General features: G+C 41.8%; 4 protein-coding genes and 1 long non-coding RNA gene across 33 annotated transcripts; 1 reads left to right on the plus strand and 4 right to left on the minus strand.

Annotated features, from left to right (window-relative positions):
- The first annotated feature begins 224734 nt into the window (after positions 1-224734).
- SULF1 (sulfatase 1) lies at positions 224735-512510 on the plus strand. Of its 4 annotated transcripts, XM_039522855.1 has the most exons (24): positions 224735-225212; positions 225638-225804; positions 327156-327268; positions 364985-365043; positions 367110-367206; positions 411183-411242; positions 411572-411806; positions 419671-419910; positions 432554-432705; positions 434663-434832; positions 455417-455567; positions 457503-457678; positions 458368-458496; positions 458766-458822; positions 459906-460035; positions 482155-482371; positions 488567-488822; positions 490932-491028; positions 491118-491212; positions 491710-491775; positions 492308-492480; positions 495033-495175; positions 495269-495392; positions 510090-512510. In XM_039522855.1, exons 7-24 carry the CDS (start codon positions 411635-411637, stop codon positions 510917-510919), a joined length of 3378 nt encoding a protein of 1125 aa, XP_039378789.1. In that variant the 5' UTR covers positions 224735-225212; positions 225638-225804; positions 327156-327268; positions 364985-365043; positions 367110-367206; positions 411183-411242; positions 411572-411634; the 3' UTR covers positions 510920-512510. The 4 variants fall into 4 exon arrangements, with proteins under 4 accessions (XP_039378789.1, XP_039378790.1, XP_039378787.1 ...); XM_039522856.1 differs by lacking the exons at positions 224735-225212; positions 225638-225804; positions 327156-327268; positions 364985-365043; positions 367110-367206 and adding exons at positions 371133-371239; positions 496261-496294 and having other exon boundaries at positions 510090-510261; XM_039522853.1 differs by lacking the exons at positions 224735-225212; positions 225638-225804; positions 327156-327268; positions 364985-365043; positions 367110-367206 and adding an exon at positions 410476-410708.
- On the minus strand, positions 342634-346564 carry LOC120397200. Its single transcript, XR_005593715.1, has 4 exons — positions 346457-346564; positions 344967-345097; positions 343659-343696; positions 342634-342763 (listed from the first exon to the last, which is right to left on the minus strand). It is a non-coding gene; the product is annotated as an uncharacterized LOC120397200 (long non-coding RNA).
- On the minus strand, positions 508655-697817 carry SLCO5A1 (solute carrier organic anion transporter family member 5A1). Of its 15 annotated transcripts, XM_039522861.1 has the most exons (16): positions 683916-684004; positions 683108-683158; positions 674787-675066; positions 665265-665387; positions 662977-663065; positions 661911-661989; positions 640980-641305; positions 639867-640836; positions 579374-579506; positions 572373-572596; positions 558875-559039; positions 552076-552274; positions 539347-539506; positions 534784-535025; positions 523945-524009; positions 519099-520148 (listed from the first exon to the last, which is right to left on the minus strand). In XM_039522861.1, the coding sequence occupies exons 7-16, from the start codon at positions 641034-641036 to the stop codon at positions 519691-519693; spliced, it is 2673 nt and encodes an 890-aa protein (XP_039378795.1). In that variant the 5' UTR covers positions 641037-641305; positions 661911-661989; positions 662977-663065; positions 665265-665387; positions 674787-675066; positions 683108-683158; positions 683916-684004; the 3' UTR covers positions 519099-519690. The 15 variants fall into 15 exon arrangements, with proteins under 15 accessions (XP_039378804.1, XP_039378803.1, XP_039378791.1 ...); XM_039522860.1 differs by lacking the exons at positions 683108-683158; positions 683916-684004 and adding an exon at positions 697756-697817; XM_039522870.1 differs by lacking the exons at positions 519099-520148; positions 674787-675066; positions 683108-683158; positions 683916-684004 and adding exons at positions 508655-508765; positions 697756-697802.
- Positions 697818-762035: 64218 nt separating this feature from the next.
- On the minus strand, positions 762036-788114 carry PRDM14 (PR/SET domain 14). The gene is made up of 7 exons (XM_039523020.1): positions 787230-788114; positions 776405-776495; positions 772955-773112; positions 772346-772616; positions 770160-770362; positions 767225-767326; positions 762036-763181 (listed from the first exon to the last, which is right to left on the minus strand). Exons 1-7 carry the CDS (start codon positions 788112-788114, stop codon positions 762954-762956), a joined length of 1938 nt encoding a protein of 645 aa, XP_039378954.1. The 3' UTR covers positions 762036-762953.
- A 4418-nt stretch (positions 788115-792532) lies between these two features.
- Positions 792533-1043330, minus strand: NCOA2 (nuclear receptor coactivator 2). Of its 12 annotated transcripts, XM_039523668.1 has the most exons (26): positions 1041349-1041516; positions 1025771-1025854; positions 1021360-1021496; positions 1013667-1013870; positions 904777-904881; positions 895301-895473; positions 860223-860312; positions 856161-856264; positions 851880-852057; positions 850105-850290; positions 849006-849107; positions 848778-848918; positions 845051-845198; positions 841526-842795; positions 830356-830566; positions 826514-826720; positions 823661-823876; positions 822779-822908; positions 815782-815947; positions 813333-813611; positions 810831-810908; positions 810004-810238; positions 806795-806972; positions 805565-805763; positions 801356-801445; positions 792533-796277 (listed from the first exon to the last, which is right to left on the minus strand). In XM_039523668.1, the coding sequence occupies exons 5-26, from the start codon at positions 904860-904862 to the stop codon at positions 796266-796268; spliced, it is 4479 nt and encodes a 1492-aa protein (XP_039379602.1). In that variant the 5' UTR covers positions 904863-904881; positions 1013667-1013870; positions 1021360-1021496; positions 1025771-1025854; positions 1041349-1041516; the 3' UTR covers positions 792533-796265. The 12 variants fall into 12 exon arrangements, with proteins under 12 accessions (XP_039379602.1, XP_039379603.1, XP_039379598.1 ...); XM_039523669.1 differs by lacking the exons at positions 1013667-1013870; positions 1021360-1021496; positions 1041349-1041516 and adding exons at positions 987929-988022; positions 1043230-1043330; XM_039523664.1 differs by lacking the exons at positions 1013667-1013870; positions 1021360-1021496; positions 1041349-1041516 and adding exons at positions 987929-988022; positions 1042821-1042946.
- Positions 1043331-1096043: the final 52713 nt, after the last annotated feature.

Raw genomic sequence — 1096043 nt, forward strand, 5'->3', positions numbered from 1 at the left:
CACCTTAAACTCCACCAAAAAACCCACAGGAAGCCAGTGCAAATTGCAGAGCACAGGTGTGATAGGCTGAAGGTGAGAGACCTTGCTTAGCTCCTGAAGAAAGGGCTGACTGAAGACAGGAGCTTCCCAGATGCCATGCCTGAAGACCCCTCCTTGAGGGAAGGGAGGTCCAGATTCTGATGCACCCTGAGCAGGAATTATTCCCCTCTATTTCTTATTAATTCTGTTTATTTGTGTTAATTCCCCTTACTTTTTACTCATGGATTACCCCGGAAGGGAAGGGACTTTAAAGTGACCTGGCTGGAGAACCAAGTCACCAGACTAGGCCAGTCACCATAGAGCAGGGGTTCTCAAAATTCATTGCACCCCGACCCCCTTCTGACAATAAAAATTACTACACAATCCTAGGAGTGGGGACCGAAGCCTGAGCCAGCTGGAGCCCCGCTGCCCTGGGTGGTGGGGCCAATGTGAAAGCCTGAGCTCACCCCCCCCCCCCAGGCAGGGAGGCCCAAGCCCCAAAGGCTTCAGCCCCAGGCAGAGGGCTTGTAACCTGAGCCCCGCTGCCCAGGGCTGAAGCCCTCAGGCTCCAGCTTTGGCCCTGGGCAGGGGGGCTCAGGCTTCAGGGTTTTGGCTTTGACCCCAGGCCCCAACAAGTCTAAGCCAGCACAACCCACTTTGGAGTCCTGACCCGCAGTTTGAGAACCGCTGGTGTTGAAGCAGAGTAGCCATTGGCGGGAGATACCCAGTTGGGAAAGAACTACTATGCCATGCCTGGCCATAAGGAGGTGCCAGCAGCAACTCAACTCTCCACACAATGCAGGTCCCCATCTTTCCATGAAGGCAATTTCAGGATCAGGACTTTATTTTGCTGTCAAAGTTAATTTCTGCTGGGGATGATCGGAAGAAATAAAAATGTGGCCTTTGAATTTTGCTTTGTGCATGAAAATGGAGCATTTAATACTGCGGTGAATAAGGATACACATCTTTAAATAGCCAGACCGCTTGTATTGGAATAGTTCAGTTATTGCTTTAGTAATTGGCAAAATTTCCCTCTTAAGCTGTGTTTTAAATCCTATGCAAGAATCCATGTGCTACAGAGAAGGAGAAATTACATGGGAATATATTCATTTATTTCAAGGACAATGCTTTCACAACCAAGAAAAGTCAACACCACTGAGCAAACAAACTTGTGGTAAGTACATTTGCTGGAAATATTTATACTTTGATCCTAGAAAGTATAGTGAGATTAGTGTTGGTACAGTGATTGTTCAACCTGTGTGGTTTGGAGGAGAATGGGGCTATGCCATTTCCCCTGCTATGTAGTGCACTCTGGTCAGTTCCAAATGCAAAAATATTTTCTCATCAGAATAATTTTTATGATTCCTAGGGATAAAAGTAATCTCTCTCATGGATGATGATTTGCTATGATAGATAGGGAAATTAACCAAGCCAACTTTTCAGTCTGGTAGTGTGATGTTAACAAAGGTCTCCACCCTGTACATCAATGGAGCAACAACTAAAGTGGTTTATTATAAATTACTTTTTATATTTACCCCTTTTTTTGACCCAAGCAGAGACAAAGTTTGGGGCCCTGTAGGTTGTTTCCATTGGGAGGAGGAATTGATAATGAAGTCAGGTATGTTCTATGAAATCCTGCTTATTTACAAAGTATGTACAAAGTCTTGTTTCCTTGAACACAAATAACTGGAGACAGTTTCTTTGCTCATAACTCCAAACCTCTTGCATCGAGCACTCAGTCCCAAACCTTTCTCTGGCTTTTCACAGGTCTATGTTCGCAGTGCTTGTTCTGTCTGTTCCTACTACTTCTTGCTGCCTTCCCTCTGAGTCTCTGGTCTTTTATTTTGTTTCTCTCATGGACACACAAAACAATAGCTAGCAAAACCCCTTCACCCACATGTGTCTTATATGTACCCAGGGGCGGCTCTAGCCATTTTGCCACCCCAAGCATGGCAGCACACCGCGGGGGGCGCTCTGCTGGTCGCTGGTCCCGCGGCTCCGGTGGACCTCCCGCAGGCATGCCTGCGGATGCTCCACCGAACCCGAGGGACCAGCAGACCCTCCGCAGGCACGCCTGTGGGAGGTCCACCGGAGCCACCTGCTGTCCGCCTGGCGACCGACAGAGCGCCCCCCGCGGCATGCCGCCCCAAGCACGCGCTTGGCGTGCTGGGGCCTGGAGCCGCCCCTGTATGTACCGGTGTTTGGAGTGAAGATTACATAAAAGAACATAATGGCTTCTTACAACTATATTAAATGAAGTGAGGCAGTAACATCCCCCCCCCGTTTCAAAGAGGTTTTACCCAATCAATAACAATATGTATATATGCAGAAACCTTCACAAAACACATCATTCAGACAGGAAGATTAATGGAGCTAATTCCTGTCATGCAGCTGTATGACAGTATTGCACTCTACAAAGGTATAGCTTCTCTATAAAAAATACCTCTATATAATGATTAGATTGCACAAATCTCATTGGATACTTCCTTACAGCAGATGTCCTTAGATTTAGAAATTGGTTGGAAAGAACTGTAATCGCAAAATCACTACTTACAGCTGGTAATAAGAGTAAAAATGTCTTATTGCGTGTCACTTTAATTTGTATTGAAATCAATTGCTTTTTGAAGCAGTTTTGTTAAAAATCTGAACCAGTATACATAGTTTAGTGAGTCCTCCATGAATTCAGGGAGACTAACCAAGGATGTAAGCATTTGGAGAATCTGAGCCTTAATCTGATTGGATTATGTATGTTGTACAATCTCTGCATGTAGGTCTGATCCAGCAAAGCACCTCCTGCTAAATGTAGAGCATCCGTCATTAGGATTGCCACCTGTCCAGGTTTTCCCAGCGCTGTCCCTTTTTTGAGAAAGCTCTCCTGGGAAATCTGTAAGGCTGCTCAGTACACTCTGCCAGCTGTCCAGTTTTATGGGCTCAGGATCATCCTGGATGTACCATTTTTTTTCATACCTCCAGGGTGGCAACCCTATCCATCACTCCCACTAAAATCAGCGAGTCATGAAGACACTCTTCTACCTTACCTTTACTTATCTTTGCCAAGAATGGGTCACTGGCAGGGGACAGCTGCCAGTGAAGGAACATTGCTATGTGCTGTAGACTCCCAGCGATTGCTCTAGCATTTGGGTTTTTTTGGAATGTGGATTTAGTTAATTAAAAAATTAATTTGAATTAAACTGATGCTTCCTTCACCCTTTCTTTCATGTGTGTATTTTGATTTTATATTGCTGAACTAGTGGTTTCATTTTCACCAGTCAGGACTGCAATAAGCTCATCTTGTCAGTTTCAAAGTGGCAGTTGACAGACTGAATTTATATTTTTAAAACCACAGCTGTTAGAATAGCCTTATGCTGTACAGCACATGAAAGACTTTAAAAGGCTGATCTCATCATCTTCAGTTCAGTCTATTTTTTATAAAATTTTATTTATATATTTTCTACTACTTGTAATGATGGATTGAAACCAGGCTGTCTGGCTGCAACCTTCTGAGATCTGAGTTTGGTCAGTGATAGAGTATTGGAATGTCTGATTTGAGGGACAGAAGATTTATGGCACTCACTGTTAGTGCGTGAAAATCAAACGCCGTCCTGTCTTGGGAGCTAACTGGTGCTTTTTTCTTCTTCTTTGTCTTACTTTAGAAAAATCCACTTGCAGTCTCTTTTCTAAAGAGTTTTCATTATAATTTATTCAGAGATGTAACAATTATGATCAAAGCATATTTTACAAATTGGAATTAATTACATTTTTAGTGCTGGCCTGTGAACAATAAACAACTTCTTGTTGGGAGCCATATTAAATATTAGTGAAAGTTCAGAAGTTAATTTCTTTCCAGTACATATTTGGGGGGTAATAAATGATTTCATACAGACTTTCTGGCTCTGAGATTTTCTTTTGGCACAAGTTTACTTAAAAATAAAAATGTAGAACAGACAGTAGCTGCATTTCATAAACCGTTTTATTATTTCGATGTGATCTTTATTACTGTGTCTAAGCTGACACAGGGAAAAAAAACTTGGCCAGCTCATTAGATAATTAAACTGTGATGCCCTTAATTTATAAGAAAGATAGTAATTCATTTGTAAGCAGGTAATCTTGGTGGCAGTTGGTATCTTAAATACAAAATTTTATTCCTGTTAGTTTCCCTATAGATTTCCCTGGAGCAAGCAATTTCTGCAATTCCAGAAGTCTATTATAGAGTTTATTGTTCTGGTTTTGTAATTTGTAACATTTATGCACGTGCATATAGATCTTAATGGAGCTGCAATGGTAGCACTTTGCTTATGACAGAAATCCATTTGAAAAGTCCTTTTATACAAAAAGGAAATGTTAGATACAGTATGTGCCTCTCTCGTGTCATAATGAATCTGATGAACTGCTCGGGTTCAGAGTGTGAAAATGAAGTGGAGCTTGTGCCCTGGATATATGTGAAGAATTCTACAAAATGCCTGTTACTCAAAATCAATGATGGAAGAAAATCAATGCACTCAGCAGTAGATCACTCCAAGAGGTGTCAAAACCCTGTGAGTTATTTAAGGGATAAGACCCAACATAAATAGCCTTTCACTATCTAGTAAGTAGAAATAGTGATAGCTAATTACCAAGGCATACTTCCAGCATATTTATCATCATCATCTTAACAGTGTCCAGGGGGCCTTACTGTACAACATATGGTCCAGGCCCTGAAGACCCCACAGACTAATTCTACATTAGACACAATGAAAGTGAAACAAAACATTCACAAGTAGCATGAGGAAATGCACTGATTACAGCAGTAATATTATATGATTATTCAGCAAAGATAAGTCCACATGATGGAGCAAAATGTAGGGAGTGTTAATGTGTAAATAAGGATAGATAGTTTCTTCTAGCTATCTCTTCGGAAATGGGTCTTTAGTGGGGATTTCAGTGAGGAGAGGTTGTTGGTTGGAGGAGAGGGCAATTGGGGCTCAACACAGCTCTGGCGGTTGGTTAGTAGTGTCCACAAGCATAGTTAAGTTGCTGGTATGGTGAAGTAGAAGACTATAGGTAGTTTTAGAGGAGCCACCGCTGGGAGATAGGGACATACCACCAGGGGGAGGCTGGCCGCACCTCATTGTCAATCTCTGAGGGTGGCCACGCCTCTTCGCTATACTGCATTTTAATCCTAGCTCTGTTAACTCCTGCGGTGACCCTGGGTAGGTCACTAATATCTCTGCTTTAGATTCCCCATTTGTATAATGGGTTAAATACTTGCCTGTCTCACAAGGCATAGTAAGGGTTAATTTGCTGATGTTTGTATAGAGATTTGCAGACAAAAACTGCTATGTAAATGTTTGTTTTTTAAAAGGCTACCAAACTGAAGTTGGGCAACATGGGTGCAAACTATCTGATTCCAACTCTGTCCTTAACAGAGCCCACAGACCCTGTGTTTGTATCCAAAATCACCATCTTCACTGGGATTGGCTTGATTGGAAACTCAAATACAAAGGCATGAAATAGGACTCCACATAAGCATCTCTGAATTTGGCTGTCTCTGGGGGTCTTCCCCCAGGATCTAATTTCTCCTAGCTCCCTAAAGAGCAGTATCACCTGTTTTATATCCTGATGACTACAAAGAGCAAGCAGAAGTACCACAGCTTTCTGCTCTAATATTTCCTAACAATCTGGGCCAATGGATGAGACCTCCCTTCCAGTAGCAGTGAGTCTTTGTAATAGGGTTTGCTCTCCACATCAGCTCTGATATGGTTAATGAGCGGTTACTTGGTGTCACCTGTGAGAGGGATGGCTGGGATTAATTCAGAGTGAAGCTCAGCAAGGGAAGGGCAGGGACAGTACTATAAAGCCAAGAAGCTGAAAGGGGGCTGTAGGAGAAGGTGGCTCTTGTTATTCCTTGGGATGAGGGTGGATAGTAGCAACAAGGAGGAAGCCTGGGGGAGAGTAAGGAGTCTGGTAAGAGGCTAGGAGGATTGAAGGAGCCATGGAGAGTAGAGTAAGCTCTAGTGGTAAACCCAGAAACAGGCAAGAAGATGGAGAGATTGAGTAGGAAAGAGCCAGGGAAACAGTAACTTGGACTGACCTGGATTGCTGGCTGTAGGATCCCTGGGCTGAAAACTGGTGTGATGGTGGTTCTGCGTTACCCTGCCAGCTGCAGTATAATAGCATAGCGCCCCAAGCTGGGGCCAAACAGTATCTGGAGATGGTTTTTGTGCAGTTGTCCTATGTGACTTCTAACCCTGGCACGGGTAGACTAAATGGTGACCTGGCCAGAGATCAAGTTGCCAGAAGAAAGACTATTGCAAAGTAAAAAGCGCATTGTGCGGGGGCTACCCAGTGAAGTGGACAATGTTCCCAGGCCTAGATGCAAGGAGGCATGTGACCGGTGAGTGGGAACCCCATCATGCTCCTGCTTTTCTCTCTCCTCTGATAGAGGACTATAGAACTGCCACCATTCCCAGTGCTCCTGAATTTTTACACTTGTAGTCCTAACCTATGAACTAATGACTCCTAATCTAAATATCAATGATAACAATAACACTTCTAAATCCTAATTAGATCTGGGTGCATCATTTGCAATAGATAACTATTCAACAGATTTTGCCTCATGTTCCACAAGCAGCTTGGAAGTTTCTCAGAACCTTATCTATACTTACCAGCTTTGCTAGTATAGCTATACCATCAAAACCTTCCTAGTTATAGCAGCCAAAAATGTGTTTTGCTGGTATAGTTTATCCTGGTTCGGCATGTGAAATAAGCTATAATGGCAATTACAGTTGAGGGGCTTTTTTTTTTTTGCCAATATAATTGTCTATGCTAGTGCTTTTGTCAGCATACCTAGTTATAGAAATAAAATTACACCCCTTAGTGACATAGTAATGCTGCAAAACTTTTAAGAGTAAACCTGGCCACAATATACTTGCTATTTAAACTTAAAAATTTTTTTAGGTAAAATGGTGCTGAATTATCCTTGCTCTGTAGATTGTGCCTATGCAGCCTGACACAGGTGTTCGGAATCTGAGCTGTTGATTAGATTTGTCTGGCTGTAAGCTGTCTGGTAAGTGGCTGTTCCCTGACTGGATAAGTATGATTTTGCATATTCTAATCCAAGTAACTATATTGACCGTTTGCCTTCTACAAATATTCACTTTAAATTGTCTGTTTTCATGAATATTCCATTTGCTAGAGAATTGGCAGAATGGGAGCACAAAAAGGACTGCATTCAATGCTAATTGGCTAAAAATAGTAATGAATGTTCACTAATATTTTTATGATGTATTTGCTCAAGTCTGTGACATATTTTAGAACATGTAGTTATATATAAAATATCTAGTTCATACCTGTCTGCAGGCTGTGGTGTATTTAGTTATGGCTTTTTTCTGTGCATTGCACATTTTTAAATGAAGGAAAAAAATCTCCCTCCCCTATTGCAGGGACAGTTGCTGTTTTTGTGTTTAGATGCATCTTGTGACCGAGCATAATTTGTGTCTCCTCTCTTTCATAGAAGTCTTAATTTTGGTGTGTCCTCACTATAAATTGTGCTGTCAAGCAATATAGTTACTGTTTGTGTGAGACGGCACAAGACAAATCAAAGATCTTTTCTATCTGAATTCTGGCATTATTAAGCAATCTCCCCCTCATTAGAGGTGATTGATACTTTTTGCTAGATTTCTAATTTCTCTTTTGAAGTTACCTTTTAAAAAAAAAACCCAGCAGATTTCCAGGTATTTCTTCTGAAATTCTCATGGGAATAGTAACACATGTTTCAATGAAAACACCAAGAATTATTGTGCCTAGGAGGAGGTAGTCCACCACTGAGAGAAGCTGCACATATTGGTCAGCCCATCCTGCCAGCGGGCTTGGCCCTTTTAAAAGTACAAAAGGGTCCAATAGATCCATATAGGGACCTAAGTGTCCTGGGAGTTAACAGTAACTGGAGAAGGAATCTGAAGACTGTAGCGTTTGTGTGGTTTTTTTTTAAGGGCCTGGAATCTTGCAGAGAAGGCAGGACAAGGTTCCCCTCTCACCCAACCAATTGGGAAAGTGTTGGGAGCAGGATAAAGGCTGCCTCCTCCCTCACAACAGACAGACACTGATAGGAGAAGCCTTGCCTGCTGAACCCCGCAGACAGGAAGACTGTTCAGCTGATGGGAAGGTAGCAAAAGCTTTGCAACTGACTCAGCTGTGTCCTGGGATACAACCCCCAGTCCCAGAGAGGGCTGAGACAAACTATCTTAAGGCCAGGGGCAGAGAGCTGCTAGCAGTAGAATCCAGTTGCCATAGGAAGAGCTGAGACAGGTTTTTAAGAACTGTTTCTGTAGCAGGTCCCAGGAGATGCTGTGAGGAGTTTCAAAGTCAGGGCGGGAAGAGCAGAGTCTGCAGATCTTGTGAAAATGTTGGTGAGTGGGGCATAAGTAGGAGCAGCCCAGGGAAAATGGGGGATTGAAGGAATGGTCCTTAGCTGCCTAAACAGGGTCTCTGAGCTGGAACCCAAAGGAGAGAATGGGCTTGGATTCCCCCATCTCTCCCCCAGACCAAGAGGAGAATCACAGGTATCAAGAATAAAAAAGTCAAGAACAGCAAGTGCCACACAGAGGCTGGGAGATGGGCTTGAAAGACATTCTATTTTGAGTTTCCTGTTCTGGGGGTTAACAGAAGAGTCCAGAAAATAGAAAAGCACTGAGCAGTGACCTGACTGGAAGGCTAGGCCATGTACATCAACAGACTGTCACTAAAATAACTGAAGGGGGTGCTAGGCTGAGAAAATCCCTGTAACACTGCATCTGGATGCTAGGAGGCTCTTTGGAGATAAAAGGCATGATGACAGTGCCTCTCACTAATTATTGACTGAGGTGAAGCTTCTGTTGATATTTATCTCTTGGGTCCATAGATTGTACTGGTCATCTCAGAGGAAGTAAGTCTGGTTAATGGACATGGTTTACTTTTAGTCTGTACAAAACATGAGCTATGCACTCTGTCAATTTCTACAGAGCATGTAGAAAGAAGACACCTTTAAATAATGACTAATTATAAACTCTGTTAGTGGAGCTGTGTGAAAGTTTCCAGCCCTGCCAGCCATTCTGTTGACTGTATGTTGCATTCTGATGTGGATGGTTTTTCAGAAGAAGGTAACCTAGTTTCAGTTCACTGCCCTGCCACAGACTTCCACTTAGGGTGAGATTTATGAAGGCCTGTTTAGAAAAATCACACAAGCAACAAAAATGAAATCAGGGGGCGGGGGGGGAAGGCATTGCATTATACATCAAGAACACACTGGTGGTGCACCCCATAAGGCTTTATGGAAACATGCTAATGAATATATATGACATAACTGGAATGTTTTATGCTACATATGCCATGTAACATGTCTCTGTAAAGGTTATGATCTACTGAATCTATTCATCCTATTTGTATGCATGTATCATTTTTATATTTGAAGTTATGAATACTGGCTGTGTACTTAATTTTTTTTTTAAAGTAGCATTTGTAAAGCATTTGGTCAGCTTCTTGAGAAACGAATGTGCAAGTTAAGTGCCCAGTCAAGAAGCACTTAGCGGACAATGGCTCTTGGAAGGCTCCAGTCCACATGAGGATGTTTAAGGTCACATGTGAACCATGGCTGCTATCTGTAAGCTCTGACTCATGCATGGACATGTGACTCTACATGGGGAGGGAGGGGGAGTCTAGACAAGACAATCTATTTAACCCCCTGGGAGCCCCCTCCATTTTGTTTATGGCTGGCTCGAGAGAGCCCCTCCACCCTCAAGGATACCTGGGGGGGGGGGACTAGGACAAAGGACAGTAACTATGGGGATGGGGTGAGTGATTGCTATCCCCAGACTAGAAGGGGACTAGTCTTTAAAAGGAAGCTTACTGGAACTCCTCTGAGGGTGAGGTTTTTATCTGTATTTAGTTTTCTTACTGTATTAGGCATAGACTTGGGGGGGTTTATTTTATTTTACTTGGTAATTCACTGTTACTACTTGAAACCACTTAAATCCTACTTTCTGTATTTAATAAAATCACTTTTTACTTAATATATACACTCTGGGTTAATTAATAATACCGGGGGGGTGGGGTTGCAAACAGCTGTGCATACGTCTGTGTCATAGAGGGCGAACAATTTGAGTTTACCCTATATAAGCTTTATACAAGTTTAAATGGATTTATTTGGGGTTTGGACCACATCAGGAGTTGGGCATCTGAATGTTAGACAGGAACACTTCTTAAGCTGCTTTTAGTTTAAGCCTACAGCTGTTAGGGGATGTGGTTCAGACCTGGGTCTAGCTTTGCAGCAGGCTAGTGAGTCTGGTTCAAACCAGGCAGGGCACTGAAGTCCCAAGCTACCAGGGCAAGAGAGCAGGTGCAGAAGTAGTCTTAGCACATCAGTTGGCAGCCCCAAGGGGGTTTCTGTGATCCAACCTGTCTCTCTCTCTCAATTATTCTGAGGTTAAAAAATAAAGTGTGTGTGTAAATAGAGCTCCTACTGTGGGCCACCAAATCAGGAAGAGGAGAGGGATGAGGCATTTCTAGACCTACCCAGACATCTTTTGGAAAAGTAATGAAAATGCACAAAAAGTCCAGGAAGTTCTTGGAATGCATTGCAGACCACTTTTTTTTATTTCAGAAAGTGGAGGAAATTATCCAACTGCCATTTTAGACTTGATCCTGACCAACCAGGAGGAATTGGTTGTGGGTGTGAAGGCAGAAGGCAATTTCATGAAAGTGATCATGAAATCATCATTTCATGATTCTAGGGGAAGGCAGGACAATGGGCTTCCAAAAACTTCAGAAGTGGTAATAAGGTCCTATAGGAAGAAAATTGATGGGATAAAGGAGTTCAGGAGAGAGTACAATTTCTCACTGAGACAATATTACATGCATAACTACCAACTGTTCTGATGCAAAGAACAGATAGGAATAATAGAGGCTGATATGACCTGAAAATCAAAAAGGAATCCTGCAAAATGTGGACACATGGATGAATTGCTAAGGAAGAATAAAAAAATAACATGAGCATGTAGAGACAAATATCAGGCATGAAATGATACACCTAGCAAGGGGCATAAAGGACAATAAGACATTCTTTACATACATGAGGAGCAAGAGAAAGACAAAGGAAATTATTGGTTCTCTAATGAGTGGGGGAAGGATAACTGATGACAGCAAAAGGGCTGAGGTGTTTAATGCTTATTTGCTTCAGTATTCACTAAAGGTTAATGCTGACCAGATACTCAACAAAATTAATATGAACAAGAAGCAGGGAAGAACAGAAGCCAAAATAGAAAAAGAATAGATGGATGAATGTTTAGATAAGTTAGATGTATTCAAATCAGTAGGGCCTGATGAAATTCATCCTAGGGTACTTCAGGAACCAGCTGAAGAAATTTTGGAACCACTAGAGTAACAGGGTGGCTTGGTCCCTGGGTTGAAGAGCATGGGGTTGTGCCAACCCTGATTACAGGATGAGCCCTACCTCAATGGGATCAGGAAATACCTTCTAAAGGGCAGCAGGTGGCTGCTCAGGAAAGAAGCTGGCAGAGCTGTAGCTGGCTGGAAGCAGAAGCAGCTGCAGAGACTGAGATTAGCTTTTGCAGAGACTTGGAATTGTCTCCAGCTCTGGGAAAGGTCTGAGAACCCCCAACTATAGGGAAAGATCGTGAACGAGGGTTGCAGCCAGGAGGGCCAGTGTATGCTTTAAGAGTGAATAAATTGTACCCAGGTGGTGAATGTGTAACTTCTTTTTGAGCTGTCCTGAGTGTTGGTTAAGGCTTGGGGGTGGTGGGGAGCAGTAGATGTGATGCATCTGATTTTTTTTTTAGTAGGATTTTTCTTTTACATTGTCATAATCAAACTAAGGAAATGAGGTCTAGATGGAATTACCATAAGGCAGGTGCACAACTGGTGGAAAGTACTACCTTTTGAGTATAGTATCAATGGTTCACTGTCAAACTGGGAGGATGTATTCTAGCGGAGGTCCCATTAGAGGTATGTTATGGGTTCACTTCATTACCCTTCTCTGGTGCCTTTTTAAAAAAAAACTCCCATAAAGTAGCTGGAGACCCAGTCTCTAAGGATTTTCAGTAAGGATTGCACAGGATCAACCTCCCCACATTCAAATCCCAAAAAACGAAATAAATGAATTTAACTAAATAACTTCATAAAATCTTATGATGAAACAAATCTAACTTTTACAGCATGACATGGCTATTTTATAACCCAGACATATTTTTAGTTATACATAAAACAAATTAAAATCTGGACAGTTTATTCCCCACAAAAATACAGTGAGAAGAAACTGAAAGTTCCCAAAAGCTTAGGTTTTGTTCACCTAAGTTTGTTAGTCTTTGATCACCACATCTATACAGTTTGCTGAGTCTAAAACATCTTCCCTCCACTTGCTTGTAGGAATCTTCAGTTGGAATCCATGCAGACTCTTCCTCTGCTGATATCACTGCTAGCCAGTCAGCTAGCTGATTAATCAACCACTCAGTTAAGTGGCCTTCTGCAAAGCAGCTACCCTGACTGCTTGCCCTCATGGAGTCCAGCAACAGGGAACCTATTGGAGCATACCCGAAACTACTACACTCAATCCAGAAGCTTCTGGATGTGGAGTGCTTAAACTGCCTAGCAACAATGACCCATACACAACTCACTCCTACCTCCACCCCCATGGTTTCTTACAGAGAGATCTCCCTATTAGGCACATGGGTTACACAAGCACTTTGGAGGACAGGATTAAAATTCAAAAGGACCTGGATAAATTGATCTGAAATCAACAAGGTGAAATTCAATAAAGAAGTGCAAAGTACTTCACTTAGGAAGGAAAGGTCAAATGGACAACTACACCATGGGGAATATGTAGTTAAATGGTAGTACTGGTGAAAAGGATCTGGAGGCTATAGTGGATCACAAATTGAAGATGTCACAATATTATGCAGTTGCAAGAAAGGCTAATATAATTCCTGGATTTAATAATAGGAATGACATATATAGGACATGGGTGGTAACTGTTCAGCTGTACTTAGCACTGGTGAGGCCTCAGATGGAGTCCTGTGTCCCGTTCTGGATGCTGCACTTGAGGAAAGATGTGGATAAAATGGAGAGAGTCTAGAAAAGAGCAACAAATGTGCTAAGTTTATAAGGCATCTGAGGAAAGGTTGTTAAAAATGGTTAAGCTTTTTCTTGAGAAACGAAGTCTGAGGAGGGACCTGATAAGTCTTCAAATACGTTAGCTGCAGAAGGCAAAGATTAACTGTTCTTCATATCCACTGAAGGTAGGATAAGAAGTAAGGGGCTTAATCTGCAGCAGGGGAGAACGAGGTTAGATGTTCAGAAAATTTCCAATTATAAAGGTAGTTTAAGCTCAAATAGGCTTCTGAGGGAGGCTGTGGAATCCTCATCATTATAGATTTTTAATAACTGGTTGGACAAACACCTGTCAGGGAGGTTTAAGTATATTTGGTCCTGCCTCACTGCAGGAAGCTGAACTTGATGACCTCTACGGGTCCCTTCAGCTCTACGTTTCTATGTTCCTATAATAAGATGCCATATAAATGCCTAAATAGATACATGTGGTGGTGTGGCAGCAGCAGGAAATACTGCATTTCTTTTAGTTCCACTGTTGCTGAATGTGGAGAAGGCAGGTCTTATCCCCTCTCCAGGGGGGGAAAATCCACCTGAATTAGAAGGGGTAGTGAATTCACTTGCAGTCCTCCACATCATAGAATCTCAGGGTTGGAAGGGACCTCAGGAGGTCATCTAGTCCAACCCCCTGCTCAAAGCAGGACCAAACCCAACTAAATCATCCCAGCCAGGGCTTTGTCAAGCCTGACCTTAAAAACCTCTAAGGAAGGAGATTCCACCACCTCCCAAGGTAACCCATTCCAGTTCTTCACCACCCTACTAGTGAAAAAGTTTTTCCTAATATCCAACCTAAACCTCTGCAACTTGAGACCATTACTCCTTGTTCTGTCATCTTCTACCACTGAGAACAGCCTAGATCCATCCTCTTTGGAACCCCCTTTCAGGTAGTTGAAAGCAGCTATCAAATCCCCCCTCATTCTTCTCTTCTGCAGGCTAAACAATCCCAGTTCCCTCAGCCTCTCCTCATAAGTCATATGCTCCAGCCCCCTAATCATTTTTGTTGCCCTCCGCTGGACTCTCTCCAATTTATCCACATCCTTCTTGTAGTGTGGGGCCCAAAACTGGACACAGTACTCCAAATGAGGCCTCACCAGTGCTGAATAGAGGGGAATGATCACATCCCTCGATCGGCTGGAAATGCCCCTACTTATACAACCCAAAATGCCATTAGCCTTCTTGGCAACAAGGGCACACTGTTGACTCATATTCAGCTTTTCGTCCATAACCCCTGGGTCCTTTTCTGCAGAACTGCCGCCCAGCCATTCGGTCCCTAGTCTGTAGCAGTGCATGGGATTCTTCCGTCCTAAGTGCAGGACTCTGCACTTGTCCTTGTTGAACCTCATCATATTTCTTTTGGCCCAATCCTCTAATTTGTCTAGGTCCCTCTGTATCCTATCCCTACCCTCCAGCATATCAACCACTCCTCCCAGTTTAGTGTCATCTACAAACTTGCTAAGGGTGCAGTCCACACCATCCTCCAGATCGTTAATGAAGATATTAAATAAAACCGGCCCCAGCACCGACCCTTGGGGCACTCCACTTGATACCGGCTGCCAACTAGACATGGAACCATTGATCACTACCCATTGAGCCCGACCATCTAGCCAGTTTTCTATCCACCTTACTGTCCATTCATCCAGCCCATACTTCTTTAACTTGCTGGCAAGAATACTGTGGGAGACTGTATCAAAAGCTTTGCTAAAGTCCAGAAATAGCACATCCACTGCTTTCCCCTCATCCACAGAGCCGGTTTTCTCATCATAGAAGGCAATTAGGTTAGTCAGGCATGATTTGCCCTTGGTGAATCCATGCTGACTGTTCCTGATCGCTTTCCCCTTCTTTAAGTGGTTCAGAATTGGAAGGCAGGATGTAGGAGGCAGGAGGGAGCCAGCTGGTTGTTCTGGAAGACATTGGAACCAAGAGAAGTTATAGACTACCCTTGCGCTCCAGCACAAAGGATATGGGAAAAGGGGAGGGGGAGTTCTATAGTGAGACAGTAATTGGCAAAACTTTATGGTTTACTCTCCAGACTCATTAGCATTTTCAGGTTCATGCAAAGCTAAAACTTCAAGCAAACTTGGAGAGCTATGACACTAATCTGCTTTCTTCAGGTTCACAAAAAACTATGTTAAATTTAAATTAAACACAGATTTCCCCATTATTGGCACTAACGAAAGTTTGTATATATTTAAAATGTCAGGTCCATGGAATTGCATTTGGTTCTAGGATTTATGAATGAATTTCATCCTCCTGTTCCTAAGCACTTGAGAATTCATGTCTGTGTTGAGGACAGAGGTACACAATGGCATCCCTATAACATGAAAAAAGACTAGCCTTTTGCTGAATTCAGAGGCTAATTTGGTGTAAATAAAAGTGGCGATATTCTTTGGACCAATATTATATTTGGACCCTTTTCATAAAGATGTTACTGGAACCGTTCTGCTGATTTGGACTAAGTGGCTGAATTAAAATACTTAGAGGTATAGTTACGTTGGTTACTGAACTTTAAAAGTAATCTTTCACATTTAACTGTAAATTAAACACAAGCCGGGGAACTATGGAAATATGAGCCATGTCTCTCCCACTTCATAAAATGGTATAAATTCTGTTTTTTCTGGTGATTTATTACAGTGATGTCATCTATGCTGTTGCCTCTCAGTCTGTGCTTACTAAACTTGATGTAATTGATCATTCTTTCTGTTGCTTTAAATCATCATGACTTCAGGAAACATACTTAAAGATAATGTATAACAGTATCTTGGCTTTCTTACCTGTTGTAGGTACAAGTTATTTCCTCTTCTGGCACAGATGAAAGTATGTTGGCCAAGACAGATTGCAGTCATTTTAATGGTAAGGAAAATCATACCTCAGCTATTGTAATCTCATTTTCTCTGGCCTTGTCACTAGCCACATTGCCTGCCTCAAATAGATTTAAAACACTACTGTTAAGATTATCCTCCTATCTTGTGTCTCTGACCATTTCATCCCTGCACCCTCAGTATGTGTTTTTCCCTCTGCTGACTGCCTCTCCTCCACTGCATCATACACAATCTCCTTGCTTTTGTTTTAAAGGCCCTTGGTCACTTTGCCCCTACTGATCAGATTTACTAATTTACCAAGTGGTTGACCTATGTCCGCCTCGATAGCCAACTTTTCAGCTTCTTTTTCAAGCTTCTTTTTCAAGCATCTTTGGGCATTCTCCCATGCTAACCCCAACACATGGGGAAAGACTTCCCATAATACTTCAGAAAACCCACATCTTACTCCTTAAAACCTACCTCTCTGCCTTAATGCCTACAAATCACCACAGTCTGCCGTTGGCTAGGCAAACAGAAAGCTAAAACTCCACTGGGACAGATCCTCAGCTGTTAATTGTCCTAGCTCCACTGTCACAGCTTTCAATGGAGCTATTTGCACCAGCTGAGGATCCGCCCCATGCCTTTTCATGAAGTCACCATCCCAGCCCCTACCCAAATCTGATTTGCCTTTTATCCTGTCTGACTCCTAAATTGTAAGTTCTCTGTCTGTTACTTGGCATACCACAATAGAGGCCTCCTCCTTGTCCAAAGTTCACAAATGCTACTGTAATAGAAATGATATAAGATCTGCATGGTTCAGAATCTTATGTTTGTAATAGACTATCTACCATAGCTCTTGACAACCACTTTTGTTCTAAGCTTTTGCACTGTACAGTTCTTAGATGTGCTCAATAATGGATGATCTTATCCTGAAGTTGAATAAAATAACATCATCCAAATTATGATAAATCATTTATACAGTGCCTAACTGGTAATGTGCTCACATGTTTGCTTGAGGAAGTTCCACATGGACAAATGTGTATGCAGATAAGCTCATCTAAATGTGAAAATTTATCCCAGATGGATTTAGTCTTAGTGATGCATGATACTAACCATGAGTGACATCTAAAAATAATCCCCCAAATGTTAAGATGCTCCTGCAAACTTTATGTAAATCTAGTTAAGGTTTATTGAAGTTGCACATGTGGATTTGGGCTTGGTTCTTTTGAGGATGAAAAGCCAGTGTTATCCAGGGCGTGATACTTTGTCCATATTTTGTGTGTGTGTGTGATGAGATAAAAGCAGTGCCTCATGCACACAAACCTCAGGGTTCGTAACAAAAATATCACCACAAACCAGCCATTTAAAAACAGAAGCAATAATAGCATAATTTAGTAAGGCCAGAGCTGGTGTAGAGCTGAATACAAAATTTCTTCATTTGTTCCATTCTCTTCACTAGAGCTGGCCTACAAACCTATATAGACAAACTCCTCAAGTTAACATCATGTACACGTGCCATAAATCTGAAAGGTAAACCAAAAAATGCTGAGTGTCACCTCTTGAAAGAATTTAGCAGTTGTGTCAATCATACGTTGATAATAGCAGGGCTTTAGTATGGGAAATCCTGACTCATATCTTCTCAAGACTGTCATGGATTGGTTAGCTCTTCCAACACTGCCTCTGAACTGCCATGATAACTCACAGAGCAGATTTCTTTGTTGCACTTGGAGGTCTCTTATTTATTTTTCTGGATAATAGGCAACCAATGCAGTGCAGTTCCAATTGGATTGTGGCTGAAGGCCCTCAAGAGGTCATGAGGCATTCAATAGATACAAACTTCATTTGTTTGCCTAGAGTAGCCTCTAGGCTACTGAAAGAGCTTTTCAGTAATACAGCTTGCTAGTCATGAAAGCAAGGCAACATCTGGGTGGAAATATTGGAAATCCTGACTAGTTTGGAGGTGAGAAGTCACAGTTCATGACTGCTTAAACACTGACTTTTAACTTAAAACTTAGACAAGTCATACTGGAGTTACAAATCTCAGGGCTAATTCTCTTCTTTATCTTGATTTTACACTAGTGTAATTCCATTAACTTCAATGGTAATAGTGAATAGCCCCATCTATAGTCACCTTTGTCCATCTACATGCAATTGAGTGGGCAGTGGCCTGGCTCTGCTCATCAGCTCTGTTAGCTTCCTCTTCTACTTACAGGCAAGTCTCAAATCCCTATGGCTTTGGAATTTGTGGTCCTGTCAATCAGGAACTTGGGTATGCCTACACAGCAAAAATCTCCCTGTGGCAGCAAGTCTGGGAATCCAGATCAGTTCAGAGACCCTTCTCACTTGCTGGTTTTCAGACCTTGGGCACTAGTCCAGGCTCAAACATCTACATTGGTATTTTTAGCCCTGTGAGCTCAAGTCAGTTGACTGGGCTCTGAGACTTGCTGCTGAGAGACTTTCTTTGCTGTGTAGACATACCCATACTGATCCTACGAAGAGCAGAACAAACCAAGGACATCTACACACACACCCTGCCAACCAAACCTAGGGCAGAGCTCACATGGAGCCTATGATTCTCCCTCCAGGTTTTGCTTCCTTGCATGACTTTGGGGCTCATAATGTCACACAAACATTGTCCCACTCAGTATCTTCCAAATGTAGCAGAACTCTATTTTAGGCAAGCTAATTAATGATTATTTCCATCTATTAAATCAGAATGTAGAAACAAAATAAATATATGGAGAACTTTGTAAAAAATGTGAAAATATTTTCACTCATCACCTGGATTTCTCATGGAGAAGGAGGGAAGAAGCAGCCTTGCATTTCTGTATATATGTTTTTGTTGTTCTTGGCCTTACTTTGTTTTAATACCAGATGTTATGAGACACAAAGGTGAGTTATTAAAAAGCTACTTATCTTGTTAAAGTGAACTACCTTTGCTGCTGGGCCAGGTTTTACAGAAGCAAAATACTGAAGCACCTCACAGCTGTATTTGTGTCCCATGCTTTTTTTTTTAAGATGACATCAGTGGAAATACTCCTTTTTTTTTTAAGAATATATTTGTATAACAAGTGCACGTTCTCAGACATATTTTCCTTTTACTTAAATAATGCTGGATTCTTTGCTTTTATTACATATATCTACAAGGGTCTCAACACATTTTAAAAACTATGAGCTAAATCCCAAAGTCCTTCCTGTTTAAGTCAATAGGCGTTTTGTATGAGTAAAAATGGTCAGCAATTGACCCTATATATAAGGTCACTTAATTCACGATATTGCGGATCCCACAATATTAGGCTTCCACTGTAATTTTGACAGTGGGAGCCCCTGATATTCGCCCCATGCAGCTGACAGTGGAAAAGTAGTAATGGATCTTATTACTGCAAATAATAAAGGCCATTATTACTTTTCTGCAATTTTCCATGGCTTGTCAGCAACTCAGCTGCAATTTTTGGACAATCATCCTGGGATAGCAGTAGGGCCTTACCTATATATAATATTCTCTCAAACACACACACACACACACACACACACACACACGTAATTAAGGTTATTTAATTAGAATACCCACCCACACAAACACCTAAAAGTAAGTGAATGTTCAGTTAAGGTATCCTTCTTTAACATACCTGAATGTGATTGGGGGACAGGTTGGGAGCTAATTATTTTCAATGATGGAGTCTCCCACCCCGAAATAGGCCCCATATATCTCCAATACACTATACGCAGTGTTCCTTGTGATCCCAATTTAATGCAAAACCATAACTGATACCTCAGCAGTTAACCCACATGTCTGTTAGACATCTGTGCACTGGTGAACTCTGTGATATGTTTTTCCATTGAAAAGAACATGAGGTTGGAGTTAAGATTGTGTTTATACATATAGCAAATCTTCACAACTGAGCTATGCCTAGCTATCCTGGTCAGTCAGTATGCCAAGCTATTATCTATTTTAGGATTTCATACACCCATCCTCATAATATTTAAGCAGGTATCAGCTGGCTTGATGCTGACCAGCCTCACCTGGCATGGGAAAGACAGGTGTATTAGATCAACTGGTATAAATCAGGGAAAATCCACTAATGTACATGGAATTATGCCAGTCTTCACCTGCTGAAAATGTGGCCAAGAAAATGTAAGTAAAAGCATCCCTTGCCAAAATGTGTCATTACCCAGGTATAAAATGGCTTACTATATATTCAAAATGCAAACCTTGGTAGAATTGGAGTTGAAAAAATAAGTTGAGTTGCTTGTGAAATAACTAGTGAACAATCCTAACAATTATAGGGGAACATTCTCAGACTTTCCTGGAGAGGCTCAGGGGCTTTAATTCCCTCCGGACAGCTGCAAGTGGGTTGGGTGAGATGAGAAGAGGCCCATTGTCAAATTGAATGTATTGAGGATTCTCCAGAAAAATAGAAAGGATGAGGACTGAAGGTTCCCTTTGCCCAAGATGGCTTTTGGATAGTATATGCTCTGAGATGCAATCTGAGCATCTTTTTTGCATCTATAATGTTTGCAGTATATTAACTATACTAGTACTCTGGGAGCTATGAGACATAACAGCCAAATCGTTTTGTAGTGATAATTTACTGAAACCGTCCTTTCACTATGAATTGATTTTAGTACTAATGAAATAGTGCTTATCTTAATGAGTTAATTTGATGTTCATGTGGATGTCATATACACATCCAGTGGGCTTCAAATAGACTCTAAAATACACTTAACTGATATTTAAAGTAGATTGAAACATTAGGTTTTGGATTTAAAAATCTGCAAATTTTTAATAGATGCAGTGGACTCCAGTCCATGTTTAACTTACTTGGACTTTCCAATATAGGGTCACGCTGCATAATTAAATTCTGAGACTTGTATTGGCTTTAGATTTATTGGCTATAAAACTGGAAGCTCCCGGAAAAAAATCTCCCGCATTACTTATGATTATTTGCTGTCTCGGACACTTTTTATTGCTGGTTTTTATAGTCTGTAACTTTAAACCATCTAGCATGTGAAACACTGAAGACAATTGTTTCAGATTCTCCAGTTGCTATTAAGTCCCATAAAGTAATTACTATAAAACAGTATATCCTGCATATTAATTTAAGAGAAGGTAGTTGTGGATAGACTTTCTGTGATAGAAGTGCATTTTTTCCCCCTTTGCTTAACTTTTTTTTTTTAAACACTATTTCCATTAGCTATATGTAAGGTACAACTTTTGTACCTTACTCCCCCTTTTTTTTTTGTAGCTAAAATTCTTCTTCTTTATAGTCCACAGCCATAATACTACTTGCTGTAATTGTTTAAGGTTTTAAATGTTACACTGAGTAATTCATGTTCTGTATTTTACTGGGTGGCCTTCTAGGAAAACCTGGGTGATGGTGTTTCAGTGGGTGGTAGACCCCACATCAATCAGTACTGAAGCAATGTCTCGGTAAGGTGTTGGGGAAGGAAGGGGTCAAAATATTAGAAGTGTGATCTTTTAAGTGAATTGTAAATTGTCATCTCTAACTAGTTCTGGTTTAAAAACAAAATACAAACTCATGCATTTTTTTTGCAATAATACTATCCCTGTTTTCCTAGCCAAATGCTGCTTGTACATCATATTTAGTTCTTAAGGTGCTTCCCACCTCAGTTCTCTGTGTTTAAATGACATGATCCTCACCACTTTCTGTCCTAATCTGTTGTATTTAAACCAGCTCCACATTCTGTCCCAGAGACTGATGCACTTCATCTGGTGAAGTGATTCCTTATATACTGTAACATATGCTTCTTTATGAAGCACTTTTGCGTTTTTTAGGATAAAAGGTACCAAATGTTTTATTAATTATATGTATTTGTGACATTACTCAGGGTATACTCTGGACTGAGGGATAGCTGTGTCCTCCTAATTCTCCAACCTGGGGTGACTGCTTCACACAGCTTCACTGTGAGAGTAACAACTCCTGGTCTGCCCACACACAGCCTCCAGCGTGCAAATCACTATATTGTGTGATAGCCAGCCAGCCACCCATAAATTACACTGCATGACAACAACAGCAAACTCCTAATCCCAGACTTCCCCAGAAATGTGCATTTTGTAGTGCCCAGCTCTCTACTTCTGGACAGTACAAGCTCATAGAAAGTTCATAATTTCATTAATAGAAAATGATATGCACAAATCCTGTTATCTGAAATGGAGTTCCCCAAACACTTCAATCCAAACACATTGGGTTAGATAAAATAAAACAAGTTTAACTACATAAAGAGAGATTGTAAGTGCTTACAAGTAATGAGGCATAAAATTGGTTTCAAGAAAATAAAATGTAAAAGGCAATTAATATCTAACATAACCAGTGCTTAATTTGTAATGAAAGAGGTGCTAAAGCCCAAGCAATTAGGTGCTGGGGCTCTTACTTTGGTAACTGACACACGAAGCCCAGAGGTGCCAGGGCTATGCAGCCCTGGCAAGCCCTGGCACAAATTAAGCACTAAACATAGCAAGCTAAATGACTTCAAAGCGAAGGTTTCTTTCACCACATTCTTTAGTCTTGCTGGCTGGATGCCTGTCAGCCAGGACCCTGCCCCCAGTTCAGTCTTAATTTCCTTGTGGTGATGCCCTGGGCTTAGAGAAAGTGAGAACTATTTTAGGGTATCTGTTCCCTTTTCTTACAGTTATTTCTTCAGCTGAGGTTCAGGACATTGAAGGTCTGTGAGGATGGGAACCTCTGTCTGTTTCTTTGCCAAAATGTAGGTTTCTTGCTCGCTTTTTGTTTTTTTCCTGCCAAAGAATGGCCAGTTAACCAGGTGGATAGTCCATTTGATTTGGTTGACACCTGGTGGAGGCCTCAGTTTGCAGTAGCGGCAGTTTGCGGTAGCGGCAGCTGGGAGCCCTGGGCCCTTTAAATCACTGCTGGAGCCCCATGGTAGCGGTAGCTGCGGTGGCGGCTGGGAGCCCCTGGGCTCAGGTGGTGATTTAAAGGGACCGGGGCGTTGGATGCTGCTGGGAGCCCCAGGCCCTTTAAATCATGGGCCTGGGGAAGCTGCCCCCTTGCTGGTACGATCAGCCGTGTATTGGCTCTTGCTGGTATGCTGTACCGAACTGGACTAGTTTACTTTCACCTCTGGACATGTATCACCAATGTCACACAGTAGAATCTGATAATTTTTCCTCTGGTGTTGCCACATATTTTTACCAGGACAATAATCAGCAAATAATATTTTTTCAAATACCCCACAAGGCATATTTTGTACAACATTTACCATAGTCTTATAAAAAGGGAGAACATAAAGGTATAGACTGATACAATTTAAATAATACTGTGACAATCTGAAGTTTAGTTCTTTCTCACAACACTACAACCTCTGGATGGCATATCTGATTACAGTAAAATCATTAGACTTCATAACATTATTATCTATCGTAGACAAATGTTTTATTAGGCTAAATGCCAAGTCATTTAAAATCATATTTTCCAAGCCTGTAGGGGTATCCAAATGACCTTATAGGCTTTTGCCTTCTATTTTTTCTTTAGTGTTGTATATCTTGAACACAAAGCTGTAAAGTCAATCAAACAAATCCTTGCTTGAAACTTAAGGGGACCAAACCCAAAGTAATATATGAATTGAAACAAAAAATGAAGTAGAAAACTCAAGTCCTCCATACATAGTGTGTTAACTAAACATTTCTCTTCCTTTTTTTACATGCATTTGAATCCTTAAAACTAGAGCTGTCAATCACAGTTAACTCACGTGATTAACTCAAAAAAATTAATCACAATTAATCCCACTGTTAAGCAATAGAATGCCTATTGAAATGTATTAAATGTTTTGGATGGTTTTTCTACATTTTCAAATATATAGATTTCAATTACAACAGACTACAAACTGTACAGTGCTCACTTTATATTTTTGATTACAAATATTTGCACTGTAGAAATGATAAACAAAAGAAAGTGTTTTCAATTCACTTCTGTCAAGGCTGATTTCCCCCCTCTGGCACTTTGAATGCAGAAGATGGGGGCCCGCAAGGATTCTAAAAATTAATACTGGCAACTCCAGGCTGCTATTAAACTCCCAAGGTCACAGCTTCTCTCTGACCTTGGATGAGTAGATGCTGCCACTACCCAAGTGCAAAACCCGTTTGGACCCAGAAGGTGCACTTGGGAATTCCTCCCTGTGGGGTACCCTGAATGCCTTTCACTCACTCCCCTCTGGGGAAGAGCTGAGAAAGAAAAACAAAGGAAATTGGCTGTTGCCACCAGCTAATTAAACAACCTCTGCATGCCTCTTAGGACACACAAATTCAATCCTGTTCTTAAAAAAGGTAAATTTTATTAAAAACAAAAAATACATTTGGAACCTGGGCTTTTTGCTAGATTTAAAAAGAGCCACTTATAATGATTAAGCATCAAAATAACTTAATAGCACAGAGGAGTCCACAAGCCAATAAGAAATAACCCTAATCACGTCTTCCTAGACATTCCCTGATTTACTTGCATATCTGGGGTTTCAGATAAATAGCTCTAGGTATGATCTGATGATTTTCCATACCTGGCTTAAAGCTTCTTATAGCATTGCTTCTGTGTGTCTCCTCTCTCCGGAGAACAACAGATAAAAGGGAAGTTTTTTTTCCTAATTTTAAGAAGTTCTAGCCCTCCCATTGGCTCTTTCGGTCAGGTGCCCACTCCCTTCCTTTTCCTGTGGACTTGTTAACCCTTTACAGGTAAAGCAAGTAGAGAAAAGCTACTAACAGGGATTTTTGTAGTTAGCTGGCTGGCTGGGTGTCCATAAAAGGGAGCTAACCCCTTCCCCCCCCACCTTCATTTTTCACAACCTGATACAAGTACTGGAGTGCAATCTCTTTATCATGAACATTGTACATAATTCTACATTTGTAAGTTCAAAAAATCTGCATTCAAAACCAAACCAATGTAAAACTTTAGAGCCTACAAGTCCACTCAGTACTACTACTTGTTCAGCCAATTGCTAGGACTGAGTGGACTTGTAGGCTCTAAAGTTTTACATTGGTTTGGTTTTGAATGCAGATTTTCTGAACTTACAAATGTAGAATTATGTACAATGTTCATGATAAGAGATTGCACTACAGTGCTTGCATTAGGTGAATTGAGAAATACTATTTTGTTTTTTACAGTGCAAATATTTATAAAAAATTGAGCACTGTACACTGCGTATTCCGTGTTGTAACTGAAATCAATATATTTGAAAATGTAGAAAACAAAAATATTTACATAAATGGTGTTCTGTTGTTTAATAGCATGATTAATCATGTTTAATTTTTTTTAATTGCTTGCCAGCCCTACTTAAAACCTTGTCACTTTAGGGAGTATACTTCAAGTATGAGTTAGACTTCTTTTAATATAATTTTAGGAAATCATTTTGGAAATGACAGTTTAGCCAGTGACAGGCAAGTAAAATTAAAACTGGGTCTTTTGCCATGAAAAATATAAGCATACTTCTGAAGTGTTGACCCAAAGCTCATAACATTTCTGGCAAATGAAGCATGAAACATGCTGTCAAAATATATAGAGAATTCCATCCAAAAATAATGTTAAAGTTGCAAATCAAACTGTCAAAAGTTAAGAAATGCCCAAATTAAGGTTGTCTTTGTGACCTCAGTTCACCTTGCTTGCGTATGCATGCTGATATGTCCTTTAACTACACGATCATATACATATTCTTCCACAGGATCCTTGCCTGATTCAGTGCACAGGATGGACTGTGCTCAGGGAATGAATCAGGATTATGTAATGCATGGGGCAGTTGTCACTTGTTGCAGAAGTTGGAAGGTCTGTAGTGAACGAGGGAGCAGACTGTAAGAAGAGAAAGGTGGTTCTCATGGATAAGAATTTTGCATGACATGCTAGAGAACTGAATTCTATCCCTGCCACCAAGTTCTTATATGGTGCTAAGCAAGTCATTTAAACCAAACTTTTTTACACGTAGCCACTACTTATGGCCATTGTTTTCTGGGCAAACAACTTTAGACCCTGCATCTGATTTGCATAAATGCTGAGTGTTCACGACACCCAATCAAAGTTGATGAGAACTGTGCTTTCAACATCTAAAGTTTGATATAATGCTAAGTACTCAGAAAAATCAGGCTCTAGATGTTGGGATTCCCGCTGAGACATTTTCCATGCAGCTTATCCAGAACACCTTGCCCAATTCTTGGAGAACACTTCAACCAGTTATCTGGGATCCAAAAAACTCAGTTCAACTCCAGATTTCATCACTCAAGTTCCTTTATTTGGCATACAGCCACACTACACTGAGTTGATCAGACTCAAACGCTGGGGATGCAGGATATTTCACAGCTCAAAAGTTACACAGAAACCCTCTTCATTTACATATCTTTATACATTACATCACATTTTTGATTGGCTTGGTTACTTTTCAGGAACTAGTGCAGCATGCTCTGTCTGTGCATTATCCATGCTCAACCTATTCCTTACCTCATATCTACATTCCAAGCAAATGGTTCCCTGGCAGTTCTCCCTCTTATCATAGCTGGCTCAGACATTCTATCTTTTTCAACCTAATCCATTTACCTCCCTAATTCTATCTTCCAAGAAATGAGGCTTCAATTTGGGTATTAATTACTTGCCAGGCCAGGCCTCAGCTACATTCCCCTGCTTCTCCATTTTATAGTTGCATTCATTTAATCTGCATCATACTCCTGTCTTTCTGTATTCTTAAGTGTGTTACCCAGCAACACATTCCTGAGATCACAGTAACTATAATTATTTGAACCACCATCAATATTAGGCTTAAAGTATGAACCAGCGGGTGCAAGCTTGCTTCCTTTAGTACAGCCACCAGGGTATCTCCACTGCCTGTACAGAACTGTCCCCACCTTCCTGAGCTATTAGTTGGGCAGTGGGCACCAGTTGCCCTATTTTCCTTTGTATCAAATCCATCATATTAATGCACAAGAGAGGTTGGTTGCCAGTGATTCCTGTTTGGCGTTGTCTGTCAAAGTCTGTCACATTCTCCTTCATCTGCATAATAGGCCCAGTCTGAGTCAGACAAGAAGTTCAGACAAAATCTATCCAGGCTACCCTGGCATAGTGTTGTCCCCACTGAAACGTTGTGGTATCCCAGAGCACAAACTGTGTCCCTGAGCCATATCAACTCCTTCACTCTCTTTAATGACTAGTCAGGCCCAGCCTCCCTCACTTGTGGTCAGGTTCATTTGGGCGGAGAGCTCAGAGACCCATCTGTGCTTGATTTGTTTATAGCAGTCTGTTTATTTCATTTCCTTCTGTTATAGACCACTAGAGATGGCAACATTTGCCCTTTTTATCTATTGACACCAAGAAGGTCCCCACTCTCTTGCCCAACTGCACTCTACCACTATTCACTTTTTCATCCTGCACACTGCAAAACCTCAAAAAAAGTCTTCAATATGTTCCCTTTCTGTAGGGGATTGTATCAATATGTCATCAATGTAATGGGTTAAATCTGTCCTGCTGAGGAAAGTCCCAGAGACACGGCTTCATGTTGGCATGTCAGATAGCAGGGGAATCGTTGTACCCTTGGGGCAGGGCAATCCATGCATACTGTACATGTACTGGATACTGCCTCTGGGGTGGTGGGTCCTCTCCCTCAAGTAAAATCTGGGGGTCTCACTGACCATATTCCAGTTTGGACTTGGCTCATACTTCTGAAAAGGTCTCCACTAGTTGGGGTGCCCATGCAGGTGCGTTATGTTCATATCATATGGCAACTTATGCATTTTTAATTGATCCCATTGGTGCAGTTATGGGCATGATGCTTCCTTTCTCATTTTCCCCAACACATCCTATTAGGCAAATCCACCACTAAGTTCATTTCCTCTAACAAACCAATCCTCAGAACTACTTCTTGTAAGTTTACTGCCAGGTCACACTCTCCTTTCCATGGTCCTATTGCAACTGGCTCCCCTTCCCTAATCTGGCCCAGGCGAGTTACTCCCTGAATCCTCCCTGCCTCTGTTCTTTTTCACAAGTGCCATGTCATAGTTATTGATGCCTAGTTTAGTAACATGTCCTTTTCCACCCCCGCAATAGTGTTTTTACCATTGGACATCCCCAGCCATTCTGTGAAAGGGGCACTGTAAAAGACAGTTCTGGAGGAGGAGTCTGGCAGCCCTATTGGGAGTTCACCAGGTGAGTCTTCTCTCCAGGCTGCCCTCCCTGCAGAGCTTTCAATCTTTTGAATTCTTCCTCCAGGTCCTCTTTCTCTCTGAAGCTGCCAAAACAACACCCGTGGTCTTCCTGATCTCTGTCCCTTCCCCTGGAATATCTTGCCCTTCAGGCTGGATTCCACTCAGAAAACCTTGGCTTCTGCCACAGACACAGGATTTGTATAGCCTCCCTCCTTGCTCGGTTCTGGCTAACACAACTTTTCAAGTCATAAGGACCAGGGTCAAACTGCAGCAGGCAATCCTTGCATTCTGGGGGCAATACAAATAACACTTTTTTCCCTCTACTTTGTTTGTCAAGCATATTCCATGCCTGCATATTCCACCACCGAAGGCAGTGATCTGCTAGTTTACTCAGACCCTGTTCTGGGACGAGCTTCATCTTAAACAACTCTGCTTGAGCTGATCTTATATCAAACAGCACCTGTGCCAATTGTGCCCCTATAGCCTGCATCCTCCAGCATGTGCCCTGTGATCCATGACCACAAACTTCCCAAAGATCTCTGCAATACCATATCCCAATCCTGCATAAAGTGGTGCATCGCTTTCAATTCTATTCCCTTCAAAAAACAGAGTGAACCATTACCAGTCATCCTGGGGTGGGGGGGTGGGGGGGTAGAGTAACCAGACAGCAAGTGTGAAAAATCGGGGTGGGGGGTAATAGGAGCCTATATAAGAAAAAGACCCCAAAATCAGGACATCTGGTCACCCTATGGGGAGGTAGTGTCATGTAGGGGGAGGGCATAGGAACCCTCGTGGGCCCCACTGCACAAGCCCATCCCATAGCTATGCTGCACACTGGGGAAACCTTCCTGGATCCTGTCTTCTATCATACTGGCACCACCTTAATTGGTCCTGTAAGTTTGCTACTTGTTCGAGGAGTTAGTCTCATTACTCCTTTATCTCCTCACAGCCCGTATTCTTCTCCAAAAATACCTCATTGGATTGTATCTTATATATGTCCTTCTGCTCTTCTAGCATATTCTTTTGCTATTCTAACTTGTGGACCTGGATCTTAAGTCCTTAACTTGATGATCGAAGGCTCCAATGCCAGTAATAAACTTTGTAAGAACATAGTCTTTTGCTTGTTCTTTTTACATATCTTAACCAGCACTTAATGTTGGGTTCCTTTTCCACCTGGCCCTAGTCTCTTCCTGACACATCTCTGGGGAGTCCATAGGCACCTGCTTTGGATTCAACCTACTCCTCTAGTGCCCTGGAAACCTCCTTAAATTTAAACCCTTCCAATGCCATTGCTAAACTGCTGGGTTGCAATCCTTGATAGTAAAGCCATGTGTATAAAAAAAAGTATCTGCTCCAGATGAATGGATCTGGGCCGAGTCATGGCGCAACTAATCTTGGGATTCCCTCTGAGCTCTCCAGGGCTGCCCAGGGGAGGAGGGGGCAAGTGGGGCAATTTGCCCCGGGTCTCACAGGGGCCCTGCGAGCCGCTCCGGGTTTTCAGCGGCACTTCGGCGGTAGGGCCCTTCACTCGCTCTAGGTCTTCAGGGGCGAGTCCTTCAGCGCAGCCGAAGACTCGGAGTGAGTGAAGGACCCGCCCCTGAAGTGCTGCCGAAGCCTTGGAGCACTGCCCTTTGAGTGCAAGCGGTGGGGGGGGAACCCCCCCCCCCCGTAATCGGTGGCACTTAGGCTGCTCTACCACCGCTGCTTCATTCTTCAGCGGCAATTTGGTGGCAGGTCCTTCTCTCCGAGAGGGACCTGCCACTGAATTGCCACCAAAGACCCAGCCCTGCCCCAGGCCCCCTGAATCCTCTGGGCAGCCCTGGAGCCCTCTTCCCCTCAGCTTATCCAGAAAACTTTGCTCAGCTCTGAGAATGCTAGGCATCTCAAATCACATACCACAGCTTAATAGACAATTGATCAACTTGGCTTTAAGCTCTCTGCACCTCAGTTCTGCATCTGTAAAAGGGGGAGGGATGTAGTACAGAAAATTCATTAATGTTTGTGAGCACTCTGATATGGTGATGAGTCATACAAAATGAAAAAATAATTCTGTATTAATACATATTTTAAGGAGAAAAAAGCAAGGGGCCACACATTGAGTGATGAGAAATATTAAATAGTTGCCCATTTGGTAAGCACTGAATTGGACTCAGGTGCTGTGGGAAAATAGTTTTTAATTTCATGATCACATACTATCACAATGCATATATGCCAGGATGGGAGTAAATTAACTTTGCACAAGGCAGCTTAAATTCTACCACTTTCTATATTTTGAGTGCTTGACTTTGCAACCCTAATGATGACCTTCTAATGCAAGTTTTTTTTATTTTTAAATCCCCTATATTTTTAAACAAGCAAATGAGGGGTGGGTGGGAGATAAACTATCCTATGGAACCATATTGGCCCTTACAGGGATCATCAGCAGGGCTGGAACCGTTAGACCCACAGCACAGACATCTGTCCCTTGACCTAACAGAGTAACTAGTAGCTCTGATAAGTTCTCCTCTATGTGGACCAGTCACTAGAGGGGGAAGAAATGCACATTTTGCTAGTGGGTGTCACAGCTGTTTGCTAGATAATGGAGGACTGTTGAGAATCGAACTCCTGCGTTCATTTCCTGTTTTGAAGGGGAGTTTATTCTTCTTGGTTATAGACTCCTTCTGCTCCTGTCATAACAACCTGTCCCCACTCCTCTCTACTCCAGTCCATTCACCTGGCTGCTGTTTTTGTCTCCCTTCAGCTCCCATCCACCACACCCTTTCTGCTCCTCATTCAGCTGAATTTGAGTCCGGTGACTCCTTCCTGCCCTGCCATGCTGTCTTGGGGGGTGCCAGGAGCGTAAGAGAGAGAGTCTCCCTGCTCTCCATTCTGGTGCAGTTGCAGGAAATGTCCTGTTCAGGGTCTGCTGCCCTGGTATGGAAAATGCTTATTTACTCTGTGGCAGTGGCGTGTGTACAGTTCCAGCATTGCCAGCTATGAACTCTCAAAAATCATGAGTCAGGCTCCGACAAATCATGATATTAGTTCAAAATCAGCAGACTTCTAAAAATGTTTTGGATTCTCCTTATTGAATTTCAGGGTTTTGATATTTTAGGGTGGACTCAAGTCACATTTTCAAACTTTTCTCTGCAAGCCTGAGGGCTGGAATCTCCCTCTTTATCCCCCTTTAACTGACAGCTGAGATTCTCACATCATCAGTTGACTTCAGGAGCTGAGGCTTTAAGAAAAACATCAAATATTGCAAGACCTGTGATATCATGAAAGCTGGCAACACTGCAGTTTGGTTGGTACATAGGAACTGAGTGCAGATGGAGCATGCTTGATGCACGTGGAGAACTTCACTGCCAGCCTCTAACAAACTTCTCCTGAGCATGTATATTCTGTAATTTTCAGAGGATTAACACTTGGTCAAATTTGGGTGAATTTTTCAAGGGGAAAGCAAAAGGTCCATACTTTAGAATAGGGTGACAGTCTTGCTTGGTAATTTCAAGTCTCTACTCCAAAGGAGTAGCTTCTCAGTGGAATGGTTGTAAGAAATTTCGAACATGGGCAAAGCAACATATTTTCCCTAATATTCTTGTGAAAGGCTGAACCATTTTAGCTAAAACTGTCTCAAGCTGAATGTTTTTGGATAATAAGAATGGAATATTTCAGCCAAAACAGTTTGTTTGGCAAAGTAATAATTAATTGAAAAATAGGGTCTCATTGTGGAAAGCGTTGGGCAAAATGTTACCAGCCAGGCCTATAATATTTCAAACAACATGCAGTGACTTTGGCTATGTTAGTCCAATATTCCACATTTTATTTATTCATTTTAGAAAACCAGAAGTGTGTAATTTAAAATTAAAATATTTTTTATGTTTAAAAAATCTCACACTTAAATCTCACACTTTTGTAGAATAGAATATCATATTCTAAACTTCTGTGGGTTTTTTTTAAGAATATGGTTCTGAAGCCATAAACTATTTAAAATGTTAGATGTAGTTATTTTAAAAACAAGTTATTTTAGCATACAGGAACCATACATTTTGTGTTTTCCTTTGCAGGAGAGAGTTTGAGTTAAATTCTGCATTCTCTCACACTAGTGGAAATGCAGAATAATTCTAGTCAGCAAGAATTAACAGTTCCTGTAGGAGGGTGAAACAGACACAATAAATTTGATGCAATTAAAATATACCAATCTCTGGGTATCTTATACCCGTTTGTTCATAAACTTGAACTCCCCAGGTAGATAGTTTGCTCTGAAGACTGTGTATCTACCAGGGCCGGCTCCAGACCCCAACGCGCCAAGCGTGCGCTTGGGGCGGCATTTTGCCGGGAGGGCGGCAGGCGGCTCCGGCGGACCTCCCGCAGGCATGACTGCGGAGGGTCCGCTGGTCCCACAGCTCCGGTGGACCTCCCGCAGAAATGCCTGAGGAGGGTCCGCTGGTCCCGCGGCTCTGGTGGAGCATCCGCAGGCATGCCTGCGGGAGGTCCACCAGAGCCGCGGGACCAGCGACCGCCAGAGTGCGCCCCGCGGTGCGCCGCCCTGTTTGGGGCGGCGGAATTCCTAGAGCTGCCCCTGGTATCTACCTCTCTCTCTGGTTTGTGGACAAACCAATATCTGAAAGTACTGTAACCTTTGTAAGGTTGAATATGATGGGCCAGATCCTGTGGTGTAACTTCAAAGTAAATCCAAAGGAACAGTATTGAAGGAAATTGGTATTTGACATGGAACTCCATGTTTATCCTAATTTAGATGGAGTAATATAGTTACTCTAGAATCACATTAATGTGGGACAGACCGCTCCAGCCAGTATCTACCAGTGAGTCTGTTACAGGCATGAGAACAGAGTGGTGTTTACATCACATCTGTATTGTACTTGGACATTTGCAACCCCTCTTCAAAAATAAATGAATCGGTCTCTCTTTTCCACCCCCTCCCATCCTATAAACCTAGAGTTAGAATTCTCATAAACTGCTGAAAAATTACATCAGTTTTCTAGGCACAATAGTGTAGCTAAGAGGCACATACAAATGCTAAAATTGTATGTGTGACATTATGTCTGGTTGGTAGTGGAAAAGGAGAGATGTGTAGAGGAGCTGAAACACCCAATTCTACCATTAAATAATGACTTGCTTATGAGACTCACTGACCTATTAAATACAAACATCTGGTTTAGGTGTTCAGTATCCAAATGAATTACCCACCAAAGACCAACAACGCACATAAAGCCCCAGCCCACTCGCCACAACCAAAAGCACCCAATATTTCATTTATGGAAAAATGTAATGTTTTGTTAACGGTGGGGTCAGGCACATAGAAGCGGATTTTTTTCCCCCAGTGCTGACAAAAAGGCTCTGACTTCTACAATCATGTTCTTCAGCTGTGATTAATAGCCATCATGCTAAACCCACTAAACACCTTAAGTTAAGACTTGTTGTCACTGACTACACCCCATGCCACCTCAGCTTGGTCCAGGATCCCAGGCCATCTAATAATTTATTATCAGGCCTGGTCAGAACCTGGAATCCTCTCAGGAAACCCAGGTGTTGGTGCTTTAGTAAGTGGAATACTTTTTCTCTGAGCTTATACTGAGAAAATGCTTCAATATGATGTTATGATGCATTTGTATTGCAAGCAGTACCTTTTTGAATAAGCCAGGAAATCTAGGGGCCAGATTATTTGTCAGTTCTGGTTCTTACTACTTCATCTCACAAACTCAGTACCAGGCCATGAGTTCCATTTGGACAGCATACTTCCTCTGGTCCTCCGTGGCTATAGTCTGTCTCTATACTCAGGTGTCTCACGTTGTGCTGTTCTGGTCATACTGTGCGTAATTGTGAACTGATGTAATAGGAACTTGTGTAAACATCAAACTAGATAAGAGGTCAGATGACTGAAGAGGTATTAGCTGTGTTCCTCAATCTTGCCTTGTCTGGTGCATGATCTTGCCCCATTGTGTTGGTGTTTGGGGGCATTGAGAAAGTAAGCCTGGCCACATTGTTCTTTGGAAAGGCAGAAATCAGATATTTTGGTTCATGATAAGTAGAATGATGAAGTAACTGTCTCACTGCTGGGTGTTTGGGGTGGGTGAAATGCCGTTTTTCTCTATTGTGTGCGTTGAGCATGTGCCTCCCCTTAGTGAGAGGAGACACTGTTGGTGGCTAGAAGAAGAGTGGCTGAGCCTATAGAAGATGGAAATTCCCTTGCACTCCTCATCCCCATAATCCCTACATTGTTATGACCCTGGGAACAGCCCTTTTGCACTGTTTATAGGAATACCCACCTAGGGGGAAGGAAGAGAAAACACACACCGCACGATTGTACTGTAGCCAATTTAATCATAAGAACAGCCCTGTTTAGCATGGTAGCTCTCATTTTAAGGTTGTGAGGTTTTTTTGTTTATTGTTAATGACAGTATTTCTCATTCATTCTTCTGATCCTTCTTTTGCATCTTCATGGCTTCTTCTCACTTTTCAGTAACTGGCAATACTTTGTAACAGTTATCTGTGGATTTGTTTCACAACTCAACAGCCCAGATATTGCGCCATTAGGTAGGTGGCAAATTTGGATTACTGTAGATGACTGTCTCAGAATCATACAAACCCATGGTCTGTGCTAAAACATTCTGTTGTTTGTTACCCTGACCCATCTCTTGCTTGTGTCTCATCTGCTATCATCATGATGTCTTAATTCCTGTCCCAAGAGCTTACAATCTATCACTTGCCATGGCCTTTTACAACCACAGCAGAGAACTTAGTTAATGCTGATTGAGTCACAATTAAAAACAAATCCATGGTGATGAGTTTACAACTATTGTAATTGAGCATCAGTGGCAATTCATAAAGGTTTATGGAGAATATTTTAAATAAATGAGTTAACTTTCACATTTCTAGCTGTTGATGGCTCCGTTTATTTAGTATTTTTCAAACAAGGTAATTTTAAAAACTAAGTGGTTTAGTGCAGTGCCATTATTAAACATAAGTTAATGCCACATAAGGTTCCTTGCATCTAGATTTATGAAGCTAAGCTAGCTATTGCATGCTAATGTAATACTTTTAATGCAAAACATATTTACTGAAGCTTAAGAACAATGCAATACACAAATAATTCACATACTGTAGCTGTTGATCCTTAATAAATGTGTTTTCAATAGCTGACTCTTTTCACCAACAAACCAATTTCTTATTAAATCTGAACTAAGGGCATAATTTTGGCACCACAGTTTAAACCATTCCCACTATATTGTGTGCAGATGGTTTAAATTGTAAAAATGTGTAGTGTACCATGTTTAAAGTTTGGTATTTAAGATTCTGAGCAGGATGGATACCCAGAACATTATACACTGTGGGCTAACCTGTAACTTCAGTCTGCCCTGGACAAAGGGCAGTGTGTAGCTGCACCACGCTAGGAGTGGACCAGAGAGCTAATTGCAGGGGTGAAAGTAACTTAAAGGATTTACCAGTACTCCAGAGTCCTGAGCAGGGTGTGTGGCCTTAACCGGGAGAGGTGGGGCCTTTAAATTCACCAGGCCCTTTATGAAGATGGTGAAGAGCAATACTTAGTGTGGCAATTTGCCGGCACTATTATGATGGGTCTCACGCTTTCTCTTCTTTGGGGGCACCATTTCTTGCCCCTGAATTAGAATATTAATTGCCCCACTAGTGTCCTAGAGGAGGGGAGTGGAGAGGGAGGAACCTGGGCCCACCCTCTACTCCAGGTCCCAGCCCAGGGGCCCTGAGGATAGTGGTAAACCACTTGAACTGACGGTTCCTTCCCCTGGGCTACTTCCCTCTCCTGCCCCTCAGCTTGTGGGGGGGGTCCTGCCCTCCCTCTGCACAAGCCAGGTGCCCCTTTACCTAGGGTCTTGGACTTAGCCCACTGCAGCACTTCTCCAAACTTTCCTCTGCTTCCCTTCAAACTGTTCTCTGCTCCAACACCAATCCACTCTGCTCCAACTCCTCCCCTGTCTGATTGAAGCAGGGGCTTTTATCAGGTGACTGACTTCAGGTGCTCTAATTGGCTTCAGGTGCTCTAATTAATCTATAGCAAACTTTCTTCCCTCTACAAGGAATAAGGCTCCCTTCTAACCCTTTCCTGCTGCCCTCTGGCCAGGCTGTATCACATTAGATAAAGGCAAGCTGGCAGAAGCTTAGTTTGGACATAAGGGAGGCACTAAGGCCTGGTCTACACTAGTGGGGGGGTCGAACTAAGGTACGCAACTTCAGCTATGCAAATAGCGTAGCTGAAGTTGAACTACCTTAGTTTGAGTTACTTACCCGTCCTCACGGCGCGGAATCGAAGTCCGCGGCTCCCCCGTCGACTCCGCCACCGCCGTTCGCGGTGGTGGAGTTCCGGAGTCGACGGGAGCACGTTCGGAGTTCGATATATCGCGTCTAGATGAGACGCGATATATCGAACTCCGAGAATTCGATTGCTACCCGCCGATCCGGCGGGTAGTGAAGACGTACCCTAATAGTGTGTTACAGGAAAGTGGGGTGATTGTCCTTCCTGTCCTTCTTTCATTTAAGAAGTTTTCAATTTGAGGTGCTGCTGGATCCTCATTGACACCAGGAAGTACAGGGGGCCCAAAGCATCAGATGCACTTGTAAAATTTTAGACAGGTAAGTGGGGGATGGGGAGAGTGTGGGGGACCCAGGCTGGAGGCGGGGAGAAGTCACAGAGAGGGTCATGTGGGGAGGTCACGTGCCGTTCCTTGTGTCCCTCCCATGAGTGCAGTACTGGCAAAAAAATTATTTCTACTTGAATCACTGGCTATGGAGTTCACCCATGCCAGAGAGTTTATAATCTAGAATATATCATTTAAAAAACATTTCTACCATTCATGGTGGTTAAGATAGACTTGAAAATGTGAGCCAAGACTAAACAATGTAATATTGTCTTCCTGAGCAGCAGGCATTTTTAACCACTAGCTCTCAATGTCATGTCAGTTTTGATGCCTAGTGTTGACCATTTAAATGTAAATATTTATTTGGGTACTGAAATATTGCAGAAAAAAAATATTTCTCTGTGGTGTGTCATGGGAGTCTTAGTAGGAGTGCATCCCAGAATGAGAAGATACTTTTTTTGCAACTGCAACACATTGTTGACTTGTATTCAATTTATGATCCACTATAACCCCCCAGATCCTCTTCAGCAGTTAGCTAATTATTCCCCATTTTGTATTTTTGGATTTGATTTTTCCTTCCTCATAGAATCATAGAATCATAGAATTCAAGATCAGAAGGGACCATTATGATAATCTAGTCTGACCTCCTGCAAGATGCAGGCCACATAAGCCGATCCACCCACTCCTTAGCAAGCGACCCCTGCCCCATGCTTCGGAGGAAGGCGAAAAACCTCCAGGGCCATTGCCAATCTTCCCTGGAGGAAAATTCCTTCCCGACCCCAAATATGGCGGTCAGCTGAACCCCGAGCATGCGGGCAAGACTCTCCAGCCAAACCCTCTGGAAAAGGTTATATCATACCATTCACCCATTGTACTATTTACTAGTGTGGCACTTAATTGACCTATTGACTAAGCCCGTTATCCTATCATACCATCCCCTCCATAAACTTATCTAGCTTAATCTTAAAGTCATGGAGGTCCTTCGCCCCCACTGTTTCCCTCGGTAGGCTGTTCCAGTATTGCACTCCCCTGATGGTTAGAAACCTTCGTCTAATTTCAAGCCTGAATTTCCTGACTGACAGTTTATATCCGTTTGTCCTCGTGTCCACATTAGCACTGAGCTGAAATAATTCTTCTCCTTCCCTGGTATTTATCCCTCTGATATATTTAAAGAGTGTAATCATATCTCCTCTTATCCTTCTTTTGGTTAAGGAAAACAAACCGAGCTCCTCAAGTCTCCTTTCATACGAAAGGCCTTCCATTCCTCGGATCATTCTAGTGGCCCTTCTTTGTACCCGTTCTAGTTTGAATTCATCCTTCTTAAACATGGGAGACCAAAACTGCACACAATACTCCAAATGAGGTCTCACCAACGCCTTATATAACGGGACTAGCACCTCCTTATCCCTACTAGAAATACCTCGCCTAATGCAACCCAAGATCGCATTAGCTTTTTTAGCGGCCACATCACATTGCCTACTCATAGTCATCCTACGATCAACCATGACTCATAGGTCCTTCTCCTCCTCCGTTACTTCCAACTGGTGCGTCCCCAGCTTATAACTAAAGTTCTTGTTAGACATCCCTAAATGCATAACCTTACACTTCTCACTATTGAATTTCATCCTGTTACTAATACTCCAGTTTACAAGGTCATCTAAATCACCCTGGAGAATATCCCGATCCTCTTCCGAATTGACAATACCCCCCAACTTGGTGTCATCCGCAAACTTTATCAGCCCACTCCTACTCTTGGTTCCCAGGTCAGCAATAAATAGATTGAATAAAATCGGACCCAAAACCGAGCCTTGAGGAACTCCACTGGTAACCCCCCTCCAACCGGACAGTGCCCCCTTCAATACTACCCTCTGCAGTCTCCCCTTTAACCAGCTCCTTATCCACCTCTGGATTTTCATTTCGATCCCCATCTTTTCCAATTTAACCAGTAATTCTTCATGCGGTACCGTATCAAACGCCTTACTGAAATCCAGATATATGAGATCCACCGCATTTCCCTTGTCTAAAAAATCTGTTACTCTCTCAAAGAAGGAGATCAAGTTGGTTTGGCACGATCTACCTTTCGTAAATCCATGCTGTAATCTATCCCAGTTGCCATCGGCCTCATGCTCCGGAACCACTCTCTCTTTTAAGATTTTTTCCATGACTTTGCATACTACAGATGTTAGACTAACAGGCCTATAATTTCCCGGGTCACTTTTTTCCCCTTCTTGAATATAGGAACTACATTAGCTAATCTCCAGTCAGTCGGTACAATCCCCGAATTTAGGGATTTATTAAAGATTATCGCTAACGGGCTAGCAATATCCTCGCCAATTCCCTTAATATTCTAGGATGAAGATTATCCGGGCCCCCCGATTTACTTCCGTTAAGCTGTTCAAGTTTGGCTTCTACCTCAGATACCGTAATGTCTACCCCCATATCTTCATTCCCATCGGTCCCTCTACCACTATTCCTTAGCCCTTCATTAGCCTCATTAAAGACCGAGGCAAAGTATTCGTTCAGATATTGTGCCATTCCAAGATTATCCCTAATCTCCACTCCGTTTAAAGTTTTAAGCGGTCCCACTTCTTCTTTCTTGGTTTTCTTCCTATTTATATGGCTAAAAAACCGTTTGCTATTGGTTTTAATCCCCTTTGCTAGGTCCATCTCCACTCATCGCTTTGCCTTTCTCACAGCTTCCCTGCACCCTCTGACCTCAATAAGGTAGGTTTCCTTGCTGATCCCTCCCAATTTCCACTCCTGGTATGCTTTCTGTTTTTTCTTAATGACCCCTCTAAGACGCTTGCTCATCCAGTTCGGTCTAAAACTGCTACCTACGAGCCGTTTCCCCCTTCTCGGGATACATGCCTCTGACAACTCCTGCAACTTCAACCTGAAGTAACCCCAGGCGTCATCTGCCCTTAGATCCCTAAATAAGTTAGCCCAGTCCACTTCCCTAACTAGTCGCCTTAATTTAGTAAAATTAGCCCTTTTGAAATCATACACCCTAGTCTCAGATGCACTATTGATTATCCTCCCATTTATTTGGAAACGAATTAGCTCATGATCACTCGAGCCAAGGTTGTCCCCTACAACAATGTCCTCAACAAGGTCCTCGTTACTCACCAAAATCAAATCTAAAATGGCATCCCCCCTCGTCGGTTCAGCAACCACTTGATGAAGGAATTCATTAGCTATCACGTCTAAGAAAAGCTGAGCCCTATTATTATTACTAACATTTGTTTCCCAATCTATATCCGGGAAGTTAAAGTCCCCCATGATCAAGCAGTTCCTATTAGTGTTTACCTCCTTAAAAACATTGAAGAGCTCTCTATCCATCTCTAAGCTAGATCCCGGCGGTCTATAGCACACCCCAATCACTATCCCGGGTGAGGCTCTGGTATTTTTCTTCCCCAATGTTACCATTGCCCAAACAGACTCTGTATTGTCCATTGCAGTGCTAATTATCTCATTACCTTTTACCTCATTATTGATATACAGTGCTACTCCCCCACCTTTACCTTTGCATCGGTCTTTCCTAAACAGCACATACCCTTCCATACCTGTACTCCAGTCATGGCTACCTACGTGTAGTACTTTGAATTTGTATTTATTTAATTTCATTTTGTTGATTTCAGACCATTTCTCCAATTTGTCAACATTGCTTTGAATTCTAATCCAGTTTTTCAAAATGCTTGCAACGCCCCCCCCCCCACCATCTTGGTGTCATCTGGGAATTTGATAATCATAATCTCCACTCCATTATCCAAGTCATTAATGAAAATATTGAATGGTATTGGACCCAGAATGAACCTCTGCTGGCCTGGACCCCACTATATATGACAACAAACCATTGATAACTACCCTTTGTGTACAGGCTTTCAACCAGTTATGCACCCACCTTACAGTAATTTCATCTAGACTGCATTTTCCTAGTTTGCTTATAACAATGTCATGTGGGACTGTGACATAAGCTTTACTAAAATCAAAATATATCCTGTCTACAGCTTCCTCTCTATTCACTAGGTCAGTAACCCTGACAATGAATGATATTAGGTTGCTTTGGAATGATTTTCTCTTGACAAATCCATGTTGGCTCTTCTCTATTACCCTATTATCCTCGAGGTCGGGGTTCCCAAACATTTTTCCCTGAGGCCTCCCTATGCAGCTGTAATAGGAACTGCGGCCGACTATTAATACTTCTGGAGGAAAATTATTAAATTTAATTATTAAATTGTAAATAAGCAATGTACATGTTTCCTTTTCATTTTAATGTAAACAACTGTAATGATAGAAATCCCTAGCAATATGCACTCAAATGCATCAAGATCTTTGAAACCAGTTTGTGTAAAACTACACTTTTAAAAAAATGTTAAGACCAAAATGTGGTATTCAAATAGGGAAAACACATTTTTGTATAAAACTGAACAATAAGTAACACACAATATTAATGAAATTGTTAAACACAATTGATTTTTAAAACAAAATAGTTGTCCAACTTTGAACACTATATTGTGTGAGACATTTTTTAGTGTAAAAAACTGAATTTTTGTGCTGTGTAAGTAAAGTCCCAAACCTACTCTCTACTAATTAGAAAATAATCAAATATTTTAAATAGAAATATTAAAATAATGTACAGACCAGGAGTCGTCTTAATGGGATGGATGTGTCTGCTTCCCCTTGCTCTCTGGGGACATATGTTAGTGAGACTCAACCTGATCTCATCTTCAATTTTCAGCCTTTCAGCCAGCTCAGAGTGCAGGCATGGAGTAGCTAGGGGCTGCGTGCTGTGCTGGGTTTAGCTCAGGGTGCCAGTAGAGGAGTAGGTAGGGGCAAGCCTGCTGGGTGGGGATGGGGACAAAGGGAGCAACTGCCCAGGGGCTCAGCGATTTAAAAGGGCCCGAGTGGATGGGATAGGTCATTTTTATTTGAAAAAAAGTAAGATAAAAGATAAAGTTAACTAGATCAAGCAATGTCACAACTTGCGCATAATGGGTTCTAATGTGTTATTAATAGGATAAAACATAGTGTCATAAGCCTCAGCCATCCCTTTCTAAGAGGGACACTGATTGTTTTGCCCTGAGGCCTAGAACTGCTGTTGGTGGGCCTGGCTAGGGGCTGGGTGCAGGCAGGAGGGTAGCTCAGGGTGCAGGGAGGGGGGCTAGCTAGGGGCTGTGTGAAGTGGGGGGCAGCTCAGGGTGCAGGCAGGGAAGTAGCTAGGGGCTGTGTGCAGCATTGACGCTGACTCCATGGGTGCTCCAGGGCTAGAGCACCCATGGAAGAAAATTAGCAGGTGCTTAGCACCAACTGGCAGCCAGGCTCCCCCTCTCCCTCCCAGTGCCTCCCGCCCGCCGGCAGCCCTGCTAATGGATTTCTCCCCCTCCCTCCCCTGGTGCCTCCTGCACACCGCTGAACAGCTGTTCAGCGGTGTGCAGGAGGTGCTGGGAGGGAAGGGGAGGAGCAGGGAGGGGGTGTTCTTGGGGGAGGGGGTGGAGCAGGGGCAGGAAGAGGCAGGGCAGGGATGGGCCTTAGAGGAAGAAGTGGAGAGGGGGCAGGCAGAGGTTTGGTGGAAGGGGTGGAGTGGGAGCAGGCCTGGGGTGGGAGGGTTGAGCACCCCCCAGTAGAGAAGAAGTCAGCGCCAAGGTGTGCAGGGGGGTAGCTAGGGGCTGTGTGCAGGCAGGGCGGTAGCTCAGGGTGCAGGCAGGAAGAAGCTCGGAGCTGCGTGCCAGGAGGAGTGTAATTCGGGGTGCAGGGAGGTGCTGTGTCTGAGGGAGTCCTGCTGCTGCAGGGCCCAGTTGGGCACTCAATCCCTCGTTGGTACAGTGGGGGCAGCTCCGCTCCTTGTAGCTCTGTGTGTGCCGGGCTGGGTCATGCCGTTCTACATGGCCACTGGCACCCAGTGGTTCGTGCACACCAAGAACTACACCTAACTGAGCCTGGATGGCATGGCAGCCATTACCCAACCCATGTTGGGAAACTGACCCGCATGCACAGAGTGCCTGGTGTCACCATTCCCCCCACCCCCGAACATTCCTTTGTGTCCTACTAAGAGGCTTGGGATGTTGGGGTTCTGGGGGGATGAGCAGCAACATCAGGAGCTCTGTGCATCCAAGTCAGTTTCCACATGTGGGCCATGCTGTGAGGTGTCAGGAGATGCTCCTGCCTTCTCCCCCCCTTCTCCTGAAGCTGCTCTTCTGCCTTCCCGTTACCTAGCCCATGTAGGGAAACTGACCTGGATGCACAGAGCGCTTGGTGTCATCACTTATCCCCCTAAAACTCCACCCATGATGGTGGACCACCTGGGACTGTGTTGTGGCCCACCCTTTAGACTGCGGCCCACAGTTCGGGGACCCCGCTCTAGGTGCTTACAAATTAATTCTTTTATTTCAGTATGTTTCCAGGTGTTGAAGTTGGCTGACTGGTCTAAAATTCCCTAGGTCCTCTTCATTCCCCTTTTTGAAGATAGATAGGTAGTATGTTTACTCTTCTCCAGCCTTCTGGGATCTCACCGGTCCTCTGAGTTCTTGAAGATAATTGCTAATAATTCTATAATTTGCTTCAGCTAGGTCCCTAGAAACCTTAGGATTAGTTTCATCAGGTCCTGCCAACCTTAATGTACCTAATTTATCTAAATATTTTAACCTATTGTTCTTCTATTCTGACTTTTGTTTCTTCCCTCTTGTTGTTAATATTAATTGTATTAAGTATTTGATCCCAATTAATTTTTTCAATGGATACTGAAGCAAAATAGGCATTAAACACCTCAGTCTTCTTGGTATTGTCTGTTGTTTCTTCTTCTCTGCTAAGTAGTGCATCTATGCTTTCCTTCCTAGGCATACGAGTCCAGAGATTTTTAACTGTGTGGGCAATTTAGTCTATTATTTCATTACCAAAATCATTCAGGACAAAAAATAAGGCTGACAATGGTTGCTAAACTTCTTAAAGGACTCATTTTTAAATTAATTTAATTTGCCAAGTAATTTAATGGATTTACTTGTAAATTCTCAGGAAATTCACCCTATATTCAGAGTAATTGCTGCAGTTTTGGGGGGATATGCTGTATTTTTCATAAATAATAATAGAGAATCAGTCTCTGTTTTAACTGCAAATTCAAATCAACTTGGACTAAGGAGCTGCAATTGGAGCTGCCATGATATAGCAAAACTGAGCTTCCACTTAGTTCAAACATCATATACCAAAGGTAAACCAAAGTTTTATCCCATTTTTCCTGGATGAACCTTAAAATTGTAACCTTGAAATCTTAATCTTGAGAAGAGTTAGCAGGAATTGGAACACTGGACCACCAGTTTTGTATTACAGTGATGATAATTTTATGTATGGTGTGTGTGTGTATGTGTGTGTGTGTATGTGTGTATATATATATATATATATATAGATATATATATATATATATATAGATATATAGATATATAGATATATAGATATATATAGATATATAGATATATATATATATATATATAGATATTAGTTCAGCAGACAATGCTGCAAAGACTTATGATTATTTATGAGCATATGCACCTGTTTATAATTCCTTTTAATGAGACTACTCATAAGTATTGCTAATCAGGTCCTTAATTTAGCCCCTTGCTTATGGGCTCGATCCTGCATCATGGAAGTTAATGGGAATCGTATTGAGTTTAATCACATCAAATTTGGGCATGGTATGTGATGTATCCAATAATTTGATGGCACTCAGAACTTTGCAGGAGGTGCTGATAATTGAAAAATGTTGACCAATTGTATTCTAAACTTTTTTTATGAAAAATGCCCCCCCTTTTTTAGCAAACCTTTTTGTGGAATATTTTAATTTTTGTCATTTACCAATTTTTCAACCAAAGAAACAAAAACCTGAAAATGTTTGTTTTCAAAATGAAAAACTGATTTTATTTTTCTCAGCCTTTGGGCTTTGATTCGCTTCCCCCTTTTATTCTTTTCCCATTTTACCACTGGAAAAGGATGGGAAGGAGGGAGAGGTGGGAGAAAGTAAAAACCTTCAGTATTTTTGTTCTTTAGTTTTCTGATATCTTGTTGGAAAATCAAAACATTTTCAGAAGTTTTTTTGTTAATTTTTGTTGCAAAACGTACTTCTCATTTTTTGACCAACTCTTCTGAGGGTCTTGCGGGGTCAGAACCTAAGTGAAAGTGGAGGATAAATATATGAGCTTAGCTGTACTGTCAGTGTTTCCTCTAAGGGTATGTACCATAGAGCTTCTAAACCTCAAATCATTTTTTATTCCTGTGGAGCACATCTGATTCCTTTTGGGGGTGGGAAACCACTTCATCCCAAACCACTGAAAGACAATGAATAAATTGACACTTGAAAAGAGATTCAGTAAAATTACATACGTTCTCCTAAAGGCATCTATGGCTTTATCCTTTAAGTTGCCATGTCACAACTTGAAAGAATGAATCAAAGAATAAAAATTAGAAATGTTATTTGTGCTTTCCTTTCATGGTGGAAATGACACTTTATTTATAGCCCTGCTGCTAGAACCTAATGTTCCATATACAAATTAATACCTATAAATAACTGACAGTGGAGAGAATAAAATCCAGACACTGTCTATTGTACAGCTCTAGTATGTGTACATAGACTCATAGATTTTAAGGCCAGAAGGGACCATCATGATCATCTAATCTGACCTCTGGCACATTGCAGGCCACAGAACATCACCCACCCACTCCTGTAATAGACCCATAACAGCTGGCTAAGTTATTGAAGTCCTCAAATCTTGATTTAAAGACTCCACGTTACAGAGAATCCACCATTTACTCTAGTTCAAACCAGCAATTGACCTGTGCCCCTCACTGTAAAGGAAGGCAAAAAATCCCAGGGTCTCTGCCAATATGACCTTGGGGGAAATTCCTTCCTGACCCCAAATATGGTGATCAGTTAGACTCTGAGCATGTGGGTAAGACCCACCAGCCAGACACTTGAGAGAGAATTCGCTCTAGTAAGGCAGAGCCCTCCCCATTCCTAATGTCCCATCTCTAACCATTGGAGATATTTGCTAATAGCAATCGTGGGTAGGCCATATGCCACTATAGGCAACCTCATCATAACATCTCCTCTGTAAAAGTATCAAGCTTAGTCTTGAAACCAGTTAGGTTTTCTGTCCACACTATTCCCCTTGGAAGGCTATTCCAGAACTTTACTCCTCTGATGATTAGACATCTTCATCCAATTTCAAGCTTAAACATGTCAATGGCCAGTTTATATTCATTTGTTCTTGTGCCAACATTCAGAGGGGTAGCCGTGTTAGTCTGGTTCTGTAGAAGCAGCAAAGAATCCTGTGGCACCTTATAGACTAACAGACGTTTTGCAGCATGAGCTTTCGTGGGTGAATACCCACTTCTTCGGATGCAAGTAGTGGAAATTTCCAGGGGCAGGTATATATAAGCAAGCAAGAAGCAAGCTAGAGATAATGAGGTTAGATCAATCAGGGAGGATGAGGCCCTGTTTTAGCAGTTGAGGTGTGAAAACCAAGGGAGGAGAAACTGGTTCTGTAATTGGCAAGCCATTCACAGTCTTTGTTTAATCCTGAACTGATGGTGTCAAATTTGCAGATGAACTGGAGCTCAGCAGTTTCTCTTTGAAGTCTGGTCCTAAAGTTTTTTTGCTGCAGGATGGCCACCTTAAGATCTGCTATTGTGTGGCCAGGGAGGTTGAAGTGTTCTCCTACAGGCTTTTGTATATTGCCATTCCTAATGTCTGATTTGTGTCCATTTATCCTTTTCCTTAGAGACTGTCCAGTTTGGCCGATGTACATAGCAGAGGGGCATTGCTGGCATATGATGGCATATATTACATTGGTGGACGTGCAGGTGAATGAACCGGTGATGGTGTGGCTGATCTGGTTAGGTCCTGTGATGGTGTTGCTGGTGTAGATATGTGGGCAGAGTTGGCATCGAGGTTTGTTGCATGGATTGGTTCCTGAGCTAGAGTTACTATGGTGCGGTGTGCAGTTGCTGGTAAGAATATGGTTCAGGTTGGCAGGTTGTCTGTGGGCGAGGACTGGCCTGCCACCCAAGAACAAATCAACATACCCTTAGAGCCCCGACCAGGGTTATTCTATCTACTACCCAAGATCCACAAACCCGGAAATCCTGGATGCCCCATCATCTCGGGCACTGGAACTCTCACTGAAGGACTGTCTGGATATGTAGACTCTCTACTCAGACCCTATGTTACCAGCACTCCCAGCTATCTCCGTGACACCACAGATTTCCTGAGGAAACTACAATGCATTGGTGACCTTCCAGAAAACACCATCCTAGCCACTATGGATGTAGAGGCTCTCTACACAAACATCCCACACACTGATGGAATACAAGCTGTCAGGAACAGTATCCCTGATGATGCCACAGCACAACTGGTTGCTGAGCTCTGTGCCTTTATCCTCACACACAACTATTTCAAATTTAATGACAATATGTATCTCCAGATCAGTGGCACCGCTATGGGCACCCGCATGGCCCCACAATATGCCAATATTTGTATGGCCGACCTGGAACAACACTTCCTCAGCTCCCGTCCACTCACGCCCCTTCTCTACCTACGCTACATTGATGACATCTTCATCATCTGGACCCATGGGAAGGAGACTCTGGAAAAATTCCACCACGATTTCAACAGCTTCCACCCCTCCATCAACCTCAGCCTGGACCAATCTACACGGGAGGTCCGCTTCCTAGACACCACGGTGCAAATAAGTGATGGTCACATTAACACCACCCTATACCGAAAACCTACCAACCGCTATGCCTACCTTCATGCCTCCAGCTTCCATCCCGGACACACCACAAGATCCATTGTCTACAGCCAAGCACTGAGGTACAACCGTATCTGCTCTAACCCCGCAGACAGAGACCAACACCTAGAAAATCTCCACCAAGCATTCTCAAGACTACAGTACCCACACGAGGAAATAAGGAAACAGATCAGCAGAGCCAGACGTGTACCCAGAAGCCTCCTACTGCAAGACAAACCCAAGAAAGAAACCAACAGGACTCCACTGGCCATCACATACAGTCCCCAGCTAAAACCCCTCCAACGCATCATCAGGGATCTACAACCCATCCTGGACAATGATCCCACACTTTCACAGGCCTTGGGTGGCAGGCCAGTCCTCGCCCACAGACAACCTGCCAACCTGAACCATATTCTTACCAGCAACTGCACACCGCACCATAGTAACTCTAGCTCAGGAACCAATCCATGCAACAAACCTCGATGCCAACTCTGCCCACATATCTACACCAGCAACACCATCACAGGACCTAACCAGATCAGCCACACCATCACCGGTTCATTCACCTGCACGTCCACCAATGTAATATATGCCATCATATGCCAGCAATGCCCCTCTGCTATGTACATCGGCCAAACTGGACAGTCTCTAAGGGCTAGTCTACACTTACGAGCCGGGTCGACGCGGTGAGTTCGACTTCTCGGAGTTCAAACTATCGCGTCTAATCTGGACGCGATAGTTCGAACTCCGGAAGCGCCGCAGTCGACTCCGGTACTCCACCACTGCAAAAGGCGGTGGCGGAGTCGACCTTGGAGCCACGGACTTCGATTCCGCGGCATCTGGACGGGTGAGTAGTTCGAACTAGGGTACTTCGAATTCAGCTACGCTATTCACGTAGCTGAATTTGCGTACCCTAGTTCGACCCCGCTTCTTAGTGTGGACCAGCCCTAAGGAAAAGGATAAATGGACACAAATCAGACATTAGGAATGGCAATATACAAAAGCCTGTAGGAGAACACTTCAACCTCCCTGGCCACACAATAGCAGATCTTAAGGTGGCCATCCTGCAGCAAAAAAACTTTAGGACCAGACTTCAAAGAGAAACTGCTGAGCTCCAGTTCATCTGCAAATTTGACACCATCAGTTCAGGATTAAACAAAGACTGTGAATGGCTTGCCAATTACAGAACCAGTTTCTCCTCCCTTGGTTTTCACACCTCAACTGCTAGAACAGGGCCTCCTCCTCCCTGATTGATCTAACCTCATTATCTCTAGCTTGCTTCTTGCTTGCATATATATATACCTGCCCCTGGAAATTTCCACTACTTGCATCCGAAGAAGTGGGTATTCACCCACGAAAGCTCATGCTGCAAAACGTCTGTTAGTCTATAAGGTGCCACAGGATTCTTTGCTGCTTGTGCCAACATTGGCCCTTAAATAACTCCTCTCTGTCCCTGGTGTTCATCCCTCTGAGGTATTTATAGAGAGTAATTGTATAGCCCCTCAGCCTTTGGTTAGTATAAGTCTTCTCTTGCAAGGTAGGTTCTCCATTCCTCTGACCATCCTAGCAGCCCTTCTCTGCACCTGTTGTAATTTGAATTCATCTTTCTTAAATATGGGAGACCACAACTGCACACAGTATTCCAGATGAGGTCTCACCAATGCCTTGTGTAATGATAACAACACTTCCCTATCTGTACTGGAAATACCTCACCTGATGCATCCTAGGACTGCATTAGCCTTTTTCATAGTCGCATTACGTTGGTGGCTCATAGTCATCCTGTGATCAACCAATACATGCAGGTCTTTTGCTTTCTCTATCACTTCCAACTGATATATCCTCATCTTATAGCAAAAAATATTGTTGTTAATCCCTAAGTGGAACCTTGCACTTTGCACTATTAAATTTCAATCAATTTCTACTACTCCAGTTTTCAAGGTCATCCTTGTATGATATTCTGATCCTCCTCCGTATTGGCAATACCTCCACAAATTTTATTATCACACTTCTGCTTTTTGTGATCACTAATGAAAATGTTAATTACGACTATCCCAAGACGGATCCCTGAGGAACTCCACTAATAACCTCCCTCCAGCCTTGAATTCCCCTCACAGCATAACCTGTTCTAGTCTCCTCTTTCACTAATTCCTTACTGGCCTTTTGAGTCTTGTATTAATCTCCATCTTCTCCAATTTAACTAATAATTTTCCATGTGGAACTGTATCAGATGCTTTACTTAAATCCAGGTATATGAGAAAATAGCTGATTTCCTAGACAAAGGAAATTCAGAAGATCTAAAAGAGATCAGGTTGGTGTGGCATGATCTACCTCTGTAAAACCATGTTTGGGGGGAGGGATAGATCAGTGGTTTGAGCATTGGCCTGCTAAACCCAGGGTTGTGAGTTCAATCCTTGAGGGGGCCACTTAGGGATCTGGGGCAAAAATTGGTCCTGCTAGTGAAGGCAGGGGGCTGGACTAGATGACCTTTCAAGGTCCCTTCCAGTTCTAGGAGATTGGTGTATCTCCAATTATAAAAAAAAATAAATTAAAAATGTTGTATTTTAATCCCAATTACCGTTTACCTCCATGTCCTTAACTACTCTCTCAAAATTTGTTCTAAGACCTTGCATACAAATGCAGTCAAATGAATGGGTCTGCAGTTTTTTTTGAGCTTTTTTCCCCTTTCTTAAATATAGATACTATTGTGATGTTGCAGTCTATATAATTTTATAAAAATATGCTAATGAGTGAATATAATGTAACTGGAATATGCTTCATGCAAAAGGTCTCTTGTAAGATATCATTACAAAGCTTATAATCTACTGAGTGTGATCATCCTATTTGTATAAATGTACCACTCTTGTATCTGAAACTAGAAATATGAAATATAACTCTGAGGGCCTAGTGTAATTATGCAAAGTGTGGGCCATTAATGGTGGTTTGGAATCGTGATGACTCCCATTAACCAGGACAATTGTCTGCAGATCAGTGTGTTTTACCTGTAAGTCTTCCTGTATATGTGTGTGCTGGCAAGTGGGTAATGAAGTCTTGCAGTGACATGTGATCATGTCACCTGAACTGGAATCCTTCCTTAACCTGGTGTCTTTCCATTGAGAAGGAGGGGGTGGGAACCCAGAGAGGGACAAAGGATTCCCGCCTTATGCAAAAGATATATAAAGGTGTGGAACAGAACAAAGGGGAGGAGGAGCCATCATGAAGAATCCCCTAGCTATCACCTGAGCTGGAACAAGAGCTGTGCCCAGGAAAGAATTGTGCCCAAGCCTGGAAGGTGTCCAGTCTGAGGAAAAAACTTACTGAAGCATCTCTGAGGGTGAGATTATCTGTATTCAGTTTGATTAGACATAGATTTGCGCATTTTATTTTATTTTGCTTGGTGACTTACTTTGTTCTGTCTGTTACTACTTGGAACCACTTAAATCCTACTTTCTGTATTTAATAAAATCACTTTTTACTTATTAATTAACTCAGAGTATGTATTAATACCTGGGGGAGCAAACAACTGTGCATATTTCTCTATCAGTGTTATAGAGGGCGAACAATTTGAGTTTACCCTGCATAAGCTTTATACAGGGTAAAACAGATTTATTTGGGTTTAGATCCCATTGGGAGTTGGGCATCTGAGTGTTAAAGACAAGCACACTTCTGTTAGCTGCTTTCAGGTAAACCTGCAGCTTTGGGGCAAGTAATTCAGACCTTGGGTCTGTGTTGGAGTAGACAGGAGTATCTGGCTCAGCAAGACAGGGTGCTGGAGACCTGAGCTGGCAGGGAAGGCAGAGATAGAAGTAGTCTTGGCACATTGGGTGGCAGCTCCCAAGGGGGTTTCTGGGATCCAACCCGTCAGAACTTTTATTTGCAATTCTCCAGTTAAAGGGTATGACCTCTGAGTGTACAGATTAATTAAAAATCCTTGCTATTGGGTTTGCAGTTTCCTGTGACACTTCCTACAATATTCTTGGATGGAGCTTATCTCCTGATTTGGTCCCATTAAGCTGTCTGAGTTTGGCTTCCACCTTGGATGTGGTAATTTCTACTTTCACATCCTCGTTCCCATTAGCCACCCTGCCACTGTCCCCAAGCTCCTCATTACTCTTATTATAAACTGAGGCTAAGTATTCATTTAGCTGGTGGGCCATACCCAGACATCTTCTCTATTTATTTATTTTGGGTTCTGACCTATGTAATTTTTTCTCTAGGTGTCTAGACAAATTTAACTTTAGCAAATTAAAATGTGAGATGACATTTATTTCTGTTAAACAAACATGTAGCTTTGTGACCTAAACCAAATACATCGAGTTATAACGTCAGTGCACGAAGTCACATATTTGCTTGACAGAAATCAATGTTGGCTCATGTTTTAATTTTGCTAAAATTATATTATATAACTCAAATTATACTGCACTAAAAAACAAAGAAAGAAAGAAGACTATTTCTGTCCCATGGATTTAATATGAATAGTGGGCCACATTCACTCTGGGTGTAAACTCCTCTGCCGTTAAAGTACTGAATCATATTGTTTAGACAGTGAGGAAGAAACCAAGCATTTCATTATAAACTAACTCACTCACTCACTCACTCATGCCCGTCACCCCAGTCGGGGTATGGGCCGCCAACTACAGATCTCCAGAGTCCTCTATCCTGGGCCATTTGCTCTAACTGGTTCCAGGTATAGCCCATTTTTGTGCAATCATCCTGAAGGTCGCGTCGCCAGGTGTTTCTTGGACGGCCTCTTTTCCGCTTGCCTTGGGGGTTCCACCACAATGCCTGTCTGGTGATGTTGGTTGGCTGCTTGCGTAGTGTGTGTCCTATCCAGCCCCACCTTCTTCTTCTAATTTCTTCCTCTGCTGTAGGTTGACGAGTCCTCTCCAAGAGGTGGATGTTACTGATGATGTCTGGCCAGCGGATCTGAAGAATCCTTCTAAGGCAGCTATTAATGAAGGTCTGGATCTTCCTAGTGGTTGTTTTAGTTGTCCTCCAGGTTTCAGCTCCATACAGTAGGACTGGTTTCACGTTGGAATTGAACAGTCGAATCTTTATTGCCAAAGATAGCTCTCTGGAGCTCCAGATGTTCTTGAGCTGTAGGAAGGCTGCTCTTGCCTTACCAATCCTTGCTTTGATGTCTGCATCTGTGCCACCCTGCTGGTCGATGATGCTGCCTAGGTAGGTGAAGGACTGCACTTCTTCCAGGGGGGTTCCATTCAGTGTGACTGGGTCATTGCTGATGGAATTAATCTTGAGGATCTTGGACTTGTCCTTGTGGATGTTGAGGCCAACCTGTGATGATGTGGCTGCCACTACGTTGATCTTCTCTTGAATCTGCTGTTTGCTGTGTGAAAGGAGTGCAAGGTCATCGGCAAAGTCCAGGTCATCAAGCTGGGTCCACAACGTCCACTGAATTCTGTTCCTACGCTCGTAAGTGGATGTCTTCATAATCCAATCAATGATGAGGAGAAAGAGAAATGGTGACAACAAGCATCCTTGTCTGACTCCGGTTCGCACCTGGAAGCTGTTTGTGAGCTGCCCTCCATGGATCACTCTACAGTGTATGCCGTCGTATGAGTTCTTAATCAAGTTGACCACCTTTGCTGGGATGCCATAGTGCTGAAGGAGCTTCCAGAGGGTCTCTCGATCCACGCTATCAAACGCTTTCTCATAGTCAACAAAGTTGATATACAACGAGGAGTTCCACTCCATAGACTGCTCGACTATGATGCGGAGTGTTGCTATCTGGTCCGTGCATGATCTATTCTGCCGGAAGCCTGCCTGCTCATCTAGTAGCTGTGGATCGACTACATCCTTCATTCTCTCTAAGAGGACTCGATTGAAGACCTTCCCAGGCACCGACAGAAGTGTGATTACTCTGTAGTTGGCACAGTTGCTAAGGTCTCCTTTCTTAGGGATTTTGATGAGGTATCCCTCTTTCCAGTCTGCCGGAATCGCTGCTTCTTCCCATATCTTCTCAAAAAGGGGGTACAGCATTTCCACTGAAGCATCCAGGTCTACTTTCAGGGCCTCTGCTGGAATATCATCAGGTCCAACCTCCTTCCTGTTCTTCATCATGGTGATGGCTTTTCTGATCTCGTCTCTGGTTGGTTTGTCGCAATTGATTGGAAGGTCCTCGTTGGCTGGGTCAATGTCTGGTGGATTTGGTGGTGCTGGTCTATTCAGGAGTTCCTCACATTATAAACTAAAAACTCCCTTAAACAGTATCTGTTGTACAGATGTTTGTGCAAGGTTTTGTATCAGTACTGTATACAGTATATAGCTTGAAAAGAAGTTTTTTGATACATTCAGTGTTAATCCAGGTAATCCTAGTTATCCTTCCTTGTCTTGAGTGTTTATTTCTAGTTACCGTTCTGCTCTTTTTCCTGTAGCTCACTTGCTGAGGGAACATTCGTTTCCTTTTATTTGAATTATAAGATCTATTCCAAAAGATGTTCAGGCTTTTTTGGGACCTTCAGAAAAAATCAGTGATATTTTTTTTTAAGTCTTCATAATTTTCCTGCCTCAAATGTCATTTCCTGTGATATGGATTAAAAATCAGTGTTCCTGGGGCATAGTCAACGAAATCATGCTTACTTTAGGGTTCAACATTCAAGTCAACTGGAATTTTTCTATTTCCTTTGGTGGAACTGGATTCGGACCTTGTTAAAATAGAAGTTTGTACTGAAAGGTTTAACATTTTCATACGGAAATTTCTTAGGACAAGAAATCAATTTGCTATTTATTTCAAAAGTTTTCTATATTATGGCAGTAGTTAAAACAATGCATTATTTATTTTTTTAAACTATTTAATTCTTTTGCTTCTGTTAAGGAACTTAGGCACTGATCCTGCAAATTATTCATGTGCTTAACCTTCAGCATCTGAGTGATCCCATTACCTTAGTAGGATTACTAACCTGTTGAAAATTAAGCATCTGTACAAATGGATTGGGATTTTTAAATGCATGTCTATTTTTTGACAATCTTGTAACAAAGATATGGAATGGTGGCTCAACTTTGTTTAAAAAGTGTAGTCTGTGGAATCTAAAAAGTTTTAACTACCATTAATATTTCTCCTCAATAAAGATATCATTTTAAAATGTGCAGTATTACACATGGAAGCAGTGGTGTGGTTTTTGTTTGTAATGCCCAAACTTTTATTTGAAATTTTGCCCTGCACAGTAGCATGCACCTTACATTTCAAATTTAGGGTCACAGGCATTCTATCAAAGTAGCTCATTGAAACTGATTTTCTTTGATTACAAACTCACTGGTATGTTTCAGCAATTGGCTAATAGAAACCTCCACTGTGTCCATTGCTTCCCCCCCACCCCCAATGTTATCCTCTTTTAAAAATGCACCCTGTAGGTGTTCATGTTAGCTGGTATTTCCTTTCAGTGTCTCCAGTAAGTTATCCTTTCTCTGTGTGTAAGTAAGAGTTTGCAAAAATTTGCATCCTCATTCTTAAATTAAATACTGACAAGGAATGGAAGTGTAAAGCATGCTAATAAGCAAGACCTCCCTGTGGGAACCTGTGATAGAAGACTGTTTCACATTGAGAGGCAGACAGTGCTGTTGACACTGGCTGTCAAAAAGGCTTCATGTCTTTGAAAGAAAATCTTAATCTTCTTTATTCATGTGTGAACAGGTCCAGGCCTTCATCCTGCAGCTCATACACATTGACTGTTTAAACTGTGGGTTGCTAGGCTTTGGGTAGGGTTTGTTTGCCTGTGTCTACATTGTACGAATGGATGAGGACTGAAAATTAAAATCTGTCTGACACAGAGCACTGCTTTTCTGTCTCTGTTTGAAGAGACATGGCAACCCAGGGTGAAATGAAAAAGAATTTTATTGAGCGCAAAACCGCTCAGTGTTTAAATGTTGGACACAGGAACTGAATGGTCAATTTGGGAGGCTATTAGGTTGTTTATAGACATTGGGGTGGCTGTCAATCATGGAACAATAGTGAAATTTGTGTCAGGAAAAAAAATGCTTTTTGGTGGCTGAACTCTTGTTTCCTGTTAAAATGCTCACATCAACAAACAAAAAGAGGTTTTGTCTGAAGTTTACAAGCAAGGAAATTTCAGAATAGCAGAGATGCTGCTACTGTTATGGTATCTCTTGATCCTTGCGACACTCACTAGTTAATATTTAAAACCAAATTTGACAGAAAAGAAACCTATTGTGCCAGGAACCTGATTTTGCTCTCCTGATCCTGCCTACAAACCAGGAATAACTCCATTAAGTGAATGGAATTACACTGCTGAAAAACTGGGGTGAAAATACAGAATGAGATTTCATATCTCTTGTTTTTCATGTAAATCTGACATACTAAACATTCTACTTTCTATAGTGTTTATATTTCTTCACTGGTAAGGAGAAGCAGTACAGAAATGTTACTTATAAAAAAAAATCCCAATCTCCTTCAGCAATTGTTATTAATAACTGGGGCCAATGGGCTCTTATTTCAGAAGCAATATTCTTCCTACCTGTTATTGCTAAGGTTAAAGGCCAGCATGTTGCTACCTCAGTTTACAGAAGGTTATATTCTGACAGCCATAAAACTTCACTCTGCTGAAATTTGGCAAGTAACAAATTTGCCACTATAATCTTTGGAGTAAAAGGATGTGAAAATGTTAAGTCTGGTGGCTTCCAAAGCTGTTCATATTTTTGTAACTCAAAAAACTATTTTGTTTTTGTTCCATGCTGGCGGAGAACTCTCCACAACTTGTGAAGTGTCTTAATCACGTGGCTTCTAGGACTCTGGAGGATCCAGTGAAGGGAAGGAAAAGAGCAACTCATTTCCTACTGTTGCTTCTGCTTTAGCTCACCCCCTAAAGCCACTTAGGCCTGGTCTACACTGGTGGGGGGGTTCGATCTAAGGTACGCAACTTCAGCTACGCGAATAGCGTAGCTGAATTCGAAGTACCTTAGTTCGAATTACTTACCCGTCCTCACGGCGTGGGATCGACATCTGCGGCTCCCCCGTTGACTCTGCCACTGCCGTTCGCGGTGGTGGAGTTCCGGAGTCGACGGGAGCGCGTTCGGAGTTCGATATATCGCGTCTAGATGAGACACGATATATTGATCTCCGAGAAATCGATTGCTACCCGCCAATATGGTGGGTAGTGAAGACGTACCCTCAGAGTCCGCCTATTCAGACCCTTCCACGCTTCCTTTCAGCTCTTGGAAGAGAGAAGCGAGGTAGTTCAAAGGGATCAGAAAGTGGTTTGTGCAAGTGTAACACACACACCTTCTGGGTGTGGTGTTCTGTCCCATCTAGTTGCACCAAGACCACTTAGAGAGAGAGAGAGATAAAATGAGTCTGCGCTACAGACAGTTGGCTTTTAACTCATGCGATAGAGGCTCATGTACTATACTCCAGAGGCTCCAGGTTTGATCCTGCCTGCTGATGACTGGGGTCTGTCAGAGTTACAGAAGGTCTGTAGAGAAGGGAAAAAACATCTAGTGCCTATTACCACTGTATCTGGCCTCCACCCTATGTCACAAGTCATAGCACCCCCAAGCTAGCCATTTTTTCCTGCAAAGGAGTATGGCAAGAGACTACCGGTGGTTTTCAGGTCTGGTGTAAAAGGACCATTGCTTCACATTCTCCTTGACATGTTCCCTGTCTTCCTCAAAATCTTTCTACCCTGTTCTTTTCTAACTTATCTGATCAGTTTCTTGCACCAGCAATCCACCAGTCAGTGTATATTCTCCTGCCATGCCTATTCCATAGGAGATATCAATCTGTTATAGCCCTAGTTATAGAGCATGGCTTTTTAGCTGAAGCTGTAAAGACTCATGCTTTTAGCTTGGGAAGTTATTGGTTCAATTCCTGGTACCAACCCCAATGCTGGCTCTCACTCCAACCTTCTCCCGCATCCTCCCCTTCATACATAAGGCTTGAGAAATTGACCAGACACACAATGCCAAAAGAACTAAACTGAGATGAAAGACTCCACTGTCTGAGTACACAGCCTGAAAGCATGTCCTCTCCATAGTGTGGGACAAGTGCTGTGGTTCCTTTCACCATGCTGACTTCTGAAACTTGCTTAGGGCTATATCTTTTGTGGCCTCCGGCTAGTGGATGTCTGATAGATATGAAGCCTTCCCCCACTCCTCTGAGTGTTTGGGATATAGAGCTGGTATGATGCATACAGAAACAGCATTTTCATTGCTTTCCTTTGTAACTGCCTGATTCCTACTAACTCAGAGCAGGGTGGCCCCTTTCCCCTCGCATGCTTTTCTGGGGCCAACCTGCTGCAGCCCTACATAGCCATTTCATAACTGGTTGTTGCATCTCCCTCTCTTCCAGTTGGTAAGTGTTGCCTTCTCTTATCTTTACAGCTAGCTTTTTACTGAGCAAATAGTGTAGTCTCCTGCTGCTGAAAGGAAGAGGGTGCATTCTCTCTCTCCTCCTAGGCTCACTCCAGTGTCTCATGTTTAGTATCTGTAAGTGTCTTGGTTCTTGGCTTGGATAACTTTGGTTACTTTTCTTTTCACTTTTGGTGACTTAAGCAACGTATCTCCAGAGAAATAATCCTGGGTATGGTTTCATATCCTTTTTTGGATCACGTGTAGTAGAAGGACAGGTCCATAAGCCAGACAGCCTTGGGGAGGAAGGTAGTTTAAGAAAATCTTAATTTGAATTTGGAGAGAAGCCTGTTCTTCTGCTTTTGCTGGTTGTGATACTGCGGGTAGAGGAGAGATTCCACTGCCCCTCCCCCAGTTGTGGTGCTCCCTCTGTACATTGCTAATTTTGAGGGGAATCCAATTTAGAGGCACCCTCCCCTTCCTCCCAAATTACTCTTTGTGGGAGACTTTTCATCTAGTGTTCCCTTTCACCACTTCAACTCAGCCAAGGAAAAGGTGCATGGTCTCTGTAAGATTCTCTTTCACTGTCTAATAAAGAAGAATCCATTACCCTCCAAGATGAAGTGGGAAGCACTAAGTATGTTCAATTGCACCCCCTTACCTTTTCACTGGGTCAAACTGATGCACCGTAGTCACATCAGAAGGGCCATACTCTAACCCTAGAAGGCAGTGATGGCTACACAAAGCTGCTTTCAAGCGGTTGCTCTCCACTAGAATAGGGAGTCACCTTTGTGTCTACAAAGCCTTTCAGAGCAGTAGCTGTGAGTTGAAGTAGTATTGAGCTATTTAGAGCTAGAACAGTAATAATGTCGTATTTGTTTGTGGTAATGCCTGTAGTATGCTAGGTGCTGTATGAACACAAAGAACACTATAGGCAAAACAAATGGATAGAGGGGAAGGGAAGGGAAAAGGGGAACAGTAAAGTAACAAGGCCAAGTGGTGAATGGACATGGACAGAGCTTTAAAGACACAAGGATGTGGGGTTTTAGTTTTTCTTTTCATATATATTGAGAGACCATCTAAAATAGCCCTGCAGCTTTGTCATCAGCTAGGTACTTATCTGTAGACAACATAGTCACGGTGGATCTTGAGAAATCATTTGCATGAGGATTTAGTTCTTGGTTCCTTGCTCTTCTGCGTCTACATCTTTATCCCTGGCATCGATACTTACTTTCAGGATTTCAGAGATCATCTCTGTGCTGATGACTCACAAATTTGACTCTCCACACTCATCCCCACCCATGCAGTCCTGCATGGCTACCGGACTCAGGGACATTTTGTACTAGATGGCATTCTGCCAGCTGTAGAGTAAAATATGCACAACACTGAGCTACTTGTCTTTCCCCCTGAAAATTGTCCTCTTCCCTGCTGTTAACACCACCGTGCCCCCAGTCTGTGTTGTCTCTGACTCTTCTGGACACATATCCAGGCTGCCAACAATTTATAACGCTGCTTTCTCCACAATGTTTTAAAAAAAAAATCCATCTTTTCCTTTTCTTCCTGACAGTTCAAACATTTATACATGCCCTCAGCATCATCCGCTGTAACGTCCTTCTCTCTGATATCATTATAGTTCCCCTCCAATCTATTTTAAAATGGCAAAATCATTCTTATCTGATCAAAACCATTATTATTGTTAATTATCATGTCACTTTCCTCTCTGAATTGCTCAACTGGCATTCCCATTCCCTGTGGACCAGTGGTTTTCAGCCTATGGTCTGCGGACCCTGGGGGTCTGCACACTGTTTAAGATTTCAAAAGGGGCCCAAATCTCCATCTGTAATTTTTTAGGAATCTGCAAATGAAAAAAGGTTGAAAACCACTGTTCTGGACCATGCTTTTCTTCAAAGTGTCCTGCACAACTTTGCGGTCTATATTTCAGTTCCCTCCTCTTATTATCTCCTCTTCCTGACGGTCACGGATCATGGCTCCTCTCCTGCCCTCTCCCTGCAGAAACTGCACAAACTCCCATGGTTGTGCCTTCACTGCAGGGCCGGCTCCAGACCCCAGTGCGCCAAGCGCGCGCTTGGGGCGGCGTCCCGCGGGAGGGCAGCAGGCGGCTCCGGTGGACCTCCCGCAGACGTGCCTGCGGAGGGTCCGTTGGTCCCGTGGCTCCGGTGGAGCATCCGTAGGCATGCCTGCGGGAGGTCCACCCGAGCCGCGGGACCGTTGACCACCAGAGCGCCCCCCCGCGGCGTGCCGCCCTGCTTGGGGCAGCGGAAATCCTAGAGCCGCCCCTGTTTCACTGTGTTCTGTATTTTAAGTTCCCTCTACCCTTTTTCACAACAATCCCTGTACAATAGTCTATTTACAATGTTAACCTAGCTTTTGGCCCTCTCACCAGGGCCTGAGGTGAACAGAGGTTTCCCTACTCCGAGCTTCTGTGTGGCTACGTTCAACTAGCCCTCTTCCTCCTGTCTCTCTTCTTCTCAGCCCTGGGCTGCTGTGGTAACAGGCTTAGCCGGCCAGGCTGATTTGACTAATTACCCCATCAGCTTTCTCCATCACCTGTTTGCACCCTGCTCTCTGTCACGTCAACCCGCACCTCACCTTACCTCCTTTGCCCTACCAGGGACTGCAACGTCAATGCACCTTTCATTTGCTTCTCCCTCTTCCATCCTTACTCCTTCTATGTGGACTGTGTCCTTTAGGATGCTCTCACAATCCTGATGTGCCAGATTCCTCCCTTCTCATTCAAATCCCTGCTAAAGACCAAATTATTCCATTAGAGCTGTAAACAGAAACAATTACAAACAATTAATTGTCCTAGCTCTTTCCTCATAGCATATCTTGTATTATTGTCTGTGTTTTGCAATGTAAAGTCCTGGGGCAAGGACAGTATTGAAAATTGTCTTGTACAATGACGGGCACAAATAATTAACAATGCTCACTGGTATAAGGGAAATGGTATGTTATATGAGGTGGTCCAGCAGCAAACTACATTTCAGGCAGCAAGTATTTTTTTCCTCCCCCAAGCTTTATTCTGGAGACCTAAGTCTATAACAAAAGAAACAAAGAGGTTTTTAAATAAATGGAAAAGCAAACAGAGCATAGCTCAAGTTACAATCTGGCTTTCTGACAGCCAGGAGGGCAGCTCTGCCTACTCTGAGACCTCCCATTCCTCAGAACTACAAGGGAGCTCTGCCTTGTCTCTGAATGCCTGCATTGGCCTTCAGCCCCCAGCCCTATATTAGTCCAAACTGTACATTTGTGGAGGGTCTCAGCTAGCGTCTTGTTTGCACAGTGCCTAGCAAAATTGGGCCCTGGTCCATGACTGAGGCCCTTAAGTGCTACTGCAACACAAATACTAATCAACAGCAGGGCATAAACTTGGTAGACTACTGCTAAGAAAGAAATGCCCTGTTGCAGGGACCGTTACAAAACAGTATCTCAAGAAACTGAGTATTTTGGACTTCCAGTTAGACTTAAAGACCATCATTTTTAACTTGGGTAATTAAATGTGGGCAACTAAATAGTCTGGTTTTGTTTTTGTTTTTGAAAGAGGTCAATGGAAGCTAACAGTGCACAATATCTCTGAAGGGTCCCCACTTTGTAAGGTGCTTAACTACTTGCTTAACTTTAAGAATGGGCTTAAAGATAGGCATATACTTAAGTGGTACATTTGCTGGATAAGGGTTAAAATCGGGCCTCTTTGTTGCTTAATTTTAGACAGATTGAAAATTATGATCAAAATGTCCATTTTATGGGGAAGTTCTGTACTGGAAAAAAAAGTCATAATACATAGTTTATTGCTCAAAGAGTAAACTTTCTGTGACCCATTTGACACAGGTGAAAGATAACTTTTAAAAGGCAAATGGGTGGAGTATCTGCAGAATGTATGTTAAACCTTAATGAAAACCACAAAATGCTGCCAGGCTTTGGGGTTGATTGATTGTAGTTTCATATTAAGCTGATTTGTAGTTGACAAACTGTTCTCCTTTTCTGTCTTCCTGTAAATGAGAAAATCAGAGAGTTTATGGTCTGTAAAATCACCATAATTTCTGGGGGAAAAAATACAATAGGAAATCTTCTGTGCTCCAAAACAAAATGGAAACTGTGGTCTCTGGCAGGAACAATTTGAACCAGATAGTGATTTATTCCATAAAATGTATCTGGCTTCTTGTAGGATTACATCAGAATAGAAAAATGACTAAAGAAAATGAGATGCGTGGGCTGAACTCTCCAAAGCAATGCAAACATGACATACAGAACATCCCACAACTCTTTGCCATACAAGCCTCATATAATGTCATCATATCCCTTCCAAACTTTCTTTTCCCTTTGTTGTTATTTCTGTCTTTGTATGAGAAGGAGGCCCGAACCAATTTCAGGGATATTATTTGTTGTAGTTCAGTTAGCAAAACGGAACCCGGGTGACCTTTGAGCCATGAGCGATCCTGTTTGATGAACTGTAGAGATTTATATTGTAATGTGCTGTCCTTTTCACTTTCACGTCACAATATAAAAAATATCAAAATGCATAGCATTGCATACAATCCACACTGGCATTAAAAACACATGTACAATGAGGAAATAGATCAATTCATTGGCTCCAAATCTCAATCTATTTCATGGTGCCAACCTTTAAGTGTTGGACAAATGGCTAATTGCTCCTCTTTCCTAATTAGTTTCTGCCTTTCACCAGATGATGTGGCCCTTGGTGTTCACAGCTCTTTGTTTGAAGTTATCCCATTATTTTTTTCAGAGTTGTAGACTCTATTCCTGTTTCTGTTCTCAGGTCATTAAACAGTGAATTATCTGTTCACTTCAGAGACATCCCTCCCAATAACAGGAATGAATGCAAATTGGCGGTTGGATAAATACTTTGTTGTCTTTGGTAATTTAAAATCTACAAAAAAAGAATGTCTGGCACTGGGGGAGAATCCTTCAGATTGTATTAGTAGTAGAAAGATCTATGGATGGAAACAGCTCTTCTGATGAGTCTCAGTGTCACATAAGAAATACTGTATGCAGATTCACAGATCTACCTCATTTTTATGCCTGTGCACTCTTTCTTAAAAAGATGCTAATGCTGTCCAGCAGTGGGGTTCTGATACAACTATATAATTGGCTTTTCTTTTCCCATGAAAGAATATATTGCCTCCAATTTGCTTGTCCTTTGTCAGTCTAGCATTAGGATTCTGAATCCAATCTTTAAATCTACCCTGCAAATGGCAGGTTAGTAAGTGGCTGTTCTTTGCGTTAGCAATGTATTGCTTTTATCAAACAGAGAAGACTTCATTCTATACAGTAACAGCTCTGGCAAAAGGAAGCCAAGAGCCTCACAGGGGGCCAGCAGGTTTTTGGTTTACAGCTTGAATTTGTTTCTGAGCTTTTTCTTAGTATCACAATGGGCTCTTGCTGTGTACTTCTAATACCTCTGCAATGAAGTCAGGGTATATTATGCCATCTGTCCAGGAGTCAACATTGCAGGTCAAGCTAATTTAAACTGTCACTTTTCATCTCACTGTGCCTGTGTGCATTACATTTAATAGTTTGAGTGAGTGATTGTATCTGTTGACCTCTGTAACAAAGGACAAAGCTCATGTTTATATTTTCTTCATTATCTTGAATTGTCAAGGCTATGGATATTTGATCCTTCCATGCAAAATACAGTTAAACCAGTGACTGATATTTAACCTTCATGTTATGAAAACCATACAGTTCTACTTTTTTTCCATTTTTATAGAAAGATAAGTAAGAAGGGAATAAAACATGTGGTGACTTTCAGTGATTTTGATCTCAGACTGGGAAAGTTTAAATTCGAAAGTCAAGGCTTTTCTTTCTTTTGCAAACTGAAAATTAAGGGTTTATGGAGTCTGTTCACCTACTGATACGCAGAGGTTCTGTGTGATGAACCTTGAGGAAAATTATACTCATAAATCTTCTGGACACCAATGGAAGAACAATCCCAAATGATTTTTTTTAAGGTCAGAAATGAACTGACAAGCCTTATAGCACTTCAGTCAGGTATAAATTAAGTGTTCAGAATGGGGGCAGTGGGGAAATAATGAAAAATGTGTGTAATGGTGCAGTATAGATTTTTTTTTAATAGAGGAGCAGCTTTGGACAGTGGTAACTCTAGCTTTGTCCCTTCAATTCATTTTCCTGCTGCTTCCTCACACTACCAGATTTCCACCACGTTTTTCTCTTCCCCCAGTGCAAAAGTAGTTAGAGGCATTGGTGAGGAGAAAAAAGTGACCCTCCCACAATCATGTTACTTTTAGGGTGTCTGTAGTTTTTTTGTTTTTATTCTACAATACTGTGCAAATTCTAAGCTTTTAAATAAGCTCTCGTTATCCATTACAAGGATGCCAGGCAGCCATCACAAGATAAAGCTGCTGCTCTTTCACCCTAGGCCTGATCTACAGACACACATTGCACTTGCTTAACGAAAACTGGTATAAGAATTGATTTACCTAAACTAGTGCAAATGGCCATGTAGCATAAATATTGGTTAAACTAGTGCAGCATCTCTTTAGATAAGGCCCTCTAGTCCTGTAGAAATTTGCATGCAGCCAAGCAGCAGCAACAGTCTGATCATCTGCCACATCCACTCAGGCACAAACTCTTTGGAGCATAAATGTGAGCATTAATTAACACAAGAAATGTTTATTTTCAAAATACTAAAATAAGATTAATGGCCAAAAATCCATGGGCCCAGCTGTACGCTAATCATTTATACATAGAAGAGACATGGTGCACACAGATTCTCTTCCCTCCCCCGCCAATCCAGCTGTGCAAAAAGGAGTGTTTGGTGTCCCTGCTACAGAGCTCCTCTTACTCCCCTTAGCTCACAAAGCAGGAGCTCTCCACAGCTCAAATAATCCATACGTGTGGATGAGTTGGGCAAAGGGCGGATCAGGCAATGCCAGGGGAACATGCATTATCCACTGAGGCACCTAGCAAAACAGAGGTTGTGTCAATTTCCCAAAGGATCCTTACCCATTCTAGGGGGCCCTTTTAAAAAGGACTTTGGGACAGGTGCTGGTTATAAAGCCCCTGATAACACCGCTGAGAGTGGAAGCAATATTGCGAGGGAGGAGGGGAGAATTGGTACAGGGCACAGGACCTTCATGCATGTGCCCCTGGTAGAACCTTGAGATCCAGTAGGTTTGTGGACAAGAGCCACTGCTTTCTTCTGGGGGGGAAGAATCTCACCCTTCACAGGAAGAGCTCTGTATTGCCACGTAAAACTATGATGTGTCCTACTGTGAAGGTTGCAGAGTTGAAAGAATGTTGAATTGCCAGAATTGATTAATATTTTTACAAAAACTTGGCCATTGTGCATTTATGTTATATATTTGTGACAATCTAGTTAACAACATAAACACAAACATTGAATTGCTCACAAACAAAAACAGAATTGAAAACACTCTATGCAATATGTAGCTTTTTGCATCTAATTTCTTTGTTCTATTACAGACATTATTCGACAATACTTGAAATGATTAAATGTATTAACATAGAAATGCAATTAAGCAGAGCAAGTAAGGGGACAGAGCTAGACCATGGATATATAGACAATAGAGTTAGGGCTGGTGTCAGAGTTATATTATTACAGAAATTTAGCAAACCCTTCAGTTTTCCCCCTCTTATTGAAATGCTATTTCTTATCTGAGTTGCTTCTGAACAATATTACAATTCAGTATATCTTGGCTGTGCTTTATTAATCAATATGGCACTATAAAGCCTCCCTTGTGGTTACTGAGAGTTAAATATTACATTCTAAGTAAAGGTTACCTGCCCAGAAACTAGATTCATAATTGGAAAGCCGAACTAATGGGATATTAGACCATTGTGAAGGAGAAAATTACGAGAAGCTATAATGATGACTTCATTGGCTATTATAAATCTGGCACAGTTATGATGTAACACAGTGCCATTGCCATAGACTTAAAATGCCATTAAATAATTCTAGTAATCCAAAGGCATGGACAAAAGAGATTTAAAATGACAAATGAATTGATACTGGTCCAGACTACCCTGAAATAGGGACTGAATATAAATTAAATTGTTAGAGTGTAATAGTGACAAATACAGTTGTTAAGTACAGAGATTTCCATTAACAGTATTTAAGAGATGCTCTAATGGGTTGAATGGGTTTGTTTAACCATACTGTACATTGAATCACTTAGATAGCATGATTTAACCAAACAGGCATCTGCTCATTCCTGTTGAAAGTGCAAAAATGTCCACATCTCAAAAAACACCATCACCAAAGCATGATAATTTGGCATCCTTGTTGTTACACTCAGGAGACTGAAGTTACACTCTTGCCCTTACATATAATCCCTCTAAATCAGGGGTGGGCAAACTTTTGGGCCCAAGTGCCACATCTGGGTATGGAAATTGTATGACGGGCCATGAATGCTCACAAAATAAGGGACTGGGGTGCGGGAGGGGGCGCGGACTTTGGCTGGAGGCGCGGGTTCTGGGATGGGGTTGGGGGTGCAGGAGGCTGCTCCGAGCTGGGACCGAGGGGTTCAGAGGGTGGGTGGGGGATCAGGGCTGAGGCAGGGGGTTGGGGCACAGGAGGAAGTCAGGGGTGCAGGCTCCGGGTGGCGCTTACCTCAAGCAGCTCCCAGAAGCAGCAGCGTGTCCTTCCTCGGGCTCCTATGCAGAGGCGCGGCTCTGCAGGCTGCCCAGTCCGCAGGCACTACCCCTGCAACTCCCATTGGCCGCAGTTGCTGGCCAGTGGGAGCTGCGGGGGCAATGTGCAGAACCCCCTGGCTGCCCGTATACATAGGAGGCTGAGGGGGGACATGTCGGTGCTTCCAGGAGCTGCACAGAGCCCCAGCATTTGCAGAGCACGGCAAGCCCCCGGCAATCCCTAGATCCTGCTCCCCAGCTGGAGTTCAAGAGCCAGATTAAAATATCTGAAGGGCCTGATGCAGCCCCTGGGCTGTAGTTTACCCACCCCTGCTCTAGATAGGTTTGATGTACATTAAAGCGTCAGTTCAGGATAGTTTTCTTAACTCTACTGTCTGTATTTATTCTATCGATTTGACTTCAGTCTCTCAGGCTGTCAATCCAACACCTTCCATGTCTTTGGTCCCCACTTCCCTTCCTGTTTTAATCTTTTGTAGTCCCAAAGCAGACTACAAAAATCCCAGGAATCAAGTAGGCCAGCACTTTCTGTGAGCACTAAATTCACTTCAAAACTTGTTTTGAAAAGGTATGTGTGGGGGAATTATTTATGATTTTGCTCTTAGTGAATATGTTCAAGAGCCATATCTTTGAACATTTTAGCTGCACAAAGATATTTCTGCCCTCCAAATGAGACTTAGTGAATTTGGATGTCCACTGGACTACTCCTAGGTGCTCCTGAATGAGAGTCACAAACTGACTAAGAGTAGAAAGTTTTAGGGCATGTCTACACATACAGCACTTCAGCGGTGCAGCTGGTGAAGATGCTCTGTGCCAACGGGAGAGAGTTTTCCCATCTGCACAATAAAACCACCTCTGAGCGGCAGTAGCTATGTTGGTGAGAGAAGCTATTCTACTGATATACACTGTCCATACTGGCGTTTATGTTGATGTAACTTATGTCACTTGGAGGAGTGGTTTATTTGCACTTCTGAGCAACGTAAGTAAGGCTGACATAAGCTGTTGTGTAGACATAGCCTTAGTCTGACATATGATTTATTTTCATATTTCTACCTAAAACTGGTGGATCCGGGTGACTTTTTGGGAAGGCAGGATTGGTCCTTATAGTACATTGTTAACATGTTAGCCAGTCAAATTTAAATGTGGGAAATGTTTGGGCTTCCTCTGCTTTCAGTGGAAGATTACTCCACATCATAACAAACTACAGTCAGGAAGTTTTCCCTTACATTCAGCCCAAATCTTCCCATTGTGATTTTCCACTATTACTGTCATGGTAGCTTATCCCCATGCATAAAGAGCTATAAGAAGATGGCATATACAATGGCTGCCCAGGCTGTCTTCTTGACTACTTGTCCCACGCTAGAGAGGCACACTCTGGTTTCTATGTATCATTATCAATCCCTTCCTATAACTTCCTACTCAAGTATTGAAGGGAAAGCAGTCCTAAGCTGGGGGGAACCCAGTTGCATGGACAACTTCCTGTTCCTTTATTTTGGGTTAAATAGAAACTGGGAACCAATTAGGACCCCCAGTGTTCTCTCAAGCAGATGCCAGGATTAGATTCCTCTCTGAGTTCAGCTTCTATTCTGACAATTGTTAGCATGTCACTCGATGGTAGTTTGGAACTCACTAGCTCCCAAGAGCCCTGTGGACCAGGTGTGAAGACCTGGGACACATGAGGAGGAAGAGGACACTCAAGATCCAAGAAGGTGGGAATCCAAATCACCGAGCACCTTCCTCTAACTCTTTAAGAGGGTAGAAGAGTTTCATTAGCTGCCAATCATCTAATGATCCCTCCCCTCTTTCTTCTGCTGTGTGTGTGCCATCTAGTGGACATCTTGAATCTTTGTAGTGTTCACTGTATGGCTGTGTTGACTGTTTGGGTTTTTAAGCAAGTGTCAGTAAACCCTGTTGTATGATAACCAAACGACTTTATTCCCAACCAAAGGCATATTAGGAAGGAAACCTCACCTAGAACACTACAGAATTAAGAGTGAATAGCACTTGGAGAAAAACAACTCTACTAAACATCTGAGCCCACTGCCCTTTCTTCATTCTCTGCTGGATGAATAGATAATAGCAAAACAGCTGTTGAGGTGATAACTAACTGCAACAGACATTGTGTGTGTAGGCATTAATAAATGGATGTTTTGATGGTACTTGTGCACATCTAATTTCAAGGAAAGCAATTACTACCTCAGTTGTGAAGAAGAGACAATCTGATAGTGGTTCAGAGTATGGAGGCGGCTGAAAGTGGACTTTTCTCCTTTTTACCCTTAAAAACAGGTCTTTGGCTTGACTGGGAAACACATCTGAACATCAGTTTTACTCTATAATGTATGTGTGTCTGCTGATCCATCTGTAGAACAGGCGACAAGCCAGTGGCTTGGGAGAGGAGATCTATTTATGAATGACAGTACAAAGGGTCCACAGTAAATTAAACTAACATAATTCTTCCTACTGCTCTCCTTTTATGTTTCTTTCTTCTCATAGAATCCCTGTAGGGTTTTTCTCCTTCATACCAGGCAGCTACTGAATATCTCAGAAAATTTGCTATACTCATTTGTAGGTAATTAGTTTGGTTGCCAAACTCCTGACCTATTTTTTTAACACTTTATTTCTCAGGTTTACTTCTTAAAATCTGAATATTTTAGGATAAATTTCCAGCAAAGAGTAGAATCTGTGCATATTTTGATACTTGGCTATCTATAAGTAGAAATAGTCTGATGGATATTTATGCCTCTGAAAGGGAGAAGTGCAGTACTACCTGGCTAGCTAAATATTTATAAACATACAATCTGTATGTGATTATTAAAATTACTTTTCAAAGCAGTAGTTAGAAATGTCATTGTGATATTTTCATCATAAGAATGTCTGCTATATGTTCATATTGCAATGAATGGTGTGAACAGTTTGTCAGTGGTAACTGCCATTTCACTACTGCCTCTGAGAAGCTCTTTCTCTAATGCTGCAGGAACTTGGGAAATGCAATTGCCATATTAACGGATGGTGATCAAGATTATTATCCAAAAAAAGCCCCCAAAACTTTTTTTATATAATAAATATTCTGAATAGGAATTTTGAAAATATGCCAATTATAATTTAGTTGCATTCACACTGGGTTTGCATCTTCAGCACCATTAGACTGGCATAAAAGCAGCTTCCAAGCTGAATGTTAATGATTTAGTTTATTTTAGCTAAGACATCGACTTTTTTTAGTGATTCACACTTAGTAATTAGCTTTTGTGGTGTGCATATCTTTATATTACATTGTAATTTTCTTTTAGCTACTTAAACCGAGTCAAAAGATTAAGGCCAGATAGTTCCCTCCACTTCAGAGAATGCAGGGCACTCCAGTCAAACAGACGGTAAGGAGAGGAGTACTTCATTGTCCCTCTGTAGGTAACCTGAGGATGTGGCTGTGGGGAGAAGAGGAGGAGCCACTGTATGAAGCATTCTCCCCATCTGCAGGCATCTTCCCACTTTAATGCTGAAGCTCTAATACTTGCTTCACCCTTGTAGCTCCCTCCAGGAAGAAGAGAGGGTTGTGCTGGAGCAGCATGCCTGGACAATGTCAAGGTGAATCCTGAAGGAGCCATACCATGCTACCGGAGACTCAAGGAGCAACCTAGAGAGGGCAACTTGTTTCAGAGGTTGACCTTGCAAATGTAATGCCCCCTCTCCACCCAGTTACCTTCTTTAATGCCAATCTGCTTACAGGTTTTGATGGACAGGTCTGGGTTCTTCTGGATCCTGCCACCCACTCAGCAGGTGTACCTTCTTTATTTTTTTCTATGAATTTATTTGGTGGTGCCTCCACCTTCCTCACTTCTTCCTGGCAGGGTCACCAGGGCAGCCTGGGAGGAAAATTCTACCCACAGGGTAACCACCACTTACTTGCCAGATAGTTGGAGACTTCCAAGAAATAACACAAACACCTACAATATATTCAACACAATAATTATATTAAACAGGAGACAAATATAACATAACAGGGTAAAACACTATTGTTAGGTTCAACGGTGCCCACGCTGCTAATACCTATGACTTTCCCCTGTCACGTGACTTGATGTAGCAAATGCAAGATTAGTGTCCTGTTGGGACGCGTACTTTGTTGGGGCCCTTGATGACCTATGACCAAGATGTCTTCTCTGCAGTGGTTTAGCGGTGTGGCTGACTGGGTTCACTACAGCCCAAAGGACTCACAAGTGGGGGGAGGTGGGAAGTCCCTCCACAGGTTTAATACACAGCAGGTTATAAAATCCCCAGACCCTTACTCCCTGCTTGAGGACACAGGGAGTTGAGAGTCCCCAAAACAATTTCCCTGACTAACTAAAAGATGGTGCACTCTCAAACTCCATGAATGATCCTCAGGTTCAGAGATGACTCTGGACTCCTCGGTCACTGCAGAGGGGCTGATCTCTGCTGGCAGAGATCCTCTTCAGGCAGAAATCAGGCTGCTTCGGTCCCAGGATTTTCCCTCACCACAAATGGGTGCAGATTACACAACTGTACTAAAATCCAAACTGTAGTCTCCTAGCCCAGCATCCAGACACACACACACAGCAGGCGGCAGCCCTGGACTAGCAGACAGAGCAGAGCTGACCATGTGGTGACTGGTCTCACCTAGGGAGCTGGAGGGCTAACTCAGCCTGGCTGGGGAAGTTTCCCAGCAAAACTCTACAAATTGGGAATCATCACTGGAGAGGGAAAAACCCTGCTGAAGGATCTTGCTTTCAGGTCCCTAGAGGCCAATTCTCAGGGGGAACCCTGCATGCAGGCCTGGGACTTACAGCTGTTTCCCTCACTGGCTCAGACTGACTCAAAAATGGCTTCTCCCCTTTCCTGAGCTACCTGGGAAGGGCATCTCACTCCCTATTGGTTGCCGGGCAGACTCTGAGTTTGCCTTGGCTCCCCCTCCCTACCAGGGGCAGTGTGCCTCATCCCTGAGTTGCCAGCAGAAAGAGCCCCAGGAATCTAGGTAATCTCCTTGGGGGTTGTCATAGGTTTATTCCCCACTTTGAACTTTAGCATTCACAAGATGGGGACCTACATGGACTCCTCTAAACTAAATCCTAGTTTAGATCTGGTAAAAGCTGCCACCAACTAGAAATTCCAGTGTCTAGTACACTTCCTGTTCCCCCAAACTTTCCCTGGGGAACACAGATCCCAACTTCCTTGGATCTTAACACAAAGGGAAATAATCCATTCCCCCCCTCCTTCTTCCTCCGCCCCTTGTCCTTGGGAGAGATACCTTGATTCAAACTCCTTGAATCAAACAAAGAGGGATTCACTTTCCCCCCTCCCCTTCCCCTGAAAAGCCAAACAAGGGAAGAAATCACTCAGGTTCTAAAAGAAAAGATTTTATTAAAAGAAAGAAAAAAGTACACTATCTCTGTATTACCAGGATGAAAAATACAGGGTCTAACTTAGAAGCCTGGAGAGGCTCTCCCCCCCCCCTCAGAATAATCAAAGTAACAGCAAACAGAAATAAAGATATTTCTTCAGCAAACACACAATTGCAAATGTAGAAATCAATTATAAGACTAAACCGCCTTCTAATACTCACTATACTGAATAGAAGAAAATACTTCAGGAAACTTTGGAGAACTTGAAGAATATGTCTGGCCTCTCTTAAATCCAAAGAGAGAACGGCAATCCAAACAAAGGACACAGACAAAGCCTTCCGTCCACAGCGATTTGAAATTATCTTGTCCCTTGATTGGTCCCCTGGTCAGGTGTTCCTCAGGTTACTGAGCTTGTTAACCCTTTACAGGTAAAAGAGACCTTAACCCTTACTATCTGTTTATGACACGCCCCCCAAATCGCAGACAGTGGGGGAACCACACTGGCGGTGATTTCTTCCTAGAACTTTAAAAATAAACAGATTAATAAAACACATGCACCGTTACATATACTACTAAGTATGTAAACAACAAGATATTTGACATTCAAGAACACTTTTTAACCATTTGACCGGACATACTTGGCAACGTCCTTGCCCATCCCCTCCCAGTGGAAGGACTTCCCCAACCTGTCTTTGGTTTTGTTCACCCCAGAATGACCACTGGGATGATCATGGGCCAAGCTTAAGAGCTTTTCCCGGTACTTAGTTGGAACTACCAACTGTTTTTGAGGATGCCAGCCTTCCTGGTGTCCACCAGAAAGAATCTCCTTATATAAAAGTCCTTGTTCTACAACGAACCGGGATCGGTTAGAAGAGCTGAGAGGCGGTGGGTTGCTCCGTGCCGCCACCCAAGCTTTTTTAAGGCGGTCATCGGCTTCCTGCTCAGTCTGGAACTGTTCCCTTGAGGCTGGAGATACCAGTTCCTCCGTAGACTGTGGACTTGGACTTGGTCCCTCTGGAAGCGATGTAGGTGATGAGGTTGTTTCCGTTGACTGTGAACCGCTCTCCGCTGGTGCACTAGGTGATATTTCAGGCTCTGGCTGAGCCTCTTGGGTAGGGTTGTCTGCTGCTTCTGCCAGTTCACGCCCGCTGGCACCCTCTGGCGATGAGGCTGGAGACGGGTTTGCAAGCACTGGCATCAGTGCTGGCAATAGTTCTGCTGCTGATTGCTCTTCCAGTTCTGGTTCTGGGACTGGATGTACTATGGCTGTTGTAGTTGTTGGCATGGGATCCAGTTCCACCCCCTCTGTCTGGGTCTCTGGTAACACAGACGGGGCCCTGGTGGACGGCTCAGGAACAGGGATGGGAGTGGAAGCTTGTTTGGCCTGGCTGCGGGTGACCACTCCCCCACTCTTGGCCAGTTCCACATGGTTGGCCAAGTCTTCCCCTAGTAGCATGGGGATGGAAGAATTGTCATAGACAGCAAAAGTCCACTTTCCTGACCAGCCCTTGTACTGGACAGGCAATTCAGCTGTCACTTCTGCTAAGGGTCCACTGAGCCGTGGCCTCAGCTCTATCATGTACTGGTCTTCAGCGATGCTGTACCCATGGCAGGTTCTTTCAAAATTTTTCAAGAAGGCCTCAGTGTCATCACCTGCCCTGTAGGTGGGAAATGTCTTGGGGTGGGGAACAGTGCCTGGAGAAGGATTGTTAGGGTTGGCTGGAACATTTGGGTTAGCCCTTGCTAATTCCAGGGCCTGCTGGTGGGCCTCCCTCTGGAGCTCCAATGCCCTTCTGTGGTCAGCCTCTTGCTTCTCCATCTCTCTTTTGTGGTCAGCCTCTTGCTTCTCCACTTCTCTTTTGTGGTCAGCCTCTTTGGCTTTTTCTTTTATTTCCATCTCCTGGAGTTTTAATTGCAATTCCTTTTCTTTTAATTGCAGTTCTCTTTGTCTTGTTTCCAGTTTAGATGCTTCCTTGGCACTCATTTTTTCTGCTTTCTGGTGCTGGCCACACCCCTCTGCAGTCAAGGAATTACCTGTGTTGCTTGGTTCAGTTGCTTGGATTACAAATTCCTACCCCTTTCTACTCCCGATTGAATAAAAAGAAAACAAAACTTTTCATTTGCAAATGGTGTTAGCTGTTGTTGCTGTCTCACAAGAAACCAGAAAAACTGGTTTTGTAACTTGTTTCTGGCAAACTGCTAATGATCTCTCAGTAGGGGTCCTTTCTAACAAGCCTTGTTAGAAAAACCTATTACCTCCAACTTAGCCCAGCTGGAAAAACCTCCTTCTAACAATACCTTGTTAGAAACTGAATACCTCTACCTCCCGCTCCTTTCTCAGGCTGCTTCCCTGCTCTAGAGGGAGAGAATAGCTCTCAATGGCTCCTGGTTCTTAAAACATCCCAGCCGCTGCCTACCATGTCATAGGTTTATTCCCCACTTTGAACTTTAGCGTTCACAAGATGGGGACCTGCATGGACTCCTCTAAACTAAATCCTAGTTTAGATCTGGTAAAAGCTGCCACCAGCTAGAAATTCCAGTGTCTAGTACACTCCCTGTTCCCCCAAACTTTCCCTGGGGAACACAGATCCCAACTTCCTTGGATCTTAACACAAAGGGAAATAATCCATCCCCCCACCTTCTTCCCCCGCCCCTTGTCCTTGGGAGAGATACCTTGATTCAAACTCCTTGAATCAAACAAAGAGGGATTCACTTTTCCCCCTCCCCTTCCCCTGAAAAGCCAAACAAGGGAAGAAATCACTCAGGTTCTAAAAGAAAAGATTTTATTAAAAGAAAGAAAAAAGTACACTATCTCTGTATTACCAGGATGAAAAATACAGGGTCTAACATAGAAGCCTGGAGAGGCTTTCCCCCAACCCCCCTTCCTCAGAATAATCAAAGTAACAGCAAACAGAAATAAAGATATTTCTTCAGCAAACACACAATTGCAAATGTAGAAATCAATTATAAGACTAAACCGCCTTCTAATACTCACTATACTGAATAGAAGAAAATACTTCAGGAAACCTTGGAGAACTTGAAGAATATGTCTGGCCTCTCTTAAATCCAAAGAGAGAACGGCAATCCAAACAAAGGACACAGACAAAGCCTTCCCTCCACAGAGATTTGAAATTATCTTGTCCCTTGATTGGTCCTCTGGTCAGGTGTTCCTCAGGTTACTGAGCTTGTTAACCCTTTACAGGTAAAAGAGACCTTAACCCTTACTATCTTTTTATGACAGGGGTTACACAAAGTTTCCAGCTAGTCATCAGGCTGAGACATTTTTCTGCAAAGGGTGCATGGTCTGCTAAACCCACAGATTCCTTTCTCAGGAATCTAGGGATTTAAAAGGTCCCCCTCCAAAATGTCATAGCCTGATGAACTAGTTGAAAACTTTGTAAGGACAACCTCTCGAATATCCCTCCCACAGGGATTTCCTTAGAAAGGTACAATTTGACAATACAGTTTCACCAGCAACAGAAAAACCTAAGTATGTCACTTTGGGTGTATAATCTAGCTTTCTTTTGTTTTCATCATAAAAGTTTTGAACCCATGCCATCTTGAAATTAGGGCTTAGTCACTTTATATAAATATGAATATTAAACACTTTATGCTGTTAGGATATTAAAATATATTAGCTGTTCATTAATAGAAAGGCTGGACTTTATTATAGAAGAAGAATATTTCTATTATAACAGAAAATGCTATTTGATCTTAGGCTGTGAAATAGGGTATTCTAACCTATGAGTTTTATCATAGCTTTTTTGTTCCATTCTTGTTAGTGTTATGAAAGTCTTGAATACTTGAATAAGACTGAGCCGTCTTTTAATTCTTAAACTGGCCTCTATAAAAGGGCTAGACTGTCTTTGATCTATGTAAAAGAGAGGATCCTTAAAGGGAAGCCTCCACTTTTGTTTGTCCAAATGTTGCAAGGGGAGTCTCTAGGATGTAGTCAACAATTCAAATTATATTTGTGTTTGTATCTTAGATTAACTTGATTTGCATTTAAAAGGGGTTCCAATGGAAATATCAACTATTTGATGGATTTCTAACAAGACACAAAGGCTAGTTAATATTTGATCTAATAGGTAGGTCCACAATGATGTAATTTAATTAGTAACCAATGGTTTGGATACTGACTGGCTGTCATGTTTTCAGACTGCGTAGAGCAGTGGTTTTCAAGCTTATTTGATCACGCCTCCCCCCTTGTGTCTGTAGTAGTTTATGATGCCCCTCCCCATGCCACAAAAGAACATATACCAGTAAAATAATGAACATCAACTCTCACTAAATATTAAAAACAGTAAGGCATTGATTCAAACAGAGGCAATGGTCCATTGTAATAAGAGCGAAAGCAAAACTGTGATTGTGATTGATGCTTACAATTAACTGTGCACACCGCATCCTAGCAAATGGATTAACAACAGATGGCAACGATTCTCTATAATGCTATACAAGCTTGATAGAAATCCGTCAAAGTGCACAGCGCCATCTGAGGACCCAATATGTCTGGAGGAATCAACTTTAGTAATTATTCATTGCTGTGGGTAAAATATGAGCAGTAATTTTTTTCCTAAAGCTTCTCATGCTCCCCAGAATACATTCTGAGTCCCCCTCCTTCCTCCCCCGCCCCACCCCCAGAGGGCCCAACCCCCAGTCTGAGAACCTCTGGTATAGAGGATGTGCCTACTGGAGATGGGGGAAAAAAATACAGACTGCTGAACTGAGTTGGGGCGAGAGAGCGTTTCATAAAAGAATATTATCTTATAAGTCAGTTGAAAATAATTTGTTTACTGTAAAGTTTGTGAATAAATCTTTCAGCAGATTCCAAGTCTTGATCGGGGCCTGACATAAAACGAAGTATGAAGTACTTGCCATTTCCCCCATAAAGTAAACTATAAGGCCAATAAAGAAAAAGATGAATAATAAAACATAGAATTAGAAGTAGAGTAGGTAAACTGGTAAACAATAGGCCATTCAAAATTTATAAAGAGATCCAAACATGTATACTGAGACTTAAAATATAGTCCACTGTAATTATGGAATGTATAATGTGGTACCAAGGTTTTTTTCCTATGACTTTGGGATGGCTGCACTATTTGTAAGTGGTGAACATGCAACTAATGAACATGCAACTCTCACTAAATCCCACTAGTGAACCCCCATGGCTTTCTCAACTCCTGTAGCCCAAACTGCTGCTTCAGACTCCCTTTGCCTCAAGACTATTCTGATGCCTCTAACTGCCACCCCTCCCCCCTATCCTGTGCTCACCACAACCACTCCTAGCTTCCATTTGGCACACCATTAACTCCTCTCTTTTCCCCTGGCCTCCCTCTTATATTATGATGGTGACCTGAACTGTGATTTTTTTTTCCCCGGGCAATCTTGACTCTCCCCCATAGTGCTATCAGCCTTCCATCCTGCAGGCAATGTGAAATGTGGAGAAGATAATGTACTTGAATAGTTTTAAGTGGAGTATTGAAACTGTTAACCAAAGAGAGCATTGGCTTTATAACTGGCTTCATACCTATGTTTCTGATACTAAGTGTGATGCTTCATCAGCACACTGACTCTTGTAAGTCACCATGTTACCATGTAAGTTTCATAATATCATGACCTCAGCCTAGGAGACTTGTATGAGATAGTCTTGCTCTTTGTTTAATTGGTCTTATACAACTGACAGAATGTGGGATCCTTGTGAACAGCAGGAAATGTCTGCCTCTCTCAGTATGCTTGCTCTATTGAGATGCCCTCTTATTTGTCTAGTAAGAGATCATGACAGTATGGAATATGGATGACCATAACGAAAGCTGCACAATTAAAAGAAGTCTTTAAGATGACATAAACCTATTTGATGGAGAAAGATTCTTTGATTCTTCTCAGAGAGGAGCTATGGGGGCAGAGTCAATGTTGCTTAGGTGACACTCTGATTTTTTTGTAATATCCATCCGGGGGGAGGGGGTGGTGTTTTTCAAAGTAGACCCTTAATTTTGAATTTGCATGCACTTACAAGTTTTTTTTTCTAAGATGTTCTTTTAAAACTTATTCAAGAAAGTGTGCAACCTTAACTTTTGCTTAACAACTCTTTGGGGTGTGTGGAACACAACTGATGTATCTGCCATGTCTCGGTTTCTCCTTCTTTGTGCCTCTGGAATTTTCATGTTCCACACAACAGGTATTTCAGTTAAAGTCTCTCCTGCAGAAGCTTGATTTATTGGTTTTATTAAACAAAAAAACATGCAATCCTTCGCCTTGTATCCAGGCTTCCCAAGTCCTTTCTGGCCCCTTTTTGCCTGGGCTTCACAACATTTCAATACTGAGGCATCCTGGTAATCTGGTTCCTGGACTCCTGTCCCAGCTCTCTCTGAGCAGGGCACTCCACCCGTTCTCAATCCAGAGCCCTGGCCACAGTCCTACCCCAGGCTGGTGACATCCTCCTGTTAGTCTCTGTGAAGAGCATCTCCAAGGTTTTTCCCAGTCTTCAGTCTCTGCCAACTGAGCCAAGACTTTGACTAATATCTGCAACAATAATCATGTGTTCCTCAGTATCATGACATGTTCTGTCTGGAAGCTATACTCCTGAGCCCAGACCTTAAAAGCGCTACAACCCTGAAACTTAGAGTACATGTCCTGTGGTAATCTAATCCTTAGACAAAGATGGTAAACTCTGCAACTGAAAATGGAGGTGATAGGGCCTCAAAGAAGGGTGGCAAAACTTTTCAAACTTAGATGCCTAAACTTATGCTCTTGAATCTATGTTTAGGCACCTAAATTAGAGACCTGGTATTTTTAGCTTTGCTGAGCACTTGTATCTCTCTGTGAGGGACAGAGAAAATGGTTTCCTTTAAAAATGATGTAGTGGACTGTGGGTAAGTGGGAGTTGTCTATAATATTTTTGTGAATCCTTTGCATGCCTCAGTTTCCCTTTGTACTTTGCATTGCTATTCAGTGGGTGAAAAAAAGTTAAAGCAAGTCTTGGAGGAGAGCAAGAGACATGAGGTTTCTGTGTGGCATGGCTGTTTGGGGTGGAGTGAATAGGTTATTAAAGGACGGTCTGAAACCAACCCCATATCAATGGAGAATCCAAAAAGACAATAGGAACCCTGCTAGCCAGGGCATTCATACCTAGCAACCAGCAGCCAAGAGGAAAGCAAGGAAGCAGAGTGCAGGCCCCAGTTTGAGAACAAAGGGGAAAGGTATCAGGTAGCTGGAATAAAGGCTGCCCTTTGGAGAAAGACAGAGATCTTACCTTGAACTGAACCAAAGCCAGAATAGACCAGAAAGGGATTCCATAGCATCTTGGCTCGGTGGAATGCTGGCTTGGCCAGAATGGACTATGTCTTAACCTTTTTTCTCTACGCTAACCTAAGTACTTTCCAGTGCTATAGTCCAGCTGACTAATAAACTCTACTCTGTTTTGAAAAGGCTGCCTGGTGTAACTACAAGTACTTACTGAGGTGCACTGGACCCTGAAGAGTGTAAAAGTCTCTGAACAGGAGTCTATCTCAGTATGACTCATTGGGAAGAGTTCACTTTGTGAAGCAGGATTGCTGGAGCCCAGAGGCGTAGTGTTGATGCCATATGGCCTACCCCTAAGGCAGAATGGGACCTCTTGGGAGACTGCCACACAGAAGAGTTTAAAAGCTGGGATGTAGCAGAGATTCTGTGAATCTGTGACATGACCACACTTATTTTGTACAGCGCTGACTGAAAAGCTTAGTAGCAGTAGAATTTGTGACAGATTCATAAGTGGCCTGACACTCTTCTTGTCATGCTGAAATCTTGTGGACTAAATCCTGTGAAATCCATTATTTTGTATATATAATGGTAGTTCGTGGCTGTCCTTTTCTACCCTTACTAGTTACGAAAAATTCTGCTGGAGCCTTTCTTTACACTGCTCTAAATAGCTTGGTGTTTGGTACTACTTAGAATGGATGATATTGCAAGAGGCACATTTAATATCATTGTGTTTCTGTCCATGTCTGTGTGTGCGCACACACAATCCAGTATCATAATAAATACAATTAAATAGACTTAAATCTCAGATTATTAATATTTTATGCAAGTGAAATTGCTACCACTGTCAACTTCCTTTCTCAGGCCAATTCATTAATTATTGTATGTAGCTGTCTAATTTAGGCCTTATTCCTGCAGTGACATTGAAAGCAAACCTTTGCAGAGTGCTCCCCTAAAGCCAATGGGGCTCTGCACAGGAGGATCCACACTGAAGTTAATAGAGTTTCAGGGTTTGTGTGTGTGTGTGTGTGTGTGTTAAAGAATCCAACTATATGTGATTGACATCTCAGGATTGGGGTCCTAGGCTGTAAGCTTATTAGGGCAGAGGTTTCTACTTATTATGTGTCAGTAAAGCCCTATGTGCACATCACTCTATAGATAATAAAAATAATGAATTTCAATCCTTTCTAAGGCTAAGTGAAAAGAGGATTATATTCAGGCTTCCAAGCTTGAATTTGGTGAGATGTGATGCTAAGATGACAGGGAGTCCAACTGTTTTTTCACCTTAGCAACTGCTGTCCTAAATTGTATTGTAGTGTGTGATGTTAAACAGCTGCCTCATTTTACCCTAAAGGTAAGAGTAGTGGATTTCATATCACTTAAAATTGGTAAGGCATTTTCAGATGTTTTGAGAAGAAAGGTATGTAAGCTGTAAAGTAGTAGCTCTGAAAAACCTCATGGTAGTTCGGTTTGATATGCAATAATTTGCTAATGCAATAAAAAGTTGCTGACATCATATAATGCTTGTTCTTGGCACTTATATATCACATTATCCAACCACTATTTCCTATTATTTAAATACCAAATCGGTTAAGTCAGTAATTTGAGTCTATCCCTAGCATGTATTGGTGAAATATTATGTGAATAGCTGCCATGATTAATATTTACAACCAGTACTTTTCCAGGAGAAAAAAAAATACTATATAGATATAGTTGTATACATGTATACAAATAAAGGTATCCTGCCAACACATTAACCTCCAATGCATACCAAATCATCTGGTGGCTTTGGAAGCTGGATGTGCTAGTAGTATTTCTTGCTCATTTACTTCGCCACTGTGAGGGAAGAAATAAAAGTTATTTAGGGTCACTGAAAGAATTCTTTGAGAGTTGTTCATCATTGTTAAAATTATACTCAGGAAGTGTAGGATGGATGAAAAAGGGAAATTTTTATAAACTATGCAGGCATTCTTCCTGTAGGGATTATACACAGGATACTGGGATGTAGCACATTAGGGATTGTGGTTTTTGTCTTCATTTTTGTGTCTTAAATGTGATGAATCATACCATTATAAATGAAAGGCACCTGCACCCAACAGGACACTCTCATCCACATTTAATTGAACCATTCATTGCTCCATATAAACATGTTCACAATGAACCAAGGAATACAGTTAGTAGTGGGTGTAAACTTTTTTGCTGATACAGACTAACACGGCTACCACTGAAACCTGTTTTAGTGCAAAGGGTATCCTCATCGTGTATGCAGTATAGTTGTAGCTATGGATATTAGAGAGACAAGGTGTGGGTTTTAATATCCTCTTTTATAGAACCAACCTGTGTTAGTCAGAGACGAGCACTGGATGAGGTACACCACATCTTGTGATAAGCAAGTGTAAGATCCATGGATCTTGAAAGGTGTGTTGTGGGGGGTGTTTTTCAGGTTTTACATCTGTTCTGGAAAGGTCTGGTGCTGCTTTGAGTTGGTATGTCCTGGTCTGTGGAGAGCTTCTGATGATCAGCTTGGAGAGGCTGGGGTTTGTTTAAAGGCCAGAAGTGGGGGTTCTGGAAAGATGTCTTTCAGGATGGGGTACCCGTCGAGTATGCGTTGTAGTTGTTTGTTGATACCCTGTATGGTCTCCAGTGTGGGGTGGTAGGTGACAACTAAGGGTGTGGAGTCGGTGGTGGTGGGGGGGTCATTTCTGTATACAATCTGTAACCCACTAATCCCCTCTCTTTGTCCTATGACTGCAGAGGTGATAACAGGCTACTTTGCCTTGAATGGTCCCTTACAATATGTGCTAACTACTTATATTAAATAATCTGTTCCACCTTCCATTTTTCTGTGATGCTGGAAGTACCTTTCCCAGACCCGAAGAAGAGCTCTGTGTGGCTCGAAAGCTGCTCTAATAAAGGATATTACTTCACCCACCTTGTGTCTCTGTCATCATTCTGGTGCTTCACAGCACCCTTCAAGGCATGTAAGTATTGCTGTAGCCATTTAACAGATGGCTAAATTGAATTTCTGAGACATTGAGTTGTGACAGTGTAATTTCCTATGACCGTCTTGGAAATCCGTATATTGAATGCAAATTTTATGTAGTATTGTGGGACTGGATGTAACTTCTCTGGAGGGACACATGGCCAATATAACACTTTCCAAGGTTTACAAGTTTCAAAGGACTATTTTAAACAATGTGCCAAATAAGAAGGAACTTTTGGGACAAACAAAATTTAGTGTGTATTCTAGGAAATACCCAAATGCAAATTCCCACTTCTTGACCCAGCCTTTTGAAGCTATGCCCTGAGAAGAGAACCATTGTCTCCTGATTACCTGTTCCCAGAATCTGAAGGTCAAAGGTTGAAACTATATAAAGCAGAGACTTATTTATGGGTGTGTTTTGTTCTGAACTGAAGCAGTTGTGAACATATAACCACAAAAAAACTCCTTTATGGGGCTTGAAGGACTGATCACCTACCAAAGCCTTTATTGGAGTTGGGGATTGATCTCTGGTAAGCTTATTGATATGTGTGTAGGTTCTTTTATTGTTTTCATATGTTTTCTCTGTAATGCTTTCACCTTAAGAATAAATGTACTTGCTTAGAAAGAGCAGTGGGAAAAGTGATTAATGATGGACTTCCTTGCTGCTTAATTTAACCAGTAATCTACTGTACATAGAACTTAAAGAAATGTATATTAATTTAGTCATTTTTGTTGATGTCCTCAGACAATAGGACCAGTATGATGTGTACAGGGTAAGGTTACTATGGAAAAACTGAGACACAGGCAGGTTATATATCTTACCTGGGCTGGGGCACTGTAAAGTGAGGGCTTGGAGGGACTGGGGAGGGATAGCTCAGTGGTTTGAGCATGGGCCTACTAAAACCAGCATTGTGAGTTCAATCCTTGAGGGGCCATTTAGGGATCTGGGGCAAAAATCAGTACTTGGTCCTGCTACTGAAGGCAGGGGGCTGGACTTGATGACCTTTCAGGGTCCCTTCCAGCTCTATGAGATAGGTATATCTCCATATTTATAATGCAGATCCTTAAGAAGGGTCCTTCCAAGACACCATTGAGGCATGTTTATGAGGATGGTTTAAAGAAGTTTATGCTGTCTGATGTACTTAAGTTTAGTGGCTAACAAGAGGATGTTAGCCTCTAGGGCTGATCATGGGGACCCATTGGACTTGCATGTGGAGTGGGAGTGTCTGCAGGTATTTTGTGAGTTCCAGTTTAGACATCCAGAACTGAAAATGTGGCCCTTTAAATTCAGGCTTTTTGTACCAAAGCTAATGCATAAGCCTCTGGGCAGAACAGAGGGTAGGGGGAAAAGATTAGAATGAAAGTTCTGACATAGTCTAAATGGTATGTGTATTAGAGAGTGCTGTTCTTCAGCCATTCTTTTTCAGCTTTTATAAATGAGTATTTCCTGTCTTTTTATTCCTTATGCAGTAAAAAGTATCCATAGTCATACTATTAGAGTGAAGAGAGAGCTCTGAAAAGCATTCTGGTTCCTTAAGAAATATTCTTCTATATTCACCTCACAACATGTTCTCATTAGATATTACAAATGTTGTTCAAGTCAACCCAGTCTGGTAGTGAGTCTCCTCTAAATAAACTTTCTTTTAGACCTTTGGTCTTAAAGTCTGTTCACTGTCTCTCTATTTTCTTTCCTCTTTTGTGTACAACTAAGATTTATGAAGGGCTGCTGTTCCAGTGCTGTGTGTCTTCTTACGTCAGTGTTTTTATACTCAAGTCCTTGGAACACAGAATTTAGAGTGGCCATAAAATACCTTTCAAATGTTCTGAATCTGATACAGAAAACCAACAGAATAAATGGGTAGTTCCATTAACCTCCACATGAAACTACAGCTCCTGACTAATTGAAATTAGAGAGGGGGGTAAACCAACTCCCTCTAATCCAAAATCTCAGAACTTGGAGGAAATTCTTGACATAATGTCTTGGTCCCTGTCTGTTCTGGGCCAAGCCAATTCTGGATTTGAGCAACACTGATCTCCAAGGATGTTCAAATATGGCTCCAAAATTTGTGGCTCATGCCATTCTCTAATTAAAATATGAAAACACCTTGGAAATCTAAGTAGGTATTTTCCTCTGTATGAATTAGTAGTCTGACATTTTTTAGTCAGCAGCCTTGTCATAACAGGGTTTCTCTAGTCCTTCCAATTAAAATGCTTGATTTTTTTTTTCTTTCCACCTTGGCTCCCTGTTTTGGCATGAGATTTATTTCGGCATTTGATAGGGAAAGCTCCCATATGCGGCTCTCCTATTCAATCTGCTATGGGTCTTGTATGGAAAGGACAGCATATAAAGAAGGAACAGGACCTTTCTTAGATGGCATTCCTTGCGAAGTGAACAGCCTTGTCACCCAGAATAACTTGAGTTTAGTCGATGAACCCACAACCACCCAAAAAGCAACTTTTAGGGGACCAAACTGGAAGAATGTGAACAATTGGAACCAATACACAAAAATGCAGCAAGTTTCTACAAAATGTGAAAAAGTGAAATTCAGACTCTGGACTTCTTCAGCTGTAATCTAAGAGTGTATCTCCCATGGGAGCCACATTTCCCATTGTTATAGCACATTGGATGAGATCTTAATTGATCTCTTGTTCTTTCTTCCCTGGGCAGAATGAACGCTTTGAAGATGAATACTTGCTCATAAACTAAATGGTTTCAGCTGTTGCCACTGCTCATAATTTCTAAGAAGATTTTCTGTTCCAGCTGCTTTTCACCTATGAGAGCAAAAAGCCAGTAGAAAACTGTATTAAGCAGCCATGTGAGGATTCCTCTTGCCTAGGGGAATACTCAGGAGGTGCAAAAATGGCTCTTACACTACCACCCCCTATGCCCCGATAAGAAGGGCATGATCCCTGGTTGCTGGAACAGTCTTTTGGCGTCTTGGGCAGTGGGGCATATATTAGAGCAGCCTTCAGGTTTCTCTAATTTATACTGGAGTTAAGGTGGGCCCCTTGTCAGCCCCAGGATCAGGGGAATGTAAAAGCGACTTAGTCATCTTTGCTCTTTGCAGTCCCGTAGGATGTAAAGCTCAATTGGATCAGAGAATGTCCTCAGTTTCTAATAAGATGACACAAGAGAAGACTGAAGGGGGATGAAATTTAATCTGATTTAAAAGATCCTTTAATACTACATATAATAGATTTAACTATTGTTTAAAAAAATGTCATTCATTATAGACAGTGCTAGGAGCACTGCCTATAGGCAGGATTGCCCAGCACTTCCAATTATAAAACCTTTTTTTCAGTTGGTTGTAATTTTACTACATCTTAACGATTTGGGCTAAAAGCATTTCCATGCTGGGTGTCTGCCACAGGCTGAATTTTCTGGAAAAGTTCCAGCTAAATAGGTACGTCTGTTTCTGAGAACAGGATTATGGAAAATGTGGTGTTTTGCTCATGTTAACTTTCTGACAACCATTTTTTTGATAAGCTCTAGTATCTCCAAGCTTTGAAGAAAAGGTTTGAAATTTGGAGGGGTTGGCCTTTGTGTGCTGTTCCTCTGAAAAACCACCCAAAACCATAGGCACTCCATCAGGGTACCTTTACCTTGTGTCTTTATTATTTCTTGCCTTGTGCTCCATGTACAAGACAGGGTAGCAGCAGATAAAAGGGGCCTCTCTTCTGCTCCCTGTCTCAGTCTTTTATATTACTTACTTTCTTCTCTGAGCTATCCAGCTGGTGAGCTAATTACCTTATTACAGGTGCAAGTGATCCCCACTACTTTCCAAACCAATCAAACTACCTAACTCCCTCCAACTACTGCTACCCAGTGTGCTGTATGTTCTAAGTGATCAGGATGCTGGCTCCCAAAAGAGGCTCTCTTTTTAGCTGCCAACAGCACCCTCTCACAGACACAGAAATATTAAAGTCAAGTGTCCACTAATTTGGGGTGCCCAATTTGAGATGCCAGAGCTGAACACCCAGAAAATGAAGAACACACAATTAGTGCCCACCTGTGAAAAGTTTGGTTTAAGTAACTTGCCCAGCATTACACTGGAACTCTGTAGCCAAGGTAGACACTAGTTCTTCAGTGCAACATTAAACTGCCTTAACTATGAGACCCTCCCTTCTGTTCCTGCAGTCACTCACCTCATTCACTATACACCTTATTTGCAGCTTCTGCAACAAATGACACAGGGCCCTACAGACAACAGTTTCCATTACTACACAGCCTTGATTTCATCCCCAGAGCTTAGTCTATCCTGTACACTGAATGAGGCACTGATCACATGGAAATAATAGGATGTGATCATGAAATTTAAAGATTATCACAATGCATATGGACAAGGGGGCTGAATTAAGGTAGGTTTGTGTGTGTGTACACACACACACTTACTTTCCTTATATATAAGCAAAACTTTCAAGAGGTTTGATAGATTAAGCTGGTATGCCAATTTATATTTGTAAACAAAATTGTCTTAAGTATTTGCAAATATATCCCTGTGTAACACCATGTAACAGAACTACTTTACAGCTAGGAGAGATTGGAGCTGTTATCTCTATTCACTCCTTCGAACCTCCCAGTTATAGTTCTTCATGGGAATTAAAGCAGAAGTTGGAATGGAATGCTGGTCTGAAATGATAGATGGAACAAAATAGAATCCTGAAGTGCCGCACTGTTTTTCCTACTGAATGGTTCAACTTAATATGTTATGATCCACAAAATTTGTGTGACTCCACCCAACATGAGCAGCTAACATATCACAGAATATGTTGAAGATGCAAGACAGGAGATGCACACTATTTGCTATTGTGTTTATTTGCAAAATTTCTAGCTGTTCATAACAAAATGTTTTATCTTAGATGTCACAAAATCAAATCCCTTTTTTATATTCCATGAGTTCCATATTAGGCTGGAATTCCAAAGGAAATTAATAAGGGCCTTTGTGTCTGAGGAGTTTTGTAATGCGGCTATGATTACCACTAAGAATGTTTTTCTTAAAAGCTGGATGTCCCACACATGCCCTATCGGTAAACCACTAGGCTGCTGAATTAAGATTTTATTTACCACTGGAAATAAACAAACTACCTAGTGTGCACATACTTAGGAACCACATGTGGGAACCGTTCGTGGACTATATCAATGTCAGTTAAGTTGTTTGATATTTGAAAGATGTATGACAAATGTGGGAAATGTATCTGTACAATCTATAATTTTGCCTTTCCAATGTGTTCCTTTGTATGTCTTCGTCCCAGTGAGACTGGACTTATTTTATTGCCCTATCCATCATGTTTTGAAGCTGCTATTAGGGAAATTTCTATTCTTTTGCTCAGTTGTTGCTAGGGAAATTTTTCTTCCACTTAGTTATAGTACTGATTGCTTTGATCCTAGTACTGTAAAAATATTTGAAAGAGCTTGAGATATTCATAGGGAAAAAACATACATGGCAGATATACACTTCCTTTTATGAACCCTTTTTCATTTGTATATGATTTAATTATATTTCTCTTAAAATAAGCCAATTTTTAAAAGGATCTATGATTATATATTACATAGAAGTTTGGAAACAGTTATACATCTAAATCTCCCTGATTCGATGCTTTATTTCTGAATAGCTACTTGATGACATAGGTAATGAATGAAATGTTGATGAAAGTATTTTTACAGAATATTTTAATAACTGATAATTTTTCCATCAGTTACTTGTGGTCATAAAAGTTTGATACTATATTTTAAAAAATACTTTATTGTTGGCTTGCACTGGCTGAGACACCTGTCATAATATCTGTTTACAATACATACATTTTTTCTGCCAAGTTAGCTCATAGTTTACAATGTGGTTAATACTGAATTTGCAGCATGGCATGATTTTATACAACAATCTGCACTGTATGAAACCAACTAAATTGTTAACTGTATTGAGAATTTTATTAAGTTGCAGCTATGCATAGGGATATTGGACATACATTCTGAAGTGTAACTAAAAATAAAATTTATACAATTAATCATTTTGAAGTGAATTTTACTTGTGTGTATTTTTGTTCAAGGTAATTAGCTAACCACAGTTTGTTTATGTACGGTGTGTGTAATCTGTTTATAGAACATGGCAGCTGACATAATGTAGTTCTTGGCAAGTTGTCACATTCCCTTCCCTCAAGCAACAGTTGAAATGATAAAATAACATTTAGATGAATAACTCCCCAACAGGTAAAAATCATTACACCCCACGTTCTCCAATAGTATTTTCGATCCACCTTGTTAAAGCATTTCATGGAAATAGGCTTAGGTACAGTTTGATTTGCTTCAACAGAAGAACAATGCTTCAGTCAGTCTGGGATACCCAGAAATGCAGTTGAAGTAAGTTTACTGCTGTTGAAAAGTGTATTTGTTGTAGACCAAAGTGATTCATGCTGACAGTAAACTAAGTCATAATTGTATTGAGGGAGATTTTATATATATATGAATATCATTTAATTAACACTGATTTATAAATGGAATGTGATTCATTATGTATTGGGGGGGTCTTGAATCAAAGTAGCTACCAGTTAGCAACGTCCAGACAATTACTCCCACATCCCTTCAAGAGGGCCCTCTGTACATGGATCTCCTCTGTCCTACGGAGGAAAGGGGTTTTAGCCACCTCCCAAGAAGTATCTCCCTTCTCTTCTAAACCCTGTGAATAATGCTTTAGGAATCAGGGATCCATGCTGAGGGGAGGGGAGGGGATGGAGAGTGTTTGTGCCTGGAGCAGGAGTGAGGAGGGAGGCAGGGAGAGTGGAGTACATGCATCTTCCCTCTGAATCTGCAGAAGTTTCCTAGAGAACAATAAATCAGTTTCTGTATTATCATTTCTGTGCAGTCTACCTCATCCTGGAGGGTCCCATAGGCTGTTATGACCAAGGGGTGTTCCTTGGTAGCATGGTGGTTGGCTCCTGTGATGCATGGAAAGAAAGGGTTAAAGATAATGCAAGATAGATGACCCAAACTTAACCCTTGGAGACATTTTGGTAGATAATGTTTGTTTTTGTGTGTTTACATATATATTGTTAGAGGTTAACAGTGTAATCAAGCAGTCCCTGTCTATGCTGTATTCTGTTAGTTCAGAGATCAAAAGGAAATTTTAGCATTTAAATAAACTGTAAACATAGGATATCTCTGTATTCATCTCTTTGAAATGTATAGCAAATCACCTGTGATTGGTGGAAAACAAGCAATTGCCTTATGTTAATCCATGTAGCTAATTACCAGTGATGCTTCAAAGTCTCAATAATTACTTATTGTTCGCCTAAGGACTCTGAGCTGTCAAAGATGGCTGGAACTGTATAAAGATGTCTTGCATCCTGATCCTTTTTTCTCAGATCTGCTTGATGCTTCATGCAGGGAAGCTTAGATCTTAAGACTGAGATCTCCAGAGTCCCATCTGGCTCACTCTGAATATGGGCATTGTGTAGCACAGCGCAGACTCACCCCCGCGGCATCTCCTGCTGGTCGTCCTCAGGAATTAGCTCTTTTACCCAGGAGCACCCTCTGCAGGCTGGTGATCCGCTTGCCATTGGTGTCCCCCCCCAATGTCCCTCTCAGGACCCCGGTGCCCTTCTCTCAGAGTTCTGCCTCCTGCAGTACTTCACCCTCTTACTGGGTTTCCCCACCCCAGGGAAACCCCCAGCCCCTATCCCCACATAACCTCAATCATGGCTACTGCCAGTCACTGTCTAGCCCCATGCCCTGGGGCGGACTGCAGTCTATCAGCCAACAGGCAACAAGGGGTTTTCACTGGCCTCCTTTACCCACCCTCAGGCTGCCCCTCTGCAACCCCAATACCTATGTGGGCCTATGACCAGGCTCTGCAGCCTGAGGAGTTGCTGGCCTGGGGCTTCCCAGCCCCCAAGGCCTTTCCCCAGTCCTGCCTCACTCTAGATCCCCAGGTAAGTTTCCCCAGCAGCCAGGTCCTTCTCTCTCCAGAGAGAGTGAGACTGCTTAGCTTCTGGCTGCCCTGGCCTTCTTATAAGGCCTAGTTGCTCTGTTTGGGGCACTTCTGCCAATCAGCCAGGGTTTTGCTCCCTTCCGTAGCCCCAGCCCTCTGCAGGGCTTTTCCAACCCCTTCAGGGCTGGAGCGGGTGTTCACCCCGCTACACATTGGATTATAATCTATGGACTAATTCTAAAAGAATTCTGCAACCACAGAGCTCACTATCTGTACTATGAATCTGATCCCAGAACTGCACTCATGTCTGTATGTATACTGATATTTTAACCAATACACTCTTTTCTTTTTAAATAAATTTTAGTTTAGTTGATAAGGATTGGCTGTAAATGTGTATTTAGGTAAGATCTGAAATATTCACTAACCTGGGAGGTATTGTGTCTGATCCTTTGGGACTGGTAGAACTTTATTATATGATGAATAAGATTTTTCAGTAATCCTCATCATATTTGATTTGGGTGTCTGGGTGGAGGCCTGAGGCTGGGTTTCTATAAAGGAACTGTGCTGGCTATTGGTTACCCAGAAGCCAACAAAGGTATTATAGAAGTTCTTTTGTGCTGATTTGGTAAATCTAAGTATTGGGATAGCCACCAGCTTTGGGGAGTGTCTGCCCCATTCTTTGCAGTTCACCTTAATTGAGTAACTTCAGCATGGCTCCCTGGGACCCTGGTCACAGCTCCACTGCCTAGGAGCTTGGGTGGTAGAGGGGTAGTGCCACCAGGAGCTAGAGCTGATACAAAGACACAGATTCTTTGTTGATGTCCTATAATTTCTCGGTTCTATAAGGGAGAAATTCTGGCTCCATTAAAACCAATGGCAAAACGCTAATTGACTTCAACAGAGTCAGTAATTCAGCCCAAGAATCCATGTAGATCCACCAGGTTACATGGGGCAAGAACCCCCAGTGGAATGATGTTCAGGTACAAACAGTTACTGGTGAGCAGAAAGTTGGCTGACCCCCAAAATAGCTCAAATAAATGCAAATAGTATCTTCAGCCCAAGCATTACTTACCCAATAATAACTTCCTGGCATAGGGCCAAGAACTGTCATTAACATTCAGCATCATCGAGTGAAGGAGGGAAAAATAAACACGAGGAAGAAAGTAAAGTAAAATAAGCAGTGGTATTGACAGAGCAGTGTGGAGAAACTAGCCCTGTCTCTGTCTATGCTGTGTCTGTCTCTTTGGATAAAGAGAGGCTTTCAGTTCCTAGTGCTTGCAGTCTGGCACCTTTCATGGCTGCCACAACAACAACAAAAAAGCAGCGAGACAAAGACATTTTGCTTACTCATGCAGCAACTTTCTCTCTAATAGATCTTCCTCCTCCCCATCCCAAAATGAAGCCCCTGGCAGGTGCCATGTCTCACAAACGAAATAACAATAGTATATATTGCAGATCAGACAAGCAGATGTTTGATTTTGTGTTTGCATGCTACCCAATTAGTGGGGCCCTCTCACAGTCATTGCCATTGTACTCTCTGTAGGCACCTTATCATATGCCTTAAATAAAAAAGCAATTTAATTTAGAAAGTCCACTCATTGTCCCCATTACCTGTTGGTGGACTCTTTTATGGGCTAGCCTGATCTTGAAATAGTTACTCACAAGAGTAACGTCCTTTTAAATTTGCTCATCTAGCACTGTTCCCCTCTGAGCTGAATATAAAACACCCATTTTCCCACTTGACTATGCTGAGTAGTAAACTCCCTGGCAAATTGGGGAGATCTAGGCCATCAGTTTCTGCAGAACTTAACCCTTAGTTAAATATCCAAAATAGGTTTCTGGCCATTATGCTTGTGAAGATCACTCATTTTCAGAAGGTGAACTTGGTGCTGTATTCTGGTGTCTATAGAAAAATCATTTTTGTGCCACAGCTACTCCTTTTCCGAAGACTGCACTGTCTTATCACTACTATTTAGAACACTCTGGGCCCAGTGAATTGGAATAACAAAATTTTTTGTTGATGCTGCTGTGGAAGAAGGCTGAGCAGCAGCAGCAGACAAACCTGGGGCAGGTCCTCAACTAGTGTACATTGGCATAACTCCACTGAAGGCAATATACAATTTATATACGCTGAGGATCTACCCCAGGGAGTGAAATCCTGGTTCCATTGAAGTTCCTGGGTGTTTTGCTACTGAACTCAGTGAGGCAGAATTTCACCCATGAGCTATAGTTATCCATGGGATGTGAGAGGACTCAAACTTAAATTGGAGAAGGGTGATATAGTGGAGAACCTCCTTGTGGTAGATTGTAGGCTGGGGTAGACGGGGTGCTGGAACAATTTTTATAATGGGGGTGCTGAGAGCCATTGAACCAAACTGTAAACCCTGTGTATAAAGGAAACCACTTAAGACAAGGGGTGCAGCAGTGCCCCTAGTTCTAGCACCTATGGGGGTAGATGTAGTGAAGCCATTGCCACGATAAGTAACTCAGAGGCTGGGGTGGCAGTGCTCCTTCTCGTTGCAGTGGTGAGGAAAGGACATCAAATTCACTAGCCACCTTCTACCTGGAAGATGATACAAAAGCTGGGTCCAAGGCCAGTACCCTGGTGGAAATTACAGCTCCACTTCCAGCATCCTGGAGATAGGTAGGCTATCCTAGTCTTCCCACCAGTGTGATGCACCTGGTCCTTGATGGTGCCTCCGTCACACCCTATACTGCTGTCCAGTATGTTTAGTCCTCTGGCTAGTAAGTATCTGGTAAAAGCTTTTCCAAGTTATATTCACATATGTTCCATTCAACAACTACAGGCAATTTTTTTGGCTAGTACTTCTGTTTGTATATATAACTGTACTTTATCATTGTTTTAGCACTCTGAAATGTTTTCTAAGTTTATGCACTTTCTCTTCCATGAGATGTATGATATTTCCCCAGATGCTGGGATGGGGGAAAAAGGGTGCAAGCATATTCTCAAGCCTGCTTTCAAAAAGTGGATCAAACTACATTGCCAACACCAATATTTCTCCAGATCTGAAACTGCAATCATAGTTGTTCTTCCAAAGTTATTGTAGCTGTATCTGGCTTGCATTTAAGTGCAATTCATTTTGTTGTGGGAGAAAGATGACTGGGATTATCAATGACTGTCTTAAATGTGCAGCAGTGCTATTGGTTGCACAAATGGCCAGTTCAAATGGGTAAGATAGAAACTAAAATGGCAGTAACCTTCCATTGGTGACGGTGATAACACCAATGTTATCCCACCGTTTCCAACCTGTTCAGGTTCCAGAAGCTGGTCTTGTATTGAAAAAGGTAGAGATGTTTTAACTTTGTGTTTTGAGCTATTGTTTGAGTAAGTTGTTTCTCTGTTGCAGCTGTTTGGAGATGTATTTAGCATTAAGTGAATGACTGACTCCAATTTATATATAATTGCTTAAACTAGTTCATTAATTTATATGCATAGCCACGTGCCATCTGTAGCTACACATACTGTGTGCCAGACGTGTTCATGTGGGCAATGGAGAAGTTCAGTTTGTACCCACCAATGCTCACAGGGTAAGCTTGGTAAAAGGGAAGAAATCCCCTTCCTCACCCCAGTTGAGGGCAGATGGAATCCTACCTGAAATGCCCTCTGTGGATGGCTCCTTTTAAATTATGGCCTGTGTTTTTAGGAGCCCTGCTGGTGAAAGCTTTGCACTCAAGTAGGATGCTCTAAAATACTGTAACGTATTTCCCAAACAGCCTGGTGACAGTCTGTCCCTATCTGCTCCTATCCACTTTATGAACTGCAGTGGTTCGCTCTCAGCCTCCTGGAGGAGTGGGGTTTGTGGCTGTTTCTGATGGACTTTTTAACCACTGGGGTTCTGTGGCCTGATTTGTCCCAGCTCAAACTAAAATGTGTGTATTACGGTATTTTGTTTTCAAATCGTATCATGCACAGGATTGTGTTGTTGATGCTAATGGTCATGACGTGGTTGCATATATGGACATTTTAGACTTGAATCTCTCCTAGTGCTTTGAGGTGGACATATAATAGATCACATATGGATGGTGTGAGTCTGAGGCCTTGCTTGTAACCAGCGGAACACTAGTGTTCAAAACATAAATTTGTGAACTAGCCTTTTCGAAGTAGAACATTCAGTGAGGATCACAGCAACATGGGCCATTTCAAACCATGGATTTGATTAAAAGTTTGATTAAAAACATCAGAAAATGGTAACACACTTCTGCAGATAAGCTCTGCAATGTTTGTATTCCAGCTCAGTGTAGTTAGTTGATTCAGAGTGTATTTATTTTTCCTGGTCACAGTTTAAGTACTTGGTAAAGTTAGGTTCTATTATTAAGTGCTGACTCTTTTAGCCTAGATTAATGGGTTTTGGTCATTCAAGACTTCATTTCCTTAGAAGAGAATGAAATATACTGAAGTGTGAGCAACACCATAAAATTGGGCTTTTGTCCTATTATGGTATAAAGAATACAAAGAGAGTTTTCTAGGCTGGGGACTTATGGTTATTTCATACTCTCAACTGTGCAATTTCCTATGAGACCTCAGAACAGATTGTGGTATTGAAAGCCATTTCCCTAATGAATTAATGTCTTGCATTAATAGCTATGGTTAGATACTCCCTTTTATAAATGTTGATAATAAGACTGGAGAAATACCATCCTGGGCTGAAGAAACCTTCCTGATGAGAGAATCAGCATTTTCAAAAAAAAAAAAAAAGTACTGACCAGCTCTATTTAGAATTCCTTAGGATCCACTGACTAGAATTGGTCAAATACAATTTGTTGACTACATCTGGCAAATTTTGCCATTTTAAATGATTTGATTAATAATATGTGTGGCTCTTTTAAATGGTCAAATGCTAGTAGCTGAATAATTTATATGTATTTTCCATTATCCACATGACTCTAGCACTAAACTTTCCATTCTGGTAGCCTGTGAGTTAAAACATTTGTTTAGGTTATACACACTGGTCTCAGCTTACTTTCTAATGGGCATTCCTCTATCTCACACAACTTCCATATAATTTGGCACAAATTCCAATGGCTAATATACCTCTACCCCGATAGGACACAAAAAATCTCACTGCATTATAGGTGAAACCACGTTATTATCAAACTTGCTTTGCTCCCCACCCCCGTTCCTTGTTCCCTGACTGCCCCCTCCAGAGTTCACCTGTCCCCTGACTGCTCCGAACCCTATCCGCCCTCCCACCCCCTGACAGGCACTCACCGGCAGCGGCGGGAAGCAAAGCAGCCCGGCCCCAGTCCGCTCCACTCCGCCAGCTCCCAGCCACGGCGCTCCACTTCCCACTGTCGGTGAGTGCGGGGAGGTTGGGGAAAGGACACCCTCCGCACTCACCAGCGGCGGGAAGCAGAGCGAGGTGGCCCCAACCCACGGCGCTCTGCTTCCTGCCGCCGGTGAGGGTGGGGAGGTTGGGGAAAGGACGCCCCCCATACTCATCTGCAGCGGGAAGCGGAGTGCTGCAGCTGGGAGCTGATGGAGTGGAGTGGGCTGGGGCCAGGCTGCTCAGCTTCCGCCACCGCTGGTGAGAGTGGGGGGGATCTCTTCCCCCAAGCCCCCTCCCCCGAGCGACACGGCTGGGGCTGGGGTGAGGAAAGCTGAGCGGGCTGCTCCCGGCCCCCCGCTAATGCCCCGGGCTACTCTGGGACTGCGGGGTCCTCAAAAGAGCCCTCCCACAGCTCCTGCCCCCCAGGCCCTGGGGGGGGAAGCCCCTGATTGCCAACGAGACCCTCTGCCCCTTATCAAACCCCTCGGCCCCAGCCTGGTCTGGCACCCTTAACATGCTGCTCAGAACAGCTTGTCAGAGCTTTACTGTGTTATATGCAAACCCGCGTTATATCGGGTCGCGTTATATCAGGGTAGAGGTGTATTTGATCTAGAGACCATTCTGCACTAGTATAGCATATGTGGTGCAGATAATGATACAGGTACATTGGTAGAGTTGTGTGGGGACTTCTTAGGTGTTCCAGCTTGTACTATGTTTTGCTCTGTCGCTTGCTTGTGTAACAGCTGCCAAACACATTTTTACTTTTGCTGTGCTAGCAGTATCTCACTTTCTTGGGCAATTAATTCCATGTTCATTTTATGTAGGAGTAAGCTAACTGTGACGTTGCACTCCATATGTTTTATGGAAATATGCTTATGAGTGTGAATATGATGTAACTGGAATATGCTTTACACAAAAGGTCTCTTGTGTCATAACAAAGGTTATAACCAACTGAATATATTCCTCCTATTTGAATGCATGTATCATTCTTGTATCTGAAGCTAGAAATATGAAGTATAACTCTGGGTCCTATTGTAACTATGCAAAGTGTGGGCCATTAATGGTGATTTAGAATCTTGATTGCTCCCCTTGAGTAGGACAATTGGTTATAAATGGTCTATTTACCTGCAAACCTTCCTGTGTACATTTGGGCCAACCCAGAAAGAATGGAGACTAGGGGGGTCTTACAGTGACATGTGACCATGTCACATGATACTGGAATCCATCTTAATCCTTGTACTTTTCCATTGATGAGGCTGGGGTGGGACAAGCACAGACAAAAGATTCCCACCTTGTGCCAAAGCTATAAAAGAGGGTGGAGCAAGACAAAGAGGGCTGCCTGTCATGAGAGAACCCCTGCTTACCACCTGAGATGTCTGCTGGATCTAACAAAGACTATACCAGGGGAAAGGATTGGGGCCAGACTAGGAAGGAGTCTAGTCTGTGAAAGACGCTTATTGGAACATCTTTGAGGGTGAGAGATTACCTGTAATCAGTTTCTTACTATATTATGCTTAGACTTGTGTGTTTTTGCTTTATTTTGCAAAAACTTTGTTCTGTCTGTTATTACTTGAAACCACTTAAATCCTACTTTTTATACTTAATAAAATCACTTTTGTTTATTAATAAACCTAGAGTAAGTGATTGATACTTGGGGGAGCAAACAGCTGTGCATATCTCTCTATCAGTGTTATAGAGGGCGGACAATTTATTAACTTACCTTGCATAAGCTTTATACAGAGTAAAATGGATTTATTTGGGGTTTGGATCCCATTGGGAACTGGGTGTCTGGGTGCTGGAGACAGGTAACCTGCTGCACTGTTTTCAGTTAAGTCTGCAGCTTTGGGGGCTTGGACCAGACCCTGGGTCTGTGTTGCAGCAGGCTAGTGTGTGTGGCTCAACAAGACAGGGTTCTGGAAGTCCCAAGCTGGCAGGGAAAATGGGCTCATGAGGTAAATTCAGCACAGACAGTCCCAAGGGGGTCTCTGTGACCAAACCCATCACACTAACAATTAGCTGTACCCAACTGTAAAGGACCAAAACGGTGATACTTCCTGTTCTTATGTCAGCAATACTTGGCTGTTCTGTAGGAACACTGCCCACTGGCCCTCTCTTCACTCACTGTAAAAGTTACAGGAACTCATCAGTGAGGAGCTAAAGAGGAAGAATTCTGGTTGCCCTGAGGTCTTTCATAGGATGTGACTCTTTATGGGGAGAGAGTAGAGCATAAAAAATCAATTTGAAATGAATAGCACTACCTAACTGTCAACTAACTTTTATACTCTGTTCAAGTTGAGGAAGGATATTAAGACAATATTCAACATTAAAATAGTTGTGGCAGCTGGGGATGCCTTCTGTTCTCAGTGTCACATCCTGCTACTGTTCTTCCCCAGTTTTCTTCTTAAAACTTCGGTCAACTGGTTATTAGTTGTTGCTACCTCTCCTAAGGCGTGATATTAATACAAATAGGTATGTAGGTAATTACTAATTTTCTTCCCCAAAAGTAGTCAGTCATACTCTTGCCAATTAGATTCAGCTTGTTAAAAGCCTGTTAGCATTCAGATTGTGCAGCGTTTTTCATAAACTGCATTACTGTAGGACTGTACTTCAAATCAGGCAATTTAGAATTTCCTTGTTTCACATTAGAATTTTATCACTTTAATATACTGGTGCAATTAACCCCTGATTCATCAAACCATCCTTGTCCAGCAAATGACCAAGCTTGTGCTTACATCGTTTCACATCAGTGTACTTAAATGTTGTACCTAATTACAATGAACGTAAGCATGTGGTTAAGTGATCTGTTCAAATTGGAGCCTACGAGAAGGAACCTCAAATGATATATGTTACTCTTCTTTTTTAGTCTTAACTCTGGAAGATGATTAGATATTATGATCATAGATGTGGTGGTAGAAGCTAAACAGAATAGAATATTAGTGATTCTAACTCTGTCACATAATTCACCATGATGCCTATACAGTGCCTTCATCTTCAACATAGAAAATCTAAAATAAATCTAATAAACATTTAGTGTCTGTCACAGTTAACATTTGAACTAGGTTCTAAGGTAGGCCTTCAAGGGGAGGAGCAATCTGGCCCCAATTCAGCAAAGCACTGACGCCCATGCTTAACTTTACTGTTGAGAGTAGTAGAAATCAGTGAGTAGTACTGATTTCAGTGGGACTTACTTTGTTCTACTTGCACTTGCTTTCCTGGATTGCAGCTAGAGTGCTCAACATCTTCCAATAAACTATTGTGCCAACCTTTTCTGTAAGCAATAGGGAATTTTTGGCTCATTTTTCTACCTACTCAAGCATTCATTTATTTAGATTTCTATAGACATTGAAAGGGCATCTGTCCAATACCCCAGCAGTCCTAGCCTTATATTAAAATAGTGAGATAAATACTGCAACCTAATCCAAAGAGACAGGTTTTTCCACTGTAATGATTGGTTAATTTTGCACAGAAGAGGCTTGAGTTGGTCAGAAACTATACATTAATATTTAAGAATAAAGGAAACAGGCATTTTAGTAATTGTATCTTCAGTACTGATAAATCTGTAATATATGTAATTTGTTTACAGAATGTTTATGGAAAATTTGGTCAGAGCATAAGCAAGATGTTGCTTGCTACTTTAAAGATTAATATTTCCTCTAAGAACAGGAGTGTGGTTTATTAAATTTAAACTAGTACTCCACACCCAAATTTCAAATAAATTCTATCTAGTTTTATAGTATTGACCCAGTCCTGAAGGTAGGGAAGGAATTCAAACATACAAGATTCTTTGCAACTTTGAACAAACCATGTTCATGGCTTTCTGAAGCAGGGATCTAGTCAACATATAGAGTCCACACTTGTTTTATTTTACATAGCCAAGACCCCAAACTATCTTGGAAAAAAAATGCTTGGCTGAATTTTTGATGATTGGCCAGAGGCAGAAAGCCATGATTTTCTTCGTTTTCCATGTAAGGAAATCTCAATGTGAAAAGGATTATTCAAATATTTAGTTAAGTGATTTGTTTTTTCTATTTCTAAAATAAATTGCCTTGACACATTTTGGACCAAATTTTTTTATTTCTAATCAATGACAAATTATGAACAAATTCTTGGACACTATATACCAGAGCCTTTCTACCAGAAAGCCTGGAGACCTTCTCTTCACTTTCTATCAGTCTAAGATACTTATATGGCACACACCCACATCACCACAGTATCTGAGCACCTCACAATCTTTATCCCTTTGAGGAAAAGGAACACTGTTAACCCCATATTTCTCATGTTCTCTTAAACTCTCATTGTGGAATACATGGAGGGGAAAAAAATACTGAAGGAGCCCAACCTCACACATAACAAGAACATTGAGTATTAAAAGTAATTACATATTCAAACATAGCTTTGAGAAGTGCTTTTGTTTACAAATAACACAAATTTGGGGAGGCTATAAATCATTTAGATAACCAAGACAATCAGGTTTCTTCCAGCTTGAGCTACATATCCAAGCCTCAGCTGTTAGTAATAAACTCAGATTTAAATTGATTGAATAATTATTTTATTCAGTCTAGTTTTCTTTTGAAAATAGTTACATCAAATAGTTTGAAAACTGTTCCAGATGTAGCTGTTCTTTCACATTGGGAATGCATGAGCAAATGGAAGATGGATCATTTGATCGATTAAAAATAACAAAGCATGACCCAGTCTTCTATCTTAACATATCTGACAAGCAATTTCACTGTTAATGAAACTAAATCAGAAAAGCCCTTTTCTAACAAAGACAAAGGTTCAGTTATAATTGTGTACATAGTCAAAGAATTTCTAGAAACCTATACCCATGCCAGGAAGCTAACAGAGAGCCTACCTCTCCTCTGCTGTTACAGGCTTTACTTGAAGAATACCATAAGACTCAGTCCTTTCCCACATTATTTTATATTAAGGCTTGTTAACATTTTTCGATGTAAACTGTTCTTTGGTAGAATATTGGGGTTTTGAGTGAATGAGTGAGGAAAATTTTGACTTTTTGTTGAAAAAAACAAACATTTTCAATTTGGAACAGCCACCTCTGTGCTTTGTACCACTTCAGCTTGTGCTTCTTCATGGTCGTCAGGAGGTCTTCATATGACCCAGCGCATTGGGTGATGATGTTGCAGACCTCCTTCAAAGTAGGAGATGCCCAGGATTTTACAGAAGCATTTCATCTCTACTACCTGTATTTTCCATTCAAGTTTGCAGTAAGGGTCCATGTCTCGCATGCATACAATAAAATGGAGATAACCAAAGCATGCAGCAATTTCAGTTTGGATTCCAGGGAAATGTTCTTATTCCTCCAAATTGGCTTTAGCTTTGCCACTGCTGCTATTGTTTGCACAGTTCTTGCCCCAATTTCTGTCTTGGATCCTTCATCTGTGATTGCCCCCAAATACTTGAACTGTTTCACTATCTCCAACTCTTGTCCACTGACAGTGATAAGTGTGCTAATCACATCATGTTTGTTTGTCATCAGCTTGGTTTCCTCTGCACTGATTTCTATGCCATATTTTGTGGAGGTTTCATCCAATCGTTTCACAAGGTTGGCAAGTTCATCTTCGCTGCCTGCCAGGCCATCAATATATTCAGCAATCCGAAGATTTGAGATTGTTCACCCTCCCCCCAATGCTGACTGTGCAGATGTGATCTTCTAGGGCATCAGTCATTATGAGCTCCAAGTAGATGTTGAACAGTGTGAGCGAAAGAAGGCAGCCTTGCCGGACTCCAACAGTGGTACGAAACCACTCTCCTATTGTGCCATTGATGAGAACTGCACTGCTGGCTTTGGCATGCAGTTGTTTAATGGTAAGAATAAGCTTACAATCAACATTGTACTACTTCATGGTTGCCCAGAGAGCTTCATGCCATACTCTGTCAAATGCCTTCTTGAAGTCAACAAAGACATGGTAGATGTCCTGCTGGTGTTGTAAGTACTTCTCACATAGAACATGAAGATTGAAATTCTGTTCTGTGGTACTTCTTCCAGTACGAAAGACAGCCTGTTCTTCAGTGATGATATTCTCTGCTTGTGGCTTCAATCTGTTCAATATGACTTTCAACATCACCTTGCTAGGATGGCTAATTAAGCTTATGGTCCGGTAACTTTAACACAATTGCAAGTTGCCTTTCTTTGGCAGAGGGATGATTAGTGACTGTGTCCACGTGGAGGGCCTCTCCCTGGTCTGACCAATCTTGTTGCAGATCTTGGTGAGTACATCTATTACTATTTCTCCTCTGAATTTCATTAATTTGGCTGGGATGTTGTCAATACCTATAGCCTTTCTGTTCTTGAGTGATTTCACAGCTGTGTCCACTTCTTCATGCACTATTGGAAAGTCATCCTCCTCTGTTGAACATGGGCTGTCTAAGACACTAGGATCTCCATTTGTCTGGTGGTTGTACAGATCAGAGCAGTAGTTTGTCCACCTATTGATGATGTCTCTTTCTTCTGTAAGATTGTTCCCTTCTTTGTCTTGAATTGCATTAGCTTTGGTCCATCTTTCCTTCGTCAGATCTTTTACAACCTGGAAGGCTCATTTGCAATTTTTATTATTGATACACTCTTCAATTTTAGAGCATTGTTTTTCAATCCATATCTCCTTGGCCACCTTCATTACTTTCTTGATCTTTCTGCCAATCACTCTGTATTTATCAGCTCCCTCATTATTGTTCTTGTCTCTCTTAAGATCTAATGTCACACATTTGTAGTATTTCATTTGTGACCCATGGTTTTGTCGTCTTATGATGTTTCCCAAGGATGTCCATTGCTGCCTCATTCATTAGTGTTGAAATTGTTGGTCATTGTTTCTACGTCTTCCTGCAGAACAAGCAGGGGGGGCAAATTTTCTGCCGATCATTGCTTGGAATCAATCTGCAATGTTTCAGTCTTTGAGTCTTTCTAAGTCAAACTTGGTTCTGGTGAACTTTGGCCTGATGATTTTCCTTAGCCACAATAAAAAAATTAGCATCACAAGGTTGTGATCACTTCCATTATCAGCACCGGGGAAGCTCCTTGTTTTAGCTCTGTTAATCCCAGAATGAAATCGGTTTTGCACCATGATGTAGTCAATCTGGCTGTGATGTAGACCATTAGGTGCTTGCCATGTTGATTGTCTGGATGCTTTATGTGCTCCTAATGTGTTTTCAAGAACCAGATTGTTATAGCTGGCAAACTCCAAAATTCTCAATCCTCTCTCATTGGTTACCGCATTACAGAAAGGGCCACAATAATCTCGCCAATCTGCCTGTGAGATAGTACCCACTTTAGCATTCCAATCTCCTTTTACAATCAGGATATCTTTCTTGTGTACCTTATCGATGATGTCTTGGAGCTGATTGTAAAAATCTTCAATTTGCTCATCGTCATAGTCTTTTGTAGGGGTGTAGACTTGTACCACTGTGATATTAAATGGTACCACCTTTAGATGGATGGAAATAAGCCTGCTGGACATTGGGCAGCATCCTAATACTGAATTGTTGATATCTTTAAGCACAAGAAATCCTATGCCATTGACATGTTTGTCCTCTCCACCGTAATAGAGTACATGGCCTTTTTCCGTTAGTATCTGACCAACGTTCTTCCATCTGACCTCAGAGATTCCTAGGAGGTGCCATGTGTATTGTTCCATTTTGTACATGAGTTCTTTCAACCTCCCTATTTGTCTCAATGTCCTTACATTCCATGTTGCTATGGTGATGTTATCTCTTCCATGGATCCTCTTTGTTGGGGTTACACCAGTAGTATACTTGTCGTGTCTGCCCTGGTGGGAGATAAGAACATAAGAACATAAGAACATAAGAAAGGCCGTACCGGGTCAGACCAAAGGTCCATCTAGCCCAGTATCTGTCTACCGACAGTGGCCAATGCCAGGTGCCCCTGAGGGAGTGAACCTAACAGGCAATGATCAAATGATCTCTCTCCTGCCATCCATCTCCATCCTCTGACGAACAGAGGCTAGGGACACCATTCTTACCCATCCTGGCTAATAGCCATTTATGGACTTAGCCACCATGAATTTATCCAGTCCCCTTTTAAACATTGTTATAGTCCTAGCCTTCACAACCTCCTCAGGTAAGGAGTTCCACAAGTTGACTGTGCGCTGCGTGAAGAAGAACTTCCTTTTATTTGTTTTAAACCTGCTGCCTATTAATTTCATTTGGTGACCCCTAGTTCTTATATTATGTGAATAAGTAAATAACTTTTCCTTATCCACTTTCTCAACATCACTCATGATTTTATATACCTCTATCATGTCCCCCCTTAGTCTTCTCTTTTCCAAACTGAAGAGTCCTAGCCTCTTTAATCTTTCCTCATATGGGACCTTCTCTAAACCCCTAATCATTTTAGTTGCTCTTTTCTGAACCTTTTCTAGTGCTAGAATATCTTTTTTGAGGTGAGGAGACCACATCTGTACACAGTATTCGAGATGTGGGCGTACCATGGATTTATATAAGGGCAATAATATATTCTCAGTCTTATTCTCTATCCCCTTTTTAATGATTCCTAACATCCTGTTTGCTTTTTTGACCGCCTCTGCACACTGCGTGGACATCTTCAGAGAACTATCCACGATAACTCCAAGATCTTTTTCCTGACTCGTTGTAGCTAAATTAGCCCCCATCATGTTGTATGTATAGTTGGGGTTATTTTTTCCAATGTGCATTACTTTACATTTATCCACATTAAATTTCATGAATGATGAATGGTGCCATCATTATTAATCCGGGCTGCGATCAATCCACTATGAATATTGTTGACTTGTTCATCATATGGTGTATCTTTGGGCAAATTTCTGACCTGGCAGAGCCCATCACTCTCCAGGCAGCCCCCTTTTAGTAAAAATACCCAGGACTAAATTGTAGCCTTAATTATAAATAAGAATATTATTAACCAATAACTATTTAATGCTATCTTAATTAGGTTCTGGTAGCATTAGGGAGCAGAAGCATCATCTTATGACTTGGGGAGCCAATGATACATACACAAAAAATGAATATGCAACATAAAGAGTTCGCCAAAAAAATAAACCAACAGACAAACCACACAATACCAGTCTGAGAACTATTCATTCAAACTATTTTAAGAACACTGACTGACATTCGTTGAATGTCTTCATTATTTCTATCAGCCCACAGTCAGTTTGGGTAACCAAGGGGGTTAAATACTCAATATGTACTACGATTGGCACTTCATGTGAGGGGCCCAGAGGTGGCAGCATGGAAAAGTCTGAGGCCATGAACTAAGAAGTGCCTGAACAGGAAAGACCCTAAAGGTGAGGAGAATTATTATTATTTAAATACAAAAGAGAATTGAGAGTTGTTGGATATTTTTCAGGGTACAGATGATGTACACACAAACATGACTATATGTGATAAGGCACACTGCAGCAATCTGAACAAACACAAATTTGGATATCAATTATGGGAGAAAAACAAAGAAGGAAATTGCAGCAATAGCTAAATCATAAAGTGGCAAATTCATGAATGAGACACTGTAGATTTGAGATAAATTGAGTTGGATTACAAACTCCTGAATCCTATATTCAATTTTTGTCACCATGTGGCTTAATTTCTGTGTCTTACTTTAACCATCTCTAAAATGGGCATAATACCTACCGCTGCCTTTCCACAGGTATTGATACTGCCTGTATGCAATATTGTAACTTAAATATAATGGTTGATTTATACTGTATTTGCATATACACCTCTACCCCGATATAATGTGGTCCTCGGGAGCCAAAAATCCCTACCGTGTTATAGGTGAAACCCCATTATATAGGGGTAGCGGTGGCAGGGCTCCAGGGGTGATTTAAAGAGCTCTGGGCTCCGGCTGCTGTGGGAAGCCCGGGCCCTTTAAATCGCCGGCCGAGCCCCGCTGCCCAAGCCCTGTGGGTAGTTGCGGCAGGGCTCCAGCGGTGATTTAAAGGGCCCAGGGCTCCCCGCTGCAGCTGGAGCCCCGGGCCCTTTAAATCGCCGCCCAAGCCCCGCTGCCAGAGCCCCGGGGTTACTGTGCTATATGTGAACCCTTGTTATATCGGGTCGCGTTATATTGGGGTAGAGGTGTATAAACTATGGTAATTTGTAAAATGTTATACGTTGTAGGAGCAAAGCTTTGAGAAAATACATTTTTGTGTATTACATATTCCTTCTACAACAAATTATTTTTTATTCACTGAAAGATATGTTATTAATTTTCTTGAAGAACAAACAAATCACATCAGTGTGCATTTTAAACTGTTTCTATTAACCTCTGTTACTTAATTTCCTTAACTTTTCATTTAAACTTTTTCTTTTTCTTTAAGGTCCAGATCCTACAAACACATTCTTAACATTCACTGGGAGTATCCCCATTGATGCTAAAATACGGGATGTGGACCTGAGGTTGAAAAGGATCCTAAGAGGAGCGGGTAAGAACCCTTTGATCATCCTTCATGTAGGAACGAATGACACGGCTAGATTCTCGCTAGAGAGGATCAAGGGAGACTATGCCAGGTTGGGTAAGACGCTTAAGGAAATTGAGGCTCAGGTGATCTTCAGTGGGATTCTACCTGTCCCTAGGGAAGGGCGCCAAAGGGGTGAGAGGATCGCGACGATTAATAGTTGGCTGAGGGAGTGGTGTTACAAGGAGGGCTTTGGGATGTATGGGCACTGGGAGGCTTTTGGGGACAGACAACTGTTCTCAAGGGATGGGCTCCACCTAAGTAGGGAAGGAAGTAGACTTCTAGGAGGGAGGCTGGCTCATCTGATTAAAAGAGCTTTAAACTAGACACTGGGGGGAGACGGTCGGGAGAGGTCCTGGTGCTCTCCACGCCAAATGTATACATTGGGAGGGAGGACAACAAGATAACAGATATAGCCAGAGGGGGGCAATTACGTGTAAGGAAGAGGGGGAGGACGGATATTAGATCTATAAGTCATACTGGAAGTACTGTGTCCCTACCGAGTTGGGTGAAAAGAGTGAGAGGAGCCCAACAGGAAAAATTAGGATGTTTGTTCACCAATGCGAGAAGCTTAGGTAACAAAATGGAGGAACTGGAGCTCCTGGTCCGGGAATTGAAACCGGATATCGTAGGAATTACCGAAACATGGTGGAACGGTAGCCATGACTGGAGTACAGGTAAGGAAGGGTATGTGCTGTTTAGGAAAGACCGATGCAAAGGTAAAGGTGGGGGAGTAGCACTGTATATCAATAATGAGGTGAAATGTAATGAGATAACTAGCAATGCAATGGATAATACGGAGTCTGTTTGGGCAATGGTCACATTGGGGAAGAAAACTACCAGAGCCTCACCCGGGATAGTGATTGGGGTGTGCTATAGACCGGGATGTAGCTTGGAGACGGATAGAGAGCTCTTTAATGTTTTTAAGGAGGTAAACACTAATAGGAACTGCTTGATCATGGGGGACTTTAACTTCCCGGATATAGATTGGGAAACAAATGCTAGTAATAATAATAGGGCTCAGCTTTTCCTAGACGTGATAGCTAATGAATTCCTTCATCAAGTGGTTGCTGAACCGACGAGGGGGGATGCCATTTTAGATTTGATTTTGGTGAGTAACGAGGACCTTGTTGAGGAAATTGTTGTAGGGGACAACCTTGGCTCGAGTGATCATGAGCTAATTCGTTTCCAAATAAATGGGAGGATAATCAATAGTGCATCTGAGACTAGGGTGTATGATTTCAAAAGGGCTAACTTTACTAAATTAAGGCGACTAGTTAGGGAAGTGGACTGGGCTAACATATTTAGGGATCTAAGGGCAGATGACGCCTGGGGTTACTTCAGGTTGAAGTTGCAGGAGTTGTCAGAGGCATGTATCCCGAGAAGGGGGAAATGGCTCGTAGGTAGCAGTTTTAGACCGAGCTGGATGAGCAAGCGTCTTAGAGGGGTCATTAAGAAAAAACAGAAAGCGTACCAGGATTGGAAAATGGGAGGGATCAGCAAGGAAACCTACCTTATTGAGGTCAGAGGGTGCAGGGAAGCTGTGAGAAAGGCAAAGCGACGAGTGGAGATGGACCTAGCGAAGGGGATTAAAACCAATAGCAAACGGTTTTTTAGCCATATAAATAGGAAGAAAACCAAGAAAGAAGAAGTGGGACCGCTTAAAACTATAAACGGAGTGGAGATTAGGGATAATCTTGGAATGGCACAATATCTGAACGAATACTTTGCCTCGGTCTTTAATGAGGCTAATGAAGGGCTAAGGAATAGTGATAGAGGGACCGATGGGAATGAAGATATGGGGGTAGACATTACGGTATCTGAGGTAGAAGCCAAACTTGAACAGCTTAACGGAAGTAAATCGGGGGGCCCGGATAATCTTCATCCTAGAATATTAAGGGAATTGGCGAGGGATATTGCTAGCCCGTTAGCAATAATCTTTAATAAATCCCTAAATTCAGGGATTGTACCGACTGACTGGAGATTAGCTAATGTAGTTCCTATATTCAAGAAGGGGAAAAAAAGTAACCCGGGGAACTATAGGCCTGTTAGTCTAACATCTGTAGTATGCCAAGTCATGGAAAAAATCTTAAAAGATAGAGTGGTTCCGGAGCATGAGGCCGATGGCAACTGGGACAGATTACAGCATGGATTTACGAAAGGTAGATCGTGCCAAACCAACCTGATCTCCTTCTTTGAGAAGGTAACAGATTTTTTTAGACAAGGGAAATGCGGTGGATCTAATATATCTGGATTTCAGTAAGGCGTTTGATACGGTACCGCATGAAGAATTACTGGTTAAATTGGAAAAGATGGGGATCGAAATGAAAATCCAGAGGTGGATAAGGAGCTGGTTAAAGGGGAGACTGCAGAGGGTAGTATTGAAGGGGGAACTGTCCGGTTGGAGGGGGGTTACCAGTGGAGTTCCTCAAGGCTCGGTTTTGGGTCCGATTTTATTCAACCTATTTATTGCTGACCTGGGAACCAAGAGTAGGAGTGGGCTGATAAAGTTTGCGGATGACACCAAGTTGGGGGGTATTGCCAATTCGGAAGAGGATCGGGATATTCTCCAGGGAGATTTAGATGACCTTGTAAACTGGAGTATTAGTAACAGGATGAAATTCAATAGTGAGAAGTGTAAGGTTATGCATTTAGGGATGACTAACAAGAACTTTAGTTATAAGCTGGGGACGCACCAGTTGGAAGTAACGGAGGAGGAGAAGGACCTAGGAGTCCTGGTTGATCGTAGGATGACTATGAGTAGGCAATGTGATGTGGCCATTAAAAAAGCTAATGCGGTCTTGGGTTGCATTAGGCGAGGTATTTCTAGTAGGGATAAGGAGGTGCTAGTCCCGTTATATAAGGCGTTGGTGAGACCTCATTTGGAGTATTGTGTGCAGTTTTGGTCTCCCATGTTTAAAAAGGATGAATTCAAACTAGAACAGGTACAAAGAAGGGCCACTAGAATGATCCGTGGAATGGAAGGACTTTCGTATGAAAGAAGACTTGAGGAGCTCGGTTTAACCAAAAGAAGGATAAGAGGAGATATGATTACACTCTTTAAATATATCAGAGGGATAAATACCAGGGAAGGAGAGGAATTATTTCAGCTCAGTGCTAATGTGGACACGAGGACAAACGGATATAAATTGTCAGTCAGGAAATTCAGGCTTGAAATTAGACGAAGGTTTCTAACCATCAGGGGAGTGCAATACTGGAACAGCCTACCGAGGGAAACAGTGGGGGCGAAGGACCTCCATGACTTTAAGATTAAGCTAGATAAGTTTATGGAGGAGATGGTATGATAGGATAACGGGCTTAGTCAATAGGTCAATTAAGTGCCACACTGGTAAATAGTACAATGGGTCAATGGTATGATATAACCTTTTCCAGAGGGTTTGGCTGGAGAGTCTTGCCCGCATGCTCGGGGTTCAGCTGACCGCCATATTTGGGGTCGGGAAGGAATTTTCCTCCAGGGAAGATTGGCAATGGCCCTGGAGGTTTTTTGCCTTCCTCTGAAGCATGGGGCAGGGGTCGCTTGCTAAGGAGTGGGTGGATCGGCTTATGTGGCCTGCATCTTGCAGGAGGTCAGACTAGATGATCATAATGGTCCCTTCTGATCTTGAATTCTATGATTCTATGATTCTATGATCTCAATGGGATTACTAAATTTTTTGCAGGAATAGGGCCTAAATTTACAATTAATTCTCACCTTGTAGGGTATTTTGTGACAGTGCCAATTAATGTATGTCTGAATGAGGAAAACTTTAACTGAAAAACTTCACCATCAAAACTGGACTTTCAATAACGATGATATTTTTATGGAAAACAATAGTTTTTTATGATTTTTTTATTTAAATGTTGCCATTTAAAAATGTTCTTTTTGAAATTGTTAAAAAAATTCCACTTTCTTTTGTTTATTATTATTATTATTATTATTTTATTTTACTTTTCCTCCCTCACTTTTTCCTAAATTTTTCCAGTGAGGAAAAAATTTACTCCTGATCTTTTAGCAGTAGAAAAGGAATTTTTTTTTAAAGTGAGATTTTTTTTTCCCACCAAAACAAAATGAAAGGTGTCTAAACCAAATATTTCTAAAATAAATTTTTAATTTAAAAAATTTTTCATGGAAAAATTGCAAAGGAAGTGGAAAAAACATTTTTTTGAAATGTTAACAAAATAGATTTACTTTTTTTTTTCATGAGCTCTGTTAAAGACAATTTATAACACAAAATGAATTGCATTAAGGATGTGGTGCCTGAACACAGTTCTGTAGCCACCCACTGAGGGATGCTGAGGAGGAGTTGATGGTCATAGTCGGTTTTCTAGTGAAGAAGTCAATGCTCAATCGCAAAGATTTTCAAATGACTTGGGATTTTAGAAGCTTCCATTCTTAAGTGTCCAACTTTAGATACTTTCAAGGGGACTGATTTTTCAGAGGGAATGCACAGTATTTTCTGAAAATCAGGCCCCTGATCAAGTTAGCTTCCTAAAAAATGATGCACCCAAAAATCACTAGCCAGTTTTGAAAACCTTGGCTATTGTTAGAACTTCATCTAGAAGTTTAAACATAAAGGGCTTGTTTTGAAGCTTATTTATACCATTTTCACGTTGACTTCACTGGAGATACATTTGATTTACACTGGTGTAAGTTAGAGCAGAATCAAAACCCAAATGTCTGTTAAAAATTTTACAAGCAATTTAATTTATTTCCCTAACTCACATGTCTGAGATCTTTAGTACTGATTTATTGCAAGATCATGTTACTCTTTTAGGTTAACAAGTTTATCCAGTAAAGTATTATTCATAAAGTTGACATTTTAATAAGACTTAATAGAATGTTTTTAAAAGCTGAAAAAGACTTCAAAATATGATTCCTGACATGTAATTTAAAAAAAAAGATTACTCCAAAGTACAGTATATTTAAAAACACTACTAAAGCCTTGTATAGGTTAAAAACTAGCTTTTTGCAGGGTGTAGGAGCAGTTCTGTGACGGCAAACAAGGGTACTGGTTGTAATGGCTCACTGTGTTGTGATAACCTGTCCATCAGAGCTAGACTGAGACCACCAACCAGGTGTCAGGTTGTAATGATGCTGGGATCTATCAAACCAAGTTGGCCCTTAGACCCAGCACCCAAGGCTGTGTGTGAAATCCTAGCTCCATTGACATCAGTGCCATTGACTTCGCTGGGGCCAGGAATTCACCCTGTACTTGCAGTTTCCTTTAGTATCAGTATAAAATGTAAGTATACAGTTTCCCCCATAATTTCAATAGCTAACAGAATAGTTCAGAAAACAGAAGTTATTTGTTTTTTCTTCTGATGCATTTTGAAGTGAATGAGTCTGTATGTACTTTCTATTAAAATAGTTAATTAAATGAAAGCTTGGATTTGGCTGAATACCCTTTTTCCCCACCCCACAATAAATTCATTCGAATAGTAAATGTTAAGCAAGTATTTTATTTAGTTGTATACTATATTCCACATTTGGCATGGATAAAAATCTATAGTATTTCATAGATTTTTCTTACGCTCATTAACTCGTATTTGGAGAAATATTTAATCTAGTTCTAAAGCTTCTTAAACACATAAGTAACCTTAGTTTCTGCCATTCTGGTCTCATGTGAGGAAAGAATACCTGCAAAATCTGTAGCTCTGTAAAGTTTTATACAGTGAATTACTTCACCTTCCTACTGGATCCCTGAAGCTTAGCTCATGTACTATGTCTAATATCATTGCATAATTCTCTTAAACTTAATTCTTTTGCAGTGCAAATGTAATATTTTTAATACATAGTCACACACCCCCACGCTAATATACAGGGGTGTGTCTGTTAAATGATACTGTGTGTGTGTGTGTGTGTGTGTGTGTGTGTGTGTGTGTGTGGTTTTCATATATGGGTGCCCACAGTTACGTTCCTAAATCCATATTTAAGCACCTAAATAAAGGTACATTTACACTTGGAGCTGGGGACGTGAGGAGACAGATTTGTGCTAGCTCTCATCGAGCTAGCATACGCAATGCAGAATGTAGCCACGGGAGCCATAAGAACATAAGAAAGGCCGTACCGGGTCAGACCAAAGGTCCATCCAGCCCAGTATCTGTCTACCGACAGTGGCCAATGCCAGGTGCCCCTGAGGGAGTGAACCTAACAGGCAATGATCAAGTGATCTCTCTCCTGCCATCCATCTCCATCCTCTGACGAACAGAGGCTAGGGACACCATTCTTACCCATCCTGGCTAATAGCCATTTATGGACTTAGCCACCATGAATTTATCCAGTCCCCTTTTAAACATTGTTATAGTCCTAGCCTTCACAACCTCCTCAGGTAAGGAGTTCCACAAGTTGACTGTGCGCTGCGTGAAGAAGAACTTCCTTTTATTTGTTTTAAACCTGCTGCCTATTAATTTCATTTGGAGACCCCTAGTTCTTGTATTATGGGAATAAGTAAATAACTTTTCCTTATCCACTTTCTCAACATCACTCATGATTTTATATACCTCTATCATGTCCCCTTAGTCTCCTCTTTTCCAAACTGAAGAGTCCTAGCCTCTTTAATCTTTCCTCATATGGGACCCTCTCTAAACCCCTAATCATTTTAGTTGCTCTTTTCTGAACCTTTTCTAGTGCTAGAATATCTTTTTGAGGTGAGGAGACCACATCTGTACACAGTATTCAAGATGTGGGCGTACCATGGATTTATATAAGGGCAATAATATATTCTCAGTCTTATTCTCTATCCCCTTTTTAATGATTCCTAACATCCTGTTTGCTTTTTTGACCGCCTCTGCACACTGCGTGGACATCTTCAGAGAACTATCCACGATAACTCCAAGATCTTTTTCCTGACTCGTTGTAGCTAAATTAGCCCCCATCATGTTGTATGTATAGTTGGGGTTATTTTTTCCAATGTGCATTACTTTACATTTATCCACATTAAATTTCATTTGCCATTTTGTTGCCCAATCACTTAGTTTTGTGAGATCTTTTTGAAGTTCTTCACAATCTGCTTTGGTCTTAACTATCTTGAGTAGTTTAGTGTCATCTGCAAACTTTGCAACCTCACTGTTTACCCCTTTCTCCAGATCATTTATGAATAAATTGAATAGGATTGGTCCTAGGACTGACCCTGGGGGAACACCACTAGTTACCCCTCTCCATTCTGAGAATTTACCATTAATTCCTACCCTTTGTTCCCTGAGCCAAGCAATATGACAGGCTAGCCGCCTGAGTATGTACCTAGGGTCTCTTACAGGCACTTTTCAGGGAAGTGAACGTGTCCTGCTGCTCATGTTGTCCAGGTGTGGTGCCAGCCTCTTCCTGGTGTGAGGACTTAGGTGGGCTAGGCAATGTTGAGGGGGGGCTATGCCCTCCTTGCCATGAGGTCCCGCCCCCTACTACTTCTCAGGTAAGTGCCGGCCCCACCACCTCCTCCTCCTTTCTTCCCCCGCCCTTCCCCTGAATATGGGCAGCGTGGGGCAGTGGCTGTGCTCGCTGGCTGGCATGGTGCAGATAGCCATGGCGCCCCCCCATTTCAACCTATGGGTGTCCAGGGCCCCAGGGCTGCGGCTTCTTCTCAGCTCCTTGCCGTCCTTTGACTGCTCACAGCCTGTAAGAGCCACCCAGGAGGCAGGACCTGGCTCCAGGGCCAGCAGACCCCCTGGTGAGCAGTGACTGCAGGGGGTGGGGCCCAGGAACCCTGACCAGACAGGGTCAGTCTGGGGCACTGTGGGAAGCCCCAGACCCTCCACCTACCCAGGGAGACGGGACGGGGGCTGCTCTTGGGCACCCCGGTACCCCGCCTGGGCTTACTCCTGCACTGCTGCTGGCGGCAGCACTGCCACCTTCAGAATTGGGGTGCTTGGCCAGCAGCTGCCGCTTTCTGAGGCCTGCCTTCAGAGCTGAGTCGCCAGAGAGTGGCAGCTGCTACTGAGAGGCTATGGGGGTGGGGAGGGGAAGAGCGCTAAGGCAAATTTTGGGGTGGCTATAGCCCTCACAGCCCCCTCCTAGTGCCACCACTGATGTTGCCACAGCTACATTATATTTTTAGCATGCTAGCATGAGTATGTCTCCTCAAGCTAAGAATCACACCCCCAGCTCCAAGTGCAGACATACCCAAAGTGGCCTGATTCTGAAAAGTGCTGAGCGATTGACCTATGCTGTGAAAATATTTTCCTTTCTTGAACATTACTCCAAGAAGTTAAAAGGCTTCTTTGTCACCCATTTTAGGGACCTCTGAGCCGGGCTGATCAGCAGGAACCTCAGAACAGGCAACTATGTGAGTTTCTGAGGCGGAAAGGGCTAAGTACACATTTGTCTATCTTAAAAGTTGGAACTGTGCCTTTTTCCCCCCCCCAAAATGACAATGTCTAAGGACCAACATTCTCAACCATATAAAAGAAAAAAAATTGGCTTCTAGCTCCCTTTGCTAGAAGTCAATGACATTAATAGAGCTGGGGCAGGGGGAGATTACTATTTGCAAAACAAGTGAAAAATCATGTTTCCACTAGCTTTGTCCAGATCTAAAAACTTGATGCATCCTCCACCACTTTGAGTTTTCAGTGATGGTGTAAGGAGATCTTCACAGGCAAGACTTACAATATAATTTTCAGTTAACAAATACTTCACATCAGTTCTGTCAGAACAAAATGCTCTTTTCTTACAAAAGTGACTCCAGTGAAAATCGAAAAATATATTGCCAGGGTAAATTAATGTTCAATTTTAATTGAAAAATTAACAGTTCACAAACCAAATATTGGTATTTGTGCTGCTTTGGGCACAGCTTGCCAAGGTGCTATTAAAAAAGCCACGTGTCTCTTGCAATCTTTTTCTTTAAACTGTGTTGAAGTTACAAAGCTTTTATTTGTTAATAAAAATCCCAAATAAAGTCTCTCACCTCTGACCACATATGGGGTGCTTTAACTTTTAGTCTCTCTGATCACCTAAAACATTGAATCAGACCATGGCCTAGAGTCATCAAAGGGATAATACACCGTGAAAAGACAAATTTATTCAATTTCAGTGACTTTATGGCATTTCATGGTGTACAGGTACCACTAAAGTTAATCAAGACAATGTACATCCTCCATCTGTGTGTTGGAACAATTTCACAGTGGTAATAACGTTCATGGATTTTACACAAAAGGGCCAAAAAGGAATGGAACAGTTTTCTGTTTTCTAACTCTCAATATGTAAAATCAGCATCTTTGGTGGAAGCAGGATGTTTAATGGAATCTCCTTACATCAGACATTAAAACCAACATTATTGGAGGCGGGAACTACATTCTGTCAGTGTTTCACTCTCTTCTGTGCTTCTCTGTTGGTACCTTTCAAAGTAGTGCCAGATATGTCAGAGCTGATTGAAACCTTTGCAAATTGCAACAAATAATGTATTCAATTACTTTAATCTTTTTCTGCTTGCAAATTGACCTTGAACAGATAGGAATGTTTGTGAATTTATTTGTAGTTCAGAATTATGAGCAAAGTAATTTCTGAAAATAATTATTGGCCTACTCTTTCGCTTGGTTAGGAGAAATTCATAAACACCGATTTAAAATGTGAGCTATTGGGATTGGGCATATAGGGTACATAGTATGTTTTTGTTCCCTGATTGAATGTGTGATGTAAACTAAACATGCTTCCAGTGAGAATATTCACATTTACAAATTTAAAATTCACTCTGTCAATTTTAAAACTTTTCTTAACATTTGTGTTTCTTCAGAGCGTTCCTGCCCACAAACTCATGCACTAGAATATTTGTGCAAAGCAAAAACTAGAAGAGGTTCAGACACAGTTCACGTGGAAGTTGAAAGTTTGTGCGCCTGTGCAAAAAAACATTTTTTGGCAGTTATCCTCCCTTCTCTATTCATGATTTTCCACTTCAGTGATGCATCTCCACCATCACAAGTGTTGGAACGGAAGATAGCAAGGAATTTAAAATGATTAATCTTAAGCAATACATTTTATTAGAGTTAATAACTGAGACAACTTTCATTGTTTCCATTGTTTAAAAATTGATCATGGGCAATAATTAATAGACTAATGTGTAAACACAGAGTGCAAGAGCTGATTTAGTTGGCATCATACAGTACAATATACATTGGAATTTTAATATACTAGGTCAAGTGATTATTGAAAAGTAAAGTAAGCAATGGAAGGTCGATGTTAAAGGATTCTATAGATGTTCCGAAAATTCCACAAAAAAGCTTTCTGAAAGTCTGCACCCAGAGTAATGAATCCTTTCTCTTTAAGAGTGGTAACACACTGAACCACTGCAGCATTCCCATATTGCAGCATCCCTGAAATGGTGCTGTTTACTTCCCACAGTTCTGCTACTCCTAGTCATCTTCTTAATCATTTGCTCACAGAGATGGGCATCTGCAATGCAGCTCCTACACTCGGCATAGGACTTATACGCAAGAGCCACATAGCCTAACACAGCTGCATGAAGGGCGGGGAGTAGGATTGGTGGCAGAATCTTTCCTTTTCTTATCCCCTTGTGAGGCTGTGTTAAGGCTACAGACAATCTAGCTCAGAGTTAGTAACTTCTGAGTACTAAGGCTTTCAGGAAAGCTTGAGGAATATGTGTAATGGGGGTATATGTAAGTACACAATAGATAGATTATTCTTTTTTTTGTACATGTGGCAAAAAGCAACAGCATCAGCTTCTCTGTGCCATCATACCATTTCCAGGATTTTAAACAATACTTTGAATTCTTATTCTTAATTTCCTAATAATGCAAATTGAAACATTCATTATAATGTTGTCACTAACACCAAATGTAAGGTCGAAGTGTTACTTCTCTCTTAGAGAGGAAGTCAAAGTTGGACAAAGCCTCAAGGGGAATCTTTGTGGAAAGAGAGAGGGGTTGTTCTTTGAAGGGTTACCATATACATCAAATTAACCTGGCAGCCATTTTTATTCTGGAAGTTCAGATCCACCAGTCCTATTTCATAAGAGTCAGTCTCTTCCTCTGTTTATATTTGAATAATGTCAAAACTATATGTAGCATGAAATACAATGGATTTGGCATAGAGATAAATTGCTAATTTACTGCCCCTGAAGCACTACACTTTTTTTAACAAAGCAAAATTAATGAATATCCTTTGTGAAGAAAATATTTTGCTTGGCTCAAAAGTTAAAGATTTGGGGTTTGACCTGGGACCTGAGAAAGGAACTCAGACTTTTAATCCCTCATGCCAGGTTCTTCCAGACAATTTCTGGAAGCCTTTTCTGTAACCAGGAGTGATAGTCAACAGAGGTTTGGTTGTTGTTTTTTTTAAGCAGACCTTATGAACCATGCTTTCACTGAAAAAGATTCCAGACCCATTCTCCTTGCAACAAGTAAACTAGATGGCACAAGAGACACCTTGATAAATTCATGAACGTGTGCAACTTTCATTCTGTCTGTCATAGGCAGAATAGAACTTTAATCATGGACAATAAATAATTACAAAACTGAATCTTTCCATGTAAGAAACTGAAAGATCAAGGTAACAGAGACTATCCTAAAGGTATATGCTAGAACAAAATCACTCCTACAGCACAGTGAAACAGAGCTTTTCAGTGGGATGGAGATCTCTGATCCATTTTAAAAGCAAGGAGACTCCAACAACAAAGCAGTTTTAATTGCAATACAATACAATGCAATATACAGCAATATAATCAGGATCAGCTGAAAGCACTTAACAGTGAAGCAAATGACACTATGTGATCTTGTCCATACATAAAAGTGGTCTCAGATGCTCACCAGTAAGGAATTTACTTAAATAATGGATGAGTCTTCAGTTACTATGGAAGGAAAAGTGTGTGAGTCTTTCCTGGTGCTATTGAAAGTAAAAGTTGAAAGATAAAGTAACTATTCCCAAGGCTTTCCATGTCAGACTTGCTTTCTATATTAATCATCTCTATCACAAACAGTTCTTTGGCTGTACTCCATGAAGACAAGAAAATGCCTTCACAAAGCCCATGGAGACATTTTTCATTCACTTGTGGATGTCTTCAAACTGAGAGGTGATCTGTCAACAACAGAGAAATCTAACCTGACAGTAAAGCTCTTGACAAGCAATGTTAAACAGACTGAGGGCATGTCAAGTTCCAGCCCAGAGTCCAAAACAAAAACCAACCAAAGGGAAAAAAAAAAAAACTTGTGTTTGAGCCCAATAAAGTCTGCAACCATGGGCCCTGTAAATGTTAGGGCTAATCTTAGCTTCCTTTCTTTGTGTTTCAAGTGAAAATCTAGTCCCTTCCCTTTCCCTGAAAATGTCATACAGTGTAAATGGATCACTGATTTTTTCCCCTAAAAATCAGGGGAAGATCTTCATAGTCACAAAGGGGAGTTAGGCACCCAACTCTGTGTCCTTCACAGCTCCTTCACCCTACTCCCTTCAGCTACCCCGGATTAGGGTAACCAGATAGCAAATGTCAAAAATTGGGACAGGGTGAGGGGTAATAGGAGCCTATATAAGAAAAAAGACCCGAAAATACGGACTGTCCCTATAAAATCAGGACATCTGGTTGGCTATTGAGATGGATAAAAAACATGGCCACAGGTGCCTGGGGAAAACCCTAGATCAGTTTTCAGCTGTGGGAACAGTGATCTCCAAACTGCTGCCAATGGCACTGAGGCTGCTGCAAATTTCCTCCTAGCAAGCTGCAAGCCGCTGAGCTAGCTCACATGTTTAGCTGGCACTGTGACCTCTGGGCAGTTCAACAGCACATTCTAATCCCAGTCCCAGCACTGATTCCCCCGATGGCCTTAGATACGTCACTTAATCTCTGTGGTTTTAATTTCTCCTCTGGAATCCTGGGGACTGTGTTCACCCCACCCAAATCCTGAAGGGGTAAATTAGGCCAGTCAACCTATAAGCTGCACCTGGAAAAAAGCCAGGCAGTGCTAAGACCTAATTGGCTGATGAAGTCCAGCTGGGGGAAGGAGCTGGGTGAGATTTATAAAGCCAGGAAGCGGGTAACAGAAAGGGGGTTGCAGGGAAGTAGTCTGTAGTTATTCCCTAGGAGAGAAGGCTGGCTGGATACAGGGGTCAATAGTCTGTAGTTAATCCCTGGGAGGAGGGAGTTTGAGCTAGTATACCCAGGGAACTAGAAGCCTGGGGAAGGAGTTGCCAGGTATAGGGTCCCTGGACTGGAACCCAGAGTAATAAGTACTGTCCACTAGGGAAGTGGCACTGTCAGGGCAGTGCTGAAGATGACTGCCTGAAACCATTCATGTGGAAGGACTTTGGGACTCCCAGAACAGGAAACCACATAGTGACCCAGCTGGAGGACCGAGCCACAAAATTCCTGGAATGAGAGAGGGGGCCCACAGAGAGAGGGGGAGAGAGAGAGAGAGAGATGGAGTGCAACTGCCAGAAGGAGTATCAGCCTGGCAGAGCTAATCTCCAGAACTGCCAGGAGGCCGTGCTGTCCAGGGGTGCGTAGAGCTCCTCTGTTACAGGGATAATAATGGATACATATCTCACAGGGATGCTGTGACAATTACCTAATGTCTTTTAGGTCACAGGCACCGACTTCTGCTGGCGCCGGTGGGTGTTCGACCCCCCCCCATGTCCTCAGCCCTGTCCCGACTCTGCCCTACCCTGCCCCCCTTCCCCAAATTCCCACCCTGGCCCAACCTCTTCCCTGCCTCCTCCCCTGAGTGCACCACGTTCCTGCTCCTCCCCCCTCCCTTCCAGAGCTTGTTACGCTACAGAATAGCTGTTTTGCAGCCGCAAATGCTGGGATGAGAAGCAGGGATGTGGTGCGCTCAGAGGAGGAGGCAGAGGTGAGGTAAGGTGAGCTGGGGTGGGGCGTGGAGCTTGGCTGCTGGTGGGTGCAGAGCACCCACCAATTTTTCCCTGTGGGTGCTCCAGCCCCAGAGTACCCATGGAGTCGGCTCCTATGTTTCAGGTACTAAAATTCACTAGACTGCACCATAATCTAGAGCTCCCCAAACCTCTCCTTTATTTGGGCTATTATACATTGTAACTTTCTAAAATGTTGGCAACTGTACAAGGGCTTTGAGTTGAAATGGCTAGAATTTTTAGCACCAACATGAAGGACTATTGCTCTGCACCATATGAGTTCGTTTGCTTCCATATAGAGTCCATGTCAAATGCTAGAGAGTCAGAATTTTAATGTTTTATACCCACTCTAAATTCTTTGCATGGGTGCAAATGCCACACAAGAGGCACAGGGCAAGAGAAACAGGACCTAAAATTGCATTTATTCTGATTCCTTGTGACATGTGAATTTGAGCAGCTGAAGATATTAAGGGTAAGTGGTTTTTTGTTTGGAGTTGGCAAGTTTTGATGGTATTTCACAATAGCAAAAGGGAACTGCCTAGTGTAGTGCCTGAGATGAAATCAGTTCTATAAAATCTCTGCTCTTCAGCCATATTTACACTTACTGGGGATTGACACTGCTGCAATCGATGCAGTGGAGGTCAATTTAGCAGGTCTAGTAAAGACCCGCTAGATCAACAGCAGAGCACTCTCTGGTCAACTCCAGTACTCCACTTCCCCAAGAAGAGTAAGGTAAGTCGACGGGAGAGTGTCTCCTGTCGACAAAGCGCAGTGTAGACATTGCAGTAAGTTGACCTAAGCTATGTCGACTCCAGCTACATGAATAACGTAGCTGGAGTAGTGTAACTTAGGTTGACTTGCCCCGATAGTGTAGGCAAGGCCTCAGCTAAGTGAGTGTGACTTCAATAAGGCCCCAATTGTATATAAGAAACCTCAAGCAAAAGTAATAATACAAAAGAGTTGAGTTTTTCCTGGTTTTGCCATGAGAGTAGGTGAAACCTGATTGTTCAACTGAGTGTTAGGACTTGTCTACACAGTGTGGTAATGCGCTCTATGATGGTGTGATTTCTAAATTCATGAATGTGTTGCACATTAATTGGTCCATGTAGTCCTGGCTGGTGCACACTAAAGGTTCCCTAGCAAACTTTAACATAGGGCAGTAAAGCATTAAAGAGGATTAGGGAACCTTTAGTGCACACCAGCAAGGACTGCATGAACCAAACAATGTGCAATACATTCATGTGGTTTAGAAATCATACAGTCACAGAGCACATTACCCCACTGTGTAGAAAAGCCCATAGGACTTCTTCATGGCACTGACTGTTAGGGCACTGGGAACCCTGTTAGGCTGCTTAACGTTTTAGACAGTATTTGAAGAGTTAAATTGGCTTAAAGCTGTGTCATTTTAATGCTTCAGCAAATTTTATAGACATAAAACCTTAAGTTCACTTTGAGATTTTGTTGATTTGAACCCCAAACTCATGGGAAATTGGGGGTGTAAAACCACTGGAAATCAAAACTGGAAAAATATTTGCATGATTCCCCACTGAGACACAACTCTACAGTGTCTATCTTTGCTTTCTTAGCAGTCAGCTGGCATGTCACTGTTCAAGCAGTGGTACATCATATACAATATCACTCAATAGAGGGATATCAATGTGAAGTGACTACCTGATTAAATGCTGGCCCTGTGCCGAATGTATACCCCGGGTGTGTGCACCAATTCAGGGAGCAAGGTTTCCAAATGAAATGAAGTGGTGAAGCGGCACATTGTGGACAGGATAAGTGTCCTCATTACTCACACTCTGGATAGGATAAGTGCCTTCATTATTCACTTGAGTCCATTGTATTCAGAGGAAAATATGTATCTTTTTTGTTGACAGTCACAATACAGCACTTTATCAAGTTATGTCACTGAGTCCATGACCTATTGAACTTCTTTTAATGTTGCTCCTATCACACTGAACACATTAGCTTTGGGATCACAGTCACTAGAGATGGAGACCCCTATTAGATCATTGTGGCCTTCCTTCTGCAAGGGAAGGGTTTAGGCTCCTGATGGTGGGTGTATCAAACATTAAACTGAAATTAAACTTGATCAGAAGTAAATGTCTAATGCAACTAACACTTCATACATATGCTTTTTTCAAACCATGTTATCAACCTGAAGGCCAAAATGAGAATAATGTTAACATGTAAATGAAACTAATATCATTTGGATTTAAGATACTGCACAAAAATGGATTAATGAACATCTTTTTGTATTAAAATATTAAATAAAAAAGTGATAGGAAGTTTATTTTTTAAAGCATATTGTCACTGGTATGATACAGCCATCAATTTCACTATTATACAGTATGATTTAGTTTTTTGTAACAGCTACAAAATACAGTTTTGCTTTGATAGCTATAAAATGTGAAGACTCTTCAGACTATGAAATAAATCACTGGGACTGTTGAATCATTTGTCATATTTAATATAATGTTGAAGACGTGTTGGGAAAATACATGAGTAAATGAAATGTCCCATTGCAGCTGTTCACATCATGCTTTGTGCCAGCAGGAGGGCAGAGGACTGAATGGCTGTGCCAAGCACCATTTGCTGATAAATGGCCTCCAAAGTTAACGTTCACCAGACCAGAAAGAGCCTTAAACTCAGCCTTAGCTATCTGATAGCAAAGCAGCACAGGAAATGGATTCATCCTCTGTAAAAGGTACACTGAATTTTCTGTACAACAGCCATTGGTAATTGATTTATTGTGCACAATAAACTGATGCCAAATATTAACCAATAATTCAGCAGCAATTTATACAGTGGGCAATTTGGTGTTTATGAAACACTTAAAACCTTTCAGAATACTCATATACAATTTTTAAAGTGGGTAATTATGAGACCAGTTTACCTTTTTAAATCAACTTAAACTAGAAATTCTCAAAGGTTTTGCCTTCACTTGAAAAAGACCTTGAAGACATGTTAATTAACACAATGTTATCCACAGCTTTGAAGTCAGTGTAGACCGGGATGACTATCATGGCAGCTGGTCATGGGTAAAACCTACAGAAGTAACTCATTGTCTCACAATCTAATCAAGGGACATTTGTGCAGGCACTCTAGTCACTGTCATTCCAGGCATACTTTATATACGTCTGGTTTCAAAGTAAAATTAGAAAATATACACTTTTCTCCTCATTAGAGGGCTTGGAACCATTGGCAATTCACCCTAGCACAAGGGCTGCACAACACTTTGGCACTTGTGTGGAACTTAAGTTGTACAGAGGCCTAACGTTTCTGACATATCTGCACAGATGACCCTTGCTTTAGAGTGCATACAGCGAGTTACTTCTCACCTGCTTTGAACCACTTCATTGGTGCTGATGATATGCAGCAGATATATATAATTTTAATTCCAGCTTCGGTCAGTGGAGAGGCTCTCACCTGGAAAAAGCTGTGAAAAAGCTCAGGATGTTAATTTAGGACAGTGATTTTCAACTAGGGGTATGTGTACCTGCAGAAAAGGACCTAGGGGTTACAGTGGACGAAGCTGCATATGAATCAACAGTGTGCCCTTGTTGCCAAGAAGGCTAACGTCATTTAGAGCTGTATAAGTAGGGGCATTGCCAGCAGATCAAGGGATGTGATCATTCCCCTCTATTTGACTTTGGTGAGGCCTCATCTGGAGTACTGTGTCCAGTTTTGGGCCCCACACTACAAGAAGGATGTGGAAAAATTGGAAAGAGTCCAGCGGAGGGTAAAAAAAAATGATTAGGGGGGGCTGGAGCACATGACTTATGAGGAGAGGCTGAGGGAACTGGGATTGTTTAGTCTGCAGAAGAGAAGAATGAGGGGGGATTTGATAGCTGCTTTCAACTACCTGAAAGGGGATTCCAAAGAGGATGGATCTAAACTGTTCTCAGAGGTAGCAGATGACAGAACAAGGAGTAATGGTCTCAAGTTGCAGTGGGGGAGGTTTAGATTGGCTATTAGGAAAAACTTTTTCACTAGGAGGGGGGTGAAGCACTGGAATGGGTTACCTAGGGAGGTGGTGGAATCTCCTTCCTTAGAGATTTTAAGGTCAGGCTTGACAAAGCCCTGACTGGGATGATTTAGTTGGGAATTGGTCCTGCTTGGAGCAGGGGGTTGGACTAGATGACCTCCTAAGGTCCTTTCCAACCCTGATATTCTATAATTATATGAAACCTCTGGGGGTATGCAGAGGTCTTCCAGGGGGTCATCAGCTCATCTAGATATTTGTCTAGTTTTACAACAGACTATGTAAAAAGCACTAGCAAGTCAGTATAAACTAAAATTTCATACAGACAACAACTTGTTTATACTGCTCTATAAACTATATACTGAAATGTAAGTGCAATATTTATATTCCAATTTATTTTATAATTATATGGTAAAAACGAGAAAATAAGTAATTTTTCAGTAATGTGACAATTTTGTATTTTTATCTGATTTTGTATGCAAGTAGTTTTTACGTGAGGTGAAACTTAGGGGTATACAAGACAAATCAGACTCCTGAAAAGGGTACAGGAGTCTGGAAAAAGTTGAGAGCCACTGATTTAGGAGATTAGCATCACCAAAATATACCAACTATTTCTGGGGAAATGAGGACAATGAAACTTAAGAATTCATCTGGTGGTTAGAACAGGGAAACTGAGATCCAAAGCTTCCTACATTCTACTCTGGCTCTGCCTTGGACTTGCTATGTGGCCTTGCTCAAGTTATTTAACCTTTGCCTGGGCGAGCTTTCTGCCAGATGGATATAATACCTCCTCATGGTGATGCTTTGTAGACTTGTGATGTGTTTGGGGCAGGGTAGACTGCCCCCATGCTAAACAGTAAGCAGAGACAGAATGTTGACTTGGGGGAGCAAAGAGAAATAGTTTGGCTAGAAAATATGAACATAGAGCTGTGTGTAGCTTTGCTGTTGCTTGTGTATTGATGTGAATGGCACAAGCCTACCTTTAGGGTTAGGAAGACACTTTTCCTAGAGGCAACTGAAGCTCAGTTAAATACATTGATGACATCCTATGAAAGGCACTCAGTAGAAATTGTTCATTTTGATCATGAGGATGGAGATTTCTTGTAAACTAATATTGCCTTCATTGCCACCTGATTTTTAAAACTACTGACAAATATAGTCCTCCAGCCCATTTTCATTGTGGCTAATTTTTCCATGGGCACTGTTGCTTCCTGACATTGGTTATTCCTCTCGTGAATATGAGCAAAAGTCCACATTTCCCTATACACCTCACAAAGCCCATATGTTAAGCATATAAACATGTTCCATTATCCCTGTATGTTAGTCATAATAAACATTCAAAGAATAAAATGGAGGTATTTGATTCCCGGAGGTATTTGAGTCCCAAAGGTATGGCTTACAGAGCTACTTCCACCCATTTAAAGGGCTAGCCAGATAAGTGCTCAGAACACACTTACAGAGGTGTTCAAAATGGTGAACATATGAGAGTTACTATCTGCAGGATGCAGACTTCCTCAGGCAGCTTTTACACTCCTCTGGAGAGCTGCCAGACTTCTGCTTTGGAATATAGAGCCAAAAATATCATTGAGGAGTAGTTAATTGTAAAATGGTGGTTCAATAATTAAGTTAAGGTCCAAGACACTAATCCCACAATTGGGTCTGTGTATGTGCACCACTGCACCCCCATTTACTATCGTGTGTTCTGCATATGCTCATTGTTGGATGGAAGGACTAAATTAACAACTTGATTTTAGGTGTTAGTCTTTCTGTCTTAACTTAGAGAGAAGGCTATCCTGTGTTGGAAGGAAAAGCACCTGCTCTGTCTTGAAAACAGACAAACAAATTACTGCTCAGTAGGGTTTTCTGGTATGTTGGGTGAGGGAGCAGATTGGGATGGCTGTTCAGAATAGCCCATACTGTGTTTTAATGTTTTGTTGTGGAAAATCCAAATTGAAGTCAGTTTTGCATTTAAAAATAGGTGATTCAGATGGCGGCAAACCACTCAACTCTAACATCCCTATCCAAACTCTAAACCTAAAGTAAAAACTGATATCTAAGGGCCAGTTATGAATTAATTCCCAAAAGCAAGTACCTTCAGAATTAAGCTCATCACCATTCCCTTTGCTCAGTCTGTTATTTCTATTGAAGCAAGCTCTTGTCCTCTGTAAGTTGAAGAATCATTTGTGCCTTTTACTGTCCTCGTCCCCCACCCCCGCATGCAGTTGCAAGACAAGACTGCAGACAGTTTCACAGAGAGTTGATTAATGCCCACTCCATGCACCTTTGCCCCAAGGCAGCCTCATTTATCAGCTAGTGGGCCTGAAGCCTGATCAAATATTCAAAATATATGCTGTGGTCATCTTTTGCAAGAATAGTAAGGTGCACGCCCTGAGCCTTCCTCCCTATTCATCCTAAGCTATGTCCTGTATAGAGAATGAACAATCGTACCCTACACAAAGTGTCAAGAATACTACACATCCTCTAGACTTTGTTACATGGGAGGAAAAGAGTCAGAATTAAGTGATGAAAGCATTGTGCCTAATTAAAATGCACATTCAGTTTCAACAATAAAACAATATATACATGTTGTATCATTCAAATGCTGTAAAATTAAAATATTGGATTCTCTTCCGTTTGAGGCTAACATCTCTCCTAATAGAGCAATTATAAGAGCACTGCAAAGAGTAATGCTGAGAATAAGGGTTAAATGGGGAAGAGGGGGAAGTGCAGATGCAGCTTGTCAGCTGCATCAAGTCACTTATTGCTTCTGTATTTTTCTGAAAGCCCATGTCTTTCCTAGCAATCTCATCTGAAAGCCACATATCAAATCCTTTACAATATTTGAACAAATCCAGACTTTGGGATTGCTTGGATCTTGCTTAGCATCCTAACAGCATGGGCCTGTCTCTGGTAGTCATGTCCGAGTCTAGGAAGAGTGACAATTCCACCATCCTCCCTGTGAGGCCAGTAACTTGGGGTTTTTTCTTTTCAATAACTTACAAAATCTGACCTTTTCTTTGCATCCACACTGCTAAATAATTCAGGTCCTCATCTGCTTCCTTAATTACTGTAAACTTTTTTATCAAAACATTTCATTCAAACCAAAATGATGATTTTTATTTTTCAATTCATCAAAATTTTTGATTTATCTTTGGGTTTTTTTTGTTCAACCCAAAATATGTGGTGCTGATTTGGGGGGAGGGCTAGGAGAGGGAATTGCCAGGAACCTAAAAAATCTGTTTGCACAGGTCTAGCTTAGACACATTATGATAGTGCATATAGTTTTCAGGTAGATGGAGAGGGGAAGAAAATTACACAGTGAACAGTATGCTTTGCATCTTGAGAGCCCAGCTGAATAGGGCCCTCAAATTTACTTGAACAAATGTGATCTCTCTGAAGAGCTAAACCAATATAATGATACAGACATTCTTAAACTTATTTCACTCATAACTGCTCTGTAGCCTGGCTCTTTCATATTGATTTTCAAAATAGCACAAAGACTTAACCCAAGCCAATACTTACCACTTGATTCTGATATCTGATCATTGCAGCAAGCATAGCAACCAAAATTCAAACAGCTTCTGAATTCAGATCATTTACACTGGGATACTGCTGTACTCTAAATGGCATGTCAGGGTAGACTTGTGTGTAGTACATCTGCGCTCAAAGGTCATGTGACTCAGTCAGAGTTCTTGGTCTATGCAGCCGCTGTAGATATGGGTGAAACTGACTACATTTGCCAGATGCCTGGATATGAAAACCTCACTCTCAGCTGACTCCATACATCTGCTGAAACAAACAGACCAGTATATGTCCTTATTTCACACACAGAAACAGCTCTTTTTCCAGTAATCTACTTTTCTTCTAACAAAAATCAGAATAGAGCCTATTGAATACCTCCTTGTAAAATTTCATTTTATCACCAAGATAATGTAATCTGATATAAATCATTAAATATTTGTGCATACACATGTAAGCCTGTTTTAGGGTAGGTCCATACTTACCGCGCGGGTCGACGCGGTGAGTTCGACTTCTCGGAGTTCGAACTATCTCGTCTAATCAAGACGCAATAGTTCAAACTCCCCACACGCTCCGGTCGACTCCGGAACTCCACCACCGTGAATGGCGGTGGCGGAATCGACCTTGGAGCCGCGGAGTTTGACCCCGCCGCGTCTGGACGGGTAAGTCAGTCGAACTAAGGTAGTTCGACTTCAGCTACGCTATTCGCGTAGCTGAAGTCGCGTACCTTAGTTTGACCCCCCCCACACCCCCCGTAGTGTAGACCAGGCCTTAGTCTGCAGCGCCTTTATAAACCTAATTAGTGGTGGAATATTTTCTTTTGGTGAAAAATGGTGGAAAGTGCAAAACGATTTAAATTCAAGAATTTCATTTTATCCAATAACAATTGATGCATGACTGAGGGCTTGTCTACACTACTGGCCAGATCAACGGGCAGCGATTGATCCAGCGAGGGTCAATTTATCATGTCTAGTATAGAAGTGATAAATCGACCGCTGATCACTCTAGCATCTACTCCAGTACTCCACCTCAATGAGAAGCGCAAGAAGAACATCTCCCATCGACACACCGCAGTGAAGACACCACCGTAAGTCGATCTAAGTACTTCAACTTTAGTTATGTTATTCACGTAGCTGAAGTCGCGTAACTTAATCAACATTCTCCCTCCCCTCCACACCCCCCATAGTGTAGACCAGCCCTGACTCTCGCCTGCTGGTGCAAATATAAAGTTGGCTTCTCTTGCAGCAAATGATGAGCAGTAAGTCACAGTCAGGCATGCATGCAAGGAAAAAAGATTTGGGAAGAATTTATTTATTCTGTGTGAACAGAGATTTGCTGCAGTGGAGGAAAAGAAAAGCGCAGATGAGTGACTAATGTGCTTGTGGGTTCCCATAGTTGAAGAAAGGCCTCAAGGGATTTATTTTTGTTTGCTGCTGCAATGGAGGCATACAGCAGTCAGCAGCAGCAGCCTGTCAGTAGGGGTGGCTGCAGCAGGACAAAGGAGTAGATGCTCATATTGGGGTCTATAGAGAATTTACCTATCCCAAAAAATGAATGATGCAGACTCAGGGTGGAATGGACAGTCCATTATGAGGAACCTCCAGTGTCGGGGATCCTAGGAAGCCTTGGTGACTAAATAAACCCTGTAACCCTTACTCTTTGAGTGGAAAATCCTGAGGGAAGGCAGCAACAGCATCATAGGCTGGCGTTGTATTAATTTAGATGGAATATATGGGCTAAAGGTGTTAAAATCACTCACTTACTGTCCAACATTAAACAATGGTTTGGTATACATTCACCTCAGCCTAGTTAGTACCATGGCACAAACACCACTAAAAATCCTTTTAACCTTTTTTATTAAAGAAAACAAGGAAAAACAGCTAAAGCATTTGAAATGTAAAATATTAAATAAGGCTTTCATTTTAACGTCCCATGTTCCCTTTAGCTGGAAAGAGGTTTTTAAGAAGGAAGAGCCACTTGTTTGACAATCTGCGATGGTAGAGGAGGACTCTCCTTTTTGGAGAAAAGAGGAAAAAGTTAAATGAGATGGGTTGGGGTGGTTGTTAAAATCTGATCTCATTTCATCTCAGGTAGTGGTTGGGATTCAGCTGGCACCAGTAGAGGTAGAGATGTCATCTGGCTCCCTCTCTCTGATCTGGTCAGGACATCTCTCAGGATCAGGACAATGAAGCCCAGGGGTTGCAGGAGACCATGGGGTGTCAGCCATGATGGTGAAACGTTCTCTAGTATCCAAGTTTTCTCCCGAAGCCTTTCTTTAAGGACTTCAAAAGGGAGTGATGGGTGGAATAGCCCATCCCCTCACGATCATGTCCACCAATTAGGCCTATTTTCCAACACACCAATTTTGGATTTTGGTTCCACACTTTTCTTGTTTACTAAGAATGATCTTAATACAGTCCTGGAGTTATATCAGTTGACCTTTTTGTTTGGACTAATTTAGTTTGTCTCCCTTTCATACCTTTTCCCATCAACATTTGCTATAGGTTACTGTGACACTTTATGAACTTGCACTCACTTTCACAGTTGAGTTCATGATTAGGGTAACTTTGTAGGCCCAATTTCACAACATGCCTCTTCAGGGTACTAAAAGTTTAGTATGTGGTTTGATTGTGTGTGTTTGTTTTCTGCTGCCCTTTGTCCAGTTCAGTGACTAGGAGTGTCTGACCAGAAGTTGGTTATATAGGCCAAAATTTTCAAAAGGGACTATTGCTTTGGGATGCCTCAATGTTGGGGATGCTCCACTTGAGACAACTTAAAGACATTTGATTTTTCAAGAAGTGCTGAGCAGTCACCCTCTGAAGTTAAGGTCTCAAATTGGGCCCTGAAAAATTGAGGCATTCAATTAGCAGTCACACCCCTGAGTGATGTAAGTTACATTGACTTAAGTGATAGTGTAGACAAGCCCTCAGAGACAGACATATTAGGACCCCAGACAAGTGTTAAAGGGCCATTGCCCACTTAGTGACCATCCTCCAGCAATGGGGGGAGGTATAAACAAGAAATGTACATTTAATCACAGGAACGATTCAAACCTCATGTCCGCAATGGACTATGTGTCGCCATGACTCAGCAAGGATGTTTCTGAGGTCTTGTCTATACTACACAGCTTTCAGCGACAAGGCTGTGTTTGGATTAAAGTATGTGGGGAAACTCCATTTGGGAGAACAAGGCTGGTTCCGATATCATTTTCCTTTAATGAAACGATAGACTTTTTATGAGCTTGACTTGTTCAATAGTGTGCTGGACAGTATAAGACACACATTTCTGGGGCAACAAGGCTGGGACTAAGAATTTGCAGGCATTGCCCTGTATGTAATTCATGAGTAACTGATCAGAGTGCTCATGTCTTTAGCTGAGAGTGAATGTGCATGCTGAAGGCTGAGAGAGCCACCAGGAGTGGAAGTTCTGACCATCAAAGCTGTGTAAAAGCACCCCCCGCTAGAGAATTAACAGGCGCAACTGTTCAACAGTCCAGTTTATACACTGGGGAATGTCATAGGTGGATTTAAAGATGAGATGCAAATAAAGAAATCAAACTTTCACGTTCTTCTGCAATAACCTAGCATGTAAGGCTTTAGAAAAATACTGAACAAAGGCACATCCCCCCCACAGTGTTTTAGACACAGTTAGAGCTGGTCAGGGATTTTCTGTCAGAATGACTTTCTGGTGGGAAAATTATTTGCAGTGAAATTTCAATTTTGCCAAAGTTCTTGCCTTTCTATCAGGAAAATGGAAGCAAAATATTTGTTTGGGATCATTTGGCCTTTAGCAGAATGTTTCATTTTGTTGAACTGACCCAAAACATTTTAGTTTCAAATCAGTTCAACATTCAACTCAATTTCCCTATCATGGCGCATTGTGTCATGGGAGCTGTAGTTTGGGCCCCCATTTTTCTCTCTCAACGGGGCTCTCTGGAGTACTTCATCTCCCATAATGCAATGCCAACTCTGAGGACTACAACTGCCCTATTGCAATGCAGACTCTTTTCTGACCAAGCTATGTGGAGCATCATGAGAATTATGTGACTCGGGGCTTTATGGGTAATGTCCAGCCAGAGAGCCTGATCCATTGGGAGAATAGGGGCATCAGGCTTCCAAACTACTACTTTCATGAGGCAATGTGCTGCATGGTGAAATACATGGTGTTTTGGGTCAGTTCAACAAACTGAAACAAAACATTCTGATTTGGGAATATCTAAATGTTTTGTTTTAATCAAATGTCAAAATAAAATAATTTTGAAAAATTGTATTCAGAATATTTCATTGTGGAAAAATTCCATTTTTCAGACCGATTTGGTGGGCAAACAACTGTGGAAATATTGGACTGTCCCAGAGGATTAAAATTTTGAGTTTCACTCAGCTTTACTAATATAAAATTATACTTATCCACTTAGCACTTATGACTTTTTCCATGATTATTGCCTGGAAACATACATAATTTATTTGATTTAATTCTTCATATTGTTTTACTATGTACAAATCACTGAACCCTGGGCATTAAAAACTGTTTCTTTAAAATATAGAACAGTGGTCATCTTAATACACTGATATCAAGATGTTTCTGGAATATAGAGGCAACTGGTGGGTGTGGAATAGGGTGACCAGATGTCCAGATTTTATAGGGACAGTCCTCCTAATTGGGGCTTTGTCTAATATAGGCACCTATTACCCCCACCCCCTGTCCCAATTTTTCATGCTTGCTCTCTGGTCACCTTAGTGAGAAAGAGGATCATTGACATCAAAAGTCAATATTTGTCAGTAGTTGCTCCACAGCATAGTTGTTTCCTGTTCTAAGTCTAACAAAGAATTGTGGTATCTCTCATATTCTGCCACATAGTCTTCATTTGGTAGATGTTAACTTTCAATGAACAGAACTGCAAATCCTTTTAATTTTTTTTAAAAGGATATTGTATGGTTGCAAGTTTCTCTTTAATCTATAATAATTTTAAAAGCCACTTTGAGAAAGTTGTACTAAATTAAAAAAGGTATAAGGGACTTTCAAATGATTCCCTATAGTACCCCCAGCCAACAGGTCATCACCATGGTGCATCCATTGTGGAGTTGGAGCTACAGTGACCCGGGCAAATGTGAAAAGGGGTGTTTCTTGTTTATGTGCTGAAAGACTCTCCCAGCTTTGTGAGTCTCCCACACACTGCTGAAGTATATGTAATCTTGAATAGTTTGTTTTATTTATAGCTTACCATTTAGATGGCACCTATATCTCTAATTTCAATCACAGTTTGTCCAGTTTGCACCTCTTAGATAAGAAAATTAAAATATAAGTTTCTAGTGGCAGATACTGCAAGACAGGATTTCCCTGGGATTAACTCCAAGGTGTCATGTAATCCAGCACCTCCTCTGTTCAATAGCATCACACTATTTTTAGTCCAAATTTAATAAAAACATGTGAAAATGATGGATTTTGTTGCTCTTTAGATCAAAAAATAATCAAGCAGAAATCCAGTTTGATGACATTTTAGTCCAGCGCAATGTGACATCCTACATATTAAATCCTGAAAACCAGTGTTTATACAAGAACCATGAAAATACCTTTATTTATGAGATTTTGCTCATAATTGGTCAAACTGCTATAAAAATGTTCAAAATGTGAAGCATTAATGTTGTTTTAGCTATCATGCGATATCCCCATTCTGAAGTGACACAGCTCTGAATGACAAAATAGCCAAGACAGAGGACTTCATATTTTACTGTCAAATAGTGTGAATTTAGTTTTATATCCGTTTAATAAAAAATGCAAAAAGTATATGTGGTGTTTAGATGTTGCTTGTGATGATTAGAACTGGGAGCACTGGCTGTTGGGAGTCTGAAAGGACAGAAAATAGGAAGGAGCGGGGAGGAGTTGAGGAGGCAGAGTGAGAGTTACAGAGGGTGCAGCAGCAGCTTGGTGAAGAGGTTTCCACTTGAAAAAATAAAGTCCTGTTGAGGTTTGTTCGTACCTTGCCTGGTTGATACAACAGTATAGAAATTAAATATTTTCTATTTTCTGTGTCTTCCAAAGAAGATTTAAGTTATTTCCTTTCTCATTTTACCTGGCAGTATTCTGTGTTTATTCATTTTTATTCATTGTACCAATTGTCCATCAGCAGTTTTTTCCACTGTTTTACAAAATATGAATGTCAATATACAGTGTTGTGCTGCTATAAATTGAAGCAATGTGTCAATGAAAAAATGACACGTACTAAAATACTTTGGCTTCATGTCAAGTCATGTCATGTAAGCATTTCAAAGACATAGTCCATTTTTCTTGATTACTTGTTGTATTGGCCCCTGGAGGTGTAGTAACCAGATGTTAGTAGCACTAGGTATCTAAAGTGTTCAAACACTAACAAATAGTACTAAAAATGTCCAATGTTTCTGCCTTCAACTTGTAATTGTTCTTATTCCATATTCACTGCTGCTTTTTAAAGTGTATTTATCTTTACCAGCTTTTATGGTGACTGCTATTGACATAAAACAAACACAATAAATAGCTGGAGATTCACCATGTGATCCAAATTCCAACATCAAAAGAAATAAATGTAAAGTAATCACCACAAAAAGAAATTGACATTTTCCAAGAGATACCACAAGTTTACCACAGTTTTTATATTTTAGCCATAGGAGGAAAGTGATTTTGACTAGCTATATCACCCTGTAGTAGCCTTTGGCAAATGCTAGCTTTTAGATGATAACCACTATATATAGAGATATATTTTTTTAACTTATACTCATAGCACATGGCTTGTGAATATCCTTTGTGGAATCATTCAAGTTGGATACACAACTTTCAACAGTTTCCATATCCCATTTCTAAAAAAAATCCTACCCCAGAATCTAACTTCTACAAAAGTATAAAAAAAAATTGTTCTGCGTCTACCTACTTCTAGTTACATTTCCTGGCAAAAAGCCCCAGCTGTAACACTGCCCACTTGAATCCTGCTGTTAGCTCTGAATGAACAACAGGACACAAGCCCAAAAACTAATTCAACAATGCAATGACTATTTTGGGAAGTCTATGCTGTTACAAATCTGCTGATCTGCAGAAGATTTTTTCAGAGCTGGGTTTTTTTCCTTTTGTTCTGTGGACTGGCAGCTTTGGATTCAGATAGTCAGAGATGGCATGGTATTAAATTAATTTGCAATAGTTTGTGCCAACAAGAGCCAACATTCAGACAATGAGCTATTTGTGGAGTGAAAACCTGTGGCAGAAGTGCCAAGTTTACAATGGCATCAGTGGCGCCATGGAGCTGGGCCCATGCTCAGAAGGGGTCTCGGCCTGCTCTGCTTTGCACTGTGCCACGAGACCCCACCAGCCCAAAGGCTCTCCCCCCACCCGCTCACCACTTGCTCCTCTCAGCCGGCCGAGGGCTCCTTTCCACCCCCTGGCCCCACCCGCCGGCTTCTCTCTGTCCCCTGGCTGGACCCCAGTGTGTTATGGCTCCAGGCAGTCTCTGCTTCCCACCACCTGCGTGGCCCCGCCTGTCTCTCCGGAGCTGAGCCACCTGGGACTGGTGCAGAAGCCTGGCCAGTTTCGGCCAGTTGAGGTGAGGCTGTGGGAAGGGGGGCGCTGGGCAGGGGTGGTGTTGTGCAGGGTGCTGTGCATTTGTGGCAGGGTCTGGGGGGGGCACTGGGCATAGCAGGTTCAGGGGGGAGGCTCTGGCCATAGGGAATTGGGGGGTGTTCTGGTGTTGGGCGGGGAGAATGTGTGGTGCAGCATGGCAACTGCTTGTTTGTAAAAAGTGCCCTCACACTGGGCTGGGCGGACCATGTTATGCCCCTGGCCGGCCTCTCGCCCCAGGGACTGACCACCCCCTGCCACACCATGCTCCATTGCCCACAAATATGTGTGGTGCCAGGCCCATGAAAGGTTAATCCGGCCCTGTGTGGCAGACACAGGATGCAGCAGTTCAGCAAGGAAAGCAGAGTTTAGCTGAGTGATGTGCTCAATTTATGCATCTACCTCTAACACCTTCACTCCACAAACAACTCCTTTCCCCGTTTCTTTCGCTTCTCTTACAACCGTCTTTGTGCCCTTTTCTACACCACCTCTTATATAGGACATCTGACAAATCTAAGGCTACGTCTACACTTAACACCACTGGCAGCAGCATATAGTATATGGATAGCTGCACACCACAGTGAAAAGCAGGTGGCATCCACACTATGTAGCTGCAGGTGTCAATGAAAGGCTCTGCAGGGGGAGGCAGTGGTGAAAGACTTCAGGAACTCCCTGCTGACGGAACCTTTCACTGCAGTGAGGATGTCACTTGGCTTACTTTACAATGTCTGTAACGTGCCATGTGCCTGTGATATAAATAATCCTAGTAATAGCTTATTGGAAATAACTAAACTATGAAATATTAGTTGCTATTAAATGTATGCTGAGCTGCCCTCAGCCTCTGAGGCCCTTATCCAACCCAAGTTATTTATGAGCCATTCTTCCTGTCTTTTACCCAAGTAACTGCTATACTATAAATACTCAAATTCTAAAAGAGAGCAGCCAGTTTTTTAATGATAGATATGTGCAGCAAGATACTGCATAATGGGATGCATGGGGGAAATAAGTGCACATAAACTTACTTGAAACCATAGGCAGAAGGACAATGGCCTTTGCCTCCTGTTAAATGGAGGCATTGGAAGATTGGAGGCCTTTGGTGTTGTGCCTTTGAAGTTTTGCACCTCCAAATAGTACCAACTAATAAGATTTGCTGGTGTTGTCAGCGGTCTATCTCCCACTGCCATTATGATATGATTGGGCTGGATTTTAAGATGTCAGATGATCATGAAGAATGTGAGTAGCTGGGGAAAACTGAAGGGAAAAAAAACCTGAAGAAGTTGATCTCTTGATACTACATTGACAATGTTGGAAAATAGCTGTTCTCAAGGGTATTCTCTCCAGGTAAACTTGCCACTACATGAAACAGAGTCAAAATATTTTCATTTTAAAATGTAGATCAGTCAAGAAGACCAGATCCAAAACAACAAACAAAAGTGGTTGCAGTCTCTTTGTAACAATTGTTGTGGCATCTAAGGGCTTGTCTTCACTACTGGGGAGATCAATGCTGCTGCAATCAATGCAGTGGGTGTCAATTTAGTGGGTCTAATGAAGACCCACTTAATTGACAGCAGAGCGCTCTCTGGTCAACTCGGTACTCCAGCTCCCCAAGAAGAGTAAAGGAAGTCAACCGGAGAGAGTCTCCCATCGATGCAGCACAGTGAAGACGCCTGGGTAAGTCAACCTAAGCTACGTCGACTCCAGCTACATTATTCACGTAACTGGAGTCGTGTAACTTAGGTCGACTTACCCTGGTGGTGAAGACAAGCCCTGAGAATGGGGTGCAGTCCCTTTCCAACACTGTGCAGTTCTCTTCCCTTACGGCTTCTTCTTTTTCCATATTTTCTGTGATATGAAACCAGGCTTATCTGTGTGTATGTGTATATCATTTGATAAGTCTAGGAAAAATGTATGGGAAAGGTATTTTTTCATATGGTTATAAACAGGCAAAGATTGAGTGTGATGTTTTGGCTTTGAGGCCTCGTTTAAGGGTGTGGAAAGAAAATGCAGCAAGGTTAATTCTAGGTTAAGCTATGTTGTACTGATGTAATAATGTTGTCTTTAGAACAAATTAGCTCTTGGGGACTCAGCGACACAGTGGAGTACTAAACCTCTTTTTAAATATATGTGCAGGTTGTTTCTTGTTTGAAAAATACCAGAGAGAAATTACACAATGATCAAACCTGGAAAATGTTTACTTTTGTAGAAAATTTAAAAATAGAATCTCAATTCTGTTGGCAGTTCACTTTTTAAAATGGACTATTTGTTCTAGGCTCCTGCAGCATATGGCTTATTGCAGTTTATATGGCTATATTGAAACCACATGAACTGAGGCACCTAAGGGAATGTTGTTTAAAAAAAAAAAAAGTTGCGTTGGACTGAAATTCAGTATGAATCATATTAGAAGTTTAGAAACACACAAAGATAAATGTGCCCCATGTGACTCAAAGAAGCACATCTGGTAGGTGATCCTGTATAAATAAATACCTGAAAGGACTATGGTTTAACAGCTATCAATAAAAAATGAAATCATACTCTAAAAATTTTGAGGAAAAAGTATATTTTATTCATTTAATCAGACTATAATGTGTATTTGTCTGAACATGGGGGGAGGGAATAGTGGGTACTCTTGTAAATGTGGTCTAAACAATCAATGGCATAACTCATATGAGTAAATTTACTCAAGTGCATAAGTATTTGAAAGATCAGATATTTTGACTTTAAAAGCCAAATAATGGTTTGTTCTGTACTAAGACCCTGATTCAGCAAAACACTTAAACACATGCTGGAATCCCATGCAAGAGTGAGGCTCAGCTCATGCGGGTCTCATTGTAGGACTGAGGCCTAATGAGAAAGTGGTGTACATTTTGCAGAGTGGTTTTGTATGAAGTCTGGTGACCATAATACGGCACTGTATTCTCATTTTTAACAACTTTAAAAGGTTTACTTATTCTAACACCTGACATTTTAAACAAAAATATTCCACCTCTCTTCAAACTGTTCCCCCACTTTTTATTGGCATATGTTGTATGTTAGTTGAGAGAGAGTGAAACTACACTGTATACTTTCCTTTATGTGTTGTACTTCCAATATAGGGAAACTGGACAGTATGTTTTGTGATGGGGTCAAACAGGCAACCTACGAAGTTTAAAGTCTCGATCCTGCACAAACTTCCACGTTGTACTTTGATTTTTTTCAATGTGAGAAGTGCCAAAAATCAACAGGTAACGCAAATAAAAATAAGCACACAATTGTTTGCAGGCTCAGGGCCTAAAAGTTTGGGTTTCTTAGGTATAGAGTTCAACTAGCGTATCATTTGAATAACAAGGTTAGAGCTGATATCTGAAGAAATATAATAAATATTGGAACTAGCTGGAAAATTTAGAAAAAATTGATTTTTTTTTAAAAAGTCAACTCTCCTTTTCCCCACTCTTTTTTGACTAGCTCTACAACTCGTCCAAATTTTTAGCCACCACCCATCCCCACCCCCAAAAAAGGGGGGGGGAATAGTTTCCCATTTTTCAACCAATTCTAATAAATATGAATATCCCCAGCTAGTAGAAACTCTCCTTTACATGAATCCAAAAGAATATACTATAATATTAGGCACATGTTATCAAAATTTTTCCATGAGTAATTGGTTTTTTAAAAGTATTCCTTTTGGCTGTATTTAGGACCATACCATATTTGCTTTGTCAGAAGATTCAAACAAATGCCCCTATTGTCAGGAATGTTGATGGAAACGGTGAATATTGAAGAAAAATACTATGTGACCTATAGTTGAAATCAAAATGAGTCAGTACCACTCATATAGATCTGTTCCAAAGCCTACTGAAGTCAATGGGAGATTTTCTATTTACTTCAATGGTCTTTGAAGGTGGTCCACACTGAATGCTGGCCATGAACAGCTCATGTACAAGCTACAGGCCATTAATTGTTTGCTGAAGTTTTGGTGTCAATCATTTTGAATATGAACAAATCTCCAAAGTTGTAAGTGGCTAGCAGAGAATTTATACAGAAAAAGAGGGAGGAATTCACTGAAAGAAAATAATCACTGTGAATTAATCACTCAGCTCTTTAACAAAAGAGCAGCAGTGAGTGTTTGACAACTGAACTCTAAACTCTACAAGCCTCTGCTAGCTCACATGGACAATTTGGATTTAGCTATTGGATCACTTATTAGGATCAAATTCAATGTTATCTTAGATATTTTAAAGCTGTATTCAAAATACAAGCCTGCAAGGCAGTTGGTAGCTCTTGTAATTGGCAACTATTTCACTCTTGCCTCTTCTACCAGCAACAGCTAGAGAAAGTCTATAGCAATCTGTCACTCTCTAGAGCTCTTCTCTTCTGAAGGTTTCATCTCCAGACTTCACTCCATTCCTTTTCAGTTCATCAGAAATAATAAACAAGTAAAACAAGTCTTGAAATGTGACTGTCAAACTATTAAGTATTTCCGCCATGCCTTGTTGGAACACCAAAGACACTTGATGAAATGGTAATGAGTCCAGTATAAAAGACAGTGTTAGGCAAACAGCAATGTGCCAATACAGTGGACCTGGAAAAGTGAACACTAATTATAAACAAAAGTTTTACTGACTAGGCTAGTGGTGCCCAGGTTGAGTGAAATGACAAAAGTAAGCAAACATCATAACAGATTAACATAAATTTAGATTAAAAAAAATTCTGGGCCAGATCCTCAGCTGGTATAAATCAGCTATGCTCCTTTACCTTTTGTGCAGTGGTTTTGATTTATGTGAGCTGAGGATCTGGAGTAGTTTTTGTTTTAGTAATCTAAGGTGTTGCTAGTATTGCAGCTAAGAATATTTTTTTCATTTCTCAGAAACATGTTGACTCTTCATTTAAACACTGATAGTATTTTTCTCATGTTTCTATTTTAAGTTAGTTACAGAACTGGATTTGTTGGAGCAGGAAAAATCATGAAAACATCTTGTGTATTTTTTCCTTTTTCTAACTTAAATCTGGGACTTAAGCTACCTCAGCTTCCCTGGAGTCCCTTCTTTCATGACAGATTGTCTCTCTTCTGTCAGATCAGATCATCCCTCTAGTTTTTGATGGTAGAAAAAAATATAAGGAAAGGTTGAAATCCTAAGGGGCACAGAAGCCATTTACTGCCACGTTGGGCAGTTCAACTCAAGCCTAACTGAGCCCCAAGACTGTCAGGTAAGCTCAACAGAGGCTGAGGAGCAGCTGCTCAGCCACTTTGGTTGGGTCTTGTGGAGGTCTCAAGGGATCCTGTTGACTCAGTCCCCCTTGCACTAGCACCATGGAATTACTGTAGCTTTAGCCTCTTTTTGGGGTAACCTGTCAGATAGTTGGGACCAAGAAGAATTGTGGTGCATTAGGCATGCTGTAATTAGATTTGCCAAAAATACAAGTAGCAAAACTATAGTGACATACAAGGAACCACACTCACCTGTTTGTTATGGGCCTGTCTACGCTAGATTTGAAGTCCTGTTAATTGAACTGAAGCAATAGCACTGTTGTAAGTACCAAGCGTTCACACTTGACATGCTAGTTCAGTTTCAGGTCTATTGCATTTTTCCTCGTGTCTGCTGCCCTGTGGGTATCTATCCTGCAGTTCATGTCACAACTTCCTGAAGCAGTGGTATCTGGGACATTTTTTCTTCTGCAGTACTTTATAGAGCTAGGGGGAATCTTGGGAGAAGTAGTCTAGCTCCCATAATTTCCTGGGAAAGTACCAGAATTTGCTCATGAATTCCTAGAAATCTTTCTTTCTGGTGGCACCATTTCCTAATCCTTTTCTCAAAATGGAGGAGAGTTTGAACCCTCAACTCTTGCTTCTTTCTCAGCTAGAAGGGTTCCTGCTGGAGCTGCTTCCAAGAGACAGACTGAGGTGAGCAGCTAACAGAATTCATCATGCAGTAGCCAATTTAACTTAACAATTTAAGTGGAGTGGAAAAACTAGACCTGACAGGACCTAAGCAGTCACCAGTGCAGTGTGTAGTGGTAGCAGAAAGAGTATACATGCTGTTGGGATTAATAATACCAGCCATCTCCATCCATGTTTGTGCTACAGCAGTAGAGACTGGCTTGGAGAACAACACAGTGGTTAGATTTGAAGCAAATCTATTCCAAATGGCAATTTTTATGCTTGTGTGCTGTTCGGACATAAGGTGAGCTAGTGGGACAACATAGTGGTCCACATTTTTAGAGTATAATAGTGAACCTGGCTATTCTCCCAACCCCATTACTGTCCCCACTACTATGCCTGTCAGATTGTGTTATCTTTAAGCAACAGGATTGCATGTCTCAGAACAGCTATGAGAATTCTAATTCTGAGTAAATGACAATATATTTCATAAGTAAGATCTGTCCATGGTCCTCATTGTTTGTCACTCTTAGACTCCTTTTCAAGGATGCTTAAGCTTGTAAAAATATCCATTGTATTCATCCATATGAAATTACTGACCCTAGCCATGATATCAAATGATTTCTATGCAAATATTACAGATACCGCACCAAATAAATGTCAGTTGGATATACAAACTTAATTCCAGACATCCTCAAGAGTGTGGGGAAAGGCACGAGTATAATCATATGAAACTTTAGTAAAATAGTAATTCAAGCTATTACTGGGCAGTGAAATAAAACTACAATACAATCTATTGCAAAATAATGCAGACTGATATCAAATGGTTGTGCTAGACGACCTCCTCCTTATGGTCTGGTCTGCCTTGCAGTTTTTGAGACCCCGTGCTGGGCGAAAGTTGTGTTACATATGTTACATAAGCTTTGATGGACCCAGTCCCTTTTTTGAGAGGTTCACTTTTTTTTCCCCTCTCCTTTTCTGTCCCAGGGACAGTTCTTTGTGCTAGGCTGTTTGTTTTTGCTTTCTTAATTATTGACTCTCGTGTATTGGCTTCAAGTTTTGAGTCAGTTCAGTTATTCTTGATTCCATCCTATTGGTTCCCCAATTTATATTCTCTAATGGTTACATTGATCCTGACTCTGCTCTCGCTTCTGATTTGCGCTTGTGTGAGTAACTTGAGTGGAATCAACAGAATCACATGTAAAATCAGTATGAGTGAACATAAAAATAGCCATACTGGGTCAGGCCAATGGTCCATCTAGCCCACTGTCCTGTTTTCCGACAATGGCCAGTGCCAGGCACTTCAGAGGGAGTAAACAGAACAGGGCAATTGAGTGATCCATCCCCAGTCATCCTGTCCCAAATTCTAGTAGTCAAAGGTTTAGAGACACCCATTGCATGGGGTTGCCTCCCTGACCATCTTGGTTAGTGGCCATTGATGGACCTATCCTCCATGAACTTAGCTAATTCTTTTTTTGAACCCAATTATACTTTTGGCCTTCACAACATTCCCCTGGCAATGAATTCCACAGGTTGACTGTTTGTTGTGCAAAGTACTTCCTTTTGATTGTTTTTAAGCCTGCTGCCTATTAATCTAATTGAGAGACCCCTGGTTCTTGTGTTATGTGAAGGAGTACATTGTTTTTTTCTCCACGTCATTCAGGATTTAATAGATCTCGATCATATCTCCGCTGTCATCTCTTTTCTAAGCTGAACAGTCCCAGTCTTTTAAATCTCTCCTCATATGGAAGTCATTTCATACCCCTAATTATACTTTTTCCAATTCTAATGTATCTTTTTTGAGATGGGGTGACCAGATATTTAAGGTGCTGGCATACTCTGAATTTATATAGTGGCGTTATATTTTCTGTCTTATTATTTATGCATTTCTTAATGGTTCCTAACACCCTGTTAGCTGTTTTGACTGCCACTGCACATTGAGTGGATGTTTTCAGAGAATTATGCACAAAGACTCCAAGATCTTTCTTTAGTGGTAACAGCTAATTTAGACCCCATCATTTTGTATGTGTAGTTGGGATTGTTTTCCAGTGTTCATTATTTTGCATTTATCAATATTGAATTTCATCTGCCATTTTGTTTCCCAGTGTTCCAGTTTTGTGAGATCCCTTTGTAACTTTTCACATTCTGCTTTGGACCTAACTATTTTGAGTAATCTGAAAACTTTGCCACCTCACTGTTTACCTCTTTTTCCAGATCATTTATGAATATGTTGAACCACACTGGTCCCAGTACAGATTCTTGGGGGAACCCCATTATTTACCCCTCTTTCTCTCCACTGTGAAACCTGACTATTTATACCTACCCTTTGTTTTCTATCTTTTAACCTGCTACTGATTCATGAGAGGTACTTCCCTCTTATCCCATAACTACTTCCTTTGCTTAAGACCTTTGGTGAAGGACTTTGTCAAAGGCTTTCTGAAAGTTCAAGTACATTATATCCATTTGTCCATATGCTTGTTGACCCCCTCAAATAATTCTAATAGATTAGTGAGGCATGATTTTCCTCTACAAAAACCATTTTGACTCTTCCCCAACATATTGTATTTATCTGTGTCTTATAAATCTGTTCTTTAATGTAGCTTCAACCAATTTGCCTGGTATTGAAGTTATGCTTACAGGCCTGTAATTGTCAGGATCGCCTCACAAGCCTTTTTTCAAAAAAACGGGCATTACATTAGCTACCCTCCAGTCATCTGGTGCAGAGGCTGATTTAAGTGATAGGGTACATATCACAGTGGGTAATTTTGCAGTTTCATATTTGAGTTCCTGCAGAACTCTTGGGTGGTCCTGGTGTCTTACTGTTTAACCTTTCAGTTTGTTCCAAAACCTCTTTACTGGCACCTCAATCAGGGATAGTTCCTCAGATTTATCACCTAAAAAGAATGGTTCAGGTGTGGAAATCTCCACATACTCTGCAGTGAAGACCATGCAAAGAATTCATATAGTTTCTCCACAATAGCTTTGTCTTCCCTGAGTGCTCCTTTAGCACCTTGATGGGCCAGTGCCCCCACTGATTTGTTTGGCAGACCTCTGATGCACTTAAAAACAATTTTGCTGTTTGTTTTTGGGTCTTTTGCTAGTTGCTCTTCAAATTCTTGTTTGGCCTGCCTAATTATACACTTGACTTGCCAGAGTTTAAGCTTCTTTCTATTTTCCTCAGTAGGATTTGATTTCCAGTTTTTAAAGGATGTCTTTTTGTTTCTAATCTGTCTCTTTTACTCTGTTTAGCCATGGTGGCACTTTTTTTATCCTATTACTGTTTTTCCTTATATTTTTTATGGGATATTACACATAGTTTGGGCCTCTATTATGGTGGTTTTTAAACACTTCCCATGCAGCTTGCAAGTATTTTACTCTTGTGAGTGTTCCTTTTAATTTCTGATTAACTAGCCACCTCATTTTTGTGTAGTTCCTCTTTTTGAGGATAAATGCTACTGTGTTGGGTTTCTTTGATATTATCCCTCCTACAAGGAAGTTAAATTCAATTATATTATTGTCACTATTACCAAGCAGTTCAGCTGTGTTCACCTCTTGGACCAGATCCTGTATGCCATTTAGGATTAAATCAAGAATTGCCTCTCCCCTTGTGAGTTCCAGGTCTAGCTGCTATAAGAAGCTGTCATTTATGGTGTCTAGAAATTGTATCGCTGCATCCTGTCCTCAGGTGACACATACCCAGTCAATATAGGGATAAGTAAAATCGCCCATTATTATCAGGTTTTCTGATTTTGTAGCCTCTCTAATCTGCCTGAGCATTTCACAGTCATCTTTGCCATGTTGGTCAGTAGTTGGTAGTATATTCCTACTGCTATACTCTTATGATTCAAGCATGGAATTTCTACCCATAGAGATTCTATGGTACACTTTGATTCATTTAAGATTTTTACTTTGACTCTGTGCTTTCTTTCAGATATTGTGCCATTCCCCCACCAACCTACTCTGTCATTCCTATATATTTTACATACATGTCCTATTGATTATCATTGATCCACCAAGTTTTTGTGATATCTATTATATTAGTATCCTCATTTAATACCAGGCACTCAAGTTCACCCAAGTTTGACTCACTCAAGTGAGAACAGAATCAGCCATTTTATACTTCCCAGCAACACTGCTGGTGATTCCACAGTTATAAGAGGGCTAATTTGATTGGTAAATACCTTACTTTAAATAAGGCAACTAAAATATTTCATTTGTTGCTGCTTCTTCACCCCTTTTATAAGGATCCTTGGACTAGAACCAGGTCTGTGGAGCTTGGGATAGCTGATGGTCCCACATCACCACTAGGAGGCCATGCAGAGCCACATCCAAGGAGCACTGTGGAGTTTAGGCACCCTAAAGCCCTCTGATTGGCCCATGCTCACTATTTAAGCGTGCCCCAGAAAGTTTTGTGGGGGTAATCACACAGACTTCTGGCCTGCTGCAACCCAGACCTCACCTTGCTTTCTGACCTCTGACCCAACCTGACTCTGACCATGATTCTTGCTTATTGATCCTGGCGCTGGTGACTACTCCAATCCTTGCTCACTGACTACTGGTCGTGGGCTTTCCATGATCTATGGACATCAGCCCATCCATGACTGATAACCCAGATTGCCTACACCCTGGTCCCTTGCATACTGGAAGCAGTAGGGTATACATTTCAAATTTAGTTGCTGATCCTTTAGTTTAAAATGATATTGCAAAGGCTGAATTCTGCTCTCAGTAACTGCAGTGCAGTCACACTGACTTGGTCTTTAAAATGCCTTTCCAGTATGCAGATCCCATGAGAGCTCAAGAATAGCAGATGCCATGGCTGCTCTCAAGTCCCTTCTTGCATGCACTGGCTACTTTCTCATGTTTCTGTTCTTTTATCAGGACACTATAGTAAATAGTGAATGAACAGTGGTTATAAAATATAAGTACAGACTGTTATTGACACTTCAATGAAACAAACCCACTTTACAGTGTTATTTATTTGATTGTAATATATTTGCATTAATATATTTGCTATAAATTATGCCTATATGCCTGTGGTGGGGTTAGTACCTCATCAGCCCCTTAAGCCAAGGGGGCGGGAGGTAACACCGCCTCTCTACGCCCAAGTCCGTGTTCTAAAACCCTCTGTAATTAGCACAGTGTGACCCAATGGTCAGAATCCATCTACTTCTACTTCCCTAGTGGGGTAATGCAGCCTACCAGCCGGGGTTCAAACAATGCGCCATTAGGGCAGTACGGCCCAATGGCCAGAGTCTACCTAATTCCCCTCCCCTAAAGGGTGTAATGCGGCCTAGCAGCCAGAGTCTAACCAACTCACCCTCTCAAAGGTGAGTGGCTGAGGTAGGGGTCCCGGGCCCGCCCCCTCCACCGGGTCCCAACCCAGGGCCCTGATGGTGACAAGGTCTCACTAGTGGTCCGGCAGGGATCCTCCTGAAACACGCCGGCCTGAACATTCTCAGCACCGTTCCTCTTTAAGGCCTTCCTGGATCACTTCCTACCCATTCCTCAGATTCAGCCAAATCCATGGCGTCCTCTGCCTCTCCTCTGCAGTGCATCTGGGCGTGTCTCGCTTCTGCATCCTGGGGTGCGGGCCTCTCTTCTGCTGGCGAGAGTGACGAGCCTCCTTCCCCTTCGGCAGTTCCCCCTGACTGAGCAGCTCTGCAGGCTTATATACCTGACTTCCAGGTGGTGCGGGGCTTCCTCTGCTAGAAGCGAAGGATTAACCCCTGCCGTACCAGTGCAGGGCCAATCCGCCCCGTCACAATGCCCACTTTTCTTTTTCTGATCTAAAGAGTGGTAACTGGAGCTTGTCAGAGACATTTCAATGGAATCATAGTCCATCAGAAAATGTGATTCCGTTGAAATTTAAATACTTCTCAGAACTGGATCACTTCACCAGAATTTCATTTTTGGGGAAAAGATGATGCAATTTTTTCTGAAATGTCAAAACTTCCCTTTTTGACATTTTTGGAACAAAACATTTTAATTTTGTTTTGAAATTACTTTAATTTTTACATTTTTGCTTTTGTATTATATAAATGGTCTAGGTATACTTAATCCTGCTTCAGCACGGGGCGGGGGGGGGGCAGGGGTGGACTATAGATGACCTCCTGAGATCCTTTTCAGCCCTACATTCCTATGATTCCATGATTATACAAAATAAAATAAAAACTTGAAACTGAAACAAAACATTTAGATTTTGTTGAAACAAAAAGTTTTGAATGACCTGAGATAAAAATGAAAAGTAAAACAAAAATATTAGAATTTTCCTTTGGGGAATTTCAAATTTGGGGATTTTGCTCAGATTTGGAATGAAGCCTAAATCTGAAATCTCAAACTCGGTTATGAAACAGAACTTCTGTCCTCCACACAGCTGTACTGATGACAGCTAAGCCCTGTTTGTTCAGAAGAGAGAAAAAAATGCTTGCTTTGGGGATGGATGCTGGAAGCTTAAAGATACCACTGCATGAAACACAACTACCATGTGTTTTACTTGAATAGGAAACCTGAGTCTGGAAGGTTTGGGAGCCAGTGGAAGTAAATGAATTGGATGGTGCTTACCATTAATACTGTCATGAGAAAATTGTTTTAAAGTTATTTGCACCATTCATTTTGATTGTGTACATGGTGTGGGAAGGGTGTTATTAGTGGATGACAGAATCTTCTATAGATGTGACAGCTTTCATTGATGGGAAAGTTAGTTGAGAGAGAAGAGATTAATGAAAATCTAAACAGAAAAAAGATGATACATTACAAAATCAAGGAGGAAATTGAATGTGTGCTAGAAGCACGGACTAGGGAATCAGAATCAGTTGGAGGACAGGATGTGTTTGATATACTGTACATTCATAAGGCAGCCTACACAGATATGAAAAATAGCTCATTTTGATAGCCAGCAAGTTTAACTGTTTCATAAGATGAGAAAGCAATTATTCTTTCTTTATGGTGATTTCTAGGGAAACTAACTATTACTGGTACATTAATATAAGGCTATCAGTGACGGATTTTCCTTGAAATAATTTTTCTTGATGCATCAGCAAACAATATTTCATTGTTATCATGCCTGTGACAGAAAGGTAAGGAAATAGAGCTTAATGTGAATGAATTAATTCATAAAAATATTGCAAAGAGCATACTGTTGCAGACAGTTTATTTGATTGTAGAGACTTGGAGAATCAGATGTTATATACAGTAGGTCCATTCTATATTTTCAGTTTCCTTACTTGAGTTGTGCAGGGGAGAATATAACTGTTTGTTTTCCCATGGTGACTTGCTCTTGGGATACCAGTTGCTAGAGTCAGGTGTAGCACACACACCTTCCACACACAAACACTTGTCAAGGGGTTAAAAAACTCCTTTGGTCATAATCAGACACAACACGCCACATATGTAGGGCTTGTCAGGCTTGGAGGCCGGCCCTTAAAAGGTGAAGCTCTGGGGGGTGGAACTGGCACACAGGGAGCAAGAACCTTGGGTTGCTCACTGAGGAATGACTTCACCATCCACCCCATTCCACTGAGAGAGAAGATGGGCTGGTTGTCCTTTGTTGGAACTCCCAGGACTAAATCTTGACTTCAGCTATGCAAGAGTGTAGGAGCTGAGCTAAGTCTTCATTTGGTGGTCTGAAAACCTTCCTTGCATGCGCCTGTGGGGAACATTGACTCCCACAGGCCATAGGAGAGTTTTGCTTTTTTATTTGGACTTTTGTACTCCTGGAAGGGACTGGACTTTCTGAGGCATAGCCAGAAGACCATACCTCATACCCTTGAACAGGTCAACAGGATGACTGTCCCCCCAGGGAATGGCATATGAGGTAAGAGAGAGACCCATCCTCATTCCAACGGGGTGCTCCATAGTACATAAAGCTATGTGTATATGTCCATTTATCATGCACAGAATGATTAAACTTGTGTTTTTTCCCCCATCTCATATGAAAGAGGTAATGAAAAAATTCAGTGAATGTAATTACTTTCCTTTAGGGTGGGGTGGTGATATCCTACCATTGGCTGAAAAAAGAGATTGACAGTACCCTTGGATTCACAGTCAAGTCGGAGATAAAAGCTAATTCAAAAGAGAGAGGCCCTATTATGGGAAATAAAATATTTAAGTTATATTTTCCAAAGATTGTTCATAAAACAAAAATATTTGTTTTTTGGCGGTGGTGTTTTTTTATATGAGGAATAAATCACTCATCTGCTGACCCAAAAACCAAGTTGTAGTTTCATTTTTCATTTTCCAAAAGCAAAGAGTTTGCATTAGTTTAGTATGGAGATTGGGAAATCAGTTTAGATCCTGGATAAAGGTTTCTGATAAAATTATGGTTCAGGTTCTAGATTGCTTAACAACATTAAGATTACTACCATAATATTGAATGAAAGATACTTGTGGGTGGGACTGGAGGATGTCACACATACTTTTGGCTTGTTGGGGCTGAACAGAGTTTAGGCACTGTATCTCTGGTTCTGGGTCTGTAGGCACTCACTCCAGGAGTAGACCACAGTCTGGCACCCTCTTGGCATTGGAGACCCCATGGTCTTCTTCCTTGAAACTAGTGCCAGCTCTCCTAATCCTTCCCAGGAGCTGTTGCATGCTCTGAGTACCACCAAAGCTGTGGACCCTCTGGTTTACAATTTCCCCCTTCTGACATTACAATACAGTAAAAGCAAGTCACACAAATATTTTACAAAGGAATTTATAAACACACACATTTTACTCTTAGACAGCCCAAAGGGTATAAATATTGTGGGTGAATAACTTGAGTGCCTGGTATTAAATGGAAAAATAACAAAACCAGCACACAAATCCCTGCCTCCGTTTTCTCACTATGTAAAGGACCCTTTGGGATTTGCTCAGTGTCTTTTCAGGGGTTCAGGATTCCTCCTCTCATGTTGCTCAGCCTTGTCTGCTTCCCTCTTTAAAATGGCCAGGGAGTCATCTGACTTCAAGTCTGTTGTCAGGTGATCCATTGCTTGGTTAGAAACTCAGCCAGTTTAACTGGTTTGTCAGCAGCAGCTAGCTCATTGTATTAGGGTGCTCTTGAGTGCTCTGCATTGTTAGCCTTCTGCTAAGTGTAAGAATTTCTCCTGATACCTTCCTGGCAATTTCTGCATAAGATGAAGGATAAAAGGCCACAGTCCAGTCTTACAATCAAAATGGAATTCACAAAACAAAACTGAGTTTGTAGTTTGACATAGATTCAGACAGACATTAATCCACCACAGTCCCAATCCTGCAATCCAACCCTCCACAATACTGAGATCTCCTACTAGTTTGATAATATTCACCTTAATTTGGCTCTGAAGTTTTTCCATGTTGATACTGAATATTTTAAATTTCTTCACATTAGTTGGAAGAGCATTTAATATATGTTTTATTTTTTTCCCTCTTATGGCTGGAAATGCCTCTCCCTCCATGCACTTAATGTTTCAAACCCAGCAAAAAGGTCTTCCATGCTAGCAACTTGTGATATTAAAAGAATCCATTTACCTGCTGCTTGCTCAAAAAAATCTCAAATTTCAATAATTAAACTCATCTATGATGTGTCAAGGTGGTTTGTTAATGTCTCTACAGGAACTTGGCTTATTAAAAACATCATGTTCAGCTGCCTTGTCTTTGATTTTAGGCATTTTCTTTTGATGAACAGCTTGGCCAAATATAAATGAACATTAAGTTAATATTCTTTCAATTAGGAAGAACACTGATGAAGCAAGTAGATATGAAGAATACAAGTGGCTAGCTCTTCCAAAGGACATTTATGTAGGTGATTCAGCAGTCTAGCACCACTCCACTACAGTTACCATTTCTACTGCTGCTGATCCATTACTCTTCATGAATGTTTATGTTCTTCTGAAGGATATATGAGAAAATGATCCTGGGGTCTGTCATTTACTAACTATACTCATTTGCCTTTTATAGTCTTGCTGCATGCTATAATTCAACTGGCCCAAGAAATAAGAACAATGCATGAAAATAATTCACTGTGTGTGTAAAAAGGAAGAATTTATAGTGAGAATCTGCTACATTGAATTTGAACAAAAACCCATTTGTTGACATTCCTAAGTGATCTGAAGGATTAATTCGTGAGAAAATGGCACATGGAAATTATGAATAGGAGCAAGTCCTACACTTCAGATTATAGTCTATAATACTCTTATTTTCAGTTTTAAAAGAAGCTTTCTTTAAGGCATTAGCTTTTGAATTGACATTTGGCAGTCCACAATTAGGTTTTAGGTTACATTTAAACTCTGCTTTCATTGCTGACTTCAGAAGTTAACTATTGAACGAGTTATTCAGCTCAGGTCTGTAAAGAAGAATGCTATAAATTCTAGATATTATGTTCTTGTTAGTAAAACCTCAGTACTTACAATTTCCCTGCAACATTTTTTTCAGTAATTAACCTTTAAATTCGTGACAGGGAAACAAAACAAGTTTTGGCTGACATTTACAGTAACATAGGACTTCCTCCTCACTACTCTGTATATTTTTTCATTGCAGACTTTGGGAGGAGTTCTCTGTGCCTGTTTCTCATTAGAAAACATTGGCAGGTAATGTATCAGGGTTGTCACCTTTTTGTTTGACGTATAAAGTGTGCATGTCCTTTTGAGAAAACATCATTGTCTATTCTACTGAAAGAGACCCTCAGAGAATTATTCCATGGCAAAGATCTGCCCTCTTCTATGCTCCATTGATTGCTCCATCACTCTGGGTGGGTGGTGGGTGTGCCTTTGTTTGTGTTTGAGGGCAGGCAGGGAAGGAATTCATGGTTCTGTTCTCTGAGCCGAAAGCTGGGGGTTGTTCAGGAGCATGATGTACTTTCTCCTTCTGTTTGGAATTAGAGGTCTGCTCAGGCCTAATCTTAAAGCCCAATTTGGACCCAAACCTGAGCCAACCTGGACCAGACCCAAAAGTGTTGAGTCATTTTCAGAACCAACCCAACCTGAAGTTGATCCTTCCCCCTGAACCTGTGTCAACGCTGTTACTGCCACCTAATCCTGGGGCTCAGCTTCAGGGCTTCCTACTCCCCACATTCTGGGCCTGTGGTCTGTCTCTATCCTTGTCCTGCTCATGGGGTGAACGTGGTGGTGGCTGCTGCATACCCGGTCCTGCTGGCTACCATCTTGCTGCACTGTGTGGCTGCAGACTGAGAGGCACTGCAACTGCTTGGCATACACTCCACAGTACAGTGAAGTGACAGCAGCAGGCAGGAGCCATTGCCACCAGGGTTAGGATAAGCAGCCACCCGACCTGACCCCGGGAGGGTCAGGTTGTTTTCAGACCAGACCCAACCTGCCCTGAAACCAGCACCTATAGTCGTGTTGCAAAGCTGTATTTGGGATGGCACATGGTCATTTTAAGCCATTTAAGGATGCCCAAGTACGGTACTATGATGAAGAGAACCTTATAAATACATCTAATAAAAGGCTAAAGTACACCACTAAAACTGGTTCCCAGATCCAAACCAGTGTTAGTGGTGAATCATATAGCAATGCTATCTAGACAATTATGCAGGGCTGATGATATTTATCCAAGATCTTTTTAAAGGAAATATGGTAAGGATTCTCAGAACAGACCACTTCACTTCCATTGACATGTAGAAAGCAACTGCTGTTCCTCTTTTGCACTAGCTATGCTAATTTGTACATTGAATGTGAAATTTGTACCTCCAGGTTAGTGAGGCGGTTTTGAAATTTTAGTGCTGGGTCGCAAAGCATAGTTAAAACTGTCTTTCTTTGATTAAGAGCATGAATTCCAAGTATTATCCAAATCACCTTCATTGGATTCTCAAATCAACAGGGTCCCAAGGTGAGCTAGTCAGTTGAGTCACGAGCCATCCTCCAGCATATTGACTATTAATTAACACAGGCATGAAACAAATCCAGCTAAATAATCAATACACTATGAGTTGAAGAATAAAAGCACGTATAAATCAAATTGGCAGTCCAAAGATCTCAGCTAAATAAAAAAGTTTTAGTAAAATCAACTGTTTTTTTCAGGTACAAAGCAGTAAATTAGAGATGATAAATATCAAAAGGGTTACTGGAATGATGCAGTAACAGAAATTTTGTGGCAGTATTTTTCTGTTATCACTCTTAAAACTGAAGCTCAAATATTATGGTGATAGGAAACATGTATGTATACAGACAGAAAAGCAAACAATTATTTTTATCACATTATAATATATATGTGATAAAAAAATTGTATATATATAATCCAAAACAAGATGGTTGTGTAACCCACACACCTCCTGGGTGTGGTGTTCTGTCCCATCTAGTGGCACTGAGACCACATAGAGAGAAATAAAATGAGTCTCCTCTACAGCCTTAGCTACCAGGTGTTTGGCTTTTAGCTCATGCTATAGAGGCTCATGCACTAAGCTCCAGAAGTCCCAGGTTCAATCCTGCCCACCAACAAGCGGGGTCTGTTGGTGTTACAGTTTCAACAAAGAATATAGAGAGTTAATTTACAGGACCCATGAACTAGAATTTTTAACCCGGATCTAAAGTCTTACGTTGTGGCACAGAGTTTGTTTCAGCATCCAGGAGTAAATTATTCTCTTATAGAAATCTGCCTCTCTCTCTGGATCTGTGGTAGGGAAAAGAGTAGCCCTCCACCTTCACCTCTCCCATTCAATGGTTTATCTCCTGATCACCTGAGGAGAAAGTGCAGTCAGAACAGAACTGGGTTAATGGGTCGCTATCTTGACACATTCTCATTAAGGTTGATAGCTGTGATGCACTGAAAGGGCATAATGAGGGAGCTGGAGTAGAAGGAAAGCCATATTAGCATATAAGGAGTGGTGCTGATATGACTAATCATTGCCTTCTGATGTATTCAGAGGCAAATGAAAGATAGAAAAAGGGGGAAGAAGAAAGACGATTGAGAGGACTCAGTACAATGACAGACAAAGGGAGAACGGGGAAAAAGGTCTCAAAAAGAAAAGCTATGAGAGTAATACCTGGTTTTCTTATAAAAACAAAAATCCAGGATAAACTTGGTATTATAGTTACATGCATGATTTTGTTTGCTCTAAAGCCTTGCAGGGGTGGCAGTGCACTTTAACGTCATAAGTGGTGACCAGATGCTGTTTCCAGTAATGATTTTCAGGGCAGTGCTTCTCTGTTTGTTTATATATTTTATTCAGTATTTTGAAAGATGGTTACTGCCCCTATGTTGCAGTCACTTGAGATGTCAGCCTGGCTGTACTGTTGTATCCCCTCTGAGAGAAGCAGGATGAGATCACTCATTGACAACAGCTAATAGAGAAGCAGCAAGGGCACCTCTAGGTTGCAGTTCCTTTCAATTAAACTGAAATATTAGAACAATATCAGATTACATAAAACATGCATTTGTCCTATTCCTCTTCTTTTTGAGGCACTGCTTAAGGAGATGCATTAAGTACAGATAATGCAGTGATTTTGAATTTGCTCAGCTTTACACTGTGCTTAGCTGAGACACACTGTACAACAGGACACCTGGGTTATCCCTTGCTCTTTTTGCTAGCTACCATGGGATCTTTTACCTGGACAACTGTCAGAGATGCTCCTGTCAAAGGATGTTTCTTCTCTCAACACTCTGGGCACATGGAAATATGGCATGAGACAATGGTTCAGACTCCTCAGTTTGTATAACACAGCCAGTGACAGCATAACATCTGAGTTGTTTCCCATAAGAAACATGAAGCTCTGTTCCAAGAAACTAGATTGTGTCATAAAATACCAGGGAAAGTCAAAATAGATGCATGAAAATTACAAACTAAGCTAAATTCTAACTGCATTTGTCAAGTGAGACTAGGCAGCGACTAGGCAGAGATTTGCCATGATTGGCATAAGCACCAACACTTACGCCTATCACTGATTCATTCTATTGTGTAAGAATCATTTTTTCCCCACTGACTAACAGTGTAGGGAGAATGAAAGCCAGCTGTTAGCATTTTACTTTAGCCAAAAGAAGACTTCCCAAAACTAACTATTTAAAATGTTTTATTATATGCAAGGAAATTGTCTTCTGAGAAATAAATATCAACATTAATCACTTTTTAAAAATCTGTCTGATTTCCAAGAAGCTATGGTAATGCTTTGGGCTAATGTAGAAGTTGAAGCACTAATGATCCCTTTTCATTTTTAACTTAATTTTAAATGTACGTCAGTGCACACAGCCTATACAAAAATGATGCTGCAGAGTGAAGCTAGATATGGGAGAGTTAGTTAAACTTCTTTAATGATTTCAATTAGAGACACTAAAATCTCCAATGGTCCATCTAACCCAGTATCCTGTCTTCTGACAGTGGCCAGTGCCAGCTGCTTCAGAGGGAGTGAACAGAACAGGGCACTTTATGGAGTGATCCATCTTCTGTTGTCCAGTCCATGCTTCTAGCAGTCAGAGGTTTAGTGACACCCAGAGTATGGGGTTGCGTTCCTGACCATCTTTGCTAATAGCCATTTATGGACCTATCCTCCATGAACTTATCTAATTTGTTTTTTTAACCCAGTTATAGTTATGGCCTTCACAACATCTCCTGGCAACAAGTTCCACAGGTTGACGCTGTGTTGTGTGAAGAAGTACTTCCATATGTTTGTTTTAAACCTGTTGCCTATTAATGTTCTTGGGTGAGCCCTGATTCTTGTGTTATATGAAGGGGTAAATAACACTTCCGTATTCCCTTTCCAGTCATGATTTTATTGATAATAGTGGATTCTATTTGCCTGGAGAAATGAGGAGCGACCATAAAACTTGACAGACTGAGAGATCCTTCCTGTGTTCCCTTTTCCTCCTATAAGGGGCAGGGCAAGACAACTATTTTTGTAGCCCTTATCTAGGGTTGCGAGGTGTCCTGGGGACCTGGCAGTGTCCAGTCAGATGTACTGACTGGATGCCAAAAGTCCAGTTACTGCGGACATGGGGAGAATGAGAGGAGACACGCTGGGTCATCCACTTGCATCAGCCCCTGCTCAGCCAGAGCCGCCTACTATCTGCCTCTCATGGGCGGGTAGGCAGGCAGCAGTCTCCATGTCAGGCTGCATCTCCTGTTCCAGCCCCAGAGCAGAGTGAGCCCAGCTGGGGGTGGGGACAGAGGTGGAAAGGATTGAGCAAAGAGGAAGGGGGAGTAAGAAGCAGGGGGCAAGGCCTCAGGGGAAGAGGCATGGCCAGTTTTCAAAAATTAAAACGTCGGGAACCCTGCCCTCTATCCCTCTTCCCCAATTAAAGCTGTTAGTAAAGCTGTACCTTTCCACCTTTGAATTCATTGCTGCATCTTTGCTTCATTTTCCAGCACACCCTGATCAGTGCTTAAATAGGGAATCACTCCTCACTCCATGACAATGTGTGCCTGGATGTGTCATAATCCTGTCATGCACTTGAGCCCCCAGACTTCAAAAAGGCATGGAAATTACTTTACCTGAATGGGAAGTAGCCTGCCTAATTGCCACTAGAAGATGCCACCTACGTAGACTGGAAGGAAAAGGCCAGACATACTGTTGTATTTACTTATAAGGGGAAGTAATAGTCCAAAATAAAATAGTTTAGCATATTACAAAGGTGGAATTTGTCCCCCTTAGTACAGAATACTGTACTGTTATTTAAAATGTTTTAATAAGACCCCTCAGTAGATGCTAGAGAAGAAAACAACGGGAGGAGCAAGCTGTTTAGTTGTCCTTTGGCGGTGACAATTTGGGATGGAAAGTCTTAGTCTCAAAAGACAATACATGAGGCCTGAAGAGTCTTGACAACTGCTGGAGCGTGGTATGGGGAGAAAAGTTTGGGTGTGCTGGGTGGGGGAGGGGTGTGTGTTTGTCTGATCGCAACAAGTTGATGAAATTGAGTGCAACTCCATTTCTGTTACAGCTGCGTGTCAAATGTACTGTATAATGGTAACAAAGACTGCAGAGATATCTAGTTATCTAGATATTTGAGTTTTCTGACTCGGGGCAGGAGAAAATTGTCCATCTGTGCCAACAGGGATATTTCTGTGCTTGATATTTCCTTCTCTGTAACTTGATTGTGAGGATCCAGGCTATTGACATATGACCTGTGCTCTCTAGCGCCACTCTCTTGATGGCCAAGAAAAGGGAGGCTGGAAAGATCATGGTAGTTGGTGAGGTTGCTGGAGCTTAGTGTAGGATTCTTCAGAACAGCTGCTTTCTTTAGGGTGGCTGGAAGCACTGATTTCAGTTATTATAGAGTCACGTGTTCTTTACTTGACTCTGCCGGACATGAGGAGAAGAGGCTGATTTCAAAGATCATGGGCCAGATATTCTTTAGAGCTTTGAGGGATTGTGTTTGAGTAATGAATCCAAATTCCATTAATACAGATGCCATTCCTGCTTCTCTGGTGGTTACTGTCTCGGTGCTACCACTTTGATTTTGTCTGCAACGTAGGATGAGAGCTGTTTGTAGTGGGTGGGGTTTGTGTGAGAAGCTATTCCAGTTAATTAGCTGGCTAACTGTATAGAAAAAATCTGTAGTACATAATTTGCCTGATGCAATTATGTCCCAGAGGAAGGCTCACTTTCAATAGTGTAAATCTGTAGCTGGACCTTGAACTGTCCAAGCAGTGTGGCTGGGCAGATTTGATACCATAAGCACTGTTCCGCCTCATTGTTTCATTTTGCATAGATCTTTGTTTGTCTTAATAACCAAAGATCCTGCTCACAAAACCTCAAAATGAAGCCTAAAATATTCCCAAGCACAATTCTCCACTCCCTCTTGTTTTGTCACCCCACACATCCTTTTCTAATGTTGGTGTTGATTTACTAGATTGTAAGCTTCTTCAAGCAGAGACCTTGGGTTTATTTTTTAGCTATTCCTTGGAAGCCCCTACAGTATAGCACTATATGAGTAAGAATAATATGTCACTGATACTCACTATTCAGTTTTATAATAGGAATTCAGTCTCATCACACTTTAATTTCTCTGAATTTCCAAGCAACCACATCAGATACTAAGTTTCGGCTTTTCTGTTCTACACTGAGGCGTATGTCTGCAGCTGAACTAAGGTCTCGGGAGTCATTTTAACATGCACCCAGGAGATTCAAATCCACTCTAAAAACAAAGTCAAACTGGAGTACTATGATACATCATCAAAATGGGGGGAGGCGGGAGGAGTTCTCATGGAAATGTTGAAATAATCCAAACCCCTTCTGAGTATTCCTCATAGGCCTGGAGCAGTGTGACATTAACCAGGTAGACTTAATGCAAGATCACAGTAGACAACCTAAGGGTACAGAATTCCAAACCAATGGAATAGTGTCAAATTATAGCCAGAGATTTCTTAAATGGTTGTTTATGTTGCAGCATAACAGCGAATTATTATACATGCAGAATAACTGCCAAACATTGTCAGTTCCTGTGTTGGAATTTAGAGAAAATGCTGAACAATTGTTTGCATCTGCTTAATATTTTCTCCATTAATACAGCATTTGTCTTTTAGATAGATTGTAGCAACTTCTCAGTTAAAAGCAGACTTAATTATGTGCTTCTCTACCATTTTTCTACTTTTCTTGGTGATATCTGTACAGACAGAAATATTAAAAAATAAGTCTTTCAGACAACTTCTTAGCTAGTAAAGTAATGCAGAGGCGAGGCAAGAGACTGGCTTTTTTCCTACACTAATTACATCACATATCCTCTATATTTCAATACATAGGTTTGGTTCTGTCCTTGTTGGAGCAGAGGAATAATATAAAAAAAATTAAATCCATTCACTTTGGCTATCTTATTTTGTTTGCTTTGCATGAACAGCTGACTTGTACTGCCAGAAATGTATGTAGAAACTGAATTTTTAATTTGTGTGGACAAATATTTGTCCCTGAAGTGCTTGTTCACACATGTGATCAGGGAGGAGAAACAATACCATGTGACTTTTCTGACCAGTTACAATCAAGCAGCACATCTCAGATTGCAGATATTTGTGATGAATTCATAGGATCAAATATTCTAAGAGAATAAGAAAAATAAATGTATAAATGTAGTAGTTGGAAGCACATGAAGTTGCAACGAGAGAGAGAGAGAGTGTTCAGTGGGAGAAGAAGAAGGGAACTGGACATGTAACCATGAAGGCTCTCAACAGACGAGGATGAAGCCACTGTAGTAGATGCTGAAAGAGAATTAGCCAAAGTAGGAGCGGAACCAAGCAGAAACAGCTCTGGAAACCAAGAGAAGAAAAAAAGTGAATGATTGATGACTAGTTATCACATTTTCTTTGTGTACAAAGTGACTGTCATTTCTGTGTGATGTACAGCACTAAAGACATTGTGTACAATAAACAAATGGTACATAATAACTTCGATGGGAAGTCTCTTAGGCTCTTTTGAAAACTCAAGCCCTAATGATATTTTAACAAAATATTACAATCTGCTTTAACATTACTTTAAATGGTGATATATCCTGAGCTTTAACTCCAAGTTAAGTGGTGTGGTTTTGTTTGTTTGTTTTTGTTTTTTGAAAGGCTGGGATTAGTATGGTGGTCAGTTTCACAGCTCTTACCTAGCTCTTGTGTAAGATCCTTTTTTGATTTGACTCCATGCTTCATTAATCTCCATTAAAACAGTCTCTTAATATTTCAAACTCTTCGCTCTGAAAGATAATGGTTAATGTACTCCAAATTACACTTGTTTATCTTCTTCGTCACTGCAGTTAATGTTTGTACAGCACTTTGAAAATGTAAATGTTATTGCTGGTTGTTATTACTAATATTATTTTCATTTTAAAATAAATACCCTAATCAAAATTCAGTCTTGGTGCAAATAGATGCAATTTCATTAATGTGGTTATGCCCATTTATTCCAGTGCTGAGTTTGGCTCACAAACCTAAATGTTGTGGTGACAGCTGAAAACTTGAGGTAAGGGCAGGAGAAAATGCAAACAAGGAGGCCCTAAGTAAGGGTTATTAGTTCTGCTCAACTGCACTGAAGAGTCCTATGATCCAATACCATAGCAACAAGTGTGTATAAATGTCCAATGAGTTGGTCTGCATCTGTTAATGATGGATGAAGCCACCATATTATGTATGTCATAAGATCAATGGCCCAATAAGAATGATCGAAGAAAGAATCCAGTTTAGATACAAATGTTGACTTTATCATTGAAATATATGCAGTATTGCCAACCCCAAATATTCAAAACTCATTACACAACCCCCACCACTCCCAAAAAAGCATGCGATTGGCTTAAAATCATGAGTATTTTTAAAATACATTTTGGATTATTTTTCTTTACTTTTTGCTTTTTCAGAATTAAGGGTACACTAAGTACATGTTTTCAAACTTATCTGTGCAACTGAGAGCTACAAATATACTTAAAAAGAAAAAGAGATGCTCCCATAACCACAGAACCCCTGGAGTTGGGACACTAAGTCAAATATCCAATATCTGAGACTCATGATAAAATATTGAAAGTTGACAACCTTATATAATGTGTAAGAGAAATACATGTTGATGTGTACATGACGTATACTAAAAGTAGAATAATATATCATTTCCTTATCCGATATTATAAACACTCCAGGCTTAACAAATTTGGCAGAAAAGTAGAAGTATGTTGTACCTAGAAATCAGGTTACCGCTAAATACACTTGATCTGTGGGTACAACTGGTCTGGGTAATAGAATTCAGTGGAACCTTGCTGATGTTTGTTGACTTGATTGGGTGGCTAAGGCTGTGTGTAATGTGATACATTTTTGTGTCTGGGATTTGCTATGTTTTCTTTTTATTTGACTGTTCAAATTAGACCTCTCCAATCTTGCCCTTTTTTATGTCAGTTGCACTTGTTCAAGCCCAAAACTTAATCTAATCAAACAGGAGACCCAAAATAAACACTGAAGAAAAAGCAAGCAACCAGTATTAATGTGATTGAATTCTGTAGGCCCTTACATTGTAGCCAATACTAGTTCCCCTGGAGAACTCGGTAAAGGATTCTGGGTATAAATGAGTGTGTGCGTGTTAGTGTACCACATTACTGAAAGTGCCAAAAAGTCATGATGCATCAAATAGTTGCTTGATAATTTCTGCAAATTTCCATTTTATCACAATCTGCTCTATCAGTTGCACCCATTGGTGTCTCTGAGTATACCATAACCACTAGGAAATCCATAATGGAATGCAATGGTTTTTATGTTTTTGGTTTTTTTCACATTAATGTATAAAAGACATGTTGAGTCAATTATGTACTTTGCTAAATTAGTTTCAGTAGAAGAAGGAAAGATAGAAAATACCTGGCTATTTTATTGTTAAACATGCTTTTATGGGGAGAAGAGCATCTAGAAAAAGGAAAACAACAACACACAAGAAGTTTCACAATGGCCACCAACATATGGCATCAGGAAGCATAGAACAGGATTATCTGCAACAAATTCCTACACCTCTACCACTTCTGCTAAAGGAGTAATTACGTTAGTTGCTGGTAGTCACAAGCTCCTATGCTAGAGGTAAATATGATCATACACCTAGTCAGAGTTTTATGCACTTCCTCTGTTGGGGAAAGCTCATCCCAAGTAACTGAGGACCATAGAATTCAAATCACCACTAAGCCACAATTTATAATGATCCCCCACCGCCAGCAGATATGGTTGGGTATAGACTAGAGACTGTCAACATCAAAAGCAGACATTTCTTCTACTTGAACGAAGAGAGTCATTGAATTGGTGCTACTGCAATAGTATAAGCTTGTTACAGTTGCACGGCAAATACATTGTAAAATATGAAAAAAAAAAGGACCATGGGAAAACCAGAATTCTTTCAAATGTGCTCTTTACTATTCATTCACATTACCTTAAACTCCAAAGTGACCAGTTATTCAGTGCCTTCCCTTCTAGAAAACAACTGGCGTGAAGGAAGGAGCAGTTAAGAACAAAGGAGAAAACGCTACACTAGAGCTGAATCTTATCCTAAAAGAGGGGAGGAAGGACACCAGACACTGAAATCAGAATTAAAAACAAGGGCCACGGTATTTGTGATACTTAGCTGGCAATCATTTAATACTTCAGTGTCACTGACATTTCCTAAAGGACCCTGCTTTCGCACAGACAGTTCAGTCCAACTCAAACATATTGGATAGGTGTCCACCTCAGGAAAACTACCATCACAGTTGGCATTCTCAGCAGAGAGGTGAAGGACTGACTGAAAAATGTGATATCTTCTCTTCATTCTACATGGCTTTTCCAGTGAGGGTTGAAGCACAGAAATAAGGCTCGGAAGAGGAAGTTTGCACTGCTGTACCTGTTTTTGTCAATAAACAGAGGACTTTAGTTTCCAGCACTGTCAGTCCAGCACTGAACAGTAAATTTACTTTTCAAAAACCCTACTATTTAGAGAATGTAACACAAGATGGAAACAGTCACAGTGGCTAGAGAAAAAAATTGAACTGAGGTTAGACTTTTCATTCCCACTCCCGCCCAAAAAAGTAGACATTTTCCATTATTCCTTCACCTGCATAGTCAAAGTCTGGGCTATATCAAAATGTATTAAATATGAAGTGGATTGTTTTACTCAGCAGTGTTCCCCCACAGTTTCCATTATCCTTCACTATAACAAGCATTCTGAGGGTGTCTGACAACTGAATGATGCAAACTGTAATTTGCTATTTCTGTTATGATGTAAGGGGGTGGATATTTACTGAAGGTTTAAAAAAAACCCTAACAGAGTACACCTTAATACTGTATGTATAGATCTATATAAAGCAGAACTAGTGTAAATTAACCCGAACAAACATCCTCTTGGCGCTTTTATTTATTATAAAATTATGTGTTTCAAGAACTCCAGCCAGAAGGTCGAGTTTTGGACCAGCACTTGCAGGAATATTTTTTTTCGGATCAGTTGCAAACTTGCATGCTGAGACATTTTTATAAGCTATCAAATGCCTTCAGCCAGCATTTGCTTGGCTGGTTCTCAAGGAGGATCAAGAAAGGAAATGGAGAACCCCAGTGGTGAACTATTCCCCGGAACATTATGAACTGGCAATCTCTCAAAATTGTATTTTACTGAGATTCAAATGGACTGCATGTTATGAACAGTCTTCTGAAAACAAGGTTCATGCATTCTATGCTGAGTCCACCATATTTAAGATAAAGATGGCATGCTGGGGTTTTTTTTGTTTTGTTTACAGGTAAGCAGTCAACTTTGTAAAATGGCTCCAAAGCAGTTCAAGAAAAATTAAAATATATATAGTTTGGTGGTGTGGAGAGTGCACTAAGTCAGTCAGTTTTATATTAACCATGCAAGTGCTAATTTCCTTACATTTTTATGATTGACGTAAGTGTATATTTCCATTCCTAGAATTTCTTTATTAATCTTGTTATAGTTAACCCGTTCTAGGTATTCCAAAATACCACCCTTCTACACATGTCCAACATGTAGTCCCCTATTTCAAGCAAAGGGCTCAATTACTTTGTGTATCAGAAAATGTTCATACAGTACATTTGATTTATCTTTTGTAACCAGATGCCATGTCAGTGAGTGGAAATGTGATGTAAGTGGTGACATTTCCTATTGCACTTGTTATGTGGCAGATGAAAATTCAGTCTTTAAGCTGTTCTGCAGATTACTAATATAGATCTATGCCCATAGCAATAGGTTAGGAAGAGTTATAAAACATATATAACATTTACATAACACCAAAACTTTTAGTCACACTATTATCTCTCGCTAACATTCATTGTAAATACAGATGAGCAAAATGAATTGACTAAAATAAGAAACAACTAATGCTGTGTGAATTAGTTACAATGAAATGCAACATCAAGCAATGGCCAAAATTTGCTTCCGTTCTAACATTGTTGAAATCCTGGGTAAAAGTATGATCAAGTCAGAGCAAGGTAAAATACTGTCACCAGAGTTTTATGCACCATTAATAACGTATAGCTCTATTTAAAGGATAAAGTACCTAGAAATATATATAATGTATATTCAGATAGGAGCATGCCTTGTGTATAAATGAGCTCATAAATTGCCAAGGCAAGTCTCAGTGCCCCACCTAAAATTCTGAGGTGGAATAGCTCAGTAGTTTGTATGAACACCAGTCAGGGAAGGTTTCAGCATTGAGACCCCACAGAAAGGTAGCTTTGGGCAAAAAGTTTCAAATGAAAGGGGCAAATTTAATTTCTTGGGTTTCACTCTGAGAATCTTTACATTTACTGGGTTAATAAAATGTCCTGATTTTTTTTTTTTACCCTCAAGTTACATCTTGGATGTTGGGGTTTGCCTAGAAGTTGATGTCCTAGCATTCCAAAGAAAGGCTATTACTGTAGCTTCAGATAAGCTTCTTGTAACTGGCCTGAGATGACAGGTGTAGCATAAATGAGGGTCTGGAAAGGGAGCCACAGAGAGAAGGGGTGAGTGTGGGATGGGCAGAGAAATAGGGACAAGGGGAGAGGAATGAATAAGAAATCCAGTGAATGGCCCAAATAAAGTGGGTATAGGAGTTCAAGGAAAGAGAAGAATAAAGGAGAATGAAAATAAATATTAGGGAGAGGTTTAGAAAGCAGGGAGGGGGGAAGTTATTTAGTGGGGAAGTAAACTGAAAAAAAGACAGAAAAAGGAGGTGAAGAGAAAAGAAACAAGTGGAGTGATGACAGCAAAAATGAGTAAATAAAGGGAGTTAGTAAATTACTGTGATATTTTATTCTGTAGAAAGTGTGCAAAGTCATTAAATTCTATGTGTGTGTGTGTGTGTGCATGCACACACACCCAGTACAATAGAGAGAGCGCATATACATACATTTTCATTATAGGTTATCTACGATGGATAATGTCAACAGACAAATTCGTTTGGTATGTTGTTGTATATTCTTACATTTTAAACCTATCTGAAATGAGGACGTAAATAACTTTCTCAATTTGAAACCTGCAAAAGGGTTTTTGGCATGTTATCCACGTAAATGGAGTGCATAGAGAGTTGTAAAATTTCCTCTTGGTTTCATTGTTGATGTTTGTGTGAATAAAAAGCTGTTTGTAGTATCTGATTAGTGGGGAAATCTTGTGATATTTTGCAGTGGATTACAATAATTTATAAAGCATGAGATGTACCTACTTTTAGTGCAAAAAGACAGATTTTTTTATCAAGAATCAGAGTTTTTGCTTATCTGCTTTCAAATTTTGGCAACATCCACTGTTTTCCTGAATCCCCCTTAAGCCTATCAGGGGTTAGAATCCATATCTTGTCCTGAACCCTGTTAATTCAAACTGTGGCTCTGTTTTCAGCTGGGTTTTAACCAGGACTTACTGGAAATATCATGCGAGAGACTGATACTGTGAGATTTCCAGACCTAAGAAGTTCAGATAAGCTCATATAAGCTTTGAACCTACAAACCTTTTGAAGTTTGTCTATCAGTAAATGTAACCTCGCTGCTGTCTGCCGATAACATTGGAAACTGAATGGAAACAGACCTAGATTGTGAAAGGATGTTTGTGGGTGGATGAAGCTATATATGGAAAGGGGATGTTCTTCACAGAAACATTCTCATGTTCCGTCTCCTCTTTGACATTGCCCTGTATACATGACTATAAAACAGCAGCTCATAAACTGAGCTTATTTCCTGCCCGCCCACTTCGTTTTCAGCTGCTGACATTGGGATGATAGTGATGTTCTTCTTTAAATATTTGTAACATCGTCTTTTATTTCTATACAGAAATCACACCTGTTTTTTTTCCCACCAGACTATTCAGAGGTGTATGTTTTTGGGGAAATCAAATGGTACCTAGGAATTGCTCTAATGGCAGGATGGTTAAGGTGTTGACGGCAGATGGTGGGGGTTGGATGTGGACCATGCCCAGCTGGTTACAATTAACAGATGCCCCTATACCAACTAGCCTAAAATAGGAGTGGCAGCTATATGCAGTGAACACAGAGGCAGGAACTGCATGATGCTTGACTAGAGTATGGAAGGGAGAGTGAAGAGATTCTGAAGGAGAAAGCTGGCTTTCTTTAAAGGAAGGGTTATGGTCAGGTGGAAGTCATGCACTTTGATCTCTCAGCTATTCCCAATTCCCTACTAATATGGCATTTTGGAATTAAAGGCTTTCATTTAAGAAGAATATTGATACACAGCAAACAATCTGTAAACATTTAACTTTTGTATTAGTGTTGCTTTTATTGACTAAATTAGCATATGTTTGACATTTGGTTTCTTCTGACTGAAATACTGAAAGACTTTCATTCCTCTTCAAAGCCCACAATGTTGAAATCAGCAATAGATATGTAAGGCCCAGAGCTAGAAGGCTTAGAGGGAAAAGCAGCAATCTGCTCACCCAACAGGTAAAAGGGGAGACTTGGGTCTTAGGTTTCCTTTACATAAGTTATAATTTCACCATAGTGCAGTTCTATAAAGGGTTTTAGGTTTCATTGTTTGGAATTTGTTTGTATTCTCTGTGTGGAAATGATGTCAAATGGTATTAGTGTTTTTATGAAAGGGGAAGAAATTGTGAAAGGTACAACCTCAGGAAAGTGGATCACCGTAAGATGACAGGTAGTGGACTCAGATTGCCTAGTGAATCCAAATTAAACAAATGGAGCACTGCAGACACTTTATCAGAGTAGAGTCTGTCAGAAAGAGCAGGGACACTGTTCAAGGATATTGCTTTGGTCTGTGTTTCCTGCTCAGAAATTTCAGACCCTGTTTTGGGAAGCACTTAAAGGAGGATATTTGTAGTTCAGTTCTTAGGAAATGGTATTCTACTTGAGTTTTGAGCACAGGCATGTCTGGCACACACAAATGTGTAAGAATGACTTGGGAAACCTGGGCCCAACTATACCTGTGTTGGATTAATTCCAATGTTTGTATGCTAGTGTCATGCCGTCTAGAGTGGCTCACGACTGAGTGCCTACCTCAGGGCAGAGTGTCAAAAACAGGGCAGACACCCCAAACTAGTGGTATATTCTATAATTAGATTTCACCAAGCCAGTAACAAATGTGAACTCCTGGCTCTCTGTAACAGTCTTACCATGGAGTTGCAGACAGTCTCCTTAAACTCTCCAGTCTATCTTGCTACACAGACAAACTGTACTTAGTGATAAATAGTCACTTACACCAAAAATCACACCACCTTCAGGTAGCCTCCAGTCCCAAGAGACCAATCACTTACCCCAGATCAACTGGTACTTTAGATTCTACACCAAAGACAACGCCTGTAGCCAGGCCTGTAATAAATTATCTAAAGGCTTATTAACTAGGAAAAAGGAATATGAGAGTTATTTACAGGTTAAAGCAAGGAAACATAGCACAGGTCTACATTACAAATTTACATTGGCACAGCTGCAGCTGCCCTGCTGTAGCATGTCCAGTGAAAATGCTATAAGCCAACAGCTTAATATTTCCACTTCTGTGAGAGGCGGTAGCAATGTCGCCAGGAGAAGCTCTCCCATTGACAAAGTGCTGTCTACCCAGTGGTTAGGTTGATATAACTGCATCTCTCAGGGATATTTTTCACACCCCTGAGCAATGTAGCGGCTTGCCTGCGGGAGGTCCCTGGTCCCGCGGATTCGGCGGCACGCCTGTGGGATGCATCATTCTTACACATTTGTGTGTGCCAGACATGCCTGTGCTCAAAACTCAAGTAGAATACCATTTCCTAAGAACTGAACTACAAATATCCTCCTTTAAGTGCTTACCAAAGTAAGTATGTAGTATAGGCCAAGTCATATACACACCAATGAGTTACATCTAAATCCTAAGAGTGACAGAGTTGTAGTGATCTGTCAATTCAAAGTGTCTTTCAGGGCAGACCCCAGAGGCAATCCCTGGGGATCTATGGCTTCAGTTTAGAGCCTATGACCTTTCTGAGTTCAAACAACCAAAAAGATGCAGTTTCTTCTTCTCAGGGATTTTTGTTCCTTCCCCTAGAGTTCAAGATGATGGGACAAGTTCATGTGAATGTCTCCTCTTCATGGGTGGTGGTGGGGGCAACGGGGGCGGCTCCAGGCACCAGCATGCCAAGCGCGTGCCTGGGATGGCAAGCCACAGGGGGCGCTCTGCCGGTTGCCGCGAGGGCGGCAGGCAGGTTGCCTTCGGCAGCATGCCTGCGGAGGGTCCACTGGTCCCATGGCTTCGGCGGGCCTCCCACAGGCGTGCCGCCGAATCCGCGGGACCAGGGACCTCCCGCAGGCAAGCCGCTGAAGGCAGCCTGCCTGCCGTGCTTGGGGCAGCAAAATACCTAGAGCGGCCCCTGGGGGGCAATCAACAGTATTTTGTCCTCTGCTGTTTCTCAAGGGTTTGTCTGGTGTCTATGGGCCTTCTTTTGTTGGGCAGGAGATAACACCTCCTGTGGCAAACTAGTATTTCACACTTGGTATTGTTTCTCTCCTGACTGTGGGGAGTTACAGTTACTGAGCAAACACTTAAATATTACTTTATAACATGAGATATTACAAGTGAGATTAATACATGCAGCAACGTCCAAGTTTTTCATGGAGTCTAAACATTTTCTTAGCTATGAGTTTGTCAGTTCTTAGCTAATGCCTGTAGCCTGGGTAAGAGCTGGCATCTGGCTTACCAGCATCACAGCTAGGGTACAATTTAAAACACTTAGGCTAGGATTTTCAAAGAAGTGTAAGGGAGAAATTCAATGGCAGTTAGAATCCTAGTTCCTACCTCCATCCCAAAGAGAAAATGCCACCTACAGAGGAAACCTTCAGGCAGAACATACAGGTCTTGCAACATGATGTGAATTTACATAGAACTTTTCAGGTTTTGTCACATCATTAAGGGAAGCACATTCAAAAACCAGGCACTACCCCTGCTCCCTGTACAGGGTAGAGAAAGTAGGCTACTTTATTATGTTTCTGGATGGCCTTTAAGGATACTTCTATGTAGGGCACATTGTAGTAGTCCAATAAGGAGGTAACAAAGGAGGAAGAAAAGGCTTCCTAGCTACTTTTGCTACCTAAAGTCACTAGGTGCTCCTTGTTACTGCTCTTATTGAAGTCTATATGAGTTTATCCAAGTAAAAACTGAATAAAAACTTCAGGATTTGGCGTGCTTTTTTAAAGGTTGTGCTAGGAAGTCAATGGGACCTACACAGATGCTTAAAGTTAAATAGTTTGTTTGAATTGGGACCTAAGACATTACCTTCTTGGACATTTTAACACTTCTCAAAGAGAGAGACTTAGTTGGTTTGGTTGTGCTTGTTCCAAAAGGGACTTTGTTTAGGAGTTATTTTTATTTCATTATTTGGACTAGGAATGAAGTGGAGATGGTTAAGATGGAAGTGGGTATTGGCTGGAAGCACCATACAAGGAGGGTAACCACTGCAGAAGGTGGTAGAGGAAAAATAACAGGAAATTGAGAAATAATAGAAAAAAAAGAAAATAAATTTGTGTTTAAAAACTAAAAAAAACCACAAAACAAATTATTCATGTGCTGGGAATGAATAAGAATTATTTGTTGTAAGAGGTAGACAGTGATGTTTGGCAAAGCCACCTCCGTGGTTAGCTCTTCCTGAAAGAAAAAATCAGCCTTGGTTTCTTGTACCATCAGCTCTTCAAAATAAACTTCCCTTTTTTTATTAATAACAGTTTGTAAAGGCAGAGGTTCTAGTTAATCCTCAGGCAACTATCACAGATCTAGCAATCATAGGTTTTTACAGAGCACCAGTCACCACAGTATGTTGGTACTGATGCTGTAAGACATTAGTATTCTTACTCTGAGGAATCTCTTCCCGCTCCCCTTACGTCTTTCCACTGAGACATCCTGTTTACAGTTAGTGTTGCGTAAGGACAATGTGTGCGTCCGCAATCTAAAACAGGCTTAGCATTTGTTTTACGTACTATAAACCTCTCTTGAAGCTTGCTGTTGATATATTTTTATTTTATTTGGCAATTGTCTGTAACTGAATTGCCAGTATATTATTTTTAGTTCATCTAAAAAGATTAAAACAATGAGCCAAATTTGGTATTTACGTTTGCATCTGTGCTACCTCTTTGATTTTAGTGGAATTGCCCAGGTGTAACTTTGGGTCTGTTAGTTTAAACCTTTTGATTAAGACTTGTCTCTTTTAGTTAAGTAAGCCAGTCACGTACGCCTGTCTTCTGTGGTTTCTGGGAAGTCAAGTGCTATATTCAGTTCCCACACTAACCATTTGAGCCCAAATCTGTTCCCTTTGAAGTCGATGGGCTGATTCCCATTACGTTTAGTGGGAATGGAATCGAGAGGTTTTTATATTTATGCTTCTTCAATGGCAGCAAGCTTGGTTACTAACAATCTTGGTTTCCTCTTGCCATATGATGTTCCAATTATAGAAAAAATGAACAAAATTCTAGTGAATTTCAGGAATGTTGGGGTATGGAGGACAGTGATTAGATAGCTAACTTATTACCTGTATTGTAGACAGCAGTTCATTATAGGACTACTTAGTGGAGACGTGGACTTAGGCAGACACTAGGCACCAAGTGTTAGCATCTGGGAGGAGGGATCAGGGCACTTACTAAAGGGTGTATCTGAGCAGTTGGAAAGTTAGGTTGGTGCTAAGTAGAGCTGGGCCCAGAACTATGCATGGAATTTGACATGAATTCACAAAACAGCTGGAGAATGAGGAGGTGGGGGTGTTGTTACCACCCGACACCGTCCTTATTATCTTTACCCCAGTAGTTAGGGCACTCACGTGGGACATAGGAGACCTAGCTTCAGTTCCTTGCTGTGGAACAGATTTGAAATGGACTTCTTCAATTCACTGAAAATTTAAAAAATGTCATAATAGACTCAACCCAAACCAGGTTGGTTTTTTTTTTAAATGTTTGGAACTGTCAAAAAAACAAAAAATCACTGATTTGCCTAACTCTAGTGCCAGGGCTTGTGACTTGTTACCAGGGCAGTGGGAAGGAAGTTGAGTGGGTTTGCTTCTGGGGGAACTAGAACAAGTGAATTTTGAATAAGGGTGATCACTAGAGGGTGGTCACAAAAGACAGGCAGGCAGCTGCTGAAAAAGGGGGTCATTCAGTGCTCTTGATGGGCACCTGGCACATGGGAGTGTCTTGGGCAGCTGCTTCCTTGGGTCTCTCTTTCAGCTTCTGCTCTAGAGTTTGTGTTTTAACAGCAGGAAGATTGTTTATCTTCTGGCTTGAATAAATCAAAACCAGAACTTCATGCACCCACCCTATAGGCCTTACCTCACCACCTTACCTTACCTTTCTGTTACATGCCTAGTGGGCTAGTGGAGACAAATATAGTTCTGACATCTGTGGCTAAATAAAAAGTCCCATAGACACCTGCAGCTATGGGACTGCTCCAGCCTGAATGAACTTTATTTTTTTTGCAGGGTGTGTGGGGGGGTTACTATTTAATTTAAAAAAATGTGGCAGGGGAAAATCCCCCTGTCCTATTCTTCTTTTCATATGTTCCTTTGGTTCTGGAAATGGAAGACACCTCTATTCTATTATGACTTTTGATTTAATTTGTTTCATGAAAAAAATGCAAACAGTAGGTCATTGGGTGCACTATGATTAGGCTGTCATTATCAATTCTACCTTCCTTAAGCAGCTCAAATAGGCAGAACATGTTAACTAAACTGGGAATGGGTGGATCTGGTAAGAACAATATCTGCCTGTCTTATGTTATGATTGCCTAAAGAGTCATGAATGTCTTTTTATTGTTCCAGAAAACCTTTCAAGCATACAGAAAGTGGAATTCCACCAAGTTCCTCCTACTTGGACTGATGTTTCAGCATGTTGTTTTTATCTGTAGCTGGATTAGTGATTTTCTTACCTTAACAGAGTTCACAAAGTGTCCTTAGTTATCAGGTGCGGAAGGACAAAAACCCAGATGCAAAAAGGAATAGCCAAAATAAAAAAGGGAAAATATTGCATATCTGTAAGAGGAAGAAGATTGAGACTTTAAGATGCAGAAGAGGTTTAGCAACAATTGAGTCAGAGTTGGCTTATGTGGAAATGGTAGGAGAAACTGAACAGAAATAGAATCTTTGATATCAGCAGAACCTCTTTAAACTCAGACACAAATCATCCCCTATGTGGCAAGGCCACCACCAATGCTGTAGATGGATTTGAATTCTAATACCATCACAATGTAGCTCCTGTTCCTGAGGTTCTTGTAGATCAGGCCCTAGTGGTGGTGCTGCTGCTAAGCAAAATACACAAATGTATTGCCAAATACAATTTTGGAGCAAACTGAGAATTCCCCTAAGGGCAATGAGCATTTATAGGTTAATGTACAGCTCAGTTAATTTTTTTCTTAAGTAAATTACATTTTTGAGTAATTTAATTTTAATTGGTATAAAATATTTTGAGTAGTACAAGGTTGTAGCTCTCATGTTCTAGAAATAAAATGACAGCTGCCGATTTGCTCAGTCTGTTATTTTGTGGACAGATATGTCTGATCAAATTGGAACGCTGCAACTTTGTAAGTCATGTTTCTTCATTCAGTGTTGTGAATATAATGGAGACCAAACCCCGCTACCATATTCCTCATGGCATCAGTGTGGGGAGCTGCATGGGCCATGAAGGAGAAATGGCTCCTACTCAGAAGCATTGAATGTTGTTGAGGATTTGGAATTCTGTTAAAAATCAGGTTTAACCCTAACAAAGACATTTAGATTCAGGGGCTGAAATAATTCTGTGTATTGGGTTTAACCCCTCCGTAATAGTGTCCCAAAATACAATGCATCCAGTCTGGACTCACATTTCTCCTTCTTCCCATTCAAAATAACACCTGAATTTAAAAAAAATCACTTTATAGAAACTAATTTTACTTGTAAGCTGGACTCAATGGAAGTAGTTTTTTATATCTTGCTAGAGAAGATCCCCCCCAGGCTTTCACCAGAAGATTGAATGTGACATGTTAATGTTATTGCTTATAACAAATATCCCAGCACTGAAGGTGTATTATTTATACTTCTGCACAGATAGCTATCTGTGCAGTGCACAAGGGTTTTTTTCTGATTCATCTTCAATGTAATGGTAAAGATATTTGTCATTGACCAAATATATTTATATGGTTAATAGTATTAGAGTGCACAATGGGATGCCAACTCCAGCTGCTATTGCTCATCTTCACAAATTGTATATTTCAGTGTCCACTAAAAATAAATTGGGGGAAAATGAGGGTGGACTGTTCTGAGCAGCTGAACCCAAACTAACTAATATAGCCACTGTCTGCAAACCAGACTCAAAAATCATCTTGCCGCATATAATGACTGCTCCATCCATTCATTTTATGAAAGGTTTCCTAGAGACCACATGAAACTACAACATTAGTCCATTAGTCCATGTGTTATCTCTGTAATGTTCTTGTTCAAATACCACGGTCTTTTCCAGCAGTGGTGTATAGCCAGAGCACTGGGATATTTCAGTCATGCCCTACAAAGGGGGAATTTCCAAGTAGTTAGTTAAGCTGGATCTGACCCATAGCTTCTGTTATAACAGAACCAAGTCTTCACAAACCCAAGACAGCAAAGATCAGTTTTCGAAAAGCAGGTAGTATTTCTCTTCTTTCTGTGTTGAGAGAAGCCTTGTGTCACCCCTTTGATACCATTTAATTCCCTTCTTAGCATTACCAGCTCCAGGCCCTTAAAAGGAATATAATCTTCAATTCTTCATTGATATGGTCCATCCTAACAAGAGAATGGCTATCATGCTTTACAATTTCTGTCTGCTTCACTAGATTTACCTTTGTGGAACAATTCAGTGGGAGAAAAAGCTGTGGAAATTACCTCAAGGGAGTAATTTATTAGAAAGAAGTTGGATCGGGGGAAGATGGAATCATTTTTATCCTTTTCCTCACTCTGACAGCAGACAAAGTTTACAGTAACAAGATTATATTTGTGGTATGTGCACATCATGATGATTCCCTGGACATTTTTGTTTGAGTATATGGTGATAAGAAGTTTGGCATATGAATGGACTGCCTATAAGCAATGTGGATGAAATTCCATCCTGTGAGAATTCTAAAATATTCGGTAAGGTGAATCCACAGATAAACATATTCCAATGAAGACAAAGCCATATGTCTTAGGGTACGTCCATACTACCCGCCCGGATCGGCGGGTAGCAATCGACTTCTCAGAGTTCGATATATCCCGTCTCATCTAGACGCGATATATCGAACTCCGAACGCGCTCCCATCGACTCCGGAACTCCACCACCGCGAACGGCGGTGGCGGAGTCGACGGGGGAGCCACGGACGTCGATCCCGCGCCATGAGGACGGGTAAGTAGTTCGAACTAAGGTAGTTCGACTTCAGCTACGCTATTTGCGTAGCTGAAGTTGCGTACCTTAGTTCGACCCCGCCCCCTAGTGTAGACCAGGCCTTAGACATACACACAAAGAGAAATTTTACTATTCAAATTTTTATTTTTAAATTTCACCCCCACCCCCACACACATACACAAACACACATACTCCTGCGCACATGCACATGCATGTGCACACTTTATCTTCCTTAGGCATCTGCCTGGCATCTTTGTGGTGGATGATGCCCTGTGCAAGAATGCAAAGGTCACTGAATTGGTTTAGTCCTTTTCCAGTTGTTGTTGCTCATATTAAATGCATCCTTCTTCAAGAGCATCTCATGTAGCACTGTAAATGTTCCATTGCAATTTGACTTAGCTAAGCTTAATATAATGCACACTCACAAATCATGAAGGCACAACTTGAATCTTTTCATATTTCTCATCAGACTAATGCTACTTGATGGTGGTTGAATTAAATATAATATCTATGTCTCTTGGTGGATTTAACATCAAAATGTGTAAAGTAGATTGAAAGTCTGATTAACATATGGAAAGATTTTAAAATAAAACTCTTTTCAAGTGCTGAAAGTCTGACAGTCTTTCATGCGGTGTTATGAAGCTGCGGTAGCAATTCCATAGTTATGGTTATATCTAGCTTTCCATTATAAACTTGTAATTTTTTTTAAACAAAAAACTGTCCTTTGATTTTGGAAAAATAAAAATATTATGCATGAAATTTCTCATGGATGGCTCCCAGAAAGAGGAGAAATTTGGCAATGGAAAAATAATGATCGAGTGAGCTTTTAAAAAGATGAGAGGGTTAGCATAAGCAAACTATTTTATTTTTGAAAAAGTTTCCAAATTCTGTGTATGTAAAATATTTGGTCAAATCTAATAATGAGCATAATGTGGTTCATGTATTAGTACAGAATACTGGATGGTACAGCGGGGGTATTGAGCAATGTAAAAAAAGAAATGCTGGAAGAGTATCATAGGGATCTAGTGTAGAATGGTTAATGATACTGGGAAGATCAATGTTGATGTTGTATTGAGAGTTTAACTCGGAATGTCCAGTCATTCAAATGTTGGTTTTCAAAACTTTCACCTTAAGGTAGTGTCTTTGCAGTCAAATATTTTTACATATCCAAAAACATTCCAACAAGATTTGTTCTTACTCTGTAGTAGCTGAATTCTTAACTCTGTCATAACAAAATGTTAGGTCTGGTAATTAACTGCATTATAGTAGAGTCTAAGAAAGGAATTTAATAAGATAGAACTTTATTTGATCACATTAATACTTGATATTGTTGGGCAGCAAGATTTTCTGCAGAATAGATTCTTCCAGAAGGATGGCGCTTCTATTTGGATATGGGCAAAATCATATCTTCGTGTCTGAACAGAACTAAATTTTGCCAACCTCATTCTGATAATAGGATTTGGACTCCAAGGTCACTTAATCAGTTTTGGCCCTTTTATGGACCAAAAGTACTGGGACAAAATCAATTGTGGTGACCCTGAAACTCCCTTTTAGAAGAAGAATAAGGTGGTGGCATTAAAGATTTTAACTGGGTGTTTTCCCATTTATGAGGGGCAGCATGGGTGAAGGCACAAATGTGCTTGTGAGAGAAATGAGCATGCAGACGACTGAGGCTGGTATCACTGGTGAAGCGGAAGTGACAGATGGCCCTGTGAAAGAATAGGTGGGATAGGTAGGGTGGGCCTAAATAGTGGAGGACTTTGAAAGTTAAAACAAGAAGTTTATGTTTGATATATTGGAAGATGGGGAGTCAATGGAAGGACTTAAACAAGAAAATGATGTAGTCAGAGCAATAAGCCAGGAAGATCTCCTTTGCAGCAGCATGTTGAATGGCGCTTTGGGAGCAAGGCGGCAGGTGTAAAGGCCAGAGAGGAGGAGGAGGTTGCCGTACTTAAGACACAAAATAATCAGAGCTTGGACCAAAAGTTTTTGACAGTGTGGGCCAAGGAAAGGTCAGACTTTGGAGATGATGTGCAGCAGAGTGTGAATAAATAGATATGGCCAGGATGAGTAGATCAAAAAATAGGGCCAACTCAAAGATGAAGCTCTCATAGGGCATGCCACAAGAGGGCATGCTGGAGAGACCTGTTGTGGCCCTCCTGAGGGCATTCTGCACCAAAAAAATTGAAATTCTGTGCACAGCATTTTAAAATTCTGCACATTTTATTTGTCAAATAAATGTGGAGGCTCCAGCATGGCATTGGGGAGCACAGGCCACTGGCTGCACAGAGGTGGGAGATCACTGTGAAGCCCCCCTCTCCCCCCAGGACATGGACTCAGTGATGAGGGTCCACCCAACCCTGACACAGTGCATGGACTGCGCTTTCCCCAGAAACACCACAGAGCCATGTACCCTCCATGCCAGGTGCACCAGGTATGGGCAGGCAGGATCCAAGTGTGGAGGGACTTCATGTGGGGGGATCCCAGGTGTGGGTTGAGAGGGTTCTGTGTGGGGCAGATCCGAGTGCAGGTGGCTGAGTGGGGGATCTGGGTGTGGAAGGGATATGGATTGACAGGAGCTTGTTGAGGGGGTGTTGGGTGCAATGGTAATGGGACTCTGCGCGGGGGTCCAGGTGAAGGTGGTTGGGGCTCAGTAGGGAGGGGGAGTCTGGGTGTGAGGAGGATAGGGCTTGATAGGAGCCACCATCCAAGTCTTCCCAAGTCCCGCCTCCCACCGCACAGTGATTTACCTCTCTTCTGGATGTCCTGAGTACCTGAAACATACTGCTGGGGGGAGTTGCATGACTGCTCTTGTGGCTTCCCTTTGCTTCCCCATCAGAAAGTCATTTTCTGTGGGGAAGCAAAGAAATCTGCAGGGGACATAAATTCTGCACATGCGCAGTGGTGCAGAATTCCCTCAGGAGTATGCTTTGCACTCAGTGCCCTTTGGGTCTTCTCAAACTGTTACCCAGATCAGGTCAGTTCAACCCCTCTCTGCAGGGTCTGGTTTATTCACACTTCCAACATAAGTCTGACCCTGTAAAGAGATATAGTCACTCATTCTACAGAGGTATCTCACTTGTTTAGTCTCTCTGATTCATGCCTTTTCTGGGTCCATGTAAAAGTTCTGGTCAGTTTCTTCTACTGTTCAGGTGGCCCCAGCCCTCCTCCTGGAGCTGGGCTGTACTTCAATCACCTCTTAGCTCTCCTCTTTGGAGCAGGAGTTAGACTTTAGACCAGCTGTAGAGCTTCAGGCATCCTTGAGAATTCCTTAGCTTCCTTTAGTTGCTGCAGTAAGACCTATTAAGTGCTATATGTCTCTACCTCAGTCCAGCCAATGGCTGCACTGATAGAGTGTTTCCTTCATCATCTGCCTTATTGGTGGGGAGTAGAGAGGCAGACAATTTCCTGCTAACCAAAAGACCTTTGCAGGGCTGCCAAGTGTCATACATCTCAAGTGACATGCATTTGGCAGCCTTGTCATGAATCTCATTCATCTGGCTGAATCGTGAGCAGGAGCTGTGGATTTTCCAGGGATTGCCAGTTACCACTATGGAGCCTAGTTGCAATCAGTCTGACTCTCTCTCCTCTGGTTGTTTCCCCTGCTAGATCTGAGCAGGGAAGGAGCAACCTGCAGCAGTAGTGAGAGGTAGGGACAGCACAGGGGAGGGCTCAACACTAGCCTGAGGCTCCTCTAACCAGCCCCTCAGGCCCCTGCTCCCACCTCCCAGCCAAGTCCAGCAAAATCCTTGGGCTCAGCCTCCCAGAGAGACACTTAATTTTCACAACCAACCCCCTGCTCCCCTGAGTACCCAGTCTTCAGAGACACCCTCTCCTGCCTAGCCAGAACCTAGTGAACTCCCAGCTCCTCAGAAACCCTTTCTCTCCTGCAGTCCCAGACCCCTGGCCCACACAGAACCCCCAACTAGACACCAGATTCCCAACCCTCCAGACATTTCTTGTCCTCAGAGCTATGAGGCCCTTAGACGGACCCCAGGTCCCCTCACTCACCTATGCCACAAATCCCAGATATCTTAGCACCCAACCCCAATAATACCCAGCATCCCCACCCTTCACAGCTCTCACCTAAATATACTAGCTGTCAACCAGCAATCCCTAGACTGCATCCAGATTCCCCAGTTCCCTTCAGCTACCACTCATCCACCCCCATGCACGCCCCGGCTACACAACTGCCAAGTCTCACCCCCATCGCTGCTTGGGACAGAATTTATAGGCTTAAGTTTATGCTTTTATGCAAATTTTTTATAAATAAGTAAATCAGAACATTAAATATTTTGCATATAGTTTCACACATGTCCTTGAGCATAACGCAGCAGCCATGCCTTTGGGACTGTGGGAAGCAGTGGCCTTAGCTGGCAAGCTCCTCTCTACTTCCTACACTTCTTCCCTGTTCTTTAGATGTGGTGGGGACAGGTAGCCCTGGAGACCTCAGACGATAGAATCTGACCATCTGCTATCCCAGAAAACCACGGTGTCAGACTATATATCTGTGGATACTGTTTTGTTTTTACATGGATCGGTTTTAATTATAACAATTGAACATGTTCTCCCTTGTGTACATTTCAAAGCTCTCCCTTTCTCCAGCAAATACATGAACTTTTAAACCTCCCAACAGCTTTTACACTGTATTTGAGAGAGAAGACAAGTCCGTGATTAAAAAAAAAATACTAATGACCACACTCTTATTTTTATGTTGGACCTTTAAATGGCCTTTGTACTAATTTATGAAGTTGCATGGCTCCTGTAGTTTAATTAGTGACTGATAAATGCAAAGTAATGCATATTGGAAAGCATAATCCCAACTATACATACAAAAATGATGGGGTATAAATTAGCTGTTACCACTCAAGAAAGATTTTGGAGTCATTGTGGATAGTTCTCTGAAAACATCCACTCAATGTGCAGTGACAGTCAAAACAGCTAACAGAATATTAGGAACCATTAGGAAAGGAATAGATAATAAGACAGTAAATATCAGTAAATATATAAATATATGGTACACCCACACCTTGATCACTCCATCTCAGATAAGTTATATTAGAAATGGAAAAAGTATAGAGAAGAACAACAAATATGATTAGGAGTATGGACCAGATTCCATATGAGGAGAGATTTAAAAACGGGGACTGTTCAGCTTGGAAAAGAGATGATGGGGAGTTGGGGGGAGTATTGAGAGATCTATAAAATCATTAATGGTGTGGAGAAAGTGACAGAGGAGATGTTATTTACCTCTTCACAAGAACCAGGGGTCACCCAGTGAAATTAATAGGCAACATGTTTAAAACAAATGGAAGTACTTCCTCTCAGAATGCACAGTCTACCTGTGAAACTCATTGCCCGGGAATGTTGTGAAGGCCAAAACTATAACTGGGTTCTAAAAACAAATGGAGAATAGGTTCATCGATGGCTATCAGCAAAGAGGGGCAGGAACACAACTCCATGCTCTGGGTGTCTCTAAACCTCTGACTGCTAGAAGCAGGGACTGGACAACAGAGGATGGATCACTCCATAAAGTTCTGTTCATTCCCTCTGAAGTATCTGGCACTGGCCACTGTTCAGAAGACAGGATGCTGGGATAGATGGGACCATTGGTCTGAGCCAGTATGGCCATTCTTATATCTGTTGCATGCCCTGAGAGCTTCAAACAGAGAAAGTTGAAGCTCATGAGAGACAATCAATTCTCCAGTCACCCACCCATCCTCCCACACCTTAGCCAATGGCAGCAGGGAGGAGCAGAGAAATCTTTCCTCCCCCTGCCTCTCCTTCCAAGCATAATCTCCACATGCGGTTTGGATAGGGAGAGGAGGGAAGGCCGCAGAACAGCCAAGACTGCTCCTTCCTTTCCCCCTCCTCTTAGGACCCCAGGGTCCTAAGTATAACTTGGTTAAAAAAATAGATAAGTTCATGGAGGATAAGTCCATCAATGGCTATTAGTCAAGATGGTTAGGGACGCAACCCCATGTTCATGGGTCTCCCTGAGTCTCTGGCTGCAAGATGGTGGGACTGGATGACAGGGGATGGATCCCTTGAAAATTGCCCTCTTCTGTTTGTTCCCTTTGAAGCATCTGACCTTGGCCACTGTCCGAAGACAAGATACTATGCTAGACGGACCATTGGTCTGAACTAGTATGGCCATTCTTATGTTCTTATACTCCCTCCTTCTGCATTTAACACTTGGGATCAAAAGTAAATATTTGTGTACCCTATCAGAGGTTGGTATACTTTCTGTAAATGGCACATGCTATGAGAATGTAAAGAAAAGTCCTTTTGGAAGTCTTGTGAAATCATATTTTGACATAGTAATAATAATTTTCCCTATTGTTAAGGGGAAAAAAACTTGGACCCAATCCAATAATGCCTCCACATGTGGAATCCCCATGACTTCAGTTAGAGTACCCCATGCAGATAGCTTGTAGGACTAGATTCCAAGTGTAAAAAGCTAACACTAAGTATCTCCAATAAGCTGAAGCTTATGTGGGGCCCTGATATTCCAAAGGAAACGTCATGAAATATACTAAGCATGATGGTGTTCACGGAATGTTTGCTTCACATGCAGCTGCTGGTTCCACAAACATTAATAGAAATTCAAATTTAAAAAAAAATCATGGAAAATGGTAATTATGTATCTCTTGCACTTGAAAAAAATGCTACCAGCTTTAATACTATTACCAGTTTTTTTTTAATTGTTGTGTAATCCAACGCCTTTCTGGATGGCAGAATGATATAGACATAAGGCACAGTGAGACCTCCATATGGTTATTTGCTGTCTAAAAAGAACATAAGAGAAAGTGGATGCCTCAGACATGAAAGTCGTTTTGCTACTTTACTATGGATTTATCAATGGGCTTTTCATGTTTGCTTTTAAAAATCATTTTCTTATAAAGACTGAGGGCCAAACCTTGGGCTTAAATCACCAAGGATCTCTGCAAGGACCAGAAGGAAGGGCTTCTCCCACCGGGTGTCCTCTTTTTGCTGTTTCAGCCTCAGGGTTGCAATAGTCCCCACTGCTCCTGCAGAGAGAGTGTGTAAAATAGCAGATGGCTCTGCATTTGTTGGATCCATTGTCCCCACCTACCCCAACCCTCTAGGTACTTGAATGGTTTAAATCCCCACTGAGCTTTGTGCAGGAGGTGTTGGCCTCCTTTTCAGAGGTTGTTCATCCTCATGACCTCCATCACCTTTATCCTTGGTGAGATGAAGCAGCTCTGATTCTACTGCATTGAAGGACTTGCTGGGGGCAAAAAAACCAAACGCTCCCCCCCCCCCAGAGATTTAAATGTGTAAGTGTTGTGCAAAATACTCATGACTCTCTAACCACATGAAACTCTCCTAAGAGGCAAGTTGGTGCAACTTGAAACTCTCACCACCACTATCAAAATGTTCACTAATTTTTCAAATGAACCTAAGCCCTGGTTTTGAATGAACATGGGGTACATTGTTGCATAGAATTTGCCATTTCTGGTGTCTTCCGTACAAAACCAAGTGAAAATAAGTAGTTTTGTTTCTTTCATGTTGAGATTTTGACTTTGAATCCCAAACTCAGTAGCTGTGAGCACATGGCCTCCAGGACTGAAAGGGGGAGGGGGGAGGAGTTTGTGAATTACAGTATTTCACACCATTCTAGTTACACTTCTAAAATAAAATGACTTTTGATGAGCCACTAAGGCCTGGTCTACACCAGGACTTTAATTCGAATTTAGCAGCATTAATTCGAATTAACCGCGCACCCGTCCACACCAGGAAGCCATTTAATTCGACATAGAGGGCTCTTTAGTTCGAATTCTGTACTCCTCCCCGACAAGGGGAGTAGCGCTAAATTCGACATGGCTATGTCGAATTAGGCTAGGTGTGGATGCAAATCGAACTTAGTAGCTCCGGGAGCTATCCCACACTGCACCACTCTGTTGACGCTCAGGACAGCAGTCCAAGCTTGGATGCTCTGACCAGCCACACAGGAAACGACCCGGGAAAATTTGAATTCCTTTTCCTGTCTGGGCACTTTGAATCTCATGTCCTGGTTGGACATCGGGGCGAGCTCAGCAGCACCGGCAACGATGCAGAGCTCTCCAGCAGAGGAGTCCAGGCAATCCCAGAATAGAAAGAGGTCCCCAGCATGGACTGACCGGGAAGTCTTGGATCTGATCAGTGTGTGGGGCGATGAGTCTGTGCTTTCGGAGCTGCGCTCCAACAAATGGAATGCGAAGACCTACGAGCAGGTCTCCAACGCCATGACAGACAGAGGATACAGCCGGGATGCAATGCAGTGCCGCGTGAAAGTCAAGGAGCTGAGACAAGGCTACCATAAAATCAAAGCGGCAAACAGACACTCCGGAGCCCAGCCCCAGACATGCCGGTTCTACGAGGCACTGCATGCCATTCTCGGTGGGTCTGCCACCACTGCCCCACCAGTGTGCATGAACTCTGACGAAGGGATAGTGTCGACGGCCAGTTCCTCGTCGACGTTCGCAGATGGGGAAGATGAGGAAGGAGATGAGGAGGGGGAGGCAGTCGACAGCGCTTACAACGCTGATTTCCCCGACAGCCAGGATCTCTTCATCACCCTTACTGAGATCCCCTACCAACCCTCCGCAGCCGTTACCACGGACCCTGAATCAGGAGAAGGATCAGTCGGTAAGTGCTTTAAACATGTTAACATTTATTTCTTAAAAGAACAGGAAAATAGACTAGGCGAACAGAAGGTCTATATGCAGGGGAATGGAACAGGAATCTTCCGCGGAGATGTCCACGAAGCTCTCCTGGAGGTAGTCGAAAAGCCTATGGAGGAGGTTCCTGGGGAGAGCTGGCTTATTGGGTGCTCCGAGGTAGCACACTTTTCCGCGCCACGCTCTCAGCTAGTACTCCGGGACCAGTGCCTTGACGAGCATCGCAGCATAGGGCCCTGGCTTGTGCTGGCTTTCATTCAGCATGCGCTCTCTCTCTCTCTCCGTGACACCCTCCTCAGGGTGATCTCGCGCGCAGACTCCTGCATGTAAGTAGAGTGATTTGTGTACTATTACTATTGGTAGTGCTTCACTGTTCCTTAGAACAACAAGAAGTGTCACTTTAGAGCCACGTGCTGGAGGCTACAGAGTGGCAGCATACAGGGATCTTTTCCAAGGGAAAACCGCGAGGGGGTGGAACAGGGGCAGAGTTTATGCTTTCAGGATTGCCTGCAGCAAGAGGACAGAGCTGGACATGACTTTTAAGCAGCCAAAAGCCTTTGGCTTACCATGCCTGGCTGCTCCACGGATTCAGCTTTCCTGCCCCACTTGTCTGGTCTGCAGTGCAATACCCCAGGCATTGATAGCGAATGCAGAGAAATCGAACTTTCCCTGAGTGAGTGCACATGAGATAGGTGCCGTCCATGGTCTGGTTCACAGGCAATGAGTAGACTATGTTTCATTTTTAAGAAAATGCATCTTTGTAAGCAATTCACTCCCTTTTCCCCCTCACACAGCTGCAACAGTATCCCGACCTGCTCCACCATGCCCCTCACAGAGGCTGGCGCAGATTAGGCGTCGTAAGAAAAGGACACGGGACTAGATGTTTGCTGAACTTATGGGCTGCTCCAGAGCAGAAGCGGACCAGCAGAGCCAGTGGAGGGAGAACCTCACACAGCAGCAGCGCTCACACAGCGAACGGGAGGACAGATGGCATCAGGAGGACCAGCAGGCAACTCAAACGCTGCTTGGACTACTGACGGAGCAAACGGACACGCTCAGGCTCCTTGTCGATGTTCTGCAGGACCGCAGGCAGGAGGACAGAGCCCCCCTGCACTGTGTCTGCAACCGCCCTCCCCCGCCACACACTCCAATACCCAACTCACCCAGAATAACTAGAAGGAGGGGTACCAAGGGCCGTGAAAACTGTCACTGCACCACAGCGGACTGCTAAATTACCCAAAAGTTCTCAGTCCCTAGATTTTGAAAAGTTCTCACCTTTACTGTGTTGTCGAGTATTAAAAGTAGTTTGCTGTTAATTTCTGTTTCTGTCATGTTTGTTTGCTGAAGACTTTCTGTGAAGGGGGGAGAGGGGTTTGGTAATTGCATAGGACAGTCACCATGAACAGGGTACAGACATGGGGGCAGGATCAACAGCAGGTTACTCACTGAGTGCAGTCACTAGGCACCCTGGTCAGTCTGTGAGGTGTTTTTAATGTTCTGTTCATAGGCGGCAGGTGCCCTGCTCCAGGTATACTTGGAGGTGGGTCTCTCCCCCGGCCCAGCCTGGATCGGGCCCTGGCCCACGCGGGTCTCCAACCACCCCGTCAATTCCCTGCCTGTAGCAGGTCCCAGCGCCCACCTGCCACCCCTCCCCCGGCGTGTCGTCTCCCCCCGCCCCCCGTGCTGCGTCCCTACCTGACAGTAGAGCGGCTACCGGCACAAATGCTGTCTGCTGCCCCAGGGTACTAGCACCTGCCATCCACAAATGGCAAGGCAGGTTGCCCTCACCCTACCCTTCTACCGTAGCCCTGAGCCTCTACAATGCCCCAAACCCTCAGCCCCAGCCACAGCCCGCAACCCCCTACGCCTCCTCCCCCTTCCCACACACCCCTCACCCCTTCCTACGTCCCAAACTCCAGCCCAAAGCCTACACCCGTCACCTCTTCCTGCACACCCACCTGTAACCGTCCTCCCCCCAGAGACCACTGTAGGAGCAGTACCCTATCATTCCTAGAGTCTAGAAGCGGTCTCTACATCACTGCACACCCTACCCACCACAGTCCGCGTCCCTGTTTCAACCCTTTGACGCGAAATCATTATTAAAGAAAAGGTTTTTAAATAACAATGCTCCATTACCTTTATTTTTACACGTGTGTTGGAAGGGGGCAAACGGGGTGAATGGGGTATGAGACTGAAGAGGAGAGTCAACAGTAAATGGGTAAAGAAACATGGCCAGGTTCAGCTTCTCTGTAAAGCAACTGGACAGTCATAGGTTACCCTGCTCTCTGAGGAACCTAGCTTTCAAAGCCTCCCGGATGCACAGCGCTTCCCGCTGGGATCTTCTAATGGCACGGGTGTCTGGCTGAGCGTAATCTGCAGCCAGGCGATTTGCCTCAACCTCCCATCCCGCCATAAAGGTCTCCCCCTTGCTCTCACAGAGATTGTGGAGCACACAGCAAGCTGCAATAACAATGGGGATATTGTTTTCGCTGAGATCCGAGCGAGTCAGTAAGCTCCGCCATCTCCCCTTGAGACGTCCGAAAGCACACTCCACCACCATTCTGCACTTGCTCAGCCGGTAGTTGAAGAGTTCCTTCTCACTGTCCAAGGCGCCTGTATAGGGCTTCATGAGCCAGGGCATTAGCGGGTAGGCTGGGTCCCCGAGGATCACTGTAGGCATCTGCACATCCCCAACAGTTATTTTGTGGTCCGGGAAGAAACTACCTGCCTGGAGGCGTTTAAACAGACCTGAGTTCCTGAACACATGCGCGTCATGAACCTTGCCCAACGTTGATGTTGGTAAAACGTCCCCTGTGGTCCACCAGTGCCTGCAGCACCATTGAAAAGTAGCCCTTTCGGTTAATGTACTGGCTGGCCTGGTGGTCCGGTCCCAGGATAGGGATGTGAGTCCCATCTATAGCCCCACCGCAGTTTGGGAATCCCATTGCGGCGAAGCCAGCTATGACGACCTGGACGTTTCCCAGGGTCACTACCTTCGAGAGCAGGAGTTCAATGACTGCGTTGGCTACTTGCATCACAGCAACGCCCACGGTAGATTTGCCCATGCCAAAGTGGTTCACTACTGACCGGTAGCTGTCTGGCGTGGCAAGTTTCCAGAGGGCTATGGCCACTCGCTTCTGCACTGTCAGGGCTGCTCGCACCCTGGTATCCTTGCGCTTCAGGGCAGGGGACAGCAAGTCACACAGTTCAAGGAAACTGCCCTTACGCATCCTGAAGTTTCGCAGCCACTGTGATTCATCCCAGACCTGCAGCACTATGCGGTCCCACCAGTCTGTGCTTGTTTCCCGGGCCCAGAATCACCATCCCATAGCATGAACATGACCCAGTGCCACCAGGATCTCCACGGCGTGGCGTCCCGTGCTTTCTGACAGGTCTGTGCCAGTCTGAGACTTCATGTCCTCACCACGCTGCCGTTGCCTCCTCGCCCGATTTCTCAGCATCTGACTGTTGAAGAGGTGTACGATAAGGTGCGAGGAGTTGACAACGGCCATAAGTGCAGCGATGATTGCAGCGGGCTCCATGATCGCAGTGGAGTGCTGTGGCATCCGAGCTGTCACTTATAACAGGAAAAGTGCGCGAACTGATTTCCCACCGGCGGGAGAGACTGTTGAATTCTGACAGTTACCCAAGACCACCCTCGACACAGTTTCCCCCCCACAGCATGCATTGGGGGGAAATCCCAGAATTCCAATGGGCAGCGGGGAGTGCGGGAACTGTGGGATAGCTTCCCACAGTGCACCGCTTCCAAAGTCGACGCTTGCCCCGTTAGTGTGGACTCACACAGTCGAATTAGTGTATTTAGTGTGGATACACAAATTCGACTTCATAAGGTCGATTCCACAAATTCGACTTAAGTTGATTCGAAATAGTCTTGTAGTGTAGACATACCCTAATACTGTGCACACCTTTTGTTTGAGACAATATGAAAACCAGAAGCAAAAACAACAGAAGAGCCTGTTGTGGAGGATGTAGCCTGAGAAAAATGTTTTCCTTACTAAAAGACTGAAGGTGGAATTGGATAGTAGCTTCCCATCTGGCAGTCTCTGCATTCTGCAAGGTATCTGGATTTTAAAATAGAATAAATCAGTAGGCATCCTGTAGTTGTTTCATTCCAAAATAACAAGGACGATGTGGTCAAGTTGTTAATTAAAATGGAACATAACTAGCCAAGGTTAAAAACATGGAAAAAGTAGATAATACTCTAGATGAAAACATGTTCTATGCTTTATTTTGAATTTACTGTAGGTTAACTGAGACAGGAATTTACGGAACAGAGCATTACTGTGTTGTTGTTTATAGTTACTATAGTACCAAAGCTTCATAAAGGTTTCTCAGTATAGGTCTTGTAAATGTTGTCTCTTGGGTTAAAGTGGTTGTTTTTTTCATAATGAATTAACTTTTAAAAATCAGCTTGTGCTACATGATTTATTTTAAAATAATATTTTAAACGTAATTTGATATATTTAAGGCAATGCATTGTCGGGTCATATTATTCTTGCATTTCTATTCCATGCCAGGTATGCAAATCACTATATTACCATTATGAGCTTTCGTGGGTGAATACCCACTTCTTCGGATGCAAGGTATCTGGATTCTTGCATCCGAAGAAGTGGGTATTCACCCACGAAAGCTCATGCTACAAAACGTCTGTTAGTCTATAAGGTGCCACAGGATTCTTTGCTGCTTTTACAGAACCAGACTAACACGGCTACCCCTCTGATATATTACCATTATGTTCCAAGAAAAAAGCATATGGGATGGAGGGGATGGAGCTCATTGCAAGATTAGGATCCTAGTCAGGGTATAAGGACACCACTCAACTAACTATGGTGCAGTATCTGAGTCTTATCAGAAGGTTATAGATATAGGTAGGGTATTCCAATCAGTGTGTTTTCTGAAGAGTGATTGAAGTGGACTGTCCAATGCATAGTACAATGTGGCCATGTATCAGTCTTTCTGAACTGTATATGGAGGGATAAAAGATGAGGAGAGGATGGTTCTCACTGTCAGGAAGTAGTTGAGATAGTGGAAGATCTGGGGTCAAATTGGTGGTTGTAGAAATGTATTCACAGCATGAACAGGATCCATATAACTCCAGTAGTGAAGTAATCCCTAGAACTCCAGTTTTTAATATCTTTGCCATATTGGTAGTATGATAGATGAGGGTGGTTGTGTGCACGCAGAAACCAATGGCAGGCCCAAATTCTACCTCAGAAATAAAGTATGCAAGTAAAACTTTGTGGTATGTCATTGCTCTTAGAAAGAACAGTGGACTGTATACTGTGTATTGGGCTGGTTTTGGTTATCTGCTTTAGAACGTGGATCAACCTAACGAGCACCAACTGGCCTAAAATGGAGTATGACCTTCTTCCATGATTTTAACCATACTGCAACCCTTTTTTTCCTACAGAGATTACTCTCTGCAGCTCCTCCCCTGTAAGCTTGCCTCTTCTTTACCAGGCAGCACCCTACTACTCTCACAGGTACTGCTGGTAAGCAAATGTCTGTGCCCCTGAACTGACTGATGCTGCAGCTGAGAAGCGTATTTTGATTGGCCAGACAGCTGCTCCCAATATGGCCAACTCCTCTTACTGCTATTGCTCCTTCCCATTTCCACATGCTTACTGCCTCTTAAAAGGTTTACCCCAAAATCATTGTTCTTGAAGATGGACTTTGTGGGCCTGTTGATTTTAATACAGGCCTGGGTGAGAAAGCTGTGTGCCTACATACTGTTGTGCTAAATTGTGCTAATCCAGGCCTAATATGATTGCTTCCCACTTTTGCCCTTATAAATCGTCCTAGCCCATATCTATTTTCTATGCCCTGTTCTTCCTTCATATCAGTCCAGATTAGCTGCCATCTGGCCCTGCCGCCACTTTCCTTCTATCTCAAAAAATTAGAATAGCTTTGTCTGAAGTACAGCTGCATGTCTGCAGTATCCCAGACACGGTGTAACAAAAATACTACAAAAGTTACCAAAAAAAAAAGCCACAAAATTTCTGTGTGTACCCTCTCTCAAATTGCTTACTGTCACCAAGACCTAAAGAAGGCAGGTAGCATTGTAGCAGTGTGTTGCCATACCCCCTGCATGTTAGTGGTTCAAAAGGCATGCCAGGATGATAAAGGAATGCTCAGAAGTGTGGTCCAAAATGTTGAAAATCCCTCTGATTTTACAAGAGCAATTTCCGTTCAGTTGTATTCACATACCAGGTGTTCAGAAACAGCTAAAACGAGGAAAACTTTAAACTTAGGTTTTAACTTCTTTTGATTATTCTTGAATTCACAAATGAAAAGTATTGTTCATATTTTCATTGTCACATTTTAAAAAAATCTACATATATCAATGAGCGTAATCCATTCATTGATTTATGGACAAAAATTTCTCCAGGGAGGGTCCCAAATCCACACCAAGACCATGTACTTTTATTTGCATCTAGGTGTCCTGAGTCAGTTATGAAAGATGTGTAAAATCACACATAGCCAGACAATTTTCTGTTACTTAATAGAGGGCCTTAATTTTTTATCCACTGTCTTCACAGAATAACATACCCTCATTTGAGATGGTATGATAAGAATAACGGGGGCCTAGCGCTAAAAGGCTTACTTTTGGTCAAACCACTCAACAGAGGACAGCTAAACAAAAGTTAATCTTAGGGGGAAAAAGTAGGGGTGCCTTTCCAGTGCCAAGAAGACTAAGGGGAGTTAAATTAGCTCCTTGGCTCTCATTTTTGATAGATGGCAGTATGTAATAGAACAAATAATAATAATTACCAAGAAAAGTTATCTGAATAGGGTTTCATAATGATTGCTTCTATAGTCCTCTTTTAATTACATTTATTGCCTGAATGCTGTTAGATTGGGACAGTCTTTCAGGTTAATGACAAACTGCACCCTCTCATTTCTGGACTAGATAGATTTTGAAGAGCTTCTTAAAGTAGTCCAGCTGCAATGAACATATGCCTTGTCCACCCTCCCCCCATATTTGCCAATGTAGCCGGAGCACAGGTAGCCAGGCTGTGGCAGGGAGGTGTGTGTGGTGGGAGGGAGTACAGGGCTCTAGCCAGTGAAACTTTGTGCCTTATGGGGGAGAAGAGGTCATAAGGAACATCCCACCATTACCTCTGAAACATACAAAAAGCATCTTATCACAACTATCAGTGTCATTGCAAATAGGGCAAGTACAGCCAGTAAACAGAAATCTTGGAAATCGCATATACAGATGTATATGTTCCTACAACCAATATGTCTGCTGATATAGAAGACAGCCATGTGTATGCTATGGATTAATGGACACAGACTGCCTGTGGACTAGACTATCTCATACAGACTTGGATTCCTGGAATAGATAGCTGAGTTTCTCAGACTAAACTCAGAGTGAATTAATTAATATATGTGAAGAGCTCAGATAAAAAAGTATTGGGGCCACAGAAATACCTAGACGGATAAAGAAAAGATGTAGATAAGGGCATCTTGCATCATATCATTGTATGTTTTTAATGTATTTTGCTATTTCACTTGGTTTAATATAATGGATGCTAATTAAGAGAAAAAACAAAACTACATTTTTCTATAAGAACAAAGATCAAGAACAAAATTTTAGATTTCTAATATTCTTACCTCTTGAAACTTTCAAAACTATGGAAACCAAATTAAATCGGTAATCCTCTAAACTAAGAATCTAATCAAATTCACGATTTCTATTTTAGCATAGAATTATTCCACAGAAACGTTAATTTAACAATACATCAGAGGTATTGTCCTTTCAAATATATACAGTGAGACGGCAACATTGTTTGATTAATTTAATAAACATAGGTATGTTATCTGAACAGGAGCAAAGCTCCTTAGGCCCTATGATATACAAAAAGTATACCTGAAAGTGGGTATAAAACTAGATATGTTTTTAGTGAAAACAATAAAAAATGAATAATGTGGGTAGTATTGCATATCATAGATTACATATGTATTTGCCATCAATCATAATTAGAATCTCAGAATGTCCAAAGCAAGATGTCTGAATTACAAAAAAAGTTGTGATGCAACAAGAATGGGCAGTAAACTACTGTGCAATATCTTCAAAGTCAATTAGGACTAACCATTCTTTTTTAAATGAAAAGGATAGTTTCTAATATATTTAATATACTACAGCAGCCTGCAACAATGAATAGGGAAGATATTGAACCCATCATTCAGAATAGAAGCTAATTTCTCCCATTGTAACCAAAAGAGGCAGGCCTTCAGCACTAGCATTCTTTTCTCCAGGCTAGGACCCCATAGTAAATTCAAACTCCAGCAGCTGTACAATTAGTTTATGATTGGTCTAATTCAACATGGTGTTACTGGTTATGTAGTAAAGAGAAGACTGTGATTCTGAATGCTGGGTGCAATGGTTCCTTCATTCAAATACAGAGGGAAGGCGAAGTGGCTAAAGAAACTGTATTGGAGAGAGATGAATCAATGGAAAGATGACAGGCAGAGCTACCCCTGAATGTGCCTAAAGGGGTTTTGAAGTGATACAGCACAAAGATTCAGCATTCACCCAATTAAGGCCCTTCAGTGCCTAAGCACCAGATTATCAATGCCAGGGAAAGGCAGGAGGAATATCCAGTGAAAATGGTTGTAAAAGGTAGACAGTATCCTACACAGTAATCCTAGGATAGGAGCAGATCCAGCAGGTAATGCTAAAAGAGACCATTTCCAGAGAGGTATTCAAATCTCTGCAGATGAATATGGGACATGTATCAGTTAGCCAATGCATTGCACAAACATGATCTATAATAATATATAGTGACAGGGTCAGGCCAGATGGCTACAAGACAGTGGTCGAAGGTAGATACATTAGCTCCAGGTTAAGCAGGTCCCTTTTCCCTGGGTAAGATAACAGGGTCTATTCCAGAACACTCAGGAACTTTCTAGAACAAATTAAGGCAGGCTAATTAGGACACCTGTAGCCAATTGGGAAGTTACTAGAATTAATTAAGGCTAATCAGGACACCTGGTATAAAAAGGCTCTCACTCCAGTTAGTGAGGTGTACGTAAGGAGCTGGGGGTGAGAGGACGTGCTGCTGGAGGACTGAGGAGTACAAGTGTTAACAGGCATCAGGAGGAAGGTCCTGTGGTGAGGACAAAGAAGGTGCTGGGAGGAAGCCCTGGGGAAGTAGCCCAGGGAATTGTAGCTGTCGTGTAGCTGTTTCAGAAGGCACTCTAGAGAGCTGCAGTCCACAGGGCCCTGGGCTGGAACCCGGCGTAGAGGGCGGGCCCGGGTTCCCCCCAAAATCTCCCAACTCCTGATCCAACACAGGAAGATCTCTGAGGCTAACAAAATCCGCCAATAAGCGCAGGACCCACCAAGGTAGAGGAGGAACTTTATCACTATATATATAACTAATAGAGATATAAACTTTTGAAAGAATGATCAAGGAACAAGATTTGATCTTCCAATCAAAGAATATTATTTTTCACTGTGCCATTCATATACTGTGTTTTCTCAGTAGTGAAGCCATGATGTTGAGCACACATTGGCAGCCACAGAACCCAAATGCCAATCGGACGCTTTTGCTCCGCACCATTATTGATAGCTAGTTATTTTGGCAGCTGTGCACAGACTAAAGGTCATTTAAATGCCTTACATTTGATCCATAAGTGTGAGGGTATAACTTCCTGCTTGAGAAAATCATGTATTTTCTGGGAATGTGTAATTTTTTGTCTTAATGAATCAGTAGTATATCAGACATTCACATAGCCACATAGAACATTTTCAAGTTAAGTAACAACATGCATTTACATTTCTCAAAATTAGAATAATGGGTTTGATTTAGAATCAAACTCTACAGGCCAGATTCAGTACGAAAACTAACCATGGTTGCCAAATGTTACCTCCCACTCTGCTTAATATCCTGGACCCTAATGCTTTAGACTAAGGCCTGGTCCACACTGGGGTGAGGGGGAATCGATATGTTATGCAACTTCAGCTATGTGAAAATGTAGCTGAAGTCGACATACTTAGATCTACTTACCACAGTGTCTTCACTGCGGTAAGTCGACTGCTGATGCTTCCCTGTTGACTCCGCCTGCGCCTCTCACGCCGATGGAGTACCGGAGTTGATGGGAGAGCACTCAGCGGTCGATTTATTGTGTCTTCACTAGATGCAATAAATTGACCCCTGCTGGATTGATCACTCCGGAGGTAAGTATAGACATGCCCTCAGACGGGAGCAGATGTAACACTGGTGACAGTCATAGATGATCATCTTATGATAAATTGGTATATGCCTGTATCAAATTGTGGCCATCCCTTGATATTGTAATGACCATTTTGAAGACTGAGTTGCATTTTGAATGTGTAGCTGTGACTGCCTAGAGATGTCAAGGTCAGGCTACCGCATCTTATTGTTGCCTCTGATACCTCTCTGAAGTGACTAACATAGTCACCAATGGTACTTGTCAGAACAATGGATTTCCTAAAGAGAGGGGCCAGGCTAAGGAAACAGGTTCTCCCAGTTTGTGTCCAAGGGGCTTGGACTTTAACCACCTGACTGAGGCTCTGAAACTGGTTATGGGTCACATGACAGAGGGAGTGAAACCTTATTTAGGATCATGATCTGCTCTCTCACCAGCCGAACACCGCCAGACACTACCGAAGGGCTGCTGGGGGCCGAGCGCCAGAGGGACCTATCCAGCTGAACAGACTGGGCCTAAACACTCACAAGAAAAGGTGAACATAGACTCAGGGGAAAGAGCATACAGGATTTTGTTCTTTTCCTAAAGATCTGTACTTCTTGTATGCTCGGCAAGTAAAAGTTACTGTGGCTTTAGAGACTTCTGTGCCAAGCCTGTGTCCCTTACTTCACCTGCCACACATCCTTGAAGAGTTAAACTATAATCCAAACCATGCAAGGAGGTGAACTCTGGGCAGGAGTGAAAGTAACTTAAAGGACTTACCGGTACGCTGGAGTCCTGAGCGGGGGTGTGGCCTCAATCAGAAGAGGCGGGGTGTGGCCTTCCAAGATTTAAAGACCCTGGGGCTCTCGCTGGGAGCCCCAGGGCCTTTAAATCACCCCGGAGCTACCAGCTGCAGAGGCGGCTGGGAACCCTGGGGCTCAGGGGTGAATTAAAGGGCCTGGGGCTCCAGCCGCTGCGGAGCTCCAGGCCTTTTAAATCCCCACTCGAGCCTGGCTGCCGGCGCTTCAGCGGGGATTTAAAGGGCCATGGGCTCCCCGCAGTGGCCGGAGCACCGGGCCCTTTAAATCCCCGCCCAAGCCTGGCTGCCAGAGTTCCAGCGGCGCTTTAAAGGGTCCAGGGCTCTCCGCAGTGGCTGGAGCCCTGGGCCCTTTAAATCACCGCTGTGGAAGCTGGTCCAGTCCGGCATGGTGTACTGGCTCTTGCCGGTACGCCGTACCAGACCATACTGGCTTACTTTCACCTCTGACTCTGGGGAGCATGCATAAACTACTGAGGAGGATTGAGAGATCAGAACACTGGTTTCAGGGCCTAGGGCTTTTGACTGTGCAGTCCCATATCCTAAGGAAGGGGCCAGATAGGAGGTCTGTACTCAGGAGTGTGCCTTAGAGGCCCAGAGTTAGAAACAACGATTGGATGCTGCCCAGACATATAATAACCAGTGCCAGTATAACCATAATTTTCAAACCATGGTTGAACAGCTCTCTTCTCACAGTCTGGATTAAGTAAACCTATCTATTCTTATTGTAGTGACCACTCTCTGGGTTAAACGCTTTCTTCATTTACACCCCAGCAGGCCCCTTGACACTGCTTGGTAATTGGTTGTAGAATCTGCCTTCTGTTCCTAACTATGTTTTCTCTTGACATTGATTAAGAATTTATAACATTGACTTAAGAAAACTTTCAATTCAGTAGTACTAAAATAATCACAATAATGATTTTGTTTGTATTGTTCTTGCATGTATTCTGAAATCCCTAAATATGGGGAAGGGGGATAAAAAAATGACAACTCTCATTTGTTCATTGAAAATGAATGAGCAACATATTAAAATAATTGGAAAGAACTCCATAAGGGTCACATATGGGTATTTACATCAAAAGGCATAATATGGTATTCATAACAGCATATAAAGAATACATATATTAGATCAAATGGATTCCTTTTCTATGAAGTTCTTACACTGCCACCTACAATGAATAGATAATATTGAAATGCTCATTAAATATTTTATCTTTAAGCATTAGAAAAAAGATTCCCATTAATAGATCAAGGGTTTACACATTCCCACAACACAGGAGCAAGAACTTTAAAAGCTTAATGGTAACCCAAGCTTGGAATATAATATAATGAGTGTCTATTATTTTATTTATGTTGTATAATCATTTTTATTTATAATGACTTCTGTGTGAATTTTAATTGAATACAGACATTCTTCCTGATTGTCTGTTCTTTGCACTGTGATGTTATCTTGTTGCATCCATTTCAATAGTTGGTGAAGTACAAGGACCTGATTCTCCTCTCACTGCCATTGGTCTTAAACCAGTGAAAATCTGTTGGTTTCTGTGGTTACACTTGATTTGCACGAGTATACATGAAAGGGATGTGTATATGTATAGTTCAAAAAGTGTGTGTGGGGGGGTTGTATCCTTTTGGATTAAAGTTGTTTTATGAATGTGAAATATTATAAGAATTTCTTTAATTCCCACCAGCCTCCCAGTAATATGCTGGTGGGGACTGGTGGTATCTGTTGGGGTCTCATGTTGAAATGTTTTCACCAGTCTGATAGGAAAGTGGATCACAAATGTGGATCTGAGAAGTGAATTATAGTGCTCTTGAAATGAACTGGCTTGCACCAAATGACACATTTTTTCAAAAAATTCCCTCAGGGCAGATAGATACTCCTTAGGTTGCCCTGCAAGAACCTCACTTCCACTCTTAATTACACAAAATGAACACAGTGATATATAGTCAATATAATCAGGCTAGTTTCCAGGAGCAAACATATCCAGCATCTGCATCCTAACATCACAGACGTGATAGACACCTAATAAATACTTAAGGTAAGGAAGGCTGGTTCAGTGCTTAGAATGCTAGCCTGGGAATTGAGAGACCTGAGTTCAATTTCTTGTTATGCCACAAGCATCATGTGTGATGTTGGTCAAGTCACTTAGTCTTGCTGTGCCTTAGAGGTTGTGAAGATAAAGCCATTAAAGTCTGTGAAGTGCTCTGATACCACAGTGTTGAAAGCCATATAGGTACCTAAAATAGTTTAACATGGAATGTAAATTTGTTTGCCAAGCTGTGTTGTCTCCCTGAGTGGAGGTGCCCACAAGGGGCCCAGGAAAGGGTCACAGGTTCAGTTACCTTGGAACTGTGATAGAACAGAATGGAGTGGAGGGGAGGGGAGACAGATCTGACAGGGAGCTGGGATGCAAGGGAGAACTGGGACTGGCTGTGCAAAAAGACCAAAACAAGAAGTCAGGGATGGGATGGAGTGAAGAGGTAGAGGTTGGATGAGGAGCCCAGGGAGGGAGACAAGGAGAGGAGAAACAGGATGATGAGCCAGAAGCGGGAACATGGGATTGACTGGGTAAGGAGACTGGGGACACAAAGTTGGGATGGGAAGAGGGGAAATGGTCCTGGGATTGAGTGTGAAGGTGGGAAGAGACTGGGAATTGGAGGGAAATTGGGAGTCAGGCAGAGCCCACAAGGGAGACTAGGACCGGAACTGGATGAGGGGTGTTATGAAGATAAATGTACTTTGTGAAGCACTCAGATACTATAGCAATGAGTGTTATAGAAAGGCTCATATGGTAATTAATAATTCTGTCTTCAGCAAAGGGTTTGAATAGTGTGTAGTTAATAAGTCCTGGGGCAACACACTGAAGAATCGGGAAAATGCAAAAGATTGAATTGATTCGGTGAGTGCCATCCATCCTGTGCACTGAATGAGTCAGCAGTCCCATGGAAAAATAGTATGCGATTACATAAACAAAGATTGTATCCTAATACATATGCACAAGGGAGCTGAATTGAGTCTGGATAGGCAACTTGAATATTGGCATTTCCTAACTTTTGAGTGCTTGACTTTGCAACCTTAATAATGTACTTTTAACATCGATTTTTCTTTATAATTATGTCTACTATGGTAGTATCTAGAGGCCTCAATCAGGGATCATAGCACCATTGTGCTCTGACTTGCACAGACACTTGCATAACTAAATGTCAACCACTGCCCCAAAGAGCAAGGATGGATGGAAATAGGGCACTGCCTGTGATGAGCCAGGAGAATGTTCTTTATAGCAGCATTTTAAATAGATATAAAGGGAGACAAGTCTTTGTAGTTTGTTTTTCTTGTTCTCTACCCAGTGCCGCCTCTTCCATAAAAAGCAATTCTTCCAGTGCTTCCTACCCTTCCTCTCATTATCAACAGCCCTCCCTTAAAATGTTGGCCATTGTTTTGCTTTGTATGCATTTGCCTTGTCTAGTTTAGATTGCGGGCAGTAAATGTGTATTTATCTGTCAGTAAAGCACTGTGTAAACTTGCACATATTTGTGAAGTGATGACTATAGCAATTTGTTAAACATCTAACCTTATGAAAACCATTTAATTCTGAATAACAGTAGGAGAGAAAAGGGTTTCCATCCTGGTTATCCAGTCACTTTTGCCTTCATTATTATGCAACCGTTTCAATTAGGTATGCTAATAGAAATGTTAGCTTGAATCATTATTTTTTATGTGGTTGCTATTTTAGGGGTATCTATGGTTCACTCCACTTGACGAATATCAAGTGACTTTTTATAGCATTCATCAGTTCCAGTCTGAAAACACATTATCTCAGATGGTGAAAGCCAGAAACATTATTACAGAGAAGCAGAGATCATCGTTCTCCTGACTGTAAATATTTATGAAGTTATTTTAAATATCGTAAAGCATTTACCAGCATTATATTACTATGCTATTTTGTTATATGTAGGATACTATTTGGGAATCACACTTTGACATAATGCCACATGTAACTGAATTCATTATTATATTAAGTTCATTATTCTATTAAGAATAAGGAACCAGTAGCACTGTTCTACATAAGAATGGCTCTCTCAACTTTTTAAAATTCCTCGTTTCTACAAGTGGCACAGAGACACGTTGGCAAAGGGTCTTCTGTTCTTTGTAAACAACTTTTACCTCAGACCTGACAAACTCATTACACAAGACTCATGTCTTGCAGGATATTTAGCCATAAAGAGTAACATGTAAGGTATCTACAGAAAGCTCGTAACTTGTCACGATTCATAATCATTGTGAAAAGTATGTATGGATAATATTTAAGGAATAATATATTTATATTGAAAGTATGCTTTATGGACTTGAAGTAAAAAGTCAAGATTAGTCACCAGGATGTCTCAGTAATGGCTCTTTTGGGCAAGAGGGAGTTGTCGCTCCACCCTGTCTGCCCCATGACGCTATGAAAGGCTCAATTGTTTAGCCTTGAGCAATATTAGAACTTTGAATGGGAAACCATCAGAGACAACAACAAATAGTCTAAACCACTTCAAGGTAAAAAAAGAAAATTTACAACAAGACAGGGGCTCACCCTGTGAGTGGAAACAAAAGGCTGTTTTCAGCATAACAGAGTGTGGAGGAGGATGCTTTGGATCCATTCACTGAGGAAATCCCTTGAGGAGTGTGGGGACGAGGGTATTTGTTAATATTTGGATCCTGGTTTGTCCGAAACCAGCCAGTTCTGCAAAAGACTGAACTTTCTGTGGAAATGTACTTCATTGTATAGGAATGGTAAATATTAATAAAGTGTAGAACCAGGTTCATGTTTTATCTTTTGATTTGTATTGTAACCACTCATTTCCATCACTCTCTAGTTAAATCTTTATTCTTTTTAAAGAAACCTACTTTTGTTTTATCCCAAGTGCTCACAAGTTCTGTGTGGTTTATGGGAGCAGAGGATTAAGGTAAAACTGGTCAGTTGGGGTACACTGCACCTTTGGGTACAGAGGATCTGGAAATTCTGTGAGTAACCAGTGTCAGGGGTAGGATATCACAGGGGAACTATTCAAAAGGAACTCAGGGATTAAGGTGCACCTATTGTTATCTTGGAAGGTGAAGTTAGGACTAATATAGCCCCAGAGGAGAGGACTTGACTGGCTGACAGGATGGTGGTGCCTGGAAGCTGACATCCTGTTGCCACAAGTAAGATTCCCTCTTGCTAGAGACAGGGGTAAGAGGGTGTCTCTCAGGGCTTGGCTACACTTGAAAGTTGCAGCGCTGGGAGTTACAGCGCTGGTCATGCAGCTGTGTAGGGACAGTGCTGGTGTGTGGCCACAGTGACAGCTACCAGCGCTGCAGTGTGGCCACATTTGCAGCGCTGTTGGGAGCAGTGCATTATGGGCAGCTATCCCAGCGTTCAAGTGGCAGCAACGTGCTTTTCAAAAGAGGGGGGTGGGGTGGTGTGTAGTGTGACAGGGAGCGGGGGAGAGAGAGAGAGTGGATTTTTGGAGCCAACACTGTGTGTTAGCTTCCTGACTTGCAAAATCAGAAAATGTTCCTGACCCCTTAATCTTAACTCTTAACTGCAAACAGCCTGCATCCAACGGACTCCCGTTCTCCCCTCTGCCCCCTCTGTTCCTCGTCAAGCAAACACTCAACCCCTGTGAATGAGACAGGCAGGGGGTTTTCTCATTTGATTGTTCACAGTCAGGTACAAATTGATCACAGCAAACAGGAGCTGTGTTTGTTTTTTAGATAAGCAGCTCCCTGTGCTCCGGAGCGCGGAGCTCCAAGTTCACAACAAAACAAAGAGAGGCTGCATAACAAAACAAAGAGAGTAATTTAGTTAAAAGCATTCTGGGATATCTCCTAATACCCTGGAGGCCAATAACAGCGCTGGTGTGTGGCCACACTTGACGAGCAGCGCTGAATCACCAGCGCTGCACTCGTTATACCCCAAGCAGACCAGGTGTACAGCCAGCGCTGCAGCCAGGGAGTTGCAGCGCTGGATGTGCCTTGCAGGTGTGGACAGTTACTAATTGCAGCGCTGGAAAGCCTCCACCAGCGCTGCAACTCTCGAGTGTAGCCAAGCCCTCAGTCCTAGATACCCTGAGAACTGTCACAGTCACTCGAAGATTAAATTTGGCATATCAGTTCTCAGTGTGGGAAAAGTTTTTTGTATAAACTTCCAATTAATTTTATTTTGATATTTTATAAGTTATTCAGTCTGAATTAATAAGTGTTCTATTTTCATAAATTTTTTATCTTACCACACAAATAATTGCTCTTTTAAAAAAAAAACAGATTCTATTATACTTACTCCTGTCAAGTAGTACTTTAGGCTGAATAGATCCACTGACATCAGTAGGACAAATTGTGGACTATTCAACATGGGTGAAATCCCTGTCTCCACTAAAGTCAATGGCAAAACTTCCATTGGCTCAAACCCTTATTGTTCATTTATACAGTACACATTTGAGGCCAGATTCTAATACCTCTACTCATGGGGTAAAATACTGGCCTCACTGAAGTCAAAGCCTATTGAAGTAATAGGGAGTCTTTCCACTGAATACACTGGGATTTGGGGTAGGCCATAAAAGCTTCAGTAACTCCTTCTCAGAGACACAGGATAGCTTAATACAGAATTCTACTGTACATTCACCATGTATGTATTGCACAGTATATTATAAATAATACAGCTATGGAACAAAGAAGGAGTCATTTACATCTTTGCCTTCCCAGATCCTCTTAGTAGGGAAACCATCAGTAGTGTAACCAGCATTCTGTTCCATGATTCCCTAATCTGAGTCAGGATGACACAATGCCAAAATACAGTGTGTCTTTGAGAGACTTTAGCTTTCTGATTTATAATGCATGTTTTCAAACTGCTTTAAAAAGGTACTTTTACATCATAGGTAGGGCCCTACCAAATTAACAGCCATTAGAAAGACTTCACGGACTGTGAAATCCGAGTGCCCCGGTGAAAACTAGCTATTGGAGGGAAGTGAGGGGGGAGCATTGGGAGCTCCCCAGCCAGGAGCTCCTACCATTCACTGGGCTCCAGCTGCTAGTACGTTGGACTGGGGAGGGACGGGAGTTCCTCTTGCCCTGCACAGTTGCTCTCGGGGGGGTAGATCAGACCCACCTCCAGGTACCTCCTCTGTCTGCAGGAAACTCCATGGCTGCAGTGCCTTCAGAGGGCTCTGAAGGCAGCACAGAGGTGAGGATGGCAATTCTGCGACTTCCTGCCCCCCCACCCAGCAGTTTTGCAAACACCCCCCTCCCCCCCCAAAAAATACTTGGATTGCAACACCCTGAAATTTCAGATGTAAACATCTGGAAATGTGAAATGGACCAATTTTAAAACCCTCTGGCCATGAAATTTCTCTAAATGGACCATGAATTTGGTAGGGCTCTAATTATAGACTATAAAAAGCTACCAAGGATAAAAGAGTCAGTCTTCAAGTTGCAAAAAAAGCTAACTTCATTCTGGGATGTACTAACAATGTTATAAACATGACATGAGAAGTAATTCTTCCACTCTACACTGATAAGGCCTTAACTGGAGTACTGTGTCAGTTCTGGGCATCACACTTTGGGGGAAAATATGGTCTAACTGGAGAAAGTCTCGAGGAGAGCAACAAAAAGACAATGACTAAAGGTCTAGCAAACATGACCTACTGGGAAAGATTAAAAAAATGTGTTTGTTCAGTCTGGAGAAGAGAAGACTGAGGGGGGACATAACAGTCTTCAAGGACGTAAAATGTTGTTATAAAGGGAAAGGTGATGAATTGTTCTCCTTAACCACAGCGAACAGGACAGGAAGTAATGGCTTACATTGTAGCAAGGGAGATTTAGGTTAGACTTTTGGAAAAACGTCTTAAATGGAATGGTAGTTAAGCACTGGAATAAATGACAGAGAGGCTAAGGAATCTCTGACGTTGGAGGTTTTTAAGTGCAGGTTACACAAATGCCTGTCAGGGATGGTCTAGATAATACTTAGTCCTGCCTCGGTTCAGGGACTGGACTAGATGACCTATTGAGGCCCCTTCCAGTAGAGCTGGGGCTAGACCATTTGGGGGCCCTAAACAGGCATATTCCCCTCCCCCACCAATACTAAAACAGGCAAGTTCTTATCATAAAAAGCAAATAGTGGGACCCCCTCAGGCTGCTTGAGGACCTAAGCAATTGTATAGTCTGCATATGTCTAGTGCCTGCTCTGCCTCTCAGTTCTACATTTCTATGGTTCTGTGATTGCTTTTTGAAGTATAAGGGTATGTCTACACTATGAAATTAGGTCGAATTTATAGAAGTCCATTTTTTAGGAGGCAATTTTAGAGTCAATTGTGTGTATAAGCGCATTAAGTCAGCGGAGTGTGTCCACTGTACCGAGGCTAGCATCGACTTTCAGAGCATTGCACTGTGCGTAGCTATCCCACAGTTCCTGCAGTCTCCGCCACCCATTGGAATTCTGTGTTGAGCTCCCAATGCCTGATGGGGCAAAAACATTGTCGCAGGTGGTTTTGGATACATGTCATCAGTCGCCCCTCCCTCCATGAAAGCAATGGCAGACAATCGTTTCGCACCTTTTTTCCGTGCGGGCGCCATTCTGCTTTCAGCAGACGGTGCAGTAGGACTGCTAACTGTCATCACTGAACGACCACTTCCGTGGCCACTCTACTCTCCTGCTCTGGCCGCAGACAGTGCAATAGGTTGGAAAAACTGGTCTTCCAACCACTGCTTCCCCTGCCACTCTGCTCTCCTGGTGGTCTCGTAGGTCCTCTATATGACCGTTGTCATCTGCCGCTTCTGCTGCAACTCTGTTCTACTGCTCTTGTCTCGCCATACCATGGCAAGCGTGCAGCCCACTCAGCTCAGCTAACGGACACCGCCGCTGTTGTGTCCTGGCAGCAGACGGTGCAGTAGGTCTGTAAAACTGGTCTTCCAACCACCGTTTCTGCTGCCACTCTGCTCTCCTGCAGACGCCATACCACGGTAAGCTTGGAGCCCACTCAGATCACGGTGGCAGTTATGAGCATTGTAAACATCTCGTGCAGTATCCTGCAGTATGTGCAGAACCAGAACCTGCAAAAGCAGGCGAGGAGGCGACGGCAGCACGGTGACTAGAGTGATGAGGACATGGACACAGATTTCTGTCAAAGTATGGGTCCAGGCAATTTGGACATCCTGTGGCAATAGGGCAGGCTCATGCTGTGGAATGCCGATTCCCCACAGACTGGTGGGACCACATATTGTTGCCGGTCTGGGATGATTCCCAGCAGCTGCGAAACTTTTGCATGCGTAAGGGCACTTTCAGGGAACTTTGTGACTTGCTTTCCCCTGCCCCAAAGCACAAGAATACCAAGATGAGAGCAGCCCTCACAGTTCACAAGCGAGTGGCAATAGCCATCTGGAAGCTTTCAACGCCAGACAGCTACCAGTCAATCGGGAATCAATTTGTATTGGGCAAATCTACGGTTGGGGCTGCTGTGATCCACGTAAACAACGCAATCACTGAGTTGCTGCTGTCAAGGGTAGTGACTCTGGGAAATGTGCAGGTCATAGTGGATGGCTTTGCTGCAATGGGATTCCCTAACTGTGGTGGGACGATAGACGGAACGCATATCCCTATCTTGGGACCAGACCACCTTGGCAGCCAGTACATAAACCAAAAGGGGTACTTTTCAATGGTGCTGCAAGCACTCGTGAATCACAAGGGACATTTCACCAACATCAACATGGAATAGCCGGGAAAGGTACATGATGCTTGCATCTTCAGGAACTCTGGTCTGTCTGAACAGCTGCAGCAAGGGACTTACTTTCCAGACCAGAAAATAACCGTTGAGGATGTTGAAATGCCTATAGTTATCCTTGGGGACCCAGCCTACCCCTTAATGCCATGGCTCATGAAGCCATACACAGGCAGCCCGGACAGTAGTCAGGAGCTATTCAACTATAGGCTGAGCAAGTGCAGAATGGTGGTAGAATGTGCATTTGGATGTTTAAAAGTGCGCTGGTGCAGTTTACTAACTCACTTAGACCTCAGCGAAACCAATATTCCTATTGTTATTACCGCTTGCTGTGTGCTCCACAATATCTGTGAGAGTAAGGGGGAGACATTTATGGCGGGGTGGGAGGTTGATGCAAATCTCCTGGCCGCTGATTACGCGCAGCCAGACACCGGGGTGGTTAGAAGAGCACAGCAGGTCACGCTGCACATTAGAGAAGCTTTGAAAACCAGTTTTATGACTGGCCAGGCTATGGTGTGAAAGTTCTGTTTGTTTCTCCTTGATGAAAATCCGCCCCCTTAGTTCACTCTACTTCTCTGTAAGCCAACTGAGACCTCCCCCCTTTGATCACCACTTGCAGAGGCAATAAAGTCATTGTTGTTTCAAATTCATGCATTCTGTATTCATTCATCACACAAATAGAGGAATAACTGCCAAGGTAGCCCGGGAGGGCTGTGGGAGGAGGGAAGCACTGGGTGGGTGGGGAAGGACGGGAGGAGGGAAGGACAAGGCCACACTGCACTTCAAAACTTATTGAATGCCAGCCTTCTGTTGCTTGGGCAGTCCTCTGGGGTGGAGTGGTTGGGTACCCGGAGGGCACTCCTCCCACCCCCATGTTCTTGGGTGTCTGGGTGAGGAGGCTATGGAACTTGGGGAGGAGGGCAGTTGGTTACACAGGGGCTGCAGCAGTGGTCTGTGCTTCTGCTGCCTTTCCTGCAGCTCCACCAGACGCTGGAGCATATCATTTTTATCCTCCAGTAGCCTCAGCATTGCATCCTGCCTCCTCTCATCACGCTGCCACCACCTCTCCTCTTGCTTCCGCCACCTCTCCCCTTGCTCCCGCCACCTGTCCTCTCGTGCATCCCTCCTGTCCTTGCATTCATTTTGTGCTTTCCTGGACTCTGACATTGTCTGCCTCCACACATTTTGCTGAGCTCTTTCAGTGCTGGAGGACTGCATGAGCTCAGAGAACATTTCATTGCGAGTGCATTTTTTTCACCTTCTTATCTGTGCTAGCCTCTGGGATGGAGATGATAGGGGGAGCGTTGAAACATTTGCAGCTGCGGGAGGAAAAAAAAGAGAGAGTAGTATATTTAAAAAGACAAATTCTTTAGAGAACAATGGGTAGACTCTTTCACGGTGAACCAAGCTGTTAACATTACATAGCACATACGCTTTCATTACAAGGTCGCATTTTGCCTCTTATTTTGAGGGCCTGCCAGTTTGGTGTGAGAGATTACACACACAGGACCGGACAACAGGATTCGGCTTGCAGGCAATCGTGGTAAGCCACAATCTTTTGGCTTCTTTAACTTTCATAACATGTGAGAATGGTTTCAAACAGCAGCTCTCTCATTTCCCATACCAAGCACCCATTGGGTTGGCCATTTAAAATGGGTTGGCCATTTAAAAGAAGGGGCTGCGGTTTTCGGGTTAACATGCAGCACTAACCCCTCCCACACACCCCAATTCTCTGGGATGATCGCTTCACCCCTCCCCCCACCGCATGGCTAACAGTGGGGATGATTTCTTTTCAGCCACAGGCACACAGGAACAGCCACCTCTGAATGTCCCCTTAATAAAATTCCCCTATTTCAACCAGGCAACAATGAATGATATCACCCTTCTGAGGATAACCCAGAGAGATAAAGAACGGATGTTGCTTGACTGCATTCCAGTAGCTGTACTGGCTTCGAATGCATCCCAAGTCTTCAGGGCAAATTAATCATTAAACACACTTGCTTTTAAACCATGTATTATATTTACAAAGGTACACTCACCAGAGGTGCCTTCTCTGCCTTCAAGGTCTGGGAGCCCGCCTTGCAAGGGTTGGGAGGGTATTGTCTCCAGGGTGATAAACAGTTCCTGGCTGTCGGGGAGAACGGTTTCTCCACTTGCCTGCTGCATGCTACCCTCCTCCTCATCATCATCATCTTCCTCATCCCCAAAATCCTCATCCCTGTTGCGTGAGACTCCCCCCTTGTAGGAGTCCATGAACAGGGGTGCGGTAGGGGTGGGGACACCCCCTAGAATTGCATGCAGCTCATCATAGAAGCGGCATGTCTGGGGGTCTGACATGAAGCAGCCGTTTGCCTCTTTGGTTTTTTTGGTAGGCTTGTCTGAGCTCCTTAAGTTTCATGCAGCACTACTGCGGGTCCCTGTTATAGCCTCTGTCCTTCATGCCTGTAATGGTGCGGGACTCATCCCTGAAGTGCCTCCTGTTGGTCTTTCAGGGAATTAGCTTCCAGCCTCCGGAGCACCCTCTGTTGGCCAGTGTCTCGCTACCACTGGGCCCCCGTGTCCCTCCCGGACCCTGGTGCCCCTTTCCCCTGGGGTGCTGCCCCCTGGCAGTAACCCCACAGTCTCTGGGTCTCTCCCTTCCAGGGGAACCTCCACCGCCTAACCCCACCTCGCTTCAGTATATGGCTACTGCCCAGTCCCCATCTAGCCCCCGTTTACTGGGGCAGACTGCAGTGTATAAGCCACTCATCACAGGCAAGGGGGGTTGAGACCTGCTGCCTCTGCCTACCCTTGGGCTGCCCCCTGCAACACCAGTATCTATTCAGCCATATCCTAGGCCTGAGAGGGAGGGGCCTGGCAGCTGGGGTGGAGCAGGGCTGGGGAAGGCCATAGGAGCTGGGGGGTTTCCAGGCCAGAGCTCCCCAGCTCCTGTGGCCTTCCCCAGCCCTGCTCCACCCCAGCAGCCAGGCCCCTCCCTCTCAAAGGCTAGAGAGAGAGTGTCTTTCTGCTCCTATCCCACTGCCCTCTTATAAGGGCCAGCTGGGCCCTGATTGGGGCATGGCCACAGCTGAGGCAGCTTCCCCCATGCAGCCTGGGCTGCTTGCCTCCAGCCACAGCCCTCTCCTGGGCTGTTTTAAGCCCCTTAAGGCCGGAGTGGGTCACCACACTGCTACAATGCCCTTGGAGATTTTTTCAAATATTTTGGCATTTCATCTTTTGGAACGGAGTTCTGATAGCACGGATTTGTCTCCCCATACAGTGATCAGATCCAGTACCTCCTATTCGGTCCATGCTGGAGCTCTTTTGCAATTCTGGGACTCCATGGTCACCTCTGCTGATGAGCTCTGCACAGTCATCTGTGCTGATCAGCTTGCCACGCTGGCCAAACAAGAAATGAAATTCAAACGTTCACAGGGCTTTTCCTGTCTACCTGGCCAGTGCATCTGAGCTGAGAGTGCTGTCCAGAGTGGTCACAGTGGAGCACTCTGGGATAGCTTCTGGAGGCCAATACCGTCGAATTGCGTCCACACTACCCCAAATTCAACCTGGCGGTGTCGATTTCTGCACTAATCCCCTTATCGGGGAGGAGTACAGAAATCGATTTTAAGAACCCTTTAAGCAGACAAAAATGGCTTTGTTGTGTGGACAGGTGCCGGGTTAAATCGATCTAATGCTGCTAAATTCAACCTAATGTCATAGTGTAGACCAGGGCTAAGAATCTTTTCCCCCCTGGCTACCTCTACACTTAAAACACTGCAGCAGCGTGGAGAGGTCCATCATCCATCTCCCCAAGAGGCAGTAGCTATGTTTACAGAATTCTTCCATCGACCTAGCAATATCTACACCTGAGGGTTGGATCAGCTTAACTATGTCTCTCAGCTGTGGATTTTTCACATCCCTGAGAGATGTAACTATGCCAATGTTAACTTTTCAGTGTAAACCAGCCCTTATTTTCTTTTGTCTTTTTGTAACTCCACTGTGTAAAAAATAAAGTTAACAGTAAGGCTTAAATGGACAAAGTCCAGGAAATTTAATATTAATAAGACTGAAATTCCTTAAGCAGTTTTGTAGTACCAAGGTCTTGTAACATACGTAGTTGATCAATCTCTCTAGTTTGGGATCCTTGCAATATCTAGAACAAGAGTGTGGATTAAGGACAGAGTTTCCAACTTAAATCTGAATTTCCTGACTTTTGTCTGTTGAAGCTGAAGCAATGCTTATTCATATATAAAATGTAATTATGTGATTTTTTTTTTGCTAGTTACTAAAAGAAAAGAAAATCTACAAGATAGTATCATTATATAGTAATAGTCTCCGGAAAAAATTCTAGTGCATTTCTGGTTTCTGTCCTTTTCTCTCGTGGATAAGTACAGGATAAGGAGAATAAAAATAAAATAGAATGAACCTTTCCTTCGGGAGGGAAAGCTACTGTACATGTAAGGAAATTAATTTGTCTGTAACCAGACCTGGCTAAATAAAGTTAGTGTGTGGGCAACCATTCTTTTAAAAGAATGGATTTATCCTCTCCCTGGTAGCAAATTTTTGTTACATACTAATACTTGCTCTTACTCTTGCACTTTATATCTTGCAAAGCTCTTTACAGAAATTAACTATGAATTCACAAAACACTCCTCTGCCGTAAGTGGGCTGTAAAACATCTGTAAACCCTGGCTGGTAGGTGTGATGTCTTTGTAACTTTCTGCTAGTATTTGCATTGTAATTTTGGTTGCCAGGTAATGTCTTTGTTTGTATACTCTTTTGCAGCAGACAAAATATGTAGGCTAAGGGGGAGTGCTAACCTTTCACGAGGGTGGGACTGTGAGAATGAGCTTTTATTGCTGTTATCCTTTCCTTGTTGTCTTACAGACTGGTCTCAAATATTACTTCCGTCTTCAATTCCTTATCTGTGGGCAAAATAAGCCTCTAGAAAAATGAAGGATTGCTTGACCCCTCATTTATCTGTATTCACAGCCCACTGTCACCGGATTGTTGAAAAGCCCCAAAAGGAATCAGTCAGCAGGGCCTGTTAATTTTAAGCTAGCTGTCTGACTAGTTTTGTTTTGGGAGTATAGACTTTCTTTCTGTTAAGTGAACAAATTATTTTCTTTTTGTCCAGTCTCTGCTCTGGAATGATGGGGGGCCCCAGAAGGGTAAATTAGATTTTGAAAGCTGTGGTAACAGAGAAGTTGAAAAGTCAATGGGTTTGTTTGAAATAAGACTTTCTTCCCAAACACTGCAACACATGCCAGCACCAAGTGTTCCTGACAGGAGTGAGAAAATAAGTGAGGCAAAAATAAGATTCCAATTAGGCCAACTTAAGGATGAAGCTGCTGCTGTAGACACCTAGAAAACAGGGTGAACATGTACACCAAAGCTGCTGTGAAGTGAACGTGGAAGTGCAGTGGGTTGATGATGGGATAAAACAGGTTCCACTTCTATCTTTTTCTCCACGTACACAGCTGTCATATTGTGCACAATATTCCTTCTTTTCCCATCCTTTAGACTTTAAACATATATACAGTTGCATACCAAGGGGAAAGGGATGGTGGGCAGGGGAGTGTAAATTACAGGAATTTCAGACGTGTCCGTAGGGATTCCCAGTCTAAACCATGTACACTGATTCAGGTTTACACCCCATTCAACCCACTGATTTTTAAGCGAGGACAGAATTTGTCATTCTGTCAAAATGTGTTCTGCCATATACAATCAAACATTACCAAGGCACCAGTGAAATGCTGTCAAGATATGTAAAGAGAAAGGTAAAAATATATAGTAACACAACAAAAAAAGGAGCACCTTGAAAAATGTGGCATCTAATCCAAGCATTTCAAATGCTAGTATGCAAACTCTATTGCATTTTTTGATTAAAATTGGCTTAAGTTATCCAACACTTTGAGTGGCATTTAAACATAAACAATAAAAGGTTAAAGAAACACTTACCAGTGTGTTGGCCCATACTGGGCTTTCCTGAGCATTAGTGGACTAAACTGATTCTCTTTTAATTATATCTAAATGTCAGATGCCTTCTCCAGCTCCATCCCCTTTGTATTATTCTAGCAGTGTAAAAAAGGTATAGAAAGCTGCCTTAACAGGGCAACCAGGGATTTCCATGCTATAGTATGAATCCCCAGGTTACATAAAGCCTCTGTAGCCAATTCTAACACCCCCAATTCCTCGCAGATGTAGGGAGTGGTGCTGGATAAGAGAGGGTAGTGCCCGAATGCAGTGTTCTCAGTGAGTCACCAGCTGGTGGGTTGGTTCCTATGGGGTGTAATTTAGAACAATCCCTTAGGCTGCTTAGAAAGATGCCAGCAGTTTGCCTGATGATCAAAAGAGTGGAAGGTGACTTAAAGTCCTGTGCAGGCTGCAGGTTAATCAGGCCTAGATATCTGGACCAAGTTTTACGTTGTCAGGATTTCAGTGTTTTGTCAGAAAATGTAAACTTTCACCAATGAGCAACTGCCATGAATTGTATGGATTAATGAGGAACTGCCTTAAAACTGTCTATCTGTGCTGATACTTCTGAAACTGACTACTCTTTGCCTGGAAAACTGCTCCTTTGACTCTCTCTTGCTGATGCTATCAAACATTGGGATTAGGCAAACCACTTAGATAAACCAGATGGGATGAGCTTTGGATCTCAACATGCCTATATCTGGATTATCAGTTTCAATGCTTCCCTCCGTCATTTAAAAACAGACCTTTTGTTGTTGGGAAGCAATAAACAATGACTACACGTTTTTGATGCTGTTGTGCTGAAGTCTTGAAGAAGTTGCCTCCAAAAGTAAATTAATGTTGGTCTCTAATCTTGCTCCCATTGAAATGAATGGCAAAATTCCCATTCACTATATAATAAGAGCAGAGGCAGGCCTTTCATTTGCAGTGACAGAGTAAGATTGCACCGTCTATGCATGATGATCCACGTCACACCACTTCAGTAGCCTTCTGCTCTGCTATTTACTAGCCATCATTAATCCAGCTGGTTGGGCCAGAAAACTGCCTTAAAAGAAAGACTGCTCTGAATGTTTTCTGGGAGAGGAAAGGAGAAGAAAGCCATCCTGCAGGAAGGTCTACATCTGGCTCTTCAAATTTACAAGTTTAAACCCTGCAATTCCCTTTCTCCACCATTTTAGTGCTACTTATTTCTAATACTGATTATCTGAATGGTAATAGACAGGAAGTCAGAGAGAGAGAGAGAGAGAGAGAAATCAATGTGCAGGGGACAGGAGGGAAAAGAAAGAGGCACTAGAAGGGATTATTCCATAAAATTGAACAGCTGGGAATGGACTGCCCCTTGGGGGACACTGAGGAGAAAGGGAAAGGAGTAAGGCATTGGGAAAATTTGGAAGGGGGGAGATCATAAATGGGAACTAGGGTAGGAGGCTGTACTGAGAGGGAGACTTCATCTTAGTGTTTGGGAAGGAAACAGGGGTGACTGGAAGGAAGACACCGCAGTGCCGCCAACCCCAAACATTCCAAAATTATGAGATTGGCTTAAAAGCATATGATTGTATAAAATAATTATTTTTTTTATTCTTTGGGTACCTTCTGGTTTCTGAGCCCTTAGGGTACACTTGGTTTATGTTTTGAGTCTTTTCTCTCATACCCTGAGGGTTAGAAACTTACTTTGTCTTCACATGAAAGCTGAGATTCTCACGGTCACAGGACTTCAGGAGCTGGGGCTTTAAGAACAACAAATATGGCAAGACTCATAATAAAATCACAAGAGTTGCCAATTCTGTCAGTAGGGGGTTCCAACATGTTAGGGGCCTGAACCCCAATGCCATTATATGTATCCAGTGTGTTTCCAGAAGCCCAAACAAACTGTTGTGTGACTGTTAAAAGTGCCATGCCTCCTTTCCAATCAACCTGCCTCCCGAATGCCTAATTAGACATTACAAACTCTGAGACAGGTGAAGATTTAAAGTTCAGTTCTACTCTGAAAAGGGATTATGTAAAAATAGCAACTTTTGTTCCACAGATCTTCTCAGTCAGATCTGATTCCTTCAGTGACAACAAATAATTCATGGATTTCCCCCCCCCTTTTTTAATCTCCTGCTATTCCTTCTGAGCCAAGGCAGAGAGGAGAGAATGAGTTGGATTCTATCCCTCCTGCATCATCACCAACAGACTTGTTCCTATTGTGTTCAGTGATCACTCTGTGCTTGAGGTGCTTGGAAGAGCTCTGCTTTATTCTGGGTCTGGGTCCAACTAGCTGTGCATAACAAGAAGAGCTTCACAGAGGCTTGCCCAGGCTCTGTGTCAGGGAAGCTCAGCCCTGAGAGGCACAGGCTCCAGTACCGCACCAATCAACTACAGCTGTGCAAACACGTTATTGAGAAAAAGTGGTTTTGCACAAGTGGAAAAGTGGGATGAGCCTTTCACTTATGATTGTGCGCGGGAAAGAAAGAGTGTAGCTTTAGTCTCAGAGAACAGCCTGTATTTACATAAGAAAAAAATTCAATTTTACTTGTAAATGGCACATATTTTGTATGGAAATCATTGAGAGACAATCAGTGTGGAACCTCATGGTGCCATTTTTACAGAATTGCTTTTCCAGAATAGAAACACATTTTAATGAGATTGGGATAAGACCCATTATTTCTCTGCTTTATCTTTCCTAATGGTAACATTTTCACTGTTTTCCGCTATAACATATCCTAAAATTATAAGCTGTATAATGCATTCAAAGGGATTTTTTTTCACATTACTTAGCTGAGAATAGTTTTGATCTTCTGTTTCTTCTTATTCTTTTTATCTTTTCTGTATATCAAGCCATAGAAAATACTGATTTGACTGGGAAGAAGTTTCTGCATGATATAACTTCCTGGAGCTCTAATAAATGTAGTGACAATTACAGTTGACATTTCTGACATTGAAAATAGCCATTATCTGCCAGAAGCATGAAGCTATGGCATTCACTTTGTAAGTACATTTTAGAAACTTCAGAAGTAGATGCAAAGTTTGCATCCTTATTTAAATGCTAACTGTAGAATCATCAAATACAGACTGAGCGCCACTTCTTTAGATACACAGAAGGCAATTTGTAAGGTAAGATTTTCCTTTTTTGGCAGATCAATTGCAGTTGCCAAAATGAACATCTGTTAGTTTGGATTGATCATTAGTGTGTTACAGAGGTTGATTTCCCACACATGTTTAAATAATTAGCAGCTTCAAAACCAAAACTAATCAGGCAACTCTTTTGGTTCCAGTCTACCATGCCTTCATGGCTATCTAGTCTACCACTGTCTTCAATCGAGATATTTATCCAGCATAGTAATTGGGGGCTGCTGTAAAGCTCTTCTATCAATAGCAAGGTTTGAAATATGTGCCTTGCCCTCCTGCTGTTCAAGCATTGCAAATTGGCAAATTATATGTGACAGACTGATTATGATTTGTCCTTTTCATGACGGGAACATGTTTTTCCTCACCATGGGAAAACAGCATTTGAGTTCATCAAGAGATCATTCTAAGCCTGTTTAGCTGTTATCTTGGAAAATGTTAGTCTGTTTTAACATGTGGCTATAAATGTCTTACATTATATTATTCTGTAATTGATATAACCATCTCCATGTATTAATACATTGTTATATAAACGTTATAAAAAACCTGTAATTGTATATTAGGCATGACGGCTGTATTAATGACTGGTATGTCTCCTAGACTAGAGGAAAATTAAAAATATGTGGAGTTGCATTACTGCTTCCTCCCCCCACCCTCCTATCCCCAGGCTGGTGAGTTACAAAAGGGAGACGTTTCAGGGAGCAGTACCCCACCCACCCACTATGGCTTGAAGGGGAAGTGGCTAGCTTGCTGTCAGTAACTGTGATTGCAGCCCCAGTGGGAATGCTTTGGATGCTAGGAGGGCAGTGCTGGGGGAATGCTGGCTACACTTGTTCAACATTTGCAGCAAAGGGCACCCCTTCCCAGGCACTCCCCAGGCCTGTTTCTGAACTATGCCTCTTGGAAAGCACACTGGCTCTTCCCCCTCCTCAGTGGGGTTCAGGATCATGAAACCATAATTGAGCTCCTAAAATATAGCTGTTGTCGGCCATTGACAAAATATCCCATTTTGTCACATTGCTGGCTGAATGCAATGATATAGCGTATGCCTCTGAAAAAGAAAGAAAGAAACTCTATTAGCCATCTCTCTCTTTCACAAATACTGCAGTTCTGTAAATCACTTGGCTAACCTGGATCCTAGTGAGCTAATACAATGAATAGCATACTCAAAACCTCATTACTCACCATCACTTGCACGTAATACAGCAATATTAGATATTTTAGGATACTATTAAAAATACGCATTTCAATATTTTTAAAAGAACCTATTTAGGACTACATGTATGAATAACTCATTGAATTAACTAAGCATATTTTGCGGCCATGATAATTAGTTAATTATCACATAATTAATCATTGTCCATAACACACAGTTGTCTGCAGACTAAGCCTCAGCAATTGCAGCTTAATCACATATTCCATGCTGAATCCTGAGTGTCAGTCAAAAGCACTCCATTGTAAGTTTGCCTTGCAGCAGTTATTTGCTGTATACCTGGCTTTACGTGATGCTAACACCTGAGCAAGACATAGTCATATTTGAGTCTGTTTAGGTGGGCCTCTTAGGGCATGTCCACACAGCAATTTAACCACCTGTGGCTAGCCCGGGTCAGCTGACTCAGACTTGTAGGGTTCAGGCTGCAGGGCTGTAGAACTGCTGGGTGGACGTTTGGGTTCAGGCTGGAGCCCAGGCTCTGGGAGCCCAGGCTCTGGGCTCCTAGAGCCCAGTCTGCAGCCCAAGTCCGAATGCCTACACTGTAGTTTTACAGCCCCTCAGCCCAAGCCCTGTGAGCCCACGTCAGCTGATTCAGGCCAGCCACAGGTTTTTAATGGCTAAGGCTAAGATTTTGTCATGCATATATTTAGTGAAAGTTACTGACAGGTCACAGGCATTAAAGGAAAATTCACAGAAGCCTGAAACCTATCCATGACTTTTATTAAAAATATGCATGACAAAATGGGGAGCTGTGGGGTCCCCCCACCACTCCAGGGGGCCACGGCTTGGAACTGCGGGATTCCCCCCACCCATGGCTCTGAGCTCAGGGCACCTTCCCTGCAGCGGTCAGGAGCTCCCAGGGGCCCTGCCACCCACCACGGCCAGGAGCTCTGGGGCACCCCTGCCCCCCACAGCTCCCAGCCACCATAGGCAGTGAGGGGGACTGTGCACCTCCCAGGTACCACGGGCTCAAATCATGGAGGACTCTGGAAGTATGCTTTTAATTTAGCTTTTAATTTTATTTTTATATGTATAAAAATGTATGTATGAATATATATTAAATAATATCAAGTATCAGGGGGTAGCTGTGTTAGGGCGCTGGTGGAGGCTTTCCAGCGCGCACTTACAAGTTTTCCAGCGGCTGCAATTAACACCAGCGCACACTAACACCACGCTGCTCCAGCGCTGCAAACGCTGGCTCCGCTGGTCCTGGGGCTGGCAGTGCAGGGGCAGCCATCACAGAGCACAGCTGAGGGTGAAGTGCTGACTGGTTCAGCCGCTCCAGGAGGGTGTCCACTCTGCAGAGCTCCTGTGCAATTCCTCCTCAGCTCTGCTGCACATCAGCTCTGCCTGTTCAGTCACTCTGCCCTAAACTGCACCCAAATGCCCCAGAACCTTAAAAGTTTGAATCAGCCAGGTGTAAACAGGTTGCAGTTTGCACCATGCAATCACAGTGCAGGTAAATCTCCCTCCACAGGTTACAGAGCACCAAGCCAGAGCATGCAGCAGCAACAGGTCACATGCCACCCAGCAAGTGTGCAGGAAGTGCAGGCAGCTGCGGGCGCGCCAGCTGGCGTCTGCACGGCGCAGAGTGCAGCAGAAGGGCAGATGAACATGGGGAGCAGACCTATAGGGACATAGTGGATACCGCAGAAGCACGGGGAGCATACAAGGCAGGGTGAGGGGAAAAGAACGAGAGGGTGCCCCACGAGGCATCCGCCGAGTTTGGGGAGACCAAGGCTTTTACTGGGGGTGACTGAGTGGGACAGGGAGATTGGGGGTGACCCCGGGGAAATCAGGCTGGGGAAGGGGGAGGATGGAGGCTGGGGGGGGGGGGGAGAGGAGGAGGAGGAGGCTGGGGGGAGAGAGGGAGGTGAAGGGGAGTCCTGGGGTGGGGAAGGCAGCAGAGGAGCAGCAGGCAGCAAGCAGGCAGGAGCCAGCCAAGAGGGCAGGGGGCAGAAGCAGCAAGCCAGCCAGCAGAGGCAGGGCAGAGAAGCAGCGGCATGTTTCTGGGAGCTGGGTTTTTTTCTGTGGAATGTGGATGGAGAGGAAGATGGCATATATATGCATGGCAGTCATGCAGTGGTGGAATATGTTCCGTTGAATCTCTATCACGCGTCTCGCGTATCTCGCTTCAGCAGAGCTTCTCCTCAGCTTCATCCAGGCGTGACTGTGTCCGCAGCGCCGGTGGCGGAGCCACTGTGTCCCTGCCCAGGGCGGGCGCCGCGCGTCGCGGCGTCGCGCCGGCGGGAGGCCGGGTGACCAGGCACGCCGCGCAGTGAGTTGCGGGCGGAACATACATTTGCAGTGAGCCCCCGCTGTTCATGTTGGGCATCTGTAGGGAAAAAGTCTCCCAGGATAAGAAAGCCCTGCATCTGCATCTTCACTCTTGGAGTGAGACCTACCCCCCTGCATCTCACCCCATCCCTCTCCACTCACTCCTCCCTCCCCCCCCTCCTCAGCTCACCCTCACCTCCTCTCCTCTCCTCTCTGCTCCTCTTCTCCCATTTTCCGTAACACTTTCACTTTTGAACTTGTTTTCTTTGTGTTTCCTTTGTTAGAAAGAAAAAAAGAAGATAGTGGAGAATGTACTGCCCTCAGCAACAGTTCTTCATGTGTGGAGTCATACAATACAATGCTGCTGACTGTGACATGTTGACATTTGTCTACAGTGTGACTGGACTGACCAGATGTTCACTCAAAAGATCTGAAAAAACAAAAAAAGAGAAAAAAAAGAAAAGAGAAGAGACTGAAAGAAAAGAAAGAAAAGAAAACCAGAGAAGGAGAGAAAGAAGAGAGAAGAGAGGAAAGAGAGAGAGTGAAAGAAAGGAAAAGCAAGTAGAGAGGAAGAGTGGAAAAGGCTGCTATGCCCTGCTGAGTGCCCACTACAGTGAGCACAGTCAGCTACCTCCCCCCCTGCTGACCATGCCCCGTGCCTCCCCCCACCCTCCTCCACCTTTGGCTCTTCCCCCACCATCCCAGCTCACCACACCCCACCCACCTCCAGCCCCTCCAACCACCACCAGCCCACCCCAACCCCACCCCCCCCCCACCCCCACCCTCCACACCACCACACCATGCCCACCACCATGCTGCACTGCCACCCAAACCCATCAACAAACAATGCACCCTGCAGTGCATAAAAACACTATGCAAACCCAACTTGTCCACACCAAGTTCTTGTTGTGTGCATGTTCTGTGTGTGTGCTGTGTCTGTCTGTGTGTTGTCTTCTGTCTGTCTGTTTCAATTTTTTTTTTTTTCTTTTACAAATAAAATTATAGCAGATAAAACAGATCTAGAATTAAGAAAGAGCAAAAAGATTATAGTATTATTATTAAAGAGGATATGCAAAATCATATTATTATTATTAATAAAATAGCAGCCCAGCAGCAAATTGCAATTTTGTCTCAAGGCAGCAAACATTTCCTCACCCTTTTCCCCTCTCCCCTTGGGCCCTCAAGGCATCCCTGCCTCCTTGAAGCCCCCTCTCTGGGCCCTCATATTCAGCCTCCTGACTTGAACCCTCACCTCCCCCTTTCACACACCCTTTTCACCCCTCCTATTAAGATATTATGGATGCTATACCTCGCGATATGCTCGGATGCAAACTAGCTTCCCATAGCTTAACATCTTTAAACTCTTCTAGCCTCCCAAGCACCTTTACATTCAAGCCGCCAACTCTCAGCTCTTGCTCCTGTCCGGCTTCCTGCACCGGCGCTCCCTGTGTCCTTGCTCCTCCCTGCAAGGCAGTAAAGGGGTAGGCGGTTCTCCAAGGATCAGCAGCGGGTCCATCATCATGGGCATGTGATCTTCTCTGATGGGCTCCCGTCATCCCTCTTCCTTCCTCCTCCCTGCTGCATCTCCTGACTGGCCACATTCCCCTGTTTCAGATCATCATGTGCATCACAATCATCCAGCCGCCGTGGTGAAAATCAACCAATGAAACGCCTAGAGAGCGCCTGGAACAGAAGATACTCTGATGACAGTGGTGGGGCAGAATCCAATGATGCCAGGGTGGGGCCAGGATCGTCCCATGAGTCCCATTCCCACTATCCATGCAAACCCATCCCATTGTGCTCCATCCAGTCCGTCTTTCTTAGCAGGATGCGTCACTCTCTCTGCAAGCTTGCATCAAAAATTGCAAACTTGCCAACAACGATTCCTTCACCCCCACCAAACTCGTTCAACACAAACTGGGACCGGACCGACGATTCCAGATTTTCCACAGCCCATCGCCCAGCGCTTTCCGCTTTCCACCTTCAGGGCGGCTGGCAGTCTTGCGCCTGCGCGAGCAGAGTCGCAAGAGCTCCCATTCCCACAGTTCTTCAGCAGAAAGTTCTGCAGCCAAGTTCTGCAGCCACTGCATATCCCAGACCTCCCATCCCGATGTCCACACCACTGTGTGCTTGTTTGCGTGCCCAGCGGCGGAGCCAACGTGAATGCCGCAGGTGCTCGCACGCGCGCAGCACACGCAGACAAACACACAAAATCATCATCGCCCACCTCACTGCCTCACCTGAGAGCTGAAGGAATAGCTCGACGAGCAAACGGTTGTGCTGTGTGCTGGTGACACTCATCAGCTCAGCACTCAGCAGCCACAGGCTCCCGATTGCCACAGAAATCCCAGAGAGAGAAAGAAAGACATCACAATGGCGCCACAAACGGAATGGAAATGAATGAATGCTGATGAATGATGCTGGATGCACCGAAAGCGGAAGGCGAATGCGGAATGGCTTCTTCTTCCCCTTCCTTTCTTCCCAAGCCAGCGCAGCGCCAAAAAAAGCGGAGGTGTTGTGTTTTGTGGGATAGCTGCCCACCCACCTCTCAATACAGCAAGTGCTGTGTGTGCAGTGGCACACTGCAGTAGCTGTAGCTGTCAGTGTGGCCACACTCCAGCGCTGGCCCTTACACAGCTGCATGAGCAGCGCTGTAACTCCCAGCGCTGCAACTTGTAAGTGTAGCCAAGCCCTTAGTCTGTATCCACAAAAACAACAAGGAGTCTGATGGAATCTTAAAGACTAACAGATTTATTTGGGCATAAGCTTTTGTGAGTAAAAAACCCACTTCAGGTGCATGGAGTGAAAATTACAGATGTAGGCATTATTATACTGACAAATGAAGAGAAGGGCGTTACCTCACAAGTGGAGAACCGGTGTTGGGAGGGCCAATTCAATCAGGGTGGATGTAGTCCACTCCCAATAATTGATGAGGAGGTGTCAATTCCGGGAGAGGCAAAGTTGCTTTTGTAGTGAGCCAGCAGCTCCCAGTCCCTATTCAAGCCAAAATTAATGGTGTTAAATTTGCAAATGAATTTTAGTTCTGAAGTTTCTCTTTGAAGTCTGTTTCTGAAGTATTTTTGTTCAAGTATGGCTACTTTTAAATCTTATAGATGTTATAGAATGTCCAGGAAGATTGAAGTGTTCTCCTACTGGCTTTTGTATGTTACCATTCCTGATGTCCGATTTGTGTCCATTTATTCTTTCATGTAGAGACTGTCTGGTTTGGCCAATGTACATGGCAGAGGGGCATTGCTGACACATGATGGAATATATAACATTAGTATATGTGCAGGTGAATGAGTCCCTGATGGTGTGGCTGATGTGGTTGGGTCCTCTGATGGTGTCACTAGAATAGATATGGGGACAGAGTAGGCAACAAGGTTTGTTACAGGGATTAGTTCCTGGGTTAGTATTTCTGTGGTGTGAAGTAGTTGCTGATTAGTAATTGCTTCAGGTTGGTGGGCTGTCTGTAAGCGAGGACTGGCCTGTCTCCCAAGGTCTGTGAGAGTGAGGAATCGTTTTCCAGGATAGGTTGTAGATCGTTGATGATGTGCTGGAGAGGTTTTAGCTGGGGGCTGTATGTGATGGCCAGTGGTGTTTTGTAATTTTCCTTGCTGGGCTGTCCTATAGTAGGTGACTTCTGAGTACCCGTCTCGCTCTGTCAATCTGTTTCCTCACTTCCCCAGGTGGGTATTGTAGTTATAAGAATGCCTGATAAAGATCTTGTAGGTGTTTGTCTCTGCCTGAGGGATTGGAACAAATTCTGTTGTATCTTAAGGCTTGGCTGTAGACAGTGGATCATGTGGTGTGTCCTGGATGGAAGCTGGAGGCATGTAGGTAAGTATAGGGGTCAATAGGTTTCTGGTATACGGTGGCGTTTATGTGACCATCACTTATTTGCACTGTAGCGTCCAGGAAGTAGAGCTCTTGTGTGTACTGATCCAGGCTGAGGTTGATGGTCGGGTGGAAATTGTTGAAATCCAGGTGGAATTCTTCAAGGGTCTCCTTCCTGTGAGTCCATATGATGAAGATGTCATTAATGTAGTGCAAGTAGAGGAGGGGCACCACGGGACAAGAGCTGAGTAAGCATTGTTCTAAGTCAGCCATAAAAATGTTGGCATACTGTGGGGCCATGCAGGTACCCATAGAAATGCCACTGCCTTGAAGGTATAATTTGTCCCCAAATCTGAAATGGTTGTGGGTGAGGACAAAGTCACAAAGCTACGTAAAAGAATAAATGGACAGAAATCGGACATCAGGAATGGTAACATACAAAAGCCAGTAGGAGAACACTTCAATCTTCCTGGACATTCTATAACAGATTTAAAAGTAGCCATCCTGAACAAAAAAACTTCAGAAACAGACTTCTAAGAGAAACTGTAGAACTAAAATTCATTTGTGAATGTAACACCATTAATTTGGGCATGAATAAGGACTGGGAGCAGCTGGCTCACTACAAAAGCAACTTTGCCTCTCCCGGAATTGACACCTCCTCATTAATTATTGGGAGTGGACTACATCCACCCTGATCAAATTGGCCCTGCCAACACTGATTCTCCACTTGTGAGGTAACTCCCTTCTCTTCATGTGTCAATATAATAATGACTGCATTGTAATTTTTACTCCATTTATCTGAAGAAGTGGATTTTTACCCACGAAAGCTTATGCCCAAATAAATCTGTTAGTCTTTAAGGTGCCACCAAACTCCTTGTTGTTTTTATTCAATAATATGTATATTAAAAGAATGAAAATGTCTTAATAATGGTGTATTCATATAGGAATGTTATAATTATAGTACAAATAGTAATGATCATGAAGGTTTAACATTCTTGTTTAGTATGATGTTGCTATTATTTAGAACTATCAATAATAGTACTTTTTAGTCTTCTAAGTAATATATTTATTTGAGTGATACTAATTCAGATTTCAAGCACTGCCTCTACTTCAAAGCCCCTGACCACAAACCATAGATGTTCTCCACCTTGTCATTTTAGATCCACTCTGGTATATTTTCTCTTTCTACCATACTCATGGTGCCTTTATTATGATACCATACTTCCCTTGACATTTTATGGATATGGGATATAGAGACATATGACGTTTGAGCATCACCCCCATGTTGTCATCCATGACACACCAGAAGCTGAAAGACTTTGATGCAGCTAGTCCTTTTCCTCAGAGCCAAGCCAAGTATGTCATCTTGCTGAACATCCAGGCTTGAGTGACTGAAGGAAGAAGAGCCCTGAGAGTTGTGCTCAAACTAGTGCATGACATTGCTACCAATATAATGTAATGACATATGTAAACCCCACTGTCATTTTCTGGTTTTGCTTCTTGGTCTAACATTGCAGAGGAGATTTGAGAAGACAACACTGAGACATTTGTAGGAAAGCCAGATAGGTCACTGGGGAAGTACTCTTCTGTCTGGTATATTTCCAATGCTCACTTCCACTACAGTTGTCATTTCAACTGTAGAATTTTTCAGTTGACTAAATTAAGCCTGACCATATGTAACTAAATGTAATTGGGGAGTTCTCTGCTGTCATTTTGAAAACTACATGTTGAAAAATAGTAGCATAGTAAATGGAAATAGATCATGTTTTCCTGGGAATATTCTGTTGATTCAGTGAAAATTAATGTATCTTTACAATACACAGCAACATCAAATGGCTTTTAACAGCTTCTGATGTTTAGTATTTGTGTAGAAAAATCTTCTTAGGGCCAACTCCTTTTTTATATATAGTTTACAGTTTCTCTCTTGGGACTGTCTAGCCATTTAACTCCTACCAATGTAGATCTTTCATAGTCAAGAGTGCCAATAGAATGCTAAGCAGATACTTAGTACTCCTATCCATTTTCAACAGCACACCAGTTCATCCCCTTCCCCAGCCCTCTGCTGAGTGGAGAAGGAGGTCTTTACATTATCCAAGTTGTTCCCTGTGCTGGGGAATCTCAAGCTGCCCATCCGAGGCAGTGGTACTGGAGTGGCACAAAGAGCCAATAATCTGACCTGTAGTTCACTGTGTTTATTTGAAGGGGGAAACTATAATGAGGGTCTACTAGCATTCACAAATTAATTAAGATATAATGCATAAAAGTGAAATATCCATTGCAAAAACTTTTCAGGTAACAAGAAAAAAGTCTTCCCTTAAAGCAAAACTTTTATTGTTGTTCTTTTTCAACGGAAGTGATAGAGGATGCTCTCAAGGAGATAAAAATATTTTTTTCTCTTTTCTATGCAACAGATCAAAAGAAAATTGAGCCAATGTCAGATTTAATGAGCCATGTTGATGGGATGCATCCTGACAGAATTAATGCATCATTTATAAAATACTTCATAGGAAAATATCATGGATCACATATTACTTTGATGTCTTGCAGCACTCCAGTTTATTAATATTTATGCAATGAGTGCAACAGTTACAAATGATAATCCCATACAGGCTGATGGCTGAAAGAATACAGTTTAGGATCATCATCAATGCTATGGTTACAATAAAAGCTGCAAGACTGGGATTGGAGTTCAAGCCCTGGACGTGGACCCAGATTCTGTAAGCTTAGAGTGCTATAGGGACAATGCACTCAGTCCCCAGAATCCTGTCTTGCTTTGCCCAGCCCAAGTGGTTTCGTAAGACTCTGGATGGAGACACATCCAGCATTCAGAAGGACAGGTCAGTCCAATGCAGGTTCTCTGTAGAAGGAAATAACTAGATTGTGTCCTCATCGTACACAGCCGCATGGGGAAATAATTTCTCCACAAACCCTCTCTTCAGCTGTGTAAGCCCTATTTGGATCCTGGCTCTAGATGCTGTGCATTTAACATTACACTTTCCCTGCCTTCTGCCATGCCCCAAAGATAAGTGAGTAAAGAGGGGGCAAGGAGCAGGCAGAGCCATGCTGCATCAGTCCTCTGCAAGTCCCCAGTAAAAAAGGGAAGTGTTAAAACTGAACTCTTTTGTTCAGATACCAGTTTGCTGTAAATGCACCTAAATGCTGATTCACATGTGCTTCTAGTCACTGTTTCTAGCTCTGGGTCTACAGGGCACACTCACAGGCTCAGAGCTCTTGTCTTAGCCCTTCCTTAGGATGATTTAGTTGGGGATTGATCCTGCTTTGAGCAGGAGGTTGGACCTAGATGACATCCTGAGCATGGGCGGTGAGTTATATACCCATGTGGTGCCCGGGCACCACCAATATTCAGAGCCCAGGGGCCCAGCTCCACCAATGTTTGGGGCCAGGTCTCCCTCCCCAGCCCCACCTGCTTCCCCCCCCCCTGCACCTCCCCCGAGTGTCCCCTGGCCCCGTGAACGTCCCCGGGGCCTGGAGGGAGCAGAGTGTCCCTGCCTCTTCCATGCAGCTCCATGCTGCCTCCCTGTAGCAACTGCTGCCGCTAGGTCCTAGTGCCCCCATATTAACCGCCAGGGAAGACTGACTCTGAGCCTGCCCTTCAACCTCAGACCCTTCCCTTTTCCAGCGGGACCCTCCATCAGCACAGCCTCCACCCCGACCCCCTCACCTGCAGTCACTGCTCCTGCCCCATGCTGGGCAAGGAGGCAGCCCCATCCCCCATACCCAGTGAGGCTACAGTCAGGGGCAACAGCAGGGGAGGCGGTGCACACAGCACCCCACTGCACCCACCACGTGGGAGGTGAGGGAGATTCCTGGACCTCAGAAGGGCCCTAGGAGCACATGCAGTGACAGTGGTGGGGGTGAGTGTGCTGCTGGGGGGCTTCTCCCCCAGAGCTTGCTGTTGCTGGCAGAGAAAGGGCTGGGGGAAGTCCTGCCCTCTGGCCCCTGTCCCGGAGCAGCCTGCCTGCACCCCAAACTCATCCCTAGCCCTGCCCCATCCCAGAGCCCATACCCCCAGCCAGAGCTTTCACCCCCCACCACACCCTCTACCCTAGCCCTGAGCCCCTCCCACACCCCACACACCTTATCCCCATCACAGACAGAGCCGTCATTCCGCTGCACCCTAACCCTCTGCCCCAGCCCTGAGCCTCTCCAACCCCCCCAGCCCCAGACAGAGCCCTCACCCCCCCACACCCCTACCCTCTGCTCTAGCCCTGAGCCCCTCCCACACCCCAAACCTCTCATTCCCAGCCCCAGAGCCCTCACCCCCTACACCCCTACCCTCACCCCAGAGCCCTCACCCCCTACACCCCTACCCTCGCCCTGAGCCCTTCCCACACCCCAAACTCCTCAACCCCAGTCCCAGCCAGAGCCTTCATCCCTCACGCCCTAAACATCTGCCCCAACCCTAAGTCCCCTCCTGCATCATGAACCCCTCATCTCCAGCCCCACCCCAAACCCAGCCCCCCCCCGCATCCTTTCCCTCCCACAAACTCCCTCCCAGCCCCTGCACCCCAGACCTCCTCCCCCACCCAAACTCCCTCCCAGAGCCTTGGGCAGGTGTGGGGGTGGCATTTTGTGGGGGGACAGAGTTTGGGCAGGGGCAGGTTCTGGGCACCACCAAAATTTCTACAAACCTGTCACCCATGATCCTGAGGTCCCTTCCAACCCTGATATTCTATAATTTTATGATTCTATGTGGGACTCCACAGTCCAGCCACCCTATACCTTGAAAGCAATGCTTCGGATGACCTTCCGAGCTGCCCAGTTGCTTAAACATGCTCTCTATGTTCAGCCTAGCTGTAAGCACTCAGACTTCTAGTTCAATGCCTTTGGGACAACATGATAAGAAAGCAAGGAACACCGGCTTAGCCAAGGAATTCCTTAACCACAGGCACTTTACTCTTTAAAAAGCAGTGAAGAGTTACAAGTCTTTGCAAAATAACAAAAGTCATGAGCTGCACCCTCTGCCAGTATGATCTCTGCCTTCTATGCATCTGGGGTCTTCTCTGTGTTTCAGGCTAGGCAGAGTCCCTCCTGCCTCTTTCTATCCAGCCTGGTCTTCTTGCATGTGGTGACAGACAGTCCCTGTATGCACAGCAAAGCCTCTCTCTTAAATACAGTCTCTCTCTCTGTAACAGGGTGCTGGCTTAAGAGGCACTGAACCAGCCCCTGTTAATTAGCTCAGAGTAGCTCCCATCAAGGGGAACGGGCTGGAGCTGGCAGGGTGTGGCTCATTAAAGGAGCCTGAAAGCAATCACCTGTGAACCTGCTGAGAGGAAGGCCTATAAAGCTAGCAGGAAGAACGTAGGAGTGGAGGAACAGGAAAGTGAGGGCCTGTTGCTTCCAGCTGCTGTAAGAGTAAGCTGGTCCCTAAGGGGCTACCTGACTGGTATTGAATTGTATATAGCTGTATATATGTGGTGGTGGGAAAATACTGGGAAATAAAAGGGCACTAGTGATGTGTGAAAGAGTGGTCTCCAGCAAACTTGTACCATGAGCAACAAAGTGCTCGTCTACACTCTCCCTTTATCCATGTGTTCAGGCTGAGAACCTGCAGATCCATCAGCCACACTGGTGTCCCAGTGTAAAAAAAATCTATTGTTTCATAGGGTTGGGCCAGCAGCTGAAAGACAATCCTAGTGTATGGCTCCAGGTTGCTCTTTGATGGTAGGATGGGGTATGTACCCCACACACACAATGTATTACAGTTTGTGGTTGCAACTCAGAAAATGTTGCACAAAACCCCCAGAAGACTATGTCCATGATAATCAGGATTTCATTGGGGACAGCAGCAAAGGAAAGAAGGTACTAGTGTGCAAGTGCTGTAGAGTTATGTTGTTACCCCCAGGGGAGTAAGGCAATGCTTCAGAGAGAAAATACTCTAGAAATGGTAGGGGGAAAGATAGAAAAGGAAAGCCCCTTTTCTCAGAAGAGCAGACTCTGCTCCCTTCTGTGTCTGCCACCGGTGGATTTAGCCTACAATAGCGGTGTCCCTCCCTCCCTGTGTGATGTAATAAAAATGAAGACAAGACAAGGTAATATGGTGCAAACAAAGGTAAGTGTATTAAGGGTAAAGGTACAGAAAAATGGGGGGAAGAAACACAAACTTAACCATACAGTGATTCAGTGACTGGCTTTAGGAGCTTGAAGCTCAGCCCCACAAAATTTCCCTTGGCATTCAGAAAAACAATAAATGAAACCCCAATACAGAAACCTTTCCTATGATTTAGGCGCAGTGGACACAGCGTACAGGTGCAAAGCCCAGGACCTTCTACTTTCTGGCTGAGTTAGAGCCTTCGAGGAGGACGACTGGGGAGTCCCAATGACTGTTGGATTTCGCCGCAGGCGTGGAGACCCTCTGGGATGATGGACACCAGGAAAGCAGGACCCTCCACAGGTAAAATGGATTCAGTTCACTGTGGCAGGGATAGTGATGACAGGCTTCTCCTTTCTCAACCTCACTGTAGGATAGATGGTACTCTTCTCTCTAGCTCTGGAGCGTTAGGAAGACCTGACCGTGCACACGCTGCTGCTGGAATGGACAGCCCTGTGCAGGCTCTGAACAAGACCTTATATAATCTCTAAGGCAGGAAAAGCTAGTTCAGTCCGGTTCGAGCCAGAGAACTCCAGTGTCTAAGTTGCAAAGAGTCCTGTGGCACAGGACTCTTTGCTGCTTTTACAGATCCAGACTAACACGGCTACTCCTCTGATACTTGAGTGTCTAAGTTGTAAATAAGTTTGCTTACAAAGATGGAGTACAAGAGTTATAGTTCATATACTCCATACTAAATTCTATTGAAGCCAGTGATTAACATTACTTCAAAATACATTATTAAAATACCTAATTGAACATATTAAACAACGCTAACATTTTTTTATACCTAACAAAGTATTACCTTATTTTTATGGTAAATATGTGTTTGGGGCGGGGGGGAAATGTAGGCCTTGTGCCAGGGAGAGGTACATGAAATGCACTGACCTCTAAACCAGGGGTTCAATAACAAGGATACAAAGCTTAAACTAAGATATGTCATTTTTATAGATATAATAAATATTGAAGTAGATCCCACATTCTTCTCTAAATAGGAAGTATCAGAAAAAAAATCTTCTAACTACAGTGTATATATAAAGCAAAAACCCTGATTTTTGGACATCTGCATAGAACTCAAAAATTGCTTAAAAAATAACCCCTGAAAAATGAAAATAACCTGTGAAAAACAGAGGCCCTAATTATACTTTTAGTTTTGGGATTTATCGGTGGATTCCAGCAAAGAGTCCCACAAGTCCTGTTCCTGAAAGAAGCATAAATTTAGGAAGGCTATGGGAGGTGCCTTCTGACACAGGCTATAGTAGAAAGAAGTCCAGAGAAGTAACAGCGAAGGGTCTGAAGCAAAAGACCTTAGCTACTGGTTAAAGGATCCCTGGACTGGAACCCAGTGTAATGGGAGGGATTGGGTTCCTACCAGCCACTGGGATGTCCATACCACATGACCCTCAGAAAGAGGTAAGGACAACTGAGAGCTCTGAGAGGAGAGTGTGAGACCATGTGGCCCAGAACTGAGGCTAAACACCTTCGTAAGGACATAAGACTGTTGTTTGTTGGACTTTCTCTGAACCTGGAAGAGGTGGGGCTAAAATGTGACCTGGCCAGAGGGCTGAGTCATAAGAAGTGGCAGACCACTGCAAGGCCAGGGGATGCTAGAGAGGAGAGAGCTGCTATGCCTCACCTAGACACAAGGGGATGAGACAGCGGTGAGTCCACCCTTCTACAGATGGCTTCTCTGTGATAGTCTTTCAGGAAGCATGCTTGACATCTAGCTGGCAGAGTAATCTCTGGAATACACTGTAATAACCTTGCCTTGTTTGTTGGCAAGGTTAGACATGTGTTTAGCACATAATATAAAATGGAGGTCCTAATACAAAATGGAGTTCAAAAATTTAATACAGCCATATCTTACTCTGTCACAGAGAGCTCCAAAGGAATTGTGTTTCTGAGGCACAATGCCTTCCTGGAGTTCCCCCAGGGCACTGTAGCTACATGCTGCTTCATACTCAGAGGTTTACCTAAAGGTAAAATCTAGCCCAAAATAAAAATTCTAGGAGACCTCCCAGAAAATAAATACCAATATTGATGTTCACCATGACAATAAATTCCCTAACAGTAGTAATGGCTAGATCATATTATGTTCAGTTGTTCACTTCAGAGCACATACAAAAGTACAAATGCTTTCTGAAACTTATCTACAACTTTCATTAGGCAATCTCCCAAATTCAGTTTTTCATGGTGCAGCATTGTTTTTGCTGCATCAGGAAATAGTGCAAGAATGGCCTTTCGCACATTGTTTAGTTACTTTGCCTGGCCTTAGCAATGCATTACCCTTCCATTCCTCCCACAATAAGTACCTTCCTCTGAAGCATCTAACTGCTGTTTGGAGACAGAATACTGAGATAGATGGATCATCCAGTATTTCATTTAGTCTTGTCTATACCATGTGCTCTGGGAAAAGTGGGGAGGGGATCTCATACTAAAACTGTCTAATTATTCAATATTATACAAGAGGGACAGGAATTTACCCTGATCTCAGCTGGCAATCCCCTCTTTACAGGTTTTCTCATTCTTATAGCTCTGGGGAAAAAAACTTGCTCCTTTGAACAAGTTAAAAAACAAAGTAAAGTAAATATGGCTTCTCTCTTTCCACAATATACATCATGAAAATAGATGCAATCTTTGGGATTTATGTAGACAAATTTGGCAGCTTGTTAATATTTTCTTGGACTGTGAAATGTAATTTGAATTTAGGACTCACTAAGAACAATGTCTTTTTTTTTAATGTTATTTTAGAAAGTCAGACATTTTAAAAGTTTTTACTGGACAGTTTCTTGTACGTGGTTTCTTACTTACAATGACTGCCATTTAAAAGGAAAATTGTGCAGAGATAAATTTCTCACTATGAAATTACATTGTAGGAAGATAAAAATATTGAGACCTACAAAGTCAATAATTTGGTAAGATAAACATTTTCTTTAAAACCTTGTTGTAGAGCCTAAGGGCTACCTCCAGCAAATTAATCTGCATGGAGCTTTATGAATTGGGCTATCCTTCAGAGTGTGTGTGTGTGTGTGTGTGTGTGTTTGCCCATTCCTGCCAAATTGGAAATGAATGATAACCAGAATGTCTAATGATTACTGAGGTGTGAAGAGTTTTTACTGAACGTGTTAAACAATCAGTGTTTGAAACTAGGGTCTCAAAATCCCTCTCCACTTTGTCATAGCATGGCATATTAAACTTTGTTAGACATACGTTCACTCTTTTACAGATCCCTCTGGGAAATATTACTGCATAATACATATTTTGTAATATATTACAAAACATACATTATTGTAGCATACAAAGAGCTACTAGCTAAGAAAATAAGATGCCTAAAATTCTGTTAACAAGTACAACATATGCCTCTGAATTCATTCAGAGATACAGTACATACAACTGACAGCTGCTTAAAATTCAGAGAGAGGTTCTAAAAACAAAACAAAACATAGGCACAGTCATTTGGTTATTACCTTCACATTTTTTTTCCTCTGAAATATATAACATATTTCTGTGAATCGAAAAATAATCATCAAATGGCATTTCCCAGAATCATTTGGTCTTTTGCTGTGTTGGCTAAGAAACAGAGCTCTGTTGAAAAACTATTTGAATGGTACAGTACATAAGTTCTCATCGGAGAAAGGGGAGTAGGGAATGAGTAAAAACTGCATAGCTGAGAAATCCATAATGTCTGCATTGTGAGGAGCAAAGTCCTGTTTTTCCTTTCACCAAAAAAAAAAAAAAAAAAATTAGAACTGAACCTCTTGATTTTGGGCATTTTTTGAATCCACCTTATTGATGAATAGCAGCAATTAAAACTGATTACTAGACAGGGTATATGACTAAACATTAAATGGCAGCATGTAATTTTAGAGGAGCCCATGAAGATAAAGTATTTTTTTTTAAACCTCTGGATGGGAAATCCAATTACCTTTTCTTCAGTTAGTGGAGGATGGACCAAATTCATTCTTAGTTAAGGCAACGGAGTTACACTGAGTTGTGCTAGGGAGGAATTTGGCCCAAAATAATTATACACCTCTACCTCGATATAACACTGTCCTCGGGAGCCAAAAAATCTTACCGCATTATAGGTGTAACCGCGTTATATTGAACTTGCTTTGATCCACCAGCCTGCACAGCCCCGTCCCCCCCGGAGCACTGCTTTATCGCGTTATATCCAAATTTGTGTTATATCGGGTGGCGTTATATCGAGGTAGTGGTGTATATAGTCATTTACTGTAAATGGGAAGTTTGGGAAGGAGACATAATGGTTACCAAGAAAGAATGCAATGATTTTTTTGTTTCTGGTCATTTTTGGAAGATGTATACATCTTTATTGAAAAACAAATTAAAATGTTGATATTCCTACAGTAGATTTTGCTTGGTTAAAAGAAATCTATTTATAAAGTGAAGTTGCATGTGTGAGTAAAGGTTTTAGACAAAATTTTGTTCAGAGGGGCTTTGCATATCCTATTAATAGCAAACAGGGTATATAGGGCAATCCTATGGGGTTATGATAGAGACCCACCCTTCCACTTATCTCCGGTAAGTGACATTGATAGGAAAATGATCACAAACGTTAATTTGTGTATATTTCCTGAGTAGTGCTCAAAGTTTTCCTCCAATTCTTGCGTCTCACAGTATCGGGTCATTTTATATACCCTCTTGTACTGATCAAAAGCAATCAGAAGTTGTTGTTTTCACAGAAAGTCAGTGGAGATCACACAAAATGAGAGCGTAGAAAATTAATGACATTCATAAGTTTTTATTTTGGATTTTAACCATATTTTTGTTGAGTGCAAATTGGATCTTGTCCAATATTTTAGGTTACTTGATTTCACTAACCAAGCATGTGCTTGGGAAGGAATTTTCCTCCAGGGCAGACTGGCAGAGACCCTGGAGGTTTTTCGCCTTCCTCTGCAGTGTGGGGCACGGGTCACTTGCTGGAAGATTCTCTGCATCTTGAAGTCTTTAAACTATGATTTGAGGACTTCAATGGCTCAGACACAGGTTTGTTACAGGAGTGGGTGGGTGAGATTCTGTGGCCTGCGTTGTGCAGGAGGTCAGATTAGATTATCATTATGGTTCCTTCTGACCTTAAAGTCTAAGATTCTATGCCAAGAAACTTAATTCTTCCTGTGGCCAGTTGCCCCATGGAGCTGGAACACATGATGAGAGGATTAAGTGTAAAAGAGGTGTCAGGTTTATGATGGTGGAGGCTAAGGAATAGTGAAGCCTTGCTTTGCCACACCACTTCCCTCCCCTATTCTCGCCTGCCATGTCCAATCCCTGCCCAAGTATCCTTCCTCCCTTTGCCTTTGCCAGGTAGAGGTGGTTCCAACACAGGCGCAATGAAAGCCGCCTCCAGATTTACACTGACAGATTCCCCCTACACAGGGAAAATTCTCCAGTTCAAATCTCCAGCTGCTCTAAATCCAGGTGAAACAAAGTGAACTCGGCAAACCAGAGAATCCAGCTACTAGTCTCTATTTTCTGTTAAATATATCATAGTTTGGGCTGTAATGCAGATTAGAGCTTTCCAGTATGCTTGGAAGAGTAGGATGTCTTTTTCTTCACCACTGCTCACTCACAAAATCGCAGAAACAAAAGATGTAAAGACCTGTTAGTCATCTAGTGTATGCTCTCGCTAATACAAGTTTGTATGCCAATGAAGTGTCTACATTGTCCAGTCCATATTTGACTGCATTAGACACAATCATCTGTCTCTACACATCCTCTGATCTATTTGAGCTAAATTTTAGCACAGGAACATCTTACTGAAGTTCATTCATTAGACCTTGAACTCTAAACTCTTTTTGTGTTAACTAGGTGTTACTCTGAGCCTTATAACCATAGAGGAACTCTACTATATAGAGTCATAGAATCTCAGGGTTGGAAGGGACCTCAGGAGGTCATCTAGTCCAACCCACTGCTCAAAGCAGGACCAAACCCAACTAAATCATCCCAGCCAGGGCTTTGTCAAGCCTGACCTTAAAAACCTCTAAGAAAGGAGATTCCACTACCTCCGTAGGTAACCCATTCCAGTTCTTCACCACCCTACTAGTGAAAAAGTTTTTCCTAATATCCAACCTAAACCTCCCCCTCTGCAACTTGAGACCATTACTCCTTGTTCTGTCATCTTCTACCACTGAGAACAGTCTAGATCCATCCTCTTTGGAACCCCCTTTCAGGTAGTTGAAAGCAGCTATCAAATCCCCCCTCATTCTTCTCTTCTGCAGACTAAACAATCCCAGTTCCCTCAGCCTCTCCTCATAAGTCATGTGCTCCAGCCCCCTAATCATTTTTGTTGCCCTCCGCTGGACTCTCTCCAATTTATCCACATCCTTCTTGTAGTGTGGGGCCCAAAACTGGACACAGTACTCCAAATGAGGCCTCACCAGTGCTGAGTAGAGGGGAATGATCACATCCCGCGATCTGCTGGAAATGCCCCTACTTATACAACCCAAAATGCCATTAGCCTTCTTGGCAACAAGGGCACACTGTTGACTCATATTCAGCTTTTCGTCCACCGTAACCCCTAGGTCCTTTTCTGCAGAACTGCTGCCCAGCCATTCGGTCCCTAGTCTGTAACAGTGCATGGGATTCTTCCGTCCTAAGTGCAGGACTCTGCACTTGTCCTTGTTGAACCTCATCATATTTCTTTTGGCCCAATCCTCTAATTTGTCTAGGTCCCTGTGTATCCTATCCCTACCCTCCAGCGTATCAACCACTCCTCCCAGTTTAGTGTCATCTGCAAACTTGCTAAGGGTGCAGTCCACACCATCCTCCAGATCATTAATGAAGATATTGAATAAAACTGGCCCCAGCACCGACCCTTGGGGCACTCCACTTGATACCGGCTGCCAACTAGACATGGAACCATTGATCACTACCCGTTGAGCCCGACCATCTAGCCAGTTTTCTATCCACCTTACTGTCCATTCATCCAGCCCATACTTCTTTAACTTGCTGGCAAGAATACTGTGGGAGACTGTATCAAAAGCTTTGCTAAAGTCCAGAAATAGCACATCCACTGCTTTCCCCTCATCCACAGAGCTGGTTATCTCATCATAGAAGGCAATTAGGTTAGTCAGGCATGACTTGCCCTTGGTGAATCCATGCTGACTGTTCCTGATCACTTTCCCCTCCTTTAAGTGGTTCAGGAGTGAATCCTTGAGGACCTGTTCCATGATTTTTCCAGGGACTGAGGTGAGACTGACTGGCCTGTAGTTCCCTGGATCTTCCTTCTTCCCTTTTTTAAAGATGGGCACTACATTAACTTTTTTTCAGTCATCCGGGACCTCCCCCGATCGCCATGATTTTTCAAAGATAATGGCCAATGGCTCTGCAATCTCATCGGCCAACTCCTTTAGCACCCTCGGATGCAGCGCATCCGGCCCCATGGACTTGTGCTCGTCCAGCTTTCCTAAATAGTCCCAAACTACTACTTTCTCCACAGAGAGCTGGTCACCTCCCCATATCGTGCTGCAGAGTGCAGCTGTCTGGGATCTGACCTTGTCTGTGAAGACAGAGGCAAAAAAAGCATTGAGTACACTAGCTTTCTCCACATCCTCCATCACTAGGTTCCCTCCCTCATTCAGCAAGGGGCCCACACTTTCCTTGACTTTCTTCCTGTTGCTAACATACCTAAAGAAACCCTTCTTGTTACTCCTAACATCTCCGGCTAGCTGCAACTCCAAGTGTGATTTGGCCTTCCTAATTTCACACCTGCATGCCTGAGCAATACTTTTATACTCCTCCCTGGTTATTTGTCCAATCTTCCACTTCTTGTAAGCTGTTTTTTTGTGTTTACAGATGACATATAAGATGACAATACTTTTAATGGACTAAAAAGACCAGTTGAAGATGCCATTAATAAGTTATAAAGCAAGGATCCTAATTTTTTTTCTTTTCAAGAGCTTCCCACCCAAAGATTATATTGTTGTCAATGATAGAGCAGAAAGCTGTATGGTAGGCTTCTTCCTTTTATCTGCCTGCTTGCCTGCCTATCTCTCTATTTTCTAGACTGAATTTTCCTCAGAATAGGTTTCCCAGTTCAGGAACTAGCCCAGGCTAACCAGAACTTCTAAACACTCTATAAATGTATGGGTTTATACTGTCCTATGCCATTCTATATCTTACACTAATTATAATTAGAGTGAGGCATAAATGGACAAAACTGGAAAATGTAAATGATTAGTCTTAGAAAACAGCAAACTTCAAAGGTTAATGAAAATATCATACTGTGCTTGTTATATATATTTAGTACTGTAAATGGTTACGATTATAAATTTATGAAAAATAAAAATACATTAACCAGCATTCATGAACTATATGTAGTTGTTTGTTTTAAATAAGTGCTCATTTTATACTGAATATTAGGAATATTACTAATTCTGAGGTCTAGTAACCTCTGTAAACATCTCCTAAGAGGAGCTATGGAAGCCATGGTTCCTGAGTTTCTTAAACCAAGACTGAACGAAGCCCTCAAGAAAAAAAAAACTGCAGTGAATATTCTCCATTGGCAAAAGGATGGATAAGATAAAGGTCTATTCCATCATAGAATCATTAGGGTTGGAAGGGACCTCAAGAGATCATCTAGTCCAACCCCCTGCTCAAAGCAGGACCAATCCCCAAATGGCCCTCTCAAGGATTGAACTCACAACTCTGGGTTTAGCAGGCCAATGCTCAAACCACTGAGCTACCCCTCCCAAACTTTAACTACTATGATTCTACTATTCTGTATAATATCCAAGTGAGTTATATATGTCATGATATATGTCACTGAAGGACATTCTATAGGAAAGGTAGCTCTCAGCAGGAAAGTGAATGCAGTTCCCCTCCTGACATAGGGTTCTCTGAAAGTCAGCTGTTAGATCCTAGGATGGCTGACAACCTCCTTTCTGCATAGGCAGAAGCAGGTATTGATCTGGGGAGCATCATCTTGGCCACTCTAAGGTAAATCCCATTGGACAAAGGATAGGGCTCTGAAGGAAAAGTTTGTTTCTTGTTTTTCTTAGTTAGCTCATCCACTCTCAAATTTGTATAGAAGATATTTCAATCCACACAATCTGGTGGGCAGAATTCATGAATTCAGGTAAATACTTGCGCAGACAGCAATACTAACAGAGCATGGGAATTTGTTTTGAGGTTCAGTAGCTCAGTAGTTTCTCTGGAGCTCTGTACTGGCAGAAAAGGAAGATGCTAACTACTCTAGCAACTTGCGCTGTAATCTTTAGACTGATGAATGCTGTGAGTGTGTATAGTAATCAAAATGCATGAAAGATGATAGAATATTTTCCCAAATATGCTGAAGGATGTAGAAATAGAAAACATTTATCTCCAAGTTGTATGCATCCCAGTTTATGGAGCCCTTCATCCTGCCAGCCTTTGACTGCCTTCCAATAAAATCAATGAGAAAATTAAGTCTACACATTCAACTATCAGCTATTTTCTAAGAAATTAACTTCAATGCTTAGATTTGCTTCTAATAGCCCACAAAGAGTAGGTGTAAAGAGAATTATTGGGGTAAAGAATGCTGTAACTCAAACTTCATCCTAAATATTATTGATATGCTACATTCTACAAAACATTCATGGCCACTGTGGGGGAAAAATAAGGGGCATCTCGTTGAAATACGATTTACTGGAAAATAAAATTTTGATTTAAAAAAAAACCCTTCCAGAGTCTGTAGGGGTTGTTCTGTTTTCCCCAATTTATAACTAGACAGTGCTTCATAACAGCTTTGTCTGGTATTTTGCTCTTTCATTGTCATTTAATGCCCTATGGAGCCTTGAGTGGTGCATCAGGGTGAAACAGCCAGCTTAAGAACTGCCTGCCTGTCATGTGATTCAGCAGTGGTTTAAAAGAAGGGGTATGCTCTTTTTCCAGCGTGGAGACTCAAGGAGATAACTTTCAGGCAAGGGCCTGAAAAAGGCATAGGTATGGCCCTATTCTTTCCTGGGTAGGTGAGGGAATCCATCAGCTTACAAGTAGCTATGACTTCACTTCTAGCTTTTAACTTCTCCAGACCATTAATAGATCTGAAAGGGAACTGAACTGATGACCAAATAGAGTAGCTCCAAGGTTATGTCACATGCTGCTAGGAAATTCATCTTGTACAGCAAGTCTGACTTCCTTCAGAAAAATATTCTAACTGCGTACTATATAGAGATTGCATGCTATTGGACTTGCACATTATGCCTTAGGGACTTCAACAGGTTACATCACTTTTTAACCAAAATGTATTTACTCTTTTCCACATTTGTACTTTGTACTTCAAAGACAGCTTTGCCCTGCTGAGGTGATTCTATCCACTTTCCTTTCTGGCTTGGCTTGTGCAAATTCATCAGTCCTTAAGAAGGATGTGAAACACAGAACACAGATTTATGCTCCTTTTTCTTTAAGAAAATAACTTTCTAGATAGAAATTCTGCTCGCAGCACATTTCATTCAAATATCCAAACATAGAGATAATGGCTGGTACTGTACATCATGCATTTTGTTCACTTTACTTGCATCTAAACCAGTGCTGACATTGTGGATGTCATAATTCATGCAAGTAACTTCTCAAGGGAATATACATTGTACAGGCAATGCTGATGCCATTACATCTTTCTCAGAACAGTTTATTTCCTAATGATGTGAAAAATATGCTCTCTGCTCAGTTAAGAACATGCCCCAGTTAGTAATTTAGACTGAAGTGAAGAACAGGATGGAGCTCCTAGAGGATAATTAATAGACGTCCCAGTTACTATCTCTCCTAGGTTCACCTAAGGCTGGTCAAAACATTTTGTAGAAACTTTCTTTTTGAGGGAAATTGGGTTTTCCACTAGGCAAAAATATTCATGGAAAGTGTTTAATATCCTTGAAAATATTCAGTCTTTCATCAGAAAACCAAAAACACCAGGCCAAAAAATTTTCAGTTCTCAGTTTGCCAAAAACTGAGAAATTTTTGTTTTTTTCCAATGAAAAGTTGAAATTTTCATGGGGGCGGGGGGGAATTCCAGTCAGTTCTAGGCTCACCCACCCTCTCGTCTTCCTTTCTGATTAGTGATCTCTTCAGTGTGAATGATGTAGTTACCTAGAACTCTTGTGAGACAACAGCAATCCTATAAAGTCTGAGTTCCATGAACCTTAACAAATTCCTTCAGTCTAACAAACTTTGAAATAAAAAATATGACTGAAACTTCAGTAAATGATCTCATACAGTTCCATATGTTTTCTCTAATTTGGTGATTATCAGGATATTTGAGTTATTTATAAATAATAATTTACTCAATTTAAAATCATTTTGTTCCTTTAACTGATTCATTCACAATCTAGTTTTTACAGTGGCAACTCACTGTAGTGACAGTTCTGGTATAACAAAATTAGGTTATGGCACAATGATCAGATAAAGCAGGAGGAAAGATGGGTGAATTTATAAGAAAAGAGTTTCAGTGTGCACACAGATCCCTTGGTAATCAGCAGTAATGGGAAAGAAAATCCAGAATGTAAACAAACATACACTACAAACAGATTCAGATAAAATATATTTTATATTGTAAAGTTTGCAATGAAGTGTCTGTGGTCTTTTAAAGGCAAGAAGAATAACTGTTGCCAAACCTTAATTTAAGTTGGTTTAAGTGCTTTTGACTTATTTCTAAAATTATTTTTCAAAACAGATTTTGCATATTGTATGTTCAACAGATTTATCCCAATATTTTTACAAATACAGTGGTCACTGTTAATGTCAACATCTTTCTGGGATGCCTTAATTTTCCATCCATATGTAAAATAAAAAGTAGATTTCCATTTATTTTACATATTAATAGGCCTGGCTTGAAAACAGTAGTTCCATTTTGGGAACATTTTTGAGGTTTTGAAATTTTGTTTTGTACTAATGCCGAACAAAAACTAGAGCTTTAGATTTTTTTTATTTTATTGTTTTTTTTGTTTTGTTGTTTGTGAAACAAAGACCCAACAGAGAGCAGTTCAGAGCAAAGACTTGATTCTGGGTATCTCACATCCCAGATGAATTCCCTAAACCCCTCCCTCTCTCTCTCTCCCCCTCCCATCCTCCCTTGTTTTGGTGGTTTTGGTTCTGTCAAATTGACATATTTTGATAAACATTTTGTCAAAAAAAATTCCTGACCAGCTTTATCTATTTACAGTGATCACAGAGTCTGTGCATATCTTCCAAATGATGTATAATCATTGGTCCTTTTAGGGGCATAGATAAGTAAGGAGTGGTGTGAAACTTAAGCCTGGTCTACACTAGAAAAGTAGGTTGGTTAACTCTGATGATCAGAGGTGTGAAAAATCCACATCCTTGAGCAGTGTAGTTAAGTTGACCAAAGTCCATGTGTAGACAGTCCTAGATTGACAGCAGTCTATCGACCTGTCTACCGCCCCTCGTGAAGGAATACTTATGCCATCTGGAAAATCCCTCCAGTTGGCATAGGTAGTCTCTATTCTGAAGCACTAGAGCTGTAGTGTTTTAAATGTAGACAAGCCCTAACCCATTAAGGACATAAGATCTGAAAGTTGCACACATTGCAATGGGATCATGCCTTTCATCTATTTAAACACAGTATTTAAACCTTCCTTTCCTTTTTTACCTAAAACCCCTAAATACTTTGGAATATCTGATATGTTATCTGTGAAACATGATGATTTCAGGTAAGCTTTAGGAAGGTCAATCAGTACAGTACGTTTCTGGCCATGAGAGCTTGTAGTCTGCTTGTAGCTGGGGGAATCACTTTGCAGCTGTAGAATGGGCATTTCATTGCACAGCTTCTCTAGACTTGCTGGGGTTTGTTTACTTTAGATATGTGTATTATAAAAGCTATACACACCCTTTTTCCCCGTAAAACTTCCCCAGACTACCAAATGGCTACAATTATATTAAATCAAGCTGTCTTCAACATAAACAAGTACCAACAGAGGGAGATGAGCTATGGTATGTAAAGGAAAGATGGAGATTGAAAAGTCATTAACATTACTTGCTGCCATGTTGCTGGGTGTCGAAGAGCATTAGCAAATGGAGTTTATTTTCAGTGTTTAAACATTTTATTGTTCAGAAGAGAGCCAGAAAATATTTCCCTAAAGATGTCAAGGGATAGCAGGATGGTCATTAATACCAGTGCTCAAAGCAGGAAGAAAAGTCAAAGTCAGGAATCCTTGTAATGTTGGAGTGCAAACATGATCTGAAGAGCAAAGCATTCTTCTGGAAATGCAGAAGGGAGTACTTTAGAAAAATCCCAGACAGGCTCTCAAGTTAACTCTTTTCTTCCTACCTTCACTGCCAAATTGCAGCTCTTTTTTACATCTTCTGAATGAGTTTGCATAATGAAAGATTACAGGAGCAACACTGGACAAAAATTTTCAAATATTGGTGTCTAAAGTTAGGCGCTAAACTGCATAATTAGGCACCTATGTGAATGACCTGATTTTCAGAGAGTCTGTGCACCTGCAGCTCTCAAATGTTTCATCGATCTCTTCTGAACAGTAAAGCATTAAAAAATATGGAGATTTAATTTTACATACTACTATGTTTGGGCATCTATGAACATCAGCCGCTGGAGTTTATTGTCAGTTTTTAAACATTGGGAAGAGTTTGTACATGCCACAAAGAGTTTTAAGTTTTTGTTGTGTCCCCCCAACAAAGCTACAAAGTATCCTCAGGGTCATTCAGACTGGCACAGTGCTCCCCTGTGTGGAATAAGGGCTGGTCCTTTGAGTATGCATTAATAGTTACTTCTTAGTGACAGAATCCCATGCACACTATGTTTGATACGTAAACCACAGTATGAAAGTTTTGAGGCATCATTAGTTCAAGACTGTCAATCTGATAATCCCAAAAATGTGTTTTCACCATAACTTGTCGCTTTGTCCTTTCTGGCAAACCCTGCAGTTCTGCAGGGGCCTGAAACTGATACAGTTCAGTCCCTTCTAAGGTCATAACAAAGCGTGGTGATTGGGTAGTCAGAGGAAGTTATTCAGGTTAATTTGCCTAGCTGAAGATCTTGGGTTTTAAGATTATAGCATCTGCTGCTTTGGAGTACTGACTGCTTTTATTATCATGGAGGTACTTCTGTTCTATACAGGTTCTTTTACTGCCCTCATTACCATAGTGTCTGAATGTCCTCCAGTTAAGTGATATGACTAAGATCTGTTACATGTGGCATATTCTTTCTCTCATCATATCCCCAGAGGGGGAATTGTGTGTGCAGTAAAATGGTTGGTTTACAATATGTACATGCTGCTATGTGTTAATATTAGAGAAGGCAGGTCGAAGAAGTGCACCTTACCTGTGGAGAGGAAGGTGGTGAGATTTGTGATGGGTCTTAGTTACTTTTTGAGTTCAATCCACCATGTGGGACCAGGCCCCCGCAAAAGTTCTGTCTCCTGCACAGATAAGCTTTACGGTTGTGGTAGAAATATGATTGAGATTGTGGATCTGCCATCCTTGACAATGTCTCATTAAAACAGTAACAATATACTGGATGTAAAGTGTACAGACATTATAACCAGTATTTAGTACACTGATCTAAACTGTTCTCTTATTCAGTCAAAAAGCTTTTCAGTCATTTTTAAAAAATGTTAGGGTCTGAAAGGACTACCACATTAACTAGCGGCTAAGTTTTATATCTAGTGAAGGTCCTGCAGAAGCCATTGGTTTACTAGATGCAATAGTCAACACCAAATGGCAGGATAAAATCATCAACGTAAAGGTTCTTCAAAGGGCAAATTTACCATGTGTGACAGCCCTGCTCAAGCAAAGATGACTGCTCTGGCTGGGCTATCTGAGTAGGTTGGAATTATGGATGCATACCCAAGCATATGCTATACGGGGAGCTATCAGAGGGAACAAGAACAGGACATCCCAGCTTCGCTATAAAGACACATGCAAGCAAGATATAAAGGAATTTGGAATTGATCCAGATCAATGGGAAATCTTGGCAAATGATCATAACAAGCGGCACCATCATCTCCATCAAGGTATCAAAGTCCATGACAGAAGCTGGCTCTTACAGTGTGAAGAGAAAAGAGCCCGTAGGAAGCAAGCAGCTCCCAACCAAGATACAAACATTTGCAATAATTGCCAAATATCATGCAAATCTCGGATTAGACTAGTCCGACACATGAGACATTGCAAATCATCTACATCATGGGCTGCAATTCCTACTGTCTATCGCAGACTAAAAGATGCCAACAATGTTGTTTAAACCACTTTATTTCATCTCCATTCAAAGTATAGGAAAAATCTGTGTGTGCCAAACTGAAAGGATTAAAAGTAGTAGAGAAGAAAAGAATTTCAAGCTGGGAGGGGATGCAAGTGGTTTGAAGGAGAGAGTTTTGAATTTTAATCATCTGGACAAACTGGAGAAATGCTATGAAGAAAATAAGATGAAAGGCAATAAGGACAAATGCAAAGTACTCCATTTAGGAAGGAACAATCAGTTGCACACCTACAAAACAGGAAATGAGTGCCTAGGAAGGAATACTGTGGAAAAGGATCTGGGGGTCATAGTGGATCACAAGCTAAATATGAGTCAACAGCGTAACTCTGTTGCAAAAAAAGCAAACATCAGTCTGGGTATTGTAAGCAAGACACAAGAAGTCATTCTTCTGCTCTACTCTGCGCTGACTAGGCCTCAGCTGGAGTATTGTTTCCAGTTCTGAGTGCCACATTTCAGGAAAGATGTGGACAAATTGGGGAAAGTCCAGAGAACAACAATAAAAATGATTAAAGGTCTAGAAAACATGGCCTATGAGGGAAGATTTGGAAAAAAAATAGGTTTGTTTAATCTGGAGAAAAGAAGACTGAGAGGGGACATAAGGTTTCAAGTACATAAAAGATTGTTACAAGAAGGAGGGGGGAAAAAACATTCTCCTTAACTTCTGAGGATGGGACAACAAGCAATGGGCTTAAATTGCAGCAAGGGTGGTTTAGTTTGGACATTAGGAAAAACTTCCGAACTGTCAGGGTGGTAAAGCACTGGAATAAATTGCCCAGGGAGGTTGTGGAATCTCCATCGCTGGAGATTTTTAAGAGCAGGTTAGACACATGTCAGGGATGTTCTAAATAATACTTAGTCCTGCCATGAGTGCAGGGGACTGGACTAGAACACCTCTCGAGGTCCCTTCCAGTCCTATGATTCTATGACTCTGTCCTAGCAAAGCATGACAAACAATGGGGAGAAAAATAAAATTGACAGTGCTAAGCAATTATTTTTATTTCATCACAATGAGCCTGCTTCTTCCACCCTTATGTTGAGTAGTACCTTACTCTGCAAATCACCCTGTTGATTTCAGTAGGGCTGAAGCACTACAGTGTGTGATTAAGAGTAGCAAAATCAGGCTCAATATAAGCATTCTTATGGAAATTAATAAATGCCTTAGGCTATTAAATCTGTTGTACAATTAAGTTGAAAAAGAATTAAATGGATACAACATTCATAGTAAAACAAGAAGAGTTGGCATCACTATTGCACACAAGGGATTATAAATGTGAGGGGAGGTAATGATGGTAAGAATGGAGGGATGGCACAATATTTTAGCCAGAAAGAACTGGGTAGGTTCCTAAATATGAGAAAAGAGAGGGATTTACAAGAACATATAAATAAATCTAAATTAAAATAAGATGTTTGCACTTCAGAGTGGAGCAAGGTAGACAGAGCAGAGCATCCACACGTTATTGTTCCCTCACTGCTCCATTTAGCTTTTCAGTTTTCAATGAATATTCCAACCTTTCCCCAGCTTCTCACCCCAGACCACCCTTTTTAAATTGGCAGCAGTGAGAAGTTAAGGGTGTGGTACAATTACTTATACCAACTCCCCACTGTAAGCATTGGCAGCTACACTAGGGAACCAAGTTTTGCCTTTCCTATGTTGGTGTCTCTGGAGGCATCCTTTAGGGGAATTTACACTGAGAGAAATCTGTCACAACTACAAGCCCGGGGGAAATGTTTAGGAAAGTCCTCTATTCTTCTTAGTATTCCAGTGTGATTATTAGGTTTGTGGCATTAACACCCAACACACATCTTCGGGGATATGTAAATTTGATAAATACAAATAACTTCAGTACAGTATGAAAATAACATACCATCACTGTATGGGACCAGTTTTGACAAGGGTCATTTCAATGAAAGATTTTAGGAAAATGGAACATGGAAGATATTTTTGTGCCTTATTTGCTAGGACATTGGGGCATTAGTAAATTAGTATGTTATGGTAACTCGTGTGTGTGTGTGTCACATACACACACACACACAACTGTATTTTGTAATATTTTTTTCTTCCTCCCTCTGATCCCATAAAAGTGAAAAATATTGACCTATAATTTAAAAAGTAAAAATAGATGGACAAAATAAATTCTAAAATAAAACTGGATACATTTTCATAAGAGATTAACAAGGCAGCCTGAGTCTAGAAAGGAAAAGAGGGAGTACTTGGTGGTGTGAATATATATTGTTAAAAAATTATATATAGAGATGGAAATAGCACTCTTTTTGCACTGAACCTTGCTAGTGTGTTTCTTTAAGGATCTTCCAGAAACACATGCAGTAATAATAATGATACATGCAAGTGATACATGACTCATATATAGCCTGTATACTGTGCAAAAAGCCTACTATTGTGTAGGCTACAGGGGCTAGATCCTTAGCTTGTGTAAATCAGTGTAGCTCCACTCAGGGAGCTGATTACACTAACTGAGGATCAGGTTTTCTAGACAAATATTGCCAGTTTGCGTTGCTCTTCATATTTGGGGGGTCACAGAGGACAATGCGATAGCATTTTACATCTTCAGATTTCAAAGCAAGAACTTAACATGCATCTATTTACTGGATACACAAACACTTCATGACTACTGAGAGGTCTGTGAAATAACTACTCCTCTGAGGAGTGTTAGAAACAAACAAAATGGAATGGTTGTTTAGTCAAGTAATTACTTACACCGACTGCCCCCTCCCAGGCACAAACATTGGTGATTCCAAGAGAGCACAATTTTACTGACCATCAAGTCATCAAATCCCAATCTATTTATTCAGATTTCTGCTGAGTTGGGAGATTCTTTCTTCTTGGTTGGGTAGGAGAGTTCCTGACATTTTTGCCAGTTTGGTTATATTTTGTATATATTTTACAATCTGAGTGTCTCTGTTAAAAAAAAAAATTAATGTATAACCCAAGCCCTCACAAGGGCTAATGTATAACCCAAGCCCTCACCCAGAAATGTTCTGCAAATTAGCAGTGGTTTTACAGTGTTAGATCTCAGTCAATTTAACAAATAAAAAGTAAGCAGTGGTGAAGTGAGTTGTCATCTTTCTAAACCAATATGGGATATTGAAGGCTGAGGGTCTGGTTGTAGTGAATGGGCTGTGCCAACATAGAAATGTGATTGACTGCTTTAGCTTGTACAATATTTGCAACAGGTAGTGGAACAGCTGGGGACGGGGGGTATATGTTTATTTTTTCAAATTTATGTTACATTAAACAAAAGAGCCTCCTTTCCAAACTCTGGGCTAACGTTTAACAATACTATTCATAAAATAAACACTCTGTAAATTAACCACAGATAACAGTACCTCAGCTGCAACATAAATACCTTGCTAAATTGGGCTATAAGTAACAATTGGATCACCATCCAGAAGAATGTTTAATCTACTGGCTTCTTGTTACATTTATTTGATTTCCTTATTAAGGGCTTGATTCTGTAAAACATACTACTAAGCAGAGTGCTTCCTACTGTGAGTAGTCCCACTGCTTTAGTACTGGGCCCAAATTGGCTTTTGGCTGATATTTCTCTCTGTTGGCTAGCTGACTCTCTTCTTATCCAGTGGATTAGTCTCCATCTGATTTAACAGATTGGTTTCTGGATGATGAATCTGTCTTCCTCACAGACCAATTAGCTATTGGTTCATCTGACTAGCTGAATTCTGCCTAGTCATGCTTTTGGTAGTGGAGAACCAGGAGAATATTGCATTTGTTCATTTAATTAAATGTTTCCTCCAAATTTGTTTTGTTTTTGTAAAGCATGGGTAGTTTATTGATATTCTGTTCACATTCTCAACATATATAACTCATGCCATGAACTCTTGACGTATTATTCATATATGCTTACAAATGGGGACAGACATATTGTTTTATAGTACAACACTGAGATTAATTTGTAATAGAGTTCCGTCACTTGATCTTGTCAGACTATTTTGCCAGATAATGTAAGTAATGCAGTTTGAAACCAGTTGGTTGTTGTTTTTTGAAGGCAGTTAAAAAATACGTACGGTTAAATTGGGTGTAAAATTGGTTTCAATTTCACCAGTGGAGATCATCCCAGCCTTTACTTAAAGAAATGAGTCTGTGCTCTGGATAGAGAATATCTCTTGCATTAGATGTGTTGTCTTATGCATAAAAAGTTTAATCAAGGTCCCTTCTGCCTACCCCGTTGGCTCTCCAGCTGGTAACTGAAGATCACATTGCACTTTTTCAGAAAGATTATGGAATAAATCCAGTGGCTTGGCCAACATTCCCTCTCTTACGAAAGCAAGTTATAATATCCAGGGTTATGCACAAGCTGTTAATGAGGTCATACAATAGAGTTTCTGTTTGCCTTCAACCTTTGCAGTAACCACAGTTAATTCAGTAGTTTTTATAAAGCACTTGGTGATAACTTGACTATGAATGGCACTGTGTAAAATCAAACTTTATTCAGACGAGAGAGATCCATGAGTTGCTATAAACATACATATATAATATGGAAAGCAAACTTCTTTTATATATAGTATCTGTTGCTTCTTTTATGGAGACCACCATGCTGAGTGATATGTATTCCATACATCCTATTAGCTTAGATTTGTATCCCAGTAGTTTCTGAATGTTCTATCCCAGCCAGCCACTGTTAACTAAGGACTTTGACTCTAGGTGAGAAATCATGAGAGACCGCCTGTGAGATGGCACCAGTGTTTGTGTTGCCAGGAAGAGTGCTAAAATAAGTGAGCTGATTATTGCTTATGGTATCATGGGCTACAGGCCAGTGGATCAAAAGAGGTAATATTTATTTCAGTTTCCAGAGCGGAGGTTGCCAACCATTTCAGCAATGTTCATTAAATACTATTTGGCAATAACTTCAAGGGGCAATTCCAGATGCCCTTCCTGATCGACCCTTCCTGTAAAGAATGGGGAGATGAAGTAGTCTTTCTGGGATTGTGAGTATTTTAGCTGTGTTTCATTCCTACCGGGCTAAACTAAGTGTGCCACAGGCAGGCTAATTGACAAGTATGGCAGTCATTGGATAGAGAAGGTGTGCATAAATCTAAGGATGGCAAATGCAATATAAGAGCTAAATATTACTGTGTAAGTAAAGGGGGGAACTGGACAGGGAAATAAGCAAACTCTGCATTTTATGTATTTATTTATTATTAGTTACTAAAGTGTATTTTGACATGAGAACTTAGTGTATCCAAGAAAGCTTTTGGCTACTTACTTTATTAAAAGAACACTTTTGTATTGGCACCTTTACATTAACTTCTGCTTCAACAGAGGTTGGTTTAATTGTGCTGACAGTATGTTTATGGTACCCTGTCAAAATGTACCTGATTTGGCACCATTTAACTCATTGACGGTTTTGTTATTGACTTCAATTGGAGCCACAGGCATGCACAAGAATTTAAATTTGGAGGAGCTCTGTGACCCTGCCACAGCCCCAGGTCCGGAGAAGCTCTATGACCCTGCTGATTATTGTGGGGGGCAGGGGGGGGCACACCCTTGTGCACGCCCTTGTTTGCAGCAGACTCACTTCTTAAATTAACAAAAGCAGGTCTGGGAGCACTTTTGAATGTAACTAGAGTTGGTTGGAAAACTTACTTTTAAATCATGCTTTGATGAAAAATAGAATGTTTCTCCCCTCCCTCCCTCTTCTCCCCCCCCCCCCCCCGCCCCCATTTTCCAAGCAGCTCTAGTTCTAATTGGTTTAAAAGGTAGCCGCAAAGAGCAGGTTGATTTAAGTTGCAGTTTAGAGGCCTTGGAAGTTTTTTTTTGTTTTTTTTTCCTAACTGAGAAATTAGGGCATAGGAGGCTAGTGTTATATAAGGGCTAGGTAGTAAGATCTACAGGCCTAAGTCAAACCTCACTGAAGTCAAAGTTAGTCTTTTCATGGACTGCAATGGGCTTTGAATCGGTCCCTAACTAATTTTTTTTTCCCCCTCCAAGCTACTGTCATTTTAGTAGGAAGCCACAAAAAACAGTGAGCTCAGTCAGGTGATATTGGTTTGGCTACACATGAACCTAAAATTCCAAGTGAATCTGAAGGAATGGAGCACATGTGAACAAAAAAAAAAGTAAGTTTAGGAAAATGCCAATTTTCATGCAGCCCTAAAATTAACTCCAATTTTAGCATTCTAGCCGAAGTACAATGTAGGTAAGAGGGGATAACACTAATAACATTTCAGGTGGCCTAGTTATTGGAAAAAGCCCTAACAAGTTCTCTCTAGTAGCCTATTACCAACTGTACTTATAACAGGCTGCTTATCTCATGACCTCATCATAAGCAACTCACAGTGCCAGGCTTCTGCAATAGAGAGAGAGAATTACTGTACAATTAAGTTGTCATACTCCAAGAGTGCTTCATGATGGCACAATCCTAATATTAAACATGTTGGCAAAATATTACTTTTTTTTTTTTTCTAATAGGGTTAGAGATTATATTCTTCTTAGTTTCAAACAAATATGATTTATCAATAAATACACTTCACTTCAATTACATTTATTTTGTTCATGTATGTTTTTTAAAAAGCAGAGTCAAGGGTTAACCAACCAGGGGACCGGTTGCCAAAGGGAGTCCAATAACCTTAAAGAAGTCAGTCTGAACAAAGATGTCTTGTATCATGCCCTAAAAGTAGCATAGTCTGATGATAGAATCCTCCTCCTCTCCTGCACATACACTGAACCTCCCTGACAGAACTTCCTCCACAGACCCCCAAATTCTTTCTTTCCCAAAATGCTTCTTTCTTAAATCCAAAAAAATGGGAAGATCTCCATCTGGAAGTCTTTCCAGTCCCCCAACCCAAGTGTAAAGTGTCCAGTCCCCTCTATCCCATTAAGACTCTTGTTTTCTAAACCATTCTTAAACTCTCTGCTCTTCTTCACAACCTCCTCTATCTTCTTGATAGCTGAGTCCTTGACTCCTCAATCCTTAAGGACTTTTAACTAAACTACTAAAACTAATTAAAAAAAAAATAAAAAATAAAAAAATGAATTGAGCAAAAATGCAATTTTATTTTTTTTTTTGCAATTTTATGATGTTTTTTTTTTTCACCTGAAGAATCTTGATAGACCTAAATCCCTCCTCTGACAGTCCTCAGTAGTGTCCTATAGTAGTATATTGTAGAGAGATCATAGATCAGATCAGTAGATCAAAAGAGATCATCTACTCACCAAAATCATCCAAGCAATCATCACATCAGGCCTTAAATCCTGCCAAGGCTAGGATTTGTCTCCCTTAAAACCCTACCACCCACCCCACCCCCCCCCCCCACCCTCCCCCCCCTCCAGTTTCCTAGTGAATAGTGTTCCCCTCCCTCCAACTCCCCCACTGAAACTCTTGTTCTGTCATTTTTGTTCTGTCATTTGCCATCAGCACCATCCCCTAGCTCCATCCTCTTTCATCATCCTCTCTGAATCCTCCTTCTCCCTCCTCCTTCATTCTTCTTCTCTTTCTCTTTCTGCAGACTTCTCACAGCTCTTCCTCTCCTCTCTCCTCTCCTCCTCCCCCTAATAATTTTTAAGGCCCTCCACTTTTTGTCCTCTCTGTCCACTTTGTCTGTAGTGTCTGTGTAGTGGGGACCAAAACTGCATGCTACTATACAGTGTACTACAGACCAGACCAGAACCAGGAAAAATCAATCCTTCGATCTGCTGGCCATGCTCTACTAATACAGCCCAATATGCCATTGACCTTCTTTGACCTTGGGGCACACAACTGACTGATCCTGCTGACTTCTTTCCCTCTGTCCAATTTCAACCCCTTCTATTTAAATCTAAAAAAAAGAAAAAAAAAAAAAAAAAAAAAAAAAGCTGCTGCTAAAAAAAAGTGTGTGTGTTGTGTGCTTTGAAGAGTAACAGTAAGTATTATATGTATGTACTTTTTACAGTTATGCTAGTTTTCTTTTTTTTCTTTTTTCTAATAGAACTATTTCTCATGGCACTGCTTCATATACTCAATTGAAGATTTGGTTACTATGAATATACTATAAGTATATTCCCAAGTCATTCTGGAGCAGTAGATATTTATGGGTTCTTCATAAGCTTAAAGGACAGGTATGTGAAAGAAGAGGCAGAAAGGAAGTAGCAGGAAATATGAATAGGGTCATGATCCCAATTGAGGCCTCTACTTACTACTGGAGTACAAATAACAATAGTTTGGGGAAAACCCTAATAAAATAATCTCTTCTTTGTTGACATACACCTATCTTTCTTCTTCCTCATTTTTATAGTGTCATTGATTGTTGTTCTCTAATCTAGATTCCTTGAGAACTGATACTTACTATGACACTACAGAGAAGATGTTAAAATGTTATGATCAGAGTCCTCCTGTATTACTCGCACAATACGAAATAAGCCTGTCTCATTATATACAAGAAGGTTGTGGTCAGCTAGTTATTTCTAAGATCTTGAAGTTACCTAATTAGATGAGTTTAGAAACCAATAAAATTCATTGACTGATTTGTACATATACATTCCTGTAATATTCAGTCACAGTCCACTTGCACCTGCCGATGGAAGGTACACTCTATATCAAATTTGACCCTCCTCTGCACTCTGTGGCAGAGACAACTGTCCTTCCCAAGTTCTTTTTCAGTTTCTTTAACTAGTTAATCCCAGCTGGTTCCTCTTTCTCTTGCAAAGACAGAGTGTCTTTCATTCCCGGAGACTGGCTGTATCTCGTAAATGAATAAATAAATCCCAATTTTCTCTATATTGTTATCCACATGACACTTGTTTCTCATGTAATTGTCATAATAACTAGTGGCTCTCTATATATGAAAACTGCTGACGGAGGGGGTGGGAGTGGAGCAATAATGAATGGATTTGTGCATGGCCGAACAAAATTATAATGGAGTTAATACACCAAGACATGTACATAGGACTGAAACTGGGGAAAGGATAAAGTGCTGACCTTCAATATACAAGAGAGATCCCTCACCTACTTTTAGAAAAGGAGGTACACAGGCTTTTAGGTGAAAAATAAGCTGACTGCTCTGTGGAACTATCACCTGAGACACCGTCATGAACATGGTTCTTGAACTTGGCAACATGTTTTCCAAAATCACAGCAGGGTACCTCCCCTAGCTAGAGTCTTCATGACAACCCGAGTGAATACTTTTCACTAGTTTACCCTCTCTGATAAGTTGTTTAAATACAACTATGATAACTTTTTGTCCATCCATAACTGTCAGTTCCATTTGTTATTGATATTAGTAATGATCTGCCATATCGCCTTTACTATCATAGCTGTTAGCCTGAAAAAGCAGGGGTCTTAGTCTAATCTCACAACAGTGTAGAGTTACTCTTTGGTATAGCTGAAATCAGAGAATCACACTCCTAATCTAATTCTGTTTTTATCTTCCTTTCTTTTATATGCGCCTCTGACTACATCTTTTTCCTCCAGAACTGTTGTATGCTTGATCTGTGGTCCTTTTATTTCTTAAGTTTTCCTTATTTACATAATTTGCTTTGTGCCAGACTCTTGGCCGTTCTTAGGTTTTTCCATATATACAGACAGACTTTTCAGAGTACTGGCTTGCAAGCTCCATAACGGAGAGTCTCTTTTATTAGCAGAATTACAGCATTGGTGAGACCAGGTGCCTTTCCTAGCTAACTTATTTGTGGTGGGATTTACAAGTGGATTCAGTTTCTGCCTTGGAGTGGGGAGGATGGGTTATAACTGTGTGAATAACTCCTTTTTAAGAACATTCTCTTTGGAATATTTAATATCCCTTTTTGCTTTCTGTAGTCTCTTAGCTTTATATTTTCAAGTGGCACTTGATGTCGTCTTTGTCTGCAGGATCATAACTAATAGCTGGTGCCTGTGAAAAGAGTAATTCAGTTCTGCTGCATAAATAGTGAAGTTTTTAATTAAAATTTGCCCTTTTAGGAGTGAGTGTTTTCACAATCATGCAACCACAATAGTATGGTCCCGTTCACTTTTTCTTTCCATAAGAATCCCTCGTTGAAGTTGATATGACTCATAAAGGGTGGCACAGAAGGTGCTTGAGTAAGGCTGAAATTATCCTTTTATTCCTAGCTAATTATTACATCCTAATTATATACATTTAGTGCTACACAGCAGGAAGAGAAAAAGAAGAAAACTGCTTAAATCATTTACCTTCTTTGAGGAGTGAACTGTTGTCAATGTTTCCCCCCTTCTCTGGGCCAACCTCAAAAAAGAGTACCTTGAAAAGGTTGTTACTATTCTTTGGGATTCAACTGCTGTCAGAGGAGCAGAAAAGGATCTCTTAAGTTATGCAAAGGGATAGTACAATATGAAATGCAAGGATTTATTTTGCTACTGCATTCTAAACTGAAACAGCATAACTTTGTAAATCTCTGAGATCAAATCGGATAGCTGGACTGTTTTCTGAATTCAGCTTCTCTAATCCCACTGTATCTTGCAATCAGCTAACTAAACTTAGTTGAATGGTGACCTCAGAAAACAAAACAAAAAATCATGACTATTTCCACTTATGTTTTAAAGTTTTTTTTCTTTTACCTACAAAAAATTTACTGTGCAATCATGTTCATGAATAATTTCCAGACAAAATAATGAGAACTTTTCCTGATTATAAAAAGTTAGTGAATCAAGGAAACAGAAACATTATCATGTGATCAACCAGTGCAAATAAATAGTGTTTACAAGCTACCAACTTGAAAACAAACCAGTCACTGAGGTGTGTGTACACCATCTATTCACTGAACAAGTGTGATTAATGAACTAACTCATTTATAACCATGCCTCATTTGTGGATAATTCATTAACAAGGAAAAAAGGTGAAATGTGCCAAGTGATTTATTAGCATAAAATAATTTGCTCAGCTCAAACTAATGTGTCACTGGTGTGCATCTTCCATCTATACAGTCACGAAAGATAACGGCAGGTAAATTAGGGATCTCCAACATTTAGAAACATCCATGTTTCTTTTCCTGCAGTCTCTCCCATCTCTACCCCTCACTTCACCTGAAAAAGAGAAAGTATAGGATCTGAAAGCATGGGAAGGTCACTCTTTCCTTTGATCCTGGTGGTTCTGGGAAATCCCAAACTAAAGATATAGTTTTAATGTCTTCTCCTTTTGGAATTTAGACAAAACTAATCCGTAAGAGAGACATTTAGTTTGCTTAGTCTGGCTCAGAGTCGCAGTCTGAGCTTGCACAGGAAGTCCGTTGCTGCCGCTAAGTGAGCAGGAAACTTAGTTTTAAAAATATTGGATGAAATACTGGTCAAACAATGTTTTGTAGAATGTTAATCATTTAAAATGAAGCCTGCCAAAAAAGTGGACCTTATAACCTGTGGTTAGAAAGGTGGAGGACCCCAGCACTAAAGTACATTAAATCACTTAAGAGCAAAGAAATGACCTGTGGGCAACTGAATGGATGAAAATGGAGGAGCTGTGTGCATTAGGATGGGCAAACTGGTTTGGATAAAATAAGAACTGGCCTGAACCTCCTCAGATAAGAATGGATCTAAATCACCATCCAAAATTTAAACTAAGCCTTTTGCAGAAAATATAAATAATAAAATAAATATAAAAATATAAATATTTTATATATTTATATAAATATAAAAAAATAAAAATAAATAAATATAAATAAATGAATGAAGCAACACTGAAGAAAATGGAGTTATGCCAGCAGAGAATTTGGGCCAATATTTTTCAGTTTCACATACCAAAGCACCTTGTGGTCCTGATTGAGACCAGACTCAGAATCATTGAAATGCCACACAAAAAAGAAGCTGTTCTCAAAATATTTCCAGCCTGGCCAGAGAGAGAGAGAAATGCAAATTGCCTTACAGGAGCAAAGCAAAACCCTTGATCCAAATGCTTCTGAATTCAGGAAGAAGTGCCATGCCAGACCGTACTAATGCTTCATCTAGTCTACTGTCCTATCTCTGGCAGTGGCCAATATCTGATGCTTTAGAGGAAGCTACCAGAACCTTGCAATATGCAGATGTGGAATACCTTTCTGTGGAAGTTTCTTCGTAACCCTGATAAGATAAAAGCTGCTTTATGTCCTGAATTGTGAGGGTTAGTTTTTTTGTTTTTTTTTCGTTTGGTTGGTGTTTTGTTTTTTAATCCTTACTAGCAAAACTCTGGGTATTCTTGTTATCCATTTAAATTATTCACTACTTTTTTAAATCTTGCTACGCTCCTGGCCTCAATGATATCTTGTGGCAATTAATTCCACAGGCTAGTAGTGTTTTCTGTGGGAAAGTATTTCTTGTTGGTTTTAAATTTGCTGTCTTCTACTTGCATTGAATGTCCTCTAGTTCTTGTATAATGAGAGAGGATGAATAGAAGTTCCTACAACACCATTGTGTATGTGTATGTGTATATATGTATATAGTGATACAGCCTGGCCAGAGGGCAGCAGGAGAGGATTAGAAGGGAGCCTTATTCCCTGTAGAGGGAATAAAGTTTGCTATAGATTAATTAGAGCACCTGAAGTCAGTCACCTGATATAAATCCCCTGCTTCAATCAGACAGGGGAAGGTGTTGGAGAAGAGAGGATTGGTGTTGGAGCAGAGAACAGTCTGAAGGAGTAGAAACAGAGTGGATTGGAGTTGGAGCAGAGAGCAGTTTGGAGGGAAGCAGAGGAAATTTTGGAGAAGTGCTGCGGTGGGCTAAGAAGACCAAGACCCTAGGTAAAGGGACACCAGGCTTGTACAGAAGGAGGGCAGGAAGCCCCCACAAGCTGAAGGGCAGGAGAGGGAAGTAGCACAGGGGAAGGAACCGCTAATTCAAGTGATTTACCGCTATTCCTAGGGCCACTGGGATGGGACCCAGAGTAGAGGGCGGGTCCGGGTCCCTCCCTCTCCACTCCCCTTCTCTAGGACACTAGTGGGGCAGTTAATATCCCAGTTCAGGGACAAGAAACAATACCCTGAACCTGCCCCAAGAAGAGAGAGCGCGAGACCCATCATAGTAGTGCCGGCAATTTGCCACAATATCCTCTTATTCATCTCTTCTCTAAAGTAAATAGCCCCCATCTTTTCAATCTCTCTCCATTAGAAAGTTTTTCCATGCCTCTAGTCACTCTCATCATGCCTCTCTGAACCTCTTTTGTTTCTGAGATAGGGTGACCAGAACTGAACACTAAATCTGAGGTGAGGGAGCTACCGCTGATTTACATAATGGCAATATAATATTATTGGTATTACTTTAGGGAGGCTGGCATTAGGGTCCAGACCTGAACTTCATAGTTAAGACCATGTTTCTATAAGGAGGCAAAACAAAACAGCACCTGAACATCCAAAAACTCTGGGAACATGTACATGCAACTCTTGATCCAAACTTAACTGTTCATACCTAATTCTACATATTCATTTATCTCCCTTTTTATGGACCAAGTTCTCATTCCTGTGCACAGCCCAAATAACCCACCTGGGCAAGGCACAGAAGATATCAATATAGGTCCAATATGGGGGAAAAGAACCTGCTCTTTCCTAGGCTGACTCCCCTGCCATTTCTTAGTTACCATAGTAGGTTCAGTGCTACATAGCTGATGCACGTATTTTGTTGTTTCCTTCCACAAATGCTATGAGAACCCTGGCCAAAGGCTGTCTGCCTTCCCTGCCCTCACAAACCTTATGCACAGTGAGCACAGCCCTGTGGAGCCGAGTCCTGCAGAGTGCAAGTGGTGTGGACCCCAATAGAGGGTCCCAACATCCTCTCTCCACCTCTCACCCCTTTTTCCATGCACTGGAATAATAGCAGTTCATGAGGAAGTGGTGGTAGGGTCTGGACCAATGTAATATACACTACTTATTTTTAATATTATACAGATGAGAAGTCCATGAGATTAGCAACATTAATTTCCTCTTTTATTCTGTTATCTCTGCGGCCATTGGTCCACGTTTTATTGTCTCTTAACAGATTAAGTTAACACTTCCCTCCTTGACCATTTAATTTTTTTGCTATTCATTTGCTGAAAAAAGTCACAACTTTCATTCTATAATGCCTCTTGTTCTGTTAGAGGCTATGTTTTTCTGCATCACCCTTGTTCTGCTGTTGAACGCTTATCTTAAGGGCTTTATATGACCCTGATACATTTATCAGTAATTGAGATGGCATTCAGAACCATATTCTTCATTCAAGTCCATACCTCATATTCTTACATTTTATAGGAAATTAGAACCAGAGGTGCCCATGGGAATTTCCTTACTCATCAATCATCCTTCCAGAAGCAACTATACTCAGATCTATATTTGCCTTGTTTTTGAATAACTGTTTTCTGAAAAAGAATAATCAGTTTTATTAAAACTCTAGGTTCCTAACAGCTAATCCTAAATTTTACAGAATAATCTATTTTATATGTCATATCCATTATATGGAGGATATTCATAACCTTCAGATAAACTGGATGAGCCTACCCAGCAAGCTTTGAATTATGCAATCTGGGGCTGAGGTACTAGCAAAATGATGAAAATTGACTGCTGGCAGAGTACAACCGTCAGTGATGTATCTGATCTTCAACTGACTGGGAGTCTGTTCATCAGTTTACATAATCACAATTATATTGGACAAGTTGGAATAGCCTAGAGAGACTACATTATTTTCCTTGTTAGCAAAAGCTGGCATTTCTACTAAATATTGTCCAGACTTCTCCATCCACACCATTGGTTCAGTATTAGCTGTTAGGACAGTAAGAGGCAATCCAATACTTCTGAATGGATGTCCAGAGTCAGAAGTCCCTTTAATCTCTTAGGCTTTGTTTCTGCTAGCTGATGAGCACTACAGTCCCAATCCAGCAAAGCTGGTGATCTAAAATGCGAGGTGATTTTTTTTTCTTTGGCCTACTGCATTATGGAAGCAGCCAGCAATGCCGACTGAATATCACCCAGGAAATCCCAGTGCGGTAAGCAAGCCAGTACAGTCGTCGAATTTTCTTTAATATGAGTATTAGGGGCAGTGCTATAGCAGCAGAGGAGGAGGAGGAGGATATATTCCAGAAGGGAGCCTACAATTTGTTTTTTTCCTGATGTCTGCCAAACCATTCAAAACAAAAGGAGGGAGTTGGCAAGGCTAAAAAAGGAGTTTTGTGGATGAAGTAACTGAAGTTGTACTTCTTCACCTGGCTAAGCTCTCTGACTCACAAAGTCAAAATATATCGCTTTTGAGAACTTTGGGTCAACTTCCTTGCAAACCTCAGATCCTCAAATGAAAAATTTTCCTGCTCATAAAGGAACATAAAGATGCAAAAACAATTTACACGTAACCTTAATTTTGGATGCACATTCCTTTAAAAAAAAATTAAGTGTGGTATGGAGGGGAGTTAGGTGGGAGGGGTGTTTATTTTGTTTTTACTTTTTTAGCAAAAATATAAAAATACACACTGTACATGGATTTTCATTGTATAAAGTTCAGTTACCAGTCACCTAAAAATTGTCATTGCATTCAACTAACTATCATAAAGAATTGAAGGCTCTTAGCCAAAATTTTCAAAAGTGTCCTAGTGACATAGAAGCCAAAGTCCCTTTTTTTCTAAATTGGCTGCAGCACTAAGTTAGGAACCCACATTTCATAGAAAGTCACGGCTCAAAATAGGACTTGGGCTCCCAACTTACTTAAGTCCTTTTGAAAAATTTAGGCATAGTCTTTTCCATTAGAGCTGAGTGAATTATTTTGGCAAATGATACATTTTTGAGGGATACCAAAACTATTTGTGAATTTGGGTCAAATTTGACAAACTGAAAAATCAATTATTTGCTCATCTCTATCACATCTTTTTACAAATATACCTATTCTTCCATTACTGGACTGTTTGTTTTAAGTCTGGCATCAGGTTCATTAATACTATACCACAGTGGTCTCCAAACTTTTTTGATCGCACACCCCATCAGTAAAAAAATTTTGAGCACGCAACCCCTGCCACGCTGCAGGGCCGGCTCTACCATTTTTGCTGCCCCAAGCGCAAAAAAAAAAAAAGCGCTCAGACTCCCACCCAAACTGCCGAAACTCCCCCCCCCCCAAAAAAAGCCACCTGAACTGCCGAAGTGGTGGTGCTCCGGCAACGCTCCTCCTGCCATGCACCCCAAAGGATCCTTTTGCGCACCCCACTTTGGAGACCACCGCTATATCAGATTCTGAATGCCTTCTCTTTGTTCCTTCTAACTCCCCTTACAGCGGCTCACTTTCCTTGTTACGTTTCCTCTTTCCCCTCCCTTTGTTAGTATCTTCCTTCTTTTTCCCTGAACACAGTGGACCAAATTCATCCCTGACTCCATTGAAGTCAGAGATCTGTTTGAATATGTTCGTTCCATAACCTATGTAGGTTTATATTAGTGCTTCTCAAAGTCGGGCCACCGCTTATTCAGGGAAAGCCCCTGGTGGTCCGGGCTGGTTTGTTTACCTGCCGAGTCCGCAGGTTCGGCCGATCACGGCTCCCACTGGCTGTGGTTTGCAGCTGCAGGCCAATGGGGGCTGCGGGAAGCAGCGCAGGCCAAGGGATGTGCTGGCCACCCTTTCTGCAGCCCCCATTGGCCTGGAGCAGCAAACCACGGCCAGAGTGAGCCGCGATCGGCCGAATCTGCAGATGCGGCAGGTAAACAAACCGGCCCAGACCGCCAGGGGCTTTCCCTGAACAAACGGCAGACCGGCTTTGAGAAGCACTGGTTTATATAGATTAAAGCCACACTCTGCACTGTATGAGAGAGAGAAAAATGGGTACTGTAAGTTTGTTATCTAAGCCAGGTAGTACAAGACTGTGGCTTTCTGAAATACTGATTGTCGCATAATGCCTTGATTTCAATAGCAGTGTATTAGAGTTACATTTGGGTCTGTATGTTTGTTTTGGAGATATGGGTTTTGTTCCTAAAGACTTTGTTTTACATTAAATCTGTAGTCTGGCCATGTAAAAGACTGTTTCATTATTTAGGTTGGTTTTACAATCTACTTTATACCTGCAAATTGCTATGTACTATCTGAGAGTGCAAATACCAATACAAAGAACATGAATTATTCCTCAGACAATGGTACGCACAGTAAGATGGTCAGTGCTATTGCACAGGAAGAAATGACTAGGACAAACACACTTTCATTTATAAGCCAGAATGTGGTTCCACAGCACATACACAAGTGATATTTTTTTTTAAGGATACTCAACATTGTCCTAACCCTGCTCCCGCTGAAGCGATGGTAAAACTCGCATTGGCATCAATGGGATTCCCATAGTTTATAAGGATGAAAAGGGGAAAGTAATGGTTAAAGACTAGGAATGGATGGACTTGTTAATAAAAATAAAAATGGGGGTGTTGATGCCATAGTATTTGTGAGAAGCTTACAGGCACAGTTAGGTAGGGAAGTTTATTCCAAGTGTAGGAGTAGCATTGGAGAGGGCATAGAAATAGGCAAGACTGGTATTATTCAGAGAAAAAAATGGCATTCACGTGACGAGAGAAGAGCATGCATGTACCATTGACAGTGCAGCATAGTGCAGATCCTTGAAATCTAGGAGGACACACTGAAGTTTGGTTTGATAGGAAATTGGAAAAGAGTGGAGGAATTCAATGAGGTATATGATGATGGTCATGCAAAGAAGTAGACTTTAGCTGCTACATTCTCGATATCCTCCATGGGACCTTGGAAGGAGGTGGGAAGGCCAGAGAGCAGGAGGTTACAATAACCAAGACATACTGTTAATACTGGTATCTATGTTCATTTTAATAACAATACTGTAGAGCAAATAATGGAAAACCTCAATCCTAGTGTACAAAGTCTGCAAAGTAGGCATCTGTTTTTACTAGAAGAAATTTTTCTGTGGAGGAATGTGGAGGAGAAGCTATAAAACCAGTTAATCTTATTTGGAAATTCTGCTGTGTCATGTTTGTAATCTGCAAAATTGGCTGAGAAGAGTATTGGGGTGAAGCAGCAGGTCCTATTCCCATCTTAAAGTAACTTTAACTCACCCAGCAAACATTTTTCAACCCTTATTTTATTCTTAGGAGTTTAGACTTTCATTATTTAATACCCCACATATCCCAAGTACTCTTGGAAAAACTAGGTTCAATAATTCCACTGGCCTTTTTCCCAGTCCACTACTCTTTAATTATAGTTAACAAGTTTGAAATTACTAAAACTCTTTTTTATCCCCGTCCCTCCCCCACCAATCTTATAGCAGGGAGAGAGGGAAGCAGGCTGAATGCCTGTCTCCTGATCAACAAGCTGTGGGTGTCTCTTCATAAATTGCCTAAGTCTTTTAAAAAATGAACGAATTAACCAAGGATCATAAACCCTGTCTCTAACTTGTGTCTAACTATGTGCTCTGTCATATCCAGCAGGTTGCCCCGGTAAATATGTAAATTCTTTAGATTTAGTAATAAACTGTTACCATGTTGATGATTTCCTCTGAAAAACTGCAAGCTGAAAAATAACTGAGCTGCTCTTTTTCTTTGATAGCCTTGCCTATAGGCTGTTTTAGCACCCCATAAATCCTATAATTGTATAGGATTATTTGGCAGCATGTGGTGGTTTCTGCTAAATCACAGTGAGAAGATGATCAGGCTGGTACTGAAAAATAAAGTATTAAGAGCGGCTTTATAAGATTTATGGAAGGAAAGATTACCACTGGCAGAAACCCAGTCTTTCCCCTAATGACTAGTAAGGAAAAGACTTGCTGTGTTAAGACAGCATCTGTCTCATTAGCCTGAGTATAGGATTTAAGGATCTGTTTCATTCACTTATTCCCCAGCTCTTTCTTGTGCCCATCACTGGGATCTGCGATGATACGACTGAAATCCAAGTGGGCTCAACTGTCAGGATATTGACTTAGAACTATTTTATTTGCCTTTCAATCATGGTTGAATAAATAGACTTATAGCACATTGGTTGAAATGAAAATGGAAATATGTCAGACTCTTAACATTTTTTCCAGCACATTTTTCTAGGGATGGCTTCTCTGAGCTGGGTGAAGAAAGGGTTTTAAAATCTATGTGGCATTCTGCCAATTCCACATATGTTTCAGAGTCGCATGAAAGAGCTGGTACAAGATCAGGAAGAGTAACATAGCTGCACTACAGCAGGTGCTGTTGTTGGGGAAGAGCGGGTGACTGACTGAAGGCTGCTGTCATCAGATCCGAATCAAAATCATATACTTAAAATAAATAAAAAATAATATAGATGGAAGCATTTGCCACTGTTATCCATCAGTGGTCTGTCAACATTAAGGCAGAGAGAGAAAAATAAGCCATATGAGCCATTTCCCCCAACAGTGTCAGATGAACTATTTGATTGTTTTAAACCAAGTCAAAACTAGTATAAAACTGAAGTAATTATCAGATTCAGATCTAGCCCCAGATTTCCATATCAGAAATTAAAGAGAAGATTGTAGCTATCTTCAGAAGGGAAGTACTTCACAAGTGACCGCAGGGAGCTACTTTGCAAAAACTAATAGATTTATTTTGGCAAAATAAGAAGCATTAAAGAATATGGTATGTAAAGTTCTTTTGAACTCAGACAGGGAATCATAAAATATAAGTTGGAAAGCTTTCTAAAGGAGATTGCTGACACTAAAAAGGAAAGAATCGACAATTTAGGTGCTTAGAAATACCATTGGGCATGAAGGATAGATTAGAAAGCCCAGCTATGATTTAGATTTTTAAAAATATTTTATTATTCATTACTTATTCTAAAGTTTTCTCAGTAGCAAGAGGAGGTATAATTATTAATGAAGGAAAATTAAGACTCACAGAAGATAGAAGTTGTGCTAGCATATAGCACATGGGCTCACAGTGATTACAAAATCTACTGGCAAGGTACTCAAAGGTTTATACATTTCTACCATAACTTAGGGCTTTAAAATACTCGAAGTGTCTCAAGTGGTTTCAATTATTTGACTATTTGCATTCTCCAATAGATCAGGTCATACTTTGAAAATGGGTGAGCATTCCTGACACCCTCTACCCCAATGAAACTTGGGGAATATGCTGCCCTGAAATTTTGCAATGGGCTATGTGGTTCATTTTAACCATTTATAAATCTAAAATGTCTCTTGACTCCATTTCATGTATACATTTATACAAAGTAATGTCCCAAAAAGATCCACTATTATTATTGTTTTATTTTATTATTTTATTCAAATGGTCTCCACTAGAAACTCTAAAAACAATGTCCTTAAGTTTCAGTTTTGCTGGCGTCACCTCACTACCATAAACAGTGGAACAAAAAGAAGGCACTTTTATAAGTCTACATAGAGCAGGATATTAATTGCATATGATGAATTGAAAATGCTTGCAGTGCAGCTAATGTCTGTAGTTCCTTTCATGAATATTTTCTTCCCAGTGGCTGAAATAAAATATCAAGAGTGGTATGGGATTTACAGTCAGAATAGCAATCTAAGCTATTTGTAAAAACATGTTTTCTAAACATTTATGGCTTTTATGGTTTAATTGTAATACTGAATAGCCTAGAGAAGCATTCATTCTGTCACTAGTGTAGCATTTCAGTAGTAACTGACTTTAACTATCTGAAAATTTAACTTCTCTCATGTAAGATGAAGAATCTCATTGTATTTTTAAAAAAAAACCCTCAAACCAACAATCTCAGAGTCCCGTGTGTGTGTGTTTTGTTTAAGGAACACCATAAAGGGTGATAGGCCTTAAACTTCAGGAGACCCGACAGTTTTGTCATCCTGAAGGATTCCTTTGAGATTACAGATATTATGGAGATCTAAGAGTGCAGCAGCTTCTAACAGAAAACAATTTTGATCCCCAACAATTTCACCTAAATGAAAAAAATTATCTGAAATTTTACAGACAGGGTAGGATTTTTTTTTTCTGGAAAACTTGAGGTACATCAGAAAAGGTGTTCTAAAAGTATATGGGCCCTATTGAGTTTATAAACTGTGTGGCTGTCAGTGGGAGCTTTTAAACGCAATATTATCCATACACTGTAGTCATAATGGGGGGGAGGGGTGACAGGCAGGAAACCATAGGGGGACGCAAACAGGCTTGTGAAAATTAGTAGGGAAGTGTGGTGGTATATAACACACGGAAGCAATACCCTTATTTAGAATTGCCAGGTCCATATGCGTCTGGTCTATAATAGAAAATTTAATTTACTCAGCTTCCTCCACACCCCTGACCAACATAGTGAAGCTGACCTAAGTCACCAAGTAGACTAGAGGTGGGCAAACTACGGCCCCGGGCCGCATGTGGCCTGTGGGATCGTCCTGCGCGGCCCCCTAGCTCCTGGCCCCGGAGGCTACCCCTAGCCCGTCCCCTGCTATCCCCCGTCCCCTGCAGACTCAGATCGCTCGCTCCTCTGCCGGTGCAATGCTCTGGGCTGTGGGGCTGTGAGCTCCTGGGGCCTGACCCGGTCTCTGTGCTGTGTGGTCAGGGGGCAGGGGTGTGGATAGGGGTCGGGAGGGAACAGGGGGTTGAATGGGGGCAGGGGTCCCGGAGGGGGCAGTCAGGAAGGAAGGGGGGTTAGATGGGGTGGCAGGGGGCAGAGGTTCTGGAGGCAGTCGGGGGACAGGAAGAAGGGGTGGTTGGATGGGGTAGGGATCCTGGGGAGGCAGTCAAGAATAAGAGGAGGGGTTGGATGGGGTGGCGGGGGTCCGGGAGGGGTCAGGGGACAGGGAATGGGGGGGTGGATGGGGCAGGAGTCCTGGGTGGGGGGCAGATAGTAGGTGGGGGCTGGGCCACAACCCCCTCCCCTAACCAGCTCTCCGTACAATTTACAAGACCCAATGCGACCCTCAGGCCAAAAAGTTTGCCCGCTCCTGAAGTAGACAGTACTAGGTTGAAGGATAAATTCTTCTATCGACCTGGCTACCACCTCTTGGGTAGGTGGATTAACTTCAGCGATGAGAGAACCCCTCCTGTTGGCATAGGTAGTATCTACAATGAGGTGCTATAGTGGTGCGATCTGTCTTCGCAGGATGAGGTTGCCCCTTTAAAGGAACCCCTATAAAGGAACCCCTTTGCTAGCACGCTTTTCTGGGCTGGCCCTTTAAATGTGTCAGAGACAAGCTGGAACTCAGAAGTGGCCATTCTGTAAGTGCCTTCCGCATGTCCTTCTCTTCCAGGTGGGAAGGTTTTCTTACCTCCTGATATGCTTTCCCCTTCTTATTCCTGAGGAGATGACACATTCTCACAGGGAGCCTGTGTTCTTGAGAAAGGGGCTTCATCTTGTGTCATAGAAACTGTTGCCACCAAATTTCCATTTTGCATTCCCTCCTGTCTAGACAGCTTTCTTCCCATGCTAGGAGAGAATTAGAAGCATGGAATCAGAAGAGGGAGCCAAGAGTCTGGAATGAGAACGAGGAGATACGTAGTCCCTTGGGGGAGGGGAGGGGATGGGATGCTCTGAGGAAGAGTGAGATCTATCACTGTGCTGCTTGCAATTTCTGCTGGAGACAGCACAATTTGTCAGCTTCACCAAACCTGTGTCACTGAGCAATTTTTAAGCTTTTAAATTATTCTTAAGGAAATTCCCGTGCAAGAACTATGCCATAATTGAGTTACTGTAAGCTTTTACCTATCTATCAGTTACCTAAGTGAAAACATAATTTAAAACAGGGGAATTTTTATTCATTTTTTTTAAGAGAGAGAACTTTGTTTTCATAGCTGAGACTGCAGCACTGTTTGGGTTTTTTTCAATTAAGTAACCAGTAGATATTTACACTTTAACTTCAGCTGATCAGTGTTTGAGATATAATTTTGTTTGCAAGTGATCCCATGGCCGAACAAAAAACTAAAACTGCTATAAAGATTTGAAACTTAAAAAAAAAAAAAAAAAAAAGTCTTCAAGTGAAACAAATTACTTGCATGTTCGGAGAGAATGCACTCCATAGCTGCAGTCCCAACAGCAGATTATTCAGCACAGAGCAATTCTAAAGTCAATTTTCAGCGTTTGCCAGACTTTCCTTTGTTCCTTTAAATCTTCATTGCACTCCTTTCTTTGCATTTCCTCTGGCATCTGGGTTACAGGACTAGCTGGTGGTGACTGAATGCCCTTACTATCTAATGTCTATTGGGTCTATGTCAGTGGTTCCCAAGCCCTGGGCTGTAGATTGCAGGGCACTAGTAATTAGCAGAGTTGGTTAGTCACATGATTCTGGCTTGTCTGGAATCCAGCTGGTAAACTGAATTAAAAGAAGCTTTTAACTACCTTAAATACTTTGCTAATATGACTTTTCCATGAACTCAATGGCTGTAGCTGTTACAAAGATATTATTCAGTCATCAGTGGCAGGGGAAGTGGGCCAACAATCATGAATGGGAGGGATGTGGTCGCTCTCAAGATATGGCTCACACTATGGAAAAAGCTTGTGTAAAATGAGTAAGTCTCAGTTCTGGTCCTTGTGAACAGGTGTCCACATTACCACCACAACTGGCAGCATCAGCAGAAGGGCTAATGACTGAGGTGACTTGGATTCTGAGCTACCCTTAAATGTGACTCTACTGGTCAACAAAGTGAAAGTTTAGTGGAGCAATGTGAGAGCCTACTGCTACTGCCTCTTCTATAAACTGTTTTGTGGATGAACTAAAGGCTGCGCTTTTTACTCCTGTCAAAGTGATAGTTGTCATGAATTCTAGTATTCACTTTAAGAAAAAATCCTCTTCTGTCTATTGTAATATTATGTATACAAAAAAAATCTCAAAAAAGAATCTCTCTTCCTGAATTTTGGCTCACAATTAGCAAGTCACGTATATACACCAGGCACCTCATTATGAAATCTTACATAGTCGTTCCAAGTCTGACCATAATCTAATTCTAACACTATATCAAGCGGAGTTTGTTTTTTGTCAAAGCCACCTTACACAGCCCTTATCTTAGCAAAGCAGAGCTTGGTGGAACTAAGTTAATTCTATCTTATTCTAGTAAATGATTAGAAAAAAAGTCTTACCGAAACAGTTGAACTCTGGCAGTAGACTTTTCATAAAGTAAGAATCTAGAGAGTAATTTTAATAATCTCTGATTTTTCTGGTTTGCCTCCTTTCTCTGATGCATGTAAACTAATTATTTCAACATACACCACCCCATTATAGTTTCAGGTTGATCTCCATGTTAATTCTACCCTAACCACGTTTTCTACAATGATTCTAGCATAAAATTCATTTAAATAGTACAACTGTAAACATACCAGTTTAAGAATGTTATTAAATAGATTTCTTCTTTATTGATTATTTTGCTATGGTATTGATTATTTTGCGAAATGAGGTGTGTGGTTGACTGGTCAATTCGTAACTCTGGTGTTCATAACTCTTAGGTTCTACTGTATTCCTTCCTAAGTAGTCATTTCCCATTTTGTATTTGTGCAACTGATTGTTCCTTCCTAAGTGGAGTACTTTGCATTTGTCCTTATTGAATTTCATCTGATTTACTTCAGACCATTTCTCCAGTTTATGCAGATCATTTTGAATTTTAATCCTATCCTCCAGATCACTTGCAACCCCTTCCAGCTTGATATCATCTGTAAACTTTGTAAGTGTACTTTCTATGACATTATCTAAATCATTGATGAAGCTATTTAATAGAACCAGCCCTATTTTAAAAAAAAAAGGGAATATCATTTTGGGATGCATTAGCAGGAGTGTTGTAAGCAAGACATGAGAAGTAATTCTTCCACTTTACTCAGCACTGATTAGGCCTCAACTGGAGAATTGTGTCCAGTTTTGGGCACCACAGTTCAGGAAAGATGTGAACAAATTGGAGAAAGTCCAGAGGAGAGCAACAAAAATGATTAAAGGTCTAGAAAACATGACCTATGAGGAAAAAGTTGGGTTTGTTTAGTCTGGAGAAGAGAAGACAGAAGGAATGATGGGAGTCTTAAAGTACATAAAAGATTGTTATGACGAGGAGGGTGATAAATTGTTCTCCCTAGCCACTGAGGACAGGACAAGTAGTAACGGGCTTAAACTGCAGCAAGGGAGGTTTCGGTTGGATATTAGGAAAAAATTCCTAACTGTCAGGGTGGTTAAGCACTGGAACAAATTACCTAGGGAGGTTGTGGAAAATCCATCATTGGAGATTTTTAAGAACAGGTTAGACAAACACCTGTCAGGAATGGACTATATAACACTTGGTACTCCTCAGTGCAGGGGAGTGGACTAGATGACCTATTCAGGTCCCTTCCAGTCCTATATTTCTTTGATTTTTCTTCTATAGTACAGCAATCTTCATTCTACAAGTATTACAGTGGTTGCATGACATCATCCACATATATCACAGTTATAGGTAGAATGTTAGAGATCAATACAGAAATCATGCATCATCTGAAGGAATTGCTTGCAGCAGCACCAACTAACAGAACAGGCTAGCTGATACTAGCAACACATGCTGTCCCTAGTGTCACTAGATCATTCAGGTTGGATTGGAATTCACAATCATAGGGAGGCAAATGATGGTGATATGATTCTGAAAAGGAAAGTACATGAGGCCAAATTAAAGATATTTTAGAAGGAATACCGAAACCAGCTACAATTTTTAATATCAAAGATCTGGTGTTTAATTCTTAGATCACAAATAGCCAACCAAAAAATATCTTCTTGAGAGAATCAGAAAACTCCGGATGAGCCAGGCCCCCAAAATCTAGGTTTGGAGGTTACTAAAAGACTGATAATTCCAAGGGCAGACAAAGAGAAAATTAAATATCTAACAAAGGTACCAACACACATAGGGAGATCATAATTTAGCTGTCCAGTTTCCAACAATACTTAATTAATAGCACATGGTGGTTTTTTACAGGACAGGCATCAGCATAGCAACCTTGAAACCTTGTCAGTTACACAGGATTGCAATTCAAGTAGATAAAGCAGCAGTCTTTCAGAAGTATTTTAGGATATTTGTGATGATGCAGACTATATTAGTTCAGTATGAATATAGGAAGCATAAGTGATTTTTAAAATGATGACCAAGTAAATCTCCACATCCCCATACATTTGTAAAACATGTATCCCCCCGCACCCATATACCCTAGTTAACCCATTCTTATAACTATTATCCATTGCAGATTCCTTCAAACTGACAGCAAACTGAATAGTAAACTGTTTATGTGCTTCAGTTTAAAAATATATTAAGCACTAGTCCCTGCTGAACCTACATCACTAATCTAGTATTGTTGTATCTATGCTAATCTTAGTACCCAAGCATCTACAAATATATAAAAGGTGTATATTCCCAGTGTCATGGTTCAGAGCTATCTGCACCTTTGACCATACTCTAGTTTCTCCAAGTGCACCTCCCTCAGGTGATACACGCTGTGCCTTCACCTCTCTCAAGGTAGAATCCCACAGTTCTCCCATTCTCAGGCTGGGTCCAAAGATATAGAACCATGTGTACCCATCTGTGATTCTTCAGCAGGCCTGACTGGGTTTGAGACCTACAAGTCTGACCTTTGGAGATGTTACCAGTGCCTGAATTATTGTTTAATCTCAAAGCATAACAGACAAAGGGTTTTTAACACAACAGTTTGCATTCATATGTCTTGCCTAAAGATTAGTTAAACCTCACTTATCCAGACACCCCACATTTCTGGGACAGGGTTCAGTCTCCTTTTCCACAATCCCTATGTCTCTGCTCCACTGTGCTTCAGGGGAAGACATTTGATCAGTCCCATAGTTCTTTGCCTGTATATCCTGAATCTGGTCCAACCCGTTTATGCAGTCCATCAGGAGGTAGGGATAGAACATCACAGTTAATAGTCCTGGGTGCATATTAAGAATCTCTTATCTGGGCTATTGTCCATCTCACTGGGTAGCTTCCTATGTGGCCATTGAATTAATCCCTGGAAATATTATAATAAACACAATTACAATCCAATAGACAGATGGAACATAGAAAAATAAAATATTGGAGACATCTCCTACATCCTTCACACCAAGGGAGAGAGACATTAGCTATCAGAATTAAAAGGAATTAAGGGGAAATGTAGGCAGAATATCAAGAAAATGTCACTATCAGTGACATCCATGAGTCTTTAATCTCCCAAGGCAAACTGGTGACATCCCCAATTGCTTGGGATATTTAAAGCTGGACTAGACAAAAAGCTAGTAAGTGTGCGATGGAGGCCAATCCAGTATCAGCAGAGATGCATTAAATACATCTTTAACATTCATTCTATGCTTGTCTGATGCCAAGAACACTTGCAGCCTGATGCTTTCTCAACTCCCTGCGACTGCCATAATGGGTGATTAAGTCATTGTAAATATGGGCAATTAACACTTCTAATTTGATAGTGTAATGATGATACATTATTTTTGCTTTTATTCGTGGGGCAGAGGTACATTATTCCTCTATGGTAGGTTTAGCTTTATGTAAGAAAAGTTTATTTTTGGGCTAGAGAGATGGTTAGGAAGATTGGTTTTTAGCAAATAGTGTTTGGTTTGATGATGATACTGCATTTTTCTTCTTAGGATGACTTTTTTCTGCCATACATTAAGATGTTCAGAAACCTGGTTCAATGAATGTCTGCTCTGAAAATCAAATATGTATTTTATCCCTTCTTCCTCTAAGTTGGGGAAAAGTCACCAGTAGCTTGCCTACAAAGAAATAGACAAAAGTTAAGAAATTTAGTCTTTGTAACTTTTTTCTGTGCACATTTAATTGAATAATTCAGCAGTAATTTATCAGTTTAATAGATTGCAAGTATTCGCTGATGATGATTTAATTCTTGCATAAATATTTCTGCTGGCTTTCTCTGATAACTTTCTCTTTTTGCTGGGGAATTGAATGGATGCGCTGTGGCCTTAGGGCTAGATAGCTAGGTAAATCAAGATCAGATTTGAACACTGGGAACCTGATTCACTTTTAGTGTGGAAAAGGTCAGAGCACTGTGATCTGAAAAAGTTCTACCAAAGGATATTGCTTGATGAAACCATGCCTCACTGTCCAGAAATTATTTGTGATTAGACCCACCTATTTGAAGCCCCCTCAGCTGTTGTTCTGTGGACGGACATACAAATAATTGCCTTCTATAGGACACCTGCAAGTGGTCACATCCACTCAGCAAAAGAACAAATGTTTTAAAATATGTTCTACACTGTGGTTTCTCAGCATAATTTCGCATGATAAATATTGTGCCTGCAGATCTGCTGTGAGTCAGCTCTGGACTTTGAATGCTAACAAAATCTAAGAAACACAAGACACTTACTTGGATGTAGAACCACTTTCAGAAAACTGGAAATTCACAGCTATAAGAGAGAACCTCATATTATAAAATAAGGTTGAGGTCAGAAAAATGACTTTTTAAAAATGGCAGCTTTTTAAGCGATGGGTTTCCTGCATGTATACAGACAGTTTTATGTGCTAGTTTGAGTGACTAAAAAAAGCACCAAAAAATCAACATGGCATTGAGACAATGAGTTGAATTCTATTCTAGCTTGCATACTAACAAAGAAAAGGTTAAATTCTAACTGTAGTGACAAATTCTGTCCTCTGTTATCTTCAATTGAACATTTAGAACTGAGGATGGATTGTAGCCTGCAAAATCTTTTACTAGTAATGACATACAAGACAGAAAAATCAAAGTTTTAAAATTTCATTCCAGGTTTGCAATACATTAGATCAAGGGTCTGCAACCTTTCAGAAGTGGTGTGCCGAGTCTTCATTTATTCACTCTAATTTAAGGTTTCACGTGCCAGTTATACATTTTAATGTTTTTAGAAGGTCTTTCTAGAAGTCTATAATATATAACTAAACTATTGTTGTATGTAAAGTAAATAAGGTTTTTAAAATGTTCAAGAAGCTTCATTTAAAATTAAATTAAAATGCAGAGCCCCCCGGACCGGTGGCCAGGATCCGGGCAGTGTGAGTGCCACTGAAAATCAGCTCGCATGCCGCCTTTGGCACACGTGCCATAGGCTCCCTACCCCTGCATTAGATGCTTAGATAAGAAATCTTTATACTTGATAGATAAAATTTCTTCTGGAGGTCATTGACAGACAATATTTTAATTAGGGAACCCCATAATAACATTATTACCAGAGTAATGATAAAAAGTAAACTCCCCTGTAAAAGGCCAGATTCTGACACCCCTGTTTACTTCAAGTGGTACCTTATTCTTCAAAGCAACCCCTTTGATTTCAACATGATTGTCTGCAGAGCAAAATACTAGTCAAAGTAAATAAGGCTATTGTGATAAAAGAAGGGGGGAGCTCCTTTTTATGGTCACTCGGAGCCAGGCTAAACAGGCTTCCACACCTAACGCCATTCCTGAGTCTCCTACAGGAACCCAGCCAGAGGTGGTGAAAGAGACTCCAGACCAGAGTCTATGGCAGCAGGTGTAAATCCAGTTCCTGGAACCCAGCCAGAACCAGCCCGAGGATCGGAACTAGTGGAGCAGTCAGCACCAGAGCCTGTGCTTGCAACCCCACCAGAGTCAGGGGAGCCAGCACCAAAGGATGCCACAGAGCCTGCAGCAGCAGCTAAACCGGCGCAAGAGGCTCAACCGGAACATTAAATACCACCTAGTGCACCAGCAGAGAGCGATTCACAGTAAACGGAAATAACCCCATCACCTGCATCACTTCCAGTGGGACCGAGCCCAAGTCCACAACCGAGTAAGGAACTAATGTCTCTAGCATCAAGGGAGCAGTTTCAGGCAGAGCAGGAAGTGAATGAGAAACTCAAAGGAGCTTGGACGGCAGCCCAGAGCAACCTACCACCTCTCAGCTCTTCTAATAGGTCCAGGTTTGTTATAGAAGGAGGACTCTTATAGAAGGAAACCCTTTCTGGTGGGCACAAGGAGAACTGGCATCCTCAGAAACAGTTGGCATTTCCAACTAAGTATAGGGAAAAGCTCTTGAGCTTAGCCCACGATCACCCTAGTGGCCATGCTGGGGTGAACAGGACCAAAAACCATTTGGGGAAGTCATTCCACTGGGAGGGAATGGGCAAGGACGTTTCTACCTATGTCCGGTCTTGTGAGGTGTGCCAGAGGGTGGGAAAGCCTCAAGACCAGGTCAAGGCCTCTCTCCAGTCACTCCCATCACTGAGGTTCCATTTCAGCATGTAGATGTGGATATTCTGGGTCCTTTCCCTAAGAAGACATGCAGAGGAAAGCTATACATACTGATCTTCATGATTTTGGCACCCGATGGCCGAAAGCAGTAGCTCTAAGCAACACCAGGGCTAAAAGCGTGAGCCAGGCATTAACAGATATTTTTGTCAGGGTAGGTTAGCCCTCTGACATCCTTAGGCATTCGGGACTAACTTCCTGGCAGGGACCATGAAACTTCTTTGGGAAGCTCATGGGGTGAACCACTTCGTTGCTGCCCCTTACCACCATCAAACAAATGGTCTAGTGGAGAAGTTTAATGGGACTTTGGGGGCCATGATACGTAAATTCATGAATGAACACTCCAATGATTGGGGCCTAGTGTTGCAGCAGTTGCTCTTTGCCTACAGGGCTGTACCCCATCCCAGTTGGGGATTTTCATCCTTGGAACTCGTTTATGGCCACGAAGTTAAGGGACCATTACAGTTGGCGAAGCAGCAATGGGAGGAGGTTACATCTTCTCCAGGAACTAACATTTTGGACTTTGTAACCAACCTACAAAACCCCCTCAAGAACTCTCTGGCCTTGCTTGAGAAAACCCACAGGATGCTCAATAAGAGCAAAAGGCCTGGTATGATAAACATGCCAGAGAGCTTTCCTTCAGAGTAGGTGACCAAGTCATGGTCCTGAAAGCGCTCCAGACCAATAAGATGGAAGCATCGTGGGAGGGGCCATTTATGGTCCAAGAGTGCCTGGGAGCTGTTAATTACCTCATAGTATTCCCAGACCCTACCCTAAAACCAAAAATATACCATGTTAATTCTCTAAAGCCCTTTTATTCCTGAGAAATCAAGGTTCTCCAGTTTACAGCCCAGGAGAGAGATGACACTGAGTGGCCTGAAGTCTACTATGAAGGAAAAAGCAACGGTGGCGTAGAAGAGGTGAGCCTTTCCATGACCCTTGGGCATAAGCAGTGACAGCAAATCCAGGAGCTGTGCACCAGCTTCGCATCAACGTTTTCAGCCACCCCAGGACGGACAGAACAGACATACCACTCCATTGACACAGGTGATGCTCGCCCAATTACAGCCCAACCCTACCGGATGGCTCCTCAAGCCAAAACCGTAGTAGAAAGGGAAATCAAGGACATGTTACAGATGGGTGTAATCCGCCCCTCTGAGAGTTCATGGGCCTCTCCAGTAGATCTGGTTCCCAAACCAGATGGGGAAATCCACTTTTGTGAGGACTACCATAAGCTAAATGCTGTAACTCATTCAGAAAACTATCCAATGCCATGCACAGATGAGCTATTGGAGAAACTGGGATGTGCCCAGTTCATCTCCACCTTAGACTTAACTAAGAGGTACTGGCAAGTGCTGCTAGATGACTCAGCCAAGGAAAGGTCAGCCTTCATCCCATGTAGGGTTGTATGAATTTAATGTGCTCCCTTTCGGACTGCGAAATGTACCCGCACCTTCCAGAGACTGGTAGATAACCTTCTGGCTGGATTTGGGAAATTTGCAGTTGCCTACCTTGATGATATGGTTATATTCTCAGATTCATAGGCAGAACACGGAGCACCTCCAAGCTGTCTTCCAGCGCGTAAGGGAGGCAGGATTAACCGTTAAAGTCAAAAAGTGTCAAATAGGCCTAAACAGGGTAATGTACCTTGGACACCAGGTAGGTCAAGGTACTAGCAACTCCCTACAGGCTCCCTTACAGAATAAATGCTATCAAAAATTGGCCTGTCCCTAAGTCAAAGAAGCAGGTCCAATCGTTCTTGGGCTTGGCCAGGTATTACCAATGATTTGTACCACACTACAGCCAAATTGCCACCCCACTGATAGACCTGATCAGGGAAGAACAGCTAAATGCCATTCAATGGACTGAAAAATGTCAGACAGCCTTTAACCAGCTTAAGGAGGCCCTTACATCTGACCCTGTACTGAGGGCCCCGGACTTGGACCAACCATTCGTTGTAACCACAGATGCATCCAAGTGTGGTGTAGGAGCAATTTTAATGAAGGAAGGACCAGATCAACAATTCCATCCTGCCGTGTTTCTCAGCAAAAAACTTTCTGAGAGGGAAAGCCACTGGTCAGTCTCAGAAAAACAATGTTACGCCATTATGTATGCTCTACGCCCATACATTTGGGGACAGCGGTTCCATCTGCAGACTGACCATGCTGCACTGAAGTGGCTTCACATAGTCAAAGAGACTAACCAAAACCTTCTTCGGTGGAGTTTCTCTTCAAGACTTTGATTTTAAGATGCAACACATTTCAGGAGCCTCTAACAAAGTGTCTGATGCACTCTCCTGGGAAAGTTTCCCAGAATCATCTGGGTAAAAATGTCCCTGCATTCTATGTCATTGTAGTTCTTAAAATGTAAAAAGTACTGTTTAGTTCTTCATGTAAACATTAGTAAAATTAGAGATGCACGTATCCTATCAACTCTTGTTTCCTAAACCTCCAGGAAAAAAATCCCAGCCGGTGTGGACCCAACCTGAACCAGGCTGGCCAGCACTGTCTATGATTTGGGGGGTATGTGATAAATGAAGGTGGGGGTAGCTCCCTTTTATGGACACCCAGCCAGCCACTTAGCTGTAAAATCCTTCTTGGTAGCTGTTCTCTGCTTGCTTTACCTGTAAAGGGTTAAAAAAGTCCCCTAGGTAAACAAAAGGGGCACCTGACCAAAAGAGCCAATGGGAAGGCTAGAACTTTTTTAAATTGGGAAGGAAGCTTTGTGGTTGTTCTCTGGAGAGTAGGGGAACACAGCAAAGTCAGGACTATGACTACGCAATAAGCAGCTTTAAGCCAGGCCTGAGAAATCATCAGATTGTACCTAGAATTACTGATTTGAAACCCCTCAAATATGTAAGTAAATTAGGAATGTTTAAATACATGTGATCAGGTTTATTTCTTTATTTAGGCTTGTGGATCTCCTCTGTGCTAACCCCAGATGCTTTTGTTTGCTCATAACTTTTAACCTGGACCCCAAGAAAGCTATTCTTAGTACTTGATTTTTTGGAATTGCTCTTTTAAAATCTAGCAAAAGCCTAAGTTCCAGATGTATTTTCTTCCTTTTTGTTTCTAATAAAATGTACCTTTTTTAAGAACAGGATTGGATTTTTGGTGTCCTCCGAGGTTTGTGAATGTTGTTTGATTAGCAGGTAGCCACAGCTAATTCCTTTTGTTTTCTTTCTCAGCTCTTCCCCGGAGGGGGATGAAGGGCTTGAGGGTACCTGCCTAGGTTCAAAGGGGTTTTTTGTTTTGATTTCTTGGTTTGTTTGTTTTTTGCATTTGAGGGGTAGCAGCATTTACCAAGCCAGGGTCAGAAAAAAGCTTTAACCTTGGGAGTGTAATACAAGCCTGGAGTGGCCAGTATTAATTTTGAAAATCCTTGCGGGCCCCCTCCTTCTGCACTTGAATTGCCAGAGTGGGGATTCAGCCTTGACAGGTATCAATCTGACTCTACATCTTTTGGGCAGACACACTTGCCAATGTGGTTTATAATTTATGTTCTAACCAGATCTGTGACTAAAGGTCAATGGAGTTACACCAAGGATGAAGTTAGCCTTTGGTCTTTTGTACGGTATTAGTAATCACTCCTGTGTAATGAGAACTAGACTCTCATGTGATTATTGGCCTTTTTAATGTTCAGGGTAAATTTCTATATTAACATGTGTATCAACTGTTTCTTTGTATTGCCGTTCCCTTTATGAGGAGAGCAGAAAACATTGTGCACCAGTTTTTGCTGATACCATGTTTCTCCTCTGAAGCCCAGTCCTGAGCTTGCCCCATTTTCATTTTACAGTATCTGTTCTGTCAGTCTAGGAAAAGCTTTTTAGTTAAATGCAAAAAATGGTGTAAATGCAACACGGGCATGGCTAAAATACTGTTTTTCAAAAGTTACTACACAGAGGCATACAATTATGGCCCCATTCCTCATTCTATGTAAAGTACAGTTTTTATTTTAAAGGACTCTCTAAGTGGCATCATGGATATGTCCCTGAATTATTTCCATACCACAAGTAATTTACAAGCAAGGAGTGTTCCATCATCCCTGCATATGCTCTGCCTGGGATCTGAGAGTCAAGTGATCATATTTCACACTCTTATCAATAATAAAAATTTTGCAGGCCAAATTATGACCTTGTGTATATTCATAAAGCGAAACGGTCTTCAGATGAAGTCCTCAGTTACACTTGCACAATTGTCTTCAGTGGGGTTTCCATAGATTCACAGAGGCAAGATTTTGGCTAGTATTTGAAGTTTAATTATTAATATTGAGGCTGTGTTTCTTTTTCAGCTGTACTGGTTCTGAAACACTTTTGGAAAAGTATTTAAAACTTATTTTTTGTCCCTCAAATAAGCAGATATAGTTCTGAATACTATCAGGGAGCAGGACAGTTGAGTAAAAAGTTGCCATTTTTATAAAAAAATATTTTCAGAGTGAAATCTCATTCCCAGCAAAGTGATTGTAAGTTCTTTAGGTTGATAGCAATTATTTTAACAGTTGGTAAAGTAATATGCATACCTTTTGTGCTGTACAATTAGTAAAACAAAAGAATGAGATTTGATAACCTTGATAGTGGCAAAGTTCTTTAAAATAACAGAAGAAAAAAGATTCTGAATATTAAATCTAAATTGAACACATTAATTAAGAACAATTATGGGCAAAGACACCAAAAATCTCTAAAATCAATTGAACTGAATAGGAATCTTTCCATTTACTTCAGTGGTCTTTGAATTAGGATCTTACTCTTCTTTGTAAATATATTTAATAGTAATAGATTTTATATTGCACTTCTGATTTTTTTAATTAAATAGAACTGCTACCATGTTTAAGCATGTGCATGAGTCCGTGCAGGGGCAGGGTCTAAAATGATAATTTCAACTTTGTTGGTCCAATAAAAGACATGACTTCACCCATCTTGTCTCGCTAAGATCCTGGGACCAACATGGCTACAACAATACTGCAAATCTCAACTGTAAGTTAGCTATCTGTCCCTACAGAGGTTGCCATTAAAGTGTCTGTTTTACAGCATATACCACATACTTACCACAGTTATGTCTGATTGCAGTTACTAGGGACAACAGTGGTATTTAAGATAGCACGATGTGAGTACATAAATGCTGGCTTAATGTTGTCTCATTTGTGTCCGGTTTAGATATCTTGCTCAATTAGGAGGTTATCTATGTAAATCTTTTTCTATGTCATTTGGAAAGACTATAAGGCACTAGAGGTGGGACTTTTGAAAGCTCACTTAGTATTGGTCTAACTCTACTCTCATGGAAGTCAATAGAGTTTGACAAGTGACTTCAGAAGGAGCAGAGTTAGGCCAATGCTGAGTGCTTTTGAAAGTCCTACCCTAGACATTTTCCATGTGTTTTATATTCATAAGTGTGTTTCCTTTGAGTTTTCCTCTTTTAATGATCTTCACATTTTCACCTATGCATAATCAATTTCCTTGTACTTAAATTCATTGAATTTGCCAGAAAGAGTATGAAACAAACATTTAATTCAGACATTATAAATCACACTACCTCTTTAACCATGGAATATTTAACATTTTCATGTCTAAACAGTCACTGAATTTAGCTCTATAACAGCAGTGACCAGCTGTCTAATTCCTTAAGTATTAAATATTGCCAACTAATACCCTTGTATGGTCACATTGGATGCAGATTAGTGAAAATCATAATCCTATTTAATTTAACACAGTCCCAGGGATTTTCTTCTCTAAAGGACTTAGTCACATGCATACTACATAATATTTTGCATAGTTCTTAAATATATAGCCTCTGTCTAGGAACAGGTCTGTGTGCCAGTTTTGATAGCCTTTATTAAATCCTGTTGCACTCTGGGCCAGAGTCCAGATCAGGGCTGCCCAGAGGATTCAGGGGGCCTGGGGCAAAGCGGGGTAGCTGTGGTGCTTGTACTCACCCGGCGGCGGTCCGGGTCTTCGGCGGCATTTCGGCGGGGGGGGCCCTTCGGTCACTCCACCTCTTTGGCAGCACTGAAGGGCCCCCACTGCCGAAGACCCGGACCGCCACCGGGCCAGGGCTCACGGGGCCCCTGCGGGGCCCAGGGCCTGGGGCAAATTGCCTAACTTGTCCCTCCCCTCTGGGCAGCCCTGGTCCAGATGCAGGTATCGTCTGGAAATATTTCCATGGTGAAGAGGAATTTTTTGTGGCTGTCAGTTATGCCACAATTCTTTGAAGTTTGTTACTGCTGCATCCTCCGAGGTCATTTTCATTGAAGCCGAGATCACTGGGGACTACTATTAGTTTCACTCTGAATATAGTCTATTCAGAGATTCCATTGCTTTAGAACTTTCTGTGGATGCATAGGGCCTGACTGTACTCACTATCAATTTTAGATTTGGAGATGAGCTAATGATTTCTGAGAATAACAGTAAGGGCCTATGTGGTGCTGAGCATCCTCAAATCCCATTTCCTTCAATGGATGTTGAAATCTTTTGACACACCACAGAATCAGATCCCTAATGTAAGTTGATCCAGCCCCAATTTCATCTTTCATGTCTCTGAATCCAAGGGTATGCTTATTAATTCAGGACTGAAGTATTTTATATTCCTTCAGATGTTTACTGTCAATAAGTTACTAGAGGAAGGTGAGGTATTTGTAAGAAAGTCTTTTTGTTAAAAATTGCCTGGCCAAATCAAAGCAATTTTACTACATACTTCATATTTTCCTGACAATTTTTTGCTATTAGTATATTGACAGAAGTGTTGTGACAAATGTTGGTGTGGGACATTTTTTGTCAATTTATGAGTTGGTTGTGTGTGTTTGTAAGTCACGGAGTATTACTTCTGGTTCTTTGATTGGCCAAGCCTTTCCCAAGTGATCTGAAGGATTGCCACCAGCCATTTTGACTAATTTTCTCTGTTATCTTTTTGTGCATGTCATTAAGACAAACAAACAAATTAACTTCTCCAGGGCAGCAGTAGGGAGTGGCTTTTTGCTGATTCCTAATGTTGTGTGTGTGAGGGAAGAAGACAAACAGGATTTTATGCGATAGCTGCCATGCCTGGTGTCTTCCTGAGGAATACTAGAGGAAGGCAGTCCATCCACCAGAATTCCAGTGGGGGTTAGAAGTCTTCCCTGGGATACCCCATAGTGAAGGAAGAAGCCTTGCTCTCTAGAAAGTGGGGAGAGCAGCTGGAGTTGCCAGCACAGATTTCCATTTGATGTGTTCAGTGTCTAGTAACCCAGACACCACCTGAATACTTGGTATGTGTGTGTGTTCATTGTTGGCTTAACAGACTCTGTAAATATGGACCTGAATCTGTTTTCTGTAGGTTGTACCATTGGGCACCTGGGCAATGGAGGTGCAAGTTGTCCAGGGCTCCTGCTCAGCAGGAAAGGAAGGATGGGTTGATTGGACTTTTAAAAATTACATCTGAAAAGACATGTATAACTTGGTCTTTAGCTTTTACTATCTTTTCAATTGTTGGTTTAATCTATTTGAATTGTAAATTCTTTAGGAAAGGGACAGCATCTCAAGTTGATACAGCACCTAGAACTAGAAACATTATCCTTAGTAGGGCTATTAGGTGATGTTGCAATGTTAATAATAGACACATTGGCGGGCTAAGAGGACAATACTTAATGATAATACCACTTGTGATGTGCTGTTCAGGACACCCAAGACTGTGCGCCACTGTGTTACCCCTCTGCTTCAGCAAGAGTGAGCGTTGCTGGCCATTAGACTATATGTCAGCTCCCTGCCTCACAAGTCTGTCTTCCTCACCAGCAAATTCCTCAAAACTCTGCCAGTCTTAACCTTGCCCTGTAGGTAACCTACAGTGCACTGCTGATCCCAAGTTCTCCAGAGACATCTCTCTACAGTGTCAGCCCTCTCCTGGAACATTCACAGAAGTTAAGTTCATTGCTTCTTTAAAGAGTCAACACGTGCAGCTCATTACTTCAACTGGAATTTGATAAACACTCTTATTTTAATCACAGCACTGAATTGATTTATAGTAAAAGTAAAACAAGTTCATTAAACTAAAAGTCATGGGCTTAAGTGATACCAAGTGCCAAGAAGAGAGGATAAAAATGGTTACCAACAACCACAAGTGAAAATATGATTCTAAGACTAAAAACTTAACTTTAACAAGTTACAATCTTTGCCTCAGCAGTCTTCTCCCCTATATTCAGTTCCCAGAGACTTCTTGGTTGAAGGATCCACTTTTCTCAGATGTACAATAGCTCTGGTCTATTATATCTGCCCAGTAATGGATAACTATGGAGTTTTCTCCCCTTTCTTTTTAGAGTCCAGTAAACCTTTGAAATATAGTATTTGATAAGTAAGCCCAAACAAAGCTGCTTTTCCCTGCTGGGTATGACACCATGCTGTCTGGTGTAGACTCCATGCTGTCTTCTGCCCCACTGGTGATTTTTACAATGTGAATGATCTCTTCCTGCAACTTTCAATACAAATGAATTTGGCTACACCTGGTTTGAGGTGTTGACCTCTTTTCTTTGAGTGGAGAACACCTGTTTATCAACTCCCCCTAATATGCTTGGTTTAAATACATTTTAGTCACATATTATCAGCATAAATCTATAGAAAAGTCCTTTGTGCACACCCCACAAATACACCACACCATGATCTTAGGGAATAGTGTGTTACCAGTTTGTAGGTGATACTTTACATAACACCTTTTTAGACACAGATTATGGCAACAGTGTGTTTAGGTGTAGTGAGTATGGACAAGAGATGGTGACAAAGTGGTAAAACTCCATTGTGCATGTGTGTCACAGGAACCAGTAATCACAATAGTACATCATCAGAATCGTACACACCAGCCTTCTCTTATTATGTGAAGATTCATCATTGCAATCAAATAATATGAATTTCTCCATATCACAAAATAATATCAACTTAATTGAAAATAACAAGTGTTAATTCCAGTTGGTTTAAATTGACTTCTCCACAATTTATAATGTTTTTCTATCAAACTGAGTTAAAGAAATTAAATCAGGAAAATGTATTTTTAAAAAATCTAGTTATTTTGAACTTTCTTGACACTATTTCCACAACTCCACTCCTGCTCTGTCAGAAATGAGAAAACAGTTAAAACGTGACCTAAAGACAGATTACAAATTATGCTGGTAAAGATAATGCTAAAAGGTGTCGCAATTCTCAAGGTTATCAGCATTTATAATTTTGTTGCTATAATCTTAGAGGTTTTTAAGAGTCACATAATTTCACTTCTTCCAGATTTCCAAGTAACCCCTGAAGTTCTTATATTACATGATTTGGGGGGGGGTTGGTTTTGTTTTCATTTCAGTAACTCTGCCTTATGATGGCCAGTTCTTACTATTCATTGAACTCCAGTGAGAGTTTCAGCGCTTTAGGTTAGTATTTGCAATGATGTGGCCCCCCCTACCCCCTGTGCACCCAAAAAAATCAAACTTTCACATTTTCTTCTATAGAACCTTTCTTCGTATTAAACAAATCAAAAATAGATTCAAATGTATCAAAACGTGCTTGCAAATCTGCCCAAGGTAATAAAACCAGACTGTGTGGATTGCCTGGACAATGATGGCGTTCATGAGGAGAGGACAGATAACTTGTCAGCCTCACATACAATCACGTACAGTATTATGTGCTCTCCTGTTGTTGAGGGAGAATACAGTGGGGATGGAAGGACAAGAGAATTTCTCCTTGTCCTTTAGATGTTGCCACAGAATCTGTAAAAACATATTGTCTAGTTCCCTAGTACTTTTTTAAACAAAAAATGAACAAAAAGCCCTTCACAAAATACTATAAATTGGTAACTATAGTTCCATACAAAAGTCCCCTTAGATTGTTAGTAAATAAGAGTTGCCCAGCAAAATTATTACAAAAGTAGATGTCAAAATGGGTCCTGCTATGACATAAAATAAAGGCAGATAATTCTTAAAAAAAAACTTTCACAAAAAGAGATGTTTTAAGTCCTCCCTCCCTTCCCCCCTGAAATGATACCTTATACGGGTGAAGGAGCATCTCCAGACCAACACAAAGTGACAGCAACCACACCAGAGGGATTTTTTTATTTTGTTTTTTTTTAAATCCAGTCTTAGAGCTGTCCCTTCTCTGCCCCCATCTCACTTCCTAGTGATACATTTCTCCTCCAAGAGAAATATAGAGGGGCCAAGCATATGAGTGCCCCCATTGTCAGTAGCTGCTGTCAGGAGCCAAACAGGCTTGTGTGGAATTTCACTAAAATTTTCCCAGAGTTGACAAATGATCATTTGGGTAATATCTGTATTGTGTGCTCTTATGTCCAATTTATTAAGACAGGCTCATATCCGATACTTCTTTCTGAATGTCTGCTGTAAACTGCCTGGATTTACTGAAAAACACACGGTAATATATCACTGTGCCTTTAAGAAATGTTGTTACTGTATATAAGCTATTAATGAATTTTATAGCTTCCTATTAGTAGAAAGCAGTTTATATCAAGTCAGTGACCAGGGCAGATGCATGCTTTTATATATTATATACTGGACGTATAGTATAAGAACAAAACATTGTATGAATTTTCCTTTGCAATATTAGGTTTGGTGAAGCTGTATCAAACATCCCAACTCAGGACTAAGCATAACCCCGCCAAGCATTACTCTGCCTTGTGACTGCTCCCAGGGATGTCATCTTTTCTGCAGAGGGAGAGATAAATGATTATAATGACCCCTTATAAGATCAGGAAGACTGGATGAATCAAGAGAAAATGCACTTCCTCCCCAATTCCTATCTCCATAGAAACTCCTCGACTCTCCTCTGTCTGCTGTCTATACAGATTAGGCAACAGAGTTTTCTGATAATAGAGAGTGAAGTCTGAAGCCTGCATTGTCTAATAGAAGGATATCTTGAAGAGCAGAATTGAAGTATAAAAAAGAGAACTTTGCCAAGTTTTTAGCATTGCCTCCCCATCACTTTCAAATGCTTCCTATGGCTTTTCAGGTTTCTCAGAAAAATTCTCATGAGAAGCATGCAGTGTTTGCTGCCAGGCTACCCACAACCATGATGATGCCTTTGTCTACTGGCTTAGCTTCAAAGGATGCAGTGTCATTCAAGGACTAATACATACTGCTAGTGTTGCAATTAACGTCACTGTATAGGAAGATGAGGAATGATCAAGGATAGGCTCAGAAATGCTCATTGAAACATAAAACTTTATTTTCAAATGCATTTAACAGTTTATGCTGGGAGCAAGACACTACTTTTTGATAGTTCTGCTGTGCAGACAAATACACAAAGAACTTTGATTAAGTGATATGTCTAATAAAACTATTTCTCTAGATTCTGTGGTTAATATAAATGGAAAAAAATAAGGGGATATGAGCATGAGGTAGTTTAACAGTTTCGCATAAGGACCTTTAATAATAATTGAAGTAGTAATAGTATTAATAATTCATAGAGTTAAGGCCAGAAGAGACCATTAAATGATCTAATCTGGCCGCCTGTGTATCACAAGCCCGTAAATTTCACACTGTTACCCTGTACTGAGCCCAACAACTGGTGTTTAACTAAAGTGTAACTTGTGTTTGGCTAAAGTATATCTTCCAGAAAGGCATCCAATCTTTAGTTGAAGACATCAAGAGATGAAGAATCCACCGTGTCCCTTGGTAGTTTGTTCCAATGGTTAAATACCCTCACTATTAAAATTTTGTGCCTAATTTCAATTTGAATTTGTCCGGCTTTAGCTTTTAGCCATGGGTTTTCGTTACGCCTTTCTCTGCTGGACTATTCAAGTCACTACTCAATCTAATTTTAGATAAACTAAAGTGATTGAATTCTTTAACTCCCTCATTGTAAGGCATTTCTCCATCCCTGGATCCATTTTTATGGCTCTTTTCTACACTCTCTCCAATTTTGCAATATCCTTTTAAAAATGTGGACACCAGAACTGTACACAATATCCTGGTATCAGTCTCACCAATGCCGTATACAAGGTAAAATCACCTCCCTACTCCTACTCACTACTCTCCTGTTTATACATCCAAGGATTGCCTTAGCTCCTTTTCCCCACATCACTCGTGTTCAGTTGCTTGTCCATTATGACCCCTAGATCTTTTTCAGAGTTACTCCTTTCCAGGATACAGTCTTCCATTTCGCAGGTAAGGCCTGCGTTCTTTGTTCCTAGATGTATAATGTTGCATTTGGCTGTATTAAAATACATTGTGGTTGAATGGGCCCAGCTTACCAAATGATCCAGATCACTCTCTCTGACTGCCGTGGTCCTTTACAACTCTGCCAATCTGTGTGTCATCTGCTAATTTTATCAGCAGTGATTTTATACTTACTTCTAAATCTTACATGAAAATGCTGAGTAGCACCAAAGCTAGTAACAATTCCTGTGGAACTCCATTAGAAACACCCTCATTTGATGATTTCCCATTGACAGCTACTTTTGAGATCTGTCAAATAAAAATAAAAACTTAGCCATATACAATGTCTTTCGTCCCAAAACCTCTGCCCCAACTCCAGCACTTGCTTTTTCTCCCGATCCCTCACCACCCAATGTGTGAGTGTACTATTCCCCATCTTCTCCTCCCCTGCTGTTCCTATCCTCAGACTTTCTTCCCAAACATGCACAGACTGCTCCTGTCTGCATGATTGTTCAAGTAAATCCTCCTACCTTTTTCTCATCTGCCACCTGACTGGTATTTTCAGATACCTTCCCTGTCCCAGAGTTCCACAACAAAGAGTAATGGGATTAAAGACCAAAAGTTGTCTGGGTACTGGTTTTACACTTCATCTGAAAGGCAGTTTTCCAAAAGGCCAATGCTCCAGTACAGGAGCATTATTAACTCAAAGGGAAAAGGGCTACTGGCTGAATACCAGCACCACTTCCTCTACTACGTACACACAGTAGGTGTTCCTTGGAGGTCTTTCATTCAAACATTGACTGAGCCAAACCATGCTTGGCTTGAGAAACTGATAGAAATAAGGATGTGATCCTAACATTCGTCTGTTACACTGAAGGCTAAATTTGCAAATGAAGTCCATGAACTTTTTAGTGAACCTCTTTCTGGTGCCAAGGAGGGATTTATTGTTTTGTGTGGAAACAATATGAAACCTACTAGTTTTGCATGTCTTCAGCTTGAAACTAGGCAAAAAGTCCTCGCAATTGTGGAAAATTGAAATTTTGGAGATAGCTGTTGTGCAAACTGTTGTGAATAGAAGTGATGAGAAAGTAGGCCAAATCACCCTGGAATGCAAGTGCTGAATTTGAGACAGCTTTACTTTTAAATATACAAATAAACATATTTTCATCAGAACATTTAACTGTCAGATATTGAAGATTTTGTTTATCCAGATGAGCATCTTGCTTAGCACTCAATACTCTACCAAGAGTGAAGCAGAGAATGCAGATCTCCCAGAAAAATTTAGAGATTTTACTTATTATTTGGTATCTAAATGCTATGAATATTGACACACTGCAAATCCAGATGTAAAAATACAGAAGCAGCATTACCAAAAGTAAACTCTTGATTTTAAAAATAGAACCAGGCAAGTTTTTTATTCCTTCCGTAGAGGCATGTCCATTCCTATTAATGCCCTTGTTTGCACTGTGAGACCAATGTTAATTTGTCATAACTTAAACACCTGAAATACATGTTCCTCTAACAGATTCTTTGAGAATCTGTCCCTTTGCCTGGATACCATGTTAGCAGAGTTAAAATGCTTTCTTTGTCTCCCCTCTCATTTATTTCAGGGTAAATAATGAAAAAATCGAGAGTACTGAAATTTGTACAGTGTAAACCAGATCTAGCAGCCTTTTCATATTTGTTTTGAGGCACAATTTGAGTTTAGGATTCTTTTTCTAATCTTTGTTATATTAGAACAAATTGTTATCTAGTTGTATCATACGTGGATAAGAAGTGTTTATGCAAATGCATTTATTAGGGACAAGAAAATGAACTCTTGAGCCTAGGTTGAAGGATTAAATGCACAAAAGCCAAGAGGCTTAGACAGTTTCCAAGGGCAACCTTAATGTTGCCTCTGTGTGTATACATTATTACAGGGTCTGTCTTTGGGTGATCATGTAACCCTGGGCTATGTGATATGCTTCTCTTCTGTGTTATTTTATGTACAGTACATGGTGGTAAATATTATGAGTTCAGTACTGATTCTTGTGGTGTTCTACATAGTTACCTTTCTCCTCTTGACCACATAACCTTTAACACTACAAATGCCTCTGAGGCAAGCACTTAGAACACAATGCGCTAATGTCAGTATTGCATATGAGCCTATCTACACGTATTAATAAGGCATTCACCATTACTGCTATAACTCCCTTTCTCTAATTCTCATTGCTGCTTCTCATGAACCCAGTGTTGACTAAATATTACCTTTAAACCCCCATGTTCTCTCTCTCCCTTCGGTGTATGTAATACAGCAAAGTAGGAATATCAGCTTTGTTATCTCTCTCCTTGGTCTTGCACAGACCCATTTCAGACGCAGTTTGAGCAGCACCCATGTCTGTGACAAAAATAGGACTCATCACTTCTATGTTAAAAATAATTAGCTGGCTAGAAATAATATTCTATTCTACCAGAATGTCATAGTCTTCTTAGTGTATGGTCAAAGTGCCTCAGGTGGCACGTGACCAGGATTCATCACCGAATTTGATCCACTGGTTGGATCATTAGCTTCCCTGGCCCTTGCTGGGTACTGACAGGGAGCATGACATGAATGCTGATCTATGCCCCCCAGTGTCATAATAAAAGAGTTTTATATTTAATATTATATATCACGTTCTTTTTTGTACTTAGTGCTATTATGTGTATTTATTGTTAAAAAGTGGTAATAGAAATATTAACCTGATCCTGCCATGCCTCCACATGGATAACTTATCACATTATCCCCTAAATACTCTATTCCTAGATTATGTAGGGAAGTCTAGGATTGTGGAAAGGTCCTTGAGAGATGCACAGTTGGGTATATAAAGTAGAGCTGATAAAGTCATAGCTGCCAGGCTTTCCAGGTGTCACTTTTGCAGATAAAGTAAATGGCCTTTTCTGATCCAGCCTGTGGCCTCTTATCTAATAATAAAGAAATGCTAAAATGTCCATCTCAGGATCCTGAGGTAATATCACTTATCTGGGATGTAGGCCAATAATATTATTCCATTTTACAGACATGTAACTGAGGTGTAGATGGGACACAGTTTTCTCAAGGTCATATAGTGACAGAGCTGGGAATGAAACCCAGGAGTCCTGACTGTCAGCCCTGTGCATTGGCCACAGGACCATCCTGTCCCCAATTTTCTCTGCCGTGTTTTCTTTCTTTCCTGTTCCCTGCCTATCCCACTCGGCCTCCTATTGCGTGTTTCCTTCATCATTATCCCTTTGCCTGCCACCTGGTCCTTCCTCCCTCCACCTTTCCCATGGAGTCTCCTGCTGCAATGGTGTGGTCTCTCCCTCATCACTTCTCTCATTCAGTCCCTTCTCTTTCTAAGTGTCTTAAGTCTCCTCTATTCCTGTCTCCCTCACACCATGACCATTTCTGGGAATATCCTGTTCTCCGGGCTTGGAAAGAGCAGTGTTCGCCACCTAACATTCCCCACTTCTTGCCCTACTGAGCTACACTGAGAAACACAATGAGGGAAGCAGAGCTGGTAGAAGAAGCAGTAAGAAGTTGGGAGGAGATAGAAGTCTTGGGCCCATAGTAGCTGGAAAGAGGAGCTGAAAGGGAAAATTATGGCAGTGACCAAACTCAGCTAGTGAGTGACATTTTAGCTATCAGAAGTGAGAGTGACAGCTGGGGCATATATGGGATTATCACTCCAGTTGAGTGAGTGGTATGCAAATGAGGCATCTTAAAGTTCACCTTTACATTCTCCTGATTCTGTAGATGCTCTGTGCTGACTGGTTCTACTGCAATGGACTAGAGCAACGTGAGGGCTGCTCTAATTTAAGCCAGTTGGCTGCATTTTTGTCCCTCTGTGGACACTGCAAAGTATCACTGGCCAAGCAAGGTCTTCCCCCAAAATTATCCCCACTGGATTATTGGAGCTTGTTGGCAGGAGCTGCCTGTGGGGAGCTTCTGTTGGAGACAAGAGTTCATGAATTTCAGGAGGGGAGTCACTTCCATGCCTTGTCACCTAGATTGCAGGGTTCAATTCATGAAAGGGAGCACAACACAAATTGAATTCTATCGAATTTGCACATTTATACCCTTTTTCTCCGTATCTAGCAACATATATTTTAATTTTCTCAGCTTTACCAGTGATAAATTGAAAACCATTTGGAATTAACACATCTTCAATTATTTTTAATTTCTAGTAGCAAGCTAATCAGCAACCAGCTGTTGGTCTTTCTTTAACTGGAACTGATCACTGCTGTTTCATCATGTGAGTACTCTTGCGCTTTCCAGGCCAATCTTTTAATTTGCACATAGTGCAGTCAGTTATTCAAAGGCAATTATCCTATAGTGTCTGCTGTTCATGCAGGAGTTAACCCCTGACGGCAAGATGGGATTTTCTTTTACATAGGTTTTCTTAAAAGGTTTAGACAGAAGCAGGTGTGTGTGGTTTGTTTTTTTTTTTTTAAAGGTGTGTGTTCTACAATTTTGTCAATTTTTGTAAATTGCTATTGCCATGGATCACTCCAGTGAAAATAGTGGTTCAAAGCTCAGTTAAATACCCGTGATTATTTTTTCAAGTAATTATTTAGCTCTGAGTCAGTTATTTCTTTTAAAATATTTATGTTGAAAATTGCAGCAGTGTCCAATCAAGGCCTATTTTCAGTACATTACAAACACGCTTACTGTTTCACTAATGGGATCGAGCAAATCCTTTTATTAATTTGTCAGATATATTTATAGAATTTGTTAATGATTTTCTTAAGGGAAAGACTGGTATAATTGATTTACAGTTCATTACTCTATTTAAACACCCGTAGCAAAACAATGATTCTTAAAGGTACAATAGGTTGGCAACGTGGACCTTCTTCCTGGCAGGATTTCTTGTATGTTACCTCTCTAAATGCCAAACTAAATGCTATATGGCCAATTTTCCCTGTGTGTTCTTTCACCATGACAACTAGGTAAATATGTCCCTCACTTGTAAAACTGTGTATTGACCTATGCAGTAAAAGAGACTTCAAAAAGATGAAAAGCTCCTTAATCCTTTTTCTCCTAAGGGAAAGTTAGGAGTATTAAGTTATTTCCTCTAATTTTGGACAATCTGGTAGGAAAACTCTACTGAATTAAAATAAAACAGAAAGAAAAGAGCTACTTTTTATGTTGAAAGCATGGAAAGTCTCAGCAAATTCAATGTGTGATGTAAAGCATACTTTTCCAAGGGTTGGCTGAAAAATTTCCATCAACACTGGGTTTTGATAGAGAACTGTTTTTTTTCCAACCACCTTTTGTGAAAAGCATCTGCTTTCCATGGAAAATGTTGCCTTTTCATTGAAAAACTGAACAGGTGAAAAAGTTTGATTTGGAAATGCTATCATGGTGCCACATGTGGGTTGCAGTTTGGGTGCCTTGTGACCCCATTCCCCTATATTGGCTGGGAGTCCCAGCTAGACAGCATCTCCCATGATGCATCACAATCAGGAACTCCCATGAAGCACCAGTAACTCAGCAAGAGGGGAGACTGTGGTGTATGGGAGGGGAGACCATGGGGATCCTGGCCTGAAGAGGAGAAAGGGGCATGAGTAAGGCTGCGAGTTTGTCAGAGGTAACGGAAGTCATGCATTCCATGACTTTCCATGACCTCCGTGACTTCTGCAGCGGCCGGTGTGCCTGGCTCAGGGGCAGCTCAGGCAGCCCCTGTGCCAGTCGCCCTGGCCACTGCTGGGGCAGTCTTGGGCCACCACATGCCCCGTCCCCAGCAGCGGCAGAGTTTAGGTGTGGGAGTGGGAGGGGATTGGGGCATGGGACACAGTGAGGTGGGCCAATGGGAGTTGTGGGGGCGGTGCCTGCAGGCAGAGGCAGTGTGCCCTGCAGAGCTTCCTGGCCATGCCTCTGCCTAGCAGCTGAGTGAGGGAGATGTCGCCTCTTCTGGGAAGCCCCCTAAGTAAGTTTTGCCCGTGCCTCTGCCCCATCCCACACCCAAACTCTGCTGCTGCTGCTGGGGGGGAGGCATGGAGTCAGGTAGGGAGCCTGCCAGCCCTGCCAACCCCCCTCCTCCCAGCACCAGTAGGGGTCCCAGGCCACCTGCCACTGCCCACCCCCCAGACTCCTCCCCCCACCCCCCAAGTTTTAGTCAGGGGTATATAGTAAAAGTCATGGACAGGTCATGGGCTATGGATATTTTTTTAATTTTATTTTTTTTAACTGCCCATGTCCTGTCCATGACTTTTACTAAAAATACCCATGACTGAAACATAGCTTTAGGCATGAGTCACCTGAATTACAACTCCATCCGGCACCACGGCAGCATTTCCAAATCAAAAACTGGGGGTGGGGGAGGTTGGCTGAAAACTTCTGGTTTTCTACTTTTCCATCAAAAGTCAATGTTTTTCGCAGGAAAAAATACCCATTTTCTGACCAGCTCTAACTATAAAAAAAAATTAAAACTTTTAGTGAATGAGTTGTATTTGCAACATTCTAGAATATGTCCAGAAAATAATAGTGCTGGTGTAAAATAGCTTGGAAGAGCTACCAAACATAGAACTGATTTTCATTCTTTTTTAATGTTTCATTTCTACATTCTTGCATCTCCTGTAAGCTATATAGATGCACATTTTCCCTTCTATACACAGCTATGATGTGGCTTTATTGTCCCCATCCCGTATTTTGATAGATGACTGCCTGCTGATAACTACTGCAATAAATGAGGTATTTACTACCGCATAATTTTCCTTGGCACACAGAGTGCGTATCTGCCATCTTTTTGAAATTAGCACAGAAAGCAAGGAAATAGAGGGGGAGGGGAAATAGAGTTCTTGCAGAGGAGTTTGGTAAATATGATTAAATAAGTTCCCTCCCCCCAATCACGAGAATGGCTAGAGTGTGGTCTGAGAGGTTACACCCATGGATAGGAAAGAACCACACAGAGGTTCTATAATGCAGCCTATAACTGTCCACATCCTTAATATTTAGCTGTGACATTATGAGTAAATTTCCCACACCTGAAGCAGAGCTCTGTGTAAGCTTGAAAGCTTTTCTCTCTCATCAACAGAAATTGGTCCAATACAACAGTGGTTCTCAAACTGTGGGTCAGGACCCCAAAGTGGGTCATGACCCCATTTTAATGGGGTCGCCAAGTCTGGCTTAGACTTGCTGGGGTCCGGGGCCAAAGCCCAAGGGCTTCAGCCCTGGGTGGCAGGGCTCAGGTTACAGGCCCCCTGCCTGGGGCTGAAACCCTTGGGTTTCGGCTTTGGTCCTCTGACCTGGGAAGGTGGGGCTTTGGCTTCTCCCTGCCCCCCCAGGGTGGCGGGGCTTGGGCAGGCTCAGGCTTCAGTCCCCCATCCTGGGGTCCTGTAGTAATTTTTGTTGTCAGAAGAGGGTTGCGGTGCAATGAAGTTTGAGAACCCCTGAAATACAAGATACACCTCTACCTCGATATAACGCTGTCCTCGGGAGCCAAAAAATCTTACCATGTTATAGGTGAAACCGCGTTATATTGAACTTACTTTGATCCACCAGAGTGCACAGCCTCCCTCCCCCCCCCGAGCGCTGCTTTACCACAGTATATCCAAAGTCGTGTTATATCGAGTCACGTTATATCGATGTAGAGGTGTATTACCTCACGCACCTTCTCTCTCTAATATCCTGGGACCGACACAGCTACAACAACTCATCCTTAATAATGAGTTGAGAAACTACCCCCCAGCATGAAATGCTGTGTCTTAATTTGTGCATTCCAATAAGGAGGAGCACTGCATGCTAGAATCTATAGTGTCCACAGCTATCACTGTACACTTCCCCTGAACATGTATACTGAAGATCTTAAACAGATGGGATACTCATATACTTACGTACACAAAATCCCAAGTACAGGGTCTGCACTCAGGCTGATCTACTCCCACCAAAGCAAAAGAATAAATCATCATTCATCCTGAAATGCTTTCTTATTTTTAACCAATTCAGGAGTTTTCACAAATAATTATCTGTGGTGGAGACACTACAGGTTAAAGTTGATGTGTAGACTTAACACTGGATTTCACTCGTATGCCTAGACTTATATGTCTGGTCTCAGCCTCTAGTGAATTTTTGTGATTCTGTTTTCCCTTTAAAAAATTTAAAAGGGAAATGCTGACCGACCCTTAACTGTAGCACTGTGAATGAGCCACTATAATTAATGCCCTAATCTAGTCCTTCCTATTTTTCAGTGTACAAGCCCTGTGGAGTTTGCAGATTGATTCAATTGCAAAGTTAGATTCCTGCTGTGATCTTCTTTTTCAAATCATAGGGCCTTTCTGCCTGGACTGCCAGACAAGGAACAATGGGTGCTAATTAAGACCCTTCTTGAAAGACTACTGTTTACTTCAGCTTTTGAGGCTTTTAGGGGGAATACAGGGAAAGGATGCCTTGTTCTGTTTATGCATATGCAAGCATTTAGTGAGCAAGGCGGCCAACTGTGGGTCGGGAGAACATTACAAAAGCTCAGTGCTTGTAGGAAAGGACTGGATTTCAACCCAGTGAGGATAGCTAACAGACTAGACTGAAGGGGGCCCAGCTGTGTTTTCTGCCAAGATTTGACATATATTTCACAACAGTGCCTGCTCTTTATCTTTTGCCTGTACTTAAGAGATTCAGCTCTTCTGTCTCCTCCTATTAAAGTGAGCAGTTCTCAAAGTGCAAAAGTAGGGAGGAAAAAAAAGTAAAATTTCCTTTACTACTTACACATGGAGGATAAAATATTTCTAATAATTGTTGATCAGCTGGGCTATTTGACAATAGGATGCGTGTTTGGTTTAAAGCTGCTTATACCTTGTAAAGTTTTATTATTGCTTATGCTACACATAACATACACTTGCAACATCTGTACTATATTTGTAAATAATTTATTAATTGTAATTGTTCAGTTCCATGCTCCATATGCAATAAGGAATCTGTTTCAGTATTTAACCCTTGCTGAGAGCCAAAGCATGTTACAGATTAGATTTGGTTACAGAATGGAAAAACTGAGCCACAAATACATTTGTCGATAAACTACATGAGTTCTATTTGCTGCTATTCATCGTGAGATAATTCTACCACTCTTACCTTGAGTAGTACCTCACTATGGAAGTAGTCCCATAGCATTAAACTGGATGACTCGGAGACTAATTTATAACTCAGTATGACTAAGGATGGCAGAGTCTGGCCCAATATTTGTTCTTGTTGAATATTTCAAATGTTCAAAGTGTTTGAGTCTTGAAAGCTCCTCACATTTATACCAGAAATGTAGTATTCACAGTTATTTGTACTCAGTTTTTCATGGTGAAGAGCGTGTCATCCAAGTGTGGGAGCAGAAAATAAATCATATGACTAATCCTGTACCAATGGTGGTGAATAGTCAAGTGAACAGTTTGCATGCTACCCCACAGTTTGACAAATAACCTGTTTGGCAAATACTGAATGCATTCACAGAAATCAGGAATGGCTGGTGAACAATTCAGAAACCAAAATAAAATGCCTATAAGCCTATATTGTTTCCACAAAATAATATAGCTGGCTCAATAGTATTTAACTAAAGCACCAATAAGTAATTGGGAAAACCATTTCTCATCACCTTCATCTTTAGAGACCTGTCCTGCAAACCCCTTGTCTAATGGAACAACTTCTATGGTAATGATTACCCACATGAGCAAAGGTTTGCAGGATCAGGCCCCATTCACCAAAGGTCAGGTTGTCCCTAGCCCTTATCTGGCCACACAGGGCATAAAGGAAAGTAAGCCACACCCTTAATCTCTCTCGTTTAATCGTGCAATGGCTGCTCAGATAGTGGTTCCTGCTGTGCGAAGGAGAAAGGAGCAGGAACTACTTTCTTGTTGCTTCCCCATGCAAGCCAAGATGCAGCAAGAGGAGGATGGAAAGGTGTGGGGCATGGCTTTGCCCCCTCACTTACACCTTCCACTCACCAGCCAGGATAGGTGCCAAGCACACAGGGAGGAATAAGCTGCACCCAGCACAAGGGGATTGTTCCTGAGGTAATATAGCCTTCACACTGCCCTTACTATAGGCAGAGTCTAATGGCTCATTCTAACCCTTCTGGCAAGGTGATTCTGACAGAAAAAAAATAGCTCTATCCAGTATGATAACGTCTAATCACAGATTTACTCCATAGGCATAGTTTGACGTTTATATTTGGAGAGGGGGCAGCTCCAGTCAGGCCAATGGGGCTGCCTGGGGGAGGGCAACACCTTCCCTGCCCCCCCCAAACTTCACTCATCAGAACATAAGAACGGCCATACTTAGTCAGGCCAAAGATCCATCTAGCCCACTATCCTGTCTTCTGACAGTGGCCAGTGCCAGGTGCCCTAGAGGGAATGAACAGAACGGGTAATCATCAAGTGATCCATGCCCTGTCACTGATTCCCAGCTTCTGACAAACAGAGGCTAGGGACACCATCCCTGCCCATCCTGGCTAATAGCCATTGATGGACCTATCCTCCAGGAATTTATCTAGTTCTTTTTTGAACCCTGTTATAGTCTTGGCCTTCACAACATCCTCTGGCAAAGAGTTCCACAGGTTGACTATGCGTTCTATGAAAAAATACTTCTTTTTGTTTGTTTAAAACCTGCCTTTTAATTTCACTTGGTGACCCGTATTTCTTGTGTTATGAGAAGGAGTAAATAACACTTCCTTATTTACTTTCTCCATACCAATCATAATTTTATAGACCTCTATCATATCCCCCCCTTAGTCATCTCTTTTCCAAGCTGAAAAGACAGTCTTATTAATCTCTCCTCATACAGAAGCTGTTCCATACCCCTAATCATTTTTGTTGCCCTTTTCTGAACCTTTTCCAATTCCAATATGTCTTTTTTGAGATGGGGTGACCACATCTGCACACACTAGTCAAGATGTGGGCGTGCCATGGATTTATATAGAGGCAATATGATATTTTCTTATTATCTGTTCCTTTCTTAATGATTCCCAACATTCTGGTCATGTTTTTGACTGCCACTTCACATTGAATGGATGTTTTCAGAGAACTATCCACAATGATTCCAAGATTTCGTTCTTGAGTAGTAACAGCTAATTTAGACCCCATCATTTTATATGTATAGTTGGGATTATGTTTTCCAATGTGCAGTATTTTGCATTTATCAACATTGAATGTCATCTGCCATTTTGTTGCCCAGCCATCCAGTTTTGTGAGATCCTTTTGTAGCTCTTCACAGTCTGCCTGGGACTTAGTTTTGTGTCATCTGCAGATTTTGCCACCTCACTGTTTACCCTTTTCCCAGATCATTTATGAATATGTTGAATAGTATTGGTCCCAGGACAGACCCCTGGGGGACACCACTATTCACCTCTCTATTCTGAAAACTAACCATTTATTCCTACCTTTTGTTTCCTATCTTTTAACCAGTTACCAATCCATGAGAGGACCTTCCCTCTTACTCCATAACAGCTTACTTTGCTTAGAGCCTTTGGTGAGGGACTTTGTCAAAGGCTTTCTGAAAATTTAAATACGCTATATCCACTGGATCCTCCTTGTCCACATGCTTGTTGACCCCCCTCAAAGAATTCTAGTAGAATGGTGAGGCATGATTTCCCTTTACAAAACCCATGTTGACTCTTCCCTAACAAATTATGTTCATCTATATGTTTGACAAGTCTGTTCTTTACTATATTTTCAACCAATTTGCCTGATACTGAAGTCAGGCTTACTGGCTTGTAATTGCCAGGATCACCTCTAGAGCCCTTTTTAAAAATTGGCATCACATTAGCTATCCTCCAGTCATTTGGTACAGAAGCAGATTTAAATGCTGGGTTACAAACCACGGTTAATAGTTCTGCAATTTCACATTTGAGTTCCTTCAGAACTCTTGGGTGAATACCATCTGGTCGTGGTGACTTATTACTGTTTAATTTATCAATTTGTTCCAAAACCTCCTCTAATGACACCTCAATCTTGGACAATTCTTCAGATGTGTCACCTAAAAAGAATGGCTCAGATTTGGGAATCTCCCTCACATCCTCAGCCATGAAGATGGATGCAAAGAATTCATTTAGTTTCTCCTCCCCACAGTGGAGGGAAAAAAAAATCAAGCCTTTGTCCCTCCAGTTCATCTCACTTTTGTATCCCTTCCCTACATCCTCCCTTTTTCCAGTAAAGGAAAAAGTAAGAAAGCATGAGATTCATTTCTCAAAATTCAAAATGAACATCTTATTTAGAATGTTCTTCAGTTTAAAGAAATCCCAAATTTGTCCAAAATGTAATAAAAATATACTAAAAATTTAATTTAAACTTTCCACACAAAAAAGAAACCAGTTTCAACCACTTCTAATTCTGCTTTCTGTACATGCAAGCCTTCCCACATTGGTTGACAATCCAGCTGTTCCAGTGGAACCTAGCTATTGAGGGAGGTAATTTCTCATGCTGTAATGAGCAATGCTATGGAGGGATTTGAATATCAGGACAGAGACCTTCAAGTGGAATCTGCATTCTATGTTAAACCAATTTAGAGACAGAGCACTGAGTTGATGTGTTCACCGTATCTGTTGCTGAACAGATAGGCTGCTGTATTTTCTTACCCTGAAAAACCTCCAATGAGTATGTGGCTTTGTTCAAAGACAAAAGGAGTTGCAATCACAAATGCCATTGCCAGGTCTGTTTTGATAGGATAGCAGCCATCCCCTTAAAAGAGGGCTTATTTTTATGTTTTTATTTTTTGCTCCCTTGGGCTATTTGGGCATTCACAAGCAAGGAGTTGTCCAAAAGGACTCCCAGCACTGCAGACTGACCTAACTATTGATGGTTAGGAACATTGTAAAGGAAGCAAGTTCTGCAAAGCACTTCCCTTTTGTACCTAAGTCTTTTCTAGGTGCTGTTTTATTTTACACCTTAATTCTGGAGAATGTTGCTGTTTAAATTTGCTGTAAAGGATGCCATGTGCATATTACTAGTACTTCAGTCCATGTTGTCTCACCTGCTCATCTTTTCATGGCACATCTTGGCACTTCATGTCAACGTAAGTGCTTGGAAACTTGATCATATGCTGAGGTGTTCTGAATGATCCAGTTCACCTAGGCCTGGATTTCTTCAGCTCCCTAGATTGTTCACATTGGCTTCAGGCTAGTTGACTGCAGGCTCATAGGAAAACCTCTGAAAAAATACAATGAAGTAGATTGCTTTGAAATTGATTGCTGGGGCAATCAGGCACAAATGTATTATTTGTACAGCTTGCAAAAAACTGGACTCGTGTAGTAAAAACATAGAAGTTGACCAGACATACCATCTCGACTAAGCAGTGAACTGCACCATGATGCAGCACAATATAGTAATAAGACTATTTGTACTGTTGGGGTTATTCCATCCACAATTCCTGTCCTATTATAAGTTAGAGACAGTCCAATTTTACAGCATATCCAGGTCTAGATCCTGTAACTTTATTCCTATTTTCCAGTAGTCAGTTTTACTGCGGTGTTTGGAGGTCAGCATGGTGGAGGATGTCGTCTCAGTGATTAGCCTTACTCAAAGCAAGTCTGATCCAAGTGGTAGTGTGACCCCTGTGCACAGTTGGCACTGTTTTTGTGTGTAATGGGTGTGCCGCATAGACCGCACAAAGCTTAATATGCTCAGTTTCTCTGGTGTAGATAAGTCCCCCTCCAAAAAAATTAAATAAGCCTATCAAAGAAATACTGGTTTATATTACCTGTGCTTGTTTGAGGAACAGGAATCCCAGAGTTGGTCTTCAAAATGTGTCCTTGCACTGCATCCAGCATAGTTGGGCTCCAGTCCAGATTGAGGCCTGTTGGTGTACTGTAAAACAAATTCTTTATTGCTACCACATCATGAGTTGGCTGTCAATGCTGTCTATTTATGGCTAGCTCTTCATAGTGCCTCCAAGCCTGGCACAATGGAAAGTATGTGTTCGTTGAATATAATAACCTACTCCCCACCAAAACACATGGATGGGCTGTTTATGGGCACTAAGCAGTGTTTTTCTCATTATGATTATCATTGGTGGTGTGAATCTGTGCAGATGCTTAGATTATTCTATGGCACAGAGGTGAAGAATGTGTGGAGCTTCCAGAGAATCAGGGCTACAGTGCAAAAGCTCTCAGCCAAGTACTGACAATGGAAATGCTTTATTTGAATATGCTTGTAAAACAAGGCTTATGCACAAGACTCTAATGAGCTAAAGCTCATGATTTGTACAGTGCATGTTTTATCTTGGTCTGTCTGAATCAAGAAGGTTATCTGACAGTCACAACCCAGTGCTTCCCCTCCAACCCCTTCTAGGCAGGAACAACAAAATGTCATGTAGTGTTTATAGATGGTTTTGAAATGTCCTGACTTTATTTGAATGTAACCTTTTTAACCTTATTTTGGTGAATATGCTCTAAAGTAGATGCAAGTTTTTCCATTAAAGTTTATACCCCTACTTCTGCTCCTCTGTTCCCAGAAAAATGACATGACCATGGCAGGGGTGGGGGAAGCTAAGAGGAGTGTGTATGCCAAATGGGAAAATATTTATCCTCATTTCATTCTCTGATTAATCTGCAGCAGTTGCCAAAAGACACATTCATAACACATGGCAACCAATATTTCAATTAGAGATAGTGATGCGTTATAATGTGTTTGTTTACATTTATGGTGGTCTTTGGAAACCTATATATGCCCTACTCTAATAACCCAAGGGAGGTATAGATTTTAAACTGTTTGTTCTATAATTTGCCACAGTGGTGCAGAAGACAGTATTTTGCAATGATGACAAATTGACAGTGCCTTCTGGTTTTTCAGTCCACTTCTCAAAGTGTGCATGAATGAAACATCCAGGTGGTGATGCTGCCCACTTTATAACTTTTAGCCCACTCATTAGAGCACCTGCGTGGGATGTGGAAGAGCCAGATTCAATTCCCCTTCTCCACAGGAGAGGAAGAAAGGATTTGAAAGTGACTATTTAAGTATTTAACCAAAGTGGAACATTCATTGGGCAGAGAGAAAACAAGAGTGAGTTAGTCTGTAGTTCAGTGCTTAGGGCAACCACCTAGGAGATGGGAGACTCTGGGTCCAGTCCTCTTGTTCCAATCACTGTTTCTTTATTTATCCACAGTAGAACAGCTTCACCAGGAGAGACTGTTTACCAGCTCCTCAATTTTTGCATCATCTGCAAACTTTCAGTTATTATTTTGCTTTCCTCCTGGTCAGTAATAAATATGTTAAATCGCATAGAGCAGTGATACTCAGCCTGAGGCTCACAAGCGGCTATTAAATGTGTCTCCTGCAGCTCATTGCACCACAATATTAAAAACACTGGTTAATAATTAAATCATACAATCAAGATGTTTTTACTATGTTATTACCCAATTAAGTTATCAACTTGCACTAAGTTACTAACTTATTTGATGTGAGAATATATATATTAAAAAACTAAATATTTTCCCAGTCATACTGTTTAAATATGAGTATATAGTACTATAGTAAATGAAACAATGAATTCACACAACTGTGGCTCTTTTGGGTAATGTTGATTGCCAATTTGACTCCTGAACTGAGGTCTGAGTACCAATGGCATAGAGCCAAGAACTGATCCCTGTGTGACAGCACTAGAAACACATGCATTCGATTATGATTATGATTCCCTATTGTGAGGTTCTACAGGGATGGGCCTGGAACTCATGTCTGCAAGATGACTGACACTTCTACACCATTACCCAGCAGCCATGGTAGAGCTGCATGCATTACCACATAGACCCTGTGGTAATACCACCACTGGTAGTACTGCCTTGGTAGGCCAGACTGACAGCTTTCCTCAGGGCCCCTGATTGGTCCAGGCATCCTATTTACCCCAGGAGGAATTCCAGGAAGTTTCCATGCAGCAAGATGACCTTGTAAACTGGAGTATTAGTAACAGGATGAAATTCAATAGTGAAAAGTGTAAGGTTATGCATTTAGGGATGACTAACATGAATTTTAGTTATAAGCTGGGGACGCACCAGTTGGAAGTAACGGAGGAGGAGAAGGACCTAGGAGTCCTGGTTGATCGTAGGATGACTATGAGTAGGCAATGTGATGTGGCCGTTAAAAAAGCTAATGCGGTCTTGGGATGCATTAGGCGAGGTATTTCTAGTAGGGATAAGGAGGTGCTAGTCCCGTTATATAAGGCGTTGGTGAGACCTCATTTGGAGTATTGTGTGCAGTTTTGGTCTCCCATGTTTAAGAAGGATGAATTCAAACTGGAACAGGTACAAAGAAGGGCCACTAGAATGATCCGAGGAATGGAAGGCCTGTCGTATGAAAGGAGACTTGAGGAGCTCGGTTTGTTTTCCTTAACCAAAAGAAGGATAAGAGGAGATATGATTGCACTCTTTAAATATATCAGAGGGATAAATACCAGGGAAGGAGAGGAATTATTTCAGCTCAGTGCTAATGTGGACACGAGGACAAACGGATATAAATTGTCAGTCAGGAAATTCAGGCTTGAAATTAGACGAAGGTTTCTAACCTTCAGGGGAGTGCAATACTGGAACAGCCTACCGAGGGAAACAGTGGGGGCGAAGGACCTCCATGACTTTAAGATTAAGCTAGATAAGTTTATGGAGGAGATGGTATGATAGGATAACAGGCTTAGTCAACAGGTCAATTAAGGGCCACACTGAAGTAAATAGTACAATGGGTCAATGATATGATATAACATTTTTCAAGAGGGTATAGCTGGAGAGTCTTGCCCGCATGCTCGGGGTTCAGCTGACCGCCATATTTGGGGTCGGGAAGGAATTTTCCTCCAGGGAAGATTGGCAGTGGCCCTGGAGGTTTTTCGCCTTCCTCCGAAGCATGGGGCAGGGTCGCTTGCTAAAGGAGTGGGTGGAGCGGCTTATGTGGCCTGCATCTTGCAGGAGGTCAGACTAGATGATCATAATGGTCCCTTCTGATCTTGAATTCTATGATTCTATGATTCTATAAGATGGACTCTTTTACCAGCTGGGGTAGCAATGGCGCTACCTTTCTGCTTGCTATTAGACTCCTGACCCCAGCTCTGACACTTGGTTATGATCACCATTTCCTGAATCTTGATCTGATCTTTAGTGCTTTGACTGGCACTGCTCTGATCACTAAGCCTGACTGCCTACACCTGCGGTCGGCAACCTTTTAGAAGCGGTGTGCCGAGTCTTCATTTATTCACTTTAATTTAAGGTTCCGCATGCCGGTAATACATTTTAACGTTTTTAGAAGGTCTCTCTCTACAAGTCTATATATTATATAACTAAACTACTGTTGTATGTAAAGTAAACAAGGTTTTCAAAATGTTTAAGAAGCTTCATTTAAAATTAAATTAAAATGCTGATCTTACGCCACCGGCCTGCTCAGCCCACTGCCTGCCTGGGGGTTCCGTTCACCTAGGCCAGCAGTGGGCTGAGCAGGGCCTGTGGCCAGGACCCCGGCTGGCAAGGGGTGGGAGTCAGAACCCCAGACCGGTGGCAGGCTGAGTGGGGCCGGCAGTCGGGACCCCAGACCAGCAGCGGGCTGAGGTTCCATCCGCTGGCTCCTGCCAGCCAGGGTATCAGCTGCCAGCCCCACTCAGCCCACTGACAGTCTGGGGTCCCGGCCCGGCCCACATATAGTGGATACCTACCTTCTCCCTGGTTCTGGCCCATTCTCTTCCTCTCTCTCTCCGCACTGAGCTGAGGGTGGGGGTGCACTGAGCACAGGGCTGGGGGTGAAGGAGCAGGGCTGGGGGTTGGGGTGCAGGGTCTGGCCAGGAGCTAGAATGAGGGAGGGGGCTCAGGGTTGGGGCAGGAGGTTTGGGTGTGGAGCGCTTACCTGGGCAGCTCCCATTTGGTGCGAGGGGTGCACGTGGGAATGTTGAGGTATGTGCAGGAGCGCCCGTTTGGTGCTCAGGGGTGGGGATGTGGGTGATACAAGAGTCAGGGCATGTGGGGGGGGGGGGGCTGGGTATTCGTGGGAAGTTCAGGAGTCAGGGCAAGGTGTGTGCGAGGAGGGTGCAGGAGTCAGGGCAGAGGGCTGGGGGCATGTGAGGTGGGTGCAGGAGTCAGGGCTGGAGTCATGGGAGAGAGTGCAGGGGGCTGGTGTGTGAGGGGGGTGCAGGGGTCAGGGCAGAGGGCGGGGATCGGGGGGTGCTCCCAGACCCCTGCCCTGAGTGGCTCACGGCAGGGGGCTGGAGGGATATGCCCTGATTCCACCCCCCTTCCCCAAGGCCACGCTCCTTCCTCTTCTCCGCCTCCTTCCCAGTCTGAGCAGCAAGGGCGCTGGGGCTCCTCTTAGCCCTTGCAAGGGAGGGGAGATCGGTGGCAGGGAGGGAGAGGAGGCGGGGCTCGATGCAGCACGCTGGAATGGGAATGGGAAGCTTGGCTGCCGGCGGAGCCTGCCCCACAGCAGCAGCCAGCAGGACCAAGCTTGCGTCTGCCCCTGCCAGAGAGAGCAGTAGGCCGGGGGGCGGAGAAGAACGGTCTAGGCCGGGCAGGATTTTAATGGCACGCTGCTGCCTGCCAGGGTCCTGGCCATCAGCCCTGCTCAGCCCGCTGCCGGGGTTCAGCAGCGGGCTGAGCGGGACCAGCAGTGGCCGCAGCGTGCCATTAAAAATCAGTTCACGGGCCGTCTTTGACATGCATTCCATAGGTTGCCAACTCCTGGCCTACACCCTGGTAATACACCCATTTACAATTACGTTTGGAAATTTATCAGTTAGTAAGCTTTTAATCCATTTAGTATGTCCCATGTTAATTTAAAATTTTGATTTAAAAAAAATCTAGAAAGATGTCATGTGGTACCAAATCAAATACTTTACAGAAAATTAAGTATATTACTTAACACTATTATATTTATCAACCAAACTTGTAATCCCATAAAAAAGATACCAAGTTAGTCTGACAGGATCTATTTTCCTTAAACCCATGTTGATTGGCATCAGATTACATTACCCTCCTTTAATATTAAGAGTCCTGTATCAACCGCTCCATTATCTAGCCTGCAATTGACATGAGACTGACAGGCCTATAATTACCTAAATCATCCTTTTTAAATATTGTCACAATGTTAGTTTTCTTCCAGTCTTCTGGAACTTCCCTGGTATTCCAAAACTTATTGAGTAAAAATTAATCACCCAGCAAGCTTCTCAGCCAGCTCTTTTAAAACTCTTAGATGCAAGTTAGCTGGAACTGCTGATTTTAAAATATCTAATTTTAGTAGCTGCCGTTTAACATCCTTCTGAGATATTAGCAGAATATAAAGAGTGTATAATATAACTACACCATCTCTTTTCCCCAAATACAGAACAGAAAGATTTATTGAATATTTGTGCCTTTTCTGCATTATTTTTTCTTATCACTTCCTTCTGCATTATTATTTATCTTATCATTTCCATCTACTAAGGTACCAATACACTTAGGATTCTTTTTGTTCTTAATAACCTAAGAAGGAAGTTTTAAAGTGTATGTCTACATTGCAATTAGACACCTGCAGCTGGCCCGTGACAGCTGATTTGAGTTCACGGGGCAGTGTAGACATTTGGGTTTGAGCTTGCACCTGGGCTGTAGGATACTATGAGGGGGAAAGGTCCTAGAGCTCAGGCTGCAGCCCAAGCCCTAATGCCTACACCAAAATTAAACAGATCTTTAATCTGAGCCCCACGAGCCCAAGTCAGCTCCTCCACATATAAAATATCCATTTCCTGGACCTCTTAAAGGCTGTCATTTTATAAGGCACCATCGTTTTCCCATAAGCCCAGCTAAATCAGGAAAGAATTCACAAACCCTCACCTCACTAAGTTCTGCCCCATTCCAGTTCAAAACAGTTTGCTGATAGTTACTTACATGTAAATTCCACTGACACTGTGGCCTCTAGAGATTTAGAAATTTCTTACCTGATAATTCTCTGTTAGCAGTTTCTCTCCAAATTCATTATTCCTAAGCTAATGCCTACCAGCTGCGGAATTCAGAGGCAGTCCAGTGTTGCTGCTGGACCCTTCAGCTCAAGCCACCAGAAGAGCTCGTCCACAGCTGTAGAAACATGCCAGCAAGCATTTGTTAGCATTAAGACAACTTGATATAATGTATTAATCATAAGACAACAGATGTCTAAGTATCCCTTTAGAGAAACAAATAATTTATATTGTGGACATTTACCAGGCTACCAGAGTGGGTTGAATTTGGAAAGAAGCCGCTAACAGAAAGAAAATGTATGGTCATGGGAACTAATTCCAAAACCTGCCTTTCAGAGATAATGGCAACTGGAAAGGTCAGCCATAGGCTTGTCTAATTTATCATTGTGCTTAAACTTGGCACCTGATAGTCAAAAGAAGGATCCTATGTGTCTGTCTACAAAATGCTCTTAGGGCTGGTACCCACATTTCTAAAGCGCTTGGTTGTATTACTCCAACCAGATCTCCTGGAGAATCTATGGTGTAGCAAGATCACTCGAGCTTTGGGATTATTATAATATTTGTAGCAGAATAGCATCTAGAAGTTAAGGTCCCATTGTGCTGGGAACTGCACAACCGAAGAGACAGTTCCTGCCACAAAACAGTTTCTGTTTCCCCTCTCACCAGAAATGTAAATTTGACCAGACCAATGAAAGAAATATCCTGGTTAAGTTCTGGATACCAAGCTGCATCAGAGGTTAATGGAAAAATCATGCTGAATTACATTTTCTTCTGATGCCCAGACTGTTAATTTCAGGTGTTCCTTGTCTGAATGAAGGAGTTCCTGTAAAAAAAATTTAACAGTGAGGGTAATTAACCATTGGAACAATTTATCAAGGATCATGGTGGATTCTCCATCACCGGCAGTGTTTAAAGTGAGATTGGATGTTTTTCTAAAAGATCTCCTCTAGAAATTATTTTAAGGAAGTTCTATGGCCTGTGTTGTACAGGAGGCTAGACTAGGTAATCACAATGGTCCCTTCTAGCCTTGGAATCTATGAGTCTCTAGGCAGTAAACTATTCATCCCGGCCTGTGGACCATGCAATGGAGGAGGGGGTTTGGTACACATACCTCAATTGTGAAACTAGCATGCTAGATGTCCCTGAAAGTCTGCCTGCCTGCTCCTTCAGACTGGCTAGCACTTAAGTACTGTAGGAGTAACCTAGTACCACTTGGGGTTGCCAGGTACCTGGTTTTCAACCAGAAAGTCCCGTTGAAAAAGGGTCCTGGAAGTGTCCACTCAGATGTACAGAATGGACACAAAGTCCAGTTACTGTGGGTTGTGGGGGAGGTGCCAGGTCATCAATCCACGCCAGCTCCTGCTCAGCTCAGGCCACCTCCCACTTGCATTTCATGGGCATGCAGGCTCTGTGTCAGGCTGAGCTCTGGAGCGAAGGAAGCCCAGCACGGGAGAGGGGGGCAGGTAGGTGGAGAGGATCCAGCTATGAGGAAGGGGGAGAAGGGAAAGCAGCAAGGGGCTTTTCTGTGTTGGAGTTGTGGCTCTTTGCTGAATTGGACCCAACATGCTGGTCTATCTCTGTACCACATACCCAGCTTTGCAAGGGTCAGCTGGCTGGGAACAGAGAGGACATCATTCACCTTTTGTAGAGCCTGTAAGAGCTGCCTCATATGGGGAGCACCACATAGATTTAAGCCAGGTGGCTGCAGGACAGCTCTGCCATGCCTGAGTAGGGGCAGAGGAGTCTGAGAGGGAGGTGCTGCAGAGGCAGATCCAGGTGGTTGAAGCCAGCAGGCTGCTATTTACCCATTCTGGAGGAAAGAGGAAGAAGAAGATTGTAAGTTGCAATTGCACAAAAATGAATAAAAATATTTTAAACTGAAATGGTCAGGAGAAACTGAACTGCCAACTTATTCCACCACCTGAGGCAGAAAATCTCATGGTCTGAGCTGAAAGGGGAAGCTCAGGCCACTGGAGCTACAGCAAAAACATTGACAGCTTCCAAATTCCATGGGTGGGGGGGGGGGGGGTATAACCCAAGAGTAATGAATAAGGAGCTTCCCCCACCCAAGCTCTCCCTCTAGATCCATAAAACACACCACAGTGGGTGGACCACACATTAATCTAACAGAGGACTTACTTACTAATTACATATCCAAAGTGGTACTGGAACCCAGCCCTCCCAGCAGGCAAAATTCTAAGTATGGGATTGATCAGTCACAGAGTCCACAGGGTTGATTTTAAACTCCTTTATAGCCCCACCCTCCAACCTTTTTGCTCTAATTGGCTCAGCTCTTAGAATGGGATGTGACGTGTTAGGGGGAGTGCCTACAAAGAAAACTTCCTGTACAGCCTCAGAACAGCTACTGAGGATATTTGGTAACTACCACCAAGTTTCTGGATCTTTCTAACTGAATTTCTCTGCCTTGCTTTCTGAGGCACATGTGCAGAGACACATGATCCATGTCTCTTTCCCACTGCTTTTCTTTTCTACCCTTCCCCTGGAGAAACAAAGTCAGATGCTGCAGTATTAGGCATATGGGTTATAGATGCATAAAGGCATTAAATTTACACTTACAAATATCCATTTAACTTTCTGAGATGCAACACCATTTTTAGAAATTCTGTTATTTGATTTAAATGTAATACTAAATACAATTTGGTATCCACTGATTGTAAAAGGGTAAACCAAGGGTGTAAAATATGCAGTAAAAGATTTATACAATGCATACTGAATGGTATTTTCCTGTAATTGGAAATAAAAACTTGATCTTGAATTCAGTCACTTGCTGCTCTGGCTCATCAAATAAAATCTAGTCAGAGAAAATTCTGATTAATATGTGGATCCAATATACTAATGTATCACAACTAGATGAAAGTCTCACATTTCAGCTTTTGGTAGCAGTATCAGTGGTTCATTGTGGAGAAGCAACACATTTATGTTAACTGTAATATGTAGAAGCCTTTTCTAAAATTGGCAGCAAGCATCCCATCTGAAAGAACCCAGAGCAAAAATAACAATAAACCCCACAGTTCTAATTTTGCTCTGAGGGCCTCAGTAGTGCACATACAGGACATAAATAAACCACTGTGGTCAACACCTAACGAATTATAACTGTTTAAAATGTTTGGTGACAATTTGAGGAACTTTTGCGTTGCTCCCTTTTGCCTCTTAGAACTACTTAGATAATCTGGAGCACGTTGTGTAATACCACACCCCATTGTTTGCTGGTCTAATGCAGTCTAACACAGTGTAATGATAAATATTGCAAGGGCCATACTTTTCAGCTGAATCATATTTATCAGCCTTTTGTCTTAACTGTCTATTACTTGACTCAAATTTACTGTGCAGATCATAGAACCTCTATTTCATGTGGCCTGGGAGTTCTGGGTTACCACAGTTTTATCACTTTGAATCAATAGACTGCTGCAGGCAACTGGTCATAGAACACTGAGTACATTTGGCTCACTTCATCCTGGGTGTTACTCCATGCGTTTCAAATGGAGATAGGCAGCCAAATTCACTCAAAGCAGCTTGGAATAAGCAGGTGGATCTCTCATAGAAATTTCTGGGCTAGATTCAGAATTGCTGTAAATAGTAGTTTAAGTTACACATCAGGTGTAAAATGGTCAAGAAATGGCCTTGTGTCTCAAAGTTATGTAATTTTCACCAATGTATGATCCAGTAGAGGTGAAAAAAATGTAATTTGCATTCTGAAGAAATGGAATGGTATAACAGAAAAAGAACTATAAGGAATGGTTTGTTTTATATGCTCTTTTCTTCTCTACCTCCCCTCACATACTGCTTAAGCCTGCACCATCTCTAACACTTCTGAGCCCTAATTCAGTTTGGTATTCATCAGAAGTGACTTTCATTGATTTATGCCAGGACTAAATTTTTTCCCCACAGAATACCCAATTGCTTTTGCGCACACACAAAATGGCAAATCAGTGTAAGTCACACAACTTTGTAATCCGTTTTAATATTCATTTACACTGGACATGTATTTTATGTCATTGCTGAATTTGGATTATTATACAAATTAAATCCATGCAAGACTGGATGGTTTAGAGGACTGGTAATGGATTTAGTACCTGTCACCTATGAAATACTGGTACAATTCTAATCAGACCAACAGTTATCACCATATGATCTGTTATAAAATTAATTTAGTCACCTTTTGGTTCCCAGTGCATGGATATCAACATCACAGTTGACTCTAATTAGTGTCCTCGTTGGCTATCCCAGATGAGAGGTCAAGGATTTAAACAGAAAGGGATATTGAACTACCTGGTTTTCTTACCTTCAGATCAGGAATGAGGCACATTGGCAGGGTAATCTAAGGAAACAGGAATGCTGTCTGTGTTATAGCTATTCTTCATCCTCTGGAGCTGCTAATCACGCATGTCTCACAAGCTTTAAATTAATACTAAAAATTGTTAATCCTACTTCCTTTCCAGCTGTGCATTTTACTATTTCTTTGTCTCTAATTTTGGGGCAAATCTGACAGTTCATGGTCGTTCTCCTGTGTAAGGCAAGGATTTTGACCCTCCTCTGGATCTTTGTCCCAGATTTCATCCTTGGCAGGTGGAGACCTAGGGAACAAGTTGACATTTTAGAGGCTAGTTTGTGAATCAAATATTTTGTTTGTATGTTTTCCTTTGGGTTTGGATGGGTTTTTTAGGTTTTATGAAGCTTTCCAAAATACTTCAGGAGTTGAGAGTGCTACCACACCCCTCCTGAGCCAAACAAGTTGCTTTCCTCATTGAGAAAGCTCACTTCAAAAGAAAATTACAGCTTCAGCTGGCTTTTATTTCCAAATGCTTGCATTACTCAGAAAATCTGAGTTCATCCTGTTTTGTGGGATTTCTGATTTATTTTCACAGTCAAGTTTGCTGTGTTTACTGTATGTGTGTCCACTTTCCTCACAAAAAAATCTGCAGTGACCTCCGGTCTGACTTCAGTTTGAAGAAAAAAAATAGTAATGTAAAAAGATACTGCTTCTCTGCCATTACAATGAAAAACATCTGCTGAGGCATTTACGGGCATACATCTCTCTTATTATGGACATGACTATTAATTAAAATATCAGAGTCTTTTCCAAATAAGGAACTTAATTGTAAAGCTCTATTTGAATGGCATAATTTTAGTAATGAAAGGAAGAATTCTGTTTCTGTTTTTCCTTGGTATTGCTGTAAAGTGGAGATTGCCAGATTGTGTTTCATGGTGATCTTGGTGGTGGTCCAGAGAGCTGGTTGGTCACAGGATGCTGGCTCCTTTTTGTTTCCTGCTGCTAAATTGCATTAAAAGATGCCTACATTAAATACTTTCCTAATATTGCTCTTCGACAAAAGGAAGTGCAGAAGCTGCCAAAGGATCACAAATGGGAGGAGAAGTGGCTTGCATGATCACGAATGTGAGCACAAGTGGTTTGAAATTAATCTCTTTTAGAACACCGTTCATATATCAACAAATCAGTAATATCCAAGAATATAAAAATGTCTTCAGAGTTGGAAGGATACCAAATGTGTATGGCCTGGGCCTGCTTGGTAGTTTGGGAGCAGTGTATGTCACACTGTCGTGCTGCAGTAGGGATTTGTTTGGGGATCTTTGTTTGTTTGCCTATGTCAGGGTTGGATCTGCCTTATTTCAATCTTGCATGATTCACATTGGTCAGTTGAAGAGGCTGCACTGGCTAGGTCTGGTCAGAGTGACAGTCTTTTCTCCCCTGTTAGAGGGCAGGTTCTCATGGCACAAAACTTCTAAGGAGATAAGTCTTTCCATGGAAGTGTCCTATCTGTCTTTCCCCAAAAGGATTTTCCATTCACAACCTGTAAAATGTTTCCTTCCTATTGAAGTCCAGTCTGAACATGAGACATGTTTTTTTAGATGCGGACTCTGTCATGTAAAAACACTTTCCTAATGATTTATTTAAAAGGATCCTCCCTGTTTTAATAAGTAGGGCTGGCTGTGGTGAATAATCAGTGTACTGCTGCGTTTTGGTTAAAAATGAAAATGTCTCCTCTACAGAAAACCCCTTTCTAGACTTCTTTTTTCTTTCTCCAAACCCATATCTAATCGAGAAGCAGAAATAACTTTCCAAAATACAGTAAATGTAGTAGGTGTGTCAAACATTTAGCTAATGGATCTGGCCATGGATTTACTGTAACAGCGTTTGTTAAAAATTGTGAATGATGCCTATTTTTATTGGAGTGAAGTAACATTTAACCAGAGGTAATATATATGATAAACTTGCAACACTAGCTAACTGAAAAACACATGGGAACAGCATGTGTGCCAAGTCAAATAGAGTTTTATTAAATGCACCTGATTTTAAGCTACCTTTTAGTATCCCATTTAATAGCTTAATGAGAACCAGTTATAACACACATTTTTGTGTGTGTTATAGAATTCAGCAAGCTACAGATCTGACATGCATATCAATTTATACAGAGAGCATCAGAAATGAATAATGAGGGCCTGTACTGTAAATAAATATAGGAATTCTACGTGGCCTTCTATATCTACACAGTATTTTCACAATCTGCTGAAAACATCTGAAGCAGAACCTATCAAGCTTTCCTGAGACCTTTTAACATAAAGACTGTGTCATGAATTAAAGAGCTCAAGCTGTTGACTACAAATGAGGACTCTAGAATTACCAATGAAGAATAGTACCTATGAGTGACCATTCTTACATTAACATCTGCAGCCATTGAAATGACCACTTGCTCCTTGAAGGCAGGGGAGCAACCTATTATGGACATGTCCTAGTATCCGCTTTCAGCTGCCATTTCACTAAAGTGCCAGGTGCAAAAGATGTACTTTAAAGGAGACTATAGAAGAGAGTAATGGTCACAGTGATTACAAACTGATAATTGCTTACTCAGTATTTCCTCATTTCAGCCAACTGGCTGCTTCAGTAATTATTTTCCTGTTCTTTCTTGCTGTAAATGATGTGCCTGAAGTTGGGGACTGCAGCTATTCTTTATTACTTTAAGCCTGTATTGAAATCCTGGAAATGTGCTCTATGAAAATCCTCTGTGAGCGAAGAGGTGAAAACATTATCTCAAAGTTGTAGCTGATTATGCAGTTGCAATCTTAATCCTGGAAACAGCTACACTTTGTAGTGTATAGTAACTTTTAGGTGACATAAAATTCTTCCCCCTCTCATATCCATGTACTTAAAAACCCAATAGATTTCTTGCTGAGTCTGGTGTGAGAAAAGATTTGACTTCAGACCATTAGCCACATTCTTAGTAACCTTATAGTTCTTAGTTCTGTTTGCAGATACGTAGGGATGATGGGGGTCACATAGCACCATACATATTGTAAAGTCAGCTACTGTGTCTGTAGCTATTGATGTATGTAGGATACAATAGAAAAGCATATAATATTCACAAAAGTGTCAGGGTGTTTTACATATAAACAAATAATTGGGGGGCGGTGCTGAAATATGGGGATTGGCACCTACAACTATGAAATCATTGAATGCTCTTAAAACAACGAAAAAGAAAATAAAGTGATTGTCAGGCCTCTTTATGCAATCTTTATTCCCTCAATTGGTTTAGTTGATTGTTATGATACTACTCATGTGAGTAAAGACTATCTGATTGAATAGAGTTTGCAAGATCACACTCAAATTAACTGTATATCTATTTTATGTGGCCTCCAAAACTGTAGATTCAACCTTTTGGATTTTGCATGAAAGCAAAATTCCATGGCATGGATTACTAAGAGTTTTCCTGTAGTTTCAAATTTATATTGAGGGTATACAAGTTAATGAAAGGGGCTAAAGGAAACAAAACCTACAATTCCCTTTTCTTGGAGCAGAGGAAAGTGAATTGTTTGAAGAGGCCAATTATGGCAGCTGAGATCAATATAGCATTAAAAATCAGAGAAAAAGGGCAAAATGGCAGATGATGACAGATTATCATATGAATTACATCTTTGCTTGAAGGAACAATTATCACAGCACCTGTTAAAAGCTTTCTTTAACTACTTCAGTACAGAAAACCTTCTACCAATGAACAAAAACCTCAATAATATTGATTTAAAAAACAGAGAAAATGCCTGTTGTGGTTAGAAATTGCAGACCAGTGTAACAGATAAACTACTCACTAAAATCTGGCAGATTGCAGGTATGGTGTCTATAAAATGAAACTGATCAAATTGTTTTTCAAAGATTGCGTCCTAGCAAATAATGCTATGAAATTCGTCAATGTTAGCCACAAAGCCAGTGATTTGTGTGAACCTATAGAGTAGGTTTTGATTGGAACTACTTACTTGTTACTGTAGAATAATTTGTAATAAGTATTACTTTCAGCAAATGAATTAAAATACTATACAAATCCCCCACAGCATCTGTAATCACAGATAACTCCCTTTCATAGAGATTCAGTCTAGGCACAAGCTAAAGACAGGGTTCTCTGCTGTTTGTGTTTGTGCTAGCCATTGAAACTTCGGATTGCCAGATTAATGAATACCTCCCCAGACAGAGGGAGGTATTCATAAATACCTTCTCTTCTCCACCCATCCCCCTGCTGTTCGACATCCTTAATAATCTTTTGCTCTGTACCTTTTCCATTTCTAATGTGTCTTTTTTGAGATGGAGCAATCAGAACTACACGCAGTATTCAAGGTACGGGAGTACCATGGATTTATATAGTGGCATTATAATATTTTCTGTCTTATTATCTATCTCTTACCTAATGGTTCCTAAAATTCTGTTAGCTTTTTTTGACTGACACTGACACTTAAATATTGAGTGGATGTTTTCAGAGAACACGACTCCAAAATCTTTCTTGAATGGTAACAGCTAGTTTAGACTCCATCATTTTGTGTATATAGTTGGAATTATTTTTTCCAATGTGCATTACTTTGAATTTATTAACGTTGAATTTCATCTGCCATTTTGATGCCCAGTTACCCAGTTTTGTTAGATCCCTTTGTAACTCTTCGCTGTCTGCTTTGCAGGGCCGCCCAGAGGATTCCGGAGGCCCGGGGTCTTCGGCGGCGGGGGGCCCTTCCGTTCCGGGACCCGTCGCCGAAGTGCCCCGAAGACCCGCGGCGGGGCCCCCCCCCCGCCGCCGAATTACCGCGGCGGACCCGCGCGAAGTGCAGCCCGGTCTTCAGCGGTAATACCGCCGCGGGTCTTTGGGGCACTTCGGCGGCGGGTCCCGGAAGGGAACGGCCCCCCGCCGCCGAATTACCGCCGAAGACCGGGCTGCACTTCGGCAGCGGGTCCCACTCCGTCTTCGGCGGTAATTCGCCAGTGGGGGGTCGTTCCGCCCCGGAGCGGAAGGACCCCCCGCCGGCGAAGACCGGGAGCGAAGAAGCTCCTGCGCCCGGCCCCGCAAGAGCTGAAGGACCCCGCTCCAGGGGCCCCGAAAAACTCTGGTGGGGGCCCCTGTGGGGCTCGGGGCCTGGGGCAAATTGCCCCTCTTGCCCCCCCCTCTGGGCGGCCCTGCTGCTTTGGACTTAATTACCTTCAGTAAATTTGTATCATCTGCAAACTTTTGCCACCTGTTTTTCCAGATCATTTATGAATATGTTGAAAAGCGCTGGTCCCAGTTCAGATCCCTTTTGTTTTCTTCTTGTAACCAGTTACTGATCTCTCTTATCCCATGACTGCTTTCTTTGCATAAGAGCCTTTGGTGAGGGACCTTGTCAAAGGCTTTATAAAAATCCAAGTACACTATATCTTTAAAAAAGGGAAGAAGGAGGATCCGGGGAACTACAGGCCAGTCAGCCTTACCTCAGTCCCTGGAAAAATCATGGAGCAGGTCCTCAAGGAATCAATTTTGAAGCACTTAGAGGAGAGGAAAGTGATATGGAACAGTCAGCATGGATTCACCAGTCAGCGATGCCTGACCTACCTACCTTATCTGAATGATGATAAATATGATTGTGGGATGAGGGAAGCAGTGATATTATATTCCTGACTTTAAAGCTTTTTTTATATATGTCTACAGTATTCTTGACAGCAAAGTAAAAAAGTAGTGGCTGATGATGAATGGATGAAAGTGGATAAGAAAGCTGGCTAGATAGATCATGGCTCACGGTAATGATCAATGGCTCCATGTCTAGTTGGCAGACGGTATCAAGCGGAATGCCCCAAGGGTCGGCCCTGGAGCCGGTTTTGTTCAATATTTTCATTAATGATTTGGAGGATGGCGTGGACTGCACCCTCAGCAAGTTTGCAGATGACACTAAACTGGGAGGAGTGGTAGATATGCTGGAAAGTAGGGATAGGATACAGTGGGACCTAGACAAATTAGAGGATTTGGCCAAAAGAAATCTGATGAGGTTCAACAAGGACAAGGGCAGAGTCCTGTACTTAGGATGGAAGAATCCCATGCACTGCTACAGAATAGGGACTGAGTGGCTAGGCAGCAGTTCTGCAGAAAAGGACTGAGGGGTTACAGTGGACGAGAAGCTGGATATGAGTCAACAGTGTGCCCTTGTTGCCAAGAAGGCTAACGGCATTTTGGGCTGTATAAGTAGGAGCATTGCCAGCAGATCAAGGGACGTGATCACTCCCCTCTATTCGGCATTGGTGAGGCCTCATCTGGAGTACTGTGTCCAGTTTTGGGCCCCACACTACAAGAAGGATGTGGAAAAATTGGAAAGAGTCCAGCGGAGGGCAACAAAAATGATTGGGGGCTGGAGCACATGATGTATGAGGAGAGGCTGAGGGAACTGGGATTATTTAGTCTGCAGAAGAGAAGAATGAGGTGGGATTTGATAGCTGCTTTCAACTACCTGACAGGGGGTTCCAAAGAGGATGGATCTAGACTGTTCTCAGTGGTAGCAGATGACAGAACAAGGAATAATGGTCTCAAGTTGCAGTGGAGGAGGTTTAGGTTGGATATTAGGAAAAACTTTTTCACTAGGAGCGGGGTGAAGCACTGGAATGGGTTACCTAGGGAGGTGGTGGAATCTCCTTCCTTAGAGGTTTTTAAGGTCAGGCTTGACAAAGCCCTGGCTGGGATGATTTAGTTGGGAATTGGTCCTGCTTTGAGCAGGGGGTTGGACTAGATGACCTCCTGAGGTCCCTTCCAACCCTGATATTCTGTGATTCTATGATGTCCATTGGATCACCCTTGTCTGCATGTTAGTTTGATCATCTCAAATAATTCTAACAACTTGGTGAGGCATGATTTCCCTTTACAAAAACCATGTTGACTCCACCAACGAATCACGTTCATCTATGTGTCTGATCAAAATTCTGTTCTTTACTATAGGTTCAACCAATATGCCTGGTACTGAAGTTGGGCAATTTAACTTCTCCACAATAGCCTTGTCTTCTTTGAGTCCTCCTTTAGCACCTCGATCATCCACTGATTGTTTGGCTTCCTGCTTCTGATGTACTTAAGGGGGAAGGGATAGCTCAGTGGTTTGAGCATTGGTTTGCTAAACCCAGGGTTGTGAGTTCAATCCTTGAGGAGGCCACTTAGGGATCTGGGGCAAAAATTGGTCCTGCTAGTGAAGGCAGGGGGCTGGACTCAATGACCTTTCAAGGTCCCTTCCAGTTCTAGGAGATTGGTATATCTCCAATTATTACCTAAAAAAATTGCTGTTAGTTTTTGAGTCTTTTGCTAGTTGCTCTTCAAATTCTTTTTTGGCCTGCCTAATTATACTGTTACACTTGATTTGCCAGAATATATGCTCCTTTCTATTTTCTTCAGTAGGATTTGACTTCTAATTTTTAAAGGGTGCCTTTTTGCCTCTAACTACCTCTTTTACTTTGTTGTTTAGCCATGGTGGCAGGGTTTTGGTCCTCTTACTAGTCTTTTTAATTTGGGGTATATATTTAATTTGAGCCTCTATTATAATGTTCTTAAAAAGTTTCCATGCAGCTTGCAGGCATTTCACTCTTGTAACTATTCCTTTTAATTACCATTTAACTAGCTTCCTCATTTTTGTATAGTTCCCCTCTCTGAAGTTAAATTCTGCTGTGGTGGGCTTCTTTGGTATTTCCCCACACCCAAGGGTATTAAATTTTTATATTATAATCACTATTATCAAGCTTCTGTCTGCCACACACTGTACCTTCCTTCTACCTGGCAACTGCTTTTAGTTTCTGTCCTGTTTTCCCTGCCCTATTATTCTTGAGGAGATGGCACATACTCAAAGATTGCTTGCTTGGGAATTTGAAAACTTTTCTGTGTAACGCTACTCTGTCGAAAATGTATTTTCTAGAAAAGCAACTGGATTATTTTTGTCTCCACTAGACATGAACATATTTCAAGATCTTTCTTAGTTTTCCCGAATTTCTGGTTTTCTTTCCACAAGTTAGGCACTTTTTATTTAGGATTTTTGACTTTTAGAGTTTGCAAAGGCTTAGCTTTCTTCTGTATGCATCTTCTAGGGTGTATAACACCTGGTTTCTAGCATGTGCATCTGACTCTAGTTGCCCAGCTTAAATCATTTGAACAGATATCCAATTTTTAAAAAAATCATAAGTAACTTGGGTGGGCTTTGAAGGACAATGGACTTAGGCTCCTAAGTGATTTAGGCACTTCTACAAATTTTACCCACCATCTTTAATTTTTTCTTTACTGGGGATTGCTAAATTGCAGTCCATTGGTAAACACCTAACAAAAGGTTTCTAAATTATCTCTGCCTCCTGAAAATATGTACTGGAACATGAGAGTCCTGTGTACTGCGGCCAGTGTAACCGAGCCTTTAGTGTGGACTTAGAAATGTGCATTTGGCATGGCATCTTACTAGTACCCAGTACTCCCATTATAAAAGCCAATGAGTCCTATCCCTGGTCTGGAATGTGTGATACTTGAGTTCTCTGTTCATCATGTTCATCAGGTAAACTAACAGAGGAAGGAAAACCATCTCTTTCCAAATGTCTGATTTATTTTATTGTGACATAGGACATGAACACTCCTTATGTGGGTTTTAAATTAGCAGGAACATCCAACCGCTTTCTTTTACAATAAAATGTTTTGTGACCACAGCCATGTTTCCCACCCTCATGCAAGCCCATACTGCTACCGAGTTTGGCTATGTAATATTATGATGTAAAGAATAATGCTGCTGTGTGCAGTGGTCTTTTCAATAGGCAGTCAAAGCCTGGGAAGACTAAAATAATTCCCAATAACTAGGCCCTGTAGGTTGATTTTGAAATTAAATCAGAAATTCCCTACTGAATTTACTGGCTAATCTTTATGAACCATCTGCAAGATACAACTTACCCTTTGGTCTAAGCACAGTGCATTTTTAACAAAAACTACTAGGGTTGGCCTAAATTTTAAAAGGTCCAATATTTCATAGATGTTTCATTTTTTTTCTAAGCATGGGGCCTATAGTAATTATGACAATCCAGGGTTACAGATGGATACCAAAAATTACCAATACAATTTTTTAAAACTCTCAAATTTTTAAAAATGTCTTATATTTTGTATTTACCATGGTGTGCAATGTATACAATTTTTGTTAGCACTCCTTTGAGATGATGTAAAACTCAATCATTGCTTTACTACTCATAGGTCTTTTAATGTCTTATATGGCGTCCATCACCATAGCATCTGAATAATGTAGTCATCCCAAACGTATGTCAATAAGACCCTTATGCCATAGCCCTCCATTGTATGGGTGTGTATGTAATACTTACCTACAAAACTAATACGAGGAATCAACTATCAATTATAAGATACAATATAACGATACTTCAGTTGCTCAAACAATCTACACACTGAAAAGCTTCTAGTACTTGAATTTTTTTAATGTACTTTTCAAAAAATCAGAAAATATTAGTTGCACAATTTGAGGAAAGGAGGCAAAATGTTTCTTTTTATAAATTATTTTTCTTTCCTTCTCACACATACACAAATAAATAAATTGGGGATGAGAGGAGGTTTTCTTCAAGTAAGGGTGATGATAACTTTTCCCTTTGCAGATTTCACTCTCTTCAAACCCAAATGCTTGGCAACCGCCAGCACACAAGAGGTACTGAGCACTCAGTCTGTCCCCACCAAACTGGACATTAATCATGCCATGAATAGTAAAGTAGATTCTGAGGTGATCATTGTTCTCTGTTTCCCACCTGCACTGGAAAGGGCATTAAATGTTACATAATGCCTGTTTCCTAGAAAGCAATGGTGTGATTGAAAATTGGGCCACTCATTTTTTATATGTGCCTCCAAAAGAGTTTTGGGGCTGCTGATCTTATATTATTTTGTGGCCTCAGCAGGATCCTGGAAAGATTAAAATTTGTTTAATCTAAGAATTTCTTCTGTATTTTAAACATCTTTTTAAAAAAAAAAAAAACAATCCCACTTCTCTACATAGCCATTGATTATGTATGACAATAGAATTTATTCTCTACTAATGCAGAGTAAGCAGCCAGCCATCAGAAGGACCTTGAATTGACTAGCATGCTCGGTATTCCAGTGCTACACTGACATCCTTGATGAATTTATTGTTGATATCAATAGGTCACAAAATGAGGTGACCAAGCCAAAAAGGTAGGAGCGTGTGGGTGTGTTTAATTTAGGTCCCTGGAATTAAAACCACAGGAAATAATTCAGTGTTTGTCAAATGGGGAAAGAATTTTCTGCTTTGCTTACAAGTTCTTAAGATGCACAGTAAACAATTGTCTTTCAAGTCAATCTGTAAAGAATTAGTTCAGAGAGCCCATATCTGTCTTCATCAGTACTCATTTTTATAGAAGGCATGGTTTTTCAAGAGAGGTGAAAACCCGCAGCTCCAGTTGAAGTCAATGAGAGCTGCTGGTTGTCAACACCATAGAAAAGCACTTTAGACAAATTCAGATAATGTCTCTGCCTTAAAAGAATTTGACAGTCTAGCCGACAACAAGGTACAACACACTGTTGTGCCGTCCCTTGAGCAATCCCAAAGGGAGGTTTTGGGTTTTTTTTTACTCAGCGAATCTGTACCCAGTTGCTCTGGGGAGGGAATCTGTACTTGTCACCATGTATGCTCCACAGTGTGTCAGTGGAACTCCACCACCTGGTGAGTTGAGAGGGGATGGAGTGAAGTCTAACCTGTGGACCATCCTTCCTCCCTTGTGTGACTAAGGGATGTAGCTGCTCTGTGCTTCCCACCACATGTAGGGAGCAGTGATATGGCACAAGGGAGTTAGAGGGTGCCTCATACACCCTCTACTTCCTTCCACTGGCACACAGGATGGGCCGTGATCTGGCCCAAAATAGCTTGGGATTAGGACGGTGGGATACAAGAACAGGTAACTAACAGTTCAGTTACCATGCATCTTGTTGATTCTAGGTGCAGCAAGTTGAATGGAAGAAGCTCCTGTCCCTTCTTTCCGAGTAGCTATGAATTGACACCAATTAATCTGTTATGCATAGATGAATCATTTCTTTCTTCCTTTGTAATAAACAGGATATATTACACAGGACTTTTATTTACAGCACATAGACAACTTGGGGGCAAGAGGGAGGGAGTTTAGTAAAATATTTGGACATTCTGACAAACAGTTTCTCCATCAAATTGTAAAGGTGCCAATTCCCTTATATAGGTGATACTAGTAGCAATGCCTATCATGAAAGTTGCCTTACACTTTGTATTATAAGACCCTGCTTTCAGTGGCATTTAACTTTGCCAATTTTTAATCATTGAGGCTGAAAATTTCCATTTTGAGGGTCCATCTCAGGCTGAAATCTTTAGGAGGAAGCTTCAGCTAAAATAGATCAGCCATTTCTCTGGTAAGGGAAAAACATATTTTGCTCATGTTAAAAAAAAATTCTTATAATTGTTTCACTGAGAAGCTTTGGATCAGGGACTTGAAATTTAGCAAAGATTTGCCTTGGGGTCAATGGCATGCTTTTTGCCATCCCTGAGATATCCCAAATTTGGCCAAATTATAAGCTTCTGAAGGCTTCAGTTGGCTCATGCTCAATAGAAGTTTGATAGAGGCCCTGGCAGGATTATTGTTTGTTTGAAGATTTCATCTGCAATGAGAGCATGCTGCATCTCCATACTCTTCCTCCATGCACACTGGGCTGAGCATACACCATCCCAGGGCTTCGGGGGCTGAGCAGGACTTTCCATGCAATTGCCCTACCTGGCAGCTATACATTTTTGTGGCCTCAGATGGCAGATTTGAAAACAGGGATGCCTGTCCTGCAGGCATGCCATCTGTGAGAAAGAGGCAGATGCAGCCTGACTGAAATTCAGAGAGTTGAGGAGCAGTAGGGTACAGTAGGAGGTAGGAGGGATACAGGACAGGAACAGAGGGGGATCAGATGAGGTATCTGTGGGGATAATATATGGAGACTCAAAACAGACTGGAACTGAAAAAGGAGATCTTTTATTCCAGTACGGGTTTTCATAGAAAACTAATTAACCTCCATCTTTGGAAAAACTTACACACACACACCTGCCCCCTGGAGCATACTCAGTACATACAGACTTGGAACTTCTAAGGCTGTGTCTATACAGCAATTAAACACCTGCTGCTGACTCAAGTCAGCTGACTTGGTCTGTAAAAATGTTGTGCAGATGTTTGGGCCCATGCTGGAGTCTGAGCTCTGGGGCCCTGCAAAGGGGGAGGTCCCAGAGCCCAGTCGCCAACCCAAGCCCAAACATTTACACAGCAATTTTTAGCCCCACAAGCCCAAGTTAGCTGACCCGGGCCATCTATGGCCATGTCATGCATTTTTTATTCTACTGTAGACATATCCTAACAGTAAATAGCTTTCCTCACATTGGCCGCCAGATGTCAATAAGCATAACAAAAATACCTACAACATTACAGCTGGAGGGAAGGGTAACAGGAGCTGGGCGGGGAAGGCAGACTAGAGTTGTGTAGGGAGGGGGTTGATGGAAGCAAAGGAAGCCTGGGGGATGGGGGCAGAAGGGTTTATAACCACTAGAGTACTCGAGGGCTTGAAACAGAACCCAAGATTCCTGAATCTCAACTTTCCTGTGCTGTCTAAAAAATATCCGTGAACTCCTCTGGAAAATGTGTCCCATCTCCCTTTACTGGCTAGGGCACAGAGAGCATAATAGCCTAGTACTGCTGCTGTTACTCTTAGTTCAAATGGTAGAGATTTGTGCTGTGGATTCAAATGTCCCTAACCTGCTGATGATAACCCATGTGTGACGTCAATATGATTTTACAGAATGGAATTTGCTTGTTCCCTTTGCTTGTTAAAAAATCTTAAGAAATTATGTACAAAAATATTAAAAGACATTAAATTGCAAGATCAGTTACTCAAAAGCTAGAAATGTCACAGTGAAAGTTGCCCATTTAATCTCATTTGGGCCCACTTTTTTTTTCTATTTTTATCAACAGGAACTCTATATCATTAAGTGCACATGATTAATGGCAACCTTAATTCTGACGTTTCCTGACATGATTTTTTTTAGTGCTTGACTTTGCAACGTAATGTTCTTTTAATGTAGCTTTTTCGTATGTAATCCTAGGATAGAATATATTGCAAATTGCCTGTTTCTTTATCAAAAGTAGTAGCCCAGCCCAGCCCAAATGTCCTTACTCAAGCAAATATGCCACTGAAGTCACTTGCTTGAGGAAGGGATGCATGAATAGGCCCTCTTTTATTTATTTACCATTAATCAGTTTTGGAATAATCTGTGGGTCAAATTCAACCCCCACACAGTGGTAAGACTTAGGTTCCATGAGCAGTAGCCAGTGGAATCCCTAGCAGGATGGTTAGGGAAGGCCAGGGTAGGCTTCGGAGGGATGGGGCCACTGGTGGCAATGCAAACGCATGGATGCACAGATGTCCCTGGAATAAGGCAGAAATCTTCATGTTTAAGGGGCCAACCCCCCCTGCCTCTGCCACTACAGAGGATGTGAGGGAGATTCCCACACCTGAGCCATTCTTTTTAGGTGACAAATCTGATGAACTGTCCCAGATTGAGATGTCAATAGAGGTGGTTTGGGAACAAATCAATAAATTAAAGAGTAACAAGTTACCAGGACAATACATGATTCACGCAAGAGTTCTGAAGGAACACAAATATGAAATTGCAGAACAATTAACTGTACTATGTAACCCATCACTTTAATCAGCTTCTGTACAGGATGACTGGAGGATAGCTAATGTGACACCATTTTTAAAAAAATGTTCCCGAGGTGATCCTGGCAATTACAGGCTCATAAACCTAACTTCAGTACCAGGCAAATTGCTGGAAACCATAGTAAAGAACAGAATTCTCAGATACATAAATGAATAGGATTTGTTGGTGGAGTCAGCATGGCTTTTGTAAAGGGAAATCATGCCTCAACAATCTATTAGAATTCTTTGAAGAGGTCAAACAAACATGTGGACAAGGGTGATCCAGTGAATATAATGTACTTGAACTTTCAGAAAGCCTTTGACAAGGTCCACAAAAACAACACGGAGTCTGGTGGCACCTTAAAGACTAACTGATTTACTTGGTCATAAGCTTTTGTGGGTAAAAACCCACTTCTTCAGATGCATGGAGTGAAAATTACAGATGCAGTCATAAATATAGGTCAGGCTTGACGAAGCACTGGCTGGGATGATTTAGTTGGGGATTGGTCCTGCTTTGAGCAGGGGGTTGGACTAGATGACCTCCTGAGGTCCCTTCCAACCCTGGTGTTCTATGATTCTATAATATACTGACACATGAAGTCAATCTGTTTCCTCACTTCCCCAGGTAGGTATTGTAGTTTTAAGAATGCTTGATAAAGATCTTGTAGGTGTTTGTCTCTGTCTGAGTGAGTGGAACAAATTCTGTTGTATCTTAGGGCTTGGCTGTAGATAATGGATCGTGTGATGTGTCCTGGATGGAAGCTGGAGGCATGTAGGTAAGTATAGCGGTCAGTAGGTTTCTGGTATAGGGTGGTGTTTATGGGATCATCACTTATTTGCACTGTAGTGTCCAGGAAGTGGATCTCTTGTGTGGCAATATATTTATGCCTGCATCTGTAATTTTCACTCCATGCATCTGAAGGAGTTGGTTTTTTACTCATGAAAGCTTAAGCCCAAATAAATCTGTTAGTCTTTAAGGTGCCACCGGACTCGTCGTTGTTTTTGTGGATACAGACTAACACAGCTACCCCTCTGATATTTGACAAGGTCCCTCACCAAAGGTTCTTAAACAAACTAAGCACTCATGTGATAAGAGGGAAGGTCCTCCCACGGATCAGTAACTTGTTAAAAGACAGGAAACAAAGGGTAGGAATAGTCAGTTTTCAGAATGGAGAGAGGTGAATAGTGGTGTCCCCCAGGAATGTGTACCAGGGCCAGTGCTGTACAACACAAAACCCCACATGACCAGGGAAATGCTGTGATGGAGACAGTTTCCTGTCACCTACATAGAAATAACTCATGCAGGAGATTATTCAGCTTTACTCAATACTCCTTGCTTAAACCACATACTTATTCTCTCAATAAGGAGTGCTGTAGGAGATTCATTTTAAGATACTGAACCAGATCCTTAGCTGCTGTAAATTGGCATAGTGCTACTGAAATCAATGGAACTATGCCAATTTATATCAGTTAAGGATGTGGGCCATTATGTTTACAAACACTTCTTGCATTAGACTGTATGTAAAGTTGGATTATCAAGTGAAAGTACTGTAAAATAGCTTGCCTGTGTCATTAAACATAGACGGAAACTTTTACCATCTAATTTAATTTTATGTAGTGCAATTAATGAAGAGAATCGGTTTACTTAATAGATACATAAAATCAGTGATACATAATCATTGAAATAATGCTATGGTCTTTGATAAAGCTTTCATACTTGTATCAAAAACCATATGATTTTGTGATCACTCCTGTTTACTAGAAAAACTGAAGAGACTGAGAGGTTTAAAATACAAAGTTTTTTGTTTAATTTTTATAATTATGTGGAAATGGCTGTATTTGGAAATTTAGATTGAAGTGTAATATTAGAAACAGTAACAAAGAAATGGCTCACACTTTAGATACAGCTTGCAATCTGATCCTTAAAATAGTCTCTCATTGTAAGATTAATGTATAGCAAATATTTGTTGTCAGATGGGACTATTTCAAGTAAATGGTCTTGTCTGCATTAGCAAACTTCAGAGCCATAAATCACCACTGGTAGTAGCAATGGTGGAAGCTGTACTATGATACTCAGGGAGTTGTACCACCCTTGGTGGAGCTGCACTGGTGATGAAGTGCTGATAAGAACTTTGTTCATGTAGTTGCAGTCATGAGGGTGAAGACACTCATTAAAATAATCTTACAGATTATCATCTTGGGTTTTTCTCTTCAGCTGGAAGTGGTAATAATACATTTGTGTCCACCCTGCAATCTAACTTTGGAGCAAGATGTGAGCCACACACTATGCACCTACTCTGTCCTTTTCTTCTGCAAAAGACGTAGCTGCTATTTCTGCTTCATGGGCAACTTCCTTATTTTGGGCACATGTGTTTTCTGGTATGTAAATTGTTTTCCTTCCCTTATTAAGATATTGACATGAATGTTGCTGGAGGATTGAAGAAAGGCTTAAATATTGAAATGAACCAGCCACCCTTGGGACTTAATGTTCTTATCTTAATTTTGTTTTGTTAGTGAAGACTACAAGCAGCAGGGGATATGTTGTCCTGGAAATTACTATCAAATGAAATGTTTCCACAGCATTGAGATGTATTTAGTGCTAAGGAAGGGTTTAGGACTCATTTATTGTTTGTTGGTGGTGAAAGATACCTTTTTTGCCCCCTTACACCAAAAAAATGGCTTTTGGATACTTGCACATGGCTATTCTCAGGGAAATTCTTTGCTGTGTTCTCACTTCAAATGCCTAATGACAAAAGGAAGGGGGATTATAAATATTCCCATCCTCTAGCATTATGTTCACTAAGGGATTGAAGTGGATAAACTGATCACTTCCATGTTCCTTATTGTCACAGGCATGTTCTATGCAAGAGAAAAGGGAAGGGTTGTGGGTCTGAAGTTGAGCTGCCTGGCTCCAAAGAAGCTACTGCAGTCTGTATATTGGATGAGGGAAGAGAGAACCAGGGATCAATTTGGGATTCTGTGAAGACTAGAAGCCTGTTGGAGAGTGGGGAGATCTTCAAATATCCATGTTTTTATATTAGATTTTCTAATTGAATTCATATGAAGAAAATGGCTCTGAAATTGCTTTTTCGACCAGCTATGGTGTTTTCAATGTGCAATTCACAGCTTTGTAAAGCAGCAGGAAAAACGTTGGGATGCCTAGAGCCTCAAAAGTTCTATGGTATATTCAGGGGCAGCTCTAGGATTTGCACCGCCCCAAGCAGGGCGGCATGCCGCGGGGGGCGCTCTGGCGGTCGCCGGTCCCGCGGCTCCGATGGACCTTCCGCAGACGTGCCTGCGGAGGGTCCGCTGGTCCCGCGGCTCCGGTGGACCTCCCGCAGGCACACCTGCGGATGCTCCACCGGAGCCGCGGGACCAGCGGACCCTCCACAGGCATGTCTGCAGGAGGTCCACCGGAGCCGCGGGACCAGTGGACCCTCTGCAGGCGTGCCTGCAGGAGGTCCACCGGAGCCGCCTGCCGCCCTCCCACGGGACGCCGCCCCAAGCGCGCTCTTGGTGTGCTGGGGTCTGGAGCTGGCCCTGGGTATATTCAAACCAATTTCTCGTCTATTTTATTTTAGGCTTATTGTTTTCTCTCTCTCTCCTTTGCCCCTTCATGCTTCTAGAGCAGGGGTGGCCAACCTGAGCCTGCGAAGGAGCCAGAATTTACCAATGTACATTGCCAAAGAGCCACAGTAATACGTCAGCAGCCCTCCTCCCAAAAGCTCCCCACCCTGCCCCACTCCCAGCACATCCCACCCACTGGCAGCCCTGCCAATCAGCGCCTCCCTCTCCTTCCCTGCACATCCTGATCAGCTGTTTCATGGTGTGCAAGAGGCTTGGGGGGGGAGGAGCGAGGGCATAGCAGGCTCAGGGGAGGGGGGCGGGAAGGGGTGGAGTGGGGGCAGGGCCTGTGGCAGAGCCAGGGGTTGAGCAGTGAGCACCCCTGGGCACACTGGAAAGTTGGCGCCTGTAGCTCCAGTCCCGGAGTCGGTGCCTATACAAGGAGCCGCACATTAACTTCTGAAGAGCCACATGTGGCTCCAGAGCCACAGGTTGGCCACCCCTGTTCTAGAGCCATGTTTCTCGCCCAACTCCAGCAGAATATCATTCCCTCCTCCTCCCTCCCCCCCCCATGCTGTTCTTTCTGCTGTACTTCTGGTGGCAGGCACATTTCTCTTCTGCAGACCTCATGACTTCAGGCTCTCCTCCCTGTCTTCAGGGTTCTAGACCCAGTCCTGTAGAGGGCTGGAGTGAGGTGGGGGTTATTCAGCAAAGTGGGCAGCTACTCAGTACCCTATGAGATTGGAGATCAAGCTGTACAGAGGTCACCCCTCCCCCCAAAGAAAAGAAGAGCTGGTGCCCTCTTCATTTCCAGGTCACGGCTGGGAGGAGGGAGAGAGGTTTTGACACCAGACTTTAACCTCCAACACATGCCTCCAGAAATGGCCAGCTCACCATGCTGAGCACAGTGCCTATGTAGGCCCTAATCCAGCAGTCCATCCCTGTTCCCTATTCAGCAAAACAGATGTTTAATGTTAAGCAAGCTTTACTGAAAAGAGATGGGTTTAAGTATGTGCTTAAATGCTTTTCTGTAGGAGGGCCATAGTGTGGTTGTGGGCCATGTCCCTGCTGAGTGTATACACATTTCCCCTACACATCTATCTCCATGCCACGTAAGGACCGGAAGGATTGAGCTCCCTCTGTACTAAGCCATTTTTGCTCTTACTGCAGCTAGTCAGCATACTGTCTCTAGATGGCTTCTCATCACTAACAATTACCATTTCTTGCCTCACTACCCTCCTCTTCTTTCATTGCCATTGCGTTCTATACTAACAAGTTACAGGGTCACTTCTCCTCTTTTTGCTTCAGCTACCTATCGAGAGCTATAGCACCTAGAAACAAAACTTTCAAAGAACTATTGCTGCTTGTCATAGATACATAGAGTTTAAGGCCAGAAGGACTCATTAGATCATCTAGTCTGACCTGTATAACACAGACCATTATACTTCACTGAATTGCCCTGTATTGAGCCCAGTAACTCGTCTGACTAAAGCATATCTTCCAGGCAGGCATCTGGTCTTGATCTGAAGACTCCAAGAGATGGAGAAGCCATCATTCCCATTGGTACTTTGTTCCAGTGGTTAATGACCGTCACTGTGAAAAATGTGTGCCTTATTTCTGATTTAAATTTGTCTGGGTTCATCTTCCTGCCATTGGTTCATGTTGAGACTTTCTTTGATAATTAAAAGAGCTCCTTAGTACCTGATGTGTTCTGGCCATGAAAGTACCTATATACTGTTACCAAATCACTTCTCAATCGGGTTGATAAACTAATCAGATTGAGCTCTTTAAGGGTACGTCTACCCTGCAAAAAAAAGACCCTTGGCAGTGAGTCTCAGAGCCCGGGTCAACTGATTCAGGCTAACGGGGGCAAAAATAGCAGTGTAGACATTTGGGTTTGGGCTGGACCTCGTCTTTAACACCTGTCCCACTCACTAGGTTTCAGCATCCAGACTCCAGCCAAGCCTGAATGTCTACACTGCTTTCTTTTTTTTTGGTTCTGTAGTGTGAGCCTGAGTTAGCCGATCTGGCTCTGAGGGTATTTCTATACAAGGATTAAAAACCTGTAGCAGGCCCAGGTCAGCCTGTTTGGGCTGACTTGGGCTCGTGGGGCTGAATAATTGCTGTATAGACATCCGGGCTCTGGCTGGAGCCTAGGAGTGTGGGGGTCTGGGAGTGTGGAGGGTACCAGAGCTCAGGCTCCACGCCCACTCCCTTGGTCTTTTATGCCTGTGTAGATGTACCCTGAGGCTTCCTGATGCTTGTCTTTTTTTTTTCTTTCTTTTTTTCTTTTTTTTTTCCCCCTGTGTAGACATACGTACCCTAAGTCTCTCACTCAAGGTATTTTCTCTAGCCCTCCAATCATTTTTTGTGTTTCTTTTCTGCATCCTCTCCAACTTCTCCATATTTTTTTAAATGATCATCCTCAAAGCATTTTACAAATATATACTATAGTTATGAATAACCTGGGCCAAGATTTTCAGAAGTGACCAGTGATTTGGGCTTCAAATTTTTTGGGTGCCCAACCTGAGACACTTTAAGGGTACCTGATCTCCAGGTGCTGCATGTACATATATACATGCTTTTCCTTCTAAAAGACAGCAGTCACCTATGGTACAGAGAATAGTAACCAAAAAGTGCTTAGCACAAAAGTAAAGCCAGAGAAGGAGGAGAATGTTTGGCTTAAGACACCAGGACAAACAGCTGTTCTTATTAAAGAACACATGGTGCTCTTCAGGTTTTCATAGCCGGGACGTCTTTTTTTTAAGCTTGCATATGAAAGACTCAAACACAGCAATCATGGATGTATGTAATTCTGCCCCGCCCCGGCTTGATCCTGAATTTAAATCATAATGCTGAATTTGTGACGTCACTCTCAATCATTTCCACATGGCTTCTTTTGTAGGATCAAAAAGAAGGTGAAGTTCTCTTGTGTCAGGCGAAAAGCTGCTTTTTTGGACAGAAAGATCATTCTGAGTAATTCATAATAATAGCAGGGAGACTACAAAGCAAATACAGGTAAATTTATTTTTTCTTTAAATATTTACTTTCCTTGAGTTCCCACAATAGGAGAAGGGTTCAGTTTTAAAGGCATTGTACTGTTGAGTAGAACCCAGACCTTCAAAAGCTGTGGTTGCTTTAGAAAAATGTTAAACCCATAATATTTTGAATGGATTACAAATTCTCAAAACAAGCTTCTAATAAATAAACCTCAGTCACAAACAGGGCACGATAATAGCACATTTGGTTACACAGCCTCATACTTCCATTTTCTCTGGTATGCTAGCTTTCTAAAGGTAGCGTTTTGGCTCTGATTGAATGAAAGGGCAAAGGTTACAGAATGTGAGGCTTTGGTAGCTAGAAGAGAGAACAGCTATTACAATGGTGGGGAAATGCAAGCCACTAGCTCTGAACCTACAGAGTGGTGTGTGAAATTGACAAGTAGGAAGAGGATGTCATTTTATGAGTGGCAAGGAAATGAACTATGTGTCCAAGTATTTCTATTTACTCTATAATCGTTGCAAATATTGTAGAGATATTTAATACTAAGAAATTCTTAATATAATTCTTTTGTTCAATATGGCAACAATGGGAAAGGGGGCATTTGGGAGCTGGGCGTTGTGTGTAAATGCTTCTATTGGATTTCCTAACGCAGCTTCTGGCAACTTATGTTAAAAATATTGTAACCAAAAGGCAATGTTCCCTGGAGATTGTGACTCAAATCCTGCTCTGTGACCCTGGCATAAATGCAAAATAACTTTTATTGGCTGTATGCTGAGAGCAGAATTTTCCCCTCTAACACTGAGTACTGCTACAATGAATGTAGTTATTGCAAAAGTGCTAACTTCTTTTAAGTGCAGTCTCCTCCTATCCATCTTCCTGCCCTGTTCTGGCACTGAAGCTAGTCTCACTGTTCTGTTGGCCTATTACTCTCCCAAGAGTCTGTATGCCTTTTTCTATGCTGTGCCTGCACATAGAATACCCTCCCTGCTCTGTTGTACAAAGCTAATGCCCTGTCTTCATTCAGCTACCTCCCCTTAAGACTCACTATTTCCATGATGCTTTAAAGAAACAGGTCAATTACTGGAAAAAAGTCATCGTCCTTTTTAATGAAATTCACATGCATAAACCAAGTAACCATGTTATTGCCACCCTTCCATACTCCATCCCTTCTCTGACTATTTTTCGTATCACATCCAGAATTAGACTTTAAGCTCATCAGGGCCAGGACCTTGCTTTGCTGTGCAGCTGCAACTCCCACTAAAGTAATCAATGGATATATTGAAATCAATAGCAATTGCAGTGCTCAGCACTCTTGAAAATCAGGCCACTTATTTATCTGTCCAAATATAGATCTATGTACTTTAGGCATTTGAGATTTATGGCCCTAGGGTTTGAAAATAGTCAAAATAGATTAACTTTTAAATTCTGCTCTTTAATTGGTGTGTGAGCACATCTGATTTGTTTTAAGTCCCACACTTCTCAGTTCTACAGGTGCTTAAGTTACTCCAAATTCTCTACTTTAGAGTAGACAGATGTGTCCCCCTCATCTCCCTGATGAAGTGTATTCAGCATTTTAGGACTAAGTCAGGGTGCATTTAAGAAGAAAACAGAAATATACTTTGGGGAAAATATCTTTACTTTCTTCTTTATGGTTAAAAGGAGAAAAGCAACACACAGGGGAGGGAGCTGTTGCTGGAAGCAGGGGAGAATGGTATGGAAAAAGCTGCTCCCCAGCTTTGCCCCACCCAAAAGCTGCAGGGTCCCTACCACACAGAGTGGCATTTGCTGTGTGTGAGGGCCAGCTGTGTTTCATGTAACCATTCTCTTCCCCTCACCTCTGCTGCAGTTCTGTTCCCTAGCTACCATGTTTTGGTGCTCTCCACATGGGATAGTAGAAACTGCTGATTGTCTCAGGGCTGGCCAGGGAGAAAAACTATGAGTATTTTCCTCAGGCCAGCACTAATACAGAACATGAAGTGAAACTCTTGTGGCATCTAGAGCAGTTTCAAAGCAGCTAGATAAAGAGAGAAGCCTGATAAAATGACCACTTTTTCCTGGGAAAAGCATCTAGTTTTTAATTCTGTTTTAAAACCATAGAGAATGTTTCATTTTTACCAGGGTTTTATAATGACCTTGAATTTGCCCCTTGGCTACCTTTATCTCTAATTTCTAATCCCTTAATGCCCTTAACTGAATCCTTGGTGCTTTAAATTGGCTAACATTTTTGGAGGATTTAAATTTTTATCACTGATTATACAACGAATACATAGCCTCAAATATTCATCATATAAGCATGATTAAAAAGCATAATCCCCTTAAAGATGTTCACAGCCGTTTAAACTACCCCTCAGATTCAATTATAGGAGTTAGGGGATTGAAAGGCAGAGACAACAGTGACAAGTGCATTGAAACACTGAAAAATAAAACCAGGAGGTGACAAGGATTCCAGGGGAGTATTTTACTCTTTAAACACATTGGGTCAGATTCTCTCCCCATGGCAGAGTTCTACTCAGGGCACAAATCATGTTGTGGTTGGTGGTGATGAGGAATAAGGCTTCTTGATTTTGAGGGCTTGTCAGCCTTATGGTGTATCAGAGCTGCTGAGGGGCTGCTCTAACTTGTGCAACTGACAAAGAAGATTTAATAGACCTTGTGCCACTGGAAGATAGGCAAGGCCTTCCTGGCCCTGAAACACCCCCTATGCTGGAGGGAGAGCTGGTGCAGAAGCCACCTCTGCCAACTGTATGGATTCAGGCAGTTCTCTTGGGCCTGTGGAATTCCCTGCTGGTCTTTGAGGCTAGAATCTGGCCCCTTTGTATCACCTGAGCAGTGTAAATGTCCTGAACATGAATTGAGAATCTGCCCCTTTAACTCTTTTGAATGTAAGGCCAGAAGGAAGAAAGCAGTAGTGGACATGAGAAAATATTACAGCTGATGCGGTTTGTAACTTACGATTACCTTTCGGGGGTCTCAGCTCTTAAAAAGTGTATTTAGTCCCTGAGTGAGTTATCCTCAAGTATGTGTTACATATCACTCTCTGTCTAATCCCCACTACCAATTGGTGGGGATAGAGTTTGAGATGAATGTCCTCATCCTTCCCCACTTTTATTATTCCATTTTAAACATGGCTGAAAGAATCTCACATTGTTGTTCTTGGTATCCTCGTACCATTTTTTAAAATATACTAACATCTCTGGACCCAATTTTCTCTCTCTCTCACACACACACATTGGGAATTTAGGGGCATTCAGCACCTCTTAAATCCAGGTTTTGGTGGGAATAATAGAGCAAATATCTCCTTTCCCACACTTTCCATCTCTGTCCATCTCCTTCTTCCCCAAGTCTCCATCTGTCAGACATTAGGAGCTTCTATACACCAATGTAAACCTGAGAACGGGACTGGACAGAAATGAGATTTAAGTAAAACAGCCAGTTTAAACATATCTGAAGCTGAAATTCCCTGTAACTCCTCAGAAGTGCAGCAACACAAGTCATGTATCTGGGTGCAAAAGTTGGCCACTTTATTAGAGATTGTGGCTGAAATGTACATACTGTGCTGATTTGAGATCTGTGTGCGCTCTATTTCTTCACCTTGAGCCGCTCTTTACTCCATGAGTAGTCCTGTTGATTTCAGTGGAACTACTCAGCATGAGTAAGGGAGACATAATTGGGTCTTTGATAAGGAAGGGCGGGGAAAACAAGGAGTTAAATCAACACAAGTTATAGAAAGATCAGTAGTCCTATAAACTAAGTATATGACTGAGAGTTCTCCTGACCCTCCCACTAGCTTGCTGTGGGAACTTGTCAGGTTGCTTAGCTTAACTATTTTCCCTATCTGTAAAATGAGAACAATACTCACCTTTGTAAGAGCTTTCAGATCCTTGGATGAAGGAGATAACGCCCTAATCCTGTAAAGAGAACTGCATGAGTGAACCCTTGTGCCTGTGCTGAGCCCCATTGAGGTCACTGAGGCTCCAAGCAGGCAGCATGATCCACTTGCCTGGTTCTTTTTGTGGAAATGGGGCCTGAATGTACAATATTTATTATTATTACGTAACGTTTTCAAAGCTCCTTGAAATTGTAAAGCACGACAATAGAACCTCACTCATCTACTTTTGGAACAAAAAAAGTGTTATGTTCTTCCCCGCTTCTCATCAAAGGTTGAGACATCATTTATGTATACAATAAACATACTTATCTCAGGAAATTATAAAATATGAATACAACATAATTACAATTGTTAAAATAAATGATGAAAATACATATTGTGGTGTAGAATCTTTGTTTTAATTACTTTAGTTCACTTAAGGGCAGATTTTTCAAGGGCACAAAGGGCTCTCATTGATAATCAGTGAGAGATAGCACGTAATTCCCTTCCATGCCTTTGAAGATTTCCTCTTATTCATTAATTTGCAAACCTTGGTGATCTGTGATGGGTTTCTTGGTCATCAGTGTGAATTAGTGTGGTCCTGAACTGTGGAAGTACTAAATGCTGTTGTTCCATCAAAATGTATGTTAATGTGATGGGTATCATCTCACAGAAACCACATCTTATGAGCACTAAAACATTTGGAACTAGGTATTAAAATTGTATTTATAACATTATTTAAATTCTGTAACTAGGTATTAAAATTGTATTTATAACATTATTTAAATTCTGCCCTTAATTAAATACATGTACTTTCCATTGTGTTGTGAATGTTAACAAGAGCAAAATTTGGATGCTAGGATAGAGTGATTTTATGTTGCGTTTTGAGTTAAAAACCACAGACCGTTCTGTTACTGATCATCTTTGAAGTGCTTTAAAGAAATGATCGTTATAGCTAAGTTTAGTTTGTTTTCAAAACAGACAGTGAAATAACCATTGTGCATGAACCTTCTGTTTTTATAACTTCTGTGCTTTGATATTGTAATCGGTGCAAGTGGATGCAATTAAAATCTTTATTTGGAAACCTGCATCGATCCAAGTCATTAAAAAAAAAAGCCACCAAGTACTTTGACTCTAGATTCTCACACATATTTACATTTACAATCAAAGCTTTTGTTCAGTTAAACTAACAAGGTCTGTTTAGCATAAGAAAGAGTTCACGCAAGCTGCTTTAGGTTGTGCTAATTTCAAGAAAGGCAGTGGCATAGGGGGAAAATCTACACCAAACAGTCTTAACTCCTTCAAAATCAACAAAATTGTATTTTAACAGGCTACTTCTCTTTATTTCAAAGGAAATGTACTTGATTTCCAATGGAAAAACATGTTGTTAAAATGACTGACTAAAGGAAAAGTTAATGACAACTCTCATTCAATGGGCAAATGTCTTGCCACTGGTTTCCTTAAGCCGGTGAAAGAGACAGATCAGATCCTCAGTCTAAGCCACTTCCAAAATAGCCAATAAACTCCATTACTTTTGTTTGGTTTGTTACTTTTGTAAAGAGGGGGAAAACGGGATTTTCAGGGCTGTCTATGTAACATGATCGGTAACACTAACATTTTGTTTAGTAGCAGTAGCATATCGTTGTTATTGCTTGTGTGATATGGCTTTTGAAAAAGTATCTTCTTACTATGTCCTGGGTGCTGCTGATGCATCAACAGCTACATGCACACGTGGGTCCTCCAGGTTCTGCAGCTAGAGTCAGGCGAGTGGATGTTTGTGTCTATGGGGAACCTAATTGACTTCAGTAAGGTTCTGTCTGTTTGGTGTGACTGTGGGATTAGGGCCATAATAGCATGATGCTAGGTCAATAACTTGGAATTATTTTAAGTGTTTCTGTCAGTGTCATCCATGTTTTTCTTCATTGAAACTTCATCTGCTGTTACAAAAAAGGAGGGTCTCTGTAAGAAACGACAAGCTGGGTATATTTAAAATAGAATTCCTATGTGGATTTTATTCAGAAGGTAAAGTAGAAATTTTAATATCTGCAAGAACTGGTTTCTTAGCAAGGCCATGATCTCAGTGGATGTCTGCCTGCAGCTGCTTCCCATCTGCTTCTCAGAGAACCTTTGCATGCATTTATCAGGCAAGAATGCTACTGTGAAGTAGTGGCACCATGTTACCTTTCTTAATGCCGCAAAGAGAGGAAATTTCAGAGCCCTCCCTAGCACAATATATTCCTGTCTTTTTGAGCAGCACAAGCATTGGGAGCCCATTCATGCTGTTTCTGTATCTTATTTAAGGGAAAGGTCACTCTGCTTGAAGCTCTCTAGAAACAAATATGAACTGCTCTCCAGAGACACTAATTCTGATTCTTGGTCTATCTGCTTCTGTCAGCACCAAAAACTCTACCCCAAGTGGGAGTTACAGAAGTGTTCATAGGCGGGGTTGACCTTAAGTAACCACAAAGCAAATGCCCACTAAAGGTGCCTATATTTTGGTGATCCTTTGTCCATGGAAAGCCTGCATCTCACAAGCACATCCTATCTCCAACTCCAGGAAAAGGACAATAACTCCTTACTTCCTTATTTCCATTTTGTAGTGGGACCAGGGGAGCATCTCATGGTCTGAATTGCCTTAAGTGTGTGTGAGCGAGAACTTGGATCCCCATTAATCACAAAGCTGGTCTAGGCTGGAGTAAACTGTGCAGTGTGCACAGCTATAGCTGGTTGGAACACTTCCAGTGACATTTCATTTAATTGAAATAGCTGTTCCATTGAAACAGGATTGGGGGGAGGGAGAAAGAAACAGTTTCATTCTGTGGCCTAGTGACTGGGGAACTGGCCAGGGACCTAGGTTCAAGCCTCCTGTGGTCAGCTCTACACTTGAGTAGGAGTAAGCAGGGATAGAAGGACGCTGCTTTGAATCAAGCAGAGCAGGGACTTGAACCTGGATCTCCCGCATTCCAGGCCAGTGCCCTAACTGGCAGGATTCATTCATTGACATTTCCACACTTCTTCCTGAATCGAAAGCCTGAGGCTCTCCATTCAAAAACAGACCCTTGGACACAATTCCATTGCTGTGAAAATGTTCAAAAGTTTTGGTTTTGTTACAATGTGGAACCAAAAGACATTTTAAAACCTTGAAAGTTGCTGCAAAACCGAATTGTTATCCCCTGGTCAGCTCTGTGAGCAGCCCTGGAACCAGGACAAACCAGCCATGCAAAAATCAGGAGTGGGGGTAGGAAATCATGCTTTTTGCACTATCTCCAAAACACCAGACTGTTGTCTGGCTTCATCCTCCCTTCAATTGCAGGTATAATGGAGGGAGGGAGGAAAAGGAAGAGTGATCTGCAAACCACATGGACTATCCCTTGCTCCCTCTGACCTATTCCCAAAATGGAACTATAAACCAAGTAGTACAACTTCTCACCGCAGTCCTTTTAAAATTCTCTCCCAGGTGTGAAACACTTGCGGGCACACTCTGTCATTAGGTTGGTGTTAATAGTAAATAATAGTTGCATAGACCTGCGTGAGTGATAAAAGGAGGGTCTGGATTAGGCTAGACACAAGAAGAGCCAGGAAATAGACTACCACGGCCCAGTTACAGCCACTATAATGGATTTTGCTTTCACAGAACAGGAAGAGTTGAAGGGGAGAGGAGAAGGAAGGTTTCCCTGGGTGGTCTCCAGAAAGGCCTCTGGACATCGACAACTAGCTGGTCAGAGCAGGATGATATTTGTTGCAAAAGTTACTTCCAGGCAGTGGCTGGGGCTTTCCACTCATACCTTGGGACTGTCCCAACATGCAGTGTAATCATGGCGCCTTCCAGCAGGTATCCAGTGAATACCCCAAGTTTACATTTCCCATTTGGGTTAATAGGAAAACCCCAGAGTCTGTTGGACTCAGTGCAAAGTGACTTAATGCTGCTCAGCAAGAAGATACCCAGGATAAGGATATCAGTTCAACTTTGTATACAATATACGATATTTACTGGAAAGAGGCGGCAAATAAATGAGGACATGATAAAAATACACAGAATACTGAATGGTATAGCGAAAGTAGACCGGGCACTTCTCTTCACCCTTTCTCATAAGACAAGGAAAAGAGGACATTCAATTAAAGTGACTGGCAGAAAATTTGAAACTAATAAAAAAAAATATTTTTCCATACAGTGTACAATTAATTCATGGAACTCACTGATACAATATCAAAGCTAAAAGTTTAATGGGATTCAAAACTGGATTGAACAGTTAGATGGGTGACAAGCATAGCTAGAGTTACAAAAATAAGGATTTTTTAAACAAGATCAGAAAACATGCTTCAGGGCCTAAACCAACCTATGACTGAGGGAGGTTAGGAAGAAATATTCTCTATGGGCAGATTATTACACAACTGCCTAGTGCAGGGTTTTGTCCACCTTCTTCTGAAGCACGTGGTACTGGCCATTGTTGGAGGAAGGATACTGGGCTGCATGGACAGCTGATCTTATCCAGCCTGGCAATTACTGTGTTTCTGAGTTACTCTAGTTCAGCAGTCCAGAAGTTCTACGGGAGCTTAATTTCAATTTTAAAATGGAGGCTTTATTGACTAATTATCAAATAATCCAATCAACTCTGGAGTCCCTGCCTTATTTATGCTGATATTATTTTTACACTCTCCCTACATTTTCATTTTTTTCTGTTTTTTCAGATTTTTGTAGTGACAACACAAAAGTGAGTTGTGGGCATTTGCAGGAAGTAAACTGGAGGTTTTGGCAATGGAGTCAAGAGCTATAGATGGTTAAGAAAGCATAGTAAATATTTTGGGTTTATGGGAGAAGTGTATTATCTCTTTTTACCAAAAAGCTAATTGGATACATTTCAATTGTCATCTTTAGGTCTCAGAGTATGATTGGCCAGAAAACAAAAGTTCTATTTTGAATAATATTTTGAGGTTTCAACATTTGGTTTTATTCTCTATAAGAAACAAAAACAGACCTTTCAAAAATTTTCATGAGGGAGAGAGAGAGACTGACTGACTGACTAAGTACAACAACCCACCCACCCCAGAGTGCTTCTAAATCAGGCAGAGGAGGTACTTAGGTCTCCCACATCCCAGGGGAGTGGCCTAACTAGTAGTCAATAATTAGTGTGAGTGCTTCTCTCTCAATCACTCCTGTTGGAGCTGTTTGCTTTTGTGTAAATAAGTATATTGTGAGCAAGAGAGATTCACTGTATACCCTGGTGGTTAGGGTAGGCAGCTAGGTCATAGCAAAACTGGATTCAAGTCTCTGATCTGAAACAGGCAGAGCAGGCTGTTTTGGAGAGGTGGGTTTTTCCTCACTTGCTGACCAGAAATTCCATCCTGGGCCTGAGAAACCTTCCAATAGAAGCTGATGTGTTTCTGCAAAGCATTTCAGTTTTGATGAATCAGCATTTTTCAACTAAAAATGTTTCTTCAAAAAATGCCTGACCATCTCCATTTCAGTTGGCCATTTAAGGTAATTTGGACGGTTCACATTTCCGTGCTGTTACTGTTTGCTTCCTGAATTTGCCATGTGACTTGGTTCCTATTTGTATGGCACAAAGGGCCTTTAGCCTCAGAATTGCAAGTACAGAGGGCCCTGTCTATACTTGCACATTTGGGGATGGATCTTGGCATTTATGTCATCTCCCTGTACAGGAGGTGGTTCCCATTGCCCCAGAGAGAGCACCAGGGAAATTTTGGCTCCAGTAGGCACTTTGTCTCCTGGTCCTGCTCCTTCCACATTGGAGGAGTGCAGATAATACTCCCTATGATACATGTGCCCCCTTTTCAGGTAGTTCATGGGTAGAGCTGGGAGCAGGAGTAGCAATGTGCTGTCCCTGTGCTTCCCCAAAAGCGTAAGAAAAGAGGCTTGTGCAGTTGTGGAGGGTGAAGTCTTTCTGTGCTGCCTCCGCTCCCATACACCCTTGCAAGGGCCTCTCACAATCTGGCTCTAGAATGATGAGATTGCAAAGGGGTTAACTAATACTTTCTTGAAGTGTTATGGGATGTTGGTGATCAATTGTCACTGTAAAAATAAAAGGACAACTGTTACTTCCTTGAACTTCTAGGGAAAAAATAAATCTGTATGTGAAACTGTGTGTATTCCCACGCTCTGTCCAGAGCAACATTGGTGATCTTATTGTTTTCTTAGGCAAGTAGTACCTTGATTATATGTAATATTAGAGGCAGTCTCATGGGGAAATGGCCAGACTGAACCTTCATAATGAAAGTTTTTACAGAGTCTGGTGAGTTTAACTTATCAATCATTCTTGCCCTTCACTTTTGAGTGTGTGTGTGTGTGCGCCACATTACAAGGTTTGGACCTGAGAGGAAGAGTGGTGAGAACTATGTAAGATGGAGAGACTTAAAGATGATTATTTGTCCCCAGTTTGCTAATATTTAACACTAAAAGCCAACCCAGACATTTTGTCTTCTAACTAAGTTGCTGGCATATTTTCAATTTTGCTATAAGTTTTGGATGGTTTACCTCAAAATTTTGCTGTAATGAAATTGAGCAGGGTCCAAAAACGTGAAGTCAGTACAAATTATGAGAGCCCGTAGTTCACTGAGTTCTCACAGTTTAAAGCATTGTAGGACTCACATATCCTCTCCCCTAAGCACTTTCTGTACTGGTGACCATGGAATCACTTATCTAGTGCTGACTGCTTTAAGACTGTTGATTTTCCTTCCTTCATTTGCTTCTGCCCTTTTAAGTGTCTGGCGGAGTGAGCTCTCATCAGACTCTCACTGATCACTTGTTTACTGGGCTGGGGTTGGGATTCTTGGCCAACTGACAGCAGTGGGGAAAAGAACCACAGTTTCTCAAGTACATTAAATCTTCATGTTAGTCCCTAGTCTGGAAAAACGTCTTGCTAGCTTTTTCTGTTTCTTAAAGATGACATGAAAAATAAGCGATTTTTGGTTGGTTGTTTGGTGGGTTTTCTTTAGTGGATGTCTTAGTCAAAGTGAACAGCTTTATGTGAGAGGCACTCTTGTTTAATTCGTTTTTTGTATAGTATTGGCTTATTTTAAAATAAATTACTAAGCAATCAGTTGCTAGAGGGAAAAGCAATAACTAAGAAAAAATGTGCAGATGATGCAAGTGAAGCAACACAAATTTGGGATTGACAACCACTGCAATTCTCCTTTGACCTTCTTCTGTGTGGGGGTAGTAGTGGTGGCAATCTTTTGATAAATTGCAGAGCCCTGTGATAAATTGACCTTATTATGAACTTTTGACCACCTCACCTGCACTCTGCCCCCTTTTCCATCTACCCAAGATCTATTTCTAACATTCCAACCCTGAAGACCAGTTATAGTTGCACTTAATATAACTAGTCATTTTTTATTATTTTCCTTTCTTTTTCTATTTTTGAAGAACACAGAACAAAACATAAATCCTAGGAAACTACATTTAAAAAAAAACTGTTAGTACCAGCCATCCTTTGTACTGAGAAGTAATTTTAATTCTGGCAGTTCCTAAACTGAATCCTTGATTATTTAACCTTAATAGCATTCTTTTAACTTATTTATTTTTTATGGGGGGGGGTGCACACACACATACACACCCCTCGTAAAAAGTGTGTGTGTGTACCAGAATTTTCAAAACTGGTTTCTAAATATGGATTAAAATAAAAGTGGCCTGATTATTCAAAGGTACTGAGCACCCGCAGTTCCTGCTGACGTCAGTAGGAGCTATTGTGTGGTGCATGGTTTTGAAATAATCAAAATATGGAGCCCAACTTTAGGTACCTAATCTTTTAAAATCTTGGCTGAAGTTTTTAGGAACTTTAACTCTCCCATAGTACACATGGAGACCAAGACTTACCGAATTGGCACACTCTAATCTTGCATACATGCAATGCATCTCTCATTGATTTCAACGGGAGTGTGTGTGTGTGTGTGTGTGTGTGTGTGTATACATGTCTGAAGCCAGAATTTGATCCAGGTAATACCTGGATTATCTATCCATGGTGTTTTAGCTGTAATTTAATAAAAAGGGGAACCAGTTCTGTCCTCATATATGCATGTAGAAGTCTAATTGACTCCCAACAGGAGTTATAGGGATACAGTGAAGGCAAGAGTGGGTCTCGTGCATGTTAGTATGGATGAATTGAAGTCTCTGTAAGAACCGTGAAGGTTGCATTCTGTTACTTTTGAGAGTTTAAACTGTAAGCTTACCATAAATTACATTTAACTTGTGTGTGTGTACATGCATATACAAAACTGAACTGCCAATGCCATCTGTGGAGGGGACGAGTCTAGACAAAGATGAGTGAAGCTCATTGCACTGACGTACAAGAGCTGGTTGGTTACCATGGAAACTATTTGGAGCTAATAAGTGAAGAGACATGTTAACTGTGGGAATAAAACAGGAGTGACTATTTTTCAATATCACAGTTACCTACAATTAATCTTGCATATTAGGACTGTCTTGAGTTACTTACAACAGTGCATTATTCACTTTGTTACAAGTCTTATCTGAGTGGGGTCAGTCTGACCCTGCAAGGAGTTCACTGTTTTGAGAGTCAACCAGAGAATGTGTTTTCTGATGCATTATTTTAACAATATTTCAGGTACAGTTCTTTCAGTGCAGCTTTAATTTCACTTTTAAAACCTAAATTCTTTGCAGATGGTAGTTGGGGTACAGGGGAAATAATGGAAAAGTCTAGTTGATATAAACAGTCACTTCTACTGCAAACTAAATCTAGCTTCAGTCACAGGAGAAGCAGTTACGTTATCCTACAAAATCAGCAGCAGTTTTTTATTTGAAAACATGATCATGCATAATGCTTAAAGGTTGTAACTAACTTTGTTTTTGGAGGTGAAAGTTTGTAATTCAAGTTTTGTTAGAGAAAAAGCTCTTTGAAGACTGTTGTGTGTTTGTGTGTGTAAAATACACAATTGTGAGTCCTCTTTATGATCTCACCAATTTTACACTGTTGTAACATCATTGACATCAGTGGAGGTACAACCGATTTAGACTGATATAAAGAAATGAAAACAGAATTATTTCCAAGTATGTGTGTAAGATACCTACCATATGTATATGTACACACACACATAATGGGTGTGTTCATGTGGGTACATAAGCATTATATCAAAATGCTTGTATTGTACATAATTGCCTTTCATATTGCTAGAACGAAATATAACAATTTTAACTAAAGCTAGCTTAAAATATTAACATTTAGTTGCTTCTCATATGGTAGACATAGAATAGAGCGAGTCCTCAGATGATCAATGATTTATGCAAAGATTCAGAATCTAAGATGATATATAATAAATTATTTTTGTGTCTTTGATGTTCCACATCTGACTGTTCTGCATTTTTAATACATTCTGCATTACTAATACAATACTGGTAAAATTATTATTCAACACTTTTGCAGTTTCTTAGGTTCTTTCTTTTGTACTTGAAATATAGTTAAAGAGAACACAAACTAGTTTAATAATGCCTCCTGGGTTTTCTGAATCTACAAAGTTATCCAGAGTCTTTCCAGACCTCAGTCTGGTAGGATAAAAAAAACCCAAAAACCTGCCTTGAAGCAGTAATTGTCACTGTTTAAAATCTTATGATACCCAAGGGGACAGTAGTTTCATCCCTGCCTTGCAATTTAGCATTGTTGAAAATATTGTTCTGTTGCTTGTTTTTCTGGATTTAGCAGATTAAGGAGTAGTGTTTTAGTGAATACCCAACATCTGTGAAGGCAGTTTCAATTTAATAGGCTGAAACAGACACCATATAATCACTTCTGGGAAGAACTTGAACAAATTCAATCAGGACTCTCTAGTGCTTCTTTTCTTTTCCTTGTTTCTACAGGTCAGCTATGGCAACTACTTAACTGAGCACAAATTATAACTCGCTAACCTCATGTTTTATAAAATGTTTCATTTTTTTCCCCACTACTGATTCTAAAATAGCCTCCAACAACATGCCCAAGGTATTAAAGAACAAGCAAACCAAATCAACCTTTCCGGGCTTTAAGATATTCTCCTTTAGATGGCAGTGCCGAGTGTATTAAAACTGTTTACAGTTGCAAACCTTTCTACACATTGGATTTTAGCACTTTTTGGAATAACCTTTAATGCCAGAACAACACTTATTCTTTTAGCTTTTCCTTTCCCATTTCAAAGAAATGCAACATCTGTCATAATGTGAAATGTAGATTTAATGCAAACGGCAAGTCAGGCACTTGGTAACAAAGTAAAAAATCCTTGGGTGGTTTTTTGTTTTGTTTCTCTCTCTCTCCCACACCATCCTATTTCAGTGAACAAGGGAGGAAGCATCTATTTGTTGTTTAGGCTTTTCTGGGTCACTTATCAGTAGTATCTGAGTTTCTCACATAAATTAATGAATTTATCCTTAAGGCATCCCGGTGAAGTAGAGAAGTATCACTATCCCCATTTTATAGATAGAAAACTGAGGCACAGAAATTGGCACAAGGTCACAGCCAGGAACAGAACCCAGATATCCCAAATCCCGATGCCTGAGAACTGGCATGTACTGGGTATAGAATGCTTATATGTAAGGGAAATTATTTCTAAAGTATTGAAATTTCTGAGGACATCTCCATTTAAAAGAGTGAGTTTGAGAGAGGGGTGGGAGAGTCAGCCAGAATGGAGGGTGGGGGGAACGACACTGTCCTGGTTTGGTCAGAATCTGGAAAATAAAACTTTAAAGGAAAGTAGTCCATGAGTTACTTGGAATGTGCTTTTAATCACAGAATGAAGAGACATTGCTGTTAGTTTTAATCCTTACAAAAACCTGCATGTTCAAGAAGACAATTTTGAAAATAGGAGTAACCAACTTTTAGCCCTTGAAAATGTGCTGTTTAAGATGAATAGAAATCCACATATTGACATTTAATATTGAGAAGTATAGATTTGTGGTAAACAGTGCAGACCTCTATGCTGTATAAAAACTTTGTGCTTTTTAGCTGCCTCTCCCTTCTTTTCCCTTGGAATGCTGGAGGCAGCCACAGAGTAATCATGGGAAGGTGGGAGTTTGGATTTCAAGATGCAAATGTCACATTTCCGTGCAAACGACTCCCACATTAACACTTTATCAAGATCTCAAGCTGCATCTTTTCTCTCTTTTTAGGAAAGTGTCTCTCAGAGGAGATTGCCCTCAATAGACCTGCAATAAAAAGATTTTACTGTCGCTGTTGTGCTTCTGTGCATCCTACTGTGAGGGTCCCAATGGTCCCTTGGGAATACAAGGAGTTGTGAGAAATAACACAACTGGCCACCAGAACAATCCACTCCCTCTACCTTCCCACCAGCACCTCCCACTTCTACTTTATAGCCGCCCTTTTCTCTCCCAAAATCTCAGGTTACTTTGCTAAGAGTTCTCAGAGCTACAGTTTCTGTCCTTGTCTCTGCCTCCAGCTCCTTAAGAGACACCCAGCCCCAGCGATTGGATTGGGCAGCCCGTCTTGACACACCACTGTGCTGAGTGCTTGAGGACGTGTTTCAACAGATGGTTGGGGTTAGTGTGTGTCATCACATTCGAGTGGGGATTAGGGAACGGAGGCTGCCTTGCTGGAGCTGTGTGGTCTTCTGCAAGTGTGAGTTGCAAGCAAAAGAAGAGCTACTTAGCTTTTGGGAGAAGGAGGAGGATTCATTTTCAGCAGCTAAAAGAAAAGCAGTTTGTTCAGGTAAAGTAAAAGACATTTAATGCCTCCCCCCACCCCTTCATGGTTTTGAAAGGAATGCTAGCACAGCACACTTGTCAAAGCCAGTTGCTGCTGCCTTATCAATGCAGCTATTGTATGGCTGACAGATAACTGCGAACATAGCTTGATGCTTGGCTGTCTTCATAGAACTAACACTCTTAATGCAGTTAAGGTCACGCTTTTGAAGGTGTAGATTAGAAAATCTCTTTTGGAACAGTGTATCTCCTACTTAATGTCTCCCTCTCGCTCTCACACATGTGCTTAAAACCTTCAGTAAATGAGAGATCGCCAGTGCTATAAGAGTAGTTTCATTTCTGTGTTTACATTAATGAATTAATGAAAACTATTGGGAGAAAAAAATCCTAGCATGGTTTTTCTGAGATTCTGACAAGATGCTTAACTGCTTTTAGGCAGCGTAGACTGTCTCTGCCTCATTGTGAAACGAACCAAAATGTTTTGAAAGTACATTTGATATGTCTGTAAAGTTTGAAGACTCCTTTATAGAGACCTGGCTGGGCTCCTGATGATTGGGGTATAGTTAGCTTGGCTTACACATGGATTTAAAGTTAGGAACGAAGCAGAAAAAGGAGGAAGTGAGAGAATACAATGTAATACAGCGCTTGCAGCTGCAGCAGAGCAGATGGATGTAATTCATTTGCAGATCTGTTTGTGAAAGTTTTACAAGTCACTGAAAACTAAGTAGCATCACTATAACGGATCATTAAAGGCCGGCTATATTTATAGATTCTAAACAGGCTAGCTGAAGTGTTAATTAAATGTAAAGGGATTTTTTACCGTTAGGCATGAAGAGAGGCAGAAATTGAATTAGAAATTAGTCACTGTAAGTACTTACTGTCACTTTCATTTAATGACTATTAATTTCACTGGCATCTGGGAAGAAAAAAGCCACCAAATTAAATAAAAAGCCTAAAAAGTGATTACGAATTAGATTCTGGATATTTTAGAATTAATCTTCCCAGTTTATTCCTCTAGTCTCTCTATTTTGACAGGTACTGAAGGTTGAAGTGGCTTATTTTAAAATAAATCCTTAAAAAAGGCTTCCCTTAAAGAGTAACTAAATTATATGTTTCCTTTTGCCACTATAACAGATCTTCCATACAGTAACTCTCTCACACCTGTGGTGCTCATGAATGATTGGTTTCTCCCATTTGTGAAAGAAATCTAACACTGTCCTCATCATATACAGGTGAGATATTCTGTGTGTAATCTGTTCTGAAATAAGATCCGTTTAGTAGGCTGAGCAAGGGGATTTAAGGCTGGTGCTTTGTGATTTTGGCACTCAACTGTGTAACGATGCCCATAAAACCATGTTTCAAGTTGCACATATCGTTTTGCCTCAAACCAACTTTTTTTTTAAAAAAAAAAACAGGCTGTTTGGCTGCTTTACAGATTGTTCTCAGCTTGTATTTTCAAACACATTCTTTAATAAGACTGTATCCTCATAAATGACCCACAGCAATTTTAAAGAGAGTATTAGCTAAATCCTAATAAGACGGCATAACCTGACTGGGATTGGGTGAAGAAATTGGAGCATATTGATTTTTCACTCAGCCCAGTTTTTCTTTCTAATGAGCAGTGGAAACTTTTGCAGGGTTGGTTTTTTTTTAAAAAACAAAATACCAAACTAGGCTCGTGTTAAAACCTCCTATACAAGGAATAAACTACTTTTAACTTTACATTTGATTTCTTCACTTTATTCTACCCATTTTTGGTTGATGTGAAGTCCCTTAAGACAGCTTCTGTCCATGAAGATATGGCTTAGCCTGCTAACAAAGACAAGGTGCAGCAGTTTCAGGAATGTGAATTGCACTGCACATTCTGCTGTCAGTGTTTAATTATAAGGCTGCCTTCTCCATGGATTTCTGTCAGATGGGTCATCAGATGTAATCTTTTAAGAAAATGTTTGGATAAATATACGTCCATCTTTTAATCATTTTACTATGGAAAAATAGTTTGCCCAATATCGTCAGAAAAGCTTATGAAGAAAGTGGGGACATTAAATCATGTTTTCCCTTCCCTTGTAATGATGGGGCTGTTTAAAAGACAATGCTCGTAGGGTAGTCCAGCTTCTTGTCAAAATGTAATCTACTGTTCCAGATGGTAAACATTCAAAGACATATTTATGGCGACTTCCACATACCTCAGTTTGACATTTGTTTTCTTCTTGAGAGCACTTGTGCTGGGTACACATGAAGTTCCCATTAGCATCCCAACAGCTGTAAAAGTGTTCAGAGCTCACAAAGATGTCCCTCATAGTGAGGTAAAAATAATCTGAAAAAAGAACAGGACCAATATAACTGCTGTGCCCCCCAACAGATCTACCGATAGACACAAAGGGTCAGAAATTCCAGAGGCACAAAAAAGATCTAAAAATTGCTGCATGAAACTGCATTTTTGTTGCGCTAATTTGCTTGGTAGAATGTTGAACATACCAGGCACGTCTGTATTACCAATTGTTCTTGTGATTTGGGAGATTTACCCTAAATGAAATTGGATTTTTTTTCCATGTTCCTCCTCAGTGAAGACTGGGTCAGATACAGACTGACTTTGTAGTTGTTTTCCCTGTATCTTTTTTTTTTTTTTACCTAGTGCTGCAAGCAAAAGTCAGAGCCCAAGAACTTTGCTTTCCAGCCAGAATGTGTTTTGCTGTGGGTTGTCTTAATTATGTCATCTTGTTAGTTGTCAGAGGTTTCCTCTTTTTAGCGCTTTATAATTGAAGTGGGGGAGCTTGTTCAAGTCATAAGCAGCAGAAGTTGAAGTTTCATACTGGCATGCCTTCTTTGAGCTTTCACTGGCGTGACTCAGTTTCAGAGAGAGAAGCTTAAATATGCTTGGTGTAAATTCACATTTTTTAAAAAAGTTTGGTATTTTTCCAAGTAGTGTGTAAATACTTTTAAGGAATCCGGACAGCATTAGTAGGAAAGGGATATATATGGCAAGTACTGGTGTGAGAGTTATAATCACAGTTCTCACTCCAGGCAGGGTCCGATAAAAGCAAACTGTTTAAAATGTTGTGATGCTGGGACATTATTTCCAAATGTGGAAGACATTATAAACCCACATTCATAGGAAGTTAGGCAGCTATGGAAAGAATGACTTTTGAATGATTTGCAAATTCTATTCTGACTAGATCATTTTATTGCAGAGAATTCTGAATGATTATTATCTATTATTCTGTACATTACAGAGTGCATTCAATTTTATAGTACTATCCAGGGAGTATGACGAGTTTTAAATGTTATGTAATGTCAGGGTTTATTTTTATCCATACAAGGTTTCACCCTTGTCATAGATGTCATGGGAGTCATGGATTTTGTGATTTTCATGGCTTTTTAAAAATATATAAAACCATGGCATTTAGGGATTTATTTGAGAGGGGAGGTAAATTGATGTGGTAACAGTTGAAGACTTCACTCTGACTGCCCTGAGAGCTGCAAAATTAAACAGGGAATCGGAATTCAGTGACAAGTCTATGGTGAAGCAAAAAGAACTAAATTAGTGGACTTTTCTGCTAAGGTGTTTGCCTCAATATCTCGTGGAAGTGTATTCATGTTCAAAAACTCCTCATTAGTTTTCTTTTTATTTTGAGTCTCCCCCGGTTCTTGTATTATGAGAAAGTTCCCAACTTACCATCTGTTATCCTTGAAGATGCATAACACTATGAATAGCTATCTTCACCACTTGTCTAGGCCTTTTAGTTATCCTATTTGTACAAAGGCTGAAATTACTCTCAATATCTGTAGTTCCCCAAAATCAGGGTGGTCATTCAAGCTCTCTGCCTGCCTTGGCTCCGTGCGGCTTCCGGAAGCAGCGTCATGTCCCCTCTCCGGCTCCTACGTGCGTTGCCCCCGCCCCAAGCACCGGCTCCACAGCTCCCACTGGCTGGGAACCACAGCCAATGGGAGCTGTGGGGATGATGCCAGCAGGTAGGGCAGCTCGTAGAGCCACCTGGCTGCACCTCCCCATAGAAGCCAGAAGGGGGGACATGCCGCTGCTTCTGGGTACCGCCTGAGAGAAGCGTGCCTGAAGCCTGCACCCCTCACCCCCTTCCATGCCCCATCCTCCTTCCACCCTCTGAACCCCTTGGCCCCAGATCAGAGCCTTCTCCTGCATGCCAAATCACTCACCCCCAGCTCCACCCCAGAGCCCTCACGCCTCCTGCACCCCAACCCCCTGTCCAAGCCCAGAGTCCCTACCCACACTCCGAACCCCTTGGCTCCACTCCCCCAGCCTGGAGCTCCCCCTGCACCTCAAATCCCTCATCCCCGACCCCACTTCAGAGCCCGCACCCCCAGCCAGAGCCCTCACCTCCTCCCACACCCTGCCCCAGCCCAGTGAAAATGAGTAAGAGAGAGCGGGTGGGGGAGAACAAGTGACTGAGGAAGTGAGGATGGAGTACGCGGGATGCGGGGCCTTGGAGAAAAGGCGGGGCAGGGGTGAGCCTAGGGGCAATGTCGGGGACAGACAAGGGTGTTTGGTTTTCTGCAGTCAGAAAATTGGTAACTCTAACAGCTCTATGCAGTTGCAGCGGCTTTAATGCATGCAGCCATTGCCACCTGCTCGTTTAAAGAACAACTTCACCTTCAAAATGGCGCTTGGCTCACTCCCTTCTGGGAGTTGTTGTTTACCTCCTCCCTTTGAGCAAGCTGGGGACTACAACTCCCAGAATGCCCAGCATGCTGCTGCGGGATTCAGAGAGCTGAGCTGGAGCCTGCAAGCTGGATGACAGCCACTTTGTTTGGGTGAGTGTGTCGCAGAGCCGAGTGTCGATACAAAATTTGTATCCTCATCCGTGCTGCAATCCACAAAAATGGTCTGCGAATATCCACAGGTACAAAACACTATACCTGTAACCCCCTGGGTGTCTTATAGCTGTGCAGCTTTGGTCCAGAACTCCAATCCCAACAGCCTGCCAGCAGCCCACAAGCCTCACCCTGGCTTTTGCACAACCTAGTTATTCTTGCAGGCTGAACTTAGTAACCTGCCAGTCCCAAATTCACCCCCAAATCATGCTGCTGCAGGGACCAGGCCCTCTCACTGGACCCTCATAAAGAAAGTGTTAGCTTTGCTGCCTTTGCAGAGATAATGAAACATTCCAGCCTGTCAGCTTTCCAGACGTATACACGTCACTGAAATTACATGGTACTGATGATTTATAAGAAATCAAAATAAGTTTATTAGCAAAAGAGCATGGTATGAGGGATAAAAAGTAAGAGATAAAGGTAGAGATGGCTATGAGAAAACAACATCATGTTGTGACTCTAAAAATTTGAGACACAGTAATTTTCCTGCAAACTAGGTTTACATGCTCTGAGGTAGAGCTGTGTCAGAGAGAATCAGGGCTGTACTGTGGATTTGGTTGACTAGTTGCTTTTTGGACCCAAATATCAGAGGAATTATTAGAAATATCCAGTTTTCCATGGAAATTTAATTTTTTTAAATTGAAAAGCTGAACACCTGAAAACTGAAAAACTTCAATTCTCGTGATTTGTGGGAGTTGTCATTCTGGTGCCTCACACTCCAGTTCTCTATAAGAAGGACTCCGTGGTAGGACTACACTTCCCATGATGCACCACAGTGAAACATGGCACTTGTGTGGCTGCAGTGCATCATGGGGAGATGAAGTGCAGCTGGGGTACCTTGCCCATGGAGAAGAATGGGAGCACTTTGGTACATGAATGGTGAGTACTTGGTTCTGGAGAATGGGCATGTGGGGAATTAGGAAGGTTGCTTTCCTCAAGAACCTCCACAAAAAATGGGCCAATGGTATGTTCCAATATTATAATTTCACTGTTTGAAGCTGATCATTATTACAGTACATGCACTGCTTTCAGCTATTTTCATTGAAAAAGAGAAAAAAGTGTTAGTGAGCCTATGCATGTAAATGTTTGTAGTATTACCAATTACAGTACTTGCAATTTTAGTACAAGTTTCCAGATATTTAGTGTTGTTCTTTAAGCCCCAACTATCGGGATCAAGAGGTTACATGAGAATCTGAGCTCATTTTTTAAAAATCTAGCTCTTGTGGTTGCAGAGAAAAACTTGAAAAAATGAAGTTACTTCAACCTAAAGTTTCAGAAAGCGCAAGGCAAGTAAATAGAACCCAAAATATATTTTAAAAACAAAAAAAGGCTTATCACTTTTAAGCCAATCTCACCATTTGTGAATGCTTGGGATTAGCAATACTGTATCTGCAATTTGCAAATATCAAACCCTCTGGCATTTCTGAAAAATTTCCTAATAAAACTATAGGCTTTTTAATGTTTTATTGCAATAGACAGCCACCACACTGTAGAGCTGTGTGTAACAACAGAGCCTTGTAATGAGGATGGAGTCTCAAGCATGGACAAACATGATGAGTAAGGGGATAAATGTGTATAGTTTCATAGAAAAAATATCTAGTTTCATGGAAAGAATTGCTCCATTGTGACTCAGAATATTGAAGTGTCTGTATACCGCTCCTATCCCTTTAAATGAACTCTGAAGAGAAACTATTAAAAAGAAGAAAAAGTGAAGCAGAACTGTACATTGAATTGCTGTTTTGCAAAAGCACCTTTAATTATTAGAATATAATATCTTTCAGCTGAGCATAAGGTTGAGTGTAACAGGAAGATGAATGGGGCCTTTGGGTTTTAAAGTTAACCTGCAAGCAAAGGATGATGAGTAAATGGGGGTGAGCATTAACTTGCTCTAAATGCCTTTGAAATAGTGCTTGCCGGTTGCTTGAATCTGTCATCTTCACCTTCCACAGGATAAGCGTTCAACTTTTTATAGCATTTACTGAGACTCTATTGCATTTAAAAGATTAGGAGAAGATCTGGTTAAACCATTTTAGAGAATAATTGGAGATGAATTCAGTCACTTTTCCTACTTTCAAATTATCAATGAAAAGACTTAGTTGTTTACAAAATTAAGGCCCTGAGCCTGCAACTGAATCTACTAGTTCAGACTAGTGCACCTGTTAAGAGCTTCATCCAAGTCAAAGGGACTCTGCAGGGGTTTGTGATGGCGGATATAATTGCAGTATCTAGGGCCTACTTCATTTATTCTAAATTATTTGACTGTATTACAGCAAAGTATGTCTGTAACACCCATTGCTGCCACCTGATAGAGTATCCCCAAAGATACAGTGCTTACCTGTGCTTAATTTGTGTGCCAGGGCTTAACTAGGCTGAGCCCTGGCACCTCAAAGCTTGGCAGTTCATTGCCCCGGCACCTCTCAGCTTGCTGCATCAGTTATGAATGTAAAAAAAATTGCTTGAGCCCCAGCCCCTCTTTCATTACAAATTAAGCACTGGTACTTACTGGGTTGGGGGCGGGGAAGTGGAGGATGAGGAGAAATATAAGGAGATCAAAGGTCTTGCAGGTCACATATAGGGAGTTGCTGGAGTTAAGAGAAGGAAGAAATCTTGGGGGGAGGGGAATATCTGACTTGAGGGAAGAAAAGGGAGAATGGAAGATGGAGAAAAAAGATGCTGAAAGATTCAGTATCATATGTTTCATGATTTAGCTGTTCCACACCTTTTGAGGATTGCCTCCCACTAATTTGGCTGCGTGGGAGGCATGCCAGTCCAAAATTAGAGAACAGAAGTCCATAATAAACTGAACAGACAATAAATAATAAGTACAGAATGCCTCTTCACTTTGTTTTTCCAAGGACTTCATAAAACAAAAATGTTAGATTCCAAAGTATTCCTAGAGTATTGGTTTTTTTAAAATTAAATATTAAATCAATCATTGTAGTCCATTTTATCAGAGACTTTCCTTAATTGTTGTCATTCTTCATTATTTCTATTAAAGAGAATAGATTACCTCTAATATATGAATTCTAATCTATATCTAACATAATGGATAAGAAAATATACCCTGGATTCTTATGATCTTGTTTACATTTGGAGTCAATGTATTAACTGAGATTGTATCAATATCTGCTTGGCCACCAGAATGAGGGATTAGAGGGTGTGGATTACCATGTTTAGAGCAATAAAAATGGTCAGAAGAAAACTCAAATTCTGTTTATCTGCCAGGCATTATGCTAGTTCCTTTTATCTTAGTATCAGTAGAAAGAAAACATTCTTATCTCACTGTAAATTTGAGCCTATAGCTGGCATGCAGACTCATAGGCTAAGGCTTCCTCTTCTCTGTTGCTGTGTGAATTCAGATTCCAGTTCATAGTGATACTGAAGACTCTTGAGCCCTGTCTCACTGGTACAGAGAGGCTCCTTTGGAGTGTGCCTGCCGAGGGGGAGGGGAAAGTAGCGGGAAGTGGAGGAGAGAAAAGTCCGAATATGTATTCTGTGGACATGTACGGGAGACAAAAAAAAAAAAAAGCCCCCCAAAAGCCACAAAAACAAGTAAGCGTGTCTTTTAAGTTTTCCTCCAGTTTACCATCTTCCATTTCCATTGTGTCCTTCAATTCCTTTTCTTCAAGTAAACAAACATCTACCTGCATTTTGAATGTAGAGCTTGTCTGCACCACAGCAACACATCAGGGCACCCTACTTATAATTCGTCTGTCCTTCAATACATTTTAGAGAGTTCTATCTTGCAGTGTAAACAGAATCTAGTGGAGCAGATTGTGATTTTGTGCTAGATTTATTAGCTGCCAGGGAACATTGTGAGGTTCCTTTTTGGAGATCTCTTGCATTCTTTCATTTGGTGCGCCAGGGATTGCCTCCATCTGCCTCAGGAGAGAAAAAGAGGTTGTGGCCTTCAAACCCTCTGAATCCCCAGGAATCTTTGGGGGCACAGGACCATCCATATGGAAGTGCTGAGTCCCCTGTGGCTCTGTTCTCTGACAGTGTCTCTCTCCCCCACACTTAAGCATGGAGGATTAATTGTTTGCCCTGATTGCCACAGGGCATGGGGTGGAGAGAACTATGTGCATTCTTCCTACCTCTGCCACATCACTCCCTGTGCATGCATCAATGGATTCATGGAGTTGATTGTAGGGATAGGGGGAATGCTGTTGTGGAGGCACTTAACTCCTCCCCCCACTTTCTGCATGGGGAGAGTGAGATCTGCAATGATACTCTTAAATGAAACTAGCACACTTTTGATTTTTCACCTGTTCTGTTTGAGAGTAGACTCAATAAACATAGTTTAAACAAAACTGTTAACTAAATACTTAGTGCAGATTGCACACAGCTGTTGAGGCTGCTGCAGTAGATACTGGAAACTTTAGTACATTACAGCACACAATTCTGAACCAAACCCCTGACAGCTGGAATGTTGCTACTGCCAAGGGTGAGCCAATCCCCATGATGGTGGAAAGAAGAAAGTGTTTATATACAACAGTATAACATCACCCTACATTGAGGGCACCTGCCCAGAGTTTGTCAACATTCAACAGCCTTAGTGTTGGTGTGGACTTCTCTTTACTTCTAGGTACCCAACTAGCCACACCTGCCAAAAATGTCATTTTTCCTTCTATAGCTGTCAATAAGATTTTGTGCTGTCCTTTTGGATCTTGAATTAGTTGTGATGATCCATTTGTATTTGTGACCTGAGCTTGTTTATAGAGATTCCTTAATCTCTAGATGGGAAACCATCCTCCATTGAAAAGTTGCAGTTGATCCAGAGTACAGTAGCTTGTCTACTGGGCAACACGGGGGAACACATCACTCCCGTGTTCCACCCACATTATTGACTTGAACATGGTATTAAATATTAGCTTCCAATTTCAATCATCATCTTCAAAGCCCTCTATGCAGCTGGTCTTAGTTGCAAGAGGGACAGTTTCACCTTGCATTATCATGATCTCCCTTAACTCCACTGAAATAATGGAACTGTAAACTTGAAAAGCAAAACTCATATGCAGGAGACAGCTTTCTGTGCAGCTTGTGTTCTGACACAATGGTGCTGGGCACCATAAACAAATCTGGATGGATACATAAGGAACTGCTAGAACTGGCAAAATAGGAATATGAATTGTAGCTGGCAGAACAACCTAAGAAACACAAGACTCTTCCAGGAAGATTTTTTTTAAATACAAACTGGGCTTTGCCCTAGTATTGATGGTTATTTGGATGGAATGCAGCATATTGGTTACATACTTAGCTTGTCGATTCTGCTGTTTAGATGATATTTGGATATCTCCTGCTGTATGCCGTATGTGAACTGTCCTTTAAGATTTTTACCCTGTGGCTCTCCTAATCTAGTACTTTGTCACTGTTTTGTGGTGTTGGAAAGAAGCTTCAAATGAAAGCACAAAATGCTAGAAAAGATTTCTAATGAAAGCAAGCAGTAATGTGTATTTAGCTGGTTTCAGGGGTGTTCTGTACAGTTCTATTCTCTGCTTAACCACTTTGGCCTCTGTTGTCCTTTTTTCTTGATTGAGGTTAAGCGGGAAATATTGCAACTTCAGCTTCCCTAGTTTAACATAGAATATTTTCCATCATCTGTGTTCATTTTTCCAGATATGGCAGTCATCTTTCCTTAAATCAAAATAGTTACATTGGCTCTCTCTAGGGGACAGAATGGCTTGTGGGATTGGTAATGGGATACAGAGCCTTTCTCCTCAAGGCCATTTCATCCTACTGTAGATCCGTAGTATTGATGAGTAAATCTCAGAAACAAAAGGTAATGTGTTTACCTGAACTGTTAACTGCCTCCTTCCCAGCCTCTACTTTCCTCTGCTCCTTTGTTGTGGATATTAAGAGCTGATGTGAAGAGCTGCACATTGGCAGTGAACAACAACTAATTGTACTGATCCTACAAAACCCAGGAACTATGCTACATATTCTTGAGCACCATCTACTGGCGCAGTATCTACTAATTGTTTATATAGTCTGGTATTGTAAGAGTGCATGTTTCCACCTTTTCTTGGCTGCAGCAGCTGTCTTCAAGGGGCACCTGGAAGAGCTCCACATTGGAGAAATCTGTAGAGAGAAATATTTGCACCCCTAAATACAACACTCTTTGAGGGGAAGACTCCTTGCTCTGTCCTCAACTGCAACCCTCTTCAGGGAAACAGGCCCACATATGACCCTCCCTCTGCCATTAGGGTAGTATACCCTTAATTTTGCATTCTGAGGCACCTTCATTTGCAATGCCACAGACAACTGTATGCTTTGGAATGTCACTATGAGATAAGCCCAGAAGCAATGGGAAGAGGTGAGGGAAATAACCAACCACTTCTTAACCCCACATTTCGTTTTGGGTTAGTTCTTATTTTTATTAAGCCATCTCCTCTTTCTCCCATCACAAACCACAGTAACACAATTAACACTAACTGGCACCCTTTGTTAAAAATATCATTAGAGAGGCTGAGCTTAGCCTTTTACCCCAGTGGATGAAGACTGAGAGCAGGGCCGGCTCCAGACCCCAGCGCGCCAAACGCGCGCTTGGGGCGGCATTTTTCCGGCAGGGCGGCAGGCGGCTCCGGCGGACCTTCCGCAGTCATGCCTGCGGATGCTCCACCGGAGCCGCGGGACCAGCACACCCACTGCAGTCATGCCTGCGGGAGGTCCACTGGAGCCGCGGGACCAGCGGACCCTCCGCAGTCATGCCTGCGGGAGGCCCGCTGGTCCCGCGGCTCCGGTGGACCTCCCGCAGGCATGACTGCTTGGGGCGGCCAAATTCCTAGAGCCGCCCCTGATTGAGAGACACTTGTAAGATAGTGGGGAGAAGTTTGGGGAGAAGCACTCTGCTGCTGTCTATGCTGTCCACGTTCTGTAAGAGAAGACTTCAGTTTCCTGGCCTGTCAATCAGGCTCTTTGTAGAAACATTACATTAGATTTTTTTTAAGAAGAAAGTTGCTTCCTCTGTTATAAAGATGGTAGCACTGGATACTCCCAATCTTCAGTTAGTTACTGTGCTTCAAATAAACTTATGCTTGACATCCTTCTTAGATGTATGCTGGATACTTATAAAACAATATATGAAAACAACTCTGCTGTATATCTAGACATTTGTCACTTTCTTTCCAATCTTGTGTAATCTTTCCTAATCTACCACTAAATAGTTAATTCTCCTAAATGTGATGCTCCAGGCCATGTATTTCTGTAAAATTAGTTCATGTGTCATGACTGACTTCCTCTAACTGCCTTGTCGGTCTCTAGCAGCATTCACCTGCTAGCAATCACCTTTTTCAAACTGCTTCATTGCTTTCAGCCTGAATATAGAACTATGCAAAATGTTTGTAACCATGGAAGCCAAAGCCAAGTGAGATTTATTTGGGTTTGGGGTTTTGTTACAAACCTAAAAATTGAGTCAAGTCCACCAAAAGTGTTTGAGACTCCTTTAGCTGAGTTTTGTGACCCTTGAATTACCTGGTGTAAGTTTCAAATGAATTTCAACCATGGTTAGGCATTTTCAGCATCATTTAGAACTGAAATTCAAAGTGAACCTCTGGTGCTATACATTATCACAGAGCTTCACACAGCTCTTCATGTTATAACATTTGTTTCTGCACATTTATCATCACCCATTATTAGCTTTGGCAGTGTTTCCCTTTCCCCCTATTGCATGGTGCCTGTTCCTTCAGCAAATTCTGTGTCGTGGTATTTTAATCCTCAGAAAAGTTGGTTCTTCTATGCCTTTATTGTTCCAATATCCTTAATTTAAAATAATGTAATGAATGTATATATGAACATATGTTACTAGCATTTATATAGGAGGTTATTTTTAGCTGCCTTTTAATTACCTTCCCTCTACCTCTGACTAAAGGGTTAACCAGTATAGCTTGGATTTATTAATTTGGTACATGGCTCCTTTTAAGAATTTTCTACCCACTAATTTAACAATTAGTCTAGGTAATTTGATTTTTCCAGTGAGTCAGTTTGCTGATTTTCACCTGGTTGAGTCAGCTCATATCTATTCTGCTTTTCCCCCCAAAAGCGCCTTGTTGGCTGAAATTAAAAACTTTATGAACGGCATCAACTGTCTGTCAATTTATTCTCTGCCAAGCTTTACTTAGGAACATACCAATTCTACCAGCAGCTGGTGTTGTCTTAGAAAACATAGTTTTTAAGTTCTCCTTTCTCTTTATTTCAAGGCAAATATGGGAATCACTGTGCTCGGGAGAATGATTGTTTGAGACCCAAGAGGTTAAACAGAATGAGAGCCAGGAGCATCCTGGGTTTTAATCTGAGATAAACTGCTGATTTCTCTGTGTGACCCTGTGCAATTGATTTGACCTCCTTGTGCATTTTTCACCCCATTTAGAATATTGGGTAAAAAACAGTCTTCACTGAAAACCACATTCCACATCTGAGCTTCATTTCCCTGAGTAATAAAAAGTGACGGGTTGGGGAGAGAAGGAGAATTGCACAAATATTTAAGGATTGGTTTGTTTGTGATATTTATTTCAAAATTACAAACACTCATACTAACTGCACGATACAAACTTTATCTCTGGGAAAAAGCAATCACTCTCACGTTGTTTTTGACCTTTTCACTGAATTGACTGGCCAGGAAGTATGTCCTTATTCAGTGGTTCCCGACACAGTATTTATCTGGTCTTAATTTATTGCATAGCTTATTTTTCACTTATTTCCCATCTTTTCATATCTTCTCAGTGGCATCTAATACATGAATAATAGTGGCCAACACAGTTTACTTAGGTGCTTAGGTTCGCTTTTACTGTAACTATAGCTGCTGTATCCTTTTTCTTCAGTTGTCACTATTTCTGAGGCTGACCTTATGTATGCTGAAAAGACTTAAAATCACTGTAAACCAATGCAACTCCCCTAAATCACTTACACTGGCTTAACACTTACTTAAATAGGTTTAGCTAAATTCAGTAACTTACTGAGGCAAGCTAGAACTGATTTTAAGTGAGGGTTAAGCCAGTATAAGTGCATCTACACTAGGGATTTGCACTGCTTTAACTAGATCAAGTTTTAAACTAAGTTGCATCAGTTTAGCTCAGTGGTCCCCAACGTGGTGCCTAATGCTCCCGCGGCCTGGCCCCCGGGAGAGCACCCGCTGAAATGCCACCAAATTTCAGCGGCATTTTGGCAGGGACGCCTCTCGATGACGACGCATGTCGCTGACAAGTGATGTCATTGAGAGGCGTCGCCCCCGAATTTCGGTGGAGACACCTCTCGATGATGCCGCTTGTCGACGGCAAGCAGCGTCATCGAGAGGCGTCGCCGCCAAAATGCTGCCGAAATTCGGCGACATTTCGACGGGTGCTCCACCGCTGCAGTGGTCCTTTGGCTGGCACCCGCCAGCCAAAAAGTTTGGGGACCACTGGTTTAGCTAAATTCCTCCATCTTCTGGCCTAGCGATTAGGTACTAGCAGTGAGGGACCAAGTGCTAATTCCCTGCTGTGCCATAGACTCACTCTGTGACCACGGGCAAGTCACTTAGTCTCTCTGTTCCTCAGTCCCATACTTCACAGGGGTATTGAGTGTAATTACATGTAAGACTGTGAGGGGCTCGGATATTAGGGTGATGGGGGTCATAGAAGTACCTTTGAGAGAGAGGCTGATCTATCTCAGTATGTCAGGTTTTTTGTGACTTACTCCATTTTATTCGTTTCTAGAAATCATTGCCAGTTGGGAGGCAGGGGTCTCAAGACATCCTGAAAGGGCTGGGATAAAATGAGGAACAAAGTAGAATAGGCTTATTTTCAAACAACTTACATTAAGTGTTGGATACCGAGCTCTAGAATTTTGACAATGGTAGTTTAGATACAATGTGAAATTATATGACGAGTATACATGTTCCACCAACTCATATATCATGTGCCAGAAGAACAAGATTTTAGCCAGAGACATTGTGTGTGTGTTTTCTGGCATCTTGGTGGGGCTAACAATCACCAACAAAATTTCAAGGCAAGGGAGCTGTTAACAGTGTTACAGCCTGCAGACCAGAGGAAGACTTTGCAGTGCATCAACTAAAGGTTAGACAAAAGAAAGCAGAAGAGCATGGATAGTAAAAAAGAAAGAATCCTGAAATATTAAGGAACTTCTTGTCGGTGGGCTAATATAACTCTTGCTTTCAACTCCGCAGGGTAGTCCAGACTTTGCTGCCTGTAAATGGGCAGGATGTGGAAAAGTTGAATGTTAGTGTATGAAGTCATTTTACCATTATGTTGTAAAAAGTGAAGTGCACATTCACTACCAGAACAACAACAATGATCCTTAAATATTTATATGCCCAGAGTTGGGAAAATTTGTACTAGTTTTAGCTTTTGGGAATTATTTTAGCTTGGGATTTCTTCTCTTCTGATTATAAGCCAAACCTTCATTGGATCCCCACTATGTACTTTGTACATAGTAATGAGAGAGGCTGATGAAATGTGGCAGTGTTGGGACAAATTATGGAACATAGCTAATCCAGATTTATAAACATTGGTAAGTTTTTAGTAAAGCTAGAGGAAAATCAGTTTTTTACTGGGGAACATCATAATGCTCCTAAATATGTATCTCATTAGACTGATTAACCACTTATTGTATGTTAAAAACAAAATTTCAGTTGATTATTAAAACAGATTTGCTTAAGGTTAACAATGTAATAGATACAAAGCCATTACATAACTGTTTAAACCTCAGTAAATATGTTACAAATGTTAACTATTTTTGTGCTAACATAGATCAGAAGTCTTAATTAATCTAAAAAAAACCAAATGCATAGGAAAATCAGTTTAAAGTATGTTTTCAATTTCAGAAATAACTCCTTGTGGATTTTCCTTTATTTTTTCACATCTAAAGTCTGAAACCACCCAATAAGATTTTCCAAAGCACTGAGAAGAATGTCATGGGAGAAGTATCTTTTCCATTCACATTCATGCTGCCATTTGGTCACATTTCAACCCATGGAAAATAACTATTGTAAATATAATTAAACTCCTTCTAGCAGTTCTGACTTAATGGTACTGTAAACTCTTAATAGAAGGCAGAGCTCTCTGATGTGTCTATGGGATATTTAAGAGGGTGAGGTAATATCTTTTATTGGACCAACTTCAGCTGGTGAGAGAGAGACGCTTTTGAGCTTTCACAGAGCTGTTCTTCAGGTTGAAAGCTTGTCTCTCTCACCAACAGAAGTTGGTCCAATAAAAGGTATTACCTCACCCACCTTGTGTCGCTAATATCCTGGGATTAACATAACTACAACAACATTGCATATGGGATATTTACCCATTTCCATTAATTAGCATTAAAAGATAGTGACATTCTAATAATATAGTGAAATAGCCTTCTCGTTATTTATAATTAACCTTTTTAGTTCACGCACAAAATGTGCTTACTTTTAAATCAGTCAGTAGTTTTCTTTGCCTCTCAAATGTTTTAAATTGCTGCTAGACTGTCTTTCTGTTTCTAATGCTTTTTGATGCACTGATTTTTATGCTATTGTGAATGAAATCTTTGTTGCAAGGGAAAGTGCGGAAATCAGAACAGGCAGGTTGCAAACCACTATGGCTTTCTTGTTTTAAGTATATGCTGAAACTTAGGAAACCCTGCATTATTAAACCTCTGTTTTTTTTCCTTTCTAAAGTATCATTTCCTCTAGTTAGTGTCTTTCACTAAACAACAAACTTTACTTGGCTGTTGAAAAAACAGATCTGCCAGACAGCGAGGCAGATAGAGATACTGATATTTTATCAACTGAGAAAGCACACACATACTTAGGGGCTTATTAACCTCCATCAAGTCACATCTAAAGAATTTCCTGTTCTCCCCTCTCCCCTTGTTTACCTTGAGTTTACTTCAAAACTATTTTCTTTTCCATATTTTTTAGTCGGGACCCAACCTTTCCCACCCCAAACTGAGATATAAATATCTTTTTAAATTCAAATTGTTTGTCTCCTTCCCCATATTTGCATAAAAGAAATGCATTTATGAATGCTTTATAGATTGAGTAGCCACACTGGTATAAATGGGCATGAATCAGAAAATAAATGTCTGTCAGACTCTGCCGCCCATATGATCACCGAGTAGTCCCTTACACTGTGATTAATTCCACTGGAATGATGATGGGGGACTTACTCAGATTCAGTAGAACTTTGCTTTATAAGGTTTCAGAATCTGGCCCTTAGTAAAGGTGTAGTTTGGTAAAAATGGAAGTTGAATAATAAAGGGGCTGGCTGATCACATGAACTGAGTTGGCTTTTGAGGGTGTGTCCTATTCCTCTTGCCTACGACTTAAATTCTGCTCTCACTTATACCAGAGCAAATCTGGACTAACTTTTTTTTACGTTACTCCAGATTTACACGGTTGTAACAGTAGAATTTGGGCTTTGCGAGCAGGACAGCAGTTTCTGGTTTTGTCAGTAGCTGGCAAAGCAGTTGGAAGCAAACTTGAAGCCTTGTGCCAATGCATTCGTACAATGCAAAGCTCCCAGTAGAGTTAATGGGCACTTTGCCTGAAGTTGATGAGTTTTATCTAAGTAAGGAATGCAGGATTTTGTTTGTTGTTGCTAACACTAAACAGCTTCTCATCCTTCCTAAGGACAGAGGTGAAAGTAAGCCAGTCTGGTATGCTGTGCTGGACTGGACCGGCTTCCCGGGCGGTGATTTAAAGGGTCCAGGGCTCTAGCTGCTGCGGGGAGCCCCGGGCCCTTTAAATCATCACTTGAGCTGTGGCAGCCGGGCTCGGGTGGAGATTTAAAGGGCCCAGTGCTCCTGCCGCTGTGGGGAACCCCAGGCACTTTAAATCACTGCCGGAGCTCCAGCAGCGGGGCTTGGGTGGCGCTTTAAAGGGCCCGGAGCTCCGCTGCGGCCAGAGCCCCGGGCCCTTTATTTTGCCCCTGAGCCCCGGGGCTCCCAGCCGCCTCTGCAGCTGGTAGCTCTGGGGTGATTTAAAGGCCCTGGGGCTCCCAGCCACAGCCGGAGCCCCAGGGCCTTTAAATGCCTCTTCTGGTTGAGGTCACGCTGGCACTCAGGACTCCGGCATACTGGTAAGTCCTTTCAGTTACTTTCACCCCTGCCTAAGGATGACACTTAACAACAGTTTTTAACATGCATTTCTTTCCCAATGAATAAAAATGAGCTGACACTTTATTAGATTGGTGCTGTATTTCTATTCCCACTGCTGAACATGCCGTTGAAAGAGCTGACTTAATTTTTACAGTTTTCCTAATGAGGAAAAGCAAGCATGACAAGCTAGATAATATTCTACTGAGCCTTTTCCCCTGAGTTATGAGAGTTCTGGAAAGGCCATGAAGCATAACACGTCAATTTTAATCACAGTCACTCTTTATTATTTAGAAATAGAAATAAAGCTCTGATTGATTTGTAGGTCTGATCTATTGGCCTTGCCTGCACTAGTCTTTTCTGCTTAAATTTTCCACTGTTTTTTACACCAGTGCTGCTCCATAAGCGGTAGCAATGGCGAGAGCACTAATATCCATAAAATGTTGGCAAAAACCACTGGAGTTGGACTCGCCTCTCCCATTGCTTGTATTTGCAAAGTTTAATGTTTCCAGATAAATGATCGTGCTGTATTTGCAATAAGAAGTTATATTTATAGAATCTTTAAACCCCCTCCCCCCAAAAAAGTATCCAAGCACTTTACACAACTGTATACACAAAAACTGTTTCACTCCAATGAAACATCTCTGGGGTGGAATATGAAGCTGTTGTGCACCACCACTCTCCATACAGAACTGTTTGTAGGAAGTAATGAGGAATAACTTCCAGTTAAATCTGTAAGGAAAACATAGGTCTTCTTTGTCATCCCATATGAAAGACTTCACATCCGGGACCACACTGAGTAGATAAATTCAGCACTGATTGAGAGATGAAACAACTGCCCCGCTAATGAATCACCAACAATATCTCCCGCAGCTCCTTGGGTTTTTCTTGGAGGTATCTCAACTATAGTTCTCATGGGAGATCAGATAAGATCATTACAACCCCTTATAGATCATGCTAGGATATTGCCGCCACTTGAATAATTAAGAGGATTCAGCATCATAGTCTGTCCCAGGTGTGGTGATATCCTTGCACATAACATACCATCCCGTGTCTTATTGTTTGTTTATATGGTACAGCAAGAACTATACGCTAAAGCAGCAATAGAGGAGCCAGCAGCTGCTGAAGACCTCCTCATCCCAGACCGAATATGTGACAGCTGCTTAAGGCCCAGCTATCCTACAAATACTCTTTAGGCCCTGCATTCCCATATGTTGTGTGCAACACTTTTTAAATTCCTGTCTGCGCTACAAACTGGATCATTGTTTGTACCGGATTCCCTGTATTGTATACAGGAACTAAAGAGTGAAGCAGGGAACAGAAACTGAAGAAGCAAAGTGAAGTCCAGCAGCAATAGCAGCCCCTAAAGGAAATCAGAGAACAAATTTCACACAATACCTTCAGTGTGGAATCACTAGCTCTGCTAATGTTATATCTTGATCAACCCTTTGTTCTTCCGTTGGCAGTTACTGTACTATAATGAACATGTGGAGGTAGAAAACAGATTTATGGAAACTCTCTAAGAGCTCAGTCTAATGCCCACTGAAGTCAATGGAAAGATTCTAATTGACTTCAATGGGCATTAGATGAGGCCCTAAATTCTCATGTGTATATAGTGTCTAATAACTTCTTTTACTGTCTCTTTTCAGCACTAGCTCACTGTTTTTATTTTTTGTTTGCAGTCAAAAATGTCTGTAACATCAATGTTTCACTACTCTCGTGTTGCCGTTGCTGCTTTTTGGATTTGTCTTTTTTTATTCATCTGTGTAGCATTAGTCAGCATATGGGATACAGTGGTAATCAGGACAGAAGATAAGAAATAATTAATCCCTCTCCAGGAAAAACATGGGAAACCTAAGTAGGGAAGGAAATGTGCCTGCTGCCATATGTGTACAGTCAACTTTTTTTAATGTGAACATGGAAGATGTGTGAGGGCTGCTTTTTTAGCTATCCTCCCTCTGCATTATCCACTTTTCTAACTGCTCTTTTTTCATTACCAATTTTTCATTATTTTCTCTGCTTTTACATTCCTGGCCTTTGTAAAGCAATTTCCTTCCCAAAGTACTTCATTCAATTTGTTTCCCATAACAACAACAACAATAATAGAAAAAAATACTCCTTTAATAGCAAGTTTGAGGCCAAAATCAATTTTCTGATACCTGTGCAACTCCTCTTGATTTCAAGGGGATTTGCACTTATGTTGCTGCGGGAAAAATCTGGCCCTTAAGATGGCCATCCACCTAGAAGTGTAACTACAACAAGCAACTCTCTCAAAATATAGGTAGCCCTTATTTTTCAAAATTGGGGGAATAACACTTGCACAACCTTCCCAGTTCTCTCATGTGACTTTCTGTCTCTTTGCATATACTGGCTGATCCTTTGCATGTACTTCAGATTGTGACTAAGTAACACACTCAGCAGAATGGCACCAGCCTTGACCTGTTTCATTCTGACCTTTAGCTATACCACAGTTTTTGTTGAGGAAAAATTGCTCGTAATGCTACGTAAAATGTCATAAATCAAGCTATGTGGGAAAGAGAATGTTCCACTGACCAGGGATTAGAGACCAACAATTAAGTTCTCTTCAGAGCTCTGTCTTTAATATTGGGTGACCATGTGCAAATCATTCAACCTATCTATGCCTCTGTTTCTCCGTCTATTAAATGGGAATTGTGGCCTGTCTCCTCAGCTGTGATGGAGCAGAGCTTGGTGCAACTCCGGTCAGGTAGCTGAAAGACACCTTTCTCCCTCCCCTGATTCTCTTTTTGGGTAGGCACTGAACCAGCTGTGGGTGGATGTTAGATCAGCCTAAGGACTGCTTTATAGTGTGATGCCTCCCAAGGGGACCATTGTACTGATCAGGGTCAACAGAGCACATAGTGTGCCCTGGTCCCAACCCATACATCCCTCCACTTGGTTTAGGACATGAGGACCTAGAGTCGAGGTGGCTAAATTGGCTTTATGTCCCTTGAGGATTTCTCCTCAGCTAGAAATTAGAGATGAAAATTACCCAGCACATTGGCTGGTCAGTTCTCCTGTCAGTGCAGGATTGCTCCTTTCAGTGTATTTATTGTTGCTTTGTCCCATCTAGTTTAAACGTCCCTTTTGCATTCTAATGATACAGAATGAAAACTAGACAGTTTGGCTGTCTTTCTTCAAATGAGTTGGTAATAAAGGGTCTACAAAAATATCAAAGCAAGGTACTATCATTGTAAACTAATTTGTCAACTGAACACGCAGAAGCAATGAGGAACAAGTGGTTAGGCAATGTAACCACACTTTTATGTTTACGTTTTGGACAGGGGTTTGAGTGAGTCCTTATTTTAGCCAACCAGTTCACCTATGCCTGGATATAATGTGGCATTTTGTGCACCATAAATGATGAGCGCTGTGATTGACTTTCGGAAGAAGTACTGGATTTCCTGGAATCTTGGCCCAGCATCATGGATCAAGAGAGCACAGTATTAAGGGTATTCACAGGGAAAAGCAGACAGAAAATCTTCAATGGCTGCCTATACCAATATATAACCTTAATGGGGAACAAAATGCTTGAATGTGCTTAATGAGTAGAAATTTCAAATCTACCCTGTTGCTCTGATTATCTTAAATATCACATTAGCATTTTCTAACTTAAATTAGAAGGTTATAGGCAGAAAATACAAAAATATTAGAAACCTGAGAAAAATTATGCAGAAATAAATCTGGACATTTTAAAATCTTTCCCTCTGATTACTTTATAACTGTATACTTTTTGTCATATATATCTCTTACCCTTTCAAGACTCTGGACTTTAGTCTTTTAAGATGGAGTCTTTGCAGATTTTCACAGCCTACTTGAAAATTTAACAGCATATGCAATTTATTTTTTCTTTACTGGGAAAAGGGCTTAGCCCCAAACTTTATGGTTAGAATCTAAAGAAATGCTGTTGTGTTTCTGTTTTGCACCTGTACTAACAGATTTAGGAAGCCACTTCCACCAACAGACACGGAGTACTATCAACATATCCCTCCCAAGAAAGGAATTGGGGTGTAAAACAGAGACCTGCTGGTAAATTAAGCAAACTATGTTGGCAATACATTTGCACTTAAGACTGAAACCTTTTCTCGTTGAAATTAATAGCAAAACTCCCATTGATTTCTATAGTACAGGGTTAAATCCTTCACTGAGCACAATATTCTTACTGTGTTGGAATACATTCTGAATAATAATAATACAGAGATTTTTTCCTTGTAAGACTTTTAACTTATTGCTCAGAATATTTTAATATTTTTGTGTTTTCAAATATTTATTACAGTAAGAAAAGACTGAGCTGTGGAAGAGTGAAAAAATGACACTATTTCTTTCTTTCATAAGGTAAGATTTCAAAAATGCAGTTTTCCAAGTGCTTATTTTTAGCATAACAACCATAAAGTAATTTAAGTTCCCAAATATTGGCAACTTCTCATTCAAATTTATCCCGACCTTCACAATCTTGGCTACATAAAAGCCAGCACTTCAAAATTCATGATCCTTTTTGATTAGCTGACATGATGAGTCATCAGCCAAGCTCTGTATGTGCCACTGTGCTGACCTGTTCTGCATTAGAGAAGCTCAGACTGCATTTCATTTCGTGGCAATATATTACAGCTGTACGTGCTTCAGGACACCTGATTTCAAATTATCTCAGATTTTTTCCCCTCCTTTTATCGAAAATTGGAAACTCCCCAATTTCCATTGGGAGTTTGGCTTCTTGTTCCTAGGTTTTCTGGTCTCATGTAACTAACTGCACATGAAGTAATGTTCCCACATGGATGTATTATTCACAGTGCTATGATCTATGCAGTTAACCACAGCTTTCCTAATGAGGATCTTTTGGACCTTTCAGTAGTCCACAAAGGGAAAATAGATATGTATTGATTGTTGCTTACCACAGGAAGAAGACAGATGATGAATTTAGCTCTGGTGTAAAGGATCAGTCCAGCTTCACATAGCACTCAGTTAAAGAAAAACTGCAATTGGTTGCTGTATCGGAGATGTCTAAAAACAATATGGATTAGTTAGCACTAATGAGAGGTAGACGCATTGCAAATTATTAAATTTTATCAAGTAAATGAACTGACAACTGTTAAAAACAAACAAACAAAAATACCAAAGATTAACCTGTAGAAAGATCCTAGAGATTCAAAAAGAATTTAAGTTGGTATCGAAATTTAAGAGGATTCCATAGATACACATTCTGTAGGCTATTAGAGTCATAGATATTTGTGTATAGTTATTTGGAACCATTCTTTAGAATTATACAACAAGGATATAACTTTATAGTTTAATAGAAAGGATGGTCCAAAAAACCTAAAATAGTAGGGATATAATTCTGTTATTTCTGTGGGACTTTTCCATGTGATTTTTCCATAGGACTTTTATTTTCACAACTAAAGATTATATAATTATTTATAATTTATCATATACTAATGCACATTGTAGTAGAGTTAGTAAAAATAATTGTCTTAGTAATACTGCCTGAGACCTCACAACAGCTCATTGCTATTATAGTAAATTTTATCTGAGAACTAGATAGAGAATACTATCACTGTATGAATCCTAAAGTATGTACTTTAGCAAAATTCTACTGTCTGTTGAAAACTGAATTATCAAAATAATATGTACAAAGAAGTGCCACAGAGTTAATATCTACTGATGAATGGCTCTCGTGATTCTCAATGAGATCTGCCTTAATGACTTTTCTTAACTGGAAGTCCAATCTGATGATGTGGCTCAAGGCAAAGGAAATGTAGCTATGCATTGATATGTACTTTAGAAATGAAGATATCAGCATCAGGAAGTCAGGAAACATTCGACATTATTGTAAATTCTGTCACTTTGATTATTTTAACAATGGCAACTTATTAATTTAGGCTCTGGTACATCAGGATAATTGAGCATGACTGGTTCTGCAAAAGATAGTTTAAGTTCAGTATGAATGGGGCCTGTGAGATAATTAAAATGTATAAGCAGCAAAGAGTCCTGTGGCACCTTATAGACTAACAGATGTTTTGGAGCATGAGCTTTCGTGGGTGAATACCCATATATACCTATAAATAAGTATGTAGTTCCAACTACAAAACCAGTTTCTCCTCCCTTGGTTTTCACACCTCAGCTGCTAGAAGAGGGCCTCATCCTCCCTGATTGAGCTAACCTCGTTATCTCTAGCCTGCTTCTTGCTTGCATATATATACCTGCCCCTGGAAATTTCCACTACATGCATCCGACGAAGTGGGTATTCACCCACGAAAGCTCATGTTCCAAAACGTCTGTTAGTCTATAAGGTGCCACAGGACTCTTTGCTGCTTTTACAGAGCCAGACTAACATGGCTACCCCTCTGATACTAAAATGTATAATACACAGCAGCTTGCAATATTAACTAATTTTTCCCTCTTTTCAGGTCTTGAATGTAATAAACGCACTGGACAAGGCATAAAGACTTCTATTAATGCTATGAAAATTAACTAAGTCACATTAGCAGCAGAAAATCTTCAAAGGTACAGAAATTAAACACTTAACCAGTAATTAATTAAACCATCCATGCCACAAGCATTTGCAGCACAGCCTAGGTATTCAGTTAGGTCAATAATTAAACTGTAGTAAATCATCTGTAGGTTCCATCCTGTCAAACTTTAAAGGTTTAAAGATTAATTCTCAAGGACCCTTAATGCTATAGTGAATCTGTAAATGATTACACAAGATAGCTGAGCAATCCATATTTTGCTACTATTAACATTATTTTCAAGACATCACAAAATTATTTCTTTTGTTCAAAAATAACATGTGACCAAAATGTATGCCTCTCTAGTCCTTATGAAAAAGACATATTTCATTTTTTGAAGGCCAAGGATAGTCATGGCAAGATAAAAGGGATTTTTTTCTGAAAGAAAAGATGTATACCAAACAAAAGTAATGGTTTGTTTTTTCTAGTTTCTGTGAAGTCAGTAATCATGAAAGCAAGAAACTAATATCACTGCATTCAGCTGGCCATAGTGCAGGCAAGTGCTATGTGAGCTGTCTCATATAGCTCTGCCAATGCAACTCAGACAAGATTTGCAATATTGTCTATTTCAAGTCCTGGATAACTGGGAGGCAGATTTTGCCTAGTACAGCAAATTGCCTGGTGGTTTTGTGATGTGGGAAAATGTGCTTTAAGGAACTAGGGAGAGACAATCAAATCTTACTTCTCAACCTCCCAAAGTCAAAATGCAGAACACATTTTGAGACTGTGTCATACAATGGAAATCACAAGATATAATGCAACAAGCTTAACATGGTCTGAGATTCATTTCTTCAGCATCAATAACATTTCCTGTCACCTTATATACATGCAGATTATTTCACCAGAAATAATAATTCAAATATATGTGAGATAATAGCAAGTTTATGAGGGTTAGAAATAAATGTATGTCTAAAATTGAGACATCGCTAGTAATGAAAGGCAGTTAGGAGGAATCAAATGTACTTTATGTGAGACCTCAGTTATATTTAAGTCCAATATTTGCAGAGGGATAAAGCTAGTGAGTGCGTTTATTCACTAACCCTATCTTTAGTTTTTCTGTCTCACCACTGTTTATTACAGCAATAGGCTCAAGCTCAACTTTCAGATCTGTTTCTTGAACCTCCCAAAGTTCAGGGGGTTTTGAATGGAGATCTGGTTTGGAGCCCATTTATATTTTAAACGTTAAATAACCACGTTTTTTTTTCCCCAGTAAATTTGATTGCTGGTTCCTTAGACAGCATTTCATGATAATTATAAAGAACATAAGACTATTCAGCCAATCAGATCATGCACTTGGTTGATTCCCTGCCACCCTCACAATAGTGATGTCTTGCATAATGGAATTACTTGTTGGCTGGTCCATTAAAATTGATGGGACAGATTTTATGGGTTTTTTTCTTTAATTTTTCTTTTTCAGTAGCAGTGCTTAAAATATATATCTATAGATTCATATATAATGAGGCCAAAAGGGACTTCACTGATAATCTAGTCTGTCCCTGAATTAATTCCTGTTTGAACTAGAACATATCTCTTAGAAAAACAGTCTTGACTTTAAAATTTCCAGTGATGGAGAGCCCACCAAAACCTTTGGTAAATTATTCCAATGGCTAACTACCCTCACAGTTAAAATGTTGCACCTTATTTCTAGTCCAACCTTGCCTAGCTTCACCTTCCAGCCATTGGATCGTGTTATACAATTGTCTTCTAAACTGAAGACCCATCTATTATCAAAGTTCTTTTCCACATGTAGGGACTTAAAGACTCTGATCAAGTCACCCTTAATCTTTTCTTTGTTAAATTCAACAGATTGAGCTGGGAGGCTTGCTGCCGCAGGCTGTGTAGATATACCCCTTGTGTCTATCCCTATAAGGCAAGTTTCCCAATCCTTTAATCACTCTTGTGGCTGTTCTCTTAACCTTCTCCAATTTATCAATATCCTTCTGGAATTTTGGACACAGTATTCTAGTATGGGTCACACCAGTGATAAATAGAGGAAATATAACTCCTACTCAAGGTTCCTTTGTTTCTGCATCCAAGGATCAAAATAGCCCTTTTGGGCACAGCATCACACTGGGAGCTCAAGTTCAGCTGATTACCCACTATGATCTACTAGTCCTTTTCAGAGTCTCTGCTCCTTAGGATAGAGTCCCCCATCCCATAAGTGTGGCCAACATTCTTTATTCCTAGATGTATGACTTTACAGTTGGCCCCATTGAAACACATTGTTTGCTTGCACCCAACGTATCAAATGATCCAGATTGACTTGTATCAGTGACCTGTCCTCTTCATTATTTACTACTCCCCTAATCTTTCTGTCATCTACAAACTTTATCAGTAATGATTTTTGTTTTCACTCAGGTTACTGATAAAAATGGTAAATAGCATAGGGCCAAGAAACTAGTCCCTGTGGAACCCCACTAAAAAGACACCCATTCAATGCTTCCTTGTTTACTGTTATGTTTTGAGACCTATCAGTTTGCCAGTTTTTAATTAATTTAATGTGTGACATGTTGATTTTGTATCATTCTGGTTTCTTAATCAAAATGTCATGTGTCACTATGTCAAATGCCTTACAGAAATTATTACATCAACACTATTGCCTTAACAACAAAATCTGTAATCTCAGAAAAACAAAAATCATGTTAGTATGACAAGATCTGTCTTCCATGCTGAATGGCATTAATTTCATTACCCTCCTTTAATTCTTTATTTAACCAAGTCCGGTATCAGCCATTCCATTATTTTCATAGGGTCTATAATTACCTCAGTTTGCCCGCTTTAAATATAAGCACAACATTAGCTTTCTTCCAGTCCTCTGAAACTTCCCTAGTGTTCCAAGACTTACTGAAAATCAACATTAGTAGTTCAGAGAGCTCCTTGATCAGTTCTTTTAAAACTCTTGGATGCAAGTTATTCAGCCCTGCTGATAAAATATCTAGCTTTAGTAGCTGCTGTTTGACATTGTCCTTAGTTACCATTAGAGTGAAAAGTATTTCATCATCATCTTGCTATGAATACATCATTATTTTTAAATAGAGACATGGCTTCCATAATAGAATATCATAAGGGCTGCTCCACAACAACTGGAGAGGCTTTAGTTTTTGACTTTCTGTGTGTGTGTGTGTGTGTGTGTGTGTGTGTGTGTGTGTGTGTTATTTAAATGGTCTCTCCCATATACTACATCTCCTGCTCCTCTCCCTCCCTTCCCCATCACCTGGGGTTGGGTCATCATGCAAGCATCTGCCATCTTCACCTGTCCAAAGTAGCACAAAGGTTGACCTGCTTGCCATTTTCTTTGATGCAATCCATCACTTCCTCAGATTTCCTCAGTTTCGGTTTCCAACCATCCTTTTCTGTCATGCTACTTCCCCTAGGTCCTCTTCCTTCATCCTCTGTGTCCAAACCAGCAAAATTGTACTTCCTGCATTTTGTCAGCCCCATTGCTAATTTTGACTTCTGTCATAATGCTCTCATTTCACAATCTCTCCCTTTGCATGACTCTCTTTATTGCGCTAAGACATCTCACTTTAAACACCTGCAGGCATTGAACTTGCTGTCTCTTTGCCCTGGCCTTTCAGTCTCAGTGGGATATGCTTGTCATACACAGCTCTTGAGATGTTATTCCACACTCTTCTAACACTCCCCAGTTTGGGCTGTATCTCTCTTTCAAGTTCGCCATCTCTCATAACCCAGCCACCAAGGCATTTGAACTGGCCAGTCTGGTTTAGTCATACTCCGTTAATCTCTGTATGTAGTTTCCCTGTCACACCTCTACTGACCCACATGACCTCAATATTAGTCATGTTCATTTTCATCCCATGCCTGCTTAGTTGACCACACTACTGGTTTACTATTTCCTCCAGGTCTTCTTTTGGGGACGCTCTGGCAGCTGCATATAACAGCTTCTCACCTTTTCTCATTGGGTAGTTCCTGCTGACGTAGTCCATCAATATGATAAACAGCAATGGACTGAGGGCTGACTCTGGATGCAGTCCGACTTCCAATTCAGAGGGCCTTGTCACTGCAAAGTATGTTCAGATCACTATTTTAGATCTACGGTAGTTCATTCACCATAGTTATTAAACCCTCTCCATATTTTCTCAGCACTGGTATGAGCTATCCTTTTTGTACTCTAACCACTTCTCTGTCACCTTGCCAAATAACAAACACAGCATCTTGTCCTTTCTTAAAGCAGAACTGTTATTCAAGAAGGGGTTTGAGGATTCTCGTCCGTATAGATTTACCTAAATTGCTTTTACTCATTATTTGGGCAATAACAAAAACTACTCATTGTTGATCACAGTGATGAAAGCAGGGGCGGCTCCAGGCCCCAGCATGCCAAGCGCATGCTTGGGGCGGCAAGCCGCAGGGGGTGCTCTGCTGGCGCCACGAGGGTGGCAGGCAGGCTGCCTCCGCGGTTTGCCTGCGGAGGGTCCGCTGGTCTTGCGGCTTCGGCGGACCTCCTGCAGGCATGCCTGCAGAGGGTCCGCTGCTCCCGAGGCTTCAGAGGACCTCCCGCAGGCACGCCTGCAGGCGGTCTGCCGAAGCCGCGGGACCAGCGGACCGTCCGCAGGCAAGCCGCGGAAGGCAGCCTGCCTGCCGTGCTTGGGGCGCCAAAATTCCTAGAGCCGCCCCTTTATAATACCCGAAAGACAAAGGCAGGTGAAACCTTATCGATCAATAATTAGTAGAGATAGACCTGAGATTTAAAGAATGTAAAGATATGAATCCAAAATTTCAGGTTCTGCTTTTTGCATCAATGTGTAATAAGAGGTGGATGACCAGTTTGGATCAAAGAACAAGCTGTCTCAAATCTTCTCAAAACTTGAGACAAACTTAAACCAAGTTCTTTTCGAAATCTGAAAACTCTTAACTTTTTTTTTGTGAACTTCTATACTTCTTAGTTCTGCCCAGAAGCAGAAGTTACAAAATAACATGAATGATAGTTTTCATGTTTCCAACCTGACCAGAAGCAAAAAATACCATAAAATATCTTGAAAGTGTCTTATTGGATGGCTTCTAGTCCATTTCTGCAGATCCAAAAAGTTTACATTTTTAGAGCATTTTTGGATAAACATCTGAAGTTTACCGTGCTTATCTGACCTGAATCTTTTAAGATTCACCCATCATTAACTATAATTTATTAGTGGTGAGAAACATTTCAAGAAAGTGCTTGTTTTCCCACAGATTTAAGGTCATGGTAACTCATAAAGAAACTATCTCATATGCTCAGTATGAGGTAAGCACAAATGTAATCCATGCAGGACATCAGGAATGTCCTCAGAAAGTTTATTATGAAATGAAGAGTTATCATTTAAGCTACAGTTGAAACAAGTGGAGTGTGTCAACAAAGGGGAAGAGACAGTTTTTTACCTGAGTCTTAAATATTATGTCTCTAATATATAATTTATTAATACTTTCGTCTCCAAGTTAGATTTTCTGATACATTAACCACTGATGTTCCAACAACCAGTATCAATTAACTACTATAAGCAGAATTTAACACTTGAAACCATATTTTTCAGAAATATGTTTGCATTAGTGCACAGAAATTGTGTACGTAATAATAATTGCTCCTAGTTAGATGTGCATGTAAACTCACTGTAATTGTGCATGTAATTTATGCATCCAAATATGCACATTTTTGCATGTTATGTTATACTCGGACTTTTTTGAAAATCTGGTGCTTGACATTTAGCTCTAATGATAGTTACGTCATGATTTCAAGATGAAGGATTCTAAATGTGAGTCTCCTGGAACTATTTATGAATCTTTTCCTGTATTTATGTTGTAGCTATCATATTAGCTAAGTCACTCCCTGCTCAGCCAGTGTCAGCTGCATTATTGTGCCTTGGTAGGGAATTGCTGCTATGAAGTGGCATCAGAATTAAAAATAGATGTGGTCAGATATAAACACTTTTAAAATAGGTTTTAGAGAATGCTTGAAGAAATGGATTTTGCAAGAGGATTGCCTGTGTCCATTTTCCCTGAAGCCTCTTCCATATTATCATTTAAATCAGTGTGCAAGAAGAATGCAGTTTTTTGTTTTTGTTTGTTTTTTCCAGCCACGTTTCTACCAGCAGAAACTTGATCCAAAGGTGTCCTTTTGAATTTTTGCCCCCCCCCCCCAAAAAGTCTTATAAGGAAGAAACCCTATAACATCATTAGGATTAGAACAATACATTCAGGGCATAGGGAAAAAAATCCTGAAAATGAAATACCTTTCCCAGTTTCTGTATTAAAACCAGAATGAAAAAACAGTCAAGCCCAAAACAAAAACCGCAGCCTACACACACAATTGTTCAGATACAGTAACGTTCAAAATGTGTCAGAGGGTTGCTGGTTCCCTAAGGAAAATGGGCTGCCATTCACCTCTGACAAGTTTAACTCACCTCCCCAGGTGGGGGAAATAAATGTCATGTAATGGAGAACAGGTGAGCCCTATAAGAACAGCAGGAAACTTTAGGAGAGAAAGGGGAAGGGGAAGGTGTGGGTGTGGGTGTGGTGAAGTCTATAGAGACCAGGGGAGTTGCCCCAGGTAGGAGGACTGGGAGTAGCCTGATAGGATCTTCCTCATGCCTTAACACCAGGAGAGTTTGGAACTCAGAGTCAGAAGAGTGAGCTCCAGCCAGGTAGAGCCTTGGAGTGGTAACTGAATTGGGACCCAGCTCTGGGAAGGAGGGCTGGGAGCTCTCTAAGGGAGCGAGAGAAACTGAACTGAGGTTGGGGTGTGGAGGGCCAGTGTGTACTGAATAAATTGTACCCTAGAAGGGGAGTGTTTAAATTACCTTTGGACTGAGGGTGTGCAGTTCTCAAGGGGCCTAAAGAGAGGGGAAACAGAAGCAGGGTGTTTTCATTATAAAGGTTAGCTCAACCAGTACTAACACGTCTACTTGGGGGATGTTGTTAGGTGGTTGGGGAAAGTGGTGTATGGTCCTGGTTCAGTAAATCACTTAAATCCATTTGCATTTGGGAAAGCCCTTAAAGACACGCCCTACTTTAAGTATGTGTTTGTGTCATATTGACGTCAATAATTAAATGTTTTACCGAATTGGGGCTGAAAAGAGTGAATAAAGAAATGTTGTCATATATGTATCTCCCTTAGAATTCAGCATCTGGAACAACATTGCTCTGCTCCTTGTCACACCAGGTTGGCAGTCTTTTGTTCCCTAAGAGGGAAATGGACTGTTTTCTGCATCGAGATGAGATATTAGACAGTTTGGGAGGTCTGAGTTTTGGATGTCAGATATACAGTCCCTTTGTATTCAGTTTAAAGTACATTCCTCACCTGAAAAAATGTTGGAAGTGAGGAAAACATTCCTTCTGGTGAAAAATTAACCACATTATGCTCTTACTTTTTCATTTGACGGTTAAGAGGATAGGAGTTACAGCTAGATTTGCAGGTCTATCCATTGTTGAAATCTGTGTATTAAGAGAAGCAAAGAGTCCCGTGGTACCTTATAGACTAACAGACGTATTGGAGCATGAGCTTTCGTGGGTGAATGCCCACTTCGTCGGATGCACCCATGAAAGCTCATGCTCCAATACGTCTGTTAGTCTGTATGGTGCCACAGGACTCTTTGCTGCTTTTACAAATCCAGACTAACACGGGTACCCCTCTGATACTTGTATTAAGAGAGATGATCTGTAATACCAAGTTAGTGACACACTCACCCCATGTGCCCCTTAGTTTGTACTCTGTGGTATACTACTGAGAGGAAGGATGGTCCAGTGGTTAGGGCACAAGCATATGACTTGAGAGAGCAGGGTTCAATTCCTTTCACCACAGGCTTCCTGTGTCATCTTGGGCACTTAGGCTCTCTGTGCCTAGAGGTAATAGTATTCTGCTACCTCACAAGGGTATTGTGTGGATGACTATACTAACAATTAGGAAGCACCTCAGACCCTATGATAATGGGGGTTATATAAAAACCTTGGATAGATAACAGACTGCCTCCATCAACCCTTGGGATGACTGGGGTACTGTTTATATATAAGGCCTGGTCTTTCAAGCTACAGAGCACCCATAACTCCCAGAAAAGGCATGCTTAGCACCTCATATCACCAGGCCTGTAGCTTGCATAGTACTCTTTGGAATGAAAGAGGTTGTACAATTGTAAAGTAAGATTATTACAGCAATAAAATGTAACTGTTGATTAACAAAGCAAGACTTGATAACTATTAGCTCTATATTTATAAACAGCCAGAACCATGAGTAAGTTCAACCGTGCAGCTAATTGAAAGCAAATAAAGATGTGATGACACTTCAGTTGTTACTGGAATGAAAGCATCCTTCACAGGCTTCTTTAGATTCTTTCACAAACATTTTGTTAATATTAACAGTACCTAGGGTTGCCAAGTTTCTAATTGCAGAAAGCCGAACCTCAAGGCCTCTGCTCTGTCCCTTTGCCGAGGCCCCACAGCCCACTCATTCCATCCCCCCTCCCTCTGTTGCTCGTTCTCCCCCACCCTCATTCACTCGCTCATTTTCACCTGGCTGGGGCCGGGGGGTACGGGAAGGGCTGAGGGCTTTAGCTGGGGGTGCAGGCTCTGGGGTGAGGCTGGGGTCAAGGGGTTTGGAGTGCAGGAGGAGGCTCAGGGCTAGGACAGGGAGTTGGGCTGCATAAGGGGTTTGAGGTGAGAGCTCCCAGAGGTTCTGACCTCAGGCAGCTCCCAGGAAACAGCGATATGTCCCTCTGGCTCGTAGGCAGAGGGGCAGCTGGGGGGACTCGGTGCACTGTTCCTGCCCATAGGCACCGCCCCCACAGCTCCTATTGGCCGTGGTTCCCGGCCAATGGGAGCTGCGGAGCTGGCACTTGGGGTGGTGCCTGTGGGTGGGGACAGCGTGCCAAGCGCCCCTGGCTGCCCCTCTACCTAGGAGCCAGCGGGTCATGCTGGTCCCTACCCGGGAGCCGGTAGGGAGCCTGCCAGCCTCGCTGCATCACCAACTGAACTTTTAATGGCCTGATCGGCGGTGCTGACAAGAGCTGCCCAGGTCCCTTTTTGTTCTGTGTTCCGGTTGAAAACCAGACACCTGGCAACCCTAACAGTACCTTCTATTTAAATAGACCCTCCCCATAATGTGTTTCCTGAACTAAACAGAAACATAGGAAGAAACTGTGAGCACCACCTGTTAGTGAAAATACAGAACTACAAATAACTATTGCTAATGTGCCTAGAACCAAAAAAAGGCATGATTGGGGGAAACTATTAGAAAGCAGATATTGTATTTGGGCCACATTTTGGATTGACTTATTAACATTTCAATTAGTGACCACAAACCATATCAAAGCAAGGAAGGTGGGTGTTTGTAGAACCTTATGTTGAGACTGTACCTGATATTCTTGAGGGGTTATGTTTTTCTGACCTGCACTGAATTGATGTTGGCAGAAGGCCCTCATACTCAGTGTACTTGGCTTGATCATTTGCACGAATTTTTAATCTGTAGGAAACAAGATAAGTGTTTGACGCTTTAGGAACTGGCAAGTATTCAGGCTTTCCATGGCTGCTAGGGGGTGGTGTGGGAGGGAGAAAGAGAGATGGGCTAGCTCTTGGGATGAAAAAGTCCAGAAATGACCTGCTTAACACCTGGAGGGAAACCTCTTTCCCAGTATACAGGCTGTATCTCAACCCATTCAGGTCAGACAGCATCAAGGGGAGGTGGTGCAGAGCTAAAGACTTGGCAGACTGTTATAATGGGAGAGCAGCAGAGAGCTAGCTGTTGGCTTGAGGAGGGGTGCAGGGAATATGTCTCAGAATGGGAAGAAGTGAATTCCCAGTGGGAGAGGGAAGGGATAAAGAGGTGGCTTTGTTTAGGTGTATCAGACTGGAACGTCAAACAGTTTAGTTGATACACAAGATGGACTAAAATCCAGCTTGTTGTCTTCTAGCTGCAGCGGCGGCTCCAGGCACCAGGGCTCCAAGCGTGTGCCTGGGACGGCAAGCCACGGGGGGGGGCGCCCTGCCAGTCCCCGGGAGGGCGGCAGTCAGGCAGCCTTCGGAGGCTTGCCTGTGGGAGGTCCATCGGTCCCACGGATTCGGTGGCAATTCGGCGGCAGGTACACCGAAGGCAGGGTATCGGTGGACCTGCCGCAGGCAAGCCGCTGAAGGCAGCCTGACTGCTGTGCTTGGGGCAGCAAAAAAGCTAGAGCCACCCCTGTCTAGCTGTATTAGCATTACAGGACTAATAAGAGGAAAAAATATTAAAAACTTACTCATTATTTAAATAGCAAAAATATTTCCTTTAGATGTATGAACTTGAAGTTGCTTCTGTAAAATGGGGTGTTTGACCTGCTCTGAGCTACCAAAAAAAATCACGATTCTACCAAATCCGCAAGACCTGAATTAATGTTGGTGTCAGACTAGCTCTGCGTTAAACTCATTTAACGTACCTTTGGGCTATCAGATGCCATTCACTTGTGGCAAAGGTTGCATGTTTTCAGACACTGACAGTGCAAGTCATGACAAGTTGTTTCTCTGTTTAAGAGTAGATCAGGATGTTTTTAGCACTCATTCAATGAAGCTAGCAAACGGCCGCATCTGCCTGAGAGGCTCTATGCCTTTGAACATGCAGTAGGGGGAATTATTAACACCTAGTCTCAAATCTATAACTTCATTGAACTCAGACCCCTCAAAGGACTTTTTATGCCTGTAGCTAAATAGCAAGCAATTTTGATGCTGACGTTACCTAACCAGTAGACTTCTTATTGATCATAAAATGAATTGGAAAGCGCGTGCGCGCTCTCTCACGCTCTCTCTCTAAAAATACCTCCAGTTTTTCTTTTAATTCATTTCTTGCTTGAAAGTGTTTGGGAATGGCAAGCTGTAAGAGTTCACTTACAACTCCATTTAGAACAAAATGACAGCAGAACTGTCCTAATCTTACATCTGAAATCTTCTCTTGTATTCCTGTCCTAAGAAAGGAGGACTGGTCAAATGGCTAAAGTTCATGATTGGAGTTCAGCATAACTGCACAATAATGTATTGTTTTCCTAGATATGTCAGGCTTGTTGTGTGACCTTCCACAAGTCACTTAATGGCACTAAGGTTTAGTATCCATATTATGCTGTTGTGGGGCATAATCATTAATGTTTGTAAAATGTGTTCAGATCCTCAGATGGAGGCTCTACAGCCTTCTATAAAGGGTGGATGTCAATCATTAATGAGCAGAATTTGGTTCTCCCTGCATGTCCTAGCAATGATGTGTATTCAGAAGGAAGGCTGTGTTCTCATCAAAGTCTCTGGGAGCACAATAGTTTACATTTTAGCAACTGGCATGTTATTAGAGCAGCAGTTTTTTATCTGCCTGTCACAATGCCCAATGGGCTTTTGAGCCCTGATGTCATGAGCTAGCTCACATTTCCTGTCCTTTCATGAACCAGATTTGCTCATCCACACTGACTGGATGCCAGACTCCCTATATGTGGATGTGTCATGCTCCTTAGTGCTTGTGTAACAGGGTGTTCCAGCCTCTGGGTGTGGTGTCAGTCCTTCCTGGGCTGGGGACACACACCAGCAGCCTCCTATGAAGATTCCATGGAAGCTAGCAGAGGACTAGAAACTAGCATAGATTTATTTATTTATTTTTTAGAGTCTCATACACGCACATGCCATAGTAACTGAAACATGGGATCACAGTGGAAAAAGTGGGGAGGATTTCCCAAACACAGTGCTGGAAACCTTTATAGCTTTCAAAATCAGGATGAACCAAACAATATGAAAAGTTTAGGAGAGAGCAGTTACTGCGTTGGCAACCAGATAAAACAGGATGGTCTAGTAGATCTTTTCTATAACATCTATGATTCTGTGAATCTCTAGAAAGGAATGGGAAAACATATGCTGGCTTCTGTGCCAGTGAGAGAGATGTGAGTACTCGAAGGCAGAATAATACAAAACATCAAAAGTTTTTTAAATGTTGCAAAATATAGCTGTTGCCTAAGGTATAAAACTCCAGCAATGTGGCCAAGGCTCAAACCTTAGCACACAAGTCAGACAACAGAAAGTCCAGTTTGCTGGGGCTACTTTGTAGATGCACTTCCCCATGCTAAAATAGACCCAAATTTTGGGATGAGTTAAGGGAGTAGAAGAGAGGACAGTTAATGCACTTTGGTAAGTTGAGAGAAATTTGCTGGCTAACAAAAGGAGGTGAGAATGGAGCAAAATCTCACGCTCACTCACACAGTTTATGCATAAATGAGGTAGAATTAGTAGTCACTCTAAGTTTTTTAATCCTTATTGCACTAGGGAAAATACAACACCAATACTTTAGGAGAACCCAGAAACTCTTCTCCCACATCTGTTTCATCGGACTGTATATGCATACATACATGTGGCTTGCCCAGTCACTGTTTTATAGAAGTTTGTGTCTGCACATGTTAAGCCAGCTCAGCTTCACTGGAGTATAGGGGAGTTTCAGTGAATAGGGTTGCTAACCCTCCAGGATTCTCCTGGAGTCTCCAGGAATTAAAGATTAAGCTTTAATCAGAGATAATGTCATGTGAGGGAACCTCCAGGAATTCATCCAACCAAAGTTGGCAACTGTACACCTGAGCTGCTGCCAAAATTATTCACCACAGGAGAAAATTCAAGACCAGGGCTCCAGTAAGCATAAATTGCCTGCATAGACTCGCAACTTTTCCTTTTTCTTCCTTTTCCCACTCAAAATTAAATCAGTGAAAGGCTCTGTCTACACACAAACTTGCTCTTTTTTCCACTTGTCTTAGGGTAGGTCCATACTTACCCGCCGGGTCGACGCGGAGAGTTCGACTTCTCGGAGTTCGAACTATTGCGTCTAATCAAGACGCGATAGTTCGAACTCCCCACGCGCTCCGGTCGACTCTGGAACTCCACCACCGCGAACGGCGGTGGCGGAGTCGACGGGGGAGCCGCGGAGTTCAATCCCACGGCATCTGGACAGGTAGGAAATTCGAACTAAGGTAGTTCGACTTCAGCTACGCTATTCGCGTAGCTGAAGTCGCGTACCTTAGTTTGACCCCCCTCTCCCCCGCGTAGTGTAGACCAGGCCTTATTGGCCTCTTTCTCTCCAACTCTGTCTTCACTCCTTGTCAAATTCTCCCAGAGTTTTATTTTTCCTTTTCCCTTCCCTTCTCTCCCAGTCTGCACTCTTACTGCCTTATTGTCTTCATACACAGGCTGTGAAAGGCGGAAGATTGGAACTCCCTCTGATTTCCCCTCTTGCATGGCAGCTATAAAGGGAGAGTACCTGTGAACTGCGGGTCCCAGATGAGCTTCCCCCTCTAGCTCTTCACCAACAGCTCTTTGTAGAACAGCTGACTGGGGAGAGGAAGGAGAAGAAAGTGAGATTGGAGTAGAAATTTGGTCCTAGAGGGAAGGAAACCAGAAGGCTCAGAACAATTTGTGGCTGTCCTCTCCTTGCAGTGGCACAGGGGAACCTGTCACTGCTTGTAATGGCACAGGGGAAAAGGTTTAATAAGATAATATTTTCACAGAGTAGTAGTTACATTTTGCCTGGATGCCATTCTTTATAAGGTATTACGCATCCCCCATCTGCATAAATAATTACATTTCTGATTTATGGTAGTGTTCTTGAACATCAACATAACCATCCCCCTCCCACTGCAAAATGCATTAGAGAGTCATAATAGCTTGTTTTTTCTTGCTTAACTAGGAAATAAATATAAAAGGCTTGGCAGAACTGATATATAATTGTATTGAGGAAAGAAAATATTGTATAAATATACAGGCCAGGCTCACTTTATTGCAATAATGAATCAAGTATTTTGTGTATTGAAAAAGGAAATATAATCACTGACAAATCTTAAGAGATTCTTTTCTGTGTATGACACAGCTTGTTTTAGTACATCATATATTTCTTCTTGTGCCTTTTTGATATATTCTTGAGGATGGGATGAGATGGGGAATAGCTCAGAAATTATGCCAATCCACCCATCTCTAAAATAAAACTGTGTAAGAAATGATGCAGGTGCATGCATATGTGTGAAATGAACACTAATTGCATCAAAACTTTTATGAATGGCACATTATATGTATAAGGGCTAATCTTGGCTCCTATTTTGCTAGGTGGCCTCAAATGTAACTGAATCTTTGTGTATGGCTACATTTGCCTACCTTACTTACATATACCGATCTCTGTGCTACGGTTCTTATTAAGTATCCTTGCCATTCAGGTACTAAGGCTTCTGCAAAAAGGTTTAAAACCTAGTAAGAGGCAACTTCAACTAAGCACCACACAGCTCTCTGTCCCTCCATCCCAAATGACAATATTAAAAACAAAAGTTAGAGGCCTAGCCCTGTGTGGTGCTGAGCACCTCGTAAGGTTGTTTGAAGCCTTTACTCTGTAAATTTGAGAGCACTCAGATTGACAGATATGGCCATTTCCTGCAATATCCTTGAAAAAAGCATACTGAATTAAGTAAGTATCTTTTGAGTCCATCGTATTAAATGTGAAGGTTATGTATTACTGTGGGCCTGATTGATCTAAGGACCATATTGAACAGTGTCAGACAAGAATGACTTTTGGGACAAACAGGATCAAATGGTTTGCCTGGGGAAACTCTAGGAGGATGTGAATGCAAATTCTTCACACCCAGTTATGCAATAACCCAGGCTTCTAAGCTATGCCCTGAGGAGGCTACCTCTGTCGTCTGACCACGTGATACATCAGGCCAAGATCAAAGGCCAAAACTGTATAAAGTAAAAATTGAACTACTCATGGTTCTGTTGGTTGTGACCTAAGGCTGTTGTGAACTTCTAATCACAAAACCCATGGGGGGTTTGAAGGACTGACACCAACCAGAGCCCTTGTTGGGTGGGGGGAAGGGTGATCTTTGGTAAGCTTATCAGTATGTGTGTATGTTCTTTTATTATTTTTGTTTTCTCTGTAATGCTTTCACCTTAAAAATAAAAATGCTTGCTTATAAAGGGCTGTATAATATCATAACTGTTGGCAGTTACAGCTGTTCATAGCTTTTGGAGAGAATGAAAGGCAGATGCTGACCTATTTAGGGCGTGTTCGGATTATCACAGTGTAGGCAGAGAACTGTGCAGCCTGGAAAAACCCTGGGGAGGAAGGGAAGAGGTGTGGGTCTCTGCCCACGAGAGGTGATGGCTCTCTAGGGCTGGGAGCCTAGAGTGGGTACCCTTGAGGGTCCATGGAAGTGGAATATAGGAGAGTAGCCCTGCATTGACATATATGTTGACAACCTGTGTGGGACCCATGACAGTGTGAATTGCCATAAGTGCCAACAGCAGTGAAAGGGGACAGCACAAAGAAAATCTCAGTCTTTTGGGGAATAGCAAAAAGAGAGGCTGGAAATCTTGGAGCGAACTCTCTGGAGGGAGGCTAGGGAGAAGCTGACAGAGGCAACCACCATTGGGATCAGTGGCACCACTGCAACAAGAATTGGGCAGATTGAAAGAGCTGGAGAAACTGCAGATGGAGAAGGATAAAATACACTTGGAAACTCAGCTGCCTCTAGACCAGGAGCAAGAGAGTGGACTGTGAGAGGCAGCATCAGTACTAGAGACAATGGAGGAGAATCAGTGCCAGCATGTGGGGGAGAGATGCAGGTTTCTATCCAAGAGAGATGATGGCTGAGGAGCTGGAAGCTTGGAGTGGATGCCCTTGGTGGACTATGGAGGCCCCCCAGGCATACATGTGCAATTGCCTTGAACTGTGGCACTCTGCGCCTTCAGAAGTTGTCAAAAATTCATCCTTGTATATAAGGCTAGCTCAAGACTTATGCACCACTTTAGGACTTGTGCTTGGCTCTCTGTACAGGAGTGAATTTCATCCCCAAGTGAGAAAGTTCTTGCCTTTCATAATGGGGTTCTAGTCTTGTTTTTGTGCAAAACTAATTGACAGTTAAAAATAGAGGGGCTTGATTTTTGTTTTTTCGGTTTTAGAGCTCTTCAAATAGATTCTGTCTCACCACTTAATTAGTAGATCATTTGTGTCTGAATAGAGGTACAGTCAATGTAACTGATTCTACAATAACTGCTCCTGCATGTCTAAGATTAGATTTGAGATTCCACATATTGATTCAGCATTCATCTCTAGTGGAATGGTCTTGTGAGCCTGATGCAAGTGAGTATTTGCACTGACATCCGCCATAACTGTTGGAGTGTTCTGAAAAGCCCAAACCACTCTTGATAGGTTCATTAGGGGAGAGGCTTTAAGTTGTCATTAAGAGATTTATTATAAGGATATGTAATATTGCTTCTAAACAATACTTTACATCATGATGACTATTTGAATACTCATCCTGGACTGATGCTCAGCTATTGGAAACTACATTGTGAAAGGTTCATGTAGATGCTGTTTTATATATTATTAGCCTGTAAAACTTTGCATTAGACATTTTCTTCCTAGAACGCTATTGAAAACCTAGTCTCCATTTTTTAAAAAATATTTTAGTGTTTTATTAATGTGTAAAGGCTGGTAAAGCAGCTATAGTTGCAGTGTATAAAGTTTCCATATGTGAAAGATGAATTTTGGACTAGACTATTGTTTGCTGAAGTTTAGTTGGGATGAATGATTGCCTTTGATACTTTAAAGTAAAAGAAAATGGGAGGGAGGAGAATTCTAGACAATAATATATTGGGATGTTTCCTCACTTTTCTACAATTGTACATGCATTTCTGTATTTTATTTTGAACAACCTTGCTTCAAAGAGTTCAAGATCAGGCTCTAAATAATCATGTTGGCTTACAAATAAATGAATTTCATGTGTCCCTACCATCATGGACATTTCCTGGAAAACTAGGGTTCTTGGGCAGATTGAAACCTAAGAAAATCAGAGGGCAGAAAACTACTAAATTGTACTGGGGAAAGATATCGATAGATTAGGAATACTTTCTATGGCAGCTCTTCTCTAACTATCTCAATGCTATGCAAATATTAACCTATTAAGCCTCAATCTCTAAGGTAGATAAGAGCTATTTGAGGATTATTTCATTCAGCACTGAAATTAAGTCTTCTCTAGGGGATGGAATGCAGTGGGTTTATTGACACACGTGGTCCCACAATACATAATTCAGTTTAGAGCAAAAAGTGAAGATTATTATGTCCAGTGGAAGGTGCTAAAGGTATTTATTTTTTATTCATCTTTTGCCCATACTAAAGTGTAAGCATATTACATCACTTAAAATATAAGCACCTACAAAAAAATTTAGAATTCCAGATATCCAATTCTTTAGCTCCATTTACTCCCCCATAAAAAAAAATGAATTCATTCTTCCAAGAGGGTAAGACTCCACTTCTGCCATTCTGCAGCCTCCAACCCCATCCTTCAGAATCCTGCATCATTCACAAAAGCTTGCAAAACAACATGTGTTCAGCAGGTTAACAAATCTGAGCTCTGGCAGACCAATGGGTGAAGTAAATTCCAGAATCAAGACCCTCCCTCATGGAAAAATTTCTTGCTTTTAATCCTCTCACGTTTTAATTGATGAGACTCAAATCAAGCACTCTATTAGCTCAGGGAGAGAGGTTGTCTCTTAGCTTACCAGGACCCAAGCCACTGGTTTATAGAACACCAATGCTTCATTTTTGGGTACAGCACTATCAGCCAGCCAGTCCAGTGCTCACTTAGGTATCACTTTCTATGCTTCCTTCATGATGTAATGCTCATGTAACCCAGCATTCTGCAGAAGCTTCAGCTCTTCATGTGTTCCTAACACAGTCCCATACATCTCATTACAGTCGTCTTAGACAAACGCATGGATGTTGGCAGTGAGGTTTACATCCAAAAGTCTTGCTCTCCTAGCAAAATACTGCTGAACAATTTTTGTGGTCTCAACTGCTACTTCAGCTTCTAAGAACTGTCCAGAATCTAACCAGACTCCAAGACAGTATTACACTGCTCTTTCATGTTGCACTCACCATCTTTGCCGCTAAATTAGGTCGAATGCAATTACCTGAATTGTAGTTTGACTAGGACACCCGTGTTGACAACTCCATACCTTTGATGAGGGCTGTAAGATCTTTAGGGGACAGCTACACTGCAACTAAAAAATCTGATGCTGAGTTTCAAAGCCCATGTCAGCTGACATACAGGCGCAGGCTGTGCAGCTATAAAATTTCAGTGTAGACATTCAGGCTCGAGCTAGAGCCAGGCTGTGAGACCCACACCACTCACGGGGTCTCAGAGCCCAGGTTCCAGCCCGAGCCTGAATGTCTACACTGAAATTTTATAGCCGCACAGCCGGTGCCTTGTGAGCCCCAGTCAGCTGACCCAGGCCTGCTGCAACTGTGTTATGAGTCTTTTATCACAGCATAGACACACCTTGGATGACCGCATGTGGTGGGAACCTCTGTTTTCTCTTGGATATATGATAGCAACTTCAGCAACATACACTCTTATGCTATTGTGTGCAGCACCAGTGCCTCTTCTTGTTGTACCTGTCTGGATTTTAGTGGTCTCCCTTCCAGGTCCTGACTGCTTAAGCAGTCAGAGTCCCAAGCTCACATCAGCAAGTGGTAGGGTTCCAAAAAGATGTATAATAATGAAATAGGGAGCTAAGTTGTGGTAATGTGATGCCCATAGTCAAATGTATTTGTCATAACACAAGAGAATAGAATGTCTCTATTCTCATTACATCTCATTTGCTATCAGCTAACTGCAACAATGTGCTCGTTTCTGTGCTATGTAAGATCAATTTAAAATTACTGAAAAGTCTGTTTCCCAGAGGATATGATGCATTCACGCCAAAACTTCAAGATAAAATACTTTACTATGTTCTATTCAGTGTAATGAGGATAATCCTGTTCTGAACCCAAACAGGACTTTCAGTCACTAACTAACTGAACAAATCAATATTTTGCATTTCAAGCTACTTGTATTTGTACACTTTTTTTTTTAAACAAACGTATTTCTAGTGAACATAGTGGCTGTGGAAGGTTCTAATCTGGCAATCCTGCAGAGTCTGAACCCTTCTGCTTATCTACAGAGCAGGAAAAGCACCAGTGTGATAGTGAAAGCTACCCCTAGCAATTATACGAATTTGTGCCTCCAAATCTGGAATCCCTAGCACACTGCATTCTTGGGCATTGTTAGCCCTCTAGTAATGCAATGGCCGGTTAAATGGTAGCAGCAGGAGCAGGGTTTCCAGTCATGCTGCTGCTGAATGAGGGAACTGACTTAGAAAATGCTGTCAGATGGGCGTAGGGGAAGGAACAAGTCTACCCAGTCTTCCTCTACCCTCCCGCAGCAGGAACCCAGCTGAGCTGCCACTGAAGATGTTTGGAGTGAAGGGAAGTGGGCATTCCCACTCAGAACCTGGCCTAAGATAAGGGAAGAGCCTGGGCCATATGAGTTAAGCGAGGGAGCCAAGGAGGCGGGATGAAACTCTGCCTTGGTCATGTTTACACAAACCTTGAGTTCCCTCATCCTGGCATATATCAAATTAGGGATAGAGAGGGAAAGAGGGGAAAAGCAAGGAATTTATAATTCCACTCAGAATGTAGACCCTGAGTCAGCAGGATGTACCTGGCTTAATTCAGTGCAGAGAGTACATATGAGTATTCCACAGTCCTACTGTGTATCTTTAATGAAGACATTAGGGAGCATACTGAACACAATTAAATATCAATAAGCTGCATGAAGCTTTTGGGCATTGCCTAATGGCAGTGTGCAGGCAAACTCCCAGTTCTGTCAGATTCAAATGTGAGGGAAGAAGGGATTTTTTAGCCAGTGGGAATTGACTGCATGCATTGACTATATGATCATAGCCAGAAATAGCAATAGACAAGAAATGACACAGCAGAGAAACTGCAGTTGAACCCTCTGATAATTTAATTATTTTCATGACTGGACACCACCATGTTGCCTAGTAAAGTTCACCTACCCTAACTCAGCAACGTATAGGACACAGAAAAGGTCACATTTTGATTTGCAGTGGGTTTCCTGGATATCCAAAAAAATTTGTTGTGTAAAGTATGAGTTGAAAAAGTCAGAATTAATGATGGTTTGGTCTCTTAGGACTGATCTACACTACAAAGCTAGGTTGATGTAAGTCACCTTGCATTGACCTGTTTATGCATGTGTCTACACTCAAATTTGTCTGACTGACATCATCTGCCTGCTGCAGAGACGCAATTATGCCACCTCACTGAACAGCATGGAGCCGTGGTCTACCTGCCAAGGGTGATGCAGTGAATGTAGACACTGTATGGCCTATGTTGACCTTAACAATCCTCCAGCTGGTATCCCACAATGCTTCATTCTTTGCAACAGTGACCACTTTAGTCACAATTGTAAAAACCACTGCCCAGGGTCAGAAGCTTTAAAACATCCAGCATATTTTTGAAATGCCTCTTTCAAATTTCCCACCTTGGCAAGCGCACCTAGCATCTCTCCCTTGTGTGCACCTGACCAGGCCAACTGCATACCTAGATGCACTCCTGTCAGGAGTAAACAGGAGGCATTAAGTCTCTTGGGCCTGTGGGGAAGAGAGGTTGGGCAGGCACAGCAGTGGACCAGTCATAGAAATGCAGACATCTATTAAAGGATTGCATGGAGTATGCAGGTAAAGGGGTACAACAGGGATCAGAAGCAAAGGAAATGTGGCAGGCATCCCACAGGGCCAGAGAGGCCAACAATTGATCTGGCGCTGAGCCACCGACCTGCCTCTTTTACAATGAGCTGCCTGTCATACTTGATGGAGACCCCACCAGACCCCATGGATACCTTGGAAGAGCCCGAAACAGAGACCTCTACTGTGATCAGTGAGGAGGAGAGGGGAGACACTGGGGGGGTCAGCCATGCCACATGCCAGGACCTGTTTGAGACTCCACCGTGGTCTTGCCAGTCCCACCAGCCGAGCATGTACAAGCCTCAAGAGACCTCAGGTGCATGTGTTTTTTCCCTTATAGTGCTTAAATTTAAAGATGGCGTGTGGCCCATCCCCAAGGTCTTTTCATTGTTTTACATGCACTACTACCTCTTCTCATACGGCAAACTGAGGCAGAGTTCATATCTGCTTTTCATTTCCCTGTGGTGTTGGGCAGGGGCGGCCAGGCGAAGCACTCTGTCTGTGTACAGAGGCATGTCCTTTGCATCCTTCTGAGAGATCTTGATGAAACTTCCATGAAGATACTCTGCCGTCTTCTCCCAAAGGTTTCTAGGGAGGGCTGCCTTACTTCTTCCTCTGTGGTGGACACTTTCCAATACCAGTCTGCGACAAGTTCGACTGGTACCATTGCAGTAAACAGCCTAGTGGCATACAGCCCTAGGTAGCAGCTGAGATCTCTGTGCCTTTGTTACCTCAAGAGTGAGATATCTGGTAAAAACTCCACTGCCTGTGGAAAATATTATTGGTTCATGCAACCGAAATTCCTTTTTCCTTCCTCTTTGCCCCGGGTAGGCCATCCATACTCACCATGGCTGGGGCAGAGATGCTCTAAAGCTGAAATGTCAAACATGTTTTATTGAAGGGTTTTATAGGAATGAGGGAAGGGAGTTTTGAAACTCATCTTTCCCTTTCTGGTGTGACTGTAGATCCAATGATACATTTGTTTATCAGCAACTGCTTCCATTGTGGCCTTGAGGCCCCCGCCCCCCCCCTGAGGAGGAGGAGACAGAAGAGGATTAGGGAGGACAGGACATGTTCAGCAAAATCCTGCAAACCAGTGCTGCATCGGATCATGGACAAAAGGCCTGGAAGGGCCAACATAGTAGACAGTGTGGAGAAGGAGAGAGTGGACAGGAGAGGAGCCCAGAAAAAGAAGAGGGAGATGCATCCAGCTGTAATGGGTCTTAGGCAGAAAGCACAAAAATCAATGACTACCCACCCTTTGCAGAATCCTTAGAGAACTCCACGCTAGCAGCTCCTTACCTCCCACCCCCAGCATTCCACCTGGCATCGCTGGCCACATCTGTATCCCTACCACTCCACACGGAGGCAGCAAGTAAAACCATAGCATCTAACACACGACCCATGGTTCTCACAGGTCAGTTTATGTGTAGCCACAGCAGAGTGTTTGTGGACTGAAATGGATAGAAATGTTTGCTGCCTCAACAATTTCAAAGTTCCATTCTGTTAATTTTAGGGTGACCAGATGTCCCGATTTTATAGGGATAGTCCCAATATTCGGGGCTTTGTCTTATATAGGTGACTATTACTCCCCACCCCCTCCTGATTTTTCATACTTACTATCTGATCACCCTAGTTAATGTATATTTAAATTTTGCATTTTGTTGCCTGTTTGGTGGATTTTTTTTTTACCGTGTTTTTCTGCACTGTTTTTGTCACTCAATAAATATCTATCTTCTGGAAATAAAATGATCTTTATTAATTCATAATGTATTGCAGGATGCATAGCAGTACTCAAAGCATCCAGTAGTTGTAAATGTAACATATCACAGAACTACTAGGTTCAAGAAAATGAATCAATCATATTTATAAATGCACAGCAAGCACCCCATGTTTCATAGCTTCAGTAACACACAGCCCCAGTTATAAATGCAAACTCTCCCCAATTCTTAGTAGCACCCAAAGCTTCAGGCCCAGAGAACAATCCAGCCCAGAACACTACTGGAGCTGTCTAGCAAAGTGCACATTCAAACCTTCCCTTAACTGCTTAGCAACATGTTGAGCTCTTGTGATGGCCCTTGTGGCTGGCTGTTCAAACTCAGCAGACAGCCACTCCCCCTCTGCCTTACAGATATTATGCAGAACACAATAGACAGTTGTAATTATTGGGATATTTTTCTCCCTGAGATCCAACCTAGAGTAAACACCCCCAGTGTCCCTCCCTTCAGTCGACCAAAAGCACATTCAACAGTCATTCTGCACCTGCTGAACTGCTAGCTGAATCTTTTGGTGCTGCTGTTGAGGTGTACAGCTTTGAGCAAGAGGTTGGCTACACCTCAAAGACTCAGTATTGACATTCCATTATCACCAACGGTTAGGAAAGAAAGTCCTTGCTTTCAGCTTTCTGAATACTCTTCTGCTCTTAAAGATGTGAGGGTCATGCACCTTCCTTGACCAGCCCCCATTGATACTGGTGAAGTGTCCCCAGTGATCCACCGACGTTTCCATAACCATAGAAAAGTAGCTTTTTCTGTTGATGTACTTTGTGGCAAGGTGGGCTGGTGCCAAAAAAGGGACGTGTGTGCTATTGCCATGTTCCAGTTCAGGAATCCCATTGCTGCAAATCTATCCATGGGTCATGCACGTTGCTTAGAGTCTCAAACTCTGCATAGCAGGAAATGATTAATGGCACTACTCAGTTGCATGACAGTGGCTCCCACTATGGATTTTCATAATCTAAAATGATTTCCCACTGACTGATAGTAGTCCAGCATTGCAAGCTTCCACAGTGCTATTGCCACTTGCTTTTCAACTGTCGGTGCAGCTCTCATTTTGGTGTCCCTGTGCTGTAGGGTTGGGACGAACTCGACACACAAATCCAGGAATATGGCCTTTCACACCCAAAAGTTCTGAAGTCATTGCTCATTGTCCCAGACCTGCATTACGATGCAATACCACCAGTCACTGCTTGTTTTTCAGGCCCAGAAAAAACACTCCACCATCTGCAACTGCTCTGTGAATGCCACCAACAACTTTAAATTGTTTTTCACTATGTCCCTTAGCAATTCGTCATTGAAGAAATCATCATGTCCCTGGTTGTTGCAGTTCTTCCTGCAGATCTGTAAATACAGGAGGATCATGGGTCCTAAGTTTTCAGTGCTTATGAAAATAGTACTCTGTAGGCTTCCTGCTTCTGTCAGAGATGGCAGACACCAAAAAGTGCTGCACGGGTTTGTAAGACATTTTAAAAAGGTGTGAAAATTATGGGAGATGGATGGCATCATGGGATGGAGAAAGTTGCATGCTGGGAACTTGACCACTAGCACCCAGAAATCCTTAGGAACCAGGGCCACCCAGAGGAGTCAGGGAGCCTGGGGCAAAGTGGGGGAGCTGCTGCGCTTGTACTCACCCGGTGGCGGTCCGGGTCTTCTTCGGCATTTCGGCAGCAGGGGGCCCTTCAGTCGCTCCGTGTCTTCGGCAGCACTGATGGGCCCCCCGCTGCTGAAATGCCGCCAACCACCCGGACCGCCGCCCGGCCAGGGCTCGCGGGGCCCCTGCAGGGCCCAGGGCCTGGGGCAAATTGCCCCACTTGCCCCCTTCCCCTCCCCCCCCGCCCCCCCGGGGCGGCCCTGTTAGGAACATCATTTCTATCCTAAAATACATTGAAAAAAAAATCCCCAAAATTATAGAGTCTGACGGCAGTATGTGGCACATGGGGATACCTACCCCTTGTTCACTAGCCTTTGTATTGACATACTTGCTCCTATGCACAGCTGATGGAAGCAGCCAAGCACCCGCATGCATGAGCGGCCTGCTAACTTTGGTGATTAGGCTGATGCAACTTGCGTCAACCAAACTTTGTAGAGTAGATATGGCCTTATTCTGTAGCATTGTCCTGTCTGGAAACATCGTGCTCCTCTCATGTTGCGTCATCAGAAATCTGTCTGCTTCAGATCTAAAGAATTTAGACCGGGGTAGGCAACCTATGGCACGTGTGCAGCACACGAGCTGATTTTCAGTGGCACACTGCCTGGGTCCTGGCCACCGGTCCGGGGGGCTCTGCATTTTAATTTAATTTTAAATTAAGCTTCTTAAACATTTTAAAAACCTAATTTACTTAACATACAACAATAATTTAGTTGTATATTGTAGACTTATAGAAAGAGACCTTCTAAAACATTAATATGTATTACTGGCATGCGAAACCTTAAATCAGAATGAATAAATGAAGACTCGGCACACCACTTCTGAAAGGTTGCCGACCCCTGGTCTAGACTTTCAGTGTTGTCAATGCTCTCAATTTGATGAGGAGTATCATCATATTTGGTGTTTTTCTTAGACCCTAATTTCCTGGCATCATGCAAGTGTGAGAATCTTACTTTTCTACCTTTGTGGATGCTGAAAAGCTTGAAACTATGTAAAGGTTCCAAAACCTAAAGACAAATAAAAATAAGCCTGCATTTAATATTTTTAATCCAATTTCCTGATTATTTGGGGGGCTTCATTCATGATTTTGGATGCCTGGAACTGGCAATAGTGAAAGTCTTTCTTCATTCCAGTCATCAGTCCCCTTGCCAGTTTCTGCTAATATAGTAACAGGAACACTCATAAATGAACATTTCTGTTATGATTTCCTTCATTTTTAAGTGTTACTGCTGCTGTCGAACTTGATGAGAGTCTTGCCACTGACTTCACTGGGAGTAGGATGAAGTTTAGAATTTAACAAAACTCACTTTTGGGAGGCCAGAGCAGAAAATAATTATGGTCCTTAATACTATTTCAGACTGGACCTAACGTGCAGAATGATTAAACAGTCACTCTCTTATTCCCCAGGTATAAACAAAACAATGCTATAAAAATCTTTTTGATGTCTAGTATAGTGTCTATCATCACAGGAAAACTAAGGGAGGTCTCCTAAGCTGATTAAATAAAACCAACAAGAGTCACAGGAGGGGGAATAAAAAAAGATTGCTGGTGTGATTTGAAGAGTTCTCAGCAGCAGCTCTTCAGCTGAGAATTGAAGTTTCAGTAGCCGACTGCTGACCTTTGATGTGATAATTGCTGGATTTCCTGAGACTCCAAAAGGGAGCATGCATATTAGGGGGTAGGAGAAAAGGATAAATATTAATGATGCTTCTGCTTTTTCTATTCAAGTGCTCTGTGAGCCAAGCAGTTAAATGCAAATTTTCATTATATGAGGCAGGAGAGACAAATCAGATCCCTATAATCACAAAATAACCTTCCAACGAACTCTCTGTGTCGTTTCATAAAGAATGCTGCTTATTTTTGAGGGGAGAGAGCCTATTTCACTGTTGAGCAGAATGATTTTGTTTTTTAATCCAGGTTGTCAAGTAAAGCTTCAAGTAAAAAAGTTACTTTAAAACGCTCTCAATATTTATCACTGCTTTAATGCTTGTATTAACATTTTTACATATCTATTGACTTGAATTTATATTCTTTATATGTTATGAATGTATATTCTTCACTAAGGGTTCGATTCCTGCAGGCCCTTACAAAAGCAGGCACTGTAGGGAGGAGGAAGCAGGAAGCCTCACCCGTTTTACATACTTCCCAACATTTCTGGTGGCTGGAGTGAGGCTCAGAGCCACTCAGGTTTGGCCTGTCTGCCCCTCTAGAGATTGAGGGGTAGACAGGCCAAATTTTGATTGAGTGGTGTTGCAATTTAGCACTGGAGTGGCAATGCCACTCAGATTTGGCCTTCCGAAGATGATGGGGCAACCAGGCTAAACCTGAGTGGTGCTGCAAACCCGTGCAAAGCCACCCAGTTTGGGAGCGCTCTCAAAATGGAGGCCCTGAGGCAAACTTCTCCTTTTGGACCCTTGGGAGGCTGTGAATGCAGGAAATGTTCTGCCTCAAGTGGGACAGTGGGGATTGGGGAGGTCAAAGCAGGACAGTCCTGCAAAACCTGGGATTGTTGAGAGGTCTGCTTCTTGCATGGCCCATGTAAAGGCTTTTTATACTCTTCTGGGGAATGCCAGGCTGCTCCCAAGTTGCTACCTATGGGGGAGCACAGCTCCATTATTCACCACTCACCATATATGTGCTGCAGGGAATACGCTACACTGTTTAAATACATGTAGCAGATTGCATCCCCCTCAGTGCCCTGGGAAGTGCTCTGGTTCCCTAAGGCAGAAGAGTCACAGAAGATGCTCTGTAACTGCATTTCACAATCTAGCCCCGATTTACCAGTGATACCCATTGAGTTAACTCTAGCTTTCATTGCTGTGTGAAAAGATGCATTACAGTTGTGAAAGGATTTGCCATCTACAGTAAGACATTATGAATTTGTAGATGTGCCTGGGCATCTAAAAGATTTAAGTGTTGTCCTCCTTTTAAAGAAACTGCTTTGTTATGTTTGCTTTCATATTGGGGACGATTCTGAAGTCAATAAGAGTTGAAGGCACTTGGCACCTTGCAGAAGTAGCTCAGTGTGTCACAGGATTGGGCCCAGTTCCTGATGTAAGCAGTCTACTGCATAACCAGCAAAATGCTTGCTTTATTATAGCTATGTAGGATTTGTGAAATAATTGATATAGTATGATATAAAATACAGGTTTCAGAGTAGCAGCCGTGTTAGTCTGTAGCCGCAAAAAGAACAGGAGCAAAATACAGGCTCTCTTAAAAGCAACATTTTACAGCAGACTATAATATGAGATTAAAAATCAAAGGATTTACACCAAGAATGAAAATGGACAGCTAGAGACTTCTGTCCTGACTTAAATGGTGGTGGGCTTTTATTGGTGTTGCTTTTTTTTGTCCTTTGCTGCCAACACAATAATGAACCTGCAAAAATGGGAAGGAAGCAATCACACATTTAGGAAGCTGTCCCGTTTATTGCCTTGGTGGTAGCGATCATAATCTGAAAGAACACTCTTTGAAGAATCACTTGCTGATGTACATTGCTTATTGCTGAAGGCTTTGGTTTGCTTGCATGATTCAATTTTGTTGGAGGAAGGAAGTAGGTACCGCTAAATGTATAATCACTCCCCATCAGAGAAAAACTGCTGAATTCTGGAAGCACTTGTGAAAGAATAAACCCAAACATTTAATAATGTAAGTGTCAAATCATCTAGTATCAAATTATTTTTTAAAAGACTGGTTAATAAAGAGCTGTGAAAGCTGTAATTACTAATATTGTATGATGCTATGTAATTATGATTAGTCATTGCAAAATACATCAATGTCAGTGCAGCTGTTTTGATACCCTAATAAACATTACCGAACTCTGATAGCTAGATGGTAAAAGTCTCCATCAGTTGTGGTTTTCATCCACTATGGGTACAGAACAGATAGAAGTAAAAGGTATTTTGTAAACCTTTTTCTCATCATGAGACTGGTTCCTGAATCCCACAAAATATACTGGGCCTGATCCTCATTTCCACTAAGGCTCCTTTCTACTGCTATGGCAAGCACTTTATGCTGCTAGAGCAATGGAACAGAGACTTGGTGGAAATGAGGATCAGGCCCCAGTATATTTTGTGGGATTCAGGAATTATTCTTGTGATGAGAGAGGATTATTAAATGCCTTTTACCGGTATCTGTTCTATAACAATTCTATAATTGAATGAAACTCCAACAGATGGGAGCTGCTGCTAAATCTTCACATGCCAGCAAGTGCATTTTTTTGGAGCACATACAAGTTGTGAGGGTTTTTTTTCCATGAGAACTTGGAGTCTAGGAACCTATGAACAAAGAGCTAGGATAATTGCTGAAACAATATTTGCTATCTGATATACTAGCGTAATTGTGCTAATTTTACAGTTTTTAAGATAAATATGTTGTACTTGTTACAAGTGATGTCATGCATAATTAACTATAGCCAACATTGCTACAGCAGTCATTCATATTAAATACCCCATAGATGATGAATACCCTGTATCTTCACAGGAGTAAAATGCTCAGATAATCTTACGGGATATTTTAATCGAAAGTGTGTGATCACTGCACGTTGAATTTGCTAAAGAACTGTAACATGAATGTTGCAACATCACCCAGAATTTTTTGCATTACTGAGTTAGTAGCATGAGTAAGAGGTGAGGAAATGTGATGTGTGCAAAAATCAAACATGAGAAAATGCTCTCTTGTTATTTATGTGTATGTATGACATAGGCATGCATGTTGCTCAAATAAACCTTCAGTCTTGCTGTAGCCATTATTCTTATTGCACAGATGTATCTCACACAATATAAACAGTCCTAACATAAGATGCTAATGGACAATATAGTGTGATTTGCCCCTAGTGCCAGTGTAATGGTATAGATGCTGCATCATAGTTGCTTTTATTTTGGCTGGTATAATTCTCTCCACTGTATTGGCAGTTTCTTTATACAGCCTCTAAATTGCCATAAATATTGCCAGAAATAATGTAGGTCATAGATTCCTGCAATATGTAAGGGCAGAATATTAAACCACAGTTTTACTTTGCAAAGTCCCTTAATATGGCATTATAGAGTTCCATGTTTATTATTGTTAATTATTTATTAGTTAAATATGCTCCGATAACAAATACAATGAAAAATTTACATCCAGGACATGCAAGGGGAGATGTTAGACATGCTGAGATGTAAGGGTGGATGGATGAAAAGGAGATAGAAATATATCTTTGAGGAGGCTTACTTTGGTGACCATTAACAGGGCCGCCACATTTCCACATTGGAATGAAAACAAAACCTTTTGAATGTTTTCATGACACAATTTAATAATAAAATTAATAATTGGAGACATACCAATCTCCTAGAACTGGAAGGGACCTTGAAAGGTCATCTAGTCCAGCCCCCTGCCTTCACTAGCAGGACCAATTTTTGCTCCAGATCCCTAAGTGGCCCCCTCAAGGATTGAACTCACAACCCTGGGTTTAACAGGCCAATGCTCAAACCACTGAGCTATCCTTCCCCCCCAACATCAATATGTATTGCAACATCAATTTTCAGATCAAGAAGGTTGGGTTTTCTGTTCGCATCTCTCAGGAAATGGCAGGATTTCTGGACCTCAGAAACTTTCCAGTCTAAAACTTTGTCAGAATTAATACATATCCATAAAATGTTTGAGCTTCAACGAAACAGCATATGTCAACAAAAAAGCATTTTGTTGAAGGTGCTCTGTCCAGCTGGTGTTAAGATACAATCTGTAGCTTCTCTTCTTGGCTCTGTTCTAGATTTTCTGTGTGTCTTTAGGCAAGTCACTTAACTTTCTGTGTCTCAGTTTCCCTATTGTAAAATGGGGATGATAGTATTTACTTCACAGGGATGAGATTAAATCACTTAATATTTTATGTATGTTGAGGCCCTTGGATAGAAGATGCTATATAAGAGCTTGTAGTACTATTATTAGCCATCATAGACCTTCCAGAGGAAGAAACAAATATAGGCCCAAAAGTCCTTTACCACTGGTTATTCCCCTAACATATGGCATAAGGATTGTCTTTTAAGCAATAAACCTTAGGCATGTAGTAGATGCTAACTTGTGGCATTTTTCATACCTTCTAGGAGATGCATATGTTCTGTGCTGGTTAATCAGTTGCCTTTGTCTTAAATAATTTCACACTAAAGAAAAACTAATTAGAAACTGCTCTTTGGTATCCTCGCCTGTAAACTAAAACCCGTATCATTTGATTATTACAATTGGAGATATATTATGGGATATTGGGGTAATGGGCAGAATATTAAAATAAGACCCACAGGCCTAATTTGACAAATCATATCATTTGTTTTAAGTCTTTGAATTTGTAAACCGTAGAAGCTAGGAAACAATATTTGCAATAAGTAGACATACATATCCTTAAACATTAGGGTAATTAGAATGACTGGGAAATATGGATTACCAATTAGGGTGATAATTTGTGACTTGCTCTATTCTGTATTATCTAGGTTTTTTTATTCATACCTTCATTCATAGAATGCCCAGAACTGTTGGTTTATCAAGTACAATTTCCTGGCAGAACCTACTTTCCCATTAGAGAGAGAGAGAGAGAGAGTGTGTTGAGCAAATTTATGCATTTATAGTTTGGGAATTTTTGTTCTTATTCAAGTATAAACTACAGTAGTTTCCTTTGGTGAGCAGTGAGTATCTCATTACAACTATACTGCTATAACCCAGGTGGTTATGAGTGTTGTTTAACACACTGGAGTGTTTCATTTGCAGATTCATAAACATTACATTGAGAACATAGAAAGCACTGCTATTGCTCAGGGGCTTTAATAAACCTGTTTTCCAAGTCTGTTCCATAGAAAATCACATGTGTATCTCAATATTATATGAAAACCTGAAGGGAGAAAACAATACATTGTCGGTGAAAACATGAAGGATTTTTACAAACAGTTGGCAATGTTGATACAACAGTTTGGCAATAAAGGTAAATGATGTATGTAGTATCGGAGATTATGGAAAAATAAGCTGGTATCATGTGACAAGTAAACATAATGCGTGTTTGATTTCAAGTCCATTCTTACTGTTTGCTGAAGTGTTTGGGTGTTTTAATTATAATATTTATATAAGCCCAAAAGTCTGGTAGATAGTTACCAATTGAGAAGAAGATGAGGTTGCTGCCCCTAGGAGCTTGCAGTCTAAACAGAAAATAAGATGGGGAAGAGGATGGAACAAAAGCTGGTGTCTGACTGCCTAATTAAAGTGCATGTCTTGTTGCTTGCATGATCTTTGTCTTGTGCTTCTGGGTGGTGCGGGATTAGGATATGTAGGTCTCCTAGAAGAATTGTGCTTTTGAAGAGAGTATTAAGTTTGGAGTATTTAGTTAATGTAGTTAACATTTCATTTCTGCATGCGCTCTTTGACACATTTGGACTATTGCTTGGGCTTTTGCTGTGTAGTAAATTGTTCTCATTTCCTACACACTGCAGCATGGTACTGCACAAGAATACAGGACCCTTTCAGTACAGAGATTTTGGGTACTAATATTCAGTGTTGGCTACCTCCTCACATAGCAAAACCCATGGGAGGGCAATAAAGAGGAGAACAATTTTGTCAAGATCCCCTTGCAGAGTTTCTCCCTGATTGTTCTTGTCAGGGGGATAATGTTTCCATCCCACTAAATGAGCCCTAAAACTTCATGATCCCTGGGGATTTACGGATTGCTGGGGCATACTTCATGGTGGTACCACAGCTCTGTCCTCCTGTCAGCTTGGTCTTAATGGAGATGTGCTACCAGAATTTACCCTTGGGCATGGCTACCTTCAAGAGTGATTCCTCAAGAGTGGAGAAGATTCTGCAGGAACACATTAAGCTAACACCTTTCAAATCCTGCTCTAGACAGGGCCTGAGAAGTCCATTAGCTATCATGGAAACAGTGTCTTCTGGTATGGTCTGATCACAATGACATCTTCAAGTACAATTAGCTTATAGCCTGGCTTTGGAAATAATAGAAATTTATGTAATAGTCATGATGACATTGTGGTGTAAATAAGGTAACTAGGCCTGGTTATGATTTTCCCTTTGCCTCCAGGAGACTCCTGCCTGTGTGAGTACAGTGCTTAGTGCAAAAGGGCCCTGGTCCATGACTATGGTTCCTAGGCACTGCATTCTTACAAACAAGTCCCTTTATTATGGTTAGAAAATTGTGTTAAAATTCACCAACTGAGATTTAGAAATACAAACGTTTGGGCAAATGAGTTGAACATGTAGGTGCAGATAACATCTGGCTCCTACGTCGCCCTCTTCAGCTGTAAATATCACAGCGCTTTACAGAAGAGGCAACTCCCATTATCCCCCTTCAGCTAGTGCGGAAGCTGAATCCCAGTGGTGAAGTGACTTGCTTGAGGCCATTCAGCAGGCCAATGGAGGGGGCAGAAAAAGAATCCAGTTTTCCTGGGTCCCAGTTCAGTGCTTAATGGCCTACTGCCAGGACACTAACTCCTCATGTATGGATTTAAAGGGTAACAAAGTAAACAAAAACAAAAGTTTTCATTAGAACATTAAACACTGAACTTCTGATTTTTCTCATTCAGTGAGAGATCCTGGGCAAATACTTATTGTCTCCAGAATTAACCCTGGAAGGCTGCAATCTGCTAGCAAACCAATAAAGCAGTTTGAGTGATATTTCCAAAGGCAACTGAAACTTTTCAATAGTGCTACTAAATATGAAATTCCATATTTGAAAGAAATAACAGTTTCACTGAGTGAAATAGAACTCATGGAACGTTGCATTTAGGTTGGCTACAAGGAAACTTCGCTTTAAAATTAACCACCTGAGGGTGGAGGGTCCCATTAGAAAAACAGTCATTTCAATCCTGATAAATTAGTCATATTTGCTTGTTTATTTTAAAGAGCACCATACACAGAAACGTATTCATTGCAAATGAATTAGCTCCTATATTATGAGCATTCAGTGTGGTAAATGTGAAGCATTTATACCCATGTTACTCATCAACAACCAGTCAGATCATCTGTTACATTCCAGCTGTGCTCTGTACATTTACATGTTAGTCAGGGAGAGGAAGATTTCAAATACTCCTCTTTTTCTCTATTCACAGTTAATTTTCTTTTTCAAATCCTGAGTACTTTAACTCCTCCAGGTTTATTAATAGCAAAGGCAAAGATGGTTTGAACTGAATTCAACTCTCAATTGCATTAAGGGCCTGATCCAACAACCACTGAAGTCAATGGGATGCCTTCCATCAATTTCAATAGTCTAAGTCCAGAGTCATTCCAGCACAACAAGACAGTAGAATATGACCTTTTGCATTTAACCATTTTTTATTTTGGGAAATAACCTTGTCTTTTTGCACAACTATAAGCAGTGACAAGGGAGGGGAGTGGGAATTCCATAGTCAAAGGCAGAGGATCCCAAGTCTGGAGGTAATGAACGAGGCATTGCACTCAAATGTTGTTTGATGATCCAAGTCTAATCTGAGCATTAGGACTCACCATAACGTAAATGTCAGAACTACAAACATTAGCCTATTTGTCTATCACTAAATTCTTGCTTCTAGCAAGGCTGCAAGCATGGCAAAAATAGCATTTCTAATGTAATTTCATATTTCTGAACCTGGGGGGAACCAAGGTGGAAAAATTGTGATGGGGAAGAGTTAACCAAATTCTTTTGAAATGCATTATTCATTCTTTTATTATAATAATAATTAATAAACCATTATGTATTATCATACTGCTTAGGCACCCCAGTTATAGACCAAGACCCCCATTGTGCTAGGTTCTGTACAAACACAGAACAAAAGACAGTCCCTGCCCTAAAGAGCTTACTCTCAAAACAACGGGTGGATACAGACAGACTGACAGGGGAGTACAAGGACACAGAGGCAATATTGATCAGCAATATTGCTGTCAAGTTAAATTCAGGTATGGTTTGAGTTTGGGACAAAAGTTCAGCAAGTTCTTATTTTACTCACTTCCAGCTCACTCATCCCTAAGGGTAAGGGCCCTTTAAATGAACACCAGAGTAAATAGGACTAAAATAGCAAGCCTTGTAATGCTATTTGATTAACCGAGAGTACAGGGACCTCGGGGCAAATTGTCCATCCAGACAAGGGGGTTGTGGCAGTGTAAGACGTGATATTTTTAATGACAGTTCAGTTAGCTTCACATTTCTTTACATAGTAGAACCATACATTAAGGTGTCCTGACACTGAGCGTCATAAATGGGGAGACAGCTCAAAGGGGAGGCCACATCTCTTGAAGATCTAGCTGGGTTAAGTCAAAAGCAGCATGAATATAAAATTTTCCCCCTTGTCTCTTAGACTCCAATTAGCTGGGAGTATTTTTTGATTAATTTGGCCCTGCCCATCTCTGGCCTGTACTGTATCATTTAAAAGGCTGCACCTAGTGGTTAACAGTTTCCATTCTTGGCACTGGTCTCCAAGTTCCCTTCATAATGCATAATCAGGTTCTTGAGCATAAAATTGCTTTCCTATTCCATAGTTGCTAACAAAATAAATTCAGCCTGATGCTCTATCAGGCATCTTAGTAGAACGTTGGCTCACCCAGAGGCCTACAATTAACTATCTTTAAAGATGTCATAAAATCAAATCTCTTTTTTGTTGTATTGGAGCTTCTCCTAATAAGCAAGAGCATTGGAAATAAACATATGCACGTATGAACTTATTGAGCCAAATGTCCTGTGTGCTGCTTCAGCACGTACGTTTGTACATTTCAAAGTGCGGGGGGGCATATATGTGTACTAGTCTGTTGTGAGGGTCTCAAATTCATTTGTGATTCAAAATCATTAATGGAATGATTTCAGTAAATCAGTCTCAGTCTCTTAGACCTCAGTGTGTAGATTGCATGCAAGCAGTTCTTTGAGTATTTGATATTCAGAATTCACATTGTGCTGATTAGTTTTGTTTTGACAGGTAAGCCGAACAAGGTATTTCTGTTCCCTGACGGGATGAGCCCAACTTTTTAGAATCTGGTTTATGGAAAAAATTACATCTGTGAAATTCACAATCCCAATATTTACATATAATTTGCTTTTGCTGCAAATAATACTGATGGTAACTCATTCTACAATATTCATAGAGGTCCTGATTCAAGAAAGTATCCCCCTTTGTGAGAGTTCCAATTCAGTTCCAATTTAAGAAAAAATCCTACTCTCCCTCCTACTCCTCCCCCAAATTCAAGTCCTGTTGACTTGGGGACTGTTCACTTGCATAGTTAAGCATGAGCATAAATGTTTGTAGGATCAGGTCCTACATAGGATTTAAGTGTCCAACTTTAGACACCAAGTCTGAAAACATGATCTAAAAGCAGCTGAGCATTCCTTTAAATATTAATACAGGAGTGATGTATACTATTTTTTCACCTGCTGTGATGTGGCATGCAGTTTTGGAATGTCATTCCTTCTGGCATTGGACTATGGGCACAGTGGAGATGATATTGTAAGTTTCCTAGTGGTGGGTCAGTTACAGGTCACTCTTAAGAATCCCCTCCAAGCATTTGCAGGTGTGTGCTGTGAGCATGGCTTTAATGTTGGGAATGGGGATTGTAGGATAATAGCATCTCTGGGGGGTTGGAAGAATTACTGTTAAGTGGATAAAAGTCCTTTGCTTTCTGGGATGCTGATTTACCTTTGAACCCCTATTGGTGATGTAGCTGAGGAGGCTGAGAGAATGCCTGGGGCCTCCATCTTATAAAAAGGGCAATTAAAAATGACATTGATACACCTGGTGATATGATCAGCCATCCTTTGAGTCAGTGCACCTTCCTCATTGACTGGGCTTTATCAAAAAGGATATGAAGCATCTGTTTTCTGTAACAGATTGTTTTGTTTGCTTTGACTGTCTGTTTACTATTATTAGGATGCTGATTTCTCTATATTGCAGGACTTATCAGATAGGAACTTCATGCACCTCTTGTTCTTTTCATAATGTTCTTATGTACGTTGAGGTGTGCATGTTAGAATTGGAAGGCTACTTGATAAGGAAGATCCTGCTTAAAAGAAAATTCTTTAAGAGCCTGATTCTGCACTCTCTTATTCAGACTAATAGTCCCATTAAATTCAGTTTGAATTGATTGGGATTACCGATTAATCTGAATTTTAATGGAACTACTCGCATGACCACAGGTTTTCAGGATTGGGCCTTATAAATTAGAAGCCACAAAGAAAGTCAGAGAATGCCCTAGATCAGGGGTTCCCAAACTTGGTTCACGGTTTGTTCAGGGTAAGCCTCTGGCAGGCCGCAAGTGGTGGCCCAGCCTGCGCCACTTTCTGCAGCTCTCATTGGCCACTGGGAGCTGCGAGCAGCCTTACCTGCGGACGCTCAGGTAAACAAAGTGTCTTGCGGCCTGCCAGGGGCTTACCCTGAACAAGCTGCGAACCAAGTTTGGGAACCCCTGCCCTAGATACTCTATAATATATCAAATGTGTGTATATTCATAGTTATAGATATGCACAAATGCTATGTCTATATGTATATTAAAAAATAATGTGATGCATTAATTCTAACGTATAAGGGTAGGATTTTCAAAAGCAGCTAATGGAGTTAGATGCCCAGGTCCTACTGAAGTCCCTTCTGAAAATCCCATCCTTATACATTACATCTAGGTGTACATATGAGGTGCTTTTTCAAAAGTACAAGAAGTGCTACTATATGTTTAAATAAATAAAATACAGTCTCTTATAGGCATGTTGTGTGTCTAAACATACATTACAATTAAGATGTCAGCATATTCTGTCTAGTGTGTATATAATACCATAAATATATGTGTGCATTTTGTACTAAACAAGATGTTTTGTGTATATTCAAATTAAGCTACTAGTAAATAACCATGTCCATTTGTATACAAAAAGCAAAGTGTTTGGCAGTTATTATTTTTTTAAAAGTCCTCAGATCAGAGATGCAGTTCTTTGAAGGAATATATTGAGACCAATCTAAATATCAAGCCTTGTGAATTTAAGGTGTCCTTTATTTTATTTTCTAAGGGAAAGAACATATTTAAAATATATTTCTGCACATTTTCCAAGTTATGCAGGTTATACTTAAATGTACCCCAATTCTCCTTAAAATATAAAAACTGTGTCCCTGTTGTTCAATGCTGTGATATGATCTAACTCAAGACAACTTACTGGATCACTGAATCCTCAGTATGTTATTGTACAGTATGTTTTAATAATGTCCCACTCTGTTGAACAGAGCAGGGTTACAGAAAAGATATGTGGTTTTTAAAAAGGAATTTTAAAATTACCTAAATTCCTTCATACACAAAGATCACTGTTTATAGTTGAAAAATATTTGGAGTGTTTTGCCAGTTACGCTAGCTTGTAGCTGGAAAGTCAAGATATAATTAACTTTTTTAAAAAGAACAAAATCCGATATTAGAAGTCTGTTTAAAACCTAGTACATAGCTAATTACTTTTCTTTGTCTTAATGATTTAGCAAATGCTAATAAACTACATATATCATGGCGCTCATAAATTCAATAAGCATATAAATTTAACTATTTTTTTTTCCTCTTTGAAGGCTCACAGGGAATTCAATCATAAGCCTATTGCATTATAACTTCCAATATAACATCAGGTTTTAATAAGCCTCCTGTTTTCTGCACACATGTGCTTAAGACTGCCTGGAAACCAAATCAGTAGAGAGAAGGGATTACTTTAGATTACTTTGAAATATGCATTGTTTGAAATGGCCTCTGGTGACCAGCTTTCATGAATGGCTGATTTTTCTTGTGGGGCACGTCATCTGCTTAATTATATCAGCCTCTTTTGTATGACAAATGCACCTCTTGTTTGTGTTGAAATATGAAGTTTAAAAATAAAGTAAATTAGATGGTGAGAAAATAAATATAGGAAATTGAGTTAATAGAAGTTTGTAACTTAACAAAAAGGCACTTTGCTTGTGATAGATATGCTAGAACTTTCCCTTAAACTATTGTTTCATGTAGTGTATAATTAATATAAAATATAAAACTTGATTTATTTTGAATTTTTTAAGGATTGATTCAACTTCAGTTCTATGGCATTGAAGTAAAAATTGTTTTTATTTGTTTTTGGTTTTTTTTGCCAAGCAAATTGATTTCTCATACAACTATGCATTTTAAGAATTTTTATTGAAATTTGGCAAGCCCCATGATTAGTATGGTAGAGCTCCTGGAAATTTTCTCCTAATAAAGATACTTTTTATCTTGTACACAATTATAGAAGTGGATTACAAAACGTGTGTGCTTTCAAATGAGTCGAGGCTTTTCCTTTTTCAAATCGGTTTGTGGCAATCTCCTATCTGTAGTTGTTTGTGAAATTACTATGTTAAAATGTAGATTATGAATCTCTGAGCCTGCAATTACTTTAAATTATAATTAGCAAATCTATTAACCTAGCCTGATAAAACATCATAATAATGGATAGATTGTATTTTGAAGGTGAGCAGATAACTTTGATTGACTGACAAAATATATCATATATCAAATAGATAGAGGCTAGACCTAGATAGCAACTACATACTTTGTGTTTGCTATAAATCCTGTGCTTTACAAGTGAGATTAGTGGATTAACCTTTAAGAGAAGGCAGTGGATCCTGCTGTTTCCTGATTTTGTTGTACTGTAAAAGTATTTTCCATGGCTTCAGGCTTGATATCCCACAGGAAATTGAAATGCTGCTTTACTCTGTTATGCCTGATAGCCTCTAAGGGATTGCTGTGTTTTTTTGTTTGTTTGTTTTGTTTTAAGGAGCAGATTTAAGTGTAGGTATTAACATTACTTAACTCATAATAGTAATCTCTGTCAGCATTTTTTAACTGAAGTACTTGAATATAACACTGGAATGCAGACTTCTTATTTTTATTACTGCTGTACAATCTTACAGCCCATCAATGCAACATGTTTTGAAAAGAGTAGTGTCTTCTAAACTACCATGTTGGTTTGATGCAAATTTAACAAATAGCCTCACATGACCTTTTGTTATATAATTGTATACTTGTATGATTAACAATTTCATGATCCAGGCAAAGTCCTTAACAATGTACCTGTTATAAATCAAATTGTGTTAAATGCTAAGACTAAGGAGTCTCATCTCACGTTGATGTTCATGTTAAAGATTAATAGAAGCTGTGCGTATGCGTTGAGGGATGAATTAGACCTCTTCTACCCCATGCTGGAGCTTCTTTGCATTGACTTAAATTAGTACTGTGCATAATTAAGTATTACAGAATTAGTCAGTACAGATATTTCACTGTTGGGTTTTTCCATTGTCTTTAAAGCAAATGACAGAAAGTGATAGGTGGGAAGCATGGAGTCTGGCCTCCACTGGGAGACTGGTTGGCCAAGCCACACAAGTTGGTGCTAGTGGGGATGTTCTCTTTTCCATCCATCCAGGTCTGTCAGATTTTGGTGTGAGACTTGTCATTCAGGGCCTGGAAGATTGAAAGGCCCACCAGCCAATTTGAGTTGCCCCTACAGGCAGTTATAAAATACTGTTAGCATCCCCATACCTGTTTCCTCATAAACAGCCAGATTTCTCTTCTTGCCGTCTTTCTTCTTCTTTTCTGTCAGGAAGGCTCTGGTATTATTGAAACTGGGAAAGCTGGGGTTTTGAGGTCAAATTCCTTTCAAGGTTGTTAAATTTAGCTACTGTTGAGTTAGCTGATCCTCACTAACATCCAGAGAGTTATACTAATCACCATACTTGTGGTCAAGTAGGACTGTTTTCTCATGGTGAGTGGTGTTGGTTTGTTTTCATCTGGAGCATCCTATGAGGCTAATTCTTCTGGGATTGTGTTTTGGTTTTCTCCTTCTCCCCATTCATTAAGGGTGGCCTATCTTGTAGTGGAGATAAAGCAGCCTGTAATATAGGCTATGGTGAGGCCATCACGGTTATGCCATGGGTGGTTATTAAATTTTCTTTAAGATTGGAATCCTTAGTACCCTTACTACTACTAATAAAAAATACTTTGCTTTTTCATAGTACCATCCATCATGGGGTATCAAAACACCTTAGAAATGTAAATTAAGGTTATCAACATGCATTTATGGTACCAATATTTAATTAGCCCACTTTTGCAGACAGGGAAGTTAAAATATAGAGAGACTGATTTGTCCACTGGGATTTTGTGGCAAAGATAGGAATAGAACTCTTAATCACAAAACCATCCAGTACATAAGGAGGGCGGAAGCCTCTTGCATTAGGATGCCTATTGTAACTAATTTACACGCTGCAGCCAACAGACAGTTATTAGAAAGAGCACATGTACCTGGAGAGCCAGGACTTCAATCCTTGTTCTAATGCTCCAAAACCACAAGATACGGGAGATTCCCCCCCTTAGTTGGTAGAAGTAGCTCTGTTATCATGTCTGTGGAAAAGCCACTTTAGGGTGACATGATCATACACACCGGCACTCACACAGCTTCTTAGCTCACTATCTCCAAACCTGACTTTAGATTTAGGGACATATGAGTGATCCATACAAGTAAGCCAGGTTCCCTCTGCTGGAAAAAGGCAGGTTGGGGACTCAAGATGTTTGGAGGTCTCGTCTCCAGGACTCTGGTTGTGGAGTTGCCATTAGGCCTCTAAAGTATACAATGAAGAAAGAAACTTAGGAATATTTCGTGGGTAATTAATATTATACAAAGTGTATGAAAAGTGGCATTTAAACCTAGAGAATTCTAGCAAGAGTTTTATTCATACTGTTCACAAGGGGAGTACTATAAAGAAATATGTTAGAAATCAAAAAGCCAAAACATTTCCAGATAGTACTGGTATTGATAAAGGCCAAGACTTTTGAAACTGACTAGTGATATATGGTTCCTCAGTTTTGGGTGCCCAATTTGAGACATTGTAAAGGAGTCCAATTTTCAGAGGGAAAGTGCTCAGCTCTTTCTGAAAATCAGCCCTTCTCTATGGTATATTGAGTCAGGCACTAAAAAGTGGGGACACCAAAATCACTAGTCACTCCTGACAATTTTGGCTGAAATGTGAGAATTACATGTAAAGTCATTATCCTTTCCTCTCTTCATCCCTTCCAGTGAAATTGTCCTACTGACAGCCCTGGAGAGGGAAGCCTTCTTTACCCATAGCACAAACCGCGGCAATGCAAGTCTCCTCCCGCTGCTACACTGATGTAGTTTAAGCCTCCCCTGGAGGAATTATCTCAAGGATTGCATGAGGAGCAGTTCATTCTCTCAGTCGCAGCCTGTCTTCTGAGAATACCAATATGGATGCCAGCAGAAGTGCTAAGTTTTCATTTTTGTCGCACCAGTGTTAGAAGGGTGAACTCAAGCTAAGAGCTAATGTTCAAATGAAAAAAAAAATAGTGTGACTGTGAACTAAAAATTACATCCAAATGAGGAAAGATGGTCAGTTGTCATTATATATGTTCTGCTGATAAAAATATTTAAACTTTCCATATAGCATGTATCTAAGTTACAATCAATGTTCTCATTTACCTGTCTGGAGAAAGGAAACTTGTAGTCGGGTTTTGACTTTTGGATATTACACAATGCTTTAAGTTTACTTGCCATGTGTAAAGAAAAAAGGTCTCTCTTAAAAATTTCTCCTATTTTTGACTTTTTCAAGACAAACTTCTATGTCTCTAAGGACACTTGTAGGCTCTGAAAGAGTATCCAACACAAACATTGCTTCCTTGTCTCCTCTATCAAGCTCTGCATTTTGTCTGTTTTCTTCTGTACTTCATTGCCTTCTGGAGCTGGAAACCAGCCTGTGAGAGGATGGAAGGTTTTAAAAGGTCACTTTTGAATAAAGAATTGTCTGTGCAAAAAAAAAAAAGGGGGGGGGGGAATACCTGTTATTCAGAGCTCTGAGTGATCAATGATTGCATTTCTGTGCTTTTGCACAAGAGTCACTTCAATAAAATTAAGCTAATTTTTTTTTAAATTTTAGATCAATTCAATCATTTGTCCTCCCTTATCAAGAGAAAAAGAAATTAAATAGTTGGAAAGTAACTTCATACTTTTATTTCCAGAAAAGAATTGTCTAACAAGGATGTTTGGTTAATAAAATATAAAATTAAGGCTAAAGGATGTTTTTTTACCACACTGACTGACTAGTGGAGCCCAAACAAGCTGAAGAATAGCTGGTAATGATGGTTTGGACTGTTCTAAATTTTATTAGCACTGAGGTGTAATTGTTAGGAACTCTCAGTTCATACTGCGGGGGATTATTCAAACATGTTGGTGCCAATGTTTGCTCAGTGCAGTCAGGATGACTGCACTTTCTGGGTCAACATTGTCTGAAAAAGTTTGCTGTACAGTACAACTGATATAAGAAACTAAACATTGACTCTCACTTAACACATCTTTTCGGGCTTTGTGAGGTGAGTCAAAGTTTTACTTAAAGATCAGACAATTAGGGAAACTATATTTTTGCTTTTGCATCAAAAGCCTGTGGTGTCTGTCAGAAAAATGCTTATTTCTCCAGTGATCCTGTTCTTTGTCAGCTTTTCTGTGAGCTGGAACAAATATGTGGAAACTGAAGTATTTTTAAAAGTCACTCCAGCCTAATTACAGACTTTCAGTCTACTTATCTGAGTGTCGTGTAATCACTGAAATGGTATTTAACAATAAATTCCGATCCCTGCGTTTTGGGTTTGCATTGCCCTAACGTCAATCATAGACCAGAATGTTTGTTGGTGAACAGACAATGGAAGACAGGATTACTCTGCAACAAACACTTGGATTTTTGTTAGAAAGACATTCACACTCCTCTGGTGTCATTACAGCCTGCAGAGTGAGCAGTATGAAACTGTTTATAGGGTATCTTGTGAAGTTTAAAATAATAGGTGTGTGTGAAAACAAGCACAGTATCCTTTTTCTAGCAGTCTGTGTCAAGTTCTCCCTCACAAGATGTATATCACCTTTTTTTGTATTTTTACATGAGTGATGAGCCCCTTTTTCTCTTGTTATGGATTGCTCCCGTTAAATTAGGTGTTTGTCTGCTTCTAGCTAATGCTTCATGTTTAAATATGAAGTCTCAGGTGTGAGAGTGCTGACCTTCTGAGGAATAGTGCTCCATTCTAATTAAAGCTGGTGCAGGCCAATTCCCATGCAGACTTTCCCATATGACTTGTTTTAAAAAAAAAATTATGAGGCTTCTGCAGTTTATCTGTAGTCCCAAAATAAAAATTTAAAAGAAAATGCTTTCAACAAGTTAATGCCCTAAAGTGAGATGGCATTACTCCAACCTTTTTTCCCATATTGTGTAATGTGATGTTTTCACAGGGCTTCAGTCAGTCATGCAAAAAATGTTGAAGTGTAAGTGGCTAACCTTTAGTCCCAAGACCAATCAATCATTTTCAATTGCAGGTTTAGATCTGCTGCAGCAAAGAAAAACTTCTGTGCTTGCATCAAGTCTTACAATAGCAAGGCTGTTTGACTGACAAGCACCGAGAGGGGGGTTCTGAGAGGCATACTGAGCTGAAGGGGAGTATTGAGGAGAAGGGTTTGTAGGAGGTACTGTGTATTATAGATGATGCACTCAGTTCCATCGTTGATTGATGAGAGACAGTTATGTGCTTTCACAATGCTGGGTAAGACTGTCCGGACGTCACTTAATATGAGATCTCTGTCAGTAGAAAGATGACTTTCAGTGTAGTGATACAATGCAGATTACAAATGACAGCCATGCTGTTCTGTCTGCTTCTGAGTGTTTAATAGCTCATGCAGGTGAGTTAACCTAAAATAATTCTATTGTTTTCCAGGTGCCATCGAGATGAAATTAACCCTTCTTATTCTGAGAGTGTCACAGGGTGATTATAAATGTTGTTCTAAGACATATGGCAATGACAAGATTATATATTTCACTTGCCTCTAAACACAAAGGTGCAGTCTCACCAACAAGGAAGATATGCTATTATGTAAACAATGGTGAATGTAGATTTCTTCTATTTTTCTTGTTTAGTGGACAAAAGAAAAGCTTATGTGCCATTCCAGAGAGTTAGTTCAGAGCACAATAAGTTGTGAGGTCTTTGACTAACATGTCTTCTGCTTTTACCTTCTTTTAGGGCTCCTCCTACAGATGTTCTGAACAGCTGTGCATCATAGCAATTCTTTACTATACCCAGGTACTGCATTTAAGGAACACTGTGCTGTTTAAAAAAAAAAAAAGGTGGGGGGTGAAGTGTGAGGTGTACATTGGAAGTTGTATGAATACAAAATGCAGTCCATAGACTAACTTGGAGCAAAAGTAAAATGAAAAGTGAAGTTGCAAAATGTCCAAGTGTATTCTCAGAAGATGACTTAGTATAAAGCTACCATTAATCTACGTGAGTTGCTGTCACAGTACTCTGTATTTGCTAGTTTTGACTTCTGAATATCGCCTTTCTCCAAACATTTTTGCAAGTTTATTCACTGTTTCAGCAGCATTTTAGTTTTAATCTTTTTCTCTCCACAGATCTTGAAAACTAAGGAACAGACACTTTGGGGAAATTATTTTGCTTGTGATATTGAAACTACAATGAAGTATTATTGCTTTGCACTCCTTCTGACTGCGCTCAGTACTGACTTGCTAAGAAGTCTCTGTACTACTGTCAAATCCCCAAGGTTCAGAGGACGTGTGCAGCAGGAGCGAAAAAATATCAGACCCAACATTATTCTCGTACTAACAGATGACCAAGATGTGGAGCTTGGTGAGACATAATTATGTTATTTGCTACTCAGTTTCCTTTACACATGTATATAGCAGAAGTTACTGAAATACACGATAATTGATATTCAAAAATGTGCCTGTTCTGCAGTGTTGTCAGACATGGTTCACAGATTTGGAAATTATATTGTTAAAAATTGTATTATACATTTTATTGCTCACCTGATTTAACTCACCTAATTCCAGTTTAGAGGATAAGTACCTTACAATCAACCATGTTAACCTAGGAGGTTGCGAGGAATACAGTATGTAAAAACATATAGGGCCAAAAACAGTTTAAAAAAATAAGAAATTCAATTCATAATATTTAAGTTAGTTCTGGCAATCTGCTTTTATATAACTCTTTAAAAAGTTGAAGCTATTGTTACCTATTGCATGGTACCAGATGGATAAAAAGCTATATTTTATTTTTTGTCATATATAGTATATGATCTGATATATTACACACACATGCAAACTTGACCTAATTTCAGATCACAAGCTTATATTATTTATATGTAATTTTTAAATATGTTTAAAGTCAAGCTATTTTCATACCATGTGAAGTATAGGAAAGGAGGCCAGTTTATTTGTCCTGTGTATATGCAGTATTTGATCACAACTTGGACAACATGTAGGAAATGATTTTTTCATAAATTTCTGAGGGGGAAAAATGTTTAAAATATTTATATGGACTTCTTGAAGATCATCTCCTTGGCATATTTTCCCTTAAATACTCTAGAAAGATATTAACCATTAAACGTATCTAATTAAGGGCATTTTTGTATTTGTTATGATTTGATAATGACTGTACAACTTTTTGGGCTGTTAGTCCACAAATAATAAATTCGTATTTCTTATTTTAGGGCTAATCCTGTCATTGGACATAGTGAGTTTTCCTACTGAGCCTTTAGAGCTGTCTGTCTAATCTATTTTATTTGTGTCTTCTCTAATCACTGGTTTATTTAACTATGCAGCGTAATAAATGGCCATCCAGTGGTTATAAACAATCCTATATTATTAGTCTAAGAGATTCTAGGGCTATTATGTAGAGCTGTTATGTAGATTTGTTTCTTTTAGTTACAGACATTTTGGAAATTTCTGTACAAGGGTCAAGCCTTGGCCTCCCTTCTATGGCTAATCAGCGGCCCATTTCCACCGGGCACTGGGCCAGGCTGTAGAGGCCATGTAGAAAAGAAAGTGCACACAGAACAGTGCATCCTGGCAGCTGTCTTCACAAGAGCATGGAGAGGGGATTGTAGGTATGCTGGGAGAGTAGCAAGGATGTAGTAAATCTCTCTGTTCACATACTGGAACTGCTGACTCAGAAGCTTGCTTAGGGGTTCACAGAGAGCTGTGGCTGCTATTGCAGGCCCATAATGAAACCACCGCAACCTGCTTGTACATATGCCTTACCGCTGGATTGAAGGAATGTTCTGTTCTCCACAATCCCTGCATAGTTTTCCCTTACACAGGAAATTTCACAAGGATTTGGCCTCAAGACACATCATATTTTTTTGCAGTTTCAACAATAGATCATTCTGCTTATTTGAAAGGTTTAAAGATACATTATTTTCTACATATGAGTCATCATTTTTCTGTTTATGGCCCCACGTGGGCAAAGCTGAGTTTCACACCCTTTAAAATATTTAGAGTGGTTTATGCCATGGCATCAGGAGGTCTAAGACTTATGGAATGAAACAAACTCTTTTAGTATTCTAACACAAATGATTCTCTGCAAATCACATACTTTGTAATAGAAGATGTTTGCCTTCTGAATGTAGAATCATTGAAGCAAAATATGTAAAATTCACTTCCCCTCTGTCCTAGAGTTATGCAAAACAGTGAAGTAAAATCCAGAACATAATTTGCAGAAAGCTGGGAAATACCACAGAGTGCATGATAGTGTATAATAATGTTACCCCTTGTGACCCATGCAGCTAGCCAATATTCAAGGCCTTGTGAATTGCTTATTTCAATTAGGAGAAATTGATGGAGTAAGCTGTTTCTTTGATGCAACTCTGTGTATTTTACAAGGAATGTACATAAAGTCCTGTTACCCGGAACACAATAGGAGTCAAACACCAGGAGACAGTTTATTTGCTCACAATTCCAATCCTCTTTCCAGCCAGCACTCTACCCCAAGTCTCTCACTGTTTTTTTTTCTTTTCAGAGTCAGGCTAACCGAGTGCTTCTCTGGCTATCTCTGGGACTTCTTCTTTGCTGCCTTCTCTGTCTGTCTCCATGGTGTTTCTGCCAATTCAATCTCACAGTTTCCCTCAAGCAGTCCCCGCCATTTGCATTCAGCTTGCAATCAAACCCCTCCACCCAGATAGCTCAGTTTCCTGTGCAGCATTGCAGACTGTGATCTTCCCTTACATGTCCCCTTGCCACAGCGTGGGGTTATGTATTTTCCTTTAACCTTCCCCATTTTTTCCTTTTTTTTTTAATTGGTTGCTGTTTAATAAATTGTATTTGCTTTGAACTGGATGTAATCATCAGTGGGATCCTATCCACAGGGTCTGCTCTGTGGCACGGGGACATCACAACCAGCGTCTCTGGAATGTAAGGGAAGATCACAGTCTGTTCCTCACAAGTCCCAGGCCTCCTTCTCAAGCCCTAGCTGTGCTGCAGGGATGCTGCAGGTCGGACACTTGCTCTGGTGGTGGCCAAATGCCCTCAGGCTCTAGGTGGCAGGACACTTCTTCCCAGTGTCATCCCTGCCTCATAGGGGTTACGATCCCCCTCCAAGTCTGGCCTGCAAAGCCTCTTGGCTGGGGGCATCTCCCTGCGCTGGGCCCTCTGCCCAGGGTCCCCGTCACTCTTCCCAGCTGCTCACTGCACCCAGCTCCAGACTGCTCCAGCTCCACTCTGCCCCAGCACTGCTGCTACTCCTCTGCCTCTAGCTCCCTGGGCTGCTTCTCTGGCCCCTCTGGCTCTGGTTACTACAGTTTTCCTCTCAGCGCAGGTCTGCTCTCCGGGCTGCTTCTGTGACTCTGCTCCCAGCACTGACCTGCTTCCTGGGCTGCTTTTCTGGCCCCTCTGGCTCTGGTTGCTACAGCCCTTCTCCTGGCACAGGTCTGCTCTCCGGGCTGCTTCTATGACTCTGGTCCCAGCACAGCTTGGGCCCCTGCTCTCTCCTTAGCTCGGCCCCACTCTGTCTGACCCAGCAATTCCAGTCCACACAGAGGATGGGACCCCCCAGCCTCCTGACTCCCTCATTAGCCTGCTCGCCCTGTCAATCAGGCTGACCTGGAACCTTGGCCTCTCCCCATTGTTCCTGGGGACTGTGAGTGTCAGGGTCCTGATTTCCCATTGACACTGTCCCTTACTTTTGGTACTGGGAGCTAGCCCAAAAAAAAACAAACAACCCACACTGAGTTTTAGTAAGGGGTTAACAGTCCCCTTCCATGTGAAAAGGAGGCAGCCTAACCTGCCTTTGAAGTGTTGATTTCCAGTGCGGTAAATATATTAGCATCAGTTTCGTAAAGTGCATACCTGGTGGAATAAATAAAATAACTAAGAGCCAGATCCAACTCTCACTCAAGTGAAAGAGAGCCTTTCAATTGACAGTAATGTATTGTGGCAGCAGTAGTAGCAGCAGCAGAACTGAGCAGTTACTTTCAAAAAATTCTGTATCTTTAAATCCCTGCTATTTATCTATATTTAGTTGAATATTTTCCTATGCACATTTCTATACAAGTTTGCAGGGTGAAAAGAGCATCTGTGAAAGGGTAATGAACGCTACTCACCATGGGCCCAATCCTGCAAAGTGTGCATCTTCAAAGGTCTCATATACAAGTATTGTGGCAGACCAGACTACCCAAAGGAGAGCTGTAACGGCTCCCACATAGGGTTGCCAACTGTCTAATCGCACAAACCCAAACACTCTTGCCTCACCTCCTGCCCTGCCCCTTCCCCAAGGCCATGCCCCAGCCCTGCCCCATCACTCCATCCCCCTCCCTCCGTCGCTCGCTCTCCTCCACCCTCATTCACTTTCTGGGGCAGAGGGTTGTGGTGTGGGAAGGGGTGCAGACTCTGGGCTGGAGGGTGGGCCCGAGGGGTTCGAAGGGCAGGGAAGGAGAGGGGGCTCCGGGCTGAGCCTGGGGCAGGAGGTTCAGGTTTCAGGAGGGGGTATAGGGTGTGGATTCTGGGAGGGAGTTTAGGTGGGGGGGCTCAGGGCAGGGGGATGGGGTACAGGAAGGGATGCGGCTCCAGCTGGGCAGCACTTACCTCGGGCGGCTCCTGGAAAGTGACCGGCTCCTAGGCTCAGGGCGGCCTGGCCAGGCGGCTCTGCGTGCTGCGTCTGCCTGCAGGCACCACCCCTCCAGCTCCCATGGCCATGGTTCCTGCGCCTTTTGAGCCAAACAAAGGGGAGCTGTGTGGGGCCAGGGTAGGTAGGGAGCCTGCCTTAGCCCCGCTGCACGGGCCACTGGACTTTTAGGGGCTTAAATCTCCTGGATTGGTTTCAGTAGCCGGGAGATTAAGTCCCATTCTGGGAGACTCCTGGCCAGTCTGGAAGGGTTGTCAACCCTACTCCCACAGAGTCAAAAACACCAATACCTCATTTTCCGTCTCCCACTTGAACAAAACAAAAAAAAAAATTGATGCAAAAGACTAAGTCAAATTTCAGTTGCTAAAACTAATACGTCAGCCCCACAAAAACCAACAAATCAGTGTTTGGGATAACTAGTTAACCTGAAATCTACTAAATTGTTTAAAAAGAATTAGGGCTGTCAAGGAATTAAAAAAATTAATCATGATTAATTGCGCGATTAAAAGGATTAATTGCGCTGTTAATAATAGAATATCATTATTTAAATGTGTTAGATGTTTTCTACATTTTCAAATATATTGATTTCAATTACAACACAGAACACAGTGTACAGTGCTCACTTTTTATTTATTTTTATTACAGATATTTGCACTGTAAAAAACAAAAGAAATTGTATTTTTCAATTCACCTATTACAAGTACTGTAGTGCAATCTCTTTATCATTAAAGTTGAACTTACAAATGTAGAATTATGTACAAAAAAATAACTGCATCCAAAAATAAAACAATGTAAAACTTGAGAGCCTACAAGTCCACTCAGTCCTACTTCAGTAATCGCTCAGACAAACAAGTTTGGTTACAATTTGCAGGAGATAATGCTGCCCACTTCTTGTTTAAAATGTCACCTGAAAGTGAGAACAGGCATTCATATGACACTGTTGTAGCCAGTCTCACAAGATATTTACGTGCCTGATGTGCTAAAGATACGTATGTCCCTTAATGCTTCAACCACCATTGCAGAGCACATGCGTCCATGCTGATGATGGATTCTGCGTGATAATGATCCAAAGCAGAGTGTACCGATTAATGTTCATTTTCATCATCTGAGTCAGATGCCATCAGCAGAAGGTTGATTTTTTTTTTGATGCTTCACGTTCTGTAGTTTCCGCATTTGAGTGTTGCTCTTTTAAGACTTCTGAAGATTTTGGACAGCACCTCAGATTCTTAAACCTTGGGTTGAGTGCTGTAGCTATCTTTAGAAATTTCACAGTGGTATCTTCTTTGCGTTTTGTCAAATCTGCTGTGAAAGTGTTCTTAAAACGAACATGTGCTGGGTCATCATCCGAGAGTGCTATAATATGAAATATATGGCAGAATGTGGGTAAAACAGAACAGGAGATGTACAGTTATCCCCCAAGGAGTTCAGTCACAAATGTAATCAACACATTATTTAGTGAGCATTATCAGCATGGAAGCATGTCCTCTGGAATTGTGGCCAATGCATGAAGAGGCATCTGAATGTTTAGCATATCTGGCATGTAAATACATTGCAACACCGGCTACATAAGTGCCATGCGAACGCCTGTTCTCACTTTCAGGTGACATTGTAAATAAGAAGCAGGCAACAGTATCTCCTGTAAATGTAAACAAACTTGTTTGTCTTAGCAATTGGCTGAACAAGAAATAGGACTGATTGGCCTTGTAGGTTCTAAAGTTTTACATTGTTTTGTTTTTGTGTAGTTATGTAACAAAAAAAATCTACATTTGTAAATTACATTTTCACGATAAAGAGATTGCACTACAGTACATGAGGTGAATTGAAACATACTATTTTTTATCATTTTTACAGTGCAAATATTTGTAATAAAAATAATATAAAGTGAGCACTGTACACTTTGTATTCTGTGTTGTAATAGAAATCAATATATTTGAAAATGTAGAAAAACATCCAAAAATATTTAATAAATTTCAATTGGTATTCTATTGTTTAACACAGTGTGATTAATCTCGATTAGTTTTTTTAATTGTGATTACTTTTTTTAGTTATTCATGTGAATTAACTGCGATTAATCAACAACCCTAAAAATAATTAAAGATAATTTCACATACTACACCTGGCCCTGAGCCTTCCTGGCAATTTTGTGACTTTACAATCCCATTTTTCATGGTTTTAAAATATTTTTCTTCCTCCTGTTGCTCAGTGATAGACCCATACAGCAGAACAGGGGAACAGTAAAACTGACTGTAAGCAAAGTGCAGTCAGCTATGCAAAGTAAACTAAAATATAACAGGAGACGCTAAAATCCACTTCTCAAAATCCCCAAAGCTGTAAAAGTACAAAACCCCTCAGTGACTGTTGCCTATTGCCACCCCTGCTCCCCTCTTCCCCCCCAAGTTCCTGGCTTGTTGGACAACTGACCATTGCAAAACTTTGGTAGTTATCAGCAAGTACTCACAGACCCTAGCACAAGCGACCAGGCTCACCATTTCACAGCAAGAGGCTGCTGCACACCTGAAGATCCTACCTACCGCCCACATCTTTTTCTGTAACATGAGTTTGTTGAGCTTCAAAGGGTTAACATTTTTTTTTAAGATAACCATCTCCAAGTCCTTAGGCTAGATCCATGCATTATGATGTGATCATAATGAACAGGAGTTTGGTTGGGACTGCTATCAAAAATTATTTTGCTGATTCAACCACAAATGCTAAGCTGACTCAGAACACAGGACTGAGGTATTGCAGAGGCCTGTGTGCTGCTCCTCTGCACAGGGACAGATTTCACCCAGTGAGGTTAATGTCAATGCATGTGGTCTCTTTTTAGTGTGATTTTTAAAAAATAACTCTGTGCTTTGCCTGCTACTTGATAAATGTATAATTAAATCACTGTTGGCTGGGTGACTGCAAAAGCTATTGAAGCCTAATGCTCCACTAATTATTGTAAGGGTTTATTTGTTTTGCATGTATTGCAATAAAACAATATTTTTTTAATCCTTTTGCGAAGTCAAATAGCCATTTATAAATAGTGCATGTCTGAGAAGTCCCAGGCTTCAGTGGGAATCAACTTGCAAGATGTTAGGAATATTCACATGAGTAAAGGGCTGCTGGATCAAGTTCTAAATCAAATTAAAAATTAGTTAGAAGTGGGGCAAATATTAAAATTTCTTATCCCTTAAAGGAGAGAATTTCATTGAGTCTTCAATGTCAAATAGAGCTTATTAATTCTTAGAATGGTACCTATTTTACTTATCTTTTGTTGATGTGTTCTATGGCAGCATCTAGCTTTGCACAATAATGTTCAACCGGCTGCTGGCTTGTGAATCTGCCTATCAGATTAGTCTACCCTTGTATTTTGTGACCGAGCAAGAAAAGAGCTCAAACTTCCTAGAATTTTGCAAAGTATTTTCAATGACATGATGTAAAATGTTTACTTTTCCTTTAAAATTAGAGCTAGCCAATGAAATGTTCCAAGCCAACAACAGAAGGCAAATGTAATTGTACATTTATATACTTATAAATCAGGTGACATGACATAAATGTATTTTTAGATTTTTCTTAGCAATGGTATAGTAAAATCAGTTATTCTTTATTTCAGGGTCCTTGCAGGTGATGAATAAGACTAGAAGGATTATGGAGAATGGAGGTGCTACCTTTATCAATGCCTTCGTAACCACCCCAATGTGCTGCCCATCTCGGTCCTCCATGCTGACAGGGAAATACGTTCACAATCACAACATATACACCAACAACGAAAACTGCTCTTCTCCTTCCTGGCAGGCAACACATGAACCACGTACCTTTGCAGTGTATCTCAACAACACTGGCTATCGGACAGGTAAGAGACAATTCCAGCTCTTTGCTAAAGAAAAAGATGGTGGACATTACGGGGCGTATACAGTAACTGGCTTTAAATCTCTACTTAAAATGAGGCAAATGTGGTCTCAAACTAGGTTTAAGGAGCAAAGCAGTGGCTCAGTGTTGGAGCAGGGAAAAGGTGTGTGTCATGAGTGAGGGTGGCACTGCCTATTTGTAATGGCTTAGCCAGATTTGCCGCCTAAGACTGAATAAGGAATCCCACTTGTACTGGGGAGCATATTTTCATATCTGGATGTCTCAGGTGAGGACTAGGCTGTTGAGCAGTTACACCTAGGTGAGAGATGTGCAACGTCATGGCACTGTGATGCTGAGCCAGCAGCCCTTGCCATGATTATGGTCAGTATTAAGGCCCAGTTGTGGAGAAGCAGTTATGAGAGAAGATATTTGGGCCACTGTGGAAACTGGTACCAAAGACCTCCCAGGAGTGAAGATGCGTATAGTGGGAGTGAAACAAGATGGAGATGAGTATTTAAACTTTAGTATGGGGTAATCTTCACTTTCATTTTCTGAAACTGAACAGAAACATGTATTTAAGGCAGTGGTTCTCAAACTTTTGTACTGGTGACCCCTTTCACATAGCAAGCATCTGAGTGTGACCCCCCTTCTAAATTAAAAACACTTTTTTATATATTTAACGCCATTATAAATTCTGGAGGCAAAGCGGGTTTTAGGGTGGAGGCTGACAGCTCGCGACACCCTGTATAATAACCTCATGACCCTCTGAGGGGTCCCGATCCCCCAGTTTGAGAACCCCTAATTTAAGGATTGTTCTAGTGAGCGGCAATAAGATTTGATAGTTTTCTTGTAAATTCTTGGTAGTTTTCCATAGTCAAGCGCTCCCTTTTCTATCGGCAAAGAACGCTTCTTATCTCTCTCATCTATGCTTCAACTTGATGTAAAAGCTCCAGTTCATATATGCATCATCAATCTTTAAGAATAAGTCTGTAAATACTTTAGGCTCCGTCCTGACTCTTTTATAAAGAAACAAGAGCTGTACATGGTATCAGGGTGTAGTTTGTCCAGTCGTATTGTTTGACCATAAAGACTTTCCTTTTTAGGACCAAAGAAGCACATATCTTTACAATGTATTTGGCAGCAAAGAAGTCTGTCTCCACTAACAGGTTAGGCACAGGAATTGATTACTTTTAAAGCATACAGTGAGAGAATGAATGTCTCTTTATACCAATTCTCCTAGCACTGTTGGATTTAACATCCTAAAATCTATTTGCTTCCACTTCATCTCCCCTGCAATACAACTCTCTCTGGCAAAGCTGGCAGTCCTGTAGAGCTCTTTGATCCTGTTTAAAATACAAAACTGAACAAGCATTTTTATCCTCCTTTGGCCTATTACTTTACTCTGAGAGTTCAGTTGATTTCAGTGAGATTACTAGAGAAGTAAAGTACTGCTCAACATGAGTAAGGGTGGCAGGATTAGGCCCTTTGTTTTTCTGCTGTATATGGGTTTTAGGCCTGGTCTATGCTGGGGGGAAGGGGGAGGGTATCGATCTAAGTTATGCAACTTCAGCTACGTGAATAACGTAGCTGAAGTTGACGTACTTATATCGATTTACCGTGGTGTCTTCACTACGGTGAGTCGACTGCTGCCACTCCCCCGTCGACTCTGCCTGCGCCTCTCGCTGAGCTGGAGCACAGGAGTCGATGGGAGAGCGCTCGGGGATCGATCGCTGCCCACCGATCTGGACGGTAGTGAAGACATACCCTTAGATGCTAAAGTCTGCTCTGTGGCACTGCTTTCAGATTCTGGATTAAGCACTAGAAACATTTCCTGATTTATGGATTAGTAATTCACCTTCTTGCAATATCAAATATCACATCTGACCTGTTTCACATGCCTTTACCACATCCACCTGAAAAGCTGCTCAGTGTTTTTAAAGTGTTTGCTATCTATCTAGCTAATTTAGGGTTCTGTACTGTCACTCATCACTAAAAGTACCTGGATGCCTTCCATGTAAAATTGATAGCAATAGCAGACTCCCTTGTGCGGTAAAAGCTCAGGTTCCCTGGGCAACCTTAATTTGCCTCCCTTGTATGTATGCATTGTGATACAGTCTTTGATTACATGATCACATGCTATTTGTGTGTGTAATTTCCTAACTTTAAAAAAAAATAAGGAAAAAAACAGAAAATCCATCACTTGGCATCATATTGCCACCCAAATGGTTCATCAGCAGGGTTGGAACATTTAGCTCTATCACGGACCCCTACTACTTAAGATAAAGGAATATTGGATAGCAGTAGCAGGTTGTCAGGCTCTGTGCTGACCAGTACTAGAGGAGGCTTCATGGATATTTGCTGCCAGCAGAGAAATGGTGAGATTCAGCAATCTTGGGTTCTATTCATTACTCATTTTTGTGCCTCAGTTTCCCCATATGCATAAGTGGAATACTGCTTATAATATTCCTCAGCGGTGTTGTGAACCTTAATTGTTGTTTGTGATTTGATAGAGGTACTATAATGTTGTAAAGTAGTGTTGTAACCAGGAAAAAAACCTCTGGGGAGAAAAAAAACCAAATTTTTTTTTCAGTTTTGAAATTGTTGTTAGGTTAATGGGAAGAAAGTGAGGAGGAGTTGACTGGAATAGTACTGGCCTTTCAGTTGTGTTGGGCTCTGTCCCCAAAGGCATTGAATCATTCTGCGTCAGTACTGAAATCTCATATAAACAGTTCTTTGCTACTCCAGTAAATGGTTTCCTCATAGCTCGTTTTGTTAAAGGAAGTGGGCTGTCTACCTAAAACAGTTGTCTGGGTCATGGTGACTAAACCTTACTGTACCATGTCTTTTTAGAGGTGTGGTGGTTTTTTATTGGTTGTTTGGGTTTTGTTTGTTTTGTTAAAATCAGAAATGTCCCTGCAAACATCAATGGGTAACTGCAGCCTGTATGCAATAGATGTCCTTTGGTCTATGGAAAGACTAGGGATGTCTCTGCAGTGCATTTACACTGTCTAGCTATATGACACCCACCAGCACAGATGGTAGTGACATAACTAATTCTGTGGTACAGTGTCTTCAGAATAGCCTGATAGTAAAAAAGAGGTGGGGAAAAGATCTTATATAAAATATATTTGATATTGCAAGAAGGTGAATCTTATTGAATTATGAAAATCTTGCCCTCAGAATCCACAAAATTCCTGGGTCAAATTCTCCCAAGGCTTGCACCTGGGCAATCCCTTAGATACCATTATTTTGAACTGGCCCCAATTCAGTTCAAGACCTTTAGTTAATTGTTAGGGAGAAAAGTAAAAATCAATTACAAGTAGGGTGACCAGACAGCAAATATGAAAAATCAGTAATAGGTAATATAAGAATAAGACCCAAAAATCGAGACTGTCCCTATAAAATTGGGACATCTGGTCACCCTAATTACAAGCTTTAAGGAGTGCATTTATACTAGATGCTTGCACATCGCCAAATGTTTATCTTTTGCAGTGACAAAAACATTCCAAAGTCATAAGGATAGCCAGATAACTGCTCACCTTGCCATGTCATTATTTGCATAAACTTAATTGAACATTGTCACACAGACTGCAGTTATTCCAATGTAGCAAACTATTATACGTCATTAAAAATAACACGGTGTCCTGGGAACAGTTAGCAAAACTGCCAAAATGCAGATAAAACCTGTCTTGTTAAAATGCAAAAATCTGCATTTATCTTTGCTGTTGTCCCCATGAGGGCCATTACATATAATAGTGTAAAGATGTCCCCTGAAAATTGCATTGCTTTTTAATGAGACTCTTTACCCATTGAGCCATAATCTGTTTTATTCATTACAAATAGAAATGGCTTCCTAAGCCCCAGAGCTTTGCTGAGCTGCTTCTAAATATGTGCCTTGCCTGAGGCTATCGTCTAGTCAGTACTCATACCTGGGCAAGTCAGAAACGTTAAAGCTATAGCCAAGTCAAGGATGTGGGTTGATTGTATGAGCTAAGTATGCAAAGAGCAGGGAGAATATTTGGGCAGTACAGTGCCAGCTGCCAGAGAGGCTTTTGGCATACACCATTTCATTTTATGATACTTTGATTTTGAAACTGCACTCAGAACACCCATAGTGTATACTCTTGCCACTGTACGGTCGGTGTGTTCTGTTCGGCGTGGCATGTGTCTTCATTTAGGCGCAGAGAACCAGGCACTGTTCTTCGATTGGCTTGCACTCATCTGTCCTCAGCAGTGCTAAGGAAATCCAGTTGAGAAATGGTTGAATTAAAAGACTGGCTTTTTCCTCAATATATTTACTTATTCTTATCCTTCTCAGCTTTTGACCAATAAACGGACCTCGGATGATGTAAATTGACAAACTCAATCTATTACCAAGGCTGCTGCTGTTCCCAGATCACTAGTATTCAGCTTTTCACCATACCTAGGACATTCAAGTACCGGTAGTAGTTGTGTTACTTCCTTTGACAAGATTGTGTTAGTTTTTTTTGGTAATTACTATTTACTGTTTTATCACTGAAATAACATCATAGCTGTCAAGTCCAAAAATAGCTCCAAGTGACATTTTTGCAAATGTGAATGAGTGGGGTAATCAAGCCCTTGAGTCTGCCTGTCACTCCCCATTTCTAATTACATAGCCAAAAAAAAATCAGTTTAAGAGCACTATTAATCTTGCAAACTCCTGCACTCAAAAGTTAGGAAATGCAGAATTTTGGGTGCCCAATTTGAAATACCTAGGACCTGATTTTTCAGAGAATTTATCATTATGTAGCCCCTCAAAGCACAGCTCCCATTGACTTCATGTGCAGCTGTGAGTGCTCAGCACTTCTGCAAAGCAGACCCCAGGGTCTCAAGTAGCCCAGGGAAGCCAGCCGGAACAGGGAATTTGGGCAGGGAAGTTACTGGAGGTCAGGGTGGGGGAGAGACAGGTTGGATCAGGAGGTGGGTGGGTAAGGGCCTGGGAATGGCTGGGTAAAGAGGTTTGGACAAGCAGGGTTCCTCAAGAAGGGAACCCAGAAAAAGAGGCACCCACAATTAATGACCTGCGAAAAATTCAGTTTGTGATTTGCCTAGTATCACATAGGCAGAGATAGGATCTAGTTGTCCAGGGCAGCATTCAATTGCCTTAACCATGAGATTCTCCCTTCTCTTCCTGCAATCCTCTGCCTCATTCCTACACATCTGTGGCTCTATGGGCTGGGCTTGTCATTGCTGTTGTCACTGCTGCTGGAGGAGGAGGCTGCTGCTGCAGAGGTTGGGGAGCAGCATAGACACACACACTGCTGCGCCTGCTGATGACCATCTGCTGGCAAGCTTGGATGCCTGCCTCCACCCATCCTGGGACTGTTACTGTAGACTCACTTTCACAAGCACATGTGGGTCCATGTCCCCCTTGGGTTCCCCCGTCACCCCCCACACACACACACACTTCTCCTTAGTTTTGCACTGGGCTGGTGGGCCTCCTCCTCCTCCCCTTGCCTGCCCATGGTTTTCCACCCTCACCCAAGTCTCAGGTGGTCCCCCTCTCCTTTTCAGTTTGCTGCCCTCCTGTTTTGGGTTGTCCCCTCCCCCAACTCCCTGCCCCGCATTTCCCTGGCTATTTGCTACCTACCTCCAGTGCCCCCACTGGAAAACACCCAACTATTTTAGCTGAAACTAAAAATAAACAAAAAGCCACCCCACCCCCCCAAAAACAAACAAATAAAAAAACCCACAGTCTGAAGCAGACAGAATGGAAAATTTCAGCCCTTATGGTTAAAGTTTGGCAAAATTGTAAGCAACTGAAACGGAGCCTTATAATGGAAAGTGTCAGCCAGCCTTAATTATAGGTAATGGTACCAGCCCCACATGTCATAACAGTTTAATGACAATACTTTGATCCCAGGATCTGAAGGTTCTCTGATCTATATGGGAAGCAGGTTAGTATTATGCTCCTTTTACAGATGGGAAACTGAGATATGGGAAGTGTCATAACTTTCCCAAGGTCACTCAGTGAAATCAGCGGCAGAGCTGGGAATGGAAACCAGTACTCCTGACTACAGTCCTGTGCTTTAGCTACAAGATTGCCATTTATTTTACCTGTCTCCGTAGTGTTTTAATAATAATTGGAGATTGGTATATCTCCTAGAACTGGAAGGGACCTCAAAAGGTCATCGAGTCCAGCCCCCTGCCTTCACTAGCAGGACCAAGTACTGATTTTTGCCCCAGATCCCTAAGTGGCCCCCTCAAGGATTGAACTCACAACCCTGGGTTTAGCAGGCCAATGCTCAAACCACTGAGCTATTCCTCCCTCTTTTTATTCCACTCTCTCTCCTATCTCTTTTTTTTTTTTTACTGTTGTCTCTCTGCGCACTATTTGGCCCTTCCCTGTGGCTTCTCTTCCAACAGTGTTTCTGCCTCCTCTCCATATTTCTCCCCATCAGTCCTTTCTCTCCCTAAGTTTCTTTGTAACCCCTGTGGTCCTGTGAGAGAGTCACATCTTAGCTGACTCCTGGGGGTGAAATATGCAGATTCTCAGCACGACCACAGTGGTTTTTAAGAGGTTTTTAAGGCCTGGCTTGACGAAGCCCTGGCTGGGATGATTTAGCTGGGGTTGGTCCTGCTTTGAGCAGGGGGTTGGACTAGATGACCTCCTGAGGTTCCTTCCAACACTGATATTCTATGATTCTATTCCACCCCACTTCCTGCCTCACAGAACTGCCCTAAGAGTCACAGGGGGAGCAGTGAGAAGGGAAGAGGAGGGAGATGCGGCTACCTACTAAGTAGTCCCAGGATAGCCTTCAGTAGCTGGGAGGAGGAGGAGTTGACAGAAAATCTTGCTCGACTGTCTACTTATTTATGAGTAAGGCTACATTTTAGTCATGGGTATATTTAGTAAAAGTCACGGACAGGTCATGGGCAATAAACAAAAAGTCATGGCCCGTGACCTGTCAATGACTTTTACTAAAAATAGCTGAGACTAAATCTTACCTGCTGGGAGTGGGGTGCTCTTGAAGACTGCTGCTGGGGGGGGGCGGGGGCCTGGGGCCCTGCTGCAGCTGGGGGGGGAGCCAGGGGCAACCTGCCGCTGAAGGGGGGAGTGCCTGGGTCCCCCTGCCACTGGAGGGGGGCGGCTTGGGGCCCCCTGCCGCTGGTGTGGGGAGCAGCCCGTGGTCTCACCACCACTGCCGTTCCGGCCAGGGGAAACCCAGGCGCCCGCCGCCACCACTGGTCTGGGTGGGGGGCAACCCCGGGCCCCACCACTGCTGGTCCGGGCCCGGGGCACCGCCGCCACCACCTCTAGTCCCAGACCGCTGCTCTAGGACAGCACAGGGGACAAGCTGCCTGGAGCTGCCAGAGCAGCATCCGGTGCAGCTGGCCCCTGGGCTTCCCCAGCTGCTGGGGTGGTCCTGAGATCAGCTGTACCAGCGCTGCAAAATTCATGGAGGTCATGGACACCATGACTTCTGTAACCTCCAGGAATGATTTGCAGCCTTACTTATGAGTGAAACTCCAGCTGGCATGATAGTGGCATCAAGGCAAATGTGTGACTGTCACTCCAGATGAATGACACTTGGCAGGCATGTAAACTGGATGGATCATATTAATCAAAAAGTGTTGCATCCAATATGATGGAATTCTGTATTAAATCTCATCAAAGATAAAGAGGAACTGATTACAGAACTAGCAATTAATGGTAACTTAGGTACAAGTGATCATGACTTGATCACATTGTAATGTGCAAACAGAATAAAATCCAGACCAGTGATATATATATATTGGTGCTTTAAAAAAGCCAATTTCACAAAGCTGAAAACAACTATGAGCCAAATCACTTGGGAGGAAGAATTTCATCAGACAAATGTGAATGATATATGACACTTTACTAAATGGCCAAGATATGATGACCAGACAGCAAGTGTGAAAAATCAGGATGGGGGTGGGGGGTAATAGGAGCCTATATAGGAAAAAGACCCCAAAATCAGGACTGTCCCTATAAAATCGGGACATCTGGTCACCCTAGACCAAGAAGCCACAATTGAGGAAGAAGGCCATATTGATTAAAAATCTGGCCTGGTTCAGAGAGGAAGTGAAGGCAGCTATGAGAAAGAAAGAAAGAAAAATACATTACATTTTTTTATATATATATAACAAATTGAAGAAAGGGGAATTAGATAGTAATGGATTTAAATTAGAAGCTGGAAATATAAAAAATTGACAAGGGAAGCAAAGGGATAGAAGGAGAAATCTATGACCTGTAAAGTGTAAGGACAATAAGGAGACATTGTTAAAGTATATTGGGAATAAAAAGTATTCTAGCAATTGCATTGGTCCATTACCAGTTGTAAATGATAGAATTATCAATAATAATGAAGTAAAGGCAGAACTGTTCCATAAATATTTCTATACTGGGGGAAAACCGATGATGTAGTCATATCAAATGATAACATTCTTTCTTTTCCACTCTTATCTCAGGAAGGTGTTAAACAGCAGCTACTAAAGTTAGACATATTTAAATCAGCAGATAGGGATAACTTGCATCCAAGAGTTTTAAAAGAGCAGGCTGAGGAGCTCGCTGGAACATTAATGTTGATTTTGTAATAAGTCTTGGAACACCAGGGAAGTTCCAGAAGATTGAAAGAAAGCGAACGTTGTGCCAATATTTAAAAAGGGTAAACAGGCTCACCTGGGTAATTATAGACCAGTCAATTAATAAAGAATTAAAGGAGGGTAATAAAATTAATGCCAATCAGAATGAGATTTATGGAAAATAGATCCAGTCAAACTAACTTGATGTCTTTTTTGATGAGATTACAAGTTTGGCTGATGAAGGTAATAGTGTTGATGTAATATACTTCTGTAAGGCATTTGAATTTATAATCACATTTTGATTAAAAAACTAGGAAGATATAAAATGAACATAGCACACATTAAATGGATTAAAAGGTGGATAACTGATAGGTGTCAATGTAATTGTAAACAAGGAATAATATCAAATAAGTGTGTTTCTAGTGGGGTCCTGCAGGGATCAGTTCTTGGCCGTATTCAATTTCACGTAATTATTAATGAGCTGGAAGAAAACATAAAATCATCACTGAAAAAGTTTGCAAATGACACAAAAATTGGGGAAGTGGTAAATAATTTAAGAGGATATGTCACTGATACAGAGCAATCTGGGTTGCTTGGTAAACTGATTGCAAAAAGCAATATGTGTTTTAATATGTAAACATCTGTATGTGTACATCCAGGAACAAAGAATGTAGGCCATACCTACATGATGGGGGAATCTATCCTGTGAAGCTGCAGCTCTGAAAAAAGATTTGGGGGTTCAGGTGGATAATCAGTTGATCATGATGTGGCTGTGGCCAAGAGGGCTTCAGGAAGGCTAATGCAATCCTCGGATGCATAAACAGGGGAATTTCAAGTAGGAGTAGTGAGTTATTTTACCTCTATGTTTAGTACTAGTGTGACTGCTGTTGGAATGCTGTGTCCATTTCCGGTGCTCAGAATTCAGGAAGGATGTTGATAAATTGGAGAGGTTTTAGACAAGAGCCACATGAATGATTAAAGGATTAGGAAAGATGTCTTAAAGAGTATGTCTACACAGCAAATTAAGCCTGAGCTAGAGCCCCTAGCCCCCTTGTTTCCACACACCAATTGTGTTAACCTAGGACTTGAACCGAGGGCCGCAGGACCCTGCAGGGCCCAAACATGTGTTAAGCCCTGTTGCTTTCTTGTGTGCATATGGCCCCATCTTGACTTGGGTCCTGGACAGGGCCAGCTCTACTGTTTTCGCCGCCCCAAGCAGTGCACCAAATTGCCGCCGCGGACGGCGGGGGCAGTCGGTGTGCCATTAGGGCTGCATGCACGCGACTCTACTTTCCTCTCAGCCCCGACCTGCTCCTGCCACTCGCGCTCTCCCCGGCTGGCCGGGGCGCTTACGGGGCGACGCGCAGATCCCAGCGCACACCACTGACCTGCTCGGTGCCATTGCAACTCATCCGACTGGCGCGCCCGGCTGCGGGAAGAATGTTCCGGCTTCAGGAAGAGCCGGCTTGGGATGGGGCAGAGAGTAGTACCCGACCCCCGCGGGGAGCTACACGGGAGTAACACATGTCCCCTGCCCCTCCCCCCCATCAGGCCCAGGCCGCCCAAGGGGATGCCTCTTCCTCCAGCCGTGCCCGGGCCGGGCTGACCCGTTACTCTGCGAGGCTGCCAAGGGTCGGCCCCAGCCGGCCTCCCACAGGCGCTGCCTGAGTTACACGGGACCCCGGCACTCTCCCGACTGAGCTGCGGCCCAGCACTGGTGCATGTGGACTGTCCGCAGTCCTATCTCCAGGCGCCCTGCTCGGCCCACTGGGGACAGCTCGGGAGGAGCCGGCTCTGAACCTGGCCCCAGACCCCACTGAGCTGGACGCTTGCAACTGGCTATGGCAGGTGTATTGTGCTAGGCTCTGCAGCCTCCACTGCTGGCCGCCAGGGCCGGCTCTACTGTTTTTGCCCCCAAGCAGCGCGCCGAATTGCCGCCGCGGATGGCGGGGGCAGTCCATGTGCCGTTTGGGCGGCATGCACGTTTCTGCGGCGGCGGCAATTTGGCGGCAGCTTCTGTCTTCAGCCGGAAGACAGAAGCTGCGCTGCCGCGGACAGCTAAACATAGAAGCTGCTGCTGAATTGCCGCCGCTGCGGAAACGCACATGCTGCCCTAACGGCACGTGGACTGCCCCGCCATTCGGCGGCAATTCAGCGCACTGCTTGGGGGCAAAAACACAGGGACTTCCGCCCCTTGTAGATTGCCACCCCAAGCACCTGCTTGGGATGCTGGTGCCTGGAGCCGGCCCTGGTCCCGGAAGTCTTCTGGATGTATCCCAGAGTTCCTCGGGGCAACTTCCTTAGTCCTGTCTACACTGACAACCTGTGATGCAGTCTATTGCACTCTGTTGCAAATGGAAGTCACACCTCCATTTGCATAGTTCAGCAGCTCAGATCAACATTAACCCATTCTCCTGAAGATAATTAGGACATGAGTCTCCAGGGCTATCAAACTATTAAAATGAAACCTTGCTATTCTTAATTTTTAAAATGGGATGTTCAACGAAGGTGTTTTTGTTCTGTTGTTTTTATTTATTTTTGATTGTTTTGAAGTTTGACATAAAATGAAGGCGTCAGAGGAAAAACACACACCACTGGTTACGAGCAGTGAAGTGCGTTGCCAGGGTGCCCCCTCTGCACCCTGGAAGGCAGGGATAAGGGATCCCTGGGAGGCTGTGGGGAAACTTTGAGTTTGGCTCCCACTTGCCACTCTGACAGTGCACCCAGCCCAGGCACCCCTGCACACACCAAGTGAGATCAGACTGAACATTCTGATATTTTCCCCTTTTTCCGGCACTTTCAAATTCAAATGATGAAGCTGACATGGTAACCTCCCCCACCCTCCACTGGGAATTGTTTTGTAAACCTTGTAAACCTTCCCGCTTTTTGTTCAGATTGAATTTGGTGTTTCCCTAGCTGCTTCAATTTCCTGGTTAAAAACAGGATTTGTCGTATATGAGGTACAATTCAGAACACCAGGGAACTATAGGCAATTTACCAGCATGGGGACTCTGCCTGTGGGAAGGGAAACATCCTCTTGGTCACTCACCCTCAAAGGAGTCTAGCTTCGTGCGCCCAGGAAAGCCTCTCATTTCTGCCTGTTGATGAGGTAGACTACGGAAAGTGCATCTACTGAAGGATTCCCCCATCCTTCATTCTCCTCTGGGAACAGGTGTGAGGACCTGCAGTCACTTGGGGTAGGGGAGTAAAGGAAGAAATAGCAAATGAATGGGCCTGACTTCATCCAGAGCTGGTAACTCTCAGAAGGAGCTGGCTTCTGGCAATAGATCAGGAGCAACTCTCAGGTAAAGAACTGTCCATGTTATTGCATGTTGCTCTTAGTAGCAGCAGACCTAGAGCCTGCTTCCTTGGTCCTCTCATCTCTTTCACTTCTGCCTCTCAGAACCTGTAGTAGCAGACTGGCCTTCTCAAACTAGACTCATCTAAGAAGGAGCATTTTCTTTCCCAAAGGCAGTGTCTTGTGGTTTTGCCCATCAGTTCCAAGGGATTGCTATGAGTCCTGCCATAGACCAATGTCCCCAACTCCTGTATCTAGCCAGGAAGTGTAGCAGTGTGGCCAATTACAAACATTCAAAAATCATGAGCCAACTCCTAAACAATGTGAAATTTGGCTTACTCATGAGATTCTAAAAAATGTTGGGGTTTTTAATTTACCTTCTGGGTTTTGAGCATATAGTACATTTTCCAACTTTTCTCTACAACCATGATGGCTAGAAACTTTTATTCATTTTAAATGAAAAGTGAGAGTCTCATATGATCACATGACTCCAGGAACTGGGGCTTAAGAAAAACATCTAAAATCAGGAGAGTTGGCAACAGGGTCTAGGCAATACCTAATTTTAATTAAAAAAAATATGAAACTATTAATATTGGTAGTTGTTTTATCTGAATTTCAGACGTGCAACATCTTGACTCATACTAACACATTTTTATGTTGATATGGTCCACAGTAAAATAGGACCGTTCATTCACATATTTATGCTTTTGGGTTGAACTAGAAAATTCAGAGTGAAACACCAAAATTTCCCTGACATATGTGCCTTTTTTCTCCTTCACAGCTTTTTTTGGGAAATACCTCAATGAATACAATGGCAGCTACATCCCTCCTGGGTGGAGAGAGTGGGTTGGATTAATCAAGAACTCTCGCTTCTATAATTACACTGTTTGTCACAATGGCCACAAAGAGAAACATGGATTTGATTATGCAAAGGTAATGTCCAGACACATTTACACTGCATCAGATGGCTTCACCTTTGATTGATTACACCCAAGGAGTACATATGTCATTTTCTCACAGTCATAGAATCAGATAATTTGAGATCAGTTTCTCAAATTTAAAGGCGCCATTGTAGGATGGATAAAAAGCTACAAAGGGTCTTTAATCTGGTCTCTCTCTCTCTCTCAGAAATGGGTGGCTTCATGTAAGAAAAAAGAATAAAGGCCTTTCTTGAAGAAAATATTGTGTCTTGTGTTGCTGATCTCTTATGTTAAGATGATGACATAGCAAAGCTTATCTGGTGCTGTTTTCTGTTATACTGGGGTGGGGGGGTAGGGAATAGTGTGTCTGTGTTGTCAGGTTCTGGATATAAGAATGAGAATAGATAAGTGCAAAAAACAAGGGTTAGAAAACTTCAGACTTTGTTTGCACTCCTGACAACATTTGGCCAAGGTGACCTGCCCACTGCAGTAAGATTTCTCAGAAGCGTGTAGCACTGGAAATTCTGTAGTTTCTAAATCACTTTATGCAAGCTGGAATTTCCTCAGAATGGAGCTCGTGGAGGATGATACAGATGTTGCAGCTGTAGTTTCTGACCCATGTAATGAGATTTCATTGGAAGCTCACAAGAGCTGCTTCTGATTTCCACACCCGTAGAAATTACATGACACTGATACAAAGTGTAAAATAGAAAATAAAGAATACTGGCTAGTTATCAATTCCTTCCACATCCTGTGTAGAGCAAGAATGTATAATGTTTAGGAAAACAGGAAGAAAAGTAAGAGAGCAATAACCCATTCAGTGACCTCCTCTGAGGGTATTTCATTTTACCAAACTGAGATATCAAAAATTGCCAAAACACTGGTGCCCTGGTAGGTGACCAGATCATCATAGTTCCTATAAATAAGAAGTCAGTCTCCTCCACATCATTACAGGAGCATTAACATCTCTAGACTGCTTTAGCTGCTGTGTGTGAGAGAGAGAGGGAAGAGAGAGAGAGAGAGATTACAGCTGGTTAGCTTGTCCTAACACTGACATGCGAGCGACACAGATCCAGTCCCTCAGGCACTGCTTTTGCAGCTGTTTAGGGTCTTGTATCCACAACATGTGATTAGTCATGCCTGAAAGTGCTTGAAATTGCAAACATCATCTCGGAACTTTCTCAATGAAACTCACACTAGACCTTCAGGCCAACAAAGAATGCTTAGAGGTGGCAGGTGGTTTAATTTAAGTTTTCATCTTTTTTTCTTCTTTCCATTTCCTCCCTTTCCCTTGTAGACTTCCATTTGCCACCTTGGCTGCGGGTTAAACCAGTTTATTAGCAAGTAACAACCTTAACCTCAGCAGCTGCAATTCTTTATGTTGTACAATTAAAAGAACAGACTCTGCAGGAATACAAGTGCTCTCTATATTTATATGTTTGAATTCAATTTCTTTGATAAAGACATTCCTAGGCAACCATATTTTTTTAATATATTCAGTGTTGTAGATTTCTCCCAGGTTGCACAGAGGCAAATCTATATTTTGAAGAAAGCACGTGATAAGGACTTAGATGTAAATATGAAATGATATTAGGTATGGGTGGTTTCTTGTACTTTGGTATCATTATGTTTTGTCAAAGAGCTTTATCAACAAAATTTTAGTAGTATATGTCGGCTCTATTTTATGTGCTGGAAAACACTGTGTTGCCAAGTCTGGTAATCATATTCAGTTAATACAACCTGTTTTATGGGTAAGAGAGTTTTGCAAAATACACTCCCATCTAATATGCCTTCCTAAGAAAGTAATTAATGCCTGGTGTGTCCAGTGTTCTTTATGATTATGTGCCTCTTTGAAGGTACGTTTTTACTTCCTGATCTAAGCGCTAATGATTACTTGGTATAACATAATACTGTGATCTGATTAATGATGCACTTTGTAATTTTTATTTTGTGTTAAATGTATGTTACAGGACTACTTCACAGACTTAATCACTAATGAGAGCATTAATTACTTCAAAATGTCTAAGAGAATGTATCCCCATAGGCCCATAATGATGGTTATCAGCCATGCAGCCCCTCATGGCCCTGAGGATTCTGCACCACAATTTTCAGAGCTCTATCCAAATGCTTCGCAGCACATGTAAGTAAAATTTGGATTCTGCCAACTCTGGGTATTTGTATTGCTGCTTATTGTTTTTCATGGAGACACTGCAGGAACATACATTGAGGGATCTTTAGTGAGTAGCAAATATAATTCCTTTTTAGTCCAACTGTATGTTGTACTGTACTTGTTCCTTTAGGGAGGGACAGTGCCAACTTTTACAATAGTGAGGGACTCTTTTCTCTGGGGAAGTGGAGTAAGACTAAGAGCTCTTTATTAGAGAAGTCAAGGCTCTTTGCCATTTTGTGAAGGCAGCTTCTTACAATATGTTGAAACAAGTAGACACTGTGAGAACCTGCTGCAAAGATATTACTTCCTTCATGTTCCTCTAGATGACATAGTTTTCCTGAGAGCTGGTTATCTGAAAATGTTAGTTGTGGCAGCGTCCTTCAGCAGCTTTTGTGCAGATGTTCACACCAGGCTTGCTTGCAGAACAGCAACAGCCTGGTTCCCAAGCAGCCTGTCGGTCTGTGTTTTTAAATAACATGCCGCTTATTATTTTTGTAAGGTGGTTGTATGTCTGTCCCTACTGGCTTTGGGTCCAATAAATTATTGATTAAAAGGTTTTGCATCTGTCTGAAAAAATGAGGGCACAGGTACAATGTCCCTTTTTTGTGGTGTTCTACAGGTATATTTTCAAATGTGTGCAAGTAGGTGATAGGCAGCAGCAAATCCAAATAAATTTATTTTTGTTTTAGAGTATAACCTAGGAGGAGTTCTGACTGGAATTCTCCTGTTCTAACCCCCTAGATATGGATTATGCAGATTCCTTGCTGAGGCCCCCCGTCAACATGCTATAAAAATGCCAGGGCCCAGCAGGGACAGGGAACTTGGGGCTCCGGGCCGGGCTGAGATCCTTGGGCATAGGCATACTTTTACTTCTATTTGGGGGGGGGGGGGCGCAAGAGCTGGCAGGGCTTGAGCCGGCTTCACACAGCGGGGTCCAGGGAGAGAGCAAGCGTCACCTCCACATCCTGGCTCACTCAGGAGGTCACCCAGCCTATCTGGGCTATGGGGGGATTCAACCAAAAAAGAGGAGATTTAGTTCAAAAAGTTTGAAAATTGTTCAGGGTGCAGGGAGGGGGTAGCTGGGGCTGTGTGTGGGCAGGGGAGTAGTTCAGGGTGCAAGCAGGGGGGTAGCTCAGGGGGTGGCTAGGGGCTTTATACAGTCAGGGGTGTAGCTCAGGGTGCAGGGAGGGAGCAGCAGGGGGCTGTGTACAGGCAGGGGTGTAGCTCAGAGTGCAGGCAGGAGGTAGCTAGTGGCTGTGTACAGGCAGGAGGATAGCTCAGGGTGCATGGAGATGGCAGGCAGGAGGTAGTTAGGGGGAGGGAGGCAGCAGGGGGTGCGCAGAGGAGGTAGTTAGGGGCTGTGTACAGGCAGGGGATAGCTCAGGGTGCAGCTGTGTACAGGCAGGAGGATAGCTCAGGGTGCAGGCAGGAGGTAGCTAGGGGCTGTGTACAGGCAGGAGGATAGCTCAGGGTGCAGGGAGCAGGTAGCAGGGGGCTGTGTACAGGAAAGGGAATAGCTCAGGGTGCAGGCAGGGGGTAGCTAGGGACTATGCTCAGGCAAGAGGGGGCTCCCAGTGTGGCTCCCAGCTTCATGGGGGAGGGGGGGACTGCACTGGGGCTCCCAGCTCCTGGCTTGGGGTGTGGGGAGGTTTGCCGGCTTCAGCCCCGCACTTCTCCCGGCTTTGGGGGCTTAAGAGGGTGCTGGTATCAGCCCTGCACCACTCCTGGCTTTCTGGGGGGTGGGGCACACCGGCTTTAGCCTATGTCTAGCAACTGTGGTCTGCTTTCTCCCAGACCCTGTGATCTTTCCCTGCATTCTTTCCTGCATGTTCTTGTTCCCCTGTCTCTGGGTTTCCAGCCCAAACTCCCTCCTCCCAGGAAGTCACTGCAGGCTATTTCCCCTGCAGCTCCTATCTGCTGCCAACTTCCTAGCTTTATACCAGCCCCTCCTGTTCCTCTTCAGCTGGGGCCCATCTTCAGTCAGCCTTTCAATCTCTGGCTCTTCTCTAACTGCAGCCGATCAGGTTAATTATCCTTATTTAACCTGCTCTGCATTGTGTGAACATCCCATCACACACATTCTCACATTTGTCAGTAGTGCAAACCAAACACAAATGTTCATGGCTATATTAGGCAATGAGGTAATGCCTGCTTGCTTTCACAAGTACCAGTATTGTAAGTTCAGTTGTTAAGTACGCACTTTAACGGGAAACCAGTTCTTGAGAAGAGTTCTAGATACTGGGTTTGGAATTGGTGCTGTCCTTCTGTGTTCTGAAGATACAATAAGAAATTGTTCACAAGTTAATGGGGCAGATTCTCTCTACCATTTGGCAAAGAGGAGTACAATTTTCACTCTTGGCTATAGCTGGGATTCATCTTAGAGGACGTTAGGAGGTGAGACTGTTAGTTTTCCCCTAGGGATTCTGTTCAGAAGAGAGGTACATCATCAGCACATGTCTCTGTTGGCCTTGTCCTTCCTGTCCCTGGACATTTTAGGATCTGTCCTGGCAGGTAGAGCTGCTTTATCCTGTTTCTGAAGACTTTATGACAGCTTGTGTTTGGAGTCTGGGTTCCTCTGGCTTGCATTGATAGAACCAATGAAGTAAATAAGTCCCCACGGGTTTAACAGTAGAGGAACATAAAAAACCCTATTTTGTTTTGCAACTCCATTAGAAATATTACATGAGCTATCTGAATAGGTGAAGCTGTGGATCGTGGTTGTCCATTTGAAAATTTGATTTGCTGTGAGTATTTGTGCCACCTTCTCTTCCTATTATCTGTACAGACTAGAAAACTATGAAATGAAAATAGCTTTAATCTGCTAAAATGCTTGTTTTGGAAGCCAGAAAGCATGAATCAGGTGTGTCTCTTCCTGTCTACCTTGGTGGCCTGGATTTCCTGGCATCTTTGTTGTAAAGTGTTCCTTCTCTAGCTGCCACGAGAGAGAGACTTGGGTGGATTGTTTTGTATTTCTTGTGAATGACCAGGCAGGTTAAGAGTTCAGTCACCAGACAAAGAAGTGAGACAAATTGAAAACAAACTGCCAATTTGGGTGCATGAAGCTACTAAATAGCTGGTTTCTATAGCAAAAGCATTAGCAACATGTTCTGACTAAAAGAAAGAAGTTAAGTGTCTCACACAAATATGTGGCTGTCCCTGTGAAAACAGTGCAAGAGCAATAAAATCCCTCCTGCCTGGGTTAGTGTAACTTGAACGTTTAACCCTTGGGTTTTCTTCCTCGGTGGTCAAGCATCATTTGGATCGCTTTTGTCTGACCTTGGGTTACAGCCATCTGACCTTCAATTTTGTTTTTAAAATGTAGTTGTGAGATCGTGTTACTGTAACGCTTATCTCCAGAAAAGAAGGGAAACCAGGTCAAAAGCTGCTTGCTGGCTTTGCAAACTGAGCTGGAAGGTTATTCCTAGAGACCAAGAATTAAGTCTGTCAGCCACATGCAAGAGGAGATTCTGTTTAATAAGACAGTAGCTTAAACATGCCCTTAAATTATGTATCAGTTCATTGCTGGTGGAGAGTCTGTATTGTTTGTTGTTTAAAATATTAGCTGTTTAAAAAAATAGAGGTATGTTTGATTGGGAATGAGCTATGGGGTCACATGTATGAGCTGCAACATAGCTGCCTTAGCAATATTTCCATTCCTCTTTGATTTCATATTTGTTTTTTGATTTTGTGTCCGCACCTACTTGATTGAAAGAAGAAGGTCAAATGCACACAGGCAGAAATTCCCATATTGTTTTTTAATCCGTTCTTGTCAAAAATATATATGGTGGTAATGCCAAACAGAAAAAATGGACTTGCACACAGCTGTCATTTCACAGCCTCATCCTTCCACTGCCACCATACAAATGAATGCTCACACATTGAATGAAAACACTTAAAAAGTCAAGCAAGACTGTGAAATATTTGCTGTGAATCCTTACTGCAAATGTTCACCTGTTAACTCCATCATCTTCAATTTAAAGTGAAAATCAAACTCTCTCATATTAGATTCAGTAAAGGATGAAATCTTTTTATAAGTATGAAGAACACCATCTCTGGGCTCTTGGGATTTTTCCTGACCCATACAGTGTTTGCAGAGCTAAAAGAATTCCTGGAGTATTGGCTGTTGTGTGTTCTCTATCACCATGTTGGGCTGGTGGTCTTTTCTGAAAATATATCATACTGCCACATCCATCCAGCTCTGCTCAAAACATTGTTTCCAGGGAATAAATCAGTATTGGAAAAGATGAAATACACTAATGTGGGAATATGCGATTCTGCTGGCACAATGGATGTCAACTGTTGGGAAGCTGGATGGTTAGTCTTTAGGAAATATTGTATTTAAATAAGAAATTTACAAATACAAGAGATGGCTCTATCTAGGTGTCTCTGTCAGCTAAAGTGGAATCCTATTCCATGGCACAACCTAGCATTAAGGCTCTGACTTAGAGAATACTCCCATGAAAGTCTAAATTCTTAGTTAAAGTAAGGCCACCGTACACTTCTCTGGTACTTTAAGTCCCTTTTACCCTGCTGCATAGAGTAGTCTTAGAGCAACTGTGAATTAGGCCTGAGATGTTTGTAGCACTTCTGAAAGAAAATTAAATTATATGATGTAAACAAACTTTAGAAGTAAAAATTCACATTACCGAAGAATGTCAGAAATGGAAATCCAGAATATTTCATGCTATGCTGAATAAAAAATCTCCAGCCTGACAGGAGGACCACTGCCAGACTCTATGGTTGTCTGTAACCATAAGAAATCAATTAGTACCCCAAGAATGGCATTAATGGTTTCAGAAAAGCAAAGTGGTATCCAAACACGTTTTTAGGATTTTCAAACTTTATTTTTTAAAAGTGTAAAGATCTGAAGTTTATCACAATATGAGTGCAGCATGAAAAGAAGCAATAAAAGCTTCCCCACAACATGCCTCAGATGTTGACCTTCAGGTGTGATCTAGGTCTAGATGTGAGACAATTCTCCTTGCCCATTCAGTCATTGATATGTCTGCTCAGACTGTCTACAACCTGCCAATTATGGTGGTCTTTTTTGTAATGTGGGCTTTTATCCACTAGAAGCTAGAATGGGATCACAAAATTACTTCATATGAGGACAAATGAGTCTCACAAAACTGGGTCAGTGGGCAACAAAATGGCAGATGAAATTCAGTGTTGATAAATGAAAAGTAGTGCACATTGGAAAACATAATCCCAACTATACATATAAAATGATGGGGTCTAAATTAGCTGTTACCACGCAAGAACGAAATCTTGGAATCATTGTGGATCATTCTCTGAAAACATCCACTCAATGTGCAGTGGCAGTCAAAAAAGCTAACAAAGTGTTGGGAATCATTAGGAAAAAGAGAGAATATAAGACAGAAAATATCATATTGCCTCTATATAAAATCATGGTGTGCCCACATCTTGAATACTGCGTGCAGATGTGGTCACCCCATCTCAAAAAAGATCTATTGGAATTGGAAAAGGTTCAGAAAAGGGCAACAATAATGATTAGGGGTATGGAACAGCTTCCATATGAGGAGAGATTAATAAGACTGGGTCTTTTCAGCTTGAAAAAGAGACAACTAATGGGGGATATGGTAGAAGTCTATAAAATCATGACTGGGTTGGAGAAAGTAAATAAGGAAATGTTGTTTACTACTTCTCATACCACAAGAACTAGGGGGTCACCAAATGAAATTAATAGGCAGCGGGTTTAAAACAAACAAGAGGAAGTATTTCTTCACACAATGCAGAGTCAACCTGTGGAACTCTTTGCCAGAGGATGTTCCGAAGGCCAAGACTATAACAGGATTAAAAAAAGAACTAGATAAATTCCTGGAGGATAGATCCATCAGTGGCGATTAGCCAGGATACGCAGGGATAGTGTCCCTAGCCTCTGGTTTGCCAGAAACTGGTAATGGTGGACAGAGGATGGATCACTTGATGGTTACCCTGTTCAGTTCATTCCCTCTGGGGCACCTGGCATTGGCCACTGTCAGAAGACAGGATACTGAGCTAGATGGACCTTTGCTCTGACCCAGTATGGCTGTTCTTATGTTCAGATTTCAATGGCTTTTGTCACGACTGCTCTGAGGCCTATTTGAACTTAAGACCTAGACATGAATAACGTGATCATCCAGTTCACTAGAAACATCATTTAAAAAATAGGAGTGGAAGTAAGAATATTGACATAAATTTAATGATTGGGGTTTATTAATCTCCATAACTCTCTAGCCCTCTTGCAGCAGAAACAAGACTTTCTAAAGTAAAAAGGCAATTATGTTCAATGGGTATAAACTTCTCTATGCTGTATGCTAAGGAACTCAGTGTGATGGGTACCCCCCACCTTCCAGGGTGCCACCTGATGTACTGGGGTGCCACTGGGGCTGCCTGTTCCACCAGCCTGGGCTCCCTCACCCTGTCCTGCTAAGCCAGGCCCTCGAGCCTCCTCTAGCGCACACACAGGTAGGGACCCACCCAGCTGCAGAAAGACACAGACACTGACATCAGCTCTGCGTGGGAGGACTGAGCTCGGGAATTACCCAGCACAAAAGTGCACACCCCCTCTGGGGTGTAAACCCAAAATTGTCTTGTCTTGCACTGCACAGAGATCTATACAGGGTAAGCTCATGAAAATCTCCCTCTCCCTCAGTGTGGAAGACGGTATGCACAGCTTTTTGCCTCTCAGTTATGAATTGCACAAACTGGTTTATAGAAAACAAAAACAAGTTTATTAACTACAAAGGATAGATTTTAGATGATTATAAAGGATAGCAAACAGATCAAAGCAGATTACTGCAAACTAAACTTAATACACTAAAGAGACTGGCTACAAGTAATAATTTCTCACCCTAAATGTTGTTTTAAGCAGGTTGCAGAGTTTCTTGTAGACAAAATGCTCTTGCTTGAGGCTTAAAACTTCAGATATTCCTTTCACAGACCAGACACCTAGCCTGGATCCAGTCCTTTCTTCCCCAGATCAGTCTTAAATGTTTTCAGCAGTCATCTTGGGCGGGGATTCAGTGAAGAACCAATGACTTAGATTAACTCACTTCCCTGCCTTAAATAGGATTTACGTATGGCGGGAATCCTTTGTTTTCCAGTTTGGTCCCTACTCGCTATTTGTGAAAAATACTAGTAGGCCCAGATGGGGTTCAGTACCAGGTGGCATGATCACATGACTCTGCAGTGTCAAAGCAGTATCCCAGGAAGCTTCTCAGGAAGGTGGGAGATTAACATCTTCAGAGTCCTATTGCTCTCCTTAATGGCCCATCCAAACTGATTGCATTCATCTGGTGGGTGTTCCCCAGATGGAAACACAGTTGTAATTGTTACATATTCCTAACTTCAGATACAGACATGATACATGCATACAAATAGGATAATCATAGTTAGTACATCATAACCTTTCCAATGATACCTCACATGATCCATCTTGCATAAAACATATCTTAGTTATGCCATATTCATATTATAACAATATCTCTATGAAGAATATGGGGCATAGTGTCACACTCAGGTTATGTTAAGCTTTGGCAATCAAACTTTCAGACTTCATACCCCCAGCTAAGTAAATTTTCTCATTTTTAAAAGAGGAAGCGGGAGGGGACAAATGAAACTGGAGATGGACTAAGGAAATACAAATTCAGATGAATGCCAGCTCTGGAGTCAAGAGTGTGTTTCAGACTTTTAATTTACCCAAACCTTGGCCTCCAGTTCACTAAAGGCAGTGTCTATATGGCAACTGTACATGGAATTCTAGCGCTTTTCTCAGTACAAGGACCCTGATTTTGGGTGAGGCCTCTAGGCACTACCATAATAAAAATAAATAATGAATTATGAGGCATACATTTTAGTTGTAGCTGTATTGACCCATGTCACTAGCTGACCAAATATAGAAGAGTGCTGTCTGTTGCCAACCATAGCTCCATATTGGCAATGTCAAGAAAGTTGAGACTAGTTTGCTGGCATCGTTTTGCTATTGAGAAGGCTAGTATTCACTCCAGCTCTGTTTTAGGGGAGGTTTTCAAGGTTGGTCATGCTGCTTATGTGCTTGTAAATCTGTTGTTTGTTGTTCATCATTGTCAAGTAACTTGTTAATGTAATAAAAGTGCATAACAGAAATTATACACTAGCTCTTATCCTCTTATCCCTCCATTGAGGGGAGATAGCTTTTTCCCCCGTTGTAGTTCGAAAGAATGCTAGCAATGCTAAATGTCCAACTTCCTTCCTGCCCTTGAAATATCTGTGTGTATTAAAGATTCTCTCATGTCCTTCATATGTTGTTCCTGCTGTATATCCTGTGAAAGGAGGTTCAATCACTGATAGAAGCTGAAACTTAATGTACTTGATGTCTGATGCATCTTGGCAATTTGAGAGGGTGTTTTTCTATTTCCAGAAGTGTCTGTAACTTTTATAATTATTTATTGAGCAATCAAAACTTTGTTAGGCACTAGGGTTGCCAACGTTCTAATTTCTGAAATTGGACACTACAGCAGGAGCCCCGGAACCTCCTCCTGCTCTGCCTCTTCCCCCAAAACCCTGCTCCCTCCTCACCAACCCTCCCCTGTCACTCACCACTCTCCCCTCTCCTCCTTCCTCATCGCTCCATCCTCTCCACCTCCCTCCCGTCGCCAGGTGGCCTCACTCTGCTGTGGGGCTGAGATGAGAACTGCAGCCCCTGACGTGGAGCCTGCCTGTCCATGAGATGCAGGTAGGAGGCAGTCCTGGCTGAGCCAGGGCTGCTGCAGGTTTATGACCCGTCCCCTCCCCACCCTCCCACACCCTGCAGTAACCAGACTTTTGGTGTCTGGTCAGTACATCGGACTGTACAGGTTCCCTTTTGATTAGACTTTCTGGTCGAAAACTGGACACCTGGCAACTAGGGTAAAGTGATTTTAAAAAATTAATTACCATTAATTGGGTGATTTAAAAAATTAATCTTGATTAATCACACTGTTAAACAATAATAGAATATCATTTATTTAAATATTTTGGGAGTTTTCTACATGTTCAAATATATTGATTTCAATTACAACGCAGAATACAAAGTGTACAGTGCTCACTTTATATTATTATTTTTTATTACAAATGTTTGCACTGTAAAAAAACAAAAGAAATAGTATTTTTCAAAAGCAGCAAAGAGTCTTGTGGCACCTTATAGACTAACAGACGTTTTGGAGCATGAGCTTTCATGGGTGAATACAATTCACCTAATACAATTACTGTAGTGCAGTCTCTTTATCATGAAAGTTGAACTTACAAATGTAGAATTATGTACAAAAAAAACCTGCATTCAAAAATAAAACAACATAAAACTTTAGAGCCTGCAAGTCCACTCAGTCCTACTTCTTGTTCAGGCAATCGCTCAGACAAACAAGTTTGTTTACATTTGCAGGAGGTAATGTTGCCTGCTTCTTGTTTACAATGTCACTTGAAAGTGAGAACAGATGTTCCCATAACATGTTGTAGCCGTCGCAAGATATTTATGGGTCAGATGCGCTAAAAATTCATATGTCCCTTCATGCTTCAACCACCATTCCAGAGGACATGCATCCATGCCGATGACAGGTTCTGCTTGATAACGATCCAAAGCAGTGCAGACCAACCACATTCATTTTCATCATCTGAATCAGATGCCACCAGCAGAAGGCTGATTTTATTTTTGGTGGTTCACGTTCTGTAGTTTCCGAATCAGAGTGTTTCTCCTTTAAGATTTTTGAAAGCATCCCTCTCAGATTTTGGATGGCACTTCAGATTCTTAAACTTTGGGTCGAGTGCTGTAGGTATCTTTAGAAATCTCACATTGGTACCTTCTTTGCATTTTGTCAAATCTCCAGTGAAAGTGAACTGAAAGTGAAATGAACAACATGTGCTGGGTCATCATCCAAGACTACTATAACATGAAATATATGACAGAATGCACATAAAACAGAGCAGGAGTTCAGTCACAAATTTAATTGACACATTTTTTTTTTAACAAGCGTCATCAGCATGGAAGCATTTTCAGGTGATATTGTAAATAAGAAGTGGGCAGCATTATCTTCTGTAAATATAAACAAACTTGTTACTCTTAACGATTGGCTGAACAAGAAGTAGGACTGAGTGGAATTGTAGGCTCTGAAGTTTTACATTGTTTTGTTTTTGAATGAAGTTATGTAACCAAAAAAATCTACATTTGTAAATTGCACTTTCACAATAAAGAGATTGCACTACAGTGCTTGTATGAGTGAAAAACACTATTTTTTTTTTGTTTATCATTTTTACGGTGCAAATATTTGTAATCTAAAATAATATACAGTGAGCAATGTACGTTGTATTCGGTGTTGTAATACAAATCAATATATTTGAAAATGTAAAAAAAAAAAATATTTAATACATTTCAACTGGTATTTTATTGTTCCTATGGCACCTCAGAAACTGAATAAAACACATTCCCTGCCTGAAAGAACTTAAAATCTAAATATACAAGAAGATACAATAAATGAGAGCAACCAAAAATGGGTAATAGGAAAAGAGGGAAGGCTGCACAAACTTCAGAAATATAAGGTTATATAGTTACTTAGGTATCTCATAAAGCTTGTCTAGATGGAGAGTTACTGTTCGGCAAGCCTGAATGTAAATCTACAGCTCACCAGCTTGCTGTGTAGTAACTCATCATGTAGCAAAGATGGTGCTAGCCCTTGGGAGGTTTTAAGCAGGAATATTTTTGCCTCCCCCTTGCCACTTATCCATCCCCTAAAAAATACTAATTGCATTATTTCCACAAACCAGAAAATATACCAACATATAACACATGCTAATTCTTTTGTTAAAAAGTCCACATTCAATAAGGGGTATTGGGGTTACACTAAATCGGGGCCCCGTGAGCTGTTTGGGGCCCTAAGAAGTTGCTCAGTCTGCTTATGGCTAGTGCTACCAGTGCCAGGTGGACATTGCTGAAGTGCAATGAAAGTACCAAAGTGCAGCTGGTGCACTGCGGATTCATACTTGGCCCTGTTGCGCAGTAAATCACTTTGTAGATAAGCCCATATTCATGTCATAGGTTAAAATATGTATTTCCTTTCCCTTCAGTCTATTTTTAAGTTACTTTTTTTATTTGTATTGATGGTTAGAAATCAAATTATAGATTTAAAAATAAAACCTTGACAGGACTAAATCAGGAGTAAGAGAAAAATGTATCAATGCTGTAAATAGACTGTTTTATTAACTCATATAACTCTCTTTCCCCCTCCTACCCCAAACTGCAGCCAAATGGATGTTTAACCTATAACTCACAGTATGTATACTATATGTGCAGTTTCCATCTTGATTGCAGCTACTGTAAAGCTATATATATTTATACCTTTCATGAGGAGATTGCAATCTAAATAGGCTATGCAGGTGGAGGCCCAGATGATGATGGTGCTAATTTAAGGACTTTGGAAATGTGCACATTCAACAGCACTACTCATGTATACTTACTGATGTGGTTAAACATTTGTAAGATCAGGGCCTTAAATAGTGAGTTCTTGTCTTTATGATGGGCTTACCGTTTTTCCTGACGTGAGGCAACATTTTTTGTTTAAAAATAGATGTCTGCTTTTCCTCGTTGTTTTTCCATTGGTTAATCTTAAGTAAAGTAATGTGAAGGTTTGTTAATCCATGCCCTCAGAGAATTTTGCTCAGCGATACATTTTAAGGCACTGTGTATTAAACTGGCCTACAATATTGCAAGCACAATTTTGCTTCCAAAATTAAATGTAGGCCCAAACTTTTGGGAGCAATTGTCCCTTATATGTTACCCTTCGGACCTCCAGCTATGTGATTTGAGGGTCAAATCAAACAGTTGAGCTTTTAAATGGCTGTAATAATGGACTAATATAATAAACTACTTGCACCCACATTTTAATTGGAGGCCATTTATAACAATTCAGGTATGTTTACAGAATGTCCATTGCCTCTTCAGTCCACGTGAGCAGTACTCCTAACCCAGTTACATATATGTATGAAGTAGAGAGTAAATAGCAGTTCTTCTTCGAGTGATTGCTCATGTGTATTTCACAGTAGGGTGTGCATGCTCGCCACATGCACCGGTGCCGGAAGCGTTTTCCCTTAGCAGTACCCGTAGAGGGGGAGCACCTCTGCGACCCCTAGGGTGGCGCCTCTACATCACGGTATAAGGGGAGCTGCACGCTCCCCCCAACCTCAGTTCCTTCTTGCCACCTGTGAAGGTAGTTGGAATTTTGTGCTCCAGCCTTGCTGCGGCTTCTCTAGTTAGCCTTAGTAGTACAGTTCTTCAAGAGTTAAATAGTTTCTCCAGTTAGTCGTCTGGGCTCCGGGTATGCCCCGTGCCCCAGGCTTCAAGTTGTGTGACTCCTGTCGCAGTTCTATGCCAAGAAGTGATCTGCACACAGTGTCTCCACTGCTTGGGCGAGACCCACGTAAGTGAGCGCTGTAGGAGCTGTAGACCTTTCAAACCGCAGACTAAGAGGGAGAGGGACATTAGACTTCGTGCTCTCCTAATGGAATCAGCACTGACCCCAGCACCAGCACAACGCATGGACTCAGTGCCCGGCACCGCGTCTTCAGTACAGAGCGAAGTCCCCTCCACTAGCCGACACCTCTCCCCTTCAAAGAAGCAATGGAAGACTCAGCAGCGCTGAGAGAAAGATAGGGGTGAGGCCAGACCTGAGCTGGGCAGCCCGCGATCCTCTGTGGGACCCAGGCCTCCGACTCACGTTGAGCGGAGCAGCTCAGTCCCATCCGTGCGTGCCTCCCCTGTGGAGAGGATGCCATCAATGCCGGAGGCAGCACAGGCTGCACGTGGCATTTTGACCCTCCCGGTATTCGGGGTGCCCCTGAGACGGGCCCCCGGTTTCGAGGGAAGCTGCCACTGGGAGCACAACAACCCTCCCCGACGCAGCACAGTCCCTGTTCCGAGGACCGCTCGCTGCCTCACTCAACGCAGTCTTCCTACAGCTTGCACCAGCCCTCTACCCCGCTTAGGCTGACTGGCTCGCCGCTCCCGAGGGAGCCTCGGGGCTCCTCTGTGTCCTGCGACTGGGGACACAGGCACCAGGATAAGCGGTGCCGATGTTCCTCCTCGTGAAGCTACCGAAGCCGGTCACGTTACCACCAACATAGACGCTCCGACTCGAGCTCCTGCTCTACCAGACATCATGCACGGGACTCATCTCGCAATTCACCGGCACCAAAGCGTCATAGCTCCGGCCGCCGGGGTGAGTACAGGAACAGCACCTCGGATGGGTACCGATCTTCGTCCTCGAGGTCCCGGTCACGTGGACAGCACCGTGCCAGGCACCGTCGCTCACGTCGCTTCTATGGTACCGTGCGGTCATCGGCAACCTCCGCATTGGCACTCAGCCACCCGTCTCCAAGTTGTGAGGCTTTATGAGAGCAAACTGGCACCCAAGTGGGTCAGTGGCATGGAACACCGTGGCAAGGGCAGTGGTGTCAATGGGCACCATGGCCGCAGATCCCTGCCCAGGCGAGACCCCTCTCAGTGGCGGGAGTGTCTCAGGCTCCTTCAGCCTCCCCTCCATGACAGAGGGAGAAATCAACAGGTCCCTAGCTGGCAACACCATGCCCGAACTCTGACCTGGAGATCGACCCACTGGTACCGTCCGACGCCTTAAGCTCTGTGCCAGTCCCCTCACTGGCGCCGGAGGATACCATAGTGGCACTGCCGCCTGTCCCACAAGAGGACTTCAGGGCTCACCAAGAGCTCCTCAAGCAGGTGGCATCCAATCTCCAGCTCCAGGCTGAGGAGATGGAGGAGCCGTCTGACTCTCTCTTTAATGTACTGTCATCCTCGGCACTGGGCCGTGTGGCCCTGCCTCTCCACCAGGGGGTAGCCAATATCTCGACTACCCTGTGGCAAACCCCAGCTTCCTTGGCCCCCATCTCCAAGAAAGCAGAGAGGAAATACTTTGTGCCGGCTAAGGGCCACGAATATCTGTACTCCCACCTGGCATCTAACTCCCTGGTGGTAGAGTCAGTTAACCACCGGGAACGTCACGGTCAGCCTGCACCTACCCCTAAGGACAAAGATGCCAGGAGACTGGACATGTTTGGCAGGAAGGTTTATTCCTCAGTGAGTTTCCAGCAAAGGGTGGCTAATCACCAAGCCCTTCTATGTCAATATGACTTCAATTTATGGGGGTCCCCACCAAAGTTCGAACGTCTTCTCCTGGAGCGGGACAAAAAGAAGTTCAGGGCTCTGGTAGAGGAAGGAGCATCAGCGGTGAAAGCAGCCCTCCAGGTGGCATCAGATGCAGCAGACACAGCAGCCCATTCGATGGCCTTCGCCATGTGCAGGAAGTCGTGGCTTCTCCTGTCCGGACTGTCTGCAGAGTCCCAGTGCTTGATGCAGGACCTTCCCTTCAACAGGAAAGAGTTGTTTGTGGACCAAACTGACGTCCGCCTGCCTGGGATGAAAGACTCCCGTACAATCCTGCAAACCTTGGGCCTGTATGTCCCTCCGGCGAAGGACAAACCTAGGCTGCAAACTTCGGCTCCTCCTGCTAGGGGCAGATACGAGCCCCCACCTAAGAGACCGAGGGAACAGAGGCACAGGTCCCAGTGTCAGTCCCGCTCAGCCCCAAAAGGCAGGGAAAGAGGCAGTTTTGACTCTTTGCAGGGGGCCACCGGGCTTGTTGCCAGGGAGACCCCCCAGTTAATAAAGTTTGTGTTCTGTAACCGTTTATTTGCCTTCTGAGTGGAGTGGTCCCAGATAACATCGGACCAGTGGGTCCTCAACACTATTTCCAAAGGCTACACATTGCAGTTCTCTTCACACCCACCCACCACCCCCCGCACTAGGCGAGCCTTCGGTCTCATCTGTCATGGAAGGTAGCATTCCTAGAGCAAGAGGTGGCGCCCCTCCTCCACCTGGGGGCGGTGGAAAGGGTACTGGTAGAATTTCAGAACAAGGGCTGTTCTGATCCCGAAGGCAAAAGGGTGGCTCAGGCCCCGGGCCCCCTTTCAGACCGCTGGGCCCCAGTAATTTGTACCGGCTTCCCCCCCTCCCCCCAGTCGGCCCTGGGTAGTGGGGGGACCATTACCAGTTCACGATCCTCTCGTTTGGCCTTTCCACGGCCCCCAGAGTTTTCACCAAATGCATGGTGGTGGTAGGAGCCTATCTCTGAAGGAAAGGGGTACAAATTTTCCCTTACCTGGACGATTGGCTTCTCAAGGGTAATTCTCAGTCCCAGGTACACCCCAACCTGGCTGTGCTTCACTTGACAGCGTGGTTGCTCCGTGGTTAGATGAGGAGGAAAGGAGGTATTTGGAGAACATGAAACGATTTCTGTTGGAAAGCAGAAAACCGTCCACATGACAGATGTACCTGGCCAAATGATCTAGGTTCTGTAGGTGGGTGGGGGAGCGGGAAACTTCCCCATTGTCCGCAACACTCCAACTCATTCTCGATTATCTCCTGTCCCTTAGGATCCAAGGGCTAGCTCTCGCCTCTGTCAGGGTGCATTTGGTGGCCATATCAGCCTTTCACCCGCCGGTACAGGGCCACTCGGTCTTTTCCCACAGTATGACCTCCCGCTTTCTAAAAGGCCTGGATCATTCATTCCCGTATGCTAGGCCCCCCGTGCCGCAATGGGATCTAAACCTAGTGTTATCCTGCCTCACGGGCCCTCCCTTTGAACCCTTGGCTACGTGTTCCTGGTCTCATCTGTCATGGAAGGTAGCATTCCTTGTGGCTATTACGTTAGCCCGACATGTCTCGGAGCTTAGGGCCTTGACCTCGGAATCCCCATATACGGTCTTCCACAAGGTTACGGTCCATTTTCGCCCACACCCCGCTTTTCTCCCAAAGGTGGTCTCCGCCTTCCATATGGATCAGGACATTTTCCTACCGGTACTCTGTCCTAAGCCCCATTCCTCCAACGAGGAGCACCGCCTACACATGCTAGATGTGCATAGGGCGTTGGTTTTTTAACTAGACTGAACCAGGCCGTTCCGGAAATCCTCCCAGCTGTTCATTGCGTCGGCTGAACGGATGAGGGGACAGCCGATTTCCACCCAGTGCCTTTCGCACTGGATCACCTTGTGCATACAGGGGTTCCCCCGCCTCCTATCGTTAAGGCTCATTCTACAAGAGCTCATGTCCTGATCCAGGACATATGTAGCGCTGCCACGAGATCTTCTGTCCACACCTTTTCTTCGCATTATGCGATCGTCTCCCAAGCACTCCTACTCACCTCCATCAGACATAGCTTGGAGTCACCTACTGTGGGATACACATGAGCAATTTCTCGAAGAAGGAAGGACAGTTACCTGTTCCGTAACTGGAGTTCTTCGAGATGTGTTGCTCAGGTGTATTCCACATCCCACCCTCCTTCCCCTCTGTCAGAGTTGTCTGGCAAGAAGGAACCGAGGGTCGGGGGAGTGCGCAGCTCCCCTTATAGCGCGATATAGAGGCGCCACTCCAGGAGTTGCAACAGTGCTCCCCCCCATGGGTACTGCTAAGGGAAAAACTTCCAGCACTGGTGCACGTGGCCAGCACGCACACCTACTGTGGAATACACCTGAGCAACACATCTCAAAGAACACCAGTTATGGAACAGATAACTGTCCTTTTTTGATCGCTGTCTCTCTAATAGGGTTTATTAAATAGTAGAGATATTAAGTCTGCAATGCTGTACTAGTATTTGCAGTATTTGTGAATTTTTCCATTGTAATACATAATTACATGAAGAATATGTTTGCTCATTGCTGAGTGTTAAGATGACTCCAAGCTACAGTTAAGTCAGCAGTAGAATGACAGCCTGTTGTGTGGCCAAGAAGGCAAGCCAGCTGCTGAGGTCGGTTTTAAGTCTCCGGTTCCCAGATCCACTGTCAGAAGCATCCTGATTATAATGGATACTCTTTAACAGCAGCGCTCCAGGGATTAGTGGTACAGTTAAAACCTTTCATAAACACTTCCAAAATGTATTTTTAATCTCTGGGTGAAACAGGAGGTGGTTACAAAATGGGGTGAATTCGTCTTCTAGACAATTTGTGGGATAGCACGAGAATTGGCATTCTGTGAAATATGCAATATTGGTGGCTGATGGAGAAACACTAAACAAGGATTTTAAAAGGAGATAAAACGTATATAATTAAGAGACAAGAAAAACTTAGAATTCCCACCATCTACAAAAGCTTCATGTTCAAAGTGAAATAGGCTATAACTACATTACCTGCTGTGCAAGAGTACTCATATGTAGCCCTAGGTTCCCACTCAGGGCACTCCACCATTTTACATTGACCCACAATGGGTGGAAGATTTGTGAGCCCTTACTAAAATTAACCAATTAAAGACAGTTTATTATCCCCTTCATTTTGTTGGCCATCGTTGATTACAGCCCTCAGTGTTGAACTGAGATCTAATAATTCAAAACTTCTTGAATGTCATTGTCTTGACATAAGTTGCCATGTTTCTAATCTTCCCTTTTTGGGGAAGGTTATTGAGAGTATTATTGTGAAGCAATTCAGGTGTCTAAAATCCACTGATTTCTTTGATTCGTTTGAGTCTTGCATTTGACCTGTTTATGGCATGGAGACTGAGCTGGATTTGTTGGTTGGTGATCAATGGGCAATAGTCAGGCATCTTAATTGTTTTAGATTTGTCACAATCTTTGACACCACTGAAGGAGGTTTTGCTTGCTTGCCTGTTGTCCTTGGCGAGGCTATGCTTGAGTGGCTCTGTGTTTTCCTTTTGGTACTGTCCCAGAGTGGGACATCGGGCAGTTGCTCATCTCAAGATCACTCTTGTCTGGACTCATACATAGCTGATCAACAAACAATAAATCATTTTAACTTCTATATGTGTCCAGGGACAGGGTGATGGGTGTATTTGACATGTTTAAAAAAAGATAATAGAGACCATGAGAAAACACCTTCTTCTTTTGGATAGCTCCCAAATTACATAGAATCACAGGACTGGAAGGGACCTCAAGAAGTCATCTAGTCCAGTACCCTGCACTCATGGCAGGACTAAATATTATGTAGACCATGCAGTGTTTCAGATTGGTATCCATTCCATAGAGAAACTAAGAAACAAGTCATGGAGACTAAACTATCTTCTGACCACTCCAGATCAAAATTGCTCTGGAACACTGGTTGGGCAGTGTGGGAAATTGCCCAGGGCTTTCATTCTAGTGTGATTTTTAATGTATATGTATATAATTTATTATACTTTACATGAACAGACACTAACATCATGCTTTATTTAATATGTGAAAAATGCCTGCTAATGAATGTATCTCTCTCTACAGTATATATTTCTGCAGTACAAAGAGAGTTATTTGTATTTCTCTCTCTTTAAAGAACTTAGTTGCAGTGTCATTTCTCCCTAAAACTGTCAGAATTGATGGAAGGGAGTGTGGTTCGTTTATCTGAATCTCTAGCTAAAGAGTTGGTGTGATGCCAAAAATAGTTGTTCTCTACAGATTGGTAGAGATATGGAAGGAGAGGGAGGAAAAATCTACACATGCAATCTTTTTTCTGATGTTTTACATATGTGCTGTATGGGTAATGTATGGTTTAAAAAAAACTGCCAACTTAAGTATATTAAACATATAATAGTTATTTTCCTCATATATTTAAACTAGTAAAAATATGCCCATATGTATTCAGTATGTGTAACTGAAATAAAATTTATTTGGTTTCACATCACATGCATTTTTTCAATTTAATGATGGATTGATTCAAGATTACATAATGAAATATGTAACGTAATAAAATGTAATAATAAGAAATAAGGAAAAGTGAAAGGAAAAGAAAAACAAAGAGTAAATATTTAAAAATATAAATTAAGGCCCCAGTCTTGCAAATGACTGCACCAGCATAGGGAAAGGGGAACTGAACTCATCAGGAGCAGTGATTAACATGTTGGTAGAATTACTTGTACATGGATTTTGTTTTGTTTCTGTTTTTAGTTTTTAGGAAGCATATGAGTTTGTTGTATATAAAATAGGGCTGATGGGACTAATGACACTGCTCTGACACACTGGATATTGCATGGCTAATTTTTTCCATACATTCCTTAACAGTGATTTATTTCAGATGGAATATTTGTGTTCCTGTGATTTCTCTCTTACACTTTTAAATTTTACATGCCATCACCCACCAAACAGTTTCTGTCTGTTTCTTGACATTTGTAGGAACTTTGAGAAGTCATGCTTTGATTCTGTAGTGTGGGATTTGACCAAGATAATTATTTAGATTCTGTGCTAGGATCTTCTTATGATTGTATTGATGCTACAGCTCACCTATATATTGCTATAGGCATGTATGATACTTTAGAGACAAACACAAAGATTATATCCCTGCAGAATTTAGCCCATACATAAATACATATATTTTTTTCATTATAGGTAATAATTGCAAATGAATCTACCATACTGGTTAGGATAGAAGTCAAAGCATGTGCGCTTGTGCTGAACATGCCTTTATTTGACAGTGGTGGTGAGGTGGTGAGATGATGAAACAAATCAGCACTCCAGTTCTTTGGGGGACATCAAAAACTAAACGCTGATGACACCTTTGCTGCTATTCTAATGAAGCAAGAAAAGTTAATGTGTCCCTGTCCCAGTGGGAAAATGTCTTTGTTGTGAGCTTAATTGTAAGTTGATTAATTTAGGGATAAATTCTTCCTGTGAGGCACACTTGCAACCTCCCTTAATAATACAATACTGGAAGAATAATCCTCTTTGACCTCTGAATTTCATCCTTTAGTTTGCTGACTTTACCTTTTGGCCTGTGCAGTGTGAAGGTGCCTGATTACATGGGTTTTTTTTTGGTCATTGTGATATGAACCTTTTTAAAGGTGTTAGACTTTTAGAGGTCATGAAAGTAAGAGACAACTCCAGGTTCATGTTGGAATTTGGCTTTGTGCAAGCTACCTCGCACAGCTGTGCTAATCCTCCTCTTTGACCTACAAATATGGCTAAACTAGTTCTGGCCCACTGCAGAACAGAACTTGTGACCCTGCTCAATTAAACCCAGCTCTGAGTGTGTACTATAAACAAATGACTCATAAGTAAAATGAGATCAAATTAGAGAAATGGGATAACATTTTCAAATGTAACTCATTTTCAAAAGTGACTTAGGAGCCTACTTTTCATTGAAAGTCAGTGGGATTTAGGTTCCTAACCCACTTTTGGAAATATGATTAAGCTCCTAAATTACTTAAGGGATTTTACCTATGGTTGTTATAAATGAGAACGCACAGACACACATACACACCTGTGTGTGTATGTATGTATATATTTATATAGATATAGATTTAAAGGGATAGTAAACGCTTATGCTCCGGGGCATAAAACAAACACTAACTGGTGGGTATTAGGAAGAAATGTCTCTCTAAAGACAGGTCATTTTATAACTGTCCACAACAGCCTTCCTTCCTTCCACCATGCTCTAAAGGATTGTTACTTACTTACTATATCAGAAACAGGGTACGGATTAGATGGATCACTGATTAATTCCTTTTTTTCCGGTAATTTCTGTGATATTGTGTGAAATTCTGCAAATTCCCTCCTTTTTGCAGAACTCCAAGCTATAACTACGCACCAAACATGGATAAACACTGGATCATGCAGTACACTGGGCCTATGTTGCCTATCCACATGGAATTTACAAATGTCTTACAGCGCAAAAGGCTTCAGACATTGATGTCAGTTGATGACTCCATGGAAAGGGTGAGCAGCTGAAAATGTCAAGGATAAATTGTTTTATTATGCAGTTTTGTAACTTGTATACCAAGTCCAATTCTTCTCACATTTCTACTCACCTTATGCTGGTGAATTCTATTGACTTCAGTGGACTCATTTGTGATTTACCCCATGTAAGTGAGAAGAAAATCATGTTTATATTCCTAAAGTGATATGTAGGGTTGCCAACTTTCTAAGCACACAAAACCGAATACCTCTGCCCCACCCAACCTCTGGGGTGGGGGTGCAGGCTCTAGGCTGGGGATGAGGGGTAAGGGGTGCAGGAGGGGGCTCTGGGCTGGGGATGAGGGGGTTGGAGTGTGGGAGGGGTATGGGCTCTGGGGTGGGGCCGGGGATGAGGGGTTTGGGGTGCAGGAGGAGGCTCTGGGCTTGTCCAGGGTGTTGGGGTGCCGGGGGGGGTGAGGAGTGTGAGCTCTGGGGTGGGGCCACGGATGAGGAGTTTGGGGTATGGGAGAGGGCTCTGGCCTGGGACAGGAGGTTGGGGTGCGGAGTCCCATCAGTGCTTACCACAGCTCCAAGGAAGTAGCTTCCAGGTCCCTGCGGCCTCTATGTTCACGGGCAGCCAAGTGACTCTGCGTGATACACGCTGCCTTCATGCCCTCAGGTGCCGCCCCCCGCAGTTCCCATTGGTCATGGTTCCCAGCCAGTGGAAGCTGCAGAGCCGGCGCTGAGGGTGGGGCAGCACACAGAGCCACCTAGTCCCCTGGTTGCCCCAGTGCTTAGGGGCCACAGGGACCTGGCAGCTGCTTTCGGAGGCAGTGCAGCTCCAGGTCAGGTGGGGAGCCTGCCTTAGCCCTGGGCCCCTGCTGTGCCGCAGACCGGACTTTTAATGGCCCAGTCGGCAGTGCCGACCGGAGCCACCAGGGTCCCTTTTTGACTGGGCATTCCAGTCAAAACCGGATGCCTGGCAACCCCAGTGATAGGGAACCCAAATCTACCTGTGAAAATACAAGTTACTACAAATTCTCTGACTGGTAATGCTACACAGCTGTTTTGTTGTCCACTTTTTTAACTGGCAGTAGAATAAGTTGCTTTTTAAAGGGGAAAAGTTAACATGTGTCCAGTAAGCTAAAGGATCAGTTTCTCACTGTCAGCCAATAGAGCAAATATATAAAGAAATATTCAAGTTCCTCATCTGTAGAGGTCTATGGCACCTATGTACATACACTCTGACATTACCTCTGCTCCACCTTATTCCCTTCACAGTTCATCCTTCAACTAAGTTCTGGGCATCTGGGTTCACTGAAGTACAGACCAAAAATCGGATGTTAAACTGTTAGTGTTTGTGAGCATATAGATAATACAGGGAACAGCTAACTACATATAATATGGCACATGAGGTGTTAGGAATACAACTGTTGACCTTTTGTTCCAAAACCCCTCTCCATGACCAAAGGCCTTTCCACTGGTGCTAAAGGAGGGACTCCCTTAACATTTAGTAGCAATAAAATGTACAGCCCTCTTTCTAAGCCCCTAACTGAAGGGGAGGAGACGCTTACAAACTAACAACACATTCGAGCAAGTCCGAGAATGCATCCGTTGTAGAGCTAGTAACTCACCAAGCAGTGTATTACAATGATTATATAGAGATTTGTGGGTAGTGGTGACACAAGTCAAATAGCACCATAAATTGCCAAAGTAAACTTTCTGAAATCCCCCCGAAACAAACTCTCATATGTCAAGATGTAGACCTAGTGGGTGAGTAGCAAAACAACATTTTGTTCAGTTTTCTACAGCATGCTAAGGGCATGATGTGCCAAATTCATCCTTGGCATAACTGTTAGTTTCAATAGTTTCCCCAATGTTAAAGTTGGCCCGACAGGTTTAAATGAGAAAAACTATGATTATGTAAAAAATGTTTTGCAATATTTGATTTTGAGTTTTTCCTATGCTAAATTTCAGTTATACCATATGCTTCTGGAGATGGGAGAACTGGAGAATACCTACATCATTTACACTGCTGACCATGGTTACCATATTGGGCAGTTTGGACTGGTCAAGGGAAAGTCAATGCCATATGACTTTGATATTCGAGTTCCTTTCTTTATTCGTGGGCCAAGTGTAGAGCCGGGATCAGTGTACGTTCTCCTATGTCTGCAGCACAGCTGCTGTACCTCATTTGAAATGTTTGTAAGCACATCTGATGGTCACTCTAAGTGTCCAGTTTCCTTTCATAAAGAATACTCTGTTAATGCAGGACACTGCCTTAGAAGAACAAAAGCATGTCTGTCTTTCTGTATGTTTTAAATTAGTTAAAATGTGTAATAGAAAATTGTATTATTTATAGCCCTGGATAGTTAGATTTTGTCTTTTATTTTTAAAAAGCAGTTAGGTTAAAATGAGGACATCTGTTGTTCCTCTTCTGTCTTAGCAGAATAGATTTATTATGAGTGAGATGGGAGGAATAACATGCCTGTTTCAATTCCTTATTTAACCATACCTTGCTCAGATACCCTTTATGACAGTATCCAATGATACTGGTCTGTCATTCTCAAAGTCACAGCCCTCTAGGGGGAACTTCTGCACTTAGCACTTATATAGAGCTTTTCTTCTTCAAAGAACTCATACACATTTATTATTATTCTAATTCTGAAAGAATGTGAAGGGTTACATATCTTACACAAGATTAGGGTAACCAGATAGCAACTGTGAAAAAACGGGATACGGGGTGGGGGGTAATAGGTACCTATATAAAAAAAAGTCCCCCAAAACAGGACATCTAGTCACCCTACAATGATACAATTCTGACCTTTCTATTAATTTGCAGAGTGCCTCAGATAGTGCTGAATATTGACCTTGCTCCAACGGTTCTGGATATTGCAGGACTTGACGCGCCTCCAGATATGGATGGCAAGTCTGTCCTAAAACTTCTGGACCTCGAAAAGCCAGGAAACAGGTGGGTCACTGCCATTTCTCAAAGCCAATTCAGCAGCAAACACCTGAGTAAATCAACAGCTGAATGGAAAAGAATTTGTGGCAAAATAAGCTGTGTCAAACCCAATGACCACAGCTTTCACATTTCAAAACTGTTTTAAATAGCACATTTATAAAATTGCACGTATACATGAGCCAAGAGGTCATTTAAAAACAAATAAATTGTTAACACTAACGCTACTGTTCAAAAACAGTCACAGATGCCAGCAGTAAATATTATTTTGCTTTCAGGTTTCGAACAAACAAGAAGACCAAAATTTGGCGTGATACATTTCTGGTGGAAAGAGGGTAATTATTAAAGCTGAGAACGTTTTGGGAAACTTGCCTGGTGGCAAGCTTGCTTGTGCTTGCTCTCTTCTCTTTTTAGTGGTCAGCTAGGCTGTAAAGTCTGCAAGTACACTGACAGGGTTTCTTTGTCCCCCAGTGCAAGCTGTGCAACCAGTGGCTCTTCTTCTTAGGCGGTTTCATAAGAGATTTGAGTGGGTGCTTTCCACAGCAACTTTACTGGCCCATCCCTTCCACTTGCCTAGATTTGTCCTTTAACCTCAGACCCATGGCCGTTCACTTGGTCACCTGGCTGATTTTTTCCTCCCCATTCCATCACTCTTCTCCAAGTTCTGCTGTTGATGTGATGGTGCAACATTCTTCTATCAGATAATTTTATAGTTTTCACCTCAGTTAGGAATCCTTCTCCTTTTGATTTAAGTAAAGGACAGGTCCATATGTAAATGAGATTCATAAATATAGCTATTCAACATTTTCTCACACAATTTATCATTTACATTGCCTTGCCCTTTATTACTGTGAAAATTCTCTGAGTAAAAGTATTACAATAATTCCTTTTATGGCACTTATGACATGACAGTCTGTGAACATAAACTTGTGGGTATGACTACACTAATAATTCCTAAAGAGAAGCAATGACTGCTGGTGTAGGTTTCCAGTATGTCAGTTGGACCATTCATTTACTGCAAAAGCTCCTGTTGCTATATCTCACAAGCACATGAATGTTTTTAATTTAGAACAGGGGTTCTCAAACTTCATTGCACCGCGTCGCCCTTCTGACAATAAAAATTACCACATGACCCCAGGAGGGGGGACCGAAGCCTGAGCCTGCCCAAGGCCTTCCACCCTGGACAGGGGGACCAAAGCTCCTGTAAACTGAACCCCACCACCCAGGGCTGAAGTCTAACACCAGTCCTGGCAACCCCATTAAAACAGGGCCACGACCCACAGTTTGAGAACCACTGTCATAGAAGATGGCCACCAGATGCTAAATCTTGAATATCATTGCTTTTTAAATGAAATGTACCCCTTCAATGTTGAGTGCATTGCCTGCAAAAATGTTTACTCTTTTTTCCCTTTTGAAAGCAAATTTCTGCGCAAGAAGGAGGAGCCCAACAAAAATGCTCAACAGTCTAACCATTTACCAAAATATGAGAGAGTAAAAGAATTATGCCAGCAAGCGAGATACCAGACAGCTTGTGAGCAACCAGGACAGGTGAGTAACAAATGATTCCAGAACTGTATACACCCTAATGGAATGTATTTCTGGGAATGATGTGGTGACATATTGCATGAGGTTTATCAGAAATAGGTTAAAGAGACTACATTTGCCTAATGTCTCTATAAGTAAGAAAATATAAAAATGTCTTGGTGCATTACATTAAATATGGGGTGACTATATTTCCCAAATATTTCCCAGGCCCATGTCAGTGGCCATCCTGAACACCGGGGGTATCCTTCCACTCAACCCTCTTGTTCACTATCTTTGAGAGCAGTCTGGTGGCATTGGCACGGAGGGTATCATTCGCTGGTTCCCAGTAGTGCGGTCAGTACTAACCAGCCAGAAGTCACTCAGCAAGACATAGATCAGCTACCACCTCGAAAGCCTGTGGTGTCCTCTCCCTCTTCTCCAGATGAAGCTATTGAGCCACCAAGTGATTCTCCACTGTCAGAGGATCACTGAGCTCATCAGGATCTTTTGAGAAGGGTGGCCTCTGTGCTTGACATTCAGGCTGAGGAAATGCATGAAAGCTCTCACAAGTTGGTGAGAAAATGCCATCAGATCTGTTCTTGGGGAGGTCTCAGCCCAGGCTCGCTGATTAATGCTTTTTTCCTATCCTGGAAGAATTCCCTCCTGTACACCTTCCCTCCAGTTTCTTTGCAACCCAAGTTCTTATTCAAAGTCAAAGAAGATCATGTTTGCCTCATCCTTATAGCACCAGCATGGCCTTATCAGCACTGGTACTCAACCCTACAAGCCTCCACTGTCTCTTCTGTTGGATCCAGACATCATTTCCCAGGACCACAGTTGCCTGCTCCATCCCAACCTCAGAGCCCTCCATCTGACAGCAGGGCTGCTTTGTGGTTAACACCATTTGACAGATCCTGTTTAAAGGTCATTCAGAAAGTGCTTATGACTAGCAGAAAACCCTCCAGTAGGAGCACTTACCTAGCTAAGTGGAAGTGCTTCAACATTGGGTCCCATCAGAAAGATGTATCTCCAAAGTGGGCCTGGATCTTGTACTGGATTATCTTCTATATCTAAAACAGAGTTTGGCTATTAACTCTATAAGAGTGCCTTTGGCAGCTATTTCAGCCTTCTACATCTCAGTAGGTAGTAGGTCCCTTTTCTCCAACTCCCATTTCGTCAGCATTGTATGCACATGTGCAAGATCCTATCCCTCCTTGGGGTCTGATCTTGGTCCTAGCAAGATTGATGGGACCACCCTTTGAACTCCTTGCAACTTGCTCTCTGCCACACTTCTTTATTAAAGTAGCAATTCTAGTGGTCACTACCTTGCCAGAAGGATGGGAGAGTTAAAAGCCCTAGTATCAAACCCTCCCTGTACAGTTTTCCATAGGCATAAGGTTCATCTTAAGGTTTCATGTTAGCCAGGCAATCTACATACCAATTTCCTTTCTGAAACTTCAGGCTCATAGAGATGAGGAGAGACTACATTTGGTGAAGTGAAAAGGGCTCTAGCTTTCTATCTGGAGCATACTAAGTCTTTTAGGTCTTCTTCTCAGTTGTTTATTGCAATTTTGGACAGACCTAAGGGCAGATCAGTGTCTACTCAAAGGATTTTATCCTTTGTGCATTCATTTATACTACCAGTTGGCTAATATAACCCCACCAGCTAAGGTATTGACACATTCTAGTAGAGTGAAGGCAACATCAGCAGCTGGCGCAAGTACCTACCATAAACATTTGTAAAGCAGAAACTTTTGCTAGATGGAGCAGGTAGCTAGGTATCAAATAGTACACTTGCACCAGCAGCTGTTCACTAGTGTTTAAAAAAATGGGAGCTGGGTTAAGGAATTAAAAAAAATTAAGCCCAAAATATTTATTTGATTATGAATTAGTGCAATATATTTAGTGATGATATGGAGGAGGGGTGTCTCTTGTGATGTGTAGAATTCTGAATGTATTGAATGGAGTTTTACAAGAATATTCCCTATTAATAATAAACATTGAAAATACATTTGTATGTTTCCCTCACAAGCTCAGTTTTAGCATTCTAGCTAATTATAATCATTGCTTTTAAAAGCAATATTAGCAAATTGTTTTGAATGAGAATACAAAGTGCTGCTGTGCTTAATTTCCAGTTTCAGTCTGTAGCCACCTGTGGTGCTTTATCCAAAGCAGGTGGAGTTCTGTAAAACAAACAGGATGGCACACACCATAGTTCATACACTGACAAATAATCCACTCATGTCTTTATTCTTGTCATTCACTGAAACACACTGTTACAGTACATCTCAGTTAATCCCAGATTGGTCTGGAATATGTTTTGACTGGCAAACCATCAAGAGAGTCCTTTGCCACAGTTTTCATCTCACCCATGCTTATAAAATACAGCCACTTTTGAAAGGATATACATAATATATCAGTCTCATTGAAGGGCAAGGTTTTCAAGCGTCCAACTATTGCCATTGCAAACAGCGATTAAAACAGGTGGGGGCAAACTGAATATTTCTACAAAAACGGAGAGATCAACGGTCTCATTTAGACCTTTGGGCACTAAAGTGTTGAGTTTTAAAATACCAAACTATTTTCCTTGCAATTATTTCATGTGCTTGTTACATCTTATGCCAAACTATGATTTTGTCATAACTTTTGTAATACACATGTGGAAAAGGTAAGACTGAGTTGCAACATTATCCCTTGCTCTCAGTCCTATCCCTAATCCACTGGCGTAAGCCATCTAGCTGCCCTTCTTTTGATCTGATATCTCATTGGTTGCAGGCACTAGGCTCGAAGAGAGCTTGCAGTAGCAATGGCATGTAATGCTGCCTCCCACAGCTGTGATTGGTTTGGGCTCCTTTGAATAAGCAAGGACTCGTTAGCCATGGGTTCATGGAGCCCAAAAGCCAGCCTGGAGCTGCTATATGGGAGTCTGTTTGTAACCAAAGATCTTTAGGAAAAAATCAGTGACAAACTTTCAGTCCTAATGATTGGTTTACATTTTTAAGGATATCAGCACAAATAAATCAGATAGAAAAATAATAGGCTAACATTAGCCGTGACATTTCTACAGCCTTCAGGAACCCACGGCCTAAGCTAAAGTTAATGAGCCAAATCATTCCTGTGGTAACTCAGTTGACATCTGTATAGTAATACCAGGGACAAATTTGGTCCCAGGTCTCCACAGCAGAATTAACTTGTCCATATTGCATATATAGAACAAGAAGAACCAGGTTGAAATACTAAATGCATCTCTTAATAGTAATTCTGCTTACAGCAAAAAGTGGCTGGTTTTCAAAGTTAGGTACATGTAATTGAAAGCATATTCTAACACGTATCCAAATGGTAAGTACACACAAATTGGATGTGGTCACTTACACACAGCCAGTTACATGCATGACTGACCACAAGGGTGCATAATTTCCAAATTTTGCACATATTTACTATATCTGTCTAGTTGGATTTCAAACCCTTTCTCCTCTCCTTCACAGTTTGGGATGTTCAGATGCTGGTTTTTCTTTGACTTATAAGTGAGCTAGAGGCCTGCTGTGAAATTCAGAGACTGATTAAAGTTCAGACTCCAACCTTTGCCACACTCTCCCCACCTAACTTATTTGGTTGGTCAGATCCAGAGTTTTTGGTCCAGATCCAGGCCAATATATCAATACCATGGGCCAAGTTCTCTGGCCGCAATGCTCCCTTTGCACAGCTTGAACTGTGGAAACTGCCCATATTCCCTCTGCCAGTGTGAGAGAGAATCCAATAATTACGGAGCTGGGGTAGCAGGCTCCTTACCTGCCCTTTCCCCACAAACCAAACATAGGGGGCAGAAAGGTGGCATGAGAAGAATGTGCTGTGCTCCTGTTGTACCCAGCTGGTGGATGGTTCTTTGAGGTATTGCCATGATAGAAACAGCCAGAGAATCAGGGTGCATTACCTCGCTCCCTGAAAGCCCCCATATCTGCTGTACCAACCAGAAGCTAGACACCACAGAGAATCTGAGCCTGTATATTTCCTCTTTATATAGTTTATGAGCTAAATTTGTCTCTGGCTTACTTGGATGTAACCCAATGACTATAGTGGAGTTGAACCCAGTTAAATGAGCATCAATTATAACTATGGGGGTTTTTTTCGTTGTAGTGGCTTGAAGTTTTCTTTCCATCAGTGGTGAATATTTCCTATGACTATTTTACTACAGTAATTGCATAAGAACACAAGAATGGCCATACTGAGTCAGACCAATGCTCTGTCTAGCCTAATATCCTGTCGTCCATCAGGAGCCAGTGCCAGATGCTTCGGATGGAATAAACAGAACAGGGGAATTTATCAAATAATCCATCTCCTATCATCCAGTCACAGCTTCTGGCAGCCAGAAGTTTAGAGACACCTCAAGCATGGGGTTGCGTCCCTAAACGTCTGGGCTAATAGCCATTGAGGGACCTATCCCTCATGAATGTACTAATACTTTTGTGAATACAGTTATACTTTTGGCCTTCAGAATGTTCCCTGGCAACTAGTTGACTGTGCGTTGTGTAAAGAAGTATTTTATGTTCCTTAGGTTTGTTTTAAAGCTGCTGCCTATTAATTTCACTTAGAAACCCCTGGGAAGGGGTAAATAACAATTCCCTAGTCATTTTCTCCACACCATTCATATTACAGAACTCTGTCATATCCCATCGTTTTGTATGTATAATTGGGATTATTTTTCCAGTGTGCATTTATTTACATTTATGAACATTGAATTTTATCTGCCATTTTGCAGACAAGTCACCCAGTTTTGTGAGATTCCTTCGTAACTCTTCACAGTCTGCTTTGTACTTAACTATTTTTGGTAATATAGTATTGTCTTCAAACTTTGCCACCTCACTGTTTACACACTTTTCCAGATAATTTAGGAATATGTTGAACAGCACAGGTTCCAGCCCAGAGCCTTGGGGAGCCCTGCTATTTACTTCTCTCCATTCTGAAAACTAACCATTTATGCCTACTCTTTGTTTCCTGTTTTTTAACGGGTTATTGATCCATGAAAGGATGTTCCCTCTTATGCCATGACTGCTTACTTTGCTTAAGAGCCTTTGGTGAGGGACCTTGTCAAAGGCTTTCTCAAAGTCCAAGTACACTATATCAACTGTATGACCCCTGTCCTCATGCTTTTTGATACTCTCAAAGAATTCTAGTAGATTGATGAGGTATGATTTCCCTTTACAAAAAACATGTTGACTCTTCCCTAACATATCATGTTCATGTATGTCTCAGATAATTCTGCTCCATACTGTTTTCCTGCTACTGAAGTTACGCTTATCGCCTGTAATTGCCAACATTGCCTCTGGAACCTTTCTTTGAAAAATTGGCATTTCATTAGCTGTCATCTGGTACAGAGGCTGATTTAACCAATAGGTCACATACCACAGTTAGTAGTTCTGCAATTTCATATTTGAATTTCTGCAGAACTCTTGGGTGAATATCTGGTTTTGGCGACATTATTATTATTAATCAATTTATTCCAAAACCTCATCTACTGACACCTCTATTTGGGATGGTTTCTCAGATTTGTCACCTAAAAAGAATGACTCAGATATGGGAACCTCCATCACATCCTCTCCAGTGAAGACCAGTGCAAAGAATTCACTTAGCTTCATTGCAACAGCCTTGTCTTCTCTGAGTGCTCCTTTAGCACCTTGATCATCCAGTGGCACCACTGACTGTTGGTAGGCTTCCTGCTTCTGACATAATTAAAAAAAAATTGCCGTTGGTTTTTGTGTCTTTTGCTACGTGCTTGTCAAATTCATTTTTGGCCTGCCTAATTATACTTTTGCACTTTACTTGCCAGAGTTTATGCTCCTTTCTATTTTCCTCAGTAGGATTTGACTTCCAATTTTTAAAGGATGCCTTTTTGCCTCTAACAGCCTCTTTTACGCTGCTCTTTAGCCACATTGGCATTTTTTGGTCCTTTTACAGTTTTTTTTTTATTTGGGGTATACATTTAGTTTGAGCCTCTATTATCGTGTTTTTAAATAGTTTCCATGAAGCTTTCAGGCATTTCACTTTTGTGACTGTTCCTTTTAATTTCTATATAACTACATATGTGCCGGAACTAGGGGTTCTGTGCTGCCCACTGCCTGGCTTGAAGTGGTTTCCATTATATACTGGGTTTACAGTTTGGTTCAATGGCTCTCAGCATCCCCACTATACATATTGTTCTGGCCCCCCATATAACTAGCTTCCTCATTTTTGTGTAGTTCCCCTTTTTGAAGTTAAATCCCACTGTGGTAGGTTTCTTTGGTATTTCCCACACACATACACACACTCTCACAAGGATGTTAAATTTAATATTACAGTTGCTATTACTGAGCAGTTCATCTATATTCACCTCTTTCATCAGACCCTGTGCTCCATTTAGGATTAAATAAAAATCACATCTCCCCTTGTGGGTTCCAGGACTAGCTGCTCCAAGAAGCAGTCCCTTATGGTGTCTAGATGTTATACCTGCATCCTGTCCTGAGGTGACACATACCCAGTCAGTATGGGGATAGTTGAAATCCCCCATTATTATTGGATTTTCTGTTTTTGTAGCCTCTCTAATCTCCCTGAGCATTTCACAGTCACCATCACCATCTTGATGAGTGTTGATAATATATTCCTACTGCTGTCCTCTTATTGTTCAAGCACAGAATTTCTATCCATAGAGATTCTACAGTCAGTTTCATTCATTTAAGATTTTTACTTTTTTGATACTATGCTTTCTTTCATATATAGTGCCATTCCTCCCAGTGCCCTATTCTGTCATTCCTGTATATTTTTGTACCCTGGTATCACTGTGTCCATTAATTATCATCAAGTTTCTGTGAAGCCTATTATATCAATATCCTCATTTAATACGAGGCACTCAAGTTCACCCATCTTAGCATTTAGATTTCTAGCATTTGTATACAAGCGCTTATAAAATGTTTCAATATTGATAGTCTGCCTTCATGTGATGTAATTGAATGGGATTCGTTTTTGTTTGAGAGTTTCTCTTCCGTTTTTACCTGTAGTTTATCAAGTTCTAGCCTCTCCTCTTTATTAGGATATAGAGTATCCCATCTAATAAATGCTCCCCTAAAGGATGTGTCTGAACTGTGTGCTCCTCCATACCTGTTGTCTTTCTCTCAGCCCTTAGTTTAAAAACTCCTCTGTGAACTTTTTAATTTTATATACCAGCAATCTGGTTCCATTTTAGTTTACGTGAAGTCCATCCTTCCTATATAGGTTCCCCAGTTCCTAATAAACCTAAATCCCTCCTCCCAACACCATTGTCTCATCAGTGTGTTGAGACTCTGCAATTCTGTCTGTCTAACTGGCTCTATGCGTGGAACTGGAAACATTTTAAAGAATGCGACCATGGAGGTTCTGAATTTTAATCTCTTATATAGGAACCTACATTTGGCCTCCAGGACCTGTCTTCTACCTTTCCTATATCATTGGTACCTACATATACCACAACCACCAGCTCCTTCCCAGAATTGCACATACGTCTATCTAGATGTCTTGAGAGGTCCACAACTTTTGCACCCGGTAGGCAATTCATCATGCAGTTCTCCTGGTCATCACAAATCTATCTATATTTCTAATAATCAAATCTCACATTACTATTACCTCTCTCTTCCTAATAACTGCGGTCCCCTCTCCCAGAGAGGTATCATCAGTGTGAGAGTACTATGACATCATCTGGAAGGAGGGTCTCAACTATGAGATCTTTTCCCTCTGCTCCAGCTTGATGTTCTCCTTCCCTGAGACTTTCATCCTCCTCAACAACACAAAGGCTATTAGACTGGGGATGGCACCGCCTTCCTGTGTCCCTGACAGTGTCCTCTGTGTACCTCTCTGTCTCCCTTAGCTAATCCAGTTCAGCAGCTCTGGTTTTAAGAGCCCATACTCAATCTCTGAGGGCCATATATGCACATATCTGCTACCTGCCCTCAAGGCAGTATATGTTGCATTGATTGCAATAAATGAGGAGGGATAGCTCAGTGGTTTGAGCATTGGCCTACTAAACCCAGGGTTGTGAGTTCAATCCTTGAGGGGGCCGCTTAAGAATCTGGGGCAAAAATCAGTACTTGGTCCTGCTAGTGCAGGTAGGGGGCTGGACTCAATGACCTTTCAAGGTCCCTTCCAGTTCTAGGAGATAGGTATATCTCCAATTATATATATTTTAAACTGATAACCCCCACTCTGCTGCTGGACCTCTGCCTGTATTATTTTTGCTTTGCAGGGTGATTGGAGGGTTTTGGCCTAAGATTAGAGTATATTTCCTAGATGTATCTGCCTCTCACACTCAGTCTCTAAACTCCATCACAATACTCCCCCTTTGGGTAGCTTAGGAGCTGGCTCTTTAAACCCCTGTTCTCCGTGAGTTATCCCTGCCCCCTTATTGAGGGATCCTGAACGGCTCAGGGCTCAGTGGAGAGCAGGCTATAGCCTCATTAGTAAGCTCTCTGCCTCGTCTACCAGGCTGCTTGGTTATCACACAGACCACAAAACAGACCACACTATAAACTTTAATCAGGCAAGCGTACACTAAACAAGCCAACAGACTTCAAACTCACCCTAAGAGTCATGTAGTCTCTCTTTCTTTACCTGTACATCTCCCTTTCAGAACTCCCCTGTTCGCTGCTTCTGTATGCTAGCTCCAGTAATTAAGAAGAGAGTATTTATATATAAAACACCATCCACTAGTGTTTGTGTTTTAAAATTGGAAATACCTGACACACACATTTGTGCATTAAAAAAATTACTTTCAGTCATAGGTAAGTAATTTGTAATTTGTAACAGTACAAATGTATGACAGAATATTAAAATATTACAACTGTATATTTTAAAAAAAAAACCTTACATCATCAGCATGAAATTGAAAGTTAACTGTTGCCTGAACAAACCTCTTCCTAGGTTAACTTTATTTTAACCCCACAGCATCTATTCTGCCCTCAGATCCACCTATGTAATTTCAACTGAAATCAATTAATAGGGTTTTCCTTTAGACACCTACCAAATATCAAATGAGTACAAGTTTAAATACTGCATCATTTACACGTCATTCTGTCTCTCTTGTAACTTATGGCACTTCACCAACAAATTTTACCTCCAAGCTAATTTGACCAATGGGATTTAAATTGTCCATCAGGATACCATTATCTGATGTCACACCTATCTCCATTGCACTATCAAGTCCACTGTTAAATTCAGTATCCGATCCACTATTAAACATGCACCTTCCAAGTCTAAAATTTCACAGAGATACAATGTTATATTTAAATCTCCTCCTGACAGACACAAAATTCAGCCTCCTCAAAGTGAGGATTTTGATAAATTTAAGTTCCAACTCCTGAGTTGGATGACCCAACAACACCAAACCCGGCACTGGGCTTGTTTATTTTATGGGCCTACATCTTCTACCATCTGCAACACGCTACCTTCCAGCTCTGGTCTTGTGGACAGCAGAGGATTGAAACTTGCAAGAATCCTGCACTTGTAAAGTGTTAATCTGCTGCCAGTTAAAATGAACTGAGCCAGCTGCCAGAATGGAGAAGATGGTGCAGCTGCAAACATGTGTTTGCATCACATGTATGTTCAAGCCAGTAGGTATAATGCCATAACTAAGGCTAAGATTTTGTCACGCATATTTTTAGTAAAAGTCACGGACAGGTCACAGGAAATAAAGAAAAATTCATGGAAGCCTGTGACCCGTCTGTGACTTTTACTAAAAATATGCGTGACAAAATGGAGAGCTGCGGGGTCCTCACACCACCCAGGGAGGCTTGGCTCGAAGCTGTAGGGTCTCCCCGCCGTGCACGGTGGCTTGGAGCTGTGGGGCACCCCAGTGGCCCATGGTGGCTGGGAGCTGTGGAGCACCCCCACCACCCGCGGCGGCTGGGAACTCACAGGGCTGCACCGCCTGCGGTGCTGGGAGCTTGGGGTCTCCTCATCACCCACTGTGGTTCCATGCTCTGGGGCTCCCGCCACAGTCAGGCGCTGTGGAGCACCCCTGTTGCCCATTGCAGCCGAGAACTCACAGGCCGCCCGCTGCCTGGGCGCTCCAGGGCACCCCTGCCCCCCCGCTGCCTGCGAGCTCCAGAGCACCCCTGCCCCCAGCAGCTCTTTGCCACCAGGAGCTGGGGGCTCAAGTCATGGAGGTCTCTGGAAGTCACAGTGACCTCCATGACAAAATCATAGCCCTAGCCATAACTCAGCAGCCTTGACTGTGTTCCTTTATAACACATTGGGAGATGCAAAAGGTTATGTTTTCTCTTGAGTATTTATAGGTTGGAACTGCCCTAAAGTAATATTGCAGGTTTGGTTCTGGTTTGCAAAGTGGGCTTAAGGCCTGTATAATGAAATTAAGTTAGGGTAAGCTAGAACATTTTTATAGTCATACAAGTCTTCACTGATGGTCACTAGAGAGATGCCGCTGAATCCAGACATGAGTTTTGTAGTAAGTTTCTAAGACTCTTGTGGCCTTAAACCAAAAAGCATTTTGTGTTGTCTATACATGCATTTTATGTATACCTCATGTATACTTTTACATTAGGCTTTCAAATGACAGAATTTCATTTTATTTTGCTTCATGTTATCATATCAATATCAAATCAAAGGCTTGTCAGTCTGTAATGCTAAAAGGACTGCTGCCATCAATCAACCTACAGATAATATTGTAGAGGAAATTAGAATGTAGCTTGTTAGGTGTAGTCTGGTTTGGCTCAAGTATCTATGTTCTCATAAAATAAATATTCCTCAGACCATACATTTGTAAAGGTCAACTTTATGGCCAGCTGCAGAGTATGAAGAAAAACACATAAGCTGGTAAGAGCTCAATAGAAGTGTCAGATGGCTAGCCAGAAATGACAGCTAGATCCCAGGCACCCACTAAAACTCAGCTAAAATTATAATACAGCATAATAACATCACTCACGAACCCTATTGATTTCAATGCAACTTCCCAACAATTCCAGCAATAATAAGGCATTGATGATGAATAGTGCCTGCTGTCTTGGCTTAGAACATAAGAACATAAGAAAGGCCGTACCGGGTCAGACCAAAGGTCCATCTAGCCCAGTATCTGTCTACCGACAGTGGCCAATGCCAGGTGCCCCTGAGGGAATGAACCTAACAGGCAATGATCAAGTGATCTCTCTCCTGCCATCCATCTCCATCCTCTGACGAACAGAGGCTAGGGACACCATTCTTACCCAACCTGGCTAATAGCCATTTATGGACTTAGCCACCATGAATTTATCCAGTCCCCTTTTAAACATTGTTATAGTCCTAGCCTTCACAACCTCCTCAGGTAAGGAGTTCCACAAGTTGACTGTGCACTGCGTGAAGAAGAACTTCCTTTTATTTGTTTTAAACCTGCTGCCTATTAATTTCATTTGGTGACCCCTAGTTCTTGTATTATGGGAATAAGTAAATAACTTTTCCTTATCCACTTTCTCAACACCACTCATGATTTTATATACCTCTATCATGTCCCCCCTTAGTCTTCTCTTTTCCAAACTGAAGAGTCCTAGCCTCTTTAATCTTTCCTCATATGGGACCCTCTCTAAACCCCTAATCATTTTAGTTGCTCTTTTCTGAACCTTTTCTAGTGCTAGAATATCTTTTTTGAGGTGAGGAGACCACATCTGTACACAGTATTCGAGATGTGGGCGTACCATGGATTTATATAAGGGCAATAATATATTCTCAGTCTTATTCTCTATCCCCTTTTTAATGATTCCTAACATCCTGTTTGCTTTTTTGACTGCCTCTGCACACTGCGTGGACATCTTTAGAGAACTATCCACGATAACGCCAAGATCTTTTTCCTGACTCGTTGTAGTTAAATTAGCCCCCATCATGTTGTATGTATAGTTGGGGTTATTTTTTCCAATGTGCATTACTTTACATTTATCCACATTAAATTTCATTTGCCATTTTGTTGCCCAATCACTTAGTTTTGTGAGATCTTTTTGAAGTTCTTCACAATCTGCTTTGGTCTTAACTATCTTGAGTAGTTTAGTATCATCTGCAAACTTTGCCACCTCACTGTTTACCCCTTTCTCCAGATCATTTATGAATAAATTGAATAGGATTGGTCCCAGGACTGACCCCTGGGGAACATCACTAGTTACCCCTCTCCATTCTGAGAATTTACCATTAATTCCTACCCTTTGTTCCCTGTCCTTTAACCAGTTCTCAATCCATGAAAGGACCTTTCCTTTTATCCCATGACAGCTTAATTTACGTAGAGCCTTTGGTGAGGACCTTGTCAAAGGCTTTCTGGAAATCTAAGTACACTATGTCCACGGATCCCCTTGTCCACATGTTTGTTGACCCCTTCAAAGAACTCTAATAGATTAGTAAGACACGATTTCCCTTTACAGAAACCATGTTGACTATTGCTCAAGAGTTTATGTTTTTCTATGTGTCTGACAATTTTATTCTTTACTATTGTTTCAATTAATTTGCCCGGTACCGACGTTAGACTTACCGGTCTGTAATTGCCGGGATCACCCCTAGAGCCCTTTTTAAATATTGGCGTTACATTAGCTAACTTCCAGTCATTGGGTACGAAGCGATTTAACGGACAGGTTACAAACCTTAGTTAATAGTTCATAACTTCACATTTGAGTTCTTTCAGAACTCTTGGGTGAATGCCATCTGGTCAGTGACTTGTTAATGTTGAGTTTATCAATTAATTCCAAAACCTCCTCTAGTGATACTTCAATCTGTGACAGTTCCTCAGATTTGTCACCTACAAAAGCCAGCTCAGGTTTGGGAATCTCCCTAACATCCTCAGCCGTGAAGACTGAAGCAAAGAATCCATTTAGTTTCTCCGCAATGACTTTATCATCTTTAAGCGCTCCTTTTGTATTTTCATCGTCAAGGGGCCCCACTGGTTGTTTAGCAGGCTTCCTGCTTCTGATGTACTTAAAAAACATTTTGTTATTACCTTTGGAGTTTTTGGCTAGCCGTTCTTCAAACTCCTCTTTGGCTTTTCTTATTACACTCTTGCACTTAAGTTGGCAGTGTTTGTGCTCCTTTCTATTTTCCTCTTTACTAGGATTTGACTTCCACTTTTTAAAGGAAGTCTTTTTATCTCTCACTGCTTCTTTTACATGGTTGTTAAGCCACGGTGGCTCTTTTTTAGTTCTTTTACTGTTTTTCTTAATTTGGGGTATACATTGAAGTTGGGCCTCTATTATGGTGTCTTTAAAAAGGGCCCACACAACTTGCAGGGATTTCACTTTAGTCACTGTACCTTGTAACTTTTGTCTAACTAACCCCCTCATTTTTGTATAGTTCCCCCTTTTGAAATTAAAGGCCACAGTGTTGGGCAGTTGAGATGTTCTTCCCACCACAGGGATGTTGAATGCTATTGTATTATGGTCACTATTTCCAAGCGGTCCTGCTATAGTTACCTCTTGGACCAGCTCCTGCGCTCCACTCAGGATTAAATCTAGAGTCGCCTCTCCCCTTGTGGGTTCCCGTACCAGCTGCTCCATGAAGCAGTCATTTAAAGTATTGAGAAATTTTATCTCTGCATTTCGTCCTGAAGTGAAATGTTCCCAGTCAATATGGGGATAATTGAAATCCCCCACTATTATTGGGTTCTTAATTTTGATAGCCTCTCTAATTTCCCTTAGCATTTCATCATCACTATTACTGTCCTGGTCAGGTGGTCGATAATAGATCCCTACTGTTATATTTTTACTAGAGCATGAAATTTCTATCCATAGAGACTCTATGGAACCTGTGGATTCGCTTAAGATTTTTACTTCATTTGAATCTACACTTTCTTTAACATATAGTGCCACTCCTCCCCCTGCACGGCCTGTCCTGTCCTTCCGATATATTTTGTACCCTTGTCATTCTCCAAATAAATGATCCATGTTCTGTCTGCTCTAAAAAAAGAATTTTTGAAAGAAGTTGCTAAAAATAGATACCAGTAACTTTTGCCAGTTTGGTTTACTGCGTAATCATCTTATTTTGTCAACATTGCTTTAATTTATTTTTGCTCAAAAGAGGGATACAGATACAAATCTGTTAGTGGCAATTACAGGGTTAAAATTAGGAATATGATGAATACACAGTCTGGCTCTGATTTGTGCACAAATCCAGGCATATTTCCCTGATTCATCCTTACACAAGTCAGGTTTCACATTAGTGGCTATCTAAAATGGTAACCACTGGTCTTGGTATGTGGTGGCTTCCTCCTGCCACTACAACCATATCAGTCCAGCTTCTCCACCTGCTCCCCATTTTGGGGATCCCAATTCACCATGCACTTAAGCACATGCTTTAAGCATCTGAGCAATCTTGTTGCCTTCAGTGGGGCTACAAATAAACCTAAAGTTAAGCACATGCAGAAGTGCTTTGCTGAACTGGACCTTGTGGGTGCTCTTTCATCTGTTCCTTACTCCAGCCTGTCCCTGCTCCTTCACCCAACTGTCTTGGTACCAGAATCCCACCTAGCTTACAAAAACAGAGGTGCAGATGCGTCACCCAATGATTCCTAAGAATCATCAGAAATTGTCCCTCCCTTTTTGAAACACCATCCTGTATATAACATGGCAACCAAAAGTGATAAGGAAAACTTTATCATTAGAGAGAATCCTTCAAATCATTATAAAATAGCATATTTTAACAATAGATACGTAGCTTTTCATTTAAACAGAATGCAGTTTTTCCGCATTTGACAATTCCTTCTAATTCAGTGCACACATTTATTTTTGTCCATGTCAGGGAATACTTTCATTTCAGTAATATCACCTTTCTCGTCTTCGATGTTGCCCTTCAAAGAAACTGTATCTCTGGTTTATTTATGCTATGCAATTTATCAGCAACCCCTAATACCACGATATCAGAATGAACGTCACCGTTCTGAATCATATTTATTCTATTTACCACATCAGTTCAGGATTTATATATTCTAGGGCAAAAAAACATCATTATGCATGAATTTAGCTTTGCACATTTTCCATAGTTCTAGCAGTTGTGGTCCTCCTTCTTTCCAAGGACTCTTGCATGTCCAATACACTGTGGACTAAATTCAGCCTTCTGTTGGATGTGTTTGACTAGCATGGCTTTAAGTCTTTGGAATCCTTTGACCCATTAGGAATATAATTATTATTGGTATTGCTATTATAACTTAATGGGCAAATTCTGTCTCAGCATGTCAGTGGGTGCTATTTAGGTGCATCTGTGGGCAGATTTGGCATTAGGCCTGAACTTGAAGCATTTCTTTTAGGTTAATCAGCACACATTTGATAGAAGATCAGAGAAGAGTCTCTCTCTGCTGATGATGTTGAGTCTTAAGTGCTGGCAGGAATATGTAGAAGATCCAGTAGAGATGGTTACTTAGGTGACGTATGTTTGATGTCCATTTACAGTCTCAACATGCGACCTAAGTGCATATGCTTCCACTATTGACTTTCTTCCAAATTAAAGTAATCTTTAAACTGTCAGAGGGAAAGTAAATATCCTTAATGGAAAAACTGGCAAATAAATGTGATTTCCTCATCTACCCAGCCTGACCGTAGAATATCTATTCTTTAACTCTATATTTTGGAAGCTGAGTTTTCTCAAATAGTTACCTTTTTTTGATGTTAAAAAATGGATTGAAGTTCAACTTTTTGAACAATACCATCCATGCATTTCTTGCATACTTTGAAGTGATAAATAGGGGATCATTTTTATTGTTCAATTTTAAATGTCCCTAAGTCTTCTGTGAATCATATTTTAAAGTGTCTTAAATACAAAGTTGCATGTAAGTCTATCCAGTAAATATTCTTTGTGTGTATTTTAACAGTTTCCTGAAAACTTCCAGGGCTTTTTTCCTCTTCTTTCCATTTTCTAACTGGCACTGTCAAGGTTTGCGAGCCTAAAATTTACCCTCCTTTTCATCACGTAACTGTTTGCAAATTTCAGGTCATGTTATTTCTGTAGGGTTTATTTTTTCCCCTGTGAATTCACTGCTTAAATACTTCTGCCCCCTATCAAAGTAAATAAAAATATCAGAGCTGGTAGCCTATCACTTGTGAGCAACCCTACAATAATAAATCAGGGCGCACATGTATGATGGAGGGAAAATAAAAGAACAGATTGACACTCATTTTTTAGAGATTATTTGTAAATGTAAGATTAAAAAAACAAGTTTAAAATTATTGAAAATCTGTTGATTTCTTTTTAGGCTACAATAAATAATATTTAAGAAATACAAAATAAGTGAATTTCCACACCATTATGAACACTCAAGGTGTGATACAGATCAACAGAAGAAATTTGCAATGTTAGTATTATAGATTACTGTATTTCAGTGTTCCTCAGTCAGTGGGCTTCAGAATTGTGAGTGATCTGATCTATAATAGGCAACCAGGTGAATTTTAACTTTATAAGTTAGTGTCTAACAGTGATACCATTCTAACTAGGAATGTAGGAAACTGGGAAGGTTTGTCCATAAGATTTGGCAATCCCAAATTAGTCTTCCCTGTGCTCTATTGACACAGGACGTCTTGGGGACAGCTGCACCCACTTTCTCCTTGTGTGCAATATTTGTATAGTGGCAAAACATCACAATGCAAATGAATATTTGTATACCAGTCGTGCCCAGACCACCTCAGTGAAGATCAGAGTCCTTGTTTCCATTATGGAAATTCATAGGAAGAGGTGGGTCCTACCCCTAAGAATTTGCAATATTTGCTGAACCTGATTTTTCAGTGTTCTAGTTCAGTTCAGCAGACTAAAACGCGGCTGGTTTGTACTATATATTATTGCCAGCTAAGTACAGTACAGTTGGCAGTACTCTGCACACCATGACCACTTGGAACTTCATGGTGAAAGCTGACATGGAGCTCAGATCTTCTTACTCCAGTAGCACAATCTGTCGCCACTTGAGCTAAAATAAAAACTCCCTTAGCTATTAGTACTATAGCACCTGTGAGATAAAACCACTTCTGATTCTGTCCAGCAGAGAAAAGGGATACACAGCTGCAGTTCACTACAATATTTCTACCCATATCATTTTATATTAATTATCATCGTTACTAAATCATCCATGTATAAGAGGAAGATGAAGGGAGTGTGATCTTAAAGTTGCTTTCAAATGCACTCCCCCCCACCCCCTTACTTGAATACCTCCAGCCTGAAAAGCGATATTCAAAGATGCTTATTAAAGGGAACATTACAGAAATTGGACAGCACCTGTAAAAGCATTGTAGCTGTGTTATAGTTCCGGTTGCCTGTTTTTCAAGGGTTTATAGCTTGGTTATAAAACTTGACTATATATTTAACATTAAAGTGTCTAGTGCAAATGCGCAGTAATTGCCTTTCATAAAACTCTGAGCATGCCTACTGCTAAGACACCTTTCACAAATTGTCTAATTTCCTCCCTATGTAATAGGCTGCAGCAACTCCCTCAGAGCTGTCACAGTCTATTAGATAAACAATGTTCATTTTAAATACTTCTTAAGTGGGGTATTTATTGTGCAGTAAACCACAGTGACTCAGCCTGAGCGTCTATATATATTTTGTGCCTGAATTATATTGAATAAAGACATATAACTTAATGTTGAGGTTGTGGTACAAACCAATAAGAATTTGGAAAGTCGAGGAACAAACACTGTTGTTAATTCATTCACAGTTGTCTGTCTTGTTAACAGAGGGTGTAAGTTAAGATTGGAACTAGGCCAGCACTAATATAAAGTTAAAGGATCATGTACTTACAGCCGCTTTTTAGTTAGTGCATCTGGTCCCCTTTGCCTTTCAATTTACCCAATCAGGGACAAATTTTGCCCTCAAATGCAAATTCGTAACTGCTAGTGAAGTCATCTGAGGACAAGATTTAATGCTCAGCTTTCTATTGCTCTTTAACTGTAACACCAGCACCAGCATTCCCATTGAGGCATGTGCATCTGTTGTCATGCAGCTGAATTTCAGCTCCTGAGCAGAACCAAGTGACTGCTGCTTATTAGCAAAATTCAGCACTAAGTTGCCACTGCATCTTCTAGCCATGTGGAGGAGATAGCTCTGCAGAGGCACCAGCAACACACGATTGTAAACCAAGGCATCTCCGCTCCAGGTAGAGAGTATGGGTCAGTTTCCCAGCTTATGTAAATGGGCATTGCTCTCTTGAAATTGATGTATCTGAAGATGTGTCCTGTGTTTAAAGATTCCATAAAGTCTCAGGACCCCATCCATAGTGGGATGGTGTTGAATATCACTTTCTCCTCTGCATTCACTTCAGTAGTTAAGTTGAAGGGCAGAGGGAAAACTAGAAAGAGGGGAAAATATGAAAGGAGTAAAGATGGGTGAAAGTAGGAAAGAGATCAGAAAAGGTAAGTAAGATGAGGAATAAATGAAGCAAGACACAGGCAGGGAGAAGAGAATGAAAAAAGTAGAGAACTGTAGTGGAGGAAGAGAAAAGAAAGCTGTAAGGGGGAATAGAAAAGTATTAAATTAAAAGAATGAGAAAGAGAGAAGGAAATAAACATGGAAAAATAAGAAAACATGTACAACTTTAAGGTTATCAAACAAATGTTTCATTTGTGTATGTGCCATTATTTTGTCTTTGATGTAACCTTGATGGAGAGATTGGAGTTCCAGAGACCTCCTTTGAGGTTGTGAAGCCAGGGTAACAGACATCTTGCTGTTCAGTTGGGGAAAGGTAGAGGACTGAGGGCAAAACCTTGATCATAGCTTTCTTTTTCTGCTCATTCATGAATTGTATAGATCTTAAGACCAGAAGAGACCATCATAATATTCTAGACTTTAACATATGGTCAGTTCATAACTATTCTGTCATGGATTTGGAATCACTGATAGTAAGAAAATTCCATTGTAGAATTCTAAACTATTTCACACTTAGGTGCCCTTTTTATGAACAAAACCATTCAAGGGAAGCTATGAAATACATTTCATACATATTTCATATTTCAATTACATATCGATTAAATCCATGCATAGGCAGTTTAAAAAAAATTAGTTCCTATTAAGTGGTGGAAAAGACTTGCTAGAACATTGAATCAACCTCCAATGGAGGAAGTAAGAATTACAGCTGCTGCTATATTTGATCTTAGGGGAAAAAAGTAATTACTCCGAATTTTTAAAGAGTACTACATTTTTAAATAGTATTAAAAATAGAGCTGTGTTTTTTAATGTGTGTTTATATCTAATAGATACAAAAACTCCTCTGGTGCAATCCTGTAAATATCTATAATGATGGCCACACTCTTCTACTCTCATAGGAACCATTTTGAAGTTAACCTTGAGATGTAAATGCAAATGATTATGGCTCTTGTAAACCCCTCTCAGTAGGGATTTATATGAAAGTGTCCACACAATTCTAATGTTTTAGAAGACAAGGAAATATGTACAGGCTTTTTCTCTTTCAGATATAAATTACTGTAACTGGATCGGTCAAAGTAAGGTAAATATATAGAAGAGATGATTTTCTTATTGGACGTAGGCTCTTTAGTTCATCTCATGACACACAAAGCTGGAGTGAGCTGTCACAGTGCTGTGATTCATAATCAGTATTTGAAAACATAAGTGAATAAAGATGTGCTGCTGTTATTAAACTAAGCTGCAGGCAACTTCAGGCATTGAGCTTTTATTAGCAAAGTTGGCTATGGTTATATATAGCGTATTAAAGAATATTTGACTTCACTTCTTTTTTACATTGCTGTACACTGTATGGCTATTGTTTTCCTGAGGCATATATGATGTTCATTTCAGGAGTTGTTTTAGTTGTGTCCTGACCACAGCAGTGGCACAATATGATACTAGTCAGGTGTTTAAGTTTCACTTTCAAGCTATTTCCTTCACCCTTTTACCACAATGAGAACACCTCAGAAACAGAGCAGAGCAGCCATTATTTGATGGAAGGAAGAAATTTGTGCAGCTCTGCAGTGGGAGTGGGGCTGAAGGATTCCAGGAGGAACTGCACCCAGCTCTCATTTTGCCAGAAGGATAGTTCCCAGTAAGAATGCATCATTCTGAGGGAATCCTCAGGACTCTTAGAAACACATGGAGGACCACTGTTGGCGGAGAAGTTCAGGCATTACAAAACAAGCAGAAAATAGCTTTAATGTCAATGCAGTGTATTTAGTATCAGAGGGGTAGCTGTGTTAGTCTGGATCTGTAAAAGCAGCAAAGAATCCTATGGCACCTTATAGATTAACAGATGTATTGGAGCATGAGCTTTTGTGGGTGAATACCCACTTTGTCGGATGCAACAAAATGTTGGATGCATCCGACAAAATGGGTATTCACCCACGAAAGCTCATGCTCCAATACGTCTGTTAGTCTGTAAGGTGCAACAGGACTCTTTGCTGCTTTAGCAGTGTATTTAGTATGCAAGGATTCAAGAGTGTGTATTAGTGGTAATCATAACATTGAAAGCTCTGTATAAAATTCTGCTAATCAATCCTCACAGTATTGTCCCCATCTTTCTGATAGAGATGTATTAAGGCCACAATTTTCAAACACTGAATTAAACACTCAGATGCCTATCAAAGAACCTAACTGAAGTGGTCTGTTTCATTTTGTTGTTTTTAAGATGCTGAAGATGTTTTGAAAATCAGGCCGATTTTATTTAGGTACCTAACTATGCATTTAGGTATTTAACGTTAGGTACTAAAGCTTGTGAACATTTTGACTGAAGGGCCTGCCTACACACAGTTTGTACTGATTAAACTCTGTCCGTTTAGAAATAGATATTGTTAAATCAGTGCAAGACCCTCGTGTAGCTTCAGTTATATTGACATAAAGGGGATTATATTGAGATAGATTGTTTCCATAAATTCACTTGGCCATTGTCTGTGTCCAGAGCATTGCCAGTCCATAGCAGGGCAGCTCTCAGTCCCTTGGCCACAGTTTTAAGCAAATTGTACATGATAAAAATTTACCATGGTAAGATGATTAAAATAAGGCAACCTGTGTCAGTGTAGTTGTGTGTCTCCTAAAAGAAGTGGGCTAAGAGTTTTAAATATCTTTCTTGTTTATGGCATTTTAAGACTGATACAGTGTGTAAAGGAAGTAAAAGCCCAACTGTTTTCTAATATCCAAATGAGAAAACAGTGGAACCCTGTGCAAAAATCCAGGTGGAATCTTCCACTTGGATTCGGGGCTGTTGGCAGTAGAACCAGACAGACATTGTGCAGACCAGTTGGAAGGAATTCTGCTTTCTCTCATTCCTTCTTCTTCACTATGATACTCACAACATGTGCAAAGCTGGTCTCAGCAATTCCCTTCCAGACCAAACTGCTTTCCCCTCAAGGCTGGTATAAACAGCAAGGCAGAGGCATCCAGATGAGAATGTCCATGCTCACACTCTGTCTACCCCAAGGATCTTCCCCTCCCTTCTCCAACAGGCTGTATATGACCTATTCTGCACGTTTGGCATACTGGCTGCACCTATGGTGCGGTCTGTTAGAGCATGACTAGGGGTGTAATACACTTGCTTTTTCCTCTGTCTTTGCACATAAAACATATGGAGAGAGCAATGTTTGTGTCCTGTGACTGCAGGATTTTGAGTGGACACACTAAAGGAAGCAGGTCATGACACTGGCCTCTGTTAAGGGAGTGAGTTAATAGTTTCATGCATTGACATAAATCAAATCAGAATTTGTCCCTTTTTCACGGAATCCTCTAATTGACCTGATTTCAGTCTTTCTCCTTCATCTACATTTTTTCCTGATTCATGTTAGAAACTCCAAGTCACAGAACAAAGAAACAAAGTTTGTATTCCCAAAGAAAAAAGGGGGATGGAGGGTTGGTGAAAACAATCCTGGCAGCTGTACTCTGTGGCTCAGTAAATTAGGGCTTTTTACTTGCTCTTTTCAAGGATGTGTTTAGTCTAGATTCCCTTTATTTATATATCTTTTTTGGCTAGGTTGTATTTTTTTATGCAGATTTCCAATGATTTTCATTCAAGTTCATGTTTTCCTAGGACAAGAGACTGGTTTGAGGTGAATGTGAGTGAACTTAATCCTTACAATGTTTTCCTCCTCAAATCTTCATTTATAGAATTGTTTAGCCTTCAAAGGCTTTGCCCGTTATGTGCTACAAAAAGAATCCAAAATAGACAGAGCTTGGAATTACATTGGGAAATCATCTTTATTTTTCCTCTCACAGAAATGGCAGTGCATTGAGGATTCTTCTGGCAAGCTTCGAATTCACAAGTGTAAGGGATCCAGCGACATGTTCACCATCAGAAAGAGAACACGAAGCATACACTCCCATGGATACAGCAATAAAGACAAAGAATGCATCTGTGCAGATGCTGATTACCGAACCAGCAGGACCCAGAGAAAAAATCAAAGACAGTTCATGAGAAACCCCGGTGCCCAAAGTAGGTGATCTCAGAGCTCTTAGATACTCAGGAAAGGGGGCATTGGGTTAATTGAGCGGTGTTTTACCAGCAAGGAATTGTTTTCACCTGGATATATGATGAATGCACATGTAGTTCGCAGTCGGTACTTGAGTAATTACTGCTTTAAAAACAAATCAAAAGCTACCAGAAGCTGTTATCACAATAATCAATGTTATTTAGGCCAGTTAGTAGCAATGATGATGTTTTGGTGCCACCTATTGTATGGGTTGGAGATAAAACCTGCAGAGTAAATTACAGAATCTAGGTAATTATTACAGTAGCCTAAGCAAGCATTTTCTTTCATTACTAATATTCAGTTAACATGTTCGGATATTTGCAGTAGACTTTTTTTGTTTTGTATTTTATTTTTTTTTGCATCTCAAACATTAAAGCATCCTTATTGCTGTCAAAGTGAAAGCCTACTCAGCTGAAGTTTTCAAGTGCTAATAAAACAGCCTGTTTGTAACTTCATGAGTTATAATCTAGTGCTCTCTAGTGGAGTGTGATGTAAAGGGAAACTGCCATCAAGTTTTAAAATACCAGTGCTTAATTTTCTGTGTTAACAACTGAGAAAACATACCTACTTCAAAAATAATGTAAGATGTAAAATAATATAAGAGTGACAATACTGGATCAGATCAATTGTCTGTCTAGCCCCGAATCCTGTCTTCCAACAATGGCAAATGCCAGATGCTTCAAAGGACATGAACAGAACATGGTAATTACTAAGTGGTCCCTGTCGTCCAGTCCCATCTGTCAGTCAGAGGCTTAGGAACATCCGGAGCATGGAGTTGCATCTCTGACCATCTTGGGTAATAGCCATTGATGAACCTATCCTCCATGGACTTACCTAATTCTTTTTTGAATTTCGTTATAGTTTTGGCCTTCACAACATCCCCGGCAACAAGCTCCACAGGGCGACTGTGTGTTGTGTGAAGAAATACTTGCTTTTGTTTGTTTGGAACCTTCTGTCTATTAGTTTTATTGGGAGACCACTGGTTCTTGTGTTATGTGAAGGGATAAATAACACTTTCTCCACACCATTCATGATTTTATAGACCTCTATCCCCCCTTAGTCATCTCTTGTCTAAGCTGAATCATACCCGTCTTTTTAATCTCTCCTCATATGGAAGCTGTTCCATACCCTTAATCATGTTTTGTTGCCCTTCTCTGTACCTTTTCAAATTCTAATGTATCCTTTTTAAGATGGAGTGACCAGAACTGCTTTCAGTATTCCAGGTGTGGCTGTACCATGAATTGATACAGTGGCATTATCATATTTACATATTTATTTATCCCTTTCCTAATGGTTCCTAAAATTCAAAAGCTTTTTGGACTGCTACTGCACATTGAGTGGGTGTTTTCAGAGAACTATCCACACTGACTCCAAGATCTCTTTCTTGAGCGGTAACAGTTAATTTAGAACCCATCATTTTGTGTGTATAGTTGGGATTATATTTTCCAATGTGCAGTATTTTACATTCATCAACACTGAATTTCATCGGTCATTTTGTTGCCCTGTCACCCAGTTTTGTGAGATCCCTTTGTAATTCTTATCAATCAGCTTTGGATTTAACTATTTTGTGTCATTTTGTATCATCTGCAAACTTTGCCACCTCACTATTCACCCTTTTTTCCAGATCATTTATGAAAATGTTTAATGCTGTTCCCAGTGCAGATCCCCAGGGGACACCGCTATTTCCTCTCTCCATTCTGAAAACTGACCATTTGTTCCTACCCTTTGTTTCCTGTCTTTTAACAAGTTACTGATCCTTGGGAGGACCTTCCTTCTTATCCGATGAGTGCTTAGTTTGCTCAAGAGCCTTTGGTGAGGAACCTTGTCAAAAACTTTCTGAAAGTCCAAGTACACTATCTCCACTGGATCACCCTTGTCTCCATGTTTGTTGACCTCCTCATAGAGTTCTAATAAATTGATGAGATATTATTTCCCTTTACAAAAGCCATGTAAAGGGCTTAACAAAAATATATATTCTGTTTCTTCACTGAGATTGGCACTTTCCATCAAATGCTTAAACTTCTCATGTTTGGTGTGTTTTCTGTTCTAACACTCTTGCCAAGAGCAGCTGGGTTAAGGTAGCCTGAGTCAAGTACAGACTGTATTCCACTGGGTCTAGACAGCATTGTGGGTTATGAATTTGCATGAAATTTCGTGTAAGCATACAAAAATTTTACAAACATTACAGGAGGCTGCACTTATATATGATGTTACAGAACAATTATGATACTATATTGTATTATTTCAGGATAGCCTGTGATGATATAATTAAAGCCTGTAACATTCTTCAGAGGACAGAAGTTACGGTTGCGCATTCAGCCATAACTTGGGCATTTCCTGACTTTGGGGTCTCTTAATCGTTCAACCTAAGTGTTGCATTAACATAGTTTCTTGTGTTTAATAATGTTGTACTCTAATGAACTCCATTAGAATTGACTCTTGCTGGCTAGAATCAGAATCGTCTGTATGTCAGAAGCAATCAGCTACTGGAGCGTCTCCTGGAAAGCTCTGTTTTTGGAGCAGCAAGATCCAAGTTCCGTCCCCACTATCAAAGTAAAGTTACAACTGGCCATAGTGACAGTTGTGAAGCCCTAGAAGGCCATGGATTTGTTACAATACAAATCCTTGGCTTTCCAGGCTATCTCTATAGCAATAGTTGTTGCAGTTCTTTTCTGTGGCTTACGGGTTGTCTTCCTATGCATGAAAATTATTTTGCCTCATTTTTCACTTTATCCCCTCTTTTTTCACTAATAAACAAAGCTGGCAAGAGTCTGGAAATGTGATTATTTTCAATTCAGACCTGAGGCTACCTCACATCTTTGCACAGAAAAACACCTGGAGGGGCCAGCTCAGGGCAAAATCTCTCTGAGATCCAATTTGTGAAGTTTCCTTCAACCATCCTCTGTTGGGAGAACTTGGGATTTAGGGAGTCAGAACAGCACAGGTTTTGAAGTCAGTGCCATTTCCGATTTCTGAGAACCAGGAGCCTTTCTATAGAGACAGCCAAGCTAGGAGTTGTACTGCAATCTACGGATCGTCCGCCTAGAGTCACACAATTGAACAACAATAAAACAACAACACATACCCACCACCTAACACCTACCAAAACCTGCCTACCCTACCCACCTTCCCTTCCATCCGGGCACACCACACCACAAGATCCACCACCCCCAGCCAGGTACAACAGCACGCATCTGCTCTAACCCCCCAGAGAACCAACACCAACACTAACAAATCTCCACCAAGCATTCTCAAAACTACACATACGAGGAAGGAAATAGACAACAGATCAGCAGAGCCAGGAGCCCCAGTGCACCCCTACTGCAAGACCAACCCAAAAAGAAAAACCAACAGGACTCCACCCCATCCATCACATACCCCCAGCTAAAACCTCCACCCTCATCATCAGGATCTACATATCTACCATCCCAGATCATCCCACACTTTCACAGGGCTGTGTGGGTGGCCAGCCCAGTCACCACCACACACAACTGCAACCCTGAGGCTATTCTCACCAGTAACTGCACACCACCACCTAGTAACTCTCAGCAACCAACACAACCAACAAACAAAACCAACTCAACTGCTCTGCCCACTACACCACCAACACCACCACACACCCAACCCACCAGATCAGCCACACCATCACCGGTTCATTCACCCTGCCGTCCACCAATGTAATATATGCCATCATATGCCAGCAATGCCCTCTGCTATATACATCGCCAAACTGGACAGTCTCTAAGGAAAAGGATAAATGGACACAAATGGCAACAAAAAAAAACCTGAGAACAAACACAACCTCCCCTGGCCACACAATACAGATAAGGTGGCCATCCTCTGCAAAAAAAAACTCAGGACCAGAGACAAAGAGAAACTGCTGAGCAGCAGTTCATTCAAAAAATTTGACACCATCAGCAGGATTAAAACAAAAACTGTGAAATGCTTGCCAATTACAGAACCAGTTTCTCCTCCCTTGGTTTTCACACCTCAACTGCTAGAACAGGCCTCCTCATCCTCCTGATTGAACTACGTTATCTCTACTCTTTTTTTTGCTTGCATATATAATATATACCCCCCCTTTCCACCACCACTTGCATCTGAAGAAGTGGGTATTCACCCATGAAAGCTCATGCTGCAGAACGTCTGTTAGTCTATAAGGTGCCACAGGATTCTTTGTTGCTTTTACTGCAGAGATTGCTTCTATTCTGCTGGTGCCTCTTCCATCAGGAGGTGTGCTGCCATTGGCTGCTCAGTAACAGCCATGAAGTGGACTCAGTGGAAACATTGAGCTGTGAGCTTTATTGCCTCCCTGTATCTGTGTGGAAATCTGTGAGCAGAGCAAGCTCTGGCACTACAGAAAGGGGCATTTCTTCATCCCCTGTCCCAACCTAACCTCTTTCTTCAAATCCCCTCTGGGTTCCATCCAAGCAACATACAATTTGAAGGGCCTGGTGGGGCACAGTGTAAGGACAGCTCAGGCCTCAGTTTTTCAGACTACTTAGTAATAAGATTGGAATATTTTCCAAACTTTCCATATCAATCATTTGATTAATAAAGAGCATGGGAGGAGTTTATAGCTTTGCAAGGGTCTATTTCAGTTCACCCTGCAAATCTTTGCCTATTCCTTCACTATAGACAATAGGTTTTTACATGATAGAGACTTTGTTACTGGTTTTCTCTTCTGAAAGGTGTACATCTTCACTGACTGAGTAGGACACTTTTTTAGAGCTGACAGCAGGTATCCACTGAAACAGTTTAGGAGAATTATGTCATTTGAAAAAAATGTGAAATGAGGCTCACTATCAATGCTTCCAGAAGATTCATGCAGAGAGCTTCTGTGTAGTTGTCTCAGAGAAACTAACAGAAAGCTTGTGATATGATCTGCAGTATCTGTCACTCCATACCTTTTCAGAACTCTCCAGGAATCATTTCATCCTCTGTTATACTACAAATTAACTGAGAACTTTTAATAACAACAGTCATTTTACGTAGAGTGTTGCATATCACACATAGATTTTGAGTGTTGAAATATTTTACCTATTCCATCTTATCCCACAACACACTAGGACTGGACTTTTAACATACCATGTATACTCGTTCATTAGCCCCTTTCGTTTATAAGCCAACCCCCCAAGATGGATAGGTAAAAATAGCAAAAACTGTTTGACCCTTTCATAAGCCAACCCTATATTTCAAGGGTTTGAAAACTTTGGCTCCTGGCCCATCAGGGTAAGCCGCTGGCAGGTTGGGACATTTTGTTTACCTGGAGCATTCACAGGCATGGAGCCCCTCAGCTCCATGTGGCCATAGTTCACCATTCCCAGCCAATGGGAACTGCGGGAAATGGCACCACTTCCCGCAGCTTCCATTGGCTGGGAACGGCAAACTGCGGCCAAAGGGAGTAAAAAACTAACCAAACAAAAACACCTTAACAATGTTTTAGAAGGTATTTAACATGTTATTTGGATTTTTTTTTTAATATCTCTATCTTTAAAGCCAGGTGTCTTAGTTACCATGAGTCCACCTGTACAGGACTTGCAGCAGCTCATACAAACTTCTGTATTTCTATACATTTCTATAGTTAAAGTTGTGACATTTCTAAGTCCGGAGTCTCAGGCCCTTACAGGGATAGAAATGAGTGCTGGATCCCCATGAGAGTGGGAAAATCTTGTCATTTCTAGCTCTGCAATGCAGCAAAATATCAGAGAGCCATGATATGCTTATACCTTGAAAAGCCATCTCGGCTACGTAACTGAATCTTGTCCTTTTAATATCTAACTTTGAAAGGAAAAAGTGCCACCATCTCTTAAACAAGTGATTTTGGACCCCTACACCCTGATTCTCAGAGGTACTGAGCTCCCACAGTTCCCATTGATTTCAGTTGCAGATTTGGTTGCTCAACATGTCTGAAAATCAGGCCCTGGATGTATAAAGTTGAGTACATAAAAATTACAGCACCCAAAATAAGAGGCCACTTCTTCAAATTTGGACCTTAATTTGCCAAAAATCATCAAGGAAGTCTTTGCAAAGCCAGAAATAGGTCTGCGATCTCTAAGTTTGTGCCTTGTTACAAGTACATCCTTCTTGCCCTTTGAAATTTGTTCCCTGTTTTTGTATATGTATAAGCATGAATATGTTTTCCTCTTCTGATGCAGAATACAAACCCCGATTTGTTCATACTCGCCAAACTCGGTCCTTGTCTGTGGAATTTGAAGGTGAAATATTTGACATAAATCTGGAGGAGGAGGAACTACAAGTGTCGCAGTCCAAAAGTATTAATAAGCGTCATGACACTGAAAATGAGGAGGATTCAGAAGACAGTGATGATGGTGGTGAAGGTGAAGAAGAAGAAATGATAGCTGATGGCACCAATGCTGTTGGCCAACCTGATTCCGTCAGAGTGACACACAAGTATGAATGCTTTATATCATTTTTCTTAAAGTAAATTTTCTCCCACATTTTGCATTTTCTTCTTTATCCCTATCTTTTTGCTTTTCAGTATTTTACAGTTTATATAACACAACACAATAATATAATAAAAGAATGATTTTATAATTTTGCCCTCTCTTACACAGGTCAAGCCAATGGGATAAGTTGTATCTCTGTAAGTGAGGGCAGAATTGGGCCTAGTGATTCCAACTTTCCTGGCTGTTTGTATTAATGTACAGACTTGGCACCAGAGACTCAAATTAAACCTATGTACAATTGAGTAGGGATGGACAGCAAATAGTTTTCACATCCTGCAAGAGTTTTTGAAATTTAAAAAAAATTTCCCATCTCAAATCAGAACAAAAAGTGAAAATCTCAAAAAAATTTGCAAACCAATAATCCAAAAGAAAGGACCAGGTCAATCAAAACATTTCATTTAGATAATTTCATAATGGTTCATTTCAATTTTGACAATCTATATTTTTTAACCTTTTTAATATAAATTAACTAATATTTCCAAACCAGAAAACAAAACATTTTTTCAAAAGTTTTTCAAATCTGGAGATTCATCAGAACTGACTCTTTTCCACAAACAGATTTGGGTTAAACCAATCGACACTTTCCAATGAAAGAATGTTTTATCAGAAAATTTCCAACCAGCTCTATAATTGACAACTCAATTGCAATGAAGGGGTTGGAATAGGAGACTCTGTACACCTTTTCCATCTCTAACTCCTATGGGTCCATGACTTTCCATTTTCTTCTGGAGCAGAGGCATAAGGGAGTCAAATTGAAGCAGGGCAGGTGAAGAGTGTGTCCATAGAATCTCAGAAATGCACAGTTATGGAAGTTGTGTGAGAACGTCAGTAAGGGAAACTTTGGGAAAACAGTATGCAGATGTTTCTCTCTGTCTATTTTCAGTTAAAGAGACAAGGTGGGGGAGGGGAAATCTTTTATTGGACCAACTTTTGTTGAACACCTGAAGAAGTCTCTGTGTAGCTCGAGAGCTAGTCTCAGTCACCAACAGAAGTTGGTCCAATAAAAGATATTACCTCAGTCACCTTGTCTCTCTCTAACATCCTGGGACCAACACAGTTACAGCAACACTGGATATTCTCAGCTAAGTCAGTCTTGGCCTTCTCACTGTTGTTTTCTCTTGCTAGAACCGTCATCCTGAATAGCTGTCTTTACTCCATATATTTTGTTCATAGTTACAGATACTTTAGCACGCAACTGTTCACATTATTTACCACTTGAACTTTCTTCTGTCACACAGCAAATTGATGAGTCATTAACTCATTGCTTTGGACAATCAAGTCCCATTCTTACCAATTGTGTAGTATGCCAAGATCATGAGGAAAAAACCTACCTGTCTGCAGCTGATGGCTCTACAAGCAATGGCAATTCTTGTTAAATTTGATGGAGTTTTATACTTTGGTTTTGTTTCTGATTGGACTGAGAATCCCCAACATGTTAATGTTATTGCATCTTAACATAGCAAGCACAGAGCCCATGCCAAGGAGGAGTTTTCTCCACGTTGGAGAGAAAACAGATGGAGGCAATTATCTGGGACTACTAAACCAACACACATCCCTGGCTGCTATTGTTGAGTCTAAATCAGGGGCAGCCATATCCCAGCACCTGAGCCACATGTGGCTCTTTTACAGTTAAAGTCCACTCACGGCCCACCCCCCCCCAAGAACCCCTCCCATTCCTCACCTACCAGACTGGGGGGAGAGGGAGCTCAGGGTTTCTGCCCATCAGGGAGGGGGGGGTCTAGAGACTTCAGCCCCATGGGAGGCGCCTGCCAGGGCTCGGGGCTTTCACCCCTAGCCCCACTACCCCGCCACCAGGGAGAAGCTCTTAAACTTCCAAAGACTGTAGTCTGCTGCTCAGAAGGTCAGTAAGTTTGGCCACTCCTGGTATATTTTATTACTTACCAGAGGGCGGACTACAACTGGAAAACTTTATGGGGAGGAGAGGACAGGAAGAGACGTTGGAAGAAGGGAAAGAGGTGGATGGGCACAAGGAAAGTTATTGATCTCTCTCCACTGTTCTGCTAAATGGTTCCCAATATATTTGCATCTATAGGTGTTTTATTCTTCCAAATGACACCATTCACTGTGAGAGGGAACTATACCAATCATCCAGAGCCTGGAAGGACCACAAGGCCTACATTGATAAGGAGGTTAGAGGGATTTCAAAATCTATTCTTAATAAAGATTCTAAACTCTGATGTCATCACAGTGTAACTCTGCATATAAATGTGCTTTGCAGATTGAAGCTCTCCAAGATAAAATTAAGAACTTAAGGGAAGTGAGAGGACACCTAAAAAGAAGAAAACCTGATGACTGTGATTGTAGCAAACAGAAGTAAGAAAAATGTACCTGCAGCACTGTTTTTCTCACTGATTTACTTTATGAACTCATGAGCTTTTATACAGTGGGAAAGATTTAACATTGGCTACTGTAAGCTTAATATCCAGATATGGATTCAAGCTGCAGAGTTTGGATCCAGAGACTGAATTCCTCAAAATTTGAATCCAAGATTTTGCTTTAACTCATTCTACAGGTAGGAGCCAGCATGAATGAATGAAGATCCAGATCTGTATTTTAGCATTAGGTGTGTTTGGATTCTGGTTATATATTTCGACCCACCTCTATTAATCATTTTGATATCGTATGTGCTCATACAAGTCATTCCTGCTAGTGAAATAAAACAGACTGTACGTTCAACTAAAACAATAATAGTATCTATTTTAAGTGCAGAACATAAAACAGATGGTGTACTCCGATTTTGCTTTGACTGCAGAAAATGAATTAAGTTTTATCCAGTCATGAAAAGCTGACGTTTTTAATATTATCTGTAGCTATTACAACAAAGAGAAAGGGGTGAAGACCCGAGAGAAACTGAAGAGCCACCTTCATCCATTCAAGTAAGTGTTGTTTTTTCCCTTTGCTATCAGCTGGGCACTTGCTTTATTTTGCTTTTTAGTAACTGTGAAATATCAGTGATGAGCCACAGTCCAAAATGGCTGTTGTCTGGTGGGTACCAGAAGGTGGCAACTTTTGACTAGCTGCCCAATTTGAACCTTCAGAAGCTCAGGACGAGCACTGGGAAATTAAAAACAATGGCACAAATCCCATTGAAATGGTTGAAATGAATCATTCTGGGACTGACTGACCTGATGACCTTTAGTTGGGTCCTGTTAACCTTTACTTCCTGTACTTGATACAACATCTATCTGATTTACTTGTGATGAGTGCATCTTCTCACAATGATAAGAGATGGGTTGGGGAGAGAGAGAGAGAGAGAGAGAAAGACCACCCTTAATTAGGCTCCCTCTCTGGTACATAGTTTCGAGCATTCAGCCTTTTAAAAACTTAAATAAACATTACTGTTAAAGCCCTTATCAAACAAATAGAAATTAGTCTATGTGAACTACTAATTGCTTCCCCTCTGAACAGAGAAGCAGCACAGGAAGTGGACAGCAAACTTCAGCTATTCAAAGAGAACCGCAGGAGAAAGAAGGAGAGAAAGGGAAAGAGGCGCCAGAAGAAAGGAGATGAATGCAGCCTTCCTGGACTTACATGTTTTACCCATGATAATAACCACTGGCAAACAGCACCATTCTGGAACTGTGAGTATTCCTTATCTCCACATGCAGACTTTAATGAGGTTCATCCTCCTGTCTCATGTGATAATTTCCAGATAGGACAGTCAACGAGGGCATTATTTTGGAAAGCAGGCACTTACGTTCCTGACACAAAATGCACACAAAGTAGTAATTGCCGTGTAAAGAAATTAATGAAGAGCTGCACTTGTAGTTATTATTTATTTATACAGCAATATAAATACCTAGAGGCCTCAATTAAGATAGTAGAAACACAAAAAAGACATGTTCCTGTGCTTATTTATTACCATCTATTTGGTTTTGTTCCTCATCTTGTAGATCAAGATGTCTAAATATTTCAGAGGACTTCTAATTATGCTGTTCTGTGATCCTGAAAAGAAAAAAAAAGTTCCATTATTTCCTGTGTATATGCACATTTATTTTCCCACCTACCCATATAATACTGCTTGTTAAATCCTGGTAAATGACTTCTCACTTTGTTAAAGTGAAGTAGAGTGAGGATGAATACAGTGGCTCCCATTTTGCTGTCATTTACACCCATGCAACCCTCTTGATTTGAATAGGAGTTACATAGGGAGTCAATCAGGACAGAATTTAATCAGCTGAATTTAGTGTTAAGTTTATTGAGAACATAATAATTATCAGACTCAATGAGACAAAACCATAAAATCTGGTATCATGTCTCTGTGAATAAGGGGAGACCCAAAAACTATCATAATCTTCACATTAGTTTAATATTATGCCAAAATTTAGCAGGAAGAAGGAGGATTTTTCCCCCAGCCCTTAGGGATCATCTCCTGACTTGAAGCAAAAGAATTTATTGATATCCATGTAATTTTTATCTGGGCTAGTACTATAGCAAACATTACATTTAAGGTATCTACAGGACTTCCATTATAAACCCTTGTTTTTCAGTTGTGAGTAACTGATAAACTCTGCTTTGAGGCTGAAAGTTTCAAGGTTTGATCACAGAACAAAGGGGATTGTTTGTTTGTTCATTCTTTTCCACAATTTTTAGGTGTTTTTGCACATATATAACTTAGGAATAGCTGTTCTATAGAAGCTGAACATTGTCAGGTGGCTAGATCTCACTGAGAACTCGGAACAGATACATATCGGGTAGAAATTGTCATAGTTCCATTAACAGCTGAATTTCTGCCCTTAGTCTTCAGACCAGTTTGTTAAAGACAAATATTGCAAACTGTGGAAATATGAAGATTGGGTTTTACATTTGTAGTGATATTTTGCACATTTGTAATACAAAACTGCACTGAGAGTTTTGATGGGGTAAGAATTTAGCATAAATTCAGTAAGGACTTCTGGTTTTAACCCAAAGTAATTGATTGATGTTTTTCTTCTCTTTTCCTCAGAGACAAAAACAAACTAACAAAAAAAGCAGGGAAACTGAATACAAAAGTTAGTTAATGCTGATTTTAAGGTTTTGATTTTAAATGCTCTGAAATCAGGAAAAGATAAACATTAAGAGTATCATTGTAACCTTAAATCAGACATTTCACATATATAATATTTTAGGTTAGTAAATATAATATGATTTAACCCTCTCATTCTGGTAAACCATCATATTTGTGTGCTGGTTCCACTCACCTCAGAGGGCTGTGTGTCAGTGATGCTGAAAACCTTTTGATGGCGCGTACCAGCGTCCTCCTGGGGGTTTCCACGATGGTGCGCATCACCTCCATTACTGCTCCTCCAGGGCTTCATTCTTCCTACTAGTGCCACTTCACTCCTGCTTGCCAGCCCTGCCTCTTTCCTTTCTGCCTCCAGCTCTGTTACTCTGCTCCTCTTGCCTTCATAGTGGCCCCCAGCAACTCTTCCAAATCCCTTCCTCCAGTGCCACACTGCAACATCCCCTACAATCCCCTGCAACATTCTACCTACAATCCAAACCCATCTTCACATTTCCTTTTCCTCCCCTCTCTTCGCTCTCCATAATGTACCTCCTTCTCTCCTGCCTGCCACATTACCTCTCCCTCTCATCATATATACTCCCTAACAAATGGAGCTCAAGCCACAGCACTGACAACATACAGACAGCTCTCACTAGCTTCTAGAGGAGTGCAGAATAGCACCATGTGGGTGGAATTGTCTGTGAATCCTATATGTTCAGTGAGGTTAAGGTTACTTTTAGAACATCGGTGAAAATTTTACCCTGACTTGTATACTAAGCAACTCTATTGAATTTCATTCTGCATGAGCAACTGAGGACAAGAACTTTTTTTTTTTAAGGCTTACATCCTGTTCATCCCAGAGAAGTCAGATTTACATCATGTGTCAGTCGGGGCAGAATTTTGCCTGTTATCCACAGGATTTCATGTCTCCTGTTATTTAAAACGCATAAGAGTTTTCATATATGTTTTTGTATTTCAATAACTTAGGAAATATTTGTGTTTCTGAATAGAATTTAATGGTTTATTTTTAAAACTAAAGAACTTTTCAGAAAAATAAAGTAAAACGATTAAAATCATAAAAGTTTTACAAGCAGAAAAGCAATGTTTATTATTTTATATCTAAAGCTAATCATTTTCTCCCAATTACAGTGGGGTCTTTCTGTGCTTGCACAAGTTCAAACAACAACACCTACTGGTGTTTGCGAACAATTAATGAGACACACAATTTTCTCTTCTGTGAATTTGCAACCGGATTCTTGGAATATTTTGATATGAACACTGATCCCTATCAGGTAAACCAATTTCTATGTTACAAACTCTTCAGCACTAATATTCTGTATGTTTGCACTCTTGTTAACAAATATTTCTTTTTTTCTGATGCCCAGCTGACAAATACAGTACACACAGTGGAAAGAGGCATTTTGAATCAATTACATATACAGCTAATGGAATTGAGAAGTTGTCAAGGTTACAAGCAGTGCAATCCACGACCTAAGGGACTTGAAACAGGTAAAAAAGAAAAAATCTGAAAGAAGGCACTATTCATGTATGTTTTTATTAGGGTGTCTTTTGTTTTCTTCATTACTAAGTGGATCAATTACCTCTCTCTTTCTCTCTCTCTCTCGCTCTGAAAACCTTGCGGTTAATTGTGCATACAGCATTATTAGTCCATTGCAGATATGTTTCACTGCAGCTATGTAGGGTTACTGTACATGGACATTACAAAGTATTGGGCAGGAAGGTGACCAAGCCATTACACTAAAAAATAATAGAAGAACATGCTAATGCTGCTTAATTACACTCTAGATAGCTTTGCAGGACTTTGTTTCCATTCTCTCCTACAGGATTAATTTTGTTAGTCTTTGCTTTCGAATAGCACCCCACCAAGGAGTGATTAACTGCAAACTCTACATTGCAACTGAGAATGTATGTTGCAGACTTTTAATGAACAGATATCTCCTCTGTTTTTAAGGAGAGCAAGATATGAGCAGTCCTTTACAAATATTACTGAATTTAAAAAAAAAAGTGATATTTATACTTCACTTATCTGGAATTTGTTGCACTTCATTTTAGGTGACCTTAAACTGTGCTTTGACAGGAATATTCTCTTCATATTTTATGCCATTGCTTCTTTATTCTTCTCTCCTTTTTCCATGAAAATTATTTTAATTTATAATTTCGAATCTGATTTTTGTGGGATTTTTTCAATTCTTTGAACACATCTTTCCGGAAACTTTTGTTGGACTGCAGCTCTGTCTAGATTTAACACAATACATTTCTTTTTAGGATTAGATGCTGTGCATGGAAACTACATTGTGAATGGTTTTTACAAGTTCTAAACACTAACAAAAGTTACTCTTGTATTTTCCTATATCAGGAAATAAAGATGGAGGAAGCTATGATCCACACAGGTATCCACACTTTTTTATTCTCCTCAGCAGCTTCTTTCCAAATAATTGCATGATCCAGTCCATTTCAACTAATGTCTGTATCCTGCCATGTTGCAAACAACATAGCTTTTGGTGCATGCATTTTCTAACAATATTCTCCACTGAACTTGGCCATTGGTTATTAGATCTGCCATTCTGCATTTAACTTAGCTCATTGTCACGGCAAGACTTCATGCAGCTCATTTTAATTAGTCCATGCCTGTATTTTTTATATGCTTATATTGGGAATCTATGCAAAAAGAACAAACTGTTTGGGGTTTTTTTTTAAATGTAAGAAGACTATACAGCTGCTTTGTAAATGTAAAAGAAATGTGTTTAAATATAACCTCTGATTTATATATACTCCAAGGGCCTGAGTAAGCCCTCATTGAAGTCAATAGCTATATTCCCACTAACTTCAATGGGCATTGGATGAGGCCCCTACTGGTTGAAATAGGGATGAGCTTGGTGTAGGTAAGCATACTGTATGCACACCACTCACTGCTGCGAGTGAGGAAAACAGATCTGGGGAGAGAGTAGAAAAAGGGACAGAGACATTGAGAAAGCTGAAGTCATAACATCACTGTATTGGTATCTGCAGCACTGTCCACTCTTCAGGTTAAGTGTAGAATTAATGGTAGAAAATGATCCAGGATATTTGGGCTTGGTTCTGTTCTCATTTTCCATCAATTTTACACCTTTGCAGCTTCATTCACTTTGTTGGAATTACATGAAATTTACACCAGTGTATGTGAAGGCATAACTGGGCCTCAGGAGACTACAGTTGTATAAATGGTCCATTTTCTGGGGAGAGCAAAGAGTGTGTGATTGTTAGCTCTGTGTAGCAAACACAGCAGTCAGGAAACAATTAAAATAATCACATCTTGATGTTTTATAAATCTCTAATTTAAGCAGCTGTTTCCCTGGAGAGCCAAGTTTGTATTTTTCCCAATTGTGTAGTTTCATGACTGAGGATCTGATGAGCTGTTCTGGGAAATCTCATGTTCTTTCACAGGTTTGCGCATCTTCTGCTAAAGCCTGATGGGAAACAGTTATTTACTACAAAGGGAGAATGAGATTCTTGGATTCTGTTGGTTTTATTTTTTTAATCTCTCCTATGAAGACTTTCTTGCAAGCATTTCTTTTGCTACCTTTGACTTTACATCTACCAGAGATGGCATTTTTATGTTGTAGGGCTGCATGAAATAATATGGCACCATATATCATTAGATTACATCTTGACATAAAGTCTAGTAGTGAAATCATTCTAACCACTGACTCACCAAGTCATTTAAAATTATTCTGTTGGGAAGAGTAATAGGTGTAGCACAATTAAAATAATACTGACCTGTAAAGCGCAAGTCCAGCCAGAGTTTCCCAAAGGTCAAAGGTATTTGTGTCCAAAGTTTTGATTCAGACCCTTCAGACCCTGTGAATATGTGACATTTATAAAAGAAACCTTAACCATTTCTTTGTAATCTTGGAAAGGAATCTCCGAGAGGAATCTGTTCTTCATGTACCAAAACTGTGCAGAATTAAAAAGGATGTAGCTTTGTGCTGTTGTGAGTCTCTTAAAATATTGCTTGGGTATTATGTAGGCTTAGTAGCTCAGCTTAGATGTATTGATATTTTAAATACTTGAGTTCAGAATTTAATACACAACTAAATGTGGTGATTTATGGCCAGTACCACCCTATTAGCTGTGTTGTGGCTGCAGGCATATATGTCCGCACCGTTTGTTTAATGCCTATGTAGAGACGGAATGAACACTGCATGCCCATTTCTACCTTTGGATGCATTCAGGAAGCACCTATTATGGGACCTCTGTGCCAGGGGCAGCTCTAGGATTTCCGCTGCCCCAAGCATGGCGGCACGCCGCAGGGGGCACTCTGGCGGTCGCCGGTCCCGCGGCTGCGGTGGACCTCCCGCAGACGTGCCTGCGGAGGGTCCGCTGGTCCCGTGGCTCCGGTGGACCTCCCGCAGGCATGCCTGCGGATGTTCCACCGGAGCTGCGGGACCAGCAGACCCTCCGCAGGCACGTCTGCGGGAGGTCCACCGCAGCCACGGGACCAGCGGACCGTCCGCAGGCATGCCTGCGGGAGGTGCACCGGAGCCGCCTGCCGCCCTCCCACCGGATGCCGCCCCAAGTGCGCGCTTGGCGCACTGGGGTCTGGAGCCGGCCCTGCTCTGTGCCACACATGTGCATTGAAGGGCAGATCTTGACTCTACATAAACAGCTGCCCAGAGTAGCCATGAACTATACACACAGGCTGAGACTTTCCAAGCTGCTTCGGGATTTTGATGCCCATTTGCCATTATTCTTAATAGGATGTGAGTATCCAAATTCCTTAGGAGGCTTCAAGGAATCTTAGCCATGAATAACAGCTTGAGTAATGTTTGAGAAGAGAATCCCAAGATGTGTGCTTATGTATGTAGCCTTAGCAGCATTTTTCTACATTGGGTCTTAGCCTGTTTATCTGATAAAATGCAAAATACTTTAAAAACAAAAGTACTTCATATTAATCAGATACAATTTTTCCCTATTTTCCTTCTCTGTGTTTATTTTTAACAAGATTTGATTTATTGCAGGGGAAACATTTTTCTGTTTTCCTTTATACTTTTATCTTAATATATGAAACCTCTCACTTACCCAATCAGCATGCAGTCAATTCTAGGAAATGAGAATATTGTGTTCCCTGTTGGTTAAACTGCAGTATAAGTTATTCTGTTTTTCTAATATCTTTAAAAAAAAGTTGCACATCCTGGCTGCTGTTAAAGCCATTAAACAGCTTCTGCTGCCATCATGGCCCTGAAATGAGACTTGTTTGGCTAGTTGGCAATTGGATTTTCATTATATCAATTTGTTTCTCTATATGTCACTCAGAATAATATGTCATTTGGCAGTTAGCTCCCTGATGAAATGACAATTGTCCTACTATAACAGCATAGTAAAATTGTAATTATTGTGGTGTCTGTACTTAAGTTGATGCATTGGAGAGTTTTAAGGGTAACTTTCATTAATGATGCCTCCCTCTTATTACCTCATCTAGTCGCTTTTCCCCACAAGAAAGTCACCAGAATGTTGATGGGAAAATAGATCTCTGTGTCTACAGTGTTGCAATTTTGTAGGCCTATAAGTTCTCAGTGAGTTTTTTATTGTTGGGTTTTGTTTCTTATCCTTTTTCAGAAATCCCCAAAAGGGGCACATTTAACCAGCAGGCTCATGTTCTCATAATCATATCTGTTAATACACTAACAAACCAAGAGAGACTTTGCTGACCCAGTTTCAGTAGCCGGTGAAGTGGGGTATAATGTGGGATATGAAGTAAACTGATACACTGTATGGAGTGAGCTGGCAGAGTGAGGTACAGATTTGCCGCCAATGGATGTTTTTTGCCTTGAGCTACTCTAGGGATGAAATTCATGCCCCAAGCACAAAGTCCAGTTTCTAGGGTTTTGTCGGGAGGATTCTGAAGGAAATAGGAGGATGCATTTCCACTTACAGGTGGGAAGTATGGCTATTGCCACGCTGCACTGTCCAAGTGGGGCATGCCACTTAGCAGTGAACCAGAACATTAGATATAAGGTTCCCTGACTTGGCCTATCTTTTATCTACAACTCCAGATTACATTTGCTTACAGGAAACAAACAGTGAATTGAATTAAAATAGAAAAACCACCACCACCCCCAACACCTGCATTTACTCCTGGAATTAAAATATGTCAAAACTTGCCTAAAAGCATTCACAGTTGAGTGGTTTTCCTATTGAAAACATGTCTTCCTTACAGTTCATTGGTTCACAACGAAGATGGCAACTTCTGTGAAGTATGGTCACAGCCATTCACTGACACAGACCTTTGTGGGGGGATTAATATAACACTTTATCCATCTACACAAAGATTTGATAGAAGAATACTGGCATTTCCAAAATACTTCCTTAAATAGTTTGATGGCAGTTATGCCTATAAGATAAGGGACCAGATTCATGCCCCACTCAATTCTCTTTGTACCAATCAGGCAGTGCAAAGAGAGCAGAAACCTTCTTCAAGTCTCTTGCTGAGGATGTCTGTCTTCCATCTCTCCATCCCCTCAATGCCTAGTGCAGGAGGTGTGTCAGGTGTGTGGCCAGAATACAATGTGCTCCAACAATCCCCAGCTGGCGTATGATCCCTAGGGGACCATAGCCATCAGGCATATTTTAAAGCAGCCCTCTGGATGCATTAATCTGTACTCAGGGTCAGGAAAGGAAATAGGGAGCTCTGACAGGCTCCCTTAAGCCTCTTTGCTGCTATGCCCAGTATAAGGCGGATATAACAGAGAATCCAACGTATAATTTTTGGGCACATTTTTCTTCCATGCCTCACCAATGGAGAATGACAGAGTTAAAATTTAACACTTGATTAATACTGTCAATAAATGTAAATCTCCAGGGCACTCAGAGAGAGAGTTTGAACATCTTGGGCAAATCCTGCCTCTAGCACACAATCTGAATAACCAAGCTATGTGCCGCAGAAGGGGTTCTGTGATGGCCCTGGTTAAAAATATCCACATACTCTTGCCTGGGCTGTATGGTTACTACTTCAGCCCTGAGGATGATACAGTCCTTGCAGTTCCTATGGCTGGTGGATCCAGGTATATGAGCATTTACTCTCCTGTCTCTAGCTTACTAGATCTAATGCAAGGAGCTCCGTGGAGTTAGCCTCCACACCATCCATGGGTGTGGGTCATCAGGCATCCTGCTCCTGTCTGTGCAGCAGAATGCAGTTCCCTCTATGGATGGAAGGAGGGAGGCAGAATTTGTCCCTTATAATAATATTAACCAATGAGTATGATCTGTAACATCAAAAACACTGGTACATTTTGCATTTGGAAAAGTTGCTATATAATGCATTTGCTTTGTGCAGGGTTTTCCCATAGAATTTGACCAAAGCCCCTCAGTAACCCCCCAGCATGTGTCTTTGAGCTTCTTCCAACCACCAAATGACAGTTTTTACTGAAATTGTTTTGAATATTTTATGTTATAAACAAATGTTTATGTCAGACTCAGCCAAGGCTGGCTATCACAATGTTTCTCAAGCAGGGCAGCGTAGCTAGATATTAATCCTTCCTCCGAATGTTGGCACTTTAGGTTGAAGCTGAAATGTAAAACTTATGTTTATGGGTAGATTCAGGTCAATCATTTTAGGATGGGGAAGTGTTACAAGAGTTGCTAATTTACACAGAGTTACCTTGTTGTGATCTTTAGAATATTTGATGTGTTTCTTTATGAAATTCAGGTTCTCGCCAGCCCATTGTCTACACCTTGGCTTTGGCCATTGTCACATTGCAGGAAAATGTGTTGAGTATCAGAACCTAGTTCCTGCATTCTGAAAAAAAAGTTGCTCTTGGAACTTTATTATAACTGCTCAGTTCCGTTTATTCACCTGATCATTTTAATAGATGCTTTTAGCACATCAGTGATGCTTGATAAGTAAAATGTTAAGCTGTGCCACATGCCTTTTTTTCTTTAAGAAAGAAATTAGCTTTCTTCTTTGAATCCTTTATAATGTACTTTTTTACAGGCAGAAAATCATTGTCACTTTATTTTGCTTTATAAGGATGGCTCTCACATGACCATTCAATGTTTCTTGCATTGTGGTTGATTTCCTTGCATCTCTTTCAGAAAGAGGAATAACACAACTTTACTCTTCCCCTGCTCAGTCACCAGAATCAGTAAACACAGCCAGTCCAGAGAGAGAGGATTTTCTGTTGTAAGGAATTTGCCAGTTGGTGTTAGGGCTACTAAATTGAAACATAGGACCATGGAGACAAATGAGCACTGGGAGTGGGAGTGTTAAAATAGGAGCTGGCACATCAATTTGTAAGGAAAGGATATATTTTTAGAAGATACTATTAGAAAAGTTAAAATATTTCCATTTGTATGTAGTTATGTTAAGTGAGGGAAGGCCAATTTATGTGTAAGATTCAAGCACTTCCCATTGCAGGAATCAATGCCCAAACTCTCCTTGACTCCAATGGAGTAGGCTCAAGTCCCAAATTAGCAAACAAAGAACCTCACAAGTGTTTTTCCAAGCCAGATTTTCATCTCTTGGCACTGCCACAGTGTGGTGGACTATGTATCTTCTCACAAACTCTCAAAGCCAGCGGTAAAGCAAAGAGTAAAAGCTATGAAGGAATAGGTAGCTACGTCCAGTCTCCTCTGGGCTATGTGAAACATGAGAATTTGAGATGAGGCTGAAACTGGTTATGTTTTCACAGTTTTTTTATTCAAAAACCAAAGTTATTGAAAAATACATCCATGTAAGATGAAATGTTTAGAAATGTCATCAAATGAATGTGATTGAATGTGATAAAAATGTAAATGTCTAATTTGTTAATTTATTTATTAATTGAATAATCAAATAAGAAAGCTGGGTTTTGATCGGCTGTCTGTGACAAAACATGTCCTCAGGTTACCCCAAATTACAAGGCCTTGTGATGACTACACTGTTCTGAAGGAGCAGGGACTCGCCACTCACTGATCTGAAACTTCATTCTTGTGTGATATGCTATAAGTTGTGACATCCTGGCCAGACTTCCATTTTGTATATGGAGTTTGAATAAACAGCTGGGTTTTGACTGCCTGTATATGACATGATGTGCCTCGTGTCACCCCAAGTGACACATCGCTGTGACTGTTGTACTCTTCTGAAGAAGCTGGGACATTGCACTCTCTGACCCGAAGCTTCATTGTTGTGCAATATGCTGTGAAGTGCGACCCCACTTCTATATTGTGGATGGCATTCTAATAAGGAGCTGGATTTTGAGTGGCTGAATATGACAAATATGTCTCAAGTCCCCCCAAGTAACAAGTCTCTGTGAACATTATACTCTTCTGAAGTAGTCAGAATATGCCACCTGAGGCTTTGTTCCTGCGAAATACATTGCCATGCATCTGCCCCCACTTTAGTATTTCATGGCAGGGTTTGAATAAGGAGCTGGGTTTTGACTCGCTGTATGTGACAAAATATGTTTTGGGTCCCTCCAGATGACTTGACTTGTCCCCATGACCGTTAGACTGTTCTGAAGGAGCAGTCACCAGTCTGAAGCTTTGTTCTTGAGCAATATGCTGTCACATGTCATGTCCCTGGCACATGTCTACTTCCATATTGTATGTAGGGCTTGAATAAGGAGCTGGATATTTATTGGCTCTATGTGGCAAATATTACCTAATCTATTGATTTTGTATTAATTTATATTGACTACTTAAGAATTCCCATTAACACACTGAGGTTTCATAGGTTCTTGTCCCAAGATCAGGCCCAGGGATATTAAAATTAAAATTTAGTTGGGAACCCCAACATGCACAGTTGCAACACTCACAATTAGGAAAAATCTTCTGTTTTCAGTTAGCAAGTTACAAATACTCTAACACAGCAAGGCAGATAGAGATAATACAGAATATGCATCTGAACATCCATATGCTCTCACCATCCCTTGCAAAAGGACCTGAAGTGCTAATTACCCTCATCATCATCCTCACTGTCAGCAGTGCTTGTCATCCTGGCATCTCCCAAGAGTTACATCTCCCAAGGCACACAGGCTGGGATACGACTTTTATAATGTGTTACGCTGACACCACTATACCTAATGCATATGCCACAGGGGTTTCAGCCCCTTTTCCTTATTTGTAGTTTCTCATGCTACTAATGTTGGGTTGCCCTTCTCCCATAGATTATTAGGGCTTTTACCTCAAACTTATTAACATATATGTCAATTAGTTACCATGGCACTCTTGTGGTCAGACATCTGCTGATGTTCCTAACTTAAAATATCCCAAACTGGTATAAACCAGTATCTTGTGGTTACCCGTCGGCAGTTTAGTCAGTACAGCATTATATCTTGTGATATCTTATGATCTAGGGTTACTTCTTGTTAGCTGCTTATGCTAAGGCCGTTGGGCCTTATGCCTTGTTTAGCTAAGCTATTGTCTTACAGGCCTCAGACCTGTAGGCTTATTGCTTTACTGCCTTAACTTATGCCTATACCTTACCTAACAAATATCTATTCCTATAAGCTACACAAATGTGTCTCAGGTCAACCTGTTAAACTGTTCTGATGTAGCTGGCACATGGAACTCCTCGACTTTAAACTTTTTCTTTGGAAATAATTATGGTCCCCTTCCCCCATGAATACTTACACACCCTTTAGCAAGGTAACAGAAGCAGCAAATGGGACTTTTGGAGGATGTAGCAGCAATGGATCCTATGCTTGCAGTTAGAGGGACTAGGTGAGTGTTGTGTTCATTCCGTCTGTTGTTTGTTTATTCTCTTTGACGGTTGTATGGCTGGGCTGTGGCTCTCTGAACTGCCCAAGTGAAACAGCTCTGTTTGTGTCTCTGAGAGGGCCTTGTTACTGGGACCCTTGGGACTTTGAATGGAACCAGTGTTTGAAGTGTCTGAATGGTTATTCCATTCCAATTTGCAGGGGAGAGAGCTGAGCATTAAGCTTAGAATATAAGTCAGTTGTCAGGTGAACAGGAATGGCAAACTGGATAAGATCAGTGGGAGCTTAGAGAGAGAGTATGATTCCTATTTTACGTATGGCTCCACACCAGGTATAAGATATGGGTGATGAAGGAACAACTGCTGCAACCTGCGTTGAGTGTGCTATGTTGCCCTTTCTGTCATGAGGCTGATGAACTATTTTCTAGCATGTCAGCAGGCCCTAATAACTTGAACTCAAGAGTCCAAAAAGAATTGGCTATAGAGATCTTTGGACAACCCATGTTATTTTTTAATAATTTTTTAAATACAAGGGACATTCCACAAGACGGGAAGAGTGGTAATGTTGTGCCAATGTTCAAAAAGTGCAAGTGGTGTGATTTAGGTAACTGTAGGCCAGTTAGCCTGACCGCAATCCCAGTCAAATAATGGAAAAGCTGATATTGGATTCAATTGCTAAAGAATAGGAATATAATTAATTCCAGTCAACATGGTTTTATGAAAAGTAGGTTTTGTCAAACAAACCCCATTTCATTCTTTGATGACACTGGCAGTTTGGTTGATAAAGAATTTAGGCATAAATTGGAACAAACTGCCAATGGAAATGGTGGATTCTCCGTCTCTGTATGTCTTCAAATCACGAGGGGATGCCATTCTAGAAGATATATTTTAGTCAAGCACATATGGTTATTGGGCTTAATACAGGGTAACTGGATGAAATTCTGTGTGATATGCTGGAGGTAAGACTGGTTGATCTGATGGTCCTTTCTGGCCTGAAAAATCTCTGAATCTCATTTTCCTCTCTACGTGGATGTTTGGTGCAGTAGCTGGTTGTATCAGGATAACAGACCATAAAAACCTTCTTGTGGAGAGGCACACAGCACCAAATTTTGCAGCAATTATGTGCAGCATTTTGTGAGGAAACTTCCCTTCTGTGCAAAATAAGGTCCTATCACACAAATCCATAGGAATGCTTAAATATAGGTGTCACCAGCACTAACAGCAACAATTGCTCAATTCATTGAAATATTTGTATTATCATAAACAGCAACTTCTTTTCTTGTTTTACAATTGCAGAGTCAAAGTGAAATAGATTATCAAGTGAGTACATGTCATTTCATAAATGGTGACTCTTACTCATTACACTCGCAGTTAAGTCTGATCACAGAAAGATTCAAAATTTTATTCTCAACTATTTCTATTAGAGATTTCTGTAATGATAGCGAATTACTTGAAAGAAAACAAGATGCAGTTTAGAGGATGTGGCTTAAAGAGTTACCTGCGTCTTTTCAAATATCATTCAATGACTGTTCAGATAAAAATGAAATGCCCCTGCCCCAGAAAAATCCTTCATGGTCCCTTGCTGTAGCTCTTTTCCAAGTAAATTGAATATAGCATTACTATTTAAAATAACATTTCAACTATGGATTAATTCTATAGAAGTCATCAAAATTAGTTGCATAAACAGTAGAGTTTATTAAAGCAAAAGTGTTGGGTTAATATACAACACTGGCAACCATTTTGTATGTTTCCACACACTTGGTCAAACTTGGGGCTCACATTACTACAGTATGAGAGAATTTTGGAATTAAAAAAGAAAGGAGATGGAGATATTTTAACCACAGACAGAATTCTCCAACTTCCATTTAAGTGTACCATGCCACATTTATGCTGTATGAATCTCACGCCAACACTAAAAGCACTAGTTGGTTCAATACAGAAATAAGATAGTATCCTGTAAGCATTCTATTAGTGTTTACGATTTGCTGTGTTTCAGAAATCACTCAGAGCAGCAGAATGCACTAAGCTAAGCCTTGTATGTTTGCATATAGTTAATAAACATGATTATTGGGGAGCCAACTGTGCCCACGCAGTGTCTTCATATTTTTGTTGTGTAATGAGCAAAAGACACCATACTACTCATAACAAATGTTTTATATCAGTAACAAATTTCAATACATTTACTCATTTTCCCTTTTCTTAATTCATCCAACAACAAACCAAAGTTCCTAAAGGCTTCTTAATTTGAGACTGTTGTATGATCTGTTAAAACATTGCAGCTGGATTTGCAACAAGTTGGCTGAATATTGACTTTGATAATTTTTACATGCATGATTGCATGTTTACTAACAAAGAACACACAAAAAGTTGGGGTAATGTATTTGTCAGACTAGAACTAAATGAAATAGCAGTCAAAGGGACATGTCACATGACATACAAAATAATATGTATTTTGTCACATACCCAGTCAAAACCCAGCTTGTTATTCAAGGCCTATGTTCAATGTGGCAGTTGGGGGTGGGGGATGTTGTGAAGAGTCATACTGGGTAAGAACCAAAGATTTGGTCCAGGGAGTTGGCATGTCCAGCTCCCTCAGAAAAATCTGATGGTCACAGAGCCATGCCACTTGTAGTGATCTGAAACTACTTTTGTCATATCCAACAAGTCAAAACCCAGCTCCTTATTCAAGACCTATGTACGACATGGAAATGCAGTGAGGGCATGACATGATGCAGCATGTTGCGCAGGAACAGAAGTTGGGTCAGCTAGTGGCAATGTCCCAACTACTTCAAAAGAGTACAACAGTAATGGGGACCTGTCCCTTGGGGTGAGCTGAGATTTATTTTGTCATGTACAGCCACTCAAAAATCACTTACTTATCAAAGCATCATCCACAATATGGAAGTGGGTCTGGGGATATGACATTCCACAGCAAATTGCACAAGCATAAAGCTTTGTGTTAGAGTAGCATGTCCCAACTCCTTCAGAACAATTTGGTCACAAGGGTATCTCACTTGGGGTGACCTGAGACTTATTTTGTCATGTATAGCCAGTCAAAATCCAATTTCTTTCTTATTTAATTAATTAATAAATAATTAAGCGCTTAGTCATTTAAATTTTATCACATTCAATACATTAATTTGATGGAATTTCTAAAAATTGAATCTTATATTGATGTATTTTTAAAGAATTTTGGTCTTTGAATAAGGAACGGGGAACCATCCATCAGGAGCTGGCACCACAAATAACATACCAACTTTAGCCTTGTGAATAACAGAGAGGGCAAGTTAAAGTAGAAGAAATACATTGACTAAGGATCATTAGCAGCATGGAGGAGCCAATGTGGATTAAAACTATTAAATAAAACTACTGGATTATATATGATGCTGTAATCAACTTCTAAAATGTTATCTAGTCCATCCTACCCCGTTTGGTAGGAGCAGAGTGTCTGTAAACCATCTTCAGTCATTCATTATTAAATAGTGTTTAGAACTTGCCAGTGGAGGCATTTCCATTGCTTTCCTTGGAAGAATTTTCCGTTGTCTGTTTTACCTTTTTTCTATATTCTTTCTTCTGGGCTAAACCGCTGAGTTGAACAGAGCATTTGTAGCAAATATAATGAGTTAGAGGTTCCCATCAATAAGGGATGTTACATGTTATAAAACAAATTTCCTGCTCCTTTACACTCACTTTGGGTAATACATTTTACAGCATACAAATGTTTTGGGAACTTGGTTCATGTCAAATACTTTCAGAGAGAGGTTTCCTTAATGTTTTGTCTTTTTTTTTCCTTGGATGAGCTAACATAAAATCCAGCTGACTTGCTGTTTATGGGCTTGTGACGACACTCCTTGCCCAGGCAAGGTTCTGTGGATGTTCATTGTTTTCTGTCTAAGGAGTGCAGCATCAGACCTGTATTACTGGCCAAAGCATACTCTTAGATCAGGTCTACACCATAAATTTACATCAGTATAACTACATTGCTCAGGGATGTGAAAAATCCACACCACTGAGCGAGACAGTAATACCAACCTAACCCCTGGCGTAGGCAGGGCTATATCAACAGGAGGGCTTCTCCCATCAACATAGCTACCACTGCTCGCAGAGGCGGATTAACTGTGCCACCAGGAGAAGCTCTCACATCCGCGTAGTAGTGTCTTCGCTGCAGCATTTTCAGTTTAGACTTGCCCTTTGATTTAAAAAAAAAAAAAAAAGGAGACATTGCAATATAGATTTTAAATAAAAACAACTTTACACTGCGGCCCCACTAAAGTTATATGCTGAATACTTTTTCACAAAATGAATTACTTTTTTAAAATTGAATTTTTAAAATTTTTAATAACTGAATTTGCCTGAGGAGTTTTTACAAAGCCTTTTCATCTGTGCGGCCTTTGTCAACTGAGATTCATGCTTACAAAATAAAATTTAAAAAAAAAATCCCTTAACTTGCCTTGGCAGAATTCTATTTTTTAATAATATGGATGAATAGTATTGATGTTTATGGGGTTTTTTCAATTTTTATTGATTTTAAATGTTCACAGTTGAGGGAAATTACGAGGGGAGGGGGTACAACCCAATAATTATTTAAAGATTATTTAAATAATTTAAAGTCTCTGAGAGTCAAAAAGTTAAAGCTTTATAACACTTAAAGCACAAACTATCAACATCACATGTCAAAATATACAAAGTAAATATCCTTGAATCAATCTCTAATAAGGTCTCAAGCAGTATTTTCGTTACATTGCCTCTCTGTGAATTTTGATTAGTATTTTTTTCGTGGGTGGGTGGTGAAATGGACATTTACAGTTTTTTTTAAAAATCACATCTTTCCAAGCGTATCTATAATTGCTGTTTATTAAAGAGCATTTCCTCTTGTTTAGCTGAAGGAAGAATTCAGACAATCAGTGTGAAGCGGTAGCTCTTACAAGATGCACCAAATACCCATGCATCAAATTCCCATTCGTTTCATGGAAGATCTGCTCACTGAAGGCTTGCAGGAGTGAATTACCATTTATATTTTATTGTTGCTTTGTTTATTCCCCATTCCAGTGTGGGTAATTTTTTTAAAGGGACTTGTGACAGTTGTGAAAGACCAATGGATTGCTTGTCTATTGGATCAATTTCTCTGTCTCTATCTGTTGTATCTGGGCGGGGTGGGGAAGGGTGCAGATTTGGCCTTGGCTATATGCACAAAGTTCCCTCTGGGCCAGAGTCTGTTCGTAGTTACACCCATGCTCTCCTATTGACTTCACTGTGGTTACATGGGAGTAGCTGAAGAATGTGTATCTTTCTGCTCAGCAGGAGTCATGTGTGCACACATGAGATCAGAATTTAGCCTTTAGGGCCGAGTTACTGATACGGTGGAAAATGTGGAGTGCAATACTCATTAACAAAGTATGTTAGGAATGGTTACTGCTTTTAAATACTTTGAAAAGCAAAGAAATGTATGTGGAAGCTTTACATGCTTTTCTAAGGTGGTGGTCCCCATCAGACCTTTTTCTTTCTTTTAACAGGGGACAATTATGGGACGGATGGGAAGGCTAAACTGCCAAATTTCACTGAGGACATTGACTGGCAAGGACTGGAAGATTTATACAGTGTGAATGAAAGTTTGTACGAATACAGATACAACTATAGACTTAGTCTGGATGACTGGGCTAATTACTTGAAGGATCTAGATAGAATGTTTGCACTGCTGAACAGTTACTATGAGCAAAATAAAACAGACAAAACTAAAACTGCTCAAAACAATGGGTACGTGGATGAATCATCTATACCATTTACCTTGGGGGGACTGACCTCTGCTGAGTCAGACGAAGACTCAAGTGGTCTGATTGCAGACGAGCTGCAGCCTATCGTGCCAACTGACTTGGCAGCCCTAGCTTTGAGCACTGTAATTTTAAATCAAGTGAGAAAACTTGAATTAAATAATGATATTCCTGAGAAAAGTAGTTTGAATTCTGCACACTGGAGAAATCAACAAGCTGAAAAGTGGTTGGAGGATAAAGAGTTAGACAGTTTTGAAATGGATTTAAGTGGAAACGGTTTGACGGAGCTGGAGTCCAGGCATAGCTTCATTCTACAGACAGTTAGCATTCTTCAGAAAGACTCTCACCAGGACAGTGACCCAGTGGAGGATATTTTTGAAGATCAGATATACCTTCCTGTATATTCTGATGAACCCACTGTTCATCAAGCTGTAAATGTCTCCATCAGGGATCCATCTATTAGGGCTCAGAAAATGGAGACTATGTTGGAAAAGATGGAACATAACTTTGAAGGAGAGACGTCACAAATCCTAAATGTAGAAGGCAGTGCCTCATCTCCACTCTCCTTGGATTAGATCAAATTGTAAACCATATATGGGTCTCTTTATTTTTGATCAGTAAACTAGTAATGGTAACCACGACAACTGACGTTCCATGTTTATTGCAGATACATTTTGCAGCTGAAATGAGCCCAACACTCTGTGTGTGTGTGTGTGTGTGTGTGTGTGTGTGTTTCATATATACACATACACATACTTGCACACTAATTTTCCATAATTGAGAAACTAGGTTCCCACAGTATTAAAAAAGAAACAGTGTTAACTTTATAGTGCAGTGATGCACACATTTCCTAGACTAGAAATGATTTCCTTAAAGTTTCCTTTGAGTTACTTTTTCTGTTGCCGAAAGGTCCCACATAAATGAATGTCTCAATCCACCCATGCTATCTGCATAATGTATTTTTGATAAATTATTTTTAACCACTGGAATTTCTTGTCACACTTTTGAGTAAAATGATATTGCACTTTTGTAATCTGTCTCCCAGACCATTTATTAATCTGATCCTTTACATGTTCTTAGTTTGCTCATTGTTTCACGTAATTGTGAAATAATAAAATGGGTTGACAGGAAAGAGATATTCAGCATGGATTGTGAAAACAGATTGGTCGAATATTATTTTAGCAGAAAATATTGCATGTTTTGTTGCCTTGACTTCCAGAAATTTATTTTCAGAAAGGTATAGCTAATGAAAGCTCACTGTATGAGGATTTTAAAAAATTGGCTTGTTTCCCTACATATTGCTACCATCAGTATTAAAAATCCATGAATTTTTCTGGATTTTTTGCTGATATCCTTACAGAGGTGTATATGAGTAGAATATGCTTTGTCGCCATTTTTTATTTTATTAGTCTGGACAATATCTTGATATTTTCAGAAAGTATTGTCATCAATTAGGGACTTTAAAATGTTTTTTTTAAAGGCATTAAAGGGAATGGTAAAATCATATGAGAGTTACATATTTTAGATACAAAAGGCACGTGGTCAGAATAGTAAGCCAGACCTATTTTGTTGTTGTAATGTGTTCTAAAGGGTTGTTTTTTTTTTCCTGGATTTTACCAAACATTTAATTTTTTTAAAGAATACTACAAAATTGACTTTGAAAATTTGTATTGTTGGTAACTTAATATCTATCTTAGTTGTTTTTTTAACATAGGTAGAAAATAAAATAAAAAGAATCACCTCATAGATGTATTTCCACCATGTCCAATTCACACTAAATGTTATATGTTATTTAGCTTAGTGGGTTGTTTAGTCTATTGCAAGCACTGCAGGTTAAAATTATGTTCTTTTGCTTTAAGTGTTTAAGTTGAACTATTTTAAAAGCAGATTCTTTTAGTAGGATTTTAATAATTTTAAGAAGCAGTCTTTATGATGGACTCTGTGACTATGTTAAAATTAACTCGCTACGTATCTGATGTATGTGCCATGGGCTGAATGACAGAACAAACGTATTTATGGTCATGAATGATGCTATCTGTAAATAGATTTCTAGTTATTAGGATAAAAACTGTGGTTTTTTTTTTTTAAATCTTGTACAATATTTCTGTGATACTTTTATAGAACAATTCTGGCTTCAGGGAAGTCTAGAAGCAATATTTCTTGAAATAAAAGGTGTTTTACTCTACCTGCTTCAGAGACGTCCACATCATCACATTTTCATAGTAAAATTGCTTTTTAAAAATCATTCTAATTTAATTACATGTATTGTCTTAAAAATCCAGCCACAAATGGAGAAAAAACTTAGAAAACGTAGTTACAAATTATTCATGGTGATTGTGGCTCTAGCTTCCCTACAGGAGATGCTGCAAAGTAGCTAGTGCCCAAAGCAGTAAACCCTTACTCCCATTGAGGTAAAGGAGACAAATGGCATGATTAATGGCTGCCTACTCATGTAAAGGTTTGCAGAATCAAGCCCCTTTGTGTCCCCTCTTTTTCTGCACCCATTCCAGTGATGTCTTCCTATAATTTACATTTGTCTCTACCCCACGTAGAGTAACCTTCATTTCAGACTGCATCTTGGTCAAGGCTGGGAATGGGTCGTTTAAGCAGCATGGAGCACATCATGCCACCGTGAAGGAGTTTTGCTGGTAGCCTCACCTTTCCTTTGTGCTATCCTTGCACAATGATGTTTCTTTGGTGATGAGGGTGGACCTATCTTTTATAGGAGCTTAGTTAAGCTACTCTTGATCAACCAGTAGATGTCACTCTAGAGCAGCACACGCTCACTCCTGCCAGAGAGTGGCTGCTCAGCATACCATGCTGGAGTCCTCTCACCCTTTGCCAAGATCAGCCCACCTTACTGATTTTTAAAGTAGCAACCATGCCCTTGATAGTGTAAGACAGTGAAAATCTATTGAAGATAACTTGATCCAGGACACTTTTAGTAACATGCAAGGGATCCATGTGGATTTTTTTTCTTGCTATTCTTTATATTTATTTAAAAAGTGAAACTGAAGGACTCTTACTTTGCAACTGAAATGGAAAGTGACCACTGAATATTGATTCATCATTTTCTGCTGCCTCTGTGCAATTAAAATGATTCATTTTTTTATTGAATTTGCTTCCACCGGGTGCATGTGAGGCTGAATCTACTTACTACACCTTGCTGGCTGGAAGCATGATTCTGCTCCCCTTGCTCACTTTCAGTAGCACCTGACTTTGTGAGTTCTCACTGAAATCTGGGGAAATAAGATACTTCTCAAGGGCGACAGAATCAAGCCCTGAATCAACAAGAATTCATGGAAATGTTTTGGCCATTTAGCAAACACCGAACAAAGGGGGAGTGTCATACAAAGGAGCCAAGTTCCATCAGCATTTGAAGAATTTTTACCCCTTTTGTGGAAGTTCCTCCCGTGTGAGGGCTCAGTTCCGAAGCTGGTGAGGGGAAACACAGTTTGCCCGGCATAAAGCTCTTTTTCTGAGCTGGACGTTCTGTGTGGGTCAGTCTGGCTCTGAACAGGATTTCCATACATGTATTGCCAACTAATGACAATGGTCACTTATATCTGTGCTTATATGTAGGCCTATATTGGTGGGGTTTCATCTTTATTTTTTAATTTGGGCTCTAATATCCCTTAAAGCTTGTGTTCAGGAATAGTCAACCGTTTCCCCCTTAAAACAGCTAAGTAGTCCAAAGTTTCACAGTTTAGTGGGCATTAACCTCATAACCAGACAGAGGCTGTATGTAGAGCTGGCTGATCATAACGTCCTTATAAATGTATTGGATTGGTCACAAAATGGTGTTTTTTTTAAAAATATAAACATGCCGATCAATAGCTAGATGTATGTTATGGTATGTTTCAAAAAAGCTTTTTTTTCTCCGTTCCCCCTCCCACACACCCCAAGCAAAATGTTGCACTGTAATAATCGTCTTCACTGTTTGTGACAATTCCTTTGGGCCCAGTCTATTGAAGGCAATGGATATTTTGTCACTGATTTCCGTGTGATCGGGATTTGGCCCAAAGAGGCTGATCCCAGTGCCCACTGAAATCAATGGAAGGATCTGCATTGACTGCAATATGCATACAAGTGGGCCTTAATTGAATCCAGAGCTTCCATAATCGACTGATGTGCACAGGCCTGCACACCAACTTACACACACACACACAAAAGATTTTTTGTCATAAAGAAAACACACTTGATATGCTATTTTTATTTTCAAATATCAAGTATTCAAGGGTTTGCTTGTAAACACATGTTTACAATAGATGTTGACAATAAATGTCATTAACCACAGTATGTTATAGACCATGAATATTATTCTAAGTTCTGCTGAGAAATATCAATAAAAGGACCTTTAGGTATGCAAAAACAAATGCACCTAACAATTAGTCCCTCTCTTTTACCACAAGCACACTACCCACACACTCACAAACCCACCCACACACATGCACACACACTACAAATGACCTAACACCAGTTTATTCAATATAACACTTTGTTAAACTAAACAATTACAGGCCAGTGCGCCCATTCCATGCTCCTAAACCACTACCTAGATTGGGGCGGGGAAGGGGCAGAGGGGAGAGGTATGCATTTTGGGTCAGCTCCTATTGAAGTCAATGGCAAAACTCCCATTTACTCCAGTGGAGAGAGGAGCAGACCTTGATGAGGAATGCCCACTATAACAGTGATTTCAACTTGCATTTCTGCACGAAAACTGAGTTGCTAAGTTTCTCTACAACTTTTTGGTTTAATACAGCCCTGCGATAGTTTTTGTTTTTAAAAATGTTTTCTTCTAGGAGGTAACATTTCTGTCGCCTTGCTCTCAGGCGCACATCTTGATACATCAGCTCAATGATCCCCTTTGATCTCCTAGCCCAGTTAAGTCCATATACAGTAAGACAGAAAAGGTATTACCTTTCACAGTTCAAAACCAATGGGCCAAATTCGGTCTCCACAGAAACAAATGACAAAACACCTGGAGTGAATTTCAACTGGCTGAATTGGGCCCTTGACTTTGGCTCTTCATTTTGGTATTTTATAGAGGAACAGTATTAATGGGACAAATTCAGGTACCTTAACTTTAGTTTAAATTCTCCTTGACTGCAGTAGGAATTTTGCCGAGTTAGGGATCCCCAGAATTTGGCCCAATCTTTTAGTTCACAGAAACCTTACTTTGAACAGCTGTTTAGCAGTGTTCCATAAAGGTATATTAAAACAAGTAATGTTCTACTGGAAATTAGTCATGATATGCTACATTTCTACAAGTTATATAGTTTTACATTAGTACTTTCACTATTAATGCTAGACCAAATCCTATAGTGCAAGCAATATTCTCACTGAAAGACTAAGTAAGGCCTGTAGGATCTGGCCCACTGGTAATTATGATCTTTGCAGGAACATTTCCAGATTTTCAAAACGAAAGCACACGCCGTTACATAAATGAAATGTTTTGAATGCCAGTTAAGTCATGGTGAACATGCATCATAAAATACATCAATGACAACTAGCACCATGGCATGCTTTAGCTATTCATCCAGAGCAGATCAAGGATGTTAGACAGCAGGGTCGTCTTCTTCCTAGAACAGAAAAACATTTTGGACACTTCTTTTTTCAGGCATACTCGAACACAGAGGCTTTTTACCCATCTCATCACATGAACAGTAGCTTGTGGGAGCTTGTGACAAGTTGTTTGAAGTGTGGGAAAAATAATAATACAATATAAACAACGGATTATACAATGATCTTAAAGGTAGAGATAAGCCTGAACTAAAGAGCCTAAATTCAATAACCCCCACATTTTGGGACGGTTTGGACTGAGGTCTGAACTTTGAGGGTCAGACCCATCTTCATTTATAAGGTGACCTGTAAATTAACAGAAAACAGCTTATCTGTATAATGAGAGGCTTGTAGCTGTTTGCAATATGATGATTCATCTTACTAACTACAGTTAGTCACAGTACATATTTACAGAAATGTTGGCTGTCTACCTGTATGTGTACAATCTAATCTATGGAAATGTTTATATTTAACCATTACAAATTGCTATATGGCATAAAAACACTAATTCCCTATTGAAGAATGAAGCTTATGAAGTGGACTGTCCAATTCTGAACATTTTAAAGGGACGATGTTAAGCAGTTCAAGCCCAACAGGTAAAGTATGATAAGTGTTGTAACCCGGTAGGTTAAATCAGACACACTTCTTGAACATGGAAACCAATCCTGCATTCCTCTCAGGCAAATCTCCCACAGTGGGAGTTCTGCCTACCTGATGTGAATAGGCTTGAATTTCTTATTTGCAATGCTGGTGCACAAAGTAGCAGATCAGAGTTAAAATGACTCCCTCTAACTCCATTAGAAATAAATAAACTCTTGGAAATGGACAAGGGTAAACTTAGGAGGAAAATATTCTGTGTCATATTATAAAGACACTATTACAAACTGGAGACGAAATAGCATACACACTCTAAGTAAGAACCCAATAATGTTACTTTGACTCCCACTTATTCAGCTGGTTTTTAAACACTTTAGTTTTCTTACAACAGCTGAGGGTCTGACCTCCAAAACTCTACAATAGGAGACCTTGAGCCTGGTTCACCATTGCCTCACCGCAGTTTTATCCTGGCAAGGAGCCCAGTACCACTTGCAAGGTGCTGCCCAGCCTCTGTGCTCACTGATGTCAGTGGGAGAAGAGAGGACGCCGCACCATGCTCCAACAGCATATTGAAGATTTGTAATTTTGAATACTGAAGAACACGTTCTTGGTCGGATCTGACCCTATGCTATTAAATCAATCAAGACGCATAGATTCTAAGGCCAGAAGACACCGTTTTCATCATCTAGTCTGACCTCTTGTATAACACAGGCCAGAGAATTTCACCAAGTGGCTCCTGCATCAAGCCCATAACTTTTGGCTGAGCTAGAGCATATCTTGATGTAAAGACTTCTAGTGACAGCAAATCCACCACATCCCTAGCTAAGTTGTTAAGTACCCTCACTGTTAAAAACGTACACCCTATTTGTAGTCTGAACTGGACTATTCTAAAAATTAAATTAGGCTCAAAATAAATATTAATATCCAAAGACTAACAAGAGGTGAAATTAAAGGGAGAAGAGCTATCTGAGCTAAAGGGCAAGACCAAATGGGTATAAACTGGCCATGAATCCATTTATGCTGGAAAGCACAAGGTTTCTAACCACCAGAGTAGTGAGGTTTGAAACAGCCACTCGATAACAGTAGTGGGGTAAGGATCCTAACTAGGTTTAAAGATGGAGTTTGATAAATTTATGAATGGGATTATATTATGGTGATGCCTGCAATAGCAGGAGACTGGACTTGATGACCCAGGAGGTCTCTTCCAGTCCTATATCCTATGTTCCTAAAGTACTGCACTGCTAATTAGTCACTGATACTTACATAATGAGTGAAGTAACAGTTTTCTGTACATTTTCTGCCACAGACATGGTCATAAGAGGCTCAAGAGTCATATAAACTAATCAAGACATTCTGGAATAAATGGAGCCAACATTTCAACCAGGATCTGAAGCCAGCATGGAGAGTAACTTCAGAAGCCAGTCAGAGAAGGAGGAAGCTGGCAAGAGAGGAAAATCTATACAGACCAAATCCTGAGACTACTGAAGCCCATGGAAATTCTGCCATTAACGTTAATTGAAACAGGATTTGGCCCTATCTGACTTACAGTCAATTTGTTCTAGTTGTAACTTTTAAAAAAATTCCTCTGGAATTCCTGAACCCTCATCAAAATTGTTTAGATCGATTGAGAAATAATTATTTCTACGGTATGTGTCATGGCTTCTACCCACATGCTTCTCACCAACCAAATTTCACAAAAGACACGATCCCCTCCTCTATTCCCAAAGGCTCTGAGACATGCACCTGCAAGTAGAATACAACACTGGCTTCTTGTCATAACCTTCCACCTGACAGATCACTAAATGTCAGCAACAGCCAGTTGTAATGCTCCCAGTTTAAGACTGTGGATGAGGAATTAGCACAGGATGCAGATTAAAAATCAAACAGTCTCCTGAAGACTCAATCAAGTGGGAAAACTCACTAAAATATTTTTAATTATCAAATGCCAGAACATGCCATGTGGGTCCTTGAATGGAGGTGCCTTCTGTGCCTAGATATCCTGCTGGAAGGGGTCAGCTGACTCTTCCATTTCCGCCACACCTCACAGAGAGCTTTAAATGAAGATGGGGGGGGCCAAACTCCCCTTTGCGTTCAGTTTGAGGTCTGTGTGGAATGGTAGCAGTGCAGTCCCAAAATGCAGCTATCCAAACTCTCTGGGTATTTTCACTTAGTGGAAAACCAGAACAATTTGTTTAAAAAGATCTGCATGCATTTGCAGAGGATAGCTAAGCATTTTGTAAGGACAGCCAAGCAGTTCTTGGCAAACTAAACCTGGATACTGTGTTTACTGAGAAAAGTATGGATTTGAAGTTAGTAGTAGCCACCTATAGCAGATAACTGCATAGGTAGTTACAGAAATATGCATCTACTTGTTATAGTCTCTATGGGGTTGATTATCATGTCTTAATGTTACTACAAATTAATACTGTAGTTTTTCACACTGAGTTATACTTTCATACCCTGTGTACTACACTGAATAATACTACATCCTATCAAATTAAAATAAATGTACATTTTAATAGGATAAGGATACGATGTCTTAGAATTTGAAAACTTTACCGTCTATATAACTTTTTTATGGCTTAATATGTTATCAACAGTACTTTAAACAGTTGTGTCCATTTTTAAATCTTATATCTGTCTTAAAATAGCCCCATTCAAGTTCAGTTGGATTAAAGACTTTGAAAGCAAAATTAACATGCTGCATCAACAATTATCCAGATAAGTTGCATAGTTTAGACACGCTCAGTTGTGCTTTGTAGCAGAACTCACAGTAATTACTCATCTCTATGAAACATGATTCGTGGATGCAAAGTTGATGATCCCTTTAAACATTTTCTTAAAGTCTTGGCATCAATGAGATGCATTTCTGTCACCCTTCCATTGATTACCGCCATTTAGAATACCTCACCCTAATTTTGACACTAGATCAGAGCATGGACATTTAGTGGACACACCTGAAGTAATTACAAACACATATTTTTAAAACTCCATTATCTGGAGGGGAGAAATAAGAACTTGGGTCATTTTGAGGTATCCAGCCCTCAAGTATGCTATTGATGTTTGCTTTAAGTTTTGTTGGTTTATCATGTGACATGTAGATTAAAAAAGAAGGCACGGGTGTTTCACAAGGCGCCATATTTAAATCAACCAACAAAACTGAATTTTACATTTTCAAGCCTGGGGTTTATATTTCAGCAGTGACTTCCTCCAATGCATTTTCAGTTGAGGAATTTATTGCTTCTGAAAAGGGGCCAGGATATGTCTGTGCTATGTAATTCATTCCTCGTGCCAGACAGACGTCTTCAGTGTGCTCCCCTCGAGCACTGAAAGTAGGGCAGGATCTAGTCCGGGCATAGTTTTGTTGCGGTCCTGCACTGCCAACCATCTCACTCACTGTGTTTACAGGTGAGGCCCTCCATCTCTGCCTCTGCAGCTGATCTTCTTTATATTTAATGGAATACCAGGCCAGAAAAATAAAAAAGAATCCCACAAATTTGAGACCAGCTGCCAATCCAAAGTAAACGAAGCGAAATGAAGTTACATCGTATTCCCAACAAGATCCTTGCACACCACAATCCTGTTGCCAAAGCATGCACGTGGTGTCAATAACAGCCCCAAAATAAATTGGAGTAGGAATGTAAGCTGTAATAATAGTAACAAAACATAATCATTAGTGGTGAATGCTTAGAAAACTTTAAGACACTAGGTACGATGCAATAGCCCAGTTTTAGGTTGTTTTAATTATTATTTTAATACCATCCAAAAGTATGGTAGGCACCTCCAAATGCAATGAAACTCTCACTGCACCCAAGGAACTTACACACTAAGGCCCTGATTCAGGAAAGCATCCCTATTAAGCATGTGTGAAAGTGCTATCTGCAAGACCCACTGATGGCAATGGGACCTGAGCACATGCTTAGGGGCTGTCCAGAATCAGCGCCTGAGGCCTGACTGATCTTCCCCTGTGTGAGTAGTTCTACTAAGTTCAACAAGACTACTCACACATGTAAAGCTAAACGTGCCCTATTCATCTGTAGGATCAGGAAGTATTTTTAGACATGGCAAAGGGGTGGCAAGGGGACAGTAAGGAAGGACACTGGCCAATACCAGTAAAGGTGCATCTACACTGCAAAAAAAAAAAGTGTGGAAGTGAACCTTGGAGCTTGGGTCAACTAGCTTGGGCTCGTGAGGTTCATACTATAGGGCTAAAAATAGCAGTGTAGACATCCCTGCTCAGGCTTGGAAACCTGGTGATGGGGATTGTACCTCAGAGCCCAGACTCCAGTCTGACTGGGAATGTCTACACTGCTATTTTAACCCTGTTGCATGAGCCCCATGACCCTGGGTTAGTTGACCTAGGCTTTGAGACTTGCTGCCACTGGGGGTGGGGGATGTTGCAGTGCAGCCATACCCTACGTTTACATGGCTCTTCAGTCATGGCCACTGTGTATCATGATGGAATAATTTTTTTTCCCCACAAGACCCATTAGTTAGCCTCCATGTCCCACTTCTAGTGACACAATATGGAGCCCAATCTTTTAAAAAATATATTTTCACTATGCAGATGTTACCATCTTCACCACGGCATCTCCATCATATGGTTAGCCAGTGCTCCTGCACTTAATGGTTGTCTACCATAGATTTCTTTTGTTAGACAGTGACACCTCAATCCCATTCCTATCGAAGTCAATGGCGCCACTGACTTTGATGGATACTGGATCAGGCCCTTGACCCTTTGAGAGAGGGAACATGTTTCATTTTGTTCAGCTAAAACACAATTGCACTCACCCAATAAAAAATAATAATTGTATTAGTCTGAATACTTCCCTGCAAGCAATTTCTTCACAAATGTATGAGGCTCTTTGCCTCCTAAGGGACGAAACTATTTATGACCTTCTATTCTGCTTGGGCTCCTAAATGTTTTTATTTGAGAACTTGACATGTAACATTCACATCAATAGTGTGGCATGATGTCTTATAGAAGCTTTTTGGTTCCTGCATGCACACAAGGGTATGCCATGCCACAGCCTAGCAGAGGCATGGCCAGGAAATGTTGGTATGATTTCTGCCCCTCCGTGTTCTCTAAATGGTCACAACTGGAAGACTGGCCCATTGATCTTCCCAAAATTACATTTGTACCCCTAAAACCATGCAAATAGCATTTTTTAGGCAACATGCGAACAATGTGAAAGCAGTAAGGCCTTAATACCATAAGATTCCTTACAGGAATTACCCAGTAGAACTGAGCAAAATATTAAAGCATGAAACACAAGTAGCTGCCCTTATGAAAAATGACATAGAACAGAATTATTATTTTCAAATTGTCCCGTGGAGGAGAGATTCTCTTCCATGGAAATGGGCTTCAATTTCACCAGGCTGCTACCAGTGCAGTAAGCCCAGTTTAAGTGTTCATTCTTTGTCCTAGAAACGTGATTCACATTTTATAACAGGTCGTAACAATCCTCTTCAAACAAAATTGCCCTGTTAGTGATTAGATGGAATGAACCGGCCTTCTCCTCTCATTCTTCATTATAAATAACCATTACTGGCACTATTCACATTTTTGCAGTATCTGTACACCTAAAGTGCTTTGGATAGGCAAGCTCTGACTACTTCAGAAGCTTGATAGGAATATCTTTGTGTAAATAATAACCTAACAAGCTTTCTTTCTGCTTTGAAGAAGACTAATTAAGAATTAGTCATTAAAATACAAACATGTCTTGTCTTAGAAAGCGGAGAACTGGTTTCTGGCAGGGTAATCTAGCATCTGAAGAAAAAAATCTCATGACAAATTCCATTTAGGAAAAATATTAAAATCTGGACTGGGTCCATAGGGTGAGCTGCGTTGTTTGATATTCATAGACAGCCGTTTGGTGTGGAGGAGCACATGAAATCAGAGGCTTGCACTGCTGGGGTGGCCAATTAGGGTTGCCAGTCCTCCAGGAATTGCAAGTATGTCATGTGATAAAAATCTCCAGGCATACATCCAACCAAAATTGGCAACCCTATGGCCAATGCAGAAAATGGGGTTCTGGTTATGTAGTAAATAGAGGTGTCCAGGAATGCTTTTGACATGTTTTTTCACTGGGAAATGCTGATTCATCAAAACTAAAACATCTTGTGTTAAAGGTCTCACTTTCAACAAATTTCCCATTTCACAAACAAATGTTTTGAAATTGTCACATCGCGGCTTGATATTTTTAAAACAAAAAGTTTCATTTTTCAGTTTGAAATGACTTTTTGTTTGAAATGTAAATTAATCTACAGAAATAAAATATGAATAAAAGTCAAAATCTACACACAACATTTTCATTCACCTGATCCAAATTTTGGGAGAGATTTTTGGTTTGTGAAAATGTACAAGATTTTAACAGTTTGACCTGATTCAGGATGGTAAAGCTTTCAAAACCTCTAAAAGTCTTGTGGGATGGGAAAACTATTTTCTACTCAGCTCTAGGGGTACAACGGAGCCTTCATGTGTAAAGAGTGCAACAGACAAATAAGGAATATGGAACTGGTGCAGCAGTAACCAATTTTAATGCCTCTTTTGCCTGAAAAGTTTTGAATAATGTACTTCAAAGAAGCAGCAGCACAGGGAGCAGAAAATGAAGCCATTCCCCCTGGGTCCCAGTAAGAATTCTCCAAGAGCTGATACTGGAAATTATTCGGTAGAACAGTCCAGAAAATGGTATTTTCTTTGGTAGGGGAAGAGGAGGGATTCAAAATAAACAAAAAGCTTTGCACTCCCTCCCTCCACCACCACCCCATTTGTCATATATGTACTTTTCCCAGTTTTTCAATGAAAAATAATTTTTAAAAAAATGTTTACCATTCAAAAATTAACTGACTTTTCTGTGAACATTTTTGCATAGAAAAAAGGCTACTTTTCACATTAAAAAAGGTTTTGGTGGAAAAGTTTCAACCAGCTGCACTATTTAGCTAATAAAATTAACTAGGAAAGGCTAGTAACAAAGTAACACAAAGAAAAGGCTGCTGAACAAAGGGCGCTGTTGAAATTCCCACAGAAATTCCCAATTAAAAATATAATCTGTTGCAGACTAAAACTGCTACTTTAGGGAAGTGTTGAAGGGATGGGAGCTTAAAATTGCTGGCAGAAAACTACTACTAAAGAATGCTGCAAAATCCAGGTGCTTATTTTCTGTCAATGTAGGTGTCTTTCTCTCCATGGTTCTGGTTGGCCACTACCGGACAATGTGGTTTGTATAAACTAATGTGGTGTAAAAAAAAGAGTAACAAAACATGAACATCAAATAACCCCTCAGTTGCTAGGTTCAATGGTGATTTTAGGCTCATGCTGCTATTCACTGGTGGAATTTCACTTCTTTATAGAATATTTATTTATGGAGAATTTTGTGAGGATTTTGCAAATGGTGTTGTTCAGGGAGCTGTTAGTGCTTACATTTGCTATAGGACTTACCAAGAGTTCGTAATAAAACAAATTGCATTCCTAGTGCAAAAGGCCGCTCGCCATCTTCCACAGACCTAGCAGGGAAAGAGAATATCTTCTGATGACACAATCTCAACAAATAATCAGCTGTAATAAACATCAACTAAAATTTCTTCAGTTTATTTGGTAATGATTATGCTGTCCTTAGCCAGGAAAAAAAAAATCTCATAAACTTCAACGGGAGTCTTGAGTAAGGATAGAATAAGGACTGCGGAATTTAGCCCATAACTGTTAGGAAGGTCCTCAGCACAATTATACAGTAGCTCATGGTTACTGGTGATACTTCCCAGACAATCTAATCAATGGAACTTTTCTCAGTGAGTGCATATATAAAATAGGTCAGGAACTATACCAGTAGAAGCATACAAAAGATTGACCAAGGCCCTAATCCAACACCACTGAAGTCAATGGGAGCTTTTCCATTGGCTTCAGTGGGAACAGGATCAGATCTTTAAAATATCAGAATACAAAGCAGCAATGTATCTGTGGCACCGCTTATACATAATTACAGTAAACCACAGAATTTCCCTCTAGACTGTTTGTCCTAACTTATACTATTTCGAAATATTTAAATAGCCAAGTCTTCACATAGTCTGACAGGTTAAACAACAGCCCAGTGTAGCCACATGTTTACTATATATTTTGCATGCGTGCATGCGCACGCACACACACACACACGCTCTCTCTCTCTCTCTCTCTCTCAAAAGATCACTAAGTTTGTAAAGACAAGCTCCAAATATGTACGAAATGCCAGAATTAAGGTACCCTGTGTAATCTTAATTGGGCTCTCTTGTGCATTTGCATTATAACACAGGCTTTAATTACATAACTCTTTTACCGTTCCATACCAGGGACAGTTTTAAAACTGGAGTTTTGTTAACCTTAGTATCTAAAAATGAACATGCACAACTAACATGAGTCCCACCGCCACTGAGTCCTTTCAGCACACACTAAACTCAGCTGCTGCCGCCAGAACTGTCCCCTTTGACTGCCTGAGCAGCCCGTAATCCTCAGATGGACAAAGCGCAGGGAAATCTAACCCTGACATTCTCTTGTGAGTGCTACAGTCACATACTCTTTTTATTCCACAGGACCCCAGCATCCTTCATTGCACAGGATCTGTCATGCTCACTTCATGAGAGCTGTGCAATGTTCTCTTTTCTCCTTGTTAGTCAGTATATGCCCCCCCGCCCCAACCACTGCCTTATTTACTGCACGCTATTCAAACCCTGCTCTGAAAACTGGTGTGTTCATTTCCTCATGGCCTTTTCTATGGTGTTCAATGCAATGAGATGAGCTGCTATTAACTCCATTTTACAAATGGGGAGCCAAGCCATCGCTATATAAAGGTGAAAAGTAGCCACTCTTTTTGAGGCCAAGACTCCTAGGGCCTGATTTCTCAGAATACTTATAACGTCGTATGTACAAAGCAGAGCTCCCACTGATTTCAGCTGCAGATCTGAGTGCTCAGCATTTCTGCAGATCAGACCCCAGAGTCTCAAATCAGGGCTCAAAAAAAATGCAGAACACACAATTAGGCCTTGAGTAACTAATGGCACTGAGGTGTTGTACTGCAGTGCATTGTAACACCTAACGCTTAGGCAGCTGACCACTCAGTGCACTTCATAACCCTGAGTTTGGCACTCAAGCTACCTATACAATCCACAGGGAGCCAGTGAGAGAGCCCAAGAATGGGATTCACAAAAGCCACTCCATCAAGTGGGGAGCTGGCTAAGCTAGCCAACAAGCGCTATCAAGCAAATGGGTCCTGAGCCCTGCCCCTCAAAGGGATTTAAGTGCCTAACTCCAGGCTGGAAGGAGGCACCTATGCAGGGACAGCAGAGCCTTCCCAAAAGTGGTGGGGCAAGGGCTCCCTCTGTGGCCATCCCCAGCCCTGCCTCTTCCTCCCCAGGCCCTGCCTCCGGCCAAGCTGGATGAGGAGCGGGGGGGGCAGGGGGAGGGGCGGGGGGTGTGTGAACGTGCACGTGCAGGCCCCAACCCATAACCCCACCGCCCCCAGGGCAGGTGGAGGAGCCTCCCCTCCCCACAGCTGCTCATGCAGCTCTTACCCCTGACCCAGCTCTGGCCAGCTGGCGGGGCTTTGGCGCTACAGCCTGGCCATGGTAAGAGCCACTGGGGGAAATGTGGACCCTCCATCTGCCCTGGGCCAGGGCCCTGGGGGGCGGGGCAGGGACATAGCAGCCTGGGCTACCCATCGCTTTCAGCCTGGCATGGGGAGGTGGGACCTTGGGGGAAGGGTGGGGGCGGGGCAGCAGGCAGGGGCCCTGGCAAAAAGTGGAGGGGCCAGGCCTCAAATATGGGAGGGCTATGGTCCCCTGCCCTGTTCCAGTGCCCCTGCACCTAGCTCTCCTTGAGATTCACAGCCATGAAGCTGCTCCTGGAGTTAGGCACCTAAGCACCATTTCTTGTAAGAAAGGCAGCAGCGCACACCTAACGCCATACAAAGGCAGGGGTGGGGGGGGAGGAGGAGGCATCCTCTGTAATAAGTTTTATCCCAGTGGTTAAGGCACTTCCTGGAGTGTGGACGCCCCAGGTGCGAGTCCTCGTTCAACTTGATGAGGTGAAAAGCTTTGAACAGCCATCTCCCACCTCTCTCGTGTGTGCCTGCGCCAGGGGACTACAGAGTCAGTCTCTCTTTAATTATGCACCTCAGAACAGTTTCAAAAGGAGACACTAAGAGAGCACCCCATCAGAATATCCCACAGCCCATGAGTGAAGGCACATACGTGAGGTGGGAGACCCCCTGTTCAAAGCCCTTTGTGTAATCAGGCACAAAGGAGCACTGAAGAGGAGCGCACTAGCAATTCGCGAACTATTTTAAGGGAGGCCACTGCCCCCTCCAACGCATTGCATGGAGTTAGCTGTGCTCAGAGCAAACCTACTCGATTTGATCCTGCAGGCAAGATAGTGTGGGGGGGGGAGGGAGACATGCCTAGTTTGAGAGGCCTGTTGGGTCTTAGGCATGGGACTCGCCTCCTGGGGCCTGCCTGAGGGAGCCCTACACATGCCCAGTGGCAGAAACTTAGGTCCTAGAGAAAATTTAAACACTTAAGGAATTTTGTCGCCTCCAGAGTTGGGCAGCAGCTGAGCAGGGATTTTGTGACTGTCAGTTGTGCCTAAATCCAACAGTGGGAGAACAAATGGATATAAACTGGACTCTCGGAAGGTTAGACTTGAAATTAGACAAAGGTTTCTAACCATCAGAGGAGTGAAGTTCCGGAACAGCCTTCCAAGGGGAGTAGTGGGAGGGGCAAAAGACATGTCTGGCTTTAAGACTAAGCTTGATAAATTTATGGAGGGGATGGTATGATGGAATAGCCTAATTTTGGCAATTGATCTTTGATTATCAGCAGGTAAGTATGCCCAGTTGTCTGTGATGGGATGTTAGATGAGGTGGGATCTGAGTTACTCCAGAGAATTCTTTCCTGGGTGCTGGCTGGTGAGTCTTGCCCACATGCTCAGGGTTTAGCTGATCGCCATATTTGGGGGGGTCACAAAGGAATTTTCCTCCAGGGCAGATTGGTGGGTTTTCGCCTTCCTCTGGAGCATGGGGCATGGGTCACTTGCTGGAGGATTCTCTGCAGCTTGAGTTCTTCACAATTTGTGCAGGAGGACAGACTAGATGATCATAATGGTCCCTTCTGACCTTAAAGTCTATGAGGTGCCTAAGTTCCTTTGTGAATCTGTCCTTTGGTGGCCACTTCTGAAAACTTTGGCACATGTGACTTCAGTGTTGCCAATTATTGTTCAGTGTCAAGTTTTTGGCTGGAGCCAGTCTAGTGATGACAGAAGCTGCTCCAGCCCTTTAGTGACTTTGAGTCTTCTGCTTGGCTGCCCACCCCACTTAGTCACTTCCTAGGACAGAACAGGAGTGCTCACTCTCCAATGCCCCCACAGCCACCTCTTCTCACAGGAGCAGCGTGGTGCATTAAAGAGCCCAGCAGCTCTGGGCAGCTTCACACCTATGAGCAACAGGGACAGGATGACGCATCTTTGCCTCCCTGCAACACCCAGCCTGGAAAGGGGCAAAAGGGGATGACGAGCCCCTGCAACTGCCTCCCAGCATGGATGGAGGTGAGGGAACCCCACTGCAGCTCACCACCACTCCCAGCCCTGGGAGAGGAGGGTGAAGGACCCCAGGAGAAGCAGACAGGAGGGAGGACAGAGGCTGGGGGCTATGGGCATGAACTCATGGGTTGTGGGTGGCTTGATGGGAGCAGAACACATTACTGGGCAGATGTGCATGGTGCTAGCTCCTGCAGCAGGAGCCAAAAATCACCTTACCCAATAAACTCAGGAGAATGGGCAACGTTAATTGTCATACATACACTGGTGCTGGGCAGGTGAGGGCAAAAATCATATGAAAGATAAAAAACAGGATAATCGTTCTTTTAAAAAAACTCTGAGGGGATCCAACACATCAGTTTTGATCTGTTGGGGGCCAGGGTTCTGACTTTGATCCCTTGAGCTTGGCAATACTAGCATCACCTAGGAATACTGTGGCAGGGAGACACTCCCATTTCCAAGTACACATTCAATTGCCTTAACCATCCTTTCTCTTCCTGTGATCTCCTGGCTCATTCACTTCCCTATGCGCCAGCCCAGCCCCTCTTCCAGCTCTCCCAGAACCTTTTAGTGACGTTTGGCTGCATCTCCGTAAACCTCCTGATCACTCAAGAAGGAAGAAGCTGGACTGGGTGGGGGGCAGAGGACGCTCTGCAACAGTGGAGCCCAGTTCCAGTCCATGTACACTCACACCTCCAGGCAGAGTGTACTCAAGCCTGTGGCAGAAGTAGTATGTGATCATGTAATTAAAGTCTGTGTTGCAGCATACATGCCAGGGTGCTGAATTAAGCTTATACAGACAACTTTAATTCTGTCATTTCCTAATTTTTAAGTGCTTAGCTTTGCAACTGAATAATGTTCTTTAACATGCTGTGTGTATGTGTGAGAAAGAGAAAGAGAGACAGAGGGCATATGCCATCCTAGGTTTTTAAAAAGCAAGCTGAAAATACAGAAATTCCATCACATGGCACCATACTGCTGACCATATGTCTCATCAGGAGGATTGCAACTGCTAAATCCACCGCATAGACTCTGCCACTTGAGTTGTCTTCCCATGTGGCCCAGCACAAGAGGGGGCTAGGATACGTTGCCGGTGCGTTTCACAGCTATTTGCTGATAGCAGAGGAATGATGCGACTCAAGAGTCCTGGGTTCCATTCCTGGCGCTGGAGGGAAATGGTATTTAGTGGGCACAGACTCTTCTGCCCAATCCCCCAAGCTTGACCTTTACTCCTGTCCCAATCCTGTCTCTGCCCCACCCCAGTTCCCTATCCTAGATCCATTCTTCTCGCCTAGCCCCTCCCAGTCTCCACCTCCTGCTTCTCATCCAAGTCCCAGTCTCCTTGCCCAGCAAGTCATAGCCTCACCCTTCTAAACAAACAGTCCCAGTCTTTCCCCATGTCCTGCTCCCATGCTCCTTTCCCAGCCATTCCCTGTCCCAAAACCACTCCCCCAGCTGCTTGGCCCCAGTGTCCTTACCCAGCCATCCCCCATTCACCCTCAGCATGCTTGCCCAGCTATTCCCAGTCCCCACCACACCCCCAGCTCCTTATTCTTAGTTTCCTTGCCCAATCAGCCCCCATTTCCCTCATCTCTCAATCTGTGTATCTCCCCCAGCCTCCAGTCACTGCCCCCCCACACACATCTATGTTCCCCAATTGGCTCAGAATTCCAGACTCTTTGCCCATCCAGTCGCAATTCTTCCCTCAGCCCTGGCTCCTCATCAGGTCTCCCTTCCCCTCCCCCCATCTTTCCCATGCATTCCCAGTCCCTGTCTACTTACCCAGCCAGTTGCAGTCGCTTCTCCAACTCCTACTTCAATCTCAGTTTCTACTTCTACCCAGTGATTGCCAGTCTCCCCTCAATTCCCGCCCCAGCTCCCAATCCTAGTCTCCTTACCCAGACAGCCCACCTTTCTCCTCTACCCTCTACCAGTCCAAGTCTCAGCCTCCTCACAACTCCCAGTCTCAGTTTCCCTCTCTGCCCCGTCCCCATCAGCATCTAGTCTCAGTCTCCCCTCCCAAGCCTCCTTGTCTCAGTCTACTCTCCCTATCCAACCCTCCTGTTCCAACTCTTGTTCCCTCTGCATTTGAGTCAAACAGCTTCTTTCTCCGTGCTGTACGAGTACAACGGAGTGGGGGGGATTGTCACTGAGAGCATAGCAGAGACAGGATCCCTTCTCTCAGTTCCAATGACCAGCCCACCCTGGCCCAGAGGAACCATGAGCAGTCTTGATATGGAAAGTGTGGCTTTGCCTCATAGGCCTGGGCTGAGGGAGCACTTTCAGTCAGTCTGTGGGGATGGTATACTAAGAAGTCCAGTCACATATAACTGTAAGGGGATGGAGCCTGGTCAGTGAGGACAGAGTAATGGTAACAGTGGAGTAATCTTAATGATGGGTAATGCTACCAGACCTCCTTATACTGACTCAATAGGGTAATAGATCAGGGGTTCTCAAGTTACTGAGTAGTCTTGCCAGCATGGTGGTAAGATGTGCCTCTATTTAAGTCCATGTAGAAGAGCTATAGTCACAAAAGGGGTGGGGAAAAGTGGTTTGAGTGAAATAAAAAAGCTCCAAACTTCATCTTGGTTCTCTGACACTATAGTAACGTTCTGATGTCTGAAAAAGATGCTTTAACTTTTTTAATTGATTTCATGTCTGCACATCTAAGTTCCTGTGAGAACCACAAGAAAATAATGCAAGTGAGTCCATTCTACCATTAGTTCTGGTCTAACTAGACATCTGACAAGATAGTTTTTTCTGCCAAGCTTCTAAAATCTGAAGACCCAAAAAGCTTGTACAGTTAAGAAAGTAAACTTTTGGGTGCTTAACAGAGGGCTTTATCAATGAGAAGCCTGAGATTAAACTGTAAATATGAGAGGCTTAATTTAGGCGTTGGTTTCTAATATTTCATGTTTGGGATGAGAGAAGAAGAGGAATATGGTCATAGGGAAGCTTCCTTCTATTTTCCCACATTCTTCATTCTGTTGACGATGTCTCAGGGAAGCCGACATGTACGTGTGTGAATGTAGCTGGACTGTAACTTTGAACAGTTTGTAAATACTTACTAGAATAATTTTAATGTCAGTCAGTAGGAGAAACACATACTGATAATATAGCACCATACCTGACACCGCATTAACCCTCACTGTGTTTAACACTAATTCTTTCTGTCCCTAGTATCTGTTGAAAGTAGGCATGTGCTTTGCAAAACATGCTAAAAAAATTTGTGTTCCTTCAACTTCTCCCTCTTCCCTGTTTCGAAAACTGAAATATTGGTCTACCAACTCTCTGTCTGCTCAATTGTGTTAATATAAGACCACATCATAGAAGACCACATTCCTGCGCCAGACCTGAAAAATCTAACCACTTTGGGTTTTTTACATTTTTCTCTTTGAGCGGTGTCTGCTGGACATTTCTTGTCTCACAAGGTATATACATAATCATTTTATGGGTAGTGCCCTATCAAATTCATGGCCATGAAAAATGCACCACGGATGATAACATTTGATCACTCCCCCGCCCATGTCATGATATCTAGCTACTGTAGGGCAGCTTCATGAGTGGCGCATGAACCCTCCCTTTTGGGGAGACTAGCCCCCTCAGCCCCGTCCCTTCTGCCTGAGGCCCTGCCCCTCCCCACCGCTTCCACCCCCCCTCACCTGCCGGAGCCCTGAGGCCTCCCTACCCACCCAGTGCAGCCGGAGGAGCCCTGGCCCTGAGCTCAGGGTTGCCAGAAGGCCTGCCCCAGCCACGCTGGGTGTTCCGAGTCCTGTGCCAGAACCCCAGGCCACTGGCCGGCCCGAGTACTGGCCTGACCTGCCCCAGGCTGCCGGCCAGCCCGAGCCACCGGCTGGCCAAGCCCCGAGTTCCAGGCCACTGGGCTGAGGTCAGCACCTGCTGGCTTCAGGGGAAAGGAGGAGCGAGGGTGGGGCCAGAGGCTGGGTTAGGGGAGGCTTAACCTCCCATGGCCTATTATACTCACCTCCTGTGGGGAAGGGCAGAGATGGAGGTGCCCTAGCCAGGGGCTACAACCATGTGCCAGGCTCCAGTTGCTAGTTTCGGCCAGGCTGGGAAGGAACAGGACTTTCTCTTCTGCTGCACAGGCTGCTCCTGGGCTGGGTCAGACCCACCTCTGGGAACATCCCCAGGGTGAAGTAAGCTCCTTGGCTGCTGGCTGGGGGCCCAGGTCTGAAGGCAGTGAAGCCATGGAGCTTCCTGCAGCTGGGGGACCAACCCCTAGAGCAGCCCATACCGGGGAAGAGGACGTCCCATCCCTCCCCAGCCCGGTCGGGACTATCAGCTAGCCCCTGGTGCACGGTAGGAATTCCTGGTTGGGGCGCCTCAGCCCTGCCCCTCCCCAGCTCGGGAATTAAAGAGACTTTGGGCTGGCTGGCAGGGGGAACGGACCACGGCACACCCTGACCATGGGGCCCTTGGCGGTTGCCACCCGTACGACCGGCTCTGCCCCCGCCCCCATACCCAGAGACCTCACCTCTGCGCTGCTGCTAGCAGCAGCACTGGCTTTAGAGCTGGGACTCGGCCAGCAGCAGCACAGAAGTAAGGGTGGCAATCCCACATCCTCCCTACAATAGCTTTCCAACCTCCCACCACCCCATATTGCGTCAGGACCCTCACAGTTACAACACATAAAATTTCAGATGTAAACCTCTGAAACCATGACACTGAATATTTTTAAAATCCTATGACCGTGAAATTGTCCAACATGGATCGTGAATTTGGTAGGGCGCTAGTTATGGGTATAAATACAGTAACTCCTCACTTAAAGTCATCCTAGTTAACGTTGTTTCATTGCTGATCAATTAGAGAAGATGCTTGTTTAAAGTTGCTCAATGGTCCCTAATGATGTTATTTGGCAGCCACCTGCTTTGTCCACTGCTTGCAGGAAGAGCAGCCCGTTGGAGTTAGCTGGTGGGGGCTTGGAACCAGGGTGGACCGGCAGCCCCCCTATCAGCTCCTCGCTCCCCTAAGTTCCCTGTGCAGCAGCTACCCAGCACGCTATCGATTGCCAGCAGTTGAGCTGTCCCTCCCCCCACTGCCATGTGCGGCTCCTGCCCTCTGCCTTGGCACTGCTCCCGGGAGCTTCCTGCTTGATGTACAGGGGTGGGAAGAAGGGGGCTAATGTCAAGGTGTCCCCCTCCCCCATCCTACCCCATCTCCATAGAGGGGGGTGGGGGGAGGGAGCTTGCTGGCAGCAGCTGCTGTCTCAGCTTGCTGATCTACTTAAAAAGGCAATGTACTTAGAGTGAGGTCAGTGTAATTAAAGGGGCAATGTGCATCTCTCTCTCACACACACAGCGTGTCTCTGTCTGCCATGCTGTCTCCCCTCCCTTCATTTGTGCTGCCTTGTAGAGTGTGAGGCTACATTAACAAGAATGTGTTAACCCTTGAGGGCTCAGCCAAATGCTAGTTCATCATTTAGCAGCAAGGCATTCCTGGGAAATATCCCACTCTCTCTCCCACCCTCTGACTTCACCACCTCAACCACGCTTCACAATCATCATTGCTGTGTACAGTATTAAATTGTTTGTTTAAAACTTATACTCTGTGTGTTAGGGTGACCAGATCACCCAGGTCAAATATCGGGACATTGGGGAAGGGGGGGGGAACAGGGACAGAGGGGAAAAAAATGGCGGCAGAGAAAAAAAAAATCCCCCTCCCCCGATTCCTCCTCCCTCCGCAAGCGCTGGAGGGAGGCCCGGGAGACGCAGGGGAGTGCGGGGCCGGGGTGAATGTGAGTCTGGCCTGGCCCCGAGCAGGCAGGACTCGGTACCTGAAGGGAGAGTAGGGGGTGGCCTGCAGGGCCAGGCGGCGGTTGTTCTCCCCACCTGGGCAGCAGGACTCGGGAGCAGCCGCTGCTGCAGCTCCCACTGCCGCGGGGGGAGGAAGCGGCCAAGCACGTGGCGCTCAGCGGCTGCGGCTTTGGCGCCCAGGCCAGAACCCCCCGAGCCCGGGCCTGCTGCAGGGACCCAGCAGTGCGCACGCTGCGCCCAGCCCCTGGCCAGTCGTGTCTGGGCTGGCTGCCCGGCTGGTGCAATCCCGCAGCGGAGGCATCGGCAGCCCAGCCCCATTCGTTCTCCTGCGGGACCCAAGCAGGATGGGGGGACTGGGGCCTGCTGCCCCCACTCCGGGGCCGCCCGCTTGGCAAGAGGCGGGGATTTGGGGAGGGAGCCAATGGGGGAAAGAGGGGGCAGAGTCAGGGCGGGGGAGGGCGCGAGCCCTTCTGGTCTCCGGAGCCTTTGCTTGTTTGTCCAGTGTCCCGACCTAACATTGGTTGGGACACGGGACAAGCAAGCAAATATCGGGACAGTCCCGATAAAATCGGGACGTCTGGTCACCCTACTGTGTGTGTGTGTGTGTATATATATATATAATATAGTCTTTTGTCTGGTGAAAAAAATTTCTCTGGAACCTAACCCCCCCATATTTACATTCATTCTTATGGGGAAATTGGATTCGCTAACATCGTTTCACTTAAAGTCGCATTTTTCAGGAACATAACTACAACGTTAAGCGAGGAGTTACTGTATAAGGGATCAAATCCTTAACAAGTGTAAATGGGCATAATTCTGTTGACTTTAATAGCGATTCACTGCTTTACGCCTGCGGTGGGTCTGGCTAACAGACTCTCTTATGCGATACAAACACTGTAATGATAGGTATAATATATGTATCTAGATAGGTATATAGCTAGATTCTTACCTGAGTGTCACTATGATTGCCGATGGCTGGGCACATGCTGTTATAAGGGTAACTATGAACAGAAATATTAGGAATGGGATAAGTGTACTGCAGGTCCGATCACACTTCCCGGAAACAGCATAGCCATTCTCATTCAGGTATGTTTTGACAATAACCACCCTGAGCTGACCGCGCTGTCCCACAGTTGGTGGAGTGATAACTTGGCGGCTTTGGACACAGGCACATTCAGTATAATTTCTTACCTGAGAAAAGCAAAGAGGAGAAACAAAATATTGCAATTAAGATTTTTGCCCCTTCAACCAAGACAATGTGCAATATTTACCACATAGATGTTTTACCTTCCCTAGTGAAAAACTACCACTTAAAAAGGAGTTCCGTGCTTACGAGATTATCCTAATTTTAGGCAGGGCTGGGAATAATGCTCCTATTATTAAGTTTGCTTGACACTTCCCATCAGTGACTCATAACATTGCCAAACTTTAACCCTTTGTACTGAAACTTTCCATGCTGTCTGCTTCAGGCTGGATTTTTGGGCAACTCTCAGCCAAAATGGTTTAGCCGTTTCTGAGAACGGGGCTATGGAAAAATGTGTGTTGCCTACATTAAACATTCCTGTGATCTTTTCTCTGAACAGTTCTAGTGCCCCCAGGTGGTTGAAGACAGGATTTGAAATTTGGCAGGGATGTGGCCTTTGTGTGAGGGGTGTGTCTTCTGGCCACCCTGTCAAAATCTGCCCTCATCTCACCAAGTGATAAGACTTTGAAAAATTGCAGTTTGCAGTTCAAAATCACAGCTGAAAAATCTCCAAAGAGTACATCTTCATTGAGCATGTGCCATCCTTTCACAGCTTCCTTGACCAGATTACACATGTGCCTTCCCCATAGAGTGACTGAGCAGTCTCCAGCCGAGGACTACAGGGGTAACACTGGGCTTTCCCTGTCATGGCTGCTCTGGATACTTCGGGCTGGGGGTAGACACTGGAAATGAAAGCAGGGACTGGGAGCTGGTCAGGGAAATGAAAAAGGATACTGAAAGTGAATGCTGAGCTGGAGGAGGTTGGAGACTGGGATTAGGAACCAGCGGGGGGTGGGAGGGTGGAAACAAATCTGAGGAGCTGAGGAGTACGGGGAGTGTCTGGGAAAAGAGACTTGGACAAGGAGCCAGGGAGGGGAAGATGCAAAGAGACGGGAGGAGGAAGACTGAAGAGGGAGATTAGGACTGGGAGTGAGTACAGGGTGAAGCACAGTGGGGGAGAGGGGAAATAAAACTGTCAAGAACAGGATGAGATGAAAAGGATACTATGTGGCAAGGAGAATGGGCCTTGGACAAGGAGTCAGCATCAGGAAAGTGACAGGTCAGGGACAGATTGGAGGAGATGAAGTAGAAGAGGTCAAGTTTGTGGGGGAATGCGCAGAAGTCTGCCCACTGGAACACATTCCCCTCCAGAGCCTGGATTGTGCAGAGGATGGGGACGCTCCGGCTTGCTTGGCCTTTGTTCCTGGTAGCCAGGCCTGGGCGGGGAGCTGAGGGGCAGGGGCGGCTCTAGGCACCAGCAAAACAAGCTGGTGCCTAGGGCGGCCAAATGTAGGGGGCATCCCCTGCCACCGAGGGGGGGCAGCAGGCTGGGCCGGCGGACCTGCCGCAGTTATGCCTGCGGGAGGTCCACCGGAGCCCCGGGATGACCGGACCTGCCGCAGGCATGACTGCGGAGGGGGCGCTCGTCCCGCGGCTCGGCTGGACCTCCCGCAGGCATGACTGCGGCAGCTCAAGCGGAGCTGCCGGACCCGCGAACCGTCTGCAGCCGCGGGAGGTCCAGCCGAGCCACGCGGGACCAGCGGTCCCTCTGCAGTCATGCCCGCGGGAGGTCCGCTGCTCCCGCGGCTCCGGGGCGCCTCCCGCGCATGACTGCTTGGGGCGGCCAAAACGCTAGAGCCGCCCCTGCTGAGGGGGCAGGCTGTTGCCACCCCCAGCCAGGCTCTCCATGCTGCACAGTGGCCACTATCAGCTGGCATGCGAAGCGACTCCATACCACCCCCTCTGCTCCCCACCCAGGCTGAGCAAACCGAAAATGTACCGGGGGGAGGCACAACAGGAGGAGGAAAGAGTGCCCCCAGCAGGCAAGAATTCTGTCAAGAAGAGTGTGGCAGCCCCAGGCCAGATGTGGGGGAGGGAGGACTGGCCCAGAGTCACATGTGTCCACTCCTATGGCCCCAGCCCTCCAGGAGCTGGCGAGATTGGCTGCTCTGACTCAGGAGGTGGGGCTGGGAGGTTCCTCCCAGAGCCGCTATGTGGGGCAGTCACATGCCCCCCCCCTTACATTGTGCCCTCCTAGTATCAGCAGATACAAGTTGTCTCTGAGTGGCAGAGGTCTTTTTGATGGATCTAAAGTTTTCAGCTCTGCTGATGATCCATGTGGGTGTCACTATGGAAGGATGGAATAACTTTTTTCAAAAACAGAGGGAATTTTACACACACACACACACACACAAAATGTTAAAAGAATATTGTTAAGGTTGCAAAATAAAGTAATCAAAAGTTAGGAAATGCCAGAATTAAGGATGACTGTACCACCTTAATTTGGCCCCCTTGTGTGTATGCATTATGATACAGTCTCTAATTACATGATCGTATACTACTTTTTCCACATAAACTTGATGTCATAATGGACATTTTCTTATTTATTGCAGTTAATAGCTTGTTTAACCCACTTGAAATTCATGGTGAGAGGTAAGCATTCTCAAAGTTCCTCATAATTAAGTGACTTAACAGGTCTATTTTAATAGTATGTGAAAAGCAGAAAAGGTCAGAACTATGAACTGTATTCAGCAAAGCACATAACCATATACTTAAGTCCCACTGAAACCAATGTGACTTAAGAATGTGCCTAAAGTTAACTACACATCTAGTGGCTATTGTGAATCGTGCCTATAGCAGTTGGTTACCAAAAAGTTGTTTCCTCCCTACCTCGCAATATCTTGTAAAAGGAAGCTTTCAATTTTATCTGTACTGGATGCAATGATTATATGGACCTTCAACTTTAGAACTGTTCTGTCAAAACAAAATATCAAATTATCGTCCTGAGACTGACAGTTCTCATGTTTCACTGACTGGGCACAAATGTGTAAGGCAAGAGTGTGACGTGTAATGAATGTGGTTTCCAGATGCTAAAAGCAAGGCAACATTGTTTCATACTATCTCCTATCTTTTGTCTTTATTCCGCTTTAACAGACAATACTTTAATGAAATGTTTGGTCTTACATTCTCTTGTGTGTGTAATACCGAATGAATTCCAAAGCCTTGGTTTTTTGGCAGCCCAAAGCATTCTGTTGACAACAGGGACAGATGCTACTCCTCACCAGTTTTCCTGTGCACTGGCCCAGAAACTAAGTTTCCAGTCACCAAGTTTCCTTTGTATTTTTCAATCTGTGACCAGGCAACCCTCAAAGAAGCATTCAGCTTCTACAACCCAGTGAATGTAGGACATGAGCAGAGGCCCAGGCCAGCTATGCAGACACTCTGTGCTTGTGCTGCAAACCCAGACTCCCTGCTATCCTGCCACAGTGGAGTACAATTCCTACAAGTGCCATGGTCCCATGGTCATTTCCAAATCATCCCTTTGGTTGGAGGTAGTTCACTCGGTGTAAGTTAAGTTGATATAGTTAGTGTTAACTTATGCTCAAAATTGCTGAAGGCTGGGATGATACCATGGACAGCTGCAAAAAGAACAGGAGTACTTGTGGCACCTTAGAGACTAACAAATTTATTTGAGCATAAGCTTTCGTAGGCTACAGCCCACTTCATCGGATGCCTGCAGTGGAAAATACAGTAGGAAGATATATATATACACAGAGAACATGAAACAATGGGTGTTACCATACACACTATAAGGAGAGTGATCCGTTAAGGTGAGCTATTATCAGCAGGAGAGAAAAAGAACTGTTTGTAAGTGGTAATGAAAATGGCCCATTTCCAGCAATTGACAAGAAGATGTGAGGAAGTGTGGGGGGGGGTGCGGGGAATAAGCATGAGGAAATAGTTTTACTTTGTGTAATGGCCCATCCACTCCCAGTCTTTATTCAAGCCTAATTTAATGGTGTCCAATTTGCAAATTAATTCCAATTCAGCAGTCTCTCATTGGAGTCTGTTTTTGAAGTTTTTTTGTTGTAATATTGAGACTTTTAGGTCTGCAATCGAGTGGCCTGGGAGATTGAAGTGTTCTCCAACTGGTTTTTGAATGTTCTAATTCTTGACGTCTGATTTGTGTCCATTATTCTTTTACATAGAGACAGTCCAGTCTGGCCAATGTACAGAGGGGCATTGCTGGCACATGATGGCATATATCACATTGGTATTGGACAGCTGGTGTTCCTACCATCTTGAAACATGGAGAAATTCATGCACGCGGGGCACTTGTGGATAAGATTCTCTGAAGCTAGGAAGAAATGTGCCTTGGAGCTAGTACACTCCCCCTTTCTGTACCTATCCACTTCAGCCCAGATCTGCTGATCTTTAGCCCCACAGTATACTTTTACATCATTTTGGATGGGTTTGTTATACACTCACCCCTGTGCTATGATTTCCACCATTGATGCAGCCGGCCAGACACGGATTGAAGTATGTTATTCCATCTGATCCACAGACAGGCTCGTACTCATGAATTTTGCATCCACAGTTGACATTACAGCTACCTGTCAGATTTCTGTGTGCCATAGTGAGTGTAGGACTGAGGAGAGGAAAAATAGGTTACATTAGAACAGCATGTTAAACAAGTATGTGCAGAGAAACAAACCCTTTAGACTCTCCTGTAGTTGTTTAGTGATTTTTAGTATTAGAAAGGTTGCATGGACACTAGTTATTTATTTGGACGTGAGTAACATAAAAGCATGCTAATCCTGGTTTCTAGGCATCAGTGACTTTAATTGAAAACTGCAATGAAAAAAATCATTACAAAACTGAAAGATCACATCTCCTTCCACTCACCAGTCAGAAACCATCATGATTATTTATATTTTGTACTGCAGTATGCCATAGAATCATAGAACTGGAAGGGACCTCGAGAGGTCATCTAATCCAGTCCCCTGCACTTAAGGTAGGACTAAGTATTATCTAGACCATCCCTGACAGGTGTTTGTCCAACCTGCTCTTAAAAATCCACAATAATGGAGATTCCACAACCTCCCTAGGCAATTTATTCCACTGCTTAACCACTCTGACAATTAGGAAGCTTTTTCCTAATGTCCAACCTAAACCACCCTTGCTGCAATTTAAGCTTTTAAGCTTCTTGTCCTATCCTCAGAGGTTAAGAACAACAATTTTTCTCCCTCCTCCTTGTAACAACCTTTTATGTACTTGAAAACGGTTATGTCCTCTCTCAGTCTTCTCTTCTCCAGACTAAACAAGCTCAATTTTTTCAGTCTTTCCTCATAGATCATGTTTTCTAGACCTTTAATCAATTGTGTTGCTCTTTGGACTTTCTCCAATTTGTCCACATCTTTTCTGAAATGTGCACCCAGAACTGGACACAATACTCCATAGACATTTTAATCTCCCAACCCAGCACATTCCCAAAAAAGCCTCAACTGCCTTAGCTTCCCTAAAAACCTCTCTTAAACAAAGGATTTTGCTGTGTGCCTCGAAAGTCAACAGATTGTTTTGGGGTGAGTGGGAGGGGAGTGGATGCCAGAACTGAGGAACACACAGAGAGAGCATTGGCCTGCTAAACCCAGGGTTGTGAGTTCAATCCTTGAGGGGGCCATTTAGGGATCTGGGGCAAAAATTTGTCTGAGGATTGGCCCTGCTTTGAGTAGGGGGTTGGACTAGATGACCTCCTGAGGTCCCTTCCATCCCTGATAGTCTATTCTATGATTAAGCATTGTGCCAGCAGCAACATCTCTTATCTGCCACAGAAGCCCCAGCCAATCTCGGCTGCAGCAGAATGGCACAGAGAGAGAGAGACAATCTCTGCTAGGCAGGTCCTAGGCCATTTAGATCTTTAAATGTCAGAACCAAAACCTTAAATTTCACCCTGAAGCCAACAGGCAGCCAGCAGATCCCAGAGCACTGGCATCACATGCTCTTGGCAGGAGACTACACTGAACAAGCAAGCTATCCCGCTGTACATCCGTTTCAGTGTCCCACTAGAGTCCATTGTTGCAGCCCATTCTAGAGGTGATCGAGGAGCAGACGGCAATAGCACAGCCCACATCCAAAAGGAAAGGTCACAGCCTCTCAGCCAGATGGAGACAGAAAAAGCAGTCCAAGTCAATGCTGCTGTTGGATTATTTAAATGTAGACCCCACCAAAATGTCAACTGTGGTTACAATTGATGGCCAAATACCTTCAATCAGAGTGGGGGCTGATATAGCCTCCTTCAACTCATCCAGTTGCTCCCCCAACCACCATAATCACCTCAGCCTTATCCAGACTGAGTCTAAGTCATCCATGTCTCATTCTTACCCAGACACTGGGAAAGACACTTGGCCACATTTTGTGTTGGGCAAGATATAGCTATAAAGCTGGGTGTCACCAGCATATTGAAAAAAACTTCAACCCACATCTAGTTATTAATTGTCTTAGGAAGGAAAACCAGAGTAGATCATTGCGGTAGCCTACTAGAACTCTCCAGGTAGAAGTGCAAGGGCCCAACACTATCCTCTGGGAGCTGTCACTGACAAAGGCACAAAGCCACTGAAGAGTGGCCCTGTCCACTCCCAGCACAGACTGCAGTCATGTCAACACTTCATCACTGACTGGAATGAAAGCAGTTGGGAGAGCTAATAATATCAACATGAACACCTGGTCTTCATCAATGCTAAGAGAAGGTCATCAGTCAATGCAACAATGTTATTTTGCATTATGAGGTGCAGCAATTGTGTCAACAACAATTGTGTGTAATGTAAGATGAGGGCATGGTGTGTGATATGAAGAAATTACAAAATGGGACTAGCTTTCAGAGATGAGTACCAGAAATCACTGAATGAAAGGAAAGGTGGAAATAGGGATTATAAACAGTGAGTATAGAGCAGGGGTAGGCAACCTATGGCACGCATGTGAGCTGATTTTCAGTGGCACTCACACTGTCCAGGTCCTGGCCACCAGTCCGGGGGGCTCTGCATTTTAATTTAATTTTAAATGAAACTTCTTAAACATTTTAAAAACCTTACTTACTTTACATACAACAGTAGTTTAGTTATATATTATAGACTTATAGAAAGAGACCTTCTAAAAACGTTAAAATATATTACTGGCACACGGAACTTTAAATTAAAGTGAATAAATGAAGGCTCGGCACACCACTTCTGAAAGGTTGCCGACCCCTGGTATAGAGAAACAAAGTTTTTTAAAAAAGAGTCTTTATCATAAAAAGCCTTTTTCATATCAGTTTAAATTAGACACTTCTTGGAAGAGCTAAGAGGATACAAGGAACAGAAGCTTACCCCGCTCTTCCTTATTAATTAGTACGTATAAGATATAATGATTTAATTTTTTTTCTAGACAGATTTATTTGAAAAGGCTAGGTGGATGGGGGAGCAGCTCCCTGTACAGTGACCCCTCCTTCTCCCCCACCCCGGCAGCTGAGGAGCAATGGGGGCAGGAAGCAGGGGGGAGCAGTCAATGGACAGGGAACTGCTCCCCATCCACCCAGCCCACATGTATCTGGACCTCCCTCATACTCAGACCCCCCAAGCTCAGTAGTTGCCCTGACCTATGACAACATTACAGTGTTTTACCTCTGGGTTACTGCCTGTAACTTTAAAATGATGATGTGAGAGGAGGAACTGCCATGAAGATACAAAAGTCTGAATCTCCCCCATTTATATTAATTGACCTACCTCAACAAATTACAGTGGGTTTTTTCGACTTGATCCCTCAACGTCTGGCTGCATAAAGAAGTTCTCACTTCTCCATTCCCTCACAGACTCACCCTCTATCGCACAGCACCAAGTCACTCTATCTGCTTGACAGGCTTGCTAAGGGAGATGCATAAGGTGCTCATGTCTATACCTTTTTCACCTTCAACCCTCGCTCAGTGTTAACTTGTCTTTCCAATAATGAAACACCAAGGGAGCATCTCAGGGCTGCACTGGAGGCAGAGATCTCTTTGGTGCTGATGCATCTGTGCGCACCCTATCTCCATCTCACATGCTGCCTCCAAATATTGTAGAGTATCAGGAGACGACGTATTTCTGCAGGTCTCCTCAACCATCCCTCCCTTACTGGGGTTTATTTTGTTTTCTTGAAGCTGAGCTACGTTTCCAGGAAGCTGTTGGATGAAAATACTCAACTCATTCCAACTGTTTTTGGACACTATGTCTGAGGAGTGGTCAACTCTACTGGTTCAGGCTGTCATGGCTGTGCATCAGTCCAATAACCTAAACTCTTCTCAGTATCCCACCCACAACTAGAGGCCTTAAGCTGCCAACAAAGTCTGGCACATGCACATTTTAAAATCTGGTAAAAAATGACAGCATTTCCTGAATTCATCTTTCAGTTACAAATTACTCCTCTGCTCCTTTCATTAATATGATTAGCTGCAAGTTTGAGACATGTACACACCAGAGATAAATCCCAGAATTCCATTTGATAAATTGCATTGGTTAACCTCTCAAAGGACTGTTCTATATCTCATTTCCACTTATATAATACTGGCAGAACTAATTAGAGGAAGAGCTTTAGACAGACTAATGATAAAGGGGAATCTACTTTCTAACAAGGATTTTAGTTTTGATTTTTCTTTCTCTCCAACTATTAGTCTATGGGAGAGAGAAGTAAGAGGGGAGAAGGAAGTTGTAGAGTCTAGAGTTTTAAGAGTTGTGGGGCCTTTTATTATTTATTCATACTGAGGGATACACAATCAGGGACTGGAACTCCTTTGTGTTAGGCAATACACACACACCACCACCACCACCCCCCACAAGATGGCCCACAGAGCTTACAATTGAAGTAATCCACAGATAAATCCAAAATATAGGAAAGCATTAAGGTTATCTCCTAAACAGCAAATGGATTTGTATGTGGTTTCATTTTTATTTACTTAGATTGTAGTAGAACATATAATGTACTAAGGCGGTTCCAAACACAAAGAAAACATAGTTCCTGCCATGATGAGCTTACAGCCTAAAAGGTCTTCATTCTAAAAACCGGGATAAAAAGTGAAAAGGAGAAGCCTTGGCTACCTAGCAAAGACATTTCTGTCATGATTAAACTAACCATCATCCCAAAATAATGAATAAATTGGATCCACTGTTTAAAAGGCTGCCAAGATCATGCTTGGAAAATTGTGGTTTTGAGAAGTGTTTGAGTAAACCATTTGCACAGAAGGATGTTACATGACTGGCTTCTTCAATGCTTCTTCCTTGTACATCGTGATTCTCTCATAGCCAAACTACCAAGCGTTCTTTTGAAATGGCAAAGATCAAGGAGAAAAGTGGGGGAAAGGCTGGGTTTAGTTACTGAACCTTTAAGGTGTAGAACAGTGGTTCTAAACCAAGGGTATGTGTATTTCTGGGGGTTCACAGAGGTCTTCCATGGGGTACATCAAGTCATCTAGATATTTGCCTAGTTTTACAACAGGCTACATAAAAAGCACTAGCTAAGTCAGTACAAACTAAAATTTCATACAGACAATGATACGTTTATACTGCTCTATAGACTATACTATATACTATACACTGAAATGTAAGTACAACATTTATATTCCAATCAATTTGTTTTATAATTATATGGTCAAAATGAGAAAATAAGCAATTTTGCAATAACAGTGTGCTGTGACACTTTTGTATTTTTATGTCTCATTTTGTAAGCAAGTAGTTTTTAAGTGAGGTGAAACTGGGGGTACACAAGACAAATCGACTCCTGAAAGGGGTACAGTAGTCTGGCAAGGTTGAGAACCACTGGTGTAGAAGCCTTGTCATGTGGCAGTCGGTTGCAGCTAGAGTTGGAGACTGAAGCTAGGAATTATGTGGTTTTTATCTAGGTTCATTTTTTGTTGTTCTGCTCCACTTAGTTCTGATTGTCTGACTGGACTGAGAGAGACAACAGCAGCAAACCTTGATGCTTGGGATAGGAAGTTGAGATTTTTTTGTGTATTTTTTGTCCCAAAAATCCAACAAACCAATTATATCTTTCAATTTATCTACAATAACTTTAACTGCTCCAGGACAATAGAAGAGTATAACCAAAACCAGCCAGTTTTGTATCATTTTACATATCATAAAAAGAGGGGATGGAATTAAACTAATACAGGGACTTTGGTTGCAGATAAGCACCCTGGGAACCTACCCTGGCCTTAGGCCGATTCCCCGGAATCGGGCCCTGCGCCTGTACACTGAACGGACAAGAAAAGGCATCCGCCTTTTCTCTCATTTCCACAAATAAAAGAAGAGTCTCTTTGCAGCTATTTTGATTATTTTCAGGTAAGACAGTTTAATGTTCATGAAATACAAAAACAGCTTTCTGTAGAGCAGGCTGGAAGAGGCCTGTGCTCAGCCTGGATGAGATCACAAGGAAATAATTTTGGTAGTCTCCACCACCACTGGCCAACACAGACCTGCCCAGTGCTCGCCCTCTTCCTGTCTGCCACAATTCCTGACCCCACAGCAGACTCCCTGTGAGGTTCCACATAGGGGTGGGATTGCGCTATGGGGCACCTCCCCTTTCTGAGTGGGAGGGTGAGGCCTATGTGCAGTAGGGCCCCTTCATGCATGGATTTGAGGAGTATAATCTGCTCTTCGCTCATTTTTTCTCTTTATTATACTACATCTTTAAATATTCCAGATATCTAAGGACAGAGACTACTGCAGTTCATATGCTCTTACTTCTGCCTTCCTCACAGGGGTGTGGCAAAGTTTAACTCATAAATATTTGTAAAGGGTTTTGAGATCTTCCTATGGAGTGAATTATTGGTTTGATTCTGTGAGGTGCTGTGCACATCTGCAAGGGGCTGAGCTCCTTTCGCCCCCACTGCAGTCAGTTGGAGCTGAGGGTGCTCAGCACCTCATAGGACTACTCAGAACCTTGCAAGTTTCAGCCCTAAAATGCTAAGCACTATCATTGTTGTCAGGGCTGGCTCCAGGCACCAGACCAGCAAGCAGCTGCTTGGGGCGGCCAACTGTGAGGGGCGGCAAGTCTGGGACTTTGGCAGCAATTCGGCGGCGGGTCCCTCGCTCCCTCTCGGAGCGAAGGATCCGCCGCCGAATTGCCGCCGAAGACTGAAGCAGCGGCGGTAGAGCTGCAGATCGTGATCACAGCTTTTTTTTTTTTTCTTTTCGCTAATTGGGGCGGCAAAAACCCTGGAGCCAGCCCTGATTGTTGTTATGGTTTGCAATGGCAAAAGATTTCACAAGTGTGCATTGTGATCAACAAGCAGATCTGTTCATTTCATCCACATGTCTTCCCTTTGTCTCCAGGTTCCATTTATTTGGTTTGGCTTATATGACCAAATTAATTATCGTTCTCAGCAATTAATTCTTAAACTGTTCCAGTGGGTCAAGAAGTATATTGTAGCCACTGTGGCTCAGGCTGAAATTGATTAGTGACCTCATGACATCTTTTGCATCTTTCTCAATTTCAAATTGTTGTTTATCTGGCTTCCATCCAAAAAAAATCTCAGGGTGCATGTATCAGATACATGGTTGAGCTTTTTGTTTCAAGTATTTCATGCTCCTCATAGTCAATTTTTCTGGTAGGCAGAATTTTACTCTCCTTTATGACACATTGACAGGGCCACCCGGGGAGGGGTGCGGGGGGGCAAGTGGGGCAATTTGCCCCAGGTCCCAGGCCCCACAGGGGCCCCGTGAGCTGCTCCGGGTTTTTGGCGGCACTTCAGCAGCGGGCACTGCCCAGTGAGCACAAGCGCCGCAAGCGGCGGAAAAAAAAAAAGCCGCAATCAGCGGCACTTAGGCTGCTCTACTGCCGCCACTTCATTCTTCGGCGGCAATTCAGCGGTGGGTCCTTCCCTCCGAGAGGGACCTGCCACCGAAGACCCGGCCCTGCCCCAGGCCCCCTGAATCCTCTGGGCGACCCTGCACATTGATCCTGATTCTCCTCTACATCTGAATGGGATCTGCTGGGAGCCAGCTCCCTAATTCAGAACTGCCCAGCCTGGTGCAAATCAGGGCTGCATAAGAGCATGCCTAATTTACACTGCTGGTGGAAGGGCCCTCATGTTGCATTTAAATGTTACATATGTCAGGTTGTCCTTAGAGGCAAGGCTAGAGTCATTCAGCTGCATCGTTTAAGATGCTGAAATGTGAAATACAGAATTGCCCTGAACCTGGTAACCCAAGTAAGCAATGACAAATTAGCAAACGCAAAACTACCTGTGTCCAATGTAAAATCGCAGAAAATCTTTGCAAACATATTTAATCTACCTGAGCTTCCCGGTCCATTTACTGTCCCCAATTTAGAACATGCCTGGTTTAGGCAGACTACATTTACATTATGAAATACCTGCTTTCCTGAATTTTGAGAGCTGTGTTTGGTTTTTTATGCTAACTAGACACAGCTATTCACTCTCCTTTCTACTGGATGGGTGGACTATGCCCAAGCAAAAAAAAAAAGGGAATTACTTTGATGTGACTTTTGACCACAAAAAGAAATAGTTATAAACAGATCCTGCATTTGCTTACAAAAACGAGACACAGAGTTAGTAACTGGGATCTATTACAAGCTTAACTTTGGAGAAGGCTGTATCTATTTTTGGTATCCTCAAAATGAAAAATTTCCTTTAGAAAATGTGTATGTTTTTTTTAAGTGCTGGCATTCTTTGATATCTGAGTAAAAGTGTCTTATTAATGAAATGGTTTAAAGCTAGATCAAATGGTAACAATTGAACAAATCTAGGAGAAGTTTATCACACCGATGACCAGGTTTGTAAAGATGAATGTGGGAGTCAGCACTGCTTGTTTTATTAATCTGTATATCAACTCACTTACTATGTAGGTTTAAGTAATTCACACAAGGCCCACTCCTGCAATTTGCTGAGCACCTTCCACTTCTATTGCCATTGATGAAGTCCCAGTGACTTCATTTTGATTTCAATGGGAGTTGACAGCAATCAATACTTTGAAGGATTCAGCTTTTAATATGCCAACCACCCTGTCTAAATGAGAAAGTTGTGTGGGTTTAACTAAAGGTGTTACTTTAAACCTCTTTAGTTAAAGCCAGCGGAAAAGGCTTATTTCCATTTAATTAAAGTCAATTAGGAATCAGTTTAGGCTAAACTGCTACAAGCTATTCTTAAAACTGCAATAAGAGTGTCCACACAGGGGGGTGCACTGGTTTAACTACATCAATTAAAAAAACAATTTAAGTTATACACCAGAGCAACTTACTCATGTGGACAAGCCCTCAGTTCTCTTGTTTGTGACAGCAGGGCCATAATACTTACTTCACAAAACTGAAGAAGGAGCAGGTTAGTTACATTTCATCTGAAAGATTTAGAACAAATCATATTAAAGGCAGTTTTTTATTCACTTGTATTTCTTCAAGTTACTGCCAGCAGGTGTCACAGCATTTCAGCTGAAGACAGGTAACCTATGCAACCCCGTCCTTGCTAACTAATGTACCTGTGGTTTGTGTCCCCACTTCCTGCTTCTTCAGCCAGGCAGCGTGACACGATCATGGGTGCCGACTTATATGGGCTCCTGGGGCTTTAGCCCCAGGAATATTTACAGTCAGGGGCTCTGCTTCACCAATAGTTGGAGCTAGGTTTCGCCCCTTTTAAATTCCAGCCGCGGCCGGGAGTCAGAGGGCTCTGGGCTGCCTGCGAGCGCGGGGAGCCGAGAGCCCTTTAAATCCCAGCCGCCGCCGGGAATCAGAGGGCTCTGCGCTGCCCGCTGCGGTGGGGAGCCCAGAGCCCTTTAAATCCCAGTCGCGGCTGGGAATCAGAGGGCTCTGCGCTGCCCGCTGCGGCGGGGAGCCCAGAGCCCTTTAAATCCCAGCCGCGGCCGGGAGTGAGAGGGCTCTGCGCTGCCTGCAAGAGCGGGGAGCCCAGAGCCTTTTAAATTCCAGCCGCCGCCGGGAGTCAGAGGGCTCTGGGCTGCCTGCAAGAGCGGGGAGCCCAGAGCCTTTTAAATCCCAGCCGCCGCTGGGAATCAGAGGGCTCTGCGCTGCCTGCAAGAGCGGGGAGCCGAGAGCCCTTTAAATCCCAGCCGTGGCCGGGAATCAGAGGGCTCTGGGCTGCCTGCAAGAGCGGGGAGCCCAGAGCCTTTTAAATCCCAGCCGCGGCCGGGAATCAGAGGGCTCTGCGCTGCCCGCTGCGGCGGGGATCCCAGAGCCCTTTAAATCCCAGCCGCAGCCGGGAGACAGAGGGCTCTGGGATGCCTGCAAGAGCGGGGAGCCCAGAGCCTTTTAAATCCCAGCCGCCGCCGGGAATCAGAGGGCTCTGGGCTGCCTGCAAGCGCGGGGAGCCCAGAGCCTTTTAAATCCCAGCCGCGGCCGGGAGTCAGAGGGCTCTGGGCTGCCTGCAAGCGCGGGGAGCCCAGAGCCTTTTAAATCCCAGCCGCGGCCGGGAGTCAGAGGGCTCTGGGCTGCCTGCAAGCGCGGGGAGCCCAGAGCCTTTTAAATCCCAGCCGCGGCCGGGAGTCAGAGGGCTCTGCACTGCCCCAGGGGCAGGGAGCCCAGAGCCCTTTGAATCCCAGCGGGGGAGGCGGCTGGGATTTAAAGGGCTCAGGGCTCCCCGCAGCTGCCAGCAGCCCAGAGCCCTTTGAATCCCAGCCCCTGGCCGCTGATTGCCCCCTCCCCAGACCCTTGCCCCAACTGCCCCCCAGGACCCCCACCCCCTATCTAAGCACCACTGGTCCTTATCCCCCGATTACCCCCTCCCGAGACCCCTGCCCCTAACTGCCCCTTGGGACCCCAGCCCCGATTTAAGCCTCCCATCTCCTTGTCCTGAACTGGCCCCGCCTGAGACCCCACCCAACTTCCCCCCAGAACCCCTCTACCTGTCCCCTGATAAACCTTCTGGACTCCCATGCCTATCCAATTGCTGCCTGTCCCCTGACTGCCCCTCCAAACCTCTGCCCCATCCAACCCCTCCTGCTCCTTTTCCCTTGACTGCCCCCCGGAACTCCCTACCCCTTCTCCAACCCCCAAACCGCTTACTGTGCCACTCAGACCAGCGTATCTGGCTCCGTGAAGCTCCAGACAGTTGCTGCCATGCTCCCCCATGGAGCCCACAGCCCTCTCCCACCCCCAGCACCTGCCTTCCAGATTTGAACACCTCAAAATTCAGGTGTGCTCAAGCTCAGTTTGGGCAGCTTTTACTTCATTTCTCCCAAATCAGTTTCCCCTGCAAGGTGCCAACTGAAGGTGTTGGAGAACAGAGAGATCGGGTGGCCTCCTAATGCCTGGAAAAGAGACAAAGGCCGGAGGAGGGAGTGTCAGTGCCTGTGCAGACTTCTGGGAAGTGCACGGTGTGGAAGGGGATGCTGTGATGCTTTGGAACAACTCCATACAAAGCCAGTCAGGACTCTGGGGGAGCCTCCCCTCTCGGAGCAGACTGTCTCCAGGGCAAGAAGCTTACACCTTCCTGGGTCTGACCTCGGAGCATTCAGCATGCCCTTCCACACCATGCACTTTCCAAAGTGAGTCTGCCCAGGCTGGTCCTGGGGCAACCAGAGGTCCCTGCACCCCAACTCCGCAGTCAGATGTGACTCTCAGCCAGACAGTAAAACAGAAGATTTATTAGATGACGGGAACACAGTTTAAACAGAGCTCGTAGGTACAGAAAACAGAACCCCTCTGTCAGGTCCATCTTGGGGGGTGGGGAGCCCAGAACCAAATTCTGGGTCTCTCCCCATTTCCCCAGCCAGCTCCAAACTGACACTCCTCCTCTGGCCTCTGTGTCTCTTCTGGACAAGGAGGCCACCTGATCTTTGTCCCCAACACCTTCAGTTGGCATCTTGCAGGGGAAACTGAGGCACCCATACAGTATTCAGAGAAAATATTAAGGACATTCCCACTTCATCACAACAGGTGCAACAAAATATAATACTGTATATTGAAGTAGGCAAGTGCTGCTTCTGACTTTCCACTTTTAATTGACCTTTGTAATCTTGTGGCACTGATGCATTGTAGCTTCATTTTATATCGGCTTACAGGGCGGGAGCCAGGGCCGGCTCCAGACCCCAACGCGCCAAGCAGGCGAGTGGGGCGGCACTGTCCTGGCAGGGCGGCATTTGGCTCCGGCGGACCTTCCGCAGTCATGCCTGTGGGAGGTCCACAGGAGCCCCGGGAGGAGCGGACCTGCCGCAGGCATGACTGCAGCGGGTGCGCTGGTCCCGTGGCTCGGACGGAGCTCCTGCAGGCATGCCTGCGGATGCTCCACCGGAGCCGCGGGACCACAGGACCGTCCGCAGGCACTTCTGCCCTGGCCGCGGGACCAGGGAAGGGCGGCGCAAGCGGCGCGGCGCGCTGCCCTGCTTGGGGCGGTGGAATTTCTAGAGCCGCCCCTGGCGGAAGCGGGGGGGCACCACCATTTTGGGCCCCACCAAAAATTATACAAACCTGCCGCCTATGGACACGATGGCACCTCCCCAAGATCATTTCACTCTACAGCCTGACCCTCAGCACTGGCCCCTACCTATCTGCGTCAGAATCAAGGAGGGCTGTGGCATAGGAGACACCAGGCCAGCTTTACAACAATGGAGGATCCCCCTGCATTTGGCTGCTTCTTCAGGGGCTGGTTTCCCCAGCTCTATGGCTAGATTCTGCTGGCAGTGAGGTACAAAGCAGACACATAACAGCACAAGAAGACAGGACCCAGTATTTATTTTCTTATTTGATTTTTTTTCTATTTTGTTCTTTCTTCCTTTTATCACCTTCTGCCTTTCTGTTTTTCATGTGGTCAATTCTCTGTCCCCTCTTTTACCCCATTTTTTATTGGATAGTTTTCTCTCCTCCTACTCTGCTTTCTTCATGGTGTCTCCGAGTGGAACACAAACCCACTAGTGTTGGAGTTCAAAACTGAACTTCCAAACCCAAGATACTTGAATGGGTTTGATATCAGGCAAAATAAGTTCAACCATCTAGCCCCTTCAGGCTCAGGCAGGACCAAGAATACGTAGGCCACTCAAATGAGTGTTTGATAGACTTTCATTGTCAATCAGCTATAAAATAAACAAATTTTGACCAGACAGTTAAACCATGTATTTATCTGACTGTGTTCACCGAGTTCTTGTTTGATGAATGGACTTCAAAAATAGCTAATTTTTAAATAAAATAAAATAGCTAGATTTCTAGCAGGCTTTTGCAAATAGCTGGCACTGCAATAATTGCAAAAACACTTACCCTGTTGTGTATGGGATATTTATGCCCCCTAGATTAATGCTGTCACATCCAACAATGAAAAGCGTTGAAAAGCACAGCAAAGACACACCACTGCAAATCATAGCCAGCTTCGCAGACTCTCTTGCACCAAGTTTGAGCTTTTTAATAATGTAGCCACCTAGCACAATGCCAACACCAGCACTTGGGACAATAATCACACCTGTTTGGAGGAAAGTGAAATGTAAGGTTAAAATAGGAACTGTGGAGAGAGAATAAAAAATAAACATTGGTTTCACCCCCTAATTAGATTATGACAAATTCCACAATATGGCCCTCATTGACTAATTCACTACCAGCAAACTGAGTCAGAATTTTTAGCGCTCTGGTCTGATGTCAAAGGATTAATAAAAGCTTCTTTATGATTTTCCCAGCAGCAGAAAAAGAAAAATTGCATATACAAGCAGAAATATTGATTTGTATTTATTTCAGAGTGGGCTGGCTACTGGTGGTGGGGAATTGAAACATAGCTGCACAGCACAAAGACCTCAAAGGTTACAGGGCAGGCGATGACAGGACTCCTTACCGCTCTGGGCTGTCCCCAAAACATCACAAGGAATGCAGATTGATCCAGTTTAAATTAGTGAAATTCTGAAGAATTAGTTCAAATGTTGGGGTAAATCCTGCTTTTCTTACTCCTATGATGAGCCCCAGTGAAGTATATGTACTAATCCAAACCTTCAGGGCCGGACCAAACTTCATAAGCCTACCTTGTTCTAACAGCCTAATGAGTCTTTCTTCTAGGAGCTCTGTAAACTTTTATGGTCATAGACGCTAACCAGCTGATATCCAGATTTTGATATCTTTACTCATGTTGAGTATTACCATGTCTCATGAGTGGTCCCGTTGATTTTAACAGGACTACTTGCAGATTCACTGTGAGTGAAGGTATCCAAATCTGGCCCTTAGCATTCTACCACTTGAAAGACTTGGCACTTAAAATTTAGAGCACAATAAACTTTAAGCCCTGACATATTTATAACTAAGAACTGTGACTTTGCTGCTACGAACATCAATTGGTAGTGTTGTAGTGGGGCCACAAGCTAGCCCTATCTCCCAGTGCCCTGTGGAGTTGCTAAACTGTGCAAAGTTCCTGTTTTTCCTAGCCTCTCCTGGCTCTCACTGCCCATTGCTTCTTATTGTACATCTTTAAGTGATGGGCTTGCTCCGGGAGATTCATTCAGCATCAAATGTGAATTTAGAAGCTTTCAGACAGTTGCATCCAGTGAAAGTGGGCTGAAAAAATCATGATAGGTGTTCTTATTTTTTTTAAATGATGGGAGAAGTAAAACAAAAATCTACTGAAAACCATATTGTAATACAGCTGCAGTCATGAGAGAACATTCGTGTCCTCCCCTGCTTTACCTAAAAACATTTGCAGAAGGAAATCTCTGTAACAAGTATGAGGTTGGAAATGTGAAAATAACTGTTAATAAATGTTATAAGCAATGCCACCATAATTACTACACCAACTGTGAACCTAAGATCTTAATAATAATTCTGTGTGGAATTAGAAAGACCTCTCAATCTCCCAACAGAGTGGGCGTTAATATTTTTAATTCTTTCTAAAAGAATGTCTCTTCTTAGGGAACAACTTAAGAGCTGTTAACTCCCAGGAGAATAAACAATTGGATATGAATGCGAGAAGGACATAATTCCAACCTTTTTACCCATTCTGAACATTTTCTCTCTCAATATTTATCAAAAGGGACAAATAGCAAAATGATAACTCAATTAACTGAATCCACCAGGCAGTACCTGTTCTGAGGTAGGGCACAAACACAAGGACAGAAGAGCAGGACAATTTGGAACGCTCTTTAAGCATCGGTCCTCAGCTATATCAAGTTACAGCAAGTCAGGATCTGGCCCTGTGTATTGTCCATCTTGTTGCTCTTCCCAACTTTCTGCAAAAAACTCCTCACACTATTTTATTCTCCTTCCCCACTCCCTATAATTTACCTTCATTCTTCCAGATACCTCCTTCTGACCCATCCTTTGCATTCAATGACCTCGCTACCTCTTTCTGGCTTGGTTTTCAGTTATTACAGAAAGCTGTGCTGCTCTGCCATCCATTGTCCTTGGCCCTAGAACAGGAGCTGAGGGGATAAGGAGAATGCTTGTCTCCCCTTCCCCCCACCCCCTCCACATTCATCCCACTCAGGCAAGAACTAGGGAACAATTGAAAACCGTGCACTCAAGGAGCACATGGACTTCTTCCTCTATGTGTCCATCGGGGGGAAAAAGTCACCCTAAGGGAAGGGGACAGGAACACGCTGACCTGCAGCTAGTTGGTAGCACAGAGGGAAGCCTGCAGCAGAATACATTCACTCATTATATCATGGAGCTTGGAATGCATTTTTGCCCCCTGTGCAAAGCAGAATTTGATACTTACATATTTTTTTCATACAGTGTATGTTAAATGGAAGGTAATAAACGATCAGAACAACATAGTCACTACTACAATGGCTCTTCCACAGGAGCTTCCAAAGCAAAGTATATACATCTAATTGAAGTATTCATTTTTCACTTTCAAAGTCATATAATGGAACAAAACTGAGATTTGATAGTAAGCCATTGTACTGCACTTTGCTTTATTTTACAATGATGGTTTGGCAAACAGGATTTTTTGTATGTGCACAAAATATGATGCTGTATCTAGTACCCCAAGGCAAGATCAGTTTTCAGTCAGCAATTTTTGGGCTCTGTCCTTTTTGCTGTTGTCAGAATGCTGCAGCACTTGAAGCTTTCCCACAGGAGAAAAGATGATCATAACAGCTAATAGTCTGCTTACAGAAACCTGCAATATTTGCTCCCAGTGTTGCATTTCCAAAGGGAGTAGCAGAGATTTCAAAAATCAATTCTGTGTGAGTTGTACACTACACCTTTTCTAGAAAAGAAGTGGAACCAGTTTACTGTATAGTACTATATTTAGGAACAGTAGAAGTTACTAGTGAATGCAAAAGAGTTTAGATTGCAAAATATAACCCTCTTTCTTCACACACTTTTATAATCTACAAAATCATTTTCTCTTTTGAGCTGAAATTTTCCAAGTTTAGCCTCTGCCCTGAAGTCAACTTCTTGTTGTTTGTTTTTAGAAAGTTTAAGAGCTTTAAGTGTTTGGGGTTTTTTTAGTTCACGATGGGTGGGAAAATTAAACTTTTTGCATTTAAAAAATTCTAACCACTTTTTTTTTTTTAAATAAAAGACTACAGCAAAGGAAACTCAAGTTCAAAACTTGAAATCTGGCATGGATTTAATCCTCCCTGACTAATGCCTTTGCTTTGTTTGAGAAAAGAAATTGAATGAAATTTAACAAAGAGATGGCTGTTTGTAAATTGCCAATTGAAAATGCACTGTGCAAAATCTCATTAGGTTTCCAGCTGGCCACACAAAGATAGATGCACCGAGCATATGTGTACAGCTAGTTAAGTGCACAGCTGAAGTGCAGATATTTTGGTTAAAAAAATTTACAAATTACACTGCAACTGAAGCTAGAAGAGCTTGTAAACTAACAGTACAAGTAATTTACAAGCTCCACTGGTGTAACTGTGTACACTGGCTACCTCCAAATCTTCTTTTACCTTCAAAAGAACTCTAGAAAAATTTAATGTTACTAAATAACTTTAGGAAATTACCCACCTGCCACAGTAGTAAGTGGGCACTGTGATTTTTTTGAGAGTCACAATTACTCCCTGAGGATCTTCTCTGGGGCAGTGCAGCTATCCACTGCTGCATACTCAGGATACAGCAAAGGCTCAATCTAGTCCTAACTTTTTGGAATTTCCCAACTTTTGCGTGTTTTGTCTCACATGAATGTTTTATTGGCACTTGTTCTTGTGTGTATACAGCCTCTAATGTGAGTTATGGGTCAATAATTCCATCAAAACTACCAGTGATGCCATAAATCATGAGAGCAAAACTCCTAGTTTGTGTAACCACTAGAACCATCAGCAGGAATTAACGTCCCATAAATCATAACTGCCATTATATTTTATATGAGAGACAAAGTAATATCTTTCATTGGACCAACTTCTGTTGGTAGAAAGGATAAGTTTCTGAGCTACCCAGATCTCTTCTTCAACTAACCTAGTGACTCTTCAGGAGACCTGAAGAAGAGCTCTGTGAAGCTCAAAAGCTTGTCCCTTCTGCCCACAAACGGTCCAATAAAAAGTATTACCTCACCTACCTTGTGTCTCTCATATCCTGGAACCAACACGACTACAACATCACTGCAAGCATCTGTATGATATAATTCATTAATTTCATGCCCTGCACAGGATGTCTCTCCCCGCTCCACAGGCTCCCATAGAAAACTCCCATTGCTACTACTTCCCACTGCCCTGATCAGGATCCCAGAAAGACTGCTCTTTTTTTTTCTCACCAACCCCGGACTAGATAGACACCCAAGGTTCCAACTCAGATCCTCTTATTCCCTGTCTCTCCATCTCACATTGCTTCCTCTCCTTTCCTGGATCCATGCAACCAAACAGCGTTCTCTCCTTCTCCTACAGTTCTCCCTCCTCTTCTGGAGTGATTATGCATGCCTAGTCCATTGGTACTTCACTCACCCGCTGGCGCATAGCTGGGGCTGGGAGGTGGGGAAGTGACTCCATTTTGAAGTTTGGAGTATTCGAATAACGGCCAGGGATTTGTTGTCACGTTGCCTTCCAGTAATATAGAAATTGCCACACTAGATCAGATGAGTGGTCCATCTAGTTCAGTATCCTGTCTCTGATGGTGGCCAGTAACATGTGCTTCAGAGACAGATGGGGGAAAAAAAAAAAACCTTGAAGTTGGCAATTATGGAATAGCTTGCCTATAGAGGAAGATTTTTCCTACCATTCTCAGTTAATGGTTGGCATGTCCTGAAGCATGTGGGTTTATTTTCCTCCCATTTTTTTAATCTTACTTAATGTAACTGGATATTCTATCATATAAATGATCATCCCTGTTTTTAATCTTGCTAAACTCCTTGCTTCAATAATAATTTGTGACTGAGTTTCACAGGGTCATTGTGCATCTCAAGAACTATGGAATTTTTAATGTATATTGTACAGCAACAGACACGCTTGAACTGCTTCAGAACCAGGAAAAAATGGGAAAAGAGAATAACTTTAAGAGAATTAGTGTTTCTGACTACAGAAATGAAAAGATACTGAAAGTGAAAAGCTGGAATGGTTTTCCTTCTAAAATGGTGCATATTCAAAGAAGTTCAAAATAGGCCATGCAGGGAAAGATCAAGGCTTATTATTGCTTGTTTTGTTATTATTTCTTCAATATTTCTGAGTACCAAAAATAGCGGTGGATGCCTTTCAAAGATGTGGCCCCTACCCTAAAAGGCTGCCAATTTAACAGTGGTGTGACAAAGGAGGCAGGGTGAATTACCAACAAAAACAGAGGGAAAAGGACAAGTGTAATCCATATTATACCAGCATGGACCTTTGTCTCCCTCTGGTGGCTGAATAACAAAGAGTTTTATGAGTGTGTTTCTGCCTCCAAGTTACTGGGCCAGCTCTTTTCACTCAAACAGTAGAAAGTCATGCATTTAGCCCCAGAGTTTCTGGGTTCAATCCCCATAGATGGGCCAACCAGGGGCTTTGTTACACAGGGAGGTATGTAACAGGTCCGTTACTCAGGGCAGAATGATCTTGATAGTTTTGTATTATTTTTTAAAATGTTGTGTTTCTCTCCCTTGGTTCTCAGAGGTGAGATGAAAGATGTGAGTTTTTAGGAGGGATCTGAACAAGGAAAGGGAGGTGGGCCGGTGAACAGGTTTGAGGAGGTCATTCCATGCATGGGAATGCAGGAGGCAGCTCAGAAGAAAGCACAAAGATGTTTGTAAGAGAAGGAAATGAGAGGAGTAGCAAAGGCTGCTTTCATCAGCAGAGTCAAGAGAGCAGGGCCAACACATGGTGCCCAATTCTGTAAATCATTCTGCATAGGAGGCCCCTTGCACCCACACAGAGCCGCAGTGAAATCAGTCGGGCTTCATGTGAGTGCATGGGGGTCTGTCCCCAGGGAACACATTACCAGATCGGGCTGTATAAGATAGGACTTTTAAAACAAGGACAAAAGTTTGAACTTGATGCACGTTGCAATGGCAAGCTGGTGAAATCTCTCCAAGAGGACGGGTACATAATTTAAGTGATGAGAGAGATGATTCTGGCAGCAGCATTGTGGATGGGCTGGATTGTGGCAAGGCTGTTCTAAATAAATAAACGAGGAGGAGATTGCAATAGTCAAGGTGGAAGATGAATGAGTAGGGCATAGACAAGTCATTTGGTCACTGGACAGAAAGGAAGGGAGGGACATTGTAAAGGTTGAGGAGTACAAAGTAAAATTAGCTTTTAAGAAATTAATATTAAACAATATAAGAACTGATAAGACCTTTTAAACTAATGGCAGATTCTCTGTAATTTGCACGTGATCATAATGGTCACTTCTGACCCTAAGGTCTATGAGTGTGATGGTATTTCCCCATATTTTTCCCCTCACAATAAAACTTTAATATAACCTAAAAAAATGGCAAGTTCCGCACTTGTACAAAACAAAAACAACAACATTTGGTTCACGTTTTATTAAACAAACATAGCAAACTCCCACGGAACTACTGGAATTCTGAACCGAAAAAGTAAAGTTAGACATTATTTAGCTGGTAAGATTATCATTTTAAAGCCAGTTTTATTTTTTTCCTCTATTGCTTTTGTTTCAGTGGTCAGAAAACGATAATCCTTTCAATGTTGTGATAGAGGCAATGCCTTACCAGTGTAGATGCTGGCATTGGAAGCTGGGATGCCAAACTGTGACTCGATGAACTTGGGAATGAAGGTAATAAAAGCAGTAACAATGGCACTCTCAGCTGTGTATGACAAACTCACAAAAAGGAATGTCATGTTGCTTAAGATCCTGACAGCTGCTCTTGGAAGCTCTACAAAATGACAAAAACAACAAATAAATGTTATAAATAATGAATGGAAAACAAAACAAATTGACTTTCTTTGAGATGGACTGTAAATAATGGTTTCTTAACATTCAGCCATATTTGCTAAGTGAAAAAGAAAAGAAAAGAGCATCTATAGTTTGGATTGGAAATATTTCCCTTTGTTCTTCTGTTATCTGAATGTACCCGTCTAGGCCCTACTCCAGCCCTGCACAGGCATAGGAGTCCATTATAGCACATCTGCTTGCAGGAATAGAGGCTTTGGGTGGTAGTGCTGAAATAGCAAAAAAGCAGGAATAGTTTTAAGTAATTTCAGAATTTCTTTGATGTATCTTTCACTTCTGAAGATACAAAATTCTGATGTTTCTGTACCAATAAGATTGTTTCTTGCACTCTACATGATCAAGATAGTCCACATAAATCAATCTATCACTTGTAGTATGTTAACATTTTATTGTAATTTTGCCTAAATAAACAAAGTTTTAAAAAATTGTATTTGGGATCCATTGATGATAATGCCATAATTTAGGAAGGTAACCAGTAGGATATGATATTTAGCCATATTTATTAATAATGCATGTAGATCTAACATGCTGAAAATTAAAAAATATTAATTAGTTGTATCAATAAACCACATATAAAAGTCCCAAAAGGGAAAAAAAAAGAAAAAAACCTGTTAAGACTGAAAGCACATATACTCCTGGGGGAATTCTGTGCCAAAAAAATTAAAAATTCTATGCACAAAATGTTAAAATTCTGCAAATTTTATTTATCAAAATAGCATAATGTAATCACACCAGTTTCAATTATTTTGGTAATTATTTCAAAATACTTGTCGGCAACTACGGCTGTAACAATACAGACAACAAAAAAATATTTCCTAGGATTAGAAAGCTAAAAAAACCTCTATGACCACCCATTTCCTATTTCTCTGTCCCCTCCCCCCAGAGCCCAGCCACGCCCACCCCCAGCCCAGATACCCACATCCCTTCACCCCCAGAGCACAGCCGTGGGGTGCCCCCCAGCCCAGACACCTGCACCACTTCCCCTAAAAACCCAGTTGCGTCCCCCGCAGCCCAGACACCCACACCCCCTCTCCCCCAGAGCCAACTTCAGCCCCCCCAACCAAGACACCTGCACTCCCTTCCCCCCCAGAACCCAGCTGTGGGGTATCCCCCAGTCCAGACACCCAAACCCCCTCCCCTCCAGGGCCCAGCTGCAGGGCCCCCCCAGCCAAAGCACCTGCACGCCCTTGCCCCACAGAGCCCAGCCGTGGGCTACCCCCAGCTCAGATACCCTCCCCACTTCCTGCCAGAGAGAGAAAAAGCCTGATGCTGGGTCCCAGGCTTGTACAGAGTTTCCTGCATGCCACCTCCTTCCTTCAGGTCGAACTGAGAACCACAGCCACCTGGAATCCTCCAGCTCCCCCTTCCCAGTCCCGTTCCCACTGGCAGAGTCATAAGAACATAAGAATGGCCATACTGGGTCAGACCAAAGGTCCATCAGGCCCAGTATCCTGACTACCAACAGTGACCAATGCCAGGTGTCCCAGAGAGAGTGAACTTAGCAGGTAATGATCAAGTGATCTCTCTCCTGCCATCCATCTCCATCCTCTGACAAACGAAGGCTAGGGACACCATTCCTTACCCATCCTGGCTAATAGCTATTAATGGACTTAACCTCCATAAATTTATCTAGTTCTCCTTTAAACCCTGTTATAGTCCTAGCCTTCACAACTGTCTCAAGCAAGGAGTTCCACAGGTTGACTGTGCGCTGTGTGAAGAAGAACTTCTTTTTATTTGTTTTAAACCTGCTGCCCATTAATTTCATTTGGTGGCCCCTAGTTCTTATATTATGGGAACAAGTAAGTAACTTTTCCTTATTCACTTTCTCCACACCACTCATGATTTTATATACCTCTAGCATATCCCCTCTTAGTTTCTTTTCCAAGCTGAAAAGTCCTAGTCTTTTTAATCTCTCCTCATATGGGACCCGTTCCAAACCCCTAATCATTTAAGTTGCCCTTCTCTGAACCTTTTCTAATGCCAGTATATCTTTTTTGAGATGAGGAGACCACATCTGTACACAGTATTCAAGATGTGGGCGTACCATGGATTTATATAAGGGCAATAAGATATTCTCCGTCTTATTCTCCATCCCTTTTTGAATGATTCCTAACATCCTGCTGCTTTTTTGACTGCCGCTGCACACTGCAAGGACATCTTCAGAGAACTATCCACGATGACTCCAAGATCTGTATCTTGTGTCCTGTATTTGTGAGCCGGAGAGTTGGGCTCCACTGAACACTTTAATGGGCTCTAGATTGAATATATTACAGAGGTGCTGAACAGTTGAGTTGTATGCTTGTTATAAAGCATGTGCAGTGGGGTTTAGTACTCTAAGGTCAAATCCTGCTGTCTTTGCTCAGTTGACTTCAGTTGGATTACTTGTATGAACAAAGCAAGACAGATTTAGGCCCTTGTCATTTCAAAAGTGGTCAGGCTGCATATCAGCATGTAAACTGTCAGTCTGCATCCAATTTTAATCTCTTCTAGTCCGTCAAAATTCTAGTAAATCGATTATAGATGGGAGGATTTATCATTTTGATCCAGTTTCAGATGTTTTCTTGCGAGCTTTACAAAGTAAAGTATTAAACTTTAAATATAAAATTTGGTGGAAAGAATTAATCCATAAATTGTGCTAAGAAGCTTTCATTTATTTTGAAACATAAATATTCTAGAATAGACAAGGCAGTTAAGCCTGCATCACTGTTATTGAACATTTATGATACTGCAATGTCAAAACAGAAAGAAATAAGGTGACATTGGGGGCAGGAAGATAAGATATCGATGCAAATGTAAGGAGATGATGTTACAGTTTCATGACAATGCCAAAAATATATCAATAAACATTTTTGGAAACCAAATTAGAATGACAAGGACAAAAAGGAAACACTTCTAAAACTGTATGATGGCTATATTACAGATTCAAGACATAAAAACACATGTTTATCATACATTCAAAAAGAAATTTAAGAGAAAAATATCCAATTCACTACAATAACATTAACTCCTAGTGTATCTCTCATTCCTCAGTCTGTGGGGTGATTTTTAAAGGGGCTGGGAGGCTGTCAATGTTAATTGTAGCCCTAACTGGGCCAATTTATTTAAATAAGTTTTGAAGGGCCTCAGATATCACAGCAGAGGGTCTGGGCTCCCAGGGGCAGCCTAGCTTTGAAGAGAACCGCTACTGTTGGGCTGGTGGAGGGGAGCAGTACAAAGGGTACCCCTGAGATAAGGTGGAGGACCAAGAACCTAATTTTCCCTCAAAACCTGGATTAATAAGGAAGAGAAGCAGAACAGGCACCAGTGCACCCCAGGAGCAACCATGCAGCCATAATCGACCCCAAAAATATACAGCCGGCAGCCTCCCAAAGCAGTGGACTTCTGCTGCTGGGAGCATGAGAGTGGAGAAGAGGTGGCAGGGAAAGCCCTGGCTGATTTTATTGCCACTGGAAACTGGATTTCAGTTTGCCTATTTGGGGTTTTTAAACATATGTAGTGGGCAGCTGCTGTGGTGATGAGCACAGTAGAAAACCCTCGATCGACAGGTCAACCCCACTGAGTCCCACTGCTGCCTGCTGGCAGGGCTACTCCCTGCACTTTTCTCTTCTTTGAGAAGGCAGCCTTACAAAGCACCACAGAAAGGGCAGAGAAGATGGAAACTGACTGGCTAGTCCATGTCTCCTAGCCCAACCTCCCTCAGAGTTGAGAATTCAGTATAGCAATCTTTGGCATTCTCCATGATCCATTTGTAATTTCATGAACAATCGCATCAGAGAGAGAGAGAGAGAGATGAATTTGGTTTTCAGTAGTGAGTGACTTGGAAGGAAAATGATGCAAAAATTAGGCAGTGAACAATAGTTCACAACAGGGTGAATGCTGGCCAAAGCATGGACTATATTCTGTTCATTCTAACTTCCGAAACAATGGCCACCACAGATAGAACAGCCCTTTTACGATGATGATAAACTAAGTATTATCTCTAGAAATAAGATGAAACCAAGTAGTCGAAGCTGAACTCTGGACCCAGGACTGAATCACAGTATCTCTATAAAATGCCAAATCCAAATGTCACAACACTTGGCAAAGTTCATAGTCCAGTCTACATGGGGAAACTCAGTTTCTGGAGTGTTTGGGTTCAGGATTTTGGTATAGCTCATTATAGAGATACTAAATTGATATTTTGTGCTGGACTTCTGATCTGAGGTTTTAATTTGAATACATTTTTAGTTGCATCTCTCAGGTTACTGAGAGCTCAATTTAATATGCTAAAGTTCATTATTAATTAAAAACTAGCAGCTTTATTGAATATATCCTTTTGGGTTGTATGTCTACATAGGGCTAAGTAAAACTCTAAATGTCCTGTACCATGTATTAGGTGTCCTATAAAACCTGTGATAGATTCTTCAGAGGCAAACTCTAATTTGATTATTCCAAATTATTGGGTTAAAACAGAGAATTTTTTTCTGGACATTATATAATGCAAGTCACCTCCTAACAGCCTCAGGCTCCAGCTATATAACTTAATATCAGTATGAGCCAGAGTTCTCTGGAAACTGAACTACAGTTCTCTAGCACAGGGGACAAAGTTAGTGCAAATTAAACAAAGCCACTATGGAAATAAAATGCACATCCAAAATTAGGTTTTCACTACTATCCTAACATGACAAAAACAAAACTCTGTCTGGCAGAAGCTTTATAAAGTTTAATTACATTATGAATTTAAAAAACCACAAAATCGGTACAATAAGCAAAAAAACTGAAAATAGCTAAATTTGCCAGTCATAATAATTATTTAAGATCAGACAGTATGTTGGAATTGTGGATATAAAATAATGGATCCTTAAAGTCTTTACAATATCCAAGTGTCCAATATTTCAAGTATTATCTTTATTTTTGTAAGGTTTGTGGCAATCAACCGCTTATCACAGGCCTAGTCTTTTGCTTCAGAATTGTCATTAAACCTTTTGAAATCTTACTGCTGTTTCTTATTACAACAAAAATATTAGCACTTATTTTTGCATAATGCACATCAATGGCACAAATATAAGAATACTGTTGTTTAACAAGAACTTGCGGCCTTCCACCATTTTGTCATTTTCTAAGGATGCCCTTTCATTCTCTAACCATGTAAAAAATAGACGTGGAAGAAAACAAAATAAATCTCTATCAGTTACATTGCTTGTAAAAAATTCACCCTTATAAAAATATCAATACATACAAGCTACTCTATTTAGTTCTGGGGAAATTCTGCACAAAAAAATTAAAATTTCCACAACAAAAATTAAAAATTCTGCACACAATATTTTAAAATTCTGCAAAATTCTGCATATTTTATTTGTCAAAATAACACAATATAATCACACCAATCACAATTATTTTTTGTCATTTATTTCAAAATACCCGTCAGCAAGTATGTCTGTAACAATACAGATAACAAAAAAGATTCAGGAAATGTTTTTTGACAAATAGATTCCTTAGTAGGCATATTAATACAGAACTCTGAGTAACAATTCATTTAAACAATACAAAACCGTATTTCCCGCACCCCTCAGAAGTAGTCCAAAGGCTTGGAGGAGTCAGGAGGTAATGGAGCAGCTGAAGGAGAGGGAAGTAAATTGCTGGGAAGGAACCTGGGCCAGGTGGATTAAAATCAATGATTTTAAAAAAAATCAGATTATTTTAAATTTAAATCAGATTTTTTTTGATAAAATGTTCTTTGAAGAAAAACCTATCTAAAGATAGTTTTAATTAAGATACATTATAGCTAAAAGATAGCTCATTATGGAATAGAGATTATAAATTCTAATTCTATAGTATGAGACAATATATTCATGTCATGTTTAAGAAAAGTTTTGTAAATGAGTTCCAATAGTTCATGCATTAGGGACCCAATTTTATGGGGTTCCAGGGGCGTCTGTATAGATTAGTTAGGGTAATCTTTTTATCTGCTCAATGGGACTCAGTGCTCAGTCTAGAAGATACTATCTGAGATGCTTAGTTTTGCAGTTCTCAAACTGTAGATTTGTGTCTCCAGAGATAACATGCTTGTTAACAGCAAAAATGTTTTAAATAAATAAATAATATATAGAGGTGATAAATAACAGACCTCAACTCTATTGTCCCTCTGCAAATTTGTGTACACAGAGTCAATCCCTTACCTCTCTCTAAAAGTGCAAAGTTTCAAAAAGTTCAATGAACAGAAGATTGTTGAGGGCGGAATAGATCTGGACAAGGAGAAGACGTCTGGAGATAAATGTGAGAAGGGAGGGACAGGCAGTAGAAACAAAAGTAAAACTGTTTGAGCAGCACATTCCAGAAGTCTTGAGGTCTTTCTGAGTGTAGCCTTCACTGATTTGAGACCTACCATACTATTCTCTCACTAGAAGAGAAAACTTATAATGGCAGCAGGTAGTAAAAGAGACCCAGTTTGGGAATATTTTAATGAAGTTCCTCTACCTGTGGGTAAAACAGGCATGTGTGCAAAATGCAAACAGTGCCACAAAGAAATGCAAGGCCTGGTTGCCTGAATGAAACATCATGAGAAATGTTCCTTCTCAGGAGGAAGCTGCATTGAAGATGGTGAAAGGAACATGTCTGAACACGCAGGATCTTCAGGTTGTTAAACTTTTTTATTTCATACTTCTTTCTTAAGGACTGCCTGTCTTCCTTCTGGACTATTATTGAATTCTCATGTTTGGGCAAAAAAATAGAGTTGTTACTCTATGGTACTATCATTTTAGATACAGTTGTGATAAAAAATAAATAGCTGAAATGGGCAGATCTTCCTTTTACAATTTCACCTTTAAAGTACTACTGTCAGTGAATACAATGAGTAATACTAAATGAGCAGTATGGTAATAATAATTAAATAACTGCATTGACTTATGTTGTTTAGGAGAAGCCATCCTCAACATACAGTATTCTGAAGACAATCCATCATCAAGATCACCATCATTTTCTATAGTTTTCTATAGTTTCAGAGCTGCTGCTTTGTTCTAGCACCACAGCGCCCTCTGGTGGGCAAAAGGTAGAACTGAAGCAGTTATTTTCTGCCAGAAGCTGCTGCAGTTCTTAAACCACAGCACCCTCTGGTGGGCAAAAAATGGAACTGCAGCAGCATTTCAGCAGCAGCTTTTTTCTGCGTATAAAATTAATTATTTTTAATCATTAATTATGCACACAGTAGCACAGAATTCCCCCAGGAGTATCTAATATGTAATAACTCAGCTGTACATTTCCCCATTAACTCACTGCCATAACTGTGAGAGAGAGCCTATTACTTGAATAACACCAATAAGTAACTAAATATAAATTAGAACTAGCCTTCTTGTATTAGTCTGATAGTCCACCGGTGACTTTTTTTTCTAAGTTTTGAGCATATCTATCTATCTATCTATCTATCTATCTATATTATAATCACCATTTCATTTTCTGTAACTGATGTGTCAGACCACTGCTTGACTCACTGTCATGGACAAACAATTGTAAATACTACCCTAGAAAAGTTCCTAAATCATGGTAAACAGAATGGGAAAGAAATTTAAACTACTTCAGTAATTTCATTCCAAGTTAATCGGTTTTTCTTAATTAATCAGAGCAGAGGGGACCCAACTCTAACACAACTGAGCCAGATGACCAAGGGAGCAGAGTGTTCCCTTTACAGCATTATCTCCTTGCAGGCCCACAGGAAATCCCTTTTTAAGGTACACAGGAACATAGTCAGAGGGCTGCTCCATAGATGTCCCTGTGGATATGCCCATATCTCTGGTATTAGGGGGCCAAATTCCATGCCAATTTTACAGAGACAACCTCTTCACCATTCCCCATGGGACAATTTGAAAATAATGTTTGAGATTTCATTTGGAGTTTCTTGTCCCCCATTCACGTTTGGGATGGCCTGATCCCTACTATTTATATAAATGGAAATAACCTAACACTGGCTAAGGTCGCACCTTATTATGTCAGACACGTTAGTACTGTGAATGGGTATATTAAACACAAGTATTAAATTCTACAATGATTCTTTGCCATGTGTTTCATTATCTGTCCTATATCAGTGCAATCATTTAAACTAGCTCTCATACGGATTTTTGGGACAGGTCTTAATGCACTTGGGGAGCAGCCAGACAGCTGAATAGAGCATAATATGCATGCCATGTATGGAGGTTTGAAGTAAATTTTATTATTATTTATTTGTATTGCCGTAACAACCAGAGGCTCCACTCAATATAGGGCCCCATTGTGTTAGGCACTGTACAAACATATTATGGGGCACAGTCCTTGTCTATTTAGATTGTAAACACTTCGAGGCAAGACAGATCAAGGATGGGAATAGAAACAGAAGCACAGAGAGGTGAAGTGATGCACCAAAGAACAGGACAGTGGCAGAATCAGGAGTAGAACCCAGATCTCCTGACTCCCAATCCAAGTGTCTATTGAATTCCTGACATTTGCTATTTTAAATGGAAGACATCAGGCAATGAGCCAGTAGCGTGTTTCTCCCTAGTCTTCTGACTTTTGCTGAGTAATATTTGCCCGTTATAGAAAATGAAATTGAACTCTTTCTAGGTGCAGGACTGAGGTCTGGCTCTAGCAAGATCTAACCCAGCAGTTCTGAAACTTTTGCTTGTGTCCTCACATGTAATGGACTATCAGCATGCTGCCATTCTCTTGTGCAAAAGTGATTGGAAACAGTCTGAAACAGAGGACTAGGAGATGTGTAAACTCCAAAGTTCAGGACTGTCTGGATCCAGGCCCATTTCTATTTAAAATATATAATTTAGAAAGAAAAGCAGAGATTATGATATAAATGCACTTACCTGATGTACCTGAAGAGTTTATAGCATGTTTAAACTCAGTACAGTATTTAGCTTCTATACCATGCCAGCTGTAGGTTAATTAATCTAACTGAACAGTATGCTTAGCTGAGGTAATTGCTGAAAGGCATGCAGGCACAGTGCCATGTTATGAAACTATGCAACCTACATAGTAAAAGGAAAACTGCGAGTCCATCTGTTTGTGTTCATGATTTATCGGCACTTATGGGATCAAACCTTGGTTTATATATTATACACCTGCTCTGGCCCAAGATATTTACACTGTGCAGTACTCTCTATTTTCCTTCATATGTTATACCCAATTTTCTCTTTTCTCCATTCCTTTTTTTTTTTTTTCCCTTCTCCTGAGTCTGGCTTGGACTTCTCCTCAAGAGTTTAAATTCTGTTTGTCCTTTGAAGATTTTTTTTGTCTTGCTTGTAAGGGCTTAGATCCACAAAAGGACTTCTGCTCCTAGCTCCATTATTTAGGCGCCACTGAAACTCTTAAAACCCCTGCTCAGCTACTGCCTAGTTATGGAGACTCCTAAAATCCCCTGGTGCTTACATTTGTTAATGTTAAAGTCCCCTGAGCACCTACATTTATGCTGCTGGGCATGTGCACAATGCCTCAGTTTAGGCATGGAGTGTCTACTTCACACCTAAGCCCCAGCAGGACCCTCAAACCACATGACAATCAGCTTTCGCACACCTATCTTGCCTGCAGGACCCGATCCAGTAGGCATTCTCAAAAAATGCCTCTCTCTCAGAGGTGAGTGCCCTAAGCACTGGACTATAGAGTCATACTGTCTCTCTGGTCCAATGCATATTTTTATACAAAGTGGAATGGCTTCAAGAGGAGCGATAGAGAGACCCCCTCCCATGAGAATATCCCATAATCCATATATTAAGGCACTCACCTGAGAGCTATGAAACCTATGTTTAAATCCCTTCTCCTCATCAGGTAGAGGAAGGAATTGAATAAAGGTCTCTCACATCCTGGGTGAGTTCTCTAGCCACTGAGCTAAAGGCTATATGGGAGGCCACCTGCTTCCCCACCCCTGGCCATTTTGTGTGGATTTAGATGTGTGCTGCCACTGTTTTTACAAGGAACGGGTTAGGCACCTGACTCGAAGAATGTTCCCAACTATGGATCCCAAGTGGAGACAGTTGCCTCCCTGCAGCTTGGACTTAGGAACGTAATGCCATCAGATTTACAAGGCTTAGGATACACTCCTCTCCCCTGCATCTGCTGTTGGCTAGTTCAGGCTACTCTCCACTCAGCATGCTGGCTTTTGTGGGATCCCATTCCTAGGTGCCTCTCTCTTCCAACGCACTATATATACAGCCTAGGGGCCTAACATTGGGTGCATGGATTCCACTGGGTGGGCACCTGCCTAAAACTCAGGCATTGCAACTTTGAGCACTGAAACAACTGAGCCCCTTTTTGGAATTGGGCCAAAATAATGAGAGAGAGACTGATCAAAATTTCCACACTCCTAAGATGCACTGTCATTGTTATAGTACCCACTAAAATTCAGGTCTGCAGATTGTGCAGAACACTGTTATCCTCATCAGAAGTATTTAATTAGCATTACAGATGGGTTGGCAAAATCTGTTGCTAGGTGGCCGCACGTCCCCCTAAATATGGAGATTAGTGACTCGGTCTATTCTTATTGGCCACACTTCTGTTTTAAGCCATTTTTAAAATATCATCATCTCCCTATTTAAAATGATATTTTAAAAATTTCTGGATTTCTGGAACAAAGATACTTATTTTGTGGGAAAGGGCATAATAGAAGAAACTGCTAGGTGTTGCTTCTCTGATACAATGAGAAAGGGCTTGTATAACTGTAAGTTTGTTATTTTTCCCCACTATGGGTGAAATTCACCCTAATTCAAAGGCTTGAGGAAGGGTCTCTGCATTGCATAAACCCCACTTAAACCTCGCATTAACCCCACCAGCGCTTAAATGGTGATGAATTCCTCATTCAGGCCTGCTGTCCTTCAGTGAACTGCATCCTGTTTGAAAAGCTATCATGATTTGAGGCAAATCTCTCTTCCTTGAGCAATCTCAACTTGTTCAACATCTTTCTGACCTCCAAAATAAGTGCAGTTCTTAACTGTTCCACATGGTGAATCTCTCCTGTGGTGAAACTGAAAACTTTTAATACAATGGCCAATACTTACTAATGTTTTCAGTGACAAAAAAATTGTGAATTGGTCCCTATACAGTATGTACTATTCTTATATGTAGTTAGGATGAGTATATGAAACAGAAGGAAATATGAAACTACTGGCTGTTATTTCTTCACAGTAAGTATCTAGAAGGATCTCGCTAAAAAAATTATTTGTTCTTTCTTTCTTATTGTGGCCATCTGCCTGTACAAACAGAACAGGCCCTTCATCTTAAAATATTGTGCAGTTTGAGAGACTCGGGCATGTCATGCTGATGAAGAAGACATTCAACAGGAAATGTGCTCGTGTTTCCCAGACCTCCCCTGAGCTAGTGACACACTCTGGACCTACCCAGAGAGCTCAGAATTACTTCTGCCAATGGCATGCCCTTAGTGCCTGAAGAAAGAAATCCAACTGACTACATCAACTTCTGAAAACGATTTTACCTAATAAAAGCCACTAGTGCTGTGCAGATAGCAATCTCTAGAGAAGTAACTACATCCAATTATTTGCCTCTGAATCCATTATCTTTTGAGCCCCTCTGAATGCACCATTGTGTCATCACTATTCACCTCTGATTGAGACACAAAATGAGGGAAGTCCTAAAGAATGGGACCTTGTACATCTGTCTTGTTTGCTATGCACATCTGGTAATGACCCAGTTATTTGCTGCCAAGACAACCAGCACACAACACAATTACAGCCCTTCTGACTTTCCATTATTTTATCAGTTTTCACAGAGACTAACAGAACTTGCAGCTGCTATAACTATATGCATCTGAGAGCTAGCAAATGCCTTGCAAAGAAAGGTATTACATATGTGGGCAGATGCTCCTTACAATTAAATTAGAGAATACCACTAGTATGAAGAAAAGAACAAATTATTAATAAATATGTGATTCAGGATTGTCACCAACACTAAGAGCAACTGTAACATTCAGTCCAGTGCTATCTAAACACCTGGGCTATGTCTACACAGCAATTAAACAACTGCAGCTGGCCCAGGACAGCTGACTCGGGCTTGCAAGACTTGGGCTCCGGGGCTATAAAACTGCAGTGTAGATGTTCAGGCTCAGGCTCCACCTGCAGCTGGCACGGGTCAGCTGACATGGACCAGCCCTGGGTGTTTAATTGCTGTGCAGGCATACCCTTCGAGTCTGGAGTTCAAATTCTGCCTAAATGGCACAAGTGACAGGAGCTTTCTTAGTCTCTTCATAGTTCCCATTGTGCTAATCAGAAAACTGCCACAAACTTAGCACATTTAACAGCCACTTCAAAAGGTACCCAAAATTAGAACAGCAAGAGTATAAAGACACAGCTGGATTCACAGAACTGTAGCAGAAATCTTGTCCTGTACCATTCCACTTACTTAAGCCTATGCTATCAATCTCTCTTTCATGAGCTCTAAATTTACTCATTTTTTAAAAAGTGCCACTATTGCCTTTCTTCCAGTTCCATTTCAACAATGGTTAGACTTTATAATAATAGTGTTATTGACTAAAATGCAAGTCTAGTATAATTACCGGTGAATCTCTTTGCTTTAGTGAGTATTATTATTATTTCCTGATTTCAGAACCTGACAGAAGCCTAGCACTCTGAAAGCAGACACACAGAAACTTAACATCGAACTGGCAGAAAATTTATATGGAATAATATAATATTCCACAATTTATTGCCTCAAGATAAGAAAAGATGATGAGCAAGGATTCCTTTCTCCTATTTTTGACAGACAATGACAAGTAAGAGGAGCACTTTATTCCAATGAAAATAATATGGCTTCAGTGAAGATGTATATATTTACATTAAAGACTGCGACGCACTCAGATACTATGATAATGGAGGTCATATAAGTAAGTAGAGTAAATAAATAAGATAGACAGATATTGTTTAGGCAAGTTAAAAAGCTTAGAAAAAAAACTTCATTTTTTTTCTAAGCACAGAAGACATTTGTTAAAACAAAGCAAATACGTTACCTTTCTGCAGCTAAATACTAAACAAACTGTGATAATTTAAGGAAAAGGTATTCATATTACTGTGCTTTTGGCATTCAGTATGCCAATCATAACTGTACTTTATAATTAGAAGAACAGACCATCTATTAAAATTTTTCTCCTCATATAAATATCCATCTCTTTTTAATATCAACAAGTATAATATGGCCAAATTCTGCCCTCAGTTAAATTCATGCAGGTCCAGAATATAGCCCTGTGTATGATCTTAAACCCTATTGTACGTGTGATCCTTTAAAAAATGCATACACTTTACCTTTAACATTCTTTCCAAATCCCATAGAAGCAGGAATTGAACTATCCACTTGTCTTTTGCTGTTTGTTTTCTCTTTCATGACGTCATCATCACTTGAAATGTCATCAGAGCTAATTTTCTTCTTCTTCTTCTTTTTCTGTCGAGGTGGGAGCTTTTTTGGGAAAGTAAACATTGGGAATATCACAAGGAGCATTGCAATGGCACAAAGGAGGAATCCACTCCACCTAAAGGGAGGAAATATGAGTAACAGTTGAGAGCTAATGCATTATGTGGAACAAAAATAGCAAAGAAAACTATGTGGCTATCACTTTCTGTAACTAGACAGAAAACCAAATTCTGTGCTAATGTTTGGGAAGCCAGTACAAATATTAACAGAACAGAAGAGTCAACACAAAGCTTCTTCTGGGGTACTGAATGCAAAATGAAATCAAAGGGAGCATCTATTAAGAATCCCACCATCATTCAGTTTCAACAATACAGTACCAAATACTGAGGAGATGGTCTTTATTCAGGTTTACTTAGCTCAAACTCAGGCAAATTTCCACTGAAATTAATGGGAATTTGCCAGATTAAAAAATGGACCTTTGGAGACCCAAGACCAGGGTCCCTATGCACTGATGGATCTCTGCTTTCCCATAGGCAGAAGATATGATCAAGCATTTATAGAAAAGCACAGCCTCATTCTCCTGGATCATACTGAAGGCATCTTGCAGGGCTGGGGATCAGAAGTGTGTAGAACAGAGGTCAATGGCTGCAGGAATGCAGATCATCCTCCCTGGAGCCAGTAGTGGAGCCAGGTTTTGAGCAGTGGCAGAACCAAGAGGGACAATGGGTCCTCGGTAGTGCCACTTTCAATTATACCTACTAGCTTGAAAAGGTGCCACAAATACAACTAAAGGTCAATGGTTGGGGGAGAGGGGAGGGTGTCACCCCCCTGCCTGCCACTCTATAAGCCCTGCCACTGCCTGGAGCCCATAAGCTTTATTAACTTTCTCCAGGGTCCCCCTCCATGCAGGGAATCTTTCTCAAAAAGGGATTTTAGGGACAGGTGTCAGATGGTGAATCTCACACTGCCAGCTGGTAGCCATATGGCACCAGAGCAGAGAATATAGGATCAGCTCTTGAGGTCTTTCCTCATCTCAAGAGATCTGCAGTAAGGGGAAAGGGTTTGTGGACCCGTGGGGGTGGGGATTGTGAGGTTTCTTGTCCCCTACCTGGGTGTTTCCGTAAAGAAGTCCAGCCCTAAGAAAGGACTCCACAATTTGCCCCACAGAACTGCTCCAATCTACTGAAAACACTGAACTCTTTGGACCCTATTCTGATCCCTCTTACATGGATGTAAATGAAGAGCAGATCCACTGAAATCAATGGTGTTACACCAGCATAAAAGTGTGAGAGGAGAGTCAGGCCCCTGGACTTCAAATCACTGGTTGTAGGGATGAATTTCATATCTTTGTTCATCACCTGCACCTAGAGACCCGGCACCTATCACATAAAGACACTGAACCAAATATTATACACTACATATGGGAAAATAGTCACAAAAGTCAACAGGACTATTTACATGAGTAAAGGAAACAGCATTCGGCCCCCTTTTCGCAATGAAAAGAGAAATACAGGATATAATTTTAAATGGGGCCTAATCTGACATACACGTATGTGTGATGATTTGTGTGCCATGCAAAATGGGATCAAGAGAGGTTAGATCTAGGACAAGCCAGGCACTAGAAAACTGTGCAGGTAACTTTCATAATGGCTAGGCAAAATGAAGTGATGGGAAGTTTTGGTTATGTAGTTTTGATAGTAGGTAAACAGAAAATCACTCCTTTTAGCTGATAGATACATAGAGAAGTTTGAATTAGAAATGGGAGTTTTAGGAGGATTAGTAGGCACTGTCCCACAGGGAATAAATTAGTCAGTGCATAGAAATATAGTAACAATTCCTTTTAGGCTCTCAGGGTATGTCTACATGCAGCTAGGAACATGCTCCCTGCATGAGTTCCCAGACATGTGCTAACTTTGCTTGAGCTAGCACACTAAAAATAACAGCATAGCTGGGGTAGCACAGGCGCAGCTTGTGCTGGATCCCTGGCTACATATGCAGGCAGCTAACCCAAGCTGCTACCCTTGGCTACACTGCTATTTTTAGTGCGCTAGCTTGAGCAATGCTAGTGCATCTACCTACTTACGCTGGAAAACGTAGTTCCAGCTGTAGTGTAGACATACCCACCAAAACACAAAGCATTGATCAAGGGGATCGGGGGGAGGCACTAGTCATCTATGGGCAACATACTAAGTGCTGGAGATGTCACAACTGCAGCACTGTATGTAATCATGTACACCGCCTTACATGATAGATATCAAAGAACTGGACAACAGACAAAAGAGATAAGGAGTTTCAATATTAACAATGAAGAATGAATAGGCAAATGGCATTTATATTAATTAGAACATAGGAGATAGAGGACTTTTTAGTGTTTTGAAGGATAAAGATATGGGGGACACCTCAAAAGGCATCTGAACAAGTACTAGGGTCTCAAAACAACAGGAATGGACGCTAGGAAAGAACCAGACAGAGCAGGAGAAATTCATTTCAACTTTTTGTGTGGAACAGACAATGAAAGGCAGCATTAGAAGATCAAACTTATTCAATGCAGTTTACAAAGATGCATTAAAACAACCCAGAATTCAATAAGCTGAGCAAAATGAATTTCTATTGAAATTCAGATGAAGAGTTAGAACAGTAGATGTCCTCAGAAGGGCTCTTACTGGATTCAGTTGACCTCATAATGTCTAAATCAAATTGCATTTCTGCATAATATATGTTTGGAAGGAAGGAAGGAAGGGTTGTTGTTTTTTCAATAAAAAAAACGAACCCACAGCAACCAATACTTGCTCCCTACAGTTACATTTACTCTGCAATATTATCTTCATACTTATTATTATTTTGATTATTAATATAATTTCCCTTAGGTTTCTGTGACAAGTGAATTTAGGCACTTCATAGTTCTAACACAAGCAAAGAAAGAGAATCAGCGACAGTGCATTACTTCAAGGGAGACGGTTGAGGCTGCCAGGTCCCAAACTCCTTAAACTTCAACCTTATCTTAAAATGTATTGCTACTTTGAAAAAAAAATCAAACCTCTGAAATAAGGACTGCAATATGCTTAATTTTGAGATGAAATCGGTCAAATAAAACCTGCCCAAATGACACTCCCCTCCTGGGGGCAAATTTCTGGACCCCCATAAAATAGATGTTAGTGGCATGCATGGCTACATTTCTGGATCTCCCTGCAACTGGACTAATGAATGTGCCAAGGGAACAAGGACATGATTCTACACCATTAATGTCCGTTTTTAAACATCTATTGATTTTAGTGGTTCGCAATCAAGAACCAAACACACACTGCTCAGAGACAGAAAAAAGAATCAGGGTTGGAGTTTATGAATACTGCAGAAGCTATTTGATTAGTTCGACTGGATTGTGAAACAAATTACCAGAGGTCACACAAGTGGCCATATTTTTTGAAATTTTAAGAGGCAAAATTTTAGAGAATCATTAGTGGAAACAGAAAGCTTGGTAAAAAGTGAATAGATCAGAAATACCATACAATTGCCTATTAATAGTTAGCCACGTTTTTTTAATACAGATTCTCATAATAATTTGTCATCTGCTTTTTCAATAGTGTTTTTCTACAGTGGATAAGTTGGAAAGCGTATTACTCCAGTAAACACTTCAGAACAGCAGTTTATTTTAACTTAATCAAATGTCAAGAAGCTTGTGAAGTGGAAGTTCAAAGACCAGCCTCTGGTCCTGAATAGGAATATTCCTGAATCAGTATTTAAGGGGTGAAATACAGCTAATCTGCAATACCACGAAAAGCTCGAGATAGACTGGAAATGGAAATCTACCAGTATATATTAAGGATTATGTACTGATTTAGGCAGATCTTGGGGGGACTAGGTGGATCATAAGGGATTGGCCTTTTACTTCTATGTCATTTTTGGTTCAAATTCGGCACTAAACAGTAGTAATTATCTGATGGCTTTTTGGTGACCTAGTCCAATTTCATCATCACAAATGGCACATGTTTTGACAGTCTCATCAGATCAACCAAATAATGAATGGGCATGTAGAAAGAAACACATTCTTGCCCAAAGATGTACCAGGTCAGAATTAAGGCACATTGGTGAAGTATATGGGAGACATTTCAGTGCTGCTGCCCATGCTATCTAAGCCTGTTTGGTGGAACATTTCTTACCAGTAATTCATATTCTATAATTATAATATCTCTTTGCTCTTTTGTTCATGCTTCCAACAAGTGGCTTGGATGGAACTCTTATAACTGAATATTTTAAGCTATTAAGCCTCCCCGCCAGTGGATGATTTGAGCATATCTGCTGAAAGATATAATACTTGCCCTACACATCCATTCCCGTTAACATCAAAATGGTAACACAAAAGACATAACAAAATATCCCCATCTCTGCAGGTAAAATGAGTGGATGAATGAGAGCCTATTAAAATTATTTCCCTATGAAAATATCGCTCTCTTCTCCAAAGTAATTCTGACAGCTCCTAATATTGGAAACCAAAATGTTCTAGGGATGTTTCAGAATAGAAATAGGAAATGAAAAAACTGTTATAGAAAAAAAGGAGAACGGATATTAACAACATTCCAGTGCAACAGGCATGGAATGCAACATTAATAAGAAAAAAACCTTTCTTTCATATAGTTGGGGAAAGACACCTCTCAACAAACAGATAACACAGAAAAACTAATATAGAAACTTCTCTTTAAAAATATACACCTACAGGGCAGACAGAGTAAATCTCCACTCAACTCAAAAACAGATTTCATAATAAATGTAAGCCTAACGTAAATGCATGATGCCGTACTTTGGAAAACTATACAGTACAAAGATACCCATATGGATGCCCAGCAAATCATTTGACAAGTACTAATCTGAGGCTGGCTATCATTTCTGACATGTCTCTGGCCAAATAAGCATCAACATGCCCTAAAAAATTGCTAAGAATTAAACATATTTTTGCACTTATACTTATGCCTTTTACTCAACGATCTCAAAGCACTTTTCTAACACAAAATTAACGCAGAGAACACCTCTGTGAGGTAAGTAGATAGTTAAACTAAGACAGACTGGTTAAGCCCAAGGTCACACAGTGAATGACTGACATATCACTCAGGAGTATGGATTTCTAGTCCACTACTCCGAAAATTCAGTCTAACAGCCATTTAAAGATCATTATCTTGAACATTGTTTCACTGGATTTAAACCAACAAAACAAAAAACCTGAATGGATCTGCTAAGGGCTTTAGTACATTCCAGAGAAGGAATATTTTCAAGACTAATTTGGGGAGGAAGGGGTCATTGGAATTAGGTATATACACACCGAAGATATTGCTGCAGCCATTTAGTGGAAAGTATTTAGTGGTTGTACTGCAGCTCAAACTTGGTTTGGCCTACTGGAAATGGTAACACAGTGTTTGTAGTGAGAATAGGCCTCAGGAAGTCCAAGACTGATGCTGAGGACATTTGAGCGTTGTTGATCCATTGGCTGAGGCTTTGACCTGAGCCAGAAGGAATGTTCCACCTTATCTCCAAGTTGGAGTTGAGCATCAGAGAGAAACTGCATCAAGGGTCTGACAACAGTGAAACATAGGCATGCCACTTCATCTCTAACTTATATAAACCAACAAAATGATTCAAGGATACTGCAGTATCTACTGAACTGAACCAGCAAGGAAACCAGTGGCTCAGATGCAAAGTGTACACTCCCAGGAGAGATAATGGACTATGAAATCTTCAAAGACCACTTATTTGAAGTCTTCATGGCAATTTCAAGTGAGACTTATGAGCTGCTTTGGGAAGGCCAGCCAAAGCCTGATTCACTCGCTTCAGGACCTGACTGCTCAAGCTGGCATCTCCAAGCAAATTCACATGCTCACCAAGTCATTATGTGCCCAGAGATATTCCATAACCACGACGACTGTAACACCTCAGCAGCAGCTAAGTGCCCACCAATTGTCAGCGAATGATTTTAATGATTTGTATCTTTATCTCTGTGAGTTCCTGCCAGTCACAAACTACGAGTATGTCTATACTAGAGCTAGAAGGTGTAAATTCCAGCTGCACTAACTCGGATTGCGCAAGCTTGCTAATGATAGAGTGTAGTCACAGTGGTGCGAGTAGCAGGAGGGGCTAGCTGCCTCTAGTACAATCCTCTCCATATTCGGGTCAGCTAGCTGCTCATGCTGCTGCAGCTAGACTTCTATTTTTAGTGCTCTAGCTCTATTAGAGATTGCACACATATGTCTCCTTGAGTTGGAATTTACACCTTCCAGCTCTAGTGTAGACATACCCTCAGTCACATGAGATACAAGAGTTGAGAGGTGTAATAGTACAGTACATAATGGTTGGAGAATGTTTTTAGCACTGTTTTAAATGTATAATTAATTTTAATATACAAAGAAATTATTCAATATGATTTTCTAATACAAAAATACATATTTTACTCAGGTCTGCACAATTTAAAAGAGCACATGGGGTTGGTATGTTTTGAAGTGATCCAACTACTTTTTCCCTGCTCTGGATCGCCCCATGATCCTGCCTCAGTGTAAGAGCAGTGACCCCATACCTCTAGGTCTGCTGCTGCTGTGCTGCATACTATTGGTATTTCATCCTACCTTTCCTGTACCATATGCAGAGCACCAATCAAAAGGAGTCCTGCAGCAGTAGGAAGATGGTGTCATTGTATCCATTTAATAGTATATGTTTGTCTATCAATAGCAAACATTTCCTGTCTGCCAGGTCAGTACTGCTGAATCCTACGGCAATCCAGTCACTGTTAGCTACTTTCTCTCTCCTGGCTTCCTTTCTAAATATTTCAACAGGCAGTTTAGATATCTTGCATCTCCCAAGTTACCTGTGCCACTGATAACTCATAGTGCAGTTTTGAAAAACAGTTTATTCTTACCAGTTTCCAATGAATCGAGGGTCACTCTGGTCAATATAAACAGTTGTTCTAGGATCAACGTAAAAACCAATAAGAACTCCTCCTAGTAAATATCCTGCGGCAGGACCAAGTGCTCCCATTACATACATGATGGCTACAAAAATAAAAGAGAAAAAAATACATTAAATTATGCTCACTCGTACATTAATAATAAACATGCTTTTCAATAATTCTTTATATTTAAAAAATATGCTGCAAAACAGGAAATTGATTGGGGATTGATTCACTTCAGGACATAGGCACTTATCTGCCACTTAGGGTGTCTAAATTCCAGAATCAGGCCCCACTAGAATTCACAAAACACTCACTCAGTCACTTCCAAAACCTGTAGGGGCCTAAAAATGCCCAGAGACTACATTTTTGCAGTAAAAGTTGCCTTGGCACCTACGGTTCTTCCTCTGAACATGTAGGCAGAAGTTTGGATGCCTAAGCCCCAGTGTGATGCATGAACCAGGAGAAGATAGCTGTCCTTCCGTCTATCCCGCTGCCAGCCCAATGTGGAAAGTGTGTTCAGAGCTTGCCCACCGGATGGGGCACCTATGGGCAAGTGTACCCAAAGCAGCAGCTGGTGGGAGGAGAGAAGGCGCACCTCCCTTATAACTTTTAGTCCTGTGGTTAGGGTACTCACATTGGATGTGGGAGACCACCCCCTCCACCTCAGGGGGAGAAAGCATTTGAACTGGGAGCTGTCACCTCTCAGGTGAGTGCTCCAACCACCAGACTATTGACTCATTCTCATGCTTGCATGCACTCTCTCACTCTCACTCTCTCTTCTCTCGCCCAATATCTTTTCATTAATTATCCACAATGGAACAGGTTCAACAGGAAAGACTGAGGGATTCCCCACATCAGACTATCCTATAGCCCAGGGGTTCAGATCCCAGTTCAAATCCCCTTGTCTCATCAGGTGCAGAGGGGAACTTGAACCAGAGGTCTCCAGCATCCAGATGAATACCTTAACCACTGGGCTAGAAGTTCTGAGGGAGGTCCTCCTCCCCATCTCCTGCCAGCCTTCTTGCTAAAATGGCATGGACACCTAATGTCAAGAGAGGGTCTGCAGCTGAGAATCCCATGCGGAATGCAGGGCCTCCCAGTAGCCCAGATTTAAGCACCGAACTCCAAGACAGGAGCAGGAATTAGCCATACCCCTCACTTTAGCATCTCCCATTGGCTACTTTATGCAAGAAGCCACCTAGCATGCAGGCTTTTTGAATCCTATTCTGAGGTGCCGCTCTCTCCCCATTAACTGTATGGGGAGTCTATGCGCCAAACTCAGGCTTTGTGAATCCCAGTGATTTTCTAAGCACCTAACAGCTAGGCATGGCAATGCTCAGTGCCACCATACCTACATTCCTTTTGAATCTAGAGCTCAGGGTGTTAGCTTGTGACACTCCATATTCAAAAGCAAGTTTTGCAATGCGTAGGTGGAGTCCTTCATCACATTAGACAACTGGACAATATCCATTTCATTATGTTCAACAAGAAAATTGCACCCAACTTACATGTCTACAATTGACAAAATGTATGCATGGAAATTAGGCCCAGACCTGCAAAAGTATAGGCTCCTAATTTCCTTTAATTTCAATGTAAATTAGGCATATAAATATCTTCGTGGATCTGGGACTTCGTACTTAGTTTCAACATGTAGTGCTTAAGAATAATAATATTGTGTATATTTGGTATAGTTAGGCAACTTACATTTAAATGATGTATTCATACAAGATTATGATTTATTTAAAAGCACTCCTTTGGTATAGGACAGTTTTGTTCCTTATATATAAATCTCATACTATACTCATCCACCAATCTAGATGACTGCTAGGTAATTTGTCCTCCACCAGGTAGATTGAGGTGACCCTGGCTTGGATCTGGACAACTACTGGGAATTAATAATAAATAATAGTTTGCTCTTCAATAGCACTATTCATAAGTAGATCACAAAAGTGCTTTACAAAGGTGGTCAGTACCATTATCCCCATCTCACAGAAGAGAACACTGAGGTACAGAATGTCAAGTCATTCAACAGGCCAGTCAGTGTCAGAGCCAGGAAGAGAACCCATATCTTATGAATTCCAGTCCTGTACTCTATTCCCCCTAGGCCACACTACCATTCAGTAGTAGAACATCATCAGGCAGGGAAGATAGAGAGAATTAGTAGGGGACAGATGCTTTCAGGATCCAACAAATCACACTTTCTTAATGAAAATTTGGTCTTGAAGGTTTTTACATGAGATGTGCATGTTGTTGCTATGTATCTTGTAGAGCATATCTTAATTATAAGATTTATATCTGAACTTTCTATTTATCCAGTGTATTTATTTCAGAACTTGACCCATTCAAATATGCCATCTTTAGAGACTTTGAAACTTCTGTGCCTGCCATAGAGAACAAAAATTGTTCTCATTTTCTGGATGGTCTTATCCTTTTGACATCATTCATTAATCATCACTTAATCATTCTTCTAACATCTTGGGCATGAAACTTCACTTTCTTGGACTGCAAGATGTCAAGTGGAAGGCAGTGAAAGGTCTTGTTTCAAGTAGAATGTTGAAGTGTGTTTCCACAAAGTCAGGGACTATCGTTAGTACAAACTGATAACCTTTAGGACAAAGGTCTCTACTCCCATGAATACAGAGGGAGGTTTAGTGATTGATCAGAGGACTAAGCTGAGGGTTCAAATTTGGAATGTGTGAGGGTCAGGCCAGTCTCAGTCATTTAAATGCCCTTTGGAACCTGGCAATAGGTGGTGAGATGAAAGATCCTCTTTTCCTCTAGGATCCTAAAGCCCCCTAATGCTGCCACTCAGATCCACAAGGAGAAAAAAAATCAGGTCCCTGTGGAAAAAGTCAATGCTGATCTTAACTGCTGACTAGTTCAGGTGGATTAGATCTGGTAGTACATGTAATACACTGGTTAAGGGCATGTGGGCGTATGTCCCTCTAGCACAGGAGTAGGCAACCTATGGCACATGTGCCGAAGGCGGCACGCGAGCTGATTTTCAGTGGCACTCACATTGCCTGGGTCCTGGCCACCAGTCCAGGGGGCTCTGCATTTTAATTTAATTTTAATTGAAGCTTCTTAAACATTTTAAAAACCTTATTTACTTTACATACAACAATAGTTTAGTTATATATTATAGACTTATAGAAAGAGACCTTCTAAAAACGTTAAAATGTATTACCGGCACACAAAACCTTAAATGAGAGTGAATAAATGAAGACTCAGCACACCATTTCTGAAAGGCTGCCGACCCCTGCTCTAGCAGCTGGCCCACATAGAAAATAATAGCCTGCTTCTTTCTAGCAGTTAGTGAAGTAAATTTATCAATATAGCTCCAGTGGTAAGAACTGATGGTAAAGGTTATCACTTTAGCGCAAGTGGCAAGGATTTGTGCTTTTGTTGCTGAAAGCCCAGGGTTTTATCTTCACTAGAAACTGAGTTCCTTCTGGATTTCAGAAGAAGATCAGAAAAGTTATCAAAACATTTTAACCAGAGCATGTTTAAATGTTCAATTTCCATTCTGTTAGCACCAAGGAGCCAGGTCTACATGCTTCACTGGGCTTAGGAGAGGACATCCACTGACATAGAATATAACCTTTTATATCCACTGACAGAATATAACCTCTTACAGAGGGAGTTTTGGCACCCAAAAGCCTTCAAAATAACAGCTTCTATAATCTTCAAGGGGTGGGATCTACACACTGGACATTGGGGTTGATAGATAAGTAAAATGTGAGAAAGCTTTGTTTTCTATTTCTTTCCGATCAGATTACGCATGCTTGTGTAGAGTATTTCGGTTTGATTATGAAATCATTTTGATAATGTTTCTTGGTTTTTTTAATTTCCTTTGTATTAACATTTTACAAAGTTTAAAATACAAGTACAAAAAGATAGCCAATTATGACCGATAAATATAAAATAACATAAGGCAATACATAATCAAACAATCATACTAATAGCTACATTTTCATTAAAAACTATAATAAAAGAATATTAAGGTTACAAAGTCAAAAACTCAAAAATTTTGAAATGTCAGAATTAAACTTGTCCATGCAACCTTAATTTGGTCCTCTTGCACATATGCATTATGATATAGTCCTTAATTATCATAGAATCATAGAATCTCAGGGTTGGAAGGGACCTCAGGAGGTCATCTAGTCCAACCCCCTGCTCAAAGCAGGACCAAACCCAACTAAATCATCCCAGCCAGGGCTTTGTCAAGCCTGACCTTAAAAACCTCTAGGGAAGGAGATTCCACCACCTCCCTAGGTAACCCATTCCAGTTCTTCACCACCCTACTAGTGAAAGTTTTTCCTAATATCCAACCTAAACCTCCCCCTCTGCAACTTGAGACCATTACTCCTTGTTCTGTCATCTTCTACCACTGAGAACAGTCTAGATCCATCCTCTTTGGAACCCCCTTTCAGGTAGTTGAAAGCAGCTATCAAATCCCCCCTCATTCTTCTCTTCTGCAGACTAAACAATCCCAGTTCCCTCAGCCTCTCCTCATAAGTCATGTGCTCCAGCCCCCTAATCATTTTTGTTGCCCTCCGCTGGACTCTCTCCAATTTATCCACATCCTTCTTGTAGTGTGGGGCCCAAAACTGGACACAGTACTCCAAATGAGGCCTCACCAGTGCTGAGTAGAGGGGAATGATCACGTCCCTCGATCTGCTGGAAATGCCCCTACTTATACAACCCAAAATGCCATTAGCCTTCTTGGCAACAAGGGCACACTGACTCATATTCAGCTTTTCGTCCACCGTAACCTCTAGGTCCTTTTCTGCAGAACTGCTGCCCAGCCATTCGGTCCCTAGTCTGTAGCAGTGCATGGGATTCTTCCGTCCTAAGTGTAGGACTCTGCACTTGTCCTTGTTGAACCTCATTATATCTCTTTTGGCCCAATCCTCTAATTTTTCTAGGTCCCTCTGTATCCTATCCCTACCCTCCAGCGTATCAACCACTCCTCCCAGTTTAGTGTCATCTGCAAACTTGCTAAGGGTGCAGTCTACACCATCCTCCAGATCGATAATGAAGATATTGAATAAAACCGGCCCCAGCACCGACCCTTGGGGCACGCCACTTGATACCGGCTGCCAACTAGACATGGAACCATTGATCACTACCCGTTGAGCCCGACCATCTAGCCAGTTTTCTATCCACCTTACCGTCCATTCATCCAGCCCATACTTCTTTAACTTGCTGGCAAGAATACTGTGGGAGACTGTATCAAAAGTTCTGCTAAAATCCAGAAATAGCACATCCACTGCTTTCCCCTCATCCACAGAGCCAGTTATCTCATCATAGAAGGCAATTAGATTAGTCAGGCATGACTTGCCCTTGGTGAATCCATGCCGACTGTTCCTGATCACTTTCCCCTCCTTTAAGTGGTTCAGAATTGATTCCTTGAGGACCTGTTCCATGATTTTTCCAGGGACTGAGGTGAGACTGACTGGCCTGTAGTTCCCTGGATCTTCCTTCTTCCCTTTTTTAAAGATGGGCACTACATTAGCCTTTTTCCAGCCATCCGGGACCTCACCCGATCGCCATGATTTTTCAAAGATAATGGCCAATGGCTCTGCAATCTCATCGGCCAACTCCTTTAGCACCCTCGGATGCAGTGCATCCGGCCCCATGGACTTGTGCTCATCCAGCTTTTCTAAATAGTCCCGAACTACTACTTTCCTCACAGAGAGCTGGTCACCTCCTCCCCATACCATGCTGCAGAGTGCAGCTGTCTGGGAGCTGACCTTGTCTGTGAAGACAGAGGCAAAAAAAGCATTGAGTAGACTAGCTTTCTCCACATCCTCTGTCACTAGGTTCCCTCCCTCATTCAGCAAGGGGCCCACACTTTCCTTGACTTTCTTCTTGTTGCTAACATACCTGAAGAAACCCTTCTTGTTACTCCTAACATCTCCGGCTAGCTGCAACTCCAAGTGTGATTTGGCCTTCCTAATTTCACTCCTGCATGCCTGAGCAATACTTTTATACTCCTCCCTGGTTATTTGTCCAATCTTCCACTTCTTATAAGCTGTTTTTTTGTGTTTAAGACGAGCAAGGATTTCACTGTTGAGCCAAGCTGGTCGCCTGCCATATTTACTTTTCTTCCTACACATCGGGATGGTTTGTTCCTGCAACCTCAATAAGGTTTCTTTAAAATACAGCCAGCTTTCCTCGACTCCTTTCCCCGTCATGTTATTCTCCCAGGGGACCGTGCCCATCAGTTCCCTGAGGGAGTCGAAGTCTGCTTTTCTGAAGTCCAGGGTCTCTGTTCTACTGCTCTCCTTTCTTCCTTGTGTCAGGATCCTGAACTCGACCATCTCATGGTCACTGCCTCCCAGGTTCCCATCCACTATTGCTTCCTCTACTATTTCTTCCCTGTTTGTGAGCAGCAGGTCAAGAAGAGCTTTTCCCCTAGTTGGTTCCTCCAGCACTTGCACCAGGAAATTGTCCCCTACACTTTCCAGAAACTTCCTGGATTGTCTGTGCACCGCTGTATTGCTCTCCCAGCAGATATCGGGGTGATTAAAGTCTCCCATGAGAACCAGGGCCTGTGATCTAGCAACTTCTGTTAGTTGCTGGAAGAAAGCCTCGTCCACCTCATCCCCCTGGTCCGGTGGTCTGTAGCAGACTCCCACCACGACATTACCCTTGTTGTTCATAGTTCTAAATTTAATCCAGAGACTCTCAGGTTTTTCTGCAGTTTCATACTGGAGCTCTGAGCAGTCATACTGCTCTCTTACATACAACACAACTCCCTGACCTTTTCTGCCCTGCCTATCCTTCCTGAACAGTTTATATCCATCCATGACAGTACTCCAATCATGTGAGTTATCCCACCAAGATTAGAAGATCACAAACTATTTTCCATGGGAACCCTGACTCATCCCCTGCACAGTTTGGATGCTGAAGCTGTCCAGAAAAAATGAATCCCAATGCAGACACCAGATATAGGAAGTTTTAATCCAAACAGTTAAAGATTGGCAAAGTAACAAGCAACTGAAAAACCCTGTCTTATAATGGAAAGGGTTAGGTAACCTTAACTACAGGTTATGCTACTAGCTTCTCCTACAATAAACATGTCTGACTCAATAGCTTATTCATATAGCACATCACCTATTCACAACGAGCCCCAAATTCAAATATCATCTCACAGGTCAAAAAAAATACAAAAAGGTTACCAAATATGCCTGTCTAAATCCAACTAACTTGTATGTTTTCATCTTATGATTTGAAAACTGTGACTGATGAAAGAGCACATCCTTGTGAAAAAAAAGAAGCCTGTTTATCTGAGATCCTCATTATAGGCCCAATAGCAGAATTTAGCCCTCCAGCTAAGTACTGTCTATACAGAAGACAGGAATGCTTTTACACTGCAAATTGATTAAATAGACTTATTAGGGTTCTTAACTTCTTTTCTTTAAACAGAACATCCTTACTATTTATGGAACCCTGATTAAAAATAATTGTACTTTGCCAAATTTCTTGTTACTTACAACTTGGACTATGTAATGCTTCGAGTCTCACAAAGAGATCATGACATGCCCAGAAGGCTTTTAATCTCTCCGAACTGATTTGGCATTTTAGAAACATACAGTGTTCTTGAAGCTATTAAATACTGCATCTTGTTCTAAATACTAAGCAATTTCTTGCTGACACATTGCGCATTTGTTTGATCCTTGAATGAATGAATAAATAAATAAATAAATACGTAACTGTTACCATCAGACTTAATTCTACACAGCCCATGTTATCTCATTGGTCTATTGGGCTTTATCTTACCTGCAATATTCTAATTAAACAGAACAGCCTTTTGGTACATGATGGACACTTTTCCCATTCATGTTCTTTTTTTAAGTGAATGAATTTAAAGCTCATGAAAGTGAGAGACTAACAGCCGTCCTCAATCTTCATCTGCAATAAACCTATTAATTCCTTTCTTCTCTCTCCTCTTTCTCTCCAGTTGTCACACCAAGTGATTAGAGACAGGAAGTTAAGGCACCAGGAATAAGTGCACTAGCCGCCGGCCAGAGGCTGGAGTAGGCATGCACTGTGCATTGCACAGATGCGACACGGAGCCGGGACAGAGGCGAGTTACTGTCTCAAGCAGCCCTCTTGTTTAATCTCTCTTAATTAGACCATAAACTCTGAGTAGAATTTGTAATCCATTAAAGTCAATGGAATAACTCCAGAAATTAGCAGAATTTGCCCCATTCAGTATATATCAACCAGAGCCTAACAAATAATTTACTCTGAATAATTTATGCAATGAATTGAGCCCCTTTTTCTGCAACAGTACAATGATTTCATCGAATGTATTCATTATTTGTATTTCTTCAACCTTTTTGCCCCTCTGGATTGACTGCAAACAGTTCTCTGAAAGTACAGAGTATTCGCTTAGACATTTGAGATGTGTTATGTGTTGTTTAGTTGCAACTGGTTAGAAACATCACTTGGCACTGTTGCGTATGAAAGCACTCAATATCATGATAATAGGACAAGAACCTCACAAGCTAAGATTGTTCTCTTCCCTGACTGCATGAACATGCAGACACTTTCATATGAGTAAATTTAAAATTCCATTTCCACAAATGCTTCTGTTGAAATTAGACAACCATTTATGGGAGTAAACCTTGCACCTCAAAAAATTTCAGAAAGCAAACACGAAAGGAGTGCAAGAATAGCCAGAGTAAACTCATTTGAACATTTAAGAGTGTAGTATTTAAGGAAAATATTTTTGCAGTGTTTGCCCAGCTCCAATTCCATCACTGAAATACAGCTACATACAGCACGCTGAAGTGCAGCAACACTACTCAGCACTTGTATTATGTATGCTTAGTAACTCTAAAGAAGGTTTAATCGTAAGCAGAAATAGTGTACAGTAGAGATAAAAATAACAATGTACCCTCCATTCCATTAGAGATGGGAATGCGGCCTAAAATTTCAAATGTATTTTCGAGTTACGGTATACTGTACAAGTTCCAAGCTCCTCTAAATATATTTTACTGGCAATATGCATCAAACAGCCTGTGCCGTTTAGATAAGAGATAAGCCTTCATGCTTCAGGATATAAGCCAATTACTAACTGATGGGGGTGAGGAAGAAACCTGCCTAGTAGGCAGGTTATTCATAATTGTCTACTACAAGGTACTTGCACCTTCTGATTTCAAAAAAAAAAATCTAAAATTTTGAAATTCTGCATGAAAGGGACTGGAACTCCACCTCTGAGGCAGTCTACCTGGTGGGCTGCCCCAAAATAGGAGATCCTGGAAGCCCTCCAGTCCCTGCTTCCAAGGCAGTAAGCAAGTGGGGTGCCAAGGTGCCAGGCAGGCAAGCTGGCAGAAAACCAGGCATTGAAACTGAACCATTGCAGCAAAATGTTTTGATTTGGACAAATTGGAAAATTCCCACATGAAATTTTCTGACCGGTTCTAAAGGTTGAATCTCTAAATAATGTGTTGCTGTGAAACAACATCTATTTCAACATCAAGCTAGAAGGAGCTGTGATGGCCTTTTACTGCAATCCCATCCAGCTGTCCAAGACCAGGGAGGGTTGCAATGATGCACAGCCTTAACTGAGGAGGTTTCTTGATTCAACCAGAGTGTGGTCTTCACTTTAAATAGAAAAGTAAACAAATAATTTAAAAAGAAAACAAACATTTTTTTTTATCAGTGAACAAGTGCAAAAATGAAATATGTATGCTCTTCACAGATTTCCTATCCTGCATAACTGATAGAATATCCGTGTATTAAAAAGATAACAAATTGGATGGCTAACCCTGAGAAGTTCAAAGGAAGTAGACAAAAATATCACCAACCAGGCTATAATTCTGGCAATACCATCACCAGTTGCCTCCAAGACTTCATCATTTGTACAGTACTAAAAAATGTCCAACTACAGGATATACAAGATAATGCTATTGTCAAGGTCATCTTATAGAAACCCTAAGATTTTCCACTATCCAGCAACGAAAATTTGTTCAAGAAATAAAAGGTAGAGAAATTAACTTTAGCGGGTTTCCAAGGATATCTCTTGGGTTTTAGAATGGTGAATATATGTATAACTCTGTAACAAGATTGTTAATATTTCCTTAGCAGACATTATTTTCCATACCCTGATCAGCGGAGATTAGAGATGGACTAAAACCAGTACCTCCAATCTGAACCCTTAGAATTTCTGGGGCTTCAAATCTGAGCCCCCGGATCTGAACCTACATTTACGGTTTTGATTCAGCAACAATAAAAAAAATAAAATTAAATTAAATTAAAAAAAGGTAGCAGTGTTTCAGATTCAGTTTGGATGAGGCTGAAACCTCATCTCAAGATGTAAAAAAATCTTATAAGGATATCTGGTCCCATGAGATTTCTGGTCCCTTTGTGGACCAAAATTCACTCATGAGAATTTGGCACTATCTAATCCAAACCCTAGCCCTGATTTTGCCTCTAACCCAAAACCTGAACCATAGTTTAATACTAATGATATTCCAAATTGTTATTTGAGCTGTGCTTTCCCAGCCCTCCTCTGCTAGAGAGAGATCCAACGGTTCTGGGAACATGGTACCACTATTATATAAGTAGTATAAGTAGTATACAAAGGAAGTTGAGATGACGTCCCTTCACTGCCACCTGCACTACATAGAACTCCTTGGGAACATGGACTTGGCCTACACAGATTAGGTAAATCCACACTTTCTGCAAAAATGAGCAATTTGGGACAGTTTTCATTTTTAAATAAAACCTACAAGTTATTCATTTTTGCAGAATATTTGGATTTACCTAACCTCTGAAGGCTGCCTCTTTGCTCCCACAGGGTCCTGTGGCTTGTGTAAAGTCACTGCATGCACACTGAAATATTATTTGGAAGAGGAGCATCCAGCATTACAGAGAAGAAGATTACAATATTTAGATCTTTTAAAATTGAAATTAATTATGTACTGAATGTGTCTCTTAGCCTCAAAACCCTAATCTTTATAGTTGTTTATATTTGTAGATTATCTTTAAACTTCTCAAGTCACCAACTAAATACCTATGTTATAAAATAATAATATTATCTCCTTCCTTATGGTAGAAGAGCTAGTTTTGAATCTGTGTATTACACAAATAGAGATTAAGGTTCTTTTCCAAAGAGTAGACCATCTTGAAAAGGCATAATGAGGAAGCCATTTGTGGAGCCCCTCTCCATTGTGTTGTCCACATAACTCATCTACTTTTTATAATGTCTTCTGCACAGCTCTCACTAAAATCAAAAATTTCATCTACCATAAATTAGCTGCTTTTATTTATTGCCCTCTGTTTGAAGCTGTATGGAGTCACACTATGCTCAGAGAAGTATAATGACTCCCAGAGCTCCCTGATGCACAGAGAAAGCATGTCCCCTGCATCACTCTTTAGGAGTCTGAGCCATTGCTGATGTGGATGGGGCCATTGCCTTACCCCTTTTCTGGTGGCTTGTGCTACAGGAGTTGTTAGCATGGAGTAGTCTCTGTGCACAAGTACTGCAATTATGTATACCATGGGCCAACTGTAATGGGCCATTCACAATTTGGCCTGTATGTGAATAATTAGCTGCAAATGTGGGAGAAGGATATTAATAGAAAATAATGCTACAACACATCATCATCATCTATTCTTTATGGATATATGTGTAATATATTCACTTTTAAATGGAACCACTGAAGTCCATGCTTCCCTGATTAAAACTTTGCTTCTGGAGACAGTTTTCTATAAAACTGGAATTAATAAAGCACACAGTAACATGGCAGCATACTCATAACTGGAGCTGGTTGGAAAACAAAATTTCTATTCCAAAGGAAATTCCAACATTTCAGGTTTTTTTCATTCCAAATTGAAATGAAAAGCCAAAATTTTAAAATTTCTTGTGAAACAAAAATTCTGAAAAATGTCCATACAGAACTATTGAGCTGTTTAATTTCAATAAGGCAAAAACTCTGTTTTGATGTCAAAATATATATTTAATATAATACATGAAGACATTTAATATTGTAACTACAATAGTCAAATAATACTTTAAAGGTAGACATTGAAACTAAATTAAGCAAAATAATAAACTTAAAACAAAAGTCATTTTTATCTTATCAAAATGAAACATTTCTACATTATTGTAATAAAATGAAAATATTGCAATGATTTGTTTTGACTTTTTCCCCCATCTAAAATTTCAGCAAAATTGACATGTTCCCATGAAACATTTCAGTTTCAACAAAACTGCACTGTCTGATGTGAAATTGTTTTTTGTCTGATATTTTTCAACTAGGACTGTTCATAGCGGAGGAGACAGACATGGGGATGCAGATGCTGTTCCCTTTACAGCATCAAGCTGTATACACGGGTAATCCCATTGACATGGTGGGGATAATAATGTACTGGAGGGGTCTCTAAGGGGCTTATGGGAGCCCATTGTTAAAACTTCATCATCCACTTGGAGGCATATTTGGGATGATTCCCTTGTCTATGATGGAGTTCCCCCACATACTATAGGTATGCTGCTATATCACTATGGCCAGAGATTATGACCCCTGGAGCTCATAAAAATACTTCTGAAGATCATTTTTCTTCACTATGGTCACACCAGATAGCAGATATTTTCCACAGGAGAATCTATACCCAGATACCCTTACAATGAACATGGCTATGCAACACCTCCCTCCCAAAGGCTGATGCAGGTGAATAATGGATTTTAATTAAGCTCAGAGCAGAGGTGACTAGGGGAGCACTGCAGGCATAGCAGCTGCTTCCAGACCCTGCCCCTTCCCATTCCCTCATATTCATGGAGACCAGATCCCATGGGACAAGGGCAGAGTGGCTTCCAAAAAAGGTGCAGCATGCAGCAGAGGCCCTGCTCACGCTCTCCTCTGCTCTCCAGCCTACCTCCACCCCCATCTGTTCAGTTAACTTTTTTTCTTTTCTCCATAAGCACATGCTAAACATTTCTATGTGTTTATAACATTTTTTCAAATTCAGTTATTCCCTCAGGAAGAAACAATGCTGTGAGCATTGTTACAATTCAGATAACAACATACAGTTAAAATCTTTAAATCATTTCCTTTCAAAATGTATCAGCATTACACTGACTTAAAAGGTATATCAAACCAGACATTCCACTCAAAGTAATAAATGGAGCAACTAAACTACTTCAGCAGGCAGCCTTGATCTTTGTATAGAAAATATTTTCTACCATTTAGCACAAGATGGATTAAGACATGAGTTCTCAGGCAAGTAAAGCATACTGAATTGTACATGCTTACTGCACAAACTAAAGGACTCATGATGAATGTTCCAGTATTACCATTCTATTACAGAATGCTGAATATTAAATTCTTATATGCAAATATGTCCAGGGACAGGCTGATGCCACGTGAAAAACACTGCATCTTGTATTTTCTCTTCCTAATTTATTACTAGGAATTCATCATTTGGACCAAGACAGCATCCTAACTCTGGTTCAAAAACTGTTGTTTCTAAACTGCTTCTACTGCTTATTCTCCGATTGAGGTCATACTTTATAACACCAAAATTGGTTCCTGTGAAAATGATTACGATGTCACTGAGGACGGGAGAATCAGTCCAAGCAAACTAAGTAAAAATAGGTTATTTATTTAGAAGTAGAGTTCTCTAAAGATATTGCCACCACAATGCCACTTTACTTAAGTCTCTCACTGAGCCACAAAAATACAGAATTACTGTAAAAAGTAGTATGACCAGTCATAGTTCCATATGCTAAGACTGGATTTATAAAACAAGACATACTGGCCCAGTTTCTGTCCATATATCCAGAATAGACAAGAAAGGAGAGAAGAAATTTGTGTTAATTCAGTGCTATTTCTTTGGGATATCCCTCCTCCCTCGGATTCCGACCAGGACTTTGAAACAGCCAAAGATGCTGCCCCAAGATAATATATCCCTAGTGTTTACAGGGACTTTTTAATCAGACACTTCATTCATTCAACCTGACAGCTGAAAGCAATGGCCAACTTGTGGCAATCACCCCAGCTCTAGGGAGTCTGTTTTATCTTTCTTTTCAGATAGAAATAAAACAATACATAATAAATAATAAAACATACGTCAACCTGTGGAACTCATTGTAAGGGGATGTTGTGAAGGCCAAAACTATAATGGGGTTCAAAATGGAACTAGATAAGTTCAGGGAGGGTAGGTCCAGGGCCAGCTCCAGACCCCAGCGCGCCAAGCGCGCGCTTGGGGCAGCGTCCCGCGGGAGGGCAGTGGGCAGCTCCGGCGGACCTCCCACAGGCATGACTGCGGAAGGTCCGCTGGTCCCGCGGCGCTGGTGGACTTCCCGCAGACGTGCCTGCGGAGGGTCCGCTGGTCCCGCGGCTCCGGTGGAGCATCCGTAGGCATGCCTGCGGGAGGTCCACCGGAGCAGCGGGACCAGTGGACCCTCTGCAGGCATGTCTGCGAGAGGTCCACCAGCGCCGCGGGACCGGCGACCAGCAGAGCACCCCCCGCGGCGTGCTGCCCTGCTTGGGGCGGCAGAAATCCTAGAGCCGCCCCTGGGTAGGTCTATCAGTGGCTATTAGCCAAGATGGACAGGGAAGTAACCCCATGCTCTCAATGTCCCTAGCCTCTGATTGCCAGGAGCTAGGAGTGGATGACAGGGGATGGATCACTTGATGATTGCCAGTTCTGTTCATTCCCTCTGAAGCACTTGACATTGACCACTGTCGGAAGACAGGGAACTAGGTTAGATTGAACCATTGGTCTGACCCAATATGGCCGTTTTTATGTAATACTATTCTTTTTCCCCCAAAATCTGGCTTTTCTCCTTTTATATCTACACATAAATATTTGGCTATAATCCAACCATATGTATCATAGAGATAAATTAAAAACAAAAAAAATCATGCTAAATCTACTTATTTATATTGGTGCAATTTCTTTGTGGGGTTCCTAAATCAATGTAGTTAAATCAACCTAATGACGTTAGGTGGACACTGTTAAATTTGTTACTGAATTAAGTCATTTAGTCATTCTTAAACTATTTAAGAGTGGCCATACAAAGGGGTTCCTGCAAACCCTTATGCACATGCTTAACTTTAAGCATGTGCGTAGACCACATTGACTTGAAGGATTCATGTGAGTAAAGTTAAGCATGCGTGTGTTTGCAGGATCAAGGCCTAAATTACAAGCAAAATTGCACTTCAACATTTTCCACATGGTGCCAAGAAGCATGAAATCAATTGCACCCCTAAGTAAAAGTGTAAAATATTGGGCTGGGATTGGCAGTGTCAATATCTAGTTAAATGCACAAGTATGGGAACGCTCAACACAGACTTTCTTAAACTTAGGAGGCATATTTCCGCATGCGAGAAATTATGACTTTGAAAAGCATTCTGGGCCAAAGTTTGCCCTCAGATATATACATGCAAATAACTCTGACGTCAATGAGAGTGATACAGATGAACCTAAGGGCAGAGTTTTGCCCTCTGCTTCCAATGCTTTGCTGTTTTCTAGAACTAGGGTGACCAGATGTCCCGTTTTTATAGGAACAGTCCAGTTTTTTTGGGACTTTTTCTTATATAGGTGCCTATTACTTCCCACCCTCTGTCCTGTTTTTTCACAGTTGCTATCTGGTCACCCTATCTAGAACCCAGTTACTGAAAGCAACACATTTTGAGCATTTTTACTTTAATTGATTAAAGTCCCTTGTGATAATATGTCACAAAGCTAAGACAAGTGTATAAATCCCACAAAACATCACTAACTACATAAAACAAAAAGTATATGTAGAAATAAAAATGAAAACTAGTATGAAATAATACATTGCAGAATAGTTTAACTTTATCTGATTCACTAAAAAAGGCCCCATTCAGATGACAAAGAACTTATTCTTGGAGAGAGTGAGCTCCATATCTACATTATTTTGAAGATTGTCTTCTACAGGAAAACACCTGCAAAGGGGAAAGGAAACTCTTCTGAATTCCCATTCCTAGAATTTCAAATGAACACTTTCATCGTGGAGATTTCCCCATCCCTCCCTCGAGCTACCAGGCAGTTCATCTATCTCCGTTAACCTTGCAGAGCTTCAGAGGCATTGATCATTCATGCACAAGTCCCTTGAATACATATGCAGGGATAGTCACAATCCAGTCCAGAAACTGCTGATGTCTTTAACCAACATTATAAAAATCTTTATTACTCTAAATCCTCTAAAGATAAGAGCCAGTTGTCCAAAAATAACTATATTCAGATTACTGAAGGGAATGATATATTAAAGAAGCAATTAAAAACCAAAGAAAGCCAAGCCTAGCTAGTTCCCCAGCCAAGTTCATAATCACTTCCAAAACCTAAGGCCAATATCGAAACTTTGATTTAAGAACTCTGAACTCCCCGAGTAACCTTCAGGGAAGCTTCACAAAGGCAATGATTACTTTAATTCGAAGCCAGAATGTGATGCACTTAACTGGGCTACCAGCCTAAGTCCCTTGTTACAGCAACTCTAAAATAAGTCCTAGACACTAGAGTCCAAAAAATAAATTCATCTCCTCATTCTGCATCAAACACAGAAAGCTAAATCTCACTCATCTTATTCATTCAAGAGGGAACTGGCCCAGTGCACCTGTGCCTCGTTAACAGGTTGCAATGTGGCCTGATAAGAGAGATCAGCTGGTTTCTACAAAGAGCTGGTCTCTGTAGAAGCAGGGGAACAGAAAACAAGGAAAGGAAGCCGTGGCAGAGACTGCAAAAGAGCCACAGAGATAAGGTGGTTGCTGCAGGAGGTTTTTGATGGGGAGAAGTGTTTGGACCTGAAAGAAACTCTGGCTCGGAGTGCAAGAAGGACAGAAGCCTTGGAAGAGCTGCAACAGCAGACTTTAGGGAAGAAGAAATGAAGACTCCAGCTAGGAAGGGCTGGGAGTGGCCTGTTAAAAATAAGGAGTTGAATTGAACTTTGTAGACTTTACTTATCTATCATTTTATTATTCTGGAATTTTGTTCTGAACTTTTATATTAATAAACCAAGACCCTAAGGAGAGGTGTTTGAAGAGCACAGCATGTGTGGAGCTGTCACGGAGTGCACAGGCTCGGTACTCTGGAACCGCTCAGAATGAAGTCAGACCTTCTTGCAGTGTGACTCCCCTCACGCCACACTCTCACTAGGACAAGCCTCCTGGGCTTCAGCGCCTCCTTGGGTCTGATCTCGGAGCATTCAGCACCCCTGTTCCATGCTCTGAGCTCCCCGCAGTGAGTCCACCTGAATTGGACAACTGGGGAAGCCTTATATGCCTCCCAAAGGGGTCACGCACCCCAACTTTGCAGTCAGCAGTGACTCTCAGCCAGCGAGGTAAATCAGAAGGGTTTATTAGTCATCTGAAACACTGCATAGAACAGATCTTGTTAGCACAGAAAGCAGGATGTTACAGCATAGTCCATCTGGGGGGGCGGGGAGAGGGGAAATCCAGAGCCCTGGGCTCTCCCCACTGAGTCTCAAACCAGGCTGACCAGTTTCCAGCAGCCCAGTCTCAGTCATGCGCAGCTGCCCTCCTCCTTTCTTTGTCTCTTTCCTGGACAAACAGGTCATCTGGCCTCCCCCTCTCACTTTGTTCTCCAACACCTCCAGCTGATTCTTGCAGAGGATGGGCCCCAGCCATCAGTTGCCAGTATACAGAGTGTCAGCCATTGTCTGTGCCCAGGCATCCAGTCAGCAATCACACCTGTCCTCTAGGGGTCTAGGCAAGGATCACATACCCTTATCTCACCATCTAGACACTTGAGTAACACATAGGGGAAACAGATGCACACACGGAGTATTCAGACAAAACATTAAGAACATTTCCACTTTGTCACAGGAGTGTATTAAGGAGGCACGAAGAGAGTAAACTGAGTCATGGTGCTGCACAGATACCAGTTGCCATGAGAGACCATGTGGAAGACTGCTGTCCCATTACAGGGAGGACGTCTTAGGACACAGCTGTTTGCTGTGAGCTCTCAAACTTTAACTAATGTTGAATCTCCTAAATTTAGTCTATGAGTCTTTGGAGTTAAATAGGTGTTAACAAAAACAAATAACCTTTCATGCAGACCAGTACTGCCTCATTGTGTCCTTGTACTCCCCCGTCTGGCTGGCTGTATTTATCTATTGTATCTTCTCTTCTACTTAGCTTGGGGGCAGAGACCATCTTTGTTCTGTGTCCATAAAGCCCCTTGCACAGTGGGGTTCTGGTCCATGCCTTGGGCTACTAGGAGCTATTGTAATACAAATAATAATATGTCAAACAGTCTGAGCCAGAGCCAAGTGAAGTCAATGGGAGTCTTTCCATTTGCTTCAACAGGCTTTAGATCCGGACTTAACAACCCAGCTTTCAGTCTCTTGATTCTCATGTCATCCATTCACTTCTGTAGTCACTTGAGAGACTTCCATGCTAGACAATACCTGAGTTTCTAATATAAAATGAGAAGCAGGAAAAAATGTGGGGCTAAAACCTTTAAGGGAGTCATGCATCATAAAAGGGCAAATATGGGGAAATATCCACTTTGTTTTTCTTTACAGTTCATCTTTAAGTATCTTGTGGTTATGTATGCAAAAGACCTTGATCTTACTGTTAAATTTAATCTATATAGGTTAATAACATGATTAGATTGTCTTGTTCCCTTAATTGCTCTTGATAAGGCAGACAAGAATCAACTAAAATAAAAAATAGTAAAAAGAGAATACAGGCAGAAGTCCAGCAACAGAGTGGGTGCAATAAACTGGGTAGCCCCAATGCAGCATGTATGATTACCTGCCCTATGGGCAGGTGGCGTATGTGTGCATTCGGTGAACAGAGCTCCTGGCCCTCAGAGACCATGTACAAGCTTTGGAGGCCAGGGTATTTGAGCTGGAGGAGCTAAGGGAGACAGAGAGGTACACAGATGAGACTTTTCAGGACACAGTAGAATAGTTCCACCCCCTGTCTGACAGCCTCTGTGCTGTTGAGGAGGATGAAAGACTCAGAGAAGGAGAACATCCAACTGAAGCAGAGGGAAACAATCCCATAATTGGGACCCTCCTTCCAGATGATGTTTCTGAAGTGTACTGTGGGCCTTGTTTAATAACCCTGTCTTAATCATATTTCTTTAAAAACCAATAAAATCATATGTCCTGCCCATAGTGGGGACAAAATAGTGCTAGCAGAAAGTATTTTAAAATTTGGTTTCCTTAGTCTTTTTTGTGGTGCAGGGCCATAGGTTTTCAAAGGAAGATTGGCGAATTTGAACAACTCTCACTGGCACAAGGACCTGATTTTTAAGAGTATAGCCATGCACCTAGTGAAACTACATGTACAAACTGGGTAACTGCATACAAATCTACAATTTGCATATTTTGCATGCTCAATTACTCACCTAAACTATTTAAAAACCAGGACCATTGTGCCTAGGAGAGAAACTGTAAGGGATGGGTTGAGTTAGGATAAGCATTCCCTGGGGAAAGTCACTGATGGTCAAAGGATTTTGTATACTGTTTCCTTCTGCTTACCCTCAGAGGGACAGGAGTCACTAATAAAAAGTAAACTAGTAAAAGCAGGAAGAAATTCAAACACATTTTAAATTAATTCCTTTCAAAAGCAAAACTGTGACCCCCTATACTTCGATCCATTACTCAGGATATTGGTGATTGGTTTTTTTTTTAGCTCAAGCTAAATGAGTTCTATTGTTACCTTTTACTATTAAAGAAAGCTCAAGTGACTATCCTAACTCTATTACTTCTTCTTCTTTTTCTTCCCTCTGACCTCCCTTTGATTGCAGTTATATTTTCATTCTTCATCTGAAATAATAATTATGGTTTATTACTCATATCTGTATGTACATCTGCCTTTAAGCAAATGTGCATTCTTACAGTAGCTTGCAGCTGACCATGGTAGTTATATTATCCAACATTTAGTGTATTGTTGAACAAACTACTTTCCTAACTTTCTTCACTCAAAGAGGTATAAAGGTGCGACAGTGTGAAAAAGTAATCATTAAATAATGATTGGTAAAGTAAAACGTAAAGTCCTGTCCATAGTAAGTCTGGACTCATATTTGAGTTGATTTAAAACACTGTCACACCTCAACAACTTTGCAATACCATTTACTTCCACCCCTACCAGGGTTACAGACCGATCTCACTGGAGGATGACTATTCCATTTTGCTGCAACTTTTGGAGCATACAGATTTGGTTTTGTTCCACACTGGAACCTTTTGAATGTTTTCATGAAATTGGAATTTTGCTGGAATGTCTGTTATGGTACCAAAACTTGCACACGCCAGGGAGCATATGTGCATCTCTCTCTCTACCCTGGTGGTTGGGTATGTAGGAGACAACAATTCAAGTTCAGCTCTGAATTAGGCAGAGCAGGTTTTCCATCCCAGATCACTCAGTTCCAAAAATATTTCATTTCAACCTTATCAGTTCAACGATATTATAAACGTTCTAATGTTTTAACTTTTATAATTATATTATAACATAAAAATATAAACAATGAAGTCTACAAGAAACATTTTGACTTGATTGGAATGAACTGTTTTGATAATTTCATGCAAAAATATTAAGAACATTTATACGGTTTCTGTGAAATGTTTTGATTTAATTGAATCAGAGTTTTCCAAAAGAAAACTGTTCCACTGGAAAACTTTCAACCAATTCTATTTAATATCATGGTTTATACACCAACAGTCTTGCTTTTAAAAAGAACCACCAAACTACTGTTATTAAAGCTGGTCGTAAACTATTCTAATTAAATGTGTCTGCTTTTATTTTGGCTATGAAATGTGTCTGTGATTCAGGGTTTTATTTACAGCTCACTACCATGTACAGTAATTGTCATTCATGTGTTAATAAAATATGAACAAAAATGTTACTAACTTGCAATGTCTGCTCTAAGGATAAATTGATTTATGTTACTAGAGGGATGCCTCTGAGATATTTCAGAAGAGCATACACAGCTGATCTGGGAGAACTGAAGTCTTAAAAAATTAACCACAAAGATAATTATTTCACTAATCAGATAATTTAATTATTCTTCTGAGATGCTTTTTGGAAACTATCCAAGAACCTGTCTCATTTATTCTGTAAATGTTATATTGTCAATAAAGGCTGTTCATTCTGTTTCTTCCTCTCTTCTCACAAGAAGAGTTAGGCATGAAGACTTTGATTCTCAAGTATCTAGATTAGGAGATTATTTAATTTAATATTTAGTCTCTGATACTAGATGGCTCTTTCATTTAGCAAATAAAGGCATAACAAAATCTAATGTCTGGAAGCTGAAGCTAGACAAATTCAGACTAGAAATGAGGTACACAGTCAACACAGTAGGGAATTAACTATTGGAACAATTTATCAAGGAATATGGTGAATTCTCCATCACTTTAAATCAAAACTGGATGTCTTTCTAAAAATTATCCTCTATCTTAACCAGCAATTATGGGCTAGGAGAAGAAATCTTTTGGTAAAATTATATGGCTACTCTACAGAGGTGGTCACATTAAGTGATCATCACAGTCCCTTCTGGCCATAAAATCTATGAACTTGTTCTAGGTCGCAAAGAATCCTGTGGCACCTTATAGACTAACAGACGTTTTGCAGCATGAGCTTTCGTGGGTGAATACCCACTTCTTCGGAACTGTAGTAAACTGTACTTTGAATTTTTTCTGGGATTTGTCTCGGTTATATGAGACATCAGAGACACAAGCTACTTTATAGTAAATGCTCTCAGTTATTTATATTAGGATTTTTTATCCTGAGACTACATTTCCAAACACAATCTATAAACTATACCAAAGCTTTTAATCAATTTGCCACAAATTCATTATTTGCTGAAAATTCAGGGTGGGTTTTCAAAGAAACCAAAGGGAGTTTGGTGCCCAATTCCTACTGAAATTCATCAGGAGCTGGGTGTCTGGCTCCCTAGACTCTTTTGAAAAAATATTTTTGAGCAAAAAGATCATCATCTAGCAAATAAGCAATATCATTCACCATTTTCTAACAAACTAAAAATGTGCAATTAATAAGAACTGAAAATATTATGATGCATAATATCTTAAATAAATGTATATAGTACAGGGTACCCTCCTAGGTAGCAAAAAGATGCCTCAAATATGTGTAAAGACTCTATTTAGCTATAAATCAGCGTGTTTTAATGGTTATATTAACCAATGAGAATGCACCTTACTTTAGAAAAGAACTGAAGTACAAATGGAAAAGTTGATTAAAATTGATTATTTAAATTGAGGCTTTCCACTTGGTGATTTAAATCATAATTTAAATAGCTGATTTAAATCAATACACTGTTTTTAACAAACTACATTGTAATTTATCAGATTATCTTGTGTTAATAAGGAATATGAATTCAATTTTACTGAAAATATATACATAAATATACACTTATCAGTGCTGAAGTTTATAGCTTGCGAACTTTGTGTCTTGTGAAACAGTTATGGTGTGAAGTAATGTTTTGAACATGAACAAGGAATCACAACTTTTAAATTTTAATCTAGATCTGACAATGTCTCCTTCTATGGCTTCTGGCAAATCATATAACCTCTCTGTCTTTTGGTGTCTCCATCTGCAAAATGAGGATGATTCCCACCTACCTGATAAAGTTATCATGAGGATGAATTAGTTAATGTTTGTAAAGCACTTTGAACATAACAAGTACTTCATACGCTGCAGGACAGATTCTGATCCACACTGATTTTTATGCTGGTGCAACTGTGAATTCATCTGTGAACTGGTACCACTGAATTATTTTATTAAATCTTTTCGCAAGTTGTTTTGCTAGAAGTTAGCATTTTTTTCAGGCAACATTCAGTGCAATTACTCTCCCACATCTACCACCTATCATCAGACCTGCCCTCTTCTTTCACATTTGAAATCCATATTCTTTCCTCATACTGAACTTCAAACCCCTGTCCTCTCTTCGGGACCACTCTCTCATCTATCTTCTTCCGGAAAAATCCCATGCCTTTAAACGTAGACGAGAGAAGATCACCACCATCAAATCTGAGTATAAATTCTCCCTCCACTTGATCCACATCTGTTCTTCCTACGAGTAGCTCACTCTATATCTCTGCTTTTCACAACTGTCCCATCTGAAAATATCAGCTATTTATAAATCACTTCATTTCATTTCCAGCAGGATTCTTTGAACTTTGCAATCACTATTGTCTTCTCTTCTTTATTCTGAGCAGCAGAGTTCAGTGCCCATGACAATGATCCTTACAAACACAAATGATCCTTGCCTCTAATATCCTTCCCCTTGGTCTGTCACCATCTTACTTATGCAACTGAAGAAAACGAACATCTTTGCAAAAGAAGCCTATCATTTACTCTAATAGGAAGATCTTTGTTCTGCTGGGATATCCAAACCACATAATATTAGTTTTCTCAACAGAAACATGCATTATTATACCATATATTACAGGAATCTTTCTGCTGATGTGAAGTTGAAATTTAATTAAACAATAATAGCTGACAGGGCATGGCTGAATTAGTTCCCCCCAGTGTTTTGTGCAACAAGAATGAAGACTGTGCACCTAGGCAATAATAAATGTTTCAAAATTCTCACACTGGAATGCCTTAATTCAGTTATGAAATGGTCATTTTATAAAGTGTTTGTAATATATATTAAACAATGAGGGTCAGAAAAATATGCTGACTGCAATTGGCATAACTAATAAGAATGTGTAAGGCTCAGATAGTGAACTGTGCCACTAACATTTACAATTCAGAAAATCATCAGGTAATAATCAAATTTCTTGATAGCTCTTGCTTATTGGCTTTCTTTGCAAATTTTCATCACATTAGCCTCTAGATGACACTGATTAAAATATTATCTCTGGTTTGATGTATTTTGCTCACAACAAAAGAAAAAAAATCCCTTTGACTAACAGGTTATCTTGAACTAAAAATAATACTGAGATCATAAATTACATAAGGCACTCAAATCACTATTGTTATAATATTATAGCAATTATCTTTTATATTTGATACCAACCTATCCTTAACCTAATTTTGTGCCTCTACTAGGTACTGAAAGAATGTCAAAAGATTAAAGTCCCAATTTCACCACCCTTGCTGGAGGTAGGGTGGTAGAACTGAGCTCTAAGTGAAAGTATACAGTGCTGTGGTACACACAGTTTAGATATAACAACACATGTGAAGGATGGATCTGTGAAACACTCTTCTGATAAAAGCAGGTCAGAGACACCTCAGCATACTACCTGCAAAAGGTTCAAAAACGAACTAGATAAGTTCATGGAGGATAAGTCCATCAGTGGCTATTAGCCAAGATGGGCAGGGATGGTGTCCCTAGCCTCTGTTTGCAAGAAGCTGGGAATGGTCACCAGGGGATGTTGTGAAGGCCAAAACTACACTGGGATTCAAAACAGAACTAAATAAGTTCAGGGAGGATAGGTCCACCAGTGGCTATTAGCCAAGAGGGTCAGGGATGCAACTCCATGCTCTCAGTGTCCCTAGCCTCCACTTGCCAGAAGCTGGGAGTGGATAACAGTCTGTTCATTCTCTATGGCCACTGTCAGAAGACAGAATACTGGGCTAGATGGACCTTTGGTCAGATCCAGTATGACTATTCTTATGTTAATTCAAATAAATTTGAAATTATTTGGCTATAATATATTCTGAAAAGAACAGCTAGAAATCTAAGTATGTATAGTGTGTGTAAAACTCACACATAATGCTGAAATAAATGTATTACACAGTGAATTCATCACATTTCATGCTCACATTGGCGATTCTCTTCTAAACCAAAAATAAATAAATTATCCATTGAATCATAGATGTTACTTATTGGCTCAGATGCACTGATGTGATGTACAGTACACTGGACTGATACATCATTGGCTTGAATCAGATTATAATCTCCAAATCTGTGCATGCTTGAATACATTAGGGCTGCTCCGTTTGCATTAGCAGACCATGCACTGTCAATATTTTGCTCATTGCTTTTTAAAAAAATTTGAGCTTGAAAAATACTTTAAAAAACAAATTTTGCTCTGTTGAACCAGTTGCATTAAAATCACCATCTGCTGAATCACAAAAATCACTTAGGGCAACATTCTCCTCTCAAAACTGAACAATGGTAGTAAATGTTGATATTCTGCTATCCATACATCTGAATTACTGAGAAATCCTTACATACATGAAGATCAAAATACTGCAACTGAGAACTACCATGCAGATCTGAGAGCAAAACTGGGTATTTGTCCTGAGCAAGTATTGTTGAATAACAATAATAAACACTTCTTACTTTGTAATTTTTCTTGTTTGAAGTGATGTTCACTAATTCATTTCTAATGGACTGCACCTTCCTTTCCACAGAAAGGACTCCTCACAGCTGCCACTCCAAAATCTTGGGGAAGTAAATCTAAGACAGTTTGCTTCCTCACTAAGGGTGAAATTCACCCCAGGAGAAGGCCAGCACCACCTCAATCCCTGTTAAACCCTATTTTGCATAAGACGGGATGTGATTGATACTTTCTAACCCGATCACTTGGGATTTCTTGCTTATACGCCAGATTCAGTAGGTCTCAAAAAGATGCCTCCCTTCCATAGGCGGCGAGTTATATGGGCCTCTACTACCCGTACTCCATCAATATTCAGGAACATGGGCTCAGCTCCACCAATGTTTGGGCTTATATTTTCAGAGCCATCCCGTCCATAGGATGGACTGGGACAACTCCCCCGGGCCCCGTGCTTTGGGGGGGCCCCGCACTTCTGTGAACCACGAGGTCGAGGGAGGCCTGGGGAGCTAGCAGGGGGCCTGGCGCCAGCAGCAGCAAGTGACCTGGCCCCAGCCCGCCCCACCCTGCCTCTTCCTGCTGCTGCTCTGCCCCCTCCATGCCCCCATTCCTCCCCTTCCTGCCTCTTTCTGGCTTTCACCCACTCCCCCAAGCGACGCCGGGAGCTGGCAGGGTGGGGTAGAGCAGTGCAGGGCAGGCTGGGGCCAGGTCACTCGCTGCTGCTGCTGGTGTCAGGCCCCCCGCTAACCCTCCAGGCTGCCCTAGACCCTGCGTCCCCCTGAAGTGCAGGGCCCCCCAAAGCACAGTTGCCCCGGTCCGTCTTATGGACTGGATGGCTCTGCTTGGACCTGTTCTGGGCACCACCAAAAATTCTAGAAACTTGGCACCCATGCTCCCTCCCTCAGGACTGCTTCTATTTCTAGCCACTGCCACGTTGAGCAGCTTTTCCCCCCAATTCCTCACCATGCTGGTAGGATTCTCTTCCCCCTTTCTCTGGGTACGTCCATACTACCCGCAGGGTCGGCGGGTAACAATCGACTTCTCGGAGTTCGATATATCGCGTCTCATCTAGACACGATATATCGAACTCCGAACGCGCTCCCGTCGACTCCGGAACACCACCACCGCAAACGGCGATGGCGGAGTCAACGGGGGAGCCGCGGACTTCGATCCCGCGCTGTGAGGACGGGTAAGTAGTTCGAACTAAGATAGTTCGACTTCAGCTACGCTATTCGCGTAGCTGAAGTTGCGTACCTTAGTTCGATCCCCTCCCCCCTCCCCCAGTGTAGACCAGGCCTCTGTGTGTGTGTGTGACAGAGAGAGAGAGAGAGACACACACACACACAATCATATGTAGCAAGTCTGCTGCTTAGCCTTTGTAGAGGGTCTTGTGATGTATACATGAGCATAAGGGGTGCTACTGTGTAGCAGCCTTTCCTTTCTCCACTGCTGCTTTGCCTTCAAAAATACATAATTAGTGCCCAGATTTATTATTTATTACTAATTCAACAGGACCCCAAATTGCTGCAATACTAGATACTGTACAAATGCAGGCCTATGCCACAAGGTTGGTGAAGACATAAGGAGAACAGATTAAATGGCAAGTTATCTTAGAGGTTTATAGGCCACATAGTGATTTCATTTACACTGATGTAAATCTGAATTCAACTGAAATTTGTGGAGTCATTTCAGGTTTTATACAGGTGTAAACAAGACCACAATGTGTCCTCCTCTCGTTATTGCCAATGTCAGCAAGTTTCACAAATTTTGATACTGAATTTGTTCCAGTGGAGATGAAACAGCCTCTTTTAATTCACTTTGAAAAGGAGTCTGAGTTGCATTTTGGACAGGATGGATAAAAATCAACTATTTAAAATAATAATATAAAAAAATCTGATTTTTTTTATTTAAATCGGATTTTTTTTTTATAAAATGCTTTTTGTGGGAAAAAACCTATCTAAAGATAGTTTTAATTAAGATACATTATAGCTCAAAGATAGCTCATCATGGAATAGGGATTATAAATTCTAATTCTATAGTATGAGACAATATATTCATGTACTGTTTAAGAAAAGTTTTGTAAATGAGTTCCAATAGTTCATGGATTAGGGCCCAATCTTATGGGGTTCCAGGGGCTTCTGTATAAATTATTTAGGTTCATCTTTCTATCTACCCAATGAGATTCAGTGCTCAGTCTAGAAGATACCATCAGAGATGCTTAGTTTTGGAGTTCTCAAGATAACATGCTTGTTAACAGCAAAAATGTTTTTAAATAAATAAATAAGAGGTGAGAAATAACAGACCCCAACCCTATTGTCCCTCAACCCTATTGTCCCTCTGCAAATTTGTGTACACAGAGTCAATCCCTTACCTCTCTCTAAAAGTGAAAAGTTTCAAAAAGTTCAATGAGTAGAAGATTGTTGGGGACAGAATAGATCTGGGCAAGGAGAAGTCTGGAGATAAATGTGAGAAGGGAGGGACAGGCAGTAGAAACAAAAGTGAAACTGTTTGAACAGCATATTCCAGAAGTCTTGAGGTCTTTCTGAGTGTAGCCTTCATTGATTTGAGATCTACTATACCATTCTCTCACTAGAAGGGAAAACCTATAATGACAGCAGGCCATAAAAGAGACCCAGTTTGGGAATAAGAACCGTTCAAGAAGTATATGTTTGCTGATAATGTTTTAAAGAAAGTCACACCAGTGAACTGGTGGAAGTCACTTAAGCACTTAGATTCAGAGACTGTTGAAGTGATAATCTCACTTTTAACAGCAGTAGCTTCCTCTGACAGTGTAGAAAGAATATTTTCTTCCTTTGGACTAATTCATTCCAAATTGAAAAACCATTTGGGACCTGAAAAAGCAGGAAAGCTTGTTTTTCTTTTCCAGATTATGAACAAACAGGAAAATGAAGGTGAAGCCAACTGAGTTAGCTGCAGAAGCCAATATTTTAAATTTCTCATGTTAACCTGGCTGACAGTCAATTTAATTTTTTTTAATATTTCTTTTACCTATTTTAGTTAAAAACAATTTTAACAAAAACAAACCTGATTTGAAAAAACTTTAATGTTTAACTAAATTCAAAAATTCATATGCTTGATTTGTTAAAATATTACGTTTCCTGTTGAAGAAAAAAAATCCAGAATACATAACATTGCTGTTTTAGTTAAACAAAACAATTTAAATGTCTGTCTTGTGATGTTCTCCTCCTAATACAGCATGGCAAGAAAATCCTCCAAATATTAATCCACCCTGGTTTTGGGCAGAAAATATTTCACTATTTGTATGAAAACAGAAAAGTTTATTATATATCTTGATTTGCACTTTTCACTCATGATACAATTGTTCCAGTCAAAACTAATAAGAAACAGAAGCTATTCATATTCCAAAATATTTTTGTCACATAGTAAATATCAAGTAGTATGTTCAATTTCCTCTCAGAATTCCTTCTATGCTAAAGGCTTCCCAGAGACCATGATGTAATTACAGAATGGCTTCCCAAAACACTTGTCCTACAGTGTCCCAAGAGCAGCCTGTCATAACTTTTGATGCAACTTCAGGTAGCTGTGTTTAGGAAAGCTACAGAAGAACACTATGCAATTGAACTTTAATGATGAAGAACAGAAGTCTATTCCCTCTTCAGTTACTTCAAATCGTTGATGAAAATACATGTATAAATGTATAAATGTTCATGACCTGGATTAATTCTAGGAGACTGGGTGGCACTTCTTTACCTTTACAGAACCACCCTTTCTGAGGATGCATGAACTACAGCACAAGTGGGAAAAGAAAGGAGTTTAGCCTTAAAACCAGGAGCCTGGGCAAAGTGGAGAAGATGAGTCTTGACAAATATTTCTTCTGGACATATGTGTTATTCATAGAATATCAGGGTTGGAAGGGACCTTAGCAGGTCATCTAGTCCAACCCACTGCCCAAAGCAGGACCAATCCCCAGATAGATTTTTGCCCCAGATCCCTAAATAGCCCTCTCAAGGGCTGAACTCACAGCCCTGGGTTTAGTGGGCCAATGCTCAAACCACTGAGCTATCCCTCCCCCCTAGCAAATGCAGTGCTGAGACCTCACCATCCCCCCACCCTCAAATGAGGATTGGGGACGGGGGCTATGAAGCAGGGAGGGGATTGCCTCTGCCGTACCAGTCATAGGAGCCCCAACTCCCCACCACCCCCATTTCCACTTCTTTAACTAACGCCTCCTTTAAAATTTTTACCAATCCATTTTATCTGATCACTGTATCCCTTCCCTATGAAGTACCTGCACTGGACATCTGCCACAAGGAGATGCCAGCAATTAGCTTCACTGCCTTCCCTCCATATCTAGCCAGATTCCCAGACATCTCCTATTGCCATCTTTATCATCAGCCAAAAACATGTCAGCTCCCAAGTCTGGCAAGTGGACCCCATTGTGACATTCTGTGCCCAAAAGCAACACCCTGGCACCCCCATATTCACCACTGTCATATAATTATGAGATGTTTTGTACAAAGTATGCTTTGTGAGGTATCATTCTAAAAGTATTGATCTGTTGAACATTAATAGCCTGTTGGATTGTATATGTTATCATTGTATGTGAAGTTATGAAGTTCTGCTATGTATGCGTTACTGAAAGATATGAAGTTGGAAACACCCACAACTACCCTTTAAGGTATTATAAAGAAAAGCTAGACAGAGCTAATGGCCCATCAGCAAAGACAATGGACCCTGGAAAAGGTTTGTCCTCACCTGGGAACACTTCAACCAGCCTATGAATAATGGCTTCTATGTCTCAGCAAGGCATGCAAAGGCATGTGGCCAGATCACATGACACTGAACTCCATTTTGGTACCTGTATTTTTCCACAAACTGGGCTGCCATATGGAGAAACTATATAAGGTGTGGAGTGACATCACGGTTTGTCTTCACTCCCCCACAACTCAACACCTGGAAGAACCTCTGGAAGACAAAGGACTTGGAATGGGGGAGAGCAACCCAGACTGCACAACAAAGGCAGCCTGTGCCTCAAGAATCTGCAAGCCTGTTTTAATCATCAGTCAGGGTGAGATATTGCTCATTCAAATCCTATCTATCCAGTATATTAGGCTTAGTTTGTGGTTTTGTTTATTTGCTAGGTAATCTGGTTTGATCTGTTTGCTATCACTTATGACCACTTAAAATCTATTTTGCTGTAGTTAATAAATTTGTTTTATGTTTTATCTTAATCAGTGTGTTTTTGAGTAAAGTGTTTAGGAAAATCTCAACTTGGTTAACACAAGCTTGTTTTATAACTTCCCCACATTGAGGGGGGAAGCAAACTAATTTAATGAGATAGCACCATACAGACCCCTGTGCAGTGCAAAACAGTATAATTCTGGGTTTATATTCCAGAAAGGGAGCAAAGCTGGGGAGCTGGGAAATTGGCTGGTGTTCCACAGTTGATCCTTAAGTGACTTAGGTAAAGCACTCAGGTGATTCAGTTGGGTGTGTAGCACCACCTGCTGTCGTGTCGGGTGATAAGACCTGGAGATGCTGGCTGGTATCATCAGCAGAGCAGTGTGAGAGAGGCCAACCCACCTGAATTGTTAGGGGGCACAGCGGTTCCTACAGCTCCAAGACTGGACTCTGGGGGTTCAACACATCACACCCATCTTCCCTGAATAATTCTGATGCCCTGTGTCCTATGTCTTGATTACCAGCCACCTACCCCCACAACACCCATGCATTTGGCCACCTCCCTATTCATGCGCCTTGAAACAACCATTTGTTCTTATTGAATTCATCCTATTTACTTAAAACCATTTCTCCAGTTTGTCCAGATCATTTTGAATTTTAATCCTATCCTCCAAAGCACTTACGACACCCCCCAGCTTGCTATCATCTGCAAACTTTGTAAGTGTACTTTCTATGTCATTATCTAAAGCATTTATGAAGATGTGAACTGGACCCAGGACCAATCCCTGCAAGACCCCACTCATTATGCCCTTCCATCTTGACTGTGAACCACTGATAACTACCCTCTGCAAATGATTTTCCAATCATTTACAAACCCACCTTATAGTAGTTCCATCTAGGCTATATTTCCCTAGTTTGTTTATGAGAAGATCATGCAGGACCGTATCAAAAGCCTTAGTAAAGTCAAGCTATATCATATCTACTGCTTCCCCACTCTCCACAATGCTTGTTACCCTGTCAAAGAAGGACATTAGGTTGATTTGACATGATTTGTTCTTGGCAAATCCATGCTGACTGTTACTTATCACCTTATTATCTTCTAGGTGTTTCCAAATGGATTGCTTGATAATCTGCTTCATTATCTTTCCGGCTACCAAAATTAAGCTGACTGGTCTGTAATTCTGCAGGTTGTCCTTAGTCCCCTTTTTATAGATTGGCACTTGATCTGTCCTCTTCCAGTCCTATGGAATCTCTCCCATTTTCCATGAGTTTTCAAAGATAATCACTTATGGCTCAGATTCCTCCTCAGTCAACTCCTTGAGTATTCTAGGCTGAATTTCATCTGGCCCTATAATAAATTTAGGCCTTAATATAGGATATCATAATTTCAAATTTAGTTTAAACAGATCTATTTTTTTTAAATAAAATGTATTTAATTTCAATTTTAAAAATCCAGTTTAAATTTAAAAAATCTGATTAAAAATAAAATCAAATATCAATTGTTATCCACCCTGTGTGGCAGTAACAGAAGTAATTTATTCACTTATTTCAATACATGAAAAGCCTCTTAGAATATGAACATTTAATTTATAAAAAATGTCCCCTTTTTCTGGGAGATGTGTCACAAGGAAGGCAGGTCAGGATTCCAAATATGATATCAAACTAAAATCCACTCATAAAAAAAAATTACTATAAATAGATGAGCCATTCAGCTAAGTATATCACATGTTTTAAAAATCCTAAAGCTAGCGGAGTCAGGGTTTCAGGCAGTTGTTAAAAATATGTGCGTCTAACATTAGATGTGTGCTACAGCTGCTGCTTTTCAGAGCTGTGGAAAAAACAATTGAAGACAGATGTGACTTAGCTACTGTTGCATGTACTGCCATGATGTACACTGTCTGCAGCAATCACTGTCATTATCTGTAACACCACCTTTTCTAACACTCTTATTCGGTATGCAGTATTGTGTACTATATAGTGTATGTATGAGGATAAGTGAAAACTTCTTTCATTGAATAGTGTATAGATACAGAGAAATCAAGAGGAAATTTAAGAAATCAAATTCTTACTGAAAAACAGCCAGAATTTGTCAGAAATAAGGATTTCATAAACAGAACCATGCTCTTTCAGAAGAAAACCTCACTACACATGTAAAGGAAGATGTCTAAAAGACTGCGTTGGTGTGCCTTGCAGAAGTTTGGGGGATGCTGCAGGGCATTACCAGACTGTGTATAGTCTACATCACTACAGTGCATAGATCCTTTTATAAGTATTTTGAGGATCCTGTAGTTCAAAATTCCACCAGTTGTGTTAATTTACCCTACTTTTAAGATACTGGCACAATATCAAATACATTCAGCTTGAAAGAGCCCCAAATGCTTTTAAAAATTTAGTGCTATAAAATTTAAAGTATCATCAAAATAAGACAACCCAGATGTTTTTGCCCAAATTTTCCTTGTTACAGAAATAATTAAATTAAACCCTTATGATCCTAGATCAGTATTTTGAATTATGCCTCAGATATACAAACTAGATTAGGTGAGAATATACACTAGCCATTCTAGCATATGAACAGAGTAAGCATATTTTAGAACTTCATAATCTTATATCAGGGGGTAGTTCTTAGATCTGTAAAAAAAAAAAAAAACAAAAATTCCTTTCTTATCCTCCTCATACCATATACTATATAGTACACAATACTGCATACGATAAAGTGTTAGAAAAGGTGGTGTTACAGATAATGACAGTGATTGCTGCAGACAGTGTACATCTTGCATCTTGCATCTGAAGAAAGATTCTTTGTTGCTTTTACATAATCTTATATAAAAGTTGATGAATATGTATAACAATAGACAATGTGCACAGTAAAATAATATTATAAAGTTCAACACACGCATTTTTCTGCCTCAACTTTACTCACATAGTAGTCCCAATGACTTCAATAGGACTATCTGTATGAGTAATTGCTGACCCATGTAAGGGGTGGCACTCTGGTCCTTGATGATTTTCTAAACAAAACTGGAAAGTCTGTGCGTGTTTCCTTGCTGCTGTCTCTGAACCAAATACCCAATGTGGAAACTCTACTGAAATTAGGGGTGATGCACAGGGAATAAGTCAGTGCAGAATTTAGCACTTTATTAATAAAGTACTGCTGTGGAATGCCATTGCTGAAACATTTACAAAATGTCAAAACAGGAAAGTCTGCACTACAGTGACAGCATTCTTTGCAACTATGGGAAACAACCACAACATTCTTACTCTGTAGGATAGTAGAGACTGAGTATACCATGAGTGACATACTAAAGTCTCCTGGGGAAAGATAACAGCAAACAAAAGCTTCACTGACAGTAGCCTAAGAAAAGGGGTGCATCGTGCTTTTTCTATTAGCGGATGAGTGCTAGTTAAAACCAACCAGGAAAAGAGAATGAGAAGAAGAGAGCATAACAGTGCATCTCAGAATTTCAAGCTATGTAAGAATGCACACACTAAGGACTGAAGCCTTTTGCCACCAAACCCAGATCTGTTAACAAGGAAACATGACACCATTTCACCGGTTTTATCAAAGTGTAAAAGAAATTTAAGTTTTATGTTTTTCCTGAAGCTTTAAGAGTGGTTTGTTGGTTTATGAAATCTTTAGCAATCCAAATGTACTTTTATTCTTTCAAACTATTATGTATACTTGGTATAGAAACCGCAAGGTGATTTGTCCATAGTAACATTTTGGGGATCACCCAGACCAGTAAGGGGTTCTGTCACCTACTGCCTTGTAACTTTGAGTGCCTTAATGCTATGCTGCTATAGCTCAAAACTCTGACACCCAGCCTTCCAACACAAAGGTCTCACACTAGCTTCCACCTGCCTAGTTACCCCTTCCAAAGTGACCCCAATAGCCTTTCGGGTCCTGAGTCTCCCCAAATCCATCCCAAGTTCTTAACTATCAAACACTAAAACTTTTCCCTTCTGGTTCATCACCCCCTGTGATGTTATTGACATAAACTGTAATGGTATAGATCAGGGGTCGGCAACCTTTCAGAAGTGGTGTGCCGAATCTTCATTTATTCACTCCAATTTAAGGTTTCGCGTGCCAGTAATACATTTGAACATTTTTAGAAGGTCTCTTTCTATAAGTCTATAACATATAACTAAACTATTGTTTTGTAAAGGAAATAAGGTTTTAAAAATGTTTAAGCAGCTTCATTTAAAATTAAATTAAAATGCAGAGCCCCCCGGACCAGTGGCCAGGACCCAGGCAGCGTGAGTGCCACTGAAAATCAGCTCGTGTGCCGCCTTCAGCACGCGTGCCACAGGTTGCCTACCCCTGGTATAGATCATTGCTGCAACCACTGTTATATATTTGCAGCAAATATCATACAAAGGTTGTCATGTAAGCTGTCTATGAAAAGGTTATGATTTGCTGGTTATGATTATGCTATCTGTATGTGTGTGTCATTTTTGTAGTTGAAGTTATGAATATTGGCTATGTACTGGTATCTCAATGTGTTTTGATTCTAAGTAGCTTCAGTGAAGCATTTGGTCAGCTTTCTGAGAAAGGACTATTCTCAGTAAGTGCCCAGTCAAGAAACACTTAACTGACAATGGACTTTGGGAGACGTCAATCCACATCTGAACTTTCCTGGGACTGTTCAGACTAGTATGTAAACAATGGCATCAGCCTTTACAGGCTGTCCTCGGGCACTCTGTGCCGGCAACAACTCCAAACTCCATCTTGCTGCTGTGATCTTCCACTGGGCAGAGAATACAAAAGGCTGCTGCATCTCCTTTGTCTTGTCTTCAATCCTGCTTCTGACCTCTGCTTTGCTACAAACTGAAGCTCTGAACAAAGGACTGAATGGCCCATCCCAGCTGTGGATGTAGAGACTTGATTTGTGCCTGTAACTTATTCCATCACTGCTACATGCCTGAACCAAGAACTTTGCTATTACTGTATATAATTGATTCCATTTAACCAATTCTAGATCTCATCTGTATCTTTTTCCTTTTATGAATAAATCTTTAGATTTTAGATTCTAAAGGACTGGCAACAGCATTATTTGTGGGTAAGATCTGACTTGTATATAGACCTGGGTCTGGGGCTTGGTCCTTTGGAATCGAGAGAACCTTTTTTTCTTTTACTGGGGTATTGGTTTTCATAACATTAAATAGGAAGAAAAAGCAAATACATAGAAGTTACACAGCAAATAACCATAAAGATGCAACCTCAGGTTTTACACTTCTATATTAACTATATTCCCTTCTCTAATACAAGTTATCTATGGCCTTTTAACAGTATACCAGCATGCCCTCTGTCATAGAAGGGATCCAGTGTTTCAATGACAGCAGCCCACTTAGATGCTGACCCTCCATTTCTGGATAGCCTGCACTTCAAAGCCCTTCCCTTGCAGATTTTTTTCATTCTTTCCACTGTAGTGCCTCAGTGTAGACACTACCTACACCAATGGGAGGAGTTCTCCCATCAGCATAGATAATCCACCTCCCCAGAAGGCAGCAGCTGGGTCAACGGAAGAATTCTTCCAACAACCTAGCACTGTCTACTCCAGGGTTAGGATGACTTAACTACATCACTGAAGAGTGACTTTTTCACAGGCCCGACCAACGTAGCTGGATCGACCTAACTTTTTTGTGTAGACCAGGCTAGACAATGGTAATTCATGGTTACACTGAGCAGGGGAAACCCTCTCCTTCCTTAGTTTTTCAAGACTGAAATTGAAAAGAAAACCCCAATGTCCTTCCATTACCTTTAATGGGATACCCCATGGGCTGGTATGAGCCCTCCCCACTGCCCACCCACACGCGGGGCCAGCCCTCAGCAGGGCCATCCCTCTCTGCCACCACACAAACCCCCGCCCCTGAGCCCCCCCTGCCTCCCATCCACCAACGAGCCCCCAAAAGCAACTCTTCCTAGTCCTCCCTCCAGCGCTAGGCTGGTGTTGCCACTCAACTGTCTACCCCCTGCATATTCTTCCACACCCCACTAAGGGTCACCCCCCACTTTTTTGGCAAAACTGGGCATTTGTCGAGTTTGAGCTGGTCAATTGGTGATCAGTTGGCAAGAGCAAATGGGAAAAATGCACAGGTTTGTCAAAAAAGTTGGGATGGCTGGGACAGGCCCTAAGCGGGACATATGGTCATCCTACTGTGAGATGATGCTGTAGTTGCACTCTGGGTAAAATTACCTACACATATATACATGTATCCATTCATAACTATATACATATCACCTAATGGCCATCAAGGTCAGGTCAGAACATTACATGCTTTCATAAAAGACCTTACTTGACATATATTTATATACAATAACATTGTATGCAACCAGTTGATTCAACTGATTATTCTGTGAGGTTCAGTCTCCCTGTTCTCTCCTTGAAGTGTCTGGACCCTGATTTTCACAATAATTTACAAAAATAAATTAAAAGTTGCACAGGTCTATTCCTGAGCTCATTGAAGTCAATGGCAACACTCCTGTAGATATCCATGATTAATTAACCTTCTGAGTAGTAACCTTTTCTTGCTTACACTTGACATTCAATTTAGTCCTCAGAAGTGGCAAGTTTTCATATCTATTGCTCTTCATGAGCACAAACACATCAATATTAAAAAAATAGAGAATTCTTTAATATATTTTAACTTGTTTTATATCTAAACAGACATTTAACTCCTCCATGCCATGAAGCACTAGTGCCAACTTCACATTTTCTTAAGAAGAAGATAGTTTTCAGGTAATACGTTCTGTTTGAAACCCTTAGGATAACCCATAAGAGAGTTTAAACATTTTGTACAGAATAAATTATCTTATGATTTGTTTTTACACTATCTAAATATTTCATATTAGGAAATATGATGAATTATACAACTCAGATTCCCAGTGGCATTTTTAAAACAATTGTATCAGTTATAAATATGAATACTTAGAGGGCTTGATTGCAGCTAACACAGCTATTGTGAAACATTAGCAGCTATAAATGGAAAGAAGGAATTAGTTAAAATGAATATTAAGATGTATTATAGAACTGGCAGATGAAAATGCCAAGTATGTTTACCAAAAAACCGCTCTGAACTGATGGCACTGACTTGTGCTCTCTTAATACTTGCTTCACAATCCCACATAAGAAGATTAATGTCTATTTTGGCACTATATATAACAAAAATCAGCACAAGTATACAGTACATAACCAAAAGTTTGTACCAGAAAACTGAACCATATAATCACACTCACACATTTACTTTTCAAGTCAGGTCTCCCATATTAGAAAGCAACCAGCTGATGGTTCCCCTAAATCCATCAAGTTGTCTGTTACTCACAGGCAAGTCAGAAAAATGTGAACAGGACTTTTTTATTTTTAGTTTCTGAGGAAAATGCAGCAAGGCACATATCCAAGGGAAGAATTTTGTCTTTCATATTATTTTTCAATACTTTTGCATACTAAAATATCACAATATAGCACAGATGCTGGACACTGGCTCCATTTTTTTTTCCACCAGCCACGCTGAGGTCACAAAGGCAACAAAGAATAGCCCTACCACAACATCCAGAGATTTCATTGACATAATAGCTAGTTCTATGCCACTAACTCCCTCAATGTGTGGGTGGTTTCTGGACAGGCCAGGGATGAGGCTGGAACCACTCTAGCCTAGAGGAGTCACTCTAGCAACCGGAACTTGGGGCAGCCCTTAGGCCCAGAGCCTAGGTTCCACCAGCACAACAATTGGGCTGAAATGACTGAATATATTTATTAAAAGATAAAGGGAAAGTTCATAGTATTCCTAATATATTACTCCATTGTTTATTTTTTTCTGTCAAATATAGGAAGATGTCTACCTTCTAACATAAACCTCACTGATGTCAACACTTCTAACACAAGTATTCAGCAACCCACACAGTATCTCTACAAGGTCTATCTCTTCCAGTTTACAGACACACTTTCTCCACCAATACCTCCACACAACTTGGACAGTATGAACAATCAAAAGGGTACTTCTCACATCTAGTGGCCCATAAGCATGGTACCATGATGGGGTCCTTTTGTTAGTCTTTACAGTTATTCTTGTAGTTTGCTTCTCTACATTTCTTCAACCATAGAGAACTATAACAGTGAGCTTTTTCCAAAGTGTGGCTTTGTATTCGAACTATGCTAGGTTTTTGTTATTTGGGGAAAGGGGAGGTTAATGACCTAATTCTGTTTCCTTACATTAATAAATCAAATATTCCATTTACTACTTAAAATCTTACTATTTATTACAATGGGCAAGATTCTAATTATGTCAGTGGAAATCTGGAGGGACTCGTAACTGTACCCCCATGCTCCAACCTCCACGCTCCCTGCCTCCTTACCATGCCGCTCAGAGCACCAGGACTGGCAGCCGCACCGCCCGGCCAAAGACAAACGAAGTATATTTTGTATTCCTTCATTTGTCTCTGGCGACCATCCTAATCTTGGGTTGGAAAGGAACAAATAGACTCATTATCCTTTAACAGCCTTTCTCATCCCCCTTTTCCATTAGCTTCCCTGGCTGTTAATCCCAGAGACTAGTCAATCAGTTTGATCTCATTTCACATAGAAGGGCTGATCTCCTTTTAATTGTCACAAATGCTAGTCTGGTCTGTTTGACTGGCAGTTGTCTCATCTAGTCTTCAAATAGGTTTTTCAAGGTAAACTGGCTATCCACTTTCTGTTTGGGGAGACTCTAAACACCAATGGGTAAAAGGTTCAAGCTATTCCCCTGAAAACCTCTCACAATGGGCTCCCAAAAGCTTCTAATTCTGAGCCATGATTGACAACTAAATCAAGCCAACTTGCCCTCCTCCCTTTGCAATGCAGAGTGGACAGGTGTGGAGCTGACCAGAGGGATGTCAGGGCTTTGTACTCTTCTGTACCTGTGGCTTCACCTCCAGAGAAGGAGCATTTTGGTATGAGAGAGATTGCTTCTTCAAAGATACCTCCCTTCCTTCTATGCTCGAGCAGACATGGAAGGAAACAGGAATGTTATCACCCATTCCCAGATACTTGTTTCTCCTCCTGTTGACTGGTTTTAGGATGGCCACAGACCAGTCGAGAGATTTGTCTCCCTATCCGCATCAGTCATCAGGATTTAAGATCACCCAAAATAAAAACCAACTCAGGTATGTTTATTAGAAACAAAGTAAGTAAATGGGGTATGCTATAAAGGACTCCCAATACAGGTAGCAAGGTAAATAGGTAAAGGTGACACTATAATTATACTGACAGTGACCAAAAAGGGTTTACTCCAGGGGTGAGCAAACTTTTTGGCCTGAGGGCCACATTGAGGTTCCGAAACTGTATGGAGGGCTGGATAGGGAAGGCTGTGACTCCCCAAACAGCCTGGCCCTCGTCCCCTATCTGTCCCCTCCCACTTCCCGCCCCAACTGCCCCCCTCAGAATCCCCAACTCATCCAACCCCCCCTGCTCCTTGTCCCCTGACCACCCCCTCCCAGGACCCCCCGCCCCTAACTGCCCCCTGGGGACCCTACCCCACACCACACCACCCCTCCCTGCTCCCTGTCCCCTATCCATACCCTCGCCCTCTGACAGGCCCCCTGGGACTCCCACACCTATCCAACTGCCCCCGCTCCATGTCCCCCAACTGCCCCTCCCCAGAGCCCCTTGCCCCTTATCCAAACCCCACACTCCTTACCATGCCACTCAGAGCACCAGGACTGGAGCCAGCCATGCTGCTGCGCAGTCTAGAGCACCGGGGCAGGCCGGTGCTGGTGGCACAGCGAGCTGAGGCTGCGGGGAAGGGGGAACGGGGGGGAGGGGCCGGGGGCTAGCCTCCCCAGCCAGGAGCTCAAGGGCCGGGCAGGATGGTCCTGCAGGCCAGATGTGGCCCACAGGCCATAGTTTGCCCACCTCTGGTTTACTCCCTTTCCAAGACGGGTCCCAGGTGCGGGGTATGGAGGACTTGAAAGGTCTCTACCATTTCTTGAAGCTAGTGTCTGAAACGTGAGCAAGGGAGCCTGGCATACTGCCTGTAACATTCCCTTTGTCCTTTTTAACTTTTCCTTCAGCTTGTCCACGATCTGAAGGCAACTGCTATGCTCAGCCTGATGGCGTTGGCTAGAGCGCAGCTCCTTTAGCAGCTCGCGGATAGCTGGCTGCAATTCACTCTGCTGGTTATTCACAGAGAGCAATTCCTTCTCCCTCTTAGCCAGCAGCTCGCTGAGGTCCTGGACCTTCAGCTCTACCCTTCCACCCTGTGACACATACGTGTTGTTTTGTGCCACTAAGCCCTCCAACTTGAACCCAAGCTTCTCTATTTCCAAGTCCCGGGACTGTAACTGGGACTCAAGGTCTTTGATTAGAGTAGCCTGTGTGGAACTGACTTGTCTAGCTCCACACACACCAAATACATCCCGTAAATCAGGGCTCTTTTCCTAAGTTTCCTTGAGGGCTTGGGTTTTTTCCCAATAAAACCCTCTCAACTTCGGGACAGCGCACTCAGTGCCTCCCAGCCGGTGCTGGAACAAATCTTTTGCCCAGGGATTCTTCCCTTTACCAAAGTAATGGACACGAGATAAGTGACTCTTTATTATACAGGGCACTCCAGCTGTCCTTCCTGTAGGCGTGCACACTCATACTGATAGTAAAAGTAGTTCAAACTATCTGCCTCTTAGCTGGTCAAGCTGTCACTGCTATTGCTGAGCAGCAGCAAGAACCCACACTGGGCTCCTTGCCTCGGTGTGTCGGAGATCAGGTCTTCTAATCTCCTCGGTAGCACAGGATATGGCGGGAGCACGAGGTGGGGGCCTCGGGCCTACAAGGCGGAGCTATCTTCCACTCGCCTTGTTGCCTCCTCAATAACTGCCGGTGTGCAGGGCCAGGCCTAGCAGAAATGCTCTGCTATGGCGGCCTTGGTCTGCTGCCCACCTCGCCGACCTTACTGCAGTCGGTGGCTGTTTCCTGGCAATGGCTGGGAGTCGTCAGCCGCGGCAAGCCAACCCTCAGCCATGGGCTGGGGCTCTTCAATCGGTACCGATAACTATTTGCCGTTGGCCAAATGCAAAACCTTAATCAGAGGACAAAACCCGCAACCAAACCTCCGGCTTCCCAGCCGGTGCTTCCCCATTGAGGAAGCAATGAGCATGTTAGCTCAGTGGGGCAGGAGAACCCTGTGATAGCTGGCACTAAGCCACCCACTTGTGGGACACAACGGCACACCAGCCGCCGGCCTCTCATCCTACCCATCCCTAGTGCGCTCAGGCACGGGAACCCAACCACACAACCAGTGGGTTGCGGTCACAGTCAGCAAAAATAAAAACAGGCAAAAATAAACAAAATAGGAGTTCTGTCAAGGTCGCCAGAACTGTTGACTGATTTTAGGATGGCCAGAGACCAGTCGAGAGATTCATCTTCCTACCCTACACATCTATCTTCAGGGTTTAAGACACCCAAAATAAAAACCAACAAGGGAGTACAGGAGTAAAACTCAGGTATGTTTATTAGAAACAAGGTAAATAAATGGGGTATGCTATAAAGGACTCCCAACACAGGTAAGCAAGGTAACTATACTAACTGTGACCAAAAAGGGTTTACTCCCTTCCCAAGACAGGTCCCAGGTGAGGGGTATGGAGGACTTAAAAGGTCTCTACCATTTCTCGCAGCTTGTGTCTGAAACCTCAACCTCACGACGCAGATTGGGTCCGGAACTGACCAGGTGACTCAGCAGGGTGAGGAGTGGACCTAAAGCAACAGGTAGGTGATAACTCTGCTTGATGCTGGTGATTCTTCTTCCTCCTTCCCTGCAGTGTCGTGGGTGCAAGTAAGATCCAGATGAGAGGGTGGCAGCTAGCAGCTCACCCTTGCATGCAAGTGTGTTAAACCCTCCCACAACCCTAAGGCACGGTGCTCTGGCTTACACACCTGAGTAGAACACACTGCTTTGGTCCAGCACTCTGCCACTCAGATGGGCAGCAGCTTCCCTCTGACATGCTAACCCTTATATGTCCTACTGTTACTGAGCAGATCACATGTCACATGGTTGCCCGCCTTTCAGTAGAAAGGGCCGCAAACTATACCTGAGGAGGGTGGGAGAATGACAGCCAAGATGGATTCCTAGTTGTTGTTGTCTGGAATTCAAGATGGCGTGTGGGTATTCATGCCAAAATAGAAATACAGAAATTCTCCTACAGTCCTGCAGTCAAGAGAGCACACGCAGAACAGCAACACCTCTGTAATATAACATAATTACCGCTCCATGAAAGTATTCAGTCACTGAAGCTGATGATGGATCTCAGAGCAATATGGAGCCCTCAGAGAGCCAGGTAAGTGCAGGTGCCAGTTAGAAGCCAATTTCAGAACATGGTTACATGCTGTAGGCTACTCTTTTTTTAGCTCTGCTATTGAATAATTATTCAACAGGCACTGAATTGTGGCATTAAGCCTCAGTAACGCATTGTAGAGTGAGTAGTTCTACCACTGCAGTACAACCTCAAGAAAATATCATGCCTCACGCTGCCTTCTGCAGAGCACAGAAGTTTCACCAACCTTAAAGAGGGAGCATCATACACTCCCCTCATCTCCATGGCCACCCAACTCCCATAAGTGGTGAAGAAAAAAGGCACAGCCACAGCCTCACTACTTCCCTCTGCCTCTTCAGTACTCTCTATACACAGGCTAGCCAGCGGTATGAACACTCCTCTTGCGTCTGGCACCTGTGAGAGGGAGCAAGGTTCCCTGTGCCCTCTCCCTCTGCCAGTGGTAGCTGAGCACAACCCAGTCCTTGAGTTATGTCGTCAATGAGATCTTGATGACAAGTCTGGGAAAATAAAGCTCATCACCGCTGTTATGATGTCTTGTCTTTTCTAATCTTGTTGTATAACAGAAATACTGTTTATGGCACTGGATTTTAGGTGTAATAAATGACTTTTCTGATTATAACATACCAGAGCTTTGCTTCAGCCTTCAGCTAAACTCAAAGTCATTTATTACCGTCAATTACTTCATCACTATTAACATTATTACTGAAATAAAGACACTTCTGACTTCCAGAATTTCACTTTCTGAAGTTCCTATTTTAAGCCAACATATTGAAGACTCAAAAAAAAAATTACATATTATCTATATTCCCCCCAGAGAATAAATTTCCCAAGGGATACCTCCATTGATCCTTTTGCAAGACAGCTACATTAAATCAAGTCTATATAAACTGCTCATCAGGTGCACAGAATCTACAGTCCTTAATATTTAATTACACTAGTAGAAATTATGTTATGTTTGGAAACAGGAGGGTTATAAACTACTACTGAACTTGTTTTCACCACAAACAGCTTAAATTCCCTATTAAACTTGCACTTCATTGACTGGAACTAACAAACTGAAAGACACAATCATTTTAAAAATCCTATTTTAAAAAAATATTTTCCTTACCTGTGATGCTAGTAAATTAAAGTACGGAAACAGAGAGGATTTTATGGCCCCAAATCTCAGCACTGTAGCTCAGGAGGTGCCAGGGGGGAAAAAAAGGGGGGGAGGGGAGGCAGAGACGGGTTTGATTCACCTTTGTACCTTCCAAATTCTGAGCCCTTGCAGGGGCCTCCCTGACCTCCAACACAATTTAGAGCACCCCATGGGCTCCTCTGAGTTAACTTAACCTTACTGGTCACCAGTAGGCTACTCCACTAATGCAGAACAGCTGAGGGCACTGTGCTCTGAGCAGGCCACTATGCCAGGAGCTACACAGGAGGTTGATACAAGACTGTTCCTCCAGCCCTGTACTGGTGGGAGGAAATGTGTCCCCTTGATATGTGTTCATGATGGGGGATGAGGGGGAAGGAAATGTGTTTTCCCTGCCCCTGACCCCACATGTCAAGGAGATTCCCCAATGGGGTGATCTCCCTGGATTCCTATGCCTTTATGCCACCAGAGCAATGTAAAGAGGCCACAGTGTGGCCTAAAAATCTAATTTACTTTTCATTTTGTTTGTTTGCAGGGACATGCTAGCTGCTTCTGGGAGCCACCTGAAGTAAGCACTGCCCAGAGCCTGTATTCCAAACCCCCTCCCATACCCTAACTCCCTGCCCCAGCCCTGAGCCAGTGGGGAGCTGGAGCAGGTTCCCACCGGTTCCCAAGAACCGGTTGTTAAAATTAGACCTCCGTGGAGAACCGGTTGTTAAAGGGCCAGGAGGTGGGCAAAGAACTCCAGTCCGCGGGCTGGACCATCCTGTTGCTCCCAGGATTCCCAGCTGGGGAGGCTGAGGCTCCCCGGGCCCCTCCCCTGCTTCCCCCCCCAGCTGCAGTATGCCAGCCACCAGCACCAGCTGGGCAGCTCAGCTGAACTCGGGAGTCATCCTACTGCCGCTTTTTAAGTGGCCTGGCAAGGTGTAGGGGGCTGCTGCAAGCTCCAGGGCTGGCCAGAGGGGAGGGGAGGGGAGGGGGCAAGTGGGGCAATTGGCCCAAGCCCTGCAGGGGCCCCGGCCCCACGAGGATGTCTCCCCCAGCCTCTTCCCCGCTCCCCTGCGCAGAGCTGCAGCATGGCCAGCAGCTGGGCAGCTCAGCTGAGCTCCTGAGTCTTCCTGCTGCTTTGAGCTGTCGGCAAAGTAAGGGGGGGGAGGGCTGTGAGCTCCAGGGCTGGGGGGGCGGCAAATGGGGCAATTTGCCCCAGGCCCTGCAGGGGCCCCCGGCCCCATGAGTATGTAACCCCCCCCGCTCCGGCCCCTCCCCCCCTTAAATCAGAACTTTTTACAGGGAACCGGTTGTTAAGATTTTGGCAGCTCATCACTGCCCTGAGCCTCCTCCCGACACCCAAACTCCTTCTCAGGGCCTGCACCCTGCACCACCACCCCCCGCACTCCAAACCCCTCGGCCCAAGCCCGGAGCCCCTTCCTGTACCCCAAACCCCTCAGCCCCGGCCCCAGACCAGAGCCTGCACCCCCAGCCAGAGCCCTCAATCCCCACACACACACCCCAAACTTCTACCCCAGCCCTGAGCCCCCTCCCATATTCCAAACCCCTCATCTTTACCCATCACAGAGCCCGCACCCCCAGCCGGAGCCCTCACCCCCTCACAAACCCCAACCCCAAGCCCCAGCAAAACTGAGTGAGGGTGGGGGAGAGCAAGTAAAAGAGGGAGGGGGATAGAGTGAATGGGGGTTGGGCTCAGAGCAGGGGCCTGGCAAGGGTGTTCCATTTTCTGCAGTCAGAAAGTTGGGAACCCTAGTTCTGAAGCTAGCAGGGGATCCCTGCTTTTGCTTTGGTGAGCCCACTTCAAATGTCAAATGAAAATTAAGCTAGTAAAAGACGACGGATGCTGGATCCCCACTAACGGATGTGCCATAATGTAGAGAGAAGAGATTTTTAATGTTAGAACAGTAAGTATTAGAATGCGTTCCAGAATTATTATTTATTAATACCGTAGTGCCTAGGGCCCCAGTCAACAGCCAGGGTTCCACAGTGCTAGGTTCTGTACAAATGAGAAATAAGAGAACTGTCCCTGTCCCAGGGAACTCACAATCTAGCCAAAGAGCTTTCTCTAGGTTTGGATTATATTATATATAATTAAACTTCCTGGGTTCAAAACAGGGAGGCTTTACGATAGCTCTTCTTCTACCTTCCTATCTATTTAAATCCCTCCCCCCGCCCACCACACACACACACACAAAAAGTCATGTATTTCCAGTACAAATAATAAAGACTAAAGTGCTCTGAAAAAACAGGGAATTTTTGGAAGAGGTGAACTTAAGTGCCTTTACACAGGTGTGAGGGGTAGCGGAAATAACAAGAGGAGCAAGAAGTAGCAATAACGAAGAGTATGACTTAATGGGTTTAGATGAAACTCGGTGAGATGCTTTCCATAAATGGGATGTGGATGAGAACGAGCTACAGGAGAGACACAAAGGAAAGAAGCAGCAGAGGGAGGCACCATCTGTCAGAAACACTAGGTAAAGATTAAATGAATTATCAACAAAGTGGATGTGTGTTGCCTACAGTGAATGACAAATGTTGGGGCCAACTAATGAGGTATAAGAAATAACTGAATATTTTACTCATAACTACCAAGATGCTGATTAACAAATACAGCTATGGATCACCCAAAAGACTGTTATATTATGTAGAGGACAACTTAATGATTCAGAAGGGAAAGAATCCGCTCACCCCAAAAAAGCCATCCCTGCTTCCAGTAGTGCCCCAAATTTTCTGGTGCTCTACGCAGCTGTGTAGGCCTAAGGACAGCCCTGCCCACACTCCCCTGCCTACGCATTCAAATAATGGCAGGGCTGAGGCCGGCGTACCAGGCTGGGGAGCTGTATGCGCAGCACCCTCCCACTAGCAGGGGCCCCAGAGCACAGGGAGGAGGCAGGGACCATGCCATAGAGGCGCTCAGCTGCAACCAGAAACTCCTGGGCCTGCCTCTGAGCCTCCCCCTCTCCCTCATCGCACCACCAAGTGGTATGAGCCTCTGGGGGGAGCAGATGGGGCCTGAGTGGAGCCGCAGCAGCTCAGAGCTCCTCCCTGCCCCCCGTCACTGGCAGCTGGCCCAGAGGAGCAAGCAGGCAGGCAGGGGGAGAAGGGAGGGAGGGAGAAGGGAGCCCTGGACCGGCCAGCCAAGAGCAGCTGGGGGATGGGCTAGACCGGAGAGGAACCAGCACCACGGCCACCTGGCAGCAACACACAGCCCCCTCTTTGGCGGGCCAACCTGGGCAGCTGCCCCAGCCGCCCACCACAAAAAGGCCATCCCTGGTCTCTGTGGTGCTCCAAATTTTCTGGTGCCCTACGCATATGTTGCGTATGCCTAAGGACAGCCCTGTATATATGCACCACCCAATGTCCCACAGCTGAATATCACATACTATACAACTAAAACTTCAGGTGGGACATAAACAAATTGGATAGCTATTCTTAACAAAAGCCCTTTTGCTTAAGAATTTGCACTGGTCTAGGGGGCAGAGGGTCATGAGTACGAATCTCACTTCTCATGATTAACATTAATTACTCTGTGTATTCACAACCCTTATTACTGAATACCCCAGAGAGGCTGCTCATACTGGGAACAGAACCCAACTCCCCAGTAGAGCAAGCCCAAGTCTCCAGACAGTTAGCCAGACTGCCTCCCAGAAAGACGCCACAAAATCTAAGTACTCAGTGATGGTCTCTGTAAAATGGGGCTATTCATGCATATGTAGCCCACTGTTTCAGTGCATTACATATCGCCCTCCAGTGGGTGGTCCATAGAGTATAACAACAGCCTGCTGCCAGCTTTGATGTTACCCCTTTAGATCATTTTGGTAGAGGTCTGTGCCACACTGCTGAGGGTCTATATCGGGGTGGCCAACCTGTGGCTCCGGAGCCACATGCGGCTCTTCAAAAGTTAATATTGCGCTCCTTGTATAAGCATCGACTCCAGGGCTGGAGCTACAGGCACCAACTTTCCAATGTGCCGGGAGCTGCTCACTGCTCAACCCCTAGCTCTGCACAGGCCCTGCCTGTACTCCACCCCTTCCCGCCCCCTCCCCTGGGCCTGCCATGCCCTCGCTCCTCTCCCCCCTTCAGCCCCGCAGAGCCTCCCGCACACCACGAAACAGCTGATTGCGAGGTGCAGGAAGGGAGGGAGGGGGAGGCACTGATCAGCAGGGCTGCCAGTGGGCAGGAGGCGCTGGGAGCCAGGGGTGGGGGAAGTTGATGGGGAGGATGCTGACGTATTACTATGGCTCTTTGACGAAGTACATTGGTAAATTCTGGCTCCTTCTCAGGCTCAGGTTGGCCACCCCTGGTCTATATGATGATGTAGGGAGGGGAGACAAAGTTGTACACAGTAGAATTGTTTTATTTTTTAACCTAGGAATTTACAATAAAAAAAATCAGGTTAAAATAACATTACTCAGGCTGTGAAATCAAGTACTCAGAAGTCAAAAAATGTCGGAATTAAAGCTGCCCATGCAACCTTAAATCTGGTTTCTTGTGCACATGCATTATGATACAATTGTTAATTACATGATCACATACTTTTTTTCCTTCTCCCCCAACAGAACCCCTGCAACATTCAGTCCACAAGAAAGATGGTGTTCAAGGAATAAATCAGGATTGTGTAGTAAGTAAGGCTGTTGTAATGTAGCACCTCCTACTTCATTTGATTAGAAGATGGAAGGTGTGAATGAACATCAAACTTGCCATAAACATGCTAGGTGCTTTGAAAGTTTGGATCCTAGGGTTGTTAAATTAGGCACCCAATCGAGACCCAAAATTGGTGGGTACTTTTCCAAGTTACTGCCTTAATCTCCTTATACCTTCATTTCCAACATGTGAAATCCCTCGCTGCCTCACAGAAATGTCGCAAAAATAACTTTAAGGTTTGTGAGGCTCAGATACTACAGTGATAAGTATATTAAAATCCATAGGAAGTTGTTAATTCTGTATTCAAAGCAAGGTTTAGAAAGATGGTGTTCAGTGAAGGAAGTATGGTGTCACACACTGAATGGTGAGGATAACAAGAAATACTGAACAGCTGTCTCATTGACTGAGCACTGTCCACCCTGTGCAACGATAAAGTTGATCTGGTCTCTTTAAGATTCTCAGGAACCACAGCAAACTCCCTCTAGGTCAGGGATCTCAAACTCAAATCTCCACGAGGGCTACATGAGGACTAGAACATTGGCCTGAGGGCCGCATCACTGAAACCTTTTCATACAATGATACAAAAAGTATAATCAAAAATGAAAAAAAAAGAAGAGTAATGTAGTATGCCATTAAAAGTCAATGTATTAACTTTTTTTAAACTGTAATGCGAAAAGTCAGTGCTAATTTTGATAGTCTTTTCATTTTTGGCCACTTAGCTGGCAGAATTTTGCATCAACCAGAGCATCAACATTTGGATCGATATCTTGAGACTAAATCAGTCTCAGTGTTGCTTGCAAATTGTACCACATTCCATACAAAAACCTACACAGTTAAGCACACGTGCCAAAATGAGGGCTGCGCACACAATTTTTTCTCAACCCCTTTGAGACTATGTGTTATCATGTAATCTTTTAATGACAGGGTCACATACTGTCTCTCATATAATATATACCTTTTTTCTACACCCTTAAATTGTATAGCATCTTACAGTGATTTTTCTACTGACTTTTATTGCGTTGTCACAGTAGCCCACTATATGTTTACCAGCAAAGGACGTGCTACTTACCATAAACTTGAGTGGGTAAGTATGCAAAAAACCCCACTCCACCCCTTCCATGAGGCCTCGCCCCTGCCCCACTTCTTCCCACCCCTTCCCCACCCCCATTCCAACCTCTTCCCCAAAGTCTCAGCCCCAACTCAGCCCCCTCCCTGCCTCTATTCCAACCCCTTCCGCAAATCCCTGCCCTGGCCCCGCCTCCTCCCCTGAGCGTGCCGCATCCTCACTCTTCCTCCCTTTTCCTCCTGGAAAGTCCTAAGCACCACCAAACAGCTGTTTGGTGGCGGGAAGCTCTAGGAAGTAGGTGGAGGAGTGGGCATGCAGCGTGCTTGGGGACAGGAGAGGAGAAGGGAGCTTGGCAGGCCACAGGAAATAACTCTGTGGGCCGGCCGCATGTTTGAGACCCCTGCTCTAGGTCCTCACATCCACATTTCATCTAAATCTTGCTGATTTATTCTGCATAACATCTCTAAGATACCGCCTTTCAAATCCACACAGCTAAAGCTCTCACCTAAACGCTCATCATCTCACGTCTCCATTACTTCACCAAACTTCTCTCTGAACATGATAAATGCAATCTTACCCCGCTCATACCCATCCAGAATGCTGCTGCTAAAATGATTTCCTAGACTGTTGCTTTGACCACATCACCCTCTCTTTGAATCCGTTATTGGCTCTCAGCTAAACGAACCCGATATTTCGGTATCCTCAATCTAAAAAGCTATTCTCACAAACTTTTCAACCCCTCCTTAAAAACTAAAACAAAGCGCGCCAAAAATCCCTTAATTGTCAAACAAACGGGATTCCATTCCTTTGTTCGTGCGCTCATTCCTGGGTTAAAAATAGCTAAGCTGAAAAAAGCAATTATAAATATTTCTGCAAAACTTAAAAAAAAACAGCTATTGCATCAATAAAGCTTTCCAAAAGTTACAACAGAAAATTAATAAAATAGCAAAAGTAGCTTTGCAAAATAAACATGTGCTAAATGCCATAAATGCTAAAATAGGGGGGGCTTGTGCTCGCATCAAAAAAAATGCTGTTTTTATATAAATCGCTCTGGCATAATTAAAAAAAATTTACAAGCTATTAAAAATGCTGCTGTTGTTTTCCATGCTGTATCTCTTAATCACACCTTTAGTTTTAAAAACCTTCTCCCAATCCTTAAGTCCTGGTTTACAGGGCTCTTTCAAACAATTGTAAAGTAAATTATTTTCCTTCTTTTCCTTCTATGTATTATTTAGGTACTAATACAATGTGCAAAATGTCTGTAAGGCTGTAACCAAAAGCTCTGCTGCCCATAAAAAAAGCCCAATATCTATCCCTCCAGCTTAATCGCAAATTGCGTAGCGGGCCTAACAATTTGGGCTTGTCAGGCCCGAAGGGGGGACTGTGAAAGTTACTGGTAACCCCCCTTAACAACTATTCAGGCCGCCACTAAAAAAAAGTAAAAGCCTCACGTACACAGTAACCTGACCTTTTGAACTGTCTTTTCTTCTCTGCCTTAAAGCAAAAAAAAACTAGCTCCAAGCCGGTTTTCACTAACCAAATAACAGTTTCACGGGGTCTGGCAACCACCAATAAAGTGTTAACACAGCATGGTCTTTGTCTAAAAGTGTAGAAAAAGTTTGTGAAATTTGTATAAAGCAGAGTTCTTTGTACCTAAGTACAGAACTCTCCTTTTTTCTGCAGAATAAAGCAATCTTTCCTTATCCCTGTCAGGCTGTTATTGGCTCTCAGCTAAACGAACCCGATATTTCGGTAACAATTATGAAACTAAGGCAGGAGTCAAATTTTTTTTTAAATCAGTCAGATATTATTTCCCTACAGCTTGGGAAAGGATAAGTTTATTTGGCTTCCATCCCAGCTATCTGTATCAACCCCATTTACACAGGCTTTATCCAATTTTCCAGATAGTTACCCATAACGCTTTATCCTTGCATACACAGTAATTATGTTATGAAAACAGAGGATACCCTATACTAAAATTAAACTGTTTTATGCATTTTTCTTCGTACTCCATCATAATCAGTCTAAAGCATTCTGGAATCTGAAAATGTAATACGTCTCATACAAAGGCTAATTCATTTTAGTAAAGAACCCTAACTTCTGTCAAAATACTGTGTTAATGGAATGCTTTTTTAATAAAAACTGAAAATGGCTTTCCACACATACGGAATCTCACAAAGTAAATATATTATATACTTTAATGTGTAAATGAGCAAATTCTTTTTGTATATTGTGTTGCCTGTTTTACAAAAGTTATTCTACAACTGAAGTGCCTAATAACACTCTCCCCGACAAATGCTCAAGATCTCATCTTTTCAGGAGATAAATTATAATCAAGAGCCACAAGTAAGTGTACAAATCATGGTTCTTTAAGCCATCCATGTACACCTTCACTGGATCGTTAGAATTACTCAAGGTGTAAGTCAGTTTGCAGGAACGGTGCCGAGAGAGAGAGAAAAGTTAAGGTCCAATCCAGTTCCCACGGAGATCAATGGGAGTTTGCCATTGATATAAATGCAAGTAGAAATTGGCCACTAGTGGATAATTTGCATATATCAGGCCATTGAAAGGAGACGTCTCATAGTAACAAAACCTACAAGAAAATTGAGTACTGAATAAAAATAACGAGGAGTCCTTGTGGCACCTTAGAGACTAACAAATTTATTGCTTATGCCCAAATAAATTTGTTAGTCTCTAAGGTGCCACAAGGACTCCTAATTGTTTTTGCTAATACAGACTAACATGGCTATCACTCTGAAACCTGAATAAAAATAACCCACTGATTGCCCACGTCTGTCTTGGATTCTGCTGCTTTGCCTCTTCTTACATTTCTCAGGTGCCTGCCATAACAGTGACTTTTTCAAAGACATGAAGGCCTCCAAATTTCACATCTTACACTTTCTCACTATTCGTATGTTGGCACAAAAGGGTCAACAGGTGTAAGGGAGCATGTGGAATCAATGCAGCATTGCTGTTACAGAAAAGAAACTTTTTTTAAAAAAATGAAAGAAAAGAGTATCTACAGCACTGTGCAAACTGCCCAAGCACACACATCACTGCCTGGCACCTTTGTCTTAATAAAAATGACATACCACCTTGTAAATTGGCACAGTGCCATTCTGACAGATGGGCGAAAGTGTAGGCAGTCAAGAGACTATGTATAAGCATCGAATGTGTTTTCTGAGAGCAGGACTTCCAGCCAGGAATGTTAAAACAGCTGTCCACCTTGAGCTTGCATGCCTATGCTTAAGAGGATATGCTACTGCCACTCAACCCATGAGCTGGATTAATTTAGAAAATAAATAAAATAGCTTCCACAGCTACATAAGGTGAGTTTTCGTAGAATCAGGATTAGTGATCTGCAGGGGCTTTACAGAATTACACTTAGTGTAAAAATGGGCAAGCCTAAAGGGTTGTAAGAGGTTTTAAGCTCTAAGGTTTTGCAGAACTTTTTTCAAGTTGTATGGTTGTAAACAAAGACTCAATTACGAAATATTTTTCAGAGTAAAATACTCAGAAGCAGTACAAGTTCAATTATCTATGTCAATGTCTTTATATTTTGAAATATGAAAAATATTTAAAAAAAAACCACCTCTTCACTGAGATATGCTTTACTAAGCATCAGCTCATTGTTTTTTCTCTTCAGAACATCTCTCAGCGCCCATGACCCCTCATTGAATTGAAAATTGAATATTACATACCACAGATGTGGGGGTAATACCCATGTGACTAAATTACAGAGCCATTTGATAAATGCATTTATTCTTCACCATCAGCTACCTTGCCTGCCCTCTGCCCACTACTCCATCTCATCATCAGGACTTCTAAGAGTTCAAACCTCTGAGCAAGTCCCAAATAGCCTTATTTGTTTAAATCAATAGATAAATGTTTTCACTTTTCCCAAAAGATGACATATTTACCCACATATCATCACTGATCTAAGCCCCAAATGTGCAACATTCAGTCCTGAACAAGTGGCAGTTTTAGAAGTCCAATATATTACTCAATCCCACAGAGTTTTACACTGTTGAAGAGAGGCAATACCCAGATTTCCAATGGAAAACAACACTTGCTTATAGCCCTGAGATATTGGACTATACAGCTGTGATTTTTGTTAATATACATACGCATACACACACACACACACACACAGAGAGCAAAGCTATTTTAGCAATTTTAGAGGTGTTTTTATTGTATTCACTGAAATTTTTCTCCCTTTAATCTCTATACTGATGGATTCATAGGCTAAATTGTTCAAATGTGGGTGCCTAAAGTTAGGCACCTAAATTCAAATGTAAGCATCTAAATAAAACACATCTTTTTATGAGTTGTGCATCCGTAGCAAACAATCTGAAGCCAATAATGTTGCAGTCAGGTAAGTCAGAGCAAAATCAGTCCCGTAACTCCAGGCCCATGTCCATTTAAATCAGTCCCGTAACTCCAGGCCCATATCCATTTCTTCATACATCTCCAACCCCCGTTTGCTTTGTTAACCTAAAAAGCAGTCTTTTAATACTTTACATAAGAACATAAGAACGGCCGTACTGGGTCAGACCAAAGGTTCATCTAGCCCAGTATCTGTCTACCGACAGTGGCCAATACCAGGTGCCCCAGAGGGAGTGAACCTAACAGGCAATGATCAAGTGATCTCTCTCCTGCCATCCATCTCCATCCTCTGACAAACAGAGGCTAGGGACACCATTCCTTACCCATCCTGGCTAATAGCCATTTATGGACTTAACCACCATGAATTTATCCAGTTCTCTTTTAAACACTGTTATAGTCCTAGCCTTCACAACCTCCTCAGGTAAGGAGTTCCACAAGTTGACTGTGTGCTGCGTGAAGAAGAACTTCCTTTTATTTGTTTTAAACCTGCTGCCCATTAATTTCATTTGGTGACCCCTAGTTCTTGTATTATAGGAATAAGTAAATAACTTTTCTTTATATGCACCTCTATCATATCCCCCCTTAGTCTCCTCTTTTCCAAGCTGAACAGTCCTAGCCTCATTAATCTCTCCTCATATGGGACTCTCTCCAAATCCCTAATCATTTTAGTTGCCCTTTTCTGAACCTTTTCTAGTTCCAGTATATCTTTTTTGAGGTGAGGAGACCACATCTGTATGCAGTATTCGAGATGTGGGCGTACCATGGATTTATATAAGGGCAATAATATATTCTCAGTCTTATTCTCTATCCCCTTTTTAATGATTCCTAACATCCTGTTTGCTTTTTTGACCACCTCTACACACTGCGTGGACATCTTCAGAGAACTCCAAGATCTTTTTCCTGACTCGTTGTAGCTAAATTAGCCCCCATCATATTGTATGTATAGTTGGGGTTGTTTTTTCCAATGTGCATTACTTTACATTTATCCACATTAAATTTCATTTGCCATTTTTTTGCCCAATCACTTAGTTTTGTGAGATCTTTTTGAAGTTCTTCACAGTCTGCTTTGGTCTTAACTATCTTGAGCAGTTTAGTATCATCTGCAAACTTTGCCACCTCACTCTTTACCCCTTTCTCCAGATCATTTATGAATAAGTTGAATAGGATTGGTCCTAGGAGTGACCCTTGGCGAACACCACTAGTTACCCCTCTCCATTCTGAGAATTTACCATTAATTCATACCCTTTGTTCCCTTTCTTTTAATCAGTTCTCAATCCATGAAAGGACCTTCCCTTTTATCCCATGACAGCTTAATTTATGTAAGAGCCTTTGGTGAGGTACCTTGTCAAAGGCTTTCTGGAAATCTAAGTACACTATGTCCACTAGATCCCCCCTTATCCACATGTTTGTTGATGCCTTCAAAGAACTCGAATAGATTAGTAAGACACGATTTCCCTTTACAGAAACCATGTTGACTATTGCTCAACAGTTTATGTTTTTCTATGTGTCTGACAATTTTATTCTTAACTATTGTTTCGACTAATTTGCCCAATACTGACGTTAAACTTACCGGTCTGTAATGGCCGGGATCACCTCTAGAGCCCCTTTTAAATATTGGTGTTACATTAGCTAACTTCCAGTCATTGGGTACCGAAGCCGATTTAAAGGACAGGTTACAAACCTTAGTTAATAGTTCTGCAACTTCACATTTGAGTTCTTTCAGAACTCTTTGGTGAATGCTGTCTGGTCCCGGTGACTTGTTAATGTTGAGTTTATCAATTAATTCCAAAACCTCCTTTAGTGACACTTCAATCTGTGACAGTTCCTCAGATTTATCACCTGCAAAAGCCGGCTCAGGTTTGGGAATCTCCTTAACATCCTCAGCCGTGAAGACTGAAGCAAAGAATCCATTTAGTTTCTCCGCAATGACTTTATCATCCTTAAGCGCTCCTTTTCTATCTCGATCATCAAGGGGCCCCACTGGTTGTTTAGCAGGCTTCCTGCTTCTGATGTACTTAAAAACATTTTGTTATTACCTTTGGAGTTTTTGGCTAGCCGTTCTTCAAACTCCTCTTTGGCTTTTATTACACTCTTGCACTTAATTTGGCAGTGTTTATGCCCTTTCTATCTGCCTCACTAGGATTTGACTTCCACTTTTTAAAGGAAGTCTTTATCTCTCACTGCTTCTTTTACATAGTTGTTAAGCCACGGTGGAGCTTTTTTAGTTTTTTTACTGTGTTTCTTAATTTGGGGTATACACTTAAGTTGGGCCTCTATTATGGTGTCTTTAAAAAGCGCCCATGCAGCTTGCAGGGATTTCACTTTAGTCACTGTACCTTTTAATTTCTGTTTAACTAACCCCCTCATTTTTGCATAGTTCCCCCTTTTGAAATTAAATGCCACAGTGTTGGGCTGTTGAGATGTTCTTCCCACTACAGGGATGTTGAATGCTATTGTATTATGGTCACTATTTCCAAGTGGTCCTGCTATAGTTACCTCTTGGACCAGCTCCTGCACTCCACTCAGGATTAAATCTAGAGTTGCCTCTCCCTTTGTGGGTTCCCGTACCAGCTGCTCCATGAAGCAGTCATTTAAAGTATCGAGAAATTTTATTTCTGCATTTCGTCCTGAAGTGAAATGGTCCCAGTCAATATGGGGATAATTGAAATCCCCCACTATTATTGGGTTCTTAATTTTGATAGCCTCTCTAATTTCCCTTAGCATTTCATCATCACTACTACTGTCCTGGTCAGGTGGTCGATAATAGATCCCTAATGTTATATTCTTATTAGAGCATGAAATTTCTATCCATAGAGATTCTATGGAACATGTGGATTCGCTTAAGTTTTTTACTTCATTTGATTCTACATTTTCTTTCACATATAGTGCCACTCCTCTCCCTCCCACACGACCTGTTCTGTCCTTCTGATATATTTTGTACCCCGGAATGATTGTGTCTCATTGATTGCTCTCAGTCCACCAGGTTTCTGTGATGCCTAATTATATCAATATCCTCCTTTATCACAAGGCACTCTAGTTCACCCATCTTATTATTTAGACTTCTGGCATTTGTGTACAAGCACTTTAAAAACTTGTCCCTGTTTATTTGTCTGCCCTTTTCTGATGTGTCAGATTCTTTTTTATGTGACTGTTTATCATCTGATCTGGCCCTTACATTATCCTCTTCCATCCTCTGCTCCTGACTATAACCTGGAGATTCTCTATCATTAGATCCTCCTCTAAGAGAAGTCTCTGTCCAATTCACATGCTCCTCTGAAGCAGTCGGCTTTCCTCCATCTCCTAGTTTAAAAACTGTTCTACAACCTTTTTAATGTTTAGTGCCAGCAGTCTGGTTCCACTTTGGTTTAGGTGGAGCCCATCTCTCCTGTATAGGCTCCCCCATCCCATGAATGAATGTAAACCCCTCTTCTCTACACCATTGTCTCATCCACGCATTGAGACTCGGACGCTCTGCCTGCCTACCTGCTCTGCGCGTGGAACTGGGAGCATTTCTGAGAATGCCACCATAGAGGTTCTGGATTTCAGTCTCTTCCCTAGCAGCCTAAATTTGGCCTCCAGGACATCTCTCCTACCCTTCCCTATGTCATTGGTACCTACATGTACCACGACCACCGGCTCCTCCCCAGCACTACACATAAGTCTGTCTAGATGCCTCGAGAGATCTGCAACCTTCGCTCCAGGCAGGCAAGTCACCATACAGTTCTCCTGGTCACCACAAACCCAGCTATCTACATTTCTAATGATCGAATCTCCCATTACTAACACCTGCCTTTTCCTAGCAACTGGAGTTCCCTCCCCCGGAGAGGTAACCTCAGTGCGAGAGGCAACCCCAGCACCATCTGGAAGGAGGGTCCCAACTATGGGAAGGTTTCCCTCTGCTCCCATTGACTGCTCTGCTTCCCTGGGCCTTCCATCCTCCTCAACAGCTCAGGGGCTGTCTGACCAGAGGTGGGACAATTCTACAGTGTCCCGGAAAGCCTCATCAACATACTTCTCTGCCTCTCTTAGTTCCTCCAGTTCTGCCACCCTGGCCTCCAAAGTCCGTACATGGTCTCTGAGGGCCAGGAGCTCCTTGCACACATACGCCACCCGCCCACAGGGCAGGTAATCATACATGCTACACTCAGTGCAATACACTGGATAGCCCCCACTCTGCGGCTGTGCTTCTGCCTGCATTGTCTCCTAGTTAATGAAAGGGTTGTTTAACGCAAGAGGTTTTTAATATAGTTTGGTTTATAGGTTTTAAGGCGACTAAAGGGTAACAGATAGACCCGGCATGGTACCCTGCTCCCTTCCCAACTCCCTTGTGTAACTCCCTGTTAGCAGCCCCTGGTCGCTTGTGGCATTCACACAGGCTTTATAAAGCTCTGGCCTGTGTGAATGCCACGCCCACTGATTAAGGCTCAGCCAATTACCAGAGGCTTCTAGCTTTAAGACGCTCCTTTGAAGTACACAGCCTCCAACTGCCAGTACATGGTCCTTCAAACAACCAAACAAACAGACTGACAAACACAAGCTCAGCACACAGCAAGTAACCCCCAAACACAAACAAACACACACTACAGTCACTTACCCCAAGGATGCTGTATTTGCTCCTCCTTCACTTGGAGAACTCCCTTGCGAAACTCCCTGTTAGCAGCCCCTGTTCGCCTTTGATTTTCATTGTATTTGTTTTATTTCAATATCCTCCATTCAGAGCATCTGGGCAAGCAGAACGCTTTCACTACACATGCACACAATTTCAGAACCCTGATCTTGCTTCCCTCTTCACCCAGGACTCAGAGACTGTCCTGCTTTTTTGCTTGCCACAGAAATCTCTCTCCTTTCCGTGAAAGTTTCAAATCCCTTTCTCTGCCACCACAAGCTATAGTTACTAATCCTGACCTGCTTGCTTACCTCCTTCCAAACACCAACAAGAAAGCTCACTCCATGATATTTTGCATTTCCACATCAACACCACTTAACCAGAGGGAAGGAGGGAAAGAGAAGGTACTCTGTTGCTTACTCAATATTTCACTATGATGATTTGTGACTGATAAAACATACTAGGTCTTTTTTTGAAAACCAGCACTGCCCAAAATGCCTTGGGCTTTGTAAAGACACTGCCTAGAGAACTAGCTTAAAAATTATTCAGGGCACAATCAAATCGCTGATGAATAGGTCAAAAGGAACAAAAATAGTGATCCTGGGGCCTTCCCCATGTGATCCAATATTTCTGCTGAATACAGTAATTACATGCATACCTTCTCACTTCATTAGGCATGTTTCATTCATGAATGCCCATTTTCCATGGAACTATTGCTTTAAAGGTTAACTTGAAGGCAAAATAATTTAACTTAAGGTCAATAATAATAACTCTACAAAAACAGTCCTGATGAGCATCCAAAACCATTTAGTAGTCCTCTCAATCCCGCACAGAGCCTCTGCTTTCCTTTTAAAAGAATACAGTACAATGTAAGCAAGCTTCATTTCATATAGGATAACACAAAATACTACTGTAAAATTGGAAACCAGTGCACTGCTTCCCCCATAAGCACATTTGGAGTGCTAGTCATGATCTCTAAAAGCCTAACTGGTCTGTGACTCAATTATCTGAAAGATCACCCGTCTTCCATCATTGGAATTACTATCAACTGGGTCACTCTCACTATCTCAGGATTAAACTACCAAGGGCCAGGTGCCGGTTGTTCTCTGGGGGTGACCCAATACCTCCTACTAGCTGTCCGCCAAAATCTAAGGTTGGAGAACTTCAGGACACAGCGTGACATGCATTTCTGGTCAAGTTTTTGATTGCTTTAAGGATCAATTTAACAGTTGAGATTGGGGAGACTGTTTAATTTTGTGACTTTTCCAAGGAGGTTGATTATTTCCCATTATTTTATTAATGTTTTTTAAATTACATAAAGTTTTCAGATGATTTAGTGATGAGTGCCAAAACATATTTCTAAACAAGGATAAATAAATATTAGGAAAATAAAGTATGATGTTCAAATATGACAGCTCTTCCACAGTATTCACAAAATGCTGTGACTCTATGGTAAAGATAGGTTAGCTGAAGTTTTGAAATACAAGGCTTCATTATTATCAAAGATCTCCTATGGAACATTGTAAACTGTAAAATAACATTTATTTCTGAAAAACTGTTACCTACTATTGTTATTTGTAATCCCAAAAATTACTATAACTGACAAAGATTAGAGAAAAAGACCCGCTGTCCATTTAAGACCGTGTGTGTAGTCAGTGTCATGGTTTCTCAAAAACAGGTGACACTAACTGATTATATATAAGAGAGTTGGTCAATACAGCAGGGAAGAGAAAAAATAAATTTAAAAAATGTCACTGATACACTACAAAAAGTAGCAGGGAAACTCAGGGCAGGTATAATACCTGGAACTAGCTTAAATTCATGTTTTGAAAAGGATTAGATTTTGAGCCAATGGTGTCCCTTTAAAAAGCTTAGTTATTTTTACTACGATGCCTTACCTAGGTACAGTGATGCATTTTCTTTCTTGACATTGTCATCTAAGTAGGTTGGTCCCAAGGTATAGATGGGTGTGGAGCCCATGCCAATGAGAATTTGGGCACAAATGAATAAAGCTACATAGAGGGAGTGATCATTTCCACCTGAGTCCTTGACACAGGCTGGTGACTCCAAATGGTCTTTGGCGGTATTATTGCCAGTCACGCACAAGCCCTCGTTAGAGAGGGAAGAGTTCAATTCTTGGATCTGATATGGTGGAGAGATGAAATGAGGTAAAGAAAAAAGTGCAGCCCCAAGAGCAATGAAAAACCCACCTACAGCAAGCCAGAGTGGCCTCCGTCCGCGCCCCCCAAAGTAACTGATGAACACCACGACCACCAGACTACCAATATCAAAACAGCTGACCAGCAGCCCAGACTCAGAGCTTTTCAAACTGTACCTCCTCTCAATGGTGGTAATAACACTGCTCAGATACCCAGAGACCATTAAGGACTGAATGAAGGTCAGAAAGCACATGCACACCAAGAAGAAACGGGAATCTGTCAACACCACGCTGAGACACTTTCTACCTGGGAGAGCTAGCAACGTGGAAGCTGGGGAAACACCTTTGCTTGTGCCAGCACAGTTATTACAGTCTGTCCTCTCAGTGAAACTCCCGACCCCTGAAAAGCTGGAGGCTGTGAAAGAAAATACAGTCCCAGAAGCAGCAGCAGCAGCACCGTTACTGTGAGCTGATTTGTCCGTGTCAATGCCACATCTCAGGTCAGACCTCGCTTGGAAACTGTGCAAGAAACTCCGTTTTGCCTCAAGGAGGGTGCTTTGTGTTGTGGTAATCCAAGGAGCAGACCTGTTCAGAGCTGGCAAACTTTTGGACCTGAAGCTCTCCGCTTGATCCTCCGGCTGCTGTTCTCTGGGGGAGAATGGGTGCTGCTGCTTTATCGCTGGCGATGCCATGCTGGCAGCAACTCTGGTCTGCGTTAAGTTAAAAAACAAACAAACATCAGACAAATTGTATTGTTCAGTTAGAACCTCCATTGCCATTTCATCATGTAAACCCAAGGAAGTGTAACATATTTTCTGTGGATTTACTTCCCCGACTCCAACATACAACTAACCGTGGCACACATCAATGTATAAGAGCACGTGTCTAGCGGTGTCCTTGGTGGCTCCATCCTTTTCAGCGCTTCTTAGGGAGCGTCCTAGCAGCCGAGCTATGAACAGCTTGGACGGTGCCTCTATCCTTCTGCTGGAACATTTCCCACATGGATTAATTGGCCATGTTTAACAATGAAAAAGCACCAGGGTGCAAGGTACAGCCCAGCCTGGGCAAGGGAGAGCTCTTGGTCATCTGCATCTTTGCCTCTTCCTATCCGCAGGCTGCAGCAGGGAGGCTGTCGGCACGGAATCCTGTTTAAAACCTCCTGATGGCAAATCTGCCAATCTGTAATGCAGAGAGATCAAGCAGAAGGTCAGCGAGCTGCTTTTGTCCTGCTTTGCCCGGCACTAGCTCCCAACTGCAGCTCCCCAACCCGAGGCTAGAAAAGGACATGAAGAGCGCTGTTGCCAAGCTCCCTCTCCGCTCCTGAACAATAAGAGCAGGACATCTGAGACCCTTTCCCAGCAATCGTATACCCCACACCCACTCCCTTGACTCTGTCCAGTTTAAAGCTTCTCTCTTGTATTGGTCTCATAGTTAACCTCTCAACTATGACTCACTCAGATTCATTTTATTTTGAGGGAACTAATTATAACCATTTTCCACCCCCGACTGGATTGCTCCCACTGAAATAGAAGAATTGCAAGCCATCTGAACACACTCAGTTTATGTTATTTGTGAAAACAAAAGTACAGATATTTGTATAAGATGAATGTACATATATACATATATATCCATGTGCCTCGTTCAAAGAGAGATCCTGTTATTTACAGCCAAATGCATAGGCAAAAGGTCAACATACCAACTCCTTTATTTTCAGTACTAAAAATAAACACACTGGAATAAATATTCAATTACAAATATCAGGGACACTGCAGACTGTCTGTATCCCACACTGAGTTCGCCCGGCTAGCTTCCTAATTTACAGAGACTTGGGAATCGTGAGCAGTATTTCTCAAAACAAAGAAAAGAAAAGGACACAGGAAACAAAGAGATTCAGAAACGTGACTCTCTCTAGACACCCATCTGATGCACACATGCAGCACCCTGAAAAGCAGACAAGGTCCTTACCACACACACAGATGCACTTTGTACATACACAGGCACAAAGAGCTAATGCAGCTGTAACTGCATGCACAGATTACATGCATATGCATAGACATACAATACATATACAGAATACATGCAAACACTCGTATGTAGTGCACACATGGTAAACAGTGTACTGCTAGTGAATTATGTCTCTGTGTGTCACCATCTGGGAGAGTAACTGCTGTCCTTTATATGTCAGCTCCCCTTTTGTCTTTCTGTCCAACTCCGCTTTGTGCAACCAATGAAGACAGACACAAATGCCCACACACACACACTTTCTCCCTTTCAATGTGAGGAGGTGGAGGGTATCAGTTCAACTCAGCAGCTGCCACTGCCATACAACTCGTGCAATAATTTTCATGTACTTAGCGTGTGCAATGATCCACATACAATAACGAGTATACCTCCAGCCTGTTCTCACAGCGTAAACTGCATGCGTGCATATACACACACAGAGCACGTTCAATGACTCCCACACTATCTCCATGTAGCTAGCATGTGCAGCAACTCCCGTGCAATAATGTGCATGTGCGTAACACGCTGGCGTGTCTCTGCGGTGAGTGGCTCCCAATTACAATCCGCATGTGTTGCATGTTCAGCGACTCCCACATACTATTTTGCGTGCCTGTCCAATGTCTCCTACTCACCCAGGTTCAGCCACACCAGGAGGGGGAAGCTAGAGGAAGGAGAGTCACTGGATCCCATTAGGGCCCCCAGACCCAGTACCAATAATAAAGAAGAAAGAGCCTGTTACTCACCCCTCAGGGCGGGGCGCTGCGGCAGGGGCAGGGGCAGGGAGGGCAGCAGCGGCGCCCGGGTCGGCGCTGTCCTGGAGCCGGGAGCGACACTGAGCGGAGCAGCGCACGCAGGCGCACCGGCCCAACCTCCTGGGCGGAGCGGGAGGGGCGCGGGTCTAGCCGCGGCGGCTGCCCGTGGGAGGGGCTCGGGGGGGGGGGGGGCGCTGCTTGGGCTAGTGCCCAGAGAGATGCCCCCTCCCCCGGGAATTCGCACCGATCGCTAAAGGAGCCAGCTAGGCCATCTAGCAGCAGCCCGGGGGGCCCGGGATAGGAGCGAGGCAGCGTCTTGTACCGGGCCAACTTCTGTGGGGGAGATGGAGACGCTTTGGTGGCTGGAAAGCGTCTCTCGCTCACCAACAGAAATTGGTCCAATAAAAGCTATGACCTTACCCACCTTGTCGCTCAAGTATTCCTAGGAATATAGAAATTGCCATGTCATCGTGGGTAGCGCATGCATCTCCAGCTGGGGGAGGCTAGCCCCCAGCCCCACCCCTTCCAGCTAAGCCCCCTTTCCCCCCACCATGGACACTGGCCAGTGCCCCAGGCTAGCACCCCTAGCCCTGGCGTGGCCTTAGCCACGGAGTGCCGGGTGGCACAGATCCAGCCCAGAAGGCCGGGTGGCATGGTCCCATCTCCAGAGCGTTGGGTGGGTAGCAGGGCCGGTGCAACCATTTAGGCGACCTAGGCGGTCGCCTAGGCTACTAGGATTTGGGGGGTGCCATTTTCTTTGGCAGCGATCACAGCGACCAGATCTTCGGCCGCCCCGGTCGCCGCCGGCATTTAGGCGGAGGGAGCTGGGGCAGGGGGGTGTGGGGAGGGCTGCCTACAGCAAGTAACGGGGGGGGGGGCACACAGGGGAACTCCCTGCCCCAGCTCACCCCTGCCCTGCCTCCTTCCCGAGCATGCCGTGGCTGCTTCACTTCTCCCGCCTCCCAGGCTTGCGGCGCCTAAGCTGATTGGCGCCACAAGCCTGGGAGGCAGGAGAAGTGAAGCAGCCACGGTGTGCTTGGGAGGAGGTGGGGCAGGGGTGAGCTTGGGTGGAGGGGGAGCTGCCGTAGGAGGGAGCGCTTCAGGGTGGGGGCTCAGGGACGGGGGAGGGCGCAAGGTGGAAGTTTCGCCTAGGGCGAAAAACATCCTTGCACCGGCCCTGGTGGGTAGCACTAGCCCCAGCCACTGCACAGGGGAACTGAGAAGGGTGGGCCAGAGCAGGAAGCAGGAGGGCACTAGGGGCAGAGCATGGGTAGGGCCACACCTTGCTGTTTGGGAAGGCACAGCCTTCCCCAGCCTATGATACCCGCCGCCCATGCATACCATGTCAGACTAAACAATGATTCACCTAGTCCAGTGTCCTGTATCTGATGGTGGCCCCCAGAAACCCTGCTTAAAGCAACTATGGAATAACCTAATCACAGGGAAAGTTTCTTCCTAAGCCCCTTTAGTTAGAGGTTGTTGTGTGCCCTGAAGCATGAGGGTTTAGATGCCCTCCAAAGCTTTGAGGTTTTTTGTTTGTTCAGTTTGGCTAAATCCCTACTACGGTAGAACCTCAGAGGTACGAACACCAGATTTACAAACTGACCAGTCAACCACACATCTCATTTGGACCCAGAAGTACACAATTAGACAGCAGCAGAGACAAAAAAATACAGTACAGTATTCTGTTAACCATAAACTACTTAAAAAATAAAAAGGAAAGCAGCATTGTTCTCCTGCACAGGAAAATTTCAAAGCTGTATTAAATCAATGTTCAGTTGTAAACTTTTGAAAGAACAACCATCATGTTTTGTTCAGAGTTATGAACAATCTCCATTCTCGAGGTGTTAATAACTCTGAGTTCCTACTGTACTATTATAATTCTGGACATAGTCCTGCAAACTATTAAAGATATGATTTGACAAAGCATGCATCAGTCTACTCTATTTTGACCCATTCCCTATCCTAAAAGATCATGAAGAGTATATGATATGAATATCGTAATATTACATGTTTGCTTTGATTAACTAACAATTGGTTCAACGCTCCTTACAACAATGAAAGAACGGCAGGCAAAGTAGGTGAACTTGAGGAATACGATTCAGTTGTATTTTGGAAACTTCTTGTAGTTCCTCTAACACAAATCTTAGTCTTTAGGCTCTGGTCACTAAATTACATATCTATTTTACTTAAACTTTTTCTCAATGAGTTGAAATACATCTTTATTGTCAACCTGTCTCTGGGTACGTCTACACTACGGGACTATTCCGAATTTGCATAAACCGGTTTTGTAAAACAGATTTTATAAAATCGAGTGTGCGCAGCCACACTAAACACATTAAATCGGTGGTGTGCGTCCACGGTCCGAGGCTAGCGTCGATTTCTGGAGCATTGCACTGTGGGTAGCTACTCCGTAGCTATCCCATAGTTCCCGCAGCCTCCCCCGCCCCTTTGAATTTCCGGGTTGAGAACCCAATGCCTGAAGCAGCAAAAATCATTGTCGCGGGTGGTTCTGGGTAAATGTCGTCAGTCACTCCTTCCGCTGGGAAAGCAACGGCAGACAAGCATTTCATGCCTTTTTTCCCTGGATTGCCCTGGAAGATGCCATAGCATGGCAATCATGGAGCCTGTTTAGCCTTTTGTGACTGTCACCGTATGTGTACTAGATGCCGCTCACAGAGGCGATTCAGCAGCGCTACACAGCAGCATGCTTTTGCTTTTGCATGATAGCAGAGATGGTTATCAGCCATATTGTACCATCTACCATACCATAAATTGGTAATAAGATGATCGTGGCTACCAGTCCTTTTGCACTGTTCCATTTGCTGCTGTCATAAGTGCCCCTGGCTGCTCTTAGCCAGTGGGAATGACTCCTGAGTCAATCCCTCCTTTTTGGTATCTAAAAATAGAATCAGTCCTGCCTAGAATATGGGCAAGTGTACTAGAGAACCACTGTATCATAGAACCAAAGAGCACAGCTGCTCTGTGTCAGATCCTGCAGAAATTATGAGCTGTATTCTATTCACAGGGGGTGCTCCTGCAACAACCCCACCTGTTGATTCCGTTCTTCCCTCAGCCTTCCTGGGCTACCGTAGCATTGTCCCCACTTGTGTGATGAAGTAATAAAGAATGCAGGAATAAGACACAGTGATTTGTTAGTGAGATATGAGTGGAAGGCAGCCTCCAGCTGCTATGATAGTCCAGACAGGACAGTAAGGAGTGTGTAGGAGAGGAGCCCAGCATCCCTCTGCTAGTTCAGGGGCACTTGAATCTTTTCTTTACACATGAAGGGTGGGGGCTGATGGAGCTCAGCCCCCTGTTGCTATGACGACGATGGTTATCAGCCATATTGCACCATCTACCGGGAAAAATTAGGACCAGGCGCCCTTGATCGACCTAACAGATGCTGGTCATCATGGTTGCACTGCCCCATGTGCCAATAGGCTGATGACGAGGACGGATACCAGTCGTATTGTACCATCAGTCAGCCATAGCGTGGGGGGAGCAAGGATGTTGGTGTTGAGTGCTGCACCATCGCGTCTATCTGCAGCATTCAGTAAAGATAGGGTGACATGTAAAAGAGTCAAGAGAGGATTGTTTTCCCTTTCACTTCTGGGGGGGGGGGGGGTTCCGTAAATTGCCGAGCTATGCCCTGACCCACCGCGGACACTGTTTTGGACCCTAGAAGCATTTGGAGCTCAGCCAAGAATGCAAATGCTTTTCAGAGACTGCAGGAACTGTGGGATAGCTTGAGTCCTCCAGTCCATGAGCGTCCATTTGATTCTTTGGCTTTCCGTTACGCTTGTCACGCAGCAGTGCGCTGAGTCCCTGCTATGGCATCTGTCTGGAGATATTTAAAAAATGATTTTGAATGTCGTCTTCTGTAACGGAGCGCTGATAGAACAGATTTGCCTGCCCTTACAGCGATCACTGATTAACTGCATCACCACCCGTGCTGATCAGAGCTCCGCGCTGGGTAAACAGGAAATATTCAAAAGTTCGCGGGGCTTTTCCTGTCTACCTGGCCACTGCATCCGAGTTCAGAATGCTGTCCAGAGCGGTCACTGGTGCACTGTGGGATACCGCCCGGAGGCCAATACCGTCGATCAGCGGCCACACTAACCCTAATCCGATATGGTAATTTAAAGAGCCATTAAAATCGATATAAGGTGCCTCCTAGTGTGGACGGTTGTGGCGTTAAATCGGTTTTATGCTCCTAAAACTGGTTTAAACGCGTAGTGTAGACCAGGCTTCTGATATCTAGCCATCAGCTCATGCTAAAACAGAACTCTTCATCTTCTCCCCACCCCAAGCTCTCTCACCCTCCTTTCTTGATCATTGTGGATTATACCACCATCCTGCCTGCCACTCATGCCCGTAACCTGGGTATTATCTTCAACTTGGCGCTCTCTCTATGGCCTCACATCTTGCAAATTCTTTCTGCATAACATCTCTAAGTTACAGCATCTCTTATCCATCCATATAACTAAAAGTCTCATCCAGGTTCTCATCATCTTGTATCTTGATGCAAACAAACAAACAAAAATAAATAAATAAAAATCCTTTTCTCTGGCCCTGATAAATGCAATCTCCCCACACACACACACATCCATTCAAAATGCTCCTGCAAAGATCATTCTATTGTATCAAACATAAGTGTGGCATTACACCCCATATTCTTCATAATAATATTATGACAACATGAGTATGGCATAATTATGATAGCTGGCACAAAATACAAGGCATGTGACATATCATTGAAAAGGTTATGATTTACTCAGTATGATTATCCTATTTGTATGCATGTATCATTTTTGTATCTGAAGTTATGAATTTGTCTATGCATCTATTACAAATGTGTTTCCGGCTGGGGAATGCCCACTAGACAGAATGCAATCAGTCTAGAAGATGGCTAGCTGGGAATGGCCATTAGGGAGAAAATAGGTCTTAGAAGATGCTAATCACCCACCTTCCTGAGGACGCTGCAAATAGCCTCTAAGTCATGGCTGCGGTGGCCCTACAGGGCCATGTGACCAAGTCATCTGGGACTGGACTCCATGATAATATTAGTGTTTTTCCACTGACCAGGTGTGGGCATCAAACTGGGAGGCAAAGGATTCCCACCATAGGCAAAAACTATTTAAGGCAGGGGAGTGACAACATCGTGGTTCATTCTTCACTGATTCCCCACCCAAGAAAGAAGGCTGCTGTAAACACCTGAGAAACAAAAAGACTGAGCTGGAGGAGAACGGCTGAACCCAGGCTAGAGGGTTGTCTAGCCTGTGAAAGGTATAACTCGAGTTATAAGCTGTAAGCAAGTGCAGCTTGCCTTCAAGAATCTCTGCAAGCTGCCTAAAACATCATTTAGGTGAGAATTTGCTGCACATATCCAATTTTTTAGTACATTAAGCTTAGATTACCTAGCAAATAAAACAAAAACACCATCTGCTTTGATCTGTTTGCTATCCCTTATAGTCACTTAAAATCTATCTTTTGTAGTTAACTTGTTTTTGTTTTGGCTAAACAATGTGGAAATCATAACTTGGGGCAGAAAGCTGTGTATATCCCTCTCTACAATGAGGGAGGGAGTAAATTTCGTGAGCTTACACTATACAGTTCTCTGTGCAGCACAAGATGATATAATTTTGGGTTTACCCTGAGGGGGAGGGGGTGCACTTGAGTACTGGGCAATTCCTTAGCGGAGCCTTCCCACGCAGAGCTGATTTCAGTGTCTGTCTGTTTCTGCAGCTGGGTGTGACCCTACCTGTGAAAGTGTGAAACTGGGAGCGTGTCTGCAGCTTGTCACAGCATTACAGGATGAAAGGGAGCCCAGGTTGGTGGATCAGGTGGGCTCAGTGGTACCCCAGTTCCAGGCATCACCCCAAAGGGGGGGGAACCCATTACAATCAGTTGTTAGTCTTCACTTTCAAGGCCCTTCACAGGCCTATCCCCACCCTACCTATCATCTCTCATTCTCTACTGAAATGTCAATTTTCACCTCCGATTGGCCATTAATGCTAGTCCCCATCACCCGCTTGTTAAATTTTCAAACAAGTACATTTGTGCTTTCCCCTGTGCTATCTGTCACGCTTGAGAAGAGCTCCCAGTAAACATCTGTACAGCTACCTCATTATCCTCTTTCAAGTCCCTCCTTAAAACTTAACTTTTCTGTGATGCCTACAAAAAAATTGATAATAGTTAGACTCAGATGATACACTGAGGCCACAGCCTAGCATGCTACCCAACATTGTCTCATTGCTTCTTAGTTCCACCCCATCTGTCTGTATCCATTTGTTGCTTCTTGTCTTATACATAGATTTAGAATGACACTTTGGGGGTGGGGGTGGAAAATATTTGCATATATAAGGCAAATATTGGGACGGTCCCAATAATATTGAGACATCTGGTCACCCTACATAGATTGTAAGCTCTTTGGGTCAGGGACCATTTTTTTGTTCTGCATCTGTGTTTGCACAGCACCTAATCCAAAGGGGGGCTGGCTCCTGACTAGGGCTCCTAGGCATTACAGTAATATAAATAATAATAATAATTTTCATGAGAGTCCATGGGAACAAGTAATTATAATAGCTTACAAAAGTACAAGGCTACTCAGTCTCAACTAGCAGATAGCATTGAACAGGTACAATTTCACTTCTTATGGTGGCAAGGCTTCCTAAGAGAAAAGCTCAAAAATGTCTTAAAACAAGATACAAGATACAGATATTTGTTTTAGGAGCCAGGCATCTTATTTCCCCTGATTGGAATAGTTGCTGCAAAAGCCTGCTTCCCTTGTTCAGTTTTAGCTCTTAAAAAATATTCTTCATTGAGTGAAGGAAATATTTGCAGTCTGCTGTAGATAAAGGTCAATCTGAATATGCTGGTGCCAAGTTATGAACACATTTGTGGCAAACCAGTGTCACTGCCTTCACTTGAAGAGACCTTACCAATTAAGTTGATTACAGAGGTCACAATGATGGAACCTAAGCTCACAAGAAAGCACAAATTTGCACAATTTATTATATAAAAACATGTCTAGCCTCTGCAGTAGCACTCCAGAAAACATTCGATATTCCCATAGCTCCAGATGAGTAACTGAATTACTGAACTGCCTGCTTCCTTGCAAACTTATTCAGATACAAACTTGGGTCTACCATTAGAAGAATAAAAATGTGTGTGTCCTAAAGATAACAGAACAAGCGACTCAGATTCCAAGATAGCTACCTAGCCCAAGACATTGCCAGCTGCTGTTTTGGGGCTTGATATGGTGAGACACTAAACTCTCCCAATTCAGATCCAGTGAAGGCAATAGCATTTACAGATGGTTAGCAGCATCTCACAGGACCAGGCTGTACATCAGTTTCTGTAATATTGCAGGTGAGCTAAAAGCTACGATTTTAAATTTCATTCAATTTCTACTCCCTGGAAAAGCATTACCATGTTGAGGTCAGACTACAGTGATTACAGATTAGGAGCCTTTTGCACTCTTGCTGGCATAGGGAAATGTGAATAACACTTTCCTGTGCCAGCCTGGTCTACTTCAACACAGTCGGGGGAGTTCACCCAAAGGATGGCATGGGTTGGCCACTTGCCTCCATTGGGGTTTCTGCTTTAATTTCCAACAGTACATTACAGAACAAGTGCAATGAATCAGCACACACCCTGGCTGCACTATTTATGCCCTCTCCCTTGCAGCACCACCATTTTTGGGGCAGCATCTCTCTACCCTGACAACTGCTAACTAATACCAATAGAGAAATAAGCAAGAAAGGGTGTGCATTAATAAGCTGTTGGTACAAGCCCCAAGTGTATTGTGCAGCATAATGCTGAAGGACAAGTGACTTCACTCATTAGGGACATACACCAGGACAGCTTCCTAATGAACTCCCTGGTGTGGCTTATTGCTGGTAGAGAATGACTCATTAGTTTTGTTTGGGGAGCCAGAGATAGAGCATTCTTAACACTCTGGAACTCACTTATATAAAGGATCAGAGGAGCCCAAACCTAACCATGTTCAGAGCACAATGCAAAAGCCCCCTTTTGGTGCCAATCTTTTCACAATTACAAAGCAGAAGAAGCTAATACTCCTCATGAACAGAGTAAAAAAAAACTGATGGACAGAAGGGAGGGAAGAAAATTGCAGCTGCCTTCCAGGAAAATGGCTTTTTGTTTGGTTTTTTTTTTAAACCAGAACTTGTTGTATGTTACAATCCACCCTCAAAAGCAGGAAATTTCCAGTTGAACCGATGGGATTTTAAGGCTCTAAAAGAGTAGATGGCAGATTTCATTCCAGAAAGGGAAGTTCTTGTGATTATTAACTGTGCATTTCATGGCTACTTCCTATATCAGGAGGTGCTTTACAGATTAGATTACATGCTGGCCTTCATTTTCCTTGCAGGAAGTCTAGGAAGTAAAAATTGCAGAGAAGGGGAAGGAATTTTGCACTGTGTTTGCAGTAAAGCCTTTCCCTGGGGATTCTACTAGAGAGGGCAACTTTAACTTGTAGGGAGAGATCTGCTATGTCAGCAGAGGCTGTCTCAAGGGAGCAATGAATCAGCACAATCCCTAGCCAGCCTAGTCATGGCCTTTACTCAGTAAGCACTGCCTTCTTCTGAGGAGTGGTCCCCAACCTTTTTCGTCTGGCGCCCTGGAGGATCGTGGCAGCGGATGAGCATCCGCCGAAATTCCGCCAACAAGCAGCAACGTCAATAGGTGTCGCCGCTGACAAGCAGCGTCATCCAGAGACGTCGCTGCCAAAAATCGGCGGCGACACCTCTGGATGATGCAGCTTGTCGGTGGTATTTCAGCGGATGCTCGTCTGCCAGCCAGTATGCAGGCGCACTCAGACGCCCCGGCGCGTGCCATGGTGCTGTTATTGCTGTTGTAGTTGCGCAGCCTATTGTTGCTGATGGGTGGCCATCTGCTGAAACAACTGCTGCACGGCCTGTTGTTGCTGACTGTCGGCCAGCCACTTTATCGGCTTGTCTATCTCCATAGCTCCCCCACTCTTGTTCCCTCCTTGCTTTTGAGGGTGTCTCTCTCTCCTTTTTCCTGCCCCCTTTTCTTGTTCTTTACACACACTCTTTTTAGCTATCTGCTGGTGCATGTGGTCATTCCTGGTACTCTGGCTAAAGTCCACAGTTCTGCTGGTCTCGCACCTGAGATCCACTAAAATTTAATTATGTTCCCAGGACCATGAAGCGGTGTACTTTACAAAAGACTTGTTCTGTTTTGGTCTACATTGCGAACACAGACGGCTCTCAGATGGTGGGTTTGCAGCTCAGTGGTCAGAAGACAATGGCTCACTGAGCTGCTGCTGTATGCCAAGGGGGTTGGCTTCCATTTTCAATTGAGTCAATTGGAGATTGTTGAGATAGAGAGAATAAAGGAAGCTGGCCCATGGGATTATGGGACACTTTTGGTAGACTCCCAAGTCAGGCATGGCTGTGTCTACACTGCAAAGCAATAGGCATCAAACCCTCCTGGCTTGACATGGGCTCAGACCCTCCAGCCCTGCAGGGTCCAAGCCCAAGTCTGAGAGATTTGTTAGTAGATGGAAAGGCGGGGAAGGGGTTTTGGGCTCAAGCCTTAGTCTGATCCCAGGCTTACACTGCAGTGTAGACAACCCATAGATTCCAAGGCCAGAAGAAACCATTGTGATAATCTAGTCTAACCTCCTGTATAACACAGGCCATTGAACTTCCCCAAAATAATTCCTAGAGCAGATCTTTTAGAAAAACATCCAGTCTTTATTTTAAAATTAGCAGTGATAGAGACTCCACCACAATCCTTGGTAAGTTGTTCCAATTTCCAGTCTGAATTCATCTAGCTTCAACTTCGAGTCGTTGGAGCATGTTATACCTTTCTCCGCCAGTTTGAAGAGCCCATTGGAAGCCTCATCTGAGATCAGTGTGGACCTCCCCATGGATAAGGAGAGCAGTGAAGACTGTCTTTCTCTCTGGATACTGAGAACCTTCCCTTTGTTTCCGTGTCAGCTTTCAGCAGCCCTGGAGCAAGAATTCTGTAGTCACATTGTAAACCTGAGTCTGATGTATGAGTCATGGCCGTAGCAAGTTTAAACATTACTTAGCTTGCCATTCAACAGGACAGCTTTAATACATATTAGTGGGTTACATAACATATTTTAAGAAAGTTAAGGCTGGTATATTTTTTAACAAATGGGAGGAGGCAGGGGGACGAGAGAGTTTGCCCAGACCTAAAAAAGACCCCAAACTCTGTATCAAAACAGAGCATTTGTTTGCTAGAGTCATTTTCAGGTTATTTTTTTACAATATATCAGTTTCCCTAGATTCACTCATAGTACCACTAAAAACACAACACACTATGATAGTTGAAACATTGACTAAACCAACTTCCAAAACATAAAGCTTCCCTACAGAAAAGGTCTGAGAGAAACTGCAACATGCTCAGAGGACCATCAGACTCGGGCTTTGTTGGACCAAGCAGGGGAGAACCAAATTTCTGGGTTGTGGACATTCTGCTGCTCCAGCCATCTAATATACTAATCGGGGGTCTGCCAGCTTAAGTTTAAGTAGGATCTCAAATGCCTTAGCACACACAGAGAGCCAGGATTCAACATTAAAGGGGTTCATCATTCAAAACGAACACTTGTTTAAATGATTAACTGAATTATTTTGTGAGTAGAAATAAAATAATTGACCACCATACTGTTCAAGACTCACCGGAAGAAGGAATGTGTATTTTCTGCATATTGATAGGAGAATAGACTCCTGTGGAGAACATTAACCTCTAGCATGGAATTTACCACATTTGGCTCAATAAATCTGAGAATGTTAAAAAAGGTTTCTAAATATTTTGTGCAGAAATATGGAGTTTTCCCATTATTACTAGACTGAAAAGGGAAAAATGCTTAAACAAAGAAAACCGATTTATTGATTTATCTTGATATGAGTTCCACTCCCTGCATCTGAAAGGGTAAAGCAGATCAAAACCCCTGGAGCTACTATACATCTCTAGCACTTAAACCAAATTCTCTGCCTAGGATATGATAAATAAAAAAGAATGCAGCAAGCAACTCATAATTCTGTCAAAGTGCTCTGTTATGTAGTTTGAAGCCATAGAGTGTAAAGAAAACCAGATAAGATGACATTGCCAAGAAAATACTCATATCTGGTAAACATGCACTAATTTAACAGGAGATACAAGAGAAGGTTTTTGTTGTTTTTTTGGAAAATATTTTGTCCTCGTGACATTTTACAACCCTGGGCTCACTCCATCAAATAAAATGTACAGATATCCTAGAAGGAATGCATATAACAAAAATGTTGCTATCATTTTGTAGGGGGGAAGGAAAGCAATGCTGTAAAGGGAATCATATGCCAAGACATTATTCATCTTTTATCCCTGAAAGCATTTTTTTAGATGGAGGCATTCTGAAGGCTTATTTCACTAAGAAATAGCCCTTGCAGCTGCTGACCCAAATAAACTTTTTGGCTCTGCAGTCGTGAAGGCTTACTTGTGATTTCCAGTGGGAATTTTAAAATTTCCCAGCTTTCCAGTAGTCCTGAAAGACCAAATTAAGTATTGCCCACCTCCCACTTCTCCAGAATGGAATCTTTGGGCCATATTCTGATATCAGTTGTAAGTGCAAAGTAGCTCCCTTGGAATCAGGAGAATTCCATTGGATTTACATCAGGGTAACAGAGATCAGAATCTGGATCCTTTACTCTACCTTATCCGGTTGCCATGTATGATGCTCCAGGAGATGGAGGTAAAAGATGAAATCCTGTCTGAAGATGTTACTAAGGAGGGGATATCCTGGAGCACAGTAGATTGCATTTTCCATTATGACACCAATTTTCTATGTGTAGTCTTTTGGAGATACAGAAAAAAATAGATAAAACACTGGGAGAAATAACCAGTGCAATGGGAGAAATTGCAAAGGTTTATAGAATCATCATTAGATAAATTTAGCCAGCTCAGTAAAGGGACAAAACATGTGGACTATCCACAGCATCAAGTAGGTATGATGAAAAAATCTGTAAGACACCTTGTCTGTTTAGTCTACACACCTCTTCCACCAAAGGCAGGGATAAGATAGCATGGTGATCACCATCCTATGCTAGTGCTGTAAGAGAGACAGGGGCCAGATTTACATGTGGAGGGGATCAACCTCTTCCTGCAGTGAAAGGTGGAGGAGGTCAGCTGTCTCTTCAGTATCATTGCCCTGTGCTAGGACCTTGTGGGCAGGAAAAGGCAGGGACTGGGCAGAATGGGAGCAGGATGTAGGCTGCATTGAATTGGGTAAGGGAAAGGTAACAACCTAGGCAGCACTACCTATCACTATGATATCTGACCCTGAGAAATGTTTACTCTTCTTTCATTTTTAATTAACAGGTTAAACATTCATATGAAGCTGGAACTGTTCATTAGGCACACAGCCCTGAGTATGTGGTAAAAGCACAGTTACTAAATACATGCAACTTTTTTCCTTTTTGTGAATAGTAATGTGCAAGAAGTAACTTACCAGAAGTACATTTATGATGATGAAAGGCTAGATTCTGTGACCCTCACTCATACACATGCAGGAGCAGGACCATTGATTTCAGTGGCACTAGTCAGAGAGGAAGATGCTACTCAAGATGAATCACAGACTATAGTTTGGTTCAGATAGAGACATTTCTTAATTTGTATTATAATACTGTACTGCTCCCATTAGGACTTAGGTCCTACAGTGAGCTCATTCGGGTGCCATGCAGAGTCCATATAGTCAAGGTGACCCTGCACAGAGCTGATTGCAGGACTGGGGGCTTGAGTAGTCAAGGTGCAGCAAGTAGGCATTGAATCACAAGACAAAAACTCGAATTTGTTTGCTTTCTTACTCTGCTTAATAGTTGCCCTTTATGATCCTCCTGGTAATGTAGGCAAAGCTTGTATCAACATAAGAAAAAAAGAACATTTTGACCTTAAACCTGAACTATTTTGCTTGATAAATTGAATTAACTGAATTTCCATATGGTTTTGTAAAATCAATTAATTTTTTTAAAAAATTACCCTGCCTAGAATGAGGCCTGTAAGAGGAAAATATTTAAGCAAAATTTTCCAAGTCTGTCACTGCTGCCCCTGCAGCCACTAATCTGCCCATCCTGCTATTACACCGCTGGATATGTACTTCCTTTCAGTGTTTGACAAGAGGCACATTTTCTGGAAGAGCTGCTCCCAGGTGAGGACAAGACAGAGAAATTAATACCTTCAAGGGCAGAAGGAGCTGGCTTCCTTAATATTAAAAACATGATTTAAACGTTTGAGTATGACTTAAAGAGAAAAGGAAAGAACAGAAAGAAAAAACATTATGTACACACAAACAAACTAGAATCAGAGCTTCTATAATGAGGGAAGGGAGATGAACAGAAGGTTTAATGAAGTCCATGTAGGACCTTGCTATTCAGATCTCATTTACCTGAGAAATACTAAGGTCAAGGTGCGGACTGTCTCTTATTATGTTGCCTTGTCTATACTATGGGGGTAAGTTGACCTAAGTTACGCAACTCCAGGGACATGAATAAATGTGTCTACACTGCACTGCGTTGATGGGAGAGTGATTTGTGGTCTATTTAGCGGGTCTTCACTAGACCTGCTAAATTGACCCCCGGTGCATCGAATGCTGCAGTGTCGATCCCTGGTAAATGTAGACATGCCCTGTGTGTGCAGTGTACCTATCATAGTGGGACTCCACGTTTGGTTGGGTGCATTTAGTACTATAACACAAACAAATAACTAATACAATAATGGGCATTGCAGAAAACCTGAGAGAGGTAGATGTAAAATGGCTTAATTCCCCCTTTGTACAGCTATACTGTAACTACTGAGGTTTGGAGTGTGGAGGTTCTTCCTTTTATTAGGGACTTTTGATATATATGGAATTCTTCACTTCCGGAGCTGCCAGTCACAAATTTCAGTGCATGAAATAAAACAAACAGTGGGCATAGCTATAAAATTTAAAATGAAAATAAACCACACACTACAGTATATCTAAGCCCTGAATTAAGTGTTCTTTAACAAATTACTCCACAATCTGAAGAGGTCAAGAAGAACATTAGCACTACTGTGGGCTTTGTCTGCACTAAAATCTTTTACTCACCTCCAATTGCTTTCTGCAGAATTTAAGCATTCTTTTCAAATAAAGTGCCTAACTCTTCCTGCAAAAACAAAACAAAAACCTCCCAAAAGTCACTTGGTGCAGGGTTGTCTTCCTAAATCTTCACAGACAATCTTCACACAGACAAATTTGTCAAAAGTCCTTTTTGGGAGAGACAGCAATTAAGTTCTAGCACAGGGAGAATGCTTATATTAGAGGCGATTAAATATGATCTCCTAAAAATATGGTTTATAATGAAAAGCTAAGATACGTTTACTTACTTAAAACAAGGAGACCATTATTAGATGCTAAAAGAGTGCTTTTTACATACAGCTTGTAACAACTGATGAAACCTTTGTTTTTGTGGCCTCATATCTTAGAAAGGCATCAGGCTACATTTTGAAATGTTTAGTATGTTCAAAGAATTTGCAATAATATTTAAGGGTGAAATTCACCTCTGTGCAGAGGGACAGCAAAAGGTTTGTGTGCCACTTAAGCACTCATAACTTAGGTGTTGTGTAGACTTATGCTGGGCCTCTGAACAAAGATGAATATTGCCCCACAAGAGCAGTGGGCCTATGCAAGGTCCTAGGTGCCAGTCATCCCACAGCAAAGAGGTACCTCTGTTTACCTTAGGTTTATACATATTTCCTATTCTGCATCCATATAAAGTGAGGATGGGACCAGTCCTGAGTTTTCCAAAGCGCTTTCTCTGAGTGCTCAGCAGAGAAACCAAGTGCATCATGTAGCTTTGAGACCAAGGTCTTGGTTACACACACACACTTGACAATACAAATTATAATGTGCTGCATCAGCTGCAATTATCAAGGTCATTCATGACTAAGAGTTCCAAAGCTTGACTTTTCTATTTTGAGCAAAATGGAGCATGCTGTTTCCATGGTTTCACCCAAAAGATGTACTGGGCTTTTATTGTTTCAGAGCCTTAAAATCCAATCATTTCAATAGAAGACAAAGACATCAGACTACTATGGGTCATTAATTTGACTTTAAACACTCAAGCAGACTACATCTTCTCTGAATGGATTTATGAATCTCTACATTATGCTCATGAACAAAGACAGCTGTTAGGATTATCCAATGTAAACTTATTTCTGGATATATTGTTCAGTTGCACCTTTAATTTGTTGTACAGGATAGACCGTTCATGCACCACAAATATCAAGCTTTTTAGGGTAAAAACTTTATTGAGAAGACATGGCAGCATTCAGTGATAATGACAGACCAACCTGGACCAACCTGTCCATCCAGACCAAGCCTGGATGGACAGGCTTTCAAAGGCTAACATTGTTCTCAAATTGTGTTTTGATTTAAAATATGGTTGCATTCAACTTTAGACATAAGTTATTTAGTCGCTAGAACTACTAAAATTTTCTAGGACAAAGTAGTTCTATTTTCTGTTCCTTGACTACTATTGATCAAAAATAGACTATTGGCAGGATGCTGATCACAATAGAAAAAAGGGAGAAGGCTGACTCAGATAGATAGGTCAAAGGAGTAGTTCAATAAGTTTAAAACATGAAAGTCAAAACTAAGAACTATGGATCCTAAAAGAATGGAAAAGTCATATCAAAGCCCTCTGTGTTATTGAGAGGGGGCTCCCAATTACAATAATAATCTCCTTAGCAGTACTAACAATACAGTACTACATCAAAGAAGATATGGCTATGTGTCTTCCTCTATGTTTGTGCAGTGCCAAGTACACAGGGGCCCTGTTCCTGATTGGGACATATGGGTATTACTGCAATAGAATGATAAATACATAAAAGAATAATATTGAGTGGTCTAGAGGAAAAGATTTTTGAAACAATGGTTGGTTAGAATAGACTCTTGGCACGTATGGAATGCCTGCCCTGAACTGGTCTATAAGGTCAAGCTCTGGACCTTCAAAGCCCTCCTCAAGGCCTACTTCTATTTTCTGTGAAACACTGTCAACTAATGATGGTTAAGAGCAAAGTCAGTGCAGATAATTATACTTATTTAAAAGTTTTTAAAAAATGATTTTATGTTGCTTGCCTTCCCTAGATTTTGAGTTCTTTGAGGCAGGGAATGTAACTTTGTTACATATTTGGAAAGTTCCTAGAACATTGCGGGCAATAACAGAAGCCTAATAAATAAATAAATAAATAAAGTGTCCTACAAGATCCTGTAAAATAACTATCTGTAGTCACACAGGGTGGAATTCTGACTTCGTTGAAGTCAGTAGGAGTTTTGCCATTGATTTCAATGTGGCCAGGATTTCACTAATAGTATCTATTGCTCTCTACACATATTGAACATGCCTGGATGTTCCTTGCTACAGTCACTGTCATGTTTCCACCATGATGGTAGTTTCAGATAATCTATGTGCTTAGATGGTCCCATAACACTGTATTGTCTTAGGACCTCACAAACATTAACAAATGTTTACTCAGACAGCAACCTGAAGCAGTGAGAGATTACCATCTTGTTCAAGGTCACATAGAAAGGTGGCGGCGATGGGGACTGAACTCAGGGCTCGTAGTCTAATGCTTTATTACAAACCAACCATGTTTCAGTGATGGGATAGGACTGGCCCCTAATCCAGCAAATGCTGCCTCCCACAGCATGTGCAACTCAACAAGGATTGCAGCAAGCTGGTTGCTCTTGCAAGATAGAATGGCAAATAGTTCTGCCCAGTACATTCAGCAGATCCCATGTATGGGCTGCCCTGTAACGAGGTCTCTGGATCTGAGTGTGTTTTACTGTGCCTCTCAATGTGCCATTGCCCTCACTTTTCAAGCTTCTGCCTTAATATCAGAATTTGGTACTTTATGTTAAGAGAATTCATGAGTGTACTTCTTTCTATTTAGGCGTTCTCAATGTGCCCGTCCTTGTGATATCTAAGCACCGTTTATGTAGAAGATATAGTATTTGGGCCTGATCCAAAGCCCACTGAAGTCACTGGAAACACTCACATTGCGACAGGCTTTAGATCAGGCACTACATAGTAAGGAACTTAGTAGTCTTATCAATTGCATCCAAAATACCTGTGATCAGCATATATACTGAATTAGGAAATGAGTCAGGTAATTCTTTAATTTTGTCTCTATAACTCCAGATTTTGTCATTTCCTTTTGGGGTAGAATTTCTCCCTGTTAAGTCAAGCATGGCTACTGGTACACTGTAGTTAACTGATGCTATCACCATTCAGTGCGAGGTGTGTTTGTAGTACTTGGCTATTTTCTAAGACTTATTCTTTTTTGCAACTGTAAAAGGCACAGAAAGTAATTTAAGCAAAGCTGAGGCAAGACTGAATTTATCTGAGAGCGAGGGGAGAACCCGTAGTTCTAATGTGGAGAGTCTTTTTTAATAGGTCAGGCCAAATATTTTAAAACCAACCTTCCCAGAATAAATTTAGGGACTATGTTTTTGCTATCTGAATTCTGGCCAGAGAGAAAGAAGGCAGTTGTTGCCATCTAGATATCATTTGCTGTTTGTTTTATAACCATACTGTGGATGGTTACTTAACCTAAATTGGATTAAAATTTAATTGCAATTTATGTATACCAGGCCAAATCCTAACATTCTTGCTGAAAGTCAAAGGGAGTTCAGACTGAATAAGAACTGAGTAAAGATTTCAAGATTGGTCCCCTCTTTACCTTATCTGGATATTCTCCAGCTGATCCTATATCCTGCAGGTTTATCATATTGTTGATTCATTTCTAATATAGGTGGTTTTGAAATCATAGGGATTTTAATCATAAGAGGAACATCACTTGTACATTGTATCTCATGTTATTTTGAATTTGATATGGCCAGAAATCCTAAATTTGTGAAGAAAAAGAGGTTAGGCGGCTTTGTTTTTTCCTGGTTCTCCCCTATGCACGGCTAGCAGCACTGGAAGTTAGGCAGAAGGGCTGCATAGCACATAGAAGTCTCCGGGAGGAATTCTGTCCCCCAGGCAGTGCACCTGCTACATCACCTTGAAGAGGATATAGTACACTTCAGACCCATGACTCTATGCTCATCCTGTTTTAGGCATGGAGCACTGAGGTTTGGGCTGGATATACAGTATATGGTTAATTCAGAAAATATTATCAGTCTTTATATGCTTCAGACCAACTGAGTTTGATAAACTTCATGGAAAATACAATGTATAATACACTAAAAGTAGAACTAAGCAAACAACTAGATGCTTCCACGTTCTACTGCAAAATAAATAAAGCTATGGAAGGATTATCACCAGACCAGTTGCTAGGTAAAGACAGATTTCTAGCAGTCCTTTATGGACTTACAGAAAATAAACTGTTTCAGTGCTAGTCCAGCTATACTCAAAGTAATGTAATGTGATATGGTCACTAACGAAGGGGTATGAGAAAATCCCTGATTATGTTTGTCTTAACAAAAGGGAAAGGATTTATTATGGGGAATTACCATCCAATATTGCTTCTAAATATGGATTGCAAGATTGCAGCAAAAAAATCTTCTCATTGAAATCAACATATTTCCACAATTTGTCATGGAAACTCAGCAGATTTTATGAAGAGAAGGTTAGTAGCAGAAAATGCCAGTACAATAATGAATCTAATGCATTAGACACAATTATCTAAATGTCCCACAGTCTGACCTATTTTAGATGCACTTACATTTTGGACAATGTTCTTAGAAATCACTTTCCCCTCCTGCAACTGCAAATAGCTCTCTCAGCTCTTTCTTGCTATGCCCATACAGTACATCATTCAGGAAACAAGTTTTTGCTGGATTTGCACAAAAAAATTGTATACATTTGGCTTTTTCAATATGAACTGTTGACTATGGCAAAAATTGCTTTTTGCATCACTAATCCTATCCCACAACAAAAAGAAAATCTACACTGGCTAGATTTTATCTACATAATAGTCCAAGAGAGAATTCATATATATACACACACACACACCTTATGGAAAAAGAAGAGATCAAGTACTGTTCTGCCACTCCCAGATCAGATCCTACTATGCATTTCAGTAGACTGTTTCCTGTGTCATAGAATATCAAGGTTGGAAGGGACCTCAGGAGATCATCTAGTCCAACCTCCTGCTTGAGGCAGGGCCAATCCCCAGACAGATTTTTACCCCAGTTCCCTAAATGGCCCCCTCAAGGATTGAGCTCACAACCCTGGGTTTAGCAGGCCAATGCTCAAACCACTGAGCTATCCCTCACACCCACCCCATTTCAGCAAGTGGTCTACAAGTACAGCTTTATAATTAGTTGTATTAAAGCTCCCAGCAGCTACTGTTTTACTTTTAGCTTCTAATTTTTTAAGTAAGTGTTTAAATGTTTAAGGATAGATTTTGCAAGAGTTCATGTTATGAGCTTAAGTAAGAATCCAGGTGTGTAAATCAATATGCACAGAAGTTTAGAATTTTCAAAAATGAAACCGAAAGACCTAATTCAACTGAAAGTTATAATATATAATGGATCCAGTTAACAGTATGACTTGCAATTGCTAGAGCTGGATGCTACTGGGACAAGATCTGGATATTGCTTGTTATTCAGAGCTGATGGCTAAGGCCCTGATTCAGCAAAGCACTAAGCACATGCTTAACTTTAAGCATATACTCAGTCCCATTCCTATTCACCAAAATAATTAAGCACATACCATTAAAGTCTATGGGACTTAAATATGTGCTTAAACGTTAAGATCATGCTTAAGTAATTTGCTGAATCAGGGCCTTAATCTGGTTCTGTATAGATAAAGTCTCTAGATTAATGCGAGTGCTTGTGTTCAAGGCCTCTGTGTCTACAATGTGTTTGCTATGCATCACCTCAGTGACAAATACAGAAAAAATAACTAAGCATGCCCTGTGCAAATGCAGCTCAGATCCAGTTTTTAGACTGGAAGCTCTTTGGGAACGGGATTGTGACTACCTCTATATTTGTATAGCCCATTTCGCAGTAAGGCCCTGACCATGACTGGGATCTCTAAGTGCTACCATAATTAACAATAATTCTAAAGTCAAAACCAATTGTTGTAAGTTGAATCAGGGTGTCATTTCAGGATCGTCATAAGCGCTGTTCGTCATAGGTTGAACATCGTAAAGTCTGGGACTACCTGCAATAAAGATATTGATATTAAGTCAGCCACACTAACTTAGACCTGCAAATCTGGGGACTTACATTAGCGGCGCACTTTTATGTTCTAAGTATACTTAAAATACATTTGCCTGATAAATATATGGTTGTGCCTCCAGGCCTATATCATGAGCTTTGCAGTTCATGTGCAGCTCAGGCACATCTCTTTGTGAAATAAACCCAAAGAGCTGAGCTTAATTTAAACAAACAAACAAAAAAAAACATGTTCTGTCGCTGCCAGTTTGTAGGCTGTAGCTCTTTGACTCCACAGCTGTGGAGCCTGGGATGGATTAAGGCATAAACTAACTAAACTACAGTTTAGGGCCTCACAATATGTGGTGCCTCTAAAAAAGAAAAAACTGACTCCATTTCCAATTTTATCAAAATCGGTTGATAAATAAAGAAGATATGGGAAAAAAGATTCTCTCTAAATACAGACATTTTCGTTCAAATATGGCAAAGATATACACATCTGGCTATAAAAATACACTTGCCCTACCCTATTACCCTTCACTAATTGTTCATTATTGACAGGTGGGAGGCCAGGGCTGAGAAAAAGATAATTGCACTTGTAAAAATAATATTTCTACGAGTAAGTCTGCTATCAGTCTCCTAAGGCAGCATTTTTTTGGCCAGCTGCTACTGGTAAAATTCTGATTGCGCCGTCATAACATTATATATATTATAATGAATAAATAAATAGAAAAATAAATACATAAAAATAATCTCAGTGCCAATAAAATCAGGAAAAGTGTGAAGTCAGAGACAGCAGTGTCGTGAAGCAACCCTGCCAAGCTCATATTCATATGGGACTCATCCTAGGAGTGACATCATGTATAGTGTCCCCATTGGCTAGTAATAGCAGGAAGGCCGACATCTTTTGTTTACGGTCCAGCACGCTCAGTCATATAGTGCCTTCACTCCTGTTTTGATTCGTTTTCTTAAGTATCAGTGTGTTCTTTCTTCTTTTGATCTGTACATTCGTACAATTGTGTATTTTAGTGCGCACACCGCTTTCTGCTTCATGTGCTATCTGTGCTTCACATGACTGAGTTTGCAGGTGATCGTCTTATGGACTTGGGTTGAGTGGAACTTGAGGAGGATACATTTGTTCTGGCTTCCCTCCATCAGTTTTGGGAACCTTCACAGTAAATATCAGAGAGAGTGCTGATGAAAGGATAAATAGAGGGTCTTGAGAGAAGTGAAGGAAGATATACATATACAGTGTATATCAAAATATTTGGTGTACTTGATGAGCAAGTTATTTCAGACTGTGTGCATATAATTTATAGGCTATTAAAGCCTATAATAGTCATTATATTTGCTTGAATATAAGCTAGTTCTCACTTTCTCAGTGCTTGTCTAGAGATTACCAGTCCTTTTTCTGGTAAATTATTTCTCTCTCTCTTTCGTGCATATAGCTTGTTGTCACTTTGTGTGTCCGACATGTTTACTCAAGATTAATTAGTGGTCCGGGGGGAGAAAGAGGGCAGAGAAGTGAACTCTATCAGAAATGTCTGCCTAGAAAATGCTGCAATAAACGCTATTTGCCCTAAACATTGTGCATCGAAAGTGACAAACTCCATAGCTTATCATTTGAGGACATCAATGAATTTGCTCTCCAAAAAAATCATGATGGAAAATTGTCTAAATTTCAGTATTAAAATTAATGTGATGTGCAAACAGACATACTGCAGGTTGTACTGCTTCCATGAAGTAAGCTGGTCTGTGTAACTGTAACTGCTTTTCTGTTGCTGTAGATATAAACTTTTCATATCTACTAATTAAGAAATCAGAGGAAAATATGTTAATTTGAAACTATTTTATAATGCAAACAGGCATATTGCAAGACACGTTTTAGTTAGATTATTCTATTTTTATAACTTTGCCTTTGTATATATGCAAATAAAGTTTGTGTGTTTATATATTCAATGTCCTTTCTGTGAAAATTAAAAAAAAATTATGGTATGGGGCCTCTTACACTTGACATCGTTTAGGGCCTCAGAATGTCATAATCCAGCCCTGTGTGGAGCATATGCCGTTCACAGAGGACTAAATTGTTTCGTCAGCCATGGGATATGCCTTTGCAAACAAACACTCTTAAGAGCAATAAAGTGTTTATTTATTGGCCTTTTTTATGGATCTGAGGCTTCCCAGAACTTTATGATCTTCACTATACCTCATTCCAGGACTGCTCAGGACTTCACTATGACGACTAGAGATACAGCTCAGCTCTTTCCTCTCCAAAGGCCTGATCCAAAGCCTGCTGAAGTCAGTGCTGTCACTTGATAGCACCTATCACCTGGGATGGAGAATCACTTTTAGCTTTAGCAATATTTTCTTTATTATATTTTACTTTAAAGCCTTATGGGTAAAATCCTGCTCTCAGCATACATGGAGGAATTAGGCTGTGCATTTGGGATCCTGGCAGGGGCTCCAATCACCACCTACCTCAGCCAAACTCTAGAGCCACTGTTAAAGTCTGGGCCTGCATTATCATTCATGGCTCCCGCAGTCTCCTCCATGTGGGGAAATGCCTGGGCAATTCTCACAGTTCCAGACCCACCAGCCTCACCTGCATTCCTCTCCATCTCATCTCTATCTGAAATCTCCTTTATATGGTGAGACTTAGGAAGCCCCAGTGGAAGAGAGCTCTGCAGTGTGTAGAGGGTCTGAACCTCTCCATGAGTTCCCAGACCCCTGTCCCCTCCATACACTGCAGTACCAGTGTGGGGTTAAGGCTTTGTACACGCAGGATGGTCTAGTGGCACTAGATTGGTAATCAGAACACCTGGGTTCTAGTCGTGCCTCTGACCCTGACTTGGTGTGATACCTTGGGCATGTCACTTCACCTCTCTGTGCCTCTGTTTCCCCATCTATAAAATGAGGGTAGTATACTTGCCTTACTTTAAAAAGTGTTTTAGAATCAACACATAAAGCACAGTACTGAAAGCTAATCTAATTAAACACCCTCACACTTCATCCCTCCCCCCCCCACCCCGACCAATGTAACTGAAATACCTGCAAAGGTTTCAGATCTTCCCTGGATTGACCATTGTTCCTTTCCAAACTGTTTCATGGGTTCAATAAAAGACTTGCTTTATGTTCTTTAAATGCTGACCTGTCACCCAACCCACCCTCCCAAGACTCTCAGACATTCACTTGTTTTCAGTAAGGAAATCCCCTTACTTATGTCTGTTTTCCCCAAATATCAGGCCACCTGTCACATATCATGAACCTTCCAAGTACTAGTATAACATGAGAATGACTGCCATCCAGCCAAGTGCATTAATTTATTGTACCAAGTCAATATGCCATTGTTAATATAATCCAGAAATCCTCTCCAAACATCCAGGCCATCATTCAGCTTGGATAACCGCTTCATGAAACACTGACTTTTTTGGCCCAGCCATTGCCTGGCCATATTGTCCAATAGCAAAGGTCGGGTATCTAGCTGGAACCTATCATTTCTGCTAGGTCATCTTTTTTAAGTGGACAAGCCAGATCCAAGAACAATTTCAGATACTGCAGTTGTGGCTCTGAAACCTTATGGCCAGATCCTCTGCTGGTGTAAAAATCGTTGCTGTGCCCATGTATATCAGGTGAGGATCTGGCCCAAACTATCTAATTACATTCAGAAGACAATTAAGTCCAAAAAATAAAAGGGAAATGCAAAAGTACTACTTGGGTCATTCTGCTGTAGAAGGTTAGTAGCTGAACTAGGCAAGGAAAATAGACTGAGTGTGACAACGTCGTTAAAAATAAACTCTAAAGTTTGAGTACAGGCTGGTGAGAGACCCACTCTGCTTTCTTTCACTATACTCTGATGTGCTCTTCTCAGGAAACACCCTCTGATTCAAGAGAATACCAATCTGGGACTCATACACTTACATAACAAAGCAGCTTGGGGAAGAATTAAAAAGAATTTAGGAAGAATTTCCTCTCAAATGAACATATGATTGTTCTTAATTATTCACACATAGAGTAGCTGTACCATGGAGCTATCCAGCTAGCTTGCCTCAAGCCTCTCATGTACTGAATTATAATTTGAAATGCTCAGATAACCGGAGGGCCAGATCCTAAAGTGGTCCTCAACACTGAAGTCAGTGGTAGGAGTAGGCTTGCCCTAGCCCTGAGCGCTTTCATGGGCTAATTGTCCCTCACTGCTGTAGCATAATGAAATTTTCCCAAATTGCACTCAAGCAGGAATCTAATTTTTTTCTCAGCTGGATAGCTTGCTGCATAAACAAGTTTACATTATTTTAACTTATATTTTTAAAATATGTACATTTGAATTTTTCAGCTGATTTTTTTTAAAGCCTACGTGTTTAAACAAAAAGGCAAAGCCCAAATACCCCCTTCCTTTTAGTGGATTTATCTTAAACCCTGGCAGGTTGGCTTGACACGTTTTTGCAGAACACATAGGACATTTGGGATTAAAATTACTGTTGCAACTGTCTCATTAGCATCGCATCAGCATGTAGGAACCAATTATATTCTCTTTGCCCAGCTTCCACACCTCTAATCTCAGAGCTGACCTGATTTATACCACTAGATTTACATGGGCCAATGTAAATTGAAATCCAGAGAAAAGGGAGAGAGTTGGAGATTCCCTGAAAATAAACTCGGCTGGCAAAGAGATTAACCCATTTAGAAATGCACTTTGCCTGTCGCTGAGTGTGCAGCGTTTTATCTGTTTAACAAGCACAGGGCTAAATCAGATACTCTCAGCATTCAAAGCAAATATAAGGTAACATTCCAACATGGATCAGTCATAGGCACACCCGTTTACATGGATGTTTTTAGAAAAAATTTTTTTTGCCATGATTTAAATCAAAGCAATGCCAGAGAAGAATATCCTTTCACCTAAGTGGTAAGATACTGTAGGTGAGTCTGAAAAATCCTGTGCACTCTTAATGCAATGCAATCCCAAAATAGACTCCGTCAGAGCTGATGTTTTATATTTATCAAGGGCTGAAGCTTATGTAATTTCTCATTTACAGAAAGGGAAACAACTTATGGGAGAACATAAACACCAGACGTGTTGGCCCTAGGGCCTTTGTCAAAAGATTCCCAGAAAATAACTCAGCTGTCAAAAAGATTAACCCATTTATAAATGTGCTTGCTTGTCACTGAGTGTGCAGAGTTTTATCGATTTAATGAACACAGGTCGAAATCCAGATTCTTATAAGGTTGAAAATAAAGAAACCCATTTAATCCTATCAAGGGCATTTTCTGCATCTTGGCATAGGGCTTCTGCTGAAACATCAAAGGCTTTTACACACAGGACTAGATTTAAAAGTGATGCATAGGGAGTTATACACATGCAGATTCCCCTAGCAAAAAACAGGATTTGTGCACAGAACTCCCTGTTCAGTATTTGTTAAACACAGGTATGTATTCATGAAATCTATTTGCACATGAATATCCAAGTATGTAGTGTGCATGCAAAACAGGCAGATGTAGCACCCATATGGAGCTGAGCAAGCCAGTCAAAGCTCAGGTCCAATTCCCAAATCTGGATCAGCTCTTCCCTGAATGAAGGTGAACCAAGGACAACTCCAATAAGGTTTTGTGCATCACGATGCCAACCACAGGACAAGCACATTGTGGTTACAGTGAGTTTTTAAATAGTATGTATTGCATGATCATTATACTGTCCAAACCGTTTCACCAAATCATACTGAAGTTAGAATTTATATGGGATAAGAAAAGATTAAAACTGGGTACAACCACTTTATTTAGATTCATTAAATAGGGTAGCTAGCTGTTCTATAGGGAAGATCATCCTGTAATTTAGGATTACATTGTCAGCTAGAAAGACTTGATGACTGTGTTGTTGCATAATGCTTCTCTGAATAAGAAGTGCCAAGTTTATTTTTGTAGTTGTTACTATCTTGTTTCTGATACATTTGTACTAAGGACGTGTGTTAAAATTGCTTACGCTGTGGTGATTGGGCAAGCCTAATAGTTAGGCCCCTGGAGCTGGGGTCAGAGCTGGAGGCAGCATCAGCCGTAGTGTGTAGGAGCAGGGACCTGGAGCAATATAGGAAAGCAGGAACTGGGAACAGCTGGGGGTCTGTGATAAGGAGGACAGAGACCAGGAACAGGCTGGGATGCAGGAACCAAGAGGCAGGCAAGTAGGCAGGGTTTATAGTAGCACACAGCCAAGGATTCCCCTAACTGCTCAGACAACTTCCTGTGCCTCTTTCTGGTTTAAGTAGAGCTCCCCAGTGGCACTAGACATCTTCCCTAAATCAGGAGCTTCATGGACAGGGCCCTTTGCAAACAAGAGTTTCGCTGGCCCCATTCTCCACAGGTTCAGGTGATCTGCTGGGTGGTGGCATGGTCTGAGCAGTGCCTGGGGACATGTGGGTTTGAGGCCTGCAATTCCTCACACATGGTCCCTAAAGAAAAACAGCTGTATAAAAGGTCTGTCCCACAAAGAGCTTGCAATTTTAGATATGACATGACAAACAGGACAAAAACAATAAAGAATATATGTGGTGTGGAGAAACAGGCAATATCAAGTTACAGGATGGACTTTCATTACATACTGAGCCCTATCACGTGAAATTGCTATTGCTCTTTGTCACCCTAACTAGGAAATATAGTCCAGTTTTTTGTTGTTGGTTTGATTGGGGGTGTTTTGTTTTTGTTTTGTTTTTTGCCAGCAGCTCTGAGGCTCAGGCCCAGGAGGATTAGATCAACATAAAATCACAGAGAAACCTGTCTTCTTGAAGCCATTAAGAATGCTGCAGCAGTGCTCGTGTGCTGACAGGAGTAACATATGCCTTCCCATTCATTGACAATGAAAGACACTAGAAGCAACAAACTCAGATTCCAGCACTCAGCTCCACAGGTTGTTGCAGAAGGAGATGTTTTGAGAACAAGAAGTGGCCATCTGATCATCAAGCCAACAAGGTTCTGAGGTAGTGTTACTACGTATGCTTATTATTACTACAGTAACTCCTCAGTTAAAGTCATCCCGGTTAACGTTGTTTTGTTGTTACGTTGATGATCAATTAGGGAACATGCTCGTTTAAAGCTGTGCAATGCTCCCTTATGACATTGTTTGGCAGCTTCCTGTTTTGTCCACTGCTTGCATGAAGAGCAGCCTGTTGGAGCTTGCTGGTGGGGGGCTTGGAACCAGGGTAGACCAGCAGCGGCCCCCATCAGCTCCCCGCTCCCTTAAGTTCCCTGTGCGGCAGCCGCCCAGCAGGCTATCAGTTGCCAGCAGTTGAGCTGTCCCTCCTCCCACTGCCGTGTGCTTCTCCTGCCCTCTGCCTTGGAGCTGCTCCCGGGGACCTCCTGCTTGCTGTGCGGGGGGGGGGTCTAGGTGTCACCCTATTCCCTGCCCCTCCCCACTTACCCCATCTCCATAGAGCAGGGGGACATCACAGGGCTCAAGACAGAGGGAGCTTGCTAGCAGCAGCTGCTGCCTCAACTTGCTCTACTTACAAAGGCAGTGTACTTAGTGTGGGGTCAGCGTACTTAAAGGAGCAATGCACATCTCTCTCTCTCACACACAGGATGTGTGTCTCCCATGCTGTCTCCCCTCCCTCCATTTGTGCTGCTTTGTAGAGTGTGAGACAGCATTAACAACAATGTGTCAACCCTTAAGGGCTCAGCTGAGTGCTTGATCATTTAGCAGTAAACTATTCCCTGGGAAATATCCCACCCTCTTCCACCCTCTGACTTCACCACCTCAACCAAGCTTCACAATCATCATTGCTGTATACAGTATTGAATTGTTTAAAACTTATACATAGTGTCTTGTCCGCTAAAAAATATTCCCTGGAACCTAACACCTCCTCCTCCCCCCCCCCCCCCATTTACATTAATTCTTATGGAGAAATTGGATTCACTTAACATCGTTGTGCTTAAAGTCCCATTTTTCAGGACCATAACTACAATGTTAAGTGAGGAGTTACTGTATTATATTGTTACATGTTTATGTACTTTAAAAGAGGGAAACTGGAATAGTACCCAAGAGACTTTATTTCCTGACTCAGATCATATGATTAGGGCCAGAAAATAGTCAATTTTGTGCCTGCAGACCTGTGAATCAGATGCATATTTCAGCGGTCAGAGTGCACTAAGTGTTGGCTCGGAAGCAGCTATGGCCAGAACACTTGAAGAGTGCACAATTTCAGCATCTCTTATGGGAAGGCTCCTGTGGAGATCTAGTGGAAGTTTAACTTGCTCCTCCACAACTCTGATGGGAAATCCAGTTTGAGGACAGTAGTTGTACCAATGCTTGTGCTCTCCTGGGGTGAGTCTACCCTCCGGAATAGGGCACTGAGTAAGCAGGTAGAGGGAGAGAGAAAGAGAAAGGGGAGGGTTAGAAAAGCCATGCATTCTGAAACCAAGATGTCCCTCACAATGTCTAGTTGTCAGTCAATGTTAGAAGTAGAATTAGTGAAACACCTCCATGAATGCTCAGATATAGTTCTTATCAAAAAGCAAGAAGGAGGTAATAAGCAGCTATCAACCACCCTTCTTCCAGGTTTAATTTTAGGAACCCCTCAAAAGAGTAAAAGAACAGCCGAGGAAACCTGCCAGAAATGCAGACTTTGCCTGAGGGAGCTTCCTTTTGTCAAAATAACTCATTTGGAACAAGAAAAAAAATATCCCATAATCTAATAGGATCTATCCACATCCAAAGGCTTACCATGCCTCCCTTGGGTGCTGGAGAGAGAAGGAAGGAAGGAGAGCCAGGAGGCCTTTTGAAAGGAGAAGTTGTGTGAGATGGGAGGGTTACTCCAATGACTGGATAATTAGTTAATCTTCAGGTAACAAATTTTGGATGCATATCCAAACTATGCCCCAATTCTAAACAGTTGCAGGTTTACTCAACATTTTTTTTTTTTGAAGTGGAACATGACTCATCAGGAGGCACCATGTGGAATCTGAGAGTAAAGTCAAAGAATCACACTGGGGAGCTTGATTTAAGGAAATAATATTTTCTCTTTTGGTACACTTTTCTAGTTCCACCTACACAAAGTGCAAAGATCTATTAGGAAGGAGATAAGATGAGATTGCTTGTCCTCTCAGATGACGACAATTCTGGAGCCAAACCCAAGGTTAAGGATTTTAAGATGTAGGAGCACAAATGAGGTTATTCTTTCCCCTCTGTGCAAAAATAAACATGCTTTAGTGAATAAGAGCAAGAAATATCAAATTAAAAGACGACCCTGGACCTTGACAAATGTGTCTCCACTTCAGCACAAAGCTCAGAGCATTATGTTACATAGACTAGAAGCAAGGCTAGAGGAAACTGATCATTGTATATTTTTTTCCTAACTTATTTCTATGCCCTATCCACATGCTGTGGTTTATTACCAGTTCTTTGCAAAGAGATTTGCAAATTCAAAGAGAATAAAACATTCTAATTTGCTGTGCCTGTCATTGTTTCACCCTATTTTACCTTCCTAGTTATGGCTGTATATACAAAATAAGAAAACTCATAGGTAACAAATGCTAATTTGGGCAAACTTGTCTCCCAAAAGTAAAAAATTAAGACCCCTATAGTATGAATTTTATTTCATTAGTTTATGTTGAAAATTAGGACAACGTTAACTAATGAAATAAAACCTATACGACAAGCATTAGAATTAGTCACCCATTATGCATGTGCCCATCCTGGTGTACAAGTGTTCAAAATGACACAATGTGCTTCAGGCAACTTTGGCATTAGAAAAGAATTAAGATTCCCCTTTCAACTTACTCTCTTAGCCATGCTGCTGATGGCTGGTAAAACTGCCCCCAAGCCCTCAAACAAATCTAAATAGTTATTTAAAAAAAAAAGTGAGAAACAGAATATAACACCCTTCCACCGACACACCCCACACAGAAAACGTGGGCCAATTAATTCTTATTCTAATGTGCGCTCTATATAATGTGCAACTAGATAAAAGCAAAAAGTCCATCCTGAAATGCAGCATCATTCCAACTGACACGGATAATTGCCAACAAAAACTGCCCTGACAGCTGTGTATTATTTGCAGTGTATATAGCTAATGGCAGAACTGGAACAGTGACCAGTGAGTGGGGAGAAGAGTTAAACATCCATTCTTTCTGCCTAAAGTTGTACAGTCACAACAAGATTAAAAAAAAAAATCACATTTCACTGACCCCCCTTCTTGACTTCTGTAAGAGTGCCCCAAAGGAGCCATTCAGCTCCTCTTGTTTGGGAATCCATATAAGAGATCAATAGTGATCTATGTCAAAGGTGGTGTTCCCTGCAAAATGTACATAAATTGTATTAAGAGGGGAAAGTGAGTGATCTGGGAACCATAGAGATGAGTCACCTCCAATAGGTACATCCTAACAGAATATTAGTCCATTCTTCTTTAAAAGATATACTGCCTGGGTGAAATCCTAGCCCCATTGAGATAAATTGGAGTTTTGTGATTGACTACACTGGGGCCAGGGTTTCACCCTTCGTGTGCTATACCTTATGTGTACCTACTGATGAATGGAACCATAACACAGCTTGAATGGGAAGAAAGAGGCTAGGGAATTTGGAAATATTCCTACTCTGGCTTTTCATACTTCCAAAGACACCATTGATTTCAAGCTTGAACCCTCGTGGAAGTATTCCCCTAACATGCTGCATACTCCCAAGCAAGAGCTTAACAAGGGACATGTACTTTATGTAAAGGTTGTTTGGGTTTTTTGGTTTTTTAACAGGAGATGAATTTCCCCCCAGATAACCCACCCACAATATTTTTTAAAGCAAAAAGCTGGGGAAACAACTGAACTGGTCTGCAGCTATTCTCTGTTGCAGAGGAAGTTGGCTTCCAAAGACCTATTGAGCTGTGCTATTCTAGGAGCAGAAAATTATTCCTAACCATTGCCAAGCCTTGTAGTTGATACCTTAAATTGATCAATTTAAGTCATGCTCTAACACAAGCAGGGAGACTGGCAAACAATTTACCACCAATATGTGGACAAACAGCCAAAAACTAATTACTGCTGATTAAGAATGATATAAATATGTCTTACATTTATAGTACACTAAAAGTCTTGAACGGCTTCACTATATTGCAGTGGACTTTCATTCCTCTCCTAGTAAAGTCAATGTGAATATTGTGGAGGTGCCTGTTGTGACTCCATAGTTAAAGTTGAGGGCCATTTCGCACTTAAGAAGGGATTCATCCTCTTTTGCTTTGTATTGAAAATACAGCAGATCATCCCTAAATTTTCCACACTTACTCTTTGAGTACAGAATGAATTTCCTGAGAATTGTCAAGTAAATTCATTAGTTTATGAATTAAAAATAATTTAAAAAAACAGAGCCCTTTCAGAAACTTAGTGTGTGCCACTTTTTTTGGTCCTGAATGATCTTAGCAAAAGAACAAAGCAGGCCCTTCAAACTTTACATAGTTAAAATTAATTGAAATCTTATACATAGGCCATAGATGAAGAGATTTTATTGTAATTAAGCTTAATTACCTATTGTTGTATCTCAGTCTACACAGTTGGATAGGCAACCCCAATTCTGGCTTGTCCTAACTTTTGAGTGTTTGACTTTGCGACCTTAGTGTTCTTTTAACACCGCTTTTATGCAATTTCCTAATTTTTTAAAAAAAGCAAAATGAAGAGAGAAATTCCATCATGTGAAATCATATTAACCTCCCGCAAGGGTCATCAGTAGATTTGGGACATTTAGATCCAAAGCACTGTCCTGGGTCACCTGAACTAATGAAGTAACTGATTCCAGTAGTAGGCTGTCATCCTCTTTGTGAACCATCCATTAGAGGTGAATATGACATACATTTGGCCAGTGGGTTTCATGGCTATTTACTGACAGCAGAGGGATGTTGAGTCTCAGGAAACTTGGGTTCAGCTCCAGGTTCTGAAGAAGAGTGTGCTCTTCTGGTTTTAAATCCTTCTGACTCCATCCTCTCCTCTGCTCCTCACCCCTCTGCATTAAATTCAGGTTGCTTCTTCCTTCTTCTCTGTGCTTTCTGGACCTGAGCATGGAAAGCACAGGAGAGTTTGTCTAATCTCAATTCTTGTATCTGGAGCCACAGGAGCCCCTGGCAGGCAGAAGGAGCAAAAAAGGAAAGCTCCTGCAGCCCTGCACTGGAGCATGCTCCATCACTCTGTAAATATGGATCATGCCCAATCCAGACAGCACACAGGAGCTGCGTGAAGAATCTTCAGAGAATAATACAGCTAACTTGTAACAACCCTGTACTGAGCATGTGCAAATTGCAATTTTGAGAGGCTTATAATTTGGCCAAATTTAGGTGGGTGTTTTACTGGGAAAGCAAAAGTCACTTCCCTGACAGTATGGCAACTGCTCTGCCACATGTCAAGTCCCTGTTGCAAGCATGGAGTTGCTCATTGAAGTGATAAGAGTTTGTGATCATGAACCAAACATCACATTTTTCCCTAACTTTGTTCAAAGAAATGATTGAACTGTTTTACATATATAATATATATCAGCCTGGGAAAGACTCTCAGCATAGAAAATTTCAGTTCAAATGGTTAGAAGTTTGGCAAAGTTATAAGCAATTGAAAACAGTCAGCAACCTTAACTATAAGTGTAGCCACCCGTGCTGCATATAATTATAGACACACTCAGTTTTACAATTTTTGGAAACAAAAATTAAAAAGTCAAATAAATTCAATGTAATCAGCAATAAAACATTCTGATGCAACAGCACAGAAGAGCTTATGTGCTTGAGAATATAGAGTTAAATTCAGGCCTGAATTACACCAATGATGAATTTGGACTATTGTGTTCAATGCCTGGCTCATTTGATTTTAAGAGTGATATTGATGTACTGGAGGATATCCAGAGGAGGATACCTACCAATGAAGAGAGTTTATTTTCCTAGAGCAGAAAGTCTGATTCAGGTTTACAAAATATCAAGGGCAAAATTGTCACTTGTCCTACATGCCTGGGTAGGGAGTAAGGGAGCATAAGGCTCCTCCTACTTTCCTGAGCACTCCTCATATCTAGGGTCACAGTGCAGGAGAGAAGACTCCATTGACTTGTCCCTATTCTTTGCAGATGGGTAGAGGGGTGGCCTGGAAGGGCTGAGGAATGGGCAGAGTCTGGCTGTGTCCCCAAATGCACCAGCCAAAACAGCTGAACAAGCACGGAAGGGAAGTAAACTGGGGCAAGTGAGGTAACAAAAAGGGAATTATGACTCAGTCACAAACTGCCCCTGCTCACAGCACTGCACATGACAATCTACTCCTAATTTTGATAGACATAAACAAACAGTATCTATACCCACACACTCCCTCTTGGGGCCAGATCCTTAGATTCTGTAAACTGATGCAGCTCCACTTAGTTCTCTGGCACTATGCCAGTTTACACTAGCTGAAGATCTCATCCTTAGAATATAATTAAAATATTAACTAGATAAACAAAATGAAAAGTTTGACTATACAGTGGTCCCATTTAGACATATAAAGAGCCTAAACAATTAATTGTTATTGCAATCCACATTCTACTTTTGCCCTGTTCTCTTCTATGTACCCTTTTTAGAATCCTGCTCACCCACACTGATATAACAGTACACAATCATTTTGGAATTTAGCCTCACAGCAATGCTGCATGGTAACATTTAGTTCTGACAGCTAGGCAGCTGTAGAAATAGTTAACAAGAAGCCCATTCCAGTTTAGCCATTAAGGATATTAGTTATATATTGCTTATGGACAGTGAGTATTGTCAATGCCAGATAGATGTTGCTAACAAAAATAATAGAACCGATGTTATGAGCTTGTTATTTTTAAGAGCAGAAATTTAAGTAAACAGTGACCTTTTAGTAGCTGGGGAATCTTAGCAATTGTGAGGCTGCTTCTTGCTTGACCACAAGTACACTGTGAGGGCATGCAAGACTGATTTAGATAATTGCATTCCTAGTAGCCATGGCATAAGATAGTGTTCAACCTATGTGTGACAGTGAGATAGGGCATTAAGCAAATGACCAGGTTACACTTCCATCTGCATTGTACAGGCATCATTTCTGAGAGAGTGTAAGATAATACACGGCTGGAAATATACCAGTTAGGCTTAAAATTGGGCATTGTTATAACTTCACATATTGGTATGAGATCAAAAACTAAACTGTGATTAGGAGGAATTGTTTTTAACCAAAATATTTTAAATAAAAAATGACAACCACCTCCTCATTCAAAATTCATAATAAAAATCACTTTCTGCAATACCAATCAAGACAATTTTAACAGACTTCATTCCTTTACAAAATATCTACAAATATTCTAGGGTCATAGAATCAGAAGTGTAGGACTGGAAAGGACCTCAGTAGGTCATCTAGTCCAGTTCCTTGCACACAAGGCTAGTAATAACTAGCCCATTCCTGACAGGTTTTTGACTAACCTATTCTTAAAAGCCTCCAATGATGGAGATTCCACAACCTCCCTGGGCAATGTATTCCAGTGCTTAACCACTGTGACAGGAAGTTTTTCCTAATGTCCAACCTAAATCCCCCTTGCTGCAATTTAAGCCCATTGCTTCTTGTCCTATCCTCAGGAGTTAACGAGAACAATTTTTCACCTTCCTCCTTGTAACAATCTTTTATGTACTTCAAAAACTGTTATATCCCACCTCAGTCTGCTCTTCTCCAGACTAAACAAACCCCCATTTTTTTCCATTTTTCTAGACCTTTAATCGTTTTTCTTGCGCTCTTCTGAAGTTCCTCCAATTTGTCCACATCTTTCCTGAAATGTGGTGCCCAGAGCGGGACACAATACTCCAGTTGAGGCCTAATCAGCTCAGAGTAGAGCAAAAGAATTAAGTCTTGGGTCTTGCTTAATACATCCCAGAATGATGTTTGCTTTTTTTGTGACAGTATTATACTGTTGACTCATATTTAGTTTATGATCCACTATGACCCCCAGATTCCTTTCTGCAGTACTCCTTCCTAGGCAGTCATTTCCCATTTTGTACATGTGCAATTGATTGTTCCTGCCTAAGTGGAGTACTTTGCCTTTGTCCTTATTGAATTTCATCCTATTTACTTTGGGAAAGCTGACTGCTGCAGAGGAGCATGTGGATCAGACAGAGACTTCTCTTAGAGGAGAGTCTATTGATAGAGATTCTCTAGGTTATAGTCAGGAACAGAGGATGGAAGAGGATAATGTAAGGGCCAGATCAGATGATAAACAGTCACATAAAAAGGAATGACATCAGAAAAGGGCAGACAATTAAACAGTGACAAGTTTTTAAAGTGCTTGTACACAAATGCTAGAAGTCTAAATAATAAGATGAGTGAACTAGAGTGCTTCGTGATAAAGGAGGATATTGATATAATAGCCATCACAGAAACCTGGTGGACTGAGGACAATCAATGGGACACAATTATTCCAGGGTACAAAATATATCGGAAGGACAGAACAGGTCGTGAGGGGGGGAGGAGGAGTGGCACTGTATGTGAAAGAAAATGTAAAATCAAATAAAGTAAAAATCTTAAGTGAATCCACATGTTCCATAGAATCTCTATGGATAGTACTTTCATGCTCAAAGAATATAACATTAGGGATCTATTATAAACCACCTGACCAGGACAGTGATAGTGATGATGAAATGCTAAGGGAAATTAGAGAGGCTATCAAAATTAAGAACTCAATAATAGTGGGGGATTTCAATTATCCCCATATTGACTGGGAACATGTCACCTCAGGACGAAATGCAGAGACAAAATTTCTCGATACTTTAAATGACTGCTTCATGGAGCAGCTGGTACGGGAACCCACGAGGGGAGAGGCAACTCTAGATTTAGCCCTTTAGTGGAGCGCAGGATTTGGTCCAAGAGGTAACAACAGGACCGCCTGGAAATAGTGACCATAACATAACATTTAACATCCCTGTGGTGGGACGAACATCTTAACAGCCCAACACTGTGGCATTTAATTTCAAAAAGGGGAACTATGCAAAAATGAGGGGGTTAGTTAAACAGAAATTAGAAGGTACAGTGACTAAAGTGAAATCCCTGCAAGCTGCATGGGCACTTTTTAAAGACACCATAATAGCGGCCCAACTTAAATGTATACCCCAAATTAAGAAACACAGTAAAAACTAAAAAAAGAGCCATGTAAAAGAACAACCATGTAAAAGAAGCAGTGAGAGATAAAAAGACTTCCTTTAAAAAGTGGAAGTCAGATCCTAGCGAGGTAAATAGAAAGGAACATAAACACTGCCAAATAAAGTGTAAAAAATGTAATAAGAAAAGCCAAAGAGGAGTTTGAAGAATGGCTAGCCAAAAACTCCAAAAGTAATAACAAAATGATTAAGTACATCAGAAGCAGGAAGCCTGCTAAACAACCAGTGGGGCCCCTCAATGATAGAGATAGGAAAGGAGCGCTTAAAGTCATTGCAGAGAAACTAAATGGATTCTTTGCTTCAGTCTTCACGGCTGAGGATGTTAAGGAGATGCCCAAACCTGAGCTGGTTTTTGTAGGTAACAAATCTGAGGAACTGTCAGATTGAAGTGTCACTAGAGGAGGTTTTGGAATTAATTGATAAACTCAACATTAACAAGTCACTGGTACCAGATGGCATTCACCCAAGAGTTCTGAAAGAACTCATATTTGAAATTGCGGAACTATTAAGTAGGGTTTGTAACCTGTCCTTTAAATCAGCTTCTGTACCCAAAGACTGGAAGTTAGCTAATGTAACACCAATATTTAAGAAGGGCTCTAGAGGTGATCCCGGCAATTACAGACCGGTAAGTCTAATGTCAGTACCAGGCAAATTAGTTGAAACAATAGTAAAGAATAAAATTGTCAGACACATAGAAAAACATAAACTGTTGAGCAATAGTCAACATGATTTCTGTAAAGGGAAATCGTGTCTTACTAATCTATTAGAGTTCTTTGAAGGCGTCAACAAACATGTAGACACGGGGGATCCAGTGGACATAGTGTACTTAGATTTCCAGAAAGCCTTTGACAAGGTCCCTCACCAAAGGCTCTTATGTAAATTAAGTTGTAATGAGATAAAAGGGAAGGTCCTTTCATGAACCGAGAACTGGTTAAAAGACAGGGAACAAAGGGTAGGAATTAATGGTAAATTCTCAGAATGGAGAGGAGTAACTAGTGGTGTTCGCCAAGGGTCACTCCTAGGACCAATCCTATTCACCTTATTCATACATGATCTGGAGAAAGCGGTAAAGAGTGAGGTGGAAAAGTTCACAGATGATATTAAACTGCTCAAGATAGTTAAGACCAAAGTAGACTGAAGAACTTCAAAAAGATCTCACAAAACTAAGTGATTGGGCAACAAAATGGCAAATGAAATTTTATGTGGATAAATGTAAAGTAATGCACATTGGAAAAAATAACCCCAACTATACATACAATATGATGGGGGCTAATTTAGCTACAACAAATCAGGAAAAAGATCTTGGAGTCATCGTGGATAGTTCTCTGAAGATGTCCATGCAGTGTGCAGGTCAAAAAAGCAAACAGGATGTTAGGAATCATTAAAAAGAGGACAGAGAATATATTATTGCCCTTATATAAATCGATGGTACGCCCACATCTTGAATACTGCATACAGATGCGGTCGCCTCATCTCAAAAAAGATATACTGGCACTAGAAAAGGTTCAGAGAAGGGCAACTAAAATGATTAGGGGTTTGGAGAGGGTCCCATAGGAGGAGAGATTAAAGAGGCTAGGACTCTTCAGCTTGGAAAAGAGGAGACTAAGGGGGGATATAATAGAGGTATATAAAATTATGAGTGATGTGGGGAAAGTGGATAAGGAAAAATGTTATTTACTTATTCCCATAATACAAGAACTAGGGGTCACCAAAAGACATTCATAGGCAGCACGTTTAAAACAAATAAAAGGAAGTTCTTCTTCACGCAGCACACAGTCAACTTGTGGAACTCCTTATCTGAGGAGGTTGTAAAGGCTAGGACTATAACAGCATTTAAAAGAGAACTGGATAAATTCATGGAGGTTAAGTCCATTAATGGGTATTGGCCAGGATGGGTAAGAATGGTGTCCCTAGCCTCTGTTTGTCATAGGGTGGGGATGGATGGCAGGAGAGAGATCACTTGATCATTGCCTGTTAGGTTCACTCCCTCTGGGGCACCTGTCATTGGCCACTGTCGGTAGACAGGATACTGGGCTAGATGGGCCTTTGGTCTGACCCAGTACAGCCGTTCTTATGTTCTTACCATTTCTCCAGTTTGTCCAGATCCTTTTGAATTTTACTCTTATCCTCCACAGCACTTGTAACCCCTCCCAGCTTGGTATCATCTGCAAACTTATAAGTTTACTCTATGCCATTATCTAAATCACTGATGAAGATATTGATCAGAACTGGACCCAGGACCGATCCCTGTAGGACCCTACTCATTGTGCCCTTCCAGCTTGACTGAACTACTGATAACTACTCTCTGGGAAGGATTTTCCAACCAGTTACACACCCACCTTATAGTAGTCCTATCTAGGCTATATTTCTCTAGTTTATGAGGAGGTTGTGTGGGATAGCATCAAAAGCCTTACTAAAGTCAAGATATACCACATCTGTCACTCCCTCCCTGTCCACAAGGCTTGTTACCCTGTCAAAGGAAGCTATTAGGTTAATTTAACATGATTTGTTCTTGAAAAATGCATGTTGACTATTACTTATCACCTTATCGTCAAGGTGTTTGCAAATTGATTGTTTATTTGCTCTATTATCTTTCTGGATACTGACATTAAGCTGACTGGTCTATAATTCCCCAGGTTGTCCTTATTCCCCTTTTTATAGATTGGCACTATATTTGCCCTCTTCCAGTCCACTGGAATCTCTCCTGTCTTCCACGAGTTTTCAAAGATAATAGCAAATGGCTCAGATATCTCCTCAGTCAGCAACTCGAGTATTCTAGGATACATTTCATCAGGCCCTGCCAATCTGAAGACATCTAATTTGTCTAAGTAATTTTTAGCTTATTCTTTCCCTATTTTAGCCTCAGATCCTACCTCATTTTCATATAATCAGCGGTAAGAATCAGCATAACACCATCAACCAGATGAGCATGTGAACTGATAAATTGTACATACAAATATAAAGAAATAGGAAATTCATGATGCAGGCTTTCCATGGAAAATTAAAGGTTCAAGCTAGCTGCAAGGGCTATTTTTGCCTTCTTTATTTACTGTTGTCCTTTCAACACATTTACTGTCATTATTCATTCAATAGCTCTTCATTTGAACTTACGTGCCATTCCTGTAAACACCCAATGGGACAGCAACAGTAAATACTACACTCAGTAGCAGGTGTTCACAGGATCGGACTGTTGAATTATGTGGGAATTTTTTTTAAATTCCTTGTAAAACACCATACATACCTATCTAGGTTCCTATCATTCTCATACACTGTGGGGTCCAAGAACCTCAGTTATGGTCAGATAGTTGTTCTATGTATTTGTGTTAGGTTGTAGTATGAGTGGCAAAAGCAGCAGCTGCTTATAACACACTTCTGTTTAATCAATCGTGTAGGTGCTGTTATGTCTGACAACAGATAATAAGTTGAAATATGGCATGTTAATAAACTTCTTACATCCCTAGATTCCTTAGAAACAAGAAGTAAACTTCATAGTCAGGAGAGTGCCACCCCTACAGATGTATGTTCAGGATCGTGTGGGGACTTCCTACGCTACCTGCCTGAGATCAATGTAGAGCTCATACTCCTAGGGCATGATCCATCACCTACTGAAGTCAATGGAAAGGCTCCTGCAGTTCTCAGTGAGGTCTGAATCCAACCCTCAGGCTGTGAGATGCAGATGCCATGAGAATCATGCTATGTGCTAGCTAACTGCCAGAGATGTGGTATTACAGACACATGGGTTAACAATAAAAAATAAAATATTAAATAAAGATATTTGTCGGTTGTCACCACGGTCTCTGTGATCCAGCTGTGAGTGGATTTGGGGAAAGAGGAGTATATTAAGGAAAAGGTACTGCAAACTGAACAATGAGATCCACTTTTGTTCTCAGATAAACCGCTGTATTAGGGTGGTAAAGGAAGAGTTCTATACCTTTGATATTGACAATCAAAGAAATGCCCACGTTCAATGCATGAATCTCTGCTGCAATAATATAATAAATAGAGTTATTACAAAGAGCTGTGGGATAATCTACTTTTAAATTAGCATTAACAATAGCAGAGCTTACTAGCATTTCCCCATAACATGAGGAAAACAAGCCAAATTATTATTTATTATTCTATATTCGTCATTGTTTGCTCTGATAAACACATTTAAATTATACAGGTTTATAGAAATGTCAGTTGGAACTTCTAAATCATCATTTCTCTTATTCCTCATTGAAATTAGCAGTCCCCACTTTATTAATTCCTGTCCTGACCTAATTGTTCCAAAAATGACGACAAGAAACTGAACTGTGTGTCTGGCAGTTGAACTCTGCATTTATCCCAAAATAGCCTTAATCACTACAGCTGATATTCACCATTTGATTCAGATTGTTCTGAGTTTTAAAACCATTTATAAGACAGTGAAAGGGTTTGCATGCAGAGAGAAGGAATTAAGGACATCCTAGGCATTATCTGCATGAGTGCAGGAGAGTGTGCTAATACATTTTTTCTTGAGGGGTAGAGTGCTTTTGAGTATTTTTGCAGATGGCAGATTGAAACTAGAAATCCTTTTATCCTTGGTTAAATATAACAGGCATCCCTGTGAACCCAAAAGCTTCATACAGTATATGGTTGAAGCACACTTTCTAGAAGAAGGTAATTTAGGTGCAAGAATTCATCAGTCTCAAGTGCTCGCTAAACTAGGAGTGACAATCATGTGTGGTTTTATTCTAGACTGCCTATTATCTACTAACCTTTGCTTCACCTCCCATTTCCACCACTATTCAGGGAATAGCACAGCAAGCGCTGTATTCTCAGCAGTTATAGTTGGATGAATGAAGATGGCTGAAGAACAGGTATAAAATAAAGTAAAATACTTCCTTTCCTTTGAGCAAAGAAAGTAATCCAACATGGCACCTAACTTTATTGAAACCAAATTATGGCAATGCTATATAATCCATCTTTTTAAAATCTAGCATTGAAACATCACCTTTATTACTGTAATAGGGTGGCCACTTGCTATTGAGCACCCCTCATGGCCAGCAGTCACTTCACATCAGCAGTGCAAGCAGGCTGCTATGCTCCAGTACACTGTACCAGCCAGCTAGTTATAGCCAATACAGTGTACCAGAAAGACACAGCTACAGCCCCACCAGAGGAAAGGGCTGGGGGTTCTGCTCCTTTCCTCACTGCGGTTCCCGGGAGAGCCCTGCCCCAAAGTCTCCAGCGCAGCAGGAGGACAGAACACCCCCCTCCCCCGGTTACATGGGATTGATGCGGGGAGGGGACAGGAGAGTGTGGGGGCATGGTGGTGAGGAGTCACATGGAGAGTCATGTGCTCCCCTTAGCTGTTTCCCCCTCCCCCGAACCAGTAAGAAATGGATTTTACTTGCACCACTGCTTTGCATGTTCCCTGCTGCCCCTGTTAGATTGCGTAGCATGTTTAAGGGGCCTACAAGAGGGAGCTATCTTGTATTTAGCTGTACCCCGAAGCTGAAATAATAGCTAGACTCAAACAGTCCTCAGAGAATCCCCAAAATAAAGTCCATAACCATACCACAAAAGTTCATACTTAGCCCTGATGCTTCTACTATGCCCAAGTCAGCAGTCCTAGCCCTTTCTAGCTAGCACTCAACCCTCTGCTCTCAGCTTCCTTCTCCTTCAGTTTCTCCCCCCCCTTTTTTTTTTTTTAAAAAAGGAAAAGCAAAGCAGATTTGAATGAATAATCTATAGCCGCCACCAACTGCTGTAATTCCTCGATACTTCGTAGTTTATATTCTCTCACTCTGCCCTGTCTCTTCCAGGTAATGTAACAGCACCTTTTTAATACTCCATTTCCCAATGTTTTTATTAAACATCATGTGATTTTGTTACCTTAAGACACTTGAATTCCTCAGAAAGCTTTTTCCTTTCTTTATCAAAGCCCTTACACACTCATAAAAGGTGATCAATTGTTTCTTCCACCTTACAGAGTGCATGTAGTCCATCTTTGTGTCTATTTATTTGAAAAAAGATTTTTGTTTAAGTCCCAATGGCCAGTTGGTACTCTAAACAAAAGCACTTAATTGACCCTATCCAGGCCCTGAAGTATGATGTAATCCTCAACTCTAGGGCACAATTAAAAAAAAAATCTTCTTCCTCTTTTTTCCATTAATCCAAATTTTTGGCCATTCCTCTTTTAAATTTATCGGTACTAGGCTTTTGAATTCCTGTTTACTCAAGGGTATTTCTATGTCATCCTTCCATTTCTTACAGCGTTTTTAGCAGCTTTATCCACCATTTTGTTCTGTTATCACAATATGCACTGGGATCCACGCTGTTACATGTATCTCCATCTGTACTACCTGTGCTATTAGAAATATCATTTCATTGATTAAATCACTTTTACATACTGAGACACCTTTTTTTAAATCACCAAGAGGCCTCAAATTGAATGTTTAAAAAAGGCTGTTGCTGCTGGGTGTACATCTCAAATCCAGTTTAATGCTAGCATTATTGCTACTAGTTTGGCAGTCATGACAGCCACATAATGAGATGTTCTTTTATATGTACTAATTCCCAGTTTTGGTAATAATAAATCATCCTAACTCTTCCTGGTTTTGTGTTTTGTTTTTGTTTGGGGTCTTTTGTTGTTGGTTCGTTTGGCTTTTGTTGTTTTTGGTTGGTTGTTTCTTCTTTTATGTATCCATCTATAAGTATTTGACAAAACCAACTCCACTTTTCATCTATATAGTGGAACACTTCATTTTTAACATGTATGGTCTCTTTTTTTTACCCTTAAGTTTATAAAATAAATCAAAATCCACATTTGGACATTGCACTTTTCTTCCATAACTAATTTTCCCATGACAAAGTTTTGACTCAGTTCAGCTTTTCCTTGTCCTTCAACTCCTGCATCCATACTTTAACTTGAAATGCATGTGTACTATAGTTTGCCTATCAAATTCCCAGCACTCCTCATATTTTTCAGGTACTTTCATCACTGCAGTTCTCATTAACTTTGGCCCAGAATGTTAGGTCCAGTAGTTTCAGTCAGCTTCTAGTGAAATGCCACTTGCACTATCTGTAGCATGTAAGGGTCTGTCTACACTATGAAATTAGGTTATTTTACAGAAGTCAATTTTTAGAAATTGATTTTATACAATCGATTGTGTATGTCCCCACTAAGCACATTAAGTCAGCCAAGTGCGTCCTCACTACCGTGGCTAGCATTGACTCACCGAGCAGTGCACTGTGGGAAGCTACAGTTCCTGCAATGTCCACTGCCCACTGGAATTCTGGGTTAAGCTCCCAATGCCTGATGGGGCAAGAACATCATCATTGGTGGTTTTGGGTACATGTCATCACTCTCCTCTCCCCTCCCTCCGTGAAAGCAACTGCGGACAATCATTTTGTGCCTTTTTGCCTGTGTTACCCATGCAGACACCATAGCACAGCAAGCATGGAGCCCACTCAGCTCATCACTGCTGTTGCAAGCATTGTAAACACCTCGCACATTTTACTGCAGTATGTGTGGAACCTGGCTAAGAGATGGCAGCAGGAGGATAATTGTGATGAGGACATGGGCACAGATGTTCCTGAAAGCATGGGCTGTGGCAATTGGGATATCATGGCAGCAGTGGGGCAGGTTGATATAGTGGAATGCTGATTCTGGGCCTGGCAAACAAGCATAGATTGGTGGGACTGCATAGTGTTGCAGTCCAATGGCTGCAAAACTTTTGCATGCATCAGGCCACTTTCCTGGAACTCTGAGTTGCTTTCCCCACCCTGAAGCCAGTGCAATCACTGACATTCTGCTATCAAGGGTAGTCACTCTGGGAAATGTGCAGGTCATAGCGGATGGCTTTGCTGCAATGGGTTTCCCTAACTCTGGTGGGGCGATAGATGGAATGCATATCCCTATCTTGGCAATGGACCACCTTACCAACCAATACATAAACCATAAGAGGTACTTCTCAATGGTGCTGCAAGCACTGGTGAATCATAAGGGGTCTTTCACCAACATCGGATGGCCGGGAAAGGTGCATGACGCTCACGTCTTTAGGAATATCAAGATGAGAGCTGCCTTGACTGTTGAGAACAGGGTCGGCTCCAGACCCCAGCACGCCAAGTGTGTGCTTGGGGCGGCATGCCGCGGGGGGCGCTCTGCTGGTCGCCGGGAGGGCAGCAGGCAGCTCCGGTGGACCTTCCACAGGTGTGCCTGCGGAGGGTCCAGTGGAGCCGCAGGACCAGCAGACCCTCTGCAGGCACACCTGCGGGAGGTCCACCGGAGCCGCGGGACCAGCGACCAGCAGAGTGCCTCCCGCGGCATGCCGCCCTGCTTGGGGCGGCGAAATGTCTAGAGCTGCCCCTGGTTGAGAAGCAAGTGGCAACAGCCCAATGGAAGTTTGCAATGCCTGACTGCTACTGGTCAGTTGGGAATCAATTCCCCCCCCCCCCAGTTTGTGCTGCACAATTTATCACTTCCATGATAAATGCAATAAGCTTCATTTTTCACTACTAGTATACCATTACCTATTCCTTCTGCAGTGTTTGTTATATTTTATAGAATAAGGCTGTCTGCAGTTCTTTTTCTTATGCCAATTGTCTCTTCCTTCTCCTAATGCTTTGAGAGAGTCTCCTTAAAGCTTCCACATAAGAGGTTATTAATTTGTCTCTTTAGCTTGTCTTGCTGTAATACATCTATATGCTGGACTACAATTAACACAGCAATTACTACATTTGGTCTCTATTCCTTCTATAGAATTTTCATAGGAATTCTCTGTCCCACATTTACAGCATCTCATTTTCCCTTTACAAATAATTGTGCCCATACTATTTGCACTTAACACCTTAGAGGAGAGGGGACATATGGCTTGGTTTGAATTTCTGAAACCTTGGTGCTACTTTCTCAGGTAGAGTCCCTCCTTAAATAAAAGGAGGGCAGCTGTTGGCTTGTTTTCACCTCCTCATTTATTACTGAGTCACTTTCTCTCATCACTGGTTAATTCCAATAGCACTCCTTATATTACCCCCTTCATTTCAGTCAAATACTTTGATAGCCAGCAACTTATTTTAACTTTCCCTAGCATTTTAGTTGTTGCAGTTTATCTGCTTGCTTTGTTTTTACATTCAACTAGATGATCCCTATCTCACAGCCTCCCAGCTCTTACAATAACCCCCATGCTTTTTTTTTTAATCCAGTCAGAGCTACTTTCACAGGTTAAAGTAACCTAATCTTACTTCTGTGGTGTGGGATTTTACCATTATAACATTTTGGATTATTTCCTTCCTCAGTTTTGCTTCTCTGCTGATATCTGCTTCTACTCTTTTTTCCTGCTTTGTATCCATTCTCCCTTTCTAATCCACTTCAGTTTTCAGAGTGACTTCATTTGGGGTCAGAAAATCCTCCATCTCCCTCCAGCCCATTACCAGTCACCCTCCCTTGTTCTGAGGGAGAAGGCAGACTATATACTACTCCCCTCCAGAGAGCTCTTCCTGCCTGGGTGCGAGAGAGGGGAGCCCTGCCCCACCCTATAGTACAGGGTTCCTGATTCCAAGCCCTTAAAGGAACAGTCTCCTAGGTTCCCCCTCCCCACCCAAATCAAACCCTTAATTCCCCAGGGCCACTTCTCTTCTGCTACCATCCCATTCCTGAGCCTTTGTTCACTCCAACTCCCTGGAATGGGATCTTCTGGCCCTTTCTACTCTTAAGGGCTAATATACCCCATTACAATTACCATATCCATTTTCTGACCTGTGCACTAAAGAGAGAGAGGGGGGAAATCTTTGAAGACAAAATGGAGTCAGATTCTGCTCTCAGTTACACTGGTTTGGATAAAAGGGTCCAATAAGGGCCCTTTATCTTTAAGAAGAGCTAATCCAGTGAGGTGCTGAGTGTTCTGAGAATACTCAGAACTACAGTTGGTTGAGAATTTTTTGACAATAAGTTTGTTTGGAAAATGCCAATTTGACAGAACCAAAAAGTTGTGGGAAAAGGGTCTGTTTTGAAGAATTTCTCAACTCAAAAAAGGTTCAATAAGGTTTAAATTGTCAATATAAAATTGGAATTTTCAATTGAAAATTCCAGTTTGAAAGGATTTTGCTTCAAAATTTAAACTAATTATATTTAACTATTTAAAAAATTTTAAAAAGTACTTTGACCAAACTGAAAAGTTGTTTGGATTTTCAGTTCCCCAAAAATTGTGATTGACTCTGACCCAATTTGGGATAAGAATTTTTTTTAAATTGTCATGGGATATGACAACTGTTTCCTAGCAAGCTCTAATCAGCACCTCACAAGATCAAGCCACTACTGAGTTACATTCTAGTCATCATCATTTTATAATACAGAGGATATAGAGTTGTGGTGCAGTTTGAGTATATTTTGGCGGAACACCTGTTGGGCCAGGAGCTGCTAAAAGGACACATGTTAATTTTGGCTAGTAAACAGATTTTTCAGAATGGTCTCCAGTCCAACTTTAACAGTATCCTGGATACAGAGGGAAAGTACAGAAAGAACAAATGGGCTGTGAGGAGAGAGAGATTTTATTCAAATGCATTTGTTTTTTTCATGCCACAGCATGTAAAGAAATCTGTTTAGTTAAATACAGGGAATGGAAGTTCATAAAATGTTGAGGCTCACTTGCATGCAAGAGATGTCTATGGCACACATGCATCACCACCTTTCTTGAAAGAGGGCTGACCTGGCTTAGACACCTAACTCCAGGCACCTCCCTCTGGCCTGAGTTAGGCACTTAACTGCATTTGAGGGGTGGTTAGGCCACACCCCTCTTTTCAGCATTTTTTATTGGCTAGTTTAGGCAATTCCCAGTTCAGTGTGCTGGCTTTTGTAGATCCCATTCTTAGGCACCTACGTCTCCTCAAGCATCGTACAGGGAGCCTGGGTGCTTAAGTTAGGTACTGCAATGCTGAGCTCAGATTGGTTAACAGTATGAACTGCAGATTTGCTGAGCACTGTTCTGCTGCAGACAATAGGGATTGCAGGTGTTCAGCATCTCTGAAAAATCCCATGCAAGTAACTTGTCCATGTCACACAGAGTCTGTATCTGAACCCCTGGCTCCCAGCCCTATACTTTAATTGGGACTATTTTCTTTAAAATAGTAATTAAAAACACCCCTCTCACCAGGACAGCTGCTTGGGTATCCAGAAAAAAAAATCAAACACTTTTACTAATCATTTAAAATAAAAGTATGCTACTGTATCTGAGAAACCCCAGACTGACAAACTGAAAAGCAAGAAGTCTTCCCCCCACCATCCCCCAATATTACATGAAGTAAATAAAACAATTGCAGCCATCTCATTTTGCCTACCTAGATACATTAAGACATACAATCTCTCACAAGACTATTAAGGGCTAGATTGTGTCTTTACAATCTGCCCTAGTGAGAGGCAGCATGCAGTTGGGCAACCTCATGAGCAGATCAGAAAATGAATGGTGTCTCTAAAGCCTGGTCTACACCCACAGCTGCATAGATTTAACTAAAGGTGTTATTTTATACCAGTTTATTTAGATCAGAGCAACTTTGCATGTTGACTTTTTTTAAAAAGCTTAAACCTGGTTTATATTGGCTTAGCTTGCATCAGTACATTTACAGACATCAGCAAAACCAACCTAACCATGTTTAAAGTGTGTCCATGCAGGGGTTGGCATCAGTTTAACTAAATTGCTTTTTGAGTTGATTTCAGTTCAGCCAGTATGACTTCTGTGTCTAGATGAGCCTTTAGTGCCACAGTTCACTCCCTGGCTCCTCCCTTGTGCCAGCTGAGTGTTACCAGTCTATATCAGCAGTCTATTTCCTCCACTGCACTGGCTCAGCTTGGCTGGCATTGAGGAGGAACCAAGATATGCCTACTCCCCGCCCACATACTACCTAGCCACCTTCATGGGAGGGAGAACAGTGGTTTTATGGAGGCTTCTCTCCTCACCACATTGAAACCCATCCTGTGGGTAGCTTACACAAAGTAGTAAGGTGATGCCTTAAGGTGCCTTTGTCCCCTGCAGGAAAACAAGTATATTTTCCTAAATCAATATGGTCTCCAATGAAGTCAATAGAGCTACACATTTATACCAGCTAAGATTCTGTCCCAATGTTAACAATGATAAAAAACTATATATTAATGCTGTGGCACACAGAGTGCCTTTTGTTTGTTCAGGGGCCTGCATACAATGGCAACTTTGCAGCTCAAAAGAAAGTTGCTTTGTGACTCAAGAAAAATGTGTTAGCCAGAACTCTGGAAAAAGAGCTACTGAGCCTGTTCCTATGGTCTCTAATGGGAGCAGGATCAAGCCTATGATGAGCTCATTGCTCCTAATTATAGCTGCCAGACTGCATCATTACATCTGAGCAGCAGAGGAAAGAATCACAAAACACATGCAAATATATTTTTATAAATTCTACTTCATTCTATATGGGCCTTCAAGTACAAATGAAAAAACATGAATAGGAAACCTTTATGCTGCACATTTTACTTTTAAAAATGTTGTAGTTTAATTTGCAAAAGTAGCTTGAAAAGGGTTACCAGGAAAATCTCTTAAAACTGTGGTTTGACATGTCCTGTAAAGTTGCATCTGTCATATTGCAGGACTGATGGAGCTGGGCATTATGCACAATAGCCATAAAGTATTAGCCTGAAGTTTTAAATGACCCAGTTTTGAAAAAACAAAGCATACTTACACCCAAAATAAATGCAGCTTAAAAGTTATAAAAAGATTGTATTAAAGAAAAAAATATTTTAAAGGACACTTACAAAATTTGATTTTTAAAGAAATCCTGCAATTTTTTAAGAAAGGCTTCAGTCCAGCACACAATGTTATTTCCTATCTCTGGGAAGTTGTAGGAGGATGAAATCTAAATGAAGTTCAACTGTCTGATTAATTAGGAGCACAGCTCTTTTTCTATTGACATCAATAGAAGTTTCCTAGTGAATTCCATAGGCTTGTGTGCACTAGAGATTTGGGCATTGCAAGCACCCTCCACACTTGTGAGGCACTTTGTGTCCACAAAACGTTGTTGGACTTGCGCACAAAAGTCAGCAGCACATGCAACTGTACTTGGTTGGAGTAATTATGCTGTTGCCACACAGTAGACCATAGTATTGTGCATGGGATCACTCTATACCATTGCAGCACTAATGGTGACAAGGGTTTACTCCTGGGGGAATTCTGCACCACTGTGCATGTGCAGAATTTATAACTTCCTGACAGGCAAGTAAAGGGAATCCACGAGAGCAGTCATGTGACCCTTACCACCAGTATCTTTTGGGTAAATCACCGGGGGCAGGACTGGGAAAGACCTGGCTGGTGGCTCCTACCCTGTGCTAGGCTCAGCTGCTAGACCTGGCATCTGGGGCTGGGCCAGACCCACCCCTAAATATCTCCACAGGCTGCAGGAAGCTCTAAACTCCCTCCCGTGCCCTGTTTCCTGCACCCATAACTCCTCAGCTGCAGGGGGACAGATCACTATGTGGGGAGCTGCTCCCCCATCTGCCCAACCCCCATGCATCCAGACCCCCTCATACCCAGACCCTCCCACTGAGCCTCACCCCCTACACTCAGTACCCCAATCACCTTCACCAGGACCCCCCTGCAGAATCCCATTACTGTTGCACCCAGAACCCACCCACCAAGCCCCTGTGCACCCAGATCCCCCACTGAGCTGCCTGGGCCCAGATAGCCCCACACAGAACCCTCTCAACCAAGCCCCTCCACACTTGTATCCTGCCTTGCTGAGCCTGCCTGCCCACACTTGGCACAGGGTGGCAGGCCCAGTCCTTGCACTGGGTCAGGGTTGGGTGCAGCCTCACTGCCAAGTCTGTGTCCCTGGGGGGAGCTGCAAAGTGATCTCATCTCTGTGCAGCCCGTTCTCCCCAATGCCATGCTGGAGCCTCTCCACATTTGACAAACAAACTTATGTGCACAATACTTTAAAATTCTACCAAGTTCTGAATTTAATTTTTTGGTGTAGAATGCCCTCAGGAGTAAAGGGTTGCACAGCACTGTTCTATATTGACCATACCCTCTTTCTTGTGACTTCTTCCTCTGGTCAAGGCTCTGACTTCTGTATCCAGTGGATTCCTGGGAGGGGGGGGGTCAACTGTTGCAAAAGTACCTTTTTATATTGTAGCTTGATTTGGGGTGTGCTAGTAGTGTTGATTTAATTAATTAAAATTAATAATAATTGGATATTAGTATGTGTTTGGCTCGCCAATATGTTTGATCAGAAGATAAAGTTTGTCCTGAATCAAGCTTCACAGAGTTTATAAAAGGAACTTCGGGGTCATGACAGGAACTTACACTGAGACAGATAAAGTCAGAAAGACCTTTTTATTAAGATCAATGAAATGGTAAGCAAATGGTGAAACAGCTAGGATTACAGAGTTACAAGTATTACAGTTCTTTAAGAGATATATTTATGATAACACTGTTATAAGCCACAAACTTGATTGATACTTACACTTTGGTGTTAGAATACAGCAGCACCACCTTGGGTGTTTTCACACCTCTGGCAGAGGAAGTTACTGCAAAGTTGTTTGCTTTCTAATTTAACTATATGCTTTAACTAAAATAAAACAAGGGAAATTAAATCCCTTTACACTTACAGTTTGAAAAGAAATAATATGGCCTATTAATAGCTGTCATAAATGGGTAGCATCGATATGTAGTTAGAGGTGGAGGCAATAAAGAGGAGATAGGAGCAAATAGATAGGTAGATAGTTCACCATTAGGCAGGCAGTCTCACCTTTTTATAGGGCATTAGTCGGAAATCCTTCCTCCTATGCCCAGATTTCATCCTTCCCCCACAGAAATGTTAGGGTACACTTGCCCCATAGGCTAGTATGTATGTGCGTATGAATGACAGGTATGTATGCATTTGTGGGCAAAAGTCCCCTTTTTCCATCCTTTACTGTTATTGGTTCAGTCAAAGGTCTCTAGACATCTGTGTACATATTTTGTCTATTACTACTTTTCTGAGTAAGGGTCCCAAAATGTGCTAAAGTTGCCTTAGCGTCACATACAGGATGTTTGACTTGTAGGTCTCTTGCATTACAGCCAAACTAATCTATAAGCCTATTACATCAAATACTTAAATTTATAAGTAAGATATTTATACAGACCAGCAGATTAATCTTTAGGGCTACAATATTGAACATATTGCAGACCCCTCCTCACCCCATGCACCACAACCTGCCTTATTATGCAAGTATCCACTTCTGTATGATGACCATATTCCAGTGCAAGCTATCCAACCCGTTTGGATCAGTGACCATGGCTTCTTCCCAGAAGCCATCCACAACTATGCCAACATCTGGCCGCTGTCAGATACCAGGCACATATCTGAGGCAATAAGGAGATTCAGGACTTGTCTACATTTAAGTTGACATAGCTACAGTGCCCAGGGTGTGAAAAATACATATTCCTGAGTGCCATAGCTATGTTGACTTAACCTCCAGTGTAGATGCAGCTTGACTGACAGAAAAATGCTTCCATTGACTTAGCTATCATCACTTGGAAAGGTGGAGTTCCTACAGATGGAAAAAAACCCTTCCGTTGCTGTAATGTGTGTCTCACTATGAGGTTATGGCAGCATAACTACTGCACTATAGCAATACCACCAGAGTGCCCATAATGCAGAAATGGCCTATGCTGCAGCTGAACTCTGGCATCCAAGACAGCCTCATGTAGGACTTGATTGCACCTGTCAGAAATTTAGAAAACATGTGCACCAACAAACCCAGCAAGGAGAAAAGGAAGGCCCTGCAAATGCATTGTAAGCAAGTCTGGGACTCAAGCCACCACTGAGTCATGAAGGAATAGTTGCTCTTTCTCTGAGGGTTTTGAGAGGACCTTGGGTTCAGTGAGTCTGAGCCCAAAATAACTGTGGGCTTGCCAATGTCCCAGGTGCCATGTTGCTGAGGTTACAGATGGAGGAAGCCACTGCAAATGATGAGCACATTGGCCAGCAGGACTAAAGCAAAAATGCCAGAGTCTGAGAACATCTTCTCTCAACAGGGCAATTATAGTTTTTTTCCTTTGACTTGTTGCTGGGTAATGTTTTTGCCAGTTGAGATAGCCATTCTGTCTCCAATAGTTATTGTAGCAGAGCTCAAAAGTTTTATTGCATATAGGTTATCTAGATACATTGTGCAATACAAGAACTAATACATACACCCTTACAAGTGTCCATTTCTATCTCATGTGACATTTACAGAAGCAAGTGCAGTGCTTATACCACCACCAAAAATTATTGCATTTCTCCATTTCCCAAAAATCACACAGTTGCACACTAGCCAGCATTATGTGGCTCACAGCAGTTGTCAGGACTCTGACCACTCTACCAGTGTGTTGTACCCTCTCTCCTACCTGTTGCCTGTTTAGGCCCTGATCCTGCAGAGACACGTGCTTAACTTCACACACATGAATAGTCTCACTGAAGTCAGAGGCCAGGGATGAGCAGAAGTCAGTAGGACTATTCAGGTGCACAAAGTTAAGCATATAAATACATCATTGAAGGCTTTGGCCCTCTAAACCAGGTGTTCTCAGACTGGGGGTCATGAGATTACTACATTGGGGGTCATGAGCTGTCAGCCTCCACCCCCAAATCCTGCTTCACCTCCAGCATTTATAATAGTGTTTATTTTTTAAAAAATATTTAATTCATAAGGGGAGTCACACTCAGAGGCTTGGTGTGTGTGAAAGGGGTCACCAATACAAGAGTTTGAGAACCACTGATCTAGACTGTAAACTCTTCAAGGCAGGGACAGTGTGTTCCTATACATTTGTACATCAAGTGCCCTTTCCAGGCCAACTGTCTGCTGATCCAGACCAACAGCTACCACTCTGAAACCATACAATACAGTAGTTCAATTCAATATTGCAATAGTGCTGAAGCCACAGCTACCAAGGCTGAGAGAATATTTCTAATAGTTTCTGGCACAGATATGACAGTAGGGAAAAAATACACATTTTCAGGCTGAAACATCACACACTTCATCTGAGCCCAAGACAGGGATTTTTATTTTAATTTTTTTGTAATTTTAGGGGGGGGATGAATTGGCCTAGATGAGCATGTTTTTAATACTGTAATTTTGTTACTATCTTGTTGCAAAACAGGTTGCATTACTTTGTGCCTAACCAACACTATATATGAACAGACAAATCACTTTAAACTTTATTCATCAGCAACAATTTAATGCAAGACTAAACTGTTTCCTTTCTATGAATGTAAAGCTTTCCCTGTACTGTTTATCCTAAGTGATATTACCTGATCACTAAATTCAGGAAGCTAATTTTAGAGTAGTTTATATTGTTTTCATTTACTGTGGATGCTGCTTCACTGTGATTCAGAAACCATGAACGTTTGTGTCTTTTAATTGCATTAAAAATATTGTTCCTAGCCCAGTCAGTCACAGACCTGCAGTTTATGCCAAATACTTGAACAGTGTCAGAGCAACTGAAAAGTGAAGAAATAAAAAATATATTGCAATATAACTTGTTGACTTCATTCTACTGACATGTGTAGAGTAAAAAATTGCAAATGTTTGGACAACCTCTGGCTATTTATGAAAGTATTCACAAATCTCAGAAGTTTCACCTAATTACAGCACAAATGATTAGCCATCTTAACATTTGTAAGAGTTGTACCTTGTTCACCATATCTTATTCACTTTCATCATTCAATATTTTCCTGTTCTAAGAGTTGTAGTTATCCAAATCAGAGAGCAAAAACATATGCTGTAGGGTTTGTCAACGTGAACAATTATCATGGCAATCTGGGGTGAGAATCTACCCTGCACTAACCTGCCACAGACTTGCTATCTGATTGGAACTTGCTGCCTCACATTAACAGTGTGTTAATGTGCTTTGATTAGTCCCATTTCAAAGAGGGCTAGATCAAAGTGCACTAGCACTGTTAATTCTCTTCATCAGGATCCACATGAACAGCTATGCCACAGCAGGCTAGTGTGGGGTAGATTCATATCCCAGCTAGCCACAAATTAAATATGTAAATAAGCCCTTAGCTAACTGTAACAGAGCAAACTCACCAATGCTGGCACCTCCCACTGATTGCTCTGGGAATTAGCTCTTTTCAGCTGTGGAGCACCTTCTGCACATGGTGTCTCACCAGTTGTCTGCTCTGCTGGTTTGGGACCCACATTGCTCCCCACTCAGTGGCATGCCGACTACTCCATTCTCATCCCTTTCCAGGAAGAGGGGGGCAGCAGTGTCACATCAGTCCTTTAGTCCCACAGGGGCCAACCACAACCCCAAGGTCTAGCCCCTCACCTCAGGGGCACATTGCAGTCCACATTGGCTATGCTCCTCTGCAGCCAGGTACAGTGTAAGAGGGCAACCCAGGCCCACCCGCTACTCTGGGTACTGACCCAAGGACCCTCTAGCAGCAGCCTCCAACTGCCCCTCCTACACTCCCCTCTTCTGCCTCCATTCCCTGGGCCACTTCCTCTTGGCCCTTGCACCTTCTTGGCCCTTTCTATCAGGGGCTGCAGCCTGGCAGGTAACATGCCAAAGCTCAGAGCCCTCTGCTCCCCTAAGCCAGCCCATCACCACTCTGCCAAAGGTGCGCCTGCCTTACCTCAGGAGACCATTCTTCCTCCTTTGCTGGCCAGGGAGAGAACTCCCTCTGTACTGCTGGGCAGCCCCTTATATCTGAACTGCCCCAGCAGCTGCCTCCTATTTGGCTCCCAACAAGCCAACTCCTTAATTGGTTGCAGGTGTGAGCAGCCTCCCTGGCTACTTCTGCCCCTCCCCCTGCTGGAGTGGGCCACCTGCACCACTACACTATCCAATCAGAAACCATGAATAGCAAGTAGTCAAATGGAACAGTTATTCATTATTATTACTCTTATTTGTATTACTGTAATACAAGCCCCAACTGAGATTGTGGCCCCATTGTGATAGGCTATGTACAAACACATAGTAGGAGACAGTCCCTGCACCAGAATGTTTACAGTCTAAGGGTTGGATTTTCATCAACTGGCCTTGTGCTTCAAAGTAACTTAGGTGCTTTTGAAAATCCCATGCTAAAAAGGCAAGTAAGTAAAAAGTGTGTGGGGGGGGGAGGAAGTATTATTGTTCCCATTTTAGAGAGCTTTTTGAACAATACATATACATACAGAAATCAGGATTAGTTTGAAAACTATTTGTGAGAGACATCATGGTCCAATGCACAGGACAGGAGACATAAGCTCTGCCCCATATCTGCTGTGTGACCTTGAGCATATTCCTGAGTCTCTCCGTTTGTAAGATGCCACACTTTCAAAACGGGGAGAGTAACTATTACTTTCCTTTGCCACTTGGAGATCTCTGGATGGAAAGCGCTATACTAGGACTAAGTATTATACTTATCACCCACAAAGAGGGTTAATATGCAACAAATAGTATTCTCAACAAGTAATTTAACCAGCTGTAGTCCAATGACATTGATGTGTTTACTTTTTACATCTCTCCTGCAGATTTCCAGGAGTGATGCTATAGAAGTGACAAAAACTGAGAAGCCTTCCCTGGAGCAATTGCTTCAGGGCTGGTACCGCTGAATAAAACTCATTATTCAAGATGGCAATGGCCAACAGTAGTTGAAAGTCAAAATACCAACTCACAAGACTTGGGCTCTCAAATATTGAATATCTCTATACTTATTGGAGCTATCTTTGCTTGGCTTTTTCTCCTGTTACCGCTCAGCCTGCCTGTGATGAGTTTGTGTATAAGAAGCATATCCTACACCAATCTGGGTCTGCTACCATTCACTTCAGTAGCAAATTCCCCCAGACTTCAGTGGGAGCCAGATTGGACACGTAGCTTCTAAGGAATCTAGGAATTCAGCATCTTCTTGTAAAAAACAAAACATATTGCGAAACCACAGTTCACCTTTTGGTGAAATATGGAGGATGGTCTCTAAAAGTATACTAGCACAACCTGAAATACTTACGCTGGAATGCCCAGTTTCTTGGAAGTTTGTGAAACTGATCTTGTAGGCATTGTTATTTATTTAACATTTACATTTCACCTAGAGAGACCACCCAGGTTGGATGCCAATTGGACTAGGGTACTGTATGAATATATATAGCAGATAACAGACCCTGCCCGAAAGAGCTTTGATCTTAAACAGTTCTCACAGGACCAGCTCAGACAATGCTGCCCAGGCCTGCAGCCATAGGGGACTCCTGGATCACGACTGATGTTCTATTAGGATAGTCACTACAAGGTCTGGAATAAAAATTAACAGAGTTTTAGTTTTAGTAACTTGAAACCTCTGAAGAATATGGATGTTGCACTTACTGCATGTTACTGTGGTTCTGCCTGGAGGACATCACAGGTTTTCCCCTCCTCCTGTTTAAGGGAAACCTCCGTCCACTATTCCCATAGCACCTCACCCTCCATGGCACACACACACACACACACACATGCCTAATCTTGTAATCAGAAGCATGCGGTTGGACACTTGTGTCAACGTGGAGCCCTACTGACTTCAACTTGCCTTGGTGCAGGGGTCTCTCCATGCAGAGATCCTTGCAAAACTGGAGCCTTTTGGTTTGATTCCTCATGTAGAACTCCACCATCATTAATGGGAGTTCCATGCACAGTGAGCTTGCAGGAGTAGGCTTACTAATTTACATAGCCATTTGAGTACAAATAACCAAATAGAAGCAATAAACACCCTATCTATAGAAAGTTATATAAGGGGGTGAGATGCAGAACGTAGCTGTAGTCCACTCTGACAATAAAAGCATTTTTTCTGCTCAGTAGATAAAATTGAACTAAATTTAACCATCAGCTGGATGTGGACTAGAGCCCCAGAGGAGTTGAAAGATGGTTAGAAGAATTATGCAATCATGGAAGCCAGAGCCCAAAAAATATTGCAATGATGCAGTGATGCTCTAATACCTGCCAACAGGTGGCCAGAAACTCGAGTGGTTTAAAGTACGCTTGGTTCTACTTCCTGACTACACTGAAAACTCTGTATGCAGTGTTGTTGTAGCAGTGCTGGTCCCAGGATATTGGAGAGACAAGGTGGGTGAGGTGATATCTTTTATTGGACCAACTCCTGTTGGAGAGAGAGACAAGCTTTCGAGCCACACAGAGCTTGAAAGGGACCTGAAGAAGAGCTCTGTGTAGCTTGAACCCTTGTCTCTCTCACCAGCAGAAGTTGGTCCCATATTATCTCACCTAGTCTCTTTAAAAATCTCTGAGAATTCTAGAGCTGGTCAGAAAATGTTGAGGAAGATGAAATTTCAACAAAAAATGGAAATGAAATTTTGTTAAAATCTCCTTATTCTACTCCCTCACCCATATTTTCAGACCAGGCCTAGAGGTAACTTTTTGGAGTCAAACCCCAGTTTGGGTCTGTTTTTAAATTATTATTAATTTGTTTAATATTTTCATTTTATCCCCATATTTTGTTTTTCCAGAGACTCACCTCCACATTTTAAGTAGGAGGCCAGGCTACTGATCACTGTGCTTATGAAGTCATGGCCGAAACCAAATGTAATATCAGAGTAACACACTGTTTAAAGAAAGTGTTCCAAACCTGCTCCTAGAACACTGCACTGGCTTTGAGGGTTTTTGCTGCCTCCTCCTCCAAGGACTAGGAGCAGGAAGAATGCTGCTTCAGGGCAAGGAGGCCTCTTTGGGGTTGAGGTCACAGGGATGGAGGTGAGCTTTCAGCAACAGACTAGAGTGTGGCTGCAGGTGGGGAATCATTTCAAATACTAAATCTTTCCACACCCACTCGCCAATCTCTTGCTAGACATGACCTCTGGCATAGGCGCTGACTCCATGGATGCTCCGGGGCTGGAGCACCCACAGAAAAAAAAAAGTGGGTGCTCAGCACCCACTGGCAGCCCCACCAATCAGCTCCTGCCCGTCCCTCCTAGAGCTCCAGAGCCTCCCACCTGCCGGCAGCCCCACCGATCAGTTCCTCCCCGTCCCTCCCAGTGCCTCTCGCTGACCGCGGATCAGCGTTCAGTGGCGTGCAGGGGGCGCTGGGGGGAAAGGAGTGGAGCAAGTGTGGGAAGAGGTGGGGCAGGGCAGGAAGAGGCAGGGTAGGGTGAGGCCATGGAGGAGTGAAAGTGGGGCCTGGGGCTGAGCAGGGGTCGAGTACCCCATGGGAAATGAGGAAGCCGGTGCCTGTGACCTCTGGCCCCACAAATCTCCCCATTCCCTGATCCATTACCGGCTCTGAACAAAATCCATTTGCAAGGAAGCAGCCTCTTCTCTGTGCTAATAATCCGTATTCTAGCCTATTGATAACTTTGATTCAACCCATTCACTCCTGTGACACATTTGCGCCATTAGTCACTGTCTTACAAGGTGTGAAAAGGAGGCCAGAGCAAACCACAGAGGTGAGTTTTGAATAGGAAGGAATAAAACTGATGGGAAGAGTTCCACAGGGTCTTCCCAGAGATCAGCGTTAGGAGCTCTAGCACAGCATGAGCAATGGACAAAATCAGGAGACATCGATTTTAATTTTGCATCAGGTTTTAGTTTGCAAGACTCACAGTTTGTATATTTATTAACATGGACTTTTATTACACCGACCCCAAAAGTTATCCCCCACATGCATCTGTGACGAATTCTGCAGGTCCATTTGCAGGGCAGTTATTGGTGATGTGCAACCAGGACAAAATTACAGCACTCTGGGGCCTTAGACTGAGCACAACACAGGGGCCACCTCTGGCTCTTTTTCTGCATCCCACCTCACTTGGAGTGGTGCTGGTAAGACCCCTTTCCCATAGCAGAAAAGAAAGGGCAGCTGCAATGGGCTCTCTTCTGTCCCCACGAGTGGCAGCAGAACCCTCCCACTAAGAAGCAGCAGCATGACAAGCAGGTGTCTTTTCTCCTTTTCCCCTCAGGAGAGACAGAGGTACACCGCCCGTGGCTACCGACGCGCGATCGATCGATTTCGATCGATCGATATCGATATATGACCGACGCGATCCGATATCGATATCGCGACGCGCTTCATCGAACTCCCCCACCACCAACGCGCGGCGGGGCGCGCGACATGGAGAGAGCCCCGACATCGATCCCGCCCGAGGAGGAGGATCGATATATATATAAAGACTAGCCTTCAGCCATATTCATCGCTGCTGAGGCGCGATCTCTATATCGATTTTTCCCCTTAGTGTAGACCAGCCCAGAGAAACAGGGTTCCCCTTCCACCCAGGAGAGGCAGCAGGTCCTGATACTTCCCCTAGCAGCTGAGATGTATCTGCCTGGTGAGTGATCAGGGCCCCCTGCACTCTTCGCCCCCTGCAATACACACAGGCCTCTGCAGCAGGTCTTGGAAAAAAAAACCTGTTGAGATTCTAGAGCAGTTCCCCTCACATAGCGACTGTCTCAGGATGTCTCCATACTCAGACGTCTCTGTGTCAGTTACTCTTGGTTCACATTTCCAAGCTTCTCTATACTACAGCAAAGACAGAAAGTTTTTTTCATTGAAAGCTTCTATTCTGAAGAAATCCCAGGACGCCAGAAGTTAGCCATGGACCTGTAGTTCCTATCCCTTAATCCAGTCCTGTACACAACATTGTAAGCTAGGCCAAATCGTCTCTGTGGAAAGTTTTGCCAAAGCAGAGGTTTTTTTATTGCACTTTAAAAAATAATCTTATGAAAAAACAGGAATTGGGCGTCACTTAGGGCTATGCTGTCTTGTTTAGTTGCAGCCCTGTGTTGGGGTGATATGCAGCTGCACCCACCCAAGGAGAACTTGAAGAGGAATTCTGGTTTAGAGACGGTGACCATACTTCCCAAAGTGAAAGCAGGACACTGCCCAGGGCTAGCCCAAACTCCCTCCACCCATACGGGGCCACCCAAGCCCCACCACACGAGGCTGACAGCCCAAGACCCATCATCCCTTGTGCCTCGAACATTCCTCCTGCATAGGCGCTGACTCCATGAAAAATAGGGAAAAAATGGTGGATGCAGAGCACCCACCAGCAGGCTCCCTACCAGCTTTCCCCACACCTCCTGCCCGCCAGCAGATCACTTCCTGGCGCCTCCCGCCACGAACAACTGTTTCTGGGTGTGCAGGGAGGCTGGGATGGAGGTGAGAGGAGCAGGGATGCAGCACACTCCGGGAGGGGGCAGAACTGTGGGGGAGGGGGAGGAGCGGGCACAGGAAGAAGCGGGGCAGTTGTGGGGCCTTGGGGGAAGGGGTGGAGTGGAGGTGAGGCCTGGGGCAGAGCCAGGGGTTGAGCACCCCCTGGCAGTTTGAAAAGGTGGCACCTGGATTTAGGGACCCCCTAACTGCCAAAAAAGTTGAAATGGCCCAGACAGGATTTATAAAGGGGATTGTCCTGGACAAAATGGGACGTATGGTCACCCTACGTTTAGGAAGGCACAAAGCACAGCAGGCATTCTGCAGGCCAGTGCAGAAGAGGAGGAGTGGGAGGTAATATTTCAAGCTTGAGTGACTGGGTTTTTAATAAGGCAGACATGGTTGCCAACTGTGGTGATTTTATTGTGAGACTCATGCTATTTCATTTCATTCACAAAGCCCCAGCTCCTGGAAATGATCAATTCCATGACAATCTCAGCTTTCCTTTTAAACAGAATAAGTGTCTAGCCCTGAAGGTTGCGGAGAAAAGCCTGAGAACAGAGCTTGAGGGAACCCTAAAGACTCAAAAAACAGACAGCAAAGAAAAACAACCCATTTTTTTAAACTCTAATTTTTTTAAGCCGTCTTATGTTTTTGCAGGGCCTGACTTTGGATTTTCCAGCACTTGGGGTTGTGATACTGCACAGATTTGTGTGTGTGTGATTGCGCGCACAGAGGAAAAGAAGCCTTTTATTTTCTCTTCTCAGCAATAAAGCCATTTCAGTATTTAGCCAGAGGAGGGCATTAATACGTAACCTAAAATACATATTGTATGGTGTGAATGGAAGAATTAAATCTACAAAGGAAAAGAACAAATTAAAAGTAACTATTTTAAATACATATTTTGTCTATCTGTGATATTTCCCCCCATTTAATAACTCCTCCTTCAGTTAGTAGTTCACTGTCCTGTACAGATCCACGGGCACACCCGGTTAGAGCCCTGCCCACACAGATGATACCAAAGGTTCTATACCAACTACACCGTCCCCCTGAAGTTCTAAATCCTGTGAGTTGTCACCACAGTTTTGTATGCAGCCACACACCCACACACAAAGGAGGGGAGGAAGGAGAAAGTCATTTTATGTTAGCCCGAAGTTGGAGCGGGACAAGCAGCTGTCTCCACAGAATAGCACAGTCCCCCTCCTCCTACATTTATCCCCCTCCTTCCAGCACTATCTTCCCCCCGATCCACTCCATTGGGAAGAAGGCTGGCGGGAGATTCCTGCCTCCTCCCATGCACTCCAGGCCTGTGGGAATAGGGGCTCTTCCTTCCCTTAGTGTGAGAGTGCAAAGCAGCCAGTAGGAGGGAAGCTGGATTCTTACCTTTAGTGCCCCCTCATGTTTGAGTTTGGTGCCACTTGTAATTTTCTGCCATTGTTGGGCCTCGCCCCACAGGGGAGGGAAGAAGAATGCTGAACGTGCTGCTAAGCTGGGGTCTGGAACTGGCTTCCTCTTACCTCCCCTCCTCCACAGGCTTAAAATTGGAGGGGTAAGAGATTGCTGTCCCTACTCTGCCTGAAAATTGGATGGGAAATGTCCCCCTCACTCCTCCAGTGATTGCACCTATGATTTAGAACAGGGGTGGGCAAACTTTTTGGCCCAAGGGCCACATCGGGGAACAGAAATTGTATGGCGAGCCATGAATGGTCACAAAATTGGGGTTGAGTTTGCCAGGCCCTGCTTTAGTGGTGATTTCGCTCACTAGAAGAGCAGAAGTTTTCTTCAAATCCTGTAGGTGGCAGCCGTACGCCACTTTTATTAGAACTGTTGCTCAACAGAGTACTGTACTGAGGGCGTAGGTAACTACAATAATTGTATTACTTTTCTCAAAGTGTTAGGTGGGAAAATACAACCCAAGTTGGAATCAGGGCTCCATGGTTAAATCCCAGCTCTTGCAAACAGTTTCAGAGGATCTCTAATTGCCACGAGTGGTTAAAGTCTCATTTTATACTTCATTTTAAAAGCAGTATTTGCAGAATCCCAGTGGTCCATAGCACAAACTGGTTCAATTAATCCATAATAAATAATAACAATTATAACTTGCATCATCCAACGATCTCAAAGTTTTAGGAATATTAATTAAGCACACCAAACCTGTTGGTTAATGTAGGTAAGGGATATTGACGGATCACTTCACACACCACTAAAATCCACCTCTGGAGTATGCAGCATGAAGCAATGCTACCCAATAGTCTAAGACAGGAAGTGAAAAAGAACATAACCAATTAAAACTGAAAGGAGACTTTAGGTAGTTTGTATGTAATTACCTGATTTGAAAGTTGGCCAGGACAGTCTTATGAAAAAGAACCTTTGGGTTTTTAATGATCATAAGTGATTAGGTCCTTAGTTTTACATCTCATCAGACTGTGATTGTTTCATCAGTAGTGACTTAGATGGAAGAGTGCCACTTACTGAATCACTAACCTCACATCCTACATGATCCCAATAATCATTCAAGAGCTAAGTAGGCCTGATGCTGTGAACTTGTGAGATCTAAAAATATTGCAGCACAAGGTGGCAAAGTTGCAGATCAAGACTGAATATGATTACAAACAATAGGGCCCCGTGTAGTGCACAGTTCCATGGCAGTAGAATTTGCTCCAGATTTTAAACTTCCATTTTAACGGAAAGTAAAGCCTTGTCCACACTGTTTTCTCCACACGTCCTTTTTGCACTGGTAGAATTACACAAATGTAGTCACCCTAGTTCAAACCCTTAGTACAAATGCATTGCACCATAAACCAGAACTTTAGACCAATGTGGGTTACCCATTAGTTACACTAGTGCAATGTGTCTATACCAGGGGGCTGCACTGGTGAGAAAACAAAACACAGCATAGACAAGCCTAAGTTTATACTCCTTATGGTTGTGATGAAAACCTTCCACATGTGAACTGAAGGTATTCCGATGCATGGTGATTTCCTGAGTCTGACACAGCCTGAAACAATAGCTCTAAGAGAAGTGTAAACTGCCCCATTCACCTAAATGGAATGGAACCTAAAGACAACAATTCAACACTGTTAACTATTTGACTGATAAGTATCAGAGGGGTAGCCGTGTTAGTCAGGATCTGTAAAAGAGGCAAAGAGTTCCGTGGCACCTTAGAGACTAACAAACCTATTGGAGCATGAGCTTTCGTGGGTGAATACCCACTTTGTCGGTATTGATGATCATTTTAGCAGAACCATCTGGCTAATATACTTGTCCCAAAGCACCTCTTATAACCTCCCATGTATCAAAAGCCACAGTTCTCCCTGGTGTCTTCCTACAATGACAGTATACAGTATATTGTCAGTACAAAAATCTGCAGCCCATTGGCCATTAAAAATAAATAAATAAATAACACCATACTGAGCTTGTCATTCATTTTCACAATTAATTAAATAAATACTTTCCTTTTTTTAATTTACTTGAAAGTGCCACAGAATTTCCACATCCAAATGCCATAAAACCCAGTGGCCTTGCTGCAGAATTTGAATCCAGCTTGTGATAATGTACATGGAGCCTTGCCAGTAGGTAAGACACTACAGTCAAGTGGATAGAAATAAAGAAGGGGAAAACAGGAGAGCTAAAAAAGGTATCTCTGATGTTGATTCTGACTGTCTTTAAGGCATGGTCTACATAAAACTTAGGTCACCATAGCTACCTCTCTCAAGAGTATCAAAAACTCACATTCGAGATATGTAGTTAAACCAACCCAAGCCTCAGTGTAGACATTGCTAGGATGCCAGAATTCTTCCATCAACCTAACTCCCTCCTCTCGAGTGGATTCACTCCGGTAATGGAAAAAAACCTTCCATTGTTGTAGCAAGTATCTGCACTAACGCTACATAGGCATAGATGCAGCTGACCATGAGTTAGGGCTGCTTTAATGCGCTCTAACTCGCAAGTGTAGCCAAGTCCTCAGTATCACTGTTTGTTTAGAAAATTTAGGACATGATCCTGCAGTCCTTATTCCAGCAAATCCCCTACTGAAGCCAATGGGAGCCAAATCCTTAGTTTTTTGTGTTTTTCCTTTAAAACTTACATATAAACCAGGGATTGGCAACCTTTGGCAATCGGCTCACCAGCACCCTGGCGGGCCGGGCCAGTTTGTTTACCTGCCGCATCCGCAGGTTCAGCTCCCACTGCGGCTCCCACTGGCCACGGTTTGCCATCCCAGGCCAACGGGGGCTGCGGGAAGTGGCGCGGGCCGAGGGATGTGCTGGCCGCCGCTTCCTGCCACCCCATTGGCCTGGAGTAATGAACCGCAGCCAGTGGGAGCTGCGATCGGCTGAACCTGTGGACGCGGCAGGTAAACAAACCAGCCCGGCCCACCAGGGTGCTTACCCTAGCGGGCCACGTGCCAAAGGTTGCCAATCCCTGATATAAACGAACAAAGACACCTACTATATTATTTTGTAGTAGAAAAATGTCTATAAAGTCTAGTAAACTAACACTGAGTAAAAACAGTCTATGAGGTTTGGTCTAGTTAGATTTATAGAGAGAGAGATCTTCTAAAAACATTAAAATGTGTTACTGGCACGTGAAACCTTAAATTACAGTGAATAAATGAAGACTTGGCACACCACTTCTGAAAGGTTGCCGACCCCTGGTCTAGAGGCTTGTGGAAGCCACGAAGGTGCTGGTTTTAATCCTATAGCCACTGACCAATGTCTGATTGCAGATCACTTGACCTTCTTGTTCTTCAGTCATGCTAGCTAGAAAGTGTGTAAAATGCAGCGCTCCAGAAGAATCAGATTGTATGTGTCAGTGCATGCATTAATGTGTGGTTTAGCCTACGTAGGATACTGCACTTTTCCTTCCCTTTTAGTTTCTGATTTCCTAAAGTGTTATCCAGAATCCTGTGCAAGTGATATTTTACATTTCCTAAACCTTTTATAGCCTTGAAGTTTGGGAAATTAGGTAGTATTAGCTTTCTCCTCTTGGATTTCTGAAGGCGTTGCAGACTGTTGTCTTTTACCTAAATCATTTTATGGTCCATTAATTGAATAGATAATGTTTCTCAGTAAAGGCTGAAGGGTCATTTGACATTTTCAGCGTGACTACTAAATGAACACAACTGTTCAGCCAGAGGGCTGAGAAATATTTGACAGAGGTTTAATGAACAAGTGAACCAAATTTTGATAACCATTGTTCTTAAGTAACTAAAACCTTTGAGCTAAAATTTAAGCAAAATAAAGTTGAAGAGAAATTTAGTTCAATATTCCATAGCTTTTTCTCCATATTCACTTGGAACAGCATTGTCTACAATAAGTGAATATTCCAAAAACAATAGCACATATACTTTAATGTTCTTAATAATACAGGACAAAATCCTGAGAGGGGTTGGCCAGCTGCAGCTCCCATAGATCTCCCACAAAGGTATTTCACATGTGTGAGATCATTGCTATAAAATAAAAACACAGCTTGTGAGATCATAGCTATAAAAGAAAAAAACAGGGAAAAATACAGCTTTATGACTCCAAAGGAACATATTTACAAATGAACTGAAGTCAACTGAATTATGTAGGTTAATTTACTTCAGTCATGTCACAATTCTGCCACCAGACAATGTTGTGTAATGAAATTAAATTAAATTTTAAGAACATCCAAAATGTAAACAGTCAGAGGAATTTTCTGTGTGGGGTTTTGTTTAAATTAATGTCCATGAAAGATGCTAGACTGACCTCTAGTTAATGAAGTCATCTCTTTATCCACACAAGTACAGTAAGATACAGCAGCAGTGCATCCTTCCACACACTAGATCACTAATATACTTCCACTCTACTCTAAAAGGATCGCCTCTGCAAGCAAATTTAGTCTCCATGAACACTCAGTTCCTTGAGTTCTCTGCTGGAACTGCCAGTATGATAATCATTTCCGTAGGTGGTTTTGGTGTCCTGGACAGTTGTTTACTGGGAATTTCGATATCACCAACTCATTTCACAAAGGGCCACTGATAATCACTGCTGACATGGGCAGGATTCAAAACCAACTAAGGAGGCGATATGCTTTGTAATCATTACCATGCCTCTGTGTCTTCCGATGCCCCTTGAATACAACTGAAATAACATGTTTTTGTTGTTGAAATCTCATCTTCTACACATCCCCTTTCTTTGCGGTACTGTGTATGCATACAAATCTTGGGCCTGATCCAGCAAAAGCTCAGGCACATGCTTAACTTTGTGCAATGTGAATAGACCCATTGAAGTCAATGGAATTACTCACAATGCATAATGTTAAACCTATAATAAGCAAGTCTTTGGAGCCCATATGATGTTTGTATAACTTAGTAAGCACATATAACCTTGTTTACAATTGCCTATTGTGCAAAATTCATTTTTAGGTAGGCTGTTTGGGGGAAAAAAATTAATCATCCATGAATAATTACTTGTACCTATCAAGACTTAGTATGCACTGCTCACCTTGAAACTTCCACAGCTACACTAAATAGCAACTGCTGAAGAGTATATAAAAATTACATAATTAGCTATAACCTAAAAAACAATGCAAATTTCAGTGGATGAATTATTAAATTAATTGTACTCTATTTGTAGATAACAAGAAATCATATTTAATTTTTGGAATGATTCCTTATAGTTTTGATACAAGTAGAATATACAATCATACTGTGTTCATCTGTTACAATTGTTTGTGCTTCTGCATACTGTTATTCCAATCACTACTTCCAAATTCACATCATAGACTTATTAAATAGATTATTAAGGGCATGAAACATCTTGCTCAATTCCTGCATCATGTTAAAGAGACACTTGGGTATATCAGAGACAGGAACGTAATGACACTTGTAACGTTATTTTCACATTTATGAGCTGCAGATACTAATATGGGTTTGAGATTTTCCATGAAATTAGAACAGTAACCAGGGAATTATGCTCTGAAAGAAAATTTCCACAAACTTTTAATGATCTTTTAGGTAACATGGGGGAGTTCAGAAGAGCCTAATGAGCTTCTTAAACCACCTGTGAAACATCCCCAAGCAACTGCGGAAATCTGAACTGAAGAAAAGAGCAGAAGCAATGGTGAGTGTGATTCCTGGCCAGGGGCGGCTCTAGGCACCAGCAAACCAAGCTGTTGCCTAGGGCGGCCAAATCTAGGGGGCGGCAGGCTGGGCCGGTGGAGCTCCCGCAGTCATGCCTGCGGCAGGTCCGCTCGTCCCGGGGCTCCGGTGGACCTGCCGCGGGAGCTCAACCGGAGCCGCGGGAAGAGGGGACCGGCCGCGGGACCGAGGAATTGCGGCGCAGCACACCGCGCTGCCTGGGGCAGCCTAATTTCTAGAGCCGCCCCTGTTCCTGGCTCTGCCACAGACTTCATGTATGTCTTTGGGCAAGTTACTTAATTTCTGTGTTCTCTTTTTCCTTATCTGTAAAATTGTGCTAATCATATTTCTTTTGTCTGTCCATTTAGATTGTAAGCTCTTTGGATCATGGACTAGCTTTAGTTTATGTCTGTGGAGCACCTAGAGTATCTCGATGATGCTGTAATACAAACAATAAATAATAATAAGAAAGGGCAATAACATCAAACACTTCTGATATTTTCCCTGCTTCCTGCCCCAGCACACACGTCCATGGAATATACATCCCTGTATCAGTCTCCACAGAGGGATGGTTTATAAAATAAAATGATGGTTGTAACTTTCCATGAAAAAATGACTATGTGTTTTTCAAATGTTGAGGTAGAACTGGATGTGCTTCCTGGGGGGAAATATGCTTTCAGGTTACGTACTCAATCACTGGTATTTGCCTATGGTCTATATACACAAAGAAATCAGCAAGGGACACTTGCTTATCATCCAAGAATAGCTTTCATGTTGATAAGTAAGAAGGGCCTACATGAATACAACAATCGGTCATTGAGTTACACTTCTGAGTATTATGGAACGGGTTTCAGCTACAAACAGTTTTGCCACCACCTCCAAATTTCATTAACAACCACTGTGGTCCTTTTCCACACCAGCAGCGAAAGCCTGGCACCCAAAGGCTGGCAAGTCATAGACACTGTTGGAAGAAGGGTCCCCTTGGACCCCCATGCCATCTTCACTTGAACATTGTGATACCCTCATTTCTTTCCAACACAAGCTGATAAACGGGACAAACATGATACAGAAATAGATCATTTGTCTTGCCTGTGAAAGGTAAATCTCTGATAGACAATGTCATTCTGTAACTAGATGGGTGTTCGCTCGCATCATGCTGGAAGAGGTAAGAACAACAAATAGAATCAGAGATTTCAGGGTTCTAATCCAGGTTCTGCAACAACCCACCCAGCTGTGACCATGGCAGGCCTATAGGTCTAAATATACTTACAAGCTGGGTGAGATGGAAGATGCACCTGATTAGAATAAAAAAGGTCAAAGAAAGAAAGAGACTGACTCAAGTCAAATGAAGGAAGGGAGAGGGAGGGAATCTGAAAAGTGAAAAACTACAAAACAGAAAAATAATACTGAACAAATGAAAGATGTGGTTGAATAATAATGAAAAATGGCAATTTGCAAAAATATTAGCAAGAAATACCAACTAAATAACAGGACTATAAAGTTTGCCATCAGAGTAATATTTACAGGGAAGAAAACAGTAGTGCAAATACAGACTTTTAGAATATTGGGAAGCTCTTCCAGGAAGAAAGTCTGCTGGGAAGAGCTGGGATCCACCTGACCAAAACAAGGAAGAGAGCATCTTCGTGCACCTAATCGCGAACCTAGTGAGGAGGGCTTTAAACTAGATTCAAAGGGGGCAGGTGACAAAAGCCCACAGGTAAGCGTAAAAAAGGAATCTTTAACAGAGGGCTAGATGATGGGGAAAGGGACATGGAAAATTACAATTGGGTCATAGGAGCAACAAGAGGGAAATCAGTTGGGGAATCTGCTCGATATCTTAGATGTCTATACACAAATGAAAGGAGTATGGAGAACAAACAGGAAGAATTGGAAGTATTCGTCCATAAACTAAATTATGACATTTTTGGCATCACAGAGGGATAAATCTCATGACTGGAATATTGGTGTAGAAGGGTTTGTTCAGGAAGGACAGGCAGCAAAGAAAGAGTGGAACTGTTGCATTATATATCAAGAATATTACACTCGTTCTGAAGTCCAAAAGGAGTGAGAGTCAGAGCGGTTGATAGTCTCTGGGTAAAGATAAAAGGGAGAAAGATAGGGGCGACATCATGGTAGGGGTCTATTACAGGCCAGCAAATCGGGAAGAAGAAGTGGGTGAGGCATTTCAAGAACAAATAACAGAAATATCCAAAACACAAGACATGGTAGTAACAAGAGCCATTAACGACCCAGCCATCTATTGGAAAATAATACGTCAAAACACAACATTTTCAATAAGTTCTTGGAATGTACTGGTGACAACTTTTTGTTTCAGAAAGTGAAGGAACTAACTAGGAGGGCCACCATTTTAGACTCAATTCTGACCAACACAGAAGAATTAGAAGTGAATCTGAAGGTGGAAGGCAATTTGGATGAAAGTTCCATAGTAGTCTGAGAGGTGCAGGAGAATAGTGGAAGGGGGACAGAGAGAGGCCCTATGTGAAACTAATATGACTGGCCTTTCCAACAGTTGCTTTAGGTAGAACTCACAGGTATAGCATTTGAGATAGAATAACTGTATTTTATTCCAGTAACCGGGCCCACACACGCTGACCCCAGAATCAGGGAGTAGCAAAGGCCGCTTAATTCAACTGAATTCAACTTCTGCTTCCTACTTCTGGACTCCCTCTGGGCACAGCTCAGAAAACCTGGGCTTCTGTGTCTTCCCCTCTCTCCCCATCATATACACAGGAATGAAAACATTTACCTGCATATCAGGGATATTAGAAGAACTCTTTCATAAATATAAAGATTTGAAGAAGTAGAAAATACGGGTATTATCCAGATATGCAATATTTCATAAATATCAATAAATTTGCACTTACTGTGTTTTGCTTCTTCAGCAAACCATGAGATGGAGAATGAATAAAGAGGTTCCTCCCTTTCTTCATAAATAAGGTCTGTACCAACGTCATTTTATTGCCTGTTAGGTTAGGCCATTAGATTGGTGCAAAAATATAAAGCTCCAAACCCTGAGATCCTTACTCCATTAATGCACCTTCCTTACTTGAGCCCCAGTGAGGGAATGAGTGTAAACCGGGCAAGGACCTCATGATTTGGCGATAAAATAATAAAGTTTCAATGTTTTGTTTCATTGGGTTAATAATGAATATTTCTCATTGTTAGTATTTGTATTGACAGGAAGAGCTGCATCCTTTTCCTAGCTTGGCTACAGTCATTCAAGTAATTTAATCTGTACACTAATGCACAAATATTTATATACATAGATTCAAAGTTTATGAACTCAGATTTTTTAAAAGGCACATAATAGTTATATTTTATCGGGCTGGACTATATCACACAAGCTTTAAAAATGTAATGAAACCGCTTTTACTGTTTGTGTGCCTATTTAGATTTCTATATTTACTTAACAAAAGGTTTGGTTGAGGCTTTTCAATCCATATTTACATAGATCCATCAAAGATGACATAGCGAGATGCAGGATGTACTTGAAACTAGACAATAGCTCAGCAGGATTAAGGCATTGGACTGAGGCTACAGTGTTTTGTTAGAAAGATCTGATAAGTGCTTAGGCTCTTTGCCAAAATAAAGACCCCAACAACAGTGGGAACTAAACAGGGTAATCACAGTTAATGCAGACTGTTTGGAGCAATTAGAGTTGATTGGTGATTTCTTAAAGCCCTTAAACAGAAACAACATATAAAAAGAACTAACCTCGACTGGATTTGAGCTTCATTGCCAACTTCAGACTAACTCATTAGATAACAATCTTTTTAATGTACATAAAATTTAAAGTATTTTTACTGTTTGGGCAAAGGCTTCCTCTTGCAGAAAAGAACAAAAGCAATAGTCTGATAGGTAGATTTATTAACACAGTGTGTATATAAAATAAAAGCTCATACTTGCCAGGAAGGAAAATCTCTTCTCTATGATATCCATAAGATGTTTATCAATGAATGGATCAGTATCACTGGAGGGAAAGGGAAGAGACTGAGTGGCAAACTATTCATTAGCAGCATGATTAACTGTAATATACTTTTAATACAAGACCAAGGTTTTCAATGAAATCTCAGTTTGAAATTGCTGTTGTTTTGTAATGAATAAAAAGCATACATATTTAAATGACAAGAATTTGTAATGGGCCAGATTCCCGGCTGGTGGACGCTGGTGTAGATCCACTGAAGTCAATGAAACTATGCTGATTTACATCAGCCAAGAGTTTGGCCCTTAGTTTTAAATGTTGTTGTTGAACTTCCGGATTAGTTTAATTTGTTGCTTTACTCGCATTATGTACATCAGTGGTAGGCAACCTGCGGCCCGCAGGCCGCGTGCAGCCCATCAGGGTAATCTGACATTGACCCTTTGCAGGCCTGGCCCCCTGCAGCTCCCAGTGGCTGCGGTTTGCTATTCCCTGCCAATGGGAGCTGCTGGAAGTGGCAGCCAGGAATGGCGAACAGGCTGCTACTGGATGCAATCTACCAGACCTGCTTAATTGTATAAAGTTTTGTTCACTAGGATAACCTCAGGACTGAGACACACACCACATTTTCATTCGAATTTCTTCTCCTGAGTGAAGCAAGAAAGCTGCAGTTTTATCTCATGTAGCAGAAGCCGGTATCTTTATCAGTTAACATAACAATTCTGTCTACACTAGGGAAATTTTTTTTTTTTTTTAGAAAATTAATCCCAGTATTGCAGCCAGTGGTTCCGCTGCATCACTGGGAGCTCCCATGTAGACAGAGATCCAGCAGCTTCTGGCATTTTTACCATGTGTCACAACAAAAAAAGAAAATTTACTCAAAAACTAAATGAAATAGAATTTTGTAAAAAAAAAAAAAAAGAAGAAGAAGAAGAAGAAGAAGAAGAAGAAGGTTAAAATTGGGTCCTTCATCAATTGGCTGTTGCTTTGGTATTGCAAAGATGATCTTGCCTGTCATGTCTACTACCATGTAATACTTAGATACAACAAAGTGTGTTAAGAAAGGAGTTTCAGCTTTTTATTTCAATTTTTGCCTTAATTTTTCTGTATTGCTCTCCTCCAAATCACTAAGATGTGCAATTGCCTAAATAGAGTAACCACATTACTCGATTAGTACAACTCTTATCCTCACCTGGTCTAGTCTTCACTATTTATCGTCCTCCCTTGCTGTGTCTTATCTAACATTTTAATTATAGTTAGGGTGACCATATTTCCCAAACAGAAAATGGGACACCATGCAGGGCCGGCCCAAGCTCCTCACCTGAGCTCTGCCCCCTCCCCCCACGCACAGGGTCGGCCTGAGCCCTGCCTCTCCCCACGCAGGCTCTTGTCTGAGCGCAGTCTGCGTGGGCCTGGCATTGCTCCTTGCCCAAGTCCTGCTGCCTCCCCTCCCCCCGTGCAGGGCTAGCATTGCCGTTTGCCAGAGCCCTGCCTGCCCGCCTGTGCAGCTAGCATCGTTGTTCGCCTGAATCCTGCCTCCCCGCCGTGCGGCTGGCATCACTACTTGCAGGAGCCTTGTCTCCCCCAGCACACAGGGCTGGCGTTTCCACTTGCCCACACACATACATGTTTCTCTGCGCCCTGCCATGGGTGCATGCCCCACTTTTTTGGCAAAAGTGACAAACGCCCACTTTTACCAAAAAAGTCAGGCTGACCGGGACAGGTCCCGACCAAAATAGGCCACATGGTCACCCTAATTATAGTACGACTTACTGTGAAATTCACTTTAGAAGTTAGTGGGACTTGAGCAGACATGCTTACATGTTTCCTTGATTAGGACAAAAGGCTCTGATCCAAAGGGTGGCTGAACACCCACAACTTCCACTTCAGAAATGTGTGTTGAATGCCCCTTCACCTAGTACTGTTACATCAAATCCCATTGTATTTTTCCTTAAAGCCTCATATGAATCTCTAGCTCTAGCTCTTGTTCACTTGTTTGCCCCAGGATGCACCATATCACAGATGCCATGGATCTCACCTTCTGCATGCACTCAGAAAATAGGATGACAGGTGAATGGCATTTTTATATGGTTTTTCCTGCTCAGCCTCAGGCTGGAGCATGCTCACTGCTCTCAGAGAATTTAGCTGTGAAATTCTAACAGGTCTTCACTAAGCACGTGCAAACAGATTTTTCCAAGGCCTGTAACTTGACCACATTTGGGCAAGATTTCATGGGAATTGCCAAAGGTATATCCCTGACACCAGGATAACCCCGGCTACCAAATGTCAAATCCCTGATCCAAAGCATGGAGGTTCTAGAACATCTCATGAAATTATTGTAAAGCTATTTTTTTCACCATGGGTAAAACAATGGTTTTTTCCCCCCTAATTACAATCTAGGAACTTGCTGAAACATTTTTGCTGAAACTTTCCAAAAATATTCAGTCTGAGGCAGAAACGAGGCATGGAAAATTTCAGCTCAACCAGCTGAAGTTTGGCAAAGTTATAATGAAAGAAAACAGGGTCTTTTAATTGGAAGTATCAGGCAACCTTAGCTATAAGTGACATTACCAGTTCTGCCTATAATAAAATCTAACAAAACCTTTGAAAATCTATGCAACATAATAAAACCTACTATTTATTAGATTAAATATACACATACATTGTAAAAAGCGACAAAGAGTCCTGTGGCACCTTACAGACTAAGAGACATATTGGAGCATGAGCTTTCATGGGTGAATACCCACTTCGTCAGACGCACATGTAATTACTTTAATATGTGACACAATAAGGAAAAAGTACTCAGGTCTTATAAATATATATCCTCCGAAGACCAGAAAAGGATTTGAAGGTAGAGCAAACTCTTACTAGGAATTTAAAGAAATGTTGTAATAGGAGGAAATGATTTTATTTTGAGGCTTTATGGCACTCACTTGTTTGTCTCTAAATTTTGCTTTTATTTCTATGATTATCAGAAACTAGTGACTTAATTTTAAAGTTACTTAAGTTTAAAAAATGTCAGTGGTGAAGTAACACACTTTGCTTGCCAGAAGGTAGCTCAAATGCTGGAGGATAATGAGTTTTATTAAGTCTCATAATGTCAGCAAAGTAGTGTTGTATCAAAGTATTGGATCTGTTATTTAGTTACTCGCAAAGAGCCAGCTGCAGAAGTAAGTGGGTCAATGACTAAGGGCATGTCTACACTGGCAGAGTTACAGCGCCGGCAGTTACAGCGCCGCTCAGAGAGCGCTGAAGGGAAACCACTGTTGTGTTTTCACACTGTCAGCTGCCTGCACAATAGCTTGTTCACACTTGCGGCACTTGCAGCGGTATTCAGAGCAGTGCACTCTGGGCAGCTATCGCACAGAGCATCTCTTCCTCTTCTGCCGCTAAGAGTTGTGGGAAGGTGGAGGCATAGGCACCAACTTCCCCTTTGCCCGGTGGGTGCTCTCAGCCCCCCCGCCTCTTCCCGCCCCTGCACTGCCCTCTCCCCATCCCCATTCCACCCCTTCCCCCAAGTCCCCACCCCTTCCCCCCCTCTTCTCCGCCTCCTCCCCGAGCATGCCACAGCCCCACTCCTCCCCCCTCCCTCCTGGAAAGTCCAAAGCACCGCCAAATGGCGGGCAGGAAGCGCTGGGAGGTAGGCGGAGGAGTGGGGATCTGGCGCGCTCGGGGGAGAAGGAGACGAGGAGGGGTGGGGGGAGTTTGGCTGTTGGTGGATGCTAAGCACCTGCTAATTTTTCCCCGTGGGTGCTCTGGCCCACAGAGTCGGCGCCTATGGGTGGAGGGGGTTGCAGGGCATCCTGGCTCCTGTCCCAATGCCCCATGATGCATTGCTTTGCATCCCAGTAATCCCTGTGCTTCCGTCTGCATTTGGCGCCATCTTTCAACGGTTTGTGTACTGCGTGCTCTGCCTCTTTCGGGCAGCACGAATGGATCCCACACTGTTGACCAATATGCTGCTTGCTCTGACTAACACATTAGGAGTGGCAGTGGAGTTATTCCTTAAACTACAAAGGCAAGAGGAGTGTGACATTGATCTCACCACGCGTAGTAGCTACAACACGAGATTGCTTGTGGCACTCACGGAGATACTGACCACAGTAGAATGCTGCTTTTGGGCTCAGGAAACAAGCACTGAGTGGTGGATAACATCATCATGCACATCTGGGATGATAAACAGTGGCTCAGAATTTTCGGATGAGGAAAGCCACATTCATGGGACCGTGTGATGAGCGCGCCCCAGCCCTGCAGTACAATGACACAAGAATAAGAGCTGTCCTGTAGTTGGAGACACGCGTGGCATGTAAGCTGGCTACTCCAGACTGCTAATGATCAATCACTAACCAGTTTGGAGTGGGAAAGCTGACCATTCGCCTCGTGTTGATGGAAGTGTGTAGGGCTATTAATCGCAGAAGGATGTGGAAAAATTGGAAAGAGTCCAGCAGAGGGCAACAAAAATTATTAGGGGGCTGGAGCACATGACTTATGAGGAGAGGCTGAGGGAACTGGGATTGTTTAGTCTGCAGAAGAGAAGAATGGGGGGGGGGGCGGGATCTGATAGCTGCTTTCAACTACCTGAAAGGAGGTTCCAAAGAGGATGGATCTAGACTGTTCTCAGTGGTACCTGATGTCAGAACAAGGAGTAATGGTCTCAAGTTGCAGTGGGGGAGGTTTAGGTTGGATATTAGGAAAAACTTTTTCACTAGGAGGGTGGTGAAGCACTGGAATGGGTTACCTAGGGAGGTGGTGGAATCTCCTTCCTTAGAGGTTTTTAAGGCCCGGCTTGACAAAGCCCTGGCTGGGATGATTTAGTTGGGAATTGGTCCTGCTTTGAGCAGGGGGTTGGACTAGATGACCTCCCCAGGTCCCTTCCAATCCTGATATTCTATGATTCTATGATTCTGCTCTGAAAGACTGTGACTGTGGGCACAAATGGGCTTCCCTAACTGCGGAGGGGCGATAGATGGCACACACATTCCAGTTCTGGCACCAGACCACCTAGCCACTGCGTACATTAATCGTAAGGGGTATTTCTCAATGGTTCTCCAGGCGTTTGTAGATCACTGTGGGCGTCTCATGAATATTAACACAGGCTGGTCTGCACGCATCTTTTGGACCACTGGCCTGTTCAGGAAGCTGCAAGCAGGGACTTTCTTCCTGGACCAGAAGATCATCATAGAGGAAATCAAAATGCCCATTGTGATCCTGGGAGACCCTGCCCACCCCTTAAGGCCGTGGCTTATGAAACCATACACGGGGCACCTTGACAGCAGCAAGGTGCAGTTCAACAACAAGCTGAGCAAATGCAGAATGACTCTTGAGTGTGCTTTGGGCCATTTAAAGGCCCACGGGCACTGCCTATATGGGAGGCTGGACCTGGCCGATGACAATATTCCTCTGCTTATAGCCGCATGCTGTACGCTCCATAATATTTGTGAAGGGAATGATGAAAGCTTCACTCAGGGCTGGACCACTGAAGCTCAGTGCCTGGAGACAGAATTTGATCAGCCAAAAACCAGGGCTAGTAGAGGGGCACAGCGTGGAGCCATAAGGATCAGGGATGTCTTGAGGCAGCAATTTGAAGCTGAAAGCCACTAATATTTGCTGCTATGTGCAGGAGTGCAGTGCTTGTAATGCTAGGAGGTGATTGTGATTGGTGCAGACGATGCACTTTGAACGTGTAAGAAAATTGCACGTGATTGGTGCAGACGATGCACTTTGAACGTGTAAGAAAATTGCCTGTTGCTTTGCAGGGCTCTGTTTGCTTTCAATTAATGGAATAAAGATTGCCTTCAAACCAACACAATTCTTTTATTAAAAAACAACAACCGGAGGAGAGATACAAACAAAAAACACATCAGCACTGAGGGGGATGGGGGAAGGGAGGGTCCCAGGAGGAGGTGGGGTCTTGGGACGGTTAAAGATTTGTGTATATCCAAATATCATATCCAACCTTCTCCTCTGGAGTGCAGTTAGGGTGACCAGACGTCCCGATTTTATCGGGACTGTCCCAGTATTTGCTTGTTTGTCCCACATCCCAACCGATGTGCGGGTGGAACATGGGACAAACAAGCAATTTTGCCCTCTGCTCCCGCTCACAGGTGGAGCCTGGAGGGGCTCTCGGCCCCCCTGCCCCAGCCCTGTCCTCTCCTTCCCCCATTGGATCCCTCCCCAAATCCCTGCCCTGGCCCCGCCTCTTCCCAAGCACGCGGCATTCCTCCTCCTTCCCAGGCTTGCACTGATCAGCTGTATGGCGGCGCAAGCCTGGAGGAAGGGGGTGGCCCCCAGCACTCACCCTGCAAACTGCTCCAGTCCAGCTTCTGGCGGCAGAGGGGGTGGGGGCGCAGTGGTGGCAGCAGGGGCGGGGGGGCGCTCCGGCAGCGGGTTTTTTTGTTTTTGTTTTTTTCCCACTGGCGGCTTTTTTTTTTCCTCTGCCGTGCCCCCCCCCTCTTGCTGTCCCGCCTTTCCTTCAATTCTTGTTTTTCGGCCACATCATCACATCATGCAGAAAGTCCTCTTTAGTTCTTCATGGCCGCTTTCTAATTCTGTACAGTCGTTCAGCCGGCTATAACAAAGAAGGAGGCTGGGCACCCAAGGTCATCTCTGTGAAGCCAAAATGCAACATTTTACAGAAGCAGTATTGTTTGCAACACAGAGACCACTGATTTAAAACACAGCTACTATTCACATACCTGTCACTAACTGGCTGACCACAGGCAAGTACACATGAGTCCCAAGACCCCCAAAATAGTGAGTAACTGCAGGGGCAGGGGAAATCAGTGTTCCAGGACTGTACTGTACACTGGGCATGTGGCTCTTGGGGAGAGCCAGCCCTGATGGGGGGAGCCTTATAATCATTACTGTCTGTCCTCACATTTTCCATAAGCTGTGTTCATTTTGGAAGATCTCTCACTGCTGAGGGTGAGCAGGGAATCAAGAGAGGGTCTTCTCCAAGACTGCAGCTTCTGCCTTGACCTTTATGCATCTCTGTGTGCAGCAATGGTCCCTTGCAAACCCCACCCCACCCCCCCAGTGACGGCACAGTGGTGCGAGAAAGTTACCCTTAATGGGGCAAGAAACAAAGCAGCTCTGCCAAAGAACCTGTGGCAGCGGATTGCCCAGTATTTACTAGAGTTTCCTGGAGATCTCTGAGGCACATTCCCGTGAAGTGAGGGAGTCAATCAACACCCTGTTCTGCCACTCAGACTAGGCATGTGGTGGTACGCGCATCATACAGACACAAGCCTGCTTTCTGCAACCCTCCTGCCCCCAACAACTCACTTCAGCTATTCCCAAAATCAAATCCACATACCAGGGGCCTCCTCTCCTGTTTGCGCTTCACCAAGATCCAACAGACTAACCTCCTCGAGGGTAGAGAAGAGTTTTGGCTGCATGCATCTCTGCCCTCCAATTCATCCTCTGCCTCTGAGTCCCCCTCTCCCTCCACATCCTCATCCAAGATTTCCTCTTCCTGGCTCGGTCTACTCTTGACTGGCACATGAGCCCCCGAATTATCCACAGTGGCCTTCACAGTGGCGGTGGGGTCACCACTGAGTATCATGTCCAACTCTTTGTAGAACCAGCAGCTCATGGGCACAGCACCGAAGTGGTGATGCCTCCCATGCCTTGTGGTAGGTGTGCTCCTGCACTGCAATGCATTCCAGTCATGGCCCCTTTCTGTCATGCATTGTGAAATCTGTCCATAGGTATCATAATTCCTATGGCTGAAGTGCAGCTGGGACTGGACAGCCTCCTCTCCCCAAATGCTGATGAGGTTCAGTGGCTCAGCAAGCATTGCTCCAAGTGGGGGATTGCCTGGTGTGTGGAGCAGGCATGACCACCTGGAAAGATTCGCTGAGACCATTGCATGCATCATCGAGCAAATAGGAAGGGGACTTTCAAAATTCCCAAGGAATTTAAGGGGTGGCGATGACGGCTGTCACCTGAGGGCAGGAGAGCAGAGTTCAAACCAATGACAAGAACAGGCATTGTGGGACACCTCCTGGAGGCCAATCACAGTGCTATAATTGACCAGGGTCTCTACATTGGCACTGAGGCGCTGTACCCCCCGGCACAGAAAGCTGTACGCCTCTCGTCGGGGTGGTTTTTTACAGCACTTCAACTGTGCAGTTTCTGCACACTAAGCAGCTTGGCAGTGTGTACACCTTGGAAGTTACAACTCAGAAAGCTGCTTTACTGCACAGAAACTTACCAGTGTAGACAAGGCTTAATTGATCATTGCAAGTTTCTCTCTTCCCAGTCCCTGACCTAGCTATTGTACTATTAATACAAATGGGAAAAAGTACTACTAGCACTGATCTGTTTGGGGCAGGGACTGTGTCTGTGTAGCACGTAGCAAATGGGTTCCCAATCTTGATTGGAGCTGTGGGGTACTTCTATATTACAGGTAACACCTGGACAATTCAGCTATTCTATTGTCTGCTTACTATCTAGTGTTATAGCAAACATGGCCCACAAACTACAGCAGCCAAAAGCCATGGAGAACAGCAAAATCTGCTTGAAGAGCGCTAAATTTGTGATGGGGGTAAACAGTGGCTCTGTTCCCTACTTCTAGAGACACCCACGCTGCAGAGTTCCAGTGCACTCTTCTGTAAGTATGTGGAGTGGAGAGACAGTTCTCTCCCCAGCACACTTCCTTCATGTCTGGGTGAATTTCTTATTGAACCACTAATACCTCCCCCTCAGCCTCTGTAAAACCCCAGGGGGAGGAGGGGAATTTCTGCATAGTTGCCAGGAGAGTGAAAGATGCTACTGTGGAGAGGAATGCCTGGGAAAAGTGCAGCATCTCCCTCATTTCCTGTAAGTATCCTGAGATCCACAGGAGCCAAAACTTTTGCCTATTTTGCAGGGAAAGTAGAAGCAAAAACCATCCCTTCACCCCTGACATAATGAAATTCAGTAGAAATACACATTTTCCTAGCTCTGATGTGGAAAAACCAGTGTAAGATAGCAAGTAACTTTAGCTTTCGCTGACATGCTGTGGAGAAGTGCTAAGTTCGCTGGTTGAAAAATTTTCCAATGGAACATTTTTCTGTCTGAAAATGCCATTTTGTCAAAAATCTAAACTAGCTGCAGGAATATGTCAGTTTTGACAAAATTTCATTTAGAAAAAAATCCAAAACAAAGCATTTTGATTGTGTTGGAATAGAATGTTTTCATTTTGAAATGATGTTTTATTTTGAAAGTTTTTATAATATAAAAAGATCAAAATTATAATTCACCCAAAGGAATTTTTTTCAAAAATTTCATATCGTGGGAAATTTTTAAATTCAGCATTTTATTCCAATTCAAAATGAAAACAGATTTTGAAATGTCAGCTTTTCCAATGAAATGGAAATTCAGATTCCCAAACAGTCTTGGGGTAACAGAGCTGGACCTATGGTTTCAAGCAAGAATCTAGACTAAACGGCAACAACCATCTTTGAGATGTGATTAAAAACTGAACAGCCACATAAAAATGGAATTCCTGAGATACCTGCATTCTTAAGGGGAAATTGGAAAGTTAGATTATTTAGATATTAGCTTATCTTAATTTCTTGAGTCTCTCTCATCTGATTTTGGCAACAGGAGCAGAGCACAGTCTGTGACAGCTTTGAAACTGAGCTCAGCAGGTTCAAGAGTCCTCTCCCGAGTAATGCCCAACAACAGGGGTCAACCAGGGCTCCCAATGGTTCTCAGACCAACAGCTGACTCAGTCACTTCCCTCCTCAGCAGCTGAGGCTGGCAGAGCCCTCACCATTTAGCGCAAGATGTAGGATTTTGTTCTTTATTTTATTTATTTATTTTTTAAACAAGAAGACATCTGAGCAAGGAACCCATCTCTCTCTCTCTCCTTTTCTGTCTTTGTCACCCACAGATCAGGGCTTATGTCAGCCTGTAATGGTGTGCACTCACTACTGCAGCACCTCCTGCTGGTCAGTCCGGGAATTAGCTCAGCCCAGCCTCAGAGCATCTCCTGCTAGCTGGTTTCTCTCCCTTGGTTACCAGCCCTGTAGTCTCCACCACCTCTGGCCCTGTGTCCCTCCCAGATCCCGGTACCCCTTACCTTGGGGTGCTGCCCCACAGCAGTGCCCTCACACTCTGGGTCTCCCCTCCTCAGGGGAGCCCCAACCCATGCCCACTTTGCCTCAGTGGCTACTGCCAGTCTTCATCTAGCCTCTTTACTCAGGGGCAAACTGCAGTCTGCAATGGCCATTCATCATTGGCTAGGGAGGTGGACCTGCTGCTTTCTATCCCAGCTGTCTCCCTACAGCCCCAGTACCTCCTCAGGCTTTCCTGACAGGCCTCAACCTGGGAGGTAGCCAGGCCTGAGCTTCCCAGCTCAGCCTGCCCCTTCCCCAGCACTGCTCTGTGCTCCCAGGCAGCTAGATCCTTCTCACTCTAGGGCTAGAGTGAGACTCTCTCTGCTCCCTACTCACAGCCCTCTTATCAGGGCCAGTTGTGCCCTGATTGAGCTGGCCACAGGTGTGGCCAACTACTCAGCCAGCCTCCCTCAGCTGCTCTCACTCCTTTTATCCCAGGAGCAGGGTAACTGCCCAGCTACACAGCCCACCAGCGGAAACCCAATAGATACACAGCCCACCAGCGGAAACCCAATAGATACACAGCCCACCAGCAGGAAGATAGAGGTTCAGGGTGAGAGGTTTTGATACACAGAGTGCAGCAGGCAAAGGTTGCATAAGAGCTTTTTCTTACCTTTCAAGAGACAAAGCAAATCCCCCACAGACCAGGTTGCTGTACACCCAGCATCCAGAGCCTCCTGCAGCTTGGAAGGCTGCACATATTTTAGGCTAGATAGAGCTGTGGGGGTGGCCTTGCTTTGTTAAAATGGATAGAGAAGCAGGTTAGAGGGCATGACAATAAATAATAAATGAGTGACAGCTCAAGACCACAATTAGGCCAAGGTTAATAAGTATCAATTCCAGAGGGTAAAGGATTTCTTTTTAAAAGTAACCACCATACAATAAATGTGTCCTACTACAGACTTAATGGATATCCTGCGTGGTATTAAAGTCAATTATAAAACAAAATGATGTTGCATACTGGAAAAACAAAATTAGATCAATAAATTAGCCCTGAATATAATTATGCAGTAAGATTTATCATCACTCCTTCAGTTTATTATCCATTATTTATCCAGTGTACAGTATGGACAGATAGAAAACATCTGGAATAATTTCTGCTCTCTCTCTCTCCTTTAACACCCCAGCAGCATCAGCCTGCAGTCAGATCTATGGCAGAAAGCTTTGAACTGTTTTTCTGCCAGATCCTTTGAATGGACTTAACCCATATGGTTGTGGCATATGTGCCTTCTGCCCAACAAACCATAAACTGGACCCTGGTCGTTGGGGTGAGTACACAGGCTGAATAATGTAGCTGAAGTCGACTTACTTAGATCGATTTACGGTGGTGTCTTCACTGCAGTGAGTCGACTGCAGCTGCTCCCCCGTCGACTCTGCCTGCACCTCTCGTGGCGTTGGAGTACAGGAGTCAACGGGAGATCGCTCGGGGGTCGATTTATCGCGTTTAGACTAGACACGATAAATTGATCCCCGCTGGATCTATCGCTGCCCGCCAAATCCAGAAGGTAGTATAGATATACCCTTAGAGACAAATATATCTTTTCAAAAGTGGAAATAGCCTTTGTTTAAGACCCTGACATCATTGTGCATATTTCCTATGTAATGTGAATGAGGAGCAATACTGTCAATGAGGATTGGTGAGAAGCAGAATTCACATGAATGAGTACAGGGCAATGGCAACACAGTATCCAAGAGATGAAGAAGTCCATTCACTAGTTTATAAGGGCCTGATCCTGAAACTCTTATGCATGTGAGCAGTAAGTGATTTACTTGAGTCTGTAGAGGTTACAGTATTGGGCATGTAGCATGTTAAATCGAAAGGAGTGCTCTGTGGAGGAAAACATCATTATTTTGATGTTGTAGAAATCTGGAGTCCAATGTTTGGTTTTGGCTATGTCTGCCCCAGAAAAGCCATAGTCAGGCTGCAAAGTATGTTTCCCCAGTGATGCCACAGTCCTGGCTTCCCCTAAATGAGCAGACTCTTACATACTGAGCTGTGGAAGGGAAAGTTTCTGAGCTAAGTGTTTGTGGTCAGTGGACATGGTCCATGTGGATTCACCCATAGGCAATTTGCACATTCCCATGGCACTCACTGGCATGAGTAATCGGTGCAACTGGAGTCACGTAGGGGCCAGACTGCAAAACAACACTGATTTTGTATTATATGTTTCTGCCTAGTTAATGTCCCAAAGGAAAGAGCCAGAATTTGGTCACCGATGCATAAAGACATAGTCTCTGTGTTACAATTCTGTTAAATTACGGTAATACCCCCCTAAGAAGCACACATAAATGTGATCAGTAGCCTCACCAGGATGATATGTTCCCTACTAACAAGGAGTTAAAAAAATATGAACAATATTTTTTACTAAAAATAATCACCTTGAAGAAACAGCATGTCCTACTTTACCCCCAAAACACAATCATAATTACCTTCTGAAATTCACTCAGGCAACAATCAACCTTCATTACACTTACCTCTTCAAATGTTGAAACAATAAATGAGACAATGACCCAGTTAATAAGCCTCCTTGGGTATTACCTGTGGATGTATCCTGATCAGAAAAGCGGTCATAAGGCTATATTATGCTGATGGCACACCCAGAGTGTGACTGGATGGTATCAAATCATGTAACAACTTGTCACTTGTATGAGTAACTGAATCACTGCTTCTTATTAATAAGAAGAATATGGTCAACACTGAATGTACTGAAGGTTTAATACACTCTGTATGAGCAAAACTGCTTTAACATTTGAACTGTGTCAAGTTTGATATCTTGTTAGGTTAAAGTAAATATAATTCATTGCCTATTTAAATGCAAGAATACCTCTGCAACCATAACGCCTTTGGTAAACCCTGCTAATAGTGATTTCACACAGTACCCACATAAGTAGGGCCCTACCAAATTCATAGCTCTGAAAAACATGTCATGGCCTGTGAAATCTGGTCTTATGTGCGCTTTTACCCTATACTATACAGATTTCACAGAGGAGACAGTGTTTCGCAAATTGGTGGTCCTGACCCAAAAGGGAGTTGCAGGTGGGGTCACAAGGTTATTTTAGAGGGATTGCTGTATTACCACCCTTACTTCTGCACTGCCTTCAGAGCTGGGTGCGGCTGGAGAGCCGCAGCTATTGGCTAGGCGCTCAGCTCTCAAGGCAGCACCCTGCCAGCAGCAGTGCAGAAGTAAGGGTGGCAATAGCATACCATGCCACCTGTACTTCCGCTCTGCTGCCTTCAGAGCTGGGCGGCTCGAGAGTGGCAGCTGCTGACTGAGGTCCCAGCTCTGCGGGCAGCAGCGCAGAAATAAGGGTGGCAATACCAGACCATGCCCTGGCCAGCAGCTGCTGCTCTCAAGCTGCCCAGCACTGAAGGAAGTGCCACCGCCAGCAGCAGCACATAATTAAGAGTAGAAGTACCACAACCTTTCCACTACAATAACCTTGCAACCCCCCGACAACTCCGTTTTGGGACAGGACCTCTACAATTACAACACCTTGAAATTTTGGATTTAAATAGCTGAAATCATGAAATTTACAATTTTTAAAATCCTATGACTGTGAAATTGACCAAAATGGACCATGAATTTGGTAGGGCCCTACACATAAGTTGCTATCTTTGTACTGAAAATTAATATGAGCAAACAGATACCACTACAATCTTAAGCATTACTGTGCATTATTAGTTGTTGCTGAAGCATCATCTGTATAAGAGTCATCACATGAGGTCAATTGACAAAGACCCCTCTTTTATCATCCTGATATACAGGTACCCAGTTGTGATAGTGATCCTTGATTTAGCTTATTAAACGTAAAGGCCAAGGTATATTGAATGAGCTATTGCCTCTGTTTGTTAGAACTCTGGGATTATGTTAAGAAGCTTGGCTTCTCACTTTTGATCCTTGTGGACATCCTGTTCTCCCGAATCATTCTAATACACCATGGCTGGTTGAGAATGAGGACTGCAGAATTATTGGTGATCTCTGTGATAAACTCATCCTTAATGATGAGAGGTGTCAGTTTTTACCCAATGCTCATACATTACCAGGTAAAGACACTGCCATTTCAAACACTGATGATTACATTCATGATTTATATGTTTTGGTTTACGTCACCTTTGATTAATCCATAAAACAAACAACCATTCCTCAGCTTTATTATAAAGTCTTGTACATACCTGACTAATGAAAGTACTTGGAGAAAACACCAATGATAATCATCTTCATAATGTTTAATACTGCCTTAATACTATATTAATTCTCTTCAGATCTGAGAGGCATGATTTTGCAGTATATTGTCTGCTCTACTGTATATATTGGTAAGAATAAATGCATGCAGCAGCACCCATTCATATATATTTAGAATTAATTCCAGGGCCCAATTTCTGAAGTCCTTAACTCAATTTTTAATCAGTCCTTATTCCATAAAGATTTCCATGGAAGTCACTGAGAATTTTGCCTCAGTGAGGCAAGTAAAATCATGGTGAAATTACATTAGTAAAAGCACCCACTGTGTGGTGAATTATATTAAAATTCTGTAGGGCAATGTTTTCTCCTATTAGTTATGTCTCTGGAAATGGATGGTTCAGGGGACTAGTAATTAATTATTAAGCTTTTCACTTCTAGATTGTCAGTTTGAATCTGACCCATACTGGCACCAGGTGACAGTTGTTTTCTGACCTATAGAAAATAAGCCAACAGCAGCAGCCCAGTTCCTGGTGAACAGATAGCCACATCTGAACAGATAGTCACAAAGACATCAGAACCTTTGGTCTTATGAAAATCCAAGGACTGAACAAGCCTGCAGAATGAACTACAGAAGTGATCTCTTCCGGTTGAGCAGGGTGTGGCAGAGAAGCTCATATTGTTACTACCTTTGCTGTAGATAAAACATTTTCTATTCCAGTGCCATTAACCTGGCATGTTCCCTCCTTGATATCCCTCACTTTATTCACTTCTCAACAGCTGGCCTAGAGGCTCCAGCCTTAGTGTGGGGATAGGAGTGTGGATAGTGTCCATCCCTGCCTGGGCCCTAAACACTCCTGAAGCAAAACCATTTGTAGAGGCCTAAGAGGAACTATCTAGTGTTTGTACCCATGCAACAGAGATGCTGCCTATTCCAAGTCTCTTGAAAGGTAAACTGCAAAGCATGTTAAAAAATGGGCTTGTGACCATTTTTTGTTGCATCATGTTGTGCGACGAAGGCCTGAAAGAGTTTTATTTCCCCATTTTGATTTTAGTAGCATTCTTGTTTGTTTCTCTAATCTTAGAAATAAGAAGAACATTACGTCTGGTCTTTCCTAGTGAGCCTCAGATGTTTACTGCAAGTTCTAACACCTTAATTTAAAAGGGGAATTGATGAATGTTTAACAAATGCATCCTTTCTCCAAGAGGTGTTAGCAAAATATAAATAAAGAAAAAGTTAACAGTCTAATTAAAAACCCTTTACTTTTCAGCCTTAGCTTTCAGTCTCTTGCCCCTTGTAGAGTCACTAGTTTTCCAATCACTTGTTTCTCTAGCTCTCTACTCACCATAGTCTTCTAGGGCAGATAAGACTATAAAAAATAATTAGAGAAAACATTTCTACAGCAAATATCCTTTTTCAGGCCTTCTTTATACATCAGAGAGAGACAAGAAAGGGCACAAGTCCATTTTCCCTCTTTTAATATAACCTTTAAGGGTGAACAGAAACGATTCTATTCAATTCTATCAAAAGTCTGCATCTGATCTGATTTTTTTTTAATTGGGCAGCATATGAGAGGCACTATTTTTCAAGTGTTATCCTGCAGGAGCCTTCCTTTAACAAAGCCCATTTGGTCCAGGCTCACAAGCCCAGGCATGAAACACTGTATGCTATTAGCTGGGACTTTTGCTAGCAACTTGTAGTCATGATTAATGAGTGATATACAGTAGGGTGAAACCAAGCAGAATGTAAAGAATCTTTGTCCAGCTTGGATATCAAAATATATGGATCTTATTTATTAAGGCAATAGGTTTCTCTTCTTCAGGGATCAATCCTGTGTATCCAGCAAACGTGTTAAGCTGCTCCTCAGAGCACACTACTTAACTTGATACAAACATTGTCCATCTATTATTTGTCCTTTTCCATTTTTTTTTAATATTGGCTTGTGGATATTCTTAACTAGATTCCTTTCCTTAATTCACAGAGAATTCACCATGGGATATTTCCATCAACGAAAATGTTTAGGGGCATGGAACAGCTTCCATAAAAGGAGAGATTAAAATGACTAAGACTGTTCAATTTAGAAAAGAGATGACTAAGGGGGGATATGATAGAGGTCTATAAAAACCAAGAAAGATGTAGAGAAAGTGAATAAGGAAGTGTTATTCATCCCGTCATATAACATAAGAACTAGGGATCATCCAATGAAATGAATAGGCAGCAGGTTTAAAACAAATAAAAGGAAGCATTTCTTTACATAATACATTCAACCTGTGGAACTCATTGCCATGGGATGATGTGAAGGCCAAAAGTATAAGTAGATTTAAAAAAATTAGGTACGTTCACAGAGGATAGGTCCATCAATGGCTATTAGCCAAGATGATCAGGGATGCAATCCCATGCTCTGGGTGTCACTAAACCTTTGATTTCCAGAAGCTGTGACTGGATGACAGCAGATGGATCATTTGATAAATTGTCCTGTTCTTTTCATTCCCTCTGATGCACCTGGCACTGGCCACTGTCAGAGACAGGCTACTGGGCTAGATGGACTGTTGGTTGGACACAGTGTTGCCATTCTTTTGTTCTTATGAAAGATTGCCTGTACAAAAAATGGAATTAATCTCTTATTTTGCAGTAATTCCAGTCCCATTTCCTGCATCTTAAAAGTTTACAAGAAATGGAAAAACAATTAGTCTAAATACTCTGAATCTTGCAAGGCAGGTGAGCCTAGCCTAGGTTTGTTTATACTTCGTATACAATAGTAAAACTTTCATTAGTCAAACCAAAAATATACATTAAAAATACTCCACTTTATGAGAACCACAATTTATCCAAATTAATTTCATCTTCCTCTTTTCATTTGTATAATTAAGATTTTACTGTAAGGGCTTTTCCTACCTTCTGCAGCCATGTGTAAAATAAAAAATCTTTTCTGTAAACAATATAGCAGATGATAGGGCAAGAATATCAACAATTCATGAAAATTTAAATCCCTTGCCTGTGTGGAAATGTGTCTTCTGTATCATTCTAAGAAAAATAAAAATCCGGGCCTGTTTCTTTAAATACACCTCTAAATTTTCTGTTTTCTGCAGAAACTGCCCTTTTGTAGTTTGTTTGAAGACAAAAAAAGTTCATCTCTAACCAAAAATTCAAATTAATATTGGCCTTGGCAGTAGAATGAGGCAGAATATGAAATAATTTATAAAAGCAGATCAGGTCTTGTACTCAATCTTTTGTTGATATTGATACATATAATATCATATAATTGACATTGGTTGTAAGTAAGTCGCTATACTGTGGTTTTTCAATAAAATGTAAATAAATTTCTTCAGCTTGCTGTTAAAGTTTCCATAGCAACATTGCTTATCTTTAAATATTAAATCTATCAGTGATTATATATTTGAAAGAAATACACCTCTACCTTTATATAACACTGTCCTCGGGAGCCAAAAAAAAATCTTACCACGTTATAGGTGAAACTGCGTTATATCGAACTTGCTTCATCCACCAGAGTGCGCAACCCCGCCCACCCCGGAGTGCTGCTTTACTGCGTTATATCCGAATTTGAGTTATATCAGGTCGCGTTATATCGAGGTATATTAAACTCTACTTTATGCCATTGTCACAGTTTCAGGGAAACTGCACCTGTGTTCCTCATCCATGGCCCAGGACAACCCATTCAGGTCTCCAGCTGTCACCTGTCTCTGGATAGGGACACTTGTCCCACTCCCTTCTGACTGCGGGGGAGCAGGGATGGGTTATGGCTGCACAGCCTCCTGCCTTACCTTGTGATATCCCCAGCAAGCCAGTCTGCCTAAAGGCCAGCATCTATGCTGTGCTTTCTCTCCCATGACTATGAGCAGGGTATTGCCAGAAGTTATAAGTTTCCACACAGCTCTTTCTCAGCAAGTACATGTATTATTAAGGTACAAGCATTACAAAGAAAACATATAAAAAGAATAAACTGATTTAAACACACACTAAACATACCAGGAGTCACCCAAAAGTCTTATGTGGCTTTAGTAGGCCAAAGTCTTTCTACGCCTTCCACAGGGGCTGGGGCTCCCTTTGGACAGAAGGTCCTGTCTGTTTGCTGGATCAGAAAGAAGGCTTTTACACCTGGAACTTTAACCCAGATTTCACACCCAGGAATCACTTGATGGGGTTTCATGACATAGAATTTAACTATAGTTTTAGCAATCCCAGTATCTCTCCATCCAATGCATGTCTCCCCATTGATGGCCACCTCCCACTCCCACTGGTGATCCAATGCATCTGCACACAGGTGGGTGCAGTAAGACGTGGGTGGTAGTTTAGGGTGTGAATGGCTCAGCATAAACATTGTATGCCATCGGCAGATTGGCTGTGTGACTCCCTCTCTCTGGGAGAGCCACCATATTAATTCTGTGAGGTTGGGGTTGGCCTTTCCAGCACTGCACTGAAACTCAGTCAGCAGAGTGGGAAATCCCAGGCAAAGTGACCCCGTTGGCCACAGATGAGACACCACTCTGCACTTCTCGGGAGTGGGTTCCCTCCCCTCGGCTCAGGGACTCCACTTGGGCCTGAGCCCTATCCTCTGATCCCGTTCCCTTTCTGCTAAGTTTTCTGTTATACACAGGGTGACTATGGTTTGCCAGTTTCCCAGCTATAGTTCCATCTCCAAGATCTTTGTCTATTAACCATGAATTTAGGTTGGGGTGGCAGAGTTTATAGAACTCTTCTAAATCCATTAATTCATAGGCTGCATGGACCATGGTAACTCCCCAACCAGTGCCCCATTTTCTTACATAACCCATAATTGGAGATGGCCTAAATGGGCAACCTCTGTGCTTTGCTTTCTCTCTGGAAAATATGGCCAGTGTAATGCCCACAGTAATAAATTACACACAACTCTTCCTAAGCAAGCAAGTTTATTATTACAGTGAAATAATTACAGAGAAAACATGCTAAAAACAAAAGCCCCTACAGGCATTCTAGTAAACTTACCAGAGGTCCCCCCAACTCCAGTCTTGGGGTCTGGCGATGTCATCCCTTCAAAACCCACCGCTGGGTTTTCCCTGTGGTTACAAGTTCATAACTGTCTCATATTCACACCCAGAATCCAGTCTGGGGTTTTGCACAACCAGAGATAGGGAATTTGCATTAACCTCTCCTTAGGTGTTCCAGGAAATCCGTTCTTGTCTGGCACATTTTCAGTATAGACCTTTAAAAGCAGCAAAGAATCCTGTGGCACCTTATAGACTAACAGATGTTTTGCAGCATGAGCTTTCGTGGGTGAATACCCACTTCTTTGGATGTATAGACCTTTGAACTTCCAGGTCTCACATCTGTCACAGCTCCCCCACCAGAGAGGTTACATACAATCCCAGCCCACAGTAATACATAAACCATTCAGTCACTACAATAGACGCCAAAGATATTTAAACTTAAGGTCTTCCAAGGATGTGGCAGGGCATTGCCATATCTGTCACAGCCATTACTGATTATTTCTTACAGGTCTGTTTGGGGGCAACCAGCCTGCATTATTGTTAATACCACAACAAGGAGTTATAAAATACAACTGGAACAGCTATAAACGTGTCTGTTAATGAAACCACCAAGATTTTTGTGGTACTTATGTTCACTTTCAGTGAGGTGACGGGGGTGAGGGGGGAGAGAAAATTTTATATTTAATCTGTTGCAGTAAACCCACAGTCAACCATAAAATTATGCCTACATATTGAACAATGTATTGTCTTAACAAATAACTTTCTCAATTAGGTTTGTAAGCCACATCTGTCTGCGCTAAATCAAACCACCGTGGGCTAACAGTCATAGGCAGAAGCAGTTTGTGCTGAAGGTCCCAATTGTGCAAACATAAATCTATTACAAATAAACATAGTTTCATTGACAATTAGGCTGGCTGGACTGAATTCCTTCTGTGAGGTGATTTATAAATTCATCCAACTTAATTTGCTGATAGGAAGCTGAGCACTGTACCTTGGTTATTTGGTCTGATTTATCTCAGCAAAGTGCACAAAAGAAAATGGAGGTTCTCTATCTTGTTCTTGTCCTTTTCTAGATGCCTGCTACATAACAGGCATCCTTTTCCTTTAATTACCTTCTTCATGGCTTGAGAGCTTGATGACTTGATTAAGCCTTGCAATGCGGTTCCAGTCCCTACTCATGTGATTAATTAGCCCAAACCTTATTAACTTCCTAATTCCAATCGATAAAGCACTGATGCTGAACTGTGCAAGGGCAAACTAAGGATAGCAATTTTATTTCAAGACACAGAGACTCTTATATTGTTTGCTTTCTTGCTTTTACTCATTTTTCCATAGCAGCAAAGTTAAGAGCAAAACCCAAGCATTTAATAATATAATAACCAGTCCAGCCCAACACCTCTCACCTCTTAATCACCACCATTGGAAAACCTGCAATGCAGAGCTACACCATGTCATCTTTGCTGCTGTTTCTAGTACCCAAGAGTGTGCTGAAGCTGACTTTCCCTATACAGTTTTGCCTTTGTTGGTGGAGCATGGTTCTAAGAGGCCAATGTGGTTATCTTTGTGTTGTGTTCTGAGCAACCTACTAATGGAATGTTGGAGATTGAGAGGCAGATTAAATCCCTCCTTCTCTTCTGTGGTGATTACCAACATTAGTGAGGGAGGGGGGCGCTGATCCAAAGTCAACTGGAGTCTTGCCATTTGTCTAAAGGAGCTGTAGATTGTCAGCATAGCTCTGCTCACATTGAAGTCAATAGGAGTTTTACTACTGATTTCATGGGATCAGAGGTAGGACAATGATGAGCACTTCTGAAAATCCTACCTGTGGTCCTTCCCTCTGCTACCCAGGATCCAGTCACTATACTTGTCCTGGCGGCCTTGATTCTAAGTCTTTTCCTTATGCAAATCAGCCCCACTCCTCCTCTTTTCTTTATTGGCAGCTCTGAAATGTTGCAGCAAAGTGTTCAGCAAGCCTGGAGTATCTGTTAGATACAGGGTACCCCACCTCTCAAGATCTAGCTTTCCTTTGTAAATGTCCTACCATGGCCACTACTCCAGATATTTCAATTACTAGCTTTTATTAAAGATAATTTGTACTGCCAACTATGCATTTTATTTTCTCACGTAAGTATTAAAAGAGAAGGTGACAGATACAGAGGGATACACCAGAGTTGGTGCAGTACATGTTATATTTTATAATAGCTCTGCAGTTTGTGATTATAGAAAGTATAGCAATTGTTTTTATCATTTCATCTCATTTGGCCCAGTTTTCCTCAGACAGTAAGAGGCAGTGAGATTTCTCCATCTGTGAAAGACTCTTCCTCATCCCTTTCTCTTGTGACATCTGGTTCTGTTGATGGACAGAGATGGTGAAGGATGTACATGAGACATCGTATACATAACATACCTCACCAATGGAAGCAAGCGGATATCCCTTGTGGTATATGATGCACAGATCAGTTTTTGCGAGTTGGGTTTGGAGATAAAAAGAGACTTTGAGGTTTGCTGCCAATAGTCTGCCATGCTTTATTTCTCACGTGCCAAGAGAGACACACCAAACTTCCTGAGCTAATGAGCCCAGATAATGATCTCTAGCAAGCATTTTCTGTGTGACAATTGTCTGCAAGAGACATACAATGGTAATGGCCAGCAGGGGAATTCAAAAGACTATAACTCGATTACATTATTTTTAATGTAGGGATGCAGAGATTAAGTTTTCTGACACCTGAAATGGCTGCTTCTTGGATCAGCTAGTCCTGGAACCCACAAGATGGGAAGTGATGGTGTCCATAGCCTCTGTTTGCCAGAAGCTGGGAATGGGTGACAGGGGATGGATCAGTTGATGATTATCTGTTCTGTTCATTCTCACTGGGGCACCTGGCACTGGCCAAGGTCAGAAAATAGGATACTGGGCTAGATGGACCTTTGGTCTGACCGACTATGGCCATTGGTATGTTATGTTCTCAAAGGGTTCACCTATACTGCAGCTGGGAGGGAGCCTCACACTAGTTTGATCCAAGCCAGAGCATTAAAAATAGCAGTGTGGATGCTGTGGCTCCACCAAAGACTCAGGCTAGCCATCCAAACTCAGCCCCAGAGGGTCAGGTGGGCTTGAGAGCCCAAGCTGCCTCCCAAGCTGCTATATTTTAGCGTGCTAGCTTGAGGCTTGCTGGTGTGGCTGTCTACTGGCGTGGGGAGGATCGCTCACAGCTGCAGTATAGACATATCAATAGTTCACTGTGCCTTCTGTTATTAAAGCTCTAGGTGTTTCCTAGAAAGATATTTTCATTAATGTCTGGCTTTCCAGGTCATCCCAAGGCCCAAGCTTACCTCCTCCTTTATGCTTTCTCAGTCGTTTGATGGCAAATCACAATTCCCTTAATAATACAATGGCTTGGAGGTTGTGAACAACAGAGGCTCTTAATGGGATTGTGGCAGGGATCAATTGCTCATCTCTTTAGTGCAACCCTATCCCCTGGTCCCCTCAGTGACCACTGCTTGTTGGCTTCATGGTACAGTATCACTGAAGGGTAGTGACATTTCTGTTTTAGGGACCATTCCATTAAGCTGCTGCTTCAATAAAACAGCTAACATTGGGGTGTGTTTGGACAAAATAAGGCCTGCAAGCTGGACAAATCTTTCCAAGGTTTTCTCACAGCCATCCTGTCAAGCCACTGGTAAAGAATCATGTTTTCCAAATAGGGTCATGCACAAGGACAGGGCGGGGCAAGCAGGGGCACCCTGCCCCCTCCTCCCCCCCCACAGTAATCAGCAGGGGCACAGAACTCCTCCAGCCCCAGGGCCACGGCAGAGAGAGCAATCTACTACTCTGGCCCGGAACTAGCAGCTCCTCCAGCCCGGGGCCATGGTGGGGATACAAAACCTGCTCCTCCAAAAGCAGTCAAATTTAAATCCCTGTGCACACCCCTGTGCGGAACAAGGCACTTCATTAGAATTAAAATATTATCCCTAAAGCTTCTCTGGTGTGTCTCCAGGCATTTTGCTGTAAATCTCCCCCCAGCACCTTGGCCAGGCCCATCATGCCAGGTTTCCTGCTCCAGATTTAAAAACCCATCTTCAGTCTCAAAACTCCTTATTAACTGCAAGCTTTGCATTTTCTAAAGATTTGCACTAGCAAATATTTGTGACTCAATAGCTTCAACCTCATCTTACTAAAAATTTGCATTGTTTGCAAAGAACATCTTTTTTTCCAGTTTTCTAAGATAGCTGGGTTGTCTTTCCCTCTTCTGCCCCCTTCCCCCCAGGGGTGTAATCTTATACTATAAGCAGAGGTGTATAGGAGAATTCAGGGGCAAAACACAGGTGCTGCAGGCAGTGGTATCCTAAAGAGACCCTGGTCCCTCTGAGTAAGTGGTTGAACTCATTCCCAGCATGCTACTGGGAGGGGGCATAAAGTCGCTGATGGTGACAAATGGTATATGAAACACAAAACTGGCCATTTGTCATTACAGGGGACTTCAGCTGTAAGTAAGGAGGATATTAACCTCAGTGCTCTAGTCACATTCTAACCTGAATAATTATATTCCATCCACCTGCATTTCCTCAACAGTTCAGTGGATATATTATTCTTATTCACATCCTGTTGTAAATGGTTATGTAGTGAGCCTATGTACTGCTCAACAGCTACGGGGCATCACCTCCATGTTGGCTGCATTTCAGCAGTGGTTAAAGTGATCTATAATGCTGGTACCGTGCTTTAGGATCCTTCCAGATGGAAAACACTATCTACATATGTCATTTTCCTGAATACTGTAGTTTTTAACCTACCTCTATTGGCCACAGAAGTTTACAAAGACGTCATATAGGATTGGAAGGGAGCGCCTGGATTATCAAGTCCAGCCTTCTGCTATTTCAGGCAACCATGGAATCCGGTTCATAACTGTATCCTGTTCATATATGCATCAAACTCCTTTTTAAAGCGAGTCAGGCTGATGGCCCTCATTACTGCTATCGGACAGCTGCTCCAGAATTTCACGGGTTAGAAACCTTCTTTACGAGGCTCATTGTAGCAGGGATGAGGAATGAGTTTAACAGTGTGGGCCAGTGGCTAAAGTAATAGGCGTGAGGTGGCAAAGGGGCTATTCTTGGGTCTGCCAATGACTCACAATGTTACAAGTCACAGACCCTCAGTCACATTGTGCCTCAGTTTCCCCCTTTGTAACCTGGAGATGAATGATAATGCTAACACACTTTGGTAAAGTTCTTGGAGCCTACAGGAAAAAGTGAGTTCAAGTCCTGGGTATTTCTTTATTTCTAGTAACACTACAGCATATAGCCAAATAGCATGGGGGGCCAGATTTTAGTTGGCTATATTGGAAGTTTGGCTAAACAAGAGGGCAGCCTCTCACTCCAATCCCCCGCCAGTAACAGGAAGGCCACAGACTCCCTAGAACTCAGGCTTCTCCTGCAGCTGCTCAGTTTGGCACAGCCCAGCACTAACTCCTGTGGTCACCTGGGGAGCAGCATGGAGGACACACTGGAGAGGATGTTGTTCACCCCAATGCTGCATCAGCAGGGCCAGAGCTATGACACCAACCACGGGAAGAGCAGCTCTCCATTGGAGTTGTGGAGAGGAGGCCAGGAGAGAGCAGGGGGTTGCATGCTAGCAGCTGGGCAGGGAGGCTAACTGGGTGGGGGATGCACTCAGGCTGTTGTTTTGGGGAAGGGGACAAAGAAAGGGATTTGAATAATGTGGCAGTTTAGATAATAGGGTTTGGGATAAACAGGTCTGCACTGTTTGAGGGCAAAGGTTGGTGATAGGGATTTGGGAGGTTGGGAATATAACCTTTTTGCTGTTGCAACAGAATCATAAAAGCGAAAACAAACAAAATCTTTGCCTCTTTACTTTCCATGCAATCCGGTCTCCCTGGTTAGGAAACTTTTCCAGACTCACAATGTGAAACGTACAAAGCAGATGTCAGCCAAAACAAAACTTCGCAAATACTATGCGAGCCCTAGGTTGTGCCTGAGATAAGCGAATCTTTTCAAGATATACAAAAGCTGAAGTCATTTCCCGGTCATTAGCATCACGCCTGCCACCTAGCTATAGGTGACAAATATTTTGGACAGTATGAATGAGCATCCATAGGGCAAGAAGCATTTTGTTTGCTACAATGAGCATCTGGCAGCTTGCAGGATTGACAATTAACTTTACATGAAAACGGTGACTTCTCCCTTCATTTACTAACCAACAATAATCAGGGGTTTTTTTTAGATTCTTCATTTAACTAGAGAGTATTAACAGGTTTACAAATCCTTACCAGGTAAATACCAGGTAAAACAATTATTACAAAAGTGAGCTTTTCTTTAAAGACACATGATACAAAAATATAGTCATCAGATCTTCCTCTTTAACAGGGTGTTCCCATATTACAGAGTGAACATCATTACATCACTAGTGACACACTGTTTCTAGTGTTTTTATTAAATTAAGTGAACTCTCTGTTTACACATATTCAATAGACCAGCATGTTTATCAAATGTTAACATTCAAAACAATTGGATGGGTATGCTGGGGGATTTTGCAGGTGAATGTACATTGGCTGAGTATTGAACCAAATATCTAAGTACCCATGTAACCAAAGTATCTAAGTAACCAAATAGCTAAGTATCTGTGGGCATGCTTACACTGCAATTAGACACCTGTGGCTGGCCCAGGCCAGCTGACTCAGAGCTTGTGTTAAGGGGCTGTTAAGTGTGAATGGGCTTCAGAACTCTGTGAAATGGGAAGGTCCCAGAGCTCAGGCTGCAGCCCGAACCTGAGCATGTACATCGCAATTAAACAGCCCCTTAGCCTGAACCCAGCTAGCCCAAGTCAGCTAGTGCAGGCCAGCCACATCTCTAACTGCAGTGTAAACATACCATATCTGTCCTCTATTTTGCTGGGCACATCATCGGTGTGTTAATTTTTCCATAACCACAAGTGCCCATATTTTTTTGAACCATTCCCCTATGGTTAGACTATTTTTCTTTTTCCAGTGTGAGGCTACTAGACGATAAGAGATTACTTCTTTGCTTCCTCTTGTGAGACCCTTTTCACGAGGAAGCCCCAGGAGGATTACCAAAGGATCATTTGGTAATAAATGGCCAACAGTTGGTGCTATCTGGTTATGGATTACATCCCAATACTTTCCAATGACTGGACATGTCCACCAAATATGCACAAAATCTCCTCTTTCACCACAATTTCTCCACATTCAATCTATCTATCTATATTTAACCTGACTGGTGTGAGGTAACATTGAAACAGTATCTTAAAGTCATTTTCTTTTATTGGGCAATAGATTGAGATTGCTAGTCCTCTTTTCCAGATCAAATCCCACTCCTCAATTTGTCAATCCAGGCCCTCTTCCCACCGCATTGCATGTGGACATTTTTTTGTTAGGAAAGTTGTCCACAAATATCGATATCAATTTGTTATATTTTTTCCCTAATTGATTGTAGAGGCCATCACTTCTATTAAAGTCAGCTTTCTGTATAAAACAGTTTTTCTAGAAAACAGAGAAACATAATGTCTAGCTTGAAAGTCCAGATACTAAGGGAGAGCAGGCCAGTTGAAGTTGGTTTTGATCTCTAAATAAGTTAATAAAGTTTCTTATCTGAATAGCTGGCCAACCATACGTATTCCATGGCTCTCCTAATCCTTAAAACTCTCTGATTTATAATTTGGGTTAAGATCTGGATTATTGTCAGTGGTTGTCATTGAGGAGGGAAAAAAATCTTCTCCCTCCAGTTCTATCCCAAAGCCATACAGTAGCCTTTACTAAAGGATATGTATACATTTCTGGAGGGAATAATATTTTATTAATCCATGCTATCCTAGCAATATTTACATGGTCACTGTTTTCTTGTTCAATAAAAACTCAGTGTCTGACTGGGTTAGAGAACCTCCAATCTACTACTGCCTTGTACTGGCTGGCTTGATAGCACCATAACATCTTTGGAAGAGTCAGTCCACTCTGAACAAGCAGTTTTAGGGGGCTTCAACAGCTGTAAAAATCAAACTTCATCAGACAGGACAGTTAATCTAAACTACGTACAGTTTATAAAACCAGCTTAAGGCAACCTGCAGCCTTAGGCATGTCATGACACAAGGCCCCACCCCTATAGTCCTGCCCAGACATCGTACCCAGGTCCCCCATCCAGAATGTCAGTGGCAGGGAGCACCCTATGCCCTCCCAGAGAGGCAGAGGCAGCAGCATGGTGTCCCCTTCTGCTTCCCAAGGGAGCTGCAGATCCTCCTTCCCTTCAGAGTATTGGGGGTCATCTTTTCCCCGCAAGCAAAGAGGAAGGGAGTACACCAGTACTTATCCCAGCAGCCACATAGGTGGGCTGGGCCTGCTGGATTCTTCTCCTCTGCCACACACATAGGCCTCTGTTGGGGTTGTGTTGGCAGGGGCTCCCTGTGCAGTGGATCTTGGAGTTAACTCTCTATTGAAATACATAGAGCAGGTCACCCCATCCAGAGCTGTTGGCTTAGGCTGTCTGCAGACTCAGGCAGGCATCCCTACATGGGTTACACTGGTGTCACATTTTCAAAATTTTCTTTGCAACCATGTGGTGAGGACTGCAGGAAGGCAAATCCCTGACCCTCATGCCTCATCTTCCCAACTTCAGGGGCTTCCAAAGGTCCACAGGGCTGCCTCCATCTCACTGGCCCTTCTCTGAGATAGGGAGCTGGATCCAGGCACAGCCCCTGAGACCTCATGTGCTTTCTAAACTTCGATTTGAATGTTACCTGGCCCCTGTCAGGAACTTTGGGTAGCCTGGACTTAACCTGCCTTAGTTTTCTGATTGCTCCTCTTTAATTGTTCCCACCTAGCAGATCTCTCCAGCACCCCTCCTCTGCCTCCCTTGTCTCTTTTTTCTCCCTCTCTCCCACTCCTTTTCACACTCTCCATCTCCCCATCCCTTCTGCCTTCCCCCCTTCTATTGGACCCCTCAGCCCTACCTTCTCCACCTCTGCCACGATGCCTACGAAACCCAGCCTCATGACCATGGGTAGGCAGATGATAACTGTGCCTCCTCTGCCTCCTCTATTCTTCTTCCTGCTCCCTTCCCCCTACCACTAACTCCCAGTGTTGCCAACTCTCGTGATTCTGTCATGAGTCTCATGATAACTATTGTTTTCTTTAAAGCCCCAGCTCCTGGATTCTGGTGGATATGTGATGATTTCGGCCTTCATTCTTAAAGAAAAAATGAGTTTTTAGCCCTTTTGTCTGTGGAGAAAGCTTCAAAATGTGACCCCAGTGCACCCTAAAGGCTCAAAAAGCAGAAGGCAAATAAAAAGAACACCAAAGCTATTATTTGTATATAATCTCATGATTTTAAAGCCAATCTCATGATTTTTAATGAGCCTGACTCATGATTTATTAACATTTGGGATTGGCAGAACTGGCAGAAAAAACCCATACAATTTATGTAACTAACAAAGCTGGGTCAATTCTTCACGAGACTCATTTGCTTTTAGCTGTATCCCGACCTCTTTTCTTTCGTCTGTGTGTGTGTCTTTAAATTGTAAGCCCTTTCGGAAGAGGCGTTGTCTCCTATCTGTGCTTGTACAATGCCCAACACTATGGGGCATCCCGGTGCCTTTGGCCACTGTCATACTAGAAATATTTACTACCACTACTAATAATAAACAGGAGCATCTTCAATGAGGTTCCACAAGAGCAGTAAATTTGGCCAATAGGTACTTAAAATGTTTTAGGTCTTTTATCAGAAACTTTTAAACTATATTTGGTTCAATTATATGTTGCTTAAATAGTTTTCATTGAAAGCCTTTCTCTATGTTCTATGAGCCTACCAGGAAATGCTGAAAGATACCCACATGAATCACCAGCATTAAAAAAACACATTAAATGAGACTGATTATTTAACTGACAAAAGCATTTATGTCTTAAAAAGGACAATACATAGAATTCTATTCATGCTACATAGTAGCTTGTGCATACTCAGATCGTCTTCTTTTTAGATACACCGACAGAAGGAAAACTGAAGACTAAATAAGACAGCTGTTTATATGAGAGCGAGAAAGAGAAAGATTGTCTGCAGATGTCAACATATAGTAAACAGCAAGGAATAATAGCCTGCACGGCAAATTGATATTTCCTTTCTTGCTTTCTGGACAGCAGTTTCAATATTTCATCTAATTTTTTATTTTGTTTAGTTTTGCTTTGTTTTTTGCTTCATTTTTCCCTGTGTTCATTTCTTCAACTATACAAAAATGTCTTTCTAAAACAAAATCAATAGAACTGGAAAAGTGAAGAGAGATGAGAATAAATACATCAAGATAGCTCGGTCTGGTTTAACATGATATCACCCCAAAGAAGAAATTAGACAACTTCATGTTATGATCCATCACACTTAGCATATATTTTAAGAAATGGATTTCAGGGTCCAGAGGATAGTACAACTCCCTTATCCCTGATCTCCTGAGGGGAATTGTCTGTAGCATTAATTCTGGGACATTAATGGACGCTTCCTAACCAGGCTGAGTTTACTAAAACAATAACAACTCAAGGTCACACTTCTTAAAATGAGGTATGTTCAATAGAATAACTGAAAACAGCATATGTACAGCACACAGACATACTTATAGATGTCAATCATGAATGTTGTTACTTTTTGAAATCTGAAATGTAAAGGGGGCATTTATGCTAAAAGGCATTAAAAAATCAAGAAATCAATTTCTAGTAAGCTGCCTTCAGTATGGGGAAAAGCAAATCTTTTTTCTTTTTTTTCCCCCCTGCTTATAGACATTGCAGGAAAGTGCTGTAGGAGACTTGCACCAGGTTATTGATGAAAAATAGCCAAGGACATCTCTAGTCTTAAAACCTTACAACTGAGGCAAAACTGAAGTGAATAAGGCCCACAGAAGACTCCAGTTGGATTCCGTACATCGCCATTCAAAGGCTACACTTCCATTCTATTAGGACTTCCTTTCCCAGGCAGAAATAATTAGTCAAATGATCTGCTGAAGGAGAAAGAATATCACACAAGTTGGACGTATCCATAAAGAAATATTTGACATGGCAGTTGGAGGGAAAGAAGTGATCGGCTTCTGTATTTGGAAGCACTGGAGCAAATGCCATTTATCATGAAAAACAGGGTAAATTGTTTTGTTGGCACAAAAGCCCTGACCCTGCAATTCATGGTGAGCCCATGGGAAGTTACTGGGGCTCTCTAAAGGCCCAAGGGTCCACCCACCCGGAGCCGGTTGAAGGACCTACCTCTAAATATGTATATTTGTGGTCAGGGATTGGAAGTAAACAGTATGGTGAAATCCTCTGGGAAATAAATTAGATAATCTGATATTTGTACAAGAACTGCAACACTTGAAATGGATTTGTCCCAGAGCCTTTCAACAATATAAGAGGTAGAGACGGGTGTCCACATCACAAACCCCACCCAAATGGGATCCTTGGTTATGGAGAAGCCAAAATCTGAATGATTATGAAGACTGAATGGCCTTTCCTCCTTGAATACAGTACTTCCAAGTCAGAGTGCAGATACATTGCTTGGGGCAGTGCAGAGAAGACTGCACTCCCCCAGACAATGCGTACATATGTATGAGCCAGAACCTTCTCACCCTGCCCACATGAATAATTATAGGAGTAGGAATGGTCAATCAAAGGTGATCAGGACTGGCAGGATTGGTCAAAAAGCAGTCTGGCCTTTGGCTAAAATACACAGGGAATTTTACTCTCCAGGATTGGCAGCCCAGCCGTTTTCAAAAGCAATACATTCACACAAAGCCAGCCCCAGCTGACTGATCACTCTGTATAATGGTATCCCTCTACTAAGGATCAGTCATGGTGTTTTTATTAACATCCCTTTATTTTCATGGGGTTTTACATTGGCAGTAAAAAATGTGTTCTAATCTGTGCTAAAATTTGCATAAATTAACATGTAACAAAATTACATGTGGTTTTATGCATGTGTATATATACACAAATATGTACACTTATCAAAACATATTCAAATGCATATTTACTCAGGCATATAATACATGTTAAAAAATTTAAATAAAAAGCTTCAGTATACATTTTGATGAGTCTACATATGTGTTCACTTTGGCTATGTGATTATATGCATATAATTCTGTTATATTCTTCCATGTTAGGATTTTTAAAAAAAATTAAACACAAAGTACTGCAAATATAGTGATGGCTCTGTATAAATCCAACAAAAGCCAGGAAAAAGATCATGAATAATGACAGTCCATTTTTAATTGAGCATATTGTTTTCAATCTCCTCACCTCCACTTCCACATGCACACAAATTGGTAGAATAGTGTCATTCTGCATAAGAATTGCCCTTTTAGAGGCATCCAAGTTCCATTGTGATGGGCAGGCTGCAAGAACCTATAAAGAATGAGACAAACAGGTCATATACCATTTTTAAACAAAATTATCTTACATATCCTTTGTCCATCTCCAGGGTGGTCTTCCATTTATCACCTTCCGCAGTCACCATTTTAAACCGTCCACTAGGGTAGAGCAAGACTAAAGATTTATTGGAAGATGTCTTGTTCATCAGAGAGCAGTCTGTGCCAAAAAAGCCCTTCCCTTCGCAGTTTAGCTGTGTCCTACCACTGTCCCTACTCTTGTACATCTAAAAGTCACAAGGCAGCAGAACCTGGGTGGTGACACTGCACGCTAGGTGTCGACATGGGGATAAGAATACTCAAAGGGAAGAACTCTCTAATACAGATCATTCTCTCCCTACTGGCCTACCACACACAAAGACAGTAAACATTTCTGGCTGCTGAACATGGCTTTGGGATGCTGTTCATAAGTTAGATGCACTTCCGCTTGATACATTAGTGCAAGCAGTGTAGGGAGAGCAGCAGTCAGTGCATGTTCCTCAGGAAACAAGAGCTGTAACAGGCCATGAATGTTTAAATGTAAACACCACCCCTTTCCCCCTATGAACTGGCTAGTAAAAAAAGAGCAAACTCTAAACAATTTAATTGGTGTAAGGCACAACAAGCTTATGATGGTTCTTAAATCAAGCAGAATGGACCAAAATCTTTCTTTTGAGGAACAGACTCTTCAATTCTATACTTTCCTTTATATGTGCTAATTACAATCTTGCAGGGGGGTTAAATATTCACCAAGTTGTGCCAATTCTTTCACTATTGAAGATTAAAAAAAAAAAAAAAGGGTTTCAACTTGATTCACTCCCAGTTTTCTTGTTGGCAGAATTGAGGCCTTAGGTTCTGAGAAGCAGAAAGTCTTTACAAAGGGAGTTTCAGCCAGGTGTGTGCAACTCCAGCCACACTGAGGAGTCAGTTGGCAGCCAGCACGTCCATTGAAGTGGATAGAGCTGGATAGGGAGGGCATGTCCAGGGTGCAACATGCACTAGCGCCCCAACTACAATGCAAAGACGCCCTCTCCTGGCAAAATCCCTTTTAGTGCAGGAAGACTAAAATTCCACGAGTGTTTTGCATAGGCGCGCACACACACACAGCCAGCAGGAGCAAATCTATTGGATTGTATGTGCAAAAACTGTCTCTGAAAAATCAAAAAGGACTGACTAAAAAGGATGAGGAAGCATCTACAGCAGGACTGCCATGTCCCAGCGGGAAAAGGCACAAGCTCATTGTTTTACTGGGACGTGTTTCAGAGGGAATGTCTCTGGGCCTGATCTTGCTCCTATGAAATCAATGGGTTATTGATGTTGGTAGGAGCAGGGTGTGGCCCTATATTACACAGCCAGAGTCAGGCCTAGCATAACATGTAGCACTGGCGCACGTAGGGTCCTCACTGTCTGTCTGAGCACAGCACTCTGTCCATATGCCTGAAAGAAACTGCCCTCAAGGGGAGTCATAACCACTACACTGCAGAACCAGCATAGACGGCCCAGCCATGGCCTCTCCTGAACAGCTGTTCCTCCTACCTCCTATGATCATTGGGATAGCAGAGAAGCTCTGGGGAGGCACTCTAGGTTACAGCGCTATGGTGAGAGGCCTGGAGGTCTGTTCTGCAACTCTGAACCATAGACCCTGGTCAGAGAACCTGCAGGATCCTAACAGTAGAGACCCTGCCTGGAACATTAGCCCCTGACCTGCCCATAGAGCTGTGACTAGTTCATTGTGTTGGATGAAGTGGTGCTATGTGGACAGTCACTCTAGACATACTTCCATGGCCACAGGCAGGCTGGGGACCAGGCTCTAAGGCAAGATTTCTATGGTGAGGGAGACATTGGAGATGGGAGCCAGACACAAGAGTGGGGGAATTGGTGGAGGAAAGAAGCTAAAGAGGAGGAGAAAGCAGGGAAGGGAGAGGCAGAAATGGTAGGGACGGAGCGAATGGGGGAAGAGAATCTTTGGGACAGAGAAGAGGGGAATAATGCAAAAAATGTAATGCATATTCAAATATGCAGATTAAGTTGATCTATTGTTTGCAAGAAATGTCCAATTTTCTAGACCTTCACTAGTTTGCAAAGAACCAGGAAACTTCTGGGGACAGCCCACAGCATTGTGACCTCAACCTCAGCAACAGAACTTGATCAATTTACCCTAGGGTTTAGCGTTAAAAAATATTAGTGTTTATTTTCCTGTGCTAAGTTTGCATTTATCTACAAAGATTCAACAATTAGATGCTCTTGAGCATGAAGTTGTGGAAAATAAATATCACTGGGCAGACATGGAGCAAGAATTTGGGTAGATATTATTGATATGCACTGGTGAGTGAGCACTGAGTTCTCTCCATTGGAAATACTGTGTGACGCAGACTATGAGCCTCTTCCTGCTCTTAAGGAAGTCCAAATAAGAAAGGTACAGAAATGGGGTCAGTGACACTCAGATTTTGACACAGGCTAAGATGCCAAACCTCCACAAAGTCCAAGTGTTTTATCCCTCAGTTTGGATCGAGGCCCACCTCCCGTCAAAGAGGAAATTATGCGCAATGATTGTACAAGATTCAGCACTGAACTGTTTACAGGACTTATTCCACCTTGATTTAGTACAAATTACTCTAACTCAGTGGTTCTCAACCTATGGGTCACTGGCAGCCCAATCAGCACACAGCTGCAGCCCATGTGACATCCTCAGGGCCATAGAGGCAGGGCCGGCTCCAGACCCCAGCGCGCCAAGTGCGCGCTTGGGGTGGCGTCCCAGCGGGAGGGCGGCAGGCGGCTCCGGTGGACCTCCCGCAGGCATGCCTGCAGAAGGTCCGCTGGGACCGCGGCTCGGGTGGACCACCCGCAGACGTGCCTGCGGAGGGGCCGCTGGTCCCGCAGCTCCGGTGGAGCATCCGCAGGCGTGCCTGCGGGAGGTCCACCGGAGCTGCGGGGCCAGCGGACCCTCCACAGGCACGTCTGCGGGAGGTCCACTGGAGCCGCGGGACCGGCGACCGCTAGAGTGCCCCCCGCAGCGTGCCGCCCTGCTTGGGGCGGCGGAAATCCTAGAGCCGCCCCTGCATAGAGGTAGTAGATATAAGGCGCGGATGCGGCCGACATAATACAGAGAGCTGCATATGTGGCCCACACTGGTCAATAGGTTGAGAACCACTGCTCTAATTCATAATATGGTGACATTTCTAGTCTCTTAGTTGCCTCCTTTTTATCATCACGCAAATGGAGGAATAGTGAATACGGCATCAGACAGATATTCAGAAGCCCTGAAGTAATCTCACACCAGGGTATCAAAATATACCTGTTTATATTGCCCCAGTTCCCTGGTACTCTCTGGCTGTCTGGTGGCTGCAAAACTGCCATAATCCCATTTAAGTAACTGTGAGTGGACTCTCCCTGGGCAGAAGAAACCATCAATGTAAGGTCACCATGATGGCTCCCACACCACTCTTCTCAAGACACTAGCATAGCGGTGTGTGACCAAAGTGCCCCTGCATCCAGCTGAGCCTGGCCACAGGAACAGCCACTGGAGGCAGTTGGCAGCTAACATGACAGACAGCAGGCCTCAAACTGATATATCCTGCACCAGGGGCTGGACCTGGTCCTCCCACTGAATGACTGGGGAGCCACAAATGTGGCTTGAGCACAGTTCAGCCAGTCTAGAAGAGTCAGGGCCATTGTGTTCTAAGGAGCCCATTGTACTGAAGCCAACAGAGCTCTTTTAAAATACCTTTACATGTCAATTATTTTACCAGAATGGAGCAGGTCAAGCAGGCTCAACCTTCACAAGAAGTTAAACTCCTGAGGGTGGAGATAATCTCACAGCAGGAAGGGAGGAAAGTGCTGAGCCTGGCCCAACCTGCTTTCACACAACCCCATCATCAGCTTTAGGCTAAGGAGCAGGCCATTATCACAGTCATTGTCATGATTATCTTTAAATCTACTGTCTCTCATTCCAGGCATCTATCAGGAAAAGACCCAAGGCTTTATTAGTGCAGGCAATAATAAGCTCTGAGAAGGTGGGGAGGAAACTAGCTTATAGATAAATTAATCTTCCTTCTGGCTACATTCCTATCAGTTTTGTTAATTCTGAGGGACATTTATTGATAAACAGATTTTACCATCCTCTCCCATCACTCAAGTGGGCAAGTCTTCTACCAGAGTTTTGCTATCAGTTCTCTGGCAATACTTTGCCATACACACGCTCTATAAGGCCCCGGAGTCGGGGGGGGGAGAGGTGTTTGATTATTAGCCTTCTCTTCCTGTGTGAATACTATCCCTACAAACCCAGGTCCCAGTGCACATTGATTACTGGAGCTATAGCCATTCACCTGCTCTCAAGCACCAGCGCAGAAAGTCAGTGGGTTTTTTTATTATAACAGATATTTTACTGATATTTGGAGTTGTTAACTTCTATGCAATAACAATTTACCCCCTAGAAACTTTGACAATAATACAATAGCCCCAGGGTGATAGGATGCGTAGACAACAGAATAAGCAGTCCATTCTAATCAGCACTTCCAGCTGCAAAATGTATGCCACAGACCTGAAAACAGTGGTCCAAAAAATTCACTATTTTATTTATACAGAAAACAGGTTAGCAAAGGAAAACCAGTTTGTCTCTCATGTTAGCAATTCAGAATTCCTGCTTTGTAGAAAACTGTATTTCTGTATTAAAGATCCCCTTTAAAAATTTCCTGTGCTGGTCTAGATTTTTTGTTGAAAAAAAAAAAGCAGTAATTCTTCTAATTGCTTTCATTCATACATAAATGACCAATGTAATCAGTTTCCAGGAGTTGTGGGAAATACAGAAAGAGAAATCTGTTTTAAACTATCCATTTGGTAAAAGAAATTTTTAATCATGCTAAACTATCCAGGGACCCTGAGGAAAATATGACTAATAGATTGATACACAGTGAATGAAATCAGTTTGAAACCTGCAAGAATTCCATCAGCTATTTGGAAAACATGCAGTCTATGAATTATATGCAGGATGAAATAAGGTAGCCCCTTATGAAATAAATGATTGTGAACAGCACTGTCCTTAAGGTGATATATATAGTATTAAAATGCATGCCTAACCCTCTGCACTTAGTTAATTGAGCCAACTCAATGTTTTCAACATTCAAAATTTTCTCAAATGGGGAAAAAATTGAAAATATCCTGACAATTTTTTCCTATTTTCCAACCAACTCCATTAGTTAATTTAGTCATGTATTTTCATTGCTATTTAGGTCCCACACACTCACAGTGGTAGCAAAAAAGAAACTGGAAGATGTGACAGGAGTGAAGGATTTGGCTTCAGGGGTAAAGTACATACTGCAGTAAGTTTGGCTCATTTCACAGCCTTACAGAGCAAGTCAAAAGGTGGGAGAGGGTGGGATTACAGGATGGCACATTAAAATTGCTACAATAGCAGGTTAAGAGCTTTTTTTAAAGGCCTTTGGGAATTGATATGTATATAGGCAACATACAGTGCCTGTGGATCCTGCTGAATTGCTAGCTGGGGAAGAGACCTGACTGAATGCAAGTGAAGGGGAACAACTATTCCTCCAGATCTCTTTCCAGACTTTACATATATAAAGTTTAAAGAGCATCAGGGGATGTTTGTCTGTCCTTGTTAATGGTTGTTTTGTGCTGCCAATTGTGCCTTAACTCTTTCAGGGAAGCCAAACAGTGTTAAAGCTGAATGGTTTCGAAATTACACCACCAATGAAATACCTGCAGATTAAAGTTCTGATTAGCTCTTAATGACTGTAAACACTCACCTTTGACCTTCAGTTTTATAACAACTGATTCCCCCCCCCCTGCAGAAATCTCAGAAAATATGTCTTCAAAATGACTGCGAGCAGTCAATTCTAATATGGTAAAATTATGCAGATGAGTATCATGAGTATCAGTATGAGAAAATAGTTAATCTGTCCACAAGATCTGCTGCCAGGGAAGCGTCTTCAGAGACCTTTGCTTTCACTTAAACAGACTGTCCCATATTTAGAAACACAACAAAGATCAAGAAAGGTACAATACAGTTTATGCCAATTCAAAACTGAGGTTAAGAAGGGTGAGTCAGTGACTACTCCACTGGGCTCTAGAGGGAACATAATTGTAATCAGCAGCCCCACAAGAAGAGTGCCAACCATCTGTCATTGTTGTAAAGTCATCTGCTCAGCATCCTTTCAAGTTGTGCTTGGAAATAAACTGCAGGCACTAAGTACCTGGTTTTAAAGCCACAGTATCTCTTGAAAAGAAACCACAATAGTAGTGAACTCCATTGCAGCCATTAACTTTTACAACATTAAAGCTACCAAGGACAGAAATAACATCAGGTATGAAAATAATGATTAGTTCTAGTATCTGTTTTCTGTAATAGTCCGTCAATTCAGTATTGCCTGGTTTACCACAGGATCATACTCCTGAATCTTCCAAGATTTTTTTTTTGAATATGTGGTTATATCACAAGAGGTAAATCAAATTTAATTTATAATCTGGTAGGAGTGGCAAGTATATATGCAAAACACTGACTAAATGTAACACATAGTAAGGGATTATTAATGCAACACATAGTATATTGTGGATTAAAAGACGCAAATAAGAGGGTCTTTGAATGATTTGGCTTGATTTTAATATTCTGGTTATAACTTTCTGGTTTTTACTAATCTTAGTATTATAGAGCTGAGTTGAGGTGCACTTTATTTTTTTGTAGAAAAATCATATTACAAAACGACAAATTAACATTTTCTGTCTTAAATGTAACATGTTTTAATACTATTTCAGAACTGGAAATTTACAATTTGTACTAAATTAATAAAATTCTCTTGCTTCCAAAGACTAGGCCCCAAACCACAGATTCAAAAGAGAGAAAATGAGTAAAGTTTACAAGACCTTTATAACACTTTTGATTTTCTTATTATTGCTTTTAATGAGAAAACAAGGGTATAGTCCATCCACACAACAGACATAATTAAACTGAAGTGCCATTGATCAAATGCACAGATGGTTTGAGGCGATTTAAAACATTTTAACAGTTATTTTAGTTAGCCTTACATTCTGAAGCTGCTTCAAAAATTAAACAATGCTTCCTCGTCCATGAGAGAAACTTTCTGTTCCTTAACCCTCCCATAGAACCCTTTTATCATAATTACATTCCAGCCAAAACTGTTCCCTCTAGACTGAATCAATCACGGCCGTAAAAGCTGTATGGTTTTTGTCACTGAAGGCGCGCTGCTTGCTCCTTACAGTTACAAAACTGAAAAAAGATCAGCTAGAACTCTTGAATAAATATCCATTGTGAATTATTCACTTTAACCAGCACCGAAACACTTGCTAAGAGGAATGTAAGCCACGTAAAAGAAAGTTAACCCCTTGTGTGACATACATAGGAATAAAGTGCTGAATGCGATAGACAGATAGAAATACAAAAGGAACTTAAAAACGAAGCCTGGGCAGAATCTTTCTAGCCAAGTTAAATCCCAGAATGCAGCTTCCTGAGGCTGACAATTTAGTCAACTTTTTGATAGTGTGTTGCTCAGTTTCACTTGGAAAAAAAAATCTTTATTCACATGCCAGATTCCTTTCCCCTCAATCTCTCATATTCCCCCAATCCTTCTAAAAGGATCCTACTGAGCTCTCCCTAGCTGGCACCTGCTCTTTGTAAGGTCTCCTTCCTTCTTCTGCTATAAGAAAACCAAGGTGGGTCCAATATCTTTTATTGGACCAACTTCTGTTGATGAAAGAGGCAAATTTCTGAAGAAGAGCTCTGTGTAGCTCAAACGCTTGTTTCTCTCACCAACAGACGTTGGTCACCAATAAAAGATATTACCTCATCCCCCATGTCTCACTAAAATCCTGGGACAACGACTCTCCACAAAGAAAACCAAACAAGGAGAATCTCTTCTATTTTCTTGGGTGTGAAACCCACCCCAAGCTTTATTTTTTAATTATTTAAACCTACTGCATCAATTGCAGAAGCACCCTCCTGGGACATTTCCTCTTTGAGGCATGAATTCTGCCATGTGGTTTTTTTCATATCTAATTTTCACTGTGGACATTTCCCCTGTGTGGTCTTCAGACAGGTAACTGAGATACAGTTTTGTTCAGATGATTCTTATGTCTTTTTTAAGCTGACAAGGAAAGGAAAGAGCTTAATGCTTACAGGCAGCAGAGGGGGCTAATGGAAAAATCTAGCCCAGACTAAGCCATGTCTACACTAGCGGGTTTATAGCAGCACAGCCGTAGCGATGCAGCTGCGCCGCTGTAAGATCGCTCTTGTAGCCGCTCAATGACGATGGGAGAGAGCTCTCCTATCGACATAATAAAACCACCTCCACGAGCAGCCGTAGGTATGTCGGCGGGAGAAGCTGTCCCACCAACATAGCGCTGTGCACACTATTACGTATGCCAGCAAAACTTATGTCACTCAGGGGTGTGTTTTTTTCACACCCCTGAGTGACTTAAGTTTTGCCAACACAAATGGTAGTGTAGACATGGCCTTATAAATATAATAATCTTTACACACATTTTCTTAGTGGGGCTGAGCCAAGGTCCAAAGCTCATTGCAGTCAATGGAAACACGCCCATTGACTACGATGGGTTTTGGATCAGGGTCACCATGCACTAGGCTCAAAAGTACTCAGCACTGGTCTGGCTGCTTAAATGATTTCAGAGGGAGCAGAGTTAGGCCAGCACTGACCACGTGTCTATATTTTTTATGTGGATGAATATTAGAGAAGGATGCGAACCCTTCAGAGCAGAGATTGTCTTTTTCCTGGGTTCGTGCAGTACCCAGCGCAATGGGGCACTAATCCTGCCTGAGGTCTTTGGTTGCCACTATAATATAAATATTTACTACTACAGCTAATGCTGCTACTGGCTTTCTTACCCAGTGCTACATTTCTAAACTGTAATTACATACTGACAGATGTGGTTGCTGAAATCAGCCGTAAGGAGACCTGGCGAGCTCTAAAAGGTGAATGGATGCTTTGCTTATTTCCTTGGTGGTTCATGGCCCTGAAAAAAAATCAGCTTTTCATTAAAGGAATCGTTGGAAAATGTTGTTGAAACTGATACTGCAGAAATAAGTCTGCTTCAGTGCTGCCTGCCCATTTTATAATGGCCCTTGCATTAGGGGGCTTGAGGGGGAGGCCACTGATGTCCATTTACTTTAGTAAAGATTGTTATTGAATGAAACCTTTAATGGGGCGTTTATGATCCCACTCAGCTAAGAGCTCAGCGCTTGTCTTAGAATAGTCTTTCTCTCCACCTTGACAGCTATTAGAGAATCAATACAGGTAATATGTCAGCTAGTGGTCAGCACTCCTGTAAACAGTAAGGTGGGGCTGAAATGGAAACTGACAGGTAGCCACTTAGAGCGAGTCTGTGGGTCAAACACATCGTCTCCAGGGAGTGTCATCATTCCCCAGTCAGCACTGGGAGCAGATTGGAGGAGGTAAGGCACAAAGGCCAGACGCCCTTAAAACCACACAGAGTACAGTGCTTACCACCTTGCCAAAAGGCCTGGTGTCTTGTCTGCTGCCCTGTACAGCAAATCACAGAGATGTACTGGGTCAATATCACTCCATTGACTTCACTGGGCTTACACTCAGAATGAGTTCAGCCCAGTCCCTCTCACAGGGTTGCTATCTTGAAGTCACCTAAGAGATCATACCTTTGAATTGGATCTATTGTTTGACTACAATCCGGGGTCATTTCCTCTTTGGCTTAATATTGATTTTAATGTTTACAGTGACCCTAGTTCTAGAGAGATGCTTCAAAATAGGCCCAGTTAAATCCAACAGTGGCAATACATCCAGTAAGCTGGCATGGACAGAGGAAATGTTCTCTACTACTGAAAGGCTAATTTAGATTTTAGGTTTTTGATCCATGAAATGTATTTTTCTAACTCCTGCATCTCTGCTGACTAGTCTGCAAACCTCTGTAGCAGTCGAAGTCCACAGAGAATGGCTTTCCCTCCCTGTCCCCTTTGCAGCGTGAAGATGATCTATTTTGTGCCTCTCTAGCACCTTCCATGCAGAATCTCAAAGGCTTGAACGATGTCCTACTAGTCCCCTGCAGGGTAAACAGGATCAGCATGAAAATTTAATATTCCAGCAGTATCCACCGTTGCCAGTCAGAATAGGGGACCCACTGTACGAGGCGCTGTACAAACCTATAGGCAGATACGGTCCCTGCCCCAAGGCTCTCAGACCCTAGGCTTTGTCTAAACTGAAGATTTTTTCATGTATGTAGAGATGCTGTTTCGATCTCCACCTTGTAGCTGGGTTGATCTGGTGCAAGATGGGGCTAGCACCTGTGTGATTTACTCTGGCAAATTACTGAGATAAACTGGAGTAAGTCTCAGGAATGCAAACCTGCTTCCCACTCAGCTACATTCAGGGTTCTTACCAGTGTGACTAAACTGATGTAGCTACACCAGTGCTAAGAAACTTGGTATAAACAGGGGCTATGTATTATTGCTCCATATTACTGAGGAACAGAAAAGTTAAGGCCAGGATATTCAAGTGATTCTGCATACCTCACATTGTGGGGGCCCAACCTTACTCACCTCAAAGGGGCCCACTTTTCAGAAAGTACTGGGCACCTACTCTTTGAATATCAGTCCCCTTTAAGATGTCTTATGGTGGACACCCAACATCACTAGTCACTTTTTAAAATCTTGGCCTAAGTGGCTTACAAGGTGACACAACCCAGACAGTAACAGAGTTTTCACCATTACACCAGGTGCTGCCTGGGGTTCCACAGTGGAATGTCTGGTACTGACCCTGCCAGGATCAGGGAGGGGTTAGAGGATCAACATCTCTTTCTCCAAGCCTGTATTTTTAAACACTGGCGGTGGGGGTGGGGGTAAGATAGCAGAGCAGGGAGGGAAGAAGATTGAATATATTTGATCTAATCCACATTTCCGTATTGCACTAGTCACTGTGATCAGAATGCCATGGAATCAGGTGTGGAAGGAACACAGTGGGTACCTATTTGCTACTGTGGGATTTGGTTGTTCTAAAAGCAACAATCAGGTTTTGAATCAGGCATCAGATTAACACCTGAGACATTTCCCATTCCCCTGAATCTGTAGCCTGATTTTTCTTCCTTGTAGAGGGTTTCCACCTGAATATGTGCCAGAGATTTCATGCCTTACTTTTCCATGTATGCAGTGTAGTTGTAGCTGTGTTAGTCCCAGGATATTAGCAAGACAAGGTGGGTGAGATAATCAAATAAAATATATCACCTCACCCACCTTGTCTCTTTACTTTCCCATGGTCACTTATGAGAGAATTGGGGGAAAGATCTCTAAAGAAATTGTTTTGTTTTGGTACATGGATGACAGCTGAATGGAGGACTTAGATGGTTTGTTCAAGTCTCTATGGAAATGCAGATTTGGACTGTCAGCAGAGCAATAGGAAACCAGTTGTATGTCTCCCACTGCTCCTGTATTTGCTGCTGGGCAGGGTGGGTGAAATTTTTTGTGTGAGAGTGAGAGAGAGAGAGAAAGTGTTTGTGAGAGAGAGAGAGAGAGAGAGGAAGAGAGAGAGTGATATCATTTGTGTGTGTGTGTGAGAGAGATAGATATAGCTAGTGTGTGTGTGTGAGAGAGAGAGAGAGAGAGTGATATAGTTAGCATGTTTGTTAGAGAGAAAGTTTCCAAGTGTTTGTAGGGCTAAACAGGAGATTGCAGAGAAACTTCTGTCAGGTGGAGAGAACACCCCACTCTCGGGCCCCCTAGGTAGAATGATTTCCCTTGTTTAATGAACAGTTTGCCTTAATCAATATTTGTTTGCTGCATTATCTGTAACTCACTAAGCTGCTTTCCACGATACTTAACTGCCTATATCTTTCACTCATTCCCCTACTGAATACAGGACAGTGCTTTGAAGAAGAAAAAAAAGCATTTGAACATTTGGTAACATGCTGGACACAGCCAAAGGGCAGCAGATGTCACTGGAGTGGCTTTTGTTTTGTTGCACTTGTCAGGCAGAGCTTTAGGACCATCTTATTGTTGTAGTCTCTCTATTGTCATTCACATTGTGCCTTTTCAGAAGTTATACACTCCCCTGCCCCTGAAACCCAAGGGAAGGGCTGAGATTGCCATCACCCTCTGGTTTCTATTTAGATCACCTCCCATTTAACATTTAAAATACCTTTATACAGATGAAGCAAAACACTTAAATCAAATAGTTTCCCAAAGGTTAGATTTATCATGATGACTTGGCTTACCCCTCCCATTGTCAGGCACCTCTCTTCACAGACATGGCAAAAATTGGCAGAACGCCACAAGCTGTGCGTGATAAGGAAGTCCCATGGTCATTTCACCTGAGCTAAAAGGATGCTACAGTATGTGGGCCAGATCCTGTCCCACTCTCTGCAAACCTCCTCTAGGATCTGCATGGATATGGAACATACAATTGTGTATGTTAACCAAAGATTCCTCCTAGTTTCTGTTAAGGCAGCTGGATAGAAGTGCTGTGTTTTATGTATTACCTCAGCTATGGCTAGCAGAATTTAATTATTTGGTGCAAAGGGATCTAACAGCTGGGATAATCCCAGGAGAAAGGATCCTGAGACTTTACGGTTAGCTTTGTCATGAATATTCTCCCTTACATTGGACAAACAGCACAGCTGCTTTAATGGCAGTGCCTTGCTACATTTACAGCAAGCGATCCTTCGGAGAACATGCCAGATGAAAAAGTGCAGCACACCCTTCCCCAAACACTGTCCCCCGCCCCCAATACATGGACATGAAATCCCATTCGCAGCTGAGCCGTCTAGCTTGCCAGGCCAGGCCCCTAGCAGCATTTCAACAGAAGGGGCAAACATTCTTTTACAATTTAAATCCTCTAGAAGGAAACATTAGCACATTGTCCACAAACAGGACATGCATAGACTACAGAAGGTAAAAGGAGCATTCCCTAATATAAGCCTCATCTTTCTCCTGCTTTACGCTGCAGGAACCTCAATGCACGTGCATATGCTTACTTTGACAATCATTGCATTTCCCTTGGCAGAGACTAAGAATTGACAGCGCTGTCCCACCCTGGGACTCAGGGAGCAATTCAAGCTACTTTCACGCTTGCTGTGTTCTGCAGAGCCACGCGGCTTTATTTCCTTTTCTCCACTCTAGTGCGTTGGTCAGTTGCCACCCTCCATCCCAGAGACAGTTGCATTTCAGGTGCTGTGTAATGGGAATTGCAGGTAGAATTGGGATTCTCCACACATATATTCCTGTGTGGCAAAAGGCTTTTATTGGCATAAGCCTGGGATCATCACGTGATTCACAATGGGGAGGGAGCTTGATCTATGATTCAGTGGCCAGAACTCAGGCATATCCATTTAGGCCCATTCCTGTAAAGTGCTTGGCAGTCTCACCTCCCATTGAAGCCAACTGCCATCTAGCCAGCCCTTAATTCCCAGCACAGAGACCAGCTGCTCCAGCTGTATTAGGGATGTGTGATTTACACTCAAGATGCATTTAGCTGAGTTTGCCAAGATGTCAATTGCTTCATTTGATATTTCTGTATTAGGATTTAGAATGTAAATACGTGTATTACCAATCAAATGGAGAAACTCTGCAGCCCTCTTCTGAAAGCCAGAACCTCATAGCATTTATTTAGTTTGAGTGCTTTCTGCATTAATCTCACAGTAGCATTCTTAATAATTAACATAAAAACACAGATTTACAGGTTTGAAATGCAATATAACAAACAGGATACCTACTATCAGAATCGCATTCCCCCTCACAGTTTGATAAAACTGCGCTATAGCAGAGTTTCAAAACCACAGCTTGTGGTTTCGTACGGAGTGTAACTTTCTACCAGAGGAAAGTATAGACAACTAAAGGACTACAAACAATGAGGCCCCACAGTTCCATAAATAATCCTCACATATGTGCGATGGTGAGCGTTACCTACCCGGGAAACTATCTGTATGCATTTCACAGCACTTCTAGCTAATTCTTAGTAAGTCAGACACATTTGGTTCATTGCTGAGGTAGCTGATGATTTCATAGAACCCTGAGTTAATTAAGGGCCTGAACCAAAAAGCTCTTCACACACCAAACTCCCATTTTTGTGAATGGGAGTTCTCTATAAGGGTGAAAATCACCTCTGTGTAGAGGGCCAGCAAGTGAAGTCCCATATAAACCCCCCAACTATACTTCAGCATGATTTGAGTAATGTATGAGCTCCGTGCTGGCTGTCTGCATGGGAGGGAATTTCATCAATTCAGCACTTAGGCTCTTAATGTGTCCTTTCTATGCTATCAGCATCTTTGGTAGCAAAATATGTGCAAAATATTCCAAAACAAACAAAACTTTCATCCACTTTCCCCTACACATATATACAATATTTATTGACTAGATTGCCTAATGCTGAACCTAAATATTTCATTTACAATTAAATCATTTTATAAATATTCCTTGCAAGATTTTTATCCATGAAAACCATGAGTGTGCAACAATAAATAGAAATATTAGTGCAAATCAATATATACATATTATTTGGCTAGAGTAATGAAACAAGCAAGCAACATTTTTCTAGCTCTGTGACTAAAAGGGACACGGTCAAGATTTGTAGGCTCAAAATGTGATCCATATTTCTCCATTACTTGTGTGCAAAGTCCATGTAAATCCTTACTGGGCTGGGAAGAGGTTTTTAAACAAAGGTTTCAATTCTCTTTGTTTTTCTTTAAAAAGTAAAAGAAAGAATCGCAGCTTCCCAGTCACAGGTAATCGGTGGGTGAAATTCATACTGGTGCAAAGGGCTACCACAAGGCTGCTGCACCCCCCAGCTTCAGCAGGACATAACTAGTGCATACGCCTTTTGCTGAGCCTCTACACCAGACTGGATTTCACCCTCTGTGTTGAAGAGAGAAAAAGAATTCTGTTAGGACTTTGGATTTCACTTTATGTGGCTGCATAATCTGGATTTTGGACACTCCAAAGTTTGGGATCTTTTTGATCAAGGGTAATTGGTTCCATCTGTTATAAAACAGGCCACTGGTAAAACTCAGATCAGGATCCAGGATACACCTAAGAAGTAGTAAGGGAGCAGATCTCGGGTTTTAGTTTGGGCCCTTCTTTAGTTTCAAGAGGGTTGAAAAGGACTAAAAGAAACACACACACACGGCCAAGATTTTTAAAAATAGGAACCTGAAGTAAATATCCTAAATCCATACTTAGCTGCCTAAATAAGTGGGCTTTTTAACAGCACCCAACAGCTCCCCTGGAGGTCATTTAGAGTTATATAAACAAAGGCTTCAATTTTGCTTAAGAAAAATCAATGATGGATTGAAGAAACCTCAATTTGCAACATCAATAGGAAATGGAGGATCAAGTCTTCAGGTCGTCACTCAGGATGTGGGACTCCCTTTGACTCCAGTGGGAATTTTGCAATCAGAGAGTTTGTGGGAATTGATCCTCAGTGCATATATCTCAAAACTAACAACCTCAAGAACTCCTGCGCCCATCTTATACTTCAGAGCTTATATTTAAACCAATATGCCCTTTGCTGTAACTGAGATAGGGGACTCTGCTAATGTAGCAGAACTGGGTTTTCATAAGCTCTGTTATACCTGAATTACACTAAAAACAACAAACAACCCAAGCATCCAATAGCAGCGCCATAATAATAATGCAGTAAGCACACAAAATGAGAAAGTATAAAAGGATATGGATTTCAGTGTCAGGATCCAAGTGATCCCTATACAGAACAGCACAAGAGGTAAAGGATTTCATAGATGCTACCTGCCTTGACGTGGTCTGATGTAATAGAACATTTCTCTGCCATACAGACAAGGGAAAGTACTGACATAAAAGAACCGCAGCCAGTGTGTGCCTGGCCCTTATGGGTATATCTACACAGCAAAGAAAAATTTGCAGCTGGCCTGTGCCAGATGACTCAGGCTTGCAGGGGTCAGGCTGCAGGGCTGTTTCATTGCTGGTTAGACTTCAAGGCTCAGGCTGGAGCCCAGGCTCTAGGACCCTGCAAGACGAGAGGGTCCCAGAGTTCAGGCTCCAACCTGAAACCAAAACTCTACACAGCAATGACGCGGCCCTGCAGCCTGAGCTCCATGAGCAGGAGCTGGCTGGCACAGCCATGGGTGTCTAGTTGCTGGATAGACATGCCTCACGTGGGTGCACAGAGCAGAAGCTGCATGCAGCCTTCTCCCAGTTATGTGACTGACTCATGCAGGAGCCAGCAGAATTGCATCTGGGAAGCTCAGGGCCTGCCTCCACCCTACTCTCCTAAAGAGATGGAAAGGAGGCAAAACCATAGCTCCATCCCCACCTGCACTGGTCAGCAGAGCTGGGTGGCCACTGTGCTGTAACCCACAACTATTTAGTAGCAAGCAGGCACCCTTTACATGCCTGAGAGCTGCCTTCCTGAAGCAGACTGTCTCCTGCTGCTCCTCCTGGGATATGTGGGCTCCACTCTGCCCCTGCATGAAATGGTCTAGCCCCAACAGGACGTCCCCAGCGTTTTTCTCAGCCAATATGCCACTGAATAAAGGGACTATATGCCCAGAAACACACATGCCCTACTTGAACAGGCAATACACATCAGAGCCAGCTCACACTCAGTCACAAAAATAGACTTGTGCCTTACGTGCGTCAAAATGGCTGGAATGATACACTTCATAAAATAATAACCGGTTAATAGGGGAAAATAAGCTTCAGAACTGGAGCAGAGCCCCAAAAGTAAACATGGACTACATTGCTTTTACAAAACACACCTAGTAACAACACAGCCAAAGGAGTTTCTGTACATCATTCTGGACAGTCCATGGAGACATCACATTGGAAGCACAAAAACGTTCATGGTCACGCTCACATAAAACATTTATCGGAGTGGACACCCCTGTGGAGGCCCCAGCACAAGGCCAAGAGACCACTCAAGCCATCCATGAGGGGATGTAAATGATGCCTAGGCCCTGGGCTCTTCTCCGGCACAAGGGTGAATTTTATCTTCTGAAACGTACACACCAAATACACCCACACAGCTACATGCAGCTCCAAACGCAGGGCTGCTGGCTAAAGAGCGGCATGGAACTTCATATGGAATCGGAATTCCTCCTGCTCCAGGAAGTTCTTGCCACACACGGTGCAAGTGCAGCCTTTGTCCTTGTTGTGTGTGCGCCGCACATGGCTGTCATGGGCCGCATGGGAGGCAAAGGCTTTGCCACAGTGTCTACACTTGAAAGGCTTCTCTCCCGAGTGCTGTCGGATGTGAGTGCGCAGGATGCTGGAGGCTGTGAATGCCTGAAGAGGTGGCCGGCATGGAGGAGGGGAGAAAAGAGTTTAAAAGTGGTTAGACAATTGTCTAGAAAATAATCTCCGAAAGGCTCCACCCCCGCCCAGCACTGAAGACACACATAGGAAGGTTAGCACGATACTGAAGCATTAGTCAATCTGTTCCCCATCAGAAGGGCAACAGAATCTCCATTGCTGGAACAGCCCTTAGATTATTCTGCTCATTCAGAGATGAAGCCATAGAAGCTCAGAGGCTGATTCTTGTGTCCCCTACCCCAGTAAGCATAGGTCAGAACTAACACCACCAAAAGTCAGTGGACTCCTTACACTAGCAAGGGAAGAAAATCCAGCTGGCTGGTTATAATTAAACCATTTCTGACTGGAAGACACCAGCATATATTTTCCATGTGTCAAAGGAGGCTGGGTCAGGTCAATAACATCTTTAATTAGCTGTGTATTTATTAGACACCGGTTTTTTTTACCCTTGTTCCAGTATTTGTTTTCAAGAACCTAACCCACACAAAAGAAATCTAGGTTTTATTTCTGTAAAGGGTCTCATTTAAATTCATAAAAGCAAAGAAATGATTGTGTTATCACTGCTAACGCTACCTTTTTGGTACTCGCATATAACGGATTGGAATTCAGCGCACCAGAACTAAGGGGGCTCATTTTTCTCTCTTTTTTTTCTTAGCCTAATTAATTTTGTTCCTTCTCTACCACCCAACATTCCTTACTCCTTACCTTGAAGGAAACAGCTCCCAACCCTGCTCTCTCTCCCTTACTCACAGAATATGCCTTCAGCATATTTACACATTCTCCCACCTTACTACTATTCTTCATGGAGGTTGGTGGAAAAAGGCCCCACTGCTGTTTTCTGCTCTAATGAGATCTTAGCTGTCCTCCTTAACATATAGCAAATAATGCCTCATGAATCCAAACAGGGCATGTAGACAAGCGACTGACAGCAGGGGAGCACTTCTAACAGACCAGCAGGATCAACTGAACATAAATAACTACCCTTTCACCAACCCACAAGAAAAACATTGGCTATCTCCTCAGGTGCTATAAATTGGTGTAGCTGCATTACCCACAAATCCCTTCTTAACTTAACCACCAACAGCCATTGCTTTCCAAGCAGAGCTGCACCTCTAGATCATTTGATTTGATACTCAGACTGCAAAGGAGCTTGGGGGTATATATTATACAGAGAAATGAGGAAGGGTCTTGTTAAGGAACAGGACTGGGTGTCAGGTAACCTCAATTCTGCATCAGTCTCTGCCAGTCTTCCACTGTCACCTTGAGCAACTTACTGAATTTCTCCATGCCTCTCTTTCCTCATCTGAAGGCTGCAGCTGCACTGGCTGAGCCAGAAAAAGCAAGGTTACTTTGGAACGGTAGCAGTAAGTTAGGGGAGGCAAGAGAAATGATGAGAGTTTAGGAGGAGCAACTAATGTTCTGGAATGGTAGAGAATTAAGAAGAGAGACTTGCACCACCTCAGAAATCTACTGGCAGCTCCCTGGGAGAACTGCATCTTACAGTCTGAGAACTAGTGATCTCTAGGCCATGTCTACACTAGACACCGTCCAGCAGCACAACTGTACCAGTGCAGCAGTAAGATCTCCTATGTAGATGCCAACAGGAGAGAGCTCTCCCATCCCCCAGTGAGCGGTGATACCTATGTCAGCAGGAGAGCATCTCCCGCCAACACAGTGCTGGCCACATCAGTGCTTCTGTCAGTGTAATTTATGTCGCTCGGGGTGTGTTTTTTTCTCACCCCTGAGCAAGATAAGTTATACCAATAAAAGTTGTAGTGTAGACATAGCCCTAGTCTGATCTGGGACTCCTTTTGGGACTGCCAGAGCTCAATGCTGAAAGAAGTCCAACATTACACAGAAAGATCTATTCCCTCACTCTGGTAGAAGCCCTGCCATTTGTACTCATGACCAGCAAGTTAAGGATGAAATTTCACTTCACACAAGAGGTTGGGAGAGTAGAACACAGACAAAACCCACCCCAGGAGTTTCGTTGCTGCAGCAGGAGACAGTCAGACCACTACACCTGTTTGCAACAATTTGTATACAAAAGTAACCTCACATTAAAAGTATATCAAGTATTTCAGCTGAGACATCTGCAAACCATGGGCAGGACAGACTGTCCCTGAGCATCCTGAGTCCTAACAATGTTCATGTAACATTTCAACCCAGACGCAGTTCTGCCCAGAGCAAATCATTTACATGCAGCTGTCCCCATTCCGTGTGGAAGGAGCGATCAGTTGCCTTCACAGCACCATCCTCCCCTTCCCAGATGCCACTGGCAGACGTACCCTGGGTCCAGGGTGTGCTAGAGGAAGGGGTAGGAACCAAGTAGGTTGTGAGGAGGTCAGGGACGGGGAAAAGAGTCGGGGAGAATGTGTAAGGGCTCCTCTCTCCAGTCCCACACAGGTTAGGCAGAAAAGCAATAAAGCCAGACTATATCTTTACCACACAGCTTCTCAGGAGGTCCGCAGAGTTGCTGCTGCCAGAACAGGGTAAGGAATGGGAGGCCGTCAGGAGCAGAGAAACTGCATGTGGAGGGGCCTGACCTCACATAGATCCAGTGGCACTGGAATGCTCTTTATGGTGGGGGTGCTGAAAGCCAGCAAAACTATCCCCAAACTTTTTACCTCGTACCCCCTTACCCCTGACTGTGCCCCCCACCTCCCAAGCTGAGGCCGGGAGCAGGGCCAAGCCTCCAGGAGGAGGGGCAGGGGTAAAGGGGCCGAGGCTGGAGCCACAGCAGAGGGCAAGCACAGGGCCAGCAGCTGGGACCCGGCATGCACAGCTGGGACCCCACATAAAACCTGGGGATGCTGCAGCAGCCCCCACACTCCTACTTCCTGCGCCTACGCATAGATCCCTGAAGATCACCAAATTTCAGTTGCCTATTCCGTGAGAGACAGACCCCACGCACATCCTGATGGAACAATAGGAGAGGAACAGAAATTTCCTCCCTAAAGCTTCCTTCCATGGGTTTTTCCACAAAAATGTATTATCCAAGCTCTGATCAGTAACAACCCTTCCTTCTAGCTGCATCTTTGTCATATCAAGCCATGGAAGGAAGTGGTTAGATTATTAGCAGGAGCAGTATTAGAAGCAGAGGTTTTTAAACAAAGCTACACAACACATGTTTTCTAATTGGCTCTTTCAAAGAACTGCCTGTGTACAGATGCCTCATACAAAACTTTTTCACTTCATGCATCTGACGAAGTGGGCTGTAGCCCATGAAAGCTTATGCCCAAATAAATTTAGTCTCTAAGCTGCCACAAGGACTCCTCGTTGTTTTTGCTGGTACAAACTTACACAGCTATCACTCTGAAACCTTAATCATGTGAGTAATTTTTACTCACATATAGCCCCACTGACTTCAATGTCGGTATTATTCATATGAATAAGAGTTGCAGGATTAGGCCTGGGGAGCAGACCAAGTTTATCTTACTCATCAAGCAGTGCTAATAAGCTCAAGTACTACTTGATTCTGAAGGGGAGCCAGTAAGGACCCATGAAGTGGTTCAAACCATACGTTTCTATCTAGGTATCTACCATAGTATCTCAGCCCCTCACAAGCACTGATAGATTTAATCCTCATACCTCCCTCCTATGAGGTAAGGACCTATTACTAACTCCATTTTGCAGATGGACAACTGAGGCACAAGGTAGATGGATGGTCTTGCCCAAGGTCAAACAGGGAATCTGTAGTTAAAGGGGGAACTAAACCTGAGTCCCAGTCCAGAGCCTGAGCCAGAGAACCATCCTTCCCACATCACTTCCACTTTCTTTTTTAAAAACAGTTCTCATTAAGTAAACAAAGTCATAATTTTAGCCAATTTGTGGATTCTTTTCTTTGGGTGGTTTGAAAAACCTATAAAAAGAGGCTCATAGTACCTGAAGTAGAAAAAATAATTAAAAAGAACTACAAAGAAAAGCACCCGGTCAAACTGTGCTATACTGAAAATCTACAGGTAAGCTATGGGAGAAAGCAAGCTCTTAAGAGGATTTGATTTTTTTTCCTTTACCTTGTTACAGTACACACATTTGTAGGGACGCTCTCCAGAGTGCACCCTCATGTGTTTGTTCAGGCTGGAGGACTGTGAAAAACTCTTCCCACATACTGAGCACTAGAGGGAAAACAAAGTTAACACAAACACACAATAGCGAAGGATTTCCTGTCGGAACACAAGCCAATAACTGTTGAAAATTATACAGAGATGTCTATGTGATGCATAGATACACACACACACAAATCTAATACAACTAATTTAACTCATAAGAGGCAAAATGTTTTAATGTATATTTATTAGAGCTGGTCAAAAACAAATGTAAAAGCATAGGCAATTTCCAAGTTGGTTCCACTTGCTGTGTTTTTGGTAAGTGAAAATTTTTCTGCCACCATTTCAATAATGGTAATGGGGTAATAAATATTGTCATTAAAAAAATCCAAAAATATATTTTTAAATTTTCATTTTTGAAAAAAGACCATTTTGATATATTTAAAAAAAAATGTCATTATACTATCCAGCTCAGTTCTAAGAGCATTCAGTCTTCAGAATTCCCACCCACATAGTTAAACTGAAAGATCACTGCCCTCCTTTTAACAAAATAAGTAATAATCTGAATAACGTGGTGCATATTCTGTAGCTGCCTGTGATAGAATAGAGCCCAACTCAAAGCTTATTGAAGTGTATTGAAAAACTGGCATGGACTTCAACATGAATTGTAATTTTCAGTTATGATCTGCATGAGTGAAATTCTTATCCATAATATTAAATAAACTCAGCCAGGACTGGTGATGAATAGAGTAATTTTTAAAAATAAATTAGAAATTTTAAACAATATATGGTTTCAGTATATACCCTTTCCATTAAAAACATGCTCTGACTTAATTGAATGTAAAGTCTATGCACAATGGATTCTTCATTCTGCTGATTTGGCTTGCAATATTTTTTCTTCTGCATGCAATTCACATTAAATGTCTAAACAGAAATGTCTTTCTTTCTGTTTAGACATTTAATGTGAATTGCATGCAGAAGAAAAATGCATAAGAAAGAAAGAAAGACATAACATTCTAAAACTCTTATTTAATAAACTCACATTTTAATCTAAATCCCTATTTCTAAATCAGTGTGATACTATTTCTGTACTGTTATTACATTGAAATATTGCTGATCTAGCTATAGCAACCTTCACTGGGAAGTTCACTTTATTTCAGGAGGAACTATGAAATAGTCAGGATGATATTTCAGCTCATATGAAAGTAAGGTTGTTGAAATATTACATACTCTGTTGTGTCACATCAAAATTCAGGTGGTTATCCTGACTGAGCAGTTATGAAAATTCCTTGTTTTTATATTGCCAATACATCTGAGAGAAGCCTATGCCCAGAGAAGGGTCTTTGGTGGAGACTAGCCAAATACCACAACATACATTTGCTCCCATAACAGAATATTCTAGATATTTAGATTTAAACCTTTGCCACCTTCCTGTTTAAAGTATCTAGCTGAAATGAGGAGAAAGCAGAGTCCCAAAGCTACAGCTAGAGTCTCACTGGATACAAACACGCAGAAATCACGGGAAGCCCCTGAGTCAGGAAGTGTAATTGTCTGTGATGATACAGATCGGTGCTAGGATTCGTCCTCTTAAAGGAGGATGGACTGTTTCCTGGTAGGATCATCTCTGTAATCCTCCGTGCTGCTTGCTCTCAGCCTCCAAACAGACAAATCATTAACCGTATGATCTATCCCGTGACAACAGTTCACACAACCACGCCGACGTTTAGATTAATGGAGGAAGGAAAGTGAGCTGGCGGACACTCGCGCTAACTTGAGCCCTCAGACTTTGCTAACTGGGACAAATATAATCGGCAAGAGAAAAACGCTCAGCCTCATAGAGAGCCCCCTGAACTCCTGCTTTGCCTTTGCGTGCCTGCGGCTTTCGGGGCAGCCGGGGCTGCAGCCTCCTCGCTGCCGGCGGAACTGTCCTTGCCCGATTGTGTTAATTCAGAGCGGCTGGTGCCAGCTCAAACTTTAACTCCCTGCTGCTCAAGAGGGGTGGTTGTAGTGGAACAGAGCTGGGAATTCACAGAGAAAAGCAGTAAAACAGCCTACAAACCATGGTAACCCTTAAAGGGCTACGTGGTTCTCACACACACACCCCTACCTCTTCCTCATAACAGGGTGGATGCTATTCAAAGTGGGTGGGGTGTCAGTCGTCCTGAGGGCGGCAGTAAACATAGAGCCGCCCCTGCGCTTGTCTCACTAGGAAGGCACTAAGGGTGACCAGGTAGCAAGGGTGAAAAATCGGGACAGGGGATGGGGGGTAATGGGCACCTATATAAGAAAAAGCCCCAAATATCAGGACTGTCCCTATAAAATCAGGACATCTGGTCACCCTACAAGGCACTGACTTTGCTTTCAAATCTTGTCCATTTCAAACTACCCCAGCATTGGGTGAGTTCACCTTGTAATGGGAGCCCTGCGGAAAGCTGCAGGTACTTTCATGGTGTGATATGAATTGTACTAGCAGGTGATATGCTTTCAAGGTGTACATGTTCTTTAAATATCAGAGGGGTAGCCGTGTTAGTCTGGATCTGTAAAAGCAGCAAAGAGTCCTGTGGCACCCCATAGACTAACAGAAGTATTGGAGCATGAGCTTTCATAGGTGAATGGCATCCGGATGGCATCCGACGAAGTGGGTATTCACCCACGAAAGCTCATGCTCCAATATGTCTGTTAGTCTATAAGGTGCCACAGGACTCTTTGCTGCTTGTACATGTTCTTTAAATGTCAGCATTAAAGCATCCTAGAGGGATTGTAATTTACAACTGTCATTTGGGATTGAGGGGTCTAGGACAATTCCTTGGGTTTGCTCCTAGATTTCATACAGGAACCATCGCCCAGAGTGTGAGAGGAAAAATTGGAGAGAGGAACAACCCAAACCAGATGCAATCCTTACCTTGTGAGGTCTGTGTTTCTCATGGACATGCAGAATATGGATCCTCAGTCTGTCTCTCTTTTCAAAGGATCGGTTGCAAAGATGGCAAGGAAATTTTCTGTCTCCTTGATCTACGCAGCGAGTGTATTTCAGATGTTTGTCTCTGTAGTATTTGTAGGCAAATACCTTGCCACATCTCTCGCATTTGTAACTCTCCCCAGATTCTGTGCAACACAAGGGAAAGTACCATCACTTAAATACTTCAAGGTAAATAGCTGTCAGTTTCAAATGTCATTGTCTTTCTGAGCTGGAACCCAACCAAGGAGAATTGTAGCTTTAGAATTGCAATAATTGTAAACAAGAATTACAACATAGAAAAATACAAGGGAGTTTACAAACTAGACTGAAGTCTGCTAAGCACCTTCCTGGATTTCCTTTTTGTGTTCTTACATTTTACCAGATTTACAAGAGTGTGGCGCAAATATTTCTTGAATGAAATCCTGGCCCCATTGAAATCACTGGGCGTTTGCCATTGACTTCACTGAGGTCAGGCTTTCACCCCCTTCTGTCTCTTTCCTCTAAACGGAGATCTCCATTTCCTGTCTGAATGCACCCCCCGAAGTAAAACAACTACTGCACATGAATATCTGACAAAGCAAACCTGATTTTTGCAACATAAAACAACCCCCCCACACACACACACACATCCATGATAAATCATTGGTTTGGTTCTATACTTATTAATATTGGTACTGGTAATGTGTGTTTCATTTTCCACTTAAAAATCAATTTGCATATGTTGCTTGAAGTTTTAAAAGTAATGTCAATTATGTACTACACAAGTGTGTGTTTTTGTTTTAGACTCAAAGTTTCTACTGTATTTTAAACAGATTCTAACAATTTCCTTGGCTTCCTCCGTATGACAAAAGTATTTCTATATCAATTCCTCCCATGGTTACAAATCGAAAATAGTATTCTTGAGTCAAGCCTTAAAATGAAATCCTCTGTCAGGGTTAAACAATGACAGAGGATGACAATTACTAGATACTCAGGGGTCCACAGAATCACTTTGTTTTGTTATTGCTGCAGTCAGCTGAACCATTCTTCAGTGAGTCTGTCTGCCTGATACATTCATATAGTATCACTCTAACATATGTATACATATGAATGCAACATGTTTTCTACAGAATACAGTGTTGCTACCTAAAACTGATGTCTTTTATTTATTCGCTTTGGAATCCTGTCTTCCCCACAAGACAGCGTCTTCTCTGACACCACATCTTTCCTGGCACCATCTGATTACTGTGTAAACCGTCTGCCCCCTTTATGAAGAATGTGAATGTGAAAATTACATCTGAAGATCAAAACGGTATGAAAAAGTGTGTGGGCAAGTGAGTCACAATGTTTAAATATAAATCTGATTCAAGGTCCTCTTTTGCCGATTATAGCCAATGGGGGCCACTGATTTTAAACAGATCAAGAACGGGACCATATTCTTCAACCACGAGTTACTTTAGTTTCCAAGTTCTTTGCGGGCAGAAATCACCATTTGTAGAACACTTGGATTTTATGTGCTAAATTACATCTTTTGTTCACAATACAAATAAGACTGCAACCCCGAAGTAAATGGCGTGAAGTCTGGGGAGCTGGCTGTCGGGTTTTCATCCCTGTTTTGCGATCTCAGTCGGTTGCAAATGTCTTCAAACAGAGAAGTTTTGCGCAGAACCCTTGGGTACCCTGGTCATAAATATTCAGCTTCCTCAGCCCCTCCGGGGAATTTCTGCCTCAGGATTTTAAGATTTGAACAAATAAGTAAAGGAATGGAAGGATGGATCCTTTTCCTTGACTTGTAATTGTCTTTAATCTAATGGTGCTATTTAAACTAAATCGTGTAGAAAGTTTCCGCCCTGAATTGGAAGCAGAACTTGTCACCCCCTGAAAAGGTTGGAAAAGACTTAATTTATTGACCGGAGACTGAAATTCATGTAAAATAAATGGAAATAGGCAATAGCGATTCTTACACAAATGGAATCTGCAACTCACTTTAAATGGTTTTGTTCTAAGCAAACGCGAAACGAAACATTCAGAACACAAGCAGCTCTGTGATTATAATCACAACGAAATAATCACTGGCATTGATAAAGAACCGACAGGTCCTCGGACAAATGGTAACAACCCTTTCCACGGGGCCCTGTGCAGGCACTGACCTTCTGGCTGTTGCTGGGGTCCCTTTCCTTCCGTCGCCCCTTTCAGACTGATGGGGATGCCCAGGAACTGCAGATAACAGTCTCCATACCACACCAGCAGCTCCTGGTTGGGTAAGATTTCTTTGCAGCTTTCGTAAAATATTTGGCCTTGGCACTGAATAGCTGTCATATTCTGCTCCTCTGGGAACCGGGCGCAGTTTACTAAGGACATCCAGTTTCCAGAGGCTCCTTTCCCATCTATAAAATGGCTCAAGCGACCATCTTCGAAAATCTGGATAAAACATGGGGAAAGAAACCTGTCAGGTTTCCTAGCACTTCGGGTGTTAGAAACCTTCCCCCGTATAACCCGTTTGTACATAATTTACATGGATCCCTGCACGAATAAAGCCGATATATGGGCAATGAAACATGTCCTTGCTCTTTGAGATTCCTCATTCAAGTCAACGGAAAGGTTACAGTGGGGCTGGATCAAGGCTTTGATTATTTTCTTTCCATATGTTTCTGCAGGTGTTGAGGACAAAGCCACCACCCCAAGTAGCAAGGCATCAAAGAGCCTTTTTCGGTGCCATGGCCGCGCCAGTGTGATGTCCTAGGGGTGCGCCCATCTACCTCCCACATCAAGGAATTGTCATCGTAAATCTTGATCTCGCTGGTGTTGACCACTTTGCCCTGGAAAGGGCCGAAGCGGACGCCCCTGGGGATGAGGTGGGTGCAGAACACCCCCAGCTGCAGAACTTCCCCGTGCAGCGTCTGCAGCACCGACAAACCTGGAGGGCGAGAGGAAAAGAGAAATACGGGCGGTCTGATCAGGAGCTCAGCGAGCGCGTCCTGATGCACCTGAGCCCTGCGGTCCCACCTACCTTCGGGTAACTGGAGGGACTCTCTGTCCAGCAGCGGAGCGGGAGACTCGGCATCTCCTGCGAACAGAACAGGACCCCCTGGTTAGCCCAGGCGGGCCGGTTGTCCCAGCCCCACATTGCACGGGACAGCTGCGGGCAGTGATGGGGGAGCCCAGTCCGGCGAGCGGAACGGTGTTTGCAGGGCCGTGCCTTACCCGGGGAGCTGTGACCCTGCCCGCGGGGCTGGGCTCCGGGCTCCCAGGAGGCGATTCCCCGGGAGCTCGGGCTTGGGTCCATGCAAAGGGCCGAGCAGCGTGCGGGGTGGACTCGGGGCCCATAGGGACGCGCTCCCCCGAGGTGACTGGCACCTTACCCGGGCTGGCAGCCGGACACCGCGGCCCCGCGGCAGCGTGCGCAGCGCCGCGCACCGCCCCGTACAGCACGGCGCGCAGATCCTCCTGGCTGAAGCGGTAGGGGCTGCAGGGCTCCGCCTGGGCGCTGGGCCGGCTGGCGGTCGCCGCTCCGCCCTTCCTGGCAGGGCCGGGGAAGAGCTCGCCCGCCCGGCTGGGCAGTTCCGGGGGGGCCGCCGGCCCGGAGAAGGGCCAGAGGGGCCGCTCGCCCTGCAGCGCCGAGGGCCGGCTCAGAAAGGCCGGGATCGCGGCGAAGCCGAAGGGGGCCAGAGGCGGGGAGGTGGCGAGCAGCCTCCCCAGGGACTCGAGGGGGTGGAAGAGGTCGGGAGGGCGCCCCAGCGCCTCCCGGTACTGGGCGGGGGGCAGGGGAGGCGGGTAATAGGCGGCGATGTCCCCCGGGCTGGTCCGGAGGGTCTGTCCCGCGTAAGCCCGGTCTTTGGAGGCAGGATCCGCGGCTAGGAACAGGGCCATGGCTGCAGCCGCAGGCGAGAGGAGGGAACCTGTGGGGAAGGGGAGACACCACGTTACACGGAGCGGCCCCGCTGCTGCAGCAGCCGCGCTCTGCCTAGGGGAGAAGAAGCCACTTTATCACCGGGGCCTCCGGCTCCTTCCTACACGGGGGCACGTGGCTGCTGCTAGGCCGCCCCGTCTGCGGAGCAAGGGAAATGCCCGGCGCCTGCGGCCCGGCTGCTCGAAGTGCTTCTCCTCTGCCCCTCCGAGCCTGCCCGGGCGCCTCTCCCCGCCAGCCAGCCGGGCAACTACCGCGCGGGCCGCCCTGGCCGAATCCACCTGCCCAACAGCCGCGGGGAGCCCGGTGGGGCAGAGGCCAAGGGAAGAAAGGAGGAGGGGAGAGGCGAGAAGGCGGCGTCCTGCTCAGGGATGGCCCCGATCTCCCTGAGCCTGATCTCTGCACTGGGGGTGACCCCGGAGTGACACCGCCCAGGGCACGGAACAGCCGCCTTTCCTCGCGGTTCCAGCCCAGCCCCGCTGGCTCTGCCGCACCGAGAGCAACCAGCCCTGGCCACCGGCCCGCGTACCCCCTGCGGCTCTTCAGCCAGATCAAGGATACGAACGGGGGGCGGGAGCTGGGAAAGGGGGATCTGTGGGGAAGAGCGGCCGGCTTGGCAGGTAAATCTGCGCTCAGGTCGCAAACGCCACCAGGAACCGTGCCAGGCTGGGGCTCCTCCATACACAGCGCGCCAGCCCCCAGGGAAGGGGATCGGGCTTCCCACCCGGATTGGGAAGCGCTGCAGAGAGCCCGGGGCCAGAGCAGCCCCTGCGGGGCTAGGGAGCTGCTCCAACGAGAGCTGACAGGGATTCCCCCCCCCCCCCAGCTCTAGTGCATGTCCCGCTCGAGGGCCCAGAGCAGGTAGTTTGTAACCGGGCTACAGACCCCTGACCCTCTGCACAGGCAGAAGCGAGGCCCAGCCGGCAGGGGAAGGGGTGGGGGGAGGGAACCTCCTTCTCCCAGGGCTTTATTTTAATAGACAGATAACAAGTTAACAATGGCTGAAGGATGAAGCCCCGGCAGCGCCGATGAATCTGACCTAACGGGCAGGATCAATGGGGCAATAAGGGAAACAAACCGGGGTCATGACACATGAATTAAAGAACACGGGGTCGGGGGAGAGGTCACCGGCAATGGACCCGCGCTCCACCCAGGCAGAAGAGATCGAGTCCGCCCCCCACTTCCCCCTTTGATTTAGGGCTTCCTAGCGCCGCCGCCCTTGGACATATCCACGGCAGCGCCTTAAACAACCCCGCAGCTGCAGCAAACATCTGGAGCGCCCGAGCCCTCAGCCGGCGGGGGGCGGGGGCAGTAGCTGTAGGAAGCCCGTGGATGCGTTTGCAAAACAGATGCTACTTACACAGTTGGGTCACCTCGGTTGTCTCTCTAGTCCAAGGGTCCAGTATGGTCCCGATTCGCCCCTTGTTAGCCGGCGAGCGGTGGCTGCCCTAGCTGGGCCGTGGGGCTCTGTCTTGCGCGGTGGTATCCATCGGAGCAGCCGCCTTCGGTTGGGCACTAGAGGCTGGGTCTGCTTGTAGGCAGTTCAAGGCAGATGGTGTTAAAGGACACGGTGGGGGACCCATCTCCTCCCCCCACCCCCACCTCAGCCCAGCCCCAGCTATTGGCCAAAGATCAGCTCATCTCCTTAGTGCCACTGGGGAGCAGCTCACTTTAACACACCTGCCTGCGGGAGAAAGCCACAGCCCGAGCGGGGGGGGAGACAGACAGTCTGTCATCTTCCCGAAAGAGCAGCACACACCTCCGCAGAGCTCCCCGACACGTGGGTTCGCTGAAGGTTTAGGAGGTGACGGGGCTGAGGGTTATTTACAGATTCTGCAGGGGGAAAGGCAAAAAGTCACAGCGGAACGATGTCAGGCCGGGCCTGGCCAAGAGCCCCAGGAATACAAGCGGGTAAGAATAACGGATCCCCCAGGCAGACCCATTTTCAGATGGATTTTGGTTTGGGTTTATATATATATATTTTGTCCACCCAGTGCAAAGCAGAAAACCCAACCCCAGCCCCTCATGCTAAGACTAGAGTTTCATCGGAATGACTGTAGCGCAGGAGCCTGGCGCATTTTGGTTTTGCTCCCGGCGGCGCTGGTCCGGGGAGAATTGTTCGGGTGCGTGTCGCTCTCCCCCTGTAAGTCACCGCTTGTTATTTACTATTAGGTTATTTCATACATAGCGAATGTGCAACGGCTCTTAACGGGGGGAAATGGCAGAGTCTCTGCCTCGAACGACCATCTACATCCTCGCCCGCCTGTTAACCCCTCGATGTTAGCTAGGGCAGGAAACTTACCTTGAAGTCCCATCAGCGGAAAGGGCTGAACCCGGCAAAGGTGGCTAATGGGGACAGTCAGGAAAAGCACCGAGCCCGGCCAGCCCCCGCGCTAACAGACAGGTGTAAGCTCAGTTCGCACTGGGCTCTGTCTTGTCTGGATCTAACCCGAGGGAGGGTCAGTGTAACCTAGGGTGACCAGATGTCCCGATTGTACAGGGACAGTCCTGATTCTTTGGGGCTTTGTCTTATATAGGCGCCTATTACCCCCCACCCCCCTGCCCTGCTTTTTCACACTTGCTGTCTGGTCACCCTAATGTAACCGTGGTTCTCTCCCTAACCACACAACCCCGTTGGTAATTAGCCTGAGGCGGGCTGCCTCTTCTGCCTTGCCCGGAGCTGGCAGGGAGGGGAAACCTTGCAGTTGACAAGGAATCGACCTAGTACTGGAACAGGGGCCGGGCACAAACAGCAGGGCAGGCTCTGAACCCGCTCTCTGCAGGTGCAGCCCCCGGGCGCTGGCTGGGGGCTTTGGCTGAAGGCTAGTGGCTTTTCCCGAGGCGCTGCTGCGGACTGAGCGATCCCGCCCAGGGGAACGTGGCTGAGTTTGGACTAAACCGGCCTGGGCGGGAGTGGGTCCCGTTGGCCAGCTTCGATCGCCCCCCTCGGCTCCAGGCCAGGCCCAGCTGAGAAGGCGGCTGCTGCAGAGGCGTGTCCCCCTCGCGCACTTTGCTGGGTTCCGCTGAGCCCGGGCAGCTCAGTGGCAGGACATCACCACCGCGCATGGACCGGGATCTTGCCTCTCGGGACTACTCAAGCCGAGATCCCGCTCCAGTCCGGATTCGCACCCGGCCAGCACAGGCCACAAAAGCTGGCCTGTGCCGGTTCCGCCAGCGGGACAGCACTTTGCCCATTGAAGCAGCAAAGAATCCTGTGGCACCTTACAGACTAACAGACGTTTTGCAGCATGAGCTTTCGTGGGTGAATACCCACTTCTTCGGCTGCAAGTGAAACTTTGCCCATTGTCATTCAGGGGCCTGCGGGGTAGGAGGCTGCGGAGAGGAGGCGGCTAGAAGTCAAGGCCAGGGCCAGGGCCCTTTTCTTGCTGTAAGGGGGTGACGGGTTTCTTATTCTCTCTCACTAACTGTACACAGAGCACGAGCCAGATCGCAGAACAACTCCTGCCAGGACAGAGATCTGCCTCAGGCATCAATACACCCCTAGGGCCAGAGCCCTGCTTCTCTAGGGAGATCCCGAGGAGGATTTACACCTATACATTCCTGAGGCAGCTTTAGCTAGAGCCGTGGCTAACAGCTTCCCCATCATATAATGGACGCACATGTAACATTGATGTAGAACATGAAAAGCAAAAATCTGTAGCTACAGCTGCTGAAGAAAAAATCAGCAAGCCTGGAGTTAAGGTGGAAGAAATCAATTCCTAAGTAACACAAACACTATAAATACTAGAAATCCAGAGTTAAAGATCATCTACAATCTTTACAAATCACCACCTCTTTCATCAAGAGCATTTCCATCACACCTAAGAAATCAAAACAGCCTTAGTTCTGACTCCAAGAAATATAAATTCAGCTTCCCAGCCTCTATCATTCAATAGTTTATAGGCTTAGAGCACAGTTAGGCCATTTCTGAAGATTTCTACATTCTCAACTGTTATACTCTTTCACATTTGATGTTGATATATACACACGTGTTCGCAGTGCAAGGTAGAATTTTACCAAAGGAGTGAGGGATTTATCAGAATCACAATATATGCCTGTTACTACACAAAATAATTGCTGAAACAGCAAGAAACATTTTAGAATGGTCTTCATAACTACAAGTCTGATTTCCGCCTGCTTCATGAACTTTAAAATCTGAAATAGAAAGTTATATTTCCATCTACATAACTACAAAATACTGCATTAATCTGGAATAGGCACCATGGGAGACTAGTAGGGGAACAATATATCTGACATGGAAACTTCCTAATCAGATCTTAAAGTACAATATTATGAGAACTAGAAAACTATATATACATGGTTCGTGCTATTACTGAAAAAGTGCGTACTTTCTCATTTTTACTATATAATTATAAAATACATCAGTTGGAATATAAATATTGTACTTACATTTCATTGTATATAGAGCAGTGTAAATAAGTCATTGTCTGTATGAAATTTTAGTTTGTACTGACTTCACTAGGGCTTTTTATGTAGCTTGTAGTAAAACTAGCCATATCTAGATGAGCTGATGTACCCCCGGAAGACCTCTGCGTACCCCCAGGGGTATGCGTACCCCTGATTGAGAATCACTGAGCTAGACCATCAGAAAGATCTGGACAGGCCTAGTTAGGGTCAAGTTTCACCCCATGTTAGGACTTGTCTACACATAGTTTTTGTTCCCCGCTATCTACATTGCTTTAGATACTGGGATTGTTCAAGCAGTTACAACCCCCTTGTGTCGGGTGACCATATTTCCCAAAGGGAAACCCCACATGAGGCTGGGGTTGCAATCATTTCAACTCCCATGGTCTGCATATGATGTGGTTTCCTTTTAGAATGGACTAGGGGTGGGAAAGTTAATGCCTCATTTAGCAGGGGTCCTGCCCAGTGCTATGCCAAAAACAAAGCATTGTTATTGGGCAAGAAAACAAGGTGCTGCCCAAGCCGGGATGTCTAGACTGGCCTTGGCTTGGAGGGACGTTAGCCCGGCCCCCAGCAAGAGCCACTCTCGCAGTTTCTCTTATTCACAAATCAAAGTGATCAGTTACCCTGGCCTTGATTTGCTCAGCGACTGATCAGTGACTGTGTGCATCCAGATTCCAATTACCCAAGTTGCTCTTAGCCATAATACAGGGTTCAAGACCGTTACAGGTAGACACTGCACATACCAAGTGCCTATTTTGGAGGAGACAATGCTTCATTTCCAGGGGAATCAACTGATACACACTACGTGACCAAAGTGAGGCCCGAGTCAGAGTTAATGCTACCACATTGTCATTGGTAAGGCTATGATTTAGTCACGGAGGTCATGGCAGTCACACATTCTGTGGCTTTACCGGACCTCCGTGACTTCTATGGCTTTGGGCTGGCTGGAATCAGGACCCTGCAGCCCCAGACCAACGGCCTCCCAGGCTTGGCGGGGGCTGCGCACCCCCCTCACGGCTTCCCAGGGCCATGTTGGGGGCTGCAGTTGAGGCCATGCTCCTATGCTGCAGCTGCGGCCAGCTCCGGAGCAGGGGCTGTGCGCCCTCCATGGCTGTGCCCCCATTGTGGCTGCTGGAGCCAGGGCTGTTCCCCTGCCATGGCAGAGGGTTTGGCCTGTGAATACCCCCCCTCCCCACATGGATACCATTCCTCCCCCAACCTAGCCCTGCCTCCCCCCCCCCCAGTTATTTTTAGTAAAGTCACTGACTCTGTGAATGTTTGTTTATTGCCCATGGCCTGTCCATGACTTTACTAAAAATAACTGAGATAAAATCCTAGCCTTCATCATTGGTCCCCAGTGCTCAGGTATTGCAACACAAACTGAGGGCTTGTCTACAAGGGAACACTAAGACCATGTCTACATTATGGGCACTAGTACAGAGGCACAGCTACAGCACTGCGGCTGTAGCACCATAGTGTAGACGTTTCCTATGAGGGAAGGGTTTTTTCCATTGCTGTAGGCCAGGGGTCAGCAACCTATGGCACGTGTGCCAAAGACAGCACGCAAGCCAATTTTTAGTGGCACACTGCTGCCTTCTGGAATCCCAGCAGGAAGCAGCGTGCCATTAAAAATCCTGCCCAGCCTGGCCCGGCCTGCTCGTCTCCGCTCTCTGCCCCCCTCCCCCACCGCGGGGGCAGGGGCCAAGGGGTAGAGGGCAGAAGCTTGGTCCTGCCGGCTCCCCTGCCTCTTCCCATAGTGTGCTGGGTTCCTGCCCCTCCTCCGCCTCTCCGTCCCTCCCTCCCTGCTGGCTGATCAGCTGATGGCCCTTGCGAGGGAGGGGGTCGGGAAGGAGCAGAGTCAGCATGTTCACTGCTCCCGGCAGAGGCAGAGAAGCAGCAGGGTCAGGGCCTTGGGAAGGGGCGGGGTGGGTGGAACAGGGGTATACCCCTTCCAGCCCTCTGCCCTGACCCCCCCCCTCACACAGACCCAGCCCTCTGCCCTGAGCCCCACAGCCCTGCACTCACCCCCAGGCCTGTGCTCTGAGCCCCGCACACCCGAGGCCCCTGCCCTGAGCCCCGCACACACCCCAGCCCCTGCCCTGAGCCCTGTACCCCCCTCATACACACCCAGCCCTCTGCTTAACTCCTTCACCCCCTCCCGACCCCAGCCCTGACTTTGGCACCCCACATACCCAGCCCTCCCACATCCCCACCCCAAGCACCAAATGAGAGCTCCTGCACCCCCCCCATTCCCACCTGCACCCCTCACACCAAATGGGAGCTGCCCAGGGAAGTGCCCCCACACCCAAACCTCCTGCCCCAAACCTGGGCTCCCTCCCTTATTCTAGCTCCTGGCCAGACCCTTCACCCCCAGCCCTGTGCTCAGTGCACCCCCACCCTCAACTCAGGGCAGAGAGAGGAAGAGAATGGGCCAGAACCAAGGAGAAGGTAGGTACCCACTGTATGTGGGCAGGGCTGGGATCCCAAATCGGCAGCAGGCTGAGTGGGTCCAGCCAGTGGGATCCCGGCTGGCAGAAACAGGCAGATGGAACCTCTGAGCGACAGTGGGCTGAGCTGCTCAGCCCACTGCCGGTCTGGGGTCCCAGCTGCCGGCCCCGCACAGCCCGGTTTAGTTATATAATATATAGACTTATAGAAAGAGACCTTCTAAAAACATTAAAATGTATTATCGGCACGCGAAACCTTAAATTAAAGTGAATAAATGAAGACTCAGCACACCACTTCTGAAAGGTTGCCGACCCCTGCTGTAGGCAATCTCTCTCTCTGAGTGGTGACAGCCAGATAAATGGAAGAATTCTTCTCTTGACTAGCTGCATCCACACCAGAGGTTATGATGGCTTAACTACGGCACTCAGACATGAATTTTTCACACCCGAGTGCCATACTTCCGTTGGCCTAACTTTTAAGTGTAGACCAGGCCTCAGGACAGTTAAGCTGCATTTACTACAGGTGTGAATGGAAAGTGCCTTAGTTAAAGTGCATTAAACCCCTGTGTGGACACGATCATTCAGAAGTTAAGTGACCTTTAGTTCGTTTTATCATCATCCATGTGAATTAGATTGTCCACCTGGAGCTTTATTTGTGCTAGCGTAGCACTTTGGAGCTCAGCCCTGGATCAGGACTCCATTGTGTTAGGTGCTGTACAAACAGAATAAGAAACAGCCCATGGGCAAAAGGGCTTGAAATTTAAGTTTTAACTAATACACTTCAAATTCACACCTTTAGTTAATTCAGCTTCCTTAATTTTCCAAGAAGAAGTAATGACATCCACAGTTCAGAGGGCCTGGCAATACAGGGCTTTTCCTCTAAACGGGTTTGCAGCAATATCATGTTCCTCCAATATAACAGTTTTGGGCCATTATTCAGCATTTTCATTATTATTCACCACATAAAAAAAATCATAACTTCCTATAGAAACCAGGAGAGCAGAACTGACTAATGATTTCTTTGGAGCCAGGTGAAGGCATTCACAGAAGGTTGAGAGGTATTCAGAGTACTGAGGCCTTTACACAGGCAGAGGTTTGTGTCTACAGTAAACATATTCAGACAGTTTAAAAAACCAACAACTCATCTCTGAAGAGACTAGAATGGCCTATTATGTAAGTGTGTATTTAGGCCATTGCTTTAAAAGGGGCCCTATGCACAGTAACATTCCTTCTGGTATTATTCATTCAACGCCTCCATTTACTAGGTGCCACTGGCTTCCTCGCAAATGCTGATATAAGCAGGATTTGAGAGCAATCACCACCTTCCAGGAGATGCTCAGTCTCTTTCCAGTGAAATCATTGGGAATTTTCCCACTGAATTAAATGGAAACAGAATAGGGCCCTTAGCCCCTGCTCCTGACAATACTTAAGCATGTAAGTAGACTTTATTTGTGTGTGTCTCCACCGTGTTCAATTAGGCTACTTTGTGTGTAAAGTAGGCACATATGTAGCCTGGGACCCTGGACTATGTGCTGTCTGGGGCAGGAACTAATCTTATCTAAGGGCCCCGTCTTACACCATTTGCTCATCAGAGCCGCATAGACTGAAGGTGACATTGTATAAACGTTACTTGAATTCAAAATAGTGCCAGTAACAGTATCCAGTTGTAAACATGAAATATCTAAATAATTTGATTTTAAAATATTTGCCCAGTTATTTGTTTTTTTTTATTTACACCAGGTTTTTTATGTGCAAATTCAAATATGCACCTCAGATTAGTATTTTTATACCAGCTAAATTGGTCTGCAAAATATTTGCATATAAGCAATTAGAAAGCTTTTCCTTTTTAACTTTAGAGAGTTTGTCTCATGGGACCCAACCATAAAAATTTTACTTGAGTAGTTTCTCTTTGTTCGAGTCACCTCATTGATTTCAGAGGGACTAGAGCTGGTCAACATTTTTCAATTAATTTTTTTGCAGGAAAAATTGGCCTTTTTAGGAAGAAAAATGTTTTATAAATTATTTTAAAATCTTTTAAAAAAATCGGACTCTTTTTATTGAAAATGTTATCAACTCTATTACTGAAACGGCTACTGAAATATGTCCTTTACCAAAAAAACATTTTTTGTCTCTAGTGTGCAGATGAAACACAGTCCAGACACGGGTTGTAGCTAATGTAGACCATTTTATTCAGAATGTTGTTCACAAAACACACACCCCGCTCAGTGACATACACATTACTTTGGCTCTTGCCTTTGGGTGGAGCTGGCTTCACAAGAATGATCACCACCCACCCACAACAGATACCCAACTATCCAGTCCTGCCTTCTAGATTCCCTTCTTGTTGGGCTGCTCCCCTCTTTGTCCAGCAGGGAGCATGTCAGGAATAATGCTACTTTGCACTTCTATACCACCTGCCATGTAGGAAGCTCAGGCCGGGTCTACACCTAAAAATGAGATGAGCCTAGCTACATCACTCAAGGCTGTGAAAAATGTTGCACCAAGCACCATAGTAGATTGTCTGAACTGCCAATACAGACCACGGCTAGGTTGATGGAAGGATTCTTTCACCTATCTAGCTAAATTAACTGCATTGATGGATGTAGGAAGTGTCTACAGTACAGCGCTATGGTGGCATAGCTGCAGCACTGTAGCGGTGGCTCTGTAGCGTAGACATGGCCTCAGAGCACCTTACAAACAACAGTAAATTAAGTTTCACAGTATCTCATAAGGCAGGGAAATATATATTGTTATTCTCATTTTATAGGTGGGGAAACTGAGACACAGAGGGTTCGTGACTACAGCACACTCGACAGTTGTGACAGAGTTCGGAATAGAATCCAGACCCTCTCTCCTCATTGTGCTTTGCCCACAAGACCATTCCTCCATTTGGGCAAAGGGTGTAGCTTAGACGAGAAGCAGCTACCCTGAATGAACTAGAAGCAAATAGTCACAGCAGTAATGCATTGTATGCGGAATTGCTTTAGGAGTCCAGCTCATTACAACCTCTAGGGACGTTTCTACGATAAAAGACGGTTACTCACCTGTAGTAACTGGTGTTCTTCGAGATGTGTTGCTCCTATCCATTCCATGTAGGTGTGCGCGCCGCGCGTGCACGGCTCTTCGGAACATTTTTAGCCTAGCAACTCCGGCGGGCCGGCTGGCGCCCCCTGGAGTGGCGCCGCCATGGCGGCGTATATATACCCCAGCCGGCCCGTCCGCTCCTCAGTTCCTTCTTGCCGGCTATTCCGACAGTGGGGAAGGAGGGCGGGTTTGGAATGGATAGGAGCAACACATCTCGAAGAACACCAGTTACTACAGGTGAGTAACCGTCTTTTCTTCTTCGAGTGATTGCTCCTATCCATTCCATGTAGGTGATTCCCAAGCCTTACCTAGGCGGTGGGGTCGGAATGAGACGTGGCGGAGTGTAATACCGCAGAGCCGAAGGCTGCGTCGTCTCTAGACTGCTGCACCAACGCGTAGTGGGAAGCGAAGGTATGGACTGAAGACCAGGTGGCCGCTCTACAGATGTCCTGGATGGGGACATGAGCCAGGAAAGCGGCCGATGAGGCATGTGCCCTCGTGGAGTGGGCAGTGAGTCGGCACGGGGGAACGCGAGCGAGCTCGTAACACGTTCTGATGCAGGACGTCACCCAGGAGGAAATCCGCTGTGAGGAGACTGGCTCGCCTTTCATGCGGTCAGCTATCGCCACAAAGAGCTGGGACGAACGCCGAAAGGGCTTCGTGCGGTCGATGTAGAACGCGAGCGCTCGGCGGACGTCGAGGGTATGTAGCTGCTGTTCCCGAGGTGAGGCATGCGGCTTTGGGAAGAAGACCGGGAGGAAGATCTCCTGGTTGAGATGGAAGGGCGAAACCACCTTGGGGAGGAAGGCCGGGTGTGGGCGAAGCTGCACCTTGTCCCTGTGAAAAACGGTATATGGGGGGCCCGCCGTCAGGGCGCGGAGCTCTGAGACCCGTCTGGCGGACGTGATCGCCACGAGGAAGGCCGTCTTACAGGTAAGATGGAGGAGAGAGCAAGTAAGGGGCTCGAAGGGTGGGCCCATGAGCTGGGCGAGGACCAGGTTAAGATCCCATGTCGGAGCAGGAGGCCGCACCTGCGGGTATAGACGGTCTAACCCCTTAAGGAATCGTGACACCATCGGGTTGGAGAAGATCGAGCGACCTCCTATAGCTGGTCGAAATGCTGACAGCGCTGCGAGGTGCACTCTGAGGGACGAGATGGCAAGACCTTGACCTTTGAGGTACCAAAGGTAGTCGAGGACAGTCTGAATGGGGGCCGAGAAAGGGTTGATATCTCCCTGGTCGCACCAGAGAGCAAAGCGCTTCCACTTGGCGAGGTAAGTAGTTCGCGTTGAAGGTTTTCTGCTTTCGAGCAGCACTTGCTGCACCGCTGCGGAGCAATGTCTCTCTGCGTCGGTCAACCACTCAGGAACCAAGCTGTGAGATGCAGCGATTGCAGGTTCGGGTGACGAAGCCTGCCGAGGTCCTGGGTTATGAGGTCCGGCCACAGCGGGAGGGGAATGGGTTCCCGAGCCGACAACTCGAGCAGCAGGGTATACCAATGCTGTCTCGGCCAGGCCGGAGCGACGAGTATGATGCGGGCTCTGTCTCTCCGGATCTTGAGCAACACTCGGTGGACGAGCGGAAACGGAGGAAACGCGTAGAGAAGAGGCTCCGTCCATGACCGGAGAAACGCATCTGAGAGGGATCCTGGAGCTTGGCCTTGGAAGGAGCAGAACCTGTGGCATTTGCGGTTGGTCCGGGAAGCAAAGAGGTCTATCTGGGGAAAGCCCCACCTCTGGAAGATGGAATAAGCCACATCTGGGCGAAGGGACCACTCGTGAGAGGCGAAGGACCTGCTGAGGCGGTCGGCCAACGTGTTCTGCGCTCCCGGCAGAAAAAACGCTTCGAGGCGAATCGAATGGGCTACACAGAAATCCCAGAGGAGCAACGCCTCGTTGCAAAGAGGAGAGGACCGCGCTCCGCCCTGCCTGTTGACATAAAACATGGCTGTGGTGTTGTCCGTGTAGACCGCTACACAGCGGTTCTGCAGGTGAGCCCGAAAGGCGAGACAAGCTAAGCGGATTGCTCTCAGCTCTCGGACGTTGATATGGAGGGAGAGTTCCTGGGGTGACCAGAGACCCTGGGTGTGTTGGTCTCCTACGTGAGCCCCCCAGCCGAGCGCCGAGGCGTCCGTCGTCAGGGTGATTGATGGGCGAGGCGGGCGGAACGGAACTCCCTCGCAGACCGTTTCTGAGTCCAGCCACCAGGTGAGACTCTGGAGAGCGGGTTCTGCCACCGTCACTACCATGTCTAGGGGATCGCGATGAGGGCGGTACACCGACGCCAGCCACATTTGGAACGGGCGAAGTCGGAGTCTGGCGTGCGCAGTCACGAATGTGGACGCTGCCATGTGACCGAGGAGGCGGAGGCACGATCGCACCGTTGTTGTCGGAAAAGCCTGCAGTGCCCGAATGAGGGAGGCCAACGTCTCGTGCCGAGTGCGAGGTAGGCACGCTCTGGCCAGATTGGAGTCTAGGACCGCTCCTATGAACTCCACTCTTTGTGCTGGAACTAGGAGGGACTTCTCGGTGTTGACAAGGAGGCCGAGAGACCGGAACAGATGTAGAATCTCGGTTACTTGATTCGCCACCAGTGCTTGGGAGCGGCCCCGAATCAGCCAGTCGTCGAGATATGGGTAGACGTGGATGCGGCGACGGCGGAGGGCTGCGGCGACGACCGCCATGCACTTGGTGAATACCCTCGGCGCGGTGGAGAGGCCGAAGGGGAGCACTGCGAACTGGTAATGAGCTCCGTTGACCAGGAAGCGCAGGAAGCGTCTGTGGGGGGGGTAGATTGCCACATGAAAGTAGGCATCCCTCATGTCGAGGGCAGCAAACCAGTCTCCAGGATCCAGGGAAGGGATAATGGACCCCAAGGTCACCATCCGAAACTTGAGCTTGCACAGGTATCTGTTGAGCTCGCGGAGGTCTAAGATGGGACGAAGGCCTCCTTTCGCCTTGGGGATGAGGAAGTATCTGGAATAGAATCCCCTGCCTCGTCTGCTGGGAGGCACCTCCTCGATGGCACCCACGCTCAACAGAGACTGGACCTCCTGCAAGAGGACTTGCTCGTGAGAGGGGTCCCTGAGGAGGGACAGGGAGGGGGCGAAATGAACTGTAGGCGGTAGCCGTACTGGACCGTGCTGAGGACCCAGCTGTCTGAAGTTACAGATGACCACGCCGGAAGGAAGCGGGAAAGGCGATCGGAAAACAGAAGGGGTGGATCCTGATCGGAGAGAGGTGAGCGGCCCTCGGGCGTCCCGTCAAAGGCGACTTTGGGCCCTGAGGGCCTTGGGCGATCCTGGCTTTGGTTCCGCCGTCCGCCCGATGGTCTGCGGCGGAAGGGGGCCGAGCGCCGATTGTTAGGCGGGCGAGGTCTGTTGTATTGGAAGGGGCGATAAGGTTGCTGTCGGAAAGGACGCCTTTGGGTGGCCGGCGTATGCATCCCTAATGTGCGGATCGCCACTCTGCCGTCTTTCAGGGTTTGAATGCGGGTATCAGTCTTTTCTGAAAATAGACCCTGCGTCTCAAAAGGAAGGTCCTGGAGCGTGTACTGGACCTCCGGCGGCAGAGTAGAGGACTGGAGCCATGCAATGCGTCTCATGGTTACCCCTGACGCTATGGTCCTGGCCCCCGAGTCCGCTGCGTCTACCGCTGCCTTAATTAAGGTACGGGAAGCCAGCTTTCCTTCCTCCAGCAGTGCCGAGAACTCCCGGCGGGAATCCTGCGGGGTAAGCTCTGCGAATTTGGCTAGGCAGCCCAAGATGTTGAATGTATATCTGGAGAGCAAAGCCATTTGGTTGGCGATACGAAGTTGGAGGCCGCCCGCTGAGTAAATTTTGCGGCCTAACAGGTCCATGCGCTTGGACTCCTTCGCTTTTGGCGCTGCAGCGGGCTGGCCGTGTCGCTCCCGGTCATTGACAGATTGGACAACTAGAGAGTCCGGAGCCGGGTGAACATACAGGTATTCGTAGCCCCTCGGGGGGACCGAGTACTTTCTCGACTCCGCGCGCTGTAGGCGGGACGGAGGAGGGGGACTGCCAGATAGCGGCATTGTTTTTCTGTATTGTTCGGATGAAGGGGAGCGCTACCCTGACGGGTGCGTCCTCCCCCACCACGTCCGTGATGGGGTCCTCGACCTCCTGGACTTCTTCCACGGGTAAGTTGATGGCCTTAGCTACCCTTCTAAGAAGGTCCTGGTGAGTCTTGAGGTCGATCGGCGGGGGCTCCGACGGTGCCGCCCCTGCCACCGCCTCATCGGGGGAGGAGGATGAGGACGGACCCGGTAGCACCTCCTCCGGTGCCGGCACCGTGTCTGCGGGAACCGCGTCATGCCCCAAGTGCGTGCCGTGATCGGCGGGCTGAGGAGTGGGGGACGGAGGTGGCCTGCTTACAGTGGCTACCGGTACCGACCGCACCGAGCCTGGTTGACGCGGCGGGAGGGGGGGCCCCTGTTCATGTTCGGCCCAAGGGACCCAGAATCCCCATTGCTGTGGTCCATGTTCTGGCGGGAGGGACCCCGCCCGGAAGTCAACTGCGCTGCCCCCAGGGGAGGCGACGGAGGGCTCTCTTGATGGCCAGGGAGGAGCCGAAGTGGTGGCCGGGCGGGCATCCGGTGCCGGAGTAAAGGGCCCCCGCGGTGCCGGCGGACGGTGCCGGTCGTCGCGTGCCGGGAGCTCGACCGCGGCCCGGGCTCGACCGGCGGCCCGGGGCTCGACCGGGCGTCGGGATCGTGAACGACGGTGCCGGGAGCTCGACCGACGGTGCCGGGATGCAGATCTGGACCGCGTGTGGCGGCGCCTGGAGCGACTACGCGAGTCTCGACGCCTGTCGTGGTGCCTGGAGCCGGACCTGTTACGGTGCCGACGACTCGGCGATCGGGACTTGGAACGTCGCCGGGAGTGCGACCGGTACCGCGACTGGGAGCGGTACCGGGACTGCGACCGGCGAGGAGACGGGGAACGTCGTGACGTGGATCGTCGTGCCCGGTGCTGTGGAGAGCGGTGCCGTGAGCGAGAACGGGACCGCGACCTGGCGGCGGTGCTGCGATCGGCTCGGGCGCCCGGGGACGGGGGTCGCATTGGAAGTGGCTTCCCAATGGACTTGAGAGTCCGCACCGGTAGCACCGGCCGCTGAGCGCTTGCATCAGCGGTAAGTTCGATTAAATGTCTTGCCGTCGCGAATGCTTCGGGCGTGGACGGCAGCCTCAGCTCCTCGTCGGTGGGCACCGGGGAGCTGGGCGGTGTCGGACTCGACGGGCCTTGCGGCGCCGGAGTCGACGACACGGTGCACGTTTTGTGCACAGCCTCAGCCTGCACCGTTACGGTCGGAGGCGGCTGGGCTAACGGTCTCTTTTGCTTGTCCGAGACCGTCTTCGGCACTTTGCGCTTCTTTCCCGGGGAGACGGAGCGGTGCCGGGTCTTCGGTGCCGGGTGCCGAGCTGCCTCCTCGGCACCGGGGCGGCTGGGGGCGGTCGGCGCGCCGCTAGTCAAGGCAGTCTTTGGCGCCGCCGGTGCTGGTGCCGGAGGTTGGAGGGCCGACTCCATGAGGAGTTGCTTCAATCGCGAGTCCCGCTCCTTCCTCGTGCGAGGCTTAAAAGCGACGCAAATGGGGCACTTGTCCGACCGGTGAGCCTCTCCGAGACAGCGGAGGCAGGCGTCGTGCGGGTCACTCACCGGCATAGACCGCTGGCAAGCCGCGCAGGGCTTGAAACCCGCCGGTCCGGGCATAAGCCCGCACCGGGGCGGAAGAAGAGGGCTAACCCCTCTAACTCCCTAATGAAATATACCACTAACTATAGAACTATTAAGAAACTTTAACAACTATGATAACTATATACAGTAACTAAGGGAGAACGCTAAGCTGTGGAGGACAGGAGAGCACTCCACTGTTCCTACTAGCCGTCACGGGCGGAAAGAAGGAACTGAGGAGCGGACGGGCCGGCTGGGGTATATATACGCCGCCATGGCGGCGCCACTCCAGGGGGCGCCAGCCGGCCCGCCGGAGTTGCTAGGCTAAAAATGTTCCGAAGAGCCGTGCACGCGCGGCGCGCACACCTACATGGAATGGATAGGAGCAATCACTCGAAGAAGAACTGGGATCTGTGATAAATAACCTGCTACAGCTTTAATCATAGCCTGTTAGGGCAGATTAGAAATCAGAGTGTGTTTGGTGTCATGCAGGTGTTTCTTTAGTATATTTTTATAATTTTGCATGGAAGTAATAAAACCAACCCTTCTTCTAAAACACTAGTTTGGTTCAGAGACAAGAGGCAGGATTTAGGTGGTCATTTGTAGCATACTTTTCAATGCCACGTGAATACATCTTTAGAAAGTCAGAATACTTGTAGAGCCAGGTGTTAATTAGTATGAATGAGAGTGGCAGAATCTGAATAGGATGGAAAGTCTGATCTGTCAGACTTGATTTGCAGTTTGCACTGTAAGAATCAAAGCTGAGAGGGTATATTTTCCTCATTGCATTTAGGTTTCAATCATTCCCATGCATATGATGTGTACATAAGAATATTCCTATTTGTCTCATGAATTCTTGTTTAATGCTTTGTTTGCAAAGGAAAAAAAATAATTTGCTCCTTTATCAGCTTTTGTACATTGTAAATTGGTGGAAGGCAGTTGCCGAAACTTCTCAGCTTTCAAAGCTAATACTATTGTCAAGAAATCTGGGTTCCTTCTAGAATGAATGAACTCTAACTGAACAATGAATCATGTTTTTCTCCAAAATCATGTTCAAACGGGGGGAGGGAGGGTCAATTCTTCTATTGATACACATGAAGTCGACGTGTATTTCTCTCTCCTAAATCCTCTTCAGAAATAACCCTGCATCCTGTGATTCCGATGTGTAGATATTTGGCATAGCTCCTTCTGAAACTGCTATAAAATGACACAGCCAACATAATTGTTTTCTTTTAGAGGATAATAGCAGGAACAGTTTCAGCTAAGACAAGAATATTGCAAGGTGCATCTTGTTCAAAACAAGGACTTCAACATGAATAGTGAAAGGATGTCATTGCTTGTTCATATATTAAGTACTCTTTGAGCTTTTTACAGTCATGTTTTAGTTTAATAAAAATAACCACTTTTTCCTCACTTCTTTCCTAGAAAAAGTTGATAGAACATCTTGACAGTCCAGAACTCTTGACTTTTGTGTTTTTTATCCTAAACAGGGACCTCCAATTATCTACAGAATGTCTTAGTTTGCATATTTGGTAAAGCATGGGTAATGGTAGTTCAGTGCCTTGCCAGTATGCCTAGGGTGACCAGACGTCCCGATAAAATTGACACTGTCCCAATATTTAGTTGTTTGTCCCGTGTCCCGACTGATGTACAGTCAGGATGTCATTTGTCCCGGTATTTTGGCTCAGGGCTGGAGGAGTACCCTGGTGAGCACTCACCTGGGGTCCCAGCAGTGCTTATTTGGGGTGGCTCCCAGGAAATGGCAGGCGGCAGGACCCTGCTGCCCCTAGGCACAGGTGTGGCCAGGGGGGGTCTCTGCATACTGCATCTACCACAAGTGTTGGCTCCATCGTGGCCAATGGGAGCTGCAGGCGCGGACACGGCACAGACCCCCCCTGACTGCCCCTGAGGTGCTGCATGCTACTCACGCCCCCAGGTAAGTCCCACCCCCACAGCGTCCAGCCAATGGCAGCTGGAGTCAGTGCTTGTGGCAGGCACAGCATGTGGAGTGGAGACCCCGCTGGCCGCCGCTGACCTTAGGAGCCAGAGGAACCTGCCAGGTGCTTCCCAGTGGGTGGGAACCATCCCCCAGGTAAGCGGTGGGGCTGCAGCTGGGGCCCTGTGCCCGCAGATGGGCTGCGGGCGGGGGCCGGGGCCATGCACCCCCAACCCGCGGCTTGCAGCAGGGCTGGAGTGGGGGCCGTGAGCCCCCGACCCATGGCAGGGATGCAGCCGGAGCCAGGGCCCTGCACCCCTGACCCGCAGCTTCCTCAGGCTTTGTATCCTCCTTCTCCCATGGGGTGTGAGGGGGGTGAGCCTGGGGCTGCTCCCACATGTGTCGCAATATTTTGTTCTTGTCATCTGGTCACCCTAAGTATGTCTTACCCCTTCCTGGAAGGTCCCTTCTATTGGTTAAAATTACATGCCATTCATCCTTGACCTCTGTTGAAACTGCCAAACAGGGTGCCCAGTTACTACCAATAGTGATGTGAAGAAATGTCGATAAGGAGCTCATCTCAAATAGGCCACTTAAAAGCAACGATTTTCAGTCAAGCCAACCTTGGCAGGATTCAAAACATTGTTCTAGGAAAGCATTTGAATCCTGTTTTCAGGTATGAGCCATCCAGGCCCCTGGACCACTACTTTGAAAATTTAAAAATAAGATTCTTAAACTGAAAAAAGCCACCATTGTCCTTTTAAAAATTACAGATTGATCCATCCTCTTGTGTCATTTCAAATTCAACAAACAGATTTGAGTAAATGAAGACACAACAGAAACACGTTGAAATCTCTAAAGCCATGTAAAACCCGAAGGCATTAAAATTTATTAAATGATGCAATAACAACAGAATTCTTTATTTACAATAGCATTATTTAACATCAAATAAGCAAATAGCATCAGCAAAGCAATATTAACTTGCATAAATGTATTTAAAATTTCTCTGAATATATCTACCTTTGCATAAACTGCTCACACTAGAAATACAAACATCAATGCAGGTGAACAAGGTGATGTTCAGAGTCAACTCCGCTTTGAAAATAAATCACAACCTGAAACACTGTAAGCTTTCTCCTGAAGAACCATAGTTTATATATTGCTTAATTTTACCCTTGTATAATCTTTTCATATACACACATCTCAGATGCAACTTGATGAGGAACTGTACAAATAAAACCCACAACTGACAAAAAGGGGAAAAAAATTAAATGACAGTAAATGTTTGAAGAAATGTGTCCATCTCTATTCAGCAACATAAAGGTAAGTGATGATACACTTATTCCAAAATTGTACACAATTCACTATACAAATATAATACATCAGACAGCTAGGTAGGAATATACAAGACTTAAAAACCGATCTAAGGCATTATGCTAGATTTTAGCATTTTGAGGTTCTTGCACATAGCTTTACCTGTAGTAAGAAACTGAAAAGATTTTGTTTTAGTCTACAAAGAAACACCAGGGAGAAAATTCTAATTAAAATCAAAGCCACTACAGTAATTTTCTTTTGTGCAGAGAATACTTTTGCTCTTCGGCAGCATACTACCATACAAATACTAGAAAACTTGAAATTCACACCAACAATTAATGGCTTAAGTTGCATTTCAAAACTGATTGTGTATCTTTGGGTTTTGCAAGTGGAGCTGTGCCACCCATTTCATGTGTTAAGCCCATATGAACTCCATTTTAAAACATATATTAAAAAATGCATTATATAAACTGCAAAAACATTGCTTTCAATTAATACAGGCCAAAAGGGATATTGGTATGGGACGAAATTTTAAACTTTGAGTACAAATTAATTCATTGTAGCAAAACAGCTCACTTCACTTTTTAAACTTACCACATTACATGAACACTTAAATGGGTCATATGACCAAGTTTATGTATGTATACTTTTCACATTATGTGCCTTTCACATTTAGTAATATAAGTAGAACACTGATTATTTGTTCTGTTTAACAAAATCCAAGCACTTTCTCCAACAAATTTACTGTGTACAGAATGAGAAATACTGATAATGAAGGGAATTGATTTGGCTATTTATTTTTGTTTCTACGGTGATCAATATGATCTGAAGATTCCTTCACTCACTTTTCTTTTTAATTAGCTAGTCAAAAACTCAAAACACCAGAACCTAATTCTCAGCCAAAGTAGTAGGTATAATCTCCTTCCTTTTAAAATGGCAATGGGCGATGAAGTATCATAATCACAAAACGAATATAAAGGTTTGCAGATCTGTCATGAATAGGGACAAATTTAAACTACTCATTTTGTCCACCGTGAAAAAGATTAATCTATTGAAAGAAGTTAGGGTCGAGCATTGAAAAGGAATACAATACAAACAAAATTAGTTTAAAACCCATTTACATTTTGTGTTGTGTGAAGTTAAAGTCTCGCTAATTTATACAATTCTTATATAAATAAATTTAAATCAGGTATATAATGTATGTTTAATAAAAATGTCATCATATCAACGAGAATATGGAGCTCAGGCTGACAGCTACTTTAAAGTTTTCCACCAGAGCTAAACACGATGGCTCAGTTGACTAAATATTTCCTTTTAGAATTTGACATACAAAATGGTGACTGCAGAAAAGTGCTGTTTCCCTGTGTGTTATGAGTCCCTCTGAGTGGGAAACAAATGGATTCGCAGATTTCCTTGATTTTCAGGAAAATCCTTCCATGGGAAACAACTCTTTTAAATCATCTTTAACATACTTTCTTCGGCTTTGTATAGATACCAACAGATACTTTGTACATTTTAACCCCCACCATAAATAAACAATCAAATTACAGGGAAAGAAACCTTCCACTCCCAAAAGGCATGGCTGATGAGATATTATAAAATGCACTGCATTTTAAAGGACATCAAAAATTTGAGTTCAGATAAGAAAGTGTGTGGATTGGGGGTCAGAAGAGAGAAATAGGAGGTCAAAAACATCAATTTCTTGGTATTTCAAGTCCTCAGAAACTGATGCCAGTTTAGTAAAAGATTATTCCAACCACAGTGGGCAAGAAAAAAAGTCACCTTAACAGTGGCTTGTTTAGTAACAGTTTCTCTAAGATTCATTAAGAAAGAATATAAACATACAAAAAATCAAGAATTGGTTCCTACAGTGGCTGCATATAATATAGGTTAGATAAATGACTTTATGAGCAGAATCACAAGTTGAAAAGTCTCAAGCCTACAAATTAGGTCTAAACAAGGCATTGTGATCCTTTACAAAACACTTTTTCAGGAGACACACACGGCTATGAAGATATCTAATTTAATACTGAAGTACCTCATTTGGAATCAACTCCACAACATGTATACCTCACAAAAAATTATACAATTAAAACAGTTAAGTTCTCAACTTAAATTATTGCTTGTTTACATATAAAGTGGATTTTATGTACCTTACAAAACTTCCTCATACTCCACACTGCTTTAAAAGAATTAAAAACGCATGATGGTAAATCTGTAGTGATATCTGCCGTAAGTTTTAAACAAATCATTATTTTCCCAGCTAAGGGATGGGGAATGGAAATTAACATATTTTAAAGCAGGTGCCTTTAGCTCTTTTTGATATTATGCCTCAATTCTGCCACTACCATCACCAATAAATGCATTCTCATTGGAATTCATTGTTCAACAACTGGTTACGTACAGACTAAACTGCAGGTAACACACCTGGGAAATGAAAGGCTTACCTGTTCTTTTATCCTATTAGAGGAGGAGGAAAAGAGGGCCAGGAGAGGCAGGCAGGAATTTAATTTTGGATTCATGATTTGCACTATAATTTTTTTTTAAACTACCACCAAAAAAGCCCCTACTGAACAGCCCTCTCACAAGGTGTTTTTAGCCAGTTTTATAACTTTAAACCCATTCAAAATTGATCTGTATAGTTTTCTACAAAGGTCCAGCTTTTCTATCTTTTCCTAAATCAAACCAACTGATTAGCTGTTTATTCCCCATACATTGTCCACACCCCTCACTAGTGTCCAACCCACTCCCAACCCCAAAATGCAGGCCTTAGTTCAAAACACTGATTTGCAGATGGAATTGAATCCTTTGCACGAGACTGAGTAGCCAGGGAAAACAAAAAGCAAGAAACCAAGGTCTAGAACTAAACAGGAACAGAACAAGAGCATGGTTGTTTTTCCTTAAATACATACATTTAAATACATTCAATCTGACATGGTTTATGAAAATTGCCTGTCAACATTTACTTCGCAGGAGAGATCTAAGTTGCACTAAGGTGAATGCAGTGAACAGACTGAGCAACTGTCTGTACGCTAGCTTCAGACTGTCAGAGAAGAGGCTGCTCTTCCAGCAACAACTGTTTTGACTCCACTCTGGAAGGCAGAGCTGAATCCTGTCTGCAGCGTTTAGCTGAGCTCGCTCCAGTGGAACTGGCTTGGCAGGTCAACTGGGTCAAAACGAATAGATGCAGGTCTTCAAACTGGTAAGTGTTTTGGGCTGGTGAGCCCAGGCAGCTGAAGAAAGGAGCAACCAGCAACCGTCAAGGTCAGCAATATTTCTGAAAATAATAGGAAAAGGAAACAGACATCAATGAATTATCTCCAAGTGCTTCATGGATAGTGAGAAGACAGTCAAGAATACTAGGCATTGTACACATATGATGCATTTAAAAATACCAACCACCTGTACAGAACTCAGTCAAAATATACAAACTACAAGCCGGGTTCAAACATCATTGAAGGGACCAAATTTTCAAAACTGTTGAATGGGTGTTTATATTTGCAATTATCTATCTGTCTTGTGGGCTTTAAGGCTCCACTTTAGCCCCTGAGCAGGCATTTTATGTTAAACACTATTGGAACCAATGGGAGTTTTCACAGGCTTAAAGTTATGCAAAGGCTTAAGAGCTTTGCTGGACTGTGGCTAAATCTCTGCACGCACGCGCACGCACACGTACACACACACACACACACCCCTTTGAAAATCTGTCCCTACAGATTTGATTTAAGTTGACAAAGCAAGACATTTCTTGTGTGTGTGTTGATACTGAATGGTCTTTGATCTTTCAGGCGTGTGCAGGCAGAACTGTCAGTGAAGGCAATGGGAGTTTGCCTGCACAAGAACTACAAGTTAGATCACATCTTTAAATTATTCGGATTTGTCTAAATAATGCAGGCCTCATGATCACTAAGATCACCCAATATTTGGAGATTGTGAATAACAAGGTTGTTTAATGAGAGAGTTTATCTCAACCCTGAAATCTATGGTTGTAACCAGACCCTTTATTCACAATTTTCTTGATGTTTCACTTTTAAAAAGTGTTATAAAATTAATAAAAAAGGAGTGAGAGAAAGGAAAGGTTTCAACTAGCAAGGCACAGAGTTCAGGACTTCTTCAGATTCAATAGCCTGGCATAGTAAGCAGGGCTCAAATTGGGCCTGGTTGTGCCCATCAGTGGCCTGCTACCTTTTTTTTTTTTCAGGGAGGGATCCCAGCTGTCCCTTATGTTTTGAAGAAAACAATGAAAACATTAAATACGTGCAAAGCGATGCTGTGATGTTTGCCCAAACTTGCAGAGAGCCTGAAACAACAGGGTATTAACACAAATAGCCAGCTACAATAATTTAAATGTCAATATTATTAACTATTTCACTGCGGCTCACAGCCCATAGGAATGGAGAGGGCTGATCGTAGAATGAATATCTGCACCAGGGGTCGGCAACCTTTCAGAAGTGCTGTGCCGAGTCTTCATTTATTCACTCTAATTTAAGGTTTTGCGTGCCAGTAATACATTTTAACGTTTTTAGAAGGTCTCTTTCTATTAGTCTATATATTATATAACTAAACTATTGTTTTATGTAAAGTAAATAACATTTTAAAAATGTTTAAGAAGCTTCATTTAAAATTAAATTAAAATGCAGAGTCCCCCAGACCGGTGGCCAGGACCCGGGCAGTGTGAGTGCCACTGAAAATCACCTCATGTGCCGCCTTCGGCACACGTGCCATAGGTTGCCTACTCCTGATCTGCACAATCTAGTGAGAGTGTCATTTCATTTTGATACCTTCAGTTGGTGGCACCCTGGAAAGTACCTTTTCTCTTTTTCTTCACAGTCTGACCCACTGAGATGATAGGCAAAAATGGAAAAGGAGAGCCCTGGGAGATGTATGAACCATTAAGGGGAAGCTAATCCTGCAGAGCCCAGTGGCTGACTAGCCCTGGGCCCTCTGAAACTAAGGTCTGGTCTGTCTGGTTGTGGGGCTACACAGCTTCCTCCTTCACTCAAGTGGCTGCTGCTACTCCCTCTCGAGGAGGCTGTCTATTGACGCAGGCAGATATCACTGCATCATTTACGCTTGACTCACTTTTCAAACTCTTCTTTGCAAGGCTGGAAATAGCATTTTCAAATGAAAGCTTAGATTCTGAGATCACATGCCTCAGAGAGCCAGTGTAAGGATCCATGGGGCTAGAACCTGGGTCTGTACAGCCAGAGACAACTGACAGTCCCACTGTGCCACCTCCAAGAACCACTGTAGAGATTAGGCACTGCAAGAAGTACAGCCCAAAGGGTCCAGAGTTACAGCACCCTACACCCTCTGATTGGTTAAGCACACTATCTAACCCTGGATGGAGCAGACTTCCAGACCGTACATTGCTTTCTGGTCTCTAGCCTCCAACTCCAGCCTGATTCTTGCCTCCTGGTTCCAGCCTGGTAACTACCTCTGGTCTCTGACCCAAACCTAACTTTGATCCTGACTCTTGCTTATCAATCACAGCTCTAGTGATACCCTGATCCCTGCTTGCTGACTACTGCCTCGTGGGCTGTCCTCAATTTGTGGACATCAGCCCAGCTGGGGTTACTAGATCAGACCGCCTATGTCCCGGCACTTTACAGCCAGGGCCCTAGGTTTGTGTCTGTTCATCAATCCAGCCCTGTCTGTGGGTACAGCTGAACCTCTCTGAGGGGGAGTCGAGCCTGAGGAGCACAGTGAAATCCAACAGAGCACAGGTGATCAAACTGTGAACATACATATAATCTATTAAGTGAAAACATCACACACACTCCCCCCATTTGAGCCCTGGCTATTAGGAGTTAACTACGCTTTGGTGGTTATTCTTAGTACACGGTGACAGTGTACACTGCAACAGTATTAGCACATTGTGGATGCAAAAATGACAAAAAAAGTAAAAATTCATAAGGAATCATGTCACTACACTTTTGTGAGTAGGAAAAATATATATACAAAAGGAGAAAAATTATGGATATATATAGCTGTCCAACATCTTTAGAGATGAAAAGAGTCATGACAAAGTTGGTCCGTCAGTAGTGCTTAGCAATGGTATAGGAAGAGAGCCCTATGCACAAGCGGCAAATCTTCCCAGAGTGGCTACAGGTCCACTTGCCAATATGATGCTATAGCGAGGAGGTGTGGCTTTCCTCAGACATGGAGGGAATGCCGCAAGCCACCTGGTGGGCAGAGCCAGGAGGGCCCCGCTCCACACATGTGCGGGGCAGAACAGGAAGGGGAATTATAAAAGGCCAACCCAGTAGCTCAGTTGGGGGGGGGGGGCGGGGACGGAGCTGCCGAAGGAGACAGACACTTCTTCCCTGCTGCTGGAATGGGACGCCAAGGAGAACCACTGCTATCCTGGAGACCAGCCTGAGCTTCCAAGGGCCCTGCCACTCCCAATGATGAGGAGCTGCTGCTGCTACACTTGGTAACAAGTCAATTCTTCTAAGAGTGAGGATATAGGAAATGTGGCGGCTTTGATGAGAGACAAGGAACACTAGAGGTAAGATATGGTAATTAACACAGCAGCCACTAGATGGTGCTTTGGGATCATACTACAGAAGAACAATCCCCGCTTAATATATAAGCAGCAAAGAATCCTGTGGCACCTTATAGACTAACAGACGTTTTGCAGCATGAGCTTTCGTGGGTGAATGCCCACTTCTTCGGATGCAAGAGTGGAAATTTCCAGGGGCAGGTAAATATAAGCAAGCAAGAAGCTCAGCAGTTTCTCTTAGAAGTCTGTTCCTAAAGTTTTTTTGCTGCAGGATGGCCACCTTAAGATCTGCTATTGTGTGGCCAGGGAGGTTGAAGTGTTCTCCTACAGGTTTTTGTATATTGCCATTCCTAATATCTGAGAGATATAGGCAATATACAAAAACCTGTAGGAGAACACTTCAACCTCCCTGGCCACACAATAGCAGATCTTAAGGTGGCCATCCTGCAGCAAAAAAACTTTAGGACCAGACTTCTAAGAGAAACTGCTGAGCTTCAGTTCATTTGCAAATTTGACACCATCAGTTTGGGATTAAACAAAGACTGTGAATGGCTTGCCAACTACAGAACCAGTTTCTCCTCCTTTGGTTTTCACACCTCAATTGCTAGAACAGGGCCTCCTCCTCCCTGATTGATCTACCTCGTTATCTCTAGCTTGCTTCTTGCTTGCTTATATTTACCTGCCCCTGGAAATTTCCACTCTTGCATCCCACGAAGTGGGCATTCACCCACGAAAGCTCATGCTGCAAAACGTCTGTTAGTCTATAAGGTGCCACAGGATTCTTTGCTGCTTTTACAGAACCAGACTAACACGGCTACCTCTCTGATGCTTAATATATGGTATTCTGACTGCATATTGAAGGTACCAATATAGTTTTCATACGGTTTTAAATCCAAGTACATTTAATCATTTCTGATTTAAAGTCTCCTGGGCAAGGACATTTCTACTGATACTGACCATTTTTTTTATATTTGTGTGGGTTTCCACTGATTTGATGTTTGGATCACACAGAGAAAATATTATACTTTGTCTCCAATCACACTAGGTCCCAGAATATCATGTTTGTTGTAACAAGATTTCTTTGAAGCAGAGGAAGGTTATTTTCTATGCAGAACCTTCCAGTGAGGGGACATTTATAAAATCCACCTCATTTACCCGGCTACTGTCCAAGAGGACTACAGTAGCTTCTCTTCAATACACTACTGCCTGGAATGCAAACTTACTTTTGTCCCAAGTAAGTGCTAAGTACTTCATCAACTGGAAATTTGTGCCTAGTCAGCTCAGCACCATCACTCTCCTTGAAGCAAGTACTGTCTATAAGGTAACAACTTAAATAATACTTGAAATTGTTGCCCTAAGTACAACACAATGAAAAGAGGAGTAACACTTAAACAACATGACACTTGAGGTTAAATAAGTTTTAAATAAAGTAGCAGTGGACATACAAACCAGCAGTGAGGCTTCCCTCCTTCTTCTTGTATCATTGTTCCGGAAAAAGCAAATAAACTATGAATAAAAGTTTGATTAACTTAATTGTCTATTTGTTACCTCAACAGATGTTAACGGAAAAATACAGAATACAGATGTAGCACACCATTTGGGATCTAAACTAGGATCCTTAATATAGATGTCACCACCAGCTAAATTAAAAATAAAATTTACTGTAAAAGCCTTTAAAAAAATACCATCCAGAGAAAGAATGATTAAGTCACTGGTTATCCAAAAGAAAAAACTACTAGTACCCTAGCTATCTTCTGCTCCTTTAAACAATAAGACACCTGTACACATTTTAGTCCTTCAAATATTCATGGTTTAGTTGAGAGTGTGTGTGTGTGTGTGTTATTTCTTACCCGAGATGCATCTCCCTCCTGCTTTATCATATCCATTCCAGGCAGCTGGTTTGGAAAAAGATTGCCTCCCCTCATAGCAGGATCATTAACCTAGTTAAAATGAGATATTGAAGCAGATTAATTCAAAAGTATGTCAGGGAATTTGAAGGGAATGTAAAAAGAGAACATTAGAAACTAATAAGCCATGGTCCAAATGTACATTATCTCCCGCCTCTGAAGAGGAGTTAGGGTCAGAGAAGTGCCTATGTAAAAATGACACTTTTCTTACTCAGAGTGTGTGTGTGTGTGTGTGTATCTGAGTCATATTATCTTATTTGACAGACCAAAATAAATAAAATAAATTCTTTCCTGGTATTGTCATCTTGTACATGTTTTCTTAACCTGCTCTATTTATTAAGTTGGTGTCATTCTAAGAGGAGCTGTCTGCTGGGAAGGGCTTGAAGCTATGAGCTACCTGCTATCTTCCGAATCTCACTGACAGAGGCAGTTGTTACTGCTGCACCTACACACCACAACACAGCTTTTGGAAGGAAGTACAAAGAGAAATCATGGGTACTGCATCCCATTAACATTGATTAGGGAAAAGAAGTTTTCTGTCTCCTCTCCTCCCCAGAGCCTTCTGGCTGCTGGGAGGATGAGGTTCTTTCACTACACTACCCTTCACCATAGTTTTGGCTGCAGCAAGGGGAGAAGAGGGACTGGCATCCACTAATCGCTTAGTCCCCCCTTCAGTGTGGTCTCTGTTGCTATTCATTGGTTTGCCAAGTAGAAACAAAGCGATGAGCAGCATGGACAGTGGAGCATTTGCTCTAAAGAGCCAGGAAGACAATCCTGCATGGTTTACAGGCAGTTCACATTCAGAAAGTTGTCTTTTCCACTAGAAGGGTTAGAAGCTTAATTATTTTTAGCACGAAAGTTTGAAATCTGCAGAAATTGATGGTTGAAGCCCCTACACTTGTCAGGGAAGGTTTTCCCATCTCAATGACAAGCAGGGGAATGGATTTTTCAACCCTTTATTGAAAAATTACAATTCAGAAGATACTGAACTGTGCTCTGAAAGAAAGGGCCTGGAGAGTGTTGCAACTCATTCTTCTGTGTTTGGGTTAAACAACTGCATTTGTACATGAGGAGTATTTCCTGTCATTGACAACTGTGCAGTAGAAGATTTGTTATAACATGCAAAGGCTGAATATGTGAATTCTTTTCTATTTTGTTCCAAAGTGCGGGAAAGGAACTGGAAAACAATTTAAACTGAGAAAAATCAAATCACATCCAAATAAATGCAAAACAAATATTTGTAACAAAAAAAGCAATATGATTTATGTATGAGTAAGATTTATATTGTCACTGCAGAGGCAGTACAGCTATGGAAAAACAAGCTGGCTCTAGTCTGCCTTGCACAATATCAACACAATCATCAGTCATGTTCCAATTGCAGAATTATTATTATTGCCACCGGTGATACCAGCATTCTAGTTTGCAGTGTTGGCAGTTAGAAAAATAATTTTTAGCTTTATAAATGAAAGACATTTTATTTGGTTTATTTGAAAGAAAAAAACCAAAAATATAATTTTTACACAGCAACCAGGGGTTGACAGCCTTTCAGAAGTGGTGTGCCGAGTCTTCATTTATTCACTCTGATTTAAGGTTTTGCGTGCCAGTAATACATTTTAACATCTTTAGACGGTCTCTTTCTATAAATCTATAATATATAACTAAACGATTGTTGTATGTAAAGTAAATAAGGTTTTTAAAATGTTTAAGAAGCTTCATTTAAAACTAAATTAAAATGCAGAGCTACCCGGACCAGTGGCCAGGACCCAGGCAGTGTGAGTGCCACTGAAAATCAGCTTGCGTGCTGCCTTCGGCACCCGTGCCATAGGTTGCCTACCCCTGTTATAGACTAACAGACGTTTTTGAGCATGCTCTTTGTTGCTTTTTTACAGATCCAGACTAACATGGCTACCCCTCTGAATTTTTACATAGTAACTCTTCTGATGACAATTGCCATTTAATCAGAGAAACAAGGTGACGTAGAAATTAATAATTTTTACATTCAGCTGAAGGTTCTTCCAGAGCATTACAGATAATGCCATAAAAAGACAGGTCTTATTGTGTTACTAGGTATTAAACCCAAATAAAAAGCAAAAAGTGGACAAATTTGCAATCCGTTTGCTCTGAAGCAAGTTACCATGCCTTCCCTGCCAACTGAGCTGAGCCAGGTGCAACATTCACAATGAGGTCTCTAACCATTTCCTGACTCCTTTGTTTGATTCTAGATGTAGAATACCCCAGATACCTTGAAACAAGTTTTTGAAAACAAATTCTTAGCAAACAGCAGGCCAGTTTTGACTTTGGCAGTAATGCATCTGTGTGGACTAAGAAAGTTAACACCGAACAGAGCAAACCTTGAATAGACAGCTAGTTAATGGTTCATTTAACATATTGCAAAGTCTCTCCTGCACTGCTGCAGAAATTTTAAGCTGGTTCTCAAACATCCCAGTAAATAAATCTGTACACGACTCAAAATTCCAAACAGGAATCACTAGCCCCATGCCTTAAACAAAAATAGGATGGTTTGGCAAAAATGAGTAGAGAGAGTAGAGTGGAAAATCAAATCTGTAAAGAAAGCTCTGGCCAAATAAATGCTTCCTTCTCTCCTTCCCATCTTCTTCCTACCTCCTTTAGTATTGCAAGAAATTGCAACCACTTGCTCTGCCTCAGTGGCTTGGTAGGCAGACTTTAAAAAATGCTGTAATTCGTGGGACTGGGATTTTGAAATAACCTTGAAATTCTTGTTCCCCAGATAATGAAAGGGTTTAAATGTTTATTTTGAGTACCATCAACAGCTAGAGGGTTGGTGTGTCACTGATGTTAATAAGGAACAGATGAAAACCCTTAGGACTCATCTAATAGCATAAAGCTCTGGCTTGAAGAAGTGACATTCACTTAGACGAAACACAAGAGAAGACCTTCCACCTTTCTCTCACTATTGTCCCCTTTGAATCTCTACTCCCATATTCCATTGCTTTAGTTAGTTTTACTGCATTGAACATTATTTGAAACTTGTGTGTTGTATAAGTGAAATTTCAGTTCCCAACTACCGTATTGTGTTTGATAATTTGAAACAATCTTTTTCTCAAGCCCTTTTTAGTTTAATGTGTGAATTTCATCATGGAGATTCGTATGGACAAAACTGAAAGTAAAATGTTATTTTACTGGTTATGTATATCTTAAAGGGGAAAATTGCGTTCTACGTAACAGCTCCAAAGAAAAGTACATGTGTAAAGCTCTTCAGGGTGTAAGAATAGAATTAGCTACCTGCCTTAGCTACATTACATTATAAACGGTGTGAATTTTGTGCTCATGACAGTTGCTAGATTAACAGTCCTTGAGGCTGAAGTTCTATTTATCCATAGAGCAGGTACAGCATGGACAATGACAGCTTAATCATCTCCAAAACATTACTGTGGCAATGTGCCTCATCCTCATCCACAGAAAATAGCTTTATGCCCATTCCGTCCTTGGCTCCATTGCTGAGATGATTAATAAGGGAACCAATAAGTGTCAACTGTGCTGTGGAAACCCATCTATTGGGAACTGAACTAGATCAGTGGTTCTCAAAGCTGGTCTGCCGCTTGTTCCGGGAAAGCCCCTGGCGGGCCGGGCTGGTTTGTTTACCTGCCGCGTCCGCAGGTTCAGCTGATCGCGGCTCCCACTGGCCTCAGTTCGCCGCTCCAGGCCAATGGGGGTGGCGAGAAGTGGTGCAGGCCGAGGGATGTGCTGGCTGCTGCTTTCTGCAGCCCCCATTGGCCTGGAGCGGCGAACTGCAGCAAGTGGGAGCCACGATCAGCCGAACCTGTGGACGCGGCAAGTAAACAAACTGGCCCAGCCTGCCAGGGGCTTTCCCTGAACAAGCGGCAGACCGGCTTTGAGAACCACTGAATTAGATCACCAAATTCACTCTACAGAAGCTATGGAGCAATCAAGCAGATGCTAACTACTGTGGAGCTGGATCTGAATCAGAAATCCAGATGTGAAAGGTGCATTAGTCATCTAGTCCTTTGAATGCAGAGCTAAAACTGAAGCTTTTCTTTTTAACATACCATTTTCAAAATGAGCTAGCTGTTACAGTCAATCTCAGCTTCCCAGAAAAACTACAAGTCAAGTAAATCCTCTAGCTGTGGTCTCAGGTCCTTAAATTCTCACCTGCTCAGGACCCATGGAGGACAACCCTGATGTAGGCACAGAGGTCGCTGAGGTCATGCTGATCTGCCCTGTCATCTGGTTCATGTTGTTCATGCCACTTGTGTTGGTTGCCATGGATACACTGATGTTCATGTTGTTATTGTACATGCTGGTGTTTGCTTGCTGCCCAAAATGTGGAGGGGACTGTTGTGAAAACATGCTGTATCAAGGAATGAAAAAAAGCCATGTGTCAGACTCAGAACGCTGACACCACTAAGAAATCACTCTCTCAGAATATTTCTCAGACTAAAATTTATACATGCAATATACACTAACTTCCAAGGACAGCTGCTTTGCAGGCATCAGCGGGCTATATTTTCAAACTTGAAGGCCTGATGTCTGTGCACTAAAATTGCATGCCTTTGCCCACATGCAGAATTAATGTGGCTGAGTGTACCAATCTGTTGTACGTGCATAATAGCAACTTATATGTCTTGCTTTCTACTTGCTATGTAGGTCTAAAGCAGCTTGAGATGAGGAATTTTTGGAGAGGATGTAAAATACCAGTTCCCCCCAACTATCATCATCATAGTAGAGGGGAATCAAGTATATTTAGCATCTGGACTGGTAAGTTTTCATGATCATTTTGCATGCTTATTGTAGGAGGCCATTTGCACACATGAATACCAGATTTGAATGCATGGTTACAGCAAGTGGACTCAAGTGTAGGCATGCAACTGTGCTGAAATTTTTGCTGACAGACTTCAAGCGTAAGGTTTTGAAAACCTGGCCCGCACAGCATAAAGTCTAGGGCAGACGTCTTTCACATTCATGAACAAGACTTGGAATAACTGAAGAACCATGAACTGTGGAAGATCCCCTCCCAAGCCTTATACAAAATCCAGTGTGTGTAGGAGCAGAATTTCTACTCAAAGTGGAAGTCACATTAAAGCTTTTCACCACATCTTATATGCATTACACTATTTACACATCAGCCCCTTCTCTGCATAGTAAACAGGCACTAAAGCAGTATAACTAAGGCATCTTTATTAGCAGTAGATTGTTAATACACAGAATAAAACAAAATTTAAAAATTACATAAGGGGTCTATTACAGTAGAATTAATGTAAAATGTCTAGAAAGCAGGGTAAAGACAACATGTAAATACTTCCTCTTGTGAACACTAATTGAGATAAATACAAAGCAGAATTTAATAATGAAACTATGGCATTTGTATTTTTGTACATTTACCTGTTTCCACCCATATTTCCTTGTGCCCACCCATTCATCTCTGTAGAGGACTGGTAGGCAGGAGTAGCCTGAGACTGCTGTATCATAGGACTCTGAGTATGAGCCATTCTCGGGGACATCAGTGGACTCTGGGGAGTGGTAGCCCCTGTGAAGCCTGGATCAGGTTGTTGACTTATTCCTAAAGAATAAAACAGGATTTTTAGTCATTGTACGTTGTAAACGGATACAAACCAAAGTCCTGATTTTGCGGAGACATCTATGTGGACAGATGCTTATGCCTTTGCGGCTTCCCATGGATATCCACTGGAATCCACATGGGTGGACTCTAACTCAGGATCTGAGTTAACATCAGGACATTACCAACTAAACGCTACATACATAACCTTTTAAAAAATCATTTCACAGTTTCACTTTGGCTAACTGTATTCCTTACTGAACGTTATGGTGACAAAATGGAAAATCAGCCTTTTGTGGAAATCAGGTACATTACAATATATAAAAGCCATTCTTCTTCACAGTCTCTGTAAAAATGTTGTGCACTAGCTCCTAACTACACCATGCCTAAAATCACCTTAATTATGACACCATCTTTTAACATAGAACCATAGAATGTCAGGGTTGGAAGGGACCTCAGGAGGTCATGCTCAAAGCAGGACCAATCCCCCAACAGATTTTTGCCCCAGATCCCTAAACGGCCCCCTCAAGGATTGAACTCACAACCCTAGGTTTAGCAGGCCAGTTCTCAAACCACTGAGCTATCCACTGAGCTTGCTACAATGTTCTTGTAGCCATGTTGGTCCCAGGATATTAGAGAGAGATGAGGTAGTATCTTTCGAAAGTGTCTCTCTCTTCCCAGTGGAAGATAGTCCAATTAAAGATATTACCTCACCTCTCCTCTTTTAACATTCAGAATCAAATTTTCAATAAGCTTCTGTAAGTTTCCATAACATTTGTGTTTGTGTCCTTTTGTGCATGCAAAACAGGTAGTCATTTTGAACGATTAGTTCATTCTGCACAGTCAGAGCTTGTTTATGTGCAAAGATTCACTGGTTTAACTTAAGGTGTGATTTTACTGATTTAAAAGGCTAAACTGGCACAAAAGTCTGCATGGACACATAGGGTATGCCTACACTGTAATAAAAGACCATGGCACAGCCCCGGCTGGGCTGGATCAGTTGACTCAGGTTCATGGGGCTTGGGCTGTGAAGCCATACAACTCCAGTGTGGAGGTTTGGGCTTAGGCTGGAGCCTGGAATCTGAGAGCCTGGGAAGAGAGTGGGTCTCGGAGCCCAGGCTCCAGCCCGAGTCTGAATATCTACATTGCTATTTTTAGCCCTGTGAGACTGAGTTAGCTGATCTGGGCTCCGAGATTTGGTGCCGAGGGTTTTTTATTGCAGTGTAGACATATTCTTATTTTCTTTTAAACCAAGCTTTTTTTGCTTTACTTTAAGTCAATCATGAACAGGTTTAAACTAGACCAAAATAAGCCACTCTGGAAATGAGAAATAAGAATATCCACAATGGGGTTTCCACTGGCAAAACAAAAATCAATGAAAACTTGTGTTTAGACAAGGCCAATATGTATTACAAAATGTGTCAAAGGCATCCGTGCATTTCAAATCAACATTACCAAACAATTACAAATTAACAGAATGTAACAGAATTGCCTGCTTGCCTTCACAGTGTAAAACTTCTCAGAAGGCTGAATGAAACATGTACAGCAACATTCGACATTGCAAGCAAGTTCACTAAAATCTCTATTCTTGTAATATTTACAACAAAAAGAGTTTAAAAATAAACTAAAACATTTTGTGATGTACAGAAAAAATGAAACTCCAACAAATCCAAAGACACCCATTAAAACAGTTTGGTCCCAATTTTCTCCCTCACCACAAATCTTTATAATTTTCAATCAAAATTTTATCAAAAAGGAAAAATGTTATCATCTGAATCTTGGCCTGGACTGTAATAAAAATTCACTTCTGGTGACCTGTAAGTGTGGAAATCCATAGCTTAAAAAGGCACATGCCCAGTCCTATCCATAGTAAGTGAAAAGAAGTCTCCCACAGGGTATTCTTTTAACCAAAAAAACAAGCAGAAAATGTCTTGTCAGATTATACTGTATGCACAAATAGATATTTTAATGCTCTGAGAGTCCAGTGAAGAGGACTCTGGACTGGGAGTCAGTAGATGTGGGCTCTACTCCCAGCTTTTCCACTGAAACTGTGCATGACTGTGGGCAAGTCATAACTTTTCTGTACCTCAGTTTCCCCATCATAAAGTGGGGATAATACGGCTTAGTTGCCTTTGTAAAGCAATTTGAAATCAATGGATGATATACTACTCAGTAGAAACTGGTGTCAAGAATAACACACCGGAATAAGAAACAGGGAATTAAAAAATTCAGCATGAGGTAGAATGAATTTTTGTTAGTTATATCAGCGGAACATGCACATAATACCTATAACGGTTACATGGGAAGAGGAAAGGTCAAGGCTATGCAGTAGTAATAAGTTGCATCTGACCTGTCCACCCCCAGAACAAACCTGAAAACTGCTTAGTTAAACACAAGGGCATAATGACATTGGCGGCTATATGCATATAAGTTTGGACATAGGGAGGGGGAAGTCTTTTCTGATACTAAGGTAAATTCAAGTAACTAAAAGTCAACAGCTAAGCTGTTAATTTGACATTAATACATGCACAAAAATATTAAAAGTCACATACCTAATGTTAACTAATCTCTCAAGATCAATATAACGATGATATAAAGGGATTATGAACAGTTTTGCTTTTAAATGATTTTTTACACAACTTCACTCTGTCCACCAATACTGACAACAATTAGCATATTTTTATTCATCTCCACTGCTGGAGTATATATTGATTTATTTGTTTTGGTCAGAATCCAAAGCCTTTCAAGCCCCCTTGTATAAATATAACAATATTTATATTTGTGTGTTTATACACACACTTCTGCCATTCGGCAAAGAAGGTGGTACCTGAGCTGAGAAACTGGCAGGTATTGTACTGCCTTTGGGGACTCATGACAGGCCCAAAGTGTCCTCTCATATTTCCCATCATTCCCTCATTAACCAGATTCATCTGGGAGCCATGCAAGGAGCTGTAAAAGAGGAGCTATGACCCAGGACTGGGGGATGTTGGGGAAAAAGAACTGGTAAAAGGTGTTGGGGATGTAAGTCCAGTACCATAGTTTGGAGGAAATGGAAACTGCTGTGCGTTTGCCTGCGGAATCCGTGGGTTGCTCATGGTTGCTGGTATGCCACCAGAGGCCACCATGCTTGGTGACATATTCAAACTCTGTCCTCGCATCATCAGAGTCCGCTGTTGCACCTGCTGTTGCTGATGCATCTGTCGTTGCCTCAGGTGCTGGCTCAGTATCTCCCTCTGCCTCTGGGCCAGCATCTGTGCATTGATAGGTGTCTGTAGAGAAAATAACAACTGTGAATCAATACATAATATTAAATACAGAGGCATCTCTATGGGAATGACTCATAACATTCAAGTTCCTTTCCTCACCATATGCCTAACTATAAAATTAGATGGAAGATGAAATTCCTAGCATTACTTCTGACGTGCTGAAGAATTTCAAAACTGAAGTAGAGATTAACACAGATAATTTTAGTACTACAAGTTTAAGATTACAAATCACTGGAATGAATTGTTCCACTCAAATTGCCTTTTTCCCTAGGAGGTGAGGAACTCAGGTTAAAATGTAGATTTGTCACCATTCTTTCCTCACTCCCAGGAACCAAATTACCACACAGGTTAGAGATGGAAAAGGACCTTAGGAGTCCAACTTCGACAAGTTGTTTTTGTTTTTTAAATCTGGAAATAAATACTCTTAGGGTTGTATTGTTTTGTTTACAGTCTCTGCCTTATGATTTATTACTTGTATTTACTATGTATTGACATATTTAAATTGAAGAGTCTAGGTTTCAGGAGAAACTAAACTTGGGACAAGTGGAAAATGCAGTAAACAAAACCGAAGTACCTACAGTACTAGCTCCCTCACCTGTGTGGGTACTCCAGGTCTCAGAGACAGGTTCATATTGGAGACGCTGCTGATTTGATTTATCAGTGGCTGGCGATTCTAAACCAACAAAATGAAAATGAAGGTAGAAGAAGAATGCTAAACAAGGGAACCTGCATGCAAAAGGAATACAAACAAAAATTCTGCAGGCCTTGCAGGTTCTGGCGGACAGTCTCAGTTAAGTATTCATTGTTTAAGCTGCCCAATTCCCATTAATGTAAAAAAAAAAACAAAAAAACAAAAAACCACCCTCATGCTTCAAGGAGACAATATGCCATATGATCTACAGTAACTCCTCACTTAATGTTGTCCCAGTTAATGTTGTTTTGTTGTTACGTTGCTGATCTATTATGGAACAAGCTCATTTAAAGTTGTGCAATGCTCCCTTATAGCGTTGTTTGTCAGCTGTCTGCTTTATCTACTGCTTGCAGGAATCTCTGGAAGAGCAGCCCCTCCTTGAGGGGATTAGAACCGGAGGGGGGGCAGTAGCACCCCCCCCCCCATCAGATCCCCTAAGTTCCCTGTAAGGTGCGTGGCTCGGCAGCTGCCCAGCAGCAGTTCGGCTGTCCCTCCCCCCACTGCCTTGTTGCTCCTGCCCTGCCCTCTGCCTTGGAGCTGCTCCCAGGAGCTTCCTGCTTGCTGGGGGAAGGGGAGAGAGGGGTGCTGATATCAGGATATCCCCTGCTCCTGCCCACCCCTCCGTACCCCATCTCCACAAAGCAGAGGAGGGAGACAGGGCTTGGGGACAGAAGGGGGGAAGCTTGCTGGAAGCTGTTGCTTCCTGTCTGATCTGCTTAAAAGGGCAACATACTTGAAGTGTGGTCAGTGTACTTAAAGGGGCAATGCACGTCTCTCTCCTCTCTCTCTCTCACTCATGCATGCACCTCCAGCACTTTGGAATGTCAGCACCTGTGCAGCCCTGCATGTGCTGTCAGGAAGAGGGAGTGGTGCGCTCCAGCTGGATAGCATGGGCTCATCATCCTGTTCAGTTTTTGCAGGGAAGTGTTTGTAGCTACAGCCCTGCATCTATTGTGTTTCCTCCCTCCTGCCTCAGTCCATGCTGCCTTGTAGAGTGTGAGGCTACATTAACAACAGCGTATTAACCCTTGAGGGCTCAGCCAAGTGCTAGTTCATCATTTAGCAGCAAGGCATTCCCTGGGAAACAGTCCATCCTCTTACTCCACCACATCAACCAAGCTTCACAATCATTCATTGGATGTCTTTTGTCTGGTGAAAAAAAATGTCCCTGGAAACTAACCCCCCCATTTACATTAATTCTTATGGGGAAACTGGATTCACTTAACATTGTTTCGCATAAAGTCGCATTTTTCAGGAACATAACTATAACGTTAAGTGAGGAGTTACTGTTTATGGTACAGCAGCCTGAGAAATTCCAAAAGCAATGCCTTTAAAACTCTTATCTCTTATGTGCTTATAATTAAATTATTAGCATTTTCTCTAAGCTAGACTTTATCCTGATGTTTAAGCTGTAAATGATCTGAATGTAATGTGCATGACATTTTTTGTTCTATGTAAGACATGAGAGGCAATTGTCCTGTTGTCCTCTGCACTGGTGGGGCCTCATCTGGAGAACTGTTCTGGGCGCCACACTAAGAAAATTGTAGACAAATTTAAGGGAGTCCCAGAGGAGAGGATCAAAAAATGATAAAAGGTTTAGAAAACCTGACTTCTGAAGAAAGGTGAAGAAAAAAAATGGGAATGTTTATAAAGAGAAAAGAAGACTGAAGGGGACCTGATAAGTCTTCAAATACATTCTGGGCTATTATAAAAAGGACTGTGATCAGTTGTTCTCCATGTCCTCTGAAGGTAGGAAATCTTTCTAACTATAAAAGATAGTTAAGCACTGGAACACGCTTGTAAGGGAGGTTGTGGACCAGTTAGACAAACACATTTCAGGGACAGTCTAGGTTTACTTGGTCTTGCCTGAGTGCAGGGGGCTAGATTAGATGACCTCTTGAGGTCTTTATATCATTAAACAATATATGGCAAAAGGAATGGTGAATTAAAACAGTCACAAACTGGAAACAGTGACAAAAGAAAGCATTTAGGAATCTGGCAGCAATTCAGAAAACAAGTATATGATTAGGGTTCTGAATACAACTGAATAGAAAAAAAAAAGTCCATACATCAAAAGACATCATTATAGCATTGCACAAAGGGCTAGTGAGACCAGGATTTGAGTACTGGGCACATTTTTTGCACCACATTATTATAGAAAAGATAAGCTGGTAAAGGCGCAGAAGAGGTCAACAAGGGGAATAAAGACACTATGTATTACCTCTGTAAAATTCATTATGGCCAATATTTCTATTTCAACTGTGGAACTCAACCGGAATAAATATAATAGGGAACACACTTCAGAATTAGACTATTCAGAGCTAGCTAAATTCATTGTATTTACTCTATATTAAATTACTATAATCTGACTGAGCCAGTGGTAGATAACATATAAACATGGAATACCTGCTGTGCTTGGAGTCTATGTTGAAGCTGAAGTCTCAGCTGGTTTGGCTGGTTCTGCACTATACCAGTAGGCCTGAGACCAGGCCTAGGTTGCATACGCAATGTTGCGTAACCAGGTCGCTGTCCTATTGGGTGAAAGTTTGGGTCCTGCATGGGTGTATAACTACCCTGGGCCATTTGAGCCTGAGATGCATATTGTTGAGTGAAAACTGGTGCCTTTTGTTCTATTATGATGTTGGATTCCTGACTTGAGAATGGCTCTGGATCTACAGCTTGGCTCTGCAGAAACATACAAACCAAAATGTATAAAAACACATAGTAAAATATACTTCTGAATGGGATTATTCAGTCTAAAACCCAGTCCTCCCACAAAAATATGCCATTATTAAAGGGACACTGTATAGACAAATTTGCCCAAAAAGACTGGTCAAATTTTTTTTTTTAACTGATTTTTAAACAAAACTTAAGATCAATAGAATTGTTTCCATGACTTAAAAAAAAAATCAAGCCAAAAACCATTCCAATGGAAGGAGAAATTCTCTGCAGTCTTTTCAATGCAAACATCCCAAGAAACGTTGTGCTAGTGCAGGAGAACTGAAAGTGAAAACGACTAGAAATTCTAAACAGTGAGGACTAGCCTACTTTTATCACTGAAACTGGAAGAAATTCAAAGAGTAATAAATACACAAATAGTGAAAGACAAATTAGATTTCAAAATATTTTCACTGTTATTAAGCTGAGTTGCCATTTGCAATATAAATGTCTCAGATTTTCAAAGTCGCCAAAGGCAATTAAAATCTCAGTTCTCATTTTAATGGGGGATGAACACCTAGCTTCCTTTGAGTATGTCTATACAACAGTTTTTTTACCTCAAGTTAACTGACTGCCAATTAACGCAAAGCTGCTGACACATTTCCAAAGCTATTCTGAACATTCCCTAAACATTTGTTCCAGGTTACAGTCATTTGAAGTTTACCATAGACTGCTCACAGGGGCGGCTCCAGGCCCCAGCACGCCAAGCGCGTGCTTGGGGCGGCGTGCCGCGGGGGGCGCTCTGCCGGTCGCTGGTAGGGCGGCAAGCGGCTCCGGTGGATGTCCCGCAGGCGTGCCTGCGGAGGGTCCGCTGGTCCCGCGGCTCCGGTGGATCTCCCCCAGGCGTGCCTGCGGGAGGTCCACCAAAGCCGCGGGACCAGCGGACCCTCTGCAGGCACACCTGCGGGAGGTCCACCGGAGCCGCCTGCTGCCCTCCCGGCGACCGGCAGAGCGCCCCCCACGGCATGCTGCCATGCTTGGGGCGGCGAAATGTCTAGAGCCGCCCCTGACTGCTCAGTAGTTTACTCTGGCAATCAATTAACTCGAGGTTAAAAATCCTAGTGAAGATTAAGATTTTATCCATAAAAACTAGGACTTTCAAAGGCAACTATTCTTTTTATAAATTGTTAACATCTTAAATTTAACAGTTTCCTTTAAACCTGTAGAAGTCTTAAAACAATTTCCATGGAGATTCTTGTTAATAAGAAATTCATATATCATTTTCCTTCAAATAAATCGTTCTTTTTCACACTGATCCTTTGGTAGTGCTCCTGAGGCTACTCGCTACTACATGAATTACTTATGAATAAAGAATGAAAGTTTCACTTAATGAAATGATCACCAAAATCTTGTCCCTAATGAAGCACTGTACTCAGTATGCTATCAGACAGGTGCTTTCTCATGTCCCGTTCAGGATTTTATTGACTCTATTTTACCACTTCAGAGTCCATAGATAAAGGAACAGATGCAGAGAAAGACAAAGGTCATATCTGAAATACACGGTTATTTCAGAGGTACAGTTCTGACAAATGGGAAAAGAAATGGCCATAGTTAGCTACACAGATGAGCCACAAGCACCAACCCATCTGAGAATGTTAAACATTTATACAGGCAAGATTGACTGTTTTGATAATGCAATTTCAATAAAAAATTGGTTCTTGGCTCAGTCTTGTATCTAAGTCCTATTTTTCCTAAGCCTTTACTATATTTCTCTTTGTATTATTTTAATTAGCATTGTGTAACATTTTTTTATTTGATGAGAACTAACTGAAAGTTAATAAAAACAATTGTGGGAGAAGGGATAAAAATAACAGATTAAGGCATATAGGCACAATTCTAACATTAAACCAATATTGTTTTAGGTGGTTATGATGAAATCAGCTGTTGCAAGTGGAATATAGAGCCCTTAACTCGGGTCTTGGCAGGAGGAACTAACTTGCATGAATTCTGTTTTACAATTAAATATACTGGCAATTTTTAAAGCTACACTCAATCCTTTTTACTGATTAGAACATTAAATTTTGTTGTTTTCCAAACTGAGAGTGTGTGTGTATATCACATAAATCTTTACCTCTCTCACTTTTAAGGGATTTCAACTTTTTAACTATAAATTAGAATTTGATACTATCAAGTATACCTGGCTAACCAGTTCTGGTATTCCGAGAGCCCTGTCAATTTCTTCTAGACCATCAAAATTCCTTAGTGCCAAATAAAGCTGATCCAGGAGAGTTCCCTCATCACTTGGTGACTCTGATGAAGGAGGCTGGCACAGCAAGTCATCTGGTGAGCTGCCAAACGGTTGCCTGAGAAAACATGAATATAACTGTTGTAAACAGGTGTTGGAAGAAGAGTACCCACTTCATGTGGACAAATGATTATTTCTCACAAATTGAGCTAATGAGTCTTGTACTACAGGTGACAATTATTTCCATATCTGCCAATTTTGTTTGGTAACTTCTGCTCACTGTTTAATTCTCAAAGAAACATCTATACAACTCTCCCTTAAGTCACCAGGTGTTGCATGCATGTATCAGAGGGAAACACAAATACTGCCAGAGATATTTCTCAGAACTAACTTCACAGAATGGGATCAAAAAAATTAATATGGAAGTCAATGTAGAATATATTTAATGAAGACAGATGCAAATCACTTAGCTAAATAAACAGAAAAGGAATTACACCTCTACCCCGATATAATGTGACCTGATATAACACAATTCGGATATAACGTGGTAAAGCAGTACTCTGGGTGTGTGTGTGCGGGGGGCGGGGCTGTGCACGCCGGCAGATCAAAGCAAGTTCGATATAACACGGTTTCACCTATAATGTGGTAAGATTTTTTGGCTCCCAAGGACAGCGTTATATCGGGGTAGAGGTGTACATCTTATTACTAGTAACTCCAAATTACATACACTAGTCCAGTGGTTCCCAAACTTGTTCCGTTGCTTGTGCAGGGAAAGTCTGTGGTGGGCCGGCCCGGTTTGTGTACCTGCCGCATCCGCAGGCTCGGCCAATCGCGGCTCCCAGTGGCTGCGGTTAGCTGCTCCAGGCCAATGGGAGATACTGGAAGTGGCGGCCAGTACGTCCCTCGGCCCGCGCCGCTTCCAGCAGCTCCCATTGGCCTGGAGCAGCGAACCGCGGCCACTGGGAGCCGCGATCGGCCGAACCTACAGAAGCAGCAGATAAACAAACCGGCCTGGCCCGCCAGGGGCTTTCCCTGCACAAGTGGCGGAACAAGTTTGGGAACCACTGCACTAGATTAAAGATACTACCATGAGCAGATGAGGACATAGTCATATAGAAAGCTTCCTTAAGAGTGGAACCACACTCAACTCTTATTTATCACCCTTGCGAATCAGACCATATAGTCAAAGGGTAAAATTCATCCCATACCAAGCTCAAATAGCCTAGTTTTGTGCCAATAAAGAGAACAAAGGAAGACTTCCTCTACTCCATGTCACAGAGTGCAATAGCACCATTGAGGCAACAGCCCCATTCACTAGGAGGTGGTAAAACCATGCAGCAGTGGACCCATCAACACTCACTCTTGCCCAGGCTAAAATCTTTGCTGCAAAGTAAAGCACTTAAGCACGTTCTTAACTTTAAACATGTGTTTGAGTGCCACTGACTTCAGTGAAAACTTAAGTGCATGGCACATGCTTAAATGCTTGATCGAATTGGGTTAGAATGAGGCCACCAAGGAGATGGGCATTCTGTCATATAAAGAGTGCTGAGTCTCCCAATCCTGTTCTCCATCCAGTAGAACTGCACTTGGCAGGCAGGCAAAGGCAGGAGGAAGTTTTATCCCCAAACTGGAGGATTGTACTTATTTAGAAATAAAACTGGATTTGAAACACCATTTCAGCTGCAACTAAATACCATATCTCTTCTGGGTACTTCACACAGAAATTTTACAGGACCCTATACAGCTTACAGACATATACAAACATACTACAGAGGATGCAGCCTGCTGGAACTGCAAGGTCACCCGAGGCACTACCTTACATATTGCAAGGGAATGTCCTGTCAAAGGCAATTACTGAAAGTCAATGGCAAGCTTTCTGTCAGACTTTGGGGAGCGAAAACAGATCTACACAATACACTGATACTCTTGGCAAATACCTCACCATGCATCCAGCTTTGAGAAGATATAGGAACACTGTTAGCATTGTGTTAGCTTCCATAATGAAATTATTATTTGCCAGTGGGAGTCTAATCTCCACAGCACAGTGAGGGCTAAGAGAAATACTGCCAGACTACACATTGGAGAAGAAAACATATTTCAGGGATTATGACCAATTGGATACCCATTCACTCAGCAAAGTAATAAAATATACTAAACAGCTCATATATATACACTAAACAGCATTTTACATTTTTTAAGCACTGCACAAATATAAACTTATTAATCATATAGAGAGAAAATTACTAACATTCGCTCTCCCATGGAATTAGAAATAATTTTAGGAGAAAAACAATAGAAAAATCCTACAACCTTTATCCAAGTTGATTTCAAACTCAACAAGTGACCTTGTTAAAAAAAGCACTCCTGGAAAATGTATCAATGGGAATGGCCAAAAAAAAAGAAATTGTGAATGGATATGAATATATACAATGAAAAAACAAAAATAATAAATCAAAACTTTGAATGTCAAACAATTGGAATAGCTTACTGATAATTCATCTATTTTGTACACACTGATGCTAAGATCAACTCTTATCTATACAAGTGTATTCTTTTCTGAATAATTAATTTTGTAAAAAACTGTATGATATATGACTCCTGATAATAATTAATCAAATTATTTAAAAAAAAGACAACTCAGTGCTTACTTGACAAACAACTAGTTGGCTTCCTTATTATGTAGATTGCAGATCAGTATTTGTCCCAGATAACATGCAATAATATAACGATTGTGAAATCGAATCCATCAAGAGATGATGCAAACAAGCCAGCTCAATGAAAGGGGATTGGCAAATAATGATGCAATAATAAACTATTTCCTAATTACAATGTACAAAATAATTGTTTGACTTTTAGATCCATTGGAGAAAATAGAGAAAAAACTGTACTTTACATAAAAGATGAGGGGAAGTTGGATCTGGACTCTGCTAAGTATATCCCATTATATCACAACTGAAGCTTACAACAGACATACAGTACTTCTTTACCTGAATGAAATTCAATAGTAAACTATTGTAACTGAAGATAATTATTTTTCAATATTATGAAGAGCTAATCTTTGCAGGCCACAATCTGCCGGAGAAGTAAACTATGAAATGATTAGGCACATTAGTGAGGGTGCTTCACATCTTGCACAACTGGGCCCCCAGTTTGTAATCTGCTAGGGGCAAGGAACCTGGGTGAAAACCTGTCTCCGCTGAAGTCAATGGGAGTTCACCGTTGACATCAATGGAACCAAGATCCCATGCTCTGTCTTTATTGGGTTCTGTACGAAGCCACGTATATCTATGTCACTAAATAAGTAATGACAATGACGTTCTCCAGTCCTGAATCCAAAATGGAAGTTCTGGCCAGCACAAGTTGAAAGTCTGCACAGACTCCTGAACAGTCATTTGATAAATACATGAAAATTCTCCTTGTTTGTGGACTCCCTACCTAGAAGCACAATGCATCATGGAAGTATTAAGAAAACATGCTCTATCCATTACTGTGCCAGAAACAGGAAAATTCTGAATGCTTCCTACTGTGTATAATACATTAAAAAAACCCCACAAATCTCCTTCTAACAGGAATATCTTTATCCTCTGATCCTAACCATAGCAATATTAGGCCGCTGCCACATGCTTTACCTGACACTACACATTACAAGTATCCAGAAACTGAAGTTGGTACAAAATGCAGACGCCTTCTTATTTAACTGTGTATCTTGCCACAAGTGTATCCAATCTGCGTGTCATTATCTACACAGGCCACTTACGGGTTTCCCAGTGGAGCTTAAGGCATTGGTTCTGACCTTATAAGCCCTAAATGGCTAACCGAGACGCTGCCTCTCACCTTGTGCCATACAGCCATATTTTAGATCAGCACGTTCAAGCTCAAGCTGAAACCTCACAGCTAAGAACAGGAAAAGGCTGCTGGAAGGGCATTTTCTGGAGATCTCATGTTCTCAGAATTCACTCTCTTCTCTTGGTCCTATATAGTTCAGATCTACTGCCTTCAGGACATGCTGTAAAGTGCAGTTTTTTTCCTCCCTCAGATGTTTTCAAACGGGAGCAATGTGAGGGCAGGACTTTGTGGGAATACAATTATTTTAGCTTATTTCCCTGGTTTGTTGGCCATATCCAATGGCATTGCTGTGATTTAGTTATTTTGGAGCGATATTTCTGTTGGAAGTACTTTTAAGTAGGGCTGTCGATTAATCGCAGTTAACTCATGCGATCAACTCAAAAAAATTAATCGCGATTAATCGCAGTTTCAATCACACTGTTAAACAACAGAATACCAACAGAAATGTATTAAATATTTTGGATGTTTTTCTATAATTTCCATATATATTGTATTCTGTGTTGTAATTGAAATCAAAGTGTATATTATTTTTATTACAAATATTTGCACTGTAAAATGATAAACAAAAGAAATCGTATTTTTCAATTCACCTCATACAAGTACTATAGTGTGATCTCTTTGTCGTGAAAGTGCAGCTTACAAGTGTAGATTTTGTTTTGTTTTGTTTTTGAGTGCAGTTATGTAACAATGTAAAACTTCAGAGCCTACAAGTCCACTTAGTCCTACTTCTTGTTCAGCCAATCGCTAAGAAAAACATGTTTATTTACATTTACAGGAGATAATGCTGCCCGCTTATTTACAATGTCACCTGAAAGTGAGAACAGGCATTTGCATGGCACTTTTGCAGCTGGCATTGCAAGGTATCTATGTGCCAGATATGCTAAACATTTGGATGCCCCTTCATGCTTCGGCCACCATTCCAGAGGACATGCTTCCATGCTGATGGGGCGCGTTAAAAAAAAATTCATTAATTAAATTTATGATTGAACTCCTTGGGGGAGAATTGTATGTCCCCACTTTGTTTTACCCACATTCTGCCTCATATTTCACGTTTAGCAGTCTGGGATGATGACCCAGCACATGTTGTTCGGTTTAAGAACATTTTCACTGCAGATTTCACAAAATGCAAAGAAGGTACCAATGTGACATTTCTAAAGATAGATACAGGACTCAACCCAAGGTTTAAGAATCTGAAGTGCCTTCCAAAATCTGAGAGGGACGAGATGTGGAGCATGCTTTCAGAAGTCTTAAAAGAGCAACACCCGAAGTAGGAACTACAGAACCCGAACCACCAAAAAAGAAAATCAATCTTCTGCTGGTGGCATCTGACTCAGATAACGAAAATGAACATGTGTTGGTCCGCACTGCTTTGGATTGTTATTGAGCAGAACCCATCATCAGCATGGACGCATATCCCCTGGAATGGTGGTTGAAGCATGAAAGGACATATGAATCTTTAGCGCATCTGGCATGTAAATATCTTGTGACACTGGCTACAACAGTGCCATGAGAAGGCCTGTTCTTACTTTCAGGTGACATAAACAAGAAGTGGGCAGCATTATTTCCTGCAAATGTAAACAAACTTGTTTTCTGAGTGATTGGCTGAACAAGAAGTAGGACTGAGTGTACTTGCAGGCTCTAAAATTTTACATTGTTTTATTTTTGAATGCAGGTTTTTTTTGGACATAATTCTACATTTGTAAGTTCAACTTTCACATTTGTTAGTGCAATCTATAGTTCAGAGAGATTGCACTATAGTACTTGTATTATGTGAACTGAAAAATACTATTTCTTTTGTTTTTTTACAGTACAAATACTTGTAATCAAAAATATAAAGCGAGCACTGTACACTTTGTATTCTGTTTTGTAATTGAAATCAATATATTTGAAAATGTACCCAAAATATTTAAATAAATGGTATTCTATTATTGTTTAATTGCGCAAATAATTTTTTTGATTGCTTGAGAGCCCTACTTTTAAGGTATGTCAAAGATGCCTAGAGCATATGGAGAATAGCATCGGGAGAACTATTGGAAAAACATGATAAAGTGGGAAAAGCATCAGGAGAGACCGGAACTAAGGTTATGTTGAAGTTATAAATAATCTTTTATAGCCAACTTTCAGCAAGAAAACAAAACGTTAGGATGTACACATCATACTCTGAAATAGTCACAGGCTATGCCCCCCCCCCCGGTTTCAAATCATTCCTCAAAATTCACTCTTTCAACTTATTTCCATGCTGATTTCCTTCCCTGTGCTCCTCTCCTATCCTGCCCTGCCCGACTTCACTCTGAATTTGAAAATGTGTTCCTCTTTCATCTGCATGTTCTATGTTTATCTAATTTAAACTGTAAACCTTTTGGGGGCAGAGAATGTGACTTTTTAAATCTCTGTAATGGTACTATATGAAATGTATAGAAACAAATATATAGAAAAACATACGAATTTAATATGCACTGATCAGACTGTAACTGTGCATTTGGTACTGTGGAAAACAGACTGAGATAATTTAACCCAGGGAGAGAGAGACTAAGTCTTGCTTCATTTTTTCTCTCCTGCTCTTTACAGGATTCTAGCCCAAATAAAACAAAATATACAAATAAAAAAAACCTCCCCAGAAGTTGAAGGGTGATTTATACTAGAAAAAGTAGTACCCACATTAGGGTAACAGGCAGCAATATTGTAGCTGAACTCATGGTAAGCCACTAATGTAAATAGGGCTCAGGCATCTTTTCCACCTGTTCACTTACTAGTTTTCATGACTTGATGGTAAAAAATGCAGAGTCCTGCCTATATTAATTCTTGCACTATTTCCACCACCTGTGCATCTGCACCAGGGATGGGAATTGATGCAATATAGAGGCATAAATTCTTTCAGTGTACACATGGCCTAACCAGCAGAAGGAGTAACCGGAGGTAATGCTAAGTCATGAATGCATATCGTAGACATATAAACATGCAACAAGCATAAATCGACAATTTTGTTCCCTGAAAGCATGCACTACATACATTAAAAAAGAGTTTGTTCCCATGAAGCTCATAAAATGTGGACCTACAAGTTTTCCTGTAAAATATGACTTTTTGATTTGCCACTAAGACTGACCTGTTCTGATTACCAAAAGATGTCTGATCTATAGGCAAGATGCTGTCCGGCCACGGTGCGGTCTGATTCGGAGGAGCTTGCTGTTGGCTGTATTGAGGTCCCCCCATATTCATCTCCAGTTCAGATGGCCCTAAACAAGAAAGAGCAATCAAACAACATCTGTGACAGTGAAGGGCCACAACCTTACTGTTGGTGCTTTCAAATAAGCTATATTTGCTTTGAGTGAACAAAAAATTGTCAGCATCTTCATTTGTAAAGAGGCATATAGACAATAGATCTTTTGTCTCAGTTTAACCATCATTCCAATGTAAGACTTTGCTTTCTTCACATTGCACTTTAACAATTCCAAAGCATCATGAAATTACTGGTCAATAAATCTTCCACTTTTTTATTTTTTAACATACAGCAAAAGAACTCTGCAAATACAAATTGATGAGTATGGTACTACATCTGATATGACATAACAAATGCAAATATGAACAAAGACTAGTGCAAAGGGTATGAGCATTCTACATACAATCTGTATCCAAATGTACTTGCTTTAGTATTGACCTAGTACAAAGGACGTGTTAAAATCTATATTTTCTTTTAGAACCTTATTTTTTCATAAACTAGAAAATCTTTCTATCCTATTCCTTTGGTCACACATTTCTGTGCGGCTAAAGAAAGTCAGAAACTGCTCACAGTGACAAACATTAAAATACATACCTTATACAGGCTTTCTCCTTGTTGAATGGGATATCTCCACTGTAGGGAGCATCTAACTTGTTCAACACAATTTTAATCAAGTTTATATTTGAAGCTAGACGTTACCTTCTTCTACCTAATCATACAATGCAGTAACTGCAAAATAATATACTACAATAAGGCACTGGGGCTTACCCATATTCATGACCTGAGACTGAAGCATCTGTCTTGGGCCTGGCTGGCTGCTGGGTCTCATAGGAATGCTGGTTGTTGGGTTACGTATCATGCCTCCTTGGATTGGCCTGTTCATGGCACTGGTTGTAGCAGCACAGGTTACCCTCACAGCAGAACCCTGAGCACCCCAGTCTCCAGATGGCATGGCAGGCCGAGGGGTATTACCACCAACCATTCCTGTATAAAATCCAAATACAGTGAAACCCAGATGCAAGCCTTGAAAACATCTCCAAATATTCCTGTTGGTTGATTAGTATATTTTTCTCTGGAAAATTAAACTAGTTTGTCAGGTTTTATTCAAAGCAAATTATATCTCAACTGCCCGTTCAGACGTGTAACTCTGCAGGCTTGTGCAATGCCATTCAGTTGGGGAACTGGGGACTACTACTGGTTTTACATGAAGGTGACCCTTTTATCATTTCTGAAAAGCTGTTAAGCGTAAGTGTTCCCATATGTACTCCACAACAGGTGCTGAGGCTGTGTGGATAACCCTGACTTCCTTCCTCAGGAAATGAATCATGTTTGCTGGCATACATGTCAGCGATTTACTTTTCAAGTCCTGTGTGAGAATGTGAAGATCTGGGCAACAACAAGATATTAATATACATTTATAAACAACAAAAATGTAAGTATTAATTCTTATTTTTTTTGTTATTAATCACTGATCTTTTGAATATTTTTGTCATTCATAACCAGGAGCCTTCCTAACTACAAGACTTACCCGGACAAACTTGAATCAATAGATGGTGCAGGGAAATTACCCACAGGAACTTTCCGATACTTGGTGCAGTTCATTACGGTTATATTAGGGGAAGTCCTCCTACACCTACTGTAAACCACTAATATAATTTATTTACACTTTAAATTTATAGGCTTAGAGTACTGTACTATTGTGGTAATCAAAAAACTAAAACTTGTAGAAATACAGCATTGGTCATCATTTCAATACTGTATTAATATAGGAAATGTTGGCTTGGCTCAGATGGCTGATCTCTCTAAACTGGTACCCTGAATAATCAGTGACCAGTGCCTTCAGAGGATGGTAAAAATAATAATTCACCAAGCCAATTGTGCAATGCAATATATTGAGGGGGAAAAGTCCCCTCCTGATCCTTGCAGGCAATCAGCTTTCTACCTGAAGTATGAAATTTGCTTCCATATGACTTCTGGTGGGTTGTTTTTTTTTTTTTTTTTTTACATCTGCACAATTCTGTCAGCTGAAACACATGGTGAACTAGCACAAATGACAAGAATATGGATGGCAAGCTCCAACATGCATGCATAATATGGAGAAACGTAATTCTCCTGAAAGCCTGCAAGACAATCCCTAAACTGCTCTATCAGATATTTTAATTGCTGGCACAGTAGTACAATTTGTATTTCTTGATATTGATACAAAATGAATATATAACTGACCTTTTGCTGTCAGCATTTAACATGCTTTACACCAGTGGTTCTCAACCAGGAGTCTAGGGCTCACTGCGGGCCCCTGAGCAGGTTGCAGGGGGTCCACCAAGCAGGGCCAGCATTAGACTTGCTGTGGCCCAGGGCAGAAAGCCGAAGCCCCACTGCACGGGGCTGAAGCCTGGGGTTCCAAGCCCTGCCACCCATGTCTGAAGTCAAAGCCTGAGCAACCTAGCTTCACAGGGCCCCCCTGTGGTGTGGGACCCCGGGGAATTGCCCGACTTGCTACCTCCCAATGCTGGCTCTGCCTTTTATATGCAGAAAAACAGCTGTTGTGGCACAGGTGGGCCGTGGAGTTTTTATAGCATGGAGGGGGGGGGGGACTCAGAAAGAATAAGGTTGAGAACCCCAGCTTTATAGCATCTGACTATTCAGAATTCTTAACTGGAGTTTCATGTTTCATAATCGCAAAACGTATGGTAACTGAGGTAAGTAACTAAACAGAGACACTTCATCCAAACTTTTCCAGTAACGTTTTCACCTCTGGTAACCTTTGTAAGGTTTAGAGGCAACTTACAGAAGTCCATCATAGACATGGCACAATCAATAATAAAGTTTAAAAAAGGTAAATTCAGTTACAGATATCTAATGCTTCAAACAAGACCAGGCTACCTGATTCAAAAATTAAAAGTAATAAACCCAGTTTCTTTTACTTAAAGTGAATCTTAATGGCCAGGAAAGTAGGCAAACTGAGAGTACCAGAGACAGAAGTTCTGTTTTTAATCATGGAACATACTTCGTATGGGCAGCAGTATCACCAACATGCTTGAAATTCTGTTTTGGAGGTGATATTTCTGTGATGGAGAGGACAGCTCATTCTCTGTGGTCATTTAATTCTTGACCAAAAAGGGGGCCCTTTTGCAGTAGATAGACCAAACTATTAACAAAGGGACAGCGATCACCAATTCACTTCACATAAATCACTGAAAAGCCAATTGGCTTCTTCATTTGGTTTCTACCAATTTTGGTGACATCTGAACCTGGAAAGCTGATGCGAAAGAGTCCCTATTCCATTACTAAACCAATGAGCCTTTAAGTATCTCCACCCATGCCTTTCACATGGTAAGTGAAAAAGGACGTATTCTTGTGCACCACTTAACCAACAAACGTTCTGAAGTAGTCCAGGGCAAAACTGATGTGCCACTATGGTTTGCTGTTTTATCATAACTGTCCACTATGTGGACAATTTTGCAGACATTTGAGGTTTTCCATTCAGGTTGTGCTTGATTAGGACTTTAGATATATACAGGATGCATCTGTAATTATCCCTACCTTGATTATGTTACACATAAATACATCCAATTAATTAAATAAGTTAACAAAAATAGGAAACAGTATTTGAATTCTTACCTGTGCTATTGTTCCCTAAAGTTCCTTGATTTCCTATCATCCCTTGACTGCCCATCATTCCTGGCTGAGGTATCACTGAATATGGACTACTGTTTCTTATCGGTGGGAAAGGTCCTGAACTTGATGGGTTTTGCAATGTGATGTCGAGTGGTAAATTCTGGTTTGGTAATAACCTGCCCAGTTGTCCTGCCCGTGGGTTATTAAAAGCTAGATCAGAGAGAGAGGAAAAGTGAAAAAAAAAAAAACAAAGTTACAAGAAGAGAAACTTAACTTATAAAAATACACTCTTCAAACAGAGGGGTTGAGATATACAGTGTTGCATGAGCATATCACTCCATAGCTCTAATGGATATGCCCCATCCAGACAGCATTACAAAAAATGCGAGGAAGGACAGGTAGTGATTTGTATTTTAAATAGTAAATGGTGTAAAGTTAAAATAATTTACTGAAGTACAACTACAGCATAGGTGTACTACCAGGTGACGTGTGCTTCAATGCCAAACAACCATATTCCCTAAAAGGACTGTGGCTGAAAACAGAAGTGCAGATGTCAGCCTGAGGCAAAACTGTTATGAAATTCAGAGTTTGATAGGCTTCACAACTTTCCCCATATAAACTGTATCCCTTAAGGCACCAAAATCCGTGAAGAAGGCCTCTGGCTGTATGTGGTCATTTGCTGATACTGTTACTATCCCTCCTTACATAGAATTTTATTTTTTTTTGCCATGAGTGAACACCTGTACTTTCAAGGTTCAGTAACAATTATTTCAGGCTGAAGTCTTAGTACTATACCACCAGTTACAACAAAACTACCAGGAAAATATAAGTGAACTTAAGGAAAACTAACTACTTAACAAGTACATCTGAATTTCAAGAGATTCCAACACATCTTATTTCTTAAAGAAACTTACTTGCCCATTACCCCCACCTTTTCTGTGAATCTATTCCTCTGCTGAGGCTAATTTTAAAAGAATTTTTGCTTTAAAAATCAGCCTCAACAGAGAAAAATGCATATAGATTTTATTAGAAAGGTGAATACAAACTCTTCAAAAGAAAACAACTCAGGGACAGTTATTCTTTGAGAGATTTTTAAAAGGACAGCAACTACTTCCTAGAATCTATTCAAGTGGTTCCCAGCCGTGCTCTGTAGACCCTCTTGCTGATCACATGGTACTGGTCCTTTCTTGTTACCACATATAATGCTAAAATACATTAAATATTTCCCTAAAATTATTTTTCCATATAAACATTTTCAGCAACTGCCCCAGGGATAGTCGCTGACTGTGAATGGCAAGAAGTCATCCACAAAACAACTTCTTTATTTTGATGGAACCACGCTATAAGAAAGCTAGAGAACTTCTTATTTACTCCAGACTATAGTACAGACACTTTTAAATCTGAGAATTCAGATGAAGTATTATTAAGCTAGTTTAAAAAATCTGAAACATCTTACTACAAAAGGTGTCTAACTTGTCTTTCCTCTTTATTGTGTCATGACAGGAAGCACCTGTGTGAATTATTTTCTTCTGATGTTTCAAATTCTTTGCAGTAAACTCTTTTGTATAAACCTAAGGTGAGTCAAAACTTTGCCCACAGGATCTCACTCCTGACCATCAGATCCTGAAACACCATATTTAACAACAGTACAAACAAACAAACCAAGTCTGGTTACCAGAGAGACCAACTGGCCCTACTGATTTAAGATGGGTGAGTACCACAAAGTCCAACTCAGAACTGAGCCAAAACCTGATTTCAGTAGCAATCCTAGGACACGTGCACTCTGAGCCAGTAAAGGCTTGAAATAATGCAGACACGGAGAGAGTTGTTATGAATACAGCTTTATAATTAGCTAATGATAGTAGAAAGGAAACACTAGTGTAGATGAAGTTATAATGGGGGTGGGGGTGAGGGAGAGGCCTTTTGCTGGCATAGCTTAATTTGCTCAGGGAATGAATATATATGAATGATGGGAGGAGGGATAGCTCAGTGGTTTGAGCATTGGCCTGCTAAACCCAGAGTTGTGAGTTCAATCCTTAAGGGGGCCATTTAGGGAACTGGGGTAAAAAATCTGTTAGGGAGTTGGACTACATGACCTCCTGAGGTCTCTTCCAATCCTGATATTCTATGATTCTAAAACCCAGTTTGACTGCTTTGCTGTTGTGCTATTAGGAGCTCTGGAAACAGATTTAAAAGGTGCAGGTATGACTGTGTTTCCAAGATTCATTTCTGCAATTTAATCCAAAGAAACACTTAAAATACAATTTTATTTACATTACAAAGTAAAATCAAATAATAATAGTATCTAATGGTCCTGTGAATAAAACAACTTTGGTACTGCGTAAAGTTTGAGCAAGTCATATCAAATACATGATTTGGCCTAAATAAGAGCTGAAAGAAGTGTGATGTCAAAAGCAGACATTGAAGGGCTAATCTCCTAGTGAAAGGACAAAAGATAAGTGGTCTTTGATTTTGGGTCCTCATCCTGAGATACTTTAACCTCTGAAAATTTAAATCTTGGCTAGGAGAACCTTTTGGAAATGGAAATGCACCTCCCTTTAAAAAGAGGTCAGGTAAGAGGAAGTAATGTCAGCCAGGAAACTCAGGAAAGCCACCAGGTGTCTGGACCACATGGGAGGGGACTGTCAGACCAGGTCTCACACAGGACGCTATTAAGACTCAGGAAGCACAAAGACTTCTCTTTGAATTATGTACTGCCTAGGATAGTCTTCCTCCACTTACCAAAGTGAGTATATTAAACATATACACTGTTTAAACCACATCCACACCATGACACAAATTGACCCAAAGCAAAGCATTCACAAGTACAAAAAAAAATGTTAGTCTTAGCTCATGAAAAACAAAATAGGGAACACATAATAATGTAAACTAAGAAATAAATTTGAAAATTGACTTCTTTGGTTGGTAGTGTTAAGTATATAACTAGCTTTTAAAAATAATGTTAAGAAAGATTTGAAGGGTTAAAAATGTGAATTTACCTGATGGGAGATGCCACTGGTCTTGAATAAATACATGTTTAGAAAGTTTACAAAAATCCACAGAATAGTTCCAGTTTATTAAATAAATGGGTATTTTAATAATATGTCTAAAAACTATATTTAGGAGATATTTAGAGCATAACCAGTCTATAATGGTAAATATTTAAGCAGGATTTAAAAAACCAAACCAAACCAAAACCAAACAAAAAACCAGGTTTACCTCAACCTTCATTTTTGATAACACTCTGACCTTACCTGCAGTAATTATTTTTCACAAACAGCTAAATATTTCACTTACAACATGTAATTTCACTTATAGGGACATTGTCAACTTGAAATTGAGTCAATTAAAAACAATTGGTTCAAATTCAGTGTAGGTATTAAACTTGGCCATAAGTCCTGCTGGCAGTTTTGTAATTTTAGAAGCACATTTTCCTATTTATCCTAATAAAAAATCCCCCCTCCCCCTTTTATTGTGAGAAACAGTAAAAACAACTATACAGAAAATGCTGTCAAATGTACAAAGTTAACAAGCTGGAAAAAACAATAATATATTATTATTGTTATTTATAACAAATAGCAGATAAAATATTTTCAAACAGACGTGTGAATTTTATTTTAAATTGAGTGTCCCTTTAACCCTTCAAAAGGGCACTGACTTTCAGCACAGTGCAATATTTTGGTTCCAATTGATCAGGACAGCAGATGGCGCTGTTGTGTCAAAGCACTTCTGAAATAGCTCAACTCTACTTGACAGCCTAGCAGCTCCTGGGGCATCATTGCAAAACCTACATTTTCATCTGACAATTTCATACACTTGCATGACCAGTTATAACACAAACTCACTGCTCTGTGAAATCCTCATTGCTGGTTTCTGGGTTCCAACAGACGTGCCAGGGCTGTTTTCACCTGTGAGCTGCATGAGGTCATTGATGATGGCTTGCTTGTCAACTGATCCAGCTGCAGCACCAGGCCGGGTATCTGGGAAAAGCTGTGGTAACTGACTATTCTGTAGATCATCCAGAATCTCCTCCAAGTTATCCAACTCACTGCCCGGCTGCAATGAAAATATAGCACAGTTTGTTCTCCATATGAACAGTAGACAGGGTCCAATCATAGCTCTTAGAGCCAGTGGAGCACTGAGAGGAGAGAATACCTGTACTGCCTGAGAGGCATTAGGTATTGTCTCCAGGGAGCCTGGGGAAGTGAGTGGGGGGGACTCACTATACCTGTAGAAAAGGGGTAGGGTGCACTCCCTCCAGTGTTTGCCACACATAGCCAGTCAGCCCAACCATCCCTGTTTAGGTTACTTAACTGTGCCAAGAGTCAGAGCTGTCCCCTTGGGTACGGCGAATAGGGGCGACTGCTCCGGGCCCCAAGTTTTGGGGGGCCCTGAGGGCCAATGTGATTGGCGGGTGCATTCGGTTCCAGAATTGACTGATTCATCACTTCCACCTGCACCCCCTAGGGACGGCCCTGCCAAGAGTACTGGAACTTCTCTCTCAGCTGAGGGTCAGAGGGCCTCATGCACAGTGAACTGTGTACTGTTCCCCCAGCACCAAGGCAATGATAATTTGGCACACACACAGAGAGAGAGAGAGAGGGTTCACAGTGGTGGCAAGGATGCCGATTTGTGTAGATATAACAAATAATAAAGTCCTCACAATCATATTGCTACTCTTTTTACAACTAAGACACACTATAGAAAAATTACTTTATATCTGACTAACAAACCCTCAACATTAATATTTTCCTTGTTAAGCTTAAAAACGGAATACTGTGCATAAGCTAAACATTACATCTATGTAGAAATTAAATTCAAAAGAAATTGGCAATAAAATGAAGTGCTGTATATTAAACAGCTGCAAATTAGTTACTAGATTTAGGAGTCTATCTTGCTCTAGTTATGCACACAACTCCCAAAAACATCAGTGGGAATTACCTATCTGCAAGCAAGAAGAGAACAGACCTCTAATTAGATTAAACATCTACAACTAAATTCAGTTTACTCAAAAAACCTCCAGAAAATTAAAATCTAACAGACAAACACAAAAGTTGAACAGTGCGTTTTTCTTGGAGGTGTCCATTTCATAGATTTTAACATTGCTTAAATCCTTCTCTTCCATCCTTGAACATATGTAGTTAAAATTCTTCACACACAAACTTTGAAAATTGTTAAAAATTATGACCTCCTATTCTAGCATTTTCACCACGGAAGACTTTAAAATCTTTGGATATATTTTGTATCACAGCATATATACACAAGGCTTCTATCAGGATCAGGACCTTTCTTAGGCATTGTACAAACACAGAATACAGATGCAGTCACAGAAACCATATGAAGGGTCGGGAATACAAAAACAGACACACACTCACCTTTTATATACAATTCTTAATGTAATATTTCCTCCCGTACTATTCCTCTAAATTGTAAACCTATACACTTATTGCTAGATTTCTTGTAGGTGAACCACAAATTACTACCCTCTCCTCCTCCAATTCCCACCCATAGCCTTTTAGATCAGTTCAGGGAGCATGAGCCACACAAAAGGTGTGGTGTGAAAGAAGGGGGGGGTGTCAAATTTGGGAGCTATAGACAGGAGCGTGGTCGAGGCTGGCACTGTTGGCCTGGCTGAGTGGGTGGGGAGCAATGTGATAAGAGATGGAGCATTAGTAAGGAAGGCACAGCTCTGAAGAGCCTTGAACTTGTTATGGAGGAAGTTGATGAAGAGATACATATATGGGGCAGACAAGGAAGTTGATTTTAGAAGCTGCATTTTATATGAATTTAGGGGCAGGGAGGAGAAGGTTGAAAGAGTCATGAAGGGACCAATGACGGGCATCATAAATATCAGAAGGATGATACAGTATTATTTTGGGGAATTAAGACATATGCCCTTCATTAAATAAAATTTGTGTAAAGTAGAGGGGAAAGTCTTGCATGTGCAAGTTGTATTTTTGTTCTTTTAATACTTTGGCTACTATAATTCTTGGTTATAGAACAGGCATAACAAAAGCTAGGGATGAAAACATTGGATCCAATTTAGTCACAAAATGCCACTCTTCTCTAGAAGATATTTTCATTTCCCCTGAGGAAGTGGCAATGAAAAACCCGGTAAGGAAAGGCCAACGATAACAGATGTCTTATAACTAGCTAACTACTCCTTTTTGTTGTAATCAGTGTTGCTGCTTTATCTTCACTTTTAACTGAGAACAAGTTTCAGAATTACCAGGCCAGTTTCAAAGAGAAAAACGAGACACTACTGTTAGGGCCAAATTCTCCCCTCACATGCATAAAAACCCTTTGATAACCACCCTCAAATGGCACCACATGCGAAGAAATTGGTGCAAAAAGTCTCTAATTGGCTGCTTTTCATAGGATTTCTCCACTGATTTTAATTCTGTACTCAAATTACTTCCTTAGTGGCCTAGTTTGAACTTTAGGTAGGGTACAAGGCACACCTTAAACTCCCTATGTAAAAACAATTTCAAAAGTGCTGTTCCTGATACAGCTCTGATGATCACAAGAGAGTCAAACCGTGTACACAAAACCTATCTTTACAACAAAGCAATGACACTAAACCCACAAAGTACTAACCCAGTCATGCTTAAAAATGGTCACAAGTATTTTACAAAGCACCTTTCCAGACAGTACTGTATGGATGAACAGTGTTCCAAAGCTGAAATTAACTTTGTTTTCATCCACTCCATTAATACTAATGTTTCTTTTGTAAAAATAGATGTTATTCCATCTTAAGCATTTAAACAGTTTCAAAATATATTGGTCTATAAGTACTACTGTATCAAATTTAACTCCTGCTAAGTCCTTCCATTTATCTTAATGGAATTTGGATCAGGCCCTAAATATTTCATAGTCAATGTTTTTGGGGTTCCCCTCTTGTCTGCTGAGGGCAACAAGGCCAGGTTGCATTTCTTCTCATCATTCATGAGGCCAATATCCTATTTCCCCCACCATCATGTGAAAGCCGCCAGTAGGGGCCTTTTTTAAAAAAAATGGGATTTTCATGCTGGGAGGAACTTTAAAATATATTGTTCCTTAAAACCATAAAGGTGACTATTTATTATTTGTTTAGTATAGACAACATGCTCATTGCTGTACAACATACAAAAATAAAAAGTCTCTGTCCCAAACAGAATATAAGTTAAAAGACACAGAGAAGACAAATGACTGGGGAGTGAGGTTGGGAAGGAGGGAGAATGTTTGGTGGGGGATGATTTAGGGGTGTTCCCATTCATTACTGTAACAAACTTACACCCAAGAACGCATACACTCATAAAATGAAGGCTGTGGAGCTAAGAAGACTTGGCTCTCTCTGTTCTCTCTCTCACCCTTTCTTCTGCCAGCAGCACCACTTCCCTTCTGCATTTCTACACTCTCTAAACTCTGGAATACAATGTTTTGATCCTGCCTCCAGCCCATGCAAGAGTCTGCCTGATCCTCAACAGCCAGACTTCTTTAGCTGCCTTATACTTTAGAACTGAGCTGCTTCTGATCTCTACCAGGAAATCCCCACCCCAGTCACAGGGAAGCAAGGATCTAGCAGGGGGGGTAAGCAGAGCAGAGTAAGAGGATAAACTGAGCTAGGGGTGGTATTGACCCTGCCCAGGAGTCCTAACTCTAGTCCCTTCTTTTCCTACACAACATTCCCTAGCATCCTTCCCTGCAAGCCAGGAACCTGGTGAGTCCCTGGGGCTTGTCCATATGGGGACACTCAGGAAAGTTAAGATGAATTAACTAAAGCTGTGACGTTATAGGCATAAGTTGGAACACATTTTAACCTCAGACTCATAGACTTTAAGGCCAGAAGGGACCATCATGATTATCTGTCTGACCTCCTGCACACTGCAAGCCACAGAACCTCACCCACCCACTCCTGTAATAGACCCCTGACCTCTGCCTGAGCTACTGAAGTCCTCAAACCATGATTTAAAGATTTCAAATTACAGAGAATCCACAATTTACACCTGCAAGTGACCCATGCTCCATGCTGCAGAGGAAGGTAAAAAAAAACAACAACCAAGGTCTCTGCCAATCTGACCCATGGGAAAATTCCTTTCTGACCTCAAATATGTTGATCAGTTAGACCCTGAGCATGTGGGCAAGACACCCCAGCCAGAAACCTGGGAAAGAATTCTCTATAGTAACTCAGAGCCCTCCCCAGCTAATGTCACATCACCAGCCACTAGAGATATTTGCTGCTAGCATACCATTGTATGCAGTTTCATCATATCATATCCCCTCCACAAACTTATCAAGCTCAGTCTTGAAGCCAGTTAATTTTTTTGCCCCCACTGCTCCCCTTGGAAGGCTGTTGCAGAACTTCACTTCTGTGATAGTTAGAAATCTTCACTTAATTTCAAGCCTACACTTGTTGATGGCCAGTTTATATCCATTTATTCTAGTGTCCACACTGGCGCTTAACTCCTCTCCCTCCCTGGTTCTTATCCCTCTGATGTGTTTATAGACAGCAATCATATCTCCCCATAGGCTTCTTTTGGTTAGGCTAAACAAGCCAAGCTCTTTGAGTCTCCTCTCATAAGGTAGGTTTTTCATTCCTCGGATCATTCTAGTAGCCCTTCTCTGCACCTGTTCCAGTTTGAATTCATCTTTCTTAAATATGGGAGACCAGAACTGCACACGGTATTCCAGATGAGGTCTCACCAGTGCCTTGTATAATGATATTTCCCTGTCTCTACTGGAAATACCTCATCTGATACTCTCATTCAGATGATCTTAAATCTTCTCAAACTACAGAAAACTATGGCCACTTTACTTCTGAATGACAGCATCCACACAGAGGTTTAATGCACTTTAACTAATGCTATGAAGTTAATGTGCGTGAGTTAATTTGTCTTAAGTTTCCTGAATTTCCCATGTAGACAAGCTCCAGAAGATGTAAAACACCTTTGGGCCTGTCAGCATTCTAAGGGTTAAGACTAAAAGCTTTACATGTACAGTATTTACTGTATCTTTTTCTTTTATCCTTTACCTCATTTCCTACTTACAAAAGTCACTGCTTGATAAATTAAATATTTGGGTCCCTCACATTCTATCTCCTCCATCTTTTGATCCTCTGGGCCTGCCATGAAGTAACAATGTAAAATTTAACAAATAGTCCTGTGGCACCTTAAAGACTAACAGATGTATTGGAGCAGAAGCTTTCGTGGGTGAATGCCCACTTTGTCAGACGCAGTGGGCATTCACTCACGAAAGCTTATGCTCCAATACATCTGTTAGTTTTTAAGGTGCCCGGGACTCTTTGTTGCTTTTTACAGATCCAGACTAACACCGCTACCCCTCTGATACTTAACACAATGTAAAATTTGTGGCAACACAATCCTTTCCATAGGAACAGACTAGGGCATAGGCCTATGATGACGACATCTGCAGGACCAACCAGGAAGGGAAGCATGTATACTGCCATTGAAGATATTTATGTTTCATTGAGGGTTTTCTCAGGTCACAGGAAAAATAGTAATGCATTATTCCAGATTTATGCTGTGCCTAAATCTCCACATTGTGACAGGATCACAACAGTATTGCACTGGCACCACTTGTCCCTAACCCTTAAATCCTATGTCAGGTTTGCTGTCTTCTGTCTTTCTAGTGGTGGCATGTTAATCTTTTTCACCTAATCTCTTATAATTTACATCCTACCAGAAGAATGACCTTAAATAAGGCTGGAAATAGGTTTTCAAAGCTGTAAGTAATAGGTTTCAGAGAGGAGAGGCTCCCCATTAAAGATTTAAAAGTTTGAAACTGAAGCAAAATGTTCTTCAATAGTTTCAGCCAAGAGGAGAAAGGATGGTTTTGGTTAAGGAAGAGGACTGGGACTTGTAAGCTTTGGGCTCACTTCCTGGCCCTGCCACAGACTTCCTGTGTGATCTCTTTCTGTGCCTCGTGATGATCAATTTGTCAATGTTTGTGAAGTTTCCTGATACTAATGATAGACACTACATAAGTACAATATCTATATAAAAAGAGAGACAAGTTATTCTGGCTGATTAGTATGTGCAGTGAGGGAGAGACAATGTGGTCCACTGGTTAAAATAGGGGACTACAAATCAGGTGACCTAGGTTCTATTTCCTACTATGTATGCCAGTGGTTTACTGTGTGACGTTGGATAAGCCACTTCACTCCTGCGTGCCTCATTTTCTTCTTTTCAAAGCATTTTGAGAGTATATCATGAAAGGTATTTTATAAATGCAAAGTACCTTGTGCATCTTGAAAAAATCAATTGTTACTGAAGGACAATAAGTCTTAAAACAATATTTGAAGATCTGTGCATATTTAGTTACAATGGCAAATAGGCATTATATAATCACCTTGTTTTTCAGGGGCTCATCAAAGATTTGTAATGAGCAGTTTTAGTCACACACATATAGATGTAATTAGCAACTATCTTAACTCCTTTGAAGCATTTTAAACATTGTCCTCAGATTATTTGAGGGACTCGATAAGGTAAATATGAAACAAACACCAAGACAGATGCTGAAAAATGTAGTCATATTTATGATATAAGCAAAATCTCTTTAATAAATTATTTCAGTCCCAATAATATATCTAATCAAACTGTTTCTTTTTTTAAATCACAGATCATGGAAATATTGCTCATATACCCAAAGTACAACATTTCTAGTTACATTCTGTTTTCATTTTCATGGAAAAGTGTTCATATTTTGACATTTGTATAGTTTACATCTTAGGCCACCTATATGGATATAATCTACAGCTCCTAGCACTGCCAGGATATTTTCTGTCTACACTCCTCCAGATCTGGACCTGCCTGTGTCTTAAATATCGAGTAACAGAAACAATAGAACTGTCTGAACACTTAATGCTACTCAGTAACAATAAATGATGCCTTATGAAAACCTTTTGTTTTAGAAAACAAGTCTTTCTTTTCTCATTCACCTCCCATAATTGCTTAAATTGGAATTGCAGGCCACTTAATAGTGTATGGGTAAGATAATCATCATCACATTGAGCAGGAAAAATGGCATATAGACACTGGAAATATTTTTCACTATTTGAGAAAGGTTTCCTGTCAGTTGTTGGGTTCAGTAGACATATATGTTTAAACACACTACCTAGAAGAATGCTATTTTTAGTATGGTGGTACACTTCAAAGCATTTCCTGTTCAGAAAGTGTTACACCAAAAATAAAAGGAGAAAACGTAACGGCTCTTTTTGCATCAGAACACAAAGACTCCCCCTTACCCAGAAACCACTCTATTATGGGTTGCTTAAAAACTTCCTGTGACATGGCAAAATGAAATGAATAATTATTTAAAAATACAACATCCCTTTGGGGGGAAGTCTTAAATAAGCCTGCACAGTAGGTAACACAAGCACAAAGGAAGAGTATATATACATATACATATAAATACATATAAAGGAGGAAGAAGAGGGGGAGGGAAACAACACAGGAGGATGCAAGAATTTAGAACAGGAGTCTGTGTCCTAGTCTTGTATTAAATAGTTCCAGCTTTGATCTAAATTTAGGTAATAGGCACTTCCTGTGAGAAACTGTTTTCCAAAGCTGAAAAGTTTTTGATGCTAAAATATTTTCAGTGATTTTATAATTGGGGTAATGTGGTTATTTATATAGGGTACTGGCTTGCAGTTAGATAAATGCCTACATTGTTCCATACTCATCACCACTTCCTTTCCTACTCAATGCTGGATTTCACCTGGTTATTCTGGTCAAGGTTTCACAGAGTCTTAAATAAGGTTTTGAAATTATCTTTTAAAAAAAAAAATCTTCAGAGATTCAGTGTTCTTACAAAACAACTGCTGCCATTTAGGGTATTTTTGACATCTCTTTACTTGCCACTCAACTAAACTTCAGTATTGCCAACTCTCATGATTTTTTCATGAGTCTTGCAACATTTGGTGTTTTTCTTACAGCCTCAGCTCTGGTAGTCATGTGACTGAGAATCTCCGCTTTCACTATTATTTTTTTTTTTAAAAAGTTTTAGCTCCTATTGCTGTGGAGAAGAGCTTGAAAACATGAATACAGTTGGCTGAAAAACCAAAAGGAAAAAAAAAAAACCCTAAAATTTATTATTTTTAAGTCTCAAGAGTTTTTGGGCCCTGACATAATTTTTGAACACTTGGGATTGGCAATAGTGAAACTTAACTTCTTCACTGAAAGATAGTATACTTACACATTTAAATTTAGTGGATGGATACCTAGCACAAGTCTTTAAGCAATTTCCTCTCCACAAAATATATTGTGATAAGTATCAGAGGGGTAGCCGTGTTAGTCTGGATCTGTAAAAAAAAAAAAAAAATGTGTGGCATAGACTAACAGACGTTTTTTTGCAGATGCAGAGGTGGTGGCATGAACTTCTCATTGAAGTCTTGCTCTGAGAAGAAAGAATTCACATTCACAAGCTCATGCTGCAAAACGTCTGTTAGTCTATAAGGTGCCACAGGATTCTTTGTTGCTTATATTGTGATAAACTCAGGACAGACAGTTGCAAGGGGGGGGGGTGGAGTCAGTTCCAGAGGGTGAAAAGGCCCTCCTCCTTATATACTGAGAGACAACTACAGGTCAATCAGGTTCAGCTGAGAAAGGGTTACCAAGGTAGCAAATTAGAATCAGCTGAGAAGGAGCTACCTGAAGGTAATTAGGACCAGGGGATTCCAACTTGGGGCTGCCTGAGACCTTTTTAAACCCCTTCCTGGGAGGAAGGGGGGGGGAGCAGAGAGAGAAGGAGCCTGGTTGCCAGGAGTGTTGGAGCAGCAAGCCTCCCCAGGAGGAGCGGCAGTATGCTCTCCCACAAGGCAGGAAAAATTACTTTAAATAAGGCTGGTGGGAAGACAGGGAACAGACTTCCCCTGAGTCCTAAGGGGGACTGCAATTACCCAAGCCCGTCTCCCCAGGGCTAAAAACAGCAGAGGCTGGGGAGACTGAGCAGGTACTTTGCTACAATACACATTCACCATTGAATATGAAACTGAAATTTTAATTAGTAAAAAGGATAGCAACTGGGAACCATGACAGTACTCTATTGCCTCTTTTAAGAGCATGAGCCATAAACATTCAAATAATTCTTCTAGCGACTACCAGATTGTATATTCTTGTGCTAATTGAAACTTGGAATGCCAAACTGAGTTCTTCCTTACATCCCAGTGTAAATCTGACATAATTCCATTGACCTCAATGAATAACTCCAGATTTCCATTGGGATAACTAAGAACAGAATTTGGTTCGGTACATTTGAAGTGGTTTATTGTTGTCAGTTTGATTTTAACATTCTGTACATCCATGATTTTTCTAACCTAATGAAGTATTAAGTTCTCATTTAGAATCCGATTGCTCCCATTCTAGTTATATTTAAGGCATTACAGAATATTAGCTGTATAGAGAACTGCATTAACGTCCAGGCCCGAGCATTAATCACCAAGGAAATTAGTATAATTTGGCTCAGTTTCCCTCCTGAAGGGTACGAAGGATTGAAAAATTATAGTCGCCCCTCAGGGATGGTAGCAGCTGTCAAGACTTATCCAAGCAAAAGAAATAAAGGCGACGTAGAAAATGCTTAGTTGTATGTGCTCCGAACAGTGGGATGGTGCCCTGCTGTAATAGCATGTTTGGCTGCTGTGTTCCATGATTATTACCTTTTCTCTAGAACTGCCTATTGGTTAGAATCTGCTGACACAGCAGATGGTGTGCAGTGGTTTAGGCTTAGGACATGCAATCTATCCCCCAAAATCAGGTGGGGGGAAATGGCAAAATACCAGTAGAATTCCCCACAAAAACAAGCAAGCAAGCAAACCCACACCTAAGAATCAAATTAAATATGCACAATATAAAGGAAAAAAACCACAGTTTTGAGAGAGTCATGCAGGTCTACATAATTTCTTAACTGATCATGATTTACAGAGTAAGGATTGAGGCACAAAGCACTGCCGAGGGATTAATGACCAGCTGGGACAGCTGATGGCACAGGCTGAAGTTATGGATCATTAACCCCAGCTAGTCATTAATTCTCCAGGAAATGCCCTGTGCCAGAGCTGTTATTGCGATAACTCATTTTAAAAACAAACAAATAAATAAAACATATTAAAGGGATTTACTTTTTGTGCAGTGTCATTATTTCCACGGAGCAGTGAAAACAGAATGATTCTGACTGCCACTGTACAGGATATTTCTGGGTAGTGGAACCACGTACAGAAACCAATCAAGTGTATTCTTTTGTTTTGTTTTGTACAGACCCATCTACTTTACTCCTGGGCATTTTTATCTGGACTGAGTAGCACTCAGAAACCCTGATCCGGATCGGGCTCATTTCTGTGCTAGTGCTGTACATACACAGGAAGAAATGAAGAAATGATCACTGCCCTGAGAAACTAAGAAAGGAACTGATGGTTGAATTTTAGAGCTTTTTGAGTTAAAAACTAATGGGGTTGCTATCCTTCTGTTTTGTGTCTCATCTACAGGTCACATTCAGTACAAGCAACAACAAGGCAAAGTCTGAAACAGCCCTGCAAGCATATCTTTCGGAAAGCATTCATTCTAGATGTGAGAAGTATAAATAAGCATTTGCTAAGAATTAATCCAAGGTACCACAGCTTCCCCCTATGAGATACCTTTTTAGTGCAGCATCATTATTCCTGCAGAGCACTTTAGGTATCAGAGCACCTTAGCTATCAGTATGTGGTAAATGTTTGCATATGTTGACTTTTGAATGGTCACTGCTGTAATTCAGTCTGCTTGCTCTCCAGCCGCATTCACACCACTGGTCTGTTCTCCCTAGAAGAGTGATGATCACAACCTATTAACCCATTTGGGTACATACCACCATTTGGAGCCAAGACTGGAACTCAGGGAAAAAATGCTTTACCTACTAAGCTACCGACACTGTCAAGAGTCGTACTCTCAATGGAGCTATGGAAAGGGTGGAGAGGGAAGAAATGCTAGATTAGAACATCCGATTTACACAGAAACATCACCCTTGTAAGAATGAATTATCAATTTTTACCTGTTCATTAGGCTCAAAGTTTATCTCCTCCTTTTCTGTCTTCATAGCTATTAACTTTGTGCTACTGGAAGGGTCTGTTTTACTGTCCAACCGTTCCAGTTTTGGGGTTATGTCCGGTAAACCAATATCTTTAGTATCATCTTTATCTAGCAAGTAACGAAGTAGTGCATTTTCTTTCTTCTTGGGACTCACTGGTTCCTGTTTAACAGTCACCTCTAAACCAGGAGCTGTGCTATTGGACTCCTGGTTCAGTTCTTTGCCTGTGGCCTCTGCTGTAAGTTTGGCCAAGTCTACAGGAGAACTGCTGTCCTGCAAGAGTCTGTGCAAAATTTTATGCTTCTCCTTGAGCGAGGTTCCATGTGCTGAACCAGAACCAGATAAGCCTCCGGTGGAGTCCTTGTTAGCATCTCCCATAGAATTTGACAAGGGTGAAGGCTCCATCTGATCAGATTTGGTGGTCAGCAGCTGTAAGAGCTTTGTCTGGCTTTTGCCATCATGCAGTCTGTTCTGTCCATCAGGCCTCTCACCACTGATAACCTGGGGCACATTGTTATCATTACTGTCTTTCTGTTCTCCTGAATGGCAGCTGCTCTCTGTTTGTCCAGTTGTACCTTCTGATTGCTCCCCATAAAGTCCAAAACAGTCTTTAGAGTCCAGGCTTCCCATTTTGCTCAGCTGGGGAGGATTCATATTAACAGGGGAATTTTGTAAATTACCCATTTTTAGGTCAGGTGAAGCCAACGATGACCCTAGAGAAACTCCATGACCCTCACTGAGGGCTTGAAGTGCATTTAGGGAACTGTTGGTGTAACTATGGCTATTTCCTGTGCTGCTGCAAACTCCCACGGGTGAATGCAAGCTTCCTGCAGGGGAAAACTGACTGGGTGGAATTCTAGGACTTCCTGCCACTCCAGGACTCACACGATGCCTTGGGGAAAGCATAGAGTTTGGCTGCCCTGGGTTCATGCCAGGGCTGCTTTGTGAGGGACTATTCATTTTTAGTGCATAGTTACTACCCTGAGGAGTGGATGCTTGTATGCTTGACACATGGTTCATTCCCCCTGAACCACTAAACCTGCCTGCTGGCATGCCCATTTGTTCCTTTGGGCCATTTATGGCAAAATTTATATTGCTACTGATGGTCATATCCTGACCTGGGTTCCCACTGCACATGGCCTGATGGGCAGGGCTGCTGGAGCTAATTGGGTTCAATGTCTTCCCCATTGTTTGTCCAGTCAAATCCTGATTCATTCCACAGACATTTTGCTCTCTGTACCGTGAAAGGAAAAAAACAACAGTCTATTAGTTAAAACGAAAGAGATCTTACAAGTTGCAATTACATTTTAAAATCTCTTTTAAAAATATGAGAGCAGACCTGCAATTAAAAATCAAGATAATGCTTTTGACAAAAGCCATCTGCAATTACCAGCATGGCTACGCATGCACAGTTTTCAATGAACAACTACAGTATGTTTCTCAGTAGCTTATTAATACATCTACTGTTTAAGAGGAAAAAAATTACACTTCAGTTAAATTACAAACAGTAGATAAAAGTAGATAGGTTACTATTACAATCTCTCTATATACCCAATCTCTCTCTTCCCTCAATATAGAATGAGCTGCCTTCCATAACTGAGGGAGGTTTCAACTTCTTAATTTCACCTCCTTAAAAAAATGTCCTATAAATACATATTTATATTTGTATTTATTTAAATACATATTTATAGGACAGCTGTGGCCAGCTGTTCACTAGAATTTTGAACTTCTGTGAACAAACCATGCCATAGGATTGGAGCTTCTGTGGTGTTTGCCAGCTAGGCTCACAGTGAAAAGCGAGTTTAAAAAGTCACATTACTGAGCTGCCAGAAATATCTAAGCTGCTCCAAGTATGGGAGCCAAGAAAATTACTGGAAACAAGTTCAGAATGAGACAAGCGTGCCACCATTCTGGTTCTGGACAGATTTTTCATATGCAAGGTGAAGCTCATAGAACAGAACAGGGTAGAAAAAAGCAGCAGACAGAGAGAAAGGAAACGTTGAAAAAGTTCTTTAAAGAACATCTAAGTAAAATGTAGACTAATTATATTGTGTGAGAATGCAAGGTTTTTGTTCTTCTGTTGTAAAAATTAAGCTTGTTAAATCAGACTTTTTTCAAGCTCTCAGAGCTTTAAAGGGACACTGTCAGGTAGTTTAGATAAAAAATTTAGATTCTGAGGGGGAAAAAAAAAACAAAAACCGCCTGGGTTTTCAAGAACAAATATTAATGGAAGTGTGTTCATGAACTTTTTAGTTTAACATATAAGCATTTTTCTTTGGATTTAAACATTCCTTTGTGGTATTTACCTAGTGTAAGAACTTCAGCCAAACATTCAAACCTTGCAGTGCTAGCGCATGAGAACCAGGAAGAGAAGCTGACTACAAACCAACCCTTAGCTATTTTTATTAGCTAAGTGCAAGTAAACAACATAAATAGTAAAAACTGAAAGGATATTTAAAGCCCATCTTGCTATACCAAAATGTATAATTTTTGACCTGACAATTCTTCCTTAATTTACAATTGTGGCAGACACTCATGAAATACTAATCCAAACAAAACTAATCCAAACAACTTGTTTCAAGTTGTTAAATAGCAGCTTTCAGTGAGGTGAGTGCAATTCCCAAATCCGTAATTGCCATAAAATTGTTTCAGTTTGAATTAGATTTATAGCTGTATTCTTCTCCCTAAACAAGTAGTAACGTAGATATGCAGTGAAACAGCACAGTGATGAAAAACCCTGAGTAACAGTTGTACATTGAATATGACACAATATACAAGTACCTTTAATGACCTAATTCATAATTTATTTTTGAAGTGATAGAGTCAGCGATTATTTACTCTTGAATTCAATACTGTTGACTTGCCTCTCACTTTTTGGAGGCAATGCTCTGGAATTAGGGTGCCATATATTAATCTATTTTGCATCAAAGTGTGTGGTTGTGAAATCATTACTCCAAGCACCAACATGATCAGGTGATGTGACTGCCAGTCTTGCAAAGTGACATATTTTGTGCGCCCAAAGCATGCTCTAATAGTCACACTGCAGTCTTTCACACACAGCTATGCCAAGGCCCATGACACACCCTGAACTATAGGAATTTACCTCTGACGTTTTTAACAGGTAGTTGTGTCATGGCAAAGCAAGGCAAGCCAAGTTTCTGGTTTCTATCATGCAAAATGCACAGGGAACTAAAATACTACAATTAAAAGCACGAGCTCAACATAGATTTTGTGATATTTAACAAGAGTCCTAGAGGGGAAAATCCAGCATACTATTTGCCTACCCATTGAGCATAGCCCTACAGTCTCTTACTACTTTAAGAGCTGATCTCAACAACTTTTATTTTGCTTTAATGGTACCAGTGGTAGACCAACTGAAATGTTGATCAGTCTAAACCATCTATACAATACAATTCTGTACTCTCACTATGTCTGTGCCCAGAGTGGGGAAGTAAGGGAAAAGGCTTATTAAAAATACCAAATATTTACCTGTGAAGCATATGCAAGGATATTACAAGCTGAGGTTCACTAGTAGTCTGAGAACGGATAAGCTTGCTCTTCGTTTGGGCAGCAACTATAGTGCCATCAGACAAGGAAAATCGATAGACAGAACTGAATGCTAGTCCCTGCCTCAGCACTGTAAATAAGCAAACAACACAATTAATGAGGAACCATAATACAAGTAGATTACACACATAAAACCTAAATCTATCAGTAATGGCTGTTTGGGTGCATCCTTATGGCGCAACAGGAGTTGCGAGATTCACTTTACACAAGTAGTAAGGGCTATTAAAGAAAAAACGATGTTTTGAGGATTTTAAACACTGAAGTGCATGATGTAAAGTATATACAGTAAAGGAACGAGCACGTGCTGTAGAGCGATCACATCAAGAGGGCAAATGAAATAACAAATCTGCAATATACCTGAGAGAGAATCCACAAAAGCAGCAAAACTAGAACTTGAACACAATGCATTTCAGTGGAGGAGAGGCCCAGAAGCCAATTCCTCCTTTGAGTTAACAGATATGCAATATCTTTTCTTTAAATATTTGTCTAATTCCTTTTGCTCCTTTTAGAATTCCCCCCATGCATATCACCTACTCCCCATGAAGACATCTTATGTTAATGTTGTTGCTATCCAGCCCTTTAGTTATCATATGTCCACCTTTTTTTTGTTCCTTGCTTAAATCGCCTGTAACAGCTATCCTCTCTGTTCTCTTTAAAAAATGCAGAAGCATCTCTAAAAGGGACATTTATCTGCATAAAAAAGCAAATATTAAAAAAAAACCAAAAAACACACAATGAAACTTCTTATACAAATTATTTAAATGATTATTAAAATTAGAGTTGAGTCTAAGACACACTTCCCCAATGTTGGGGTTGTTTGGATCCAGGATTTTGGTTTGATCTATTACATAGAGATATGCTGAGGCTCTTATGTTTGGATCTAGATCCGAATGTCACCAAATTCAGCTTTGTGGCTCCAGGTCTCTACTTGTGACCCATCTCTCATTAAAATTGGAATATTTTAAAAAAAGCAAAATCTAAGCATTTATGCTGTTCGCTTACATTTTTGCCCTTAGATAGTGAAACCAGATCAACCAGTTTCAATTTCTGATTTTCATGCACAATCTCAAAGCTGTTACGCTTTACTAGCAAATGTAACAGGGAATGTTTAAATGCCTACCCCTAATTGATTATTTCCCCAGAACTTTTAAAAAAAAGTTTCTGTATAGGTACCATCAAACATATTAGCTAAACAACAACTAGACTAGATTTTGGAAGTAAATCCTGACAGTGTCTCTTTAATTTACACACACACACACACACACACACACACACACTCTGTGTATTTTTATTATTATTAATAGTACCTTCTAATCCCTGAATTGTTTTCTTTTTGTATGCTTTTTAATTTTCCCTGTCATAAAGAAATTATTAGCACCAAGCACAGTTTTCCAAGTGTGGCTTTATTACTCCCTTATACAGTGCTAGAAGAGATTCTTCACACTTGTAATTCTGGTATGACTGGTTTCCTTCCCTGCCCCCACACTGTTCTTATATAGTGTGCTGCAAGGTTTGAAAGTATTATTTTGGCAGTGAGAAAACAGGAAACACAAGTTAGACAACCAGAAGAGCTTTGGCAGAGTAAAAATGTAAAGAAAAACAAAACCCAACAACTATGAAACAGTGCAAAGCAGAATTTCACTGAAAGGCATGTCATTGTTTAAATTTAACCTTTGGACACCACAAAGTTCAGTGCTCTCAGCTTTAGCAGCACAGGCACACACCACATCAGGAAATTCCAACACTTCATGCCACCAGGATAGATGTGAAATCGCAACTTAAATCATTTTTTGAACTAATGCTTTAAGCAAACAAGAATGTTTCTGTAGTCCTCTTCCAGAGATGCCTTGTTTCTCACTTCAGCCCATAGAGAGCACATTTCAACCAAACCAGCCACACTTTGCATTTGTCACTGAGAATCAGCCTGAAAGACTTTCATTTTTGATTCTATATCCATAGTTCCTGTTTTCTGACAATGACCCAAAGTTGTATCTGGACCAGAGGTGAAAGTAAGCCGGTACGGTGTACCGGCAAGAGCCAGTACGCCGTGCCGGATTGCACCGGCTTCCCCGCTGCGGCTCCGGCGGCCGGGCTGGGGCCGGGATTTAAAGGGCTCAGAGCTCCTGTGGCTGCAGAGCCCTTTAAATCTCGGTGGCGACTCCAGTGGCCGGGCTGGGGCCGGGATATAAAGGGCTCAGAGCTCCCTGTAGCGGCAGGAGCTCTGGGCCCTTTAAATCCCGGCAAAGCTCGGGGTTCCCCGTGGCGGCCGGAGCTCCGGGCCCTTTAATTTGCCCCTGAGCCCTGGGGGGCTCCCAGCCACCTCTGCAGCTGGGAGTCCCGGGTTGATTTAAAGGTCCTGGGGCTCCCAGCCACAACCGGTGCCCCAGGGCCTTTAAATCGTGAGAGGCCCCGCCTCTTCCGGATGAGGCCCCACCTCTTCCGGATGAGGCCCCGCCCCCTCAGGAGTCCAGCAGTACCAGTAAGTCCTGTAAGTTACTTTCACCCCTGATCTGGAATGAGTGTTCTCCAGGTATAGCCTCTTTTGCTCGGTCCCCAAACTTCAGCAAAGCTGTGACCTGATGAAGTCTAAAGAGTCTGGGCCTAACAGGGTGGCCAGATGTCCTGATTTTACAGGGACAGTACCAATTTTTGGGTCTTTTTCTTATATAGGCTCCTATTACCCCCCATCCCCTGTCCCGATTTTTCACATTTGCTGTCTGGTCACCCTGGGGCCTAAGACTATGTTTCCTGTATGCCTAGCCAATGTGCTGTAGATTAGAATATTTTTTAAAATGCACAGTTTGTGAAACAACATGCCTGTTGTGTATGTGGCCATGCAGAATGTTATATAAGTATAGGCAACAAATTTGGAGCCAGATTCTGATGACCTTACATGTGGGAGTACTTTGCTCCACAATCAGCTACTCAACATAAGTAATCAGTATTTGGCTCACGGTTAGAGCTAGAGTAAATGATGTCTGAATAAAAAAATAAAATCACTTCACCCTAAGAAACAACATGGGTGACCTTCCACTACCCTACACTATCCTGTACCCTACCTCCCTTTTTATCTATGTTCTTGACTGCTAGGGCAATGTTCTAGAACACCTCCCAGCTGGTGGTCTGCCTTCAATGTACTACAACATGCTACAGCGTACACGAGCCATCAGTGCTGCAGCTTCAACAGGTCACAGCAAAGTTTTCATGTAGTGAAGTTTGATAGTGAATATCCATTTTTGTAGAGAAGTAGAATTAGAGCCTTGAATTGTCTCAGTGCACTGAAATGTGTACGCTGATAGTATGGTGAAATAATGTGTAATGAAAGTTTTTGGTAACCCCCGCCCCGATTTCTCTCTCTAAGACAGCCGCAATGATTTGAACATTTAAACACAGATGGCTGATGAGTTACAAACATACCACAAACCACCCCTTTAATGTGTCAGGGTAGTAACAAGAATGGTAAGATTGAGACAGAAAAGTGGTGCAAGATCTCCCCAGAAATAAGTTTTCTTTACTGTTCATTGGAAATGAAAGAGGGAGGCTTTCAATATCCCTTAATCGTCCCTGTGGGTGTAAAGAGAGCATGACCAATGCCCAAAGCAACAAATACACAATTTAAATACAGAAAACACTGAAATATAAACCTAACCTTCCTGATGATGCCTCTTGGCAAAAGATATCTCTCCCTCATGCTGTGCATGGAATCTTTGAATGCACCTTCTCACCAAATCCTCCCAGCCAGGTTTCATGGCTGCTCGCATAGTGCTAGTGTCTAGTGAAGTTATCTTGCCTGGGTTAAATAAAATATTTGTTAGTGATTCTCTTAAAAAACCCAAACCAAAAAACCCCACCTCCCAAAACTCTGTTTTCACAATACCTTGCAGATCTTGGCGAGTAGAAAAGCTCTCTGATGAGGGAGGAATTGGCCTTTCCTTCATTGGAATTCTTCTTGCCACACAAATCAAGCAAGACTGCAAATCTTAAATGAAACAATATTACCTTAGTATTTTCTGAAGCAGGGAAACCAATGCAGGGAAAGATTTTTTTTTAAAAGAACATAAAAGAAATATAAGTCTTTCATTACATTTTTTGATTAAACTTAATAGGTTTAGTACTCATGAAAGCAAGGGATGGAAAGCATTGATATGGTCTATGTTGTCCTCGCCTACACTGAAAGTCACAGACTGGGAGTATTTTCTGCAAGAAAATCTCTGTGAGGATTCCTTTGTGGATATTACCCAACATCAGCCATAACATTGCATTCAGGTAGATTACCCTCTTAAATTTTCTTATTCTTGAGAAAAGCCTATGGTTCATAACTGATAGCACATGCAATAAACTTTTGCATTTATTTGCATGTGTATGTTTTTAGCTGTAGCTGCACAGGTTAGAAAATATTTAACAGAAAATAACATACTGCATGTATAGAGAACACAATTCTTGAACATTTATATAACTTTGCAATTTCTAAACCACACTCCTTCAAACATGTCTAAAGTACTTGTGCTTCTTGAGGAGGAAATTTCACAATTAGCCACTCTGAGTGCTCAAAATGCATCTGAGAAAATTTAACTGATGGAGTAAATACTGAAGGAAATGCTGAACCACAATAGTCTTCACATTCTGATAATTCAAAAATTGCCTAACAAAATTTTGCTATCAATGGGCCAAATTCCTCTTACAATTAAACTGGTGTAAGTCCAGTGTATGAAACACATGAAGTTATACCCAATTTATATTGGTGTGTCTGAACAAATTGTGGGCATTCCAGTCTATATAATGCAAATTAAGAGGAAAGTTACACAGTTTAAAAGAAAAGGGAAAGCTTGCATATCTTCTGTTCCCTGCTATGGAGAAATCACTTTATCTTGATTTCACTGCAGATCGCTACTGATCTATGATTTTTTGGGGTAGGCCTGGAAGGAGAAGGTCAAGACATCATTAAAATAAGCAAAATAAAAATATACACCATTTACCTTCACCATCTTCCTTGATGGACTTTGGTTGAGAAACAGCAAAGCACTGCATAGTTTCATATTTCTGATGTGCTTCCTGGTTATCAGGGCCTTCTTCAGCATCAGTTAAAGGTTTTACCAGCATCCGACAATTAAAAGTATGGCTGTTGCGCCTAGGGGCTTCACCAGACCAAGGTCCCCCATTCACTGAGCAAAGCAAAGTTCATATAATAAGATTAGTCTAAAAAGTAGTCATTCCTACCAGTCATCCAGAGTGCGCATGTAAAAAGAGAATTAATTATGGTGCTTTGTAAACTGGGGGAAACACTCATTTAATAAACAATACAATTTTGATATTAGAGTCCTATCCAGCTGGTGCAAAGTAATTTCATCCTTGTCACTTAAATGGATCACAGTCCCTAGTTTGTTCAGCCACCTTGTCTTTCTTTAGTAAAGAAGCTTAAAAAGAGAACAAACAGAAAGGCAATACAAAGTTCTAAATACCTGCACCCAAAAAAGAGATGAAGCACCTGATCAACTGTCTGACACAGCCAGCAGTACTGGACAGATTATGTTAACTCTATCTTCCAACAGCCTAGAAGAAAGTGTGTGCAGTAAAGTAATGTGTTTGCCAATACAAATCTGGGAGTGCGTTGGTTAATACAAAAGAGAAGGGCAATATCATTCAAAATGTATTGGACAGAGTAGGAACATTGGCAGATAAAGAATTAACATGCAGTGTACATAAACGTGAGGCAAGGAGGCTAGAGACAAATTAAAATAAGTATCCTCAGCTAAGATGTAGAACACTGTAGGAGGATGACCTGGGTCCAATGGTGGATAAAACTAAAACCTTTTCCAGAGTGCTTAAGAGAAGTAAAAAAGGAAACAAAATCCTAGGATGCATAAATATAGGTACTGAACAAAAGTCAGAGCAAATTATTCTAACACTGCATAAGGTACTAAAGAGGCCATATTTAGAATACCATGCACAGTCCTGCTCAGCTATTTGTAAAAAGTAATAAATAAATGGAAAAGGTACAGGAAAGGCTGATAAGAACAATGCAGTGACTTACATTTCTTAGCCATTCAAAAATGCTTCATAATTTTCTATTCTTTAATATTTATCTTTAAAAAGAGGTTATGATGACCTCACTGACATAACAATGTTACAATGAACAGACATACCATAATTCTGTTCAAACTATTGTGAACAAAGGTACATGCAAATAAGGTAGTACTAAAAAAAGGTAAAATATAAGAAATAAGTAGAAATAAAGTATAAACGAACATAGCAATAGCTGCAACTAATACAAACCGTTCTTAAAAAGAAATGGGATAAACATTTGGGATAATAAAAATAAGAATGAAATAAAACATCTAATCACAAGGCAGTTTCTGTCCTTCTATTGTAAAATGTCCTCTCTTCCTTGTAGTTATGAATCATTTCTTAGAATAACCAGTTTACATGTGGGAGGTGGGGGAGAACTCACACAGATAATGTTATCTGTGCTTGTAAGGATTCACTCTAAAGAACTTGCAGCAATGTCAATCATACATCTGCCAGTTACTATGAGCAGCTTTGAACAAAAGCTGAGACAAAAGGAGGCTGGTTTTGAGACACAATCATTTGTTACATAGCCTATGGCCATACTGACAATAAACACAGTACATCTGACATGGACTTTAACTTAAGTAACTGAGTGCTATTAAGTAAAGCAATGAAAACACTGACTTAAGAAACCAAAGATAAATATAAATGAGCAATGGCAATTTTTTGTTGGAAATTAATATACCTAAAGATTTTGGCAGCAGGTTTCTGACAAATTCACTGTGGTCCCCTACATGCAGGATGCTATATACACTTGTGTTCATCAGCTCTTCTTGGTTGTACCTTAGGTATTGTGTCACATTCTCAGAAACAAACACAATGTTACCTTCCAGGTTCACTACAAAGAAGAACCCATCTAGGGCCTAGAAGAAAAATATAAAGAGAAAAGCCATAATCTGATTAACAAAAGATATACATGAAACAATAACGTCTTTTAGAGGACAGATGTCTCTCCTCCTCCTTCCCTCTACCCCAGCTAGCTTGTACTGAAATGATGAGAAGAATACTAAATTCCATGTAGTGGATCAAATTCTACTCAAGATATAATACTAACAAAATGAAAAGGGTTGTAAGATGTAGATTTCATATCAACAGTATTGTGAAACCAGTACTTAAAAGCAGAAAGAAAAATTGGATTTTGAAAGTCTAGTGTGACAACCCAGTTACTGGACTTGCTGAAAACTATTTGCTGACTTCCTTTTAAAACATATGCTGATTATATTATATTTTTATTTCTCTCCTAACCAAGAGAAAACAAAAGTTCAGGCTCAGTAAGAAGTTCTCATGCAAAGATAAAAGCATTAGTTTGTTGCTTAGCAATGACTGTTCTTATGATGCAAGCATGATTGTGCATAAATGTCTAGGAATAACTCAGAACCTTCCTCTCTCTTTAATTTTATGACATGTAAACAGACCGGGTACAGAGATTTAAATTCAAAGTATCAAATCCATTGGATTCAAGCATTCAATTACCAGCTCAGCCCACATGAACCTTCTGCCCCTTTGCCTGATATACTGACTCTTCAGAAGGCTGCTCTGAAAAAAAAGTGTTTAACCTCCATTTTGATTTGGAAATGCAACAAGGTAATTTTGTATCTATAGTCAGAGGAACAAACCACTGATAGGTCAACAGGGTTATCCATGATTTTTTAGAAATAAAAGTTAGTGGATCCACACTATTGATACGACTGAGTACAGCACAAGGAGTTGTCACAGCACTGTGCATTTGCATGTGATATAAATGGCTAAATCTTTTATAATACACAACCTGCAATATCCTCAATATGCATTCGCAGCATACCTAGCCTGTAGATGTGTATTATAAATACTACACAGCACTGAGCTGTTAGCAGATCCAGATTTTAAAAATATATATAAAAAAATCTGGCCATGGACCCTATAGCATATCAAAAGGAAATTGCTTGTTTTATTATTTATATTACAGTAGAGCCCACAACATGTTTGATGTTGCACAGATATACTGTATACAAAGACACAATCCAGGCCCCAAAGAGCATACAATATAAAAACAGAAAGAAAAAAAAAACCCAGAAGAAGATGAGTAAAAGAAGGCACAACATACAAACAGAGCATTCAAGATAATGACTGGCAAATGTCTCGTTAGTTCCATTTTTAAATTATATATAGTAAAAGTAAGATTGTAAGACACACACACACACACACACACCCCATCTCCAACTGCTTTTGAATTTAGATATTTTAGGTGCTCTCAATTGTCAGAATTTTTAATCCTTATGTTTTGTCTGTTTGTTCTTTGCATTGTGTCCACTACCCTCTTTCTGTTTCTAATTATTTTAACCCTTGCCTATTTGTGAAGACTTGCCTCCTTTCTATATAGTTTCTTAACAGTTGCATACTTATTTATTTATAAACTATACCTTTTAAAATGTTTTAATTTATTTAGGCCCCAATTCTAATAGCAAATCTCCTATTGACATCACTGGTGCAGTTCAATGTCTTTTTGTATTTGTATCTATGCACGATGGGAAGACTTTCAAAGACACAAATTGCAGGTAGTTGTCTAACGGGGTCTTCAGCATCTCAGTGATTCCCCTCATCTTATATGGTCCACAACCTAAAGCCACCTATTATAGCAACCTCCTTGGTGGAGGAGCACTAGATGCAACTTCTTCATTGCTATTTCTTGAGTTGACTAGAGGGATCGGTAAGTAGTAGTGTGAGTCTGTGTAGCGATTATGACCTATCTAGAGCGTTCTCATCTCCTAATGTTCAGAAGCAAAAGGCAAAATCAATTTACTTTTAGGGTAACTGCTAGGCTGTCAAACCAGCTTATGGCATCAAATTATTTAAAACTTATTGAGGTTTCTACTTTGAAATGCTGATTTCTTCTCTCTTCCCCAGATATACTGCACCATGGCAGACTGTTGGAACAATAATGTAATCTTGCACCCTTCCCTTCAGGACTCTTGCTCTGACAGGGGATCATATAAGGGGCAACGAGGTTGGCAGAGAGAATAAGAGAACAGAAATTCTTTTAGAGGACGTACTGGAAAAGAAAACAAAGTTTTGTTCTTTAGGTTGCTGTGGATTATTGTCTCACTCTCTTTTGCACACATACTCCCCTGCCTTAAACAATAAATCTGTGGAAATCCCATCAGAACTAGCAAATGAAGATGAATTCTATTTACTTTCTTCAACAGGAAACACTTGCAAGTATGAGGACACCCCCCAATTAAATTGTTTAATAGAAAAGAGAATTACATTTCTAAATCAGATAACTAGTATGCAGTCAGTTGCCTTTGCCATTATTTTCCTTACTTCATAAAGAGAAAAAAAGTGGACTCATCAAGCCTATGAGACTTTTAAAGAGATGAAAATACTTAATTGCATTTCCTTACAAAGATATAGATACACAGAATACATCTGTGGTCTTTTCACAGAGAATGCACAATAACTTTGCAACCTTTTAAGAATCTGTTGCGCAAAGGCTTGAGTTTATTGATATCATTTCTTAATATTTTATGGTCAATGCAGAATGGTTTCAAGGTAGAGGAGAAAAATAAATTAAATCCTAATAAAGTAACACGAGGGTATCACCTGTGATTTTAAATACCCTGTGTACTGCAATAGCTAAGCACAATAGGGTGAGATAGGGATAATTTTTTAGCCTTAAATTAATTTCGTGTGTGTGATTAAATCAGATCTTTATGATCAATTAACATCTACATGAAGACTGGAATTACTACACTGCCATGTATGAACTCTGAGGTTTAACTTTGCTTGTTAGCAAAAACAGCAACATTTAGTTCAGTGAGCAAGTGTAATAAACATTAATTAAAGTTTTCATCTAATGAGTTTAATGCCCTAGTTATTCAAGGGACAACTTCTTCAGTCTGTCTAATCTATCTAACCTTCTAGTGCTCTGCCTAGTAGTTGAGAATTTTTCAGTGCTCTAATTCCATATACAGCTCAGGAAACAGTGTCAGATTTCTGTGTTTTTATCTAATGAGTCATGGAAAGTAATTCAAATATTTATCGCTGGTATATTTATTAGGGTTTATCGCTTGGCCAATGCTACATTTTGGGAATAATGGGGTAATTTATATATCTGTCAACCTTGGTTCCTCTAGCTAGACTCAGGGCTTTTTGTTTAGTTTTGTCTAAACCAACATTTATTCCTCCTTACAGATAAAGATCACTGTCAGAATGTGTATTAAGTGTTTGTAACAGATCTTAAACAGATAAAATATCAGTGACAGAGAATAAATGACAGTAGTTTAATATGTTAGCGTCCTAGATGACATGTATGCACTATAGATAACAATATCCAGGGTGCATTTAAGAGTTAAGGTTTCAACCATTCAGCTTCTTCTGATATCAATGGAAGTCACACAGTTAAAGTCATGAGGAATTATTTGCTAAGCTAATCAAAAGATTTAGCCTGAAGAATTCTCATGGATGTGTGTTTTTGTGATCAGGAGGGGAAACAATCATGTTACCTATGCAGAAATGGCAAAAGTAATTAAAACAATGTGTAGCAATGATGCTTAATTTTAGAGAAATACTCCCTCCCCACCAAATGTATACATGTTGTAGGTCAATGTGAGCATACAAATGGGTTTACCAAATCTCCATATTCCAGAATGGCACTCAAAATTAGACATTTAATAAAAATATTGGAACTCAAAAAATATCCACAACTACAGTGGTTAAATATAGAATATGATGCTATTGTTCTAATCCTGCTCCCCTGGGAATCAATGTTTTGTCACTGAATTAAATTCAATAGGATCAGCAGCATGCTCTGTATTTGTGATATGGAATGGCATCCTAAGTAGCAAGGATGGCTGTTTTATTGAAGTGATAACATTTGATCATGCCTTTAAGAGTGAGTTCCAATTTGATTTTTTCACTCCATGACATTCATCTTGATATTACAGTAGCAGACTTAACTCCAATGTAAAGAAAACTTTGGGCACTTCACCTCAAGCATCATTGGTCCAAGTGCATCCTTGTCAATGACACTCTGACCTGTAGATGATACATCCGCTTTTTGTACTTCATCTTCATTGGCCGCTGCTGCTTTTTCTGCATTAAAGAGAACTATGCATTAAATGACAGAACAGAGCTCTTAAAAAGGTATTATCATTTTTCAAGTCCACAGCAGTTTGTGACAGATACCAAGCAAACCACTATGACTGAGATTAAAGAAACCTCCATTGTGATATGGGGAAGCAGGGCTAGTGGGTTAACTTTCCAACTCTGGAACTGTAGACTCAAATCCTCCTGTAGGATAGCAATGAAATAGATATACTGTAGTGTTTTCCTCCTGGTCCCTAATAGATATTTGACTAAAGTACAGAGCAAACACACATACAGTCTGGCATGACAGGCACTCTTTGCTTACAAACAGGTGGAGAGCTGACTGGAAGACCTTGCAAAGGACCTATCTCGTTGTCCCTGCACTATCTTTTCATGAGCACTATATTTAAAAAGAAAATGGAAGCTAACAACATTAGACTGATCCGGAGTTCATGCATAAGTGAAACAGTCTTTGCACTCCCATTTCCACACCACACAATTATTATTGTTTATCGTTTTAAATTCACATTATATTATTCACACTATAGTTCAGGAGTAGGCAACCTGTGGCACGTGTGCCGAAGGCGGCACACGAGCTGATGCTCAGTGGCACTCGCACTGCCCGGGTCCTGGCCACCGGTCTGGGGGACTCTGCATTTTAATTTAATTTTAAATGAAGCTTCTTAAACATTTTAAAAACCTTATTTACGTTACATACAACAATAGTTTAGTTATATATTATAGACTTATAGAAAGAGACCTTCTAAAAATGTTAAAATGTATTACTGGCACGCAAAACCTTAAATTAGAGTGAATGAATGAAGACTCGGCACAGCACTTATGAAAGGTTGCTGACCCCTGCTATAGTTTTTCCCCCCACTGTCATTTATGCATATTTACCAATATGCACATAAAATACATATAATTTCAAGAGCACTGGATGAAATAATAAACAGAAGCAAACAACAACAACTTTCTAGGAGCATACCACCACCTATGCTAATGTTTCAATTATACGCATCTGAACACTTTGCACCCTTGTTTGTGCTCCATGCTGCAGTACTGATTAAACATCCAAACCAGAATTTTGGCTTCAAAATATCTTATAAAGCAAATTAATTTAGCATATCTGCACTCACAATCATGCCAATCCATATTAATTATTCTGTATTTCTTTTTTATTTTTATCTTGGAGTTTAAGTGGGAACATTAGCAGAAAAAATATGACCTAAAATTAATGCAACATTTGATCATTGCATTATCTTAATAATCCTCAATTCAAAATACATTTTTAGTGACCGCCCAATAAAACACAAGATCTAAAAAGTAACCCAGAGTGACAACAGACTCCTAAAAATGCTTGGATTTACTATTCAATGATAACTGTGTAATATTTAGTCTATTGCTACGTATCAGAAAATCTAAATGTACAGTTCCTGTGTCCCCTCAAAACAGAGAGGCTGGTCACCAAAATCCTGGATTTCCCCAAGATCAGTGTACATCTATTAGAGATAAGGTGCAACAGAATCCTCGGTGGCTCCCCCCTCCAAGGGTGGGTGAATCTGACTGAACACACCCAGTTATCTACACTGGGTGGTTCTAACATAGTCTCCACTTCCTTACTATTTGCAAGGGGGTCTCTGGCCTTTATGGGAATTCTTAAGTCTCTCCAGATGGGGGATCAAAATGAAAGTCACAAACCCCAAACACATTCTCTTGACCCCCTAGAATTCAAGATTAATTCTCTATGTCATTTGAAAGATGGGATTCCAGCTTTTAGACAACATATAAAAATGGCTCTAGCTCCAAATTTTCTTGACATAGGGACCTTAAAAAAATCATATCAGATGTGCAACAGCTTGGGGATAGACAGGAGAGAGGCACTAAGCTAATTAAAACAGTATGATGTTAATTTCTTTTGTGAATAATTATGGCTAGATGAATGTTGCAGATCATAGAAAATATCTGGCGCAGATCTGTTCAATGCATTGGTGCTTCCTAATTGTTTCTTTACTAGATTTACAAGGACACATTAAGTATCAGGAGGTAGCCGTGTTAGTCTGTATCCACAAAAACAACAAGGAGTCCGCGACCGGACTCCTTGTTGTTTTTAAGGACAGGTTAGTAATTTTCACTGTTTATTTCTCACATACTACTGATCAGTTGCTAAAGCGTCTTCAGACTATTACAACCACAGAAATCACATTGCTCTTAATGCTCCTGGCTTGACTAGTATGTTGTATCTCATTTATATAAACACCTTCTATCCCTTATGTTTCCAAACAGGGGTGGCTCCAGGCACCAGCACGCCAAGCGTGTGCTCGGGGCGGCAAGCCGCAGGGGGCGCTCTGCCGGTCGCTGCGAGGGCGGCAGGCAGGCTGCCTTCGGTGGCATGCCTGCAGAGGGTCCGCTGGTCCCGTAGCTTTGGCGGACCTCCCGCAGGCTGCTGCCGAATTCACGGGTCCGGGGACCTCCCTCAGGCAAGCCGCCGAAGGCAGCCTGCCTGCCGTGCTTGGGGCGGCAAAATACCTAGAGCCGCCCCTGCTTCCAAATGAGATTTTTGAGTCAAAAGAAAATGAAGCATGTTTTTAATGTCTATTACAGTAATTAATTTTGAAAATTATACATGGATACACATTAAAATTATGCATACTGTATCAGTCACTGAATAAAAACAACATACCCTGCACTGTGCACTATATGCATGAGATACACTCTTTAGCTTAAGGATTCAAGCATTCCAAGGAGCATTACAAATTCAAAAGGGGTGCTCAACTGCACAATTTTATAATTGGATCTGTGATTTAACTGAAAGGTGTGTAAAAAAAAAATCACATACTAGACAGCTCTCTACTGGCTAACACATCTAAGCAGCTTCACGCATATAAGTTATTTCAGCTAAGGGTCAGCACGACTTATGCTCATGAAATGAACTAAAGATCTGCCTGTTTAGGATCGTAGCCAGTGATGATCTTCAGGTTTTGCAGTAGAATTATCCACTTTTGATTGAACGATAGCCTATCTTGGAGAATCCATCAGCAAATACAGAGAAAGCAACTGGATCTGGAGCTCAACAATCACTGAAGGATGCCAGCAGATTGTGTTTTTAACAGAGAGGTGAGATAAATACTTGAAATGAATAATTTATTTTCAGATAAAGCACACAGTGTCAACTGAGAGCAGAATTTTGTTGTAAGAAAGGATAGAAAACACAAGCACACCTGCTAATTACAGCATTAGCAACTCATTATTTTATCACGAGTTTCCCAATAGTTGGTGTTTTACTTAAAGCCCCAGCTCCTGGAGTCATGTGATTATGTGGGACTCACAGCTTTTCCATATCAATCACTCTATAATATATTTGGGAGCACCAGCTAATGATTTTGAACGCCCTGTAGGCAAAACTGCAATATAGGGCTGCAAAGCCTCTCTCTTGTGAATACTCTTGAAATCAGTGGGACTACTTATGTGACTGAAACAGACCAACTAGATTCTTTACTGCAGTCAAGCTCTGTTTGGCACAGGAGAGAGGGCAAGACACATCAGGGAGCCAGTTATAGCTCCCTTATTTTGCACATGCTGCTGTGGTGTCTGGTGCCGGCATATCCCTGCGACCCCTAGGCTGGCACCCCCTCCCATACCCCAATCTCCTGCTTGAGCCCCATCCCAAAACTCCCTCACAGAGTCTATACCCCGCACTGCTTCCTGCACATCTCATCCCCAGCCCCACCTCAGAGCTCGCACCCGCAGCCGGAGCCCTCACTCCCTCCCACACTCCAACCCCCTGCCCTAGCCTGGTGAAAATGAGCAAGTGAATGAGGGTGGGGGAGAGTGAGTGAGGGAAGAAGGGGGGATGAAGTAAGCGGGGCAGGGCCTCGGAGACGGGGCAGGGAGTGGGGCAAGGCTGTTCGGTTTTCTGCAATCAGAAAGTTGGCAATCTTATTCACACCAGTGGAGAATTTACCTCCATAAAGAGAATTCTCTGCTGGCTGTTTAGGTTCAGAACCAATCCTAAGTGCTGCAATGGTATCAGAGTGCAAACCAGAATCTGGACCTATTCATATGAACAGAGATAACAAGACTGAGCCCATATTTACTAAATTAAACTGGAAAAGAATTTATGTAATTCAGAAACGACATGAAATAAACATCAGCCCTGCTCAATGAAAAGTTTAACCTAGAGACTAAAAAATAAAAATAAAACTCCTTTTAGACATACTTTTATGCTAAATAAACACATACAGATGCAATTATGTAGCATTTTAGGTATGTGTGTAGTTTCCATATTAAATTGAGGACAGGTTTACAGCTGTTTAAGTATTAAGATACCAAAACACACTGATTCATATTTGACACTAGGCCTTTTTCCAGTGGTCACCAACAATATTTATTTTTTATATCCACAAGTAAAAACAAACAAACAAATATTTTTTCAGTATGCTCAGCACTGGGAGTGTTTCAAGTTTTATTTGAAGCTTATCCCAGATTCAGATACAATCAAACCTTTATTAAAGCACATTAATTTAGTAAGAACTCTGAAAATCAAATGAAGAGAAGTCAAGAGCAAACATTTAAAGTCTCTTAACATATTTTTTAAATTTCCCTACCTCTCTCCCCTACCTCCACCTGCAAAATGTTTTCTTCTATACTTTTTTTTGGTCCCTTTAGCTCCCTGAAAGATAAATAAAACATGAAAGGATTTGGATCTCTCTCTCTCTTCTTTAAACAATACATCCCTGCAGTTGCAGTACCACAATTGGATGCGCAATCTGAGGGTTCTCTTTTGTCTGTTTCTATGCTTTACTCCCTCTCCCTCAATGAGACTGCTTGAGGAACAATCCCTCCTTGACCCTTCCTCTGCCTTGCAACCCAGAAATCCAATACAAATTAATGAGACTTTCATTTTCAAAACAAAGAACAAAACCTGAGTCTCTTCAGGGACCATGTTAAGATGAGTCAAACTATAAAAAAAGAAGAAGAGGAGATTTGCATCAATATATTTTATATATTTATTTTTGTCTCGTTGCAGTCACTATTATGTGTGTTTTCTACTGGAACAAAAGGAGCAAAAAAGGGAGAAGTGAGTAAGGAAGCATTAGACAGATAAGCAGTACAAGCGTTTTGAAAATAAGGGGGGGGAAAGACAATAGATTTGCAGAACATCCTGATTATGGTGCTCTACATCACAGGCACCATCACGCGTACCTTTGAAAGTGAAATTTCAGACTATTTCCTGATATGAACAGCAGCACATCACAAAGCAAGCCTCAAGCAAAAAACAAACAAACAAACCAAAAATCCTGTAGCCAAAGAAAGCAGTTCTTTTATGCAACACTTCTTTAAAAGAGAATTTCTCAGCTGGAACATACATTTCATTCTCTTCATCATTTTCTAGAGTTGCTATTGGAATGTCATGTCCATCCAAAGTCATGTATCCTTATTTATTGAAATAACAGACCAAAAATGCAAGCAGAGACTTTTCTTGTCAGTAATACCAAAACATTCATTTCTCTACAGGAAAACAGCCATGATTCAGGAGACATCCTTATAATTTAACCAACTGTAGCAGCATCAGCATCACTAGCACTGATTACTGGAAGATGACTTAAATGCTATACAGCATTTCTGAATCTACAATTAAAATTAAATTCTACAGCACAAATGCTTTTAAAACACCTAATTCCTCTACATTTTTTCACATTTGTTTATGTATTAGACAGCCATTTGTGGGTAGTCTGTTTCACATGTTGTCAGCTAGTCTTTCATACAGCAACAGCGGAGAGACTAAAGAAGTAAAACATAGGAAAGTGTGATTACAAAACCATATAAATTGGCAGAGGACAGAGATAAAAGTAGTTTCAGGCACTAGATCTAATTAATTAAAAAAAATTGACTAGACATATTTGACTCTTTAAAATTCAGATTTCATAATGACATAGGTTTATAAATCACTACTAAATACTAATTGTGTGTACTATGGCAAGAGACAATATGTTATTAGTATAAATAGGACTATAAAAAAGAGCAGCTTCATATTTACAGACTTTAGTGTAAGAAAGAAAAAATGTTTTTATTAATTCAGTGTGTTCCAATCGCAGATTAGCAAATACAATACAAGGCACGGTGGAGCAAAGCAATGAAGAATTTTTAAATTATTCCAATGCCTGCTTAACCATGGGGATAGCAGTTTTCCTTGTAGTTGTATAATTCAAAGAATTAGAACCTATAATTAAAATGGTACTTGATATACACTGCTACCTCGATATAACGCCATGCGATATAACACGAATTCGGATATAACGCAGTAAAGCAGTGCTCCGGGGTGGGGGGGGGCGGGGCTGCGCACTCCGGTGGATCAAAGCAAGTTCAATATAACACGGTTTCACCTATAGTGGTGTAAGATTTTTTGGCTCCCAAGGACAGCATTATATCAAGGTAGAGGTGCACTTAAACATATTTGTTAACCAGTTCCTAGTACTTCAGCATGAGCAAAGTTGTTCCCTCCAAAATCTATCAATTTTTCAAAAGACAGTTACCATTTCTTTGACAACAATCTAAACAACAAACTGTAACACTCAGCAAAAAGTTTTTGCCCCTCCTCCATGAACACGCCTACCTATTATTTAGGGAAGTGATTATAAATCGAGGTTGCTGTCACACTTTACTCCGTGCAAAGATATGCTGTAAAGAACCCATTAGATTAATGTACTCATTTTCCACTTAAACTATAGATCAAGTACTATAGGAAAAGCTATGTAATATCTCAGAAAGGTTTTAGGAGGTAAAACAGGGAAGAATTATGCATCTGCATTGAACTAAAATTAGAAAAGCTGCCATATGGCTCTGTGAAACCAGCAGCACATTCTTATTCATTAGGAAGCATTCTGCTAACATCAAAACACAAGGCCCTTCCTGTGCTCTCCAAATGTGTTTATCTTTTCAACATTAATGTACTACAGATCATCAGGTTGCTGAAATCTCCTACAGTACACATTAAAAAAGCACAGATGCACTTTTTTTCAGCACTTTTATTCACTGTGAGTAGTCTAAGAGCAAAGCTTCAAGCTGCCTCACTCCCATCCTCACACATAACCTCTCCTTAGCAAATCATGGTTTCCGTTCAGCATCAAGGGGACAGCCTGATCACCCAATCCCAGCTCAAACTGATATCAGAATCCAGTTCCTGTGAGAACGAAACAGACTTTGTTTCACTTTTACAACACTGGTGATATAAAAATCACTTAAACTTATGACACAGGACCAAGCGAACAGAAGACTGAAAGCTGTAATCTCGCTTATTCATCCAAGAACAGTGATAACACTACGTTTAACACTCTGAATACTATATTCTTTTCAGAATTTCCCACACACATTTGGCCTGATTAACAACCCCACCCCCACCCCTAGAACTGTGGAAAGCAGCTTCTGTAAAATATTAGCACCATCATATAAGCCTTCCCTTCCCCCAAAGACACAAAGTGTAGCTAAACTTTGACACAACCTTTCAAATTTTGGGGAACTGCTGATCTTAGAAAATGAAAGTATAGTATCTAGTGTTTCAAGTTTTCTGACATTCCCTGAAAGTATAATTTGTACTCTAAAAGCCTCGGGGGCATTTTTTGGGTATCATAAAACAAACAGTTCAATTAATACATAAAATAATGAATATGAATGTATCTTCTCCTACCTCACCATGGTTCTCTCTTTTGGTCTACTCATCTCCAATATTAGCTTTCTCTAACTCCATATAACTACCATCTGGCACTATCCTCTGCAGTACTATCCCCCACCACCTAAGCTAAATTGGAAGTATAAATGGAAGTAGAGGGTAAAGTAATGAAATAAACTTTGGGAAGAATGAAGTCCAAACCTGGGCCAGCAAATGGCCCAGCTTGAATCTGTTCCTCCATGAAGGCTCTTTTCTTTCCCCATGTATATAATCCCCTCCTTACAAACTGTGCTCACAAACTTTGGTCATCACACCTGTGTTTTCCATAATTCTATGACTGTGGAACTGGCTCCAGACCTGTCACAAAATTTGTTTGCTGAATCTAAGCTTTTAATTATAAAAAAAAAAGTTAGTCTTTTCCAAAAACAACAGCTAGCTTCCAAATGTGAAATGACATCACATTATCCTAAACAGACAAATAAACAGCCTTAAACAACTGCTGTAAGGGGCATTAACTCTTGGCCTTATTATTACTATTTCACCATTGATCATTTGCAGAAATATCGACCTAATCTTTAGGTTTATGCACTTTTGCTGGACACAGTGGTGGATGCCATTGAAGGGGGGGAGGGGATGTGACGGGACACCTAGTTTCTATCAAAAGTTGGTGGGGTTGTGAACTAGGAATTGATGTTTTCTCCAAAATTTCAACTCACCTTCTGCCTCATAATGGGGAGCAGAAGAGGAGATGCATTCTCTCAGAGCCCCAAAACCTCAAAGATCAAAACCCACTTTTTTTTTTTAAAGTAACAAATGTAACGAAGTCCTATTCCTGTTCAGGTCACCTCTAACATGTCTATCAGTAAAAGCACAGAGAGCCTGTTTGGCATCCTGATATTTAAGTGAAACCATCAGAGAATTAAAACCAAGATTAAAATGGTTACCTCAGAAACCTTTTCTCAATCTATATCTCAGCAGTGAACAGCAGAAGTGTTCCGGCCTACCTTATTATGAGGCTAGCTTCATTCCTCATGAAGGTCCCTTGGATCTGGAATTCACTTTTCCTGGGTCTGTCACAGTCTGCATTTGTGGACTTTCTAGACATCCTGCAATGCCTAGCTCTTTTTCCTAAGCATTTGGGAAGGTTAGGTGTGCAAGGATGGCAGGGTGTAATTTTGTTATTATGGAGTTAGTATATGGTGTTTAATTTGTTTTTTTTGCATAGACTGAGCAGTTTCATGTATACTGTTAAGTATGAATTTTGATATTATATGAGGGTGCACAGGGTACTTATTTGCAGTTTCACAAACCAAAGAATAAATTAAACATCACATTCTTTGCAACTACAAAGCTCATCTCTGCTATGAATCTGCACCTAAATGAACTGAACTCATGTCTATATGTATATTGATCTTTTAACAATACTCTCTCTTTAGTTTTTAAATAAATTTAAGTTTAGTTAATAAGAATTGGCTGTAGCATGTATTTGGCTAAGTTCTGGAACAGGAGTCAGCACCCTTTCAGAAGTGGTGTGCCGAGTCTTCACTTATTCACTCTAATTGAAGGTTTCGCCTGCCAGTAATACATTTGAACTTTTTTATAAGGTCTCTTTCTGTAAGTCTAGAATATATAACTAAACTATTGTTGTATGTAAAGTAAATAAGGTTTTTTAAATGTTTAAGAAGCTTCATTTAAAATTAAATTAAAATGCAGAGCCCTCCGGACCAGTGGCCAGGACCTGGGCAGTGTGAGTGCCACTGAAAATCAGCTCACGTGCCGCCTTTGGCACGCATGCCATAGGTTGCCTACCCCAATCTGGAATATTCAATAACCTGGGAGGGAATGTGTCTGATCCTTTGGGATTGGTAGAACCTTTTCTTTTATATGATGAAATAAGATTTTCAGAAATCATCATATTTGACTTAGGTACCTGGATGGAGGCCTGAGGCTGGATCACTTTAAGGGAACCAAGTTGTTTGGACTTCTGAGTAACCAATGAGGTAATAAAGAAGCTGTTTTATGCCGGCTTGGTGAATCTAAGTATTGGAATATCGACCAGCTTTTTGGAGATTGTCTGCCCCATTCTTTGCAGTTCACCCTAATTGAGTGACCGCAGCTGGCCTACACTGGAACCCCGGTCACAACACTCTCAGTTACTACTAAGCTATACTGTACATCAGGTTAGAAGAAGCAGATTTAACTATCTAGATTCAGAAGACATTTTACCTTTTATGGTATTAAAGAAATGCTGAGATGACACTTCGAAAAACTCACCATAAAAACTGCTTACCTTTATATAACAACAATAGAATGCTATACATCTATCTTGGGTGGCTTAGACATCCATTATATTTATTTGGCTCGGTGTCAAAATATTTTAATAAGAAGTGCCAAACTAAATGACCTCTGCTCTGATACATTAGATACAAATATTCGGCATCTCTCAGCCTAACAATGTAATTATTTTCTTTGGTATGTGTGGAATTAGGACAGAAAAATATAAATGTACTTTTTGGCATTTGCAAATTTGTGTTAGGTATTTGTTTATTTAATGAATAATCTCAGTTGTTTTGATAACTCATCTTTAAAAATAGCATTACTCGATGTCTCAGTGGTGAGAGTCCCTAGTTCTACCAAGATTTTGGCTGAGATGATGTTTTAAAGACTTGAAATATAGCAGGATCTGATCATTTATTTCAAAATAAGGCTCCTTCACTGCCCCAGGAACAATGTGCAGCCTTCAGGAAGTTAATGACTCTCCAATTAGTTCTTTGAAATATAACAACTCATAAGAGTTTTTGAAAAGAAAGATGTGAAGGCTAATGATCTTTTGGACTAGACTTCATAGACCTAATTGCCAATTTAAGTAAACATACAGGTTTCCCAAACTTGGGCCAAGAGAACATACTCTGCAGGAATGTCAACAATCTATCTAAACTCATTTTCTCTATTTTGCTCTTCCAGATGACAGCGAATGTTAGGAGAAAACAGATGATATCCTTTTTCAAACACCTCATCAACATGATTTAAGAATAGCTCCTTTATTTTAGGGCACGGATGACAAATCTGTGATATACAAGGTCTTTAACAGTAGCATGAAAGTTTCCTGCTGTATTTGCATTACCAATAGAAGACTTTCAACAGGCCTAACATGGTACATCAAAAAGCATAAGATGCATAAGATAAGGTCAAGTGAAGACTCAGACTCATAGACTTTAAGATCAGAAGGGACCATCATCATGATCATCTAGTCTGACTCCCTGCATATTGCAGGCCACAGAACCTCACCCACCCACTCCTATAATAGACCTCCTACCCTCTGGCTGAGTTACTGAAGTCCTCAAATCATGATTTAAAGAATCCACAATTTACACTAGCTTAAATCTGCAAGTAACCTGTGTCTTGTGCTGCAGAGGAAGGCAACCCTCCCACTAGAGTCTCTGCCAATCTGACCTGGGTAAAATTCCTTCCCCACCACAAATATGGTGATCAATTAGACTCTAAGCATATGGGCAAGGCCCACCAGCCAGACACCTAGGAAGGAATTCTCTATAGTAACTCAGAGCCCTCCCAATCTCACACAATAAACTGCAGGCAGAACTGGAAGGTAGATAATTGAAGCCAGCTGACAGAAAACAGAAAAAAGTTTAAATCTATGTGCCCATGCTGAGGGGATACAGCAGCTCCTAATTCCTCCAACAGTCAATAATTCCTTTTCTAGAAAGAGGTATTAAGCATATTTAATCATGCAAAAAAATGCATAAGCAATGAGGACAGGTGAACCTTCCTGTTCAGGGCAGCCCAGTATTTGGAACAGGGTGAATTTAAACCTTGCTTGTCATGACCCTGGAAACAGTACATGGCCAAATCCAAAATCCATTTTTCTGTCTCGGGAAATTCAGAGACTGAAGTGTTTTATTATTTCAAAGATGTCAAAAAGAAACATGACAGCTAATAACCTGCTTCTCCTAAGGGCATCTCTTATCCTTTTGTATATAATTCATGTAAGGAGAAATTTTAATACACAAGCTATACGATGCTCTGCTTAAGAGCATTTTTACATATTCTAACCATAGTCAATGTTCTCAAGGAATGTTTAAAGTATCTAAGTATTGGAATATCCACCAGCTTTTTGGGAATTGTCTGCCCCATTCTTTGCAGTTCACCCTGTTATGGAGACGATACTGGCTATTAACATGGTATTGGCCAATGGATTACCTGAAATGGAAAACTATCCCCTTTCCACTCACACCAGAAAACTTTTGCTCATCTTATTGCTAAGAATGACATCTAGACAAAGTAAATCTTCATAGATGTCCCAAACAGATTCACCTGTCCTGTCAGACTTTAAAAGGCGTACTACTGGAGCTGATGGGTATAAATGCTCTGCAAGAGACTAAATCATATTTGCCACTTAGGTGCTATGGGTTCCACTTTTCTAGTTCAAAGTGATGAAGTAGTCTTCTTTAGCTTCAGTCCCCACTTGAATGCCTGAATCCTTCAGGCACAGCACAAATAGAAAAATAGCTGAATTCAAATACCTCTGCTTTATCTATTTCCTTTGGGTCCTTTATCATTTTTCCTCTGCAGGAAAGCTTGACCTGCCTTGAAAATGAACAGCACACCCACAAATAGTGAGCTATGAAAAATGACTTTTAATGACTGGTGACTATGTCCTGGTGCTCAAACAGCTAATAAAAAGCTCTGAGTTGAGATAAAGCATATACCCTCTTGTCTGAGCGTCACAGAAAAAAATAACTATTTTTTATAAACACCATAGAAACAGAAGACAGAACAAAAAGAAAGCAGTAGAACTGTGGTAGTACCACCAGCAACAAACCTGAGGAAGCCAGACTGACAACTGTATACATAGCATCCTTTGTCAGTCAATGAAAGGAAGGTCTCAGAGAAGCAAGGCCTTCACTGTAGCACCGCTATACAATGAGCAAGCATAACTTTAGGTTTTACACTGCTCACTGACTATATTTTTAACACCAAATATAATGGCCCAGACTAAGTGCACTGTAAAGTTTAATTACGATTCAACATCTCTAGAAGCTAGACACTAGTGACAAACAGCTTAAAGCCGTAATTCCAACATCATAATTCTGAATATTGATCATTGAGGTATTCCATAAGTCATCTGTATGTGATACCACATTCAACTGATTTGCTTAAGGAGTGCAGGAAGGCACATCAGAATAAGAAATAGAGACAAGGACTGAGGGAACTACAGTGGAGCTGGTCCCAGTGCCACAGTTAAGGCAGCACTTAGGCAAGAGAGACTAATAACTGAGAAAAGAGTGTAGAAAGAATATGGGAGGATGAGAGAAAGAAGGTTGAGGGAAAGAGAAAAACAGTAGAGAATGGGGTGGGAGGGGAGCCCTCAACAGGAGAAGGAGAGGGCATAAAACAGAAAGAAAATCCATCCTGACCGAAATACCACTTCTGACAGCTAATGACAGGAAATACTTATTCAGGGGAGGGGGGGGGAATGGGAGGAGATTTCTGCACCCCTGCGGAAGCGCAGAATTCATATAGCCTGCATTTTTCTGTGCCCCCCGTGCAGAAAAATGAAAAAAAAATCTGCTGGGGGGCACACGCCCCAGCAGCCCAGGCAGCACGTCGTTCCAGTATGCCTGGAGCAGCCTCAGAGATGGGAGAGGGTCTAGGCGTACACGCGTGCCAACAAACGAGAGACACTCTGTCCCTCTCCCTTGCTACTGCAGCAAACTGGCATGGAAGCGTAGGGCTTTTTATTATGCATGAGGCAGGCTAGAGGCACAAATATAACAGCCCTGCCTGAGTTAATGTATTCATTCTCTGAGGCACTAGCAGCCTGACTGTGTAGTTAGTAACATGGTTAGAGTTGCTGTTGATGGTTAATTGATCTCATGCTCTGAGGTAGAAATGTAGCAGCCTGACTGTTAAAGTTAATGTTGCTATTGTTAGTTAACTGTTCCCATTCTCAGTCAATTGCCCCAGGAGAATAAAACCTGTGAAAGTTTTAAGGCCCCTACATTGCCAGAGTGATGTAAAGGAGCCTTATTATAAATGACAGTAAGGGAATCCTCAGCTAGGAAGATCTATGTGCGTTCTCACTTTTTTCCTGTGCCAAAGTGGCACAATGGGGATTACAGCTCAGGATTTATTTTACTTACCCATTTAAAAAAAAATTTTTTTTGAGGGCAAATAAAACATTTACCCAACAGTCAATAACATGTCAGGACAATCAAAACCAAGCACTTCCCAAAGTACCCAGCCAGATCCAAGACAATGATTAGCAAAACTGTATGACTTTCATGTGTGAAAATCTGAGCAATTTAAAATGACATTCTACTTTTGTTTTTGCTGTTTGGTGTTCTGTAATGTAATTTAAATGAAAATCCAGGATTATAACTGGAATGCAGGGTACTGGTTACCAAGTGTTTGTAACTTAACTTTCATGTGTTTAGGAAATACTGAATAGTTAGTGTGATTTTTCTGAATATTCTCCATGTATTCAACATCCTTTTTGAAGTATAGACACTATGATCAGAATCATTGCTTTTCAGGACACAGTCTCCCATCCTGTAAGTGAGACCTACATAGCTTGTTCCTAGATGTGAGACATTTTATTTGGCTATATTAATGCTTATTGTTTAAATGAGCACAGTTTACTAAGTTTGTTCTGGTTAACTGGCATGTCCTAATAATTATTTACCACTCCCTCAGTTTTCATGTTTTCTGAAAAATATAGCAGCAATGATTTCTTTCTTTTTACTAATAAAGATATTGAATAATATTAGGTCAAGAACCAATGCCTGCAGTATCCCCAATAGAAACACCCTCTGATGGGGTGTACTATGCCCTGAGGCCACACCCAACCCCAGAAAAGGGCAATGGAGAGAATTCCTCAAGTTGCTCAGAGAGGGTGCAAGGAACAGTCAATCTGGGCCCAGCAGGCCCCTATAAAAGGAGCTGCAGTGCGGAGTAGAGATCAGTTCCTTGCTAGAGCTGGAGGACAGTGGATGGTGTGCCTAGCTGGCTGAGGGAGCTACAGGACCTCAGACAGAGCAGTCCTGGAAGAGACTGGGGGGGAACACGAAGGAGCTCCACCCTTACCTCTGGGCCTCGTGCGAGTTAAGAATGTGCTGGGGCCAATGGGAAGTGGTCCAGGGAATCATAGCAGTGACACAGTTTATTTAAAGGGACTTGGTGGAGTCTGCTATCTATAGGGTCCTTGGGCTGGGACCTGGAATAGAGGGCTGGCCTGGGTCCTCCCCCCCACACCACTGGGAAAGTGGTCTAGACTCTGATGCACCCCAGAAGGGGAACTGAACTCCTTTAGTGGCCCAGCTGAAGAGCTGGGGCCCGAAAGGCCCACAAAGGTTACAAGTCTCCAGGGAGGCAGCCCTAGGGGGCGTGGTCCCACAGCAGGGCTGGGACCTCTTAAAAAGCAGGAACCATTTGAAAAAGCCTAGAAAGGTCTGAGAAAAGCCAACCAAAGGGTACTGGGATACGCCTCCCTGTCAGACTGTTTCCCAGGAAGGAGTTTTTATTTCACATGCAGAGGGCTGAGTCACTGCGGACCCACCACAAACAGAGAGAGAATGCAGGCACACCCACTCGGACAGGGGGAGCTCGCGAGATTACACACTCCCATTTGATGATGATTCCCCATTTAAAACTGCTTTTTGAGATCTATCAGTTAGACAGTTTTCCATATAATATGGAAATGCCAGCTTCTCCTCAAGTTTAAAATATGCTACATTAATTTGTTATATTGCAAATTTTTTTTATTAGTGTTGTACCAATACTAAGGGCTTGTCGACACTTAATGCTACAGTGGCTCAGCTGCACTACTGTAGCACTTCAGCGTAGATACTACCTATGCCGACAGGAGGGATTCTCCCGTCGACATAGGGCAATTTATCTACCTGAGAGGCACTAGCTAGGTTGACGAAAGAATTCTTCTGTCAACCTAGTGCTGTCTATATGGGGACTTAGATCAGCTTAACGAGAAGGCTTTGGATTCTTCAACCATGGGATGGTGTTCCAAGAAGGAGGAGTGCTAAGCAGAGACGGGCTCCACCTAACGAAGAGAGGGAAGAGCATCTTCGCAAGCAGGCTGGCTAACCTAGTGAGGAGGGCTTTAAACTAGGTTCACTGGGGGAAGGAGACCAAAACCCTGAAGTAAGTGGGGAAATGGGATACTGGAAGGAAGCACAAGCAGGAGAGTGCAAGAGGGGAGGACTCCTGTTTCAGACCGAGAATGCGGGACAATCAGTGAGTTATCTTAAGTGCCTATATACAAATGCAAGAAGCATGTGAAACAAGCAGGGAGAACTGGAAGTCCTGGCACAGTCAAGGAACTATGATGTGATTGGAGTAACAGAGACTTGGTGGAATAACTCACATGACTGGAGTACTGTCATGGGTGGATATAAACTGTTCAGGAAGGACAGGCAGGGCAGAAAAGGTGGGGGAGTTGCATTGTATGTAAGAGAGCAGTATGACTGCTCAGAGCTCTGGTATGAAACTGCAGAAAAACCTGAGAGTCTCTGGATTAAGTTTAGAAGTGTGAGCAACAAAGGGGATATCGTGGTGGGAGTTTGCTATAGACCACCAGACCAGGGGGATGAGGTAGACGAGGCTTTCTTTTCTAAGCAGAAGTTACTAGATCGCAGGCCCTGGTTCTCATGGGAGACTTTAATCACCCTGATATCTGCTGGGAGAGCAATACAGCGGTGCACAGACAATCCAGGAAGTTTTTGGAAAGTGTAGGGGACAATTTCCTGGTCCAAGTGCTGGAGGAACCAACTAGGGGCAGAGCTCTTCTTGACCTGCTGCTCACAAACAGAGAAGAGTTAGTAGGGGAAGCAAAAGTGGATGGGAACCTGGGAGGCAGTGACCATGACATGGTCGAGTTCAGGGCAGAGCCATTGGCCATTATCTTTGAAAACTCATGGCGAATGGGGGAGGTCCCGGATGACTGGAAAAAGGCTACTGTAGTGCCCATCTTTAAAAAAGGGAAGGAGGAGGATCCGGGGAACTATAGGCCAGTCAGCCTCATCTCAGTCCCTGGAAAAATCAGGTCCTCAAGGAATCAATTCTGAAGCACTTAGAGGAGAGAAAAGTGATCAGGAACAGACAGCATGGATTCACCAACGGCAAGTCATGCCTGACTAACTAATTGCCTTCTATGAGGAGATAACTGGGTCTGTGGATGAGGGGAAAGCAGTGGATGTATTATTCCTTGACTTTAGCAAAACTTTTGATACGGTCTCCCACAGTATTCTTGCCAGCAAGTTAAAGAAGTATGGGCTGGATGATTGGACTATAAGGCGGATAGAAAGCTGGCTAGATCGTCAGGCTCAATGGGTAGTGATCAATGGTTCCATGTCTAGTTGGCAGCCGGTATCAAGTGGAGTGCCCCAAGGGTCGGTTCTGGGACCAGTTTTGTTCAATATCTTCATTAATGATCTGGAGGATGGCGTGGACTGCACCCTTAGCAAGTTTGCAGATGACACTAAACTGGGAGGAGTGGTAAATATGCTGGAGGGTAGGGATAGGATACAGAGGGACCTAGACAAATTAGAGGATTAGGCCAAAAGAAACCTGATGAGGTTCAACAAGGACAAGTGCAGAGTCCTGCACTTAGACGGAAGAATCCCATTCACTGTTACAGACTAGGGACCGAATGGCTAGGAAGCAGTTCTGCAGAAAAGGACCTAGGGGTTACAGTGGACGAGAAGCTGGATATGAGTCAACAGTGTGCCCTTGTTGCCAAGAATGCCAACGGCATTTTGGGCTGTATAAGTAGGGGCATTGCCAGGAGATCGAGGGATGTGATCATTCCCCTCTATTCGACATTGGTGAGGCCTCATCTGGAGTACTGTGTCCAGTTTTGGGCCCCACACTACAAGAAGGATGTGGAAAAATTGGAAAGAGTCCAGCGGAGGGCAACAAAAATGATTAGGGGGCTGGAGCACATGACTTATGAGGAGAGGCTGAGGGCAGGGGCGGCTCTACATATTCCGCCGCCCCAAGCAGTCATGCGCGGGAGGCGCCCCGGAGCCCCGGGAGCAGCGGACCTCCCGCGGGCTTGACTGGTGAGGGTCCGCTAGTCGCGCGGCTCGGCTGGACCTCCCGCAGCTGCGGGCGGTTCGCTGGTCCGGTGGCTGCGGTTGAGCTGCCGCAGTCATGCCTGCGGGAGGTCCAGCCGACCCGCGCCACCAGCGAACCGTCCGCAGTCACGCCTGCGGGAGGTCCACTGGAGCCGCGGGAGGAGCGCCCCCTCTGCAGTCATGCCTGCGGCAGGTCCGGTCGTCCCGGGGCTCCGGTGGACCTCCCGCAGGCGTGACTGCGGCAGGTCCGCCGGCCCAATCTGCCACCCCTGCCGGCAAGTGCTGCCCCACGCGCGTGCTTGTCGCGCTGGGGTCTGGAGCCGGCCCTGGCTGAGGGAACTGGGATTGTTTAGTCTGCAGAAGAGAAGAATGAGGTGGGATTTGATAGCTGCTTTCAACTACCTAAAGGGGGTTCCAAAGAGGATGGATCTAGACTGTTCTCAGTGGTAGCAGATGACAGAACAAGGAGTAATGGTCTCAAGTTGCAGTGGGGGAGGTTTAGGTTGGATATTAGGAAAAACTTTTCACTCAGAGAGTGGTGAAGTACTGGAATGGGTTACCTAGGCAAGTGGTGGAATCCCCTTCCTTAGAGGTTTTTAAGGTCAGGCTAGACAAAGCCCTGGCTGGGATGATTTAGTTGGGAATTGGTCCTGCTTTGAGCAGGGGGTTGGACTAGATGACCTCCTGAGATCCCTTCCAATCCTGATATTCTATGATTCTATGAACTATGCTGTTCAGAGGTGTGGATTTTTCAAACCCTGAGCGATGTAGTTATGCCAACCTAATTTTCTAGTGTAGACAAGTCTAGTCAAATGCATTAAAGAAGTACGAGTATTTTATGTCAAAACAGTTGCCTTTATCAACCAAATTTGTATCATCATGAAAAGAGATTGTTTGTTTGACAAGACATAATTGTCATAAAACCATCCTGATAGGCATTAATTATGCTACCATCCTCAAGTGATTTGCAGCTTGCATTTATCAGCCTTTCCCTGGTTTTGCCTAGGACATATCAGGCTAATCAGCCTGTAGCCACCCAAACAGACCCTCCGACAAGAGGAAAACTGCAGAACAGAGAAAGGAAACACTTGAGATGGGAACACTGAGCATGGCCATAGCAAATAAGGGAAAGGTATCTGCCTAAAACGCCCACCAAGTTTTTACCACTATTTGCTGTTTGAGGGCTTAAAGGAGACTGAAACTTCCTCTTTTCCCAACCCCTAGAAAAACCCCGTTCTTTGTTATGGTCCCCCCTCCAGTCTAAAAAACAAAATGCCATGTGCACTGCTGCTTCTGGGCAGGTGTCTTGTGCTTTTCCTGTGCTAGACTGCCAAACACCATATGCATGAGGGTGCCAAACTGGGGCTTGTTCAGGACACTGTTGTACAAAAGGTAGCCCTGAATATTATTTAATGTAGCAGAGCAGTATCCCAAACATCTCTGATTATACAGGAACCCTGAATCTCTAATATGTGCCTGTTTCTACACATTACCGAACTTTCATTACTAGCTATATACTGCACTCCTCTCATCACCCGTTTGACAAATGCTGTTCAAATTTGGATGTTGGTTCTGAACAAAGTACTCTGGTAAATATCATTACTTGCAGAAAATGAAACCAAACTTTTACAGAAGATTGGGATATTTGGAGGACACTCTAGAAACATACATTGAGTGGTTAATTTTGGAGGGTAGGAATATTGGATGTACGTGTACACTAGAGAAGTGGGTGTCTTGTGAAGTGCAAACAGATGTGCCAATAAATTGCTTTGCATTCAGCTGTCTGGTATAATAAAGATAAGAAAAAAATGCATAGCAGTCTGCAGATTGGAGGAAAGAAAGCATATGTCACAGTCAGCTGATAACTGGCTGCCTCTGCCTAGGAACATTCACATGCAAATTTACCAATTCTGTATAATGGAGCAAACAAATTACAGCTTGTAATTCACAGCTTTCATTATTTCAGTGCAAGTCTGGATGTGGACCCTTATTTCAGATTAAGAGTGTCCAGACACACTGACACCAGCGGGTGCTGCAATCGAGTTGGATGCAGGCTCTGTGAGCTCTGACACAGTCCACAGGGAATCCCCAAACACTGTTCCATCCAAGCCTGAGAAATATTTGCCCGACTACTGACACCCCCAAAATGCCCTCTAGCTCTGAATCTTCCTCTGTGAATTTGAATGCACCAAAAAACCAGAGATCTGCCTCCCCACTTCTACAAACAAAATGGTACTTGACCCTGATGGAAGACAGCTGATGGCTGTATTACAACAGGTAGTTGCAGTTACTGTTGAAATTGAATCTACAGTTCCCAGCCTACAGAGAACTATGACTGAGATTCAGCGTACACTACAAACTCAATCTAGATAGATGGCTGAACTAGAATGTAGAAATTTTGAAGTGGAAGATGATTTCAAAGAGAACAAATTACAAGTTACGAAGAACTGTAATGATATCAAGACTATTAAGACCAAGCTAACTGATCTAGAAAGCTACTCACAATGATGTAATATCAGGATTGTAGGTGTCCCTGAGGGAACAGAGAGAAGTAAACCCTTTAAATTTGTCCCTAAACTGCTAATTACGTTGTTGGATGTGCTGGTAGATGTTTGTTTTGATACAGAATGGGCACACTGGGCCTTGCTCCCAAGCCAGCTCCAGCAGGTTGACCTAGAGGTTTGATTGTGAAGTTCTTGAAGTTTACCACTTAGGAGCTTATAACGCAGAAATGCAGAGGGGAAAAAGGAGCTGTTAGAGGAAGAACCAGCAGTTAAAATACTGCTCTTTCAAGATTATGCCCATGATGTGGCTGCAATGAGGGCAGTTTTTAAGAAAGCAAAACAATTCCCCAGGAAGATGGAATTGAAACATTTTATTAAATACTCAGCAATGCTCCATATTAAGAATGGTGAGAAGATAATATTAATTTCCCCTCAGGAGGCAGAAAAATACCTCAAAAATCTGCAAACTCCTCCCTTGCAAGAGGAGACATCTATGGAAGGGGTGGCCAAACTGCAGTTTGTGAGCCGCATGCGACTCTTGTAAAAGTGCAGCTCCTGGTGCCCTCACCACCACCACCTCCCCATTCTCCACCTACCAAACTGGGAGAGGGAGCTCGGGGCTTCTGCCCTGCGGTGGGTTGGTGAGGCTAGCCGCTTCTGCCAGAGATGACTGGTGCCTGCTGAGAGTGGGAGGAGCACAATTTAAAGATTTGCACCCCTCAACAGCCTGAGTCACCCCCCCGGGCATACCCCCCTTTTACCCTCAGTGGCCCCTCCCAGGTGTTAGCTCTGGGCGGAGAGGCAGCAGCAAAAGCAGCAGCTCTCTCTGCAGCTCCCAGCTGTTTGCTGCTGTCTCTCCCCAGGGCCATAGTTCCCAGTTTGCCAGCTCCAGCAGCTGCCATGCAGAGAGGGGGCCCTGCAGCACCATGTGACTGAGCAAGGCCAGCAAACTCTGGCAAAAAGGGGGGGGGGCATGTGGCATGGCCCCCATGCATCACCTCTGGCTTCTGTCCAGTGAGTGAGGGGGGGCCTTCGGGGCTTCAGTCCCATGGGGCATGGCAGCTGGGGTTCCCGGCAGGTGCGTTCCACAGAGCTGAAGCCCCAAACCCCAGCAGGCGTGCCCTGGCTCTCGAGCTTCCGAAGATTGTTGTATGCGGCTTGGAGGGTCAGTAAGTTTGGCCACCCCAATCTATGGAATAATCTGACCATATGGAATTTGTGTGCTGCTCTCTGATAATGATATGGCTGCTCTAAACAAGTTGATGGGCACTTGTTGATATGTTAGTACCTTCTCCCCACCTTTCATTGGGGTTGAAGGGTTATCATCAATTTACTTCCTGTTGCCTTAACTCATGGGAAAGGAGCATCAATGTAAAATCTATTATTTGATTAGTAATATATCTATATAGTCTTGCTTTATTAACTGGAGTGTCCTTATGGACTAAAGTTTCAAGGTTCTATTGATAACAGGTGATTACTATAGTTGAACTGTTTGGGGCCACAGGAGTTGTGAAGGATCTCCAAGTTTCATCTGATCTGGCCAGCCCCCCTGCCCCCTTCCCCAGGTATCAAGTGTGTATTTTTGGACTGTTTAAATACTTCTTCTTTTTGATTGTATGGTACTAACATGTATTTCTCTCTTCACTATATTTTCAGGCTCCCCCCCACCCGCCGCCACTTATTTAATTCCTCTTTTTCCCCACCATCTTGTTACTCTCCCATGCTGGAAATTTCCTTTCCATTGCTGTATAATATGTACCAAGAAGTGACACACTACCCTGGATTATATAACTTTTGCTGATCAGATGTGCAAGAATCATGCTGCTCAAGGAAATATGCAATTTCTCATTTATTGTCAAAGCGACTTTATATTTTATCCAGAATATTTTAACAATGATGACTCTGATAATTAACTGTGTCTCCTGGAATATAAAATGTCTTAATAACCCTATTAAAAAGAAAAAAAATATACTCAGTGCTTAAAGAAAATGTTGACATTACCATGTTCCAGGAGACAGAACTTTAAGCTTGTAAACTGAATAGAGACTGGGTAGGCCTCTTGGTTTCTAGTTGCTTTTATTCTAAAGCAAAGAACATTGCTATATTAATACATAAAAAGTTGAATGTTACTATTCTGAGCACAAGGTCTGACAATGAAGGCAGATTTACTGTCCTCAAGGCTGAAACTGAGGGTTCTGTAATCATTTTTGCCAGTCTCTATAGGCCAACCTAGGATCATTCCAAATTTTTTCATAAATTTTTATGAGTATAAATGACATGGGCCACCATCCTATTATTATAGCTGGAGACTTTAAGGAAACTCTAGACCCGGTCTCTATAAATCTTCTCCACCTTCAGATAAAAACACTAATACTCGTCAGGTTCTCATACATGGCTGATTTAGGTTTACAAGATGGGCGGAGATTAAAATTACCCAATTTGCTAAGTTTTTAGCAAAAGCTCTTGCTATGTGACTAGTCAATGTTCTCTCACACATTTTACACATAAATCAGGTAGGCTTCCTTCGTAATAGGCTTCCTTCGTAATAGACATGGCTCAGATAATTTGTGTCAACTGATTGGAAGCTGCAGTAATATTAGAGATTTTAAAGAACCCTTAGCTGTCATTACTTTAGATCAGAGATTCTCAAATTTCATTGCAACCTGAGCCCGCCTGAAGCAAAGCTTGAGTCCCACCACCCTGGGCAGGGCGGCCCAAAACCAAAGCCCAAGGGCTTCATCCATGTGCAGGGGGCCTGTAACCTGAGCCCCACTGCCCAGGGCTGAGGCCCCCAGATGGTGGGGCTCAGGCTTTGGCCCCGGGTCCCAGCCAGTCTAACACCAGCCCTGGCAACCCCATTAAAATGGGGTCACAACTCAATTTGGGGTCCCAACCCACAGTTTGAGAACTGGTGCTGAAAAGGCCTTTGACCACATAACCTGGGACTTTTTTTCATGCATTAGCAAAGGCCTTTGACCACAAAACCTGGGATTTTTTTCATGTGTTAGCAAAATTCAGATTTGATAACCAATTCATTGCTTGGTTTAAGCTTTTATATTTTAGACCGACTTCCAGGGTAGTTACCAATTGTATTATTTCTGCCCCATTTCCATTACAGAGAGGTACAACGCAGTACTGACTCCTTTCTCCTCTTCTGTTTGCTTTACCTCTAGAACCTGTAGCCATTACCATCCAAGCAAATCAACATGTACATGGTATCAGGGTGAGCCAAAAAGTACAAAATTAATGTTCTAAGCATATGATGCTCTTGTATTTGTATCTAAGCCTGAGGTTACAATTCCTAACCTACTAACCACTATTAATAAGTTTGGACACCTCTCAACAATTAATTGTGGTAAATCAGAAATCTTAGGCATTGACAAACATGCCCACAAAGGCCTCTTCTCAAATTGGGACTTTCAATGGCAATCCTCTCACATTAAATATTTAGAATACTTATTCCCAATAATATTCAGAACATCCCGAAGATAAGCATAGAACCAATTATTCCCCAAATGGCTAACAATTTGGGGAGATAGTTTGTTAACCCTCAGTTTGTGGGGTAAAATTAATATGCTGAAAATGAATGTCCTTCCAGAATTCTGTATGTCCTGAAAGGCCTCCCTATTTCTAGTCCTCAAACTTATTTTAAGAAATTCAATAATATTTTCAGAACATTCCTTTAAGGCATGGGTAAGAAAACTTAGACTGGCTCTGAACGAATTACAGCTCCCCCTATTTCTGGGAGAATTTTGTTTCCCAGAACTTGGAAAATTATCACACCTCCTTTTTCTTAAGCCAGGCATCTTTGTCACTGTTAGATATGACTGTACAGTCTCTACCTTGGATTCAGATTGAATGAAAATTAGTATAGCCCTTTCAGGCATTGTAGGTTCGAACTATAGATTTGATGGCTCCAGAGCTCCCACAATAACGGTGGTGAGACAAGCTTGGTCAACCCTGAACAGAAAGTTCTGCTGCCATCCATTCTTCCACACAGAAGCAGTCCTATGGGGGTAATCCTATCCTTAAAATAGTGGCAAAACCTTGATTTGGAGGGAATGGGTGGAGAGAGGAATTATGACTATCGCAGCTAATTGACAATTGTAAATTTGAACTGTTTGTAAATCTTCCGCAGCAATTTGGTTTGTCCTACTCCAGAGCATGGAAATATCTCCAATTAAATTATTTACTTATGAATGTATTTGCATTGGGAGCTCCAGTACCTCCAGAACTTTTATTATTTTGAAGGAAACTTCCTGGATTTACTTAGCCACTGGTTTCCTTTTACGACTGACTGGCCCAAAAAACACTGCCAAAGATTGATAATTTGAGAGATGCTTGGCATAGTGATTTGGATACACAACTATCTTTGACTCAATGGAATACAATTGTATCTAATGTTAAAAAAGCAATTATAGATCTGTGACTATGTTTTATTCACCAAAAGACACTTTTTCAAACATACTAGTTCCCACATAGACTAATGATAATGGTTCTCATAAATGCAGCTTACCGCTGTTGGAAATGTGACTCCCTTGGTGCTACATTGGCTCATAAATTTTGGAAGTGCCCCTGTTATCAAGAATTTCTGGTATGAGGTGGGTCAGAGGACCAGTTTGATATTAGTTGGAGCCGTCCCCCTTAAGTTTCATTCTTGGATGTATTCCTGATACCTGCAGGTTACTGGTAACGATGTGGCATGGTCTTTTTTTGGTTGCTAAAAAATTAATCCTGCAAACATGGAAAACTTGATCCCCACCAAATATTGATGCCTTGCTCAGTGATGTGGCTGATCTTGCAGCTAGTGAATGACTGGCATTCTGCAGAAAGGGAATGCCCAAAAAATTCAAAGCAATTTGGGATGACTTTTTAAGAGGTGTATGATTAATGTTGATCTTGAAGATAGATATGTTGCTTCTCCTTCTCTCCCTCTATCCTAACCCTCTGTATTTACTTTATGTATTATGATAAATCTGGTATTTCGGTATATTTGTTGTATTTGGAAAGATTAAATTTAAAAAAAAAAAAAAGTGTCCACACAGACTTGTATCAAAAGAACAAAAAGTGTGATTTAAATCAGATTGTTATTTTGCTTCCAGTTTGTGTAGAGACAAGCTATCAAATTCATAAGACGTTATCTTTTGATTATTCAAATGTCTTTAGTGCACTGTGAACCCTCAGGTGTTTTGGGCTCTCAGGGTTTGTCTATATGGGGATGCTCAAGACAGTTAAGGCAAATCAACTAAAGATGTGAAGTGAATGCTGTAACTCAATCCTCTGGTTTGTCTACAGGAACATTTCTTTCCCAGCAAGCTGGGGTATGAATCTAGCCTGCACTAACCTGCCATGCACTAACTGTCCACTGGGCCCTGCTGAGGTGCATTAAGAGTTCATTAGCACACTCTGATCTAGCCCTGTTTCAAAGAGCACTGGATCAAAGCACGCTAATGAATTGTTAATGCACATCAGCAGGGTCCACACAAACAGTGCATGGCAGGCTAAAGTAGGGCAGATTCACACCCCAGCTTGCTATCAACTCAGGCCAGACCTACACTAAAAAGTTAGGTCGACCCAGCTACATTGCTCAGAGGTGTGAAAAAATCTACACCCCTGAGGGGCATAGTTAAGCTGATTTAACCCTCGGTGTAGCTAGAACCCTCTCATTGCTGTAGTGAGTATCTACAATAAAGCACTATAATGGCACACCTGAAGTGCTACTGATGCGTCACAGTAGCGGTTTTAGTGTAGACATAGCCTGAGTCTTTGGGCTTATCTACACTTCCGTTTAAGTCAATGTAAGTTACGTTGCTCGAGGGAGGAGGGGAGGGATGTGTTTTTTTCACACCTTGAGCGACGTAACTTACATTGACTTAAAGCAGTGTCCACACCATGCTATGTCGTCAGGAAATGCTCTCCCACCAACATAGCTTCTGCCTCTCGCTGAAGTGGAGTAATTATGCCGACAGGATACTGCTCTCCCATCAGCATACCTTGTCTTCACCAGATGCGCTACAGCCAATGTAGCACAGTAATGCAGACTTGCCCTTTGTGTAGGTAAATCCTAAGTTACAGGGAACTGAGTCTGTTTAACTCCTGAATGACAACACTTCCATCCTTAGTTGATTTGCCTTAAATTTCCTTAGTGTCCCCACGTAGACAAGGCCTCAACATAGCAAGTGTAGCATCCTGAACACTCATCGCTTCAGTAACAGTTTTTATATCACTTTCCACTTTTCTCAGAATGCATGCGTTTTACATCAGACATACCTTTAAAAACAATTGAAACAGTTATTTCCTGCTACACATTATACCACTATGGTTTTGTGAAAAAGCCTTCAAACAAGGAAGAAACAGTTAAATGATTTGATGTAGCAGCATGATGCACATCCAGAAGTAGAAACTGAATTACTGTACTCAACAGCAGCTCACTTTGTCAAAAATAACCACTTTCTAGACACACTGTATTCATTAACATTTTCACCCTCTTACTCTACAAACTTCCATATGACTGTAGTGTTCTCAGATTTTTTTTATAGCTTGTAACAACTTATTCATAAACTTTAAGTCAATATTCTTAAGCAATCAATTTTCTAGAGAAGCTGAAACAAATCAGATATCCATTTTTTTTATTGCAATTAAAGCAGTGAGGCAAAGTGCACCTCCCTAATAAATACCTATGTTGTCCCCATTTTTTGTAAAGGAAATATGGTATGTTTTAGGGAAATTAACAGCCACTATTCAGGTTGTAATGCTGAGAAAAGTTACATGATAGCCAGATTTATTAGAGCAGATGATTTTTTTTGACTGAGTCATCATCACTACCATGAAATTAATTTGCTATTCCATAAACTCAGCCCCACCATGGCAGCCTGTATTCTTATACATTAATGCCAAGACTCATTTATAAACTTGCTTAAGATACTACCCAAGAGTTGGACGTGGAATGTATTAACCTATTTGCCCTGGTATTCCTGGCACCATCAAGATAATGCCTTTTATTTTGCATACTTTTCAAGTGTAACAGAGGCTACTAATGCAAAAAGTAAGTTTCTATTCTTTATACTGTACATTTGGTTTACAAAATTTAAAACACTAATTAAATATTTTTCCAGGGCTAACTGTACATTGTGATTGTGCTTTAGGTTTGGCACAACACATCACCAAGTAGAAGCTGTAAAGTTTCAGAATTTTTGGTGTCCTGATTGAAAACACCAGGAAGACAACATGCTTTCTCTAGGAAGAAAGCTAGCTCCCATCAACTCACTGTATTTCCTAGTAGCCAACTTTGGCTGCAAGTGAATATTACATACTCCATGCTAACAAGAAGAATGAAATAGGAGGAAGAGAAACCTCCATCTCACCTATGCAAGGCACTTGTGTGTATTTGCTTTTCAACACTGGGAGACATTAAAGAACAATGGATGTTCTGTGAGGATTAGATGTTAAAACAAAACATTTACATGGCACCATTCACAGAAGTTACATAACAAGGTGATAGGTGCCTTAGATAGGTCCCAAAGATAGTATTAAATATGATAATGAACTCAAACCCATTGCATCCCACGAAGTGGGTATTCACCCACGAAAGCTCATGCTCCAATATATCTGTTAGTCTATAAGGTGCCACAGGACTCTTTGCTGCTTTTACAGATCCAGACTAACACGGCTACCCCTCTGATACTTCAAACCCATTTAGCATCCCAAAAAGTATGGCAGCACTGGAACAGCATGATTTGGAGTTTAAGCTTCTTTGACAATGCTTTCCTCTACATCCAAACACCATAAGAGAGACGGACAATACTAGAAAAATTAAAAAAAGGTTAGATTTATATCTTTAAAATATTTTACATTCATGCCCTACTAGTCTTGAAAGATAAAACGCAAAGCAAAGCAGGATGCAGTCACAAATGAATTAGTTTTCCTGTTATGCCCTGCCAATAATCACTATTCTTTCTTGAAAAAGATCATCTTCCAAGAATACGGGTTAATTCAGTTTCTCTTCAAGTTTAATGCAAGGCCACTTCTGATCTAAAGCTGTATACTCATTTGTTAAAACCACAGTGGGTTATCTGATAGTGATAAAGCTGAAATAACCGAAAAGATAGGTTTTCCACTTCAACTACATTGTTTCAGGTATAGCATTGCTCAGCTCTTTAACTCTTAAGCTTAATAAGAAGCTCCTGAAGCATTCTGGTAGTGGCTATTCTTGATCTATACTGTAGTAATTTACATGCTGCACAAGTGACCAATAATATTGAAAAGGTAACTACAACACAGTGTGAACCTCTTTAGATGATCTCTGCTCTTCAGATGATCTTGTTCTTAGTTTCTCTGTCAAACACCAAAATTGAACAATCTCAGCTATCTCAACACATTAGGGAACAAGTTAACGGTCCCAGTCAGATCAGAAAGAAGGATACATTCATTCTGAAATATTAGGGTCTTATGTACACTAGAGAGTTTGCTGGTACAGCATATATTAAATAAATAATTATAAAATGTATGGGGATATACCTATCTCATAGAACTGGAAGGGACCCTGAAAGGTCACTGAGCCCAGCCCCCTGCCTTCAGTAGCAGGACCAAGTACCAGTTTACCCTCAGATCTGTAAGTGGCCCTCTCAAGGACTGAACTCACAATCCTGGGTTTAGCAGGCCAATGCTCAAACCACTGAGCTATCCCTCCCCCCATCATTCATATATATTCATTCCCTGAGCAAATTAAGGTATGCCAGCAAAAGGCCTCCCCCACCACCATTATAACTTCATCTACACTAGGACCTTTGGCTGAAGCTGTCAGTTAAGGTGTGATTTTATTTCTTTTTAAGTAACTATGCCAGCAAAACTTTAAAGTGTAGACTAGTCCTAGGCTTTTACACCTCTTCTCAGGCTATGGCTACACTTAAACTTCAAAGCGCTGCCGCGGCAGCGCTTTGAAGCGCTAAGTGTAGTCAAAGCACCAGTGCTGGGAGAAAACTCTCCCAGCGCTGTCCGTACTCCACCTCCCTGTGGGGAATAACGGACAGCGCTGGGAGCCGCGCTCCCAGCGCTGGGGCTTTGACTACACTGGCGCTTTGTAGCGCCGCAATTTGCAGCGCTGCAGAGGGTGTGTTTTCACACCCTGCTGCAGCGCTGCAAATTTGTAAGTGTAGCCAAGCCCTCAGACAGGAATAAGCTATACTGGTATAAGCACCTTTATACCAATAAACGTATCCATGCTGGGGGTGGGTTGTACCACTTTAAATACACTAACATGGTTAAAGTGGTACAACTTTTGTGTGTAGACGAGGCCTAAGCCACCAGTCTCCAGGTTACGCAACTCCAGCAACATTAGTAGAGACCTATGAAATTTCACACTTACTGACTATGCTGTCTAATGACTACAAAACTTTCATTTCATCAGAGCCAGAACAGAAACTGACATTTTGCATTATCTAAATGCAGCTTAAATTGTTCAGTGAATCAGTAATTCTCTGGAGGCTAGGAAGTAGTAAAGTCAACCTAACTGGATATTTAACCAAAAAGCTTTATGATACACAGCAGAAGATCAAAGCCCTTTTCAGTGCTCCACCATAGGTAGAGAAGACAGCAAGACTAACAGTTCTTTTGTAAATTTTACTCACACAAACTGCTTTACTTCACAGAACAAATTCCTTTGGCATTTATAACTCAGGATTAAATAAAACCCTATCAGCATAAAAATAAGGAGCATATATGGAACAGCAGCCATACAAGTTTTTTTTGAAAATCAGTTTTACCCCTCTAGAAATTAATATGGATAAAATTGTCAATTTTAAATGTGTTGAAACTCAGGTGTGACTTACTTAAATTTATAGATCAAATTCATCCATAGAACCATTTGCATAATTTTTGTCAGCATATTAAGGCCCTGATTTGGCAAGATACTTATGTGTAACTTTAGGTACATGAGCAGTTCCATTGACTTACTGGCACTACTTAAATGCTTAATGTTAGGCCCGAGCTTAAGTACCCTTGCTGAATAGGGGCCTAAATGCAAAGCCTGGCAGTTTAAAAGAAGTAGCAGCCAAAGTCCTGATTCCGCATGGCTTTATGAGCGTGTTCTTCTCCCAGTTCTGGAGAAAGGAAACATATTCTGGTTGTGTACTGTTGCTGAAGGAGGCATAGGAATATCCACTTGGTTCAAAGTGAGAGTCACAAAAAAATTTTCATTAGGGATACAGAAGTGTTTATTCAGTCTTTTAATTAATAAAAAGGGTGGAGTTTGTTTTTGTGTTTTTTGTGCAGGTCCAACGGCTCTTACAACCCTGTTTTTCTCTTTGTGTTTTTGTTCACAGGATGGCACACACAATTCAGATTCTGACTTGTGAGGCTTTTCTGAAAATGAAAGCTGACAGTTCTAATGTGGATATTAACAGCTAGATTGATAATCACCATCTTGATATCCATGCAGCTCATTACTGCATTTTTAACATGCTGAGCACGAATGTTCTTCAGTGGACTTTTCATTAGTAATAAAGCAGCAGAGGCTGGCGACAGCTGAAAGTCGGGAGGCAAAGCTGACATGTAAAGGTTCATTTAAAGCCAATTTAGCCTGTGTACGATCTGGAGCAAAAAGGTGAAACTGTACACAAAAATACAGATTTTTCAAATCCATGTACTTCCAATTTTCTTATAAGGATGTGAAATATGGACATTGCTTAAACAAGACATCAGGAGGCTGGAGACATTTTATATGAGTTGCCAGAGGTGACTACTGGTATAATATGGTTTGATTTTAACAGTAATAGGGATGTATCATTGAAAACTGACCTTGAGAGGATTGAAGACATCATTGGCCATTGCTGGCTGGCCCTTTTTGGTCATATTGCCTGCCTCAGAGATAATGTCCCTGCACATCATGCTCTGAAGATTGGACTTGAGGATAGGAAGGGTCACAGACTGGTGAGGCTATGCTGTCACCTGCCAATGAACTGGCACCAGATCAGCAATAACCCTGTGGAGCTCTTAGACCACCTAGACCAAAGCCATATAGTGTGGTCACAGACACTAGGCACTAAAGACTCCACTGTATAGGTGTGTTGTTGCAAACATCCTACTGCATATGAAAATCAAAACAGGACAGGCAAGTCCCACTCTAGAAAACCTCCCCTATGGAAAAACACATACCGCAGTGCTAACAGCCTTTATCAACTGGGATAAAATATAGACTACAAAATTATTTTTCCTAGGCGTTACTGCTTCAAGTCCACTGAAAAGAATGAGCTAAAGAATGGAAAATGTGTTGAGGGAGATTGGGGGGGAAAAGCATTTAATAAGTAACTTATTAAGTTACCATGTAACTTGTTTCAAAAGTCCCTCATGGAGAGTGTCAGATAAACTGAGCTTGCCTCATGATGTCCTATCTTCCTTGATAGCCCAATGACAGTGCCTGATTATACCCAGTGACTTTGCTCCCTTCACATAATACCCATTCATGCTTGTCCCCAGAAGGATATTTGGGTATATGGGTCAGGACCTGAGACCCTTCACATCCTATTCCTTGTAGCCAGGCATGAGTATGCGATTGGACTTCCTGACCATGAGGTTCAGACATTGGACTGGCATTCTGCTTGCTTAACAAGGTTATTGAACATCTGAAATAGCCTCCCTCCCACTGACAGGATTGGCCTAACCAGCTCAGCCTCTTTCCCACCTGCCCCTCCTCCTGGCTCCTTCCAATGCATCCTTTCACTCGGAACAAGTGATGATACATTCATGGCTGGATTCGGTACCCACTTTCACCTCTCTTTATTCTCTCCTTGGCTTGCAAGACCCTTGCTGTCAGTCTCAACTAATGGTCCGGATTCTGGTTCCCAGCCATTATTCATTGTATCCACATGCAGGCAGCAGTGCAATATCCACGAGTTTCAGGTTGGTTTTGCAAAGGACAGAATTCAGAAAACCGGAACATGAGATAGGATAAATGGATGTCCCACTGTTGTGAGCTCCAGCAGCAACACGCTCTGTGGTATCATCATTCTCATCTTGGAGGCAGCTATTTGATGACAGATATGAATGTTGAACTCATAATTTGTGTAAAACAAGACTAAACTGCATCAAAATGTATTCCTTGCTGTCATGTTCACATAGTCTGAGCTTTTACCACAGCAGGCCTGGGTAGGTGCCTGAAAATCTGGGACTGCGGACCAGGACAGGAAGGATATCCTTTGTGAGTGCAGGAATTTTGTGTAGTCTACTAAGGGTGAAACATAGACCCTCAACAACATTACAATATAAACTGCTTGTTTCTTCCTAATGGCATACATGTATTGGAAAACTGCTCAGCCATGGACTGAATCTTGGCTGAATTTCTGGGAGTGGGGTATGCCAGTTACAGCTGAGGTAAGCAGCATTTCTGATGGTATAAAATTTCGCAGATTAATCATCCCGTCAGGTTTACAATCAATGGTGGGTGAAGTGTGTCTCATGACCCTGCAGTGGTGGGAGGGAAGGGTTTAAGATTAAGCATAAAACTACTTTACTGTACTGATGGGAGTGGGCAGACTCTCAGAGCAAGGGTCTGTGGATTTCTTAGTGAAGATCTTACTGCATGCCTGTTAAGGCTGGGGTATCAGAAGATCCCATTTGGCCCTTGGTCTATGTTATACAACCAGTGACAGAGAGGTGAGGCCTTCGTCATTCTTAGTTCACTTTCTCTTCCCCCTTTGAGCCTCTACCAGGATATGTTGTCTTTAGACAATAGGTGACATTTTCAAAAGCACGAAGTAATTTAGGCTCCTAAGTCTCAAGTGCCTAAGTCATTTTTTAAAAATTGGACTTGCGCTGTTAAGTCACTGAGGGTATGTCTGCACACTGAATGGCAGTGTGTCTCAGAGCCTGGGTCCACAGACTCAAACTGGCAGGGCTCACGCTACGCTGCTAAAAACAGCTGTGCAGATTTTATGACTCAGGATGGATCCTGGACTCTAAAGCTCACACCCAACCCTAAGCTTCAGGGCTTGAGCTCCAGCTGGAGCTACAACGTCTACACAGCTATTTTTAGCCCCATAGTGCAAGCCCAAGTCTGTTGACCCAGACTCTGAGCCTTGCTGCTGCAGGCTGCTGCTTGCTGTGTAAACATACGCTTAGGGACTACTTTACTCAACATCTTTCTTAAGTACAATCCAGTAAAGTAGTAGTTGCGGTTGCTCTGCATATGTAGTGGTATCTGTCCTCAAAAGTTCCTTCCCCCAGCAAAGGCTTGATTTTCAAATAAAAAATATGCAAATGTGCACCTAATTTACTTGTGCAATTACTGCTGCAAGCCCTATTCTGGTACCTGTGTGAGCAAATACTTTGTTAGGGCCTGTCTACACTGGCAATTTACAGCGCTGCAACTTTCTCGCTCAGTGGTGTGAAAAAACACACCCGAGTGTGCAGCAAGTTTCAGCACTGTAAAGCGCCAGTATAGACAGTGCACTAGCGCTGGGAGCTGTGCTGCCAGCACTGGGAACTACGCCCCTCATGGAGGTGGGTTTTTAGAGCACTGGGAGAGCTCTCTTCCAGCGTTGTGCCGCAACCATACGAGCCATGTTAAAGCGCTGCTGCACTTAGCGTTGCCAGTGTAGTCTAGCCCTTATATACACCTAATTTAGGCTCTAAATGAGAGACAATCTGTTTTGACACTTCTATCAACATACCAAAGTAATGCTAACATTTAAACACAATATGCTGATCTACAATAACCCTTTCACATCATACATGTACAATAGGCTGGGAATTTCTTTCTCCTATCTTTATAAAAAATATACAATCAAGGAGATACCATACACGTATTTGCATCTGGGATTCATTGAATAAATATTTTACTTGATCTTCCTGCTGAAATCACACCATGCAATCTCTCACCCTACCTGGATAGCCCCAATTTTCTGTCCAATCATTGTAAAATAACACAATCAGAGAGCTCACAGGGAAAATAACTTTTCTTGCAGAAGCTCCCCTTTTTTCCTCCAAAGTACTAAAAATACTCCACCATTATCAACACTAGTTTCCAGGCTAGAATTACATGCAATGACTACAGCCTACAAAATCTTTTGACTGATCCAATGAAGTTAGTTACAAAGACATATTCACTTATAGTCATGAAAACTATAATAAAATGAATCTGTGCAATATTGCATTTTAAAAGCATTTAAAATATCTTTCTTCTCTAAGACATGACTACAAAAATGTTGTTTGCCATTCCATATTTACTGTCTCTCAATAATTTACATATAAAATGTGCCAGGATAAAAGATAAATAGTATATTTTTTCTGACTGCCCACCCTACAAACTCAGCCTGGGAACTGAAAATCAAGCTACATTTACCCCCCCCCCCCCTCCGTGTGCTTCATCACCTGTAAGAGAGAGTCCACTGATCAAATTTTGTCCTCAGAGACAGCTGCACAACCCACTGCTTTTCAATGTAGCTGCATGGTGTAAATGACTACCTTGTAATTGGAACTTAATAAGCAATTCTGTTTATGATGCACAAGGAGGAACAGAATCCAATTCTGTCTCTCAGCTTTATTGGCTCTGCAGAATAAAAAGTAGTAAAAACGTAATTAAAGTAATTAAATCCAACTCTGAATACACACCAGGAACAGATCTGTTGAGTATAGATGTGTCATTTTTACATTTGTCAACTGTCTCTTTAGGGTCTCTACTTAAGTTCATGTTTATGGGGGTTCAGCAGTGTAACAATATAAAAAATGCCTGACTATAAGGGAACAGCATTTTTTAAATCTCAGTCTTACGGCTTGTCTATCTACAGGTTTTGCACCGCTTTAACTATACCAGTTTTGAAGCAGATGCAGTTAAAGCAGTACAGCTCCCTAATGTGAGTACAGTTATACTTGTATAAAGGAGCTCATACTGGTATAGTTCAAGAGGAATAAGCTGTACTGGTATAAACACCTTCATATACCAGCATAACTGCTTCCACCCTAGGAAGTGTACCATTTTAAACCTATCACTGTAAAATCACACCAGTAACCGAACTAGCTGAATCAGTACAAGAACTCTATGTGGACCAGGCCTTAGAAGTACAGAATCAATTAGTAAGACTTGGAGATATTTAAAACTTATTATATTTATATAATGAATGCAACCAAAGCCCAGAATTCCCCTTCTGACATGATGAAGTACTTGCCCAAAAATGAGGCATTTAAAGCAAAATTAAAATCATAATTATCTCTTAAGTATGTTGCCTTGATTAGGTCCTTGCTTTCTGTGACATTAGGCATAGATATATTTGTACTGTACTGTGAGATTGACTTTTATGTTTAATTTATGTAACTTGTGTTTGGTAACATAATGTCCCTTGTAAATCAATTGCTGCATTCCAGCCTGTCTTAAAAAGTAAAAATTAAGCCATTTCCACTGAGGTAACCACCAAGATAAACTTGCTTCCATCCAGAAATCTTCAAATCAGTGCTGTAGTATCATCTGACTTAAAGGAATGCTCAGTAAGTCCTTTAATCACTATTTCTAGATCCTGAGACATTGTTAATTAGCACATTGAAGATTTCAGTGTTTTGCAACACCCCTGAGAAAGGATTAAAGTCTGCTCTATAACAACTATGAGTTTTAGGTAAAGGCTCAAATGGCAAACAGACACAGTCTAATTGTTCTCAGGTGAAGACTCACATGGAACAAATCAAGTTCATCTAGGATAACTGATTTAATGCATATCTTTCATTCCCCCAGGGCTGCAAACTATTACCACTTGTTGCAGTAATTATTATTCATAATATTCTAGCCTGCCTCAGAAATGTTTTCTCAATTATTTATTCATCAAGCCTTTGAGCTTGGCAAACTAAGTACATAGTGGGGCTTCTGTAGGTGCTTTGTTCTACTGTTATCCCATGTTGACTAAGTAGTGCATATCTGCATATGCAAATCAGGAAATTAGATGCAAATTTACCATATATACATAAATCCATTGATCTGTTAATCTAGCTAAGGATGTTCATGGCAGAGGATGCAGGCTATCATAGCAGCCCACAGGCCAAAGCATCTCACCTCTTCTCCCATAGCATCAAGACAAGCTGTAAGAGCATATTCAAGTAGCTTCATGGAGCTATCACTGGACTCCCTCACTTCAAGAAGCATGTTATCTTGTGTTGAGTGGGAATAGGGAGAGTGAGACACCAAGCAAGAGCAAAGTAAGAACCAAAAATAAAATTTTAAAACCATAAAAAAAAAAATAAAAGAGCGGGAGAGAGAGCCAGAAAAGCACTAGAGAGAGCAAAAAGTGGAAAAGGTGGCACATCCATCTGATGTAGGGTGTGGTAGCTCCACCAGGAAAAAAAATTGGGAGGCACTATCCCAGCCACAGCTATTAGCCGTAGGAATAAAGTGAGAGCAAATCATGTTCCCACACAGAACCCACTTATCAAATGTAGATGCCAATCAGCTCTGAGAAGTCACTGTGATAAATTGTTACTCAAACACAAAATAAAATGCTTTCTCTTTGTCATTAAAAGATAACATTTAAGATTCCTGTATTCTGACTGACCCGTAGGTAGGGTAATATTCAAGACAACTGGTGGCAAAGCTGCATTGTTTATCAAACCATATTAAAAATAATATCCATTTGATTATAATTTCATAAAAAAAAGCTATTGACAAAGCAAATATAACCACATCATTGTCAACGGACACACAATCTGCCATTCAGATGCTTTACATAGAAAGGGAGTGGACAAAGGCATAGTTGATTCATACTGCTTTTTGTCAGTAACAGAAAATATTACTAGCTCTTTTTGCTTTGCTTAATTTCTCCCAGTTGTTCTTCCTCTAGCATTCTTTGTTTAATTTCTATAACATATAATTTCTAATTTTTTTTCTTTAGGCTCCCTTGATTTTTCTGAAGACCATTACCTTTCACCTGCACTATGCACAATCCAGACACCTTTCCCCCAAGCACTGCCTGATTTGCGATACATGGGAGAAAAAATGAATTGAACAAACGTTTTCCAGTATTTCTGATTCAACTTTTTAAACCAAACAGCAAGTGGAAGACTCTGGTGCCACTGTAAGTGGCTACTTCTGTGATGTGAGGAATGGAGAGAAACAAGGAATTAAATTTGGCATGTGATAGTGGGAAACTTGCTTTCTCAATGTCTTTTCAATCTGGCCTCCCACCAATTCAGAAGAATCCCAGATACCCATCTGTAGTATTACCAATCCCTCACATTAAAAAATTGTAAGTCACACCACTCAAAATCATAAGATTGGTTTAAATCCAGGAGATTTAAATTTGGGGCTAATTTTTATTTATTCTCTGGTTTCTGAGCCATTAGGGTGCACTCAGGGGACATTTTCAAGATTTTCTCCGCAACCACCAGGATTTTTTTTTAAATGAAAGCTGAGATTTTTATATAGTCAGATCGGATCAGGAGCCAGGGTTATAAGAAAATTATCCAATATGACAAGGCTCATAATAGAATCACAACAGTTAGCAACACTAATAGGCTATTTCTTTGCTCTTACACAGTAACACTTTTCTGGTGGCACCAACAGAAATATCTTAAAACCGACTGGGACAAAATGTTTCCTGCCGCCAGAAAATTGCTGCTATGCAGTACAGATGTGATCACACCCAAATTGTGGTGAAAACCCAATGCAACACATATCCTGGAATATCTTACTTCTTAATTAAGACATCTGGTTTCTAGAACAGACATCAACATCATATTTTCATGTCTCCATTAATCCAATCTCCAGTAGCATCAAACTAGCTATCTATTACAAGGATGATTCTATTGCAGAGTCTCCTTCAATTAAGCATCCTAGAATTTACAGCTGTGTAGTTCTTTAGCTGCACACACACTTGATATGGAATAGGGAGATTACCTTCCCTATGAAAGTTAAAGTGGTGAATCTCATAATATTGATAATGTGAAAGATATAGATGAAAGGGTATGGAATCTAAAAGAATGTCTCCAAAAACAGATTATAAAGAGATCATTTCCTCTTAGCCCCAAAAGAAAGCAATATGCACATACTTCAGGAGTACACATTGGCTCCATCCATTCAATGTGCTGTTCAAGCCTGTCCAACATAGATTGACTGACATCACAAAAAACACTTAAAGCCATTGTTTCTTAAAGTTTTTTCTTTAATAGGAAAAAATTACAAAAGAAAAGAAACAGCTGATCTCCTAAACAAAACCCGGAAGAAAACTGTCATGTTCTCTGGTCTAACATTTACAATGGAATTCTGACTAGAGATTAGGGTACTTTTAAATCTATTGTAGTTCAGGATATGATGTTATAATTTAGGGGACAGGGACAGTTTAGTCCACAACATCTATTCACGCGTGCAAAGGAGAGCAAGAACTGGAATGAAGAAAACTTTCATACTCCATACTTTTGGATTATTCCTTACGCTAAACTAGCTCATCTTTTGTGTATTACAACTCTTTCACCTATATTACAACTTTAAACTCTATGACAAACAAATACCACTGAATTTAGTTCCATTAGAAGATGTATACACACACACACACACACCAGGTTGACTCACTCTCACCACCCTCCAGGCAGCGGCTACGTTTTATATCAAGCCTATTTTAGACACCACCGAAAATGATATTTAACACGTTTTACCCAAATTATATCACTACTTACTTCACTAATGATGTAAATAACCACAGATAAATTGAAGAGAATTTGAAGTGAATTCCAGGCTCGCCAAAACCCCCCAAAAAACAAAGCAATTAAAATATTCAATAACTAGTCTTTTTACCTTGTTCTTTTATCTGACGAATTTGCTTCACAGTTTCTTTCAAGATTGCACATTTGTCAGGTTTAAAGTTAAAGTTGTCAATATCGTTAAAATTCGCAAATATCAGCTCTGCAAGTTCTTCTATGTATTTATTCTCCTGCTCACGATTACGTTTCTCAGTGCTTCTTTTAGGGCTGAAAGAGGAGTTTAAAATGTGTTATTTTTAACAATAGTTTGTTCACTTTCTGATGACTGACAGTTCATAATTGAGATTAGGATTTTGAAGAATATTGAACAACATCAAAGAAATAAAACAAAAAAAACCCTCATCGACCTACTGTTTCTTGAGTAGCAATGTCTATGTTAGAACAAATTAATTTGCTCAAAAGTAAACATTTTAAAGAGGACACCGTCCACTTGTTTATTCCCCAGCATTCAGCTTTTGGAGATGGGGTTCAAAATTAAAAAAAAATATATGCAAAAAAAGTTTAAGCAAAATACAAATGCACTTCCCTGCCATGTTAAGACTTCAAGCAAAACAACATTTTGTTAGTACATGAGAAAGTGAAACTGCCCAGAAACAAAAGTTAAACCAACCAACCTATTTCCATTGTCCAACCCAGGTGAAATGCAAAGATTAACCACTAGCATAAATGCTGAATACTAAGTTAGAGTTTTTAAATTCTTTCAGTTTTAATAAAGTAATTGAGGTCATTTTTATTATTATTTTATGTTAGAAGTCTCTAAAATTTCATAAAAGACAAACGGGCAAATCCTGCACTGTAGTTTGAAATGACTGAAGAATTCCCCTTCATACTGAGTGCCAGAGAAAGATATTTATACAAGCTACCCAGTCTCTATCCAGATGGCAACATGAACTGTACCCAGGGCCGGCTTTAGCAAGTGCAGGGCCCGATTCATGGGGCTTGTACTTACTGAGCAGCGCTCCGAGTCTTCGGCGGCACTTCGGATTGCCATGGTCTGGGCAGCAGGGCTGAGTGCTTAGAGCTATCTGCCCACTCTCCAAGCAGGGGAAGGAGGCAGCGAGGCTTGCCACGCTCTGGCTGGGGTAGCGGTGCCACCGGGCTTGCCGCGCTCCAGCGAGAGGAGCAGGGCCACGGGGCTTGCCGCGCTCTGCCCGGCGCTCTGGCTGGGGGAGTGGGGATGCAGGACTTCCCAAGCTCGGGCCGGCGTTCCGGCCAGGGTAGCAGGGCCACGGGGCTTGTCGTGCTCCGGCAGGAGGAGCAGGGCCACGGGGCTTGCCGCGCTCCGCCCGGTGCTCCGGCCCAGGGAGTGGGGCCATGGGCTTGCCGCGCTCTGGCTGGGTGCGGGGCCCTCCTAGGTGCAGGGCCCGATTCGGGGGAATCAGCCTAAAGCCGCCTTGACTGTACCTCCTTTGTATGAGCAGGGTCTCAAAAATATATTTGATTTATACCAAGGGTTAACAGCTTAGATTTGTCTGAATGGAATAGTTGTGTAGTGACTCCCTGCTGGAATGAGAACTTAGTTGGCCATTGCCTAACGAGTGTGAAAAGTGTGTGGACTTTATTTATTACTTATAAGAAAAAATATAAAAAAAGACTGATTATCTACCTTGCAGTAACTGTGGTTCTTTTGTTCATGTGGCTCCCACTCTAGATGTGCATGCATGAGATTGGCATCTTTGAACAGCAACATCTGTGGGGACTGCACCCAAGCCCATTGAGGGAAATTTGGGCCCCAAGTCCCCATTTCACTTTACTTCCACAGATGTTTTGGGGGGATTCTCTGAGCTCAGGGCCCCAATAAAATTGTCCCTGCCTTTCCGCTCCTCTCATCAGCCCTGGCTGCACCTATGTCCTGCATGCCCCCAGGCTCCTCAGCCAACAGATATAAAGGGCACAGTGGCCACAACAATCCCTCAGTTCCCTCACCAATTCAGAATCTCAGCAAATGAGTCTCTGAAATAGCACAGATAAAGGGTGGGTCATGGGATCCTCACAAACATCTTGAAGAACACAGTTACTGCAAGGTAAGTAACTGTTCTCTCCTTTTCATATATTTGTGCATGTGGATCCCACTGTAGGTGACTGGCGGTACCCCACATTGGAAAGGTGGGACATCCTAGCTGCCACTAACTAAATGATTGTAATGCTGCCTTCCCAAAGCTGATATTTGATCTTTCAGCCAAGTCAAAGGTTCAGTGCTTAACTTAGAGGGGACTACTCCAAGTAGCTGCCTTGCATATCTCAAATATGGAACTATTTCTGAAACATGCATAAGAGGTAGCTTGAGCTTTATTTGAATGTGCCTTAATGTTTAGTGGCAGGGCTATGCTAGACATGTGGTAGCAGATTGAAGTAAACTGGGTAATCCACTTAGAAATTCTCTGAGAGAAGATGACTTGCCCTGTAGCGGCACTATTTCAAACAACAAAAAAGACTGAGAGACAGTCTAAAGGACTTTGTCCTATAAACAAACATCTATGTTTCGCTAGGAAAGACTAGGGTTTGGAAAGAACACTGGAAGATTAATTACCTGGTTTAAAAAGAAATCTGAAACAACTCTTGGAATAACTTTAGGATGAGGTCTCAACATCACCTTGTCTCAGTGAAACGGGGTAGAAGGAGAAGGATCCAGCCATGAGGGCTTAGAGTTCACTGTCCTAGCTGGCTGATGTAACAACCACCGAAAAAGGCAGTTCTGAGAGTAAGAAGGTAAAAAGAACATTCAGAAAGGGGTTCAAAGGGACGCCTCATAGGATCAGTGAGGATGATGTTGAGATCGTAAAACGGGGGGGGCTTCCTAACTGATATTTTCCATAGTATATCCTACTTGTGGAGGGCTTCATGCTTTGCAACAGAATTTATCGTATCTGTAGTGAACATTCTCTGCCATTAGCACTTACCAGCCAACACGTAGGCTCCTAGGTGCAGTGAGATTTTGGGTCTGGATATAGAATTTGTCTCTGGTTCTGAGATATGTGTGGACAGTCCAGAAGTGCTACTAGGTGCTGAGTTGACATTTTAAGTGTTGTGGAATCAGTACCAGATTGAGTAGGGATCAAAGTAGCCCTAGGGCCTTTTGGTGGTGAGCCAAACATTGAACCAATGTTGCTTGCTTCTGTAGCATAAAAGGGCTTTGTGCTCAGTTCTCAGGAACAGAGTGAAGGCAAACAGCTCTTCTTAGGCTTTCCCTTTCTTTGGAGAAGATGACAGTTGCCGGGAACCATGTTTAGTCCACTGCTGTGATCTATCTTGCCTCAGTGCAGTACCAGTCTTTAGTGCCTGGGACTAGCCACAGATACTGAGGTGGACTTGTCAATTATGCCAGGTCAGACTTCTTACTATACCAGTCTTGGGAGTTGGATCCTGGCTGATAGGGACACAGAGAGATTGAAACTTGGAAGTAGAAGGTCCTATCTTAAGAGACTGATGCCTATTATTCTAGGTCAAAACTGTCTCTCATAGACTGGTCTGGTATACATAATTTCAGCAGAATGTCACTGGATTTTCTTGTTCTTCAGAAGGATTGGCGGACAGGGCACTGGTCAGGCACATAGCTCTCACTGGGTCAAAATTAACCATGATTGTAACCATCTACAAGAGTGGGTGAGACTGTCACAAGATGGGCAGGTTCGAAGCCTGAAGGCTTTGAGTCCACTATTGAAGTGATTGTGGCACAGCACACCAAGAAGGAAAAGGAGAGTTTTGTTTGTTTGCTTGGGGCTTTTTCTGGGGCAAGGAATACATTTAAGGAAAAAAAATTTAAGAAAAACAAAAACGGGGAGATTTATAGGAAAATTAACCCTAATTGGTTACATTTATAGAAAATGTGCTACGGATAAAGAAATAACAGAATAGGAAATCTTAGAGGCAATAGGAAGTATAAAAAGTGGTAAAATTCCAGACTGATGGCTTTCCAGGTAAAGTTTACAAGGTATTTAATAAGGTATTAGTGGGTTACTTGTGGGGTACCTTCAATGCCATTCTGTTAGGGAAGAAACTTCCACAAACCTATGAAAAGAAGCTACTGCTGTCATTCTCCCTAAAGTTGAAAAAGACCTTACCGTATGCTGCTCTTATAGGCTCATGACAAAAACAACTTAGCAAAAATACTAGTGAGCCAACAGCAATCCATACTCTCAGTTTTTATATACTAGGGCTGTCAAGCAATTAAAAAAGTTAATCACGATTAATCGCGCTATTAAACAATAGAATACCATTTATTTAAATATTTTTGGATGTTTTCTACATTTTCAAATATATTGATTTCAATTACAACACAGAATACGAAGTGTACAGTGCTCACTTTACATTTATTTTTATTACAAATATTTGCACTGTAAAACACCAAAAGAAAATAGTATTTTTCAATTCACCTAATACAATAACTCCTCGCTTAACGTTGTAGTTATGTTCCTGAAAAATGTGACTTTAAGTGAAACGATGTTAAGCAAATCCAATTTCCCCATAAAAATTGATGTAAATGGGGGGGGGGGTTAGGTTCCAGGGAAATTTTTTTCACTGGACAAAAGACTAATACACACACACACACACACACACACAAAATAAGTTTTAAACAAACAATTTATTATTGGTACACAGTGATGATGATTGTGAAGCTTGGTTGAGGTGGTGAAGTCAGAGGGTGGGATATTTCCCGGGGAATGCCTTACTGCTAAATGATAAACTAGCAATTGGCTGAGCCCTCAAGGGTTAACTCGTTGTTAATGTAGCCTCACACTCTACAAGGCAGCACGAATGGAGGGAGGGGAGACAGCATGGCACACAGACAAAGAGATACACACCCTGTGTGTGTGTGTGAGAGAGATGTGTATTGCTCCTTTAAGTATGCTGACCCCACTCTAAGTACACTGCCTTTTTAAGTTAGTCAGCAAGCTGAGATAGCAGCTGCTGCCAGGAAGCTCCCTCCATCCTGAGCCCTGTCGTGTGTGTCGCCTGCTCTATGGAAGATGGGGGTAAGCAGGGTGCAGGAGCAGGGGGGAGGGGGACACCCTGACATTAGTCCCTCTCTTCCCCGCCCCAGCCCCGCACAGCAAGCAGAAGGCTCTGGGGAGCAGCTCCAAGGCAGAGGGCAGGTGCAGCACAAGGCAGTGGGGGGCAGGCAGCCAGCAATTGATAGAACTGCTGGGCGGAATGGGGAGCTGATGGGGGGACGCCGGTTCCAAGCCCCACCCAGCTAGCTGCAACGGGCTGCTCTTCCCACAAGCAGTGGACAAAGCAGGCAGCTGCCAAATGACGTTATAAGGGAGAATTGCTCAACTTTAAATTAGCATGTTCTCTAATCAATCAGCAACATAACAATGAAACGTCAACTGGGACGACTTTAAATGAAGAGTTACTGTACAAGTACTGTAGTGCAATCTCTTTAAACATGAAAGTTGAGCTTACTAATGTAGAATTATGTATAAAAAAATAACTGCATTCAAAAATAAAACAAACAATGTAAAACTTTAGAGCAGTGGTCCTCAACTTTTTTCATCTGGCGGGTGCCAAACAACGAGCCATGGAGGACCATGGTGGCGGAAGACCATCCGCCGAAATTCCGCTGACAAGCGGCAACGTCAATAGGCAGCATTTCTGAGGCGACGCCTCTGGATGACGCAGCCTGTCAGCGGAATTTTGGCAGTTGCTCATCCACTGGCCAGTATGTGGGCGCAGTTAGATGCCCCAGCGGGCTCATGGCGCCCGCGGGCACTGCATTGGGGACCCCTGCTTTAGAGCCTACAAGTCCACTCAGTCTTACTTCAACCAATCGCTCAGACAAACAAGTTTGGTTACAATTTGCAGGAGTAATGTAAACAAGAAGCGGGCAGCAATGTCACCTGAAAATGAGAACAGACATTCGCATGGCACTGTTGTAGCTGGCATTGCAAGATATTTATGTGCCAGATGAGCTAAAAATTCACATGTCCCTTTATGCTTCAACCACCATTCCAGAGGACATGGGTCCATGCTGATCATGGGTTCTGCTTGATAATGATCCAAAGCAGAGTGGGCAGATGCAGGTCCATTTTTATCATCTGAGTCAGATGCCACCAGCTGAAGGTTGACTTTCTTTTTTGATGGTTCGGGTTCTGTAGTTTCCGCCTCAGACTGTTGCTCTTTTAAGACTTCTGAAAGCATGCTCCATACCCCTCCCTCTCAGATTTTGGATGGCACTTCAGATTTTTAAACTTTGGGCAAGTGCTGTAGCTATCTTTCGAAATCTCACATTGGTACCCTCTTTGCATTTTGTCAAATCTGGTGTGAAAAAGTGTTCTTAAAACGAACATGTGCTGGGTCATCATCCGAGACAACTATAACATGAAATATATTGCAGAATGTGGGTAAAACAGAGCAGGAGACATTGAACACCTTGGGGGAGAATTGTGTCACAAATTTAATTAACACATTTTTTTTTAAATGAGCATCGTCAGCATGGAAGCATGTCCTCTGGAATGGTGGCTGAAACATGAAGGGGCATACAAAATGTTTAGCATATCTGGCACATAAATTCCTTGCAATGCCGGATACAAAAAAGGGCCATGTAAATGCCTGTTCTCACTTTCAGGTGACGTTGTAAATAAGAAGCAGGCAGCAATATCTCCCATAAATGTAAACAAACTTGTTTGTCTTAGCAATTGCTTGAATAAGAAGTAGGACTGAGTGGACTTTTGGCTCTAAAGTTTTACATTGTTTTGTTTTTGGGTGCAGTTATATAATTAAAAAAAATCTAAAATCTACATTTTTAAGTTACACTTTCACGATAAAGAGACTGCACTGAGGTGAACTGAAAAATACTATTTCTTTTATCATTTTTACAGTGCAAATATTTGTAATAAAAAAATAATAATATAAAGGAGCACTGTATACTTTGTATTCTGTATTGTACTAGAAATCAATATATTTGAAAATGTAGAAAAACATCCAAAATATTTAATAAATTTCAATTGGTATTCGATTGTTTAACAGTGTGATTAATCACGATTAATTTTTGAGTTAATCGCATGAGTTAACTGCGATTAATCGACAGCCATAATATAAACCCAAATCAAACTGTCTTTGTTCAGGATAGACAAATGTCAGACAATATTCGGAGAGTACTTGGAATCATCCATAATGCCAGATCAAAAAGATTCATTTATTTTGTTATCACCTGATCCAGAGAAAGAGTAGACTAGAGTAGACCTTTTTGTTTCAAGTCCTGTCCTAGATGAACATTGGTCCCTTGGTTCCTTAAATGGATAAATGTTATTTATATCAGTCCAAAAGCAGTGGTGCAACTTAACGGGATTAAATCTGCCCTGTTTGAGTTACAGAGAGGGAGTAGGAAAAGATTGTCTTCTTTACTTTTTTCATTGGCCACATAGCCTTTTTCACAGAGGATAAGGAATAATGAATTTTTCACAGGAATAAAACTTGAAGGAACACATCAGAAAATAGCTTTATATATGCTGATATTTTTATCTAACCCAAAAGTTTCCCTAAAATTAGTGTCTAAGAAAATCCATGACTTTGGGAAAGCATTTAAAGTACTTTATGCCAAATCTGAAATGCTAGCTATAAATTTGCCAGATTCTCAGAAGTCATTCCTCTAGAAAACATTTGGGTAAAAATGGGCAACAAATTCTGTAAGAACCCTGGGAATTCAAATCTCAAACAGTGTAGAAGAGCTCTATGATTTAAATGTCAAACCACTACTTCAGCAAATGAAAAAAATCTGGAGGGCTGAGGAGGAAGTATATACTTTCTTGGTTTGGAAGAATAGCCTTAGTCAAAATGAACATTTCAGCAAGGATATTTTTCTGGTTTCAAAATCTTTATGTAATCATCCCAGAGAACATCCTAGTAGGAATACAGAGGATGTTGTTAGAATTTATATGAAACCAGAAAATATCTGCATGCAGATATTTTGTACAGACCAATTAAACAGGATGGACCAGCTGTTCCAAATATTCTATGGTACTAACATGTCAGCCAGCTCAGAGCAGTAGTGGATTGGGGTTCTCTAACTCAGCCAAACACTGGGTCTTTATTGAGTAAGAAAATTGTGGTGGTGAAACTATTGCTAAACTACCATGGATTAATTCTAAAAAAATCATGCTCTCCAGAAATTTATACACAACCTTTAGCAAAGGCTACTCCATTGGTTAGTGATAGAACTAGAGATAAGATAAACTTTTCTCCCTCACCAGTGACACCCATTGCAAATAATCCAGATCTTAACCCAAATTATGAACCACACAGTTTTAAAGATTAGGAGAACCATGGAATGACTATTCAGTAAAGAAACTTTTTGAACCTATTTAGAGATCAAAACTAACTTGAAATGAATGGCCCACTCTCCCTTTGTACCAGTACTTTCAAGTTAGGGAATACGTTGTTTTATAAAAAAATCTCACGTTAGTAGAAGCGATGGTCAATTAGGGGGAAAAATATAACTAATTTGTAACAATCTTTGCAGATAACTTTCTTAGCAAAAAATATCCATAAATGATACACTGGGAAAAGGAACTGGATAGACACATTACACCAGAGGAATAGGATTTGATCTGGAAAAGAGGACCAGCAACCTCAGTCTGTAGCATGATCAAAGAATATTTCTTTAAAATACTGTTTCAATGGTTCCTTATACCAGTCAAATTAAAAACAAAAACAAAAAACAAACCACCACCAGAGACTGAATGGGGACAAATGTTGGAGATGTTGTGGTGAAAGAGAAGTCTGCATGCATTACTGGTGGACATGCTTTCTCAAAGTAATGGTTTTCTTTAGACACTGATGCTATCTGTAAACAAATATCAACAATTCTTGGATATTTATTACCAAATGATCCTTTGGTAATCCTCCTGGGGCTTCCTAGCAGACAGACATGGTCACACAAAGAGAAAATGAAGAATTAATCTCTCATTTTCTGGTACCTGCTACACTACTGGAAAAAGAAAAATAATCCAACTCTATTAATATTTGCTAGATATGCTTGGTCTCAGTAACTTTAATAAACTCAATTTAATAAAATCACCAGAAACAACTTGCTATGCTCACTCTTGTATATGGTATGGTTATATTATTGTATGACATTTCCCTAAACAAAAGCTCACTGTTGTAATTATTCTTGTTTTGTCACAGCAAGGATTTGTAAGCCTGTTAAAACTTCCTACACAAAACAAACAACAAACAAACAAAAAAAGAAACGAAAAAGAAAACGAGAAAATGCACTAAGGCCGACATAGCCTGGTTCTGTCTCGCTGCTATGAATGAGAGAGGAACTTCTATGGACATTTTGCCCTTTATGCACTCACAAGGGAAGCTTAGAGGGGCACACAGGGTGCAGGTGTGCCTGAGAGAAACTGGTGTTCAGAGATTTCAATTTTGTGCACATGAGGTACATGCACACCTAGAGCAGGAGCCACACCGACAATACTTGAAAGAGAAGAAGATTTAGCTCTTATGTAGTCTTTTACCTCTTCAAAATATTAATGAACCACTTCTTCAAAACACAAGTGAACTAACCTGGGTCCAAGCTGATCAGGGCATTCCTTGCGCTTTCTTGACTCTGCCCTGGATGGGTCAGAGGAATTTTCTCCCATCCCACTCATCTTGAACACATATCAGCAACTAAAAAAAGAAGGGGGAAAAGGGTTAGAGTAGATGGACATCTTTTCTTCTTGTCTATACTTAAATGAAACATAACTGACCTAAAAAGGGGACACATGTAGCTTTAGTTAAAAACTTAAAATATCAAGTTACACAAGTCTGCATGCAGTATCATGGAATGAGTATGTCAATAACTGCTATAACCAATGAACACACATTTAATTTTGGATGTAGAGATGTTAAATCTACTTCAAAGGACAAATAACCTGTAAAACCATAATCCATTAGAGCAACACACACACTGGTAATATTTGTGTCACAATAACGCCTAGAAGGCCCAGTGAAGAATCAGCAGACCCCCTGCACGGATACCAAAATTTAGATACACATTCAATTGCATCCATAGTAATTAGATTGTATCTGACTCGCAATCCGAACTCCACGTTTTATATGCATCTGCACACCACCAGCATCCTCTAGAACAGCAGTTCTCAACCAGACATCCGTGACCCCGTGGGGAGCCACCAACCAGTTTCAGGGGGTGTGCAGCCCCACAGGGCTTCAGGTTCCACCGCCGCAGGGGGCACCAGGGCTCAGGGCTCTAGCTGCGCAGGGGGCACCAGCCCCTGGGACAGACCCCCTGTGATGGGGCGGACTAGGTCCAGAGGCCTGCTGCTGGAAGCCTTGTGGCCCTGCCACAGCCCGCCCCAGAAAAGGGCAATAGAAAGGTTTAAGTGGTGTATAAACTTCATAAGGGCTCTCTGCATGAGGGTGACTTTCACCCCTAGTCCTTGGGGCTGAAGTAGCAAAAGACTAAGCCTCCTCTAAAGTAGCTTTGCACAGTCTTAAGACTAGAGTTCTTGTGGCTCTCTACTTTGCGAGAAAAGAAAAGGAAGCGTCTCTTTGCAACCTCATATTGCTGGGCTTGATTTCCACAATGAACTAGTCTTGAAAAAAGAAAAAAAAATACAGACTACTTCAATTAGGAAATTAAAGGCTAGCTGTTCAGCACAAGAGTATGAACCCCAGATCAGATTCAATCAATATTAATACAAAAACGAACAACAAGCAGTAAAAACGGCCACACTGGGCCAGACCAAAGGTCCATCTAGCCCGGTATCTTGTCTTCTGACAGTGGCCAATGCCAGGGGCCCCAGGGGGAATGAACAGAACAGGTAATCATCAAGTGATCCATCCCCCGTCACCCATTCCCAACTTCTGGCAAACAGAAGCTAAGGACACCACCCCTGCCCATCCTGGCTAATATCCACTGATGGACCTATCCTCCAGGAATTTATTTAGTTCTTTTTTTTAATCCAGTTATAGTCTTGGCCTACATCCTCTGGCAAGGAGTTCCACAGGTTAACTCTGTGTTGTGTGAAAAAATACTTCCTTTTGCTTATATTAAACCTGCTGCCTATTAAACATATACTCAAAGATGTTGGAGCCTGTCTGGGAAAAGTCTGATGCTTAGACTGTTTCTTTCTGGGTTGATACAACTTTCTGGGTTGATCTTAGCGTGGCCTGAAAATCTTTCAAGGAGTGAAAGGCATTGTCTGTTTTGCAGCTAAATAGATGAGAGTCCTCAAAGAGAAGAGCTTCAGCTGTGTTCTGCACTTCCTGGGGAACTCCTGGGGACTGCAATGATGATACTTGCCCCATCGTCACAGCAGTTGCCATTGACCTTGCTGCTGTGTCTGGAGCATCTGTTGCAGCCGGCAGTGAGGTTCATGCCACTAACTGCTCCTCAGCAATAAGAGATCATAATTCCTCTCTTGAGTCCTGCAGCAGCCCATCAACAAAGTCTGATACCTTATGCCAACTAAGGAAGTCATACTTGGAGAGGTGTGCCTGGTAGCTGGTAATTCTTAACCGGGGGTTGTCAAAGGAGTTCTTCCTCCCAAAGATGTCCAGAGGTTTAGGTTCATTTCATCTGGAATGGACTTGCAGCTATGTTTCAAGTGCTTCTGGGCAGCAATGACCACAAGTGACCCAAGTATAAGGGTAATCATAAAAATACTCAACCCCAAAGAAGGAACTTGGTTCTTCCTATCCGCTTTCCCTGATGTTGGAGGTAAAGTGGTGGGTAACTACCACACCAGTTCTAACAGACCTTTGTTAATTGGCATTGTCAGTCTTTCCAGTAACAAAATGTGCAAAGTGTCTAATAACTTCTGTGGTTTTATGTACACAACCTCCACTGAAATCCATTCTTCTAAGAAGATCCTGAAAAGTTTTGTAGTTATCAGGATGTAATGGTGTAGATGAGACTGCAGACTCATCAGGTGATGATAAAGGAATGGCAAGTTCAATAGGATGATGTTGTTCTTCATGAGAGGCCTGTAGATGTGATGGCTGAGCATGGGACACCTGTGGCTGATAAGGTTGAACTCCTGAACACGCCATAAGAAGGGGTGGTCTGGTCCTGGAGTGGGTAGATAAGGCCCTTCTAAGATGATGAGGGCCCCAAGGAGCCCAGTAAAGCAGGAGTGAGGTCCACAGGCAAACTGTGTAGAAGGTCAAGGGGGTACTAGGTAGAACATCCCTTCCTATATCCCTATGCTTAAGTTGATACGTGCCCTAAACTCCCTCTTAGAGATACCGGAGACTTGGGAATAACTAGAAGAGCGTTCTCTACTCTGGTCTGAGGCTCATGAGAAGAAGGAAGGAATACTTCTCTTCTAGTGCTGGAGCAGACCTAGCAGGAGCCCCTGTAATTTCTTTTGGGACATTTCTTACAGGTGTATATGCATGCAATACTGACATTGGAATTCTCTCTGATGATGAAAGGGTGGACACTATCAAATTTCTTGCTGCCAATAGAGTTGGTACCACTGACCTTAAACTAGTGGCCCTTGGTGCCGGAACAGACTGTGCAGATGACATTTGTATCGATGGAGCCAGCACTCACTCATATGGATAGCTCTACTATCATTACCAAGAGCCCGGAAGGCAGCATTGCACCAATAGTGCGGACAAACTGTGAGGGGCTGTTCTTTAGCTGGTACAGATGAATTTGGGAGAGGGACCATAATCAGGCCTTGTGCTATCCCTTGACAAGGTTGAATAAGGTGATCTCTGCCTCTTTTTCTTAGAGGTCCCTCAGATGGTGACCTGCACTTATGATTTTTGAAAAAGCACTGATGATGTCTTACCCCTCTCGGACAAGGACTTGGGAGGTGGAACCGCTGCAGAGTACACTGAAGAGGGAGAAGCCCAGGAACAGGAAGCAGAGTTAGTGCTCACCAGTGCACTCTTGGAAGAAGATTGCTGGACTATGGCTCCTGTTTACCTGGAGCTGGGGCAGGTCTCAAAAGATTTATCCAAGAGAAAATGTTTCAAGTGGGTGTCTCACTTTTTGAATTCATTTTGAAAACAAACAACAAATAGAGCATTTGCTTATGATGTGTCCCTCACCTAAACAACAAACTTTTTGGAGTGGCTATTATTAAGAGGTATAGCTGCCTCACTTGTTTATACAGCCATGAACACCCGGTACAGGGTAACAGGAAAAAAGGGCAAAAATGTTACTCAGTAGGAAACCTAATAACCAATAGTAACATAACTGTATATATTTTAATATAACTATCCTAAAAGCTATCTACACAATTTTTAGAACTAGTTATACAAATATGTAAGAGTCAAAGGACACTGCTTACAGTTCTCTTTCAGCTATTGGAGGTAAGAAGGAACTGAGAAGTAGTTGATGCTGCTCTGCCCTTTTATGCCTTCGAGAGGTGGATCCAAGGGCACTTAGAGCACAGGCATAGACCAACAGTCGCTGAGGGCCAAAAGATGCTGATCTCCGGTATTTACATACTCAAGACAAGCACTTGAAGAAGCTGGCTGGTCTGGAAAGGGTTATCACCTTTCATAACATTATAGCATAACTCAGAGTGTCGGTCACAATAAGTCTAGCTGAAGATATGTACAAATGCGCACACTGTCTCAGCCCGCTGCTGGTCTGGGATCCCGGCCGCCGGGCCCTCTCAGCCTGCCGCCGGTCTGGGGTCCTGGTCCCACTCAGCCTGCTGCCAGTCTGAGGTTCTGGCTGCTGGCCCCTTGCTAGCTGGGGTCCTGGCCGCTGGCCCTGCTCAGCCCACTGCCAGCCTGGGGTTCTGGCTGCCAGCCCCTTGCTAGCTCGGGACCTGGCCGCAGGCCCCACTCAGCCCACTGCCGGCCTGGGGTTCTAGCTGCCAGCCCCTTGCTAGCTGGGGTCCCGGCCGCAGGCCCCGCTCAGCCCGCTGCCAGCCTGGGGTTCTGGCTGCCGGCCCCTTGCCAGCTGGGGTCCCGGCCGCCGGCCCTGCTCAGCCCGCTGCCAGCCTGGGGTTCTGGCTGCTGGCCCCTTGCCAGCTGGGGTCCTGGCCACAGGTCCCACTCAGCCCACTGCCGGCCTAGGTGAATGGAACCCCAGGCCAGCAGCGGGCTGAGCAGGCTGGCGGCGTAAGATCAGCATTTTAATTTAATTTTAAATGAAACTTCTTAAACATTTTGAAAACCCTGTTTACATACAAAAGTAGTTTAGTTATATAATATATAGACTTATAGAGAGACCTTCTAAAAACATTAAAATGTATTACCGGCACACAAAACCTTAAATTAAAGTGAATAAATGAAGACTCGGCACACCAGTTCTGAAAGATTGCCAACCCCTGATCTAGTCTGACCTCCTGTATAACAAAGACCATAGAATTTCTCCAAAATAATTACTGGAGCATCTCTCTACTGAAGTGTACTGCAATACTGGGGTGGCTAATATAATCGATCTGTATTGCAAGCATATTCACAAAGTACTGCTGTACTCGCAGCATATTTAATCACTGCTAATCAAGGTCAAAAAAATATGGAAGCTGAACATTTCGGATATTATTTGGTCTGTGCATGAAACTCAACTGACGCCTCAAAGGGTCCAAAAACTTTTGAAAGCTTAGGGGAGTCCCTGCCTACTTAATGCTATAAGTACAAACTCCAATAGTAGGAATCAGGTAAATGCTATCTTCAGAGAAATTCTGTGATCTTATGTATTTGTGTAAAGACTTTCAGTGGGTATCCTGAAAAGTAATAAACATTAAGGACACAGGTGGGATCTCAGAAAACATGAAAAAGCAACTAAGAATATGTACAAGGAGGATCACCTCACATAGCGTATTGAGCTTACTTCTAAGAAAACTTGAACTATTTCTGGGGGACTAAAGTTCAGTTTGAAACAGCACACACTGCCAAGTCAGATTCTGTTCTCAGAATGACACTGGTGTAATTCTAGAGGAATTCCGCTGGCGTCTTTGCAGTCAGTTCTTTGGAGGAAACCATATAAATTACAATTGTATCTCCCTGTAAACCGATTCAAGGAAAATGTGGTATAATTTACCAGGAAACTAGCTACCCTCTGCCTCCTCCCCCAAGTTAAATATAGTAATCAGTTTTGAACAAATAGTTTGTATTTTACTTTCACCCACTCAGGATAGGTTTACAAACCACTAAATTTGTTTCGGAGCAGCATTATCAACTTGCTCTTTGAATGAATTATTTGTGTAAGTGGAGAAGGGTTGTTTTTAAAAAAAATCATAATAAAGTTTTTAAAAAGGCTTCTCTGGAAATCCACAATCTACAAGCATTCCTCCCCCCTCCAGCCCCCAAATATTAAATCTCTTGCCCACATTCATTATACTTTATACCACTTCCATCTTCCTAGTTATTTATTGTTATTAATTTTTATAGCATCCAAAGTTGTGCTGGGCATTTCACAGAAGACATAGAAAGCTCTGGTCCCCGACTGAAAAACACTACAACTAAAATCCGCTTTTCAGTATAAATTCTTTCGACACTAACCTAGAGGGGGGAATCTAGAAATTTTAAACACATGTTTTTAAAATGTTCTTCCTAGTCTCTCTCAAAACATCACCATTGCCTGTACCAGTAAATAACAGATCAGAAAACTCAGAATTCAAACTTGCAAGCCCTAAATCTGTCCTGGATACATGGGAACTCAAACTAAAGTCACTGAGAGCAGAACTATTACAAGCTGTAGACCAAATCTTACAGTCTTTATTCAGCCGAACTCCCATAGAGTCAGTTACAACACATTATCATGACAGCAGAAGCAGCACCAATTAGGAACTCCCCTCCCCCGGCTCTCAGGCATTTCTAGAGGGGCAGCTGTAAGGAAAAGTTACTTTAAAATAATTAAATGGTTGTTTGTTTTTTAAGAAGCAATTACTATAATGGCTCCTCCTATAGAGCTCCTCTAAAATAGAGGACTATAATATATGGATTAAAATGTAATAAGACATTCACAAGTAGAATTTGTTAAGAAAAATAATGTTCTCTCTAAATTATGCAGTTTGAACCATCCATCTCCAGACAAGCCTTACTCTAAGAAAATTATCACATTCTGATTTACACTGATCTTTGTATTATATTTCATTTTAATTATAACTCCTATATAGTTCTTAGCAAAATGAACTTCACAAGCAAGTTATGAAGGTCAAGGTGAAGAGGTTCAAGTTTATTCTCTTTAGCTGGGAACAGGAGAAGGGCAAACTGACTTGGGAAATTTAAGAGGGAGTTGGGATTAAAAACAGAAATGCTGGCAGTTACTGAGGTGGAAGGGATGGCATTTTTATTAATGAAATAAAAGTTTCATAACAATGGTAGTAAATTAGAAAAGGCACCCTGATTTGCAAGACATTCATTAATATGTCTCGTCAGAATAAACTACAGCACAAGACCAAGGCACCCTCTTTTTAACTTTGAGCAATTTGGAGTGCTTTACTGTACTCCAAATCTGGGATTCAATATCCCACTAAAAGGGTAATGAAGTATTTTACCTTCAGTGTTTCTAATGGATTTTATCTCAACTCAATATATGGGAATTTATATTTATCCTATAAAAGAAAACAATCTTTAAAATTAAGGGCATACATTTCCCCATCCATGCGTGAGCATTAAAAATTCTTGTTAATTTCAGTCTCATTTCTCTGATTGTTAAATGTAAATCACAAAAACAGAAAATGACATGAGTAAACTCTTGGGCAGTATGTGCTAGTAATTATAGTCATTGAGAGCAATCTAGTTTCTACCAGATGTTGGGAGGTTGTGAAAGGACAGAGCTGGCAAGAGGTTGCACTTCATTCTTTCTTGTTATCAATAACAAAACAATAGTTTCTGCTTTCATTGTGACAGCACATCCTCCTTCACATCCTCCACCAGCAACCACTGTAAGTTAGAATGCACACACACACAAAGTTTTAACCTAATTGTGCAGAGAGCATAAAGTGGTGTTTTAAACACATTCATCTTTCAAGTGAAAAAACAACAAACAACTAAAAATAAAACACGGGGAAGAGGGAGGGAAGGGGTTTCATGGAAAAGGCAGGCAGGAAGCAAAAAACCCAGCACAAATCAATTACACAAGTCTTTAGTGCCTCCTCCACCCTTACACTTTTGTCATCTGCCATCAAGTTACAGCAAATAACTTAGAGCTTCAAGTACTGAACCTCAGCACCGAGTCCAGTTAATCATCCAGAGTCAATTTAAAAGAAGATAACGTGCGTTTTCTCTCTTATCAGTGCAGGTTATCTTCCAAACAAGGCCTGTTAAATTGTCAGATTTATTATAAGCCTAAAATGTAGTTAAAGAATAGATGGGAATAAAAGCTTAAGAACTACTGCTTCACTATGAAGAGAAGCAAACAATAGGCTGAGCACCATGACAGGTAAGCAGATAACAAAACTGCATCCCACCAATACACTGACATGAAATACAGATTTATTGCTAAATACAGTACTTATTTATTACAATTAGTGGTGTATTCAGCAGTGTACCCAGTTCTTGATCAAAGAAGCTTACAATTTAAATGCAAGCTCTGGTTAAAATTTTCCAACAGCCTAATTTAAACTGTTCTGAGTCCCGCACTACAAAGAATAATTACTTTAGTAAACTCTACCAGCCACATCAGTTTTCTTTACAGCAGAAAAGTATGAGTTCACACCACCAGAAGGATACATTCTTGCTTAACTCTATTCAGGTACATTATTATGGTTTGTGCAAAAGAACTCATAAAGTTGGAAGCCATATGAAATTTGCTTCTTGCCTCTCAAACTTTATTTTTTTTAAAGAATGTAAGCACTGTGTTTCATCACCTAATTTCTCTAAACCTGTATAAAAATATGGAAACAAAAATATTTTAAATATTTGCATATATTGTATACCTCCCAACATTTCAAGTAGCTAATAAAGGATGCAATGCTACTCACATTTGGCCCGTCCACCCTTCTGTCTCCAACTACAGGGGCAGAGAGGTCAAACATGAGTGGTGCTGTGACCCTATGCGCTATGCAGTAACATTACTCAGGTTTGGGGGCCCTCTCAAACGTAGGCTTGGGGCAAGCTGCGCTTCAGCTGGGACAGCAAGTTTGGGGGTCAAAGCAAGGCAGCCCTGTGAAAACAGACTATTGGGAGGTATAATACTGCACATTTCTACCTCTGAAAACAGGAAATCATGGGTGTACCAGCTACTAACTTTCCCAGATCTTAGAAGAAGTCACTATTAGAGGCAGGGTTTGAATCAGGTCCCTGATTCCTTGCTCTAGCCACTAGGACATGCTGCCTTGCACACAATCATTTACTCACCACAATTATTCAGTTCTTTGAGCACAGAGCACTTCTGGCTCCTGGTATATATTCTTTAATGAAGAACACATTCAGAGTTATAAAAAACAAATTTGAGACTGCTGACTGCGAGAATATACTGTGCGTGTGTGTTTTTATATATACACATACATACATATACACACACACACACACACACACACGCAGCTTCCAGCCCTAAAACAGCTCAAAGAGTTCCTCTGCATGTGAGCGCTCTATTGCGCTGCTCTTACGAAAACGCAGCACCAAGAAAGGCACAGACAGTGATTTGGGAACCAGTGAGCTGGAGTAGAAATCAAGGGAAACCAACAAACAAAAAGAGAAGCATCTGAATATCATCTGTCAAAATTAAACCAAGGTGATTTTTATTGCAAACAGCTTACCAACTCTAAATCTCCACTGCCACACTACTAAAAAATGTAATAGAAAATAAAGGTCTGGATTTACTAAGCACTCCTCCCTCGTCCACACACCCCTATTTGCAAACCACATACTCTACAACCAACTCATTACAGTCATCTATTACCATACAAAATGTATGGAGTTAGGACACACCCGAAACCAAACAATTCTGCCAAAACAAGCAAGATGTCTAATACAAAAGTTGGCTGTGTTATACCACACACCAGGAATACAAACTGATTTATTCAACAAAATGGTCTCTTGTATTCCAGAAAACTTTACTATTTTTGCTACAGCTGTAACTACTCAAAACCTTCACACTTCAAAATTACCACATTTCATACAAGTACACATAATAGTTAAGTAGCAAAACTTGTGAATCTAATTTTTAAGCATTTATATTGAAAAATTATTGCTGTTAATTCTATATTTAGCCACTTCTATCTGAAAGTAACGTCAGTGTTTTTACTTAGACAATATAATTTCTTTTAAAGGAAAGCAGTAACATTAAAAAAAGTTCATGGTAACCATTACCAAATGCGACTTTATATATGTAGTGTGCAAACAAGGAATAAAGAGGGGAATATTAGTTACTAGCTAATGTAATGGAGTTTATATATGTGTAAGAACACTCATCCCTCTCTCTGGGAAACTCTGGGAAAGTTGGCTCCAGCACCTGCCTCATATTTTTGTTTAGTCCAAGAGCTATAACAGACTATAAACAAATGTTTAGGCTAAAGGTTCCTTCTTCCTCAATGTGCTTTTCTCTTACATTTACTTTTGCATAATGGCTTTAAAAGTGGTGTATTAGACAGAAACAAGAAGACATATTCCATTTTCAGAGTGAAAGCCAATAAATGCTCATGAATTTTTTAGTTGAGACACACTTCAAGATGCCACTGGGAAGACTATGTAATAAACACATTAGGCTGAAAATGGGCAGCAGCAGCTCTTTAACACACACTGTAACAATCAAAGAAATGGCTAACATTCATGTTCTGTGTTACAGACGGATATTTAAGAGCACATTCTTTAGCTTCCACCTGAATCCTAAAAGGTAAAAAACTTCCTTTCAGTTATTCAAAACTTCAACTCTAACAAAACCAAGTATCACAGTGCTGGCAGCTTTAAACAATGATTCCAAGCAAGCAAAATAATAAAACAATAAAATAATAATAATAAATTGTATAATTTAACACCAACAATATAAAATGGCTTCTACTTTCTGTATTCCCATAGGCTAAATCTCTTAATATAGCCAGTCACTGAGCTGCTTACATATGAGACTACGTCAGCCAGCTCTAATATGCCCAGGAATAGCAAGACTAGGCTTTAATAAGACAATAGAGAGTAACATATCACAGGAAGAAAGTTACATTCTTTGCATAACATACACGATTTCTGTCGTTACTACGCTTACTCTGTCTTAAAGATACAAAACCCTTTTTTGATCAAAACATTACATTCTCAATAAGATCATGTTAAAGACTATTAAAAAGGGAGTCTATACCCTAATATTGCTCATGATTCTGGATCAAAACTTCAAGATCCGAATTCTACTATCTGACGTTATCCTGGGAAACCACTTCAGTTTCTCATTATTCAAATGATAAAAACTAAATCTCAGTTCCATAGTAATAACTGCTGAAATGCCAGGGGCAAAAAACAGATTTGTATGTGTACAAAGCACTCTTATCCACGCAGTTTGTGACAGTTGTAACCCTATTTAAAAACCAAATGTACAAACAAACAAATCCTTCTAGATTGCAGCACACATGGTGAATATCAAGCCACAGCTACAGAGACCATATTAAGCCTGCAAATATTTTCATTGGAAAGAAAAAAAAATCCTTAAACAGATGTCTTAGGAAATTAGGTGTTTTCTTCTCTAAAGTGTCACAAATGCTAACATTTTTAATCATTAGAATCATTTTGCAGCACAATATTTAAGAGCCACTAAAACTTGAAATAGGTTTTTATGAACAACAAAGGCAGATAGATGAGACAAAATTAATATTGCATTACTGGAAAAAAGTGTGTGTTTAAACAGACATCCTTCAACTTGAAATGTAGTCAATTTTAAAAGTGTGCTAAGCATATTTAAAATACTTCAATTGCCACTGAGAACCCCATGCCAGATTTTACAGGTTTACAACCACATTTGCCTGTTTTAAAAACATTTTTTGTCTCCTCGGTTGATGTTTGAAAAAAAAACAACAAAACAACAGGGGGAGAAACTGGATGGATTACACAGTGTGAACAGTGGAACTGACCATACGCTAAATGCTACCAAGTAAAATTGCAAAACAGAGAAAAGTAGATTTTCCATTTTAACTCTTTCACTTGTAATAATTTTGAGCGTTACCTATAGCATTAGTAGGTTAATAGATTTCAAAATGTGATTTTTAAGATGACATTCGCTGATGGTTAGAAAGAAATGTATGACTGGTCACCCTATGAGAGAAACACAGGAATTTCACTTGTGACGTACCTCCCAAAACTATGGGTATACCTACACTACATGTTTTTTTAACTCAAGTTAACTTGAGTTAATTGGCGCTGAGTTAACTAACTTATTTGTACATACTCAGCTGAAATCAATTCTACTCACAGAAAGCCCAAGGTGGAATACTGAAGGGTTAAGGAGGATAAAACCCACTTGTTACCCTAGGGCAGTAAGCAGGGCAGCCTGATGGGCAGGAATAGTAGTCACAGCCCTGCTGAGCCAGCTGTATGGGATGTCATGGTTCTATGCATCTTTGGATCCCATAGTCCAGGGGTGGGCAAACTATGGCCCGCAGGCCAAATCTGGCCCACAAGCCGTTTTAAGCCAGCCTGCAATTTCCTTCTGGGGAGTGGGATCGAGGGCCGGACCATGTGGCTCCTGAAAGCCGCAGCATGGCCCCACTCTGGCTCCTACACACTCCAATGGTCCCCTCCTGTGCTCCAATGGGAGCTGCAGGGGTGGTCCCTGAGGATGGGGCAGCGTGCAGACCTGCCTGGCCGCGCCTCTGTAGAGGAGATGGAGAAGGGACATGCCACTGCTTCCAGGAGCCGTTTTAGGTAAGTGCCATTCGGAGCCAGCACCCCTGAGACTCTCCCCATGCCCCAACCTCCTGCCCCAGCCCTGATCCCCCTCCTGCTCACCAAAACCCTCGATACCAGCGTGGAACACCCTCCTGCAATCCAAACCTCTCATCCTCAGCCTCACCACAGAGCCCGCACCCCCAGATGGAACCTGCACCCCTTCCTGCAACCTTGCCCCAGCCTGATCCCCCTCCCACCCTCTGAACCCCTTGGTCCCAGCCCAGAACACCCTCCTACACCTCAAACTCCTCATCCCCAGCCCCACCCAGAGCCCACACCCTCAACGAGAGCCCTCACCCCCTCCCACACTCCAACCCCCTCATCCCCGGCCCCACCCAGAGCCCACACCCCCTCCCACACCCCAACCCCAATTTTGTGAGCATTCATGGCCCACCATACTATTTCTATTCCCCGACGTAGCCCTCGGGCCAAAAGTTTCTCTCACCCCTGACATAGCCCCACCCCCATTACAGATGTCTATACCCTTGTACGTAAGTGCTAGTGCAGAGACGCTGTTTGAAGCTCATAATAGATGCACAGGCAACCCTGCATAGTCGTTCCGCTCATGGACTCCCCAGTCAGCTCCTATGCCAGGTTTAAGAAGTGCAGAATGCCTTGAGCAAACCCCCCACATAAGAGATTAATTTCTCCCTTTTTGCATACCGCTTTTAATAAATTCCAGCCTGGCCACCAAAAAAACAAAAACAAACCAAAACCACTCCCTAGTAGCAATATTGGTTATTATATTTTGTAACAGCATGTGTGGTTAGTATGTCCTTTGCTTACATTTAGAAAGTATATCAACTTGATTTACTATTGCTAATGCAATGTCTAGCTGGATCCTAGGGCAGTCCCAGGGCCGCTCAGAGGATTCAGGGGGCCTGGGGCAAAGCAATTTTGGGGGCCTCTTCCATAAAAAAGTAGCAGCAATACTATAGAATACTATAGAATACCCGGGACAAATTGCCCCACTTGCCCCCCGTTGTGGCCCTGGGCAGTCCCATTAACAGGTTTTAGACCCCTTCATTTCAAATTCTGATTGCAGAGTATATAGCAAAAGTTCTAATGTTCAGGAACTGTAGATACCATGTGATCTAAATAAAACAACATCTTTTACCATTTTTATCACTGAGAGTTAATAACCCATCAGACAAAATATTCTCTCTCTCTGTCTCACACACCTCCTTCCAACGTATGTAGAGTTGTCCATTCTCTCATTAACACGCACAGGATTTAATTGTGCACGTCCTCATAGTATTAAAGGCCCAATTCATGAAAACATCCTTATCCAGGGACACCTCAACACATATTTAACTTTAAGGACATGCTTAAACCCCACTGAAATCCATGGGATTACCATTAAAATCAATTAAATATTTGCTTCGATTAAAGTCTCTTCTTCTAGCTATATGAATGGCTCTAATGAGAGTGACTCACTTAGGCCTCAACCCAGGAAAGCACTTACACATATGCTTAAATCTATTCTATTTAGGAAGGTATCAGAGGGGTAGCCGTGTTAGTCTGGATCTGTAAAAAGCGACAAAGTGTCCTGTGGCACCTTATAGACTAACAGAAGTATTGGAGCATAAGCCTTCATGGGTGAATACCCACTTCGTCAGACGCTGCTTATGCTCCAATACTTCTGTTAGTCTATAAGGTGCCACAGGACTCTCTGTCTATTTAGGAAGGGCACTTAAGCACCTAACTTTAAATACATGTTTAAGCCCCAAAAGCTTTCAAAGAGACTTCAGTGAGACTTAAGCTCATGCTTAGTTAGGCATGCGCTTAAGTGCTGTCCTGAATCAAGGCCAACGTGAGTCATCCACAATCATTGCCATCCATATAGATGGGAGAAGAAACAAAATCTCGAGAGAAAACAACAACTTATTCAGAATTGCACTGTTAAAGAAACAGAGATCCCAAACATTGTGTAAAACAGACACTGAAAACCATGCCCTTCATTTTTTTCAAGTTTCAATCAATGCAAAATTAAAATTAGAACACAATCATAACTTGGGAACACATTTGAAATAATCTGTAAGAACCACTCTCATCCATTATAGCATGTATGGCCTGGCGAGCAGTACGTTGTCTTGGTAATTATTAAAACCAACACTACTAAATGTTAATTGCAGATCCATAAACAAGCATTCAAAACCACAAGCCATTCAAACGTGGAACAAAATTTTGTACCCCCACAACTAGCGCCCTGCATGGATACAAAATTTGTATCCATATCCAATCTGCAATCCGCAAAAAATGGTCCATGGACGTAAAACTGATATCCAAAGATTTGTAGGGCTCTAGATACAAAATTTGTATCTGAATCCGATCTACAAAAATGGTCCACAGTTATCTGAATCCGCAGATGCGGATATCTGCAGATATAAAGCATCTATCTGTGGATTTGCAGGGCTCTACACACAACAATGCGCAACCAAGGAAGAGATTTTAGGATGACGGTGGCCTAGTGAAATAAATAAAAACATGCCTATACATGCACACTGTTTGGCCTGTCCCCAAACAAAGAATTTTATCAGTTCCTTCCTAGAGCACATTTGATCATTTAAAAATACATATTGCAGGAACTTCTTCAGTCAATAGCCATTTTTGGAATTGGGGGGAAAACTTCAGCTAAGTTAACATTTGAAAATAGTCACTATATTTGGAGAGGATATTTTTAAAAATACACTAAGACTTATTTTTAATATCTCCAAACAGTATGAGATAAAAAAATATAATGCTTTGTAGAAATCCGTATTATAATTGAATTCTTGTCAGAGGCATCTACAACATTACATATGCACTTTGTTATAGGCTGTATAAATACAAATAAATAACATAACTTATACCAAAGATCCTTGCGGCAACTTCTTTTAAGCATTTATGAAGTATCAGGTAAAAAAGTAACAATAAAAATTAACTGAATGCAGCTGTATGTTAGACCCTACTGGAATCTGTGACCATTTTAAAATGTCTATTAGTTTATAAAACTGATCTGAAGTGTGAATGTGTACAGTAGACATAAATGATTTCAAGGAGGCCTTTCAAAGTCTCTCACATCAATCTGTCTTCATACTCTTTCACAAGAATAGAATTTGCTATACCACAGCAGCAGCACCAATAATAAAAGGAAAGTTCAACTATCATTTTTGAAAGATTTAATGTCAAAACTCTGTCATCTGAATGTATTATTTTAAACTTTGTATCCATTAGTTATGAACACAAACTTGTGGATATAAGTCTCCTATTTACAGGGATACAGAGCATGAGCAAATACAATGTTCCATAGGCTTTACTATACCACTCCCATTGACACAAAAAAAACCCTCCATCCCACCTGTTTTTTTAACATGAAAAGCAATAGTCACATCTACCAAAAACTGTCAGTGAATTTGTGCTGTACTTTTTTTTTTTTTTTGCACATTAAAAGAGTTAAATTAGCAATGGGGTGGGGGTGGGGGGAAGAACACTCCAAGTTCTTTTTAAAAGGAAATGCTTGACTAGAAGTCTGGATTACACTGCTTGAGAGAGTATTAAATGCATAATATTTGTGACCAGTTGCGATTAAAGGCTTTGAGTAGTTTCAGAAGGACAAACACACACACACACACACACACACACACCCCAAAACAAAAAAACACCCAGGTAATTATATTACTATACAGTTCTCACAGAAGTTTTTACTAGTCTTGCTTTAGACAGCTGCTTGATCAGAATAATTTGTGGACCAATTGTTATTTGAAATGACAAATCCACTGAAGAGCTCAGTCTCTGTTGTCACATACCTTGTCTCTTGTATCAGGGTGTACAAAGAGGAAATGAAACTGGAATGGTGAGTACAAGGGTACAGTAAAGCACACACAAGATTTAAATCCCTCAACATAAACTAGTTTTGATTTTGTTTTTTTTAAAAAGATCAATTTCCCGCCAACATTTCCACATGCTTGTTCCCCCTTTGATTCTTCTGTACATTACCCAAGCTGTTATCTGGTTATCCACTAGGTCAACCACAATCTCACAAAAGATAAGTGAAGACATAGCCCATTGCTGGAAATGGGATGTACCCCACGACATTTTTAGTTATAACTTTCAGAGGGTAAAACTTTACCTCCCAATAATAGAAAAGTGCAAGCCAATGAAGCCTTCTCTCTAGCCCTGGCACCACAAAGTGTCCATGAATAAGAACAAACTAAAGAAGAGCCTATACAGTAAGATGACTCTGGGCGGATTTCCTGGCAGGTACAGTAACTATCACTTCATGCATTTTCTTTTTCATGTGTCTTCATGTGTCTTCATATCAGATCCTTAAGTCTGGCTCAATCTTCCATAATTTGTGGATTTTTATAACAGCTTTACCAAATACCTTTCATTTATTAATGAAGTTGAGTCAAACTACCAACATTGCTGTCACACCTCTCTCTTCTTTTCTTCATATGATAAATGGATGCTGAAAATAATCCCCTCAACCTGACATGACCAGACATGACTATAGCATTTACTATTAATTATTGTGGCTTGAAACTCTGGGTTCCAGAAGGATTTTCAAACAAGTCATTTAGCTTGTTTAGACACTGCAAATTTTTTTGTTTTTCAGGCAGTCCTCGGACTTACAACATCATTGGCCCTGAAAAATCACTTCTTAAATCGAAAACGTTGTAACTTGAATTTCCCATAGGAACGATGTTGGATTGAGCATCGTAAAGTCGAAAAAGGATGTCAATTTATAAACGTAATAGCCGTTTGTCGTAACTCGAACGTTGTAAAGTCAAGGACTGCCTGTATAAGAGATTTTTGGGAGTAATTTTTTCCTTCCTCAAATATAAGCAAGAGGCTTATCTAGAAGAGATGATAGAATAAGGAGTGGAGGAAAGAAACATCAACTGAACACTGTAAGTTAAAACTCTTTAACTGCGCTCATAGTGTGATTTTTGAAGCATAACATCTATAGTGGACAATGGACTAAATGAAATTCCTCTGGCCAAGAAAGAATACCCAAAGTTTCAAATAGTCCACATACAGTAGTTATTTCTGTAAGAAATAGGAGGACTTATTATAGGGTTGCCAACAGCCCCATATTATAAGGAACATCTCTTATTTAAATAAAATATTATCAGTCCCATACTAAATCAGCACAGGACACCTTTTATCCCATATTTCAACCAGGGTACTGCCATTGGTTGGCAATTGGACCTGATACACAGTGTTGCAATGCCACTCAAATTTGGCCCAGCTACCCTTTTCTCATGCCTAAGTGGCCCCTGGATTTCTGGGTTTTTGAGTTACAGTGTTGGCCACCCTACAAAGTCCTATTAAGCAAATAAAGCAAAATGAACTTTGCCAGCACCAGAAATATACTGCTTATTCAAGAAGCTTCTTTTATTCTAATTATTTCCATTTGTTTAATATTCCCAAAAGGGTATCACACAATTAAAATTAGACCTGGCCAATTCCAACATGCAAACAATCAAATATATTTGTTTATAGGAAGTAGGTGCTAAATTATCAGTATGCACGGCAGAGCCTATACTATATCTTATTAGAGCTCCTATAATGAAATAAGGAAACAAACAACACAACAAGTATACAGGAAGTTTCATTGTTCTTGCAGCTTTTATATTTGCTTCTGTGAACATGACAGGCTCACTGGGCCTCAGATCAGTCATGCCATCGGCCTACTTGGCAGAATGTAGGTACGCTGCAATTAAAATATTCAGGCTTAAACAAAAGAGAACAAGCAAATAAACAATGGTCACTTGGTTCCATTTCTGTGTCCTGTCAGCATGTAATAAAATATCTTCAAACACACACTATATTATTTAAATAAATAATAATAAAAAAAAACCCACATGTTCCTTCTGTTTCTGTCTCAAAGTAGCATGAGTTTTTAAAAATTCCTAAGTAAAATAAACAAAATCAATTCTTGTATGTATATAATTAATTATTAAAAAGATTATAAGCATTACTACCATTACTATCATTTCAATATGTATCCGGGATCGCACACTTTTAGAACACTGCCAACTGGTACTGCAGTAATGCTCTCTTACGACTACCTTTATCATCTTGCCCTTAAAAGGAAAAACATATTGCAGAAGTTCAGCTTAGTTTTCCTGTGACTACTGATCATTAATTTTATTTTACCATTTTTGGGGGGGGGGACAAGGAGGCAGGGTAGGATTATTACTATTCTTTATTGTTAAACTTCAACAATATTCCCAGTGCTGTACAAGACAGAAAAACAGACAATCTCTGGCTCAAAGAGCTTTCAAAAAGGGCCAATGTCTTCACCATCTAAGGGTTCTGTACTAGCTATCCTTTTTCAGAGAAAATTTTGAGTGTTGCACCCTGCAAGGTTATGAGAAAGGTAAAACACTATACTGCCGAGATAGTTAATGGCATCAGCATGTACAACACTAGACAAATACACAGTGAAGATTAACTGAATGTCATTCTGCAACCTGGATCATATAACTACAAAGAAAACAAGGAAGGTTAGAGAACAGAGAAAGTTATATAACAAAAGCAACATGAAATTCATTAATGTTACAGTGTGTTTCACCTGTTTTAGGCCTTGGAAAAAAAGTGACTATTATTGTTACTACAGATTCTCAGTCTAATCTGCACCCTCCTTTTTTTTTTTTTCCTGTGACCTGTGCATAGGCATTACCGGGTAGTTTTGAACAATGAATAATAATTACTGCAATGGAAAAATAATATATTGTACTTGGCCTCCACCTTCTCCTTGAGAATGGGATATATATAGGTGGGTTTGTATATTTTTCTGGTCATTAGCAAAATCCTTACAAGAAATATTTTTTCTATACTGTACGTTATTATATTTAGCCACATAACCTCATACAACAGTCACAAGACAACTGCAAGTCACCTGTAGTAATTAAAGGAGGCAACAAATAAATCACTGAGAAATCTGTTCAGAAAATCCCTATTTGCTACAGAGGAAAATTAATTCACAACTGTCATGATTAAAATTAAAAAAAAAAATCCACCACCCCCCCCGGCACACACACCCCTCGAGAATATTACCAAATATGAAGTCACGGCACTTCAGAAACACACCTTGTAATCTTCCACAGCCTTTGCAGTTCAAGGTAGATCTCACCAGTTTTTCCGTGCCTTTAGATAGGGATGTAAATAAAATCCCCATCCATCACACTTGCTTTTTTTATTTACCCCCCCCCAAAAAAAAGACAATTAGCAGTAAATTTATTGCCTTAGAATAACAGCCCTCCATTAACCCAAACCAACATTATGTCTTGATGTAAACCAAAGCACATGCTGAGTGAGGACGTGCACACACAGCAGCTTATCTCCTCTGTCATCTGCTTCTAATGACAGCTGACAAACTAGCCACGCTAATCCTTTTCTAGCTGCTGATCAGATAGATCCCCCTTTGACAATCCAGCATGGTGGAGCACTCGAAAATTCCTCCTGCTTCTGTTCTTTCTATTGCTGCTCTAAAAGGCAGTTTCCTTTTCATTGAGATAATAGCCTTTTCTGCAGTCACATGACTCAGAAGCTACATTAGGAGAGCTTTATGATAATAGACTGAATAAGCCCCCCTCCTCCATTCTCCTGCTTTTAAGGGTGTCTCAAAAAAACCCCAAACAAAAAAACAACTACCCCCACTTGAAATAATTTGCATCTTTTTATCATTCTATCATATTAAAGAGAAACATACACAACGTATACTTTCTGTACTAAAAATAATTAATGAAAATATTCTGATGCACAATTCTCTCTTCACTAGGGAACACACACTGGTCACAAACACTTCACATGAAATGAAACTGAATAACTAAGCAGGATATTTAGCAGGCCAGATTTACTCTCTTTTTTCCCTATGTAATTTTCATTTAAATTTAACTGCAATGAATATTTTTTTTCTTAGCAACATTTTATGGATTAATTTACTATATTATAAAACACACAAAACTACAAGCAACTAACAAATTGGAGTTCATCCCTGATGCTTTCTTTCATTTTTTAGACCCATCCCTTCCTTTCTTGGAAAAAGCCTCCAACTTTATCTTAATTTACATAGCACCCAGAATAAGCAATTTAAGCTTTTTTTAAAAAAAAATTACATATATTCTAAGAGACAGCATCAGTTTCAGAATTTCCTGACTTCCTGAAATCGCAGGTTCAAATCCTAGAAATTCAGCACCACACCCATAAAGAGTTTTCCCACTTATTAAAGGTATGGTGGTCTGAACAATTCAAAGGTGTGTATATGCTATACACACACGGAGCCAATTCAAAGCTATATAATACAGTTCCTAAAATATTAGACAAATTGAGAAAAATGCTCCCATGAAACTTTAAAAGCAAGAATCTATCTTTTCTGCATGGAAATTAAATATCACTTCAAACATGGCACTTGTTGTAAAGAGATGATATCCCTACAACCTTGCTCTGGTCCACCCCAAAGCTACTGTGCAGTACAACACAGAGTACGGGTTGGTGGTCACCTTCCACCCCGGAAGTGGCTGCATTTCAGTGCTGGTGTAAATGTATATAGTTTGGTCAGAAAAGACACTATGTAAAATATTACTGGAGTTTTGCAGCACACAGTTGGACTATTTTATGACCCACATGTAATCTTTCTAAATTCTTGGGGGGGACACACCAAAGAGTATTTTCCCCCCTTTCTCTTCTATATGTCATATTATTCCAAATTATCCTCCTTAGATAGGCACATGTGTCAGAATCAGAGCTTAAGGCCAGAAGGGGCCACCAGATCATTTAGTCTGGCCTCCTGTATATCACAGGACACCAACATCACCCCACACACTAAACCCAACCACCGAAATTAGACCAAAGTATTACAGCCCATAGGAGACTAAACTGTTATGTGCCACAGAGAATAGGAGGGACTCAGGTACACCAGTGCTCGAGGCCCCCTCAGTGGCAGGGAAAGAATTAAGTGAGATATACTAGGATAATCCTGGCACATGCTGCAGAGGAAAATTAAAAAAAAAAAACAAACAACCAAGGCGGCTGCCAATCTGACCTGTGGGAAAATCCCTTCAGGACCCCACATATGGCAATCAACTAGATACTGAGCATGTGAGCAAGAACCAGATAGCCAAGCCTTGGCCCTTTCCGTCCAATGTCCCATCTCTAGCTGTGGCCATCCCTGATGCTTCAGAGGAAGGAAATAAAGCAAAACAAAAACAGAATACATGGGGGGAGGGGGGAGAGCTTCCTGCCCTGTGCAGGTGGCCAGCTGAAATAGCTTTTACAGACATAAAAGACAAACTGGAAGTGAGCCCCAGGGCTGCTGAGCCCCGCCCCCTTATCACAAGCAACCCCACTGTACAATTGCGCTCATAAATTCGTCCCACCCTCTCTTGAAACTAAATTGTTTGCCCCCACAACTCCTATTGGGCAAAGAGGTATCAGACACTTCCACAGCATTATTCCCCAGGTCCTGTAAATGGGGTTCTGCACAAGCAGACGGGATGAAAACTGCATGGGACTGGTAGATATGTTGGTAGGGCATATACATTGTCCCCATCCAGCCCTGCAGCTGTTGGAAATCCTTTTCTGCTTGTATCTCCCTTTCCTGAGGGTCTCCACATCAAGGGAATAGTCCTGTTAGTGGAGCTCCATTGCAGCCATATGGTGGCCACAGAGCTGCACAGGAAGGCTAGTCCCAGTGCACAGGCACAGGTTTCCCCTGAATCCTTGAAATGTGCCAAGTTTGGGGGCTTTGCAGCATAGCAAATCTCACTTACACCCTTCCCCTCCAAAGAATGATTTAGAGAATCTACATGAGGGAGATTTTAATGTGGGAGGGGACACTCTGGCCCACTCAGAGAAGAATATAATTGTAAGATCTGTAATTAAGCAGACAAATGCCAAATGCCTAGGTTAATTTTGTCATTTCCTCCTTAACATGTCCCATTGTATCTATGTATTGCAGTATATATGGTACATAAAATCACCAACTCTTCTGAGATGAGTGAGGCACTATTTAGCAATCTTAACTCTGTATTTCTTTTTATCTGTACAAATTAATGACATAACATTATTCTTCCATATTTATTCCTTATCTGGAGAAAAAGGTGGCAAAGCACACTGATTAAATTTGCCAATGATACGAACATGGGCGGAATAGTGAATTTGCAGAAGGCAAATCTAATATTCAAGAAGCCAGAGAAAGATTAGAAAGATGGACACAAATAAAATGAACTTCCACAAGGACAAATGCAAAATAGTTCACTTTAGAGTAAAAATGGAAGGAACAAGTATAAAATGGGGGCACACTGACTAGACATAATACTGTACTGCAGACAGTCTTACAGGCAATAGCAGATGAAAATTTCAGAAAAACAATACAATGTGGTAATAAAGGCAATACTGAGATGTACAATATAAAGAAAGGATTTACATGTAAATTAAAAAAAAAAAAGTCCAAATAAGCACCACCATAGTGGTAAGAGGCCTATAAAGGATTAAAAAAATTGAAACCATACAGCCTTTAAAAAGACAGCTCAGGGAATGACAGTTAAAGGACTAAGGAAATGGGTGAGGGGGGAATATATGACTGCAGTACAGAGCAGGATGCTAAACAAAGAGGGGAAAAAAGAGGAATTAGTTAAAAAATAACATGTCCAAGACCATAAAATACCCTGCTTTGAATTGAAACAAGGAGATCTCTGTAATTAAACACCAGGAAAAACCATCTTTGGTCTGTCAACGATGCAAATAACACTTCCAAAGGAAGTACTGGAATCAATGTCATTGGAAATCCTTAAGACCTTTTAAGTAGTTTAATAGGAATCTTACTACTGCTTGGGATGACTAGATGTACCCCAAACCTACGCAGTTTTGAGACTGGCATCTCAGATACTATTAAAGGGTTGCCTTAATGAAGCACCTCTCATTATATAGCATCTGAAAAGAGTTTGGGGCTTTACAGTAGACACAGAAAAACAATTCCTGCACCAAAGAGCTTACAAATTATAATTTCTGACATGAGAAAATGAATGAGGGTGTCAAACAGCAAGAAAGAGGAAAACAGTCACAGCAATACAAATACGGTTATTCAATTTAATTACGTGTCCATTTTGAGTGGGTCAGTTACAGCTATGTTTTTCTTATTTTAAATAAAGGGTTTCTAACTCCGCTTTATTTGCTTACTTGCCATCCTTTGTAGTTTTGGACAACTTAACTGAAAACAAAAATATTTTTTTGGAACAATACACAGAGAGATGGAGACTGAAACTGGGGAAAGGCTTCCTCCTATCTTCGCTGAACACAGAAAGGAATGTAATGAGCACAAAGGAAGCTGTTCTACCATACCATTACTATTTATGATTAGTACCTTACCACCAGTTGCAATCCCAGCACCTAGAAAGTAACCTGGACTTGACGACTGAAGCTTTCCAAACAAGGAGGTGTGCCACTGCTGGTGCGCGTAGGACACCTCATGAGGTGAGGCTGGTCTTCTGGCGCACTCCCAACAATCCAGTACCTGCTGATTGTGCCGGTGCCAGCTTTCTCATACTATTTCACCAATATGCCTCAACCGTGGCCTGGAAGGTAAGAGAGCAACTCTGTCTGCATGGTCATTCAATTCCAGCCTTTCTACTGAGAGGGCCAGCATGGGTACAGTTATTGCCAGTTACGGTGACTGTGTCAATTCAATGTCAACATCTGCCAAGAGAATTTTTTAAAATCTTTTTAGGGGACTTACCCTGTAGGTTTTATTCCAACGGGGAATATCTTTGACTTGAAATAGTTGTGTAACAAGAGCTGGAGGCCTGGGGCCAGTCAACTCTGCTTATGAAGGAACTACTCCAGCCCACTGACACATTAGCAGCCTGGATGGGGCCTGATAGAGGAAAGCTGATTCCCATGTAAAGAGCAGCAGGAAGCAGGGAAGCTTGGGAAACTGTAGGAAGTGAGAAAGGATTTGTAGGAAGATCCTGACACTAGGGGAGTAGAGAAGTCAGAGCCAGAAGGCTGAATAAACTGGACCCTCCAAAGGAGGAGTGTTTTAGCTAACTTTAGGTTGTGTTTTTGAGTTTATTGAGGAACCAAGAGGGGAGAAACAGAGGCACGCAGGTGCAGAGTGACCTCTGACAATGAGGAGATGCGCCAGATGACTTTGTTACAGGTTTACTCACCTGCATAAGGACTATTTGTGAGAGAAAGATTTGAAAAGTAGAGCTCTACATCAAGCAGTATAAAAAGCATGCAAAAAATCAAGACTTACTAGGATTTGGCTCTGAAGAGCTTGATACCATAGAAATGTAGGACTGGAAGGGACCTTGATAGGTCATTTAGTCTAGTCCCTGCACTGATGCAGGACTAAGTATTATCTACACCAGTGGTCCCCAAACCATGGGGTGCATCTCCCCTAGGGGGCATGGAGGAACATTGGGGGGAGGGGAAAACGTAGCGGAGCCCAGGCCAGTCCCTATGGGGGATGGGGAGGGAGTACCATCCAGCCCCGCTCCACCCTCAGCCCAGCTCCATCCCCAGCCACAGCTCCACTACCCAGTCCAGCTCCATCCTCAGCCACAGCTCCGCTCCCCAGTCCAGCTCCAGCCCAAGATCCCCCGGACCCCCAGCCACAGCTCCGCCCCCAGCTCCACCTTCAGCCCAAGGTCCTCTGCTGAGGAAAATCTTGGCTATGCAGTAATGGAACGGGGGTGCGGATAGATTTCAATACTGGTAAGGGGAGGGGTACGACAGGAAAAGTTTGGGCATCATGTATCTATCCATCCATCCTCACTGGTGTTTGTCTAACCTGCTCTTAAAAATCTCCAGTGACAGAGATTTCACAAACTCCCTAGGCAATTTATTCCAGTGCTTAACCACACTGACAGTTAGGAAGTTTTCCTAATGTTCAACCTAAACTGTCCTTGCTGAAATTTAAGCTCACTGCTTCTTGTCCTATCCTCAGAGGTTAGGGAGAACAATTTTTCTCCCTCCTCCCTTTACTTGACAACTGTTATGTCCCTTCTCAGGCTTCTCTTCTCCAGACTAAACAAACCCAATTTTTTCCATCTCCCTCAAAGGTCATGTTTTCTAGACCTTTAATCATTTTTGTTGCTCTTCTCTGGAGTTTCTCCAATTTGTCCATATCTTTCCTGAAATGTGGTGGCCAGAACTGGACACAATACCCCAGCTGAGGCCTAATCAGTGCGGAGTAGAGTGGAAGAATTACTTCTTGTGTCTTGTTTACAACTTTCCTGCTAACATATCCCAGAATGATGTTTCCTTTTTTTGTAATAGTGTTACACTGTTCACTCATATTTAGCTTGCAATCCACTTTGACCCTCCCAGATCCCTTTTCCCAGTACTCCTTCCTAGGCAGTCATTTCTCACTTTGTATGTGGGAAACTGATTGTTCCTTCCTAAGTGGAGTACTTTGCATTTGTCCTTATTGAATTTCATCCTATTTATTTCAGACCAGTTCTCCAGTTTCTCAAGATCATTTTGAATTCTAATTCTGTCCCCTAAATGCTTGCAGGTCCTCCCAACTTGGCATTGTCCACAAATTTTATAAGTGTACTCTTTATGCCATTATCTCAATCATTTATGAAGATATTGAATAGAACCAGAATCAGGAGAGATCCCTGAAGGACCACACTTGATATGCCCTTCCAGATTATCAATGGTTCAAAGTCAACTACTCTCCAAGTACTGTTTTCCAACTAGTTGTCTAACCACTTTATTATAGTAGGTCCATCTAGGCCAGTGATATTCAGACCTCAGTGGTTCAGGAGCCAAATTAGTAACCAACATTACCCAAAAGAGCCACTGTAGTGTGAATGCATTGTTTCATATTATATATTATTATTTTCACAAGAAAATGACAGACCAAGTATTCTACAATTGGTTAATAAAACAGTAAAAGCATCTTGATTGGTTAATAATTAACATGTCTCTTTGCAGCACATGTAATTTAAAGTGCCACTTGCAGCTCTCGAGACTCAGTCTGAGTATCATTGGTCTAGACTATATTTCCCTAGTTTGCTTATGAGACGGTCGTGTAAGACAGTATCGAAAGTCATACTAAAATCAAGATCTACAACATCTCCCCTTCCCCCATGGCTTGTTCCCCTTCAAAGAAGGATATTAAGGTTGGCCTGACATGATTTGTTCTTGACAAATGCATGTTGACTGTTACTTATCACCTTAATGTCTTCTAGGTGCTTACAAATTGATTGCTTGATTATTTGCACCATTATCTTTATGGGTACTGAAGTTAAGGGAACTGGTCTATAATTCCTTGGGTTATCTTTATTTCCCTTTTTACAGATAGGTACTATATTTGCCCTTTTCCACTCCTCTGGGATCTCTCCCATCCTCCACGAATTAATAGCTCAGAGCTATCTTCAGTTCCTTAACTATTCTAGGATGTATTTTGTCAGGCCCTGATGACTTGAAGACAGCTAATTTGTCTAAGTAATTCTTAACTTGTTTTTGCCCTATTTTAGCCTCAGATCTTATCCCATTTACACTGGTGTTTACTAGTTAGTTGTCCAATCACTGCTAACCTTCTTGGTGAAAAACAAACAAAAAAGGCACCTAACACTTCAGCCATTGTTGAGTTTTCTGTTATTGTCTTTCCCTCCTCATTCAGTACCTGGCCTATCCTGTCCTTCGTTTCCCTCTTGGTTCTAATGTATTTGTGAAATGTTTGCTTGTCTCTTACCATATTTCCTATCTTTCCTAACTATCCATTGTGAGTTTTCTCTTGTGCCCTTAAAAACAGTATCTTCTCACTTTGCTATTGGAAGAATAAATATTCAGCAGACACAACATATCAGGAATACTAAACAATACATTCTTATTTTTAATATGCAAAATCTCAGTACGTGGAATAGTACTTCAATGCTTACTACTTTCAGATATGGCAGTAAATTATCTAGATATTGCTACTTGGAGAATACAACAATTATATAGAAATCCAGGATCAAAACGGGAAAGCTCTTCCATGCTGACAACATTAATATCTTATTGGGTCAGCAACACTTAATCCAATGTACTAAGTTCCCTATAACACCTGCCAATAAGAGGGTGAAGTAAAGATAGGAACACAGCATCAACTCTGAATCTCCTTGTTGTTACTGTTAACTTTATTGAACAGGGATATATTTGTACGTCATTACCAAAACCAAACAAACGAAGGGCTCAAGAAGCAACTAAACTCAGTCTTCTGCTCATTCTGTTACACTTGCAAGTTTTCACAGTATCTAAACAATAGGTATTTCTAGAAAATTCATCACTATAGTATCTGAGTGCCATATACAGCAATAAGATACGCACCTAAACATGTCCTTACTGGACTCTGCTCTTTGTTCCTCCAAACTTTTGTAATTCTTGTTTACGGTGCTTTTGGGTTTGGATTTTATTTTTTAACTCCCTACACACACACACACACACACACACACACACACACACACACTTCCCGCCGCCCAAACCATCATTGTTGTTGTAGTAGTAATGTGTTAAGCTGGGTTATGCCAGGAAGGCTTTTGAAAAAAAGGTGAGTCTTGTAGTGTAAAATAAGCCTCTGGTTCAGCTGTATCTCCTCTTGTAAACTCCGTTATCGGAGGCAGCTGTAAACTGAGAACATCTAATTTCTGGTTCTCAAGTGATTTGCCCTGGTACTTGCCAGAGGTCTTAAACGGTCATGAATGGAGGATAGGTGGGCTCTCTAGCTGGACCCCAACCCAACGAGGGCCTTAAACATTAAGACCAGGGCTTTGCATCAACACTGAAAATATACTGGAAGTCTGAGAAGGATGTATAAGCACGGGAATATTGAGGAGAAGTATGGAGGACGTATTACCTCTGTGTATGGCATTGAGACCATTACCAGAATACTATGACAATTTCTGGTGTCTATATTCAAAAAAAGAATGTTGAGAAATTGGAAAGGGTCAGAAAAGAGCTTACAAGAATTATTTCAGGCCTGGGAAATCTGCCTTAAAGTGACAGATTTAAGACATTCAATCTACTGAGCTTAACAAGGAGAAAGTAAAGAGGTGACTTCATCGTGGTCCCATTCATGTATGTAATGGGAAAAAGCAGAAGGTTCTTTAATCAAGCAAGATCTAATAGCTACAAGCTGAAGCTAGACAAAAATCAGACTAGAAATAAGGTGCAGATTTTAATAGTGAGTGTAATTACCTATTGGAATAATTACACTCACTATTAAAATTTGCACCTTATGTCTAGTCTTATTCTAGTCTAATTAACTATTGGAATAATTTACCTAAGGATGTGATGGATTCTCAATCACCTGAAGTCTTTACATCAAAACTGGATGTCTTTCCAAAAGATATGCTGTTGCTCAACCAAAAGATATGGATTTGATGCCCTGTGTAATTCAGGAAGTCAGATGATCATTGCATCCCTTCTGGACTTAAATTCTATGGCAAGAGGAGGACACAAAAAAAATCACTTTGATATATTATCTGGTTTTGCCTGAAATAAATGCAGACTGCTGTATTTGGTACAATTTGGAGTCGCTGTGCTGTCTGCACCTTTAGTCCAGGATACAGTGAATTTAGCCTGCCGTGGAGGTAATGAATGCATGGGCCACTGTGGCTAGATCCTCATCTCTGAGGCGGGGAGGTGAGAGTGGGGTGGGGTGGAGTGGGGAAATGTAATTTCCTAGGAAACTGGAGTCTTCAGTCTTGCCTAAGTTCAGTTTGAGTCAGCTGCTCTTCTTCCAAATGCTTCTTTCTCACAGGCATTGCAATGAACCTGGAACAATCCAAATCAAATCACGTGCTAAACATAATAGCATTCACTGACTGAAGGATATTACTGAATGTTTAAAACAATGACATCCCACTTCTTGCTAACATAAATGGTCCTTTGTAAAATTACAAACTACACACAAAACAGGGATCACTTTCTATTCCACAGAAATGCAGCCTTTTCTACTGGTGACGGCAATGCTGAATGGCAGTTTTAAAAGCTGAGAAGTGAAGAATACTTTATTCAAATAAAGTGACAGCAAAATTTGGGTAGGCAGGTAATTATCCATATTGAAAATGAGGCACTGTGGCCAATGCCTCTTACTCTTGGTAGAAATGCCGTGGGATCTTTAAGAACCAAAGTATCGAGGGTCTCAGCTTTAAATCTATGATTAAACTGGCAACTCCTTAATGTCATGTTATGACATTGAATCAATTCTGATTCAAAAAGGAAAAGTTCAACCCACTGAACTCCAAAACAGAAATATAGCCAAACTACATTTTTTTCTGTATTTCTCCCAAATTGAATGGCTGGATATTTTGTGTGCGACTACAGCCAAAGGCTGGAAAACCACATACAGCTTAACATTAAATATTCAAAACATACAGTGACTACTGCTCATATCCTGAAAGATTTTATACATATAAATTAGTGTAGTATTCTATTGTTCATGCAAAAATAGCTAAGCATTCACAGCCTGATATCATCTTTGCAAATAGAAAAAGTGTACAGGTTACAATTAGGGCTGTCAAGCGATTAAAAAAATTAATCACGATTAATCGCGCTGTTAAAGAATAATAGAATACCATTTATTTAAATATTTTGGATGTTTTCTACATTTTCAAATATATTGATTTCAATTACCACACGAAATACAAAGTATACAGTGCTCACTTTATGTTATTTTTTATTACAAATATTTGCACAGTAAAAAAAGAAAAAGTATTTTTCAATTCATATAATAGAAAAAATATAGTGCAATCTCTTTATCATGAACGTTGAACTTACAAATGTAGAATTACATATAAAAAATAACTGCACTCAAAAATAAAACAATATAAAATTTTATAGCCTGCAAGTCCACTCAGTCCTACGTCTTCTTCAGCCAATCACTTACACAAACAAATTTGCTTACATTTGCAGGAGATAATGCTGCCTGCTTCTTGTTTTAAATATTACCTGAAAGTGACAACAGGTGTTTTAATGGCACAGTTGTAGCCGGCATCACAAGATATTTATGTGCCAGATGCTCTAAAGATTTATACGTCCCTTCATGCTTCAGCCTTCCTTCCAGAGGACATGCGTCCATGCCGATGACGGGTTCTGCTTGATAACAATCCAAAGCAGTGCGGAGCGACGCATGTTCATTTTCATCTGAGTCAGATGCCACCAGCAGAAGGTTGATTTTCTTTTTTGGTGGTTCGGGTTCTGTAGTTTCCACATCGGAGTGTTGCTCTTTTAAGACTTCTGAAAGCATGCTCCACACCTCGTCCCTCTCAGATTTTGGAAGGCATTTCAGATTCTTAAATCTTGGTTCAAGGGCTGTAGCTATCTTTAGAAATCTCACTTTGGTACCTTCTTTGCGTTTTGTCAAATCTGAAGTGAAAGTGTTCTTAAAATGAACATGTGCCGGGTCATCATCTGAGACTGCTATAAGATGAAATATATGGCAGAATGCAGGTAAAACAGAGCAGGAAACATACTATTTTCCCCCAAGAAATGCAGTCACAAATTCAATTAATGCATTTTTTTAAACGAGTGTCATCAGCATGGAAGCATGTCCTTTGGAATAGTGGCAGAAGCATGAAGGGGCATCCAAATGTTTAGCTTATCTGGCATGTAAATTCCTTGCAATTCCAGCTACAAAAAAGGACCATGTAAATGCTTGTTCTCACTTTCAGGTGATATTGTAAATAAGAAGCAGGCAGCATTATGTCCTGTAAATATAAATGAACTTGTTTGTCTTAGTGATTGGCTGAACAAGAAGTAGGACTGAGTGGACTTGTAGACTCTAAAGTTTTACATTGTTTTGTTTTTTTGAGTGCAGTTATGCAACAAAAAAAAATCTACATTTGTAAGTCGCACTTTCATGATAAAGATATTGCGTTATGGTACTTGTATGAGGTGAATTGAAAAACACTGTTTATAATTTTTACAGTGCAAATATTTTTAATAAAATAATAATATAAAGTGAGCACTGTACACTTTGTATTCTGTATTGTAATTGAAATCAATATATTTGAAATGTAGAAAAGCATCCAAAAATATTTAATGAATTTCAATTGGTATTCTATTGTTTAACAGTGCGATTAATCGTGATTAATTTTTTTGAGTTAATTGCGTGAGATAACTGTGATTAAATCGACAGCCCTAGTTACAACGTATCATACAGGTAGAATTGATAAGCATGCATGGCTTCCCTCAGTGCAAAAGAAATGGGATTTATCATACTTTCACTTCTTATACCTTCCTTTAAAGCTTTCCCATCATTACCTTAGTCTAATATAATAACAAATGTAAACAATATAAACTGTGCTTTTCATATTTCTGAACTCTCAGTGATTTAGTGTATTGAATTAGAGAATATGATGATACAAGGCCAATGAGATGGAGAGAAAAGTCAAGTATTGATGATTCAGACCGCTACTTATTTCTTTGTGCATAGCAAGGAGACTGCACTTTTCTTCTTTTAGATGTGTGATTGTCATGCCTTTGTTAACATGAGGTTGGAGTATTGCAGTACACACTACATGGGGCTATACCTTAAAAAATATTAACAGACTGTATCTAGTGCAGAATGTATTTATTTAAAGTATATATAGAAAGAGAGAAGTTCTTGTATCCTCCCCTTTCAAAGCTTAAAATTCACAATTTAATAATAAATATTTTAAAAACACTTACTTTGACTGCAAGTGTCCTCTCAATCACAATCCAGTTCATCCCCCAAACTATAATTATTCCTGGCCAAAAAATAACCCCACCTAACCCTCATTCCTTCCTCTGCCCAAATACCTCTTAGGTGGGATGGGGATGGGGGTGGAAGGGGCGAGCTGAGAACTGCAACACATCTAAAGTTAAAGGGCTCTCACAAGGAATGTCTTGCATCAACATCAAATCAAGAAAGCTCCAGACCGAGCAGCAGTGCTGACCACAACTTCAGCAGTACAGCACAGGACGAAAGAGATGATCTCTCAGGTAAACTGGACATGAACCATTTAAGAGACTTTCAAAAGTCACTATCAGTGTCCTATTTCATCTGCCGACAACCAACACAGTTTTCAGAGCACTCGTGCTGTGTGCTTACAATATTTAGCTCCACATCAAAAGCAGGAACACTGCACTAGCTTCAGTGGCTGAATTGTCTTAAGTTGTAACCCCATGTACAGTCACCACAGCACACTCAGTGGCCCTTATTGTTAAGTAGTGTTTCATGCAGAGAACACATTACACCTTTGTCCCATCATTTGTATTGGCTACTGAGTGATTTTTGGGTGAAGTTTAAGATGATAGTTTTAACCAATAAAGACAGAGTAAATAGTTTAGGGCCCTGGACATTTAAAATATTTTCTTCCTTTCAGTGTTACACCATGGCAATTTGTGGATCTGGGATGCTCAGGCTTACAAAGGGCCTAGTTTAAAAAGGAAGGAGAGTTGGCAGACAATGAGGCTTTGGAATTTACTTCCCATCTTTGCTCAGCAGAGCCTAGATTTGGTGACATTCAAGGCGAGAACTCCACTTGTTCTCTTAAGCAACAGTTTAAGTGGAAGTGACTGGAAACTAATCTGAGCTAACCAAGGGTATGAATGAATATTACAGTAAATTTGTACTGGAGCTAGTGAATTCTTTAGGCAATCATGTTGTGCACTGTAGGTATTCATTGATCTTACTACTCCAAGAAAGCTGAGGTTCACCGGGATTAAGGGGTGGTTGTAGGAGAAGAGATTTTTTGAGGAAGTTACTTTTATTTTTTTATGTGGTTTTTTACTATAATTTTAATATAGTATGTGCTTAGTGTCTCTCTAGATGCTCGAAACTCTGCAAACATCTACTCAAGGTATCTAATCAAAATAAAGAGTAACATGCTTTTAATATGGATACACCAATATATGTCCCTATTTGACAGGTGAGCTGAGCTTTCACATTTTGCTATTTGGAGAATTGGTATTTAAGGAGATCATAAAAGAGGGCCTTACTTTAGTCAGGACTAAAGGAGCTAAAAGTGTGAAAAGATTTTGTCAGGAATAATGGGTGAGATTGTCTCTGATGGAGACAATACTGAAGTGGTGATGATAACAGCCAGATTCACACATTTGTGAAGTAAATAATGGGGCCAATACCTCGATTCTGAAAGTAGAAAGATGTGAGTTTTGAGTCAAGGAAGGAGATGGAGTCAGTACATTTCTGGCTCAAAATATTCTTCTCACAGACAAAAAATGTTGAATTAAAAGCTGTTGTACTGGAACTATTATTTTTGAGTGGATGCCTGAAGGTGGACAAAAAAAGAGAAAGGATCTAAAACAGCAAAGAGAATCTCCTTCATAATAGTGATACTAATGGTTGCATTCAGAAAAAAAGGTGACTAAGATGGATAGGGGAGAGAAGAGGAACAAAGCCAAGCATCTATCCATCTGTCTTTGGTACTTACATGGTTCCCATGACTATTGTATCAAAGCACCTAACAATCTCTAATGTGTTATATACACACACTGTATATATTTTATATTATATTGTTCATTTCTTTACTGATATATCCTGAAACGTCCACGTGCTAGTCACTTTCTAAAGCTAATAAGTCTAGAGGTAGAGGACTATCTGATTGCTACTCACCAAAGCAGTGGGTGGATAGATAGAAGCAAAAATCAGATCAGCAAGGTGCCTGAAACTTTAGGGGAGAGTGCCGGTTGATGGCATCGAACAAACAGTGAGAGCAAGAAAGATGATCTCTAAATCCAATTCAAGAGGGCAGCAGACCACACCTAAAGGGATCATTTCAGTAGAGATTCCTTTTAAACCACATGTGAACTGTCTGAATAAAAGCCCAGTTTTACAAACCAACTATCTTTCTGTGTTTTAAGTGTCCAGAGATGATTTGTTTCCTCCAGACTTTTCCTGGAAAATATCCCAATTGGATGTAGCACTGCTCCCTCTCTCCACAGTGGTTTTACTCTGCCACATCTTCTCATACCTTTCTCTTTTCAAATGGATACGCGTAAAAGTGAAAAACTGGATTTTGCTTTATGTTAGTTTACACTCAGCATTATTATTAAATTGCAGTAAGAAAGCAGTGGATAGTAAAAATCAGCTAAAATCATCAGGTGTGTTTATAATTTGTGCAAGAATTACTTCGTCTATATAGGTTTCTGAGTAGCAGCCGTGTTAGTCTGTATCCGCAAAAAGAACAGGAGTACTTGTGGCACCTTAGAGACTAACAAATTTATTTGGGCATAAGTTTTCGTGGGCTACAGCCCACTCCATCGTATGCATGCAGTGGAAAATACTTCCACTGTATCTTCCTACTGTATTTTCCACTGCATGCATCCGATGGAGTGGGCTGTAGCCTACGAAAGCTTATGCCCAAATAAATTTGTTAGTCTCTAAGGTGCCACAAGTACTCCTTTTCTTTTTCGTCTTTATAGTTAAGAATAGTCCCAGGTTTCCTAATCTAAGTGGTTACAGGTTCAAAGTGTTAATAAGGAGTTGGACCTGCAACAAACAGCCTAGATTACACTCAAAAAGAAATAATGTCCTTTTAAATTCCACTACAGCCATTTCAAATATTAGATAGCAGGTAATGGCTCAACGACATTAGCAGTCATGCTAACCTTTTACTATTTAAGTCTGATTCACTATAATATGTAAACACACATATTTTGGGTTACTGAAACAATAACTATTTAAATTCAAGACTTATTCATCTCCCTAACTTTCAATGTTTTTTCAAATCTATTATGTTTACTCTTTATTCTTAAAATGTTTATCATTTTGCAAACTGAATTTGTTCCTGATCACATTAAGCCATTTATTAAAACCTGAACAAAAATTCCCATGACAAAGCACAATTTCCCTATTATATGCTTATTATCTAGGTGAAATCTAAAATATTCTTAAAGAATGCCTCCCCCCCAAAGAATAGCCCTGTAAGCATGTCTTCAATACACTAAAAACATATAGTGTGCATGCTGAAGGTGCCATGTAGCAACAAACACCAAAATATGATTTATTTTGTCATTGAGTATGTCTATACAGCAAAGAAAAATCTGAGGCAGGCCCGTAAGACCCTGCGGGATGAGAGGGTCCCAGACCTCAGGATCTAGCCCAAGCCTGGAAGTCTACACAGCAATGAAACAGCCCCACAGCCTGAGCCCGAGTCGGCTGGAACAGGCCAGCAATGGGTTTTTCTTTGCAGTGTAAACATACCCATATTTCACCCAAGGAATTCCATTTTGAGCTATCCCCACCAAAAAGCTTAACAGATATATGATGTTTAATTCCAGGAGTGGCCAACCTGTGGCTCCGGACCCACACGCGGCTCTTCAGGAGTTAATATGCGGCTCCTTGCATTGGCACCGACTCGGGGACTGGAGCTACAGGTGCCAACTTTCCAATGTGCCGGGGATGCTTACCGCTCAACCCCTGGCTCTGCCACAGGCCCTGCCCCCACTCCACTCCTTCCCGCCCCCTTCCCTGAGCCTGCCGTGCCCTCGCTCCTTCTCCCCCCCCCCCCCCCGCCTCCTGCATGCCACAAAACAGCTGATCGGGAGGTGCGGGGAAGGAAGGAGAGGCACTGACTGGCAGGGCTGCTGGTGGGTGGGAGGCACTGGGAGCGGGGGTGGAGGGAAGCTCATTGGGGGTTGCTGACATAATACTGTGGCTCCTTGGCATACTACATCTAAAATTTATTCACTGGGCAACAGAGGAGGAAAATTTACTAACTGTAGGAATGTGCCAGATCAGGTCAGCATACATATAGATCCTTGGGGCAGATGCCTCAGATTAACCTTGCGCAGTGAACTGCCACTAACTCAATGGACAGAACTGTCAGGATCTGTTGAATAAGTATCTACAGAACTGTCTCTCTCCAGCTCTCTGTGGGATCAGCTATCATCCACTAAGATTCAGAGCAGGTTTGACAAAAGAGGAGTAGTAAAGGTACCTTTTATATTAATTGTAAAAGATAGCTACTCTTGCAGGTTATTTTCTGGTATAAATTTTATGACTCCTTGCACAGAGTGCAACTTGAAGACTAATATCACATTAGAGAGATTGTCTATATTGTCAAAATAAAGTGCATTACAAAACGTAGCATTATTATGCATTAGAAAAAAAGACAAAATTCACTAGGTTTTTGTGATAAATTAAAGAAACCTCCAAGGCTTCATTTAACAAATATAAAGGAGAAATAGTCTTTCAAAAATACTTTTAAATACTAACTTTTAGGTAAATGTTGCAAGATAGATAGTGAAGGTTTATGGTGTTGTACAAACAGGCCATCTGCTACTAAGCAATTTTTACACTAGTTTTGATAGTGATTTCAGAAGTGAACTTTTAAGCGTTCAAAGTATAAAATAATTCTGAACATTGAGCAAGTGATACATTATTTTGTGGAAACTGAGTTCTCCAGAAAGAAAATGAAATCAAAATTCCCTTCATAGGGTTCACAGGAAGCTGTTAAAAGTATTTCTATTTATGTTCTTCTGCAAAAATATTTTAATGTAATTAACAGAAGAAGTATGTAATGAACAGAAGCTTATGCTCCAATACATCTGTTAGTCTTTAAGGCGCCACAGGACTCATTGTTGCTTTTTACAGAAGAAGTAATGCTTCTCAGTAGGGCCCAATCTTTGATTCCCATATGACTGAGAAGTGTAAACAGTGATAGTGGCATCAAGGACAAAAATGAACACAAGCCTATGCACGGAGGGACTTGCAGTTCATTGTGCGAGACTTGTTGTTATTACTACACATGGAATACATTTCACCAGTATTCTTCACATACCATTACAGTATTTAAGCTCCTTAACAATTTTTTTTTTTTGCTACTACTTTCACCACCTGTGCTGGAGATACTATGTAAATTATTATAATCTTATTAGCTTTAAGTGGTCACGTCTCCAAACATGGGAACTGCTGCTGCTTTAGCCAATCAGCTTTCACTAATCTGCACACTAATAGTTGCTCTTGCTGTGCTTTGGGATTGACTGTCATGAGGTCAAAACAGTGATCTATGCTAAAACGGATAAAGAAAAACATTCCTCCCTCCATCCCTCCTCCCTCTGGGTAAAGACTAGCAGCAATCTAATTCTGAATTGATATAGAAAATAAATGTCAAAATTCTGCTTTTATTTTATATTTTAAAGAAGTTACTTGGTGCATATGTATATATCCATTGTTTGCAATAGCCTCTTTGAAGTTTAAAAGTAAAATGTCTCTAATAATATACACATCAATACTACAAGGATGGGGTCTAAGTACAAATGAACAGAGCTAAAATTAACAGAGTTGCAATATTTGTTAAAAGAAAGTAACTTAATTTCAGTGTCTTACGTGAAAATAGCTGTATCTCTACCACCTGTATCTGGTGGCATTTAACGTTCTAGGGACAGCGTTCATTTACTTGTTCATTTAAATGTTTTGAAATCCTCAGATGGCCAGCAATGTATAAGAGCAAATTATTACTGTTAACCTCAGCTACAGAGTAAATATAGTAACTACTGCTTTTGTGGGTGGCACAAAATAGCAGCTAGTATTTATTAATTATGTGGCAATGGAGCAATTAGAAGTTTTGTTTTCTTTTTTAAAGCCACCTGAATATTCAGAATCTAGGACACTTCGTGTAAGACTATAACTGATCTGAGGCAGACTCAATGTTCAGTATGAAAACCTTGAAGGTGTCCTTTAAAACACTAATTATAAAAAATCTTAATTAGATTAGGGAGGTAGGTAGTTATAACATGCAAATGTTGGCTCAATACAAAGTAATATGAAAAGGTACAAACATTTCTGTAATTCCTATTAGATATGTAAGGCTATTTTGTTAAAAGTAGAAATAGGTAATCTCTCTTCTTGCAAAAATTGGAAGTAGAAGACAAATACATAGAATGCTTTTCTTCTAATTGTAGCACAAGAAATGTCTCAGTCATATTTTCAAAATGCATACAATAGAAAAACTAAATTAGCTATATTGAGATGCACTGCAAGGAAACTAAGCTTACTAGCATTGTACACCGAAGTTTTACCTACTCATAAAAGTATAGCCAAGAACTTTTTACACAAGTCAAACAGGAAACCTGTACACTAGAATTGCATAATTCCAGAAGAGTCACTTTAGCCTTTTTGCATACAGTTGAATATATAAAATAGATTGCTCTATTATTCTGGGGGTAGGATGGATAGATTGGTCTTTAAGTAAATAACAGAATCAAGAAAAGAAGAGAAACTAAAGAAAATAAAAGATTAGTATTGTAAAAAGTGCAAGTCACATTTTTTCTGATTTTAATTATTTCCTTAACTTTGTTCATGTGTTAACATATTTTACATATTCCAGAAACATGTAAACAGATTTAAACTGGTGGATTTTTCTTTTTAAATTACAGCAACAAAATATTAATGATTCTATCATATCCAGAATAACTGTGTGTTGAACACAAAAAATGTTACTGAAGAATGTGAAGTTGAGATTTCCATTTCAATCAATGAAACCTTGGGAATACTTTCTAAAATTATTTTAAAATATATTTTCACAATTTAAAAGATTCAACAGATAGACAAGATAAACATAAAGTAACTCACATCCCTTGAGAAGTGTGAAATCTGTTCCCTGACTAAATTTTCTCCTCCACTGTACACACTAAAAAATAGTAATATTTAATACATATAGGTTTTTACATCTTCAAAGCATTGCACTAGCACTACCAAAGTAATCCCAACTACCTCCTTGTGAGGCAGGTAAGCAGGTAATCATCATCCCTATTCTACAGATAGAGATGTTGAGACAATTAAGTGATTAACCCAAAACCGTACAACAAGCTAGTGACTGAGCTGAGACTACAACTTGACTTCTAATATCATGCTTATTTCTTTAGACTGTTTAAAGAATATTCATTGGTGCTGGAAGTTAGGTTTTGTTTAAGGCTTTTAGTTACAAGGTTTTTTGTTTTGTTGTGTGTTTGAGAATATGCACAGGAAGCCTTTGAGGGATTTGCAAACAAAGCAGTGTTAATAATATGTACAATTTTGGGCTGACACAAGCCTCTTCAAGCCTCTACCTACCTAACAGAATCTGTTTATATCCTTTAGTATTTGGGAGCTAAAGTTTTCATTTCAATCTATTTTAATTATAGAGAAAATTTCAAAATCTTGTGTGACTGAATTCGTTAAGCTTCTGTGGTAGTCACTGAACAATCTAAGTGCCTGAAAGCTTTCATCATCAGCTCTCTGCTGCAGGTACAGACATGGCTAAAATGCATTGATTTTGTCTCAGGAGGAGAGATGTTTACTGGAATTAAACCTCACTCAGTCAAAGCACAGCACAAGCTTCAGCATGAATTTTTAAAAAACTTTTCTATTAGTGTTTAAAACTTCTCCCTTCCCCCAGAAACAATTTATCATGTTGATCTTATTATCTACTCTTAGTAAGTCATTCTGTAAACCTCAAAAAAATATGAACCACAGATAAAGTAACCTCCCTCAAAGCCTAGATTGCCTATGCTCGGCCTTCTAACACCTGGCCCAGGAGTAAATTTACAAGCCAGCTGGCAAATCCGGAAGAGGGAAGGGAGGGAGAAAGATACTGGCTGGGTCACCAGTAAAAGCAAACTTGCCATGTACTATTCCTACTTGATGCCAATATGTCAAATCGTGATGAATGCAACCATGCATGAAACAAGAAGTCTACACACACCTACATGCGTACACCCCTTCTTCTTCAATCAGTTCCCTGAAGCCAGTTACATGGAAAAGGCTTGGATGACACTATAGCTGTATCTACATGGCAAAAATATAATTTGACATTTACTGGGCTTTTGTTAACTGATAATTTAAACTTCAGAGGAAGAGGACAATCTTTATCCTACGTTTACAAAACTCTTCAGTCTTACAGAAGCCAAAAGTCTAATTTGCCAAATATTTCACAGGTAAAAACTACAAGATACCGAATGTGCTGGTCTAAATGCTATAGATATTTTCTGGCAAAATAATCATCATGACTTGCTTTTTGTTTAGGTTTTAAGATTGTTCAGCCAAGTTATTTGTTTAATTTCTTAAACCAAAATAAATGTTTAATAGGTTAATGCTGAGTGTTATTTTCTCAGAGCCCTTGCTAAATTTGCTTGGTTTTCACCCCCTCCCTCCAATCAGTAGCAGAACAGTACAGTATAAAACTTTCACAGGGCATTTAAAGCTTAGCAAACCTCTGCAGTTCAAAAGACTTGCAGTTCAAAACAATTTTCTATTCAAAAGCTAGCTTGGCAAACTAGTCAGGAAATCATTAAGTCAAACTACAACAACAAAAGTTGAATTATTTTTGCTAAACTACTTGATGGTTTTACAACAATTAAACACCCAACTGCAAATTCAAAACCTTCAAAAAAACACTGTATTACAGTTACAAAACTGACTTCCCCAGTGTGCCTGGCACTGTAATATGATCATAATTGCTGTAAAAAGACAGACTGACTGTATGTTAAGTCCTACCACATCTAGGTGCTTTACACAGCTCCATTTGGGACTGCAGGGTCAAAAGTTTACAGAATTTTTCACCAGTCGCAGAACTCTTTGCTATGTGTAATCTCTGACCCACTCTCAAAGCAATTTTTGTATTACAGTCATATGATTTCCCTGGGGTGGGGGGAGGGGGAGAGAACATACATTTTATTAAGAATACACTTTTTGTTGGTTAGCTTAATAATAATTATTTCCATATTCAGTAAATGGACTCAACTTGCATTGTTATTCCCAGTTAACTCCTGTGGAATGTAGCAACTTCACTTCATTCTCCTCTTAAATTACTGCAGCAGCTCAGGCTGTTTGCAATTCTGAGCCTCATGCAGAATTTGGTGGGAAGCATTCACCATCCCTGTAGTTTTAAATGTGGGTAGACGCAACTGTTCCCTTTGTACAAACAGACAAGATTCTTGCTCACTCCAATTATTTAAACTAGTGTTCACAATGAAAACACTGAAGCACTCGGTATCTTGCAATAGGGATTAATGACTTGAGAGGTGTCACAGTAAATTATACCATTATGGGGCATAGCAGATTTATATAAAAGTTTTAAATTATATAAAAGATCTTCTTAAGCAGAAACAATACTGGATGGTTGAACTTTGTTTTAAATAAAAATAAAGGAAATTTGCCATTGTGGTAAATTAGGGTTCTGCTAATTAGATGCTAAAGGAAACAGCTTCATAGGCTAAAATATGTTCACATGCAACACTCAAATAATTGTGACCATAACACACATTTATCAGCATGAACACTTTGCAGAAAGATTAATTTATTTTAAGGAACCATTGTGATAATCTTGTCTGGCCTCCTGCAAAACACAGGCCATCGAATTTCACCTAGTAATTTCTAAATCAAATTTCACTCTGTGCCTGCACAAGATAAAATATCTATCTTTGTGGAATCAATACTCTGTTACGAATGGTTTTCCCATTTCAGGAATGTCTGCATCAGAAAACTTACATTCAAAGGCAGCATATGCAAAAGTTCATACATCCAAACCAATATTCCATAGCTGGAGAAGTGGGAAGACTTCCAAGCATCCATTCTGCAAACTGCACAGAGATGCATTTTCTTGATCCAGCCCCAAGATGCCATCATTCTTGTACAAAGATCTTTAATAATTTTGACGCAATATAAACCTTTGACCATATCTGCCTCCACAGTACATGAGATTATTCATACACCTAGGGAAGATCCGGAAGCTTTCTTCCACATACTGGAACCCCATAATAATATTAGTATAATTGTTTCTTCAAGTCTTAATTTTATCCAAACACAATTTGACAATGTCTGAAGCATCCCAAAATCACTTCCATGGAGACAAAGGGAAAAGAACACAGACCAATGGCAGATGACCAGATTTAAATTAAAAGAAGAACAGATCCTGGGAATTAAACCTGGGACAGGGCCCAGAATAACCCTGTAGTTATGAAAGATTAAAAAAAAAGTAATCTTGGAGGAAAAGGAAATAAACTCTCCCATCCTCCTAGATGAGGTGATTGCTATATTACTTTAAACAAGTTACAGTAACTGATGCCATACTGAAGAGCAATATTAAACTTCTAAGGAAGGGGGCAAGTGTAATTCTGGTGAGTTTTAACTTATAGTTGCCTCTTTTGAAAAACTCTAAAATGACCTGATGGAAACATACTGGGGGAGCCCTAATTTTGCCTCCAAAAGCTCTAGATAAAGGAGACTGACATTTCAAGGTGCTGAGATGGACTTTTATCCAGCTTCTCTGGAAGAAATTAATTTTAATAGGCGAGAATACTTCAAGGATGTGACAATTTGAGAAATCTGTCTCTATAAAACTTATGAATGCTGGTTGATTTTATAAAAATCACTATATCATTGAATGCCTCAATGTATACTGAATCAGGCTGGTGTCTTGTATGTCTCAGACTAGGAACAATTGAGAGTCATTAACCTGAATAATGTTCATTCAAATGGAAGCACCTTTGAACAATGTGATGGCGGCAGCCTACGGTAAACCAGTTCTTCCCAGATTGACTGCAGGGAGAGCAATACAGCAGTGCACCGACAATCCAGGAAGTTTCTGGAAAGTGTAGGGGACAATTTCCTGGTGCAAGTGCTGGAGGAACCAACTAGGGGAAAAGCTCTTCTTGACCTGCTGCTCACAAACAGGGAAGAAATAGTAGAGGAAGCAATAGTGGATTGGAACCTGGGAGGCAGTGACCATGAGATGGTCGAGTTCAGGATCCTGACACAAGGAAGAAAGGAGAGCAGTAGAACAGAGACCCTGGACTTCAGAAAAGCAGACTTCGACTCCCTCAGGGAACTGATGGGCACGGTCCCCTGGGAGAATAACATGACAGGGAAAGGAGTCGAGGAAAGCTGGCTGTATTTTAAAGAATCCTTATTGAGGTTGCAGGAACAAACCATCCCGATGTGTAGGAAGAAAAGTAAATATGGCAGGCGACCAGCTTGGCTTAACAGTGAAATCCTTGCTCGTCTTAAACACAAAAAAACAGCTTACAAGAAGTGGAAGATTGGACAAATAACGAGGGAGGAGTATAAAAGTATTGCTCAGGCATGCAGGAGTGAAATTAGGAAGGCCAAATCACACTTGGAGTTGCAGCTAGCCGGAGATGTTAGGAGTAACAAGAAGGGTTTCTTCAGGTATGTTAGCAACAAGAAGAAAGTCAAGGAAAGTGTGGGCCCCTTGCTGAATGAGGGAGGGAACCTAGTGACAGAGGATGTGGAGAAAGCTAGTCTACTCAATGCTTTTTTTGCCTCTGTCTTCACAGACAAGGTCAGCTCCCAGACAGCTGCACTCTGCAGCACAGTATGGGGAGGAGGTGACCAGCTCTCTGTAGAGAAAGAAGTAGTTCGGGACTATTTAGAAAAGCTGGACGAGCACAAGTCCATGGGGCCGGATGCGCTGCATCCGAAGTGCTAAAGGAGTTGGCCGATGAGATTGCAGAGCCATTGGCCATTATCTTTGAAAAATCATGGCATTCGGGGGAGGTCCCGGATGACTGGAAAAAAGCTAATGTAGTGCCCATCTTTAAAAACGGGAAGAAGGAAGATCCAGGGAACTACAGGCCAGCCAGTCTCACCTCAGTCCCTGGAAAAATCATGGAACAGGTCCTCAAGGAATCAATTCTGAACCACTTAAAGGAGGGGAAAGTGATCAGGAACAGTCAGCATGGATTCACCAAGGGCAAGTCATGCCTGACTAACCTAATTGCCTTCTATGAGGAGATAACCGGCTCTGTGGATGAGGGGAAAGCAGTGGATGTGCTATTTCTGGACTTTAGCAAAGCTTTTGATACAGTCTCCCACAGTATTCTTGCCAGCAAGTTAAAGAAGTATGGGCTGGATGAATGGACAGTAAGGTGGATAGAAAACTGGCTAGATGGTTGGGCTCAACGGGTAGTGATCAATTGTTCCATGTCAAGTTGACAGCCGGTATCAAGTGGAGTGCCCCAAGGGTCGGTGCTGGGGCCGGTTTTGTTCAATATCTTCATTAATGATCTGGAGGATGGTGTGGACTGCACCCTTAGCAAGTTTGCAGATGACACTAAACTGGGAGGAGTGGTTGATACGCTGGAGGGTAGGGATAGGATACAGAGGGACCTAGACACATTAGAGGATTGGGCCAAAAGAAATATGATGAGGTTCAACAAGGACAAGTGCAGAGTCCTGCACTTAGGACGGAAGAATCCCATGCACTGCTACAGACTAGGGACCGAATGGCTGGACAGCAGTTCTGCAGAAAAAGTCCTAGGGGTTATGGTGGACGAAAAGCTGAATATGAGTCAACAGGGTGCCCTTGTTGCCAAGAAGGCTAATGGCATTTTGGGTTGTATAAGTAGGGGCATTTCCAGCAGATCGAGGGATGTGATCATTCCCCTCTATTCAGCACTGGTGAGGCCTCATTTGGAGTACTGTGTCCAGTTTTGGGCCCCACACTACAAGAAGGATGTGGATATATTGGAGAGAGTCCAGCGGAGGGCAACAAAAATGATTAGGGGGCTGGAGCACATGACTTATGAGGAGAGGCTGAGGGAACTGAGATTGTTTAGCCTGCAGAACAGAAGAATGAGGGGGGATTTGATAGCTGCTTTCAACTACCTGAAAGGGGGTTCCAAAGAGGATGGATCTAGACTGTTCTCAGTGGTAGAAGATGACAGAATAAGGAGTAATGGTCTCAAGTTGCAGAGGGGGAGGTTTAGGTTGGACATTAGGAAAAACTTTTTCACTAGTAGGGTGGTGAAGAACTGGAATGGGTTACCTAGGGAGGTGGTGGAATCTCCTTCCTTAGAGGTTTTTAAGGTCAGGCTTGACAAAGCCCTGGCTGGGATGATTTAGTTGGGTTTGGTCCTGCTTTGAGCAGGGGGTTGGACTAGATGACCTCCTGAGGTCCCTTCCAACCCTGAGATTCTATGATAGGAAGGACTGAAGCAATAGAAAATGTTCAACAGAAAAGAAGGACCAAAGAAACAAGGTGTTAGAACTGGCTTGTAAAGAACAGATTCTGGAGGGTCACAGAACACAAAGGGACATTCTGTTGGAGTGAAAGGAACCTTTTGACCTCCAGACCTGAACAAGCTGTAAGGAACTCATTGTAGTAGGCAGAGGAGGATTCCATGACCAGGAACAGAACACTGAGCCAGAGGATTGGGGTCCAGGAGAGGGGACGTGGGACCCCTGAAAGGACTGACCAAAACCTAAAGAATGATCATGAGTGGTGAGGACACTGGAGGGAAGGGTTCTGCATGAGGTTATCGATGAATAAAGTGTGATTGGCTTAGATTCAGAAGTTCCTCTGCAAAGTCTGTATGTTTCTTGCTTCACCTGTCATGTGTTCCCAATGGGTTAAGGGGTAGTCAATAGGCTGCAGGCCAAATCTGGACCACCAGACGCTTCTGAATGGACTGTGAAATCTTTTTATTTACTTATTATTATCATCATTATTGTTATTGCAGTGTCAAAAATGTTTCTTTGGAGTCTGAACCATGACGATACCTTAACCAAGAAATTTGGACAGTGACAAAAAATAATTGACTACCCGTGGGTTAAACTATAAACTGCACGAGAGGGTAGACAGAGTTCTTGGGAGCATGTGCTTGAGTGACTGTGCGGTAAGTTCATTTCTGGTCTCAGACCTAGGGCAGTTGGACCATGAGGCCTCATTCCCTAAAAGAGGTACCACATACTCTGTGGTCGGGAAATGTGCCTGAGACCATAGCTAGAGCCTGCCCAGACCCAGGAGCATATAGATCCAGCGTTGGGTCCAAATATAGCTGCCTGGTGAGCACGCACAAGGGGGAGCTCAGTGAGACCAGTGGCATAGGGGATATAGTATTTCTGCTCAATTTCAACTAGGAAAAAAAAAATCTCTGCAAGACAACTTAGGAGCCAACACAGGACTTCATATCAGCATAGTTGCAGAGATCCTTTATAACAATCCCTTGGTTCTTCTGTTCAAATTCCAGGTCCTTACAGTGTTTATTTGCCACAAAAGTGTTGCTCCTGTGATAGCAGGTATGGCTGCACTGGAAGGGAGAGGTAGATTTGAGCCTAAAATCAGTAATTTATAAGTTTGAGATGGTTTTGTTGTTATTTCCTTCTGATTCCCCCTATTCAGTACTTGTTGTATAGTGAACAAAAACCAGTGCCAAATTTCTCTCATCTATAAAATAAAGAGTATGTGTATTTGTCTCTTATTTTCAAATAATTGGAAGAAATAATATATTCACTATTATAGTTTCAGTCTTCCAAAGGACATAGGGAAATAGAGAGACAGAAGATGCTCACATTGGTTTTGCAACTAGGAAACTAAGACTACATCTATTGTTGTGTCTGTTTATGAATCTCTAATACCAATTTTCTGCCCTTTCACTTGATTTTTAAACATGAAAAAGCACAGAACAGGAAAACTCATTTCTGATGGCTTATGTTAAATACAGACTTATGGAAATAAAGAATAGTCCACCTGCTAAACTTGCCTGCCCTTTCACTGAATACCCGCAGAACTTATAAATGTCCTGTGTACACCAAGATTCTATCAGAGACAAGCTCCATGTTCTTCCCTGAAGATTCATGTGAGAAATATCTGGTCTTATCTGGTCTGAACACCGCCATTTTAATAAATCACATGAAGACCATGGGACAATGTGTGATCTTGAGAAGTCGACAATCATCTTCTTTCCAATAAATTCTAGTTCCTTGCAGTTATACAATGCGCAAGATAGTCTGCCAGCTGAACCGCCAAGAATCTCCTGTGGTTGTTTTTCAGACAGGTTATAACCAGGGTGCTCCCTTTAGAGAACTGCTGAAATTGCCCATTATATGAGTTAGGCCCTTACCATATTAGGTATTACAATCCCAGTCTTATGAGCATTCTTGAGGCCACTGGGACTGGAGAAAAGTCACTGAAGGAGAGAATATGGATGTGAAGAGAACAGTGTCCACACTGGAAAATAAATCAGTGCTAGATGATGTAGCATGTTATAAACAGACATCATAATTCTCTCTCTTTACAAGGACTTAGGTAACATGGAAACCAAGAAGGTGTAAACTGTTGCAGAAAATTACTATGAGACTACCTTACAAACTTAGGAAGGCATTTCTTGTTCACACCGAGGAAAAAGCTCTTAATTCAGATATAATATTCATATGAATTTAAATTGTTTTAAATAACTATTTGTTTTTCTTTTCTAAAATGAACAAGACTCACAAGTATCAGCAGTGTATTAGCATGCTTTTCTTGGTTCTTCTGGAAAAAAAAAGTCTTCAGACACTATTGCCAGGAGGTGTAGAGAGAGCATTCTGCATCAAACAACAACTGACGGTTGAGAGCATGGGCAAGAGAAGATACTTCAAAGGAAAGAACTAGGGTGTCATATCTGAAAGTCATACCACTATTTCATTTCCCCGTTAGATGGACCCAAGGAGGAAACACAACTGTTCAAAACAGTGTGCCCTATTAGACAGGAACACGAACACACACGAGTGAGCATAATGCTATTTTATAGATCTCAAAATGTTTTACAAAAGTGATTGAGCATAATGACCTACTTTATATGATGTCTACTATTATAGACCTCTATCAGAGGAATCATAAAACAGAGTTTGTTATCCCTTTCTGTCATGAAAGATCCTATGGCAATTTTCATAAGTTCTGGAAAACTTGTCTACGGTGAGTCTTAAGAAGTGCAATCTATTTTAAAGAGGTGTTTTGATCACGGTCTGTAAGTACCTACATGGGGAGAAGATTTCTTATAGTAGATGTGACTTTTTTTTTTTTAATCTAGTAGACAAGGCATAACAAGATCCAATGGCTGGAAGATGAAAGTAGACAGATTAAAGCTGGAAATAAGGCACACATTTTTAAGTGAGGGTAATTAACCATTGAGATAAATTACAGTGGATTTCCTATCCACTGAAGTCTTGATTTAAAGACTAGATGTATTTCTAAAAGATATGCTCTAGGCTCAACCAAAAGTTACAGGCTTGATGCAGGAATTACTGGGTAAAATTCTGTTATACAGGAAGTCAGACTAGACAATTATAATGGTCCCTTCTGATCTGAATCTATAAATCCCCTAATAGTTTAAAAGCGAACAGCAACTTTATATAGGAAGCCTTGCACCTCATTTAAATAGCTGATGTATTTCTCTCCAGTGGTGGCTGAATTTGAATGATGGGTGAAGTGATCCAAATTTTAAATTATGGAGACATACACCTCACAGCAATGACAGAAGAAATTTCTTTATTTCTATATCCAGGTGAATCTCAGGAACAATATGATAAACACTATTTATTTTTTGCCATTGCCCTTCTCAACTATGCTTTGCCTGTTAATCCATTTCCACCAGGAACTACTTCTCTCATTCCAAACTTCTTAGCAGCTTTTTAACAGCCAACATTTTAAAAATAAACAAATATGACACATATTTCTAAATATAACTTTACTGTAGAATACGTGAGAAACATAAGAGACAATTGTGTATGGAGACAACTGTTGTAGGGGCAGTTGTTTTGGATGACTTGCCTAGCTTACTTATGTATTCACCACTCACGTGTAAAGCCGCCATTCTATGTTAAAAAAACATGTGTGCCATATTACACACATACAGGGTGATACTATTTTATATATAAAATAATTCATCTATAAAAATAGACATACATGCATCACCATCATAGGACTGTTTTTGAGGATTACTTAGTTGACATATCTTACTGGCTTTCAGATACTCAGATAAAAGGTAAGGTAGAAGTGGAAAAAAATCCTTTTAAAAATTATTGAAAATTGCCATTTGAGGGGTCTGGGATATTTGCATATACAACATCTGTTTGATTTTGAATCACTTTACATACCTATTATAGGGTACTTTTGGTGTAGCTTGGCATCTTACAAACACTGAAGGTATTTTTCTATAAGTAGTTATAAAAGAGATGTGATACAGCATTTAGCATAAGGTGAATGCAAATATATTTTCCATTAATGAGAACTACCTATTTCAACATACGTAACTAGCCTATTTTAGAGCTGGCTACCCTATCCTTTAGCCCAGTGATTTACAAGACACACTTTTAATGCAGAGCACATTGGGAAACAAATTTTGCAATGTCAATTACATCTCTGACTTATACATGTGCTTAAGTAAGGAACCAGGCTCTGGAGATAATAGAGAAATATGGCAATAGCCATACTAAACAAGGAAATACATGAGTAGCTATAATAAGTAACTAAGATAAGTTGGAATGCTTGGAGATATTTTAATTTTGTTATAACATACATAATTAAATAGCAGCACAAACTATATACCATCTCTCTCAGAGCAGCAGCTCTAACTTCCTTTAAAACAATTAAATCACTAGGGCAAAGTGGAAGGGAAGGAGTTTGGCTCCATTTGTAAAAATGGGTCAAATTAACCAGATAAGCCACTGCTGTAGTTCAAACATTTACAATCTTCACTTGGAATGTAAAACACTTAATACGACAAACAATGCATTCACAGGACAGAGTCAAAGCAGTTTTCATAATCTTTTCTCCCTACTTATAGCGGTCACCTCCTTGGAAGTTTGAGACAGAAATCTGTTCTCTTCATGAAATTTTTTCTCCTCCAGCATATGACACAATTATCATGAGGATGCTGGCATTTATGCTACTTCTTAGAAAAATAGGATAGGATAGGATACTGGCCATTGCTTTGTGTTACTCCAGTGGTGCAAAAAAGGCCTTAAAGATGGCTTAACCTCACAGCTGAGAATTCTTCTAGTGTGGGGGAATACCTGGGTGGCATGGAGTGGAGTAATCCTGATGCAGGTCTCTTCCCCATGAATTTTAAGGGTTAACATATAAAAAAGGATTGGCCACATGGGATCGGCCTGAGGACATATCTCATCTGGATCTTGGTGTCTCCACTAGCAGTCTCTCCACTAGCTGCTGGAGAGGAAAGGAGAAGAAAAGTTTTCTTACCAGGCTATCAGGTGCAGGAAATACCTACTTAATGCCTGTGGCTTTTTTGGCTCTTGCACAGTGCTATGCTACCCCTTAGAGGGAGAAGGCACCTTTCAAAAAGAATTTTCTATGGAGCGAGAGAGTTCATGGATCTCCCAGGTGAGTGCCGCTGCTTCAGCAGCAGAGGAGAGCTTCCCCATAGCTTTCTTCCTTTTGACAACATCACCCTGGCTCCTCCAAACACACAGCAGAGGCAGGGTGCATAGCAGCATCCTTGAATAGTTGCTGTTTCAGTGTCTGCATATCAGTAGTGACAGAGAGCAGAGGTAAAGGCAGGCCCCATTTGGCTAAAGATGCAGAGCTCTCTTCAGGGGTACAAAGCAGCATAGGATGTCTTTGATACAACGTGGAAGTGGACAAGAGCAGAAGAGGCATTTTCTTATCCTCTTCTTGTTCTCCTTTTCTACAACATTAAGTGCCTCTGCAGTAGGAAAGAGGAATGGGTGAGGTACCTCACAAAAGGGCTGTCCAAAACAGCAGGACAATCAAGCCTCAGAAAACAGTGATAAGAGATTTTGAATAAAGCCAATTTGTAATGGAATGTAAAAAGTGAGGTCCCCAAAGAGAGAGAAACCGTCCACCAGCTCTGTAGCAGGTTTCGCTGCCCCATGCAGTTTACAGTGGCAGGAAGCCAACTGGCAAGCTCCTCTAGGAGGAGTTTGGAACCAAGCCAGTCAAGCTCGCAGGTCTCTTTACTGCTGCCAAGCTGAAGTGGAGCCTGAAGACTGTGCTGCTTGGATCTGTGGACCTGGTTGTGACCATGAATATTCGTTTATAAAAATGCTCTTAAGCAAATCATATACTCTCTGTTTATAAAGTGACTGAACATGTAAAACAATATACTTAACCCAGCTAGGAAGAATAAACCACAGACTTTTAATTACAAGGCTATTTGCACTCGGACTAGAACAGGAAATATGCTGGTTATACATTGGGCTCTACTCCTGCCACTGCACTGAAACAACATTTATGATAACTGAAACTTTGCAATTTATTTAACTATATGTATTTCCTGTTTTGAACAGTGTTCCACTATTATTTAATTAGCTAAATATTAACATCTTTAATACCACATATTTATTAAATGTGTTACATATATATACATATTCTTCAAATTATTTTATCTTAGTAACAATCTTTTAAAAAGTCTAGATAAAGTGTGTCCACTTGAAATTCATTGTTAAATCTCTATATTTCCAGGGCTCAAACATATTTCTTAGGTGTCAAGAAGCATGTAGGTTTTGCATGTGTCATGTAGTTTCAAAAACATTTATGTCCAACAGGGCATATAGAATCTGTGGAGGCATCGTCAACCACAGACTATCGGGCACATACTTCAATTACATTGCAGAGTGGCAAGCAATATCACATTCCAAATTCCACGCACTGACAGTTGTGTCCTTATCCATTCAGTATACTCTATTAATCACAAACTCTTTGTAATAGCAGTTTTGCTACTTTAAACAATATATCACTAATTCTTAATTATAGCAATTTGCAAAGTTGATGCACGTTCAGTTCTATAGGCAATCCTTATTCTTTAGGCTGAACACGCGTGAGTGCGCCACACACAAAGGTAACTTGAAACAAAACCATTTTAGTGTCAGACACTTTTGAAAATACTCTAACACAAATGTAACAGAGAGAAGCAGATGTAAATTTCCTTTTTTTTTTAAATAAAAAAAACAAAAAACACTTCCCTTCATTATATTAACTGGAATCTCACAAAACCTAATTTCTTCAATGAATACAATCACACAAAATCAGTGCTCTCTGCCTTTCCTGACAATGTAGTTATTTTCCTAACAGACTGACAAAGAACGCACACACTGACTTATCACATCATTCAATTAGCAGTAAATGGATTGTGATGGAGAAAACTTGTCCTTTCTCACACATCTAGTAATTCCTCATGATAAAGCTTGATGATATCCTTCACTATAAAACAAAGACTATTATACATTCCTTCAGACTTGTTTTGTGAAACACCTCTCTGGAGCTCTAAGGGTACGTCTACACTGCAATTAGACACCCTGGCTGGCCTATTCCAGCTGACTCAGGCTCGCAGGCTCAGGCTGTGTGGGGCAATTTCATTGCAGTGTAGACATTCAGGCTTAGGGTGCAGCCGGAGCTCTGGGAGCCTCCCATCTTGTAGCCCAAGCCTGAACGCCTACACACCACAATTAAATAGCCCTGCAAACCGGAGTCAGGTAGCACAGACCAGCCATGGGTTTTTAACCAGTGTAGACATACCCTTCTTATGAACTTGAGATACACATAATCAAGGTCACAAAAAATCTTTAATGCAAAGAGGTGTCATTGTTTCAACCCCCTTCAGTTGCTTTGCTCTACAAGACTACAACCTCCCTCTGAACTAGCCATCCGATCCCTTCCTCCCCAAATATCCATGAAAAAGCATTGGCCTTGCAATGTCCTTATAAAGTCAACAAAAACAGACTCTGAATCCCAGGGGTTGGAGAAGGAAAAGGAAATTCAAAAGTCAAGGTTCCCTTACAAAAAATGCCCTCATACCAGCCTCCGCTCTCAGGCACCTCTGCTAACCACAACTGAAGCAAGAGAGAGAGATACAAAATCTGCAGACTCCATATTCCAGGAGAGTTGATTTGTTACAACCCCTTTAATTGTCTTTCGCAGAACAGACTGATAGTGGCTTTACAAAGCCTTGCTAGTGCCTCCTGGAGGACGCCGACTGACACACCTTGCCTCCCTACCGAGAATAATTGACAATCTCCACCAAAAGTGAGCCCATCTTTTATCATACCATCCTTAACAAGCCAGGAGGGACAAGGGTCCAACTCACAGGTTGTAGTCGAAAACCCGCCTAGCATCTTTTGAACCTCACTAGTTCAGACCAAAAACAGACCAAAACTCAAGCAGAAAAGACTCACTTTTGTACCCCTTGGGAGCCTGCTATGTCAGCACAAGTCAGACAACTAAGTCCAGATCATGTTACTTTTGTGGACACAATCACAAAGAACATTTCTAATAGTAAGAAAAAAATGATGTGAGTGGAAGCAACCCAGATTAGTCAGGCTATCCATCACCCAGGAACAGTCCCGCTGTTGAAGATTTATGCAGATGCTATGCCGTGATGGAGGCAATAAAGCCCTTCTTCAACTCCAGCACAGCTGCAACATAAATCTTCAAAAATTCTTTAAGTCACAGTCAAACTTGGCATAGAACTTCAGCCACAGGACTTCCCTCTCTCTTCATTTCATGCATGTCATCTGTAAACCTCAGCGATCTGTGAGGACAATATATCATATCATATCAACAACAAAGGACAGCCCCACTCCCAGTCTTACTTCCATGCCCCCCAATGCCCACAGTCCTCTGCTACCCCATGTCTTCACATGTCGATTCTCCTCTTCATATCAGCTGTCCTTCCTACCTCCTCAATATTCCATATACACTACTCCCTGCTTCAGGGAACAAAAACAAGCCCATTACCACACAACTAATACAGTGTTGCTCAAATGTATTTCCTATCAACATAACCACTAAAAAACAAGGAAATCATCTGTTAAGTCAACATTAACATTTACCTCAACCTCAGTTGAGATCCCTTACTGCCCACACGCCATGATACTTGGGCCTGGTCTACACTTGTGAGTCATTATGTCAGTTAGGGATGTGATTTTTTTAAAACTAGTACCAGTACAAGCCCCAGTGTGGATGCAGTTACATGAGTGAAAAGATGCCTTATATGGTATAATTATTCCCCTTTCTGAACAGGATTAACTATACCAGTATACAGCATCTTTATATCAATGTAACTCGAAGGATGTGTGTGTACTGCTTTAACTATAATGACATAGCTAAAACAATACTCCCTCCTCAGTGTAGATGAGGCCTTACACATTTCAGCTCCCTTGCACATCTATATAGCCAACCACAATGCACACATCCAATTCCTCACAATTGCACTCAAATGCACAGGTTTAACTCCAATCTCATACTTCCATGCACATATAAACACACATCACTATAGAGTACATATCGTAATCCTCCTAAAATCAGTTCCGGTTGTGTATTTGAATGTGATTATGAGGAACTGGATGTGTGTATTATGGCTAGTTATATGTAGCAATTTAAGGTTTTGAGTTCAGGATTTTGAGTATGTATTTGGTGTTGGTACTAAGGCATATGGAACTGAGTTTTGTCTAAATGTTAATGGTGCATTTACTTGACGCTAGGTGATTATGTTGATAGGAAATGTTCTTGAGCATGACTCTATATTAATTAAGTTCTATGCATGAGATTATATTAAAGAGCTCCTGATGCATGATGAAAGCACTCTAGAAACCATTTAAATACTGTACATATATTTTCTGTGATTTTTTTCTCTTTTAGAGACTGTGTCATGATTGCTTATGAATTTCTCTGCTTTTGGCATCTGAAGTCATAATCTTATTTGTGACATTACAATTCTCTCTTCACAGCAACTAATTGTGATGTCACAAACAGAGGATAATTACTGCAAATCAGGAAACAGAAGCAGGAGCGCATGAACTCTTAAACTACAAAGGTTCTGTTGGCATGCAAACTTCCCTAACAATGGAAGTGCAACAGAGGAGAAGCAGACACATGGAAAATGGGAAATGCTAGTAGACTTACCACTAAATATAATTTTTTTCTTAAGTTTTTCTATGAGGAATTAGTGAGACATCAACAAATAGGACTCAAAGCTCAGTGACTTCATAAAAATATTATTTATAAATGTTACATAAATAGAACAAAAGAGAGAAACATTAAAATTAAGAGCAGCAAAGAGTCCTGTGGCACCTTATAGACTAACAGACATTTTGGAGCATGACCTTTCGTGGGTGAATACCCACTTCGTCAGATGCACCAACGAAAGCTCATGCTCCAAAACGTCTGTTAGTCTATAAGGTGCCACAGGACTCTTTGCTGCTTTTACAGATCCAGACTAACATGGCTACCCCTCTGATAATTAAAATTAAGGAAAATCTTGACATAGTAGAAATATTAACCACAACACCATTATACTAATGGAAAAGCATGGACAACTCCAAAAGCATCTAATTTAAAGAAAAAAGAAAACATAGGCAATGAACTGCAGATTTCACCGAGTTCATAAAAACAATCTACTGTTCAGTATTAATAACAGACTCCTGAAACTGAACCAACTTATCCAACAGATGCAGAATTAACCCAAAGGAATTTTACCTTTCTATTGTAGAAATGAGAGTTATGAATAATTCCAGTATGGTTAATAGTTTTCAAAATATTAGTCTAAAATTAGCTTCCATTTCCATTATTTCCCCCCTACTTTAAAACACACATAACAGAAACCATTTTCCATACTGCATTAAAACTGCTACTGAAATAAAAGAGTGGGAACATTGATAAAACAACCCTTTTTTGTTTTATAGACTGTACAGAAACTGTATGGTTTTAATTTTTCTTGGCACTCCTCTCTCCACATTAGTCCATAATCTTCCCCATACAGCTCTGCCAATGCATTGCCCTCTAGGCCCACAACACCCCTACTGTTCCAATCCCTTGCTTTTCTTAAGCAAAGCCTGAGACTTGTGACTGTTTTGTAATATGTACTACTGCATCAGTCTAATTGCAACACAATTGTCATGCATTCGGTGGAGGAAACATGAAATTCAGGTACGTGTTTGAAAAACAAGGCCTGGGAATTTAAAGAAAAAACAAACACACACCAGGGTAGTACTCAAACAAATATAGCTCTGGTTTTCTTAGAAAGCAGCACTGAGAAATACCGTACTATGGCCTAAAGCACTACTGCAAACTTTCATAGAGCCACGTACATTAGATCCTGTAAGAGCTGACTGCAGTGGAATGTGTATTCTTACTCTGTGTATTTAATATCACATTTAGCTATTATTAATGCTTCATAGTTTTCTCTGTCTCACTATTCTGCAATGTAAGTTGGCTGGCTACAAAGCAAATGCATTTCCCATTGCCTTTAGGCCCCAAAGATAAAAACCCTTGATTCATTCACAAAATCTAAGATGATGCTTAAGTAATTTTAATACAAAAAGAAATAGATTAACATTTAATGGCCAAAAACTATGTTAATGCAGAATTAAGGTTGCTTGCTGGTGAACCATCCTCTTGCTGAATGCTGAGTTGAGCAAAACTCAGACTTCTGAAAACCATTTACTGGTTTTCAGACCAAGGCTGCCTATGCAGCCTTAACTCTGCCCTTTTTCAGCGATGTCCCAATATGCCTTGGGAACACACATACCTTTATTCTGCCTACCCCACAGTAGCTGAAGCGTACAAGCTCTTCACCTCTTTTTACAAACATCTGCCTACACACTCACACCAGCTGCGCCCCACTAGCCCTGTTTCAGCACACTTCTCCAGCCATGCTCCCGACCCACTCAGTGTGTTCACGCCCCCAACCAGGCTCCTCCCCAGTCCTGTACTCAGGCCTCTTCAACACAAGCAGGGAACATATCTCCCTAAAGATTTCCAACCCAGGTATACGGTACAAATGTTTCTATTGCTGTTACTTTCCCCCTCCTATAACCTGATTCACATCCTGCACTGGGAGCGAAGGCCGAGTATGTTATAGTAGAATAGTGTCCTGGTTGTGTCTCACAGTTGTTCAAGGGTAGAGTTTGTGACAGGATTGGCGAAAGAAATTACAGACAGGGTTTCTGTTCCAAAATACTCACTTTTATGTTTGAGAGGAAGATCCTCCCATCCCTGTCCAACAGATATACCTCATCTCCAAGAAGCATATATGCCATATAGTACACATTTTCCAGTCAGCCATGAACCCTCCAGTTTCCCGATTAATATTCTTCCAACTTATTAACAGCTTATATGAAGTGTTGGAGTATACTAGCAAAGCTAGAGTACAGATGACGGGGGGTGCAGGAGGGTTGGGTGTGCATGGCAGAATTGGGGGTCCATGACGATTGGGGTGGAGGGGCACAGCCAGGTGTACAGGGGGTTGGGATGCTCTGGCAGACCTGTGGAACGCAGGCAGGTTGCATTGCGCTGGCAGAGCTGTCAAGTGCATGAAGGTTGAGGTACATTGCCAGAGCTAAGGGTTGTAGGGGGTTGAGGTACATTGGCAGAGCTAGTGGTGCCATGCCTCCCTCACCTGAGCTTCCAATCTGTCCCCTCCCCTCGCAGCAGCCCTAAACCCCTCTCCTTCTACTCCCCCACTCCTCTGCTCCCTAACATGCCTCTCCTCCCAAGAAGCATTGATTCCCCACAAAATAGAACTGTCACCCTAAGGGTAGACTAAGGGCTGGTCTACTCTACGAAGACAGGTCATTTTAACTATATCAGTCAGGGCTGTGAAAAATTTCATGCCCTGTGCAATGTAATTAAGCTGACTTAAGCCCCAGTTTAGATGCCGCGAAGTTAACAGAAGAATTCATCTGCAGACTTACCTGCCGCTTCTCAAAGAGGTAGATTTACTGCAGTGACGGAAGAACCCTTTCCATTGCTGTAGTAAGTATCTACACTACAGTGATGCCGCTGCAGTGTTTCTAGTGTAGACATACCTTAATTGCAACAAACTCCTGCCACTTGGTGGGGGGGAGGGGGTGACATCACAGTCATCAAGACATCTATGATTCCTCCAATCATTAGTGCCTCTCAGTTTAGCAATACAAGACAGCAAAAGGAAACCATTTTGGGGGGGAGGAGGGAGCTGTAACTCAGGAATCCCTTGGTCAAATTACCCCAAATATTGGTCACTGATAATGCGACCCTGTGCCTCTATAAGGCACACCAAATTGAAAGCAATCTGAATAACTGTTCAGCTTTTAAAGTGCTTACAAGGGTCGAGTTTAAAGCGTATGAAATGGCAGGAATAGGAATCCTCCAGCCATTTTCTGGATTGGTAAATATGTAGTGTACAAAATGTACATTTTCTTAAGTACTGTTCTCAGTTTGGATCCCCCAAAGATTTAGTGGGTGCCGTGCTCTACCTTGGGTAAAACTCAACAGCGAGACCATTTGCCCCCGAGCTCATCAGTACTTTAATCTCTAGCTCTTTGCAAAAAAACACAAAAAACACAGAGAAACATTTTTAATGCCATTTTTATTCCCTCTCTCTACTAATGCCATTAATACAGAGGGGGAAATAAAGTTTCTGTGGCGGTTAAAATATCCCTGAGAGAATATTTTTAGAAAAGTCATGGTATTTGGGTTAACCTGGTTAACTCAAAATTCAAAAAAATTGGTCTTCATATTTATAAATAAGGAACATAAAGCATCCTTGTGAGGGATAGTTCAGCAGTATAGAGAGAGGAGGAAAAAACTTCCACTATAGACAAGAGATTACCTTTCCCCAAAAATCCAATTTACAAAGTAGTAAATTTGCTAGTTCCAGATTTCTGAGCTGGAAAATTTCAGTGTCTTGCTAGCTTACAGGATTCTGGTAAGCCAGCATTATGTTGATGTTTACAAGAACAGAACAGTGGAGTACAGGGACAAAATGTCACAGATGTATGTGCAAGACACCAAGGCTGTGTCTATGTTACAGCCACTACAGTGGCACAGCTATGGCTCTGCAGCCATGCCACTGTAGCAACGTAGCACAGACATTTCCAACATCGATGGAAAGTCTTGAATAATTTTCTGATAATTTGTAGTTAAAGTGATGACCGTGATATTGGACCAAATTCAACTCTATTTCACCAATGTTTCAGCAGCAAGCCTTCAAAATGACACTTGCTCTTTTATCATCAACCAACCCAGATTTTTATTTTTAAATTAAAATAATTACTCATAGGCCAAGACACTGCAGGTCAAGTTGTAGTAAAGAGTCAACTTTCACACTGAAATCCATGAAAAACTGACCACCACAAATGCTTGAAATGACATTATCCTAAAGAGAATGGTGCCACGCTAGGCCTGTATGTGATTATGCTGAGTTTGTAGATATATCTGAAGACTGCTAATTATATATTTAAAAAATTAAGGTCTGCTTATAATACAGTGAAGTCAACCAATCATTCAAAAAATAAACAAGGACAAAAAAAGGTACATCTTTTATAGGGTTTAAGCCAACTGGCAGAAATTTAGGAAACTCATCCGAAGTCAATAATGCATTATAAAAGAGCATTTTTAAATTTTTATTTCAGTTTTACAACTGCTCTCAGGATTATTGGACTAACGTGTAAATTACTCCTTTGATTCCCTAGAAACTTTCATTCATTCATCATTCATGCCCACTGCAGTGCCTGTCTGGTGATGTATCTGGAGAACTAGAAACTTTCAGCAGCCCATATTCTCTCTTATAAATATAATGTACAGTGGAACTGTTACCTTCTTGCTACATTTTAAGGCAAGTATTGTATATCGTCAACTTTTTGGTACCATTTGATGAGGGTCTCTTTTTATGTGAAAAAACTAATACTATTACATTTATTTAAGAAAGCTGCTCCTTAAAATGTCACAAAATACATCATTTCCTGCAATACCAAATATATTCAGGAAGTAGTTAATCCACAAGACACTGTAGCTATGTCTATGGGAGAAGCCCTCTCCCATAATGCTGTCAACACTGGGGGTTAGGTGTGGATTTTTCCACATCCCTGAGTGATGTAGTTATATTGATGTAAGTGTGTAGCGTAGACCTGACCTATATCTACAGGATATATTTCTTTTGCATATTTTCTTTGGATACTTTCTAATTCAAAACAGAAATTTGATTGTCCTAAGGAAATATTGCTATATGTTAGTCTGTTTTTAGAACAGTGTATTTCATGCATTTATTAAGGATGAAATAAAAATTTAGTTTAAGAATTTACTCCAGTTAGTTCAAATATCAAAAGAAGTATATGAAACACAGAAAACAAAGCTTGAATAGCAAGTATTCAACTAAGCAAATTCTGAGTTAAAGGTTGGGCATAAGATTTCATGGGCTAAAACCCACTTCATCAGATGCATGGAATGGGAGGTCAGGCTAATTAGCACTGACCTCCCACTCGGTAAGGCAACTCCCATCTTTTCATGTGCTATAATATATACACCTGCCTGCTGTATTTTTCACTCCATGCATCTGATGAAGAGGGTTTTAGCCCACGAAAGCTTATGTCTCTAAGGTGCCACAAAGACTTCTCGTTGTTTTTGCTGATACAGACTAACATGGCTATTCCTCTGAAACCTGAGTTAAGGTTGCTGCTCTGTGTTCAGCTTTCCCTTTAAAGCATATTACTTCATGTTAGCAGAGAAAGGTACATTAAAAAGGAGTGGCAGTCTTATATTTGTATTCATTTGATTTTATTGATTTAAGCCATAATTAAAAAAAAAGAAAAAAAAAAGAGAGAGAGGGACGCTGAAGGAATACATTTCCATATTGAAAACACTGCCTACAATCTCCCCTTGGAATGAGTGTGTCCGTATCCTCCACAGATGACATCATATTAAATTAACCATTTTGTGTCTGAGATCGATAGTGCATTACTACCACACAGAAAGAACGCACATTAATAGCGTCACTATCAATACATACTAAGGGCCAATTTTGTCCTAAGAACCATGGTGAGGCTCTCGGTATGGAATTTGGCTTTATATGTTTTCAGGGCTAACTGCAGCGTCACTTCTTTACTAATGATCTTCAGGAATTTGGGGGCAAATCCTCAACTGGAGTAAACTACCATAGTAAACTCCATTGACTTCAATGGAGTTATAAGAGTTTACACCAAACAAGGCTCTGCGTCTTGGCCTCTATAGTTTCATTCCACAACAACTTAATCCAAGCCAACATTTAGGCAGGTGACACTGTGTAGGACCGGTTCTGTTCCTTAGTCCATAAATGAGAGCCAGGGACAACTAGTTTGTGTGTGTGTTCAACAGCCTCAATAAAGAATCCTCTTTGTGTTTACTATATTTGAGTCGTGTCTCTACTCCATCTCAAGGGACATACTGTATAGTTATTCTTCAAAAAGCGTAGATCAAAAGATCTGCAAGCCTTTGACAGACTCCCCCAAGTGGTTACAGCATAAGCAAAAGGGGCATTGGCAATATGTTGCTCATAATCTATTAACTGAAACCAGTTTCATTAGCTTAAATCAGGCGTCAGCAACCTTACAGAAGTGGTGTGCCGAGTCTTCATTTATTTACTCTAATTTAAGGTTTCGCGTGCCAGTAGTGGTTTGAGCATTGGCCTGCTAAACCCAGGGTTGTGAGTTCAATCCTTAAGGGGGCCACTTAGGGATCTGGGGCAAAAATCAGTACTTGGTCCTGCTAGTGAAGGCAGGGGCTGGACTCAATGACCTTTCAAGGTCCCTTCCAGTTCTAGGAGATTGGTATATCTCCAATCATTATTTATTATTATTTATTTATTTAATACATTTTAACGTTTTTAGGTCTCTTTCTATGAGTCTATAATATATAACTAAATGATTGTTGTATGTAAAGTAAATAAGGTTTTTAAAATGTTTAAGAAGCTTCATTTAAAATTAAATTAAAATGTAGAGCCCCCTGGACCGGTGGCCAGGACCTGGGCAATGCGAGTGCCACTGAAAACCAGCTCGTGTGCCGCCTTCGGCACTCATGCCATAGGTTGCCTACTCCTGCCTTAAATTCATAAACAGGAATAATTCACTTGAGTCTCAGCTTTGTAGAGAACAGAAAGTTGTCTGGCTTTGTGTGATTTTACAAATCTTTTATTAAATCAGAGAAATGCAAAACCTAGCAATATGAATCTTGTGTAGATTTAGAAATATTCTGGACAGAAAGCAGAATAGAAAATGCTTATGCTAAATGTGAGTAGAGCTGTAGTATTCTGTGACTTTTATGGCATGTGTCTCATTAAAGCTGACTCTTTTGGCACATCTCCCCTCTTAAATCTGCATTGCCACACAGTCATTTAGCAGCATTTTAGAGTCAAGCCACTGCCAGTTACCATTGTATTTCTGATGCATTCTAATTTATTCCTTTTGTTAAACGAATGGCATAGGATAGCAATTGTATATGCAAATCATTTTTCTTTATGCCCACAACTTTTTCCTTTGACATGCCACTGTTTTGTTTTGGTTTTGGTGGGGGGGGGAGAATATTAAGTAACTCACCATTATTTTCAGACTACTATATTTATGTTATGTTTTCAAATAGATAATTTTTAGAAGCTTAAAATGGAAGAGACTTATTAGATCATCAATTCCCTTGTTAAACTATAGTTGCCACATTGAGGACATATCAGACAGGGTTAGGATTAGGAAAAAGAGTTTCACTTAAAAAATAAACAAACAAAAAAAACTATGTTATTGCTCCCAAATGCACTAAGTAAAATGCATGCCATCCTCTGGCTTCTTTTAAGGACATGCTGTGCCATCAATATTAGCATAATGATGTGTGCCCAGCTTGTAAGATTCCTGCACCAAAATCTCAGTTTTTCAATACCATTTCATACTTTACACAGCGTATAAACAGGGTTCGCACTGGGGACTTGAAATTATGGGCCTCAACCTGCAAACATACACACAAATAACTCTACATACATAAGTGTTTGCTCTACTGGGTCTTACTTATTTGGCCTAACTTTTTGTTACCAACTCTGCCACTGGCTTCATGTTTACCTTGTCCAGGAAATGGAACCACACTACTTCAGGATTTCTCCCCATCCATAAAATAGTTTTAATACTTACCCATGTAAGTAAAGTACTTTGAGATGCTTAAATGAAAGATGCAATGAAAAAACGAAATATTATTAGAAATTCAGAGGATTAATTAACTCAAACAATTTAAAAAAAAGAGTTTATTATTTCTCTCAACTTACCATAAAACCAGGTTATGTGTTAGCTATATATGTGTATATAGTTTTAATATTTGTTTCACCACAGGAAAACCCTACTAGAGAAAGGAACATTGCTATGCAATGCGTTTAACACTTACGATAGCTACTGTTTTATGACTGCACAATGTTTCTAGGCTGTTACCCCCAATCCCCATTCCAAAAGAAAGGACGGGGAAACTTTTGTTCCCCCAGAAAAAGGGAGCAAGCTACATCCCTCAGTAGAATGCTCAAAGACATTTTAATTAAGTGCTCTAGTGCTCCTCGCAGGGGGCTTTATATTCACAGCTCATTGCAATGCCAATCCACAACTCTCACCAGGTAAAATGAAACCTCCAGTGCAGCAAAGAGGGTGAAGTAATTCCAATTTCTATACATTAAAGGAGTTAAACTAGAGGGTTGCACACTTTGTGCTTCTTTAGGCTAAGCTCATATCAGAGGCTTCCTAGAATCATAGATTATCAGGGTTGGAAGGGACCTCAGGAGATCATCTAGTCCAACCCCCTGCTCAAAGCAGGACCAATCCCCAAATGGCCCCCTCAAGGATTGAACTCACAACCCTGGGCTTAGCAGGCCAATGCTCAAACCACTGAGTTATCCCTCCTCCCTACATCCCTCCATTCTCCCGCCTAAGTTCCATGTGTGTCATACTCCCATCCCCCAATCTCTGCAACCTCCCTTCCACCTCCTCTCTCATACCAGGGTCTTTGTATGCCCCCCCGCTCATTCCAGGACACTATGTGCCTCCATTTTCCCCATCACCACATCAGAGGCTCTGTGTCTCCCTCAGGTCCCCCTCCCTCTACTCCATTGTTCCCCATTTCCCTCCACACTAGGGTATCTGTGTACCCACTCGCCCCCTCGCTCCTTCCCCAACATGAAAATGGCTCTGTGTGCCCTCTATTTTCCTCTCCACCACATATCCTGAGCTCTGTGCATCTCCCCCGTGTTCCACTCTCCATTATACCATTGTTTCTCATTCTCCCCACACATGCCAGGGACTCCTTGCTTCCCCAATTTAACTTTTCGCCCAATATTCATTGTTCCAGGGTCTCTGTGTGGCTCCATCTTCTCTTGCCAGGGTCCCCCTTTCTCTGCCTAACACGTTTTGTGCCCCCCATTCTCCCCTTCCCCCATGCCAGGATACCCCAATTCCCTCTTCTCTCCCCTTCCCCCATTATTAATAGTCTTTTCTTTCTGTCTGGGAATAAACTGAGGTGTCAACTCTTTAAACTCTATTGGGAGGACAGGCAGAGCTGAGATGAGATTATGGTGGAAGGTGTTAATGGTTGCAGTTAACCACTCATTTGATCTATAGACAATCACAGAGCTGGTTTAAACTGCTGGATCTGCTAATCAGATACAAGGGGCTCTCTCTGTCCCCCATTTTCCCCTTCAGCATTAGAGACAAACCAATGTTATCCAGTTGTGTGTAAATCTTTGGAAGCTCAACCGATAAGTTTATTTTAAGGGAGGAAAAACATAGAAAACAACTATTTCTGTTTGTCCAAAATACTAATATGAACAAAACGTCTAGAAGAGCTTGCAAATCAATATGACAATTTTGAGAGGCACTTTTTTTTTTTGCAAAAATTCCTATAAAAAGTTTAAAGTTTTCTAAACTACTCTCTAAAGCACATATGTAATGTAATATAGCATCTGTATGCTAAATTACAGTCCAGCTTTCTAAAGTTCTCTCATCACAATCATACTCAAAAAGACAAATGCAGATGTTTTTAAACCTTTCAAATAATATGCAAGAATAAAAAAAAACCATGAAATTGTCTTAATGTGTTCTACTAATTAGTACTGCTTTCATTTTACAGGGTGAGAAAATGACAAAAAAAAAAAAATTCTAAACTGGCAGGGAAAAGCCAATTCAGTAAGCTGCGTTTTTGTTTCCTGTGACAGGCAGTGGAAAAATCTCTTTCACTTATTAGGTCTACAGAGACCAAAACTGGCTGGGTGTCAAACCTGCTTTGTAAAAAATCAGACACATTCAGCCTTGTGTAGGTAGATCATGCTGCAATTTTTTACAACCTGTTACCAGTATCAACTTAATAAAAGATAAACCTGTGGTGTCTTTCAACCAGTGTTAACTACAATGATAATCTTCTATAAAATAGTTACAAACTGAACTAACTGTTCAACACGCATGCGCACACACAACCCACCAGTGACTGCCAAATCACAGTAGAAATTCAAGATCTATTCATATTTCTCCAGATTATTAACATGTGAAGATGCTAAATTGACATCAAGTATAAATGATGGATAAGCAAAATGGATATGCATTTTAATCAAACTGAGTGCCGCTAGCCATATTATGTGTAGCAATGATTTCTATGAAGGACAAGTTTCACTGCCCCATTCATTATCCAGAGTGTGGCGGCCTGTCAAGGGGACAGGGTGGAGTATTCCATGGGAAGGTAGCAGTGTCAGTTGGGGCGGCGGCGGTGGGGGGGGTTGGAAAAAGAGAAACCTTTCATAGGAAGAACACCACGTTTTTGCTGATACAGACTAACACGGCTACCACTCTGAAACCTTTCATAGGAAGGCAGCTCTCAGGAAGGAAGGAGAGCAGTCTGAGCTGGTTGACTCGCTGTGCTGTTGGAGAGAGCTGGGCTGTACAGTTGGATGAAGTTCGTGAACTAAATAACTAAGATGTATTGCCCTGCTGATTGGCCAAAACTCTGTCAGTTATGACAGAAGAGGGATCAATTTACTGGCAAAATAATGATATGGCTTGGTTAGATTCAAATTTTATGAAGGATGAGAAAATGATCGAGATCAATCTCTGGAATGATTTGATATTCATTTTCCATTAAAAAAAAAAAGTATTATCATCTGGCACACTGTTAAAATTCTAAAGCATGTTACTTCAGTAGGGGCATAAAGTCAAAATGCCATTATTTTGGAATTTTTAAAAGAAAATATTACAAAATTTTACACCCTGTGCCTTCAAAAAGCTTTTCTCCTGGTCTATCTATCATCTTTAACAAATTCACTCATTTAATTTCATTTTAAAACATTTATTTTAATTTAATTAAATACAATATATATTGCTCTATGGAAAAATATCAAATTGATCTCTTCAGGAAACCATAGAAAATATAGCTAACAGAATAATATGGTCACTTGTATTTTTCTATAAAATATAAATTTGCTATTTTTCACATTCATTATTTATCTACTCTCAAACTTTAAAATTGATCAGGATGAGCCACACTAATTAGTTCTTTAAATAAAAAATAAATTATTCTCATTATCTTTAAAATGAATCCAGACCAAATGTTTTTTTACTAATATTCATAAGGAAATTCAGACATCACTCTCCTAGTTTTTGGTTTCCTGCACTCATGGTAAAGGCACTATTTACAAAAGATTTTTCTTGATTTGTCCCATTTTTCTTATAAGGCATTACATTTCATTATGTCTTTTAAAGACTATCTTCCTTAGAATCCATACCAGACTAAAGATCAAAGTAGTGTCACAGTTCCAGATTTAGAAGGAGAGTAGGAAGAAATAACAGAGAACACTTCAAGTCTGACACTTTTACACTCATCAGGTGGAATACCCTGATGTCCTGTTTAATTTTCAAAAATCCCCTGAGCAAAGCAATGGGAACAAATATATTGTACAAAAAAGTAACATGTTCTGGCAGCATGATGGACCTGATGACCTAATACATCTCTCCCATCTCTCATGTCTACGGTTACTTTGATTTCATATCTTACACACTTAAAATCCATCAGCCTTTAAAAAACAATTTTACGTGTGGGAGAAAGGTTGTTCTATCCTTCCTTTCTTTAAATTACAGAAAATGACAGAATGCTCTGGGTCAGAACTCATACTGTAATTAACAATGAACAATATAATGGGCGTTTTTTCTATAAATATGTAAAACCGAACAGTTTGTAAACTAAATCAAATAATCCTTGCATTAAGAAGGACTATACTTAGTGATTTTTTACTATAAAAAAAGCAAACAATTGCTGCCAAATATTTACCATAATTTGCTTAAGATCAAAATATGATGTTCACAACCAGTGTTTGCTTCCATTATTTTACATTAATGTAAAAATCAAAACCATCACCAACCCCTCCACTATTTGTCTATAGCTAAGCCTAAAAGAAATTTTAGAGAAGAGTTAATAAAAACTGCAGGGTTCTGTTGGGCTCCTGAGTGTAGGTGTGATTTTTACCACCACCACATAAATAATCCGCTTTAATACTCCTCTCCTAAGTACACCATAAATCACAGAACATAGAGACTCTCTGAACCAGTTTTATTTGCACAAGAACAGAGGAAACATTACATGAGGCCAACTTTTGTGTAGGGGGAAGGGAAACTGTAATCCTCTCAAATAGTTTTGCCAGAGTTCAAATTTAGATCATAATTTGCTGGTATTTGCAAGGTAACTAGCTAGAGTTTTAAAAAGCCACTGAATACAAATTAGAAGCTATTTAACTCCATTTTAGGAGGAGAAATGTACATAGTTGGCTTATCTGCTGCTCTTCAGAAAACTGCTGTAGAATGTTAAAACTGTTCTAATCTTTGTCTCTCATTTGAAGCAAAACAGCTTTGTGTAGCCTCTAAAAATAGGAAGAGTAATGTGGGGGGAGGGGTGGAATGAGAGGATACATGGGAGTGAGAACAGTTATACCACGTTGACATGAATTCATAAGAATGCCAATTAACTGTATTCCTAGCATATGACTATCCTAAATCAAAAGGAGACATTCTCTATTATTAAGCAAAAATTATTGTCCTAACATTTTTTGTACATAGGAAAAAGAAAAGAAAAAGTTCTTTTATCTGCCACCAAGACCATCATTCTGCAGTCACATTTGTAATGAAATGCAGACCAAAGGATTAGTCAGAGTTAGTTCATGGGGGGGGAAAAGGGAAATCTGCATGCAAATACAAGACTATCACAGTAACTAAAAAAAGAATGAATCCTACTCAAGTACTAGTGAATGTTGTCCAACAGGATTCTGTATAATAGCTTTCACTCAACTCACTCCCTACAGCAAACAGTAACCATTTTAATGAAAGCCTCTGCCCTAAAGTAGACCAGCAACATCAACGTCAAGGTTAGGGAATAGAGATGCACAAAATAAAATGTCCTGAATGGCACAAATATCAACTATATTCATTAAGCAGGATCCTGCTGGGAGACAGGGCTCTAGAGGCAGGGGGTCCTCTCTTCTTCCTGTGCTACCCAAAGACTAAGGGAGAGAAGGGGCAGCTCTTGCAGATGGGTTCCCCAAGCAAGGGATAAAAATGAGTGAACAGATGTTATTCACGTTCAAAAGTTCAAATATTAAATAGGAGGCACCAAATGAATCAGGCGAATCAGCTCATTCTTGTTATAACACCACAGGAAAACTAGGCAGCCACAAAGAGTCACTGGTTATCTCATCAAAAGGCACTGGATTGCTAAGTGATATGAGTGTGGGTGGGGACTTGAAGAGGGGGCTGATTCTTTCCATTTTACGTCATTAGGCAGATCTCACTCGTATGGTGTCATGAAAAAAAAAATACAAGACTATAATAGTTCTTGTCAGAGGGCTAGTGTTTAAACACCCAATCATGTGAGCTTCCTTGGGATAGGAACAGAGAAACATAAGCAAACTCAAAATATTTAAACTAACTATTGATATTCACCCTCATTTTATTTTACTTTAAAGTTTGCAGTGCTTGTTGTGGATTAAAAACGGGCATATTCTAATTGCGATGCAGCAGTGTAGGGTGTCTAAAACTGGTCTTTTAAAAGGTTCACTTACAAACTGAAAGAAATACCTTGTCACTTTGCAAAGTAGCTGTTTTGTTTTGACTCATTATACAAACAGGTGCCCAAGCCACTCTGATCTAAATGGGAAAAGATCAAAGAGCAAGGAGAATAGTAATGAATTCACAACCAGAAACATGTTGCTGTACACAGTGCAATTAGCAGCAAGATCAACAAGTAGGGACTGGAGATTTGAGCCCATGCTTTCTAGATGGTATTTTTTCATTTAGTAATGTTCACATTAATGCCAACAAAACACTGTTTGGTCCTTTATGTATTTCTACTCTAAAAGTTAGAAAAACAAATCCAGTTCTATGTAAATCATCTTTAGACACGTAATAGTTGTTAAGGTAAGGCCTGATGACAAAATCATAAGGAAGCAAAAATCAAGGAAGAGAGCAAGTATTTAATGCTGACAGATGCACTTTTGGAATAGGGTATTAGCATTAATTTACTGAAAGGGGACTTACATAGTTTACTTATATGGACTCGGACAACTAGATTTGAGGACTATCTTTTAATATACTTTTATTTATATTTTGTAACACTTCATAAAAAGGTTACAAAATGTAATTTCTGGAAATGAGTCATAAATCTTTGTTTATCTGGAAAGAATATTTTCACGTGGAGTAGAAGGGAAAAGGACAGGGCTACATATATCAATTGAAGCACAATCCATGGTCTTCCTTTGTCTGCATGATTATATTTGACTACAAACAACATCTGCAGAAATTTGCACAGCTCTGGAAATAGTGCTTCTTAATTAACTGTTTGCTGATATTCTTCTGACAAAATGATTTTATTTGTCAAACAAATATTGTGTTTCTTTTTAAAAATATAGCTGCCTGACATGGATTGAGCATTGGCCTGCTAAACCCAGGGTTGTGAGTTCAATCCTCAAGGGGGCCATTTGGCAATTGGTCCTGCTTTGAGCAGGGGGTTGGGCTAGATGACCTCCTGAGGTCCCTTCTAACTCTAATAATCTATCTATGAGTGGCAGAATTTAAATATTGTCATTATATGTAGTTATAAGATCCCTGTATGTGATGGTAATATCAATGTGATAAATTGAATTTATCATACTTGACTTATTACCTTTTATTTGGTCACATCCACTATACCCATTTATCCATCTTCCCCAGGACACCCTACCACTGCAACCTCTGGGAAGCTTCTAACCAGTTCCGTAACAAGGCTGAGGCGAGTGAGGCACTTCCCTTGGGCACGCAAAGCTGAGGAGCGCATAAAAAGATGACGTCATTGCATTTGTCTACAGACACAACAACCGTCATTCGAGTACTCAAGTTCTAGTATTCCCAGTGTGCACACGCTTATTATATATTAGGACTTCTCGGATCTGCTTAAGACCCACCAAACGGTGGGAGGGCACAATTTTCTATTCTTGCCTTGGGCGCAAAAATAGATAGTTACAGCTCTGCTTCTAACCATCATTTTAAAGAAGCATGTACACATACACATGCACACATACACCAGAAAAAGGTTTCCTCCTTTTCTCCCAAACGTCCTCCCAAAATTACACCTGCCTGAGGCCCAGGACAGGCAGTATTTTGTTTTGGACTATTGACAGGTTAACTATCTAGTAACTCGTACTCTATGAAGTAACTTATATCATTGGAAAGAGTTCATTCCCAGCATTTGAAAAGGATACATCAGTAATTCCTCTAAGCCAGGGGTCAGCATCCTTTCAGAAGTGGTGTGCCGAATTTTCATTTATTCACTGTAATTTAAGGTTTCGCGTGCCAGTAATACATTTTAACGTTTTTAGAAGGTCTCGTTCTATAAGTTTATAATATATAACTAAACTATTGTTGTATGCAAAGTAAATAAGGTTTTTAAAATGTTTTAAGAAGCTTCATTTAAAATTAAATTAAAATGCAGAGCCCCTCGGACCGGTGGCCAGGACCCGGGCAGTGTGAGTGCCACTGACAATCAGCTCGTGTGCCGCCTTCGTTGCCTACCCCTGCTCTAAGCTGTGGAAAGTTCTGAGATATTGGATTTAAAGTCATGGCATGTACAGAAGAGTTATACTAGGTAAATTTTAGAGATTTAATTTAAAAAAAATATTTAACAGTTTAAACAGCAGAGCTCCTGTTACTAGAGAGCCTGGCTTTATAGGCACAGACACAGAAGGGGAAAAAAGCAAACAAACAAACAAAAAACAGTCCTAAGATATTTAAAAATATTTATCAAATAGTTGGTTTTCTTCTCTTACATAAGAGGCATATACAGAATGCATTGTATTAGTATTCATTTAAGCTGACCTTATAATTCACTTGTGGCTTTCACCATGCATGAGTAATATGGCTATTTCCAACTCAGGATAATAAAACCTTTATATACCGTATCACATTATCATTTATACTCACTCCACTTTATGTATAAAGTGGTCATGCTTAAAAAGTCTGTTACAATTTGAGAGATATTACTAGTTTCCATGATATTTCCCATTTTAAGTATATAGAATCTCAACAGAATTTTTCAAAACAGATGAAAGTTTAAGTGCGCCCACTGTATCTACATTTTGTGTATATGCACACACACACACCCCACATGTACACAGAGAGAGAAAATTGAATTAGATCACCCAAATCCAGAGAACAATTTCCCATATCAGTAACATTAACACAAGGCAAATGTGGAGCCTAAGCTATATATTAGTTTGTCTTTATACTTGTTTGTTTATACAGTTTTTCCATGTAGCTACAAATGAATAGTGAATTGAGCACAGGTAATGATAGTGAGTAACTCCCTGTGACAATCTGGGCAATCTGTCTATGCACAAGCTACGAATTCTGGTTGAGGTCATGAAACTGTTACTATGAAACTTCTGTATCATGGATTGCCTCTATATGGATGTGCAACCCAGCAATTGCTGACTGGGGCTGCAGCAAGACCAGGGATAATGAAGGTTGTTAATTTTAATGACTACTCTAACCAAACAATGGATATGCTAAAGAGGTTGCCTGAGTGGGAAACCATTACTACCAAGGTTTTTTTGCAGGAGGCTGGTAAAGTGGAAAATTACGAACAGCAGAACAAAGAAACCAGGTGGTGGGAGAGGGACTCACAGAACAAGACACAGGAAGCTTTGGTCAGGAGAGAGGATGATATGGGTGTGTTTTCATAGCAAGGAGGGGGCAGTTTAACTCTGGGACTAGCCCAGGACAGAAAAAGCTTGCTGTCCTAGGAAGGTTCCATGATTCTGAAGAGAAACCATGAGATGCCAGAGAAGGATCCTAGACATCCCAGATGACTGTGCCCAAGCCCAAAGAACTCTCCAGAGATGAGAGATCTGAAGCAGGGAAATATGTATGTGTGTGTTTATTATTTTATATAGATTGTGTATTTCTTTGCTAAGTAAAGAGCAATGGTGTTTTAGAATCTTGTGCAAAATTTTCTGTGCATCTGTTGGCTGTCAGTATTATGTGCCCTTGAAGAGTTAAACCTAGGATTACCATATTTCAGGTGCCCAAAAAGAGGACACTGCCAGAGACTAACTGTCAGAGCAGCTCCAGAAAACAGTTGGAATGGGGAGAGGGGCAAAATGGAGCTCAGCCATGGCCACTCCTAGCCTCACTAGCATGCTTGGACCCAGAACTGTGCAGAGGAGGAACTCCTCCACTAACACCGCCACTGAAAAAAATGAAAGGATTTAAATAACCAAAGCGCACAAAAAAATCCAATATAACATTCGCTGCGATCGTATTATTCACTCAATATTAGCTGCCATCACATTGTTCAGCTTGCATATTACACACAGAGATTATGTTAACAGAACATTAATAAAGTTGCAAAATCAAGCACTCAAAAATTAGGAAATGCCAGATTTAAGGTTGCCTGTGCATTCTCTCTTCAGGGCAAGGATTGTCTCTTATTGTATGTTTGTACAGTGCGGCCCCGTTCTCAATTGTCCCCTGGACACTGCCACAATAAACATGATAAATATCAAATTCCAAAAATAAATTTCAACATGAAAAAAACTGATTGGAATAAGGAAAAAAAGGCAACACATACTACCCAAGTACAGCAAATGTAAAAAATACCACATTCAGTTTAGGGAAAATATACATTTGATGTAAATCATTTCAATTAAAAATTAAATAGAGAATTATATTTAAAAGGCAACCCCAGTAATGGTCTTTTGCAATCATAATTATTGCTAACCTATTCATGTATGGACTACTTGCATGAGTTTGAATACAAACGTCCTGATGAGATTACACAGGCAATCTTAATAAAAAACACAGCCTCATCAGAAGGTGTCAGTGAACTAAAAATAAACTCATTCAACTGATAAGAAGAACCAGATGCTTATCACAGGGGGAGGGCAGAGGAGGGAACAGGACACTGGGTTTCATATCCTGAAGCTTCCAATCTGCCTTTTTGCACATGAAGACACACACCATTATTATGGGTTGTGAACAAATGCCAGATCCCATAATCTGCTCTTGATAATGTGATTTTGGCTGGACCTTGAACTTTCTGAATACTGCTCCACCAGATGATGAAGAGGAAGCTCATGCATGTACTACACCAATCAGTATTCAATTTCTTCTTCTAGAATAATTACATTATTAGTTCCCAGATTCTTCATGATCAAAAATACTCTCCTTCTCCTAGGGACTTTGTTCATTGATATGAAAAGTAAAAAGAATCCTTGTGCTTTAACACAAGAGAGACAGTCACGGATAAAAATCACACAAAGAAGCCAAGATGGGTCCTACAGCTCAAACCCAAACCAAACTAAAACCAAAACCAACAGCACAGTCCTTTAGTGCGCAGTTAGGGAGTAATTTAGTAGTAGCAGCAGGATCCCTGTAATACGGTATCTGAGGGCTGCAGGCATTAGCGAGCAACATTCTATACTTGCTCCACACAGTCAGTACATTCTGAGAGGATGTGCTCTACCATTTTAAAGGAAGTTTAGACTCTCATCCTTGACGACTCTTATCCTCATTTCATACAGTTCACATGCCCTCAGTTTGTTTCCAATTTCGGCAGCATAAGTAAAGCTTCTCAAAAGATACAGAATTTCTAATACAGCTCTTCCCCATTAAGCTACACTTCAGCTTTCTTCCTCTGCTGCCAGTACTTCAGATGTGATCGCTAAGACCAAGAATCAAAAAGAACTTGAGAAAATCTTTAACTGACATTACTTTTTCAATTATTGTAGACTTATCTCATAAGTGAGAGGTATTTAAGATAAATCAATAACTTAAAATTAAATGAATATAAACAAGGGTTAAACCAGTTTACGTACAATTATATTAGGGGTTTGCACTTAATTAAATTGGAGTACTTGTGGCACCTTAAAAACTAACACATTTATTTTAGCATGAGCTTTCATGAGCTGCAGCTCACTTCTTCGGAAAGCTCACGAAAGCTTGTGCTAAAATAAATTTGTTAGTCTTTAAGGTGCCACAAGTACTCCTGGTTTTTTTTTTTTTGTTTTTTTTTGCGGATACAGACTAACACGGCTGCTACTCTGAAACCTTAATTAAATTGGTTACTCTTCTATTACAGACAAGGGCTAAGTAGTGTTTATAATTTTATTTGCAACATATTAGTACCCTAGACCAGGGTTTTGCATATTGGAGGCTGTGGCCCACAGAGTCCACAAGCATTTGCCAAGAAGTCTGTGTTCTTGTTGCTCCCTGGCTCAGTTCAAGGCAGGAGCCTAAATGAGAAGAGAGGGGCAGAGATGGGGACCACTTTAATTCCCTGCTGCAGAACAAGCTCAAGCAGCTTTAAATACAGGCTTCTCATTTGCAGGGCTGGCCTTAGGGAAAATAGCACCCCAGGCAAGTTTATATTTTGGCACCCCTGGCCCCAGCTATCTTCCCAGGCTTGTTACCACCCAACCCCCATCGCCCCAGCCACCACTGCCTCTTCCCCCATCTACAATTGCCCCAAACTCCCTTCCATGACCATGCCCTCCAGGCCCACCCTGCTTCTTGCCTCTTAACCACAGCACCCCCATGACCACATCATCCATGCGTAGGGCCAGTCTTAGAATCATAGAATATTAGGGTTGGAAGGGACCTCAGGAGGTCATCTAGTCCAAACCCCTGCTCAAAGCAGGACCAATCCCCAAACAGAATTTTACCCCAGTTCCCTAAACGGCCTCCTCAATGATTGCACTCACAACCCTAGGTTTAGCAGGCCAATGCTCAAACCACTGAGCTATCCCTCTTGCCCTACAGTGACACACATCTGGATGCCATGGTGATGGGCATAATAAGAAACCCCACAGCAGTCACTTTGACTCCCCCAGACAGTGCTACAGGGACCTCTCATCTGTTCATTGAGCAGGACAGCCAAGACAAGGTAGTAGGCGGTCTTCCGCACGCTGACAGGATGAGCAGGGTCTGGGGCAGTTGTACCTCTCCTGCACCTCCCAAACTCTCCCACTCAACACGGCATCCAGCTTCTCTGCCAGAGCCCCAGAGGGTCAGCAGCCCAAGGTAAGGCACAGTGACAGGAAGGCACCAGAGCGCTGTGGTGGCAGGGGCGCCTGGTGACCTGAGAGCCCCAGAAAAGGGGGGAGGGAACCAGAGGTGTATAGATAGAATCACACTGGTGTAGAAATACCGGGGGGAAAGAGGGGCAGTGACATGGGGGCTCCAGAAGGGCAGATCTCTCCCCACCCCAATACTGAGCATCTCCAATATTCAAGTGCCCCTCCCCAGTCCAAGGGAAGGTGGGTTATTGGGGGAGGGGGTTAAATCCTCCAGCACACTGAAGGTAGGGAGGGTGGGTGGTGATGGTGGAAGGTTGGCTCCCGAAATATCCAAGCCCCTGCACTAAACACCTCCCTTTGGGAGGAGTAAGAAAAAGGGGGAGCCCCTGAGAACTGGGGAGCATGGGGAACTGTGGGGTCAGAGTGTGGCATGCAGGAGTGGGACCTTGAAGATGTGATAGACACCCTGAGAACTGGGAGGCTGGGACCTGTGGGGCAGAGGAAGAGGCCTCCTGAAAGCTGTGTGGGCATGGAGGGGGGTGGGTGGGTGGGCTCGGATCTGTGGGCACAGGCAGGGGTCCCTGGGAGCACAGACAGGGACCCTGCAGGCTCTACGGGCACAGACAGGGACCCCTTGGGAGATGGGTGGGCTGGGACCTAGAGGTACAGGGAGGGGCCCCTGGAAGCTGGGGGCACAGGGAAGGGGCCCTCAGAGGCTGGGGGCACAGACAGGGAGTCCCCTGGGAGCTGGGGCATGGGATCAAGATCCCTTAATACTTACTGGTCTCTTTGCCCTGCAGTTCCCAGTCCCTTCCCTACCCCTCCCAACCTGGAAGAGGCTGGCTCCCATTGGCTGACCGAGACGCCACACTCACCTTCCATTGGGCAGCATGGCTTTCCATTCAGGCCACCCATGGAAAGAGGAATGCCAGGGCTGGAACAGTCTGGGGGGAGGAGGGAGGGAAGCTCACTGGCTCACAGTCCCAGAGGGCGGTGGCAGGACTTGGAGCCAGGCTGGGGAAACCACATGGGGCAGCGAGCGGGGGCCTCTGCTCAGGAGCAAAGAAGCGAGCGCTCCTGCCACGCCAGGCTGCACCCCGCAGGCAGCGAGGGGAAGCCCAAGCCCCCTGCCTCTGCACCATGGCGCTCCCCTGGCTACGGCACACTGGATGAGGGCCCACACTGCCCTGCCCTAATGCTGGCCCTGCTCATTTGCACAGCATTGAGAATGGTAGTGCAGTCTGTAATGTGGGTGCAGTGGATCAGAACTGGGTCAATTTGATAAACCAACCAAGATGACTGTGCTGCTGACATTCTATAAAGTGCATTTTAATTGTATGCAAAGATAAAATGTAATCCATCTATTTTGTTAACATTTTAAGGGGAGATGCACAGAGTAACGAATAAGGGACATTTTGGTCTCCTGAGAACATCAATTTTGGACAAAGGACATTGATCTGAAATTTAGGACAATCCCTCAAAATATGAGGCATTTGGATATCTAGCTCCTGTTCAAGACCATGAATGCATTTGCTACTCTTTTCTTACTAAGGGCTCATTTGTGGCTTTTAGCTTCTGGCTGCAACAGGGGTAGGGTAGAATTGCAATGCCCCAAGGGGAGATCCAAGAGGTACTGTGCCCAACTCCATAAGAGGTTGTTCAGCATTATCACAGCTGGTGATAGGGAATATGTAAATTCAGCATCCATTCCACACCACACAGAGAATGATCAATTGTAGTGCAAGTTACTGTAGCCTGAAATAGTGGATATGGAGCAGTAGACAAGCCGTTCTAAAGCCAGAGAGAGCATTTGTCCCACCCCAGTTAATATATAGCTTGGCTACTCTTGATGTACACAAGCCAAAATTTCCTTTTCAAAGCACATAATTAGGTTAGGGGCATCTCTGGAGCCCAAAATTTCTTCCATTCTTTTGAATTTTACCTCTTTATTAAGAAATGTATACAATGATACACCAATAATACCAATTGGTGCAGTTACACCAGTTATGTGCCTTCCAACAACTTTGGACTGCACCAAGCCATTAATATACACTATTCATAGGACAATGTGTATAGTGCCAATAATGTTAGAATGCAGGAATGTAAACAAGGAACCATATCGGTTTCTTTAGTTCATTAAATACATAAGAGAAAAAATAACCCAACGTCTGTAAAATAGAAAACAACAAAATCATTGGCAAATGGTATTTTATTTTCAAGTTTCTAAGATACTATCACAAATAAGATTTTTTTTAAAATAATTTATCAAACTATTTAACAGGATATTAACTGAAAGCATCGAGTGTCAGTTTAACACTGCTGTATTTCAGACTCTATGTGCTTCAGATGAAAATATTTCAGATGAACATGCGATGTTTAGAATCAGATAGCTTCAGAAAAAAATCACACACTACAGTATAGCAATGAAAAAAGGACATTTGAAGTGTCCTGTAAAATCATTTTGATTTCAAGATTATTCTCTAACGTGACATCAGGAACAGAACTACAGCAACCCTGCCAAAATATCTGCTAGCATGATCTTATATTTTAACTCCTGGCAGTTTCAAACTTACTTTGGTCTTCCCTGTTGAATCACTGTGTTAAGTACCTTCGATGTCTCAAAAAACTTCAAGGAAAAAACTCACATAAGAACATAAGAATGGCCATACTGGGTCAGACCAAAGGTCCATCCAGCCCAGTATCCTATCTAGTGACAGTGGCCAATGCCAGGTGCCCCAGAGGGAGTTAAGCTAACAGGTAATGATCAAGTGATCTCTCTTTATTTGTTTTAAACCTGCTGCCCATTAATTTCATTTGGTGGCTCCTAGTTCTTATATTATGGGAACAAGTACATAACTTTTCCTTATTCACCTTCTCCATACCACTCATGATTTTATATACCTCTATCGTATCTCCCCCGCCCCCCAGTCTCCTCTTTTCCTGGCTGAAAAATCCTAGCCTCTTTAATCTCTCCTCATATGGGACTCATTCCAAACCCATAATTATTTCTAATGCCAGTATATCTTTTTGAGATGAGGAGACCATCTGTACACAGTGTTCAAGATGTGGGCGTACCATGGGATTTATATAAGGGGCAAAAAGATATATCCGTCTTATTCTCTATCCCTTTTAAATGATTCCTAACATCCTTTGAGAACTATCCATGATGACTCCAAGATCTCTTTCCTGATTAATTGTAAGTAAAGCCCCCCCCCCATCATGTGTATATATAGTTGGGGTTTTTTTTCAATGTGCATTAGGGGAGGGATAGCTCAGTGGTTTGAGCATTGGCCTGCTAAACCCAGGGTTGTGAGTTCATCAGTACTTGGTCCTGCTAGTGAAGGCAGGGAGCTGGACTCAATGACCTTTCAAGGTCCCTTCCAGTTCTAGGAGATTGGTATATCTCCAATTATTATTACTTTACATTTATCCACATTAAATTTCATTTGCCATTTTGTTGCCCAATCACTTAGTTTTGTGAGATCTTTTTGAAGTTCTTCAGTCTGCTTTGGTCTTAACTGTCTTGAGCATTTAGTTTCATCTGCAAACTTTGCCACCTCACTGTTTACCCCTTTCTCCAGATCATTTATGAATAAGTTGAACAGGATTGGTCCTAGGACTCACCGTTGGGGAATACCACTAGTTACCCCTCTCCATTCTGAAAATTTAGGACAAATTATAGACTTTCTGTCTTAATGCACAGGGTAACTGCAAGACCCTTTCATCAGATTTATATTAACTCCAACTTCCAAAAGGTGATCAGGAAATGAAAAATCATGTTTTAAAAGAGAAAGTCAAAACTTTTGGTGACACACCACTAAGATTTTGTCTAGCCTAAGAATGTGTCAGTATAACTGGAATGAATGGGGGGGGTTTTTTACACCTGTGAGCAACACAGTTATACTGATGTAAGTTTGTGGTGTAAACCTGGCTTTAGAGATGTGATGCTAAATCAAAGGCACCTTCAGGAGGTCCACCAAGCATGATTGGTATTAGACTTGCTAGGGACCAGGATAGAAAGCCAAAGCCCCATTGAGCAGGACTGCAGCCCGGGGTCCCAAGCCCCACCACCCAGGACTGAAGCCAAAGCCTGAGCAACTTAGCTTTGTGGTGCCCCTGGGGACATGGGAGAACCTGCTTTTTAGAACAATGCTAAAAAAATGTCAAATTAAAGTCCAGCACTCAGGGCTGCAAAAAATTTTACACCCTGTGAAATGTATTTAAGCCAACCTAAGCCCCAGTGTAGACAGCACTAGGTAGATGGAAGAAATCTGTCAACTTAGTTCCCAACTCTAGATGATAATTAGACTGAGCTAGATAAATCAATATAACTTCACTCCTTTAAATCCTAAATTAGACAAGGGCTAACACTAAGTAAATGTAGTTGACAGATTTTTAGTGCAACAGGCTGGCAAATGTCTGACATGTTCACAGGCGCTGATCCTGCTGGAATAATGTAAGTGGGTTCTGCAGACTAAACAGGTTTGTCTTTACTAAGGCCTGGTCTGCATTAAAAAATGAGACATACCGCATCTACTCCAGAAAAAAAAGGTCCAAGATTAGGACAGGGTATCTAGCATCTAAACTCAGCCACCTTTCTTATTCAAGACAAAACCTAACCAAGTTTTCTGGAGATGGTCAGCAGCATCATGCTAATCACATTACTAGATTTGTTCAGTCCTGCTGACACAAACTTAAAAAGCTTTAGGACCTTGAGGCTTCTCTAAAACCATCCTGTAAAAAAAATGTAGGCCTTAGATTTATACTCATCTAAAGATGTTCAGCTAGCCCCCTGCTATTTTTTTTTACACTAATCACAACAACAATATGGAGTACCAAGACATAGAGAGCCACTTCTACCAAATAAAAGTACAATATAGGCACTCATATGTTGGTATCTAGACTCCAAATATACCTTCTCCCATCTCTCTACCACATTAGAACCATTCTAAAGTACTGATCCTAATATTTTTAACATATAAAAATCCTAATTAAATTTTTCATTGTGATAAAAATGAAAATTATAAACAAAAAGACCATTCTGGTGCTCCAATGGGAACTGCGTGGCAGTGCCTGCAGATGGGGCAGCGTGCAGAGTCCCCTCAATTTTGTGAGCATTCATGGCCCACCATACAATTTCTATTAAAACAATGAGAACCCGATGTCAGAGAGGCATTCATTATCACAACTGACATTATTTTGATTTTTCCCCATCCACACAGCTGGTTAAACAAAACGAAAAAAGAAACATCTCCATGTATTTCAACCTAAAACTAAAACTCAGTAAAAGCCCACTGCAAACAGTCAACAAGGACATATTTTTGAAGATACTTGCTTTGTCTACTAATAACATATACATTAGTCCAAACCCTCTAAAAATGTCATAGTAACATAATATTCTATAAACTTTAGATGAATTAGGTCAGCAGACTATGTATCTGAAAAAAAGAGAAACAAGTTAAAATTATTGGCCCATGTAAGACAATATGTAATCATTTTCCTTCAAATTTGTTTGGGTACAGCAGACACTAACTGGAGAAAGTATGATAACTTCCTAGAAAAAATTATATTTAAGCACAATTTGCAAGAGAAGTTCTAATATGATTTCACTGGGGAGGTGGGGGTCGAACTAAGGTACGCGACTTCAGCTACGCGAATAGCGTAGCTGAAGTCGAACTACCTTAGTTCGAACTGCCTACCTGTCCAGACGCCGTGGGATCAAAGCCGTTCGCGGTGGTGGAGTTCCGGAGTCAACGGGAGCGCGTTCGGAGTTCGAACTATCGCGTCTGTCTAGATTAGACGCGATAGTTCGAACTCCAAGAAGTCAAACTCTACGCGTCGACCCGGCGGGTAAGTATAGACCTACCCTTACATATGCTGTGGAAGAAGTTGGTCTTCAAGAGGGATTGAAATGAGGCTTTGTGGACCAAATCAAGAAAAGTGTTCCTTTGTGTCAGTGCAACATGGATGACAGTGCTATAAGTCCAAGATATCTCACATCTATAGAATCATGCCAAGTTACTCAGAGAAAAGAGTTCTGAGATTTAAGAGGCTCCACATTCTTTCTGAATTAACAACTCACTCCTTACTTACTGGATTCTGTCATACACATTTGAAGAAGACAATCATCTTCCTCAAGTCACACAACAATAGCGCTCTGTAAACCTTCAGACTGAACTAATTTTTATCATGTATTCTAAAAGCAGACAACAAAAACGCAGCTCTGGTCTGTTATCAATGCTTTGCAAGAGAATGTTTCCATTCCGTGTCAGTCACTTTATCTGCAGGAAGGAGAGGATAAACATTACAATGAGCTGCCACTACTCTCTCAGCAAATTCTCTCTCACTTTAATGTCCTGAACATAAACCTTCATGAAAACCAAAAATATAAGACTTCATTAATGAGCAGTTTATCCACCTAAGCAGGGGAGTTTTCCTGTGGGAGCAAGAACAAAGGTATACCAAGTGACCCAATGAGTAGATTCCATGTACACCTCAATGGCAAGGATATCCAGGCACTCTTAAAAGCCTTAGACACCACCTAGTGTTTTTGACATCTCTATATAGACTCCTCTGATCACAGGACACAATTTAGCACATACATACAAATCAGCTTCTGTAGCACAAAACACACAGAGAAGTAGATTTTGGAGAACTGGGTTAAGGTACAGCTCCTACCAAGCAAGTAGTCCTAGTAGTCTTATTAAAAACCTTTATTTTCTCCCTAGCATAAGATAATTGAATTCTAAATGATCCTTTGTGGAGGTAGATAAGGGACTGATCTGTAATGCTTTACAAATGAAAATTCAGTGAAACATGTTTCTCAAATGGTGCACAATGCTTAACATATTTTACATTTCAGCAGAAGTGAGTAAGCATGATTTGAAATGCAGAAAATAACCAAGTTAAAATAACTTAATTTGTATAGAGAAGCTGGAAAAAAATGGGAATTCCAAGTTGAAGTTAACTTTCTGTTCCTATCTCATCTCCATTGTGCCTAAATACTGCAAAGATCTCAGAGCAGAGGCCAGTTTTACACCCAGCGTTTAACTACAGTCCAACAGAACAGAGAGAATGCAACCTGGTTAAAGGCAGGGCCAGTATAAAGAATTTGAAAAGAAAGAAGAGAGAGAATGAAAATCTCAAGATCCAATGACACCAGCAAGTGCCCTGCAGGGCTGTCGATGCAGCACCTTTCACAAGCTTGAGATTTACGAAATAATTTGGTAAATAGAGAATAGACACAAACAAAACTTCAGTAGATAATCTTGCCTTTCACTGAACAAAATTAAATGTAATCAAAGTTAAATTTCTAATAAATGCAAGGGCTCTCAGTATTTCAATTAAATAAACCTCAATATATAAATCCTCCAGTTCCCAGTGCCAATTCCACCCTACCTACCCCTCAGTACTTCACTAAAAAATTTAGAAAAATGAAGCAAGAAAGTTTCATAGCCTCCTCTTGCTTCCATAATAAATATTTGAGACTTTGCATACATTAAGTTCACTTTATGACAAATATTCTATTATGTTAACATTTATGAACCATTTCTTTTTATACAAACTGATAATTTCAAGCAGATATATAAATTTATACACCACAAGAGCAGTTTTTAATCAGTATAATCAAATTAATTCCAGTTAAATGTCAGCCTGTTTAACCATCTAGAGTCTGTGTCGAACACATTTGGAATAAATCTGCAATCCGTCAGCATTGGTACATGAGTGAGTCATGGAACACCCTAACCAAAGTGTGGAGAAATCTTACTACAGAAAGAAACTTTTAAGTGCAGAAAACTTTAAATGTCTGTCTTGTTTTACCAAAAGAAACAAAAAAGAAAGAAGTTAAACTGAAAATCAAAACCATAGACATACAATCAGCAGTGTTACATACCAAGCTGTTCCAGCAGTATCTTGTCATTCAGGATGTAACATTTTCACGCATCAGCCATACAGATCCCAGAGGCTCAACCCACATTTCCTGATTTCTACAACAAAGATTGTCATTAAGCTACCAACATCATCAGGAATGCAGTACTACTGTAACCACACTTAAATTAACCTTTCATCCACTTTGAGCAAAACAAAAAAACTGTAAGACTGGTATGGCAAGTTAGTCAGCTTCTAAGCTATTATCCATAAATTTCAGATGAGACAGCAGATCTATTAGGAGCACAAAGCCCTGCATATATGCAACTTGCACTGAACTTCACTCAAAATAAAATGAAACCTGTTCAGTTTAGCCAGATTATTGCAATTCTCTCCTTCCTTCTGCTTTCATTTGGTTCACATATCACGTAATGCACAGTTTTATAGGATTTTGCAGCTAGGATCGTATCTAAGAACAAGCTTTTCTTGCCATGTCACTCTAGCACTGGTTCTTTATTAAGCATACAGACTTGAAAATTATTTTGCTAATATTGTGGTGCTACGGCAATATCAACTAATGTTTTTTGGGTTAAGGCTATGACTTTTCTAGGTTCTCTTTTTTTTTTTTCCAATGTACTCTGCATAACTGTTGATTTTCAGTAAAAAAAAAAATGCACTAAAATTCTTTTCCACACTTAGACTCTTCAGAGCCGTATATCTCTCTTGGTAACCTCATGGCTTTTAGCTCCTTACATTCCTCATAGCCACAGTCAATCTTCCATCGACACTGCAGATATAAGCCAGATCTCTGTATGCAAATTATTTGGTTATGCGTCTCATTTGCAAAATCCTTTGTCATTTCAAGATAGATCTGCTAAATTAGTAATAGTGCTTAAACCAAACCCTGAAAAATATTTTTACTTTAGACACGTTCCTACATTCCCTTTTGCAGAGAGCACACAGCCAGAACAATTTGTATGAAGGGCACTGCATTAATATATGGGAGTGAAGCTTGTGTTCTCCTCTCCCATGCTAAAATGCACAGAAGGGAAACAAGAATGAAAAATATTGTATAGCTGTTGAGGAGCTGCATACTTGCAGTAGCTGCATGCTGTAAATTGGAGAATTCAGAAGAAAACCCTGACCGAAACCCCGATCACAGATCCACAGTCAGCATCATGGAGCAAAGCTCCCCCTCCACACTCCTTCCAAGCAAAGCTCACCTCTGATAAGGTAGCTGGCTGGCTGAAATGCTGTAACCCTCTGTAGGTCATAGAGCACATAGGATAGATGATGCTGATCCGATCAGGAATAATTTATCCTCCCCATTGTGCATTATGTGGACCCTACTAGATGGAGGAAATATACTGCATAAAGTGGCTCTCTTTTTGACTTTGGGATCTGGTGGTGGTTTAGCAAAGGGAACAAAGATAGTTGCACAGTAGAAGATGCTACAGGCTCCAGCACAGACAGCTACATTCTCCCTCCACCTAGATCCATACACCTCATTTCTGCATTTTTGCTCCTCACTGCACAGTGGAAGGGGATATTGGAACCCAAACAAATGATTCCATAATAAGTAACAATCACCTTCAGCCATACATTGCTTTCAGAAAATCTTTAGTCAGAAGTACTTTAAGTGAAAGACATTTCTTCCTATGCAGTATCTAATCTGTCTGCACACAAACTGAAAGAAAAAAAAATACTATTTCAAGGACATACTATCTGCACTGTTATTCTGAGAAACAAAGAACAATTTAACATTTTGGGGAAAGTGACACAGAGGCGTGCAATCTTCATCTGCACTCCTCTCCCAAGCAGACTGCATTGCATTAAGTCACTCATTCTAAAGTCTAAAAGAGGCTCCAACAACTGAGCTACACTTAGGGCTTGGCTACACTTACAAGTTGCAGCGCTGGTGGAGGCTTTCCAGTGCTGCAACAACACCCCGTCCACACTTGCAGGGCACAACCAGCGCTGCAACTCCCTGGTTGCAGCGCTGGCTGAAAACCCATCCCGGCAGGGGTATGAGTGCAGCGCTGGTGATCCAGCGCTGCTCAGCAGGTGTGGACACTCACCAGCGCTTTACCTGTCCTCCAGGGAATAAGGAGCTATCCCAGAATTCCTGTTCAGCCACTCTGCACATCAGTTTGCACTCTGCTGCTCTTGCCTCAGGTGACCCGCCCTTTAAATGCCCCGGGAAATTTAAAAATCTCCTTCCTGTTTGCTGCAGCCAGGTGTGGAGTGCAATCAGTTAATCAGTTACAGGTAACCATGCCTCCACGCGGCAAACGAGCCCCAGCATGGAGCACTGGTGAATTGCAGGACCTCATCAGTGTTTGGGGTGAGGCATCTGTTCAGGCACAGCTGCGCTCCGGCCGTAGGAATTACGATATCTTTGAGCAGATATCAAGGGCCATGCTGGATCGGGGCCATGATCGGGACGCACTACAATGCAGGGTGAAAGTTAAAGAGCTGCGGAGTGCCTATTACAAAGCCCGAGAGGGCAATCGACGATCCGGAGCTGCTCCCACGACCTGCCATGTTTACAGGGAGATGGACGAGATACTTGGGGTGACCCACTGCCAATCCCAGGATAACGATGGACACTTCTGAGCAGGCTGGGGACAGGAGGAGGAGGCGGAGGCGGTGGGGAAGACGAAACCGCGAGTGAAGCTCCTGGGACGGGGGAAGAAACCGCAGATTCCCTGGAGGCATGCAGCCAGGAGCTCTTCTCAAGCCAGGAGGAAAGTACCCAATCGCAGCAGCCAGCAGTTGCAGAAGGACAAGCAGAGGAGCGGTTTACCGGTAAGCGGCTTTTATTTTCTGGGTGAAATGTTTCTGGAGAGGAAGGGGGGTTATGGATGCATGCATGCCAGCGTCTAGATGTGGAATAGCCCGTTGATGTGGTCTATCACGTCGCGGTAATCTGCTTCAGGTAGCTCAGCAAAGCTTCATCCAGAGCGTGGGCAATATGCCTGCGCAGGTTTATAGGCAGAGCCACTGTGTCCCTTGTCCCAGTGACGGTGACGCGTCCGCGCCACTCTTCTGCCAGTGGTGGGGGGACCATTTCTGAACACAGGCACGCCGCATAGGGTCCCGGGCGGAATCCACATTGCTCTAAAAGAGCCCCCCGCTGTTCCCTAGTGACTCGCAGTAGGGAAACATCTTCCAGGATTAAGTCCTGTGAAAAATGTTGGGAGACTCTTTAGTGAAGAGATAGGGAGATAAGATCACCCCTGCATCTGCATCTTCACTCAACCGCTCTAGCACTCCAGATTACCCGAAGCAACCAGCTCCCCTCTATCACTCAAGCCCCTCTTCTCCCTATATAAGTAAACACTCCTCACTCACCATTTCGTGGCTTCTGTTGTGTTTTCCTTTTGGGATAAAGAATGCAAGTGAGAACTTGCAAGTGAGAACTCCCTCAGTGTAACAATTCATGTCTGGAGATAGTGGATACAATGCTGCCCGTGTTAAATGTTGTCATTTCTGTTTCTACAGTGACCTTGACTACTGGACTGCCCAGATGTTCAACATCACAGAGGCTTCAAAATTTGAGAAAAAATCCCCGAAAGAGCAAAGAGGACATGCTGAAAACTGTTCTTCATCACTCTGCTACAGAGAGAAAAGAATTGAAGGAGTGGCGAGAGAAAGAAAGCAGGACCCGCAAGAGAAATGCAGTGGCCAAGAGGAAAAGCACGGAGCGGCTGCTAAGCATCCTGGAGCGCCAAGCGGAGTCTATAGAGTCACTCGTTTCCATGCAAGCAGAGCACTACCGTGCTACTGCGCCACCCGCGCCGTCCTTTGTGCCTTGTGCCCCAATGTCAGCTCAAACCACCTTTCCCCAGCATCCAGGTTCTTACCACCACCAGCTGCCTCCAACACCTGTACGTTCCCCAACCAGCCCTGATACCTACCACCACCCTTACCCTCTGCATTCAACCCCCATCACCATGCAGTATATGAACCCTGAAGTGCAGGATTCATTAAACAGCAATCCAGACAGGGCATATGCAAACTTGTGACTGTACAGTTCACCAACCCACACCCCTGCCCTCTTGTGTTAATGAAATGTTGTGTGTCTGTCTGTCTGTCAAGGAAGTTTTTTTCTTTTCAATAAAACAATTCTTGGCTTTGAAAACAGTCTTTATTATAGCAGATAGTGAAAGATACCTTAGCCCAGTAAAGAAAGAGGCACTGCAAATCATATTATTATTATGGATAATAGAACAACAGTGTAAGCAGTGCAATTCACTCCCATGCAAGGCAGCAAACATTACTGTTGGCTTTCAGCCTCAAATTCTTCCCTCAAGGCATCCCTAATCCTTGTAGCCCTGTGCTGGGCCTCTCTATTAGCCCTGCTCTCTGGCTGTGCATATTCAGCCTCCAGGACTTGAACCTCGGTGGTCCATGCCTCACTGAATGTTTCACCCTTCCCTTCACAAATATTATGGAGGGTACAGCAAGCGCTTATAACTGCGAGGATGCTGCTTTCCCCCAAGTCTAGCTTCCCATACAAACATCTCCAGCGAGCTTTTAAACGCCCAAAAGCACACTCCACAGTCATTCTGCACCGGCTCAGCCTGTAGTTGAACCGGTCCTTGCTCCTGTCAAGCTTCCCTGTATAGGGTTTCATGAGCCAAGGCAGTAACGGGTACGCGGGGTCTCCAAGGATCACAGTGGGCATTTCGACATCCCCTACTGTGATCTTCCTGTCTGGGAAAAAAGTCCCTGCCTGCATCTTCCTGAACAGGCCACTGTTCCGAAAGATGCGTGCATCATGCACCTTTCCAGGCCAGCCTGTGTAAATGTCAATGAAACGCCCGCGGTGATCCACAAGCGCCTGGAGAACCATAGAGAAATACCCCTTACGATTAACGTACTCTGATGCCAGGTGGGGGGGGGCCAGAATAGGAATATGCGTCCCATCTATCGCCCCTCCACAGTTAGGGAAACCCATTTGTGCAAAGCCATCCACAATGTCCTGCACGCTCCCCAGAGTCACGGTCTTTCTTAGCAGGATGCGATTAATTGCCTTGCAAACTTGCATCAAAACGATTCCCACGGTCGACTTTCCCACACCAAACTGGTTCCCGACCGACCGGTAGCTGTCTGGATTTGCCATCTTCCAGATTGCAATAGCCACCCGCTTTTCCACCGTCAGGGCAGCTCTCAATCTTGTGTCCTTGCGCCGCAGAGTGGGGGCGAGCTCAGCACACAGTCCCATGAAAGTGGCTTTTCTCATACGAAAGTTCTGCAGCCACTGCTCGTCATCCCAGACTTCCATGACGATGTGATCCCACCACTCAGTGCTTGTTTCCCGAGCCCAAAAGCGGCGTTCAACGGTGCTGAGCATTTCCGTGAATGCCACAAGCACTGTAGTGTCACACGCGGCAGGCAAATCCATATTGATATCATCGTCGGACTCCTCACTGTCACTTTGGAGCTGAAGGAATAGCTCGACTGCCAAACGTGTTGTGCTGGTGACACTCATCAGCAGAGTCCTCAGCAGATCGGGCTCCATTTGCCACAGAAATCGCGATTCACACAGAGAGTAACAGAAAGACACTCACAATGGCGCCAAACGCTGCCGGAAAGAGTGAATGCTGGGATGTGAAGCGATGCACCACGGGGCGCTGGCAAACAGGAAGTGGAATGACCCGCACACTTCCTTCCCCTTCCCACAATACTCAGCACCAAAATGGGACGAGATGCTCTGTGGGATAGCTGCCCACAATGCACCTCTCAATACAGCGCTGGAAAGTGCTGCAAGTGTGGCCACACTGCAGCGCTGGTAGCTGTCAGTGTGGCCACACTCCAGCGCTGGCCCTTACACAGCTGCATGACCAGCGCTGTAACTCCCAGCGCTGCAAATTGTAAGTGTAGCCAAGCCCTTAGTCAATAAAGGCATTCAGCTAGCTGAAGCTAAGAGAGTCCTAGACATACCCTGATTTAATCAAGACACACTGAAAACAAAATTAATTCTCATAGTAAAATGATCAACCAGATTGTATTTGCATTCTTCAGTTTTAGCGAAGAGGTCTGTTTCGTTATAATGGGCATGATCTGCAAGGTGCACAGTGATCTTTCATTATTGGCAGTAAATATTTATATTACACGACTCTCAAAGGCTCCACTCAGAATTAGGAGCCCACTGTGCTGGGTGCTGTACAAAGACAAAGAGACAATTCTTGCCCTGAACAGTTTATAGACTAAATATTCACCTGCAAGGGAAGTTAAAGGCACCTTCCAGGAGTGAGCTCACTGTTAATTAACAACAAAAAATTGCAGGAATAAAATGTAGACAGATAGCAGTGTTTTATGCATTTGAAAAACAGTATCATCTTCCATTATATTTCATAATGCTTTTTTGCATCAGACCAGTTACTACTGGATACATAATACATTTTCATTAATATGAATACAACCCAATTAGACACAGATTAGATACAAATGTAGTGTGCCTAGGAATTAACAGGCCCTGTGGTATGTAATCTTCTGCGGTCTAATCCCTGAATACATTGGAGCAAAATTCCCAGCTCTGGTTTAGGTGAGTGCAATTCTTAATAACTTCAGTGCAGTTGTTATGACAGAGCTGAGATTGGCCCAGTGTGAATGACATCATTAAAATGTAAATATTGGGCAAACTGAAAAGTTACCAATTCACAGTAGCCTTCCTACAACTGAAAGAATACCATGTGGTTTGAACAGCAATACTGAAAATGACAGAACAAAAAGTCCTATTGAGTTCAATGGAATTTTTCATATTAGCAGTTCAATGTATATCATAGTGGAAGCTGGTAGCAACCCCTATATTTAGGCTGCCTAACACTTTCCATTATAAAGTATTCTTGCAATCTCATCTTTAAGAAGCTCTCATGCCTCCATTATTTGCAGTAGACCTTTGGTATTCCGCACAGGGAATCTCCCATGGGCTACAGAAGTACTTTTTCTTCATCCGATGAAATTCCATTCAGATTTTGGCTGAGATATAAACTGTTAAAAATTGCCATTTCCCCTTCTCCTGCTTGCATTTCTCAGGAAAATACCGACAGCATGCCAAAAACACCACTGAACATTCAGAAGCAGAGATCGCACCCCTAGAAGCTGCTCCACTGGAACATCAGGGAGCTACCAGAGTAGCTGAGCTGTAGCAGAAAGGACTCTAGCCTCCAGATATTCTCTCGGCTCCCACTTTCAGGACTCTCAGGTGTGCATGGGGTAGGGTGGTAGAGACAATCACAGGCTGGGCTCTCCAAAATCACCACTCCTCCCAGACTCAGCAAATGGCACCAGCAGCCAATCCCCCATCTGGGGCTTATACAGGAGGAGGATTTCCCCCCAACACTGGGGCTGGGGCAGGTAGAGAGAGAGCAAGGCCATCTTGGGCCTCCTCCTGATCACCCCCTGGAACTGCAACCCATCCCCCCTCTGGGAAATTAACAGTCTCTTGTTCCCAGATAATATTGTTAGTCTTGTTGCTCAAGCGATAACAGTTTGTTCTGCAATGCTGAAGGCTCAAGGTTCAAACCCTACTGATGATTCATGATTGTGGGTGAGGGGGGTTGTTACAGTTGTACATCATGATTTTTTTTATTTAATTTCCTTTTTTAAAATTTATTTCATATCGTTCATCATTCAATAAAGTAATTTTTTTTCATTTAAATAAAAACCTAGGAAATTACACTCCAAAAATACTGAAACAGCATTATTAGGTTGCAAATTCAAGCACTCAAAAGTTGGGATATGCCAGTTATACACTTGTCTATGCAGTTTTAATCAACTCTCTTGTGCATATGCATTATGATACATAGTCTTTAACTACATGATATCATACCATTATTTCCACAGGATCCCTATACAGAGGATGCACAAACATGCAGAATTAAGGTTACATAGGCTACTGTAGGTTTGACATTTCCTCATTTCTGAGTGCTTCATTTTGCAACCTAAATAATATTTTTAACATAGTTTCTGTATAATACTTAATAGTTTGTAACACGGATACATGATAAAAATAATGTATGAAAAGTAATCACTCAGGTCTTTGATAGGAAAAGCTAGTCCACGATTGGGTGCCCAACCTGAGACACCTTAAAGGGATTTGATTTTAGGGCATGACACTGTAGCATGGGTAAGTTATCAAAGTGTGTGCACGGGAAGATACTTTACAGTATTACGATGTTTTTTAGTTACTGTGTGCAATCTGATAATTGTACACTGTTTAATTTTTTAAAAGATCAAACATGCCATGCCCATGCAGGCTTTGCTAAATTCATGAAGATTGATTTAAAGATAAATGATGTTGTAAGTGAAAAATTCCATCAGCCCTTTACATGCTCCCCCTCTCACTGTCCTCGCCTTGCTTTGCCCCCCACCCCCACCGCTCCTCCACAGCCCCACTGGTGGGGCTCGTCCCGCTCCCAGTGCTGTGTGGAGAACCAGCCCCTGCTCAGAGCACTCAGCTCACCAGCAGCCTGGCCAGCAGGCTCCTTCCTTCCCCCACTGCCTCTGGCTGGGCCAGAACCCCGGGAAAGCCCAAGACTCCCCAGCTCAGGGATGAGGTGCTGAGACCTGCATGTGCCAAAGCCCTGCACAGCACTGGCATGGGGAATCTCTCCGCCCCTCAGCTCGGCTCTGGAGTGGCAGTGGAGTAGGGGAAGCGATTTCCAGCCTGTTCATGCCCCAAACATGCAAGCTCTACAGCAGCCCACAGAGCGAGGCTTAGCACCCTCGTCACCCCCAACCCCTCTGCCCTCGGTCCTGCCCCAGGGAGTGCGGGGCTGCTCCGTCCCCTAGGCACCCTCCCCTGCTGAGCCACCTCTCTGGCCGGTTCACTGAAGACCCTGCAGGCAGGTTCCCTGGGCCCTGGTGCACAATCCATCCTTAGGGCTTAACCCCTTCCTGCTTGCACTGTAGCTGGGGGATGACAGGAGGCAGCTGGGTTAGGTTGGTGGCCAGCAGCAGCCTGGAGGTGTTAGCTGCCTTTTGACACTGTGCGGAGAGGAAGGAACAAGCTGCTTCCAGTCACGGGGGAGGGGGGGGGGAGGAGGGGGGGGGGAAAGAGGGGAGAAAAGAAGACATGAGCTCTGCAAAGACATGGGCCAGATCATCCCTTCCCCCCCATCTCCCCTATGACTGGAAGCAGCTCCCATCCCCTCCCTCCCACACAGTGCCGAATGGCCACATTCTGGTGTGAACCCTGGCAGAAATTGGGGGGGGGGGAGAAACGGACCACATGTGACCCTACATCCCATTGCCCCTGCACATGTTGCCTATGAAAAGAAACATTTTTGTTTTAACTAACAGATACAAAAATATCAGAAAATGTTTCTTTCAGGCCTAACAAATAATTTTCTTCCTGTAATAACTTTTTCAATCTCTTTGGTTAAAATATTTGCAATTATAATCTCTACGGGTTAGTAAACATTTTCAAGGTACAAAGTTACAATCTGTGTGGAATCGTGTTCAGTGTACTCTGACATTACCAGTGTATCTGCTCCTGCAGCTCACACGTTGTCTAAACACAGTTAAGAGCTCAAAAGTTAAAATATTACATCGAGGACAAAAATGTAAGTTTTGTTAACAGCAGAGCATAATCATCATCCTTTTTCAGGGTACCCAATGCCCAAAGCAAGTAAAAGTCAGTGTGCCCTGCCCTCCTCCCCCAACCACTGAAGTTTCAAACATGATTCAGAAACACAAGAAATCAGAGGATTTGTACAGAATTACATAAGAGCTAACTGATCAGAAATGTAAGACGAGCAGGATTAGATTGGGAGCACCATTTCTACTTTAGAGTTGACTAATTTTATAAATATGACAAACCGGAGAAGTTGTTTCAAGATACATATCAAAATAGAAATTAGGAATGAACACTCAAAAAGGAACATACAAAAATGCACACTTTTACTTGGTTATACTTTTAATAGGATAACAATAATACATATTTACATCTAGGAACCAATAGTAGATCATGTGCAAAGTACATTTACTCTGTTCAAGTCTATTTGTAGAACTGAAGTTTTGTAGTATTTATGATGGTCATTGTGATCTATAAGCTATTTTGTATCCAAGATTTTCAGTGCCACATGGAAACATTTAAGTTTGCCAGGCCATATATGTTAATATTTAGGAAATGAGGCCCCAAAATAAACACATGTGCAAAATTCAAGATTAATGTTTCAGAACATTTAGAAGGTTCCCAAACAACAACATAGAGCAAGACAGCTAAAGAGATATATGAAATGTGTGGTGGTATCTGGAATTCACATAGGGAAATGGCAGGAGTTGCTAAATAGGTGCAACGTCAAAAAGCCTGCAGAGGCTGCATAGTATAGGCGGACTGAAAACTGAGCTAGAATCCAGGAATTCCTGAATTCTAATCCTGATTCAAAAACCGACCTCTCTCTCACCCATTTCCCATCTGTAAAATAACACTTGCCTATTGTAAGTCTCCGTTTTGCAATAAGAGTGTTTGTAAAGCTCTTTGAAAATGCAAGTTATGTGTCAAGTACAGCACAGTGATGAGGTGTTCACTGCACAACAGCCCTTAAATGGTTAAGGAAGTTGAGAAAAAAGTCCAGTTAGTGTGATAGGCCACACGAGGGGATTAGTCTGTAAGAAGCAACCCCGATCCAGGATGACGTTAATCTGAGCGGGCGTGGACTGAGCTAGTATAAAGCCAGGATACTGGCAACAGAAATAGTGGCAGTGAGGAAGTCTGCAGCCACCCTGGGTGCATTAGAGAGGGAAAGAAGGAACCCATGGAAAGAGTAGGACTGTGACCCTGAGGGAAGGGTGTACCCAGAAGAGAGGGGGATAAAGAAGGAAGCATGTAGGAGGTGAGTAGAAAGCAACCCAGGAACAGAGCAGCAAAGCTGAGGACTGATGAGATCTTGGCTACATGTTGTAGGGTCCCTGGGCTAGAACCTGGAGTAGTGGGTGGGCCCAAGTTCCCCTACCAGCCACTGATGCAATGGCATTGCCTGGACAGCAGGACAAGTGAGATTCTATACTCCACAAGGGAAGAAAGCTACAGCTCCTGGAGTGAGAGAGAGGCTGCAGAGTGAGAAAGAGAACAACAGGGGGAGAGACCACTAGGGGAGGTCTTGGACTTGGAGACAGCTAATCCCCAGAACATCCAGAAGGAGGCGCCACTTGCAGTGAGTGAGTACCCCATTACAAGTACAAAATTTTCCACAAGTAATAAACCACAACCTCCTCTATTCTTAATTAGCTTTGGCAGCGGAAAGTAGTAATATTAAAGCATGAAACAGTGTTCTCTAAAAAGAAACCTCTTTTTTACTCTAACTTGCTTCTATCACTTTACTAAGGAGTCATTTTACAAGAGAATAAAAGGGTAATTTCATCTTAAAAGACTGTACAAATCAGCAAACCAAAACAAACAAGGGTTTGAAGTCATTACAGACAAGTATTTCCATAATTTTTCATATTAAAATTGTATGTGACAAGGTGCATTGGGAATGGGTCCATCTAAGTCTTTACTACTAGTAGGAGTCACCCCAATGTCAAGGATGATGTTGACAATCACAGTTTATAGGCATATTAAAATGATTAACTAACCATAACTTGGTTTTGTATTACCTTCTCAAATCCACATTCTAAAACATGCATAAAATCCTCCTTAGAGATGACTTAATGAAACAAAGTTTAAGGAGTTAAAGGGCACTAGCAAGTTCTCTCTTTAGGGGCTAACTTGAAATGCTTAACTAGGGTGCTTAATTTGAAATGGGTGAACACACAGTATTGGGAGGCAGGAGTTTAATATAATGATCACACCTAGAAGAGATTGTGTTGTCACACACTGATTCAGGACCCACGAATCTCAGATTATGCTATGGAAAACTATATTAAGAAATTGTTCTGAAATCTATATTAAGAAATCACCAAGCTGGCATTCAGAATTTTTCATTATTCTGTTGAGAGAGTTGATACATACAGCTCTCAATAAAGCTCTCTTGATTGTTGGCAAGAAGGTTCATTTTTTTTTAAATAAGAAAAATATTTTGTTACACTAATTTCATCTGTTTCATCAATTTTAAGAAGTACATACCTTGATACCAATTAAATTAGCTCAAAATATCATAGCTGGTATTTTGGAAAAAAAAATATACCATCACATGCATAATTATAATTAAGAAACACATTCTGCCCATAGCCTTATTAGTCCCAAAATACAATGAAAAAAACCAACCAAACCCACCCACTGGATGGGTGAGGCGAGTTGCAGAGAGGCAGTGCAGGAGGACTCTGCAACGCAGTGCGTAGAATTGTGCTTTATAAAAGGTTCTCAGCATGGGAATACAGAAAAGTATGTGGGGCAGGCCAGAAAAGTGGAACCGACTTGTACACTCCATCTACTCACAGAAGATTGACTAGTCCAACACCTGATGTGATGGGACTGCAAAGAGACAGAGCCATAATTACAGCCCAATGTTGCAGTAATAATCATTGTTTGACCGAGGGTGCACCTTTAATCCAACTCACAGGTTAAAGAGAAGATGGTCACCCAACCCCCATGTAGTTCTTTGGAGCACCGCCTACAGGAGACAACAGCCTGCATCAAGTTGCATATACATTAAGATTGGTTAATGTCATCCTAGAGCTCAGTATTATTTACCTCTCACCAATATTGGTCAAACTTAATGATTCATCGCATGGCTGTTTTCAATTGATCAAAAGCCAGGATTTCTCTTAAGTATATCATGAAAAAAAAAGTGAGTGCATGATAGAGAATTCACATGTTTGTATGGCCAGTATTCTCTGTAAGACCTTACTGCTTTTAGTTTAATATTCTGATGCTTCTAGCCATTCAAATAATCAAAGAAAGCTAGACAAGCATACTACCTTGCGTATGTATCAAAACAGAGCAAATGGGGGAGGGGAAGAGGAAGGTACTAAAGCCTGTTCCACCATACTGTATATACATATTTAGAATCTGAATTATAGTGCTAAATACTCTAACCACTGAAAAGCAGTTTATTAGTAAGTACTAGAATTTCCACACCATACACCAGAATGGAAACTCTTTAAAATCCATTTTTGCAACTTAAAAGGGACACCAGAGAGACTGAAAACCAGGTTTTTCTTTTCTTTAGTAAAACCTAGTCCAAAATAATAAAGAACGTTTGAATTTTCCTTGAATTCTAAACCAAGTGTATCAGACATACAGAAAATACTAAATTGGAAGTATCAGACAAAATGTTTTGTTAAGAAAGTGGACATATCCCAGATTTCAATATTTTGGTATACAAATTTAATATTTTGTCAAAATAATTGACTTTTGGAGTAAATGGTTTTGTGTGAAAATGTAATCATTTGCATGGAGTCTTTTTTAGCATTTGCAAAGGTGTAGAATGAAGCCACAAAGAAAAGAAATTCCAATTAAAACATAATTTTAGCTGAAAATAAGCAATCAATTTGTACAGTTTTCTTTCAAAATCTGCTCCTCAGAATCCATAAACACAAGAAAAGTGAAAGAACCAACGAAATTTACAACCAAAATTAAAACTGATAAAATTTTTAATCAGAATTTTGTTGCAAGTATTTGCAGCATTAATATTTTCATTGATTCTTTAGATGAACCTTACAGGAGGTAAATCTTAACAGACTATGCAGCTTATGGAGGCAAAATCATTAATCAAGTCTGCACTGATATTCACCAAAGCATATGAGGACATAGTAAATTTATTTCATAATGATAAAAATGAATTCAGAGCAGGAGAAGTATCATCACTAGACAGGGTGTTTGGTTACCCGAGATTTTATTCTGCTTTTGATTACACTACATGACCAGTGAATGGAGTTACTGATATCAGTGCTGAGTATTAAGGCCCTGTCTATGCTACGGGGACTATAGCAGCATAACTACAGCGCCATAGTTATGGCGGCATAACCCCGTAACATAGAAAAGGCCTACAGTGACAGAAGGAGTTTTTCCATTGCTGTAGAAAGATCACCTCCCCAAGTGATGGTAGCTAAGTCAATGGAAGTATTCTTTGGTAAACCTAGCTGTGTCTACAGTGGAGGTTAAGTCAACATAGTTATGGTGCTCTTAGAGGTGGTTTTTTTTCCACACCCCTGAGCACTATAGCTATGTCAACCTACATTTTAAATGTAGGCTAGGCTCTAAGACTGACACTAGAATAAAAACCATGTCCCATGTCATATTTCCAAAATTCTCTTGTTACTCGCAATAGTCTCAAAAAACAGAACTCTGATAACTGATCATTACATCATTCCAATGCTGCTTTTAGTTGGTTTAAAAATGAAAGTACAATACACATTTGATAAGACATGAATGCAGAAAAAAAGTACTTACTCCATGACCTGTAAAAAATTTGTAATTTTACTTCCTTTTGAAAGGAGAAAAAAATAGTTTAGGCCATTTTGATTAGTTTTCCATGGCTTCAGAAACCAGTTCCTCTTCCTGTCCAGACACACATGTATTTTGTACCAACTGTTTTAGTGGCAAATTTCTCATATCTAATATTATATTTAATGGGACAGGCTAACATATATGGCCAACAGCTATGTAAAAGGATGAGATTAATATTTGAAAGCCATCAAATCCTCCATCGCTGTGTCATGGAGTAATTTAATATTTGTACCATCATTCACTGATAGGCTTGCAATCAACTCCTGACATCATTAATGTAGCGTATGAGAATGAGCATTGAGCTTTAAAAATCAGTTGTTCTGCTAACAGGGTTGTGACTGTTGTGAGACATGACCAGGAGAGCTGCTGAGGTGTAACTTAGTACTTATTGAATTGAAAGTAACAGAGCAATACCTTCACAAGAGCATTTAAAAAATCAAGTGTGCAGGTGACATAACATAGGTAGACAGAAAATGGACATGGTAACAAAATATATTAGCAAAGGGGAAATGAATTTATGTTGAATAGGAAAGCAGTAATGTTAGTAAATTATTCCTTTTTTCTACTCTTAACCTTTTCCCCAGCCAGAACAATGCCTATTTTAGTAGCATTCACTATTGTGTTTTGGGAGAAAGTTAAACATTTGTGTAATGGTGGAACTCTGTTGAATATAAAGTACAGCGTTAAAGGTCTACTGTTCTTGATCCCACTGAAGCCTATAGCAAACTTTTAATTTACTTAAATAGGGACAAGATCAGCCCTTTAGGCTGTTTATATCCTGAGCACCTACTACTATCAAATGCAGAAAATTTCCAAGTGTTGTATAAACACTTACCTTAGGCTCACAGTTATGTTGAAATTATGTTCAGCATTTGGTCTAAAATATAATAAAACTAGGAAATTCAGGGCTAAATCCAGATCCCATTGAAGTCAATGGGGAGTTTACCTGTGATTTCCATGGGTTCAAGATTTGATCCTCAACCCTTAAAACACGTGTGCATAAAAAAATAAGAGTAATATCTTAATTTTGAATTTCCTAGCTCTTATTGATTTAAACCACATCATGAAAACTTTGTTGTATTTTAATACTTTAAAAGAAAAATCTTAGAGGAAGGTTACACAATATGCTGCATTATTTATTCAGTCAAATACATGAGTTAGTATGTGTACAATTTAATTAATAAACTATAACAACTCCTTTGTCAAATTCAGTTGTCATTTGAGTAGAACAAACATGCATCTTAAGCAGTAAACTTTTATAGATTTTCTCAGTTCAAGTTTCTTTTTAATTTGCTTCTTCAGATCAATACATTTTCTTAAATTTATCTACATGACTATGTTAGGTTAAAATCAATCCAGAACTCTGTACTTGGTAGATAAGGGGTTGGGAAGGTTTTCCATGCATTATGTGTTAAAGGGTATTTGGTCTTTTAAAAATGTATACATACATTGTTACCAATTCTGGAAAGTTTACAGAAACAAGACCCTACAGAATGTTTATAAAATTGCCTGAGGGAGAGCAAGCAGCAAGGGGGAGCTGGAAAAAAACAGCATTGCTTTTGGCATTTTAAACATTAAATAAAGCAAGTTTCAAAGTTCATTACAAACTAGTATGTACAGATGAGAAGAGGAAAAAGTATTTCTGAAAAAATTAACTACAGACTTCTCAAAGAGTGATTTAAAGCCATTAAAGGAGAACTCTGAAGGGAGAGGTTGGGGGAAGGAAGGATGGGGTTACAGCAGTAAGACTACATGGATATGCAGCACAGTCTTGTACACAGCATGCTGGAGCAAAAATGCATGTGTGTGTGTGTGTGGGAGGGAGGGTGTTAAGTAAAAGGAAATACATAAATGAGCCAACAGTGATATTTCTTACTTAAAAAAAATACCCACAAATTTTTGCTCCATCAAGTTGTGCACAAGCCTTTGCTGAATATCCACATAATCTTACCACTTCATCTCCCGGTTTTCCTGCCAACCGTTTTGTTACACATACAACCATACCCTTGCCTCCATCACTGAGTCGTAACTATAATGAGATAGTAAACTTGTCAGGGCAAAGATCATGGCTCCCACTGTCCCTGTTTTGGCACTGCAACAGAGCGGGGAAAGGGGGAAAGCTGATTTAAGGCACCTTTGCCGCTCCCGATATGCCCACTACAGCAAAGGCTGGAGGTGAGCTGGCATAGAACCGTTTCAGCAGCACTATGCCATCTGAAGAGAACCCCATTCTGCTTGGGTATTCCTGGGGGCTGGTTCCACATGCTTTAGGCCACCAGAATGACAAAAGCGCTGAAGCAAAAGGGTGAACCAGGGCTCATATTTTTTGTTTGCACTGTCAGACGTAGCATATTTCTTCTACTACCTAACTAGAAAATAAAATAAAAAACAACTCCAGAATCACTAAAAGACTCTGCAAAGTTTAAAATGACAAATGCATTTTTCCTTATCTGCAAAGTACAGAGTTCAGGATTCTATTTGCTCCTTAGTGAGGCATTATATGGAGAAGCAGCTGAGGACCCATAACAGGGCTAAATGACAGCCTTGCCCTTCTGCATGAAGGAAAATAAGCTATTTGTGTGCTCAAAATGCCCCTTTATCCTCACTACTGGGCACATTCAACACCTCTCAAGTGCATGGGAGGTTACTGAACTCCCTTGCAGTCACCTTTTAGGCAAGATTTTAGTTTCTGCCTAGCAATTTAAATTCCAAGTGAATTTTGTGGGTTAGCTTTTATCTACTAAATATAGGGGGTATAAAGAAAAGTGGACAGGCTTTTATTTCCAGCAACATGAAAGGTGTCAATATAATGCACATGTTTATGGAAAAAAGTTAAGCTTATCAAAACATATAATAATTAAAGGTGTCTGGCCCAGATGTCAGTCTTTGCATGTTTGCTTTGTCAGCTGTCAAACCATGTTAGTATGTGATGGTAATGGACATGTTGACAGCAACAACACTAGCACTTTTAAATAAATCAAGCTGCATCCAGTTATCATAAAAAAGGTGCACTGTTACTAAACTTGTAAAGTTGGTGATTTGTGTAAAAAATAATAATGCCCAACACCAAGAGCCCAGGCCTGCAAGCAAATCTATGCAGTGGGACTTCTGCACCCAACTGTAGAGCTCTTTGCAGAATCAAGTTCCACATTATTATTTCTGTGCATAAACCTTTCAAAACAAGTTACATGGAGTTCTGAACAACTGTGATATGATAAGTCTTCATATATTTTTCTTTACATGTATAAGTTCATCTCCCTAGTAAACAACATAGTTAAGGTTAAGAAGTGCCTTCCATTCTATTCCTGTCTTTAGGAGGAATTTTCTAGTGTGTGCGCATGGGGGGGGGGGGGGGAGGAATCTCCTAGAAAATTCCATGCTTGGTCTCAGCCCAAAGATGAATTATTTTGAAACATTTGACTAAAATCAATTAAGACAATTTTAAGTGATGAAAATGTGAAATAATTCTTTTCCTACTGTAAAACACATATCCCAACCGGAGTTTGTACCTGTGTATTTTGTGGCAAAAGCGAGAAAGTTTAGAAACCTCAGATTTGGCATTCTTGTCCTCACAGACAAAGAACCAGGGGAAGTTTGAAGAAAAAAATGCAAGTTTTAACATTGCAAAAGCTTACATTAATGTATTTAATAAATTTCAACTCAATTACTGAGCATTGAGCACCAATCAACAAAAAGGAAAACAGAGTGAGATCATGCTACAGATTCCAAAATTCTATACAGCATTATAGTAATGAACTCCTGGAAACCAAAGGAGCAGTAGTAATAAGAGTTAGAAAAGACTGCAACTTGGTTTCCTGTTAAATATATAATCATACTGCAACGAAAACTCATTACTTTAAAATGTGGTCCATAAAAAGTACAACTATATTTTCCTTTGCTGTAGTCAGGAAGCTAATTTGTGCTTAGGTTTATTCATGTAGCAGGAACACTGTACTGTTTTATTTTTAATGTTGAAGAGAGTGAAAGAAGAGTTTTTGGTACAGGATAAGTTGATTTCTGTCTGTTTTTGTTTCTTTACAAAACAAACCTCTGATCTCAGCACTGGGGAGTCAAAACAGCTAAATTATTGTGATTCTGGGCCTAATTCATGCGGATTATGTGGTAGTGGAGGGAGCAGAAGAAGGAGACAGAGGAAAGCCAAGGAAAGAATGGTGGCTAGCACAGATCTGAGGGATATGGAGGACTTTTGATGATTCCATGCCAGATTTGATAACTGTATTTTGAGTTCCCTCAGGAAGTCTTATAAAAAAGTTTTACACCAGCACAGTGGGTTTATTATAAGAACTAGTTATTAAAAAAAATAATAATAATAATTAAGCTGTAAGTTTCATTTTTCAAAATACACTGAAGCAAAGCCTTCAACCATCTGAATCCTGGATTTTTTAGGAATTAAAAAACAAAACTAGGTTAAACTTGACTTCTAAATGTGATGGATAGTCCCAGGCTAAGAGGGCATTCAGCACTGAAAACAATGAAGCATGTCATTTTTAGGTTTTCCTGAAGGCCAGCCCCTCTTTGCACTGCTGTGAAGCCCATAGTACATCAGTCTGCAGTATCACAGCTACCAAGAAATCCCTTTTGGAGTATAAAACTGGCCAATAAAGGCTCAAGTAAATGGTACTTGTCTAACATACATGATATCAAATAAATATGGTAAGTATAAAGTAACTTTTTAAAAAGAAAGGCTTGATACACCTCTGTTTTCACTCATCTGAATTGAAGTTAAACTATTATCTGATCTTTTTCTGATGGTCTTATCACTCCAACTGAAGGGTATATATCCATCCTATTCCTTTCAGTGAGCTTTTTTTTTTAAACCAGAAAAATTATAAGAATGAAGCTTCCCACATGACCAGTAGCTCAGTGAAATCTCCCCCATTTCAAATGTTTTCTCCATAATACCAAATACTGACAAGTTGTTTGGTCATATCCATTATCTGAGGCTGAAACAGAACACACACAGCATAACATAACCTTTGATAAAAATGGGGGAGAGACATAGGCCTCAGACTGGAACCCTTGATGTACCCACGCTTTTATTTTCCTACTGCCTTAGCCTTGGAAGTCAAAGAGCATTGCCAAGAAATAATGAATATGTCATATACTAACAAACAAAAATACAAACTGACTAAGTGATTACTTCACAAAAACAACAAGGTGTCTGGTGGCACCTTAAACACTAACAGATTTATTTGGGCATAAGCTTTCGTGGGTAAAAAAAAACACAGTGTCATTATATAATGCCTGCATCTGTAACTTTCACTCCAATTTTGGATCCAAACCCACAGGTTGAGAAACCCTGCATTAGACAATGCTTGTACTGTGACTGGGGCTAATTTGGTATGACCTTTGTCTCTAATTTTACCCCATTATACTTTACAAGTTTCAGTCCTAGATATGTCTGAAAAAATACATCAGTGCTGGTACTCGGAAGAAAACAGCTGAAGTGGCAGAGATATTTCAGCAAGCTACCGCTCATGCTGAAAGGCTACATTTTTATAATGGTTCTGTGATAAATGCCCATTAAAATTAATTAGACAGAATACAATACACGTCAGCATGAGTTATTGTCCACAGGTTGGCCAGTCTTTTTACATCAAGGTAGAGAACTGCATGTTGGGTACAGAAGTCTTTGTCTGATGAAAGTCACATTAAAGAGGAGGATGGTTGCATGTGAGGCTTAATCCTCCATCTCCTGGCAGGCTAGCAATGCTGACCCCCAGCCCCACGATATAGCTTGACAGGCATTAGCTATATACACGTCGTTAATAGAAAAAAATTAGTTAGTGGATTTCCAAGATCTCTATAGAGCCCAAAAGAGCAGAAGATTGGATCAGAGATCAGAAACTGAATACTGCTTTGAAAAAAAAAATCAACATAAAATGATGATTTTTGGAAAGTTCCAAATATTAATACAGGAAAATATTTCCAGTTTTGACAACCAATGTAGTCATGGAATAAAACACTTCCATCTTCAGTAGCTGCTAAAATAAGCACTCTTTTACAGGCTTTGACAGAGAACAGAATTCATTTCCCCTTTACAGCTGCACTGTTTCAAAGTCAGTTAAACATCAATGTGACAGCGTTACTTTCTAGAGCTTAGGCATTTACTAGATTATTTTAGTGGGACCTGACCAGAAAGCAAAGATCATGGAAGCAGGCTGGCCAGTGGAAGAAAATCCAGGCCTATTTTTCTTGAATACCTTATGAAGCATTTATTTTAGCTGTTGCCACAGAGTAATCTGTCCTGTTCATTTGTAATGTTTCTAAATTCCTGCCTGGCACAAAGACAACTGCACTGAAAGAAGTAAATTCAATAGATTTGAGACCACTTACAGAAGCAATTAATTGGCAACCAGATTCTACCCTTAAATTACAATATGTCTCTAGAAATGAAGCTCAACTGATTCAAATTAAATAAAATGTTTTTTTGTATATGTATTACATATAAGATGTTTATCTCTACTCCATTTGCCACTAGCCATCACCTTCTGGTTAAAGGACAGGTCCAGAAGTCAGACAATCCAGGTTCTGTTCCCATCTCTGCCACAGACTTTCCTGTGTAACCTTGGGCAAGTCATTTAAAAGCAAGGCTATTTCCCTACCTCATAGGGTTGTAGTGAGGTTAATTAATATTTGTCAGACATTCATGTACTTCGGTGATAAGCACCACAAGAAATGCCAACAAATAAAATATATATATTTTGGAGGAATCATAGGCCAAACTAATGGTGACAGTTTCTACAGGCTACTAACAACTGTAAGATCCTGGAAAAAAGACAGGAAAAATGACTATATCTAAGGGTCCCCAAACTGTGATCCATAGATCATCTGCTGGTGTTCTGGGGAAAGCTATTGGTCACATGATGCTGACTCTCCTTGTTTGCAAAAAGAAAATTAAAAATATATCAAAACACTTACCTATTACTATTTTCCCATGTAAGCAGTTGCTGTAGTTGGCACAGGGACATTATGAGAGCACGAAGAGGAGGAGGTAGACCTATAAGGCAACTTCTATTACATGTCCACACTACTATCCGGTCAGTGTTAGACTGAGACATTCCTCTCATTACGTCTAACCACTGCCTATAAAAAAAAAACATACTGAACTGTATTGTAGAGCTTTCCATTTGTACTTAAGTATATTCCTTATTTTTCCTATGTACACTATATCAGAGCTTGAAATTGCTAAATTGTTTCTGAAGAGGAAACTTGATATTCTATAAGTTAGCTATTTGTCTACTCATTCATTCAAATGTGTCTGTATAAATTCAGGCCAAGAAACTGTACCCAGAGTACTGACTATGTTACTACTGCTTTAGAAACAGCAGCTAGCAAAACCAATGTGTGTGTATGTGAACAGCCTGGGTTGATTAGAGTATTTAAGTGCTCATTTTTTCTGACTTGAAACCTCGAAGTGAGCCAAGACAAAGAAAGTCTGGTGGTTTATAATCACGTAATTTGGCACAACTATCAAGTCTTTATTCAGAACAGCTCCAGGTCTTGGCCAACACTGAGAATGACCCACCTTTCACCTAAAAGAGACACATCAGGGATATGGATACTTTGGCATGAAGGACAGATGAATTATCAAGACAATTCATCTACCAATAATAATTAAATCATTCTTCTTCACACTCCTGGGGTAGCTTTGATTTGAGGAGTTCCAAGATGTTTTACAATTGTAATGAAGTAAGCCTCATAACACCCCCGTGTAGTAGGTACTTATATAGAGGGCCCTACCAAATTCATGTCTGTGGGGGGGGAAAAAACAAAAAAACAAAAAAACCCCTAACATTGTAAAATCTGGTCTCCCTTGTGAAATCTGGCTATTGTAGACAGGGGGAGGAGGTCATAGGATTGCCACACTTACTTCTGTGCTGCTTCTGGCGCCAGCACTGCCTTCAGAGCAGCGTGGCAGCTGCTGGCCAGGAACTCAGCACTGAAGGCACCGCCGTTGCCAGCAGCGGCGCAGAAGTGAGGGTAGCATGATATTGTATTGCCTTACTTCTGTGCCATCACCAGCTTGCTGCATCCAGGGGAGGTGCCCAGAGGTGGGAGCATGGAGCCCAGTGCATGGTAGGAGCCTTTTGCTAGGGTGCCCTCAGCCCTGCCCCTCCCCGGCTCAAGGCCCAGCACCCAGGGTTAAAGGACTGGCTGAGGGGGGGAAGGGGCCACAGCGCCCCCTGACCACAGCACCCTGCACAGTCACCCACCCAAAAGGCCAGCCCTCCCTCCCCACAAAAGTGACAACCCTCCATACCATGCCACCCCTCACTTCTGTACTGCTGGTGGTGGCCACACTGCCTTCAGAGCTGGGTTCCCAGCCAGCAGCCACCGCCCTCCTGCTGCCCAGTTCTGAAGGCAGCACCACTGCCAGCAGCAGCACAGAAGTAAGGATGGCAATCCCACAACCCCCCTACAATAGCCTTGCAACCCCCAACAATCCCCCTTAGGGTTGGTACCCCCCACGGTTTCAACACCGTAAAATTTCAGATTTAAATATCTGAAAACTGTGAACTTTACTATTTTAAAAAATCCTATGACCATGAAATTGACCAAAATGGACCGTGAATTTGGTAGGGCGCTACTTATATAGTTAGGGTTTAGGTGGCATTCAGGGCTTTGGCTTGGATCTAAAAAGCCTACAGCCTGACTACCTGAGAGATCACCTCTCTCCCCATGCCACACTACCAGAGTTGAGGGCAGTACCTGAGCTTTAATTTCCCTTCTAAGAGAGAAGGTGGCAGCAGGTGAGGCATTCTCCATAAAGGCCTCTCATCTCTGGAACTTGTTTCTACTCTTGATCCAAAATAGCTCTAATCTCTTCACTTTCAGGGCATATATTTGGCGGGGCTTCTGCAGAGAGGTGAAGGCATGTAAAGCGGGATGGGGTATACACTGCTGTGGTATTTACTGGCCAGAATGTTACTTTTTATTTAAATGCTGTTACACTATTCCTGCCCTGGCACCATTATTTTCAGTAAATAATGAATGGTAGTCCCAGCAATAGCAAGATATCTAGTTTGAAGTTAAAAGCAGCCCAATTCTTCAGCACCAGAAATACTTCAAATACAAGCTCATAAGCCTGCTTACTTCTGCTACAACCAACTAACCTTACTTCAGTATCCACCTTTCCGCAGAGCAAACAGGGGGTTTCTTGTGAATGAATTGAAATAAATTTTAAAATTAGCATTTGATGAGAATATTGTAAAGAATGCTGTATTTTTTGTTTTTAAAAAATCTTTGTTCAATAATGTTATTAAAATGATTTCCCCCTCTCTTAGAAAGCATGGAAATGTAAGATTTTTTTAAACTCTCCAGGTGATTGTCTATTTCACCTACTTTCCCCTACACAAAAAAACAAAAGAGAACAAAAAAAAAAAAACCTTTGAGGTCAGGCCTCTAACTTTCACAGCTGTCACCAGTTACAAAACACAAAACAAGCCCAACCCATCAAATATACATTTAAATTAAAAAACTGAATTGTTTGGGCCTTATTTTTGTAAATTATTTTTGAAACAGCAGTAAGTTACAATAATTATATGATGAATTAAAAACTGAAATCTTAACTGAAATACATGCATCTGATATGTGATAAAATGATAATGGAACTACTGCAGGATTGGCTATGCTCCTAGCAGTGCTAGAGCTCAGCCCACAACTCATTTCAAAACTTATGTTTAAAAAAGCTGCTATTTCTTAATATCTGCAATGCACAGCACACAGCTTGTCTCCACTCAATAATCCTAAAGAGACACTAAGTGCAATTAAAATTATTTATTCCATTAAAATTTTCATTGCATTAATTTATACTTTATGACATCAGAAACCATACGATCTTTTAAAGGTGATCTGCAACAGAACCGTCCCTCCCCTCCCACCAAAAACACAACCCACTGAGTATTATGCACTGAATGTCCAACATAAACAGAGTAAAAGATAGAGTGAGTTCATTGGGGGGGAAGTTAGGTTTAAAGTTGCAAGCTCAAGATACTAATGGCTGAATATGCCTCTTACTTTGTTCATGTGGGATACTGAGCATTAATTTTTTACATTTTCAGATTAACTTTAAAATGTTTACGCAGGTTAAACATTATCTATATAAATATGCAGAAAGCTTGGTTTCCTTCTTTACATTGTCCAAATGCAGAACTTGTGTGTTCATAATCTTAATATCATACAATAATTTATGAGTTTAAGGTATACCATTCACTTGAAATCTATTTTTCTAAAAAAAATGAGTAAGTACAACACCACCTGTCTGAGTCCTCCAGTCAATTTATGTGGTTTAATAGTAATTTTCTTTTAAACAAAAAAAGTTTCCTTTGTTGAAGCCTGAAGGATACACACAAACAGGAGTAAGCTAGATTACTATACATATACAAAGGAAGTAGTGAAATTGACCATACACAAAGTGAAGGCTAATATACAAAGTAAACAAAAAACAACAAAATCAGTAGAATTAAAAATTAAGGTGTTACTTGTAACAAATAGTAAATTAAAAATAAAAACCCTCGGTGTGTTTTTTTAAGCTGAAAGTATCTCTTCAAAAACAAGCCCCGTTTATGAATATACTTGCTCACTAATCAAGTAACAATCTCATTTTAAAATAACATTCCCTACATGGGATTTTACTAAGAGATTATATATGTAGGCTCGGAAGGATTTACCAATAAAAATCTAATATCAGTATACAGACATCAACCAAAGAAAAAATATTTCCATTGATAACTGAAATTTACATATAGCAAATGCTACTCGAGAAAAATGCGACTTGAGAAGTTTTTAGAGTTTGATTTAAAGATATTTACTTGGTATATTTTGACATTGACAGCTATAAAGGGTTAACTTTTTGAATGTCAATGTCTACTGTCATTAAATAATTTTCTGACACACACACACAAGTTCCCACAATTGTGGGAATTTAAGTCAACAAAAACTGAAAAACAATTAACCCATAATTTTGCACAACCGAAAATTTAAATTGATAAATATTGAAAAAAAGTTTAAAATAAATATTATCCATCCTTTATCCAAAAAAAAAAAAAATCAAATTCTGCCATGCCTATACATATACAGTACCTATAGTAATTTACAGATATCCCATTTTCCTTGAGCTGAGGAAGACCACATTGTATATTTCCCCCCCACTCCAGAACTTCCAAGTGCATTTTGTTTCCTGATCTACTGGGCCCTAAAACAAATAAAATAATTCTACAGAGGATACAGAGAAAGTTTAACCCAATACTGAAGTGTTAAAGTAGAATTTCAGAGAGTACTTCCAAAAAGATAATTTCACATTTCACAGGAGATGGAATTAAAAGGCTATATCTACCTACTTGATGTTTTAATCGAACAATGTAAGCAAGCAAAATTACAGTTGACGCAAAACAATTTAGACTGATTCTCATTTAATATGACAGGAGCCCATTGATCACAGGTTTAGCTGGTAAACTCCCTCCAAGACTTTTCAAAATTCCACTGTTTCATGTCCTGCACAGCTAACTGAAAATATGGCCTCTTATTTGACAAGTGTTTCCTGAAATGGAAAGCAAAAATGAGTAATTGTTCTGTGCACCTATATAAACCCAATCACCATAAAATCTGAGCAATTCACAAACAGTGATGAAAGTATCCTTACACCCACCCCTGTGAAAAATATGAGTCTCATTTTATAGACGGACAACTGAGGCATAGATGGTCACACAGGGAGTCTATGGCAAAACTGCGAGCTGATAACTGATCTCTTGACTCCCTTGCCAGTGCCTAAAGCACAAGGCCATCCTTTCTCCCTAGGGCTACATCCCTTCCATTGGATATAATTATACATATAGGACAATTTTAGGGATTAAATGTGATTTCTACCACAAATTCAACTGTCATTTGAGAGTTAAACCCTCAAATTCTTAACTATTTCCCTATATCATTGGCTGCCACCTTACCAGAATTGTTTGTTGATGACGGTGCACTCCTAGATACTCAAAAGGCCTATAGAACAAATTTTCATAGTTGGCTACCAACAAGCCTGCGAAAAGGTGCTCACCTGGCAATCGAGTATTCAGCACAGGAGTAGCTTGCGCTTGTGGCATCAGTAACGAGCCACTGGAGCCCACCACTAGGTGTTACATATAAGATACAAAATTAGCAGATACCAGGAATGAAGCAACATGACAAAATATGCAACTGCCTATGTATGTCAGCTCCTCTCAGTTATACAAAACTTAGCTTTGTGGAAAAATTATAGGTTGTTTCATTTTGTTTGTTTTTTAAACAGAAATTTTCAATTATAAAAATGCAAAAAAGATTCTTAACTGACCCTATGTACATGCCTATACTCACACAAAACCCTATGTTGCGCTATTTCACTCAACTTCTCCTTCCCCTCGAGATATTGTCACTATAACTAAACAACTAGGGCTATTGATTAATCACAGTTAACTCAGATAATTAACTCCAAAAAATTATCACGACTCATCGCAATTTTAATCACACTGTTAAGCAATAGAATAAGTGAAATGTATTAAATGTTTTTGGATGTTTTTCTACATTTTCAAATATATTGATTTCAATTACAACACAGAATACAATATAAAGTGAGCACTGAACACTTTATTATTTTAACTCTAAAAAGTATAAACAAAAGAAAATATTTTTCAGTTCACCTCATACAAGTACTATAGTACAATCTCTGTCGTGAAAGTGCAATTTACAAATGTAGATTTTTGTTGTTGTTACATAAATGCACTCAGAAACAAAACAACGTAAAACTTTAGAGGCTACAAGTCCACTCAGTCCTACTTCTTATTCAGCCAATCGCTAAGAGAAACAAGTTTGTTTACATTTATGAGACATAATGCTGCCTGCTTATTATTTACAATGTCACCTGAAAGTGAGAACCAGACGTTCACACTTTTGTTGCCAGCACTGCAAGATATTTACGTGCCAGATATGGTAAACATTTGTTTACCATTTCATGCTTCAGCCACCATTCCAGAGGATATGCTTCCATGCTGATGATGCTCATTAAAAAAAAAAAAAATGCATTAATTAAATTTGGGACTGAACTTTTTGGGGGAGAATTGTATGTCTCCTGCTCTGTTTTACCCACATTCTGCCATATATTTCATGTTATAGCAGTTGAGGATGATGACTCGGCACAGTGTTTATTTTAAGAACACTTTCTTTGCGTTTTGTCAAATCTGCAGTGAAAGTACCAATGTGAGATTTCTAAAGATAGTTACAGCACTCGAACCAAGATGTAAGAATCTGAAGTGCCTTCCAAAATCTGAGAGAGATGAAGTGTGGAGCATGCTTTCAGAAGTCTCAAAAGAGCAACACTCTGATGCAGAAACTACAGAACCCGAACTACCAAAGAAGAAAAATATCAACCTTTTGCTGGTGGCATCTGACTCAGATGATGAAAATGAACATGTGGTGGTCCACACTGCTTTGGATTGTTATCGAGCAGAACCCGTCATCAGCATGGACACCTGTCCTCTGGAATGATGGTTGAAGCGTGAAGGGACATATGAATCTTTAGCGCATCTGGCACATAAATATCTCGCGACAGCAGCTACAACAGGTGACTCTCACTTTCAGGTGACATTGTAAACAAGAAGCAGGCAGCATTATCTCCTGCATATGTAAACAAACTTGTTTGTCTGAGCGATTCGCTGAACAAGTAGTAGGACTGAGTGGACTTGTAGGCTCTAAAGTTTTACATTGTTTTGTTTTTGAATGCAAAAATTGTTTTTTTTACATAATTCTACATTTATAATTTCAACTTTCATGATAAAGAGATTGTATGACAGTATTTGCAATGGGGGAAAACTGAAAAATACTTTTTTTAGAGTGCGAATATTTATAATAAAAATGAATATAAACTGAGAACTGTACACTTTGTACTGTGTGTTGTAATTGAAGTCAATATATTTTAAAATGTAGAAAACATCCAAAAATATTGAAATAAATGGTATTCTATTATTGTTTAGCAATGTGATTAATCACGATTAATTTTTTTTTAATCGCTTGACAACCCTAAAAACAACAATTCCTTATTAACTGCTTCCTTGTTAGCAACAAGCAAAATCAATAAAAATACAGCAGAAATCTCTTCTGTAAATTCAACTAATGCAAATGAGAGAGTATTTTCAATTAGGAGTGCTACAGAACATCTCTTCTACAGTGCTGATAGCAAGTTTACACTTGCTTTTTTTTTTTTTTTTTTTTTTGGAGGTCCCTTATTCTCCTTTTGAAATCCAATCTTGGAAAAAGGTGTGTGGGGGGGGGGAAATTTCCTTTTCCTAAGCAAACTCTGAAAGAGTAGGTGATGTTCCTCTTTCAATTACAGCAGTATAACTTTAGTGGAATTATTCTGTATTTGCACAAGCTTAACAGAACATAATATGGTTCATATGACCAAATCATCACTATATTTATAAACCTATTTTTTCACAAAATTAAAAAAGCAAGAGTAGTCTAAAGATCTTGTCAACATCAGTAGAAGTGAATTAATTTTTCATTACATTTAAAAAACTTTTTAGCTTTTTTAAAAAAGCGTAACTATGTATTCCTCACTTTGTCATGCACATAGTCAAAAGCTCATATTTTTGCTTTTCCCCAGGTTTTCTGTGCTAGTGACACATCCAACTACATGATACTCTGATTCAAACATCTTGAAGACCTAAAAGAATTGTGTAAGTAAGATCAATCACTGTTTACATTGACTTGATCGAAGAGTGTTGAATGGAGAAGCCACTAGGTAAAAATACCCACAATGCATTAATAGCAATGGGAAACTCTTTTATATTAAAACCCTTGTAGTCAAATATATTCAATTTCTATTACCAGTTATGGACAATTTAAGTGGCTGATATGAAGAGTTCACAGCCATGGAGAAATCTGCTCAGACCCACCGACCACCTTCCTACTAATTTTTGTGTAGATACATATTTTGTCACAGAAATTTGGTAGAATGATGATAATCAATGGGACACAGTAATACCAGAATACACAATATACAGGAACAAAAGAGTGTGTCATGCTGTGAGGGAGTGGCATTATATGTGAAAGAAACAGTAGAGTCAAATATAGTAAAACTCTGATTAATCAAACTGCCACTGATATGGATACAAATTCCATGCTTGAACAGTTAGAGTATAGCTGCAGGAATATACTACTGACCACCTGACCAGGATGGTGACAGAGACTGTGAAATGCTCAGATAGATTAGAAAGGCTACAAAAATAGAAAACTCAGTTAAAATCCCCCATTATTATTATCTCCATATTCACTGGGTACATGACAGGATGGGATGCAGAGATTAATGGTACCTAGAAATTTTATGACTATTTCTTGGAGCAGCTCCTGGAACCTATAAGGGGAAAGGAAATTCTTGCTTTAGTCCTGGGGTCGGCAACCTTTCAGAAGTGGTGTGCCGAGTCTTCATTTATTCACTCTAATTTAAGGTTTCATGTGCCAGTAATACATTTTAACATTTTTAGAAGATCTCTTTCTATAAGTCTATAATATACAACTAAAATATTGTTGTATGTTAAGTAAATAAGGTTTTTAAAATGTTTAAAGCTTCATTTAAAATTAAATTAAAATGCAGAGCCTCCCCGGACTGATGGCTAGGACCCGGGCAGTGTGAGTGCCACTGAAAATCAGCTCGTGTGCCGCCTTGGGCACACGTGCCATAGGTTGCCTACCCCTGCTTTAGTCCTAAGTAGTGCACAGGATCTGGTCCAAGAGGTGAATGTAGCTGAATCGCTCAGTAATACCAAATCATAATGTAATTAAATGTAGCATCATTGTAGGAGGGGAAATACCAAAGAAACCCACTACAGTAATATTTAACTTAAAAAAAAAAAAAAAGGGAACTACACAAAAATGAGGAAGCTAGTTAAGCAGAAACTAAAAGAGTTTAATGCAAGAGTGAAATGCCTGCATCCTGCATGGAAACTATTTAAAAACACCATAATATATGCTCAAACTAAATGTATACCTCAAATTAAAAAAAAACAAAAAAACACACCAGTAAGAGGACCAAAAAATGCCACCATAGCTGAACAACAAGAGTAAAAGAGGCTGTTAGAGGGAAAAAAAGGTATCGTTTAAAAACCGGAAGTCAAATCCTACTGAGGAAAATAGAAAGCATAAATTCTGGCAAGCAGAGCGTAGAAGTGTAATTAGGCAGGCCAAAAGAGAATCTGAAGAACAACTAGCAAAAGACACAAAAACCAAATAGCAAAATTTGGTTTTAGTATCTCAAAAGCAGGAAGCCTGCCAAACAATCAATGTGGCTATTGGATGGTCAAAATGCTAAAGGAGCACTTAAGGAAGACAAGGCTGCTGTGGAGAAGCTAAATGAATTCTCTGCATCAATCTTCACTCCTAAACCTAAAGCATTCCATCTGACAAACTGTCCCTGATGGAAAATGTCAGAAGTGGTTTTGGAATGCACTGATGGATTAGAGTAATAAAATCACCAGGACCAGATTGTATTCACCCAAGAATTCTGAAAGAACTCAAATATGAAATTACAGAACTACTAATTGTGGTACGTGACCTATCGCTTAAATCAGCCTCTGTACCAGATGACTGGAGAATAGGTAATTTAACACCAATTTTTTAAAACGGGCTCCAGAGGCAATCTTGGGAATTATAGACCTGTAAACCGAATTTCAGTATCAGGCAAATTGGTTGAAACAATAGTAAAGAACAAAATTATCAGACACGTAGATGAACCCAATTTTCTGGGAAGAGGCAACACTGCTTTTGTGTAAAGGGAAATCACGTTTCACCAATCTATTAGAATTCTTTGAAGGGGTCAAAAAACATGTGGACAAGGGTTATCCACTGGGAAGGTCCCTCAATAAAGGCTCTTAAGCAAAGTAAGCAGTCATGGGATAAGAGGGAAGGTCCTCACATAGATCAGTAACTGATTAAAAAGACAGGAAACAAAAGGTAAGAATAAATGGTCAATTTTCACAGTGGAGAGAGGTAAATAGAAGGGTCCCTCTAGGATCTGTACTGGGACTGTTCAACATATTCATAAATGATATGTGTAGAGGTGTAAACAGTGAAGTAGCAAAGTTTGCAGATGATACTGAATTACTCAAGATCATTAAGTCCAAAGTTGACTGCAAAGAGTTGCACAGGGATTTCATAAAACTGGGTGATGGGACTACAAAATGGCAGATGAAAACTGATGTTGATAAATGCAAAATAATGCACACTGGAAAACAGTCTCAGCTATATGTACAAAATGATAAAGGTCTAAATTAGCTGTTACCACTCAAAAAAGATCTTGTAGTCATTGTGGCTAGTTCTCTGAAAACATCTGCTCAATGTGCAGCAGCAGTCAGAAAAGCTAACAGAATGACAGAATGTTAGAACCATTAGGAAGAAGATAGATAAGACAGTAAATGTCATAATGCCACTATAAATCCATGGTACCCCCACATCTTGAATACTGAAGGCAGTTCTGATTGCCCCATCTCAGAAAAGATATATTAGAATTGGGAAAAGTAAAGAGAAGGGCAACAAATATTATTAGGGGGGTATGGAACAGCTTCCGTATGAGGAGAAATTAAAAAGAAGACTTGGACTGTTTATCCTAGAAAACAGACAACCGGGGGGGGGGGGAAGGAGGGAGAAGGACAGCATATGATGGAGGTCAATAAAATCATGAATGGTTTGGAGAAAGTGAATTGGGAATTGTTATTTACTCCTTAATATAACACAAGAACCAGGGGTCCTCCAATGAAATTAAACACACAAGAGGTTTAAAACAAAACATAAGGAAATACTTCTTCACACAACGCACAGTCAACTTGTTGAACTCATTTTTAGGGGTTGTTGTGAAGGCCAAAAGTGTAATTGGGTTCAAAAAAGAATTAGATAGCCTCCATGAACTTAAGTCCATCAATGGCCATTAACCAAGACAGTCAAGGGCACAACCCCATGCTCTGGGTATCCCTAAATCTCTGACTGCCATATGCTGGGATTAAACAAGGGATGGATCACTCAATAATTGCCCTGTTCTGTTCATTCCCTTTGAAACATGTTACCAACCACTGTCAGACACAGGATACTGGGCTAGATGGACCATTGGTCTGATGGACTATTGGCTAGTCTTATGTTTTAAGTGATACTAATCAACAATGAAAAATAAGACTGAAAAAAATTCATCTAGAGCCTAAATTCAAAGACTTCCCATTAAAAATCTTTATGAAGAGGAACCAAATAAAATATATATTATATAATTATATATAATTAACCCTGTGTGAAATTTCACACCCATTGGCCACTTTCTTCTAGAGAAAAAACAGGTATTTATGCATTTCAAGCCCATTTTGAATGCAACCTAACTACAGAGTTTTTTCCAGGCACTTCCCTAATACGGTCCCTGCCCCACAGAACTTACCATTTCAACAGATAAAGAAAGATGTGAGAAAGGGAGTCATTCCCCTTTTAAGGGTGAGAGATTAAATGATTTGCCCAGGTCACACAGAAAACCTGTGGTAGATCAAGGAACTGAACCCAGATCTTCTAAATCGAAGCCCAATGCTTTAGCCATTGGATCATCATTCCTCCTGGTTCAAAATTAAGGTGCGTCTACTGAAGCACCAAAATACCATTAGGAAGAGAACCGCATTTTAGCCTGTTCTTTTTGGCAAGGTGCTAGTATAGTTATACTCACCATTGGCGGTCAAGGATGAACTGATTTGCTGGTTAATGACCCTCCTAAACTATTTTACATGCTCCTAGACTGGTCATCACTGTAACTTCTAAGCACAACATAAAAGGCCAGATGTAGTACCTTACTGCAGTAAAAGTACCAAACGATGTAAGAGGGGCAGAATATGGCCCGTAGTAATAAAACTAGTATAGTGCTGTCCAAAAAGTGACTTCAGGGTGTCCCCGCCCCGACCCCAACCAAGATATTGCAGGCTTTTTAATGCAGATTTATAATATACATGTAACATCTATACTTCGTGTGTATGAATATTAGTATTTCTCACCTTTGTTTATGGTGGGACAGCTACAGTAGGATTTTGTAAAACGGTTTTAACACAGTTTGTCCAGTCCACAACAGTAGAGGAAGTTACTTCATACTATCTACTAGCCAGAACCATATTTAAAACAAATTTCAGCACATCTGTAGACAGAAATAAAAGCTACCACTCAATCACCTCTTGTACAATTGTGTAATACTGCTGTAGCCAAACATTTAAATTATTTGAAAGGAGAGAAATAACGCATCAATTTCACAAAAAAGTCAGTCAATTTGCAGGTTTTCAATGGAACCATTATATTTTAAGAGCTAAGTATCTTTATTTTTTATGAAAGATTAAAAAGGAATGCAATTTACATAGTAGAATTGTTTCCCTCCCTTCCTGCAGATATGATTCACGGAACTCCATGCTATTTTGATAAAGCGTTTCAGGGTTGGGGAAGGATGGGAAGAGAATGAGCTAAAAATTTGTAAAGGGGAACTTCTAAATGTGTACACTAAAATCTGGTATTTGAGCAACATGCCAGTCACAAATGGCTATAGACACACTACTCAAACTTTGGAAAATACACTCGCATGATCAGCTTCCTTAAAACCCCAAAGAGAAATTATTTTGGTCAAGTACATGAGATCCTAGAAAAATGTTTAAATGATTAAGGTATAATTAACTTCTTTTTAAAGCCCTGGTCTACACTACAAATTTATATTAGTCTAACTAAATCACTTAGAGATATGGAAAATCCACCGCCCTGAGTGATGCGGTTGTACCAACTGAACTCCTGGTGTAGACAGTGCTTGTTGACACAAGGAGCTTCTCCCATCAATGTAGCTACTGCCTCACAGGGAGGTAGAGTACCTACAATGATGGGAGAAGCTCTACCGTCGGCATAGGTAGCATATTCACTAACCACTGCAGCTCTCCAAGTGTGAACAAGCCCAAAGCCGATAAGACTTTCAAAATGAACTATCATCACTACACTGGATACAGAATAAAGCCAAAGTTTATTTAAAAATAAGTTTTATAACTTTTCACAATAAATCTTTTCATATAAAAAATGAGGTTGCAATGGCACTTTGCCAGACATTAGCTTAATAAACTTGACCTTCACTTGGTACTTTAGCCAGTAAAGTTAGTTTTCTGTTTCAGTATCTGCTACTTTAATGCCCGGGCATTGTGGCATCATTATAAAAATAGAAATTCAACCACATTAACATACAGACATGTGTCTGTGGATCTTTAATTTACTGTACTGTAAAGCTGCCAGATAAACAGATCAGTGCAATTCAATTTTCAGAAAACCAAGGCAAAATCTACTGGCCTTGATCCAAGTTATCAGTGTCATTGTCAAGCCCTATATTTAATTAATACTATTTACTGTCAAGATCTGAGTTGGGCAGATCTTTCACCAGCCTCAATTTGGAGGCTAAGGGCAGGCACTGAGGAATATTTGCCAGAGTAAATGTATGTCATCTTCCTTGATGATACAAGTGCTCAGTTGTCCTGTTCTTGACCCCGTAGCATTCCCAGGCTCTAACACTGATGACACAGTGAAATCAACCTACATTTTATTTTTATATATATATATATATATATATATATATATATATATATAATATATATATACACACACACATACACATACATACATACACACACACACTTTCCTCTGAGGATGGCTTTTTCTTCTGCAAATGTGTATATACTGTGCCTTTGTTAATATAAAAAGGTTGTGAATACGGAATATAATAAAAAAAACCTTATTCAAGGCCCATTATTCAGCCATAATTTTATTCGCTTTTTAAATATTGGTTAAGTTAGTTTCCAGTTATACTCTTATTTCCAAGATACTTTTCATTTAATTAGTTAATTTTAAACTAAAAAGTTAAAAGTATCTTAATGTAGCTACTTAAGAAAAGAGGATCTCAAACATAGGTGTTTATCTTTTAAATAGTCCTATTCACATATAATGTTTCATATTCACATTTCTCCAATACAATAAGCAGCTCAGTTGCACAGCACCTGCTCTCATGCAACACATCCATTGAATTTAATGTGAGTTTTACATATGTGAAGATTGTATGCTCAGAACCGGAGACAGACATATATTATTTAAAACTATAATTTATTTTTTAAACAAATCTGCTTCCCATTAACTTAATTTATATTTTTGCTACTCACAGGGTTTTTTAAAAAAACAATAAGTTTAACACTTCAATAATTGATCTTCTTTGATTTTACAGAGATGTCAAATATTAAATGTATGGTATCACAATCATTTCCACATCACAAAAAAATAGAAAGGTCAATGCCCATTACCAATGGCTGGAAATTGATCAATGGGATGCACCCATCTAATCTTAACAGAAGATCGCTGCTCAGAGTTTCAAATGAAGGTGAAAGGCCCTGTGGTCACTGCCAATATGCCTTGCAGAAAATTTCTTTCTGACCCCAGATTAGGCAATCATATTAACCCTGTTTGTGTGAAAATCACTATAGCCTAACATCTAATTCAACCTTCATATACCACTGGTGTACAAGTAATTATTTATTTTTCCTTGAATACTAGTAAACCAGATTTTCCTACTACCAAGAACAGAATTCTGATCATATTTGGAAAAAAACACAACTTCTCACTTATTTTTAATGTCAAAGAATGGTCATGTGTTCTTCTACTGCCTCATTTGAATTTTTTTTTCCACCCTAAATCTCTGTACATATATGATGCAATAAGATCCTCATATACTCCTCTTCAAACATCTAATTAAAGCACAGCAAAGATTCTTTATACCTTTGATCAATTAGTAGACTTTATTTTATTCCAATTTATTATACATCTTCTCCAGAATTTGTATATCCCTCTGGAAATAAGGTGCTCATAAATGGTGGCAATACCAGGTATATAAATTATGCTACCATAAAGCTTTTTATGAACTGCAAACTACCACACATACTTTAAGATTTTCACTTACTAATTGTTTTCATTTTTGAAATGAGGGAAAGCACTACTCAAAATGTTTAGGAAAACAGATGTATTACAGAATCTTCTCTTTCCTGTCTATAGAGAGACTGTGACCTGCATATTATAACTATGCACATCAAAATAATAAGAAGATTCCTAGAAACACACAGTTTAAGTTCTGCATTGTGTGTGCAATTTGTGGTACAATAGTTTAAATTAAGAAAGACACGTTAATATATGTTTATACGATTTAATTGAATATCAGATTATGAACTTTCATTAAATGAGTCTGAATTAAGAATTATTCTAATAAAAGACTAAATAAATAGTTAAAAAAGGGAAAAAAAAGGTAGCATACAATGCCATTTAGTCTTTGTATATTTTAATCTTTGTGGTATTTTTCATGTATTGACGATAAAAAAAAGTGGATTTTGTTGTTGTTTTTATTTATTTATTTTTCTTCTTGCTCTCCAAAAATTGCTTAATAACTGTAAAAGATTAAAAGATACCCGACACAGATATACATATTTTAGCCCATAATTTTTCAATGTTTTTCAAACTGCTAAACACATTAAGAACCCTGTTACTTAGTGTAACTACCTACCTGCATACTTAAATATGTGCAAGTCTCAAAAATGCACATTTATAATTAGTCTTCAGTAACTCATTCTACAACACATTAAAGGAAATATATTTTCTTGAGAATCCTGAAAGGGAACTCACACAAAAAGAAAAAATATCTCTAGATTTTATACAGAACTTTCTAAATTAGTATGGAGCACCTTTTTTACATTAAACAAGCCTAAAATAAAATATAGTATTTATCTTCTGCTGCTAAGTTTTGTTAAACTACAAAATTATCATCAGTTTAAAACAAGCTACAGGAGGTCTCTTTTTACTCACTCTCAATAGTATTATCCCTTCTCATGAATGGATTCAGACAGGTATATCATTCCTGAGCAATTAGTTGTTTGGTTGTCATTATATTTGTTTCAGCCACAATGTAAGTAGTTTATTAGTGCTGGTAGAAGGAAAGAGTTCTGTTTTTGCAACACAACCTTTACTACAAGAAAGACCACACATTTGGAAAGTAAAAAGTCCATTAGCTAGATGATAAAAGTATTTATTTGGTTTAATCTTAAAATATACTACTCCTTGAGTAGCTTCAGCTTATATTTGTTTACTTTCTTTCCCAACACAGAATCTCATCCTGGATCCTAACGCTCTTGTGACTAGTCCTTACATGAGTAGTCCATACAAAAATATTTTCACAAAATGAGCCTTTGAAATTTTCTTTTCTTACTCGCATTGTATTAATTAGTTTGTATGTTATCTAAGACAGGTGTTTTTGTGTGTGCGCCTTAAATATTCATATCAAAACTCTTTACTTGATCATCAAATTCTCTACTGAAGGAGCTAGAAGAGTATTTAAATGTATATAGTTTATAGATAACTCACCAAGACTCAGTGAGGCAGTCAAATCAGTTCTGTAGGTCATGTGTGTTTGTGTGAGCTTCAGTACTCAGATACATCTCAAGTGCGCTATAAACAAAAGTAAAAGAGAAATGTTAGTCTTTTTTAATAGAGAAATTGAAATTACATTAATATTGCAGTATGTTTAACATAATCATTAACTGAGAAAGTGAGCATTATAAACTTTGCAGTACAATATCTGATTCAGAGATCACTCTATAATCCTGTGCAGCTGTCTGAATTACTCCATATATACACCATTCCCTTTACAGGAATTACTGCTGACCGCATGCAAACCCATGATGATAGCAATAGGTTAAAATTTATTTGAACCCTGTGTACTTTATTTTCTGTGAAAATAAGTCCAGGATAACCAAGATTCTCAACTAGCTGTTCCTCACATATATCAGAACTCGAATCCTTTCTTAAAAATCAGATCCTGAAGCAGAGTTTACCAAATCAGTGTAGAAAGTCTCCATGACAACTACTGCTTCCTTTATTGGTCTGATTTGCTTTTTAAACAAAATTAGTGTCTAAATCTCTAAAAATAGGAATTATTATAAAAAAGCCTTGAGGCAATATTAAAAACTTCAACTTCATGAAAATTATATCCACTTTCATTAAATTCAGTTCTTCTCCACTCTTCAAAGTCCACTTTAAAGCAAACATTTCTGACCTGAGTGACGGAAGCATTAGAGTTAGCCAACAAATGAAAAAAATATGCATTTGCAGTAGCCTTTAGATTCCAGGAGAACAGAGGACAAGCATTTCTGTACCAAAGCAGTGCCCACTCTTTCAGAGGAGATGCAATATTCTTCTTGGAGTGCTTGCTCATGTCTATGGGCGGCGGATGGAGCCCTGGGCCAGAGGAGCCCTGGGCCAGCCAGAGCCCCGAGCCCCCCGCCACAATGCTGCCCCACGAAAATTCATAACCTTTATAAACAGATTCTGTTTGAGGGCCAGATAGCATTTGTACACACCAAACAAACTACCAAAGAACCATTTACACCAATACTATCCTTATTTCTCATTCTGACTGACAAGAAGAACAGAGGTATGAATTAAAGCTGTGCACCTATATTCTAAAACTTATGTAAGCCCCCTCCCGCCCCAAGCAACCAAAAAAAAAAAAAAAGTGCTTTGAGGAAAATGGTATTTAGGCCATAGGAAGAATTACATTCTTGATGATGGTCCTGTTCACCTATATACACCTTTTAAAAATAAACTTTTAACTTTTTTTAACTTTTTACACTCAGAAGTGGCATATCACCCAGTAATTGGCCATTCTTAGAAGCTATCACCAAGGGATAGATGACAATCTGGACAATACGTTTACATGCACTGCATTTAATTTGGTAGGTGTTTTGGATATGTGTATTTCCACTACAGCATTTAAAAAAGCATGTTGGTACTAGAGAACACAAATATGTGGTACTTTAAGTTTGTCTTCATTCCTGCTTGAGTAACAAGTTTGGTTTGATTTAATTATCTGTAACCCTGTTTTATAGTGACAGCTAATACAACTAGGGGAAGAGATGGTTCAGAAGACTGGTGCGAAGATAAAATGACTTTAATCTTTAAACATTTGAAAAATATTATCAGATGCCTACAATCCAGAGGCAGATAGCAGATTTAGTCTGTCCCTAATGAGGCAGGTCCAGGGACACTACTACAGCTCCAGTCATCAACCACTGAGAAAGCAGAAGAGAGTGCTGGATGCTGTCCCTAGAACCTAGTTGGGAAACTCCATTTTTCATAGAAGTGTTTCATCTGACGGTTCTCTCTGTAGCCAGAAGGATGGTGTAGGTAGAGGAGGCTGTCTTCTCCAGTTTCCCTTGCACACGATCACCAATCAGTCTCCTGATTTTTGTAGGGGATAAGGTCTGCTACTCTAATTCTCTTCCCAGCTTCATAGCTGCTACAAGGTGTGGGTGGGGGAATACAAAGGAATGTTCTCCACTACTCACCTCCTCCAAAGTCATTTTTGGGTCGTCTTCTCTTTTTTTAATAGATCCATAACCATCGTCTTCTGCTGCTCATAGCGAAGTGAAATTAACCTGATTCTTGACAACTTCACTGCAGCCCATGTGGTTTCAAATAGCAGCAGTGGATCTGGCCAGTATTTATTAAATTCAATCTGTCCCACTTTGCAAAGTTATGAGAAATAGTAGAGGCATGGGAGCTGTCTGTCTGAAGACTATGACTAGGGTGACCAGACAGCAAATGTGAAAAATCGGGACAGAGAGTGGGGGTAATAGGAGCCTATATAAGAAAAAGACCCAAAAATCAGGACTGTCCCTATAAAATCAGGACATCTGGTCACCCTAACTATGACAGCACTCGATGGAAAGGGTCACAATGGGAAGGTTATCGTCACAACTTAAATTCCATAGAAACTAGTCACTTTGGGGCATTCAAGATAATTGAAAAAATATGGAATTAGTTAATTTTAATGAAAAGTGTCAGACAGGTGTGGAGCCTGAAATTCTCTTGTTGGCCAAAGAACAGGTACGAACATATTTGCACCAACTCACCCTCCCAATGTGTCTCAACTGTAACATGGGTTGTTGGGGAGAAACAATTTCTCAGAGGGAGAGGGAAGTTTAGCATCTCTGCATGTCCATTCCTTGATTTAGACACTGAATTGCAAACAAAGATACCACTGTCAATTGTGGTGATGGTTCTTGGGACATGGAAACTCGTCTCAAGAAAACCAGATAGTAACCAACCAATTTATATCAAACAGGTGACTCATCAGCTCTTAAATCTGAATTCAATGTTTGTATTATGATAGTTCTCAAAGGCAACAATCAGGATCAGGGCCCTTTTGTGCTATTATTTGTGCTCCCACAGTACTAGATGCTGTATATACACAGAACAAGAAGACAGGCTAGGTACTGTACAAAACATATGAATAGACAGCATCTGCCCTGAAGACCTTACAGTCTAAGAACAGTGGTAAACTTTCAGTCATTAGTCAGGGCTGTATTTGAACTAGAGGTGAAAGATACCATGACTGGGCAGAGGGACTCAGTAGGACATCTAGTTATCCCAGGGAAACCTGTTTAAAGCTAAACAAAATATAGCTTACATATCCCAGGTGTAGACAATATTACACATTTTTATTATTTTGAACAACTCTTCCACTCAAGCTGCAATATCCCTTCCATGCACAATGCAATCACAATGGAACATCATTACACACCAAGCACATATGGCAGTGGTGAAGGTGCATTATCCCCCAATGTCTGTAGTAGGTGACCTACCAGTTAAACAATTAACATCAAACTTCTGTGTACTACTGCTTAACTGAGAACAAGACAGTGAATGACTATCCCTCTCAGAGATGCACCCAGAAGAGATCCCCATCTTGAGTGGGCAAGAGAAGTGAATTAAATATTTATATCTTTGGTCATATATATTTAGTCTTCAGACTCTTGTAACATGAGCACTAACAGCAACATACTTTGACTATACCTTCCAGATATATGCAAAGATGAGCAATCAAAAGAATACCAAACAGCAGAACTGTAGCAAGATAAATGAATACATTCAGCCTCGATTACAAATTCTCTACCTCTTTACATCAAAACAACCCTCCATTATGTAAATAAAAAAAAAAAAAAACAGCAAAGCATGTGAGCATGTTTGCATTGCAAATGCCAGCACACGTATGTAAAACAACAACAAAAAATTAAAACAAAACTATATAATTAGAGCTACAGTATCGTTACAGTAATTAAAGAATCAATAGGTCAGCCCTCAAAAAAAAAAATCCTAACATTTTGGCACTAAAAAATTAAAATATTATAGTCCTGACTTTAATAGTTACAAGAAAAAAGATTGAGTTAAAGTGAACTTTCATACTGGAGAACACTTTCAAAAAGTCTTGAAATAATTAAAAAAAAAAAGTCTATTTACCTATAGCATTCTGATAACCTTTTCCTTGTCAGATAATTTGTGCTGGAGACTCTGATATGAAAACAACAGGTGAGCTAGCCCTTTATCTCTAAAGATGCAAGTTTAATTTTGTGCATCAAGTGTAACAAGTAAAATGATTTTGATGGTCTACATGCACATATTTGTGGACATATCTGTACAGTATAACATAAGCACTCAGTCAGCATGTCTTGAAATTTCTGGTGAAAGGCCCAAAGACAGGCATAATAGAGGTGCTACAGGGCAAAAAACGGAGAGTTGTGTAGACAAGCTTGCACGTATCTCCCCATAAACTAGGCAGTATTGTCAGTTTCTCACTTCCATGAGTGCTAAGAACACATCCTCTTGTAATATTTTTTAAAAGAGCTTTTCTCTTCACAGGCCCACTTTTACCTCATCGTGCTGTTGTCATAATGATGAATCTGTTAGCTGGTGAGAACACCCATGACAAAAGTTAGTGGAAAAATATATTAAACTTATCTGCAGACCAAGATTCTCTCTGAACATCTGATTTAAAAACAAGTACCTCCACTATCATTAGTAGGCAATAGATAACTGACACACTAAACTGCTTTTTGTGGGAGTGTTTAAAATTAATATGTAATACACACTAGAGGTGCCATATTGACAGCACTAAAATACTAAGTCCCATATTCACACACAGCAGAAATACAGCATGTTCATATGTGCGAGCTACCATAACATATGCCTTAATTCCTAATAGGCAAGAAATTATTTCAGTCTCCATAAACATTCTTCAGTCCTAGACTTCACCACTGAACCAGTCACTAAGAGTGCCAACTCTGATATCCCCACTTAAAATCCCACCAAGAGCAATGTTTTACACTCAATAAAGAATCATCAGAATAACGAATTCAGTCCCCAACACATAGGGATGTATTCTATCCAGCAACTTAAAGGTGAAAAGGCTCTGTGTGCTAGTTACTTTTAAATTTTCAGTTTGGTGTACAGTGTAAATTTTGTTTCCTTCACAGTTCACACTGTTCTTTGTCCATCTATATGCATCTAGATATTGTAACCATAAGAATGTGCAATTCCGTAGTTTCCATACCTTCAGGCCCACATTCTGAGTCTTACCGCTGTTGCTTGGCTCAATTAATATGCAAATGCTAAATAAATAAATTGCTGCTCATAAGATATGTAAATTCACACCATGTTCTGAAGTTCCCTAATAGAGGATCATGTCATCTGTACTATGTAGGACTTATGAATAAATCAGCATCTTTAATACTGATTTGCTCTTTGATTTATGATATTTAAACTCTTTCCGTTATATTTATATATAAATATAGATTTAATATTTTGGAGTATTATTTTAGCACAATATAAACTATCTGTTCCAGAGAACAAGTTTAATAATATACAAAAAATATAATTAGGCATTGCAGAGGTTATGTTTTTAACCTAAAATACACATAAAAAGGCTTTTCAGAACAAAAATTGTCTGAGTTCACTTAAGAAATAGTAAAATTTTCTGTCACTCATAATTGTAAAAATGAGAACAAAGCAAAAGTAAGATCAGCTAGTGATTATACTAATAAAAGATTTTGTTATAGAAGTCATTTAAGGAAATTCAAGACTGTCCTGCAGTTGTATCATTTTATTTCTAAAGGAAAAAAATGGTGTAATGTTAGTATGTTATGTGGCTTTAAACATTTAAATTAATTTATTTTAAGCTTTAAAAAAGCAATAATGCATTTTTCAAAGGAATCTGTGCCAAAATGACTTTAAAAACATCTATTTTTAAGAGTTTTATGCAAGTCCTAATTCTAATGGCATGTAATATATTACAAAATAAACTGGAAAAAAAAAGTCATACCTGTGAACAAAAATTATACACACTAGAATCTGTGCATATTCAATAGCTATTTTTCAAGCTCTCCACTATCTCATAATATAACAACCAACAAAATGACTTGAGTGAGAATACTCATGGGAGAATACTCATGGGAGTAACACTGGATAATAAGTATTTGCAGGGATCCAGCCCTTGGTCCATGAAGGATAAACTTCCTGAAATTAATTCTTTTTGACCTTGCAAAAACTGTCCAAGACTGCCTGAAAATGGACACAACAGCTAAAAACCTGCATTTTTTTTAATCCTGCATACCAAATTTCTCAAAGTACATAGGATGTCATTTTACATGTCACATTTCTGCCTGATGTGACTGTAAACAGCTAAGCGACTGAATCATTAAATATAGGGTGTGTTTGTGCAATGGAAATAGTGTTGACAAACCATTAACTGTAGTGAAATGAGTAGACAGCTAATAAAATACAACTACTCTTGAAACAAATATGAATTATCTTTTATCCACACTGTACTCCATTTTACCACTTGCTAAGATATTATCTGCTAAAAATACTGTTTTAATGCACAGCAAGTGTTCTGATAATTGTATTATCCACTGTTAAATCTGCAAGCTATTTGCTACCCTAAGCTTCATTATCTTGACATCTAAAAGTCAAAGAATTCTTCTGTAAGACTGCAATTCCCAAGAAGAGAAACGCTCAGATCGTGTCTGCAAGCACACAATGGAATCACAGCTGACGATGCACATCTTTTTCTGGATGTCTCCATATGCTCAAGAGTTTTCTCTCGCTCTCCACCCCACAGCTATGCATTAAGGGACTTACTATCTGCCAACAGGAGCACAGTTGCCAACTTTCACACGGTAGCTAAGCACCCCGACTTTCACAATAAGCCAAAAATCAGGCTAATCACATTTCAGAACAAGGCCAAAACAAGCCAATCCCTAAGAACCCCAACACTATGTAACTAGATCCCCCGGGCATGCAGTCTGGGACTACGGTGGACCAGCTGTGTACCCCCTCACTCTCTCCCCCCCTTGTCCTTGCTTGCCCCTTGCCCCTGCTTGCCAGGAGCCGATCAAAAAAAAGAAGCAACAAGCTATACAACAAGCTACAAGCCAAACAAGCTACAAGCCAAAAACTAGCCAACAAGCAACTCACAAGCCAATTAAGCCAAAAACAAGCCCAATTTCTGCATTTTTTTTTGTGTGGGTTTGGCATGTCTGATCAGGACTACTGAAAATAGTGTAGTGAAGAGAGAAATGCACCAAATTCTGCAAATACTACATTGAGACTTGATTGTATTTTTATTTTATTGTTTTGAAAAACCAATGACAGTAAAAGCATTAAGTAAAAAAGAACATGACAAACATGACTTTGATCCAACCACTCTTTTCATTATTCAGTGCACAATCTTTTCCTCAGAAAATAGAGAAAATTTGTTTTTTATTTCAATTTAGCAAACACTGATTTTAAAAAATGAATGAACAGAGTTTCCTCGCGGCTCAGATTTGAGCAACTCCTGTAGTCTCAGGGATTCTCATCTAGGATTCTTGCATGTGCTCCAGTTTAGCGCAGTACCAGAGCGTCTGTCAATAAGCCAGTGACATCATCAACAAATGAAAAGAGCAGAAGACAGTGGGCATTGTAGTAGCAGCTGTCTTTCTAAATGACTTTGTTATTGCTGCAGAGTAACTTGTGCTCACTGCAGATGGAGCAGAGCCTGTTCTGTTTAATTTTAAAGTTGGGGGGAAGTTGTGAATATCAAGACTATAGACAGTTTAAATCTACCTTTCTCCACAGAACTTCACAGCCTGTTTATAAAGCACACTGCATCACAAGTAGTGATAAAAACATAAACACTATTCTTTAATAACTCCCTTTTGAGTCTATAGGATTAGGGTAATTAGTATGCTACATTAGATCTGGACAAATCCTAGCGACCTCTCACTTTCCTGTGTGCAACTGATCTTTGACCATTTTCTCCTTATATATTATGGATCTAAGTTTAACAGCTTTGCTTCCAACTACATTCTCTTATCCATCAGCATCATGCTTATAAAAAAAAATACCAAACACTCCTTCCTCAAATACCTGAATTTCAGGCACCGAAGATGGCAGCACAGTGTACTAACGAATCCAAAGGGATTTTCAAATTGCCTTTTTACAAAAGGGCCTTCATAGAGTGCAAAGGCAGTCATGCAACATTATGACTATACAGATTCCCTTCTTTGTCAAATAAAGGCAAAGTCTAACCTAAAGCTTCAGAAAATAGGAAGTTGAGGGTTCCTCAAGGTTTTTACTTGAAGTGAACAAGCAACCACAATAATAAATAGTATAATCCATAAAATGATTAGGCCACGTTTCACCCCATATTAATAAATAACTCACTTATTTAAATATTTATGAGATTGGAGAGAAGATACATACTTTGTTAAAAATAAAAGTTCTCTTCCAAACATTTCTGTGGTTTGACTCCCTTTATAAGGGCTTGTGAATGAGACCTTACATCACCGAGATTGGCTGCATTGACATTAAAGAGACCATGGCACTCTTCATAAACAGTAATTTGCCACAGTATCTTTGGCCAAGTTTCCTCTTCTCTCTGCTCACCCACTCACATAAGGAATATCGTGAATTAACCCCTACGATCCACTCACGGGAATGGGAGTGGGGAAGGGTGTCCGTACCTTGTATTATATACATATGCACTCCCCGTGTGCGATACCTTCACTGTAGTCCATCAGCCAAAAGCTGTGCAAGTAGGGCAATTGCACAATCTAATTTTGGTCAAGTGACCGACTGCTTGCCATTCAGATTGGTCATGAAAATCTACACAGCTGTGTGCACATAAGACGACAACAGAAAATCCTTGAGGATAATAGGCTCAGTCTAGGGTTGCCAATCTTCCAGGATTTTCCTGGAGATTCCAGGAATTAAAGATTAATATTCAATTAAACATTATGTCATGTGATGAAACCTCCAGGAATATGTCCCATCAGAATTGGCAACCCTAGCTCAATCTGACATTATCTAGAGCTGGTGCTAGCCCATTGAGGCCCCTAAGCAGTAATATTTGCCCCCCACCCCTGCACAAAAGATACTAAAAAAAGAAAAGAAAAGTGAATAGTGGCCCCCTTGAGCTGCTTGGGGCCCTAAGCAATTGCTTAGTCTGCTTATGCCTAGCGCCAGCTCTGACATCATCAATGATGTCAAAACATGGACACTTCAAAAAACAGTTGGCCAATGCAGCAGACCAGCAATCCTTCCAAACTGTTGGGATTGCCTCTCAATATGTTTCCCACCTCTGCCATCAAGTGGGAAACAACCAGGAAATCAGCTGGCTAGAGCTAATTTTATATAAGGAGTTCAGCAGATAAAAATCCAAAGATAAAACAAATGACAGTCTTCAGAGACAGTAGTAACAAAAAAACAAAAGCAAAACAACTTTCAGGTAAAAACAGTTCCTTCATTTGAGCAAACTACCCTCAGATAAGGAAAATCTCTGACTGTTTCTCTACTTGGGCAATACTGTATTGCTATAGCTGTCGACATATTTGTGTAGCTAGAGCCAAACCTCGGAATGTCATGAAATTTTGCTAGCCCAGAATAAAAATCTACTTGCCTGCCCCTTACCAGAAAGAAAAGACAAAACATCCATAGGACAATGATACTTTTTTTTTTGGATAGGTGAATAAAGAATTCACCTTTGGCAAATAGAACTTTTTAATAGCTGAATTGCATGTACATAGAGGGGCGTTTATTTGTATGCATACTTTGGATAAAGTTAAATATATTAACGTGCTGAGCATCTGCTATCATTATTACTTGGTGCTTGCTAGCAATCTTGTTGATTTTTAAACAAACAATTTCTAAGACTCCAATAACCTTAAGCAGGCTTCTTGCCTATTGTAAGAGTGAGCTGAACTTATAAATGCACTTATCCTTCTCTGTAAAGAGAAGCATGTGATTCTATGCTAGGGAGAAATATTCAGGCCCATGAGTAGCTGGGCACAGAGACCAGGCTCCAATTACACCTCACACAGGATTCTCTGGGAAGCAGGGATAGAGGGGGCTCTACATTAGCTCACAGGGTCCCCTAGGGAACGAATGGAGTAGTGTTTAAACACACACTTGGGTCCTCCATGCGGCAGGGAGGAACTAGATACCAACCCCCATCAGACCCTTCCACATACATTGGGGCTCAGGTGGCTGAGTGAACATGGGGGACATATTGCCTCCTCCTCCCTTCCCCCACCCACAGGGGCCCAGAGGCAAGGACAGTGGAACACAGCACGGGATGTAATGCTACCAACTGCTACCGTCACAATTTGTTACCAGTAGCAATTACTAAATCTAGGTCGTCTTTTTGTTGCCCTGCCACAATTTGCTGCCTCTGCCTTTCCTCATCCTCTGTTCCAGGGGTAGCAAACTCTGATGTTTCAGGGCAACCCAGTCACAATTTACTACCATTTTAAAATGTCTATTTTAAATTTGGACACAAATAAAAAGGTATTTTTGTCATTTGCAAGAGCATTTTACAGAGTTAAACCGCACGGCTACTGTACGTAAAACCCTAAAGAAAAAGTATTGCTTTTTCTTTATTCATCTTTTTCCATTATAGATTAGAAACCGCGTGGCCTACAGTAACAAAACATTTAACATATACAAAACACAAACTAGTGTAAAGCATTGTAAAAAGGTATTTGAAATACTTATGAATACCTTTTTAACAAAAGTTATTAGGCAGAAAATCTACCATTCTTCCTTATACAGACTCTTCCCCCATCATCACTGTTACACATATTGATCAAGTTTTCAAAACAAAATTTTCACTTCACTGCTTTGGCACAAACAAATGAGTATATTGCCCTTGGATTGTCTTCCAAAGACATTTTCTCAGGCCTTTTGCTCACTGCTAAAACTGAGTGCTTTCTCCTTACTCAGCACTTTTCCCTCAGAATACCCCCCATCCAGACCTCAGTTACCCCTTGTTAAACAAAATCACCTTTTTTAGCAGTGAGGAAAAGGCCTAAGTGCTAGATTCACAAAGGGACTTGAGCACTGAACACTCGGTATCACAACACCTAGCGTTTAGGCACCAAGAAAGTCACATGAACACCACCGCAATTCACAAATCCTGAGTTAGGTGCCTAACCCCCTATACAATGAATGGGGAGAGAGAGGCACCTCAGAGTGGGACCCCAAAAGCCTGCTCACTACGCAGAAAGCTGCCTAAGACAGCCTATGGGAGATGCTGAACAGAGGAGGGTGCTAAACTCCACCCCCTTCAGAGCCTAAGTCCCTGCTGCAAATAGACACCTAGCTCTGCCTGGTGAGCCAAGAATGAGAATCCCTCTCCTGGAGTTAGATGGCTTAAGTGCCTAACCTGTTTCTTGAGAGAATGAGCTAGACAGGTGCCTAACTCCACACAAAACAGCTGGAGGAGGAAGAGGAGCCCACCTTGTACTTCTAGACCAATGGTTACAGCACATACCTGGAATGTGGGAAACCCCTGTTCAAATCCTGGAATTGAACCTGAGTCCACATCCCAGGCAAGTTCTCTAACTATTGATCTAGAAGTTATAAGGAAGATGATGGCACCGTGTCTACCTCCTCCTTCTCATGTCAGATTCTGAATGGGAGCCGATCCAGTACACAGCCTCTGAGAACACCTTCCCAGATCGGGCCTGGCAAGCAAGATATGCATAGCCCAACCCTCCTCTTCTCTTATTCGTGAATCACTCTGGGGCTTAAGTATGATATTGGCATCGTAAGGAAGCCTGGTGCATGCTCAGAGGCAGAAACTTAAGTTTTAGCCTGAATATGTAGGTGCTGAGTTTAGGCACCTAAAGAGTTTGGGGAATTGCAGGGAAGCCTAAAATTGAGACTTAGAGCTAAGTTTCAATAAAAAAGGAACAAAGAGGACCGGGAATTACAGACCAGTAGGCCTAAAATGTCAATACCTGGAAAGATACTGGAACAAATTATTAAGCAATCAATTTGTAGGTACCTAGAGAATAATAGGATTATAATGAATAACCTGCATGGATTTGTCAGGAACAAATCATGCCAAACTGACCAAATTTCCTTGACAGGGTTAAAAACCTAGCAGATAAGGGGAAGCAGTAGATATGATATATCTTGATTTTAGTTAGGCTTTTGGCAGTCCCACACAACCGACCCATAAGCAAACTAGCGAAATGTGGTCTAAATGAAATTGCTATCAAGTGGGTGCGTGATTGGTTGAAAAAACATGCTCAAAGAGTCATGATCAATGGTTCACTGTCAAACTCCAAGGGCATATCTATCGGGTTGCACATAGCTTAGTCCTGAGTCTGGTACTATTCAATATTTTCATTAATGACTTAGATAATGGAGTGGAGAGTATGCTTATAAAGTTTGAAGATAACACCAAGCTGGGAGGGGCTGCAAGCACTTTGGAGGACAGGACTGGAATTCAAATGACCTTGACAAACTGGAGAATTGGTCTGAAATCAACAAGATAAAATTCAATAAAGACAAGTGCAAAGTACTACACTTAGGAAGGAATAATCAAACACACAACTATAAAATGAGGAATAACTGGCATATTAACAGGAGTGTTATACGTAAAGCACGGGAAGTAATTGTCCCACTCTACTCGGCACTGGTGAGGCCTCATCTGGAGTGTTGTGTCTAATTCTGGACACCACACTTTAGACCAGAGGTCTCAAACTCAATTTACCTTAGGGCCAGTGCCAGCCTGCAAATCCTCCCAGCGGGCCAATAATGTCACTCATGCCACCCAGAACCCACCCCCCAAAACTCCGCCTCCCAAAAAAACTTCACCCACCACCTGCCTAAGGTTCTGGGAGGAAGTTTGCATGGGGGAGGAGGTCTGGGGTAGAGGATTGGGGTGCAGGCTCTGGGAGGGAGTTTGGGTGCAGAAGGGTGAGAGGTTGGGTGTGGGAGGGGGTCGGGGTGCAGGCTCTGGGCTGAGGCAGGGGAGTTTGGGTCCTGGGTGCAGACTGGGCTGGAGCAGGGGGTGGGGGTACAGGATGGGGTTGGGGTTGCAGGCTCTGGGAAGGAGTTTGGAGGCAGGAGGGGGTATCTGGGTGCAGGCTCTGGGAGGGGGTCAGGAGTGCAGTGCTTACCTGGGGCTCCAAGGCAGGGCAGGCTGGGGGGCCTCCATGCGCTGCTGCCCCCAGGCACCACCCCCACAGCTTCCCATTGGCCACAGGGGCGCTCAGAGCGGGGGCAGCACGCGGGGGCGGGGTGAGCACCCAGGAGCAGCAGGTGGTGCCAAGGGAGAGACCTGCCCCAAAACTGCTGGAGCCCCGCAGACCACATTGGGGAGGTTCGCTGTCCGCAGATGGCCGGAGGGGCACGAGTTTCAGACCCCTGCTTTAGACACTTATGGACAAATTGGACAGAGTCCAAAGGAGAGCAACAAAAGTGATAAAAGGTTAAAAAAAACTGATCTATGAGGAAAGATTAAAAACTGGGCATGTTTAGTCTTGAGAAAAGAATACTGAGGTGGAACCTGTTAACAGTTTTCAAACATGTTAAGGGCTTTTATAAAGAAGACTGCGAACAATTGTTCTCCATGTCCTCTGAAGATCAGACAAGAAATAATTAGCTTAATCTGCAGCAAGGGAGATTTAGGTTAGATATTAAGAAAAAACTAATTATAAGGGTAGTTAAAATCTGAAATAGGCTTCCAAGGGAGATTGTGGCATCTCCATCATTGGAGGTTTTTAAAAGGTTGGAAAAACACCAGTCAGGGATGCTCTAGGTTTACTTCCTAATGCCTCAGCACAAGGGGCTAGATTCTCAAGAGGTCCTCTCCAGCCCTACATTTCTATCATTCTATAATGTGGCCATAATATACCATACACATGCCCAGCTTCTTCAGATGTTCATAAGAATTTCAGCATCCTCCTCCTTTTCAAAATTTCTCAGTGTTGTCAGCAAAACCATCCCTCACAGTGTGCACGTGCAGTCTTTTGCACTGATCAGTCACTGATGTTACAGGGCTGTCATCAGCAGATATATTTATAACATTTCCCCCTCTTGAGATCAGATTACCTCAGCTATAAAGGTGAGTAAATAGGGAGTGACCTGCCAAGCAGCTTTCCTACAATGAAAACATCCTATACAGCTTCACAAATACAGAGCATGTCTAGTAGTAACTGCCACTCCCTATCTGTGGATGTTTCTGGGTCAGGTGATCAGCCCTGCACAATGCAAGTGTGCTGAGACACATCATCACAATGTTCTAAGTGAGCTGAAAACACTTGTTGCAGCTTATCATACAGTGGCACACCTTTTTGGGTATCGCAATAATGGACTGATTAATACTACCATCATAATGCAAAAAAGATGTAAACAAACAAATGCTGTGTTTATAAGTTAAATTTTCCTGGAAGAACATGAGTAGTACAAGATAAGGTTTATAACATGTGTGGTTAGCAAGCAGGTAGAGGCCAAGATCAAAGAGGAATCTTTACAGTTAAAGCAACAAATACATGGCTCAATTGGTTAATTCTAATGGGACTTTGTATGCATTACTGTACTCATAGTGAGGATCAATGTACAGCTAGACCAATACTCTCTGTGTGCACAGCAGGATCTATCTTAAAATAAACATGTGCTGGGTCATCATCCAAGACTGTTATAACATGAAATATATGGCAGAATGCGGGTAAAACAGAGCAGGGGACATACAATACTCCCCCAAGGAGTTCTGTCACAAATTTAATTAATGCATTTTTTTTAAACGAGTGCCATTACGTAAGGAAAAAAATCTATATTTGTAAGTTGCACTTTCACAACAAAGGAATTGCACTACATTACTTATATGAGGTGAATTGAAAAATTACTATGCCTCATCATTTTTACAGTGCAAGTATTTGTAATAAAAAATAATATACACTTTGTATTCTGTGTTGTAATTTAAATCAATATATATGAAAATGTAGAAAAACATCCAAAATATTTAATAAATTTCAATTGGTATTCTATTGTTTAACAGTGCAATTTAAACTGTGATTGTGATTATATTTTTAACAGCAATTAATTTTTTTAGTTAATCGTGTGAATTAACTGCGATTAATTGATAGACCTAGTATTTAGGCAACTAGTGGGATTTTCAAACGCATCTAGATGCTTCCAACCTGTAAAAATCTGGTCTGTAGTGACTATCTGGGAACCAAGTTCTACACAAAAATGGTGATTCATGAAAGAGGACAAGAGTGCTCGATAGATAGGCTAAACAACATTGATAAAAGCAATCCCCATTGTTAGATTAAAGGAAACTGAAGAAGTTTTGACACCAGCACAGGAAATCAGTCGGCACTGATGTCATATGACCCAAAGAATAAACTTGTGTATTAAAAAACCTCCAAAAATTTAGAATTAAGAGCTGTCACAATACAGACATCGCAGTGTTTCTACTATAGCACTTCCTATGACTGCTGAAGCTACTAGTAACTATTAATACTTTAAATGATTAGTTATTAAAAACATCAGTTAAATAGCACAATGCCATGTATCTCCACTATGTTAAAGAACATAAATGAGGAAATAAAAAGAGAAATAAAAACAACATTTTAAACAACTTAAAGAAGTGAAACTCTATTTATAGTGTATTCCAAGGAAAAATCAGAACAGCAGATAAAACAAGCCTGTGAATTAATGAGGTTTTATTCAGCCATATAAACTAATAAATGATTCCTTTAAACACTAAGAACATATATGACAATTATAATTTGTAAGTGGGTGGAGATAGTGAAATATTTTACATTGACCTGAATCAAGTCTCTTTTGGCAGCTCAACACAGCATATCACACCGGCAAGTGCTGCCCGGTGGGAGCACTGGACACAATGTGACTTTAGGAGCACAGCCCTGGGTGGGCAGCCAGAGCTCAGACGGCTCCTCCTCGAGGGGAAAATGCCGCCCCCCGCAACACTCTTTTTTTTGCAGCCACCCGGGACTTCCCCTCTGCCACCGCCTGAAGCCCGGTCACTACCCCACATCCCTGCTCTACCCCCTCACCCCTCCCCTGCCTCCAGCTGTCTGACCGGCCCGTGCATTCCATTGGGCCCCCTGCATAGACTCCGCCCCTCGCAGTAGGAGCGGTGGCGAGCCAACGGCTTCAACAGCTGTTACTGCGCATGCTCACTTGGTATGCGCATGCTCAGTACCAGCAACGCAACAAATCCAGAGGGGGGCAAGTTTGTAACCTGATACCGGCCCCCCGCGCGCGCACCCGGGGTCCCGGCAAGCGGTGGCAGGAGGCAGCTCTAGTGTCACCTTTCCCCAACGCTCGGCCCGCGCGCTGCGGGACACCTCCCGCCCCGCCACGGCAGTGCTGTCCGCGGCTGTGGCAAGCCGAAGCAGCTGACGCCGTCACCGCCTCCTCCCCCCATCCCCACCCTCGGCGAGCGCCCCGCCCCGCGAGCGGCACCAGCCGAGCCCCGGCCCCGCGATCCCCTCCCCGCGGGCGGCGCCGCACACAGCACTGCGGCGGCCGGGAGTCCCGGGCGTAGGCGGCCGCAGGGCCGGGGTCCCGGCGGCGCTGCCCGGCTTCACGCGCCCGCGCACAGAAAGTTAAAGAGAAGTGAAGTTGCCCGTGGCCGGGCGCGCAGCGCTGGGAACGGGGGGAGGGACGCAGCCGCCCCCAGCCCCGTTACCCTCCGGGGGGGGGGAAGAGACAACGACAGTTTTCCTGCCGCTCACACACACCCCGACCCCAGCCGGCGGAGGGGAACGATCCGCTGTCCCCCGCACCGCCCCAAGGCAACCCCCCCCCGGTCTGGGGGGTCGAGCAGTCCCGTCCTAGACCCCCTCTTCCGCCCGGGCAACGGCAGCCGCCGTCCCCGCCCCCCCAGTTCAGCCAGGAAAGGGGACACGCCCCCTCCTCCCCAGGGGAGCTGCCCCCACTGCACCCCGCATCCTCAGCAAAGGGGGAGTAATCGCCCCCATTTCTACTGAGGGGGCAAACCGCCCCCCCACTTGACCACTGCACCCCGCTGGCCGGACGCCGAGCTAACTCCGCTGCGACACCCGCAGCCCCCCAACTCCTCTCCCTTCGCTGCGGAGGGGGAGCAGCCGCCTCCTCCCCCTGCCATCAGCTGCCTTTCTGTGCCTCCCCCGCCACCATTGCCCGAGCTGCGGCGGGTCCCCGAGCTTACACAACCCGGCTGGGAGGCAGCGGCGGGCAGCCCCACGCGCTCCGCCACAGCCCGGCCGAGGGGGCGGCATGCGGGAGTGTTTACCGGGGTCAGTGTCTCCGGCTGTCGCGGGCGCTGACCTTCGCTTTGCAAGATAAAGCTGTGGCTGCGGCCGCCATGTTCCCGTTTTAATAACTGGCTGCTTGTTTATTTCAATGGAGAGAGACCCTCCCACAACTCCCCCTCCGCCTCCCCCCGCTAGCCGGAGAGGAGGAGGGGCGGGGAGCGCTGCCGCCAGGCGCAGTCCGTCCCTCCCCCTTCCCCGGCGCGGCGGCGGCGCTGCTACTCGCCGAGGCTCCCTGGCTGCCAGCGACAAGGAAACTTCCTCCCTGCCCTGCTGCTTTCCATGAAACACCGCGGGCTGCTTGTGGCCCTGCTCTGGAAGGGACAGCGCGAACGGGGGGTTGCCCAGCGCGCCTAGGTGCGGCGGCAGAAATGGCCCATTGAAACCTACGCAGCCCAGGAAGAAGCCCCTCAGCCGCCGGGCGTGGAGCTGTGTCTGGGGCCCTTGGCCAGCCGTCCTCCTCCTCAAGGAATGTCTTCCCCAGTCGCTGGGACTTGAGACTCCGCGCCGGTTTATACGGCCCCAGTGTTCGCCCCAAGGAGGGAGCAGCCCTCGCTCCTATCTCCCCACCACACAAAAACAAAGCGCGCCGGGGGGGCAAAGAGCCAAACTCCAGGGGGTTCACAACATGGAAAGGCGAGTTTCTCAAAACGCAGGCACCCTTTGCTGGAAGTGGAAAAGCAAATGTAGCAGCTTTGTGAAAATGTGGCATGTACTGTAGTGGGGAGCACACAGCCAGTTCAGTTCTAGATCCAGCACAGAGAATTGTCCACCTTTTTTAAAAAAGCAACTTTATTTTTAATGCAGATTAGAAACATCAGACTATTCCATTTGTACTCACTCTACTTTTCCTCATTATTAGATAAATACCATGGCCCTATATTTTTCTGTTAGACCCCCCCCCCCATATTACTGTAGGTGATACAGGTACCAAATGATTAAGTTTGGTTAATGTTAAGTTTGCCCAATACTTTTCTGTATAATACTCCAATGTATGGTTACCACTTGGCTGGTATGGATTTGCCAGTTGCCAGAAAAATAATTTGCTGGGTTTTTTTTTACATGGTTCTAAAATTTTGTATTATTATCACATTACACTGTGATATCTAATCTGAAAAGTTTACACATCTAGCTAAAGATGCTGCAGTGTTCCCACTTCCAGAGTTTAAGTAAGATTGATAACATTTTCTTCTCTATATATGTTCTCTCTCATATTATCAGTGGCTGTTGGGAAGGGGAAAGTGGCGGAGTTGCCTTGTGGTTGGAGGCTGGGGTTGCGGTGGGCTTGCCTTTGTGTGTGTGTGTGTGGGGGGATTGTGGCTTTTCGCTTTTCAAACGCGGTAACTACTCCAATGCCATGGTGCTATAATTTTCTGCTAGACCCCAAAGGATATTATTGTAGGTAATACAGGTACCAAATGTCTATCATTAAGTTTGCCCACCACTTTCCTATATAATACTCCATTTTCAGTCCCTTATGACATTGCTAAATGTTAACTGGCTTGGTTGAAACTCCTCGTGCTGCGTGTTTGCTGAAGACTGAATTTTTAAGTTTCAGCAAAAATGGTTCAACCATTTCTCAGAACACAAGAAAAACTATATTGTTTTGTCTGTGTTTTTAAAAAATCGTATAACACTTTTATTGAGAAGCTCTAGCACCTCCAGATTCTGCGGCCAAGGTGGATGTGGGGAGAACAATAGTGTCACCTTTTGTCATCCTTGCAAAAATGTACCAATATTTGAACAAGTTAGGAGCCTCTGTTTGCATATGCTCAGTAAAGACTTGTTAAGTTTGGCAGCTAAGTTCTCCAAAGCTTACACCAGCACTGAATAAGCTCCACCCTTTTTCGGCTCCGGTATTTGACCAGACTGCTGTTTGCTGTCCCCACACAGCAACTAAGCCCACTCCATCCCAGGGCTGCAAGAAGAGAACAGGATACTTCTCTTACAATTGCTCCTCCCATCAATCAGGCCACACACAGGAAACTGACAGCAAGGAAACACTCCTGTGCTTTCCATGTTTCCCCTTGGTAGCCAGAGAAGCCTGCCTGGCAAGAAAGTGGTGAAGAGGAAGACTGGAACAAAAGTCAGAGTGGAAAGGAAATGGGGAAGGTGAAAGTTTGAGGGATGTAACAAGGATGGGAACAGTGGCAGGGCCAGGGACAAAAAGGTTAGGTTTGGAGGCAAACAAAGGAGAAGAGTCTCTAACCACTAAGATACGTGCCACCTCAGAACCAGGATTCCAGTGTCTCATTATCCCTGGCCCTCATTTTCAATTATCTGTGAAGTCCACTGGCAAAATGTTTCTTATCTCCCTCTAGTGGCTGACTCACGTAAAGGATGGCAGTCTACTATTGCTACAAGTTACTATATTACAGGGATCAGCAACCTTTGGCACGCGGCCCATCCGGATAAGCCCCAGGCGGGCCGGGCCAGTTTGTTTACCTGCAGCGTCCGCAGGTTCAGCTGGAGCTGCAGTTCACTGCTCCAGGCCAATGAGGGCTGCGGGAAGCAGCGTGCGCCGAGGGATGTGCTCGCCGCACCTTCTGCAGCCCCCATTGGCCTGAAGCAGCGAACCGCGGCCGGTGGGAACTGCGATTGGCTGAACCTGCGGATGTTGCAGGTAAACAAACCGGGCTGGCCCACCAGGGGCTTACCCTGTCAGGCTGCATGCCGGTGGTTGCCAATACCTGCTATATTAGCTCAAGTGGCAGAGGTCTGTGCTGTGGAGCAGGAGGTTCTAATCCCGTTGATAAGCCCTGTGGGAATCATTATGATTCCACATGATGGAATCTGTATTCAGTTTACTTTTTTAGAAAGCTAGGAAATTAGGAAAAGGTTCTATAGCCATATAAATAAGAAGAAAACAAAGAAAGAAGTGGGTCTGCTAAACACTGAGGATGGAATGGAGGTTAAGGATAATCTAGGCATGGCCCAATATCTAAATAAATACTTTGCCTCAGTCTTTAATAAGGCTAATGAGGAGCTTAGGGATAATGGAAGGATGACAAATGGGAATGAGGATATGGCAGTAGATATTACCACATCCGAGGTAGAAGCCAAACTCGAACAGCTTAATGGGACAAAATCGGAGGGCCCAGATAAACTTCATCCAAGAATATTAAAGGAACTGGCATATGAAATTGCAAGCCCATTAGCAAGAATTTTTAATGGATCAGTAAACTCAGGGGTTGTACCGTACGACTGGAGAATTGCTAACATAGTTCCTATTTTTAAGAAAGGGGAAAAAAAGTGATTCGAGAAACTATAGGCCTGTTAGTTTGACATCTGTAGTATGTAAGGTCTTGGAAAAAATTTGAAGGAGAAAGTAGTTAAGGACATTGAGGTCAATGGTAATTGGGACAAAATACAACATGGTTTTACAAAAGCTAGATCGTGCCAAACCAACCTGATCTCCTTCTTTGAGAAGGTAACAGATTTTTTAGACAAAGGAAATGCAATGGATCTAATTTACCTCGATTTCAGTAAGGCATTTGACACGGTTCCCCATGGGGAATTATTAGTTAAATTGGAAAAGATGGGGATCAGTATGAAAATTGAAAGGTGGATAAAGAACTGGTTAAACGGGAGACTACAACGGGTCATACTGAAAGGTGAACTGTCAGGCTGGAAGGCGGTTACTAGTGGAGTTCCTCAGGGATCAGTTTTGGGACTAATCTTATTTAACCTTTTTATTACTGATCTTGGCACAAAAAGTGGGAATGTGCTAATAAAGTTTGCAGATGACACAAAGCTGTGCGGTATTGCTTACACAGAGAAGGACCGGGATATCCTACAGGAAGATCTGGATGACCTTGTAAACTGGAGTAATAGTAATAGGATGAAATTTAATAGTGAAAAGTGCAAGGTCATGCATTTAGGGATTAATAACAAGAATTTTAGTTATAAATTGGGGACACATCGGTTGGAAGTAACAGAGGAGGAGAAGGACCTCAGAGTATTGGTTGACCACAGGATGACTATGAGCCGCCAATGTGATATGGCCGTTAAAAAAGCTAATGCAGTTTTAGGATGCATCAGGTGAGGTATTTCCAGCAAAGATAAGGAGGTGTTAGTACCGTTATATAAGGCACTGGTGAGACCTCATCTGGAATACTGTGTGCAGTTCTGGTCTCCCATGTTTAAGAAGGATGAATTCAAACTGGAACAGGTTCAGAGACGGGCTTCTAGGATGATCCGAGAAATGGAAAACCTGTCTTATGAAAGGAGACTCAAAGAGTTTGGCTTGTTTAGCCTAACCAAAAGAAGACTGAGGGGGGATATGATTGCTCTTTATAAATATATCAGAGGGATTAATATCAGGGAGGGAAAGGAATTATTTAAGCTTAGTACCAATGTGGACACAAGAACAAATGGATATAAACTGGACACTAGGAAGTTTAGTCTTGAAATTAGATGAAGGTTTCTAACCATTAGAGGAGTGAAGTTCTGGAACAGCCTTCCAAGGGGAGTAGTGGGGGCAAAAGACATATCTGGCTTTAAGGCTAAGCTTGATAAGTTTATGGAGGGGATGGTATGATGGGATAGCCTAATTTTGGCAATTAATTTAGCACTTGATCTTTGATTATCAGCAGGTAAGTATGCCCAGTGGTCTGTGATGGGATGTTAGATGGGTTGGGATCTGAGTTACTATAGAGAATTCTTTCCTGGGTGCTGGCTGGTGAGACTTGCCCACATGCTCAGGGTTTAACTGATCGCCATATTTGGGGTCGGGAAGGAATTTTCCTCCAGGGCAGATTGGCAGAGGCCCTGGAGTTTTTTCACCGTCCTCTGCAGCATGGGGCACTGGTCACTTGTTGGAGAATTCTCTGCAGCTTGAGGTCTTCAAACCACAATTTGAGGACTTCAATAACTCAGACATAGGTTAGTGGTTTGTTATAGAAGTGGATGGGTGAGATTCTGTGGCCTGCATTGTGCAGGAGGTCAGACTAGATGATCATAATGGTCCCTTCTGACCTTAAAGTCTATGAGTCTATTATATTTAAAATACTGCATTAAAAACATTAAGATTGCAAAGTTGAGGGCTCAAAATTAGGAAATACCATAGCCCTCATGCATATACATTAAGATATAATTTTTAATTACTTGATTGCATACTATTTTTTCCACAGGCCCACAGCCTTATTCAGTGGTGTGAATTTAAAGCATTATAGTTATGTTGGTATAACTCCCCATGTGGATACTCTTACTCTGGTATAGGGGTGTATTTTTCTAGTTTATCTTATGCCACTTTGGAAGTTTGAGCTAAGGCCCTGTCTACACTACCACTTATGTCACTCAGAGCTGTGAAGAAAAAAACCCTCCCCTGGGCAACATAAATTTCGCTGTCATAAGTAATAGTGTACACAGCGTATGGTGGTGGGAGAGCTTCTCCCACCAACATACTTACCACCGCTCTTTGAGATTATTTTATTATGTCAATGGAAGAGCTCTCTCCCATCAGCATAGAGCATCTACATGAGTGATCTTACAGCAGTGCAGCTGTGTTGGTACAGCTGTGCCACTGTAAGCTCGCTAATGTAGACATGGCCTAAGTCAAAAAGCCACTCAAATTCTGGATTAACAGTGTCCACACGGGGGAGTAATTTAGCTTTACGGATGTAATTATTATATAAAATTATACCAGTATACCTGGAAAAAATTTCCATGTAGATAAACCTTTAGAGTGGGATTTTCAGAAATGCATAAGTGATTTAGGAACATAAGACCTAATGATAAGTCAATATAACTAACTCCCAATGTGGACACAATAAAATGACTTGTGTACCACCTTCTGAAATTTACCACCAGCCTCAACGTGCTCATGCTCCAAACACAAAATATTTTTTAACTTTCTATGAATGTTGTATTAAATAAACATGTATTTGTAATATTTATTTTCAGATAAAAAATTAAGCTGGAGTTAAAATTAAGAGAGCATTACAGTAATTTAAAGGATGGAAAACCTTACCAAAATATAATAATAAAAAGTATCAGAAAATAAAGAAAGCCATAGTTAAAATTCCACTTTAAAAGAATCCAAACATTTGAAAGTGCAGGGATGCACAGGTAACAAGCTCAAAACCCCTTAGCTTTACTGCTGCTGTGGTGTCCTCAAAAAATAATTCCTAGACAACTTTATCCATCCATAACAAAGAGCTTCATCTCAGAGATCAAGCACTTGAATGTTTTACTCCTAAGTTAAACGTTGTGCGAAGTTTAGTCTGCAGAGCCATACACTAGGCACAGATAAAAATGTACTTTATAAAATTGTAATTAAACAGATTGCACATTGAAAGCCATCATTCTACATTCTTCATTTAGATTTCTTGTGCCATCCCTTATCAATAAATCTCTATCTATATACAAAATTTACTGGCTAATGAAGTTTTAGCACTTTACATAAAAAAAGCAAAGGTTAGTGTGGTGTCAAAGCATACACTTACAACTGGAATCATGTTTATAAGTCTGGTTAAAGATGTACAAGAACAGTGCACACACCAGATTTAATATCTGCTTCCTCATAACTGCAGGCTTTTTAAAGTCATAATGGAAAAAAGATGATGCTGAGATGGACAAATGGCAGTGATTTGATCATTTTTCCAAACATATTCACAGACATTGTTTGGGAACTTAGTTTCTTTAGAAAAAGTTATTGATCCACAAACAACATTGTACAGCATAGGAGCTTGATTCTACAAACCCTTAGGGTTTTCAGAAATAGGCCTTAAGTATGAAAAGAACAAAGAAGAAAATATAGGCGGGTGACATCACAACAGATGTAATAAGGTATTTCAGATGCATTCACTTCAAATTGTTTGCGTTTTATATTTAAATTTAATTCCCTGATGTGCTTTTTTATAATTACATTTTTTAAAAATCTTAAATTACTGATATATGCTCTCAACCATAAACTCCAATACAGACGCTCCCCAACTTACACAAACGTTCCATTCCAGAACACCTTGCGTAAGTCAAATTTTGTGCAAGTCAGGGACGTAAACCCAACAATTATGCAAAAAAACCCGCTTATGGAACTTTTTCCGTAAGTGTGGGTTTGTGTAACTCGGGAAGCATCTGTATAATCAGGGTTTTGTGTGGAAACTTCCTTACTTTTAAAAACATTTAGAAATGTTTATGATCCCAGGCCTATACAGTGGGAAGTAGGGCACAGATTCTTTATTCCCCAAGACTTCTTCCTTCTCTTTCCACCCTCATGAACCTTGTTGGGTTCCTTAGCCATTTGAAAGGTAGTTTGTTGAGGCAGTCAGACCTAACTTATTATGGCTCATCAGGTGGCTGTCAGGGAGCTGAAGAACCTCTTAATTCTCTGTAGGAGAAGAGGAAGTCTTTATTCCTTAGGAGTGGGCCAGGGAGCAGTAGGATGACATGAGAAGATGGGGAATGAGTCTATGTCAATCTCTCGCTGCAGGCTCCTCTTCCGCTCCCCAAGTTCTTTTCTGCTCACATCCTGTATACTCTGTATACTCTCATTTGTTGATCCTGGGGGACTTCTGCACTCTTCCAGAATCAGAGAATAGTAGCAAACTGGCAGGACACTTCACAGGATGAAAGTAGTTTGTCTAGCACCTTATCTGTTTCCACTCTCTGGGTCTGCTCCAAAGCTCATTAAAGTCAAAGGAAAGATTCCCATTGATTTTAAGGGGCTGTCATAGGTCTCACCCCGACTTAGAGCAGTTGGGTTCCAATGTGGGGACCTGCCTTGGTTTCCCTCTAAATTAAAATTCTAGTTTAGATTTAGTAAAAGCTGCCACCACCCAATCAGGTACGTGGATTGGGACACAGTCCTTCCCCAAAATCCTTGGGGATCCCAAGAGCCCCAAATCCATAGAGTTCTTACACCCAGGAGAAATAAACCATTCACCCCTACTTCCTCCCCCCTCCCTTTTCCTAGGAGAGATACCGGGACTTAACTACAGAGGGATACCTCCCCCTCCTCTTTCCCTGAGAATCCACCCAAAGAAAGATTAACCAAGTCCTTAATAGAAAAGAATTTATTAAAGAATAAAAAAGAAAGTCACTGTCTCTGTAACCGAGATGGAACAATATACAGGGTCTAAACTTATCAATCTCTGGAGAGAATTCCCCCTCCCTTCTTTCTCAGTAAAAGCAATCACAGTACAGACTTAAAGAAATTCCATAGCAAAACACAGAATTGCAAATACAGAAATAAAAGTATAAGAATACTAGTTCCTTGCTAATAACTCACTAGCTTGAATAGAAGAATTTATTGCAGAAACCTGGGAGGACTTGATTAAGATGTCTGGACTCTCTTAATTCCCAAGAGAGACTCTCCAAAAAACAGGAAAAAAACTTCCCTCCACACGGATTTGAAATTATCTTGTCTCTGATTGGTCCTCTGGTCAGGTGGTCATCAGGTACTGCATGTTAACCCTTTACAGGTAAAAGAGACCTTAGCCCTTAACTATCTGTTTATGACAGGGGCTTTGGATCAGATCCTATCAACCCAGTCCCTAAGGACAAAGATTAGTAAATAGCTTTATCTTGGAAAATGCTGTTCCATGTATAATAAAGATCCAGTACTGAGTTTGTAAAGAGCCATCTGAGCGCTGATATTAGGAGTTCTGAAAACCTACCACTGCTGAGAACATGTGAACTGAAAACTGTGAGACACTGGGAAAAATCTAAAACAAGTAATTTAAGAACATCTTTAACCCTGTACTTCCCAAAATCTCAGAAAAAAAATTCTCATACCCTACTTCAAGCATCCCAATTTGCAAGCAGTAATTACCCCCGTCACAAGGCTAAGGGGTAGAAAATAAGACTTTGAATGGAAGTTCAGACCCAACTTTAACTATGGAGTCATGACCAACTCCTTCATAATATAACAACATTGGTATGTATGTCTCTTTGTAGACATGTAATACAATATTAAATGTCTTCATTGCCCTCTGTTTTCCCCATTATGATATACTTAATAGCCTTTGGCTTCACAGTTCATCCACTTGGGAATTGCATTTTTGCCCTGTAAAACAAAGGGACAATGATATTACCACTTAATTACAAAAGGCACCACACAAAGTTCTGCCATTATTATGATCTGGAATTTTTCATTAATTGCTGCTTCTCTTATAATGTGCATGCCATGTTTCAGCAACCAGTAGCAGACTGATTCTCTGATTACACATCTATTGTAGAATATTTATTTAATTTTCTCCTAATGTTGGTGCATGGTAGAAGTAATGCACAATTCCAGTATAATAATTATAGTGCACTCAGTAAGTAGTATGTCAATGTTTTACAGAATTGGAAGACAGGAACATAGGAATTGCCATACTGTATCATACCTGTGGTACATCTCATCCACTATTCTGTCTGCAACAGTGCCCATCACTAGATGCCTCTGAAGAAGGTGCAAGAACTCCACAGACGGAATATGTGGGGTAATTTCCCCCTCATGAAGGTCTCATCCTAATTTGTAAGAATTGGAGATTGATTTAAACTCTGAAGCATTTATATCCCTTCCAAATCTTTGTTTACCATAATTGTTATAATGCTGGATATTCTTGTTATCCACACATATGTCCAATCCCTCTTTGAACCCTCCACTGATCAGCTATGGCAGTATGGCATGGTGAAGGAAGAGATTTTAGGTAGCTAGGTCAAGCCACTTAGGGCTCATATGTCAAAACCAACAACTTGAACTCCATGCAAAAAAAATACAAGCAAGACATGCAGATTTCAGAGCACTAATGTCATGTGCACATGGCTTAATCAGGTTGCTGCCTTCCAGGGTTTGGCTACACTTGCAAGTCTGCAGCGCTGGGAGTTACAGCTGTCTTCATACAGCTGTCTTCATACGGAGGTTTTGGAGTCTTTGAGCTGTTGATAACACGGGCAGCCAAGAACTCAAGGTTGCTTGTGGAAAGGCAAAAAAGGCAACACTTAACAGAGGCAGCATTGTTTATATCTCAGACAGTTATTCCCACACAGTGAAGGAGTAACATTCTTCACAATAGCATAATTTTCCCATACCAAAGAGAGCGCACATAACCCACAGGAGTCCCAAAATGGTGAGTAAGGGGGACTGATTGCTTCAGGGATGTACTGGGGTTTCTGTGCATTGGGGAAAGCAAACAGCTGCAGGGGGGCACCTACACTGAACACTCTCCCAACATTTTCCACAGGAGTTGATCCTGGAAGATATCTCACTGCTGCGGGTCACCTGGGAAGAGCGGGAGGGTCTTCTACAGCAATGCGGATTCTGCCCTGGCCCCTATGCAGCTTGCCTGTGTGCAGCAATGGTCCCCCCACCCCTTGCAGCACAGTGGCATGGACACGTTAACCTAACTGGGACAAGGACCATGGTGGCTCTCCCAATAAACTTGCGCAAGCGCATTGCCCATGCTCTGACTGAAACTTTTGAAGAGATTACTGAGGCCGATTATCGCGACGTGATAGACCACATCAATGTGCTATTCCACATCTAGGCATGCATGCATGCAGAACCCTCCCTCCTCTCCCAAAAAATTTCCATCTTGAAACTAAAAAGCTGCTTACCGGGAACCCGCTCCTCTGTTTGTCCTCCACCAAGTACCGGCTGCTGCGACTGGCTTGAGAAGAGCTCCTGGCTGCATGCCTCCAGGGACTCCGGGGTGTCTCCCCCCACCCCAGTACCCTCACTCTCGGTTTCCTCCTTCCCCCCCCTCCTGCTCCTCCCCCTGCACTATGAAGTGTCCATCGTGATCCTCGGATTGGCGGTGGGGTCACCCCCAAGTATCGCGTCCAGCTCTTTGTAAAAACGGCAGGTTGTGGGGGCAGCGCCAGAGCAGCGGTTTCCCTCACAGACTTTGCAATAGGCACTCCGCAGCTCCTTCACTTTAACCCTGCACTGCAGCGCGTCCCCGGTCATGGCCCCTTTTCAGCATGGCCTTTGATACCTGCCCAAAGGTATCGTAATTCCTATGGCTGCAGCGCAGCTGGGACTGCACAGCTTCCTCCCCCCAAACACTGATGAGGTCCAGCAACTAGCCATTGCTCCATGCTGGGGCTTGTTTGGCACATGGAGGCATGGTCACCTGGAAAGATTCACTGATTGCACTCCACACCTGGCTGAGCAAACAGGAAGTCCCCGGGGCATTTAAAGGTCGGGTCACCTGAGGCCAGGGGCATTTAAAGGGGCATTTAAAGGGCACTCCGCAGCTCCTTCACTTTAATCCCGGGGCATTTAAAGGGCAGGTCACCTGAGGCCAGGGCAGTAGAGTTCGAACTGATGAGCAGAGTGGCTGAACAGGCATTCTGGGATACCTCCAAATACCTCTGGAGGCCAATAACAGCGCTTTTGGTGGCCACACTGGCGAAGCAGCGCTGCATCACCAGCGCTGCAGTCGTTATTCCCCAGGCCGAGGTGGAGTACAGCCAGCGCTGTAGCCAGGGAGATACAGCGCTGTATGTGCCTTGCAAGTGTGGACGGTGAGTGAGTTACAGCGCTGTAAACTCTCCAGTGTAGCCAAGCCCTTCCATACTAGCTTCATTTTCCAAGCTGATGAGAGGCATGTAGAGCATATTGCCATTGTCACTTCAAGATCAGCCAAAGTCATGGATGATGGTAGCAAGGTCTGCTCCTGTGAGACCCTCATAACACATGTGGAAGAAAACTGTCCTGGTCACTACTGTTATATTGTCATCTAACAGCAGCTGGGAGTCTGACAACTCCCAGTTATGAAACCTATTAATGAAAGAATAATTTAAAAAGAGATGATACAATCTTTGGCATATCTTCCAGTAGCTTCCCCATACCTACCAAAAGCTCAGTTTTCATTGAATTCAGCCTCAGTCAACTCTCTCATCCATATTCAGACTGCTTCCGTGTACTAAGAAGGATGCTCAGTTGAGCCCTGCTGATCAGATGAAATGGGGAGCACTGAGTGCAGGGGCGGCTCTACCTTTTTGGCCGCCCCAAGCAGTCATGCGCGGGAGGCGCCCCGGAGCCGCGTGGCTCGGCTGGACCTCCCGCGGCTGTGGACGGTTCACGGGTCCGGCGGCTCCGCTTGAGCTGCCGCAGTCATGCCTGCGGAAGGTCCAGCCGAGCCGCGGGACGAGCGCCCCCTCCGCAGTCATGCCTGCGGCAGGTCCAGTCGTCCCGGGGCTCCGGTGGACCTCCCGCAGGCATGACTGCGGCAGCTCCGCCGGCCCAGCCTGCCGCCCCCGCCGGCTGCAGGGGATGGGCCGCTCCTCGGCTCGCAGCGGCAGGATGAGCTGGGGCCCCAGCCTTTTGCCGCCCCCTAGATTTTGCCGCCCTAGGCACCAGCTTGTTTTGCTGGTGCCTAGAGCCGCCCCTGACTGAGGGTCATTAGCGCATGAAAACAATTTGACCAATTCCTCTTAACTGATCCTCCCAAAGGCACAACAGAAGGGTTGATGATGTGGAACCCCACATAAGAACACCCTGTTGGCAGAAAAGCAATTACCCAGATCTACTCTGGAATCTCTTCAGGAGAAAAGAATGAAGCTTGTTCCACAAGCAAATCACCAACACTTCACAAACTACAGTATTGAAATCAACTTTTAGATCTAATAATAATGTTAAAACACTTAAAACAAGGCCTAACAGAATCTGCCTAAAACTAGCACTATGTGAGTGGGGAATTCCAGTGGGTATTGTGACAAGGGGTGTGAGTGTGTGAGAGAGAGAGAGAGAGAGAGAGAGAGAGAGAACACAAACAGAAACTGAGAACAGAGCAAAAGGAAGAGGCAAGAAAGCCAAGCAGTAGCCCAGGGGTGGGCAAACTTTTTGGCCCGAGGGCCACATTGGGGTTGCGCAACTGTATTGAGGACCAGGTAGGGAAGGCTGTGCCTCCCCAAACAGCCTGGCCCCTGCCCCCTATCCACTCCCTCCCACTTCCTACCTCCTGACTGCCCCCCTCAGAACCCCCAACTCATCCAACCCCCACTGGTCCCTGTCCCCTGACTGCCCTCCCAACCCCTATCCACATCCCTCCACCCCCGACAGGCCCCCATCCAGGACTTCCACTCCCAACCCTCCCTGTTCCCTATCCCCTGACCACCCCGCAGAACCTCCGCCCCATCCAACTGCCCCTTCCTCCCTGACCCAACCCCCCCGCTCCCCGCCCCCTTACCAGCAGCAGAAGCTTGCAGCCGCAACACCGGCCAAAGGCAGCTGCTCTCCCCACACTGCCCAGCAGGAATGGCAGGCCAGAGCACGGCCTGCGCGGCGGCATGGCTGCGGGGGAGAGGGAACAGTGGGGGAGGGTCTGGGGACTAGGCTCCCCGGCTGGGAGCTCAGGGACCGGGCAGGACGGTCCTGTGGGCCGTAGTTTGCCCATATTTGCAGTAGCCTGTGAGCACAGTCTGACCCTGTGAAAAGCTAGAGAGCTTTCAGTTAAAGAGGCTTGGGGCTGTAAGCAAGGAAACTTCTCCTTTTGTTCTTGGATCCTCTTGTGTTCAGAGAAACAGGACTTTGTACCTTCCTTGTAAATAAGCAAGATTGCATCAAAGAAAATACCAGACTCTGTCATCAATTTCTACTCCCATCTGGAACATTCCCAGCACCTCAAAATTTGACAAGCTGCTCAGGTCAAAAGGGGGCAACAACAATAATAGTAGTAATAGCAATAGTGGCAGATACTTACATTATGGTAGCATCCAAAGGCCCTGATCCTGACTGGGGTACCATTCTGCTGGGAACGGTACAAATGTAGACGAGGGACAGTCCCCTCCCTGAAAAGTTTAAAAGCTAATGACAAAAACAGCTGAAAGGAAGAGAATGGTGATACAACATACAAGCAAATGAATGATGCAGACTAGAAAGGATACTGAGAGGCTTTTCTCATGAAAGTGACTATGTATTGCCCTTGAAGTGCGCCAAGGTGGGAGGAGGGCTTTCATTCCTATGTAGAAATCTCTATCACATTACCTGTCAGCGTAGATTTATTGAAGACTTGATGAGTGGAGATTCTTTGTATACAACAGTGGATCTAGAGAGGGAAATGTGTCATTCTAAATTTATATTGCAGATTACAGTTGCATCAACCTCATATTTTAATAAAGATAAAATTAAATCCACTGTTAATGTCACTGTATTGGAATGGGGAATGGCCTATAACAATTGTGCCAAAAAACCTGCTCTGTCTCCTGTTTGCCCAGTCTGTAGTAACCCAGTATATTAAAAAATTGTAAAGTTCAACTGGCATGAAACCCCAATGAGCATGTTTGTAGCACGGGTGTTTACTCATTTAAGTAATTGAAATTACTTTAGGTTTTTACACTTTTTTTGTTACCTTAAGTTAGGACACATAGTAAGAAAACAACACAGCCACCACTAGCATATACATAGGTTCCAATTCTTCAAAGACTAAAGCATGTGCATTACCTCATACACATGAGAGTCCTGTTGACTTAGGATCAGGGCTTATGGTATTAGAGAACCAAGCATTAGTTTTACTATTAATCACAGGGACTGACTTTTATTTTTCCCCAGGGATGCTTCACCCTTGCTCTGCCCAGAGGCCCCACTCCACTCCTCCCCTTCCCCAAGGCCCCACCTCCGAGGTCCCACCCTCACTCTGCCTCTTCCCACCCTTGCTCCGCCTCTTCCCACCCACACTTCTCCCAAGGCCCTGCCCCCACTCCACCTCTTCCTGCACCCTCCCTGAAGCCCCCACCTGCCCACCACTCACTGCTCTCTGCTCTCCCCCAACCCCTCCCCCAGCCACCGATCAGCTGTGGCTGGTGGGTGCTGAGCATCCACTTTTTTTTCCATGGGCTCTCCAGCCTCGGAGCACCATGGAGTCAGCGCCTATGCTTTTAACCATGAAACAGATTCTACTCATGTCACCTAAAGGCCCGATATTCTCTTTCTATAGTCTAAAGTTAGACAACATGATTGGCTAGAAAAGCTGAGATGGAGAGGAATGAAATTTAAGGTCATAAAACTGAGATGATCGTTCAGATATATTTATATGTACAACAACTGATATCCAGGAAACAATTTAGACTATTGTGTAAAATAAAATATTCTTGAGATATGGGAAGTTACTTACCGTGCACAAGTAAATGCTTTTCTTTGAGATATGTGGTCCATATGCACATTGTACTGATAGTGTGCATGCACCTCATGAGCCTGAGGTCAGAGTCTTTTTGGCCAGCAGTATCCAGACCATGTGCCCCTCAGCCCTTGTGCTCCACAGTGAGGGCACATAAGGGCAAAGCACACCAGCCTCCATTTGGTTCCTTCTTACTGCAGAACCTCCAAAAGAGGAACTCCAAGAGGGGATTGAAAGAGGGATTGTGGAATGTTCATATGAACAACACAACTCAAAGAACTCCATTTACTTGCACTTGGTAAGTAACTTCCCATTCTTCAAGAACATTTTATTTTACACAATAGTACATCCTTTGAGTGATTGTCTGCATAGACATTCCACTGATGGTGACTCCTAAGCAGCGATTGTATTAAGGAGGTGGCAACTTCATTCATTAAACAATGAATAAAGAAGTGTTTTACCAAATGCAGCACCAAATGGAGGCCTCATTCAGGATGCAGGGTCTCATGAACATTGATGCATGTGTCTGATATTGGTAGATTTCACAGCAATGTTGCTGATGCAGATTGTACTCTAGGGGAATGAACTTGATCATGGAGGGTGGCTCTACCTTGACCACCTCATAGCATGTTCTAATATAGTCGGAAATCTTGTCTGATTGTTTCTGGGATGAAAATGCAGAGCCTTTCAACCTCTCTGTGATGGAGAGAAACAAACAGTCTTGGTGATTGGGTTTTGTTTTGTTTAAGTAGTAACCCAGGGCTCTCCTGACATCTAAAATATGCAACAGATTTGGCTGCATACGGTTTCAGGAAAAATAGTGGTAGGTATATTTGTTGATTCAGGTAGAATTCTGTCACTACTTTGGGGAGACATTTAGGGTGTGTTCTCATGGATACCTTGTCTGTGTACAGTGGGCTAGCCAGTAGTTCTTGAATCTCCCCTACTCTTCTGGCAGAAGCTATAGCAACTAAAAATAAGTAAGGCGTAGCAGGGAAGAAGAGGCCATAGGTTCGAAGGGTCGCTCCATGAGGGCTAAGAGTACCATGTTTAAGTCCCGTGCAGATACAGGTTCCTTGATTGGTGGGAATACCATAATTAGGCCCTCCAGGAACTTAACTACCAACAGATGAGAAAAAGTCCTTCACTGGTGGGTGATGACCTGAGATGGCAGCTAGCTTTCACCTTAACTGAACTAAGGGACAGGTTCCTATGTTTTAGTAAGTAGTCGAGTATTTGAGGGATGGAGGAATGATGTGGTACCACTAATTTTTTGGTGGCACCAGTGGGAAAACCTCATCTATTTTGTCATGTTGATTCTTTTCCACTGCTTATTAGAACTTCTCTAACTAGAGAATAGCATACCTGCTTTATTGACAACATCCATCCAGCTGCCATGCTGTGAGATGCAGGGACACCAGGTTTGGGTGTAGAATCTGTCCCTGGTTCTGAGACAGCAGGCCTGGGAGCAAAGGTAAAGTTTTGGGTTGAAATATTGACAGGTTCAGGAGGGCTGTGAACCAGAATTGTTGGAGCCACGCTGGAGCTATTAGGATTAGCTTGACTGAGTCCTGTTTGAGTTTTTGAAGCACTCCAAGAATTAGAATGGTTGGGGAATAAGCATATATCAGATCTTCTGACCATAGTATCAGGAATGCATCTGCTATTGATCCTGGGCTCATTCCACCCCTCAAGCAGAATCTTGGACATTTGTTGTTGTACTGAATGGTGAAGAGGTTGATCTTGAAATTGCTTCAGTCCATGAAAACCTCCTGTAGAATTTTGTCTTTGATCTCATGATCTGGGAGGAAGTGTCTGCTGAGGTTGTCTGCAAGAGGGTTCAGCAGTCCAGGTAAGAGTACATACGCCCTGGATATCTGCTGTTTGATGCACCATCCCAGAGCCTGATGGCTTCTTGACAGACAGGAAAAAAATCTGACTCCATCTTGATTGTTGATTTTGATTTGTACCAACTGCCCTTATATTAGGTGGAGAAAGGATGCCCAGGCCTTCTGTACAGTTCTGAGTTCTTGGAGAGTGATGTGCATTCTCTTCTTCTTCCTTGGGGACCATAGACCTTGTATCTTTAATTGGTCAATTTGAGCACCTCATCCTAACAAGGAAGCATCCATCACGACAGTCTTGGACACAGGGGCACCTGGAAGGGAACAGATTTGCAGGCATTCATCAGGTTTCTCCACCATTTCAGTGAAGATAGGACCAAGGGTGGCATAATGAGAGGCACATCCAAGTGATGTTTGGAAGGTGTATAAACCAGTTTTAACCAACTCTGCAAGCAACAGAGGTGAAGTCTATTATGCAGTATCACAAAGGTGCAAGAGGCCAGAAGGGTGAGGCATGACCTTACATTGATACAGGGGTTTCCCTCAAAATGGATAATTAGGGTGGACAGGTTCTTGAATCTGTCTTGAGGTACGTAGGCCCAGGATGTGGAGGAGTCTAGGATTGCACCAATTAATTTAATGTTAATTTATGTTTGTTGACTTTCAGGCATAACCTTTGAAAGAGATTGAGCATATTGTAGATGGCTTTAAAGGCCTGTTAAGGAGATTTCCCCCTTACAAACCAATTGTCCAGAAAAGGGTCTATGTTGATGTTCAGATAAGTTCTCAGATAGTCTTCTCAGATAAATTGCCACAACTGATAGCACCTTAGCAAATATCCTCAGTGCCACGGGAGAATCCAAAGGACAGTACTCTGATAGTGGTCCTGGCCCACTGTAAACCTTAGGTACCTCCTGTGAGCAGAATAATGGCAATATGGAAGTATGCATCCTGAAGGTAAAGAGGTGCGAACTAGTCTCCTGACTCCAGAGTCAGGTTTATCGATGTAAGAAGGGTTCCTGAAAAGCGATGGGAAAGGGGTTATTGGCACCACCAAAACCAGGATGGAGTAATGTGACGCTTCCTGAGGGTACCCATGGTACCCCTTGCTACCACCTGCCCCTAGCATTAGAGAGCCTTGCCCATGCCTGCCCAGAGGTCAGCTCGCTGACTCTACCAGCCATGAGCAATGCAAGCACTCCCTTCTCAGCTTACACAGACCCTGTCCTTCTGCAGGTTAGCGATAGGCACACTCCAAGCCTCGAGCCCTCTCAGCATTCCCTTGAGTGCCTAGCCCCTGTTCCAAAGGGCACACACACTATTTACTGATATAGTATTCCCAAAGGAACAGAACACCTCAGCTGATCAATTTTAGGTTCACCACACCACTTAACTCACAGAACTTAGATTTGTTTATAGTAAAATAAGTATGAGGGTATTTACCAAAGAGCAGAGAATCACATAATAGCAAGTAGAGAAACGTATAAAATAAAATCATAACATGCTTTCTAAAGCCTAGACTTAACTAACCAGACACTTTCCTGGTCTAATGAAGATTAGCTCACCCAAAGCCTTTCTTGCAGCAATTAACAACCAGACCAGTTGTGACCCTCCATTCATAAGCTAAATACACTAGCAGCTTGTTCCTTAGGTGAAGGATATTGAGTCTGTCTCTCTACATTCTCCTGATTACCAGGCTAATTCTTTGATCTTAATCATAAATAGGACACCTCCTGCTCTGTGTTCCTTCTTGTAGATTTTGTGATCTCTTGTCTGCTTTGCAATCTTGATTAGTTGGTGGCTTTGTATGCAAATAGATGTATGTTGTAAGAGACACACTGCAAAATGGTCACCCACAGAGAGATGAGTGCCTCTGACCCCTGCCTGAACAGAATCTGTTTATCACCTTCAAGTGACCTGCCTTAACTTTCCTACCCTAAGAATATAGTTTTCAGTATAGATACATAATTCCTTAAATATCATCCACACCTACATCTTGCAATGATTTGGATGGCCAGTGCTTCAGTAGCTGTTTGTAGAGACCTCACATGCCACCTTATGGCGCACTATTATTAAGACATCAGCGGATCACTGTAAACCCATATGCACCCCTTATGCCACCTGTCAGTTGGCACCAGGGTCCCTGGATGACAGAGTATCCATGTTTTATTGTATCTGTGGCCCATTGGTCATTGGTGAGTATGCCTGAAGCGAGCTAAATGACTTCCCAAGGGGAGGTCTGGTACCTCTGGAATCAGTGGAGGTGGAACTCATCTTTCAACTGTCCCATCAAAATGGGAGTCTCAGACTGGGAGGGTTGACTGGAGTGGGATGGAGCAGTGGGTTGTCTCCTTCTGTGGAAGCACTGATCTTTCCTGGATGGTTCTGATGGCCTTTGGTGGTAGAAAGGGGGACACTGGTTTCTTCAAGGGATATGGCTGTTTGACGTGTCTGATCTTTGGAGCTGATGTGTACACCCTGAGGGAACACAGAGTAGCTCATGACTCCTTTGATGTATGGAGGTCCTTGTCCCTTAGAACTTCAACTCCTTTGAAGGGGCAGATCCTCCACCATCATTTGGACTTCTCTGGGGAATCCCAATCCTTGAAACCAAGGAGCCCATTGCATAACAGCTGCCATTGCCATAGATCTGGCAGTTGTGTCAGCCACAGCAACTGCTGCTTGCAGGCTTGTCCTGGCCACTAACTGGCTCTCATTGACTGGCCATATAAATTCCTCACTAATCTCAGTTGGCAGAGTATCTGCAAAAGCAAGCAGAGCAATCTCATGTATGCGGAAGTCATACCTTGCCAATAAGACTTGGAAATTGGCCACACGGAACTGCAGGCTCACCAGGGAGTAGGCTTTTTGACCAAATGATTCTAGTCTCTTTGGCTCTTTCTCCTTTGGTGTGGACCTGAATTGTTTTGCCCTTTTATTTGTCACTGTAATTACAATGGCGGATGGGACAGGGTGCGTGTAAAATAATTCCACACCTTCAGGAGGCATTCTTTGTTTCCTATTTGCCTTACAAGAGGTATGGTATGCCAAAAAAGGTACCTGGCACAGGATTTTGGCAGGGTCAATAATAGTCTCACCGACAGGGAGGGCCATTTTTCCCGCTGAAGAAGTCCAGAGTATGTCTGCTCCTATATCTCCTCAACAGGGGTTTGGAAGGCCTCACTAACCTTTTTAATAGGTTTTGGCAACCTTTGTATTGGCCAGTTGCGGGGCTGTTGATGGCACTACAATCTCATCAGGGACAAGGAGGACAGGGTCACCAGTGCCAGAGGGTTGCCTTCTGGTGTGATTTCTTCCATCTCCACCTGTGGCTGGAGTGGAACCAAGAGGGGTTGTTGGGAGGTCTGTGGAGCCAGCACTGTGGGCGAAATAACCTTCCTTCTGGCTAAAGCTGCTCTGAGCAGGCAAGGGTCCCCAGCAGGGTTATATGGGCATTGATGGATAAGAGCCTGGTGGGCATGTGGTTTTTTCCTATTTCAAAACTGGGAATGAATTATAACTATGTATGTATTTGTCAATTCAATAAAGACAAAGGATCTCTGAGCAAATGTGGCATGTTTCCAGTTACAGGTTAAGGGCCCAACTCTTGTGCAGAGTGTCTTGACTCTCTATGATGTTGAAGATTGCAGAGAAAATCTGAGTGGGTAAGAATGCTGTTGGTATGAATCTTCCTCACCGTCTGATGATGCCAAGGACAATGTATAACTTGGATCCATGGGTGGTGCCGTGGCTCTCAGTGTGCTAGAGCTTGATGAGGCCGCATCAGTGGATAGGGTTGGTGCCGACTGTAGTGCTAAAATCTACAGCAAGGAAGATTCCAGTTCTAGATGCATCTATAGATGCATCAATGCTGAGTACTTGTACGGTCCTGTAAGATGATGTGGTCTGGATATGTGGGCTGGCACTAGATTTTCATAAGTCACATGGTATTGTTCCTGTTCATCCATTGGGTGAATTTATGTAATTTACCAACAGAATGTAAACTGTAATCTAGTATGTTATGTGAACAATGTTACTACATTTAATATCCATGGTAAATGCTAGTGAATAACAGAGGGTAATGGAGGACAGTCTAAATATAAAAATATTAATATTAGGAACTACCTTTCAGTATTGACATGAGTGTATTTCCACAAGCTTTCTTGTCAAAACTGTTTTGTCAAGAAGTAGAAAGAACAAACAATAACCAAGATGCAAAGGACAGCAGAAACAGGGAATAGTAAATATCCTTGAATCAAGTAAGCTTTCCTAACCTACATAACTGAAACAGGAAAATCAACTAAACTGAAAAACCCAAACATTGGAATGAAAAATACTCATAAGAATTCCTAATTAATACAGTACATCTTCAAAAAGTGGGAGTATTTTATGGTATTTTAAAATATTTTCAATTTCAGATGAGTGACAATTCAGAATACATTGCTTTTATAAATATCAGTGATATATATCAGTTATAAAGAAATGCACAGCTTCTAAAGATCTACATATAGACTGATAGACTCATAGACTTTAAGGTCAGAAGGGACCATTATGATCATCTAGTCTGACCTCCTGCACAATACAGGTCACAGAATCTCACCCATCCACTTCAATAACAAACCCCTAACCTATGTCTGAGTTATTGAAGTCCTCAAATTGTGGTTTGAAGACCTCAAGCTGCAGTGAATCCTCCAGCAAGCGACCCATGCCCCATGCTGCAGAGGAAGGAGAAAAACTTCCAGGGCCTCTGCCATCAACCACAATTACTTTCATTCATTACAATGAAAATGTTTAAGTCAAAGCAGGAAGACACAATTATTGAAGCTGGAAGATAAAAGGGTAAAACTACACATGTTGTAGGGAAGATAACTTTTTAATCATACTTTCAGGACATTTTTCATATTTTCATAGAAATGCTTGCATAGTAAAGAAGTTAAAGAATTCTGGAAATTAAATTAAAATGGGGTGCACAGGGAATGAAGGATTTTTATTTCATTTTTAACTTTTAATAATAGCTTGTTTCTTGTGCACTTAATTTCCCAAATCTGGCCTGTTTTGAGAACTTCACAGACTATGTAAAACTCAGATACCCACTGATAAGTATGCAGCTGAGTAATCAAAGGAGGAACTGCTACATCACTGGAGAAATTGGGGGGGTTATTGCAAAGAAAATGACAGCACTGTCACATAAACTCTTCAAGGAAGGGACCATCTCTTACTATGTCTTTATAGGGTACCTAGTACAATGAGGTCCCAGTGTTGGATGAGTCCCCCAGGTGTTGCTGTAACACAAATAAAATAATAAAAATACTCAAAAGATCCGCTGGATTTCATTTTCACCACCCAACTAATCAGATGTAAATCAAGTACAGATGCTCCCCGGGTTACACAAACCTGACATGCAAATCCGCACTTATGGAAAAAGTTCTGTAAGCTAGAATTTTTGTTTGTTTGTTTGTTTGTTTGTGTAATGGACGGGTATACGTTCCTGACTTATGCAAAATTTGAGTTATGCAAGGCGTTCTGGAACAGAATGCTTGCGTAAGTCAGGGAGCATCTGTATTAGAAAATACTGTAGGGACTAATACAGGTTCCTCTACATTACAATAATGGTTGCCTTTAAAAAAAATTAAACTATGTAGTATTTTGTAAACTTAAGTATTACTCATCCTACAAACTTGGCAGGAAGGAACCTCGCCCTGCCTCAACTCTTGGTGTCTGCAACATGTCTTGAAACTGCTGCTCACAAAAAATAAAATCACTTCTTTGTAGTTCTGCTGTGACTGATTCACATGCCGGAAGACAGAATCTTGTTTCAAAGACCAGCCCTGCACATCAGAGACCTTTTTATATTAAATGGCTTCATATGTGCAACAAAATTATGTAATTTGTACAGAAGCGAAATTATATATATACACACATATCTGCATCCATTTTTGGTCTGCCCTCTTTCCCAACCAGTGGAGTTTTTCTCCAATTCACAATTAAGATAGTCAGTTAATGATGTTGACATGATTGCCAAAAATGTGATATAGCAAATGTTTTCAGAAATAGGGTGATGGGAATCAAACAGATCTATCTTCGCATTATTTCAAGTATCATATTAATCAAACCAACTAATCTATAAAAAAATTTATGAAACTTATGCACTACTTGATTTGGAAACATGTTTTGTGTTTATAGTATTCCCTAGTTAACTACATGTTGTTTTATACATTAGAGCGGAGATGTACCTTAACCAAAGCTGATCCAAACGCCTCCAAATTTGTGGGTTCAAAATCTAGATACTAATTTTGTAGCTCAAGCACATCTCTAGCCAAAAGCATGAATGGTAGGAAGTACATGATATTCATGTAAAGCACATGAAGTAAAAATGCAATATAAAATACATTTTCATTCTTGCTATAAACTAAAAACCTGACGCAATTTTAGTGGTGAGCAACAGCACTGCCAACATTTTGCTTCATAATGTTATCATAAATCAATCTGACACTGCAAATAATTTAATTAATCAAAATACTATAACTATAATCAACAAAAATACACCTCAGCAATATAAAAAACACTGTATACCCTTGTACAAACTTTGTCTTACTACCACACATGATTATCCCCATTTTCATCTGTGTATTTCTTTAGTAATCGTGAATATTACATTCCTAACAACGAACAATATGGGTAACAAAAAAGTAAAAATAAAAAAGTAAATAAAAACTGTGAGATTAATTAGGTAGGGATAGAGAAAAAGGAAATGATAGAGAGGGGAGGAGTTTGAAGAAGTGCATAAGTGGGCAGAAAGATGATGTACAAAAGGAGACAGAAGGTGGGGGAATGAAAGGATGACAGACAAATTCAAGGGTATGTAAACAAGGAATGTTGGAGGTAAGAGGGCGGAGCTAATTGGTGTGGGCGTGCATAGAGGGGAGTGCAGGAGGGAGGTGGAATGTGGAAAATGAGACAGCGGGGGGAGCCAAGTATACATTCCAGCTGCATTACATTGCTCTAGTGCAGGGATCGGCAACCTTTAGCACGCGGCCTGAGAGTACGTAACAGTACATATCAGTAGGGTGAAAACATTACAGGGATGTTGTAGTTGCTCCTTAACCACTCGTTATAAAACCAGGAAATTCAGAGTTGAGGTTAAACTTAAAAGACATGTTAAGGTATGGAAATGCACAGTTCAAGAACCCAAACTGCCTAAAGTCTGCCCTTTAGCAACACCATTGAAGCATGGGAGATGGGAGAATTTAATGTGTCTTTAAAAATCAGTTTAATGTAATCTGGGACCACACTGGATGGTTTAACTACAGGTCAGACTGAATAGTTTTTATCTGGGAATATAGAGTACTGTATATGGTACACACACACACACACACACTGTACTTTCCATATGGGTGCTAGATATGTATGTACACACACACACAAGTGATTGTTCACATAAGGGGAATTAGTGACACATATTTTGGGACTATATAAACTCAAATATGTATATTTTTTGTAACACTCTTATTGCACGCTTTTATAAAGGTACCCATCTCTGTACTTAAGTGCTCTTTTAAGTAGGTTATCAGTGCCACATAAAAGGAGAACATCATGCTTATGCACAAGCTACAACTTTGAAAGGGAGTAGATAGCTCAGACTAGTGATCTGAGCACCCAAGATTTCACAGGTCAAATCCTCTCAAAGCCTGGGGAAAGGATGTGTTTAATAGAGGCAGGTTTGTACTTCACTGTATTTATGGCAGGAATTAATTTTTTCTTTTGTTCTGCTTTTTCCCCTCCTTTCACTCAATTTTCCTTTCCTTTCACTGCGTTCTGGTGTTTCTCTGCCCAATTTCTGTAGTGTTTATAATTCTCTTTCCCCTACCTTTCTTTTATTATATCTTGTTCTCTCTCCTCTCTTTTACTTATCACTTACTCGTCTGTCTGTACCCACTGTTAATTCTCTGTCCCACATCAATTCCCCTCCTTCACAACTGCAAACCTACCACTCATTCTAATTCCACTTATAGATACAGCTTATCCTTTTGCTGCACATAGCCCTTGACCTCTGTTGAAAGTCCTCTAACATAAGCCCTCCCCGTACACATCATCTCTTGGTCTCTATTTCCTCCTTCAAGGACAGTCCTAAAATTCCTGGGATAGGTCAAGCAGCTGCTGCTGCTTCTAGTCTCCTGTAGAACAGCAGACTTCTCTCCACAATCTTGTAGAACTGAGGCTACGTCTACCCTCATGGTGACATGTACAGAGTACAGATACTGCACGCCTCCTAACACAGGTATAAATAGATGTGTAGCCAGTGAGTCACTGCTTAGGTGAGTAAAGACACACCAGAACCTTAGGCTATGTAGCACTACACCACTCTCTACTCACCCAAGCCATTACTCCTATGCCGACATGCTAGTTTTTTAGCACTGTAGTGTCCTGCTGCCTCCCTGCTGCCAGAGCCTTTGCTAGGGTTGCCAAATTTCTAATTGCACGAAACTGAACACCCATGCCCCACCTCCCACCCCACCCCTTTCCCAAGGCACTGCCCCCACTGACTCCAGTCCCCCTCCCTCTGTCGCTCGCTGTCCCCCACCCTTACTCACTTTCACTGGACTGGGGCAGAGGGTTGGGTGCAGGTGGGGATGAGGGCTCCAGCTGGGGGTATGGCTGGGAATGAGGGGTTTGGAGTGCGGGAGGGGGCTCAGGGCTGAGGTAGGGGATTGGGCTGCGGGATGGGGTGCAGGCTCTGGGAGGGAGTTAAGATGTGGGAGGAGGTTCCAACCTGGGGCAGGGGATTCAGGGTGTGGGCTCCATTTGGGCGGCGCTTACCTCAGGTGGCTCCTGGTCAGTAGTGCAGTGGAGCTAAGGCAGACTCCCTGCCTGCCCTGGCTCCGCACTGCTCCCGGAAGCGGTGAAGTGGAGGCACAGCCAGGCAGCTCTGCACACTGCATGCTGCCTGCATCCACAAGTGCCGCCCCCACAGCTCCCATTGATCGCAGTCCCTGGCCAATGGGAGTTGTGGAGTCGGCACTGGGGGTGGGTGCAGCATGCGGAGCTTCCCTGATCACTCCTGCACCTAGAAGCTGGACATGCCAGCCACTTCTGGGGAGTTGCACAGATCCAGGGCAGGCAGGGAGCCTGCCTTAGACCCACTGCACCGCCAACTGGACTTTTAATGGCCCGGTCAGCAGTGCTGACCAGCGCTGCCAGGATCCCTTTTTGAAGGGGAGTTCTGGTCAAAAACCGGACGCCTGGCAACCCTAGCCTTTGCCCACTGCAGGAAGAGTCTCTGACAGCAGGAAAAGGCGATGGCAGGGGGAAGACAGGGGGAAAGGCTTTGTCAGAATCTTTCCCTGCTGTCTCCTCCCTTCCAGAGCCTTTCACTGTCAGGGGTAGCTAACATCACAGTGTGAACACAGCCTGCTTTTCACTGCATTGTGTAGCTAACGTACCCTACATGCCAATGGAAGTGTAGACAAGGCCTGAGAGATGTTAGCAAAAGGAATGAGGGAGGAGGAGTTAGCTTCTTAGACACCTGGAGGAGGCACTGCATGTGACAGCAGCAACTCTCATGAAGCAGATACAGGGGTCAATGCCTGAGGCTACCCTTCTTCTGTTTCTCATGCATGATCAGCATTAGAGGTGCCACCTGCAGGGCCGGTGCAAGGATGTTCCCCGCCTCCCCTGTGCCCCCGTCTTGAGGTGTCCCCCCTCGCGGCAGCTCCCCCCCCCCGCCCTGAGGCACTCCCTTTGTAGCAACTCCCCACCCTGCAGCACCCCCCCGCCCCAGCTCACCCCTGCCCTGCCTCCTCCCTGAGCACGCCGTGGCTGCTTCACTTATCCTGCCTCCCAGGCTTGCGGCACCAATCAGCTTAGGTGCCGCAAGCCTGGGAGGCGGGAGAAGTGAAGCAGCCACGACGTGCTCGGGGAGGAGGTGGGGCAGGGGTGAGCTGGGGCGGGGAGTTCCCCTGCATGCCGCCCCACCCCTTACTTGCTGCAGGTGGCCCTCCCCGTGCTCCCCTGCCGCAGCTCCCTCTGCCTAAATGCCGGTGGCGACTGGGGTGGCCGAAGATCTGGCTGCTGTGGTCGCTTCTGAAGAAAATGGCGCCCCCCAAATCCTAGTGCCCTAGACGACCGCTTAGGTTGCCTAAATGGTTGCACCGGCCCTGGCAACCTGCAACAACACAGTTTGCAGAGCTCCAAGACCAGGTCTGAATCTTGTACACAAAAACTGCCACATTATTGGCAGTGTCCTCTTAAGTGAGGAACATGACTGGAATAGTAGGCGCATCATAATTTGAGCTTTGAAATTTGTTGCTCAAGCAGTAGCATAGCAGTTCCCAAACTTTTTGCCAGCTTGACCCTAGTTTGAGAGTTATTGATTCATGTGACCCCATATCTACACTAAACTCACTGCTGGAGGTTGAACCAGATGCAGCACCTCCACAGGTCCCCAGCAGAAATACTTGCTTTACAAAATAGCATCCTGCAGGTAGTGTGACCTGTCACATACAGTGCGTGTGAGGTCACACTAAGTGGAGGATACCATTTTGTAGAGCAGGTCTGGACGCGTTTGGTCTTGGGTTTGTATATTCAAGTGGGATTGTGGCCCCATACACTAATGATGCAACCCCACGTGGAGGACACAACCGATAGTTTGGGAACCACTACAATAGGGGCGTGGGTGTATTGCTTCAAACATGCTTGGCTGAATACTATTAGTTCCTCATTAGTTCCTTATTTAGTTCCTCAGTGTATTCATTCAAGTTTAAGGCAATTAGTTGAATAGGACAAGAAAAAGAGAAGAATTCCCTGAACATTTAATTATTTTTTTTAAATGGTCATGTTTATTCTGAGTTATTTGAAACAAGCCCTATTTGGTGGTAACCAAAAACCTCCATCTTCTGATGGCTGTTAAGTGCCTTATTTGAGGCAAGTTCATTGGCCTAGTCCACCAGTGGACCAGTATCCACAATACAAGGAAAGAAACATTTCATCTCCATAGTGATGGGCCCATAAGAGGATACTTGCAGTGTTACAATCCATTTGTAATTTCTCAGTGGATGTAAATCTGGTACTTTTCATAAAAAATTAATCCACTTACAAAGTGATTTGCAGAGGTGCAGCACCTCTAAAAATTAGGTCCCTAATGTTTTTAGGTTTATAAACTACTAATTCTGTTTGTAGAAGTGAATCTTCCGTAATGTAATGACTATTTCCTCTGGATCTTAATTCCTCAGTTAATTTGATTGTGTGGATTAAGAAACAGACATTTATTCAACAATAACTAAAACTCTTCAGTTTTTGTAAAGGGTAAAGAAAACTCATGCTTATATAGCTTTGCTTGGAAACTTAACATTTACATTTACTAAGATAAATGGTAAGGCAATTATATTCAGTGTTACTGAAAGAAAATGGCAGAGAGGCGTATGTAATAGTTCTATTTCTGCAAATCCAAGTTTTTTAAATACTAGGCTGCAGTATGTATTTTACCCAGTCATATCCCAATTTCCTCCCTAAGACAAGCTGCAAATTGAGTTTATAGTTTATTTTAATATTTCCTGCCATCAAATTATATGGATAAGAAATCCTCTATACTTGTGCCATAATCCCATTTCTGACAAAGAGAAGGATATGCAGGCCTGTAGTATAGTATTGCCTTGCAACCTAATCTGTCTCTTCATATGTTAGACCACTCAGACTTCAAAATCTTTTAAAATAAACAATTTATTTTCCTGGGGTTAGTTGGAGAAGGTACATAGGAACTTTACATGGAAAACAGATACATTTCAAAATGAACAAAATAATTGATCGTGAAAAACACCATGTAGCATGGGTTTGCTTACAATTCCATTAAGAAATGAAGAACAGTTCTTCAAGAACAGCAGTGAAATACTGCAGTATACAAGAGACAAAACCCAGATCTGTGTTTTTCATTGTGGGTGGGGTTTGGTGACATATATTTTTACTTTCTAGAGATTTAAACAAAAATCCATGTCTCAAAATATATATATATATATATATATATATATATATATATATATATATATATATATATATATATATATATATATATATATATATTTAAATATTTTTTAAAGGAAATACTTCTACTCTGCAACACGATGTAGTTTAGGAGAGCAAAATCAACAAAAAATAAAATTGATTTTTAAGAGACTGTCGATATACTCCCATTTACTAAGAAAAGCTAAGTTAATATGAATAAAGGTATACATAGAAACAATGTAAACATCATATCTTCACAAGCAGCAAAGAATCCTGTGGCACCTTATAGACTAACAGACGTTTTGCAGCATGAGCTTTCGTGGGTGAATACCCACTTCTTCGGATGCAAGCAGTGGAAATTTCCAGGGGCAGGTGAGTATATATAAGCAAGCAAAAAGCAAGCTAGAGATAACGAGGTTAGATCAATCAGGGAGGATGGGGCCCTGTTCCAGCAGCTGAGGTGTGAAAACCAAGGGAGGAGAAACTGGTTCTGTAATTGGCAAGCCATTCACAGTCTTTGTTTAGTCCTAAACTGATGGTGTTAAATTTGCAGATGAAGTGGAGCTCAGCAGTTTCTCTTTGATTTCAACATGATTTCAACAGCTTCCACCCCTCCATCAACCTCAGCCTGGACCTATCCACACGGGAGGTCCACTTCCTAGACACTACGGTGCAAATAAGTGGTGGTCACATTAACACCACCCTATACCGAAAACCTACCGACCGCTATGCCTACCTTCATGCCTCCAGCTTCCATCCCGGGCACACCACAAGATCCATTGTCTACAGCCAAGCACTGAGGTACAACCATATCTGCTCTAACCCCGCAGAGACCAACACCTAGAAAAAACTCCACCAAGCATTCTCAAGACTACAGTACCCACACGAGGAAATAAGGAAACAGATCAACAGAGCCAGATGTGTACCCAGAAGCCTCCTACTGCCAGACAAACCCAAGAAAGAAACCAACAGGACTCCACTGGCCATCACATACAGTCCCCAGCTCAAACCCCTCCAACACATCATCAGGGATCTACAACCCATCCTGGAGAATGATCCCACACTTTCACAGGCCTTGGGTGGCAGGCCAGTCCTTGCCCACAGACAACCTGCCAACCTGAAGCATATTCTCACCAACAACTGCACACCGCACCATAGTAACTCTAGCTCAGGAACCAACCCATGCAACAAACCTCGATGCCAACTCTGCCCACATATCTACACCAGCAACACCATCACAGGACCTAACCAGATCAGCCACACCATCACCGGTTCATTCACCTGCACGTCCACCAATGTAATATATGCCATCATATGCCAGCAATGCCCCTCTGCTATGTACATCGGCCAAACTGGACAGTCTGTAAGGAAAAGGATAAATGGACACAAATCAGACATTAGGAATGGCAATATTCAAAAACCTGTAGGAGAACACTTCAACCTCCCTGGCCACACAATAGCAGATTTTAAGGTGGCCATCCTACAGCAAAAAAACTTTAGGACCAGACTTCAAAGAGAAACTGCTGAGCTCCAGTTCGTCTGCAAATTTAACACCATCAGTTTAGGACTAAACAAAGACTGTGAATGGCTTGCCAATTACAGAACCAGTTTCTCCTCCCTTGGTTTTCACACCTCAGCGGCTGGAACAGGACCCCATCCTCCCTAATTGATCTAACCTCGTTATCTCTAGCTTGCTTCTTGCTTGCTTATATATACTCACTTGCCCCTAGAAATTTCCACTGCTTGCATCCGAAGAAGTGGGTATTCACCCACGAAAGCTCATGCTGCAAAACGTCTGTTAGTCTATAAGGTGCCACAGAATTCTTTGCTGCTTGTGCAGAACCAGACTAACACGGCTACCCCTCTGATACTTGACATCATATCTTCAGTTTTTCAACCATAAAACAATAGACAGCAATTTATGAAATTTTAAGGAAAGAAAGAGAAATATCTATTGTGAGTTGAAGTTAAATAGATAGGCAAGATCAAAATCATTGTATGGAGAGGGTTTTAAAATTAATATTTACTTATTTTTAAATTTACCTGAGATTTTAATTGCACTATGACAAGAAAATACATGAATTATTCACCAATTAAAGTTTCTTAAATGCTTCACTTAAATAGCAAACAGGCAGCAACAAGAAAATTAGCTAATTTTGCATTAAATATTATGTTAAGGCTACAAAAGAACAGTGTATGATCTGTAGAAATTACACACCTGGTTGAATGTTTTACTGTAAGGACTGTGGTTAAGATGTACACACTAAAAATCACTAGTCAGTTTTTACAACTTGAGAATCCTTGAAGGAGGTTGATTTTTCACAGCAAGGGTCTTCGTACTTTCTAAAAGTCAGGCTCCCTTTAAGGTGTTTCCAGGTAGGCACCCCAAAAAACTGAGGCACCCAAAATCACTAGCTACTTTTTAAAATCGTGGCCTGTAGCTACCATTAGTAATAGCTACATAAGGTTTGATCCTGTATGCATGTGCCAGCTGACTTCACTGGGAATTTTGGGTACACAAGGAACACTGTCCAAAATGAGCATTAAAAGATGATCAAAGCGTCTAAAAGTAAAGAAACCCAGGACGTACAACTGAAAAGTCAGTAATGCAATGGTACGTTTAGTACAACCCCTACAAAGAAGAGCCAAACCCTACAGAACTAAATATAAAAAGATAATTTACATGAATTGGTTGCATAACCACTGTCAAGCAAGACAACACCACACCCACTGTTATTTTGGGTGTGTATGGGATTGGGAGCCAGGAACTCCCAAATTCTAATCCCGACTGCACCTTTGGTGTGTGGTGTAGGGAATGTGATCTCTCTTTGCTTCACCACCTGAAATAAGGGGCCATTAATATTAACAGTACAAACCCATTGTGATGATTAATTTTTGTATAGCACTTTATATTTTCAAAGTGTTAATAGTTTTACTATTGTTACTTTCAGCCAGTAAAGTGCAGATAGAAGTCTCAGAAAGCATTTGGACATAATTGACTATGTAGAATATACCTATAACAATTGTTTAAATACTAGGGCTGTCAATTAATCACAGTTAACTCACACGATTAACTCAAAAAAATAATCGCAGTTAAAAAAATGAATAGTGATTAATCACACTGTTAAATAATAGAATACCAATTGAAATGTATTAAATATTTTTGGATGTTTTTCTACATTTTCAAATATATTGATTTCAATTACAACACAAAATACAAAGTGTACAGTGCTCACTTTATTATTTTTATTACAAATATTTGCACTGTAAAAATGATAAAAGATAGTATTTTCAACTCACTTCATACAAGTACTGTAGTGCAATCTATTTATGAAAGAGCAACTTATAAATTTAGGGTTTTTTGTTACATAACTGCACTCAAAAAACAAAACAATGTAAAACTTTAGAGCCTACAAGTCCACTCTGTCCTACTTCTTATTCAACCAATCTCTAAGACAAACAAGTTTGTTTACATTTACGGGAGATAATGCTGCCCACTTCTTAATTACAATGTCACCTGAAAGTGAGAACAGGCATTCCCATGGCACTGTTGTAGCTGGCGTCGCAAGATATTTATGTGCCAGATGTGCTAAAGATTCATATGTCCCTTCATGCTTCCAACCACCATTCCAGAGGACATGCTTCCATGTTGATGACGTTCATTAAAAAAAAATGCATTAATTAAATTTGTGACTGAACTCCTTGGGGGAGAATTGTATGTCTGCTGCTCTGTTTTATCCGCATTTTGCCATATATTTCATGTTATAACAGTCTCGGATGATGACCCAGCACATTGTTCATTTTAAGAATATTTCCACTGAAAATTTGACACATTGCAAAGGTACCAATGTGAGATTTATAAAGATAGCTACAGCACTTGACCCAAGATTTAAGAATCTGAAGTGCCTTCCAAAATCTGAGAGGAATGAGGTGTGAAGCATGCTTTCAGAAGTCTTAAAAGAGCAACACTCTGATGCAGAAACTACAGAACCGAATGTGATGGGTTGGATCACAGAAACCCCCTTTGGGAACTGCCAACTGATGTGCCTAGACTACCTCTGAGCCTGTTGGAACTTCAGAACCTTGCCTAGTTTGAGCCAGGCACGCTAGCCTACTACAAACATAGACCCAGGGTCTGAACCACATCCCCTAAAAGCTGCAGGCTTAACTGAAAACAGCTTAAGAAGCATTCCTGTCTCCAACACTCAGATGCCCAGCTCCCAGTGGTGCTTAACCTGGCAAGCCGCATGCCAGTAGTTACCGACTCCTGTTTTAAACTCATAGACTTTAAGGTCAGAAGGGACCATCATGATCATCTAGGCTGACCTCCTGCACATTGCAGACCACAGTACCTCACCCACCCACTCCTGTAATAGACCCATAACCTCTGACTGAGTTACTAATGTTCTCAAATCACAATTTAAAGATTTCAAATTAAAGAGAATACACCATTTACACTAATTTAAATCTGCAAGTGACCTGTGCCCCATACTGCACTGTCGTATTTAAAGAGCTTCAAATATTGATAAAGATTCAGCCATGATAAGTCCATGTTTGTTAATAAACATGGTGTTGGGTTTGTTTGTGGTCAGAAAATTAACCCAGGAAAACAATACCTTGCGTTGCAGATCTATTTGGCATCCACAGCGAATTTCACCCAGTTTATAAGTAAAAACAAGATGGTTTGCCTAACTGCTGATGCTGCAAGTGACTGCTATAGCTTTAAATCAGGTCTTGTCGTTTCTGCTTTATGCATCACCACAGAATATTCTGAAATCAGAATGCCACTGAAAGCTCCTTAATGATGCAGAACTCAATCAGCTATGTTGACTTTGCACTTCTGAGTTGAAGTCAAAATGTTGGTTTTTGTCACCAAGCTAAGCATATGATTCAGAAAGCACATGGGGAGCAGCAGAAAGGTACTGGTTTTACAGCCCTTTTTAAAAAATCTAACTACATATATTTATTTATAATATAAATATATATATTTAATAACTAGCAGAAAAGCTTTAGAGCAACTAGATAAGTCACTGTGTTGGTTAATGCTAATTACTTTTCTTACAAATCTTCCTTGACACTGGCCCAGCCTCCCTCATCTGTCTGTCGTTACACTGAATGCTGCTGATCACCTGGCTGCAATTCAGAATGAGACCAAAATGACACAGAAAACTAAATTTGAACTTTAACCTCCTCCCAGCCCCCTCTCCCCAATTATTCCCCATCCCCCCTCCCGCCCTGGCAGCAAAGATTTCCAAAACATTAGGTAAAAGTGGATTTTCCCCCCATTCAATTTTGAAAACACCACAAGTATGCTACATTTCATTTGACAAGAACCATTTTCTTTTTAAACACTTCTGCCTAGCATATTATCTGCAACTAAAAGTAGAGCATTTAGAGTGAGGAGCTGAAATAGAAATGAAGGGGCAGGGACTGCTTGCTCAGAAGAGCCTTTTGTCTGGTGATAGTGTGACTAAAGATAATCTTTCTTTATCTTGTATGTTTAACTTGTGTCTGGTATATCCAAAGTGTTGAAAAAATGTGGAATTACAAGTGAGTTAGGGAACAAACCCATAATATAGGGTATAATTTCTAGGCATGGAAAGGCAGGAAAAACAAACTTAGTAGTTATTATAGTATATATTGTCTCTGTAATCGTTCCAAGACTTCTGGTACGATAATTTCACAATTAAAGTGTACTCTGACTAACAATTTTATAGCAGAAAAACAAAATTATGTTATATTACTCATGCAGGCAACCACACTTGAAATGCATTCTTGTTACTGGAGTTTCTTACATAGTTTAATGATAAAACTTCGGGGGGGGGGGATGCTGGTAACTCAATGCTGCAGAAAACAGAGAAGGATTTAAATATTTAGTGTCACCCAATCAGTGAAAAATGATTAATGAAACTCGGGGAGTACACTGCTTTTTATTCTGCAAAGTGGAGCAGACATGGGGGAAACATATTTGGGCTCTTTAATAATAAAAGACATAGCAAAATTCTGCACAGCTAAAACTACCTGTTATATCACAGTTGCTTATTTCTCCTCAGTGTGATTAGACTCTCCCGTTTCCCTCATTACAGGCTTGTATTATTGAAGCAAAGCCAACAGCAAGTTAGCAAGCCAGCAGGGAAGCAAACTGATTATATAGTTAGCTGTGGAAAAACTGAAATTCTTTATTAAAGGGAAATGAAATACAGTTAATTTATTCTTCAGCTCAACTCCTCCCACTGCACTTACACTGCTAGTACTTTGACTTCTCCCTGAAGCTGCTAGACAGCCAAAAAATTACAGAAGCTTTACTGATTTAAAAATAAGGCAGACTTTGAGATTTTATTCTGCGGGTTTTTTTTAAACAGGATGATTTTTTCCATTAACAATTACTGTAACTCACTCATAATACAGGACAGAATGGCAGAAAGAGGAGAGAAATAAATGTGAAACATTTCACTTTATGTCAACTGAAAGACTTTGCAATCTATTTTAAATGGTATTTATAGAGGCACCAGTAGCATAATTAAGGTTGAGCTGAGTTTTGCACTTAAAGCAGGGATTCAACCTTTTTTTTTGTGTATGAAAAACCCAGTGTATTGTCTCCCAAGTTAAAGAACTTACTCTTTGAGCACCAAATTTATTTTCTAAAAATGTAAAAGTTAATCTGTTTATTAGTGTCCAAGTTAAAATTATTTTTTTAAATGATTCCTTTAAGGAATTTAGTACCCAGCATCAGGCCTTTTTTTGCTCCAGTAATCTTAACAGAATAATGCAGACTTGTCAAACTCCCAAAGTTAAAAACCACAGACATTTTGTGCATAAGCTACATCTGAGGATCCACCACCTTACAAACATTTCCCTCTCATTATTCTTCAAAAATGAAATTTTCTTCTTCAGCTGAGGTTGACAAATAATATTCTTCTATAGAAATGCCATGAAGAACTGCGCTCTTTCAAAATGGCTGCCATCTCCCTTTGTTCTCGATGGGACTGAGGCCACAGTCTGTCCTTTGCAAAGATGGTCACTGCCTCTTTTCATCTACTTCAGTGTTTTTTTTCACTTCCTGCCAGCATTGGAGGACACCTTGGTTTCTCTCCCACTAGGAATAATGGGAAGCAGTAGCCTTTCTGAAAAAGGGCATCTAAATGTGGCCTTTTTAAGATTTGAACTGTGGACCCAACAATGTTGAGGGCAATTCTAAATGAGTTGGCTGTGCAGTGACATGAGGAAAAAAATGTTATTAAAAATTAGTATAATCTACTCAAATCTGGGACAATAAACACTAAAATGTCTTCCTCTGATTTGTATTGTTATTGGATGGTGTAACCAGGGGCGGCTCTAGACACCAGCGCGCCAAGCAGGCGCTTGGGGCGGCCGTTTCCCGGGGGGGCGGCATTTGGCTCCGGTGGAGCTCCCGCCGGCATGCCTGCGGCAGGTCCACCGGAGCCCGGGACGAGCGGACCTGCCGCAGGCATGACTGCGCGGGTCCCGCCTTCCCGCTCGGTTGAGCTCCCGCAGGCGACTGCGGCAGGTCCGCTGCCCCGGCTCCGGTGGACCTGCCGCAGGCATGCCGGCGGGAGCTCAACCGGAGCCGCGGGAAGAGGGGACCCGCCGCGGGACCGGGGAAGGGCGGCGCAGCGCTCCGCGCTGCTTGGGGCAGCCGGATTTCTAGAGCCGCCCCTGGGTGTAACAGAGTTTGAGTGCCTTAACACTGCATTTCCTGCAGTAACCTTTTGATTTAACAACTCTGAATTTGTTAGATTTATGATGCTTGGTTTTGGGACACTTACCATACCCCTCTAACGTATTTTTCCCTAAATTACTGGTAAGTGCTCTCATCCTTAACTCCATTTTTACAAAGTTTTTGTCTAGGATTCATAGAGCTCCTGCAGTATTCTATGTCTGACAGAGAGTGCTAAGTACATTGAATGAAAGTATTAGCATAAAAAGCAATGGAGCCTAGTATGTCCAAACAACTGAGCAAAGTAAGCAGTGTAGATACTATTATCAATAGAAAGGTATATAGACTATGAGGTACAGTTGTATTTTCTTCTAGTTTTGGAAGTGGAACATCAAGTAAGAGAGTGAGGTGTCTAATTCCTCACATCGTGTGATTGATCCATGAAGGGAAGAGAAAAGGGTGGGATATATTTGTATTTTTAAATGCAGTATTGCTTATTTCAGTGAAGACTGGTAAAAAAAAGATGAGCTCTAAAGTGACATTGTGCCTGCATGATGGATTTTTTTTAAAGTACCATTTAATAATTTGGGTCAGGTGAGAAATTGTTTAAAGGCCACTGCCAGCAGTGGCCGATCTACAGTTTGCCACATAGTGACAGCAGACCTATTTAAAGGTTTTGGGGTCACATTAACCTCTGGTATAAGTCTGTGTATCTTCACTGACTGCAATAGTGGTGCCTCTTTATATCAGCAGTGCATTTGGCTAAGTCATATGAAGTCAATGGACGTATGCCTTATTATAACCTGTGGAGAATTTGGCCTCTTGAAGAATCCAGAGAGTTTTTTTGTTTGTCTGTTTGTGGGGGAGGTGAGCAGTGAGAATTTCTTGGATTACATTTTGTTTGCATATACATATACTTACTTAAATATAGACGCATGCCCACTACAACTGCAGCATCAGAGCTAGAGGCATCAACCAGTTGCATCAACTTGGTTGCATCAGCCAAGGCATAGTGTCTAGATAAGGTATGTGCCAAAGACCATGTAGCGGCTCTGCAGATTTCTGAACCATAGATGTAGATTGTGATCTAGTCGAGAGCGCCAAAATATTGATAAGGGGTGGCATGTCGATAGCCTGGTAGCAAGCTATAATATACTCGGAAATCCACTTAGAGAATCTCTAGGTAAAAATGGCAGAACCTTTTGACCTGTCTGCAATCAAAACAAATAGTCTATTGGATTTATGTAACAGGACCAGGGTTCACCCTCGTCCAACAGTACTGGAGGCGTAAGGCACTTAGTAGAAGGTGCCAATGAGGTTGAAGGCTTACATGCTAACGCAATACTTGCCTGTCACTGACTGAAATGGCCTCTTTACATGAGAGGCAGTGTTTCAATCTTCATGAACTGGGCATTCCCTTCACAGGGGGGATTTCCCTGAAGAGAATAGAATAAGTCTCTATAACCAAAAAAGTTTAAGAAACAAACAAACCAACCAAATCCTAGACTAACAAGCTAGCTAGCTAACTAATTAAAGGGAAGTGTCGTAATTGCTGGGGTAGGCAAGAAGCAGACATGATTCTTGCCTACCCCAGGCTGAGGCAGTTGAGAAGAAAGGGGGCAGTTCATCCACACAGCCTGATACAGCCTCAGTCATAGGTGCCGACTCCATGGGTGCTCTGGCACTATAGCACCCAGGGGGGAAAAATGGTGGGTGCTGAGCACCCACTGGCAACATCCCTATTAACTCCTCCCACCCCTCCCCAGTGGCCCCTGCCTGCTCAGGGCCTCTCCCTCCCTCCCTGTGCCTCCTGCCCACCGCAATCAGCTGTTTTGCAGCGTGCAGGAGGAGTGGGGAGGAGTGAGGACGTGGCGCACTTGTGGGAGGAGTGGAACTGGGTGGGAAGAGGCGGGGTGGGGTTGAGTGGGGGCAGGAAGAGATGGGGTGGGGTCTTGGGGGAAGGGGTGGAGTGGGGGCAGGGTCTTGGGCAGAGATGGGGGTCGAGCACCCCCAGCACTTTGGAAAGTTGGTGCCTGTGGCCTCAGTGCAGGGTACGAGGACACCAACAGTGCATGTGCAGGCTGAATGGACGCTGCTAATAAAATTCTCTGATCAAGGGGAGTGAATGCACAGCAAGAGTGGAGCCCCCAGAGGGATGCTACTCAAAAAAATAGCTTGTTCTCATGATGAAAGCATAGATCTGGGTTCCCTTCTCAGATCTATATTAGGCAAGTCACATCTTCTGTGTTGCAGTCCCTCCACATTTGAAATGAAGAGGCATGAGTGGGGGGAGGGGCCTTGACGGAAGAGGCGGAGCAGAGGTTGGGCCTTGAGGGAAGAGGCAGGGCAGGGGTGGGGCCTTGGGAGGAAGAGGCAGGGCAGCAGGATCCAGTTTTTAGAAATTAGAAAGTTGGCAACCCTATACTATAGTGCTAAGGTGATTTAAATGTTAATGAGAAAGCCTATGAAAAACGGGGCACCCCAAAAGAAGTGGGGTGTGAAAGTTCTAATAAGGAAAAGAAGTGAAAACCTTCATAAATATGTATGAGCACTAGTGGGCCTCAGCTTATAAAAGCTGTATTCCGGCCTGCATGCTGAGATGTGGGGAGAGGCCAGGATGACAGCCACTGCTGATGACGATAATGATGGAGAGAATGAGGACCAACGCTTGGATTTTTTCACATGGCATGGTGTGAGTAATGCAAATATGCTGCATTCTGTAATGGTCTCGCTATCCTTTACCAGTCAGTAGTGTGTATATTGTTTGGTTGGCTAATTAAAGTAATTATTCTTCTTCAAGATGTGTTGCTCATATTGATTCCAATTAGATGTGCGCGCATCGTGTGCACGATTGTCAGGAGATTTTTACCCTAGCAACACTTGGTGGGTCCGCTGAGGTGCCCCCTGGAGTGGCACCTTCATGGTGCCGGATATATACCCCGGCCGACCCAGCGCCCCCTCAGTTCCTTCTTACCACCCTTGACGGTCGTTGGAACTGTGGAGCACAGCTTAGCTGATCTCCACTCTCCCTAGCATTCACTTTAGTACCGTACAGCACTGGGGGACTAGGCGCTGACGCGTACAGCACCGCCTTGGCTGTCTCGCTCCACCTCTGCGTCGTCTTGTTCACAAGGTGGCTACCACGCCCAGGACCAGGGCAAGAGTGGTGCAGGCCAGTGGCTGGACGAAGGCCAGGACCCGGGCCAGGAACCTCCACAGTGGTCTTTTTGGACCCCCTGGGCATACCATCAGGCCAAGGGGGTTCCTTTGGGGGCTTCCTGTTCGGTACTCGGTGCTCCAAAGAGGTGGGAGACCACTGTGTCTCGCCCTCCCCCCGGGGGGGGGGGGCTGAGGCAACTGCTCCAGCACCAATACAGGCCTACACTCCTAGTGTGGTGGACCTTGAGCAACAAGATCCTCCACAAGAGGACCTCACACAGGATCCCTTAGTCCCAGGGGTATCTTCCTCGTCCTCACCTAATGAGGCAGTGGCAGGGACTACGGTTTCGGGACCTCCTCCTATGGACCTGCGGGCCCACCAGGAACTGCTCCGCAGGGTGGCGCACAATATGAACCTCCAGGTAGAGGAGGTGGTGGAGGTAGAGGACCCTGTGGTGGACATTCTGTCTGCGGAGGTACCGTCCAGAGTTGTCCTCCCTGTCATACGAACTATACAGGCCAATGCCAAGACATCTGGCAGCCACCAGCCTCTATTCCACCTACGGCCAAGGGGGTGGAAAGGAAGTACTTTGTCCCCTCAAAGGAATACAAGTACCTCTATACGCACCCCCAACTGTGCTCCCTTGTCATAGCTTCGGTCAATGAGAAGAAGTGGCATGGTCAGCAGGCCCCAGCACCTAAATCAAAGGATGCTAGACACCTAGACTTGTTTGGGCGTAAGGTGTACTCGGCTGGAGGCTTGCAGCTGAGGGTGGCCAACCGGCAGGCACTCCTGAGCCGATATGACTATAATTCGTGGCACTCCATGGAAAAATTCAAAGAGCTGGTTCTACAGGAGTCCAGAGAGGAATCTGGGGCTCTAGTAGAGGAGGTCAAGAAGGTGGCCAGAACCTCCCTACACACCTCTCTGGATGCAGCGGACTCGGCGGCTAGTACCCTGGCCTCGGGCATAGCCATGCGCTGCATCTCGTGGCTGCAGGCCTCTGGCTTACCACCTGCCCTTTGATGGCCAGGGCCTATTCAACAAAAAGACAGACTCAAGGCTCCAGAGTCTGAAAGACTCAAGAATTATCATGCACTCTCTGGGAATGCATACACCAGTAACGCAGAGAAGTCCCTTCAGACCGCAGCCTCAGAGATCCTACTCTCCCCCTTGGCCAAGACAGGACTTCTTTAGAAGACGCGGCTGAGGTGGTAAAAGAAAACAAACTGGGCACCAAGCCAGCCAAGGCCAGGGCCCTCCCAAGCCATTGGCAGGGCCTAAGCAGAACTTTTGAAGGTGCGCCTGAGGATGGAGCACCAGTATCCATTCAGGATCCTTCCCCGCCTTTCCAAAATCATCTCTCCCATTTCCTCCGTGCATGGTCCCACATATCATCAGACCGTTGGGTCCTACGCATGGTAGAAAGGGGATACTCCCTCCAATTTGCTTCCCCCCCCACCCTCCTTCCCCGTCCCTCTTCAGGGACCCTTCTCACAAGCACCTCCTTCTACAGGAGGTCCAATCACTCCTAGCTTTGGGAGCTATAGACGAGGTTCCGGGAGAGTCAAGGGGCAAGGGTTTTTACTCCCGCTACTTCCTAATCCCCAAGGCCAAGGGCAGGCTTCAGCCCATCCTGGACCTACGAGGACTCAACAAATTCATGCTAAAGTTGAAGTTCTGCATGGTCTCACTAGGGACCATTATTCCTTCCCTAGATCCTGGAGACTGGTACGCCACCCTTGATATGAAGGACACTACTTCCACATTGTGATCTACCCAGCGCACAGACTCTTCCTTCACTTTGTGGTCAATCAACATCACTTTCAATTCACTATCCTTCCTTGCGGCCTGTCCATGGCCCCCAGGGTGTTTACCAAGTGCATAGCTGTGGTGGCTGCCTCCCTTCGTCAACAACGGATCCAAGTGTTCCCATATCTCAACGACTGGCTTATTTGAGGTTGCTCCAGGGATCAGTTGCAGTCTCATGTTCAGCTAACCATGAACATGTTCAATTGACTGGGCCTCCTGCTCAATGTCGCAAAAACCACTCTGGTACCAACCCAGAGGATAGAATTCATAGGAGCAGTCTTAGAGTCAGGCCTAGCCTGGGCACTTCTGCTGGAAGCACGCTTCCAATCCCTGGCGAATATCATCCACAGCCTGCAAAGCTTCCTGACTTCGACCGTGAAAACATGCCTATGCCTCCTGGGATACATGGCCTCTTGCATGTATGTGACCAGGCACGCTAGGCTGCGACTACGTCCATTCCAAGCCTGGCTATCAACAGTATTCTGCCCAGGTTGGGACAGCTTGAGCATGGTGGTTACCATCCCGCCAGGGATATTAGCCTCTCTAGGCTGGTGGTTGGACCCCAAATCAGTCTGCAAAGGGGTGCCATTTCACACCCTGCAGCCCCCCGTGTCCCTAGTCACAGATGCGTCATACCTTGGATGGGGAGCCCACCTTGGGAACCTCCGTACACAGGGGCTATGGTCGGCAGGAGAGTTATCACTGCACATCAACGTATGGGAACTCAGAGCAGTGCACCTGGCGTGTCAAGCATTCCAAGAGTGCATTCAAGGCCGTTGTGTTGCAGTCCTCACAGACAACACAATGGCCATGTTTTACATCAACAAGCAATGGGGAGCCCAGTCGTCCCCCCTCTGTCAGGAGGCCACTCATCTGTGGGAATTCTGCATAGCCCACTCGATCCATCTGGTGGTGTCATTTCTCCCAGGGGTCCAGAACACCTTAGCGGACCACCTCAGCAGATCATTCCAGGCTCACGAGTGGTCGATTCGCCCAGCCATCATCCACTCTGTCTTCCTGAAATGGGGCTTTCCCCTAATAGACCTATTCGCCTCTCGCGAGAATCGGAAATGCCAGGTGTTCTGCTCTCTCCAAGGACACTCTCCGGGTTCCCTTTCGGACACCTTCCTAATTCAGTGGAAGGATCACTTGTGCTACGCCTTTCCTCCATTCCCGTTAGTCCACAGGGTCCTGATCAAGCTGTGCAGGGACAGAGCCCATCTGATTTTGGTCGTCCCGGCATGGCCCAGACAGCACTGGTATACCACTCTCCTAGAGCTGTCGGTGGACACTCCGATTCCACTCCTGCTGTGGCCAGACCTGATCACTCAGGACCAGGGATGACTGTCATCCCGACCTGCAATCTCTCCACCTCACAGCGTGGATGCTGTATGGCTAAATCAATCTGAGCTGTGCTGCTCTTGCTTGGTTCAGCAGATCCTTTTGGGTAGCAGGAAGCCCTCTACCAGGACAACATACTTAGCCAAGTGGAAGTGTTTTTCTTGTTGGTATGCTCAGAGTCATACGCTCCCCCTACAGGCATCAGTACCTATCATCTTGGACTACCTCCTGTCCTTAAAACAGCAAGGTTTGGCAATAACATCCATCAGAGTGCACCTGGCAGCTATTTCAGCTTTCCACCTGGGCGAAAACATGCGTTCGGTCTTCTCCAATCCCATGGTCAGCAGATTTTTCAAGGGGTTGGGGTGCCTGTGGCCATGAATTCGACAACTAGTCCCTACGTGGGATTTTAACCTGGTCCTATCCAGATCACAGGTGCCCCGTTCGAGCCAATGGTCACCTGCTTGCTCCTGTACCTTTCCTGGAAGACAGCCTTGCTCGTAGCTATCACCTCGGCGAGGCGGGTGTCTGAGCTCAGGGCACTCACATCAGAACCACCGTATACGGTGTTCCACAAGGTCAAGGTACAGCTGTGACCCCACCTGGCCTTCCTCCCTAAGGTGGTGTCTGCCTTCCATGTTAACCAGGACATCTTCCTCCCTGTCTTCTACCTGAGGCCGCACACCTCTCGACGGGAACAACAGCTGCACTCCCTGGACATTCGCAGGGCCGTGGCCTTCTACAGTGAGCAAACAAAACCTTTCAGGAAAATGTTGCAGCTGTTTGTTGCGGTGGCAGACTGGATGAAAGGCCTTCCGGTCTCTTCCCAGTGCATCTTGTCCTGGATCACATCATGCATCTGTGCGTGCTATGACTTGGCTGGTGTCCCAGCTATGCACCTTGTGGGCTCAGACGTCATCCTCTGCTTTCCTGGCACACGTGCCCATACAGGAGATATGTAGGGCAGCAACTTGGTCATCGGCGCATACCTTTGCCACCCACTATGCGATAGTGCAGCAGTCCAGGGGTGATGCTGCATTTGGTTCCGCGGTCCTTCACTACGTGACATCTCACTCCGACCCCACCGCCTAGGTAAGGCTTGGGAGTCACCTAATTAGAATCGATATGAGCAAACACTCGAAGAAGAAAAGACGGTTACTCACCTTTGTAACTGTTGTTCTTCAAGATGTGTTGCTCATATCCATTCCAAACCCGGCCCCCTTCCCTTCTGTCGGAGTAGCTGACAAGAAGGAACTGAGGGGGTGCTGGGTCGGCCGGGGCATATATCCGGCGCCATGAAGGCGCCACTCCAGGGGGCACCTCAGCCAACCCCACCGACTGTTGCTAGGGTAAAAAATCTCCCGACGATCGTGCACGCAGCACGCACACACCTAATTGGAATGGATATGAACAACGCATCTCAAAAAACAACAGTTACAAAGGTGAGTAACTGTCTTTTATAGAAAGAGTACTATGTAGTCTCCATCGTGCACCATAGGTTCTACTGATAACCTTGCTACTGCAGTTGATCTTGGGGACTGAACTCCCACAGATTAAAGTAGGAGTAAACCCACACCTGGGGGTGGGTAACTGGTTAAAGTAAACAATGGCTACAGATTTGGTGCCTGAACAGATTTGCCCTCCGCCCCCGCCCCAAAGGGAACACACAAGGAAGGCACCCCATTTGTAAGAGATTGATGTGAAAATTAACCTGGATGGGAAATTTAGAGTTAAAAACATTTTGAGCTTTTGATCTTAAAGAGCCAGACTGCTATAAGCAATGTGATTATTTAGAGCACAGTACTTCCCTTTTTAGTTTGTTCCTCTTTTGTATTCCTTGCTCTTCTAATCTACTTCCTCTTCTTATCTCAAACTTCTGGAGCTTATAATTTAGAAGGAAATTATTTTTGTTTTAAATGCCCAAATGTTAATGGGGAATATTGTGATTTTTAAAAGTGGTACCATAGTAATTGAATACGCAGTAATGCTGGGACCCAGCACCCACTTACAGACAGGTCTCTGTGTAAGTGGCTGAGGGAGCTAACAGACAATTCAAATGATCAGTAGGTTGAAAGGCTCAGATAAGCTGACCCTGATTATTCCCAAAAGCTTCTCTGGACTGCGACACCAACAGAGGATCGATGCTATTGTATGGAGTTCATTGATCACTAGCCCTCCTTGTCAAGGGATAACCAATTGTAAGTGGTCAAAGGGGGGAAAGGCACCGTAAGGCGCTCCCCTGGGTACTGATCTGTTAAAAGGTCAAAGAGGGAGAGAACAAGAGATACTCCCTATAGGGGAATTAAGGAAATTTTTGGTATTTAAACCAGTTAACAGGAAAATTGTGGAAGGAATACCTTCCACTGAAGCAGTGTGTTACAAGTTAATGGGGACTAAATGAAATAGTGATACAAAGTTATGGTCAAATGAGTAAGTATCAAAGGACCAGACAAATAACAGAACCTTAGTTGCTCACGTCTTCGAGACCTTGTAACCAAATAGTTTGTAACCCATGGGAGATTTTCTGGAACCTGCCAGGCCAACTATCACTCATGGGTCATCTTACCTACCTCTCCTGGAGATAGGAGGATTTATGTAAAATAGGTGTGAAATAAATTATCTTGTAAAGTGATTCCACTAAAAATCTGTTTGCTTCAATGATTAAATGGGAAATAATTTAAAGTCAAGCATATTAAGGCATTAATTGTTCTCTGTGCCTTTAAATTGTAGTGTCTCTGCCTGAGTGACTTCCTTTTCCTTTTTTACGTCAGAGCTGACAGAAACCAGTCAAGTTAAAGCTCTTTGGCCCGCACCAAATGTGGTGCTGTATAAAAAGGGGGAAGCAACTTCTCTAGACTGCGTCTGTGGGGGAAAAAGAACAGACAAAGCAATTTTTTTTCAACCTAAATTTAATGTAGGATTAAGATTTGCTACATATGAACCAGTATTAAAACTTTTATGTTAAATGTAGTTTGAACAAAGCCAATTAACACTGTTTTTTGTGTAGGGGCATCTAACTTTAAGTATATTAGTAATTTATAAAATTCAGCATTGGCTCCCAGGGCTTTGCCTGATGTAAATGTAAAAGGTAACTTAGTAAGAGGAAGTAGAGTAAAGGAAACCCCACTCACTATTCCTCTAATCTGCAAGGTACAGCAGGGGGAAGAAAGTAGGAAAAGGAGCAAAGGTAGAACCCTTAGATAAAGTTAAAATATTAAGTAATATTAATATATATAGTTTTGTTGTTGCACATTTGCATTGACCATAATGCCAGCCACAGAAGTTGGTTTAAATTCTTGATTGTTAATAAAATGTATTTTTAGTTTAACTAATTGTTGATTGTGTATCATTATCCAAAGATAAGTATTCTGGACAGATCCATGGCCATGATAAAAGAAAGCAGCAATGTATGCTTTATACAGGAATTTTGTAAAGGAAATATTAAAGCCTTACTTTATAAAAATAAGAATAAAAATAAAAAATGTAGCAGTCTTTGCTACCCACAGCATAACAGTCATGATTATTATTATCGATCTAAAATTCACCATTTTAGTAAAAGTGTCTAAAGTAATTCCTAATACTTTTTTTTATAATTCCCTTTTATTTTATCTAGGTAAATAAAGCATGTGTTAATATTTTTGTTAAATCATTTGTTTTTTTAAATAGGATATGAACATTCAGGGAAGATACCTTTTTATAGGCAAATTAAGGTGTAATCTAGTAAAAAGAAGCTTTTTTAACCTAAGTAGTTTTTTAAAAATTGATAAATTTCCAGTACTCATCTGCCTTATTGATCAATGCTGTTGTCAACTAAATACTTGAACAGTTAATAGTTGTAACTCTTAGATTTCCTTGACCTGCCCTAAACAGCAATGTCTAATTTGTTGTTTGGTGGATTGTTTATGTATTTAACTTTTGTTTTCTAAAGTATTTGTATCATGTGTTTATATATAACAATATTGGAATTATTTGTCCCTTGGTTATATGTTTTACATCACGTGACCATGTTATTGCATTTATTTTCATTTGAGTTTTTTTTTGTTGCAACAAAATTTTTGCACACAAAGTATGAAAGAATAATATTATTAAAACAATGTTATGGTATCACACTATTTCAATATTCTAACTAGCTATAGCCACCATTGGTGTATTATTATAATACACTAATGGCAGTTCAATTGTTTTAAGCAAGTGTCAGTTATAAATATAGGTATGTTTGTCTCAATCAATAATTTAAAAATAAACACTTTCTTTTGATTCAACTTTTGTTTAACTACAGGTCTGTCTCATCTTACGCTGGGGTTACGTTCCGCGGTCAGCGCGTAAAGCAAAAATCGCCCGCACTACAGGAACAGTATCTAAATTGTTATTTTTCTCTTTTTTTGTTGTTTTTGCCAACTGTGTAAAGCTGAATTCGCAATGTTAAATGCGCGTAAGATGCGACAGACTTGTAGTGTTAATTTTGATATGGGGTTTGTTAAGCAAACTGGCCAGTTGTTTGGCATAACCCAGATTAAAAATAATACATTTATTAAAAGCAAATCAATATTAATGTAGTATTGGTAGCTATATTATCACTATGTTTTATAATGTAACAATATATATTGTTTAGTTATCTGTGTTATAAATTGTTAAACCAAATCAAATTAATGCAAATATAAAAATAAATCAGGTACCAGCTAAGGAAGATGGTGTTGGGGTTATATATCAGGATTATCACCCCAACAAGAGGGTGACAGGAATTAAGGAATCAGTCTCACCTGATTTTGAAAGATTTACCTTGGATCAACCTGTGGTTGATATGCTAGGGAACCTGGGTTTGTTGATTATAGGTTGATTCAGCAGAAAGTCCACATTCTGCACAGTATATCCTGCACAACACACTGAAATGGACTTTTGTGTTAATATATTTACTGTATTTTTTTGGTGGGGGAAGGGGGGGGATTCTGTTTGGGTATGAAGTGCCCTTACAAAACTTTTGTTACTCTGGTACTTTTGAGTGTTAACCTGCTCAAATAACTCACCCTCAAGTATGTTATATTAGTGTTTTAACCTCTTGCCCTAGCAAACACCTTTATGTTCACAAGATAAATGGACCCTTTATATGTCCAAACAATAAAGCTAATTTATCCTCCAAAATGGGATCTAAGGGGCTTGATGTAAACAGGCTATAACACATTTGTGAGCCAGCCTGTCACTCCCGTTCAATTTCTTTGATTAAGGGAAAGCAAAAGGACTTAGTTCCTGACTTGAAAGCCCTGCACAAAGAAAAATAAAAGTATTGTAAAACCAATTTGGAGGTTAAAACTCTCCATGTTGATGTTCCCTTCAAAAAACATCAGGGAATTGATTAAACCCTCCAAATTGATTTTGTAGGACCACTCTCTCTTATACAAAAGGTAGCTGGTAATGGATCTGTTTTACAAAGTGAGTAAAAAGCTTTTCCCCAAAAGGTTAACTACTGCCACTGCTAAGGCTCTGGTAGAACAGATGTTTTTTCCACTGGAGGGTCTCATCAAAAACATCCCACTTTATTGGTTATGTATTTCAAAACAGTTTATAATATAATTTAACAAAATTTCAACTTTCTTTATCACCCACGGGTTTTGGGCATAGTGTAAAGAACCAATCAAATGACCAAATTAAAAGCTGGTAAATGCTTGTGGCAATTTGGAATATTTTAGAATAACTTTTGCTGCCTCAACTGACTGATCATCTTTTGAGGTGAAGACCAAAAGAGAAATGGAATTTGAGCAATCCAGTATCTTCCAAATTAAGAAAATTAAAATGGCTACATACCTGCAATCCTTGCACAACCATATACACAAAGTGCATTGGTATGTAGTGGTTTTAATAAAGCAAAAAAAAAAAAAATAATTGGAAAGTTGGTAACCAAGTCATGGTCTTTTCATATAACGTATTAAAGTATGATTGCTGCCACAGGTGGTTAAAACCATATAATGTTATTAATGAGCTTTATTTAGTTGAATATAAAATTTAAATCACTGGTAATAAACAAAAAGGTAAATAAAGTTTTACCCTGGTAAATCAACTAAAGCTGTACCAGGAAAGAAAAAAAAGATGTATCTTTGCGGGTATCCAACAATCCAGGATCCTCAGAGGAGACCGAAGTTGGAACTGGCTCACAGCAAAATGCAGCTGGCAGCCCTGGTATCCTGACAGGTGGCTCAGTGTGGCACCTGGCCTGTCAAGTAAATGTAGACTCTTAACCTCCAGTATTTGACCCCCACGTGGAGGAAACAGAGAAAATGGACAACTTCGGGGGTCTGAACTCTCACATATTAAAATAGGTGTAAACCCCAGGACCGCCTGGGAGGGGAGGGGCAAGCGAGGCAATTTTCCCCAGGCCCCACAGGGGCCCTGCAAGCCCAGGCCCGGCGGCAGTCTGGGTCTTCGGCGGCGGGGGGCCCTTCAGCACTGCCAAAGACATGGAACGACTGAAGGGCCCCCCCGCCCCCAAAATGCCACCGAAGACCTAGACCGCCACCAGGTGAGTACAAGCGTCGCAGCTCCCCCGCTTTGCCCCAGGCCCCCTGAATCCTCTGAGTGGCCCTCGTAAATCCTCCCCTTGGGGTGGATAATTGGTTAAAATAACCCATAACTATAGATAAGGCTACAGGCCGTAGTTGCACTGTACCGCTTTGCTGTTACTCTCTCCTTAACATTTTCTTTGCCTTCTTCCCCTAACAATTTTGTTAATGGTGTCACTCCACCCAGAGACCTGGAATAGTTTGCTGTTTTACCTTCCTCCCTGCTCCATTGCATCTGAAGTAGCCTCACTCACTCTCAAATTCCTCCCTCTTCTTTTGCTAGTTCTCTACGAACAAATCTATTCCTGATCTAGTGTCCGATATTTTAAAAAGTTCCCAAAACATAAACATTTAAAAAACTGTCATGACTCTATGAAATAAGCAAAACAATGAATACGATTTGCTTTCTATGAATACCAGCCATCTCCCAAGAGCCACATTCTTTTCCATTCATGGCTGATGCCAGTCCTTTCCAATCATTATGGCTGGCCATCATTCATTGCATTGTCTAGCTAATATAGATTGTAAGCTCCTCAGGGCAAGAACTTTGTCTTTTTAGAAGTCTGTAAAGCAGTGCACCAAGCATATCAATGTCATTCTGTGCATAATAGATAATTATGAATGCTGGAAATATCCTCCCTTCCCTCTCTGTCTCCTCTGCACTGCCCTCATTGCAAGAATGAATGCAGCAACACACAATGTTCACAACAGTTTCAAAGACACAAAGAAGACCAGAATTTTTGATCCAGAGATACTACAGGAAAGGTTTTGTGTGTTCCTAGCAAGTCCCAAGAGGTGGTTAAGCTATAGTTAAACTTTGGATTCCAATTCGCAGACTTCAAAAAAAAAAAAAAAATCAGGCATCTCCTAAGAAACTAAACTGCCATTAGAATTAAGCTATTATAATTAGCCATCATCACAGCTGTTATTATATTGAGACTACAACAATTAGTCTTTAAAACAAAGAAGTTTTATTAATGCCAAGCCCTTCTAGATATAACAAGACAGGACAGAACTACACAACCCCTCTCTGGTTTAAAAAACCAACCACCACAATTCTACTTTCATAAAAAAAAAAGAGAGAGAGAGAGAGACTGACAGTTGGGAATCGGGATACACCCATTAGTAGGCACCATTTTGGCCAAGTTGGCTGTCATACATGCACACAGAGCTTTGCTCAAAGGAAAATTTGATATTTCCGGACTCAGACTCTTATTATAGCTTAGGTCAAACCCTGTAATAAAAACATTTGTAGTGGCAACTCTAAAATACTAAGATGCAAAACTATTGAAAAGGTCAGTTCATTAGAGAATTCAAGTTATCTACTCTGGAGCCCAGCTCCCCAACCTGAGTTGCCACAGAGAACATTCTCATCAAAGCTGTGTTTATTTCTGCTTCTTCTGTTGTCCAGTGAGACCAAGGTTGCAGAGACCGGCAAGTGTAACTTAACTGAAATTAATAACTCTTGTTTACCTTGTTGGAGGAAAGCAACTGTCTTATCCTCAAAAGCTGTTAAACAGCAAACTAAATAGAAATGAGACTAGTGCTCTAAAACTGGATTTAAAAGTAACAGAATGAGTTAGCAGCATCGTGGTCCTCTTAACTGAATAGAAAAAAAAATGCTTTAGAGACTGAAATAAGAGCCTATGCCCAAATTCTGCCCTTGTTTATTTATATCTGCGCAATTTCACTGAAATCACTGAGGTTTCACAGATACAACAGAGAACAGTATTTGATAAATTTGTAAGACATTTTAATAAGAGATTAGGCACAATCCAGAAACCAGTTTGGCAGATATCATTAAAGAGAGACCATTGTTATCTTATTCTCTAAAAATCAAATGTGTGAGTCTTTATTTATGTCTGAAAATAGAATACCTCGCCAATTGCAGAATATACTGATCATTTAATGGAATGGCCAGCGGTACAGAGCAGTTCTACAATTTACAGTCAACAGGAGCATGAGACGCAAAAGTGACCCAACTGAGGCTCAACACTGTACATTTTCTCTTCGGGTGCAAGTAGTCCAGCTCAAAATCTGGGTAAAGTTCACAGACTAACCCATTTTGTAACATACCAGCACCACCATATAAATAAACTTGATTTAAATTTCATTTTGTGAGAGTCCAAAAATATTGGCGCACTCATCCCAGATTAAGGAGCTGGAATTGACCAGACAATGATCACATTTTTAATTCAACCCAGTGATCCATAAAATTCAGAAAACTGACCTCCTATGGCAACCCATTCAGGCTATTATGAAGATGTGATGGGTCTCAGACAACCTAGCACTGTTTAACTGACGAGGGACTTTGTAAGTCATCTAGCATTGAACAATGACAAGTTGGGTTACATAAAGTACTGTGTACAGACAGGGTGGCAAACAGGCAGGAAAACAGGGATCTATCACAGCTACAGAAAAAGGTTGAATCCATAGGTGCCCAAGATTGAGGAGAGACTGAAAAACCAAAGCTCAGTTTTTGTGCTTATTTTATCTTGTCTATGGGATTGACTTAGAATCATAGATTATCAGGGTTGGAAGGGACCTCAGGAGATCATCAAGTCCAACCAAAGCAGGTCCTCAAAGCAGGACCAAACCCCAATTAAATCATCCAACCAATTTTCCCCCCGTATCTCTAAGGCCCCCTCAAAGGTTGAACTCACAACCCTGGGTTTAGCAGGCCAATGCTCAAACCACTGAGCTATCCCTCCATCCCTGATGGATTTTCAATTTTCCTTTTGAAAATTTTCTTCACCCTTCAATTTTCTTTTTGAAGACATGTTTTGTAAGGTTTGAAGTCTTTTTCTGCAGCTGCACTAGGACAGCAGCAGCCATGAGCCAAGAAGCGGAAAGTCTCATCCTCACATTCCATCTAAATTACATTAAAGCAATGAAATATCAGGCTGTTAAGAAGGCACTCCTGTGCCAATAGTACCCACCATCACCAAATAAAGAAACAAATCTTAAGGTATTTAAATAAAACTTTGTTTGATAGCATTTCATCAGGCAAGGAACCACTTATCAAAGTTGTGAATGTTCTCTCTGTAAATTGGCTTCTACAGCTCAAAATCTCTGTGGGAATGTGTGCTCTGACAGAACATTGTGCCCTAACTGAAGGATTTGTTAGTTTGCTCAGGTGGAACTGGAAGGAACATCAAATGGCACTAAAAAGTTTTCAAAGAGCCACATCCTTAAGGGTGTGGTCACATGGCCTGCTGGCAACTTTGTGAGCAAACAGGCTGGTGCCCAACTGTTGAACGGTGGCTTGACAAGCAGCTCTGTCTGGCAAGAGATCAGTAACCCAACATGGACCCAATAACCCAATAAAAAGAATACTGCTCAATAGCAGTGCATGTGGAACCTACTAACGAGAGGGCTGATGGCAGCAGCAACTCTGAAACAACCCTAAGATGCCTTAATACAACCAACCAGGAAATTCTAGGGTAAAAACACGTACTAAGCTTGCACTTGTGAGCCAGAATGGAAGAGCAAAGAAAAGCAGGGCCTTTCTTTAGATTTGCACTCCCATGGTGCAGCATAAATGATTCAAACCCAACATTCCTGTTTTATATGCATATCCAAAAGGGAGGTATGGTCTTATGGCTAAAGCATAGCACTTAGGATTCAGGAAATTTCAGTTCCATTTTCAGCTCTGCTGCAAACATTCTCCAACACTGGACAAGAGGCAACCTGTTTCAGAAACGGGAATATGTACCACACACATGCTTTGTGGATTAATTTATTAATGTTATAAACCCACTCAGCTAGCTAAGGGAC

The sequence above is a fragment of the Mauremys reevesii genome, linkage group 2 (genome assembly GCF_016161935.1).
Source record: "Mauremys reevesii isolate NIE-2019 linkage group 2, ASM1616193v1, whole genome shotgun sequence".
NCBI classification, from domain to species: Eukaryota; Metazoa; Chordata; order Testudines; family Geoemydidae; genus Mauremys; species Mauremys reevesii.

Coding starts and splice junctions, on each gene's coding strand:
- PRDM14 (XM_039523020.1), bottom strand. CDS start 788,114: ATGCCGCTATCTGGCAGTCCCCCTCCTCCGTCCCGCCTACAGCGCGCG. Junction 776,496..787,229: donor TCCTTCCGGCGTGGTCATCT/GTAACTTCAGAC, acceptor CCTGTCTGTTAG/CGCGGGGGCTGGCCGGGCTC. Junction 763,182..767,224: donor AATGTGTGTACTGTAACAAG/GTAAAGGAAAAA, acceptor CCACCTCTTCAG/GCATTCACAGCCTCCAGCAT.
- SULF1 (XM_039522853.1), top strand. CDS start 410,676: ATGAGAGACAGTTATGTGCTTTCACAATGCTGG. Junction 458,497..458,765: donor CTCGAAAAGCCAGGAAACAG/GTGGGTCACTGC, acceptor TTTTGCTTTCAG/GTTTCGAACAAACAAGAAGA. Junction 495,393..510,089: donor ACCTAAGGGACTTGAAACAG/GTAAAAAAGAAA, acceptor TTCTTTTAACAG/GGGACAATTATGGGACGGAT.
- SLCO5A1 (XM_039522857.1), bottom strand. CDS start 640,905: ATGGCAATGGAGGTTCTAACTGAACAATACAATTTGTCTGATGTTTGT. Junction 579,507..639,866: donor AAATGCATCACTGTACCTAG/GTAAGGCATCGT, acceptor TTATTTTTGTAG/CCATCATGTATGTAATGGGA. Junction 539,507..552,075: donor AATATCCCATACACAACAGG/GTAAGTGTTTTT, acceptor TCCTCTCCTCAG/TCCTACACTCACTATGGCAC.
- NCOA2 (XM_039523669.1), bottom strand. CDS start 904,862: ATGAGTGGGATGGGAGAAAATTCCTCTGACCCATCCAGGGCAGAGTCA. Junction 810,909..813,332: donor ATAGACTCCAAGCACAGCAG/GTATTCCATGTT, acceptor TTGTTGGTTTAG/AATCGCCAGCCACTGATAAA. Junction 810,239..810,830: donor GACCTGGAGTACCCACACAG/GTGAGGGAGCTA, acceptor TTTTCTCTACAG/ACACCTATCAATGCACAGAT.